The 1,072,514-nt window shown below is 44.4% G+C and overlaps 4 protein-coding genes, 2 long non-coding RNA genes and 2 pseudogenes across 11 annotated transcripts; 5 read left to right on the top strand and 3 right to left on the bottom strand.

Annotated features, from left to right (window-relative positions):
* Positions 1 to 54,233: 54,233 nt before the first annotated feature.
* On the top strand, positions 54,234 to 60,112 carry ZFP36L1 (ZFP36 ring finger protein like 1). The gene is made up of 2 exons (XM_047795438.1): positions 54,234 to 54,759; positions 57,256 to 60,112. The coding sequence occupies exons 1-2, from the start codon at positions 54,703 to 54,705 to the stop codon at positions 58,213 to 58,215; spliced, it is 1,017 nt and encodes a 338-aa protein (XP_047651394.1). The 5' UTR covers positions 54,234 to 54,702; the 3' UTR covers positions 58,216 to 60,112.
* A 65,247-nt stretch (positions 60,113 to 125,359) lies between these two features.
* Positions 125,360 to 125,471, top strand: LOC125137031 (uncharacterized; annotated as a pseudogene).
* A 65,425-nt stretch (positions 125,472 to 190,896) lies between these two features.
* LOC125136895 (uncharacterized) lies at positions 190,897 to 195,398 on the top strand. The gene is made up of 2 exons (XR_007137241.1): positions 190,897 to 191,120; positions 194,775 to 195,398. It is a non-coding gene; the product is annotated as an uncharacterized LOC125136895 (long non-coding RNA).
* Positions 193,914 to 954,824, bottom strand: RAD51B (RAD51 paralog B). 5 transcript variants are annotated; one of them, XM_047797790.1, is made up of 12 exons: positions 954,749 to 954,824; positions 950,244 to 950,329; positions 948,505 to 948,618; positions 944,211 to 944,327; positions 924,466 to 924,602; positions 912,770 to 912,889; positions 911,110 to 911,293; positions 534,708 to 534,804; positions 423,687 to 423,790; positions 382,508 to 382,586; positions 195,915 to 196,021; positions 193,914 to 195,326 (listed from the first exon to the last, which is right to left on the bottom strand). In XM_047797790.1, exons 2-12 carry the CDS (start codon positions 950,325 to 950,327, stop codon positions 194,250 to 194,252), a joined length of 2,220 nt encoding a protein of 739 aa, XP_047653746.1. In that variant the 5' UTR covers positions 950,328 to 950,329; positions 954,749 to 954,824; the 3' UTR covers positions 193,914 to 194,249. The 5 variants fall into 5 exon arrangements, with proteins under 5 accessions (XP_047653746.1, XP_047653747.1, XP_047653748.1 ...); XM_047797791.1 differs by having other exon boundaries at positions 950,244 to 950,355; positions 954,749 to 954,802; XM_047797792.1 differs by lacking the exon at positions 954,749 to 954,824 and adding an exon at positions 954,451 to 954,665.
* LOC125136896 (uncharacterized) lies at positions 240,471 to 255,389 on the top strand. Its single transcript, XR_007137242.1, has 3 exons — positions 240,471 to 241,011; positions 241,506 to 241,666; positions 255,047 to 255,389. It is a non-coding gene; the product is annotated as an uncharacterized LOC125136896 (long non-coding RNA).
* Positions 954,825 to 956,181: 1,357 nt separating the features above from the next.
* On the top strand, positions 956,182 to 1,028,607 carry ZFYVE26 (zinc finger FYVE-type containing 26). Of its 2 annotated transcripts, XM_047794969.1 has the most exons (42): positions 956,182 to 956,253; positions 956,712 to 956,988; positions 958,317 to 958,395; positions 963,463 to 963,552; positions 966,032 to 966,554; positions 967,203 to 967,333; positions 967,905 to 968,069; positions 968,218 to 968,306; positions 969,662 to 969,825; positions 971,994 to 972,197; positions 974,027 to 974,638; positions 975,349 to 975,435; positions 977,774 to 977,842; positions 978,971 to 979,122; positions 981,343 to 981,544; positions 983,463 to 983,726; positions 986,532 to 986,651; positions 986,747 to 986,911; positions 987,489 to 987,707; positions 988,864 to 988,966; positions 990,010 to 990,755; positions 992,658 to 992,854; positions 994,407 to 994,511; positions 997,135 to 997,257; positions 997,645 to 997,821; positions 999,594 to 999,840; positions 1,000,581 to 1,000,679; positions 1,001,727 to 1,001,890; positions 1,003,148 to 1,003,284; positions 1,005,674 to 1,005,705; positions 1,006,349 to 1,006,485; positions 1,009,098 to 1,009,318; positions 1,012,039 to 1,012,186; positions 1,012,444 to 1,012,653; positions 1,013,546 to 1,013,764; positions 1,018,845 to 1,019,042; positions 1,020,027 to 1,020,226; positions 1,021,252 to 1,021,393; positions 1,021,684 to 1,021,743; positions 1,023,274 to 1,023,456; positions 1,024,032 to 1,024,076; positions 1,027,129 to 1,028,607. In XM_047794969.1, the coding sequence occupies exons 2-42, from the start codon at positions 956,795 to 956,797 to the stop codon at positions 1,027,330 to 1,027,332; spliced, it is 7,626 nt and encodes a 2,541-aa protein (XP_047650925.1). In that variant the 5' UTR covers positions 956,182 to 956,253; positions 956,712 to 956,794; the 3' UTR covers positions 1,027,333 to 1,028,607. The 2 variants fall into 2 exon arrangements, with proteins under 2 accessions (XP_047650925.1, XP_047650926.1); XM_047794970.1 differs by lacking the exons at positions 956,182 to 956,253; positions 956,712 to 956,988; positions 958,317 to 958,395; ... (4 more) ...; positions 968,218 to 968,306; positions 969,662 to 969,825 and adding an exon at positions 969,847 to 970,164.
* Positions 1,028,608 to 1,041,326: 12,719 nt separating this feature from the next.
* On the bottom strand, positions 1,041,327 to 1,048,150 carry LOC125136746 (protein FAM136A-like; annotated as a pseudogene).
* A 5,062-nt stretch (positions 1,048,151 to 1,053,212) lies between these two features.
* Positions 1,053,213 to 1,065,199, bottom strand: RDH12 (retinol dehydrogenase 12). The gene is made up of 7 exons (XM_047795578.1): positions 1,064,946 to 1,065,199; positions 1,063,419 to 1,063,537; positions 1,062,248 to 1,062,403; positions 1,061,487 to 1,061,591; positions 1,060,191 to 1,060,400; positions 1,057,866 to 1,058,055; positions 1,053,213 to 1,053,786 (listed from the first exon to the last, which is right to left on the bottom strand). The coding sequence occupies exons 1-7, from the start codon at positions 1,065,011 to 1,065,013 to the stop codon at positions 1,053,684 to 1,053,686; spliced, it is 951 nt and encodes a 316-aa protein (XP_047651534.1). The 5' UTR covers positions 1,065,014 to 1,065,199; the 3' UTR covers positions 1,053,213 to 1,053,683.
* Between the last annotated feature and the right edge of the window lie 7,315 nt (positions 1,065,200 to 1,072,514).

Here is a 1,072,514-nt window from a genome sequence, read left to right as displayed (position 1 = left end):
TCTGTTTCCCACAGCATCAAACAGCTCTGTGGCACCTATACGACCCTGTTCCTTTTATTTTTGCCACAAGGGACACAGTAAGAGTCATCTCACCCCCTTGCTGTTCAAACTGTCCTGCAGACAGCAGCGGTCCAGTGTCACCTTGGAGCGTGTTGGAAATGCAGGTTCTCAGGCCCCAAGCCGGATCTATTGAATCAGAATCTGCATTTTCACAAGATCCCCAGGGGATCTGTGTGCGCTGCTCAAGCATCTCTTGTTTTTGCTCCTTATCTGTCTTTCATCCCTGTCTGACCCAAAGTACAGGCAATGAAGACTGTCAGTAACGATATCAGTAACAGTAATGGTGCTGTGGCTTTCTGAAATGGAATTTGGCAACACAAGTGAAAGGTCTGTGTTCCCATTATGCCTGGGTCTAGGAGTAAAACAGTTTGGTGTAGTGAATACCGGGAGCTGGGTCTGTGGAGTCTGACTGCCAGCATTCAAGTCCTTGACTGCTCTTTCCAAAGTGGGGAACCTGTGTGCTATAGTCCCTTCTCTATTAAGAGGGAAGATGAGTGCTGTTGGAAAGTGGATACTATAATACATAGAGCTCCTATAAATGTTGCTATAGTCAATCTTATTTTAAGTTACAAGGGGTTATGTTGAAGGATCTCTTTTTTTTTTTTTTGTCTTTTTGCCTTTTCTTGAGCCGCTCCCACAGCATATGGAGGTTCCCAGACTAGGGGTCTAATCGGAGCTGTAGCCACCGGCCTACACCAGAGCCACAGCAACGCGGAATCCGAGCCACGTCTGCAACCTACACCACAGCTCACGGCAACGCCGGATCCTCAGCGCCACAACGGGAACTCTTGAAGGATCTCTTAAAAAGAGAATCCTTTTACCTGACATGGCCTCTCATTTAAGAGGACTGAGACTGAATCAGAACTTACTGAACGGAGGCTCAAGATGACAGTCTTCAGTGTGAGGCCCTCGTGAATTAGTAATATGAGTTTCTGGAACACCTTTGGCCGTGGGGAAGAGGCACAGCTGCTCTGGAGGAAGGACGTGGGGAGAGATGTTGGCATTTGCTTTGGGAAACATTTCTATAGGTTTTTCCCAATGGCTGGAAGTTCATATCTGCTCAAGGCGGTCTGCTGGTGCCTTTAGATTTGAGAGAAGCCAATACATAAGGTACCTTATTTGAGCTATTTACATGCAAGCCTACCCAAGGGCGTAGAGCTATGGGAGTTGAGGAAAGGGAAATTGTTGCAGTGGGTGCTCGTGCTTTAAGAAGCCTCAATTTCCAGAGGGGTGATCAGTTTTTTAAAAGTGTTGTAAGAGTCATTTGAGGAGTTCCCGTCGTGGCGCAGTGGTTAACGAATCCGACTAGGAACCATGAGGTTGCGGGTTCGATCCCTGCCCTTGCTCAGTGGGTTAACGATCCAGCGTTGCCGTGAGCTGTGGTGTAGGTCGCAGACGCGGCTCAGATCCCGTGTTGCTGTGGCTCTGGTGTAGGCCAGTGGCTACAGCTCCGATTAGACCCCTAGCCTGGGAACCTCCATATGCCGCGGGAGCGGCCCAAGAAATGGCAAAAAGACAAAAAAAAAAAAAAAGAGTAATTTGAGTGACGTGTGTTTATAGAGTTATTCCACGGCCTTCAAGATTTGAGTTTCTCAGGGTTCAAGGATGCTTGTGTATGTGCAAATGACTATAATTAATTTTCAACCTGCTAAAGAGATAAAATCTTAAAAATGTACTTCTTAAGGTCATCATGACATCTTGTTTTATTGATAATACAACTTTTCTGTAAAAATTAAAACACTTTTGTCCTAATCATTCATACATTTAACAGCCTGAATCCACCCCCCAAAAAACCCATTTGCAGACTTCACTAAACTCCTTTTTTAAAATATTTGCAAGGTTTAATAATTTTTTCTAGGACATCAGACTCCCATCCTGGGCAAATTCAAATCCTCAGCAAGGTCTCACAAAGCGTTTGAAATAATATAAGCGTAATAAATCAGCTTCTCTGGAGCAGTTCAGAGCTGTTTCGTAACAATTCTCTTACACCTCTGAAATTAAAATCACCCATCTAATTTCAATTACATATTTCAGATGAAAACTCTGAAAAAGCTGATATACGCCAGGTTCTCTGATGTGTTTAAGTACCTTAAATTATCCACGGGTTGTCACGATGCAAATACACACCACCAGAGTATTGTCACTAAGTACTAAGAGTTTGATTTACCTCATTTGTTTACATTTCTGTATAGGTGATTTCAAGTCCCCTTACTACTCGTTGCTGGTTTTGGGGGGTCAAATTCTCAGAAGTGAATATATATATTTATGTTTATATCTCACTTGGAAATGCTAACCCAGAACAGAAGATGAGATGCTCACACTTACAGATGCCACTAAATGTGCAGGTGAGCTCACGCATCACCTCGAGTAGTCAGACAGCTATGTCACCCAGGTCTCTATGCCTATGCTTTTTGTTTGGCATTTGTTTTGCAACCTATTGCATCATTCACTCCCAGGGCATCTTTTAGATTTCACCTTTACCCAATTTTCATCATAACCTATTCCAGATTACTTTATTTATTTATTTATTTATTTATTTATTTATTTATTTATTTATTTTGTCTTTTTGCTATTTCTTGGGCCGCTCCCACGGCATATGGAAGTTCCCAGGCTAGGGGTCCAATCGGAGCTGTAGCCACCGGCCTACGCCAGAGCCACAGCAATGTGGGATCCGAGCCGCGTCTGCTACCTACACCACAGCTCACAGCAACGCCGGATCGTTAACCCACTGAGCAAGGGCAGGGACCGAACCCACAACCTCATGGTTCCTAGTCGGATTCGTTAACCACTGCACCATGACGGGAACTCCCCAGATTACTTTAAATGATTGAGTAGATCAGATTCTCTGTCCCGATCCAGGTGGCAGTTCATTGTGCCTGCATCAATGGGATGAATGTATTGCGTCTCTTTCCTGCGTGTGTGGACCATGCATTTCTTTTGTATCTTTATCCTCTTCTGCCCAGATGTTTATAGGGACTTTGACAGCCTTGTGAAGGCCGGGCTACGGAAATAGCTCCTCTCTTTGGCTTGTCAAGCCCTTAGCAAAGTCCTAACGACCATTGTAAGTACCAGGTCTGTCTCAGGAGCATGCTGTGTCCTCCGTCCCTGGGCCAGCTCGGAGCTGTCCCTTGGACATGGAATCGGTGCCCACAGCGTGCAGTCAGTAGGCTGAGTTACCAAGACAGAACAAATAAAACTTCCTTGGGTTGGAAGGAGAGACTGGAGGCTTTGTTACTTCTTCAACCTGTGCCAGGCCCTCTGGTGGTCCGTGTAGAGGGTGCCAAGGGTGGCCTGACTGGTGGGAGCCTCTTTGAGCTGTCCCACCTCAACGCAGCCTGAGACTAGGGACCGCCTTGTGTCATGGAGGGAAGAGATCCAACCTTTTTGAGATCCAGTGCCTTCCAAGGGAGACACGTGGGCTCAAGTGTGCCCTGCCACTTACCAGCTGGACAAATCACCTCCCCAAATGGGGTCAATAATGCTGCTTTCCTCCTGTCCCTGGCACATGGTAGGCATTTAATAAGTAGTAATATTAATAGTTTTTTTTTTAAAAAATTAGCTGTGCTTTGTTATGCTATTTTAAATATTCTTTAAAAGGCCTGACTCTAGGAAAATCCCATTAAGGAAATCCTCTTCCAAACTTTTTTTTTTTTTTTTGCTTTTTAGGGCCCTACCTGTGGCATATGGAAGTTCCCAGGCTAGGGGTCAAATCAGAGCTGCAGCTGCTGGCCTGCACCACAGCCCCAGCAATGCTAGATCCATGCTGCGTCTTCCACCTACACCTCAGCTCACGGCAACGCTGGATCTTTAACCCACTGAGCGAGGCCAGGGATGGAACCTGCATCCTCATGGATCCTAGTTGGGTTTGTAATCTGCCGAGCCACAACAGGAACTCCCCTTCTTCTCATCTTTGAGCTCTGCAATGGGCTGAATAACGGTGCTCACAAGATGTCCACGTCCTAAGATGTCCCCGGAATATGTAGTTATCTTACTTTACATGGCAAGTGTGACTCTGTAGACATAGCTGAGTGAAGGACCTCGATGCAGAGTTTATTCTGGAATATCTGGGTGGGCTCTTAGAAAGAAAAAGGCAAGAGTGTCAGAAAGGAACACGTGATGACAAAAGTGGAGGTTGAAGTGACCTGAGACCACAACCCAAGGAATGTGCTGTCCTCTAGAAGCTGGGACAGGCGAGGAAACGGGGTCTTCCTTAGCGCCTCCAGCAGGAAGGCAGCCTTCTTGACCCATTTTGGGTTTCTGACCTCCAAAACTGTAAGGTAATAAATTCATATTGTAAGCTGCTACATGGAATTTGTTAACGTAGCAATAGGAAACTAATACCTGCTGCATTGCCCAGGCCTCTGGGAAGCTTGGCTGCCTCCCTGATGTCAAGACTCTTATAAGCTTGGGGCTCTGGAGAAACCGTCCCAGCTTCAAAAGCCTGAGCTTGTAACGCTGGCACGTGGGAGGCTGCCACAGCTGCTGGACCAGAACCCAGAACCCTAAAAATATCAGGCCACAGAGGAGGGAGACAGAAGCTTCAAAGCTCTGAAACACCGAAAAGGGCCAGAATGACACAGTCCAGCCAGAGGTGGCCAGGCTGGCTAGCTCAACTGGTTACTGGCACTGGCTGAGGGGCTGAAGGCTGTGGGCTTAGTCCCCAATGGGGTAGATGACCTCACGTGGACAAGGTCTCCTCCAAGGTCACAGGGCCCCCTCCCCCCCAGACTAGGCCAAGCTTAGGGGGGCAGAAGAGATATAACTGCGCAGAGCACTAGCACCCAAAAGAGTGAAGAACCTCGTCTCCAAACAGCGCCCTGGAGGGTGCCACTGGACAGGTGTCCCTTTCACACCTGGCAAACCTGGACAGAGCTGGAAGCTTATGTCAAGACAGAGAGGGCTTGGAGTTTATAGGACACTCACATGGCTTGATAGGGTTCTTCAGCTAAACAACAGTTCTAGAAGTCACTTTGTGACCATTGTGAATTTGGAAGCCCCAAGAGTAGTGGGGAAGCCCCTGTCTGGGCAAGCACAGTGAAGCTGTGGGACCATTTGCTAGTGGTTGGACCACTTTGCCAGCTTAAAGCTGGAAAGGAGATAAGGCTTCAGGGTGTCTTCAGAACCCAGGAGCTAGGCGGCAGCCCAACTTCAGGTAGAGACCAGCCACGGGACCCAGAAGATGCTTGGGAAGACCAGGGCTGGCCATCTCGCATCTTGGCCCTTCCCTGTCTGGCAGTTTCATTCCACTCTCAGGCCCAGTTTTCTCTGGTTTTGACCCCCGGTGGTGGGAGAGGCCGACCCCACATGCCCCACAAGTGCTCTACACAAGTGGCTACTTGCAGTTCCACATTTGCAGGACCCACTTGGCCTGACCTGGTCTGGCACAGTGATGCTGATCTGTGGATGGGGCTGAGGCTGTCATTCAGGGGCTGGGTGGACCAGACAGCCCGAGAAGTGGCCTTCTAACGGCTCTCTCGGTCCCTCATCAATTGTCTTATCTCTGAGATGGGGATGCAACTTATGACCAATCTCACTTTAGAGCACAGGATGTCCTACCATTGCTGTTGGCCAGGTGGCAGTCATGACCTAGTGTCATTGCCTACCCTTTTGAAGTGGGAAAGTGAGTCCTGGTATTGCCTCAAAGTAACATTAACACCTTCTAGTAAGAGCAAGCACCACGATCAGAGCCTGCAGAATGGGTATACAGGAAGAAAATCCTGGAGGTCATAGTGGAGCCCTCTCTTATCAAATCTGCATTATTAGTCCATTGATTGAAATGGAGTGTGAAAAAAGTTCTCTTGGGAGTTCCCGTCGTGGCGCAGTGGAAACGGATCCGACTAGGAACCATGAGGTTATGGGTTCGATCCCAGGCCTCGCTCAGTGGGTTAAGGATCCTGCATTGCCATGAGTTGTGGTGTAGTTTGCAGACATAGCTCGGATCTGGCATTGCTGTGGCTGTGGCATAGGCCGGCAGCTGTAGCTCCGATTGGACCCCTGGCTTGGGAACCTCCATATGCCACGGGTGCGGCCCTAAAAGAGGAAAAAAAGAAAAAAGAAAAAAGTTCTCTTGTGGTGCCACAGGTTAAGGATTGGGTGTGGTCACTGCAGTGGCTGGGAGCTAGAGTTGCTGCTGTGGTGTGGGTTTGATCTCTGGCCTGAGAAGAATGATCTTCCACATGCAAAAAAAAAAAAAAAAATGGCTTAAAGACTCTGACAAGGAATTCAGAGTTGGACTCTGCTTGTGGGGAAATTTTAGCAAATTTCTTTTGCTCATACTTTCCTTACCTATGCACCAGAGTGACAAATGATAAACATGTGTAAAGTCTAAAAGAGCTTTCAATAAGTACATGGTAAGCTACATGAATAAGTACATTAAGTGCATAAGAAAAGTATCAATGATAAGAAAGTCTTGTGTTACAGTTTTGTTACAGTTTGTGTTACACTTGTTCTTTCTTGATGTTTTATAAAATAATGGGGCATCTTATAAATCCAATCGGATTTTAGATTCAGTGGAATGTGGCCCACGGAACATATTATCTATTAATGCTCTCAAACCTTCTAGCTTCTGTTTTTGATGAGTGAGCGAAAGAAAGATTCATCCTAAAACTATGTAACTGAGCAAGCTAAGAGATCCACAGGCAATGTAAAACAGCAATTCATATTGCAAATTACTTTAACACACGCTTTCTTTTTTAAAGCATTTTTGGTTTTTATTTTATTTTAATGAATGAATGAATGAATGATTTCCTTTTTACAGCCACACCTGTGGCATATGGAAGTTCCCAGGCTAGGGGTTGAATCGGAGCTGTCGCTGCCAGCCTATGCCACAGCCACAGCAATGCCAGATCCAAGCCACGTCTGTGATTTACACCGAAGCTCACAGCTACCCTGGATCCTTAACCCACTGAGGGAGGCCAGGGATTGAACCTCCATCTTCAGGGATACTATGTTGGGTTCCTAACCCGATGAGTCACAATGGGAACTCCTAACATATGCTTTCTAATCGTCCCTCTCTAGCACCTTCATTTCCAATTATGCTTTCTCTCTTAGCCATCTCCTTGAGTCCTACTTTTCCAACAGACGGTATAAGAGAGATTTTGCAAACTCTTAACACCCGGGGAAGCTGCCTTCTGCAAGTAATCTGTTTGAAAGATGGTTTGTAAACACTTCTAAAGGGATACAGGTGTCCTTGGGCATAGCTGGTTTCCATGAAGAGCAGGTGCTGCTTGACCAACCTTGTCTTCTTTGGGGGTCGGTACTGGGCTCTTGAAATTCAGACAAGCAGCATCTCCTCTGTTCCTGGTGGGGAAGGTAGAGAGTCTCACTGCAGGGCTGTTTGGCTGTGTAAACAAAAAGCAAGTGGGAGTTGGCTCAGTGGAAACGAATCTGACTAGCATCCAGGGGACACAAGTTCGATCCCTGGCCTCGCTCAGCGAATTAAGTATTCTGTGTTGCCATGAGCTGTGGTGTAGGTCACAGATGGGGCTTGTATCTGGCATTGATGTGGCATAGGCAGGTGGCTACAGCTTCAATTCAACCCCTAGCCTGAGAACCTCCATATGCTGTGGGCGTGGCCCTAAAAAAGAAAAAAAAAATCAAGCTCAAGGTGCCTTGGCTTATGAATCTGACAGCTTCATAAGGGAGGTTGTTGCAGGCTATAAGGACCCATTGTTTGGCCTGTTCTGTTCAAGTCCTCTGACTTGGACTCATCAAACCCCCAGGTGTTATGAAGCCTAGACAGTAAATGAGAGAATTAGGATCCCCTAAGATCTCAACAGGCTATGATGACAGAAGTAAGCTTGTAAGATTACATTGCATGGGAATGCACGTAAAACCTTGAAACTGAGTCCAAAACACACATATACAACTCAGCGGTGGGACGATGTGGGAGATACCCTGGAAATGAGACTGAGAAGATGCTCAATATGAGTGAATGGTGTGGTGAGGCAACTTCAAAGAGTTAGTTTGATCTTGGGCTGGACCAAAGAGCTTGGAAACTCAGAAGCTGCTGATGCTCCCATTATCTTCCAATTGCAGGAGAAGTGTGGAAAGCTGATTTTTAACAAGGTACAATGAGACCCAGCCCCAGGTCAGCTCAAGCCTGTGAGTGAGACAAACTGGATTCTTGTACCTCGTGATACGTTTCCCTTTCCTAACTCATGAGCTCACGTGGGTTTTGGACACTTGCAACCAGAAGTCCTAAGCAATACAAAAGCTTGTACACTTTCTATGGTGGTGGGAAGGAGGGGCAGACCCCAGCCCATGACCTTGAGAAAATCTGGGGTTGCGGATCATGTGGGACTTACTCTGAGGATCAGAATTAATGATGTCCCCTTGTCTTTCTAGAATTGTCTGGAACAATTGCAGGGGGACATCTCAGGTTCTATGCACTGCAAAATTCTTTTTGGTTCTAAATTTAGACCCCAGGGTGAAAGCAGCATTTAAAGAAAGGGAGGAGCCATTCCCACTATGAAGGCAGTGGGGGATGCAGAAGGCGGACAGATGGGTGGGATTTCCAAGGAAACTTAAAGGGCCTTGGTGGCCGGCTAAATATGGGATGAAGAAGGATGTTTGTAGGATATGAGTGTTGGAAAACTTTCCGTTTGACAGAGGAGGAGATGGAGGCGTGGGAGCATTGGTTGATTTGCTCCAGGTTGCAGGGGTGGTCAGGGCAGATCAAGAGGGAGAACCCTGGTCTCTAGACTCAGCCCAGTGCTCTGTCCAGAGCAGCCAAGCTTGGAGCCAGTGTGGGTGGGAGGAGAGAGGAGGGAAGGAGAAAGTCAGAGAAAAGGATATTTGGGTTTCATATACAATTCCAGCTGGAGATGATTAGATGTAATAACTCATGCGGGCACCCAACCCAGTGTCGTTGGTGGATGATGCTCAGTAACTATTAGGTTGTGTGTGTGGTTAGCGGATCTCTCTAGGGCAAGAGTCACAAAGTCCAACCCAAGCAGGTAAGGCCAGAAGGTGATTTACTGGCCTGCGTAACTGAAGCGTCCAGAGCAGATGCCCGAGGCAGGGGCTCACACCTTGCCAGCAGGACCTGGTTTCGCTGGACTGACTTCATTCTCGGACAGGCTCTCCTGTCCGAGCCAGCTGCCACTGAGTTCACAGCACACCACCCTCTAGAGGTTGCTTTGTGCTAACCCAAACTAAGACACAGACCATTCTTGGGGACATGCTTGCTTGGGAGGGTGACTTACCTGGGGGCCCCGATCTAGATCCTTGAGAGAGGAGCCCAGGGGACTCCAGAACTAGAACACTCAGATCCTCTGGCTGCAGAAACCTCAAGAAGGGACCACTTGGGGGCAAGGAGGGGGCTGCCTCCACATTTGCTCATGTGCAGCAGTGTCTGGCAGGGTTGGAAAATTCCTCTGTGCCTGGGGAAGGAGTGGGGAGTCCTGGTGGTCAGACATGTGGGCGCTCAGAAAACTGTCACTGGACTGCCCGTGTAGACCCCAAGTTTAGGGTGAAAACTTTATAATTCAAGGCAATGGAAAAACGAGGTCTTGGAGTTCCCGTCGTGGCGCAGTGGTTAACGAATCCGACTAGGAACCATGAGGTTGCGGGTTGCGTCCCTGCCCTTGCTCAGTGGGTTAACGATCCGGCGTTGCCGTGAGCTGTGGTGTAGGTTGCAGACGCGGCTCGGATCCCGCGTTGCTGTGGCTCTGGTGTAGGCCGGTGGCTACAGCTCCGATTTGACCCCTAGCCTGGGAACCTCCATATGCCGCGGGATCGGCCCAAGAAATAGCAACAACAACAACAAAAAGACAAAAGACAAAAAAAAAAAAAAAAAAAAAACGAGGTCTTTACATGAAACTTCTCTTTATAGGTTGTATTTTATTTATTTATTTGTCTTTTTTGCCTTTTCTTGGGCTGCTCCCACAGAACGCGGAGGGTCCCAGGCTGGGGTTCTAATCGGAGCTGTAGCCGCCGGCCTACGCCACAGCCACAGCAACGTGGAATCCGAGCAGCATCTGCGACCCACACCACAGCTCACAGCAATCCCGGATTCTTAACCCACTGAGCAAGGCCAGGGATCGAACCTGCAACCTCATGGTTCCTAGTCGGATTCGTTAACCACTGCGCCATGACAGGAACTCCTATAGGTTGTATTTTAGGACACATCTATTCACTCAAGGCTGCCTGGAGTAGAGTGGATGTAAATGAAATCTTAGGGCAAAGCAACTGACCCACTGTTCAGTCAGCCCCTGCTTTAAAAAAATTTTTTTTTAATTTTTAAATTTTTATTTTTTTGCTTTTTAGGCTGCACTCGCGGCACATAGAGGTTCTCAGGGGTGGAATCAGAGCTATAGCTGCCAGCCTATACCACAGCCAAAGCAACACAGGATCTGGGCTGGGTCTGCGACCTACATCACAACTCATGGCAAAACTGGATCCTTAACCCACTGAGCGAGGCCAGGAATCGAACCCACAACCTCATGGTTCCTAGTTGGATTCATTTGTGCTGCGCCATGACAGGAACTCGAGAAAGTGCTTTTTTAAAAACAACAACAACTATCTTTTGTGTTATTACTGAGGAATAGTTCATTTACAAGGTTGTGTTAATTTCAGGTGTGCAGCAAAGCGATTCAGATATATATACCTTCTGATATATATATGTATATATATATATTCTGATACATGTATATATCTGTAAAAACAAGATATTTTTAATATAGTTCCCTGTGCTATATAGAAGGTCCTTGCTGTTTATATATTTTTTATGTAGTAGTCTTTATCTGTTAATCCCAAATTCCAAATTTATCCCTCCCCGCCCCCCCTTCCCTTTGGTAACCATATATATTTTCTATGTCCGTGAGTCTCTTTCTCTTGTGTAATTAAGTTCATTTGTATCATTTTTTAAATTTTATTTTTAAAATTTATTTATTTATTTATTTTTTATTTTATTTTATTTTATTTTTTGTCTTTTTAGCTATTTCTTGGGCCGCTCCCACAGCATATGGAGGTTCCCAGGCTAGGGGTCGAATTGGAGCTGTAGCCACCGGCCTACACCAGAGCCACAGCAACGCAGGATCCGAACCGCGTCTGCAACCTACACCACAGCTCACGGCAACGCCGGATTGTTAACCCACTGAGCAAGGGCAGGGACGGAACCCTCAACCTCATGGTTCCTAGTTGGATTCGTTAACCACTGCGCCACGACGGGAACTTCTGTATCATTTTTTAAGATCACACATGTAAATATAGTATTTGTCTTTCTCTGTATGACTGACCTCATTTGGTATGATAATCTCTAGGTCCATCCCTGCTGCTGCAAAATTTTTAAAGCTGCGTTTTGAGAAAGATGTTCTTAAAATTAGCTAGGTGGTCGCTGCCCTCCAGTGGCCAGATGTGTCCTTACAGTGTTTCCCAGTTTGAGAGGCACAGGAAGTAAAACCAAAGCCTTCCGTCTCACTTCCTCCCCCCCTTTTTTTGCACTGCCCTCAACACGTCCCAGTTGGGCGATTCCCGGGATGGTGGGGCGCCGTGGTCTGTGCCACAGAGGGACAGCAGAAGCAACATTTAGCAGGAGAAAAGCAATGGCTGACACTTACTGACACTTTGTGCTGGCCCAAGACTTAAGTAATTTCCGTGCATTAAATCATCACACATACTATTTATTATTCCCCCTGTAAAAACCAGGAAACCAGGCATAAAAACCCTAAGTTAGTGGCCAAGCCGAGATTCGAACCCAGGTTTCTTGAATCCCCAGAAACAGTATTTCATTCACCTTAGCAGTGGTTCTTGAACTTTGCTAGGCCCAAGGATTGTTTGGGAAGTTTGTCGAAGATGCAGAGTCCAGGGTTCTATCCCTGGAGATTGTGATTGAGTGGGTCAAAGAGGAGAAAGAACAACTGGGAATCCATATCAGGAACATTCTAGATGGAATTCATTAAGCAGGGTCAGGGGCCACGCTTCAGGAAGCACTAGATTAAGATCTCATCATTAGCAGGAGGCAGAGTTTGGACAGAAGAAAGAACATTATAGTACTTGTGGATTCTGACTCAACTATGCCTACATGGCAAGTATTGTGTTAGTGCTCACGCACACAGTCTCATGTCCCCTCCTTGGGGACTCTACAAGGTCAAGGGCCCCAAGTTTTCGGATGAGGACGCCAGGGTGTGACCCTCCAAGAGAGATGTCCCTGCGGCATATGGAGTTTCCCAGGCTAAGGGTCGAATCAGAGCTGTAGCTGCTGGCCTACACCTATAGCAATGCCCCACTGGTGTGAGGCCAAGGGTCGAATTTGCTCGTGGATGAAACTGCTCAAAGATTGAACCTGCTCATGAATTCTCAGGGATGCTAGTCAGATTCGCTTCCGCGGCACCACGAAGGGAACTCCTCTCTCCTTTCGTTTAATTGGAGGCTCCTTTCATTGGCACCCTATTATGCTGGGTCACCCTGATGCTACCTCCATTCCAGAGGTATAAGGATTATTTTGAACTAAAGGCATTTGAGAAGAAGCAGGAAAGTTCATAAAATTTGTAAATTCACATATCATTCATAGAGTCCCCTCTCTATCAGGAAGCCCAGAAGTTCATCATTGGAGACAACCCTAGACCCCCACCAGCCCAGGATGGGACCAGAGGAATCTACACACAAGCCTTGCTTCAAACTAGCCCTTCGCTATCATTGGCTTCCCCATATATGTGCTTCCCCACAATTTTCCACTCTAGAAACTCAAAATCCTTTTCCTGCGTCTCATCACTACTTAAAACATGTATTGTTCTTTTGTTCAGATGCCCTAGAAGCCCAAGTTCTTTTTTTTTTTAATTTTTAAATTACAGTATAATTAATTTACAATGTTCTGCCAATCAAGCCCAAGTTCTAACAATCTTTTTGAGTTACTTAATTCTGAATGCTCCCCTGTGCAGAAGGCACATTAAGAAACTACCTTTTGTTTTTCCTCGTTAATCTTCCATTAGTCTAATTTTTTTTTTTTTGCTATTTCTTTGGGCTGCTCCCGCGGCATATGGAGATTCCCAGGCTAGGGGTCCAATCGGAGCTGTAGCCACCAGCCTACGCCAGAGCCACAGCAACGCGGGATCCGAGCCGCGTCTGCAACCTACACCACAGCTCACGGCAACGCCGGATCATCAACCCACTAAGCAAGGGCAGGGACCGAACCCTCAACCTCATGGTTCCTAGTCAGATTCGTTAACCACTGCTCCACCACGGGAACTCCCCATTAGTCTAATTTATAGGGTCCTAGCCAATGAACCTAAGATGGGTAGAGGAAGAAAAGATTTTTTTTCCCTTCCCTGCACCCCCATGGAAATCAAGCACCTTAACATTGTTGGCACCTTTGTGTCGTCTGGCAGGAGGCAGGGAGTAAGGGCAGGATCTCATTGTCGTTGCACCCCTTTGTGTGTCTGACACAGTGGGGCCAGACAGAAAAACCAGGGTTTGGAGCAGAGAAAGGTTGACTACAAGGGCCATATAAAGAGAATGGGCAGCTTATGCTCAAAAGACACAAGCTCCCTGAGAGTTTTCAGGGAAGAGATTCATTTATCTATCTATCTATCTATCTATCTATCTATCTATCTATCTATCTATCTATCTATCTATCTGTGTCTATGGCACTTAGAAGTGCCTGGCCAGGAATTGAACCCCTGCCACAGCTGTAACCAGAACCACAGCAGTGCCAGTGCCAGATCCTTAACCCGTTACTTGATGAGGCACAAGGTAACTCCTGGGAAGTTTTTATTTATTTTATTTTTATTTTTTATTTTCTTTTTTTGTCTTTTTGCCATTTCTTGGACCACTCTCACGGCACATGGAGGTTCCCAGGCTAGGGGTCCAATTGGAGCTGTAGCCGCCAGCCTATGCCAGAGCCACAGCAACGCGGGATCCAAGCCGCATCTGCCACCTACACCACAGCTCACAGCAATGCTGTATCCTTAACCCACTGAGCAAGGGCAGGGATCGAACCCGCAACCTCATGGTTCCTAGTCGGATTCGTTAACCACCGCGCCATGACAGGAACTCCTGGGAAGAGTTTTTAAAAGGAAACGTTTGGGGGGCTGCAGGTGTGTGTGCTTCTACTAATTGGTGGTGAGGTAACAGGGTGGGGCCCCAAGACTCTCAATCATCAATCTTTTGTTCCAGGCAGTCTGGGGTCTCTGCAAGGAGTTACTTACCATCCTCCTCCTGGGTGGGACCTTAGTTCCTGTGGAACAACTCAAAGATACAAGTCAGATTGCTAGCACCTCCCTCCAGGGGGAACTGGGACTCTGCTTAATCTCTGCAGTATTGTTTCTTGATTGTTTTTCCTTAGTTTCCCTTGCTTCCCTAATTAGTAACTAGTTGAATCTGTTCTTTAGAACTCAAGGAAGGCCTAGGAAACTTAAAGCCTTTCCTTTCTTTCTCTTTTCCTTCCTTCCTTCCTTTCTTTCTCCTTTTCTTTCTTTCTCTCTTTCTTTTTTTCTTCCTTCCTTTCGATTTCTATTTTTATTTTGGAGTTCTCATTGTGGCTCAGCAGAGACGAACCTGACTAGCATCCAGGAGGATGCTGGTTCAATCCACGGCTTTGCTCAGCAGGTTAAGGATCCGGGCTTGCTGTGAGCTGTGGTGTAGGTCACAGATTCAGCTGGGATCTGGTGTGGCTGTGGCTGTGGTGTAGGCTGGCACCTACAGCTCCGATTTGATCCCTAGCCTGGGAACCTCCATATGCTGCAGTTGTGGTCCTCAAAAGACAAAAATAAAAGATGTTTATTTTTTCTATTATAGTTGATTTACAATGTCCTGTCAATTTCTGCTGTACAGCAAAGTGACCCAGTCATCTATCTATCTATGTGCATTATTTTTCGGACTGTAAAGCCTTTTTTTTGCAAATGAGAAACTGGGGACACGGAAAGGCTTTTGTACCTGGGAGGGCCCTGCAGGATCCTGCTTGCTTTCAATCCTGGCTTTTCTTCGATACCCCTCACTTCTGAGGGGAACAGAGGTGACACAAGGAAGGGAATGAAGTTTGGGATAGAGAGATTAGTCTCAGCAGAGGACCTGGGGTTTGGGGGACTGGGTTTCTGTGTTGTCATACTAATGCCCCACCTGCTGAGAGCAGGCCTGAGTGAGGGTTGGGTGGACCCATGAAGCAGCTGCCCCAGGTGTCACCAGGGTGGCATCAATCCTGGGATCCGGAGCAGCTGGTCCCTGGGAAAGGCCCCGCGGGGGACATGAGGTGCTGTACCAGGCTGTTTGAGAACAAGGACCGGTCACTGCAGGGGCTGCTTTTCAGGGGAGCCCACCAGTACCTTCAAATCAGGGCCTGCCCTCTACAGGGAAGAGCCCCACAGGTAAGCTTGGGCTGCATGGGAGTGGCTGGAAAACACCAGGCAGGCTGGGAGGAGGGAAGCCAGCTTTTCACAGTTGGAGCTCTGCTGCTGCAAACTGAGGCCTGGGCCAGCCTAACAGCAGAGGAAGGGCCCCAGGGGAGGCAGGAAAGCTCCCGGGGGCCAGGGCCACAGGCCTGATGGTTTCCCAGGCTCAAGGCCTTGCGAGTCTTGGGGTCTCTACCCAGACCTTCAGTGATTCGGGCAGAGAATGGACCCTGTGAGTCCTCCAACCTGGCTTTGTGGGAAGAGCTGTGTGGGGAAGGGGTTGGCTCCTGGGCTGGGCCTGTGGGGCTGAGAGGGTGCTATGCTGCCCACCCTTCCTTTGCACCCGAGAGGCGGAGAGGTACAGGCCCTCCAGCCCGGGAGCCCTTGCGCCCCAGGGCCTGAGTGAGGCTCTGGGCTGGTTGCTCGCCCAGACCTAGTGGGTGATTTGTCTCTCCCATCAGTTCTGGCGTTGTCACTGCTGTGGCTCCGATTGCTGCTGTGACACTGGTTCTGTCCCTGGCTCGGGAACTTCCATATGCCAAGAGTGTGGCTGAAAAAAAAAAAAAATCTGTAATAAACGTATATTACTCTGAAAATAGGGAATACTCAGAACATTCCTCCCCACTACGCATGTATGTGTGCACGACTGCATGCTTAATCTGGGTCGGTCTGTCTTTTTTTTTCTTTTTTGTCTTTTTGCCATTTCTTGGGCCGCTCCCCACGGCAGATGGAGGTTCCCAGGCTAGGGGTCAAATCGGAGCTGTAGCCGCCACCCTACACCACAGCCACAGCAACATAGGATCCAAGCCTCCGTCTGTGACCTACACCACAGCTCAGGGCAACGCCGGATCCTTAACCCACTGAGCAAGGGCAGGGATCGAACCTGCAAACTCATGGTTCCTAGTCAGATTCATTAACCACTGAGCCACGACAGGAACTCTTGGGTCGGTCTGTCTTTATGTCTTTCTTTCTCTCTCTCTTTTGGCTGTACCCACGGGGTGTGGAAGTACCTGAGCCAGAGATCGAACCTATGCTGCACTTGCAGCCTGTGCCACAGCTTCTGCAACACCAGACCTGTAATTCACTGTGCCACAAGGGGACTTCCACTCTAGGTCTTATCACCATGGGGAAAAAAAAGTTTTCTTCAAATTTTATTTGTAAAGGGAGTTCCCATTGTGGCACAGCAGAAACAAATCCAATCAGGAACCATGAGGTTTGTAGGTTTGACCCCTGGCCTCTCTCAGTGGTTAAGGATCTGGTGCTGCCATGAAATGTGTTGTAGGTCACAGACATGGCTCGGATCTTTTGTGGCTGTGGCTGGCAGCTGTAGCTCCGATTGTACCCCTAGCCTGGGAACCTCCATATGCCACAGGTGCAGCCCTAAAAGCAAAAAAAAAAAAAAAAAAATCTATTTGTGAAAAAGTAAGTGCCCTGTGTATAAAACCCGTCTTTGGTGGGGAAAAAAATCACTCTTCTTTTTTTTTTTTTTTTTGGTCTTTTTAGGGCTGCACCCGAGGCATATGGAAGTTCCCAGGCTAGGGGTACAATCGGAGCTACAGCTGCCAGCCACAGCCACAGCCACAGCAACACCAGATCTGAGCCAAGTCTTCGAACTATACTGCAACTCATGGCAATGCTGGATCCTTAACCCATTGAACAAGGCCAGGGATTGAACCCGCATCCTCATGAATATTAGTTGGCTTCGTTTCCTCTGAGCTACAACAGGAACTCCCCTCTCTTTTTTCTTTAAGTTGCTCAAATATTGAAGTCATTTCTAATTTTTAAAAATTCTTGGGTCAGATGCTGCTGTGGAAACAACAGAAAGATGAATGCAGCTAACAAATAATTTATTGAAAGAGTCTGCATGCTTTAGTAAAAATACGTGTGTTATACAAAGTGTGCAGAATAAAAATTTCCCCTCCCCGAGGAAATGGCAACGGCTATTACGTTTCTTATATATTCTTCCAGGATTTTTCTAAGCATATTGTTGTGCAACCATCACCACTGTCCAGATACTTAGCATGGTCACACAACACGACAACCTGGGAGATGGTTCCATATTCGAGGTATCATCTCCCTCCTCCTTTTCAATGGCTCTGTAGTTTCCATTCCATGGTTGTGCCATCATTTATTATTTAACCAGTGCCCTCCTGGTGGTTCCCAGTGTTAAGGAGGCTGCGGAGGACGTCCCTGTGGATTCGTTCCTCTGCACTAGTGAATGTGGATATGTCTGCAGGGTTCATTGCCAGTAATGGGATTGCTGCACTGGTTGAGTATGTGCTTTTATAATTTGATAGACTGAAAATTATTTCTAATTTAGCTTCCCATCTTAATGTCTGAGAGAGCCCATTTGTTTAAAGATGGTTTAAGATACTCTAATAGTATAATAGCTGCCTAATCTGATTTGGTACAAGAAGGGACAGAGATCATTGTTAATTAGATGTCGCAGTATATTTGTATCTGTGTATAGAGAAATACATACTCTTTTCAGTGCCTAATATATGTAGTGTGTCTCGTACTTTAAAAACAAACCAACCAACCTGCTTTGAAGTTCCCATCGTGGCTCAGTGAAAACGAATCTGACTAGCATCCATGAGGACGTAGGTTCGATCCCTGGCCTTGCTCAGTGGGTTAAGGATCCGGCGTTGCTGTGAGCTGTGGTGTAGGTTGCAGAGCTGCTCAGATCTGGCTGGCATTGCTGTGGCTGTGGTGTAGGCTGGCAGCTACAGCTCTGATTAGACCCCTAGCCTGGGAACCGTCATATGTCGCGGGTGCGGCCCTGAAAAGACCAAAAGAAAAAAAAAATAACCCACCCCCTAAAAACTGCTTTATTGAGTTCTGATTGAGAAAAACTGTAGGTATTTAATGTATACATCTTGATACATTTGCGTCTGGTACTTAAGTCTCTCCATCCCTGGAAATCACACAATTAATACATGCGGGGGACGATAAATGTCGTGACGGAGCTTTTAACATCAGAATAATCGAAGCTGACGGGAAAGGGCTGACTGAGCCCGCCTGTGCACAGAGCCGCTGTGCGGGACCCTCTCCAGGAATCCTGCTTTGCGCCAACAGATGGCGCTGGTGCTCCCCAGTGGCCGCTCCCCTGAGAGCGGGACTTAATTTAGAAACCCGAAGATGCCCTGAAGGTGTAATTTTCAAACCTCCTACCTCGCCGCAAGGAAAACCTCGGAGGATTTTCTTCTGGGAAGAGCAATTAGCCTAACCTCTTAGGAGGAGAAATTGCATCGCTGAACTTGTCTGGGAAAGTAAAATCTACTCCCTAAGAGGTCTTGGAGGAGAGAAACCTTGTGGGAGGAGGAAGCGGGTGCTGGGAGGGCTGGGAACTGCCGGCCAAGCTGACCGCTCCGAGTGGGAAATGCCTCAGGACCCAGGCTGGACGGTGATGGAGACACTGAGTAGTGCAAGATTACTTGGGGTGGGGCAGCAGGCCGGGACCTGCCAGCCGAGCTCTGCTCAGACCTCAGGCTAGCCCTGGAGACCCCTCCCTCATCCACTCACTGTGAAAAAATGCCGCTGACACCGCTGTGATGAGCCGGGCCTGGACCCTGCTCTGACAGCGGCCGGTCCCTTGCGGTGCAGGGGGTAGTGTTTGGGGTGGGAGCAGAGCAGCCTTTGGTGGGGTCTCCTCCAGATGGGGGCTAGCTCCGCAGCCGGCTGGTTTAGACTCTGGACACCCTGGGATGGGAGGGAAGAATGGAAGGGTCTGGGAGCAGAGATGAGATGAGCCAGCGGGGATGGCCTGGGAGGCCCACTGGGTGGGGGTGGGGGGTAAGGAGGCGGCTACCAGGGGCCATTGGGGGAGAGCCAGGAATGGGGAGGGGCACCCTGGCCAGAGCCCTGTGGGAGGGAAGAGTGGGACATGATGGCTCCATTACAGATGAGGCTGGGGCTTGCTTGGGTTCTGTGTTGTGCCCTGCTTTGAACAAGAGGCCCTAGTTTGGCAAAGGCTCTGATAGAGGGCGAGGGACTGGGGGGGAGGGAGAGAGAGAATTATCCTGTCCTTACTCTCAAGGACAGTGTGCTCTTAGTAGAAAGAGAAAACAAACAATTGTGCGAGAGTGTGCACATGCAGATGCAACAGCTGTTACCATAAGGCTGCCAGTAATTGGAGCCAAAGGAAGCATCCAGATGGCCAAGACCATTTGATTTGGGGCAAATACAGAACCTCTCTCTGCCTCATTTTCCTCATCTGTAAAATGGGAACAATATTTTTTTCTTTTTTAAGGGCCGCACCCGAGGCATATGGAAGCTCCCAGGCTAGAGGTTGAATGGGAGCTGCAACTGCCCGCCTACACTGCAGCCACAGCAATGCCAGATCCACCAACACCCACTGAGCAGGGCCAGGGATTGAATCTGCCACCTCATGGATAGTAATTGAGCTCCCTACTGCTGAGCCGCAATGGGAACTCCTAAAATGGGAACAGTGTTAAAATCAACCTCACAGCGCTGTTAAAAGGGTTAAGCACAAAACAGTGCATGTGAAGCTTGTAGCACAGCCCCTAGCATCTAGAAAGTGTCCCTGGTGATTGCCGATGCTGTCCTTTTTTTGTCATCATTATTATTAGTTGTCATTTGCTGGAAGAGGAGGGCTGGGGAAAGGCAGGCTACGGATGGGTACTGAGAGGACCAGTCCTGGGGTGGGCAGGCAGCGTAGGCTGGAGGGGGAACCACGGGAGCAAAGGAAAAGAGGCGGGAAGTGCCAGATGACAAAAATAAAGCAATTTCGTGGGGTGTTTAATGTCCTTTGTGCAGGGCTTCTCAAGGGGGTGGAGCACCATTCCTGAGGGATTTGAGGCAAGAGTTTCATAGAACCATCGACGGGGCAATGAGGAACCAGCATGACTGGCTAGAAGATCCCGGGTTTCCTTATAAAGCCAGTGGGTCCTGCGTCGTAGGGCCAGTAAGTAGCTCCGGCTTGAGTTGGAGGATTGCCATTGGTGTGTGTTAAATTTTCTTGATGGTGAGGTGTTTCAGTAATTGTGGCTTGATTTAGATTACTCACATGGGCCAGGCCACTAGGATGGCCTCCATTGTGGGGGTCCCGATCTATGAATTAGCTTTGGGAGAAGGTAACATTCAGAATCCTTGCTCCTCAAAGCGTGGTCTGAGGACCAGCAGCAGCATCACCTGGAGCTTGTTAGAGATGCAGACGCTTGGGCCCCCACCGGGCCAGCTCACTCAGGATGAGCATCTTCTCAAGCCCTCCAGGTGATTGGTTTGGTTCACATGTTGGTGTTGGAGAAGCACAGCTTCAGCCTCAACTCAGGGGGGTAACGAGTTTGGTGGGGTGAATAGAAAGAAGGCTGGAGAGGAGTTCCCATCATGGGAACGAATCTGACGAAGTGCAATGGAAACAAATCCAACTGGGAACCATGAGGTTGCGGGTTTGATCCCTGGCCTCACTCAGTGGGTTAAGGATTCGGTGTTGCTGTGAGCTGTGGTATAGGTTGCAGACTCAGCTTGGACCCTGCGTGGCTGTGGCTGTGGTGTAGACCGGCAGCTGCACCTCCAGTTCAACCCCTAGCCTGGGAACCTCCATGTGCCGTAGGAGCAGCCCTAAAAAGCAAAAAGCAAAGAAAAAAAAAGGAAGGCTGGAGAGACAGGTGGGGACACCTTTCCCCTAAAGGCTTCCCCATGCAACTTGTTCACTAGGATCCAATAGTTGTTTATAGTTTTTTTTTTCCCTTGAGGCAAAACTTTAATACCATGAAATATTCATATTAACTGTCCCTTTGAGTTTTTGATATTTTGATGAAACTGGACCCCAATCAAGATATAAAACATTACCAGCAGCTAAAAAGTTCTCCCAGGCCTCTCCCCAGGTAATCGCTGCCCCTGCCCCTAGAGGCAACAGCCCTTCTGATTTTTTTCCCCCTCCATAGAGTCCTTTGCCAGTTTTAGAAGGCATGTGAATAGAATCATAAGCAGAAATTATCACCACCTTGTAAACCAACCAGACTTCCATAAAACTAAAAAAATTTTAGAACTAAAATCAGATAATAGATTGTCTTGTGTAATGATTTTTTTCACTCAGTATAATGATGTCAATAAACCCACATGTCGTGCATCTCAGTAATTTTCCCTGCTGCGTAGCATTCTGTGGTATGGGTCTGCCACGGTCTGTCTGTATACCCACTGGCCTGTTTCTGGTTTTTTTGGTGATTATGAATAAGGCTGCTAGGAAGAGTCCTGACAGGTCTTTTGCTGACTGTAAGTCTTCATTTCTCTTGGGTAAATACCCAAGAAGTAGACCTGCTAGGTCATGGAGGAGGTGTATATATGATTTTATAAGAAACCGCTAGACCTTTTTCCAGAATGGTTGTAGCATTTTATACATTTACCAGCTCGGTAAGAAGGTTCCCATTAACATTTTCATTAGCATTTGGTTTTGTCGGCCTTTTCCGTTTCCGCCTTTCTGGTGGGTGTATGAGGTGTTATTTCTGTACTTCCTAATGATGACTAATGATGATTAATAATGGTGATTATCTTCTTTTCTCGGCGGCTTGGCCATTCATAGCTCTTCTTTTGAGAAACGGTGTGTTCACATCTTCTGCCTCTTTTCCAATGTCTTTCTTTTTCTGACTGCGCCCCCAGTGTGTGGACGTGCCGGAGCCAGGGGTTGAACCGGAGCCACGGCAGTGATGACGCCGGATCTTTAACCACCAGGCCACCAGGGAACTCCTTAAATGCTCTTTTACTGAGTTATAGGAGTTCTTTCTATAGTCTGGATACTGGCTCCCTTGTCAGATATGTTATTTATTTATTTATTTATTTATTTATTTATTTATTAAATGATTATTTTTTCCATTCTAGCCACTTTACAGTATTCTGTCAATTTTCTATTGTACAGCAAGGTGACCCAGGCAGACATACATATATACATTCTTTTTTCTCACATCATCATGCTCCATCATAAGTGACTAGATACAGTTCCCAGGGAGATATGTGCTGCAAATACTTTCTGCGAGTGGATTTTTACAGGAAACCTCGGTATTGGGTTTGGGCCCGGGTGGGGTGTTTGTGGGTGCAGGGCTGGAAGTTATAGAACCGCTGACTTGGGGTTGCATGCTGTAGGGGGCCATAGCTCCCTCCCTCACAGGGCTGGTGCAAAGCACAAGTGAGATAACATGGGGGAAAGTCCTTTGTAAAATACAAGATGAGCAACGATTTAACATTGACCCTTTGACTGTGTGAGGAGAAAGGGCCTCTTCTCTGTCTTCTCCCCAATAGCGAGTCTCTCAGGAGCAGGAGACAGGAGAGGAAAAAACCACCCCTTGGCTGGAAACAGTTTCTCTTAAGATCTGAGTGATTACAGTCCCGAAAAACCAGTACAAGCTTGGCATCACACCCAGGCTCAAATCTGGGTTCTGCCAGTTACTGTTTGAATGCTTTTGTGCAAACCCTCATTTCATGAAAACTGGAAATAATAAATACCTATCTCCCCGGGATCACTGTGTCATTATTATTTTTATTATTTGCCAAAGATCATACTAAGAGAGCCGCACATGTTGTGCAATCCAATGACCTTTGATGTAAGTCGTATCACTTTTAATTTATTTTTTATTTTTTATTTTTATTTTTTGCTTTTTAGAGCCACACCCGCGGCAAATGGAGGTTCCCAGGCCAGGGGGTTGAATCAGAGCTGCAGCTGCCGGCCTACACCACAGCTCACAGCAATGCCAGATCTGAGCCGCATCTGCAACCTACACCACAGCTCACGACAACGTCGGATCCTTAACCCACTGAGTGAGGCCAGGGATCAAACCCGCAACCTCATGGTTCCTAGTTGGATTTGTTTCCACTGAGCCACGACAGGAACGGATCTTTTTAAAAATTAAAAAAATTAATTATTTAATTTGGGGGGAGGATTGTAGGTTGATTACAAGATGCCCCTGGAGCCTGTAGGAGGCTGTGTAGAGGTTGTGCCCCCAGGAGTCTTATCTGGGGAGCGTGGCTCTCTGCACCTGCACCACAGGAAGCCACCAGGGGGTGCTCGCCTCCTCTTCAGACCTGTGCTGAGGCGGGGCAGTTCTCTGCCTCCCACTTTAGCTCTGTTCCGGGTCCACACGGACCTCTGTGACAATTTCCAGGATGGAGAATAGTTTCCAGAAGGTCCCCGTTGGGAGACAGGAGGCTAATAAGCCTGAGCGACCCTGCACAGAAAGGCCAGGGAGGGCAATGCTGGTCCCTGTCCCCTTAAAGATTTCCTTGGGGGCTCACTCAGTGCTGTGTGCACAGGGGAGAGAGCCAAGCTGTCCAGCAGTTTTCTGTGTATCCCACCCCCACTGTCCACAGCCCGTTACCTCCCTGGGCCTCAAGTGTCACACCCCCTGCTCCTTGGGTAGGCTAACAATGCATGACCGTGCTTGACCAGGCCTGCCTCTGGGTCTGCCTGCTTCCTCTGTGCCCAGATTGAGCAGTATCTGCACTTCAGAGACACTTGGGCCCTGGCCTGCCAGTCCCCCTAGAGAGCTGGCTGAATGTGGGGGTGGGGTTTCCTGTGAGTGTCCTTTCTTTTTCTTTTATTTTTTTGTCTTTTTAGGGCCGCACCTGCGACATATGGAGGTTCCCAGGCTAGGAGTCCAATCGGAGCTGAAGCCACCAGCCCACACCACAGCCACAGCAATGCCAGATCTGAGCCGCATCTGTGATCTACACCACAGCTCATGGCAACACCGGATCCTTAACCCACTGAGCAAGGCCAGGGATCAAACCCGCAACCTCATGGTTCCTAGTCAGATTCATTTTCGCTGTGCCATGACAGGAACTTCTATTTTTCTAAACTTATTTAAGAAAATTATTATTATCATTTTGGCCACACCCAAGGCATGTGGAAGTTTCTGGGCCAGGGATGGAACCCAAGCCCTAGCAGCAACCCGAGCTGCTGCAGTGACAACACTGGATCCTTAACCCACTATGTCACAAGTGCGAGCCCACTGATTCACAGAATTGCCCTTGACTTGGTCCAGCTACTTTCCCTGGGGGCCTTAGGGAAGGTGGTGAGGGGTGGGCTCACAACCCCCTAACCCCCCCTCCCACTCTAACTACTAAGATACACAGCCCCCCACCCCATTAGAGCAACACCCTCATCCTCACCCCCTTTCTGCTGCATCCTCTCCACTCCTGGGTCCATCCCGCCTGCCACACCCCTCAGTCCAGAGCCCAAGTGGGCCTTACCCCAGAAGGAGGGGCTCTGGCCCTCCCTAGCCACGGCAGTGACCCCACGGTGAGTCGCTTCCACACTAGCTGCACCCACCCCCTTAGGCAAACAGGCCCAGGCCCTGACCCCAGGCCCGGCGGCCAGCGGGCAGGGCTGCTGTCCTTGCCAGACCCACCTGCCTGCACAAGGTGACAACGAAGTCCTCTCGGCCGCCACGCCCACCTCCACCTCAGGCAGAGCCAATGGGTCTCCCGTTTCTCTTTTCCTCCCAGCTGGGCTGGGCAGGTCGATATCTGGCCTGGGGTCCTCTTAGGCAATCGATGTGGTCATGGAATGTCCCTGTGCCTGGCAGGCTGGGGCCCCTTGTTCTGGAAACTGGCTGTCTCGGGAGCGCGATCGGAGAGGTATCCTTCAGGGTCGGCCAGCACGGGGATGGGCCACTTGGCTTCTCAGAAGCCACATTCCTTCCTGTCTTCCAGAGGCCATTCAACAGAGCAGCAGTTGCTTCTCCTGTCGGCCGAGCCCTTTAAACTGGCCTGCCATCTGGCTTGGCTGTTCTCCTGGCTCCCTCGTCCACTTGCTCAGCTGCTTGGTGGCCGTGGCAGTGGATGCACGTCTCCCCTCACTCATCCCCACCTCTGTCTACTTGTCCCCTCCCTGGTCCACTCAGTCCCCGAACAGCTCAGGTGCTCATCTTGGCGCTGGGCACAGCCAGCACGGAAGCCCTAAGTGGTCAAGGGCCAAGCCTTTGGGGTCAGAGGGACCGGCTGCGAATCCTGACTGCGCTATTACCTGGCCCTGTGACGCCAGGCACGTGTCTCAGATCGCTGAGCCTCAGTCTCCTCATCTGTAAAATGGGGACCCTGTGGACCCTCCTCCTCCCGGGGTGGGTGTAAAGATTGGCTTCAGGGTTATGTAAGGGGCTTTAACCAGAGCCCAGGGAATGGAGTTCCCTGGGCCTCTCTGTGGCCATGTCCTGGCTGTGGGGCTCCTCTTGTCCTGTCCCCCACAGCCTCCCCGTCTGCCTCAGGCTACACCTGGGACAGGCAGAGGCTCATCCCGGCTTCTTGGCCAGGCTGTGTTCCCCAGGCAGGTGTCCCCACACCCAGCCCTGAAACGGAGGCTGATAATCGCCACCTTCCCACGCACCCCTTCCTCAGCCTTCTGGCCTGCAGGGCACTCTGGGGTTGTCAGGTCAGCCAGGACACCTGCAACATCCATCTTGCTCCCTTCCCTTTTGCTGCCAAGTTCTCCATGACAGCTGTGGAGGGCAGAGCCTGGCCTAGAGCCTCTGACCCCTCCAGGGGTCATTTCCCCTCCCATCGGAGGCCCACCTGGCCAGGACCCATCCGTCCCCACCCCATTCCCTTCCTTCCACAGGCCCAGGGGGACTGTACCTTCTAGCTGCTCTGGGGGCTCCTTGGGGGCAGAAAGGCTGGCTGAGCTGGAAAGGTCAGCTAGGGTGGGGGCAGGGTGGGGCGGGGCGGGAGCGTGGTTGGGGTGAGGCTCTGGGTTGAGGGATCTCCCTTTCCCCCAGACAATCAGGTCAGGAGGCTGTGTGTCACGTGGGGGAGCGCGTGTGCCAGCCTTGTCTGGGAAGAAGTGTGTAGAACTGTGCGTGTGGACTTCAGAGGGGGTCAGACCAAAATGCAACGTCTCTATTCATCCTGGCACTTCGGGCGAGTCACTGGTAAAAATCTTCATTGTTTAAGAAATGCAGGAGTTCCTGCTGCGGGACAGTGGGTTAAGAACCTGACTGTAGCAGTACGGGAGGCTGCTGTGGCGTGGGTTCGATCCCCCACCTGGGAACTTCCATATGCTGCAGGTGTGGCCATGAAAAAAAAAAAAAGCACGTTATGGGCTGAGCATGTGCCTGGCACCTGGGAAATGCTCTGTCCCTGGGGATGTGGCTGTGGGCAGTGGTGGTGTACCAGCCTGGGGGCGTCCCCTGACCATTAAGCGCAGCCTGGCACCCCCAGGGCAGCCTCTAGGAGTGAGGCAATGGAGCCCTTTGGAGGCCTGGGCAGGGGTGGGGTGGGGTGGGGGTGGGGGTCCTTCCCTCCCCTCTGCCAAGTCCTCAGGGGACCAACTGGGGGCCATTTCCTTGCTGGGGAAATCCTTCTGCATCCTGGATGGGGATGCAGGTAGGGGTAGCGGCTAAGGAGCCCAAAAGCCACCAGGCCCATGTTTTCAGCCTGATTAACTGAGTGAAGCTGTCCTGCCAGGGTGGGGGGTGGGGTTATGGTCTAGAGATGGGCTTATGCTCCAGCTGCAGCTGCAGCTGTCCATGGGGGGCTGGGGCCCTGCTTGGGGCTCCTCACCCCCGGCCACGTGGCTAGTGTTGGTTAGTGTAGTCTGCCTGGTTTTAAGCTCCTAAGGAACAGGGCCTTTTTTTTGTGTGTGTGTTTTTTGCCTTTTCTAGGGCTACTCCTGTGGCATATGGAGGTTCCCAGGCTAGGTGTCTAATCGGAGCTGTAGCCACCGGCCTATGCCAGAGCCACAGCAATGTGGGATCCGAGCCATGTCTGCTACCTAAACCACAGCTCACGGCAACGCTGGATCGTTAACCCACTGAGCAAGGCCAGGGATCGAACCCGCAACCTCATGGTTCCTAGACGGATTTGTTAGCCACTGAGCCACGACGGGAACTCTAGAGACTTTTTTTTTTTTAGTCTTCATATCCTCATTGCCCGGTAGTGTGTCGGGCGCTGGCTGATTGCATCAGATGAATGAATGGACGCTAGGCAGGCACGTGGTCAAGACAGAGTATGTGGACAGTGAATACCGCATCCTGCCTGAGCATCAAGGAGCCCACGTGGGCGTCCCAGGTGGGCGTCCCAGTGTCCTGTGCACAGCCTGTGTCCCCCAGCTGCTCTGAGGTGGGAAGCTGGCAGGCCTGGCACTTGTGCAGCCTCCTTGCCCAAGGTCAGGGATTCCTGATGTCCAGTTCCATGGTCCCAGTACCCACCTTCTGTTGGGAGGTTGGTGCCCTCCTCAGAGAGGGAGCACCTTAAAGGCAGGGACCACATGGTACCCGGCACAGAATGGGTGCTTAACAAATGCTTGTGCATTGCTGTAGTCACTTGCTGGGCAGGCCCGGCAGCTCTGCCGAGGGCCACCAGTCTGCGGGGCGGGGGGAATTGACCCCCATCTAGCCAGGCTACCAGGCTGCCCCAAGGCAGAGGCACTTCCCAGCCTCGTGACTCAGCTGAGAGGGAGGGTTTGGGGCCCAGGAGTGCCCTGGCCTGGGGTTGGCCAGGACCAGGAATTCCGCTTGAGGAGGTGGCCTCTTCAGCCATGCCTGGAGCAGGGTGACTGGGAGGTCACCTCACCCACACCTGTGAACCTGGGCTGAGAAGAGGCCCGGCCACACCTAGGCTGAGGCCCTCTGGGGAGCGGGCCCTTTTCCACAGTGTGGACTCAGGTTCAGAGGCAATCCTGTTTTGCCACGGACCAGCTGTGCCCTTTGAGTGCTGCTTATTTGCTGAGTCTGTTTCTTGTCTGTAAAATGGAGCTGCTTACATACAATGGAACAGTATTCAGCCATACAAAGAACCCGAATGCTGATCTATGTGATAATGTAGGCGGAACCTTGAAAACAGGTCACGTGACAGAAGCCAGGCCCCCAAGGTCTGGATATATAAGGCATCCAGAGGGTTGGAAAGCAGGTTGGTAGTTTCGAGGGGCTGGGGGGGCGGGGGGGGGGGGGTGGGGAGATGGGAAACAACTGCTTGAGGGATAGGAGTTTCCTTTTGGGCCGGTGAAAATGCCTTGCAGCTACAGAGAGGTGGGGGTTACACATGGTGCGTGCGCTAAATGCCACTGAGTTGTTCACTTTAAAATGGTTCGTTTTCTGTTATGTGAATCTCACCTTGATAAAAATCGTAGGGTTGCTACGGACCTTGCCAGGAGGCTGGGAGGACTGAGAGATGTGGGGCGGATGTGAGGCCCGAGGGGCTGCCAGGAATTGAAGCTGCGTTACCCTGGTGGCCGTAACCCTTCTGCCATCCACTCTAGACGAAGGCTCCTGTGTGCAGGCCAAGGCAGAGACGAGGACAGGTGGCTTAGGTAGGCACTTCTTTTGGCCAGAGGTAGAGGGGGCTTCCGTGGCTGCTTCACCAGCTATGGGTCAAGGTTCCTGTGCTGCAGATCTAGGCTCCAGCCTCTGATTTCCTGAGTAGCTTTGGGCTGGCCTTTCAAGCCTGGTCTTTTTTTTTTTTTTCTTTTTTCTCTTTTTCGGCCACGGCCTATGGAAGTTCCGGGGCTGGGGACTGAATCCAAGCCGCAGCTGTGACCTATATCATAGCTGCGGCAATGTCATCCTCCATCCACTGCCCCAGGCTGGGGATCGAACTTTTGCTTCTGCAGTGAATTGAGCTGCTGCAGTCAGATCCTTAACCCATTGCACCACTGTGGGAACTCCGTCACCCTCTCCCCCCAATCCCCACCTGTTTCTTAATCTGCGCACACCTGCCTTGAAAAATGTATGTGACCATGGCATCTGACATCACCTGTCATCCCTGTACCTGGAGCTCTGTCTTCTTCACTGTGCCTGGCAGTGTATCAGGACTCTCTGGGTTCTTGTGTTTAGTGTCCTTTTCCACATAGAATGCAAGTCCCCAGGGGGTGGGGGCGGGGGGGGGGAGGGAGAGGTTAACACTTCATCTGTTTTGCTCATGCTTCCAGCACCCAGTGCCTGGCACAGAGTAGGCAGTAAATGTAGAAAGAACAAATGTCAGTAAATGTAGAAAGAACAAATGTCAGTAAATGTAGAAAGAACAAATGTCCGACTCTTCATTCTTTACATGAAGGGTACCAGGTCCTTCTGTACTGACGCTGCAGTCAGGGCATCAGTGTTCCCACTTCACAGATGGGGACACTGAGGCTCTGGGACACAGAATGACCCCCCTTGGAACTGGGATCTCCACCTGGCAGCCTGGCATCAGCATCTTCGCTCGGATCCGCCCTACCCTGAGAGGCTGCTCTGAGAGGCAGCCTGCGGCCTGGCACGTTCTGCCCCCTCAGCCACCCAGCTCCTCCTACTCCCAGGACCTGGAGCCCCACACCCACCACCCTGAAGCCTTTTTCTCAGGCTCACAACCACTCCAGCGCAGCTCCCTTTCCTGAGAACCTCTGTCATAAAGAAGGCGAGGCCCTGATCTGGCCTGTCTCTCCACCCCCGGGCCTTCCTCACCCAAGGGAACCTTGGTTATAAATACAGGGGTCACGCCTTGCATTCGTTTTAGGCACCTTTCATCTGGGGAGCTCCTGGCTTGGAGGAGGCTAATTAGCTGCTCTGGGAAGAGTGAGTAAGAGCTGATGTCCCAGCCCGGGCCCTGGCTAGCTAGACTGGGGCTGGCCCCCCCTGGAGAGAAGGGGGCGAGCCAGCCTCTCAGGCCCACCGCCCTCCCACCCCCATCTCTCTTGGCTGCAGGATCTCTCCACAAGGGTCCCTTCTGTCCTAATCATGAAGACCATCATTTTTTAAGTGCTTACTATGTGCCAAGGGCTTGCTAAGCCCCTTCTGTCTACTGAAGGTACCCATGTGTGCAAAGCACCGGGGGCCGGGGGTGGGGGGCGATGCTGAAATGGTCACAAGAGAGGCTCCCGTGATCAAACCTCACTCCTGGCCAGCAGTGGGCCAGCGCTTCGTGCATGACCTCATGTAATTCAGGAGAAGCCCTCAGCGCAGGGCCTGGCCTGGAATGAGCATTTGATAAGAGGCAGCTATGACTCTTAATCTTCACAACAACCTTATGAGGTGGGTACTGTGTTATCCTCCTTTCTCAGATGAGGAAGCTGAGCCTCAGAGAGGTTAAGCCACTTGTTGGAGATCACACAGTGAGTCAGGAGCAGAGTCAGTATTTGAACTGGATTAGTTAAACTCTAAAGCGACAACAGTTTTTGAGATGCTCTTCCCTCCCTACCCCAAACCTGGAGGCGATTATCCCCAAGGCCTTACTTTCCATGGTTGGGGGCCACTGAGCAGGAGACTTCTTTTTTTCCTTTCTTTCTTTCTCTTCCTTCCTTTCCTTTCCCTTCCTTCCTTCCTTCCTTCCTTCCTTCCTTCCTTCCTTCCTTCCTTCCTTCCTTCCTTCCTTCCTTCTTTCTTTCTTTCTTTCTTTCTTTCTTTCTTTCTTTCTTTCTTTCTTTCTTTCTTTCTTTCTTTCTTTCTTTCTTTCTTTCTTTCTTTCTTTTGTTTTCTTAGGGCCACACCTGTGGCATATGGAGGTTCCCAGGCTAGGAGTCGAATCGGAGCTACAGCTGCTGGCCTACACCACAGCTCACAGCAATGCCAGATCCTTAACCCATGGAGCGAGGCCAGGGATGGAACCTGCAACCTCATGGTTCCTAGTCAGATTCGTTTCCAATGCGCCGTGATGGGAACTCCAGGAGCCTTCTTTTCAACCATCCCTCCAGCAGTGAGCTGGTGGGCGAGGCTTGGACCCAAAATCTTGGGGATCATTTGACACAACTCATCCCCACCTCCATTTTTCAGATGAGAAAGCCAGCGAGTGAAGTGACTGTGCAAGGTGACAGGCCTAATGGGAAGATGCCTCCTCAACAATGCGTGAGGAATAGAGGTGGTAGGGTGGCCGGTGATCACCCCACCCCTGCCACCAAAATGGCATTGATACCAAGTCACAAGCATCCTCACAATAGATTTCCTGGCTTCCACGTGCCCCCTTCCATCTTGCTCCCTTCACCTGTCCCCTCCGCGAGTTGCCCAGGGGACATCTGGGTGGGATGTGGGTTCGTGCAGCTGGTGAGGAACTGAGCCTGGGGACAAGGATGGTGTTGTCCATCTACCTGCCTGGGGTGGGTGGGTGGGGAGTCCAGGGGCAGCCTCCCATGTCACCAAAGTGACTCCAGAGCAGGCACACCGTAGGTAGTTGCAAATGCTCACTGGAGAAATGGCTGCATCCTGGACTGGACGTAGGGAGGAGAGGAATCGTGTGATGCACAGGTGGGTACACGATACACCATGTCTTCTCCCCATAGCTCACCTGCATGCTTTGGGCAGGAGCCTGAGCAGATCTGGTTCAGGCCGCAACAATTTCATGAGCCAGGGGCACCTGGCTGAGGTTCTGGCAGGTGGGACACCATCCCTGGACACCGTGGAGAGTGGCTATGGGCTCAATATCCAGCTTCGCTACCCCTCTCCTCTGAACCTTGTCCCTTCTGGAGAGGCAGGTCTTTGGGTACCAGATGCTTAGAGCTGGGGACTGTGACCTGCCCCCCTCCAGCTCTGTCCTCCGGTCTCTGCATCCACACCCACCATCTATGCATCTCACCTGCTCTGCCTGCAGCTCCAGACCATCTCCCACCTCCCCAGGATCTCTGGCCTCTGCCTTCTGGCCTCAAGTTCATGGTTCCCTCACAGAGGGAACAACAGCCTCCCCATCCCAAATCTAAATTCGTTTTCCATGTGTATATGTTCTTTGAGTGCCTTATTCTTTTCCTTCACTAGAATTTCAGAACTTTTTCAAATGGAATCTTATATTTATTTATGATATATATTTATTTATCTTATATTTATTTATGATATATATTTATTCATTTTATATTTGTTTATCTATTTAAACAAATCTGTCTCTGTTTGAGGGGGACCGCATGAAGGTGGGAACTTTGTGGCGGTCATTTCTGGTCATCAGTGTCTAGCAGGGCATATTATATTTCCAAGGAGTAAATGACAGAATCCCCAGGACAGAATGAGCAACCGAGCCAGTGCTTCCATAACTTTAGTCTCAGGAGCAGCGGCAGCGGCAGGTCCTGGGAACCTGCTAGATAGACTTTGGGTGCAGACCCAGCAATCTGGGTTTGAACCAACTGGGCACTGGGAGTCAGGGACACACAAAAGTTTGAGAACCAATGCTGTCGGATCAGCGTTCACTGTGGCAAAGGGCCGCCTCTAGGAGACACGGAGGATGGGCAGGGCCACATCTTCAAATGCGGCAAGGGGCAGCCCTTCTCTAAGGAGGGGCGGGCCGACCCCCACCCCGCCCGCCATGCTGTTCGGCGGACTGGCCACTGGAGGGCAGTGCGACCACGTCCATCGCGCCCCTGCTCGGGCCGCAGGCTGGAGCGGCCCTCGGAGCAGCCGGGGAAGGCGGCTGCGGTGGCTTCAGCCAGGAGAGAAGACATCGAAAGGGATCGCGGCCCAGGCTGCGGCCTCAGCTCACCGGCCTCAGACGTTCTCAGAGGCCAAAGGGGCCCCGCCGGCGCGCACCTGCGGCCCGGGTATCGCCGAGGGGTATCGCCGGGTATCGCCAAGGCCCGGCCAGCCGCCTGCAAGGTTCGGAGTTTGGTTCGCTAGGAGCCCGGAGGCCCCGGAGGAGTGCCAGCCGCGCAGGGGAGGAGAGGCTGTCAGGCCGCAGAGGGCAGAGCGCCAGGAGGGCGGCGGGACCTTGACCGCCTCCCCAGAGGCAAAGGGCAGCCTCCCGCGTGACCCCCTCCGAAGTGCAAAACAAGTCGCCATCTTGGCGGCGCCTTAACCCCCTCGTGGCCGCGGGCCCCGCCGGGCTAGGGAGCAGGGTGGGGTTGGAAGCTGCGATGCCAAGGGGCTGGGGATGATTTCCAAGAACTTCAAGAAAACCCTGAAGCCTGGCACCTCCCCGGGAGCTTTTGTAAGGGAATTGGCTTTGTTCCAGTCCGCTCCTTTCTTCTTGCCTCATGGGCCAGGAGCAGAAAGCCAGGGGCAGCAGACGTAGCTGCTAGTGGTCATCAGGTGTTTGGGGCAAGCTGAGCGCCTGGACCCCAGACAAGCGTGTATCCAAGTGTCCTATGGTGTTGCTCACAGCATGCAGTGCAGCTTCTTCACAGGCTGCCAGTCTCCAAGCCGGGTCAAGGACAAGCAGGCTGGAGCAGAATCCAAGCAGCCACCCCTTTCAGGCCCTCTCCACGTGAGGACTTTGCCATTCGAGGAGCCAGAGGACTTGCTGGGCCCGCTGCTCCTGTGGTCTTATACCTGATCTGGTTCATACATTGATCTTGGCTCTCCGTGATTGGGTACTTCTCAGCTTCCAGAATATTCTTGCTTCTAAATATCAGCCCTTCAAGGCCCAGCTTAAATATCAGCTCCACCAGGAAGCCTTCCTCCATACTCCCCTCTTTGTTTTCAGCAGCGGCTGTCTTTTCCGTCCCTGCCCACCTGTAGTGCCAGTTGGCCTCTGCTGTGGAACTCTCCTCTTTTCTTCTCTGCACCCTCCCCCCACTGAATTGTGGGCACCTGGAGGGTGGGGACAGTGACGGTGGTCTTTGCATCCCCCACAGTGCCTTGCACAAGTGGGTCATTCCAGAAAGGGTGGTTGCAAGAGAATCATGAAATTATTGAATGGGTATTGGTGTTGTAAACAACTTCCCAAACATTTTGAACCTTGAGCAAAGAAACATGTAATGGTGTTTTCTTAAGCCCTGTCATGGAATCCTTTTGTGTGTTTAATTGCTTTGTTATTTTTAATGGAAACGTCTGGGTGCCATAGGAACAAAAAACATGGGTCCAAGCTCTACCAAGGGGACGAACCACAGGGCTCCACACTGTGTGGCCTTGGGGTCGGAGCCGGTGACATGGGATGGCAGGCAGCAGACCAGTCCCCAAGGAGCAACCAGCCAAGGAAGGCCTGTGCCTCTGGCTGGGTTTGAGGTCATGATTTCAGGCTGAGATCTCAGGATGAGGTAGAAAAGAAGGTGCCTGGAGAGTCTTGGAGAAGGCCAAAGCTCAAGGAAGACTCCTTTTTTTTTTTTTTCCTTTTAAAAGAAAAAGCCAGTGTGCCCCATGAAGGACTCCAGAAAACCCCTTTCATGCCTCACTCACAGATGATTTGCTGAAGGCTCATTAAGGGGAAAACAAAGAGGTGGTTTTGTTTATTTATTTAAGAGGAAAAATAAATGAGCTGTGACAAAACAATTTGAAATCAGGCCCCTCTGAGACCTGGGCTTTCACTTCCTTGATGGGAAGTAAAACAGAGAATCGAATCCCCCTCCAAATAAAAGTGAAGTTAATAATCAGACAGCTCGAGCCCAGGCCACATCCTGTGGCAGCTCCCTCCCTCCCTCGGCTCACTGTTTATAGCTGCAGAGCCGCCCTCGGGAGCCCAAAGTGGCTTAACTCTTTCCTTCCCATCCCTCTGCATCCCGGGGAAGCCCAGCGCTGCTCTGAGGCTGGCAGGCTCCTCACACCCTCTGGTGCAGGCCTGGCCTCTGCAAGCTGGCCTTCCCCAGGCCTGCCCAGGGGCTGGGGGCCGGGGCGGGGTAGGGTGGGGGTGCTGTCCCCATAGGGCAGCCAGCCTGCCTCTCAGCCTCTGGTTGAAGAGTTTTAACAAGCCCAGCTTAGATCTGAGTGGTGTCTTCTGCTTGTCCTGCACAAAACCCACAGTGGGCTCAGGAGAGCTGGACTGGGTACCTCCTTCCTGCTCCACCTCTCCAGGGAAACCCTAGTGAAACCCACTCCAGACACAGGGCCTCTGCTCCAGGCAGCCTCCATGGCCCGATGGGCTCTGTGAACTGCATTCTGATGGAAAGAAGCCCAGACCTTTGGGGCTTTGGGCCTGTGCTGTGAGCAGCGCTCTGCCTGGCTCTGAGCTGCGGTCTACGAACATTTGAACATTTGAAGGCCTTTTCTTTCAAATGCTTTCCCACACTGTAACTCACTGCTCTTGGAAGCAGTTGTTACCCTCATTTTACAGAACAGGAAACGGGGGCACAGAGGGTTAAGTACCTGCCCAGTGTCACAGAGCTGGTAAATAGCTGAGCTGGGGTTTGAACCCAAGCATTGTGGCTCCAAAGCCATGGCTCCTAGCCCAGCACTCAAGGTCTCCCCGCAGAGACTGCTTTCTCCCCTGGAGCTGGGGGTGGGGTGGGGCTTTCTGCAAGCTTGGAATAATCCCACACTTGCATTTCAAAGGTCCCCAAGCCTAAGGACTTTTGAGAACCTTAGAACTTTGTCTTGGGCTCCCCCCACCCCGCTTTCGGTTTCTTGCTTGGGATGAAGGCACAGAGAACATGCCCAGGGGTTCAGTGGGTGGTGGAATGAGCGGATGTGCAGCAGGTGAGGACGAGACAAACCTTTCATCTGCTTGGGAGGAGGTTCTAGAGCAAGAACCCAAAGGTAGACCTGGACTCCTCTCCAGTCCCTCCCAGCCCTGTAGCCTGTGGGTCCCTCACCTGAAGTCACACTGGCTTCCAGCTGAAGCTTGTCTTGCAGGAAGCCACTCACAGTTGCCTGTGGGCAAGTGGCAAAAACTTATGAGCTGGCTCAGTGGGCAGTCTGCCTCTCTGGGGTCTCTCCCTCTGCATGCCCTGGCTACTTCACTTTGTTTTTGGAAGCATATCTGTTGCCGAGTCCCCTTTGGTGGGTGCCTCTGACCCTGGAGGGTGTGTTGTGCTGCCCCCTGGTGTCTGGAGGCCATCATGCCTGCTCTACTGCTTAGTGCTCCAGAAGCTCCCTGTGCTCAGGGCCTGCTGGGCACCCTGAATGGCTTGCCCCCACCTTTGGGAGTGAACTAATCCATGGAAGGCCTGCTTTCTTAGGATGTAGGTTGCCATTCAGAGCCACGGCCCAGAGTGGCAGTGTGCTATTCTTCATTTTCGAATTCAGTCTTCAACTAGAGAGAAAGCTCTGGGGCTCTATCCCAAGTGGCCTGTTCTCAGTGCAAGGTGGCTCCTCTGGAGAGGGAGGCAGGCAGCAGGGGCTTCTCGGCATGATGCCTGTCCCAAAGAGGGCTCTGAGAATGTGTGCCTTGACTCTTATTTATGTAGATGTTTAAGCGAAGCATCTGCATTTCCAATGGAGCACCCAAGATGGGGTGGCTGCATTGTGGGCCTGAGAGGCTGGCTCAAGGGTGACATTTGCCAAACCCCCCTCATATCAGACTCAGCCTTTCTTTATCGGTGCTTACAAGGGCTGGGGTACTGTATGACCATCAAACTCATTTACCCCCCATTCTGGAAAATGGGGTATGTGTGCTTCTCCCCATTTTCCAGTTGAAGAAAGTGAGAATACTTGTCTACTCTGCTCTAATGGCTGTCTGCTAGAAAAGAAAGTTAATTGTGGTTTAAAATACATTGAAACCTATTTATTTATTTATTTTTTGTCTTTTTGCCCTTTCTAGGGCCACTTCCTGCAGCATATGCAGGTTCCCAGGCTAGGGGTCTAATTGGAGCTATAGCCGCCGGCCTACGCCAGAGCCATAGCAACTCGGGATCCAAGCCGCGTCTGCAACCTACACCACGCAGTTCATGGCAATGCCGGATCCTTAACCCACTGAGCAAGGCCAGGGATCGAACCCGCAACCTCATGGTTCCTAGTCGGATTTGTTAACCACTGTGCCACGACGGGAACTCCTGAAACCCATTTAAAAATAATTTTCACTGAGTTCAAAAGCAGTGCAAAATGGACAGCAATCCCTCTGATTGTTTTTTCTCAGCCTGGGAGGCCCTGAGGGGCAGACATCACTCTGGTCCCCACATGTATGAGGAGGAAGGAAGGTTGGAGGCACTTTCCTGACCCTGGGGCGCTGATCTTCCTGTCTGTCCTCCAGCCCTTCCCAGCTCCGGGGAGGCCTCCCCACCCTCATCACCTGTCCGAGTGCACATGTCCTTAGGAAGAAGATATCTTGCTGCAAGAACCACTAAGATGAGGCATTCCTGTCATGGCACAGTGGAAACGAATCCAACTAGGAACCGTGAGGTTGCAGGTTCAATCCCTGGCCTTGCTCAGTGGGTTAAGGACCCAGTGTTGCTGTGACCTGTGGTCTGGGTCGTAGATGCAGCTCGGATCCCGTGTTGATCCTGTGTTGCTGTGGCTCTGGCATAGGCTGTCAGCTGTAGCTTTGATTCGACCCCTAGCCTGGGAATCTCCATATGCTCCGGGTCCCAGGCGCAGCCCTAAAAAGCGAAAAAAAAAATGATGAGAATCCCCTAATTAACATTTTTTTCAGCTTTGATGAACTTAAAGCCTTTTATTATACAAAATTTCAAACATAGAGACAGTCAAAAGACAGTCTTTTCTATATATGTTTGAAATTTTGTATAATAAAATATATGTGGATTATATGTGCATATATTTTATTATATATAAAAATAATATTTGCGGAACCCCCACACACTTATCAACATCATCAACCCTGGCCAAGTCTGTCCATTTATACCACCATCTGCCTCCCCACCTCCCATATAATTTTGAAGGAGGTGTGATATACCAGGTCACATCATTTCATCTGTCAGTATTTCAGTAGGTATCTCTTTTAAAAAAAAAAAGGCATCATTAGACTTACCCACATTGTCCTTATTTCACCTAAAATTAATAATAACCTCCTAAATATTACCAAGATTCATTTGGTATTTACATTGCCAAAACATTTTTTGAACTCTTTGCCTTTCCCCTTAAGAAAAAATCAGCTCTCAAATACGAATTTCGTAGCACTTGGTCATATCCTTACAAAAGCTCCTGAAAGGACAGATTTCTCTGAATCTGGACAGGAACGCCTGGCTAGGACTTCTCGGAGGCCAATGGTCATTTCTTAAGCTTGCTCCCGCTCCAGCCCTCTGCCTGGCCAGGGCTGTGCACGCAGCGGGGTTTTGAGTAAGGATGACCCCGGGCTGGGGGTGGGGGAGTCGGGATGCAGCGCTGAGCTAATGCGGGAGGACTGGATTGCAGCCCCCTGTGTCCTCCCACCCACGCTCTGAGTGGCTGTCCTTGGCTTTCCATGCAGGGCTCCACCCGCCAGCTGCCTAGGCCTCCTAGGGGACCCTCTTCTCTCTCTCTCACTCGGGATACTTGACTATCTTCCAGTGACTCCGTGGAACCCCACTTTGTGGGGCCTCCAGCCATCCCGGTCTCGCCAATTTGCCGCTGAACACACAGCAACAGTTGACAGGGGTGGCTCGGGAAGGGAGCTGCTCACTCCTGCCAAGTGCTTTGTTTATCTGTTCTCACGGCAGCCCCAGGAGATGGGTATTGCTGTCACTGCCATTTCACAGCAGACAAGACCAGGGGTGGGCAGGTAAGAGCCTTGCTGGCCTAGGAGGTGGCGGTGCCAGGATTTGAACGCAGTTGCTCTGAAGAGCCGGTGCACTCCATTGTCACACATTGGTTCTCAATTGTGAAGACTTGCTTAGCAAACTGCTAGGCAACTTGCCTGGCACCAGGCACTTAGCCTTTTGAGGACAAATCTCGACACGTTGGGATCTGCAGTCACGACGCGCTTTTCCTCACAATGTTCTCATCTTCCAGAACAGATACAGCGCGTCTTATTATCACACACCCTTATTAGGAGATTAGCTCAGTTGAATGGAATACGTTTTAGGTCATTCAGCTTCTAATTTCCTGGTTTGTCCTTTTCATGGTTAAATAATAGTTTGAGTCATAGATTACATGGCTGTGTCAGGTTTGAAGGTTTAGGAGCGATGGGAAGAAACTGGGTCGAGCATCTAAGGCCACAACCTAGACATTATCCCTTCTGTATATTTTGTCATATCTCTGTTTTTGATAGAAGAAAAAGGTGACTTTAAGAACATACAGAATCAAGGTCAAGTACTTAAGAATGCTTGGAGGAGAAGGGCTGGTATGGGCACAGTTTGCATTGTTCCCATCAGAGTTCAGCCTGTGTGGCTTTCCCTTGGCTGAACTTTGAAGGAGCCGTTTTAGGTGGCCTGGTTAAGGTTGACCCCTGTCCGTGGAGAACCTGTCTCACCCACGTCAGTCAGCTTGGGCACTAAAGCTGGCTGCTAAACCAAACTCACCAACATTTTATTTCCTTTGCTTCTTGATTTTGCTTGCTTTGCTCCAGCCTTCTCCCAATTCCTGCTGCCCTAGAGAAGCGGAAGAATGGGCAGAGGTGGGTTTGATTCATTAAGGGAAATGGAAAAAAACCAAAGCAGACACAGAGGAGAGAGGTATTGGTGGACTCATAGAAGAAGAGAGGCAACAGAAGAGCTGCGTCGAGGCCAAGAAGCCAAAAGGAGAGGAACCAGCATCCTCTGTAAATGTTCATGGGGTTTATGGACACAAGGCTGTGAAGGTGAACTTCAGGAAACTGTTGCCCACCATGGCAATGGGAAAACTGTAGCTATCATTAGGTCCCCTTGGGAATGCCTGGAGATGAGTTTGAATCATCTGCATTGTTTCTGAAAGGTGCATTTTCTGGGACTCCTCCAGCGTTGCCTAGAGTTGGGTATGCCAATCTTCCACGAACCCCTGCTGTTCTAGGAGTGGTGTGTCTGTGGGTCTGGTTAGCCCAGGTCCACAGAGAAGTGCCTGGGATAAGCCCCTCCCTAGAACGTGCAAAGCTGATAACCAGCTCCATTGCATCTAACACGGCTCCTGCTCATAGTCTCCAGTGAGCCTTCCAGAGGCATCATGATGGAAGTCACCAGATTCTGCAATGAACTAGACTGGTTTTCGGCCTTGCGTCAGGAAGATCAGCACTCCTGCAGAAGATCAACGATGGGGGTGAGTTGAGAGTATTGCAGGAAAAGCAAGGGCAAGAAGGAAAGCTGGCTTTTCTAGGACTGTCCCTGCTCAGGGTTTGGAAGAGTCTGAAATCCATGAAAAGCAGTTAAGACTCAGAACATTCCTGAGTGTGGTTGGTTGAGGGTCAAAGCAGTTTTGTTTTGTTTTTTCTCTTTTGTCTTTTTAGGGCTGAACCTGTGGCATATGGAGGTTCCCAGGCTATGGGTCTACTTGGAGCTGTAGCCACCAACCTACGCCACAGCCACAGCAATGCCAGATCTGAGCTGTGTCTGTGACCTACACCATAGCTCACAGCAACACTGGATCCTTAACCCACTGAGCAAGGCCAGGGATTGAACCCGCAACCTCATAGTTCCTAGTCAGGTCCATTTCTGCTGTGCCATGACGGGAACGCCAAAGCAGTTGTTTTAAATTCACTGATGCTTCTTTTTCTCTCCTGGGTCTCTCTTTACTTATTTATTTATTTATTTTTTTCGGGTGTTGTTTGCTTTCACATTCTTCTCTCTTTTCAGAATATTCATATCTCAGAGTTCCCATCATGGCGCAGCGGAAAAGAATACAACTAGAAACCATGAGGTTGCAGGTTTGATCCCTGGCCTCACTCAGTGGGTTAAGGATCTGGTGTTGCCATGAACTGTGGTGTAGGTCGAAGAAGAGGCTCAGATCTGGTGTTGCTGTGGCTCTGGTGTAGGCCCGCAGCTGCAGCTTGGACTCCTAGCCTGGGAACCTCCATATGCTGTGTATGCGGCCCTAAGAAGGAAAAAAAAAAAGGATATTCCTATCTGCTCCCCTCTTCTTTTTCATTCTCAATTCCAACTTCCCACCCTATTCTGCCTTCTTAGCATAATTTTTCTTTTCTTTTGGCCTTCTTTGGTCTACATCTGGATTCCCGAATGGTTTATTTTGTGTTTCCTGAATTTCCCTCCTCTCTCACTTCTTATAGTTGTTTTTTTTTTTTTTTGGTTGTTGTTTTTCCTTTTCCTTCAGCTTCAGTACGTTCCCCTAAAGCTTTCCTTGGGCCACACAGGCTTTTATTCTTGTTCATCCATTTAAGCAATGCTGGCAAGAGGGAGGCCACAGCCGGCAGGCAGGGCCGTGGTGGCAGAAGAGGACTTGGGCATCTGAAGATTCTCTCCCAGCCCTGGTGTCATTGGAAGAGAAGCTTCCTTCTGGAGAGGGGGCTGGGACAGTGCTGCTCTCCCCCTGTGAGGGTTGATGTTGCCTGCCAGGCCTGGGCTGAAGGTTGGGGGCAGATGGTGTGTCCTCCACGGTGTGTGGGCCTGGGCCCCATCGCTCAGGGAGGCAATGGAATCAGTCCCGCTCAGGGGGACAGGTGGAGGAGTCATCAGGTTCCGCCCAGGAAGGCTGAGGCCCAGGGGAGATGCACTGGGGTGGGGGGCGGGTGGGGGGGGGGGAGGAGAATGTATCACTTGCAGAGCCCTGTGCCGAGAGCGGGGGCACAGGCAGTGTGGGGGCTGCCCCGGGGGACTCTGGGTATCCTTTGATCCTCGCTCTGGCTGAAGCCAGCCTGCACGTCTAGAGCTGCCTGCTGGGGAGACCGAGGCAGCTTCCCAGTGGAAGGTCCTTCCTTCCCAACACCCAAGCCCCTGCCAGTGGGCATTTTGAGGGCACAGGGAGAACGCCAGAAGAAGCTGTTCCTTGCGAGGTGTCCTAAAGGCTCTTGGCCACTGGGAGCAGCACAAACCCCCACCTGTGGGTGGCCCTGAGGGTCAGCTCTGCTACCAAGAGAAGCAGGTGGCACTTCTCGATGGGCGCGGTGGCAGAGAAATCCTAGAAGTTGCAGCCGCACCCCTCCTTGTCTGGAGTGCTGGGGGAGGGGGGAGGAGCCTCCTGGCCCTGCTCCCCAGCTGTCTTAGGCAAAGCAACGGGAGTCCATCTGGCTGTCCTCCCCGGCCCAGCCTGGCTTCCCACCCTGGGCCAGCGATGCCGTTGGGTGCTGGCTGAGTCCTTAGCAGGCCCGGCTGAGGGGTGCAGGTGTCAGGGATCTGCCCAGGCACACAGGCAGCCGAGCTGCATCCCGGGGTGGAGGGGCCCCTGAGCACCAGGTGGGTGTCCACTGGACTGAGCTGTCTCTTCCTAGGCCCTCTGGTGGCGGTGGCCATGTGCTTCTCTGGAAGTGCCATCAAGGGCCCCCTTGCCTTCTCCACACCGCGCTCCTCGCCAGGTGCTATTTGTTCCTCCTCCTCACGTTCATCAGTGCCCAATGTTCTCTGCCTTATTAGAAAAGACTGGCTTTTTGGGTTTTTCTTTTTTTTTTTTTTTTTTTTTTGCTTTTGGCTGTTCCTGCAGCACATGGGAGTTCCCCAGACCAGGGATTGAACCCAAGCCACATTAGTGACAACACCAAATCCTTAACTGCTAGGCCACCAGGGACTCCAGAAAAGACTGTTGATTATAACAAAGCAAAGGGAAATCTTTGCTTATTTTATATTTTGCCTTATGTTTTCTAAGCCTCCTGCCCTAGGGTCCAACTCTTGGGTCAACCCTTTTAAGACCCTAGAACCACAAGCCCCAGGAGTCCTTATGCCCTTACTCCTGGGCCTGTGGACTTGGTTTATGTCTGGTTCTAGGCAGAGCCTCCCTCCTTCCCTACATAGAGGGCCAACCTACACAAGAGGAATGATGAGGGGATGGAGGATGAAGTTTCTTCTGAGGTCTCCTTCCAACTCTGGAGGAGAGCTGGGGGCAAAGATCCGGCCTCTTTTTTTTTTTTTGCTTTTTTAGGGCCACACCTGCGGCATATGGAGATTCCCAGGCTAGGGGTCCAATCGGAGCTGCAGCTGCCAGCCTATACCAGAGCCACAGCCACGTCAGATCTGAGCCGCATCTTCAACCCACACATCAGCTCACAGCAATACCAGAGCTGTGATCCTTAACCCACTGATCGAGGCCATGGATCGAACCCGCAACTTCATGGTTCGTGGTCGGATTCGTTTCCGCTGTGCCACGACAGGAACACCAGACCCGGCCTCTCTGATGTAGGAATTGAGGTGGAGATCAGGATCCAGCAGCCTTTTGCCCTTCCCACCTGGGCCCCAAGCACACACGCCTTCAATCTGCGGTCTCAGTGCCGCCTCGTTCCTGCCACCTCCCTCTGCCTTCCCCCTTCCCACGCACCACGTTGTATAAATATTTACACCCCCGGGCTGGCAGGAATCTTTCTCCAGCTGCTTCCCTGGTCTCTGGGAGAGCTTGTTCTCTTACTGAACAGCTGCAGCAGATCTAGTTGCCTTTGGTCAGACAAGGGCAGGCCTGGTTTGGGGGCCCAAGGTCCCCTCGGGGGTGGAGGGTGCAGTTGGCGGGAGAAACTCAACTTTAAAGAAGCCACAGGCCTGTGGCAAAGATCCATACTCTCCTCTGCCCGCTGTCTACGTGGCAGCCCTCCAGGAGCTGTCTGATCCCTGCTCTGGCAGGGACGGGGGTCCTGCTTCTCAAAGGAATAGCTCCCCAGGGTGGGAACTGCCCTCTCCGAGCTGGGTTTTGCAAGAGAGGGCTGGAGGACAATTGCAAAGCAAGCTGGCGGGTGCTAGGACAAAACAGGAACTTAGTGTATTTGCAAGCACTTTACACTTTGCAAGCACGTGCTCTACCCTTGCTCCTCCCTGAAGCAGATCCCCTACTTTAGAGCTGGAGAATCTTCATGCTGGGCTCCTCCCCAGCTCCTGCCCCAGGCCACCCTCCCTCCCACGACTCTTCCTGGGGCCTGGGAGTGGAGAGGATAGATGCGTCTTCCCTTATTTCCTTGGTGACCCAGGAAGCAGGAGTTGGCCAAGGAATCAAACTGCCATTTGTTGGGTTCCCACGGGCCTGGTATTGTGTGAGGTACTTCCCCATATTCTCATGTAATTATTCAAGTCTTAAGCCCAGCAGATTTTTTAGCTTCCGTGTGTGTGTGTGTGTGTGTGTGTGTGTGTGTGTGTGTGTGTGTGTGTGTTTCCTCTTCTTCACTGCAGACAGCTGTCTTTTTCGGGTCTTTTTGGGTTTTGTGGAACCTTCGAGAGCCAGCCAGTGGACACTCATCTCAGTTCGTCTTCTGCCACCTCCTTTCCTGTGCCTTGTTTCTCCCATCGTCTGTGGGAGGTAATTAACCTGAGCTCCAGAGAGCATTCCAAGTGCAGCAAGGACAGGTTGTAAAAAGCAGCTGGGTGGTTTCATTTAACTCCTTTTTCTACGTATGGGTGTGTGTGTGTGACAGAAGAGATGGCTCAGCTATCAGATGTTAAGAAGTTGTGTTCGAAGCCCTGGAAGGCTGAGAAGGAAGACGGGGACAAAAAGGCCTGGATTTCATCAGGTAGTAGAGCCACTGGGGGTACGGGTGTAGGAATGGGTAGGGGGTTCCGATGGGAGCCCAGCCTCCTTCTACACTCATACTCGTGTCAGAAAGTAAATGAGTAGATCCAGTGTTTCTCTTGAGCTCAGACCCCTGCTGAGACGGGGCGGAATCCTGCTGTCCAAGATAAAAGGCCTGACTCAGCGCTTGGTACTCAGTAGGCTACTTGGTACTACCATCCTATGGTAGCAGGGGAGGTGGGGGCGGGTGGGGGGCGAGTACAGAGAGAAAGGGAGGTAGGAAACCACAGCTCAGATAGTCCTGCTGCCTGCCTACTTCCCCAACCGCCCCCCCCAAAGGTAAAACAAAACCCAAATAAAAGCCTGACCCAGCAGATATTAATACTCCAGAGCTAGGGCTGGTGTGCAAACAGCACCCCCCCCCCTTCTGTTTCTATAAGCGGCTGAAATAAATTTAGCGAAACAACCCCACCCGTCTGAGGGCCTGAGATTTCAGAGCAGTGGGACTCTTTACCCTGAAGCCCCTGTTTTTCCGAGTTAAGAGCTTTTTGTTTAAATTCCCTTGGGGAATGGAATGCTCTCCATTGAAAATAATTATTTTCCTGCAGTCATGTATTCCTCATAGATAAATGCTCTGACACAGTATGGCTTGCTAGAAAGCTGATCTACAGATGCTCCACAGCTTAAAATAGTCAACACTATGGGGCCACTGCCTAGTTGGATCCGTTGGGATATTTATTGTAACATTATTCCTCGCAATGTCTGTGCATGTTCAGCCAAGTCCCGCTGTTGTCTGAAACAGGACAGTGATTATGGCTGGCTAAGTTACCAAAATAGAGAGTTACTTATTGAAGGCCTACTGTGTGCCTGGCACTGTGCCAGGTACTGGCGGTAGAGTTGAGAGCAGAGAGAGCCTGCTCTCATGGAGCAAACATCCTGGTGGGAAGAGAGATGTCAAAAAGTAAAACAATCACAAAAAGTGGCAACTAATGTCATACTTCACAGTGAAAGACTGAATGCTTTCCCTTAAGATAGGGATCAGGGTGAGTGTGTCCCCCCTCATCACTGCATTTCAGTTGGCTCTTGGACAATACTGGTTTGAACTGGGCAGGTCCACTTATTTTTATTTTTTTCAGTAGTAAATACTACCTTACCATGTGATTCAAGGTCGGTTGAATCAATGCTGAACCATGGAAGTAAGAAACTGCTTATATTCCAGAGGGCCAACTATAAGTTCTATGTGGATTTCTGACTGTGAGGCAGGTGGGTGCTCCTAACCCCTGCCTTGTTCAAGGGCCAACTGGAGTTCGAAAAAGGAGGGATATATTAGGTATAAATCTAACTAAACGTATATAAGAACAGTGTGCTAAAAACTACAAAACACTGATTAAAGAAATCAAAGAAGACCTAAATAAATAGACATACCATGTTCATGGATTAGAAGACACAACATGGTAAAGATGTTACTTCGTCCTGAATTGATCTATGGACTTAAAGCAATTCCAACATAAATCCCAGTAGGATGTTTTTCTAAAGTTGAGACCTGCTGAATCTGAAATTTATGTGAAAAGGCAAAAGAATGAGAATAACTAAAACAATTTTGATAATTAAGAATAAAGTTGGAGGGGGAGTTCCTGTCGTGGTGCAGTGGTTAATGAATCTGACTAGGAACCATGAGGTTGCGGGTTCCGTCCCTGCCCTTGCTCAGTGGGTTAATGATCCGGCGTTGCCGTGAGCTGTGGTGTAGGTTGCAGACGCCGCTCGGATCCCGCATTGCTGTGGCTCTGGTGTAGGCCGGCGGCTACAGCTCCGATTCAACCCCTAGCCTGGGAACCTCCATATGCCGTGGGAGCAGCCCAAGAAATAGCAAAAAGATAAACAACAACAACAACAACAAAAGAATAAAGTTGGAGGAATTATATCACCTGATTTTAAGACTTAGTATAAAGTTACAATAATCAAAACAGTGTGGTATTGGTGAAGGAATGGATACACAAATCAGTGGAACAGAATAAAGAGACTCATACACATATGGCTGAATGAATTTTGGATAGGTACTAAAGCAATTCAATAGAAAAATGATACTCTTCAATAAATAGTGTTGGGAAAATTTTAATGACCTAAGGTTAGGCAAAGAGTCTTGAGATGTGTCACCAAAAGCATAAAAGATAAAACTGATAAGTTAGACTTCATCGAATTAAAGGCTTTTGCACTGTGAAAGATACTTTGTTCAGAGGATGAGATGATCAGGTACAAACTGGAGAAAATATTTGCAAATCACTTATTTGACAAAAGCTTTTATCCAGAATGTATAAAGAACCCTCAACACTCAACAATAAGAAAACAAACGACCCAATTAAAAAAATGGGCAAAAGACTTGAACAGACATTTCACCAAAGAGGACATACAGGTGGCAAATAAGCACACGGAAAGTTGGTCAATATCATTGCCTGTTAGAGAAATGCAAATTAAAACCACAAGATACCATTACGCACCTGTTAGAGTGAATAAAATAGAACATACTGACAAATTATAATTGCTGCTAAAGACTTAGAGCAACTAGAAACTCTCATATGTTGTGGTTGGAGATGCAAAATGGTATATCCACTCTCAAGGTTTGGGAGGTTTTTAAAAAATAAACTAACATACACTTACCATGTGACCCAGAAACCCCTCTCCTAAGTATTTCGACTAGAGAAATAAGAACTTAGGTTTACACAAAAATCTATACACAAGTGTTTACTGCAGCTCTATTCACAAGGGCCCCAAACTGAAAATAATCCAGTGACCTTAACCAGATGAATACACCAATGGTAGTGTATCCATACAGTGACATGCTGTTCTTCAGTTAGAAGGAATGAACTATGGATATATGCAATGGCAGGGATAAATCTCAAAGGCATGATGCTCTGTGAAGTCATATAGTCTGTATGATTCCAGTTATACCTTCCAGAAAAGACAAAAATTATAGTATAGAGAACAGATCTGTAGTTGCCAGAGTAAGGGATGGGGGAGGGTCTGACTAGAAAGGGAGAGCATGAGGGAGTTTTTTTGGGAGTTGATGGAACTGTTCTGTTTCCTGATTGAGGTGCTGGTTACATAAATCTATTCACATGTAAAAATTCATAGAACCATACCCTAAGTAAAGGTCAATTTTACCCTATGTTAAATAATAAAAAAACCCAAAAAACAAAAAAAGGTTACAGGAATGAACAAATACAACATAAAATAACTACTTTGAAGGAAATGAACATTCCATGAGGACAGGAGAGAGAGATCAGACACATTGCCTTGATGGGGGGAGGGGTTCCAAGAATGGTTGAGGAAGTGATGCTTGAGCTGGATTCTAAAGGATGGTTTAGAATTTGTTTGGACCAAAGGAAGGTCAATTCAGATAGAAGAAATAGCAGGGGTCAAGGCCCTGGGGCAAGAAGAAAGATGGTTCATTTCTTCTGAAACTGACTAGAGCAGAGGGTATGCCTTGGGTGGGTGGGAAAGGTGGGGTGGGGAGAGAGGGGATGGGGGATAAAAGTCAAGACTGGACCAGTAAGAGTCTGGTTAGGCTAGACTAAGGGTTTGGTCTTTTTGGGGGGAGGGGGCACACCCACTGTATATGGAGGTTCCCAGGCCAGGGATCAAATCTGAGCTGCAGCTGTGGCCTAGCTGCAGCAATGCCACTTCCTTGATCCACTGCACCCCAGTGGGAACTCCGGGTTCTGAAGTTCCCGTCGTGGCACAGTGGAATCGACTAGGAACCATGAGGTTGCAGGTTTGATCCCTGACCTTGCTCAGTGGGTTAAGGATCCGGTGTTGCTGTGAGCTGTGGTGTAGGCCAGCAGCTGTAGCTCTGACTGGATCCCTAGCCTGGGAACCTCCATATGCCATGCGTGCAAGTCTAAAAGGCAAAAAACAAAACAAAACAAAAAACCAAAAGCCAAACGGAAACAAAACAAAAGTGATGGTTTCTGAAAGTGAAGGGTTTTAGGCAATTGTAAACACAAGATCATATCTAGTATTTGAAAAAAAATTACTGGGGCTGCCATAAGGAGAGCGTTTGTGGGGCCACACAGGGATCTTGGAGTTGGAAAGAACCTCTAAAATAGGGTTTCTCAATCTTGGTACTATTGACATTTGGGGCCAGATAATTTTTTTGGTGTGGTGAGAGGGGGCACCGTGTCAGAGGTGGCCTGTGCATGGCAGGATGTCTAGCAGCATCCTCGCTCTCTACTGTCTAGATGCCAGCAGCACTGACCTTTTCCCTTCCCGTTGTGACAGCCAAACACGTCTCCAGACATTGCAGATGTTCGCTGGGGGTAAAATTCACCCCTGGTTGAGAACCACTGATCTAAACAACCAAATCCAGCGTTTTTGGTTTCATAATAGAGCCATCTAGGGAGCTTTGAAAAGAAAAATGCTGGGCCTCACCCGGGACCAACGGGACCAACGGGGAAGCAGACTCTTTGGAGGTGGGGTGGGGCCTGGCATCCAGCATCTGCATATTTTTAAAACCTCCCCAGGTGATTCTGCTCAGAGAAATGGGTGACCAGCTCAGTCTAACCCTCTCCATCTACCGCTCAGAACCCAGACTAGAGAATGACCCATCAAACCCGAGGCAGAGCAGCTCCAGAATCCGATTCCTAACTCTAGATCACGGCTCATTCCAGTGAACTGTGTTGTCTTGGAACAGCGGCACAGAACATGCCCTGGGCAAACTGTGGAAGCCCAGCCTCCCTGGGTTCCCAGCTCTGGCCTTCGGAACACTCCAGTGTTAAGGCTGCTATCGCCACTTCCTCCAAAGCCCAAGGCCTCCCTTGCTGCCACCTCTGGAACATCTGCCAGTTCCTTCTTCTACTCCTGTTGCTAGACTTCATGGTGACCAAAGTGTCCGAATGGGTTCAACAGCAAGGGTTCAGTGCAAACTGAAAAGACTTATTGAGCCCACCTATGCCGGACCCTGGTAAGAGAGAAGCCCCAACCCTTAGGAGTTTACAGTCCAGTGGGGAGTAAACAGACAATTTCTATAAAATGCTGGAGCCCCTGCAGGCTGCAAGGGCACTACTAGGAGAGAGGCATTTTGCCTGCTGGGGAGCTGCCTGAAGTCCCAGCCAAAGGAAGCCTCAGGGAGGGGTGTGCAGCCACCAGCAGCCACTGCTAGCTCTTTGGAGTGGCTGGAGGGCAAATGGCTGTCTGAGGTAAGCATTGTCTGGAGAAGGGCTTCACCTACCTGACCATCCCAGGGGCGAAGTGACCTGCTCGAGGTTGTGCAACCGGGGACCGGCTGGCAGAGTTGGGCTTCCCATCAACGTCTAGGTAGCTGAAAACGCCTGGGCTACGTTGTGTCTCTAGTGGGGGGCCCAGGCAAGGATGGGGGAGGTGTGGCTGTGGGCTAGCCTGGGAACTTAATGGAACAGCGGACCATTACTGTAGGGAAAGTGTGAAAACAACTGGCCTAAGAAGGTTTAGATGTCCCCCTGGCAGGCAATGAGACACCCCCCCCCCGCCCCCGCCCTGCTCCCAGGGCCATGCTAGCCCCGGAGTTGGATTCTCAGTCGTCCAAGCAGGAGGTGCTAGGCTCCCTGAACGGTACCCCTACTGGTTCCTGACACGGTGCCAAGCTGCATTTATAGCAGACCCTCCGCTGCGCCTCTTGAAACCTCTGCCTGGGTGAAAGGATACTGGCAGCTGAGTCATGCCCACTAAGCACTGTGAGGGGCTTGAGGACCTCCAGAGAAAATAGAGCTGGCTTTTACTTTTTTTTTTTTTGTCTTTTTGCCATTTCTTGGGCTGCTCCGACCTACGCCAGAGCCACAGCAACGCCAGATCCGAGCCACACCTGCAACCTACACCACGGCCTACACCAGAGCCTACGGCAACACCAGGTCCTCAACCCACTGAGCAAGGCCAGGGATCGAACCTGAAACCTCATGGTTCCTAGTCGGATTTGTTAACCACTGAGCCACTGACGGGAAATCCAAGTCTGGCTTTTACTTGGTATCAACAGGGCCCCAGTGATCAGGCTTTCAGAAATATTTGTGACAACAATCAGGTATTTTTCAGTCAGGCAGCAGGTTCCCAGCGCCTCATCCTGACTCACCTTGCTCTCCCCCCAGGCTCTGGGCCAGTGCCCTCTCCCTCTTTCCAGGCCTCAGGGCCTAACTTCTTCAGGGCTGGGGCTGAGGGTCAGAGAGTGATTCAGATCAAAGCTGTCTGTTGACCTCTATATTGAAGAATCCTTTTGCAAAATGAATACTCCCAGAATGTATTTTATACGATAATAACCAAACCCCACAAATGGTTTAGTTTACATGCAGTGGCTGGGCATATACAAGGGTTCCGCTAGGCATGAAACTTTACAGTATTATTTTCCCTATCTTAGAGGCTTTGGTCAGTGTCTTGAAAAGTTACACAGCTAGAAAATGGGAGAACCAAGATTTGGATTCCAGACGGTCCAGCTTCAAAATCCTGAACCACTGATTCTGGAACCTTAGTGTCTGAGTCATAGGCAGGAAATTTACTAATAATGCAGATTCCTGGCCCCACCCCAGAGCATCTGATTCACTGGGCCTGGATCCAAGCCCAGGAATCTGCATTCCATAAGCACTACAGGTGAATCTGAACCAGGTAACTCTCCAGTAACACTTGACCCTTCTCCCCCCTCTAATCCAGGAACCTTGCCGCTGTCCCAGGGTCTCAGACAGCAGACGGTGGGGGGAAAGGCGAGGCCCAACCCCATGAATTTGGGGGTTTTTTTGCAAATGACCTGAAGCCGGGGAGGAAGTGCAACATCCGTCGCAGAGCCCTGCTGCAGGGCCAGTAGGGGTCTCTGGAAGGGAGTGCCTTGGAGGGCGTGGGTGACAAGACCTGGCCATAAAGGGGGTCAGCGACCCGGCGCCCCACACGCTCACCTGCCGCGAGGTGCGCCCAGACTGGTCGATGAATATATCCGTCGCGCTTCTTTAATTCCGAGGACTTTCACTTTCCCTCTTTCACAAAACCTAACACCCTCAAGTCAAAAATACCTGGCCAGCCCCTCCTCGCCAGGGGACCGGCTCAGTGCGAACGGGGAAGGCCCGGAAGTCGGGCCTGGGACGGCAGACCTGCCGCAGCGCCTCCCGGTCGGAAGCGGCAGCGCAGGTGAAGGGGCGGCCTCTCCCCGCCCAGCGCGAGCCAGGAACCCGAGGGCTGAGCGCAGAGCGCAGGAGGCGGGGGAGGGCCGCGCACGCCTCCAGTCGGGCTTCCGGCCGGGGTCGCGGCTCACTGCGGCTCCCGCCTCCCCTCCCCCGGCACCTGCCGAGCACGTCGAGGCAGTGGCAGGCTGGCTCTCGCGCTCCTCCGCCGGGCAGGACACTGCCCCCTGGCCCGCCGCGGCGCGAATGCCGGGTCAGGGAAGGGTTAAGGAGGCCGGCTCCCTCACCCTTGGAAAGTCCCCGAAATGACGTTGCAACCCGACAATTAAAAAAAGAGTTTAATTATAGAGACAGGCTCTGGGAGCTGGAACAAACCCGGTCGGTCGGCGAGGCCGGTAAACAACTCCAGAGCGAGCGGGCCAGGCTGGACACCGCCCGCGGAGCCCGCGCCCTCGGGAGCGGGGGAGGGGAGCACCCTCCGGGAGTTGGAGAAGCGGAGGAAATTCGAGGAATCGGTGTTGTCTTTGGGGAAAAAACAAAACAAAACTTCTCAACCAGCACGGGGCGCCCACGCCGCTCGATGGTGCTTCTGGCTGGTCCCGCAGCTGCGGGGCGCGCGGGGAGCGGGGGGGTGGAGACGAGTCGCTGAAAGAGGGGGAGAACGGGTGCGGGTCTGGACGCGACCTGGGCCCCGCCCGCTCCCGGTCCCCTTCCCCCTCTCTTTCCACCCTGGCTTCTCCGCCCTTCCCCGCCCCCCAGCAGAGCTTCGGGAACACTCCAGACTTAAAGACCAACGGACTTTTTTTTTTTTTTTTGCTGGGGGAGTGGGGGAATCAAAAACCGAAATAGCTTCACATCAGGATGCAGACTAACATTGTGGTTTTAACGCGCACCCTATTCTGTCCTGAAATCTGGAACTCATTACCTCATCACTAAGAAACTGCACGAAACCGCTCCCCCCGCCCCAACTCCTCCGAGCCGGGAAGTGAGTGAGCAAACAGCCCTTTAAGAAAGAAACCTACATTTGAATGATTTAAATTAAGGTGGATGGAAGTTATTTCCCCTTCTGGCGCTTGCCAGATTTCAAGAAAAGCTGAAAAATGGGAGCAGCGGGAGGGAAGCAACAAGCGGCTGGACAGAAAAAGTTGGGGCAGCAGCCGGGTTAAAAATGGGGAGCCATCAGTTTAAGTCAGAGGGGACAAATAGAAGGGCGGACTGAGGATCACGTAGGTTTGTGGCTGCAGCAAAAGTTTTGTGTTTCGCAAAGATGAAAAACGACAGGTTTCTAAAACAGTTGTGATTTGGAAGGTTTCCGGGTTTGTTCAGAGGCTGACGAAGAAATAAGAAATGCAGTAAAAATGTGTGTGTGTGTGTGTGTGTGTGTGTGTTGGTGGTGGTGTGAGAGTGCGACTCAGGCGCTCTACTCCGCCCGCCCCGTCCTTTCCAAAGAAACGTGCTCATAATGGGGTGACCTAATTACATCGCAATGGAACCCGCTCTTAGCCACTCAGCGCACAGGGTTTCATAACAGACCCGGCCGCCTCGAGTGCTGGGAAGAAACGTGCGAGGGCCAAGGAGGCGTCCGGGCACGCGGGGAAATAGGAAAGAAACGCGGCCCCAAGATTTCCATCGCGGTCTTCTCTCCAGCAACCCGTGGGCAGTGGGGCACACGTTGACAACTTTTTATTTGGGTGGGTGAAGGGGCATCTGAACTTAACAGTAAATAAATATATACTTTCCAGTTTTCAAAAGCATAATAATCAATTGGGGCATTTCGGTTTCGAGGATCCCATATCCCCCCTCCTCCCATCCCGCCAAAACAGCTCACTGTGACAAGCCATATGTTCCGTTCCCCTGGGGGCGGGGGAGAAGCAACAATAAGTTAAAAGTGTCGCCTTCCTCCATCTCTTTACCTTTATTTTACCAAAGCAACTTTTTTTTCCCTTGTTCAGTGGTTTAGGTGTATGTGTGTGTGTGTGCGTGTGTGCGCGCGCGCATGTGTGTTGGTAGGGGTAGTTTCGGCGCGGCCCGTCGTTCAGAGTGCGCGGGGAAAGTTGTGCCTTGCTGGGTGGGTTTTTTTTTTTTTTTTTTCCCCTCCGAGGAGGAGAAGAGGCGCTCATGAGGATTCGGGTTTTCTTTACAAAAACGTTTAAAGATCGATGTGTGAAATAAATACACTCCCAAGCCTGTTAAAACAATCCGCCAGGGCCGTGGTCTTTTCGCTAACAACCCGCGCCCCCCCCTCCAGTCCACTCTCGGAGGGTGTCCGCTGCAAAGCGATCGCGGGTGTAGACGCGTGCGGCGGGCTAAATCGCTCTGTGCTCGTCCCCGCCAGGCCAGGGCCTCCTGGGGGGAAAAAAATCTCCTAAATCCTCCTCTCTCAACCCCCATCCCCGCCCCTGAAAAAAAAAACAACCCCTAAACTTGAACGCTTTGTGAGCTTCTTATTTTCAATCTCCTCTCCCCGTGGGGTTTGCGGAGGGGAGCCGAGTGCGAAAGAAAACTCGGGGAAAGAGTAAGTTATGCGGGTACTTGGAGAAGTTTCAAGGGAGATCTGCTCAAGATGGAAACCGCAGCCCGGGCGCTAAGGACGGGCTTCTGCTCCAGCTTGCAAAAAGAGAAAGTCGAGCCCGCCTTCCTGCCCGACAAAAAAACAACAACACAACAACAAGAACCCCGAAGAGGGTGGAATGAGTGATGTCACAGAGCCGCGCTCGCAGGCTGACAAAAGGGGGGGGCTCCCCTCCTCCCCCCGCGCCGCGCACCGCCCCAGAGAGGGGCGCCTGCAGCGAGGGGTAGCCAAGCGAGCGGAGTCGAAACTTTTCCTCTTTAAGAAAAAAAGTTGTGCGCAGCTCGCAGTGGGTTTTTTTTTTTTTTTTCTTTGCCTTCTTTCCTCGTCTCCCCTCCCCCTTCTTCCTTTTGAAAGTTTCTTTCTTTTTTTTTTTCCCCGAGTTTGACCGCATGGCTGATTCAACTTCAGTGTCAATCAACTTTTTTTCCTCCTCTTCCTCATTTAAATAAGTTTAAAGCTCCTCCCTCTTCTCCGGCCCACCAAATCTGAAACTTATATAAATTGGGCTTCGCGCGCCGCAGCCGGGGAGAGTCAGAAAGGCGAGGGGCGCCGGGAGCAGGCGTGTGGGACTCCAGACCGGAGAGCCTTCCCCGCACCGGGACCTTCACAACAAACCAGATCCTCGTCCCTGCCCCGTGCGAGCGCCCAGGATGACTACCACCCTTGTGTCTGCCACCATCTTCGACTTGAGCGAAGTTTTATGCAAGGTAAAGTGGGGCGGAGCGTTTACTTTTCTAAGGCTTTTTCTTTTTTCTCTGGTCTGCCAAAAGAACCCCCCAAAGTTTAGGTCTGGGAAGACTGGGAAAAAGCGAGGAGAGGCGAGGTAGTTGTTTTTTCCGCCCCATTTCGCCCCCCAGTTTGAAGGAATTTGGCGCTTTCCTTCCCATCCTTTGAGTTTCAGCAGCTCCTGGCGGGGATTACATGGGAATCTGGAGTCCAGAGTTTTGAGGGGCGAAGTTTACGTGGGGCTGCCCGGGGGACGCGGGGCATTGACCGGGGCAGGTTTTTTTTTTCTTTTTTTCGGTGATTCATTCGTCCATAACGTGCTGCTTTTGAGCCCGGTTTCGGTAGTGGGCTCGGTTTCCCTGTGAGCGCTCAGGGTGTCGCCGCTGCCGGGCGACACCGCTGCCGGGAGGGGGTTCGAGTCTCTCCAGCCACATTGCCGGACTGCGGCTCGGGAAGTGGGGGTCCGGTGGAGAGGTAAATCTCAGGACAGTGTTTTTCTGGGATGTGTCCCCTTCTGTTCTGGAGAGGCTGGGGATCTGCGAGAAAAAGGCCAAGAGTTGTGATTCAAAGGATGTTGCAAAACGAGTTTGCAGTGGGACTTCAGCTCGCCACAGTTCGGCCAGGCTTCCTCCTGTGATAGCCGATCTGCTGCAGACTTTGGGCGAACGTGGGACTCGCTTACCTTTTTTCCCAAGGGACCGCGACTCGTAGATGTAGAGGGGATTGGGCGGGGGGGTACCGACAACGAAACTCCGGTTTGAGTTCAAGGGTCTCGGCGAGGAAGGATATAATAGGGGCCTCCTTAAGCCGTGTAGCTTGCCAGCCGGTGTGGAAAAAGGCAAATTTTAAATCCCGAGTGTTCCAGGAGTGCGGCTTAAGTGTACACAACAAAAGCCCATGACTTAAAATTTTTTCGCCTCCTCCACAATTTGAAAGAGGGAAGCTGCTAGGCTACTTTTAATTGCTAAAGTGTTTTGCTTTCTTTTAAACACGTCGGGTCATGTTGCTCTCTTTTCCCAGCTTGCTTCTCCAGTCGGCGCAGCTGCCAGGGCCCCCGGGCTGCAGGGTTGGGGTGCAGGGACGCCCTGGAGCTGAAGAGCAACATCAAAAAAGTTTGAATTTCAGCTGCCTTCCCTCCCTGCGCTTTCCCAAACTTAAGTTGCCTTGGCGGCCGCGGCACTTCTCCCTTCTCTTCCCGGCTCTCCTGCTCTTTGATCTATTTCTTTCTCTCGCCCCCTCCCCCCCCCCACAGGACTTTTTAAATGAACCTCATTGTTGGGAACAGGCTCTCAACTTGGTTCCTGTAATCCGCTCCGTGGGGTGGTTGCTGTTACAGATTCCCGATCCCCCGCAGCTGATCCTAAGGGACCAACTTTAGAATTTGCACAATGACACCCACATGGACTGGGAGCCAACTCCCAAACCCCCTGCTAGCACCCTTTCCAAATCTTGGGAACAGTTTGGGCAGGTGAATAGGGTCCCATTGGAACAGAAACCTGCCTGTGGTGCCTTTGCGGGCCACCCCCCTCCCAATCCATTATTGACTGGGAGGCGGGTGGGGGGATTTGGGGCTTTCCTTTTCCTTCCCACCTGCAGCTTTGCGTTAAAGATTAAACGCTGGTGCTCTTATCCAAGCCTGCTCTTGCAGCCAGGAGACTAACTGCAAAGGCATCTTCCCAGTGGAGGGGGTGGGGTGAGCAGTGAATGGTGGGAGAGATTATTGTAGAACTCACCCCTTCTGGGAGCATGGGGCAATGAGTTTTATAATCGGGAATCACGTCCCTCTCCCTGCCCCCCCCCCCCCCCCCGTCAGGGGTTTCTCCTTCCGCCTCTCCCTCTCCCCCTCCCCTCAGCAAAGTAAAGCAAAGGCAGTCTGGAAACCTGTTGCCAAAGGAATGGAACACTTCTGAAGGAGGAAGTTGAGAGTCTTAGCCCAGGTCTTGGGGGAGGGGGGTTGGTTAGGAAGGGGGCGGTCACTTAAGCAGGGACTGATTAAAAGGAGACCTGGCTCATTGTGAGTCTCCAGAGGATGACCTGTTTTTTTTTGGGGGGGGGGGGCAATGAGAGCTTGTGAGCTGGGTGAGATAATTTTCAACTGAGCAATCTCCTTGGGATGGGAAGGAGTTGGATTTTATGGGTGAAAGTGGCAGTTGTGGGGACAGGATACAAGGGTGTAGTCCAAGGATCAGCATGGAGTAGGTGCATGTGTAAAACACTTTCTCACACAGGCCAGGATTTTTGTGGTTTTCTTGTGCGTGGGGCCAAAGTAAAGCCTCGTGGTGCCTGGTCAGTGGGAGAAAGGAAGAGGGGGCTTGCCAGCTCCGAGGTGGGCATGGTTCCTTTGAGATAGATGGAGCATTTCTGATTGGGGAGGGGGCTGCCCTTAGTAGGTATGCTTCTCGGGCCTGGTGGATGGTCTTTGTCACCCACTGTCTCTTCTAACCATCTCTCTTCTGTCTTCTCTCTCTTCCCTCCAGGGTAACAAGATGCTCAACTACAGTACTCCCAGTGCCGGGGGCTGCCTGCTGGACAGGAAGGCAGTGGGCACCCCTGCTGGTGGGGGCTTCCCCCGGAGGCACTCAGTCACCCTGCCCAGCTCCAAGTTCCACCAGAACCAGCTCCTCAGCAGCCTCAAGGGTGAGCCAGCTCCAGCTCTGAGCTCTCGGGACAGCCGCTTCCGAGACCGCTCATTCTCAGAAGGGGGCGAGCGGCTGCTGCCCACCCAGAAGCAGCCAGGGAGCGGCCAGGTCAACTCCAGCCGCTACAAGACCGAGCTGTGCCGCCCCTTCGAGGAGAACGGCGCCTGTAAGTACGGGGACAAGTGCCAGTTCGCGCACGGCATCCACGAGCTCCGAAGCCTGACCCGCCACCCCAAGTACAAGACGGAGCTGTGCCGCACCTTCCACACCATCGGCTTCTGCCCATATGGGCCCCGCTGCCACTTCATCCACAACGCCGAGGAGCGCCGCGCCCTGGCCGGGGCCCGGGACCTCTCTGCTGACCGTCCCCGCCTCCAGCATAGCTTTAGCTTTGCTGGGTTTCCCAGTGCCGCTGCCACCGCCGCTGCCACGGGGCTGCTGGACAGCCCCACATCCATCACCCCACCCCCCATCCTGAGCGCCGATGACCTCCTGGGCTCACCCACCCTGCCCGATGGCACCAATAACCCCTTTGCCTTCTCCAGCCAGGAGCTGGCGAGCCTCTTTGCCCCTAGCATGGGGCTGCCTGGGGGTGGCTCCCCAACCACCTTCCTCTTCCGGCCCATGTCTGAGTCCCCTCACATGTTTGACTCTCCCCCCAGCCCTCAGGATTCTCTCTCGGACCAGGAGGGCTACCTGAGCAGCTCCAGTAGCAGCCACAGTGGCTCAGACTCCCCCACTTTGGACAACTCAAGACGCCTGCCCATTTTCAGCAGACTTTCCATCTCAGATGACTAAATCAGGGTAGGGAGGGACCCCCGCCCCTGCCTACTCTACCCCCCACCCCCACCCCGCATCCACGTCCTCTCCCCTCACCTCCCTACCCATCCGATTCCTGACAAGCCCCTACATTAACAAGGTTAAGCTCAACCCCTTTCCCCCCAGAACCTAGAATGATGCCCCCTGCCTCTCCCTCCTTTAACTCCCCCGCCCCAACATAAGGACAAGTCAATTTGTCAGCTTCCTCTGGCTTGAAACGCCCTCCCCTCGATTTTATAGCCCACTTACCATGCATAACAGACAAGTCCCATATTTGTCAGTAGATGCCTTTTTTTTTTTTTCCTCCCCGGCTTAAGCCTTAAGTGCCAAATCACAAAAGAAAAAGCAGTAACAGTTTACAGAAGCAACTTAGTGCCTTGTAATCTAACTTTGTCACTGTGACTACATTACCTCTTCAGCGCCAGAGGGCACCCGTGAGCCTCCTGGAGCCTCTGCCCAGGGGGAGGGGGAGGTGGGGGAGGGGGGAGAAACCCAGACCCAGAACCAGCAGCTCCCTCCACTGGCAACAGGACGGCACCGGCACCTTCCCTGAGTTCCGTCTCCTACACCCTTGCTCCTCCCCTCTCCACAGTAACCCCCCCCATCCCCTTTGGGAGAGGTGTCGCCAGACTTGGGTTTTTGGGGAAACCTATCTTGACATTCAAAACCTTTTTCTTCCCGACCTGAACCTCTGTTGACTAATCTTGCCTGGGTTCGTGCAGGTCTGCAGGAAGGAAGACTGCAAAAGCGGACGAAGATTGTGACATAAGTGGGACTTTGTGATTTAATTTTTTTCTTTTCTTTTTTTTTCAAGTGGGGAGGAAGGGGAAGCTAGATGGACTATGAGAGACTTGATTTTGGTGCTAAAGTTCCCCAGTTCATATGTGACATCTGAAAAAAAAAAACAACAAAAAACGAGAGAAAAGCTTAAAAAAACATGTAAGGGGTGAGCAGTTAATGGTATTCATTCCACATACAATATCTGTGTAAAACGATTTCCCGTAGAAGTAGCTTTAATGGTTTTTGCTCTAGAATACCGTAGGTCTATCCTTAGAGCACTCACGCCATGCTTTTTTCCCTGGGTTTTAAACTTCATATAACTTTCAGAAATTGGAGAGCAAAAATTTTGCTTGTCACTGCACATCATTATAAAAAAGCTTATTTAACTTATCAAAACGTATTTATTGCCAAACTATGCTTTTTTTGTTAATTTTGTTCATATTTATCGGGATGACAAATCCATAGAATATATTCTTTTATGTTAAATTATGATCTTCATATTAATCTTAAAATTTTGTGACGTGTCTTTTTCCTTTTTTTCCACAGTTTTAATATATTATTCTTCAACGACATTTTTTGTAACTTTACACTTTTTTTTGGTTATTTTATTTTAAAAAAATGAAAAATTAATTTAAAAAAATGCAAAAAACTGTTGGATTATTTATTTTAGAAATTTCCCCCCTTTGTGTTGGACTGCAAATTGAGTTTCTTTCTCTTTTGGCCTTTCACAACTAGGACTGAGAATGTATGTAAAAGTTCTGTGACAGTACAGAAGGAAAACAACTTTATGTATAGCTTCTAAAAGGGAAAAAAAAAAAAAAAGAAACCCTTTGACTTCCACGTGCCCATCTCAAGACATTCCGATTACAGATTTGAGGTTCTGGATTCCAGGTTTTGGAGTTTTCCAATGTTAATGCAAACAGAACTGGCACACACACACATTAAGATGAATGTAATTATTATTCCTCTTGCTGGTCACTACCGTCGCTTTCTATTTCTCTTTCTTTGTGTGAATTTATTTAAAAGAAAAAAAACTTTTTGTAACGACTATTTGCAGTTTAAAAATCAATAAACCCTGTTTTTTTTCAAGAACCATGGCTGGTGAGGCTGGTTTTACTTAGCTTGCACTTTCCCTCTGCCTGCAGGTAGACGAGGCAGGTGCTGGGACAGGGACGGCCTTTTGTTGGTTTCTTCTCCGAAACCGGTGGCTGGTTCCTTTGGTTGAGGCTGGAACCTGCTGAGCTTAGAGGGAGTGGGGTGGAGATGTGTGGCAGAGCAGCCTGAATTTGTAGTATCTGCCCAATGGGTTGGTTGTTGACAAGGGGCCCCCCTCATCTACCTGTGCAGCCTTGAAGGTTCTTGGGGGGGGGTTGAGGGATGGGGGCTTCCACTCTTTGCCCAGCTTGTGGTCTTAATTCCTTGGGATGATGTTTGGGGTGTTGAAATGGTGACCAGGGGGTTGGAGCACGTGGCCAGTGGAACTGGATCTGAGTGTGTTCTTTTATTTGGGTGCTTCTGGGCTCGGTTTCCCCCGCAGGAAACTTGACTTGAAGTCCTAGCCTCTTAACACCTATCTTTATTTGGGTATGATGATGGAACCATTGCAGGCTCACAGAGGAGCTTCCAGGGTGGTGAGGGGCTCAGTCAAGGGCCCTGGGGCCAGGGATGTTTTCCCTTGGATCCCACATCTGCTTCTGTGTTTGGAGGGCTGTTAAAGGAAAGGGGTGTCAGGGTGGCCAGTAACAGGAGGTCCTCAGTTCCTGCCACCTTAGTCTTTGTTACATCCCTGGTGCCATGCAGGATAGGAGACTGTCTTGGGAAGGTGAGGTCCCCTTGGCTAGAGGAAGCCCGGCCAAGGCCAGATGATCACTTAGAGGAGATGTTTTCCCTGCCAGAGAGAGGTTGGATCCTCTGGAAACCCCTAGACTCTTGGGGTTCTTGGGATTTCCTTCTGGGGGCAGGATAGATACTGTCATCTGAGGGCTTGGGCGCCTTTGTTCCTTGCGCTCAGTAAGTTTTGAGGGGTAAGCTGAATTTCCACTTAAACTCCACCCAACTTCTCCCAAGGCAGGAAGGTCTGCAGACATCAGCTGGGCCAGGGTTGTCCTTGAAGCTGAGCAGACCTACCTTAGGCATCCTGTGGACTCTTCCTTCCCTGGCCAGCAGGTGCCCGCTAGCGGGCAGGCCATGGTGAAGTAGGGAAAGGATCTATGAGCTCTTTTGGGGCAGGGGCTGGTGGTGGAAGAAGGGGGATCTGGAGTGAACCTAGGCCTCCTGTCCCATAAAGAGGGTGTGTGTGTGTGGGTGTGTGTGTGTGTGTGGTGATGGTGGTGGTGGGAACAGGTTGTCTTCCTCTCTTGACTAAAAGCAAAAAGACAATATGACTGTGCACCTTGAACTTGTTTTCTGTAAACGGAGATGAGCATATGGCAGAAATTGAATTCTCCAGCCCATGGACACATTGGTTGGGTTCAGAGAAGGATGAGCATACCTCCGGGCCGGCCCAGACTTTCCTCCACTGGAGTCAGTCCCCTGAATGATAACAAAGCAGGCATGGATTCCTGGCGGCCCTGGAATGCTAAGGGCGAGGGGAGGCCTGCTTCAGCCTAGGGAAGCTTTCTGTCCCCAGGACCTGACTCTACCTCCCACTCAAGTGTCCATGGGATACTCATTCGGGCTGCGATTTGGGCCACCCAGGTGGTCATGCATGGTCACCACAAGAACCTGATTTTCTACCATGCAGATCTTCCAAGGTCCAAAGCTGTCTTGGGAAATGAAATAGCAGAATCCCTTCAGGCCATTCTTTTTCCAGGCTATTAGGAGATGCAGGGCCTCAGCAGCTGCCCTGGTCCTGGGTCCTAGACCGGCAGGGAGTCCTGGGAGGTGTGAGCCCAGAGCTGGCTGGGGACCTCCCTCTCTGAGCGCCTCTAGAGCCGAGGCTGATAGGAGCCATGCAGCGGGAGCTGGAAGTAAGGCCTCCACAGAGGGCAGTGGGGTGGGAAAGGCCAGACCTGCCTTTGTCAGCCACTTCCCAGGGCATGAGGCCTAATTCCCCACTTCCTGCCCTGGACCTGGGGGGCGTCTCCATTTTGGGGGCCTTTGCAAGGTCTGCCCTGGCTGGGCAGGGCTTCCATGGCTGTTGGCCCTGCAACTCATGGTCTGGCCTTTGGTTAAATTTCTTCCTTTGAAGCAGCTCAGGGGCATGAGCCCTTAGGACCATTGAGCAGTGGTTGACCTTTGTCGGCCTGGAAGCCTCAGTTTTAGGAGGAAGGCTGGGAGCCTGCTGTACCTTGGTGACACTCTGGTGAAAGAAGGACCTTTGGGAGAAGGTGGAGGTAGACCTGAGATGGCCTTGCAGCCAACTGGGTCAGGAAGCACTGGGTACGGGCCAGAGAGGATCATGGCAGGAGGAAGTTTCCATCGCACGGAGGTTGGAGGCCTTCGACTTGGGTTCAAATCCAGCTTGGCTTATGCCAGCTTGTGCCTTGGGCAAGTGACTCACCCTTGGATTTTCCATCTGTACCGTGAGGGGTAACTGAGGGTCAACTGAACCATAGCAATGAACCACGGCTCTTCCTATGTGCCAGGTAGTCTGAGAACTCTGTGTGTGTTAAGTCATTCAATGCTCCTAGTGACCCCTCAGAGGCAGGTCTGTACTACTGTCATTTCACAGATGGAGAAATTGGGGTGCCGAGATGCTTACGAATTCATCACACAGAAGTGTCAAGATTTGAACCCAGGCAGGCTAGCTCCGTGATTGCCTATCACTACCATGTCACAGGCTGGCACACTGAAGCATTTGGCAGAGTCCCTCGCACATAGTAACAGCAAATCGACCGGGGTTAGTTCCTATCTCCCTTGGCCTTTGTGGCGATTTTGCAGGGGGCCTGAGAGGTGGCCAGAAGGGTAAGATGACTCTGCACACACCCCCTCCACTGAGTGTCATGATCTCATGTCCCATGAGGCCCTGGATTGGTGTGTTTGGAGGACGGTGCCCAGAAGGAGGGTCAGGCCAACCCTTTGAACTTTCGCCTTCTCTGCCTGCCATGAGGTGGCTTCTGTTAATGATTGACAGAGCAAAGGGTGGCCCACGGCCGCCTCCAGGGTTGGCCCTGCGCCCTTCTTCCCCTGGGGGCTCCCTCCCCGCATGTAGCCAACCATTTAATCACATCTGGCTGGGCTGACAGGAAGGCTACCTGCGTTCAGTTCAGGCGGGTGGGACGGGGGAGACCAGCCAGGCTCCTCACCACCCTCTTGCTGCCTTGCAGCAGGCTGGCCTCTGGTTGGCCTCTGGTCCACTGGGCAGCGAGCACGGATTCAGAGAGTTGGGATGCAAGGTCAAAATCTTGGCTTTTCTTGAGGTCAGGTCAGCCCTGGGGACCCTGTGGTGACCCAGGTCTTGGTGGGTCACGCTTGGCTTACAGAGAAACCTTCTGGCCTGAGAGCCTACGAGGCTTTTCGCAGGCACCCCAAAGCATTATATCTGTGTAACCCTGTGGGAAACTGGCCTCTGAGGAGCCAGTGTAGGTGCTGCCCACGTGCCAGGCCAGGTTCCTTTCTCCTGTCCACGAGAGCCAGCGGCTGATCAGGGATGAGGGTGCTTCCACCACGTTCAGGCTGTTTGCAGTTGTTTCAACATGTTGGCAAAGCCTGGGTCTCAAGGTACAGGGCTGTGCATGACGACTGTACCTGTACTATCAGGTGGACGGTGAAAAATAAATATTGCCAATGGCCAAACCTGAGGCAATTTTCTCCAGGTAGCTGCCCCTGACTCCCAGTGGTACCTCAGGGTGAAGGAGCCCTGAGTTCTATTTCTGCCCACCCCAGCACCGCAGAGGGGAGGGAGGCTCTGTTGCCCAGGTAACGAGCTTGGTTTGGGAGTCAGGGACCTGATTCAAGTTCCTGCTCAGAGTCAGCCTCACTCTGAGACCCCAGGATAAAAACGTAGTAAACAGCTCATGGTTCCACATTTCCTCCTTTGCAAAATGGACCGCCACTGCTGGTGGCAATGATGAGGGGGATGAACACCTAGTTTAGTGGATAAACAGACTGTAGCATAGTCATACAATGGAATACTATACAGCCATATAAAATGATAAATGCTGTATACACACAACAACATGGGTGAATTGCAAAAACAGAAAATTGAGGAGCTCCCTTCATGGCTCAGCAGTTAACCAACCTGACTAGGATCCAAGAGGATGTGGGTTCGATCCCTCACCTAGCTCACTGGGTTAAGGATCTGGTGTTGCCAAGAGCTGTGGTGTAGGCAACAGATGCAGCTTGGATCCCTTGTTGCTGTGGCTGTGGTGTAGGCTGGCAGCTGCAGCTCTGATTGGACCCCTAGCCTGGGAACTTCCATATGCCATGGGTGTGGCCCTAAAAAAAAAAAAGAAAAAGAAAGGTGAGTGAAGCCTGCCACAAAAGAGCACATTTATATGAGTTTATGTGAAGTTCATAAGCAGTCAATAATCCTATCTCAAGAGAGACTTGATGAGAAGATATACACACATGTAAGTCCATGGGGCTGTAGGCTGAAGATTTAGGCACTTTACTGCAGGTAAGCTACAGCTCAAGAATAGAAACAGAGCTGTTGTGAAAGTTAAAAATATGCATATAGAGAAAAAGAAAAAAGAAATTCAGTACCTGGCCCATTATAGGCGCTTCATACATTGAGACTGGCTTCTGTAACACCAGCAACCCGATGGTGGTGCGCTTCCTGTTCCCTTTTCACAGAAGGAGGGAATGGGCCAGAGCAGGTGAGCAACTTGCCCACGTGAAGTGGGATTTGAATCCCAGCTGATCAGCCCTCAAGCCTCCACAGCTGCTGAAGACCCAGTGCTGTGGCGCACAGGTGTTTCTTCCTTAGAAAAGCGAGTTATATAGTCAAATTCAAGGGGTTCCTGTCATGGCGTAGCGGAAGTGAATCTGACTAGGAACCATGAGGTTGCAGGTTCAATCCCTGACCTTGCTCAGTGGGTTAAGGATCCGGCATTGCTGTGAACTATGGTGTAGGTCGCAGAAGCGGCTCAGATCCCATGTTGCTGTGGCTCTGGTGTAGACTGGCGGCAACAGCTCTGATTAGATTCCTAGCCTGGGAACTTCCATATGCCGTGGGTGGGCCCTAAAAAGACAAAAGACAAAAAAAACAAAACAAAAAAAAAACAACCAACCAAACACAAAAGCCCCCAAATTCAGGCAAGCTAGCTAATTAGTAAATGCGATCATCCTCATTACAAAAGCGGTTTTTGGAGTTCCCGTTGTGGCTCAGTGGGTTAAGAACCTGACTGGTGTCCATGAGGATGTGGGTTTGATCTCTGGCCTCTCTCAGTGGGTTAAGGATCCGGTGTTGCCACAAGTTGTGGTGTAGATCTCAGATGCGGCTCGGACCTGGTGTTGCTGTGGCGGTGGTGCAGGCTGGCAGCTGCAGCTCTGATTGGACCCCTAGCCTGGGAATCTCCATATGCCAGGGGTGTGGCCCGAAAAAGAAAAAGAAAAAAGAAAAAGGAAAAAAAAGCATTTTTTTCTTTGAAGATTCAAAATAAATCTTTGGTAGCTGGTTGTTGCCCCCCATGCTTTGGGTGAGGTTGAGGCAGGTCAGGCTGGGGTCTAGCTGGCCTCTGAGGGGCTGGAGAGAGGAGGGCTTGGCTGGGGGGGCCAGCCTGGAGGCCACTGTCCTGGGAGCTGCCCATGTGGCCTGCCCGTCCCAGCCCATCTCTCCTTAAGGCAGGTGGAGAGCCTTCCCAGGCTCTCAGGCTTGCACATGCATGGGAGCCTCAGGGGGCCGTTATGACACCACCTCTAGCCTCTGTTCTGCTCTACTCTTTGGGGAAGTGTTTCCAGCAGCAGGGCTCTGGGAAAATGTTCTCGAATCCTGACACGGGTAGATGCCCGCTTTGCCAGCAGATGTGGCCACCCCAAGGCTCAGTGGGCTGGTTCTTGTAGGGCTGGCCTGCAAGGGCAGGGTGTGACGCGGCAGCCTTGTGCTCCAGGAAGGGTCCGTGGCTTGGGGTCAGGCCACAGGGCCGAAGTGTTGGAGATGTTCATTTCTGTGTGCCAGCGAGTTCCCCCCGGCACCTCTCTTGCCTCATCCTCCTTCCAGCCCCTGTCAGGCAGGAGTCTGGATTTGTGACTCTGCTCAGTTGCTTACCAGCTGTGTGACCTTGGGTAAGTCACTTAACCTCTCTGAGACTCGTTGTCCTCTCCGAAGCATGCACAGGAAGCAAACTCACCTGGCCCTCTTCTAGGACTGTGGTGAGGATTGGATGACACAGAGGGGAAGGTGTCATGGGAGTGAAAAGATGCTGGACAAAGGGGGTCTTGAGAGCATGGGAACAATTTGTAGCCCTCGGGGTGATGGGAGCCCTTCTCCAGAGATGTTGGAGTGTCAGTTCCTGGGTGCGCTCTGCTGCCTTAGCCCACCTTCTGAATGTCCTGCCTCAGACTCGTGTCGTGTGTATGGTGTAGGTGATTCATCACATTTTACACAGTAAAAACACACAATTCAGCCTTTGTGGAGACGTAGCAAGCATGCCAGTCTCTGGGTCCAGCCCTCCACCACATGGCCTCATTTGATGGTACATATGAGTAAGACCTATCCCTAGACCCATTTTCCAGATGGGGAAAGTCAGGCTCAGGGAAAAGCCACCATTCCCAACCACATATTCGTACACGACCAAGCTGGGACCCTGGTCTCTGTAACCCTAAACATCCAAGCTCTCAGCCCCTACCCTTGGGAGGCAGGTGTCAGATGGCATTGGGGTCACTCATCACCCAGCTGGTCTGGATTCTGACATTCACTCTCCCCTGGGGACCCATGGTCATGGAGGAGCATTTGTCTCCTCCCATCCCATCCCTCCTTGGGGTGTTTTCATTCCATCTGGTCACCCTCCCTGCAGCCCAGGGGGTTGGGGTGGTGAGCAGAGAGGGTAGGCTCGTTTTCTGCCTCTCTTTCCAAGCGGGATCCTGAGGTATAGCAGGATGACGGCGATGGCTCTGGGCTCACATCCAGCGGATTGAAAACTGGGTCCTGGCCTTGGCTGCCCTGCTGCGTGCCTAGCGGTGGAAGGAATAATATTCTGCCACTCAGAGGGGTCTCGTCCTGCCTGAGGAGCGATGGACGGGCCCCAGGGGGAGCAGGAGCCTCCAAGCGGCCAAGGTGATTACTCTCTAATCAGCTGCCAGCCCTACTGTCTGCCTGACCCTGGGCCTTGGGGGTTTGGAAGGCACCAGCCAGTTGCCGGAGTTGGTGTTGCTCCTTTTGAGGCTTTCTTTTCTGAGATGCTGCCCATATTATCGAATTGCATTCCCCCTCTCTCTAAGGAAGTTGTTTATTCCTGCTAATGCAGGGGTCAGAGGGACAAACATGCGACATGCTCAGCGTTCCGCCAGCAGCTGGAGCCAGCAAGGGCAGAGGACGGAGGTCCTGCCGATCACTCTTTGGCCGCTCCAGTCCTCTCCATCCGCCTCAGGCTGGGGAAGGAGGGCAGGGCTCGGCGCATCCCTGACGAGCTCAAGAAGGCTGGTCTCCTCAGGCCTCTTTCTTCTCGTGTGACCGACCCATCATTGCTTGGCTTGTAAGCCCGCCCGGGGGCCTCGGGGGCAGCCAGGCAGTTGGTTTCGTCGGATTTTTGGACGCTTGGCTTTGGCGTTGTCCTTGACCTGCTCTTCTCTTCCCGCATCCGGCATCTTTGGATTTGGGATCGAGCCAGAGCTGGTCTTCCTGCGCAGCGGCAGACCCTGGAAAAGCAAAACATTCCTGGTCCCTGCCCTTTCTATGTGTAGTCAGACATTGGGAAGAGCTCTGGGCTGAGGGTCCAGAAGAGTTTCTCTCCTCCTCCTTTTCCTCTTCCTCCTTCTCCTCTCCTCCTCCTCCTCCTTCTCCTCCTTCTCCTCTTCTTTCTGCTTCCATGGCATGCAGAAACTCCAGGGCCAGAGATTGAACCCACACCACAGCAGTGACCCAAGCGGTTGCAGTTACAATGTCAATTCCTTAACCCTCTGATCCACTAAAGAACTCTAAGAATGTCTCTTCTTCTTTTTTTTTTCCTTTGTCTTTTTTCCTTTTTCTAGGGCCACACCCATGGCTTATGGAGGTTCCCAGGCTAGGGGTCTAATTGGAGCTGTAGCTGCCAAGCCTATGCCAGAGCCACAGCGATGTGGGATCCGAGCTGCGTCTACAACCTACACCACAGCTCATGGCAACGCCCGATCCTTAACCCACTGAGCAAGGCCAGGGATCGAACCTGCCACCTCATGGTTCTTAGTCAGATTTGTTAACCACTGAGGCACGACGGGAACTCCTAAGAGTGTCTCTTCTTGCACGCGCAGTAGAAATCACTGGAGGATTGAAAGTCTCTCCCAACGTGGAAATAAACCTGGGAGTTACACATTTGTGCCACGGCACCATCATGCCTAGCCTGGCTTGGGGGCTGGAGGGGACAAGTTCTGCCGGGGCCATAACTTGCTGGGTAGACCCGAGTGGTCACTTCACATCTCTGGGTTTCCATTTCCTTGTTTATGAAATAAGAGGTGTTTGGGCACAAGTTCTCAGTTCTATGAGTCCATGAATATCTTAGAAAGCAAAAGGCACAGAGCCAAATTTCCTTTGTTATTTCAAATGATGTGGCAACGGAGGCAGCAGTAAACCCCTAGTGGAGTTCTAGACAGAAGGGATTGGTGTGCCTTGTTGACAGTGCCAGTGACTCACGTGGACAGGTCCAGGACTCCAGAAGCTGGCCGTCTGGAGCTCCTTTGAAGTGGTGGTTTGAAACACGTTTATAAACTGGAGGTTGCCTGAGAACACGTAAGTCATCTCCTTGGTATGTTGTATTTTCCCAAACACGCCATTTTCAATGAAAACACTGAAACAACTGTCTTATTGGAGGATTGCGTTTGGCATTTGAACACGCTGTTGACATCTCTTAGCGGACATAGTCTCTGTGACACTCAAGAGAATGAGTTACTGAAATGTGAAGTCCCTGGGCGGTAGATTTCAGCCCAGTCCAGGAAAAGAACTTTTTATTAAGCTGAGCTGGTCTTCGGAGTTGGTGAACTTCCTGTTGTTCGTGATGTTCAAACAAAGGCCCAGAGCTTCAGCTGGCTCCTTGCCACCCCCCAGGGTCCCCCCACCCGCAGTTGGGAACACCTCAGAGAGATCCCTAGATGCAGAGTCCAAAGCAGCCCTCTCCCCCTCATTCTGTCATAACCATCCTGGTTGGGTATTTTATTTTATTTATTTTTTTATAATCCATGAGGATGCAGGTTTGATCCCTGGCACTGCATCTGTGACAAATGGAGGTTCCGAGGCTAGGGGTTGAATCTGAGCTACAGCTGCCAGCCTATGCCACAGCCGCAGCAACTTGCGATCCAAGCCGTGTCTTTGTCCTGCACCACAGCTCAGAGCAAAGCTGGATCCTTAACCCACTGAAGTGAGGTCAGGGATTGAACCCACACCTTCATGGATACGAGTTGGTTCGTTTCCCATAAGCCACAACAGGAACTCCCTGGTTGGGTATTTTAATACTTATCACTCTCCGTAGGTGGCATTTATTCTTTTATTCATTGGCCATCACCCTTAAACCTGGGAGGCAAATCTGGCAAAGCAGGCCCCTAGGCCCTTGTTCATGGTCCTATCTCCAGTGTTCCATCTCCTGGCATTTAGCAGTCACTCAACAAACACTGAATGGATGAAAGTTTGCTATTGCTTTAGGCTTTATCACTTCCGGTTCCATGAACCCATTGTCCTATGGGATTAGGCCCTTGGAGAGCCTGCCTGGCGAGGTTCGAAGGAGCCCTGGTGCTCTCGGTACATGAGAGCCAAGCAAGCACCGGGAATCAGATACATGGAGTCTCCCTTGCTGGCTGTGGGTCCCTTGGGTGAGTCACCCAAGCTTTCTGGGTCTCGGTTGCTTCATCTGCAGAAGCAGAGAGTTGGTTTCAGTTATTGTCAAGACTTTCCAGCTGGCCCACCTCATGATTCAAGCACTCTGTGTTTGCACTCACTCCTCTGTTCTCAGACGGTTTGTTCAGCTCTCTTTATGAGGGGTTCTAGGCCTATTAAAACAGAAAAGAATGAAGTAGGCTTGCGAAGAGGAGAGTAAGTACGGGCGCACATGGATTGTTTTCTTCCACCTAACAAATTACCAGGACTACAGGGCGACCCCAAGGCAACGGGCTATTTAATTAAATAAGTGCCAGGTTAAATACAGATAGTTCAAGCCGGGCACAAATTAACCATGGAGGATTCTTTTTCTGATATATTTAACCACCTAACAGTGCGCCCAGCCTCAACACACCTAATATTCTAATTTTAAAGATATTTTGTAAGTGGAGATGGTGCCTGCATTCTTTCTTCTTCCTGGCCTTTTTGGGAGAAAAGGCTAGCAGGCCTAGATGAGTCCATTTCACTGGTAAGAAAATTAAAAATAAGCTACTCTTGGGAGTTCCTGTCATGGCTCAGTGGTAACGAACCTGACTAGTATCCATAAGGATGCAGGTTCAATCCCTGGCATTGTTCAGTGGGTCAAGGATCTGGTGCTGCCGTGAGCTGTGGTATAGGTGGCAGATGCGGCTCAGAGTCCATGTTGCTGTGGCTGTGGTATAGGCCAGCAGCTATAGCTCCAGTTTGACCCCTGGCCTGGAACGTTCCATATACTGCAGGTGTGGCCCTAAAAAGACAAGACAAGACAAAACAAGTGACTCTTAGTGACAATGTTAAAACACCCTCTGCTGCAGGATTGTGCTTTATGGCTGGTCTTTGCTGACATGGACAGCACATAGCTGGTGATTTAATTTTTTTTTTTTTTAGATAAATTTAGGACTGGCCCCTATTCCAGTTGCCTGGAAAAGATTTCTTCTGTGTCCTGAAGTGTTACCCAAATGCCACCCACAGTAGCAACAAATTCAGGGTTACCTCTGTGCTGAAGCAGTCAGCTTGCAGCTAGGGATCGAATACTAATTTAGTCGTGCTACGTGGCTCGAAAAGACATAAAATGTGATCCTTATTCAAAATGTTTACATTTTAGTTGGGGAGACAAGACATAAACGAGTGAAACCATCAGTTAGCAAGACTGGGTTTTGTACTTTGATAGCGTCTTGTATGGATAGAAGAAAAGACAAGCTTGAGATAATTATGGGACAGAGGCTTGTGAAGCTCTGCCCATTGGCTGGTACATTTAGTGCCAGTGAATCAGAAAGGGGAGATTGGCGAGAGCCAGCCTCTTTCTGGACAAAGGCTTGCTTACCTCCCTCTACTAGCAGGGCTCTGGAGGTATGGCAGGGCTCCTGCTCCTGCTCTGAGCCACAAGTCTTAAGGAATTGAATGTGAATGGTGCCCACTGGGTCTATGTAGGGTGGCGGGCCTGTGTCATGAAGCTCAGACTGCAGAGACCTAGAGGTGAGCAAAGGATGGGGAGGCCTCAAGGTCACCGCCTATATATATATATATATATATATATATATATATATATATATATATATATTTTTTTTTTTTTTAGAGGTCATAGCTGTGGCATATGGAAGTTTCTGGGCCAGAGACTGGATATGAGTCACAGCTGTGCCGTGGCAATGCCAGATACTTTACCCCATTGCACTGGTCTGGGAAGTGAACCCACACCTGCTCAGGGACCTGAGAGACTGCAGTCAGATTCTTCTTCCTCTTTTTTTTTTTATTTTTGTCTTTTTAGGGCCGTGGTGGCATATGGAAGTTCCCAGGCTAGGGGTCAGATCAGAGCTGCAGTTGCTGGCCTATGTCACAGACACAGCGATGCCAGATCCAAGCTGCGTCTACGACTTACATCGCAGCTTGCCACACTGCTGGATCCTTTAATCCACTGAGCAAGGCCGGGGATTGAACTCGAATCCTCATGGATACTAGTCAGATTCTTAACCCACTGCACCACAGCGGGAACTCCACACCTATGGGTTTGAGTTAGCCCGTGGACCCATTAGATGTACTGTGCTCTACACAATCTTCCTTCCTTTCTTTCTTTCCTTCCTTCCTTCTTTCTTTCTTTCTCTTTCTTTCTTTTCTTTCTTTCTTTCTTTCTTTCTTTCTTTCTTTCTTTCTTTCTTTCTTCTCTCTCTCTTTCTTTCTCTCTCTCGCTCTCTCTCTCTTCCTTTCTCTCTGTCTCTCTCTGTCTCTCTCTCTCTCTCTTTCTTTCTTTCTTTTGTCTTTTTGCCATTTCTTGGGCCGCTCCCGTGGCATATGGAAGTTCCAGCTAGGGGTTGAATTGAGCTGTAGACTGTAGCCGTCGGCCTATGCCAGAGCCACAGCAACTCGGGATCCGAGCTGCGTCTGTAACCTACACCACAGCTCATGGCAATGCCGGATCCTTAACCCACTGAGCAAGGCCAGGGATCGAACCCGCAATCTCATGGTTCCTAATCGGATTCATTAACCACTGAGCCTGATGGGTACTCCTACATAATATTTCTAAATATTTGAGCCCACTTATACGATTTAGAGATTATTCTATCTATCTGAAACTGAATCACTATCTAGATAATCTATGAGTTGAATTTCTAATCAAGTACGATTCATATCTGCACCTCTTGAAACACTGGGATATCTGACTATCTAAGACTCCAATTCCCCTTTGAAGTCCACTATAGCATCAGTCATGTGGATCTAAGTAGAGTCAGTTTCTTTTTTTTTGGCCACACTTGCAGCAAGTGGAAGTGCTTAGGCCAGGGATCAAACCAGCGCCACAGCAGTGACCCAAGCCACTGTGGTGAAATGCTGGATCCTTAACCTGCCATGCCATAAGAGAGCTCCCATCAGTTTCTTTTAAGATGGGGCTTGTGCTCTCCAGCCTGCCCCAGTCCTCCCCACTCCCTATAAGTCCCTAGGACTGACTGAGCCTTCCCCTCCTGCTGATGATGGAGAAATATTTCTCTCTCTTTCTCTTTTTTAGTCATACTCGCTGCATGTGGAAGTTCCCAGGCCAGGGATCGAACCCACACTGCAGCTCTAACCAGAGCCACAGTAGTGACAATGCCAGGTCCTTAACCCACTGAGCCACAAGGGAACTCCTCTCTATGCTCATATTTCTATCAAGAATAAGAAAAATAAAAGCCCGAGAAGGCTGTATATATATATTTTTAAGCAATAAGAAAAAAGGCTATGCTTCATAGAAGTGAAGAACATGCAAACAAACAGCCGCTGGGTTGAGGGAAATTAGCCCATCCGACCTTTCTCATGCACATTCCTGCTGGGCCCTGTGTCAGTGGAGTTTGTGGGAAACATAGTACCTTGTTTAACGCAGAGGCACCACCTTAAGAAATTTAGCCCTAATAGCTAAGGTTTATTAAGGGTTTATACATGTGTCAACCTTGCCGACAACCCTGCAATATAGGTACTGCTATTTATCTCTACCTCACAGACTAGGAAACGGACCCAGAGAGGTTAACCTACATGTCCAAGGTCACACAGCTACTTGCAGGTGGAGACAGGATTTGAATACCAATCTGCCTTATCCCAGAACACATTCCCACTTCCTCTGTTCTGTGAGCTTCTAAGACAGATGCTCCTGGCTTGGGAGGATAGATATATGTTGTGTGCGTGTGTTTGTGCTGTTTCCTAGCACCCAGAGCAGTACTTGGCACCTAACAGGCACCTGGTAAATATCTTTGAATGAATGTTCTGGGCAGATGGCCCCTGAGCCCTGGGGGATGGGACTGTGTTTACAGAACTTGTTCCCCTGAATTCAGCATCCTGTTGGGGGCTCAGATCTGATTAGAGAGACAAGAAGGGACAGCCTGGTTTGCTCCATACCTTTTTGTTCCAAGTCTGGGTCTCCTCTAAGTCTTTCTTCCTCCATTACCTTCACCCTCCAGACCATGAGATGAGACAGTTGGCGGACTGGAGAGAGAAGGAAAAAAAAAAAAAAGCAACACCTGTTGCTAAAGTCAGATGGTGGAGGAAGTGGTCCTTCAAGCCATTGAAGCCTTGTGAGGGGCTGCCCGGGGGTATCTGTGCTCATGGACAGTGGGGTGGGGTAGTGGGCAGTGTCTATGCAGCTGGCTCCCTGGCCGGAGTGGAAGAAGCAGGGTAATGTGGAAGTCAGGGACTGGTGAGAGTAATGGTTCTGTGTGGAAGCCCCATCTTGGTACCCAGGAATCTAGTTGCTTAGAAGCAAACCCTGAGATAAGGCTTTGAAATATGTAGTTTATCTGAGCGGTGATCCCAGGAAGCACCAATAGGGAAGTGGGGGAAGTGAGTTAGAGAAGGCAAGGCAGCCCATAAAGGTTTGTTATCCAGTTGGTTATCCCAGGGTAGCAGGACCTTGATCTTCCTGGGACGATCTAGTGAAGGACACAGAGATAGCAAACCCAGGGGACAAGGCAGCTGGAGTGTTCACATACCCAGCTCTCATTGATGGGTTGACGGCTGCTTGGCACTCCTGCCTGCTGTGAGAGTGGGCAGATAGGCTCTGGTGGCCAGGGACAGCCCCCAGGCAGAGATACAGATGCTGGCAACTGGTTTTTGGGCAGATAGGCACTGAAATGGTAAGGGTGAGGGGATGTGGGTGGGGCACCAACTGCATCTGCAGACTCTCTTCTAGCCCTATAGGCTGAGCATCGTGTCTGGAGGCCAGGGTGCTTTGTAGAGGTACAAGCTGTCCAATCAATTATTTGTAAATAACAAGAACTCCAAAATTAGGGGTGCTTGAAAATAATGACGATTTCTTTTTCTCTTGTTATTTTCCTTCTACTTCTTTTACTTATTACTTCATTCCGGATTCCTTCCTTCTTACATTACTTCCTTCCTTCTTCTTTTCTTTTTTCTTTCTTTCTTTTTTTATGTTATTTTATTATTTCTTTATTTCTGTCTTTCTTTCTTTCTTTCCTTCTTTCCTTCTTTCTTCTTTCTTTCCTTCTTTCTTGCTTGCCACACCCTTTGCATATGGATGTTTTGGGGCCAGGGATCAAATCTGAGCAGCAACTGCGATCTACACCACAGCTGCAGCAATGTTGGATCCTTAACCAATGCGCTGGGCTGGGGATCGAACTGGCACCTCCACAGAGACAAACTGGATCATTAACCCACTGTGCCATAGAAGGAACTCCTCATTTAGCTTTCAAATTGGGTAGGGCTTAGCCAGGTAGTTCTGGTCTCAGCCAGGTTCACTCATGTATCTGTGGCCAGCTGGCAGGTGGGCTGAACGCTGGCTGGTCAAAGATGGCCTCGCTGAGACAGCTTGTCCATTCTGTGGGGTCTCTCATCCTCCAGCAGGCTAGCTGGGGCTTGTTCTCAGGGTGCGCAGTCGGTGGCAGAGCAAAGAGAAGAGAGCAGCGCAGTGCTGTGTTCTGGAGGCCTGGGCTTGGAACTGGCACAACACCACCCTCCACCAGTCTGTTGGCCAAACCAAGTCATCAGTCCTGCCCAGATTCAAGGGGTGGGGAAATAGAATCTACGTCTTGATGGGAGGGGCTGAAAGGTCACAAGCACAGGAAAAGGAACATTTGCAGACAATTTTACAAATAATCTACCACATGACCCATGCCTGGAGGCATCTTGTGTCCTGGTGGACAATCAAAACAAGTATGCACTCTGCCGTCTTAGACATAGTAGGAGTCAGAAATTGTCTGGGTCAAGTGTGGGAACATCTTTGTCCTATAATATTTCCTCCACTGATGCTTTCTCTTAAGCCTTGTCCTTTCCCGTGGTTATCTGTCAGAAAGTAATTATTTCTGAGGGACAGCACATTGTGTCTCTACTTAACCAAGGCAGTGATTCTGTGTAGGTAGCAAGAGTGGAAAAGAGCTGAGGGTTGGAGAAGAGATGCAGATACGGGTATTTAGTAGTGAGGAGGAGCGGGGGAGGGGAGGGAGGAGGGAGGAGAGGGGGCGAGGATGGAGGGGAGGGGGGGAGGGAGGGCGTGAGGGGGCGGAGGGAGGAGAGAGAGAGGATGAGGAGGAGGGAGGGAGGGAGGGAGGGAGTGGCAGGGAGGTTGAGGGAGGGAGGGGGGAGGGAATGGGGTGGGGAGGAGGAGGGAGGATGGAGGGGGAGGTAGAAAGGAGAGAGGGAGGAGGGAGGGAGGGATGAGGATGAGGCTTGGAAGTGGCAGGTAAGGACGGAGGGAGTAATGAAGAAGACGAGTAGAAGGAGGACATGTATTCTTTCTTTCTTTCTTTCTTCTTTCTTTCTTTCTTTCTTCTTCTTTATTCTTTCTTTTTTATTTCTTTCTTTCTTTCTTTCTTTATTCTTTCTTTCTTTCTTTCTTTCTTTCTTTCTTTCTTTCTTTCCTCTTTCGGCTGCCCCATGGCACATGGAATTCCCCGGGCCAGGGATCAGATGCCAGATGCAGTTATACCCAAGCTGCAGCTGTAGCAATGCCAGATCCTTAACCCACCGTGCCAGGGCTGGGGATCCAACCCGAATCCCACTCCCAAGATGATGCCATCCATCTCATTGCACCACGGCGGGAACTCCATGTCTTTTTGGCCAATGTCTGAACCTTTTGGCCATGTTTACAGAATGCCTCCCTCCCTAGTTCTGGGGGGGTGGCAGTACAGCCTGCCACTTTAGAAGGTGAAAGAACCATGCCTTCCCTTTCCCATCCTCCTTTTGTAGCCAGGGAGTGGGCACATGACCTGGGCTTTGCTGTTCGGACACAGCTGCCTTGGGATTCCGACTAGGAGCTGGTGATGTGAAGAAGCAGGATCAGGACACTCTCTCTGGACTGGGTCTGAATTTCCAGGGGGAAGTGCTGCCTGTGGTGCTAGAGGCTGAGTCCAGTGTCCTCTACTGGTGCCCAGCGCCCACGGCAACGGCATTTTCGCTAGACGAGTTCTGTGGCGTGTTTTGGGGGAATTGCTTCTGGCTGCAGAGTCCCAAATTTGGTTCTCTAGCTCTCTCAGAGATTGTGTGAAGTGCAGAATATCCTTTGAATGAATTTCTCTTGGTCTTGAATCAGCCAGACTTTATTTCTGTTGTTTGCAGCTCAGAACCCTAACTTGTAAGGTGGGGGTGGAAAGGGCAGCATATGGAAAGAGAGGAGAGGTTGACTCAAAGAAGAAATTAATTCTGCTTCATTCTTTTGCCTGATGCTAACTCCATTGGGAATTATAAAAAAAACTGGGTAACTTTTTGAAATCATGTGATAGTTTATTAGTTTTTTGGGTTTTGTTTTGTTTTGGAGAGGCGGGGGGTGGCAGGTGCAGAATGTGGTAACTTGATGCAGGATCTCAGTTCCCAGACCAGGGATTGGACTCCGGTCGTAGCAATGAAAGTGCTGAGTTCTAACAAGCAGACCACCAGGGAACTCCCAGTTTATTGGTTTTTTAAAAAGTAGAATTTCAGAAGATAAAGTGTTTGTCCCTTTAGGAAGCCAATTGGAGAACTGAAGGATAACTGAGAGAGTGGCTGATAAAGAGATGGGGGGATATTGGGTTCTTCACCCCTGTGGCAAGGGAGGAGTGGCCACAGGGGAGACATGAAGCAGAGTCGTGGATCCCAGAGGTGAAAGGACCAAGTACGAGATTCATTATTTTTCTCTGAAGAGCATCCAAGTTTGGTGGGGGATGGGTTGTAACAGCAAAGTTGAGTCAAGGACGCATAATTTGTATTTAGTGGTTTGCTTTTTTAAAACCCTGTACTCGCTTAGCTAATAAGCAAATCTCTTTGGAAGATATTTTTATAGAAAAACCATAGGTGAGTGGATCACTAGGATGATCTGCCATTAAAGAAAGTTTACATTTGAACTTAAGGAAATTTGGCAGCTACTTCAAATATAGGTGACGTCACCAAGAGGCATTAATTCACCTTCTTAGATGAGACACAGAAGAAATCCACTTCCCAAACGCTGGCCAAAGAGCTATGACATAGTGTACAGCATGGCCCTGCTCTTTGCCTCTGGTGCATTGGCAGTTCTTGTCAAGACACAAGTGGGAGAGCAGGTGCCCAGCTGTGGCGTGTTTCTTGGGCTGCCTGGGGTCACAACTCCACCTTTGGGTCACCCACCACCCCGCCACCCCACAGCTCGTGTTCAGATGCCTCCTGCCCGCTCCTGGTCTCATCTCTTTCACCATGTTTCTCTTCTTAAGGGACCTGTGCCGCCATGTAGAACCCTGCAGTGCTCTTACAGCACTGGGGGGCTCAGAAGAGAGCGAATCCAGGTGTATTGCCCAAGCTCTGCAGAGCCAGACGAAGCAGGGAGGAGAGAGACTCCAAGGCCATCTCACCTGCAAGGCTAGGACATCCTTCCAGATGCAGGAGCTACAGTTCTATGCGAAGAAAGCCTGAGAGGCTCTGGCCCCATCCTCCTTCCCTGGCCATGTGGTCTTTCTGAGAGGTGCGAACACCTTCCGTATTAAGCCATCGTCTGTAGTGCAAGTCATGGAAGCCCCTCCTTCCAACCTAGGAATCAGAAACAGTTTTGCAGTATCTCTGTGTGGGACCAGCCGGGTGTGCACTAAGGATGCAGAGCCCAAATATCCATGGGTCAGGACTGATCTGCATGAGTGGCCCTAACTGCTGTGCTCAACAAGCTACACGGACCTTCTTCTTGGCTTTTGATGACTGAGGAGCTTCAAATGGTCCATAATGGTCAATCTGAAAGGCTCATAGGGTATCTACCATATGCCCCAGGACAGGGTACCATGCTGTTTTTTTCCTCATAAGCAGTATACTGTTGGAGTTTCCTTCGTGGCGCAGTGGTTAACAAATCTGACCAGGAACCTTGAGGTTGTGGGTTCAGTCCCTGGACTTGCTCAGTGGGTTAAGGAGCTCATGGTATTGCTGTGAGCGGTGGTGTAGGTTGCAGACACAGCTCAGATCCCATGTTTCTGTGGCTCTGGTGCAGGCCGGCGGCTACAGCTCCGATTCTGCCCCTAGCCTGGGAACCTCCATGTGCTGCGGGAGTGGTCCTAGAAAAGGCAAAAAGACAAAAACAAACAAACAGTATACTGTTAGGTAAAGTTTCGCATCTTTTTGTCTCATCTACCCTGTTAGGTTTCACCCTCCTTGAAGCTCTCGAACCTCTTTGTGCAAGTGTTGACTTGGTGCCGGGAGGAGGGCTGGGACTAGGGTGAGGCTAGTGAAGCACTTAGCAAACAAAATTTAAGGCACGCCCCGCAGCCGACCCCACATGAGGGCAACCCCGAGGGAGAGCAACTGGTTGAATTTTGCATTGGAGGTTCTCATCAAAGGTGGAATTTTGCTTCACCCTGGACCTGCCCTGGCTAGATTTTTTTTTTTTTTTGGAGCTATTTTACTTTCTTCTTCTTCTTCTTTTATTTTATTTATTTATTTATTTTGGCTGTGCCCACGGCATGTGGAAGTTCCCAGGCCAGGGATTGGTCCCAAGCCACAGTGGAGTCAACACTGAGTCCTTAACTGCTAGGCCACCAGGGAACTCCCTGGCTAGGTTGTTTATATATGTTTTCTCATAATCTTCACAACAGCTTCCATTTATTTATTTGTTTATTTATCTTTTTAGTGCCACACTCACGGCCTATGGAAGTTCCCAGCCTAGGGGTCAAATTGGAGCTGCAGCTGCTGGCCTACACCACAGTTCACAGCAACGCTGGATCCTTGACCCACTGAGCGAGGCCAGAGATTGAACCTGTGTCCTCATGGACACGAGTTGGGTTCGTTACCGCTGAGCCATAATGGGAACTCCCAGCCTCATTTTAGAGATGAGGAAAATCTGAAGCACAGGGGGGGTCAAGAAACTTGCCCAGGGCCCCACAGCTGGCTCTGGCACATTGTTGGTTGACAGTGACCTTATCTCCTCTGGTTTCTTAACAGCCCCAAGAAGTAACTGGTCATTGTACAGCACTGGTTCACGAGAGCTGATTTTACAAGTCAGTTGTTAAACACAGCCATTACGAAATAGTAACTATACAAACTTGTAATTAATTTAATATGAAAAGTGACTATAACACATACCCTCGCCTCCTCCCTGCCCAATTCTGATTCTACAGGACTGGGAGGGACGCCTGGCTTGGTCACCAGGTGTGTGAATTTGCCGTGTGCTGGGAGCTGCGACCGGGTGCAGAGACCTGTGAAGAGTGGAGGGTCTGGAACCAGGCCCTCTCAACCCAAGTCCCAGCTTCACTCCCAGTTATTAGCTGTGTCCGTTTTCCATCTGTAGATTGGGAGCAGCTGCTGTGGGTGTCAGCTTTCTCACTGGCAAACGGGGAGCAATTGACAGAGGAGATCACGGACACTGATGGGAGTATCTCTTTATCTCTCACATGCTTTGGAACACATGGCGTTTGAATGTTTGCTAAATACTCGCTATGTGCCAAGCATTGTTCTAAGCCCCTTGCTTATATTTTCGCGTTAATGTTCCAGCAACCCGATGAGATAAGTATCATTCTCCCGTTTTCAGATGGGGAAATAACCTCAGTACAATTGAATACCTTTCCCAAGGTCACACAGCTGGTAGGTGACCGTGCCAGGCGGTCCCTTGGACCTAGGAGGTGCTCCATAACTATTCATTGATCTGAAGAGGCGGGAGGGCAGAATCCAGACCCTGCACCCAAACCCAACCAAGTTCCCTGTCCAAGGGTGAGGCAGAGGCAGCTGCTACTTTGGAGCAAAAATCGCTTCTCTGTAGGGCGGGAAGAGGCCGGCTTCTCCCCGTGCCAGCCGGAAGCCACCTCTTCCGGGCATTCTCCAGGGCGGATACATTGTAGGAAACAGCCATGAGGCCGGCAAGGAAGAAAAACACCCGCTTCCCATGCTCCCAGCATGGTGATGGAAAGCTCCAGGTTTGAACTCCCAGACCTTCCCTGAGTCCCAGGAGAAGCAGGCTTCCTACTGCGGTGATGCTGCCTCTGTATCCCGCAGGCCCAGAAGGGTTGGACAAGAGATACTGTTGCTTTGAGGCTGAGCTGGCAGTGAGCCTTTCAGAGAGAGCTGGGCTTTGGGTACCAGACAAGTCTGGGTTTGAATCTTGCCTCTGCCTCTCACGAGCTGGATGTCTTTGATTAAGTTCTCTGAGCCTCAGTTTCTTCATTTGTAAAATGGGAGAACACTCACCTTAAGGACTCCTAGGGAATTGTGGTTTGAAAATCAAAGAGAATGTGAATAAGGCATATGAGACAGAAATGGCAGAAGGAATGGGCTAAGCGTTCGGTGAATAAATGCCAGTAATGGTTGTGAGCCAGGCACTGGGCAGAGCAAGGAGGATTCCAGGAGGGATGGATAAGAGTCCTACTTCCAGGACTCTTTGCAGAAGTGGAAAAAGGAACCAAGAGAGAAGGTGCTGGAAGATGTGAGCTGTAGTAGCTTTGGGGGAAAGAGCAGCGAACATGGGACAGGTCTTACCCTTTCCTGCATAGGCACTTGCTGAACAAGCAATGGCTGAGTCCTGTTATGTGCCTGTGGGTCCTATGGGGGATGCGGCTCTGAATACAATCCAGAAACAACACATTCTTTCTCAGAAACAAGACGAATAGACATGAAAAGTTAAATGACAATACTGGTAAATGACAATGCAAAGGCTTAAAGACCAAGGTACAAGAAATCAGAGGGCAGGATGGCTTGTCTGCCTGAGAGGAGCGGGTCTCGGGTGAGGACCCCTTGTTCAGATTTGCAGGTGAGGGGCTTCCAGGAAGGCCTGAGTTCTTCTCCACCTCCACCAGGTGGAGGGTAGAGGAGGGGTCCAGCTGAGTTTGCCTTCTGCTGCCAAGAAGATGCTCCGTGCGCCCAGGCTGTTCTTCCCACATCCCTGGGCTGCGTCTCTGCCTCTGCTGCTTGGGCCCAGAGCCCAAGCACCACCGCTCCCATCTCTGTGGGACTCCCCAAGCCAAGCTGGGGTCCCTGACATGTCAGAGTGTCCTCATTCATGCCCTCTGGGCCTGCTGGGGACGGCAGGGGAGGGAGTGGAGGAGCTCAGGGGACAAAGCAGGCACTGAAATCCTTTGCAGGTGGGAGGTTTGGGCAGGAGTCTGTCCTTTGTCACAAGCCATTCCGTCCTCCGCCGCTGGCTCCTCTTCCAAGATCCAGGACTCCTCCTCGGTCGAGTCAGATGGGCCTCCCCTGGTGAGGAAGCACTTTCCGGGAGGAGTCTGCAGGTAGAGGGAGGCTGGCAGATCAGAAAATGAGTCCCCCCAACTCCCCAGCCCCAGCCCCAGGAGGCCCCAGCAGGAGGGGCCTTCTCGCTTTCTCAGAGATGTGGGGTGCCTTCCTGCCACCCCTCCCCCACTTCCCTTTGTGTGAAGTGAGTTTCCTCTACAGCACGCTGACTGCTGTGACAGTGCTGGTATTTGGGGACACAGCCTCTTGGCAGGTGTGCCCTAATGTTTTGCCAAGAGGCACCTTTTCTCTCTATCCAGTAATGATGAACCCAAAATAAGCAATAAAAAGGACAGCACAGCAATATCCCCTCAACGGTGTCCTATGTCCACCTGACATTAAAAAGGGAAGTGCTTTTACAATGAGAAGCTGTAGGGAGGGCAGATGAAATACCAAGTCCCCTCAGCAGTGTGGGGTGATGTGGCACCTGCTTAGCCCCCTTTCTCTGCACCTGTTATGTTCACACCTGTGTGTCCTGCAGCCTCATTTTGTGGCCCCACAGAGCCTGCCCTCATATGAGGATGTGTTTCCTCGTGTGCATTTTCTTTCTTTCTTTCTTTCTTTTTTTTTTTTGGCTTTTTAGGGCCGCACCTGTGGCATACAGAGGTTCCCAGGCTAGACGTCTCATTGGAGCTGTAGCTGCCGGCCTATGCCAGAGCCACAGCAATGCGGGATCCAAGTGGCATCTACGACCTATGCTACAGCTCACGGCAATGCCGGATCCTTAACCCACTGAGCGAGGCCATGGATCTAACCTGCAACCTCACCGTTCTTAGTTGGATTTGTTTCCACTGCGCCACAACGGGAACTCCATTGTGTGCATTTTCATGTTACAGATCATTTACTCTCGGAGAAGGTGATTCTTTTTGGAAGAACAGGCTGAGCCCCACTCTGCTCCTTCTGTTGGGGATGGGAAGGAGGGCAGTAGAGACTGATTACGAGTGTGAGCTCTGAAGTTGGGGAGCCTGAGCGTCAATACTAATTTTGCCCCCTTGCTCCTTGTACAGCCTTGGGGAAGGCACTTGACCTCTTTGAGCCTCAACAGCATCCTCTGTGCAATGTGAAAAATAACTGTGTGTCACCTCACTGAGAGGTTATGTGGGTTATGTGAGGTCATGCGTTAGAGCAGGGAACCTGGAGCAGGAATGTAGGAGCTTCTGGGCCACTTCTTGCTACGTGACTCTGGGAAAACCACTGAAATGAGGTTTGCTCATGTGAGGGTTACATGCCTGACACACCTTAAAGAATTGCCATGGGGGAGTTCCCTTCGTGGCTCAGTGGTTAATGAATCCGACTAGGAACCATGAGGTTGCGGGTTCAATCCCTGGCCTTGCTCAGTGGGTTAAGGATCCGGCGTTGCCGTGAGCTGTGGTGTAGGTTGCAGATGCGGCTTGGATCCCGCTGTTGCTGTGGCTCTGGCTGTAGGCCTGTGGCTACAGCTCCGATTCGACCCCTAGCCTGGGAACCTCCTTATGCTGCGGGAGCGGCCATAGAAATGGCAAAAATACAAAAAAAAAAAAAAAGAAATGCCACGCGTTGGTGGCAGGTTAATGGGATCTCAGTGCGATGAGGTACACTGGCTGATATGGTGGCGTGCAGGCCTGTTGTGGGGGATGGGGGAAAGATCCGGAACATGACATCCTTTCCCACATGAATCTTTTTGTGCTTCTCTTGGGAAGTTGGGCAGAGAGCAGGACCCCAGGCCAGGCAGGTGCTCCCTTCGTGGTCCAGCTCTTCCAGCAGCATCCTTTCTGCTCCTTTGCCTGCAGCATCGGAGCCATCAGTCTCTCTGGGTGGGTCCGTGCCCTCTGGCCACGACAGAGCTCTCATTCCACAGCTTCGTCAGTTTAGAAGCATGACCGCCCGGGGTCTGGGGCTGTGGGGCCACGTGCCCCCCATGACCTGGCTGTGCCTTCTCTCCTAACCGGGAGCATTTGGGACTCTGTCTCTAGGAGATCTCCAAACACCTCCCACCCGCTTGTTGGAATGGTGGGTAATTAAGTGTCTGTCATTCATGGAAACCAGATATCGGGTGACTGGTGAGAGCTGCTCGCTCGGTGCTTCTTCTCAGGGCCCATCGGGGCTGCTTTTCTCGGCTCTCAGCCACCTCCATGTCTTCTTGGTCACTAAGGTGAGCGCACCGAGGCTGGTGACCATCTCCTGGGGACAAGCGGAGACTCCGGCCGCAGCAGACAGCCATGGCTGGGAGAGACCCGAGGGAAAGCTGCCCGTCAGATCGCTGGCAGCAGGGAAACCTCCGGCCCTGGAGGGCTTTCATAAACTGGATCGAGTTTCATCTCTCTGGAACGTGTTAGGGTAGCAAGGCCTACCTCGGCCTCTCTGCTCAGATGGAGAGTTGTCCTCCAGGAAGGACTGGCCCCTGCTTCTGAGCTCCACTGAACTCCAGAAAACTCCATGACCTGCATGGCACATAGGGCGCCCCTCATGGCCCGACTGTCTGGAATGCATATCTGTCTCCAGGTATGTGTTTATTTCTTTAACTGCCTGGAAGGGAGCACCCCGTCCCACTGACATCCACACAGCATGGTCCCAGGACTGCGTACTCATGCTCATGAAGCAGCCACTGAGGGCTGTAGCACGTGGGTGGCTGCCTCAAAGTGGAGAGCAGAGCTGCAGAGGATAGGGTTCGGGACTGGGTGGCTTTAACGACTTCGATTGGGGTGCGGCCTAAGAAAGGCAGGCTCCACAGTGGGGGCCGGGCAAGGGGGGTCTGAGCTGGAAGAACCTGGGGAGGAAGGACTTGGGTGGAAGGAAGAGCACTGCGACAGGGAAGCCAAGTGACTTGGAGCTCTGTTGAGACCCATCCCTGGAGTCCTCCGCGTGGCCCGTCTCTCTGTGTCAGTGTGGGGTTCAGAGCAGGAAGGCCTCTGCTGACCTCCAGCAGGATAAGGGGGTGCAGGGGAAGCATGAATGAGACGTGGCTTCAGGAGAGATGGGGACGTGGGGAGGTGGAATCAAAAGAGGAGTCCATGGGGCTTCCTGCAAGCTGGGGACGTAGCCCGACTTTGGTTTCTTAAGGGGAAATGGAAGCCCGGGGTTGACAGAACCTGGGCTGGCCTCTGGGGCAAAAAAAAGTGAATCATCATCATAATAAAAATAAATTATTATTTAAAGAATAACAACCACAGGAGTTCCCATCATGGCTCAGGTTCGATCCCTGGCCTCACTCAGTGGGTTAAGGATCTGGCGTTGCCATGAGCTGTGGTGCAGGTTGCAGACGCGCCTCAGATCCTGCATTCGCTGTAGTGTAGGCCAGCAGCTGTAGCTCCGATTTACCCCCCAACCTAGGAACCTCCATGTGCCATGGGTGTGGCCCTAAAAAGACAAAGAGGCAAAAAACCAAAAACCAAAATCCAAAAGACCCCACCACAGCAATCCTTTACATTTGTGTGGTGTTTCATAATTTTCAAAGGGCATTCACATCTGTTAGCGCAGGAACTGGGAGAGGATTGAGGAATTCAGTTGCCTCTACTCCATGCACTCCCAGGAGGGCCTTAACCCTGGCCCTCCCATCCCTCTCCTCCCAGTTTCTGGCCCAGAGAACTTGGACCGGATGTGTTTCCGGGCACAGCTTTCATGCAGAGTGAGAGCGGGGGGATGTGGCTCTGGTAGGGCGCTCCTCCCAGCAGCCCCTCTTCCTCTCCCTTGATCTGCCATCCTCCAACCTGGCTTACCTGGGCCCCCCCCTCTTCTGTGTCTCCCAGAAGGGAGGAGATGGAGGCTAGGAGGGGTCCCGGAGCTCCTGGGAACTTGTCGACATCACAGTAACTCCAGTTTATTTCCTCACCTATCTTACCTACCAGGTCGGCCATGGATTTCTGGCTTCTTCTGCAAGTGACACTGTGGGTCCCTGAGCCACGTAAGGCAAAGGTCAATTCTGTTTCCCACACTGACTTAGGTCTCAGCCTCCTTCCAGCCAAATGGCACAGAAGGCAGCCCCAGACCTGGCCTGGATGAATGCTCCAATATTTCCCCATAAGCACGCCAGCAAGCAATCCTTTCCAACTCGAGGATTCTAGTTTCAGAAACTCCAGCCAACACCTCCAGGCTGCCCCAGACTGTCCAGGGAAGCAACAGAGTCAGAAGAAAGGGGTGCAGAAGCCCAGGAGACAAATGCTGTTGTCAAGGAAACTGGAGCACAAGGGGGAGGATGGCTTCTCGTGTAGCGATGGGACAGAGTGGGCCAGCGCAGGGCCAATGCGAAACACTCTGAACTTAGAGGGTAGGATGAGGAAAGGGCCCAGATGTGCAGACAATACACACATACATTTGAGGTCGATGTCTCTGGCTCTGAACTGAAAGAACTGACACATGAGGACATTGGATATATTTTATAACCAGTGGACGCTCCCAGCATCTGTCGCCTAGGATCTATAAGTGTGAATGGGATGGTTCTACCTATTGAAAAATGTGAGATTACAACATAGATCTACCAGACATTGTCCTTTAGGGGCCTCAGAAAGAACACATGGGGAGCTCTGAGTGTACCAATCAAGTTAATAAGAAGTCTTTATCGGGGGGGGGGGCTGTGTTTATAGAAGAGTGGTGCAGGGCTCATGCTGCTGGTGGAGAATTTAATGTCATCTACTGGAGTCAGTTGAGCATTTTCCCAATGAGAGTCAGTGGGGAACTAGAAAAAAACATACAGTCAGCTTTACTGGGACACATCTGGTGTACAGAGATGAAGTCAGGGTATGTGTGGTTATGCTGTGGTAACTACCACAAAATCTTGGTGGCTCACAACCATGAAGGTTATTTTTCATTTGTCCCACATGTCTGTTGTGTCTTGGCTCCAGGTCGATTTGGTGGTTTCCACTCCTGGGCTGACGGAGGGAAACTGGGACTCGATCTGGGACACTGATGGTTTCATAGCAGAGGGAAAAGAGACTGATGTGATGAATTACCACCTGATCCTTACAACTTGTGTCTGGGAGTTCCCATTGTGGCTCAATGGTAATGAGCCTGACTAATATCCATGAGGATGTGGGTTCAATCCCTCGCTCAGTGGGTTAAGGATCTGGTGTTGCTGTGAGCTGTGGTGTAGGCTGGCAGCTGCAGCTCCGATTTGCCCCCTAGCCTGAGAACTTCCATGTGCCTTGGGTGTGGCCTTAAAAAGACAAAACCAAACCAAACCAAACAACCCCTCCCAAACAATCAAAAACTTGTGTCTGAAAATGACACCTGTCCCTTCTCATGTTTCATTGGCCAAAGCAAGTCACATGGCCAAGACTAGTTTCCCCTAGGAGAGGGAAGTATAATTCTCCTCTACACTCTAATATATCTCTATGTATTAGAGAAGAATAGTAAAGGCTACCCCACAAAGACCCTTAGAGCCACATCTGCTTCAGGCTATGTTGGGGTCCAGCCTTACCACTTCTTGTGAGGTGTAGACACTTCAGAATCTTGTTGACAACTGTCTTGGGATGGACTTATAAACCAGTTACAGGAACATAAGCTCCACAAGAGATGAGTTTTTTTGTGTGGTGTGTGCTTTCTTTTTTTTTTTTTTGTCTTTTGTCTTTTTGTTGTTGTTGTTGCTATTTCTTGGGCCGCTCCCGTGGCATATGGAGGTTCCCAGGCTAGGGGTCCAATTGGAGCTGTAGCCACCGGCCTACGCCAGAGCCACAGCAATGCGGGATCCGAGCCGAATCTGCAACCTACACCACAGCTCACGGCAACGCCGGATCGTTAACCCACTGAGCAAGGGCAGGGACGGAACCCGCAACCTCATGGTTCCTAGTCGGATTCGTTAACCACTGCACCACGACGGGAACTCCGTGTGTGCTTTCTTAATGGCTAAGCCCATGGCACATGGAAGTTCTTGGGCCAGGGATTGAATGCGAGCTGGTTAAAGGATTTGACCTACACTGCAGCTGTGGCAATCCTGAATCCATTAACCCACTGTGTCAGGCCAGGGATTGAATCTGTGCCTCCGCAGTGACCTGAACCTCTGCAAGCTTCTTAACCCACTGTGTTGCAGTGAGAACTCCACAAGGGATGTCTTGGTCTAATTTGTTCACTGCTATATCCCAAGGACCAGGAACAGGCCCTTTAACGTACATTTGTTGCTGAATGAATTATAAATGGGTTTAAGGTGCAATTTGACCCCTCCTGCCTCAGCCAAGGAGTATCTGTATCCTACTTTCTGATATCCTGGGGTGTGGTGACAAATACACTCAGAGAACCTGTAGCTCTCTGATGGAACCAGAGGAGTTGGGACTTCACTTTCTGCCTTGGGATGTTATCTTCAGCCCCTGTTTTGGTTTCGCCTGGGAGTCAGCACGCATTTTCTGTAGAGGGCAGATAGTAAACATTTTAGGCTTTGCAGGCTGCATCATACGGTCTCTGTGCAACAATTCAAGTGTTGTGGTGCAAAAGTAGCCAGAGACAATATGTAAATGATCGGTGAGTGTGGCTATGTTCCAATAAAACTTTATTTGCAAAGACAAACTGCGGGCCAGAATGGGCTGGTGAGTTGTAGATGGATTACCCCTAGTCTAGCCACAGGGCTGGCTTCAGAAGCTCTTGCTTTTCCCGTTGCTTTCCCCAGGGTCCTTTTCAGGGACCATTTTAGGGACATACACTTATCATTCGTGCCACAATATTGTAGTTGTAAGACCTGGTGTCTGCTTCTGCTTTGATCTATTTTGCTCCAGGGCACGTCCATCCCCAAACATCCCTGGCCTGGCAGGGTTTGGGGGCTCACTGTGCTGTTGTCTCAGATACTCTACTCCATCCGCATCCCCATCTGTCTTGCTTTGGGGGAGGAATCCACACTCCCTGTTTGACTTCTCCACAGGGTCTCTGGACTATTGGGAAAGAGAAGGGCACACGGCTGGGGGAGGTGGGAGGGACTCGTCTCTCCTCTCACGGTTCAGTTGGTCTGAGAAGTATAGAAATCTCTTAGGGATGTGGCTTGGATATTTTCATTTCATGGAACTTGATGCCTCGAACTCAACTCAGATTTTTTTCGAGCTGGAATGCCTCTGGTATAATATGACCGTCTGGAGAGTATTAGCCGGCCACCCCCTCTTTCTGGGTCAGTACCAGACTTATGTAATTAGAAGTCCAAAGAGGAGACAGACAGACAGTCAGACTCACCCCAGCCAACAAGCTCCCCCCGCAGCCTTCTAGCTGGTCACCACAGAGGTTCAGAACACGAAGAGTCCTTGCACCCAATGAACTCTCGTCCATCTGGTTCCAACTGGCTATTTGAACCTCACGAGGACAGAAACCCAACCTTCTTGTCCTAGATGTCAAAGCCAAAGCTTAAGACCCCACAGACATACCATACCCTTCAGCTAACTTCCAGACAGCTGCCCACCACCCCTCCCCACCTCCTCCAACAAGATAAACACATCTGCGACCCCATCCTCTGGGAGTCGGGAGGGAAGGAAGGAAGGAGGGAGGAGGGAGCCTCCCCAGGGCAGACAATCAGAGACTTGGCCTTGACTTGGGTTGTTAAGATAGGACTGCTTGCCTTCTCCAGCTGGCGGGAGCAGTGACCCCAGGGAGCTCAAGCCACGGGGGAGGAGCTGGCCAGGGAGAAAAGATAAAGGCGAAAAGGGGAGGAGTCTGGCCAGCTCCCACCTCCTGGTTGCTGTTCCAGCCAAGTGGCTGAGCTGGAGAAAGAGAACTGATAACAGATAAGGGTGCTTGCTTTCCTGTGGCCTTGTTTACACAAGCTTGGGTTCTTGCGGCTGGTCCCTGGGGGTCAGGGCGGAGGAGCTATGTGGGCGGAGGGCAGTGGGTGGAGGGCAGTGCAGGGTTCCTGGACCACAGCTTGCTTTCAGCCGGCCAAGGCCTAGGTGGCTTATAGATCGGCCCTTACCTCCCACCCTCATCCCAGACTTCCTGCAAAGGGCTGGCTAGGCAAGGGCTTGAACTGAAAACAAGGCTTTCACCTTGGGGTAGGTCTTTGCACCCCAAAAGCAGTGAGTACGGCAACTCGGTCTCTCATCTGGTCTCCTGGGTCTCTGGAAAAGAGTTTCCAGCTACAATATAGCCTTATGCTAATTCAAGGCTTCACTGCCTTACTTTTTTTGTATAGCATTCTTCAGCCTCCCTGAAAGAAAGTGAATCTGAAATGTATTATATCTGAGGAACTAAAAAGTATGTAAGAGCAATTGCCCTGTGCCAGGTGCTGTGCTTGGGCATAGAGATAGACTAAGGAACAAAACAGACACAGTCCATGACCTTGTGGAGATCAAAAGCAATTAAGTGCCTTCTATGAATCATAGGCCAAGGCAGGATGTGCTATGGAAACATAAGGCAGGGAGCCCACCTTCCTGATGGTTGGGGAAGACTTTCTGAAGGATAGTCCAGATAATCGAGCGAGGTACAGAGGAAGAGCATCCCAGCGGAGAACATACTGCACATGAAAGCACCAAGGAAGTGAAAAAGAATGGAGTGCTTGGGAGAAAAAAAAAGTTGTGGTGTTTCATGAGATCCAGAGGGAGAAGGAAGCAATGGTGAGCCCTGGGGCTGCAGAAGCAGGCAGGGCCTGGATCATGGGGGGCAGGTCGAAATGAGAAGGGGGGCTTGGAGGGAGGGAGAAAATGGGAACGATGGTGGACTTCATTTACTCCCATTTTCTAATTTCAATCCCACACAGTGGCAGAAAGGGAGGTTGCCTGGAGTTGCCTGGAGAAATCCTACTCATCCTTCACACACAGGTGAAGGATGAGTAGGAGTTCTCCAGGCAACTGAGTTATTTGTGGCTACTCAAATAACTCAGAACTTTCTGCATTAATTATTATTTTCTTTTTAGGGCCGCACGGGCGGCATATGGAGGTTCCCAAGCTAGGGGTCTAATCAGAGTTGTAGCTGCCAGCTGTAGCAGTGCCAAATCCGAGCCGTGTCTGTGACCTATACCACGGCTCATGGGAACGCTGGATCCTTGACCCACTGAGCAAGGCCAGGGATCGAACCCTAAACCTCATGGTTCCAAGTCGGATTCGTTTCCACTGCACCACCATGAACTCCAGAGCTGCTTGTTAATAGGTGACTAGTTGTGGTTACAAAATCACTCTCTCTGGACATCAGCTATCACCAGCTGGATTAGGGGCCTCGCATCCATTTCGTCCGTATCTAAGCGCTCACACTAACAAACTGTGAACGTGGGGTCTTGAGAAGCCCCATTACTCCTCTGGGTAGTGGTTTCCTCACCTGTAAATGGATGAGACTTATTCTCCACCTATCCCCACCCCCCACCCCAAGTACCTTCATTTGACTTTCTGTGTGCAGGTTGGTGCGGCAAAAATTTCTTAAATTCCTGGACACCTGTTCGGCTCTGCTGTTACCGAACGGTGGTCCTGGACCTGTCACAAAGCCCTTCCTGGGTCACAGTTTCCATCACATGTGAAATGCTGCTGGTCACTCTCTGAGGTCCTTGCAGCTCTAATGTTTGCAGAAGCCATTCTGCCGGAGCAGGAAGGAAACTGAGGCCTAGGGGTTGGCCTGGGGGGGATCTGAACAGTCGGGACCCAGCAGATGAGCAGGGGACATAGACGCCAGTGGAGGGGCAGGAGTCAGGGACGAGGGCCTGGAAGGGCAGAGTTGGAAGCTGGGGGTGGCGAAGAGGGAATTAGAACATCTGGCTACCTTCTCAGACCTTGCCCATCCGACTGGGTCATCTCAAAAAAGATCCTAAGGCCCAGATTCCACCAGAGGAGACCCTCTGAGGACGCTGGCATCAGCCACGTGATCCCTGCTCAGTGGACCAGGCCTCCTTGCCTCGCAGGCTTGTCTGGATAGCTCTCTGCTGAGCAGATTGGTCTGAGGCAGGCCAGGAGAGACCCCCTCCTACACGCCCCCCACCTCACTGTGGAGGCCAGCACAGCCCGGCGAGCATGGGGTGCAAGCTGAGCTCCCTGGGCAAAGAGTATCTTTGCTCTCTGGTGTTCAGAGGTCAGCATGGAAGAGAGGCGGGGTCCAAAGGCAGTGGTGGATGTTCAGAGCGGCCCCTGCGTGTTATCTCCGGGCAGGGCAGTTAAGGGAGAGGGGGAGGCGGGCAGCCTGCAGATAATGGCCAAACTCTTCACTCCAGCTGTCTGGGCTCTTTCCCATCAGGGCCACTACCTTTCTTTAAATAAATGCTCTGGAGCCACCACTAGTCCAGCTGCCTCGAGAGACCTAGAAACCATCACTCTTTCTTGGTTCAGGGTGAGGAGTGGAGGGTCTGGTGGCCCTGGCCCCTTGGCCAATAAAGGGAACCTGAGTTTCTGTTCTTGCTACACACTCTGGCAAGTTTTGTGTCTTGGTGCCTCTACTTTTTTTTTTTTTTTTTGCTTTTTAGGGCCACACCTCCAGCATATGGAGGTTCCCAGGCTAGGGGTGGAATCAGAGCTACCCCTGTTGGTTTATGCCACAGTCATAGCAATGCGGGATCTGAGCCACGTCTGTGATCTATCCCAGAGCTCGAGGCAATGCTGGATCCCGATCCATTGAGTGAGGCCAGGGGTCGAACCCACAGCCTCATGGATACTAGTCAGATTCATTCTGCTGGGCCACGATGGGAACTCCTGCCTCTACCTTTTAAAGAAGGAGAAGGGTCCCTCCGACCACCCTTCTCCTCTTGCTCAGAAAGTTACCCTGAGGATACGTATTTATCATGGTGCTTTGGGTCCTTAGTTAGGCCCTGGGAAAATATGGAGGTTTGAGGTTCCAGAAGAGCCTGATGGCGTTATTACTGTCCGATCACCATGCTGATGCCAGGCAGGATGTGGTGAGCCCGGCCCAGATGGAGCAGGAAGCCAAGTGCACTCCTTTTGTTTCCCTTTTCTTAGTGAAACCTCAGAAACCTGTGGCTCTCAGCCTACACCCCTTTTCCAACAGCCAAGGTAGAGGTGAGGGCCTCTTGGTTTTGCTTCAGAGACCCTGAGTTTTCTTGGGAGATGACACACAGCTGTAACCAGCCCCACAGGCTACCACCAGCTGAAACATGTAACTATGGGGCCATCGGCCCTGGGCGGTCAACAGCCTCTGCGATGGGAGAAGGTGAGGTGGGGGACCTTGGGAGGGGTGCCTCCCATCAGCTGGAGACCAGTGTCGGAACCCTGGAATGGGAAGGCAGATCCCGGGTCTGCATGTCAGCCACGTGACCTTTGTCATGCACGAAGCTTTCTCAGCTTCAGTTTCCATACCTGTAAAACCAGCACCACCTTAACAATATGTGCCTTGTTGGGTTGTTGCAAGAACGAGACATGGTCTAGAATGTTAATAGTTCCAGGGGAACATGTGGCACATCAAAATGCCCCAAGCATGTTAACAGAAGGGAGAGGAGATAGAGGCTGAGGGTAAGATAAGCTGATAGCGTTTCCTAATCTTGGGTTGCCATGAACTGCAAACAGCTTGGGGTGCAAGTCCAGCGATGACATGGCTAAAGCCATCAGTCCAGGGCTGCCTGGCCCAGGCCACAGCATTCTTCAGATAAACGTACTCGGGATTCAGGTAACAGAGGTTGTGGGGGAGGAGGAGCTTCCCTGAGAGATCCGCCCTTCTTCCTCCAGAGCCTGCAAACAGTTCAGCCCTTGAAGGCCCAGAGCCCAAAGGTCTTTGGAAGCAGATATGGGGTGGGAGGGTAGCCGGTTCTGGGGTCAGAGCCCAAAGCGAGGCACAGAGACTTCGATTCTTCTGGAAGTTGCCTCTTACATCATCTGGAACCAATTTCTTGACCAATCATCTCCAGGCCCAGGGTGAGGCTGCAGACATGAGGTCTTGTGGCTTGCAAGTTGTGTGACCTTGAGAAAGTCATGTGACCTTTCAGAGCCCAGGTGGCTCCTCTGTGATGGGGAGCGGTTGGGAGGATGAGGTGACATGACCACCTGCGCTGGCTCCACCCGGTGAAGAGAAGGGGAGGTTTTGAGGAGCAGCCTACACTCCTTCAAAGGGAGAGGCTGCTCCTGATGTGGGGGTGGGGTGGGGGGACGATTCTAGGATCTTCTCCATCCCAAACATGGCCTTCGGGGAGCGTAGATGAAGGGGAGGTGAGGCCACCAGCTCAGTAGGCAAGGCTGAACAGGGAGGGAAGTTCTCCATTATATACTCCAGTAACTTTCTGTGCCACCTTAAAAAAAACTGGTGTGAGGAGTTCCCGTTGTGGCGCAGTGGTTAACGAATCCATGAGGTTGCAGGTTCGATCCCTGGCCTTGCTCAGTGGGTTAAGGATCTGGCATTGCCGTGAGCTGTGGTGTAGGTCGCAGACGCGGCTCGGATCCCGCATTGCTGTGGCTCTGGTATAGGCCAGCGGCTACAGCTCTGTTTGGACCCCTAGCCTGGGAACCTCCATATGCTGCGGGAAGTGGCCCTAGAAAAGACAAAAAGACCAAAAAAAGAAACTGGTGTGGAGCCTGAGTTCCTCTGTCAATCTGGCAAATCCTAGCCCCCCTTTGTAACAGAAGGAACCAACGAGAATTAATTAGTCAACGTGGCTGTCAAACGTGGTTGGTGTTATTATTAACTTAATGTGTTTGTTTAAAAGGGGAGGCAGGCGTGTGTGCTGCCAGCCAGGTCTGATGGGAAATCCTGTAGATTGTTTCCACATGGGAGTTTACAGCAACGTAATTAGTTGCAGCGCTGGAAAGCCTTGGAGGCAGGGATGAGGGGTTCTGATGATGGATTTTGCAGTCCTTCATATAAAATACAGCGGTGGTCCCTAAGGGGAGGTGTTATGGTCCTAGGGAGAGGGCACCCCAGGGGCTTAGGTGCCAGAGTCCGAAGTCTGCAGGCAGGGTGACCGAAGGGGTGGGGGTGTGGCAGTGGAAGACTGGCGATGAAAGACTAGCTTGCAGATGAACAACTTGATTTTTCTAAAATTCCTTTCCATAAGCTGGGATACCAGGGCTTCTTGGTTCTTTCTTCTAAGGCAGAAGAGTGACCAAAAACCTGGACTCTGGAGCCAGACTACTTGGATTTAAACAGTGGCTCCTCTACTTATTTGCTGTGTGACTCTGGGCAAGTTACTTAACCTCTCTGTGTCGGTGTTGCCTCATCTATTGAATGGGGGTGATGGTATTTTATAGGCTTCATTGTGGAGACTGAACAAGTTAGCATTTGTAAAACTTTTAGGTCAGTGCCTAGTACGTGGTTAATGCTGTATTAAGGCCAGTTAAAAAAAAAAAAACCAATGAGTTCTCATTGCCTGGATTCAGTGGCTGAGTGGGCTGCTTTGGAGTGTCCATATCTCTGTATCATTTCCTTTCCTGTGAGCCATCGCTTAGGCTAAACCCAGGATGCTGGCTGGGCATTGGACGTTCCATTTCATGACTCTCGCTGACCCTTTGGCAGCTTATAAGCCGCCCTGCCCTGAGCGCAGCATGGCTCTGGGAACCAATTTTCCTCATCGGGAGATGGGAATCCTGCTGGCTGCTGTGTTCTTTGTTCTTTGAAAGATGATTCCTCCTCCGCGGGGAGGGTGAACCCAGCCCCTACCTACAGCCACCCTCGCTGTGCATCTGCCTTCAAGTGTTGGGCATCACCTGGAGTTCAGGAGAGCTCTGTTCTTGTGGCACGAGGGACAGGGGTGCGTTGGGGTGCTGCTGTGTCCCCTTTGAGTTCCCCTTAGCATCTGGAATCCTTGGAGTGCCCGTGGTTATCTGCTGCCCTGGTTTTCCGTGGGGTTAGTTCAGAGTCTTTTATGTATCAATAAAGGACATTTTATTGACCGTCTGCTCATTCCTTGCCTACTTTATTGTGATCCAACTCAATATTTTCAGTCATAAAGATAGAACATGGTTGAAAAGAGAGCTGGAAAAGAAAAGTTGTCTAAGCCAGGAATACAGATAAGTAATTGGCACAGACTTCTCCCTGAAACCTGAGCTGACTACGTGCTTGCCTGTGTGCACAGGTGTTTTTTGTGTTATCAAGAGTGTTTAGAAAGTTTATATCTTTAAAATTAATATCATGGGTGTTCCCGTTGGGGCTCAGCATGTTAAGAACCCGAATAATATCCATGAGGATTTGGGTTCAATCCCCGGCCTCGCTCAGTGGGTTAAGGATCTGGCGTTGTCACCAGCTGTGGTGTAGATTGCAGACATGGCAGCTGTAGCTCCAATTCGACCCCTCCCTAGTCTGGAAACTTCCATATGTGCAGGTGTGGCCCTAAAAAAAATTGATGTCACTTCTGGGAAACCATCTTAAGGCAATACTAGAAAATTTGCAATGTGCTTTATGCACAAAGATGTTCTTTACAGAATTATTTATAAAAGGAACAATTGCAAAAAACTGAAACATGCAAGGGTAAGGTGGTAAAACTATGGTTACAACAAGTTCAGTGGTTTTCAAGTTTTGGTAACTTTCTGAGTTGCTTGAGAAGCTCATTAAGATGAGGATTCCCAGCCTCCACCCCTAGAGATTGATTTAATGGGTCTGGGATGAGATCCAGAAATCTGCATTTTTAACATACTTCGTGTAATTCTGAAGCAGATGTTCTGCCGTTCCCATTTGAGAAAACTAATCAACTTGATGGGCTATTCTGCAGTCATTTCAAATGATGTTTACCAAGAGATTATAATAACATGCAGGAATGCTTCCTACATAAAAAAGTGTGTAAAACTGTGTATATAACTCTGTATCCAGTTATGAAATACAATATCAGAGGAAGCAAAAATATACAAAAATGTAAACCAAGGCTCTCTCAGGTTGGTAGGTAGGGTTAGAGTGATTGTCTTCTTTTTTTCCTGCATTTTCTATATTTTCCAAAATTTCTAAAAGTGAGTTTCATTATAAAAAAGATCAACCTCTACTTTTATTTTTTAGGGCCGCACCCACGGTATACAGAAGTTCCTAAGCTAGGGGTCGAATTGGAGCCGTAGTTGCCAGTCTAGACCACAGCCAGAGCAATGCCAGATCTGAGCCGTGTCTGTGATCTACACCACAGCTCACGGGAACGGCGGATCCTTAACCCACTGAGCGAGGCCAGGGATCGAACCTGCATCCTCATGGATACTAGTTGGATTCATTTCCACTGTCCCACAACAGGAACTCCCCTCAACCCCGACTTTTCGAACAGCAGTTGTCTTCTTTGGAATAAGTTAAAGGGCTTCCTCTTTCTTAGGATTCACATGCTGAAGGCTTTCATTTTCTCTGTAAATGGCTGAGGACCCCGAAGCAAAGCAGGGCTGGTGTCTCCATCTTCAGAAGGGCCCAGATCCTCACCATCTGGCTTCATCTACTGACATTTGCTAAGCTAGAGTTAATCAAGTCATGTTCGTCCCCTCAGTCATTGTTGAGAGATTCCCCCTAAACAATTTGTCACCTGGGGTAGAAGAGCTGATTATTTTGTAGCACTGGACCATCTTCATGCAGATCTCTTGAGAATTTAATTTTTTTTTTTGTCTTTTTGCCTTTTCAAGGCCCGCTCCCGTGGCATATAGAGGTTCCCAGGCTAGGGGTCCAAATTGGAGCTGTAGCTGCTGGCCTACACTACAGCCACAGCAACGCGGGATCCAAGCTGCGTCTGCGACCTACACCACAGCTCACAGCAACGCTGGATCCTTAACCCACTGAGCAAGGCCAGGGATTGAACCCGCAACCTCATGGTTCCTAGTCGGATTCGTTAACAACTGAGCCACGACAGGAACTCCAATTTTTAATTTTTAATTGTATTTATTTATTCATTTTTGGCCTCATCTGGGGCATGCAGAAGTTCCCGGGCCAGGGCCAGACGTTTCCATGCCACAGCAGTGACAACACTGGATTCTTAACCTGCTGAGCCACCAGGGAACTCGCCTTGAGAATTTTTTAGATGATATTATGATTTATATAGGAGAGCGAGGTCCTCTCAAAAGTTAGAGAGAAGGAATACAAAATGGTTTTCTTTTCTTTTCTTTCTTTTTTTTTTTGGTCTCTTCTAGGGCCCCATGTGTGGCATATGGAGGTTCCCAGGCTAGGGGTCCAAACAGAGCTGTAGCCGCTGGCCTATACCAGAGCCACAGCAATGCGGGATCCGAGCCGTGTCTGTGACCTACTCCACAGCTCACGGCAATGCCAGATCCTTAACCCACCGAGCGAGGCCAGGGATCGAACCCGCAACCTCATGGTTCCTAGTCAGATTCGTTAACCACTGAGCCATTTAGGGAACTCCACAAAATGGTTTTCTGAGAGATGCATGTACTAGTTTGCTAGGGCTGCTGTAACAAAATACCCCAGACCGAATGGCTTAAACAACAGAAATGTATTGTCTTGGTTCTGAAGGCTGGAAGTCCGAGATCAAGGTGTCAGGTGTCGGCAGGGTTGGTTTCCTCTGAGGGCCCGGAGGGACGGCTCTGTGGGTGGCCACCTTCTCCCCCGTCTCCGCATCATCTTCCTTCTGTGTGTGTTTGTGTCCAAATTCCCTCTTCTGATGAGGACACCAGTCCTCCTGGATGAGGACCCACCCTAATGAGTTTTAGGTCAATTACCTCTTGAAAGATGCTATCTCCACTTTCAGTGACATTCTGAAGGACCGAGGGTCAAGATTTCAGCCTATGAATTCTGGAGGGACACAATTCAGCCCAAACCAATGCATCACCAAGCAACAGGGGGCAGAAGACAGAGCTGTGCAAAGACCCCTAGTTTCAAGAGCCAGAATGAGTCCCTGACATGTAAGATTTCACAGTCACCTTTGACTGTCAACTTCAAAATGAGAAGTCAGAGACAATGTGGGCAGTTTCCACTGAGCCCTGATCAGCCTACTCTGGTCCAGTGGTGCCTCCTGTCTGGTCCTGGTGGCAGGTATGTACCCTTCCTGGAAGGCAGCAGGGCAGCTTAACTTGCTTCTGACCAAATCCAAGTGTGACTCTCTGTCTTTCTAGTCACGTGAGTCATGTTTCCAGGGGCTGGTTCAGTAACCTCCCCAAGCCTCCCCTCTAGAAATGGAATAAAAATTCCCGCCCTGTCCCTCTGCCAGCCTGTCGGGAGATAAGGAAGGAAAGGCACCCTGTAAATTGCAAAGCTCTCTCTGTGTGCATCAAGGAGACAGGGCTGCAAGCATTTTCTCTCCCCTGGCGGGAGGTGAGGGTAAATCTCTCCCTTTGGATTTACTCACACTCAGAGGAGTCTGGAGCTTGGAACTGTGTTCATGGAGGTGAGGCAGACTTGACTCTGACCCCGGCAAGCGTTGTGGACAAGACACCATCATACGGTCCATCACCAAAGGCCTCTACATTCTTTTTTTTTTTGTCTTTTGTCTTTTGTCCTTTTTATTTAGGGCTGCACCCATGGCATATGAAGGTTCCCAGGCTAGGGGTCTAATCGGAGCTGTTGCTGCCAGCCTACACCACAGCCACAGCAATGCCAGATCCCAGCCGCACCTGCGACCTACACCACATCTCACAGCAGCACCAGATCCTTAACCAACTGAGTGAGGCCAGGGAGTGAACCTGCAACCTCATGGTTCCTAGTTGTATTGTTTCCTCTGTGCCACGATTGGAACTCCCTGTGCATTCTTAAGAAAACAATCTTAACATGAAAGTCATATATGCGCTTTATGTGAAAAAAATTTTACTATAGAAAAACAATTAAAGGAGTTCCTGTTGTGGCTTAGTGGAAACAAATCTGACTAGTATCTATGATGATGCGGGTTCGATCCCTGGCCTCGCTCAGTGGGTCAAGGATCAGGCATTGCCGTAAGCTGTGGTGTAGATCACACATGCAGCTTGGATCTGGCATTGCTGTGGCTGTGGCACAGGCCAGTGGCTACAGCTCTGATTGGACCCCTAGCCTGGGAACCTTCATATGTCGAGGGTGCCGCCCTAAAAAGATAAAAAAAAGAAAAGGAAAAATAATTAAAAAGTCCCACATTCTCTACCCCATCACCCAGAGCCCCTCCCCCAAGTGACATAACATCCTCCTGATGTTTCCTATGTTTATACAAATATATAGGTATATATTAAAAAAAAAGACGATTTGGTTCGTACTGTTTTAAAACTTATGTTGCTGATTTAATGAGCAATTGTGGGCTTCTTTCCAAGTCATAATCATGTCGATAGATCTTAATTTTTTTTTAAAAACTTCATGCATGGTATGCCATAGAACAGATATACTGTACATTATTTGTTCATTCGTGGACATTTAGGTTATTTCCAATTAAAAAAATGAGACAACTGTCTGCAATGACTATCTTGGCTCATGCATGTTGAGCACTTGTGTGAATGGATCTCTGTCGGATAAAATTCTAGACATGAAATAACTGAGTCAGAAAAGATATTTGCCCGTTTAATATTTTGATGGGTTTTGTAAATTGCGCTTCCCCTCCGGAAGTATCAATTTACACTCCCTCCACCAGTTTATGAGAATTGCTATTTCCCCATATCCTTGCCAACAATGGGTATTATGCCATTTTTGCCATGCATTCATTAGGATGTTGAGGGTGAATCTTATTTGAGGCTGTGTTCTTTCAGTGTCTTCCCAGAGATACTTAAAATGATGATCACAAGTCCTATTGGAGAGTTGCATCTGGGTTGACCACAGTTGTATCTGGAAAGACCACAAAAAATTAAGATTTCCCAAGGAATCCCCTGAGCACTGGGACTTATTCAACGGGGACCGAAATTTTCTACCCGAACACAGATCTTGCACCAACCTATGGAGAGGCTGCACATTTATCTTTTCTTTTCATGTGAGAGGGGAATAAAGAAGTGAAGACAAGTTTGAGCATCCAACCAAATCCACTGACCTTGAAACGGTTCTCTAGTTATGTCTATCTAGTTATCTCTCTATCTAGTTATCTCAAGGGCCTCATCAGTATTTCTGCTTCTCTAAATCGCGCTAATAAGGGGTGCCCCTATGAAACACTTAGATTTGATAACTCCTTAGCAGCGGGGAAGGCTTGGATACAGCTGCCCTTGCCTAAGCTCTTTCACTCCAGATCTTGGGAGGACTCAGCAGACACTGGCTGCTCTCCAACTCCATAGGTAGACCAATGTCCTCATTAGGGTACTAGCACGTCAGGGGTCCCAAAGCAATAAGTGAAAAAACGCAGCTTTCATAAAATCATCCAGAATGTTTTGTTTGGAAACACATCTAGAAAGAAGCATTTTTAACTTCAGCAGACATGCAAGTTTTGTGTTTTGGGAGTTTTTAGTGTCTTTATTTTGAACCACGTTGTAGGTGGTGCCATATGTTTAGGGCTTAGGACTTCTGCAGTGAAAAAAAATGAACAGGCTCCTCTGACCTCTCTCCCCACCCCAAGTCATGGCAGAATGATGAAGTGCGGGATTGTCTAGTCCTTCATGGAGGCCCTGCCTGCTGGGACTCTAGAGATGGGGCTTCATTTCAGTGATGTGTTCAGAATACCCACATCATGTGGTGGCGGTGGGAGTTTCATCAGAAAGCACGTGAAGTCATCCAACAGTGTTGGTCCCCAAGAAGTATTAAATTCCTTCCCTCCTTAGAAGCTTGTTCCATTTGAATCACTGAATTAACAGAGTAGGACTTTAAATATTCTGAAAAGTCCTTTATGGCTTTATACACAAGGTTCTAGAGGAACAAAAAGAGAGAGATATGAAACTGGAACTTTGCTATCTTCCCCTCAGGCTTTCACAGAGCTATGCCCAATGTAGGATCCTTACAAATAGTTTTTCATTGAGTTGAACTGAACTGAAATGAGTTATGCTTGTATTCACTCTACCCAAGGTCAAACACATGTAATTTGTGATGGGGCCAATGCTTTGCTCCTTCCTGGAGCTTTTTAATTTCTACCATTTTCATTACCTGTGGACAACTTCTATGCCATGTTGGAGACAGGGAAGCGAAAACGTGCATTTCCATCATGCGCTAAGCACAGCACCTCCTTTTACCTTCCCAACAGCACTAAGAGTATTATTATTTTATAACTGAAGACCCAGAATTTCAACTATTTCTTCCAAGGGTCACACAGGTGAGCTGGGGACAGAGCCAGGATTCATCCCACATCCACTTCGTCTCACTTGTTGCCTCCATGGCATCAGGCTGACCAGAGTAAGTCCATTTCAGAAATATCGGCTCGTTACGGAGTCTCAGTTCCAGGTATAAACCCAATCTTGAGCTCCCGCACTTTGTAGGTTAGCTTGGACTTTAGCCGCAGAACATCGGGCAGCTCAGATGCAACATCCACTGTTGCGGGATAAAGCTGTGTCACCCAGGGCACAGGAGCTGGGCGCACAGGGACAGAGGAGCCTCTTTGGGGGTGATGGTTATGCATGTTCACAACCTCCTCCACAGCCCAGGCTCTTCAGCGTGTCCTGATGAAGATTCTTCGGCAGCCCCTGTCTTAGGAGAGATCCACTCCCTTAATTAGGTCCCATGGCCATGGCAGCCACTTAGAGTCCATCTCTTCCTGTGCTTGATGGTTCATTCATTCATCTAGTGACTCTCCACTGAGGCACCCCTAGCCCCCATCACTCTGGGTGCTGGGGATAGAACAGTCACAAAGGGAGGCATTGCCCTTGCTCTCCAGGGTCAACCAGGTAGCAGGGAGATAGCTAAAGCCAACAGCCACAGAGGTAACGCATCCATCACAATTTTATAAGTGTGATAAGAAGAAGGTGCACAGAAATCTAGCAGTAACATTTACACTGAGACCTAAAGTGTGAGCTGAGGTTGGCCAGGTGAAGGGATGGGAGACCTGGAAGGAACTGTTTCTAGGAGGAGACAGTGGTAGGCTGATGGCCACTGCCCTGGGCAGCCTCCTGGGAATATTTCAATGGCAGGTCCCTGAGCAGCATCTCAGGATAATTTGATTTTTCCTTTGTATATTGTGATCTTAGCTAAGCCACTGAGAGCAGGAGGCAGCATTCTTCTCCGGACACTGCAAGGACAGAAGGGCATCTGGGGATATTCCGTCCCCAGGTGTCACCAGTCTTTGCTTAGGGTGCAGGCTGGAAGGAGAAGTGCTGATGGGGGGGAGGTGGGAGGTGGGGGATGGGGAGCAGCAGAGGATGTGTCCCTGCAGAGCTGTGAGCTGAGTGACTAGGAGAGGGTCAGCTGCATCAACTAAGGGGTGCTTTCTCAAAGGCTTGTGTGGCCCTTGCTTTTCATGGGCCCTGGGGAGCCCTGCCGTCATGTTATAGACCAGGGGACACACGGCATCCACTCATTGGACAAACAAGATGTCTGTGAAACCCACTTGCAGCCAGTTTACTTAAACTTATCTTAGAGTTTCTAAGGCATAAAATCGGCCAGTTGGTACCCTGGGGTGATTTACCCTTTTTCAAGGTTTGAACTTAAGAAAAACACGGCCCACAGCAGAACTTAAGACGTGTTCCACTCCAGCATTTCAAAGTGTACATTCTCAGACTGCCTGACATGGGGAGATGTTTGACAGATCAATACAAAACAAAAAGAGGGGAGGAACTAAATTTGGAGAGCTTTGAATGTAAAATCAGGGGATTCCCCATTAGAGAAAAATTCCTCCGGTTAAAAAAAAAAAAAAGAATTGGGTAAATGAGGCAGAAACACCAGGGGTATAAGACAGCCGGCATACCACAGGCCTGGCCACTTCATTAACCATTTTCTCATTAAAAAAAAAAAAAATCTTAAAAATAACATATAGGCATTTATGCCCCACCCTCCACCCAGGAGAATGTGTGTCAATTTCTCTTTTCCCCAATTTATTGCAGGGGAATAAATTGCCATGATTGGCAAGTGATTGTAAGTTGTCTTCCTACAAAGTAATAAAATGTAAATGTGGGTTTGGGATATGCTAATGTTTCGGGTTGGCTGAGCATGAATTCCCAGGCAGTTACGGGCCAGGGGCCTTCAAGGAAGCTGTGAGAACCGAGTAGGAGGTGGAGAGAAAGGACAAATGAAGTCCCCATTGTTCCACTTTGAGAAAACTGGGATTTAGGGAACTGTGTGATTTCCCTGAAAAGCTGGAGCCTCTGGGGGACGTCAGAAGGGGATCTATACATCAACCATCCAGGCAAGTGGGCTCCAAAAGGCCTGAAACCAGGGAGCAGCCCATCGGGAAACTCTTGTCAGGCTCAGGGTAGGAGAGGAGGAGGGGCGGTGGCAGGGGCTTGGTTTGCTGCCGATTAAGTCCCACGGAAGACATCCTGCAGAGAGGGGGCCAAGAGAGGGCGAAAGCGCCTTTAAAAAGCATGAAATAATGGCATTTGCAGCAACATGGGTGGACCTAGAAATCATCATGCTAAGTGAAGTCAGACAGTGAAAAACAACCATGATATGACATCACTTTTATGTGGAATCTGAAAAGGATACAAATGAACTTCTTTGCAGAACAGAAACACACTCACAGCCTTTAAAACACTTATGGTTATGAAAGGGGGCAGGCAGGGGGGAGGGAGGGGTGGACTTGGGGTCGGGGGTTGGCATGTGCCCACTGAGGAGTATGGAGGGGTTGGCCAACAGGGACCTGCTGTAGAGCACAGGGAGCTCTTCCCAGGGGTGATCACAGGGTGATCATCCCTGTGGGAAAAGAGTCTGAAACAGAATGGATGTGGGTACATGTAAAATGGAATCACTCTGTCGTACAGCAGGAATGATCACAAACTTGTAAACCAACTAAACTTCAGTAAGACTTAAAAAAAAAAAAAAAAGAGAGAGGGTGGAAGTGAAAGGCACGGTTCCCCGTGGAACATTAGGGGGCATGACCCAGGCGGTGGTTCCCCGGGGAAGATCGTGGGACAGGAACCTCCAGGACCCTGGGATGGGGACCCATCGTTGTCCCAGCGGAATGCTGGGAAGCCTTCCATGGGCTCATTTCCTTTCAAACCCATCTTCCAATTTATAATGGAAATAGCTGGTGAGAGAGAGAGTTCATGTACAGAAATGTGTTAAAAGCAAATTGACTTGGCAACAGAGGGAGTCCCCTGAAGCTCCAGGGTGGGCTTCACAAAAGAAAGTGACTTGGGTTTTGTATTTCTGGATGGAAAAATCCAACGTTTGCTACATTTGGAGGGTAGGCAGGGCTGGGCAAGGGACCCCAGGGCAGCTAGGGAGACACCGGGATGGAGGAATGGAGGGACAGCTAGGGGTATGTGGTCGGGGGAGGGGGTGGTTTCCTAGGGGACCAGACAGTAATGAAGACCAGTGGGGTGGGAGAGACATGGGGAATCCATGATTGGCAGGTGAGAGTTTAATAATGGCTGAGCGCTTCTGCAAGCTTCTGGGAAGGGGATGTGATTCCAAGTAGACTTAAGGAGGAGTTCCCGTCGTGGCTCAGCGGTGAACAAACCTGACTGGTTGGTATCCATGAGGATGCAGGTTTGATCCCTGGCCTCACTCAGTGGGTTAAGGATCCCGCGTTGCTGTGAGCTGTGGTGTAGGTCACAGATGCTGCTCGGATCTCGCATGGCTGTGGCTGTGGTGTAGGCTGGCGGCTACAGCTCCGATTGGCCCCCTAGCCTGGGAACCTCCATATGCCTCAGGTTCGGTCCTAAAAAAGAGAGAAAGACAAAACAAAACAAACCAAACACAAACACACAAAGAAAAAAACAAAGTAGACTTAAGGAAGGGAGAAATGCGGGAGTTGGGAAGGGGCTTCTCTCAGCCTGCAGGTGCATGAAGAGGTTTTTGAAACGTGGTGGGAGAGACAATTGCGAAACGGGAATGTGCTGAGAAAGAGTCATCAAACTGGTGGAGAACGGCAAAAGGGATAAGGAGGAGTTGAGAGGTGAGGGGAGAGGGAAAGGGAGACGTGGTGGTGGAAACGGGGAAGAAGCCTAAGCTCTGCCTGTGCCCCCATCTGCACTCTTTGTACCATTGCCTGTCCCTGAAGCCCTTCTATGTGCTGCCACGCTGAGACCTCCTCCTGCGTCCCCAGAACCTAGCACGGTGCCCACACATTGTTGACACTCACTAAGTATGTGTCCCATGAGTGACTGGATGAAGAAATAATAACAAAAATGTATTGAAGGCACTGTGGAAAATGACTTGGCAATTCCTCAAAACGTTAAACACAGAATTAACCATAAGACCCAGCAGTTCGACTTCCTGGTATTTGCATATCCAAAAGCATTGAAACAGGGTCTTGAACAAATATCTGTACGCCCGTGTTCATAGCAGCACTATTCACAATAGCCAAAAAGTGGAAGCCACCCAAGTGTCCATCATCAGCTGAATGGATAAACAAAATGTGGGGTAGACATACAATAGAATATTATTCATCCATAAATAGGAAGGAAATTCTGACACACGCTACAACGTGGAGCCTTGAAAACGTTATGCTCAGTGAAATAAACCAGACTCAAAAAGATAAATACTGTATGATTCCATTTATGTGAAACATCTAGAATAGTCAAAGTCATTGAGACAGAGTACATCAGAAATTACTGGGGGTGGTGGGGGTAGTGGTGGTGGAATGGGGAGTTATTGTTTAATAGATGGAGAGTTTCTGTTGGGCAAAATGTAAACTTCTGAAAAGAAACAGTGGTGTTGGTGGCTCACAGTGTGCATGTACTTAATGCCACTGAATTGTACACTTAAAATGTACAATTTTAAAATGGAGAAAATGGTGAATTGTTTGTTATGCATATTTTATCACAATACAAAAGAGACAAATTATAACTCTCAAACATGACCAACTCCACTCCCCACCCAATGTACGGGGCATGTTCAACCTACTCAAACTTTTCCTAACCCCTGTGCGCTTTAATTTACTTAATTCTCTGTTGAGACTACCATTTCTCCAGCAAACGACAGTCATCGTGCTAGGTGGGTGACTGCACCATTTTGCAGATATGAAATTGAGCCTTGGAGACAAAGAGAAATACAGGTGGCCATTGAGGGGCCTGAGTGGGTTGTGTTTTGAGTGAACAGAGAACACACGGTTTCCCGACGCCGTGTGCTCTCCTCTCGTGCCAAGCAAGGCAATGTTAGAAGGAGAATCCTAGAGTGGGCAGCAGGATTCATGCAGGAGGCATTTATTAAGCACCAACTGTCTACTCAACTCTTCTGCCCTCAAAGCGTTGATTTAGGTGCAGGGGATGACGCAGCAGATATGGATATAAGATGATCTCAGATTGCATAGCACCAACCCCCATGGGCAGTGGAATCCATCCAAAGGGGGTGAGTTGAGGTGGAGGTGAGACAGCAGGGGAGACTTCTGGAGCCAGGGCTTCCTAGGAAGCAGTCATGAAGCACATGCTATGTTCTAATTCTAGATGGCAGAAAAATTCAAATGTATACATCTGAATAATATGGATTCCAAATTACAGACTCTTGTCTGCAAGGCTGAAATCCAGATATCTCAACAATTAAAACCGTTGTTTTTTTTGGTGGTTGTTTATTTGTTGCTAAATCTTATCTGGCCACAAAACTTGACCTGAACTGGAGAGGCTCTTTGCTATCTTTACTTAAGCCCCTCTGAGTGAATATTGACATATTTGCTCTAGAATCACAAATGTGCCTGACTGTAGGGCACTGCCCTGGCACCCACCAAGGGCACTGTACTACCTCCTAAAATGAGAAAAATGACCTGCAATAAGTAAGGCAAAGAAAGACAAATACTATATGATTTTACTTATATATGGACTCTTAAAAAAAAAAGAAAGAAAAAACAGAAACTGATAGATACAGAGAACAGATGGGGTTTGCCAGAGGTTGGAGTGGGTGAAATGGGCGAAGGGTGACCCAAAAGGTACAAACTTCCAGTTACAGAGTAAATAAATCCTGGGGCTGTAATGTACAGCCTGGTGACTATAGTTAACTATACCGTATTGTGTATTTGAAAGTTGGTAAGAGAGTAGATCTTAAAGGCTGTCATCACAAGCAAAAAAAAATGTGTAACTATGTGAGACATGAATGTTAACTAAAACTCATTGTGGTGATCATTTCACAGTATATACATAAATCAACTCATTAAGTTGTACACCTAAAACTAGCACAATAGTATATGTCATTTATAGCTCAATAACAAAAAGAATTTATGATCTCTGGTGGCAAGTATTTTTCTTTTATTTAATGATTTTTAGTTTTTCCATTATACCTGGTTTACAGTGTTCTGTCAATTTTCTACTGTATAACAAGGTGACCCAGTCACACATACATGTATACATTCTTTTTTCTCGCGTTATCATGCTCCATCATAAGTGGCTAGATATAGTTTCCAGTGTCTGGTGGAAAGTATTTTGGATGAAGGATTTATAACCTGTATTGATTGCATGATAGACCATGGGAACTAGGCATTTTGCTGAGAGATTTCCCCCACATTACCTCATTTCATCCTCACAGCAATCCCATGAGTCAGATCCTGTAATTATGCCCATTTTGTAGATGAGGAAACTGAGCCCAGAGATGGTAAGCAGCTTACCCAAATGTCATAAACTTGTAGCAATGGGGCCTCTATGAAACTACATTCTTCCTGTTTGGACAGTAGCATCTAGGCAATGGCCTTGGTGGGAACAATTTTAGAATCAAGGTGAAAATGGAAGTCAAATGATGGAGGGGCTCAGGGGGAGGAGCTGGAGGTGAAAGGGGGCCCACAAACTAGGTTATCCATCTAGTTGACAAAGAGGGATGGGCAGGTGAGGGTCTGAAGTGACACCCATATTGGGTGGGCCCAAGTGGGTAGCCAGGGTTGGGGGCTGCCGAGGGGTTGGGGCACTCAGGCACAGGGCCCCAGGGAGCTGGGGTCCCTGGCCTTGACCTTAAACTTTTCATTTGCTCCCAGACATGAATGGCCGCCCTCAGGCCTGTAGTCATTCCCCTTTCTGTTGAAAGAGGAAGCAGCCCTAGAAGGTCCCTCTTACTCTCTATGGTGGGAAGAAGAGGAACCTGGCTCTGATTTGGACTTTTTGAAGAAATCTTGCTTTGATGTGGTCCAGTCCAACTTCTTCATTTGCTGGTCTGACAGGGACCACAGGGGCTGTGTCTCCTCAGGGACCGGCCAAGGGGACTCTTTCTGCCAGGGACCCCTGAGGGTGGAGTTTCCCAGCCCTGGGTCTGTGACTCCCTGGGATGTCTCCAGTTATCTCTACCTTCTCAACGCAACGTTTAAATACTGGTTCAAATATTGACACGAACTTTCTGCAAAAGTAGACCTATGAGAAAAAAAAAAGCCTATATACCAACCAATATTTTTTTGAAGAGGGGAGGGCAAAAGAGACTTACAATCCTTTTTAAAGATGCAGCATGGGGAGTTCCCATGGTTGCTCAGTGGGTTAAGAAACCTGACAAGAATGCAGGTTCGATCCTTGGCCTCTCTCAGTGGGTTAAGGATCTGGCATTGCCATGAGCTGCGGTGTAGGTCACAGATGCGGCTCAGATCCTGAGTTGCTGTGGCTGTGGTGTAGGATGGCAGCTGCAGCTCTGATTCAACCCCCTAACCTGGGGGTTTCCATATGCTGCAGATGTGCAGGTGTGGCCCTAAAAGAAGAAGAAGGAGAAGGAGAAGGAGAAGAAGAAGAGAAAGAAGAAAGATGCAGTGTGTGGGGGAAGGCCTAGATTCTAGTCTTGGTTCCATCAAGATTTCCTCATTGTACTTTAGCCACGTCTCTTAAAGTCCTAACAAAATACAGCTGATGATGGTCCTGCCAAAGTTGCTGGGAGGATTAAGAAAGGTGGGGTCCATGCTTTGTAAACTGTAAACACTACAAAACAGTAAGAGGATCAGTGCTGTCTGGTAATCACCTCTGAGCAGAAAATCCCGCCATTGTACCTGTACTGCTTCTGCTTTCCTGATGGAGGGGGGATCTGCTAGGCATGATTCAGGTTTACTCAATACTTATATTTCCCTTCTCTAGGGCTTGATTTCCATAGTAGTCAGGCTAAGCCAGGCCATGCTGCAGTGATAAATAAACCCCCAGTATCAGTAGCTTAACATGATCAAGCTTTATTTCTTGCTCTGACCAGGATGGATAGAACATCTGCCATCTTGTAGCCATGCTACTGAAGCATGTGGGCTGCGAGATAGTACTGGCAGGGAAGAGAGAGATGGAGAGGCATATCATGTCCTAATGGTTTGGATCTGGAATTCACAGGTCACTTATCGTCTCTTGGCCAGAATGAACCACGTGATCCCTACCTACCTTCAAGGAAGGCTGGGAAATGTGGGTGGAGCCATAGATAGTCCGTGAGTGCAGTGGACTCTGCTATTTCTTCATCCCTCTAACGGGAGGGTTGGATATCTCAGAGTAGAGCAGGCATCAGCCAACTCTGGGCTTCCAGGATTGTGTCAACCCAAGACCTAGATCTATGATAGGTGATATTGATCTGGGTTACTACACATAACTTACCACCTCCTTCTCCAAATAAATGTCACTTTCCTTGCTTTTTCCCAGGTCCATCTCAGAGCTCTTTTCCCTCTGCTGCTCCTTCATGAATCCAAAGTCCTAAACACTCCAGGCTATGATAACGGCATTCGAGTGCCCCTGCATCGGAGACAACATTTTGCTTTGTGAAAGAAAAGGGGTCTGCCTTGAAGCAGGACACTGATAAGAGCATGCTGGGGCCACATGGAACCACTGGACCCTGGGATCCCTTCCTGTTGCATCTCTAGAGAAATTAGGGATAATTCTAAAGACTTCCTCCTTGCTTTTTCCTAGTTCCCTCTTGGTCTGTGTACTTCCTACACCCTTTCCCAGTCTGGGAGACCCACACTGATCTCAGCCCAGATAGTTAAGGATGGTCTATGTGCATTTTTAAAAGGCATGGTGATCATTAGAAGTTGTCATGGGTTCACCAGGAACAAACCTTGATCTTCTTCCTTTTTTGATCCAATGCCTGAGTTGTCAGATCAGGAATATGCCACCAACATAGCAGTTTTAAATTTCTGCATGGACATTTGATAAATTCTCAAGCACCCTGGGGGACGATGGAAGGTGTTCAGCTATGCCTGTGTGATGGCATCACATCACATACTGCTGGCCTGACCCAGGCGCGCTCCGGTTGTAATAACTGAGTTATCCAGGTGAAGGGAGGCACTGGCTCTCCCAGGCAAGAGGAGACACCTGGGTGAGATGAGAGGCTCTTCAGAGCAATGGGAGGGTCTGTGGGTGGAGCCCAGAGGAAGGGGGGTGACTCAAGATGAGACTGGTCAGTGGGCAGAGTCGTGTCAGACTGGCTCTCAGGGGTCATGGCAGGAAGTTGCTAAAATGTACTTGGACCCAGGGCACAGTTAACCCCTCATCCTAAAGGATTCACCTGTTTAGCATCTTGGGATAAGCAATCCTCCTTGCAGATCCTAAAACTGAACAGAACTAGTGAAGCCAAGACAGCTTCTAGACATACAACCCAGGGACCCAAGGACAGAAATGGTTGGCTGTCTCGGGGAATTTATCCTGTTCCAGTTCAATCCACCTAGAGTGCATTGGTGTGAACCCCATGGAAAGACTGAGGGAGGGACTGCATTTCCTCCTGTCATCTTCCCTGGGTGAACAGTGAGCCTCAGTGCCCATGGATTATGTTGCTGGGGTCCCCACTGCACCTGGTTTATGAAGTTCCTGAAAAGACTGGGGTGGGAAGGGCCCCAGATGGGGGTGAATTCCTGAGGCTACTGTGTCTGAGCCTGGTGGGATATGGGCCCTGTGGACTTTTTCTTTTTTTTTTTTTTTTTTTTTTTGCTGTTTAGGGCTACACTCGAGGCATATGGAGGTTCCCAGGTTAGGGGTTGATTCAGAGCTGCAGCTGCCGGCCTATACCACAGCCACTGCAACGCCAGATCCGAGCTGCATCTGCAACCTATACCATAGCTCATAGCAACACTGGATCCTTAACCTACTGAGCAAGGCCAGGGATTGAACATGCGTCCTCATGGATGCTAGTCAGGTTCATTACCGCTGAGCCACAATAGGAACTCCTGGGGACTCTTCATGCAGGGTCTGGTCTGTCAGAAGGGCAAGAACTTTGAAAGCAGTGGCCTCCAGGAGGCTCAGTGCAGGGGCATCACAGGTGCCAGTGGAGCACAGCACAGGCCTGGCCCCTCTCACCCTCTCAGAGTTTATCAGGAGGCTGTGCTGTCACCAGACTCAATCCTCCTCCAGGCCTACATACCAGGGCTGCAGAAAAAAAAAAAAAAAAAGAGAGAGAGAGAAACTAGCCAGCTGAGCAGATGTGGCTGCGTGTAGAAAGAGAGGCCCTCTAAACTACCTCCTGTGGCACGTTGGTTTGTTTTTCCAGGGCCAGGAGATGAAGATGCTTTTGGAGACTCCAAGCAGGGTGCGGGAGGACCTTTTCTGTGCCCTGAAAGTCAGGAGGGAGAGGACCACACTGAGCCTGTCAGCTTGCCTGACGCCCTCCGTCACCTGTGGCTGCCTCAAAGCCAGTCTGTGCATGGGTGGCCCCCCCATGGGCTCTGTGGGGCAGGTGGAAGAGATTCAACTGGGGCCACTCTTGGAGCATTGGATTACGTCAGATCGTGACAGATAATAGCATTGCCTAAATTGAATCCTCACGATAATCACCCAAAAAAGTATTATTCCCATTTCGTAGATAAAAGAAACAGAGACTGTCTTTCTTTCTTTCTTTCTTTCTTTCTTTTTTTTTTTTTTCCTTTTTAGGGCCGCACCCGTAGCACCTGAAAGTTACCAGGCTCGGGATTGAATGGGAGCTGCAGCTGCCAGCCTACACCACAGCCACAGTGACATGGGATCTGAGCCACATCTATGTCTTACACCACAGCTCATGGCAACGTTGGATCCTTAACCCACTGAGTGAGGTCGGGGATCGAACCCATAACCTCATGGATACTGGTTGGGTTTGTTATTGCTGAGTCACAGTGGGAACTTTGAAATGGGGACTTCAAGAGTTTAGGCGGTTTACCCAAGTTTAGCCATACAACTTGTTGGGGGTAGAGCCAGGACACGAACCCACAACTTCTTGATCCCAAGTCAGTGCTCACCACCTCCATGCTGATTGCCTTCCAAAATGATATTTCAGGGGAGTCACAGGACAGCAGGTAGAGACCCTGTTGGGGGTGATCCTGACAGTTCAGGTCATAGCGTAACCTCGCTGGGGACGTGAGATGTGGGACGATGGCCGGCACAGGTGCCCACTTCCATCCCCTGCCCTGTCCAGGGGCACATGGACACCATTTGAAAAGCTCTCAGGCCTCACCCGACTGTGACGTGGCAGAGAGGCGCCTCCAAGTGCCCAGGACTGTACCCTCCTCCTGAGGCTTCCAGGCTGCTCAGGGCTGAGGCGGGTGGCAACTGAAGCTCTCAGTCCTGGGAGGTCTGTCCCCAGGGCCTGACAGAGCTGAGAAGGGCTGGGGCGGCTGAGGGAACATGGGGTGGTACAGGAGCCCTGGGGGTCAAATTTTGCTGCCTACAACCCCATGGTGAGGGGCAGCTGGAAGCGTGGATCCTGGCAGCATAGGGCTCCATCCTGGCTCTCCAAGGGCCAGGGGCTCTCTGGGAGTGAAGGAGCATCTCTTTCTCTGAAGTGCTGAGGCCTGATTGTGCTTTCTTCCGAAAGATGACTTTCTTCTCTGTCAAATGACTGTTGTGATTCCTCAGGGACCTTGTTGGGTATGGTGTCTGAGTAAGAAATCTCCCGGATTTTGTGTTGTGTTTTAGTGGGTTTAGGACTCGATGCTCTCTCTTTGGGGATGTGGGTTCGATTCCTGGCCTCACTCAGTGGGTTAAGGATGCGGCATTGCCACAAGGTTCAGGGGAGGTCACAGATGCGGCATAAGTGGCAGATGAGGCTCAGATCTGGTGTTGCAGTGGCTGTGAGCAGCTGCAGCTCCACTTAGACCCCCTGGCCTGGAAATTTCCATATGCCACAGGTGCAGCCATAAAAGAAAAAAAAAAAAAGAAAAGACATCTCCTAGGGTGGACAGAAGGGTTTAAGGGGATTTGAGGATAACTCTGGGTTTGGGTGAGAGTTTTAAGCGTGGAGTTGGATGGGAGAGAAACATGGAAACTTGCTGGGAAGACTTGTGTGTATTGTGGTCAGCAACACCTCCGGGTCCTCTCGCTCCCAATTCCCTGCGCAAAAAAAAAAAAAAAAAAAAAAAAAATTAGGAAACTCCCTGACAGCCAATGGGGTAAGGATTCTGGAATGCTTCTTTGGGTAAAAAATCTCAGGGCACAGTACTATATATATGTGTGTGATAGTATGCTACTTTTGTGCAGGAAAAAATGAATGGAAAAAGCAACTACATGTAATTATTTTCTTATAACTACATAAAGAAATTCTGGAAGGATGCGTAAGAAAATAAAGATGGCCGTATGGACATAAGAACTGGACAGACAGGAGGATGAGAGAGGGGTGAGATGTTATTTATCCCTTCCTATGTTTTTATTTCTGACCATGAATTGGTTTACTTTTCTCCCCAAAGGTCCTTTTTCATTTTTGACAACAACAACCCCCGCCCCTGACCCCGCTAGCTCTGAGGTCCTCTCTGGATCATTGCCTGTCCATCCTGCCCCTATTTTCTGCCTCATTTTTGCTAATGTTATCACCGCTTCCTTTGCCTGACTTTTATTTTTTTTTTCTTTCCCTCCTCAGTCCAATTCCAGGCCTCCTTGTTTAAAACAAGACAAAGCTTTCCAAACCTAAACTCTATGCTGCGGCATTTTCCTTGAGTGGACGTACTGAGCGATGGCGGCTGGTAGCCTTCATCTCACAGGGCTTCTTAGGCTCTGAACCCTGATGGTCCAACTCTCCTGGCGAACGAAGGTGGGGCCGTCCCTGGCCTTGGGAACCCACTCCGCCCTTCGATCACCTTCAACACATCCTTGAACATTCCGAGATGCTCCTGTGTGGGCCTCTCATTCTGTAGCCACAGTTGCAGAAATGCACCTCAACCACCATCCATCAAATCACCAGACGTCACCAGCTTTCCAGTTCCTGAGATACCTCTTGGTCCTTTTCTCACCAGGCTGGATGATTTTGATTCCTATAACGAATTCCACCACCCACCATCATTCCTTCTCTTCCTTCTTTCCTTCCTTCCTTCCTCCCTCTTTTCTTTTTTGGCCACCCCACGGCATATGGAGTTCCCGGACCAGGGAGCAGATCCGAGCTGCAGTCGTGACTGAAGCTACAGCTGTGGCAATGCCAGATCCTCAACCCACTATGCTGGGCTGGGGATCGAACCTGCATCTCAGCACCCCCAAGTCACCACCAATTCCCATGCCTTCTTTTGAAATCACTCCAAGCATCTTTCTTAATTTTTAGAGCCTCCGTTTTATAACAAGAGGCTAAGCCCTAAGTACAATGACAAGATTGCGACATGGTCTCTCTCTGCCTCTCTGCCTCTCTGCCTGGATCCCTGTTGAATGAGTGTTCAAATGCAAGAAAAATCTCTTACATGTCAAAGTCTTTTTTGCAGTTCACAGAGCACCACCGTCCCCTTTATCTCAGCCTCTCTGCCTGGATCCCTGTTGAACACATGTCAAATGTAAGAAAAACCTCTTACATGTCATTGCTTTTTTTTTTTTTTTTTGCAAATTCACTGAGCGCCACCATCCCCTTTATCTCACCCATCAGACCCTCTTAGTGTCTTACTATTTCCACTGATTCAGGTTAAGCTTGGCCCACTGGTCTTTATTTAGCTCATCTTTGTTATACCTGTGGGTAGATCTTATAAGCAGGCCTTGGCACTGGTTTACTTGTGGGTTTCCTTTTTAAAGGTCAGTGTGAAACAGGAAATGTGACTAAGAAAATCTTCCTCCATAAAGCTTCACTTCATTAACTGGAAAAAGGAGCCCATTGCCTCTCCCCCAGTACTTACTCATGACCCAAACAGACACATTTCAAAAGAACACATAGTTCCCCAAACACTGAAACGTGCACACTAAGGTTCATGTGTGGATTGAGTGGTGACAGGTCAGGCTTGCCTTGTCTGGTCCATCCTCCTGCCAACTCGGGCTGCCTGTCACCATTCCTCACAGAATCTGGGGATTCTATGAAGGGACCTGGGAGGTCAGGGAGACCTCGTGCCTGACCAAGGAGGGGGTGGAGTTTAGGAGCTGGAACAGTTGGCAATATTCGTGTGGATGAAGGGCGAGCTAGATGGAAATCTGGGAGTCTTGACTCTTAAGCCACATCTGCCCCCATTAAACCACACGCCTACCTCTTAAGCTTCTGGAGGGGCCCCTGCATCTTTCTTCTCTTAGCACATAAGCCCGGTGATGCTGCAGTGTGGATATGGGGTTGTGGGAGGGGACCCTGGGCAAACCCTCCAGGCTTCCACCCTTGGGGAGGCGGTAGTTGAGACACTTGGGATTGTTAGCTTTGCAACCTTGCTTTGGTTTCCTCAACTATAAAATAGAAAAATAATAGCTCTTACTGTAGAGGATGAGCATGTGAGATGAAGACAAATTAATGCACAGAAAACATTTAGAGCAGTCTTGATGTGTGATCACTCTGTTAAGTATTAGCTATTATTATTCCGATGGGTTGGTCAGCTTTCCTCCATTCTATTCAACTCGACAAGAATTTGGCACAAACCAAGGGTTTTGCTGGGGCTGTGAAAATGGCCACATTGAAGCTCCACCTTAACTCTGGCCAGTCTCCCAAAGGCCAGCAGTTTGTCTTAAGGAAAACTGGAAAAAAAAAAAAAAAAAAGAATATAGATGGTCCAATGCACAGTCGACGCTGGGCTGTGTGGCATGGGGCCCACCTCTGAGATGTCCTGGTTTAGGACTGCAAGCAGTGCTGAGCTCTCAGAGACCTTGGGCCCAGTGTCAGTTCTGACTTGGCATGTGATACTGGGCTGGGGAGCACAGCTTGAGGTGTAGGGGCTTGGGGCTCCATGTACTTGGACCAGACGCAGAGAGGGAATGTGGGATGACGTGAGGGGTGCCATGGTCAGGCTCAAGGGTGCTGAGTCCTGGCTTGACTCACCCTTCCATCTGCAATCTCAAGGCCTGTCTGCATGCTGGGAAATTCCTGGGGAGGGGAGGAGGTTACACTCTGACCCTAAAAGGCACGTAGATGCTTCTTCAGAGCCTCGAGTTGCCTCACTCTGCCCGACAGCTTCCTGAAAACTAAGAGGAAGGATGGACCTGTAGTAGTGTGGGACCCCGGGTCAGTAGGATTTACAGGGGGAACCAGAGATGTAGCTGAGTGTGTGAATGGTGAAAAGGGCTGAAATTTTACTAAAACATTTCCACTGCACACATCCATGCATTATGTACCAGTCTTAGTTCTTCCAACATGAACAGGAACCTTTGGCTCTGTCAGCCCACATTGTCCTCTTCCCCAACTGCCTACACACTAGGGGTTGGTGACCCTCTTCCAAGAAGCGAAGCAGGTGTGGCCAGGTACAGAGATGCTCTTTGCAGACCATCCATTGAATCCTGTCAATATTTAGGGCCTGACTTGTGTTCATTTGTGTCATTGTTATCTGCTGAGTGACAAGGGTGTTTTCTTTCTCGGTCATTCTTGATGGAGAGACCAATAATCTTCACTTACTCTAATGTACCTGGGTAGACATTGGCCACAACTGGTTGGCTTGCTTCAAGTGGAGGGGGTGGTGATTTCTTAGAAATTTGCTCTGGGGAGTTCCCATCGTGGCTCAGCAGTAATGAACTCGGCCAGCACCCATGAGGACTTGGGTTCGATCCCGGGCCTCGCTCAGTGGGTTAAAGGATCCTGCGTTGCTGTGGCTGTGGCGTAGGCTGGCAGCCATGGCTCTGATTCCACCCCTAGCCTGGGAACTTCCATATGCCACAGGTGTGGCCCTAAAAAGACAAAAAGAAAGAAAGAAAGAAAAAGAAAGAGAAAGAAAGAAAGAAAGAAAGAAAGAAAGAAAGAAAGAAAGAAAGAAAGAAAGAAAGAAAGAAAGAAAGAAAGAAATTTGCTCTAATGTCAAGTATTTTTCAATAAAACTGGAAAAAAATTAGAATGCATGTGGCACATAGCAGGCATTCAATAACTAGAAACGATTACTACCAAAAGAATTTTGCTGTTTTTAAATGGGATCAAACAATCCTTAAATCCTTTTACAGATCTCTACCTGGGATTCATTCAATCTTAAGCAAATCCCGGTGGGCCAAACTTTTCATTGGTTGCTAGCTCATTTGCCATGATATTGAATTACTGAATCAAAAAGGATTTTGGGGTAAACTTAAAAGCAGGACAGTGAGGTGTTTCCATTTATTAACCTAGTATTTAAAAGTCTTGCGTCTTGATTGCCCTATTTTTTACTTTGCCTGGGTTCCTTGGCTTTCTGTCCAGAATTTCTTATGCAGGTCTGGGAAGGAACAGAAGGGGGAGGCAAATGGGAGTCGGTTTGGGGGTTTGAAATGGGAAAGAGGAGACATTTCCAGTTGCCAGCATTCCTAGTTCCTGAATATCTTCTGGGCCCCCAAAAATGGCCCTTATCATCTTGAAGTGGTGCTTGTTTCCCCACTAGGCCCCTGGCGCACCCCCACTCCCAGCCTCCTGGGTTCAGGAGAGATGTGTGTGCAGGGGTGGGAGCCTCACCCCGCCTGTCTCTCTCAATTAATTCCCCAAAGGGAACAAAGCCTTATTTCTTTCCTCTCAGTTCCCAGGCATTGGCAGGGCAAAAACAATCCTTGGCAGCTCAGGGGTTAAAAACAAAACACAGCGAGGGGAGCAAACAAGCCAGGCAGCTGCATCGGCTCCTCAGAGCCCACTCCAAGCTCAACAGAGGCCCCAGCAACTCCTTGGAGACTTGAACCCTAGGCGATGGAATTTTCCCTTGCATGGAGGCTATTGTCCTCTGGAAAGGGCCTGGCCAGAGGAGGGCCTGAGGAGCACTGATCTCCCTGAGCCACAGCCTGGGGAGCTCCCCGGAGCCCAAGGGCTCCATGCCACCCGGCTAGGGGTGGGTGAAAAGGCAGTGGCGGTACAGCCCACCCTTTCCCGCTTTGGGAAAATGGAGGGTCTGGTGGGGGGAGCTTCCCAAGGCCTGGGCACCCGTTATTCCCCAACTCCTCAGCTCCAACCAGCCAGTCACTGGGATGGAATAAAAGGCTTGGTTCCCTTGGCAACCGCAGGGGCTCTGGTCTTTCACAGAGTACAAGATGGGCTTGGGGTGGGGGGTGGGGGGCAGTGAAGGGGAGGGGGATGGGCAGCCTGTTTACCCGTGCTGTTGGAGGGAGGCTTTTGTAGGGTCTGGCCTGGGAAATACAGGATTCCCTAAGGGTGGGGGATGTTCTTAACTGCTTCCCAGTTTTGAGCCACAGTTGGTGGTCCGTGGTGGGCATGGGACCGTGGAGGCCTCACGGGAACATCAGGGAAGGCTCAGGAGGGTTGGGCTGAGTCTCCCTTTATAGGTAGGGTGGCCCTGCCCTGCTTCATAACTGGAGACCCCTGAGAGTGTTGATAGATGCTCAAGCTCATAGAGAGCTATTTGTGAAGCAGAGATTAGAATGCCAGGCGTCTGTCTCCTGGGTCTGATCTCAATGGACAAGACAAAGCTATTTTTAATATCAAGCAAGAGAGTTGCTGAAATATGGACAAAGTGCAGAACCTGGGTTGATTTATCTCAAGCACTAGATGTTGTGGAAAGAGTTAAACAATCTACACACATACCAAACGGATGCGTTTAGCCTCAGTGAAAACAGGTGATAAGCGCCAAGAGACCTTGACCTAGGACTCTGGGATGAGAGGTCCCAGTGTGTTGTCTCTAGCACAGAGGTGCATGGGGATGTTGGTGTGACCCTCGAGGGTTTTAGGTCGTGAGGGCCCTGGCAACATGGCATCTACAGAAACACCTTTGATGATACTCTCAAAAGTGTGGCATCTGTCAAATGGAACAAGCAGGGTCAACAAAGCGCTATGGTGGCTGAAGAAGAGAGCTGAATATTAGAAAGCTGCCCACTGTTCAGGACGCGTGAAATGAATTTTGAAAAATGAAAAACAAAAACGGACCCCAAACCCCATCTGGCATCGTCAGGCAGTTCTTAGACACAATGAGAACTGGGTTCATGGCTGAAGTCTTGCTAGATTTTTCTGCTTTTGCCTGAGGGTCTGGTGGGGGGTGGGAAGGGGGTGGGACAAGGTCACGGTGTTTTCGGAGAGAGTGGCGAGGGCCATCCCTAGAGAGGTACTTCCTCAGACCCAACGGGGTCAGTTCCTTCAAAGCTCAGCTCCAGGGGGTGGGTCTCCTCTGAAAGACACAATCCGAGGAAACCTCGAGGCTGAGCCCTCAGATGAGGAAACACCTGGGGGGCGGGTCCTGGATCAGGAAATAATCCTGAGACATCACAGCAGCTGCTTTGCATGCAAGGACCAATGGCCAATCTTTAATAATCATCATCAAAATGACCATGATAATAATAATAATAATAAAAAGGTCAAGGAATCACTTATCACCCCATTCATTTAACTACGGACTGGGGACTGGCGAATGGGCATAGAACAAGCCCCGGCAATGCAGAATAACAGTCTATTTAGAAAACATACAGAGAATGGGAACCCAGAGGAGAAAATCTAACATGAGCTTACCCTTTGAGCACACTTGTGTATGTACAATTTCATTTTAGTTGTATGACAATTCAAGGAAGTCGGTGTGATTATTTTCCCCACTTGTAGATGAGGCCTGGGTAGGTAAACTAGCTAAAGAAAGATCTTATAGCTGAAGATGGAGAGAACGATTTTGTTTTTGTCTTTTTTTATTTTTTTATCTCCTGGTATTTTATTTTTATTTTTCATCTTGATTTTCTTTTATTACTTTAAGGTATGTTTAAATTTTCTTTATAATGAGCATTTTTAAAATTTTAAAAAATTTTAATATGATTTTTAAAGGTAACTTTCTATTTATGGTTATTATACAATATTAGCCATATTTCAATATGCAATATACTTTTGAGCTTATCTTACACGCAGTAGTTTGGTACTGCCCACCTCTCCACTGGTAACCACAAATTTGTTCTCTGAGAGTCTGCTTCTTTTTTGTTATATTCATTAGTTTGTTGTATTTTAAAAATTCTACATATAGGAGACGTCAGATAGTATTTGTCTTTCTCTGTCTGACTTATTTCATTTAGCATAATGCCCTCTAAGTCCATTGATTTTCTACAGATTGTTATTTTTTATGGCTGAGTAATATTCCATTATATATACACCACATATTCTTTATCCATTCGTCTGTTGATGGATACTTAGGTGCTTCCATATCTTGGCAATTGTAAATAATGCTGCTATGAACATTGGGGAGCATGTATCTTTTCGAATTACTGTTTTTTTTTTTTAAGTTAAACACCCAGGAGTGGAAATGATATGTCATATGGTAGGAGAACTGGGTTTTGAATTCTATTTGATGATCCTAGATCGATCGATTGATCTATCTATCTATCTATCTATCTATCTATCTATCTATCTATCTACCTACCTATCTAATGTATGTATTTTTTTCTGGCCATACCCATGGCATATGGAAGTTCTTGGGCCAGGGATCAAATCGGGTAGCTGCTGCTGCAAGATCGTATCCTTTAACCCACTGTGCTGGGCTGGGGATTGAACCTGTGTCCTGGTGCTGCAGAGATGCCACCGATCCTGTTGTGGCACAGTGGGAACTCCAGATCCTAGATCTATTTAACAGCCATTTTCAGATATGAAAGCTCAGTGGATTCTCAAAGCTATTTATTAAGGTAGGAGCCTATTCTCATTTACTGCCTCAGAAGCTGAAGATCATGTTTAAGAGACTACCCTGAGTGCAAGACTCATAGGTGATAAAGCTATGACTGCTCTGGGGCTTTTCCCACAATGGCACATAGCCTGGTCTCGTGGTCCTTTCTCACGCCTCTAAGAAGCTCTGAATGTGTGCCATTCACTCATTCATTTATTCCTTCAGTCTTTCAAGTAGTATTTGCCAACTATCTATCACGAACAAAGCATCAAGGGGAATAGAAAACAAATGAGATTTTTTAAAAGTCTCTGTGAGTATAAGGATTTGACGGCCTCAGTGTCCTATGTCTGCAGGCATGACTCTCAGTGCGGATTTTCCGAATTGGATGTGCCAACTGCTGCGTCTCATTCAACATGCTGGTACATTTACAACAAGAGAACTAAAACCTTAAGAAATGTGGAATCACAGATGCTCCCAGAGCACCTCACTCCTTAAAATGGACAGAGTAACTCAGTAGGTTTGGACTGGACTTACGGAGACCACTTAGTGGGGGTGGTGGTGGGGGGGAAGAGTCCGGCCAAAGCTCCTTTGGGGGGTCCATGTTTGCTCGGCCCCTCAGCGAAGCTGGCATTCCTATGTCCCCCTGTCCTTGTAGGCTCCATTGTGAGGGGCCTCTCCCAGGAACACACTTCCTCCCCGTATCTGATTTCATGGTCCAGCTACTTCCTGGACAGAACCAAACACTTATCAGATGCCTAAACTTACACTGGCCCAAGTCAGGGTGTACGCTGGCCGAAATTCCCTACTCACCCATCTGTGCAGGATTACTTATTAAAGATGACTTTTCCCACGGAACTACCGTGGGGGAAAAACTCACCCCCTAAGTGACACAGAAGCCACTATAATATGTGCAGGGAGGTCAGAAGCATTTAAAGACCAGTGGGGGGCATGGTCCTTATCCGTGACGGACATGTGGGGTCAGGCAGGTCCAAGAACAAAATGTCCATCCCTGTCCATATGGCCTGACATTCATTCATTCACATGGGTCAAGGTGCAGGTATTTATTAGAGTTCAGGGTGGAGGGACACTAAGGAGTTTTTTAAAGAAGGAAAACAGAGATGATCAAGGAATGCAGGCTTTTGACGGGAATGGCTTGATTCAAGTATGCATCCAACAAATACATATGCTGAGCGATTTCCCTGGGACCTGGGCTCTTGTTTCAATGGCCCCTGATGCTTAGTGCTTGGGCTCTTGTTTCAATGGCCCCTGATGCTTAGTACGTTTCTGTGGATCGAGGCTGGGAGCAGGCTGCACAGGCTCTGGGGTTTGGCCTCTGAGGTGGAAGAAGGACAGGGAGGACAGGGAACACAGGAGCTGCATCCATCCCCAGCCTCACGGCTCAGGTGTTGTTGTTCAAAGGCACCAGCGAACATTGAGAGGGAGACACAGTCACCCCCTGTGATAGGAAACATTCTGAATTTTATAGGCTCCATTAGGAAAGTTTTCACAGTCTCCATAGTAAACATCGAAGACTCCATTATTTAGAAATGAGACTCTCAGTGGGTTAAGGATCCAGTGTTGCCGTGAACTGTGGTGTAGGTCGCAGACGTGGCTCAGATCCTGAGTTGCTGTGGCTCTGGTGTAGGCTGGCGACTACAGCGCCGATTCAGCCCCTAGCCTGGGAAACTCCATATGCCGTGGGTGCAGCCCTAAAAAGACAAAAAGACCAAAAAAAAAAAAAAAAAAAGAAAGGAGACTCAAACCTTTTAAAAATCTTTACCATTTTGCTAGCACTGTATTTCATTTCATCACTCAGGCTCTGCCTTCTGTCCTTTTGCCTAGCTTCCCTTCTCCAAGTGGAATTGCTGGACTTAGCAAATGAAAATACAGGACCTTGAGTTAAATTTTAATTTCAGATAAAGGACAATTTTGCAGTGTAAGTATGTCCCAAAGGATGCAAGGGATACACTTTTGCTAAAAAATTATGTGTTGGTTACCTGAAATTGAAATTTAACTGGGTGCCCTTCATTTTGTCTGGCAACTCCAGCCCCTTTACACCCAAGCCTCTTTGAATTTATTTTGATTTTCTGTCAGTATCCAAGACCACTCAGGGCAGAGTTTCAAGGTTTATTATCTCCTGTGTGAAGCAGTGTCACGAATTGTTTTCACCTCTCCTCATGGCGTTCCCAGATATTTCAAAAAAATAATGTATTCCTGCTGATCTAATTTTCTCTTTAATGCCATAGGGCCCATGTTCACATTTGGCTTTTCCAATAGGAAAGTGCCAGGCACAGCGGACAATTTTTCCAGAGCTGATTTTTAGATCCCTTCCATCTTTCTTTCCTCAGGTCTTCTGTTAGAGACTTCTGAATGGATAACCTCCAATGGTACCACTAATCCAGATGGGAAGATCCAGCGGGTGTAAATATTGGCAGGAAAAAGATGACGTGAGGTTTTCTCAGTGCCCTTCCTGGCAATGCCCACATTAGTCAAAAAACAATGTCTGTTGAGCACATATAAGTTTGATAAAGACCATATGGTTGGAGTTCCCATTGTGGTGCAGCGGAAATGAATCTGAGGAGGAACCATGAGGTTGCAGGTTCGATCCCTGGCCTCGCTCAGTGGGTTAAGGATCTGGCGTTGCCATGAGCTGTGGTGTAGGCCACAGAGGTGGCTCAGATCCTGTGTTGCTGTGGCTGTGGCTGTGTCTGTGGTGCAGGCTGGCAGCTGTAGCTCCAATTCGACTCCTAGCCTGGGAACCTCCACATGCCCTGGGTGCAGCCCTAAAAAACAAAAACAAAAACAAAAAAACACCATACAGTCGAATAGGTCCATTTGATACAATCCTCGAAGTCTATATATTTTTCTCTTTTCTATATTTCTTTGGGGTGGGGCGTGTGTACGTGTGTGCGTGTGTGTGTGTGTGTGTGTGTGTGTGTGTGAGTGTTGGTCTGATAAATAAGCCAGCACAGCAGTTGAGGGGATGGGGGAGGGAAGGCAGGTAAGAAAGAGCATATTAGGGTTTCTAGGGCACTTCCATTGTAAGACGATAACAATGGAGACAGTGGCTGTGTTAGGAGGGTGGAATTATGATTTTTCTTCCTCTTTTCTGTTTTCTAAAACTTATATAATGTAGTTCTCTAATTTAAAAATAAAACCAAAAAAAGAGAGATTCGGTTTTCATTTCTTAAACATGCAAATCTTGCTATTAAAATGACTATGAACAGAAAATATGGCATCATAAAATGATCAGAACATGTAAATGCTTTATACACATCACAAGCTATTTTCTGAGTAACTGTTCTATGATCACATAGCTCCAAGGTAGTGTTTCTTGGACCAGAACCCACATTTGCCCAGCTTAAAACCCAGGCGGTTCCATTCTATCAAAGCAGAAATAGACTAGTTGCATCTTGTAGGAATGTATCCATTCAGAATCTTAGGGCAAGAATCACACAGATTTCTTTTCTTTTTTTTTTTGCCTTTTTCTAGGGCTGCTTCCCATGGCATATGGAGGTTCCCAGGCTAGGGGTCTAATCAGAGCTGTAGCCTCTGGCCTACACCACACCCATGCCAGATCCGAGGCACATCTGCGACCTGCACCACAGCTCAGAGCAATGCTGGATCCTTAACCCGCTGAGTGAGGCCAGGGATCGAACCCTCAAGGCACGGTTCCTAGTCAGATTTGTTAACCACTGTGCCACGATGGGAACTCCCACACAGATTTTGATATTTTGTTACTAAATTATTCCTCTACAACCTGAAATCTAGCATTGTTTCCCTACACAATTATGGATTTTCATAATATTGATTCTTTGCACAAAATTTCTAGAGCCTGTGAATGAATCAGCAGTGGAAAGTTGATCATAATAATGGTTACTACGGCTTCTCGACCTTTTGGCCAAGATCAAGAGTAGTATCTATTGTTATCAGTTTAATAATGGTTACTCTTTCCTGGCACTGGTATGAAATTTTTTTTTCTTTTGTCTTTTTTTTTTTTTTTTTTTTTTTTGTTGTTGTTGCTATTTCTTGGGCCGCTCCCGCGGCATATGGAGGTTCCCAGGCTAGGGGTTGAATCGGAGCTGTAGCCGCCGGCCTACGCCAGAGCCACAGCAATGCGGGATCCGAGCCGCGTCTGCGACCTACACCACAGCTCACGGCAACGCTGGATCGTTAACCCACTGAGCAAGGGCAAGGACCGAACCCGCAACCTCATGGTTCCTAGTCGGATTCGTTAACCACTGCGCCACGACGGGAACTCCTGGGATGAAATTTTGATTCATTTAGCAAACTCAATCCTTACCACCTAGGTTCTAGCCCCATTTTGTAGACGAGGAAAGAGAGTTTCAGAGATGTTAAGATTACACAGCTAGTAAATCTGCAGGGGGCAATTCAGAATTAAAGCCTCGTTAGGTGCCATGTGTTTCACTGTCTGCCAATCCTTTAAAAATTCAACAACGCCAATCAACTATAATAGAAAAATTAAAAAACACCCAACGACCCCTGTGAGGGTAGGACTTTCCTCCCATGATCCTTCTGGAAGCGGTGGATAAGCACTTCCCACTGCTCCTGAAACCAGGAAGAGATTACCAGAGAGAGAGAGAGCGAGCAAGAGAGAGCGAGAGAGCGAGAGAGCGAGAGAGCGAGAGAGCGAAGAGAGCGAGCGATAGAGAGAGAGAGAGAGAGAGAGAGAGAGAGAGAGGGAATGCTCAGACTGAATCACAGTCTACAGCACTGACTTAACCTTTTAGAGGCTACAGTGAATGGAGAGGCTGCTTTCTGAAGGAGATGCAAATTCCAAATTCTTCCTTCCTTCCTTCCTGCCTGCCTTCCTTTCCTTCCTTCCTTCCTTCCTTCCTTCCTTCCTTCCTTCCTTCCTTCCTTCCTTCCTTCCTTTCTTTCCTTCCTTCTTTCTTTCTTTCTTTTTTTTTTTAATTTTATTTTATGGCTGCACCCCCAGCATATGGAAGTTCCAGGGCAAGGGATTGAATCCAGGCTGCAGCTGCCATTGAATTCTTTAACCCACTGAGCTGGACCAGGGATTGAACTTGTGCCACCTCAGTGATCTGAGCCTGAGCTGCTGCCCTCGGATTCTGCACCCCAGCAGGAAGGCCTCCAGATCTTTCCTATGCGCCCCGTTAAACAGCCCCTTCCCTTAGCGAGTGTCTGTGAAGGTTGCAGAGGAAATCAGCTTCTTCCTTTCTTCCCAGGCCTCGGAGGATTCTTTTCCTTATTACCCAGAGCATCATGCATTCCTGAGACTGCCTCTCCCACAGACTTGTTTTGACAACCAGGAGGGAAGGTGGGAGGCCTGTAGAATGGGCTGGATGATAACCCAAGAGGACTTAGGAGAGCCCTTCCCTAAACAACGGTTGATTATTTCCAGCCCCCTCTCAGGCTGGGCTTCTCAGAGAGCAGCACTTATCAGAGGGAGACACTGGCTTTCCAGTTACCTTCGCCTTTGTCAGAGATGTGTTGGGAGGCTTCTGTCACCCTGATGGTGACCTGTTAACGTCCGTGCCTCTGGTCAAAGGTTTGTTTATGTATTTCATTAAATAGGTTGAGCGTTTATCAATCATTATTAGTATTTCATAACCATTCCTCTGGGTGTTGAAATTAGAATTCTTTTGCATCCTCGAATTTTGACATATGAGGGTTTTTAAAAAATAGGATACACTGGTTTCAAAATCATGCGACTGCCCCTTTTTTTGTGTTTGCGTGGGAATGTAAAAAGGAATTGGAGAGAGAGGGTTCTCGTAGGGCTTTTACTCACATTGTCTTCTTTCCAGAAAGCCCCATTTAGCATGATTTGACAATCAGTTTTTATCATGTTATAGATTTCTCTTCCGTTCTATCTTTGGGGCAAGCATTCCTTTCTATTTTATAGGCAAAGAAAGATTATTGCCTAAAACCTTAATGATTTTGCTTCCTCACCAGAATAGTACTTTTATCGTTATGTAGCAAGAATATCTACACAGATTTATTTGGCAAAGATTCTATTCAAAGGTCTGGGTACTGATTAACAATGCTTGGCTTAGGAACAATGGGCGTAACCTGGGCTTGATAAACCAAATAAGACCTTTGTCTTGTTTTGCCGGCTGCTCAAAATTGCCTCTACCATAAAATCATTCAGCCTCCAAGGAGAGGCCGAAATTCTTGTAAGGACCTGTTTTTTATTTCCTGGCCCTGATGGGTCATTAAATACAAGTAGGGGTGCTGATAAGAAAGGGCTTGAGGACGCGTGTGTGTGCCTGTGAGTGCGTGTGTGTCTGCACACGCTTGTACCCATGCTCACAAGGCTCCCCCCCACCCCCGGCATCCACTTTGTGGGGGACGAGGTAGGGAAGCAGCTAGTTTACCTGCACTTTAGGGGAAGCATGAACAGACTCTTTGCACCCAACTCTTGCTCAGAAGCATCCATGTCCTCTTCCTCTCTTGCACTGGTCTTGGCCATTTTGCCCAAGTGGGTCAAGCAAAGGAAAAGAAAGTTCCAGATCCAGCAGTCTCCTGAGAGAGCTATTCTGCAACCTCACAGGTGCCTGGAAAAGTTCAAGTGTGATTGGATTCGCTTGAAGCCACCCCTCTCCTGGGAAAACCACTTGGGCTTGTTCTAGACTGGGGTCAACCGTGTCACACTTATTTCCTAAAAATACCCCCACTTGCTAAAGACTTTTTAAAATTGACAAGCTATAATGTAATATCTTTGAAATGGTTTCTCTACAAACAGAAGGGTTAAAAAGATATTTCAGTAAAACACATCCATCCATGTGTCCTGCTGTGTAAATGGTAAAGCTATGAGGGGCAGAGTAAGGAAGTTTATTTTTATATTTTTTGCAATAATAGATGAGCGGCAACTATCTCTTGCTTCTCTAGCATCTCAATAAAAAAAGACACTAATTAAGGACAGCAGTGCAGTTTAAAAAATTATAAAACCCTAAGATTTTGAACAGGAAAATGACTATAAACTATGTGCAGAAAACCTATAAATGGTTTTAGTTTAAAATCCTCTGATTCCATTGTGTATACCTTCCGTTTCTCAGAAGCACTGCCCGTACCTTTGGGCAAATCCCTGAGAGTGGTTCCCTACCCCAACCTCAGACTCGGATCTGGTATTTTTTCTTTTCTTTTCTTTTTTTTGTCTTTTGTCTTTTTAAGGCCGCACTCAGCATATGGAGCTTCCCAGGCTGGAGGTCCAATCAGAGCTACAGCTGCTGGCTTATACCACAACCACAGCAATGCCAGATCCTTAACCCACTGAGTGAGGCCAGGGATCGAACCCGTATCCTCATGGATACTAGTAGGGTTCTTTAACCACTGAGCCACGACAGGAACTCCGGATCTGGTTTTCAAGACAAAGGAAAGAAGCATTAGGAAGACTCCACTCCAGTGAATTAAGACCTGTCCCTGGCTGTGTTTTATAAGGGATTACTTGGAGGAACTGGGAATGCTTAGCCTGGGAAAAAAACTCTCAAAAGGGATCAGGCTTATAGCCTTAAAATACCCACAGAGAAAAGGAAATAGATTTATTCAAACTCTGACTGAAGGGTGGAAGTTTCCCGAAGGAATGTTTTGGTTCGCTATAAGAACGACTGTCTAACAATCATCAAACAAAGCATGGAAAGCTTCCTCAGAGATACTGAAAAAGGGCCCAGTCTCAGAAGCGAGCAGGCAGAGGGCCGCAGGGATGTTGTAATGTGAATTCCAGAAGCAGGCGTGAGGTTCAACTGATGACCTCCAAGGTTCCCTCCAGCTCTGAGATTATATGATTCTATATCTGTAATTTTCCATTTCCCTATCAAGAAGAAATTTTCCACATTCAAAACTGTTTTGGTATTTGATAAGGATTGTGGGATGATTTCTGTTCTGTTTGGTCCAACGTGGGGCTTACTCCTTTGCCCCAGGCTTAACAAGGCATAAATACATCAATGCCATTTGTCAGGCAGAGAAGAAGGGTGTATGCTGCTGGATGGGAAGGTCCTGTTTCTACGGGACCTAGTGTGGAGGGGTTGAGAACTCCATGTCTTGCTTCACGTCTCTGTGAAGCTCTGAAATTCCTCCACCCAAAGGATCTGAGCATCCTAGCCCAGCCCTGGGTGGTGGATGCCGCAGAAGTGGTCTGAAGTCGGACGGCTCCTTTCACCAACTGCCTTGGCTGGTCTCTCGGCATCCTCCTTACCTGTCCCTCCCCAGAAACTCCATATCCTTCCCACAGAGCCTGGGGGCTGTGAAAACCCGAAGGAATCACCTGAACTTCTTACCCTACTTGAGGACAGAGTAAACTGTCTTTGAAACATAACAGACTCCCAGAATTCCCTTGTGGCGCAGTGAGTTAAGGATCCGAAGTTGTCTCTACAGAGGCTTGAGTCATTGCTGTGGCACAGGTTCGATCCCCGGCCCAGCATTTTCCACATGCCACAGGCATGGCCAAAAAACAAAAACAAAAACAAAAATACAACCCTTCAAAACCCAAACCACCACCAACAAAAAAACCCAAAACAAAACAAAAAAGAAAAATAATGGACTATTTTTCAAGTGCTCCTTCCCTTAAGCCATCATAATGAATTGAAAAGCCTCCTATTTTCTTTAAAAAAGCTACTAACCTAAACATCCATTAAATACTGGATTATAACTTCATCTGACTTTAACTTTTAGGTGGAAAGTTCTTTTGTTTAAACATAATTAAATCTTTGCCTTGAAGGTTGACTGGTTGATTTTTTTTCTTACTTTAGAAATATTCTTTCTCCCTCTCTCTTGGGCTAAGGGACTGTTGCAAGGAATGTCATAGGAGATAGATGTAAAATACTGATTACTCAAAAATGAATAAATTCCTACCGACTGATTCTACGTTAGGGCTCACTTTCATTAGTAGAGTGTAATTAAGGATCTGGGATATAAAGACCTCACCTTTGATGGGGGACCCAATTCCTTAGGTCTTCCAGCCATCATCAAGGAGAGGTATCAGATCCCTTCAGCTGAACTTCAGACAAGGAGTTCCCTGGTGGCTCAGTGGGTTAAGGTTCTGATGTGGTCACTGTTGTGGCTTTGTTTACTGCTGTGGTGTGGGTTTAATCTCTGGCCTGGTAACTTTTGCATGCTGTGGGAGTGACCAAAATTTTTTTCAGATTAAGGGCAATGGAGAAAGAGGCTCAAAGGAATTAATCACCATGGGAGTGCAAACTAAAAGCACCGTGAGATTCCATTTACGTGTCCATCGCGTAATGAAGAATGGCTAAAACTTAAACAGCCTGACATATTCAAGTGCTGGTGAGCATGGTGAGCAGCTTGGAACTCTCATGCACCACTGCTGGGAGTATAAATAGGTACAGCCACTTTGGAAAACTGTTTGACAAAATCCGCTAAAGCTAAAACTACGCCGTGATCCAGGAGTCCCACACCTAGGCTATACTTAAGAGAAATGAGGTCCAATGTCTTCCAAAAGGGATGTACAAGACTGTTTTTGCTGTTTTACTCATAATAATAACCCCCAACTGTAACCAACACAAATGTCCACTCATAGGAGAATGAATAGATTGCAGCATATTCACCCAATGGAACGCTACACAGAAATAAAAAAAAGAACAACAGCTGGAACAACTGGTACCACAACATTTTGTGAATGAAAGAAGCCAAACCCAAATGAGTATGTACTTCATGATTCCATTTATATAAGCTTCCAGAAAAGGAAAACGAATCTAAGAAGATGCAGAGCTGTGATAACTTGGGGATAGGGGGATATTGACCTGGAGGTGGGACAAGGAAAACACTCTTTATCTCAGTCTGGGTGGTGATTTCCTTAGAGTATGTGTTTGTAAAAACCCACCTAGCTCTCTCTCTCTCTTTTTGCTTTTTAGGGCCACACCTGCAACATATGGAAATTCCCAGGCTATTGGTTGAATCCGAGCTACAGCTGCAGGTAACGCTGGATCCCCAACCCCCTGAGCAAGGCCCGGGATGGAACCTGCATCCTCATGGATACTTGTTGGATTCGTTTCCCATGTGCCACAACAGGAACTCCCCATCTAGCTCTTAAGATCAGTGCCCCTCAAAACCACTTCATTCGGGAACATGATGGAGGATAATGTGAGAAGGAGAAGGTATACATATATGTGTGACTGAGTCACTTTGCTGTACAGTAGAAAGTTGCCAGAACACTGTAAACCAACTATAATGGAAAAAATACATTTAAAGTTAAAAAAAAAAAAAAGACAAAACCACTTCATTCACTGCCATGAGGAAGCCTAGAACAGAAAAGACAATGACAAGTTGGGGATGATGGGAAGGAATGGGAATCCTCAGGCATGGTTGCTGGGATCGCAAAGAGGCTTTTTAGAAAAACAGTTTGGCAGTTCCTCACCAAGTTAAACAGAGAGTCACCATATGGCCAGCGATTCTACTCCTAGGTATGTACCCGAGAGAATTGAAAACATATGTCTACACAAAAATCTGTACACGAATGTTCATAGCAACATTATTCATGATCTCCAAAAAGTGGTAACAACCGCTATGCTCATCAACTGATGAATGGATAAACAAAATCTGGTCTGTCTATATAAAGTGGATTATTCAACAATAAAAAGGAATAAAGGACTGATGCACGCTACAATGTACCTGCACCTGGAAAACATGCTAAGTGAAAGATGGTGGTTACAAAAGGCCACATCTTGAATGAGCCCATTTATCTGAGATGTCCAGAATAGTAGACAGGAAGTAGATTAATGGTTGCCAAAGGTTAGGGGGAGGAGACAATGGGAGTGACAACTGATGGATACAGTGTTTGGGGTAGAATGAAAATGCTCTTAAATAGTGGGGAGGGTTGCACAATTCTGTGGATACTGTAGAAACCACTGAATCACACACTTTATTTTTACTTTATTTAATTAATTTATACATCTTTTTGTCTTTTTAGGACCACACTGTGGCATATGGAGGTTCCCAGGCTGGGGGGGGGGAATTGGAGCTGTAGTTGCTGGCCTACACCACAGCCACAGCAATGCCAGATTCAGGCCTTGTCTGTGACCTACACCACAGCTCACGGCAATGTCAGATCCTTAACCCACTGAGTGAGGCCAGGGATCGAACCTGTATCCTCATGGTGAATCTCACACTTTAAAAGGGTAAATTTTACAGTATGTGAATTACATATCAATAAAGCTGTTATTAAAATAGATCAGTGCACTTTACTGTGTGTATTTATGACTGAAGAAAAAAAAAGGAAGAGAGAGAGAGAGGCGGAAGAGTCAAGTCGAATTCTTCAACTAAAACCAAGCCAAACAAAACAGGGAAGGAGTGTGGGTTAGAAAGAGAAAGAAGAGAATTGATTTGCTTGAACATCTCAAAGTGCCAAGGACTCCATGAACAGCATTTCATTTAATTCTCAAAGAATTCCTATTACATGTATATTTCCAAATTAAAAGTGAAGAATAATTTCTTCTGTAGTAAATTGCTAAGGTTTCCAAAGCCAGGACTTGGGGCTCAATGTTGTTCTTCCTCCATGTTCCTGCTCTGCCCTGGATGTCTTTCCACCAAGGGCTGGACTTGGCCTCAGAGTTGACTTTGTTCTGGAATCCTCCTTTGGCAGAAGTGGATCCTAAGACCCAGACATGTGATGTGACATATAGGACCCCAAGGCCAGCCTGTGGCAGAGCTAGGTTAAACTCTGATGCCCCAGCGTAGAATTCTTTTGTTAATAGCTGATAATATTAATAGCACCATACTGAGTGCCTTGTTACATAGATCGGTTTTGGTCCCGCCATCCCAGAGAGCAGTCTGGAAGGGCTTAGTGCCACAGGGGTGTGTCCACTGGGGCACAGAAACCCCTCCTGGGATTCTCATTAAGATCATCTTTATTATTATTATTATTATTTTTTTTGCTTTTCAGGGCTGTAGGTGCGACATATAGAATTTCATAGGCTACGGTCGAATCAGAGCTAAGCTGCCCGCCTACACCATAGCCACAACAATGCCAGATCAGAACCATGTCTGCAACCTACAGCACAGCTCACAGTCACACCTGCTCTTTAACCCACCCAGCAGGGTCAGGGAACAAACCTATGTTCTCATGGATACTAGCTGGGTTTGTTTCCTCTAAGCCACAACAGGAATTCCTTAAGAGTGAGTCTTGCACAGGTCATTAGAATAGTCACTTCAGCTTTGTCCGTGGCAGCCTAGCTGTCCCTCACCAAGGGAAGGGATAAGTTAGCTGCAGTGGGCACATACTATGAAATACAGCTCTTAGAAGTAGGGAAGTACACACACCTATTAAAATATGGCAGTTATCTTAGAACTGGGGGAAAAAAAATGCAGGTAGCCAAATGCTATTTAGAGCACGCCATTCGTAAATTAACAACACAGCTCCCCAGGAAATACTGTCGTATATTTTACAAGGACATATACATATCAAAAGCTGTCTAGAAACACACTAGTCTAGGGGCTGATGGGCTGGGAGGAATGCAGGGAGCATGGTGACACCATGAAGGAACTAGTGTGATTAACTCAATTCTTTACCTTTGAGGCCTGGAAAAAAATTAATAGTAATACAGAAATAGAAGCATCAGATATTTTACAGAGACAGAAATTTGTCACCTGCAAGTGTCTAAATCAGAGTGGACAAATGACGCCTTTGGAAGTAAGGAGACAGAATTCCAAAGGGGGGATGAACTCTAGCTGGTTCGTGTTCCTATGCAGATGCTGCTGGCCCTTCAAGTCCAGTTTACAGAGGGCTCTCGACTGCTTCCTGCTCTGTCCTTGACATTCATGACACAGTGCTTCCTTGAAGCATGCGACCATACTACCTTCCTCAGAAAGCCTGCTGGCCTGGAAATGGGTCCCAAGTGAGGAAAATAAAGTTACAGGATGGGATCATGATTTGGCCAAGGCAGGTGTCATGGGCTGAACTGTGTCCAAAATTTGTATGTTGAAGTTCTATGCCCTCAGTAGCTCAGAATGTGACTCTATTGGGAGATACGGCCTTTAAAGAAGGCATTTCATTAGAATGAGGCCATTAGGCTGGGCCCTAATCCAGGTGGCTTTAGGGAAAAAAGAAATTTGGACCTATAAAGAGAAACAGAGGGTAGGGGTGGGGGACAAGAACAGGGAAAAGCCAGGTGAGGACACAGCAAGAGGACAGCCACCCTTAAGCCAAGGAGAGAGGCCTCAGAAGAAACCTGCTGACGCCTTGATCTTGAACTTCCAGCTCCACAGGCCTGGGTAAGTGTGTTTAATTCTGTGGGATTTGGGGATTTTGCGATGGCAGCCCTGGCAAGTGAATGTAGTAGGAACTGGCAGAGCCGGGATGTAGCCTCACACATTAAAGCACCAGTCTTGGTCTTGGGTTCCCTGACTAGTGAAATTCTTCTTCCTTTTTCCTTTTACAGCTGCACCTGTTGCATATGGAAGTTTCCAGGCTAGGGTTGAATTGGAGCGACAGCTTCGGCCTACACCTCAGCTTACAGCATTGCTGGATCCTTAACCCACTGAGCAAGGCCAGTGGGATTGAACCTGAATCCTCGTGGATACGAGTTGGGTTCTTAACCTGCTGAGCCACACCGGGCACTCCTAGTGAAGTTATTCTGCAGGTCTTAGAGAGCAAAGCTCCTGTCAGATTTTCCACATCGAGACACTCCCACCTCTTCGTGGTTAGAAGACTTGACTCAGGCGGCTCTTTGGAAAGAGCAGAGATATTGGATGGGCTCGCCTAGTCCCATCACCTTGCCCTGGGCAGCAACTAGGGAAGCTTCGAGCAGTTGGCTGACTGACAGGGCACCTGGCAGTTATGGGGCCCCGGGTGAGGGGAGTCACCACACCTTGGGAGAGATACTCAGCTGGAAGCACCTTTCAGCTGCCAGGAGTCCCTTTACAAGATCTGGAGGCCTGAGTAAATAAGACGCGCTCCTCCACCTGGGCTTTTTAAAGACTGCACACTCAAACAAGCTCAGTGCAGGTGTTCAAAAACACAGGTTCCTTCTGATAGCAGACCAGAGATTATTGCTCCTCTATCAGGGGAGGAGTGACAGTCAACAAAGCTCAGGGACAGAGGGGCTGGGCCTAGGTCAGTCTCCAGGGCCAGGCAGCCATGCCAGTCCTGTGCCCCTCAATGTCCCAGCAGGGAGTGGTGCTCCAAGGCCTGGGCTTCTTGAAGTAATTCCTATCGCCTGTGCTCCTGCCTGTCAGTCTTCGCCCGTCTTTGGGGAACCAAGGATTTTCCTTGGTTACAAAGAAATACACTAGGTGTCTGCGTATTTGGAGGGAGACCCAGAATCAGGGGTTTGGTGTGTGTATGTGATTGGAGGGTGGGTGTGAAAAATGGGCAAAAAGGAAGGGAGAAGGGACAGTCCAAGCTCCGCTGGCTCCCCTGAAAGGTCTGAGATCCTCCAGAAACGTGAGTTCTTTCTCACCTGTGTTGGGCTACCTGAGAGGTGGCTTTGATAAGGCCTTCCCTCCTCTCAGAGCAACACCCTTTCCATGCTGTTATCCTGCTGGTCCAGGACAAACCAAGCCAAGTTCTATAGGACTGAGGGCTGTCCTGGCCTATCTGGGACACATGTACTTGTTTGCTTGCTCGGTTCAGACCCTTGTCCAAGAAGATGTCTCAGCCGATCTTGGTTCAAAGGGGTTGCCTTGGAGTTCCTGTCGTGGCGCAGTGGTTAACGAATCCGACTAGGAACCATGAGGTCGCGGGTTCGATCCCTGCCCTTGCTCAGCGGGTTAAGGATCCGGCATTGCCGTGAGCTGTGGTGTAGGTTGCAGACACGGCTCGGATCCCGCGTTGCTGTGGCTCTGGCGTAGGCTGGTGGCTACAGCTCTGATTCGACCCCTAGCCTGGGAACCTCCATATGCCGCGGGAGTGGCCCAAAGAAATAGCAAAAAAGACAAAAAAAAAAGGGGGGGGTTGCCTACTTCCCGTGCCCATTCAAAGTATTGTGGCTGGAATCCAGCCAATGGGAGCACTGATAGAGGGTGAGACCTTGCTGAACTACTTCCTGTTTGAGCCTCAGTTTGCCCAACCATAAAGTGGGAGAATAATTTTGATTCCGTTGGGCTGTGGAGAGGAACAAATGAAATAAAAACAGAAACTGCCCTTGGCACAGGATGGACATGAAGAAAATACTGGTTTCCTTCCTTTCACCCACATCTCATCTGTGCAGTTTGTGCCTTCCGTTCATTCATTTATTCAACAAATATTTGCTAAGGGCCAACTGAATGCTGGCGAATGGTGCCCTCTGCACTCAGGCAGCGTGGTGGCCCTGATGTCCCTACCTTTATGAAGTCTAGCCTGGTGGTAAAAAGCGAAGTGAAATCAGATGTTAGGGAAGTGTGGCGCCTTGTTTTCTCAGCCCTGCTTTTCGATGTCTCGTCACTCGGCTATGAGACTAGACATGAACTTGATGCTCAGGGGGAATTCTCCGAACCGACCTTGAGAACAAGACAGTGGTGATTCACACAGGTTAGTTTCTGGCCACAGCCAATGAAGGGCTGGAGGACAGTTCAGGGAACCAAGCAGCTGTCACAACAATCATTCTCTTCTGTTTACGTGGGACTCTTCTCCCCTTGAAAGCTAAGTGCTTTATGCACATTCTCACAGCTTCCTCAGCAGGCAAGGAGGAGGCAAAGATGATTAGAGATGAGGAAACAGGCACGGCCAAAAGATAACTGCCTTGCCTGAAGTCACAGGCAGCAGAAGCACCCGAGCCAGCATCGGGTTGCCCAACCTGGAGTCCCATTGGCTCAGACCCTGACCACCAGGGCAATGAGGTCAGGATGCTGTGTGTGACTGTGGGAAGCAGGGCCGGACAACTTGTTCTGACACTTCCCAGATACAGGCTCTAATTCTACCCTCTGTTATATGCAGGTGGCTCCGAGCATGCCATTAAGGAGGCGTCCAATGTTGGTCTCTTCCCTGGCCTCGGATACTGTCCTTAGGATATAAATGTGATGGGACCTTAGAAGCAGTCTGATCCAGGCCCCTCGTGTTTGTTACAAATGAGGCAACTGCAGCCCTGAAAGATGAAATGAGTCACCCAAGGTCACACAGAGAGTAAGTAGCTGAACTCACTCCCCCCACCTCTGCTAGCCCAGAGTTCTTTCTCCTCCCCTGGAATATTCCCAACAATGGCCTTGCTTTCTGGTCCCAACCCTTTCAGTCCTTCTCTGTAGCCTCCTGTGCCACCCCATGCTGGAGTTCCAGGGCGGTTCTCCCCTCTGCCTACCTCTTGAGATTTCCCCAGGAGCACTGTCTGCCCCCAGGGTTAGCTAGCATACGAGCCACAGGATGGGTGCCTGGAATTTGCGGTGAATCCTGGAGATTCAGGGACGGGAGCCACATGCTGCTCCCCTACTTACTCTTGTCTGCAACCTCAGCCTTCTGAATCACCTCTCTCGCTTGAGTGTTGAAAGCACTTAGCACATGTGGGAATATTTTCCGATGACAGTGACTTCTGCATCATAGATAACATCTGTGTTGGTGAACTCTTTTACCTCCCCAGCTAGCCTCTGTCTTCCACCAACCACACTGGCACACGACCTCGGAGGCCTCCACTCATCAATCAAGTGTGGGTGTCTCCGGCAAACCCCAGTCTAGAGCCTCTGTCCTCTGACTATCCTGCCTCCCATCAGGAGCTTCAGGGACCAGCTAAAGAGTCTCGCTTTGCTGCTCCCTCCGTGGTTCCCTGTGCGATTGTGGTAGATTGTGGGTAGATGGCCATGGGTGGGAACGATCAACTTTCGTTTTTCTTCTTTCTAGGGCCGCACCCGAGCATATGGAATTTTCCAGGCTAGAAGTCAAATCAGAGCTGCAGCTGCCAGCCTACGCCACAGCTACGGTTACATAGGATCCGAGTGGTGTCTGCAACTTATACTGCAGCTTGTGGCAACACCAAATTCTTAACCTACTGAGAGAGGTGAGGGATCGAATCTGCATCCTCATGGATACTAGTTGTGTTCGTAATCCACTGAGCTGCATTGGGAACTCCCGGGAACGACCTACTATTTTTTTTGTCTTTTCTAGGGCTGTACCCACAGCATATGGAGGTTCCCAGGCTAGGGGTCGAATCAGAGCTACAGTTGCCGGCCTACACCCCAGCCACAGCAACACCAGATCCGAGCTGCATCTGCGAACTACACCACAGCTCATGGCAACGCCGGATCCTTAACCCCCTGAACAAAGCCAAGGATCGAACCCGCAACCTCATGGTTCCTAGTCAGATTCGTTAACCACTGAGCCACGACGGGAACTCTGGAACAATCTACTTTTTATGATTATGCTTTGATGTCAACTTTGTGTTTTTCAACTTTTTCTCTTGGAGTCCTGGGAGCATCGAGTCTCAATTTCAGAGATACCCCCCCCCCCGCCCCCCGCCCCCTGCCCCTGGGCAATTGTATTGTGCTTCCTTGGTGCGATTGCATGGACCTCACTGTCATAGCTTCGGTTGGGGTGCTTCTGCTGGGACATTCTCCCCACTTCTGGAATGCCACCGGGAGACAGGAAAGATCCAGATGCAGTGTGGGCAAGATATTGCCAACCCTGCTGATGAAATGAGTCTCCCGTGGCCAGAGGTGACACTGTGTCATGACATAGCATTGATGGGAGGTCGCCCCAGGGAGACGAGGGAGAGCTGCCTGTGTTGTAGGAAGGTGCTGGTGTTGGGGGCTGGGCACTGGAGGGAGAAGGTGCTCAGCCCACCCTTCTTAGGTGTGAGAAATCTGCTTCGAGTGCTTGCTGAGACTTTGTGTCCTACCTGTCCTCTTGGGTTATCCAGCGCCTCTCTTCCTTGACTGATGCTGCAGGCACTTGACATTTATCTCACTCATCTGCACACTGAGGAGTCGGGAAGAGACAGGTATTATTAGTGCCGTTTTACAGATCGAGAAACTGGGCCACAGAGCAGGTGTGGCACACGGGTGGAGCTGAGGCTGAGAACACAGGGCTGACCCCGACTTGCAGGACATACTGTGCCCTGTACGGTTCACATTGTCCCCTAAACCCAAACAGCTAAGAGAACAAAAAGCTTTGGAAGGAAAATAGTGTGACCCTTTATCTGATGGCAAACTTAATATATAGACTGTAAAAAATTTCAGATGGTCACCAAACCTGGGATATAGGTTCCTTTGAAGGGGAGGGAGGAGGAAGGGCCAGGGGCATCAGGACCGCCTGGGGGCTTCTGCTGTAAGAGTGATGCTTTGTTGGGGGTGTTGGGGTGGGGATGGGGGTGGGGGTGGGGTGGGAGCCCGGGTTGGGTTGGTGAGTACAGGCAGGGTGTTCTATTTTTCTTCCTTTCCTTTCTGTAGATCAAATATTGCACACTAAATTGAAATCACTCGAACAATAAAAAAGCATAACATTATTGTTCAAAATGAAGACATTTCAACTATTATTTCCAAGACCTGGGGCATTAAGGATTGAAAGGATTGTTTAAGGAAACAAAGGGGGTGGGGTCTGGGAATAGTTTGGCAAAGAAACAATCATGGAATGTATTACTGCGAAGGCAACAATTAAATCAGGCATCCCACAGATACTTAATGAGGGCCTACTATGGGCCAAGTACTGGTCTAAGCCCTAAGAATTGTACCCTGGTGCCTTTTCTCATGGTGCTTTGATTCTAATGAGAAGCAAAAGTGAAAATAGGTCACTCGTCAGCCAATACGGTACAAATTGGGCTGAAAGCAAAGGAAGGGGTTTGGAGATAACATTGTGGGGAGAGCAGTCCTCTGGGGAGGTAAGGACCCCTCGAGGACTGATCTCTTGTTCCCAAAGTGCTCCTCTGCCATCTCCCACTGCGTGGATTTGGGGAGTAGCACAGCTCATTCAGGGGGAACGAGGAGAGGGTGGGGACCGAGCCAGAATGAGGAGCACCAGGGAGGCCTAAGAGCCTAAAACCGAACCAGTCTGGGCGCTGGTTCCACCCAGGGTGTGCCCAGGGCTTGTGTATTATACTCTAATGAAGGGTTGGGCCAATGGTGGTGTTTTTTTCTTTCTTTCTTTCTTTTTTTTTTTTTTTTAAGTAGGTGCTGTTTTGCATAGATAAATACTATGATTGTGATGTGGGAACCAAAAGACAGATCATTATGCAAAAAGCACTGGCAGAGGTGAGATTATGAAACCAGTTCTGCTTCAGGCCTGCTGCCTGAGCGTGGGAACCAGGAGGTGTCTGAATGTCTGGGCCTCAACCTGGGCCAACTGGACCGGGGCCGCCCTCTTTTGCTCATCTCTTGACAGCTGTCCTGGGACAGGAAGCCTCCTCTCTACTTTTTTACCTGAGAGGCAGAATTCCAGGAAGCAGAGTGCAGGTAGCTTCCTCGCTGAATGGATGGTCTGCAGTTGGTGGGACCAAGGCTCCGCCTTTAATGTGTCTCCAATGGATTGATTCCTGATTGATTCGTTTTTTTTTTTTGTTTTGTTTTTGTCTTTTTGCCTTTTCTAGGGCCGCTCCCACGGCATATGGAAGTTCCCAGGCTAGGGGTCCAATCCGAGCTGTAGCCACCGGCCTATACCAGAGCCACAGCAACATGGAATTCAAGCCGCATCTGCGACCTACTTCCACAGCTCATGGCAACCCCGGATCCTTAACCCACTGAGCAAGGCCAGGGACCGAACCCACAACCTCATGGTTCCTAGTCGGATTTGTTAACCACTGAGCCATGACAGGAACTCCCTGATTGATTCTTGATGGTTGTAAAATGAGATCAGGAGGTTTAGGTGTCCCCAGTGAGACCTATTGGGATCCCAGGCCTGCCTGAGAGGAGGCAGAGAATCCAGGAAGGAAGGATAGCCTTGGCTCTAAGTTTGCAATCTGTCTTTCTAGCTGGGGTGGCCAGATCTCAGAAGAAGAGATCAAGACCTGCAGAGAGATGCTGCTTGGTTGGCCAAGGAGGAAAACTCAAGCAGCCTGGAGAGAGATGGAGAAGACAGCTGGGGAAGAACCTGAGCTCCAGTTTCCAGGCAGAGGATGTTCCCATGATGCCTCACGAAAGGGAGCTCCGTAGCTGCTAGAGTGGTCAACCAGCTCACAAACGTCCTGCACACAGCCTCCTTTTGATGTACCCGCCTGCCTGCCTTTTGGCAGGTTCGGAGCCCCTTTGGAGGGTGAGCCCTGTTGACAGCTTCCAGAGGTCAGATCAAGGAGACAAATAAAGCCCAGGTCAGCACTGCCAGGATGGAGACACAGCTACCTGCATCCCAGGAATTGGCTGCAACAAAGGCCATAGTGAGAGTGCCCCCTACAGAGCACATCAGGGAGAAGCAGTCTGGGGGACAGGCAGCCTGAGGGGGGGTCTGTGAAACCAGGCAAAAGCCATCTCCTCATTTACTCAACCAACAGCTATTTATTGAACTCTTCCTAAGGTGTCAACAAGACAAAGATGCTGGGTCCTCATGGAGGGGAATTCAGAATAGCCACTTTATGTTAAAACATCTAGAGGGCAACCAGATTGTTCCTCCTGGTTTTTCCTGATTCCTGTGCACATTTTTAGGACATCCATTGTAAATAGGAAGTGATACTTGGCTAATGGTCTTCATTTCATCCAGACCTCCACTTCCACCTTCTACTGGTGGAGCAGTTGGGGACAGGACAGAGTGGGGATTGGGGAAGGTGGCTCCATGCTTCCCAAGGTCTTGGGACGCACTGGGACGCCTCCGGATGGTATGTTGATGCTTTGGATGATGTGGCAAAGAGTGTTAATGATGTAATTCAATGATGCCAGGCTGTTAATGAGCTAAGTGCTGTATCTTTATTATGCATCGAACATAGGGCTCATTAAGGACCCATAGTGTCAGGACTTCCCAATACATGATACACAAGGAGCATGGTTCTGTAAGAAGCTAAGAAGCCATACTTGTTCCCAGCTTCATCAATGACCTGACTTTAAGTTGATCTGTAACACTAACTGTGATCTTTATTCCCACGGGAGTGACTTTATGGAGGATTACAATATTCATGTTTCGTGGCATCCTAGAAATGGCCTTTGGACCTTACTTCTACTCTTGACCCACTGCAGGAAACGACTGTAGATTTCCCACCACGCCACTAAAAATATGGGTCCTGGAAATGAATTCTAAGGAAATTATTCAACAGAAACAAAAAACTGCATGTTTGAAGATGTTTGCTGCTGCTAAAAATTGGAAACAACTTAGCACAAAGGAGATAGAGAAGATTAGAGGACTGGTTGCATAAATGATAGCAAATATGCACATGGTACAAAACCATTAGAAAAGACAGTGATAATGTCTTTGAAGAATGATGGGCCATGTTTCTTACATGGTAGTAAATGGAAAAGATAGAATATAAGTTAATGCATTCTGGTAATCCATGAAGTGTGCATTCATATCAAAGGCTGTTTGCAAAAAAATAATTTGGGGCGTTCCTGTCGTGGCTCAGCAGGTTAGGAACCAACTAGTATCCATGAGGATGTGGGTTTGATCCCTGGCCTTGCTCTGTGGGTTAAGCATCTGGCAATGCCGTGAGCTGTGGTGTAGGCTGCAGAGGTGTGGTTTGGATCCCATGTTGCTGTGAATCAGAGCTGATTCAACCCCTGGCTTGGGGACTCCGTATGCCCTGAGGGCAGCTCTAAAAAGACAAAAAACAAAAAAACAAAAACAAAACATATATGTATATATATATGTATATGTATATATATATATATGGTTAGAAAGGTGGGATACAAGTGATTTTATTATTTACAAAGTTAGTGCTAATGTTAGATGTCATTTTAAAGCAAATTAAAAAAGAAAAAAAAATCCTACGTTAGAATAGCATAGTAACTCTTCATTATTAGCCATTTTTCTATCACCCCAAAACTGATTCTCAAAATGAGGTGTGGGGTCTAGTGGCATCCAAGTAACCTTGGAATCTATACTCAATGATAATTCCCAGGCCCAGCTCCACCTAGACTCAGAATCCCCTGGGCTGTACTCCAGCATCAGCAGTTCAGCCAAGCTGCAAAGTGGTGCTAATGTGCATTCATGTTTGAGAACCACGGTTCTAGAAGTTCTCAGAATCTAACTGTAAATGAATGAATGACAAGAGGGAGAAGCTGATTTTCGCTCATGAGAAGCAGACTGATTCTCTGAAAGCCAAGGTACTCAGGAATCAATTCACCAATTCTTTGAATTTACCAAGTTGGTCGACTTACCAAAATTGTTATAAACCATAATTTTCTGAAATATATTCAATGGCTATGTTCTCCACAAACACGTGATTGCATTCTGCTTGAACGTGATAGTAACTGTGCTTTAAGAATATATTCTAGGAGTTCTCGCCATGGTGCAGGGGGTTAAGAATCTGACTGCAGCGGCTTGAGTGGCTGCAGAGATGTGGGTTCGATCCCTAGCCTGGCAGAGTGGGTTAAAAGATCCGGGGTTGCCACAGCTGCGGCATAGGTTGCAGCAGTGACTTGGATCAATCCCTGGCCCGTGAGTGTGGCCATAAAATAATTTAAAAAAAGAATATATTCTCTTCAATTCAGTACACTCTTCACAAGATTTCTTGTATTATTCATTGCAAAAGTGAAATATTTTCATTAAATAGCATATTTAATAGAAACTCATAAGATGAACATATTTATAAGAACAGTAAGTCATTGTAGGTCTCTGAGCTTTGGACAAACTGAAAGTTTCTTAAATTGCTGTTAAGAAAAACATATTGAGACTATTCAAGTAGCTTTTGTGAAATTAGTGCATTTAGTGACTTGAAAGAGTTGTCACTCAACCAATTGATATTTGAGGACTTTTGTTGAATTGATTTAGAGTCCTGTCAAAGAGCCCAGGCTGCCCCAGCCATGCCGAGGTTCAGAGAGTCAAGGCTGTGTCACAGGCCATGGAAGGATCTGGATGTGGGAGGTGCCTCCCCTGAAGGTCTCCCTCTGTGTCCCAAGGATCCCAGGGCTAGCTCTTCCGATGTCCACATCTGGTGGCGTCTGAAGCCTGCCAGCCATTTCATCACAGCAGTCAGCTGCTCGTGTGGCTCTTTTAAAGAGCTGAGGATGTGAGGGCGACCTGGCTGCGACATCTGTCACCCCATGGATCGCCAGGGTTGATTGGGCTGATCTGGCTGGCTAGGCGGGTGTCCCCTTCCTCCCTCCCTGTTCCAGGCGCGTCCCTCCCGAAGCTGCGTGCTTGGTTGAAGAGAACAATCATCTCCGATAGAGGAGAACTGCTCTTCGGTCAAGGGTATACAAGTAGCTGCACTCCCCTGCTAGAACCTCCAAACAAGCTCTCAAAGATGTGAGACACATTCTTTGGGGGCTTCAAAAGGGAGAGCAATGGTTTGCAGTATAAGTGGAGAAGTGGGGGCAGACTGCAGTCTTAGGGGAAGGAAACCACTGTAATGCTTGCTCCCCCTCACCTAGGGTGGCGAGTCCCCAGTGGAAACCTCCTTTCTCCCTGGAGGGACCCCCTTGTGACCCCCAGAGCTCTGTTGCCTATCCTCACAGGACCACCACTGTGGGCTTCACCCTGATGGCTTAGCTAGTGACAGGAGAGTGTGCTGATGCCAATGGCCCTGTGCAGCCTCCGATAAACACTGCCAATGTCAGCTCGCGTTTATTGAGTGCCCGCCAATGAGAGTAGCATACTCGTCAATTTCCACGCACTACCTCGTTTAATTCTCCGTGCAGGTGTTCCTCTGATGGCTCAGTGGGTTATGAACCCGACTAGTATCCATGAGGATGTGGGTTCGTTCCCTGGCCTCGCTCAGTGGGTTAGGGATCCGGCATTGCTGTGACTGTGGCGTAGGCCAGCAGCCGCAGCTCCAGTTTGACCCCTGGCCTGGGAACTTCCATATGCTGCAGGTGAGGCCCTAAAAAGAGCAAAAACCAAAAAACCTCACGGCAACCCTCTAAGTCAAGCAATATTATTATCCTTGATTCACAGATGCTAAATCGTTGCTCAAGGCCCCGCAGCCACTACACAGTTGACCTGAGCTTTAAACCCAGGCAGGTTGGCTCCAGAGCCTCTGGCTCCTTCGGTTAGCAAGAGACACTCTGTTTTATTACGAAACCCATCTGCTGCCAGTACTGTTTTGAGGAGGAGGGTTCAGAAGGAAAATGAGGAAGTCGAGGCAGAGATATTCTCATAGGCGGCCTGCTTTGTGCTTGTTACAGATGTTCAGACTGGACCAAAGCTGTTTAAATGGACTCTGGGTCTTAGGGCCAACAGCAGATGAAAGCTGGCAATTAATTCTCTGCCGAATATAAAAGAAATCAATCAACAATACAGGTCCTGGAGAATACCTCTGAGTGTCAAAGCCCAAGGGAGGTGGAAAGCACCAGACAAGGGCTTGTGCTTTCTCTGTTGGGTGGCCAGAGAAAATACAGGATGCCCAGTTAAATTTGAATTTTAGATCAACAGCAATTAAGCTTTTAGTGCAAGTATGTTCCAATATTACATGGGATACACTTAGACTGAAATGTTTTGTTGTTGCTTGTTTAAAATTCAAATTTAGGAGTTTCCGTTGTGGCACTCGGAAACAAATCCGATCAGTATCCATGAGGATGCGGGTTCCATCGTTGGCCTCTCTCAGTGGGTTGGGGGTCTGGCGTTGCTGTGAGCTGTGGTGTAGGTCACATACACTGCTTGGATCCTGTGTTGCTGTGGCTGTGGTGTAGGCTGGCAACTGTAGCTCCAATTCAACCCCTAGCCTGGGAACCTCCATATGCCTTGGGTGTGGCCTGAAAAAAGCAAAAAAAAAAAAAAAAAAAAATCAAATTTAACTGGGAGTCCTATGTTTTTATTTGCTAAATCTGGCAAGCCAGCTTCTTGGGGGAGACAGTTCACAACCCAGGCAGTGTGTTAATGAGGACAGAGGGAGAAGTACAGAAAATGAGGCCTTTGGAGAAGGGAGAGTTTTGGATCTGAACCCAAGGAGGTAACTCGATCTCCTGGGCAGCAGACTCAGTGGAAGGGGACTGGTGATGGGAAGGCTTCCTGGCAGCGCTGGCTCCTAAGGAGAGGGGGGAAGGATCTGGAAGGGCGGGGAGGGAGGAAGGCACACATGGCAAAGGTGAGCGGTCGGTGAACTATGCAGGGGAGACTTCATGTTGGGAAGGACCAGAGGTGGAAGATCAGTCTGTGCAGGGTCTTGAGTATCTTGGGAGGGATTTTGGACCATGGGCTTTGGACAAGGATGGGTAACCAACTGAAGGAGTATTTCAGGAAGGTGAATCTGGTGGTGGCATCTAAGATTGGTGGGAATGGCCAGTGGGGTGGGGGAGCTACACAGGAAGTGGGGAGAGTTTGTGGGAAATGATGGGTGGCCAGAAGGACATTGCAAAGCAATGGCCTCATCTCTTAGGTAGGATATACAGTGTCCGTAAGAGGGTAGGGGGCCTATGGTGGCTGTCTCCCATGAAGTGGGGGATCTGGGCCTTGCCGGGGACAGGGGAGGAGAAGGCAGCCTTGGTGCAGAGCCTTGGAGGGAAGATTTTCAGGTTAGAGGCAGCGTCATCCATCTGTCACCGAAGAAGGATAGAGAAAGGCGGCCTGAGATCACATCTTGGTCTATTCCACCTGCTGTCTGCAACACACACAACACACACACACACACACACACACACACACACACACACACCCTTATTATGTGTTTATTAGGTTTGTATAGATTTCCATAGAAAGGCAACTCTTGTTTTAACCTCAAATAATTTTTATTAGGGATGCAGTTTCAGCTTTTGGAGTCTGTTGTTTTGCTTCCCTTGGAGCCAGCCTTCTAGAGCATCCATTCCACTGCCCAAAGTGCCACCGGATTGGTGTGTGACCCTCCTTCTCTGGGTCCAGCCACAGCTGGCACAACCCCTATTTCTTGGAAGAGGTTTTGAGGTTCCCTGAAGAAAAGTCCTTCAGCAGCACACGAGATCACCAGTCCCGAAAAGCCCGCCCAGCTGTTCTAGATTTTCCCAGAAAAGCTACCTGAGCAAGAAAGGAGAGGCCCAAACATGCTGGAAATGGAAATTGTTCCAGCCCTTTCCCGGGACTGGGTGGGATGGGACAGGCCCACGGGGCAGAGCAGGAGGGAGGAGGCTCCTCTGGCAGAGGCTGGGCCCTGGGGACCCTGGTCCTCTCTGATCCTCTCCCTGACCTGGGGCAATGGAAGCCTGGTCTTACAGCCTGGGTGACTTTCCAGAATGGCCCGGAGGAAAGGGGTGGTCCCCGTGGGCCAGTGCATAGTGAGGAGGGAAAACATGAACCACTGCATCCCTGATCACGGCAAGCGATGAGAACTCAGTGACAGCAAGATGTTTAGACCGTATCTCAAACCCTCCATGTCCTGTCTCCTGCCCCTGGGTCTTGGGTGAGGGGACTGCTACCTTATCTTCTTGCTGGGCAGGGCAAGGGGGGCCTATGTGTCTTCCCCAGGGAACTGACCAAGGCCAAGTTATTATTATTATTATTATTATTGGCTTTTTAGGGCCGCACCCGCGGCATATGGAGGTTCCCAGGCTGGGGGTCTCATGGGAGCTACAGCTGCCGGTCTATCTGCACCACAGCCACAGCAACGGCAGATCTGAGCCTCATCTGTGACCTACACCACAACTCATGGCAATGCCAGATCCTTAACCCACTGAGTGAGGCCAGGGATCAAACCTGCAACCTCATGGTTCCTAGTCTGATTTGTTTCTGCTGTGCCATGATGGGAAGTCCTTTTTTTTTTCTTTTTCTCCAAGGCCAAGTTATACTCAAGATTGGTTTCTTGCAGGAACAATGGCCGGTTTGCTGAGACCAGAATACCTTGATTTTGGCATCAAGGTGACGTGAACTTTGCTGGTGAGATGGGAGAGAGGGAAGCAGAGTCAAACTGCCCATTCTTTACATGGCCGCCAGCCAGTCTCGAACTCACCACACTCCCCACCCCATGACCTAAGGGCCGTGCTGCCCACCAGGGGTCCAATACCAGCCCCCCCAGAGCTGCAGCCTTTCCCTGTTTTTCAGGCAGCTCTGCCCTCTGCAAGGACTGGGCACCCTTCCCCTGAATGCCCTTCCTCCATCAGCCTCTCTGCCTGGCGAACCCCTCCTCAACTGACAAAACTGGCTCCAAAGTCACCTCCTCCGTGAAGCCGGCCAGTTTCCTCCTCCACACCTTCTTCGTAGGGCTCTCGTCGTTACCTTTGCTGGAATGTATAAAACCTGTTTCACTGGAAGCTTTGTGCCCCCAACCCGGTGTGAGGTTCCAAGAATGGCCAGCCTGGGTTGACTGAATGTTTGGGGTCTAGCCTGGCTGGACTTTTGGGGTCTCTGGGAGGCAGTGCCTAGCAGCTGGGGCTCTGAGCCCCCTTTCAGCCCTCTGTGGCCTTCTCAGGGGCCGGCTGCTGGCCAAGCAGAAAGTTCCCAGGTTAGTGCCCTTGCATACCACCTGTGGCCTTGCCTCAGCCTCATGCCTGCCATGCCTGGCTCATCTCTGAGCTCTGGCTTCCTCTTTTAGCCCCTAGACGCCTCCACTGACCACTCCCTGGCCAAGCGCTGGCCTTTCTTGCTGAGTCAGCTCATCAGCTAATTGCCACCAGCTGGACAAGGCTGCCTTCCCAAGATGCAGCGGGCTGCCTGCTCTTGGAGGCCAACTCTGGTAGCTCATTTGCTGGGGAGTTGGCGTTGCTTCTTCCAATGAATGTTGGGGGAGACATCCCAGCCAGGCCTGGGGTGGGGATGAGGTGTGGAGGCAGACCCAGGATCAGGTAGGGAGATGGGGTATGGACCTGTGGAGGACCAGGAGACCCCTTTCTATGGCTCATGGCCTTTTTCCAGAGCAGTGGTTCTCCCTGGAGGCAGGGAGGTGATCCCCAGCCCCAGGGGCATTTGGCAATGTCTGGAGATATTTTTGGTCGTCACGGCTGGCGAGGGCGGAGGGGATGCTACTGGCATTTTTGGGGCAGAAGTTGGAGATGCTGCTAAACATCTTACAATGCACAAGACAACCCCTAGAACCAAGGATTCTCCTAGCTGAAGTGTCAACAGTGCCAAAGTTGAGAAAGACGAGAGATGAGGCTAAGGCAGCTGGTGCGGGGAGCCTCACGTTTGAGAGGTGGCCTCCAGGGGCTTCCATGGGTCCAGTGATGACTGATTCTCAGGGCACCTCTGCAGCCTTCCCTGCTCTTTCGGGCCCTGGCATGGAGCCACGATTCTCTCTGCAGGACTGGTCCTGCTCCTTCCTGTCCACCCCATCCCTGCTGCCATATTTGGGGCTGAGGGGCAATTTCAACAGCCCATGGGTATGAGATGTTCAAGAAGCCTCTTCTCTTATTTCGCTCCATGTCAGCCCATAGTTTTAGAAGGGCAAGGAAGTGAGGGATTTCTTACCATTTTCAAAAAAAAACACGACACATAGAGGAATTTTTTAAAAATTTCTCTATAATAGGAGTTAACACCATCAATCAATTGCTTATTTTGTACTAGGAACTTTCACATACATGATATGGTATCATGATCACATGGACCTTGGCCACAGGTAATATAATTACTCCTTGAAAAAAAAAAACCCCAAACCCAGCTGAAGTCCAGACAGATTCCTTCATTCGCCCAAGTGAGAGACCTAGAAAGAGGTGGTGCTGAGACTGGGACCACATTTTTGCCTGCAAATCTGTAATTGGAGCACCATTGAAGATTTCGCCTGTAGGAACCTTGCAGGTGAAAAGGACCACGAGGGTTCTTGTGTCTGTCTGGCCCTGGTGGGGAAGCTGGGAGAGGAGCTGTGGACAGGTGACCACAGGAAAGGGCGCCACCAGGAAGAGGAGGTTACTAGAGGCCACGGCTGATTCTTGTGAGGGGATGACTCAGCCTGGGCCAGGGAGGGTCCTTTTTGTCCTCCCAGGCCCATATCTGCACCCCGGGGAAGCCCAGCCGTGCCATCTAACGCTGGGGTTGATTAAACTGCCCGAAAGGAGGGACCAGGCTGCCCTTTGCCACCCAGAGAGCAGCCATCCGGCCTCGTCTGTCCAGGCATCCAGGCGTCCATCTGTCTGTCTGGGGAGCTCTGGCTGGGCTGCTGGCTGCTGCAGGGGAGCTTGGAGGCTGCAGGAGGCCGGCAGTAAACAGGAAATGGTTAAGTAAGAGCAGGTGGAGCATGCCGGGTGCTGGAGCAGGGCAGGAAATAGCTGAGCGGCTGAATGGACTCAAAAGAATGCCCTGCCCTCCTCCCTGGGGCTCTGGCAAAAGCACTGTCCACCCACTCCTCCCTGGCGGTGCTGTGCGGCGCCCAGCCTGGAAGCAGCCTGACCCCAGGGCCCTTCTCAGCTCTGCAGGGGGTGGTGCTGGGGGGGTGAGGGGCCCCAGGAACCAGGAAGTCCAGCCAGGACCAACGAGGCAAGAAGGAGGGAGTTGCTCCCCTGCGGGTGGGAGGGTGGGGCTGCCCCTCAGGCCCAAGTTTAGTGGCCCAGGTGTGAGGGGCTGCGGGAGGTGGGCAGGTGCCCCAAGAACCAGCAGCATGTCTTCTTCTTCCAGGGCCCTTTGCACTGACTGCAACTCCCAGAATGTTCTGTCTCGGCCTGGGTGGAGCACACAGCCAGGTGTGCAGCCTGAGATCCGGAGAGGAAGGCTAGACACAATGGGGTTCCCTCCCTCCAGACCTCAAAGTTGCTCATTTTCAGATGGGTTTCTGTGCTCTGCCCTGGAATAAAGTGAGTGGTGCTCTCTCGGCCCCCTGGCTCCCCTTCAGAGTGATCTAACCTTGCAGGCAAACAGGACTCTGCTTCCCGGGATCCCCTTGCCAGTAAGCTTCTCCCCCACAACAGATGGTCTGGGTGCTCTGGCCTTGAAGCTGACTCATCGCTGTCCGAGGACCCCAGGGTATCCAGGTCTGAACTCCCACCCAGGCCTCATTGGGCAGGGATGCCCACAATGCTGGGCACCTAGTGGCACACAGGGATGCTGAGGCCGGGGTAGTCTGTCCCCAGTGCTGGCTTGTTGCCCAGCACATGGCTCCTGGGAGCATCAGAGCAGCAGCGGGAAGCTGATGGCTTTGATGCCTGCCTGAGGAGGGAGGGGGACCAGTGGGGAAGAAGCTGTGCTCTTGACAGCAGTGGACATCAAGGGTGTCGCAATCCCCAAAGAACGATAGCAACCCAACTTTATTGGTATCTGTCCCATTTGTTCATAGTAAGTATATACCTATATTTATTTATACACACTATTGACTTTAAAACCCTACAGCAACCCAAAGAAGAAGCACTTTGTTCCCATTTTACAGATGAGGAAACGGAGACACAGAGAAGTGAAGTAACTTGCCCTAGTAGTAAAGCAGCTGGAGGTTCGGGAACTCTGATTTCAAACCTGGGCAGATGGGTCCAGTCCCTACTCCAGCCACTGTGGTGAACTGCTTACGTGGGAACCTTTTGAGGAGGCCATCCTGGTTCCCCTGGAGTTTGCTAATGAGATCCCTATTCTTTAAGAGAAATTCCTTTTCTCTCAGGAGCCAGAATTTCTGATCACCCTTTCTTACTGGCTGAGGCTCCCAAGGCCTCTGACAAGAGGACCAGGGCAGAGGAGGAGAAAGTGGTGGAGAGCTGATCTCCTCTCCAGGCTGGGCTGTGAGCCTGGCATCTTCCCACTGCCACTGACATGGGGCCCCGAGGAAAGTGCCGTGGATTCTGTTCATTCAAGAACCAGGTGTTGGCACCAGCGCTGTGCCAGGGGCTGGGCTGGGCACCGGGAGGAGCCTGCTAAAGTAGATACGTTATGTGCCCCGGGGTGTTGGCGGCAGAGGCAGAGACAGTCACTGACACGTCTATAGATTGAATGTGGTGGACACTGAGCTAGAGGGAGGCTTGGGGGTGGGAGCATGGCAACGGTGAGTCGGGCCTTCAGCCAGTCCGGGGAGTCAGACACGGTGTCCTGAAGGGGAGCATGCCTTAGCGGAGCCTCAAAGGATGGTCCAGGTTTAACCAGGAGAAGAAAAAGGGGTGGGGTGGGGCCGAGGCGGGGCCGTGCAGGCAAAGGCTTGGAGGTCTGACGTTGCTGGGTAAAAGCAGAGAACATAAGTGCGTCAGCACTTCTACTGACTGTGTGATCCTGACCGGTGGGGATTGCATCACAGTGGCCCGCAAGGCCACATCAGGGCCTTGGAGCTTTGTCCGGTCTCTGCCTCCTGGCCTCAAAGACCACGGGAAGGAGGAGGGCCTTGTAGGAAAGCAGTGCAACTTAAGCAGACTCACACTCCCTGATTTTAAGAATCGTTATCAAGCTAGAGTAATCAAGACAGTAGAACTGATGAAAGGATGGTCATTGATAACAGTGGAATATAATGGAAAATGCAGAAATAGACCCACACACGCAGAGTTAGTTAATTTTTAACAAAGTACAAAGGGAATTCAATGGAGAAAGGAGAGTCTTAAAAAAAATGGTGCTGGAAAATTTGGACCTCCATATACCAAAAAAAAAAAAAAAAAACCCCAAAACCCCACCAAACTAAATGCAAACAAAAACCTTAGCCTATAACTCAAAATGAATCATAAACCTAAATGTGAAACATGAAAGTATAAAGACAGAAACGTGAGCAAAAGTATAAAAGAAAAAAAAAGTATCAATATAAAAAGAAGAAAACATGGGAAAAAAATCTTTGCGACTTGGGTTGGGCAATGATTTCTAAGATACGACACCAAAATCACAATCCATAAAAGGAAAAGTTGAACGTCTCGAAATTAAAAAGTTGTTTTTTTTTCAAATGACACTGTTAAGAAAATGAAAAGACAAGCCCTAGACTGGGAGAAAATGTTTGTAAAACCTCTAACTGACAGAGGACTTGTATCTAGACTTTATTAAAAAAAAAAAACAACTCTCGTGGTGTTCCCATTGTGGCACAGTGTAAATGAATCTGACTAGGTACCATGAGGTTGCAGGTTCGATCCCTGGCCTCGACCTGTGGGTTAGGGATCCCGCGTGGCCGTGAGCTGTGGTGTAGGTCGCAGACGTGGCTTGGATCCTGCATGGCTGTGGCCAACAGCTGTAATTCTGATTAGACTCCTAGCCTGGGAGCCTCCATATGCTGCGGGTGTGACCCTAAAAAGACAAAAGACAAAAAAAAAAGAAAGTAAACCTCTCGAAACTCAATAATAAGAAAACAACCCACTTTTTAAAAAGGGCAAATATTTGAACAGGCATTTCACCACAGAAGAAATATGGATGGCAAATGAACACATGAAAAGATGTTTAGAATCATTCATCACTCAATTAAAATCATAGAGAGAAACCACCACATACGTTTTAGAATGGCTAAAATTAAAAATAAAAACAAAAAACCTGATACTGCTAAGCACTGGGGAGGATGTGGAGCTACTGGAACACCTTCCTTGCTGGTGAGAAGGCAGAATGGTACAGGCACTTTGGAAAACGTTTGGCGGTTTAGAATAAAGCTAACCATTCACTTCTGACCCAGCAACCCCACACTTGGGCATTTACCAAGAGAAATGAAAACATGCAAAAACCTGGATGCCAATGTTTATAATAGCATTATTCATAATGGCTCAAAGCTGGGAACAACCCAAACATCCTTGGATTTGCTGAATGGCTAGGCAAACAGTTACGCACCATGTCGTGGATGCTTGCTATCCAGGGATGGAAACCAAGTATTGGTACCTGCAGTAACACAGACAAATCTCGTGTGACCTGGGCTCACTGAAAGAAGCCAGACCCTGGAGGGTACATATCATAGGATTCCACTGACACAGTATTTTGGAAGAGGCTAACAATAGGGATGAAAAAACTGAAGAGTGGTTTCAGGGGCTAGGGCTGGGGGCAGGGGGTGACTGCAAAGAACACTGGAGAATTTGGGGGGATGATGCCCCCATTCTGTACCTTAAATCTGGTGGTGGTTACATGACTGCATGCATTTGTCGAAACTCATAGAACTATATTTTTTAAATGGATGGATTTTACTGTATGTAAATGACATCATCATAGGCCTGATTTTAAAAAGACAGTGCAGCTAGGGTCTAGGACTGAGAGCTGGGGAGACCCCTTTTGGGCCTGGTTCCTAATTGCCTTTCTGCCTTCTCAGACCTCTTCCAGGGTCGCAGTGAGCTCAGACAGAAACCCTGCTCCCGGTGTTTCGAGGGCCAGAAAAGGAAAGATTAATAAGCCCCTCCTTGGATGTATGGAGCCTCTTCCTTTTATGAAACACAAGTACCCCTAGGAGGGTGAATAGGTTAGGTTGGGGGAGGTTAGAGCAGATGGAGGGAGATGAAAGGGATGGGAGAGGAGAGGTGTGGGGGTGAGGGTAGCCTTCAGGGTGATGGGTGGCATTGGGCTGTACCCATGCATGGTGGCCATGTTGGGGTTGGGGCATGAGAAGCTGCATGGAAGGCAGAGCCCCCACCTCCCTCCATCACTGCCTTTGGCTTTGTCTGCAAAGTCCTCCCTCCCCACCCCCACCCCTACCCCCACCCCCTGGGCTTCCTCCACCTACTCTTCCTCCACCTCCTAATTATCCAGTTCCAAGTACAAATTGTCCAGATAGGTTTGGGGGATTATTTCTTTACAGCAACTAAACACAAAAGGCTTCAGCATCTGTTCTCAGTATATTTCCACTCCCCTGGGTCCTTCGGGGTTCAGATCACTTTAGGCATTTCTGTCCCGTTGGAAGTTTCCTAGCCAGGGGAGGAGCAGAAGGCCCTGCAATAGGCATCAAGGCCCCAGATCAGTGAACTTGTGTTGCAAATTACGGGGTAGGAGGGTAGGTAGAGGCATCTCTTTATTTTCAATAGCTGATAGTCCTTTTTTTTTTTTCCTACAGCATTTTCTAAAAATGTGCTATTTATCTTCTCAACACGGGGCTTTTGCACATACAAAAACTTCTCTCTGAGGCGCCTCATCTTCTAAACTTTAATTTAACCACCATTTACTGTGTCTTATTGTGTGCCTGGTCCCGAGAATGCAAAAATAAATAGGACAGGGATTTTTGTTTTAGTTCATTTTTTTTGTTTTTTGTTTTTTTAGATTCCCAGGCTAGGGGTCCAATCGAGAGCTGCAGCTGCTGGCCTACGCCACAGCCATAGCAACGCCAGATCCCCACTGCATCTTCGACGTACACCAGAGCTCACAGCAACGCTGGATCCCCAACACGCTGAGCGGGGCCAGGGATCAAACCCTTGTCCTCATGGATACTAGTCCCGCCGAGCCACAGCGGGAAATCCAAGGCTCCTTGTGCGATGGCAGGACCATTAAGGAGAATTGATTATGAGTGCTGGGCATTTATGAACACAATGTCATTCAAAACTCAGCAGAACAACTATTCTGCAAGTTGTCATCATTGTTACTCCTATTTTGTAAGTGAGGAAACCGAGGCTTAGAGAAGTGAAGTAATTTGCTGAGCTGCTTGCCACGTGGCAGAGTTGGAACTTGAATCCAGGCTTCTGGGTCTCCACAGCCACGTGTACAGCATTATCCCACTACACTCAGAAAAGTCCCCATCTGCCCCATGTGAAGGAAAACCACTATCCAATTCCACCTCCAGCTTGGCAGGTCCTCAATTTGATCTGCCATAGAAGGAGTGAAAAACCAAGATAACATTGGTCCATCCCATAGGATGCAGGCTGCTGCCAGAGGTACCAGCCCGAGGGGGTGGGCAAAGGAGGGCTGGGCCAGGAGGCTGCACACACAGGCCAGCCAGCCCCCAACTTCCCTTCCCTCCAGGAGCCTTTCCATTCATTGCATCCACAGGAGACATTTTTTTAGGGTGTGACATATAGGACTGACTGCTTAGGAGGTGTCGAGAAGCCTCAGGAAGATGCTGCAAGGATGAGCCTCCTTGACGCACACTCCATTTTTTGGCTAGAGGGTGAGGCGTGTACTTGACGTGGAGCTCCCAGCAGGCCAGTAAGTCATGCTCAGGCTCTCAAAGTCCCGGTTGGGCTCTGCTGTCTAGTAAACCGAAGATGACCGCTCATGAATAATGCGGGTGTGATATTGTATAATGGGATGGTTGATGGGGTTGGGGGGTGACTCACTCCTGAAGGCCTCGAATCAGACTAATGTTATTTCCTTTGGCTTCTGCTGGACCTCACCCAGACTCCCCTAAACACCTGCCTCAGTCTGTGAATCAGGGATGTGGGTTCTGGTTGGCAGTGGAGAGCTGTTGGCAGTGGAGAGCTCTTACTGGAGTCAGACTTTGCCAAAGGGCCGATGGGTTAAGGCGGAAGGAGGAAGTCCGGTCCAGGGGACAGGGCGTAAATACAGAGCCCACAGAGAGAAGAGGGTACAGAGTCTTGATGGAAGCCAAGAAAGTTCAGAGGGAAAGAGAAAATACGATTCTCGAGCCAGGTGGGATTTTTCTTTGCTCTCCTCCTCTACTCCTCTTCTCCTGAGCTGGATGGAGGATCAGCGAACCTGGGAAGACCCTCGGGATAAAGCATCCTGAGGTTAAAACCTCAGGATAAAGGCAGGCTTTGCAAAGGCCAGGGCTTGCTGCCTGCAGGGCAGCTCCCTGAAAAATGACCCTGAGGGAGACCTGACCAAGGGCAGCCTTTATGGGGCTTCCTATGGCCCCAGAGTCTGCCGACCCCTCCAGAAGAGCAGGGCAGGGAGTCCGTCTTCCTGGGGAATCTTTCCTCCTTCCTTCCCTCCCTCCCTCACCCTCTCAGCGCATCCTGAGCTTTGCCCAGAGTGAGCAGATGCTCATCCAGGAGAAAAAGCCCAGAAAAGGGTATATGGAGGAAGATACTGGGGTGGGGGGGTGACCCTGGGGCAGTCACCAGGGGGTGGAGATGCCAGTGAAATCAAATGGGGAAACCAAGACTTAAGAGGGACGTTTGACAAACTGGGCAGGTCCAGGTGGGTGGTGCCAGGCCACACACACAGTCAGTGCTCATGTTCTGGTTTGGGATGATGGCTGGCTTTAAGCAAACCCCAAATACACAGCAGTTATTCAAATTATCTGGATTGTTATGAACACACTGTACAAAGACCGACCCCTCCTGAGACATCTAAGATTATACTTGAGGAGTTCCTGTTGTGGCTCAGCGGTAATGAACCCAACTAGTATCCATGAAGACAAGGGTTCAATCCCTGTCCCGCTCAGTGGGTTAAGGATCCAGTGTTGCTGTGGTTGCGGTGTAGGCTGGCAGCCGAAGTTCTGAGTGGATCCCTAGCCTGGGAACCTCCATATGCCACAGGTGCAGCCCTAAACACACACACACACACACACACACACACACACACACACACACAAGAAAGAAAAAAGAAAAATTATGCTTGAAGTGCACTGTTTTAACCCTTGAATGAAGTCTATTGTATGAAGTCTATTGTTTGCATGTGAAATGTGCAAACAGCAGGTGATTCAACCTCTGGGTCTTGAGGAACATCATAAAGATGGGGGCTCAGAGCCATGCCCCCATCTTTGTTCCCCATCTCCTGTGACTTTAGGATGACTTCTGGATGACTCAGGCTGCAAAGATGGGCTGCAGCAATGGGAGTCCTGCTGCGTGGGGTTGGCTCCCTCTGGGCTGGGTAGTTTAGCACCTTTGCAACAGGAAGCTAAAATGAGGACTGGGTGGGCTTCTCTGCTTTGTGGTCCCAGCCCCTGTATCACAAAATATAGCACTGGAAGGGTCTTAGAGACCCTATTCCAAGCCCCTCTCAGGAGTTCCTTCTATAAAGTGCCAAAGGCTGCTCTGTGGGGTCCCAGAACATGGGCAGTATTTTCATCCTCGCTGTCCCCTCATCCTTCCCGCGTTGTCCGCACACATTGCCAGGCCCAGTGTAGTCTGCTCCAAACTTTCCCTGTCCCTGTCACCTCTTTCCAGGGAGGGGGAAGTTTCCCCTTGCGTGCTCGCCTGCCGCTCCGCAGCTCAGGATGCAGCGATGAGTGCTTTCTGCAGCAAGGCCTCCAGGAGAAAAGCCAGTCTCTTTCCTACAGGCAGGGTCTGAGCCCGTGTAGCCTTACAAAGAAGTAAGCGGTGAGGGTTAACAGGGGCCAATGGGCTTGATAGAGGGTTCTTGCCTTCTTTAGTCACCTCTTTGGGTTTCATGTGCTCTGAAGCTCAGACACAACTTCCAGATCCCTTGGCATGGTGATCACAGCCTCACCCCCTGCCCTTCCAGGCTGGGCTCCCAACACCTCCCTCCCCCCCTCCCACCACCCCACATTCTTGGCCACGCTGATCTGCCTAACACACCAGCACCTAGGGTCGGCTGGGGTGCCTCCATGCCTTTGCACCTGCTGTTCCCCTCGGCCTGGAATATGCTTGTTTCTCTGATAAGCTCCCACTCATCTTTTAAACTCAAATCCGATCTCCCTCCCTGCCTCTGCCAGTCTTCCCTGGATCCCCACAGAGAGAGTTAGGTGATCTCAGCGCCAGATCTCAGTGGCCAGCCTCCTTCTGCAAGAGAGGGTTATTCTAATTGCACTGTAATTAATTGTTGGCCCTACTGTCTAATTCCCCTGCTCCAGGGTGACCCCGACAGGAGCTCCCACAGCATCTGGCATATAGCAGGCACTCCGTAAGGGCCAGCTGAGTGAATGAATGAATGAACAAATGAGAAAAAGAAACAGAGATGTGTCTATCCCTTAAGGGGAAACCTCCCTCGGGGAGCCTCATGCAGGTGTCCTTTCCAGAGGTCGCTTTTGGGTGCTGCTTTTCCTCCTCTTGTCCCCAGCGCTGAGTAAGGAGTTCCAAGATGCCGTGTCACCTGCCCAGCCTCGTCCAGGGATGTCCTCATTCCCGTTCGCCTATGCCTTTTCTGGCCCTTCCACTGTGGGACTTGCACATTTGGTGGAGACCTAAAGCCCGAGGAGGCCTGAGAGTCAGATCTGGGCTTAGATGAGAATGGAGAGAGTCCGCTGGGGACAGTGCGGCCGACAAGGAAGAAAGGTTCCAGGGCTTGGGGAAGATTCCTTTGGGGGACAGTTTCTTGTGATGAGGTTGGGTGGGAGGAGCTCTGCGGACAGTGGCAGGGCTGGGGGAGAGAGTGCAAGTGCGCGCAGGTGGACGTGGGAAGAAAGGGCTGGGCCAGGAAGTCCCACTGTTAGCGTAGGAGGGACTTGCGTGTGAGTGACCCAGAGGCCCGGCTGTATAGCAGCAGAATAGTAAGTGCCTGCAAAGCTTCTCAGTGGGAGTTGGAGAGAGGAAATGAATGAGGGACGCGCAGGGGCCAGGGCCACACTGGAGGAACAGAATCACTGGGGCGGTGGGTGAGCACGTGCCTCTTGGAATTGCTAACCCAGGCCCAGAGCTGTTCAGGACCCAGGTTAGGGTCCCCAGAAAAGGCCAAGGATGCAGGAAACAGACACTAAGACATGGCCAGGGCCAGGAATGGTTCTGTGCACCCCCCCTTTTACAGAGGCTTCAGAGGACAGGAGAGAGGTGGAGCCCAGGCTGGTTCCCTGCGCGATCAGGCCCCAAGCTGCTGACGGATGCCAGCAGCTTGTCTCCTCACCTGTCCCTGTCCTCAGCAGTTTATGTACTAATAGACCACAGCACCCCAGGAGGGAGGGAGTGGGGATCCATTTGTTTTTCCAGGGTTTGACCTCTGGGTAAAACTCTTCTCCCAAAATGTGCCGATTTAAGCGAAAGCGATAAATCAGCCCCTTTGAAATGCAGAAGCAGCTTGGGGAAGCCCGCTTTGATATGCAGCTTGGATACAGGGGCACTTAAAAACCTGGGTTAATTCTCCTGCTTTATTGGAGGCAGAGAAAGGGAAGAGGAGGAAACCCAGGGCCAGTCATTAAGTCTGGTCACTTGAAAAGCTTGAAGCCGGGCCGGGAGGCGCAAAAGGATCACGGAGGCACAGTGGCCCTGGGAAAAGCACCCTGGGCCCTGACAAACTCTAATCCCAGTTCCCACCCAGACAGATGAGACGCAGAGGGCGGTGGGGAGGAGGGGTGGGCAGGACCGGGAGAGGCTCCCTGAGGATGGGGAGGCGGTTGCTATGGAAACGGAGCTGGGGCTCAGGGGAAGGAGAAAGCCAAGGGCCAACTTGGCAATTTCCTGAAAGGAGCTGAGAATTCAAGTGAGAGTATGTCCCATTCACTAGGTAGCTCCTGCTTTCAGGGGCCAGGGGGCTGCCGCCCCTCCATGGGAGCCAGGGCAGCAGGGCTTTCCTGTCCACCGCCCCCCCTCGCCCCCGGGTCCTCATCTGGAGGCTTCATTGGAAACATCTGCTCTGGGAGGCACTCCTCTGCATGGGGCACGGGGCATAAATGAATAATGCCCTCGGGCATTGTTCAGGCTCTGGGCTTCCTTCATCCCATTCCCAGAAGGGGGACAAGGCTGAGTGTGGAGACACAAGAGGCCCCAAGGCCACTTGGTGCTGGTGAGGTGACCCGGCATTCTGGATTTCAGGGTGGTTCCCACTGAGAGCCCTCTGGTTCCAAGTCCAAGTCTCTTCAGGCAGAATACGTCCTCGCAGAGCCTGGGACAAGCCACCCCAGTAACTGAACTCTTAGCACTGGATTCCTTAAACCTTCTGAACGTGTTCTCTGCAGCTGATTGCCAGTTCTGTTTCCTCCAAGCAGCCTCATGGCTCGCTGGCAGGCTATGGGAAGGGATAAGCTGGTGACAGTTTCGTTGTGGCCTGTCCTGGGTTGGTTTTTTGGTTTTGTTCTTGAAGGGGAGGCAGGCGGGGGTGGAGGATGGGGAGCTGAGAAAGAAACTTGACCCTCTGGAGCTTGGTGCCCACAGGCTGGAGCAGAGCATGGCTCACAATCTCTGGCCACCCCTGACCCTGGCTGCCCTGCCCTTTCTCGGAGTGCTGAGCTCTGGGGAACACACTCACGGGCAGCTGGGCTGTCTTTTTGCTCTACACAGGTCCTGGCTCAGTGGGTCAGGTTCACAGGCACAGACCCTTGGCGTAAGCTTACCATCAGCTGGAGGGGCCTTTTCGGGGCCCCCGACACAGCCCTCCTCCCAGGAATCCAGACCCTGGTCTAGTTAGAGGGTTTTTACCTCCACTGGGGCCTCCTGCTCAGATAGCATCCCACCTTGGGCCGAGCAGGGACTCAGGGGTCTTCCTGGGCCACCCAAAGCCTTTTCCTGTGTCAGGACAATGGCCGATGATTGCACGGCTCAGTAGTTCCAGACCAGGAGTCAGCTAAACAAACCATAGAAATACCGCCCTTTAGGCTCTTCTAAGTCAGGGCAGGCTGAAAGCCCCCAGAAAGCAGAGGCAAGGCCGTGATTTTTTTTTCCCACCCCCACCCTCTGGGGGAAGTGAGAGAGGAGCAGCGGGACCCTCAACAGAACCTGCTTCCCCAGCTGCCTGCTCTGGTCCCTAACCTGTCCTTCGGGTGGCCAGAGGTTGGGAGGCTGCCCTGTGCCGGCTTTATCACACCTGTCTCATCTTCAGTGTCCAGATTCATTAAATTAAATGGGCAGCAGAGCCTAAGCAGCAGGAGCCAGATGACCCCAGCCCAGCTCTATGGCCGTCGGGAAGCCCAGGGCGGAGGCACCTTTTTGTTCCCCCTCCTCATCTCCCCAATTTCAGGGTGGGCAGGGCTCGGGAAAGGGGGTGGCAAGTCAGGCTCACAAAACGCCTGCTTGGAGGCAGAGCCGAGGGGATGAAGAAATGGGGGCAGGCCAGGCGGAGGCACGGTCCACCAAAGGCCCCAAGAAAGAGAAGGTGATGGGCAGAAAAGGAAGAGGTGTGTGGGTGCAGGGTCCAGAAAGAGGAGGGCAGCAGAGAAATGCAGACCGTGCCGACCCAGGCGTGTCAGTACCAATCCGGGGTGAAAGTGAGCGGAGGCCACACTGGTGTGGCTGGGAAAAGATCTGTGGTGGTGGTGGAGTGGGGAGCGTGTGTGTGTGTGTGTGTGTGTGTGCACATGCATGTGTCTTTGCAGAACAGGAATAGGAGCCTGTACACGCGCACACACACATATGCACACGCACACACACAGCTACAGGGTAGGCCTGTGCCAGAAACTGCTGCATTCCTCTTAACCCCAAAGCCAGCCCTCTTTCCAAAATGCTTTCTCATTATTTGCAGACACATTTTTCCCCATCGCGGTCCACTCTCATTTCTGTATGTCTCTATGCATGCTCCAGTTGAGACCCTTTCTTCCCTGCTCTGTAATGCAACTGTAAAAACACCTGCATTTTATTAATGCTGCCTGGGCTGGGGTGGGCTGGGCCCCTCGGCTCGACCCCCAGCAAGCCCCCTCCCACCACGCTCAGTGAAGCAAAGCATGCCGGTTAACCCTGTGTGGCTGGGTCTCTCTCCTGGAGCCGTGGGTACCCATGAGGGAGGCAGAAGTTCCAGAAGAGGCGGAGGTCCCCTGGGTCCCCGAGATGTATGGGCAGGCCTTCTGGGAACTCTCCTGACTCCCCACTTCCTCTGCCCTAGACCTCTGGCCTGTCCCTCTTGTCACTGCCCTTCCGTTTCTTCCTTCAGAGTCCGAGGACTCCTTTCTGACTTTGCAAAGTTCTAAGAGCGCTTCAGAAGGCTGGCCCTTTAAGCATCTATTCCACCCTTTAGGAGCCAGGAGGACTAAACCATTCCAGAAAAAGTGCTGCCTGCCTCTTTAAAATATTTTAAAGAAAGCAAGCAGACAGAATATAAAAACACCCCATAATCCTATCACCTCAGAGTCCCGCTAGTCTTTCTTTTAATGCCGTACGTACACATGGCTTAAAAAAAAGTATAAGAGGGTTGATCATGAAGCTTAAGTTTCTCTCCCCTTAAACCACAGTCGCTCCTCCCAAAGGTAATGCCTGCTAACAGTTTCTTGTATATCCCTTCAGGGGAAGAATTTGGATGTAAACTGACATCTTTTTTTAATTAAAAATAAGTCTGGAATTCTTGCCATGTCAGCACATGGAGACCCCCCCCCCTTTGTTCTTTTTCTATTTGCATATTAATTCATCATATAGCTGTGCCATGGTTTATTTAACCGGTGTCCCAGTGGTGGGCATGGCGGCTGCTTCCAGTTGATGATCTGACGAGCATTGCTGCGATCTTTGGACAAAGGCCTTGAGTGTACGGGTGCGAGTATATCCTCAGGGAAATTCTGACCAGTGCAGTGCAGGATCAAAGGACATGTTCATTTAACATTTTGTCTACTCTCTAAAAACCTTTTTTTTTAGTTTTTATTTTTATGGCCACACCTGTGGCATATGGACATTCCCAGGCCAGGGATGGCATCGTGCTGCAGCTCTGACCTACACCACGGCTGTGACGACACTGGATCCCTGCACTGGGCCAGGGATCTAATCCTTGCCTCTGCATTGACCTGAGCCACTGCATTCCGATTTGAACCCACTGTGTTGCAGCGGGAACTTCTTTGTGTAGTTTTTTTTTTTTTTTAAGGTTCTTTTTCTGCCCCTTTTCATTTTTTTTCTTTTTCTTTTTTTTTTTTTTTCGCATTTCTTGGGCCTCTCCTGCGGCATATGGAGGTTCCCAGGCTAGGGGTCTAATCGGAGCTGTAGCCACTGGCCTACGCCAGAGCCATAGCAACACGGGATCCGAGCCACTTGTGTAACCTACACCACAGCTCATGGTAACACCAGATCCTTAACCCACTGAGCAAGGCCAGGGATCGAACCTGAAAACTGATGGTTCCTAGTCGGATTCGTTAACCACTGCGCCACGACGGGAACTCCCCTTTTCATTTTCTTCTACCAGGCAAATACCTAGTCATCTGTCAGCATCCAGCTCCAATTTCACCTTCTCTGGGAAGCCTCCCCTGATTGAGCCAGGAACACACTGGCTCCTTCTTCCATGCTTCTTTAGCTCTCTTACCTAACCCGATTGTAACTCCATGTATATATATATATATTTTTTTTTTTAGGACTGCACCCGCAGCACATGGAGGTTCCCAGGCTAGGGGTCGAATCAGAGCTATAGCTGCTGGCCTACACCACAGTTACAGCAATGCCAGATCGAGCTGCATCTGCAACCTACACCACAGCTCATGGCAATGCCGGATCCTTAACCCACTGAGTGAGCCCAGGGATCAAGCCTGCATCCTCATGGATCCTAGTCAAATTTGTTTCCACCGAGCCATGATGGGAACTCCTGTAACTCCCGCCTCTCACCAGCAAGATGCACCAGCAATGCAGCTCAGATCCCATGTTGCTGTGGCTGTGGTGTAGGCTGGCAGCTGTAGCTCCAATTCGACTCCTAGCCTGGGAATTTCCATATGCCATGGGTGCGGCCCTAAAAAGACAAAAAAGACAAAAAAAAAAGGTTAAAATGGTAAAAGTATACTTTACCACCATAAAACCTTCCCCCTGCCGCCATATGAAAATATACCATCTCAAAGACTCAGAGTTCTTGGCCAGCTCTCTCCATGGGTGGATGTAACCATCCCCTTACCTCAAGGCAGCTGACCCATCCAAGATTGGAGTGTACTTATCCTATTTTCAGATATTTCCAGGGAAGGGAGCCCATTACAGTATTAGGCAATCTTTTCCAGTGTCTCAATACCCCAGACATTCTTGGTACCAGACCTCTCCCGCTGCACCTGAAGTTAATTTTTCCTTGGTCAGTAAGTGCTTTGTCAGGCACTGACTCTCACACACTCAAAAGGCCTTGTTACGTTATCCTCCGGCAACAGGGCTGAGAGCACCAAAGGAAGAGGCTGGTGAGTGGACTCTGAAGGGCCTTCTGAGACCGCCCCTCAGGCTCCCCTCTTCCCAGCAAGATGCACCAGCCATGCTGGGCTTGATTCCTAAGTGGAGCCTGGAGCACAAGACCCCCAACCCTGGCAGGTGAACGAGCGCCCCACCCCACTCCATCTCCCACTTCACATGGGATGCAGGTTTTGTGGTTTGGTTTGGTTTTTTGCACTTGGAGCTTTTCCCTGTCAGCTCTCCATCTGCATCCTCTGTTGAAGGCCTTTTGATGACAGGAGAGAATCCACCCCCCCCCCCCCCGCAACAGGGGCTGAGTCAGTGAGTCATTTCAGCAGCCCCCCTTACACTCTCCTTCCACCCGAGACCGCCTGGTTTCTCAACCAGCTGCTTGGAAGGGATACCTGGTGAACAGGTTCCCTGCTGCCTAGAAGATGCTGACTTGTCAGCTTAGAAACATCAAAGGGTTAATGAGAGAAGAACAGGCTGAGAAAGACCTCATCCCTCAGGTGCCTGTCAACCGCAGGCTTGCAGGGCCTGAAGTGCCGTCGGGGAGCTCGGAGGAAGTGCAGGCTTCTCTACTGTGAGGAACCTGACCCTGGCTCCCTTCCAGGGCATGGTGGGGGTGGGGTGGGGGTGACGCTACATGCTCAGTGACTCAGATGTCACTGTCACCACAAAGGGAAATCCACGTGGGGGTGGAACTCCTCCGGAGACGTCCTTCACCTGAGATGCTGGGGACAAGAACAGCACCCCTGGGTTCATGGGCCAGGTCTGTCAGCCCCGGAATATTAGTCAGCGGCCTGTGTGGACATTTCTCATTTTAACTCTCACAAAGAACCTGGCCTCGAGAAGGGGCTGAGCTCCGAGGAGAACTGCCCTCAGGTACTTCTTGCAGCTGAAGCTGAGATGAGGAAGGCGTTCCCGCAAGTCAGTCCAGCACCGGGGCTTTGATGTGAGTGAGAGCAACGTCGAGGCGGTTTGTGCGTCATTCAGTAGGCTTGGTCCTTTCCATTTCCCATTGAGCTGGACTGTCTAACGCAGGGGGTTCCACATGCCCTGGGAGAATTGTCATTATGAGCAGGTTGCTAAGAGACTGTCCTCCATCTAGAAGTATTTTGGAAATGCTAGTATTAGTATTTGGTGATTTTTGGTTTTTGTATTTTGTTTTTTTTTGGGGGGGGTTTCATTGCAATGTATTTCATTATTTTTTTTAATGATTTAAAAAATTTTTTCCCGTCATAGCTGGTTTACAGTGTTCTGTCAATTCTCCACCGTACAGCAAACTGACCCAGTCACACGTACATACATACATTCTTTTTTCTCACATTATCCTCCATCAGGCTCCATCACAAATGACTAGATATAGTTCCCAGTGCTATACAGCAGGATCTCACTGTGTATCCATTCCAAAGGCAATAGTTTGGATCTATGAACCCCAGATTCCCAGTCCATCCCACTCCCTCTCTCTCCCGCTTAGCAACCACAAGTCTGTTCTCCAAGTCCATGAGTTTCTTTTCTGTGGAAAGATTCCTTTGTGCCATATATTGGATTCCAGATATAAGTGATATCATATGGTGCTTGTCTTTCTCTTTCTGACTTACTTCACTTAGTATGAGAGTCTCTAGTTCCATCCAGGTTGCTGCAAATGGCATTATTTTGTTCTTCTTTATGGCCGAATAGTATTCCATTGTGTATATATACCACATCTTCTTAACCCATTCATCTGTCGATGGACATTTAGGTTGTTTCCATGTCTTGGCTTTTGTGAATAGTGCTGCAATAAACATACATGGTTGCATGTGTCTTTTTCAAGGAAAGCTTTGTCTGGATATATGCCCAGGAGTGGGATTGCTGAGTCATATGGTAGTTCTATATTTAGTTTTCTGAGGTACCTCCATACTGTTTTCCATAGTGGTTGTACCAATTTACATTCCTTCCAACAGTGAAAGAGGGTTCCCTTTTCTCCACACCCTCCCCAGCATTTGTTATTTGTGGACTTATTAATGATGGCCATTCTAACTGGTGCGAGGTGGTACTGTTTTTTGTTGTTTTTTTTTTCTTCAAAAAATTGAAATGCATAAGGATCTGGCATTGCTATGAGCTGTGGTGTAGGCTGCAGAGGCGGCTCGGATCTGGAGTGGCTGTGGCGTAGGCCTCAGTTGGAGCTCCAATTTGACCTCTAACCTGGGAACTTTCATATGCTGCAGGTAAGGCCCCCAAACATAAAAATAAAATAGTTAAAGGCAAAAAAATGTGCAATACATTTCTTTTTTGTTGTTATATTTGTTCCTATCCCATCCCTTAACCCCTAGACTCAGCCACCGAAGGTAGTGGTTTCAGGAAACGCAAGAGATACTGTGTTGCAGCAGGGGCGGGAAAGGGTGCCCAGATTTCACATGAGGAGAGGGGACAGATCTGTGTTCTCCATCACTGAATTCCCAGTACCCTGCCCGTTGCAGCATGTAGAGGCTCAGACTAAGAGTCGGTCATAGAGAGTTCATTTGCGTTGCCCGAAATCCCACAGTAAATCAGCAGCAAAGCTGGGAGGAGACGCTGCTCTTTCACCTCACAGCCAGGTCTTTGCAGGAAGTCGCTGCATCCTTTGGATGGCTTTAGGTGTCAATTAGCTGTCCCCGGGGAAGCAGGAGGCCAGAGCTGGGACATGAAGCTCAGGACTGGCTTCGAGATTGTGCCTTGGACAGGATGGGCAGGGCTCAAAGGCCTGGAAGAGCTGGGAAGGCCTTGCTTTGGGTAAAATTGGGCCTCCCTGCAGCAAGTGGCATGGGGATGGACTTGGCCGTGAAGTTGGAGTTCCCCTGACCCCAAAGTCAAGCAGCCAGATTAGGACTCAGGCAGCTACAGAAGCTCCCAGAAAGGGTCTTCTCCCAGCCTGGCCCTGTGGTGCTGAGGCTGGCTTCTCTGAAGACAGGCTCCAGACAGCCCAGAGCAAAAGCAGTGCCTCTGCCCATTCCTCCCTTTTGGCCTCTATTCTCTTTCTTAAGGAGAAGACTTCCTGTTCTTTTTTTTTTTTTTTTATCACCTGGGTTCAGACAACCCCTTTCCCCGTGGACAGTTCTGACTAGATCAGAATGTGAGCAGGTGGAAAGCTGTGACTTTCCAAGAGTCTCTCTGTTTGGACTGACTGCTCTGCGCATCCTGATCCTGAGAGCCAAGGGAATGAGGGTGCGGCAGAGAGGCAGCCACTGCACCAGGCTTTAGAACAGCTTTGTTGGCTGTGCCTCAGTTTCTCCACCAGGAGCCTGGCATGGAGGGGTTTTGCAAAGCCAATTCGGGGAAATTCCTGAGACTGGCGGCAGCTCTGGTCCTTTCCAGATCCTCTTCTTCAGACTTCCCCAGAGTCAGATGTCCAGCCACACAAATTCTTCTTGTCCATTCTGTGGCCCAAACAGCCCAGGGCACGTTGGAGGCTGGAGACAATGGTGGTTTCGCTGAGGCCATCAGAAAAAGCGTGCTTGGCCACAGGCTGGGCCCATGCGATGCTCATGAAACTGGAGGGGGCTGTCCAGCTTCCCTGTGGGACAGAGCTCGCTCACTGGGTCCAGCAAAGGCCTCGTTCAATCGGCCTGTCTTCTTTCCTCTCTGCTGGGGGCTGTCCTTCTCCTTCTTTCTCCGACAGCCCTCTTCTTTCTAAGCTCTCAGCACCATGGAACTGCACGGCCTCTGAGACCTGGAGCATCTCACAGAGCCAGCTTTTTTCCAGCCAGCTCCATCGCTGTGAAGAGTCTGAGGGCTTTTTCTTTTAAAGATAAGTTGGGGAAAGGGTTAGAAGTGCTGAGAAGTCACGTCTGTTTCTTCTTTCTTTTCCTTTCCCCCTCTGGGGCTGAGAGACCAGATTTTTTTCCTTTTTACAGTACATTTTGGCAGGCCCCATTTTTTTTCTGACAGAAAAAAAAATAACAGGCATATTTTGGGCGATTACTCAACTGGGGTCCTTTGTGACAGGATATGCAGCTGCGTGACTAATGGAGCTGGCTTTCTCCTGGCTTCCTTCCCCTTTCAGAGCTCTTGTTTACTGCCCTATACAAAAAAAAAAAAAAGCCATAAGTTACAGATTTTTATAAAAAAAAAAAATGCCTCGTGAGATACTCAAAGGCAATAAATCCTCTGGATATTCCATTTCCAGGGCTGCAAACTCCCCGCCCTCTCCCACTTTTTCTTTTCAAATGTTCAAGCTCTTGACTCACAACATGTGAATCTTCTCCCACCCCCACAGGCCCGCTTTCTTGTGAACATATGTCCAGCAGATCATCTATGTGAGTGTGTCTGAGTGTGTGTGTGTGTGTGTGTGAGAGAGAGAGAGAGAGAGAGAGAGAGAGAGAGAGAGAGAGTGGGGGGGGTGGGGGAGGGGTGCACGATGAAAACCATATTTTTGCTGCTTAACTCAGCAATTGCTAAAGGAAGGAATAATGACTTCCAGGGGCCTCGGGACATTTTTTTTTTTCTTCTTTTCCAAGGCTTTTGTGTTTCCATAATCTATGACAATTTTGTGGTGTAAGCAAAAGTTATTAGGAAACATGGAACTAACTACACGGGGTAGGGTATGTTCTTTGCAGGGATGGATGGTCTCTTTACAGAGGAAATCCAAATTTGGCTGGCTTTGGAATTCAGAATTCTTGGGCTTCCCATAGAACTTTTGGGAGAAACTCTCTAGCTTGCAGTGTTTGACCACTGGAACTGGCCTTCGGTTTTTCTAGAGATCAATCAGTTTGTTATTTGAGGAGGTGTCTGGCCTAGGGATGGGAAAAGCTGACTGACTCGTTAGGATTGATGGAGACAGGTGGGTGCAGATGAGATGCAAAGTTGGTGGCCGAGCGATGGGTGGAGTCTTGTGTGACCTGGAGGAAGTCACTTAAAATATGCAAGTCTCAGTGGCTCCTACGTTAAAATTAGGATAGGGAGTTTCCGTCATGGCCAGCAGAAACGAATCTGACTAGTAGCCATGAGGATGCAGGTTCGATCCCTGGCCTCGCTCAGTGGGTTAAGGATCTGGCGTTGCCGTGAGCTGTGGTGTAGGTCGCAGACAAAACTCAGATCCCATGTGGCTGTGGCTGTGGTGTAGGTTGGCAGCTGCAACTCCCATTCGATCCCTAGCCTGGGAATTTCCATATGCTGAGGGTGTGGCCCTAAAAAGCCAAAGAAAAAAACCAACAAAAAAAAATCAGGGTAGAGTTTCTTCTCCTCCAGGTTGCTGGCAAGGGAAGGGAGGTAGTAGAAGTTCAAGGCACGGGGGAAACTGGACAGAAGGATGCAGGGCTCAGTCCTAATGCTTCTTCCTCAGGGGCCAGCTCAAGCTCTCAACAGAGGTGAGAGCCTTGTTCCCTGAGAACTCTGGTGCCATGTGATGAAGGGGAGAGCGGTTCTTGACACAGTGGCCCAGGACAGAGTATTTCAGGGCTGTGTTCCAGGATGGTGCCGTCTTCAGGTTGGCCCACTCCTTAGCTATCTTCCACGCGGGGCTCAGAAGCAGAACTGATCACGTTCCTTTTCTACTTAAGACATGAGCTCATCAAACCTAATCAGCAGGCACCACTCACCCCATCTTGCCCGCTTTGTCTTCTGTACCTGACTCATCCTTTGCCTGGACTCTGCCCATGAAGAGTGAACCCGGACACGGGTCCCTGTAGCCCCTGGCACAGCCTTTTCCCTGGATGTTGTTTGGAGGCTTGTCTCTTCCTTTATCTTCTCTGTTCTTCCTGTTCCTCGCTGTTAGACCTTGCTCATTTGTCATCTCTTAGAAGTTTTCATCTAAAACTTAGCCCCTCCGAGACTCCTCACTGATTAAGAACCCCTCAAATGGATACTCCAGTCCTCCAGTAAGCCCTAGCAACTTATCTCTTTCACCCCCCTCCTTGCCCCCCAAGCTCAAGTCTCATGTCCTTGGCTCAGGCAGCTGACCTGATTTCACCAGAGAGTAAACTGAGGCACCAGCCAGGGAACTCGCTGGCCAGAGATTTCATAGCAAGTCCTTGACACAGACAAGAATAGAAACCCCACATCCTGATTCCACTTTGCCTGGAGTTTAAGGAGGCACCATAACTCGGAGGTCCCAGAATAGCTTCTCCCAGGCTGACCAGCTGTGAAGTGATGTGTTGCAAGGGTTATTTTTTGCCTTGGCTTAACTCTTAAAAAAACACCCCAGACTCCTAACATCGGCCTAAGAAAATCCATTTCTCACAATGTCATCCGCTCGCCAAGTTTAAACCTAGTATATTACATCATGAAGGCCTTTGGGCCTCATTCTCAGCTTACAGCGATGCTCAGGTATCTGAATTAAGTTCAGAAATCACAGTTTATTGAAGGAAACAGATCATTAAGTCACTCGGCTGGACTGAAGCCGTCGACATTGCTTATTTGGAGAAGCTGAGCATTGACGAATAGTCTCTTGATTCCTGTGGACCTGGGCTAGCTGGAGCCGTTTAACAGAGGGTGTGGCCATCAGACGGCGTGAGGCCCGTAGGTGCTAATTAGGACGAGGAAATGGACAGTGGTGTGCTAGAGCTGGCTTACCTTGGCTGATGGTACTTTTTTTTTTTTTTTGGTCTTTTTTGCGTCTTTTCTAGGGCCGCTCCTGTGGCATATGGAGGTTCCCAGGTGAGAGGTCCAATCGGAGCTATAGCCGCCGGCCTACACCAGAGCCACAGCAACTCGAAATCTGAGCCGCGTCTGTGACCTACACCACAGCTCATGGCAACACCGGATCCTTAACCCACTAAGCAAGGCCAGGGATCGAACCCGCAACCTCATGGTTCCTAGTTGGATTCGTTAACCACTGCACCATGACGGGAACTCCTGATGGTACATTTTTAGGAATTTCGCAAGCTGCTTGTTCAACACAGCCATTATGGCAAATTGAATTATTTGAACTCTGAATGAAATGATATTAAAAGCACAGGTAATCAATACTAAAAACAGATCCTATCCTAATGATCATATCCTTTACTACTCTTTCTATTATCTGTGCTTTTGAGTTATTTGCTATGACATCAATACGGTGGGAGTACTACACAGTGGCTGTGTTTCTGTGCTTCTCTCCCCAGCTTCACATTCAGCAGCATCACATTAGGTAGCTGGGAATCAGCCATGGTGAGATGACTTGCCCCACGGAAACTGGCACGCTCTACAAATTGGGCCTTGATTTATGGCTTTGGTGATTGTCTAGACATAAGAAAGTGATAGAAAAATGCTAATAAGGCAGATGAAACCTGAACGTGTTCCGTATCTGTAGCAATGACATTGTGAATGACACAGCAAATCGAGGTCCTATTCCTCCAGCATTCCAAAACGATTATCTAATTCAGCAAAGAGGTCACTTCTGACATTGACAAATGAGCGAAGTTCTGAAATCCATCTTTGTTGGTTTTTACTCTTGACTTCTTATTGTAAATGCAATTAGCAACAACCACCATTCATGTCCGTTCTACCTGGGGGAAGGCGATTGTTAAACACTGACCATCCCACTACTAGACAGGGGTGTGTATGGATCGCGGCTTTGGGGTCCCAGAAGCGAGATCCTTGTAGAAAACTCACAACTCAGCAGTGAGGGGCATGTCTGGGGGACAGGGTGGAAGCGGTGATGTTAACTGCTAGGAAGAGGAAAATATAGATGAGGTGGTTTAGAGCCAGCAGCGGAGACCAGCCAGTCAGAACAGGCATGTAGGAAATAAACTAGAGAGGCTCAGTGGAAATTGTGCCTCTGCACCTCCCCAAGGTTAGGGAGTAGAAAAGCCATAATCACTTCTAAATTCAAGGTGAGGGTTCAGACCATATTATTCACAGTGCCTTCAAGTTCAAAAGGCCTTTCTTCTGCATGAGCTCATGTGACCGCTGGCACGGAACAGTGAAGTAGATTGGTAAGTTAGCTACCAGCATCAGACCCATTTGACAGATGGGAAACTGAGGCCGTGGGTGGTAAAGTTGTTGGCCTAGGGTTCCTCTTTCTACATAAATGGCTAAGCTGGTGCTTGATGGAGAAAGAAATAGCACAGACTTTGGGGTCGAATGGACATACCTGGGTTAAAAACCCAACCATGTCATTTATGGAACTTCAGTAAAGTCAGGTTACCTTTCTCAGTCTTGTTTTTTGCTTTTACCTTACAAAATGAGGATGTTCACAAGTCTGCAGCAGGGGTTTGTTTAAAAGAGATAATAGGAAGTGAAAGACCCCAAACTTTGGAGACGGCTTCTTCTCCCTCACCCCATGATATTTACAATGATTTACATGTGATTCCGAAATGCAGTATAGGACTTTTTTGGGCTACACTCATGACACACAGAAGTTCCCAAGCCAGGGATCAACCCCATGCCATAGCAATGACCTGAGCCACAGCACTGACAATGCCAGGTCCTTAACCAGGTGATGCACCAGGGAACCCTGGCATTGGACTCTTGGCTAACACAATTACTTCTCTAGTTATATTTATTTATTTATTTACATTTTTCTTAGATTTAGGTAAAAGTGGTCTGCATGGCTTTAGGCCAAACCAATTTTAGGAGCTGGGGCTGGGTCAGGCAGGAGAGGGCCAGAAGAGAGCTAGCCTAGGATTCTGATGTCATAAAAGACTGCTTCACTCACTGGTTATGGGAGAGAATCCATACCTGCTACCATGATCAGCAAGGCTGGTCTGTGTGATAGGAGCTGGCCCTCCACGCGGTCCGTGCCTTTCTAGACCTCAGCCACCATGTCACCACTGGCAGAAATGAGGAGGCCCTGCCTCTTATCCCTCTGTCCCCTACAGCACCCACCCCATAGGAAGCAGACATCTCAGGCCATTCCTCACCTCCCTAAGTGGGGAGGCGGCCCCCGTACCCACCAGGACTCTGGCTCCTCCTTTCCAGATTTCTTTCTTTTTGTTTTTTTCTTTGCCTTTTTTTTTTTTTGGTCTTTTTAGGGCTGCACTGGTGGCATATGGAGGTTCCCAGGCTAGGGGTCTAATTGGAGCTACAGCTGCCGGCCTACACCACAGCTCATAGCAACACCGGATCCCCAACCTACTGAGCGAGGCCAGGGATCGAACCTGCATCCTCGTGGATGCTAGTCAGGTTCGTTAACCACTGAGCCACAATGGGAACTCCCAGATTTCTTTCTTCTTGGCACTTCCCACTCTAGGCCCCTGTGCTATGCTGTCATTTACAAGACGGTAAGCTCCACCAGAGCAGGAGCTTATTGCTAATTTCACTTGGGACCTAGAACAGTGCCAGGGAACGCAGAAGCCTCTCAGTAATTAGTTCCTCAAAGAAAAGAGTTAAATCATCTTGATCATCACCCTACTCCTCAGATTTTATTTCAAAGAACAATCCATGCTTTGATCAAGGTCACTGGGCTCAGATTCAGCTCAGGCCTCACAGGTATAAACCATGGTGGGTAGGCTGCTGTCAAAGGTGGGAGGCAGAGCTCCATGGAAACGGGTGATCCTAAGAATGGTCCCCTGACTGGCTCAATGGGACTCAATGGAGGGATGGATCCCCGTGGTTAAGAACACGGCGGTTCAAGTCCAGCCCCTGCCACTTACTGGCTACATAACCTTGGGTAAGTCATTGTCTCTGAGTCTCATTTATTTGTAAAATGGATAAAATATACATATAGGCTGTGGCAAGATTTAATGACATAAAGTACAGTAAGTGCTTAGCATAGAGCCTGGCCTGGGGAAAGGGAGCCAGAACTGAGCATGTCATGGAGGTGACATAGCAGGGAAGAAGAGGATTCTGGCACGGTGGGAGAGCACGGGGGGAAGCTGAGAAAAACCAACCATGCCAAGGACTTTGGCTTCTGAAGACATATATGACACCTGACCAGCCTGGTGTGGGGCCATGCGAAGGGGTTTGGGAGCAATGACACTGACCTGGCTGAGGCTTTGGGGCTGTCACCATTGTAGCCGTGGCTGGCCCCAGAGGCTGTTGGAATGACTTCAGTAACACAGCTTCTTTTCTTGGGCAAACTAACCACAAATGCACCTCAACACATAGGAAAGTGTGGAAGCGGCGGGATACCAAGGCTGAAGCCACGCTCAAGAGAAGAACACAGTGATCCAGGGAGATGCCTGGAGCTGAGGACAACAGGGTTTAAAATAGTAGAGAGGGTGTCCCGTGGTAGCGCTGGCAGGTTAGGGATCTGGTGTTGCCTCTGCAGCACTGCGCGGATTTCAATCCCGGGCCCCAGAACTTCTTTCTGCATGCCATGGGCGGGGCCAAAAATAAATAAATAAATAAATAAATAAATAAATAAATAAATAAACCAATGCCAACCAAAAAATCGAGCTGTTAGGGAGGACAACAGGGGGGAGCAATAGGGCAGAGGGAGAGGCAGCCTTATTTTTGTCATTATGGGAAGTGGGTCCTTAGGGGGCTTTGAAGGCAGGGGGTGTGGAAGGCAAGGGGCATGGTGAAGGGACAGGAGATAAGACCTTGAGGCTGGATGTGGGAAAGGGTCAAGTCCATTGTGAAGAGGACTGGACAGCGGAAGCAGGGCAGCAGAGGGTGCCCAATCCAGGGTCCAGGCAGGCCTGACGCATCTGTCACTGGGCGAATAGTCTTTCCCTAAATCGGCTCCCAGCACCAGACTGATTTAGGACAAAAGGTCCCTGTTCTGCTTTAAATGCTGTGAGTGTTCAGGAAGATGCGTCATACGTGAGAAGATACGTATGAAGACGGTATGCTACAGGGGCCAGGCCAATCCATTTGAGGTTCCCAAAATGTCATTTTCTAGCTTTGACCTGGAGTCTCAGTTTCCTCATCTGTGACACTGGGAGGGGCATGCCTGGCCTCCCCACCAGGTCATTTCCAAGACTGAATGAGATAAAGCAGGAAAGGGTGAGGTCAGTTTCACAGCCTGTCTGTTCTGAACCCCTGGGGCCATAGCAAGCTCACTGGGCTGGTGTGGCCCTGCTGGAAGAGCCAGGCTCCCCTGCTGGATTCTGACCTCCTGCTGGCCACCTGCAAGTGGAGACACAGTCCCTGGATGCTGGATGGAGCTATTAGTCAGCCAACCAGTGCAGCTCAGGCATGATGGACAGGAGAGGATGCCGCAAAGTATTCTGGGCTCTTTGCTCAAAAGCCACTGGCATGAGACAAGGGGCGCCTTCCCTTGCCGCATCCTCCAGCAGGGGGCTGGCCATGTGCTCCACGCCCCAGAAATGACAGTGCTGGTGTGGACGAGTACACCACCCTGGACACTGGCTCTGCCCCTGATAGTGTGGGTCACAGATGCACACTCCATCGTTCTGCAGCTGCCTCTATAGCTGTGCACCACACAGCCCTAAGCCCCCCAGGTCTGTTTCCAGAGCAGCCAAGAGGGAGCCACAGACACCCTTATCCCCCCTTCTTCCTGGGAGAGCTTCCAAAAGCTGTTATGGATAGCTTTAGCTTCTCTGAGACCTTTTGGGGACAGCCTGCCTTTCAAACTACATGCAGCCATGTCCCTTGTTCTAGCTCAGGGACCTTGGTGTCTCTGATTGTCCCCTACTGTGAGGGTCTAGAGCCAGCCTGCCAGGATGGGGTGCTTCCTTTCACTTACTAGCTTGTGACCCTGGGCAAGTCACTTGAACCTGTCTGCGCCTATGATTTTTATCTCTAAAGGAGGACTCACTGTCACACTTCTCTCCCCAGAGGTGATCACATAGATAGATGAGCTTATACACTTGACTTAAGTATTATTGTATGAGTTGGTAGAAACGTATGCGTTCAGGAGTTCCCTTCGTGGCTCAGGGGTTAACAAACCGGACTAACAACCATGAGGACCAGGGTTCGATCCCTGGCCTTGAGTCAGTGGGTTAAGGATCCAGCGTTAACATGAGCTGCGGTGTAGGTCGAAGATGCAGTTTGGATCTCGCATTGCTGTGGCTCGGGTGTAGGCCGGCAGCTGTAGTTCTGATTTGATCCCTAGCCTGGGTTGACCCATATGCCACGGGTGCAACCCTGAAAAGACAAAAAAAAAAAAAAAAGAAATGCGTGAGTTCAAAATGCATATGAAAGCGCTTCAGTCAGTGCCACATAATGACACAAGGTATAAGTGATGAATACAATAATCAGTACTATTATCCATGGTCTGCTCCAGTTATTATTCTAGTCCAGTTTCCCTGACTTTCTCACCATAGCTTCACAGCCTGGTTCTATCTGCCCTAGGTCCGCTACTACCACGAACACTCTAAGACTCAGGGAAGCAGGGGTGGAAGAGAAGTTGCATAAAGCAGGCTGGGATGGAGGATTGAGAAGGGGATGAAGCTGGGCGCAGAGAAGGGTTGGGGGTGGGGAGAAGACAAAGGACACAGGTGCAGGATGGAGTAACAAGGCCTGGACTAGCCTTTCAGAGCATCTGTGGAACTGGTCCCATATCAGAGTTCCCCTAGCACCTGCCTTAATCTGACTTTTAGGTTACATGGGTACCACAATGGAATGAATTAAACTCTCCAGATATTGTGTTCATTGAGAGGGAAGCCTTGTCTTCACCTTCCTTGTGTATGGTAAGAGGCCAATAAATGGCCCTTGAGTTGAACTGGCAATTCCTAAGTTAGTGTATTTACCACATACCTCTTTTCTTGACTTAGAGTGGAAGGTTGAGAATAACCATGGCCTCTCGTTCCCAAAGGCCAGGCCCTTTGCTTAGTGGTTCTGCTGCCAGGCTGGGCCCATGAGGGAATCTGGAATCCCCAAGACACCCGAGTGAGCTGTGAGACCAGGAGTGCTATTTCATGCCGATGCACCAAGGCCTCACCACTTTCTGCTGTCGCTTCTACCCCATCCCATGGCACTGTGCGGGGTCTGTGCCAGGTGACCCAAGAGACTTGCAACCTCCTCAAACAATATCTCAGAAAAGCAAGGCCCAACCACGTGTGTTTAGGTCCCTCCCCAACTCTCTCTAGATGTTGAAAACACCCCAGTCCTCAAGATATGGTCTCAAGGAAGGGGGACCAGACAGGCCTGGCTTGTCTCATGGCTGCCCCTCTCCCTCTCTCCCCTCCGCTTCGCCTCCTGACCAGGAAGAGCTTGCTGCTGTCCCCTCCCACTGTGGGAACTTTTCTTCTGCACTGTAGCTTATAGTAAGTCCCACAATCAGACTTCCTGGCTCTGCTTTTATGTGGAAAAGGAGGACTTTAAAATTTAAGATTCCTTGAGAGTCAGCGTGGACCCTTGGAGGCCAGGCAGTGGCCCATTGTCACAGACGGTGTCCCCTCCACAAGAAGCCATAGCACGAGCTGACTCACAAGGAAAGGAAAATGCAATGGTTTAAAATATTCATTGGCATTGCCCCAGCATGCTTATGAAAAACAACACATATCATGATGCTACTTCTGTATGACTTGACATATCATTTCATACTTAAGAATGTATATTTAAAATAAATGGGAAGTGGAGTTCCCACTGTGGCACAGTGGGTTAAGGATCTGACTACCACAGCTCAGGTTGCAGCTGAGGTACAGGTTGGATCCACAGCCAGGCACAGTGGGTTAAGGATGTGGTGTTGCTGCAGCTGTGGCATAGGTCGCAACTGCAGCTTGGATTCAACCCCTGGCCCAGGAACTTCCATGTGCCACGAGTGTGGCAAAACAGACAAACAAACAAATAAATAAAAAATGGAAAGGGCACATAGCAGACAAAAGTGGTCTTTCCTGAATGAGAGTAATAGACGTAATTTTCACCTCTTTCTTTTGGCTCAAGCCTACTTCTGATTTTGTGCAATTAATTTATGTTACCCTAGAATAAAAATAAAAAGACAAAATTGAGGATTTTTTAACATTGTAAGTGAAATTGTACATAAATATATAAGAATATATATGAAAAAATATTTTATATGTAAAAATTCTCTATCCCTCTTCATTTATATAATGATATAGCATAATTTAATATATACTATATACAATATAATATATACTATGCCTTAGTATATAGATGAGTATTCATAAAAAAATATTGAAAGGCTATATAGTAAAATACTCTCAATAGTTTTCCAGTTGTGTTTTTTCCTGCATTTTCCAAGTTTTTTGTATTGGACATTTATTATTTCTGCAGTTAGGAGGGGAAAAAACTGTGTATGTGTGTTTCACTTTGGTGACAACAAAAATTTTCAAGTTATTTTCAGATCATCTTTTTTTTTTTTTTTGTCTTTTGAGGCCCTCACCCGCAGCATATGGAGGTTCCCAGGCTAGGGGTCGAATCGGAGCTGTTGCTGCCAGCCTATGCCAGAGCCACAGCAACGCCAGATCCGAGACGCGTCTGTGAACCACACCACAGCTCACGCAACACCAGATCCTTAACCTACTGAGCAAGTCCAGGGATTGAACCTGCAACCTCATGGTTCCTAGTCGGATTTGTTTCTGCTGCACCCACCACAGGAACCCCCAGATCATCATTTTTGTTTGTTTCCCTGGCATGGTGTATTTGCTTTTCTTTTTCTCCCACCCCTGCAAAAAATACATTTGGTTGTTTCTTTGTGTGGTTTTTGTTTACTTATGTTGGGAATTGTACTTATTTTCATTTAAAAGGGAAGAAAGCAGAACTTATAGGATTAGCTCTCCATCATCACCACCAGTAAATCCATTTTTACCCTTTCACTAACCTAAATTTAGAGGACATATATCAAAACTAGCTTTTTTTCTTCCAGTCTTATTGAGATATAATTGACATTATAGCACTATATAGTTCAAGGCATAGAACACGATTTGACTTACACTCTGAAACTATTACAGCAATCACACCACACGTTTAATGAACATCCATCATCTCCTATATATACAAAAAAAAAAAGAGAGAGAGAGAGAAACAGGAAAAGATTTTTTTCTTATGATGAGAACCCGTAGAATTTTTTTTTTTTTGTATTTTTGCCATTTCTTGGGCCGCTCCCACGGCATATGAAGGTTCCCAGGCTAGGGGTCAAATTGGAGGTATAGCCGCCAGCCTACACCAGAGCCACAGCAACACGGGATCCAAGCCGCGTCTGCGACGTACACCACAGCACACGGCAACACGGGATCCTTAACCCACTGAGCAAGGGCAGGGATCAAACCTGCAACCTCATGGTTCCTAGTCAGATTGGTTAACTACGGAGCCATGACGGGAACTCCGAGAACTCGTAGAATTTATTCTCTTAACAACTTTCATATATAAGATACAGTGGTGTTATCTATTTATCATGTTGCATGTTTCTGCTTTTCTTGACCTGACCAAGGTACAAACTGTTGGATCGCTTCCATAGGTCAGGCTTAGACCCTGAGGTCCCCGTAGGATTGGCTGACTCGGGGTGGCCAGATCCGGCTGGTCTATCGTCCCGGTCAGCATGGGGGTGAACATCCCGTTGTTGACAGACAACAGAAAACCACACAGTAGAGAAGGTTCTGGACTTAATTTCCAGGCGTGTGGAGCTCTGTTTTGTAGGCGCTGTCTGTCTGGGGGTGGGGGTGGGGGTGGGGGGGCAGGTATGGAAGATGAGTCCGAGTGGAGAGCACGGTGAACACACACTCAGAAGGGAGACTGCGAGGCTGCATCCTGCCTGTCCAGGCCCCCGAGGAGATGAGTGTGATGATCTCATGGTTTTTTTCCATCCCCTGTGATCTGTGGGACTTCCCTGATGCTTGTGTAGCTGTTTGTAATTTGTTCTTTGGCTAGGACTTTCTAGATTGCTCTGAGGGAAAACACTGATTTCTCCATTTGTATTCTGGGCCATATAAATAGTAGTTTTAGGCTCCCACCCCGTGTTTATGGATTTTCCTCAGGAAATTTTATCCAATATAAAAATGGGCTTGGGCGAGAGAAGATTCTTAAGGGCACTAGACTCTGCAGATCCTCTAGGCTCAGGTGGGTCTGTCTGCAAACAAGGACCTATACTGTTCCTACTCCCAGCCCTGCGGTCCTTGGAGTTGTCTGGGGGTGCAGATGGGCCTTCCGCTCTGCCTAGAATTTTGAAATTCTTTGTTGGAAGTTTTGGTGTAATGGCAAATGTCATCGTGAGACCTCAGAATGCTTTCCACGCATCACCAGTCACCCTTCCACAGAGCAGTTTTTAAATTCTTCCCTAGCACTAGTAAGAATTGAGAAACAATGGAGGTTTCATACTCTTGTTTAAATTGCATGGAAAGTTCCAGGGCCTACAGGAGGGAAGGATGGGGAGGAGAATAAAAACAGACCATCAGGGTCTCAGGATGTCCAGCTTAAAATATGAGCCTCTGGGACTCACTGCTTCAAACATGTCACCGAGTCTGTAAATACTGTTCTCATCACCTGGAGCCGTGATGCTCACATTGTTTAGCTCTGTCCTTGCATTGTGTCTCTTTTGGTTGCAGAGCAGTTCACCAAACCACCCCTTTCCACAGGCCTCTGTGGGACTTGAGGACTATCTGAGATCAGCCAAGAAAGGAAAACCCATGACACCCCTGTCCCTAAGCAGGGCCACCTGGGTCCACACTCACAGTTTCCCAGAACATTCTATCCTTCTTCTAGGTTATGCATCTTTCTGATGCCTTAAATTCCTTTTTGGATAACCAATCAAATCCATGAGTGTTGTCTAAGCTGTCACAATGTTCAGAGCACTGGGGAGGCGTCCTTAGGACAAGAATTCTGGAAGAAGATTTGGGCCACCCAGGCCCAGAGATAAAGGCCAATACAGCTGAACATATGGGATGGTCATCAGACAAGATCGGGTGCCTTCAGGCTGGCGTGGCCATGGGTGTGGTTGTCATCAACAAAGGAGTAACCTGTAGAGTGGACACACAGGGCCATGAGTGCAGAAGGAGAAGGCTGTGGGCTCCAGGCTTCCTAGAGCTTTGGCCAAAGGTGGGGGTTTAGGGGAGGGCAGGGTTGGAGTTGGGCCTTAGAAGATGGGCAAAATCTAGGTAGATGCTGGGAACAAGGGAATGGAGGAGCAAGGACAGAAAGCAGGAACGAGCAGGATGTAGGGTGGGTTTGCAGGTCTGGGCAAGGTGGGCACAGGAGGGAAGGGATGCAGGGGAGACCAGGGAAGGGGCGGGATGAGGTTATGTAGATCAAGAAGGGCTTTAAAAACTTCTTTTTCACTGTAAGTTCTGGTGTACTGATTTCCAGATAAAGACAGGTTGTCAGCAATGAATGGCTTGTCCCCAAATCTGACATGGACCCTGGACTTCATGCTGGCCCCCTAGGAATCCCCTGAGCACTGGCCAACTGAGGACAAGTGGTTTGCCTGCTTATCAAAGGTGCTTCACGGGCAGTCCAGGTTGGCTTTTCTTTGGCACGGAGTTTCATTTCGCCAACAGAGCAGGATGGGAAGAGACTGGATCAAGGGTTTGGGCTGTGTCTCCATGGGCTACCATCTTGGGAGGGCCAGTGGCAGACGCCAGGACCTGGCTGGCATCAGGGTACAATCTGGTAGCCACAGACGAGACTCTCATCCTTGGAGGGTCTCTGAGCCTACAGACAGATGCTTGGCTTGGCCTCGCTTGCCTTGGCTGGGAGAGTTTCCGGCAGGGATGAGCAGGAGATGGATGGCTGGTTGAGAGCAGACAGCGAGAGGGGGAAAGGGGGCCTTTGAGGCTGAAATGAGATATTTGTGAGCCCCTATCTATAAAGGTGGAAGAGCTGGCCTTGGACAATGTTGCTGGCCACCTTGCCTGAAGGACTCCAGGGGAAGAGGGGGGTGGAAGGCGACTTCCAGCACTGCCCCCCTCGGGAAACGGAAGATGAAAAGGAGCGGGTGAGGAGGGCCCGGTGGCCCCTGTAAAGAGACAGAGGATGTGAGGGGTCAGGATGTGGGGGGAGCACAGACATGGAAAATGCCCGAGACCTGCCATCAGAGTTCCCATCCCCGGGAACCCCCAGTCCTCAGCCATCCCCAGCCATGATGTCCCCTCGATGTCTGTGCGCCTGGCCTACTGCCGTCTACATGGGTCGTGAGACCAAAGAGCGAAAGAAAGGGGAGAAGGGCTTTCCAACAGAAAGGCCCCACCAACAAAGCCTTGCTGCCAGCAGAGGTCCAGCAGGGGATGGTGGTAGGAGAACACTTGCCGCTCCTCCCTGCCTCGTAACCATGACTTTCTTACTCAAAGATGGTCCATCTGTCCAGCCATTTCGCCAAACCCTGGAGCCCCATGCTGATGTCCTTTGGAAGAGCGCCAGCTCCTGGGGCGCCCTCTGCAGCAGCAGGCTCCACCGAAGGCTCCGGCCCCGAACTTCCCATTGTGGGCAAGGATTGGCCTGGCTCGTGGTAGTGAAAATAACACACAGGCTGTTTAGGAGCAAGAGCTGTCCATACACGCATCGGGCTGGTTCGCTCTGCAGCGTGTCTAATCTTCTCTGGCTGCCTTTCTGGGCCCTTGGCTCCCGATCTATTTTGGTCTCTTTCTTCTTTGACTCATTCTGGGACTTCTGTGCCATAAACGCCAGCTCCCTTCTGTGCTTGGTCCCACCAGCAGGCAGACAATTCAGAATTAGCTGCGGTCATGGTTGTCCAAAGTGACAGGCAGGGAAACTGAGGCACAGCAGGCTACAGGGCCTTGTCCCACCTCCCACAGCGACCCAGCGACACAGCTGCCAGCAAGGCCCAGGGTTCTGGCTGGGATTTTAACACCGGAATTTGTGGGGAAGGCTGGGACCATGTGAACGGTGGGCCACTCTTGGCCACAAATCCCAGGGCTATGCGGCAAATGGGATTGCTATGGGTGTGTGTGTGTGCGCGCGCGCTACAGGCTTGATGATGGCATTAACATCCTCTCTGTGCCTGGAATTTGACAAGCCCGAGTAGAGAAGGACCAGAAAGCCCAAAATCATGAGAGTGAGAGAACAAAGAGCCTTCCCAAAGCCGTGGTTCAAGCTGTGGGCAAAATATCTTCCTGTTTCTCATGCAAAGCCCTGTCGCCAGGCCCAAAGGGCTGGCTGGGCTGGTTTGGCCAGTTCAAGGCCAGAGCTGAACTCCTGACTCCAATCTCTCCTGCCCCCTAGGCCTCTCTGGGTGCAGGGCCTACGTGCTCTGGAGAGGGAAGCCGTGGAGTGGAGGAGGAGAGGAGCCTCGGTAGGGTTTCAGACACTTTCTAGATGCCTCGGGGGACCTACATATTTCCTATGTAAAGTTCAGTCTGTTTGCAATTAGGCCTCTCTTCTTGGCTTATTTCCGGAGAGATTAAAAATAGCGAAATCAGCTTAATCTGGGACTCTGAGATCAACAAGGCCACTGTTTCCAACAGTATGAAAATACCAAGCTGTCCCACCCACGTTCATGGGTCACACGGTGTGGCAGGCCCGGTAGGCTTTAAGTAATGAAGGAACTTGGAATTGCAGAAATCCTCAATAGATAAGGCTTTGTTTTGGGATGCCCGCAAGGAGATCTTCAACTAAAATGGAAGGGGCCACTCTGTTTAGGGCCTGAAGTCCTCTCTTTCTTTCCTTATACCTGAGCTCTAAGCTGTGAGCTCTAAGCCCACTGTGGTTCAATTACTTTACCCACCTGAGACCTTCCTTAGGGATGTGGGCACAGAGTGGATCCTGGGCAACTGTAGACACAAGGCTGTAGCTCCTGACAGGGCACTGCCAGCCCAAAAGATGCCCCAGGTTGTTGTATCAGAGGTTGGGAGAGATGTCACTGATCACTGCAGGCCTGGGAGGAACAGCACCCATCTGTGAGATGGCTCACTGAGGAAGGCCATGATCAGAGGAACACTGTTTTTTAATGCTCTGCATTAGTCAGCATGGGGAAGGCTGTGCTGCAGTAACAAATACACCCCCACATCTCACTTGTTGCACCACCTGAAACTTGTAACACATCAAGATTGCTGTAGTCAGGGAAAGACAGGAGGGTTGCTGAGATGCTTGCAATGGCCAGCCCTATAAGTAGCTGATATTACTTGTGTTTGTGTCTCTTTGGCCAAAATCCAGTTACATGGCTTCGCCCTAATTGCCAGGGAGCCTGAGCAGTGTAGGATTTGGGGCGAGCAGGCATCATCAGAGATTTTGACTGGGTAGCATCAGCTTTAGCACCAAAGCCTAAAGAATATCCTCAGAAAAACCTTCCATGAGGCTGTAGGCAGAGCAGTAGTGTGGACCAACAGGGTCTGCTGATTGCCTGCCACCATTCCCTCCTGACATAGAAGCCTGTAGGAATGTGGCTGCTTCAAGGAAACATCCTGGAGCATAACCCTGGGCTGGATGCCAAGATGGAATCTATAGCAGGTAACTGGAGAGAATAAAAATAAGCACCTGGGTTATTACTGTAAGTAGATGCATCCCAGACCTTCAGAAGGTAGGGTGACACCCTTCAGTTGACAGCACAGGGACTGGTAGTAACTTGTGTTTATGGGGACCACAGGTCAGTTTCCCTAGGAGACTTAGGCCAGGTGAAATGTTTTCTGCCCATGTCTGCTCCACAGGAGGCTCTCCTACAGGCAGGACTCAAGGGGTAAATTCCTTCTCCTGCTGGAGGTGCCTCACCCCACCAGCCCAAGGTTAAGTTGCCTTCAACTAGGACACAGTGGCTACATCTTTGGCCACTGGGGGCCCTTGGGGCAGGGCTCAAGTGCTTTTCTGGGATGGTCGTTAGGAGGGGAATTCTCAAACAGTGAAAAGTAAACCAAGGGAAATTTAATAAATAAGAGCTAATTTGCGCAGTTTAATAGCAACAGAAGTAGGTAAAGCATTCAGTCTAGACTGAATTGAGTGGTCATTATGGAATTTCCTCTAAGCTGGGAACTACAGTTTTGACCAAAAGATGTTAGTTGTAGTATCCTCCTTGGTATTGGCTTAGTAATGCAGAGTTGAACCCTCATTAACATGTGGATGAGCCAGTGGGAATATTGGCTCCAACTGTGTATGATGGTTAATTTTACGTGCCAACTCGGCTAGGCTACGGTGCCTGGTTTTCTGGTCCAGATGTCTCTGTTAAGGTATTTTAAAGATAATCTGACATTTACAATCAGTTGATTTTAAGTAAAGCAGATGGCCCTCCATAATGTGGGTGGACCTCATCCAATCAGTTGAAGACTTTAAGAGCAAAGCCTGAGGTTTCCTGAAGAAGGAATTCTGCCTCCAAGTTGCAACATAGAAGTTCTGCCTGAGTGTCCAAACTTAGGACTACAGCATCAACTCTTACCTGAATCCAGGTTGCTTGCTGCCCTAGCAGAATTCAGAGGTGCCAGCCTCATTAAGAAAAACCTCTTTCTCTTAACCTCTCTCTTGTCATGTCTATGTCTATGTCTATGTCTATGTTTATATCTATCTATTTATATCTATGCCTCTTACGGTTCTGTTTTTCCAAAGAAGACTGACTACTACAACTAGGGAGGGGGCAGATTAAATTAGAAGTCATTTCATGATTAATAGACATTTTTATTAATTCAAAGGGAAAAGGAGTAAATTATAGGGAAACAAATTATGATGGTTCAAATGGGGGGATCATGTAAGTAGTGGTATTTACTATTGGATTAAATACACACGATGGGGTGTAACAAAGACTAAACTCAATAGAAACAGTCTGGTGTTTAATAATTTCAGTTCTAAAGAGGGGGTGTTTGCTGGGGGAACTTCCTGTCTGGGGCTCTTCCTCTTCCTGTCTAGGTGCATACTGGTATGCTCTCCTCACATGAAAGTGTGTGATAAGCCTCTGTCTGTGCACCTGAGCAGGCCTAGTGCTGGCCCTACCTACTTTCTCTTGGTTCCATTTAAAGGATATATGTACTTTTTTTTTAACTCAATGAATTTTATTACATTTATAGTTGTACAACAATCATCACAACCCAATTTTATAGCATTCCCATCCCCCACTCCCAGCCCATCCCCCCACCCCCCAACCTGTCTCCTTTGGAAACCATATGTTTTTCAAAGTCTATAAGTCAGTATCTGTTCTGAAAAGAAGTTCATTGTGTCCTTTCTTTAGATTCCACATGTAAGTGATAGCATATGATGTTGGTATCTCACGTCTGACTGACTTCGCTAAGCATGGTAATTTCAAGTTCCACCCATGTTGCTGCAAATGCCGTTATTTCCTTCCTTTCAATGGCTGAGTAATATTCCATTGTGTATATGTACATCTTCTTTATCCACTCCTCTGTCAGTGGACATTTAGATTGTTTCCATGTCTTGGCTATAGTATATAGTGCTGCAATGAACATTGGGGTGCATTTATCTTTTCGAGTCATGGTTTTCTTTGGATAGATGCCCAGGAGTGGATTGCTGGATCAAATGGTAATTCTATTTTCAGTTTTCTGAGGAATCTCCATACAGTCTTCCACAGTGGTTGTACCAATTTACATTCCCACCAACAGTGTAATGGGGTTCCCTTTTCTCCACACCCTCTCCAGCCTTTATTGTTTGTAGACTTTTTGATGATGGCCATCTGGCTGGTGTAAGGTGGTGGTATATCATAGTGGTTTTGGTTTGCATTTCTCTAATCATGAGTGATGTTGAACATCTTTTCATGTTTTTTTTGCCCATCTATATGTCTTTTTTGGAGGATTGTCTGTTTAGATCATCTGCCCATTTTTTTGATGGGATTGTTCATTTTTTTGGTATTGAGCTGCAGAAGGTGATTATAAATTTTGGAGATTGATCCCTTGTCAGTTACTTCATTTGCAAATATTTTCTCCCATTCTGTTAAGGGTTTATTTTGATGTGCAAAAACTTTTAAGTTTAATTAAGTCCCATTTGTTTATTTTTGTTTTTATTGTCATTACTCTAGGAGGTGGATCTGAGAAGATATTGCTGTGGTTTATGCCAGAGAGTGTTCGGCCTGTGTTTTCCTCTAGGAGTTTTCTAGTATCCTGTCTTATATTTAGGTCTTTAATCCATTTTGAGTTTAATTTTGCGAATGGTGTTAGGAAGTGTTCTAGTTTCATTCTTTTACATGTAGCTCTCCAGTTTTCCCAGTACCACTTATTGAAGCAGCTGTCTTTTATCCATTATATATTCTTGCCTCCTTCGTCATAGATTAGTTGACTGTAGGTGTGTGGGTCATATATGTACTTTTAAACATCTTTCAACTTGGCCCAGGGACAGAAACTCTGTCTCAAACAGATTTTAGATTTTCCTTTTAGCAAAAGGGAAATGCAGTGGTCCTTGTAATTAAAGATACAGAATTTGGGCTAGCATCAGACATATCAGATTCAGGGCTAAAATAATATGCTGTCAAGACTAGATTACTTTCTATCTCTCAGCTCTGCTCTTGGTTTTTACATGGCAGAAAAATAAGAGCAGTTCTAGGCCTTATATCTCTCAGATTTGAGGCTCAAGGGAAATGAGTGAGTCTCTTTCCCGAAAATACTGGGGAAAAACCTCAAGGTGTCTTATTGAATCTGATTGGTCAGATGTCAGTTCCTAAACCAATCACTGTGCCCAGGAGAACGGACTGCACTGATTGGCTCAGGCCTGGATCATGTGCTTTATCTTGAGATGCCCTAGAATCTCATGGACCAAGAGCAGAGGGCAGTATGGGATTCCCCAAGAAGAAAATGGGGCATGGGTACCAGAAGAGTAGATGAATGCTGAATAGTTAAAATGACTAATGAGGAAGCTTAAACATCCATAACCTATTTATTTATGGAAAAGCACCTCTGGGGGGGGGGGTGAGGCCAACATGAAGTTGATTTACCCTTTTTCTTTTTTTTCTTTTCCCACTGTACAGCAAGGGGGTCAGGTTATCCTTACATGTATACATTACAATTACATTTTTCCCCCAGCCTTGATTTACCCTTTTTCTGATTTCTCCAGGATCTCTTTCCATCAGTGCCTGGTGCAATTGCTGCTGCCAGGGTGATGCAAGTTTTATTAGTAAAGTGTTCTTCCCTTAAGTCCCTTTCCCAACACCCAGCTCTATTTCCAGAACCTGATTATAGACATAGCTGGGGAGGAGGGGGGGGATATATTTTTGACAAAGCGATGTTTCCATTTCACACATATGACTAATAAGGAACTCGTCCAGGAATAGTTCTTTATACAGTTTTGAAAACCTTGGCCTAGACCATAAATCACTGAATGGAGCTCTATCCACATCCTTTAACTTAAAACTCAGTTTCCATCTGCCCAGTATCCTGCCTGAGGAGTGGGGAAACAGAAGAGCCGACCTCAAGTCTTCAATGGTGTCATCCCACTGGGGTGGCCCCCAGGCCTGTGGGGAGGTCACCTTCCCATGGCATTGCTCTTAGCAGCACTCTGGAGGGTCAGGAAAGCTCGGTCCCTCACTCCCTTCCCCTTGCTGCTTTGCCAATCCAAGCCTTAAAAGTCATGGAAACATCTCTGGTTTTCTAACTCTAGGGATTCCAGCAACAGAGGTCAGAGGGTGGAAGGTCACATGGGAGTATGTGGAAGGGCAGATGTCTCGGGGCAGGAAGATGTTTGCCCTTGATGCATCCGTGTTGAGTAGTGGGAGGAAGGGGCTGAAAGGACAGAGGAGCATGGCAGACCTTGGGGCTCTCAGGAGAGAGAGACCAGGAGGGAGGAGCCCTGGCAGGGAAAAGAAGTGTGTCCAGGTTGAGAATCCATGACATTTTGTCATGCGTTTCCATTCAGATAGATATCCAGACCTGCCAAGCTTCTAGCACAGGAGCTGGAAGCTAACATGGCGGGAGACGATCCATAGGATGAACCGACACATTGACGGTTCCATAGCAGTGGCTCAGTAGTAAAGGCTGGGGTTGGAACAGCAGATAAGCAGACCAACCCAATGTGATCAAATGCAAGCAAGACAGAGCAGGTGGGAAGATTCCTTGGCAGCAAATAGATATCCCGGGGCAATGAAGGGAGGAATTGTTCTTTCTTATCCAACGGGTAGAGCTGTATTCCTCCACCTTGGCAGAATGTCCAACTTTCACAAGGCCCAGATCTTTGGGGAAACTTGTTTCGTCCTAAGCCAGCTAAAAATAGTTGGGTGAAATGTGACTGACCAGGGAACCTTTGACCTCTTTTGGGTTTAGCTTTTGGACAGAGTTAAGAGACTCTCCTCTAAGTCTTATTTTGGTAAGAACATCATTTGGAGGAGGATGGGGTGGGGGGAAGCTCTGCAGGGGCAGGTGAAAGGGCACCATGTTTCTGTAGCCTAAACATGTAGGAATCGTGCTTTGTGGTTGTGGACTTTAATATCATGCCAAAAAGGGCTAGGAAAGGGGTTCAGATAGAATGTAAAAAACAGCTTCTTAGAATATCCTTAACTAAAATTTTTCTTGAAAATAAGTAATAGAATTGACAGCTTCTCCAGCTACAAAAATAACAACGACCATAACACTTACGTTTTCTTTCTCCTGTAGTGTGTGGGCAGATTACCTGAGGTCCAAATACCTCGGTCGCTGTAACTAGTAAAACCTTGCAGCATATTGCTAGCTGATCCTCGTGCCAAAGCAACACCCTCAGTGGATGGATTTTCCTTTTAATCATAATCTGGGACAACTCTCAATAATAAGTGATGCATTATAATTTGATGCAAAAGTCCATGTTTTATAAATATGATCTCACCAACGTCCTTGCGATAAGGTTGGGAGGAGGGATTACTGCTCCCATTTTCCAGAAGACAAAGCAGAAGCTAATGAAGTTAAATAGCCACAGAAGTCAAAAATGCTGGAAGTTGAAGTCAACCCCAGTCAGTTAGACTACAAATTCGGTGCCCTTAACCACCATGCTGCTCTCACCAACACCCACACCTCCCCCCACAGACCTGAGCATGGTTTTCCTAAGGCAACATGATTCAGAACCTGAATGCATCCATCACCATCCTGGCAGGAGAGAGACGGCAAATTCCAAAGGGGTAAGCCAGGAGAGTGTAGAAATGGGAGGACTTAGAGATTATGAGGAGGGTTAAAGTAAACTAGCGAGGCTTGGTGAAGTCCTCCAGGCCTAGCAGGAGTGAAAGCTGGAGTGGACAGAGGGAGAAAGGCATGAGAGAAAGTGCCTTAGGAGAGAACCACTCAACAGGAGCGATGGCCTCGGGTAGAGGACATTAGAAAGACACAGGGCTGGTAGAGAGAAACCAGGGGAATACAGACCCCACCCTTGCTCCACCCTCCTCTCTCTTGGTGCCTCCGATTGGCTGAACCCAACTGAAGCCAGAAGGCAAGGGTGCCCAGTGAAGTCATCCTCAAAGTCAGCCTCCTGGGGGGAGAAGGACAGAAAGAAGTTCTGGAGGAGTAAATAGACGTGCCCAGCACAATGCGTTAACCAGTCTGGCTGTCTGAGTGCAGCTTCTGCTCTGGAGTTCAGGGATCATCTCTTCTTCTACAGGTAAAGGGATGTCTTCTAAAGACTTAGGAAAGAAAATGCTGGCCATCCCGACTCAGCATGGAGTCCCCAAGAAAAAGATGGTCTATCAGTTGCCCTTTTGGGTGGGTGTGCATGGGATTCTGAAGTTGGGAGCTCATGGCGTTGAGCAGAGCGGGCTCCTTGTGGCACTCTTGAGGACAACGAGGGCTGGAAGACAGTGTAAATGGAGCAGCTGGGGATGTCCTGGGTGACTGATCCTAAAACATTGACCAATAAATGAATGTCACCCTGAACAGATGGTCCCATCAGTGTCCCAGAGCTGTCCTAGATTCCTAGCATTTCAACAGTTCCACCAGAAGAAGGTCAGACTTACTCCAGGCCAGGAGTGCCTTATACCTTGGATGACAGAATTGCAATCTTCCCAAATCCCAACAGTTTGGTTGAATCCTGGCTGAATGTAACCTGATGCCATATAATAGAGTTAAAAGTCCATCCAGAACCTTGGGGCCAAAACATTGGAATTATACACATCTCGGATGGGGGGATGTGAAAGACTTGGGGGTTTGTGTTGATGATAAACTTGACATGAGTCAACCTGCATGATTACCAAGAAAACTGATATGATTTCATGTGACATTAACTGAAGAAAGGTGTTGAGGACAGGGAGGTCGTTCTGCTAGACTCTTTCCTGGTCCGTCCCATCTGGAAGGCCACAGTGGGTGTCACTTTTAAAGGAGAAGCATAAAGAAATTTGGGCTACATTCGGCAAGAGGCATGCGGATGGGGGAGGGTGCTCGAAACCCCATCGCATGGGGAATGTGTGAAAGAAAAGGCGAGGCAAATAAAAGCGAGGGTGAAACCAGAGGGAGGCCTTTGAGGTGACTTGTCCGTGTTGTGCAGAAAGAAAACCCCATGCTCAGGGGGTGAAGCATAAAGAGAGGCAGATCGGGGTTCAGCCTGCTGGCGGTCAGAGCGGGGCATGAGGTCGTGAGTCTCTCTTCCCCGAGGTGTCCCAGTCAGGGGCTGGTGCAGAGGCCACTGAGGCGCCACGTGAAAGGGAGGCCCGTATTGTTTCCAAGGATCTCTGCTGAATCTGAATACCTAGCCTCATGAGTAATGTTTGTGCACCGTACTTCCTCCCCACTGACCATCCATCAGCTGTGGTCACAGACCAGGGAACACACCCAGGAACTATTTGAGAACTTTGGGGAATGCAGCTTTCCCTGGGGGAGTGCAAAGAGCCTGGGCTTTGGGCTCAGGCAGACCTGGACTTAAGTCTCCTCTGGGTCACGTCCGGCTGGGAGACCTCAGGACATTCCCTCAGGTCTTGGGTGTGGAACCCTTGTAGGTGAGCAGGGAACAGACGCTGGTCCCATCCCTGGGGAGCCCCCTCCCTGTGTCTGTCTCCTGCCCTGCAGCGTGTTGTGAGGAATACAGAGACTAAGATGGGTGGAGCCTGGGGTCAACCCAACGTTGGTTCCCTTTTCCTTCTCTCGAAGGGAGCTCAAAGCTGTGGACATTGGCGGGAAACCATGGGCGCCCAGAGACCTTGTAGGCCCTTATGGGAGTGTCCCCCTCTTTCCCTAAGGTTGCAGAGAGCCAGGCCTGCCTATCACCCCTTCCTAAATGACCTGCACTGAGCTCATTCCCTCCCTGCACCCTCCACAGTCACCAACTGTTCTTTGAAGGCCCAATGCACTATTTGCTGCTAAGGGAGGGGGGTGGGATGGGGGGGTGGGGAGTCTGGTGGTAGTAGTAGGGCTGCCACTTTTTCTTCATAGGCAGGTCCTCTCCCCACCCCCATTTCTGTGACCCTGAGTCCTCATTCTGCAGAATTCTCAATGTCCTGGGTGGGGTGAAAAGCCTTCTAGTTTCAGAATTCACCATTTGCCTGAATAAGTAGGTGTTCCATCCACGTGTCAAAGTGCAGCTCAGAGCAGACACTGTCTCCTCTGGGAAGCATGCCTGGTTTCTTCCCATCCCCTGAACATTCTGCACCACACAAGCCAGCACTGCCAAGGGTTGGTCTAATTTCCTGCGTCCCTGTGTTTCCCCAAGCCCAGTGTAAACCCTCGAGGGCTGGGACCAGGTCTTCTGATGTTCCGAATTCATCACAATGTTTAGCTCCACTCCAGAGAGACAGTGGTCACCCAGTAAAAGCTTGCTGCTTGACTCTTTTGCAAACCTTCCTCTCACGCATCACTTTAAGTTGAGAGCAAGAGGAGTAAACAGCCAGTGAGCATTCATTCATCCATCCATTCAATCACCATTTTGCAAATAACTTAAACGCATGATTCACAAACTAAAACTGTCCACGAGTTGAAATGACATAAACAAGAGATGTATTAATAATCAAACATTACATGTTGACTTTATATTAGGCTGCAAAATCCAATTTTTATTTCTGAAACTTAAGAAATATTTTTTTTCCTGCAACGTTAGAAGTGGAAGAATTCTCTGCAACTTATACCAAAATATGGTCATTTATCTGGTCTAATCCAAGGTGTAACTCTCTGCTCAATAATGTTCTTCTAGGAGTTCTTGTTGTGGCCCAGTGGGTTAAGAATCCAACTAGTATCCACAAGAACACAGGTTCGATCCCTGGCCTCGCTCAGTGGGTTAAGGATTCGGTGTTGCCTTGAGCTGTGGGATAGGTCACAGATGCAGCTCAGAAACTTCACTGCTGTGTCTGTGGTGTAGACTGGCAGCTGTAGCTCCGATTCAGCCCCTAGCCTGGAAACCTCCATGTGCCGAGGGTGCGACCATTAAAAAGCCAATAAATAAATAAATAGTGTTCTTCTCAATGTCTCAAATGTAATTAAAAAAGTGAAATGCTTTATTTAAAACAACAACAAATTGCCCACAGGCATGCCTCATGGCAGTGGGTGGTGGTTTATTTTTGTTGTTATTTTGATTAAACTACTACAATTTTTTAAAAAAACGCCAGAGATTTTACTTTGAATTTTACTTTGAATTATCTTAAATATTCAGCGGACCCCAAGCTGTGGCTGCCATGCTTTAGACAGGCCTTCTCCAGGTCCTGGCAGCCCATCTAACATCCCTCCGTTGGGTCCCTGCGAGCCCCGGTGCAGCATTTGAGTTTAGTTTAAGAGCTGCTGACATCAGTAGGAATCCTACGGCAGTTTGACTTTAGAGACATCGGATTATTTCTCCGCTTGGTGGAACCAAATAATCCCCATCAGGGTGGCGCCGCCCATTGTCGGTCTCTCGCCGACTGCATTGCTGGTGGCGGGCTGAGCGCCTCTGCCCCAGGACCTCGCCGAGCTCACAAGCAGCACGAGGTGGGCAGGTGTGCACCCTGGGGGCCCCAGCTCCAGGTTGAGCCCAGAGGGCCCCAGCAGCTGCTCTGCATGTGTCAGGTCCCAGGCGGGGGGTCGGGGAGGCTGTATGGGGAGACCACCCACTCAAAGGCCACTTGTCTAGAACCTCCTTGCAAAGACACCCCAGGACGTGACCCTCCGCTTGGCCCGGTGCAGTGACCTCAGGTTGCCCATGCTCTGAGGGCCGTAGGGGACCCCGCCGAAGGCCCGCTTCCTGCCCTCCACAGGCCCAGATTTCAAAGCTGTCGGTCCCCGCTTCCTTCTTTCTCCTCTCCCCACCCGCCTCCGCCCTCCTCTCCTCCCCAACATTCTTTGCTTCTTGTTTATATTGCAGAAAACATCTGCGAGAGTAAATGACGGAGATGAAAGATCTTGGCAAAGGGCTATTTTTCTTTGCTTGGCTTAAAGGGGGCCAGATGAAGCCTTCAGCCTCACCCTTGTCCGCCCCAGCCTGACTCCCTCCCCCACCTCCCAGGGAGGAGAGAAATGGGATCTGAATGAAGACAGACCAGAAGGTGGCCCAGCCGGCCCCAAGTCCCCAGGCAGGGGAGGTTGTTTTTCCAGTGGAACAGGCTGGCCTGGAGGAAAAGGCCGTGGAAAGAAGACCAGCAAGCTTGGGCTTCTGCAGCTGCTGCCGCCCGCCGTGTTTTTCGTGCCGTCTCTCTGCTCTCTCTGCCCTCACACGCTCCGGGCAGCACGACCTCGTCCGCAGCAGACTGTTCTGGGCTCTGGAGCTCATCACGGAGGAGACACTACCCCGCCCCTCGCTTCCCTCCTTCAGGCTCCTCTCTCCTGAGGGCTGGGGACCGTTTCTCAGGGAGTCCCAGCCGAGGAGCTGTGTGGTTTTGGATAAGTTAGGAACTTCTCCAATCCTCAGTTTCGCTGTCTGTGAAATGGGGATAATGATACCTACTTCACACAGGATGAGATGAAACAACAAAGCACGCTCCACACGAAACGTGGCCCTTCATGCCTACTTAGTAAAGGGTGATGATGGTGGGGGCATTGGGGATGCGGATGGCCCAATGGGCTGTGGGGTGGGAGGGAGGGAGAAAGCTGATGGCGAGTCTCTAGGTGACTCTGGGCACCTCCATCTTCTCCTCTGTAGATGAAGTTGCATGCCCCCCACCCCCTTGCGGAGGGATCAGGATGGCACCGCAGGGCTGAGCAGAGACCCGAGATGCACCTGAGATGAGGGGGTGATGGGGAAACCAAGCTTCACCCTTCTACAGGCTCACCAGCTGAATCCAGGGGCGTTTGTTCATGGAGGATCAAGCTGGCGGGCACAGAGCAGAAGGCCCAGGCTGGCGACCTGGCCTGAGGCTCCCAGACTTGCCCTGTCAAACCTTTCACGTCCCGGGGAGGGGTGATCTTTCTGTGTGCCCAGGCCTCTTTGTGAAGTACAGACCGAGGAAGGAGAAGGCTGGGCTGTCTCTTCCTCTGAAACCTGGATGCCCAAAGTCGCCCGACTCACCTCTGCTGGGGGAGGTGCCGGGGATGTGGCCCGGTCAAGGTAGCCACCAGCTCCTCTCTGCTCCTGTGAGCTGGACCCCTGGGCTGGGTGCCAGGTTCCACGGAAGCCTGTGAAATGGGGATAATGATACCTACTTCACACAGGATGAGATGAAACAACAAAGCACGCTCCACATGAAACCTGGTCCCCACCAGGCTCGCTCAGTATCCTTATCCCACCGTATGTTTAATAATGGGAAGACAGAATCTGAGGGTTTTCACGCAACATGCCTCAGCCACACAGCCGTGAGATACGGTCAGGATGGATCTGACCTCTGTGGATCTGGTCTCTGTGACTTCAGAGCCTCGGTGCTCCCTCTCCACTAGACCAGCACGGACGAATAGGATGTCCCTAGCCACTGGGGCCAGCCATGGGTGACTCAATTAATTCAATTAAACAAAAAGCTCAGCCCCTCCATCACACTAACTATATGCAACAGCTCGCGGCTGTCATGCAGACAGGGTACCCATGGAAACTTCCATCTTCACAGAAGGTTCTGTTCGGCAGTGCTGTGATGAGGCTGTACTGACTCTCTTTTTCTGCCATGCCATTTAAACCATTTGATACAAACTCTGCTATTCTCCAAACCCCCATGCCCTAGACCGTCCCTGCCCACCTCGTCTGTCCGGGAGGGGAGGATGGAAATCCTTCACTGGCTCTGGGAAGGTATTCCTGCCCTGCAGAGCAGAGGGACCCGGGAGAGTGGGGAGTGGTGGTGGTGGTGGTGGAGGGGGTATCAGGCACTCAGCCCCATCCTCTGGCCATTCTGCACCTTCCTTGCTGCATCTGTGCCAAATCACGGCCGGTGCTGATCCCTTTAGGGTTGCGAGGGTCATGGGGCCCAACTCCCTCACCCACCGAGGCAGGCCCGGAGGTCACCCTTTCCATCACTCAGCCCTCTGAATAGGCCCTGTGAGTGAGCTTTGTGCAGGAGCGCCAGGGAAAAAAGGGGCTCTGTTTGGGAGCCCCGCGCAGAGGCCAGCCCTGTGCAGCACTGCCCAGAGGAGTCTGGCCAGGGAGGGGGAGGGGCGGTGTGACCCAGCAGCACACATCAGCCTCCCTGTTCTCACCCCGGCTCGCCTGTGATGGACCGTCATCCTCAGGCAGCCTATCGGGAAAGGGGAGACGAGGAGTATCAGCATTAGACAAAGCTGTCTACTTTGCCAACAGGCTGTGTGTGCAGTCTTGGGGAGCCTCGCCGCCGCCTCGTAGGGAGGCAGGTAGGAGTCCCTACAGTCCTCTCCTTTGTGCCCTGAGATGACTGATGGGCACGGAGGAACTGACCTGGGGTCACTCAACTAGATGGTGGCAGAGGAGGAGGCTGCCTGAAGCCGGGTGAACAGGTCATCTGGTCTCTCGGAGGGACTGAGGGTCTCAGATCTGGACTCACCCTGCCTTGACTCACTCATCTGCCCCTTGACTCCGTGCTGTATGCACAGACTTACTCTTTTGGGTTCTCTGCTACCGGGGCTCCCAGAAGGCAGGGACCTTGTTCTGTTCCCTGCTAGGAGCCAGGGCCTGGGCCATGCCCGGCACTAAGAAGGCCCCGAGCAAACATTAGACAGACGGTCAGTGGCCGGGGTTGAATGTGGCCCAGTGCAGGGATGGCACTGTCACCTGGATCCTGTCTGCTGTGAGGCAGTTACCTGTCTGGGAGAAAAACAGTTGATGCCAGAGCTGAGAAAAGACCACCGCTATTCAGCATCTCAGCTATTCCCTCCTTAACTAGGCACCAGGATGGAGAGAAGATGCTGCTCATTGGTACAACCAGCCCTGCTGGCACACTTGATGCCCGCCCAGGTCCCCAGATCTGAGAACCAGCCTCCGGCTCCTCTCCTGCCTCTTGGCCTTGGCTGGTGGGAGCCAGAGGCTCGGTCCTGGGGCTGACTTCCGGTGTGGGCTAGAGCCGCGCGGTCTCCCTGCAGGCCAGGGCTGGGCGGAGACTGTGTAACTGGAGCAGGAGCCGCGTGTCAGAGGGGCTGGGGCTGCACAAGAAGTCCTCAGCCAGGATGAAATAAATCTGCCCATCTCCCCCCACTCGCCTGCCCTCTCCCCCGACCTGCACAGGTTTGCAATTCATCCGCCGTCCTCAGATGCTGTTCCTGCTATCAGATGATGAAAACGGAGCTGCGTCTTGAAGAAAGAAAGAAGGAGCTCCCCTCCCCCTTTCTGAGTCCATTCGAGCCCCCCCTTCCCCCTCACCATGTGCTCCTGAAACCTGGGGCTATTCCAAGTCCTAAGTGAGCTGGAAAGTATATCCCTGAGCAGCTGCAAACCTGCTCAGGCTGCAGTGGCCCGGGGTGAATCAGAAACCAAGAGACAGGCAGGCTAACAATGCAGCTCCTTGTTTGTGTGTTGAGGGATCACCATCAATGCTGGGGTTCCCGGCACAGTGAGCACACACACTCACACACATACACTCATGTGCACACACACTCACTCACACACACTTACACTCTAACATGCACACACTCAGCACCCACATGCACATACACTCATATGCACACACACTCGCACACACTCGTGCAAACACTCATACTCATATGCTCTCACACACACACACTCACATTCATATGCACACACATACCCACATACTCACACCCATCACTTGCCTCCTGGTACCATCTACCCACCTTGCCCAGCAGAGTGGACACTGGGGAGAGGTGTTCCATAGCGGGCCTGAGCCCATCCCGAGCAGCCAGCTGGGCTAGCCTCGCTCTAAGTTGCTTCTATCCCAGCCGTCTGCTTTTTCCTTACCTCTGACTGAGAAGGCAGGGAGGGGAGCCACAGGGGAGGGTTTGCACAAAGCCACACAGTGGGATTGTCTCAGCTTCCAGCTGAGATGGGGGACCATGAAGAATGGCGGGATGCACAGCCAAAGGGGCTTCTTGGAGCCCAAGAAGGTTTGGGGAAGCTTGTTTAAAGGAACCAGACACCCTGAAGAAAAGAATTTGCAGGCAAGTCTCAAAGCAGGCCGGTCACGGAGTTGGCAGCCGCTCAAGGCCGCGGTGGAGTCAGGGGCCTTTCCATCAGGCCTGATTACAACCACTCACGAGCCTGGCCAACTGCAGGCATTAAGTGCCAAGTACCTCCAGGGGTCCAAACCACCCACAGAAACTGCCCTTTTTACACCACATCCTGGTGGGGTGGGGCTGGGGGGGGGCGTCGTCCTTCCATCACAAATGGACAGACTGAGGCTCAGAGCCACCTGACTGCCAGGCGCTGCTGGGGACAAAACTAGAAGCTCAGTTCCTTAACCCAGTTCCTAAAAGTTGGGTTCTTTCCACCAGATGCCTCCCATGAGCCTGGTCTAAAGGCAGGCGAGGAAGGAGGATTAATGTAAACACTCCCCGATGTAAATGTATTTCCAAGGGCTCATCTTCCCCTGCCGGGCAGGCGCGGTGCAAACTCCAGAGTGTCTCCAGGATAGAAAACGGCCTTAATGGACGCAGATGGATCTCATCTACTCTGAAGCATGGGAGTCACATCCAACCCTAATCTCTCTCTTTGTCCCCCGTTCACTGTGTCTGAGTCCTGCGTGTTGTCCCAGAAACGTCTCCCAAACCCTGCCTCTTCCTTCCCTTCCCAAGCACTGCTGCCTCAATGCAAGCTCATATCATCTCTTCCTGAACCATTACCAAACTTCTCCCCCTCACCATCCCACCGTGCCAAAAAAGCATCTGTTCATGATGCTGCCCAGCTTAAATATCTCCTTGTTTTCCCTTATCCCCAGGATCAGTGCAAGACTCTTAGCCACACAAGGCTCTTTCTAAGCTGCAGCCAGCCCCAATTCATCTCCCGTGCCTACTCAGACACCTGCCATGGCCAGGTACCTCCCAACTGTTCTCTGATGCCCCTGTGCCTTTGCATATGCCATGCCCTCTGTCTAGGCTGTGCTTCCCCTAACACTGTCTCTACCCAGAAAACTTGTATCCATCCTTTAGAACTCAGCTCAGATGCTCTCTAACTCCATGCACAGTCCCGTATTCATGCCTCTGTTGTAAGACTTCTTTGAACTGTAACCATCAATTATATATTTGTCTATCCTCCAGGGACAATTGCCTCCAGGGGACACTTAGCAATGTCTGGAGATATGGTTGACCGTCACAACTTTGGGGAGGTAAGCTACTGGCATCCACTGGGTAGAGGCCAGCGATGCTGCTAAATACCCTACAAGGCAGTGGACAGCCCCACAACAAAGGGTCAACCAGCCCCAAATGTTGATGGTATGGAGGTTGAGATGCTCTGTACCAGGACGTGTGTCTCTCGAGGTGAATTCTTTTTTTTTTTGGGGGGGGGTCTTTTATCTTTTTAAGGCCCACACCCGCAGCATAAGGAGGTTCCCAGGCTAGGGGTCTAATTGGAGCTATAGCTGCTGGTCTACACCACGGCCACAGCAACACATCTGTGACCTACACCACAGCTCAAGGCAACGCCAGATCCTTAACCCACTGAGCAAGGCCTGGGATCAAACCCACATCCCCATGGGTACCAGTCAGGTTCATTAACCACTGAGCCACGATAAGAACTCCCTCTTGAGGTGAATTCTTATTTGTATCTTTTTATCTGCACTGCTTGGCCTCAAGAAGTGTCTGATAACTATTTTTTGAAACAAATAAATGAACAGACTAATACTTTTATATACTCTCCATCTGTAGCACGTGGGTCACTTTGAGACTGACAATTAGATTTTAAGAAAGTTGACTAGGGATTTCCTGTTGTGGCTCAGCAGGTTAAGAATCTGACCAGTATCCATGAGGAGGCGGGTTCGATCCCTGACTTCACAGTGGGTTAAGAATCCCACATAGCTGTTGCTGTGGTGTAGGCTGGCAGCTGCAGCTCCTATTCAACCCCAAGCCTGAGAACTTCCATATGCTGCAGGTGCGGCCCTCAAAAGAAAAAAAAAGAAAAAAAAAGAGAGAGAAAGAAAGAAAGGAAAGAAAAAAGTTGACTAATAGTGAGTAAGGTTATTGAAAAGGATGAAATAAAATATGTACTTGAATCAAAATTTGTTTCACTGCAGGAAAGGACCGATATTATGCCATTGGAGTGGATGTCAGGTTGGGCATGAACACACATCTCCACAGTAGCACCTCTTTTTTGGTTAGACAGAGGCGTGGGATGGAGCAGTATCGAGTGAATTCCTGAAATACACGCAAACAGCAGGAGTCAACCCTTATTAGGGCAGAGGACTCAAGGCCCAGCTTCACGGCCTACCCGGCTATGGCCTACTTGGAGATGGTACAGACAGAACCTGTGCAAATGATTAAAGCTCTAGATGCCTAGGCCTGATGAAGAAAGGCAAAGGAATGGACATTGTTTAACCTCAAGCAAATGATGGCTGAAGCAAGTCCTAATGGCTATGTTTCAGTACCACGGGTGATTTCTAAATGGAGGAAGTGACCAGCCACTCTTTGGCACCCAGGACCCAAGAAAATGAAGCCCATGGGGGTGGAGGGAAGGATGGGGGTTCAGTGGCTCCCAGGATCGAGCAAGTAAATGAAGGGATGACAAGAACTCAATAGGAGCTCATTGCTGAGGGGCCTAGAGGTCTCTGTTTCTTCCCTCTTCCTTTGGTTCTATTCCTGCTCCCCTGCTGGCCCTGTCGGAGAGCTAGGGACAGGGCAGTCCAAGGTTCAGGCCTTGCTTCTAGAACTTTCCTTTGAACTGGAAAAGCAGGAAAGACAAGAGGAGCCTGGGAGGCAGAGGGCAGGAGTATCGGGGAGGAAAAAAAGGCGAGAAAGAAGGAGAAAGGAAAGCAAGAGCGAGGCGGCCTCTGGAGAGACATCAGGAAAATGTCAAGGTCTCAGCATCTGGAAAGCAGACCAGGGGCTATATTTAGACTGCCATGACTTGCAATAATTTGTGCGAGGGGGGAAAAAGGAAAATGCGAAGTTGGCGGGGAGGGAATGAGTTATAAGCAAAGAGGGGCTTGATGGGGAGAGCAGTGCCCAAAGCCTCAGTGCGTGGCCCTTAGGAAAGGGCATCTCAACAGTGTGGATCGTCCTGTGTGAGCCATGGTGTTTACAGAGCCGAATCCAGCTCATGCCCTTGTCCCCTGTTGGGTCCTGTGCTCCCCACTGATAACACGGGTGCATTCCCGGATGTGCCAGGGGACCCTAGGCCATGGCACCGAGATGTGTCAATGATGAGGCAGGGCGTTTTCTGGAGAGTGAGGGCCAACGCAGGGGCTCTGCATGGGGGCTCAGAGCTACATGAGCAGCCCTCTGTAAATCCTAGGAATTTGTATATATTGCTGAGGCCTTTCTCCAGCTGGATTATAAATAGAGGATTAGTTCAAAGGCAGGCAGCCTTTTAAAGAGATGGTGCCAAACGGAGCCTGCAAACCAAATACAGTAAAACCTCCTTAAGCCCCTGCTGCTTTATCCAAAATAGCATATACGTCAAAGTAACATCATTTCCCTGGGTGATGAGGTGCCCTACAGTCCTTTAGGAAAAAGTCTAGAGGGTTCAAATGGAACTATAGTAAAACCTCAGTTATCCAGAAAGCACGGTATCATTCTGGATAGTGGAGATTTCCAGCAGGCTAAAGGTTTGCCGTTTGCGACATCACTTTTTTTTTTTTTTGGTCTTTTTAGGGTCACACCTGTGGTATAGGGAAGTTCCCAGGTTAGGGGTCGAATTAGAGCTGCAGCTGCCAGCTATGGCCACAGCCACAGCAACTCGGGATCTGGGCCACATCTGCATCACAGCTCACAGCAATGCCGGATCCTTTAACCCACTGAGTGAGGCCAGGGATCGAACCCGCATCCTCATGAATCCTAGTTGGATTCTTAACCCGCTGAGCCACAATGGGAGCTCCCAGCAACATCACATTTAAAATGCAATAATTTTTGATGGCAATCTTTCTAGAAAAGAGTCGCATACTTTCCAGGGTTTAAGATAGAAGATACTGATTTTAATTGAACATTGTGGTTCTGTTTAGAGTAATTTTTATAAACTTTAGGCCCTGTGCTGCTTTTCCAGTAGGTCCCAAACCTTTGCGATATGTGTGGCCATATCACGGTGCTTTTGGGAGAGATTCCTGGGTTTTCTTTTTATCAGGGAGCGTATCACTTTACCTGTAGTGACCTCATGGCCTAACTTCTTTTAGCCTGTTCTGGGTTAAGAAACCAGACATGCAAACTTGTTAAAATTCTGTGTAAACAAAAAGTAAATAGAATAGGAGTGAGGAATTCAGCCTTTTCTATTCCTACGGGATTCAGTCTTTCTGAGAGGGTAAGAGTTCATCTAGTCCTCTGGGGACAGTTGCTTTGAATTATATGCTGCTTTAAATAAACCAATATGCGCCTATGCAGATAATTCTGGCCACTTAGATGTCACTTGGCTCATCTCCAGATTCTGGTCTGATTTTAGACAGTGAGGTGTCTGGGTACTTGTGTTTTGGGTAGATGAAGCCTTACTCTCCTTTGAACTCTATGTTCTCAAGGCTTGCATTTGAGGTTGGGTTTTTTGCCTGCATCTACATGAGGCTGGTAGTGTGATTAAAGCCAGCACAGAAGAAAAGGCCATGAACCCACTTGTTCATGAATGTCTTATTTTCTATATGCTGGAAGAGGATGGGGGTTTCTGGGCAGGATGCTGAGCAGAAGAGCCACATGTAACAGAGAATGGGAGGATAGTGACTCGAGGAATTGAGTTGGGTGTTGGTTCTGGGTAGAAACTGGATATTCAGAATAGATGCAAACAGGCCAAGCCAACCAGGGCAGTCCTTAAAGTCCTTGGATGGTTTCTGGTATCTTCTGGTGACCGCTTAATCTGAAGATACCGGAAAGTCTTCAAATAGCTAATCTCCCATCAGCCAAGCTCGATAGTGAAATTAGGCTCCACCAGGGGTAGTGACTTTCTATTCTGCCAGGCCAACAGGCCAAAGGAGACTCTCAGAGGCCCTGTGGGTCAGGCTACCACCTCCAGGGAGCACCTTGAGGCAGGAGGAGTCCCAGATAATTTCAAAGAGTGTCCTGAGTGGTGCGATTACATCTTTCTTCCGTAGAAGAGCTCAGGGTCAGACTTATTTTATTTTCATTTCAGTGTCAGATTAAAAGACAGTTGGTGGGAGTTCCCGCTGTGGCTCAGGGAGTTATGACCCAAACTAGGATCCATGAGGATGAAGGTTCAATCTCTAGCCTTGCTCCATGGGTTAAGGATCTGGTGTAGTCATGAGCTATGGTACAGGTCTCAGACGTGGCTTGGATCCCACTTTGCTGCGTCTGTGATGTAGGCTGGCAACTGCAGCTCTGATTTGATCCCAAAGCTGGGAACTTCCATATACTATAGGTGTAGCCCTAAAAAGCGGGGAAAAAAAAAAGGCCATTGGTCCCTTTGCTGAAGAGCTGAAGATGCTTCTCACAGCCAGTTTGCCCACATGCCTGTCTGAGGAAATCTGCCCTAAACAGCCATGTTCTACACACATGACTCATCTCCCCTCCTCACATGATTGGAACAGGGTTGGGGGCCCACTTATGGGGGACCCACCAATGATGACCAACGACTGGGGTGGCCTGGCTCAAAAAGATGAGCTGGGATAAATAAATCCTTTCAGGGGCATCTAAACTGGGAAGAGGAAAAATTGGGCCAATGGACAATGGTCACGGTGTTGAAAGTGTAGCTATGGAGTGGGGGCCAAGCTGTCTGGCTGGAAGCTGACCTTCCTGCCGTGAAGTGGAAAGTGGGAGAAAGAAGTGGAGAGCAGAGGTCTGGGGAACATGCAGAACATGAAGTTGCTAAGAGAGCATTGGCCGAGCTCCCCACAGCCTTCTGTCCCCGGGAGTCCTGGTTACACTTGTGTTTCTGGCTGTGGATTTCTGGGATCTAGTTAGAATAGGTCTCTTCTTTGCACCCAAAAGTACTTCATCTGAGACTGCCACAATCTCTTTCAAACATCTGCTCAAATGCCAGGAGCTTGAGGCTCGATCCATCTTAAATGCCCTTCTCTAACCTGAGGAATTCCATGTCTGTGAGTTTTCCTCAGAGGACCATTTTCCAAGGCTTTAATCCTTATGTTGTTTTTCTCTGATCCCTTCTAAAGATTTCCAAATTCTTCAGGTCCCATTGCTTTGACTGGTGCCAGGGTTGCCCCTGGGGATGGCCAGGACTGGCCTGAGTGCACCCTGTGCTCCTGGTCATCCACCTAGGACTGACTCTGCTTGATTTCCTAACGTCAGAGCTGCCTGGCTGAGTGATGTGCAGATCTGATTACCCACCATCCCCAAGCTGCCAGCAACATCACTGTCCCAAAATGTCAGTGTGAGAAGCGGCTTGGCAGCTCTCTAGCCTAACCCTGCCATGTTAGTAATGAGGAAACTGAGTCCCAAAGAGGCTGCGTAACTTGCATAAGGTCAGGCAGAATTGCATAACTTGCTTTTCTCTGTGTGTGTGAGTGTGTGTGTGCCTTTGCCAAAAGTGAGTTTAATCCCACCAGTTTAAAAAATTCTTCTCGCTCAAGCTCCAGAGGGCATTATTTGTTATCCTTGGTGACAGATAGAAATGAGGGTGCAGAATTTTCACAGGACTCTGTGAGTGCCCACGGTAGAAGGAACCCCCAAATATCCCACTAATACTCTTCTTTTATAGGACTGGTCTCCGAAATAGGGTACGTGCAAGCTGATTTTTTGGAGTAAGGGGAAGAGACCAGAATGTTTATTTTTGAAAATTTTAATTTATTGTGTTTTACAATGTATATTGTATATATACTATGCAATGTACAGTGCAAAACACCACAAATATATGCCTTTACATATATGTGTGTGTGTGTATATATTTGTATATATTTGGGGGGTCCCCAATATTTTTTATTAATAGGCATGTGCAATCAAGACTTTAACACATAGTTCAAGTTCAGAGTTGCTGTTCGCAAAGTACCATATGATATAATGTGGTGGGGATCATATGCATTCACCTTAGTTCTGCCTTATGTAATTCTAAAGGCTAACAAACGGTACTTGCACTTCAAATGGAAAACTATAAAAATAAAAATGGCACAAGAAACTTAATCAGTTCTACAAAGTACATTAAATAAAATTAATCAATCATTCTTGCTTTTTCTTTTTTTAAAAAAATCTCTTAGTGTGAACATGCTTCTTTTTTCAAATTTTTTTTTTCCTCTTAGTGCCACACCTGTGGCACATGGATGTTCCCAGGCTAGAGGTCGAATCAGAGCTGCAGCTGTCGGCCTACGCCACAGCCACAGAAACCTGGGACCTGAGCTGCATCTGCAAACTACGCCAAAGCTTGTGGCAACGCAGCATCAAATCCACATCCTCACGGATACTAGTCAGGTTCTTAACCTGCTGAGCCTCAGCAGGAACTCTGCAAATGCTTCTTATCTTAAATCAAAAGCCAAAGCTATTCTTTTTTTATTATTATGTATTCAGAGCCTTGTTTTTTCAATTTAATTTAATTTTTATTTTACATTAGTGTATATTTGATTTGTGTTACTTTCAGGTGTACAGCAAAGTGATTCAGTTATACATATATCCCAAGGCTATTATTCTTAATGGCAAAACATTAGCGGTAGTCTCATTTAAAGTGGAAATAAAATAAGGATGTCAGCTATTACTCTTACTATATAGGTTTAATACATCACAATCATTTTGAAGTTTTTTCCAATGCAATAAGACATGATAACAGCAATAAGAGGTAAAAGTCTTGGAAAGGAGATGAAGAAAATTAAGATTCAGTAAAACTAAGGAATGTAAAACACATAAATAAAAACCAACAAGTGAAGCAAATTATGTCAATTTCCTCCAGTGATTTGAGAATAAGTTAAAGTTCCTTTGTCTTTAGAATTTTAATGCTGGAAGAAATCTTTTTTTTTTTTTTTTTGCCATTTCTTGGGCCGCTTCCAAGGCATGTGGAGGTTCCCAGGCTAGGGGTGGAGTCGGAGCTATAGACACCGGCCTACGCCAGAGCCACAGCAATGTGGGATCCGAGCCGCGTCTGTGACCTACACCACAGCTCACGGCAACACCGGATCGTTAACCCACTGAGCAAGGGCAGGGATCAAACCCGCAACCTCATGGTTCCTAGTCAGATTCGTTAACCACTGTGCCATGACAGGAACTCCCTGGAAGAAATCTTAAGTATGTCCCTGACCTGCAGAAGGTGCTCAGCAAATATTTGACTACATGAATGATTAAATGACATGAGGTCCCCCCTTTTTTTTTTAAAGTGGGTCTTTCTTTAAGTATAAGACTAAGAGGTACCACAAATCATTGAGAAGGGGAGAATTTTATTCAGCAAATAAAGCTGAAACAAATTAGAGATTTGAGAGAAAAATTAAGTTAGAAACCCACTGCATATAATTTCCAAATAAACTCCAAATGGTTTAAAGAGTTAAATGTAAAAAACCAAAAACAAACAACCTCCCCCCAACACACACACACACACACACACACACAGACACACACACAGACACACACACACAGTAAAAAGAAGCCATAGAGATTTCTAGAAAAAAATGCGAGTGAATAGATATATCTAATCTCTAGTTGAGAAGGGACTCGAGACTCAAAGCAGGTGGAAGGATCTTGAGAAGGCTAGAGATTTGACTACATGAAATGTTTAAATGCCTTTACTTTAAAAATTATAGAAGCTGAATTAAAAGGCTAACAACAAGCTGGGAGAAATATTTGCAGCAAAATGTGAGAGACACAGTTGTTATCCTTTAAGAGTTCATGCAGTTTGACAAGAAAAACAAAAAGATAAATGAGCAAAGGCAGGAACACATAGTTTATATAAAAGGAAGTGCAAAAGGCCAGCCTTGGAAAGGAAGGGCCCCCTTCATTGATAATCAAAGCTTTGTGAATGATCATTTTCTTCCTATCAAAGAAGCAGAGTTTTGCTTACTTTTAAATGAAGCGACTCAAAGCTGCCAGTTTTGCGAGGAAACAGGCATTTTCATTTACTGTTGGGGGAGAGAAAACTGGCACCATTTTACTGCACAGATCTTTGGCCATATAAAACCGGAATCTTGAAAATGTTCATCAATTTTGATCCATTAATTCCGTTCCTGTGAATTCTACCTATGATATGGTTGCTATAGTTAGCAAATAAAATATAGAATACCCAGTTAAATGTGAATTTCAGGTATATAGGAAATACTTTTTAAGAATAAGTTTGTCCCTGGCAATATTTTGGGCACTTGATACAAAGAAATTATTCATCATTTATCTGAAATTTGAATTTAAATGGGAATCCTGTATTTTATTTGTCAATCCTTGTTTATGGAAATAACCCAAAATGCTGCAAAGATCTATGCAAAAGTGGTTGTTACAATTTTATTTACAATAGCAAAGATATTGAAAGAAAAAGAATCCTAAATTTCCAACACAGGAGAATGGGAAAGGAGTCTGTGTCTGAAGTTTTCAGTGACAATACTGGCAATAGAAGGTAAACTGAAAAAACAAGCAGGTGCTTCACACCCCCTAGGATAGCTACTATCAAAAAACAAAACGAGGAGTTCCCACTGTGGTGCAGTGGGTTAAGGATTTGGTGTTGCTGCAGCTGTAGCGTACTTTGCACCTATGGCTCGGATTCTATCCCTGATCCAGGAACTTCCCCATGCCATGGGTACAGCCAACAAACAAATGAAACAAAATAAAACAAAATAGAAAATAATCAGTGACAGGGAGGATGTGTAGAAGAAAGGGGACCCCCTGTACACGGTTGGTAGGAATGTGAAACAGTATAGCTTAATGTGGAAACCAGTAGGACAGTGCCTCAAAAAACTAAAAATAGACCTGACATATGATCCAGTAATTCCACCCTGGGTACACTCCCCAAAGGATTGAAAGCAGGGTCCTGAAGAGATTATTTATACGCTTGTGTTTGTAGCAGCATAAGTCATGATACCTAAAACGTGGAAGTCATTTGTCCATTGAGGATGAATGGGTAAGGAAAATGTGGTACATACCTGCCATGGAATATTATTCAACCTTAAAGAGGAGAGAAATTCTGATACCTGCTACCACCTGAATGCAACTTGAGGACATTCTCAGTGAAATAAGTCAGCCACGAAAAGACAACTAAGCTGTGATATTCCTCATATAAGGCACAGAGAGCAGTCAAAAGCACAGAGACAGAAAGTATCACGGTGGTGGCCAGGGGCTGGAGGGAGGGGAGGATGGGGAGTTACTGTTTAATGGGTACAGAGTTTCAGTTTTGCAAGATGGAGAGTTCAGGAGATGGATGGTAGTGACGATTGCACAAGAGTGAGAAGGTACTTAAGACCCCTGAACTGTCCACTTAAACTTGGTTTCGGTGGTATGTTTTCTGTGTATTTTACCCCAATAAAAAAACTGAAAACGAGTGAGGTCAAGGCTAGGCTATCAAGTACATAAAGCAATAAGCACAGGAGAGTAACACCAAATGCCAACAGGCCCCCCCCGCCGCCCCCCCGAGCACTGATGTTATTTTTCTTCTCTCCCCTGTATAGTTTTGTTTTTTTCTCAAGTCCCAGCATGAGCACCGAAAACCTGGGGTGGGGGCGGGGAGGGTTATGGCTAATTCAGAAAATAAAATAAAACCAAAACAGACCAGGGTATGGTCCCAAAGCGCACCACTGACATTTGAAGACCTATCTGGGGGGTCGGAACAAATGACATGAGATGGGAAAGGAATGGAGAGGTGACGCCTCTTCTAACATATCCTTGCTCTTGAGGCGGAGCTTCATGAAATAGGATGCCCCTGAGGGTGGTTTATGGGCTTCAAAAAGCGGCAGCAGAAACCAGACCTTGTTTCCACACAGGGCCCCAGGAAGACATCCTGGCCTCACAGGGAAGAATTCCAGGGGCCCCTAGGGGCAGAGAAGAGGCAGAAAGAGGTAGTTGCCGTAGCTGGGTGACCAGGAACAGACCCCCCCACGGCAAAGTTCCTAGGGTGTAGCCTGGCACCCGAAGGGGGCAGACCAGACCCCTTGGCCCTGCAGAACCCTCCTCTGTTCCCGAAACCTTTGGGGCAAACTTCTTGTCTGAGCATTCAGTAGGTGCTCATTGCATGCACTTGGAAGAACACATAAATGTTTGTTGCATGAATTAGGATGCCAGTGATGCCCAGGGCACGGTCACCTCCCCCGGACCAACAGGCTGGGCCTCTGCATTTGGAAAGACCTCCGCCTCCACATTTACCATGCTGCGTTTTAAGGATCTGCTTCTGTGGCCATCAGCCCTACCAGAGTATAAGCCTCTTGAGGACAGGAATTTTGTTTGGGTCCTTTGAATACCCAATACCTAATAAGGTTGCCGGGCTCCTAGTACATGCGCAATAAGTGTTGGCTGCACAGATTACCCCAAACTGGCACTGAGCAAAGTGCCTTACACAGCAGGTGATATCTAAGACGAGAGGCTCAAAAAGTAGAAAGTAGGTGAGGAATGAGACTCCAAGTGGTTAAGGTGTTTGCTCAAGTGCAGGTAGCTAAGCCTGGATGAAAACCCAGATCCTGACTCCAAAGCCCTTTTTCTGCTGTGGCTCCACAGTAAGTCACAGTAAGTCTTTGAGTGAAGTGAATGTCCTACCAGGGGTCACGGGCACCTCGTTCAGGGAAGTGCTTAGGGAAAGTCCTCGGCTGCTTCTCGGAGCCTTGAGACCTGGCTCACCCCACCCTTCCCCCAGGCCTTGCAGGAGTACCCTCCTCGGGCTCTTCCTCAGGGCTAAGCCTCCGCAGTAATGACCAATTTGCTCTCTTGTCCCTCCCAAAGTCTCCCTTTGCTGTCCTCCTGTGGCTTCTCCTCCTTCTAACTCCTAAATGTGGACACTCCTTCCGATGAGTCCCATTCTCTGTCCTTGTGACCAAGATGACTTCCAGATTGTCATGTCCTTTGAGATGCAAGGCCAGTGGGGGACGACCCATGGGGCCCCCTGCATGTGGCAGGGGCTGTGTGACCGAAGTCTGGCCAGCGGAATGCTTGGTTCATATCAAAAAGACCTTTGAATCCCTCATGTCCTCCCATGCCAGGTGGATGCTGATGGCAGGGTGATCCCCCAGCGCCACATGCTGAACAGGACAGAGTCTCCTTCAGCCAGGATGCCTGAATCACATAGGAGCAGAGCCCCATCGCTCGGCCCTGTGCCTTCTATGGTGCATCTGAGGTTTGGGAGTCTTGCAGCAGCCGGCATGTCTGCACGAACTCAAAGCCCTCACTGACCTGCGTATCCCCGGGCTCTCCCCACCCCGGAGGCTCCCTGCTCTGCTCCACCTCTCCACGTCATTGCCAAAGCCACCTTCCTTCAGTCTATCTGGGTCCTGTCACCGCCCTCCCCGCAAGCCCTCCACGGCTTCCCCTTTATCTAGAGACACAAGAACAAGCCTCTGGGGGAGTTTCCATTGTGGCTCGGCATGTTAAGAACCTGACTAGTATCCATGAGGGTGCAGGTTTGATCTCTGGCCTCGCTCAGTGAGTTAAGGATCTGGCATGGCCGTGAGCTGTGGTGTGGGTCACAGAGGAGGCTCGGATCCCGCATAGCTGTGGCTGTGGCTGTGGCCAGCGGCTGCAGCTTTGATTCGACCACCTAGCCTGGGAACTTTCATATGCCATGGGTGTGGCTCTAAAAAGAAAAAAAAAAAAATTAGAAAATACAAATTAAAAAAAAGGCCAAGTCTCTGGGAGAGGCATGGAGTCCCTCCCTGCCACTACCCGCCACCCCTCTTCTGGCACTCTGCTCAAATCCAAATGCTCAGAGCTGCCCAAATGTATCCTGTGTCCTCTCTCCATCTTTGTCAAAATCTTCCCACCTAAAATCCCTTCTTCTCCAGGATGGGCTTCTCGGTTCTCCCTGTTCTCCCACGTGGAAGGCTCCCTCCTGGATGCTCGCAGCGCTCTCGAGAGGGGCCCATCGTCCCTGCCGTACACTGCCACGCTGTGTGACTGCCTCCCTCCCTCCCCTGGACCGTCGGGTTCCTGAGCGTCAGCCTGGGTCTCCACATCCCCACCAGGCAAGGCAGGGCCCAGGTGCAAGAGGGGTGCCTGCTCCCCTCCCCGCTCCCCCCAACACCCCTCCATCCTTCCCGCTGGAGGGTGAGGCCGGGGACTGCAGCATGTACACAACCAGCTCATCTGTCTTCCTCCTCCCAGCACACTCAGAGGATGAGCTTCCTGACCTTTTGCATCTGTGGATGCCTCTCTCTCTCTCCGCCCCCCGCCTTTTCTTTTTCTTTTTAAACACAGGGCCCTGGAGCCTGCTCAGAGGCCTGGCCTCGCTGGGGAGAGGTTGGCCGCTCAGTTATATTTAGGCTAGCAGAGACATCAATCTAAGGCTCTTTAAAAATAAAGTCCTGTTTCAGCTGGATCCCCAAGCACGTCCCCACCCACTCCTAACAAGCTCATTTGCCTCCTCTGGGTCCCCAGTCTCAATTACAGCCCCTTCACGTGGCCCACACATGTGTGAACGTGTGTTAGGATGTCAGTGAACAGTTGCCCTTCCCAGCCCCGTTCAAAGGAGGATTTCTCTCCTCTTCCAGGCCTTCCTTCACTGGGACTTTTCTCTGCTTTCTGTCCTGGGGACCTTGCAACCTTCTTTCTTTCTTTTTTTTTTTTTTACCTTTTCTAGGGCCACTTCTGCGGCATATGGAGGTTCCCAGGCTAGGGGTCTAATCGGAGCTGTAGCTGCCGGCCTACACCAGAGCCACAGCAATGCGGGACCAGAGCCACAGCAACGCGGGACCCGAGCCGCATCTGTGACCTACACCACAGCTCATGGCAATGCCGGATCCTTAACTCACTGAGCAAGGCCAGGGATTGAACCCGCAACCTTGTGGTTCCTAGTCCGATTTGTTAACCACTGAGCCACAACGGGAACTCCCCTTGCAATCTTATTTTAAAAAAAAAATTTTTTTTAAATCGAAGTATAGTTGATTTACAATGTTGTGTCAATTTCTGCTGTACAGCAAAGTGACCTAGTCATACATATATACATATATATGTATATATACATTCTTTTTCTCATATTATCTTCCATCATGTTCTATCACAAGAAAATGGATCTCGTTCCCTATGCTATACAGTAGGACCTCGTTGCTTATCCATTCTAGAAGCAAACTTCATTCGTGGAGAAGATACTGCCTCCTTCAGAGTTTCTGTTGTTCTCCTTCCCCACAGGGCTGCCTTCACCCGAATGGAAAAAAACAAACAGAAGACAAAGACCAAAGACTGAAGCAGAAAGCAGGGCTTGCTGTTGGGTGAGAATGTATGATGGGGGCCTTTGAGTGCAGGGCCCTTGCGGGCAGTCCAGCGGGTCTTAGTGTGTGTGCACACGTGTGCACGTGCATCTGCGTCCGTGGACAGAGGCAGCACACCGCGGGTGTGTGGCACGCAGCCCCCCGGGAACACTGGGGCCGACCCTTCCTAGTCCTTTGACTTGGCTACCACAGCCCTGGTTCTTTTCCATCCGCACTGATGAAACACTTCTTTATGTCTTATTCACATCCTGTCTTGACTACCACAATTGTCTCCTTGCCGGGCCCACATGTCTCTCATCACCAATGGGATCCAAATGTTGCTGACAAAATAATCTCCCTGCCTTTGTGCTGCAATCACATTCCTCCACTTTCTCAAATTCTTCTCCGTCTCCCATCACCAGGGGAATCACACACAAAGACCACCAGCCCTCTCTGCGTCTTCGCACCCCTTCCCACCCCCAGCCCACCCCGCTCTGCCTTTCCAAAGAGCTTGCTCTCCTCCTCTTGCTATGCCTGAGACCACAGCTCCTTGGGGCCCGCTCAGTATGCCTGGCCCGACCTCCCAGCACCGTTTGTTCAGTTGGCAAATGTTGAGGAAGCGTGACAGGCACCCTTCTAGGCACTGGCGGGCAGTAAGGAGCCAGACTGAGGACGGACGGTCAACAATGAGCAGTGTAATAGCAGGTCAAGAATTTTAAGGACTAAGAAGAAAAAGGAAGCAGAGAGAGGGGTCACGGGGGCTAGAGAGCAACCCTTACACAGGGTTTCCAGGAACCCAGGAGGCCTGGGACCTGCTCCTTGCTTTTGTTCCACGTGAGGCTCCCAGCTGGCACTTTAACAGCCTCCTGCTTTTTTGCCAGAGGCCTCGCCTCCCATCTTTCTCTTTGTTCGTATCAAGTTTATCTTAATCTCCCCCCCCCCTTTTTTTTTTTTTTGCTGTTTAGGGCTGAACCTGCGGCATATGGAGGTTCCCAGGCTAGGGGTCAAATCAGAGCTATAGCCTCCGGCCTATGCCACAGCCACAGCAATGCAGGATGCTAGCTGCATCTTTGACCTACACCACAGCTCACGGCAATATGGGAATCTTAACCCACAGAGCGAGGCCAGGGATTGAACCCACATCCTCATGGATGCTAGTCGGATTCCCCTCCGCTGCGCCACAATGGGAATGCCCATGTTTATCTTAATCTTAAGAGCAAGGGAGGTCCTGGGTATAACTCAGCCGCTGCTCATCAGAGACTCGCCACAAGCAGGAGCAGAAGGAACCAGGCACACACATGCTCATGTGAGCAATCACTAAACACAGCCCCCTCCAGAGCACGGGGGCCATTTCAATATGGTGTCTGAACGACTAGCAGCAGCTCTGCCCAAGTGTCCTATCAGTGTCCTAACTCTGTCTCCTTCTTCCTGGAATCAGGGAGCATCTGTTGGTTGGAGGGGGGGGACCCCAATCTGGCTCTGTCTACTCCAGCCAGGCCTCTCCGTCTTCTGACCAAGGACAGCAGAGGGCAAGACATGGGGGGCTTGAGGCCAATCAGCACCATCTTCCCTTCGAAACAGCCCAAAGGAAAAGTACCCAGTGAGAGAGGTTCCAGTGAACCCGTTTATTGGCAGATGGAATGACTGCTATTAAACTAGCAGCAAGAAAAATGGCTCCCGCTTAAAAAAAGTTGTGTGCATGTGTGTGTGTTCCTCCCTGGTAGGGAAAAGGTTTGCGGGGCAGGGCAGTGTGTGTGTGTGTGTGTGTGTGTGTGTGTGTGTGTGTGTGTGTGTAGGAAGATGGGATCTGGGTCTTGGTTTCATCTGGGAACAAACTTGTGGATTGCCTGTTGACTTGCAGAGCCTCTTGATGGCAGCCAGCTCAAAGGTGACGGCCGTGCTGCCCATAACAGCCTGGCCCCGGCCCAGCTTTCTTAGTGCAGCCGTCTGTGAAGATGCTCCCTCTTCCACCCATAGCTTCTAGCCATGGGGCTGCAGAACACTTGGAATGTGGCTAGTCTAAATCGACATAACACCGTGACGGGATAACACACACCAGAATCTGAAGACTCAGTACAAAAAAGCAAATGTGAGGGAGTTCCCGTAGGGACTCAGTGGTTAACAAACCCAACTAGGAACCACGAGGTTGCGGGTTTCATCCCTGGCCTCGCTCAGCAGGTTAAGGATCCAGGATTGCCGTGAGCTGTGGTGTAGGTTGCAGATGCGGTTCGGATCCCACATTGCTGTGGCTGTGGCACAGGCCAGCAGCTGTAGCTCTGATTGGACCCCTAGCCTGGGAACCTCCAGATGCTGCGGGTGTGGCCCTAAAAAGACAAAATATGAAAAAAAAAAAAGAATGTGAAATATCTCACAGATCATTTTTATATTAATTACATGTCGAAGTGCTATTTGGGGGTTCAATAGAATGTATTATCGTATTAATTAAAATACTTATCCATGAAATATAGCCTTAAAATTAATTTTACCTGTTCATTTTTACCTTTTTAATGTGGCTGCCAGAAAATACAAAATTGCATATCGGCTGGCATTTGTGGTTTGCATTGTGTTTCTATTGAAAAGCCCCGATCTGATATCAGATGTCTGATTTTGAAAGCATCATTTAAGGTACTGACACCTTGTCCCATGGAAATGGAAATTCTACGCGAACTCCGCTATCTCAAGCAGGTAAAGGTGGAGCTGCCCAGGTGGAAGAGGGGGAGAGGAGGCTGGGGGCGCCCCGAGGGTGACTGGCAGGCAGGGGAGCCAGATCCATGATCCAAGGCTGGTCTGGCTCTTCTATTATTGGCCGGATCGCCCATTCAGTTGAAATTGTGGGGGAAATACCCGGAGGAGGCCCCCATTCAATCATCCTAAGTGGAATCTGATCTTTATCTTGGGATAAACATTCCAAATGGAAGGTGAGTGCTGGGAGATAAGGACGATAAGGAAACCATATGGCCCTGTCAGGAGGCTCCCAGGGCCTTACTCTGGAAAGGAGTAATGAATCCAAAGGGCCATCAGATCCGTTCTGTTTCGAGGAAGCAGAAGCCCCAGAGCCCCCAATAGGGATGGGAACTCACTGACCCCAGGCAGGGGGGACTGGCACTCAGAACCTCTCTAGCTTTCTCTGGGGAGCCCCCACCCAACTCTTGTCCCCCTTCCTTCACACCAAGGCCCTTCAGGCTGCTGTAAATGGAGCCCCAATCTCTAATCTGAATTTAGCAGCTCCCGAACTTGGAGGTCAGGATCCGGATCCCCACCCACCTCTTGATTTGGCAAAATTTCCAGAAACTCCACCTCTGTGCATCCCATCTCCCCCCCAGCCCCCACCTTGGGAAGAGGGGCTTTCCTGGCAGGGATGGAGGTTTTGCGGGGGCTCCTGGAACACAGGGCCACGTGGCAGGGCTGAGAACAGTCAATGGTGGGGGAGGGCAGGTAATATGAGCGCCAGAGAAAGGGATCCGGGGCTGAGGGGAGGGGGAGAGGGAGGTGACGGGCTTTTGAGCACGTTCTCTCCTCCCCTAAGTCACAAGGCACCTCATCCTTCATTCCTGGGGCTCTGCAGGTCTCGCACAGCTGCTCTCTAACCCCCAACCGGAGACAGTCAGAGGCATTTGGTTTAGGTACAAAAGCGGGTGCTTGAAGCAGAGAGGGTGGCTTCACAGTGGTGGTGTGACAGCAGTCACAGATAAGCATAAGAATAACACGACGAATAACCAGATTTACAGAGGGTTCATTTTGTGCTGGTGCCTTCCTTGATGGTCTGTTAAAGCCACAAGAGCTCTCTGTGAGCGAGGTGGCATTTTACCTAGGAGGAAACTGAGGCTCAGAGAGGCTAAGTCACTTGTCCAAGATTGCACAGCCAGGAAGAGCTAGAGCTGGGGGGTCATTCCCAAGAGGCTGAATCTTGAAGTCCAAGTTCTTGATAGAGACAGGACCCAGCACAGGATGGCTCCTGTCAGACTGCCACGGCCAGTGACAAGCAATTAGAAGAGACTTTCCTGTCCACACAGTGGATCATCCAGGGTAAGACGGGCAGTTGCGCCTGGCTGCCAACCAAGTGGTCCTGTGCTGTGGTCTCACATCTTGCTCGGGGGGACAGCCCGAGCCCACTGTTGTCCAAAGAGTGCTGGCTGAGAAGATGCCACCCCCTCCGCCCCCACCCCCAGCAGGGGGGCATCTTAGGGAGAGGTGGGAACAACTGTAGCGGTGGCGGGGATGGGGGGGGGGGAGGCCCACAGAGTTCTGGCCACAGGCTTCCATGCCTCAGGCTGGCCCTGGCGGATGGCCTCCGTTTGGGGCTTTTCTGTGCTCTGAGCACATCTCAACATTTGGAGAAAAACAAGAAAGCGAACAATAGAGGCTTGTGGGCTGGAGGACAGGGCCGACCTCCCCCTGGGACCCAACACTGTTCATAAACTGCCCCAGCTGCGCTCTCACGGGCTGGGATGTCACTGGAGCCTGGCTGAATCACAGCCTTGTCCTTAATGGGGGCCTGCGACTGGCTCCTTTTATACAGCACTGGCAGGGGGGCAGGGGGGGGATGCAAATGCTGGTGGGGGGAGCCAGGCACTCAGGGGGAGGCACGCTTTCTTGCCTGAATTTGGGAAATCACACAGAAAAAGATGCATCTGAGCCTTGGTATTGAAGCTCTGCCAAGTCGTCCTCCACTGACATGTCCTGATCAGAGCCGTTTGCCCCACACGAAAAGAATCCGCTTTCTATCAAGTGGACTCTGGGCTCTGCCCCAGAGGCTTGCGCTCCAAAGGACCAGAAGAGTAAGTGGGACTGACTGACCCCGCAGAGAGCAGCTCAGCCAGCCCGCCCTGGGTACCATGCTGGGGGTGGGGTGGGGGGGCCAGGGGTGGGCTTCTCTGAGCTGCCCCCCTCAGGCTTTTCAGACAGCTGCTTCCCATCGTCACAGCTGAGGGCAGCAGGGCAGGGTGTGTTAGGCCAAGAAAGAGTCAGAGGGTAGAAGGGGACAAAGCGGCGCTCAGACCCACTTTGCCTTCATGGCCGATCCAGTGACGCCAACAGGGGCCCCATCAGCGACATTCCCTGCTGGGGTGCTCCCGGATCTACCCCCCGGACCCCCAGACCACGGTGAGGGGCTGACGCGGAGCTTCCCCGCCTGGATGGCATCCCTGGAAAAGGCTGGAGTGTTTCTGAAGCGGCTGTTCAGACATCACATCACAGTCCCAGACGGCCGAGAGGCTCTTGCACTCACTTGGCCGCCCTCCCTGGGAAATGCTTTGGATCAGACAGCATTTCTGGGTTGTTTTGGCCTGAGGAAAGTGGTAAGAAGTCGGCAAGACTCCTATGGTTGGAGAAAAGTCAGCGAATTGACTTGAGAAAAGCCTTCGTAAAGAACCATCCCGCGGTGTGAAGGGCAGCATCAGAGGGCTGAGACGGAACACACCAGTGTGGGCGAGGAGCCCCCCCCCCCCCCCCCACCAGGAGAGGAACTTGGGGCAAAGAGAGAGGAATTTAGAGACAACTGGTTTGGCTTCCGAAGGAGAGTTTGGTGCGTGCGTGTGCGCATGCGTGCGTGTCTAAGGCGCTCCAAACAGCTGGGCTGGGTCACTCTGGCGAAGCGCCCTCTGCAGTCTGGTGCCAAAGAGGTCTTCCCGAGGGTCTCCTGTCCTTCTGTCCCTCTGTCCCTTAGCAGGCTCTTGGCATGGATGCTGAGGCTGTGAGGGTTCTCTTGCCCTCAGAGCTCTCCCAGGCCAGCCAGGGATGGTGACACGGGGTGGAAAGGGTAAGGACAGAGGGAGGGCAGAGGGGCCGCCATGGGAGGGCAGAGACAGCAGAAGCCTGAGCCGAGTCTTCAAGGAAGAGCCAGGAGTCAGCCAGGCAGCCCAAGAGGAAGGACAGCTAATCCGGGCTGAGGGCACGGGCTGTGCACCGGCTAGGAGGGGAAGCATGCCCCCGCCCTAACCCCGGGACAGCTGGGACAATGACGGTGAGAGCAGAGGAAGAGGCCAGCCCTGCATTCTTTGCTTTTGACTCTCAGGGTTTTCTGACAGCCGGGCACATGCAGGCTGTGCAAACCTTCTGGCTCGAGGGCCTCTGTTGAGTTCCATCCCTTCTGGCACATCACTTCAAGGCCTTCCTTGCCCATGGCCTTGGTGCCAGGGTGACCCCCACGGTGACCGTGTCCGTAGGCCATCCTCTCCTTTCGTACCTAAGGCTTTCCTGAAAATCCACTGGTCTGACACGTGAGTAGCAAGCAGCTGACTTGCACGTTTTAAGGGAAGGTTCTGTTCCCAGGAAGCTAAACAATATTATCACTGTTATTTGCTGCAGTTTCCAGTCTCACGGCATCTCCTTCACCTTAGCCCCCCAAATCTGTTATTAAATCAGCGAAGCTTTAGAACTGAAGAAATATGGTAAATCCCTAATCACACACACCCCCCCCCCCTTTAGATAGAATCTCTGACTGGGTATGTCCAGAATTTCATCTAAACTCTCTAGTTTTATTCTTTTCCTTCACGACTGAACCCACAGTTGACTGGCTTACATCCAGTGAGCATCTGATTGAGGCTAAATATCCCCCATGTTCTGCATGCCTAATGATTTCCATCTTTGTCTCAATTATTTTAGGTTTATGAGACCTGCCCTTCTTATCACTAGCATCAGCACTTCATTTTTCCATTTTCCACTCATTCTTTTAAAATAATAAGGTCAAAATGCAATAAAATATTCAAATACTTGCATAAACACTGCTGAATGGTCAAAAGGTGATGCTGTTGAAATTGAACTGTTGGCTGCCCGGCTGCGTTTCCATGTGATGGCTTGAAATGCTAGTTTGTCCACCAACCTGGGAGGGCCTGGAAGCAGAGGTTGGCTCAAGGGGGGTGGGGGTGGTATAGGTCAGTACAGAATGCAGAAAAAAGAAGGCTGTGCCAAAGTCAAAGTTACAAGCTGAGGGTCCTCTAGAATGATCCCGCCCTCTGAAACTCAGTGGGCTATAAATCCGACCACGTCCTGCCCAAACAGGCAGACACTACCACAGTGAGGTTGGTGATGGCTTTTCTCCAAGCGGTTTGTATGGCATCAAAGACAGGCGCCAGTAAACCTTCTGACATCTCTGAGTCTGGGGAGGGGTTTGTAGGGACCTCCGTCCTATTCTGCCGCTGGAGAGATTCTGTACACTCATCATAGGGAGGAGTCAAGTTCTAGGTAACAATTTTCTATACAGCCTGTGGCAGGCTTTTTTTTTTTTTTCTTTTTTTCTCTTTTCAGGACCATATCTGCAGCATATGGAAGTTCCCAGGCTAGGGGTTGTAACTGGAGCTGCAGCTGCCGACCTATGCCACAGCCACAGCCATGCCGGATCGGAGCCGCATCTGTGACCTATGCTGCAACTTGTGACAACGCTGGATCCTTAACCCATGAGTGAGGCCAGGGATTGAACCTGCATCCTCGTGGATACTAGTCGGGTTCTTAACCCACTGAGTCACAACAGGAACTCCAAGCTCGAGGCAGGCTGATTTGCTCACAGGGGCCGCTGGGGTCTGCTATCACCTCCTGAGATAGGGGGCTTACCGGCCAACAGAGTGCTGAAAGGACACTTAGTGTTGCTTGAAGAAATCCCTCGGGAGCTTGAAGAGTGCCTGGAAACAGGCACCCAGGATGTCTCGGCCACTTAGCAACCCTGGCAGCAGAGCCTGACTGACGTCTCTAGGCTTGTAGCTAGTGCGGTCCTTGCAAACTCAGCAGTTCTAGGGGAGCTACTGAGAAGCAACTCCGAGTCTCTCCTCAAAGCTGCCTGAATACCAAAGACTCTGTCCTCCAAGCTTCTTAACTCTGGAGTCAGAATACTTGAAAAGGATTTTGTAAGGAAGCAGAAGATGAAACCCTGGTCTTTTTTAGTCCATGACTAACTAGCATCTGAGAGGGGAACAAGTCGGAGACTTGGCCCCCAGGGCTGCCTCTGCCTGGTCTCTCGGAGCAGCTCCGGACAAGTTCCCTCATTTGCAAAGATGGTTGGTCTGTCTGCGCTCTCAGCTCTGACAGAGTACTGGGGAAATGAGACAACATGCGGAATGTGGACATGATAGAGCATGACTTACAAAAAGATACCTCAGGAAATAGGACCTATCCTCGGAAGGACTCTGAGGCGACAGGAGTCCCACCCTGAGATTTACAACAAACCACGAGGGAGGATTTAGGGCTGCCAGACAGGCCCAGAAGAGCCACAACAACACAACAAAGCCCTCTGCTTCGGAATCAAATCTTCCCAAGCCAGTACCTCCTCCTTCACCTGCCCGGGGGGTGGGGGCTCTGGTCACAGGCTGGGATAGGAAAACCTCCTTTCCATTAAACTTAAGAGCGAGCACAGAATTGCTAAGGCCCACATTTTGTGCTTTGCTTTAAATTTCCAAGACCCGGGACAGAGTTTTTTCCCTGCAAATAGAGAGGGGTGGGGTTTGGGATTGTCTTTTAGAAAACCTCCCAGAGTGCAAGAATGCCTCCTTCTCTGCAGGTAAACAAACACCTGAGCTGGATGCTGGGAAGGAAAATTACCTGGTAGTCTTCAGGGACTGCCAGCTAGACAAGGGAGGGGTGGAGGTGGGGCAAGGACTGCTCTCCATAGAGCTGAAAGCCTACTTTTGTTCCAACCCCATCCCAACCATCAGTACCTACCCTTGGGAGGGAGGGGCCACACCGCGAGGCTATTCCTAAAACGGAGCAGGGCACCTCGAGAGCCTGCAAGCTGTGGGTGCAGAAAGCCTAGTGTGATGCCTTTTTCTGCAGCGCCTTATGGGCCCTGACCTTGGAGGAAGAAAAGATTCTGCCCCCCTTCCCCTTGTTCGGGTTGGTTTGCGCTGGAATGCCACGCTTTTCAAAGTGTCTGAGTGATCGGCACTTTCTAAATATGTACAGCGATGCAGTGATAAGAAACCCAGCGTCTGGCCTCGCGGGTTCGCGGCCCCCTGGCAGCCCCGGGGCTCGGGCTGGGCCGTTCTCCCCCGCGCCCCGCCCCAGCTGTGCTTGGCTGAAACCTCAGTACCTCCTCCCGAGCCTGCTTTGGAAACGATTCTGCTCATTCCCAGGGTCCCCAGGTTCCAATCTTTAAGTCTGGAACTGGGGGGGGGGGCGGAGAGACGATGAGATGAAACCCCTCGCCCCCCGCTTTCTCTGCACCCACCCCCACGACTCAGCCCGGGTGACCCAAATGGCTAAGTCAACTTGGAGAAATCGGAGCATCCCCAACGGAGCGGCCGCCCCAGCCCCCTTCGCCCCTTGCTCGGCCCCACAATGCGCCCTTGTGCCGCGCCTGCAGCCAGGCCGGGGGATTTGGCGCAGGGATGGGGGGAATAGCCGTCAGATATTTAAAACAGAGCCGAGGGAACAAAGCAGCTCTTTGTGCACCAGGCAGCCAGGAGCCGGGAGCCGCGGGCGGGCGTGCGGAGCGCTGCTTGGGCGCATGCGCACCGCGGCTCGGCCGCGCTCCGGTTACTGAGAGTTTTCCACCCCGGGTCCGAGGGGCCTTGGTTAACCCCTTCCGGGGCCGCTCCCCGGAGCAGGCGAAGAGAGAAACTGGCTTTCATCTGCTGGCTGTTACATGTTTAATTGAAAAAAAGAAATAGTCATTTTCCATGTTTCCATAGGAAGCATACATAGATCATTAAAATAAAGTGACATACCAGTTGGGAACCCAGATTTTAAATGACCGGAATTTAATGAGACACTTGGGCCATGTAAAAGTTGAGGCATTTGGAATAGACGCTTTCTTCGGGCCCTGGCAAAACCTTTTAAAAAGACTGGTTTCTTCTGTCTTGTATATGCTGGGTGACTGGCTGTTTCGTTTTCCTGTTTACTGTCACTTGGGATCTGAAAGATATGTTGGTTATTGTCAAGGCCCTGGCTTTTGTTTGGGTTGTGGGCTGGACGATGTTTATTTATTTTTTTAAAAATAACTAAATAGAAGTGGAGTGTGCATGGTACAAAGATAAGATTGGGTCACGAACCAGAGAATACAACTCATCCAATCTATGCACTAGAGTTTCTGAGAGAGAGAGAGAGATAGCAGTTGTTAAACATTCTGCTGTGTGAGGAGAGGGTATTGAAGAGCTCTCTCAAGTAGGAGAGAGTAGGAGGGACTTGGTGGGGGATGGGATGAGCAAAGGGCCCCATCCTGCCTTTTTTTTTTTTTTTTTTTGCTTTTTGCTTTTTAGGGCCACGCTTGTAGCCTATAGAGGTTCCCAGGCTAGGGGTCTAATTGGAGTTACAGCTGCCGGCCTGACACAGTTACAGCAACATCAGATCCGAGCCACATCTGAGACCTACACTACAGCTCACAGCAACACCAGATCCTTAACCCACGGAGCGAGGCCAGAAATCGAACCACAACCTCATGGTTCCTAGGTGGATTCGTTTCTGCTATGCCACAATGGGGAACTCCCCATCCTGCTTTATACTGCATTAAGTCATCTACCCCCCATCCCACCCCCCGACTCCCCACCCCAGTGTAATTGGAGGAGTGGCAAGCAGAGGCTATGGAAAGCTAACTGCAAACTGAGTTACTATGCTCAAATTATCCGGATGGATGGGAAGGGCAGTCTCAAACCAGCCTTCCAAACAAGTGAGGTTAGATGGACAGCCCCCATCAAAGCAAATCAGGGAGAATGGAAGAAAATCAGTGGATGTCTCATAACTTGCACGCTAGGACTCTGTGCATTAGCCCACTCTGCTCTGCCTGTGGACACACATCTGATGAATTTTTGGTTCTTTACCTTTTGTAGCTCAGTTGCCAGGTGGTCTCAAGAAAGCAAAGAGATTTCTATGTGAGGTCATCTTGGCAATAAGCTCCCTCCCTTGACTTCCGGGTTTCCAGGGCAACGATTGCTGGGATGTCACTGGCACCAGATTCTGTCCCTTAAAGGTCATGCTGCAGCAAGGGCAGATAAACAATTTTGCAGCAACAGTCACCAGTCACGTAGCAAACTCATTCTCAGATGAAGGCTGGTGAGTTAGGATGATGGATGTAAGTGGTTTTTTCCCACCCTCTTCCACATTCTGCCCCTAGGACATAGTCTAAGAATATGCCTTGGGATGTGTGGTAAGAGAACCGTGTGGTGAGGAACTTGGAGAAGTAACTTCTTCTAGACACAGAGAAAACATCTCTTTCCTCTCGATTTCCTTAGCCCATAGCTCATTTCCTCTCCCTCTCTCAGCTCAATAAAGGAAGTTTATTCCTTATATAAAGGACGTTGTGGTAGACAGTTTCCAAAACGACAGCCTTCAATCATTCCCTCCTGGTGTTCGTGTGATGCTTCTTGCCTCTTCAGTCTGGGCTGGTCACAGAGATTTGCTTGACCCATAGAATATGGTGGGAGTGCCGTTCTGGAACTTTTAAGGCTTGGTTATGAGAAGCCTTGTGTTACCTGTCTGTGTCTTATAGAACCTTTACTGCTGGAACACTTGCTCTAGAAACCAGCCACCATCCTGTAAGAAGTCCAGGCCACACTGAAAGGCTAGAAATCCGTGCTCTTGTCAAGAACCCTGGGTGCGCTCATCACCAAAATTCACATCCCTGCCGGCCTTGTGAATGAGCGACGGCCACTTGGCTGTTCCGCTCAGTAGAGCCTTCTGATGACTCTCACGGCAAGAGATCCTGCGTGAGAACCAGCCGGCGGAGCCCATTCAGCAGAGGTGTAAGAGACAGTAAGAAGTTGTTTTAAGCCGAGGAGTTTGAGGATAGTCTGTTATGTAGCAATAGGTAATTGAATGGGAATGACGTGCTGAATGGGGCGGGGGAACGGAGAGAGGGGAGGACCTCATGATAGCTCAGTCCTTGAATTCTTAGTCTTTTCTGTCTCTCTGTGCACCCCCAACGCCACCCCTCCTTTCTGAGCTGTGCTTGACACACGGCAGGCAAATCTTGTATTTAATTGTTCCATGCTCATTTGTCTCCTCGGTGCCATGGTGACCGTCCCGAGGGTAGAGTCTTATTTGATTCCTACCATCCCTAGTGCGGGGATTTATCAAGCTGTTCTAGAGGATAAACTTGGAGGATAACAGCTGGAACAGGATCGCAAGGTGCTTATGTAGCTTAGCTGCTGATTTTTGCAGTTTGGTAGCTGATGTCTTATACCACAGCTGCCTGGATCTACAGGGAGCCAGCCACACCGTGGGAGTGTCTGAACTCTACCAATCCTGTGATCATTCAAGGGGAGGAGATCGAGGTCAAGGGTGCAGTTAAAAATCTCCTGTTTAAGTTTGTCCCTCTGGAGGCTTTGGAGCCAGGGAGAGGACACACGTGATAATTCTGGAAATCAAAGGGAGGTTGCAGCTCTGTGGGTGGGAGAAAACCCCTCAACGGTTTGAATCCCCAGGACACATTCATGGAGCTGCCCACCTGTCAGTGTAGGATGCAGAGCAGCTTGGGTAGAAGCTGGTGCCTGCTCAGGGGTCCTGCTGAGCCCAGTGCATGCTCAGAGCTTGGGAGAGAGGGGGGAGAAAGGCAGGGCAAGGGCAACTAGGAGAAGTCTCTTTATCCCTTCAGTAAACATTCTCCTATGAGCCCAGCCCAGCTCCAGGCCCTTGGGATGCTACAGGGAGTAAGGCAAGGTCCCTGTCCCCAGGTCAAACCCCTTCTGGGAGAAGTGTCTCTCAGATATGCTTGTCACCCGCATGGGAAGAACTTGGCTGTTAGAGTCATGGGGCCTGTGGTCTTCCCTCCTTGTTATATCTAAACCTTCCAACTTCATTAAAGACCTGGAAATCCCAGTGCTTCAAGGTGGGGGTGGGCATGGGCGCTAAAGCCACACAATCAAGGTTCGAGTCTCCACTTCACCACGTAGTGGCTGTGTGATCTTGGGCAAATTGCTTAACCTCTCTGAAATTCTAGTTCCTCATCTGTAAGACTTGTAATGATGCTTCATCTCAGGGTTGTCTGGGGATTCCATGCAATCCTGCCGGCAAAGTAAGCACTCTGCTGCATGTCCAGCACCTATAGGTGCTCAGGAATTGTTGGCCCTATCATCTGCTCTTCCCACAAAGCATGGGCAGGCTCTGGGTGTGCTGTTATTGGCAAGGTCCTAACTGAGGTAGTGGGAAAAACAAAAGGGGTCATGGGGTTAGAGGAGGGCATCTCATCTGGGAATGAAGTTGCCCAGGGTCCCGGCTGCCTCTGTGGTCGGCTTCCTGTGAGGATAATGTAGGATCCATATGATGCTGGCCCGACTTTCCCGGCTAACATGCTCACATGCATCCCACCACCAAGGACGGCCCCTGCATACTGTGAGCTTCTTGAGGAGCCTAGGCCTCTCTTTCTGAAACCTGGGGAAGGGCTTGTCCCCCCAAATCCCCCAGGAATCATTCATAGGCAATTCCTGGCCAAGGAGCCATAGAGGACTTGGGCTGTGAGGGCAGGGAACTGAGGGTAGTTAAGGGGTCCCCAGAGCCTCAGGAAGCATTTTAATTCCATCGCTTGACCCCACTTCAAGCTCCGGCCTATAGACACATCCGACACACAAAGAGAGCTGTGATTTGCAGACTCTGCTCCTTCCTCATTTTTCCCCTCAGCTTCCTCAGCCCATAGCTTGTTTCTGGACCTTCAGGAAGCCTGGGCAGATGGGCAGACAGCAAAGGCAATCATGCTGGGAAGGTAATTCTGAGGGGGGGCAGCTGCCCCTGCCCCGAGGTATTGTTACCTTGGCCAAACATCCCTGCTGTGTAAAGCAGCCAGCGAGGGGGACCGGTACCCTTTCTTCAGCAACCACAAGCATTTGTTCCCTTCCCAAGTGGTACACCATGTGATGCTACCTTTCAGATGACACTGTCAGCGAATCATTCTCAGTCTGGAGTGTGTTCTCTGGTGAGAAGCCCAACCCTCCGTGGGGAGGGTCCTTTTCCTGAGAAAGTGCCCACTTCACTTCACTTTCCCTGACCCACAGGCTCAAGGTAAATGGAGCTAGAGCCCAGTGTCTGGGAAAAATTCCAAAACCCTGGTGTTTCCAACATAGAGGGGTTATACTTAACTGTAAATCTTTACTTTCCTTAAAGTAGTTTAACAGAAAGAAGGCATTTGATCCTCCTTTAGTACATCTCGATAGTTCGTTTTCACTGTCATCTGAACTCAGGACACAGAGAAATAAAACATAGAGCCTTACTGGACCTACTGGTTTAGCCATCATATTCCATTACCTTCTAAGAAGTCTGCCCTATTAGCATATCCGATCACTTGGGGAACACCTGGTTAGACTATTTAGGTGATGGCAAGGGAAGGATTGGCTTCTTTCCTTCCCCAGATGTAATTCTTTGCGCTCTCCACCCAGGGTCACTGCTCGCCCGCATGGTCCCTATGTGCAGATCAGAAAAAGCCACCCCTTCCTCTGAGTGGAGGTAGCCATGCCAAGGGGCACAGCTTGGCAAGCAGAGGGCTGGATTTCAGCCACCTCCCCACCCCCCAGCTCTTGTGCAGTGAACAGCCTGTACATCTGTGCATGGTGGTCCTGCCTCCGCTAGCTCCAGTTTCTTTCCTTGGAGAAGTGTTTGCAGGAGAGGGAAGGGGGAGAGCACGCTGGTCGCTGTACATTTGAGACAGGTTCCTGGAGGCCTAAGAGCAATACCTTAATGTAGGCTGTTCTGAGGACTGAGAGAGTTTCAGGGCCTTTCACAGGAGGCCCCACTTTTCCTGGGACCAAGGACGGACCCAGTCTTTGAAGTTAAGAGAGAACTGGGGGATGGTGCAGCTGGCCAGTTGGCTCCTAATCCTTCTGGGAAACCTGACAGCAGCCAGCCTTGAATTTGCTCATTTGGATGCTTTACGGGAATTTCCAAGAATGCTTTACCATCTTGGGAGAAAGAGAGGGTAGGCCGGCGGAGCTGGTCTCCCCTCGCCTCCCCTTGAGTTTTGCTCTGTGGTTAGGACATCTGGGCACAGGGAGTTTTAACCCATCTCTGCTTTCAGATCTAAATCCAATCACCTGTCAAGGGGCTGGCCTCCCCTGCTTTGATGATGAGTTCTCCATGGTGTGATCTGCGTGGGAGGGGTGAGTCCGGAAGACTTCCTGTGCAATCTCAGGGATATCATCTTCCCCAGCTGTGACCGAGCACACTCACCTCTAAAACGGGATGGACAGCACACAGCACGCCCATAACGTGGGTAGACCTCACGAGGACTCAGGACTTCAAGTTCACTTCTATTATTCTGTAAATGGATATATCAAGAGACCTGGCACCAAATCCTGCAAGGAACCAAGGGCTCTTGGGCCACATGGAGATGTTTGATCATTTCCTCGTCCATTCATTCAACAAACATTTACTGATTATCGACCACGTGCCAGCTCCGTGCTAGGGTCAGGATAAAGAAGCAAATGGGAAAAACACCCTCCTGCCTTCTGTTTAAATGCCATTTCCTCAAGAAGTGCTTTCCTAACCATCCCTTATGTATACTCCTTTTGGGTAAACAGCATTGTACTTTGGTTACTTGATCCACTTCTGTTTTCCCCATGTGACAGCTTCAGGAGGGGAGGGATCATTTCTACATTCATCGAATGCATCTGTACCAACCCTGGCTAAACATGGCCCCAGGTAATATGTGTTGACTGAATTCATCTGTTCCCCACGGAGTGGACTGGAAGTCAGGATGGCTTCCTTTCCTGTCATCCTCCTGAGTTTAGGAAATCTAGCTTCTGTGGGTGTGAATCCCAAGCAGGGATTGCTCTGCTCCCGAGCCAGTTGGGATCAGATGACGGCTAAGATGCCTCCAGCCCAAAGCCAGCAATTCTAGGACAGACTGTGGCTCTGGATGCCTGAATAGTAGTGGGGTAATTGGAGTATGGCATGCAGGCCAGGTAAGAAGTATGTTCAGTGTCCAGGCTCTGGTCCCGACCCCTCTTTAGGAGAGAAATAAAGCAATGGACTGAGAGTTCAGCTCAGAAGAGGAGCCCTCATTGGCCTGATGCTGACCATTGGCTATTCCAAGCTCAGTGACCCCTCCAGAGGCAGGAGGAGACAGGGTTGGGGGGGCAGTGCTGTGGCTATTGGTCTACCTCCTGCAGAGCTCTGAGTCTGGTTATACTCATTGACACTGTGCACAGAACCCAGGTCACCACCAGAATGAGATGATGATGATGATGATGATTTGGCTGCACCCTCGGCATGTGGAAGTTCCCAGGTCAGAGATCGAACCCACACCACAGCAATGGCCTGAGCCACAGCAGTGACAATGCCGGGTCCTTTGTTCATTTAACCCGCGAGGGAGCTCCAGCACCATTTTATTCCTGCCAGGCCACTGAATCCTGGCTCTGTTGTTCTGTTATCAATAGCAACAGGAGGAAAGGCGGTTTTCTCTTTGTTGGGAGCTAATTTTTTTCTCCTGTAGATTAGATGGGCAATAACAAGCCCAGTACCCCCACGCAGAGGCTGGATGCCCACAGGGCCCCATGGAATCCTTAAAATCCTGATCCTGGTGGCTAGTGAGAAGGTCAGCTTCAGTCTGTCCCAGGAAAACCAGGGGTGGCTGGGGGTGGGGGAAGGGGACCTGTGAACAGGAGGTATCAGCTCTTTAGGATGGGGCTCAGTAGCCCCTCTTTAGTTGTAATGGCTATAGAGTATCCATGGGGCTGCCTTGGGTAGGGCTAAGGCACAGAGAGTAGAGAGAAAAAAAAAAGAGAAGGAAAAAGAGAGAAAACAGAAAAGGAACTTGAGAGTAGAAGAGAAGGGTGAGGAAGGAAAGAGAAGAGGAGAAAGGTGATATGGAAAAGGACAGTGACACCGACAGCAGCCTTGGGTACCACTTGGGGTGTGAAGCCAAAGTGGGATGGCCCCGTAGGCCTAGAGGGAAAAAGTTGGGCTTCTCTCTGGCAAGGAGCTTCCCTTCCCATTGGGAAGGAGCTGCCTTGGATGGATGGATGCATGGGTGGGTGCATGGATGGATGAATAGCACAAAGACCAGTGGGACAGGATTTGCCAGGAACTGAGTGAGTGACAAGGGGAAGAAACAGAGTCAGAAGTGAGAGAATCCAGTGGGTGAAGCTACTTTCTGCAGGGACTGTCAGATACAGTGTTGGGGTCAAGGGGTGGTTTGAGGGAGGCTTCTCCTCTCCCTCCAGTCTCTGTCCTAAACAAACTGCAATCTAAGTGAAAAATAGTGTTTACTCTACAAACAGCCTGAAGAAAAATCCCCTAGATAGTGTTATCCAGATTCCAAGTCTAGGTCCTCCTTTATGGAAATTCCAGAGCTACCACTGTTCATCTGCAGGTCATGGTGTTGACTTTTGCCAAATCCCTTCCCAGACCAAGTTAAGTGAGGCTGTAGACAGACAGGTGAAGGCCTGAAACCTGATTAGAGGTGGGCGGGGAAAATAAGCTCCAGATTAGCTAGAGAATAGGAAGAGTTAAAGAGCCTTAAGCCGTTCAGTCACTCCTACTTGGGGATTGGGAGTATTAATTACTCGAATAGAAAATTGTTGAGTGGATTGTCTCTTCTCTCCCTTCAGTAAAAAATGTTAAGTCTAGGCTTATTCCTAGGGAAGAGCCAGTGGGCAGAGTTCATCAGGATCGGGGTCAAGGGTTAGGGGTCAAAGGGTCACACCCTCCAAGCTTAGAACCAATAGTGTGCAGCTGGTACAGGGGTGAGTGAGGTTTCTTTCATGGAAGGTCCTTATCAGAAACCAGAGCTGCACAGAGGGAGCTATGAATCAGGTTACAACAGCTAGGTGGTGGGGGTGGGTCAGAAGGGACATCAAGCAGAAGCTATATGGAAGGGGCGCCCGGCTACATCAGGGCCCTACAGACTCATTCGGGAATCCCAGGGCTCCTGGGTCGCTCCAGTCCAACAACCTGCCTGGGTGCATTCTCAGGTAAATCTGAGTTGCCTTTAATGTCTGCACATAACAGGAAAACACTGGCCTTTTCTTTAAAAAAAGATGCTGTGTCATGTTCAAGGATATGTAAGAGTCAGGATGAGAAGGTCTCATTTCCAAAGAAGTACAAACCTTGCCTGAAATCTTGCAAGAAGCCTTAGAGAGAAGAGAGGGAGAGGGATTGGCCCAGAGGCTGTGGCATTGAGTCCCCACATGGGCAGGGAAAAAGTGCATTATATTCAGGGCAAGGGTCAAGTGCAACCCTAGGAAAAGTGTCAGCCCTGGAGAGTGAATAGCCTTGTCATGTTAGACACCTCGAAGGGGCCTTAAGTGTTCCTTTGATCAAGGGGAAGGCACAAATGTGCACTGTGCAGAAATAACCTCCCCAGGAAGGCAAGTGGGTTTAGTGGGTTTTCACAGAAGGGCGGAAGTCCACTTCATCGGCCCTCTTCCAGGTCAGGGAGCTGGGATGCCTGCCTGAGAGGTCATGTGCTCATTTTTAGGGTCTTCCCTGGGGCTGAAGATCTTTCAGGATAGACTGCCACCAACTCTGCCTCCTCTTGTTCGTGGATTCCTTCCACCATATCTTCAGCATCCATTTCTCAATCTGCTTCAGCCTAGGGGGAGACGGCAGTGCCCTGCTCTGTCCACTTGGGTTTGTTGACCTCTATTGCCTTATGGACTATTTCTACATAATACTATCCTTTTAAAACTCTTGACTTTTGCCTCATTATTACTTAAAATCCTGAATTTTTAACATTTTTTCTTTATTCATGCTACTCATCTGTCTTTCTAATTAAAAACTAAAAATAAGTCTTTTCTAGGAAGTCTGTGTCAGGAGGGAAAAGAAGCTCCTGTTTGTTGAGCCTTACTGGTCTGGGCTAAAAGCTGAGTAGCTTGTATGAAGTTGACCTTGACTATGATCCTCAGTGGATGGTCATCTCCATATAAGTGGACTTTATCTGGCTTGCTGTCTTATCCCACACCAGGTTGTATTTGTTGCTAAGATCTGGAGGGAGGCACTTGAATGACCCTCCGAAGCAGGGCAGCTAAGCCAGGAATTACAGTGGGGGAGCAGGGTAGAAAAAAATGTAAAGGAGAGGGAGGAGGCACTATTTGCTCCAGGGCTGTGGTACAGCCTCCTGAATTAGGACAAATTAAGGATGAATGGAGTCATTAAAGTGATCTGCCTGAGGTCATGCAATGAATGGACAGCAGATCATTCACATTTAGGGGCATCGTCAAAAAATCGGTAGTATCAGTCTGGGTGCTGGTAGAGAAAAGACAGAGAAAATAATGAAGGGAATATTTAGCAAAGTATGGACGGGGTTTGGGAAACTAACAAAGGATGATGCCATTCTTTAGGCTTAATAACATTGAGGAGGCATTATCATGCCTAAGTCTGAAGGGTCAAGAAGAAGGAATATTTACTAGAAACTGGAGAGAGTACCTATAAGGAGATGGCTGCCTGATATGACCTGTGACCTTTGGTGAAGAGACAAAACTCATCCAGGGTGATTTGGCAGGGAAAGAACTAGGGGACTAAACAATCCTCCTGCCTTCCAACTTCCTGCGGTTACCTCCCTTTGCCTGAGCATGACAGAGACTAGAGGTCAAAGGAGCCCATCCATGCTGTATGGACAGGTCAATCCTCTGAGGTGTAGGGTAGGGTGGAGGGTGGAGCTGGAGAAACACATGGAAGTTGTTTGGCCATCTGAGAAAACAGGTATGATTTGTTTTTAGACCTTTACATCCTTTTCTTCCTTTTTTATTGTCACATCTGTTCCTACATAGCTTTCAGAGGCTAGCGTTTTCCTGTTGTCTTCCTATACCCTGGGACCCCCCGGCCAAGTCATCAGTGTCTAGTTTGAGGGTCTGCTATCTCTCACTAATATTTCTTTATCAAAATCAGTTCTTACAACTTCTGCTCCTGGGCAATGATGGAGGAACAAGATCAGATATACTCTCTTACCGTTAACAACTAGAACACTAGACAAAATAAATGTACAGATGACTTCAGATACCTAGCAATAGGCAGTACAGGACTGTGATCCCTGAGATAAAGGGAACAAATGAGGTGAGCCCTATGATTGGAGACACATTTCTGGATTATGCAGTAGGGGAAGGAGTCCCAGGCAGAGTATGGTGGTTTTACTGGGTTGAAAGGCAGAAAAGGAAGATCAGGGAGACTTTGGATGGAGGTTATGTGGTAGAATTCTAGAAAAAGAGGACTATGTAGAAACAACTCCAGAAATTTGCATAAGGGTCCTCCTGAGGATTTGCTTAATATTATGGTGTACACACAGAATGAAGCTCCATATCGTTGGGAAAAGAATGACCAGGAACTATAAGCTGAATAATTCAGAGTTCACATGGAACAGAGAAGTGCTCAAATATCATTCAGCTTGATCACCCAGGGCATTTAGCACAGTCCCCATAAAAGCCATGCCCAACCAGTAGGACTAAACTATGTATCTTTAGAGAAAAGGAAGTTTTAGACTCTAACAAGGCTTAAAACAATCTCCTAAGAATCTCGTCCATAAGTAACCTAACTGCCTGCCAAGTAAAACTCTAACACTGTTTTCTAAAGGAAGATAACAAAACATAGACAATCTACAATGTTGGTTAAAATATCCAACATCCAATTAAGAAAATCACTAGACTCACCAGGTAGTGGGGAAAATGTGACCCATAACCAAGAGAAAAATCAGACAATAGAAACAGACTTGAAGATGACAGAGTTGATAGAATAAGCAGACAGGCACATTAAAACAGTTATTATAAATATGCAAAATGTGCTCAAGATTCTGAAGAAAAACATGATTAAGAGGAGGAAAGAAGGGAAGATGTATAAATATATATATATATGAACCAAATGGAACTTCCAGCAGTGAAAATATATGACAACTCAAATTAAAAGTCAGTGGACAAAATTTAAAGGAAACTGGCCACTATGGAGGAAAACTAAGTGAAATTGAAAACACAGCAATAGATACTATCCAAAATGAAGCCCAGAGAAGAAAAAGATGACAAATAGAAATAAAGAGAAAAAACTGAAGAAAATCTTAGTAACCTGTGGGCAATATCAAGTGGGCTAGAAGGAGAAAAGGGAAAGTACAAAATTTTGATGAAATGATGGCCAAAACACTTCCAAATTTAGTAAAAACTATAAATTCCATAAATCCAAGAATCACTGCAAAGCCAAGAAGGATGTAAGAAAGGCATACCAAGGTATAGTGTCAAATTGCTAAAAATTGGCAATAAAGAGAAAATCTTAAAAGTAGCCTGGGATAAAGATCTGTTTTATAGAGAACAAATACAAGCAATGCTGCAGATGGTATCTTTAAAGTGTTGAAAGAAAAAAAATTAACCTAGAATCTGTATCCAGTGATAATAACCTTTAATAATGGAGGCAAAATGAAGACTTTTTTTTTTTTTTGGCGACACCTGCAGCATGTGGAAGTTCTTGGCACAAGGAATGGAACATGTGCCACAGCAGCAACCCCAGCCGCAGCAGTGACAACACCAAATCCTTAATCTACTGAGCCACCAGGGAGCTCCAAAATAAGGACTTTTTGAGACAAATAAAATCTTAGAGAATTCATTACCAGCAGATCTGCATCACAAGAAATGTTAAAATATGTTCTTCAGGCAGAAGGAAAATATTTGGATCTATACAAAAGAATGAAGAATGCTCGAAATGGTAAACATGGATAAATTTAAATACAAAAGACTTTTCATTTAAAAATCCCTTTAAAATATTAAATAAGAAATAACAAAGTACTGTGGAGTTTGTAACATATGTAGAAGTAAAATGTATAAAATAATAGCATAAAGGGCATAAAAGTATAGCTAATGAGCTAGTATTAGAGATAAAAATTAAATCATAAAAGAGCTGTCAATCCAAAAGAAAGCAAGGGAAAATGAAAAAGAGACCAAAGAACAGATGGGACAAATAGAAAGCAAATAGTAAGATGACATTCCTAAAGCAAACATGTTGTAAATACATCATATGTATTTGGAACTAAATGCAAATATGCCAAATATCCCAATTAAAAGTCAGAGATCATCAAACTGGGTAACAGAAGCATGTTAAATGAAAGCCATTTGAAATGTAAAAATATAGTTTCGGAGTTCCCATTGTGGCTCAATGGTAACAAACCCCACTAGTATCCATGAGGATGTGGATTCAACCCCTAGCCTGGGAATTTCATGTCACACCTGTGGCCCTAAAATGCAACCCCCCCAAAAAACAGAAAAACAAAACCCCAACAACCCCTCCAAAATAGTTTCAAGGAAGAAAAAAATGAAGAAAAGATATACCATGCAAAACTTAGCACTTCTATTATAAGAAAGCTGGATAAATTAATAACAAAAAACACTTGAAGACAAGGAATATTACCTCTTTATCAAAAGACAATTTCAGTACGATAAAAATAAAAGTGTTTTTAAGAAGAAGGAACAGTCCTAAATGTGTACACACCGACTGATAGAGCTTCACTAACACATAAAACAAAAACTGACCAAATTCAAGGAGGAAATAGACAAATCCACAATTAGAGTTTGATATTTCATTTCTCTCTGGTATAGGTATAAAAAATAGAAGACCTTGGAGTTCCTGTCGTGGCGCAGTGGTTAGCAAATCCAACTAGGAACCATGAGGTTGCAGGTTCGATCCCTGGCCTTGCTCAGTGGATTAAGGATCCGGTGCTGCCGTGAGCTGTGGTGTAGGTTGCAGACAAGGCTCGGATCCCGAGTTGCTGTGGCTCTGGCGTAGGCTGCCGGCTACAGCTCCGATTAGACCCCTAGCTTGGGAACCTCCACATGCCACGGGAGCGGCCCCAGAAAAGGCAAAAAGACAAAAAAAAAAAAAAAAAAGAAGAAGACCTGAACACTGCTATCAACCAACGTGACCTAACTGAACACTCAACTCAACAAAAGCAGAATACATATTTTACATTCCCATGGGCCATGCGGCAAGACAGGCTACAAGTGGGGTCATAAAAAAAAAGACTAAACACATTTTTAAAGTTTGATATCTCATCACAAAATAATTAAATTAGAAACATAGAACAGAAAGATGTTTGGAAAATATTCAAATATTTGGAACCAAAGCATTATGTTTTAAATAACTCTTGGGTCAAAGAAGGTGATGCAAACATAATTGAAGATTGGCTTTTATTGAATGAAAAGGCAGGCATGATGTATCAAAGTTTATGTAATGCAACTAAAGCAGAGTTTCAGTGGAATTTTTAAAAATCTTATTAGAAACATATTTCTTGAGGTATAATTCACATATTAGAAAATTTTTCTCTAAGTGTGCAATTCCATGATTGTGAGTAAATGTACATAATCATGCAGTCGTCACCACACTCTGGATTCTCTTCTTACAGTCTCTCAAAAACTACTGTTCTATTGCAACTTCAATAAGTTACAACTGTCAATTTTTTTCCTTACCTATGCAACCAACTTAACATTTAAAACATTGAGATCTGGAGTTTCCATTTAAAACATTAAGATCGGGCTCAGCAGGTTAAGAGTCTGTGAAGATCCTTGGACTTGCTCAGTGGGTTAAGGATCTGGCATTGCCGCAAGTTATGGTGTAGGTCACAGTTGCCACTTGGATCTGGCATTGCTATGGCACAGGCCAGCAGCTACAGCTCTGAGTTAACCCCTAGCCCAGGAACTTCCATATGCCGTGGGTGTGGCCCTAAAGATTGAAAAAACAAAGCAAAACAAATATTGAGCTCTAATTTAGGTAACAAAATACTCACCATTTTAAGTGTCTAATTCAGTGTGTTTTTTCCCCTATACTTTACTATATTCACTATGTTGTATCACCACCATCTAATTCCAGGACATTCCCATCACCCCAAAAAGAAGCCCCATCCATACCCATGAGCAGTCAATCCCCAAATTCTCTTCCTTCTTCCCCCTGGAAATCATTCATCTGCATTTTGTTTCTTTGGATGTGCCTATTCTGGACATTTCTTATAAATGACATCTTACGTTTTTATGTGTTCTTTTGTGTCTGGCTTCTTTCACTTAAAATTCAGCTGAAATTTTAGAGTTTTATATTCTTATATTAGAAAAGAAGAAAGACCTGTTTTTGATGTGCTTACCAAGACAATTCAATAGGGTTAGAATAGTCTTTTCAACAAATGGTACTGAGGAAAATGGATATCCATATGTAAAAGAATAGAAATTGGACCCATACCTCATACTATATACAAAATTAACTCAAAATGGATCAAAGAACTAAATGTAGGAGCTTAAAATACAAAACTCTTAGAAAAATATTGGTGTAAATCTCTGTGGCCCTGGGTTAGGCCGTGGTTTCTTAGCTATGACACCAAAAACACAAGCAACAAAAGAAAAAATAAATTGGGACTTCATCGAAATTAAAAACATTTATGCATCAAAGGACACAATCAAGTGAAAAGACAACTCATGGAATGGGAAAAATATTTACAAAGTACCTATATGACACAATGAAATAATAGAAAGACAAATATCCCAGTTTTAAAAGTAGCCAAAGGATTCGAATAGCCATTTCTCCAAAGAAGATATACAAATGGCCAATAAGTACATGAAAAGATACACAACATTTTTAGGAAAACACAAATCAAAATCACGAGATACCATTTCACACCTATTAATAAGGCTATAATTAAAAAGATAGACAGTTATACAATTACACACCTCCTAATATGCTATAATTAAAAGGACAGACAATAGCAAGCATTGTAAGAATGTGAAGAGATTGGAACCCTCATATATTACTGGTGAGAATTTAAAATGGTACAGATACTTTGGAAAACAATTTGACAGCTTCTCTAAAATTTAAGCGTAGAGTTACCATACGACCCAACAGTTTTACTCCTAAACACCTACCCAAGAGAATTGAAACTACATCTCTACACACACTCATACATGAATGTTCATAGCAGCTTTATTCATATTAGACAAAAAGTAAAAAAAACTCAAACATGTGCCAGCTGAAGAATGGATAAGCAAAATCTGGTATGTCCATACAATGGAGCACTATTTAGCCATAAAAAATTGAAATTCTCACGCACATTACAACTTGGATAAACCTTGAAAACATTATGCTAGGTGAAAGAAAGCAGACATTGGGTCACATATTGTATAATTCTATTTACACAGAATGTTCAAAATAGGCAAATCCATAGATATAGACAGCAGTTTAGTGGTTCCCTGGGATGAGAGGAGGGAGGAGTGGGGAGAGACTGCTAATGGATATGAAATTTCTTTCTAGGGTGATGAAAATATTCTGAATTAAATAGTAGTACTATAAGCTTGTGAATATACTAAAGACTACTGAATCATACACTTTAAAATGGTAGACTCTATGGGACGTGGATTAAAAAAAAATAAGGATCTGATAGAGATGTGTCAGTATTGATACTGATAAAGGCTTTACATGGCATTCTTTTCATGAATATCTGATTTAACTTAGCCTTTCCCCTCAAAGGCTACAGAATGTATTTTCTCAAAAAGTCTAATTCCTGGGACTTTTATTTTCAGCTAATGTTGCTGATGGGCTGAATCCAAAGCCAGAAGAATCCTGTAACAGAAGTGCAGATGAACTTGTCTTTTTGTGAGTTCTTTAAAACCTGTTGCTAACTTGCTGCCACAGCCAGGTTTGATTGAAAGGATAAAAGATGGGGAGGAGGCACTTCACGTTTTTTTTTTTTTTTTTTTTAGGGCCACACCTGCAGCATATGGAAGTTCCCAGGCTAGGGGTTGGAGCTATAGCCACTGGCCTACACCACAGCTCACGGCAATGCCAGTTCCTTATCCCACTGAGCGAGGCCAGGGATTGAACTCACGTCCTCAGGGATACGAGTCGAGTTTATTACCACTGAGCCACAGTGGGAACTCCCACTTTCCTGATTTTGAAAGCATTTTCATATTTACCAATCTTTTGATCTTGGGCATTTAAATTTATATTAGGCATTATGGCTGGCCACACAGCATCAGGCCTTGAACTCTAGCCCCAATTTCTTTCCCTCCAAAAATCTAGTCTTTCTTAGGACAGCCAAAATTCATTTTTGAGCTAGTCCCAGAGAAAAGCCTCCCATCTAGCCCTCCAAGGATATTATGCAGACTCTTGGGCATTTAAACAACCGCTTCCATTGAGAATCTCCTATTGGTCTGCATTATGCAGAATGACTTCCAAACTAGTCATGAGGAAGCCCAGAGGTTAAATGCATTGGTCCAGTATGCTCTATTCCTTGACCGTGATGTTTGTGCATTCATTTTCACTCCCGTAGGGCCATAGCCCCCACAACATGTGTACACGTACACACACACACACACACACACACACACCCCTCTTTAGGGCCGAGGAGTGGAGTCATGTGGTTGCCTTCTCTCAGCAGTGCTGTGACCAGAGTGGAGTCCCCACTTACATTTCTTTTGTTTTTATTTTATTGTGGTTAACAAAAAGATATAACATAAAATGTTATATGGTGCCACAGCAGTGACCTAAGCTGCAGCAGTGACGATGCTGGATCCTTAACCCACTGAGCCACCAGGGAACTCCTGTTTTAACCAGTTTTTTTTTTTTTATCTTTTTGTCTTTTCTAGGGCCGCTCCAACAGCATATGGAGGTTCCCAGTCTAGGGGTCCAATCGGAGCTGTAGCCGCCAGCTTATGCCACAGCCACAGCAATGCGGGATCTGAGCCGAGTCTGCGACCTACACCACAGCTCACAGCAACGCCAGATCCTTAACCCACTGAGCAAGGGCAGGGATCGAACCTGCAACCTCATGGTTCCTAGTTGGATTCGTTAACCACTGCGCCACGACGGGAACTCCTTAACCAGTTTTAAGGAAACAATTCTGTGACATTAAGTACATTCACACAGTTCACTATCCACCTCCAGAGCTTTTCATCTTCCCAAACTAAAACTCCGTAACCATTAAACACGAACTTCCCATTCCTCCCTGACCAGCCGCTGGTAACCACCATTCTTTCTGTCTCTATGAATTTGACTCTTCTAGGTTCCTCATATAAGTAGACTCATACACTCTCTGTCCTTTTACAACCCATATTTCTTTTTAAATTGAAGTATAGCCAATTTACAATGTTGTATTAATTTCTACTGTACAGCATAGTCAGTTACATGTATATATACACACAGTCTTTTCATATTCTCCATTATAATTGATCACCGGGTATTGAATATAGTTCCCTGTGCTATACAGCAGGACCTTGTTGTTTATTCATCCTATATATACTAGTTTGCATCTATTAATCCCAAATTCCCCCTCCAGCCCTCCTCCGTGGCAACCACCAGTCTGTTCCTTGTGTCTGTGAGTCTGTTTCTGTTTCGTAGATGGCCAACTTATATTCTTTGATAGCGAAGTGTCAGAGCTGATTCCAGAGCTGGCCCATCAGACTGGGGGTTTGATGGAGTGACCAGCCCAGGAAAAATGATCGGAGAGAATAAAGTACAAAAAGAACCCCAGTCAGAATCAGGACGGCTCTCTCACCGCCACAACAGCTGGAAATTCTTTGTGCTTGTCTGTAAGTCACTGTTACAAACAGGAGGCTTTTCAAACCCAACCCCAAACACAGGAATTCTCCCCTCGTCCGTCTGTCTCCTGGGCCCCATCGAGACAGCTGGACTTCCCACGCAAGTGAAAACATCCAACTGTGAGTGTCCTTTCCTGGGTCAGCCTGCTCTTCCTTACCTTGAAGGAGAACATAAATCCCTTCAGAGAAATGGCTATTTTTCTCTTTCAAGTTATGTGGAATACTGTGTGTAGGTCTTTCAATTTGTCCTTTGCTGGAATGAGCAGGAATGGATGCAATCTCTGCCCTGGCAGGTGGGCATGACATTGTATTTACTCAGCCAGGTCTTTGAAATGCACTGCAAAGATAGGAGCCTCATGCAGGATCGTCCCACTGGCTTTTGTGAAGATGAGTGAACCAATGCCTTATTATTGAAACAGAGAAGCTTTCAGTGGATTTGAAGTAAAGCCACAGACAGGCTGGAAGCAAGGAGACCCCAGAATGAAGCTAAATCTCGCAGGTACTGTGACGCCAGATCCGGTGGTAGAGGGCTGAATGCGTTCTGGGTGGGGGTGCCCAGTCACAAAGCTCACAAAACTTCCCTTTGCCAAGTGAAGAAGCTTAGTGTATTCCAAATCCCCTGGTGAGAACTGCTGTGTGACTACCCATTGTGGGCAGTCACACAGATAGGTGCTATCCTACCTGACCTTTATAAAACATACTCATTTGTGTATTATTATTATTATTATTATTATTTGTCTTTTTAGGGCTGCACCCACAGTATATGGAGATTCCCAGGCTAGGGGTCCAATCGGAGCTGCAGCCACCGACCTACGCCAGAGGCACAGCAACGCGGGATCCGAGCAGTGTCTGCAACCTACATCACAGCTCATGGCAACGCCGGATCGTCAATCCCCTGAGCAAGGCCAGGGATCGAACCCACATCCTCATGGATACTAGTCAGGTTTGTTACTGCTGAGCCATGACAGGAACTCCTTATTTGTTTATTTTTAGATGGTGCCTTTCCTCCTAGAAGCCATGCCCCTTACTACGCTTCAGAAGCCCTCCTGCAGTAAAGACAGTGGTGGGGGGGGGGGGCGGAGCAGCGCTTCTCACGTTTGCAGAGGACTCAGCCTGGGGCAAGGAGATGTATCGAGAGCATCAAAGATTGCAGGGTAAGAGGAAGGTTTAGAGAAGAGGAAAGAGGCAGTTTTCACTGGAGACATTGTGAGACGATGACGTCCTTTACTGAAAGAGATGAGAAAGCAATTTCCCCAGAGGTTCGGGAAAGAGGATTATACTCGCTGTTAGACATTCAGTGTAGACCTGGGGGTGTTGGAAAAAAATCAGCTGGGTGACCCCTGGCTGCTCCTTGGCTCCTTGTCTGAGGTCTCTCTGTTCTGCTTCTGGTCCGCCCAGTTTATAGGAGGAAGAGAAGAGCTGAGCACAGCGGGCACCTCTGTAGAGGGCCTGTGTCATCAGAGACTGGGCAAGGGAACCTGGGATTCCTCATTTCCCAACTCCTGCTCCAGGAACCAGGCGACTAAGGCCGGGATGTGGTTCTGCCGCCAACTAGCATCTAAGACCTGGGCCCCCCTCTGGCCATAATTTTATCCTCTGTGCAATGAGGGACTAGGGCCTGGTTCAAATGCAACAAAGTCTTATTAAGTATGTGTGGGCTGCAAAGTTGAATAAGAACTGTTCTTTGGCCTGCAGGACTGCACAACCAGGGAGGTGAGACACACACTTGCATTTGGATGCAGCTGTACTAGGAAACAAACACGTCTGTAAGGGAGAAGGGGGAGGGAAAGAGACGGAGCATCCCTCTGGAGTCTTACCGGCTTCTTGGAGGAGGTGAGCTGTGATGGAGGCCATGAGTAGGGCTGGAGAAGGTGCCAACAGGTGGATGTGGGAGCAAAGAAGATGAGGTGTCTCTGGCAGATAAACAAGGGAGCAGAAAGAAGGGCCCGCACATGGGGTGACAAGTAGTGGCTCTGATCAGAGCGCAGGTGCACTGTCACACAGTAGGTCCTCAGTCACTAGCTGCTAAGTGATGATGGTGGCAGTGAGCCTGGGGCTGGAAGGGCAGGCAGGGCCTCTCCCTGGCTCGGGAGTGATAAGCAACGTGGAGTCCGTATGGGTTTCTGAAAGGGACAGGAGCCACTGTGGTTGGCTCTGTGTTCGAGGGCAGGTGGACCATGAGAGGGGAGCCCAAAGGTCCAGGGGAGGCTTGATAATGGCTTGAATTTAGATAGCCACTCTGAGGTGGGGAGGGATATAAAAAAAGAGTACACAAGAAGACTCTGCAGACGTCAGGAGGCTGATGGGAAGTGCAAGGAGAGGGAGAAGGTGATAAGGATGTTTGTGAGGGGCTTGAGCCTGGGCAATGGGGAGGGTGGAAATTCATAAACAGAAACAGGCAATCGCAGGAAGAGAGATGGTTTAGAGAGGAGATGATCAGTTTAGTTTTGTGAGAAAGACTTTGAGATCCCTACAGGCAGTCTATGTACAGGTGGCCAACAGGTGTTCCCATCACGGCTCAGTGGTTAACGAACCCAACTAGTACCCATGAGGACGCGGGTTCGATCCCTGGCCTTGCTCAGTGGGTTAAGGATCTGGCGTCACCATGAGCTGTGGTGTGGGTTGCAGATGCAGCTCGGATTCCACGTTGCTGTGGCTGTAGTGTAGCCCAACAGCTCCAGCTCCAATTCGACTCCTAGCCTGGGAACCTCCATATACTGTGGGTGCAGCCCTAAAAAGACAAAAGACAAAAAAAAAAAAAAAAGACGGCCAACCGGCAGGTGGAAATGTGAACATTTTCGGTAGCTAGAGATTTGGGGCTCATGGAAGTAATGGTTGACGATGTGGGTGTGGGTGAGACAGACGGGGGAGGGGCTGGGAAGAGAGGCCACAGGCAGAGGAGCAGGTAAATAGCACCTGGATGGAGTGGAAGTAACCTGGAGCCTGAGAAATAAATCCCGGTGTGTGTGGTGGTGGGGGCGGGGGAGAGGCCACGCAAGGAGGCGGCCACGGGGTGGCTCCTGGGCCACTGCTGTGAGGAAAGCCTGTGAAACGGCCCCAGAGCAGCAGCCAGGTGCCAAGGCCTGAGGAGAGGAAGTAGAAGCAGAAGGTATGAAGAACCCTTTAGGGAAGTTTGTAATAAAGGAAATGAGAGCAGAAAGATGGCGAACAGAGAGGCAGCAGGGCCCAGGGGAGTCGTGTTGGGGTGAGGAAGATGGAGCCTGCGTGTCACATGCAAATATGCATTCGGATCACAGGGAATCCTCTTAATGGGAAGATTCCGACCCAGGAATGAGGATGGGGGGCCATGGGGCCACCTTGGACCAGGGAAGTGAGTTAGTTTTGCCCAGGACTGGGGGATGCCAGCTGCCGTCAGACTGAGAGGAGCGGGGGCAGAAGGTGCTGTGAGATGAGTGAGTCCCAGGGGAAGGGTCTGGACCCTCTCTGTCAGGGGGGTGGTGAGAGAGTTGCAGACAGAAGGTGAAGTGGGGCCTGAGGGTGTGGGATCTGAGGAGAGTGTCAGCCTTGGGGATAGCGGCCTGGCTGACCTGCTGGCCTGAGAGCAGAGCGGGACCCAGGCAAGCTGTGTAGCCAGGATGGGGCTGTGTCCCCGCGAAGGGCCTGGAAGCTGCAGAGTGAATGAGCCCATGGGGCCTCTCAGGGTGCATCTGGGAGGGGGGAGGGGCTGAGGGGCCTCAGGGTGCTGACAAAAGCTTGGTCGGAAGGCAAGCTCCCAAAGGGACACCAGGCGGGGTGTGGGTAGGGCGTGGGCGATGGGGGGAAGCTGTGGTCCCAAAGCCATCAGCTGATGGGGTTTCAGAGGTGGGATGTTGGGGGTCCAAGGAGGGCAGGCAGGTAGGTGGCCGAGGTGGAGCGGAGTGGAGGTGGAGACAGGAGGAGGGACCACGGCAGAGAGGAGGAGGAGGTGAAGTGATGACTGATGAAGAAGAGCCAGGGCCCAGAGTTCCCACTGTGGCTCAATGGGTTAAGAGCCCGACTAGTATCCATGAGGATGTGGGTTCAATCCCCGCCCTTGCTCCGTGGGTTGAGGATCTGGCATTGCTGTGTAGGTCTCAGAGGCAGTTCTGTTCTGGCGTGGCCGTGGCTGTGGCGTAGGTTGGCAGCTATAGCTCTGATTTGACCCTTGGCCTTGGAACTTCCACACACCTTGGGTTCGGACTTGAAAGAAAAACAAGAGCCAGGGCCCGAGAGCACTGGATGGGGTGACGCGCAGGGCCTGGCCTGTGAACCTGCTGGGGAAAGTCCTTCTACTCCTTCGCAATAGCACCTGTTTAGAGAGCAGCATGGCTCCTGCCCTGTTTGCCTTCTTTCAACCCCCAGAGCGAGGTCTTGGGCTGGAATGCTGAGGCCTGAGTTTCATACATTTGGCCTGTGATATGAAGGGGAATGTGGGATTGGGAACTCCTTTAGTGGCTGACCCCCTGGCCTGCAACCCGCTCAGGGGCTCTCCGCGGTCACCCAGCCGCCTGCAGCTGCTCTCCGGAGCCAGGGGAGGCTAAGACCCCATTGGGAGGACAAGTGCATTGGCAATGAAGTTCCAGCAGGTGCTGCTTTTCCAGCCTCTGGGATCTGCTCCTCCATCCCCCCAAATCATGAGGCTGGTTATGAAGCTGGTGAGTGTCTCTTGCAAACCCCCTGAACCAGGGAACTCTGTTCGGACAGGCTGTTGGCACTTCCTGCCTTGGGAGGGCCAGCCAGCCGCTCAGCTGGCCGCCTGGCTCTCGCAGGTTGTTCAGCTCAGTTTGATTCTCTTTCTCTCCCTGGTGAGCTTCAGCCTGTGGCTGTTTGCAGGTCATCAGCAGTTTAGGGAAACGCTGGTGTTCGAGGAGGAAAGAGGAGGGAAGGGAGCTCTCAGACGCGGTGCTGGTGCCTGGCCGGGCCCTGGGCCCTCCTGATCGGCCTCCCCGCACCCACGTGGTCTCCCCAGGCAGGTGCCCACGGCCAACCTCGGACCCGCAGCCCTTGTCTGACAGCCTGGTCCTTTCTGGGCCCTTGGGACCTTTGAGTTCATACCCTTCTGCCAGAAACTGGCCATGGGCTCCTTCTCTCCAAATCAGAGCCAGGCTTTCTTGATTCCCTCAGCTAAGGCTTGGGATTTCTTTGCCTTTCAGCCCAGCTCTTCCTCCTATGGAAGTCTTTGCAGGAAGCGGGCAGGAGGTCAGGTGCTGGTCTTCCTTTGGCCCAGCCCTCCCTGGGTGACCTATGGCCAATCCTGTGTTGCCAGCCTTGCTCTCCAGCACCATGAGGGGCGGCCTGTGGCTCTTCCCGGGGTGTCGTTCCCCTGTGCCCATCAGTCTGTTGTCCATGTGTCCCTTGTCCCTTCCCCCCCGGCCCCTGATTGTAGGTCCATGGGAGGGCAGGAGAGCTCGAAAAAATGTGTGCAGAGACCCTGAGCAGAAGATAACTGGAATTTGCAATAAATCCAGGAGCCAAGTTGTAACTTGACTTAAAAACAAACAGAAGGGCCAGAACTGCACTTAAGCTCAGCAGAAGCTCCTCTCTCAGTATAAACAGAAAAAGGCGGACGGACGTGGGCTGAGGAGCCCCGGTCAGGCCTGGGACGGCCGAGGGAGGGGTCTGGAGCCGCCTCCCGCCCACTTCCTCTGGAAGGGATGGGTGGTGGGGGAAGGTCTCTGAGGCCTCGTTAAAGCAGAGGGAAGATGCTGGCACTGCTCTTGTTTGCCACTCATTTTTCCATGACTTGCCCTTTTGAAAAGACACGCTCAGGATTGGGCAGGAAGGCTGTTTAGGGGAAATGACTTCTTGGCCTGTCCCTGGGGCTGGGACTGGGCAGATAGAAGCTTGGATCAGTGGAGGGCAGAGTGAAGTGTGGGTGTGAGCTTCCAGGCCTCAGCCTGCCCTGGGCCCCGGATACTGGGGAGTTAGCCTGGACCTCTCAGCTGGCTTAAGGGGGCAGGCTGTGCCACACTGGTCTTCCCTCAGACAGTGACCTGCTCAGCCTGATCCTGGAGGGGTCTCTCTTGCAGGAATCTCCACGCCTCGCCCAGAAGTGTTAGGCAGTAATTACCACAATCACAACGCCTGGCTTTCCCATATAATTTTAAAGCACTTCCAACACACACCCTCTCATCGGAGGCTGAACAGACAGCATCCACATTTGATGGGCAGGAAAACTGACACAGAGAACCAAAGGGATTTATCCAAGGTCGCAGAGAAAGTCGGCAGTTGACCTGCTGTGGAAAAGTGGGTCCTGCAGTGTAGTTCCCACTCGGTGAATAATGAGCTCTGATGTTCCCGTTGTGGCTCAGTGGGTTATGATCCCGACTAGTATCCACGAGGATGTGGGTTCGATCCCTGGCCTCTTTCAGTAGGTTAAGGATCTGGTGTTGCCGTGAGCTGTGCTGTAGGTCGCAGACACAGATCGGATCCCATGTGGCTGTGGCTGTAGCATAGGCTGGGAGCTACAGCTCCAATTCGACCCCTAGCCTGGGAACCTCCATCTGCTGCACCTGAGGCCCTAAAAACCAACCAACCAACCAACCAAACAAAATAACTGTGTGGTCTTGGGTGACTGATTGAATCTCTCTGTGTGCCGGCTGTCCTTTATAAGATGTAATTCCTGCTAAAGATTAAACAGATTGGCTGCTGTCCCCAGTCACTCTGTAACTGGGCTTTTCTATGTTGGGAAACTCAGGAGAAACCAATAACGTGTCAAAGAGTATTCACATGGCAAATCTTTCTGGAGCCTCATTTTCACATTTGGATGTTTCTGGAGGGAAAAACAAAACAATTGACAAAAAAAATTGTAAAACGAGATGGTTGGACTATAGAAGAGGATGCAAAATTCAAACTCTTAAACAGGAAACCTGTAGGCCATTTGGTCCCTCTTGTCTGTTTTGGGTCCCCCCCACCCCCAAATATGTACATATTTGCACTCTCCTGCTGCCTGGCAACGGGGTGGGAGAGTCTTCTAATGGGTGTTCAGGGCCCGCCAGGCAGTGAGCTGGAGAAACCCAGGTTGCTGTTGAGTGTGGGGAGGCGCTGCCATCCCTTCCCTCAGGAGAGAGCGCTTCTCCTTCCAGGCTTCACATTAGAATCGCCTGATGAGCCTTTGAAAAGTACCCACGCTGGGTCCCACCCTGACCAAGGGAGCCAGAATCCCGGGCATGTGGTTAGAGCTCTGTGAGTCTGAAGAGCTTCTGGGTGATTCTAACTTGCAGCGCGGGCTGGGCCCACTGCCTTATAGATCAGACTTGGGCATTCAGGGAGATCTGTGTCCCAAAGAGCGGAAACAGTGACAGACAGGCCTCCCTCTCCCCTCTCCCTCCCAACTGCTGCTTAGACTAGTGGGCAGAAGAGAGCATATTCCAGAAGCCCATACCACCAACGAAGGGCAAGGGCAGTGAGGTTGGAGGGAGAGGTGGAGAGCAAGACAGAACTTTGCAGAGGGACCGGGAAGGCTGTTCTGGTCTAGGACGTGTCCCCCTAAAATTCACGTCCTTCCTGGAATCTCAGGACGTGACCTTATTTGGAAATAGGGTCATTGCAGGTGTCATTCGTTAAGATGAGGTCACACTGAGTAGGGTGAGCCCTTCACACAACATGATGGCCACTCTTAGAAGAGGATCAAGACACACAGGGAAGACGCCATGCGAAGAGGGAGGCAGAGACAGGGGGATGACGTAGCCATAGACCAAGGAAGGCCAAAGGCGGTGGGCAACAGCCAGAAGCGGGCAGAGAGGCCTGAGACTGATTGTCCCTCGGAGCTTCCAGAAGGAACCGGCCTTGCTGGCACCTTGATATCAGACTTCTGGCCTCCAGAACTATAGGAGAATACAGTTCTGCTGTTTTAATCCCAGCTCTACCAAGTTGGTGACAGCGTTACAGCAGTGCTGGAAACACACTCAGAGGCGGTTGGTACCAAACCCCTGCTATAGATGTTGCCCTGATACACTGGTGACAGGGATGGTGGCCCCTGCCCCAGCCACACAGCAGCCCTTGGGGGAGCTGCAGGGTGTGGCCGGCTCTGTGCCAAGGATTGTGTGAAGCGGGAAGGAGCTGCAGAGCAGTGGGCTCATTCTGCTGAAAGGCTGAGGGGACAGAGGAAGACGTGCCCTGTCAAAGTGTCACTCTGTGAAGGTAAGAGAAGAACAAAGGAGTCAGTCCATTCACTCCCTCCCTCACTCCCTCACTACCATGGATGGAGCCCTACTGGGTGCCAGGCTCTGGGAACACAGAGCCCAGAGCCAGCCCTGCCCTACCCTCAGGGGAACTTGAACCAGAGGGTCCATAGGCACTAAGATTTCTTCCAGCTCTGACATTTGGTGACAAAAAGGGAGCAAAGAAGGCAGCCTGTCTGGGTGCCATCATGCCGGCCCTGGGGCCTTGGGGGGCCACTGTTGTCTCTCTGCATGGATAGGGCTGAGAAAGGGCTACAGCAGATGCATTCCTGTGAGGACGTGGGACTGGACCCCTGCCCTCCTCTGTAGGCTTTCCTGCAGGGCTGGAGGGGTCCAGGACAAATGCTGGCCCTGCCTGGCTGCTGCCACTGATGGTGGGAGGCTGTAGGCCGTGAGACTGGCCTCAGCGGCCGCCACTCATTGGACAAGCCCAAAAAATCTTGAGAATATTTTCAGTCCATTTGCACTTATCAAATATCACACTGGAAACCCCGGCAATTTGCGCAGGATCCTGTCCAGAACAATAGGGATTTCACACACTTGGCCTAGTGCGGGGAGCCGGGGGAGCAGTTTCTTGGAATAGCAGCCTCGGAGCAGGCCTGGCCTCCCTGTTCTGGGTCAGCCACCTTCAAACGCTGCCCAGCCATTCCCCGCACACCTGGCTCCCACGTCCAAGGCCACTCTCAAACTCTCCAGCCACAAGGTGTCTGTGTTTCTCCAGCTCTCTCCTCTCCCCTTCGCATTTGGGGGAGTCCCTTGCCAGGATTCTGGCAGACAAAGAACTACAAAGTTCAGAGCCTGGGGCTGTGTTTTTTTTTTTTTTTTTTTTTTTGAAGCTCCAGTTCATTTGGGCTAGAGGCAAATGCTTCCCTCCCGAGACCCCAGCAGGCGGGGTCTGAAGCAAAGTTCAAGGAACAGTCGCTTACCCTACGACTTGGTGGTGTTCCTTTGGCACCACGGGGCCTGATGACACATTGACAGGCCATGGGGCCGGCCTGGAGGAGAGGCCAGAGGCAAGACATGGGTCCCCAGTTCCCTGTGCCATCCTGACACCTGTTTAACAACAGCCACAATCATTTACTTTCTGAGGCTTTTTTTTTTTTTTTCTTTTGCCTTTTCTAGGGCCGCTCCCACAGCCTATGGAGGTTCCCAGGCTAGGGGTCCAGTCGGAGCTGTAGCCACTGGCCTACACCACAGCCACAGCAACTCGGGATCCGAGCCGCATCTGCAACCCACACCACAGCTCACGGCAACGCTGGATCCTTAACCCACTGAGCAAGACCAGGGATCGAACCCGCAACTTCATGGTTCCTGGTCGGATTCGTTAACACTGCGCCACGACGGGAACTCCTCCAAAGGCTTTTATTAAAATTTCCATGTTACTTGACACTTGAACATAATTAAAACAGAGCAACCGTCTGTAGTTCACTTTATCTTTTATGACCTCACGGGTTTTCACAAAGACATCCCAGAACGCCTTCTTTTCAAAGGCTAAGAGGTAGGCTGGTGGCCCCCAGAAGCACGGAGAGCTGGAACCTGATCTCCTCATCCTCATAAATACAAAGATGAAAGAGAAAGAAGATACTGCTTTTTATGTTTATATGGTTGCATGTGGTCACAGAGGACACATTGTGAGACACGGAAAAGGATAAAAATCAAATAGAAGCCACCCACAACCCCACCCCAAGAGCGGTCAATGTTCTGGGGTATGTACACCCTTCCTGAGTGTGAACATATCTCTTAATGTCTGTAACCCGAAAAAAAAAATATGACTGGCAGGACAATTCATAATTTCATCAATGACGGAAGTTTGATATACGATCAGTGAGAAGGAATCACATTAATTAATCCATCCACAAGTGGGCAGGAGACTCAGGTGGGTTTGGGAATAGACTAGCCAGACGCCAAGGTGGGAAAGAAAGACCTGTGGGGACAGTTCGGGGACATACACATCACACCTGCCTTGAGTCTGGAGATTCCACCAGCCAGGAACAGGTTTTGCAAGGACCACAAGTAAGTTGGGACAAGAAGAGCCTGCACTGAGTGGTAGCGATGGAGACGGTGATCCATCTGGGCCCACAGGAAGGTGACCAGAGAGGGCAATCAGGGCGGGAATTGGTTTGGGGACAATGATGATTTCAGTTTAGACTTGTTGGGGTTGGAAATAGCACAGAATAAGATTTTCAAGGGCGAGGAAAGGGTAATGACGAGTATCCTGCTCCAGAAAGGACAAGGAAAAGAAAGAATGAGCTAAAACCCTTGGGCTTGACCACTGGGTGATCCCGGTAACCTCAGTGGAGGGGACAGGGGTGGTGTGGGGGGAGGAGGCAATGGGTAAACAGGGTGGGTGGGTACCAGCCATGGGACCTACTATGACATATGGAAGTGAAAAACACCAGGGTAATAACATGAGTGGACAGCAGAGTTGAGTGATGGGAGCCTGGTGCATATCTGAATAAAGAATGAAACTCAATCATCAAGATATTCAGCTCTGATCCCATTAAGCACTTCCTCTGAGAGCTGGCAAACTGATATCCTTTAATCATGCCTTATATTTATAAAGGCCTTTTTCCAAAGAACTCCGAGTGCTCAATAAACATTAATTAATTCACTCTCTCAGCCTCCTTTAGGGAAAACTTGGTGGCTGTTATCATCATTATGTTTATTGGCACCAGCACTATGGCCAAGATGAGAATCATGCTGCCAGCCAAGGTCACAAAGCTAGTGCGTTTGGGGGTGTGGCATCTGGCTCCGCCCCTTCCGCTGCTAGACCATGCCTCATCACCCACATCTTGTCAGGCCCCCTACATGGCTGGTGGAATTTGGCTATGAGACCAATGTCAGGGTCCAATGCTTCAGGGGGTGACTCCAGGGTGATCTTGGAGGGGTCCTAGGGCCAGCCTGGTGGGGGGCTCAGGAAGGAATCTTTTTTTTTTTCTCAGTCCTGAACCACAGAGGCACCTAAACAGCTTCTCTGCTGAGTCCTTAAAGGTCACAAGCAAATGCTGGGTCTAAGCAACAGCAAAATGGCCAAGCTCAAGAAAGCATGCAGTTGTTCCCCTTGTGTTTTGTGGGTTCCCTCACACAAGAAATTCTCGTGTGCCCTCAAGTAGGGAAATGTCCCCCCTTCTTATGCTTTCAGCTATACAAGATTCAATTTTGCTCAGAAGCAAAATTTTCTTTTTTTTTTGTCTTTTTAGGACCACACCCGCAGCACATGGAAGTTCCCAGGCCAGGGGTCCAATCGGAGCTGTAGCCTCAGCCACAGCCACAGCCGCAGCCACAGCAACACAAGATCTGAGCCACATCTGTGACCTACACCACAGCTCCTGGCAATGCCAGATCCTTGACCCACTGAGCAAGACTAGGGATCAAACTCACATTCTCATGGATACCAGTTGGGTTCCTAACCCGCTGAGAGAACTCCTAAAATTTTTTTTATTAGCGTATGGTTGATTTGCAATATTGTGCCAATTTCTGCTGTACAGCAAAGTGACCCAGTCACACATATATATACATTCCCTTTTCTTATATTATCTTCCATCATGGTCTGTCCCAAGAGACTGGATGTAGTTCCCTGTGCTAGACAATAGGAACTCATTGCTTATCCATTCTAAGTGTAATAGTTAAACTATTTTCTAAATGCAAGGAAGAATCAAGGACAGCCCTCTGAGAGGGTGATTTGGTCACTTCTGGTGGTGAGCTTGGGCTTTATCAGGTCAAGAAAGAAAGGGAATCCCAAAGCTCCCAATGATAGAGGGGGTCTGCCAAGCCCCCCAGCTGTGGCCCCAGAGTGCAGATGCAGGGACCACCACCATAAAATCACGCTGTATTTCTGGGGTTGGGCCTGCCCACACCTGCTGCACCCTGGGAGCTGGCGCTACCCAGGCTCTTAGCTAATGAAGACTGGCTCTTGTGGGATCAGCTAAGCGGTTCACATTCCCAGTCTGGTGTTTATGCCACTTGGGTGGACCTGGGAAATGCAAGGGGCCACTGGCATGTTGGCCCAAAGCCAAGGTTTAATTAAGCCCTAAATCTTCAGTGATTGTACCAGGGGCCCAATCCCCGAGAGGCCAGCCAAAGGGAGAAGCTACCCAAAGAACACTGGATCGGCTTCTTTTGAGTCTTCCCGCCAACGCATTGTTTGTGGAGGCCTTGCTTGTTAGTGGGAATAATCCCCTCAAAGTCTCAGAGCCGAGTACAGAAAACTGGAGGTGCAGCCCTGCACAGGATCGGCTTAACCATGGCGCCTACCGTAGCCCATAGGTGGTTTCTACAGCCGTCCGCTGCCACGGAACATGGGTATTCATGAGGAAAGAGAGGATAGATGAGCCCAATGACACGTTCCTGTTGAGGTTTCTGTTGAAGCATCCTTGGTGTTTGTTCAGAAATGACCCAAACCCTGTCTTGTTCGGGAAATGGAATGATGAGGGTTGACGACGTGAATTGGGAGACTCAGAAGGCCTGGGGCAGAGGCCTGGGACCCAGAGCCAAGGCTTCGTCTCTGGGGAACCCTCAGATGCCTGGGAAGGAAGAGGGGGAAGTGAAGAGCTTCTGAACGGAGGAAGGACCTGGGACTCACAGAGAATTTCTGTCTTCCTTTTCTTTGCTCATCCTCTCTCATAGCCATGGAGAGAGAGCCCAGCTGTTTACAAAAAGGGTGAAGTGGACCAGCCACAGAATGGGCAGCTATGGCGCAGCCTCACCCTACGATTGGGTGGCCAAGGGTGAGAATAACGCTTCCTCGGAGCTGATTAGTCAAAGTCACGCGTGCAGGCTGAACATGATTGGGGTTGATTGGACAGACAGTTGTGGGGAAAGAACTGTCAGGTCTTAGTCTTTCTCGGACTTTCGAGTGACGTGTGAGTCCTCAGGTCTTGGAGTCAGATGGCCTGAGTTTGCCCAGGAAGCTGGCAGATGCCCCTTGGCAGTCTGGTCCCACTCCATTTGGGAGCCTACAAGTGTCATGGTTCCTCTAGCCGTGCTGGGGCCTGTGGGCTTCCCAAAGGGGTTAGGACCGGGTTTCTACCCCATGGCATCTCCTTCCTGCTGCAGCTGGGGAGCCATGCTCCTGGGTGTTTATGGAATGCGTTATGGTAGGTAAGGTTAGAACGCCTGGCACTCAGTAAGTTCTATGTATTGGTCCCATCATCGTTCTCAGGCTGGAGCTTTGGTTGCATGTGGAGACCTGCCCACACTGCCCCCACTCCAGGCAGCCTCCCCCCCCCGGTGATCAGAGAGTGTGGGAATAGGGCACTGGCCTGCGTCCGGGGGTCAGCACTTCAGTGGGTCAGAACACAGCGCCAAAGGGAGTGGCCGCCTCAGATAGGCCGCTGCAGATGAAAGACACCGTGTTTGCCTTTCCGAAGTGCTGCTGTGTCCTGAAGGCCCACAGCTTCCCCTGCCCTGCTGCGTTTTTTTTTTTTTTTTTTCTCTTCCCAGTTCCTCTCAGTGATATCTTAAGAGGCAAACTTCCAGCACTAACAGGAGGTCTTTTGTTCTCCTTTTCTCTAAGTGGACTTTAACCCAGTTACGACAGATGAGTCACTGTAAAAACAAACAAATAATAATACTCCATTTTCTTAAAGGCTCTTCCATGCCTGCTGATAGAAAAGGGGGAACCTGACACTGCACTGGGCCTGTGGGGCTTCCCACCCACCCTGACCTTCTGAGGCACAGTCCAGGAGAACCTTCCAGAATGCTCTGGAGCCCAGCACAGTAGAACTCTTCAGTGGGGCTCTGGCTTGTTTAGAATTTCATCTGATCTGGGGTGGTCCAGGGGCTCTGAGGAATTCTGGTCTCAGCACCATCCTGGTTGGGATTTACACACCTGGGTCTGCCACAAACTAAATTCTGGACCTGCCTCCCGTCACACTTTAATTTCTTTCTACGTGAAACAGGGGTATTAGACGCCCAGTGATTTTTACCAGGAAGGACTTTGCAACAGCATATCTTCTGCTCTATTGAAAGACTGAAGGGCATGCTTAGCACACAAGGGCAGTCTGCATCCATTCAATAAAATTCACCAGGCACTCAGGTAGGCACCGGGGTTGCAGGGATGGTGCCCTCAGGGAGACAGATGCATAAATAAATGAACGCCGTGACTACGGATACAGGGAAGATGGCACATGTTCCAGGGGGGAGTGGTAAGAAAGGAGATGACTGTTCAATCTGGGAATGCTGGGAAAATCTTCTTAGAAGAGATAGCATCTGAACTGAGTCTTGAGCAGCGAGTACAAGTTTACCCCTGGTGCTCGGGGGAGAAGAGGGCAGATGTGGCAGGCAGAGGGAGTAAGCGACATGACCCAAGGACTGAGACCCATGGCCAGTTTGGCCCCAACCTTGTGTAAGCCCCTTCTAATCTTTGTCCAGGCCTTTTTGCCTACCTAGGTAGAGCTGGACCCTCATTGCCCTGAGAAGGAGCCATTCTGGGTTGAAGATGCTGCTGGCTTCAGGACTCTGGTCTGAGATGTCTTCCGGCTGCATCAAACACAAAGACTTGCTTTGGGCCACCAGCCTCCTGGGCTCATTGCCGAAGAGCAGCCACCGCTCCCCATGGGTGGAGGTATATGTGTTCTCCGGAAGGCTGTCACCCAGTGTCACAGTCACTGACTGTGTCCTAACTCCCTAGAGCTCAGATGCATAGTGAAACCCATGCATGTCTGTAATGAAAACATCAGTTCAACTGCCTGATAAAATTCCTGTTCATTGTCAACCCCAGCTTACAAGTCTCCTTTACTGCGAAGAGCCCCAGAAGCCGTGGGTAGAGTGAGCCGCCCTGGTCTTTGTGCTCTGGGGCTCGTCCTTCTCACTTTGCTTCAGGCTCTAACTATAATTACTGTAATGTCTCAGTTTCCCTGAATGCTCTCCTCCCAGACTGTGAGATCTTGGAGGGAATGGTAGGTAATGCATACTCTCTGGTTCCTGTACATCCAAGGTGTTCAAGAGAGGCTCATTGAGCAGACACGTGAATGAATGAATGAGGTTTGAGTCAGTCTGTTTTATAAGGTCTGTCAAATCTATCAACCGAAAGCTTCACCTACATGAGCTTTGATAATAAGACAGTAGGGCCTCAGGGTTTCCTAGTGATGGCACCATTTTTGTGCACAAGTGGATTTCTGTTCCCTGAATCTCCTTGCACTTGAGATCTTAGATTTCAAAGCAGATGGAGCCCTCCGTGTCACTCTAGGGCAAAGGGGACCCTCGTCTGTTTTTTCAAGCTGACCTCCCTGCTTTAGCAAATCCTAAACAGGACTGTCAGGACTGTCTGTTTAATCCTTTAGGTTTGTGCCCCCCAACGACAGAAATACTTTGTATTTCTGTGTCAACCATCTGAAAAGTGAACAGCTCCCCATTTTGCAATCCTGCAAGGATAGGTAGGGTGCACATCTTTCCTTCGGGGTCCATCTAGGTCTAGCTCCATATATATGTATGCATGTATAATATTTATATTTCTATATATCTTGCGAGGTCTTATTAAGGGCTAGGGTTGTAGAAGCCTTATTCTACAGGGAAGGAGCTCCTGGCTGGCCCTTCCTCCCCCCACCCCTTTTTTTTCTTTTTTGTTTTTAGGGCTGCACTGGAAGCATTTGGAAGTTCCCAGGTGAGGGGTTGACTTGGAGCTGCAGCCTCTGGCCTACGCCACAGCCACAGCAAGGCCAGATCTGAGCCGCATCTGTGACCTCCACCACACTCATGGCAACGCCAGATCCTTAACCCACTGAGCGAGGCCAGGGATGGACGCTACATCCTCAGGGTTACTAGTCAGGTTTGGTTCTGCTGAGCCACAACGGGAACTCCATCCTTCTGTACTCTCTCTTCGGAAATCTTCAGACGTCCCCAGGCAGTCAAAGAGTGGGATGACATGAAATTATTTCAGTGGCCGGGCTGCGTGGGTATGGACCCAGCCCGGCCCAACTTTCAGCTCATTTCTCTGCTTTAGGAGAACTCAGGCTCCCACATTAGACCTCATCTCTTGGGGCTGGATTATAGCTTTCCAAAAATGAATAAAAAATTCCAGGGACAGGCTTGGTCTCAATGACAGTAGCTGGTGAACTACTTCTGAGAAAATGGAAATCTTGGTCTCCTGATGTGTGCAATGACAGGCACGAGAGGAATTTTCCAATACAATAGGGGGATGACTTTTCCGAGCACAGGCTGACTGAGAAAAGCCACCATCTGACTCTGCCCCAGTGGGGGGAACGTGGCACCCCCCCACCTTGGGGTGGCGGGAATAGTGGCCAGGGAGCTCAGCAGTGCTCCCCATACTGTAACATCCACCACCAACAGATGGTGACTTCAGGACAGCGGCAGCACTTGCAGTGCTGGCTCCTATGGTGAGGAGGAGAGGATCTAGAACATGCTGCTGAGGATGGAGGTGGTGTGGGAGCAGCTAAAAGCGAGATGGATTCTGTAAAATCTGTGACATAAATGATGTGCCCTTAGTCCCGTCTCTGTTTGGCAGCCGACTTTCCCGTGGCCCCACTGTTCCCTTCTGTGAACTCATTTCTTACTCCCTCTGTCCCCCTCCTCTACACGGGACACTAGGAACTAGACACCCCAACTGGACTGTCCTAGTCCCTTAGTCCCTTGATTTTGTTCTCTCCAATTCCCTTCATCATCCACCTGTGAGGGAAGAAGAGCCGTGACTCTCCCAGAACCTCCCCATCTCACCGCAGCAGAAGGTTCTCAAAACTCCAAGGGACGGGATGCTGTAAACAGGCCCAGGAGAAGGGAGGCATCCCCCTCGTGTTTGAAAACCCACGGAGCAGCTGTCAAGATTTATAATTGTCCTCTGTGAGCCCCTATACACATATGAAAGTCCCTTGGAGAGGTTCATTCCTGATTAGGGGAAAAAAAAATGATTTGGGTACAATTCATTCTCAGTGGAATGGAAATCTTCGCAAGCTGTTACTATCAGGGACGAATTCACTTTGGTGCTGTTGTTTAGGACACCAGCTGCTCTGGGCTTCTGGCTCCATCGGTGTCTGTTGTGGGGAGGGCGGAGGAATGAGAATCTCTGAAATAAGATGGAGAAGAGATGTGGGAAGAGAAACAGGAAACACATCTGTTGATCCCTCAGCTAATCATTTTTAAACTATCATCTTTTCCTGATTTTGGAATAATATATATGTTCATGGGAGAAAGTTTGAAAAACAGAGACAAATCCAAGAAAGAAAATAAAAGTCAAGCCAAATCTTACTACCCAGAGACGGCACTGTTGACGTTTTTATACACATTCTTCCAGTTAAAAAAGTGCACACAATACTTTTTCCTTGCAAAACTGCTATATTCTAAGCATATGGCCTTGTAATCTACTTTTCCCTTTAATAATATGTTGTGAACATTTTCCCGCGAGATTAAGCCTTTTCTCTAGCCCATAATTCTAATGACTGCCTAGTCTTCCATCATACATTTGTTCATTCAACTAACATCCTATGGGTGAATATTTAGGTTGTGCCTATTTTTTCGGCTATTGTAGATAATTTGTACATGCTGGGGAGACCCATGCAGACTGTTTCATTGTCCTGGTCATAAGTCACTTTGTCCATCCTCAGAAGCCATCGGTCATTTGTGGGCCAGAGAAATTCCATCACAGTTGACTTCCCAACCCTTGCTCAGAACCCAAGGAGGAATAATCCTCTCCAGCTTGAGCCAGCCCTGAAAGAAACACTCAGCAATGTAAAAAGATAGCTATACTCTGCTTCTTTCTTCATGGAGGCATTCTTTCAGACCAAATAGCATCCCTTAACTGGTTCTCTTTTGACCTGGTCATCTTTTCAACAGGAGAGGTGAGATTATTGTAATAGCTGTGGAAGCGTGTAATTAGCAAGGGTAAATCTGCAGAGGGAACTGGAAGCATGCATTCTGGACTGACTCATCCATCATTTTGGATCCTCTTCCATGTTCTAGCATTTTCCTTGTTGCCGTTCTGCTTCATTAGAGTAGATGATCTTGAAGGGGGAATAGTGCAAAGGCCCAGGGTTCCCAACATGCCAAGAAGTTTGCCCTATGCTTGGCCTGGTCAGAGGAGAGCACTGAGCAAACTCCCAGCTGAGAATCTGGGGCAAAATCTAGGTCATGTGTTCCCAGTTCAGCTCAACGTCAAGAAACTCAAGCTGCCGCATGGGGGTGGGGGGTGTGCCTTAGACACCTCCAGTTTCATATCCCTGGCACCTTAGCCCAGAAGAAGCCAGAGGGGAAATGTGCCCTGAGGGGGAGGGGCAGGGGCTGCAGGCCGGGAACGTTGGGTCCGGGTGGGGCAGATGAGCAGTCACCGGCCACACCATCGCCCCCTTTTCATCCCCGAGGCCCCACGCACGTGTCCAGAAGCCTTTGGGTGATAAGACTGTGAAGGAAGAACTTCTCATTTCGAGGCAAAGTCTGAGACCCTCTTGCCATCTCCTGAAGCCCCGAGTCTTCTGGAAGAGGCCTCTAGAGGAAGACCTCATGGAGAGAGAATGAGTTCAAGGGGACTGTCATGGGAACGCACATGGTGGGTGAGATGTGCAAAGAAATTAAAAATAGGTGGGAAAGAATACTGATGCATGCGCACACTCACTCACTCACAGTTGAATGGGGTTTCTGGGAGAGGAAATTGCAGTCTCTAATGCATATGAAAAGTCCTGGAGCGGGAGCACTAAAGACAGTGGGGGTGGGGAGCTGGGTGAATCACAAGATTCCCCTTAGGCAAACATGCTGTCCCACCTCCAAAAGGCTGTCCTTCCTCCTCAGCTGCTCTGCTCTGTCACCAGACACCCCTGCCCAGGCTGACAGTTCCACGTCCACACACAAAGCACACCAGTGAGCCTTTCCTTTCCCAAGCTGTGGAAGGGTCTTCTGGGGGTTGGAAAGGATTCTTTCTGGGCCGTCCAGCCCAGGCTGATGAGCTCAGCTGTCTCCTCTTCTAGGAAAGCAGGCAGGGCTTCTAGGAAAGATTTGCTGCAACAGAACATGGCTACCTTCCACCAGCACCCCAGTTAGCCCCGTCTTTCTTCCAAGCCAGAGACTGAGGTTGGAGAAGTTTAGAGAAAGGATGCTGGGTATAGACCAATAGTCCTGTCCTGGGGGACTGAGAAGCTGTGCAAAGGCAGAAGGAGCCTCTCTGCATGCCCACAATTGCACAACAGTGGTGCCACTCTAAATGCCAGCCCAGAGAAGTGCCCCACGTCCAACCAGCCCAGATGCCAGGCCTCTGGCGGTTAAGAATGAAGAAACCGGAGTTCCCGTCGTGGCTCAGTGGTTAACGAATCTGACTAGGAACCATGAGGTTGCGGGTTTGATCCCTGGCTTCGCTCAGTGGGTTAAGGATCTGGCGTTGCCATGAGCTGTGGTGTAGGTCACAGATGCAGCTCGGATCTCACATTGCTGTGGCTGTGGTGTAGGCTGGCAGCTACAGCTCCGATTCGACCCCTAGCCTGGGAACTTCCATATGCCCATGGGAGCAGCCATAGAAAAGACAAAAAGACCAAATAAATAAATAAAGAGGAAGAACCCAATGCCCTGTTGCCAACCTGTTATAGTAAAGTTGTGAATTCCTTCTCCGTCCCATCAGATTTCCCTTCCCTCTCTCCAAAGCCTACAAGGACTGGCCCTAACTGGTCCCTTCTACAGTTTTCTTCTCTCTACTGCTGGGATGATTTGGTCCCTGCCTGAAGCTTCTGCCTGCCTGAGCCTCAAGGAGCCAATGGGATCATGGGCTGATGGAGTTTGAGAGCCAACCACAGGCCAGGCCCTGTTCTAAAGGCATCTCATGTACTAACTCACTGAGTTCTCACAGCTCTATGACGTGGGCACTGTTAGTATTTCTATTTTCCAGGTGAGGATACTTAGGCCCAGGAAGGTTCATTAACTTGCCCAGGGTCACACAGCTGGCAGCTTGGCTCTGGAGTCCTGCTCTTAAGGCCACACCTCAGGCAGAATAAAGGGGCTCTGGTTCTATCTGACAGGCTGCTGGTCCATATCTGATGGTGGCCCCCAGCGTGACAACAGGATTCTGTCTTGTTCCTGTGTTTGGGTTCCTGCTTTGGAGATGTCCTGGTGTGCCCATCTCGTCTGTGATTCCTTAGAATGCCCTATTTTTACCATCCCCCTTTTCAAGTTCTGGAATCCCACCCAAGCCCATTATGTTGGTCATGGCCATGGACCTTGCTGATACCCAGAGGATAAGAGCGATGCCTTTTTTGACTCTGGGTCCCACACAGAGCCCCTAGTGCAATGCCTAACATACGAGAGGTCCTTGGTTTACATTTGCTGAAGGAAATCAAAGTCAAAATGCTCTGTGCCTCAGTTTCCTCATCTGTACAATGGACCAAAAGCAAATAGAGTTTCAGGGCAATGATTAAGTGAAAGCATATCAAGTACTTTGATCAGTATCTGGCAGGTGGCAAGTACCCTGTAAATGTGGGTAGTATTGTTATTCCTATAGACAGGCAGGTGAACATCCTGGTGGAGATTCTGGGCTCTGAGTCAGAAGCCGGGATTCTAATCCTGGCTCTGCATTCTCAAATGGCTGACTATTGGCCACTGGCCTAACTTTTCAATGCTTGTTTTTCCCTTAGAAAATTTACGTAATAATGCTTGTACATCACAGGTACCTCATGGAATGAAATGAGAGAAATAGATGCTAAGTGCCTGGCACAGAGAAAGAGTTCTCTGAATGAGAGCCAGAAATTTATTAGTATTGCCACTGTGGTTATTTGAAAACCAGGATGCATACGTTTAAAGCATTTGGGGGCCACTTAGTCCTCTTCGTGTGACAGTCTTCCCTTTGACAGTCAAGAAAGACCTGCTTGCCCCTCTCTCCCTTCCCTTGAAAACACACACACACACACACACACACACACACACACACACACACACACCCCAGAACCTCTCCCACACATCATTGCACCTCTGCCCTCACATTTATGGTGCAATTAAGGTCTCTGGGATTTTGCTGTTTCTCTAGCAGCCCATGAAAGCAGGGCCTCCTGAGGCAGGGAGGGGCTTTGGTTCCTGAAGTCCTGGAAACCATCCCTTTCCTTGCTCCTAGTATGGAGGGGACATGACCTCATGGCCATCTGGAAAGAAGGGCTTGGCCAGGTCCCTCAGGGAAGGGGACTCTCAAGGAACAGGCAGAGGGGCTTCCCTTTGACCATCTGGAAGTCACTTGTCACCTGTCTGTGCCCAGCTCCACACAGTTTGTTTCCCAGGCTCTGTTCTTCTAGTGGGATCCACTAGTGACAGGAGAAAAGGGAGGTGACAGGAGGACTGTGCGGGGGCATCTGCTGGTCAATCAGTTTCACATCCCCAGGGATGATGAGTCCAGGGGCCGTTCGGGATCCCTAAAGATCTGCCTGGGGAGAGGCAGAGCCAGAGCCTCACGTGGCAGCAGGAACCCAGCGGGCTCCTTGGCAGCGAGGGGAGAGATGCTGTGGCAGATCCTTGTTGTGGGAACCCCGGGGAGCAGCCGAGAGGAAACAGGCAACCCCAATTCCCCAACTCAATCCCCTCCTCCGCCCCGACCCTTCACATTCACACAAAAGGGCAAACGCCCAGGGAAGGAAGGAGAAAGGCAGACCGACCGGGCTGTGGATTTGATTTTAACCACCAGCAGGATCTCTGGTTATGCTATTACGATATCATTGTTTCTGGAGAAGTGTCCGTGGTGGAGGGGAATTCTGGATGGACGTAGGAATGGGAAAGTCACGGAGACAGCTCCCTTCCTCTTCTTTGTGGGCAAATGTGTAGCAAGTGAAGCAAACAGAAGAGACAGGCTTGAGAAGCACGTGGCAGCCGTCCAGCACCTCCGGCTCATTGGTGCCCAGCACAGGGGACCATCATCCTGCTTCTGGACTTCTCCCAGCATCCACTTCCCACAGGCCTGGCGTGTGTCACTTGCAATAGGATCCTGAGCTCCAATCCCACGGTGGCTGCCTTTTCCAGGCAGCCTCCCTTAATCGATCGTGGGAGGCTGTCACGCCTCAGCAAAACGATAGCAAGTAAGAACCAGGGGCTCGACTTGCTTCAATAAGAAGAAGAGCTTGCTTCAAAGGAAGGAGAGAAGAGAAGGCTGACGGGGGCGATATATGAGGTGACACTGCCCCTATGGTGAGAGGAGGGGACGGGGCTGCCTGGCCCTTCTCCGGTGGGATGGTCGCTGAGTGAGAACCTTGTGGGGCTGAGCTCCACCATCCCATCTCTGCGTTGACTGCGTTGGTGACTTCCCCTCCCCCTGGTCAGCATCTGCGGTGGCTCATGCTCTTAACATACCCTGAGACTGAGCGGGGGTCCCTAGACGCTCAGGTAGAAAGCCTGCAGGGATGTGATGGAATTAAGGTGACAGCCCTCCTCAGCCATGGGCCACCCAGCTGAGGCAGCTCGTGGTGTCAACCTTCAGCACTCCAGGCAGATCTGTCTATACCCGCAGTGGGAGCCCAGTGGAGGAATCCAGTTCCACTCCTCAGTCTTGGGAGACCACAAAGCTTTCTGAGCTCCAGGGGCCTTCAGCATGGATAGGTCTTCAGCCGAAGATATGACGTCTCCAGGCTGTCCTTGCTCTGGGAACCAGAGTCGGAGACATGTGACCACCCCCAGCCCTGCAGGGCAGACAAAGGATGTGAATGCCTCACTGCGGTGGCAAGCTGGGTGGAATTATAGGTGTTGATGCGAGGAGCAGCCAGACTGGTTTCAAGCTGTCACCTACTGTTGGAAAACTGGCTCCATTTTTTAACAGCTGTCACCTTGGCCCCACCTGAGCCTGGGCAGACCAGCTGGCTGGGCAGTTGGATGCGATGCATGGTAACTGTGGTCTCAGCCCTCCATCGTCCCTCGCCAGTGAAGCCTTCCCAGATCCGCGGGACACCAGGCTCTTCAGGTCTTGCTGGAGGGACGGGCAGAGGCTGAGGCCAGCGAGAGCTTTCAGCATCAGCATCTGGGAGGACCCACTGATCAGTGGCCCTGGGGTGACCCGTGTGTGGACAAGCAGGGGATGAATGCGAGGTGTGGGTGGAGGCAGGGAGGGAGGCTTTGAACTGGGGCTCCATCTGAAGCGAAAATAAATGTCAGTGCAACATGGACCAACACGCACCACGAACGCAGATCCTGTGCGTGTGTGCGTGTGTCACTTGAAGAGCTAGGGAACAAGGAAAAGAAGGGGGGAAAATAGTCCTCGCTCTCCCTGTAACCATTAGAAAGAAGATGAAGTCCAAATTGCGTTCAGGGCTGCTGGGACAGAGGAAGAGAAGCAAGAATGGAAAAAACAGGCCATAAAGATGCCAGGGCTGCTTAAGCAGAAACATCTGTTGAAGTCATAAGACTCGGGGGTCTGGTCAGGCTTCTAACAAACCCAGGAAGAGGAGAGTCTGTGCTGGATCAGGACGAGCCTCGTCCACCCGTGCAGGGCCTCTGGGACCAGCATACGTGCGGAGGAGACACCTTCTCCAGGGCTCAGCCCCGGCCTGGCTTCCAGCAGGAGAGGAAGCGAGAGGGAGAGGGAGGAAGCGCTGCCGTCCCTGGGTTGGGAGGGGCCTGCGGCGGTCATGGGGGCAGGGATGTGACAGCAGTTTTGAGCCTGTATTTATGTCAAGCTCTAAACTCCCTGGGGTCGCCTGGTAAGCCACATGTCTCAACTTCTGCAGCGAAACAAATCTGAAGGCGAGAGAGGGAAGGGTCAGCTGCCACCCCGCACAGCATCACGGAGGCTGAGTTTGCTGTCTGGCAACTGGAGGCCACACCCCTATTTGTTATCTTCTTCCGAGGCCAACCGTGCAAGGCCCACCTCTTCTGACAACCCTAAGCACGGGCCGCTCACATGCATGGAAAACCACACACATCTCTCTGTCCCAGGATCCTTCTCAGCATCCCCTCATTGAATCCCCCAGCCATCCCGTCATCCCCAAACGGGTAGAGACTTGCATGGCATCTTCAGGGAGTTTGTTGTCTTCCTATAATCATCCCAGGAGGAAACTGAGGCTTAGCCTGGTTACGTGACTTACCCGGGTCATCAGCCAGCACCTTCCAGGGAGCGCCCAGGCACTGTCCTTCTCTTTCCTCCCCGGAACTCACCCCAAAAGCAACTCCAGCCCAGCACTGTTGGGAACCAGCTCTGCAAAATGAGCCTGGCATTCATGGGGACCTCAGGGTCCCAGCAGGCCCCGTTATATTATCCCAGGAGAGCACAGAGGACTACGCTAGAGAACACACCAACACGGGACTCCAAGGAGTGGGTTAGTCCCCCCACCCCCGCCACCGGAGAATCCTATCATCTCACAAGGAAACACAGAGATGGCAAAAGAAATGAAATCCAGGAGTTCCCTTCGTGGCTCAGCTGTTGACACACCCGACTAGGATCCATGAGGATGTGGGTTCGATCCCTGGTCTTGCGTAGCGGGTTGAGGATCCAGCATTGCTGTGAGCTGTGGTGTAGGTGGCAGACACGGCTCAGATCTGGCGTTGCTGTGGCTGTGATGTAGGCCAGTGGCTGCAGCTCCAATTCAACCCCTAGCCTGGGTACCTCCATATGCCACGGGTGTGGGCCTAAAATAAAAAAAAGAAAAAACAAAAGAAAGAACATCCAGACTCTGCATACATCTTGGGAAACATGGCCATAGTGCTGTGTATGAGGCTCCATTAGCAAAGTCAGATGCTGCGTCTCCTCTTCCTAGAAGCCCCACCTCTCGGCCTGGCTCTGCCTGTCGGCTTTCATTCCGTCCTTCACCCCCAGCTACCGGCCTGATGGCAAGGGCGCTCACCAGCCCGGTTTCAATCATGGGGTAGGTAGCTGGGGATGAGAAGCCACTGCTGTTGGTTTCAGGATGCCTGGTCAGAGGTCCCTCCTACTGCACCCCCCCCCCGCCCCCCGCTTTCAGAAATGTAAAAGTGAAATAGAGGGCTGGCTGCAAGCCCACCTCCCGGGCTTGGGAAGCAAAGGGTATTAGTGTCCTCTGGACAAGCCACCCTGTGCTGCTGATATTTACTAAGGTTGGAGCCCACGGTGCCAGGCCCCGGGTCATGCCCACCCTTTATGGTACAGCGCCACCTCTACTTTCCAGTGAGGAGACTGGAGCTCAGAGAGGGGGCTTAACGTACTCAACGTCACCCAATTACAGAGCTGGGATTAGACGCCATAAGGTCGGAGGTGGAGGTACCTCTGTGTTCCCTCCTGGGCTCAGATGTGCTTCCAATCCCCTGGCCATCTTGCTAAAAGGTGTTCCCTGATTCAGCAGGGCCCTGAGACTCTGCCTCTGTAACCTGCTCCAGATGACGGCCGTGCCACAGGCTCCCGGACCCCACTCTGAGGATGGAGGTGTAATATCCCGCTGCCTTCCTTAACCTACATTTATTTGCGCCACGGGGGCTGTGGTGCCCCCGCCCCTTCGATACAACTTTGCCACCAGAATGGACTGAAACCGCGCCCCCCACCCCCTGCCCCCAACCCCCGTGCAGCTCGGTCAGCTCCGCCTGATTGCTGTTAATCATGTCTCTCCTCCTGGTTCCTTGCCTGGCTGTTGAAAAACCTATGTCCACTTTGGGTGAGAAAGGCTGCTGGCAGGGCCTCTTGAGGGAGGCACAGCGTGGATGGCGGCCGGAGACCCGCTGCTCCCTGGGGGCCGGGATAAGACTTTGATGCTATTCTGTATTTTGGGGGCGGGAGGGAGGGGGAGTCTATGTGATGAAATCTCCCCCACATTGGCCTCTCCCATGAGCCGACAGGAATTTCCTGCTCAGACCAGCAGAGGAACTCGGGGTTTGCTCCTCCAGGGCCCATCTCAGTGAGAAAAGGAACAAAAGCAAGCAGGCAAGAATAGTTTTTGTCTGAGCCCACAGGCCTTGCGGCTTCAGTTCTGTTCCATTTGTAGCCGGGGAAGGGGTGCTTCTCTGGCTTTTCACTTGCAGCCTCCAGGGCTGGCTCCGAGTACAGATCTTTCAGCAGGGCTGGGGTGACCTGCATTCCACAGAAAGGAGGGGCTGGGAGAGGCCGGGGCTCAGGTTTGCTCAGGAGCACAAAGACAGGCTCGAAAGACAACCCAGAAAACCCAGCCTCCGCAGTACCTCCCCTGACATGTCTCCCCCTTTTCACAGAGGTTACTGATAGCCTCCTATGCGTGGGTGCCATGCTGAGCCTGGCATGTGGCAGAGACCAGGGTTCCCTGGCTGCGGCCCCACGGAGCTCATGGGTAGATGGGGTTCCATAGAGCAATCGCAGAAAGGGGTCTGTGATGCTGGGGTTGGGCTCTGGGTGCGCGTTGCCTCTCTGGCCATGCCGCTCACGCAGCCTGGCTCTCTCCTCCCCAAGATGAATCCATCACCACTTGGATAGACCCACCCACTCTCACACTGCCATGCAAACGTGGGTCTCCCTTTCTCCCCCGGGCCAGCCTCCCCAACAGAACCCTTTTAGAACCCACTGGACACCTTGGTGCAAACCAGAGACACACACAGGCTCACAATCCTATGGGCATCTGGAACGTATTAGCACAGTGATTGGTGAGGTGGTTCCTTGGGAACTGTGCAAATGTTTGCCTTGATCAAGAATAAGTGTGCGCGCGCGCGTGTGTGTGTGTGTGTGTGTGTGTGTGTGTGTAGGGGAAAGGTCAGGTCAGATAGGGAGGAGACAAGAGTCAAAGCTGAGTGTGCAAAACAGGAGGAACTAGAACTGGGGTGTTGTTGGAGGCTGGTTACCCCAAACCACCCAGCCTCCAACAGTCCTGGGGTCAATCGCTGCCCTTGGAACTGGTCCATCATGGCTCCGTCTCTCCACACCCACCTGAGAGAGATGGGCTGTAGTCTCCCCCGTAATTACCTTCTCTTCCCCAGACAAGGAGGTCCAGGGCCGAGGGAAGGGGGTTTTGGAGGAAGGCTGACGGCAGCACGATCACTAATAAAGGAAAGGCACAAGGCACTGAGGATGCTTTGCAGGGAGTGCAGGGATCTGCAGCAGATGAGCCGTTGCCTTGGCGACACTAATGAAAAGCAGACCTCAGAGAGGTCCCAGAACCCCTGTGGGCTGAGTTATCTCCCCCTTCTGCTGCTCCCCTCGCCTCCCCACCACCAGCCTCAGATCAAACTCCTGGAATATTTATAAAATCTCTACCAGAAACAGAGAAAGTCAGCCACCCAGCCAGGCGTCTGCCCACGTCCTTCCGGAGCTGCTCGAGGGACACTCTTCAACGCCGTGGCTCATTATTCTCTTTTGCTTCCTTGCAGCGAGCAGGGCAACCAGAGCGGAAGGGAGAGAAGAGAAATGTTTGCTCTGCCCTATTCCGGCTGGTTTTGAACTAGGGAGTGGGCTTGGCATGTAGGAGTCTTATGTGGGGCCAGGTCACCCTGTCCCTAGCACTCCCTGCTCTTCTGCCCCCAGTCTGGGTTTTTTTCCCCTCGCTTCCACCCTCTGGTAAAGCGGGGGCCCCCTCCACTCGCTTGCTCCTTGGCTGCGTCCTCAGCACCTTTCCCGCTGTGGCCCACCAGCCTCCTGCCTTCTCATCAGCCCCTGGGAAAGTGGGAGGGGAGGCTTGCTGAGATGCTCTCTGGGCTTCCCAGATGAAAATGTAAGGGATTACAGGGATTGGCAGCAGGAGGAGCTGGCCCTTTGCCACGGTGGTGCTGGAATTGGGCTTATTCTTCTTGAATTAAAGGGGATCCAACAGGAAATCAGAGCTGGTCTGAGAAAATCTGGGTGACCTCTGGTAATTACTTTTTTTTTTTTTTTTTTGCTGAGTGGTTATTAAAACGGATAGCGAGGAACTTGAAAAACACAGGCTACACGGAGGCGGGTTGCAGTTCTGGGCTCTGTCCTGCCAGTAAACAGGAGGCACCATTTTGCCCAGTTGAGGCATATGTCACGTGACTGCCCTCATGCTAGAGCCCCTCCTGTGGGTGACACAAAATTCCATGCAGAGGGGCAGCAGGGGGTTGCGGGGAAGTCCTGGACTGGGTTAAGCGAGTGGCGTGTAATTTTAGTGTAATTTCAGCAGTTTCAGCCTGTGCAAGTCATGAAACCTTTCTTGGTTTCCTCATCTCCAACAAATGAGGGTCGGACGAGATGGTTCTTAAGATTTCTTCTAGTCCTGGGATTTGTCTGTAACAGTGGATGAATACAAATGCTCTATGGTATAAAGCACGGCAGGAATGTAAATCATGGGCCAAGGGTGGGGTCCAGGTGGTCAACAATACAGGTGATCAACCAGGAGAGGGATTAACAGAAGAACTGGGAGACTTTCATGGAGGTGAAATTTAAAGGATACCTTGGAGGATGAAAGGGGTTTGGACAGATACAAGGAGAAGGTCAAGCCAGGGCTAGATGAGCAGAGGTTGGGAGCACAGGAGGAGCCCGGGGGACGAAGGTGAACTGGCTGGACTCGAGGTTGAAATGTTGAGAAACACTAGAAGGGAAGGCTTGATGGAGAAGGCTGGTCCAGGCAGTGCGGGAGGATCGTGAGTACAGGAGAAAAGGAGGGAGAGTTTCTCTAAGCAGTATGTTAGCTCCTGCTTCTCTCATCAGTGAAACTGCTTTGAGTAACTCCCAGAAACACCCCAGCAGTGGGAGGTGAGAAGACGCCGGGGTCCATAATTGGAGGTCAGCACCCTTGGCCATTGGCTCATAAGGCTCCAAGGAGGCTTGGGGTTCTGGCAGAGCGGTCTGACTCTTCAGAGAGATGTCCCTTTGTCACCTTTCTGCCAAGGAGGCCAGCCAAGTGGCACAGACTGGTGGGGATTAGAGTCATGGAGTATGAGAGCAGGAATACAAGCTCCCCACTGTGTTGGGAGCGTGAGAAGGTGACACCTGAATGACCCCGAGGCATGAGGTGTCAAGCAGACACCAAGCCCGGGACAGGGAGGCGCCTGGGCATACTGAAGGCTCTTCTAGGAAACCTCTGGACTCCTCCAAGGTGCCTTCGCATTGGCTACCCTCAGGCCCAGTGGGCACTGACTTCAACCCAGGGACAAGAGGGCCCCTTCCTGAGGCCCATGAGTTAGGGATCTGCTTGGCTCTCCTCCAGTCACAGTCCAGCAGCCATGGGCCAGATGTCCACAAGTTAAAGGGACACATCCAGGGAGAGCCCACATGTGCCTGCTGTCAGACCTCACCCAAGGTACCTGGATCCTGGAGTTCCCCGCCCAATTTTCTGAGCTTGATCCCAAGGCCAGTGTAAGCCTCTCACGTAAGTCTATCCTGCCAACAGGGGCGGACTGTGCCATGGTGTGCATACCTGTGGGCCTCGGGTGACCAGGGTGGCTTTTGGGGATCTGGAGCTTGGATATGTGGGTTGAGTATCTACACACGTGCACTCAAGGCTCTTCCTAGCCAGGGTATGAAGCCAGCCCAGGGCTGCCTCTGCTTAAGCTACCACATTCCAGCGGGGAACTCTGAGGAAACCATGAATTCTAAATTCAAACTTGGCCTTCAGGATGCCATGAAGGTGCATTTATCAAGGTGAGGGGAGGGAACATATTATACTGAATAATGGGTTTGCTTGATGTGTAACTTCCAAGTATCTGGAATGTGGGAGCAGGCCTCCGTTGTACTCCTGCCTGGACTCCCAAATGTTAGGGGACCCATTTTATTTATTATTATTATTATTTTGTCTTTTTAGGGCTGCACTCATGGCATATGGAAGTTCCCAGGCTAGGGGTTGAATCGGAGCTGCAGCTGCCAGCTTATGCCACAGCCACAGTGATGTGGGATCCAAGGCATACTGCAACCTACACCACAGCTCACAGCAATGCCAGATCCCTAACCCACTGAGCAAGGTCAGCGATTGAACCTGCATCTTCATGGGTACTAGTCGGGTTGCTTACCACTGAGCCACAAAGGGAACTCCTTAACCCATTTTATAGCCTATCCTCCAAGTTACAAGACTATGAAAGGTCACCTAGTTTCAGATGAGCTCATCCCCTCCTGATAGGTCTACGGGTGCCCTAGGCAAACCCATGGACCCCAGGCTTTAGTGACTCATCCCCCTCCCTGTAGCTGACTCAGGAGGCAGAGGGACACAGAGTTCAGGCCTGCTGAGAGTGCCACACTCTCCCAGATGTGTCCCGTTTAGCAAGGGGTCCTGTATGGGCAGGCAGGGTCTACCTTGCAGGGAGGAAGAGTGAGCCCCTGGGTGATTTTGAGGGAATTGGAGGATCTCCTTGGCTTGCCAGAACACCTGCTCCCCCATATTCTCTGCCTCCACCAGTGAGGACCGATATTTCCTTATAGGCACCAAAACCTCTCCGTCCCTTCTGAGTCTCCTCCTCCATGTCTTTGCTCAGATTGTTATACTCTGACGACCCTTCCCTACCCCTTCCTAAAGACAGACTACTTGATAAAGAAGGGTCTGAGATCAAGGTCAAAACCATCCATCCCTTCTTGGAAAACCACACTGTCCCTGCAGTTACTATTAGAAAAGTAATGAAGCTCATGGAAAGGACTACATATGCTCCAGGAGGGTAAAACGTTGAAAGCAGAAGCTCCCTCCCCTTTCTGAGGCCCAGCTGCCCTTCTGCAGAGATGACCATGGAAACACAGTGTGTTGCAAAACCAGCCTGTGCAAATCCAAGGCTAGAGCCTCTTAGCATTCCCATCTGTTTCTGGAGATCAAGAGAGGAGAAGGAGAGTGAGACCTAGCAATGAACCCTGGGAAAGTGAGCCTGGTTAGAAGGGACCCAGGATGGCAAAGGACTGTGAGAAGGAAGCAGAGACGTCAACAGAGGAGAAGAAACGTGGCAGGGTGAGCATCACAGGTCCTATGAGAGGAGACAGTGGGAGGTGCGTGTCGAGGCTGGCAGAGGGCTCGAGAGGATGAGAACCAAGAACAGAATCAGTGAGGGCAATTGAGGGGGCCCTTCAAGAGGGGCAGGAGTGGAAAATAAACCCAAGACACAACAGGGCCTTCTCTGTGCTGGTCACTGTTCTTCGCGCCTCTCACATATGACCTCATTTCAACCCAACAAGATGAAAACAGACGGGCAGAGTGCTAAGTGTCCTAAGGTCGCCAGGTTTTAAGCCTGGGAGACCAACGTGGACTGAGCCCAACGCTCCAGTCAGACCACAGCAGGTCTGTGAGTCCAATGTGAGAAGGGGGGCAGGGGGCAGGGCCTCCACCATGTCCAGAACTGTCCAGAAGGCACCCATGTCCACCCTCTCCCGTAACACCGAGGGGGCTGGGGGAGGAGAGGGCATGAATCAAAAGGGGAAATGAGAGAGTCCCAGAGCCCAGGACCTGTTTTGTCCTGGGATAGTGGGAGCCAGCAGAGGCTTTGCGGGAGGGGATGGGGAGGGCAAGTGGCTGCTCTGCAAGAAATCAGTGTTTCCCCTTCAGGGGGTGGGGGGTGGCATCTTTCAGAAGCCCCCTTCAAAGCTCCACACTGGCCCTGCTGGGTCCTGTCCCTCTCTCCCACGTCCATTCCCTGTCACCCCCTCCTCCCAGGCCACCTCCTTTGCCTCTGCCTCCTCCTCCAGGGGAGATTGTCTTAATAAGCCCCTTCAGAGATCCCTGTGCCCTTGACTGTGGGGGCACAATGCCATGAATATTTTCTACCTTGCATTTTCTTATTTATTTATGTATTTACTTAAAGATTGGAGTAACAAAGATTTATAACAATATAAATTTTGTGTGTACGACATCCCTTGGAAGGGGTGCCTGTAGGGAACAGGCATTGGGGCTGGGAGTTGTGCCCCACACAGCAGGGCCCCTTCTATTCCAGGCTGATTTGGGCACTGCTGGCGTGTTTAGGAACCATGAGGGTAGGGTTGCCGGATAACATAGAGAAAGCCAAATGCAGCTGGGATTTCACAAAGTGAGGAATGATTTTTTTTAGAATAGGTATAGCCCAAATATTTTATGCACCATACCTTTATACTAAAAAAAAAAAAAAAAGTATAAAGGTATGGTCCAAGAATTTCACTGTTTATCTGAAATTCAAATTTAAGCGGGTGTTCTCTAGTTTCATTTGCAAATTCTGGCAGTGCAAACCCTCAGCCTGCCCCCAGGACCCGGTCAAAGAGAAGGCCAGTCCGGTGCCTTGCCTTTGATCTAGTGGACCTGCTTAAGTTCTCCTGCTCCCAGAATAAAATAAATCTCTGGGCTGCCTTGGTTCATTGTCTGAGAAGCTCAAGAGCCACGTTAAGAGGTCCATCCTCCGGCCCACACTGGCTGGGACACACATCTTGGTGGAGGGTAGCGGGAGTGAGGCAGAGGGGGAGCTTGGTAATTGGGGAACAGCAGGACAAAGGTCTTGAAACAGAAGACCAGGGGCTGCTTCCTCGAATAGGAGGCTCCAAAGTGACTTGCCTTCAGAGCCTTGAAGTTTTGAAGCAAATGAGGCCAGATATACAAAGGGAAATTGGCTAAGGTCTCGCTGGAGGGAAGCAAAGCCTGCAACCCAGATCACCGAATACCGCAATACTTCTCAAGAGCTAGGTCTTGAGCAGGATGACACACAAAGCTGTTCCTCCACTGCGCTCTCCTCCTTTCTCTCATCACCCTTGGACCTGCCATGGCTTGGATGGTACACGTGTTGGCTATGATGTCCAAATCCAGGCCACCTTACCCGCGCTCCCCTCGGGATTTTGGTCCTGTGACCTACTCCTTCCATCTTGACCTTGGAATTTCATTACCAAGGACGTTTCTCCACCCACTGATATATTCTTCAAGGAGAGTGGTAATTAAGACACTCAGAACCTGAGGCTCAGATGTGATGCCTTGTTTGTTTTTTTTTTGTTTGTTTGTTTTTAACTAATTATGTGGTAGGTCAAGTGTGAGGTGGGTTGGTCAATTCTAAAACCTCTCTGAAGGCTGCCATATCACACTCTCCATGGGGGGAACATTACTTTATTCATTTTTGCTTTCACTTCCATTAAAAAAAAGTTCTGACAGCTGCTGTGGCCGCATTCTGCTGCCTGACCACGTGCTGGTGACATGTACACATGCCACAGCAGGAAGGTCAGTGTCCTTTTGAGGAGTTTGTCTGAAGGAAATGACCCGCTAGGCCAGCTTGAAGTTCTACAAAGCAGAAAATATAGCTAACATACCCACAGCTTTGAAGCTATTCCTGAGGACATATCTGACTTCATTCATTCAATAAATACTTACAGAATGCCCACTACGTGGAAGGCATTATTCCCAGTGCTGGGAATACAGGTTTGGAGAACATAGACAAAGTTCCTCCCTTGTTTGTGTGTGTGTGCGTGTGCGTGTGCGTGTGTGTGTGTGTGTGTGTTAAGGGGGAGATGATTAATAAACACAGTACATCTAGTAACAATAATGCTATAGAGAAAAATAAAGCAGGGATGGGGGTAGAGAATGTTTTGGGGGTGATAAGGTTTTTCTTTTCTATAGGAAGGTGACAGGACACTTTTCAGATAAGGTGATATTCTGGAAATCTGAAGTGAGGAGCTCACCGGGAGGGCTTGGAGGATAAAGCATTCCAGGCAGAGGGGCTGGCGAGGACAAGGGGCCTGAGATGGGACCATGGCCATCTGTTGGAGGAACAGCACAGAGGCCAGTGTGCCTCGGTGAGAGGAGGTGGAGGAGGATAGGGCCCTATTAGGCAGGGCCTTGCAGGCCACGGTCATCACACTGGCCTTGACTCTGAGTGAGGCTGGAAGCCTCTGGAAAGCTTTGTGCAGAAGTACGACATGATCAGCTTGTGTTTAAAACAACCACTCTGGCTGAGTGATGAGAGGAGTTTGAAGGGAGGCATGGAAGGCCAGAAGCAGAGCCCAGCAGGAGGCTTTTGCAATAATCTAGGCAAGAGATGATGGTAACTTTGACCAGAAAAGCAGCAATAGAGGTGGTGAGAGACGGCTGGAAAATGGGTTTATTTATTTTATTTTCTTTTATTTTTATGTTTTGTCTTTTTGCCATTTCTAGGGCCACTCCTGTGGCATATGGAGGTTCCCAGGCTAGGGGTTCAATCAGAGCTGTAGCAGCCGGCCTACGCCAGAGCCAGAGCAACGCAGGATCCGAGCTGCGTCTGCGACCTGCACCACAGCCCACCGCAACGCCGGATCCTTAACCCACTGAGCGAGGCCAGGGATCGAACCCACAGCCTCATGGTTCCTAGTCAGATTCGTTAACCACTGAGCCACGACGGGAAACTCCCCTGGGTTTCATTTTGAAGGACCTGCTAACAGGATTTGCTGATGGCTTAGATGTGGGGTGTGAAATTCCCAGGGGAGGCAAGGATGACTCTCAAACATCTGGCCTGAAAAACTGGAAGGATGGAATTACCTTTTATAGAAATGAGGAGACTGAGGGAGGAACATGGTGTGTGGATGATGAGAATCAGGAGTTTGATTCCGGATATGCTCATATGAATGTGCCCAAGAGCTATATCCCAGTGGAGATGTCAAGGAGGCCATTAGCTACGCAATTCTGGAATCTAGGGGAGAGGTCCAGCCAGAGACTCAGTTGGGTGGCTGTGAGCAGATGGATGTCCTATAAAGCTCTGAGACAGCATGAGATCATGTAGGGAGAGAATGAAGACAGAGGAGAGGTCTGAGGGTGGAGCCCTGAGGTCCTTCTCTCCGACACTGAAAAGCCAGGCTCAGAAGTTCCTGCTGTGACACAACAGCATCAGCAGTGTCTTGGGAGCGCTGGGACGCAGGTTCGAGCCCTGGCCCGGCAGAAGTGGGTCAAGGAGCTGGCATTGCCACAGCTGTGGCTTAAGTCACAACAGTGGCTCAGATCGGATCCTTGGCCTGGGAACTCCGTATGCCGTGGGGTGGCCAAAAAAGAAAGAAAGAAAGAAAGAAAAAAGAAGTCAGTGGTGAGTCAGGTCACACAGAGCAGAGGCTGGTTCTTTTTGGGTACAGATTTTCTAACTGGAGGACAGGCTTGAGCGTGAGCCATGGCTCCTAATGCTTGTACTATTGGACCTGGAGGAGGTCTTTGGGGAGAGAGGAAGATCTTGGTGTCCCTCCAACTAAGGTTCCCCTCAGTGAAGCAGGTGATGAGACTTAAGGTGTATGTGGTGGGAGACCCCTCGAGGCGAGAAAGTCAGGCTATACACGAGGAGGTTGTCGGGTGCTGGTGTCAGGCTCTGAGGCCTTGTGAACCAAAGGGGCAGGCCAAGCGATCTCTAATGAAGTAGATCCCAAGAGGCTGGCTGTGCTTGGATGGGTGGGTTCTCTAGGGAAGGGTCTGGGCAGATGAGATGAGAGAAGGCAGAGAGGAGCCTTTCAACGCGGTGGCTCTGGGAGTGGGCTCTGCCGTCAGGTTGATCCACTACCCCCGCTTGGGCAAGTCACGGAGCCGTTTTATCACCAAGGAGCTGAGTGAACACTGTGCCTGTAGGGGACTGTCACTCCCTGGTAAGGGATAGGATTGTGATGGTTGTAGGGTACTCCGTCTATCTCCAGGACTATCCAGATAAAGATCGGAGGATAGACGTCAGGAAGAACCCGGACAACACACGGTCCCTCTGAGCCCTGAGTCCAGCCTCTAGAAATAGCTCTACTGGAGGTAAAACACGGAGGAGATTTACTTTCCCCAAGTGGAGAGCAGCTCCCTTCCAGGGAGAACCACACCCTGGGAGAACCTGAATCTTAGCAACGACACATCCTTGTCTCCAGGTGCGACAAGAAAGGGGAAGGCAAGGAGACGGTCCAAAGCACAGAGCCGGAAAGGCAGGCGGAGGGACTGTGCTGGTCCCTGTGTTAGGAAGAGGCTGATCTCAGTCGCCAGAGCCCAGGGAGATGCCACCCTGGGAAGGCTGGGAAGGAACCACCACAGGCTGAAGTGCTGGTGGGCAGAAGCTGCAGAGAGTGGGATCTGGGCTGAGGTGTGAGGAAGGCGTGAAGTGGAGAATGCAAGGTAGGAGCCCTGGCTAGTGGCTTGGGGTTTAGAACCTCCTAGGATTTGATTTTTCTCCTTTTGTTTTGTTTTGGTTTGGTTTGGTTTTTAGGGCTGCAACCCTGGCATATGGAGGTTCTCAGGCTAGGGGTCTAATCGGAGCTACAGCTGCCAGCCTACACCACAGCCATAGCCACACCAGACCTGAGCCGCATCTGCGACCTGCACCACAGCTCACGGCAATGCTGGATCCTTAACCCACTGAGAGAGGCCAGGGATCGAACCCACAACCTCATGGTTTCTAGTTGGATTCGTTTCCCCTTCACCATGATGGGAACACCATGATTTGTCATCCTTTTAAGTAAAGAGGAAAATCGCATGAATAGTAAGTTTACATTTCACTGTGGAAGCATCTAGACTAAAGGAGAAGGGATTCGAGGGAGTCCAGGCCTTCATTTTCAAAATGAGTAAAGTCACAGGCAAGGCTGTGATAAGGCCTGGGGACAAGGAGGGACCAGGGGCTTTGCTTGAGTGATCCTGCAGAGAGGAGGCCAGGTCCTTGGGTTCCCATGACCCCGGAACGTGAAATCCTTGCACTGCCCCCCTCTCTCCTGGCCCCATGGGGTCTCCTCTTGAGTTACAGTCATCATGGAAATCTGTTTGACTCTGGCTTTCAGGTTAAAGGTCAAGGCCTGAAAAGTCTTGGAAAAAAACTGGAAATTCTGCCTCCCGCTCTGTAACTCTCTGTCAGCTTTTAAGCCCCCTCTGTTTGCACACGTCTTAGAAAGGGCATGGCTGCCTCCTGGTCTAACACAGGCTCCGGCCTTCCAAGCTTGCTTTTCAGGGAACCTCAGCAAACCACAAACAGAGTGGCCCTGTTTATTCCTCCTTTATCCAGGCTTATTTCTAAATAAAAGAAAGTTAAACATTTTCTCTTGCTCTTGAAATAGATACACTCTGGGATCTGCTGTACCCAGGCAGTGCTGAGCTCAGAAAAGAGCATAGATTCTGAAGCAAGAGGCCGATTGTCCAGCTCAGGCCTGCCTCTGACCCCTTGTTGACCTTACACCGTGTCCCTGCCCCAAATCCAAGTCCGAACCAGATCTCGCCTCCGGCACAGCCAATCAAGCAAGAGAGGTTAGAGGAGTAATACTGATCTACTTGTTAAGAGGCAAGGATGTCTCTTACCCTAGAAGCTCTAAAGCGTCAAGGCAGGATGTTTCCCTGTGTCCATCAGGGCTGGTCATGCCCACTCCTTTGGTGTCTCTGTCCCTAAAGTAAGACTTACTCCTCATCACCAGGCATCATGGGAAGGATGCCAATGGACTTGCCTCAGAACAGGGCTTTTAAGCTTATGCATCCTCAACTTTCCTGCAAAGGTCTTGACATCTCATTTCCCAAAGCCTGAAGGTCCATGGAGGATGAACTTGGCTGCCTATGGAGCACAGAACCTGGGTGCTGGGGCAGCTGCTGGTTTCTACAAGCTCCTAGAATGAGCAGGGTGGAGGGCCCTGGCAGTGGCCAAGCCTTCCTCTTTGAGACAGTCCTGGCTCACCAAGGGTGTGTGGGGAAGCGAGGAGGTTGGTAATGGGGAAGGTGACAGAATCTGTGTTCTGGAATCTACCAGGCTGGGGGCTGGGCCTCAATGGTCAATTTCAGCTTACCAAACAAAGCCCCAGACCCAAAGAAGCCACCCCCTGAACTCATTTCACTCTGAATCACCTGAACCCCACATTTTGTAGCTTCTAACCTAGAGTCTGGTGACTTCCAGAGAGCCAGGAGGGGAGGTTTCTTGTATAAGTTTTGAAGTCAGATAGACTTGATTTGGATTCTGGCCCCACTATTTAGAAGCTACATGAACTTGGACAAGTCGTCTAACTCCTCAGATTCAAGTCCTTCATTTTATAACGGGATAAAAACCACATCCTTCTGCAGGGCTCTCCAGCCACAGGTCCACTTCTGTAACATGTTCCTATTTCCCTGGCCCATGCTTTGTTGACCAGGCTCTGTTGTCCTATGAGGGCCGGCCTGGTGCATGCAACGTGTAGGCCCCTGTGCCCTGGACCCACTTGGGCAGCCCTCTGAGGGCCGCCCCCACAGTCTGCTGAAGTGTGGGTGGGAGGACAGGAGCTGTCTTTGGGGAGAAATCAACAGTGCATTCTCAATTTTATTATTTTAAATAATGTTCAGTGGGTGGGACAGGCTTTGGAGGACTGAAAGCTGGACCCACGTGGCCAGTGGTGTTGCTCATGAAGATGTAGCTGCTTGTCATTCCTGGCTTGTTGGAGTCAGGGTGAGGGGAGCGGGGAGAGCTTTGGATTCCTTTCAATAGGTGAATGAGTACTCCCGCTCCCTAGAAACCCCTAGCAGTCAATGAGAATGGGAAATTCATCCTAGCCCTCAAATATGTGCTGCATGTTCCTGTTGGCCAGGCTTGGCGGTGGGAACTGAGCACCAGAATGAAGCTAAATCTTCACCTGTGGTCTGGATGGAAGTTTCTGAGAAGAGCGGGGACGTCATCTCGTGGACATGGATCACCCTGGATGTTGGGAATGGACAGTAAGCAGAGTAAAGTAGAAAGAGGGCAACTACAGCAGAGATCCTGGTGAGGGATGATGGGGTTCCATGGCCTGGGTCTGAATCCTGACTCAATCTCATGTGATCTTCATCACCTCAGGTAAACTGCTTAATCTCTCTGTGCTTCTGCCTCCTCACCTGTGAATGGACTAGTGTTCCAGGACCTCCAGGCAAGGAAACTGGGAGATAAGGAGCTGGGTCCTTGGTTGAGCATTAAAAGGGACTCTTTAAGAGGACACACCTGCTGGAGTTCCTGTCGTGGTGCAGTGGTTAACAAATCCGACTAGAAACCATGAGGTTGCGGGTTCGATCCCTGGCCTTGCTCAGTGGGTTATGTATCTGGCGTTGCCGTGAGCTGTGGTGTAGGTTGCAGACGCAGCTCGGATCCTGCGCTGCTGTGGCTCTGGCATAGGCCGATGGCTATGGCTCTGATTGGACCCCTAGCCTGGGAAACTCCACATGCCGTGGGAGCGGCCCTAGAAAAGCCAAAAAGCCAAAAAAAACCAACAACAACAACCAAAAAAACCCCAAAAAACAAAAAAACAAGAGGACACACCTGCTGCAAGGTCACCTCAAGAGTGAGGGACCAAGGCCCACATTTGATTTCAAGGGCGGACTTCTGAAAGAGCAAGCATCAGCTTCTGACAAGGTGGGAAACCGGGCAGTTGCTGACAGTGCAGCTTGTGAGCAGTGAAGTCCTGGAGGCAGCCGGGCAGGGCTCATGAGGCAGAACTGGGGCTGATGTGTGGGAGACAGACTGAAACCCACTGCCAGATTGAGAGGCTCCAGGGGGCCAGTAGACACTTAGCAAAACCCACTGGTGTATTTGGATTAGAGATAAAATCGTGAAAGGTTGACCAGACATTTTTGAATGGGTTACAAACATCTCTGTTTCTAAGCCACAGGACATGGGACAGAAACCAAGGACTTGAGGCCAAATTTTTGTATGGAACATGATCCAGTTATGCACCAGGTCTGAGGGGATGTGTAAGCTAACAAACTTCTGCAGAATGGTGTGTTTTGCGGGGGGGTTGTGCTTTATAGAGTTATTCTGATAGGCAAAGAGATGAATCGATGCTCGCTTCCTAAGTCTACCCCCAGCAGCCCCTTCTTCCCCTTAGAGATTGGTCACTCTTGCTTATTCTTTCTTTGAATAAATAGGATTATCTAGCTCTTGGGTGAGGGCAGGGGTGGGGAGGCGGGAGAGTCTCCAAAAACAGCCAACCAGCAACTAACCAACTGGACAACCAATAACTGACCAACGAACAAGCAGCCAACTAACCAATGGCAGAACAGAGGTCCCTCAAGTATGTCCATGTCCAAATTCTTGGAACCAATGAACATGCTACCTTCTGAGGCAAAGGGTGAATTAAGGTTACCAATTTAAAACAGGTATATTGTCCTGGATTCTCCAGGTGGGCACAATGTAGGGAGAGTTCTTAAAAATAGAAGTGGGAAGCAGAAGAGCAGTTTGACAAGATGTGAGAAGGACTCAACCTTCCATGGCTGGTTTGCAGATGGAGGAAGGGGCCACAGGCCAAGGAATGTGGGCAGCCGCTAGAAGCAGGAAAAGACTAGGCAATGGAGCCGGCCCTGGAGACTCCAGAGAGGAACACCGCCTGACCATAACATTAGCTTAACCCACGGAGACCCAGGTCAGACTTCTGAGTTCCAGCACTGTAGGGTAATGAATTTGTAATTGAAGCCCCTAGGTTTGTGGCAGTGTCTTACAGCAGCAATAGAAAAGAAAGAGACTAGCGATCTAAACTCTCTCTCTATTCTACATGGTCAAGCCCAAGGCTACAACATGTGTGGCCTTCAGCCTGCTGCTCTAGCCTCAGTTCATGAGGTCCCCTGTCCTGTGCCCCTCCCATCAGTCAGGGAATCTTGCCACCCTTACACCATCCCTGCCTCTCACCTCTGCCAATGTTCAAGGTTCCTTCTGGAAGGGCCATCATGACTTACATTTGCACAGAGCTTTCAGGCTTGCAAAAGCCCTTACACGACAGTTCCATAGGTGCCACAGTTAGCCTCTCACTAAGTACCAAGTCTCTTTGAGGGCAGGGTTCTGGACTTAAGTATTTGTCTTGGCACCCCTCATAGAAAGAAGCCTAGCTGTGGTCAAAGTGGGCATAGGGGTAAAAACAAGAGGGCCAGAAGGTCACCAGAGGTTGCCAAGGGCACCGGCCCCACCTCCTGGCTTAGGCACTGCCCCTAGACTCAGACACCCTGATGACAGGGCCATGCTTTTGCCCTTTTCAATAGAGTAGGGTGCTCAGTAAAGAGTTGTTAGGACTGTCTCTCCTGGTACCCTCCCTTGGGTTCTTTCAGTCCTACCGTGATCTCCCCAGATGCCTTCACTCCAAGGACCTCCAGCTGAAGACTCCTTTAGAGAGAGTTTTAATTCTGGACCTTCCCCTAGTGTTGGGCTCCCCCATAGGCCTTGCCCCAGGCTCTGCTCCAGGCAGGACAGCTCCCTGGCTACCCCTGTCCCCACAGGTGCAGGCAGGATGAGGCACTGTGCAGCAGAGGGACCCAGGTGCAGGAAGCCAGGGGCCACTGGGGCAGGTTCACGCTTCCCTCTCATGGGCATGACCTGTCCTGTTACTCTGGGTCACTTTCAGTAAACAGGGGAAAGAGAACAATGTCAGCCCCCAAATGAACCCATCAGGAAAGGAAGGTTATTGCCAAGTGTTCTCAGAAGGCACGGCCTACAAAGAAGGTAAAACCCTGTCTTTAACACCAGGCCCCAGTTCTGGCCCTTTTGTGAGCAGAGACCTGATGGCCCTTAAAGAGAACCACTTTTCTACTAGCTTCTCTTTGATTTTCCAGGATTACTTGGCCTGTTCCCTCAGCTCCTGGGTGAGAGGCTCCTGACCCAGCAGCCAGTGGGGGGCAGAGGCTGCCGGGATTCAAGCTGCTGGCAAACCCGGGACAGCAGCACGGGCTGCTGGCTGTGCTCTTTCAGCAGTGGCATTCCCATCTCCAAGGAGGCAGCCGCGTCAATCCAGGACTTCAGCATCTTGCCCTTTGGGTGGGCAGAGGTGTCCCATAGCAACTGGGGCTGTGATCTGCATAGGACAGCACATTGCATCTATTCAGGGCTCTCTTTCCCCTGCTTTCTTTGAAACAAGCTTGCCCTATATCCAAGTTCCCTGTGAGTCCCATACAATGAAAACAGCAGTTGACAGGTTCCCTGTAACTCGTGAAATCTGAGTGCATCCAAGGGGAGAAAGAGAACGCTCATTACTGAAACACAAAACGAGCCCCTTTCAAGGCACGGCGAGCTGGCCCTTCAGTTTGCTGCCGCTGACCCCGCTGCCCTTCTGAGCACAATAAGCAGAGGGAGGAGACGGAGAGAGAGAGGTCTTTACTCCTTAAGTTGCCAATTGATCACCCTCCGCACCCCTCTGGGGGCTTCTTCATCCAAACAATTCAGGTGACGGAGGTCAAGCCTCCAGCCATTCCTCCCGGGAGATCTTAGCTCTCCCTATAGGGACTTTCCCAGGTGAAACAAAGACAAGCTCTAGAAGCCTTAAACTCCTGCTGATGACACTCGGTGCAAACAGAGAGAAAGGGGAAATTAGCAGGGCCCAGAATCATCCAGCCAGACCCCAACAGCCTTCTCATACTCTGGGCCTGGGCCAGCCACTGTGGAAGCCCAGTCCTGTCCAGGCTCCAACATGGCGGCCAATGACTGACCGCCTAGCATGGGGTTGGGGCAAGGAAGCCATGCAAGGGGCAGAAACTGCCCTATGTTTGCCCATACCAGCTTTTAGCTGATTAACCAGACTTTTAATCTCCAAACCGCCTCCCCCCCAAAACCTCAGAAGTTGGGAAAGAAGAGGAAGAGGAGGCAGCGCAAGAAGAAAAGGAGGAAGAGAAAGTAGAAATTCATGAAGTAAGCCAAAATACAAGCTTCCCAAGAAAGCCTGTAGAGAAGTGCAGCCCATTCCAGAGGCTGTCCAGTGAGGGCTCTGGAGGAGCCAACTCCACAGCTTGGATGGTAAACCCCACGGTGCCCAGAGCAACCTGGGACAGTGTCAATGAAGAAAACACACTGGGGTTCTGGGGCTTAGCCCACCCGGCCCGCAGCTGGGCAGGAGAGGGCTAAGCAGGATAGGGCTCTATTCTTTCATCTCTGACTCCACAGGCAGGTAGGTACTGAAAGTGAGGACACAGGCTCATTGTGGCAATGATCTGGGGCAGGATTACCTGGGGAACACAGGCAATCATGTAACCACTGCACTTATCATCAGGAAATAACCTGTACCACTTGCGAGTCTCTAAATGTGCCATTTACTTTCATTTCCCATCTTCCTGCGGGAGTGCCCCCTCCCCCCGCCACCCATCTGACAGATTCCTGCTGATTCTTCAAGCTATATATGTAGTGCTATATTCTTTAGGTATGCTCATATCTTAGCACAGTTCACGTGGTATGACGGTACTGTGTTTACTTACTTTCTATCACAGGACTAAAATTCCCTTGAGTTTAGGATCACCCTCAACCAATCATTATTGCTTTTGGTACTGATGCTTAGCTACTTATTACCTGAAGAACTGAATGGAATCATGATGAGGATACTTGTTTCTTTTTCAGGTCCTAAAATTGGTTTTTATTCACTCCCCAAGGACTTGTGAACAGGGCTAGCACTACATAACTCGAGAGACCCCATTCACATGGAATATACTGTGAATGGGGCCCCCAGAGCTATGAAATATGGTGGCCCTGCTAATGGAACTCCTCCCACAGGCCACGTACAACAGGGGAATCCAGGTACGAGGAGCTTACATTCTAGTTACAGAGACAGAGCTAATCTGGAAGGATGCCATAAGGGCATGGTCAAGGGCGACCCAGCCTGGGGTGGCAGCAGGGGTCCTGGTGAAGGAGGATCTGCGGGGACCACCGCCATTGGGAAGGACTTTGGGGAGAAAGTAGACCTTATCTGCATTATCCATGATGACGAAAATAGGATTATGAAAGGAAGGTATGCAGAGCACAGAGAGGATTCTAAGGGCAGTAAAACAGTTTTGAATGATACTATTATATACATATTCACATATATAATATATATAATATATATATTATGTACATATTCATATACATTTTATATATATATATAAAATGGGGTATACATGTCATCATTATACATTTGTCAAAATCCATAAAATGCACACGACCAAGAGTGAACCCTAATGTAAACCATGGACTTTGGATAATTATGATGTGTCCATGTAGGTTCATCTATTACAACAAATGTATCTACTCTGGTGGGGGATGCTGATAATGGAGGAGATTGTGCATGTGTGGGAATAGGATAGAGGGTCCAAGATGTGGTTTTCTTTGTAAATTGCATCTTGGGAACCACCAGTCAGTCATTCAACAAATGGTTACAGACTCTGAGGACAAAGCAGCAAAGAAAACAGAAAAAAACTCCCTGTCCACCCTGAACTCCACTTCTCAAAAGGAGCTGTGTAAAATTAGCTTCTCATCAGCTGTCGAGAAGGGTGGGTCCTTGAACTGCGTAAGCTGGAGAAGCCAGGAGAGGAGGAAACAAAACCCGGGGAACTGTGAAGGTTTGGCGCCATGAAGAGGGAGCAAGCCTACCTTTCTCTAGAAAAGTAGTCCTTAAATGTTCCATCCCAGATACAGCGCCCTCAGCAAGAGTGACTTGTGGTCACAGTGGCACCAGGAAAGGACAGGAGAGGTGAAACCCCTGGAGGGAAGAGGTCCAGATACTCGACTAGTCCCCACCAGAGTAACAGGATGGAGTGAGACATGCAGGGGAGCCTCTGCTTCCTCTGAGCCTTCTCCAAAAACACCATCTTTACAGAAAGATAAAAAAAATAATATTGACATGAAGATGTTAAGCCCATCATGAAACTACATTAGGGGGCAAGCAAAAGTCACTCCGTCTAATATGTCATCAAAACATGAATGATCAGGAGTTCCTGTCATGGTGCAGTGGAAATGAATCCAATTAGGAACCATGAGGTTGAGGGTTTTATCCCTGGGTTCACTCAGTGGGTTAGGGACCTGGTGTTGCTGTGAGCTGTGGTGTAGTTTGCAGACAAGGCTCGGATCCTGCATGACTGTAGCTGTGGTGTAGGCCAGCAGCTGCAACTCCAATTAGACCCCTAGCCTGAGAACTTCCATATGCTGTGGGTGCAGCCCTAAAAAGCAAAAAAAAAAAAAAAAAAATGCTAATGATCAGGCATGGGAGGTGAGATAAGCAGGGGCGGAGGGGTGGAGGTGAGCCTCTTTTATGTGTCTGCTTTGCCCAAGATGGAGATATGGCTTTACTGCTCCCCAGCTCTAAGAATTCCTATAAAACTAGGTCAATGGATCAAAGGTACAGAGTGGTAGATTCCACCTCAATATAAGGAAAGACTTCTTGAGGATGAAGACTTTGAAACCATGGCTCAGATGTCTTTACAAAGTGGTGTGCACCCCATCCCGGAAGAATGCAAACTCCAGGATGGTCATCTTTTGGAAGAGGGATGCTGGACTCCATGGCCAATCGAAGCCCTTCCATGCTCCAAATCTCAGAGTGTGGTAAAGGAAGGCAGAGATCTGAAAGGGAGGAGGAGAAAATTGGCGGACCGGCCTCAATGAGAACCCAGAGAAAAACCTTTCAGCCACAATCACAGGAGCCCGAAGGCTGGTTCTTAAAACTGAATGTTGGCAGAATTCACTCCCCACCAGCTCTTTACCGCCAAAGGCGTAGTCACCATTCCTGCTGCTGAGAGGCATTTTAAAGATGCCCCAAATGGAGAGGTGAAAAAGCAAAAGGAGAGATTTGCCCAAGATTAGAACACTGTCAGGTTTGCTCTCCAGGGGCTGTGCAGAGACTCCAGACCAGAAAGGCCTGGCTCCAAAATATGACATTTAGAATGGATAAGCAAGGAGGTCCTACTGCATAGCACAGGGAACTAGCTCCAATCCCTTGTGATAGAACACGATGGAAGATAACATGAGAAAAAGAATATATATATATATATATATATATATATATATGTATAAACTGGGTCACTTTGCTGTACAGCAGAAATTGACACAACATTGTAAATCAAATATACTTTCATTTTAAAAACTTAAAAAAAAAAAAAAAAGACAGGACTGGTTCTGGCTAGAGTCAGTACAGTCAGATCCCAGCTGCCCCCCGGGCCCTCCTCAGCCTCCATGGATGATTGAGCAGACTGCTCCAAATTACCTTCTCCTAGAGGAAGCCTGGGCCTCATAGGAGGGCCTGAGATGGGCCCCTGATAAGGCAGCTTGTCCTGTCTGGCTCCCAGTCCACACCCATGCAGATGGGCCTGTGGTGGATGCCACCAAGTTCAAAGGCACTGTTCCCTTGGGCCACATCAAGGACAGGAATGAGAAAAGGGTAAGAGATGGAACTACCTTTGTGGTGTGTGTGTGTATGTGTGTGTGTGTGTGTGTGTGTGTAGGTATTTGCTGGATTTTTCCTGTCACCATTGTGTTTTCACGCACTGGATGTAGAATATCTGAAAACAATCCTCGGAAATAGAGTCTTTCACCTACGGCCAGAGGCTGGAGCCAGGCCCAGCGTGGGGAGAGGTTATGTTCCCCCAGTGGGAATCTGGTGACTCCCGTTAAGGAGGCTCACTAGTGGGCATGGCGGGGCTCTCGCAGCCTTCGCCCCCACAACTGGTGCTCTGAGATCCCCTCAACCAACGGGGCCACAGGTTTTTATGGGAAGTGCCTTCTGCCCACCAGCTCCTTCCATGGGAAAGCTTCACCTGGAGGCCAAACCTTATCCTCTGACCCTGTAATCTGCCTTCATCTCAAGGTCTTCAGCTCGAACCCAACCTGATAATCAAGGCTATCCCAGGTCAGAAGTCCAGCCCTCTTGTGGGCCTTTTTCTTTTTTTTTTTCTTTTTATTTATTTATTTATTTTTGTTTTCTTAGGGTTGCCAGGCTAGGGGTTGAATAGGAGTTGCAGCTGCCGGCCTGGACCACAGCCACAGCCATGCGGGATCCAAGCCAGGTCTGCGACCTACACCACAGCTCACAGCAACCCTGGATCCTTGACCCACTGAGCGAGGCCAGGGATCGAACCCACATCCTCATGGCTACCAGTCCGGCTCGCTACCGCTGAGCCACCATGGGAACTCCCCCTGGGCTCTTGAGAAGGTGCCTTGTGGTGGTGGCAAGATTTTGGGGGAGACAGTCAGATTTCCACCCATCCTGAGGGTGAGGCTGCTGGGTGCTGGTGGTGGGCAGCTGACAAGCTCTGAGGCCATAAGTAAGAGGTGAGGAGGTCCCCCCGCCTCAGGCCTGCAGTGGCCTCTTCTTTGGGAAAGGGGAGCACGTCATAGTCTTTCACAGAGGCCTGCCTGGCGCTGGGATGGATCGCCCAGCTCCAGGGACCTCCCGTTTACAGCAAGTGCCACAGCAATGCTAACGGGGGCCATCCAGGCCTCTGCGGTGTGACCTCTCCTGAAAGCCAGGCCAAGCCCTGGGCCAACACCCACAGGCTGAAAAGGGGACCAGGAACCCTGAGAAGGAAAAACAGCAGCAGCACAAAGATTTGCACCAGAGGGATGCTGATCATGGTGAGCCCGTCTGCAGACTTTCTCAGCCATTCTCTGTCAGCCCTGAGGTTTAAAAGATCCAGTACAGAAAAATCAGGCTCCAAATGTGCGGCCCAAACTGCCCCAAAGGTGCAGAACTCTTTTCTGCCCCAAACACCAGGCGGAACAAATGCTGTTAATAACCCCAGCCCTTCCCTGGTCCACTCGGGGGCTGCAGGGCTGGAGTCAGCTCCTTGGACGCAGCCAGCTGTTCCAAACATGTTTGGGAAAGTGATCTTTGGCACAGAATGAAAAGGGTGTGTGTGTGTGTGTGTGTGTTGCAGGTGGGGGGGACCCAAGAGTCCTCTATCAGGGCCAATATTATTTTTAATTGCTGAGAATCAGCCCGTGGTGGCTGTTCCTCAAGGCTGTGGAGCCCGGGCTTGCCAGGGAGAGGAAACCAACTTCAGAGGAGGTAAGAAAGCCGGTCCCAAGGACTCTTCATTAGCGACCTGTCGTTTCTTATGGAAAATCAGGTGACGCCTGGGAATTTATACAATCCTCTCCCCGGCACCTCTCCCCCTTTCATTCCCCTGGAAAAGGGGAGCAGTGAATTTGAGCAATCTGGGAATTTTGGTTTCTGCCCTGCCCCTGAAGCATGACCGATGGCCCATTTTTCAAGCCAAGTCTCACCCCTTGCAGGCAGCTGTCAGGAAACCACAGAAGGTGCTTGGAGGAGCACGAGAAATGGCTGGTTCTAATCTGGAGAAAAAAATGAATTAACAAGGCAGCTACTTATGGAAGAATGTTTTCTTTTCTTCAGCCTCAGCCTGCATATTTTCACAACATGTGTACTCTGTTACCTTGTCACTTCCCTGTTTTCTTTGGGTAAATAACTGGGCTCTGGTCTTAGGGGAAAAAGAGAAAAAAAAAAAAAAAAAAAAAGAAGCCAGCTCGCGCAGGATCTCTGGGAGAGCCCGCCTGGCTGCACTGGAGGGAAGAGTGCGCATGCTCCGGGGATCAAACAGGCCCGTTGTGGGTGGGGCTTCTCATTGAACTTTAGAGTCGCGTTGGGGGATCGGGGGAGGGAGGGGAGCCTGCGCCCTCAGCCGTGGGGCTGGTGGGCCCCACGGCTGGGGAAAATAAAGAACTTTTCTCCTTCGCCAAGTCAAATGGGAAGCCCTCTCTGAACTCAACAGAGTCAACCAAGCACAGTGTGGCTCTTCTCCCAGCCTCGCCTTCCCACCAGCCACAGAGCCACCAGGATGAGGGGGGTTGGTCCTGTTAGCAACCCTGCACCACCCAGATCCTTCCCGGGAGCACAGGAGGAGGGTCTTTCTCAGCAGTGACTCCCAGCCAGTGTCTGGATGTGGAGGCAATGGTCTCCATCTAGAAAATGCTCCAAGTGTTTTGAGTCTCGGTGGTGCCGCCATGTTGCTTCATCCTTTTTTGCTTTTCTGGCCCAGGAGATACTCACCTTGGGACATCTGTGCCTTGTACCAGATGAGTGCAAAACAGCATTGCTTTCCCCAGCAGGATACCTTTTAGATACAGGCTATTGATGAGGCTGTAGGGGATGGCTGGTTTGTGGTTACCTGGTTATCCTGACAAGTTAAGGTCTTTTATTTATAAAGCTATGGCATTCTCAGCGCTGATTATTAGGACAAAGAGCCAATACTAGCAATGCTCCCAAACCTGCACTACCCATGAAAGGCGTTTGTTTACCATGAGTCACAACACCCTGTGATGGCTTGACCCTATAGGGGGAAACTGAGTCAGAGCATCTTCAGAAGCTGAGACCAGCACAGCAGTTCCCCCAGCCAACGTCACAAAGGTGCAGGGGGATTAACTGGGTGCTGTCTGGTCCTCTGCGTTTGTGATGTTCCTTTCTCCATCTCATTGGGAGCCTTCGATTCCAACCTTAAATTCCCTATCTCACCTTGTAGATCACAGAGCCCTCGTCAGGGCAGAGGTTTGGAATTCAAAACCAGCGTTTTCGGTTGCAGAGTTCTGGTCCCCATCTGTTGAGCGCTTCCTTCAGTAACCCTGGGAAGGCTGTAAATGGCCTGTGCGCTGGGGTCACTTAGAGAGGAAGGCAGATGTCTTTGTAAGTGTTGCTTATTCCAAACTGGCCCTTGTAGGGTGTCAAGGGCTTTCAGAGGGAGGAAAAGGGAAAACCAGAGGCTTTCTGGGAACAAGGGGACAAAGATATTCAGAGACTATCCAAATCACTCATGTGGTCTGATTCTATGAAAAGCAGCTTCAGAGCTGCACGGCGAGGCAGGGGGCAGCTATGAGAACAAAGGTGGTAGCCCATGTTCATGGAACCTTCACTACTTCCAGGACTGCTCAGTACCTTGTGCATATAATCTCATTTAATCCTCTCAATAATCTTTGGAATTGGGTATTATTGCCCTCCTTTTCCAGAGGAGGAAACCCAGGTACAGAGAAAGCAGGTATGTAGCCTTCTCAAGTTTGCCCAGGGAGATTAGACAAGTGACAATGACCCAGGCAGGGTGAGACCAAAGCCAGTGCTTTTAAGTTCCATGCTGGGCTGCCTCTGAGGAGAAGCTGAGCTCCCCTCCTCAGGATATGGCATATAGGAGTGATGTCTGCCATCTAGCCTCACAGCCTGTCCCCCACACAGGAGAAGGTCCTTCTAGCACCTGCACTGGCAGCAGAAGGTCGCAAGGTCACTCTAATCACTGTCCCAGCAGTGTTTCTACATGGAGCCCTGCAGTGCTGATCCCTGTGCAGTCACATTTGGAACTACCCTTCCTCCACCCAGCTCCCTGGGCCCAAGCCCATGTCCACCTGGTTTATATTTGTGTCTCAGTCTGTACCCTCACACTCCTGGTCTTTACTTCCTCCTTGTTACTGCCCCATGTGGCCTGGGCAGTGCGTTGCAGAGTAGAAGCCCCAAGTAAGCCAGCCTGACCAAGGATTAAGCCACATTTCTCCAAGGGTGGCTGCTAGATGACCAGCACTGGAATACTCTAGGTTGCTTCAAGAATGCAGATTCCAAGGCTCTGCCAGAAATCTCAATAAGATTCCCAGCAATGGGGCTGGAAATCTCCTTTTTTTTTTTTTTTTTTTTTGGTCCTGCACCCGTAGCATGCAGAAGGAAGTTCCTAGGCCAGGGAATCTGCACCACAGCAGGGACCCAAGCCACTGCAATCACAATGCTGTATCCTCTACTGGCTGAATCACCAGGGAACTCTGAAATCTGCATTTTTAACAAGCTCACCAATGGATTCTAAGGCTCCCGAAGTTTGAGACCCACAGTTTAGGCTTTCTGTAAATTAGGATGTATTGATCATGAGCAGAACATGGCCATAGAGAGAGCAGGCAGGGTCAGGCTGGACTCTGCCTCGCGTCCATCAGAGGCTGCGGAGCCGGTGGGCCCTGTGCAAAGAGCTCCGAGTTCATCTGGGGGTTCTCAAGTGAGAGGGAGTGAGGAGCGGTGGAGGAAGGTGGAGGAGGCTGCACAATATCTCTGCCAGTGCATTTGCATGTCCCGGAGAGGCGAAAGCCTGGCCAAAACCGCCCGGCAAAAGTTCCAAGCAGAATGGCTCCAGAACCCCATTTTAAAAGGCATTCCTGAGGCCCTGGCCATTTCCTTTTGGATGATCCCAGAAAGCAGGATGGAAAGGAAATCAGGCCCCAGGGCTCTGAGAAGGGAAGTCAGGCAGCCTTGGAAGTGGCGAGAGCAGGGGGAGGCCCAGGTAGGCCACCTGGGGCAGAGGCTGCGCCCCTTCCAAGGTCACTTTCAAAGGCACCGGAGGGAGGCAGCCCCCAAGAAACCCCCGAGTCCCCAGCTCATTAATGAAAGATATCCTAGGCAGGCCACAGGGTCCAGAACGTGAGATTAAGCCTTTAGTTGGTCAGTTTGGAGTTTGAGAAAATGAAAAAAAAAAAATCCTTTATAAAACTGGAAAAGGAAGAGTTTTTCCTCAACTCACCAACAACTCCAAAACGACCGAACACAAAGTGCTTTAAACTTGGCATGTAGGAGGACCTCCGTGAAAATAATTTCTCAGCTCATTTGGAGGGAAAATGGTGCTATTTTGGGGACCACCTATAACAGCTGGGCATGCTCCGTGCAAGTCACTCAAGTGAAAATGTGACTGTTAGTCAGAAAAGTGGGACAAGGAGGAGCTAGAGAAGGGAGATGGCGTGAGTGTGGGGAAGCTCCGGTGCACAGAGGCCAGCTGCTTCTTCCAGAATTAGTTGTGCCCATCTCTGCATCTGGTTTTCTCAGAGGAGTAGGAGGGAATGCAATAGGGCCAGCAGGGTGGCTGCTCTGTGGCACTGGGGCCACCCCAATGGACAGCCAGCGCCTCTGTCCATTCCACATGCCCGAGTCCTTCGCAGAGTCCAGCCTGGACCAACACAGCCCTTTCCCACCATCTCTTTAGTGGGAAACCCACAGGAAACAGCTTAGCTTCAGTCTTCTTCTCCAGATCAAAAAAATGAGGGCATTGCTCAGAATGGTCTCTATGATTTGTATTTATATAGTGCCATAGATAAATAGTCATATATATTTACTTACATTGTGTCATAAAGCACATATACCTATCATTTGTATTTTTATAATGCCATACATACGTATGACACTATAGAATACAAATAGATAGTATTCATATAAATTACAAATACCTATTATAGGTATTTATATGTGTACGTATGTCAATATAGTATGCATATATATATGTGTAGATATATATATAAACACCATATATAAAGACAAATCACATATACAGATATGTATGTACACACACATACAGGGCCTGAGTTACCTAAGGCTTTCCAAAAAAAACCATGGGCAATAAACCTTTGATTCCTATTGTGGGTTCAATTGTGTCCCCCAAACGCTACAGTGCAGTCTTAACCTGTGACTATAAGCCTTCTTTGCAAATAGGGTCTTTGCCGATGTAACTATGACATGAGTTAGGATGAGGGTAGGGTGGACCCTTATTCCAACATGACTGGTGTCCTTATAAGAAGTGTAATGACATAGAGACTGACATACACAGGGAAGAGGCCATGTGGAGATGGAGGCAGAGTTTGGAGTGATGCATCTACAAGCCAAGGAACTATAAGGACGTTCAGCGACCACCTAAAGCTAGGAAAGCAAAGGAGTCTCCTCTCCTAGAGCCTTCAGTTACTCATGTAACTATGACATGAGTTAGGATGAGGGTAGGGTGGACCCTTATTCCAACATGACTGGTGTCCTTATAAGAAGTGTAATGACATAGAGACTGACATACACAGGGAAGAGGCCATGTGGAGATGGAGGCAGAGTTTGGAGTGATGCATCTACAAGCCAAGGAACTATAAGGACGTTCAGCGACCACCTAAAGCTAGGAAAGCAAAGGAGGCTCCTCTCCTAGAGCCTTCAGGCACCCTGGTCTCAGCTTCTAGCCTCCAGAACCATGAGAGAATCCATTTCCATCGTTTTAAGCCACCCAGTTAAGCACCAGTGTGTGGTACTTGCTGAGGGCAGCCCTGGGAAGCTAACAGGATGCCCACTGCAGAATGGAAGGGAAGGGAAGCAAAGCCTTTGTATTCAATAGATTTTGCATCTGCAGAGCCTGCAGTTCTCAGAACTCCATCCCTGGCACTCTCTCTCTCTCTCAGGGGAAGGGGTAGGATGGAGATATTTAACTGTTTCCAACCAAACCCAACATCTGACAGGTTATGAAGGCACTCACAGCCGGCCCCCACCCCCGTCCCCCCATCCCCACCCCCACACCCCTCCATGGTGTCGGCTGATGGCAAAGTGCACGTGGCCACCATCCTAAGCCCAAGCTTGGTCATCTGGAAACAGCGAAATGAGAGAGGACAACACTCCACAGCCTTTCTCTCCTTGCCCCACTCCCTCCCGGCACCAGGACAGCTTTTTTGAGAGCTTTGAGCTCTCAAGGGCTGGTGGAGATTTATGGTTAGTATGCCTCTAGATCAGAGCTCCTGCTGTTAGAGAGTGTTCTCTTTTCACTTTAATGATACACAGGAATTCTTCCCCCCCACCCCAAAACAGCCACACATCTTTTTAAAATTTGCACCTTTTTTTTTTTTTTTTTCAGAATGGTTTCCTATGGTGAAGGAGAGGCTAGGAAATGCCCAATAAATCATCTGTCTGTCCTCACTCAATTGAGAGGCAGGAAATGCTGAGAACAGTCCCCTTGCCTTTGCCACTTTGCCTATAATAAGAGCTATCAGGACCCTTTGCAGGGCATCCCCTCTGACAGGAGGAGTCATTCTTCAAGCCCACAGGACTTGTTTCTAGGGACCAGAACCAAAGGCAGCAGGCAAGTTTGGGAGGCTGACTGCCTCCGCTACCAGCCCCTTCTACCAGTAACCTGGCCCTGGGCTGGTCCTGGGAAGTCCATTCAATCAGCCGTGGTTTAAGGGGCTCCATGTACATGTCATGGTATTTGTCTGTGCAGGACCAAAGGACTTGTAATCCCTGGTCCTTGTTTACAGTCTAGATGGTGCAACAGCTAAGTCAAGATGCTGACCCCCCATACAAGGGGGTTTATGGGAAACATCCAAGGATGGGGGGGTGGGGAGGACTGAGGATGCTAGCAGGGGCCCCCAGCAAAGGCTTCTTGGAAGAGATGAAGAAGGCTCTGGGAGGAGGTGGGAAGACCAGGTAGGGTTTAGGAGCTTGGGTAGAGGCAGGGGTGCTGCTCTGAAGATGCTGGAGTACCTGAGAATGGCCTGGAAGGGGAGGCAGGAAGGCACGGGGGCTCCTCGGGAAGTGGTGAGGAAGGTGGGGTGTGTGAAGAGGTCAGGTGGGGACAGGAAACAAGCCGGAGGGTGAGCAGAGGGGGCTGGGGGCTTCTCAAGAGCCTGGCTGAGGATGGCAGGTGATGGGGGGGACAGGCTGAACTTGTGCCTGGAACCTACGTAAACCGGTGGCCTCTCCTTGTCCTTTTTTTTTTTTTTAAGGGCTGCTCCTGTGGCATATGGAGGTTCCCAGGCTAGGGGTCTAATCAGAGCTGTAGCCACCAGCCTACACCAAAGCCACAGCAACGCGGGATCCAAGCCGTGTCTGCGACCTACACCACAGCTCACAGCAACGCCAGATCCTTAACCCACTGAGCGAGGCCAGGGATTGAACCCACAACCTCATGGCTCCTAGTCGGATTCCTTAACCACTGAGCCATGATGGGAACTCCACATATGAACTATTTTAAGCTGAAGGAGTCTGAGAAGAGGGCAGAAGCAGGAAGGTGACTCGGATTGTCCTCCTGAAACATCTCCCTGGATACAGGCCATAAAACCCTCGAGTGGGGGGTGGCCTCCCTGTACCTGGAAGTTTGTCTTAGCTCTAAAGACAAAGGAGGCCAAGAAGAATTCTAACACACAGGCTGAGTCTCCCCTGTTTATGGCACTTCCCTCGTGTTCCCAAGGCTGGCAAAGCCCCACAACTGCCCTCTCTTCAGTCCCAGCATAAAAATATCAGACCTAACAGCTTCTTTGGGTCCTTCTTTCCTTACAAAGCCCCTCGTGTCCCATAAAACCGACATGAAACAGACTGTGCATACCTCTCTCCTGCTCATCTCTCTTTGGCAGTTTCATTTTCAGACCCAGCCAGGGACCCCCAAGAGGGTCCAGGGAAACTTCCTCCCTTGCATAGGTCAGTGAGCAGATGTCGCAGGGTTGCTCACACAGCTGTCTGCAAGGGCAGGCGGGAACGGCAGCAGGAGGAGGAGAGGGAGTCACATTCCTTCTGGGTCCCCCAAGCCTGTCTCCGGAGACCCTCACTGGTTTTGATAGGGATGGAATAGGCACAGGTAGTTGTAGGAGTCCTAGTAAGCGACCTTAGATAGATAGGGGACTTTGGGCCATCACAGCAAGTTAATTGTTGCTCAAGGAGTTCCTGTCATGGCTCAGAGGAAATGAATCTGACTAGCATCCATGAGGATGCAGATTTAATCCCAGGCCTTGGTCAGTGGGTTGAGGATCCAGTGTTGCCCTGAGCTGTGGTGTAGGTCGCAGACGCGGCTCAGATCTGGCATTGCTGTGGCTGTGGCGTGGGCCAGCGGCTACAGCTCCTAATTCGACCTCTAGCCTGGGAACTTTCATACGCTGCAGGTGCGGCCTTAAAAAGAAAGAGAGAGAAAAAAAAAAATTGCTCAAGAAAGCCATTGGAACAAGGCAGGGTTGCTTGACCAGTGGAGGCACGAGATTTGACTCAGGTCATTGGGTGGGGAATGGGATGGGGCCTGCATTGGGGTTCAGACCTAGAGCTGGAATTTAAGGACCACCCTTCTGCTGATTTGAATACTGGATACCTAGGAGGAGCTACTACTGGAAGAAAGAGGAAGAGGTGGTCTTTCTTTTCTGACCCCCACTCCCCTTGAATGATAAAAGCCCACCTGATCCTGGGGGCAGAGCCTTCTTGCCTGCCCACTTGCATCTCTCACAAGCATCCTGTCTTAATAAATCCATTTCTTACCTATCACTGTGTCTCACTGAATTCCTTCTGTGCGGAGGCATAAAGAACCTGAACCTCAGTGAGTCTAGACACCAGGTGAGTGATTCTAATTTAAAACTGTGGGTTCAAGTCCCTAACAGGGTTTAGACTGGGTTCGAGTCCCAGCATGTGGGTTTCAGTCCCAGTCTGGGTTCTGGCTAGATTCAGGCATTAGTGCTGCATGTTTCAGTTTAGGGTGTGACTTGCCCACTTCTCTTGAGGGCAGATATTCCCCTGCAATATCTGCTGCATGGACCGGACTGTCAAAGCTTAGTGTGTTACCTCTTCCAGAAATATTTTGATTTTAAAAGATGACAGTGTTGAACTGATAACATTTAACACAGGAGAGGGGAAGGAGTGAAAGGGACCCTAAACTAGTTTTTTTTTTTTTTTTTTTAATGGCTGCACCTGAGATGTATGCAAGTTCCCAGGCCAGGGATTGAATCCAAGCTGCAGCTTCGACCCACACTGCAGCTGCGGGAATGCTGGATTTTTTTAACCCCTGCACCAGGTGAGAATGGAACCTGTGCCTCTGCAGCTACCCAAGCCACTGCAGTTTGATTCTTAACCCACTGCACCACAGAGGGAACTCCAATGCACTAGTGCTCTTAAGAAGTCTTTATTTATTCTGGAGTTTCCATCATGGCTCAGTGGTTAACGAATCTGACGAGGAACCATGAGGTTGCGGATTCGATCCCTGGCCTCATTCTATGGGTTAAGGATCCGGCATTGCCATGAGCTGTTGTGTAGGTCGCAGACGCGGCTTGGATTCCACGTTGCTGTGGCTGTGGTCTAGGCCAGTGGCTACAGCTCTGATTAGACCCCTAGCGTGGGAACCTCCATATGCCACGGGAGCGGCCCTAGAAAAGGCAAAAAGACAAAAAAAAAAAAAAAGAAGTCTTTATTTATTCTAAAACCCCTCCAGCTATTCATTCAACGATTCCTTTTAGAACACCTACTCTATTCCAGGCATGTTCTAGGCTTGGGGAAACAGCAGGGAAAAAGCAAAACTCCTGCCCTCATCACACTTACGTTCTAGTAGAGAAAAAAATAAACACCAAGAGGGAGCGCATGTATAGAATAGGAGAAGGTGATCAATGCTATGGAGAAAAAGCAGGGGCAGAGACAGCAAGTGTCAGCCTTGGGGGCTGGCAGTGGGAAGGGCGAAACTTAAAATAAGGGAATCGGGAAAGGCACCACTGGAAAGGATATTTAAGCAAGAGTCGAAGAGGCCAGGGAAGGAGCCCTGGCAACACCTGGGGGAGAAGATTCCAGGAGCAGGAACTACCCACAGAGGGATTGGTCCGGGGACAGGAACGTGTGTGGTCTGTTCAAGGCACAGCAAGGAAACCCATCTGGTAGGTAGAACACTAAAGCCCACACTAAACAGGGAGAACACTGGCTTTCCTTGGGAGCTCACCTGGTGAATTCATTTTTATGAACAAGGTCAAGGTCACAGATGCGGGATACATTTGTTTCCCAACAAAAGTCATCTTGCAAGAGCAGACGAGATGGTCGCAGAGAAAAGATGATTTGTCACATCTCTGTCCTTCATGCTCATCGGCAGCCCAACTCTGCTGTCATTACCTGTCTACTGAGACAAATCGCACTTTCTGAGCCTCCGTTTTCTCTTCTGCAAAATGGGGCATTACGTTGACACACTTCACCCCCAAGAGCCTGGGGTAATATATTGTATAAAGCACTTTTTTGGTTTTGTTTTTTGCTTTTTAGGGTTTCACCTGCGGCATGTGGAGGTTCCCAGGCTAGGAGTCAAATCGGAGCTACGGCTGCTGGCCTACACCACAGCCACAGCAACGCCAGATCCAAGCTGCATCTGTGACCTACACCACAGCCCACAGAAATGCTGGATCCTTAACTCACTGATCGAGGCCGGGGATTGAACCTGGATCCTAGTCACAAGGGGAACTCCACATAAAGCACTTTGTAAACTGCGACGTGCTGTGGCAATTTGTTCACTGTTGCTATTACACATAAAGTACCTTGGGGTCTCTGTCCAGCTTGTGTTAGATCTGTAAAGCCCTGTTTATAGCCAAAGATAATTTCTTGGTTCTGTTTGCTAGGGTGCTTAGGTGTGAGAGGAAGCTGACTATTTGGGGTAGGAAAAGACTTCTGGCTGCTCTGTCAGGCCATTTCCCAAGCCCTAGGATCCCCAGCTCTCCCCCTGCCCCACCTTGGCCCCTGTGTCCCCGCCTCATTGGACAGAGTTGCCTGTCTGTGCCAGTGGCCTCAATTATTCAATCTCATGGTAACCTCAGCTGGGCCCTCAGTGCTGCCAAAGGGTCTTCATCCTTTGGTGAAACCCTTGTTTGCTTCCTGCAGCAAGAGCTCCAACCCCAAGTCCCCGACCCCATGGCCACTCCCATCGTTCCCGGCTGATGGCCTGGCTTTGGCCACAGTAAGAGATGCAAATTCAACAACGTGGGCTCTTCTCTGCCTGGACATTCCTTATCAGACCTCAGTCTCCCCCTTACCCTGTCCCAACTTTTCCAGATCCAGATCCCGAGCCAACCCCATCTCCTAGTGGAGGGGAATTATCTTCCTGGGTGGCCGCCCTATCACACTTTGCATAGACGCCATCAGAGCGACCCCAGAGGATTTGCGAATGAGGAAGTTCACTGCATAATAGCAAAAACTGGGAAGCAGCTCTATGGTCAACAAAAGGGGCTTCATTAACCTGATTGTAAGTACAGCCAGGAGAGGGCAAGAAAAACGATAAGCAGCAAGATCTCAGTTTCTCTAAGGGCCTAAATAAATAAATGAAATAGCAACAACAAACACAGATATATGCATGGGGGAATGAACAAAAGGCTGGAAGGAAATACACCAAAATGCAAACAGCGATTAGCTTCCGGTGCTGAGACGATGAGGGATTTTATTGACTCTTCGCACTTTACCATGTTCTGAAAATGTTTACAGTAAACATACAGTATTTTTATAATGGGGACACAAGGCAAAAATACCACCAACAGCATTTCTCCGGAGAAAAAGCTGCATGTGATTCAGCTCTTCTCGTTTCCCTTTAAATGCAGCCTTTCCTGCGTTGTGTCTGGTTGACAGCTGCACAGTAACTCTTATTACATGTAAGGACTAGAAGCAGAGAAAACCATAACCAATTAACATGACAGTGGGAACCGAGGCATGCGGAATGGAAATGCCTCAACGGGAACGTGTTATTACTAATTTTTTTCCCCCACGATGGGACAGGTGTTTGGGGGAATGTGCTAAATTTGCTCCAGATAATTTATTTTAAAAAATTCTTTGATTACTTCATTTTTCTGCCTCTGTTTTCATGGGAACTTTTAACATGTGGAACCGTTCAGTGACAGCCATTTCATTCGAAATCTGCTTAATCTATTTACCAGAAGTCCTACTATGTGCCAGGCATTCTCAATGTGGGATGGTGTGGCACCCTCACCAGGGAAGCATTTGGGGAAGTTTCTTTTCTTTTTTTTTTTTTTTAAATCATCAAAATGATTGAAGGAAGGGTGCTACTGATTTGATGGGTGAGGGCCAGGGTTGCTAAACCGTCTGTGATACGTGGGACAGTCGCATGCAAACAAGAATTTGGTTTCGCCAACACCCAAGGGGAGAAGATGGAATTCGGTTTCATCAGCACCCAAGGGGAGAATATGGAATGGGACAATTGATGTCCCTGGGAGGGACAGAGAGACAGGAGGGGACAGCTGCTTCTGGGCAGCAGTTCAGCAGCGCCACGCTGGGATTCAAGGTTACTGGATCTCGCAGGTTTTCCAGCAAAGCCAGAAATGTAGATGATGATGTAAACTTTCCTGATCTGTAAAAAACACTGCGTGGGCCAAACAAAACACAACTGTGGGCCAGATTTGACCCTCAGGTTGCCAATTTGCAACCCTGTCTTTGGGAAAGACACAGTCCCTGTCTTCAGGGGAGTATAATGGAGCCCTTATGAGTCCAAGTTCAAGTTCGAGAGTGGACAAACCCAGGTTCAGATTGCAGCTCTGACATTCACTGCCTCTGAGTTCAGGCAAATAAACATCCACTGAACCTCACGTTCCTACCCCATAAAAACGGAGCGAATGGGAACACTCTGCTATGAAGATGAATCTCTGCAGAAGGTCCCGACACCTTGCCCACGGGGGATGCTTCATACACTAGGGCAAGTATTATTATGAAAGACATTGCAGTCTAAAACAAGCACCTACTGTGTACAGCACGCTGTGCTAGGTGCTAGGAGCCCTGTGAAGAAGGATGCTTTCCTTTTTTTTTGGTTTTTAGGGTTGCACCCACAGCATATGGAGGTTCCCAGGCTAGGGGTCACATCAGCTGCCTGCCTACACCCCAGCCACAGCAACGCCAGATCCGAGCCACGTCTGCGACCTACACCATAGCTCATGGCAATGCTGGATCCTTAACCCACTGAGCGAGGCCAGGGATCAAACCTGTAACCTCATGGTTACTAGTCAGGTTTGTTTCTGCTGTGCTACAACGGGAACGCCCAAGGATGCTTTCTTGACTAGATCTCCGGACAGACAACTCTTGGGAGGTGATGGGGGCTGGTGCCAAGGCTGACCTCCTGGGGGATGATGGGAATTTTATAGAGGGAAAATCTCTATAAACTCCTATTTCACCTCCATGCTCTGCAGGCTCTCCTCCCCGCCCTCCACTAGCCCCGTGTTCTCTACCCACCAGGCCTCGCGGCTAGAAACGCCTTCTCCTTAACTTTGAAATTTTGGATGCAACTCTTTCTTTCCCTAATGTACTGTTATTTTCAAATCTCTCCAGAAAGCCTGTAGCCAGCCCCACTCGCCCCCACCTCTCTAGAACACAGATCACTGCTAGGGTTGATGGCTTGGGTGTAGCTTGGGCAAAGCTTCCAGAGTTTTGACCTATCAGGACTGGCTCATATGGAATCCCATGTTGCTTACAAAGGAAGAGAGTGCTTAGGAAATTCTGTGAAGCACTTTTTTTACAGGGGGAAATTGGTAATCCACTAAAAGAACAAACTATTTCCAAGCACTCCAACACCATTTATAGTCCAATGCTGTTTATACACGAGGCCCATCTACTTTTTATTTTTTTTAATAATGATTTTTATTTTTCCATTATAGCTCCAAGTACTTTCTAAAGCAGACCCGGCCCTGCCTCTCCTAAGGAAGATTTTGTTAGCTGTGATTCTGATTTATTCGACAGGATGGAAAGCAATGACTATTTGGCTGGAGATGTGTGACGCCTGAGGCTCCCTAGACCTTAACTTGAATTAGTCCAAACCAGTGGTTTCACTGAATGCCTCTTTAGCATGAAAGATTCTGTGAATAACCCCTTCACACCCCGGCCCGATAATGGCTGCACAACTCGTGGTGGGGATCATGCACCCTGACAATCTTTCAGGAAGGGACCCCATGCTCTGAAGTGAGGTAAATGCTGTTGTGTCTCTGTTTCTGTGAGGGGACCACTGACTGAAGTGGCCACCTTGGCCAAGCACAGCAATAGCCACTTGCATGACTTGTCTCACAGCAGGAGGTCCTGACCGGGAGCCTGGTGCTGCTCTGAAGACTAACTGGAGGGTTGGGGAGGGGCCCACAGGAGGGAGGAGACAGCCGCCTTCCCGGGATCCTTGGCGCTGGAATCCATCTTGGCTGAGAAGTGCGTGTGCTGCCAAGAAGGACCCTGAGCCAGACCCCGACCAAGTGGGGACTGAGCAAGACGATTGGCCAGAGACCACCCGGAAACCGACCCCATTCCCGTAAAACCTGAGACTGTGAGCCACCCGGCAGAGCAGGTCTCCTGGGTTCCCTCACCCTGCTGCTCCCCCCGCACCGGCACCAGCGCCCCTTCCCAATCAAGTCTCTTGCGTTGTGTCAGCACGGGTGTCTCCTTGGACATTTCATTTCGTGTGTTCACCAAGAGCCCATTCTCAGGCCCTGGAAAGGGTCCCCCTTCCTGCAACATTTCCAGGAGGCGGAGTAAGCATAGGTAAGCGTGTGGTGACCAGACACCACGCAAGCAGAAGGGAGCATCTGTCCCCAGGAAGGGAGCGGGGCCTCCTGACCAGGGCTGAGAGGGTCTCTCTGTGTTGCACCCTCAGAAGATGTCTGAGTCTTGTTAGTTCTTTCCCCGAAGCAGGATAGCCTATGGCCCCCTCCAGGGGAACCCCCACCCCCATTCTCTTCCCAGGTCCCACCTCATTCCTGAAACAGAGGTAGGCCAGCTTGCAGCGGTGGAGTTACTGGACAGCAGGCAGAGCTGACCAACAGTTTCCTGTCGCCAGAGATGACCAAATACCAGCTCAACACCCAGCAGCAGGGATTTTGGTAGGAAGGTGCTGTGGCTTCCTCCATAAGGAAGAAAGACCTATCAGACCCTTCTTTCCTTCTTCTAGGATCTTTTATAAAAATAGATGAAGCAGCAGATATGGGCTAACCATCCTGTTGTTACCGCCCGGTGATTTGGCACAGGTCACTTCTCCTCAGACGTAACGGGGAGTTAGACTCAAAGAAAGCTGGGTCGGTTTCTGGGCTGAATGTTCTATGACTTGTAGACAGTGGCTCAAAACTTGGGACCGTTCCAAGTCTGACTCAGAGCCTTGGAATTAGCATTGGTCCTTTGGAGGAGTGGGACAGACAGCTGGAAGAATATCTGGGAGCTTTTGAAGGACCTGATCTCAATCAGGTGCCTGAAGTGTCAGCCTCCTACTCACTCCCAGGGATTTGAATCCTCTGAAGGGACCGTTCAGGGGTCCTGTAATCAAATGCAAATTACGCCTTTAAGCACCAAAGGGGTGGGAGGAGGGATTAGCTGACAGCCCTGGGAGCGCTGCCTCAGGCCCTTGGGACTGACAGCCCCCCACCGGGGAAGGTCAGGAGGGAAAGAACAGAAAAGGGAGAGAGCTCACGAGGGGTCAGAGGCCTCCGGGGGCCCCCACTTCATCTCCAGTGTGCCCCTGAACACGGCCCTGGATGGGGGGCTAATCCCCAGGCTGCCTGCCCTCGGCATTGTCTTGGTGGGGTCAAGACCCCCACCCCATGCATCCCTGGCTACACTTTTGGCCCACGGTGCTCCGTGCTAGCCCGAAACTCTCCAGGCCAGGCTGAGACCTGGACCCATCCCCTCTGTTCTTCTCCTTCCTCCCCAGGCTCAGAGAAGTTGGGACAGAATGCAAGGAGCGGGCGGGGGTGGCTGATGGGGCCACAGCCCAGAGAAGGGCACGCAGAGGGTGGCAGGGGCAGCTGGGAACCAGCGCCAACAAAGTAAACCAAACTCTCTCCCCCGTGCCCTTCCCATTCTACCCCACAACGCTTTCCAATCAGGGAATCTAAAATTACCATATTTACAGCATCTGCAGCCACGCCGAGCACTAAACAAGATGAATAGCCGTGACGCACGAACTGAGTACAAGTATGCAGCTTGGCTGGGCTGGGCTGGGCTGGGCACCAGGGTGAGTGAGCCACAGGGGGAGCGTGGTGAGGTCCCAGGCAGGGTGATGGACGGGACTCACCAGGCACTAAAGGGAGGTGGGAGAGCGGTGAGGAAGTCCTGGCAATGTCCATCTTCTAGGAAAACAGAGGGATGGAGCAATTAGCAAAGGGAGAGGGAAGAGATAGAGATAGAGCGATATGGTTGGATGGATGGATGGATGGATGGATGGTTGAATGGATAGACTATGAGAATATGTGCTAACTTTAGAAGGCTCCCTTTCCTCCTACTGCCTCCCTACCTAAGAGGAAACTGTTGAGACCTCTAAGGCAGGATCCCTTCAAGTGTGTGTGTGTGTGTGTGTGTGCGCACGCGCGCACATGTGTTGCAAGGTCCTCCACCAGAATCTTGCTTTGGACTCTTAGGTCTGTGAGTCCTCTTCCCCCAAGCAGCCTCTTCCAGGAAAAGCTCTGGTCAACCACGAAAACTAAATGACTCCATTCATAAAAAGGGCCTGACCGTCTGGCAAAGGCAATGGCGCTCTGGGGGAGACCAAGAGGGGAATGATGGGCGTGTGCTCCGTGTGAGAGGTCCCAGCAGGCTCCCAGCCTAGCCTGCTCTTAATCTGGAGGAAAGATGTCCAGGTAAAGAGTGTACAGACTCATAACTTGCAGATGCTCGCTCAGAGACTTTCCAGACTGGGAGGGACCTCAATACACCAGAGAGAGGGGAAGAGGTGGGTACCAGGCACCGAGGGGAGCAGGGCCAGCCAGGAACCAGCTCCAACAGAGTGATCCACTCTCAGGCTTCGATCAGGGCTGCCTGTCTCATCCTGACCCGAGGCTCACAGAAACCTCCCTTGTGCTCTAGGACTCTGAGGGAGTGGGACCTCTGGACCCCTGTGCTCCTCCCTGGAGCCAGAGCATCTCCGCATCCATCTGCTTCGTGTCCTGGCCTTCTCTTCAAGTTTTCACTTCTTTTCCTTAACATTTTCAGGAACAAAGCTAGTGTGGCCGTCCCTGGCCTGTCCGAGCAGGCGGGAACTGGAAAGCGGGACACATAGCTGGAAGGCCGGCAGTGCGAGGGTCTGGAGAAATCAGGGGGGATGTGATGGGGTGGGGGTGGGGGATGCTGAGAGAAGGAGGCGACACAGACGGGAGGTCGAGGTTGAACACGTGAACCAGCTCCCAGAGGAAATCATCCCTAAGAAAACTGGAACCAGCTGCTCTCTGCAGTCACCTGCTAGATCCTGAAATGGACCCCAAAGTGGGGGCCTTGTGTCATCAGCCATCTAGGGCCCCTGAGCCGTTCTTGGTAGAGGTGAGGTGAGGCAGGATGTTGGAGTTGGAGCTGGCCCCCCAAAATGTTTCCAAGTTGAGGACGTCCACCATGCAGCCTAAATCTGGCCCTAGCCTCAGGGTCTGTCAGAATGAGGACATACTGATAGACTACACGCAGGTATTTCTGTTCTTCTCAGGGGCCCAGGATGGCTAAGAACCCCCCCTTCATCATTAACATGGTATGAAATGGGCAGAGTGAGTCCCCCAAGGTGGCGGCTCCTATTCCCTTTGCTTTGTCCTAGGTGGACCCATCTTCCTCCATTGTGGCCAGAAGTCCCTCCTCCCTCCTCCTTCTAGCCCTCAGACCTTGCCTTCTGTCTCCTCTTCTTTCCCACCTTCCCATTCAAGTATGTTTCCTCCAGGTTTGGGCTTCCGGTCCCCTCTTCAAACTCTGCTCTCTTTGTATGCCCTTCCTCTCGGCCAGCTTCCTTTACCACTGGAAACCTGCGACCTGAGCCCGAAGCCATCTCCCGAATTGCCCGCATATACTGCCAACTGTTTGCAGAACCTCTCTAGTTGGAGATGCTGAACATTCTACAGTTGTCTCAAATCACACATGTCCAAAACGGATCTCATTAGCCACGCTCTCCCGCTTCCCATGACAAGGGCCTCCTGGTGTCCCTCCCCCATCCTTTCCCCCTCCGTCAATGATCTCACAGGCCACTCAGACATCCCAGTGGAAACCTTAAAGTCACCTCTGACCCCTCCCTATCCCTTCCATCTGTGCCACCATTGCGCCAGCTCAGGCTCCTAGCCTCACTCTGCACCTTCAATCCCTCTCATGGGACCTTCCAGCCTTGGATCACCCTCCATGTTTCAAATGGGAGACGAGTGTCTACACCCAGACTCTTTGCCGAGGGCTCGCTTTGTGCCCGGAACTTGGCATACCACAGTAAACAGGGCCAGTAGGGTCCCTCTCTTCATGGAGCTCATATCCCAGCTGGGAAGCCAGATGGGAACAAAAGCACAAAACAGACCAGTGAATAAAATACGTCTTTGTTGTAAGAAGTACTCCAAGAGGAATGAAGCAGGGGCTGGGGTGGGAAATAAGGGGTGGCGTGGATATTTCTGCCACCCCCCCCACATGAAGACCTTCAAAGTCTCCTGAATACCTAGAGGACAAAGTGCAAACTCCTCAGCTTGGCAGGCAAGGCCCTTGCCAATCTGGTCCAATCTCTTCTCAGCTCCTCTTCCACCACCCCCTCCCTCCCGGCTCCCCTCCACCCTATGCTCTGCATCCTATTCATCTCTGAATCCCCAGCCCCTTGTTCCTGGCAAATAAAGGTCTGTGCAGTCAGTGTGTTCTCTTCACGCACTCATCCCTCTCCCCTTTCTCACGGCTGCCTTTGGTGAAGCATCTTTACCATGGCTCTGTCCCCTGAGTCTCTGTGGCTTCTCACCCTGTTTCTGCCCCAGGTACTTGTAATATTTGACTCTCTCTCTCTTGCTAAATTTCTAAGGCATGGAGGGCAAAGGCGGTCTTCCATTCGGAAAAAAAAAAAAAAAAAAAGCCTGGCACACAGTGGGTGCCTGAAACCTGCCAGTTGAATTGACTGCGAAGAGGATGAAGAAAAGGGAAGTGCTTGTTGTCCTTTGTAGACTGTTTCCTGCTAAAACAACTCTAGTGGCCAAAATATTTGGATGGAAAGAAGCAGTGTGAAGGCGTCCATTGCCAAATGGACAGCCAGAGGTACACACCTCCTCCTGCTCAAGGAACAGCTTCACAGAGCCTAATTTTGTCACTAGGTCTTTGAACAGATTTTTGCACAATCAAAGCAGAGAACAATGAAGCAGATATGTTCCCGGTGGAAACTGGTGCTCAAAGATTTGCCTGTATCCACAAGAACGGAAATGTCCCTGGCTTGTAAATTGGTTCTAGGGCTCAGCTCATCCCTTCACAGGGAAGAACCAACTCCTATCTTCTCTGTTATTCCTCCATCCCATTCTTGGAACACCATTTCCGTCCAAGCAACTAGAGTACTTGTTTGGAACTCCCAAGTAGTTATTCCCTATGACCAGAATAATCTAACACAGGGGTCTGTTGGTTTTTGGCAAATGTCTTCAAAGATCCTGGTTCTTTTGGTGGGGGCGGTAGGGGGGGAAGTGGAGGGAATGAAGCATAATAATTACAGTAAAAAAAATCTGATTAAAGGTAAGAATAAAAATAAGAGGTAGATTTTCTGAATTTATTTAGGCTCAGTGCCTGCTCTCAGAAAGGTCCTGGGCATGTGCCAATCTGCCCGGCTTTCTCAAATCACTGTTGATTCCTTTGAATTTCACACATGGTCACCTCATCCTCTTTTCTGTTTTCAGTCTCCCCAGAAAGCACCCCACCCCTGGCCTGAGCATTCCATGCGTCCTCCCTCCTTAGGGAGCATTGCAGCTTTTTTTCTTGACAGCTGTATTTTATTCACTCTGGTTCCATGTCGCCAACCCAGCTGTCCTCAGCCAAGCCTCCAAAGGAAATATGATCGACTTGCTGCGTCAGATCACTTGGAAATAGATACGACTGGCTTGGAGTCACTCCATGCGGGGCTGTAAAATTGTTCTCTCTCCTCCTAAGTGGGTTGGGTCAAACCCAAACTGAGGCAAGAGGTTTCCAAGGAACACAGAGCAAAAGACTGTAGTAAGTGGTGGTGATTCAGTCGGTGGCCCTCTCGCTTCTGAGTCAGTATGAACCTTCTCCTGGCAGCAAGTCTGCGGAGGTGGCCTTCAGAGTCAAACAAAACAGTGAGGTCTTCCACACTGGGGCTCATGAAACTTTCTACAAGAGGAGCGGGGAGGCAGGCTTGGTATGAAGCTCTTCATTCCAGCCAAGTTCTCGTCTATATTTTTGTGTTTCCAAGATAAATGAAGGTTAGTTAAATTGATTTTAAGATTTGTGTCTCTCATGCACAGCTGGCAGGGTGTCTAGATGTCCCTTGGGCCAATGCCACAAAACACCTTTGAAATTCTCACCTATCTTGTCCCAAGTCTCTTTGACATTTCAAATGGAGTTAGTCTCTTCTTTGAATTAATTGTGCACTGTGTCACTTTGTTCTAATTACCCGAGAGGCTGTCTGGTCTAATGAAAGAGCCTAGAATGGGAATCAGAAGACCAGGGTCGAAGTCCCAGCTAGATCACTCAGTAGTTAACTCCCTTAATATGCTCAATTGCCTCATCTACGAAATGGGAATTGTGATACATGCTTGAAAAACCATAAAGCGACATATCAATACAGGGAGATTTTGGCCTACATCCGGTCCAGTCTTCAAGAAAAGAAGAGGCTAAATAGAATGGGGCAGGATAAGGATTTTTAGGGGGAATATAGGCCCACAGTCCCTGAGCAGGCAACAGCATCCGTCTGGAACTCAAACCTAAAACCCCTGAAACATCAAAGAGAGTCTCCTTCTCTGTGCTCCACAAAGGAGGCCACAGCCTTGTGCTTTCTGCTCTTTTCTTTAAAGTGGGGAGGCCGGGGGGGGGGGGGGGGCGGGGGGAGGAGAGAAGGGGAATGAAAATAAAAACTAAACAAAAGTAACAACAATCACTTTTTATGGTCAAAGATGGAGCTAGGAAGAAAAACAAAAGCACACTCTGATTTTTTACAATTCTGCATCATCTGGCCCTACTCTACCAAATCCTTTTTTGTTTTGTTTTGTTTTTTTTTTTGGCTGCCTTGCGGCATGTGGAGTTCCTGGGCCAGAGATCAGATCCCACCCATCTACTGTTGCCACCTATGCCACAACTGAGACAACAATGGATCCTTTAACCGACCCTGCCAGACCAGGTATCGAATCTGCATCCTGCTGCAGAGATGCCGCTGATCCCGCTGCCACAGCAAGAACCCCTACAAAATCTTAAATCTCTTGCCTCATGTGGATTCTTCATTCCAACGTCTGTCTCCTTCTCTCAAACACACCATCTAACTCCACCCTTCGCTCTTGGTTAAAATTCTGTCTAACTTGGAATCCCAGCAACCCTCCATCAGCTTCATAAAGCTTCCTTCCCTGCTCCTAAACCACTCTCTGCTCCTTCCCCTGGTTAGGGGCTGTGTGTTTCTCTAAACATTTTGGGTCTTCCCTGCTGACTTTCTTGGGAGGATGGATAATGTATTTCCACCTAGAACCACGCTAAACCCAAGTTTGCAAATATTCACTGTTTGACCACATGGCTAATCGTACATGTCATTTAGAGAAAAGATGATCAAGCTGGAAAATAAATAACTTTCTTATTTCTATATGAAGAGCAAGATCTTGGGAGGGTGGCGGGTGAATTACATTGAACAAGAGGGAGATGGATTAATGACTCTCATAGCTCATGGGGTCAGAGCTTATCTCAATGGTCAAGGATTTCTGGCTGTTATAGTTCTGATGAGCCCTACCCTGGACTGTAAGGGACCCCCTGGGCCTCAAGCCTCAAAATAAGCACAGGGAACTCAGAATTCTTCCCCTGTGTTTGACCTCAGCAGATTGTTTAAATTCTCTAGATCATGTATTAAAAACAAACAAACAAAAAGGAACAAGATGGGATTCACTCATGACCTGGAAGCACTTGGAAGGGACTGAGAACAGACAGATCTGTCCAGTGGATTCTGTCTGTGTTGCTTCGGTACAGCTGCTGGGGTCAGATGCCAGCACAGGCATGCTCTTCTGGGAACACATCCTGCCAGGGGTACATGGCCTAAAGGAAGTACCGACATAGAAGACAAGCCTAACATCCTTTCTTAGTGCATCCATAAAACACAGCAAATGCAGGGGGCTTAGGTAACAGCAGCCCGGAAGATGTGGGGCCCTGCTGGAGGCCATAGTTAGCATCCTTTCAGCCAGATGAGGGGGAAAAAAACGTCCCTCCTTTCTCACCCCTTCCCCAAAATTAAAACAATGAAAATCAGTTCTCATTATCCCAATAATTAAGTCCCATTCAGCCAGCTGACAGCGGCCAAAGAATGATTTTTCTGTGCTGCGCTGTGTGGCTGCCCTCCATGGCCCCATTCATGGGCCACTGTGTGCATTTAATCACCCTTAGCGGGCTGAGCTAATGAAATGCTGGGGCCTTGCCCTGCCCTGACCCTGCTGCTATTTCTATCTGAGCTCAGCACGTCCTTTGCTTGACAGTTGCAACCGAACAAGCAGATTTTTCTCTCCCATCTATGGAGTGTAAAGAGCCTATTTTGGCAGCCTGTGGGGCTGGGACCCCGCTGGAAGCCCAGTGAATGCCCCTGGAGGTTAACTTGCAAAGCTGTTTCCAGACTGAGAGGCGGGGGTGGAGGTGGGAGTAGGGCTCTGGAGGGCTGAGCACTGAGGGCTGTGGCCCCGATGCACAGGGGAGAAAGGGCGGTGGGAGGCGGGGGTCTTCTGGGGCAGAAAGGGAAGATGAGGTTGGAAGAAGCAAGGGGCCAGGCAGCGGGGTGAGTGGATTTATCCTGAAGCAAATCTGAACAAAAGCTCTTTGTCAGTTATCAAAAATCTCCCTCCTTTACCGGGGTCAAAGTGAGAAAATCCATTCCCTTTCGTTTCTAGTCGCAGAGCCTGGCGACAGTGGGGGATCCCCGCCCAGAGATGGCTCTCTTGCAATTCCTAGCTGTTGTTTTAATGGTTCCCCAAGATTCAGAAGTTAGGGAACAGGATGCCAAAATGATAGGATCTATCCATGTTGAAACGAGGGGAATTACACTTAGCTAGTGAAAAAAGCAAAAACAAAACCCCAAATCAAAACAACAATTTTCTTTGAGGGACGTTGAAGAGAAGAGGCCCCAAATGTATAAAATGTATTAGCATGGAGGCTTTATAGAGAAAGGACATGTTTAATGAAGGGCCTGGATCAGGGATGACAATCTCAAATGTGCCCAGGGGTTAGACAGGTCACGAGAATGAGTGAAGGGGGACAGGTGGGAGCTGAGGCCCAGGAGAAAACACCTGCCCTGATCAGAGCAGGCAGTGGAGATGCAGCCTGGGCTACTTTCCCCCATGGTGGGTCCGAACGGCATGACTTTCTGGGTTCCCGTCATGGCTCAGTGGTTAACGAATCTGACTAGGAATCATGAGGTTGCGGGTTCGATTCCTAGCCTCGCTCAGTGGGTTGAGGATCTGGCACTGCCGTGAGCTATGGTATAGGTCGAAGACTCGGCAACTCAGCTCGGATCCCGCATTGCTGTGGCTCTGGCATAGGCTGGCAGCTACAGCTCTGATTGGACCCCTAGCCTGGGAACTTCCATATGCCACGGGTGCAGCCTAGAAAAGACAAAAAGAGAAAAAAGAAGAAAAACTAGAAATCTCTATTCTTATGTGAAATCTCTCAATTGTTAATGTTAGAAACTAATTCAAGATTTTTTTTTTTTTTAAAAGCATGCTAGCCAAACAAAATATTTGGGCACACTGTAAGCCTGCCCCTAGCACTTGCAGGGCCTGGGGCTAGAGTACAGATGGAGGCCTGCGGTATCACATGTCTAAATATTGAAAAGGTATAAATCAAACTCACTGCTAAACAAAATTCGTTCTGTCTGCCTACAATGAAAAAAACATGCCTTCCTAATTAGTTGGACGCCAGGTGTGAATGCAGAATTCGGGGACACTGTGGAGATCCATACAGAAATGGGACAGCGGCACCTGGCCCTTCTCTTCCTACCCCTGGCTCTTCCCTGCCTTGCCAGGGGCTTTGTACACCTGCATGGACATTTCTGCCCACACGTCCAAGCCCCTGCATCTCAAACGGTCACCCCTGGGCTGTCCCTCTGGCTTAGTGGTGCACACACCAAGGATGTAGTCTGCTCTTGGGGGGAAAGGTCCAAATGGGCTTGGAGATCCAGAGTGTGGTCTAGCAGGAGGAGCGTGGGCTTGGGGTGGTCACTTCTCTGTGGTCCACAGGGTTAGACAAGGGCCAGAGTGATGCCCTTTAAAGTGTGGGATCCAAGGAAAGGGCTCCCCTTACCAAGATCTAAATGCAGAACTGAGCAGTTCCCACTCGTGGCTCAGGGGTTATGAAACCAACTAGTATCCATGAGGATGCGAGTTCGATCCCTGGCCTCGCTCAGTGGGTTAAGGATCCGGCATTGCCGTGAGCTGTGGCGTAGGTCACAGACATGACTCAGATCCCACACTGCTGTGGCTGTGGCGTAGGCCAGCAGCTGGGAACCCTTAGCCTGGGAGCCTCCATATGCCGCAGGTATAGCCCTAAAAAGAAAAAAAAAAAAATTGCAGAATAGGCATCAGTTTGAGATCCCTGACTTAAATAACCAAATGCCGGCAGTGAAGATATCTTGATTCTTTGCCTGGTTTTATGACTAACTAGCTACGTGACTTTGGGTAGATCATTATCTTTTCATGAAAGTTTCTGCATGAATCAAATGGGGACAAAATACCTCCCTGAGCAACTCAGTTGAGGAATAAAACGAGACTGTGAATTGAAAATACCTAAAAAATAACAACTGAATGGAGAAATAAAAAAGGATGTTTAAGAAAATAATAACTGCCACAGACACACATTTCATCAAAGGGAAGAGATGCAGGAAGGTCTCACTCAAAATATGTCATTATGGAGTTTCTGTTGTGGCTCAGTGGGTTAAGGATCCAATGTTGTCTCTGAGAGGATGTGAGTTTGATCCCTGGCCTTGCTCAGTGGGTTAAGGATCTGGTGTTGCCGCAAGCTGTGGCACAGGTCATACATTCGGCTCAGATCCAGTGTTGCTGTGGCTGTGGTGTAGCCAGCAGCTGCAGTTCCAATTTGACCCCTAGCCAGGGAACTTCCATATGCTACAGGTGCAGCTGTAAAAAGAATAAATAAATAAACTAATTAATTAATTAAAAAACCTATTTTATCCTAAGACATGGGATAAATCAGTAAGAACTGAAATGACAGTATAGAGGGTCCTCCCTCTTTCCAACAGTTCCTCAGGATGGGTCTCTTATCACAGTGATCTTAAAGGCCATTGTAGAAATAAACCAAACCAAACCAAACCAAAATCACTGTGGATTTCAGTGATTCATGGCTCTTTCCCTAAAATAGAGCAGCCTCACCCCTTTTTTTTTTTGGCCTTTTTGCCTTTTCTAGGGCTACACCCATGGCGTATGGAGGTTCCCAGGCTAGGGGTCTAATTGGAGCTGTAGCCACTGGCCTACACCACAGCCACAGCAACTTGGGCTCCAAGCCGCGTCTGTGACCACAGCTCACGGCCACACCAGATCCTTAACCCACTGAGCAAGGCCAGGGATCGAACCCGCAACCCCATGGTTCCTAGTCGGATGCGTTAACCACTGAGCCATGACGGGAACTCCCAGAGCAGCCCCTTTTAATCAACATTAAAGCAGGCTCTCTTTTGAGGGATACATGTTCTGATACTAGTTATTCTAGAAACGCTGGACCTTGGTTGTTAATGAAAGAAAGCCAATGAGAAAGGGGCAAAGGGAAAAAAGACGCTTTAAAAGAGGAAGGACATAGTGAACATTTCCCTAAGATGACAAGTCAGGACTTTTAAAGACGTGAGGAAAAATAAACCACAGAGGGAGACAAAATTGTACAAACGGGACTTGGTATACTAGGACATACTGATGTGCTGGTAAATTTCAGAGTGACTTCCAAAAGTATTGTTTGATATTGATAATCATGTCAAAGCATACCTGGCCCAATACTAAAAGATATCTTTCTCTTTAGACCAAGCCACGACTGACTCTGAAAGCAGAGCCTGCGAGGAGATAAGGTTTTAGCTCTTCTGAAACATCCCTGGAGGCATTTGTTGCCTTGCGACGTCTAGGACCCATCTCCCCTGCCAACCACACCCTATGTTCCTTTAGGGGGATGATCTCTTCCCCACGGGATGGTCTGTGGATAGAGCTGGTTATCAGGGAGTGTGACCCAAGTTAGGGCCATCAGATGTCTCCTCAGGGGACTACGAGTTTTGAGCAGAGGGACCAAGAGAATGGAAACATGAGGGATGTCATCCCATCCCAATGGAACACCCTGACCAGACTTTTGTGACCTCTGCTGTGGTTCTCAAATTTCCTAGATTCTGGAGCTTGATTGCTTCTTGTCCATTTCTGACTGGTTTTCCAGTCTTCCCTTAAGCCCATGGGCCCCTTACACCCTTCTTTTCAACTCCCTTTGGCTTATGTTAGCCAGAGGTGTTTCTGTTGCTTACAACCAAAGAAGCTTCATGGACACAATGATACCAAAGCACCATGAGTCCTGACCTCCCGTCCAGTTTACCCAGTATTTATGGAGACCTTCCATATACCTTAACCTCAGAGAGTGTGTATCTCGCTAAAGGATATGATGCAGAGCCTTAGCACACAAACACCGGCACTAGCCCAGGTTTCTTCTGTCCCGTCACATGTAGTCGGTTTCTAAACTGCTGGAATGTTCGTTTCGTTTTTCATTTCATAATATGAGCAAGGCATAAAATGGCCAGCTGACTCTCAGCACTTCAAAGGGCACTCCCAGAATGAGTATGTAGCTGGAGTCAGTATGACAGTGAGTCAGCCTGGTGAGCCTGCTGTAAGATCAATGTGTCAATATCACATGCTTAGAAACTAGGTTCCAATGCGCCTGCCGGCCCTTGAATAAAGCGAGTGGAAAAGGCCCAGGGTTTGCCAGGTGGAACTAAAAATAACAAAGGAGGGAGATAAGCGGGGGAGGGTGGGGGTGTGTGTGTGAAGATATGGAGGAAGGAAATGAAAAGAACTAGGAACTGACAGCAAAAAGGGCTTGGGTCATCGTGAGAGGTGAATAAGACGATATGACATCAGGGGCAGCAAATCCCTAGACTAGCTTTTGAAATCGGTAGCAAGATTTATTGCTTAACGTTTAACCTCGTGGCTCTTACGTCACTTATCATCACCTGGGCTCTTATCTTGATAATGTTCTCTATGTCCACCAAGCACAGGTAGGTGGGGGTAGTTTAGAGGTTGACAGTACAGGGGCTCTAGGGCCAAACTACAGCTGGAGTGTGTTCTAACGTCTGCTTTGCCCCTTGCCAGCCCTATGTCCTTAGTGAGGCAAGTTGTTGAACACCTCTGTGCCCCAGTGTCCTGCTCTATTTAAGGGGGTGATATTAATAATACATATAAAGCACTTAGCACACCCTGGCACATTAGTGCTCCACAAATATTAGCTACCGTTATTCATTCCACAAATATGTATTGAGCGGCTATGATGTTCTGGTCCTTGGGATACATCAGTGGACAAAATAGATAATGATGCCTGCCCTCGTGAAGCTTACAGGCTAGTGTGGGTGGGAGCGAGGGCAGAGACAATCAAATAATGTTGGTGCTATTATTAATATCTGACCCAATGATTATCTGGCTCAATATCCACCTACCCCACCAAACTTTCTGGAACTCCTTTAAGTCCTTATTTCTGCTTTAAACATTCTGTTCATCTTGGTGCCTTTCACTGAAACCTATTTGGCCCTGAGGATGTGGTTTTTCCGATGGCACTCAAAAGTGGGTTAGGCTTTTTCTCTCACTGGCCACATATGCCAGAGCCTGAAGCTACAGAAGCTAGTTTCCTTGATTCACTGCCACCTCCGCTCCCTTTCTCCTCCTCATCCTGTAAAAGCCACAGTGAATCCTCAGACTATAGGACTCTTCTCCCATCCACAACCTCCCCATCCCTCCTTTAGTGAACTCTGGAGCTCCTAACTCTCCCTTTTCCCTTTCACTCCTGTATCTGTCATCGTTCTTCACGACTGCAATGATCTTGGTCTCTGAGTTCCTTGGCTTTCTCACTTTCAGTGATCTGTTCTTCACCTTCCTGAGCCACTTTAAAATGACCATTGCCTCGACCTTGTCATCACAACCTTTCAAGTCTAGATTTTATTTGTCATGAGATCCAACCACCAGTTTCTTCTTTCCAGTTAACTTTTTCTAGTATTTCTCCTCCATCAAATAAGATCACTTGCTCGTTTTTTTTTTTGGTTGTTGTTTTTGTTTTGTTTCACTCTGTTTTGTTCTATTTATCACCTTCTCTCATACCCTTGCTTTTCTCTTTACCCAACATCAATTTTATGGTCCATTATCATAAACTCTGCCCAACACAAGTCCTCTACTTGTTCTATTTATCACCTTCTCTCATACCCTTGCTTTTCTCTTTACCCAACATCAATTTTATGGTCCATTATCATAAACTCTGCCCAACACAAGTCCCAAACTTGTCTAGCACAACCACAGTGAATTAAACCCAACGACTGAAGAAAATAATACACTGGGCTGACTGATCGCATTTGAAATCTACAACTACTGCAGCTCTCAAATGAGTACTTTATATTGTCCAGAAATCCTACATTGTGTCCCTAGTAAGTTCATTCTCATTTTTCTGAGATCACTCTTCATATTTCTTCTCCCTCTCAAGCCACCAATGATCACCTTCTTTCAGCCGATGATCTCAACTCTTGTCTCACCGAGAAATAAAAATAGACAGAAACTCTTTCATCTCCCCCTAGTGACATTTGCAGAAGTACGGTGTAGTATGCTTCCCTCCCATTACAATGGAAGTGTCCTTTTTCCTATCAAAGTCCCCCTCCCCCACTTGTGTTTTGGAGCCCATCTTCTCTTGATGTCTCAAGGACTTGGTTTCCAAGGTCACCCACCTCTCTGATCTGCATCATCAGCTTCTTCCACACCACTGAGTCATCCTATTAGCATCAGCAACAAAGTGTCCAGGTATGTCTCATCTTTAAAAATCTTCCCTTCTGATACAGCCTTCTACTCTACCTATCATCCTATTCTCTCACTCCCTTCTAATTAGTTTTACCTTGTGTGTATGAAATGTTGTTGACTTTTCAGACTTTTATAAAAAATGCTTATTTTATTTATTTTAGCCAAGCCCGTGGCATGCAGAAGTTCCTGGCCAGGGATCAAACCTGTGTCACCCAAGCCACAGCAGTGACAATGTCAAGTCCTTAACCACTAGGCCACCAGGGAACTCCTAGTCTATTTTCAGAGATGTTTTGGGTTCACAGCAAAATTGATCAGAAGGTGCAGGGACATTCCCCTGCTTCCTACATATGCACAGCCTCCCACATCGTCAACCTCCCCCACCAGAGTAGCACTTTGGTTACAAGTGATGAACCCACACTGACACATTATCGCTCAAAGTCCACTGTCTGCAGTAGGGTTTGCTTTGGTGCTGTACAAATGCATAGTGGTTTGGGTTTAAACAAATGTATAATGACGTGTATCCATTATTATAGTATCATAAAGAATAGTTTCACTGCCCTAAAAATCCTCTGTGTTCTGCCTATTTATGCCTCTCTCCCACCTTGTCTCTGGCAGTTTCAGTGCTGACATTGTATTCAGCAAACTTGCTGAACTCTCTTATTATTCAAAATAATGTTCCTATACTATGGTTTTTCTGTGAAAATAATCTGACCCTCTTTAAAGGAAAGTTACTTTGTCTCTTTCTTTCCAATTGTAATATCTTTTCTCTTTCTTTTCTCTGAAATAGTTCACTGGTAGGACTTCCAGGATGACTTTGAATAATAGGGGTGATAGTGGGAATCAATTTTTTTCCCTGATTTTAATGAGAATACCATTGAGTGTGATGTTGTAGGGGTATTTGTTATACATTCTTTATCAAGTTAAGGAAGTCCCCTCCTATTCTTAGTTTTCTGAATGTTTATAACAAAAGAAATTTGGGGTTCTATCAAATGAGTTTCCTGCAACTGTAGAGGATCCTAAACCTTTTCTATTTTAATTTATTACACTGGTGTTTTATATTAGTAGCTTCTGATGTTGAGTCGCCCTTGCATTTTTAAGGTAAATTTCATCAGGAGATTTTAAACACACACACACACACACACACACACACACACACACACACACCCCACCACCACCACCACTATCATCTTTGGTTAATATCTTATTTAGGCATTTTTCATCTGTATTTATAACAGACTAGTCTATAATTGTCCAGTCTTAGATTTCAGGCCAAGTTTATACTAACCTCATAAACTGGGTTTATGCGCTTTTCCTATGCTCTAAGATAGTCTGTATAATATAGAAGTTAGCTGTTCCTTGATGGGTTAATACAACATTCCTGCAAAACCACCAAGGCCCAATGTCATCTGAGTGGAAAAGATTTTTTTTTTTCGTTGCTTTTTAGGGCCTTACCCGCTTCATGTGGAGGTTCCAAGGCTAGGGGGTGAATCAAAGCTATGGCTGCCAGCCTACACCACAGCCACAGTTAAGCAAGATTCAAGCTGCATCGGTGACCTACACCACAGCTCACAGTGATGCTGGATCCTTAACCCACTGAGTGAGGCCAGGGATCAAACCTGCATCTTCATGCATCCTAGTCAGGTTCATTACCGCTGAGCCACAAAGGGAACTCCCAAGTGGAAGATTTTGAATAGTGATTCAGTTCCTTTCTGGGTTACTGACTGATGCAAATTTTCCAATTAATTATCATCGATTTGGTTTTGAAAATTCATTTTTCTGGAAATGATTGATTTCATCCACTGGCATCAAGTTGTTTATAGAGTTGTTCATAAAGTTGCTCCTCCCACTTTATTATTTTTTTTTCATCCCAACTATATCTGTAGTTATGAGTCATGGTTATGAGTCTTCTTAATTCTTGATATTATTTATTTATTTTTCTTAGTTTTTGAGCAGTCTTATCAAGTTTCATCTGTTTTACTAGCAATTTCAAATAATAAACTCCTGAATTTTTTCATTCCATTTTTTGTTTATATCTTTCTTTTCCATTAATTTCTGAACTTTATTATTTTGTCCTCTGCCTTTTTTGGGCTTAATCTATTGTTTTCCTTACTTCTAGATTTAAACACTTAGCTCCCTCAGACTTACTCCATTTTTTGTTAATGAATTTTAATATTATAAATTTCTCATTTAAGTATCACTTTAGCTATGTCCTCAAGCCTTTATGTATAACTAAACTGTTTCTTTTCTAACATACAAATTACTTAGGAGATTGATTTCCAAACATATTTTTAACCATTTTAAATTAATTTTTCTTATTTAATTGTTACCTATTCTTAAAAATTTGTTGAGACCACTTTTGTGGCCTGTTATGTCCAATTTGTGTGAATGTTCAATATTTTCTTAAAAAAGAATATGCATTCTTTATTGTTGAATTTTGAGTAAAGAGTCAGTTCATGGTTATATCTTTTAAGTTCTTAATAAGTTTAAATCTCCTACAATGATTGTTATTCTCTCGGTTATTTTGTATATTTTGAGGTTATGTTTTTAGAGGCATACAGATTCATGATTGTTATGTCTTCTTCTTTTTTTCTTTTTTTGCTTTTTAGGGCTGCACCCACAGCACATGGAAGTTCCCAGTCTAGGGGTCAAATCAGAGCTGTAGCTGCTGGCCTACACCACAGCCACAGCAACACAGGATCTGGGCTGCATCTGTGACCTACACCACAGGTCACGGCAATGCCGTCATCCTTAACCCATTGATTGAGGCCAGGGATTGAACCTGCATCTTCAGGGATACAAGTAAGTTTCAAAAACCATGGGAATGCTCAATTAAGTCTTTTTTTTTTTTGGTCTTTTTGCCATTTCTTGGGCCGCTCCCACGGCATATGGAGGTTCCAAGGCTAGGGGTCCAATCAGAGCTGTAGCCGCCGGCCTACGCCAGAGCCACAGCAACACAGGATCTGAGCCGAGTCTGCGACCTACACCACAGCTCACGGCAACACTGGATCCTTAACCCACTGAGCAAGGCCAGGGATCGAACCCGCAACCTCATGGTTCCTAGTCGGATTCGTTAACCACTGAGCCACAACGGGAACTCCTCAATTAAGTCTTCTTGATGTGGAGTTCTTTTTGTCATTTTGAGTTTCTCTTTATCCCCTTACTATATATTGTCCTATATTCTATTTGTCTGGTATTGATACTCTGAAACCATCTTCCTTTTGGTTAGTATTTCCTGGTACCTAACTTGCTCTCTCTTTCCTTCTAAGTTTCTGCGTGGTTTAGCCTAGGAGTAACTTTTGAAAACAGCCTACAGCTGGATAAGTTAAAAGTTCTTACCTGATAATCTCTAATTTTTAGTAGGTATATTTAATCCACATACACTTATTGTGGTTACAATTACATTTGACTTATTTCTTCCATTTTATTTATTCTATTTATCTTCGTTCTTTGTTTTTCCTTTTTTTCCTCTTTCTTGCCTTGTCTTAAATTTATCAGGTATTCTGTATTCCATTTTCTCTCCCACTAAATACGTGACCTTGACTCAGAGACTTTCTCCTTAGTACTCTTCCTGCCTTCTTTCTGGTACTGACTGATCAAGATGTTTAGTAATACGAATTTTAACAGGCTGATCATAGGTTCTCACAACAGATCAGGTAAAATTTGATCACTTTTGTTTGTACTTTATGACTTATATCCAATTCTCAAAGTATTCTTGAGATAGTTAACAATAAAAGACACATATATAACAAGTGAGACAAAATAGAGAAAGAGAAATGTGAACCATAGAGGAGGAAGGGTAAATAATTATGCCAAAAACCTGAGCTAATGGTTACTGTAATTGAGCATTAAATTTGTTCAAGGCTTCTTGGCAGCGGAAGGCAAAAAAGAGGAAATGTGATGGGTGACATAATTCTCAGTGGCTCACATTTTTCTCTTAAATAGTCTAGCAAGGTTATGATGAGCTAAAAATGATTTGGGGGATAAGGGTCATTCAGGGTGCATGGTGCAAAAGAAGGAGTTCTCTTCACAGGGGTGGAGTCTATCTCTGTGGCTTTAGCAATAGGTAGAACAACTCTGGATTTGGATGGCTTAGTGCTGGTATGACTCAAGCCAGGAAGCTGGGATTGATGACTTTTTAAACAATAGTGTTTTGAAAACTTCAGATTAAAAAAAAAAAAAAAACATGTTTACTATCAAAATTTGGAAAATACAAGAGTGTAAAGAAGAAAACAGAAATATCTTTCTATAATCCCATTGCCTAGAAACAATCATCGTTAAAACTTCTAGGCCTTTTTCCTTGCGTACGTACCTGTATTAGCTGACTTATAGTTTTCTGTAATTAGATGACTATAAATTAGTTGGCCTTTGGTCCAAGTGACTGTTACATTTAATAATAAAAATGGCTACTGCTTGCCTATTGAATGTTCAATGTGTTCCAGACACTGTACTGGTATTTACAGTTCTAATGCCAACTGGTATGAGGCAGTTTTTCATGTTCGCAGAGGGATTATGTAACTTGTCTAAATCACACCCAGTGCTAGAAGGAGCAAGAACACACATTTGAGTGTGTCTAACTGTGCAGCATAATCTCTCCTACCAGGTGCTGCTTCTCTGAGATGCAGGCATCTCCCCGGTTCCTGGTGCCTGCCTGGGACCTGGTGCTTGCCTGGGACTCTGGCAGTGGGGGTGCTTGGGTCTGACATCAGCTCAGCTGGCTCCCTGGCCCCAAATGTCCAGCATGGGATGCAGGAGCTTGTTCTTTTCCACCCCTCTTTCTTCTTTCTCCCCTTCCTCTCCATGCTGGAGCTGAAGAAGTGAGCTGTTCTAGGTGCCCCGGTTAGCTCAGGCAGGTGTTCTACTGGATTTTGCATTGATAAAATATTGTCATGTGGGCTTCCCTTATGGGGATTAAGGTTAAGAGAAAGTCAAGCATCCTGATTCTATTGTCAGTCTCCATGATACCAAAGAGCTTGGAATATTTTCTGTTTGTCATGGGTATTACTGTGGCTTGTAACTGAAGCTTTGTGCAGATGTAACTTTCTTCTTTCTTGTGCCCCTGTATCTGCCCAGAAAATTCTATCTTAGGTGAGTCACAGACTGAAGCATCCAACAGCAGCCCTCGAGTAGCCACTAAGAACTGGCTCCTTCTGCACAGATCCAGGCCACATGGTCACCCGGACAGGATGGCTGCCACACCCAGAAGGGGCAGTTTATTGTGAGTGGCCTCTGGCAAACGTAAGCAGTGTCTTGGGCACCAGGGGCGACTTCTGGCTGAAGCCTGGCCCATCTTCTCTGTTGCCACTTTTGGGGACCAAGAGGCCTAAATGTCAGGGCTCCTGGCCGGCCACACAGCAAGCTGAGATCCTCTGGGTGAAGAGCTCTGAGCAGGATGGATCAGGCTGGGTTGCCAGTGGGTGTGAGTCAGCGACTGAGATGCCCTCTCTCCACTGTATTTGCATAACTCTAAGCCTCGTTTTTCCCAGCAATTGCTCATCTGACCCTGGCACACCAGAGCCCGCTTCCCGAAGGAGATGTTTATGGGGAAAAAAATTTTTTTTAAAGAGGATGTTACACACCTGAGCTTCCACACTCGGCAGTGGTAAATCATCTCAGTTGTTGGAAGTATAATACATGGCAAATCACAAAGAAGCTGGTATTCCCAATGTGCCGAATGACTTGCCCCTGAGGTTTGGGACCCATTTAATAACAATAACAACCTGAACACCAACAGCAATAATCACAACACATAACACTTAAATAGCACTGAACATGGGCCAGGCAGTAGTAACCTAAGCACTTTACCTATCTATGTTAACTCACATGTTTTCTCTGTTTTACAAATAAGCAATGAAGCACAATGAGTTTCAATAACTTGCCCAATGTCAGAGAGCTAGTAAGAGGCCAAGGCATAACCCCAGGAATCTCAGCTTCTTCTTCTTTTTTTTTTTTGTCTTTTTGTCTTTTTGTCTTTTTAGGGCTGCATCTGCGGCATATGGAGGTTCCCAGGCTAGGGGTCTAATCGGAGCTGTTGCTGCCGGTCTACACCACAGCTCACAGCCACACCAGATCCTTAACCCACTGAGCGAGGCCAGAGATGGAACTCGCAACCTCATGGTTCCTAGTTGGATTTGTTTCTGCTGCGCCATGATGGGAACTCAGAGGAATCTTAGCTTATTAACCCAGCTCACAAGTTTCCAGGAATCCTAGCTTCCTAACCCAGCTCACGAGTTTGATGTTGACGTTTGTGTGAGAGGAATTGTAAAAGATTGGAGAAAACCACAGATTTTGCAACATAGAGCTTCTCAAATCCGAGGATGGGAGTTCCCTTCATGGCTAGTGGTTAATGAACCCGACTAGCATCCGTGAGGACGCAGGTTCGATCCCTGGCCTCACTCAGTGGGTTAAGGATCTGACGTTGCTGCGAGCTGCAGTGTAGATCACAGATGTGGCTTGAATCCAGCGTTGCTGTGGCTCTGGTGTAGGCCAGCGGCTACAGCTCCGATTCGACCCCTAGCCTGGGAACCTCCATATGCTGTCGGTGTGGTCCTAAAAAGACAAAAAAAGCAAAAAAAAAAAAAAAATCCAAGAATGGCTCCGACTGTCCCCCTCACTTAGCATGTCAAGATTTTGTCATGTTAATTGCATATTCTAGACCTCAGAGAAGCTGTGGATGGCTGTTTGGAAAGAGAGGGGAAAAAAAATCCCCAGACCTTGTGCTGTCCAGAAGTGTTTGGCATTTGGGATGGGTGTGGAGAGCAACTCACTGTAGCACCATAGGGTGTATGGACCACATTGATGAGAGGCCTTTACCACACTGCTGAGCAGTAGAACATCCCTAGTCAAGAAGAGGCTCTGCCCAGGGGAAACTTTAATAGTTGGAGTGTGCACTTGTTGATGGTGCTTGACAGGGGTGGGGTGGGGGTGCTGTGAGGGTTTCCAGAAAGTCATCAGGAAAATGCTGAGGTGGCCATCATGGCTTTCCACCCCTGCTGTCTTTTGTGCTGTAGCTCTCTACCAAGCCCTGGATTAGTTTTTGATGGCTGCTGTAACCAATTTCTACACATGTAGAGGCTTCATGCAATACAAATTTATTATACTTTGGGAGATCAAAAGTCTGACATGGTTTCATTTGGCTAAAATCAGGGTGTTAGAAGGGCTGTATTCCTTTCTAGATGTTCTAGAGGAAAATTAATTTTCTTCCTTTTCCAGCTTCAAGAGGCTGCCTGCACTTCTTGGCTCATGGCCCTCTCCCACCTTCAAAGCCAGCAATGGCCCATCAAAGTCTTTCTCATATCACTCTGCCTTTGAATCTGACTCTCTTCTCTTTCACATTTTTTTTTGTCTTTTTTTTTTTGTTGTTATTGTTGTTGTTGCTATTTCTTGGGCCGCTCCCGCGGCATATGGAGGTTCCCAGGCTAGGGGTTGAATCGGAGCTGTAGCCACCGGCCTACACCAGAGCCACAGCAACGCGGGATCCGAGCCGCGTCTGCAACCTACACCACAGCTCAGAGCAACGACGGATTGTTAACCCACTGAGCAAGGGCAGGGACCGAACCCGCAACCTCATGGTTCCTAGTCGGATTCGTTAACCACTGCGCCACGACGGGAACTCCTCTTTCACATTTAGAATCCTGTGGTTACATTAGGCCCACCTGTATAATCCAGGATGCTGTTCCTATTTGAAAGTCAACTGATTAGCAACCTTAATTTCCTCTGCTTCTTTAATTCTCCTTTGCCATACAATATAACATAGTCACAGGCTCCAGAGATTGGGACATAGGCATCTTGGTGAGGCTATTATTCTGCCTACCAGAGTCCCCAAATGGAAAAGCTAAGAACCCCTATCATGGGCATTCACAGCCCACCTGAGAGCCTGCTAAGTAGCTGGCAGTCTCTGGTGCATGCTTGAGAAGAATCACTGGGGGCCTGCTTCAGAGAATAGGTTGGGAAATCCCTTAACTGGTGCTTAAAGGCTGTAGATGCACCCGTCTTCTTACAGAAACCCTAAAAACTAAAAGTCTAGAGCACTAGTGCTTCTGTGCCACATCAGAACTTAGAAAAAGAACCATCCCATGGGGTCAAATCAATGACACAGCTGGCCAGGAATCCTGAAAAGTGACCACAAGAGACAGTTTGGAGGAGAATTCATGAGCACTCTCCACAGCTAACTCAGCCCTAACATCTCCAAAGTGTATGCAGAACATTTCTTAATCATGTGTTTTGGATCTGTTAGGCACACTTTATTCAAAACTAGCTTGAGACTGCATGCATGTGTTGCCCACCTACCTGCAGGGTAGTGAGTGTAGTACTTGCAATGTGTTTCTTGTTTTTTTTTTTTTTTTTTTTTTTTGCCTTTCCCATGGCATGTGGAAGTTTCAGGCCAGGGATCGAACCTGAGCCATAGCAGTGATAATGTCAAGTCCTTAACCACTTAGGCCACCAGGGAACTCCTATATTTCTTGGTCTTGGTCTTGAAATAGCTCCTTCAGGAGTGTCCAGGAGTGACACCGCCAATCCCAATGCTTTATTGGGTTACTCACTCAGGGTTTACCCCAGCCATATACTTTTAGTCTGACCAGGCTGAAAAAGTTTATCTACTTATTTATTTTCTTTTTAGGGCTTTAGCGGCAGCATATGGAAGTTCCCAGACTAGGGGTTGAAATGGAGCTGCAGCAGCCCGCCTATTCAAAGACACTGCAACGTGGGATCCAAGCCACACATGCGACATACGCTACAGCTTGCAGCAACACTGGATCCTTAACCCACAGAGCGAGGCCAGGGATCAAATCCTCATCCTTATGGATACTAGTTGGGTTCTTAATCCACTGAGCCACAATGGGTACTCCTTGTCTTTTTTGGGGGGATTTTCAAATTTTAAGCATCTTATTATTGTTTCATTTTTCAGTGCTTCTAAGCCACTCTGGGATCATAGCAATAGCTTTCTCTGCTGGTCTATGAAGAGCTGTGTCATCTTGGGCAGGTTATTTGACTTCTCCTTGTCTCAATTTCCTCATCTGCATCCTGAGGATAATAACAGCCCCCACCTCACAGGGCTGGAGTCAGGGGTAAGTAAGTGACCATGCAAAGCCCTTAGAATAGTCATGGTACTTGGTACAGCTATGACACACCTTGGCTAATTATCAAAAGATCTAATAAGACATGAACCTTTTCTCTTAGAGTCATAGAACTGGCCATTTTGATATCTCCAGAATACTGATATTCGCCCATCTTGAGTGCAGCAGACATATTTCTAAGCAAAGTCCCTTTTTGTACTGTATCTACAATACTATTCCCATAAGGGCCATTTCTTATGGTCAAAGGAAGACATCAAGGCCCACTGTCAACTGGGTGAATGACAGGTAGATGGAGAGCTGAGGGCCTATGCCAAGGCCAAGAGAAAGCTCCTCTTCTCAGCTTGGGGTAGGGGCACGAACACAGCAGAGGACCTTGCTGGGAGCTCTCTGGTGCCCACGGTTTATCCTAATCCAAACTCAAAGAGGGAGCATCCTAGGACGGTGTCATGTTGCCCCAACAGTCTGCCCAATCCTACTATGGCAAAAGGCTGCCTGGACAATCTTCCTTGTAAAGAGATCTTGGCCAAGACAATTCACACCTCCATTCACCAGTTCCACTTCCATTTTTGCACTTTGTGGCACACTGTTGAAGATCACAGAATGGTTCTTGGGTTCTGTAAAGAAGCATGAGCCCTCGAGCTTCCGACCCCACCCCAGGGCCCCTGGCTGACCTCTGACCTCTGACCTCACACTTGGTAATCTGCTTTCTGCTCTTACAGTGGTAGTTACCCAGCTTGCCTCCAGATGGCCAGATTCCATCACCAAGCCTAGTGGAACTTCAGAGCTGGGAGAACTTTAACTCCAAACAGCACAGCGGCCACATAAATTCCTCAAATATGCACCCCCAAACAAAAGAGTCCCTGAGGATTCAGTTTATCTCACCAAGTTTGAGCTGAGGGAAAAACATTCTCATGGCACGTAAGGAAAGCTGTCAGAGAACTGTTTTGCTCCACATCAAATGCATTCCAGGCCTTATCTAATCAGGGAGTCTTCTTCACAGCTGATGCAGAGGCTGCTCCTGCAAATTGTTCCCGAGCCAAGGAGAAGGGCCTTGATTTTAAACCCCAAATAATGGTTCTTTTGGCACAGGCAGAGTTGGCTGGCAGCTGGAGGTTTGGAGTGACCCCTGACCCCTCTCCCACAGTTTCTCCTGAGTCCCGCTGCACAAGACTAAGCCATCGTCAAACCCCAGGCTCTAATTGGCTCTGGTTTTGTTTTGCTTTTCTCTTCTATCCAGAGCTTCAAAAGGCACTTCCATAATTGTCTGAGGCATAAAAAAGGCAGGTTTCAGCTTTCCTAACTGGAATTGGAGGTAATTACTGTCTTGCACACACGAGCCGGTACATGCTTCAAAATCAGATGGCCCTGGGTTGTTTCATAAAGTGTAGCTGGGCCTCTGAGCTAGGAGAGGGAGGATTGTGGAACCTTCCAAAGGCTTTGTTCCAGAGCGAGAAGAATTTGAACATCTCCGAAATGGTGAGGGGCATTTCTGTATTCTTTTGCAGTCACCATAAGCTCTATCCAAGAGGTCTGGCCTCTAAAGTTTGTGTCCTTGACCTCATTCTAGAAAATGCAGGAGCCCGTTTCTTGGTCCTCTCGCTGAAGAGACAGAAGCTGACACCCCACATAACTCCCATCTTATTTGTGATCAGCCTGTTATGGGCTTGGCCTGGGCCATCCTCCTGTGAAACCTCAAGCCAGGGCCAACCCAAGCCAGGCATAGTAAGAGCCACCTGGGAGAACTAGGCTGGGGTTCGTTTCTGTACTCTCAGGACAGCAAGCCCAAACAAAGAGTCTCAGGCTCACGTCCCAGCCACACCCCCCTGAATAAGACCCTGTTTCACCTCTCAGCCTACCAGCCGCACTAGCTGTGTGTCCACAGGCATCGGACTCACAGGGCCAGTCTTCCATGGCGTCACCTCTAGAACGAGAACTGTGATTGGCCCAGTCTCACAGGGTTGCTATGACATCTAAACGAGGTCAACATGTAAAGTGCCTGACGCAGTACCTCCATGTAGTCAGTGCTCAATTTGTGTCAGCTCCTCTTAGCTAACTGTACTTACCAGGGGCCTGGCCATGGTGCCAAAGGACCCACTCTGAAAATGGTGGAGGCTTTCAAGACTCTAGGGATTCAGAAATGGAAGAAGAAAACAGCAGCTGCATAAACAATGGAAGGAAGATGGAACGGGAGCCGAGGGACAGCCCCTCAACTCCACCCTTCAAAATGTCTTCCCTCTCTAAGGCGCCTAGGTCTCCTGAAATTCCACAGACTACAGATTTAGTTTTTGCCTTTTCTCAACAGTGTATCTCAGGGAGGACTAGCTGGTTAAACAGCATCCACACATCAGTGTGAACCGGTTAACTTTCTTCCTGACACTGACCCACTTAGCATCTCCGAGGGGCCAAGGAACCTGGGACCAGGGAAGAAAGACACAACAACAGAGTCATGAAACACTGTCTGGGACAAAGCCAGTTGTTTAAAGTCTGAGAGCACTCGTCTGATCCATTTGCAGGCCCACAGCCTCATGGGACAAGAAGCAGGTGGGAGTCACGTGTTCTCCGGGCGCTGAATTGCTTTTCTGGGGTTTTGCTCTTTGCATGTTATTGGCTCCAAAGTGCAACTGACCACCCTTTTCAAATGGCTTCCAGGACTCCTGCCTCCTCCTCTGCCTCGGAGAGCTCCATACTGGCAGCCCAGGGTGCAGGCCCCAGACCCTGCCTCTCCTCTTAAACACCATTCCTAAATGATTGCACTGGGACCTTCTAATGAGGACTCCAGGCTGCTTCCGTGCTGCTGACTCCCAAGCCAACTTCTCTCCTGATTTGGGAAAGAAGTTCAGTTGCCTACTTGACATCTCCTTTCAAGTGTCCCCACCTGAACTCTCAACAACCCTTTATCCTTACCCCATACCTCCAAAAATAACCAAAAAAAACCATCAATAAGATTTCCGTGTAAATGTTCTCTCTGTGGATGACCTTTACAACTGTTGACCTTTCTCTTTGTACCATGTACTTTTCTTTCATAGCCTTTAGGACAATATATAATCACATATTTATTTCTGTATTGTGTATACTACCTGTCTCCCAATAGACTTTACACCGACAAGGATGAGAGAAGGGGCCGTCTGCTTCCTGTTCTTCCCCCACACCCAGCCCAGTGCCTGACACACAGCAGGTCCTTACTAGATAGTTGCTGAATGAATGAATGATTTCAAAGTGGAGATGAGGCCTTGGGTCAGGAAGAGCATGTCTAGGTATAAGAAAGCCATGAAACCTGGCAAAAAATACTTGAGATTACATCTTGTTTTCCTAAAGTAGGCCATGTAGCCACTTCCTCCTCCCACATGATAAAGTTTCATGTTAAAAAAAAAACCCTGAACAGTTAGAGGAAATATGTAGGCCCTGATCATGAACTTGACAAATTGCTGCAAGTCTAAATGTCTCATATTGGGAGCGCTCAAATTATATTCATCCATATGGTCAACTCTCAGTTATCCATTCCAGTGGTTAATCTAATAGCCAATAATCTAATAGTTTCTAATTTAATAGCTTACAATCTTGAAAGTTTTACATGTGACTATGGATTATGTTTCCAAATTTGCATCAGGATATAAGGAGCTCTGATGGTTTAGGAATTCACGTTACTTTGAGCTTAGGTGTCCAGTGTCACTGTCCCTATTAAGTCACAATGGCCTATTAAGGACTCCTCTGGGCTCCAACCACATGCAGAAGAAATACTGCCCTGTGCTTGGGAGAAAAATGCATGGGTTTTTTTGGTCATCAGAACTGGAGTCCAAACTCCAGCTCTTCCATTAATCCAGCTCTGTTTTCATGTGACCTGGTCTTGTCTTTGCTTTCTCATCAATACCTACCTCCCAGGACTGTTAGAAAATGCAGTCAAGTTCTCAGGAAAAATTAATCTGAACGACTCCCTGCAGTTGATGCAAAACAAGTCAAAAGCAGAGTTGGGCCCTCTGTAATCTTTCTGTTTCATATCTGAGGAAAGAAAGATTTCTCTTCTTCTCTTTTTCATTCTGCTTTAAAGGCCCTTCTCTTCCAGGCCCAATAGGCTAAAGTAAACAAGGTCCTTGTTTTATAAATCATATCTGGTTGTGAAAGCTCCTGCTAATGCCTGTACAAATCTGAAAGATAAATGCTGTCCTGGGCAATCTAATATGGAAACTGATCGTGGGCCCTGCCTGGCTCCTAAGTCCCTATTGATGGTATGAATGGCGGTGGCTTTCTTCATGTTAATGCATGTGTCTGGGCTTTTGCTCACGTTGTCTGGAGTCGAAGTCTCAGGGTTAGAAAGTGGAGAACATCCTGAGAGCCAAGGAAGAACCAATCATGTTGTCAGTGGGTGGATGGGACCCCAGCATTCCCACCTCCTTTTCCTGTCATGAAGTTTATATCTCAAGGGAAAACAGCTGTCCATGCTCAGGCCAACTGGGATGGAGGCCAGCTGTTCCTTCCAGATGCCAAAAGCCAGATGTACGGCCCCTTCTTCTCTCCCACTCCCTAGGCCTCAAGTCTCAAACTTGAGCAAATTTATTTGTAACCTTGCTAAAAATGCATTTCTTCCCCCCATCCCAGAGACTCTGACTCAGTTAGTTCAGGCTGGCGTGGAAATCTGCATTTGAAATAACACCACCTTTACCACCCCCTCTTTTTTTTTTTTTTTTTTTCCCCTAGGAAGTTCAGATATAACTGGTCTGAAAATCATACTTGGAACAAGGGTATCTCCAGTGAAGACACTGGCATGCTGTTAAATGTTTAACAACTAGTTTTAGAGGGGAGAAAGCCTGGTTGGTAGCATGCTGATTTCTGTGATGTAAATAGCCCCATCATGGTCAGGTCAAGCTACCAACACGACATCTTGATCTTGAAGATGGGAAAAGGTGTGTTCAATCAGTCCTTACCACGGCACAGGAACTGGCTTAGCAGGCCACTGGATGGGAGCCTCTGGATTCCTCTGCATGGTGGGTCCTGGGCTCTGGCATAGAAAGGCCACTGTTCAGCCGGCAATGTCACATCCCTTAGTTGAGTTGTTTGTTTGTTTCCCCCTAAATCCTCAGTGCTTTGAATAGTCTGTTTCAGAGGCTGGTTTCCAGAGACCTCTAAGGGGTTCCAAAGCAGAAGAGAGGATAGGGCGAGAGCTCCAGGAAAGAAAATACTGTTCGTGTGAGACGTTGGCCTCTGCCACACTGTCAACCTTGTTCAACCCAGCTTTCAGCAGGGAGGTGGTTTGCAAACACCTGCCTCTGCCTCCGTTTGATAAGCTTTCTTGTCGACGTGCATGAACTCGATCCTGCTGACCTGCAGGATGATGAAAAGGCTGAGTGTTGGGGACCTGAGGGGATGAAAGGGGCTTGGAAGAGAACCATGGGGTGGACATATGACCCAGGGTCGCCAGCGGCTTCAGGCGTCCCCTTTGTCTCCAGGCTCCAGCCCCACGTTGGAAGGTTTTGGTGATTTCCTCCCACCCCCGACTAGGCCAACAGATGTGGTGAGGTCTCCAGTTCCCAGGGCTCTGCACACAACTGCTTGTTGTTTCTCGCCCATAGACTGGGGCCGTGATCACAGACGGAACCAAAGAGCCAATCACTCACCAAAGAACCAAGCCCAGTCAGGTGTCAGGTCAAACCCCTTCAGTACGTCGGCAGAAAAAAGCTAAACTGAAATAGGCTGAAAAATAACCCCGTCCCTCCTGTCTTGCTCAGAGTCCACTGCAGGAATGCTGAGGGACCTCAGGAGAGGCAAGGCTGCCGGCTCTCCCACAGGGATAAAATCCTTGTGGATGCTGTGACCATTGGGACAAATGCAGCCTGCTGAGTCTCTCATCCTGATGGCGGTACCACTGGTGTGGGTGAGACCCTACCCACTTCAAGCCTGGAGCTCGAAGGACCCCTCCGCTCTGAAAAGGATGCCTTCCGAGGTCCACTGAGCTTTCACTGCTCATTGGATGAAAAGGAGCGAAGAAAAGCAGTACAAAGGAAAAGGCACAAGGGTTAGCTTCCTCATTCCTCCTGAATTGTTCAACCCTAATTGTCCAAGTAATTTCTCAGAGCCTGGCTTCCTCCCACATTCACATTCCTTCACAAGTGGGGCAAAGAGAAGCATAAAAGACCCTAACCTCCCTTCTATAAAGAACTCATCCTATATCTGATCCATCCACGAGAATAAGCCAGTGTCTAATAAGCCACTGTTTCTAGCTTATGCAATAGCCGGCAGCCATGACAGTCTGACACAAAGACCTGGCACACGCATGTCTTAGGGTGAGTGTGTAGCACATTCACGCCAAATGCTAGAAGCGATGCAACAGCACCGATTTCCCTAAAGGAATGGGTATTTAAGTGAGGTTTATGGACCCCAAGACCCTGAGAAGATAGCTGCAAGGTCCAAACTACTTTCATAATAACTCCAAGATGTTATTTGCCTTCTTCACCATGTTGACATTTGGGCAAAATTGCTCGTGCCAGACACTATACTGCTGGTCATATTCTTCACTGCCATGAGGTCATGGGACCAAAAAACAAATGAACAAAAAACAACAACAAAAAAAGGCAATCAGTTAAGCCTGCCCAAGCTGAAAGAGTAAAAATTACGAATTTTATGAAATCTTGCCCAAAGTTCGACATCTTTTTACTAAATGTGTGTGGTGAATTGGAAAGTAAGCATAAAGAAAGCACTCTGGTGGATCCTGAAGTACAACAGTTGTTTGGAGAAAAAGCATTTGTGAGAGTGAGTTGCGAGCTGAACTAGCACTTTTATGAAACACCATGTTTACTCGAAAGGACAAAATCGCCACGGTTATGAGGACTTGGTTATTTGACAGCTGTTTTCCCCTAAATGAACCATTTGAATTTGTCACTTCGAGAAAGATAATTGACCGTGCTTGTTGCCAAAATAGAGGCTTTCAAGCAAAAATGAGAGTTTCTGAAAACTTGTATCTGCCACCTTTTCTGTACTTGGAGATGGTTTCTGATGAGATCAGTGGTGATATTAACAAATGTGAATTTTTAGTTTTCATCAGGAAAGAGATGAAATTCAGATCTGCATTAACTTAGTGAAGCAATATTTTCCAAATGACCGTGCAGAGTATTACAAAATCATGCACGGGCAAAAGAGCCATTCAAAGCGCAAGACAGACCAAACAGATTTTAATGTAACTGAGCACAAAGAGTTCATTGACATAGTTTCAGATTCCATACTGCAAGTAACCCTTAATAAACTGCCATTTGTCGGGCTCTGGTATAGTGTCAAAGAAGACTATCCACAATTATCTGAAAAGGCTATTAAAAATATTCCTCCCTTTTCCAGCTACATATCTATGCGAGGCTGGGTTTCCTTTATAAACTTCAACCCAAACAATATTATCACAGCTGATTGAACGCAGAAGCAGATATGAGAACCCAGCTGTTTTCTATTAAGTCAGACATTAAAGAGATTTGCAAAAATGTAAAACACTGTCATTCTTCTCATTAAGTTTTGTCCTATTTTATTGTGGGAAACAATTATTTTTACAGGAAGATTGTGTTATTTCAAATTTTTGAACAAATCTATCAACTTATCAGTTTTTATGAATTCATGTGAATTGATTCATATAAATATATGTTAAATGGATTAAGAAAGAAATATTAAATATTTTTCTGGGATTTTTTTTTTTTTTTTTGGCTGTGCCTACAACATGTGGAAGTTCCCAGGCGAGGGATTGAATAGCAGCAACCTGGGCCCTTGCAATGACAACGCCCGATCCTTAACCCACTGTGTCACAAGAGACCTCTCTTCTGTTTTAATTTTTGCTCTTGTAGATTATTTAAATATCTATTACCGCAGAGCAAAATATCCCAAAGCCTTGTGGGTTAAAGCAACAGCGATCCCTTGTCACCCCTCAGAGTTGCTGCGGATTTAGGAATCCAAGAGTGGCTTGGCTGGGCTTTTCTGGCTCAGGGTCTCTTGAGAGATTTGGGCCATAAGGCTTGACGAGGGCTGGAGGACCTGCTTTCAAGGTTGCTCACTCACAAACCTTGCGACTTGTGGCTGGCTCTTGAGAAGGGCCTTCGCTCCTCTTCACATAGTCTCGCCCAAGGTACTCAAAATATGGTGATTCGTTTCCTCCAGAGGAAACAATAGAAGAGACCAAGTAGAAACCCGTAGTCCCTTTCATGGCCCAGCCTCTGAAATCACACATCCTTACTTGTGCCATTTTCTGTTGGCACGTAGACCAGCCCTGATACAGGACACATGGGCATGCATGCTGGGAGATAAGGATCCACGGGGGCTATTCTGGAGGCTGGCTACCCCAGGATCTACCAACAGATACAACCACATAAACAAAGGCTTTGGGGTCTTCATCAGATTGAAAACCTCCTCCTCCTCCCCCGTGCTCCTCCTTCTCCTCTTTGCTGCTGCTTTTCCTCCTCCTCCCCCTCCCCTTCCTCCTCCTCCCCCTCTGCCTCTTCTTCCTCCTCCTCATCTTCTCCCTCCCTCCTCTCCCTCTTCTTCCTCCTCCTCCCCCTCCCCCTTCTCTTCCTCTTCCTCCTTTTTCTCCTCCTCCTCCTTCCTCTTCTCGTTGCTTTATAGTCATACCATCACTCAAGCAACTTCTTCCTCACCCTCCATGAGCTTAGGGGCAGTTCCTTCTAGCTCTGTTTCTTCTGCACTTGAACGTAGCAGGTGCCCCCTTATGAGTTTAACCCTACCTGCAGCCTTAGCCTGTTGGATGTTTTGCCTGGTGATGCTTGGGGCTCGCATCAGCTCTCGCCCTTCTCAGACCAGGCTCCCTGAATAGCACAGGTCTTCAAGAGGGGGTCACTGGCAGGCAAACTTGGGTCACTGATGGTAGAAGAAGAGCAGCTCCGAGCCAAGTGCCTGGAGGCACTGGAGAGAGCAGTGAATGAAACAGGCCAGGGTCCCTGCCCTTGAGGAGATTACAGTTCCAGAAGTGAGAAGTGATAAAAATAATAATCACAACCAATACACAATTTGGTACAGTCGGCCCTCGGCAGGAGTGCCACCTGCCGATATATGGATTTGGGGATCCACAGGGGCTCCTGGAAACAACTCCTGTGGGCACAGAGGGGCAACTGTGTCATGTTAGAAAGTGATGACGTAAGGGGGGAAAGGCAGAGTCAGGTCACAGGAAGTGGGAATGCAAGGGGGTACGAGGAGAGCTTGAGTTGAGCTAGGCGATCGGGAGGCGCCTTGGTGAGAAAGTGACATTTTAGGGAAGACTTGAAGAGGTGAGGGAACAGCTGCAGCAAAGGCTCCAATGCGGATGCGTATCTGGTGTTTTTGAAGAAAGCAAGGAGGCCAGTGTGGCTGGAGAGGAATAACCAAGGGGGAGAGGAGGGGGTGGGAAATTTGCCGCTAACAAGGGCCGGATCCTTCAGGGCCTGGAGGGCCACTGGAAGGACTTTGGCTTTTTACTCTAGATGAGATGGGAGTGATTTAGGGGGTTTGAACCAGAGCATGTTGAGAATATACTGTAGGGCAAGTAGAACCAGGGGGACCAGTTAGTGGGAAGTAGAATGAGGGAGACAGGAAGTTATCACTGTTGACCAGGGAAGAGATGGTGCTGCCTTGGACCAGGATGCTGGCAGAAGGGATGGTGAGAATTGGTTGAACTCCGGATAGGTTGTTTGTTTTGTCTTTTTAGGGCTGCACCTGCGGCATATGGAAGTTCCCAGGCTAGGGGTTGAATTGGAGCTACAGCTGCTGGCCACAGCCACAGCCATGGGGGATCCGAGCTGCATCTGTGACCTATACCACAGTTCATGCCAACCCCAGATCCTTAACCCACTGAGTGAGGCCAGGGATCAAACCCGCATCCTCCCGGATACTAGTTGGGTTCGTTTCCGCTGAGCCATGATGGGAACTCCTCCGGATAGGTTTTGAAAGTAGAGCCAGTAGGATTCCCCACCACCTTGGAAGCGGGGGCGGGGGGGGGGGGGGGTGATTGTGAGAGAAAGCCAAGGATCAAGTATGACTGTCTAGGTTTGGGGCCTAAACAGCCTGAGAGCCAGAGTTGCTATCACTTGAGAAGAGAAAGTTGCAGATGGAACAGCTTTCAGCAGGGAGATGAGAAAGTTTGGGCACCCAAAGTCCACACTATTCCCTGAGCTTTCTGTAACACCCCCAGCTGCATTTGTTCTCCCAAGCCCCCAGGAACAGAGCTTCAGACTGCCTGTCCCGGCCCTTCTCCTGCCGGCTCTACAGACAACAGCCAAGGAAATCACTCCCTGTGTGCAATTTTATTTAAAAGAGCAAGAGAAGGTTGGTCTTAAGCCTCTCACTCTTTTTTTTTTTCTTTCTTTGTCTTGCTTATCGGAAATGAAAGAAAACAGCCGGAGGGGAGATAGGATCTCAGGTCTAGAAATCCTAGCAGGTAATTTGGGAGTTGAAAACAACCCTCCCCTGAAATGCATTAGGCAGGTGAGGAGGATTCTGGCTTCAATTCTTAAACCGCACCTTATCCCGGGCTGGCAAATGACTTCCTTCCAGCCCCAGGCAAATCCACTTCCACCCACCAAATGCCTGCAGTTAATAAACATTCAACAACAACATAGCCCCACAGTAGCAAAAGGAAGACTGACTGGAGGCCGAGATTGCAGAAGGGCTGCTTGAGAGCCTCACCCTGAGGGCTGCGCCCAGAGAAGGAACATTCAGGCAAAGAAACAGGGGCCGGGGACCCCAAGGCCGGACGGTTTGGGAGGCATCAGGGGAATATGACTTGAGTCAAAATGACTGTGTTTCTTGAGGAGACTGGCTCATTTGTTGCATTAGAACTTCATATCATTGGAGTTCCTGTATTGGCTCAGTGGTTAACGAATCCTACGAGGAACCATGAGGTTGTGGGTTCGATCCCTGGCCTTGCTCAGTGGGTTAAGGATCCGGCGTTGCCATGAGCCGTGGTGTAGGTCACAGACGCGGCTTGGATCTGGCGTGGCTGTGGCAAAGGCCGGCAGCTACAGCTCCGATTAGACCCCGAGCCTGGGAACCTCATACGCCGCGAGTGCAGCCCTAGAAAAGATAAAAAGACCACAAAAAAAAAAAAAACCTTCATACCACGAACCCTGTTCAAACCCTCCACAATCGCTAAAAAAAAAACCTCCAGGATCCACTACTGAGCCGTAATCTAAGTCATGCCTCCCGCTAGGCCCGGCAGGACTGGCGATTCCAAACTCAGGTCTAGATGAAGTCAGCAGCAGTGTTTTTCTAGGTCCAGGGAGAGCTAGGAAAAGTAAGAACCATGTCGTGTTGTGTGAAGTTCACTCAGCATCACGTATCATGTCTCATTTTTTTATTACGATTTTTTATTTTTTTTCCATTATAGCCGTTCACAGTGTTCTATCAATTTTCTACTGTGCAGCATGGTGGCCCAGTCACACATGCATGTATACATTCTTTTTTCTCACATGACCATGTTGTACCATAAGTGACCAGTCCTTCTCATTTTAAAGATCAGAAAACTGAGCCTCAGAGAGGCTGGGGGGTCCCCCAGGTGGCCAGCAGCAGAGCCAAGCCAGAGATCCACACAATAAATCATGGTGACTGTTATGTGCTGGGCACCTACAATGAGACAGGCGAAGAACCCTGTGCTTCGTGCGTGTTAACACGTTCATTTCTCCCGGGTTACTTCCTTTTGAAAGCATTGAAACTATCCGGTAGAACTTCCTGCCATGATGAAAATGTCTACACAGTCACCAGCTCTGTGTGGCTATGGAGGGTTTGAGGTGTACTGAGTGGGACTGAGGAGCTGAATTATAACTTTTTTTTTTTGTCTTTTGTCTTTTTAGGGCCACTCCTGCGGCCTATGGAGGTTCCCAGGCTAGGGGTTAAATTGGAGCTGTAGCTGCCGGCCGACACCACAGCCACACCAGATCTGAACTGGAGTCTGTGACCTTCACCACAGCTCACAGCAACGCCGGATCCTTAACCACTGAGTGAGGCCAGGGTTCGAACCTGTGTCCTCATGGATACTTGTTGGGTTCGTTAACCCCTGAGCCACAAAGCGAGCTCCTGAATTGTAAATTTTATTTCATTTGAATTGATTTAAATTGCAATAGCCCCTTGTATTGGACAGTACAGTTCTAGATGTTTCAGTAGCATCTCCAAAAGCTTGTTACGGGGTGAGGCAAGGATTGAAACTCAGGGCTGGTCGAACCCAAAGTCCATGCCTTTTCCTTCTCCCCTCTGCTCCCCCGTGAAGTGGCCTGCATTTTGCAAAGTGAAAGGCCTGGGAATGAAACCGACCAGACGGTATACAGTCAGCCAAAAATAAAGCCAGATCCCCGAAAGGCCAGGTCTGTATTTGAGCCTGCTTCCTCTGAAGGCATCCAGAGGCCTCAACAGGCGGCCAGACTTCTCAGCTGGGGGCTTGACACCCTGAATCAGCAATTTCCCAGAGCCTACCCATGGTGATCTGGTTGATGGAGGACCCTCTGACTCACGGGTCCCAACCCCGCTATTTAAACAGCAGCATTTCCTTTCTTAGGGCTTAAGACTAATTGGTAGAGAGGTAGTGAGCTCCCAGGCCCCACCTTACCTTGTTGAAACATGCAACCCTCAAAGGTTTCCACGTGAGGCACCGCCCATAAGGTGCAGCTGCTGCCTGCCATGGGTCTGAGGGCAAACGTTTAACCCGAGCTGGGCTATCATCGCTCTGTCAGCCTCTCGACAGCCCTCCAGCCTGCATCTCTGCCCCACCCCTGCTCTGGTCCAAAGACATCCCTTGATGCTCAGAGCAAGAGCCCAAGTCTTCCCTCCCTGAGCTGGACCCTGCCTACCTCTGTGACCTTGTGTCCCCTTGTCCCCATTGCTCACTCTGCTGCAGTCCTGACTTCCCACTGTTCCCCAACACACTAGACTGGTCCCTGCCCCAGGCCTTGGCATTTATTGTTCCTTCTGCCTGGAACACTCTTTCCCAGGATTGAATGGCTTAGGCTGTTTTCATTCCACCCCTGCCCAAACGTCACCTCTTCAGAGAGGTCTTCCGGACTCCACTGGGTGTAAGAGAGGGTCCCCCTCACCCCAGTCTCTTTTTCCTGATTTACTATTTTCAAGGCTCTTAACACGAGTTGATATATGTATATATGTAAACATATATGTGTGTGTGTGTGTATATATATATATATTTTTTTTTTTTTGCTTATTATCTGTCACCCCCACTAAGATGTAAACAAAGCAAGGAGGGACACTGTGTTTTTCACTCTGTGTCTCCAGTGTCTGGAATGGAGCCTGGCTCATAGCTGCTCACTGAATATTTGTTGAATGAACCAATGAGTCCATGAAGGCAGCGTGCGTGACTGCTCGCAGCAGGTGCGAGGAGCTGAGGAGGGGTGGGTAGACTCAGGCCTGGCTCACGCTCCCCCGTTCAGTGTGTCCTCGATGTGGATGCTACGCCATGAGAAACAAGGAGATTTGTTACTTTCATTTTTTTTTGTCTTTTTGCCTTTTCTAGGGCCGCTCCCGTGGCATATAGAGGTTCCCAGGCTAGGGGTCTAATCGGAGCTGTAGCCGCCGGCCTACACCACAGCCACAGCAACGCCAGATCCAAGCTGAGTCTGCAAACTACACCACTGCTCATGGCAACACCGGATCCTTAACCCATTGAGCAAGGGCAGGGATCGAACCTGCAACCTCATGGTTCCTAGTCGGATTTGTTAACCACTGCACCACAACGGGAACTCCTTTATTTTGTTGTTGTTGTTGCTTTCATTTCTTTTGCCTCGGGAAAGGTAAAGATCCCAGTTAATCCAAAACTCTGGGCCAAGTTCTCTGATTTATGGTCGAGGAATTATTCACACAGAGGTAAACAAGGGCACAGGACTGACGAGTGCACTGTAGGAGGACGACGGCAAACAGACTGGGGGAACCCTACAACCAGGACTGCCCCAGTTGGCCTGGCTTCCCGACAGCACTGGCTCAAACTTGGACCCACAGAATCCCTGACCATGGTCATTCCCAGAATCCTTTGGGCCAGGACGCCCAGGTGCCTGCAAGGGGAGGCAGCCTGGCTAAGTCCCATCCCTATGGGACAGGGATAAAATCAGGCCCTTTGAAAGGCACACCCAACAGCAGGTGTTTCTCAAAGACGTGAGGCTCACAACGTTTTCCCAAAATCTGGATTTGGGGAGGCAATTTCCCTTCCCTTCTTTAATGTGCTCCACAGAAGTGTACCTCTTTTATTCCACTGCAAAAAATTCACAGGTACAAAATTAGGACCTAGAGGTGCCTGACGCACAGGAGGTGATCAATAAATATTGAATGAAGGAATGAAAATGTCAAGGCAAAGGGACCCTGTGGCCTGGTGAGGAGCTGCAGAGGTGAGCAAACTCTGAGAGTCAGAGACTGTGGGCTGGACCCCCTCCGCCGGCTCCAGGCCTCAGCTCCCTCATCTGTAAAACGAAGTCCTGGCCTGGCTGGACCCCAATGTCCCTCCCAGCTCAGAGGGACACCCCCCCCCCGACACCCTCTCATTCTCTGAACATGTCGTCATTGCTTTATTGTGGACTAGGTCTTACTTGTGACCTGCTGAGCATCAGGCCTGTTGCTCTGGAGACACCCCCCCCACCACCACCACCACCATCCCATTGTTTTTAAGCCCCAGAGATTATTTCATAGCAATTTCCCCAGAATATTTTTCAGGTCCTCCATGAAAGGAGGAAGGTTCGGGAAAGTAGCCATCATCAAAATAGGAAGTAAAGCCAGGCTGGGGTTCCATTTATCAAATAACGCAGGCTTAGCCCAAGTTCCTGTTGCTCCATATGGTGATTCTGGGAGCTTGACCAGGCTCTGAGGTTTTAAACTCAGAGTGCTAAGAAATCATCTCTGTGGCTTGTGGGATTTGGTACCTAGTACCCTCCTTTCCATGGTTCCGGGCTGTGGGTGCCAAGAGAAGGCCCCAGTGACTCTCCTGCCTCCTCTCTCAGCCTTGGGGCAGCCCATCCCGTGCCCGAGGCAACCTCCCTCCAGAGGTACCATCAGAACACCCAGCCTGGCCGGAATCGGCTCCCTGTCCACCGCAGCGCTTTATTTTAAGCTGCATGTGAATTTGCCCATTTCCTCCCACTCTTAGAAGTGTCCCAAAGCACCAGTCCTGAAGAATGCAGACTCCTTTGCTACCTTTGCAGCTCTGTTGACAGCCCTGATGCACCAGGAGGCAAAGGGACACTGGACTGAGACGCTGCGAGCAGGAGTCCAGCAGAAGGCATCTCTCTAGGTCCCAGGAAGGGGAGCCAGGGGCCTGGCACCCTGCCTCTTCTAGCCTCATGATCCCCTCACCCCCCACCCCCGCCTCCCCGGGCAACCCCACCTTCCGCCCAGAGGCAGAGCCAGTTCTTTCCCATGAGGGAGTCATAGCCTGTGTGTTACGCAACTTTTATAAAGGCAGGGGCTTTTCTTTTTCGTGTTCTTGGGTTCTCTAGGAAGAGAGAAACATTTTTACGATCCCAGTCACCCAACAACATAATGAAAATCACCATAACCATCAGCCTCATAAAAACCCATGACACAAGCCTCCACATTCTCAAACAAGACCCTGGGAATTCAAAGCTTTCTGAAACCCTAAGTGGCCAGAGCCTTGCTGAAGGCCTCAGGACGCTGGCTGATGGCTGATGAAAGGATTTTAACGCGCCACTGAAATTCTCTTTTCCAAAATCACCGCTTTGAAACCTGTTAATTACAGACACACACAACCAGCCCCGGGTCCCCCAACAGAACCCGGGGCTGCACCAGGGAGAGCCTGGCTCTAAGGCTGCCCGCTTCCAGGGCGCTACACATGCTTTGTGTTGGGTGAATTAGCTTCAGGAAGAGAATCCAAACTAATTAAAAGCACATGGCCACTCCGCTCACTCCCAGCCTCCTACCCCAGCTCCTTCCCCTGGAGACAGAGGCCAGTTCGGTCTAATTTGGTCCAGTGTTTTTGTTTCCTAAAATCTGTCTTGGGCTCTGGGCCATTAATAGGTTGCAGCTGATTTTAATCTACATGAATCAGAGACCTCGCTTCTCGGGTTTTAAGGAGATTACAAATTGTGTGTCCCACAAACGGGATGGAAGGGGAAGGCCCTGGGTGGGGAGGGGGAGGGGAACGGATCCTGGAAGCCACAAAAAGTCTGCTCTCCACGAGGCGGGGGGGGGGGGGGGAATGGGGGTGAAAGAGCCTGTCATCTCACAAAGCTGGGGGAGGGGGTGAAGGGGAGGTGAGGGCCTTGCCCCTGTGACCCCAGGGCAGGAGCACATAAGCTGGGCCTGTGGAAAGAGGCAAAATCAAGGATCTGAATGGACAGAGCGGTCTCGACTCATTTCCACCAATTGATTTCCCGAGTTTTTGCTGGGCACCTATCATGAGCTAAAGCAGGGGTCAACCTACCATGGCCCATGGGCCAAATCTGGTCCCCAGCCTGATGGTGCAAATAAAGTTTTATTGGAAGATGGCCATGCCCACTTGTGTATGTATGTATTTTCCTTTTGTTTTTATTTTTTGTTTTTTGTCTTTTTAGGGCTGCACCCATGGCACATGGAGGTTCCCAGGCTAGGGGTGGAATAGGAGCTACAGATGCCGGCCTACACCACAGCCATAGCACTGCAGGATCTGAGCCGCGTCTTTGAGCTATACCATGGCTCAAAGATCCTTAACCCACTGAGTGAGACCAAGGATTGAACTCGCAACCTCATGGTTCCTAGTTGGATTCGTTTTCACTGCACCATGATGGGAACTCCAGTGTATGTATTTTCTATGGTGGAAAATAAACCTGCTTTAGTGATCGTGGCCGAGATGCTATAGCCGGCAAAGCGCAAATATTTACTATGTGCCCCTCACAGTAAAAGTCTGCTGACCCCTCAGCTGGAGAACTACTGGGTCACCATTCCACTCACATGACAAGAGAGGAGAGACTTAGGATCCACTCAGTCCCCACATCACACCAAGCTCCGGGCCCCTTCTAAACACCACTCTTTTTTTTTTTTTTTTGGTCTTTTTAGGGCCACACCCACAGCATATGGAAGTTCTCAGGCTAGGGGTCAAATCAATCAGAGCTACAGTTGCCAGCCTATGCCACAGCCACAGCAACACTGGATCCAAGCCACATTTGCAACCTACACCACGGCTCACTGCAACCCTGGATCCTTAACCCACCAAGTGAAGCCAGGGATCGAACCTGCAACCTCATGAATGCTAATCAGGTTCTTAACCCACTGAGCCACAAGGGGAACTGCCGAACACCATTCTTTAGGGCAGTGTCTTTATGCTCATTTAACCAAAGGCAACAGAGAACAGTGCCAACAATCTTGCCACTCAGTTATGGGTTCAAAGTACTTGCCCTGACAGCCCTATATTCCCATTTCACAGATGACGAGCCCGAATCACTGAGACAAAGCGACTCACAGAAGGTCACAAGGGAAACTGGCGGCAGAGGCAGGGAGAGCCGGGCCTCTGAATCACAGAAAGAGCTTCCGTTCATCAGAGGATGCTCAGGAAGAAAGCTGGGGGCCTTTATCTAACACCACTCTCTTATAGGCATGGCACTGGCCATGGAAAAGACATGACAAAATCTTTTTCATATGTAGTTCTACAAATAATCCAGTGCTGGGCGTGGGGTAATTAATCTATCTCCATGTTTTAGGTAAAAAAAAAAAAAAAATGTAGCACTGGGTGTTATCGGATGAGGATGAGACTCAGCTAGGCCAGACTACACTTCCCTTGAAAAGTACCTTTATCCAAGACCCACTGGCTCGCGAGGGTACCCCCCCGCCCCAGACCCAAGGCACCCCTCAGGACACCAGGCAGCCCCCTTCTCCCGTGTGCTCTCTGACAGTCCCCCTGCTCTATGGATTTCCAGGCTATCAGGGAAAGACATGAGGAAGGGGAGGCCGATGACTTCAGCGGGGGCACAGTGATGGAGGGGTCCATGGGGGCATAGGGAGGACAGAGGAGAGGAACCCCACCCGTCCCCAGAGGCAAACCCCTTTGTAAGGAAACCTGAAGGAAGAGCCTCCGCCCATGCAAATGCCACCGATTAGAAGGGTGATCATTTCAGAAGCTGTTGGGGGCTAACCAATGGCTGGGACACTGTGGGCACAGGCAGGGAGAATGAGAATTCAGCATCCCCCCAGGGGCTTTTCTTGGCAGGGAAACGCATGATACCAAGAAAGCAGTTGCCTTGGAGCAGGAGGGGTGAGCGCAGGCCTCTTCCCGAAGGAACCTATGTCCTCCAGGGCTCCAGACGGAGACCCTTCTAACCAAGGAAGGACATCTCTTGGGCTGCAGTGGCCTGGGCCACTCTGGGAGGTGGTTCTGTTGGGGTTTGAACAGACTCACAGCTCAAGAGAGTGCCATACGAGCTCGCACAGAATGTTAACTCTATGTCCAGACCCCCTGTGCATAGAAGCTGAGAGTTCCTGTCAGGGGTGTTGGTTTGCATCTTACTGTCTCCATCTCCACTGCTGTCCCCAGGTCCCTGTTCCCTGGCAAGCATCTCCCCGAACTCTAGGCAGTGCCTCAAAGGAGTGCGGAATTCACTGAGGAGTCGTGGGTCCCAGTCTTACGAGTCCTGCTGTTGCCCACAGGTTTCCCAGTGATGAGAAATTGTGACTTGCCTGATGACAAAGGGACTCCAACGGAGCAGGGAGGAAGTGTAAACCGAACTCCTATCATCACAAACAACTGACCACTGCATTGGACCAGGGCAAACCCTGGGAAATGCCTCACCAGCATCTTTGAGTCCCACCATCACAGAGACTCTAGTGTCACAGTCTTAAGCGGGACTTGGACCTCAACCTGAAAGAGGACAAGGTATGGCTCCTCTGGCTTCTGCCTCCCAGAGAGCTTCCGAGCACCTTCCCTGACTGGTCTCTGTTTTCACTAGCACCAAGGGTTATGGGTTTTGCCCATACTTGCTTCCCTGATAGGGTTGGACTCTCTGCTCCATAGACCCAAGACCCAGGAGAGTTTTGGCTCCTGCTTCCCCGAGTCTGGACTAGAGGAAGAGCAGAGTCTCATGTCTCTCATATGGGTCCATCAGGAATGCTTGTAGGGGTTCCGGACACCTGCTGTAGCAACATCCAGAGTGACGTTGGCTCTGTCGGCTCTGGCTACAGCATCCCAGCCCTTGAATGGAATGGAACGCACCATGGGAATTAGCAGCCATTGAGCGTTTATTATGAGCTGGATGCCACAAAGGCGAACACACTGGCAAGACAGACTCTGAGAAGGTCCCATGCCAAGGAGCTTGTAGGGTGCCATTTCTCCCCACGTTGAGGTGTTCAGAAATGCCTGCCCATGGGCACACCACAGGGTGTTGGTCTGAACTCACCAACTTGGCAGTGGATGCCAGCCTGAGGACCCTGCGGGATCTGGGGGACCCCCCTGGCCCCGTGCAAAGACCAGAGTCCTTAAGTCAAGGGCTACCCTCTGGGCCACCAAACCAAGGTGAGTCAGAATAAAGCAGAGTGACAAGCCCATAAACACTTTCTGGGGCTGGGCTCCCAAACTAAAGCTCAAAGCGAAGCAAGCCAGACAAGCTTAAAAACACATAAACACACGAGCACGTCCAGCTGCTATTGGCTGAGCAGATTGGGTGTTAAAATGGCTTCAGAGCAGTGAAGGAGGACGGAATTTTAAGATTAGAGTTCATTCTCCTCTCCCTTTCAAGCACATAAGGGTGGGAAGCGTGGATTCAAATTGAAAATTGATTTCACTGGTCTTGGAAAAGGCACAGGGCAGCATCCCTCCCCCTCCCCCCTCCTCCATCCCCGCCTTCTTGAAACACATGGTCCCTCATCTCACCTCTGACACCTGGAGCTTTTGCTCTAAATCCCATTTTGTGTCCTGTGTAAACAAGGGCTAGTAACTAGTACAGGAAATGAGCTTCGCAAGCATTGAATGTGTACCAACCTGTGGTGTGGGGAGTTGCCAGATTTTTTTTCTAGCTGAGAATTTTCACAGACTCTCAAAACTTTCTCTCAGCTTCCCGTCGGCGCACTTGAATACATGCACACTCGCCATGCGTGTGCACCTGCCCCAGACACAAAATTTCCCCGTGGTTTCCCCCAACACGCCTGAACAGAGACATGCGCTCACACCCAGATACCCTCTCATTCTCAGAAGTTCCCCTCAGTTGCCCCTCATCTAACAATTTGAGCATCGAGGAGTGTGGGTGCTCCCTGACCCTCTGGCAGACACACACGAAGCTCTCTGCCAGCTCAGCATACCCCCGACACATAGGGACGCAGAGCCAAGTATGTGTATATGCCCATGTGTACACACACGCGTGCACATGTGCACATACACACAGAACCACATTCCAACTGGTTCAGTCATAGCCTTGACAGGCCTGGGTCTGTTTCTCATTTGCTTCTAATAGTATATTCATGTAACAGAGACGTTTGCCATTCGTGTTGCAGCGTTTATCCTGAGCCCGTGTCCTGGGAAGGTGATTTTTTTAAAAGTATGTATCATGGTAGACCAAAAAGCAGGCACAGAGGCGTGGATTCAGATCTTCTGCCTGAATTTCACATGTGAATGAGCAGTGTTCTGGATTGTTTGAGGGATTTCTTCCTTCACTGCTTCATCTGAAACCAGGCTGGGAGGATGGAAGCTCAGCCGATTTGGGTAGAAACTACAAGAGTTCCCGCTGTGGCACAGTGGGATTGGCAGCATCTCTGGAGTGCAGGGACACTGCTTCAATCCCTGCCGGGCACAATGCGTTACAGGATCCAGCGCTGCTGTAGCTGCGGTGTAGGTCGCAACAACAGCTCGGATCGGATCCTTAGCCTGGGAACTCCATATGCTGTGGGGGCAGCCAGAAAAGAAAAAAAGGGAAAAAAAGAAAATGGGTCCCCTATGAGCACCACTCCTCTGGGAATTCTACTGCCCAAGAGGAGCTGGATGGCAACACCCCCCCCTCGCCCCCAGCCCCGAGGGCAGGACACGTTGAAAATGCACACACAGGGGGACATGTCTTGACATTGACCACAGGACGCGCTAATGTGCAAGTTCATTTCCAAGAGCCCCATGGACGTTATGCATCTAAGAAGCTAACAAACCCAGGTGGCTGATGGTGTGGGTCTGGTCTGAAGGGATGCCTGCCGTTGTATCAGTCACACCCCACAGTTAATTCCTGGCTGGCACAGCCAGGGCTGTGACAGATTTCCCCCTGTGCTCCACTGAACGGTGGCAGAGGGATGGCCAGAAGTGCGTGTACTTTGTCCTCAGCCACTGCTTGTAAACTCTACCTGACGCTCCTCCCCAGCAGAGTCCTTTCTACAAATTAGATCTTACTGGAAAGCCCAGTGTGCAAAAGTGATCAAAGCAGAGCTGCTCTGGTTGTGAGAAAAGGGTGAAGCGTTAGTGGTATGTGTGGGGGTGGGGGGTGTCCCACCGGCTCTGGCTCCATCCTCATCCTCCCCCCAGTTACACTTCGGGGACTCTCTGAGGAGTTCCTCAGAGCCCAGTTTTGAAACCACTGTCACAACGCAGGCTCCTTTCTTGTAAGAGTTGTTGAACTTTAGTACCCCCAAGAAACACTCAATGACAAAGAGCTGCTGGAATGTGGACAACCCTTTCAAAGTAGCCTGGATTTGACACTCTATTGATGCCGGCTACAGCCCATATTTGATGGCGTGTACAGAGTTAGGAACCCCTTGCTGAAACTCCACGGCCCCTGCAGGCCTGCAGCTCACAAGCTGGGAACCACTGCACAGAAATCAGGAGAGGAGCAAGAAGTACAACTGGGGTCTCAGATGGAGTCAGACAATGAAAGGGCTCTGGGGTCTAGTGAAGGAATTTGAGCCTATGCTCTTTGGCAGTGGAGAGCCATTAAGAAGCCATGTGCAATGATTATTGATATTATACTATTAAAGCCAAGAAATGACATGATTGAACATGCACCTGCAAAAAAGGATGACTCTTTTGCAATTAAGTCTCCTTTCCCATCTCCAGGGGTCTGAGCCTCAACATTGCCTGTGGCCACCAGGCCTTCCTGGATGAGGGTCAGCCCAGACGGCGGTTTCCCGCCTTCATCATCAGAGGTGCTTACCATCTGGTGTGGCTCTACCTAAAGTGAGTGGCCCAGCTCAGGCGTCTGTGTCCTCATGACTGTGAGAGCCGCTAATGTACGTGAACGAACACAAGCCTAAATTAAAGAGCATGCCTACGGGCCAACAAAGGGGGATTTATTGTGTGCAGGCCAAACCCGGGCCTAAGTCTTCAGCTGTGCCTCCCTCATTCCTAGACCATCTGCCTTTTCCCGCTCCCCCCAACATCTCAGAGAAGGACCTGGTTTTAATTGCTGGGTCAGGAGACAAAGCTAGAGTAGCACTCTTCACAGGTTTGGGGGACGAGGATCTGCTCCCAGTTCAGCTCTGTGCTTTGTTTGCCTGGAGGAAAACTGCCAATGCTTTCTGTACCCAAATCTGTCTCTGCCTAAAACGAGGGGGACTGTTCACACGGCTGTGCCACCTTCAGAGAGGCTGGGGGATGAAGATGGAATGAGGGCCTCTGAAGGCTGTGTGCCTCCAGAAAGAAAGACAACACAGGGAGGTTTTATTATCTGCCTACTCTGCTTTGTATTTATTTTTATTTACTTTTTTTTTTTTTTTTTTTTTAACCACAGCTCACAGCAACACCAGATCCTTAACTCACTGACTGAGGCCAGGGATTGAACCCACCTCCTCATGGATACTAGTCGGGTTCATCACCACCAAGCTACACAGGGAACTCCTACCAACTCTGCTTTTATTGATCCAGTTCCCTCCTGTTCATCTTTTTGGGTGTCCACGTAAACTTTATTAGGTATTAATTTCCAAAAAGGCCTCTGTGCGCCTCAGAGCAAGAGCAGGATTTCATTTAGGGCCTCAGAGAATTTCCTTCCATAACCTGGACCCTTCAAGGAATCCTCTCGGTCAGGGTGAAAGAGGCCTGCATGTGTTTAGCTAGTCAGTTGAATCCAATTTAACAAATATTTGTGGAAAGTCAACAAATGCAGGCCTAGCCTTGAGAGGCGGGGCAGGACCAGAACCAGTCAGGAAGGTTATGAGCTTTGGAGCCAGGCCAACGGGGGCTGAGTGCTGGCTCTACCTTTCCAGGTGTGTCCTGGGAGAGCCTCAGCCACCTCTCGGAATCTGTGTTGCTACCTGTAAAATGGAGGTAATCCCATCCACCTCACCAGCAAAGCCATAACCATGTATAGATGTCCTCTGAGTAGTGGCGGACGGCTACTCACTCCCTGCTGCCTCCCCTCCTGAGGATGTGGCCTCTGGAGAAGGGGGCGGGGAGGAGATACTCCAATCCTCCATTCTGTCCCCTCCCTAGGCCCTCGGTCTAGTCCCTGTTCATCCCTTCTGGAAAGAACGCCAGCTGGTGACACCAGAGGTTCTGGAACTTTCTCACCACAGATTTCTCCCGCACTCCTGGGCAACCTTCCTCCTCCATACACGCCCTCCTTCCCCCAAATCCCCCCACCAGGCCTCCACGTGAGTACCCGCTTCTACCCTCCCTCCAAACTCATCCCCCAGAGGGAGAAGGAAGGAGCCTTCTCAATCTCTGGAAAAGGAAAACGCAGTGGAGGTGGCGTTGCTCTGTTGCACCCACTTCGGAAAAGACCGAACTGTGGGCTCCATGAAGTGCTGCTCCAGGCAGGAGGGAAGAGGCTCGGGGCCAGGCACGGTGGGCTGAAGCTGTTCCAGAGGGACCAAGGCAGGCAGGCCAGACACAGGTGCCCCCATCCCGGATCCAGCCTAGAAGAGGCCCCTAGAATGTTCCCTGGGAGCTACCGCCATCCAGCCAGAGAAGAAGCGCCTTAGAGGCGTCCACATTGGGCCCTGTCCCTCCCTGGATGAGGCTTCTTGCTGTTTCTCAGTTGCCAGGGAGGAGGTGGCTGCAAGGAAACCCTGGAATAGGCACTGCAGAGGCCAACACACTTTACTTTAAGCTTCGGATGCTCACAGGGACCAGGCTTCCCACAAAGCCCCATGTTCTGCTCAGCACTTTGAGCAGACGTGTTGGCCTGTTTGTTCTTTCAGAAGCCGGGAGTGACTTGTTTCTGAAAGGTAGGCACTCCTCAGGTGGGTGGTCTTTGCATTTTCTGCATGCTTTGAGTCCCTTCCTCTTCTTTTCAGGACCACTGAGGGGTTTCGCATTCCCCTCTCCCAGCAGTGCTGCTTGGGGGTTTGGCTGCACAGCGCATCTGCGCTGGGTTTTCCCACAGGCCCCTGCAGAGGCAGCCCCGTTGTCTGCAGAAAGCCCTGGGCGGGCCCGTCGGGGGAGCGGGGCTGCAGCTGTGGGCCCCCGCCCTTCTGCAGCAGGCTTTGATCAGGTTTTGTGGGGGCTGCGTGCAGCCTGACCTCCCATCTCCAGCGTCTCTCAGGTGGAAAGTTCTGTTCAGCCTGTCTGTGGCTTCAAAGGCTCTCCCTCCTTCGGGCTGGGACGAGACTGATAATGGTTCTCATTTTGTTGTCGTCTGATCTCCCAGCAGCCCCCGTCTCTCCATTGACAGGCTTCTGCTTGTTTGCCTGGGCTGCTGTGGCCGGGCTCAAACCACCTTTCTGGTTGAGGAAGCACATTGACATCCTCTTCCATGGAGGCGCCTTTGATGGCTCAGACATGGCCTCCAGCCCAGACAAAGGTGACCGGGCCACGACAGCTGGGCACCTGGCGAATCAGACTCTGGGCACTGGGCAGGGCAGGCGTCTGAGAGGCCAAGGACTCTCTGAGCCTATGCATCGGAGAGGAGGAACCCTCAGCGCCTCCCTGCCTGCCTCTGCGGTTGGAGCTGCAGGAAGGCCGTGCTTTCTGCTCCAGTTCCCGGCAGGAATCTGGCTGGGGGGCCTGAAGGCACACACCGCCCCATGAACCTGGGCAGAGCGTAGGAAAAAGGCCACGGACCTGAAGTTGAGCTGTTCACAGAGAACTTGAGCTATTCACTGTCTTGAGCCCTAGGCACCAAGCCAGCCAAAGTCGGGAAGTTCCTTTTGTGGCCTATTCTTTCCAAGTGTTGTGCCCTTACCGCCTCAGTTCTCAGCCTGGGGGGTAAACAACAGCTAAGGCAGCCACTCCAGAGTCCACTTCCGGCTCCCAGCCCACACTGCCTCCAACCTTGTGCTCCGGCCTGAGTGAAAGGACCAGGGCTGGCAACCACGACGGGTGTCAGCGTGTTTCAGATGGGGCCTTGCCTCACCAGAGGGCCATGCGCCTGGCCACGCGGTTGGGGTTAGGCTGCACATGGCCCTTTGGTTTCCTCATATTTAACATGAGGGTGGCCAAGGGCAACAGGAGCGGTCAGGAGAGCATCCTTCTTCCCCAGCCTGATAGCACAGGGCTCTTCCTTCCTTTTGATCGTACTCAAAACAACTCCTGCACTAGAACAATGAGCCCGGGAGGAGGCCAGAGGGAATTTATTATGCGGCTGTCCTGGGGCTCGGCCTTGCCTGCCTTTATCTCACACAGAGGTCTGCGTGGGAGGAAGTCTGGCAGGCCCCGGGGTCGTCTCTTCCCCAGCTCGCCCTCCAATACAGAGCACTGGAAGGATGAGGAAGCAGTGGCCACGTTAGCCAGGCCTGGCCTAAGCCACAGCCGGGGGAGGGGGGGCGGGGATCAGCCCAGATCTCCTAAAACTCTGATGGGGACTCTGTGAAAGGCAGGGGGACTCCCGGCATGGAGAGCCCGCCCGAGTCTAGCCAGCCTGCTTAGGACAGGCCTTTCTGGAGCCCTTCTCTTGGTCCGTTTCCTCTCTTCTTGGTCCTGGCTGCAGGGGGAGCTCTGTGGATGTGTCCTCTGTGTGTGGACTGTCCAGAATTCTCACTCGGCGAAGCCACTTGGTTAGGAGTTTTGCCTACCCCTCCAACTTGGGGAGAGAGGAGAAAGGCTTGGGGCTTTGGGGCCTTGGGGCAGAGATGGGTCTCAGTTGTGACTAGATTTCCCCAGAAGGTGGATGTTTTGCTGTCCCTCTGCTGTGAGCAGGGTCTAACCTGGTCCTCTCAGCAACTTTAATCTCAGTTAATCTGTCATCCAACTTTAGTGGCAGTGCTGCTAATATACAAAAATCCGCTTTTGCCATCCAGCCAGGCGCTGTGGGATGCTGTAGGACTCTGGGTCCACCATCTTTGTGAGGCTTGAACCTTCTGTAATTCTGTGGATCGAGTAAAGATAGACCTGGGCTCATTGGCTGAATGACCTTGAACAGGCTACAGGACCTCTCAGAACCTCAGTCTCTTCATCTGTGGAATGGGGATGTGAGTACTAACCTTGTAGGATTATTCTGAGGATCAAGGGAGATAATGTCCATAAACACATCTAGTATGTATTAAACCTTCTAGAAGAAGTGAAGTCATTACTATTCCCACCGTTTAAAACAGGGGGGAGGAGTTTCCGTCATGGCGCAGTGGTTAACAAATCCGACTAGGACCCAGGAGGTTGTGGGTTCTATCCCTGGTCTTGCTCAGTGGGTTAAGGATCCAACATTGCCGTGAGCTGTGGTGCAGGTCGCAGATGCAGCTCAGATCCTGTGTTGCTGTGGCTGTGGCTGTGGCGTAGGCCAGCATCTACAGCTCTGATAAGACCCCTAGCCTGAGAACCTTCATGTGCCGTGGGTGCAGCCCTAGAAAGGACAAAATAAAATAAAATAAAATAAAATAAAATAAAATAAAATAAAATAAAATAAAATAAAATAAAATAGGCGGGAGTGTCTGATCTGACCTCAGACTCTGAGTAGCCGCCTCGAGTGAGCCGTGAGCCCTGCTCTCAGCCACAAGGATCAAGCATGTGAGGGACACCTGAGGAAAGAGACCCACAGCGCAAAGTTAAGGAAGTTCACCTGGGACACCAGCAGCAGATCCAGGACTGAATTTGGTTTTCGAGACCACCAGATCCTCCCACCCTCCAGTCCCCCCACCTCTCTCTGTGCAACAAGTCTGTATCTGTCTCCCGGGCTTGCTGCAACAAATTATCATAAGCTGAGGGGCTTAAGCAACAGAAATTTATTTTTTTGGAAGCCAGAAGTCCAAAGTCAAGGTATCAGCAGGGCCATGCTTCCCCCAGAAGGCTCTAGGGAAGGATGTCTCTCTGCCTCTGCCAGCTTCTGGGGGCTCCAGATGTTCTTGGGCTTGTGGCAGCATCACTCCGGTCTCTGCCTCTGGGGCCACACGTCCTTCTCTTCTTGTATCTCTCCTCTGTGCGTTTCTTCTAAGGACACCTGTCCTTGGATTTAGAGCCCCTCTGGGGAATCCGAGATGAACTCATCTCAAGATCTGCAACTCAATTTCATGTGCAAAGACCCTTTTTACAAAGGAGGTCACACCCACAGATTCCAGGGATTAGGGCGTGCGTGTATCTTTTTTTCTGGGGAGTCGCCGCCGTTTAGCCCACCACACCCACCCACCCTGCAAAATGCTCTGTTGGTTTATGACTCAAAAGGTAAGACTTCTCGCCTGCGGCTGGGGAGGAGGATCCCTCCTCTCCAGGCTGACATTACTGGTGCTCCACTTGACCCCCCAAAGGGAGTGGGGTCTATTTTCAAAAGCTAATCTGGCTGTTCATTCTTTACTCACTAGCAGGGGGTGAGGACAAGTTCCTCCTGTCCTGTGAAAAGCTGAGACCCCCTTACATCCAGGGGCAGGGCTCAATGCAGAGCGGTGTCCTGGGGCCTCCTGCTCTTGGCGGGATACGTTAGGGTCTCCAGCCCATTGTGCCTCTGAGGCTCGTGAGCACGTGGGAAGACCTGCTTCCAAGTGGTGTGGGGCGTCTCCTTCCTGCCAAGCCCCACAGGAAGCCCTCACTCTCCGGGCGCTTGGCCCCTCGTCTTCCCTTTGTCATTCTCCCAAGGCTCCACACTCACAGACAACACCCGGGAGACCTTACTCCTCTCTTTCCTCAGAGGCCTCCTCGGGCCTCGATCCCCCACCCCACCTCCCCACTTCCTCTCCAGACCCTTGTTCGGCCCTAAAGGTCTGTGTCTGATAGAAAGGGCACTGTCTCGGGGGTTCCCCAGCCCTCTCGGGAAGGCCGTCCCCCCAGATGGCGGGGACTTCAGCTGCGAGACTGAGAGGGAAGGACAATTACCACACAAGAGTAATTTTTATTCTTCCAGTCCAATAATACTGCTATGAAGATGTAACACAAGCCTTGGTTCCTTCCAGGAGGGGTCAAGAGAGAAACCAGTTGTGTGTCCTTTCCCTGCAAAGAGTCTAACTGGGCAGGGCTCTCTTGATGGCCTTGCCTTTCCCCTCAACAGCTACTGTTAATAAATTTGCTCTTGCAGCTTTGTCTTTAAAGGTGTTCCTCTGTTTCTGGCTCATAGATGTTGATGAGCGTAGCGTTCAGTGTTCACAAAAGCAGGAGTTCGAAACACTGAGTCACAAGCCAACAGAGTCCTGCACGTTTACTGGAATCTGGCCAAGGGTGGAAAGGTCACTGTGACCCTACAGTCTTGAGAATAAAGTAGGAGTGAAGATAAACTAGAAAGAAGTGAAAAGAAGACACAGTAGACAATGAAATTCTTTTTTTTTTTTTTTTTTTTAATAGGGCCGAAGATGTGGCATATGGAGGTTCCCAGGCTAGGGGTGGAATCAGAGCTGCAGCTGCTGGCCTACACCACAGCTCACAGCAATGCCGGATCCTTAACCCACTGAGTGAGGCTAGGGATTGAACCCGCATCCTCATGGATCCTAGTTCAGTTCCTTACTGCTCAGCTGCGACGGGAATTCCTGATAATGAAATTCTTTGGTGCATTCCTTGCTTAGATGAGGAGAGAAGGGCAAGGTGACAGGTAAAGCCTGCTACTTTCTCAACCATCCTTCAGCTTGTCTGCAAGGGCTCCCCTTTCTCCCCTTGCCCTGTCCACAGGTGTGTGCAAAATTGTTTCTTTGCATAGAGGCTGTGAGTTCTGTCTACATGACACATGGCCCTTTAGAGCTAGAAGGGCTTTGTCTTCCTTTAGAATGTGATTCTGGGAAGGATAAATCGGACCTGTGCTGGTGGGAACGTAAAGTGGTTCAGCCACTGTGAGAAACGGTGTGGCAGTTCCACAGAAAGTTAAGCAAAGAAGTAGATAAAATCCAGAAATACCACTCCTAGGTATCTACACAAAGAACTGAAAACAAGTATTCAAGTAAATACATGGAGCTGTGATAACAAGCCCGACTAGTATCCATGAGGATGCATGTTGGATCTCTCACCTCGTTCAGTGGGTTAAGGAGCCAGCATTGCCATGAGCTGTGGTGTAGGTCGCAGATGCGGCTTAGATCCTGCATTGCTGTGGCTGCGGTGTAGGTCAGTAGCTATAGCTCTGATTCAACCCCTAGCCTGGGAGCCTCCATGTGCTGCAGGTGTGACCCTGAAAAGCAAAATGAAGGAATGAAAATGAATAAATAAGAAAACGAATGTACCCACAGATCCAAAGTGGCACTACCCACCATAGCCAAAAAGTGGAATGGAATATGACTTGGCCCTAAAATGGAATGAAGTACTGATACAAGCTACAATGTGGACGAACCTCAAAAAATGTGTTAGTGAAAGAAGCCAGACACCAAAGGTCACATGTAGTATGATTCCATGGATATGACATACCCAGAAGAGGTGTCTCCAGAGAGGTGGGACAGATCGGTAGTTTCTAGGAGCCGAGAGGAGGGGTGAGTGGGGAGCTGCCTAATGGGTCTGGGGTTTCCCCTTGGGGTGATGGAAATGTTTGAAACTAGACGGAGGTGGTGGTTGCACACAACATCTTAAGTGTACTGATTGCCACTTATTTGTACTTTCAAATGGTTATGGCATGTGAATTTCACCTTGATAACAATGAAAAATGTGGGAAACAAGAATACGAAAACCCTTACACTGACCTCTGTGTTCCCAGCACACAGCCCAGCCCCTGCTCGCATTCTCACTTGACATTTCCTTCCTGGGCAGACCTGGGTGCCTGTGCACAATGCCAGGGCACCCAGTCGGCTTATGGCACCGGTTACTGTCAGGCTTACTCTTGATCCCACTTCTGAGACACACCTCCTAAGATTCCATGACTAAAGCTGAATCTACACAGTAGCCACCAAACGTTTTGGCAGAGAACAATGGGTGTGGGTGAGAACACCTTAGCAGCCAGGCTGTTGTTTCCCAATATTTGGGTTTCGTGGCGGTGAAAGGGATTTTCTAAGCAAGATGAATGGGTCTGCACATTCCCCTGGTCTTTAAGAATTTTTACAGGCTCCAAGAAGAAAACACAGGTGGCAGGACACCTAGAGAACCACAGTTAAGGCCTGCATAAAGCTCATCCAGGCTCTCTTTGAAACTGTTGTTTGTTGAAGTTATGAAGTTAGAAAGTTCATGCCCCTTATTATATTTGCTCCACATTGGAAACCTACAAAGAGATCTTACACTTTTGTCCTTTCAGAACAGAGAAGGTTTGGGACTTAGAGGAAAAAGTGTCTATCAGGAGAACTGGGGGCCTGGGACTTCTCTGTGTTAACGGAGGCAGAAAGTTGTAAGCTTGATGCCTGAGCTGTCATTCATTCATGCCCTCACTTACGCACTCATCATGGGCTGCCCTGGGCCAGCAGCTAATGCACTAGGCCACTGGCTAGAGCAGCCAGAGGAGACCCTGTCCCTGGCCTTGATGCATTTGTAGCACAGTGAGAGAGTGGGCTGGGTCTATCAGGAATGTCATGGGTACACTACAAGCGCTCAGAGGCAGACAGCCAGGGGAGCACTGGGAGTCCCTGCCCAGGGTGATGGGAAAGCCCCCGCCCTCTGCTCCCTGCCAAGTTGGTGACATCTGAGATCCCAGAGTTAAAAGAAGATTGAAACAGGGGCTGAGCATTTCAGGCAGGTAGGCGCAGCATCCGCACGGATCCAAAGCCATGAGAACAGGTGGCTTGTCTGGAGGCCATGGCACTGGGAAGGCTGGGGAGGGCTGGGAGGGGGCTGTCCTGGCAAATCAGGGCCATGGCTGAGAGATGGGGAGGAGGATGGGTTCAGGACTGCACCGGTAATATTTCATCTCTTAGGCTGGATGTGGGTCAAGGTTGTTCTTTATGAATTTCTGTAGGTGCAAATTTTTCCTAATGACTTTTCAAGCCCCTGGACTGGTGCATCAGGGTGGCATCTCTGTTGGAAAGCTTGCCGAGCATGGCAGCTAAGGAGCTCTTGCAAGCACAAGAGCTGCCCTTTAATGTTCCAAAGCCTGCTGAGCTTCCCACTGTGTGGCATGTAAGTCGCGGTGTTTTTATTCCCTTTGCCAAGGTCTTCGTGGCAACGCTTGTACAGAAAAAGACGGACAGAGAGGTCTGACCCTCTTGGCCCCTGGGCAGATGGTTCCTGAACTGAATATTTCCCAACTTAGGGAGGCACAAGGAATGAGCCTTAAGCTTCACTTTGTGTCCTCAGGGATGGCTTCGATGCTGCTTGATGGCCTGTGCTCTGAGTCCTTTTTCAAGTGAATTTCCCTTCAGTTACACTGTTTGCTTTTCCTGCGGAGCATCCTGCCCCCCTCCAGCGAGGTCCCAAGGAGGAGACCCAGCCCCTGCCTTCCTGGTGTGCACAGCTTAGAACAAGAGCCCTCTGCCCATCGGACATCCTTACCATTTCCAGCTATTGAGTGTAATCAGGTGTGCCAGGATCTGATTTCAAAGCCCAGAGCAAAGGGAGTCAGAGGAATCCCCTCTCCCTACTGCTCTGGCGGGAGACAAAGGGGACTGAACAAACAGGATGTTCTGAGAGCTGCACAGACAGGCAGGCAGCAAGACGGGCGTGCGGGAGGCAGGGCTGGGAGAGATGGCCTGGGAGGTAGGGCGCTGGCATGGGTGGTAAGCCATGCCTAAGAGAAATAAGCAGCCAGACAAGAAGAGCAGACACCCTGATTCCTCTGACAGCCTCTCTGGAAGGTTCTAGATAGACAGTCACACTCTTCCAGGGTCCAAGGAGTTACAGACTCCCTGCCCTGCTACACGATCCTGACTCTGGCCTTTCACCTTGTAGAGAACGTTGATGTTTTTAAAGATTGCAGAGCCCGCGCCATGCCTTGCAGGGCAGGAGAGGAGTGGTCCTCAGGGAGTCAGGACTGATGTGGGGTGCAATTGGGGAAGCCCTACTGCTTGCAGCCCCGTGTTTGGGTCCTGGTGAATCTGTTGGTTTCTGTCCCTGTTTCCCTGTTTTGTCCCAGACTCTGATTGCTGGGCTTGGTTAATGACATTTCGTAAACTCTCTCGATCATTCACTTGAAAGAGTCCAAAGTCATTCCAGAGAAAACAATCCTACTTAGGAGCAGGTGGGCCCCGGGAAGATTTTAGTGCTTTCTCCTCTACTTCCTGTGGTCTCCATTTTTATATGGGAGAAATCAGATATGGAAATAAATGTCCATCAAGACCAAGGGTAGGAAACAACTTACACTGGGAGAGGAGGTGACCCCAGGGGTATGCTCTTGTCCCCTCATTGAGGGCAGAATTTAGCGGTATCTGCCTCCATCCCGGGGACCACCTTTCACAGATGTCATCACTGGTGGCGTCAACCAAGCGGGGCTTGGACTATTGCCTGCAGGTACTTCTGGTGCTTACAGTTCCTGGGGGATGTGCCTGGCGTTTTCTGGATAAGGCAGGCAGGACAAATGTCCTCCAGTGCACAGGACAGTCCCACGCAGCTGAAGGACCACTCCAGCCTTTTACTAACAGCTGGCATGCTGCATTTCAGCAATGGCTAAGACAGAAAAACCCAACAAAGAGTGGGTGCATGGAGAGAAAGCACAGTGAACATGATCGTTATAAAGGCTTTCTGTTTTTGTAAGGAGATGACATGATTGAAGCTTTTCCTTAGTGTGGCCAGAGTGGAAACTGAGTGGGGGGTCCTTGGGGGAATTCTAGCAATGTTAAATGAACTAATGAGGGCTGTGTCTCTGGAAGGGGGAGGAGGAAACCAGCAGACACCCTCCAGATTTTTCTTGAAGAGTGATTGGAAATCCATCCTTCTGCTCATGAGCAAATGACCCTCCAAAACATTTGAAATCTAGGGAGGTTTTGAGCACAAACTTGCACTGTCTCTCAGAACTTGATACATGCTTCAAGATGAACCAGTCCTAACACTGGGGCTACCAGGCCAGGGTCGGGGGGGGGGGCGGGAGGGATGGTGGGAAAGGTAAGCCCATTCATCAAAAAGGGGCAGGAGACTCCTCCAGGTAAGCTAATTGTACAAGGGGAGGATGCAGGCCCAGGTGGAAAAGAGAAAGCCAAGAAAAAAAGAAAAAATCACCCCTCTCCTCATTCCCCGGTGTGACCCAGAGACAGGATCTACTTAGAATTCTCTCTCGGGACCAGGGTGGCTGGAGTTTGTCTGTGTAGAACTGAGATCCTCATTCTCCCATGCACTAGTCATGTGACAGGAACCTGAGCCTGAACTTCGGTCCCTCATGTGTTAAGATGAGGCTAATAGTACCAGTCCCAGAGGGTGATTAGGGAAATCAGTGAGCACATATGGAGCATCTTCTACATGCCAGGCCTGGTATGAGGTACCAGAGAGACGAAGGGGAGAAGGCTGGCACTTTTGCAAGCCCATGTAACGTAGTGAGCTAGGTACATACAGTAGCTACTCAACGAATGTCCTTAAAATGTGTTTTCCCGTCTAAAATCCTCACAGTTATGCTGTATGGAACCCAGAAAGGATGGACAGATAAGGCTTGGTTGAGGGGCAAAGGTAAAGCTTAGCCGGCAAAGGTCTGATCCTAGGATCCCTGCTCCCCTGACCCCACCTCAACCCTTTATCATGGCTGCATTTGACACCTGCTTGTACAAACCACTGTGCCAAGGTTGGACCTGACATTACCCAGCATTTTATATCTTCAACACCGGCTTTATACAAGAGGAAAACATCAGCAGTTTTCAAACTTCCTCATCAGAGCAGGAGCCATCCTATGGAGAGTCCATGGTGATGGGTGGAGGAGATTTAGAGCTCATATTCCCTTCAACTGGAGCAGCCTTTCTTGGATCTGCTTTATATCCTGGACCTCTAAGAAAGATCCAGCCCATCTATGGAGGCTCCTCCATGTGCTCGACACCGCTCAAGGTGCTTAGGACACATCGGCGAGAAATCAAAGATGCCTGCCCTCCAGAGCTCATATTGCAGCAGGGAAGACCCACGAGGAAGGGTCAACGCAATGAGCTATTTATCACGTTGCTTGTGATGAGTGCTTTGGCAAAGTGAAAGTGGAGCGAGGTGGGGATAAGGAGAGTGGGCGGCATTTTAAACTGGGTAGGTCTCTCGGAGGAGGTGGCGTTCTAGCAAAAACTTAGCAGTGAGTCCGGCCAATGTCTGGGGATGGAGGTGTGGCTATCAGCTACAGGACTATCTGGGGGAAAATGTTCCAACAAAGAGTTCAGAGGTTCAAAGGCCTTGGGGGGAAGGGCGCCTGGCGATGGGAGGAAGAGCCTGGAGACAGGTGAGCAAGGGAAGAGTCACGAGATGGGACAGCAGGTCTGCTTTAAGGGGAGGGGTGGGACTTTGCTTTCAGTCTGAATGAAAAGGGAGTCACTTGAGGATTCTGAGCAGAGCAATAGCATGATTTGATTTGGCTTAAAACTGGAGAATGGGTCAAGGCAGTAACTCCAGTTCAGAGTGCAGTGAAGGTTAGAGAACCATCCGTCTGCCCACATAGTCACCCTCATGGGTCCCAAGATTGGATGGATTATTTCGATTCCCATTTTACACATTGGACTCAGGAAGTCACAGGGGTTCACTGAGGTCCCAGAGCTGGAAGGTGGCAGTCTGGAAATGAAAGTGCTATGGCCTCCCCTACATTGGTCTCAGTTGGTTGCTGGCAGCGGGAGCTGTCTGCTCCAGCGTCCACATGAATTTCTTGTGTCCTTGAGGAGTGTTTTGGTGCAGAGAAAAGACTATCTAAGACTATAATAGTTTCCTCTAATCTGCAGGGTATATGTTTTAAGACTCCCAGTGCTTGAACCACAGATAGTACCGAACCCAGTATACAGCATATTTTTTCTTTCCTTATTAAGTAAAAAAAAATTTCATCTTTTCACTTGAAGGAAGCACTTTAGGGCCTCTCTTTGGCATCTCCAAATTGCCAACATCACTACTCATGTGCTTTGGGGCCATTATTAAGTAAACGAAGGGTTACTCCAACACAAGCACTGTGATACAGTCAATCTGATAACCCAGAGGGTTACTAGGAGACTAATGGGCGGGTAGCATATGCAGCATGGGTACACGGGACAAAGGGATGATTCACGTCCAGGGCTGGCTGGAGCCGGACAGTGCATGATTTCATCATGCTACTCAGAACGGCATGCAACTTAAAACTTAGGAATTGTTTATTTCTGGAATTTTCCATTTAATATTTTCAGGCCACAGTTGACCGTGGGTAACCGAAACCAGGGAACATGAAACCACGGATAAGGGGGGATGGCTGTACTTTGCTTTTCAAAATTAGTATTTTACTTAAGTTACGCACTGAGGAACCCAGTTTTCCCTGAGGCTTTCAAGTTCACCTTACAAATCTTACTTGATTCTCACAATACATTGTCGATGCTCAGTAATGGTTTGGGGTGACATCTTCGTGTTTCAAAGATCCCCTTTCTTGCTTGATGCCTCAGCGATGTGCCCACATTCCACCTAGTACATCGCACCCTGTACATCAGGCAGTAAACACACCAGAAAGGAAGAAGCCCTGCTGGCAGCCTGGGGTTGAGGTAGGCCAGGTATGACTGATGATGAGAAGGGGGGGGGGTGGCTGGGGGTCAAGGCCCAGCAGGCGACTTTCTGCCCAGCTTCTGGGCAGGGGATCAGTGGCAGGAGGTTCGAGAGACACCTGAATGAAGGAAAAAGGGAAGTGCTTTCCCTTCCCCTGCTCCCTATCTCCCTCCTTACTCTGCAGAAATATTTGTGAGGCAAAGCAGCAGGCTGGTTTTGCTTTCTACCTTCTTGATTAACAGAGGCTGGAGGGGTAGCTTTGCAGCAAAGGGCCCTCCAAGCCTCTCAGGGCTTCTACCAACCACCTCCACTGTTTAACTGGTTCTTCTAACTCCTCCCCTCTCCCCCCTGCCTCTCAGGACTCCAGCCTTTCCTCCCCTTCCCTCCCCACATTTCTTTGGGCCCCTGGAGTTCTCAGCCCTCCCCCTCCCCACATTTCCCTCCAGACCCCAGGGCTCTTTGTGGCTGAATTCAAGGTTCTCTCAATACAATAAAGCTTTGATGATTTGCCTCCATTGAGGAGAATGTCAGCTTAAATTAATGACGGGTCTGAATAATAGAATTTTAAAGCAAAGTTTAGCTGCTTTCCCGTTGTAAGGCATCCTTTCCAGGGTAGAAGCCTTTGCATTTACACGCAGTAAGAGCCAACGTTGAGAAATGGAGCAATATGTCTTAGAGACCCTTTTAAAGGCTTCAGCAGAAAGAGCCCTTTATAATTGGCATATACTTTCTTTGACTTGGAGAGTTTCTGCTCCTCAAGCCTTTCATGTTTAGTGACCAACATTTCTTTTCATCGACGTGATTTTACTGGGCTTCTCACAGATCCACTACAGTTTAATTTCCTGAATTTTTTATGGCAGAGACATTTCCACACTGAATGTCTCTTAAGACAGTCTTCATTTTCAATTACGGGAGCCATACATGAAAACGGCTTCTCTGCCAAAAATAATAAAACTTTAAAAATAATAACAAGTGAAAACCTTATAAATAATAAAAGAATTTCTGTGTCTCAGCTTATAATGCCATTTTCATTAAGATGGTACTAATGAATCATCTATAACAAACTATCCTGCACAAAACCCCCTTCTTTGGGGTCCTATCCAAAGGGGAACCATCTATATCTGATTGAGCCTTGCTTTCTTGCAAAAATGGGGAGCCTCTAAGAGATTTAAAGCTCCCAGGTCTCCCATTCAGTACCATTGAGCCCAAGTCCCCCTCAAACCCCACCTCATTTCCATACTGCCTCTCTGCCACATTCCATTCCAACATCCCAGCCAAGAACACTCATGGAGGTGAATGTTAACAATCCAGATCTAGATAAAGGTACTGGGGTGTTCATACCATACTGTTTCCTCTACTTTTCTTTCTTTCTTTTTTTTCTTTTTTTTGTATTTTCTAGGGTCGCTCCTGCAGCATATAGAGGTTCCCAGACTAGGGGTCGAATGGGAACTGTAGCCTCCAGCCTACACCACAGCCACAGCAATGTGGGATCCGAGCCGCGTCTTTGACCAACACCACAGCTCACAGCAACACCAGATCCTTAACCCACTGAGCGAGGCCAGGGATCAAACCCGCAACCTCATGGTTCCTAGTCAGATTCACTAACCACTGAGCCATGACGGGAACTCCTCTACTTTTCTAAATGTTGAAAATTTTCATAAGAAGAGAAGAAAAACTCATCGAATTCTAAGAACGGCAATATGGCCAAGTGACAATTGGAAGAAAAAAGGACCAGGTCTGGTTACCATCTGGTTACCACTGTTCTCCTCCTAGAAATTCCCATGCCTTCCTTGGGCAAGGCTGAGCCTCATGTATAGGTTTAGTAGCAGAAGTAATGCATGGTGTCTTTCTTAGTAATGGGCGCACTTTGGTAATGCATATTCACACATACTCTTCTTTTCCTTGGGGGAATAGATAAGGCAAATATTGTCCCCATTTTACAGACGAGGAAACCAAGAGGTTTAGTGGTACTACCTAACAATACTGGCTCAGTTATTGCTTTCTTTTTTTTTGTCTTTTGTCTTTTGTCTTTTGTTGTTGTTGTTGTTGTTGTTGCTATTTCTTGGGCCGCTCCTGCGGCATATGGAGGTTCCCAGGCTAGGGGTCGAATCGGAGCTGTAGCTGCCAGCCTATGCCAGAGCCACAGCAACGCGGGATCCGAGCTGCGTCTGCAACCTACACCACAGCTCACGGCAACGCCGGATCGTCAACCCACTGAGCAAGGGCAGGGACCGAACCCGCCACCTCATGGTTCCTAGTCGGATTCGTTAACCACTGCGCCACGACGGGAACTCCAGTTATTGCTTTCTTAACATGCCGCAGGCATTCTTCTAGGCAGCTACATGTCTTCGCTCACTTCCTCCTATAATAACGCTGAGCTACATGCATAACTTGCCCAAGATTACAAAGCTAGTGAGTGGTAGGCTAGAATACGAACCCGGCAGTGTACTCCTAACCCTGAGTTCTTAAACACTTACCTCCTCATGTGATGACATTACAGCTGTCTTCTAGTATTCCAAGAGTGGAAAATTGGCAGCCTTCAGAGTTCATTCAGGCTGCAAATGTGTTTATTTGGCCTCCACAGTATTTTATAATTTTTGAATTAATTTCCATAATTTAAAGATTTATTTTAAGAAAAATTTCATCTGAACATCCGGATTTCTGGCTTCCTTTGAAAAATCAGACGTTCTGGCAATATTAGGCTGGCGGCCCACAAAGTAACAATGGTTTGGAGCTGGGTACATGCTGCCTCTTTAGACAGGGCTTACTCTTTCCAATTTGCCTCAGTCTTCACTGCTCCCTATTATTGCACATGGGCTCTTTTTGTAACTTTGTTACCTGTTTAACCTGAGCATTTGAGTTTGCAAGGCTGCCTACAAAAAACTACAACTCCAGAGAAATACAAGGTAAATTCTACCCTAGTGCTATTAACACACCACCTAAGTCATTTACTCATCCATCGGTCTATCCAACCATCTGTCCCTTTACGTATCTATCCATCCATCCATCTTTTTACTCTACCTCAGGTGCCCTTCCAAGCTTAGCCATTCTCAAACTGACTACACAGAGTCACACATCTCTTGACCAATATCTACTTTTCTCCTACTCAGGATTAGAAAGGCAGCATCAAAGGATGCAAGATGATCTGTTGAAGAAAACGGCATTCCGGCAGGTGTTATGGACTGAATTGTGCCCCCCATCCCCTACATTCATATATTGAAGCCCTAATGCCCACTATGACTGTATATGGAGATAGGTCCTTTAAAAGGACTTGATTAAGGTAAAATGAGGTCATAGAGGAGGACCCTAATCTCATAAGACTAGTATCTTTATAAGAAGAGACACTAGGAGTGCACACAAAGGAAAGGCTGTGCGAGGACACAGTGAGGTGTCCACCTGCAAACCAAGGAGAGAGGTCTCAGGGGAAACCAAAGCCGCTGGCACCTTGAACTTGGACTTCTAGCTTCCAGAACTGGGAGAAAGTAAATTTCTGTTGTTTAAGCTCTTGTATGGTATTCTGTTATGGGAGCCTTAGAAGACAAATAGAGCAGGGGATTTCCATGTGTCTCCTGCCCACATTTTCTACCTCCCCAGCCCCTGGCCTCTTTCCTCAGCACAGCCAATTGCCTAACACCTACGGGCATTTGGTGGTCAGCAGTCCCAGCAACGAAGGTCTATTATTCCTGCAGGGCAGCGGGCAGTGTGGTGAGGGGGTGGGGTGGAGAAAGAGCTAGGAAGCTGCTACTAGAGAATACTACTAGTGAGTATACTCAGGACATTATGCTAAACCTGAAATGGGGAGATGTTGTCTAAAGTTCACAGCATAAGGAGCCTTTAGAGCTGAGATGTGGGCATGAAAAGTATTAGCAAAACTCAAGGTGGCTTAAGGAACATTAAGAGTTACAGGTCCATCCTTCTAGTTGTGTGGGTTTAGCAAGCTGTTTTTGTCTGGGGAGCCTGAGTCTGGCTTTGAGCAATGGTCAGAATAATTACTGCAAAATTGGCTTTATCGTAAGCCTTCCTATGGGTTTCCTCCAGGTGTTCTAGTAAGAGAGGCTTATGTTATTAACACAAAGATAGGTGGTTGCTGATTAACCCCATAGGGGCCTAGAGAACTTGGGAGAGAGCCAAACTGGCTTCTGCTCCATCTTTGCATCAACTTTCAAGCTTTTAGAGTGGTAATGACTGTGGAAGGGGGAAGATGGTGTTGGAGAGAACAGTTGGACAAACCCCAGATGGGTTCTCAGATCCCAGGGGACAGCCAATGGCAATAGACTTCAACCCCAGAGTCTAAATGAAATGAGCAGAGATCTGGAAGTGATCCAGAGGAACTGGCTCTAGAATCCCACAACAGCAGGTTTAGAAAAACCATCAGAAACACCTTCTCTGCTGTCTTAGGTTCCTAGGGAAACTTTGCAATTTTAGTCAGTGTATAAAAGTGTCAGTCATAGGACAAAGTTTGACCGATGACTTAATCAACACTGACATACTCAAGGGCTCAGGAAAAAGCAGGAAACTACAGGGTTGTTTAGATTTCTCTTTAATTCATTTCTAGTCTCATGTCCACTGAGATGGATATGGAAAAACTGAAATTTGAATGCAGATGGGTTGGGGCTGGGCTTTTACCATCCGATGAGGTATCATAGGCAATGGTCTTTGATGAATAAAGGGCGAAGCTCAGCATGACAGTTTAATCCCCCCCCCCCCCAGTCCTCTGGTTGATGTGTGAATTGGGACAAAGCACAATATCTCTGACTCAGTTGAAATACGGCAAGGTGCTCCAAAAACATCATGAAAGTTTGTGAAAACTGCCAGTGAAGAGCTTTGTCCATCTTGGGAGGACACAGCTGGCAAAGACCTTATCTAAACAGAGTGCTTAGCTTGTGTTCTAAACCTTGGTTTGGAAGTACATTATTTGGCACTTATTACTCAAGGGTCTGGGACCAGGGCTGCCTGAGCGTGGGGCCGGGGAAAGGCAAGGGTCTGGAATAGGGACTGGGAATGCTCGCAGGGGCCAGAAGAAGGTCTTGGGGATTCATGGAGCTCAAGGACCTTCCCTCTCTGCTTGGTCAGAGTTCCTCAGTGGAAGTTTCTCTTGCTTCTGCTGATGTCTGATTTTGGGGAGAGGGAAATTGCTGCAAAGTTTGTGAGAAAGGAAAAATGTACTTGGTCCCAGTGGGAATGAGATTTTCTTTAGCTAAGAAAGGGTTTTATTTCCAATCCTCCTTCCATATCACCTAATCTTTCTTATATTCTCAGATACATGATAAGACCTCTTTCTTCCCACTCACTAGTCATATACCTCTGTGACTGGGTATTTTAACAGAGTGAGAAGTAAGATACTGGAGTTGGGGTTTGGGGGGATGAGCAATAATGAGGGTCCAGGCTGTGACAGGGGAGGTCAGATCTACAGCAAATGAGAAGGGGAGGAAGATGCAGGTGAGAGAATGAGCATCTGTGCAGCAATCCCATTAAGGGCCTAAAGAGTACCTAGAGCTTATCCTCCCTGTCTTCCCCTCCCACAGCCCCTCTGATGGAAGCTGCCTTGCCCATATCTGCTGCTGCTACTGAGGCAGCTATGCTTTTAGCCCCTCCTTCAGCCCACAAGGACTGGCTGGCTAGTGACCAATGATGTTAGCTGAGACAAAACAATAAGATGAGCCTACTCCAATCAGATTCTCTCTTAGAAACTTAAGGCAAAAAGCCAGTGGGCTCGAAGTTGAAAGGCTGAGGTGGGGAGAGAAGAGCTCTGAGAGACCAGGAGGAGCCGCATGCAAAGTGAAGTTTTGAGTAAGCAGAACCATAGGATGCAGGGCATGTCTGCTGGGAGAGAGAGTTGCCTTGGACAGACCTGCAGGGAAAAGCAGAGATGCTGGGATAATCAATCCCCAAGGTTGCCTCTGCTCCTCAAGGCTGTCCATTCCAGACCACCTGTATCCTTAACAACACTTGTCCCCCTTTACCTGAGGCAACTGAGATTCTTCTCAATGGAAAGAGCCCAACTATAATTAACAGTTTGCAGAAGTTCTGCATAGGAAAGTTGAAATTGAATTATAATCCAAAGACATTGGCTTTGGGGAGAATGAATAGGCTTGTTCCCTTAGCAAACATGACCTACCACCATTGCTCACTTAGAAGCATCTTGTGCTTGAGATTAGGTTTTAGGCAGGACAGAGTGTGAGCTAATTTCTCCCTTTGTTCTTATGATGTCAGGGTGGACCAAGACTATGTTTCGGTCCTGAAGAAAGGAGATGCTGGCATCTACAAAGGATTGGTCTGGTCTGAGAAAGGTAAGTCCTTTTTAGTTACTAAGAACTGGGCCTACAAATCCCTCTGAGGGAAGCTTTAAAACCATGACTTTTTACCTAGTTAGATGGAGCAGAGAGGTGTAGCAGCCATGTTGGTTCATCAGCGAGATCTCATGAATCATGTCTCATCTCGGATTTCAGGGCTCAGGAGGGCTACACTGGAAGGAAAACTGAGAGCAGCTCTTGTCAATGCAAGACCTCATTCATTATGTCCAGAGCCTCTTGGAAATGTCCCCCAGCAAGGCTGCCATCAGCACTTGACTGAAAACACATGGAAGTGGCCCACTCAGAGCAGGAATTCATTACTGGAAGAATAATAAGGGAAAGTTTTTTTTTTTTTTTTTCTTCTTTGTTGCTGGGAAAGCTGCTTTCTGGAAAAGTTGCATGGCTTAGAGGGAATTTGAATCATGTCTGGTAACAAGGGAGGAAATGGAGGCAGAAGGGCATATTTCCAGAAGCCCTTTCACACAAAGCATGGTGGGCCTGGGCAACTCAAAGTGAGTAGTTCTAACTTAGATGTATTATTGAAATCAGGCCATGGCTCCCTTTAGCTGATATCCTTTCTCAGAGTTATTAGTACCTGATAGCTTCATGGGAAAAGTACCCAGAGTTAACTGATTTCCCTGCCCACTCCTCTCTTCCAAAAAGGTCACCTGTGGACTAAAATGGACTGCAAAACTATTTGGTCTTCCACCCTCAACATGACTCCATAGGTCTTTGTTAGATGCCCAGTAATCCAAGGGAAAGTACCAAGTGTGGGTGTGAAAGGAGGAGGCACTTGCCAGGGCACTAGGTCTATGATATATGGCAGACACTCCAAGGGTTCACCAACATCCAGTTCTCCTTCCTTTCTGAATACAGGGGAGAGTTCCGACTACTCCATGGGGTTGGGAGCGGATGCATGACCGCTTGGCCATGAGAGAGGTGATGTGTGTTGTTTCTTGGAAGAAGCACTAAAATGCCATTACACAGCCCCCTTTTCTCTCCTCCCCTACAACAGCAAGTGTGGGAGTGCACATTGATACTGAAATGAAGTCTGAAACATCACACAGAGGACAGCCTCCCCGGAGGGTCTCTCACACACGCACAGACCTGGCTTTAAGCCACTGAGCTTTCAAGGACTTGTTTGTTTAAGCAGCAAAACCAAGTCTGTCCTGACTTAATGTCCACACTTTATTGGTCTTCTCTCCTCCCAGTTCTATTAGGACTTCTGGAGCACTCAGACTGCATCTGAACCCCACCTTCACTAAAATTCAGAGAAGGCAATGTGCTTTCTCTCACACTTAGTGTATTCGTCTAAGAAGCATCGGATGGATCGCTTCCTCCCATTTGAGCAAAAGAGGCTGCTGTTGAAATCTGCAGTGGAATAAAGGAAGTCCTTTACAGCCATAGGACAAAAGTGATGATGACAATATTAAAACCAAAGCTTGGGGGAAAAGGACATTCCCAAGTGGGTCTAAGATGATTTTTAGATCAAAATCTAATATTTTGCACTTCCACTTGCCTTCAATCACCTCTCCTCCATTACCTACTCCTCATTGCCCATCCCCAGAATTCTCACTTGGCGGTGGCCCTGGTTTTGCTGGATAAGCTTCTACAATCCCATCTCTGATTAGTAACTTGCTTATAACAACAACTAAAAGACAATGGGCGTGGAGCTGGGTACTTCTAGGTTAATTCAGAAGTGTTCACCTGTGGACTGATATGGAACACACACTTTTGAATCTTCACCATGACTGCAGCACATCAACAGATGCACTTAGGGAGACAAAAGTTGGACTTTGCCATGATATGTATACACATCCCAAGAAATCACTGCATAGCAGCATCCAAGTTCAATAAAAGTAATTAACAATTTAAGATGCCTCACTAGCATTCCATGGGTGGTACCAGTTTGGCAGATTTTCAATGCATGAATGCCACATGTGTCTGTCTTCTCTGCAAACATTCCCTGGGGCACTTTCCTGTGCAGGTATCTTCATTTTTAATAGCGGTGAAAAGAGAAGAAGGCGGTGATGGACCCTCTACAGCCACTTCTCCCACTGGAAGATCAAACCACCTGTATTACTCTGGTGACTCTTTTGTGTGGAAAATACTGAGTTCCTATGATGTATAGTATTGTGCTGAGTACTTTAGCGAGGATGATGAAGAGAGGCTGTAATCTATATGAGCAGAAATACTACAGGGGTGAGGGGGAGAGAGGAAGGAGCAAGACTGTCTGGGTTTAAGGTCACATTCCATCACTATCTAGCAAGAGACTGAACTTTTCTGGCCTCGTTCGTCATCTGTGAAAGAGGAAGTCCCGCTTGTGAGACTGAGAGGATGAGATGAGCCAAAGCACATACAGTGTGTGTGTGAGACACTGTGACACAGAGAATCGGCACAATGCTGAGGTCCCGTCCTGGCAGCCTGGTTTGTGGTGAAAGGCCTGGCGACCTTGGAGCAGGAGGGCATAGGGATTGAGGTGTCTGTCAATCACTAGCTGTAGCACACTGTCTTACAGTTCCTGGGGGTGGGGTGGGGGGTGGGTGGGGAAAGAGCCTCAAGACAGGAGCCATTTAATCTTTGACATTCGAGATCAGGATCTGTTTTCCTCATATGGTTCTCAGACACTCCTGAGTGCCCTGTTTTAATGTGTGAATTGCTTAGCATTTCTTTCTTGGTGGACAGCTAAAGTGGAGAGACTGAATTAGCAGTTACAGAGAACAAGATATCTGTCTCAACTTCCCAAATAGTCCCTGGCTATTGGAAATTAGCCAACTCATCTTCAAGAATTCATGGGAAATGTACATTTAATCAGCTGCAAAAATTCAGCTTGGTTTTCACAAATGTTCCATTGAAGACCACAAGCTCTCAAAAGGCACCTCAGTCAGAGGGAGACAAATGACCACAGTCTGGAAACTCTGTAGCCCCCACCTCTTTCAGGTCCATCAAAATCGTTCTCACCCTCCAATGCCCAGCTCTCCAGGAACACCTTCCCTGATTGACTCCAGCTGGATAAAATGTTCCCCCTTTGGTCCTTGTAGCCTGTGGCTTGGGTGGACATCTATATTTTATTCTGCTTTATGTTATAGTTAGGAGAACATAAGTCTTTTCCATTCCCTGTAATACACTGCCCATCACTTTTCTTTTTTTTCAGCTTTGCCTCGGCATTTGGTGTATGTTCAACAAATTCTGAGTTGTTATAGGACTTTGTCATTCTTCACTGCCTGATACCTACTTTGTGTACAGCGCTCTTTCGGGCACTGACAGGAAAATAAGCTAGGATAAGACAAGTCTAGCCTCCAAGGCATTTAAAAACTTCTGAAGGGGGTGCAGGTACAGAGTGATTTACAGAGGACATCTTGAAGGTCACCAACAATTTGGGTCAAAGAGGTCCCAATGCCCAAGGCTGGGAAGATTCCATGCCTGGCTTTGAAGGGGCAGATTCCCCAGGCCTTGCACTGAACCCAGCCTCGAAGCTTCAGCTGGAAACCTATGGCAGTAGGAGGGGTTCGCTGGGTGTTCTGCTGGAAACAGATGAAATTATCCCATGGGTCACCAATTGATTTATTTGCTAATTGACTGGCCCAGCCTCGGGCTTTAAATCCAAAGAAATCATTTCATCCTTTATTAAATACTGCATGAATCTCACTCTTTGTTCTGCAGGGCCCTACACAATATACCAGTGAAACTTGAATTTACACCACAATAGGTGTACCGCTAATGACCTTCCAAATGCCACTAATACCATACATGTTCCGCTTCTCAGTTGGATCCGAACCTGTCAGTGAATTCTGAGCCCGTCGACCTCCCTCTGACACGAGAGCAGACCCACGCCCATGCCCGCCCCCAGCGCCCCCATCTTTCCATGATTTCATTTCTGAATCAGTTATTCTTTGGAGACCCCAATTCCTTTACACCTACTCTTTTTATTTGGTGGACAATACTTTATTCGGAAAGGTTCCCTCCTGTAATTACAAATCCTGTTAGTCATCCTCCTCCTCTCCCCAGGGGGATTGTGGGCTTTAATTAATTAATGTGGTTAAACTGCTTTGAGGTGCCTAGTTGAAAGGTGCTATATAAGTGCAAATTATTATTATTATGGCTGTTGCCATCCCATGGAGGCAAAGCCTTCAGCCCCATGCATCTAGAGACCTGAACAAAGGCCTCTTCATCTTTACCTTCCCTGCTAGGCCTGAGACGGCGGACTCAATGGTAAGGGAGGGAGGGGCAAATCTGTAACCATCTCAACAGCAATCAACTAATTAATCCCCATTATGTTGGCTTCCGTTTCCTTCTTCCAAGCAGCTTGGTCCTGTTTCATTTCACAAATCACGCCTCCACCAGCTCTAGACAAAGGTCATAGGGTCCCTATGGCCTCTGTTGGTCTAAAGGGAAAGAAAGAGAGAGAATGAGAGAGAGAAGGGGAGAGAAAGAATGGTTGAAAAAATGTTGCTGTCATGACATGCACGAACTTCTCACGAGCAGTCTAAATAAAACTCCTGACAGCTGTTCTCTGACACACATACCTGTCTATTAGCCAGGGAGCCAATGGCCTCGCAAACCAGAGACACCCAGAAACCTAGCACAAGTGTGGCTAAGGCCCCACAGCCCTGGCTTGACTGCTGATGGCTAGAGACAAAAGGGGAGCCTTTCTGGGCTGGGTGGGAAGAGGTCATCCAAAGACTCGGGGGCCTCCCTTCAGCTTCCTCCACTACCCCCAGGTTTCCCCTGAGAAAGCCAGCTGCCATCTGCAGCCAGGAAGCCCTCACAAAGACTGGGGGCCATGATTTAGATGTTTTGTGCTACACCTAGCACACCCCAGCCGTTAACAAATGCCCTGGACTTCCACGGTGATGGTAGCCATTGAAAGCAGCCCGGTGGGGGAGACTTGGCCTCTCGAGGGGACGCTGCTGACCAAAACGCTCCTGACAAGGTTGTGCCTCAGACCCTTTGTTAGTGTGGACGTGGGTGAGCTTCAGGGGGTCATGTCTTCATCTGCCTCCATTTATCCTCCCTATTGAAGGGCTCCTTCAGGACATCGGTCAGTCTCTGTGGGAAGCGATTTGGAGAGCAACAAAAGAACTTGGGCCCTTTGGGGGGCCTTCAGAATTCAGTAAACATCTGGACACGGAAGGCCAGGTTCTCAAGCAATCTAGCTGGGGAGACGTCAAAAGAGAGAAAGAGCCGTGTGTGCAATGCAAGCTCTTAGTTCCGTGGCGACATGTGTTGTGGAAAGACACAGACGCCCCAGTAGGTGGAGAGGAGGCTTTTTCAAAAGCTCCCCTATTTGTCAGTTTTTGTGAGTGCAGTGTACTCTTTGTCAGGTCTCATGGCATGTGTGAGGAAACAGAAGTTTCACATGGCTGGGGAGCCTGTGATGGATGGCCTGATTCTATATGTACCATGAATGACCCAAGGTTGCATAAGCCTGTCCTGGGAATTGTTGTTAAGCATTTCTGCTATCCTTGAGGCTTGCAAAGTACTTTCCGGTCAAGGTGATTTGTTGGATTCTCATCATGAGCACATTTTAATTGACCAAAAAATGAAGTACTGAGGCTAAGTGATTGACATTTCATCACATGATAAGATTCAGGATCTGAACTCTTGACTCTCAGTGTTCCTTTCATTGTTGAATCAATCCATTTAGAACACATTAGTCAGCATGATTCAACATTAGTCACATGGCACTAATCAGCATTCCCCAGCGTGCCCAAATCTATTCTCAAACGGTAAAAGAAACTGGCCTCTGTCAAGAGACAATGGAATGTCCTTTTTGTCAGTATTCAGGAGCTGACATCCAGTTCAAGTCCCATGTACTCTCAGGGACCTTCCTTAGTCATCCAAGATGGATTGAGTCAATTTCCTCTATCCTTTCAAATCCCATTGTTTGAACCTTAATAATACGTGTGATAGTTTGCTTTTTTTTTAGCCGCACCCATGGTGAGCCAGGGATTGAACCTGTGCCATAGCAGTGTCTTGAGCCACAGCAGTGACAACACCAGATCCCTAACTCACTGAGCTACCAGTAAACTCTATGTGACAGTTCGCTTTTGGCTAAACTTATTTTGTTTTTGAGCTAACTAGATTCTGAGCTACTTAGAAAAAAAAGAATCATTTTTTTTCACCCTATATTCCCTGAGCACCACAGTTCATAAACAATAAATGTTCAAGAAATACCTGCTTAACAGAACTCACTAAAATGGAGCTTAAGTCTTATTCCAGAAAGAACTCCAAGTCCTTTTGGAAGAGGTTTTCAAAGAAAATCAACAACCTGAATTGATTGAACATCTTTTGGTATTATTATCTGGACATTTTCACAAATGCAAATTATTAACTCTGCAAAGACAACCAAATGGCTTCCTGGTTTTAAAAGAGGAGTGTGGATCTAGTCTAACAGTAGTCTAGGCCTTGGATTAAAAATTTTTCTCAATATAACCTTATTCTCATGGAAATTTATTCCTTTTTTTTTTTTTTTAAGTGGAGACAGGAAAAAATATTTTGGAAAAAAAAATGTGTTTGGCCTATGACTTTCGAAAAAAATTCACACCCTGCTTTGTGCTATAAGCACTAGTAGCACTTGTTCAAATATCTTTCTTACATAGTGCACAATAGTGAAACACATACTAAAGTTGCTGCTTGAGCGAGATTCCGTTTTGGGTGGGAGACCAAGATTTTTGGATACTGATCCTTGGTGGCCTTACTGACTGATACTCTGCTCTTCTGCTCTAGATTCTACTAAAGAAGGTCCTGATGGCATTTTAAACATACAATATTTATGTTGCATTTCAATATTATGCAACAAACTTAGTCCCTAAGGTCTGTACTATTGTACCCTGGAGCCTAATCTCTGTAACTAAGCTCCTCTGAAAGAGATGTGTCACTGAATATTCATCTCCCCTTCTTTTTCATGATCATACAACTCCCATAATGTAGCTGGGTACAGGGCCACCCAGATTAACAACTATATCTTCCAGTCTTTCTTTCCATATAGCTATAGATTGGCAGAAATAACGTGTGTAAGTCGATAATATCCTTAAAGGAAGGGGTGGCCCTTTCCTGCCACCAAATTGCTACCCTACACAACTCCTGCTACTTGGATGGAGGACAGGATACTGAACCATTTTGGACCATGGCAATAAAGGCAATGATGGAGCAGTGAGCTAAGAGCCGCAATCCCTGGACCAACATATGGGGCCAAGGCGCCACACCATCTCCGGACTGCATTCTTCCATGATGCTATGTGAGAAAGCTATCAACCTCTATCTTGTACACCACTGTTAATCTAGGTTGTGATTCCATCCAGCCAATCTTATAACCCAACCATACTTAAGAAGTTTCTTGAGGGATCATTATATCAATGTGATTGATCCATCTTAGCTTAGAATTTCAGGATTCAAAATTCAGGATGGACCTAGAGTCTCCCAACAGAGGCTTGTGAAGCCTGAAAGGTAAGTCGTCACGGACTGCCATGATGGAAGACGAGGGGGCTCAAACTCATTTCTGACTTTATAAAATCTTAGGAGCCCAGGCTGAGGGCTTGGAAAGGGCTACAAATACAATTTTGAAGCAGGGAACATCACTTCACCTTTCTGGAACTCAGCTCCCTTACCTGAAAATAAGGATGATGAATGGAACAAAAACATCCCTTTCCGGGAAGGGTATATAGTTAACTTTAGGAGGAGTAAAGTAATTTTTGTCAGTTAATCATGTAAGCATAGGCACAAAGCACATGCATTGTGCAGAAGATCCTCCTAGATGCTATGGGCAGCTTACATCCCAATGGCAGAGGCACAAAAGGGATCCATGATGAATACATAAGAAGATTGCCCATGGAAACATGACAATAAACTTATAATTATACACGGCTACACAGGAATTGGTCCACTACCTCTGGTAGAAGTGTAAATTGGCAAACCTCTTTGGAGAGCAATTTGGGAATACAGAGTAAAGAGAAACATGTGCATCCCCATTCTACTTTTTGATATAGACTGGAGAAACCCTCACACCTGCACACCGAGAAACGAGTGCAACCAGATTCACTGAGTTAACAAATAATCAAAATTTCCTCCAGTAAGGGAATGGGTGACATGTGGTATATTCATGCAATGGATACGGATGCCTCCGTTAAAATAAAAGAACATGATCTACGTGTATCGACACGGATATGCTGCAAAAACACGATGCGAAGGGGAAAAAGCCAGTTGCGGAATGATGTGAACAATAAGCCATTTATACACGTCCAGGATGCACTCCAAACAAATACGATGTTTGGGTTCACATATATGTGGGAAAGTTTTTCAGAATCGGGTAGGGATATGTATCAAACCCTAGGGGGCTTTTGGTGTTTGTGGAGGAGCATAGGGGTGAGAGGGGAGGGAGTAGGAGGAGGTGCGACGGAATTTTGAATTTTGGCAAGTTTTATTCCTGTAATTTAAAAAAAAAATCTGAAATTAGGAGTTTGGGATTAACATATACATACTGCTTGCTATATATGAAAGAGATAAATAGCAAGGACCTACTATATAGCACAGGGAACTATATTCAATATCTTGTGATTACCTATGGTGGAAAAGAACATGCAAAGTACATATATGCCAATATGAAAAGTATATATATTAATATGCAAAGAATATAAAAGTATATATATATATACACACACACATATATATACACCTTTTCTTTGGCCACACCAGCAGCATATGCAAATTCCTGAGCCACGGATCGAACCTTTAGCACAGACCTGAGCCACTGCAGGGATAATACCAGATCCTTAACCCATTGTACCACAAGAGAACTCTTATATATTATGTGTGTGTGTGTGTGTATATATATATATATATATATATATATGCCCTAAATAATTTTTCGGTATATGTGAAACTAACGCAACATTGTAAATCAATCATACTTCAATTTTAAAAATTTGAAACAAATATCAAGATGTTAACGTGTTAATTCTGTGTATTAGACTCAAGGATTTTGCTGTATTATTTTCTGTACTGTTCCGTAGTTAAAATATATTTCCCACACTGGAAACAAACTCTCTCTGAGGCTAACAGCGAGAGTCAGAGGAGTGACAAAGCAGAGGGCCCGTGTGGGCCGATGTCATGGAAGGAGGGACAGGCAAGCAAATGCTGAATGAGAAGAAGAGCCTCTGCAACTGGCAGTCCTGCCCCCTCTTCCTGGGGCAGTGCCTCACTGAGAAGCAGGCTGAAGCAGCACAGGACAGGGTGACAGGCCCCCTCTGCCCCCTCTCTGTGGCGTGTGGGAGTGAGTCCATTCTGCTGCACGGACTCCCAGGACTCTCTGCCCAGGCCCCACAAACCTGCCAGGCTGTGCCTGGTGCGTGGATGATACTGACCAAGCAGACGCCTCCATACCTGGGCGGAAACAGATGGAGAATCTGCTGGTCACTTTGAGTCCACCAGGCAGAAACAGGGGCTCCTGGTTCTAACTGAAATCAGATGAACTCAGATGGTGGTATTTGAGGGAAAAGAAGTTTTCAATGAATCACCAGCTGGCTCATGATGAAGAAAATGGGGTGGAAGAACCCAACCCAACTTTGTGACAACATGTTTCAAAAGCATGTGATCAAACAACCATTCTTGATTTTACAAGAAAGATAAGGTACATAGCTTTTTTAGCTCTTAAAAAAAAAAAATCACTGTTTCTTTGCTTTCTGGTTTCTTCTGAGTCCCTATAGTAGGTGGTTGGAAAAGAGAAAACTAGCTTTGTTTCCAGAATCTTCTCCAGACCTATCTCAGGGTGTCCTGGGGTTCCCAGCCCTATCCCCAAGTTTATTCTGCTCATAGAATGAATAAGCAATGAGATCCTGCCATATAGCACAGGGAACTATATCCAATCACTTGTGATAGAACATGATAGAAGACAATATGAGAAAAGGAATGTATATATATGTATGACCGGGTCACTTTGCTGTACAGATGAAATTGCCAGAACATTGTAAATCAACTATTCCTTCACTTAAACAATATTTTAAAACTCCTAAACTAGTAGAGAACAGCACCAGAATCCAGATTCAACCTGCCTTACCTGGTCCTGATTTAAAATATATATATAAAAGCAAACAATTCTGTCCTGTTGAGAAACTAGTCCATTGTCTTCTGCCACGGTGAAAACAACTTGGTTTTTGTTCTTGAAAGGCTTCCTAGATTCCTGAGGAAGAGTACAGGGCAAAGGAAGCGTGAACAAGGAGAAGCCCGCCAAGTCCACGTCTGCCTTTTCCCAGGCCAAAGCGTCCTAGAATACCTGCTTCTTTACCAAGTCCCCAGACCTTTACTGCCAGGAGCCCCATGAAAGCCAGGATGGCTCCGGGAAAGCCAGGCCCTGGGTTTTCCCTGGGCCGCCTGCAGCATCAGCAGTAGCCTGGCTGCTTTCAGGTACAGAATCTTTATCTTGGCCCTGACGCAGAGGCCCAGGGGCCCCAGCTGTGTTCTGGGTGGCACAACATGTGTGTGCTGGGGAAGCAAAGGATAGCACCAGAACAGATGTGGCTCAAGTTGGAGCTCACGATACCTGCTCCCTTTGCTTCCGAGGACCCAGTCCATGAAAGCCCGTTCCCAGAGCCAAGTCCTGCTTTCCCCCTCCACTAGGTCTCGCCACCACTTAGCCTCCCTCTGGGCTGGTCAAACCTCTAAGCTTTCCCACTCAGTCAGCACTGGGATTTCATGGTGAATTCTGAGAACAAAAGGAAAAATGGATGAATGGGAGCTTCTCCAACACCCCTCCACCTTCCCTACTTCGGTTGCACAAAATAGTTGACCTATCCCTCTGCTGGGACCTGGCCCCTCTGAGACCGAACCATCAGGAAGCTGGGGGCTGTGAGATCCTTCTCTGTTGGGACCCAAATATTTCCAGGGGCTGGGGCCCAAGTACTTCCAGAGGCTTGGGTTCAACCAGGAGAGGCCAGGATCTGGGACCAGTTGGAGACAGACAAAGAAGATGTAAACAGCCTTGTATCACCATGGTAACAGCCTGAGCCAGGCGGCCTCCTGAAGATGCTGGGAGAATGGGTTTCCTTTCTTTTTCTTTTTCTTCTCTTTCTCTCTCTCTCCCTCTTTTTTTTTTTTTTTTTTTGGCCAAAGGAGAATAGTTCCGCTTTCTATTTTACTACAACAATAGCACGGACTGGCTCCTTCAAGTGTTTCAAAAAGCAGCCTGAGAAATCTCTAACCAGGCCCCTCTGTCTCTCCAGCCTGCCGTTTTATTGTCCCTCCCATCCCAGCGAACAAAGGGGCAGGAAGGGTACGAGGCCCCCAGTTGCCGGCTGTTCTCAGCATCCTAATCCTTGAGCACTGGTGAGGGGAATGGCCTGTGGAGCCGGTAAATCGAAGTCTGGCCTCACCTTTTATTTGCTCCCTCTGCTTCTGCACTCAGGAGCTCTCGTCAGGTATTATAAAACCTCCTGGCTAGCGGGCCGGTAGGAATCCTGGGGCTTGCCAAGGGGATAAAAGGCACCTAGGGATCATTCCCACGTTCACGAACAGCCCTGCCCCTCCCCCCCAACCCCCCCCCCCCCAAACCCAGGGTAGCCTGTTTGGATTGCTCTTTCCTGCCACTCCAGGCAAAAGCTCCATTACAGGGACTGAATGTTGAGCCACGGTGCTGGGCTGGCAGTTTCCTGGGCAGTGGGTACCACAGGAGCTGCCCTCGCTCTCCCAGCTCTTCCCCTGCTCTGTCTCTGCATCCTTTAGACATGGATGCTGCCCCTCCTCTCACCCCCAGGCTGTAGGCACCCACCTCCACACCACCTGAGGACTACTGTGCCAGAGCAACCCCTCACACAAGAAGAGCTTCTGGGCCTTGCCTTCTGGTACCTTTCCAAGGTTATCACCCAGGGATCAAAAGTGTCTTTGCTTTCAACCTGGGGAATTGTGCAGGTGCGTTTTAGCGCAGTCATCTGGTGAGATGGGGGGAAAAATAAGCTTTTATGTTCCAGTTGGTGGAGATCTCGAGGGTACAACTCACTGAGCTGTAAGCGAAGGATAAGGACACATCTCCTAGGAGAATCAGGGAAAGCTGAAGTGGGAAGGCCTTTGGAGATCACCCAGGCCCAGGCCTACAACCCAAGGAAGAACAACATTTTGCACGGCTATCCTCTCACACGAACTCATAATGCACGCACACACACACAATCACACAAGAAATACTTCACGAAAACAGTGCAATGAAGCGGGCTATAATCTGTTATTTTCTGTTCTTCTGTATTTCTTTTTTCTCTTTTACTGCTGGTTGTGGTGAGTCCTCAATTTTATTTCATGACCCACAAATGGATTGCAAAACAGTTTGCAAAGCCCTGAGTCCAGGTCAGCATGGTCTTTTTCAAGCTGACAAAACTAGAGTGCCAGAGATTTTTCTCAAGAACACTCCAGAGCTGGAATGGCAATCCAAGGTGGTTTCTCTAATAAGGGAGGGTTACCCATTTTTCTGAGGATCAGAGCTCCTGTTTGTTTTCCCAAAGTTCTGGAAGCACATGGCTAGAGGGGAGGGGATGCCCAGAGGTTTGTATTATGTGGCATTCCAGATAGGGGACAGAAGGGTTCTCTTGCCTCCAGAAAACCTCAGAGAAGGTGTAGCTTTGAAAGCAAACAGGCAAGCCCTGAGGTCTCCCAGACATTTTATTTATTTTTTTGTCTTTTGTCTTTTGTCTGCACCTATGGCATATGGAGGTTCCCAGGCTAGGGGTCTAATCAGAGCTACAACTGCCGGCCTACGCCAGAGCCACAGCAACGCAGGAACCAAGCCGTGTCTGCGACCTATGCCACAGCTCATGGCAACACCGGATCCTTAATCCACTGAGCGAGCCTAGGGATCAAACCCGCAACCCCATGGTTCCTAGTTGGATTCGTTTCTACTGCGCCACGACAGGAACTCCTCCCAGACATTTTTTATTTACTGGTTGGGCTGCTTGCATCATCGGACACTTTCTTGAATGTTTCTCTTTCCTGAACACACAGCCCCAGGTCAGCCTCCTTTAGAAATCCACTTGCTCTGGTTTTCCAACTTTTTTTTTTCTTTTCTTTTCTTTTTAGGGCTGCACCTGTGGCATATGGAAGTTCCCAGGCTAGGGGTTGAATCACAGCTGTTGCCGCAGCCATGGCAACACCGGATCTAAGCCACATCTGCAGCCTACGCTGCAGCTTGTGGCAATGCCGGATCCTTAACTCCCTGAGCAAGGGCAGGGATCGAACCCGCATCCTCATGGATACTAGTCAGGTTCTTACCCTACGGAACCACAATGGGAGTTCCCCAACTATCTCTAACAGTCTTTCTTTGCAGTTTTTTAACCTCTACCAATCATTGTAGTTCCAGTTTCTTCTTTCCCTAAACAACTTCCTCCTTCCAGTCAAAATCATGATCTTAGCAACGAGAGTCTGAAATGCAACTCTGTGAATCTCGTCGCCACAAATATTATCCTAAAATGTATGCAAATAAGACCAGGCTCTCAAAGTGTTATTTTACCAGAATGCCCACTGATGGGGCTTCAGGCACCATATTAAGGCTCTCCATGCAAGCCATCTGGGCAGAACTGGCTCTTTTCCTCCTGAAATTATCTTGTAATCTTTCAGAGAATTTCTTGAAATCTTCATCTAAACTTGCTATTTATTAGACTTCTAATCTTTTAAGAAAGGCTCTAAAAATGAAAAGCCAAAGGGCACACTGTGCACTGGGTAAATACGAGGCCAGCTTTCTGATTGCTTATTACTTATACACCCTTAGAGAGTCTCTAACAAAGGGGCCTGCTGTTTGCTTTGCTTAATCTGGTCTTAAAATCTCTGCTTCTTTGTCAGAAAACAATATTTGCAATTGTAAAAAAAATATTTACCAAGGAACTTGGATAGCATAAGTCAAAGGCTAAGAGCCAAAGGTCAGTAGTTCTTACTCCCAAACTTCCCTGGGCCCGAGTCCCTGCTGTGGAGCTCAGCTACACCAAACAAGCCTGCTGCTTTCTGGGCCCATTAAGAAGTGGACATTTTAAAAGGACAGGAAAGGGGAGGCTGCAGCCCGCTCCTCAGTCAGAAGCATTGAACCACCCAGCCTGCCCCACAAAAGTCCTGCTAGGTCTTTGCGATGCAGTCTGTCTCTATGGGGTTCTCGCAAGGACTCGCCCTGTTTTACAAACTCGGGAAAATACTCAGCTTACAAAATCCTAAAGGGCAGATGGTCCTCCCCTGGGCAGCCATGATTTTGTGCTTCTCCTGCAGTTCGGGCCAGATGTGCGGCTATGCAGGAGGGTAGGGCCTCCTGCCTGACAGTGGGGACCCTCATTCATCTACAGAGCAGTGCTGGACATCTGACCCTGTAGGCTAAGCTCAAGGGGGGTTGCATTTACCCTCTCACGTTCATTGTTTTCTGCAGACCTGCCCTCGGATGCCTTTCCTAACCACCCAAGGATCCAACATCTGGGAATGATGACTCTCAATCCACTTTCTCCCATTTGCCGGATTAGTTCTAGGTTGTGGCCTTTGGGGTGGGGTGGGATGGGGGCTCTACCATGAGCCAGAACTTGGGCCCGTGTCACAAAGCACAGGCCTGTAAGGCCTGGGCCCCAGTGGGTATGTGAGCACAGCAGGAAGAAATGGAGGAAGCAGGAGGCCGAGGAAGTAGCGCTCACGGAGCCCCAGAGGCTGCCGGCCCCAGTGGTTCTTCAGCCCGCTAAGGAAGAGGGCTCTGCGGCAGTGCTGGGTCCTCCACACTGGGTCAGAGACTGACCGCCTGGTCCCTCACCCCATGGGATCTGCACAGAGGACAGGGAGGTGGCAGTTTCTAGACTGCCCGATTTGCCCTGGCTCTTCGGTTTTCTTACTCTGTTAGGAAATTCTGTCCCCCACCTCCACCTCTGTCCAATTCTTGCTACAAATGCCAATCTCTTTTATTTTAGGTGATATATCACTGGCCAACTCATCTTGGCCTTGGCTTCTGTCCTGAAGGAGCTTCTATCAGGAGCCCAGCAGTAATTATCACCCACAGTGGGCAGCACTAAGCATAATCAGCTCAAAGAAATGGCTTCATCCAAGGATCTTACCTTGAAGAACCAGGCCTTCCTTCTCGATGGTGTAGACGAATGTGGTGAAGGGTGCCAGAGGGGACTTGGCAACGAGAATCTGCACAGAAAGCATAGTTGCTCCGGATTAGTCCTGAGGAAATATCAGAGATGAGCCTCTGGGCACTCCTCTTCCCACTCCGAGGCAAAATGGTAACCTGTGACTATAAACTGTGAGGCTGATGTATTTTTAATTATTTTCGAATCAGATGAGTGTTATGCCGTCAATCAACTGATCACCTTGGGAAGCTGTACATTGATTCCAACTATTCTACCACTGAATGTCGCATTCTCGAGCCAGTTCGAGACATGGTTCCTTTTTACAGCTCATGCTCAAACAGCTACTTTTCTGCCCACAGACATATTTACCCTGCTTCTCTCATTTTATTCATACATTTAGGTATTTTATTAAAGAAATTTCAAATCTACCCTTAAAGGATAAAGATTTAATATCATTGCAAATGTTCAAAATAACTTGCTACACTGGGAACTATACCTAGTCACTTATAATGGAGCCTGATGGAGGATAATGTGAGAAAAAGAACGTATGTGTGACTGGGTCACTTTGCTGTACAGGAGAAAATTGACAAAACACTGTAAACCAGTACTAATGGAAAAAATGAAAATCGTTAAAACAAAACAAAACAAAACAAAACAACTTGCTAAAGGCAGGGCCATGGCAGGTCACTTTGTTGGTCCCAACTCTTCACCAAGTCGCTATTCAGACCCTTTGCCGCGTGACCACCTTCTCTCTTACTTGAAGTGTAGAGTACTTCCCATGGCCATGCGACTTGCTTTGAATAATAGGTTGTTCCAGTTCTTAGCCGAGGCCTCAAGGAGCCTCACATAACTCCCCTTGTTCCCTTATGCTTCTGCTATTGCCAAACAAAAATGTGTTCAAGCTAATCTGCCAGCTCAGAAGGAGATGGGAGAGGGGGAGAGAGGGACTGGGAGCCTGGGACTGGCACATACACACTATTGTATGTGGAATGGACGATCAACAGGGACCTGCTGTGTAGCACAGGGAAATCTACTCAATGTTCTGCGATAGCCTATATGGGAATGGATGGAGGTATAGGTATGGCTGAATCACTTTGCTGTACAGCAGCAATGAACACAACACTGTAAATCAACTATACTTCAATAGAACTAAATTTTAAAAAACTGTTAAAGTATAGCAATATCAATGGTACTGCAATAGAAAATATTTGCTGAAAAATAAGGGAATATTAAATTAAAAAAGGGGGGGGGTGAGAGAGAAGGAGGATGAAGGACACCTGACACAGAGAGCTGACCAGCCAGGCCCAGTCTAAGGAGCCGACCTCCAGGAGATCCATGTACTCATTAGTTAAATGCTTATAACTGTATGTATGCCTCTGAGATTTTGATGTGGTTGTCATGAAGCCTTGCTGCAGTGAGAAATGATGATATACCAGCTAACCTAGCATATCAGAGAAATTCTGAGCAATGGCATTCTCCCAAGAAGATACCTATTTTAAAGGGGACGGTCATTTGGTCATTAAAAAAATGACTGTCATTAACACCCATGATCACACTTCATAGGGTCCCACAGAACCTCTAAGGACTGGCAGAATTATTGTATTACAACATTTATTCTGGAGCTCCCATTATGGCTCAGCAGTAACGAACCTGACTAGTATCCATGAGGATGCGGGTTCCATCCTTGGCCCTGCTCAGTGGGTTAAGGATCCAGCATTGCCACGAGCTGCAGTGTAGGTTGCAGATGTGGCTCAGGTCTGGTGTGGCTGTGGCAGTGGCATTGGCCAGCAGCTGCAGCTCTGATTTGCCCCCTAGCCTGGGAACTTCCATATGCCACGGTGCAGTCCTAAAAAACACATACATAAAAATTCTCCTGAAGGAAGATGAATATCAGTTTCCTGTTTTACAAATTAACATCATCAAAAAACAGTAACAGTGTGCCACAGAGCCACTTTGGTAATCAGGGAGGCAGGGGAAAAGGAAGAAATAATTTCAAATAACCAAAAGGCTTACATGGACTATCTCCATCTATCTCAATTCAACAATCATTTACTAACTGTCAGCTCTGAGAAATGGTGGGATAAAATGGCGAAGAATCACAGGTTGCAGTGGTGGAGTTTGAATGTGGGTTCTTCCATGGATCAGCTGGGTGCCCATGGCAAGGCCTGCGATTTTCCCCTAGGAACCACCCTTCTTCATCCTTTTAGTTAACAGCTCCCCAGGTTTCAACATTTTTCTGCCTCTTTTGCAACTACGTGTGGCTATGTGGCTAAGCTTAGACTAATAGAGTGTGAGTACAAGCGACAAGTGAGAGCTTCTGGATTATAACGACATCATAGGCTCTTCCCTTTCCCTTTCCCTCTTCCCAAGGGCAGGAACCAGCTTCACCAACATCCTGGGGGGTGATGAAGCAACAATGGGGGAAGGAAGCTGGGTGGCCTCATAAATTATCAAAGCCTCCCACCTGGGGTCTCCTGTCCACCTCAGTACAGAGCCAGTTGTCTGAACCACCGTATTTCCGATGTCTTTGTTACTATGGTGTAGCCTGAATTCTAACCAATACTGTGGTTCTAGGTAGTCTCACCTTTTAGAGTCTCAGTTTCCTTACAGGTAAAATGGGGATAAAAACACCCACCTAAATGAGATAATTTTGAGGCTCGAATGAAGTTTACAAAATGTCTGTGTCAAACTAAGAACATTTCTAACCAACTCACCACGTACGTTTCCCAAGGACCATCCATCCTTTAACTTTCACCAAAACCCAGTACACTTTGCTTTTACCAGAAGGATTCAACTCAAGTTGAATCTCAGTTTTTACAACTGCTTTAAAGTTATCCATATATACTTGCTCATCACTCTCCGAATCAATAAATAGACGGTATAGGTGGGCATTTACACCTTCATGGCAAAAACATCTCACCCTGAAAATTAAGGTAGAACTTTTCCGACAGAGAGGGTTTAGGGATGGTTCAATGCGAGTGAATGGATGCCCCTTGGCAGGGAACTGGCATGGGGGAGGAGAAGACAGTGCTTCCCAAGCTTTAGTGTGGTGTGAATCATCTGCAGGTCCTGCTGACATGGAGATACTAACTCATGAGGTTCGGAGTGGGGCCTGAGGGTCTTCCTTTCTAGCAAGCTCCTAGGAAATGCTAATGCAGTGGTCCATAGACCACATTCTGAATAACCAGGTTCAGAAAATTAGCCTGACTGAAGATTCTGAGATGGAGAAGCAAGAGATGGGAGTCCTGGAGTCAGTTGGAAAGCTATTGTGATCATTCAGGGATGACAGGACAAGAGCCTAAACCAAAGGTGTGTCAAAAGAAATAGGAAAAAAAGAAATGGAGAAGAGAAATATACATGTTTTAGATCAAAGAACAATTGAAATAAACATACCCCCAAACTCAGATCTTTATTGCCTGCATGAAAAAATTAGACACGAAACCCAAAGGATATTAATAAATAGTGTTTGATAAAGTATCACCCTATATTTTTGAAATTTTATTTTATAGACTACAGAATCTGAGACTCAGATAAAAAGTGTAATGCAATAAATGACGTCTGGGCCTCAGCCTTTTAGCTCAGTGGTGCTACCTCCACCATCTGATGGCTTCCTCTTCCAGGGAGCACACGTCCACTCTGTGAACAAACCCAGAGCCCCAGCCACAAAGACCTCATGTGAAGGGACCTCCCACCTGGAAGAACCTCCCTTTCAGGGTATCATGGTGTTGGGACAGGGTATTGATTAATACCCTCTCCCTCCCAAGCAGTGTTTAAAATGGGTTATCAAAAGGATGACTATAGGAAGTTAGAAGGAGGAAGTGATCAGTTATGTCAGATGAATCCTACTTCCTTTTGGGAAGGAAAGAATTTCCAGGCTGATAGAAAGAACTTCCAGACTGATAGATCAGAGAAGTACTACCAGCATGTACTATTTAATTTTCAGCCAAAAAAAAAAAAAAAAAAGTAGCAAATTCTCAATAGCCTCCTGGATAAAGTGGAGACAATTTGGGCTAGATGCTAATATTATTAAGTGGATTTGAAAGTCACCAAAAGATCATTTGCAATCTGGTGAGGGGGTAACAACCTCTAGTAGAATGACCTGGATTCTACCCTTGGTCCTATCATATTCAACAGTGTCCCTGGGTAAGGACACTGATGTATTCAACCACATCTTTATAAAACTTTTGGGATCCAGTGGGGAATGGAATTGACAAAAACTGCTACCCTAATACAGTTTGTATCCTAAAGGAGGCAGAAAATAATAAACAAAATGAATAGGTAGTGAAATATATGGCATGTTAGATGATTATACATGCTATGGAGGAAAAAAAGCAGAGAGAATATAGGACATGTACTGGATCAAAAGAGGGGGTCAATTTAAAATAAAATAGGACCTCACTGAAAAGGTATAATTTGGATTTGTGGCTGATGTAACTAAACCCATTGATGGGATGCTGAATATAGTTACAGAAGACCAAAAATGTAGAGGAAGAGTTAATGTAGTAGATTAGACAATCATTATATGAAAATAAATTTCAGTTTGGTTAGAATGTTGGGACAAATCCTACAAGTCTTAGGACACAATTTTATTGAAATATATGTAAGGCCTTGTCCTTAAGAAAAGAGGACCGGAGTTCCCGTCGTGGCGCAGTGGTTAACGAATCCGACTAGGAACCATGAGGTTGCAGGTTCGGTCCCTGCCCTTGCTCAGTGGGTTAACGATCCGGCGTTGCCGTGAGCTGTGGTGTAGGTTGCAGATGCGGCTCGGATCCTGCGTTGCTGTGGCTACAGCTCCGATTCAACCCCTAGCCTGGGAACCTCCATATGCCGCGGGAGTGGCCCAAGAAATAGCAACAACAACAACAGACAAAAAGACAAAAAAAAAAGACAAAAAAAAAAAGAAAAGAGGACCAAGTATTGGTTACAGAATGGGGAAGATGAGGTTTAATATTCAGAAAATGAGTTAGGTATTAGTTCACCACAGATCAGTACCAGTTGGTGGTGAGATGTGGTTTGCAAAAAATCTAGTGTGATCTAAATATAGATCAATGGAGACATAGTATCTAAAACAAGGGAAGTATCTAGAACAAGGTCCTGCTCTTCTCATTCGGCAAACTATGCAGGGTGCAATGTTTTTCGATTGGAGCCCAAATTCCTACTGGGAAACAAACAAGAGAACAGTTGGAGGTTGCTTCCATGTTTGGCTACCCTAAATAAGCAACCTAAATGTCTACTGACAGAGGAATGGACAGAGAAGATGTGGTACATATATACAATGGAATATTAGTCAGTCGTTAAAAAAAGAATGAAATAACGCCATTTGGGGCAACATAGATGGACCTAGATGTTAGCATGGTAAGTGAAGTTAAGTCAGATAGAGAAAGACAAATATCATACGTTTTCACTTATAAGTGGTGGAATCTAATAAAAATGATACAAAAGAACTTATTTATAAAACAGAAACACACTCACATATTTCAAAGTCAAACTTTTGGTTACCATAAAGGAAACCATGGGAGGGAGAGATAAATTGGGAAGATGAGTATAACAAACACATACTACTGCATATAAATAGATAATTAACAAGGACCTACTGCATAGCACAGGAAGATCTACTCAATAGTCTGTCACAACCTATGTGGGGAAAAAAGAATAGATACATGTACATGCATAACCGAATTATTTTGCTGTACACCTGAAATAAATACAACATTGAAAGTCAACTCTCCTCCAATGAAATTTAAAAACAAAAAGAACAGCTGGAGGAGAACTGTAAAGATGGTTAGACATCCAAAGCAGCCCATGACCACAAACACCTCAATGCAAACATGATGGTAAGAAGCCTGGGGTAAAAATAAAGTATACCTACTATGTACCAGGTGTTGGGTCCCCAATTCCACTATCATGTGGAAGTAAGACCCATTGTTTGTGCTTTCCACCCATCCATGCATACGCTTCTTCAAACCACTAACAATTACTGGGCATGTTCCCTGGTGCTAGGCACTGTTCTAGGTGTAAAGCACATAGCAGGGGGCAAGACAGATGAGGGCCCTGCTCTTGTGGAGCTGACATTTTGGTGGCAGAAGACAGACAATACAGGGAAGCCTTTAGGATTTGGGGCATTTTTTTACTTTGACCTTCTACCATGAGCCCTTCATTCTTGGGCACTCACTCATTTGTTCAGTCCATCCATCAGTAAACATTTATTGAGTATCTAGTATGGAGCAGAAGGATTCAATGTACACTGTATGAATTTGCACTATTTATTTATTTATTTATTTATTTATTTATTTTACTTTTTTGGGGCCATACCTGCAGCACATGGAGGTTCCCAGGCTAGGGGTCCAATCAGAGTTACAGCTGCCAGCCCACGCCACAGCCACAGTAACGCAGGATCCGACCTGCATCTGCGACCTACACCACAGCTCATGGCAACTCCGCATGCTTAGCCCACTGAGTGAGGCCAGGGATCAAACCCGAATCCTCATAGATCCTAGTCGGGTTCATTAATCACTGAGCCATGAAGGGAACTCCCAAATTTGCAGTTTTTAGAAGACTACCATCTAGACTTGCAGATATAGGGAACAAACTAGCAGTTACCAGTCAGAGGAGAAATATAGGGGTGGGGGGAGTGGGAGGTGAAAACTATCAGGTGTAAGAGGCTCAAGGATGTATTGCACGGGGAATGAAGCCAATATTTTGTAATAACCATAAGTGGAAAGTATAAAATTGTAAAAATTGTATAAAAATAGAAAAAAAAAAAAACAAAACAGACATGCAATCACAGATAGATCATTAATTAAATTTCCACCATTAAGATGAAAGAAAAAAGACTGCCATCTGTTTCTACCCTAATTTATTTCCCAGATGTATGTTCTGAATTCTCGATGGGATTGCAGAGATCAAGGGCATTTTCTTTGGTTCATTACTGTTATATTCTAGACACCCCAGTCCAGGGCTTTGCAGGCATGGTCTTTTCCCACCCCCCACTTTTTCCCTCTGCTGTAGGTGGGAAGGTTTCTCCCAGTTTACAAGTGAAAACCCCGGAGGCCTAGGAACTCTAAATAAAACATGGGAGGAGAAGCTGTCTTTCGGAGCTCATGGGCCTCTCCTTACAGATCCTCCTTTTACTTCCTTCCTCTCAGGTACCTATTGTGCTCTGAGCAAATAAGGTGTCAGCTGATCCTCTTTAGCACTAAAGTGACAAGATTACCCTTTCTGGTGTTTGCATTGTACTTTTTTTTTTCTTTCTTTCTTTCTTTTTTTTGGTGTTTGCATTTTAATATGACTCTCGGAAGAGAGTAGCGGACCTAAAATGGCGGAAGGTCCTACGGATGGTGGTGGGTCGGGGGACCTTCCAGGGATCCCACACTAATGATGATGGTGGAAATAACAACCAATAGATGTTATTCCTCACAACGACCCTTTGAGGTGGGTAGCTCAGAAGTACAGAAGACAGGTCTCCAGCCCAAGCCAACCAGTTCCATCGTCTGTATTTTGGGGGCAACCAGCAAGATGGTAGCCCCCAAATTGTCATGTGAGGGTCACTCCACTTCCATGGGCTAGTATATTGAATGAGGCAGAAAATGTAACAGATTAGGGCATTTTTTTCTGCTGCATGGATGCTGCACAAGTCAAGACAAAGAAGAGAACTGGACAGGGCATCCATGTAATTTGATTCAGCAGTTTACAAGCTTGCCTACTGCCAATCTTCTTTCTGCCCTACTTTTCTTTTTTCTTTTTTGGTCTTTTTTTTTAGGGCTGCACCTGAGGCATATGGAGGTTCCCAGGCTAGGGGTTGAATTGAAGCTGGAGCTGCTGGCCTACACCACAGCCACAGCAATGCGGGATCTGAGCCGCATCTTCGACCTCCACCACAGCTCATGGCAATGCCGGACCCTTAACCCACTGAGCAAGACCAGGGATGAAACCTGTGTCCTCATGGATGCTGGTCAGATTCGTTTCCACTGAGCCATGATGGGAACTCCTGCCCTTCATTCTGAATGTCCAAATCCTACCTATTCTTTGAACCCCATAAAAATGCTACCTCTTCCAGAAAGCTCCTCCAGCCTGAGGTACTCTCCCTCTGAGTCATCACCCTCTATTTGTACCTCTCAAACAGTAGTTACTGTTTTCTTTACCAGTTTATGGTTCCCATTACCTGAATCTCCTGCCATGGATTTGAAGGCAGAGATCTTCACCATCATGGCTTCTTCTGCTAGTGTCCCTGCCCTCTGGTATGGGGCTGTATATATAACAGAAGCTCAGTGATGAAATAAAAAAAACGGGTGACCCTCAGAAGCTCTGACATATCCATTTCGAGGATTGATCTGGCACCCCATCCCCGAACTTGGGGGACTTAGAAGATACCATAGAAAAGAGCAGTCTACCCCATCAATCACTGCCAAGATTCTCTGCCTGGGCAGGACCAAAGTCAAGTCTTTGGTTTCAGCTTGCTATAGCATCACATGTTTTTCCTGGCCTGATCCCACTTCCAAGAGGCTCAGAAAGTGGAAAAGGAGCCGTAGAACAGAAAGTGCTGGGCATAGGAACGTCAGGCTGCCCTGAGGATGGTGATACCTTCTAGGGATAGTGCCTGTGTCTTTTTAAAGTATAGGTATGACCCTCCTCTGGAGCCACCCAGCCTAGCCCTCCTCCTCCGAAGGGGGTGTCGAGAGACCGGTGTGGAGAAGACAGCACAAAGATGTCAGGAACTTTGGGTAGGATGTCAGGAACTCCAGGCCATCCTGGAGGCTGTTTTTACAGAGTTCTGGTCCTGGCAGGGTAGATGAGTTCCTGCAAAAGAGCCCCAGCTTTAGGAAAAAGTGAGTTTTCCTTTTGTAGCCCAGGGAAGCAGACATGAACAGGCAGCCATGTGCTGAGAGTAAGCTGGTCCTGATTCCTCCCCTTTCTCTTCTCCAATTCCTGTGCCAGGCAGGCTTCCTTTAACAGTGCTAATGAATCCTTCCTCTCTTTTATATCCGTTCCCTTCCCACCCATTACCCCGATTCTCATATTGGTTGGGGGCAAAGGGCAGAGTAAAATGAGCTGGCCGCGGGAATGTGTTAGGCAGAGTTGCTTCCTGTAGGGGCAGGTGCTGGGCCTGGCTTTCTTTCTATTCCTTTCTTTCTGTCTATGAGATGCAGGACCTCCACCAAAACATGTCCAGCCAAGAAAACTGGAGTGAGAAGCAGTTGAGATCGCTCAGAAATAGGACTTTGCATGCATCCACGATTTTTGAGCTTGCTAACTTTTTAACCCTCTCTGAGTCTCCCCCCACGATCAGCAAGATTAAGTGGTATCTGATGGACTCGCCAGCGATGGCGCTGCTCAACACATCCATTACTTTCATCTGTATGCAAAGGTCCTGCTGAGAAGCAAGGAAGCAAGCCCACTGACTCTAAAATCAACAGGATTCAACAGGGACCCTATTATCTCATTTCAACTGGATGCCTGGGCTAATAAAACCCATTGCTAAACTAACCAAACCTTTCCTCTAGCTGTGCCAAATGTCTGCGACAGAAATCCTCCATGCCAGGGATTTTCCTCCTTGTCCAAGACTTAGAAAAAGGTTGTTTTCTCAGCTGCTTTGAAGCCCAGGAAGAGAGCCAGGGAGGCAAACAAGCCAGCCAGTCTTGCATCAGATAATTCAACAGGCTTTTGATAACCTCAAGTCTTCTGTCCTTTCCCCAGGTTGAGCTGAACTCTCCAAGCCAAGGGACAGAAGGGCCGGAAATGCTCCAGACAGGAAGATCTCTGTGGCTGGAAGGAGGCCACAGGATCAGGGGGGCCTGAAGTATACTCACTGATCCTCAAAGGAATTCCCTAGGCATTGTGTTAAGAGAGCTGGAGGGAAAGGTGGCAGAGGTCCAGGGCCCAGTCCATATCTGGACTGTATACTGATTAGAATCTGCTTCATCACTTGGAAAATCGCTCTCCATGGAACACTGAAGCCTCGTACCAACAGCTTTGCAAGATGATGAGGGGAGAGTAGAGAGGGATTTAATGGTGTCTGAACTGCCTTCTCAAAATAGGGGAGCGAGATCTGTAGAAGTAATAGAGTGCTGGAAAATGACAGGGTGGAAAAATGAACTGTGTTTGAGCAGGCATGAATGTATTAATTTATCTACATGTGGCCTATTTCACAACTTTTCCTACAGAAATGAAGGGCAGAAATCTGAAGTTGATCCGAATCCCTTATGAAATATAATTCTAAGCCCTGGGAAGAGCCTCCTAGAAAGTTTGGCCCTGAGGCGACAAGATCTTATTCCCCCCAAGAGTGTCATTACGCTCTTTTATAATATCTCTCTGGGTGAGGTGATCACTTAAAAACATTTAAATAATTTACTAGGTTCCCAAAGTTTATAAACTAAAAGAGCCTGTTCCTTAAATAAAACATTAATTTCTTCAGATCAATAGGCTATTGACTTAGTACATTATGGGATGGTAAGAGTTCTGGGTTAGCGTGGAGTTTTGAGTTTATTATTTTCCCCATCATTTTATTATGAAAAATTTCAAAACATGCAGCAAAATTAGAAGAATTTTATAGTGAATACCCATAAGCCTATCCTTTATCTATCCATCCATCAATCCATCTTATTATTTTGTTGTTTTGAATCAGAGTAAATTGCAAACATCACTGCACTTTCCTCTAAATACTTTCACATGCATGTAATTAACTATAAGCTTAATATTTGTTCACATATTTTAAAAACCATGTTAGGTTTTCTTTTTCCGTGAACTTTATATGTAATACAAAAGGGTTAGTGATTCTTCCAAAATTTTACTAAAATCAGAGAGAATTTAGTGACTACACACATATGGTAGTATGCAAATTTATACTGTCAGAGAATGTCTATCATTAAGTCTTTCTACATTAAATATCAGCTTTATTGAGGTAAATTTACATACAATAAAATTCTTTTTTTTTTTTTGGCTTTTTTAGGGCCACACTCACAGCATGTGGAAGTTCCCAAGCTAGGGGTCTAATTGGAGCTGTAGCCACTGGCTTACGCCACAGCCACAGCCACAGCCACAGCCACAGCAACTCAGGATCCAAGCTGCATCTGCAACCTACACCACAGCTCATGGCAACACTGGATCCTTAACCCATTGGGTGAAGCCAGGGATCGAACCCACATCCTCATGAATACTAGTCAGGTTCGTTAACCACTGAGCCATGACAGGAACTCCAAACTTCTTTTTTGATATAGGTGTTTAAGCTATAAAATTCCCTCCAAGCACTGCTTCTGCTGCATCTCATATGTTTTGGTATACTATATTTTTGTTTTTGTTTTCTCAAAGTATTTTTTTCCTTTTGGCCACACCCACAGCACACAGAAGTTCTGGAGCCATGGGTAGAACCCAAGCCACAACAGTGACAACACTGAATCCTCAGCTACAGGACCATCAGGGAACTCCTCAAAGTATTTTCTAATTTCTCTGGTTATTTATCCTTTCACTTGTTTCTTATTTAGGACTGAGTGTTTAATATGCACACATTTGAGAATTTCCCAAATTTCCTTCTATTATTATTAATTTTATTCCATTGTGATTGGTTTGCATGGTTTCATACTTTTAAATTATGGTCTATCTAGGAGAATGTTCCCTATATGCTTGAGAAGAATGTATATCTGCTACTGTTTGGTAGAGTGTTCTATAGATGCCTATCAGGTCTACTTGGTTTATAGTCTTATTTAGGTCTTCTGTTTCCTTGTTGATCATCTGGCAATTGTTCTATCCATTATTGAAAGTGGGTATTGACGTCTCTAACTACTGTTGTTGAATTGCCTCTTTCTCCTTCAGTTGTCAGTTTTTTGTTTCATATATTTTGGGGCTCAGTTGTTAGATGCATATACACTTAACACTGTTACGTCTTCCCAATGGACTCACGCTTGTATCATTATAAAATGTCCTATTTTATTTCCAATAATAATTTTTTTTTTGTCTTTTTGCCATTTCTTGGGCCACTCCCGCGGCATATGGAGGTTCCCGGGCTAGGGGTCGAATCGGAGCTGCAGCTGCCAGCCTACGCCAGAGCCACAGCAACACAGGATCCGAGCCGCGTCTGCGACCTACACTACAGCTCACGGCAACGCCGGAACCTTGACCCACTGAGCAAGGGCAGGGACCGAACCCACAACCTCATGGTACCTAGTCGGATTCGTTAACCACTGCGCCACGACGGGAACTCCCGGTCTTAAAGTTTATTTTGTCTGAGCCAGCCCTCTTTTTGGTTACTATTTGTAAAAGGGTTCCTGGACCCAGTTCCAATGTGTGTGTCCGTGGAGACATTCCCACACCAACAAGCAATTCGCAAATACCAGCAGAGGTCCAGGAATTCAACTCTGCTTCTGACATTATCTACCCAAAGAGAGAATCACATTCTACAGGTAAAGGGCTCAGTCCCACAGGACTGCCTACCACTTCGGATGCCAGCTGCAAGCTTAGGTTATACCTGTGCTTTTGACTGACTGGCTATAAATTAGAGGTTCCCAATATCCCCTCTTTGGGTTCAACTAATTTGCTAGAGTGGCTCACACGACTCAGGAGAACCCCTTTACTCACTAGACTACCAGTTTATTATAAAGAATGTTAAAGGATACAAATCAATGAGATGAAAGATACATAGGGTGAGGTCCCAAACAAAGGAGCTTCTGTCCTAGTGGAGCACAGGGCCCGGCATGATGGCATGTCCAACATGGAAGCTCTCTGAATCTCCCTTTTTTTGGGTTTTTAATAGAAGCTTCATTACATTGGCATAATTGATTAGCTCATTGTCCATTGCTGATTGATTCAACCTCTAGCCTCTCTGCCCTCCCCAGAAATCAGAGGGTGGGACTAAAAGTTCCAACCCTCTATTCATGGTTGGTTTCCCCAGCAACTAGTGCCCATCCTTAGATGATTTACAAATGCCAACTTCATTAAAATAAGCCCAGTTTTGGTGGAAAGGCCTTGTTATAAATAACAACACACCTATTTCACCTTCATGGCTCTTATATATTTTCAGAAACTAAGGACAGGAGACTAAATATTGTAACAAAAGATGCTCCTGTTGTTCTTATCATTCAGAAAATTCCAGAGAGCCTCCTGGCCTGCCGACTCTCACAAGCATCTTATTTTAATAAACCTATTTCTTGCCTAAAAAAAAAAAAAAAAAAAAAGGAAAAAAAAAGAAAATTCCAAAGGCTTTGGGACCTGTGATGCAGGAACTGTGGATGAAGACCAAGTATATATGAGAAATATATTTTGGTCATCTGAATATACATAATTTCTTACAAATCACGATAGCATAGCTTGCATGGTATATAATTTCCATTTTTTTCCTTTCAACCAATTTGTGTCTTTGACTCTAAAGTGTGTCTCTTGTAGATAACATATAGTTGGATCATGGATTTTTTTTTTTTTGTCTTTTGTCTTTTGTCTTTTGAGGGCTGCAGCCATGGCTTATGGAGGTTCCCAGGCTAGGGGTCTAATCAGAGCTGTTGCTGCTGGCCTATGCCAGAGCCACAGCAATGCCAGATCTGAGCTGTGTCTGCAACCTATACCACAGCTCATGGTAATGCCGGATCCTTAAACCACTGAGCGAGGCCAGGGATGGAACCCACCTCGTGGTTCCTAGTCGGATTTGTTTCTGCTGTGCCACGACGGGGAACTCTGGACAATGGATTTTGTTTGTTTGTTTGTTTTGATTCATTCTGCCAACCTCTGCCTTTCGATTAAAGTATTGAGTCCCTTTACTTTTAATGTGATTATTGATAAGCTAGGATATATGCCTGCCATTTGCTATATGTTTTTCTGTGTATCTAATGGTTTACATCCCTTTATTATTCTATTACTGACTTCTTTGTGTTAGATATTTTTCTAATTTACCATTTTCATTCTTTTTTTCCTTTTACTATCCATTTTTGAGTTATTTTCTTATAGGTTGCCTAGGGATTACAATGACCATTTTAACTTAAAACAATCTAGTTCAGATTGATACTACCCTAAATTGTGTATAAAAACTTTGCTCTATCAAATACCACAATTAAACCTTATTTTTAATTTTTTTTCAATCAAAAGTTAGTGTAAATAGTATTGATTTTAACTTTCAAGTAAGTACGAACAAGTATGTGGGGGTTGCACTGTCATCTGAATTTGGGTATTTCAACCTGGCTCAAACTAAAGCAACTAAGTATTGTTACAGGCAATTTCAAGGGACAAAAACCTATTCCCTTTCTCTACCATAAATCAGGAGTGTAAGAATGACCAGAAAAACAAGCTGCATAGCAACTCTGTCCAGATGCAAATACTAAGTTCTCTGGACATCCAGTGAGACAGGCCCGACGTAACAGACCCATGGGAAACAGAGCCGAACCGTCTTGTCCAGCTTCACAAGGAAATAACAGCCAAGGCGCCTCTGGCCTGCAAGGGTCATAGAAGGAAAGTTGTGGCTGTGATTATTATGGTGGAAAAGACGCCAGGAACTCAGAGGGTGTGTCTTGAATTCTGAAGCACACATCCTTGTTACATCATGCTTGGGCCACATGGGACTTTCTTTAGTCTCACAAGAATTGATTCGAGGAAGGCAGCATGTTTCTATGTAAAGAGTCTGAACCCTGGGCTTGACATCTCCAAAAACAGCTGGTCAAGTGGGACTGGTTTGTGTAATGCACCACAGCCCTGGCCCTGCTCTCCTGGGTGGAGAAATTATTACTAGTGGGAATCAACACCCTCTTTCTTCAGAGCATGGTCAAATTAATTCCCTCTGTGACCACAGCATTCTTACTATTTCCCTAAAGCCTTCCTCCAGGGGGTTGGGGGGGGGCGGGGGCGGGGGGTGGATGGCCAAGGACAAGAAGGAAACACGAGACAGGATTTCAGATGACCCTGAAGGGTGCACTTTTCCTATCCTTTTCTTTAGGGCTTCCATTCAGTCTAGTCTGAACTGGTCTTTGCAACAAGCTCCCTAAGATGGAAGGAAGCTCTACCTCATATAATAACTCTCTCTGGTGTGGTCAGGGCATAACCAGGACCTGTCAGTTTAGTCTTTTGTGTTTTTAATGTTCCTGCATCTAAATTCTTACACTTACACTAGATATCAATATAGAGGGTCTCATTTATTGTGTATTGTTGGAAAAATTAAGCATCTTTAACCCACAAAGAACAGGCTCATAGATGGAAACGATTCTGGAAATGGGGATTGCAGGAGAAGGACTTTAAAAAGAACTTGGGAAGAAGAGCTTGCTAGCAAACAGGCTGGATTTGGAAGGAGTCTAAAAACCATCCTATCTCTTAGCGAACTCGCTGTATTTCTATTTGGGGCCGACTTCAAACATCAGGATGTTTGGTGGACTTGGGTAATGATGGTGATAAGAGCTAACATTTATTAATTGCGTTCTTGCTCTGTGTCAGGCACTGTCCTCAGGCAGGTTATCCTCACATCAACCTTATGAGGTAAACCCCATTATTATCCCCACTGAACCAATGAAGAAACTGAGGTACAGGTCTTGCAAGCCTACTGATCAATAGAGGGGAATGACTGGCAGCCCAAACTATTTTGGGGGCGTTACGCCCCCAGCATGTGAAAGTCCCCAGGCCAGAGATTGAACTTCCGCCACAGCAGCGACCCAAGCCACTGTGGTTGCAACACTGGATCCTTAACCTACTGTACCACGGGAGAACTCCAGGCAGGTCCAACTTGTATTCATGGAATCCCAAGAACAAGTGAGCCCACCAGGCAAGCCCCGCTCAGGATCTGGTTTGAGGGATTGCCAAAAGTCCCCAATCAAAACCTTCCCGCTCTCCCTGACTTATTAGGGTCTGAAAGTCTCATTAGGATCATGTATTTGGACAACATCTAAGTCTTCTGGCGGTCTCCCTGACAACACATGCATGTACCATCAGGCAGAGAACCTTCTCCAGAATAAGCCCGTAGATAATCTTGCCTAACATACAGGACCCTGAAGCTGAGAATACCGATGAACACTGACAATCAACGGGGTTAAAAAAAAAAACCCTGTCCACTCTGGATGTTCCCTGGGCTGGGAAATCTGGACAGGGCTCTTTGTGGGGTCCAGCATGGCCTGGCCCTGAGCACCTCAAGGAAGGAGTTGGGGATGTTAGGTTTCTTTTCTTTTTTTTTTTTTTTTGTCCTCATGCTAAGGATCAGCTCTGCTCAGAATTTTTTGGTGCCTTTGAAAGTATCCATCATCCCGCAAAGACTTTTTATCCTTAATGTTGACTGGTTTGCACTACAGGACTATCTGCCAGGTCCGCCAAACCACCAGCTTTCTCTCTCTTTTCCCCTGCCCACATTAGGAGTATGGCTTTACGTTTCTCTGATTATATAAATAACACATGTGTACCATAAACAATTCAAGCAATACAGAGTTGTGAGGAATAAAGCAAAGCAGCCCCTCCCCAGTGATTCTGGGTGAGGGAACTTTTTATATCAGGGACTACAGAGCAGGGGTCGGGGGGCTGTCTGAGCTTCCTCCCTTCTCTCCCCTGGGGCCCCTTGGAGGTGGGAGAGGAGGCGAGTCCAGAAGGGCTGGTCTTAAAAAGTCCTAAACTCTTCCTGGTCCCATGCCTTTCCAATGTCAGCTTCAATCTGTCACGCCTCTGCTCCTGTTCCCCCACCAGGCAGAAAACTGCCTTCTGGAATAGCCCACGGCAACCTTAGCTTGGCCCAATTAGGAGGCACAACAATGTGAAAAGCCTCTCCTTTGTTCCCTCAGGGTACCCATCTTAAAGAACAACTCTCTTATTTTTCCCCCCTTCCTTCCCAAGGAGTTAATCATGTTTTAGAAGTAAATGAGAGCTCTGCCTCATTACGATGGGACAAAAGCTTTTATCGCAAAGACAAGAACCCACACATTGCAGTTTTCTTAGTGCTCAGACAGAGTTCTTCGAACAGCAACGAGGAAGAATGATTAGAGGTAACTACTTGAATGACACTGCGGAGTCCTGGACATACAGGCGGGCAGATCCATCCCTGGGGGAGCCAGCCAGGAATCCATAAAAACTGAGACACCAAAGAGGGAGAAAGGCAAGAAAAAAGAGAATGCTTGTGGTAAAATAAAATAAGAGCCAGGTTCAGCAACACAAGAGCAGAGAGACCTCAGTCCTCTCCCGAGTCGCTGCAAGTCTCAGGTTTGCACAAGTCACGGGGTGGTGGAATGTGATTTGGGGGACAGTTTGGGAGAGAAGCTTAAAGGAATCTTATTGTTCTGAGTTTGGATTTATCTGGTGACCCAGAGCAGTTTTCTGAGCCATCTTCCCCTTTTAAAATCAGGATCAAGAGAGAGAACCAGTTAAGTTGAACCCTAAAAAAAAAAAACAAACAAACCCAAACCCACTATATTTAAAGATCTCTTTCAGTCCAGATCTGTAGAAAAAAACTTGTATGAAGTATTTGCATAACGTTTACTATTCTTTTGGGGGTTTCTAGATAGAAAGGGTTTGACAAGTTTAATGATGAAGGAGAGCAGGGCTACAAATATCAATAGACTAAGTTAGCTACTTCTGAAGTGAAGCTATTGATTGCTGCTTCTCCAGCTTAGACCAAAGTCATTTGTTTTACTTAATTAAAAGCAAAAATTCTGATAATTTTTTGAGTTCCAAGAACATAACATTTCATTCAGTTTAATGTCATTATCCTCTGACTACATTCCTATCCATCCCTACCATGGAATACTATGCTACAATGAAAAAAGATTATTCACTATACTTACATAGAAAGATTATCCATGATGTACAGATGATTTAAAAAATAAGTTACAGAATACTATATATCATGAGCACACAGATATTTTAATATTTGCATAGAAAGGCTTAGAAGATTATTTATCTCTGGAAGATTTTCCTTCCTACTCTGTTTTATTCTATATTGCTGGTTTTTTTTCCCCCCAAAAGCGTGCATTAATTTTATGTTTTCTGTTTCAGAATAAATAAGAAAAAACATCCTCTTCCTCTTACAGGTAGGGAAAGTCAAGTTCAAGAGAGAGTGAGCATTCTGTCATATTCAACAGTCTAACCAGGATATGCAATTTGTTGTTGCCAGAAATTTCCTGTAGAGCAGATGGAGAGTCTAGCTGAATGCCACTGAAAGGAGGTCATGCCAGAATGAAAACACAGGACCTAAAAAGGACAGACACTTTGCAATTATATAAAACCATATTTAAAATAAATGTAAGCAATGGTTGCTTAGAACTGAATGACTTATTTAATATTGCAGTAATTCAACAAATATTTACTGAGTACCTCCTATGTCCTAGGTACTGAGCTAGACACTGGGGACAACAAAGATGAATATGATGAGGTCCCTGTCCACAGGAAGCTAAATGGCCAACTTTGAAGTAACCCAGAAGGCCTCAGGAATCCAGAAGATGACACATGGCAGAGAAACACTTGCTTCCCAGCTCCTTGCCTCAGGGTGAAGATCAGTCCAAGGCTTTCGTGGCTTAAATCCTTATACTTCTAGCTGTCCCAGATGAATCAGATCAATCTATAAAACAGGAGTCCTTGTACAGCATATGGATCCTATATCCATTGAAAGTGTGTTTTCTCTCTCTGTCAGACAAGCAAGACCGCTTGCCCATAAACCAAAAGTCCTCACCATTGAACTAGCACGTTTTTAATTTCTTGAAAACCATTCTTGGCTCTCTGGTATCTACTTTGCAAACTCTTTGGCAGGTCTGTCTCAACCTGAGCCAACTCACTGCCCCAGTCCCACCTCTTAATTCCCCTCCCCCCGCCCCCCAACTCCTGACTCCCAAACCTGACAGTGCTGATTAAAGATGTCAGGTTCTCCCTCCCCTCCATGAATTTCATTAGAGCCCCACTCCAAAGTCACCTCCTCTGTAAAGCTATCCTTCATCCCCTCCCTTTCCTCTACTTGAAGAGGCTTTGATTATAGAACAACTCCCAGGCTTTTACGCAGGCAATTCCAGTTGTTAAACTACAGAAATACTGCCATGCCATCTGGCAAATAGCTGCTCTTCCTAAGGCCCTAAGGGTTCCATTTTTTTCCCCCCAGCCCCAGGGCCCTCCTACAAGATCCAGTAACTAAGGAGTTACTGCCTGGCACAGTGGGGGGGGGGGTGCTCCAGAACCCTCTTCCCCCATGGTCTGGCATCCGTCCTGCCTGGGCCTTTCCTTTACAGGACCAGTGCTGAAGTGTTTTTACTATTCTCCTGCCCATCACACTACAGGAGGACCCATGGTTTCATCTTGCCAGCCCAACTAGGTTTTGAAAATTATGTTTTATTTGCCTTTGCTTTTTCCAAAACCTAGTCCAGTACACAGTAGATGTTCAGTAAATGCCAGCTTGCTAAATGACCACATTTCCAAAATTATTACTAATTTCATCTGAGTTACTTATTTGATGCCATTTTGAACTGGAAAGAATATTTTACAGCCCATCACTAATGATTAAGTGAGACTAAACCAGAAAAGGCTGTATTTTTGTCATGGAAGAAATGACATCAAGGACCTTCATAGAGCTTAATACGTGGCAAAAAAAAAAGCTGTGGCGAATGAAAACCCCTAAATGATTTTTTAATTGCTTTGAAGCTATTATTTTTAACTTTTTATCTGAACATTTTCAAAGAGCCTTAGAAACCAGAGAAGCTGTTGAATGTATCTTTCATGCTGTTTTCACTCTTCAGTAGTGGAGGTGAACACGGAAGAGGCCCACAGGGAACCAGGAAGAGAAAGAGCAAACATAAAAGGAGGAAGAGGAAACACACAGGAATGGAATCATCCAGGAACGAGGTGTGTGTGTGTGGGGGGGGGCCTGAATAATCAGAACTGGTCTCTACCTAGTGGGAGGATGTAGATACCAATTTAATAATAAAGGTTCTCATTATTAAAATGTTCTGGCTTCACATTGGTACATAACTAGGAGCATCTGATGCAGGTATTTTTTTAAATTATTTTTTCATTGAGGTATAGTTGGTTTACAACACTATATAAGTTTCAGGGGTATAACATAGTGATTCACACTTTTTAAAAGCTATACTCCATTTATAGTTATAAAATTTGCCTATATTCCTTGTGCTATACAAAATATCCTTGTAGTTTATTTATATTTATTTACATATTTTATAGTAACCTATACGGGAAAAGAATCTGAAAAAGAATGGATATATGTATATGTACAACTGATTTACTCTGCTGTACTCCTGATGCATGAATTACTCAGTCCTCTTTCTGTTGCAAGTCACAGAAACGCAGTTGAGACTAAACATTAAGGCAGTTTATTGGCTCACATAACTGGAATGTTCAGGGGTAACTGACCTCAGGCGCAGCTGGATCCAGAGTCTCATCATTTGATGACCTTGGAACTTCCCCTCTGCCCCCATGGAATCTCTTGGTTTTGTTTATCTCTGGGTTGACTTCACTGTCATTCTCAAGTGGGTCCCAGTGGACAGTGGCAAAGATGGCCAACCAAGAGCTCCCGGCTTACATTCTAACCTCTTTAGCAACTCTGTTCCAGCAGAGTCCTGGGTTGACTCTAAACCGGCTGCTTAAACCACTTCTACAGCAAGGGTATATGATCCCTCTGTTGGTCAGACCTCTATCCACTGGGTGAGACACAGGCTGAAAATTGAAGAGAAGTGTTCCGTTATAAGAAAAAATGGGCTCAGTCACTTTAGAGTTAGACCTGAGTTTGACTTCCTTTTCTACCACTTACTAGTTGTTTTGGCTTCAGAGAGGTTTTTAAACCTCTAAGCCTATTCCCCCCACTGTAAAATCAGGGTAATAATTATATCCACTTCATAGTGTTACTGTAAAAACTCACCTCACAGCATATTGTAAGGATAATGTTAGTATAGCTCTTATCATGCGCCTGTTACCAAAAAGGGCAGCTGTTAATGTCATCATCAGTATTCCTTGGGGCAGCTGTAGAGAGCCAAATGGTACCCCATGAAGGCCTCTTCCTACAGAAATGAATACGAAACAGGGTGCACAGCCATAACCTGGATGCAAAACACAGCCTACAGCCTCACTTTTCAGCCCCTCTGGAGTCCATTGGCTTGATCTTGGCAGTTGAACAGAATCCCCACTTCCAATTTCTTAAACTCTTCTCAGCCCAACACCACATGTGTTTGCCTTTGCTATACAAGTTCAGCAGAACGGATAATCCCACCCGTTCACCAAAGCAATCACTTTCTATATATCTGCTCAGGACTTTGGAAAAGCCCTACTTCTGGCTTTCTCAGTAGAAGAATGATATAACTTGAAAATGGCCAATGCCTACTTACAATTTCAAGGGAGTCAGCAATTAAGAATGCTAACTATACCATTCCCAATAATTTTATCTTCTCTGACTTAGTGATATAGACTGCAGAAGAACGGATTCAGGAAACTCAGTCTATTTTAAGATATATCTGCAGAGTTGTAACTTAACTTACTGAATAGTAATTAAGGACAGCAACAACTAGCAATGACTTAACCTCTTTGTGCCTTAGTTCCCTCATCTGTAAAATGGGGATAAGAGCACCTACCTTACAAAAATGTGATGCTTGAATGGATAATTACATGTACCATGGTAAATGGTTAAGCACTTGATAAATGTTAGCACGACTACATTGGAAACCAGTACATTGGAGGTCTTACTGGTCCTTTGATAAGTAATAGATCTTTTCATTTTGAGAGAAGGAAAATTTAAGAGAGCTGGCCAAGCATACAGGTTTAGAGCTGTATGAAGCTGGGAAGAGAATTCAGTGGCCTCTTCCCCTAACTTGTCCCTTTGTTGTAAGCCTTGTGGGACAGCTTTGAGCCTGAAAGCAGAGTGTGAATATGGGAAGACATCCTGAAGTTCTAGTTTGTTGTTGGCTTTGGGCTCCATAATGAAGGTCTCTGCCTACCTCTGAACCTCATAAACAGAGACTTGAGAGGAAAAATTTGCCAAAGTTCAACTGCATATCAAAGAAAGCCACAGAGCCAGAGCACTCCCTAAGGACCCACATAGCTGCTTTGTCTACTGCCAAGCCATGGCCCTAATGCATGGATACGCCTGTGAGCCAAGAGCCAAAGCCACAAAGTTCCACCAGTTCATTTAGCCTTGGCATTTCAACATACTGAGAGATCTGTGATTTGGGTTGCTGTCTCATTGTTAAGGGGTAAAAACAGAAACATCTTTGTCATCGGAAAACTGCTTTACTAAAATCACTACCACGACCCAGCCCCACCCCGAACCCTACCGTGAGAATAGCTCTACTGCCTTATGTGAGGAAATGGAGCAAATACCGGCTTTTCCCCACTTGTGAACCCTGATCTCTTTGCGGCCAGCCTTTCTCACGGACTGACTTGGATGGGTCAGTTTCTGCATCCCAAAGGTAGGTTCAGCCTTGCAGCTGATGCCACCAATGCTGAATGTGGTCTAATTCTATCTCAATCCCTGTCTCGCTATCTCAAAATGAAGTGTTCATGATGGCTTAATTTCTATTCCAATAGCCCTTCACATCTTCCTAACATCTTTCCCCCCTAAAATGTAAAAACAAAAGGATTCATGACTCCTTCCACCACTGGGCTTTGCTTGTTTCTTCAAATGGTGTCCCCAAATCCAGTGACTACAATTTTTCTCCCCGAGTGTCACGATGCCTTGAGTTCTAAAAACGTCCCTCCAATGGAAATCTACATAGAGGACTCACACGAGAGAATTCTGAAGTTACAAACAGTAGCTTGTCATCTTTGGGGAAGTTTAAGTCAACAAATACACGCTGGGCATTTGCTCTACACTGTACTGGGACTTTGAGGAGTCAGTCAGTCTTGCCTTAATGTGGCAGGGAAATGACACCTAAAACCTTGTGCAGTGGGAACCCAGAGCACCACGTTTTCATGGTGGTTGAGAAGACTATAATGAAATGGTATCATCCAGGCCATGCCATAAAGGTAAAGTAAGATTTCTTCCAGTGAAGGTCCTTCCAGGAAGGTAAATACTGCGTGAGCAAAGGAAGTAAAGGTAGAAAGTTCTAGGCACCACCACACACTGCAAAGTCTTACTGAAAGCATCTAAATTGTGAGTAAAGAAAACGTACCTAGCTCTAGTAATACTTTTCTGTGAATTTTGTTTGTTGGAATGCTCTAAATTCACCTCTCAGTAGAACAACTTTTTATTATTTGAAGCTTACAGCTGTTTTTTTTTTTTTTTTTTAATTATGTTTTCAGACAGGAAAATGCAATCCTTGAGAAGAACTGACTTATGCAAGGCTGGGCAAAGGTCAATGTCTTGAACTCTGCAAGTGGCCAGGCTGGAGGCAGACCTCAGAATTCCCATTTTCTGCATCACCATCAGCCCACCCCTCCATCTAATAAAACCAACCCCGTGCCTTGGTTTTGAACATTGAACATTTGAACGTTTGAGAATGAAAAGAAATGTAATGTGACAGGTCAAAATCTCAGATTCCCTTGGCTTTCTGATTACTTACAAATCCACATAAGGCTCACATATCAATCTCCCCTCATTTTGTCAGCATCTGAATTTGTCTGGTTGTCATGTGAGTGATGAAACTTTAAAAGCTATGTTGATGTGTGCAACATGTGGAAAACCACCCCTAGGTTCTCTGCCCTGGAAAGGCCAGAGGTATGTGCACACATTCTTATACAACCAAACAGACCTATCCGTCTACTGCGCACACACTCAACATCACTAGACACTCATTAAAAAAAAAAAAAAAACAAAACACAGCGTCCTGTGTGCTGACTTGATGGGAAGCCATGGGCTAAGTTCTCAGACACTGGCCAAGAAGAGATGGGATCCAACCCATCCCGAGACCACAGGAAAAATACTTTCGACCACAGAGTTGGCTGCAAAATCTTCTTTTTGTAGGAAACAAAATGTTTCCAGCCCTAGTTTTTTTTATTTTTTATTTTTTATTTTTTTTTTGTCCTTTCACTGTTATTGAGTAGGAAAGGCAAATGCTTAAGCAAGAGGCCAAGTAAACATCTAAGGAAACCAAAATCAGGCTCCTCTGCTGGGAGAGTAGAAGATGGGTGAATGAGCAGCACACTGGACAAGCCCCAGGACTTTGGAAGTCTGGGGGCACAGCAACACAGGCCATTATTTATGAGTTTATGACCCCAGTTTAATCCCACTCCACCATGGCTCCAGTCATCAGCTATGTAGACTCAGACAAGTTGCTACACGTTTCCAAGCTTTAGTTCCTTAAGTGTCAAGTGTCAATAATGACAGTACTACTCTCAGAGCTTACTGTAAAGAAGAGATGGAACATATGTAAAAGTTGCACAATGTCCAGCACATAGTAGGCACTCAAGAAACTGGTTTGTTAAGGTCAGTCCAGGAATTGATACAAGTCACTAGAGTACTTCCATCATGGATTGTTAGAACCCAAGGATTCCTTAGAGATTAATACTCCAGCCCCTGCATCCTATTAATAAGAAAATGGTCCTGATGTGACCAAATCACAAACCAAAGATGTGACCAAATCATCCAGCCAGGGGTAGCATTGGAGTTAAGACCCTGCAGAGTGGATGCCAAGGGTAAGGAGAGTTAAAGTAATCACAGAGGACACTATGTACTGTCACTTGGCGGTGGATCTTAGACTCTGGTGTACCGAAGAATCACCTGGGCAATGTATAAAAATAAAGATACCTAGGCCCGCCCCCAGTGCTGCTGGTTTAGTCTGGGAAGGCCCAAGAATCTGAATTTTTAACAAGCTCTGCAGGTTGATTCCGAGAGGCATTCTTCCGACCACTGCTTAAGAAATATTACAAGAGGGAGTCATCAGCCAAATCAATAACTGAGCCGTGTGCTAGGGTTGTATCTCATGGTTTAACCCCTATCATAGATAATCAAGAAGATTCCCATTGTACCAAATCATAAATTAGGTATAGCATGACACTGCTTCTTCCTCTGGATCAATTATTTTATAGAAGAGGAACCTGTGACTCAGAATCATTTGCCCAAGATCACATTCCTAATTAGAGACAAAGCTAGAACGTAATCCTAAAATATCATTATCTTTTTCCACAGTGGAGAATCTCTTCTCCAGGTAGCTAGAGGTAAAGACAGTGGGCTTATGTATGTGTGTTATATGCTAGATTCATGAATTAGTTTTAATCGCTGAGAGAATAAAAAATCTTCCCAGCTTTTTGATGTATTCTAATGGAAAAATTCTCCCATATTATTTCTGGGGCTATTATTCATCCCATCAGCTCCCTAGTAGGTTAATGGAAGAAACTTTATTGGAAGGAAGACGTGACAATACTATACAATGCTGGACATTTCAGAGACACTGGAAACTGCATTCACATTAGTGCACACCACCTGCTTCCTTTGCATTAAAATTCTGCTCTTCCAATATAAAACATATATCTGACCCCAAGGTCTATAAAGTTCTGTGCGTCATCAAATAACCACACAAGTAACCTAGTTAGTGGTTACTGTGTTAAAGAACCTTGGAGCTTCCTGGACATAGCCCAGACAGATCGACATGGAATTGGATTCAGAGTCAGTCTAAAGGATGGAGTTTCAGCTCTTCCCTGAAGTGATGGAGCACGTAAGAGCCTCTTAGCACTTTCTGGAGGTTCCCCCCCCACAGACTAGAAATGATTACTCTGCTTCTTGGACTAATATGGAAGGATATGAGAAGGCATACAGGTATAGCTCCCCAACTTCTACTTTTCTTTGATGGATGCTTTAGGCCAACAATAACCTTCATCCCCCAACAGACTCTCTTCCAAAATTTGCAATGAAATGTAGGCAATATAGCAGTGAAAATCAGGGCCTGTTTGAGGAAAATTAGTAATGTATCCTACATCCTATCCTCACAAGACTCTCAGGTGCCCCAATTCATTAAGTCGGTAAAAGTGGCCTTAGAAAAGATTTATTATGATTTAGATCAATCTTACAGCTATTAGTATTGGCCTTAGAAGGGGATTATAGATTTTCCTTACAGAGTCTGCGGTGGAATCTGAATTAGAGTCCAAATATAGAGCTAACCACTTCATCATACTGTCCTTCCTGGAGAGAATTCTGACCTTCGAGGCTGCTCCTCTGCTCTGGGACATCAGTGCCTTGAGAGAATGCCAACCCCTCTTCCATGATGTGAACCCATTAAAGGGAGGGAGCTTGCCATGCTTTCAACAACAGAGGGACAGGGTCTGGATGCATATATATAGACCCTGAAACGTTTCAACACACACCTCTTTTAGAGGAGATTCTGTTGGTTTCAAACCCCCAAGCCCCACAAGGCATTATTTTCAGCCATTAAAATGTTTCCTGAGCTTAGATACATCTGGAAAGTTTTGGAAAATCCCACAGGAAGGAGACTGGGCCAAGAGAGCTCCTTTTCTCATGCCATTCAGGAAGCACTGTACAAAACACTTGCCCTCCAAGACAGCCTGGTCCAGGAACCCAACTCTCAGGGCTGGGGAGTCATGGTAGACAGAAGAGCCGTTTGGGGAACAGAACCATGGAGACTATTTGGAATCTTATATTAACCACGTACCAACCGAAGAGCTTATGTAGACTGTGTTAGTCAGGGTCCATCAGGAAAACAGGACTCACCCCAGGTAGTTTAAGAGGGAAAATTGAATGTTGGGTGCTACTTACAGTGCGTTGGAAGAGCTGAAAGGAAAAATTGGGGATAGTGAAGAAACTTAGAGACTAGAGCAACAGTAAGGAGCCTCCAACATCCCTAGGGCTGGAGGAACGAAGGAAGAAGTACTGTTACTGTGCCTAGAGAATAGAGTTGCCCATCTCTAGCTCTTTGTGGAGCTGGGTGCACAAGGGATCATGGTGGAAGAACTGGTGTTATAGCCTGAGATACCACTGAAGGCAGAGAGAGGGAGGCAGAAATACATGGCTTCTCTCATACTTCTGCCCTTCGTCCTCCCTCCAAAGCCCCAAACTAAGCAGAAGCAATGGGAAGGGAGCCTGAGAAATGCAGATCACACAGTCAGTTTCCTGTGGTACCAAGAAGAGCAGGGGAAAGGCAGGGAGTGGAACAGAGAGCAAAGTAGACATTGAGTGGAATGACCCACTAAGGCATGGATTCCTGATTTCCAATTTGCAGATGGCGATCTTAAAAAAAACAAAAAACAAAAAGCAACTTTGAAGCCTAAATTGGTAGTTCTCCAAATCAGTTACCAATTCCAATTCCACACAGCTGGACTTGAAGTTTGCCAGAATTCACTGGGGAAGGAGATACAGCTATCCATAGGCTCTCTCCTCCCTGAGCTCAGGGACCTGACTGCAAATAGTTTCCCCTCATTTCCCACACATTCTGATGACCACTGTCTCTTTATAGATGCCAGGGTTCTAAAAGAGGGAAACAGCACTGAGGGTGAGGAAGAAGGGAATGATGGGCTGGAAGCCATAGTGGGGGATCAGCGGGGGAAGAGAACACTTTGGCTCCAGATTCTGCACAATTATAAGAAATCTCTTCTGATCTCCAAGCTAATTCCTGATGGGAGGCACGGAGGCCTGGGTTGGAAGAGTGGACCCAGCCACACATAAGCAAGTCATATGTCCTGAACAAGGCCAGCTCTTGTCTCCCGCGAGGCCTGCTGGTCCTTGTGGACTAGCCATTTAGTAATCCATGACCTACTCACTTACTTACATCAGAAACGACCCCTCCTTGGAACCTCCTTCCAGATCCAATCTCTGTGCTTAAATGCTGTTGATCTTGCCTCCTCACCATCTCTTCTCTCTTTCTGCTTCTCTCTCTCAATGGCCACTGTCTGAGGTCAGGCCCTCATTTCTTTGCATCTCATTTCAAATCCCTCCAAACCTGTATGGCCAACCCCTACCCAAAAGAGCCTTGTAAAATGCAAATCGGATGTCCCAGCCTTGCTGGCAGTCTCTCTCTCAGTGGGGCTTCTAGGAGCCTTCAAGTTCCAGTGTGATTTGTCCTACATTTTCTTGCTTTATCTTTATACCCCCCACCCCACTGCACAGACACCCACATACCCTCCCCAGCAGCACTAATGAAGGATCACTTGCAGTTCCCACCTCGAAGTCTTTGTTCACACAGCTTCCTCGGCCTCCTTCCCCATATACCTAGCAAGTCCTGATACGCCTTTCAAGTCTTATCTTAAACATTATACCCTCCTCCGAATCCTCTGCTGACCACACCTTCCCTGCTGGGAGTTCTGACCATCCGAACATTGATGCCCACGTCCTCTGTTACGGCCTCTCAATGTCGTCTTATACATAGTCACGTCTGTCACCCTCTACTTGGTGTTTTTTCTCTGCTGCATGATTCTTTCAGGCAGGAAATCAGATTTTATTTGACTTCATATTTCCAGCATTTGGCACACATTTCTATCCAGCAAAGATGTGAAGGCAGTAAAGGAGGAGAGAGGGAGCATCAAACACAAAGGAAATTTAATGGTCTCCTCTAGTTAAAAACAGAAGAGTTATACGAGGGCCCACGTCTATGGTTAGTGCACACAGGACGACTGTGATAATTACAGGCTCTGGCAGATTTATCACAAAAGATTTTAAGCTGTAATGTGTATTGTTTCCTAACCGAGGATAAATATTAGATTTTGGGGAGAGAAGAAGTGGTTTAATAGATGCTATGGCAGCTGCTCAGCCAACTTGTCTCAGTGGGTTTTCTTTGAAAATACTTGGCCTTTGGACCAACACCACAGGTAAGGAGACCCTCTATGTACAGAGACAAATGAAGCCTTTGGTAGGAGTGTCTGCTGTTTAATAGGTTACAAGGTGGCTGTTGAGAAGGACTAGCCTTTGCAAGGCAATGGGATCGAATGCTGACACGCTCTTAGCAGAGGCCATCACAGGGATCTCAGAGCGAGGTCTAAATGAGAAAAGGGGGAGAGGGTGTGTAAAAAGGTAAGGCTAGGAGTTCCCTGGTGGCCTAGACCTTAAGGATTTGGTGTTGTTACTGCTGTGGCTCAGGGCCCTGCTGTGGCACAGATTCAGCCTGGGAACTTCCACCATGCCATGGGTCTGGCCAATCAATCAATCAATCAATAGGTGGGGCTAGTTCCAGAATGGGGTCACAAGGAGAAAATGGAGATCAGTTACAAAGAGCTGCTTAACATGCCAATGCATGGCCAGTATAGGACCTTAGGACTGGAAAGAATCCTGTCTAAATAGCTACAAACAAGAGAGTGGTATAAGCATGGTTATTGAAGGGGTAGAGGCCACACTGGATCTCCTGAACTTGTGTTTTAAGGACGCACCTCTGGGATAAAACAGAACTGCCAAGAGTTTTCCCATTTCCCTAGACATTGAATGAACCTTCCTCGGGGTGCTGGCTCAATATTTTCAGAGAAGAATGGACAACTCTAGAAGGATTTAAAGGTTAACCATGGCACTGACTATTTGGTGGGGAGAGTGACCTTGCAAGGAAAGCGTAAAGAGGTAGCTATTGCTTATCTGTCATTGTGTACCATCCATGAGAGAAGGGATGTCTCTGCCCCTGTACTTCCTGGCCCTGCAGGTCCCCCCTGGAGTAGACCTTGAACAGGTGGGCACAGATCTGTCCCTACTGTGGGCAAGACTCCACAGAGACTGCTTTGACAATACATGGCAGAATGCTGAAGCCATACCAGAAGATGGAAAAGACACTGGCTGAAAGGCCAGAACGTGGAAGCTGAGAGAAGAAGGGTCAAGACGTCCGCTGACTGGGTGGTGAGATTCAGAGGACCAGGTCTCATGGCTCTTGTTCTTCCTCAGGTGTTCTGCTGGCACCCAGAGCCACATCACTATAGGAAGTAACTAATGATTACTTAACAGAGATGGACACAGCTCTTTCCCGGCAATGACTCATTCCACTCTTTGAAGACAGCATTCTACCTCCTACGACCATGGAAGGTTGAGTGGAGACATGTTCTGCAATTAATTCCAAGCAGTGTGCATGAATAATCTTATATTAACACGGGGCTCAGTAGAGGGTAACGGTTAAGAGCTCGGTGATGTAGGGGAAAGAGTGTGTATAGGAAGGGCCCCCTTAGAAGCCATGGGATTCAGAACAGTTTTGAGAAGTTCTATAAACCTCAGTATACTCATCTTTAAAGTGTACCCAGTAATACAGACCCCATAGGGTAGTCGTGAGGCTTGAACAAGAAAATGCCCACGAAGCCTTTAGCAGAGTAACTGGCACAAAAGAAACTCTCAATAAATGGCTAGGTGGATAAGGCAAAGCAATCAGAAAGCCAGGACGGGGGGTGGGGGGGGGGTGGGGAGGGGAGGGGAGCTTTCAATCCCTCCCAGACATACCAAATGCCTCAGGTCTAACTTTCAGAGGTTTATAATGATGGACCTCTTTCTGGAGGCTTGACCCTCCGAGGATCCTGTTACCTAGAGTCCTGGAGCATAATCCCCACTCAATCTCTCACTGCCAGTTCTGTGTGGAGGATTCAGAAAACAGGCAGTGGGTAGGGCCACTGTAGCTTGGCTCTGCAAAGGTGTTCCCAACATCGTGGTCCCTTTGGTAACAATAAAACAAAGGTCCAAGACTCAAGCACACATGTTCTTTGTCTTAGATGCCAGAACTCTCAAACTCTGCCAAGCCAAGAAGGGAAATTTTCAGAAAGAGACCCTCTGTGGAAAAATCTCTGCTTCAAGCATTTGAACTCTAAGGCAGTTGCCAGGAGCCACTGATGGATTTAAAAACCCGGGGAAGGTGACTGAAGGGGTGGGTGTGAAGAGAGGAGCAATGGGGAGAGAGGAAGGTTGAGGGAAGGAAGGAGAGAGTACGTCAACGCTATGGTAACGAAAATATCCAAATTATTTAGAACAGCAGAAGTCAGGAAAGCTCTGTGAATTATATTACAGCTGACAATCAATCATGCATTGGATAATGTTCAGAATATCATAAAATGTTATGGTAACATAATCAGACTTACAGTCATTCAAACCAAATGCTAGAGACACATTTGATTCATTTTCCCTCACGCCTCCATCATGTAAATCCTCTGTCTGCTTCCCATGGCCCTACACCTGATTTCATAAGCCATGAAGATGTTGGAAGGGCCTGAAGCTCCACCCCGTGCACTGTCCCAATGAGGCCGAAATGCAAACTGGCATTGTACGAGGTGGTGACCCTCACAGCCACAGCGGACCCCTGGGAGAGAAGCAGAGGCCATAGGCTCAGGCAGTGCACCCCCTCAGGCAGGCCTCCTCCCCCATCAACGGCAATCGGACAACAAATTCTCCAAAATTGGACCTGCCTGGGCCACATGTGTGAGAAGCTGTGCTTTTCAAATCGTATACACAGACAGGGCCGGGAGCATTCTGAATCCGTCACATGCGAGGAGTCACAAGCCAGATAATGGCAAGAGCAAGAGAGAAAAAGCAAGAAGCAGCTCATCTTTTCCTTCCTGATGTCCCTGAGTGGGAAGTGCTGTTCTAATATGTAACTCAGTAAGCCTTGGCGGTAAGCTAAATGACATTCTAGATCCAGTCCTCCGCAGGGAAAAAATCTGAGAGGAAGATAGTAAGAACAAAAGAATCACTGCTAAGTCAAGCCTTCACTTTCCAGCATCTCATTATATGCCTAAATTGAAAAAAAAAAAAAAAAGTTTACATCTCAAGGAAAATGGCATAGACGCCCCCCCCCCAAAAAAAAAAAACCAAAATAAAAACCAAAAATTGAGGCTCTGGAGTCACACATACTTGGTTTCCAATCTTGGTACCAGTACTGAATACATGTTATGTATCTTCCTAGCCCAGTTTCTCTCTTTGTAAAAAGGTAGATGCTAAAGGGTTCTTGGGGAGGTTGATGGAAAAGTGAAAGGATCAAATGTGATGCCTGCAGGTAGGTAGGTACTCAATAAAGTCTAACTTCCTTCCTTTCCTGGACATTAAAGAGGCGTTAAAGTAGTGCTGCCTGGAGCACTGGAACAGAGAAAGGATGCTCGTCACTACCAAGCAAGGGGACTCCCAAGATGGCAGAAAATGGGTCCCGTGTGGGCTACCTCCTGCCTCCCTTTCTCTCTCTGTTCCACTCAGACTTTTCAAACTAAAGATGCAAAGATTAAGAAATATGATAACCAAAAGACTCTCCCATACTGAGAAGACCAGACAAACAAAAGACCAGAGAACTCTAGTTTTCCCAAACCATCACACACCTTTAGCCCAGGAAGGTAGGTAACTGGAAGGTCAAGATTTAAGGGGGGGCCTCCACGAGCACAAATGACCATTTGCAGCAGAGGGGCAGAGACGTTAGCCCTGTTTGCAGGATGCCGTCTGTAAGTCATTCGACTGGGAAGTCCACGCTCACGGTGAGGTTCAACTTGGAAGAAGTCACTTATTCACATGTCTGGGCCCAGGAATTTAAAACGCTGACTTTCATCTGGTAATTCATTGCAATGTGGGGTGGGGATACCTTTTAAAAATATTTTTCTGCAGAGTTCTGTAGAACCTTTTTATGAACCACTGAGAGTCAGAGGGAATATAAAAATCACGTGGCCTGCAAACCTAGTAATTTGACTGAGTTGGGGACCTTTCTGCCGAGTTTTCCTACTAAAAGTTAGCACCGTAAGGTGAAAATGGCAACAGATTAGAAATTGACAGAATTTACTCTTAGTTCCGTTTCTACTGCGTCCTGGTTGTGTGACCCTAAATAAGTCACCCTAACTTGCTCACCCGCAACCAAGGGGCTAGAATAGAGGGTGGGTCTGAGAACCACCTTCTGGGTGGTCATGTGGGGAAGGTGGGGTTGGGAGTCTTCATTGTTAACAAATACCCGGAGTTCTTAAGTTCGTTGGAGATGAGCATCACTGGATCAGAGGATCCACAGGGGGCATTTCAGATGGGACACTGTTGTATTCTAAAGGCTTTGTCCTAGGGAAAGTGCTGGTTCCTTTGTAAACAGTCCCTAGTTTACGTAGATACTGAATCCTTCTCTGCTTTTCCTAACCAAAGATGTTGCCTCATTTTCTTCTCGCTCATAACTAAGCAACCAAGGCAAAACTACAACATCCTGTCCAAGCTTCATGTTCAAATGAGCCAAGTAAATGTCAGCATCCTTGACTCCCAGGTCAACGCCTTGACCTAGAGATCTTGTAGCTGTTTCCTACGCTGTTTCGCTGGCCTGACAATGAGGTCTTTGGTTTGGTTCCAAAGCCCTCCGTCTCTTCCACTTCCTGCAACAGCTGAGATTTCTCTAGAATTCTCTCATCCACGTCTTTGCCCTGGTTTACTTAGCAAGTTAGAGCTGGGGCGGGGGATATCACTGAAGAAGAGGATTTAGTACCAGACAGTGTGTAAAAGTAAAAACCAGTCAGAGTGGTAGGAGAATGATGGAGGTGGCAAGATACGGGTGAAATGACAGGTTCATCACAGGGGAAGTCACCTAAACACTTGGTGAGGGGACCACTCACCCAGCCCCTGATGGTCAGCCGCTATGCTCCTCAAAGAGAGAAATGAGGACATATACTAAATCTTCCAGAAAAACAAATGCATTCCATCCACAGCTTGGTACTCCATTCATGGAGGCCCCCCTATCTACTTTTTTTTGGTGTTAAATTACCTTTCTTTTTTGAAATGGTGGCGACACTCAATTTTGCAACTCTACTTGATTAAAAAAAATGTATTTAAAACCCTATGGTGGATCCTCACCCTTGTTTTGGTTTGATTTTTATTTGAACTTCTATTGACCTCATGTGGCTCAAAATCTCCTAGGAAAATGGGTTCTCTCTCTCAGCAGAGGCACATGGTTTATCGCAGACAAAGCATCTGAAAGGGAACACCCCCATCAGAAGCAGGGGAGCAGTGGTCCTGATGCATTTTTAACCGTCAGTTTCCCATGGAACTACTTTGAGTGCAAGTTGTCCCTACCTGAGCCCATTCAGAAGGAGTGATTTTGGGGGTATGTGGACTTTTTCAAAGGGAGTTTGATAGAGGTTTTTGGTAAATGGTGGAGAAGATACTGATATTCTTATTTCAAATGTGGAGCTAGAGAGAGGAAGTGTGCGCTTGGGTATGTGAGTTGTCCTTTCTCAGCCAGAGCCTGTCTTTCTGCTCCGTGAGTCCTAGCTCACCATGTTCCTTTGCTGTTCCAGTGTGCTTCCAGGTGGGATTTCCTCAGATTTTAATATATTTGCCTGGTGACATGAAAGAAGAATGCTTTTAAAAGTCCCCCTTCTGGGTTCCCCTTTTATACATTCTCCCAGTCTCTCAATACCTGTTAGAGCACTTGTGATGGAAGAGTGTGGGCAGTGGGTTAGATTTCACACTTGAGCGGCTCTGAAAAGGGAGGGAACATTTATACCCAAGGCAATGTACTTGGCTGGGATTCTCTGTTCCCTTTGCTATTTCTGCAGAGATTTCTGCTTAAAAAGAAATTTCTCCCACCCCTGTAACACAGCCAAACTTCTCCTCTGGCTGGATCAAGACACACACACACAGTGTCTTTGCCTAAGAAAAGCAGATGAGCTGGGGCAGAAGACAAGGGAACAAACACGCTGAACAACCTGGAGCCATTTCACCAAGGTAGAGGGTGCATAACACTGTGACTTAACTTCAGGTAAAACATCATCTCCAACGTCCTTCTTGGTTTGGATGAATACGGATATATGCCTGACATTCTTGCTCCAAATCTGCCCTTCAGTTTATCTGGCAGAAAACATTTATCATCGTTTCTTTGGTTACTCAGTCCTTCATGAAGCCTTTCCAGCCACAGAGAGGAGAACCTCAGACTTGTGGAAGAGAACAACCAAGATTTCCTATCTTTCCCCTCAACCCAAGTCCCCTTGTTGCCTGTGCCCTGAGAGCAGCTGGGGGACCCCTCACTCACTCTGCCTGGGTCTGCGTTTAGACCTCTGGCTTGCCGACACAAAGGAATTCCACGTAGGATTTCAAGGAAAGCCGGGCTCCCACTCTCCCACAGTTCCCAGCAGGTTGCTTCTGACAAAAGTTATTCCTATATGCAGTATTCTTTCAGTTTCTAAAGAAGTATCTGCTTGAGTTACAAGGTCTGATGCTGACCTTTTTCACTGACAATTACTAATACTTGAAAGGAATTTTTACACTGCAAAACTCAATTCCTATGGGGAAGAGTGATTCTAAATAAGCAATGTGTCCTTCTTCCTCTAGACCGGGTCCAAGAATGGATGCAAGGAGTTTGCTTTTTTTTTTTTCAGATCTGTCTCTCTTTGTTTTTAAAAAAAATTTATGGAAATACAGTTGATTTATAATGTTGTGTTAGTTTCAAGAGTAAAGTGATTTGGTATATATATATATATATTCTTTTTTTTTACACTCTCTTCCATTATAGGTTGTTACAAGATATTGAGTAGAATTCCCTGTGCTTTACAGCAGGCCGTTGCTGCTTATCTATTTTATATATAGGAGTATGTATGTGTTAATCCAATCTCCTAATGTATCCCCTTTTCAAGATACATGCACTGAAGATGTAAGTGCTGAGTATTTGCCTTTCCTCATAGGGTACACATATAAGATTCAGTCACAGCCTTCAAGGACACATGATTAGGGTCTCACAGATACAAGACTAGAAACATGTGCTAGGTTCAACTGCATGCAAAACAGAGGGAAGAGGGGCTGATTAGGGCTGCAGGTTTTGGAAGTCTAACAGTGATGGTGTTTGAGTCTTTTAAAATGCAGAATGGGAAGTTCCCATTGTGTCTCACTGGAAACAAGCCTGACTAGTATCTGTGAGGATGCGGGTTCAATCCCTGGGTTTTGCTCAGTGGGTTAAGGATCTGGCATTGCATTGAGCTGTGTTGTAGGTTGCAGACGTGGCTCGGATCCTGCGTTGCTGTGGCTCTGGCGTGGACCAGCAGCTGTAGCTCTGATTCAACCCCTAGCCAGGGAACTTCCATATGCCACAGTGAAGCCCTAAAAAGCAACAAATAAAATAAAAATAAAATACAAAATGGATACTGAGAAAAGAATTATATCACCAGAAAGGAAACACTAAATATTTCCAAGATGCAAAACAACCTGGGACTTTGAGAAAAGCCTAAGAATTCAAGTAAGAATCAAGAATTTGAGTAATAGCATTGGTCTTGTCAACAATTTACTGGGTACTTTAGGTTCTTCCCTCAAGTGTTCTGTAACTTCAGGGTGCCTTCTAAATAGAAGATGAAAATATTATTATAAAGTCTATTTTAAATAAACCTCCTATATGAAAAAGTCACCTCTTTCCAATTTGTTGAAATAAGAGAGCCATAATATTTATTTCATCAAGAAGGTGTGAAGCTTAGGTGGGATTAATTTACTTCATAACTCCTTCCAGGGCACTTAAAAATTTATATAATCCCATATGTGGTTTGTACGAACAGACTTCATGAGGATTTGATGAGAAAGCGTATGAATATTTCATCAAGTTTTTTCATCATTCTCTCAAGTATAACCACCCTCATTCTAACGTTTCCAGTCCCCCATTACAAGGCACCTGGTTACTGTGAGAGCTTCCCAAAGGAAGTCCTCAGCCGATCCATTCCATATGCTGCTGCCTCATTAATGGTCACAGAACCTTCCTTTGCTGTAATGACTGCTCCTTCCTCTATGCTTCCTGGATGCACTCTGCTGGTACAGCATGTATTCTTTATGTGCTTATCTATTTCCCTAAGTAAATTGTAAACAACTACAGGACACCAACTCATATTTTGAATCTCTAGCATCTTACACAGAGAAGAGGTGACTAAATAAAGGTTTGTCGAATGAATGTGTGTACAAGCCCACTGCTCTGGGTAGAAGGCAAACCCCAGCCATTGTCTTCTGAACATGTGACTTGCCCTCCTGCTTCTCTTATTTTGCCGTTTGCCCTCACCCCCTTATCTTCCTTCTCCTTTCTCACTCACCTAATTGGATCTATTTAAGGCAGAGGTTTTAGACTTGGCTGCCCAGTAGAATCATTGGAGGAGTGGGGAGGAACTTTAAAAAGAAAATGAACACTGATGCCTGGTCCTATTGCCAGCAATTTTGATTTACTTGGTTGGGGTGACTCCCTGGTATTGGTATTTTGTAAATGCCTCTGTGGTGAGTGTGAAGTGCAGCTGGGCTTGCTGATTTAAAGTGATCAAGATCACTAAGACATGGAATCTAATAAAAATGATACAATAGAACTTACAAAACAGAAACAGACTCGAAATCCAACTTATGTTTACCAAAGGAGAAATGTGGGGGGTAGGGAGGGATAAATTGGGGGGTGGGGTTGATATATACACACTACTATACATAAAATAGACAGGTAAAAAGGACCTACTGTATAGCACAGGGAAATTGACTCGATACTGTGTAATAACCCATACAGGAAAAGAATTTGCAAAGGAATGGATAGGTGTATATGTATAAGTCATTTACTTTGCTGTATGCTTGAAATTAACACAACTTTGTAAGTCAGCTATGTTCCAATAAAATTTAAAAACATAATAATAAAGTGATCAAGTCTCACCTTCTGAAAAGACAAATGTGACTCTGATGAGTTTACCTTCCTCTGGCTTCAAAGCAGTTATTGTTTTTGTTTTTGTTTTTTTTTTGTATTCCTTTTCTAATATTTCATTGTTAGTATATAGAAATGTGACTAATTTCTGAATATTAATCTTATATCCTGCTACTTTGCTTAATTTGTTGATCAGCTGGAGTAGTTTTTTTTGTTGTTTGTTTTTTGTTTTTTTCTATTTCTTTGGGCTGCTCCCGCGGCATATGGAGGTTCCCAGGCTAGGGGTCGAATCGGAGCTGTAGCCTCCGGCCTACGCCAGGGCCACAGCAACGCGGGATCCGAGCCGTGTCTGCAACCTACACCACAGCTCATGGCAACGCCGGATCCTTAACCCACTGAGCAAGGGCAGGGACCGAACCCGCAACCTCATGGTTCCTAGTTGGATTTGTTAACCACTGCACCATGACGGGAACTCCAAGCAAAGCAGTTATTGTCTTAACGACTTTATATATCACAAATCAAACTCATACCTGAATATGAGTCTGTTCTTTAACTTACACACTGCATTTTGGTTCACCTCCCATACAGACCAGAAGAACCATGAAGGCAGGGACTGTGTCTTCTTTACATCCCCAAACCACGCACAGAGTCGACCAAAACATATTTTTGATCATAAAAAGAAAAAAAATCTAAGAACAAAACAACAACACTTAGTAGAAGCCATTTTAATCCTCCTCTAAGGATATGTCTTTGGTAAGAATAAGAACGCTGCTAAAAGGGTGGGGCAGGATTGAAGCAGAGGAGGAAAAGAGTAAATAAAAGTCAAATGGAAAAAAGCTAAATTAGTCCAAAAGAAAATGTTCCCCAGCTTCTTAAGAGGGTTTTTACAAACACTGAAGCAGAATAAACAAGAGAATTAACTTGGCTTGTGCCCTGATAAGGAGATTTCTTTCTTGGTTATATAATTTTACAAAGTTTCCAGGGTGTAAAGAAAATAATCACCCAGGGAGGACTCCTCGCCTTGGACTATACAATTCAGCTCTCGGGTTAATCGGCTCGCAGATCTGCTTGGCTTGACCTGACCCTCTTCCAGTCCTGTGGTCTCAGACTAAGTCTCACATTCAAGAGGCTCTGTGCTCAATGTCACAGAAAGGGGATAAAACGTAATCCTTATTCCATAACCTTGATCCTTTGGTGCAGTGGCCTCTGCCTGCGCATTTGAAAAAAAAAAAAAAAAAAAAACCTGTTCCCCAAGTGGCTGGTGTTCCATGGGTCTGCCCACCTTAGGCTGATCCTCCTACTAAATTGTGTTCAAAGGAAAAATTGTTTGGTGCAATTACCTTAAAGGGTAGCTTTAAAGAATTGTTTTGTGTGCATATCCCAGAAAAGGTTTATCTTATGGCTTCTCTACTTGGTCATAAAGTAAGAGCACAGGAAAGGCTCAGTGACTCACCAGGCACATCCTCTAAGGGGAGATAAGGTCATCAGATAGAGACGTGTCTTCTATATCAAAGTTTATCCTAGTTATTTGGTCACAAGTTTAACAACTGGTCCCAAGAGGCACATGCATTTCTATACATTCACTAAAGTCCTTTTGCCTGGGTTGTCCATTTTAACATTGATCATATTTTAATTTCTAACTATTCTTTGAAAACATGATTCAAAGACATTTAACTCTGCTCTTGATTGATTAGTAATGATAGTAACAAGCTGTCCTCTGCAGATTAAGATAACACCGCTGACCCATCTAATAGGATGTGAGTTGATAGACTGTCACTGATCGATCCATTCTTCTCAGGACCAGTGGCCTGCATCTGACCTTATGAGTCAAGAACCCAGGGCCACCAAAATCCTCCAGTCACCAAAAGTACCCAAAATAATAGCACGTGTCCTACCAGCTACTTCCTGCTGACACTGATAAAATGGACATGGCCGGATAATTTATTAAAACAAAAGGAAAAGAAAAATGTGGCTCTAATGCCTTTATTTACTAAAAAATACTAACTAGAATTAGTAAAGCTCTGGGAACCTGGGCTTCATGGTACCATATCAGAAATGAATCATAAAATCAGTGAGCGTCATCTAACATCTAAAACAGAGAGAGGAGTTCCCGTCGTGGCGCAGTGGTTAACGAATCCGACTAGGAACCATGAGGTTGCGGGTTCGGTCCCTGCCCTTGCTCAGTGGGTTAAGGATCCGGTGTTGCCGTGAGCTGTGGTGTAGGTTGCAGACACGGCTCGGATCCCGTGTTGCTGTGGCTCTGGCGTAGGCCGGAGGCTACAGCTCCGATTCGACCCCTAGCCTGGGAACCTCCATATGCCGCGGGAGCGGCCCAAGAAATAGCAAAAAAAAAGACCATAAATAAATAAATAAATAAATAAAACAGAGAGAAACTACAAGTTTTCAAGGAGTGAGGTGAGGGATCCATGAAAATAAATGAACTCACAAGGAACTCTCTTTCCTCAAATCAGAGTTTAGGTAGTGGTGCTTGACAATCCTTAATGATATCCCTGTTCACCGCAAGCAGGGTTTATTTAACATGATTTATGACTTCAGGTACAAACCGGAGGTCATCAGGCTCAACAGGAACATTTTCGGACATGCTCCAGGGAAAGAGAAGTGATGGATTTAGAGCTCAGGATCCTTGAATCATCAGGGAAAAGGTATCACTGAAGTAATGAGCACGCCAGGGCCTGAAAACTCAAGAATGTTCCCCTAAATGAAAACAAGCAGCTCGATCTCAGAACATGGCTGACTCAATCATCAAGCTGGAATGTTATTTACACAGTCCCCAGCAAACTAAGAAGGCTCCTCCGGTCTGTAACCAAGGGCACTCTGAAAGTTACATCTGGAACAGGCAAAGGCTCATGTCTGTTTTTGATGATTCCTGATTGCTTGAAAAAGAGCCAGTTTACCTCATTCAGGTAAATTCCCCTCCCACCCCCTTCTCCAGGTGGAAGGACCACCAGTAGGATATTTCATGCCTCTTTCGTGAATAACTCAGATCTGTCATATATTTAGTAAGATGGGCGAATCTGCCTTCTGAAGTTTGCCCCATTTAACACATCAGAATAATCACCCTGTCTTCTTCCTCCTGCTTGCAGGAGAGGTCGTGATGGAACCTGGTCCACACAAGCAGGATAAAGCTGAAGCTGGACATCAGGAAAAATAAACTGGCTAATTAGGACACATTTTACCAAAGGGGTCAGCCTGTGGTGTCCTTTTCTTTGGATCGAGAGGGAAGATTAAGAAAGATGCAGAAAGAAACTTTTTTGGGTAGAAGAGGGAATTTCTCACTTGAGTCAAGGAGAGGAAGCGTCAACAGAGAGCTGTGAGAGAGTCATTATCCTGTTGGATAATCGCTGGCATCATTCAATGTTTTAATCTACTGGTTTATGAGTTAATGCAAAAGTCCCAGGATCTGGGTATTCACTTAGCAGGATTTCAAAACACACTGACCAAGAAAAAGCACCATTGTTATTTAATTTGTATACAAATTATCTAGTCCTCAACAAACACCAACCAAGAGCCATGACCATTCATTGAGACCCCCAGAGGTGTGGACCTTGGTCATTCACAAGTTGTTGGCAAGTATCAGGGGACAAGCTAACTCTAGGGGGTCTATTTTTATATTTTTTTCCCTGCATGTGACCTGTCTCCCCACTTTAACTGCTATTGAGTCAGGCAGGGAGGCTGGTTTCTTTTCCCACCCTCGGATTGTGCTGGCCCAGAACAGACAGGGTGGCCAGTGCTTTTAGAAGATGAACACAGACTGGTACATCTTGTTCTCTCACCTTGATGGAGAATATTGTCAAAGTACTCACCTGTCTTTTCTCTGAACCAAGGTACTGGAGAATCAGCCGGGTGTTCACACTGTGACTCCAGGTGTTTCCTAGTGCAGCTGTCATACAGCTGGATCCAGAAGTGCCTGAAACGAAACAGGGCAAACGAAATGTGATTATGGACACCCTTTCTTGTCACGCTGTTTCGCATAAAGAGAAGTCCAGTGGCCGCTCATTGCTCAGAGAGTACTTGGGGGTCCGGTTCATTACCACGAAAGTTGATGAAGTAGAGAAGAAGGAGACAGGTTAAGGGACATGAGACTAAAAAGAAAAACTCACATGAGTTGCCATTGGCCTCAGTGAAACTGACCACCCCTGGGGCTCAGAGATAACAAAAATTATGTATCAATAAGAGCTTCCATTCCAAGGCAGCTTGGAGCTATTGTTAATAATAAATTAAGCCACTCAACATTCATGGCAGAAAGGCATAACACTACTTACTACACCGAATAAGAGCCGGTTATGAAATAGTCTTAGTTTAATAGAGGAATAAGACTTTTCCAGCTTGATAAGAGCCTTATTTCAATATTCCTTATCAATATAGAAATGATGGCATATGTATATAAAATTCCTACATTTTTCCAGCTTCTGCACATACACACACCCAGAAGAGGAATCTGGAAGATCTCACCATTTCATATCTAATCTGTGCTAGACAGTCTTATCCAAAGAGAAACATTCTTTTACCTTCTAAGACTTTCCTATAAGCAGGAGGATCTGAAGTAAATTTTATCTGGGCTTCTAGTCTACACCATGTTGCACTTCAACTACTCTCTGACATCTCTGGAGCTTCACTGGTCCCTCCTGACGTCACCAGGAGGAACCCATTCCCACGCTCCTCCTCTTTTTCGTCGTTAGAGGAAGGCTCGCAAGTCCCACTACTTAGAAGCCATCCTCTACTACATATCTACACATCCTGAGGTCCCCTCCAAACTCTATGCCCACTCTGGCCCTGGCCATGGGAGGGGTCCTAGCCTTGCCCAAGGAGGCATAGTGGGACTTGTAGTTTGCCTTTTATCCTCAAGATACCATCTCTTTCCAAAGAGGAGACCAAGTGCCAAAAAGCTGAAGTCCACTGACTCAGCTAAAACAAAAGGAGGCCTTGAGTTTCTCATTTGTTGTCTGCTCACAGCGTCACTTGATTGTCACCTCTCTGTGTGGAATAGGAATTGGTCCTCCTTTCTGGACCAGCATCTTTCAGGGTGGTTTCTCAATTTTGCCTGACCCTAAGCTCCTGGGCTCAAATCTAGAGACAGATGAATGTGGTTCAGTGGTTCTAGGCTGGAGGTGATTAAAAAAAAATTTATTAATGTATAGTTAATTTATAATGATGTATTAATTTCTGCTATACACCAAAGTGATTCAAGTACATATATAAATATATCTGAATATATATATATATGAATATATACATATATACACACACACATACATGCACATACAGACATATACATTCTTTTTTCATACTATTTTCCAAAGGATATTGAATACAATTCCCTGTGCTATACAGTATGGCTTTGTTGTTTATCCATCCTATATATAATAGTTTGCATCTGCTAATCCCAAACTCCTAATCCTTCCCTCCCCTGCCCCCGCTTCCCCTTGGCAACCACAAGCCTATTCTCTATATCTGTGAGCCTGTTTCTGTATCATTGATATGTTCATTTGTGTTGTGTTTCAGATTCCACATGTAAGTGATATCCTATCAATATGTCTTTCTCTTTAATCTCTAGGTCCATCTATGTTGCTGCAAATGGCATTTCATTCTTTTTTATGGCTGAGTAATATTCCATTGCATACGTGTATACCACATCTTCCTTAACCATTCATCTGTCGATGGACATTTAGTTTGCTTCCATTCTTGGGAGTAGTGCTGCTGTGAACCTAAGGGTGCATGTGTCTTTACAGATTAGAGTTTTCTCCAGATATATGCCCAGGAGTGGGATTGCTGGATCATATGGCAACTCTATTATTGGTTTTTTGAGGAACCTCCATATTGTTTTCCATAGTGGCAGCACCAACTTACATTCCCACCGACAGTGTAGGAAGGCTCCCTTTCGAGGCTGGGGGGGATTTTGTGGGCAATGCCTAGGTGGGAGTATGACGGCATCTGGAGGGTAGAGGCCAGGGATGCTGCCCATCACCCCGAGAGGCACAGGCCATCCTCCACAACAAAGAAGTATCCAGCCCCAAACACAATGGTGCCCATGTTGAGAACCCACGGGTTAGGAAAAAACAACCATATGTTTCCTCTGGTTTGTGCAGGCACAGGAGTGAATTAGACGGACTCAACACCCGGGGCCTCAACAAGCCTGGGGATTTCAGAGTGAGGGAGAATTTAGCGTAGGAAAGAATAAAATTTAGGGTGACCATGCACACAATTTAGAACACACACAAATTAATTTGAGAACAAAAAATCTAGATTGTGCTGATCTGATCATACCGCTCCCCTCCTTAAAATCCTTCCATGGTCCTCCTGCCTGAGGATGAAACACTAACTTCTGAACTAGGTGTTCTGAGCACTTGGTTGTCTGCATCTGTGTCTCTCTCCGGCCCTAGTTCTCTAAGCTCTCTCAGTGGGTGGTCAGTAACCTCCCGTCTTCTCTGTCCCCATCCTCCTTGACCTCTTGCCAGTAGTTGATCCCCTTCTTCAGCATCCAATACAGCATCCTCTCTGTTTCTCCTTATACCAACCATGTTGATTCCTCCTTTTCCTTCTCTGCTTCTCTGCTCCCTCTCTCCTTCGTTCTGGGTGAGCCTCAGAGACCTGGCCATGACCCAATTTTTGACACCCACATACCTTCTGTGGCTAGGAAGGTAATGAATATTTATAAAGAGGCCAGGTGTCTGCATCTTAACATGTAGAAATTCTTCACTACCACCAAGAGCTGTCCTCTCTTCCATTCTCCCTGAAATACACAACCCTCTCAGCCTGTTTTTCATTTTCTGCTTTTTGACAGAGACACATTAACCAAGAGGTATTTTCTGCTGTAAGAAAATCAACATGGCAAGAAAACCAACATGGCAAGGACAATGGCCACCGATGTCCCTTTTGCTTGCGTTTTTACAAAACAGCTTTGTTGAGATAATTCACATGTTGTACAATCTACCTGTCTAAAGGTCATGGCTCAATGGTTTTTACTATATTCAGAATTGCTTAGCTATCGCCACAGTCAACTGTAGAAGTTTCATTGCCCCAAGAAGAAACCCCATACCCCTTAGCCATAAGCCTCCAGCCCCTCTGTCCTGCCTTTCAGCCCTAGGCAATCACTCATCCACTTTTTGTTTAATATGAAGTGTTAGCAGCTGATGGGGAGGAGTGGAGACTGCGGGGAGTGCGACAACTCATCCATGGTCTCCAGAGGACAGCCCCTGCCCAGCTCAGCTGCTGTCAGATGGCAAGAGGAGTTCATGGTTAGCCACATCCTTTTGATCTTTTAATTGTTAAGATCAATACTTTAAGTATAACCTTCTGATGGTAAAATGTTGGCTTATTTTTTAAAAAATTCTTTAAACACAAAATTTTTCAAACATACTGATGAGCCATGTATGACTCATTCTTGCCAAGCTTGGAATGTCCTCTCTATATGGCATGTCCTCCCCGTGACAAGGATGACACCCCCAGGTGGATGACTCCTGAGCCTTTTCTCAACCTCCCACTCACTGCCGCACCTGTCCCCCATTTTCAACTCCACGATCTGCCTGCCTGACGTAATGAGTTGGGGCACCGTAAATTCAGTATCTCTAAGTCTGGCTCTTACCTTACCTTATAAACTTGCTCCTCCTTCTTTGACCTTCTGGTTAACCTTGTGGGAAACCTCAGTTCCATTTAAACATTTCTCCTGCTGCTGTGCTTCTCAATCCCAATGACCTGCAAAGTCGGATGGATTTCACTATCTCACCTACATCCATTCTTCCTACCTCGGCCTGTATCAGACCCATAGGAGCTTTCTAACTGCTCTCCATGCTGCTGTCAGTTTCTCCCCATAAGAAAGCATCCTGGCATTCCTGTTGCAGTATCCATGAGGACGTGGGTTCAATCCCTGGCCTTGCTCAGTGGGTTAAAGATCCAGCATTGCCGTGAGCTGTGGTGTAGTTCACAGATGCGGCTCAGATCTGGTGTTGCTGTGGCTGTGGTGTAGGCCGGCAGCTGCAGCTCCAATTCAACCCCTAGCCTGGGAACCTCCATATGCTGTAGGCGTGGCCCTAAAAAAAAGCCAAAAAAAAAAAGAAAAGAAAACACCCTCTATTGCACTGCCAGATTGATCTCCCCCCACACATGTCTAAGTGTGCTACCCTGCCACTTATGATCAGTATGCTCGAACACTTTCAGTGGCTCCCAAGTGCCTGCTAAGAATTCTAAATTCCCAACACTGGCATTCAAAACTTTTACAGCCTCTGCCTAACCTGCCTCTCCACACGTCTTCCCTCATTCCACTTCATACACACTCAGCTCTAATTGAATCACTTCTTCCCCATGTCCCCTCCACACTGGAATGCCTACTGCCCGGAATATGTTAATTATCCCCAACTGTTAGCTCATTATTCTTTACTGTAATGTCTTATAGCAGCTGACAAGTCTTCAACACTGCTTCTTACAGGCCATTTCCCTGATCATCCCTGGACTAAAGCCTTCCTCCTCTAAACTCCCATAACCCTTCATTTCCTTTGTTCATGCTACTGCCGTTTCCCACCCCGTGGTATATTACTTGTGTGCTTTTCTTACACCCATAGTGTCTATTTTCAGAGGGCCAAAATCCATGTCTCATTTCTGCTGGTATGCCTCAACCACAAAATCTGAGACAGAGGATGCTTCATGAAGAGTGGTTAAATAGGAGTTCCTGTTGTGGTGCAGCAGAAACGAACCTAACTGGGAACCATCAGATTTCGGGTTCAATCCCTGGTCTTGCTCAGTGGGTTAAAGATCCGGCGTTGCTGTGAGCTGTGGTGTAAGTCACAGACGCGGCTTGGATCTGGAGTTGCTGTGGTTGTGGCGTAGGCCAGCAGCTGTAGCTCCGATTCCATCCCTAGCCTGGGAAGCTCTATAATGCCACAAGCGTAGCCCTTAAAAAAAAAAAAAAAAGGAAAAAAGACTGCTTATATAGTCAATAAGTTATGTTATTCCTACCAAACTTTTAACCATGTTATATATTCATTTTAGCAGCAGATTTACGTTCTTATTTCCCTCTTGCTTAAGCCCAAATTACTGTTTACATTTTTCAAGCAAATTCCAGGAGTTTGTTGCTTAGATGTTTGCTAAAGTGACAAGATGAAGTGAGTCTGAGCTTTCAAGTTTTCCGAGGAAGAGCTACATGTGAATAATTAGGAGTTGCTAATTAGCTAAGCATTCAAAAAATGTTGTGGTAATAAAATTGTCAGTCCTTCTCAGGTCTGGAAGATGTTTTCAGAGGTCAGAGCCATAATTGGCCAGTAGTGCCTATTTGAAGAACTCCATGTCCCTAAACCACTGAAAACAGTACAAAGAAAGTACCCATGTGCTTGGCAGCTCATCAGACAGGTAAGCTTGGGTCCTAACCAAGGACCATGAGCAAAAACAACCAGTGGAAATTTTTTTTTTCTTTTTTTTTTTTTCGTTTTAGGGCTGCACACACAACATATGGAAGTTCCCGAGCTACGGGTTGAATTGAAGCTGCAGCTGCCGGCCTACTCCACGGCCACAGCAACGAGGGATCTGAGCCGAGTCTGCAACCTATACCACCGCTCATGGCAATGCCAGATTCCCCATCCACTGAGCAAGGCCAGGGATCGAACTCATGGATACTGGCTGAATCTGTTTCCGCTGCACCACAACAGGAACTCTTCCAATGGTAATCTTAAGTGAGCAAACTTGAGGAGATCTATCTTCAGGAGTGCTTACAAACGCTACGCCACCCAAGAGCAATAACAACAGGGCCTTGAAACTTAATGACAAGGACAAACAAACAATATTTTTAAAGTACTATAAACTAGGCACTATGTGAGCCCTTTATAGAAGGAGGGCTCACACCTTGTTGGAGCTTCATATCTTAGCTTCATATCTTCAGATCTTAGGATCTTTTTTCACCCTCACAACCACCCTATAAGGTAGGTAATATCATTCTTGACAAACTAAGGCTATACGAGATTACATAATTCTTCCAAGGTCACGTGGTTGGTTAGTGATGGAGCCAGGGTTTGAAACTAGGCGGACCGAGTCTTCACCACTCCTCCAATTCGCCTTTTCCAGGCTCACTATTTCCAACTGTCTGCTCCTCTGCCAACCCAAGGGCCGGGGGAGGGCCTGAGGAGCCCAGAGGCCCATCTCTGGGAAGACTGTGATGGAAGTACCTTGTGAGCATCTTATCAACTCATCTGAACTCTGTGTCACTCAGGCGCCTCACTCGGCTTCCTTTGTTCTGATGTGCAGCGATAACCCAAGGCAAGGGGTTTCCAGAAAGACGAGGCATGCCCTGTCTTGGCACGTTATTTGACCTCGCTCAACTGGCCCCGCCACTGGATGCATGCAGGTCAGGTGGCCTGCAACTGACCCTCTCTGGGTGAAGGCTTAAAAATCTGGTCAGGATCGAAAAGTTATTTCACATAACAGGGCTCTGAAAGTGGAAAAATACCTGAGGAGTGGCTAGAGGTGGTGGGAAGGCTGGAGAAAGGTAGGTGGGAAAGGTGTCAGTTACTATAAATCTGTAACTTTATTTTTAACTAGAAAATTCAGGGGTTTCTAATGCCTTTTGACTTTCAAGCACCTATGTGAGGGCTGGCATAAATGCTCGTTAGTGCTGTTTATGGGAAATTTAAGGTAGAAGGAATCTGTTTACTGGCTTTTCAGAAAAGGTGATTTCCTGCCCAGTGACCTAATTGGTCAGGAAATAGATAAGTGACTCTTCGCTATGCTTATTTTAAGCAGACGTTATAAAAATTGGGGCATTCTCTCTCTCTCTCTCCTTTTTGGTGACTGTGATATTTAGATTTGCCAAGGCAGCATGACTTCATTGTACTGGAATCTGGCTGATTCCAATACAAAAAAAAAAAAAAATCAAATAAGTGAACTCGGTTTTGAAGATATTTTCATTATTGGGGATGCTTCCTTGTCAAAGGGTCGAGCTTGGAGAAGAGTTTGGGTAAGCGGCCGAGAGAAAAATCGAATTGATTTACATGGAAGTCAGGCCTCTCAGAAAAAAGACTGAGATCATTCATACTCTGTTCTCTCAGAGGCACTTTTAGGTAAGTCAAAGCATGTTCTCTTTCTGGGATTGCTTACCCATCTGTAAAATGTGACTAAGAATTCTTGCCTCCAGGGAACCAAAGGTTCTTGGTGACCCTTAGATGAAGATATTTGATATGTTTGAATGACAGGACAGAAGGAAAGACGATTAATCATCACCTTCTCCTTTTCTTCTTGTGATAATGAGGCAAGCTAGTTCATTCAGTAATGAAGAAGTTCAAGCAACAGGATTTAGATTCTGGAATATCTTTGAATCCAAGTCCCTCGTGCTTTGGAGTGGGAGTTGGTTCTGAAGACAAATTTCTTCCAAGGCCAGGGGCTCTCTGCTCCGTACACAGGGTGTGGCCCTTGTGCAATCAGACTGGAGGAGGAGAGTCAGGTTGCTATGCAGTCGTGGTACCAATCAGTGTCAGTATTCAGAAGGGGCCTGTTGGGGAGCTTTCAATTAGGAAGCTCCTCCTCTGAAAACACTTCAATTTATGACTCCTGGACTAGGCATTTCTGGGAGGTCAAACTGAATCTGCAGTACATAACATAAAAGTGAAGTAAAAAGGTCAACTTTAAGAGAATAGACTTTTCCATGATTTTTTTTTTTTTAAAGTATAAACGAAGCAGTGACTCCCAGAATAGGAAGAGACAGAAGTTCGTGGCCTAAGAGGGCTGGATATTCTGGACATTTGGTCCCTCCTGCTCTTTTGTGTATTTATTTTTTGTCTTTTTAGGGCCACACCCGTGGCATACGGAGGTTCCCAGGCTAGGGGTCGAATTGGAGCTGTAGCTGCCGGCCTACACCACAGCCACAGCAACTTGAGATCTGAGCCGTGGCTGCGACCTACACCACGGCTCATGGCAATGCTGGATCCTTAACCCACGGAGCGAGGCCAGGGATCGAAGCCCGAGTCCTCATGGATGCTAGCCGGGTTCCTTACCATGAAGCCACGATAGAAAGTCCTTTTTTTTTTTTTTTTTTTTCCTTCTTGCCCTTTTAGATGAAAGACAACTTATTGAAACTCGAGAGAAGAAATTTTAAAAAGGAAAAAGAAAAAGAATTAAAATACTGGCAAATGTTTTTGGTACCGAAATAAGTTTGGGGAAAGGGATGGTATGTTAGCATTGGATCTGACATTCTCTTTCTTATCTCTGGTCCTCACTTCCTGAAGCCTGTTCTATATAATGCATGATAGCATATGGTCGGCTGCTGGCTAGCAGACAGGACCCTGGAGTTCTGTTTCTGACTTCGCTGTGGGATTTTAATGAGACCAGGTGGGAGAAGAGGATGATGTAACAAAGAATGGCAGGGCAGGCCTTGGTAAGGACCCGTCACCTTGCTCCTCCGAGCCTCAGTTTCCTCATCCATGATAAGAAGGGGTTGTTCAAAGTGATCTCAGAGTTCCTGCCTATACTAAAAACTTTGCTTTTATGGTATTTTAATGCAAGAAATTAGTTCCTCATTCTGCCCCTCCCTTTTTCCAGAAGTGTGAGAATACTCCATGTGCTGTCTCTGAATATCTGTACCCTACCCAGCACCCATTTAAGCCTAAAGTGAGTGCAGATGTCTGGTCCTTTCCCCAAGAGCAGATTTCTCTCCAGACTCGGGATTTTCTTGGCCTCTCCTACCTACGAAAACCTTCTGATGGGTAAACATGTGTTGGCCAGGGGCCAAGCCCCAGCAAACACAACTTCATAACAACAAAGCTTAAAGATGGGAGTCTGAGTGAGAGGGTAGGGATTAGAAGGGGATTATCATTCATTAAATTCAGTTTCTCCTGTTTGAAACCAGGCCCATGGAAGTTGCTGAGCTTCGGCATATGTTGTTTTGTTGGGTCATTCATCCAAACTGAGGAAGTGACTGAGAATCTTTTTTAGCCCCAATAGGAAGATGAAGTGGGGAAATACTTAGATCTGCTTTTTCCCAAGTTTCCCAGAGTGGCCTAAGTTACTTCTGCTAGTGGGTCATCAGCTCTTTTTCTATTTGATGCAGAAAGCCAGAATTTCAGGGACCAACACTGAAGAGGGTGGAGGTGGGATTAAAGAGAGGAAGACTGCCTAGGACAGCGTATGTGTAGAACAAAGATTCAAGATGACCTACAAGCTCCGTGAGACCACAGGGAAAAGGTATCATGTATGAGACTCAGATGTATCATGTATATCAGTATATCATGTATAGGCTCAGATGCCTATCCTCCAGCAAAATCAACTTCCTTGGGTGCTTGTGGTTCATCAACTGAACCTGTGAACCAGCTGTATGTAGCATATACTCTACTTCCTCAGGTCTTTAAAATTGACAATGGTCTGTAGGTCAAGTTCCAACGGAAGTGATATTTCTGACCTAGCTCTATAAATAGAGCACTGGAAAAAAACCATCAGCTGCACATGGCCCAGGGACCACACGCTATCTATTAAGTAAGTAACCACAGTATCTGTGCGGCCATTTTAGCTGAGAAAAAAAAAATATCTTTTGTTATTTATAATCTTCTGAGCTTTGAGAGTCTCAAAATACTTTAAAGCTATTAGTCTTCTTTCAGATTTACAAATAAAGGATCTGAAGCGTGAAACCACACAATAACTGCCTCAACAGCATCTGTCCACGGAGGAAGGCATTCGGCCTGCGTGAAGAATAAGGCTGCTTCACTTTGGGAAAGCAGGAGATTTCATTCCCAGGGTCTCTTGGCTAGAGGTGAAAGATGGGAATGCAGTGCTGAGTCTTGCGTAACACTCCTAGGCTGGTCTGCGTTTCAGTAAAACTCATTGCTGAGGAAGGTAAGAAATGTGAAGAAGACAAGAAGAGGTGGGGTGATCAGAACCTCTGGAATGCAAGGGTGAGGGATGGCTTAATCCTCCAGGCAGAAGGTGGAAACAGAGTTAGTTAATCACTAGGATAAAGACTGGTATGCATCAGCAGAAGCCACTCAAGCAGCTCCCCTGGTTTTCCTGTGGGGAGAAAATACTTTATGTTTCCCATAGTCATAGGGTGGTCCTGTAAGTTATCACCCAACCAGGACACTTCTGAAAATGACATGGGGACATTTTAGCAAGTGTATTGGGATAACAGCGATACATGGGGACTGTGCTGGGCAAACCAAGATGGTAAGGTCCCCTGACAGAGACGGCGCATAGGACATTTTCCTGAACTGGAATGAAGATGCTGACTCTACGAAGAAAAACGGGTCCTTCTTAAACGCATGTATCAACCAGAATTCTCTAGGGGATACGGCATAGGATTTCTCCACCATGTTTACAGGGACGATCAAGGTTCTCAGACAGCGAGGAAAACATAGGTTTGAGAAGGACAGAATAAGGGTGTCTGAAGAGAAACAGCTTTTAGCGCTGCCCAGGATGCCATGCCCCTGGTCCTCTTCTCCAATAACACAGCTCTCCTCCTGCCACCTTCCATTTATGGCAAAGAAATCCTGAGCAAGGACCTAAGCTAGGTCTCCTGACCCTTTGAAAAGAATTCTTTAATTAAAAATAAATGCACTCACTGGAGAGAACACATACTATCCTTAAGGAAATGCTACCAAAACAAAGAAAACAAAACCCCAAACATTGAAGGGAAGCTGAGGCATTTTCTTGTAAATGTAGGCTTCATTCGACCGAAGCCAGGAAGATGCTTCTGTGAAACGGGTTTTCATCCACAACATGCATCCTACCAGCTCACCGTAAGTCAGTGAATTGCTCAAACTGTGGCCATCAGCTGTCTCAGTAGGAACGTTGCTTCTCTACTCTCTTTGTAGAATCTGAGGCAGCAAGAGGACCAGAGCTGGATTCTAGGAAGTCTTGAGTATTATATATGGTCATCATTGGATGTTTTGACCAGTTGATATTTTTTCAGGTGACGTTTTTGTCCTGGCTGAGGCAGAGGAATACAGCCACTTACTTTTAATTTCAGATAGTTTTATAGTCTTGGCTGCTAGAGAAAAAAAAAAAAATCCCCCTCAGATGTGTGCATTGCCTTTGGAGAAAGCTGGGAAGGGTTAAAGTGACATATCCTATCCACCCCCACCCCCCACCCCCGCCAACTGTTTGAAATTTCTTCTTGAAACTATTTATTTATTTAGTCTTTTGAGGGCCACACCTGCAGCATATGGAAGTTTCCATGCCAGGGGGAAAATCAGAGCTACAGCTGCCAGCCTTTGCCACAGCCACAGCCATGCCAGATCTGAGCCTGTCTCTGACCTACACCACATTGAGCAAGGCCAGGGATTGAACCTGCATCCTCATGGATACTGGTTGGGTTGGTTACTGCTGAGCCATGATGGGAACTCTGAAACTGTTTTTATTTTTATTTATTTATTTTGTTTGTTTCTAAAGTAGCATATCTTTTATCAGCCGCTCTTCTTGAGGAGATTTAAATTGTAGTGAAGTAATATTTGGTAGCTTTGCATATCCAAGGAATTAGTCTGGACAATGAGTAAGCCAGGTGACAGCCCGTTTACCTAAAGACCCAATGGACACAGTCATAGTCACAGGGTTTGCCTTTGGGAAATCAGCTTACAAGGCAAACCCAGGACCAGGAGACAGGGGCTCTTTCCAAGATCTTGGCTGATGTAGAACTGGGCCCAGGTAAGTCTGCATTGGCTTCAGGCCGACACTGGGTCCCTGGCTCTTTGCAAGTAGTCAGGACAGATGGGAAAAAGAAACACTGTTGTTTATCAGGAAGTATATTCTTGAAAAATATTTCTGTAAACACAAGAGGAGCTTTGGAGTTCCCATCGTGGCTCAGTGGTTAACGAATCCAACTAGGAACCATGAGGTTGCGGGTTTGATCCCTGGCCTTGCTCAGTGGGTTAAGGATCCGGCATTGCTGTGAGCTGTGGTGTAGGTCGCAGATGCGGCTCGAATCCTGTGTTGCTGTGGCTCTGGCATAGGCCGGTGGCTACAGCTCCGATTAGACCCCTAGCCTGGGAACCTCCATATGCTGTGGGAGCGGCCCAAGAAATGGCAAAAAGACAAAAAAACAAAACAAAAAAACAGACAAATAAACAAACAAAAAACAAACAAAAAACCACAAGAGGAGCTTACAGACTCGTTAACGCAGAAAGACATTTCAACTAAATACAGTGTTTAATCCTGAACTGGATCTTGGATCAGGAAAGAAAAAAATTGCCATAAAGGACATTATTAGGACACCTGGCCAAGTTTGAATATGGCTGGTATATTAGATAATGGTATTATATCAACCCTCATTTCCTGGGTGAGATCATTGTGTTGTGGTCACGTAAGAGAAGTTCTTGTTCTTAAGAGATAAATGCTGAAGTATTTGGGGGTAAAGGGTCATGATGTCTGCAACTTACTCTCAAATGGTTCAGCAAAGATAACAATAATAAATTAATATTATAAAAAACTGACAATAACATGAGAAAGATAAAACAAATGTGGCAAAATGTTAATGACCTGGGGGAAGGGTATGTAGGAGTTCATTGTACTTTCCCTGGACCTTTTCTGTACATTTGACCTCTTTTTCTAAACAAAACAAAACTTTGTGTGAAAATACATGTTGGCCTACCCTAAGAGACGCCTTAGGTCACTGATGTAAAATCAAGGCACAGGCCCGGATCCTGGAGAAATTATCAGCGCATTGTTTCACATATGTGTTCATGCATCGGAACCACCTAAACCAGAATCCTTGTTCCCCTATCAAACCTAAGGAATCAGAATCCCTGAGGGGTGACGTCCGGAAGTCTGCTTTTTCAAAATGCTCTCCCAGACGATCTGCATTTACATCAAAATCTGAAAAAAGATCCCTTATTAAGCTTTGATGTTTTGCTATAACTGTAGGCTTCTCAGACCCATGGACAGTCCAAGGAATGGATGCCCGTGGATGCATCTGCATTCGAAAATCTCAGCCTCGCATCTTGTGGTGCAGCTCTGCATCCTGGTAATCATGGGAGACACCATTTCGGTGGCTGCCCTTGGGCCTACTTCCCCAGGGGAACAGAGAAGAGATGCAAATGCTCTTTAGAAGGGCCTTAAGTCATCTGGTTGGAGTGGCTGTCCCAGGAGCCACTCAAAACCCAACGCAGAAAGCGGAGGAGGGGCAGCTGACAGCCTGTGGCACTTAAGAGGACAGGGCTGGTGATGGCGCCTAGGATGCCCCCTCCAGCAGAGACCCTTATCAAGGCCCTCGGTCGGGCTCCTTGACCAGCATTGCTGCTAGACACCAAACACAGTTCAGCTTTCTGAGTTGAAGCTTCCCTTTGTTTCTTCAGTGAGAACGGGAACAGAAAGTAAAGAGACTAAATTGGCACAGGAGATGGGAGCCTTGAGGTGCTCTGAAAACTCCAGACTACACAAGAACATCAGACGAATCCAAATTAAAGTGCATCAGTCAATACTGTTTCCCTCAAGCCCACAACAGGGGTATAATCATTATTCCCATTTCGCAGACAAAGAGGTGATTTGACTACAGAAGCCCACCTAGTCAGAGGCAGGGCTGGGGCCTGAGCCCAGGCATTTGGTGTCCTTCCTTCTGGCATCAGAGCGCACATCATGGTGAAGAATGCTTTTAATTATCACCTTTCCAAGAGTGTGAAGATTTATTGCTATGCTTTCCTCCGGCCCCATCTCAAGTACCCCTTTGGGAAGTAGCGTGATCATGATAGGAATCAGGATATTTTCTTGCGAGGGAGGGAATGGAATGCTGGCATCACAAATGTTTGTTGCCCTGAAGGCTCTGAGAAGGGGGGGGGGGGACCGGGTGTCGGGGAAGAAGTCGACAGTTGAATAGTTAGTGAGGCGGTCCCAGCATTCTCAGCACCCTGAGCTTTAGACCAGAACCTAAGGGTTCTTTGGCTTTATTTTCCCACACCAGTGAATTTGGTGTGGCTGCTGAGTTCCTTTAGTTCAGCCTGTTTTCTTTCTTTCTTTTTTTCATGGCCACATCCATGGCATATGGAAGTTCCTGGGCCAGGGACTGAATCCCAGCAGCAGCTGTGACCTGTGCCACAGCTGTGGCAACGTCAGATCCTTTAACCCACTGTGCTGAGCTGGGGTTCGAACCTGTGCCTCTGCAGCTACCCGAGCTGCCGCAGTTGTATTCTTAACCCACTGCACCACAGCGGGAGCTCCCCAGCCTGCATTTTCTTGATATCTGGAGTTGGGCTTCCTGAGTCAAGGCTAGGATAGAAGCGGCGGCGCTTCTCCCTCTGTGGGGTGTGCACACACTCACAGGCACACGCACGCACGCACACACAGGAGGCCTAGCCCCATGGCCAGCATGCCAACATAAGGCTCAAAATCAACTGGCACCAGAGAGGACGAGAACGGTCTATTAGCAACTGGGATTCACAGAGAACCCCAGATCACAAGGCTGTAAGGTCCGAATAATGTGCACATTGCCAGGGCATGGGGGCTCTTAGGCAACAGAGCTTTAACTTCCTCAAATATTCCTTCAAAACAGTGTCCTAGTCCCCATGGTACAGTCTAGTACTTTCAGGCAGTGGCCTCATGGCAGGAGAGGGAACTGACGGACAAATGTGCTGATGCTAACAGGGCTATTTTAATCGAGGGAACTGGTTTTGGCGGTGGCGAGCAGTCAGTCCACATCTTCAAAATACGAGCTTTTGAGCAAAGCAATTTCCTTCTCCCTTGAAGGCCCCTGTTTATCTATGAGACCGAACTACAGGTTTACTGAACGTGGCCAGGTTCGGCAAAGTGACCAAGACCTCCAACCTGGTGTAACTCGTCCCCATCTCAGACGTCAGCTGATATGAGACCTTACAGTAAAGAATCATGACGTAAGAGGCGGGGATAATTAGCATGTCCCAGGCAGGAGGCTCAATACCTTACACACATTGTCTCTAGGAGGGAGATGCCATGATCACACCAGTTTTCAAGGGACAGACGTCAAGCTACAGAGGAAGTACGTGATGGCCCAGGGTTACTCAGCAAGTGGCAGAGCAAGTCACTTCTTTCAGCCATTTAGCAAGTCTTCTGAGAATGACCATCCATGGCTATCCTGGGAAGGAAAATTCATAGGGCCTCCCTGACCCCATGCTCTAGACACTGCACTGATTTTCTTTTCTGCGTGAACCTGTAACCTTCAATTTCTTCTTCAGAGTCACCTGTGCCCGTCTAGAAAAGCCTATCTTAATAGTGTTCTCTCCCTGCTGTTGGGAAACTCTTAGTCGTGTGATCAGTTTCTAGAAATGGATACTAAAGAATAATAAACCTCCAGGGTCTGTAGCTTTGCAACTGAAAAATATGCAAAATAACCTGAGCGGCCAAGATCCTGATGGGCTTTCCTTCCGTGCCTGTGATCGCCCCATCTGGTCCAACTTCTCTGCCAGAAGTACCTGATTTTATATCATTTTTTAAAAAATATCTCAGGATGTGTCTCTATTTTAGGACCTGTCTAAGTGGAACTGCTTTGTTAATTGGCATTGCCATCCCAGTGATCACTGCATTAGTTCTTTTATCAATGTGAACGCTACGATGAAACATAAAGTAGCAGAAGGTAAATGGGATGGAGTCAGAACAGCCCCCTGGGCTGCTAGTTAGCCCATTTTCTCATTTACAAGAGAGCTGTGGACAGAGAAGCAAGATGCAAACCTCAGTTGGCATTGGCACATACCTACTCTGGTTTCAGGCGCTTTACGTCGTAACAATTTCTTAACCATCTCAACAGCTATATGACATAAGTTGGATACCATGATTGCCCGCCTTTGACCGATGATGAAACTTTGCCCACATTCAGAGCTCATAAGTGGTGTAGACAGAATTCAAACCCTGACAGTCTGGCCCGAACGCCTGCGTTCTTGCCTTCTCCCTGATCCCGACAGGCACTCACGGCTGGGAGTCCTTGTTCTCGTTGACTTCCCCTCTCGGCAGCTGAGTCTGACCCCAGCAGTGGATTCTTCTAACATCTGTAGCCAAGGATGGCCCATAAAGTTTTTATGTCATGCCACTGCCACAGACTCATTGTGTTTATGGAACAGAGTCATGGTATAAACAGAAGAGTCATGTATTGAGGGTTTTTTTTTTTGTTTTGTTTTGTTTTGTTTTTAAGTAAAAGGTTTTATCAACATCGTAAGACTTTATCATCATCGTTCTTAAGAAAAGTGACACACACACCTGAGGTCACACACTTAGTCACAGGTCAATACTAGAACAAACACCCCTTCGTGTACCCTCCTGGAAGCTCAGAACCTATGGCTTCACCTAGAGAACATCACAGCCTCCCTCCTGCTCAAGCATCTCTGTAACTGTACACAACCCTGTGCAGGACCATAGGGACCAGTGCACCCGCTTTGCAGCAGCTCCACCTCTCATTAAAATAGCACAACAGCAACCATAGAGCCATACAATGGCAACAAAATAATAATTTAAAAAAATGGTGGAAAGATCTCCAGGGTATAAAATTTTCCTTAAACTCATCATCAAGTTCCTTCTTGAAAGAGGCAAGTGCCTGCCAGCAGGAACCTAAAACTCATTATTATTCTGGATTTTCTTTCTGCATGACTGAGAAGTTTTTCTATCCTCCCGACTCCCATCCCTATCAAAAGACTCCCCCCTCCATCCAAGACAATCACAAAGTTTAAAAGTAGCTAACTCTCACTCCAGTAAAAAAAACAAAATTTTTTTTTTTAATAAAAACAAAAAACCCATAGCGGTTGCAGAACGGCTTTGCGTGGAAGAAGGGTGAGTTTTCTCTTCAGAGAGGCAAATTTCATAGGGTTGGGCAAAGAGAGAGCTGAGGGGGGGAAAGGGTGGGAACAGAGAAGAGGCGGAGGCGGGAGAGAGGAGGGGATAAAGGAGGAAGAATCGCTGGCTTTAAAAAGCAACATTGTCCAGAGAGGTGAAAGAGAACAGATGGCCGTGGAGAATGGAGCCCTCAAAGCCCCGCAGAAAGGGGGGATGCTGACAGATCTTGCTGTTTCCCATTGATGCCTGAATGTTCTAGTGTGGGGAGCCCAGGCCAGTGCAGGGGACAGACCTCTGTTCCCAGCGGCTCGCTGGGCCACTGGCGCTGAGACTCACTGAGAGAAAGAGCAGGCGGGGGGCAAGCGGGGGGCGGGGGACAGGGAGGGCAGGCAGCTGTGGCCGCAGAGGGGAGGCCAGTGGGGGCGTGTGGGTTTCCACAGCCTTCTCTTCTGGCCCAGCCGGAAAGGTCAGCCCAGCCCTGGTCTTTGCCCTGGCAGAGGTGAAGGAAAGGACAGAGGCGGGGGGCCAATGTCTCAGTGCACCCCCACCGCTACCACCAGAAGGCACTGGGGAGTGGGGGGGACATGCACATCTGGGGACCAAACAGCTACCTTGGGAGAGGGAAATGAGGAAAATATTGCAAATGCTTTTGGAGGATTGAAACATGCAAACTATAATAAACAAGAAATTGGGGTCTTTGAGAGAGGTCAGAGAATCCTGCCAAGCAAATCCCAGATTATTTCATGGAGTCTCAGGGCAGAGATGTGATTTGCTGAGGAAACACAACATGAGTTGGTGGCAGACTCAGGAAGGAGTCCAGAGGTCTGAGTCAGCTCCCAGAGAGGGGCCAAATCCAAGTGGGGCTTTGCTGGACACCACGGGATGACAGGACGGACAGAGGGGCCTCTGGCGCCTAGAGTGTGCTCACATGTATCCGTGTGTACACACGTGCATCTGTGTGTGTGTGTGTTTGTGTGTGTATGTGTGAGAGAGAGGGAGAGGCAGAGGCAGGCTGGGATGCTTTCGGGCCCATTGCTGAAGGTTACTGGAGGCTTACAAGTCATCATAGAGTGATGCTAGTCCAGGCACCACTGGTCCCCCTGGGAGGGGAAAGCCTGACAGTCAGCCCCTACAGACGGATGGACGGAGGCCTGGACAAGGGACTAAGAAGGAGAAGGGTTTGCGGAAGATGGGATGACAAAGAAGCCCATACACTTCCGGGGACAAAGCTGTATCCGCATAATTTCCTTAATATAACTTTGATCAGGAAAATCACTGTTCCAAATGACCTCCTGAACTCTCCCTACATCCTTGAGAGGAGGATGCTAAAATTCAGCCCTGCCCCTGCCCAATGAGGAGGGAGCCCCAATCTTCTTGGCTCACTGTACAGTTGGCCTACGGAGAGTTGCACAAGCTCCAAACATTCCTCTGGTTTGGATTTGCCTTGCTCTTCTTCCTTGGCCCAGAAAATGAGAGAGAACTGAACTCAGGACTGAGGGTCTGAAACAGCGAGGCACGAGTTTGCAGAAACTCTGCAGAATCATCATTTGGAAACATTCCCGCATCTCGGGCCCCCATAAACATCTCTCAGCTCACCCTCGGTGGGAGTAAAGACGTTACAAGGTGGCTCTAAATGTATTTAGGGACCTGGCACGTTCACCTTTACCTGGGCTAGGTCTCCGTCTTCCCAGGAAGGAGGCTTTCACTATGGCCGTCCAGTCCCACGCTGCGTACTGTGCCTACATCTGAGTGCCTGAGAAAATTCCCATGGGGCGATGTAGTAAAAAAAGATCAACCACATGAAGACCCTGCCTTTTGATTTCCTTGCTTCATCCAAATTGCTCCCCAGGCGCTTTTAGATTTCGAGGCTCCCCTAATCACCCTTCTAACCAGCAGCCCCGCCACGGCATAGAAATTAATTTGTATAGCTCCTAAGTGAAATTATCCCTGGGGAGAGAAGATGCCCAAGGCTTTAACAATTACAACAGAACACAGCCTCGGAGTGAGAAGAGGAGACAAGAACACGCTGACATCCCGATTGAAACTCCAGGCTGAATCCGACAGAGAAGAATGTAATTCCCTTTCCTGGTTGGAGGGGACACCAAAGAAACCGGAGAAGTGGAATACCTATTAGGTCCCCACTAATCCTCCTCCTAAATTCAAAGCAGGGTTCCTCCCTGGAATTCATTTCTGAGTATTCTTAGTCTCCACTATTGTTCAACAGCTCAGTTGATAAGTGCTTGCAGCGCATAAGGCTTTCTACTGAGCTCACCCCTCCTCGTTCCCAGCCGCTCAAAGCACTTTACAAATATCACCTCATTATTCGTTATAACACTCCAGCGAGCCTGATCGGTGGAAAGGTTCATTATCTTCTCCTTACCAATAGGGGAAAGAGACAAAGGAAGAAGTGACTCGTTTAAGCCAACAAAGCAGAGGCAGAACTGGAACTAAAACTCAGCCGTCCTCCTGACGTGCTGTGTGCACGTGAACTCCGCTCGCCTGCAAAGCGGTTCCGCTGACAGGGCAGGGTTTCCTAGCCACGGACGGTGTTGTAATCAGCAGGTCCACAGAACTGGGGCACTGGCTGGAGGGGAAGGGATGGCAGTTGAGATGGAGGAGCCCCATGTGAGGGGCCTTAAAGGGTTTGGACAAGTCACTTTGACTCCATAGAAGAAGGGTTTCCATTAGAGGATCTTAAGGGTCCCTTCCAGCTCTTAGACAATTAGTGAAGCCCGGAGTTCCTGTCGTGGCTCAGTGGTTAACGAATCTGACTAAGAACCATGAAGTTGCGGGTTCGATCCCTGGCATTCCTCGGTGGGTTAAGGATCTGGTGTTACCGTGAGCTGTGGTGTAGGTGGCAGACTCAGCTCGGATCCCGTGTTGCTGTGGCTCTGGCATAGGCTTGGCAGCTACACCTCCGATTAGACCCCTCGCCTGGGAACCTCCATATGCCGAGGCGCAGCCCTAGAAAAGGCATAAAGAAAAAAAAAAATTAGTGAAGCCCCAGCTTCAGAAGAGGGGTTCTATTTTTTTCACCAGCCCTTTGTGACAATCTGAGATTCATTTTGCTTGTAAGCCTGAGATGGCATCCCTATCTCTTTATAAGCATCTCCGTGTCATCCACAGTCCACCCCAAGGATAGTAGGGGACAAATCAGCTAGTAGGGGACAGGTAGTCCTGGGGCACCAAGGCCAGGGACTGAAGAGGTGAAGGGAGGCTGGGAACAGAAAGAAGACTGGAAGAGTCAGAAAAAGAATTGGCAAATAACATTTTGAGCTGTGCCTGGGCCCTACCCATGGACACTCCTTACATTCCAAGGAACCTATGACAGGTCCTTCAAAGTTTAAGTAGGCTCTGAAGAAACAGAGTTTGCTTTGGTTTTTCTAAATACAGGCTTCACATGTCAACCCTAAAATCCATGTGAGCAAGGCCCCAAGGTACCCTGGAGGGGTGGTTTTCCATTTAAACGGAATTTCATTTTAATTGAAATAACATTGATGTGCCTTCAAGTTAATTAAAACAGGATTTTACAGGTGGCTTCATAGTTTATAATTTGTGTTGCTTGAGCCAGATATGCCTAAGCCTTTAGAAAACCTGCAGCGTTTTATCTCTCTGATCTTTTACATTTTCTTTTCCTGAATGATGCTTTGATACTCATTGTTTGCCCCAAAGAGCGTTAGAGAGAGAGGACATTTAGTAGAATCAACACTTGTTTGCAGAAGCAGCCCCCACAACCAGAATAATGACCTTGGAAAGAGTCTTGGGTGATGGGCTGATTACAATGACTGGATATAAAGGACTGACTGTGTAGCCGCCAGAAAGAAACACATTTTTGTAATATCTCAGTTGTTTCTATTGGCCTGGCCTTCCTTGCATTCACCATGGGAACTGAATCAACAAGTTTGCTTGCTTTTATTTCAGTGATTACAATGCATTCTTTTTTTTTTTTTTTTCCTTCACATACAGGGAAAAAGGAGTAAAGAACAAATGAAAGTCAAATGCTTGATGATCCAAAAGAAATGGGTATAATTTTATTTATCTTCAGGTTCAGCTGTAAAAGCGACTAGTTGCAAACTTTATTCCCTCTGCTCTCTCTGAGGACCTCAGCCTGACCTTGTGGAACCTTCTTTCTGGGAAATTAAAGAATTTCCAGGATTAGCTCAAGTTCTGAGGCTGCCAACTGTGACAATCTACAAAACTCTCTTAGGTAATGATTCAGACCCCACTTCTGCTCCAGGCCAAGATGGTCCCTGATGAGTTGGAAATATTCTAATTTCCTGGACCTAGACCACAAGGCGAAGTGACCCTGGAAGAATTTCAGAAGGGCAAGTTCAACACGTCTGCATACTAAAGACTCAACAACTGATATACATGTAACAACAGAAATGTAATTGAACTTGAAAAGCAAGAATTAAGGGGTCATCAGAAACAAGTTTACAAAAGAATACCGGAAGGGAGGAAGGAAGGAGGAAAGAAGGCAGGCAGGGAGGGAGGAGGGGACCACAGGGAAGGGAAGGGGTGGGGAGGGAGGAGGAAGGGAAGGAGGAAGAGAGGGCGGAGAGAGAGAAAGAAAGCTTTATGAATGTAATAATAATTGGTCTCCACCACCTGATTCTGAAGGAAGTCATTTTCTGAACATCCCCTGATGTGAACTTTTGAATTCTCTAGCAGAAGGCCAAGTTTCCAATGCTGATCGGATAAAATGCCAAATATCTCTCATCATTATAATCCCAAGATGAGGAAAAAGAGGAAGAACGAATCAATATTCTCAGTTTATTGTCGAGGGGCCCAGAGAAGGGTCAGGCTTGAGAGCCCACCAAGGACTGCACTAGTTAAACTAGATGTCACCCTGATCCCTCCTCTGACACTCGTCTTGCCTTACATCTCCTAAACCATGCAGACAGCTGGGTAGGTAAGAGAACATCAAAGTAAGCTTCCAACTCAATTCTGCCACTACCTCATTCTGTGGCTTCCTTAGGCCTTGTTCCCCATTTGAAAAGTGAAGGCATAGGACTGGAGGGCCACTGCCATCCCTCCCATGGCCCAACACTACTGTATCTCTGCAGAGACTGGCATTTCCTGGCATTCCCCCCCCCCCCCCCACCAGCCACAGTACATTTTCTGTCTTTTAAGTTTTACCCAGTGTTGGTCCCTAGGAGTCCCTTGCGGTGTCTGAGGAGACCCAGGGCAGGAATTCAAGCTTTACTGGCCAACAGGAATGCCCACTTCTCCTCACTCCTGCAGAGGAAAGTTAAAGTCAGAATACAAGGGTTCTAGGTGACCTCGCTCAGGAAACCCACTGGCATGTGCCCTTAGATACAATCCAAAAGGGGTAAAAGATGAAGATCCATGTGGGGAGATTTACTGTGTAAGCCAAACCTACCACAGGGTAAGCTCTCAGTGGGAACATCTAGGAAATAAATGGGTAGCTTTTAAAATAAATGACTAGAACTTCAAGGCTCAGATGTTTTCCACTACCCAAGATTTGCAGTTTCGTGTATATGACCAGGCTCAGCAACTCTCTCCATGACAATGGGTTTCCACAATGTTAGTTGAGGAAATTTTTAAGAAGAGTCAGCAACTCCAAGGAACTTTTCATTCAAGGACACTCAAAATGTTATGTAACTATTATTGCTTATGATCCCGAACAGATGTGGCAAGAAGGTTCTTCGTTTGAGAAATAAGGAACATTTCATAGACATGTCTCAGGGAATAGAGAACATGAACAGAGCCTCCAATAAGCCACTCATAGAACCATCTGGGTTCCCAAAGGGGTACACGTTGTCAGAAGACCTGGGTTTAAAAGATTAGAGAGAAATGTGGAAGATTCATGGAGAAACAAGAGGCCCAACTCGGTCTTGAGTATCAGATTTCCCTGGTGACTCACTGGCCCATTTGCTTACAACGTTTTTGCAGAAATCTTCTGGAAGCCTGACCAGAATGGATCAAATCTAGATCTGTCAAAATGACTAACACAGATAATAATGTGTGCTCCTGATTTTTTAAAAAGTTTTAAGTTTCAACTTTATCTATCTATTTATTTATTTATGCTTTTTAAGGGCCATACTCACGGCATATGGAAGTTCCCAGGCCAGGGGTCAAATCGGAGCCACAGCTGCTGGCTTACATCACAGCCACAACAACACCAATCTGAGTCACGTTTGCAACCTACACCATAGCTCACTGCAACACCGGATCCTTAACCCACTGAGCGGGGGCCAGGGATCAAACCTGCATCCTCATGGATACTGGTTGGGTTGATTTCTGCTGAGACACAATGGGAACTCCTGAACTTTTTTATATTACCTTTCAGGTCAATTCAGAACGCAGCCTCCTCAAGATGGACCAACATTTAGAAGACTTTGGTAGATCTGATATATTAAACAAGAAAGCTGAATTCATATTGTGATGCAGCGGAAACGAATCCGACTAGGAACCATGAGGTTGTGGGTTCGATCCCTGGCCTCGCTCAGTGGGTTAAGGAATCCATCATTGCCGTGAGCTGTGGTGTAGGTTGGATCCTGCATTGCTGTGGCTCTGGCGTAGGCCAGCAGCTACAGCTCTGATTGGACCCCTAGTCTGGGAACCTCCATATGTCATAGGTGCAGCCCTGAAAAAACAAAAACAAAAACAAAAAACAAGAAAGCAAGTCACAAAGCAGTATGTACACTATGATCTAATTTTTGAAAAAAATTTACATAAGGATATGCTTAGAAAAGTAGACAGAATTATAAACACTGATATCTTACCTTACCTTACTGAAACGGCATTATAATTTTTATTTTCTTTTTGGCTATATATCCTATTGGCACATAGAGTAACCTGGATAAATTTTATAAATACAATGTTGAGCAAAAGAAAGTGTTACCAAAGAAAACCTACTATATGATTCTGTTTACATAAAGTTTAAATACAGGCAAAACTCACCTATGCTTGTAGAAATCCAGATGGTGGTGACTTTTGTGTGTGTGTGTTGGGGGGGGGATTAGGGGTAATGACAGACATGGGGAGCTTCTAAGGTATATTAACATCTTATTTCTTAATCTGTTCTGGTTACACATGTGTGTTTGCTGAAAAGGTTCATGGAGTTGTACACTTATGCTATATATCTCTGTGTTACCATTCACTTTTCAAGTTACTTAAATGTAAACCGCATCCAACGAGATCTGCATCCAGAGGGTTCCTCACACATAATGTCAGGAAGTCTAGAGAAATGACTGTTACTTTTGGGTGGGGTGAGATATTTCAACGGTGCCTTTGTGTGTACATTCATCCCAATTGGATGGTGCTGATCACAAGAAGGGGGCTACAGTATTTTCTTAGTTCCATCTCTGATAAAGGGGCTCTGGAACCAGGCTCCTGGAGTGCAGGAAGACAAACACAAGTTTACGTCATGGAAGGGTCTTGATCTGTGCCTATCAGTGTCCTTCACATCTTCCTTGACAACAGTGTATTGATGGAGATTCTAGAAGTCCAAGTTTTCATTTGACTCGGCCTCACTATAAGGCTTGATGAATCAGCCTGGACCAGATGCAGCCACACCGGGAGGTGCACTTCCCACACGGAGCTTGCATTCTTAAAAACAAGCGAAAGTGGCTAAATTTGTTAGAAGAGAGGCTCTGTGAAGGCTGGGACCTCATAACCCCAGAGCCTAATGCAAGTCCTGGCATAGAACACAGGCTCCATAAATATTTTTGACATGAGTGAAAGTATAAATCCACTTTCAGAAAGAAGAAACTGTTCTAGCTCGAGCAGAAGTTACTGTGAATGGTAAAGGGAAAGGGAAAAGATGGAGCAAGATGTTATATATTTAGTGACTTGTATCTCTGACTCAAGTAAACCAGGTCAGGGATGAGGGGATTTGTTTTGCTGTAGATTTTTGGTAAAACCACTAAGGAAAAAGCACCATCCAAGAACAATATAATCTAGCCCAGAAATGCCATTTAAAATTTTCTAATATCCACATGAAAAAAGGTGAAATAAATGTGAATGATAGATTTTGTTTAGTACAGTATATCCAAAACGTTACCATGTCGCCATGTAATCAATACGAAAATGAAGATATTTCACAGTAGTTTCCTTGATACTAAGTCTCTGGAAATCCAACATGTATTTTATATTTACAGTCCATTTCAAGTGCCTAAGAGTCACATGAATCTAGTGATTATTGAATATGCAGTGCAGGTCTAGGGAAATATCTATTTGTGAAGTTCTTTTATAAAAGATGAACAGGGTGTGTGTGTGTGTGTGTGTGTGTGTGTGAGAGAGAGAGAGAGAGAGAGAGAGAGAGAGAGAACCTGTCTTGATGGTATTTAGCATTCGTTTCCATCTATTCCTGAAATCAGCCATGTCCCAGTCTTTCGTTTCTATAGATATGCCAGCATCCCCATGATAATTTCAACTTTCTGCCTAAGCTCCTTCGAGTGTGGTTTCTGTCACACACAATGAGTCCTAACTGATAAATATAGAGAAAACACGCCCATGGGTTTGTCCTGCTTTAGAGGCACAATATCTGTCAAAGAGTTGACACTAAATCAGCCTTGATGAAGTCATAAATCAAGAAATACAGTTACAACCAAAAATTGGATTCTGAAAGTTTTTTTCCTGTTACGCACTGTAGGTTGCACAATCAATTTGTACACTGCTTTTGAAAACAAATGAACCCAAGTCTAGTTCTAGCTTGAAGGATTCCAGGTGCATTTGAACTGCACATTCTGAATCAAACAGGAGTTTAATAAGGTGCAGGCGCTACAAGTTACCTGGATGCTATCCATCTGAGACTGCTGCAATGCAAAAGAAATGAAAATAACAGCCTTTCTATCAGCCAGCATCCCTCCTGCTTCGTCTCAGGGTTTGTCCACCTGCCAACACACATTTATTTCTGTGTGTCTTCAGTTAAACATGGAACTGGAGTTTGAGGGGAACGGGTCAACAGTTTAACTTCCCCGAGGAAAAAGCACCTGCCATCACTGATTACCATCGCTTGAACTGCTTTGTGATTTAAAGGCCACAACTAAATTTGGTATTTCACTACTCTTTTCAATTCTGCTAGAGGCCCATACCTGAACAGGAGAGATGATGATATCACTGCACAGTTTCCTCTCAACTCCATGTTTCCCAAGTCACAAAGCAGCCTTTGGGCATCCGAAGTTGCATATGTGGCCTCTGTTCCTAGGACACCTTTGCAGGCAATTAGTGATACCTTTGCAGCAAAGTTAGAAAGGCAGGGCTGAATGAGAGGCAAACGCAATCCCCTTCCCACTGCTTGATAGGAAATCCTCCCGGGATGAGAAAAGAGAGAGAATTCCATAAAGAGGAGTTTGGGATTGGCTTTCAAAACCTCTAATAGGAGTTCCCAGTGTGGCTCAGTGAGTTACAAACCTGACTAGTATCCATGAGGATGCAGGTTCCATCCCTGGCCTCACTCAGTGGGTTAAGGGTCTGGCGTTGCCGAGAGCTGTGGTGTTGGTTCCAGTGCAGCTGGAATCTGGTGTTGCTGTGGCTGTGGCGTAGGCCAGCAGCTCCAGCTCTAATTCGACCCCTGGCCTGGGAATTTCCATATGCTGCAGGGAAAAGGAACAACAACAACATACCTTTAATACTAGAGGCACCTGCAATCCAGGGAGGCTGGAGGAGATAGTAAAGGGTCAAAGGGGTGCTAGGCAGCATCAGGGCAGATGGAAAGGACCAGAAGAGCAAGCTCTCTGTCATCCCCTGCCGTTCAAATTCCTGGATGAGCCCTGCTCGGACTGAATGGGGGAGGAAATCTGCCCAAGTAGCCGTAACTCCTGCCATCCAGAGAGGGGTGAGATATTTAACGCCAAGGAGAGGAATGGGCAATGGTATGTTATTGCTACATTTGTATGAGCCATTGGCTCGTAAATGCTTTATATCCTGCCTTGTTCGTTCATCATTCGAGTGGGGAACTTAACCCGGTTGTCTATGGAGCTGTTCCTGATTTGCCCTGGTAGAAAGGGTTAAGCAGGTCAAAGGATACTTAACCTCCAATATTTGAATCTTCTGCTTTTCATGAGTGGGCGAGACGCTGAGCAGATGGAGCCCTCAGCAGGAGAGCAGGGCCTGGTTTCTGCCAATCATTTCTATGTGGCTGTGTGTAAGTCCCTGCTTTTATCTCAAAGTTTTCATTTGCCAAAAAAAAAAAAAAAAAGAAAGAAAGAAAAAAGGAGGCAACGATAATGTCCAAAGTATTTTGCCCTAAATATTGATGAGAGCACATCTGAAGAACCTGCAAATTCTGGAAAGGGTGCTGAGGAAATGGAGCAGATGAAGTGATTAAGGGACCACGTTAAGTGACCACAGTAAGTGGCTCAAAGCAGAGACGCTAGAGCCAAGCTCTGGGTTTCAATTCTGGCTCTGCCACTTATTCGCTGTTTGCCTTTGGACAAACCACTTAACCTCTCAGTGTGTGCAAATTAGAGCTAGTAAGAGTTCCTACCTCTGAGTACCTACCACTGAGTTACCGCTCAGTGAGTTCATTTATGTTGAATGCCTAGAGCGGTGTCTGGCAATGTTAGTACACGTTTCTATTAACGAGCACAGCATACTTTCATTTTAGAGTTGGAAAAGAACTTCACAAAATAGCTAGTCCTTTTCAGCAAACACTCTTTTTTTTTTTTTTTTTTTGTCTTTTTGCTATTTCTTTGGGCCGCTCCTGCGGCATATGGAGGTTCCCAGGCTAGGGGTCGAATCGGAGCTGTAGTCACTGGCCTACGCCAGAGCCACAGCAACGCAGGATCCGAGCCGCATCTGCAACCTACACCACAGCTCACGGCAATGCCGGATCGTTAACCCACTGAGCAAGGGCAGGGACCGAACCCGCAACCTCATGGTTCCTAGTCGGATTCGTTAACCACTGCGCCACGACGGGAACTCCTCAGCAAACACTATTTTGCAGATGAGAAGACCAAGGGCCAGAGAGGTCAAAATAAGTGCATAGAAGTGACTTGCAGATCCCAACCAGCTTGTCCAAAGAGAAGGTCACATTCCTGAAAAACTCTTCTCAGAAAAGTGCCATGAGCGTCATCACTGGATGTTCCTAATGCAAGACTAGGACCAGACGTAAGACGTGTCCTCCTGGGTATTGTCTTGGGGGACCAATTAGGCTTACTCATTCTTAGCTGCCTGATGGGCTCTTGTGCTCATCAGTGTTTTCAGGAGGAGTGGAGGAGCACCTGGCTGATGGTACACACACACACACACACACACACACACGGTACCCTCAAACTCCCCAGGCGGTCAGTCTGAAATTGCCATTGCCTTGAGGGGGTGCTAGGAGGGAAGCGGCTGCTCGAGGATGAAAGGCCAAACTCTATCACACTGGCTCTAAGAGTTTTTGGAAGGATGAGCTGAGTCCAAAGCAGAGCTTCCATTGCTCTTGTGGGGACTGAGGGAAGGCTTCGCCTGGACGTGATGCTGCAGTGAAGGCTGCAGACCTGGGAAGCTGCCCATCACGGGAGGCAGCAGCCCAGCTGATGGGAGAGTCAGGCTGAGCAGTCCCACTGTTCCCCGGAGACCTGGATCCAGCGCACAGCCAGGGGACGTGAGCAGGAACACAATGTGGTGTCCGAGCTAATGACTTAGCAAAACAGAGACAGATGGCCATTGCAGTAACTTAACGCTCCCGTCTCTGTTTGCAACCAGCTCCCACTAGCTTCTCCCCTGTCCTCACACTACCTAATGACCCAGCCCTCTCTGTCCATCTTGGAAGATCATGGTCACAGACAAACCATCCTGCCTAAAAAAAAAAATAAATAAAAAAGCTGTGACATGCTTTCTAAATATAACCATAGCCCACAGGTGGGGTGCAGGGGAAGGGAGGAGGTCTCTAGAGAGACACTGACCTTTGGTTCCAGGAAAAAAGCGAAGTTAATTTGACTGAATTCTTGCGATTGTATACTCGACATATAATTCCTAACAACTGCATAAAAGGTACACAGCTGCAAGAATACTCATAGGGGTATAACTTACAACCTGCGGATGAACACATGAAAAGAGAACTTTTATTCTGACCCTCAAATAAGTTTCCTTTAAGTCAGAGCTATAGACTGTGAAACAGTTTCCTTCTTAAGCATTTATCACATGCGATAAATGAGGCTCGCGCATACAGAGAGCAGACTTTGCCACTGGGGGAGGCAAACAACTGCTTTACAGTTTATTTACTGCTCTTTTAAGTTTTTTCTTTTTTCCCTGCTTCTTTTTCAATGGTCATTGTTTCCAGGTGGCATTACTGTGCCAGCTGCTCAGAGACTCACCTGGCACAGAGGCCAGCCAGGACTGGGCCATATTGGAAAATCCTGTCTCATACTTTCAAAAGTTGGTTCATTTTTATAATAATCTCTTTAATAATCAAACTCCAGTAGGTAAACAACCGAAGACCCTTGGGAAGCAAAAGAAGTTTTAAAATAAATCCCTGACTGAAGCATTTTGGTAAATGTCCCCCCCACCCCCCAACCCAAAGTTTACCTATTTATCACCTTCAATAAGGTAATAAGAAACTTAAAAAAATTAAGCGAAACTTCACTGATGCAAATGGGTTTTGCTTTCACAAAGTGAAAAGCTGACTCATGAGAAGAAACTGAAGCGGTCACTGAATTATTCAATAGGCCTAAATAGGGATATTGAGAAAGATGCTTGAAGCAAAAAGTATACACCTCATCCCTGCTCATCTCCCAAACTTCCCCACCCAGCGGGGTCACTGCCCACTTACCTCTGTCTTCCTAGAATAGGGCCCCAGGACTCATACAGTCAAAGCGTCAGCTGGAAGGTCTGTGGCTTGCCAGCCAGCAGAGTCAACTTTAGACCCAAGGATGTCTGGGGAAATGTTTATATTCTACTCCTGACCATAGACCTGATCATGAGGGGCAGCAAAATATGCTGGTGGAGACCTTGAGCATTGGGTATGGAAAGTAACACTTGAGGGAACCGAATGCAACCTCTCTAGAAGTGGAACCTTCACTGTGGGACACACTTGCCAACCCCAAGGGCCAGCTGTTGTTCATGGGAAGTAACCAGACACAACCTCCCCGTAAAAAGAGGAGGGTATCCTGAAGAAGTGAAACTGGTGCGCTATCCTCATCTAGTTCAGTTGCATTTCCTGCGTTGTACACTATACGGTTTCACAGCTTCATCACTGCTGGCATTTGGGGCTGGACCGAGTCTTGGTTGTAGGGGGCTGTCTTATGCACTGTAGGATGTTTAGGGGTGGCCTACAGAAGCATCCCCCTCCAGCTTCATAGCCCCTGGAGTGGCAAGACCATTCCAGGTTGAGAACAAGCGGTACACCAGGATACACCACAGGGCTAAAAATTCTGAAAAAGCTTGAATGGGAAACATTGTAAACTTACGGCCGATGCTTTGAAAAGGTAACTAATTAGCTTGTTTAAAAAAAACCAGTTAAATAATTAGCTTGTATTTTTATCTTGCTTATTAATAAGACTCCAACTCAGAAGCATCCAAAGAGAATAAAATACAGGAGGAGAATCAGCAGCAAAGGACAAGAGGTACTGATGGCTCCAATGGGGAGAAATTCAAGAGCAAGTGAAGAATTAATTGATTTTTTTTTCAGTTGGTTTCTTATCTAGAAAGAAGGATTAGAGTAAAGGAATACAATGAATATAAAAAGGCCAGCTGGTATCAGAAAGCACAGCGGTCTGAGTCTAAAGACCAGCAGGGATGGGCCCAAAAGCCATGAGTCAGCGTGCTGGTGATTTAACAAGAGGTTCCCACCATCCCCCCAACTTGTCCCCAGGAGTCCTTTCAGGCTTTAACCAGGTCACCTTCATGTCCCAGGAAGCTATCCACATACCATCAGAAGAACATGTCTTTAAAGTGGTTTTTAGGAGTTCCCGTTGTGGCGCAGTGGTTAACGAATCTGACTAGGAACCCTGAGGTTGCAGGTTCGATCCCCGGCCTCGCCCAGTGGGTTAAGGATCTGGCGTTGCCATGAGCTGTGGTGTAGGTCACAGATGTGGCTTGGATCTGGCATTGCTGTGGCTCTGGTGTAGGCCAGCCGCTACAGCTCTGATTAGACCCCTAGCCTGGGAGCCTCCATATGCTGTGGATGTGGCCCTAGAAAAGACAAAAATAAAATAAAAAAATAAAGTGGTTTTTAGAATAATCAGGATGCCTTTCTACTGGTCCAATCAGTGAGATGGCTGGTCCAAGTTAAAGCCAAATAAGGAAATATAACCTTGAAATCTTAATTTCATTCATACTGGTGAGCAAATTAACTATTTTGAGTGACATTTAAAGAGTATTAAGGAGTTCCCCAGTGGCACAGTAGGTTAAGGATCCAGTACTGTCACTACAACAGCTCAGGTCACTACTGTGGTGTGGGTTAATCCCCAGGCCAGGAATATCCACGTGCCACAGGCACAGCCAAAAAAAAAATAATAATAAAATAAAGAACATAAAGTTTTTGTGGGACTGGACTTAGCAGCCTGCCTGCCTAAGTGTCATCTGCAATTGCTATTCTCTGAGTGACTGGATGAAGAAATGGTTTTAGAACAATTATAAGGAAACTCTACTCTATGGCATATAAATATTCACCATGATCAACTGAAGAAAATTAGCAAATAAAGTCAGTATTGCTTTAAGTGCAGCTCACGTTAGCAAAATTAAGCGACAAGGAAAAATACATTTCTCAGGGCTGACTCTCTGGTAAAAGGGACAGACTAGAATTCTGGTGGGCCAGATTCTAAACTAGCTAACTTGCTGTGTGATGCTAAAAGTCACTTACTATCAGAGGGACTTGGTTTCCTCCTCCAGAATAAGAAATCACTTCCAGCAGCTAAGTTTGGCAACTGATAGTGTGTAGAAGAGAATATATAGGGAAACTAGAAAAATCGAGGGATTTAAAATAAACATGAAACTGATTTCATGGCTTAGGTTCTGCTCTTTTAATGTAGAAGCCTATCAATAGATGCTGGCCAAAGTCCCTCTGTTGATTAGATCTAACTCAGAAGGACTGAAGTGCCTGCCTCATTTATTTTGTCAAGACTGGAGTCACTACTGTTTCAAAATGAAGGCGGCCCCACGTGGGTTTCTCCAAACACAGTCTTGATGGAGGGAGAATTAGCACACGGTTTTCCTCCTTCGATCCAAGTAGTCTAACCTAACATCAAGAACCCTGAGATTGCAACCAAAGATTTGGAATTACATTTTCACTGAAATGGCACTGGGGTGGTGGTGGCAGCCCAGCTTCTGAGGAGTTCTGGCAGAGACTTGGCTTGTCTGGGTTTCTTTTTCAACCGATGACTCTCGCCGGGTCTGTTAAAAGCCAGGGATCCCTACTCCAGCCCCCGCTCCATCCGTCTGTGGGGAATTATAATATGATTAAATCCTCTTAATTATGCACACACACTGACATCCTGAGGAAACCGATGAAAACTACCTGGCAGAAAGCATAGGTGTAGATTCACTCCAACCATCTGGGGCCTGCTGGGGCACTAACCACAATCCTTGGCTTTTTCTCCCCAAGTGAGACGTCATTCCAAGACCATGAGTGTGGTCAGCTAATCGTGTGTGTTTCCGTCTGGATGGCTGACTACGCTCCGCAATTGCACTTTGGTCCCCTCTCATCCTTCGCTTTCCCTGTGACCAATAACCCCTGTCAGGCAGGAATAATTGGGAGGGAAAGTAGCCTCCTCATTGGCCAACCAGAGCCAGACAATTCTACACAGTTCCCAGAAGCTCCTTAGAAACATTCTCGAGCGCGAGAACATCTCCAGAACGCTGGGGCAATGAGAAGGAGGCAATTTAGGAGCAGGACGGCAAAAGAAAAGCCTGGAATTTCAGGAAGTGGTTCCAGGAACAATGAGTATATAAAAATGAAGTGGAATCACTTTTTCCAGGCAATCCACTTTCAGAGACAATGCCATCATAGGACAATAACTAGCATTTACGAGTATGTGAGGACACACACTATGTTTATAGACACCGCAGCGGCCGCCAACAGTGGAAGGGGGCGAGTGGATCCTTTTGTGAGCAGCAGCCTCCGTCTTCAGCCTGCTAACTTCACCACGCCCGTGGGAGCCTCGCTTACCAGCCCCGGGAGAACCGCCTTGATTGAAACGTGATGTCCCTGGTCACTAATAGTTCTCTTGGGAAGTAAAGGGTAAGCAGCCAAACCACACCATGGAAGGAGCAGACAAAACATCTCTCCTCTTTCCATGCAGACGTATCCTGACCACAGACACTGTCTTCCCACCAACTTTTCTGCTCTCCACCCTCACCTTCTAAGTTGGGTACATGTATCTGCCTTTGCATGTACTCAACACACACACACACACACACACACACCCATACCCACAGCCTTTCTCTCCTCTCCCTGTGATGAGAGAGAGTATTCCAGTCAACTCCAGGGAAACAAAGGGACACCATGTCTCATATCCACTCTGCGCCTTAGAAACCAGTCGCAGGCAGGAAGGTAAATCAAGCCAGAAAGGGGGTTTCCTCCGCTGGCCGACCAGCGTGCCTGCCTCTCAGCAGTTCCCTCTTCTTTTCCCTTTCGAGTACTTGGCAGTCTGTGAGCAAATCCTATTGACTTTGAACTTGAAAAAATGTGGGCAAAAATTTGTACAGCCCAAATTATCTCCAGTGCATACATTTTGATCAGAAGGATGATTTTTTTTTTTAAAGATTTCTTCTATTCATGCATTATCCAATAAATATTTGTTGAGTAATTTCTGTGTACCAGGAACTAGGCGGTGAGACCAGCTAGGCTTTTAGTAAATAATGTCAGGTGACTTGTGTCAGGCTAAACAAGCCTGGGAATATTAGTCTATCCTCGAATGAGACGCTCCACTTAGGATTTCCTGGGGCAAATAGCAATGGAACAATATGGCTAATAACAGCTACCCCATGCAGAGCCGTTTATATTATTGGATGAAGAAGCATTTGGGGGAAGAACAAGGAAACCCAGTTGGAAGATATGAGGCACCCTCTCTGGGCCTGAGTGTCTTCATCTGTAAAATGTTCATTTACAAAACGAGATGGCACTGAGAATTCATAAAATAGTGTACATGAAAGAAGACACTTTGTTTTTTGTTTGTTTGTTTGTTTTTTTGTTTTTGTCTTTGCTAGGGCCACACCTACGGCATATGGAGTTTCCCAGGCTGGGGGTCCAATCAGAGCTGTAGCCACCGGCCACAGCCACAGCCACAGCCATGCAGGATCCGAGCCACGTCTGCGACCTACACCACAGCTCACAGCAATGCTGGATCCTTAACCACTGCACGAGGCCAGGGATCAAACCCGCAACTTCATGGTTCCTAGTCGGATTCGTTAACCACTGAGCCACGATGGGAACTCTGAGGTCACTTTGTATGCTGTGAAAGTGGAAGGCATATGACGCTCCTGCTGTGACTGCTCAGTCTTGAGGTTACGGATGAGAGTAGCTCATCATTTCAACCAACATAGGAGCCTTGATAAAGGAAGGTGATCTCAACCAGGTCCAGGACCTATAAATTCACTATGAGTCTTACAGGGAAAGACGAGTAGCTATTGGGAGAAACATGCACTTCGTGAATTAATAGCTAGTGACTGAAAACGGAATATTCCAGTTATGAAAACTGAAGAAACCCACATGCTAAAAGACTCAAACATATTGGGGTGGTCCTACACTAATTAGGTCGCATAGGATGAGGATAAGAAAGTGAAAGCTAATATTTTGTCCCACCTCTATATCCAGTTTATGGATATATGGAAGCAGTCCAGGGTTTCTCAACTGGAATGATCTATGGACTCCTTTTAAAGGGGAAAAATTATTTGAGACAACCAAAACACATTTTAAAACCTCTGGGAGACCTTTGAGTTTCAGAATCATCATCTTAAGAAACTTAAGATTCACTTTTCGAAAATGTCTTTTAATGGCAAAGCATTGTTTTTATAATAAAAAAAAAATTGAAAAGCCTATAGAATGTGCAGACCCCAAGTATCCACAGCCCCGAATTTGAGAAATATTGATTTTTGTCTCACGCCTTCTTTTTTACAAATGAAGGAACGCGGGCCTGTGAAGACACAGGGACTCCCCCAAGCCACACAGATGGCTATTAGCAAAAGCAAGCCAGCAGCTTAGGTCACCTGATTTCCAGAGCAGAGCTTTTGCCTTCTTTAGACAAGTCCTCCTCTGTTCACGCCAGAGCTCACTATCTGCTCCAGACAGATACTGGTATTGTGTTAGCCCAGGCACAGGGAAGCAGATGGAGGCGAGAAGGTTTGAAGGGGAGGTGACGTGGTGTGGGTGATGCGGAACATCCTTGCGGCTAGGGGAGCAATTTGTAAGAGAGATATTTCCAAGGAGAGAGTCTTTGGTGCACCATTGAAACACAGAGACTTTGGGTGGAAAACACTAACAGTTTTAATAGTGGTGGCATTTCTGCCTAACAAGTTGGGGCAGAAAAGTAGGAAGAATAGCGTCTCAAGCTCAAAACCGGAGAGGAACTACAGAAGGTATGAGGTTATAATTCAGGGTGGCCAATTTAATCAGCTCATATTCATTAAACACCCACATACACATGGCGCTTTACAGCAAACCCCTTTCCTCACTCTGAAGCATCCATGGGCCTGTTTTAAATGGGCCACCCTGTACACGTTGGGAATTGGGCCAAGGTGTTAAGGCAACTGCTTCCCTTCCTTAGAAAAATAGGGTAGATTTTTAGACAACCGCAAGTAAAGGTTAAGGCTTCTAGTTTTACATCCCATCTGAAAATGGGGAAAGACTTAGGGAATCTGTTTTCCAAGAATCTGTTTGCAAAACTCAATAATACATTCAACCTTTCCATTTAGACCAGTAACATCCTATACTCTCTGCATTCCCAGACGTTACCCTGCAATCTCCCTGGATGCATTCCTCCTCCTTATTGGAGTTGGACTCAAGTGCTTTATGAATATTCCACATAAGGACTGAAGCATTATGGCCCTTGAGTTATGTATAATTAGCCAGTCAATGAGTGGGGTCACTTCCGGCCTTTGCATAATAAACTCATTGTTACTGCAGAAAGCATGTTCTTACCTCTGCCTGTTTAAACTGCCAAGAATATTTTCAGCCTTATTGATTTATCAAGTAACTTTTGATGGCAATCTGATGAGAGGACTGACTGGGCCTCCCAGCCTTGACACTCCCCTGGAGCTGGGCCTAACAAGCTTCTGGAATCAGGGGGTCTTTGATACCAGAGAGCAACATGGCACAAGTCCTCCAACTTGGGTCCCCACCCAACTGTGCTGGCAGGTGCTGTGACTTTTCCAAGATATCTCTGACAGTTCCAAAGATTGCGACCCACTCAAGAGGGCATCAGGTCATCAGGAAAGACAAAAAACAAACAAACAAACAAACAAAAACTTCCCTGACATCAGACCATTCTCCATTAACGTTCTCATTCTTAAACATGAGAACCCAGGAAGCTCAGGACAAGACTCAAAGTATTTTAATTACAGCTTACAGTACAAAGCACACAGTAGGTAGGTGCTCAACTGACTGTGACTGGGTTGTTTTTTGTTTTTAATTTGGTTTTAACAGGCAGTTTAGGAAAGTGAGATGGGTTCAAGAGGTAATAGATACAAAGGGTGAGACAGGATAGCTTGTTTGCAGGGGCTTTGCATGTCTTCATAGATGTGACCAAGGAAAAACAGGTAGTTTTCAAAGCAGTTAGGTAGTTTTCAAAGCTATAAAGTATAAGGCTACTTTAATAACACACTCACTTTTTACAAAATCCTTAGGTGGTTTTTGCATTGCGTGGAATAAAATCACAGGTGGCTTATGTGGCATGTCCCCCTAGTTCAGGAATGAGTCTAGGGCCTTTGAATCCTGAGGAGTCTTCAGTTTAAGAGACAGAACCTTATCAGTATTCTGAAAGCCTCTTGTGTAACCCTCCCCAATAGCACCATCTTTTCTCCCATCCAGAGTTAACCTTTATTCTAAGTTTGGAGATTTTCATTCAAGCCATTGTCAACATTTCAAAAATCCTATCAACTTTACACAGGATACAATTACCCAATCCAAGGTAAGAGACAAATTCCTCCCCACCCCAGCTGGAATTAAACCAGCTCATTCATTCATTCATTCAACAAATGTTTCTCAAACGCCCCCAGTATGTCAAGTAGAGACTTAGGCACTGAAGAAACAGCTGTGGCCAAGACAGGAGTGATCCCTGTGTTCCTGGAGCCTGAAGCCTAGACAAGCAAATGGTTACACAAGTAGTTAGTTAGTTATAATTGTGAAAAGAGCCCTGTGGGTGAGGCCAAGGGCACTCTGTGAGGTGTAGCTGGAGGCCACAAACCAGGAGTGGTCACAGGGTCTGGGAAGGCGGCCCTAAGAAAGCACCACGGGAGGAAGAGCTGAGGCAGAAGATGCAGGCTGATGCCATGTGGTGTCAACAAAAACATGGAATCATTATCTCACCCTTATGATGTGTTTCCCAGACCCAAACCTTCAAAATGTAGGGTCTGCAGAGAGGAAAAGAATAAACAGTGAGGAGTTTGGGAACCACTGCTCCAGAATGACCCACGAGCCACAGAAGCTGGGATGGGGGAGAGAGAGTGTTGGGAAAATTCAGCTTTACCACCGCACACAAGAGGATTAAAGAAGATCCCTGCACCCTGGCTCCTGAAGTGCGGTTTCCGAGATCACGCAGCAGGCAGGTCTCAAGCCTCAATAGGGTAGTGCTGAGTTTCGGTGGTTGAAACCGTTCCATCTCCACTAACCTTTACAAACCATGACTGTGTCAGTTTTTCCAAGCAGGAGAAATGGATGGAAAGCCAGGCCACATCTTAACGGGGCCCTGGTGAGCTAATGGGTGTGATTATTTCATTGTCTCGGATTCACGCCAGCCCAGGCTCATCAGATACAGGCACAATCCAGGAGAAACATGACCTCACTTTCGACATGGGACTGCGCGCTCAGATGCCAGTAGGAATTTAGCGATCCCTCAGTGCAGGTAAAACTGAGCTCTTTACGGTTCCAGCTAATGAGAAGCATACCAAAGTTACCTAAAACAGTAAAGCTAATATTGACATTAACATACTAGATACTGTTAGGGTAGGGGAAGCCAGGAAAAACTTCTGAGACCATCTGTGCTAAGTGTGTCATGTCCATAAGAAGGTGTGTATTTAAGATACATTGCCGTCTCTTTAAATGATTATGTATCAGATTTATGGAAATCTATGACCCCACCAGGGCCAAAGGGGTCATTCAGTGGTTGGGGCTGTGAAGATGAGAATCTCAAGTCTTTTATTTGTGCCATAAATTGTCCACTGACTTGCCAGATTTTTGCCAGTGTGACTTCTGTGCCTCAGTTTTCCCAACAATAGAAAAGCAAATCCATCACTGAGCTTGCACAGCCAGGAGAAGAGCAAAGGTTGTGCAATCAGAAACATACTTGCATTCACTGACTCATTTTCAGAACCTTCTCATCATGTCATGTCAACATTCACTGGAAGACCCCAGAAAGCACAAGACAAAATTTGATGCATTCTAACTACAGCTTATAGCAGATTCAATCATTATTCATTTAATGAATTTTCTTGAGCATCTACTATGTGCCAGAGTCAGATCCTGTATTGGGCATTATGGATACAACAGGGACTAAAAACAGACTCGCTCCCTGCTCCAAAAGAGTTTAGCATTTGTTAACTCTGTTCCAGGATTGACTCTGAACTCCTTTGTGAGCTATGACACTGGGTAACTTAGTTAATTTTGTTACGTTTCAGCTCCTCATTTGTCAAATGAAGATAATATAACCTGTCTGGCATGTGAATGTGCCTAAAATTTCATCTGACACATATAAGGTATCCATTAAATGTTGGTTCTTTCCTTCCTTTCTCCAAATCACAAAGAAGACCCTAGTGTTTAAGAGAATTTCAATTAAAGATGTTTCATAAATGCAAATAGCAAAGCCATTATTACCACTGACCATATAATAAGTAATGTGGTATTGGGAAAGATTTCTGGCTTTGAAAATAGAGATAGCAGAGTTAAATTCTTGACTCTCCTACTTGTTGGATATGTGGTCCTAAACAGATTATTTAAGCCTCTCCGGGCCTCCATGTCTTTATCTGGAAAATGGCAATGATAGATTAGTTTTGAGGATTAAATAAGATGAAAAATGCAACATGCTTAAGTTAGTCAGCCATGGCAAATAACTGGATGATTAGCAAGTAATGAAGAAACACACACACACACACACACACACACACACACACACACACACACAGCCTGTCTCAAAGAAACTGGTTTGATTTAATTACTATAGTACTATTTGTATCACTTTATTTACTTCGTTTACTGGCAGAAAAACAAAAATACACAAAAAAGAACATATCATTAAGCATAAGACTATAGTCCATCACAGCCGGATTCCTGGGGAGAGGCAGTGAAAAGTGCCATAAAAAGGAAATATTGCCAACTGAACGTGGGAAGAAAGTTCAGTTTGGCTCTCATGTTGCCATTCTTTTCAGAAGCTCCAGAACTTCATCATCCACAAGCCCAGCTATTTTCTTTCTAGTTATCAGAACACCAAGCAAGGATCTTAGAATATAAGAATTCTAATTAACCCCAGCATATTGACAGCATTTGAGCAGAATTCAATAACCTACCAGGGAATATACCAGATATATACCATCTGGGAAGTTCTCTAGTCAATATTATTCTTCCCTGAGCATCCAGCTGTTGGGTCTGTAGTATGTGCAGATAGGAGTTAAGAACTCTTTCACAAATATGAAAGAGGCATAATGTGAATGTGGAGTGATGATTTACTTAGTTTATTTGCTAAGAGTCTCTAAGCAACCCAGTAAGGGACAGAATGAATTGGATCAGCCTTGCCCCTGGTGGAGCTGGGAAACATGCCCTTGAGCCCCACAACTTCAGCCAAATGGAGCAACTAGGAAGGAGGCAAAGGCTCTGATAGGCTCCTCCCTCCACACATTGTATTGGGGAGATATAATCAGAGGGAGGAGAATCCTCAGAGGTGGTTCGCTTGACCACCAACATTTTATCCCTTCTTAGTAAATCCCACTTTCCCTTGCTCACAGAGCTGGCAGCCACTTCGGGAGTTATAATCATTTTAAAAAAGTTTTATTGAAGTATAGTTGATTTACAATGTTGTAATAATTTCTGCCATATAACAAAGAGATTCAGTTATAATATACACATATCCATTCTTTTTCAGATTCTTTTCCCATATAGATTATTACAGAATATTGGGTAGAGTTCCATGTACTATACTGCAGGTCCCTATTGACCATCCATTCCATATATCACAGTGTTCATATGCTAATCCCAAACCTCCAGTCCATCCTCCCTACCCCACCTTTCCCCCTTGGTAACCATAAGTTTGTTTTAAGTCTGTGAGTCTGTTTCTGTTTTGTAAATAAGTTCATTTGTATGACATTTTTAGATTCCACATATAAGTGATATATTTGTCTTTCTCTGTCTGACATATTTCATTTAGGATGGTAATCTCTAGTTCCATCAATGTTGCCGCAAATTATTTCATTCTTTTTTATGGCTGAGTAATTGTCCATTGTATACATGTACCATATCTTCATCATCTTTTTCTGAGCTCTCTCTCTGTTGAATAAATTATCAAATCTAGACCTGATATCTATTTTCCCATGAAATCATTAAGGAATCAAAGGCATTGGTAGCAAAGTATAAAGATTATTTGACTACTTCATGTCTTCTCCAATCTCCAACATTTCTTTCCCCTTTCACAGTCTCTGGTGACCATCTCATATCTTTCTTCTCAGAGAAAAGTGAAGCCATAAGAAGAGAACCACCTAATCCTCTCCTCACCAAATCTACTGATGTGGCTGCATTTATACTCATGTAGTCATCCTTATTCTCTGCTCCAGTGGATAAGCAGTCCTGCTTCAACCTAAGGCCGGCCCATCTATACAGATCTGTATATCATCCCTTCATACCTTCGCCAGGTCTTTGCACTCACTAGCGGTGCTCTTTTTTTTTCTCTCCAGCATTATCATATTTTCCCTTTCTACTAATTATCTACATCAATACAAAAATATAAAATAAAAACACCCTTGACTTCGCCAGCTACCACTCCATTTCCTTGTTTCTATTCATAGCAAAACACCTTTAAAAAAGCTGTCTGTGTTGTTTTTACTTCCTTACCTGATTCCCTCTTTAATCCATTCTAGTCAGGCTTATGCCCCCAACATTCCACTGACGCCACTCTTACCAAGATTGTCATTGACTGCATCTAAATCCAAGGGTCAATTCTCAGTTGTTGTCTTACTTCAACTTTCAGCAGCACTAGGTCTAGCTCCTCCCATCTTGAAATACTCCCTTCACTTGGCTTCCAGAAAAATCATACACTCCTGGATTCTTCCTACCTTAACACCCCTTCCCTTCCAGTCTCCTTTATGGATTTCTCCTCTTCTCTACGTCCAAATGTTGCTGTACCTCTGAGATCAGCCCTTAGGCCTCTTCCCATCTCCAGTTCAGCCCATTCCCCTGAGCTCCAGTCTCACATATTCAGCTGCCTACTGGATACCTCCACTTGTATGTTTAACAGACTTTTCAAACTCAACTTTTCCAGGACGGAAACCCATACCCTGTTCCCCTCCACCCTAATCTGCTCTTTTCCTTAGCATTCTTAGATTTTTTGGGCCTAAAAAGCCTCACAGAACTCCACAGGAAAAAAAAAATAACAGCATTCTTCTACTTGAAAAAAACATCTCTGAGTTCCCTTCATGGCTCAGCAGTTAACAACCCCAACTAGTATCCATGAGGATGCGGGTTCAATCCTTGGCCTTGCTCAGTGGGTTAAGGATCTGGCATTGCTATGAGCTGTGGTGTAGGTCACAGATGTGGCTCAGATCTGGTGTGGCTGTGGTGTAGGACGGTAGCTACAGCTCTGATTCCACTCCTAGCCTGAGAACCTCCATATGCCGTGAGTGTGGCCTTAAAAGACAAAAAACAAACAAACAAACAAACAAAACAAACAAACAAAAAATAAATAAACACCTAACACTTTATTTCCAATCTATTTACAAGTCTTGTAAGCAGTTCCCTCAACTTTTATCTGGAATCTAACCATTTTTACCTCCACTACCCAGTCCAAGCTACAGTATTTCTCGCCTGGATTAGTATCAAGTTTCCTGACTGGTCTTCTAACTTCTACTCTGGCCCTCTTATAGTCTATATTCCATAGAGCAAGTCGAACAATCTTTCCAAAATGTAAGTCATGTCATGAGGTGGCCCTGGCTTAAAACTCTACATCATGTTTAGAATAAAATCCAGACTCCTTACCTTGCGTTACATACCCTAGCCCATGCTTACCCCTCTATCCAATTAACCAGCTTCATTAGGTTGTTGTGAATATAAAACCAGAAACCTACCCTAAGGAACTTTAAAATCATTAGGTGCCATAAGTAGACAATGTTGTTGATGCTAAGGTTATTACTGGATCCGTTGCCCTCTGGTAAAGAGTTTTAAATATGTCTTCTAAACATAAACTGTAAGTCCTGCCAATGGCTGTGTATTATTGCAAACAGATTGTGTAACAGGCAGATCCTTTCATTCTTGCTAATAGGTTCAGTCATTACCCTCCTGCTATATATTTAACTTTGTCTTTTTCCCTTTCTGGATGTGGGATGCCCCTTGCAGGAAACAGCAGCTGTGGTCACTAACCCTGGACATGGTCCAAGGCCATTTCCATATCCTGTGGGAGAACCATCCCCTCAAAGTTTGTTTTTGCAGCACAAAGTAGAAGAAAGATCATTTTTAAAAATATACGTTGTACCCAGCACTTTTTGTCCTAAGTGACTTCTGTGTGACCCAGAGGGATGACGAGGCTGCAGTCTCCAATTCTTCAATTTGTACTGAGCTAGTCACTATGATTATTCCATCCATTACTTAAATGCAATGGGCTCTAGCATGGATTCTAGCAGCCAGAAATAATGTATTATGACTTGGGAGGAAAATAAAGGATGTGGCACCCATTTAAAGAACAGGAGATGCTTAGGGAAGAGGAAAATCAATGACTGAGTTGCACCAAAATTCCAAGTAGCTAGCACTTTTTCCCTTGAGAAGGGTAGAACTTCAATTTCATATTTTCACCCAAGAAGGAAGAATGGTGTGACACAGATAGAACCTTAGGGGACAGAGCAATGCTTTGTGGATTACCAAAACTACTTCTTAAATGTTCTGCTTTTCTTAGGGAGGTTCTCTATAACTCAACTCGATGGACTCAATCTGTGCAAGAGCTGGTGTGCTGAAGTGCGACATGCCAAATCTGATACACCGCCAAGAAAATCCTCATGGTGGTTTCCTAAATGGGTTTCTAAATTTTACAAATAGCCAAACCCACTGGCACTGGGCTAAGTGACTTTTATTTTTAGATGAAAAGTCAACAAACACATGAACAATCTGGGAATTGAAGCAATGAGCCCAATGGGTGATATCAATATGGAACCATGTCTCTTCTCCCAAGAGGGTGAATCACCAGCCTCCTCAGGACAAGCCCGGGTGGGTATGGGGAGGAAAGCTGGGTACCGGCTCAGCTGTACAGCTGAGGGACTCAGGAGACCAGTGCTTTCTGTGGTTGCCATCTCACTGTGCATGGAGGGGAAACATACAATAACCCTAAAAATAGAAAACAATAAACAGATTCTAGCAGCTACCCTGAAAATGAATATCCCAACTTGATTTTGCAGCCACTCTTCAGACGTTTGTAATCTATTTCATCTAGCCTTTACAGACCTTCTCATTTAATTCTTAGACTGCAAGTCTTTCTTACAAATTTACTGTGATTTTTCATTTCTTTATGTAGAAGCAGTTTCCTACTTTGGGAAGGAGGTGTGATTTTCTTATGTTAGGACTTTAGAGGATTCATCACATTTACCATCTTAGGAGTAATGTAAAGATGCTAATGCAGCAGCCCTGATAACACATATGCGGCCCATATACCACTCCCCCGCTATAGAGCCTGGGAGAGCTGGTACTATGTAGTTATAACACAGCAGTCCAATTGGCCTTTGGATGATTGGTCCTTTGGAAATGAATGGCAGATGGAGCCTATTTGCCACCTTTGGCTAGAAAAACCCAGGTATTGTGGGGGGGGGGGGGGGGCGAAAAAGAAGACTCAAACAATTCTATAGGAAGAAAAACATGGTCTTTGACAAAACCAAAACAAATATGAGAGAATTCAAGTACTTTGCTTTTATTTCTGTGGATGGACCTAAGCCTAAAGATTTAGCTATGAAGGGCAGGAGATCGGATAATGAGGAGGACATGGGCTTTGCCATGTACCAGCTGTGGGATTCTAAGGAATTTATTTAACCGTTTTCTCATTTGTGACTATATAGATAAAACACTTATGTCATAGGTTTCTATTCAAATTATAGGAGAGAAATGAAAATAAATACTTGGGTCATGATTAAAGTTAGTTCCCTTTTCTGATTAGCGTTCTGGCATTCTAGTTCTTAGAAGTAACTCAACCCAGCTTTGGTAGTATTTCCTCAGTGGGCGGGGAGCGGGGTTACTTTTAAATTGGATTAGCAAAAAATAAATAGTAGTATTCTGCATATTCTTTTTGGCATCCAGACAGATCTATAGCTATAAAGATAATAATCAATTCTAGAATGTTCCCCCACGAGTTCTTCTGTTGTGAGTGTCAGAGGGCTCAGAATGTTCATACACTTAAAGAAATATTTCCAAAACAATATATTTTTCAAAAGTTTTTACTTTGTTTCCCCTTCATACCCAAGTTGTGGCCACAAAAGTTTGCCTCCATCACTAATAATTCAACTTCCTCAGCATCTAAAAGGACCCCTCTTGATGCTTCTCCAAGAAAAGAACGATGACCTTGGCTTCCATCGCTGCTCTGGGCCAGATCACTCACTAACGTGGCGTTTGTGCATAACCTTTTTCAGTGCTGAACCCTCTACCTAGAATACTCTTCTCCATTCTTCTGCCCCCTGGACTCACCTTTAGCCCTCTCTGGAACCCCCCATTCCTAAGAAGCAATGGCTCCCTTCTCACCTGTTCCCTCGATCTTTATGGACCTGTATTTCAAATATCTGTCCATGGATCTTGCTCTACTTCATGTTCTTCATATTCTGAAGTCTGGTACATAGTAGGCATGAAATAAATATTGAGTATGCATATTAACGAATAAATCAACACATTAATTTTTTCAACGTTTTCAGCTTCTCCAACAGCTTCCTTACGATTCACAAGCATATGGGTCTGTGGTTAAGTCTTGGAATTTTTTCACTGACTCAACTAAAAAAATAGGAAGATGGTGGAACTTTCCATTCTATGGATATATCTAATTTAGTCTAGATAATAAAATGCCAACCAAGGAAATGAAACTCAAGCAAATTTGAAATAATATACTTATCATCTCTTAGTTCCAATAAACATAGCCCTTGGACAGTTTTATTAAGTGGCTATTTTGTAGAGGCTTTCAGGTCACCTGCTGGTGAGACTGAACCATGCACAATTACAAGGATTCCACAGTAGTCCGCAGTACCTGCCCGCATTTTATAAGGGGCACTTCAAAATGCCCTGGAAAAAAAAAAAATCTGTTTTTATGTCCTAAAGCCCCTGAGAGTGAAACGTTACCGTTGGAAGCTGCCTGAAGCTCATTTATACACTCCAGTTATTAATCCCCTTCTTACATGTTTGATATAAGCCCTAGGGCACTTGCGAGGGTGATCCAATTACTCAATTCAGAGAATTGCCCTTTTCTTTCAACCAAGTTCAGAGCTCTGAAATTTTGTTCCACCAATGACTTTTTGTTTCAGTCAAACAAGGTCACAGAAGAGGCCAATATCTGCCAAGGCCAACAGGGGTTTCATTTACATGCCCACTAATGTGAGCAACATAAGAACCTCTTGAGAGCATTAAACCAGGGTGTGGGACAACAAGCCTGTTATTTATTTACCAGCTCCCAAAGCCGCCATGGCCAGTTTCTAGCTACTCAACATTTTGGACCCTAACCCTAACCATTTTGGACTTAAACTCATCTCCTGTGCATCTGGAAGACACAGTGCGATTTGACAGGAGGCAAAAAGCCTCTGGGGAGATGTTCGGAAGAACTGGAGGGAATGCTGCTTGAGTCCAGGCAGACCAGGGACAAGCTACACTTCCTTAGAGTCAAACATCTCAGAAGGTAGCTTGTCAAGGGGTGTTCTTTTGCCATTCATCATCTGCTATAGACCTTATGTTGGTGACTTATATTTATTTTTGCTGTTTCCTTAATAAGAATACTAAACATGAGTTGGTCTAGCTTTAGTTAAGACTGGAACACTTCCACTATGGCCAGAGAAAAGATGGTCTGGCCAATGTCCTCTTACTGTAAGAGAGAGACACTGGCTATCTTTTGGGAATTGACTGTGGTCTGTTTGTTATTTGAAGCTAATGAACAGTTGAGAATAAGAATTTAACAGATGGTCCAGAGAAATAAGACAATATGTCAATCCATTTATCAGAACTTCCAGGACTCCCACTTCAGAATTTCTGAACAATTAAAATGACACTGGGGTTGTTAAGAGTTAATCTTACAAGTGTTCATTATGCTCAAGGATAACTAGTTATCAAAAAAAAAAATGTTTCTTCAATTTACAAAAAAAGCGATACCAGTCTTTAAATTGTTCTGTGGTCGCAACAGAGCAATCAACAGGAACATCTGGAAAACTCTCCTTCCTGTCCGAGTATTTCACAAATGTATTAAAATTATCACTGGAAAAAAGTCAGGAAATGAAAAGGTAAGGGGAAAATATTATATTCTTCTAGTGGCCCAGTCATAAAGCCAACAGTTTTGGAGTCTGATATGTCAAAGAGGTGATAACATTTTGTAAACAGTTGGGAGTATGACTTATACAAAGTAAAGGAAGATAGTTTTAAAATATAATTTAGACAGCCAGACAGTTTCTGATAGTACATATGGCCTAGATGAGAGAGAAGGTCTTGATTGCCTTTTCTGTTTGTTTTCTCTTCTTTTCTTCTTTTCTTTTTTTTTTTTTTTTGAACAAGGAGAAAGAATTTGTAGACCACACTGATTAGTTAATGATCTGGAAACTAAAGGAGCTGGGTTTTCATCTTAAACTTTGAAATTAATTCATCGTGTGGTTTGGGGAAAGACTTGAATCTGCCTAGCCTCAATTTCTCCAGATGAAATATCTAGATTATATGATGCACCATAATTCACCAAATAAAAAGACTTTACAAATAATAATGCATGCACATGCAAGCTCGAAAGGTTAGCCACCCTCATAGGTCTTAAGACCGAAAGCAATGGGATACGATGGCTCCTTGCTTTCCAGCGGTGCTATCAGAGTGTGGATAGAAATAACCTCACATCGTTCCTCATTAAACAGCTCAAGCCGGCACAGAATCTGACTTCTCTTTTTTCCCTATTTCACATACAGGCCCTTTTCTTTCCACATACTCCCCGGAAGCAGTGCCATTAAAGCCGATGGTCAGAGGGGCCCTCAAAGTTCCCTTTTCTCCCAGCTCACGCTCACTCTGCTGTGAATTCCAGCCCTCCATCTCCAGGCCCAAGCACTTCCTGCAGGCCCAGGAGAGCCTGAGCCAAGTGCCAGAGTACCACAACTCTGAGGCACTCACCCCAGGGCAGCCTGGCCAGTCAAGGGCAGTGAGAATGCCAGCACAGAGCTATGGGCGTCTCTGCCCCAACACCTGCCACTTCCTGCCTAAAACTCTCCAAAGAACGCTGGGGTCTCAGGAGCATGAGTGGGAAAACTGGCAGAAGGGAAAACCCGATCCTAGGCTCAAAACAGCAATAAAAATAAAATTAAACACACACACACACACACACACACACGATTCTTCACGTCTTCGGTTGAAGTTGCCTGAGTACTTCACACTGGAACTATGGGCAAGAGGATTTTCTGAAAAAAGAAAAAAGAAAAAAAAAAAAAAGAAAACTGCACACACAACAGACCTTACTGCTCCCTTGAAGGGGCTTATTTAAGGCAAAACAAGGCCTCCCATCATTCCTGTGAGAGATCATTGTCCCCCTGGTTGCCACAGCGCCCTGTGAGGCTGTGGGAAACAAATGACCTCAGAGGCACTGCAGTGTGTGTCACTGCGAAAGAAAAGAAAAGCGAGGGGGGCTGGGGGCGGACGGGGGTGGGGGGATGCTGCTGCCCAGCGGAGCCCTCCAGGCCCGGCCGGCGTCCAATGACATGCCTCCAGGCCCAGCAGGGATGAGGCTCGCGGCCCCCGGAGTCTCCCGCTGGCCAGTAACGGGATTAGGCTCCTACTCCCCAGAAGCCAAGCGTCTTTCTGGACGTCCCGCGGCTCGCTCTGGTCAATCCGCCTTCTAATTGGCCCTCTTCACAAAGTGCCCGCCGACTGTTAGTGTCTCACTCTGTTTAATGGGTGTCTTGAGTCAAGAGAGGGCTCTTCTGGGGCCCGGGAGGGGAGTGGGAGGGGAGAAGCGGGCATTGGGTGAGGGGGTGGCTGGGAGCCGGGGGGAGGAGGGCGGGGGACAGGGACACAAGTGCAGCCCTGCGAGGAGAGAGGATGGCAGAGGACGAGAACGTGTTAGGAGGAGCCTGATGGCGACCTGAAGGCCAAGCACATGCCAAAGGGACAGTTACTCGGCCATACCCCGCGGGCATCTGAGAAAGAGCCCACTGCCTTGGGGCCCCCATTCAGAGCCTATGCAGGAAAAGGGAGGGCAGCCCGCGTCAGAAGCGGGTCTCCCTGGAGCACAGCACTCTCTCCGAGATGCTAACACATCATGGATTTTACCTTTTATTTGGGGGGCTCTGTGATTTCCATCTTGTACCTGGGCACATGGCCGCTCACCAGTGAAGGGCGGGCTCTGAGTCTTACTAAATTGGCGCCTCTCCTTTCAACACACACACGCACGCACGCACGCACGCACGCACGCATGCAGCCTGTTTCCGGCTCCTCCTGGAGTCCTGGTGGAGACTCTGTGATAGAGCATCTTTTTTAACACTGGGCAATGACACCAGCCCTGGCCCTCTGCCCTGGCCCACCGCTGGAACCACAGAGTGATGCTAAGGCCTAGGTGATGAGCCCAATGAGGCAGCCCCGCCGGAGCGGGCACAGGTGAGGGGAGCCAGCACACAGCAGCCAGGGAGCGTCCCAAGTCCCCACCTGCACCCTTACCACATTCTGACTCTAACACTGACAAAAATTCAGAAACCACAGATAAGCAGAAAGAATGACATATTATCAACACACCAAATGTATAGTGTATGGATGAAATTCCTTTAGTGCTTTCCTATGCAAATATGTAGCGTTGAGGTGTATGCCTTGGTTTTGACTGTTTATTCACCGAAGTTCATTCTGCTCTCTGCACAGGACCAAGTTTCCGAAAAAGAGCTGCAAAAATTGTCCTCATTCATGGCATTTGTTTTGGCCTCTAGAAACAGGGAGATGTGGTGTCTTGCAGTCTCAAGAGTTACAAGAGTGAATATGAAAAACAATTTTGTGCTAATAAAAAAAAAAATCTTTCTTCACAAAAATGGCCTCAACTCGGGTAATGCGCGGTTTTGTGCCAAGCTGGCAACTGGGAAACACTGGTTCGCAGAGGTCAGGTTTGGTGCACAAGGTTCTGCCCATTTTGAGTTGTTTACCAGGAACACGGACGACTCTGGGTTACCCGCCCTCCTCCTGGGACTGTGCACAAACACCAGAGGTACTGCCTCTTACTCACGGCCCTGAAAACACACAGTCGAGAAAGGAATGAGAAGGAATTAAACATATCACCTTTCTATGATGTTTCTTTTAGGCCTGGTGCTCACTTTTGGGCAGAGTAATGATGATTTGAAAGAGTATAGGCTCTAGAACCAGGACGTGAACCTGAGTGCCCCAATTTAATCTGTCATTGCCGTCTCCTTACCTGTAAAAAGAGCCAGCGATTGTACCTATGTCATCAGGTTGTGAGAGTTAAATGCATTCATATATGAAAAATCCTTTAAAAAGTGCTTGACACATAGTGATCAATAGTAGTGGCTGTAATAACTATCAGTATACATTAATGCATTGCCCTTATCTCACTCCCGTTTAGGAATTTTAGTACCCCACTCAAGGATCAATAAAAACAATGACAAGAGCTAATCTTTACATTTTCGGAGAACTCACTGTGTGCTAGGCACTAGTGGTATTATATGTATGTAATTTTTACAATGATTCCATGAGGGAAGTTTGTAGGTATCTTTTAAGGCTGCTGATAGAGGCACTGCATTAGTTTGAACCATACAATATGATTTTGATCTTCATTTAATTTAGCCTAATTTCCTTTAAGTGACAATCAAGACTTCAGGGGAATAAAGACAAGGTCAAGAAAAGACAAGGACCAGGACACAACCCCTTTGCTCCACCCTTACCCCCCAAAGCTAGACCATGAAGAGAGGGTATGATTCTTAGCGGGGAGAAAACCAGGAGACAAGACGATTTTAGGTGAAGCTAAAGGTCAAGGGAACCAAGTGTCAGGGACCAAGTGTAGAAGCTGTGGCTCTTGAAATTCCTGGAAAGATTTCCCTAGGCTTGGAAAACGATTTCTTGGGAGCCTGTGTTCACTCAAAAGATATTGGTTGAGCATCTAAGGAGAGGATCTGAAATAGGATGGAAATGAGTTAAGATCTGGATTCCAACTTGGGTTCAGCCATTTGTTAACTAGGTGACCCTGGCTGAGTTTCTTAATTTCTGAGCTTCAATGTCCTCATCTAGAAAACAAAGATGATCCTCCTGCATAGCACGGGAACTGTATCCAACCTCTTGTGATAGAACCTGATGGAAGATAATATGAGAAAAATAATGTCTATGTGTGTATAGATATATGTGTGTGTGTGTGTGTGTGTGTGAATGACTGGGTTACTTTGCTGTACAGCAGAAATTAACACAACATTGTAAATCAACTATACTTTAATAAAAAATTGTTTTGAAATGAAGATGATGCCACCTATGATGTAGGGTTAGTGGGAGGATCAGAGCCGAGGCACCTGCCCAAGAAAGAGCAGGTATTACTGGTACCACTACTGCTGCTAATCCGTCCATACTGCTGCCACTGCTTCCGCAGGCATTGCTCTAGACACCTAAGGCTGAGCCCTGCTTTCAAGGCTGTCCACTAATGGAAGGGAGGCTCAGCCTGGTAAGCCGAGGGTGGGGGGGGTCTTCCCCGGGGAAGGGTGGGGAGAAAGCATTCCAGGAGAGGGAGTGGCACCTGTAGAGGCAGAGAAGCCTACAGGGCAGCTCAGAGGGGAAGTGTGTTCTGGGGGGTGAAGGCCTGAAGGAGCAAAGAGAAGGCCGAGAAGAGGGGTTGGGCCACAGGATAACTAAGTGCTTTTTCTCTTCCGCCTTCACCTGGAGTTGGAAAACGAGCAAGCCTAGACACATTTGAGGAGCCTCTTTTAAATGCCAAAGAATTTTTCTTTTGAATTGAGGGTTTATTGTTGGGACACCCAGCAGCCTAGCCCGGGCTGACCAGGGCTCCCCTGTAAGCCTACGAACATGGAAGAAGGTCAAAAGCAAACAACCAAAGACTACCCAGGCCAAAGGCAAACCAGAGGATTTTTTTTTTCTTTCTTTCTCCTTCTAGACTCTGAAAGGACTGGCATCCAAGTCTCTACTTCAAACAAAAAGAACAGACAGTTCCAGCTTCTAACTACTGGCAGAGAACAACTACTCTTTTTAGAGAGAGAAAAAACACACCACCCACCACACACCACTTTCAGCAACATTCTTGCCAGTAGCATTCAAAATGATTTCTTTGAGTTGGCCAAGAGGAGCCCTCGAAAGGTGGAAAAAAAAAAAAAAACCCTGCAGATAGGCCTGGCTTCCTGCAGGCATTGCTGGGTCCTGCTTATGGGGCAGCGACTGGCCTGGCTGCCCAGTCCCCATGTGTCTTCGGGCAGCAGCTGTTTTTGTTTACCGCTCACCACCTTGAAGCAAGGCTAAGGTCGGTCATTCTCCTCCCTTGATGGCCATTCTCCTTTTTCCGCAACCACCCCCTCCCCCCGCCCTACCCTCTCTGTAAACAACAAAAACACTCTGCCTGCCCATGAGCGAAAGGAATCCAATCACCCAGAAAGGGAGACTTTATGAGCTTTCTGGGGGCTCAGGGCGGATGGAAGGGATTAGAGCGAGGTGTGCTTTATGTCTTTTGTAGCTCACTCTCCCGCTGCCCCCACAAAGTAGCCAGTTCCCTTTCTCTCGGACAGGTCTGCCTGATTCTCTTGGTGGGTTCTGTTTTCCTCTCCTCCCCCGCCCCCACGGTGTTTTCGTGAGCAGGAGGAAGGATGCAGTAAAACTTCAGATGCATCATAAACCTTGGCGCGGCCCATGGCATCAGCGAGCAGGTGGGGGTACGCTTGGCTGCGGGGTGGGGTGAATTTGGAGACGTTTCCAAGAATTCCATCATTACTCGCCTGATCCACTGCAGAGGGGCACAGCCCTGACCCAACTTCTCTAGGACTGGCGTCGCCAATTAGCACTGGTGAATTTCTTCTTTTGTTAAGGACACTTAAACTCCACTGTATAGTTAATCATAAAATAGAATACTCTTAAAATATCTTTCTAATGGTTTTAACAATTTTCTTTACTATAGGCTTTCATATCACGCAATCTAACTGAGGAATAATTTATAGCCCACATCCTGCATTCCATGGACCAACCAGACCATAACCGTCCAAGAGTTTCCAGACTGGACTAAACAAGCCAGTCACAATAGGAAAAATACAAACAGGCAATAAACACACAAAAGATGCTCAATCAAAGTAGAGCAAATATAATCAACAGCGAGATATCATTTTCACATGAGATTCACAAAGACTGAAAAACAAAACAAAACAAAAAACCTACAACCCCCCAGTGTAGGCATGCAAATTGATACCTTCCCCACAGGTAGCTTGGCAATTCATATAAAAACAGAAACGTGCACATAATCCATCCATATCACTTCAGGAATGCATCTTAAGGAGATAATTAGACAGGTTTGGTAATTGTATGGAAAAGGATGTTGATTACAGGCTTTTTTTTTCTTTTTTCTTTTTGCTGTGCCTACAGCATGCAGAAGTTCCCAAGCTAGGGATCAAATCTGTGCTGCAGCAGTGACCTGAGCCACGGCAGTGACAGTGCTGGATCCTTAACCCACTGAGCCACCAGGGAGCTCCACGATGCTTTTTTATGATAGAAAAAAAAAAAAAAAAACAGGAAAAACTTAAATTACCAACAATCAGAAAATGCATACACGGGTTATGGCACAGCTATTTTATGGAATATTGTACACATGTAGCCACTCTAACTAATTGTGTTGTTCTTTATTGAGAATGCTCAACTGACTTGGAGGATATTGGAGGTAAACTACCACACAATAAAATTTATATGCATGTTATCTTTATGCAATCCAAAGAGTTAATCCCGCCCCCCAAAAAAGTTGTGTGGCCAGAAATAGACAAAATAAGACATGGGAAGTAAAAACATATCTACACTTGTCTCAACAAAGCAGGGACCATTGGGCCACTGCCTGCACCCCTCCAATGACGAGCCCAAGTCCTCTGCATGGTACATCATGGTCCCTGCCACAATCAGAAAGCTCACTCCCTTTACTGGAATTTTTCCTAAATGGTGAAAGGTCTGAGATATGAACAATACTGGGATTACCTTCTCCATTGACAGAAAAGGAAACTGAGTCCCACTGAGACACAGCAGCTCACACCAAGGCATTCCAGACCTCAGAGCTCGATATGGGGCTCCAGATTCAAAATTAGTCCTGAACCCATCACTGAGTTTTCCTTTTCTTCCTCAAATCATAAGTGATTCCAGAGGCTAGCTGGCAAACCCGACTCATCTTCTCTACCAGGCAGCATAAAGTTTTTGGCTTCTGGGCCTCTGAGTGCCCAGAAGCAACAAATTTCATTTCTCTAGTTTAAAACATTATTGAAAGATGCAAAAGTTCTTATAATAGACACAACACCTATGGAGACCAAAACCAGTAGTGACCATGGCTCCTTTTTCCAACATTATTACTTTATAAGCAATCTCTTTGTTGAGAAAACGTTATCACTAGTCAACAATTCTAAATATTTTTGTTTGTTTGTTTCATGGAAATGGTGTTGAGAAAAGATCACACATTTGTTTGTTTGTTTAACACCATAGGTGGTTCTTATATTGAGTACACGTGATTTTTTTTTTTCTTTTTTAGGGCTGCATGTGGAAGTTCCCCAGCCAGGGGTCGATTCAGAGCTGCAGCTGCTGGCCTACACCACAGGCATGGCAACACGGGATCTGAGCGGTATCTTCGACCTACACTACAGCTCATGGCTATGCTAGATCCTTAACCCACTGAGCGAGGCCAGGGATTGAACCTCCGTCCTCATGGATACTAGTTGGTTTCTTAACCCACTGAGCTATAATGGGAACTCCAAGTACACATGGTTACTCCAGTTGGGGGGGCTTAAGCTGCCTAGAAACCTGGTAACAGAAACATAGCTCTATGGACACAGGAAAAGGCTTCCTGAAACCATTTCCCCAAAGTGACTTTTCAGAAAAATTTTAAAGGGAGATGTTGACAATTCTGTACTTCTCTCCCCTTTTGCTGCAACAACCAGATAACAGTGGTCCACTCAACACCCTACTCTCAACACCCCACTCTCTGTTCTGCTGTAACCTGGCCCCATGTCTGCCTCCAAATTATTATCCCCTCTGCTAACCGCCAGAGCTACTTGGAAGCTCAGCCCTGACCTTTGATCTTATCTTGTGCAAGTGCCAGTCAGAGTCTCCCATGAGCAGACTGGGTTGTAGAGGGAGGGAGAGAGGGAGGGAAGGGGGGGGCAGAAGAAAAGATAGACACATCCCTCAGCCCCATACCCCAGTTTCAGTACTTCACATGCGTCCCCCGCTTCACTCCCGCATCCCCTTCACCTACATACTGAGAGGCCCAGTCCACCTGCTGGGACAAAACACCACGAAAGCTATTCTGCTGGCTCACTAAAATGCAGATAAAGATGATTTCAATCCTTTGTGAATCCACCATCCCTGCCAAGACATCGCTATATCTTCTCTGGGGGTTGAACAGAGTGGCCATAATTTCTCTTCTCAATGTTTTTGAAGGGGAAGGAGGGGCTCCTGGCAATCATGCCAAGACACCAGGCGTAAACCAGGACTGAGCTCCGAAAGTGGGACCTGTGTCTAAGGAAAACCACGCAGAACAAGGAGAGGCCAGGGAAAAGGCCCAGAGGGGGTTGCTTTGTTCTTAACCTGCTTTCTGACATTGCTAGTCATAAAAACCCTCCGAAACTTCCAAAGAGCTAGAAGGATGTGGAAAAGTTTTACGACTACAGGCTAAACATGGGGAAAAACTCTGCCATGCCCCCCTTCCCCATTATATCCCTCTGTCTGGGTCCCCCCCCCCCACTCCCCACCAGAGTCCTACCTGCTTGTGGTTAAAATCAAGGGACACAGGTAAGCCAATCCTTGGGGTCCTCAGGGAAGATTAAAAGCAGGTGAATAGATTCAGGTGCAGACCTAGAAGAACCCCAGGGGGCTTGTGTTGTAGGTGTCCCAGAATCCCCTGGAGCTCCTTCTCTGAAGCCCCAAACCCCTCCAGATGACAACAAGGTGGGCAGTCCTGCCTCTCAGTGCGAGTGGGATGGGGGGAGAGTAGGGAAGAGTCCCTGGATGTGTGCCCAGGGCAGAAGTCAGGGAACCCTGTGCCGGAAACCCAAGGTCCCAGTGGACATACTGTCTCAGAAAAGACCCTACTCAACCAGAGTCATTGATGGCATCAGCCTAGGAAGCTAGGTCTTTCTCTGGGCAACAGTATTTGACAGTCCAAGCAAATACACCTTCTCTGTGAGCTCTTAGCACCCATCCACTCGTAAGCTGGAAGGGTTAGGAAAAGTGTCTCCTGGTGGGCAAGGGGGTGCCTGTCACTTCCTGGCTTCTTGTCAGCTCTCCCAATGTGTCCACATGAGAGCTAGCTGTGGGACCAGAAACTCACCTCGGCATCCTCACACGTGACAACCGGAGGTTATAAAACTACAGCCCCACACAGTTGTTTAGGCCCTTTTCTTCCTCTGTGCTCTCTCCTCTCCCATTCTCATTCATTAATTCATTCTGCCATTCATTCATTCAATTTCATTTATTTACCCACACTCATGGTTCATTACCACCTATAGGAAAATGACCCTCCAGTGTTTCTCTCCAGCCCAGACCTTTTCACTGAGGTTCAGACTCTTACAGTTTTCCCTGGGCTATCTTTGCAGTGTCTCACAGGCATTCAAACTCAACATCTCCAAGGCCAAGGTCATCATCAGCCCTGGAATTCTCTCCCTTCTCTTCATTGTGCCACCATTACCTCAGTGCAAACAACCAGCATCCCCCCACATCCTGCCCCGGAAAACTGCCATCTCCCTCTCAGCAGGACTCCCCGCCCCCTCTCTGCACCACTAATTCATTCTCAGGGTGATCTTGCCAAAAAGCACACCTCATCACCTCATCCCATTCGTAGCTTGGAACAAATCAATTGCTTCCCTTTGTTATATTTATTTATTTTTCCAGTCTTTGTCTTTTTAGGGCCACACCCGAAGTATGTGGAGGTTCCCAGGCTAGGGGTTGAATTGGAGCTGTAGCCGCCAGCCTACGCCACAGCCACAGTGACGCAGGATCCAAGCCAATTCTGTGACCTATACCACAGCTCGAGGCAACACCAGATCCTTAACCCACTGAGTGAGGCCAGGGATCGAACCCGCAGCCTCATGGATACTAGTCGGGTTCATTAATCACTGAGCCACGATGGGAACTCCTTCTATTTTTTTAGAACAAAGACAAAACCCCCACTCTGCTCTCTGACTCTCTGGTGGCCACAGCTAATGCCACATATATCGTCACTCTCACAGTCTCTTGCATGTGCTGAGTGCACTCCAACATCATGCAATGCCCTCTTCCAACCAATGGCTACTCTCCTTTCACGCAACAGGACAGCTCTTCCACAAAGCCCTGGAAAGTATGCTGAATTCTCCCGCAATGCTCTCTCTTAGCCAACGCATCCCTCTCCTTGGAGGTAAGGATCACAGCTATAATCTCATTTACTTTGGGCTTCCTTGATCCATGGCTGTCTCCTCCTCTAGACTGTAAGCTGTGTGGGGACAGGGGCCGTATCTGTTTGGTTTACCACAGGCTTTCATTAACTAATCATCAAAGAAAGGAAAGAGAGAAGGAAGGAAGCTCTGGGAGGGCTTACTCCTTGAACCCCTCCTCAACTTTTCTACTTCTGGAATTTTGTTCATGCCGTTCCTTTAGTCCAGCAGATTTTCCCTCCCACTGGTTAGAGCCTGATTTCTCACCCAAAGCCAATTTGAGCATTACTCTCTGGTGTCTCCCCTTTTTTCCCGGCCTTCTTTGAATCTGGTCCTGATCAGGGTGATTTCCAAACACAGTTACATTTTGAGAGGGTCCATGTCTTGCTTGTCTCTATACCCCTTCCCCACCCCATCCCCGGCCTCCGGGCTTAGGACAGTGCCTTCCACAACTTTGCTGAACTAAATTCAATGGAGACCCTGTTAATACAGTTGGAGTCATGAAGGAATGATTCCTCTTCTAGGATTCGGGGTCACCTATTGCCTGGTCACCCTGCTGCCCAGAGCCATCCTATTGACTTTATTGAGGCTGTACTGGCAGTTCTGCTAGGGTTTTTTTTTGTTTGGTTTTTTTTTTTTAAAGAAGTCAAACAGAGGCAATTCCTATCTTCTCATATCCCACTATCTAAAATGGAGAATGATAATCAGACAAACACTTGAATGTAAGCATTACAGTCAGTGTGTTCCACAGGCTTGATGAATGGAGGTGAGGGGGTGAAATCCCCAGGGCAACCATCACCTCCCCTTCACTAAATCAGGGAACCCGTCTATCTTCACTTAATTCTATTTACTTACGTGAGCCTAAAGAAAACTTGTTTTACTTTATCCATCTGTCTCATGGTTGCCACGATATAATTTTCAAATGAAATTTCTACATGCAGACCACACACGATATTTCAGGGGACCTAACACTGATTTATGCTAAGATTGGTTGGGGTGGGGGTAGATACTCTGAAGAAAGATGCTTAGCCAGCAGCTTTCTGACTGCCAGCCTTGTGTGCTTGGCTGTAGCAGCATACAGATGTAGTTTAGTGTCTCAATTATGTCTGGATTTGGCCCATTCGAGACTTATATCATCTATACTCTACCAAGTAGGCATGAAAGTCAACACCGTGATTCCTCAGACAACCATGGTGATAGAATATAAATTAAAAGGCCCTTGCTTGCTTAGCCTTCATCTGAAAACATCAGAATGCAATTTGTTGGACAGATTCTATAATCTGCAGATGAAGGCAGTTATAGGGCTCAAGTTTATCCAGCGTTAACAAGCCCTAATAGTCTAGTTCAGCTCAGACATAACAAACGGAAATGGCTTTAAATTATCCTTCCCTAGAGACATGATTTCATAAGAGAACAAACTCTATACGCGCACAGAGAGATTTCCAATGTAAACATGTGGTGGAAGCTAAAAGCTGCAGCCGGGTTTCAAGCCTGGATATGCCAATGGCAGGGTATTTGATTTCAAAGACACCGATTTCCTCCCAGTGCAATAGCATGCAGGCTTTTTTTTTTTTTGCTGACTACACTTTGAACTGCAGAATATACACAAGCTTGCATATATGTGTAATTTTATAGTTTTCGTTCTAGCTAGGATATTAATAGATTTTACTTAGCCTTTTCCATGCATAAGTATGACTGGGATACAGATGCTTAAGGGATAGAGTTCCTCATGGAAAACACAAGGCTCACTCATCACCTGAGCTATGGGAAACTCAGACTAGCCTTAGAGGCTTCGGGAAATGCAAAGTGAGCAACTTGGCTCTTGCATGTTCAAGTGGGACATCAACCCAGCTTCCTCTGAATATGAAAAAGTGAGGAAAGGAGAATTCCTGGCACTACACGGAGGACAGAACATCCTAGCTTGTTTCTTTGGGGTTAGTCAGGGCTAAAAAGCCTGGGACCAAAATTTTATAATGATAATCATCCAAATGTCCATTTGGCCTGTGGGCCAAATGTGATCTGCCTCCTGTTTTTGCATGGCTCATGAGCTAAGAATAATTTTTACATTTTTTTAAACTGTTGGCGGAAAGGACAAAGGAAAAACAGTATTTTGTAGCATGAAAATTATATGAAATTCAAATGTCTGTGTTTATAAATAAAGGTTTATTAGAACACAGGCATGCCCATCCGTTCATGGGCTATGAACTTGTCTATGGCTGTTTTCACACGACAATGGCAGCGTTGAGTAGCTGCACCAAAGACCATGTGATCTACCATGAAAAGCTTCAAATTTTTATCATCTGGCCCTTTACAGAAAAGGTTTGTGGATCCCAGACCTAAACTATGAAACAATGAAACAAAGGCAATATTAATCCTCAATTGCTTTTGCGGGGGGCTAGGGGGTGGTATCTGTTGTTTTTAAACAAACCCATGCATTATGCCGAGAAACTCACAAGTGAGCTAAATATTCTTTGTGTTTCTGTAAGAATCCACTTATCCAATGTTGAAAGTCTCTGTACACTTTTCTCCCAAGAAACCACAAATAATAAATCTTAACTTTTATTAAAAATTTCCTGAATTTGAAAATATCGTATGACTCTGGTCCAGCCTTCAACCTCTGATTTAGAACATGAACATACCTTGGACTCTTCACTTTTCAACCATTGTAAACTGTAAGAAAATAGTCTGTGCTTTGCAAAGTAGTTTATATTTTCATATAATTAAAAAATAAAAGTAGTCTCCATTTCCATCAGAACCTATCACAGAAGTTATATTCGTTTTAGGGACATTATTAATTTTGGACTGTAAACTCTTTGAGGAATGTTCTTTTTAACTAACTTTGGGCTGGGCCCTCCCACAGCACAAGCCATGCAATGGTCACTTAGTAAATCCTTGCTGACTTTACCAGCACCATTTGCTTTTCAACTTCTCTCTGGGCCTTTTGGTTTTCAGAGCCTGGATGGAATTTTGAACCAAATCATTTTTCTATCCTAATCCAGGGAGATGCATAGTTAAACTACTCCAGAAAGATGAGATTCTCTAAAGCCTTAAACCCTCTCTCAATTCACACAGATAGTCTCTGCTTGGATTTCTATGCAGTCTTTCCGTGTGTGTGGGTGTTTGTAAGATAAAGACCCAAAGTGGCCAACAGCCCTCTGAACCCTACAAGAAACAAAGGCTGCTAACATCAGTAGCTGAAATTACTGTAGGCAGAGCCTGCTGCCTTTCACAAGCCTGCTTCTTAAAAGCCAAATCTTTACAATACAGACCGCCTCCCCAACCACTTTGTGGGAGCAGCTAATTCTATATTCTCAAAGTTTCAGGAAGTAAAGAAATACTGCTAATAAAAATTCCTGAACTGCTCTTCTTTCATGCACATGAACATGCATTTAGTCAACAAACATTTACGGAATATTGCTAAAGTGTCATACAACAAAAGGGTCATGACTTGGACTTAGTCCCTAGGATCTTTCTTAGTCTACTGGAAGCAGACTGTTGCAGACAATTCATGAAAAAAAAAAAAATGTGTTAAGGAGTACAAGACATAGAAAAAGACACATGGAAGAGAGTGCTGGATTTTTCCTGAGGGTGAGTTGTCAAAAAGATTTCAGAGGGGAAGTGGCACTTGGGTTGAGGCTTGAAAGTTGAGCTGGTTTGGGGGCAGAGGGAGGCTGGAAGGGGTAAATTATAGGCAGAAGAGCAGCCAAAGCAACCCGCAAATGCGAAAGCCTAGTCCATGCGAGGTATTCTGAGTACTTCACAATGGCTCTAGTGTATGTGTTTTGGAAGAGGAGGGGTGATAGAGAAATGACGCCAGGAGAGAAACCATTCAGAGAGACATGGCTGGAGAACTCAGCAGCTGCCAGGGCCTTGAGGTCCCTGGATGGATGCTCTTGGGCTAAATCCTAGAGGCGGTAAAGAAATGCTGAGAAATTTCAAACACAGGAGTAAAACAATCACACTGCTGCATTAGAATGAACACTTTGGCCACAGTCTGGAAAAGGGGCTGAAGGACCATAGAGGGCAAAGGAGGATGGGTCCAGGAGAGCGAAAATCCAGGTGTAAACCTAGACACGGGATGTAGGGCTGGATATGAAAGGTAGCAAGGAGGAAATCTTGATGACAGAGTGGATGTTTGGGGAAGGGTGGCAGAGAGGAAAGGCAGTCTGAGTTATTCCCGGGTTTTGGTTTGGTAATGGTGTAGCTGGTAGAGCTTTTCACCATCAGGGGGAATAGAGGAGGAGGAACAGGATCTTTTTAAATCTAAGAACACCAGCAGCAAAAGGAATCAGTGACTTCCAGATTAAAATCTAGGTTAGGAAACCATGTCAAATGATGCTGGGCTTCAGGGTGTCTCAGAAAATTCTTGTGGCTTTTGAATGTCTTGGAGTAGCTTACCAGGTCAGAGATGAAGCCACCTTAAATTTGTTTTGGAAAAAGATGGGATACAAATAATTAATATATAAAATGCCAAGATAGTTGTGTTTTAAATCTATTCTCTAAAGACAAATGTAGGACCTTTCTAAATTCTTTTGTGAGACCTGAGGGGACCATTAAGTTATATACTCTTCCCACACCTGAATTCTGAACCCAGCAAAAGAAAGAGAAGCGGTGAAAGACATGGTTTGGGTGCCTAGCACCTGGGGCCTTCCCCCAAAACTGGATTAGGCGCTGGCTCCCATGCCTCTGTGGCTGGCAGAAGATCATACCTGAATGTGAGAAGTTCCTTCCTTACCTGAGGCTCACCCATCAGGTGAGCCATTCCACCTGATGGGTGGAATGATGAGGAAGAGGGGAGTGGCCAAAACTGGTTCAGGGAAAACCTTCCTTCACAAAGAATCGGAACTTCTCCCCAGCGCTCTAGTCTAGTAAACTTTATTATTATTATTCTTGTTTTCCTAATTTAAGCACTACATATGATAGAATCCGATTCCATTCCGTAAGCATCAAGTGGCTTCTGTTTCCCAGGCACTGAGCTGGGCACTGCAGATAAAGAGATCAAAGACAAAATTTTTGCTTCAAAAATTCACACCCTATTTCAGGAAGATAGATCTGTAGAAGGAAGATAACCAAGTGACAGAGCAGAGCGCTGAGACAAATATTTAGAAGGAAAGAGGAAGCAATAATTAGTTGTAACCTTGGGACACTGGAGAGAATACTAAAAAGCTTCTCAATTTTTTTTTTCTTTCACTACTTGTAATATTTTAAGCTGTCATGTATTTTTTCATTAGTGAAGGCTTTTTTTTTTTTTTTTTTTTTTGCCAAGGATATGAAAGTGCCTGGCATGCAATTGTGTAATGTATGGGTGTGCATCTGTTCTTTCTGCCTACTCAACACCCCTTCTCCCATTTCTGGTAACAGAAACCTTTCTTCCTTTAGAGAACTGCCCAGCCCAACTGCAGGGCTCTTGCTTTTCTGCCACAGGAGTAGGCAAGTGATCTAGTGGGCCAATTAGATTTTTTTTGGGGGGGGGGTACTGACATAAAAGCAGAATGAAAAATGACCTCATGCCTTTTGAGGTCCTAAGTGGTAAGTTCCAAGGGAGCCCCTTTATCATCATGTGGCAAAACCTGCTAAGCATAAACCTCCAGAAGAAAGGCAGAACAGAGAGATCGAAATATCAGTAGAAACAATAACATCATTAGATCCACCCCTTTAGATTTCCCAATTACGTTACCAATAGATTCCACTGGATCTGCTTTTTACAACCAAGAGCCCCAGATAACACAGTATTTATCATAAGCTTACAAATTACTCGGAAACACTCTTGCAGATTATTTTTATTGTAGCTTCGGCCAAAGACGTTAAAGCTGAGACTTCTGCAAAGCTTTACACAAAGACCCTAACTACTTTCATGCAGTGAGATATGTTCCAGGAATTGCCAGTTCGTCTAGAAATGACGCAAGTCATCTAATGATGAGGCTACTCTGTTAAGTAACAATTATCAACCATCACTTTCAGTTTTTATTTTTCCTATTATATCATACTTACAGCTCAACCTTCACTAATACAAGTTTCTATGATTTATTTGATCCACTGTGAATTTTTTTTCACATTACAATTTCCTGAAATACAGTCACCTTGGTTCTTGTTAGCCTTTAAAGAGACCAAATTCATTTTCAATTCTAATTCAGTCATTCATATTGTGCTCTATCTTAACATTCTATCTGCTGAGTTCATCTCAGTGATATCCACAAGATTAAGTGACAATGATATGTGGGAACTGTCACTCTGCACCTTCCCTGAAGGTGGAAATATTAGCAAAATTAGAATTTTTTCATTGCAGGAATGGCTGCCCCTCTGTTTACTCAGCAATAAAACAGAGCCGGTGAGCCCTCCTTCTTTATTCTTACTCTATAAAAATGAAGTGGGATGAGTAAGAGCAGGTGGAGATCCTAAACACCAAAGGTAGGAGTGTTATCCCCCACTTCCATTTATTTCCCCATCCAAATTCTGTTTTCTTAGACAGCCAGATATCATGGGCATCTCTGGCTATCCCATATAGATAAGATGGTAGTAAGATGATAAAAAGGGGAAAGAATGAAGGCTTATGTACTTTCCTTGGTAACTCACTCCAATGTTTCAACGCTACCTGGAAGCTTATTCTAATAAATATTTCTAAGTAAATACTATTGGTAAAACACTACCGAATACTATTCCTTTGCCAGGTACTATGTTCTATTCTTCCTAAAAGCATTTCCTCATTTTTTTTTTTGTTTTTTTTTAACTCTTATGTAGACAAAGAAAAAGCTGGAGTCTTTTCTGTAAAAGATTATTATAAGGTCATATCTCAGCATTGTCTATGATAAACTACCCCAATGCCTTGAAACATTCTTTATTTTGATGATTAAAATTATATATATTATACAAAATGACTATGCCATTCAATTGCTATCTTACTCTACTACTTTTCAACTATTACTACGTGGGAGAAGCGGATTTCCCAAGGGTCTAATTTTCTCAACATTTAAACTGATGCGTATTTATAAGAGGGAGAACCAGGAACAGAGGACATTATACTCTGTGTTTGCCTTAGTGGCATCTGCAATGTTAAATCACCCCGACCTGTGGAAGTCGCTGCATCTCAGCTTCCTTACATGTGAAAAGATTGACAATCAAGCTGAAATCAAAAATAAAGGTTATCTGCTACTGACCCTGGGGGAGGATGGAGAGTGAAAATAAGGCAAGTGCAGAGAAACACTTTGAGATATCTGAGCAGCCTTCAGTCTGAAGTCACACAGGGCTGGACCCTTGGCAGTCATGTTTGAACCATGTGATCGGACTGGCAAAGAGCAGACATCACCCGCGCTAAGCCGATCCGATCTTCTCCCAGGAATTTATATTGAGAGATGCCGGCCAGCCAGAACTGGTCAGCTGAACTGAGGACAGGTAAACTTAAGTACTGAGGAGGCTACCATGTGTGGACGTGGGCTTACTTTGCAGTGCAAGAGGCCAGCTGAGAAAGAGACAAAGGAGGAAGTATATCTAGAAAGAGAAGCAGAGGTCTGTGTCCACAAGTTTCAGAAGGGGGCTAGGCAAACAGGGAGGCACCTGGGGAGCAGGGACTTGCAGGCTGGCTCCTTGTCAGTGCTCTAGTTCCAGGCTCGGCTCTCTTTAGAAGCCCAGACAGATCTCATGCCCTTGGGCTCCGTAAGGTTCTCCTGCTTTCTTGTGGTGAATTCCTCTCTTTTTTGTTACGACAGTTTGGGTGGCTTTCAATTATTTTTAAACAAAGATTTCTAACCTTATTTGCCAATAAGGCCATGGTTCTCAATTCCGGTTGAGCATCGGAATGTCCTAAAGAGTTTTTGAAAACCCAAATACCCCTGCTCTGTTCCCAGCAGTTCTGGGATAGAACCCAGGCGGGCAAAATCTTTAAAAACTAAACCTGAGAACTACGGTTCATGGAGTGGCAACCAGTACGTAGCAGAAAGCTGGGCATCGAAAGAAAATGGACGTTCCAGATCAAGAGAACAATGGCAAAAAGGGAAGGAATAATAACCATAGGATGGAAGCATGGACACCACTTCTGCAAAGCTGCGTGCTGTAAGTGACTCATCGTGGCATGTGCTTCCACACTGAACAACCTGCGGTCAGCTTCAGCCCTCTCTCATGAAAGGGGTTCAGAGTATCTCGGGTAACTTCACATAACAAGAAACTATCCCCTGTAGCTTTAAATCTAAACCATTTTGGTATCTAGAAGCATTGAATCTTAAAAAACAACAACAACAAAAAAACGCATTATTTAGCTAGACAATTATAGGTTGTGATGGGCTAGGCAAGGCACAAATGAAAATAAGATGTGGGTGTGTGCAAAAGAGGCAATTAACTGGGAATTTGGTATCGAAATTCTCCCCTGCATAGGAAGAAATTGAGTCCAAAAGTTGATTGTGTGCATCTGACAGTAAGATTAACACCCAAATTGTGGAATAAATTAGTAAGTAAAACTACAAATGAAATCACTCTCATAACTTTGACAAAGGAATTGAGCTCAAGTTTAGAGAGTAGAAGGTCTTTTTTGAGATAGATGAGAAAGATTACCGTAAGATGTGTAAAACTTTTTTTCAACCACTATTAAATCTTTTATAATATTATACATACAAATACATCTTTTGGAGTTCCCATCGTGGCTCAATGGTTAACAAACCCGACTAATACCCATGAGGATGAGGGTTCAATCCCTAGCCTTGCTCAGTGGGTTAAGGATCTGGTGTTGCCATGAGCTGTGGTGTAGGTCTCAGACTCGGCTTGGATCCTGAGTTGCTGTGGCGTAGGCCGGGCCCCGAGCTGGGAACCTCCATATGCCAAGGGTGCGGCCCTAAAAAGACAAAGAAAATTTTTTTAAATTAAAAAATAACTGGGTCCCCATGCTGTGCAGTGGGGGGAAAAAGTGTGTTGGGGGAAATAACAATAAAAAATAATTTTAAAAAATGTATCTTTTAAGAAATACATCATTTGGTTAAGAGGCACTGGTAACAGGTATAGTTGGCTCTGCTGCAGACCCTGGGAATGAATTCTCCACCAGTGAATGGACTGATGTCTGAAAGCGCATCAGGATTAATATACAGCAACAGGAGTTTCAATAAACAGATGCAAAGAAAGAGAGTCTGATTTAGGACTTCGAAACTTCCTCTGTCTAACAGATACAGATTTGGCAGTGAGTAGAACTCTGTCGTCATCTCATGTTGACATTCAAGGCACTTCTGTCAAAATGACTGTAGGAATTTGGGAGGCATTTCCTTCTGGAAAAACCTCAAGAAGCTGCTGGTGACTGACTGGAGAGCACCATGACAACCTGGGTATGGGACATTAAGACCCCATAAGGAATGAGTCCCCTGCTATGGTCACTTCATTGTTCAGGGTCCCCTGCCTAGAGCCCCATGTGTACCAAAAGGGAAGAATAAGTGTTGAGTAAAATAGAAAATAGAATCACTACCATTCCTTTATGACATCATTCTGGACAAATAAATGATCTTACCTTTTTGAATTCTGCTTTCTTAACTACAAAACTGAGACTTCTCCAAGTCAAATACAAAGGAAGATCCTAATGACAGCTTTGAGAGATAGTTGTGTGGTTTAAGGGCAAAGATGGCAGAGTCCTAATTGAATATCCAGTTTCCTGAAGAGTTTGTTCTACAAATGATGTGATAATAACAGCTAACGTTTGTTGAACACACATATCAGACACCATTCTCACCTATTACATTATTAACTCTTTCAACCCTCCTTATAGCCCCTGAAATAGGTTCTTCTACTCTGCTCACATTTACAGTCCACAGAAAGGTTACATAATAGCCAAGGTGAAGTATCGAGAAGAGACAGAGCCAGGATATACTCAGGCACCTGTAACTTCTAATAATCCCCCTCACCTCTCTGCTTCACTGCTTATAGACTGTGCTGACCACCCAGAGTTTTGCCTTATTGCCTTCCAGTCTTTCCAAGCATTGCTGGCCTAATGGCCATTTCCGTAACACTAAACCAGCGGTGGGCACCTGCTTGTCCAGAAGGAAGGCTTTGTAGAAAGGATCTTCGTTACTTCCCATATTTCAAACTTTTGTTATTGGAACACCGGGAGTCACAGATTTGGGTCCCTACTCTATGTTTAATTAGCTGATGAATTTGAACAAGACTCTCAAGGCCTCAATTTCCTCATTGAAATAAAAGGATTTTATTAGATGATCCCAGAGGCTATTTTCCAGCTCTACAAAATGCTGTGAAAAAAAAAAAAAAAAGATTTAGTCCTCTTCTACAATCCCCCATGTATGCATGCTTTAGGCAGGTAAGTCAGTCGTGGTGAACGCTGTTGGTACTTAAAAGGAAAGCCAATGTGCTTCAGGACTGGAAAGATGCAAATCAGAAAATGACTGAAGGACTAAAATATCCTGACTGTACTAGTCAAACATATGGATGGATACCTTTTTTTTTTTTTTTTTTTAAAAAAAAAAAAGCTTTTTAGGGTTGCATCTGTGGTATATGGAAGTTCCCAGGCTGGGGTCAAATCAGAGCTACAGCTGCTGGCCTACATCACAGCCACAGCAACGTGGGATCCGAGCTGCCTCTGAGACCTACACCACAGCTCACAGCAACGCCAGATCCTTAACCCACTGAGCAAGGCCAGAGATCGAACCTGCATCCCCATGGACACTAGTCGGATTTGTTACCACTGAGCCACGACAGGAACTTCCTATTTTCTTTTTTTACCTTTGAAAAAATTTTAAATACATAAATTACAGAGAAAAATATAATAAATATTGTTTCTATATTTTCTTCAGTTTTGATCTTTGTGGTCTTGTGCATTAAAACATGTATCATGTTGGTAGTTCCTGCTGTGGCACATCGGGTTAAGGATCCGGCATCGTCGCAGCTGTGTTGTAGGATGCAGCTGCAGCTCAGATTGGATCTCTGGCCCAGAAATTTCCATATGCCATGGGTGCGGCTGATATATATATATGTTGAAGTATCATGATCACTTTTCCTTCTCCAGGTGACAACTATTATCAAGAAATTGGCATTCATCCTTCTAGTCTTTTAAAAAGAAATACAGCCTTTTTATACATAATCTTATCTGTGAAGCACAAACTATCTCTAAGACACAAATCTAGTATTGTAGTTATTGGGTTGCCAGTATGTGTGCCTTTTCTTATCTAACTAGATGCTGCTGCTATATTGTTCTTTGAAGAGATTGTACTAAGTTACTCTCCCACGGACAATGGGAGCTTTTGTTTCCTCACATGCTCACCAACAACTAGGATTTTTCAGTTTTATTTTTGGATTTTTATTTTGGTAGGGTTTTTGGTTTGTTTGCTCTTTGCCGAACTGATGGGTCTGGGTTTTTGTATTACTTTTTATTTCCTTAATGACTTGTAAAGTTAAATACTCAGGTTTCTTCCAAAAATTCCCAGTTTATTGCCCTTACCCATTTTTCTATTGGGTTATCATTTATTTATAGAATATGAATATGCCTAATTGCTTAAGGCTATCAGGTCATAGGTAATAGACTAGTTTGGGAGCCATCGGTTGGCCCTGATTGGTCAAAGGGCCACTCAATCCGAGGACAGGCTTCATAGCAGAGCCTGCAACCAACAGCAGAAAGAGTGAGGTCATTCTATTCAGGCACCAGCTAACCAGTTACTCAGCAGGGTGGATAGACTGTGGACAGGGCTCCTGGGTTCTTTTCCATCTGCCTGGCCCTTGGCTTGGTCACTCTGCTACTCTACACCTCTACCCCGAGTCAGCTGGAAGGAGAAATCTATACCAGCCTTTTCATTATCTCCCCCGGAACGAAGAAGAAAAAGCCTGGACCCTCTTGAGCGTTCTAAAGACAGGTTTCGCCTGCATAAGTTGATTTGAAAAATCTTTCTTCTCAGCTTACAAGGAAAAAGAAAAGAGCAGATGAAACTAAATTGAAATGGAATCTTTTTTTTTTTTTTTTAAAGGCATTGAGTTTTGTTTCTCTGCACCTTCTGAGAAACGGGAGGAACTATTTTTGTTTTCTTTGCTTCGGGGGTTTAACTAGAGACAGCCTAGTGTTAGAACTACAGCAGCTGTAAAATCTCCTCCTCCTGAGATGAGTGAATGCGTAGCATCAGCTCCCGCCCTGGAAGAACACAGATCTTTGGATATGCGGGCCACGAGGCTGCTCCGTGGCGCTGTCCCTCACGTCCCCAGTGGAAAGGGGCCATGCACCCAACAGAGGTTTAGAAAGAAAACAATGCTATGAAAGGGAGCTTAGTCTCTTTGGGTTGTTTGGAAAGAATGATCTCGTGTCAAGCCTCGACTGTTAAAAATGAATTGTATTGTGATTAATGACCTTTATTCGGTTAAAAAAAAATAAATGACCCAAGTGTGTTTATATATGCAGAGATGTATATTCTCCATGTGTGCGTGCCTCCTTTGTGTTTGTGTGTGTGTATACCCAGAGTGAAAGAGCCAGCTGTTTTAGCCATTCCTATTTGGGGGTGGGTGGCTGGGTAATACAGTAAGTTCTGTTGAAAGGGGATGATGGCAGAGAATCTGATACCCTGAATCTTTCAACAAGACAGAGGTCAGAGGGCAAGTGTGGAAATAAACTTAGAAACTAGCTTCTTGTTCCTAAATCAGGTGTCTTTTTTTTTTAAAAAAAAAGAAAATCAACATATAATGTGAACTCCTTTTGGAAGCTAGGTTTTGTTGCTGTTGATGATAGGAGGTGTTTGGCTTGATTGCTCCTCTGATTTTGTTTCTCAGTTGATTTTTTTTGCTGCACAGTCACTGGGGAAAGGAGGATGGTGGGGGTGCGTGTGAGGTCCCTTTCTACCAAAATTCACCGTCTTCGGCAAACTCTCCCCCCAGTCTTTTCAACAACAGGTTTGCAGACTTGCTCTTCTCCTCTCTTCCCAGTTATTCCCTATAACTTGAAAACTATAGATGTAGAAATTATCATTTGACTTTATTTAGAATAATTGACTGTGAAGTCAGTCAACCTCTCTTTTTGAAGAGATTCACTTAAAGATTGGAAAGCCTCCTAGATAAATGGCTTTTAAGCGACCACGTGGGCTCCATGAAGGGAAGATGAATGCCGGTGTGCCATATGCAGAGACTATAGCATTTAAGCAATGTGGCCAAGGAAACAGCAGAACCCAACAGTGGAGCCAATTAGCCAATTAGCCAATTATGTGGGTGCATGAAAAGTAGAGTCGGAGGAGCTTGAACTTGTACGAAGCATCCCAAATCGCCGCATAGTAGAACTTAACGTAATGGCCTAAATAGTATAGAAGAAAGTGGAACAACATATGCTCTTTACTTTTTTTAAAACCTTAACTTGTAAAGTAAGACTAGATGCATCAAAGCAGTAGTAATGCCAAAGCTATTGTTCTTTGGAATAGCTTTTCCATATATAAAACTAGAATTGTTTCCCTAAGTAAAATTCCTTTTCCTGCGCCTTGGTTTGAAGTCTCTGGATCTCAAGTTAGACTAGTAAAGTTACAGGAGGAAATAAGCCAGATACCTACCAGAGCCAACATTAAATGCTCCTGATTCAATATGGAACCCATATACCTAATTCTACCCCTCTTAAAATACTGGCACCAATGCTAAGCTATCCCATGACTCGTGTTATTTAAATAGTTAATTGCAGAAATGAATTATTTGCTTTCTAACGGCAAAAATGAAGGCGTAAAAAAAAATAGAAATTCTAGGTTGTATCATTATTTGACCACTAGAATTTTTTCCCCCCGATATGCTGCTTGTCCGTGCACAGAATTTGCTTCCTCACAGGCCAATTATGGGCATTAGAAGTAACTGTAGGGCAGAACTACACCTAAAGTAAACCAGCCAGTGTTTGTTCATGTTGCCTTTTAAGACATACACCAATGTGGTCTCACAACTCTTTTGATCAGCAAATTCTCAAGCTAGTAATCACAGAATCTTAGTGAAGAGGAATAGTAAAGTTCATTGAGTCCAACTTCTCACTTTTTTTCTGTACTTCTCACCCTAGTCCAGGAGTCCTAACTGCTTGAAAAGTCTTTCTTTCACACAAATGAAAAGTCTAAGGCAATTTTCTCTACATCTACTCGGTGGAGCAAGAAAACATCTACCATCTTTTTCTTTATAAGAACTCTTTCTAGGCTTAAATACCATTTATTTTCTCCTTTCAATCTTCTTTTCTTTAGGTTAAATAGTCCACTTTCATCGTTCTTCAGAGACCTGATTTTCCATGCTTTTAATCATTTCAATTGCTTTCCACATCCTCTCAGGATGCAGAAGTCCAAGCTGGGCACGGTAACTGAATGAGAGCTTTGCCACTAAGTGTCTCATTAATGCTGAATGTGGGGACTCAGTTTTTCATGCCACGCTCCTGTTAACGTAGCTCAGCATCATGTTAGATTTTAAAGTGTGCTTTAAAAATACATGTATGTGTGTGCAATTTTTTTTTTTTTTTTTTTTTAGGGCTGCACCCACTGCATATGGAGCTTCCCAGGCTAGGGGTCAAATCGGAGCTGTAGCCGATGGCCTACACCAGAGCCACAGCAACGCCAGATCTGAGCCGCATCTGCAACCTACACCACAGCTCACAGAAACACCGGATCCTTAACCCACTGAGTGAAGCCATGGATCGAACCTGTGTCCTCATGGATGCTAGTCAGATTTATTAACTGCTGAGCCATGACGGGAACTCCTATGTGTATAAAATTGATTCTTTACTTTGACCTCTTCAACTATAAAGTATTTTTCACATTAACTTGTTTAAAAGGGAAAAGTCCTCAAATCATTTAGAATGTATTTTTCCTAAAATAAACCCCAGCCCTCACAGGATTTTAACATATTTAATCACAGATGGCATACCTAGCGGGTAATAAACCTTATTACCAGTCCGTAGTCCCATCCTGAATTCCTGAATTTCATAAGTATATCATCATGTTCCCTGGAATCAAAGAGAAGGAACGATACTCTGTGTAGTTCTCTGGGACCTGCAGCTCAGGCTGACTGCAGTATCTTTTTAGTAGCTTGTGGCCTCCCTGGGGCTGGGGTCCCAGAAAATGCTGAATTCTCAGGTGTGCGGAAGTTTTATTCAGGAGTCCAGGTTATAAAGGCAAATTTGCATCATGGGAAAAAAAATAGGTAGGGCCTACAAATGGGTCACCTTACCAAAGGGCTTAAATGATGATAGGAAGCTTTTTCCATTTTTTCAGCTCTGCTTTCCAGTGTGCTGGCTTTCTTAGGCAGGCTCCCCTAAGTGGTGGCTATAGGCTTACATTCTACCACTTGAAGGATGCTTGCACACAGAGGGGGCTCCTCTTTTCTGGTAGCTCAAGCCGGACTCTTGCAGTGGATTCTCATGTCCTCAGCTTGGGTCACATGTCTGTTCCTAAACCAATCACCAAAACTCTGCTCAGTCTGATTCAAATTCAGAGCCAACCTCTCGAGGAGGAGGGTGGCATCAGTTTCGTGCAAACCACAGAGATGGAGAGTAGGATGGGGTAGTTCCCCAAAGGAAAACTGAGGTGCTCCTTCCAGGAGAAGGGAAGCTTGATGGAGGAGAACACAGCGCTCCTCCTTTCAGAGCCCTTTAGTGTCTCCTCGTGGCTTTCAGGGAGTTTGTAAATGGCATCATCTGGGACACCCAGTGTGGAATCGATGAAGGCTTGAAGGATGAGTCCACTGGCTAGCAGCCTGGCCCCTGCATGACCACTGGCCCATTACCAGCATAAGACCTCAAAACACACAAGGACAACAGTAGCACTGCTTAGCAATGCACAAGAGAAAATGCTTGCTGCGTCGGAATGGTTGGGGGTAGCGGTGAAGAGAAAGGGCTTGGGAAGATAGAGTCCCTTCTGTGTAATTTCAGGGAGGGCAACCCAAGAATTAGAGAAATAGCTCCCATGGATCTAAGACGTAGCATATACTTAAAGCCCATAATGAGAATTCCTTTAACATTTCTTTGATCCCCGGCTCAGTGAAGTCCGGATCAAAATTTTGCAGTGACTTTAGGCCAGCGTGGTGCAAGAGTCAGGGTGGCCTCAGAAACAAGGCTGGATAAAGGTGTATGAGGGATGTGAGATGGGGGGAAGAAACAGGGGCTCCATAGGGAAGTGAGTGCCTAGGGGACTCTTGGCAGAGGCAGGAGAGCTGTTGGAGCACACGACCTACCTTTTGAAACTGATGAAGGGATTTCTTGTTGAATGTCACAATAAAACCAATGCTTTTCAGTGACTAATCAGAAGATCCTATTCTAAAACTGTGCCGAAATGTGCCACGATTATATTTCCTATGGCACAGCAATTAACTTGTAAGTTCTAGTTTATTTGGCCTTTTATAGTCACAGATATTCCTTTGCAATCATGACTTGATATTTGTGACTATTTTATACTGTGTTTTACTAATACCTTCTCAAAGATTAATATCCACTCATAGTGGTTAGAACTTGAAATAATTGCAGTCTGTTTACCTTTGGTTCCTTGTTGAGTCTTAAGTTAATTATAAAAATATTTGGAAGTAATAAAAATAACCTCGTCGGGTAATACGGGCACTGGGATTAAAAGCAAAAACGAACCAGGAAATTTAGTTGGATTCCCAAAGGACTCCTTGGCTGAGAATGGTCTAGGAAGCACCATGCTAGATGTCTCCAAATGTAATATACTCTTGGCCTAAGTATAGAAGGAGAAAGTAGTAGAAAGAAAGGAAATGGAACAACTCTCTTTGTAAAAAGAAAAATCTCTGAAAAATAACATTTCATTTTATGCATGCTCTGGAGGAAAATAAGCTGATTTATATAAACTTTCCCTTTAAAAAAAAAAAAGCGAAACTAGTAAGACACTGAGAAAAATAACTGAGCTCATCAAATTGATAGTGTAATAACCATGGCAGAAGTATTTTATAACCTATTAAAAATTAGCTGGCCAAAACAGATAAAATTGAAATACACACCCCTTACCTCTAAAATCAAATATGAAAACCTTGGAGTTCCTGTCGTGGCTCAGTGGCTTACGAATCTGACTAGTGTCCATGAGGATGTGGGTTGGGTCCCTGGCCTCACTCGGTGGGTTAAGGATTCGGTGTTGCCATGAGCTGTGTGTGGTATATGTTGCAGATGCTGCTTGGATCCCACATTGCTGTGGCTGTGGTGTAGGCCGGCAGCTACAGCTCCCATTCTACCCCTAGCCTGGGAACTTCCATATGCCATGGCTATGGCCCTAAAAAGACAAAAAAAAAAAAACAAAAAACAAAAAACAAAAAAAGAAGAAGAAAGAAAACCTGTTTGCCAGGTATCCTCTTGAGGGTCCCTCCAGATTTACTCTCCATCCTTCCCCACCCTGCCCTCTGCTTCAGAACCTGACCTGTGTGGACCACATCAACAGGACTCTTTCCTGGATTTGACCACTGGGGCACACTGGCAGGAGACGGGAGAGGACAGAGTGGCCCTGGGCCGTAGGGTTGCCAGTACCTGCTGAAGGTCTCAGATCCTAGCCTTCTCTTTTTTTTCCAAAATCCAGCCCATTCCCTCACTTTCTCAGGTCTAGGGGTACTAATGGAGCCTCACTGTTATGAGCCCTGGCAGACCCACAAGCCCCTGTCCATGCCACTAAAAGTCCTTCTGTAATGATTCAAGTCTCCTGAATGATTCTAATTAAAGTCATCTCTTGATGGGATCTTGGCTGATACAAGATGCAATGTATTTGGTGGAAGAAAAAGTAACTCAGTCGTAGAAAAAGTTCTAATCGCAACCTGTGCCTCGTTTTATTTCTAGTCCCTAACATTTACTAGGATTTTTTATTAGCGCTTGAATGCAAGCCAAGCCTAGGCATAAGGAGGTTTATGACCAAAAAAGCCTTCAGCCCTCTACCCGGGATCTAACAGAGATACAGAGTGCTGGAACAAGGACTGCTCGCTTTCAGCACACTGACATACATGATGCTGCCGCCTCCTCCCACTGTCCTTGGAATCCTTACCTCATCCTCACAACCTGTTCCCATTTCTTCCCATTGGATAGTGGTGGGGCAAACAGCGCCTCTTGTACTAGTGTCCATGAGATTAGCACACAGTAAGTCGCCTTGGGGAGACAGATCTTACTTATTAATGAGTCATAACATAATTCAATGAGTGTTTAATACAAGATGGAAGGAAACTTCTAGAACCTCAAGTACCTCAACAGCAAGAACGCTGTCTCAGTCATGTGTCTGGTACCCAGCTCCTGACACTCAGTTGGGGCCCATTAAACACTCGAGATGACCCAGAGCAGTCAGTTCTAAGGGACAATAGGAAGGCAAAGGCTAGGGGAAGTCACACTTGTGTGTCCTGAGCGCACAGGGGCCCTGTGGTTGTTCTCACTGTTCGTAAAAGAACATCATCCATGTCCCCCACAGTGGGGGACCTCGTCAATGTCCTCCTTTGAGTCATGGACTCCCCCCTTGGAGAATCTGATGAAAGCAACATACCTGCTCTCACACCAACAGATAAATATAAGTCAAAGACCAAGGGTAGGAAAAAAAAATACTCTTAATCAAAATGGTCCATACAATCCTGAAGCAGACGTGTTCCCTATGGAGGAGAAAAAGGGCAGGGCACAAGGCACGAGGGATCTAAGCAGGTGCCTTCCAGGCCAGACTCCACATCTTTCTCCAGACCCCAGCTTGCGACCATGGATGCCTCTGGCGGTGGTGGTGACAGTGTTGTATTTAACTCAGTTAGCCTGACGGCACCCTCATCACGAAGGTACTGCTATTATCCTCATTTCAAAGTTGAGGAAGGTGAGATGCATGGAGGGTTGGCAGATTTCTCAGCCATAAAATTAGTTAGCGAGGGGCCAAGATTGGAACCCAGGCAGTTCCACTCAAATGCTGGTACTCAGTCAGTTGATCCCTGCTCCTACCTTGTCGCACTCATGGAACGTTATTAGCAACCCATTTGTTGAGCATCTCCTGGAGTGAGAGGCACCGTGCTAGCTGCTACAAGAGGGGCGGAGAGGCACAAAACACTGTCCTCCTTGGAGGCATAAACCCCAGGAAAGGGGATGGGCCTCATGTCTTGGTGACATGTACAACGACACATGGCACAGGTGAGGAAAACTGGGGTAGAGCGTGAAGGTCAGGGAAACAAAGCATTGAGCGGATGCGCCAAAGGCTGCCTGAGAGGTGAGGTCAACTTCCAGGGAAAAGGAAATCTGAGCAGGAATTCAGAGAGTCTGAAGAAAAACTGCAGGGAGAAATGAAAATGTGAAGCAACTGGTGAAAAAGACGGTCACACTTTGGAGGAGAGAGTAGGTTCAATGTTCATCTAGAACATGACGCTCAGAACTTTACATCTTAAATGTACTATCTGCCTGATACAGAAGGAAAACATCATCAAGAGATTTTTAAAAATCTCATTAGAAGATACCACTTGAAAGCAGGAAAGTTCGGGATGGATCACGTGCACACCGTGCCCAGGGGCAGCTTGGGAATGAGACCTGCACATCCAAAATGGACCAGTCCTGGAGTTCCCTGGTGGTTCAGTGGGTTAAGGATATGGCGTGGTCACCATTGTGACTCTGGCTACTGCTGTGACATGAGTTTGATGCCTGGCCTGGGAACTTCCGCATGCTTTGGGCATGCCCCCCACACACCCAAAAAAGGGACCAGTTCTGATTCGGCGTCTCGCAAAAAGGCCCCGTGCCAGGTGCCAGAAATAAACAGAACAGGATAGAGGACTTACCCTCCAGGGGGCATACGATTTGCTGGGAAAAACAAACTGCTTTGCAATAGCTGTAAGAACTTGGTGATACCCATGATATGATAACAGGGCCTGATAGATGAAGCCTGGAAGGTTCACAAGAGTCATCTCTGCCCAGACCTGCAGGTTGGGTTGGGAGAAGATGGTTTGTGCAGGTGACCTGCACAAGGTGGTCCATTCTAACCCTCTCTGAGTGGACTTTAGCACATAAAACAAGAGACTATGTGAGAACCATCCAAACAGCACTGTCAGTAAACTGTGTCAGACACTTATAAAATGAATGCCAATATGTGCCACTGTGGGTGTGGTTTGATTTGTGGTTCCGAAAGAGATGGGTGAACTCTTCCAGCCACTGCTAGCTGCCCTTCTCCGCTGTTTCCCCTGCCACCCCCAGCCGTCTCCATGGCTTCCCAAGACTCCCAACGCCATTCCCCAGCCAGCAGGGTCATTGACCTCATTCTACACATTTTCTTGGTGTCTGAGCATCGTGGTTGGAAGTGCAGCTTGAACTCTCAGAAGAATGTCTCCACTCCTGCCGCTCCTTGCTGGTGTCGAGCATCCGTGCCTCACTTCCCCTGATGGCTTCTCCAGCGTGTTCTTGTCTGTACTGTGCCTCCTCCCTGGCAGACCCCCCAGTTCTCCAAGGAACATCACCCTTAGCTGCCAAGACCTTGGACTCAATGCCCGGTGAGCTCACAAGCTGGGGCTCAGCCCAGTATCCAGCACATAATAAGAACTCAGTGAAGGTTTGCTGAAGGATGAAGACGCAAACGAAGTCACACGGGCACCTTCAGGCCCCTTAGGGAACCCCCGCCTTCGGCTGCACGGGCAGCAACGCGCAACTGCCATAGACGCAGCCCCTTGGCTCGTCCCGGTCTCACCCTGAACACTTCAGCCCTCCCGTCTGGCTCCCGCTCCCTCATCCCCTGGGCTCCCTGGGTGTTCCTGTCTTTGGGTCCGGAAGCCTATTTATCTTGTCCTTGAGTTCTCCTTGGAGAAGAACCCGCTTCTGGGCTGAAGCCTGCTGGGAAGCCCGCCCCCTGGAAACAATCAATGTTTTCCTCTCTGGAGTCTTGCTTCCCTTTTTGAAATCCTCAGAGGTGCCGTATCTACGAGTCCAGGTTATTAAAACCACACGTCTCCCAACATCAAACACAACCCATAAAGGGGAAAAAACATAGTACTGTTGAATTCTTTCACTTGTCTTTGCCGGTTGTGTCATGTGAGAGGTACCTGGCCACGTGGGTTTGGGTAAACATATTTATGAAAGTGTGGACATGCACACCATTGTGCTGGAGTGGCAAAATTTACTTTTAGAAAGCGATGTTTCTCATAGAATTTTATTTCTCCATCCACCAAAAAGCACACAGGATACAAGTAATAGCCTTCCACTGGTTTATTTTGTTAGAGACTGCCACTCAGAGATGGGCCAACTTCTCCATTTTGCTCCAACCTGTACACGTTTTAGCAGCAGTGCTCTGATTTTTTTTTTTTTTTTTCTGACTCTCTGTTTAGTCCTTTTCCCACTAGCCTGCAAAGTTGGAACATTTTCAGAAGCAGTCCACTGCATTGTAAGAAGTACATTGTAACTGTCCCTTTTTTAGGACTTTTTCCAAGGTGCTAATTAAAAGCATTCCTGGTAATTGTGCAAAGCCACTGCCCTTGGCTGTCTGTTGGCAGGCACCCCTCCACTGCACATTTGAATCCCAGCACGCTCCCCTCCACACCCCAACTTCACGGTGGCTTTGCCTGCTCTGGCCTGTGGTGGAGGCTCCCACCATCCTAACACAAAGCAGGGAGGCACTGGCTTTTCAAGAGAACACATTCCTGAGGCCTGGAGGCAAGATCTGACCAGGGGCCACTTAGTTCTAGGCCAGCCGTTTCCTAGTCCACAAACGCTCACATCAGCCAGCCAAAACACATCTCTAGAGTACCATTTACACACAAGGCATGAAGAACGGTACACAATCATCAGGACTGTGGCCCTCACCCCTCAAAAGCAGCTCCTGGTCTCGAGGCGAAGAGAGGCTTTGCACCTAAGTAGGTAGCCAATGATACGGGGCCATACGTGCTAAGGGCCGCCACGAGGTCAAGGCACCAAGGGCAGCAGATACGTGTGGAGGGGGTGGCAGGGAGGAAATCTGGTGGGAAGTTGGAATAGGAAGTAGTCAATCAGTCTGGCCAAAATACAGGTGAGAAGAGGGACACTACGACCAGGCTGTCAAAGTCCTTGAGTGAAGTTAGGGAGTGTGTTATGTTGCAGTCCTTGCCAACTGCCACTTGGCTTTTCTTTCTTTTTTTGGCCGTCCCTGCAGCATGTGGAATCTCCTGGGCCAGACATCGAAGCTTAGCCACAGCAGTGACAACACCGAATCCTTAACCGCTAGGCCACCAGGGAACTCCCTTGGATAGATGTTAGATCTCGAATGGGTCGTATGGAAGCTGAAGTTATTTAGGCAGGAATCAAAAAAGGATACGATTATTACTTTACTCCTGTTATATTTACTTATTTAATAAAGTGTTTACTACGTGCTCCGCCCTGTTCTAAGGGGTTTGTAAATAGTAATTCGCTGAAGCCTCTCAGCCATGCTGTGGAGTCAGAATAATTATTTTGTCCTTGTCACAGTTGGGGAAATAAAAATATCAAGTTGAGGAGGCTTGCTCAAGGTTGACACCTGTGTGCCTCTCCTGTCCCCAAAGAAGAGAAGATGATGGCCCAAATGCTTCCGTCTGCTGAGCCGCTCAAAGAGGCCAATGAAATACCCAGAGCAGAGACCCATCCATAATGTCTCTCCGGAGCTTCTTTTGAAATCTTCTAAGTCTGCCACTGACGTATTCCTCAAAGCCCCCCAGGCACCAGCACTCCACCACCCGAAAGGGAGGAAACGAAATGTCTGCAAGTTAATCAAGTGTAGAAAGTGGCTAAGTTTCACGTGAAGTAACTTAGAGGGGCTCCAAAAGAATGGAAGAATGTGAGGAGGGAGGAAAAAGGTAGAGGGGGCTGCCCTTCGTCTCCACGGAGAATAGAACGAGGTGATTTTTCTCAGATGTGGAGGGCTGAGGAAGAAGACTGTAACATGCTCCTCCCCTCTGTTGTTTTTCTTCCTTTCTTTTCTCGTTGGGGGTGGGTGGGTGGCATACAGAAGTTCCCGGGCCAGGGATCGAACCTGTACCACATCAGCAAGCAACCTGAGCTGCACCACATCAGCAAGCGACTCAAGCTGCTGCAGCAGATTCTTTTTTTTTTTTTTTTTGTCTTTCTGTCTTTTCTAGGGCCGTACCCACAGCATATGGAGGTTCCCAGGCTAGGGGTCCAATCGGAGCTGTAGCCACTGGCCTACACCAGAGCCACAGCCACGCAGGATCTGAGCTGTGTCTGTGACCTACACCACAGCTCATGGCAACGCCGGATCCTTAACCCACTGAGCAAGGCCAGGGATGGAACCCGCAACCTCCTGGTTCCTAGTCGGATTCATTAACCACTGAGCCACAACGGGAACTCTAGAGCCATGACAGAAACTCTTGCAGCAGATTCTTAACCAGCCGAACCACACAGGAACTCCTGAATGTCCCGCCCTTTTAGTTTTAAATTTCCTTTAGGAATTAGGTGGCCTGGGTTTTTAAAACGGAGAGGAGCGAGTGGTTACAGGAAAATAGAAACAAGGACCAGAAATGCAGCACAATGGGGAAAGGAGACAGAAGAAGGCAGTGCAGAGGAAAAGAAAGATGAGAGCCGGGTTGTGGGTCCGAGGAGAAAGGCTGGGACAGCTTTTCACCAGAAAGTCTGTGTGTGAGCACATGCCCCTGCGAAAGAAATTCTTCCAGACCCTGGAGTCCATAACCCACAGTTTGAGAAATGCCACTGGGGGGACCACACCCACTGAGATATTTCACACTTAACAACCCAGCCACAGCAGATAATGGAAACAGAATGGCCCGCTTCATGGATTTTCCCAGCTGGAACAAGTAAAGCTTTTTACTTGATGAGCTCAAAATGCTGACACATCATTTCATATACGGAGTGAACCAGGAGGAGCTCATGTTGGTTCAAAAAGAAAACGGTGTCCAGCGGTGCGTTCTCCCAAGAGGAGAGCTGGGAGCAGGGAGTGGGTGGGGGACGGAGGCCTCTGCCTTTGGCAGGAGAGTTGGCGACAGCCGCTCTGCAGAGTCTAGACAAGGGGCCATTTTGGAGCAATCCTGTGATTTCTCTGTAAGCTCATCCTGGAGCTGTTAGCTACTTACATCGAGTGCTTGGAGGTCTCTTCAGGCTCTTTAAAGATAGTCAAATGCTGACACATTTTAAAAGGTTGTGATAAAGTTCCTGGACTTTCTTCCCCCACAGATTTAATCATTCTCACGTCAAACAGGAAGCATCCAAAGCTAATATCTTCCCGTGCCCAAATTTCTGTGTCTATTCCACTGAGGCACCAAATACTCAGGCAAACATTGTTGAGGGCCAATCCCAGCTCATAAGGAACAAGGAGAGAAAGGGATGAAATTCCACACTCAAGTCAAACTGGGGGCGGAGGAGGGTAGACCAGAGATGGAAGGGTTCCATGTGTGGTAGCGCAGTGGTTAAGCAAAGGGGTTTTAGAGTCAAATTGACTTGGATGCTAATCCCAGCTCTGTCTTTCAAAGGCTCCAAGACCTGCATCAATTTACTTCATCTCTTTGGGCCTTTCTTCCCTCATTTGTAACATGAGGATAACAGTACCCATCTCATAGGGGTGTTAGGAGGCAATAGACAATCCTGCAGGTAAGATGTTGGGCATGTAGGTGAAGCAGTGGCACCGATTAGGCCCTCGGTAAATGATGGCTGGTGTTCTTCTCAGGCACCTGTCCAGTCTGACCGTGTGTCACTGGGCCTGATAGGAATTTTATAAAGGCAAAAATTCAAGAAGGCCCAGAGCTACCCTAAGGAGGTCCAGCACGTTGGATGTAAAAGGGAACTCCAGTTCTGACTCAATATCTGAATTAAAGCTGGAACAAGGAAGTCATCCAAGTGGCCTACGGAGTAGGACCCTGAGCTACAGTTGACCTAAGAGGGCTACAGTAGGACCCTGAGCTACAGTTGACCATGTCAGTAGACATGGATCCTCAGACCTACACAAAGGCGAAGAAATAAGGAAGGGCTCCCTTCACCTTTGTATGACTGACCTGATGCTACTTTCAGTTTTATCTCATATATTGTTCTGTTTGGGTTCCAAGCTGGTGTCTTTCAGTAATTGTGAAAGCTCCCTTGGGTGGCATTTTCATTATGGAGGTAACATAGGGTTGTTAGACCTAGCAAATAAAAATAGTGTAGAGGTAACAGCAGGGTGCCAGACCTAGCCCAGTTAAATTAAAATTTCTGATAAACAATGAATTTTTTGGATGTATGTCCCAGTGCCATATTTGGGATATGAAATGATTTGTTGCTTATCTCAAAAGTGAATTTAACTGGACATCTTGTAATTAATCTGGCAATCCTAACCAGTGGCCCCCACATTGTCCTTTCTAACCTGCAGACTGGCAAAGCAAAGTTACTTTCCGTCCATAATTAGTACTGCATTGGAAATACAAAAAAATTTAAAAATAAAAAATAAACAAAAAAACCCCACTCAAACCCCAAAACCTCACAGTTTTTAGGGCTCTTACCTCTCAGCAAATAGAGTAATAAATTTACAGATTATTTTTTAAAAAATATCATTTCCCCATTCAGGGATTTTTTTAAAAAGCATCTCAGTTTAAAGAAGAAGAAGAAAAAAAAAAAAACGATGAGAAGGGACTTTCCCTATGATGACATGTGACTAATTATTGGTCGACTGATGTTAAGATGAGATGCTTTTAAAAGTATTGACTTCTTGCTTTTTTAGCTTTTCTAATAAGGCCAATAGGGTAAGTTATGTCCTTCCAAAAATCTCTCTTCTTTATCCTTCATGAAAAAAAATACACATACAGAAACTGTATTTTCCCAAGTGAAGCAGCATGTTCTTTGGCAGGTTCAATGCCACAAAATACTATGAAATTAATCTTTAAGGCCTAAAGGGCACTGCCCAACAGTGCTGGCCATTGTCTCTAGCAACAGCTGCGGCCTGGTCATTCACATTGACCTCAGAGAGAGGTCGGCTATGTCGTGAACAAGGCCACACAGTAGGTGGACCGTCCATGCAAACAAACAAACACAAAACTCCCTCTTCCTTGGTTATATCAAAGCCAACTGCGTTCTTTCCTTCCTGACTAAAAGCCAAGAGTATTCCATACTTTGCAAAATAGCCCCCAAACAACCTCAAGTTCAAGGTCCTTAGCAACTTAAGTTTAGAGAGAAGTTTACCCTGTGGAGCCCTGGGCATGTTAAGCAAATGGTACCAATTCCTCTTCATTTATTTTCTTCTCAGACTTCCAATCTACTGCCTAAGCTTACCCAGGCACAGCGATTCCTCCTTCAAAGGTTAGGAACCAATGTTTCCAGATTTTTTTTTTTTTTTTTAATCTTCTCAAAAGTACTGTGTTAAACTTCTGGGCCAGGGTGCAACAGGCCTAGGTGAGACTAGACAAGAAGGTGGAGCTGGTTCCGGCTCACCAACGTGGCACCAAAAGGTACTGGTCCAAAACGTGCTTTTTAAACCCTGGGAACCACCAGTAAAAATCCACTGGTGCTTTGATGGTGGTCCAGTAAGTGGTGGCCAGGTGATGAATCCTGAAAGAAAAAACTGAAGAAGAAAATTTATCCTCATATCCCCTTGGCATAAAGCCTACGTAAGGGACAGAGTAAAATGACCTGCTGCTCCAAGAAGCCTTCCTCAATACAGTCAAGGGAAGGCAGAGCTTTCTGATCCACTTGATTTCACTGTTTCTGCATAGATAAATGGAAATGGTTTACCCTGTAGGACAGACAATCAATCCATCATGCTTCATTCACTGTTCTCGGAACATACCCCAAGCTCTCTTGGTCCTGAGTCTGTCTGTCTGTCTGTCTTTCTCTTTTTGCTTTTAGAGACTCATCCACAGCATATGGAAGTTCCCAGGCTAGGGGTTGAATCGGAGCTACAGCTGCTGACTTACACCACCGCCACAGCAACACGAGATCCAAGCCGCGTCTGTGTACTACACAGCTCATGGCAACACCGGATCCTTAACCCACTGATCAAGGCCAGGGATCAAACCTGCGTCCTCATGGATACTAGTGGAGTTTGCTACCACTGAGCCACAACAGGAATTCCCCCAAGCCTTTCTTTGCATCTTTCCTCTGGACTGCTTGCCGACTCTCATCATGCCTGCTGAAATCCCACCTATGGATTAAGATTCAGGTTTTGAGCTTTTGGAGCTTTGTGAAGTACCTCTGGGCTACGTCTTCTAGGAAGGCTTCCCTGAAGTGGTCTCTTGTTTGCCTCTAAATTCCTAGCATGTTCTGTTCTTTCCACTTACGTGGGGTCATTATCATTTGATTGGAAGTATTGATGGACTTGTTTCCCCCACTAGTTATCATGCCCCTTGAAGACAGGAACCAGATCTCACAGAGTTTTGTCCAAATGGAGCTGAGGGCAGGTACTCGATCTATGTCAGCAGGACTGATGTAACTATTAATTAATTGTGTCTTTGATGTCTCAGTAATCTCTTCTTAGGAAACCTTCGCTGATGACCTTTCTGATACTGCACAGCCCTTAACTCTACCACAGAAGTCATGACATCATATTGAAATGATCTATTTACATATACACCAGGCTCTTAAAGTAGGAACCTTCTTTCACTCATCTGTGTGACAGTAGTGCCTAACACAATACCTGAAGATGGGAGGGCAAGTTAATAAATACTTGATGAGACATTCCAAGGACCTATCCACATTCTCATCTTCAGCACCTTCCTTTGATACTTAAGCAACATGAATTGATGTTGACATGTGAGGTAGGTTCGGTAGCAAACAGTTGCTCACTTCTTTCAAGGAAGTCATACCACGTGATGAGCAAAAATATGGGAAGTCTTCCTAAATATAAATGCTAATCTCAAGGCTTCATGTATTTTGAGAAACGTGAGACCTTAGTTGTCTCAAGTGACTTCCTGGGTGGCCCTCTTCCTTAGCCCAAAATAGCCTCAGAATTTTACTTTTGCACTTTAGCATGACCTGCATTCCACTTATGATCGTTATTTGGTATTCTCAAAATAAGCCCAATGGAAGTTCTAAAACTGGATTGTGGCGACAATGGTATATAAAACTCCCTACATTTACTAAAACATCATTGAATTGGATACTTACACTGGGTGAATTTATGCATGTACATTATACTTCGATAAATCCGTAAAAAAAAAAAAAAAAAAAAAAAAAGAAATGAACTTAGGTTACTAACAGGGAAAACATCTTTTTTTTTTTCATTTTGACCTCCACAGTCTGCCATAGTCACAGATAGCGTGGCTGTTCCTTGTTAGCCAGGAGGTGCATCCGTGCTGGCAGGGGAGCTCAGGCAGGTCACCAAATATAAACAGCTCTGCAGAGGTCACCACAAAGGCGCTGTTGTTCTATCTCATTGCTGAGAAGGAAGGGAGAGTCACCATGGAATAGCTCCTCTCTCTTGCATTCCTAATGAGAAACACGTGCTAGAGGGCCCACCCACAGGTCAACTCAGCCAGAAAGGCCCCGTTTCTTCTGCCTGATGGTGCTGAAGAAAGACCTCTCCCTGGGCCTGCCATGGGAATGGTTTCAAATATTATCAAGGTATCTCCAAAGGCCACCATCAAAGCATCAGTGGATTTTCCCTCGTCTCACCCCATGATTTGAAAAATTCTTCCTTGACCAGCCTAGAATTAGTGCCAGGTTGGGAATCTGGAACCAGTTCCACTGACTGGTCCAGTTCCACCTGGCCACAAGCCTGTTGCACCCTGGCCCAGGCTATACACTGTTCAGACCCCCTCCTTGGGGAGGTGAAATGCAGGCCCTGACAAAACTGAAAAGATCTGGGCAGCACCTTGCCAACACTGGTCACAAAAATGTCTGCCTTCTCTCTTGTCATCTGTCTAAGTTGAATTTCACACTTTGGTTCTTTCCATTTTACCAATGGAGAATATACCACCAGTATCCAAACTGTCTCAATGAGACATGAAGAAAATGAATGAGAGATTACATAAACTCTATGGGTGAACGCCTAAAGAAAATGCCAGATTAGTCCAAGATGTTATTTATTATAAGGCCCTCCCCCAAGAGAAATGCTGCTGTTCCCTTTCAGAAAATGAACATTCACTTTTCGTCAAACTCTGAGATACAGTGACTTGTTTTAGTAGGATCAAAAAAAAAAAAAAAAAATTCCATGTTTACTCAGCACGAGTAAAGCTCAAGTTTTACGTGGGGTCTAAAGAGCTACCAATGCTGGCAGGCCTAATTGTGTAAACATGAAAATGGTCTTTTTTTCCCTTTCTTTCTTTTTTTAAAAAAACAAAACAAAACAAAAGGAGCCATACATGCAGAGACAGTTGTGCTGGGCCAACGTGGGGTCTCCTGCAAAGATCAGATCATCCAAGAGGCCCGCTTTGATCTGACCAAAGACCGGTATTTAATCTCCTATGTGGGAGAAACTATAGTTCTTAGATTAATTACCCAGCCACAGATCTGCTGCCAAGCTGCTCCAAGCCTCTCTTCCTAATGTGAAATAAAGCGGCATTTACTTCAAACCATGTGGTAGAGCCAGCCTGTGCCAGAGAATAGGCATTCCTTTTCCACTCATTTACAGAGACATAAAAGTTCAGGGCATCACTCATTCACGTGCATTTAGAGCGACGATCGGTCTCTATACCATTATTTCTTCTCAATTTGCTAGAGAGAGGACCAGGGGCTGACAGGAGTGATTCTTGGAAAGAAACCCTGAAAATGAGAGGGAGTTAAGTTTCCATGGGAAGAGTTATCTTCTTGGTTGAAATGTACCACCTGAAAAGAGACAAAGAGTGAAACTCTTGCAGGCGGAACCCCCACAGAGTGCCATTAGCTGGCGTCCTACAGAAAACCAGTTGGGTTCTGGCAACTGGATGACAGTGGCAGTAGGTGGGGAGAGGGAGTCATATTTAGAACCTATGGTTCCAGTGACATGGCTTCCATGCTCTGCAGGCAAGTGACCTCTATGGCCTGTCATGGGGACCAGAGGATCAAAACTTGGACTCGCTAGGCAATCCTGAATGAAGTTCTGACCCTTCCTGTAGGTCTATTGCCTCAACTAGGAAAACATAAATACACAGACCCACCCGCTTTGGTGCGAAATGAGGTTGCATCATCTTTTTGGCGCCATAATCAGGACGTGTCTTGTTAGTATTACACTACTGCTCTGTAGAACCAAGTGTGTGGAGGCTTCAGGCTTCCAATATATGAATGAACGCCAGTAACCAAATGATCCGCAGCCAAAGGTGAAATCAGATTCTCTGAAAAGAGGCGAGTATTTTAGGGGCTGCCTTTCAAGAAGCTGCAGCCACACCCAATGACCAGGGTCTAAACGGAAGTGACTCAACACTGTTGGGCTGCATTTCCTTGGCTGGGCAGTGCCTCATCAAGCATCTCCAAATGAGGCCTGCACAGGGTGAGGGATCTGAATGAGTGCACAGGGGTCAGAGGTCAGAGGGCTGGGGGGGCAGGGACAGAGAGCACACAATGGAGGAGGAGTAAACCAGGCAGTGGAACTGTCCTTTCATCAAATGCTGATTTTTCTCTGGGCAGAATGATTATGGGGATCTTGTTGTCAGCACTCTTAGCCTGATCTCTCCAGACACTTCTCTGAAGAGTGAAGGACCCTGACCAAACCCTCCCCAGATCAGCAGTTGGGGAGGTGGAAGGAGGAATTTTATTTCATTTTTTTTTGTCTTTTGTGTTTTTAGGGCTGTACACATGGCATATGGAAGTTCCCAGGTTAGCAGTTGAATTAGAGCTGTAGCTGCCAACCCATACCACAGCCACAGCAACGCTGAATCCTTAACCCAGTGAGCAAGGCCAGGGATCGAACCTGCATCCTGATGGTTGCTAGTCAGATTCGTTTCCACTGAGCCACGACAAGAATGCTCAGGAAGCAGGAATTTTAAAAGCTGGTAATGTACGTAGAATTCTTAGTAGGGAGCTAGATTTCACTCCACTGGCATGGAGCTCTCGCTAGACCCTAATCTCTGGCTGCCGGGCCTGGAGAGGCTACAGCCATTAGAGGCCACAGGGGGCTTCAGGCTCCTGGCTCCCTGATTTCAAAAGAGCCAAGGGAAAAAGGAGAAAACCAGTCACTAGGCATCCTGGTCAATGCCAGCTACTGTCACACCGTTCCGTACGCTTTCTATCCACGAAATCATTTCCCTCACTCCAGACCTATCCCCACCCCCCACCCCCCAATCTCACTGACTGTCACTCAACCTCCCATGGTTCTAGGGAAAGGGCAGGCCAAAAGCTAAGGATGCCTTTGTTTTCATCTCCGAGATAGGATGGCATGGGGTCCTGAGTGCCAAGGTACCAAGATAAGAGGGGTGCTCAAAATGCCCAGATGGCTGGAGAATGAAAACCCAGAGGACAAGAGCCAAGTTTGCACAGCAGACAAGGGCCGCTGTGGCCGGGGCTGGAAGTGGAGTCCTTGTCATCCACAGGCAGCAGCGGAACTAAAGGGAAGCCATCCCCCGACTCAGCTGTGGGAGTTGGGCAGCTTCCCAGCTGGAAGGGGCTCCCAAACACATCCCTGCGAGCTCCCAAGGAAAGACAGAGCTGCCTTAAAAACAACAAACAAAAAGGGCCGCTAATCAAGAGGAACTTTAGACTGAAGAACGAGATTCAGTCATCCTTCCAGAAAGACGCATGTCTGGGCCAGGGCCCAAGAGCATGACATTCAGCTGCTGTCCTCCTCTCTGGGGGCCCAAGTTCAGAGGCACTGAAAGGAGAAGAGATTCACAAAGGAGGCAGATGGAAAGCCCCCACATGCAGTGCAGTTTGCATACAGATATTAGACTTCACCAGGTAGAGGCAATCACAATTGTATTGGCTGCTTGGAACTGAAAGAGTGGTTTTGAATAAGAAATCAGCAACGACCGCAAAACTCAGATCGTTCCCTTTCCTCCAAACTTTGAACATTGTAGCCATTTGGGGGTTGATGCCCAGTGCTGGAAATCCTGGAACCACCCCAGTTTCTGACTCTTTGAGACACCCCCAGTAAGGGCTACTTCCGTGCTTGGTAAAACAAAGGTATGGCGCACAAATAGCCCAAAGGGCCACCCAAAGGGCCAAGCTTAAAACTTATAACCAGGTTATCTCATTAACAATGGCTGCTCTCTCCATTTCCTCCCTAATACTTTCAATTCTATTCACAGTGCTTTTAGCAATATTCACAGTGCTTTTAGCAATATTCTATCTTCCATGAATTCTTCGGATAGAAAGGCTAGGACATCACCAGGGGACTCCAACAAAACAAGACATTGGAAGAGTGAACCCAGAACAGTAAAAGCTTGACAACAATGCTGGCAAAATCCATAGACTGTAAGGAAATGCTAAGAAGACATTCTGGTTGAACTGCGCTTTGAAAACTATTTTTCTAGAGTTAGGCACCCCCCCCACCCCGGAAAGTTGGCTCAGGGAAAAGAGGGGTTTACCTGTGGCCCCAGCCCCCAGCCCCGAGGTTTCAGACTGAAGGGCCTGCATAATCTGTGGAGACTAATCCTTCCTTCCAAGCTTGCCTTGACAGCTGGAAGGGGCAGAGGGAGAGCAAGACAGTCTTGTCCCCCTGGACCTGCATCTGCAACATATTTTACACAGCAGGGAAGCAGAACGATGGATTAGTTCTATAGTCTGCTTTAAACTTGCAGGGATCCAAAGCAACCGAGAGGCTCCAGGGAATGGAATTTTGCTCCTCCCACTTATTGAGGTAGCATCAGGGCAGACCGAGTGAATCAATCTTCGTAATCAGAAACAGCTGCTCTGCTTATAACTCGCCCTTGGGTATAACGCCTTTCACCAGCACATTTTTTTTAAAAAACACTGCATTTCTCCTCCATGATACTGCTATTCCACATGACTGTGGGCCTTTGTGGATGAACAGCACTTACTTCCCCCCACCCACGGACAAAGTAATATTGATTTGATTTCTACAACCTTGAGTGGCAATAACAGAACTGAGTTTCGATGGGTTGATATGCCGGATGATAATATGTTTGGGGCCAATATCCAGTTACCATCTTTTTTTCATCCTGCCCTCTCTCCAGATCACATCACCGTCTATGTGGAAAGTCTTCTAAACAGCACTGGTGCTATTTTAGGCATGGCAGTAGAGGTGGGGCAGTGGTGGGGGTGGGGGGGTGGCATGGCGGGGGTGGGGGAATGATTTTGAGTTGGGATAGTGTAAGGACTGCAAGAGGAGCAGGATGCCCTTCGAGAACAGAATGCAAGCTCTTCATAAGAGCAAGAATTCAGGATGTCCTAGGTCACTGCTGGTGGCATTGTCATTTATCACAGAACACAGCGACCAGATTTCCTGGAAGTGAAAAAAAAAAAAAAAAAAGGGCTTTTTTCCTGAATTTTCTCTTGATGTAAACCATTATCTATTTGCAAGAGAAGAGAAAAAAAGGGGGGCATACACATATGTTAGAACCTCCAGTCTTTCCAATGGCCACTGTCTGCTTCCCAAATGCCCTGCTTATTAAGTCTCATTGTTTTATTTTCCAATTTCCCCTTCAGAAAAAGCTGCTTGTGGGAAGTGTGCTGAAAGTGATTTTGTTAGATTTCTCTCTCTCTCTCTCTTTTTTTTTTTTCTTTTTTACTGGATTACATATTGGGCTGCCACTGACAAAGCAGACATGACAGCAACACCCTGCATTTCTCCACTCACAGAAACTCACAGTCTTTCTGGAAAGACTAAGTCCCACCCATACAAAGATGAGGTGTGCAGGGGTGGAAAAGTGGGACATGAGGAAGGAAGAGGCCATGGGAGAAAGGTCACTCTTTGGACAGGTTCATCTCAACTCATGGTCTGACGAGAGATGAGGTCTCCTGGCTGCGAGGCCAACACGGCGGAAAACGTCTCCAAGGAGCGGCTGCGCCATGACGGCCGTGCCTGGGGAAAGTCTGTGAGGGAGGAAGGGAAATTACTTGAAATGGGGTTCAAGTGAGAAGAAGCCAGAGAAACGGCTGGAGCCTGGTTCAAATAAGCAAGGCTGCTCACCACTTTGCAGGGTTTATTTTGGTTTTAGACAAACGAGCTTTCCTCAGAGAGAAAGGTGATCTGCTTTTTCAGAAGACTGCCCCCTTCCCTCTCGCGCTCAGCCTGACTGGTCCCCCCTCAAGCACTGAGACCTACAGCAGGGTTGACAAGAGTGCAGCGTCCTCCCCCCAGTATTACGGGAATCGTATCGGTCCTGCTGTTTGGGGACTTTGTGGCTTCACAAAAAGCACAAGCAAAGAGGATGAAAATGGAGACCGTATCAATACCCATTGGACAAAAGGAAATCACGTTTGGGTGCCTGAGGGGGAAATAGCCACAAAGTTTTGATGTGATCCTTGCAAGCCCCGAGGGAACAGGGTATCTGCTCTTACGCCCACCCAATGGAAGGTGCCAGGGGAGGAAGAACTTAAGGCAGGAGAGGCGTGGGCAGCCTCATAAAGGCTTTACCTGGGAGCCAGCTATGAGGCAAGTGACTGATTCAAAATGAATTTATTTTTACGATCTTCAAATATAGAATGCAGGAATATAAATGAAAGAATGCCCATGCCTGACGATGGCTCCAAATTAATGTAACATACAGCAGAATCAAATAACACCTTAACGAAAATTCTTCATATTCATCAAATTATGTTTCCTCACAAGAGCCAGTCAAGTTAATGGACATACATCACTTGGTATGTTGAAAAATATTCCTTATGTGATACCACCACATTTAATTGAAATTCTATAAGCCTCACAGCTAGAATAACCATTTCCCACGATTATCCATTGCTTCTGGTTGGAGGAACTCATCCTGCTGGTATCCAAAACCAGCGGCCCGTGTCCGTTCCCTCATCACATCTCCGGCAAAGATCCTACCTCTACCATTAGTCAGAATGTTTTACAGCAAACGATGCTGCATTGCAAGATGCTCCTTTAGCAAGATTTAATACAAGTGATTGCCGTCTTCATTAATGTTGTTGTTGTTGTTAGGAAAATACTGTGGAATGTTCCGAGTGCAGATCGAGAACTCCATGCCCCAGCATGGAGTGGCCTGGAGCAGCAAATCTCCAGGCACCTTTATCCACCCTCTGATTTTCATCTTCCAACATAATAAAAGTGAAATCTAGCAAGAACTGTTTGGCTTTATGATCTGGGAAGATACACTGTTGCTTAATGTTACATTGCATTCATCTTTTGCCCTTTAGTGCTCTCTACTCCGTGATTCTCCTTTCTCCCTACTCAAAAATAGTTGTTCTTTACCCTTGAGCCTGCCGTTTTCTGTCCCAGAGCCCTGAGCGGTATGGCTGGGGAAGAGGGATGACCCCTCTGTGGTTCATTTCACTGCCAGGACCAGTGCCAGTGGCTTGGCTTCTACTTTAATAACGGGAACGTGGGCAGCAGAGACCACATCTGACGAGGCTGCTCAGCCTCAAGGTCTTCCCCATCAGGCAGATGCAACAGAGCTGCCTTTCGCAGTGGAGAACATGAGCTATCTTTTATGCCCTCTTCGTTAAAAAGGAGTCTTGCTGGAAGAAGAGCCTCCCAGTCCATCGGCAGGACAATTCACTAAATAACCTGTTCGTGTTTCTCAGAACTGAATTGCGGAACACCGCTCTTCAGTGGCACAGGGATATCATAAAACAGAGTGACGCTGCATCAAAGATATGTCCATGGGTCTAGCAGCAAAATAAGTCATGTCAGGAGAGAGCAGCAAGGATTTTTTTTTTTCTTCCTCTCAATATTGCCTATGAGCCTAGATCAATGGCATCTCTTCCAATAGAAAGTGCATTTGGTTTCAATTCACTTTCCAAACAGCAGAGACTAACCCTTAGCAAGCTGGAGAACATTAAGCTCCATTGTTCAGGCTGAGGACGACTTACTTGGGTTTACTTGGGTGGCAGGAAGCAGAATGGTCTTTTCGCTGGAGAAGAAAACGCCTGTGGGTAGCAAACCTCATTGCCAAACAGCCTTTCTTTCTTTATATTTTTTTCTTTCTGACAGCAAAGTAAAAGCAAAGAAGCATCTTGTATCACAGCACTGGAAGGGACCTCAAAAAATCATCGTCTCACTCAGCTACCCCTAGAAGATGTTTGTTTCTTAAATAATTATAGAAACTCCAAGGCATTGTGATTTAATAAGGTCTAAGGGCACTGCAAAGGATTTTATAAATGATTTTCGTTAAGCCCCTTGTGGAGCCTTTTATTATCTTAAATAATGAGAAAATGAATGAGATTCTTTCAAATTTGGCAGCTTTTAAGAATTTAGAGGTTGTTGAGTGGAAAAGGTAGGAACAGGATCCAAGTGGTGCTCTTCTGGCCAAAGAAAAATACCTGTGCCCCGGTTCATGTCTCAACCAACCAGAAACCCACGTTCCGTCACTGCAATTACTCAGAAACATGCTTCCAGTTGCATTTTTTTCTCTCTGACTGACAGAAAGGATGGCACATTGGATAGGTTAATACAAGGGAAGAATTCCGAAGCACAAAATATCCTAATGAAGGGTCCTCCAGGAAAAAGAAAACAAAAACCACCCAAAGGGCAAATTATGTAATTCTACCCTTGTATTATTTAGAAAAATGGCAATGGCGATGGGGCGGAGGCAGGGGGGGCGGCGCGGATACCATCCACGGTATGTTCCTCGAGCACCTCCAATCAAGGGCTCTAGCCATTTAAAAACATGTTTCCTGGCTTCAGACTGGCTATAAATAAATTTAATAAGCATGGAAAAAAAAAAATCCCTGCATCATTTACAGTTCTCTCGCAACTACTCCAGCTGACAAAAATCCAGTCCAGATGTTTGTTTTGCAAGAACAACAGCAAGAGGGTGAACTTCCATCTCGAGTATGAAAGTCCCAGAAGAGAAGAGGATGAGCTTGAAGAGAAAGGGACTGGCTGGGCTGGCGGGGAGGGTGTGGACAAACCTGGCTTGATACGAATTTCACAGACACGCGGTAATTAATTTATTTTGTGTGGAAGAAAGCCAGTTTATTAGCCTTTCCCCTGTCTCATCACCCGTTTCAAAGCCACAGGGGCTTGGCTGATGAAGCCTGAAATGGTTGTTTCATAACCTTTGCTTTTAAATTAAACAGATGACCTCAGATTTTGGAGCCGTTGTTGACTCAGGGGAAAGTATGCCATTAAAAGTGTGCCAGAAACAGATTTAATTGGTACAAGTCCCAAAAAGTGCTCGAAAGAGCACAGGCTTCCCGAATATAGGTTTCAGGGAAATTACTCAAAGGCCGCACAGCTTTGTCAGAATTTGAGCTGTGGAACAAGGCAGCTGAAAGACTCCGTATCAAAAGGGTAAATTCAATTCGGGAGATATTAATCTGATTACCTAAGCAAGGCCGTGAATCGGATATGCTCCATTGTCCGCTCTCGTTCAACCTGGACAGCTGGAGGAGCCAATGGCTTCCTTTCCCCGACATAGAATTAAGTTTTAAGAGATGATCGGGTTACAGAGACAACGTTTTAAGAAATATTTCATTCAGGAGTGGCATTTACAGTGCTCGTCTGTTGCAAGAGACATTGTTCACTTTACTTCCTTGAGCCACACTGGAGAGCGTGGGGATCAGGGCCTAGGGGCTTGGTGTTTGCGTTTCAGGCTACAATAAACGCCCTCCATGCACCTGCCTGGAGGAAAAACCAGTCCAGCCGCCTCCCAGGACAAAAGGGCCCTGTATTAAGTGCTGAAAACCCAGACGTGAACTGACCCTGGCAAATTCCAGCTAGGGGGAAAAAAAAAAAAGCAATATTTTCATCCAGTCCAAGAGAAGCTGTCATGGAGGTTTCTGGATTTCCTTTCTCATCCCCACTCAGCCTGAACAACAGACATCACCTCCTTTCTCATGAGTCTCCTCGCCTTTCTAGACTCCTTTCCTAATGGCGAAATGCTTTGCCTGGGGCACCATGACCTGTCCTCTAGTGAGCAACACGCACTTTCCTGCTTTTTGTCCACCAGGCCCTTCGTACTGAAATCTTATTCGGGTTATTACGGACATGTAAATACATCCTCCCAAAGAGACAGCATGACTGACAATGTGTTTTCCATGATGTCTTGAGTACACCCTTCCCACCAACTCCAAGTACACTTAATGGCAAGAATGTTTATCAGCAGGGAAAAAGATCAAGATTATAGTTCCTGGAATTCCCTGGTGGCTCAGTAGGTTGATAATCTGGTGGTGTTACTGCTGTGGCACAGGTTCAATTCCTGGACTAGGAACTTTGCATTCTACGGATGCATCCAGAAAGACAAAAAAAAAAAAAAGATTATAGTTCCACCAGGCCCATCGTGGTCCGTGATGCCAGTTGGTCACAGGCCATGGCGGGGCGGGTCATGCAAACCGACTGTAGATGACTTCCTCTGGTAGAGCTGTTCAGCTCGGGCTTGTTCCAGTTCGTGCCTGGAATCAATCATGCTAGTCTCTGCTGAGCTGTGTATTGTCATGAAGCAAAGTGATTTCTCACAAAATCTGAAACCCAACCGGATGAGGCATGGACAGCTTTGCCCAGGGTCACAGATAAATAAACTAAGAAGGGCAAGGTGGTTACCTCAGCCTGAGAGTGTACATTTGGTTACAAAACCAGAAAAGGATCCATGAATTATAATCTCTTACTTCTCTAAGCCAACCGTGAGTAGAGGGCAAGATTGATTAAGTCATGATTTTGGTATTATTTAAAACTACCTTAGGAGTTCCCATCATGGTTCAGTGGTTAATGAACCCTGCTAGTATCCATGAGGATGCGGGTTTGATCCCTGGCCTCACGCAGTGGGTTAAGGATCCGGTGTTGCTGTGAGCTGTGGTAAAGGTCGCAGACCTGGCTCGGATCCTGTGTTGCTGTGGCTGTGGCATAGGATGGCTCTGATTCAACCCCTCTCCTGGAAACCTCCATTTGCCACAGGTGCAGCCCTAAAAAGACAAAAAAAAAAAAAAAACAAAAACAAAAACAAAAACAAAAACAAAACAAAACAAAACAAAAAAAAACTGCCCTAGACAGTATAGCTTTGGCTGCAAATCATTTTTTAATCTATTTGGAGATCGAGAGCTAAACTTTAAAGGGTTAACAGCTCTCTCAAGGTTGTTTCAATGGTTCTCCAAACTCCAGCCCTGAGGGGCAGGAAAACCAGACGATCCTCAACAGTGGAAAGCCAGCTAACAGGACCACTCCAGCCGGATGTGCTGAATTGTGTCTGGAGAGAACTTAAGAACCAAGAGCAGTTTATCTGATTTTGTGCTCATGTGACAGCTGGCCCAGAGAAGCAGCCGCCCACCACAGGGGCTGAGCGGCACCCCCGGCTACCTTGACCCGGCTGGCAAGTTCTCAGGAAGTGGGCTGCTTTACAGCCTGCCACTTTGTCTGGGGGGCCAACGCAGAGATGGGGGTTGGCTGCTGGCTGGGATGTAGGGCCCTCCACACACCGTGATTCAGGGACTTCCTCCTCTTCAGGTCCTGATATCCCAAGAGGGTGGCCCAAGCCACTGTAAGATCAGGGTGACCTCTCCTTTCCTTGAGTCTCTGACATCAAAAGTCTCTCTCCCAGGTGATTCACTAGGTGCTGGTCTGTCATGTGACTGGAGCCCTTTCATGTGTGTGGACCTCATCTTCTGGCCTTTCCTAATTTCCTTATCTTTTCCTGTCCTGTTCACTCTAGTACCACACATACAGCCAGGGCCGATGTAAAGTTTAGCGGATTACAGGATATAGAACCCCGAGGCTCCAACCAGATACGGCTGACAAAAAATGAGAATTAGCCTGTATGTTCTAGAGGGCAGAGGGCAGGCCTGCTAGTGTCCTTTTACCCCTGAACACCCAGCAAGCATTTCATCTTATAGATGTTCCGCACTTGAACTTAATGCATGATTAAAAGACCGGACTAACGCTCAGGTTCTGGGTTCAGTCTCATTCTTCTTGGGATGGTAAAGAGCTCTGCTATGAAAACAAGGAAGGGAGAGATGTGAATTGTCTTCCTGACATCAGCAACAAGCACAGAGATGACTCATTAGGATATGGGAGGAAAAGAGTAGAACCTATTTCATTATTTAAAAAAAAAAATCTCAGAGTTCCCGTCATGGCGCAGCAGAAACAAATCTGACTAGGAACCATGAGGTTGTGGGTTCGATCCCTGGCTTTGCTCAGTGGGTTAAGGATCTGGTGTGGCTGTGAGTGGTGGTGTAGGTCACAGACACGGCTCGGATCCTGCATTGCTGTGGCTCTGGCCTAGGCCGGCAGCTACCACTCCGATTAGACCTCTACCCTGGGAACCTCCACATGCCGCAGGTGCAGCCCTAAAAAGACAAAAGACAAAATAATAATAATAATAATAAATAAATAAATAAATAAAAATTTAAAATCTCTATTTTTGGTATGTCATATAACTTAATAGTATAGGCGAACTATATTTTACAGGTAGGAATTTGCCATATTTGGGGGTAACATGATGAAAAATGATGGGCTATGGATTCAAAAAATATGAAGTTTGCTGCTCTAGATAACCAACATAACAAGAGTTACAAAGGGATGTGACAAAATGCCCAGGAGGGTTGGTCCAGCCTGGGGTTTGCTTTGTTCATCTTTAAAGGATGAACAGAGAAGCCCGTCTGAAGCTTTAAAGAGAAATTTTCAATTTGTCCTTTCAAGATGCAAATTTCACTGGCATTGTTTAATGTGACCCCTGTGTATATGAAACTGAGGCCCAGAGACGTTAAGAGACTTGCTCAAAATAACACAGAGGGCGTGTGGCATGGCTGGCCCTTGAACATACATCGCCGAATTCCAAATGCAGTGCTTTATCTGCTGTTAAAACACACTGCTTCTCTCATGTCTGTTTATAAGGAGATTTCAGGGGGTGTGCAAAGAAATGACCACAATTATCATATTGCAGCATGGAACCCTTCAACTCCGGCAATGAATCACAGAAATACGTAATTATAAGCTCTACTCGGTCATTGTATTATCTTGTAGAGCTGAGGGTAGGGTAGTGTCGAGAGCATGGACTCTGAGCCAGACTTTCTAAGTCTTAAGGCCAACTAATCACTAGTTGGGAGATCATTAGCAAGTTGCGTAAACGCTGTGTGCTTCAGTTTCTTTGTTTGTAAAATGCGGGTAAGAATTGAATCCACAAGGTTGCTGAGATGTTTCATGCTTAGGACAGTGCCTGACATGTAATAGGCACTCAGTATTATTAATGCAATCACTAGCAAAAGGAGCATAAAACACGTATTTATTTCCATATTGCCATTTAGTACTTAAATCATTTGCTACTGTCTCTCACCATCTGGCCAAGAAGTACAGACAGCCCTTTCCAACTAGAAGGTACCCTGACAAATAGAGGGCTTATGTGACGGTATCTAGAAGCTAATACACTGAAGATATCTGAAGATACCTCCCCCAGGTTGATGAGGTGGGAAATCCAACCAGACTGGGCCACCTAGCCTAACTTAAGAATGGATAAAGTTTATAGAGTTTCAGGAGTTCCCGACGTGGCTCAGTGGTTAGCACATCCGACTAGCATCCATGAGGACATGGGTTTGACCCCTGGCCTCACTCAGTGGGTTAAGGATCTGGCGTTGCTGTGGCTGTGGTGTAGGCTGGCGGCTACGGCTCCAATTGGACCCCTACCCTGGGAACCTCCATATACCACAGGTGCAGCCCTAAAAAGACAAAAAGACTGAAAAAGAAAAAAGGTTTATAGAGTTCCCGTGGCCTTAAGAAACTTGGGGCTATCTCCACCCAGAAGTGACTTCTCAAAGAGATCAAAATCCAAGTTTTCTAGTTTCATCCTCTTCCCCCCTAACCTGTAAAGTGAGCCACCAAATGACCCTGCCACTCCTGTTTCAATGGCTTCCCATGGCCCTCTGCAAAGCATTCAAACTGACCAGCATCATGGATAAGACCCTTCACGATCTGGCCCCTGCTCATTTCTGAAGACCAACCTCTTGCCACTCCCTTCCTTGCTGGCCATAATGGACCTCCCATGGTCCTTCGTGGCACTCTGCCTCTTGTCCATGACACGGGCTTTTCTCCTGGCCAGGAGCACCTTCCCTTCCTCTTCCTCCTCTTGGGGACCACGACTGATCCTTTAAGAGCCAGCTCAAGTGTCTCCTCACTGAAGAAACTTCCTAGAATGCTCTTGGCCCCAAACCAGGACTTCTATGTGCTTCCCCAGCAAAATCCTGAACGTAGAGCCATCACAGCACCTCTGTATACTCGTACATCATGATTCTCCAACCACCTGACTGTGGTCTTTCCAAAGAGCAGGGGCTTAGCTTCTGTCTCTGTTTCCCCAGCCATCTGTCTAGCACAGGACCCTAGGGTTTTAAAAAATACGCTTACTGTAAATCAGAATAAACTACTTCACTCACCACTTTTATGCGAATGTGGGAGATTTCTCTTTCCAAAGCAGAGCTGTTGGGCCCCTGTTCTTTCCTCTCTGACACTTTCCCTGTGCTGCCCATTGTTCCTCGTCGACACAGTACAGGCACATAGTTAAAGTTGACCTTGCTTGGAAGGAACTGTGGAGCATACACGATATACTGGGGAGAAAAATCGCAATGGCAATTTCATGCTTCTTTTAGGTGAGGACAGGTGTAAAGCTTTAACTAGTCCTTTGACTGTCTCTCAATCTCTCTCTCTTTTCTTTCTTTTTTTTTTTTGGCCTTGTTCACCTCATGCAGAGAGTCCCAGGTCAGGGGTCGAACCAGAGCCACCACAGTGACAACGCCAGATCCTTGACCTGCTGCATCACCAGGGAACTGCCTGGCTGTCCTTCTTGTAACTCATTAATTCACCAAATATTTAAGCATTAACTACTATTCTCTAGTCATCCATCCTCTGTAGCTGGAAGTAATACAGAGGCAAACTTAGAGTCTTAGCTGCTTTTGTGGGCCTATTAGATCAAAGCATGGTTGAGGAAAATCAACATCAGAACCTAAAAAGGCCTCGATGTCTTCTATTTAAACATAAGAGCCCCTCTCTAACACACATACACACACACACACTCTTAAAAACTCAGACCCTCTCTGAAGATAGGGAGTAATTTTGCTCCAGCACATCGTAAATTCTGGAAAGGATGTAATTGACAGAGAGTTCTCCACTGCATGCACTTTAGCTACCAGCTGCCATCTTGGCTTCTCTGCCTTATCTTATCTTAAGCCGGGGTAAGTGACAGCAGACCACAGGACACAGTCTGTGCTAGTGTGCCTGCCACATGTCCCTGAGGAGGAGGCGACTTATACACAGGTAAGCTTAGGCCTCATATCTCATCAGATAATAATTGTTTAGAGTAGGGAGGGAATTCTGAGTCAACGGAAGAGACCTCTCTCTCCTGTGAAGTGACACTCCAGGGCTGACTGTGGGCAGAGGAGAAAAACTATATCAAAGAGGAGCATGATGGCTGTCAGGAACTGGAAAGAAAATGCTTTCAAATGTTTAGAAATAAAAACAGGAGGCTTAAAGGCATGAACTAGTGATAGGTAAGTAATATCGAAAATTTGATCTAGAAGAGGATGATTCTGAGAATGGATGTGATTGAAGGGACTGACGGAGGTACAGAGACCTTTGTGTTTGATAAGCAAACTTATTTTAAAAAAAATCTGCTCAGCCACTTAGCTAGATTTTATGCTGGTGTACTCACTTCACTGAGTCGTAGAAGATTCCTTCTAAAGGAATCTTCCCTTCATACACCACCCCTTATATGGGGAACACGACCCCTTTCCATGGACACTATAAAAGGATACATGTATTGGTGATGTTCTTGACCAGTACATGTATCCTTTCATATGACTTTTTGGCTACAGCTGATTGGACCAAAAGATGAACCGGCTATGGAATTAGCAGGTGTGAAGAGGTAAATCGGGCCAATCAGCTCATAAGGTCAAGGGTCAGTGCCAAGGAAAGCTGAGGCAGCTATGAGAAAAATGAATAGCATGATCTAAGTTGCAATCTTTCCAATTTCCATGTAATCCGACTGTACTCTGCTTTCTGTTTGCACATGGCCATGAGAATGCCAACAGCATCCTTAAAGAACTTTGTGGATGAAAAAGTAAGATCTGGAGCCAGACTCTCTGGGTTGGAATCCTGGCTCTGCCAGTAACTGTGCTGCTTTCTGGGACTCGGTTCCTTCAGCTATAAAATGGGACACTGTTTACCATCTGCCTTAGAGGGTTGCTTTGAGAATTAAATACAATGGTGGATGTACAATGCCAGGCACACATAGTCCATAAATGTTAGCGACACTTAATCATAGGTCTGATTTTTCTAAAGCAAACTTGAATGGCTTTCTGTTTCTTGCTACCCAAAGAGCCCTGAAACAGTCTAGGAAATACTCCCTTCCACACCTGCAGGAAACACCACTGGGGACTCCATGGAGGCATGGGGCTACCATAAATCCTGATGGCACCCCTTCTACATGTCTCTCTCCTCTCTTCAAATATTTCTCCTTGAGCGCTCGGATGAAGACACACTCATCTTGGTATTCCCATGCCTACGGCAGATCAGAGCCTCAATGGTTCTCCAGGTGTGGTCTCTAGAACTAAAGTATCAGCAACTCCTGAGAATTTGTCAGAAACGCAAGCTCTCTGGCCTCCCCTGAGACTGCTTGAAACTCTGGGAGCAGGAGCCCAGCAATGTGTGCCTGAGTCACCACTCCAGGTGATTTTGATGCCGGCTAAAGTTTGAGAACCACTGGAATGAAGTGACTCTAGACCCCTGACTGAAGAACACCGCTACTCTATCTGGGAAAGCATCCATCCTGGGGCATGTGGCTTAGGAAGCGATGCACGTGGAACTCTACGGGAGGAAGAAGAAACATCCCAGCCTGTCAAATCAGCCTCGACCATCATGTTGATGAAGGAAATGATCCATTTCCAATGGCTCATCCTCACATTCTTCTCACAGAGGTTTCAGGAAAAGTCATAGCCTCTCTAACGTGGCATGCCCAATGTTCACGATCCACACTGCCTACTTCTCAAGTCTCCTCCCTGCACCCCCCCATATGCCCCCTGAACTCCCATCATAAGGAATGACTGGCAGCTCTTCAAAGGACCATGCTCTTGCCACCACATCTTTGATAATGATCTACCCTTTATTTCGAACATTCTTCCAGCTCTGTATCCTTAGCACCAAACACAGTAGTTCCTGGTGCATAATGGGTGTCCCATGTCCCTAAAAATTTGATGAATTGGTTGTCTCCTTACTGCCAATCCCCCATCCCTAAGCCGTCTTGGACATCTCAAACAGATAGTCTCTACAGTACATAACTATGATCATTTTATCACAGAACCTAAATTCAGCCTGGCATTCCAGGTCTGGCCCCAACTTACTTCTAAATGTATTGCACACAACCTCCTACATTTACCTTAAACCCCAGGCGAATGGGGCTCCTTTACCCCCTTCCCAACTTATCCTATGTTTCCCTCCCACACGGATCCCCTATTTACAGAGTACCCTCCAGGAACTAGGGGATCCGGGAGTGATCAAGACAAAGTCCCTGCCCTTGAGAAGATTATTTGAAAGCAAAGGAGGCAGACCATAAACCCATAAACCCATAAACTTATCATATAAGGTCAGGCAGTGATAAGGGCAATGAAGAAAAATAAAGCAGGCTTGGGGGATAGAAAAGGATGGGATAGGGGCAGTGGTTACATCTTAGATTGAGAGGTGAAGGAAGACCTCTCTGAGAAGATAAGTGAGACTGAAGGTGGGGAGGGAACAGGCCCAGGGAAGATCTGGACAAGCGCTCCAGGCAGTGGGAACAGCTAGGGCCAAAGACCAGAGACAGGAAGCCCAGAGTCTGGGGAACAAGGGAGTGGGCTGGTGGCTGGTACAGGTTTTGAGAGCGGGAGACTATTAGGAGATAAGGGCAGACAAGGCCCATTTTGAACTTAATGCCTTCAGGCCACAGCATTTGCTGATCTTTATTCTTCTTTGCCGATTGAAATCTTATCCATCCCTCAAGGCCCATCTCTTACTTCTTCCTCCCTGCACCCTTCGGATCCCCCTTTGCTCTAGGAGATGCTTACTCCCTACAAAATCCTAGAGACTTTGGTGGATATCATACTTGTCTAAAGCATTGCACACATTCCACCTAAACTGCTCTCCTTTACAGTGATCCTCACACTACACTGTAAACATCTTTTTTTTTTTTTTTTTTTAAACTTTTTAGGGCTGTCTCTTCAGCTTATGGAAGTTCCCAGGCTAGGGGTCAAATCAGAGCTGCAGCTGCCGGCCTACACCACAGCCACAGTAATGAAGGATCTGAGCCTCGTTTTTGACCTACACCACAGCTTATTATGGCAATACCAGATGCTTAACCCACTGAGCGACGCCAGGGATCAAAGCCACCTCCTCATGGATACTAGTTGGGTTCATAACCCGCTGAGCCACAACAGGAACTCTCCACACTGCAAACAACTTTTTTTTTTTTTTTGGTCTTTTTGCCTTTTCTAGGGCCGCTCCCACGGCATATGGAGGGTCCCAGGCTGGGATCCAATCAGAACTGTAGCTGCTGGCCTACACCAGAGCCACAGCAATGCCAGATCCGAGCCACATCTGCGACCTACACCACAGCTCACGGCAATGCCGGATCCTTAACCCATTGAGCAAGGCCAGGGATTGAACCTGCAACCTCATGTTTCCTAGTCGGATTCATTAACCACTGAGCCACGATGGGAACTCCTACACTGTAAACATCTTGACCCTATCTTACTCATTTCTGGATTTCCTATAACATGAGCTTAAGGCATATAGTAGGGGCCCCCCAACTCACGAGATCATCAGATTGAGAGGCACTTAAAGGTCTCCCCGTCTAGCCAAAAAGGTTTTTTTGGAGGGCCCACAGCTCTAAAACTATGCTAATATATGCAGGAATGCAGCTAATGTGCAAGAAAAGTCAGCCTGACTGAATGAAAGACAGGTTACCCCAACTAGTTATTTATCGTGTGGCCCATCAGAAAAATGAAGAGAAGCAAAGCCCTCAGAGAGAGCCAAACCTACGTCAGAGCTCAGCTGGACTGTCTTTGCGCCAGGCCACCCTGCTGGACCTTGTGACAATCCTTCCCAAATCCCAGTAAACATCACCAACGCATTCTGAAAGTTTTCCAGGCCATATAACAACCCAAACGAAGTTATCCCCTGGCACCACTCCTAGAAACCAGCCATTCTTTTCTTTTTTATGATTGCTGATCTACAGGCCTCTCATCTTTGGTACAGAATTCTGTTCAATGATGGGAAATAAGGATTTCTTCTTAGAGAATCCTTCCCCTTTCAAGTTCCTCGCCCTAGGGGGAATCCCACCCGCTCCTGGCATCCCATCCTCTGGGCTTTGGGCCCCATCATCGCTGTCATTGAAGCAACTGGCCCAACTGGCTTTGGTGTTCTCGTCCCTTCTGCCTTCACAGCACTGAGATGTGGACAGGAAGGTGTGTAGGTCTGGGCAACAAGCCAGTAAATTCGAAATAATGAAGAGGTCTGAGGGCGAGGGGAAAAAACTTTCAAAACATCCAGCCCAGCTCTTGTGGAACCACCTCAAAGACGGCTTCCCAAAGAAAACGTCCCGCTCTCATCGCATTTGATCTTAATGTGCCTCCTGCTTCAAATGCATCTCAGGCAAACTCCCACCAGGAAAACAGGGCTCCCCACCAAGGAGGACTTCCTGGAGGTTGGCTGTTGCTTTCTCCTTTTGATCCCTCAGCCCTGGTTCCATTGTCCCTGGCCTCCCAGTGGAAAATCCTGAGTTCCCTCCTCTGTGAGATCCAGCACTTTTCAGACGTTTGTAGGCTGCGTCCCCCTGCCCCCCAACTCTGGTTCCTCCCACCTCATGGATCACTCAGGCTTTTTTTTTGCTTTTTAGGGCCACTCCCACAGCATATGGAGGTTCCCAGGCTAGGAGTCTAATTGGAGCTAGAGCTGCCAGCCTATACCACAGCCACAGCAACGCCGGATCCTTAACCCATTGATCGAGGCCAGAGATCAAACCTGCAACCTCATGGTTCCTAGTCGGATTTGTTTCCACTGCGCCACAACGGGAACTCCCATTCAGGCTTTCTTTAGCTAAATATCACAAGGTCTGGGTGGTGTTTCAATCTTCTAATCTTTTTCCAGAGATCAGCCCTTTTATGGTGTCTGAACAGCTGCTGGAAGTGGCATATACTCAGCAAAAGTGCCATAGATTCTAGAAAACTAGGGAGAGTGGAGCACGGGAAGGCGTGTGTCTCCTTGTGAACAGACGCATGTGAACTCATGTGTGTTGATATATGTCTGTGGCTTTGGAATCAAAAACTGAAAGGTCACCAGGACATGAACACTTTTATTTAAGAAGCAGCAGCATGCAAATCTAGGATTGCACGGGAGAGGCCCTGACTTCCATTCCAGCGCCCTCCGCCTCTCCCTCACTCTGTGGCCCTTGGGCAGCTCCCTTCTCCCCTCCAGGCTTCACTTGCTTGAGGTGGGTTAAATGATTCATCACCTGAAGACATTCTTAAAATACCATGGAAATGCTGATGTTGACAATGTGGACCATTGTTGACATTAATCTTGTGGTCACATGGTGATACTTCACACTTTCAAAAAACTGACTATAACCAACCTGCACCGCGCCCGCCCGTGCGAGGTGGATTTTTAAAGCCGTTCTACCCAGCGCGCATCTGTACATGGCCCTACCCAAGCCAGTGAACATTTAGTTTGGGGTTGGGCTGTGGACGGCCTTGGAGCCAAAGTGTGGACAGAGTTCTGTTAACTTGACCAATCCGCCCCAAAGATTGTGGTTAATGGATTACAAATTTGGGTAATGCTGGACAATAAATTACAACTATAATAATAAAGCGGAAAGTACACACAACTTAAGCAGAAACACCAGTGTTTTTTTATCGGAAATGAAAAAAACCATTGATCATAGCAACTGTCTGAGATTAGCAGGGAGCCACATTTTCAAACATCCTGCACTAAATCCAGAGCAGATCCAGCTGGAAAGCAAGAGTGGAAATAAAACTTGAACATTCATACCAAGCTTTGAAGTCTGTCTCTTTCACAACCACGAGTCCCTGATTCGTCCCAACCATTCTGAGCTGGTTTTGCTTGTTGAATTTATTTGAGAAGAGACACAAGCCATGCACTTGCACATCATCTTTCAAACGGACTCCAGCTTTCTGCAGGGATGGTTTGCGGGAAATATGAATCTCAGGATGCTTTCTCTTGCACATGAAATCAGCCGTCAGTTCAACCAGCATAGAAAGACTTGCAGTCCTAAAACTAGAAACCCCTCTTCGCTCTAGTAAAAACTACTTTTTCCCTCTTGTTCTTTCCTTGACCCATCCAAGCACATTTAATTTTTAGTGTTTAAGGCTATTATCTCCCGAAACCTATTATTACTAGACAAAAGGATATTCATATGCCACCCGAGGCTCCTAAAGGGGATGGCGTCATCTCATTGAAGTTACTGCTGTCCCAGTAAATTGACAGAGGAAAGAAAACCAATTGTCTAGGATGAATGGAGCTTCGATCTTGCACGGGGCCCACTGGACTGCCATGTGTCAATCTCCCCTACTGACTGTGCCTGGGTGGAAAGGGGCTCAGCCAGTCCTCTGGGCAAATCCTAGGTGACTTCAGAATAGGCCATGGTGTCTTAGGCCAGCTGGACTGTTAGAGCCTTTTTCTACTGATCCCCAGGGGCAAAGGGTTGTTCTCTATGCCTGAGGTCCAAACATGCTTAGTATCTTCATGGCCACCAGGAAGAACGGTCAAGGGCATCTGAGACACATGTCCTTGGCCACAGAACCGTCATAATAACTTCGTGAGTAGCCAGTCACCAAACTCCATGATAACCTGTACACCTGAGTTTCCGCCAACAGCACAAATCACTGAGGAAGGGAGTTTCCGTCGTGGCGCAGCGGAAACGGCCAACCAGGAACCATGAGGTTGAGGGTTCGATCCCTGGCCTCGCTCAGTGGGTTAAGGATCCAGTGTTGCCATGAGCTGTGGTGTAGCTCACACACGGCACGGATCTGGCGTTGCTGCGGCTGTGGTGTACGCCGGCAGCTGTGGCTCCAATTAGACCCCTAGGCTGGGAACCTCCATATGCCGCAAAAAGGACAAAAAGACACACACACAAAAACAAAGAAACACATACAAAAAAATCAAATTGCTGAGGAAGAAAATACTTTGATTCACACTGATCAAGAACAATGTCGATCATAAAGTCAAAAATTCCAATTTCTGTCCTTGGGTTCACACTATAACTTTGGTCACTTTGCCCAAGTCTCCACCAGTCCATCCCCCACCTGAAGGAAACGTGTTGAAAGAGGCTGAAAATGGACGAGCATGCTGCAAGGACGACGGGTTATTTCAACTAAATAGGAAAAATTCAATTTGCCCCTTCTTCCATCTCAAGGCACAAAACTATGGGGCAGGAGCAATGCCAGGAGCATCCTGTGGGGTCCACGGCACCCTTCTTTGGTTGTCCCACCTGGACCCTAGCAGTGAACATGGGTCTTCATAACCCAAGCAACAACCCAGCCCCGAATTAAGTACGGAAAAAAAGATCCCCCCCCCAACACAAAAACAAAGGACTCTCAACTCTACAAACCCTGGGAGGGCAACAGCTGGTCAGCCGAGATTAAAGGAGCGTGAGAGAACACCTCTCCATCCCCGACTTCTCCTCCCCCGTAGAGGTCCCCGCAGCTGGCCAGGGCTCGCTTTTACAGCCCTGCACCGATGACCTTGTTCCAGCCAAGATAGGAGCTCCTTTGATCTCAGCAGGGGGAGGCCCTGGGCCCGCAGCTGGCAGATATTAATAGTACAGGATCCGCTGGTGTGGAAGAGATCTCTCAGTTGGGCCAGGCCACTTGTATTCCCTGCTCTGCGTCAGAGCAGACGGGACTTCATTTCCCCGAATCAGCCCCTGCTGGGTCCTTCTCCCGGGTCAACTCAGATCATTTTCTCGCTGGCTTCTCTCGGGCCGCTTGTTCTCACCCCAACTGTTTTCAAGGGAGCACTGTTTGAGCCCTGCCCCCTGCTCTGCAGCTGAAATCTATTACGGGACAGGGCGAACCTTGGGCTCACCCCCTCACAGTGTGCTTCTCACTCTCACCAGCTTGCACACACTTGTTCTTGGGTACACGTTTGTGTGAGAGAGAAGCAGAGAGATGGCTGCAACCTATGCCGTGGCCGCGGCCACACCGGATCCTTTAACCTACTGCACCTGGCTGAGGATGGAGCCCGAGCCTCCATAGTGACCTGAGATTTACAGGCAGGTTCTTAACCCACTGCGCCACAGTGGGAACTCCCTGATGATCTTCTCTATTAGGTTTAATCTAAGATGAAAAGATCACTCTTCCCACCCTGTAAATCAGAATTTGAAAACCCCATCAACCTTCAGACCCATATCACAACCTTACAACGTGAGAGCTAGAAAAGATTTCAGCCATGTTACATTCATCCAGTCTGTCATTTCACAGAAAAAAGCCGAGGCCTAAAGTCACCAAAAGGCCTGCCCACGATCACAGACCTAATATAGCACAACGGCAAAGTCAATACAACTTAAAAGATACTTTTAAAAGCCAAGAGAACAAATTATGCACATTAATCACAGTAACTCTAAGAACCACTGCAATATATCTGAATTAGGTATAAGTGTCCTAAGAAATGCGTGCATTTTCATTTGCTGGTAAGGAACTTCATCATAGACTTCAAGAAAAAAAAAAATTCCATAGCCTCTTTACCTGCTTAGCTATACAAGGAAAAGATCTGGAAAAGTCAATTATTTGCATTCTCCCTTGGATTTTATAATAAGGAAAAACTGTGTAAGAACAAGCTGGTAACTTTCCCTTGGCCATGAACACGACTTTATCATTTTCTTGAAGCGGTTACACTGGAGCCCCAGAGCAATTTCCTTTGTATCTTTGTTTTGCTCCTATTCTTTGTTTGAGATAAACCAGGAAGCCAGGACAAAGCAAAGTCCTCTTACTTGCTAGGTTTCAAATAAGGAAACGAGAAATTCTCTTCTGGTCTCCTCCTCAGAACTGAACACATGTATGTGCATGTGATAATTACAGTAATTTTTAATCACATTCAGAGGTGCTTTCAGTGATGCTCATGGCTAATGGTTCTTACACGGCATTTACTATGGTACCAGTTCAGCATTCATTCACTGCCTGCTTTGTCCCTAGACCTTTGCTGGTCACTCAGGTACAACACAGATGTCAAAAGAATACAAGACAAACTGTGTCCTTCAAAACAAAACAAAAACACTACCATTCTAGTGAGGAAGCCATGAAAATTTAGAATTTTTTACGGTCTTTCCTTTATATTGCTGATCAGGTAGGAGGGCCACAGAAGACGGAGGGAGAGGGAGATGCAGACTAGAACAGGCAAGAAGCTTTTGTGGAAGAGGAGGTCTTTTTTTTTTTTTTGTCTTTTTGTCTTTTTGCCTTTTCTGGGGCCACTCCCGTGGCATATGGAGGTTCCCAGGCTAGGGGTTGAACTGAAGCTATAGCTGCCTACGCCACAGCCACAGCAACTCGGGATCTGAGCCGTGTCTACGACCTACACCACAGCTCACGGCAACGCCGGATCCTTAACCCACTGAGCAAGGCCAGGGATCGAACCTGCAACCTCATGGTTCCTAGTTGGATTCGTTAACCACTGCACCATGATGGGAACTCCATGGAAGAGGAGGTCTTTAAATTAACCTTGAAGGAGCAGGAGGATTGGGGAAGGAAAGGAACGGTCCAAGTGAAAGGGGGAAAATGCTTTCTAGAAGGGTACTGTCTCTGCAGAGGGATGAGAGAGCAGGCAGAGTCGGCCCCTCGGGGTGGAGGAGCTTCATGGAGGGTGAGGAGGAAGGAGAGGACAGACTACCAACAGTTAAGAAGCATCCACTTAATCTAGGAAACCGATCCACTGAAAAGACAAGGAACAAAACCTGATTTTTAGCATTTGCTGATTTCCATGGTGTAAATTCTTCCACCCTGGTTGATTTCAAGCTCAAAACCCACATGCCTGAACATTTTAAAATCAGCTTCTTGATGTGGGCCCATCCTCAGGAAGTGGGCCAAACACAACTGCAAGATTCCTAGGTGAGGCAGGGAAAGGCAGCCGGAAATGGAGGAGTTTAATTTGGTGGCGGCGGGATGTAAACGGTGGAGGCTCGAGTTGGGAAGTCCGTTTTGGAATTGCTTCAAAGAGTGTAATTGTGAGTTTTTAATAGGTCAGCTGATCACCATACTCTTTACAAGAAAGAGGGGACAGATGTACGTGGCAAGAAGAACCAAGTAGACCTGATGACAAAAGGAGTGAATGGAGGGAGTGATGGCAGATGATTCAGCTTTTCGGCCCAGGCGACAATGGATGACGGCACATCACTGGGTGTGGAAATGGGATTCACAGAGCATTCCACACTTTTTATAACTAAGTAATTCATTTTCACTCTGAAAACCACCACTGAGAAGCAGGGTTGTGGTCCTTGCAGAGACCATAAACAGAAAACCATGTGGGTAGTTAGGACCCTCACTAGGCTTAGACATCCCGTCTGGTCCACCATGAACAGTGCTCAGAAAATGCCAAGGGGCCTGAAACAGCTCTGCTCATCCAGCCGGGCCCGTAGCATTCTGCCTTGAGAGAAATCAGACTGTAACTAGCAGAACTCAGAAATGCCAAATAAGAACTTTCAATAAAACTAGAAACCACACTGGCTCAGCAGTGTAATTCCCCTAGCTACGTAAATCAGAGCCAGCCTGACCTTTGCTAGCATGGGCGGGCGGAGAAAAGTTTGCAGGTTTACCAGTGTGGAGAGTTTGTCTTCGTCTTTCTGTAAAGCTGACTGGGAAAGCCACGTCTGCAGCACATGATACTGGCGTACACGTTCTGGCCAGTCCAAAAGTACCCAGCACCAACAAAAGGCCAAATTGCTAGGGGACCGCAGCTACAAGCAACAGCTGAGCCTCAGTCTCAAAAACAAAGTCATGGAGCAGTTCACCAGCCCTCAGACTGAGGACCCAAAACAACCTACAGAGGAGTGACAAGCCTTAGGCAGAGGTGATGGATGTCTATGAAGATGACTCACTCAGGTGAAACAAAAAGGAAGCTCACTTAGAGCAACAGAGCAAGAGACTCTCCAAATATCAGGGCTCAGAGGCCGGGGAAGGTGGCTGAGCCTCTATAGCCAGGCTCCAGCTGGATTCGCTGGCCAGGGCCTCTTAGCTGTGCGTCTCAGCTCTCAACAGGAGGCAGGGAGGCCGTGGCGGGGCTGTATGTCAGTGTCAAGTTTCAGCCCCTCTAGGACAGATCCCTTACCTTCAGACAGGGACAAATCATCAGCTGGAGACACCAGGTCTGCCTGAGAAGCTAGGGCTCCGCTCAGATGGGTTGTAATTTGATTCGTCAAGATAACCTGTGAACAGACAAGGAGAAGGTGGAGGGAAGGGGGAAGAGAGAAGAGCAAATTAATTATTAGCGCAATCAAAAGCCAGACTGTGGTTCAACGGAAGACGGATAAATGCACAGGTAGGAAAACCCTAGCTCTGACTTTCATCAATTTTATCTCTAGGGCACAATAGCTGGCAAAGCCTCTAGGTCATTCAGAAAACCAAGAAAACAGATGGATTTTTTGGGGAGAGGGGGTGGGCAGTGCTGGCAGCATGTGAAACTCTCCAGGCCAGGGATCAAACCCACACCACAGCAGTGACGACACCAGATTCTTAACTTGCTGCACCACCAGGGAACTCCCAGACTGACCTTTTTCAGAGCTTAAACCACAAATCAATTCCTTCTAAATGCTGAGTAAACTGGGACTGAGAGGTGTTGCCATATTAGCTGAATAGTTGAAGGCCAACCAGAGGATTAAGATGCCTGTGTATATATTTTATCATTTTTAAGATTATATCCACAACGTATGCTATTACTAGCCCTGAAGAAAAGCAATAATTTAACATCTGGGTACCTGGGGCTCCTTCCCTTGTCAACTCAAAAGTCAGAGTTTTATTTCCAAATGTGGGAAATAAGAAAAAAATTCATCCCTAAAAGAATAGCACTCTTCTTTCTAAAGAAGTTGAATTTTTAACAAAAGAATTCCCGTCTCACTATGTTTTTAAAACACAAGTGAACAGAATCCTACCTCTACAAAATAAAGTTCACAATATCTACAATTCCTAGAAAGGACTCTAAAATTACCTAATTCACCTGGTTTATTTCCACACGCTATTTTCACATGTGGTTCTGTCAAGAAACTATTTTTTCCTTAAGACCCCTCATTTATAAAACTGCCTCTGTTGTCTAGAAGCCTAAAGGAAGAATAAACCACAGACTCTCTCCTGGAAAACTGCAGCACGACTAGAAAACACCACAATCACTTCCCAAGGTTTGGATGTTCCCATTATGGCCATCTTGGTCCTCCGAGGAAACGTCATGTCTCAAAAACGAGGGATTTACACCAAGACGATGCATCTCGCCGGACCATCGTGGTCTGTCCCGAGGGTCAGCTATGGCTTTGTTTCCCCCCTGATTTGAGCAGAAACGAAATCGTCTCCATTCTTTATTGTCCAGCTTTTCAGCCACACCTCTGTTGCTGTCCCTTGAATGGAGCCATGGCACATTATAAATCCTCTATCAACGGCAGCTTAATTGAGGCTGAGAGGCGAGCGGCATGGCAAGGTCAGGTAAAGACACCAAGTTCTCTATTAGCAAAGACAGCCTCGTCAAGGTCTTTGTGTGTCAACTAGGCTTGGGTAGCGTCAACTAGGCTTCGGCTACTCGGCAGTGAGGACCAGCTATTGCATTTTCCACTGAGTATTTGCTAACCTTGTTCCTCATATTTTGTCTTGCTCATTGTCATCTGGACTGGAAAGAATCACACATGATATGCCTTCTATGAAAATGACTGGAAATGGCCAGATGACAGCCTGCTCTTTTAAGAAACAAATATTCATATTCAGGAGCATGAATAAGAAATTAGGTTCAGGAGTTCCCGTCGTGGCGCAGTGGTTAACGAATCCGACTAGGAACCATGGGGTTGCGGGTTCGGTCCCTGCCCTTGCTCAGTGGGTTAACGATCCGGTGTTGCCGTGAGCTGTGGTGTAGGTCGCAGACGCGGCTCGGATCCTGCGTTGCTGTGGCTCTGGCGTAGGCCGGTAGCTCCAGCTCCTATTCAACCCCTAGCCTGGGAAGCTCCATATGCCGCGGGAGCGGCCCAAGAAATAGCAACAACAATAACAACAACAAAAAAGACAGAAAGACCAAAAAAAAAAGAAAAAGAAAAAGAAATTAGGTTCATTTTTCTCTTTATTCTTTAGGGTACATGCTTTGGAGTTCAAGAAAACTGAGCTCAATTCTGACTCTGACCCTGGGAACCTTGGGAAGTTACTTAGCATCTCTGAATTTCATCTATTCATAGGTAAAGTAACACCCATCTGAGAGAAGTGTTATAAGAATTAAATGAGGAGTTTCTGCTGTGGCTCCAGAGGAGCACTTGTTGGAGGTGTCTTGGGAGCAGTGGCATGCAGGTTTGATCCCTGGCCCAGCATAGTGGGTTAAGGATCTGGTGTTGCTGCAGCTGGGGCTTTAGTCAAAGCTGTGGCTCAGATCTGATCCCTGGCCCAGAAATTCCATACGCTGCAGAGCAGCCAAAAAAGAAAAAAAAAGAATTGAATGAGATAATCAATGTAAGGTATTTAATACAGTGTCTGGCACATGGTAAATATCCACTAAGGGGAAGCCCTTGCTGTTGCTATTAGTTCCTTCAGAAAGATGTTACATAGGTTAATAAATGATTAATGAAGTATATGCCACAAGATTCAGACAACTGGATCTAATAATGAAGCATGAAATCACAATTTCCTACATCAGAATATACTTCGGTACCTAATCATTTCTACCAATCTTAGTCTTTCCTAAGCTTTATTTAATTGCAAAAAATTTGTGTAAAAATATCAGTAAGAAAAAGACAGTGATTACTTAAAGTGACGCCAATAAGAAACTGGCATTGTTTGGAGAACAATGTGATTTTTCTACCAATGAAGAAACTCGTGTGTCTATCTGTCATAGTATAAAAAATGTGAAGCTTCTGAGATATCTAGATATGTAAGCTCTGTTTTTTAGGGGAGGGTCTCTTCTAAAGGAAGCCTTGGTGAAAATGATTAGAACACCAAGTGATATGGTAACAGTAACCAGAAAAAAAAAACAAAGAAATAATTGAATATTGACCATGGAAAGCATGTCACCACATATACAGGGGAAAATAAAGAGTTGAAGGCTCTCTGTGTCTTCTTTAGAAACTTGCAAGTTAAAAGAGAAGACATTTAGGAGTTCCCGTCATGGCTCAGCGATAATGAACCTGACTAGTATCCACAAGGACTCGGGTTCAATTCCCAGCCTTGCTCAGTGGGTTAAGGGTCCAGTGTTGCTGTGAGCTGTGCATAGGTCGAAGACACAGCTCTGATCCTGTGTTGCTATGGCTGTGGCCGTGGTGGAGGCTAGCAGCTGCAGCTCCGATTTGACCCCTAGCCTGGGAACCCCATATGCTGCAGCTATGGCCCTAAAAAGCCAAATAAAAAAAATTAAAAAAAAAAAAAAGAGAGAGAGAGAGAGATTTACTAAGATATTCAGACCACTTTTCCTCAATCGTATTCTTATTTCACTGGTCCTATATTGGAAACGTGTGCTGAGATGATGATTTTATTGTGTATAACTAATAAAATGACACCCTGCTGAGCCTAAAACCACAGATGTGCGTCCAAAGATACTGGCTCCCGGTGCCACTTCCAATAGAAGAGCGGACAGAGAAGAAAACATTTTCCCTCCCCAATGGCAAAAGGACAAGCTCCTCCATGCTTTTGCTAATAACCCACTCCCTTTTCATTACAGGCCTGAAAACCAAATCCCTGAGGGGCTACAGAGCCCCCAAACTCAGGGGGTTGCTCTTACTGAATTGTTGTGATTTGCTAAATCTGTGATCAGCAAAATGGGAATGGGAACACTTCCAAATAGCATCAATTACAAATAATCACGACTTGGGCAGAAGCCTATAGATGTGTTGTCCTCTGAGGCCATCTGGAGATGCGAAAACTACACTCCTGAAATAACTTCTCAAATATGACTACAGATTATTAAACTCAGTCTTCACACTATCTGCTTTCCCCAAAATGAATTCTGACTGACACTTCAGAGGGGCTTTCCTGCTGTTCTGCTCCACTGGAAAGATGACGGCTTCTGACACTCGGTGCTAAATTTGGACAAGAGCGCTGTGCACAGTGATTAGGCTCAGGGCTGTGGAGTCACATTCCTGAGCTCAGATCCCGGGTTCTCCCGCTTACTGTGCGACGCTGGGCAAGATTCCCAACCTCTCTGGGTATAATCCTTACCTCAGAGGGTCTTGAGGAGTAAGCTGGATAATTCTCATAAAGTCCTGAGCATAGGGCCTGGCCAATGGTAAATGCACCAATGTTAGCTCCCATCCCAGTCTTCAGTGATCCTTTGCTGATTTATACCTTGTTTAGACAGAAAACCCAGGCCCTGATCCCCTTTTGTACACATATAGTACACGGCTGACAAAGAAGAAATATTTGCTGGTGATATATGCTCAAAGAGCAATAAAAATTTAATTGAAAGCACATATTGTTGCCATTTCTCTAAAAGCATGACTTAATTGAAATATACAATACCCACCTCCCATCTGCTACTGCCATCAATTTCAAATCCAAAGGCCCGAGTGAGACACTTGGACTAAGGAGAAGTTTTGTTTTTGCTCTCTTTTTTTTTGTCTTTTTTTTTTAGGGCCGCACCTGTGGCGTATGGAGGTTCCCAGGCTAGAGGTCGAATCGGAGCTGCAGCTGCCAGCCTACACCACAGCCACAGCAACACCAGATCCAAGCTGAGTCTGTGACCTACACCACAGCTCATGGCAATGCCGGATCCTTAACCCACTGAGGGAGGCCAGGGATCAAACCTGCGTCCTCATGGATGCTAGTCAGATTCATTTCCGCTAAGCCATGACGGGAACTCCTGCTTTTGTTTTTTGATGGTTGTGATTACATCTGAAGCAAGGAGGAAATGGAATCCAGCTTAAAGTTTACTCTTCAGGCAAGAGAACATACCATCTACCTACTGGGGGGAATAGGCAGCCCTCTATGTTGTAAGAAGTGACAATTAACTCCACTCAACACTCACTCCCAGGGCTTCTGGGCAATCCCACTTGGTTGGAGGATGCTTTCAGTATGTGAGAATAGGAAATGACTCCTTGTGTCAGGTCATATACACCTTGAGTCTCATTTTGAGTGCTCCCCCACACCCCCCCAAGGCAAAATGGGGGGAGGGGTTTTCTCCTTGCAGAGCCCAGGCTCCTGGGTTCCAAGTTCCCCTTGCATCATCCAACTTCTCTAAATGCATTCTACTTGGCCTTTCAGTGTACTGTCACACTGTCCTTCAATACCTTAGCTCAATTTAAGGCAACAGGGAAGCTCTCCAAAGAAGAAAACTTCAGAGTACCAATTCATAAATAACCTAATAGACCTCGCCTTCACAGAGAGCGGGACTTAACAAGCCAGACAGCAGTGGTGGAGAAACAGGAACCCGTTAAAGACCAGATGAACGAGGTAGGCAGATGAAGATCATCTCCATCAGAAGGCGGAAGGTCCCGGGGATGAAAACCCAGCCAACACACAAACAAAAATATAGGACTCCTTTCCATGGAGTATCCAAAAAAGGTAGCTTACAGAAGCTACAGATAAGAGGGCAGGAACAGAATGAGCCGGTCCGGAGAACCATCAGCGCCAGTGGTCAGGGGACTGGTAAGCTGGAATCCACTGACCAGTTGCGCCTGACTCTGCTAGCCTCTGTGTCCAGTGTGGACCCCCTGCTTTCAGCTGGTGCATCTTTCTTCAGCTATGTCAAGGCCAGACTAATCTAGCTATACCCACACCCCACTCATGCCTCCTGCTCCTGCCCCAGAATAAACCCTGCCTCTGTATGTGTCTAGTCTGATCTACCCTCCATTGACATATTAAAGAAGCATCTTCACTGGGACCTCCATGAGCAGCCCCCGACTACAGTGAGCACTGGAAAAGGGTGAACAGAGAGAAGTGGGACATGCCTGCAGAAATCGGAGTGGGGAACTCAAGGTACAGCCTTTAACAGAGACGCTCCTTTTATTTGACTCTTGGAAGGTGACAAAGAGGGAGTCTGTGATCAGCCAGGAATGGAGGACGTTGGAATGGGATATCTGCCCCTGTCTGGTCAACAGAAGGGAGATTCATGGTCAACAAAACAATAACGCAATATTTCTCAGTGAGAATCTTTGATGGATCTAGGAAAGTGGCACATGCCCTCATTCAGCTTTCTGTGGGGGCAGGTGAGAAGCAACTTTTCTAATTTCCACCTCCAAAGTGAGCCCGAGTCAGCTGTCTGAGATTAACACGTCAGCTAAGAAAAGGGGTGTGTAGGCCCCCTGCCCATTCTCCCTCCTAAAACAGCACTGGGCGGAGAAGAAGAGAGAGAGAGGGACCCTCAGTCCGGAACCCTAGGTAGGTCCAGGCCTTGATGCCCTGGTCTTCTTGATGCCTTCCATCTAATAAAAGTAACACACAACGAGATCTAATGCCTAGAAACACATGCAACGATTATGAAAATGCTACCCTGTGACAAGCCCAATCTTGGGACAAGAGTCCCTTCAGCCTCGGATGCTCAAAATTACCATGAACCAAGTAGCTTCCGCCTCTACCCAAGTGGCAAGCGTTTGAGGCAATCCTAGCCGAATTCTACCAGTTGTCTTGGTGGCTTTTCGGGGGCTTTAGATGCATGTGGCTTGTCATTTCCGAAACCCATCAGAGGCTTAACATTAACTAAGGCTCTTCATGGAACTCACATCTGGATGCAAAGGAGTCCGCTGGGCTAGAGTAATCATCAGGCCACCTCAGGTGTCTTGGGGACATTTCTATGCCCAGAAGGACACCCATTTCCTCCTCTGTCCCACTCCCTGCCAGGTATATCAGACACCTGCTCCAACCTAACACAGAGAATCAGAGAAGGTTCAAGATCACTATAACTGGGGCTGAAGGGCTGGGTGCAGTGCTTGTCTTGAGGCTCACAGCTCCCAGGTAACCAGGCAGCCCGCTGGGTAACCTGGCCAGCCAGAGAAAGGGCCCCACCTGAGGGACAGAGGTGACTTCATGGCTGACTCTGCTCCCAAATTGCCTGGCTGCTGCCAAATCCAGCACATTCACACTGACAGGGCTCTGCTTTGCACAGGTTCTGAAGGTATCGTTATAAATACTGTTTTTATATTAAAAATGGTCTGCTGAAGGTACACTTTTGCAAAATGTTACTTTTTGGTATCTAGAATGATCCTACTCGCCAGATACCACAAGGATGGAACCTTTCCTTCTGCACACAGGCCTTGAATAAGTCAGAAATTCTGAGTTTTAATCCTGGGTCTGTTAAGGGGTGTGGAATGACTTGCTTTATAAGGAGACAGAGGCCGGAATTTTCCTGTGAGAAATGGTTCAGGTTCACTGAGTCCTTTCATCACTGAGGCTTGAGAGAAAGGCCCTGGAGTGGTTTTCACCATCCTTTTCTCTTGCTTCCCAACCATGACGGTGTCTGCCCCAACCCATCTGCTGGGAGTGAGAGAGAAAGGGGGTGGGGTGGGGAGAGGAGAGCAGGGGAGGGCAAGAGGCAGAAGGAGAAGGCCAGGAAGGCTGAGAGGGGTGCTCTGGGTGCAGGGCCCCCCCAGAGCAGGTCTAGAAAGCCACACTCCCAGACCCACACCCCCAACCCCTTCCCTTCTTATCACCTCCAGCTTTGAAAGGAGAGAGCCGATACTTGAGGAAAGTCAGACCAAATATTTCGCAGTTTGAGCATCATAGATCTGGTTTTACTATTCACTGGCTTCGTTTTGCCAAGCTCTGGAAAATGATAAATCATTCCATTATGAACAACAACAACAACAAAAAAACCAAAAACGTGTTTTTCTTTAGCTTCAGCTCAGAGAATATCAACTGTCGGCTCTAGAATAAAGAACTGATAGGGTTTTAGCATTCCAGCCTGCTATTTCCAGCCTGAAGGTCTGCATGGCAACAGTTTTTCTGGGAAAATCTGAAAGGCTATGGGGGATTTTCCTTTCGAAATATTTGTGGTAAAAGGACCAAATTTCAATCTGGCTTCAAGAAAATACCATTGTGGGAGTCAGGCAGCCTGCCTTTTCTTTCCGGCTCTGCCGCTAACCTGCTGTGCAGTTTTGGGAAAAGCTCCTAACTCCTCTGTATCTAAAAGCGAGTCCATAAAAGACATGAAGCAAATGAGTGTCCTGTAACGGTAGAAGCCTGCGATGAAAAATGTTACTTATTTCAAACCGCATTAATATTCATGCTGTCCTGGAGTTCCCTTGTGCTCTAGCAGTTAAGGATATAGCATGGTCACTGCTGTGGCTCGGGTCACAGCTATGGCTCAGGTTTGATCCTTGGCCTGGGAACTTCCAGATGCCACCGGCATGCCCAGAATATACATTATATTATATATATATCTTAGTCCTATCCTTAAAATTCCACCGTTATCAGTGATTTTCATCATGTCCAACCTCAGGAAATCCATCCTACCTAGAATCAGTTGGCAGTGCCTGAGGAAGAGAGGAAGAGAAAAAAATAAAAAGAAGAAGAGAGACAACTTGAAATAATTCTGTGTTTATGGTGAGAACACTTTCAATCTTGATAAAAATCCACACCTCTAATCGTGGATCTGGAGGGAAAAAACATCTCTGTTGTAGATTTCACTGTGCAATTCACAAGCAAAGCTAGCAGGAGAGTCCTTCAAGAAGGTAGTGGCGCAGGACCAGGCAACATGGATGAAGGAGGAGAAGAGAATCTCCGTGGCTTTGGACAAATACACACTCAATGACAAAGGGATTAAAGATAATACTGCTTCCATCCCGTGGCCATTGCTTCGACAGACCACTGAGTTTAGGGAAAATGCCTTGAGGTCCAACGGAGTCTGCCATGTGGCCAAGAAAAACACACAAGCAAACAGTGCGGCAGCACAGGGTGGCTTTCTCCCTGGCCTACATCTCCCGCGTGCACATGTAAGAGGATGCAGTGGAAACGTGGGGCCGGCGGCTATCGTGCCCCAGACGTAGGCGTGAAGAGCTCTGGTTCCACCATCGGCTCGCTGTTCCACTGGCCCCAAGCAGGCTGAGGTTAACACGTGTTGATTCCGGATCTCGGATGGGGTGACAGTTGTAACAAGGCCACAAAGAGCAGGTTGGTGTGCTGTTTCCACCTTCAGCCCAACCTCGGCAGCATCCTGTCAGTGACGTGGGGCCCCACTGCAGGAAACAGCACGCACCATTGGTGAACTGTGACATGCACTCCTGGTGGCTGCAAATGGTGCAGATGCCAACTGCCTGCGATTCTGCAGTTAGCATGGGAGCAAAAAGGGCTTTGGTCAGCCTGGGCCTGGACGTAAACAAGGCCAGTTGTCAGATGACTCTGATGTTCAAGAATGTGGAAGAAACCTTCTTACCATCCTTCAGGGCACCATACATTTCCGGTAGCCAAGTGGCTCTTGCGAGGTTTGTTTGGTTTCTTTGCCCACACCCTGGCTGCCCACCTAGCCCCCACAGAAAGGCAGGGGAGGTGACTTTCCAACACCCCCCTGAGTTTCTGCTGACCTTTTTAGGTGTTTTTGTTACTTGAGGGTGCTTTCTATTCACGTGTACGCCTGGGCTCTGGGGATTCCCCTCCCTTTGATTTGCAAAGAGGATTAGAAAGACACAGCTTTGTGATCTGTCCATCGCAGTCGGCTGCTATTAATGATTTCCCCCTCCTTAGACTCATTTGAGACCCACAAAACACTTCTGTTGAGTCACTTGCTCCCCAGGGGTCTGAAAATAGGTTCCTGGGGGAGTCCAGCCTGATAAACACCGCACTGGCTACTCTCCAGTCCCCACCACATTTGGACTGGCTTGTAGGAGGGAGGAGCTGAAGCCCAGAGGGGCCTCTGAGAAACTCCTAGGAGGGTGAGCCAATGCCCGGCAGCCTCCTTGTTTCTCCGTTTCAACGAGGCAAATGGCAGCCTGACTGAGGGCTCTACAAACTCAGCCCCTGGATATCTGCACCCAACTCTATCGCCAGAGTGAATCTGTGGCCTAAGATGGGAGCAAAGGTCACTGGCTATCTGTTCCAAAGCAGGTCAAAAGGTCTCCCTAGGAACAAATTTCCGAGGCAGCAGCCTCATCAGATAGGCTCTTGAACAAAACTCTTTATTTGACGTCCTCAAGGAAGGGATATTGTGGAAGGTGTTATTTAAAAACAAAAGGTAGGGGGGAGGCTGGGTGCTGAAGCAATGCTGTCTGTGTCTATCCTTCAATAAAGGCAAACAGTAATCAACTGCAGTTAAACAGAGTCAACATAGGAGAGGCACAAGAAGAAAAGGACCAGGACAAATACATTAACGTGGCTCAATATTTACATGCTGAGTAGGAATGGGCTTCCTTCCATGGTGAGGCCCTTGGAGTAGAGCTCTTCCATCACGGCCACTAACAAGGCCACTCATTGGCAATCACATGCTTACAGGTCCATGAAGGGATATTCCAGCCAAGGGCAGGTTGCACTCAATGCCAGATGGCAATAGGCTTGCAGCCTCCAATACTCTGGGTGCTTGGGGACGGCCACCTGCAGCACTAAGGTGGAAATGTGAGCTTGTGTCCGGCCCCTGAGCTGCTAGAGGGGATGGCAAGGCACACGTGCCCTTAACTTGCCCAATTGCTTGGCCCAGAAGTGCTATCCCCAAATTTTTCCGTCCTCGTTTTTTGCTGTTCACCTTTCATCTTGTTCCCCTCTCAGCTGAGGTCACGAATGGGACCATGAGCACGCCATTTTCCACGAGTGTGAAACTCCCCGCTTTTCAGAGTTTGTTCACAGCATGGTCTCAGCTGGTCCTGACACCCTCACGAGGGATGCTGAAAAGTAATTGCACCAGAAGGGTGGGCTCTGGAGTCAGACGTTCTGAGTTTACATCTCAGCTCCACCACCTACGAGGTGCATGGTTTCAGGTAGGGCCCTTCATCTCTGTGCCTCGCTGTCTTCAACTGTGTCATTGGGATATAACAGTCATATTGATTGTGGGGATCATGGTTGGGCATATAAAGCACTTTAGACAGTGCCTAATACCTAGCAGGTGCCTAAAAATTAGCTTTTGATTCTATCCGCTTCCGTTTTCCCGGTGAAGAAATTGAGGCTTGTGACCTCCCTGTTCTGTCTCTCTTTCTCTTTCTTTCGAGGGCCACACCTGGGGCATATGGACGTTCTCAGGGTAGGGGTCGAATCGGAGCTCTAGCGCCGGCGGCCTACACCACAGGCACATCAATGGCAGATCTGAGCCACGTCTGCGATCTACACTGCAGCTCGTGGCAATAGCGGATTCTTAACCCACTGAGCAAGGCCAGGGATTGAACCTACATCCTCATGGATACTAGTCAGATTCTTAACCTGCTGAACCACAACGGGGACCCCTCTGTTCTGTCTCTTTATTTCTCCTGGTTCACTCACTCAGGCTGTCAGCCCCACCCCAAGCGCCCCAGTCTGAAATATCCTCCCTTCCTCTTCTTTAAGTTCCTGCCTTTCAGGGCCAGTTCAAATCCCACCTCTTCCATGAAATCTTCCCTAACTCTGTCAGCTACAACTGATCTCTCAGTACTTAATACTCATACGTTAGAATCAGTACCAAGTAATTCAGTATGAGAATTTTTCTCTGATTATGTCACATGTGTTACTCTAGCTCTACCTACAGTATAAATGTTATGAAATTTTATCTGTTTTTCTAAAGGAGGGAAAGGGGGGGGGGGACTAACACCTCTTGAGCACTGCCTATGGAGCAGCCCCTGAACCAAGCACTTTTTACATATCCTAGTTCAGTTCATCCGCACACCCCAGTGGGGGAAACATTACTATCTTCCTTTTGAAGAGGAGGAAACTGAGGTTCAGAGAAGCTGAGCAATTTTCTGAGACCAAAGAGCTAGCGTGTGGAAGAGCCGGAATCACACCAGGTCTGTCTGGCCTTCTAGCCTACACTGACTCTACCACATAAAAGGCATTCAGTGTGAAAACGCACTGCCTTGTGGCTCTTTGTTGATTAATTTCTTCAGAGCAAGGCATTTGCTGATATCAGACTGACCAAGTTCCATGCTGTTGAATGCAAAAATCACACGTAAAGGAAAACTGCACACAACGTTGAAGAATAAGACCAACTTTCGGTAGCAAGAAGAAACCAGCCGACTGTTAGACTGCTGTCTGCTAGAGCTGGAAACGTTGAGTCTTCAGGCCCGGAGGAACCATGCTCCAGCAGGTATGGTAAGAGACAGGACACAGGCTCCTGGAGTCTATTTCTGGCTTGGCCATTAGCCACTTTGCTAATATTTTCACTTCTGCTAAAATGAGATGACAAGAGTTTCCGAAGAAAGGCTGCCACATAAGAGCTGAATAAGAACAGACAGTTAAATGTGGCAGAGCCACAAACAACACAGAATCGGGAAAGGGGGGTGCGCCGCTGGGACAAATCCCATTTGGGCATTTGACTTTCCAGCTTCACTTCAACTCTTAGAGAGCGGCGCTGGGCACAGAGCAATCCTTACATCTAAAGGAGAATAGTATCTGCGGGTTTTTTTTTTTCTCCACTCTCTTCATTTGCTTTACTCTCTTCATTTTTTTAAAATTGAAGTATAATTGACTTACAGTGTTGTATTCGTTTCTGGTATATAGCAAAGTGATTCAGTTACACACACACACACACACACGCACATGCACTCACTCTTTTTCTGATTCTTTTCCATTATACTTTGTTTTTTAAATACCCTGCAAGGGCTGTCTTTCGTTTACTTAGGATCCGTGTGAATTATTTAAGAAGTTTATTATTTTCCTACTTGAAATGATGTTTGCATTTATTTTCAGACTGGTTACTCCATACAATGGTGGTGCTAAGTAAGAAATAATTAATTGATTCTTTTTTTTTTTTTTGGATGCACCCACAGCACATAGAAGTTCCCAGGTCAGGGGGTAGCACCTGTGCCACAGCAGTGACGACATCAGATCCTTAATCGCTAGAGCACCAGGGAACTCCAAATGATTCTTAATATGTTGGTAATTGCTTCATGAAGTATATTAGTGCCTCTGCTTCCTGGAGGCCCCAGTTTTATGGTGAAGACACAGCTGGGATGGGGGTAGTAGGGGCAGAGTTTTGTTCTGGGTCTTGGAAGTCACCCAACCCAGAGGCTAAGCCTGAAAGTGCTGGTGACCTCGGCAGGTTTGGGGCTATTCCCCAAATCCTCTAAAGTTCATCACGATCCCTTTGAAAAGAAGGGACACAGGACCCATGGCTGGTGGCTATCCATTTCCATGTATCTAAAGTCCCATGGAATTCAGAATCCTGGAGTTGGGGGTGAGTCTTGGAGAAGACTTCCTGCTCCCATCAAGGCCTGGAAAGGGATCGCTGCCAAGGACGGGTGCGCAGGAATGGGAGGACAAGCACGCTTTTTCCTGTCTGGTTATTTACAACACCGTGTTTTTTCTCCTGGATGCCTCCTGCCCTCCCCAGGACCACACTGAAATGACTAAATCTGCCTGTTGCTCGAGTGAATCCAGTCAAATAAATAAGTCAATCCTCTTTAAGTTTGTGGTCTCAACTCCTTGTTGGTTTATAGCAAAATTAAAGGGCACACAGAGTAGAACCATCAATCAGTAACCAGCAGAGGAATAAGCTCTTTGAGGAATGTACTGAGAAGCAGGAAAGAAGACAGGAGGAAAAAATGAAAAGAAACCTCATGAAATGGCCATTTGTTAGGAGAACAGAGGGGAAAAAAAAAAATCTGCATTTCACATGCAGCATCATTTAGGAAAAGCCTTATTAAAGGTTTCCTATCTCGCCAGGAGAGCAGGCACAGGAACGCAAACAAAAATCCCTCAAAATGATCTGCCATTTATTAGTGCTGGTTTCTTGTGGGTTTTGCTGTATTCCGCAGACACAGCCAGAGATCATGGGGCCAAGGGGCTGGAACAGTGACTCAGCAGGCTCAGGACCAGGGGAAAGGAGGTGAGATAGTACTACTGTTTATTATAAAACAAATAAATATAACTGGCTTCCTTAGTCCTTACCCCAACCTGGCCTTCCCCTAGCACCCTATTATTTAAAGTAAAAGCACCTAGTACCATGCCTTATTTGGGATCTCTAATAAATGCTATTTGATGAGGATTCAAACCTGAAGAGCAATACATAGTCTAGGGGATGAAAACTAACACTTACTGAGCACCCACTGGGTGCCAAACACTCAATGCCTTATTATATAACCTTCTTTAGTCTTCACTGAAATCCTGTAAGGTAGGTGACAGTTTTCTTCCCCTTTAAGGATAAATGTATTTAATAGCATGCCTAGCTTACAGGAAGAAGCCCTACCTAGGTGACTCCAAGTTCACTCTTTCAACCAGATACACCAGGTTCAGGCCTGGCACCAAGTCAACTACGGTGGCATTTTTAATCCTACGGGAAGAAAAGAAATTGGTCGCACTAGTAACTGGTAGCATAATGGTAACTTGCCAGTCCTACGTCTGCCTTGCACATTTTCTACTCCAGGTAAGTTCCTTCTCTAGACAATGAGGATCCTTGCCTATTTCACGGGAGAGGAAAGCGAGGTGCCAAGAGATGTAGGGAATGGCTTACAACAGTGACGAGAAGGGTCATTGGACCACGACATGGCTTTGACTCTCACCTGTGGCAAGACGGAGCTTTTGAAATAACTTGTTAATGGGGGAGAATTCTTTATAACCTCTCATCGGAACCTCCTCACCACCTCATGATAAAGTAGGGACGACATCTCTTTCCACATCAGAAAGGAAGAGTCAGTCGCCTAAAGTTTACAGCATATACACAGACCCCAACCCAGGTCTACTGACTCTAGATCCCATGCTCTTTTCACTTCTTGATCCTGATGGAGAGTGTACCTCCCACAGAGAGGCAGACTGACGGTAAAGAAATAACAGCCAGGAGAAAGCTGGGTCTGAAGGTCTTTCTGAAACAAGTACGAGCCACCTGTGAAGGTGCGATGCTCAATGGAATGGGACCTTCACTTCTTTGCTCTATAGAGATGACCATCAGTCATGTTAGAGCATCTACGCTCTCTCTGAGGGTAGTCCTCCGTTGCTAATGGGAGGCTCATTATGAGTGCTGGTTAGGGGTCATCAGAACGGTCCTGTTCATTCATTCAACCAAGGAATTCCCAAGAGAAAAGAGTGGAAGCCAGAATACAGGAAGCCATATCTAGGAGTGAGTACGTTCAGGGCAAGAGGTTAAAGAGTAAAGTATATAATGAGGGCTTCCCACATCCAACCCTCACCATCTCCTCTCTGTCCTAAGGAGCCTGTGAACTTTGTACCCTCGTCCTTCCCAGCACGGCTAGAGTGGACTCCTCTCAGGTCTCCTTTCCCTGGCCTGCACTAGCTTGAAGGGCTTTGAGAGGCCAAGACCCCATCGGTGTGCCATCTACCACTGCTCATAAATCTATACAGTCCTGGAGTTCCCGTCGTGGCTCAGTGGTTAACGAATCCGACTAGAAACCATGAAGTTGTGGGTTTGATCCCTGGCCTCGCTCAGTGGGTTAAGGATCCGGCATGGCCATGAGCTGTGGTGTAGGTTGCAGACATGGCTCGGATCCAGCATTGCTGTGGCTCTGGTGTAGGCTGGTGGCTGCAGCTCCGATTAGACCCCTAGCCTGGGAATCTCCGTGTGCTGCAGGAGCGGCCCTAGAAAAGGCAAAAAGACAAAAAGACAAAAAAAAAAACCAAAAAAACTATATAGCCCTTTCTCCCCTCTTTCTAAAGACCGAAATCTTAAATAAGTCTTAGGTGACTTTTGCTACAGATCTTCATGTTACCAGGTAGGGCCCTTAGTAGCATACCGATTACTCTAAAGCAGTGACTGGTGAAGGCGTAGAGGTGGGTCTTGAATCTCCGAGTTCGGGTTAATTCCTCTACACATTCTTTCCTCTTGCTTCTAAAATCGAAAATCTGGCTCTAGATCTGACAGACAGATTCCCCCTGTAGAGATCTGAGGCATAGCTGAAATGTAAGCTGACGAACTGGCAAATAAGATGACTCAAGTAATTTTTTAACTTATGATTTAAAATGTTAATAAAATAGTTATTAAATACTAACCATGATCAAAACAAACATAAGACTGATATCTTCCGGTTAAAAGGGAGCAGCCACATGAGTTTGTGAACAAACTATAATGAAAGGGAACAAACAGGAAAATCCTTCTCATAAGAAGGATGAAAAGAAAGAGTGACAGGAGTCGAGAAGGTGGGGAGAGACTTCTCACCGGGGGACGCAGGGAAAGTGCCATTTGATCCGGGCCTGGGATGAAGGGCACCATTTGGTCATTGAAAGGTATGCGAAAGGTCATGGCAAATGGCAGAAGAGGTCCCGATATTGAAAGAACTTGGGTCTGCAGAGTATTTCAGAGGAGGGCCTTAAACTCTGGCAATACTGGAAGTCACTCAAAAGGTAGCCGATCTGCATCTTTCTACAGTAACAGACTAGACATTTATATCAGGAATTCATTGGTCTTTTAAAAGGAGGTCTTTGGGAAAAAAACCAGGAAAAGGCCCCTGAGGAGTTCCCCTCGTGGCTCAGCAGTAATGAATCTGACTAGTATCTGTGAGGACCTGGGTTCGATCCCTGGCCTTGCTCAGTGGGTTAAGGATGCAGCATGGCCGTGAGCTGAGGTCGCAGACACGGCTGGGATCTGGCGTTGCTGTGGCTGTGGCGTAGACAGGCAGCTGTAGATCTGATTCAACCCCCAGCCTGGGAACTTCCACATGCCACAAGGGTGGCCCTAAAATGCAAAAAAAAAAAAAAAAAAAGAAAGAAAAAGGCCCTTGAGCCTGAGCTGAGAGACACTGGAGGAAACATCCCCTCTTCATGCTGCATCTCATGTCTGCATAACCCCACCTCTCAAGCAGAAGATGCAAGGTGTCTCCACAGTACCATCCTGCCACTGAAGTTGATTCCTACAGCACAGGTTTTTACAATAAAAAAGAATACAGTTTGTCAGTGGAAACAGTCAAGAGTGTGTGTGTGTGTGTGTGTGTTTCAAACTGTAGAGCTAAGTTTCAAACTGTTATTTAGAAGCTAAATTCTGCTAAAACACATCAAAGGGTATTTGGCCCCATTACAGAGAAAAGGAAAAGCCCTAATTCATACGCAACAGGGTTTAGGAAAAATCTTTATGAAAGACTTCTTAGCAAACTAGTGGAGTAAAAAGTAAAACCAAACAACAACCAAAAATTCCTCAAATGACGATGTGTCATCAAAGTCCATCCTGGTAGTTTCCCTCCAATTCCCTCACAGGCAGAAGAGACTCCACTAGATCTCAGAGTTTTCCTACCCTGGAGAAAGGAGGCATTATGAGCCAAAACAGAGTCCTCTGATTTGTTCCATTTCTTTAAAAAAAAAAAAAAAAAACTACTCTTTTCCTGCCAGTTACTTTTCAACATGACTGACAAAGTTTTCCACTTTTCTGTTTATGTTTTCTAAGCCAAGAGCAAAGCTCAACTAAGGTTCAAATAAAAATTAATCAATATAGCAGATAAGCATATTGCTTTCATGTAAATTTAGCCAGTTATTGGGTGGCACATAGGGGTCACAGAGAAGTCCCCCTGCCTTGGAAATAAGGAAAGTAAGATGACCCTCTGGGCTTAAGCTAGGTAATCAGCACTTATTGGCTCAAAGCACAATCACACAACGAAAGGACAGGCTCTGTGCCCTGTAAAATAATGGATTTGGGCAATAATCATCCATGAATGATTATTACGTGAACTATTAGGTCAAAAGCTGATAGGGAACTTGGCAGTGGAAAGATCAGGCTACCATCATCTGAATCCACGGATCAATTTAAGCACCACTAAAGGTGGTACGAGCAGACACTATCGCCTTATGACCTGATAAAATAGGAAGTATACAGCACCACTGATAGAGTATTTTTGTCCAAAAATATCTAAATCCTAATCTAAATAACCACTAATTTATGGGGTATGGAAGAACAAGTTAATACCATGAGGGAGCTGTCAGCCAATACTAGAAGGTGTGACATTCTACATCCAATTTCTCCAACGAAGCAATGTCACAAATGAAGTAGCGGGGGGCGGGGGGGGGGGGGGAGTGGCAGTGGTGGCTGTTGTAGATCAAAAGAAAGGGAATATAACAGCCAAAGACAATTTGTGGACCTTGTTTAGATCCTTATTCAAACCAACGGTAAAAGGACGTCTTTGAGACAATCAGGGAACTCTGAATAGAGGCTACGGTAATATCCTTTGGGATATTAATGAAATGTTCATTTTGCTACGTGTGGTGAAGGCATGGCACTTACTGTTTCAAGTACCCTTGTTGATTTAAAGAGGGATGTTGGGTGGGGAAATATTTTCCAGAGATAAAACTAAAATCACATAGGGAGTTCCCGTCATGGCTCAGGGGTTAACGAATCCGACTAGGAATCATGAGGTTGTGGGTTCGATCCCTGGCCTTGCTCAGCGGGTTAAGGATCCGGCGTTGCCGTGAGCTGTGGTGTAGGTCACAGACACAGCTCAGATCTTGCGTTGCTGTGGCTCTGGTGTAGACCAACAGCTACAGCTCCAGTTGGACCCCTAGCCTGGGAACCTCCATGTGCCACGGGAGCGGCCCCAGAAATGGTAAAAAGACAAAAAAACCCAAAAAAACAAAAAACCCTAAAATCACATACAAGGGAGGGAGAGAGGAAGGGAGGAAGGAAGAAGGAAACATAAACACGGTACATAATCTTCAGTAGCTCACCATGAACACTTACAATGGCACAATAATGTGAATGTTAAATATAGTTTTAACTAAATAGTCAGATGTCTCCATACTGGAAAGAAGGGAAGAGTGACTAAGTTGTCAGTGGTCATTTCCACAGACAGCATCTTCGATAAGAAAATCAAAAAGGTAGGTGGATGTATAAAGGGTACCGCTTTGCTATGCACTTAAAGCTAACACGACACTGTAAATTAACTAAACATCAATACATATATTTTTTAAAAAAGATACTCAAGAAAGACAAATGGTGGCAGTAGTGCTTCCAGACCCAACTAGGGTTTCCAAAGGCCCTGATGGGTGTGACTTATGTGAGCACTCAGGTCACCTGACAGGTAGATTTGGACTGCGGAGATGGACGCCGATACCATAAACATCTGAATCCTTTAACCCCTTTATGATCAATTCCATCCCTACAAAGTAACCTTCAGATAAGTGATTTCTCATTTAACTGGCCTTGAAGGGGAAACGTACTGGCTAAACAGATGTGCCTCTCCCATGCACAGACCAGCTTTCTTTCCTACTGCAAAATTAATAATTTGGCATTTTGCTTTGATAACCCAGTCCCCGTGAGCTCTGGAACCAAAAACAGGGCCAGGTCAACCCAAGTGTGATAAGCTCTGGGCCAAAACTTGGGCCCAGGCCAGGTCACCAGGTAAAACCCATCCTGCCAGACTGCCAGACTGCCAGACTGCTAGACTTTGGCTAGCAGCCTCCTCCTCAGGAGCTGCTCCAGCTTCATTATGAATTACCACATCATGTTACTTTTCATAACCACCCAGTTAACCCCTATCACTTCCCCGCATCGTCCTAAACAATGGAGAGGCCACTGTGTTGGACAACTTCCACGAAGACCCAGTGGACACCTGTGGCTCTTTCCAAGCAAAGATATTCTTCACTAGGTGCTTTCAGGACCCCACAGGACTCTATGGGCAGGAGCTGAAGTCCCAGAGCTTTTTAAATATAGGAAGTTATTCGTCAACTTAAAATAGCACAGTAGTAGAATATTTCAATTTTTTAATAAAGAAATATAATAATTACTGAGTACTTTTTTTTTTTTTTCTTTTTAGGGTTGCACCTGCAGCACATGGAAATTCCCAGGCTAGGGGCTGAAGTGGAGCTGCAGCTGCCGGCCTACACCACAGCCACAGCCATGTGGGATCCGAGCCGCGTCTGTGACCTACACCACAGCTCATGGGAATGCCAGATCCGTAACCCACTCAGTGGAGCCAGGGATCGAACCCACATCCTCGTGGATCCTAGTCAGGTTTGTTATCACGGAACCATAGCGGGAACTCCCACTGAGTAGTTTTAAAGGGTCCTTGCATGTAAGAGTTCATTCAATCCTCACAACACTCTGTGGGGTGAAAACATTCTATTTCTATTTCTGTGTGTGTAGTAATTCACAAAGGTGGAGAATAAGACACAGTGAGGCAGGATAATTTGGCCAGGATTGCACAGCAAGATGGAGCATGGATCCCACCCGGGCTGTACAGCTACAGGGTCTGGTTGAGGTGACGCGTCTTGCTGAGACTCACACTGCACACGAGGAGCAGGGCAGAGGCGTCTCTCATAGAAGCAAGCAGAAACCAAAGGAACCCTGGAGACCCCACAGTCTCCCAAAGCCACAGCTGCTGGAGCCAATTCCTTCAGCTTTGAGTGAGCTGACTCAGCACCCAAGTTCAAGTCCCCCAGTGACCAGCAGGTGCAGCAGAGTCCCTGTGGCTCTCAATCGAAAAGTTCAAAAACAGCTCCTGAAATCATAACAGAATTGAGTACAGGACCAAGAAAGGAGTATGGCAGATAAAGATGTTTGCTGTTCCATTTTCGAGTTGAAACAAGGACCTCACAAAGATAACAGGCATTTGCTTTACCTCCCCCTGGAGAAGGGGACTGTGAAGAAAATGGAGACTTGGGTTTGGGAGGGTTCCAAGGTCCTAACAAGAGTGTTCTTTTCTCAGACCTACCATTTACTCAGCAGGTACTCCGTGTGAGCAATGGGGCTTACTTGGCAAACGTTATTATCACCGTCCTCCAAACAGCTCGAGTTAATGGATCCCTTCCTATGAGCTTCACATGGCTCATCGCCTTAATCCTGACCACTACCCCATGAGGTAGGCCAGAGTGGGACATCCATGTGACAGGTAAAGAAAGCGAGCTGTGAGAGCTTATAAAAACTGACCAGGAACTGGGAGAGCCAGAACATGAAGGTAAAGCGCAAACCCTTGCCTCTTAACCATCCTGTTATGTTCCTTCTTTATCTCTTTTCATCTTTACAACACACCTCCAGGAGTTCCCATTATGGCTCGGTGGTAGCGAAACGGACTAGTATCCAAGAGGATGTGGGTTCGATCCCAGCCCTCCCTCAGTGGGTTAAGGATCTGGCATTGCCGTGAGCTGTAGCGTCGCTCGCAGATGCAGCTCAGATCCCGTGTTGCTGTGGCTATGGGGTAGGCAGGCGGCTGTAGCTCCAATTTGACCCCTAGCCTGGGAAACTCCATATGCCGCAGGTGCAGCCCTACAAAGAAAACAGCAACCACGACAACAAAGCACCTGCAACAAAAAACCTGCAAGCATCACCTCAACCAGACCCTGTAGCTATACAGAGCAGATGGGATCCATGCTCCGTCTTGCTGTGTGACCCTGGCCAAATTAACCAGCCTCATTGTGTCTTATTCTCCACCTTTGTGAAGAATACCAATGAGAAAACCAAGGCCCAGCGAGGTTAGATCCCTGTTTGAAGACTTGGAGCTGATAAGTGGCAAAGCTGGGGTTCAAATCCAGGATCATCTGACTCCAAGGTTTTCATCAGGGCACTATGTCATCTCTCCCTTCACGGGGCTGTCAGCTTATTCATTCAAGAAGTATGTATCAGGGGCTGAAGGACACACCAGGCACTGTTCTAGGCTCTTAGGATACGATGTGAATAAAACAGGTAAACATCCTTGCCCTTGAGGAGTCTATGTTCTGAGAGGCAGACAATGAACATGGCTAAGTGGTAAAGAATAGAGCAGGTCAAAAGGCGATCATTTCTCAGGGAAGCAAATGAGAGTAAATGGGATTTGGTCTAAGGTGTGTGGACGGGTTGTGATTTTAAACAGAGTGGGCATGAGAGGCTGCGTGGGACAGGAGAAATATGAATTTGAAGGCACCGAGGGCAGCAGGCATGTGGATACCAGCCAGTTCGCTTCCTCCTCGTCAGAACTCTTTGAAGAGAAATCCCCTAGCCCTTCAATATCTCATCTCATGTGGAAATACCGAGAAAGTCGAAAAGAGAAAAAACCTAGAGCCTTTGCTTGGCCCCTAACTTGCCAAAAAGACATACCGTAAGGTGACAAGAAAATATATACACAGCTCATCTACTGTTCCAGGTGGAAAGGTATGGTTGGGAGGCTGTGCGCAGGGAAAGGGGGGAGGGGGGCTAAATATTTTACCCAAAGAAAATTAGCTCTGTCTTCCCCGGGCAATCTGGCCGATGTCTCCGTCAAAGCTCTCAGTCTACAGATGTTAGCGTTATGCAACTATTCTCCATAAAACTGCTCTGCATAATAGCCAAAGACGAGGCAAACCCCTGGGATCTCTCCAAAAAAACCAAGAGGACCAGCTACATGACCCTCATCATGAGTACACAAGGCCTAAGCCATCCTGCCATAAGAGATTATTACTTGGCTAGGGTCTCTGGGGAGTTCAGCCTAGGTCTGTGGGAAGTTACAGAGATAATCTCTTCATCTGAATAAAAAAAGAGTGCCTCTATTAGGAAAACCCTACGAGGCCATCCTCCTATTCCAGAACTTCTAAATAAGAAAGAGCCAAAGCCAGGCACTAAATTTTGATACTTGGCCTCCTCTATGAGTGGCCCCTCGTCGAATCGTCTTCTCCTTCAGCTCCTAAGTGCTTTCCTTTGGCCGTATTTGAGGAGCCAGCAATACATATGCCATGTCACCGCCTGTACGGGGCAAGATCTCAGGGCATCTCTCGAAGCAGGGGCAACGAAGCAGCAGTTTGTTAATGGAAGTTATGACTGAAACGCTATTACCCGGCTTCATGCTAGTAGTCTTAGAGACGCTTTGAAATTTATTTCTAGTCTTGATTTCCCTGTTGATCAATGGAAAAAGAGAGTCGTTCTAGAACAGCTGTTCCAATTGGCAGCTCTGCACGACCAGAGGCCTCAGATCAAGTGAGCAGCTAAATCCAGGGCCCTGGTCCAAGGCCTGGGCTCCAGCATGAGATCACACTGCTTTTCACGAGGCAGGTGGTGCAAAAGAAACGAGAGAGAAACAGAGAGAGAGAGAGAGAGAAGGAAGAGCCGAGAGAGGTAGATAACTTCAGCTTCCATCCCTCACTGAGTCACATGTTAGATGTCTGCTGAGACCCACCAGGTGACAGGCATTGTTCCGAGAGCAAGAACAGAGAGCAGGACCAACACAGCCTCTGTCTGCCCTGTGGAGGGAGGGCACACGCTAGTCGGGGTCCAACAAGATACAAAGAGATGAGCCAAAAAATTTCAGATGTGACCAGAGACATGAGAAAAAAAAAAAATCCTGTGGGCGGGGGGGGCTACTGATGGGGTGTCCAGGAAAGCCTGTCTGAGAAAGGACACTGGGCCTGAGAGCTGAGTGACAACCCGAGCCTGGGGCAGAGTCCCAGGCAGAAAAGATGTGTGCTAAGGTTCTGAGGCAGAAACAAGCTTGGGATGCTCTGAGAAGCCAAGGAAGCCCCATGTGGCTGGAGGTTAGTGATGAGGAGAGGGCTCAGAGAGGTGGGCAAGGCCAACTGGGGCAGCATCTGGGGGGCTGGCACAGAGGCTCTGGGTGTGGCTTTATGAGTGGTGGGAGGTCCCTGGCAGGTTTAAAGCAGGAGAAGGACATGATCCGGTTTATGTTAGAAAGTGTGCTGATTCTGAAGAATTAAAATTCCGACATGAAATCCCCCTTGCGAAGGTACAGATTTGGTGTTCTGTGAAACACACCTAAAAGATTCACGAAGGTTCAGTCCCTCTTGTTTGAAAGAAAGGGAGGGAGGGAAGGAGGGAAAGAAGGAAGGAAGGAAAGTAGGTACAGAGGGAAGAAAAATATCCACCAAGGTGCCACTTCTTCAGACTGCTAGGAATTGACAGACGTTTAGGGACGGAAACACAAAGTCACGGCTCAGCAGGAGAAAGACCCATTAAGGGCCTAGACAGGAGCCTGTGGAGTGTCCTCAGAGCCCCATTTTCTTGAGACTTGGGGGAAGAAGGTGTTTGATCCCACTGCCCCAGCAGAATCTTAACAGTAGTGACAGGCCCGAAGCAGACTATTTCTAGCTGGAAGCACTTTCCAAGAATTCCAGCTCATCCAAGGCAGGATGTGGTCCCACTCCATGGGTCAACAAGCGCTTCTTACATCTCTACCAAATGCAGGGCAGGCACAGAAAATGATGAAAAAGCAAATACTGTATAAATTACAGATGTCGTGTGCCTTGGAGCATTTGAAAATCTCATAGGGAAGATAGGAGAGAAGAGGGAAAAATCCACAGAGCGCCCTTCACATATATGTAGATACCTAGAGGCAGGGCTCACACCCAGTCTTTGTATTCCTGGTTCACCACTGTCTCGGGTGAATGAGCTCACAAGGCCCAGGGTTCATAATTCGAAATCCAATGAGATGTGATCAGACGTTCTGGAGGAATCTGTAACTCCTCCGCCTAGTGCCCCCAAGAAGACAAAGGTCATCCATAAACAGCCACTTGGCTGAATGCACTTCAGCAAAATTCAATCTCTTCCAACCCACCATCAGTTTCGCTTCCCCATGGGGAAGCTACAAAATGTACATGGGAGGAAGTGAGAGTGACCAGCTGGTGATCATCTGTCTTTTTTGAAAAGGCACAATCTACACATGATCTATATGCATACCCAGAGGCAAACGGCAGCCTGCTGTGTGTGGTGGTGGGGTTGTGTACACACGCATACATATGCATTCTAACAGCTCAGCCAAGAAAAATAAGCAAGACCTAAATGTGTCTACAGAGTGTCTATGGTGATCTGGCCCAGAGAGGGAAGACAAAATTGGCCTGCTCTCTCTGGCCAGGAAGGAATGCAATTCTCTTCTTGCTGCCCAAGGAGAAATGCCTAGAACCCAATCAGAGGCTTTACTTTATATGTTAGTACTCTACTCTCCACTCAGTTTCCAATGGAAATGGCATTGAGGTCACTTGTTCAAAATGACAGTGTTTATAACAGTAGTTTGAGAGTCTACACTGAAGCCTCTGGCACCCGACTTGACATCTGAAAAGCTCAGTTTTATCCGTGTGAAATGGGAACTGTGAAACTCAATGCTTCATGGTCTGGGCAGTGGCAGTGTGTGCATGAAATAAACTGCTGAATTTGTGATGATTAAACATGGCAAAAACAGCAAAAATAGGAATTTTTTGTATTATATTCATACCCAACATGATACATATGGTTAATCTGAGGTTAACTCAGATATATCAGCTGAATAGATTCTAATCCTCTATTATCAACCACAGAAGCATGAGTCTGAATACTAGGCCCGTGAGCCGACTGTGTCAAAGGCATTTCCTCTACAACCATGGTGAGGACTCTCCTCTAGGTACAGGTACTCCAGGAGCTCTGGAGGGAAATTCCTCTCTAAAATGGCTCATATCTAGAAGTGTTATCTTGTTGATTAACATTAATATTTGCTACATAGTCCATCAAATCCTTAAACACTTAATTCTCATCTATTATTATTTCCTTAGATTTTTTTTTTTTTCTTTTTGCTCTTTAGGGCCACACCTGTGGTATACGGAAGTTCCCAGGCTAGGGGCTACAGCTGCCTGGCCTACACCACAGGCACAGCAATGCTTAACCTACTGAGCTGGGCCAGGAATCGAATCCGAGTCCTCATGGTTACTAGTCAGGTTCATTACTGCTGAGCCACGACGGGAACTCCTCTTTTTGGATTTTTATAGCAACCTTCTGAGATGTGGAGAAAAGCTGTTATTGTCCTTATTAATAAGACGAAACTGAGGCTCAGAGAAGTTACTGGAATTGCGCTTTTGAAAGGAGGTAGGATTCTCATCCTAAATTTTGACAATATTCAACTATCGTCATTTCTGCAAAATACCATCATTACTCAGCAGAATAGAAATTAAAATTAAACTTTAGCAAAACTAGAGTTTCAGAAAGCAAATCAGGGTTTACCTGAGGTCAGGGGAGGGGACTGACTGCAAGGGAACATGAGGGAACTTTTGGGGGTGATGGAAGTGTTGTTATCGGGTTTACATATTTGCCAAAACTCAAGCAAATTATATGCTTTAATGTATGTAAATTGAAATTTTAAAATGTGATGTTAATCTAATCCCCCAATTTTACTTTCCATAAACAAGGGAAATTATTGCCGTTCGTTAATCTCTTTCTACTGCTTTTGTCCAGAAAGAAGGCTGATTATCTCCTTGGAATGTTCTTGCAGTAAACATGTTCTGTCATCATTTCCTTGATGTTAGATGCAATGGCATTCTAGGTTTGCATAGGGGGATTTTTGTTCCTATGATACCATTTGTATTTGCCCTATGTAGTTGCCTACATTGAGGTATGTTTTTAATATTTGTGGTTGTCACAAGGTTTCTATGATTAGGGCTACTCTGGGGATCTGAATCAGCTGGATTGTTCACATTCAGAGCTCAAAACCAAAAGAGCAAACATTTCCAAAGACCAAAAAAAAAAAAAGCAATGTCTTTCCTGAGAGCACAATATACTTCCCCTTTCGGAGCTGCCTTTGACACAACTAAAGGGCACACAGATCCTCGGAGGCAGCCTACAGGGGCAGACTCACAAGTCTGCTTTTTGGGGTGCAGGCACTCAATGAGAACTCAAGGCTCTGGTCTCCTGCTTTGGAACAGATTTGGAACCCTGATTCTGTACTCCTAAAAGATGAGCCCTCTGTCTCTGCAGCTCTGCACAGTACACAGAACTACCTAAATAAATGGTTTGCTGATGGTTTGATGAAATAGAAACATTTACATATTTTCATAGCACTTTACAGAGTGCCTTCACATTTATTAGCGCACTTGAGGCAACAAACCTTGGGCAGTCAGGGCTGTGATTAACTCTATTTCATAGAGATATCAAAGTCACCAGGAATATATGCTGTTTGTCAAAAGGCACTCAGCTCTTAGGTGGTGGAGTTAGAATTTTGTTTTAGAGCCTGTCCTCTGCTCATTTACACCACAGGGCCTCTGATAACTTCACTCAGATCAAAAAGCCATGGGCTTCCAGAGAAGGAAGTCTCTAACACGTATTTCTGAGAGTGCAGACATTGATCACTTTGCTAGACAAGGATTTCCTCATTCCTCATGAGTTGGGGAAGAGATAAAGAATAAACAGGAGGGGATCATCTCTCCACCATCTACAAACCCTGTGCCTACACCTTATCCCATTTGGTGGCATGACATTTCATTTACTGCGCATTCCAACATCACTGTATTTATAATCCGTATTTTGCTGAGCAGTCACATTTATCCCTCAGAGCATTAGCCATCCACTCCCTCCTCTGTGAACACTTCCCTGATCTTCCAGAGCAAATCGTTTTCCTTCTCTGGGTTACTTGATTCATACCAATACAATAGCATTTACTGTCTTACACTGTGCAGTTAATTTTTTTTCATACCAGTCCATCCCCCTAGTCTGGGAACACCTTAAAAACAAGCACCATTGTCTCATTCACTCCTGTGCCACGGGCACAGCACCTGATACCTGGCAGATCCCAAGGAAATTATTGCTAAAAACTCACTATGGGACCTAACAAGTATGTATGATATTCTTAGCCATAAATGAATGATCAGTCTTAAGAGACCAAAGTTTACTAAGGTCAAATGACTGTCCCAAAGACACAGTAGCTCTGTCATTATAATCCTACCTCCAGCTCCAGTTTAAGAAGTCCATTTTAACCACTGATAAAAGTTATCGTAGGGCGTTCCTGTCGTGGCACTGCGCTAACGAACCTGACTAGTATCCACAAGGACACGGATTCAATCCCTGGTCTTGCTCAGTGGGTTAAGGATCCAGTGTTGCCACAAGCTGTGGTGTAAGTTGCAGACATGGCTCAGATCTCAAGTTGCTACAGCTGTGGTGTAGGCCGGCAGGTGTAGCTCCAATTCAACTCCTAACCTGGGAAACTTCCATATGCCATGGGTGCAGGCCTTAAAAAATAAAATAAAATAAAATAAAAATGGTAGCACTGGTGTCTAGTTCATAAGGGTCTGTTCACTCCAGGCATCAGGGTAAGAGGAAGCCCTATCAGTAGAGGGAACTGGATACAGGATAGGAAGCTGAGATCCAAAATGATCCAACTCATTCCAAGACGTCCGGTCGCTTGGCCAGTATTCCACACAATGCACTTGATCTAGATTAACCCATTTTTTCACACCAAACCCTGTGATAAGTATATGCTATTGGGACGGTACGATTCAGAGAGATAAAAGTCTTTAGACCCCATATTCCATGTTTTTCCCAGTATTCAGCCTCCAAGCACACAGTTTCAATTTGAGAAAAGTAATACCCAAGGCAGATGAGAAGTGGTAAAGGAAGTTAAAACACAAAACTAACCACTCTCTCTCACGTCCTGCCATCCACGTTCCTTGGATCCTCAAAGTTTCTGACATCTTAGTCAATACTCTGCCATCCCCCCAAACCAGATTCAACGAACCTCTTCTCTGCCTAAAATAATTCCTGGCCTTGGTCTCCTCCGAACCTTTTAACTGTCTTACTGCTCCATGAAAGTTCCAATAACCAACTTGTATCCACTTTCCGTTTCCTCTCTTTCCTAGTCTCTGAAAAGTTAAATACCCTATGAGATGCCTCCTGCACCTCGGGCGTTCTCCACAAATTGGTAAGGTCACTGGGAATTCCATAGTTTCAATTACGGCTCATCCAAAATCTCACCAACCGCTGGCCATTCAAAATATTACCACCTATGCAGAAACTTTCTCTTCTTTTCCACTCTGGTAAATTCACTCTCTAAACCTATATCCCCCTGATACATGTCAGAAGCCTGGTTCCTGCAGGTAAGTCATCCCCATCTTGGAACTCCTCAAGGACTAGGAATCTTTTGGGCATTGAGATTTCCCTTAGGGTGGCCCCCAGGGGGCGAGGCGTGTGGACAACTCTGACAGCCCTACCACTGATCACCAGGAGAAACACAGCCCCTCAGAATCGTCCTACTAATTTAGGTGCCGTCATCCTGGATCAACACAGTCCTCACCCCTACTCTAAGCCACCTGTCCTGGTCTCTAGAGCTCTATCCACTGTTTTCAGTGAACTGGGATGGAGTGGCAAGGAAGATCATGAATTAGAGCCATCTCAAAGGTTTGGTCAAGTGGGACAAAGCCCCCACCCCCCATGTATTGGGGGCCTTGGCTGTTCTCAGAAGAGAAGCATAAGTCAGGGAGAAGACTAGCACCCAAAAGGTGAAATTTACATATAAAAGAAACTTGCTGCTGACGTCTTTTAGCGCAGGGCTCTTTGGCACCCCTTTTACCTACCATACGTTGTTTACGATTTTTACTTTCTGGTTTCTGATGATCAAGGCTGCCATTAGTGCTCATTTGAACCAGATGTTTTCCACAAGAAAATGTCAGATGAGGGGGAAGGGCGAGACCCATTATGAGAGAACGTAGGCCTAACAACTTTCCTCCTCCAGGAGACTCTGCAGATTTGACTCAGGTTTCCGAATTGAAAGCCTGACATATATTCTTTTTTTGCTTACAGTAAAATATAGTTCTGTGTGTTCAAATAAGTCCTACTTGTGAGGGAGGAAAAAAAAAAAGCATTGTGAAATAAATTAATCTTTACTGTATATGTCACCGATATTGACTCAATAAATCTAAAATGTAAAGTTAGAATTTCATATTCATAATCAATATTATTATAGCATAAGATTGAAGTTCAAAAAATGTCTTTAATATACAACTACAGATGTGATAAATTCACTTGGGTAATAAAAAAATGTAAAAAAAAATTTTTTTTTAATGTATTTAAATTTTGGTTGAAAATACGCTGTTGGGAGTTCCCATCGTGGCTCAGAGGAAATGAATCTGCCTAGGAGCCATGAGGATGAAGGTTCGATCCCTGGTCCCACTCAGCGGGTTAAGGATCTGGTGTTGTGGTGAGCTATGGTGTAGGTCACAGATGCGGCTTGGATCCCATGTTGCTGTGGCTCTGGCGTAGGCCAGCAGCTACAGCTCTGATTTGACCCCTGGCCTGGGAACCTCCATATGCCATGGGTATGACCCTAAAAAGACAAAAAAAAAAAAAAAGAAGAAGAAAATACGTTGTTAACATCACTGGGACTGGAGGGTTCATTCCATTCCATCCCTTCTATGTGACTATTTGCTTCCTGGCCTTCTTTTTCTTCTTAGGTCTTCCCCGGCTTCTGTGAAACAAGAAATCCCACTTTTTGTTTTTTGCGTGTGAGGGGTTAGATTTGACTTTCTATCCCTTGCAAAAAAAAAAAAAAAAAAGTCTTGATTAAAATGTTGTATTACGCATTATAACTTTTTTGTGTTCAAAAGTTTGTTTTATAGGCAATCTGCGAAAAACTGTGGGAAAGTGCTGGCAGATACGCTGTTACTTTCAACTCTCACAACCATGGCTCAGAGACTTGCTCAAAAATGAATACATAACAAGGAGCTACTGTATAGCACAGGGAAATCTACTCAATATTCTGTAATAACCTACATGGGGAAAGAATCTGAAAAGGAACAGATGTATGTATAACTGATTCACTTTGCTATACACCTGAAACTAACAACATTGTAAGTCAACTATACTCCAGTAAGTTTTTCAAAAAAAAAAAAAAAAAAAAAAAGCTAAGAGTCTTGGAGAGGATTCCAACCTAGGCTGATAAGACTCAGAATTCCAGGGACCTCCTGAAGGAGGTGGGGGGGCTGGGTGCAGTTGTTGGTGAAGAGGCACTGGGAAAATCCCACAGTAGGGATCCATGAATATAAATTTCAACCACACTTGGTAAAAAGCTTAGGCTATTCACCTTTCTTGCTACCAGATCTGAAACTTTTGTGCATCTGAATAAACACACACTGCCCTGGGGTTTGGGGAGGGCTGGGAGGGGAATGAGGAGGGGTGTTCCAGGGCAGCTCGAGATAGGGGCTGCAAGGATCCCATGAGTTTGACCTTCACTCCCATTCCACCTCCCGGTATCTCAGGTTGCCGCCCCCACCCCACCTCCAGGTTAACAGTGCCCCAGCCACTGAACAATGCTCCTAAAACCTCGGACCCCACATCCCCCTGCTTCCCTGCGCCCCCGACGCCTCTTTCCTGAACTGCTTTTCTCCTCACTCTGTAACAGCACAAACACACAAGTGTACACACACTCACACACACACACACACACACAGCAATACTTACATGAAATGGCACACTGTAAGTGGGATCACAAGGTGAAAGGCTTCTAGGGAGAAGGGGTAACATTACCCAGCAGGGGGTTACTCGGCAAGGATGGTTTTGAGGCCTGTACTCACTAAAGGAGAAGTCTTGAACCCAACCAGTATCCATGAGCACACGGGTTCAATCCCTGGCCTCACTCAGTGGGTTAAGGATCCAGCATTGCCATGAGCTGTGGTGTAGGTCACAGAAGTGGTTGGGATCCTGCATCCCTGTGGCCGTGGCATAGGCTGGCAGCTATAGCTCTAACCCAACCCCAAGCCTGGGAACTTCCATACGCTGCAGGTGTGGCCCTAAAACCATGAATGAATGAATGAATACGTACATAGGTAAGAAAGTAAACAAGTAAATAAATAGTCTTATCAGCACCCCGCCCCCCTTTCTGTGCCTGACCTTGGAACCCCTGGCCTGACTCTCTTGCCTCAGGTTTGCATGCTTTGCTCTCTTTTCTGTCTTAGACCGCTCGGCCATCCTGACGCATATCTCTTTTCTGTCTGAATCGCCTACGTTCCTTTGGCCTCATCTCTTTTCTCATTTCTCTTTTCACATTTCTCTTTTCACAAAGCCCAATATCAGTCCTATACCTGTTATTGGTTTGGGGGGGTTGAGGGGTGAATCTGAGTCCCAGTTATGCCCAATCCTTGGCTTTGGGATAAGCAGGGATTTTTAAATATTTAATACCAAGGATCATATTTTACCCAGGGAGTGCCCCTCTATAGTTGCTGTGTAAGGCAAAATTTACATAATCAAAATTACCCTGGAAAATCCCTTAAACCTCCTAGCAAAAAATACATATATATGGTTTTGCAGTTACAATACTGCACAGTAATATGGGTATACAGTAATATGCATAGCATATAATGAAAATTACCAGTGCAAAATACAATTCTCCAGTATTTTCAATGATACACAAGAAAGAGAGCCCAAAGTTGAACGTGAATAAATTAACTGGGCCGCTGATGCTACCTCTCTCTTTCACACCGACTCCCACAGGCTTTTTGCACACTTCTAAATAGGCTTAGGGGCTCCATTTACATGAAAAGACAGACAGCTTCGGGAACCTTTGAGGCCTTAAGATACACAATCACCACAAAAGAAAAAGGGAGAGCATTCTTTCACACAGATCTCTTTTCCCGTTTTTTTGCCTTGTGGCAGGAACAAAAGATGTCTGAAAGAGAAAGCCAGTAAGAAACTGCAGGCAATAACTTCTACACCAGGCTGTGGGAGCTACCCAGTTGCAGAAGGCTTCCTGGGGCTGCAGCATCCAAGCACGCGCAGGCTTGAGGGATGACTTGGCCTAAGGTCTCTGAAGGACGAACAACCCTTAAGAGAGTATGGATGCTAAGAAGCCAGATAGAATGGATTGGAAAGGGCATTGAGGTTAAAGGTGAGACAAATGTTACCTGGGACGCTTAAGGATTAATGGGAGCAGAATAACTTTTGCAAAAGGGTTTATCGTTTTCAAATTGTAATCCGTTCTCCAAGCATATCTTTAAATATAGTGTCATGTCATCATGTACGTTCATGTTCTCGTACATGTGAGGAAATAAGCTTACCCCTTATCGTTACCCCCACTCCCCTCTCCTCCCCACTTCTTCCTCCTGCCCACATGGACAGACACACAGACAATGCCGCAGGCACTCAAGCTTGCTCCGACCCCACGGCCTCTGCACCAGTTATTTCCGTCCATCTAAAATATATCCTCGCTTCTCCCCATGACTGGATCCTTCTCATCATTTAGGCCTCCGCTTAAGCTGTCCCCTCAAAGAGGCCTTCTCCGACCATCCATCTTACATCGGCCAAACTCGCCACATACCCCCCACCATCTCCTTGTTATCACCTACCCTGATTTTATGTACCTGGTCACACTTATCACTATCTGAAAATAAATCATACATTTGTTATTTCGCTTATTGTCAGAATCCCTCCATTGGACTGTAAGCTCCTTGAAGACGGAAACGCTATGTTACTCACCACTCTCTCCTCAATGCCTAGAACATGCCTGGCTCAGTGTAGGCGTCCAAGAAATATCTGATGAGAGAAGAAATGATTCTCAGGCAAAACAGCCATAAAGCTATGGCCATATAGCCTTAGCCCTCCTGCCTGGACGCCAGTACTATGGCCAGGGCACAATACCTAATTGGTACCTGCTACCTTAAGCACCAGGAAGAGACCAAGAGGGAAAACAGAGCTTTCAGAGATCAACGTGCAAGCTTAAAGTTATATATAGACAGCCAAGAACTATAACAGACCTGATTGGCTTGAGGCTTCTCTCTATACCATCCTCCCTCTCTGCCCATTGAGAGAGGGAAGAGGTGCCAGAGATGCAGAGCCGTGATCTACCAGGAATATCAGATATTTCCCTCTCCAAGATCTCCAACAGAACCAAGTCCATATCCCATGAACTTAAACCCAGGCTCCTTCTACCTGGCCCAGCCAGACGCAGTAAGAACACAGGGTCCTAATTCATGGTTTTATGGGGGAAAGCAAGCATGGTTATGGCATAACCATTAGACTTGTGATGTTCTCCTCCTTGACCAAAGAATACACCCACTTCCCTGCACAGGATTTGTTAAAATTCAATTCACTGGAACTTTACTGAGCACACTGCAGACCCAACACCGCACCAAGGACACTGCTACAGAGGACACTAACATGAGAAAGAGTCAGTGGGCTCAGCACCCACAACTTTATGGTGGGAGATACAAGACAAACAAAAACGTAGGAGGAGGCTGACCAGAAGTTCAAGAGGAGGCCTGGAGGGCTTGCTTTAAGAATCACTTACTACTGTAACAGTCCACTCAGAAGATAATATGCAGAAGGCTGAGGGAACCAATCATAATAAATGCATGTGTCCCCTATAATCTGAGCTTTGAAAGACACCAAAGAGCTAACTAGAGAATCAAGGACATAATAGCACGACAGTAACAGATCACGATGAATGGGTGGATGGGGAACAAACAGATCTTCCCCCAGTATCTTCTCGCGTGTCATCCTGGTATCCTAGTTACATCTACAAGGGTAATTAATTTGTATCACCATGCAGGGGAGAATTTCAACTTTGTCCTTGTTTTTACACATGAAAAAGTTGACGCTCAGAGAGATGTGTTAAAAACACAAAGGGGACGCGTCAAGATTGGATCCTAAATCTTGAGACTCAGCAGCCAGCCCTCCCCACAACCAGTCCCTTGATCAAGCACTCACATAACCAATCTTTGTGAGACAGAAAACCACACATCAAAGGAGTTTTCCAAATCCAGTGTTTTTTGGTGAAAATGACATCAATTTTCCAATTTAAAACAAACAGAGGATGCAATTCAGGAAAGCTATAGATCGCAGAAGCAATTTCTTCTCCAGATGGCATAGAGATACGAATAGCGGTTTTGAGCAATGTCATTTATCTTTTGGAAATGTTTGATACAAATATCCACTAAAAATTAAAAAAAAAAAACCTGGAAATTAAAAAAAAGACTATAATAAATGTAATCACTGGCTGCTTACTAAGAGAATTTGCTTTATAAAATATGTTGCTAGCCTCTCAGAATAATCCTGAGTTAATATAAAAAATATACATTAATGGTGCTCTGTGCATGTACCCTTGACAGATCTGTGCCTATCCATGGTCTGCCATTCATCCTGCTTTGGAATGGTATGACACCATGGCCATTTATAACCACACTGTCAGATTACAGTGGGCATTGCCTACTTAACCTTGCCCAGTCTTCTTCAATCCCTAAAAAAGGGCAAATCCCTTTGTGTTAAATCACACGTGATGACCCCAGCAAGATGTCTTTTAAGCACTCTGCGCTCTGAGAGTTTCTGAATCATCCTTCCTTTCTTTACACTTTTTTCAGTTTTGTTTTTTGTTTTTTCAAAATAGCAAGAGAGCAGAAGGGCCTAATGGGATAAAGATTGAGTGGCGGCAACAAGCGTGCGGACGGGGCTTCACCTCCATAACTTCCTGACATCTTGAGGCTTCCTCGACATGTGATCTCCAACATTCAAAAATTCATTCACATGCATCTAAAAGCAATATTTTGATCTCCTTGAGAAAATCAAGAATTTTAGTGAGGCATTATAACCGTATAATTTCTAGGAGTGGTAGATGCGATAAAGAAGCAAAGGAAAAATTCCATACTTTGAAGAAATGACTTGTATTCACTGATGACAGCTCAAGAGGAGGTTCATTTAGCACTTTCTATCTCTCTGTTTTTGAAAAAGACTCTCATGCAATTCAATCCATTTCATTCGACAAATATTTATATTGTACCTTCTATGTGACAGGGCTCTGTTTTAGGGGCTGAGATTACTGCAATGGCCAAAACAAAGTCAATGCCTTCTGGAGCTTACACTATGGTAGGCTGTATTATGTTGGAGTGTAGGTTGGAGGAATGACAAGTAGGCAAGTGCAGCTGTGGTCAAGAGGGAAATCTGATCAGAATGATGGAAGACCATGTAAAAGGTTGGGGGGCATGGTGAGGATTTTGGATTATGTCCTGAGACAGATGAAAAGCCACAGCACAGTTCTGGGCAGTGGAGCGATAGGGCATGATTTATGTTGAGAAAGACCACCCTGGGTGCTGTATGGGGAATAAATATAAGAGGGTAGAAGTAGAAATGGGGAATTCAGGCTATTACAAGTTACTTAGATCACTAATGATGGTGACCTGAGTTGGTGTGCTATAGGTAAGAGTAAGACCGGTTCAGGGCTTATGTTGAAACCAGAGTTGACAAACTTGCTGATAGATTCAACACAAGAGTAAGGAAAATGCAACCCGGAATGACTCTGAGGTTCTTGGCCTGGGCAACTGGGTGAATCATGTGCCTTTAACTATGACCATAAAGACAGAAAAAAAGCAGCTTTGGAGAGAAATCAAGAACTCTGTTTTAGAAGTTCCCATTGTGGAGCAGCAGAAACGAAACTGACTGGTATCCATGAGGATGAGGGTTTGATCCCTGGCCTTGCTTAGTGGGTGGGGGATCCAGTGAGCTGAGGTGTAGGTCACAGATGTGGCTTGGATCCCACGTTGCTATGGCTATGGCATAGGCTGGCAGCTGTAGCTCTGGTCCCACCCCTAGCCCAGGAACTTCCATATGCTGTGGGTGTGGCCCTAAAAAGTGGGTGGGGGGGGGGGAAGAACTCTGTTTTAAATCTATTAAGTTTGAGATGCCTATTAGACATACAAGTGGCAATGTCAAGAGGCATCTGGGTATATGAAACTCGACCAAGGAATTCAGAGTTGGAATCATCATCAGTGTGTATATAGGTGATATTTAAAGCCATGGGACAGGGTACAAGCAAAGGCAGAAAAGTAAAGAAGTTGCTCACAGGTTGGAGGAATTAACATTGTTAAAATGTCTATACTACCATAGCGATCTATAGATTCAATGAAATTCCAATCAACACCTCAATGGCATTTTTCACAGAAATAGAACAAATCATCCTAAACATTGTATGGAACCATAAAAGACCTCAAATAGTCCAAGAAATCTTGAGAAAGAAGAACAAAGCTGGAGGCATCATGCTCCCTGATTTCATACTACATAACAAAGCTATAGTAATCAAAACAAACAGACACATAGATCAGTGGAACAGAATAGAGAGCCTGGAAATAAACCCATGCATATATGGTGAATTAATTTATGATAAAGGAGCCAAGAATACATAATAGAGTAAGGGCAGTCTCTTCAATGAACAGCGTTGGGAGGAACTGGACAAAAGAATGAAACCAGACCCTTTTATTATACCATATACAAAAAAATTAACTGAAAATAGATTAAAGACATGAATGTAAGACCTGAGACCATAAAACATACACAGTAAGCTCCCGGACATTAGTCTTGACAATGACTTTTTGAGTTTTATACCAAAAGCAAAGGCAACAAAAGAAAAAATAAACAAGTGAGACTACAGCAAACTAAAAAGCTTCTGTAGAGCAAAGGAAACTATTATCAAAATGAAAAGGCACCCTATTGAATGCAGTAAAATATTTGAAAATCACATATCTGATAAGGGGCTAATGTCTAAAATATATAAAGAAGTCATACAATGCACCAGCTAAAACAAACTGACAATCTTATTAAAAAATTAGCAGAGGATCTGACTAGACAGTTTTTCAAAGAAGACATACAGATGGGCAGCAGGTACACGAATAGATGCCCAACATCATTTATCATCAGGGAAATGAAAATCAAAGATACAATGAGATGTCACCCCACACCTGTTAGAAAGGTCATTATCAACAAGACAAGAGATAAGTGTTCGTGAGGATGTGGAGAAAAGGGAACACTTGTGCACTGTTAGTGGGAATATAAATTGGTGCAGCAACTATGGAAACAGTATGGAAGTTCTTCAAAAAATTAAAACAGAATTAGCATATGATCTAGTGATTCCATTTCTAGTTATTTATCTGAAGAAAATGAAACCACTAACTCAAAAAGATATATGCAGCCTCATGTTCACTGCAGCATTATTTATAAGAGCCAAGATATGGAAAGAGGTTAACCTAGATAGATGAATGAATAAAGAAAATGTGGTCATATAATATACATACAATGGAATATTATTCAGCTGTAAAAAATGAAACTGTCATTAGTATTAACCTGGGTGGACTTCAAGGGCATTATGCTAAGTGAAGTAAGTCAGACAGAGAAAGAGGAATGTTTTATGACCTCACATATGTGAAATCTAACACAATAACAATGAGACAAAAACAAAACAAAAAGAACCCCTTCCCCCAGCTCATCAGAGAACAGATTGGTGGTTGCCAGAGGCAGTGGTGATGACGGCGAAATAGGTGAGGGAATCAAAAGGTACAAATTTCCAGTTATAAAATAACTACTCTATGGAGAGGTAACGTACAGCATGGGGATTACAGTTAACAATACTTTATTATATATTTGAAAGTCATTAAAAGAGCAGATCTTAAAAGCTCTTTCACAAAAAAAAAAATTTGGAAACTATACTTGGTGACAAATGTTAACTAGACTTACTGTGGTGATTTCACTATGATATAAATATCAAATCATTATGTTATGTACCTGAAACTAATATAATGCCAAATGTCGATTATAGCTCAATTTTTTTAAAAGTTCTTATCACACACAAAATATTCTGTAATTATGTGTGGTTATGGATGTTAAATAAACTTATTGTGGTTATCATTCTGCAATGTACACATGTATCAAATCATTATGTAGTACACCTAAAACTAACACAATGTTGTATATCAGTGATATCTCAGGAGTTCCCAACGTGGCAGACCAGGAACCATGAGGTTGCGGGTTCGATCCTTGGCCTTGCTCAGAGGGTTGAGGATCCCGCGTTGCTGTGAGCTGTGGTGTAGGTCGAAGACGTGGCTCGGATCCCGCGTTGCTGTGGCTCTGTCGTAGGCCGGTGGCTACAGCTCCGACTGGACCCCTAGCCTGGGAACCTCCATATGCCACGGGAAGCGGCCCCAGAAATGGTAAAAAGACAAAAAAGACAAAAAAAAAACTCAATTTAAAGAAAGAAATTAGAAATATGCTCATGTTTTCAAATCAGCTGTATTGGACAAAGCACAGGTTTGATTTATTCAAGATGGAAAGGCTGTTGTAGATCATCTACACCAACTCCTTCATTTTTATAGATGTGGAAACTAAGGTCTAAAGTCATTACATATATACATGAGTTCTTTTCACTTGTCAGAAATATTCGTTTCTTTCTAAACTATTGATTTGGGGGAGATTACTTCAGTATATCATTAACACCAAGACCTGACTAGCTCTCCAAACTGATCAGAGCTGAAAAAAGGAGAAAGTGCTCAATACAATTAAAGCTTGGTTCAAAAATGCCATCTTATGGTATCCTGACACAAGAGAGTACTATGCAATTGAAAAAAAAAACAAACAAACAAAAAAAACAACCAACCTGTAAGGAGTTCCCGTCGTGGCGCAGTGGTTAACGAATCCGACTAGGAACCATGAGGTTGTGGGTTCGGTCCCTGCCCTTGCTCAGTGGGTTAAGGATCCGGCGTTGCCGTGAGCTGTGGTGTAGGTTGCAGACGCGGCTTGGATCCTGCGTTGCTGTGGCTCTGGCGTAGGCCAGTGGCTACAGCTCCAATTCGACCCCTAGCCTGGGAACCTCCATATGCCGCAGGAGCGGCCCAAAGAAATAGCAAAAAGACAAAAAAAAAAAAAAGAATGAGGAAAATCTCTATGGAATGATTTGGAATGATTTAAGAATATATTGGAGTTCCCACTCTGGTGCAATGAGAATTGGTGGCATCTTGGGAGTGCTGGGATGCAGCTTCGAGCCCCAGCCTGGCACAGTGGGTTAAGGATCTGGCATTGCTGCAGCTGCGGCTTAGGTGGCAACTACAGCTTGGATCTGATCCCTGGCCCGGGAACCCCATGTGCCATAGGGCAGCCAAAAAAAAGAGAATATATTATTAAGGAAAAGTACAGACAAATATCTATAGGATGCTATATTTTATGTAAGAAAGAAGAGAAAACAAGAAATATAAAAAGTATCTGTTCATAAAAAAATTTTAATTAAAAAAATTAAGTATCTGTTTAAATAAGAAATTCTATCTGCAAAAAGAAACAAAAGAGAAAAGAATTAAGGCTCAAGACCTGAGCTTGGAAGCGGAGGAAGAGCCAGCAAAGGAGACAGAGAAGAGCAGCAATGGAGGGAAAAAAGAAGAAAAGGAAGCAGCTTGTTGTTCCAGAAGCCAAGCCAAGTAAAGAAAATGAATCAAGGATGAACTGAGTCAAATGCTACTGAGAATACATGTAAGACAAAGACTAAGATTGGTCACTGGAATCAACAAAGCAAAGGTCGTTGGTAACCTTGGCAAGATTGGTTGCAGCGGGAGGGTGGGAACAAAAGCCTGATCAGAGTGGGTTGAGAAGAGAATAGATGAAGTCAAGACAGTGAGTGAGGATTTAAATATGTCCTTTGAGTTAGAGGAAACAAAGGGTAGCCAGAGGAGGAATGTGAAATCTGGGGTAGATTTTTAAGAGTTATTTTAACTTTAATGCTAACAGGAAGTGGAGAGAGAGAAATTAAGGAGGAAAGAAAGGTGTGGGGTGTTGAAGGAGGTGAGAGTAAGTGGGATCCAGTGCCCAAGCTGAGGGCTGGCCTTAGCTAAGATGAGGGAAGGGAGAGCAAGGGTGTAGCCAGAGTTGTTAGCGGGAAGGTGAGGAAAAGTCTCTTCGGACTGCTTCGATTTTCTCAATGAAATTAGAGAAAAGTTTATCAGTAGAGAGGAAGGATTAGAAGTTAGAAAAAGGAGAAGATATGAAATGGTTATGTCAGAGAAGGGATGTTAGAATTGCTGGGCAGGACTGAAGGCGTTCGAGTCAAGATGATGAATATCAATTTACATAGCACGTGATTTTCTTCAGCGAAAGCACGCAGTGGACAAAGAGGTTTAATTAGAATAGAGGTCTTCCAAAGAGATCTTCCTTAGGGCATATGCAAAGTCGTGATTACTGCCATGGACCATGACACAGTTGAGGATCTTCAGGAGCTCGAAGGGTTTTTGGAGTGGGGGTAACAGAATAAATTAGCTATAAATGTAGGCGGTGGTGGTCAGAGAAAAGGATACCTGAAGTCATGACTTTGGAAGTGCAGATGGTGTGATTGGTAACATCAGGTGGCAGGTAAGCCCATCACAATGTGTTGTTGAAGGAGGATGGAAGAAAAGATCCTTAGGGGGAGGAAGGTCACCCTGAAAAGCTAGAATGTTGGATGGATTATCTACACGTGTAATGAGGTCATCAGGAATGATGAGAAACATAATGTGGAGAGAAAGGCTGTCAGGAGCCTGGCAGAGACCAGGAAGTTGATCAACGACAACAGTTTTAGAAATGGACATTTCATAGGTCTGATTTCCTCTAGTTTAGGTTCTGTATTTTTTCTCATCTCTAATTAGGACCTAATTCTCGCTTCTGAGTGAACTCAGAATCTAAATATGGGTCCAGATATCAGTCATTACAAACAAATCCATAGTTACAGTAATCTGTTTCAGGTTCTTCTACTAGACCCATTGATCCTAGTCCACTACAAGGATGTCACCTTCTAAAGGAGATCACCTATCAACAGTCCCTCCTGCAGTGCTGATACAACGCCCCCCCCCCAACCCCATCTCCCTCACATTTTTTTGCTATAGACAAATGAAGTTTTCCGTAGATTTTTCTGCAAGTACAGCATCAAGTGCCATCCTTTCTCTCCTCCCCTCAACCATGTTGCTGCTTCTATGGCCTTCTATGTACAATTCTAGAGCCTCCACTGCCTAAGGTGGTCATTTTTGAGACCAGGTTTCCCTGTTCCCACTCAAAGTTGATTTCAGCAGAGTGAAGCAACTGAGTCAAGGACAGGAGGTGCAGGTTGCGGGGGCGGGGGGTGGTGGTGAGGAGGGTAGTGGAGAATTTGATAGTGGGTGGTGGGTCCAGAAGAAGCTTCTCAGAGCGTGGCTGAGACCCATGAGCCAAGGAGGCATCACGAGGTCCTGCTGCTGAAGACTACCTTCCAGTATCAGCCTTCACCAAGCTGCCATGGCTCCTGTTGTCAATTGTCCAGGCGCTTCTTCTTTCTTTGCAGAAATCTTTGCATTTGAGCTGACCGGAGTGGACCTTTATTCCTCACAACCACAAAAGTATAATTCAAACAGTACACTATGAGAAGGAGGAAAAATAATGTTCTCCCACAAACTGTCCCATGGGGATGGTCATGAACTGTCCTAAACAAAGAGTCAACCTGCGGAGCTTTGAGTGAGGATACGGTGGCGAAGGTGCCTTCATTGTTTGATATCTCACACACACACACACACACACACACACACAGGCTGAAGTCACATCCTTGAGATGATGTAGTTTTATAAAATAAGTTACATATTGAAGGTATCATAGAAATCATTATTAGTAATACAGACACATAAACTGATACACATATGCTGTTTGACTAGTCACTGACCCTGGAGTTTTTAATTTTTATGAAGACATAAAGTCCGTGGGGACTTCCCAGGGTCACAATAATTTTATTACTGAGGAAAGATAAGTTTCAGGGATAAGAAAAAAATCAAAGAATCAAAACCAACAACTGGTTTCAAATCTTACTACCCATGTCACCTCACACAATTCATGTTTCATAGTCTCAGTTACATATGTCACCATTAAAAGGTGAGGAGTAGTAACTTTCTCTCAGGACTTGATAGCTATTTAAGTGAAACGAACTATTCTAAACATTTAGGACCATGTCTGGTATATAGAAAGTGTTCCAAAATGATCAGTTTCCATCCTTTAGTTTTAATGTTCTTGCTTTCCTCAAAATTAATAAGTCTATCCATTAATCAAAAGCATTAACTATCCTTTCTTGGAAATTTTTTCATGGACATTATAAACCTCCGGATTCTAAGTAAGGATTCTTGCCACATATTAAGTGCTCAATGTATAAATCAGGAGATAATTTATTTTGTAACTTTTTGATTTTCTGCTTTTCTAGGTGATAAAGAAGACACGTTTGTATTTTTTGTGTGTGTGTGTGTCTTTTTGTTGTTGTTGTTGTTGTTGTTGTTGCTATTTCTTGAGCCGCTCCCGCGGCACATGGAGGCCCCCAGGCTAGGGGTCTAATCAGAGCTGTAGCCACCGGCCTAGGCCAGAGCCACAGCAAAGCGGGATCCGAGCCGCGTCTGCAACCTACACCACAGCTCACGGCAACGCCGGATCGTCAACCCACTGAACAAGGGCAGGGACCGAACCCGCAACCCCATGGTTCCTAGTCGGATTCGTTAACCACTGCGCCACGACGGGAACTCCTGTATTTTTAATATATGTACACCGAAAATAATGCATATATTCCTAAAGATGCAGATTAAATCTTTCTTGCTCACTATGTTAAACTATGTTTCATTTGGTCTGAATTCTTGATTACTGAATAATTCTTTGGAGAGATAATATATGTTCTGCTTTACTGTATATTTTTTTTACTTTTAAAAGAAGTTTTACTTTTTTCTTTTTATCTTTTTACCCCTATCACCCATTTCTCCCACAACCTGACCCTCACCTCTGGCAACCACCAATCTGTTCTCTATATCTATGAACTTGTTTTCCTGTTTGTTTTTTTATTTCCACATATAAGAGATCAACAGTATTCACAAAGGATTTCACTTAGCATAATGCCCTAGAGGTCCATCTATGTCACAAATGGCAAGGTCTCATTCTTTTTTGTGGCTGAATAATATTTCATTACATATAGTATATATATTCCACAATTTCTTTATCCATTCATCCATTGATAAACATTTAAGGGAGCTCCTGTAGTGGTGCAGCAGAAATGAATCCAACTAGTATCCATGAGGATGCAGGTTCAATCCCTGGCATTGCTCAGTGGGTTAAGGATCTGGTATTGCCAGTGAGCTGTGGTGTAGGTTGCAGACACGGCTTGGATCTGGCGTGGCTGTGGCTGTGGTATAGGTCAGCAGCTATAGCTCTGATTTGACCCCTAGTGTGGGAACTTCCATAAGCTGTGGGTGCAGCCCTAAAAAAAAAATAAATAAAATAAAATAAAAAAGATAAACATTTAGGTGGTTTTGTTTTCTTTGGATAAGTACTCAGAATTGGAATTGCTAGATCATATGCTAACTCTATTTTTAATCTTTTCAGGAACTTCCATACTGTTTTCCACAGTGACTACTCCAATTTACTCTTTTTTTTTTTTCCTTTTTTTCCTGGCACTACCTGCGGCAAGTGGAAGTTGCCAAGCCAGGGGTCAAATTGGAGCTGTAGCTGCAGCCTCCACCGGGGCAACACTGGATCCGAGCTGCATCTGTGATCTACACTGTAGCTTTCGGCAACGCCGGATCCTTAACCCACTGAGCGAGGGTAGGGATCAAACTTGCATCCTCACAGAGACAACACTGGGTCCTTAACCCACTGGGCCACAATGGGAACTCCCCAGTTTACTCTTTCAAAAAACAGTCTATGGTAGAAATAAAAGACAAAGAGTCCCCACTTTTACAAAGCTTATAACTGAGTTAGGATGTCAAAAATTTTCATAGAAAACAGCACTTAAAAATCTAATATAGTCTTATAATAAACTTCAGGGTTTTATAATATTGTTACAATGGAAATCTTCCAATTAAAAAAACTACCCATCCACTAACTTAACAAGTCAACTGTTTTCATTTATCCATGCTCCATCCTGATCCATATATACACATTTTTATAATTTGATATTCTGTTCTTACTGTTTACCATCATGGCAAAATCCTTACCAATGCAAAATATTTAAAATCATTTAACTTTAAATTGTTATCAATTAATAGAAGCATAGTATTAAAGGAACTAGTCACCACTGTTAGACATTGAGGGTGTTTTTCCCTTCATAAATAATGCTGCAATTAATCTGATTACTGCATTGATCATTTTCTAATTTTTTCCCATCTTAGATTTTATTACTTTTCTCTAGAACTTTTGCCCCCAGCAATCAAATGGTAAAGTAAGAGCTTTGTTCATAGAAATACTGATTACTTATGATCTTTTTAATATGCCTTAGATGAATAAACCCAAATTTTATATTGATAATTTTAGTATTTATCTGCCTCAATTCGATTGCTTCCTGTGCCCAAAGTCTAACTTTTTATATCAACTGTCAGACTGTTAAAGTTTCGCAGCAAGAGAGATGGGTGGTGAGAGATTAAGACAGCAGGATAGGCTTGTGAAGGAGGGAGGATCTGACCCAGGGCTTGGAGACATAGAAGGATTGTGAGCTGATCTCAGAGAAGAGGGACTCTACAGATAAAGAAAGCAGGGTGAGAAAAAATCCCAAACTGCTATGATGAAGCAGTGTAATTCACAGAGCTTCTTCCCCAAGAGCACCAGAGGTAATAAGGGTGAGTAAGAGAAGGGACACATGGAAGGATCTGAAAACCAGCCCTAAAAACTTCGACTCCCCAAATGGAAATGAATTCAGAGTCATAGTCATCGAATCAGATGAAACATTTAAATGGACTTTTCGATAAGACTTCTCTGGGGCTGATTTCAGATGCCCAAATCTGCCTGGCAGGATGAAGAGAAACTTCTTACTCTTTTCCAGAGAGAACACTTAGCAGACATCAGATGGTGAGGGGCAAGACAGAAATGGCCACCAACATTGGCTAGGAGAGGTAACAAAGATGCTATAACTTCAGTTACACAAGCTGTAACTCCAGTGACCTATTCTCAGAGTCAATGCCCAAAGAGAGTAAATCTGTATCCACTCGTCAAATTCAATGTGTCACCTGACCAAATCGAGTCAGAGGTAAGGTGTAGCACATATTTCTCTAGTTGACCACAGAATAATGTCCTGGATCCAGATGAATTCTCTTTGCACAGTATTTATTATTCTAATAAACCAAATGGAATGTTTAGAGATGACTGGAGCAATCTGATTGGCAAACTTACAGGGCATTCATTCTTCCAAGGTGACTGGTGCATGAAAAGTGAAACTATAGCACTCGTGTAAACAATCCATCTGCCTCATTTCCCTCCCCTAGGCACCTCTAATTTTCAGCTTATGTTAGCTGTAAGACGAGCTAATGTTTTTAGTGTAGAAAAATGGCATTATCCCAGACAGGACTTACTTTAAGGAAAAGAGGAAAAATGCTAAAGCCATACAGATGGTATCAGTAGGTACTGGTACCCATGACCAATGACTAAGATGAATCACTATTACATTTCAGCAGACAGGTGAGACCATGAATCTCAGAAACTAAACACTAACTTATTTCAGGCATCAAAAGTTCCACTTTAAACAAGAAAACTGTGTGATAACTTTTGCCCATAAATATGTATAGTCTTGAACCGATCCCAGAGAAATGACTGCAAATCAATAATACAGTCTGATTATCTCATTCTTTCAAAAAGGTCCCTCCCTGTGGGTACTTGGAAAATTAAGAGCAAATGATTATCTTATGAGGCAAACAATTTATAAAAAGGAGCCAGGTAAGTCAGACATGAAAACAGGACTCGGAATTATGGGGCCAGAACCAAGATGCACAGGCTCCTTCCTGGAGCCAGACCAACACACCAAATAGATGCCCTTCAAGGTGAATTCTTAATGATCTCCAGGTAGTTACCTTACACTTATCGTTGGCAAATCTTACTTCTTCTTGATGTTATTAATGCTTGCTTTCAACTCTTCCCCCCCATCTTTGAATTCATTCTTAGATCCAAAAGAGGAAACATTTTTTGACAATAGTTGAAACACAAAACTCTTTAAGATATTCATATTTTTAGAAAGGAGAGGAAAAGGAAAAAAAAAGGAGGAGGAGGAGCTAAATGAAGGACGAAGAAAAAGAAATAAAAATGAGAGAGAATGAGGAAGAAATGAGAGGTACTAGGTGAAAAGGGGAAGGAAGGAGAAGGGAGGATGTAGTTCTGTCTAGGAGGAGAAACAGAATATTCCAGACATGAAGGAATCAAGGCCACAGAGAAGTACATGCTGGACTATTTTTCCAGCTCCTCCCAAATCACGTCCTGGTTACTCAGTACCTAATGAGTATTCATAAAGCCCAATGCATTCACCTAACAAACTTCACAATGTTCAAGCCATGATCCCTTTGGTGGTTTGATGAAAGCTATGGAAGCCATCTCAGAAAAATGTTTCCAAGTACATAAAATAAAATACAAAGAGAAACTTCCTACTCTTTTCCAGAGAGAACACTTGGCAGACATCAGATGGTAAGGGGCATGACAGAAATGGCCACCAACACTGGCTAGGACAATCACAAAGGACACCGATTTTATGGAAATCCAGTTTTCAGACATAACTTTCGAATACGTGAAATATTAATAAATATGCCTCTTAATTGATTAAACAGCAAAATCTAGTGGTGGGCCTAATGTAATCACGATAATGTCAAAGTAGTGTAAGTATATAGAATATTTCAAGATATCTGGAACAATTGAAATAGTCAAGTATCAATAATTTAAAATCACAGGTACTGCTAATACAACTGTGGTGTGTTGTCTACCTTCGGAATGGAAGGAAATGTTAAACAATTTCATTACAAGGTTAGCAAAAATGGAGTGTAATATTGTTTCTTATCTGAGTTCATGGATATCCATTCAAGGAGGTGAGGGGTCCATTGACCCTAAGATAAGAATCTCTTTCATAAAGAGTCAAACAACTTGAAGAGTTAGCCTCTTTTCTTTCATGAAACTTTTAATCCAGCAGCCACCTAAGAATCCACAAAATTATGCAGACCAAAGTTGCTGAGGAAACCAACAACTCTGAAGAAATATAATTGAAGAAACAGCATGAAGTGGCACAAATTATACAGGCTTCTTGGAACAAGCCAAGTCCTTTCCAAATTCTTAAAGAAGTGCTAACATACTGGGGACATCAACTAATTGAAAAAATTAAATACGAGCCCCAGCTTATACCACACACACCACGGTTAGATCTGGACCCACCAGACTTCCATATAATTAAAACTATTCAAACGCTGGGAGAATACATGGGTGTTTTTCTTCTTTTTGGTGATTGTTGAGGTAAAGCAGGATTTTGCATAGTACTTGAGGCTAAAAAAATATACTCTCTGAAACATATGGTGATATAATGAAGTGGGAAGAGTGTGGGCTCCTGGGCCAGGCTGCCTGCGTTTATTTCACTTCTTTCTGTATAATCTTCTGTGCCTTAATTTCCTCAATAGGGAAACAGAGATAACATTACCTACCTCATTGGTTTGTTGTAAAGAGTAAATATATAAAAAGTGATAATATAAAACGGTTGACATGGTAGCTAAGTGCTAAAAAATGTGTCTATCATTATCCTAGCTTCTTTTAAGGTCCTTTTAAAAGTAAAAGAAATCACTAAAAAAATACCGACATATTTGATTACACAAAAATTTAAGACTTTTATTTATCAATGGCTCCACAAATACAATTAAAAGGTAAATGAAAAACTAAGGAAATAAGTAAAATGAATACGAAAGACAAAAGACGAATGGCCTTCCTACAAAGATTTCTTACAAATCAATATAAAAACACACATTAACATCCCCATAGAAAACCAACAAAAGACATAAACAGACAACTCATAGGAGACAAACTACAACACATAAAAATCTGTCCAAAAAGAAGGTTTAAATGATGAGAGAAAATACCTGAAGTAAACTATTAAGTAGAAAAAAAAAAGGACCAAACCTACATATAACAGCCTAACCATTTTATAAATACACAAATACACTGAAAAGAGTATGGAAGTGAATATACCAAGATGTTAAAGGTATTTCTCGATAGAAGATTACAAGAAAGTGATTTTTATTTTCTTTACATTTTTCTGGCCCTGACCACATTTACATGAAGAAACATTCCTTTCTAATAGAAAAAGAACGTAACACTGCAGCATTGCTTGAAAGAGTGAAACATTAGGAGGCATCTAAATGTGTATCAATAACAAGTGGGTGAAAAGCATACATAATACGTATGCATATATGCAAATAACTGCATAAGCAGCTGTTAAAAAAGAAATACTTTTTCTGCAATGTTTTTATATAAAAAAGAAACAAGTTGCAAAGCAGTTTAAGTATGGCGCCATTAAAAATGCTGTGTATATTTCTGCATTATTTCCCAAAAGGTGTGTGTGGGGAGGTATATGGCGGGGGTGGTAAAGGCGAAGGAGGAGACTAGATGAAGGCCTGAGGGAGGGTACTGAATTTCCAGAATCAAAAATAGGATCATATTTAAATGTAAATTCAAAAATACATATCCTGGTTAGATTCACATTATTTTACGTGGCTCCTATTTCTTCATCTTCCATTCACAGAATTTTTCAAGACTTACATTTGAGCTCCTTTAGTATTTCCCAGGAAAATTAGGACCTTCATCATGCTCTGAAGCTCAAAATTTCCACAGCTAAAATAGAATAAACAATTTTTTTTTTTTTAACGTTGTATGTTGCAGTTATCTAGTATAAGCTGTTTGGGCATAGGTATACTCAATTCCTTTGGGTCATAGGATTAAAAAAGGAATTTGAGCTCTTTCTCTTTTGTAGAATCTGTGAAAGACCTTTTAGAAATCAGTGACTCAAGAGTTCCCGTAGTGGCTCAGTGGTTAGTGAATCCAACAAGGAACCATGAGGTTGTGGGTTCGATCCCTGGCCTTGCTCAGTGAGTTAAGGATCCGGTGCGGTGCTACCGTGAGCTGTGGTGTAGGTCACAGATGCAGACAAAAAAAAAAAAAGAAAAAAAGAAAGAAAGAAATCAGTGACTCAAAAAGGAAGGCTATTGACTATGAAAGACACTCCCCCCCCCTTTTATTTTCTTTTTAGGGCTGCACCCATGGCATATGGAGGTTCCCAGGCTAGGGGTCTAATCAGACCTGTAGCCTCTGGCCTACACCACAGCCACAGCAATGCCAGATCCGAGCCACATCAGCGACCTATACCCCAACTCACAACAATGCCAGATCCTTAACCCACTGAGTGAGGCCAGGGATTGAACCCGCAGCCTCATGGTTTGTAGTCAGATTCGTTTCCACTGTGCCACCATGGGAACTTCAAAAGACACCCCTTTTAAATTCTCAATAAAAACCAGTGGAATGGATTAGCAATGAGATCCTGCTGTATAGCACTGGGAACTATAACTAGTCACTTATGATGGAGCACGATGGAGATAATGTAAGAAAAAGAATATTTGTGTGTGTGTGTAATATATATATTATATATATGTTATATATAATATATATATATGACTGGGTCACTTTGCTGTACAGTAGAAAATTGACAGAACACTGTAAACCAACTACAATGGAAAAAATAAAAGTCATAAAAAAACCAAAACAAAACAGTTCCTTCCTGCACCTCTCGGGTCAGGAAGCCGTCCACAACTGGCAGACAGGTCAATGTTTACGTGTATGACGGAGATAGCATAGCTGAATGAGAATTGCATTTGGTCACAATAGACACTGGCGTTTTTCCTACAGAAAACGGAGAACTTGTACGGAAATGTATTAGCATCTCATCGTAAACAACACTATTCTTTCTCGTCATCAAAAACGGTATTTCACACTTCTATAAGAGCTGAGCTGGGAAATTACAGAACCGATGTCTGAAAGAAATTCAGTAGAGCAATGAGCAAAGGTGTTGGGTCCAACAGACACGGAGACAACTTAGGTTATTAGCTTGTGTACCTGGAGGGACAGATATGATGCTTACAGGACACTTGAGAGACTAGAGCCCATCACAGGAAAGTCTCTTCTTAAAATGATGTTCCTTTACTTTGTTTTCCTAAAGAGTCAAGTCAAATGACAGCTCCTCCACATTCCTCCAAAAGCTGGAACGGGTTTTAAGCTATTTCGCAGCATTTAAAAGAGAAAAGGCTGGGGGTCCTCTCCCCTTCTGTAGCTACACTCCCCTCTGAAAAAAAACAACACGTGCTTGGCTCTTTCACCTTATGCTTTTAAGAAGGAATTTTAATGGGATGGAGCTCCTTGAGGTGCACAAACTTAGGAGGGAGGCACACAATAGGACCTCTCGAAGATTCTGAGCCCACTGGCCACTGCCGGGATGTTAGGTCCATAAACAAAATCTGTCTTTAAGAAAGAAAAAAAAAAAAAAAAGTCCTCTTTGAAAAGTGCAACCGAGAGAAGATGAATCACTTCTTTTTCTCAGGGTCTGTCCTACAAGAACCAAGGACTTGTCCATGACTCCGAACAGCAGGGCCATAACAACCGGTCAAAGACAAACGTGTTTTGTCCAGCGGTTCTCTTTCCTGTGGAAACATTTTCTTCCCCATTCATATAAGTTATAGGCTGCACTGAAGAGCTCCATAAACTGACACTCGAGAATATCAGTGGGCCTTTTTATGCTGAAAACCAAGGCACACTGACATCTTGGGCTTGTTTGTATCCATGAGAGTGGAGGTGCCGGAACATCTGGTCACCCTTTGCTAGAGCCCTGCCTCTGCCCTGGGGCTGAGTCCCCAGCTCACTTCTGCTATTCTGTCTGGCCAATATTCTCTCGCTTCCTGCGAATGTCCCCTACTCTTCAGCTCTACTCTCCTATTTTCTTACTGTTGGACCCCAGCCCTCAGGTCTCTGGTTTATGAGATGTCATTGAAATGTAAGCATGGGCCCTCGGTGAATGCTGGTCATGCTAAGGTTACGAGCAGCTGCGGGCAACACCCAAAGGGCCTGTTCCCAGGAACTGGGGAGAAAACTTGGCCTCTTTTGGGTAAGGTTTGTCTCCCTATGGAGGAAAAGTCATAAAACCCCGACTATTGTGTTCTTTCCTTTTGGAAATACAAGTCGAGAGACTTCTATAAATTTTTTTAAAAAATCTAATTAAAGGAATTGACTCAAGTTTTGGTTATTTCTTTTTTTAAAAAATGCTATAGCTACCTTGAGCATTATAATGAGAAAATTAAGCTTCTTGTCTCAGAAACAAACATGGAAACAAGGCATGACTCATTTTTACCATTGTTCTATTCCAGCAACTTAAAAGCACAGCCTGCTCAGTGAAGATCCACATAAACACGCACAGACACATTTGCTGTAGTCCTGAGAGCAGAAGATATCAATTAATTGGAGGGTGTGAAAATAAAGACAGGACAAATGGTGGCAGGGCACGGGGGAGAGGGGGTGGTGAGGAATGACAAAAACCACAAAACTATCATAAGTAAATAACTCAGAATGGATGCTCAATACACAAGTGGGAGCAAAACCGGTCTATCGTTCCGAGACAGCATCTAGGGTTCTTTTGAGCAACACATTTATTCACTAAAGCACCAAAGCAGCTATTAGAGGAAACAATAAAGAGGTCCCTTCCCCCTGGAAATTTGAGTCCTGCTTTGGAATTTTTATGACATTTCATGCTTAACAAACAAGAAGGTCTCCCAACCCTCTTGTAGCTTCAAAGCATCCCTAGGGTGGTGGCCTGTGATTGATATCGTCGGTCTGACTTACAGGTATTGTTGCAGGTATTCTCAAAAGGCACAGCGTTTATGCTCTATGAAAGAATGGCAGCTCTGGCAGGTGAAGAAATAAACAAAATTCTCATATCCCCAACCTGCTGGCTTACCCTGGTGACTGTGACTCACCTGGGTCACTTCAACAAGAGACCTTCAAGTCACCAGTGCCTGCTCTGAAAAATTAGGATATTGCAATCACCCCGAGCGGCCAGCTGAAAAAGCACCCTGAGATCCCAGTTGGAAAGTAGAGGAGGGTGTGGTGAAAGTACATGGGTTAACGACAGTCCAGTTGTTCTTTGTGTCATGCAACAAGTGGGCTCCTAAAAAGCCAAGGCGTACAATCTTTCTTGTTTCATTTTTGTAAAGGAGATCCTTTACAGTTCACATCAGGAGCTTGCTGTGTAATGAAATGCAACTGTAGCTCCAGTTGTAAAGAATGCTTTTATAATTAAAATGAAACCTGTCTGTTTGATCAGCTTTATCCATTCAGATTTGGGTTTTATGGGCATTCTTTAAGACAGAGTATATGTGCAGTAGCATCACCAGGCTTAGATATGCATTGCTATTCTTTCCTTTGTTAGCAAAAATCCAAAGAAATGTTGGGGATAGCCCCCAAGCTCATCTTCTTCACAGAGTGAAAGGACAAAACCGGGTTGCCGCAGCTTCCTTTAGCTTAGGGTGTCCCGCGGCATGTCGGGCGTCCAGCGTAACAGACACTTGGGGAGCGCTGAGACACTGGCAGACCCTGAGGGAAAAAACTGGAGGTAATGTCTGGGAGACCACGCAGCAGTATTTCTAAAACAGCTGAAGAGTTGAACCAGGATCTGGCTGCTCTTTAAAAGCAAAAACCCTTCTGTATACCTGAGTTAGTTAGGGTAGCATCTTCAAGCTGGCCCAGCTTGGCCACCGCTGCCCCTCTGCCATGGGAGCTGGCACTACTCAGCACAGGGCTCCAGTGCCTTTTCCCCAGACCCTCCGTCACCTGCTGGCACACGAGGGCAAGACTGTCCGCACCATTGGGTGCGTCCATCCAAATCTGCCATTTCAAAGCAGCTGCCTGTGGACCTTGTCTACATGGATGCAATGGGGCAGAAAAATGAAAACGCTGGGAGCTGGAAAAAAAGAGAAGGAAGCCTTAAAGACAGTATCTTGGAAGCATATGTTTTAGAATCACCGCAGCCAGCTCCCTGTCAAGAAAATATTGGCCAGGTTGGTTGGTCCAATCTCATGGAGCCACAGATGGTTTATGGCTCACTACTCAGGTCCCTGCTCTCAGAGCAGCAAGAACAAAGGCTGTGGTGCTTTGTGATGTAGTTATTCTGCCACCTAGTGTTACACATGAAAACATCCTTTAAAATAGATGCTGCCTGAAAAGAGCAAAAAGAGCATCCAGAAAGAACATCACTAAACTGCATGTTTTTCCTTTCGAAAAAAGAACATTCTTTGTTTATGTTGGAACCCTGGCGAAGGATCACCACCAATCACAATCATCCTTTTCTCATTGCAATGGACACCCAGAGGGGACCAGGCCTGCAGTTTATGATGTGAAGGAGAAATGAGTATAACCTCAAAAACCCATTTTAATGATTTTTAAAAGACCTAGTCCCTCCATGTAATGTAAATACCAGGAATAGACGATGACAAACCAGGAAGTGAAACCACCTGGAACTGAGCAGGGTAAGTAGAGCCCCTGCCGTCTCTGCCCTAGAGAAGAGAGGAGAGAGCAAAGAGAGAAAGCGGGGATTGTGCCATCAGGCGGTGTCACCTGGGTCACGCGTGCATCAGGAGGTACTGAGATGAGTGGTGCGCTTGGAGCAAAAGCCTGGGGTTGAGTCCCAGTTCAGCACCAGGCTGTGCTGGGTAAGTCACCCAGGATCACGGAGCTTTGGTTTTGTTTTCTGGCAGTCCTTATCCCTGTTCTTCCCACTTCTGCAAAACCGTGCTGAGGATCAGTTTGGTAACACATGTGAAGGCACTGTGTCAACTATTAAGCACCATGGAGACCGTGTCCCCACTCTGTTATCCCCTTCTTTGGTTTATGGCCTCACTTACGTGTATGCGGCCGTCCCTGCAAAGGGCTTGAGTGACTGACTTGCCCTACAGTGCTTGTCTTATTCTCAAATAAGTGCATTTATGGTTAAAAGGAGTATTAAATACGAAAATGTTCAAATATTTCATGCAAGGAAAATCTTCACACACACACACACCCCTGCCCCATGAGACTCATGAAGAATGAGCATTATGGTTGAAAATCAAGTTATTCCAAAGGTATCCCCTTAAAATTATGTTCCCTTGAGAATGATAAGGTTATCCTGATGAGCTGTTTCTCAACTAAAATTGATACATTCATCCAGGTTCTTAAAGTTAGAGAGAATCTGAACTGAACTTTCCTTCTTGTGGGCAGAGCTTTTGTTGTGCTAATAAACCAGGAAACTTCAGAGTTTTTCATTTCTGTTCCCGTCCTGACTAAACTGTGTAAACTTCAGGCAAATGGCTTAAGGTTCTCAATTTCAGTTTCCAAATGTGCAAAAACTAAACCGCTCCTTCCAGCTCCGTGATGAAAAGCTGATCTTCCACTTTTGAATGTAAAACTCCAAGAAAATTCAAAGCTCAGGGTAGACCAGCTACCATGGGATCTTCAGAAAAGTCCTCAAAGGCTTACGAGTTTTTCAGTCTCCAGATACAAAGGACAGCCTTGGGAGAGACGGCCGCTGTGGAATGGGTGTGTTTGCGCCTTCTATCGGGATCTCTTACAGCTGCTCAGAAAACCACTGCAGGCCAAAACAAACAGACTGCAAGAAAATGCTTACCCAGCCACCTACCTGGGCTTTCAAAGTTCCAAAGAAAGACTTTGCTTCCATTTAGCTCCGAAAACACCCTTTGCTCTTTTTAGTAATATTTTTAACAAGGCCAAGAAAAGAGTTCTATTTGTCCAGATTTCCTCTCTCCTCACCAAGGTCAACATTACCAGGGAGGACAGTGAAAACAGCCTGGAGTTTTCATGATGTGAACGTCAGACCGGAGTCACAGGGCAGAGGGCTCAGACGTGGTGGTGCGAGACCTGCCAATAAAGGTAGAACTCCCGCCTAGAAAAACTCAGCCATTGATTTTTCAAATATCACAACCACGCTGGGTTGCCAGGCTCTTCTTTCTCATACGGCAGCACCTCGTTTTAAATGTCCCAGATTCCCTCCTGCTTAGGTGGGTGCCTAGTGTTGTAAAAACGCTCAGCGTTGCTCGGTCTCCCCGGTGGCTATGTTTATATACACCCTGCGCACATTTGGGCCAGGAAGATTTAGTCCTCTCCCTTCCCCCACCGACTGGAACTTCTACCCCCTGTGTCAAAAGGATTTTTTCAGACCTTTCCAATAATCTGCTGGAGGCCATGGAGACAGATCGAATCAGGCTTCTCATCAATCTTTCTCTGCTGGCCAAACAAGAGCCAGCAGGCTAAACGGAAAGGGGCTGGATTCTTTTCGCTCCCTCAAGACACGCTTCTGTCCAGAGTGACGACCCACTGTGTGTTCCGGGGAGCTGAATGTTCTCCTGGGCAAAGTTCAGGGATTTCACATTTGCCCCCCCAAACCAAATACATGTGAAATGTTACGTCTGAATTCCACAGAGCCGTTGAAAAGGAGGGGCCTAGGCTGGCTCTTGTGGGCTTATCACAACCCCGAAGGCTTGGTGTAGCTCATTCACTTTGGCAGTTTTCCAGAGCAGCTGACAAACCGAAAATAAGCACACGGTTGTCCCCTCTCCTTAACACCCAGACACCCCCCCCTGCCCCCCCCCCCGACACACACACACACACACACACACACACACACACACACACACACACACTCCCTGACGAACCACCACTCCTCACGGACACAGACGCAGGCGAGTAGACCCATTCCTCCAAGTAGCATGTAGGTGAACATCGCTGCCTCACTGCACAGAGTTTCAGATGGATCTTGCACGTGACTGGTTTGAGATGTCCAAGCTAATGCATCATTGGTCCAAGTCAGACTGTGTGATGAAAGCCCTATTTCATAGGTGAGAGCAGGAATTCACCGTCTGGGGAATGAAGCTCAAGGTCAGAAATCTCCCTGGCGTGATGCCTGTGTCCACTTCCAGGCTCCCTCTGTGTCTCTGTCCTTTTTGCTAAGCAACAGGAAGAGATACGTGGGGGTGGCTTCTGCGGTACAACTGAGGCTCGTATTGGCAGCACAACCCCTCCGTGCTTGGCAGCGCTTGTCAGAGAGCTGATTTGGGAGAAGGACGTAAGAAGCGTCGCACACCAGGAAAACACACTAATGCTATAAAATCGGAACTGTGGGCTCCAAGGAGGAACCTAGGTCCCCCAGGGAAGGCCCTCTGCCATGTGTTATCATTCATACATCAGCTATCTGATCAGTCAGAGCTGGATGCCTGCAGGACATAGAACTTAGCGGCAGCTCCCATTCTCCCAATGGTTGAGGGGAGATCAGTCACCAGTTTGTAAAGCTTTTCAGTTATTACCACTTTCTTGGAAGCATTACATTTTTAGCCACCCCAGTTTGCTGGGACCCCCCCCCCCGCCCCCCAGCTGGGGCTCCTCTAGATCACAATACAAGTGGGATTAAGGCCCCTTCAACCAAGACAGGGCCTGACTGGCCGAGAGAGGAGGGAGAAGAAAGGGAGGACAGAGGTCGTGGTTCTGCCTAGGTGTTTTCACCTTTCATCAGTCGACACATCTCGGCTCTTTTGTATTAGGACAGCCTTTTACACCCCCTTTGAAGAGAACGATCATGAGCCTTTCATACCACTGTCACTCATGTACCCAAATGTTAGAAGATTATTTTCTTTATGAAGTATGCCGATTAATTGCCAAGGCAACACCTGTGCATCCCCCCCCCCCCCTTTTTTTTTTTTTTTTGCCATGGGAAGCATTCTAGGAAATCCATGTACAAGACTGCCTGGAGATCACCCACCCAGTGGCTTGGAATGCAGTGTGACCAAAGGCATTTCCAGAGAGCTCGCGGGACACAATGGCCATGCATGGGTGGATTTGCAGGATGGATTAGACAAACCAACCGCAACCTTTCCATCTTTTGTTTCGATCCCTTCCAGTAGATTGGCCTTGTTACCAATACTGATGCCAAGACTAGCAATTGCTCGCAACAAAGAATTGTTGTTAACCCCTACCCCCTGCTTCATTCACCCTAATTATTCTCCAACAATACAATGCCTTCAAAAAGCCTCCAACTGTCCAGCAGACACCATGGGCCAAGAGGAATCACTGCACACAAGCAGCCTATCGATAAAAGACAATACTGAAGCAGCTTCTGTCTGGGTATTTTGCCCCATCTTCTCTGAGACAATGGGAAAGAGCTCAGGGAATAAAAAGGAAGTTCTGCCCTGCAGATCTTTTGTTTGTTTGCCAGTGCTGTGTCTGTTCCAAGTTCTTGGGCGTAGCCTTTACCACTCCCAAATACAGGAAAAAGCCTCCATTTCCTAGGAAATGCGGTTTCTATATTTTTGATGAATTCTTACTGAAGCCAAATTAGGACTTCAATGAGGATTCTGGTTCAGATTTTTTTTTTTTTTTTCCCTTTCTGAGGCCAAATGCATCTCATGTACTGAGAGGCATGGGCCACTAGGCTAACTCACAATGATGTTTTAACAGCACAAATAGTTCTTCTCATAACATTTTAGATGGCAGAGCAGAGCCCACCAACATATCAGCATTTTGGAGTTTGTTTTTTTTTTTTGGTTTCGTTTTGTTTTTGTTTTTTAAACAGATAACATGGGCAGACAGGGTAACTGAATAGCAAAGTAACAGACTAGGAACAGGCCATCATGAAAGGAAACCTATTTAAGAAACTGAAATTGATATAAGAATCCTGGAGGTTTCCGAACAGGGAAAAAATTAAGTCAGCAGAAAATTAAATGAGAGGAAGCCTCTGTTGATTGCAGCTCAACATATAATTAGATTGGGATGCACCCATGGTGATGAAATGCCGGCAGAAATAAAAGGTCATTTGTTTCCAATAGCCGATGCTGTCAGTCCCATGTTTAAGGAGAACAGACCAACACAGTAAGCCAGAATCTCAAAGCTATCCCAGAATAAAGGGGATTCATTATCGTCTATTTGAGTCATCAAGTAGTGTGTGTCCATATGTAAATGGAACATGGGACCTGGAATGTGTTTAGTGTGTCAATTACTATACAGCAAACAAAGCGATAAAAACCAAGGCTCCAAAAACCGTGCTCACTTCAGAGCTATAAAGAAGTGAACAAAGGGAAACGAAATTCCCCAAAGAAGAAAATGACCAGATCAAAAAAAAAAAAAAAAAAAATCAGCAAGCTCTAGACTTCAGAAAAAGAGAAAGTAACACCGACTGTGACCATTTAATGGTGATGTTGCTCAATACTTCTCACAGGCTAGATGACCTAACCCAAAGATAAACCCTTAAAAGTATGAAATGTGACATGATCTGAGGAAGCTGCTCTTTGCCTAAAGGTTTGCATGACGTACAGAAATTTATCATCGGAAAAAATGTGAACAATGCTTTACAGAAAAAAGAAACTTCAGTTTACCAGAACTTGGAAAAGTTAAAAAATGTGATCACCTTGAAGATATGTCACTAACTAGAAAATGGGCGTGGTAATTCCAGGCAAGTTTTTGGTCCACTTCCAAAAATTATGATACTGTGTCAAAAGAAAGAAAGGGGGAGGGAGAGAGAGAAAGAAAGAAAAAAAGTCATTGAATATCATATGTGAACCAAAGCAATGAATGCTTTGAAAGCAAAAGTACTGATTTGCTTTAAAATTTCTGGTAAGGGGAGTTCCCGTCGTGGCTCAGGGGTTATCGAACCTGACTAGTATCCACGAGGATTGCAGGTTGGACCCCTGGCCTAGCTCAGTGCGTTAAGGATCCAGCATTGCTGTGAGCTGGGGTGTAGGTCCCAGATATGGCTTGGGCCCCATGTTGCTGTTGCTGTGGCTGTGGTGTAGGCTGGCAGCTATAACTCCGATTTGACCCCCAGCCTGGGAACCTCCACATGTCAAGGGTGCAGCTCTGGAAAGAAAAAAATATAAAATGTATGGTATAAACACTACTACAGATAAAGTAGATAACAAGGACCTACTGTATAGCACAGTGAAATCTACTTAATATTCTGTAATAACTTATATGTGAAAAAAGAATGGATATATGTATACATATAACTGATGCACTTTGCTGTACCCCTGAAGCTGATACTACACTGTAAGTCAACTATACTCCAATAAAATTTATAATAAAATAAAAGAGCTGGTATAAATTGCTCCAGCTTTTAGATATACATAAAAATTCTGAAGACCACATCTTAAATTAATAGTAATACATAAGGTACGCACTACAGTATTATCAGTAGTTGGAAGATATTAAAAGTCACCGTCCAAAGACCTCTTTAAGGAAGGACTCACTCTCTAGTCATGGGGAGTATGGTCAGCAAACAGCATCCAAAATCAGCTCCTTCAGGTTCAGCCTCAGCTTTAGAGGTCCTCCTGGCCTGAGGTCATGCCATTCTAAGAGCAGATCACATCCCTTAACTAAGAGACATAGTGGGGGAGGGAGGGAGTATAAAGGCCACAGCAAGGTCTAGAGTAAACCTGACTTTTAATTGTCATGCTAGTTTATTGTCAGTCTAGAGGGTTTTTTTGTTTGTTTGTTTGTTTGTTTGTCTTTTTGCAATTTCTAGGGCCACTCCCACAGTATATAGAGGTTCCCAGGCTAGGGGTCCAATGAGAGCTGTAGCCGCCGGCCTACACCACAGCCACAGCCATGTGGGATCTGAGCTACATCTGCGACCTACACCACAGCTCATGGCAACACCGGATCCTTAATCCACTGAGCGAGGACAGGGATAGAACCCGCAACCTCATGGTTCCTAGTCGGATTCGTTAACCACTGAGCCATAATGGGAACTCCAAGGATTTTTTTTTTTTATTCACTCTAAAACTTGCCATTGGGTTGGCTGAAGCTCTGTTGGATCTGTATCACAGATCAGTTCCTCCCTCTCCTCAATCCTGCCCCTTTCCCTTCCTTTAACAAGTGCTGATTCCCTACAACATCTTACACCCCCAAAGTCTATGGCAGTGTCTGCTTTTGCAGAACCCAACCCGAGACAGCTGCTCAAAAATTCATCCATTCATTCAACACACAACACATATTTACTAAGGACCTATTATGTGCAAGTCCTGTTCTAGATACCAGGGATTCGGAGGAAAGTAAATCTCTACTCTTGCTGGGCTTCAGTTCTTCAGTTCATATATACATGAACAAGTGAACATGTGATCAGTTCAGACAGTGATAAATATCCAGAAGAAAATAAAACAGGGTGATTGGGGAAAGAGTGCATGGAGGGGGTGGGAAAGAGGACTGCTACATGAGCTGGGGAGTTGAGGGGAGTCTCTCCAGAAGACTTTTTAGCCAAGACTTGAGCGATGAGACACACCAGTGAAGGTCAGGGTGAGAGCATTCTAGGCAGGTGTTTGGACTGCTGCAGGTGCAAGGCAGAAACAAGTCTAGCACGCTGAAGCGACAGCAGGAAGGCTGGCGCGGTAGAAGTTCAGTGTCATAAAGTCGGCGGAGAAGACGTGGACCAGTTCACAGTCTTCATCCCTGGACGCTTACTAACTCAAAAGATAGAACTCTGTCATATTTATCCAGTTAAGAGCACAGGTTTGGGGGCACACAACCTGGGTTCAAATCCTGGCTCTACTCATGACTAGCTGGGTGACCTTGAGCAAGTTACTAACCTCTCTGACCTACAGCTTACATGATAATGCACTGAAAATATCTTTCTCACTAAGGTTATCATGAGTATTAAGTGAGGTAATCTGAAAAGTGCTTATGTAGCACAGTGCCTAGCACCCAGGATGGGCTCCGTAAATTGCAGCTATTATTATTATTTTTTTTAACCCCAGCAATTAGCACAGTTTCTAACATTCACCAGATACTCAGAAAGTATATATTAATGAAGTAAGGCCAAACCCTGATTGCATATATCCTCTGCTTTCCTCTTCCTCTGAACAGCAGAGGAAACTATCAAATTTGAACTGATGGGACAAAATTGTGACAAAGGGAGCTTCACCAGTTCAACAAAGACTTATTAAGTCCTAACATAAGAAGCACTGGACTTCCTACCTCCATGGAGCTTACAACTGAGAAGGGGAAACAAAAATGCTAAGATCTTCATTCTCCAGGCCACACGTGACAAGTGCCATCCAAGCACAGACTATCCAGGGTTCAGAGTTTGGAGGCCACACCCCATCGCTCCCTAGTTAGGGTGGCTATGGAGGGTATCTTGAAGGGTGATGGGATTTTTGATGAGCAAAGATGAGAAAAGGAACTCATCCTAGGCAAACAGGATGGACTAAGCCAAGCGTAACATGAAGAAAGCAAATACCTCTTTAGGGAATGACGCCTAGTCCAGACTGGCTGGGGGATGGGGGTTTATGCTGGGGACTAATAAGAGATGGGTCTGGAAAAGGCAGTGTGGACTAGTCTGGAAGGTCCTCAGATGCCAAGGCACGGTGGGGGGAAGGGAAGCAGAGACGCTTCAGAGGCCAGGTATGGCCAGGCTGAGACAAAACTGATCGGCCGGCTGTGTACAGGGTAGAACCCAAGCAGGGGGAGCCTGGGACCAGGGAAGACACCACCAGGTCACTTAATCCTGATAATAAGCCAACGAGCGTTGTCAGAAAGGGAGATGGAGGCAGTGTGTGCCCAAGGTCGTGCAGCTCGGAAGTTTTGGGAGTGGGGTCCAAATTCAGTCAATCGGACTCCAGACTTCATGAGGACAGAGAACTGAGTAGGCGACTCATGCGATGGTCTTTTGAATGGCAGGGGGGAAAAAAAAACACTTGGGCTGGCCTGCCTGGGGTGGGGTAGGGGAAGTGCGGGCAGAATTATAAGCTTTTTAAAAATAAAATCTGAGAACAAAAAGAGTTTAAATTTAAGAGGAACTTATATTTATATGATTGAGCCAAAATGATGAAATGAAACAGTTTATTATGACATCATGACAGACAATTTAAAAAGAGCATAAACATGTTCTTCTCACAACAAAGGAAGAAAAGAGCTTTTTTTTTAAAAAAAAAAAAAAAAAAGAGAAAAAGGAGGCCGTTTAATGCTAAGTTCGATCCTGAATAGCAGCTTACACTGAAGAATGTGCAATTTGGGTTTGTTAATGTACCAGAGCCACATTTTAAAAGAAAAGATGGCATAGACTAGGTCCTGGTGGGTACCCGGAGTTAAAGCCATAATCACGTACAAAGAGCTACTGGCCAACACAACCAATGACAAACAGGCAAAGACAGCACACTCAGCAGAAATGCTTTTCTCAGCAGACGAGTCACAGATGAACTGGGCTTTACACTTTAGTTTCATGAGACAATATGTCCAAAGCGACCAGCACAGTGCCTGAGGCCAAGCAGATGCTAGTTCTTTTCCTTTTCCTGCTCAGCTTCCCATCCTAGCCGACAAAAAAGATAAAGGAACCTTTCTTCCTCTAACAGCTTAAGTTGGAGAAATATAAAATAGTTCTAGAAGTCTGCAGAAAGAAAAACATCGAGGCAAGTTTCTGTGGGTTTGAGTCGGGAATTCCGGCATCACCTACGAGGGAGCTGGGATGGGGATGGGAACAGAGCCTGTTTCCTTGAGAAGAAAACGAAGCAGGGATATGAACGAATGCCAGGCCCCGTGCAAACAAGAGGCCATTTGTACTCCGGACACTTTATCTTTACTCAACCAGTGACTCACCAGAAGGGACAAGTTTCCCTGCTTTAGTTAGAGAATAATCACCTTTTATCAACCATATTCCTTCCTAGCACTGGATGAGTAAAGCACTTCTAGGGGAAGATTAGGTAAGTGAAAAGCATTGACTGTACCTGTGCTGGAGGAAGAGGCCACTGGATATGCCCATGAGCCTTCAGTCACCAAAGAAAGACTTACGGTGCCTACCACCATCTTTTTTTCTCTCCGTTCTCCCTGACAGGACAGGCCCCAGAAGTTCCTGCTTATTGTCTGTCCTTCCCTAAAGAGCTTGTGTATGGAAGTGCAGAGGTGAGGCTCTTAAAGGCTTCCAGATCCTGAGGTGAAAGGTGCTGTTTTAAGTCATCCCACTCATTACAGACGGAATAGGCCTGTGCTGCGGCTCTCAAGATACACAGCGGGGTCTGTTCTGAGATGAAGGAAGCTAAAGATCCGAGGCCGTCTTTATTATTGCAGCTATAACACCCCGGGTAATAAGGGTGCCCCATAAACACCGCTGCTGCTGATAAAGAGGGGCTGGGGGCTCCTGGACAATTTCAGTGTCACCCTTGGTGACAAGATTTCTTGGCTCTACATGCCTATGCGGATGTGCTCATGGTCAGACTTGGGCCTTCTAGCTGGACCAGGTAAAGATTGAACCGTTGTGGACCAGAACAATGTGGCTAAAGGAGCCTTTTCACATCCAACCTAGGTTCTCTCACTTTGTTACTCAGATATCGCACTACATTTGGGTGGCCACATTTTCTTAAGTAAAAACCTCGTCAGTATGTTTAAGGCCAAAATGGGAGGGGGATCTTTGAAATGAGATTGTTGAAATATCTGACAGTTATATCAGATAACGCTGGGCAGAGAGGCCGCGTGAAGTTCTCGGGACTGGTGATGATACAAAGGGGGCTCCAGAGTCTTAGAATGGGGTCAGTACCACTGGGGTGGGCTGATGGGATGGGTGGGTGGAGGTGAAAAAGAGAGGGAGAAGGGAGAAGGCAGTGAACAAAAGAAGAGAGTGATGAGTTGAAGAAAGAAAACACACCAAAGCCAGGCACCAGAGTCGAGTCCTAGGACTTAGTGCAAAAAACAAAAACAAAACAAACAAACAAAAGGAGTGGGAGGAGGAAGGACCGTGGAGAAGTACAGCTTCTTGGGGAAAAGGGGAACCCGAATATGGAATAGGACCACTGCTTCTTCCCTTGGAAAGTCAGTGTCTTTGTCCCTTAGGGCTGCTCTAATGAAGTCCATCGACTGGGTGGCTTGTAACAGAAATGTATTTCTCAGAGTTCTGGAGGCTGGGAAGTCCAAGATCAGGTGCTAGTGTGGTCAGGGTCTGGTGAGGATCCTCTTCTCGTTGCATCCTCACCTGGTGGAAGGGGCAAGAGCTCTCTCTGGAGCCTCCTTGCCACGGGCACTAATCCCATCCATGCAAGCTCCACAGACCCTAATAATCCAGGGAAATGCTGCCATCTGTGATGTGGTCTGACTATGAGGATTGAGCCCCAGCTGAGACTTCCAGTGATGAGGAAGGGTTCGCATGATCTATCAGCAACGTTTCCTTGTAAAAATTAATAAATCCTATTTTGTAAAAAGATTTAAAAAAAAAAATCAAACCCACAATGAACTACCACCTCACAGCACCTGGGATGGCTATAAGATGGACAATAAAAAGTGCTGGTGAAGAGGTGGAGAAACTGAGGCCCTTAAACATGGATGGTAGAATGTAACATGGAAAACACTAGAAAACAATGTGGCAGTTCCTCAAAAAGTCAAAATATAGACTTCACCTAAGACCCAACATTGCTCCTCCTATGCAGATTCGCAAGAGAAATGAAAGCATATATGCCCTTGCAAAAACTTGTATACAAATGTTCATTAGCACCATCATTTATGACTGCTAAAAAGTAGAACCAACACAAAGCCACAGAGACAGACAGTAGATCAGTGATTGCCTGGGGCAGGGGAAGGAATAGGCAGTGACTGCCAATGGGTATTGAATTTCTTTGGGGAATGCAAAAGTTCTAAAATTTGATAGCGGCAATAGTTGCACCATCTTAAGACAAAAAAATACTTCATTATACAACTTTAAATGGGTGAATCTCATGGTGAGTGAATTATATCTCAACAAAAATGCTAAAAATGTTTTCGCAATATCATGCCAATTTGTAAGTTTTCTAAGTAATTTGCTGGTAGACGTCTACAAAGAAAAGCCTTCAGAGGCAGAGGCATGAAACACCTGAGTGAGGTGCTTCAAGTCTTAACAAATGAAGGGAGCAGCAGGGGAACCTTCGGAAATGGAAGAGGCACACCCAGTCTAATGCAAGCAGCAGCCATGCGTGTCCAATCAACCGTCAACCTGCAAGAAGGCAGCCCAATGTTGCCAGATGTTCTAATTTTCAAGAGAAGTCAGAAAGCTGGATTTTTTTTTCCTTTAATGATGCTATCTCTCCATTTGTTCATATTGACGCTGAATTCATATTTTCTCAATGACATTATTGGAAGCGTTAAGTAAAATATGTCTGCGGGCCGGCAGAGCCCATGAGTGCCTTCTCGTGACCTTCGATCGTCGTGTGCATCCTCCTTTGTTGTCTGCAAGCCTGACTGCATTTGAGGAGCTCAGAAGTCTTTATATATTAAGTAACCTCCACAACTTGGATCATTCAACCAGTTAACAAATATTTAGCACAGATCTCATGGGTGTGAGGTGCTGGAAGTTAGGGGCAGTGTGAAACAAGAGTATAAGTGCTGGCTGGTTTTATATATATATATATATATATATATATAATTATCATCACAAACAGGAAGTCTGGCATTTGCGAGGCAGTTGGCTTCAGGAGCCTGCATGAGCCAGTTATGCACATGGCACTAAAACCAGGCTCCTAAGTCCGGGTACACTGCTCTTATCTTGTGATACTTAAAACTGGCTCTGGACTACTTGAATTGGTTTATTTTTTTTCATTGCTTCAGTGAACAGCAGGAGGAAACAGGCGCTCGGTTTTTCAATGTGCTTATGAGCTTCAATTCAAGACGCAGTTCATTTTTCCAGAGTCAGAAGGGAATAGATACTTGAATCCAGGTGTTCTGTAGGCTGGAAGAGATTTAAATCCCCGAGTTGGCTCAAAAGCAGAAATGTTTTCCCCAATAATCTTCTTCTGAAGCAATATCCCAGGACAGGGAGTGTTGAGGCAGATGCACCTCTGCTCACATAATTGAAATAGCAGGTGAGTAAAAGGGGGAGGGGTCAGCTGATGTGATGAAGGGTCATACAGGTGTCCTTGAAAATGGGTGCAAACTGGAGAAGCAACATGTGTGCCTTCTCAGAGACTTAAGGGACAGATTGATACAATTAGCTCAGGGCTGCATACAAATGACACTCCTTTTGTGTAGATGTCTGCAAGTCTCTCTAGGGCCAGCAGTCATTTGGAATTCAGGTCAGCCAGGGAAAGCTGAGTGGGAACATGTGTTTCTGTGCCTCCAAGAACGACTCCCCAACTCCTTCCCAAAGAAGCACATGCAGATAATGGCCTAAAAGGGGTCAGTGTCCTGCTAGCGTTTGGCGGAGGCTTCCAACCTCATTTACAAAAAAAAAAAAAAAAAAGAAGTTAGTCACGTGTAGGAAAATAACAGAATCCAAAGTGTGTTCTGCCACAGAAACAACCAACATGGTTGCCAAACACCCAGGGAGAGATTCCTAAAAATCTACATAGCACGAACAGATTCCTGACCTACAATCTACACAGAATACACTCTCTACTGTCCTTGGCCCCCTTCCTCTTCAGCTTCATTTCTAATCATCTCCAAGCACTCACCTCTCACTGGCACCTTAATTTGAACTCAGCATGTCACAAAGGAACCTCGTCACTCCCCGAGGCTGGTCTTCCGCCTAATTTCTCATCGACAGCGTCATGCTTTTTCCGAGTCCCTAATCTGGGGCATCGTCTAAACACCCACATCTGTATCCAAGCAGTCACTGTCCGCCCATTTGACTTCCAAGGTGCCTCTCAAGTCTGTCCCTCACCTTTGCTCCTCCTACGCCCACTTTCCAGCTGGTCCCTTTTTGTGACCCTTTTCTCCCACCCCACACGACCCTCAGAATTCGCTTCCTGAAAACACAATCAAATGAGGTTACTCTTTCTTACAACCTCCAGACATGCTTACAGGGGAAGGCCTTAGTATGCTCCACAAGGTCCACCAGACTCTTAGCCCAACCTAACACACTTGGGCTCATCTTTTGCCACAGCTCCATTTTTAAAACGTCTTCTACCTGAGCATGCTGTTCCCTTTCCCACAAGCCATTCCCTCCACTGGTGATGCTCCTCCCAGTTCTGTCCATCTGAGGAAGTTCTACCCATTCTTGAAGTTTCCACTCCAGTGTTTCCTTTGCAGAAACATTTGCTGTCGCTCCCATGCTTTCCCAAGTATTTCGCTCATGCCAATCACAAAGCACGAACACAACGCTGAACTGCCGGTCAGAGGTGATGTCTTCTTCCCAAAGACAAGAACACTCAGGTCCTAGTGATTAGCAGTAAGTGTCCGTGAGCTGAATGACTAAACGCATCCCCAAAGCAAGAGAAGTGGACTTTCCAGGATAGCTAAGTGCGTCATGAATCTAAAACTAAACATTTCTTCTAAAATAAACTTCATGAGGAGGAATATCAGCCAGACAAAATAATGTCATCAATGTAAGTGGTCTTGGCTTAGACAACCAGAACTGACCTCTCAGTCCGGTGAATATGGTCTCTTAGGGCAACAACCAGTATGGTGCCTGACAAATAACGAGCCCTGTATGAGTGGGTGCCGTTGTCACCAGAGGGTTCTATTCTGACCTATAGTCCATCTAAATAAATAGAAAAATAAGCTGTCTACTAAGAGGCCTACAATACTTAACCTTACATTAAAAAAATCAAAATACCCACTCACAGCCCCATTTCCTAGCACAAGTGAACCCCCCCCCCCCCCCCCCCCCCGTTTCAAACACATGAATGAGCCGATGGCCTAGGGCCATAGCCTGCATGCTGGCATCTGAGGACAGATACTTAAATGCTCTTGGCAGTATCTTCTAGGTTTTCCTATAGGCCAACATTAGGCCAATTTATCTGACCTCTTTGATCTGCACGGCCCCTCCAGGACCTAGAGCTATTTTCTAGAGGCCTGAATGAGTCAGAAGAAGAACATGATTAATCAACTTGGAAAGATTTGAAAGCTGGAAGAGAGCCATTCTGTGAGTAAAACCTCGGAGCTGTGGGGCTGCAGCCGTTGGAAAGTTAGGGGATTTCCACGGTTGAAGCCATGTGGCCGCCTGGCTACGGTCCCCTGACCTTGCAATAAAGACAGAACAGACCTCGCCGGGTGATTTACCTCAGACAGGCTCCTATGGCTGCTGCCTTTGGCTGCTCGCTCTGACTTGACAAAACCAAAGTTATTTCCCCCTGAGCCTTAGGAACTGGCTCCGCAAATTCCCTCTGCTTTTTCTTCCCAATGGGTAGCATTCTCAGCCCCTTGGCTTCACTTTTATGTACAGAGAGGCTTATAATTAGAAGGGTATGTAAAGCATCTGGCCCAGGACTAGATAAACATTAGGTGGGTCTGCTCTTTTCAGGCCATATTGGCCTCCCGGCACGCAAGGTGGATGGGACCCTATTGCTCTTCTTTTTTTGACAGCTGTGAAGCCCGCAATACCACTTGAAATCAGTTTTCCTTAAGATGTGTATCACTTGCCACTGCTTCTCATTTGGGCGACTCACATTCTCCCAATCCTTTTATATGGGACTGGATTCCTGAAGTGACATTTTTTTAAAGATGCCACTCTAACAGTGTCGGGCTTTTATTTCCTTAAAGTCCTGCAGACACTGAGGCTGAGTAGGATAAATGCATGTTCCCTGTTTGTTGTTTAATGTGTAATGTTTTATTGAGGCGAGAAAAGCGTCTCGAATCTCTGATCTGTCTCCACTGGTATGTCTCTACTTCCATTCTCTTGCCCTTCCACGTTCGGTACGCCCTTCCCTCTTTCTTCTTTCTTTCAGTCAAACACAGCAATCGCTTGGAGTTTATTCCCATTTATTGCCATCTCTTTCCTGCTTCTGCTTTCTGTTCTATCACCGCACCCATAATAGGTTCTTTGTGTCTGCTGTAGAAAATGTGTCAGCAGGATCAGGATGTACTAATGCCTGACTGCTTGCTGGTCTCCTGTCCTGGTTTCTCTCTTTAATATCATCTGGTTTCCTTACATAACTTCTCAGGACCTTGTCCACTAACTTAAGAAAGAAATTTAAGCGAAGGTGTTTAATTCTCTTCCCTATCAGAAAAATGAAAACTCCAAGTGTCTGTCCATCCAGCAAACTAACTGCTTGAACGCGGTCATACATCTTAGCTATACATGCAGACATATACATGTAAACTTTCACTGACAAAAGAGTTCTCATCCCTTGAGTCATGGTTCACAGGGCATTTGTTGAGCAATGCTAGCTGCTGCTTTTCACCGTGCTGGCATGGAGAGAGAGCCCTGGGGATTTTGCCTTTTGGCCCACAGATCAGTAAACACATTAGGGATTAACCGTGAAGCGATAAGAAGCTTGGGAGTAGGGAACTAGAACACTGATTTAGAGGAGGCGAAAAGAAAGGAATTTCAGGAAAAGGAATAGAAGTTATGAAATGGAAAAGAATTTTTAAAAGAATGTGTGTGTGTGTGTGTGTGTAACTGAATAGCTCTGCTGTACAGCAGAAATGAACACGACACTGTAAATCAACTATACTTCATTAAAAAAAAAAAAAAAGCTATGAACTGAAAGACCAAATAGGGAAAAGAAAGGAGAGATGAAATAGAGTTAAGAGAAAAGAAGATTTAGAGAGAAAACACAAGACTAGAGGAAGGAAGGCAGAGTGGTTCAGGAAAGAAAGAAAGCAGGCATAGAGCCACGAGAGCAGAAAAAGGTGGCCCGCAGCTGGCCATCCACTTGAGAAAAAGCGCACGAAGGAGCATACTTAGGAATAAGTAAATACAGATGAGAAAACATTCCAAGTCAATGTGTCATCCGCATTTTAAAATCCCCTTTGTTATTATAATCTACTATCCACAATATGGCTTCTGGTTAGAAATCCCTCAGCCTATGGAAATAGAAATCTGTCTTGCTGATCCTTTTGAAGTGAGTTACTCCCATCAAAGCCCGCAAAGACTCAAATCCTGTGGATTGACACAACTCAAAAGTGAGACACTCACTTAACCGGGAGGTTCTTGTGACAGTTTACTTCTAATAACTGGCCTTAATTTTGGCCTTCCAGATGGGATGACGACAGTGATGATGGTGATTTTTATCACAAAGAATTTTTTAAAATTCACGTTGCTCCAGGCAACTACAATGACCAGTGATGCCCCTTGCTAATGACTGGTTTAAATTCTAAAAGTACGCTGGAGACAAAAGGACGTGAAAATTACAGCTGAGCACTCCTGAGCTGGGACAAGCATCTGCAGGGCACTTCCTAAGACGCAGAAACCCCTGCATGGCTGTTCATTTCTTGGGCTGTAAGCCTGAATCTTTTCCTCCCCTGTACAGATCTGTAGTGGACATCTGCTGCCTTTGAATCTCCCCTTCTTTTGGTAGAAATACCATGGTTTGGGAACTCTTGTGACCTTTGTTGTAGGCAGTGCTGGTGGGACTCTCATTCCAGGTGCAGGTGATTCCTGTAGGCAAGCACAGGCTTATAACCCAAGCCAGCCAATCAGATTCTCTCCTGGGACTCCGAATAATTAGCTGAACAATAAAGATGTAAAAAAATACCTGGAATGGATTCATCCCAGAAGTGGTACTGTGAGGTATCTATTCGTTCCTGTTTCCTGGATTCCTAGAGTTGTCCTGCTCTGAAAATATATTCACTCTACTTTTCCTTCAATTCTATGACCCATTCCATATCCCTTCAAACCTTGGGGTTTTTTGTTTTGTTTTTTTTTTTCCTTTAAGGTAGCGAGAGTTAGCTTCTATTAACATCAAAAACTCTCAACTAATACATCCCACATTATATTGAATCAAAAAGTCATCTGCATAAGACTGCCCTACAATTTGATGCTTTTTGTAGCCTCTCAACTGGCTACAGGCCTGCTCTCTGTGTCTACCCAGCTGGAAGAAGCGAACTTGTTCTGAAGAGCAGGGGCAGAATGCAGAGACTGGCTAGAAGTGAGTTGAGTTTCCTCAGCCTTGTCAAAAAGCTGAAATTTTAATAAGAGATGAAGCTATAGCCTGGCCCATGATGGCACCAGAAGCTGGTCACGAACAATCATTCTATCAAACGTTAAGCCATTAATTTAGAGATGAGGCAATCCAGAAAGCTGTGGGGGATACAAAGATACAGAGGTACAACACGGTTCTGATCCTGGCTCCCAGCTGAAGCCTTGTCTAACCAAAAAGGCCTAGCAAGCCCCACACTGGACCTGGGATACCTGCCCTGTTGGTTACCTTCCTGGAGACAGGGTGACTGACCAGCTGAAGAGGAAGCACTGTCCAGCATATGCCAAAGACCTTGTAAGAATGGAGCTGAGTCAAGGACTGGAGACTGGGGCCTAGTTACCCCCAACACCCTGAAGACTGCTTTTTTTTTTTTTTTTTGGTCTTTTTGCCATTTCTAGGGCCGTTCCCTCAGCATATGCAGACTCCCAGGCTAGGGGTCTAATTGGAGCTGTAGCTGTCAGCCACAGCCACAGCCATAGCCATGCAGGATCCGAGCCGCATCTGTAACCTACACCACAGCTCATGGCAACGCCAGATCCTTAACCCACTGAGCAAGGCCAGGGATCGAACCCACAACCTCATGGTTCCTAGTCGGATTCGTTAACCACTGAGCCATGACGGGAACTCCCCCTGAAGACTGCTCTGTTCTGAAACTGTAAACAGATGAACTCATATTTTATTGCAGCTGTCTACTCCCTGGGGTCATTCTTTCTCAGCCTGCAATACATAAGACCTTGAAAATGGCAATTCCTGCCACAGTGGAGATGAGTAAGCCAGAGGCATCTTACATAATGTCATACTCTTACCTACTGAGAATTGTCCAGAAGTCTCAAGCATTATTTCACCATCTTGGTCCTTATCACATACTATTCCAAAATGCAATGCATTCCTCATCTTATCTATAAAGGCCCCTCCAGGAAAGAATTTTATAAGAAACTCTAAATGCCAAGAATTCCATAGGTGGGCCAAGAATACAATTAGGCCAATAGTGACTAGGTTCTCTGGCTCCTGGCCATGAAAACATGTTAACTGGACCAGCATGACAGCTATAAGTTAATACAAAAGATTTCAATATATACAACTTAATGTAAGAGCAAATAATTACTTCTCAGATTTCTATAGGCATTTACTCACAAATGAACTTTCCAAAATATAAAGCTATGTCGCAGTCAACTCAGCTCATCAGCAAAATATGTTATTAGCTGTTATGTGAAGAGTACATTTGGGAGCTTAGGAATAAGATTTTTGAAACATCGTTTGTAAGAATTTCTGTAGTGTTTTTAGAGAACATTAGATTTTCTTTCCAAATCTGCTAGTTTCTGGGATTCCAGATGAGTTGCTAAAAAAAAAAAAAAAAAATTCATACCTTATTCCCACATTCACAGTCTACAGAAAGCTAAAAGCGGAGACTCAGAAAGGACCTTAGCAATCATTTAGATTAAATTCCATCATTTTGCAAAGGTCAAACTGGGTGTGTGGGCCAGTCAAGAAGTAGTTACTTGGAGTTCCCATTGTGGCTTGGTGGTAATGAACCCGACTAGTATCCATGAGCACGTGGGTTCAATCCTGGCCCCACTCTGTGGGTTAAGGATCCGGCATTGCCATGAGCCATGGTGTATGTCGCAGATATGGCTCGGATTCTGTGTTGCTGTGGCTATGGTGTAGGCCAGCAGCTGCAGCTCCCACTCAATCCCTAGCCTGGGAACTTGCATACGCCGCCACGGGTGTGGCCCTAAAAAGACAAAAAAAAAAAAAGTTACTTGACAGAAGTCACAAGTTACACAACTGGTCAGGAGCTGGGCTAAACCTAGAGCACAGATTATCTGACTCAAGTCCAGAGCTTGTTTTACTCTATCGAGCCCTTTAAGACAAAGCTACTACATTCTCATTCATTTATTCATCCCATTCAACACATGCTACACTAGGAGCTGTTATGTGTAGGCACAAAATGATAAATAGAATTAAGTTCTTTAAAAAAAAAAAAATCCAATCAAGTTGCTTTCTAAAAGTGCCTCTTAGTGTTTTAGTATATTTTCACACTGTGATAAAGGCAAGAGAATTGAGACAGAAGATGAAATAAGGTTGCACCATCCTGACGACAAGAAAGATTCAACATCGCTTAATCAGCATGCGAATTGTTTTGCCAGTAACAGGGAACATTTTCACTAAGCTAACAAGTAAGACCTAGGAACCATGTGACCTCTATTCCTGGCCCAGAGGTGAGACAGACTTACCTAGGATGGCAAGAAGGGAGCTGTGGTGAAACACATCAAACAAAAGGTTTGGGCTTTGGAGCTAAAGAGACATGGGTTTCAAAATTCCAGCTCTGCCATTTAATAATTTGTGACCTTTGATAAGTTACCCTCCCTGAGTCTCAATTTTTTCTTCTCTAAAATGTGCATATGGGGATAAAACCACTTACTAGTTACCATAAAAATTAGATATAATGTATGCAGATTATCATTTTGCTTAGTGCTGGCACAGAGTAGGCCCTTAATACACAATAATATCACTAATAATTAATCAGTAATGGCATAAAAATATGATCTGGAGAACAATTCTATAGGAATGAAACTAAACTTGTGAAGGGCCAGCAGATATATTTCCGAATCTTTATGTAGCATGCCCACCATAGCAAAAGAAAATTTTCTCCAATTAAACATTAGAGTAGGGGTTGAATTTGGGTTGGTTCGACTACAGAACCTGAATACATGACCACTCTGTACACTGTCTCCAAAACGCAATACACTCTATAGACTAACCCTCAGGAAGAAAAGCCCAGTTTCACTGAGAAGGCCTGGGAGGGGTTGGGTCTTCTCAGAACTAGGCTAAAGGGACCCTTGCTGAGGCCGTGAGTGTCGAGTTGCTGCCCTGCACATCAGAAGTGCTAAAACATACTGAGTGCTAACACGTATTGCCTTCTCGGTCACAATCACAGCTCACTTGCATTGTGTCACCTAATCTTGACAGCAACCCTCTAGGGTAAAGGTATCCGGATTACCCCCTTTCCCCAGAAGGCTTGAGGAACTTATCCAAGGTCACCAGTGGGCGAGGGGCAGAGTCAAGATTTAAACCCAGCGCATCTTCAGACTGAATGTTGGCTGCAGCCTTGGGGCCCAAAGGGGGAGAAGGAGATACACTCCCTGGGGTTCTAGAACCTGGTCCTGGCAGATGGGAAAGTTCCACCTTTGTCTCTGCCATGCTGAGGTCCATATCAGAGGGGCTAGGAGGAGAGAGAAAAAAAGGGGAAGGGGCTGTCTGAAAAAAAGCAGGGGAGACTTACTGCCTTCTCATTCAAAGCCAGAAGGCTTGGCAGCTGTGTATCTCCACCTCCTGATTCTCTGCCTCTGACTGATGGGGTACCAGGCAGCAGTATTGAAAGGTACCCACATGCCTGAAAAAGTCCCAGAGTCATCTGGAACACTTTTTCCTTGAATTATAAATCCTCGAAGACGCCATCAAAGTTCCATTCTCTATGACCAGCAGCCACCTAGTATACTACCTACCATGTCAATAGGGTACAGTAAGCATTTCTGGAAGGAAAAAGGGAAGCAAAGGTTAAGAAAAAACTAGAAAGGATTCTCAAACACTTTATCAGAGCATGGTTATCAGAGGCCCAGCTCAGTAAAAGAACGCTGGCCTGGGAGTCAGGAGATCTGGGCTCTACCCAGCTCTAAAACCAGACGTAAAAACAGATGAGTCACTCACTGACTCTCGGGGTCCTCAGTTGGCTCATCTATAAAATGGGTTGGACAAGATGATCTATGAAGGAGATAATATGTAAAGGTATTTTGCTCAAGAAGAGGCGTTTAACCTACTTTTGCTGATGTGATGCATTCCATCTTTTAAACCCCATCCTGTCATTTAACTGGGCTCCCTCTTTTTACATATGAAGAAGCTCAAGCATGGAGAACTTAAGGGGTAAGTACAAGATCACCCAATTAACTTCAGTACACCCAAAACAATAATCAAGTTCTATGCTTTCCTCTACTCACACTGAGTCCTGACTTGACAGGTATACTTGTTTCTCTCCTGCATCCATGAAGTTTTAGAAAAGAATGCCACAGGACTGATGGGATTTGAAAAAATCATCAAATCCACGCCCCTGTCTTTGAGCAAGACTCATCTTAAAACACCTAAAGAGAACAGGAGTTCCCTGGTGATGCAGCTGGTTAAGGATCTGGTGGTGCAGGTCACTGCTGTGGTGTGGGTTCAATCCCTGGTGCAGGAACTTCCACATGCTGTGGGCACAGCCAAAAAAAAACCCCAACCAACCAACCAACCAACCAAAAAAAAAAAAAAAACAACAACGATAACACCTAAATAGAATATATATATTTTTAATCCTCAGAGAAGGAAATTCTAGCATATTTCTCAGTAGCCTACTCCAGTTTTGCTTGTTAGGAGATACTTCCTTATGTCTATCCCAAATCCCTCATACTGCAGCTTAAGCCTCTTGTGTTAGCCTCAGGTGAGATGGAAAAACACAGGTCATTACGTTCTGCTAAGTGTGTTTATGTCTACAAAGATTGCTATTAAATTGCCCTTTATCCTCCTTTCTTTCCAAGCTGACTAATCCTCATTTCTTTAAATTCCCTCAAACTTCTTCTTTCCCAATCCTTTAATTACCTTTGTGGCTGAACTCTCAGCCACCTCTAGACTCAACCCCTCCCTATTAATTACCAATCACAGAACTGGGCACAATTTCCTACTATGGTTCTGAATGGTAACTAGCAAGCTGATTGTGTCATAGTTCCTCTAGGAAGGTCCCCTGAATTAGCATTCCAAGATCATGCAATGGTTTGTAAAACTACAGCACCCTAATTTAGGCTGAAGGTAGGTTATTTGCAGCTTCTTCAGAGCAGACTTGAACTGGCCATCTCCTAAATCTCAATGTATTTTGATCTACTCTCCTCCAAGCAATTAGGGAGAACTACCTTAAGGAGACTGCAGGTAAAACATAAGAAAGTAAATTAGCTGAATAGGAATCCTAAAATGTGTATCGCATCAACTGTAAGTAGATTTGGGTCATAGGTATCACCCATTTCTACTTTAGTATAGATAATTCAGTGGCATCTAAGAAGTAATGAGTTACCAAGGCACCGTCTACTTCTCATGTGCCATGGAGGCTCAAAAACAAACAGACTTTCAGAGTTCCCTGGTGGTAGAGTCGGTTAAGGATCTGGCATTGTCACTGCTGTGACACAAGTTCAATCCCTAGCCCAGGAACCTCTGCACACCATGAGTATGATCAAAAAAGAAAGCAACTTTTTCCTTTCTTTCTTTCTTCTTCTTCTTTTTTTTTGTCTTTTTGCCTTTTCTTGGGCCACTCCCGAGGCATATGGAAGTTCCCAGGCTAGGGGTCGAATTGGAGCTGTAGCTGCCCGCCTACGCCACAGCCATTGCAACGAGGGATCCGAGCCATGTCTGCAACCTATACCACAGCTCACGGCAATGCCAGATCCTTAACCCACTGAGCAAGGCCAGGGATCGAACCTGCAACCTCATGGTTCCTAGTCAGATTCGTTGACCACTGAGCCAAGATGGGAACTCCAAGCAACTTTTTTCTTTTGGGAGCACTCACAGTATATGAAGTTCCTGGGCCAGGATTGAGCCACAGCTTCAACCTAGGCCACAGCGCAGCAACACCAAATCCTTAATCCACTGCATTGGGCCAGGGATCAAATCCAAGCCTCTATAGGAACCTGAGGTGCTGCAGTCAGATCCTTAATGCCACAGCGGGGGAACTCCCCAAAGTAACTTTTAAGGATATATTTCGTTGTTTACAAAAAGAATCAAGGCCATGGTAGCATAAAATTAGCAATCTCCTGAGCCATATATTAACATCAACTTCGTGACTATTTATCAGACACCTACTAGGTACACACCAGGTACTTAGAGAATGGGACAGAATGTGAACAAAGCATAATATAAACCGGAACGTCTTCCAGAGGAGATGACATTTAAGTGGGACATTGGGGAATGAGAAGGATTTGGACTGACGCTTGAGCTGAAGGACCACATGCCAGGCAAAGGCAGGCAAAAGACCATCACTGATATTGCTAACGAGCCCCTGGCCAAGGAAGTCATCAGGAAAGAACCAGATTGGATTCTGGAGAGATGCTATTTCTCACAAGAATTTTTCCAACTAAAAGTTGGTCCTGAGGAGGCATCCAAGTACCGTTCACAGAGTCACGCCACCTCCGTGCCACCTCGGTGGGTTAGTCAACGAGTCATGAACACAACAGGCTCCGTGCGGTTGAAAAGGCCAGGCCGCCCAGGGAAACAGAGTCTTTTGCTTTTTTATGGCTGAAATCATTTCCCCCGCTACGGTTTCACAATTTTTCTTCATTCCACACTGGGATCATTTGGTCCCACTTGGCAAACATGGGACTTCTTTGTCTGTGCATGTGTGTTTCTCAGCGAGAAGAACAACCACCAAAAAAAATGTGGCTGAGGTTGATTTGTAATTTTTCACTGTGGCTTTGAATCATGGATGATATCAGCACGGCTACAGAAATTGGGTTTGTCAGTTAAGCCTCCCTCCCTGGCGGCTAAGCAACGGAGCATGAAACATAAACCATAAAGAAACAATGGCAGGGCCCGGGGGTTATTTATTGTTGTTCTCCAAAGACGTCTCTGTGACCGAATGGAAAATGGGCAACTGGGAATCCAAACTATATTCTCATGGAGGCCAAGATAATTTCTTGGGATAGGCTTTTCTTTTCTTTCTCTTTTTTTGAATTTTGCAAAGTTGTTAACAAAGGAGAAGGAAGATGGTTGAGAAAGGTCTGAGAATGGTTTGGCAGAATGGAGTGTGTGGCTTCACTAGCCAGGAGGGATTCTGAGTTGATCGGGGCAGAATTCTCAATCCATATCTCCTTTACAATGAAACATGCCTGGAGGCTTGAGCTGTATGAGAATCTCACTAATAAATCGGGGAACTTGGACATGTGTGGATACTGCATGTTTGTGCATGTAGGCAGACGCGTATTTGTGAGTGTGTGTCCTTCCGGAAAAAAAAAAAAAAAAAAAAACCTGAGAAGCTGTGGAAAACTGCCTATTCATTAGATATGCGTTAAAAACATGTATGTCCTGGATCAGACCTTGGACTAGGCAGGGCTCATAGCAATGAGAAAGGGACCCTGTCTTTGGAGGGGATCCTGAATGAATAGAAGAAAAAGGAAGGGAAACATATTCAATTGGAGGTGGGGGGTGGGGGTGAGGGTGGGGGGGGAGGAGTTTCTAAGCCCCCAAATTTTGACTTAGGCAATTACGTAGGCAATGATTTTCCACTAGCAAAAATCGGGAAAATGGGAGAGGTGGTCATTTTGGAAAGAAAGAGCAACAGTTCAGAACTGGGCATTCTGAGCTGCAGGTAGCTACACAATGTCCCGTAGGAAATTTCCAGCAAACACTTGGGACACGCGAGCCTGGAGCTTAGGAGGGACGTCTGCGCTAGCGGCAGAGATCTGAGACTGGTCGGGGTGTGGTGGCCTAAATGAGACATGGCCCAGGAAAAATGCACAGTAGAAGAGAACCAAGGATGGTATCTAGGATGTAGTGATAGACAGCAATTCAATAGACACCCCTTGGGGGGTCCCTGTGTAGCCATCTTATGAGGTACTTCCAGGCTTAGAAGTGAAGAAAATGGAAAAGATGTTGACTTTTACTGGTATTTGAGTAAGACAACTTTCTTTCTTCTTTCTTTCAGTTGTACATTCCCCCCCAAAACTTACGAAAGTGACATAGAAAATATTACTTTATACTTTCTATGCCTTCGTGGTATATTTTCCTAAGCTTGTGATTTTGTTCCGAAATGTAGAATGAACAGTTTTGTCAATTTCATCTCTGAGCAAGAATACTAAGCTCCTTGAAGTCAGAGGCCACGATAATCATGCATTTCTTTTTTAAACTCTCAAGCCTCTACAAGGGAGTAACACCTATCACTTCTTGAGCACATCCAGACATTATATATAAGGGCTTTACAGATGTTATTTCATTTAAACAACACAGCAATCACACAAGGTTGGTATTACTACTCCACTGCATAGATGTAACAGGTAGGATGCAACTGCTGTCGAACAGCATAGCCAAGAGCAAAGCCACATGTGTCTCAGGTTCGTCAATCTATGTTTTTGTTTTTTTGTGGGTTTTTTTTGGGGGGTCGGAGGTTGGCCATGCCAGCAGCATATAGAAGTTCCCAGGCCAGGGATCGAACCCAAACCACAGCATTGACCTGAGCCGCTACAGTGACAATGCTAGATCCTCAATTCACTGAGCCACCAAGGAACTCCATCTTTCAAAAGTCCTCATACTGTCTCTATATGTCTATTGCTCATGAAGAGGGAACAAGTGATCACCAACAGTGATGGGGAGGAAGGGGGTTTGTAATAACTGAGGATCTGCCATCAAACACCCTCATTCACCCTACATACTCCTAGGACCAGCAAGTTAGCATGCTTTGAGAAGTACTCCTCTCTAAGACTATTTAGTCAATGTCCACACTTCTGAGGAATGAAAACCTAATCAATGAAAAAGGGCTGTTGTAGCCATCACATAATGAATATGCCTATTTGACAAAAAAATGAAACAAATAATGTTTGATGCAGGTTTTGCAGGTTGGCGTCAGCTCTCTTCTTCAGTTTGTAAATAATACCACGTCAGGCCGTAAAATTAGGGATTCAAAGGAATCTTATAACATTGAAGAATAAAGAATTGAAAAGCTGAGTAAGATTCAAAAACTCGAATTTGACAGAGTATCCTGGGGGAGGAACAGAAGAGATTATTTGACATTATACAACTCCCTGAGTTTAAGGACCAAGTGAGAATAAAGAAAACACGGTATATCCATGCACTGGAATATTACTCAGCCAGAAAGAGAAAGAGGTCCTGATCATGCTACAGCATGGGTGAATCTTGAAAACATTATGCTAAAAGAAGGAAGTCAGACACAAAAGGCAACATATACTGTATGATTCCAGAGACACAGAAAGTAGGTTAGTGGTTGCCAGGAATGGGGGTGGGGGAATTGGGGTATGACTGCTAATGAGCATTGGACTTATTTTTTGGAGTGATGAAAATGTTCTTAAATTTAGTAGTTATGGGTGTTCAATCTGGTGAACATACAAAGAAGCCATTGAATTGTGTATTTTAAATGGTGAACTTTTGTTGTTGTTGTTGTCCTTTTGTCCTTTTTTTTTTTTTTTTTAGGGCCACACTGGCGGCACGTGGAGGTTCCCAGGCTAGGGGTCGAATCAGAGCTACAGCCGCCGGCCCACGCCAGAGTCACAGCAACTCGGGATCTGAGCTGCGTCTGCGACCTACACCACAGCTCATGACAACGCCGGATTCGTTAACCCATTGAGCGAGGTCAGGGATCGAATCCGCAACCTCACTGTTCCTTGTTGGATTCGTTAACCACTGCGCCACGACAGTAACTCCTAAATGGGGAACTTTATATGGTATGTGAATTGTAACTTAAAATTTTCAAGTTAAAAAATCAAGCAAACAATGAGACTCTTAAGAAGAAAGACTTAGGAATTACAAAGCAATGTTCTCTTTATGACAGAATTGGGCAGACCCTATGAACTACAGCATCAAGTTCTGGGAATCAGATGGTTTACAGGACAGCCACAAAGTTGATTAGACTTGGAAAATAAGATTTATATGGAATACTAAAACGATGGGAAAGATTGTATCTAAAAATCCCAAGTCTAAGAGGGTGATTTAATAAGTTTCTTCAAGTACATAAGGATTCTTAAGCAGAGATTAGTAACCAGCTGCTTTCTGTCTCCTCTGAAGACAGAGTAGAAAAAAAAGGGCTCAAAAGATAACATAACTCAGCCATAAAACAGAACGGGATAATGCCATTCCCAGCAACATGGATGCAACGAGAGAGTCTCACACTAAGCGAAGTCAGTCAGAAAGGGAAAGACAAATATCACATGATATCACTTATATGTGGAATCTAAAATATGGCACAATGGAGTTCCCGTCATGGCTCAGTGGTTAATGAATCCGACTAGGAACCATGAGGTTGCGGGTTCCATTCCTGGCCTTGCTCAGTGGGTTAAGGATCCGGCATTGCCATGAGCTGTGGAGTAAGTTGCAGACACGCCTCAGATCCCGCATTGCAGTGGCTGTGGTGTAGGCCGGTAGCTACAGCTCCGATTAGACCCCTAGCCTGGGAACCTCCATATGCCGCAGGAGCGGCCCTAGAAAAGGCAAAGAGACAAAAAAAAAAAGAAGAAAAGAAAAGAAAATATGGCACAATGAACCTATCTGCAAAATAGAAACAGACTCACAGACATAGAGAACAGGCTTGTGGTGCCGAGGGGGTGGGGCAGGGAATGGGAGGGACTGAGAGTTTAGAGTTAGTAGATGCAAACGACTACATTTAGAATGGATAAACAACCAGGTCTGCACTACGGCACAGGGAACTACACCCAATCTCCTGGGATAGACCATAATGGAAAAGAATATTAAAAAAGAATGTGTAGGTATGTGTATGACTGGGTCACTTTGCTGTAGAGCAGAAATTGGCCCAACATTGTAAAACAACTCGACTTTACTTTAAAAAAAAAAAAAAGAAAAGAAAGGAAAACATAAGGGACTCAGGACAGGCCCAAGAAAGAGTCCCCTTGGAGTAAGAGTTTAACAAAAGGCCAGGTTATGAAAAGAGGAGTGGGCTCTCCACAACCCCTGAAGATCTCTGAAATAAGGACCGAGGCTTTAGGACTCCGTGAATGTTCTCACAGCCACAGTGTGTGAATCGTGCTTCTTCGGAGGCACCCTTCTTTGGAGTGGGCCAAGCAGAGAGACATGGCACGGACCACGTGACGTCCAAGCGGGTTGACGTTAAGAGTTCTTTAGGATAATTCCCTAAATTTCCTATTGCTTTCCTTTATAAGTCATGCTTCTGGGAGAAGAAAAAAGAAAATCAAATGCTCCGACTCCAAAGAAACACCGAGGCGCTGCTACACAGGTCAGGTGTTCGTTCTGTCAACCACACTCCCGTGCTGGGAGTTTTAGCTCTTGAGAAGTTCCTTTCTCTTTATTAATCTTTCCAGAATTTTATAGTTTTTCCCTAATTCTGAAAGTATCTCTGCTGTCAGTCTTACATCCCCCTAACCAGACTGTAGGAATTCTCCCCTTGCCCTGTTGCTGGACTTGGTGCTTCACTGAACCCGCCTGTCCCCCCTCAACCCCGTTAACTACCCATGACAACCACACATTCTACCAGGTCTAGTAGTGCAGGTTGGAAGACGGATCTTCCGAGCTGTGCCTTGACAATATACATATACCCCGTCATTTCATACATCATGTTTTCATACTGAAAATGCCACAAACTCAAACTTTTGGATTATGTTGGCTTATGTAACTTGTCTTCTTTTTCAACCTAGAACTATGAAGTTTCTGATTTAATGAGGGCAACTTCTCACGGTTCTTTTTTTTTTTTTTTTTTAATTGAAGTATAGTTGATTGACAACGTTGTCTTGGTTTCTGCTATGCAGTAAAGTGATTCAGTTGTACATATATATCCATTCTTTTTTATATTTTTTTATTACGGTTTATCTTAGGATACTGAAGATATTTCTCTGTGCTATACAGTACGACCTCATCGTTTTTCTCTTCCACATGTAATAGATTGCATCTACTGACGCCAACCTTCCAGCCCATCCTTCCCCCGACTCCCCTTGGCAACCACAAGTCCGCTCTCTATGTCTTCCACAGTTCTTAACACCACGTTTTTTTTGTCTTGAAAGAAAGACTGATATACTGATGTCATAATTACACATTTGACATTTCTGTCTCTTGACTGAATAAAGTCAATTCATGCCACATCAATAGCACTCATGCCCAGGTAATGACAAAATTAAGTCATCACTTTACAAACTGGCATGCTTTCCAATAAGCACCTATCTCCCTAGTGTGCATCCTCAGAGTATCACAAATATTCCTGGCTGCCACATAAACCATTATGAAATGTACTGCCAACTACCAACATTACTTAACGAAAAGGAGACCTCTCACCTGACTGAAGCCAGAATCAAAGCTAGACCAGAAATGAATCGGGAAATGTTACAGTCTTTTCCCTAGCCCCTAGTACTAACTTGGAAGTGAGGGGTAGGGGCAGACCATCAAATACTCTTTACAAGTCAGAACAGAACAAGTCTTAAAATTGTTTTTGGCTCCACTGCCTCTGGGTCGGCTCCTGAGACAGAAGTCAAGCTGTGACTTACGGGGTCATATTAATTTTCCTTGTGCTGCTTAATTTTAGTGGCATAGTTTCCACATACTCTAATTTCTTGTTTTTAGTGTTGTATGACATGTCTTGTAAATAGTGTGAAGTTGGTTTAACTGTACAACATTAAAATTATATGCCCACTAGGTCTATAATCTAAAGACCTGCCACTTACAGATAAGGAGTAGTTTTGACCTCTGGGAGCTACCAAGAATTACGGAGAAATCCAACAAGGCCCTCTTGCTTTTTGAAACTCACCCTCAACAAGGAGACTTTGCTAATTTCTGCAAAGTTGCCCTTTCAAAATTAGGCAGACAAACACTCTACACTCCAGACCCTGAGTCTTCCATGACTTCCTCTGTTTTAGCAAAACATTCTTCTACCTAAGTGCCCAGCTCTCTCCACCATACTTTGTAGGTCCCGTGCTCCACAGAGACTATGAAAGTGGGGCTTATGTCAAATTTAATTTAGCCCAGAGCCAAAAAGTCTCACCAAGAATCAAATCTTATGAATACTGTGCAAGGGCAGGGATGGCTTATTTCCAATGTTCAGAACAGATCCCAGGAGAATTTCAGACAGTGTCCACCTGTTAACATGTCAGTCCTTGTGCTCCTCATGGGTGATGGCGCCAACTCGCAGTCAGTCTGAGGGAAGCTGAACCCACTTCCCCTATCCTGCATGACCTCCCATCCTAGAACACAGACTAAAATAGCAGTTATGTTCTTGATCAAGGAATCTTTTGCAGAAGGTCCTTCTCTGTCCAAGAGCTACCCTTTCCACATGAATCAACCACAGACTATATGTCTTTATACTGCGAAGGATTAAGTTCTCTGAAATCTCCATATTTCCAATCACATGAGATCCAAAGCTGGAACTTTGGAGGAAGAAGGAATGAAGAACGATCCGAAAGCAGCAATGAGGAAAAGGGTGACCCCCTACCCCACATCAAGGGCCCCTGGCAGGAGACTGTGGGAAATAACTGCCACCACCTAAGAGGGCAGCTAGCTTAGGTGAAAGACAACGTTCTGCGAGAGTGAGAAGGTCAAAGGAATGCTCCTAGAAGAGGCTGCAAATATAAGATATTTTGCCGTTGCCAGATTATAAATTCTAGGGACACAGGACTTGGTGGGGAGATGAAGTTGGGTTGCAAGAGAGAAATTAGAGTTTGGGAGGGAAAAGAGTTCCCCTTCAAGGTGGGCTTCTTGTGGTGACATCCAAACAGTGATCAAAGCACAGTGACATTAGAGCTGTGTTATGGGAAGTAGAGACTGGTGACCAGGCTGAGAGCGGGATCGGAGAGGGATAATTACCTTTGTTCGCCGTGACCCGCACGGATGGAGTGTCCAGGGAAGTGCGATCGTAGCCAAGTACATATACCCTTCTTGATCCCTGATGATGGAGGAGGTGATATGTAAATCCATATGACAGAAGAACATGCCGTACGCTTCACCTTTTCTTCTGTGTAATTGGAAATTTAATTTTATGGCAACAAATAGAAAGGTGAAGAAAGAGCTAGGATAATGGAAGTTAGATGGAATTCTTGAGGAAGACTTTGACAGCCTTATTTGGGAAACACTTTGAGGCTTAAGGATGGCTTTTGGGAAGTTCTTACCGGTATGTCTGATTTGATGCCCTCTTAAACTTTTCCAAGACACCACAGTGCAATTCACCTCGGGAAAGTTATAAAATCCCCTGGAGATTCAGTTCCCTTATCTGTCAAGTGGTTAGATGTGGGGGGTGGGGGAATCCTAATAATGCCTATCTCCCAGGGATGTCAAGAGGATTAACTGATATAAAAATGTAAAAAAAAAAAGTTGTAAATGATGCAAGCACAGCACCTACCACAGAGTACATTCCCAATAAACATTTAATTGCCCTTCTCATTTTTTTTAAATAACCAACCCACAAGTCAAATGTTATCTCCATTTTAAAATGCAGAAATAGGTTTTTAGTGAGATTCAGTAACTTCAAGTGCCTGCATTAGGAAGAGTCTGAGCTGGGATTTTTAACTCTCTTTAGACTGATGCTAAAGGTCAGCCTGGGCTCTTTCTGCCGAACCTCCTGTCTCTCCTCTTTGTTTTTCTACCACAGTTCATATCAGAACTTCTTTCCCCCCAGGTGGTCGAAAAACATACCACCTCTATAAATGACAAACCTGGTAAAACAGGTGTACCTGGCACAGGAGCACATGTAAGTCGTTATCAGACAGCGAACCACCTGCGTTAAATGCTGGTGATGAGAGTTCCCATCGTGGCTCAGTAGTTAACGAATCCGACAAGGAACCACAAGGTTGCGGGTTTGATCCCTGGCCTCACTCAATGGGTTAAGGATCCTGGCGTTGCCGTGAGCTGTGGTGTAGGTTGCAGACGCGTCTCGCATCCCACATTGCTGTGGCTCTGGCGTAGGCTGGCAGCAACAGCTCCGATTAGACCTCTAGCCTGGGAACCTCTGTGTGCCACGGGAGTGGCCTTAGAAAAGACAAAAAGACCAAAAAAAAAAAAAAAACAGGATGGTGATGGCGAAGAGTGACAGGCTGCAAAGAGAACACGAGGCACTTAAATCCCATAAGCACCTGAGAGTCTCTCTGGTGCTGAATGAGTTCCTCTAGGTTACAAGGGCAAAATGGGGCTCAGCTTTCATTTGTTTCCTCTTTACATACTGGAAAGAAACCGATGAAAAGGAAAACCAGTGAAGGGGCTGCGGTGTATACGTACCAGGAAAGGTGCGAAGCTGTCTAAAGACATAGGTTCCGACCCAGCTGAGACCACTGGGCAGCCAGATGGCCGTCAGCAGGTTCATCACCTCTCTGGTGATAATAATCTACTGATTAAGAGCCTGGATTGCAGAACCAAAAAGCTCTGGGTTTGATTCTGGTTCTTCGGCTTACGACTGTGTGACCTTGGGCACGTTACTCTCTGAGCCACAGCTTCCCCATCTCACAGGGAGATAATGATACCTCATTGACAGAACTATTATTATAGGAATTAAATGTACTACTGCAGCGAGTTAGCAGGGAGTTGGTTTTCAGAAAATATCTACTTGTGACCACTACCCATCTCCTGGTTTCACGTCTCTGTTTCTGAAACGGGGCAATAAGACCTGTCTTGTCTCCTCTGTTCTGCCTCCCAGACAGGATTATTTGGGATGATTCTCATGTTTGAAATAGCATTTGTAAAAGACCATGTAAGATATGGTGTCAATATGAGGATAACTCCAGAAAGAACTGAATGCACTATCTCTGACATTTCAGATGACAGGGATGACAGATCTTGAAATTTTTTGAAAATGATAACTAAATCCCAAAGGTCTGAAATATCTAGCTGAGAAAAACAAAATGTTCTTGGGGTTCTCAGAACTCCAAGGTCTTTTTTTCTGTAATATATTTGGAATCCCTAAGGGTTCATTTAATTCACAGTATAAATGCAAAACAACACCAACAAAGTTGAAATAAAGGGAAAAATGGTTTAGCAGATTGCCCACAAAACTGGGAAATTGTTACTACAGCACAAAGCAATAAAGAGGCTTACAAACTTAGTCCTGGGGGAAGGATACAAGTTATATTTGTTGCATGTGGATATCAGAGGCCAGAAACTGGCCTATTCTATTCTGTGAAGTGCCATATACATAAATTTCGAGACTGTCATTCCCTTTAACTCAAAACACTGATGAACAAACAGTTGGAGCCAAGCCACATCCAAAACATGACCGGCCATAACACTCAGAACATCCACCATCCTCGTTGCTCAAACTCAGAGCTTAAACCACTGATTGCCTATTTCAGAGTTGTTGTTGTTCAGTGTGCATCTTAACTGATCCCAGAGAGGCTTTCTTTGGCATGGGAGGGGGGCTTAGAAGTCATCTAGCCCCCCTCACCTCCTACTGCTGGCATAGTCTTCTTCACACGATTCTGCATAGAGGCTGGTCAAATTCAGGGTCAAGAGTGCTCTGCTCGCTTGGTTCCCCAGTAAATTAGAGTTGACCAGTCCTGGGGCTAACACAGTTCTCCTGCTCTAAGGCTTCCCGGAGAGGCCTCCTGCTAGAGTAACATTTTGGTCTTTTCTGCAGCCCCCTCCAAGGATTCCAAGAAGGGTTTGGGGCAGACATGAAATAGGCACCCATCGTCTGTCATTCAGAGTAAGGAAGACATTGTTCTTTGTTCTTTTTTTTTTTTTTGTCTTTTTGCCTTTTCTAAGGCCGCTTCCCACGGCACATGGAGGTTCCCAGGCTAGGGGTCTAATCGGAGCTGTAGCCACTGGTCTACGCCAGAGCCACAGCAACACGGGATCTGAGCCGTGTCTGCGACCTACACCACAGCTCACGGCAGCGCCGGATCTTCAACCCACTGAGCAAGGCCAGGGATTGAACCTGCAACCTCATGGTTCCTTGTAGGATTCGTTAACCACTGTGCCACGACGGGAACTCCTGACATTGTTCTTTTTTTAAAACAGTACATGACGGTATTGACTCTCATTGAGTTTTCTGCCAACAAACATCCCTAAAGCTTTTCCCTATTCCTTGCTATCAGACCAATCTCCCGCCTTCCCTTTAGGATTTATTGCATTATTTGGCTAACCTAAGTGTGGAACTTGACATTAATCTCTGTAAAATTCAGACTCACCGGCTCTCATAGCTTATTATGGTGGTTAAGAGCATGGGCTATGCCTCTTTGGCTGCAGGACTTAAGAAAGTAGTACCTCTGTGCTTCTTTATCTACCTATCAGATGGACTATTAATAGTATAGACCTCGGAGGGTCATTGTGAGGATTAAATGAGGGAATCCAATAACATATTTAGCATTCTGCGTGGCATATAGTAAGTGCTCAATAAATACCTGTTGTTGTTGTTCACAAACCCATTCTGTCAATCTACACAGCTTTTTTTTTTTTTTTTTTGTCTTTTTGGGATCGAACCCACAGCATATGGAGGTTCCCAGGCTAGGGGTCGAATCCGAGCTATAGCCACCGGCCTACACCACAGCCATAGCAACAGCAACAGCAACGCAGAATCCAAGCCACATCTGTGACCTACACCACAGTTCCCAGCAACACCGGGTCCTTAAGCCACTGAGTGAGCCCAGGGTTCGAACCCACAACCTCATGGTTCCTAGTCAGATTTGTTTCCACTGTGCCATGATGAGAACTCCCTACACAGCTCTTTTAAAATCCTGCCTCTGTTATTGGATGTATAGACATCTTCAACTTTGAGCCAACCACATGTTATGTAAGCACATCTTTAGTGCTTTCATCAAATTTTTAAGTGAGAAAATTGGACAGAACAGTACCAGCAAACAGATTCCTAAGGCCGACTGTGATGACCTCCTTCCAGATGGATGATCCATCATCAGCTCAAAACTACTTGGTTACATTTGTTCAACCAGCTATAAGTCTACTTAACTAGACAATAAGAACATAATAAAAATCTCTGCCAAACTCCTCCCAGAAATAAAAATCTATGCTGACATTTCCATAACCAATCAGATGAACTGTGAAAGAAGAAATTGGGATGATTTGCTTTAATGAGTTCATACTGCCTTTAATCATCACGAGGTGTCATTGGCCTTTATGGTGGTGATGAGAGCAGCTATCTGTAAGGCTCTGAGCTATGTATTCTATGTAGCTTATCTAATTTAATCCTCTAAACAACCCTTTGAGGTTGAGGTTATGATGAGTTCTCTCCCTTTTTTCAAAGAAAGAAACAGGCTTCGTTCATACATTTTATAAATGGCCCATCTGGCACTCAAACCCAAGTCAATCGGACTCTGGGGACCAAACTTCTTTGCAAATGCATATTATCTTCCTTTTGTCCTAAATGGCACCCTAAGATACTATGAACCATACAGGTCGGGTCCAGTTCCAGTCTTGTAGGCCCAGAAACTTGACACCGTCAGTATCTCAAGCGTTGTCTCGGCTTAAATCTCGTGTGTTGCCTCACCCAAGTTCATAATGAACTGGTGTGGCAAACCAGAATGCCAATTTACTGATTTACAATAGTGATGTATCTATCACACTCTAGATACTCATAACACTAGATGCTAGAGCATTTTTCCCTTCCAGAGAGCTCTGCCCACAGAGGCAAAGGGTAATCGTGAGGTGTCAGAAAGAGGAGTTTTCTGCAAGACTCGAATGTTGAACTGAATTTCCCACAGAGGAAGACTCTTGCCAGTGGAACTGAAACTTTGAAGGCTCCCATTCCTGTAGACAATTACAGGGCACAGGGCACAACCAGGGCTCGCTTTGGCTGCTTCTGATGTGGACTAGCTCCCTTTCTGACCCATTGGTGCTTTACTTACATTTATGCCAGTCTTGGGCCTAGAGACCCATCGCTCTCTTTAGGTGACTTTCCACAGCTCTGCTCCGATCTGATCCATTCTCTGATATATATTCTATTCTATTCTCTCTCTCTCTCTCTCTCTCTCTCTCTCTCTCTTTCTCTCTCTCTCTCTCTCTCTCTCTCTCTATATATATATATATATATATCAGAGGATGGATCAGATCGTAGCACGCATACTTCCCAAGTTCTTGATTAAGCCCGTATCTACTCTATGCTCTATAATATAATTAGCTCTGGCCTAAGGCCCTTGACTCACTTGAGACCGCTAGGCACTCTCCTACTATCTTATTTTCTTTTTGACCTCTTAAAGAAACATCTACCATATTTAGGTTGGGTAAAGTAGTACAGAGATAGGATTTGAGATGTTCTTTTTTCTCTCTTTTCCAAAGATTGGTTTCACTGGAGAAAGGGTATAGAAAAAAGGCAATATGATCAGAGAGAAGAGAAAGAAAAAGGATTATTAACTCATTCTTTGTATAGCCCTGGGTTATTTTGTTTTAAAACACATGCAGTACTTTCATGGTTAAAAACTCCAAAACAGTTTGAAAAATAAAAGTTACCTAGTCCAATAACATAAATCCTCTCCACAATATACCCTCACTGGTTGTCTAGCTTACTTTTAAATAACCCCAGTAATGGAAACTCACAGACTCTTGAGGCAACTTTGGACAGCTCTATGAGAACAATGTTTAGAGTTCCTGATGGCTCAGTGGTAATGAACCAAACTAGTATCCATGAGGATGCAGGGTTCAATTCCTGGCTCCACTCAGTGGGTTAAGGATCCAGTGTTGCCTTGAGCTAGCCACTAGGGATCTGTAGGTCGCAGACATGGCTCAGATCCCTAGCGGCTGTGGCTTTGCCATAGGCTGGCAGCTGCAGCTCCAATTCAACCCCTAGCCTGGGAACTTCCATATGCCACAGGTGTGGCCATTAAAAAAAGGCAACAACAACAACAACAACAACAAGTCTTCACATTATTAAGTCAAAATCAGTCTCTGCGTAGCTTCCCCTCATGACCTTAGTTCTATCTCTTGGGCCCCAAAAGACACCCCTCATCCTGCTTCCCCTTAGACACTAAGAGGCCTAACACCAGCTTAGACACTAGGCAAAGCATAACCCTACGTGCATGGCTTTTCTTCTGGGCTAAATATTTTCTAGGATTTATGAGAAGGATGCTGGAAGATGACAGAGAGACACATGCACTTTTTCAAGATGATGGTTCCTGAGATTGAGCCAGAACACCTTGGACCCTTAATAGTCTTGTCATAGAAGAGTTTACTGCCTTGTTTTAACACTCCCACTTAGAGAAGAAAGCAGGTAGCCAGGCACTCATACGGGCTCTAAACATGGAAAACGTCCTGCACACAGGCAGTCAGGCCCCTAGACTAAAAATGGAAGCAGCCCTATATGCAAACAAATCAGAGCTTGGCATTGGCTGAGGAGGGCAGGAGAAAGGGCCAGAGAGAATGTTCTGGGCTGGGCCACTTGTTGATGTTAGACATTCCTACCTAGGAAATGCACCGTGAGCAATGCTTTCATTCTGACCACAGTGCATTAGTCAGATACACAGGCTTCTCAGAGGCAAGATCGAGGAAGACGATGCAAATTTTCAAGTGTGGGAACATTACTGACACGGAACAAGTTTGAGAACTTGAAAGTGAAAGTCACTGGAAAGAGTTTGTTGGTAAAGAATAGAATATGAAAATGAAACAATATTTTAAATGGACCACACTTCCCATGGCCTTTCATTCCACTCTGTGACTCAAACTGGGAGTTTCTGGGCCATGCAGAATCCTGTCTGGTCAAGTGACCTGCCTACTCTTTTCTGACGGACCTTAGCATAAATATCTGGGGAATTACTCAGTCCACGTCATTGTGATAACGATCACAAGCACATCTGCTCGCTTCTGCAGAGCGCTGTGGAGGTTACAAAGCACTTGCCCGAATATTTTCTCATTTTGCCCTCACACAAACTCTGGGAGGTGGAGATTATTGTCTGTTGCAGGTAGGGAGCTGCTTCATGTTCAGGAGGGTTTTATCATTTGTTTGTCTTGTCTTGTTTTATTTTGTCTTGTTTTGTTTTCCATGACACTACAGCCGTCAGGACTGCTACCACAGTCCACCCAGTCTTTACCAACTGCAACCAAGACACACCTGAGCATCACCCCACCACCCTTAACTAGCCCAAGGCCTAGTCATCCGAGCGAGCAAGCCCAGGGCTTGGCGTCAACATACACTATGCTGAGTTATCATCCCTAATATCTTTAAAGCAAAACACCTCTGGACAAGACTGTGTTTGCGGCAGTGCTCACCCTCGGGCCCTGGTGTCCTTGATACGGCAACACAGATACTGGATCACTTTTTATCCGCTTCAGGAAGGACATATAAACCACTGTGGTTCCATTGTTACCTGGTCTCAACTTTTCCCCGCTATAGAACTAAAGATATTCCTAGAGTGTGTTTCACTCAGATGAATACAGCCTGATGAAATTTCACTGCCAAATAAGGAGAAAGATCATGTGCTACATTCCCTGGAGCTGTATTATAGCCTGGCAAGCAGCTTCCTGCAATACCCATTTTAAAAGATTAACAGGAGGAAGAAAACCAAGGTTACAATAAAAGAGTCATTACTAAAAGTTCTCAGGATAATTCCTTTCTTTGAAGCCTAAACACACAGCAAGCATCTTCTAACACGATGGTAGTAGTTACGGCAGGAGTATTCAAAGGGCAGGGGAGCCCTGAGGGTATTGAGTATTTTTCCATCATTTTCTCCACAGTAGATTTAAAGGAGACTCTCACATTTTTTCAGACCGAAATCGTCTCTCTCCTTGTCCTCACTTCAGTTCTTTCAAATGCTGAAGAGCAATGAAATGAAGGAGACAACAGAAAAACCTGTTTCGGTGCACTTGGAAAACCTTGCGTTTTTGAAGGGAATCTTCAGGGGAGGGACCACCTGCCCTGAGGGAGAACCAGTGAAGCTGTGAAAACACAAGACCCTGGAAACCAGAGACGCCACCCATCAGAGACCACTCAGAGATGGTCAGCAGCAGTTGCTGCACACTCGGCCACTCCCCTGAGCTCAGGAAGGACGACCAGCAGTTCTCCAGTGCCCCTGTGCACCTCACAGCACCTAGCATGGTGCCTGACTCACACAGTGTGCCGTAAATATTCGTTGACTAAAATCAGATAAAATGGAAGCAGGCTCCCATACGTTCCAAAGTATCAGACATGAGCATACTAGAGCAGACGTGTTTGCTCTTGGAAGAAAGGAGAAAGAAATACTATTTTGAATCTAATGCCTTTGAGTTTTACGATGGGAAGGGACAGAAAATCCTCCCAGTCCATCAGATTCTGCGCACTGGAGCCCCCATCATGAGAGAAGAAAGGGCTTCCATGGAGCACTACCACCTAGAGAACATTTTCAACCTCTCAACAAATCAGAACTTCACCTCAAGACAAGCCACTGATTCCATTCCACTCGGAAAAGATTTCATGTTCAGATGCTCACAGGGTTTGCTTTGTGAGTGCTGGCTACCAAACTGCTGCTGAGCCCTGGTACAGCTCTAAGAGAGAACAGCTTGTTACCACGCAGATTTCCCACACAACATCTTGAATATAATGTATAACCCCAGAGAGGTTTTGCTGTTGAATAGAGATGCTGTGATGTATGGTGCAGCTGCAGACCTGGGAGGAGGGTCCACTGGCCTGAGTTCAAGCTCTGCGATGTTCCAGCTGTGGGGCCACGGATACATTATTTCACCTCTCTGAGCCCTGGTGTTTTCATCTAGAAAGTGAGAGGCTGAAAACAGTTGACCTCAAAGATCCTTTCTGGCTTCTAGCACCTTTAACACTCCATGACTCTGTGAAGAAAAACAACTAAAATTAAACCCTTTATGGCTTACATGCCATGTAAGAAAACAGGTTGATGCATCAACAGGTCATGAAGACATGGATCCCATTAGCGAAAGCTCAGCCCTTTCTGTGGCTGAAAGGAATGAGGAGAATATTTTGGCTTTCAAAGTGGGCAAAGATTTGGTTTGGACTTCTCTCTAAAAAGACAGCATGTCTCAGCAGTCGAAATGGTGCCAGGAGCCGCAGGCTGGGTCACTGCCTTTAGTGAGGGAGGTCCAGCATGCAGAACACAAATTTCTTAATTATCATTACTATAACCTTTACTAAGCCTTGTTTTTCTTGGGGGCTCTCCTGGTCAGGTAATCTGAGTTAGAGCCAACCCAATTTATAAAATTTGAGACTTTTCCCACTGTAGGTAAGATTACATGCTATTTTAAGAAACCTCTTGGGGGATGAGGAAATATGCTGTTTTTTTTTTAAATATTATACTGTATATCGATTCCAAATGCTAACCGAGCTTTGAAAGAAAAACACCAGTTCCCTAAAAATAGTCTGTCTACAATGCCTCTTAGATTTGGTCACTTTATACGCAGAGCATACTTAGCATGTAGTTAGAAACAAAATAATATTTGGTGAACATATCTAACAGGTTAAGAAAAATTAAAGATAAATGTCCCCAAAACATTAATCAAATATGAATGCACATGAGCTACATGGCTACTTTAAGGTTGTACTCTCAAAAGAAATCTCAAATGAGCTCTAGTTTTTAAAATCTTTGGTAATCATATAACAAATCTAAAGGCTCAGTCTTCAATTTTCTCTGATCACTTCAAAGTATCTGACCACTGAAAACCTTTCCGGTCTTGATCAGCCTGACTCTACATCGCACTGGCTTCTCCTCCTCCTTTTTAACTTCATTCGCTGTGTTTCCTTCCCTGAGCAAGTCTTACTTGGCCTCTTCTCCTACTATAACTTCTTCATGCATCTCAAGATTGAGTGGCCATCCTCTGCTCCTTCTTTCATTATCTTTCTCTCACAGTCTCACCTATTTGGATTTGGCAAACTCTCCTTCTGCCTTACTCTGAATGGATGACACTCTAGTCTTAATCACTACACCTGGCCCTTTCGTGTGAGTTTCAATTTTCTGTCTCCCCCACTGCATGCTGGACTTCTTCACCATTTTGCCTCATCATTATTTCAAACAGGAAGCCATAGAAGACGGAATTGAGCAAAAATGAACCCTGTGGGACTGGACTAAAATTGAGAGTATCAGAATGAATTCATAATTTCCAAAATATATATATGTATTGTGTGTGTATGTGTGTGATTTCTCACCTCTGTCCACTAAAGGGCCAAGAAATAAAGAGACCCCAATAGCAATGAGCGTAACCTTTTTTCAGAATTTGCTCTCTACTGCCATTTCCACTAAAAAATAATGGAGGTTCTTGGAGAAATGGGTAATTTGAGCACTAAGAAAGGCTAGGTAGAAGATGAGCCTAAGATAACCTATTATGCAAAAAAAAAGTAAGGAATTTAATATTTAAAAAATGAAAAAAAAATGAGCAAGGGTGATGGGGGTATGACACAAGAGTGCATTGGTTAAATATGGGACAATGTGAGCACCACAGTAATTCAGTACAGCATTGACCACTGAAAAAAATAGGACTCTATAAACCCAAACTTGTAAGGGATGGGTGGAGGAAGGACTGGGTGGGTAAATAGTTGAGGAGAAGAGCTAGCTCTCTTGCTCACAGGAGAATGTCTAGTGATGACTGGAAATGTGGAGACAATGTTAGGAGCTGGAAAACTGATTATCCAACTATCTTATTAAGCTTGGATTATATCCAGGCTGTATCATCAACAGATGCTAAATCTAGGTAAACAGTGAGGAACAAGATATTTGCTTCCCACTGACGTCGGGCCTGCAAGGGAAAAAGCAGTACCTATATAGAGGAAAATTTCATAATACCTTGACCTGGTAATCAAAATTTACATCACCAGTGAGGGGCAGATGGATACCATGTGTCTCCAGATATGATAACCTGAGAACAGAACATCATCTGGCTGAGACAGCAGCACCCCAATCTGCTCATGAGGCAACATCAGACAAAATTTTTAGGGCGGGGAGTGGGGCAGTGGAGGGAGACAGAAAGACCGTATCAGACCATATTCTTCAAGGATGTCAGTCATAAAAGAAAAAGAATATATTCCAGTTCCGGATTAAAGGAAACTAAAGAGGAATGACCACTAATTGCAATACCACACTAGACTTGTTTTCCTGTGCTGGAGGGGAAAACAAGTGCTATAAAGGACACCCCTACATTACCGGGTTAATTGACAAAAACTGGACTGTGAATGATAGTGTAGATCAAAGCACCTAATCAAATTTACTCAAGTTGCTAACTCTCTACAATGGTTAAGTAATAGAGTATCCACTTTCTCTGAAATACACACTTAAGTATTTGAGGGTCAAGATTAATGTAATTTACCCTCAAATAAATCAGAAAAATGTTTTATATATACATATATATATGTACACAGACAATAAAAAGACAAATGGAATAAACTATAGAACAGATGTGGTAAAATACTAGAAATAGATTAATTTCGGTGAAGATATCTGCGTGTACTCTTTTTATCCTGCAACTTTTTGGCACTTCCCAATAAAAAGACCAAAACACCAAAAAACAACCAAACTACCCAACCAACCTGGATTGAAACCATTTACCCCTACTTCCAAGGTAGCAGTCTCGGTCTTCTAGTGACTTTGTTCCCCTAAGCAGTCCTGAAATACTGCATTTGCCTTCGAGACCCTTCTCTCCCCCACCTCTCAGACCCATTTCATCTTATACTGTCTATTCCCCCTTCATAATGTTTCACATCTATCTCTTCTTCCGAATTCCCACAGCTATAATCTTATTTCAAACCTTTATCATTTTACAGCAAAGTATTGCTATAATTCATAGATCCATCGCTCCAACCCTAGGTTCTCTCTACCCTGAAACATCTTACACTTTTGTACCATGTTTGTCTCCCAGTAATATTATTTTCATTCTGTCACTCGTCAATGCAGATTTTCACAATGGATTGATTCTACATTGCCTAATATAAAGAAGAAATCAATCAACAAATGAGTGCCCCACTTCTTAGCCTAACTTAAATGAAAATTTAATTGCATTTTGATGGTAGAAGAAAAGTAGAAAACATTTAAAGAGCCCAAAGAAGAAAGTCAAAATAGCTCACAGTCTCAGAACATACACATAACTACTGCTATCACTTTGTTGTGTATCCTCCTGACTTTTCCCCCACATAAGAAACATTTCACAAAATTGTGACAACTGAACATTCTATTTTAAACCTACTTTTTCCACTCCTCCCTATACCATGAGTATTTCCCCATTTGAATATCTTTATATAACATGATTTTTAATATCTATAGAGCATTCCATTCTATATGTATGATCTACCATATTTAATCAATTCTCTGGGGCTTTTTTCCCCAATTTTTCTTTTCTTTTTTTCTTTCTTTTTTTTTGGCCATGCCTGCAGTATATGGAAGTTCGGGGGCCAGAGATCTAGCCCGCACCACAGTAGCGACCTGGGCCAAATCCTTAACACTCTGTGCCACAAGAGTGCTCTGATTTTTCATTCTTATAAGTAGCACAAATAAAAATCTTTGTACAAACATATCTGTACTCATTTCTTAATGATTTCCTTAGGATGAATGGCTGTTTTTTTCTTTTTTAATACTTAAATTGAATCATACCTTCCACTGCTAAACGAATACAAACACACTATGAGCTTTTTCGCCCTTGAGCTTTTACTGCCTCTGTGACTCCTCTAGGCGGATCCATGTTAGAAGCAGGCAACATCGTAAATGTCCACTTATCAAAAGTCCTCAAAAAATGGTCTTGGAATGACAAACATCCTATTTACTCTTCCAGGCCTTGTTCACCTTTCCAGTCTTCCATGGTGCCTTCCATATAAATACTGCAGGCTGCAGTTATCTCTCCTTCCTGCTTCCCACTGACACGAAAAAGATGGGATGTGGAGTTCCTATGTGGCTCAGCAGGTTAAGGACCTGACGTCTCTGTAAGGATGCTGGTTTAATTCCTGGTCTCGCTCAGTGGGTTAAGGATCTGGCACTGCCATAAGCTAAAGCACAGGTTGCAGATGTGGCTCGGACCCCTTGTTGCTGTGGCTGTGACGTAGGCTGCAGCTACAGCTCCAATTTGACTCCTGGTCTGGGTAGTCCCAAATGCCCTGGGTGTGAGCATAAAAAGGGAAACAGAGAGAGATGGGATGTATTTTCTCTCAATGACGAGCAGATAACAAGTACCTGCATCTCCACTTGGCAGGTAGGAGAAACATGACATGAAAAGGTAATTTACTGTCAGTGGTCGGGTTCTAAGTCTCTGAGTCTGACTTTGTGCCCTAAGATGAGCCCTGAGAAGAGAGTTCTCTGGGAAAGTTTCTGTGATACTAAACCTGTGAGGCTCTAAACATCCAGATGAAAGCACGTGCTTACTGGGTTCGCTTAAAGTTAAAACCAAATGCCTTTTAAACTAATTATATGCATGAGTACTTCAGGTTAATGAATTCTCTTTCCAAAACTATCATTAAGATTTAAGAACTGTCCTTTTCATTGCTTTCGGGTAGATCTATTTCACTAGAACTGTGCTAACAGGTCTGAAAGAGGACTGCTTTAATAAATAGAGGCAAATGATTTATAAGATCAATACACTGTATATATTAAATGGGAACTTCTGAAGTATATGAACGTCCTTGAGAAAAGATTTTTCCCTTAAATGGGTCCAATATGAAATTTCCTAGTAGGATTGCATTTTAAAAACAGATTCACAAATAAGTAGAATCGCAGTAATATTTAAGCAAAGCAGTCCAGGACTACTATGGAGTAAAATCTTAATCCTACCATAGCTTCTGGAAATCTAGCTGCTGCCTTTATACTTTTATAGAGAAAAATCATTGTTTTTATTTTACCAAGTTCCTTCAAGTAAAATTTTAAACATAAATTAACTGAGTCATGGGCAAAGCCATCACCAGAGCTGCCTTGGGGCTGATAAAAAGATGGGCCTCTGAGGATTAAGTTAGGAAAAAACACTTGCAAAATTTTGTTCCTCAGCAATATTTGGTCAATTTCAGAATTTTCTGTAGGAGAGTTTTATGCACATTCTTTACAATTTTAAAACAAAATTTTAATGGGGAACACTTGAAATAAAAAACAATGACCCAGCATTGTCCACTGCCCTCTCCAAGATGGACAAGTTCCATCTTGTGCCAGGAAAGTTAGAAGGAAATAGTTAATATCACTGCACTAATCCCCAAATCAAAGCCTCCATTCCAAAAGCCTGTGTTCTCAGGCTCCCTCACGCTGGACACTGAGATTGGTTTCATGGACAAGGAAGGTGTCACAAAAGAAATGATTAAAAACAACTAGAAGACGATTACTCCTTTGTGACTCCTGCCTGAGAGCCTGAAATCTGAGCAGAATTCATCTCAGTTTTTCTAATGAATTCCTCTGCTGCTGTCATGCGGTTAATTCTCCGCATTTTCTACTACTCTGAAATTAAAAAAAGAAAAAAAAAAAAAAGAAGAAGAAGAAGAAGAAGTAAAAAGGAAAAGGAGCCAGCCAATATAAACATCAAAGTGTGCTCCCACTTCTGTGGCCTTCAGATATTTTCCAGAGCTGGATTGTGGGGACAAAAGGGATTGGGGTAGGTTGGGGGCGGGGGCAGGGTAAGAGGTTGCTTTCTGTTTCCTCTGGGAGACAGTGAACCAAATGCGCCCCACGGTGCTACAGAGCAAGTAGGTGACATGTCTCATAGCACTAGGCAGCCAAGGTTTTCTCAGCGAAGCTAGGAGATGTTCCCTCGGCTTCTGGCCAGACAGACCCCAGCTATTCCTGAATGGCGGTGTGTGGAGGATGAGAGCTGGGCCTCCCTAAAGAGAATCTAGTTGCAGACATCCTGCACTGGGGCCTCAGACCAAAACAATGAAGGGGGTGGGGGGAATGAGGGAGGCAAATGGAGAAACTTAAAACCAGCATAACTTTTCATTTCCTGAACCTAAAGCAAATAACTGTTTGTGGTATTCACTGGAGTTGGAGGGGGTTTTTGGGGTTTTTTTTTTTTTTTTCTTCTTTTGCCAAGCCTATAGACTCCACAAGCAACTGAAGAGAGTGTTGGTCTGAAGTTAATAAGATGAGACTGAATGGGAATAAATGTAAAAATCTATTACATGGATACAAGAAAGAAAACTATTACATGCCTAAGTTCAGGATGGGGGAGTAACCAGGCTGAATAGCGGTTCATGGGGAAAAGATCTAGGGGTCTGAGTTGACTGTGAACATTAAGTGAACCAATAGTGTGATCTGGCTGCTGAAAAACCCAATGCAATTTAAGGCCAGGTTAGCAGAAATAGAGTGTTCAGAGTAAGGAAAAAAAAAAGTTCCCCTGTGCTGCACTGGGCCAGACACAGCGGCAGTGCTGCTTCCATTCTAGACGCTGAGTTTTAAAGCATACCCAGAAAAACCTGGAACATGTCAAGGAGAGTGTCACAAAAGAGAAAGGGTATGGAAATCATGGCACACGAAGAATAACTGGAGAAACCAAAATTGTTTCAACTGGAGAAAAAGAACATCGTGGGCGGGTGAGCTATCTGCAAAGAGCTGGAGAGGTGCTCTTGAGAAGAGCAAGCAGACTTACCTCCATGACTCCAAAGGGCAGACAAAGGGGCAGAAAAATAACTCAACGTAAGAAAATATTTTCGAACAACTCGAATTGTTCCAAAATGAAATAGGCTGTTTTGTGTAACAGTGGCTTTGCCACCACTGAAAGGGTTCAAAGTCTAAAGAGCACCTGTCAGGGATGTTATAATTGAGGATGCCAGCGTTCAGTGGGAGACTGGGCTCAATGCCTTTGTTAGAGTCTTTCAGACTTAAAGATTCTGAGCCTGAGAACTACGTAATGAGACATAAATAACATTCAGAAGAAAAGGCACCTATCATTGGCTCAAATCCTTTTCTGTATCAGTGAGAAATTTATGCCCAGTCTTTCCACAACACGACTATAGTTTCTGGAGTTTGTATTCTGAGTAAATAAGGAACATCTTGCTCCAGTTAGACTTGAATTAAAGAAACCATTGTGTGTAGGAATTCTAGCATTCTAATCCTGTTTCTAATTTTTTTAAACTTACTTTGCCTTCTAGATAGCCTGTCTTCAGAAACACCACATGCTAAAAAAAGGCCAGATCCTTAGGAGCACGGTCCATGACTTGGCCACTTTGGCACCTCTAGGGCCAAGCACAGAGCTTGACAAAAAGGACGTGCTCAAAAACACTTGCTAACTGTGCTAGGTGCATAGAGCAATACAGAAAACAGGCCTGGTCCTAGCTGTCGTGGAATTTATAATCTAAGGGGAGCTATCAATATTAAACAGAAAGTCATACAAAGGAATGCACAATTAGAAAACTCTAACACATACAGTGAATAAAAAGCAAAGAGGAAGATAACGGGAAATCTAGTTTTCTTAAGGGAGTGATTTTTTTATTACTCATTTATTACATTTATAGTTGTACAATGATCATCACAACCAAATTTTATAGGATTTCCATCCCACAACCCCAGCGCATCCCCACACCCCCCAAACTGTCTCCTTTGGAAACCGTAAGTTTTTCAGAGTCTGAGAGTCAGTATCTGTTCTGCAAAGAAGTTCCGTCTGTCCTTTTTTCAGATTCCACATGTCAGTGATAGCATTTGATGTTGGTGTCTCGTTGTATGGCTGACTTCACTTAGCATGATAATTTCTAGGTCCATCCATGTTGCTAAAAATGCCAGTATTTCATTCCTTTTAATGGCTGAGTAATATTCCCTTGTGTGTATGTACCACATCTTCTTGATCTACTCCTCTGTCGATGGGTATTTAGGTTGTTTCCATGTCTTGGCTATTGCAAAGAGTGCTGCAATGAACATTGGAGTACATGTGTCTTTGCCAGTCATTGTATTCTCCGGATAGATGCCCAGGAGTGGGATTGCTGGATCAAATGGTAATACTATTTTTAGTTTTCTGAGGAATCTCCATACTGTTTTCCAAGTGGTTGCACCAATTTACATTCCCACCAACAGTGTAATAGGGTTCCTTTTTCTCTACACCCTCTCCGGCACTTATTGTTTGTAGACTTTTTGATGATGGCCATTCTGGCTGGTTTAGGGTGGCACCTCAGAGTGGTTTTGATTTGCATTTCTCTAATAATGAGTGACGCTGAACATCTTTTCATGTGTTTTTTGGCCATCCGCATGTCTTCTTCGGAGAATTGTCTGTTTAGAGCTTCTGCCCATTTTTTGATGGGATTGTTTGTTTTTTTGGTATCGAGTGGTAGGAGGTGTTTATAAATTTTGGAGATTAATCCCTTGTCAGTTGATTCATTTGCAAAGATTTTCTCCCATTCTCCCATTTGTTTTGTTTAGGGTTTCCTTTGTTGTGCAGAAAATTTTAAGTTTAATTAAGTCCCATTTGTTTGCTTTTACTGTCGTCACTCTAAGAGGTGGATCTGAGAAGATGCTGCTGTCGTTCAGAGAGTGTTTGGCTTATGTTTTCCAAAAGAATGAAATTAGAACACTCCCTAACACCGTACACAAAAATAAACTCAAAATGGGTTAAAGACCTAGAAATAGGACCAGATACTATAAAATTCTTAAGGGAGTGATTTTTACACAGACATTAGGGGAGTTGGCCAGGTAAAGACTAGGGGAAGGAACACTACTCCATGAAGAGGAAAGAATACATGGAAAGGTGCTGAGAGATGGGAAGAGGGGACAGAGATAGAGGATCCTGCAGGAAACCTCATAGACCACATTGTTATTTCCAGGTTTCATCCTAAGTGCAACAGGAAGCCAATGAAAGATTTTAAGCAGGGAAAATGGTATAAAACCATCACATTGGCTGCTGTGTTGAAAAGGATTAGAACAATGTATTTCAGGAGTTCCTGTTGTGGTGCAGGGGAAAGGAATCCGACCAGTATCCATGAGAATGCGGATTCGATCCCTGGCCTCACTGAGCGGGTTAAGGATCCAGTGTCGCCACATGTTGCGGTGCAGGTCACGGATGCGGCTCAGATTTGACCCTTAGCCTGGAAACTTCCATATGCCGCAGGTGGAAAGACAAAAAAAAACAGAGAGGGAAAAAAAGTGTATTTCAACCCTTTCATGAAATGAATTTCATTTTTCATGTCCAGCATGAAAAAAATACACAGAATTTTTTTAAAAAAAAATCAACCTGTGTCACATAGAGCATAGGTAGGTAGTATTTTATGACTCTTTTGCTTCAGAGTTACTTATAGAAACACAGTCCACACACACATGAGTACTGGGAGCATCATGAATGCATATTTTTGGTTGTGAGTCACGGACAAAAAAGTTTGAAATCCTCTAATGAGATGGAATTAAGAGCAAACACTGGGAGACCAGTGAGGAGGTGAGTGGAGTAGTCAAGAGGGTACGTATGTTGAGAAGTGAAGAGTCAACACATGTCCTGGAGACAGACGTCAAAAGAACAAAGGGATGGACCATTTTTATTTCAAGGGCAAATGAACAGTAGGTGTCAAGAATGACTCAAGATTCTAGTACCTACTAACTTGAAAAAAATGAACAACTGAGTGAGTCAACAAATAAGATGGCACAGTAAACCTAACTAAAATTTGGAGCTTTCTTCAAACTTAACTATAGAAAAGAAAAATCTATTCTAGCTACTCAAAACAGTAGACTCCCCTGCCCACCCTCATTCAGTCTCTTCGGTCTCCTCATGTCCTTTTTAGAGACAGGGTCCGTGTCTTCTTCAAATTCAGAATGTCTGGCAAGTAGTATATACTCAGAAATTATACATGCAATGAGGTAATGAATGGTGTCAAATAAAAATGAAAAAGTAGCCTCATGGGAAAATAAAATGTCCTGTGTTTCTTAAAGTCAAAGAAAAGCAAATCAACTTGGTAGAGATTTTTCTGCAAGTTGCCACATATTAATAGAAAGCCACATTTTTTAACACCCAGAGAGAAATCTTTCTCCTTATGTAATCATACTATACAAGCACTCTTAGTCCTTTTACTGCCGAGCACTCATCCATCTTCCAAAGTCCTCTTCTGCCACACTGTCATATCTCCTTCTCACTCTATTGACAGATGCGTAAGGGACTCCAAGTTGTAAATTCACAGCCTCAGCATTACTTGGAACATTCCCATATACTTTGTAGAGGGAAGGTATAATCATCAGTTTGAAAGAAAGTAAATGAATGAATCATGGAGAATATCCAAGAAAGCTAAAGAAACTAGCAGCAGAATCCACGGTAATGCATTCCTGGCCTTCTGGTTTGCAGTTGGCCATGTGGCACTTTGATGTCACCCTGCCTAACACCATACTTTGTGCATCTTGGTACGTATGAGCTGTCTATCAAATTTCCTCTCCCTCAGGGGCAGACATGGTGTCTACTATTTTACTACACTGTCCATGATGCTTAGCAGCCCTGAACAAGGTAGACACTTAATATTCCTTGACTAGACGACCAGTAAGATTGAAATAGAGACCTCCTGATTTAGAGGTGGTTACCCTAGACTCTGCTCCCTTCATCAAGCTCTGTTGGTCCTGCATGCAAGTTTTAGCTCCAGCCCTCCTCGTCTTCCACTACCAAAGCGCAACGGCCTCTTTCCAAAATGCAAAACATTTTCCATTGTAGGCTGCACTTGCAGCTGTGAGGGTGAAATGTCCCTTGAGTCAAGATTTTTATCTGTGCTGCAAAAGGGGAACGTGTAACTCCTAAGTTTCATTCTTTAAACAAATCCAGTAACCCTGTTCCTCGTCCCCAGACAGCCCTGTTCACTTGTTTGTTTGTTTTAATGCCCCCGTGCTGCTTCCCCAGAGTTCCTCTAATAATCTGTCCAGTGCCTGCGATCACATTAAGACAGACTTCTGTTGGGGTGATGACTGCAATCCCCATCATCGCTCACAGCTAACACGCCGTCCACACACAAAGAGCATGGAAACGGCAGATACGAGCAGGGAGGAAGCCCAGGGTTAAGAAGCTTGAAGGAGGCCTAAGCGAACATGTTCGGTCAGAAAAGCTCCTCTCCCAGCATTCTTGCCTCAACTTGACTTGGTCAAAACAGATTGGAAGCAGATACCACCTTTTGTTCTGGCCAACTACCCATCTTGATTTTTAGTGTATCTTCAAAACACATGCATCTGTTACGTCACACGTCTGTCACTGAAAACTTGAGGTATTCATTTTGAGAACTACACTATTTTAAAGCAAAATTTTGAAGGTGATCAAGTGTTTTTATTCTCCGTCTCTTCGCCCTTCCTCACAGCAGTTTTGAGAAATCGAACTATCATGGTTTCCATAGGCTGATGAGAGCACAAGAGATGCCCGCAACTTTGTGCCCAGCGAATCATTTGGATGTTGCTTGAAGCTATGGCCCTAGGCCTCGATAAGTGTGCCTCTCGTAGAGGAGGAAAATATGTATGAAAATCAATTAAAACACCAGGTAGAGTGAAATCAGAGCTTCAGGAATAGGTCAGATAAAGTGGCGCAATGAGCAGCATTTAAGTCCAAGTGGAAAGCAGAGGAAAGAATGTAATGATGGAAGGAGAATTTGAGCAATAAGAATTTAATGATGGAAAGAATACGATGGACATCGATCCATCCGTCCATAAAGAAGGATGTCAAGTATTGCAGAAGATAAGAGAAGAACAGCAGTCTTTAGCAACAGCATAGTCCAAGCCACACAAGAGTACAAAGTGTGTGCTGTACTCAGGGAACCACATGAAACCAACATGGCTGGAGCAGAGGGTTCACAGGGATAATCAACTGAGGAGTGAAAGCTCACAGAGTTCCCTGGTGGCTCAGCAGGTGAAGGATCTAGTGTTGTCACTGCTGTGCATGGGCTCAATCCCTGCCCTGGGAAATTCCACATGCTGTGGGCACAGCCACAACCCCACCCCCCAAAAAAGAGTGAATGAGAACATGAACAAAATCCATAAAACAGCTCTCAGGAAAAAATAAATGTGGTTTTAAAGTTTGGAAACATTTTGAGGGCCTTAGAGAAAAGCAGCTACCCCAGCTTTAGTATTACAAATCCAGTTGAGCAGGAAGCTGACAAATCCAGAATTCTGAAAACATAGCCATAACTATTGAAAAAGCCATTCACATTAAGGATCTATTCAAAAAACTCATTCATAAAATGATCCTATCCAAATTCCTGGATACAACTCACTCTTTTAACAAGGGTAATTCACAAGATGAATTCTCACAAAATAAGGTAGGATATAAAAGTTTAAAAGAGAGAGAGAGAGACTGACATTTAAGGTCTCATCCATTAGGCTGAGGGGCAATAAAAAGAGCTGCCTGGAGAGATAGGGTCCAACTGTTTACATTGACGTCAGCAGAAACACATGGTTAAAAACAGACAACCTACTCTAGAAAACTTACGGTTACCAAAGGGGACAGGTCGGGGGGTGGGGGTGGGGAGAGGGGTGAACTGGGGTTTGAGATGGAAATGTTCTAAAATTAGGTTGTGATGAAAATGGTTGTACAACTATACGTATAATAAAATTCATTTAAAAAAAAAACCCCAGACACCCTGAATTCTGGGTAGCAAAATCTGCTTTCCAAGAACGCAATATGTAACTTTTGGTGGCTGACACGTAGGAACTCATTACGTTTGGGACCAACTGAAAGGAATGGTCCAGAGAGCTCTGGTGTAGTGTTCTATTGGTCATTAGCTGAAATACGAAAGTTTATAATACGAACATTTAAGTTCAGAATAGCAAAGTCTGTTTTCAGAGAGGCCAATATACAATATTCAGTAACTTTTCCAAGTCAACACAAAGTCCTCTTCACAATGAAAAGGAAGGAGAATCCAAAAGGAAGACCTCATGAAAGGCTCCTTTCAAACAGTGGCCCTTGCTGTGTCCTCTTGATTAAGAGCTCATAAAAACAAGGACACAACAGCTGCAACTTATGATTAACCATGGTATAGTATTTCAAACAGTGAATAACATTATAGTTATTGCAACCAACAAAACTCCTTATATTGGTTCAACACATGACCTTGGTTTTGTCTGGCCTGTAAGTGACCTCAATTGAAGAGAGATGTCTGGGTTGAAATTTAACTCGGTGTCTGAAAAGCTATGTCACATGGCTGGAAAGTCAGCAGTGTTGCAATTTCAGGAACCCCTGCTCCTCTCAATGTGATTGGACGATGTAAAGGTGAATCTGAGAAAAGCCGTGAAAAATAAAGGTAATTGGTCAGTTAGGAGAGCCCTTGAATAATGTCCAAACATTTGCGAACCGTCTGAGTAAACCACTCAGGTTATTCTTAAACAACCAAGGTAGCTTTACTGCCTGCCATGGGCAAGCGCCCACTAGATTAACGTGGTAAACAATTCTTGAGTGATTAATGACAGAAACTCTTTCTCCACCCTTTACTGCGGGCAAAACCCTTAAGGAGAGCAGGAAAAGGCTTTGCCTCTTGATTTACAGGTTAAGACTAAGCAATCTGAGTTTTCTTTGAGGATGAGGATCTATGTCTACAAAAGACCAGAGCTCTTAAAAGAGAGACCATAGAAGACAAGGAACAAAGTGTCTTCCATTATCTCTTCCCCTAGAAAACATACTCTGAGAAGCTGCCAGTGTCCTCCCAGTCTTAGTCAACAGGTTCAGGACCTGATTCTAAGAATTATTTTCCCCCTGCCCATTATAGATGAAAACTAAAGGAGACTTCCTTTTCTCATTTCAAATGGTAGGTAATCATATCACTTGCTTCTTAGACAGTTTCTTATCATAAGCCCTCAAATTACCTTTTGTTAGGGTGTCCTATTAAGCAGCCTGATCACATGAAGGTTCCAAACTCTGCTACACACTCAAGGTTCCATAAAGCAGATCTACGGCCTCTATAAAACCATAATCAAAACACATAGGATGAATTTTTGTCTGTTTATCACTAGTTCACATCTTAACACAATTTAAGATGTAAGCAATCAGATTTCTGCTCCCAACTCTGCCAACAAACCACTCAATCCTCCTAAAAAATGAACAGTAACATTTATCTAACACAGATACATCCTTTTTGTATATTTAAAAAGGCCTGCAGTAACAGAGCATTAACGAAAAGTATTTGGGTAATTAATATTGAGAACTAAGGAGATACTTATTTCCCAGAAAAGAAGAGTTTGCTTGACTCTCCCATTTCATTATTACTAAGGAAATATATAATGCTAACCATACAAAGAACTTAAAATTCATCAGTCATCATTTAAATGAACTTAAAATTCATTAGTCATCTTTTAAATTTATGGGAAAAATTGCTGGCTTCTAGAAAGACTACGGATTACATTCTTGAACAGTACTGGGCACAGAATAGATCCTAAATGGACACTCCTTAAATTTAGCCAAGTAGCCATAGGGAGTAAAAAGTAATTTTTTAAGAATAAAGAGTTGAGATGAAATTTTAATCTGAGCTTGTCATCTTTGTGTTCCCAGGGTATACAGTACCTTGTATTTAAAAAAATCTAATTTTGGAAGTTCCCGCTGTGGCTCAGTGGTTAACGAATCCGACTAGGAACCATGAGGTTACGGGTTCGATCCCAGGTCTTGCTCAGTGGGTTAAGGATCCGGTGTTGCCGTGAGCTGTGGTGTAGGTTGCAGACACAGCTCGGATCCCGTGTTGTGGTGACTCTGGCATAGGCTGGCGGCTACATCTCCAATTCGACCCCTAGCCTGGGAACCTCTTGGGATGCAGGAGCAGCCCAAGAAATGGCAAAAAGGCAAAAATAAAATAAATAAAAAATCTAATGTTGTATCAACAATATATCAACATCAACAATAACTGATGATGTGAATGAATAAGCTGATTGGTTACTTAATTAATTAAGGGAAGAAGGGCAGTTGTATAATAAAATTAAGACAGGCTGAGAAAGGAGGAAATCACCTCAGCCAGTAAGGACAGTAGAAAAAAACGTGCCCATTTGGCGCTATTATTTACCTATTTCTACACCTACTTTTCAAAGAAGAGTTTATAATCTGAATCAATGCAAAGTATTATTTCAGCCTGGACTTTTCTAGCACAGAAAAAGTACCTGGGCCAGCTTCATTTTAAACAGGGAAGTATGTTTATTTCCTTAGAGAGCCTCATGTAAATTAAAGGACTAGATTTCAGGATCATTTTTCAAGGAAAACTACTAAATTTTTTTGTTAAATCAAATTACTCAGAGCAAGTTTTCTGATATTTAGTTTAAAAAAATACATAAATATCATCTCCTTTAATTTGTCAGCAACTCTCACCCAATATTCTGTAATAACCTATATGGGGAAAGAATCTGAAAAAGAAGAGGTATATGTATAACTGAATTACTTTGCTGTATACCTAAAAATAACACAACATTGTAAGTCAGCTATACTCCAGTAAAAATTCTGTGTGTGTGTGTGTGTGTGTGTGTGTGTGTGTGTGTGTCAAGAACTCTTAGTAGAAGTAATTTTGAAATTAAACATCATTCCATTTTTAAGCAATCTAAACCTAGATTTAGGAATTTAAAGGAAAGATTAGAGCTCTTTACTACAAGGCATAAATAATAAGGGAAAGGCAGTTTTATCCTAACCATATCTCTCTGCTAATACCTCAGGTCTTAAGATTTATAGTTTCTAGTAAAACTTTATCAAATGGGTAGATAAAAGGATGAAATTTGGTTTTGCTCACCGATCCATCATTGCCACTGAGGAAACCAATACTCTTTTAGGTTCTATCTTTAACTTTTGAAGTTAATGGCAAGGGAGTAAACAAATATACTTGGTTTCACAGTCTTACAAAAAAATACCATTTAATGTCCTCTTCCCATAAAGAAATCAACACGAGATGGACACGGGAAATTAGGGTTGTCAAACATTCACTCAAGCACTTTTTGAGTATCTTTGGAGATAAAGAATAAATAAAATATGGTCCCTAACAATAGGAGAATGGCTGGATCAGACGTATTTCTTGGTGGAAAACTCATTCTTTCTTTCTTGGGGCAGATCGACATCACTCCTAAATTCAGTTAGTTTTCACAAGCCCACTGCAGGAAAGAATGCCAGGATAGGGGGAAAAATTGCTTTTCTGAAGCCATTAATTCATGATTCAACTAGCAATATGACAATCACAAGTAACAGGTTGACCAATATGAATGGAGAGCCATGGCCAAACCTAAGTAGCTCTTGTTATAAAAAATGCTTTTTGTTTTTTTGGGTTTTTTTTTTGGGGGGGGGGGGGGGTTCTTTTTGGTATTCCCATCATGGCTCAGCAGGTTAAGAACCTGACTAGCATCCACCAGGATGTGGGTTCAATCCCTGGCCTCACTTAGTGAGTTAAGGATCTAGTGTTGCCACAAGCTGTGGCGTAGGTTGCAGATGCAGCTAGGATCTAGCATTGTCGTGGCCATGGCTGTGGCTTTGGCTGGTAGGTACAGCTTCAATTCAGCACCTGCCTGGGAACTTCCAAATGCCACAAGTGCGGCCCTAAAAAATGGGGGTAGGGGGAAGGTTTTTTAAAGAATCATCCCCAGCTCTCTTGTTTTTCACTTTGTAAGGTATTTACCATCCAAATCAGGGCCTTCCTTTCTCAAAGGAAACTGGTATCAAAAAATCTTCATATGAAAAATGTCAAAGATGTAATACGAGACAAAGTGTGCAAAACAGCATATAACATAGAAACACATTTTTGTCCAGAAAATACACAGTAAATACGTTCATATATTATGAATTGACAAAATGTGCTAAACGGTGTATAAACCTGTTAAGTCTAAGATAATGGGGGACTGTTTCTTTTTCTCCATAATATACTTCTCAAAGGTCAGAATTTTATGAGTATGTATTATTTTTACAAACAGAATCAATTGGATTTTTTTTTTTTTAAATCTTTCCATGGTGGCCTATAATCCCAAACGTTGTGGGAAGCCAGATAAGTGAACTAAAGCGCTTCCATGTGAGTCTCTGCCTAACAAGCAGGTCTGCTACATTTTTATATCATCAACATAATACATGAAAGGGAGGATTTTCAGATGAGCAGGCAGTCCTCCTCTATCTGCCTTTTATTCTCCCTCCTCCCCTCTTCTCAAGAATAGGGGGTAATTCCTTGCTAAGATCACCTTTTCCCTTTCAAGTTTAAAATGATGATTTTAATACTGATTAATTTAGCATCACTCTGCAGGCACAGCAGAGACTCCTGAGTTTGTGTCTTTCTGAGAAACAAATATTCATTTTGAGGCTGCAGAATTTCCTCTTCTTGGGGGAGAAATAAACCAAAATGGTGAATTTAAAAGATTCAAGATGTCTGCTTGAGTTCCACTTCCCCTGTATAGAAACTCTAAATTTTTAAGGCTAAGTCTAACCTGCTGGCAATAACCTGCCAGCAATACTGTGTTATATGGTTACTCTTCATTTTTCAGAGTGCCCTCTTATAAATTGTTTCATGTGATGCTCATAACTCTGCAAGGTAGCTGGAGCTTGAAATTATCTCCATCTTTTTTTGCTTAAGATTTTCACATTTGAAGAGATATTGAGCTTGGAAGGGACAGTAAATAGAAAAGGAATTCATTCCTAATGCATAAAATTTGGAGAAAAAAAAAACAGTGAAAAAACAAAACAGAATCAAACCAAACCAAAAATCATTCATAGTCTTACCACCAGACATAACATCTTTACTCCTTGGTTGTACAAGTTTCCAATACTTCTTCTCTGTATTCTATTAAGCCCATTTAAAAATGAGGAAATTTTCACATGGCTGATGAGAGCTAAAGCTAGGGCTGAAACCCACGAATACTTTCCTTCACACCAGAAAGCTCCTCCCTTCCTACGGACCTCTTTCAAAATGCCTACGCATTATAAAAAAGAAAGCTTCAGGAACACAGGTTCTAATATGTTCATCTTTTGTTTCCATGTACTAAGTAAACTTAACCAATAGCCTTTGGATATAAATACATCTAGTATAAAAACAATTGCTGAACTGAATGACCTCTAAAATTCTCTTTCACTCTAAAACAATTCTCATCTTCTCTGAATGAAAAAAAGGCCAGAGGGAAGGGTCAAGAAGCTGAATCAAAAGGATATCAGATGAAGGCAAGTTAACTAAGTCAAGATCTCTTAAATAAGGCATTATCTGAACTAGAATCAAAATAACACACTGATGTCATAAGCCGGAAGAAGGGTCAATCAAGGGAGGAAATACAGGTCCAGAAGGAGGAGGCTGAACCAACATATACATTTGTCAGAGATTTCTAGTTGATCACAAAGCCTGTTTCCTCTTCCCCCGGACACATAGCCATGTCATGTTTTCTAGTCTTTACCGCTCAGTATGGCCATGTAAATCCTTGCCAGTGGCGTATGGGTGGGAATGACCTGAGACACTTCCAGGCTTGGCCCCTAAAACCTCCCATTTGCAATTCTTCATGTTCTTCCTTCTTCTGGAATGACCTCGGAAGTCATTGATTGAAAATGGCTAAGCTACAAAGTGGAAGGAATTTCTGCTTGGAGAAGAGCTTCCCACCAATTAAGAATACTCACTTAAATTTGATGGGAACAAGAAATAAGAGTGTACTTATTAAGCCATGGAGATTTGGGGGCTTATGTATCACAACAACTGGTGTTAAAGGTGACAAATCAGCCAGGCCAGACCCTGACATACTCATGGACCAGCCTGTCTTCCTCAGTCTACAGCCATTAACTGCTAGAGTTAATAGACAAATTAACATGTGACAGACGAATGCCAACAGGGTGCTGAATTACTCTTTGTCAGTGAACTCTTACTCTGAGCTTCACACAGGTTAAGAATATCAAATGACAGCTGGAATTATACATGTAGTATAATTAAATCATGAAAAGACTCAACAAAATCCAAAATGTCCACTCAAGTTTGGAGAAAACTCTGACAGAATTTTATGGTGGGAACAACATGATGAAAACGAATCAGAGCATATAGATCTTCCAAATCAGATATGCAAGAGGAAGGGAGGAGGGATGTTTTGAATTACACTTGTGTCCCCCCAAAATTCGCATGCTGAAACCCTAATTCCCAAGGTGATGATGTTTGAAGATGGGGCCTTTGGGAGGTAATTAGGTGATGAGGGTGGTGTCCTCGTGATGGGATTAGTGTCCTTCTAAGAGGAGACACAGAGAGCTTTCTTCTCCTCCTGCTGGCCAAGTAAGGATAGAGCGAGAAGGTGGCTAGGATAGAGGGAAAGTAAAACGAACATTTATTGAAAGTCTACTATATCCTTGAAGTTTCACATATATATTCTGTGAATCCTCACAACAAATCTGTGTAGTAGTTATTATCTTGTCTTTACAAAAGAAGAAACTGAGGATCATAGCAGTTAAGTAATCAACCTAAGATTACACATCTAGGAAGTGGTGGGGCCAGCATTAAGCTTCAGCCTGTCTGACTGCAAAGCTCATACTTTCATTGTATCCTTGGTACTTTAACATTTGCACCAATCTCAAGGGATTTTCAAAAGTTTCCCTGACCCAAATACACTTCTTGTTTGGCCTCAAAGGTGAGCGTGCCATGTGTCACCAGGCTAGGTGCAGTTAGAGAGGCAATGCTCTTTAAATCTCTAAGAAACAAAGACACCAAGCCCTCAAAATTCTCCGTGGGAGGTGATCTCTTAGAACATGCTTGGGGGAGATACTTAGAACTCATCTGTGTAGACCTCATCTTAGAACTTCTTCTTTAAGCTTCGGCAGGTCAAGGGAAGATCAACATCCCTCTGGCTCAGTTGTACCACAGGAACACTCAAGTGCACCTGCACATCTTGGCACACGCACACACTTGTACACGCATACTTTAGCCACCTGCACTGCAAGTCACCTAACCTTCTGGCCAGCTCACCCATCACCAGAAACTGGCATGTACCAAGAGGGCATATGAAAAAGAATCCAAATTAAATGGGACGTATACATATTCCTTGTTCAAACAAACCCTGCTGCCCTCAAGTCTACAGATACCTTTGTGACAATATGTGAAAGCATTCCATTGGGAGACAAACTTAAAACCAACATGCTGATCCCAACAGGTAGGCAACAGACTGAAATGCTTACAGCAGTCAAAAATTGGAAGACATAAATCACAGGCTTACCAAGGACACTTCAGAGCTGTTAATTTCATTTTGGAAAAATCTCTCTTAAAGGAGAACACCTAAATGGAAGCCACAAGATGGGCCGAATAATGGCAGCCATTTGTAAGGGAGGCCAATATCCCAGGGGAGCACAGGGACCACACAGTGGACGCTCGGGCTTCTCAAGTCCCATTTCACTTCTTCTACTGCATCATCATCACAAAATACCTCAGACTGCCTAAGGGCTTAAAATTCTTAATCTGTAATGCACATGTAATATTCTTTAGGATGGTATTGGATCTCAATTAAAAAATATAATAAATGCACTGTTTAAAGCCAATTGTACTTATTAGCCATAAGACTGGAGAACAGGATGCCTGACTTTTGCTCAGAGTTTTTCCAGTGACTCACTGTGTAATTCTGAGGACACAGTCCTTTGATCTGTAGTTCCTTAGCCCATAACCAGAGAGTTTTAAAGTGTGGGCCCCCCCTGCCAATCCTTGTGGAGGCACCCTTTCCAGCTTCTTTTGCCCTCAGATGAAAGGACCTATAGACGTGGAAAATTGTTGTTTGGCGATTTCCTATATCCCTCTTTCTAGTATTTCAGCCGTTCTCCTTTTACATCTGAGGGGCACTGCAGAGAAATCACTGTTGTGCACAGTTGAAGCCACAGGCTTACAATTTCACTGTTCGAGGGGCAGGCTGAGAAGGAACAAGTCCAGCTTTAACACCACAAGTATCTCCAATTACCCAATGTGGGCAAAAAGAATACAAAAAACAAGGAGAGAGAGAAGGGCCCTTGAGACTCTCCAAAGCTTCCTTTTGGGGAGGACAGTTCTTTGAGGCTTCCAGAACAGAAAGCCCAGGCAGTCTGCACACCTGAAGCACACTGGTGCACCCTGGACTCAACACGAAACAAGCTGGATTTTTCCTTTTTTTTTTTTTTTTTGGCCACCCTGAGGCATATGGATTTTCCAGGCCAGGGATCAGATACAAGCCGCAGTTGCAACTTAAGCTGCAGCTACAGCAACACCGGATCCTTAACTCACTGTGCCGGGCCAGGGATTGAACCTGCATCCCAGTGTTCCCATTGCGCCACAGCAGGAGCTCCAGGCCAAATTTCACCTAGATGCTTCCCATAATCCATTCTTTAAAAAGGCTCACAGTAATTTACCAGCTTAGCAACACAGTGTGCTATTTCTGGAGCACTGAACCCCAGGACTGCCTTCTAGAGGCGCTGGGTAAATCCCACTGCTCATCTTTGTAAACACGCTTTCATCTTGATTGTCTTCAGCTCAAGAAGAGTTTCATTTTGTCTGCTGTGGCACAGGGTCAAGGCCAAAACTCACCCTCAAATCATTCTCATCCCTCTCTCAGAAGCCCTTCAAAGAGCAGCCAAATGTTGACATAACGAATGCGTGAGTTTCCCATTAGGCTGTGTGCTGACCTACATACAAAACACCCAGTGCCTCTACTGTCTGCCTCCCTCTCCTGCCGGGCCTCATAGAGGTGATGCTGGCTTGTCTTGCCACTTCACCATCTTAGTGCTCCCAGCCTACCTGGAGAGGAAGCCTCCCTGGAGCCAGCAGGCAAGATTCAACCTCGCCATGCCCGCCAGCATGGCTGCTCCTGCCCAGAAAAACCCTTTTGTCTTTCCCCATTTCCCTGTCTTTTTTTTTTTGTCTTTTTTTGCCTTTTCTAGGGCCGTACCCGCGGCATGTGGAGGTTCCCAGGCTAGGGGTCTAATCAGAACTGTAGCCGCCGGCCCAGGCCAGAGCCACAACAAGACCAGATCCTGCAACCTACACCACAGATCATGGCAACGCCGGGTCCCCAACCCACTAAGCAAGGCCAGGGGTCGAACCCGCAACCTTATGGTTCCTAGTCGGATTCGTTAACCACTGCGCCACGATGCGAACTCCCCCCGTCTCTTTTGTGTAGTGCTCTATCTGCTCCCTTGGGTGTCTCTACCCACTCCCATCTACCTAAAGAAGGAGAGTGCAGGGCCAGGGGTTCAAGAGTTCCACATTTTAGTTTTGCATCCTAGTTCTGCCATTGACCTGGATGACCCTGGAAAAGTTACTTCACCTCTCTTTACCTCCACGTCCTGATTTGTAAAATGAGGATACTGATGGTAGCTACCCTCATAGAGTTGTAAAGATCAAGTACAGGATCTCGGAAGAGTGCCTGCAATGTTGTAAAGCGTCATGATGGTCACGATGCTACTTCCATCACTAATGTCAAGTACTTTCTTTAGAAAGAGTATTCCTTACTACTCAGCCATAAAAAAGAATGACATAATGCTATTTGCAGCAACATGGATGGAGCTAGAGAATCTCATACTGAGTGAAATGAGCCAGAAAGACAAAGACAAATACCATATGATATCACTTATAACTGGAATCTAATATCCAGCACAAATGAACATCTCCTCAGAAAAGAAAATCAAGGACTTGGAGAAGAGATTTGTGGCTGCCTGATGGAAGGGGGAGGGAGTGGGAGGGGGAGGGAGTGGGAGGGATCAGGAGTTTGGGCTTATCAGACACAACTTAGAATAGATTTACAAGGAGATCCTGCTGAATAGCATTGAGAACTATGTCTAGATACTCATGTTGCAACAGAAGAAAGGGTGGGGAAAAAAAATGTAATTGTAATGTATACATGTAAGGATAACCTGACCCCCTTGCTGTACAGTGGGAAAAAAAAATAATAATAAATAATTAAAAAATAAATAAAAAAAAAAAAAGAAAGAGTATTCCTCCAACTGGTCCTCACAGGACAACCTCATTCTCCCAGTGGGCAGGATGAGATGCTACTCCCCGAGCACATCCACCGAGGCAAGTGGAGGCATCTGCAAGCATGCCGAGGATAAACAAGTTTGGGTGGAATAGGACGCAAGGCAACAATAAAGATGAATGAGGGGGAACTCTCCCAACACTCTGTACTCCCGCAAATTAAAGCCTCTAAAAAGGTAGGTAGGTGATGGTTCCGAATCTACCCAAAGCTGGGATGGTTTAAGGGGACAGGTGACAGAACCTTTTTCCTTGACCATGACAATGCCTATTTGAGGGAGGCAATGCTCTGCCTACACATGTTCTTTAGGACCTGGAAACGGCTGGTGCCAGAGGCCCGGCTCTAGTGACAGAATGCCAGGGAGGAATACACACACGCACATACACTTCCTACCATTGGTATAGGAACCAGCTTCCTCGAAGTAAGACCTGAACTGGCCGGAGTCCTAGTTTTTGTGGCTCCTTGTAAGCCATCTGTAGCTTCAGCATAATGTTGGCATAACCCTCCGATGGTGTGAAAGATGGGTTGTTTCCTGACCCAAGTCACAGATTGATACTCTTTTTTTAATTATTTTTTTATTTTAATGATTTTTTTCCCATGATAGCTGGTTTACAGTGTTCTGTCCAGTTTCTACTGTACAGATAAGTACTCTTAACGCATGAGCTCTTTGTCAGTATTACTCCCAATACACACAATAATAATGGAGTGTGACAATTTTCAAGTGGTACACCTCTCTAAATTATGTTCTTACTAGAGATGTCCTTTAAAAAAAAAAAATTTCATGTACCGTGGAGTAAATGGTATCCAGTTCTGTGTGTACCATGACATAGAAAGGTTGGGAAGCATTGCTCTACACAAACATCAGAAAGAAACCTACCATTCATTAAGCTCCAAATATTTATTGAAAACCTAATAGGTACAAATCATGTGATACTAGGCTTTTACTATTCTGTCCCTCAAATTCCTATATCTGTAGGTCAGAAATACATTTATCTCATTGGATTGACCTGAGGGTAATAATAGCTGTAAGTGCTTTGAACTTTTCAGGTAAAGGGAAAAAAAACGAATTTAAATATTTATTTTTAATTTGCTGAATTTGAAATACGTCTTACCCCAAACACAATCTTGCCAAGAAAGAAAAATGATAACAGAGCCTCATCATAAAAACAAAGCCTGTAATCCAAGGATTATAGATGAAGAATATCTATTACATTCCTAGCGGAGTATCTATTACATTCCTCGTGTAATAAGGAAATCACACACCAATAAATAGTGATCAACAGTAAAAGAAATGCTAACACATACTGGAAGCAGCTCCTTTACCTTCAAAGGAAAAACATTAGTGAAGGAAGAAGAGGTTTTAGTGTACTTTGCAGGAAGGTGGCAGTGACCTCACCTGCTTCTATGTCAAAATGCCAATACAGAAATGCACTCCCACAATACACCCATAACCAAACACTTGGCATTCTCTATGATTCAGACTAGAACGTTTTTATCTACACATCTCATTCAAAGTGTTTCCTATTTCAGCCTCTTCGACAAAACCAAATGCTTTGCTCGAGTTCTGATCTCAAAGAATCCTGTCTTAAGTCTTGCTAAAAAAAAAAAAGTGGGGCAAGATGATTGATTGATTGATTGATTGATTTTACAACCCAAACGTCAGTCACCAGCTCCACAAAACAAGGGCAATGAAATGGATGTGTTAGTGTAGGGAGAGTCTTCCTAGAGCTTCGCTGAGAACTCCCTTTTCTCTTGACCCTGCATTCTGCCAAGTTCCAACATGCTAGCTATGGGCCAGGACTGGGAAGCAGTCACAACCCGGCAGATGTAGCCTAAAAATTCCTTTGCTGACCTAACGGAATAAGAGAAAATCAAACCGCCTGACCTTCAAACTTTCAACTCAAAAGGATTTGCAAAGGAGTGTGATTAAATAAACTGTATGTAGCTTAATTATTTGGATGATCAAAGTCTTAAGCTAATCTCCAATGCAGGCTCAAGTGGCTATAGTCAAGTACTAACTGCATTTCTTCATTCATGAGACAGAGGGCAGAGGCGGGGGAGAACAGAGACAGAAAAGAGAAAGTATGTACTACACAATGCAAAATGAAAGTATTACTGGAGTTCCCGTCGTGGCTCAGTGGTTAACAAATCTGACTAGGAACCACAGGGTTGAGGGTTCGATCCCTGGCCTTGCTCAGTGGGTTAAGGATCCGACGTTGCCGTGAGCTGTGGTGTAGGTCACAGATGCCGCTCGGATACCGAGTTGCTGTGGCTCTGGCGTAGGCCGGCGGCTACAGCTCCAATTGGACCCCTAGCCTGGGAACCTCCATATGCTGTGGGAGTGGCCCTAGAAATGGCAAAAAGACACACACACACACAAAAAAAAGAAAGAATGTACTACACAACTAAACTAATAGTAAAGCATGGAAAATAAGAACAGTCTCCCCTAGAGCATCAGAAAGCATATTTCAATTAATTGGGTCACCAGGAAAGAATTGTATTTAGAGTTTTGATGAGTCCAAAGGTTAAAGACAAACAAACCAAAAAACTGCTAATACTAACTAATTCTAGGTTTCTGTTTTGCAAAGAGATAGGGGTTTCCGGTTTATACATGCTGTTATCAAAACAGCCTTGGGGCAAGGAGGGAGGGTGGGAAAGGAAGGAGAAGACCCTGATTATTGCGAAATGAAGAATGCAGCATGATCACCAGCTCAATGTTCAAAAAGGGCATCATGAAAGAAAGCAGTGCCAGGATGACCTGGTGTTCTACCTACTTGGATGAGTCGGCTCCTTTCAGACAATGCCAAGGTCATGTGCACTGAGCTGTTAAAGATACCTGAGTAGGAACATGTTCCCCAGCAAGGTAACTTTCTTTATGAGTCTACTCAGCACCTGGATATCTGGTCATCTCCACACTGACTCAACAAACAATAGACAGGACAAGGTGAAGGGTTAGGCAAAGGTCAGAAGGTGTGAACCTCTTGGCTGGAGAGTTAAATTCTTTTAACCCTTTGAAGGCTTTCTTAAAGCAATCTCATTCATATGTGTTGCCAGGAGTTTCAGCTGATTTTTTTTTTTAAGCTTATTTGCTTTTTATTTCCATTTCTTCCCTCTCTCTCCCTTTCTCCCTCCCTTCTGCTTCCCTCCTCCCCCTCCTCCTCTTTTCTTTCCTCTCTCTCTCTCTCCAATCAATTTAGAGCTGCTGCCACAATTAAAACAGTTTCATATATTTTCCCCTTATGAATGGACTTTAGCTCCATCCTAGCGAGAGAAAAGATTACCACTTGTGATTGATTGCATATTTTTAAGGAAAAGTCCATGGAGGAAACCTAGTTAAACTTGAAAAATGGATTCTGGTAGATGGGAATCCATAAAGCACATGGAATTAGATTACTGTGGAACTGGCCGGCAGCAAGGATCATTCTCAAAGACAAGATCGTGCTACAAAAATGAGATCATTCTACAAAAATGAGAACCCAGGTCCCTTTCTGTACACATACACATGTGAACAAACAAAGGTAGTAGCTGCTGCTGGGGTGAGTGTCTTTCTGGCACCCAGGAAAAGGTGGTCATTTTCAAAGTTTCCGGGAGAAACATCACTGAATATAACTGAGCACAGCATGACGTGCTGTTTGCCCTTGAAAGTAGACGTGGCAATGTACACTCAGCAGTATCCTAGAGTCTGGAAGAAAAACATTTTACAGAAACAAGTCTTAATCCTCAATATTATCTTTCTTGGCTCTTTCTGGTAGTTGTACCTTGGGAAAAAAGCTCCTTTGCTCAGCTTGTGACGGGCCTTAATTGTAGATGGCAAACTTGATGACAATATTATGGACAAAGTGATTTAGAACAGATCTCCAGTGAAAAACAGAACTCAAGTCTTGGCATAGTGCAGTTGATTAATATGCTCTGGGCCCATGAAATACATACGCTCGCTGCGAACTGAAACAATCCAGCAGCCTTCTCTGGTAGTTACCTGGGCGATAGTGTTCTGTTATCCTACCGTGTTTTAGCACTATTATAGCTTTTTCAAGGTTGGTGAGCATCTGACTCCCAGACTCTGGATATTCATGGTCCAGAGTTTACCATTTTGTATTTAAAATGCATGTGTTCAGAAGTTTTCAATGAAATATTAACACTGTAAATTCAGGCAGTGTTCATCCTCTCTGAAGACCAAAGGTCTTTACCGATGTTATTTTGTTTAGTTTTTAACGCTTATTCTACCCCCGAGCGACAGGCCCCACGATCCTCGCTATCCTCACGGACAAATCATCCAAGGATGGTTGAGTTGCCTGACGCAAAGTCAGCAGTGAAGCTGAGAAGTGAAATCTGAATTTCCTGATTCACTATTTCAGCCCTAGATTGTATTAGCATATTTTTAGACATAACAAAGGATTTGAAAGCCAGCTCTTTGAGAACAGCGTATTGATTTAAGAGTGCGAGTTTTAGAACTCAGACTTGTGTGCAAATTCCTGTTCCACTATTTACTGTTGTAGATCTTGGATAAGTGACTTAACCTCTCATGTCTCACTTTCTACCCTTCCTACAAAACCCCAGAAAAGTAGATGAGTAGGACTTGGTGTGTCTCCCAAGGTGCATATACCTAAGAGACAAAAATCTGCCTCTTCCTTATCTCCTAGAGTTAAGGACTGGATAGACTGGCAAGTTGGCACACACTCAGAACTCCACTAACAGAACATAGCACCCAAGTGGAGTCCCAGCTTAGGAGGAGGCACCAGCCGACGACCGCAGTAAGCAGGTTGTTATATCAGTGGCTGTGATGGAAGAGCAAAGGAAGGAAAATCAGGCAACAACTCAGTGATAGATACTGCACACTCTCTGTAACGATTCTAAAAAGTGAATGCACAGTCCAGAGATCATGAAGCCATTGTCTTTGAATCGTCCGACTTTCAGATGAGGAAGTGGAGGCGTGGAGAGGTTCATCCAGCAGAATTCATACAATAAGCAATAGTAGAGAGATGTGAACCCAGATGAGACTGATCCACATGTTTTCTACCAAGGCTATCAATTTACTAGAAGATGCTGATCCAAAGTGTAAATGTTAACTGAGAGCTTCTCTTAGCCACCTGGAATTTAAGCAGACACCATAAATTCCAGAACCTGAACTTGACTTGGGAACCACAGAAGCAGCCCGGTCCTACTAGGGAGGCACTGGCGCACTTAACACCATGCCCCAGCCCTGACTTAGAAAAGCAGCACGGGGTGAGTCAGTAATAGCTCATCCTATACAACCCCAAAGAGGTATTTCTTAGTTATCTTCCATGTAGAGACTATCTCCTGTCAGCTGTGTTTGTAAGGAACGATGAGCTCATCCCAAACACACACGGGCGGGCCATGGACAAGTGCATTTACCGAGTCTTTATCAGTGAGGCCTACAATGAGGAGAGTGGGAATAATCAGTCTGACACATTTAATACTTAAAATTACCCAGCATGACCACTGCAACTCAAATACTGTGCCTCTTTGGTATGCTTTATGTCTAATATAAATACAGCAACTACATTTAAGTTCAGCAAAAGCCTCTTGAACTCTCCCTCACCACCGACAGCAAGAGGATGAAAAAGGAGTTTGAGGTTGTGCGAGTCCATTGAGGAGGGGGAAAAAAAAAAAAAACCACGGGGAAGAAACAAATGAAATGCTAAAATGCGTATATTAGTATACACAAAGATCATGTATTTCAACCAAATCGATCTATTTATTTACTTCATTAGCTTAATCTTGTAGGAACACCCTGATCACTGGCATTTAAAGTATGGCTAGAGAAAGGGAGGGAACATTCTGTTCCTTTCTCATTGGCAAATATCATTAATATTTACACTCACTGAATATTAGTACTCGCAAGGAGCATTAAACTAAAAATTAAGATGTGGATTATCATACCACGGAGCTTACCATTAGCATTACATTTTCTTGTGTAACATAGGATTAATCAACATGAGGTTTAATTAACTCATTCTATTCATTGCAAGTTCAAATGGATGGGTCAGAATTAATTTGTAGGCCTCAGTGAGGAGGTGACCTTTAAGTAGAGACTTGAAGGGAGTGAGTTATGTGTATATCAGGGAGACGGACATCTCAGTAACGAACCTTGATTCAACCCAAAGCCCCTCATCCTGGCCCCACTGGATGGAGTCTCGCCACATGCTCTTGGCTTTACTCCAGCATTGTTCCGTATGTCCAGCATAATTTGTCTTCTGCTCATATGCTTTATTTTTAAATAACTTTCATGAAAGGCCTCAAAACACTAGATTTAAGTTGCTCTGATTTTAGCCTGGGGGGGTGGTCCCTGAGGTCCATCAAGATCATGTCCTTGTCTTAGTCACAATCATGCGTTTCTCTTTCTTGCTGCTGTTCTTTATTCCTCAACTCTCTTGGACTCTAAAATTTATCAGAAAGTAAATCACACCAGCACCTCCTCCAGAGTCTAAACGTGCAGAGCAGTAACTAGTATGTGTACATAACAAAATTGGGAAAGGTCATGGAATTAATGGGCAGCTGCTACTTACCTAGGTAGTCAGTGCTAAACTGGAAACATCATGATGAAATAATCTAAGACTTGGGTGAGTAAAGTGCCATGATTACACAGATGCCCTGCAGAGTAAGTTGAGGTTTCAGTGGCTAGAACTTTCCCCTTCATGGACCAAGATGTGGCCGCAGATGTCAATATAATGACCCACACAGGAGTATTCTGTATATTTTACCCATCATGAGACTTCACTCTTTCAATGCTATGCATTCTTCCTTGAGTAAATATTTATCTATGCAATCTAGTGGTTACAGCGCAAGGAAAGAAGCCAAGAAACATAGATATTACACCATATTCTGCCACTGCCCTTCAGTACACCAATGTGAAAGCTGTTTCTCCTAAATTCCCTCTCCTAAGGCACTTAGACAGTATATGCCCCTGGGCCAAGTTCAAGGGATCATCATACAAAGTTTCTCATAGTCTGTGTGATTCTCATCCCACCAAAGGTGCCTAAACCCTGGAATCTAAATCAATGAGTAATCATTCTGTTCTCGTGATCTCTCAGATTCTGTTCATATAAGGAAGCTCTGCAGCCCAAAGTTATCCCCCAGGCCTCGCTGCACCTACTGACTGCTGTCTTGGAGACTAAAGCCTTGGTTCTAAGGTCAGGTTTCTCCCACAGACAGTATGACCAAATAGCCATCAGCTCTCTGCAAAGAATGCAGGGAACAGAACTCTGTCTTTAAGTTTGACCTGAGCTTCTGTGGCACCGGATCAAACACAAAACTTCATTAACTACAAATGACTCAAGCCGGCCCTAGCTGGCTTTATAAATAACGAAGAAAAATGCGCCTCGATGAATTAGACACTGAGATAAGTACACACAAGCGTACACCCATTTGAATTCTGCCACTGGCTCATTGTGGAACCTTTGGCAAGTCAAATCTTCCCTGACTTCAACTTCCTCATCTGTAAACTTTTTTCTAAATGATATTTTACTCTAACTGGGTTTTCACAAGCAATAAACTTACAAATGCCTTTGAAATATGTAAACATCTAGAGCTATGCAATCAGTCACATCATCTTTGGAGTAAAACAAAGGCCCTACTCCTGCTCCAGATGGCCCTACCCTCAATAATAAGAAACCTTGGAGATTTGGCTCAGAAATGAGTCAACAGACTACAATACAGGAAGGGCAAGCTACTGGGGAGGGAGGCCAATGCAGGTTAATCATTCACAGGATTAAGTGTCTTATTTCTCTTTCATAACAGAGGCTTGACTAGCTGGAAACATACCCAGCCAAGCACAAAAAGCCATCAGTGGTTAAAAGAAAATAATTGAATGAGAAAGGAACCATGGTTCAGGTCACATCATTTTAATGCTCTAAAATTCTTCCTTTAAGGGTCTTTCTTCACCTGCAATTTGAGGTAGATCAGTTCAACCTGGATACACAGAGATTCAATTATCTTTCTTCCCTGTTCAAACTCTTATACATTGAATGGAGAGCTCCCACAAGTGTATGGATTCTAGCAGAAGTGCTTGGCAACAGTTCTCAAGCCAGTTCTCCGTTTCTTGCTATGTGACTTAGACAAGTTTCTCAATCTAGCTAAGCTTCTTATTCCCCCAAGTTGGAAAACAAAAATTATGAATTGGGCCCTGGCTAATGAAGGGACAAGCCCATTAGCACCTGGCTCTCCTTTCCTCATAATATGTGTGTACTTTGAATTGTGATCAGAGGTCAAGTCAGTAAGCACAGGGCAAATATACATGTAATAGGTTAAGAATGCAATGACAGAAAAACAGGATCCACATCCTCCTCTCAACAACTGACAAAGCATTTCCTTACTCCTAAATGAGAACTGGCCAGTTTAAGGGAGAAGAAAAGATACAAATTGCAATTGGAGACCAACGAGAATGTGATGGAAAGAAGGATATTAAAACTGACCAATCCGCATACAAAAGTGGGCTTATGATACCTTTAAGTGGGGTTATGATACCGATGCTACAGTTTCAAATGTTTTCATCAGCCTAACCTAAGAATATGAAATATGCTGAGGAAGATGAAAGGCAATCATTACCTAAAACTCCGCATTTAATTTTTTTCTTTAAAAAAGAACAAAATTGGAGTTCTCATCGTGGCACAGTGGTTAACCCGACTAAAAACCATGAGGTTGCAGGTTTGATCCCTGGCCTCGCTCAGTGGGTTAAGGATCTGGCGTTGCTGTGAGCTGTGGTGTAGGTCAAAGATTCGGCTGGGATCTGGCATCACTATGGCTGTGGTGTAGTCTGGCAGCTACAGCTCCGATTAGACCCCTAGCCTGGGAACCTCCGTATGCTGCGGGTGCAGCCCTAAAAAGCAAACAAAACAAAAACAATAACAAAAAAGAACACAATAAAACTTTCTGGGGCGGGGGGGAATTAATCCTTTTCTTCAGGAAAGATTTTATTCTACTCTAGAAGACTCAAATGTCTTATTTCCCTATCATACTGTCAGGATCAAATAAGGAAGAACCTCTTGAGGAAAAAGAGAGCCTAATATTTAAAGACATGAACGCAGTCAGGCTGAGGACAGGTCCACCTGCTCACACAGAAAAGCAAGAGACTTCTGCGGCTTGCCCAGGTATGGTGGAGGAGGAGCTCGCTGCATGTCGACTTAAACCTCTCCCTGGGCAGATGGGGCTTGTGCTTTTAATGACTCCTGATTGAACATTCACTTTGTTCCATCCAAAGGCTAACACGAGACACAAAGCTCTTACTTTGAGAAACCTTGGTCTAAAACTCAGTGAAGGCATGAGTCTCTATACATGTTGTTTCTTTTTCTTCAAACTTTTAGGCTCAGAAATGAGAGTAAAACGTTTTACAGTCTTTCCAAAACATAACATGCTATTTACAAATGTGAAAAACAGACGCAAGCCAAACGTACAACACCTAGAAGAACAGTTAAGGAAGTTATGTTACCATCATGAGAGAAATGACTATGAGGCCACTAGAAGTCTTTTTACCAAAAAAATTTTTTTTTTAATAGGATGAAAAACTGTTCATGATAAGTGAAAATTAATACATAAAACAATGTAAAATATGAGCTAAACTATGTAAAAATTTATATAAGATGAAGGAAATACAACAAAATATTATTAATAGTAGACATTTAAGGGTGGGGCTTTAGGTGATTAATTTTTTATAACAGCTTTAATGAGATATAATTGACATACCATACAATTCACCCATTGAAAAAAATTTCATTGGTTTTTAACATATTCACCAAGTTGGGCAATCATTACCGCAATCCATTTTAGGACATTTTTATCACTTCAAAAAGAAATCTTGTACCCTTTAGCTATTGCCCACAAGCCCACCCACTCCCATCCCTAATCTAATTTCTGCCTCTATAGATTTCTCTGTTCTGGACATTTCATCCAAATGGAATCATATAATGTGTGGTCTTTGGTGAATGGTTTCTTTCACTTAGCATAACATTTTCAAGGTTCATCCATGTTGTAACATGTATCAGTACTTCATTTCTTTTTATCATCAAATAACATTCCACTGTATGGACGTGATATGTTTTGTTTATTCATTTATCTATTGATGGATATTTAATGTATTTCCACTTTGGGGATATTACAAATAATGATGCTATAAACATCCGTGTAAAACTACGGAGCAGATGGGTGATTTTTAAAACATTTCTGTACACCCAAGTTTTATATGTACAAGGTACTTACCATTCTTTTATTATTTAAAAATTGTAATAAAAAAAAAAGATATCCTCTTGATTTCAGTTCTCCCGTGTGCCAGGACTTCCTCTGCCCAATCTCTCAGCTCGCCTCAACCCAAGCCAGACGTTTCATAGTTAATTAACTAAAATGCTTTTAATGAATGCTTGCTCAGAACTGGACATTGTACTAAGCAAATTAGAGGATATGAAAGAAGTAGGAAATGAGGTCTTTGCTTTCAAGAAAGGAATGCTGCTAAACTCGAGAGAGAATGCTTGGGAGGGAAAACCACGAACATGCACGTAGGAAATAGAGGAATATGGCATATTCAAGCAGGGTGGGTCCCATCCTACACATTCCATTGCTCAACATAAAACTAAAGCGTTCTCTTATCTACCTAGGTTCTAACCAAGAGGTCGCAACACTGAACTTTATCATCATTGCTCCTTCTGTGAGAAAGGCTCATTTTCCTACCGAAGAACGGAAGGCAGAGAGGTGGTTATAAGGTTCTTTCCGCCACAGCTAAGATCTCCCCAGAAGAGTATAATCTGCTGTTTTTTATGTGCATGCACACGTACATACAAATAAGATTTGTTTCTGTTTAGAAAAGGCTGTGTTGGCAGGGCAGTGTAAGCAAGTGCGGAAAGAGAATTGCCATAGGCAAACTTGGGAGTCCATCCGGGACCTCCAGCTCAAAATGTGCCCATCAGGTCAAAATGCGTCGGCCCTCATGCCAATGTGTATTACTAACCACCTTGCAGACTGCCTGGGCCACAAGAGAACATAAGCCATGAGGACTCAGCAATAGCCACAGAGAGAGTTGTTTGTGATACCATGTGTTAATCCCCACATTAAGGGAGGGGATTAACGTCTTAAAATGCAATGTTATTTTAACCATATTTAAAAGTTCTGAAAAATAATATAAAAAACACCCATGTACTCAACTTAAGATATAAAACACCGACGTAGGAGTTCCCTGGTGGCCTAGCAGTTAAGGAACTGGCATTGTCACTGCCGTGGCTTGGGTCACTGGTCTAGCTCAGCTTCCTGGCCTAGGAACTTCCACATGCTGTAGGAAGAGCCAAAAAACAAAACCAAAAAATCCACTGAGGTATATTTTAAGGCATAGATAAACAGAAAAATCCAATTATACAATTAGTGACCTACATTAGAATAAGAGGGTTATAACCATCAACAAGAGGTCTAAGAGCAAAACCCTTTGAGAACAGAAAACTGGAATCAGGCACTAAACAATAAAATGAAACCAGGCCACTTTAGGATAATATAACTTGTCCTAAATATGACTCTGGTCTGAGTACTCCCTTGCTCTCCTTCACTGCAGCCTCCCCTGAAACCATGCTTCTCCCAGGGTACCAGATGAATCATCTGCTAGAAGAATGAAGAAAACAGCCTCAGATGAAGAAGAACAGAGGCCAAAAATTCAGTGAGCATCCCACGCATGCTGGAATCTTCAGGGAACAGCAGCTATATAAACTTCTGTGAGAGTGATTAGGAAAACAACAACAGTGAGAATCCCTCGTGAAAGCTGAAATAGGAGCATGCCAGGAATGAAAGGCTTTGATGGAGGTATGCCCATGTCCTGGGACTGGAATAAAAGCAGGTTTGAAAGGGCAAGTCTGAAAAGTACTCGTTGAACATGACCTGCCTTGCTAAGCCTGGTTCTTGTCATGGCTATTATGCCCTCAATTTCATGAACGTCATGTTCACTTGGAAAGAAAAAAAACTTTGTTTTAGTAGTAATTGCACATCAATATGAGGGTCCTATTATTTCTATTAAGTTAATTAACCTATTTTTGAAAAGTATACAAAATAGGTCACTTAAGTGGGTGTGACCTTATCCAGTGAACTATGCTTTTAAACTGTCTCCAACTATTAAGATTTATAGTCGCCTTTATCAACATCTTAGTTGGAAAAGGCTGGGTGAGTGAAAGGCATGCAGCACCAGGCAAAAACAGCATTGGTCCCTATCAATCAGACTATTATAACTTAATGATATTGAGATGATATGAATAGATTTTCAAATTGAATGCTGTTTAATCTAAATTCCAGAGCACTTGTGTAATCATGCCATATTTTTAAGGCTCAGGCAAACAGATTGAAGGACAGAATCTGTAGCCAAGGTCTAAAAAAATATGTTCTTCTTAGATGACCACAGAAGAAAACCGCTTTACCATGGTATACATGTGGGGGCAAAAACTACTTCTAAATTTTCACCACCATCATCATCAAAAGCTTAAAAGGCCACTGCAGAACTGAGTACCATGCGAGGCAATACCCAAGAGTTTTGTCTCGCATTTTCATCATGATGAGATGGCAGAAAATCCTAAAAGTCCATTTCTATTAATATTACTTGCACAGTGATGATGTTCTTTTGAGCCTCTTCCCATCTGAGTGTCTCTGGTTCCACGATCATGTGGCCCATCGCAAGCAGTGACGTTTGCCCTGTAACTAATTACATCCACTGCCAAGATGATGAAAGACACTTCCGAGCTCTCACATTCTAACAAAATGGCTTCGTTGTTGGAGAGGTGCAGATCTCAAAATACAGCATCAAGTCTCCCAAGCCTGATAAACTTCTTGGGATCCGTGAGCTCCAACAATATCCATATGATATATGAAGTCTTCCCATGTTGAGACCTCAGTTGAAAAACAGTAAATTGCATCAAAGTCACAGAGCAGCAACCCAGTCTAACTCATTTTTAAGCCCCCATTAGTGATCTACCAGGCACTCAGAAACTGTCGTAATATATTAAAGAATGATATTGCAGAAGCTGGCTCTTTGACACCTCCAGAAGAAAGTCTAGGCTTCTTAGTCTTTGATGCTTCCATCTCTGTTCCTGTGTTTGTTTCTCCTCAGATAAGTATCTTCATGGATGCTTTACTCTAAGTGAAGTGAATTATTGGCTAATTCCCATTCACTCTATTTTTTCCGCCAAATTCATGTGCTGGTATCACTCCTTTTGCAGAAAGATTTCCTGATCTCCTTGTGTTCGAGTCCTACCCACACTTTATTAGTTCAACTGTGACACCCTCCACATACTTCAGAGGTTTAGTCCCCAGAGAAATGGATGTAAAAGGGGTTCTGGACTCAAAGGTAGAGGGTGGGGCTGGAGGAGGTAGTGGAATTGAACTGAAACGGAAGATTAAGTACGAGTCTGCATCCCCACCTCTAGGCTCTTTCCTTCCCTCAGCTCCCCAAACTCTGGCAACCAGCTGTTTAACCCTCAAAAAGAAAATTAGATAATTCCTCTCTAGAAAAAAGATGCGTTGTAGAGAAAAGACATACAGGTGCAGACATTTGGAGGTCCATTCACAAAACAGTGGGGTTCATGCCAAAACCTTCTAATGAAGACAACAATCAACAAAACCGCCCATATACATAGAGTACTGGGTGTGTGTGTGTGGTTGACACCTGTGCATGCTCACCTCTCTAAGATGAATGGACTGCCAAAGAACATCAGACTTTTGAAATTCAAGCCTCCAACATGAATGACAAAGAGCAAATCATAATCCCACCAGAGTTATCTGTGTCATAAAATAGCTTGTGTTTCCCAACAATTATATTAAAGATTTTTAACCTTAATATCCTCACTTTTGAGGATATTAAGGCTATGATTTTCAATATTCAGCATCTTGTACTTTGATAAGATCTGGATGATTATCTATATAATGATGATAGAAACTATGAATTTTTTATTAAAGTTAAAATGTAGTTTACCAAAGAAGCGGTGAATTAAGAGATATAAATTTGGTATGTTTCTGTTAAGTCAGTGTCCATCCGAGGCCCACTATCGCATCTAACCAAAGTCCCTGTGCTTGACCCAGTCTCTCCAAAATTATCTGCCATCTCCTCTCTCCATACTACCCACCTCTCCTTCCCAATATAGAAATCAAAACTCTTTATTTCCTCAGAATTCTGGTGAGCGGGCATGGAGAAAATGACTTGTTTGATTACTATATCCCAAGGTATTTAATGGTTAGTAGACTTGTGTCTCCTTCTAAGACAAGGGGCTAAGGAAAAGAAGACACTAGGGTCAGGGAACCTAGGCTCAGTCCTAGCTCCATTATGACAATGGACTGACCTTAGGCAGGTCAATGAATTGCTTTGAAATTATATTTCTTTACCTCTAAAATATATATGATTAAAAAAAAATCTACCTCATAAGGTTGTTTTCAAAACTAAATAAGACAATGCTTAATGTTGGCCTCTAACTATGTATAAAGTTCTAAAGAGGGCAGGGAGTATAGGTGGAATATCAGAATACTGACAAATGAGTCTTCATGGTGAAGTTTTAGACTGCCTATAAAATCCCTGGGTGGGTACAGGGGTCATAGGAGCATTACTTTGTTTGTTTTTTCTGCGCTTGCAGTATGTCGAACTTCTTGGGCCAGGGATTGAACCTGAGCCACAGCAGTGACAACAATGAATCCTTAACCTCTAGGCCACCAGGGAACTCTCAGGAACATTCTTGTTGACCCTTCAATCATACCGTAAAGACCAAGTCTACCTATCAAATCTTAATCTGGGCTGTTCCCATGCAACACTGAAAAGGGAGTGGAATTTGAGTAAAGATATATGGTCATAGGAATTTACTTCATCCATTCAATCATCCATCCATCCATCAATCAACCAGGTCCTACTTCTGTGCCAACCACTCAGCTGGACATAAAAATACAAAATTGGACAATATACATTCCCTCCTTTAATCAAATGGGAAGAAAAGGACATATACAAAATAAGTGCTAAGTTTTATAGGATCTATGTAAGAAGTATGCACAGGTATGACAAGGAAAGCAAAATTAATTGCATTTGAGCCACAAGAGACTTTGTGCTGGGAATGGGTTTAAAAAATCAATAGGGGGGAGTTCCTGTCGTGGCTCAGTGGTCAACGAATTCAACTAGGAACCATGAGGTTTCGGGTTTGATCCCTGGCCTTGCTCAGTGGGTTAAGGATCCGGCGTTGCCGTGAGCTGTGGTGTAGGTCGAAGACGTGGCTCGGAGCTGGCATTGCTGCGGCTGCGGCGTAGGCCAGTAGCTACAGCTCCAAATAGACCCCTGGCCTGGGAACCTCCAGGCCCTGAAAAGACAAAAAAGACCAAAACAAACAAACAAACAAAAAACAATAGGTATCTATCAGTCAAAGAAGTGGATGGAGAAAGTGTAGAATGTTTAGGAACCCACAAACTTTCCATGTAACTGAAGCATAGGTCAACAAGAGGATTCAAACCCCAAAACAAGATAAAGATCATTAAGACTTCTATAATCAATATAAGGAATATAAATCTTATCTTATAGAGACACAAGAAGCCATTACCAAGTTTTCTTTCTTTTAAGGGAGAAAATAATACTTTATGACTTGCATTTTGGGACAATTAATCTGGAAATGCTATGTGAGTAGACTGTAGTTGGGTAAGCCTGGTGTCAGGAATACAATTGCAGTCATCCAGCCATAGAAGAGGAAGAGTCTAATTAGGGTGGTAATGGGGGATGGAAAGAGAGGGCTAAAATATTAAGATGGTCCAATGCACAGACTTTGAAGAGAAGGGGTGAGAGTGTTCTAGCTTGAGAAATGAGTGATTTCATTCACAGAGAGAGGAAAATCACGAACAGTATTAAGTTGTGTACATGTTGAGCTAGAAATTATTAAAGGTCATCCAGGTAGAGAAGTTGTCTACTTACTTGGGTTTAGGGATCTAGAACTCAGGGAAAAGATCCAGAGTAAAAATACATTTGAGCATCATTAACAGATTGGGACTAATTGGGATTATGAATTCAGCAACACTTTTCTAACACTCTCTTGGCTACTGCTTTACTTAGCCTAAACTACCAGATAAATATTCTCAGATCATTTAACATCAAAAACACTTTTAAGATGCAACTTGATTTAGAGCGAAAAACGTATTATTTAATTGAAGAGTTGGTATAGTAACAAAATAACTCCTTCTAAATAGCACACCATGGATTTTACTATACTCCGAGTCTAATTAAAAGAGAAAAAGCACTAAGTATGGCAAATGACTGTTAAATGCAAGGCTAGAAAATATAGCACAAAAAAGTCTATTCCAAAGGCATACTCTTCTCAGTTATATAAATAATACTATTTTTCCTATCCATTGGTTATAGTACCTTTTATCCTTCAGACTATAATAACTTTACACTTTCTGTCAGTAAATGGACTGGGTTTTTGATCTTCTGGAATAGCTGGAGGAACTAAAACACAAAGTATATAAATATTCATTTTTCTGACTTACTTTCCTTAGTATGAGCATCTCTAGTTGCATCCATGTTGCTGCAAACGGCATCTTTTTAATCCAGTCATCTGTTGATGGCCATTTAGGTTGTTTCCATGTCTTGACTGCTATGAACAGTGCTAATATGAACAGAGGGGTATATCTCTTTGAATTAGAGTTTTGTCAGGATATATGCCCAGCAATGGGATTGCTGGATCATACGGTAATCCTATTTTCCGTTTTCTGAGGAACCTCCATACTGTTTTCCACAGTGGTTGTACCAATTTACATTCCCACCAACAGTTTGGGCGGGTTTCCTTTTCTGTCAGAAAGAGAAAGACAAATACAGTATGATATCACTTATATCTGGAATCTAAAATATGGCACAAATGAACCTATCTACAAAACAGACACGGACACACAGATAAAGAAAACAGACTTGTGGTTGCCAAGGCAGAGTGGGGAAGGGAGTGGGATGGACTAGGAGTTTGGGGGTTAACAGATGCAAACTATTATTAGTTAGCAAGGTCCTACTGTAGAGCACAGGGAACTGTATCCAATCTCCTGGGATAGACCATGATGGGAAAGAATATAAAAAGGAGTATATATGTGTATACATATATATAACTGGGCTGTATAGCAGAAACTGGCACAATGTTGTAAATCAATTCTACTTTAATAAAAAAATACATTTAAAAGAATAAAGAGTAGAAATAATGGGCCTGTGGTCTCCAAACAGGTCAATAAAGTGAAGCTGAAAATAGATTACAGCTATCCAAAATTCCTGGCTTCACTCTCTCCTCTGCTCTATCATCATCATCATCAATCACCTTTAGCATGTTACCACTGGCTACCTGGCACTGTGCCAGGCTACCCTTTTATAGAATAAGATAGTAACACAGAGGTTACTGGAGGAATGGGGATGGAGGTATCGGTAGAGAATTTTCTCTAAGGCCTTTCCACCTTTTTCTTTTATGTACCATGCTTACCAAATTATGCGGATTATTAAACAGGATACGAAATAAAAAAGAATTTTATAAAGTACTTGCAATCTCAAGTATAAAGGCAACGCAGGGAGTTCCCACTGTGGCACAGTGGGTTAAAAATCTGACCGCAGCGGCTCAGGTCACCGTGGAGTTGTGGGTTTGACCCCTGGCCTGGCACAGTGGGTTAAGGATCCATGTGCATCGCCACATCTGTGGCATAGGTGGCAACCGGGGCTTGGGTTCAATCCCTGGCCCAGAGAACTTCCATAGTTCATGGGTAAAACCTTAAAGAAAAAAAACCAATGCAAAAGATAATACATCCTGGCAAAAAAGAGTTGGTTTTGATCATTTCTAAAGAAAGTTTAATGAGGGAGGCAATATACAAAGAGCTGTCACGACACTTGGAGCCCTATGCCACCAGGTCACCAGTACAAATCCAGTCCAGGCCTAGTGTGACTGGAAGTTTCTTTGATATAACAGTGCTTTATTGGCTAGTGTGAAGTAACTGTTCTGTTTCATGCCAATTTTCACAAGACAAACATCGACATCACAAAATAAATAGCACTTCTGACCCTAACAGAACTCCATCCAAGAGGAAAAACTCTGGATGTATGAAGTCTAAATGTCTGCCTATCTACCCCCTCTCTCCACCATAAAATCTGACCTCCTTCCCACTGGTCTATCCAAATCAATAACCTCTTGATGGTCGTTATCTCTACCTGGCAAAGCGTGCGTGCCACTGTGCAGTCTTACTCTCTTTCTGAGATAAAAACCACAAAGGGTTCCGGGTTTACACACAACATTAACTGGTGCAAGTTTCCCAATGCGTTACTACTGGGACAAAAGAATAAATTTCATTTTAAAGTGATTTTCAAATCTTCCTACAGAAGCACATCTGAAAGCACTTAAGAAACACACTATATCCCTAGTGGTTGAAAGAAAGAAAGAATGAAGAAGAAAGAAAAAAAAAAAAACCCCTCTGCCTTACTCTATAAAGGTTATTGAAAATACCATGCAATTAATGCTATTTATGTGGTATTGAGCTAAACTCAAAAGGTAACACTTAACCACTCTCTGTTTACCAAGTTAATCCACCAGATTTGTTTACTTTGTCTGATTTACGAAGACAAATACGCTGAGTGTCTGAAATGTTTTATCTGGCCATGGGAAAGGAAAACTAAAGGAGTGTTGTGCTTTTATTAATAGATAAGTGCAAACAGGCCCTATCCTATCAAATGAACAGCTAGGACCTTTGGCCACTGTTTACTGAAAATAAAATTAGCCTTGGCTGGCAGGTACTTATCAGATCTGAGAATAATTAACTACCCACATCTGGTACATGTTACTGAAAATGCTAGTGGGAGCCATTAACTTTGGTACGGGTTATTTTTCCTGAACAGCTAACATCCCCCTAACATACCATCGGAATGCTCCCTTTCTTCCCAAGCACACTCATGGCAGCACCAAAAGCAGTTCCACAAGCGGTTTCCCCATGTGGACGCAACAGAAAAATAGTTCTGGAAAAGCAAAAGAAAGTACTGAGACCTGGCTGGTTCCCACCACTCTCCCGACAATGCTCTCCAGTGGGATCACCTGCTCCAGCAACACTGGAGCTTTGCAAGCAAACAAGGGTCACCTGAAGTTAATTAATAATAACATTTTGTACTTTAAATTTTGTTTTGTTTGTTTTTTCTCAAAGGAGTTCAAGGGACATCACCCACATAGAATCACCAACAGTTTTCACAGTTCAAAAGGAGAGCCTTGGAACTGGCGGCCCTCATTCCTAGTCGGTTGAAAAGGAAGTAGTCAAATTCAGGTACATTGTCCCGAGTTCGCTTCTTTTCTATCCCAACAGTATCTTTAGAGTCTTCAGGATTTTAGTAAAGGAAAGGAAATACTCTAAGGCAGATAAATAAGCAATGCAAAATAAATCATTTTATGTCACTGGGACTAGAGACAGGAAACTCCAGGGCTCTGCAATTAGCTTGCCGTGAAATTCTAAACAAGCCTTGTTCAGTCAAGTGGCCTCTCATCCCTCTGCTCCATAAAGCTGAGAATACCAACCTACATCACAAAGCTGTGGGGAGGAGTAAACTTCCAATAGCACCAGAAAAATGCATGTAAATAAATAAAGACATAAGAAATTCAAAATCTCGGAGTTCCCGTCACGGCTCAGTGGTTAATCCCAACTAGGATCCATGAGGATGTAGGTTCGATCCCTGGTCTCGCTCAGCGGGTTAAAGATCTGGCGTTGCCATGAACTATAGTGTAGGTTGCAGATGCGGATCGGATCCCGGATCCCGCGTTGCTATGTCTGTGGTGTAGGCCGGCAGCTACAGCTCCAATTTGACCCCTAGTCTGGGAACCTCCACATGCCGCAGGTGAGGCCCTAGAAAGACAAAAGACAAAAAAAAGAGAGAGAGAGAAATTCCAAATCTCCAAGAACATGTCTTCTCAAGGAAAAAAGAGGAGGACTATATTAAGAAAAAATAACACTTTACCCAGCACCAGTTATCATGGTATTTCCCCCAATTTTTTGGAGATATGTAATTATGGCCCCTCCTACTGTGCAAAGGAACTGGCATTCTAGAGACTAAGGCCTTGGGTGGTTTGAAGATCAGCATCTGCCTTATTCCCAAGGAAACTGCAAAGTGGATTTTATTAACACTGGATAGATGGCCTGCCTATACACACATGTCTTATATGCCAGGTAGGCAGACATCAGACACCATCGCAGGTGAGAACATGAACAAAGAAATGAGGAAGTCTAAGGATACGGAGCCAGTCAATAAGGCTTGGGAAACAGAAGGGGGGCGGGGGGAACGCGTGGTTGCCAGGGGTTGGGGTAGGTGGAGGATGTGAGATGTTGGTCAAAGGGTACCAACTTTCAGCTATAAGATGAATTAAGTTCTGGGAATCTAATGCACAAAATACCGACTATAGTTAATCATACTATACCGTATATTCAAAATCTGTGAGAGTAGATTTTAAGTCTTCTAACCTCACCAGCCCCCCCACTCCACACACACACGTTACTACGCGTAAGGTGACGGATGCCTTAATGAACTTAACGGCGGTAATCATTTCCCAGTGGATACATACAGCAAAGCATCATGCTGCAGGCTTTACATTCATACACTTTTGTCAATTACTCCTCAATAAAACTAGGAAAAATGCAATACTATTTATAATCACCCCCCGAAAAAAGAAATACTTAGGTGTAAATCAAACAAAACAGGTATAGTACTTTTATGATGAAAACGACCCAAAAGTGAGGAAAGAAATCAAATAGGATTAAATAGAGATATACAAAGTTTTAATAAAAGCCTTCAGTATTTGATTTCAAATATCCCTAGATTTGTATTTTAAGAAAATTTGATATGGCTTTGGAATTAAAAAATCAGGCCTGAGGAGTTAGCTCAAGCCTGTATAAAACAATTTCTTTGAAAAAAGGAATGTATGTGTTATTTCAGTTTACCTCTTACACAAGAGAATTTGATATTGTAATATTAGCTGCTATGAAAATAAAACCAAGTTTCCCTGAAATAAGAGGTGCTTAATTGTCCCTAGATGTTTGAGTTCTTTCAGTCTCGCTCTGGATTATTTTATCTTTCTTTCAAAATTCTTATTAAAGGTAATAGCCTGGAAATGGAATCTTATCAGAGAGCAGGGTTTCTTTTTAACCTTAACATCACTGGCATTTTAGGCTGGACAATACTTTGTTAGGAAGGGGCTGTCCTGTGCACTCTACGATATTGAGCAGCATCCTTGGCTCCAACCCAGTAGTACCCCTTCAACCTCCCCGCACAGTTCTGACAACCAAAAAATGTCTCTGGACATTGCCAAGTTTCCTCCAGAGGCAAAATCACCCCTGTTGAAAATGACTATTATAAAGGAACAGAAACCATCACAGCTTCATTTAGGAGGAGGAGTATAGTATTTCCAGGGATACAAGGTGTAAAGAAGAGGGTGGACTTTACTTTTATTATTATTTTTCCTTTCTATGGCTGGCCACACCTGCAGCATATGGAATTTCCTGGGCTAAGGGTCAAATTCAAGCTGCAGCTGCTGGCTTACACCACAGCCAGGGGTAACACCAGATCCGAGCCATATATGCAACCTAAGCTGCGGCTTGCAGCAATGCCGGATCCTTAACCCACTGATGGGGGACAGTGATCGAACCCACATCCTCCCAGACACTATGTCGGGTTCTTAACCCTTTAAGCCACAACAGGAACTCCCAGGGTGGACTTTAGAATTAGGCAGAGTGGAATCAAAACTAGGACTCTATCACTCATTAGCTGTGTAGCCTTGTGAAAATTAACTCAATTAAGCCTCAACTTCCTCAGTAATGAACTGGGAAAAACAATATCCTCGTAGACATTTGTCTTGGCTCTCTAGCATCCCTTTTGAGAGTAAGGGGTTAAGAAGTCTTCTCTACCTTTAGGGAAAACAGCTTTTCCACCCTCAGTCTATCCCCTGGCTCCAGGACTGAGCATGTAAACCCCATAAGCCAGTCAAATAACTGCATCTCCTGAGCCTTAATTAATCATTCGAGGATGGGCATGTGACCCATGCTGGGCAGATGCTACTCAATTCTTGCGCTTTTTGCTGGAGAAAAAGGAAAGATTCACACCCTTTCTCCTGAGGTTGCTAAGCTAATGGGACCATAAGCCTGGAGCTTCTATGTGGGAAAAGACAATCCAGTGGAAAACAGATTCAAGAGACGTAGAGAGACTGATGAAATGGTGTGTAATACTTGAAGACAGATATACCCTTTAGGTTTCTCAATTACCTTAGCTAATGAATTCCCTTTTATTGTAACTTAAGCCAGCGTTGAGTTCAGTTTTATCACTTGGAACCGAAAGAGTCCTAATCTGTAAGTTACCTAACTCAAAGACTGGTTGAAAAGACCAAGAAAATAATGAACACAATGAGCCTATAAAGAGCTTCCTTCCTCTCATCCTCAATTTATAGAAATCAAAACAAATACAATTATATAAGACCTCAAAACACAATACAGTCAAGGATCGGATCAGACAACAGAACCCATGACTTGGCTTTGAGCTCTTTTCAATAAACTGGTAGACATTCAAAAAGAGCTTAAATTCATAGAGCCAAAAATTACTATGCTTTCAGTCACCTACTATGTCAATGAATAGCACATGCAAATTCAGGTTCATTTTCTTTGTTGCCATCATTTTGAGATGGCCAACAGTAAGGATTTGCTTTGAGTATAAAGGTTCCATAGCTTATTATTACTATTATTTTTTAACTTCTAGAAGACTGAAAAGAGGATTAATTAGTAGATAAAATCAAAATACCAAGGCCGGGACTGGGATGAATTGAGTGAGGCACCGACCTCAGATGCAAAATTTAGAGGCTGCCGCAAACTCAGTAATCAAGGTAGAAGCAAGGTAAATAACATTTTAATGCACAATTTAAAAAATCAAAATCAATGCCAAAAATCCGTGATGAAGAAAATATCAGAATTTTAAATAAAGGCAGGGTCAATATCACTGATTTTTCCTCTTGCCTCAGGCTCCATAATGGCTCAACATAGCATTCCAAATCAGTAAAATTTCCAAGCTATAAAAAGCAGAGGCATATCTAGTATTCATAAACAACATCAAGAATCTAAATACACTTGAGAGGCAACCTAGTTAAAAACTCTGAATTGAAAGCTAAGAATTTCAAGTTCAAGTTCCAGCTCCAGCTCCGCCAGTACTAAGTTATGTAACCAAGCAAATTACTTGGCCATTCTAATCTTCAGTTTTTTTACACATAAACGGAAAGGGCTATACCAAGTGATTATCGACATCTTGCTCAACTCTAAAGTTCTATGATTACATTCTAAATTTTATTTCCTTTGATGTCTAAAAACAAATGAATACTGAATATGTTGCATTTTCAGTTCAGCATTTGTGTTACCTAGGAGTTTATGAATTGACAAGTGTTAGCCATGCAAGTCTACCAGTGAAAATAACACAGGTTGAAGGTGATTTTGATTTTTTTGTTTAATACAAGTGCTCTCACATGTTTCAAACGCCACTCGATTATACGACCCTACAATGGGGAGTCGGCAGCTTTCCACCGCGGGTATGGGGTAGCAAGCTTGATCTGTCTCTAAAAGCTGAAATAATTCACATGGCCACCCAATGACAAGTCTACTGAAGCATAAAGTAATTGGGTTAATAAGTGACTGCTTATAATTCCCAACAATTTCCAGAAATAAGAAAATGAAAATCTAACAACAACAACAAAGAGAAAGTGACAATTATCTGGAGCAGAAGTAAGGAAAAAAAAAAGGAATCTATTAATTCTTTAAAAATAGTATATTAAGTTAAAAGTGATAAAAGTAGCAAGTAGAAAGAAAGCATTGGAAATAGAATATAAATATCAAATAGGAAAAACTAAAATGTCTATGCTCTGGTCCATGCATGTAAATTTTTTCCCCAAATTTTGGCTGAACCCTAAGAAATAAACAATTCTCCTTGCCTAAGAGAGAAAAGACTCAATAGCTTTTAAAAAGAAGTTTGTAAGTAAAAACAGGAGCTATTCTTTAAAAAAAATTAATACTATTTTTAACTTTTTATCATGCAAAATTTCAAAGACACGGTATACAGAATAGCGTAATAATCCCCCACATAACCACTAACAGCTTCAATAATTATCCACTCATGGCCAATGTTATTGGCTATTCTAATTTCCCACAATTCTCATAAAGGTATACTCATTTTAAGCCCCCAAATAAACAAAACTTTTGGGGCTTTAGTTTCCTGGTTTGTAAAATGCAGGCAATTATACTTGCCTACAAATGAAGTTACGAAGAATAACCAAACTTTCTGAGCCTCTTCTAACACTTACTGTGGTGTCTGAATGTAAGAAATAACGAAGATAGATAGATAGATAGTCAGTCAGTCAGTCAGTTTGTGGCTCAGGGATAACAAACCCAACTAGTATCCATAAGAATGTGGGTTCAAGATTCCTGGCCCCGCTTACTGGGTTAAGGATCTGGGGTTGCCTGTGAGCTGTGGTGTAGGTTGTAGACGCGTCTCGGATCTACTGTTGCTGTGGCTGTGGTGGAGGCCAGCAGCTGCAGCTCTGATTCAACTCCTAGCCTGGGAACTTCCATATGCTGCAGGTGCAGCCCTGAAAAAAAGAGAAAGAGAGAGAAGAAGGAGAAGGAGGAGGAGGAGGAGGAGGAGGAGGAGGAGGAGGAGGGAGGAAGGAAGGAAGGGAGGGAGGAAGGGAGGAAGGAAAGAAGGAGGGAGGGAGGCAAGGAAGGAAGGAGAAAAGAGAGAGAGAGGGAGGGAGGGAAGAAGGGAGGGAAGTAACGAGATAGAAAAGGGAATCAACTTTTATTTAAATAAATCTTTCTTTTAAACAGCTCAAAGTGCTTTGGAGAATTTCTCTCTCAATCTCTCAGCACCTCTGTGTGGCAAATGAAAGTATTATTATTCACTTTGAGCAGATATAGAAAGTAAAGAAAAAAGGAAATGTTTCAAGCTGGATCAAATGAAGAATCAACAGTAGGGGAAAAATGAATCTAAATGCTCTGTCTCCTCATTACAATATGCCACCTCTATCATAACTACAACATATGTAGGTGAAAGTAACTGTTTTCTCTAAATGAAATGGACTGATACTCTATCAAGGGGTATGTAAATTTAAAAGAGCAGTGCAATAGGAAATGTAGGCATTTAAATACACTGAGTGCCTTGAAAGCTCACCTCGTAGATTCATGTGAGAACACAATCCTTGGTTGGCTCAGCCTATCTAAAGAGGAAGGAAGGAAATTAAATGCACCCATGATTCACTGGAATTGAACAATTACAGCTTGCCATTTCACAGGTCTGAAATCTAACACATTTACTTGGCAGATACAAATGTTACTTTGGTGTCACACTAGAGAAGTATATCATTTGGGCCCAGTCCATAGTGCCATAGGCATGGATGATGGAACTTCCAACTCAGTTACAGACTATTTTTATAGCACTGACCAAGTCATTATAACTTCATACATTTAAGACATTTTCCTTCCGATTCATACAATGGTTCCTGTTCATTGCGTTTGGTCAAGGCAGGTTGGGATGGGGTGCAGAGAAGGAAAAAAAAAAAAAGTCTGTGGGAAGGGAGGGAGTGATGAGAATAGTCTGCCATGAGCTAGGTGTTCTTCAAATGTGGCCTATGAGTCATCTCATGGAATATCCATCGGGGCAGAAGCTCCTCCTCTTTCCATGGTCTCAAGAAGAGCCAGCTGCGGCCTGAGCCATGTCTTTTACGACCATCATCGCAGAGATCACAATGATTTAAACATTCAAATGAGTGGTTTCAAAGGTTATATATGAAGGGGATTCTTCAATTATTTCTCTCCAACTTTAAAAATTACATTAGATGCCGTGACCTACCCACTGCCTGCCTCCTGAAGGCTTTTTGACAAGCCAAATATAAACCAACCAACCAACCAATAGTTTAAACCACATCTTTAACATAAAAGCTTTTTTTTTTTTTACTGCTGTTAATATTGTTTTTATTCATAATGTAAAGCTCATGTAGAAGGCTGCTTCTAAAATAAGGCGGAAAACAGAATGAAGATAATAGGAAAGCATAGTGAACTGGAACTATCACTAGGTTTCCATCTTACCCGCACTAACTAGTTCTGTGGGGCAAGGCTGATAAGATTGAGGATAGCAATTTCCGCATCTGTCAGATGAAATACATGCTCTAAGTGATTTCTAAGATTATTTTTCGTTCTAAAATGCTCAAGACTATCTTATCCCATACCTTTTATTTTATTACCTCTGTGTAGTGTTGCCATTTTTCATAATGCTACCCCTTTCCTATAACATGTTTCAAAATGTTTATCATCTCTCTATTGATCAGCTTACAGAAAACATTTAAATCTGAAGCAGAGAAAAAGAAGCACTCATATTAAATGAGCTCTTAGAGTTCCTGGATGGCCTAGTGGGTGAAGGAGCCAGGATCGTCACTGCTGTGGCTCAGGTCACTACTGTGGCGTGAGTTTGATCCCTGGCCCAGAACTTCTGCATGCTGTGGGTGTGGCCAAAAAAATTAAAAAATAAAAATAGGCAAGCTCTTAATTATGCTCTCTTATAGATACAGGTTAAAAAAGTAGTAATAAGCGAGTTTCCAGTGGCACAGCAGGTTAAGGACCTGGCATTGCCACAGCAATGGCACAGGTCGCAACTGCAGAGTGGATTCAATCCTGGCCCAGGAACTTCCACATGCCATGGGTGGAGCCAAAAAAATAATAATAATAATAATAAGCAGATTTTCTAGTTCTTCTCTAAATTCTGCCTAATTAGACTATTTTCTGAGATTCAGAAATGGCAGTTTATAAAAGAATATCATATAGATGATGTCTAGCCCAGCACCTAGTACATAACACATGCTAGACAAATATCTGTATACCTAATGCCTCCCCCTCTCTCCCCATCTTCCCCAAATCGCTACCTGTACTATCAAAATTAAGTCTTTTATAAACTGCAACATATGCTATGGAACCAGATTGAGGACTCAATCCTTTTTTTTCTTTTTAAGGCCACATCTACGGCATATGGAAGTTCCTGGGCTAGGGGTTGAATCAGAGCTGCAGCTACAGGCTTATACCACAGCCACAGCGATCTGAGCTACATCTGCAACCTATGCCCTCAGCTTGCAGCAAGACCAGATCTTTAACCCACTGAGCAAGGCCAGGGATTGAACTCACATCCTCACAGACGCTATGTTGGGTTCTTAGCCCACTGAGCCACGATGGGAACTCCAAGGATTCAATTCTGAATAAGAATTTACATCTTTCTATAAAAGAGTTCTCAATCTAACCAGAAACAAAATATGTAACAAAGTTTCTGTTTTCAAACTGTCACGAATCGCCTTGGGTACATTAATAAAAGGAAATTTGTAAATAAATGGAAATCATCACAATTTATTATAGGTTCAAACACATTTCATATTTTCCCAAACAGTTCATGAGAAAATGCCATTCAGTACGCAATGATTCTATTATAGGGAAATTAAATATGAATAAACATAGAATTTGTCATTTAAAAAGAAAAAAAAAAAAAAAACCTAAGCCTTCTGGGAATCTTATGTGTACAACTTGCCAAACTAAGACCCAAGTAGAGCAAGATACAGTTGTGAGTTTCATAAATGCCGAGAGAAATAGTTTTTCTAAAATGCTTTCTTGACTTAAAAGAGGAATCCACCTAAAAAGCTGATAGCTAGATAAAGGAGACACCAGTCCTCCCCAACAAGGAGGCATAAAAAACTAGCAATAACAATGTTATAGAAAAATATTCTGGAATTTCAGAACTTGAAATACAAAAGCCTTTCTCTGTGGAGATGAACTTCTTCCATTCTCCAAGGGCTCTGTCAGCCTCATCAACCTCAAACACTTGGCTCACACAAAAAAATGTGATGACGCAGGAAATTGTCTGGAAACAAACAAACAAACAAAAAAGGCATTCTCTCTTCTTGGAACCAGAGCTGCCCCAACAGAGCAGGCAAGCAGCCAGCATGTCAGGGCTTCATTTTAAAGTCTGTTTAATTGTTCCATTCCAATTCAGCAGCCCAAAGCCCCTCTTTTAAGAAGTACAAGATAGAAGAAAGAAAGAAAGAAAGAAAGAAAGAGAGAGAGAGAGAAAGAGAGAGAGAAAGAAAGAAAGAAAGACAGACAGAAAGACAGACAGAAAGACAGAAAGAAAGAAAAAGAAATCTTACAAGACATTTTCTAGCTCTTACTTCATTACTCGCTATTGAAGACACTCTAAGTGCTAATTAGCGACATAAACTGGGCAGATGAACTCCAAGTCTTTGTGTCTTACTAGTCTCAGAAAGGTCTCTCTGCTCTGACGGCCTAGTCAATCTGAAATCACACTTGTAAACTGCACCCTTGATTCACAATTGCATTCTAATTTCTGCTGTTTATTCATCAACTTTCCTACTTTTCAAACTATCTATAAAAGGAGAAAGCAGTTGCAGCAGCTACCTTATCACATTCTAGTTGGATTTTTGCAAACATTTATTTATTGACTTGGCTGACATTATAGGAAGGGCTGTAAGAACGGGAAGGAGATAACCTATATTTCTCTAGCATTTTGGTATTTTTTTCAGCTTCTTTTCTTGCCAAAAATCACTTGGCTTCTCAGTGAAGCACAAAGAAAGCAAACAAACAAAAACCTCACAGCTATTTAATGATATAAGAAATTAAAATAACACTGTACTATGATACCAACTCAATTCGCTTGGCATCAATTCCTTTCTTCATAATATGTTCTATGAAACTTACAGAAGTCTAGTGGCTTGCATATACCTTTTCCCCCAAAATCTCAATAATCTATGAATTGATGTGATAAAGGATTTGTACGAGGAATTTTTTTAATGTAAACATTTGTGATGGATGTGAGTAGAAGAATAGATAAGGATAATTCCAAGATTAATTCTCTTTTCAAATTCCCAATTTATGATGAAACATCATGGATATTGCAGTTAGTTAGAGACTATATTTCAGAGAGTAAGAGACTCTCCCTCTTACTATTGGTCATTTCTATAACCACTACTGAAAACTTAAGTTTTAGACTTCTGACCAAGATGGAGTAACAGGGATCAGACTGACCCTACCACCTAAAATAACCACCGCCCCCCAAAGAAAAATGTTTAAGACATTAAAGCAACTTTTTTCCCCCCATGGGACATTGGACATCAGGCAATGTCAGACAGTGATCCCTTAGAGATGGAAAAAACAAAGAGTGCTCTATGGCTGCCCCGGTTCACTGCCTTGAGATAATTTCTAGGCTCTGATGCAGGGGGAGGAAGCCCAGATGGAGTCCAGTAGACCTCTCAAGTTGAGGACATGGAGCTGAGGATCTGGGAAGAAAAGGCAGCTGGAGTTCACAAAAGAGATCTGTGGAGAGTTCCCCTCAAATATTCAACAGAATACTGATTAGTACATGCATGTGAGGAAACTTGAGGCTGGAGAAAGAAATATTTGATAGGAGTACAGAGAAGAGTGCCTGGGGCTCACACAGAGCCAGGAGTAATTTCTATCCTCATCAACCAGGCTGGAAACTTCATAAGTCAGGGAGCAGCGAGTATACAGAAGGATCTTGCCCTGATAGTGGTGGATAATCAGCTTTAACTGGTTCTGGTCCTACTGCAAACAAAACAAAAGCCTTTAAAGCAAGATTTAAAAAAAAAAAAAGAGAAAGAAAAAGAAAGAAACTTTCTAAATAATTCAACTGCATCCCAAAACAAAGCTTAATATTTATAGGAATACAAAAATGTGCAGCACCAAAGAAGGAAAAAACATAATGTCTGGCATCTAATCAAATATAACCAGATATGCAAAGAAACAGGAAAGTGAGATCTATAAAAAGGAGAAAAAAATCAGCCACTGAAATGGACCCGGAACTGACCTAGATACTAAAATGAGTAGACAAGGACATTAAAATAGTTTTTATAATTATACTCTATATGTTTGAAAACTTAAATAGAGATAACAAAAAGACCCCAAATCAAACTTTTAGAGATAAACACTACAATGTGCGTGATGACAAATACCCTGGATGGGACTAATGGTAGATTATACATTGGAGAACTTGAAGACACAATAACAGAAACTGATAAATACAGAAATGGATAATAACATTAGTGATGTTGAAGCCATAGCAATGGAAACTACCTAAAATGAAACACAAATAAGTCAACAAACAATGAGACACCAACATCAAATGCTATCATTTACATGTGGAATCTGAAAAAAGGACAAGATGAACTTCTTTGCAGAACAGATACTGACTCACAGACATCGAAAAACGTATGGTTTCCAAAGGAGACAGTTTGGGGGGTAGAGGGATGCGCTGGGGGTGTGGGATGGAAATCCTATAAAACTGGATTGTGATGATCATTGTACAACTACAAATGTAATAAATTCATTGAGTAATAAAAAATAAATAATAAATAAGTCAACAAAATGAAAAAAGTGAGCTATGGGACAACTTCACGTGACTCAATGTATAATAGGAGTGTCCAAGGAAGAGGAGGCAAAAAATGAAGAAAAAAAACTTGGAAAAGTAATGGTTAGGGTTTTCCCAAATTTGATGAAAACTCTAATTCCACATATCAAAGAGCTCAATAAATCCCAAGCATAAAAAAAATGAGAAAATTACATGAAGGTACATTATAATTAAGTCACTCAAAACCAATCAAAAGAGAAAAATTTTAAAGGAATAAGAGAAAAAAGATTATATACAGAGAAACAAAGATAAGTACAGTTTCTAGTTGGAAACAAGACAGTGAAAATATAGTGGCACAATTTTATAAAATGAAAAAGAAAATTGTCAATGGGAGAATTCTATTCCCAACAAACCTACCTTCCAAAAACAAAGGTAAAGGAGTTTCCGTCATGGCTCAGTGGTTAATGAATCTGACTAGGAACCATGAGGTTGCAGGTTCGATCCCTGGCCTTGCTCATTGGGTTAAGGATCTGGCGTGGCTATGAGCTGTGGTGTAGTTTGCAGACACAGCTCGGATCCCACATTGCTGTGGCTCTGGTGTAGGCCAGTGGCTATGGCTCCTATTCGATCCCTATCCTGGGACCTTCCATACGCCGCAGGAGCGGCCCTAGAAAAGGCAAAAAGAAAAAAAAAAAGGTAAAATAAAGAGCTCTTCAGACATACAAAACTTGAAAAATGTTCATCACCAGATGACCTACATTGCAAAAAATAATAAAGTAAGTCCTTCAGGCAGAAGGCAAATAACATCAGATGGAAATGTGGATCTATACAAAGGAATAAAGAACAATGGAAATGGTACTTACTGGGTAAATACATAAGATGTTTTATTATTTAAATATATTTTAAGGATAATTGGCTGCTTAAACAAAAGTTTGTGTGATTTATAACATATATAACATATAAGTAAAATGTATAACAACTACTATAAGGCTACTGTAACATTTTTATACCATATATGAATTGGCATAATATCAGTTCAAGGCAGACTATGATAAGTTAAAGATGTATTATAGAAATTCTAAAGCAACAACAAAAACAAAATAGTTATAGCTAGTAAGACAAAGGTTGTAAAATGGAATCATAAAAATACTTAATCCAAAGGAAGACAAGATACAAGGTTAATGTACAAAAGTCAACTTCTTCCTGGCATACCAGCAATGAACAATTGGAATTTGAAATTAGAAACACAATGCCATTTATACTGATATCAAATGGGGGGCGCACAATATTTAAGTATAAACTTAACAAAGTATATAAAAGATCTATATGAGGAAACTATAAAACTCTGAAGAAAGAAATAAAAAAACAATCTAAATAAATGGAGAGGTAGTCCGTGGTTGGGAAGACCCAATATTCTCAAAATGTTGATTCTTCTCAACTCGGTCTATAGATCCAATGCAATACCAATCACGAGCCCAATAAATTACTTTATGGAAATAGGTAAACTGATGCTACAGTTTCTATGAAAAGGCAAAAGACTCACTGTAACCTACACAATATTGAAGAAAAATAAAGGTGAAGGACTGAACTACCCAATTCGAGACTTAATGTAAAGCTTCAATAATCTACACAGCATGGTGTCAGTGAAAGAAGAGATAACTAGATCCTTGCAAAAGAGTAGAGAATTCACAAACAGACTCACATAAATATAGGTAATTGAATTTTTACAAAGGAGCAAAAGGCAATTCAATGTAGAAGGACTGTCTTTTCAACAAATGATACTGGGACAACTGGACATCCACATTAAAGAAAGAAAGAAATGAGACACACCTTACATGCCTCATTGAAATTAAAAATTTCTACTTAGCAAAAGACCCTGTTAATGAAAAGACAAGCCATAGACTGAGAGAAAATCTTTGAAAACACTTACCTGACAAAGAACTTGTATCCAAAATACACAAGAGACTTGAGGGACTCTAAAAACTCTTAATCTGATTTTAAAATGGGTAAAAGATCTGAATAGACATCTCACCAAATAAGACACACAGAAGACAAAAAGTATCTAAAAAGATGTTTAACCTTATATGTCAATTAGGGAATTGCAAACTAAAACAGTAAGGAGATACCACTATACATCTTTTAGAATGGCTAAAACTCAAAGCATCAACCTTGTCAAATGCTTGCAAGCACACGGAACAACAGGCACTCTATTTCACAGCTGGTGGAAATGCAAAAGGGGACAGCCATTTTGGAAGACAGTGTGTCAGTTTTTTACAAAGCTAAACATACACTATCCTATGATCGAGCCACTCTACTCCCAGGTATTTACGAGGAAAAAGGAAAACATAAAACTATTCAGTGATTTGTAGTCCAATGTTCCTAGTAGCTTCATTGGTAATGTTCATAAACTGGAAAGGCGGCAAAACATCCATCAATGCGTGACTGGCTAAGTAAATTCTGTTATACACATACAACAAAAATGAATGACGTGATGGTAGCATGCGACACCATGAGTGGATCTCAAAATAATTAAGCTGAGTGAAAAAGCTAGACCAAAATGAGATTACCCTGTATCCTTCTATTTACGTAAGACTCTAGGAAATGCAAACTAATCTACAGCGACAAAAACAGATCAGTGGTTTGCGTGAGGAGGGTAAGGTGGGGAAAGATGGAGAGATGGGTTACAACAGCCGCACAGAAACTTTTGGGGATAAGGGGTATGTTCATTATCTTGATTGTGGTGATGACTTCAGGAGTGGAGACATATTAAAACTTATCAAATTAAATATGTGCTGCTTATTGGATATCAATTGTGACAATAAAGCTGTTAAAAATTTTAAAGCGCCCACTTTTCATCTCATGTATGACTCTTTAGTCACAGTAATTCCTTCCTGTTGTGCAGTCTTTCTCCCTAATTGTCAGTTGTACAAAATACAAAAAAAACTACTTCTTCGCTCAAGAGTAAAGAAAAAACATTTAATGAAAACCTAATGTATGCAAGTCAGTAGACTGGGCCCATGAAGGGATGCAAGTGGACAATACAGGATAGATGTGAGACAACAGGGATAAGCAATACTGATGATGATGAAGTGTCCCTAACTTTGCTGGTGTGGAGAAACGCTCGGAGAATGATTAAACAGGAAGGCAAATTTTAGGTCATGCAGAGCTCTTGCCAGAAAGCTTTAAAAAAAATGATAAGGTTAATAGGCCAGAATTTTCAAGAATACAGAAGAAGTCAAACACCAGTTCTTAAAGGTAAATTCTTTTATAATCTCCTCACTTATTAAACTGTGGTAGATTCAATCTCAGGGAGAGGACATGATATGAGGGAAGAGCTAACTCTCAACAGTAGATCACAGGGCACATTTACTCATAGTAGAACTTCTGTAGGAAATGATGGAAACAATGCAGTCCCAGTACCATCTAATAGTTCTCCTGAGTTTACAGACTTCAGTTGATTGCTCTAAAATTTATCAACCTTGACGCTCTGCCCTTAAGGGCCAAGAATCTCTGGCTGTTATGCCTCAAGTGGAATAAGACTCCTGGGGAAATTCTTTTGCTACCGCAATTATTTCGGCATGGTTCTGAGCGGGGAGTCCCAGTGCTTGCCAACTTCCTCTGGTTTGATCCCATCTGGATGAACCCAAAATATAGCAAAGCAGCACCTTCTACTTCCTGGTCGTCTTCGATGGTCCAAGAGTCTCCCCAAATCATACCTACATTTATTTTTAAGAAACTGCTGTCCTAAGGCTTTGAATCTAATATACAACAGTAGGTAAGAACAGGCCCAAGGAATATCCATTCCATTCCCCACAACTGCTTCACTCTCTTCCACTTTCACCTTACTGAAAAAGCAATCAAGAAATGTGTTTACAGCTTCTTTGTATCTAACCACAGTTATGGACCAAATTATGTGAACTTGAAAGTGCCTTAGCAATGAAGAGTTCCATAAGGAGGAAAGCATATAGTGCCTCTTTCTAGTCGTACTTAACTTCTGTCTAAAATCTAAGCCAAAGCTCTTTCTCCCAAGCCTTCTCTTTATTAAAAAACAGCAAAATTCTTTCTGTCTAGTTTCTCAAGGTCTTTCCATCCACTTCAAGCTTTAAGTGCATTCCAGTCAGGCAACGACATCTATGCAAGCTGAGAGGCCCTCAACTGAAATTCCCCTGAATCACTCCTTCTGAAGCTTCCAAACTCTCCTTTGTTGCTTCTGGCCTTTGCTAATTCAGTCTTAGCTTTTGCTGCCTAACTCACTCCTCCTCCGCATGCTATTGGGTTCAACAGTGTAGTTCTGCTTCCTTTTAACAGGACGATCTCGGGCCCCTTTATGTTACACATAACTTCAACCTATCCTCCAAAGAAGTGCACGTAATTTCACATGGAAGCTGTTCAACACACAGTTCAATGAGTTTCAGAACACTACTAGATAGTCTCAAAACTATGAATTTAGCATTCTATATAGATTATAGTCTAGATTTATATCCTAGTGTTTGACTACATAAAAACCAGGGACCAGACCCAAGGACACTCCAGATGTCTTCCTAGGGTGAGGTCAACTTTCACAAAAATTTTTGGACAAGATACACTGCAGCTAAGTACAGATGAAAGCCATAAGGGAAAGGGAAATACATGAATCACTGTCATGGTATAAATAACTTTCAGGAATTCATTTCCAGACAACTCACTCCATTCATACTTTAATGCTAAATTTATGAGAGTACTATTGAATCAGAGAAGCTCACGATCGCCAATTATAAAATACCTATTATAAATTACTATTCAAATGTATGACATAACATTTCCCTATGATCAGCAGATTTTTACAAAACTAACAATCTGTTGAACACAATGTGTATACCAGGCACATTATACAGATTATATAATACAGTACTCGTAGTAACCTTAAAGTACTATTGTTATTATTCTCATATTACAGAGGAAGAAACAAGAGTCCCGAAAAGCTGTAGTTACTTGTGCGATTTACCCTGCCAGTAGGTGGCAGAACAAAATATTCAAACCCAAATCTGCCTGATTCTCAAACTGCCCGTTCCAGTAAGATGCACTCCCTGTCTGTTGAAGTAGTTATTCCTAGTCTAGTGCTTTGGAAAATTCCTGACACATGGCATCTGGAGTAGTATAGTGGAAAAACACCACGAACCTAATCTCTGGCAGGTACCTGACTTTGGCCTAAGCCTGTTCCTTTTGCAGGCTTTTTCTCACCTATAAAATGAAGTTTGGGTATTAACATCTAAGGGCCCTTCCAGCACCAATGCTTTATCAAACTGTGATTCTACAAATTACAGACAATGCAAAAAATGTGGACTGAGGGAGAGGATGAGTGACAGAAGAGTTAATTAGGCATTAGAAACAGTGTAGCCAACTAAGTCCAGGATGGAGAAAAATAGGCAGAAATGAAAAAAACCTATAGCTTTGTATTATTATAGTCCCAACATGAACAAAAGGACTTTATACAGTACATATAAAGTTAAACAGGATCCTATCATCAAAGAATTTTATCAAACAGACTTGCCTATTTGATTTTTTTTTTTCTTTCTTTCTTTCTAGGGCCACAGCTGCAGCATATGGAAGCTCCCAGGCTAGAGGTGGAATTGGAGCTTCAGCTGCAGGCCTATACCACAGCCACAGTAATGTGGAATCGGAGCCACGTCTGTGACCTACACCACAGCTCGCAGCCGCGCCACTCCTTAACCCACTGAGAGAGGCCAGAGATCGAACCTACATCCTCATGTATCCTAGCTGGGTTCGTTAACCGCTGAGCCATGAAGGGGACTCCTTGCCTATTTGATTTTAACATCAGTTAACATTTAAATTCTTTAAAATGAAGTACAAAATTCATAGACACAAGAATCTATCAGACAAACCCAAATGCAGACACGCTTTGAGTTTTGTTGTTTTCCACGAGGTCCTGAAAACTATGTGAGGTTCCTCTTACATAAACAGGAGTGTGGGCTGGTGCTGCCAGGTAGAGGGCAAGATAGTTGATGTAGATTCCAGAGGGAGTAGCAGAGAAGAACAACCCATTGTACCCAAAAAAGCTCCCCGCATCAACACAAGACAATGACTGTGTGGGAGTTTCGTTTTGTTTGGCTTTCAGTATTCAGACCAGCCAGGTCATCCTGGGCACAGAGGAATGATTTAAAACCTTCATAATAATATGGCTTCTCCTTACATTCCACCAACATTCTTCAGTCAGATGTCCTGATTCTTATTCCGTTTTCTAAAAGGCTAAGAACCAAGCATCGCTTTGCTCAGGTGCCATCACTAAGAGCCAATACGAGATGTAAGCAGACCAGCTCCATCCCAGGCCAGAGGTGAAAGGACACTAAAACTAGGTCTCCAGCAGCTAAGGCTAGACAGACAGAGAAGAGCCAAGTGCTCTCTGGGTCTTGGGAGACCGAATGGTTTGGGATATACTGTCAGAGATGAGAAGGGGTCAAATTTCTAGGCTTATAAGCTCTGGTGATCCATCTTAAGCTCTCCCAATAGATAAATACGTTTTTATGTGGAAAATTAAAAAGAAGAAGAAGATGAGCAGCCTGGCAAAAGAACCTAAGACAAACTAAATCTTCCACAGGATGTTTGCAGACAAAAAGGGTGAGGAATGTAGGGGGTGGGGAAACTCCCCAAAGAGCAACGGAAAGGGAAAAAATTAAAGCCATCACTTCTGACATTTGCCAAGGAGGGAGAATGCGAATACTGCTCAAACTGCCAATAAACCAGGTAAGAGTGACTGCTGGTTCTGACAGTCCACACACCCTAACAACGCTCCACTGCCAAGGCCACCACCCCTGGGCCTCCGCTGAAGACTGCAGCTGCTTTCCAAAGCCCCAGAAAGCAACAGGCAGAATATAGTGACAGCTGGAAGGAAGGGGATTAGGCGAGAGTTTGGCATAAATAGAAGTGTAGCCAAAATGTACAAATATGAAGGGAGACAGACAATTTTCCTGTGTGGTTTGTGTGTGTGGTATGGGGGTAGCTCAAAGTAAGAGCAAGCCAAAGTTCTGGCCTTGATTGCCTGGAGGCTTTGGCAGTCTCAGCCTTTCCCATGGCAGGCCGGCCAGGAAATGCAGCTTTCAGCTGTCTGCTTCAATGTTCTCCACACGGTGACCATTTTCACGTTAGGCCCCTGGCTCGTTTGCATTTTCTTCTTCTTTGGGAATAAGCACATACGGGTGGACAAAATCCATTTGGATTATTCAAGACTGTGGCATTTCTTCCCACACCTTATTTGTCAACTCTGGACTTCAAGAATATGAAATCCTGACAATACAAAACAAGCTATAGAATTAGGTGATCTGCAATGGCCCTTCAGACCACCTAGTCCAGCCTCATTTTACAGATGGGGGAACTAGGAGTAGCTAAGAGAATAAGGTGATCTGCTGAAATCACACCAGTATTTAAGGGAGTAGCAAAGTTGGGACTGTATTCAGCTCTCCGATTCCCATCCAGACAACGCCCTGTCCACAAAAATCGATGTTCCTTTAGAACTCCATCTCAGACAGAATGCTAATCTTCCCCCACCAATCCTTTTTAGGTGAGGACTTGATAAAACCTGTGATATGTTCTCTGTTTTCTGATTTGAAATTCACACATAAGTTTGGTAAGTAATTATCCAAAACATTAGAACTTAAGAAAAAGAAAGACACTTGGAAACATATATAACTAAGAGCACTTAGAGAAAAGACCCAACTTAAACCAAGTGGAATGCTTTTATTTCCTTTGTTTTAGGAGATGGACCCAAAAAAATAAACAAATGAGATCTAAGTAAACTTAAAAGCCTTTGCCCAGGTAAGGAAACCATTAACAAAACAAAAAGCCAATCTACTGAATGGGAGAAGATATTTGCAAATGACCAATAAGGAGTTAATATCCAACATATACAAACAGCCCGTACAACTCAACATCAAAATAACAAATAACCCACTTAAAAACTGGGCAGAATGCTGAACAGACATTTTCCCAGAGAGGAAATGCAGATGGCTAACAGGCACATGAAAAGATGCTCAACATCGCTAATCATCAGGGAGATGCAGATCAAAACCACAATGTGGTATCACCTCCCACTTGTCAGAAATGGCTATTGTCAAAAAGAACAAATGTTGGTGAGAATGTAGAGTAAAAGGGCAGTCTTGTACACTGTTGGTGAGAATGTAAATTAGTTTCGCCACTGTGGAAAACAATATAGAGGTTTCTCAAAAGACTAAACATAGATCTACCATATGATCCAGCATTCCACTCCTGGGTATATATCTGAAAATACATAAATAATTCAAAAAGACACATGCACCTCAAACAATGTTCATAGCAACATTATTTACAATCGCCGAGATACTGAATACTAGGTGTCCATCAACAGATGAATGGATAAAGAAGATGTGGTATATATGTATGACATGGAATACTACTCAGACATAAAAAAGAATGAAATTTTGCCAACTGCAGCAACAGGGATGGACTCAGAGGACATTAAGTGAAATAAGTCAGAGAAAGACAAATACTGTTACGATATCGCTTATATGTGGAATCTAAAAAAATATATCAAATGAGTAAATATACAAAAACAGCAGACTCACACATGTAGAGAACAAACTAGTGATTACAGTGGGGAGGAGGAAGGGGGAAGAGGCAATTTAGAAGTAGGGAAGTAAGAGGTACAAACTGCTAGGTATAAAATAAGCTACAAGGATATACTGTACAAGACAAGGAATATAGTAAATATTTTATAATTACTATAAACGAAGCATAACCTTTAAAAATTGTGAATCACTCTGTTGTACACCTGTAACTTACATAATGCTGTATATCAGCTATACTTCAATAAAACAAAAACAAACACCATGCATGTCACTAAAAACTAGCTTCATAAACTTTTGACTTTCACATATACATAATTGCCACTATTATTAAATTATGAGGAAAATGCTGCTACTTGAATTGAAGGCTAAGTTTATCCTGCCATGATGATTTACAAACCAGCAGGTTAATTTCAGTCCTTGGATACATCTTTTAATTAAGCAGTTTTTTTTTTTTAATTATTGAAGTACAGTTGATTTCTTAGTTTCAGGTATACAACATTGTGATTCAATATTTTTATAGATTGTAGTCCATATAAAAATATTGGATATCATCTCTGTGCTGAACATACATCCTTGGATCTTGTTTATTTTATACCTAGTAGTTTGTACTCTCAATTCCTTTCACTATCTTGCCCCTCTCCTCCAAAGCAGGTATTTTTAAACAACAGTACTCTAGCTAAAAGGAACAAATTTAAAACTCAGAGTACCTTCACTTGAGAGTAAATTAAAAAGCTATGAAAAGAATGCAATGTTATTTATTATGACAGAACCTAACCTGAATTACAAAAATTATGATTTGTCCCTCTTAGCCAATAGAAATAAGTTCTGATATTGAGAAAAATCACCTTCTCAAAAATAGGTAACCATCGTTTAAAGGCTTAAAAGATTTTGACTCTGAAAAGTTTGTGAGTGTGAAGCGCTAGGTGGAAATATGGCCCCCTGGGCATCTGCAGGGGACTGATTCCAGGACGCCCTGCACAGACATTGAAATCCTCGGATGCTCAAATCCCTTACATAAAATGGCCCGGTACAACTGGGCCTCCATATCCATGGGTTATCATACTAAGTGAAGTAAATCAGACAGAGAAAGACAAACATCATATGATATCACTTATACATGGTACCTGAAATAAACGTATTTGCAGAACAAAAACAGACTTGTGGGCTTTGAAAACAAACTTATGGTTACCCTAGGGGACAGGTGTAGGGGAGAAACGGATTGGGGTTTGGGATTGATATATGACACTGTGGTATATGGAAGAATTGGCCAGTGGGGACCTGCTGTATAGCACAGGGAACTCTACCCAATATTCTGTGCTAATCTATACAGAAAAAGAATCTGACAAAGAATGAATATGTGTGTGTGTGTATAACTGATTCACTTTGTTATACAGCAGAAATTATCACAACATTTAAATCAACTACAATTCAATAAAACTTTAAAAAAAGGGGGGGGGGGGAATCCTCAGATGTTCAAGTCCTTCACATAAAATGGCACAATACAATCAGGTTTCCGTATCCATGGGTTCCACACACACAGATATGCAGGGCCCACTGTATATCATTTTACACACAAGGTCCAAAACAAAGCAATTGATCTTCTTTTCTCAAGTTGTGGTTTCTCCCACAAAAAAAAAATTTTTTTTCAGTACCATGGGAATTATGTTATAATACGACCTTAAAAACAAAAGCAAAAAATATTGCACCTCCCTTTTCCACACTACTGCAAGGATGAAGCCAATTCTCAACAGAATGTTGACATTCAGGAAGCGTCACAAAGTAACTGTGAAGGGCCCCAGAGGCACTATCTGTAATCTTGTACGGAACACCACCACGGGTGTAACACTTGGGGATCCTTACAACTCCCCCATCAACATCCTTATTCAAGAAGATAGACCTCTTGTTGGACTCCAAAATTTCCTGGGTGAAAAAAAATCCACAGAGTATTTCACGCCCCTAAAGAGGAGTTAATTCTTGAAGGAAACAATATTGAATTTGCGTCAAGTTCAGCTGCTGTAACTTAGCAAATCACAATAGTTAAAAACAAGAATATCAGAAAAATTGGGAGATTGTGGTAAGGGCCTGCCCCAGAACAAAGCGAAGGCAGCGGGGCATGACCGGCACCTGCGTGCACATGCGTAACTCTGCCGCAGCAAGACGCAATCGGTACCCATGTGCCACTCTGTAACACAGACCATCCAACTGGAGTTTACAGACTGTATGTTACCTTATAAGGGGCACAAAGGGACCAAAATGTAAAAGGGAAAATAACGGAGGGTATATAAGACAGCACCCCGCTGTGTTCGGGGCTCAGCCTTTGGATATGAATCCGCTGAGCCAGTGCCGGCACGAATAAATGCTGCTTCCTGGCAAAAAGCCTCAGTGTCCCATCTCTCTGTACGAGAATCCTGCAACAGGATGACGTCTATGTCTTTTAAAAAGGAATAATTCAGCAGGCTGATGAATAAGATTTAAATGTTGTCCAGCTACAGAAACAAGACGGTGGATAATTTCTGAGCCCTACTGTGATACTTTAAAGATGAAAAAATGCCTTCTATTTGGGGGGTGGGGTGGGAGGTGGAGACCTCACTAACGAGGTAAATTAGCTAAGTTTTCCTTCCATCTGCACATTTTCACTTAATGGATATTCTAGTGCTTGCCCTTTACCAAGGGCAAGCACTATTGGATTCTGGGAACAAGGAAATTAAAGACAGTACTTCTGACTTAAAGGCACTCAGAGTTAACGGGGGGAAACCAAAATGTGAATGGAATGACCCAGAGTAGTAGTTCCAGTAATAAAGGGGATAGTTAGGGAGCACATGGGAGGGGTCCCGGGACAGCCTGGGAAGATCCAGGAAGGCAAACTGAAGAAGGTGACATCTGAGACAAGGAGAAACAAGAATTAGCCAAGTCCAAAAAAAAAAAAAAAAAAAAGTTAACAAGTCCTTCTTCTAGTATTCTTTGTGCTTTCCTCTAACATACTGCTCCATATGAAAATTTGATTTAATACATAAAACTTTGGAAAGAAAAAAATGACATCATTATGTCAAAATAAGATCACTTAACGAAGAGTCCTAGAACACATTAAATACCAAAAGACAGAGACTTAAAAAAAAAAAAAAAAAAAAACAAGCACACAACATTCTAAATCAACTACACTGCCATTAAACACCACCACCAAACACATGTTAATGTAACAAACATGAGAGAACATGGTAAGTTTTCAGAGCTATCACGGGAGTGTCATCCATGCACATTCGCACAGGGCCCTAACTGCACGCAAGGCGTTCTGCCGGTTGCCACAGTAGATGACAAATAAAGGCTGGTGTCTCTCACAGGGAATCTGTTACTCAATTTACCAGCGTGTGCCTCCAGGACAAAGGTCTAGAGCAGCAGTTCGCAAATCTTTTTGTCCTTGGACCGCTTTATACTTTTAGAAATGTCTAAGGACTCGTAGAGCTTTTATTTATGAGGAATGTGTGTACCATATCAGAAATTAAAACTGACAAATTCTTAAGTACCTGTTAATTCACTTAAAAGTAACGCTAATAAACCCTTAACCTCTCGGCATAATGTATTTTTATGAAAAATAGCTAGATTTTCTAAAATGAAAAAAGGATAGTGAGAACAAATGCATTGTTTTATACAATCTTGCTAGTCTGACTTAACAGAGTCCAAAATCCGATTCTTCACTGCAATATCACACTTGCCATGTCCTCTGGCAAACTCCACTGGACATTTGTGAGAAAATAAGAAGGAAAACAGCAAAGAAGGCCTGAATATTATGAGGAGCATAGTTCCACCTCACAGATTGCCTCAAAGGATCTCCAAGAACCCTCAGGAATCTCAGACCACATTTTAAGAACCACTGGTCTATAGCAATAAAAATGATATTCAAAACTGGGTAAATTAAACTTACAAAGTCAAGCTTACTCTACTTGAGGTTTTAAATCATGCAGGAACAGAGTTCCTTGTCTAGGCCTCTAATTCTAAGAGTGGACTTGTTTTCTTGAAACTGGGACAACCCAGGCTGCATGACTGGGTCCCCTCCCTTTGGCATTGTGAAAACTGCCTCCTCGGAGCGCTTGGGCTCTGTGGGTCTTGGCACAGTGATGAAGGTGACCAAAGGTCTGCTCTGCTTGGGACAGACCAGGTTTATTCCTATTGTCTCAGAGTAATTATTAGTAGAGCCTCTTCACTCTCTGAAGAATCCAGTTTGGACAATAAGCTATATGGTTACTTTGTCAATGTCCCACTGGGTGGACAGCTCTAAAGAAGCCATGCTAATGACTGGCCAATGCGGACCTGCCGTATAGCACAGAGGACTCTACCCAACATTCTGTGATAATCTATGTGGGAAAAGAATCTGAAAACGAATGGACGTTGTGTACAACTGGATCATTTTCTTGTACAGCAGAAATTATCACAACACTGTAAATCAAATATACTTCAATAAAACTTTTAAAAAAATGAAGAAAAAAAAGGAAAGAAGCCATTCTGGGTTTGGTTTACACAGTAATATTCTTCCAACCCCTTCTCCTAAAAGAAAGCTGGTCGTGGGAGAAAATTCCTCCTGATCTCTTGGTGTCCGTCTTCTTTTCCTTCCTTAAACTGCCGACAGCAACCATTCTTGGCAGCTCAGTATGACAGCACATGCTGCTTTGTTTTCTTCTGCACACCTCGTTCAGTGCCTGACCTACAGGATGTCCCTTTGCCCAACTGTTTCCAATGGGTTGGAATATAACCGATTGATCAAGGGCTACACATTAACTAGACCGGGTTAACTGCTAGGCTAATAAAACACGAGGCAAAACCCAGCACAGAGATTCACCTCATCACCAGCAATGGGGGCCACTCCGTTAAGACAAGAGACTTCTTTGAAGAAGTAGTCACTCTCCCAGGCCTAACCCTGTGAGCATGGCAGGGGGCATGCGGAGGACTGGAAAAGCAGTGCTATAAATTCTGAATAGTGAACCTTGAAACTGACGTGAATTTGGCTTTGGGTACCTGTGTGGCAGAGAAACCTCGGCAGTTGTCCAGTGCTTTTAGAGAGTAGGGTGAAATTATAAGAACATTTTTATGAGTTGTGGCTGGCAAACCCTAGCCTGTTAAAACTCTTTAAAAACCAGTGCCTTGGTGGAGGTAACATTTACTGTTTACTGTAGCTCTGGTTGTCAGGGGTTATTGCTAAGGTCCCAGTTTTCCATGACATCAGCCGCATTCCGAGGGAAGTGTGTGTCAGTGACTTTCAGTAATGACTCCCTTTTCCAAATGTTCAAAGCTTCTGCCAAGCTGCCCTACACCTGCACACCAGCTGAGTTAGAGGAAAAGGAAAAGCAAGATGGATTAAGTGGGATTTTTGTCTGGGTTCCTTAATGAGACGAAAGGCATTCTTCCCTCAGTGTTTGGTTTTGTGTCATAAATTGATGCCAATCCCTTTACGGAGTGACATGACTCATCCCTACCTTCTCATAAACCAGTCTGACTCTCCCTCAGGACTTCTCACTATCCTATTCTGGACTAGCCTTTCGAGAGCTTTCTTCTGCAAGAAAGCGTGAGGGCTTCATGAGATGATCAGCACGGCATGCCCGCTGCTCCGGGAGGGAATCCGAGGCAGGCATCTGCCGCTCCCCAAATTAGCAGGAAACAGGAGCAGGGAAGAGACGTTACCGGGGAGCCACTTTAGGGATCACCTGGCTTTCAGCATTTCAAACCAGATGTTGACTCTCAAGGCGGCAGCAGAGCTCATCCCAGAGTCTGTCTTCACCAGAACGAGAATCTGGGTAACCTGATCCAAAGGGTGCCTCCTGCCCACTCAAGGAGCATGGGACCGGTATTGCGGCCAATGCTAACTGTGTACTTTTTTGTCCCCCCAAGAGGCTCAAAGCATTTTTTTTTTTTTTGACATTAAATGCATCACTGCTCATGATAACCCTCCGAGAGGTGGCAAAATACTAGTTCAGGTGTGAGAAATTGGGGGACGGGGCTGAGGAGAACAAAGTCCTCCGCCAAGTCTAAGGCCGTAGGAGTGCTCCCAGAGCCAGGCCCACACCACTGCCCTTGTGGGACTTGGTCCCTTCCTTCCCAGGCTTGCTCCAGACTGCCTGGACTAGCCTGCTCTTTGTCCCAGTCAAAGGGGTCATGGGGAAAAAAAAAAAAATTGCGATTGAGGCAAAGCTTGATGCTCTCAAAAGAAAATAAGGACAATTTTATGTAAAGACACAGAGGACTGTCCTCCTAAGGGTTTTGATAAGAACAATTTATACATTCACTATCCGCTTCTAGGAATGACACAAGGTAGAATCTTGTCAATCTTTCTGTACCTCAGTTTCTTCACCTATAAAAGCTAATATATATACTATTTAAAAATACCAGGAGGAGTTCCCATTGTGGCTCAGCAGAAATGAACCCAACTAGTATCCATGAGGATGCAGGTTCCATCCCTGGCCTTGTTCAGTGGGTTAAGGATCTGGTGTTGCCATGACCTGCAATGTAGGTCACGGACACAGCTTGGATCTGGGTTAGGGTTAGGCCCCTAGCCTGGGAGCCTCCATATGCCCCACCTGCGACCCTAAAACAAAACAAAACAAAATACCAGGAGTTCTTCTGTGGCTCAGCGGGTTAAGGATCCAGCATTGTTACTGTGGTGATTCGATCCAAGCGTTTGATCCTTGGCCTGGGAACTTCTTTCATGCCACAGGTGTGGCCAAAAACAAAAACAAAACACAAAAAATACCAGAGACATTTAGAAAATTTAATAATTAATGTTTTAAACTGCAGAGAGATCTTTGAGGAAGGATCTCTCAAGTACTAAAAAGTACCCTCTCTTACAGTATATTCCACAGTTCTAGAGGAAATTCCCTTAATTACTGGTACATTTCTTTTCAGGAAGTAGGACTACATTCATATACTTTCAAGTGATTTTTAAAATAAAAACCTCTATAATTAAAAAATCATCATCATCTTCATATTTGCAGAAACAACAAGGATTTTTTTTTTTTTTAAGCTGTAGGAGTGGCCTCCTCCGAGGTTTAGGGCAGCCAGAGTTAACATACTAACAAAAACGACCACCTCATCAATTCTCTTAGACTTCATTAAAAAGTCTAATTTTTAATTTTAAAAACATGAAAAAATACTAAAGGAGTCATTCTCATTCAGCCAAAGATTGCCTCTGAAGATTGGAAAACACAAGTGTGGGAATTCCTGAACTAAACTATGAAGGTCTGTCCAGTGTAATCTCACATTAAGCCCTGAAGCCTGTTTCCTTGCATAATTTTTAAAGGGGGCATTTTACAATTATGGCTTGTTAGCAAGAGATTGAGCGATTACTAGTTAGAAAGCAAGTCTTTCAATAAACTTTCTGCTACACAGAATTAACAGTTCTCCCTGAGCCTAAAGTCCACCAATCATTTTCACAAATAAATCAATATATAAATTAGGAAGCTGGGATTCTGGCACAGGGTATATCTAAAATGCTTAAATTCTAAGAAAAGAGAACTTAAAAAAAAAGTTTCTTTTCTTCCTGAAGATAAAAGATTTAATCAATGACTAATCCCCTCAGTACAATTCTTTTGGTAATTGCCCTATTCTAAGCCACACTAATTTTGCTAGGAGCAGTTGCTGTTAAAGATGTTGTTTTATGATGTTAAGCTGCGCACAAAAGCAATGTAACAAAATGGCAAAATATGCTTCTGATTTCGTTATGTTACCAACCTCTACTTATCCAGAAATTCTAACTACCAAGTGTCTTTTATCTAAGGCAGACTGCCTCTTTCACCATGCTCCCTTTACCACATGAAGTAACAACGTCATTAAGAGTGGAAAACTGTGGGAATAAAAACCTGAGCCCTGGAAAAAAATACTAAATGGGAATCTGCCTCCAGCTCTGCAAACTTGTCCTGGCCTCTTGAGTTTGGAAGCTAGACTTTTGTGCCCTGAATATGGCTGGATGAGGAAAGCAGTCTCAAATCACAGCCTAAGGGCTAGGAACAGAACACACACTATACAGACCTCTAAAGAAGGTCCAGGGCTTGCACGACAGAGGATCCTTTCTCATTGGCCCTTGGTGATGTCATGCCCCTGTCTCCAGGGCCCAGGAAATGCACCATGACTAATGGAGGGCCTCAGTTGTGAATACACATTCCATCTCAGAAAGGCAAGGGGCTGGGTTTCAAGGCAACGAAGCTAGAGAATGCCACTCAGCAGTGCACAGAGAGCCCTCAGTTGTCCTGAAATAGACTGGACTGCTCTTGTTCACCGCCTCGGAAAACCCTGCGGCAACTGCCTATATCCCTAGGGCCTGTGCAGGATAGTAACCCTAACACTGGTTTGTTTTGTTTTCTAAGTTAGTCTCTTTAAGGAAAGAAAAATGGTCACTGCAAGAGGGCACACACATCTTTCCCGATCTCTATCAGCAAACGTTCTCTGTAAAGATAATTCACATGGCCATATGGTCTCTGTTGAAACCTTTATTTCTGCTCTTGCAGTGCAAAAAACAGCCATAGACCTAAATGAATAAGCGTGGCTGGATTCAAGTAACACGTGATTTACAAAAACTGGCAGCAGGCCGCTTTGGCCCCCTAGTCATAGTTTGCTGACCTCTGTGTTGAAGGGTGGACCACTCCTTCCTCTGCCATATACCTAGGCCAGAGTACCCTCAAATAAGGGTGCAGTTATAGGAGAGGATGTCGGGGAGCTTCCACAATATACTGTAATAGCTACCCTATCCAGGACCTAAAGATACGTTACAGAGAGGCAACCCAGCCCACGGTTTCTGAATGTAGGCACTGGAGTCAAATGACTAGGTTACAATTCCGATTTGGCCACCTCTGAATTTAAGGTCCTGAGCAAGGTACTTTATTCCTCTGCACCTTGGTTTCCTCCATCTGCAAAAGGAGGTTTCCAATCGTTCTTCCTCAATAGGGGTAACACGAAACTTCAATGAGATAATATAGGAATAAAGCTTAGCCTAGTTCCTACGATACCAGAGTCCCTGATAATTATCTGCCACTATTGCTAGTTTTTTTTTTTTTTAAGTGACCATAATTACTACCCTTGATTGCAGTAGGCCAAAGTGAAGAGGCAGATTACCACAAATGCCAGTACACTGTGAACCTCTTTACAATTCCATTAATATCTATTCATCATCATCGTCTTTAGAAGCTACATGGAATTTCACAGGGAATGCACCATAATTGAACCAAATTCTAATTGTTGGACATCTGCTTACTGTCTTTGCCATGATAAAGAGTATGATAAACATTCTTAAACAAGCACCTGGGAACCCTTGTTTGAATTCTGTTCCTTGGGGCAAAAAGGTTAGTGAATCTTAAGAACTTCAAATTATCCTGCAAATTGGTTCTCCAGAGAGGTTATCCCAGTTCCCATTTCCATCAGCCCTCTTTTGAAAGAGGCTATTTTTCCTAACATTCTTGATGATACTGTAACTACCTGGTTTCAACACTGGAGAAACTAAGAAGACCCAGAGAAGTTAAATGACTGGCTCAATTTTAATGAAAAATGCTTCATGTTTCCTTTGGCTCACAACTTTATAAAACATGTGCTAATTATTCAGATAGCAGCCAATCTTTCCAGAACTCATACAATTATTTTTATTAATACTGCCATTTTATGGTTGAAAAAGCTAGAGCCAGAAGTCCTCCAGAAAAGACAAAGGATACAGAAGACCATGACTAAACTAGAAATAAACTTTGTCCTATTATCAGGCCACGCCAGGCTCCCCATAATGTCCCAGGCCAAATTTATTTTTCAAACAGCAGATAAATAGACTGCCTTCTCAGGAACTAATTTATATTTTCTTTCTTTGGCAAATAGCTAATCCAGACACTTTTCTATCAGACTAAATAAGCCTATAAATCGCATGTCCTTTTCTCAGAGTAAAACCTTAAAACCTCTGAGCTTTTGATAAGAAAGTCACAGATGTAGGCATTTGTTAAGGCTTTATTCCATTCCCTCTACCTATTACCTTGCCTTAACACTTACCACAATTTGAAACATATCACCTATTTGTAACAACTCACTTCCATGAGGGCAGGAACTTGTTTCCAAGTCTTATTTACAATCTTTTCAGTACCTGGAGCATAAGAAGAAATTTATAAAGATTTATTGGGTGGAGGGATCTTCCCAGACACCATCTCTGTATTTCTCTGACTGTGCAACCTCCAAGGCAGGCAGGCTTTGGCAACATATATTACTAAGAGTTCTCATTCTCTATTTACAACAGTGCAAAAAGAACAACAAAAATAACCCAACTCCCTAATGGAGAAGAGCATTCTGTCTCTTACAGAGATCGTAGCCAAATATATCCCCATCCAACCTCTACTATTAGCCGCACCATGCGGCATGTTGGCATATCATGGTCTCTCACCTTCCCCCTTCACCTAGGAGATGTTGCCACTGTTAGCCCATGCAAGTGTGTACACTAGTTTAGTTTTATTTATTTGGTCTTTCTGTCTCCAAAAAAGAACCTCCCTGGTGGATCAGTAATGAGACTGAAGTTCTAAAAACAAACACGCCACCTGTTTACTGTTTTATTTAAAGAAGCAATCAACATGGCAGCTGACAACCGACATCCTGATCTAGCCCTGTGTGGTCCAATATGGTACCCACTAGCCACATATGGTTAAATTTAAATTAATTTCTACTTATTCATTTTTCAGCTGCCCCTGCAGCACTGCAAGTACCCGACCCAGGGGAAAAAAATCCATGCCAGAGTAGTGACCAGTGCCTCCGCAATGACAACACCGGATCCTTAACCCATTGCGCAACGAAAGAACTCATAAATTAATTTTTAAAATTCACTTCCTCAGTTGCAATAGCCATGTTATAAGTGCCCAATAACTGCCATGTGTGGTTAGTGGCTACTGTATTGGACAGCACAAATATAGAACATTTCCATCCCTGCAGAAAGTTCCATTGGACAGTGTGGAGTTAGTCAAACATGGTAATGCTATTTTCCTTGCCTGAAACCGATTTTAAAATGGGCATGTAACAGAATTCTGGCTAATAAAACATATAGAGAACTCTGTCAAGTGGCTTCTGGGGAAGGTTTCTTATTCCCAAAACACTTGCACAAGAGAGCGTCTCTCTGCTATCTGTGGCTAATGGTGGTTTAGAACGTGATGGAAATGCTGCAGCCATTCTGCGAACATGAGGGGAGACAGTCTTAAACCAAAGCCTGCCCAATAAAGATGGCAGAGTAGGAGTTCTTGTGGCACAGCGGAAATGAATCTGACTAGGAACCATGAGGTTTCGGGTTCGGTCCCAGGCCTTGGCCAGTGGGTTCAGGATCCAGCGTTGCTGTGAGTTGCGGTGTAGGTCACAGATGCCGCTCAGATCTGGCATTGCTGTGGCTCTGGCATAGGCCAATGGCTACAGCTCCGGTTAGACCCCTAGCATGGGAACCTCCATATGCCGCGGGTATGGCTCTAAAAGGACAAAAGACAAAAAAATAGATAAAAATAAAAAAATAATAAAGACGGCAGAGGAATGGAGGGAATATGAGTTCTTAAATCAATGAGCTGCAGAATTGTTAACCAACTCTGTGTCCTCATTATGTGAGATAAGATGATAAATTTCCTTTTATAAAATCATTTGAAGTTAGATAACTTATAGCCAAATGCAACCTAATAATAGAGTTTCATTTATATTTTTGTATTACTCTCTAATTAAAAGGTTCTAATCAGTCAGTATACTGCAAAAAATTTCCACAGACTCTCCACTTTGATGTAGGATCCAAAGTTGTTACACCAATGCTAAAGAATACCATCTCTCACAGATGCATCTTTGTTTCTTTCTCCCTCAGTTCTTAATTTCTATTTATCCTTTCACCTTTTTTATATGAGACATTTAAGTTTAAAATACAATATGAAAAAAATGTTTTTCACTTGCCCATAAAATTTCAATAGTGAAAACCTTTTTTTTGGCTTTTTCGGGCCACACCTGCAGCATATAGAAGTTCCCTGGCCAAGGGTGGAATCAGAGCTGCAGCTGCGGGCCTACACCACAGCCACAGCAACATGGAATCTGTGCCGAGTCTTCAGCCTATGCCGCAGCTCACGGCAATGCTGGATCCTTAACCCACTGAGCAAGGCCAGGGATAGAACCCACATCTTCTTGGATGCTAATCGGATTCACAAGAGGAACTCCAGTGGAAGCTTTATTTTCGATAAAAGCGATAAGAATTCAAATATAGGATTGGAAATTTCAGACCTCTCAAAATTGGAAGCATCCTCAAAGATCACCTGGTTCAGCCCTCATTTACAACTGAGGTCCATAGGAATAAAGTAAAACTGGTAGACAGAATAATGGTCTTCCAGAAACAGCCCTGCTCTAATCCCCAGAACCTGTGAATAAGTGACTTTCCCTGGCAAAAGGGATTGCATTTGTGTCTAAGGATTATGAGGTGGGAACAATATATTGGATCATCTGGGTTGGCCCATAGTAGTTACAAAGCACCTTACAGGAGGGAGGAAAGGGTAACAGAAAAAGATTTAACAACAGAACAAAAGATTGGCCATTTTGTGCCTCAGTTTCATCATCTATAAAAGGGGCCAATAATATTATTTACCCTATAGGTTTATGATGAGAATTTAAGAGCTAATTTAAAGAATAGTTGATATTTATAAAGAAAATAAAACATACGCAGTACAGGGTAATCTTATGTGTTTGTTACAATAAACTTTAAAAAATATGGCTGGTCTAGCCACAAGCTGTCATATATGAACATATAACAAAATATTAAAGCCTCTTGAATAACAAATAATTTAACTCCAAATTTAAAATGTTTTCTTAACTGTGATTTTTAACTAGCACATTTTAGGTCCTATTTTAGTATTTTTTCTATGTTGGGGCAAGTTACATTTAAGTTAGATTACAAACAGGTCAGCCGGTTTCCAGATAAGAAAAGGGCCCTACTTAATACCATAAAATCAACATGCAATCAGAGTTATTATAAATGATTTAAGATCAAGATTTTTTAAAACACAGCCTACACAAAAGATATTGGACTAACTGGTTTATTAAGATGGCTGGGCTTCATTTTCTAGAATGGGAGCCTTTGAGATCTCGTACTTAGAATCCTCAATCTCGGAGTTCCCATCGTGGCTCAGTGGTTAACGAATCCGACTAGGAACCACGAGGTTGCAGGTTCGATCCCTGGCCTTACTCAGTGGGTTAAGAATCTGGTGTTGCCATGAGCTGTGGTGTAGGTTGCAGACGTGACTCAGATCCCATGTTGCTGTGGCTCTGGTGTAGGCCGGGGGCTGCAGCTCCAATTCGACCCCTAGCCTGGGAATTTCCATATGCCGTGGGAGCAGCCCTAGAAAAGGCACAGAAAGACAAAAAAAAAAAAAAAAAATCCATTAAAAAAAAAAAAAAGAATCCTCAATCACTCTTAAGAACTTAAGGCTCTGCCAAAAATTTCCTCAATTGGCAAGAAAGTAACTAAATATGAGGATTATCCTCCTCATAACATATTTTCATGTGTATGCTTGTAAGTATTACTTGTCTGACTTGGTTTTCATTTTAATGGAATGCAGCCACTCCCAAAGCATTAAAACCATTCACTGAAAGTTGGACACAGTATCTTTTGGATGAGTGAGAAAGATTCCACAACAAGAAATGGGAAATAAGGATGCTTAATTGAATCGATGAAACACTGACAGGCACGTCAGTGAAACACTGACTGACACGTCTATAATGAAACATTGAATCGATGAAACACTGACTGACACGTCTATAACGACAAGAAATAGGAATAAAAATGTAAGCTTCATGAGGGCAGCACCTTTATCTATCCTGTTCCTCGTTACAACCCTGAACCACCGGTAGGTGTTGCAGTATTTTACAATGAACAAATGGACCATCCAAAGGAAAAGTCAAAGGCCAAATCTGCAAAAGCAAAGCAATACGGAATGTGGCTGCACTGCCTGGTGTGTCTGGGGTCACGTGGAGGGGAAAAGATTAGTAATGGGAGGTGTCTTTATTTGGAAAATCAGTGGTACAAATAGAATTACCTGTCCTCTTTCCAGTCTGTAATATCTTGCCGATATTAAAAATAAACTACCTTCTTAAAAGAACTGAATTTTCTTTTTCTTCATTAACTGAAATATCACTGAAAAGAAAAAATGAGTGTTGCGTAGAGTCAAACACATAGGCATCCCACTACATTTGAATACCGTATATAAATGATTTGGGTTTAAATTTAACTATGTCTCAGCTGCAAAAAGAGAATATGGAGCAGGCAATTTGGCAATGTAAAAATTTTTAGATCAATCACAAACATGCAAAGTCTATTCCTTTAATACTTAAAGTCATCTTCATCAAAATTTAAAACTTGTGCTCTACGAAAGGCCACAGTAGGAAAATGAAAAAACAATTTACAGCCTGGGAGAAAATCTGTAAACCAGAAATCCAATAAAGGACTTGTATCTTGACTATAGAGAGAATTCTCAAAATTCAACATGTAAAAAACAACTAACTCAATTTAAAAATGAGCAAAAATATGCACAGATATTCCAGCCAAGAAGACAAACAGAAAGCTAGTAAGCACGGGAAAAGATGTTCAATATCATTAGCCATTAGAGAAATATAAATTAAAACTATGATGAAATATCACTACCTACGTATCAAAGTGGAAAAAAAAATTTATGGGAGTTCCCTCGTGGATCAGTGGACTTGGTGTTTTCACCACTATGGCCTGGGTTCAATCCCTGGTCTGGGAACTGAGATCCCACATCAAGGCACTGCACACCATGGACCAAAAAATAAAAGAATTTTTTAAAACTGCGATAACACCAGATGCTGAAAAGGACACGATGAAACTAGATGACTGATACATTGCTGGTAGGAATGTAAAATGGAACGGCCACTCTGGAAATAATTTGACAGCATGTTTTAAAACTAAAAATGGACTGACCGTACAACCCAAATAAGTACTCTTAGTCATTTATCCTAGGGAAATGAAAACTTAATTTCTCATTTGGAAGCTTGTACATGAATTTTCATAACTTTATTCAGAAGAGCCCTAAAATGGAAACTATCCAAAGAGCCTTAAAAGGGTAACAGTGAAACACACTCTGTTACATCCATACCACGGAATAAGACTCAGCATAAAAAGGAATGAATTATATAGCTGCGCAACAATGTGGATGAGCCTTAAGGAAATCATGCTGAGTGCAAAAGTCCATTTCAAAAGGACACATACCACATGATTCCATTCATATAACACTTGTGAAATAAGATAATTATAGATGTGGAGGACAGATTAGTGGTTGCCAGAGGTGGGGACTGGGAGATGGTATGGGTACAGCTTACCGAGCTCCTTGTGGTCATGGTATAGTCAAGTATTTTGATGGTGGTTACACAAGGCTACCCATGGCATAATCACTGCAGAACTACACACACACACACACACCCGAGTGCAAATATAACCGGTGAAAACTAAGTTCTGTGGACTGCAACAAGTGAAGGTTCCTGGTTTTGATACTGAACTAGTCACACAAGATGTTAACATTGGGGGAGGCTGGACGAAAAGCCCACGAGACTTCCTGGAACATTTTTTTTGCACCTTCTTGTGGAGCTATAATTATTTCACAATTAGAAGTTTATAAAGATTATCTTAAGATAAATAATCCAGACTTAAGAGTGTTCTATAAAGTAGACAACCAACAAGGACCTACTATACAGCACAGGGACCTCAATACTCTGCAGTGACCCATAAGGGGAAAAAAATCTGAAAAGAGTAAATATATGTGTAGCTGAATCACTTTGCTGTGCACCTGAAACTAACACAACATTGTAAAGCAACTATACTCCAACAAAATTAATTAGAAACAAAAAATTTAAAGAGTCTTCTATCCCTTTGAAGATAACTTACATAATTTTAAGGGCCTAAAATACCATTTTTTCAAGTATACATGACTCTTCCACTGCATACTTGTTTTTAGATAATAAAATACTTTCTTCTCTTTTCAAACTAAAAAAAAAAAAAAAAAAAAAAAGGCCGGGTAAATATTCCCTGGCTTCCAACCAGAATAATGCTTGAGTTTAAATACACAGAGAAAGAAATTTTCTGATACAACCCAAAACTAACATGTGCCTGCCTTATTTAGAAAACAGCTGGAATCTTTGCATCGCCAAGTCCGAAAGAACTTGGGGGTCCTCCAGTTCAAATTTTCACCAACATAAGATTCCTTTCTATAGTATCTCTGATTCACACAATCAGTACATATACAGTGGCGGAACCACGGATGCTGATTGTTCTACCGCCTCACCACATTCCCTTGTGACAAAGCATCCCCTTTTCTTCTATGAGCTGCTTTTCTCAATGGTGGTTCTACCAAGAGCCAAATTTCTCCCATACCCTGATTCAGTCCAGAGAAGACAGCTGCCCGGCCATTCTGAGTATCCTGCCCTTTAGCCCTAGTTGATCTGCCCAGAGGTGGCCATCCAGCCCGAGCTGGACCGCTGCCTCTTCCCACGATTTGTCTCAAATGTGGCAGAGAAAAAGAGCTTCTTGGAGTGCTGTGAGATGTGAGATACTCAGGCACTCTTAGCAACCATCTTTCACACGATGTACATCAGAAAGCCTGCAGAGAAAGAAAATGAAGCCAGTGCTGAGAGAGCAGCTGAGATGGGAGAAACAGAAATAAGGCCAGCCTCATTTGAGTCCTTGGTTCTGGTTGTTTCTGAGACCCAGTGGGATGTCTGCCCTTCCCACAGTCTGGCTGGTCTAGCCTTCCCTTAATTACATGAGATATCCCCAGTATTTTTCTAATAAATTTCTCTTTTTACCAAGTCAAACTTCTGCCACAGGCAACCAAAAGAATCCTAATAAAAATGAGAGGTCCGTAACCTCACAATGTAGCCTGTTACCAGCTCTAATTGGTGGAATGTTCTTCCTCGAGCTGAAACACAGTAACACCCCCCACCTTGACATTCTAACCCTTGCCCTACATCTCTTTTCCAAATATTCAAAGATCATGATCACTGTTGTGGACATTTGTTATTTTTTTTCAACTGTACAGCATACATTTCCCTATTGATTCAATAACAGCACCCCCAGTTCTCTGTGGGAAATGACCTCTCTCCTGCTGAAGGTAGCCTGGCGGGGCTGGGAGTCAAGGTAACCTGTCTTACTTTAGCCAAGAGTGAGCACATGGCCCAAGCCGGACTCTCTAGTTTTGAATCTTGACCAAAATGCTGAAGGTTGCTGAAGGATGATCACTCTGGCAGGGAGGCCCTGTAGAACATGACCATTGGAGCGGTCCCGTCTTGGCTCAGTGGAAACGAATCTAATATCCATGAGGATGCAGGTTCGATCCCTGGCCTTGCTCAGTGGGTTAGGGATCTGGCATTACCATGAGCTGTGGTGTAGGTTGCAGACACAGCTCACATCCTGTGTTGCTGTGGCTGTGGTGGAGGCCAGTGGCTACAGCTCCAATTGGACCCTTAGCCTGGAAACCTCCATGTGCCTCAGGCGCGGCCCTAAAAATACAAAAAAAAAAAAAAAAAAAGAAAGAAAGAAAAAAAAAGAAAAAGGAATATGACCACTGGGTTTACTGAGATCTCTGCTATGGCCCTCATTTTCTCCAAGCCTGATTCTTCCACGTTCTCTTTGAAGACTTCTGGATACTCTTCCCATGAGGTATATTATTGCTTACAGTAATTAATTGAAGAAGCCTAACTTAAATATATCCCATAAGTGCCCCCCTTTAGACTAAGTAATCCCAGTGCGTTAAACCACACCACATGAGACATGACTTCCAGTCTCTAACCTGAATGATTCTCTCCTATGTGAACTCATTTATCAAAATATTTCCAAACAAACGAAAGGTTTGGACCAGAGCAGAGACAGGGCTAATATGTCCATGCTTGGTCTGGACATGTGCTTATGTAAATACAGCTCCAAAGTCCATCTCAAAAGCTTATGAGAATGAGGACAGATTCTGAGTTTATAGGTAACTAAAATTTTAGGTCTTTTTTGTATTAACTTCTATAAAATTAAGTATTTCCTGACCTAAATTATATAGCTGACTTTTTAGAATCTAAGGAACATTTCAGCTTGCTGGCATGCAGTTCCTTCCAGTTTAGTCTACAAAGCTTTCCTATCCCCAGTGTTCTGACATGGTTGTCACTGACTTTAGGAAAGAGCTCAAAGAGAGACAGTGCCAGAGTTCCCGTCGTGGCTCAGTGGTTAACGAATCCGACGAGGAACCATGAGGTTAGGAGTTCGATCCCTGGCCTTGCTCAGTGGGTTAAGGATCCGGCATTGCCATGAGCTGTGGTGTAGGTCGCAGATGCGGCTTGGATCCTGAGTTGCTGTGGCTCTGGCATAGGCCGGCGGCTACAGCTCCGATTAGACCCCTAGCCTGGGAAATCTCCATATGCCGCAGGAGTGGCCCAAGAAATGGCAAAAAGACAAAAAAAAAAAAAGAGAGAGAGAGAGACAGTGCCTTATTCCCTGGCAATGTGACACTATCCTGATCCAACAAAGGGATGGAATAAGAATAATCCTGATTACCTGGTCAATCTTTGCTAAAGGAATTTTAAAATTCTACATTTGGATTTTGAGTTGTATTAAAAAATCACCTAGGAGTTCCTGTTGTGGCTCAGCAGGTTATGAGCCCAACTAGTATCCATGAGGATGTGCGTTCAATCCCTGGCCTCGCTCAGTGGGTTAAGGATCCGGCATTGCCATGAGCTGTGGTGTAGGTCACAAACATGACTTGGATCCCAAGTTGCTGTGGCTGTGCTGTAGGCTGCAGTTCCAATTCAGCCCCTGGCCTGGGAACTTCCATATGCCACAGGTGCAGCCCACCCCCACCCCCCCAAAAAAGCCAAAAAACCTCACCTAACTAAATTTGTATGAAACGACCTCTGAGCCATTGAAATCCATTTTCCTAAGGGATGAAGAAACAAAATAAGGAAAATAGAAGTAAAACACACACATACACAATCACACATACACATAGATGAGGCATCAAAAACCAGTAGATCGCGGAGTTTCCTAGTGGCTCAGCAGGTTGAGGATCGGCATTGACATGCTGTGACTCAGATCACTGCTTGTGGTGCGAATTCAATCCCTGGCCCGAGAACTTCTTGGCAAATAAACAAACAAAAAACAGTCGATCTCAAAGATTTACTTAACTCCCAACTGTTCACAACTGCCACGCACTTCTCCTCCCTGATGTTTGCAGGAATTTCCAAGGGAAGGGAAGGGAAGCTGCCACGGGTTCACCTTTTATCATTTTATTTTCAGCATCTTACTTCACTTCAGAAACTTTATACTGCTTAGCAATCTCAAGGTTTTAGTAACAAGATCAATTCCCACACAAAGAGATGTTGTGGAGACCAGTTAAAGAAGAAGGCATGGACATTTTGGCTGACTGTCTGAGAACTTTTCCATTTTAATTTTAATCATGGCTTTAGTCTAGGATATGCAACATCATAAAAAGTTTGACGAACAAGCACGGTTGTAAAGCAAGAGAGGGATGACACCGAGAAAAGCAGGCTGGCTGCCCCGTCTGCTCTCCAACACTGGTTTCCATTTTGGTCAGTATATTTTCACCTGGGATCTGAAACTCAGCTCATCAGTCTCAAAACACAATCTATGAAACCCAGCAAGAATGAGACCTTATACTAAGAGGGGATTACACATTAAATAAGTTCACAGGAACTAACAGATATAATCAAGATACTATTTTATTAATCTCCTGAGAGGAATCGATCACTGACTGCACAGCGCAGGAACAGCTGAGTCAGCTGGCCTAGTGTACTTTCTCCCTTGAAGGCATCCTCCATGGACCTGAGAGTGACCACCAGGAGCTGAGAGGAGCCCCCAGCTCTGGCTAGAGTTGACAGCCAAAACAACAACAACAACAACAAAACCAACCAACCAAACAAATACAACAGGACTTCAGTCCCACAGCTTCAAGGGAATGATTTCTGTCAATAACAGGAATAAGCTTGGAAAAGGACCCTGAGCTCTAGATGAAGACGTTGTCGCCTAACACCTTAATTCTAGCCTGAATGTTCGAGAACTGAGCCATGTTTTCCCCTATTTCTCACCTATAGGACTATGAGCTGATAGATAGGTGTTGTTTTAAGCTGTTAAGTTGGTTACAGTTTAGCAGTTTGTTATATGAACACAGAAAACTAGTACATGTATAGACCAGTGATTCTCAAAAATGCATCAGCCAGCAACACTATCATCTAGGAACTTGCTAGAGATGCAACTTCTTGGGTCATAGGAATTTAGGGGGGAGGGCCCAGCTATCTGTATCTTAATAAGCCCTCCACTGAACTCTGACTGAAGTACATGATACTTAAAGTGCAGGTAAACTTTACCTTGTGATCGACTTTGTCTGTAGGCTTCAGTAGCTGGGCAACATATTTTCTCTTTGGGATATTACTACCTGCTGTTTAGTTTTGCAGGCATCTTTTTTTTGGGGGGGGGGGGGGTTGGCATCATACTCTTTAAGATTGCTGCAACCTACACCACAGCTCACGGCAACGCTAGATCCTTAACCCACAGAGTGAAGCAAAGGATCTAGTTGGGTTTGTTAGCCACTGAGCCAGGAAGGAACTCCTGAGAGTTTAAATTAAAATTATTCAATGCCACTTTAAGGGTAAGGGAATAACTTATTAAGTGTTGTGTATTTACTGTGTTATGTGGAATGACTGGCCAATGGGCACCCGCTGTATGGCACAGGAACCCTACCCAATATTCTGAGATAATCTATATGGGAAAAGAATCTGAAAAGGAATGGATGTGTAAATGTGTATGGTAGAATCACTTTGTTGTACAGAAGAAACTGTTACAACACATTGTAAATCAACTGTCCTTCAATAAAACTTAAAAAAAAAAAAGGAGTTGTGTTTTTAATACCCAGTTCATTTCATGTGAGAACAGAGACGCAGAACAGGATTTATAAGCCCTTTATTAATGAAACTTGCACTTCCATCAGATTCAATCTGAAAATTACAGAAAATTTGATTGCTGCAAAACTTTACTCTTGTGAGCTAATTTATCGCTTCTTACATTACCTTTTCTGAAAGTCTCTTTCTCCAGGTGAGAAGACAAAAACAGAGAAACGAACAGGATTAAGCATCTGAAGGAATGAAGCTTAGTTTTCTAAATGAAGAATCTGGGAACCACCTACCCCAGACCATGTTCTAACTTGTAAATGCCACCATCTTTGCAAGGTTCCAAGATTTTATTTTTCTTTTCTTTTTTTTTTTTTTTTTGGCCATACGCATGGCATGTGGAAGTTCCTGAGCCAGGGATCGAACCCATGCCATAGCAGTGACGATGCCAGGTCCTTAAGCCCTAGGCCACCAGGGAACTCCTCAACACTTATCTTAAAGGCCATTTGGTCCAGTGATTCTTCCAAAGCAGTCAAAAGAATTTTCACTTGAAAATTAAGATAAAGAATTTGTATAGATTTTTCTAATTGGGTCATATTCATTTTCACATTCAATTCAATATTTACTGATCCTCTATCATACTTTCCAGGCTCTATGCTAAGAACCTAGGGATGAGAGACATGGTCACTGCATGGAGGGACTGTACATTCCGGGAGATACAGACTAGTTAACAGGAAATTCTATCAATAAATATAATAAAAACTCAAAAATTCAAGTCTAAATCTGGTTGTAGATCAGATAAAAAGATAGGAATCAATTCTATTTAATCTTCTAAGAGATGACAGATTATCATCTCCGGGTTTTAAAGCAAGAACTAGGCGACATATCCTTCTTGTCATGGTGATAGGAACATAAAGCAGAATGCTTCTTAGGTACTTATGGTTCTCCAGGGATAGAAAGCACTGAAGCGTGTCAATGTATTATCATGTGCGATTGTTATCTATGGCTTATTATTATTACGCAGTACGGCTAACTTTGGAAAATGGGTCCTATCTTTCCCATGCATATAACTCAAGGCCACTGTTCACTGAATTAAGTCTAACACTCATTCAGGAGAAACTTAACGAGTACTCTCTGTGTGCCAATACCATGCATTCCGGCGGAACGCAGATGGGGCACAGTCGGGTTCCCACAGAGTATGCAATCTAATAGAAGAAAGAGCTCGACAAGCCAAGTCCCCGGAATAGCGTGGGAAGAGTGCTTTAAGAGCACACAGACCTAGCAGAGAGGAAGGAGTGAAGAGACCTTCTCAGAGGAAGAAATCAGGTGGGTTGGTGTGGGTGCTTGATCTATGGCTTCATTCCAGGGACGGGATGTAGCAGCTGAAGGAATACAAAGGAGAGTCAGACACAATCTCTCCCCTGATCTCAATGGTGGAGGGGGAGAGACACGAAAAAGTATCATTAGAGGCAGATTGAGATATGAGATAAGCACTGATTTTGGAAGCAGAAAGTGCTTTGCAAAAGCAGAGCAGACTTTGAAAAGACGACTTTCTTTTCACATGGGCAATGAAGAAGCCTGCATAAAAGAGATAGTATTTGTGGCGGTTCACAGGGTTATACTCCAGAAGGTTCTATTTATACGGGGAACATAAACGGCCACAGTTCTGAAGAGGTGCTTTTAGATTTTCCCTTACTTACTTTAAAGTCTTTATAGAGAAACTGCAATAAGCAAATATATTTTCCGCAGAAAGAATCCACCCAAACACCTTGACATTCTCCTTCCACGTATTTCACACATGGTATCTTTTAGGTCTGGGAAAGTAGACTAGGAAATGGTTCAAATACCCAAGGGCCTCAAAACATATACGTTGGAAAGCGTACCTAATTTCCAAAAAAAGGTCAAATGGCAGAAGAATCCATTGTGATTGGAAAACAAGCTGTTCACTCCTGGGTACGGAACAGATGCTGCAGTTTAAGCATGAAGGAAGTCAAGCGCTTCTCTGCCGTCAGGAGGATTCTTGCACAGCCTCTTCTCCCATCCAGCAGCAATCTCACACTGATCAGAAGTATCCCAGTGTAAAACCCATTTGGCGGGGTAGGGAGGTAGATTTAGTTTTATGCAGTTGTGCAAAGGAGTAGAACACTTCTGCCTGCTGCTTCTAGTCTTGGCTGACAGCGACTCGGGACTAGGAGACTTGAAAATAGAATAATCCATAAAGAAGGATAGTCATGTGGCATCTTGAAGATGAGATGTTTTTTGGCATACACAGGAACTAAATGACCCTACCAGAAAAATAATACGCACAACAACAGAACCAAGGTAGTGAAAGGGAACAGAAAATAAGGCCACAAGGCCATACAAATAAAGAGCTAAGTATGAATATTTAAAAACTGATCAAAAGAATGATGGGTTTTTTTTTTTGTTACTATGGGGAAACAGACAAACAAACAAAAAAAAAACCCAACATCATTAGCCCAAAGAAACTGGCTATAGATATAGGTAGATACAATTCAACCTCCATTTCATTACAGTTATTGCAGCCAAGTTATTTGTGTCAGATCTAGCACCAGAGAAGCCATGAGAAAACCAAGTTGAATTAGAGCACCCATCAACATAAAGACTGAGAGTCATTACCAAGATCAGGGATGGAGAGGTCTTGCTTTGACTTTACAGGTAGCATTTCAGTAACCCTGTTATAAACTCTGTTTTTATGTGATCCTGTGGGACTTTGGTGCCTTATTGTATTTTTACTTGATATACTTCTAAATAGCACCATGAGAATGGGCTTCAATGGAACTCCACTTCTCAGAACACAGCCCACCATCAAATTTCACGGCAGATTACACAATAGTTAAAATCAACTATCTGATCACCCCCAAAGGGATTTACTGAAGAAAAAAATACATCTCTTAAGTATCTACATGATTATAGCATCTCCAGAAATGAGGCACTTTGTCTTTCCCCACTCACATCCAGTCCTCTTGGCAACCAAATTGACCAAGTCAAATTACACGGATCATCCCTACAAACCAGGGCGTGTACACTTCAACCAAAGTGCTTTGCCACTGCTCACATGTAAGCTCAGCTTGTATTTATGAAGCCCCAGCTCAAAGAGCTATCAGACTAAATTCACATTATGAGCAGCACAGGGCACTGACAATTACACCGCCAGCTCCTTTTTTAAAAGACTCGTGTGCTTTTTTCCATTGCATATTTTCTTCCAGCTCTCATGGAAACGAGCACTGCCACAGCCCCTGGATGAGCCAGCAGAGCCCAGTCATCTGGCAACAATGACTGGTCTCCGGCATCTGAGAAGAACATCAACTAAAGAAAACGAGAGGATTAAAACAAAGACGGGAACACAAACAATTTGTTTCCTCACCCCCCCTTAAACTCTGTAGTTCCACTTGCCTGACTCTAATTTTGTTTTGAATGCTGTGTAAATGGGTGCTGGAGCCCTATCCAATTTTCAGACCACTTTGTCGTGTGCCTAGTATGGGACTCACTAATGTCACTGCTGGCATGAGGGCTCCCTAGAGCTTGTGACTCACTGACAGAATGTTTAACTTAAAGACGCATTCCTCCGCCAATATGACATGATGTGAGAAAACCTTAGCTTTTGTCTCCTAGTTTCTCATGAGAGCTTAAGAAAGTTATATAGTCTTCCAACTATATCTCATCACTAGGATGACAATAAGCAAACCTGTCTTTTTACTGACAACTTCTGAGGCCTATTCATTACTCAAAATGAACAAAAACGACTTGCAAATTCAGTGACATCCAGGAGTTAGTTCCCTGTTTTACCTTAGGAAAACCTCTTACATGGCCTCAGAGAACAGAGGTCATAATGAGATCGCCAAGTGAAAAACAGTACCATGTTATAAACCAAAGTCCTTCTTTGTCTAGCTATAAGCTTGAAATTATCCCAAGTCCCATGAATCTGACACCCGCTGAATAAGAAAGGTACCAACCTAATTGCTCCTTCATTGGGATTACAAAGGCTTGACGTCAAATTGGATGAAACTGCTTACTCAGCAGCACGAGGGCAGGAATGGAAAAATAGTGCTGCATCTGCACTGTGGGATACCACTCTGAGTTTACATTCCCTCCTTCCATGTAAGGGCTTATTTCAAAATGATGGCTCCAATCTTTATAGGTGCTGTCACATAATGTGCTACCGATACAAAAGTAAGTTTAAAAAAAAAAATGGGGAAAGAGTTCTACCCCCAAAACATCTATTTGCCAGGTGATTTAAATAGCACATCACAGGTCTCTGACCTATGGACCACTAATCACAGAGCCCAGGGAGCTAATGTATCAGGTTGGAATACTTAGCTCCTGCAGAAACACAGTCAAATCAGATCAGGGCCAACCAGGCTTTTATCCTTCTAAGAGAGACAAATGAAATTCCACGCAGTTTCCTGTGCATGTAGGTCTTTTCACTAACAGTTGGAATTGCAACCATGAATTATATATCTTCTCACTTTTAAAGAGACTAAGTTCATGACATTTACGTGGTTAATTGTATTTTTTGGAACAGGCAAACTCTGAACATGATACAAAATATAAAAGGATTTGCAGTGAAAAGAAAGTCTCTCTTCCCTACTTAGCAAGCACCAATTCCCCACCCCCAGAAACAATCTTATGAAATTACCCATGTGTGTGTAATTTATACAAATGGTAGCACATTAGACTTACTGTTTTCACTTTGCTTTCTTACTTAACAGTGTATCTCGGCCTTTGTTCCCTTACCACTACAGAACTTCCTCATTCTTTTAAAAAGTTGCATCGTATAGTCCACGGTATACCGTGATATATTCAATTAGTCCCCTACTGATGGACATTTGTTTCCAACCCCCTGATGTTACAAATGATGATGCAATAACTACGCTTAGTCATTTTGCACAAATGCTGTACAAATGTAGGAAAATTCCTAAGAGTAGAATTACTGAGTCAAAGGATACAAGCATTTAAGTTTTTTATAAATTGTCCTTTACAGAAGTTGTTTCAATTTATCATTTCACCAGAAGCATAAGACCAACTGCTTTCTCAAACCCTTGACTAATTCTGATCAAACTTCTTATCTTTGACAATCTGATACTGTTATTTCACTTAATCTTTATTATAAGTGAAGTTGGACATCTTTCCCCCCCCACTTTTTACAGCCGTACCTGTGGCATATGGAAGTTCCCAGGTTAGGGGTTGAATCGGAGCTGTAGTTGCAGGCCTGCACCACAGCCACAGCAACACCAGATTCAAGCTGCATCTGCAATCTATGGAACAGATTGCAGCAATGCCAGATCCTTAACCCACTGAGCGAGGCCAGGGATTCAACCCCATCCTCAACAACATGATGTCAGGTTCCTAAGCCACTGAGCCACAGTGGGAACTCCTGGACTTTTTTTTTTTTTTTAAGTTTGAAAGTCATTTGTGTTTACTTCTCTGTCTGTCCTTGTCCTTTATTTTTCCACCAGATTGTTCATTGTTTCCTTATCTGCAGATGCTCTTTCATCAGTAAAGAGTCTTGGTCTATAATATGTATATTTTCTCCAGATTTTCATTTGCTGTTTGACTTTGCACATGGTGGATTCTTTTTAATGCATAAATTTTGTTTTTAAGTATTTAAATATATCAATTCTTTCATGACTTCTGGGTTCTGTATTATACCTGGAAAAGATTTTTCTCATGTAGAGATATCTTCAATGGTTTCCAATGTTGTTTTTTTTTTAATATTTTTCTCATTTTATTTTTTACATTTAAACTGTGTTCCACCAGAGACTTATTTTGGGCTAAGACTGAAGGTAAAGATCCAATTTAATTTCTTTGTAGCAAGTTAGCATTCATCGAATGCTCAATCTTGTCCTTTATGATATCCAATGCCAACTTTATCATATGTGAAATTTCCACATATGTATATTTATCCCACAGTTATTTTTTGACTGTCTCAGCATTTTCCATGTATCTATATAAGTACCATAGTCTTTATAGTTCAATATTTTTATTAAAAAGATAAACTAGTCCACTTGATACTCTTTCTTGACATTTTTCATTATGTATTCTTATTTTTATAAGCTTTTTAGTTGAGTCACTTGGATTTTCCCGTTATACAGTCATACTAATCTGAAAGTATGGTTAGTATTCCTCCTTTCCATTTTTTTAAAACTTCTAATTGTTTTCCTTGTAAGATCACTTTGGCCAGTCTCTCTGTAACAATATTAAGTGATAGTGGGGATAGACGTATTCATTGTCTTAACTTTATGGAAATGTTTTTGATGTTTCCTTATTAAGCAAGATGTTAGCCTCTCAAATGAGATACATACATACATATATTTTTAAAGTATCACTATAAATTGGTACAACCACTATGGAAAACAGTATGAAGATACCTTAGAAAACTATACATAGACCAGCAATCCCACTCTTGGGCATCTATCTGGACAAAACGATACTTGAAAAAGACATATGCACCCACATGTTCACTGCAGCCCTATTCACAATAGCCAAGACATGGAAACAACCTAAATGTCCACTGACGGATGATTGGATTAAGAAGATGTGGTATAGATACACAGTGGAATACTACTCAGCCATAAAAAAGAACAAAATCATGCCATTTGCAGCAACATGGATGGAACTAGAGACTCTCATACTAAGTGAAGTAAGTCAGAAAGAGAAAAACAAATACCATATGATATCACTTACATCTGGAATCTAATATATGGCACAAATGAACCTTTCCACAGAAACAAAAATCATGGACATGGAGAATAGACTTGTGGTTGCTGAGAGGGAGGGAGCGGGATGGACTGGGAATTCAGGGTTAATCGATGCAAACTATTGCCTTTGCAAGGGATAAGCAATGAGATCCTGCTGTATAGCACTGGGAACCATGTCTAGTCGCTTATGATGGAGCATGATAATGTGAGAAAAAAGAATGTATACATGTATGTGTAACTGGGTCACCTTGCTGTGCAGTAGAAAATTGACAGAACACTGTAAACCAGCTATAATGGAAAAACTAAAAATCATTATGAAAGTAAAAAAAAAAAGTATCATTACATGAAAGACAACATAGTATAATAATTAAAAGCACAAAAGCTGAAACTAAATTCTTCTACATACAAACTATGTGGTCTGGAGTAAACAAGTTACTTAACTTCTTGGTGCCTTTGAAGATAATATTATTGCTTCATTGGAATTCTAGAAGAATTATATGTTAGAACTCATAAAGTGCTTAGGAAAGTGCCCAGAATGGAGTAAGCATTCACATTACAGATGCTCGTGAGGACTGCCAATCCAGGGATATTGCCAAACCAGAACTTCTTCATATCAAATTTTAACCTGCAAGTTTCCACACCATATAAATGGTTTACATTTTTATCCCTAAACCCACGTTAGCCAGGTTTGGGTTAGAAATTATCACAAGGGCAGAGACCTCCATTGCCCAGTGTCTAGAATGGTGCCTGGCACAGAAGAGGCACTCACACATTTGCTGAATGAAGAATGAACGCACAAATGGGGGTTCTCCCACCCCCTCCATGGCTCATTTTGTTTTTTCTTGATCCATCCAGAGCCACAGCTGAGAAGAGCAGGTCTCCTACTTCAGGGTGAGTTTTTTTTTTTCTGTGTAATATTGATGGTATCACCTTTAGGGGCCTGAGCTATAAAAACCACTTAGCCTCTTATCCTGCTTGAGCCTCAGCTTTGTCTTCTCTCTCCTCAACTCTGAGTGAGTCATGTGTCTATCAGAATCCAAGTTACGATTCACGAAGGCCTAGTAAGTTGCTCTCAGGAGAATCCGCACAAGTTTTTTTTCTTCTCAAAGACAATGTTTTTTCAGTTGTTTCTGGCCTACAGTTCCTTCTCTTCCTTTATCTCCAGGCTAGGCTTTAAGAAGATAGATTTTATATTTTAACCAGAATTTTTAGGTGTGAAGTATTCACCTTCTATGACATTGCCAGAAATAGAATAATCTATAACCATTTATTTAAAAGTGATATAAAAACTAATGTGGAAAAATGGGTTATAAGATAGTGTCTCTGGGTTCAGGACATCATCCCTTTACCTCGCAGAAGTTATAGATTTATTCTGTGTTCCAAATCAGAATACTTTTTATTATTACCTCATAGATGAATAACACTAGCTATAACCTCATGAGTACTATTATGCACCAGGCATTTTACATATGTTATCTCTAATCACTATACTAACTTCACACCACACTTTATTTGCCTTATTTTTATAGTAAAGAAACTAAAAGAGCATTTATGAAACTTTACCAGTAATTCACGGTAGTAAAAAGCTGTGTAGACATATATTATATCACTTGCCTACCCACACACTTCTAAGAAATGTTATTTCACTCAGTTGAGGCATAGTAGCTATGGTTTATATCACATGACTCTACCCCCATGTCCCAGGCAAGTGTATAAAAAGTACTAACTCGACTTAAGGACCCACAATCCATAGGTTGGTCAGTACCCTCTTAGCAAACTAAGAATGGGTTTGGCTCAATCAGATTCTCCTTCTTCTACATGAATTTGGCCAGTGGTAGGTGATTCCTAACACTTGAATATTCCCTTTGAAAGTAAGTGCTGGGAAAAAACAAAAAATCAAAAAGTTCTAAGTTGTCAGAGAATTGAGAACAAGTGACAGAGGGCTATGTTTTTCACCCATCTGGTCCATTTATCTTTGTAAATACAGTGTTACTTATTTAAATAAGAATTACAGCCTAGAAGTTCCCATCGCGGTGCAGCAGAAATGACTCTGACTAGGAACCATGAGGTTGCAGGTTCGATTTCCGGCCTTGCTCAGTGGGTTAAGGATCCGGCATTGCTGTGAGCTGTGGTGTGGGTGGCAGACACAGCTTGGATCTGGCATTGCTGCAGCTGTGGTGTAGACTGGCAGCTGTAGCTTTGATTAGACCCCTAGGCCTGGGAACTTTCATGGGCCAAGGTTGAGGCCCTAAAAAAAAAAAAAAATTACCACCTAATTAGAAGCATAGTAGGTAAGGAACTATACAATGACCTCCTTGTAAAATTATTCTACTTCTTTAATTATTTATTTATTTATTTTGCTTTTTAGGGTCCCACCTACAGCATGCGGAAGTTCCCAGGCTAGCAGTAGAATCAGTGCTGCCAGCCTACAACACAGCAACACAGGATCCAAGGCCACATCTGTGACCTACACCACTGCTCACAGCAATGCTGGATCCTTAACCCACTGAGGAAGGCCAGGGATCAAACCCGCATCTTCATGGATACTGGTCGGGTTCATTAACTCTGAGCCACAATGGGAACTCCTCTACTTTTTTTTTTTTGTCTTTTGTCTTTTTGAGGGCCACACTCGTGGCATTTGGAAGCTCCCAGGCTAGGGTCTAATTGGAGCTGTAGCCAAAGCAACACCAGATCTGAGCCCTGTCTGTGACCTACACCACAGCTCACAGCAATGCTGGATCCTTAACCCACTGAGCGAGGCCAGGGATCAACCCACAACCTCACGGTTCCTAGTCAGATTCGTTTCCTCTGCGTCACAATGCGAACTCCCCAAATCTCAAATATTTAGGAGACCAGAGGAAAACGAGGAAAAGAGCCACTACTTGTTTAAAATTTTCCTGCTTGGAATTGTTTAACTTTAAAGCATGAGGTGGTTATAGTCTGAACTAAAATGTCCAAGTATATCTTACTCTTCTTTTTCTTGCAGCCATCAGCACATGGTAGGGCACAATAAATCAAATAATGAAAAAACTGACAAGACAGTGACAGAGATAGAGATGTTTCTGGAATTACATTCAAAGTCTATAGCTCTTTCTTCTTTTCAGGGAGAGTACTTTCTTTTAAATGTTGTCATTGGGAACTGTCACCAATTACAAGAGACTATGGAGATATGGAAATGAAAGCAGTACAGGATCCTGGACAATATCCTGAAGCAGGAAAAGTGTATTAGTGAGTTAAACTGGAGAAATTTCAATAATGTCTGTAGATTAAGCAAATGTATTTTATCAATGGCAATTTCCTGATTTTGATAACTGCACTATACTGAAGTTAGACCTTAATATGAGGGGAAGCTGGGTGAAGGACAGTGGGAACTCTCTGTACTATTTTTGTAACTTGGTGAGTCCAAGATATTTCAAACTAAAAAGGTTTAAAAATGAATTAATGCCCTGGTTGATGGCAACTCTCTCTCTTTTTTTAAAGTATAGAATTGATTTTGAAAACAAGAAAGAAAAGAAAAATTAGTGCAGAACAAAGGCTGGTGAAAAGGTCAGTAATCTATCTGGGTAATAAATTTCTTTGTAGGGGAGGGGCTGATTAAAAAAACATGCTGTGACTTTAAGTAAACATGAGACTGTTTTCTTTTATAGTTCATAAATGGTTTCTAAAGGCAAGTCAAAAGGACGAGTTCTAAAAATATTTTTTGCAGTGACAGCATTGTTGAATTACTGTAAAGAGCGGCTGCACTAAAGAATAGCATCCATTGAAACAGTGCACCTTAAGGTACGTTTATTCTAAAAAGACACTCTTCAGTACCTTTGGTCACAACTCTGGGTGTTAAAGCAGTGTCCGTGTGCTTAGTAGGTGGAAGAAAAGTTAATTGAATGCAATAACTTGTCATGTCTCCTGCTTTCTAACGCAGGCGTCTAAGTGATTTTCTAATCTCTTCTGTTACGGAAGTTCTTGGTTTACTTTTTTGAGGTTATTAGAAAATGTCTTACTCTTTAGTAGAAATTTAGTAGAAATTGGCTATTCTTTGGGGAGGAGAAGGAAAGTGCAAAGAGAAACAGGGTGAGAGAGACAGTTGCATGCATGCAGTGTGTGGCCAGCAAGAGCAGCTCTCCTGGTCATCAGTGTTGATCCCTCTGTTGGTCTCACAGTGTATTACTCTATCTAGGTCCACACTGGGCATCCCCCGGACACATTCACCATCTGTTGACCATAACATATGCAACATTTTACAGAGAATTTATAACCAGGCACCTTATCCATGAATTAATAAGGTCAGATTTTCAGTCATTAAAATTTGTGCTGGAAGGCCTTTGAGCTATATAACCAAAAAATAGAATAAAATAATATATAAAATTATATAAAATATAAACCATTACCCCAAGAGGCACCACGCCCAATTCTGTAAAAAAACAGAAGCACTTTCTTTCTTTCTTTCCCTGATGGAATAACGTGATACAGGATATAGGCCCAACCTTTAGAATCAATGTCCTAATTTCTCTTCCTTTTTACCACTTAATTCGCCTATATTTTGCCCGTCTTGGTTATAAAACAGATGTAATAACATTGTTACCTTCCAGGGGACTTATGTAAATTAATGAATATGGCTGTAAAACATTTTGCAAACATGAAGTGTTACATAAATACTTTCTAATTCCTTGAATGTGCTCATTATATTGCCTGCTTTGAACCTTAATATTTGCTTATAACTCTACACTCCAGATTTCCCCAAGGAAGAAATTCCAACTTTACTTGCCTGTGGCTTTATAAACATCTCTTTTTATAAGCAAAGTCCAATTCAATAGGATGCAGAACCAAGAACAAACACAACTAACCAAAAACCAAGCAGTATTCACAGATGCTCTAAGCCTGTGAATATACAAAGTACACCTTGGTAACAGTTAAGCACATTCATTCAACATTTCCAGTTGGGGATTGTAAGAGCAATGTAATGATTTAGGGAGTTAGTAAAAATTAAAAGTTTACAATATAAACTCATGACTCTCAAATTCTCTGCTTCAACAAAGGACGATATTCTCTCACTATTCAAAGGGCAGAATCCTATGAAAGCGAAAAGAAAATTTTATATCTGAACAAGATTTGAATCTTTGAGCCTCTGTTGCTCTAGTTGTAAACATTTTCTCAATGAATCCCTTCAAATCACTGCTACACATGCTCTACTTAGCCAGTCTGAAACTATTGTTCACTTGAAAACATGGTATCATACTAAAAATTACTAAGATGATTAAATGAGATAGTACATGACATATTCTGCACAGTATCCATTTCAGAGTACTCAATAAATAGTACTGACAAAACCGATATGTAGTTATATTAATTATTCTGACAAATTATTGACGGACATGTATTGATGTCCAATAAATATGATTTTGTGGATAACAAGGGAAATACCAATACTCCTTATACATTAAATCCATGACAATGAAATGCAAGTTAATATTTAGTACATATTTTGATAAGAAACTCATCACCATGAGAGTAACAACATTAAGAAAACTCTGTGGCGTAACAATTTTAACATGTTGATATATTTTGAAATATGACACAAAAACCATCACATATAACTGTACAAATTTCATGACAAAAGGCTGTGCATATCCTTCAAAAGCTTTAATTGAAAGAGTGACTATCACACTAAGCTAGATGACAAGAAAAGTACTGTTATTCTACTCTATGACCCTAAAGATTCCACAGCTGAAGGATTATTATGTCCAGTCACCATGCAGTCTGTACAAATGCATCAGCATAAAACAAATGGTCCTCCAAAATTGTAACTTGGAATGATGTCTATTATATAACAGAGAAACAGTCCAACTCCACTGTAATAAATTCAGATATAAAACAAAAACTATGATTTGGCAAAAAGCATGTCATTCAATGAAGGGTTTGCCGTGACTGAGGGTTGAATGGCTTTTACTAACAGTGATCACAAACATTTAGGATAAAATAGAAAAAAAAAAATGCATGGGAGCTACAACTCCTAGGGCCTAAGTGAGTCCACAGTGAAGAAAAACTCTTATACATACTGAATGTGGGAAAACTCTCACCAAAAGATTGAGGCTTCTTTCACACCAGAAAATTCCTACTGGAGAGAAGCTATGTACTGAATGTTGGGAAATCTACAGAAAGAAGTCAGAGTGGATTTATCCAACAGAAGATTCATACTGCAGAGAAACCTCATGGAGGTAGTATCTGCAGGAAATCGTTTGCTGGGAAATCACATCTTCAGTTGCATCATCCAATTGATATAGGTGAAAAAACCTATATGTGAGCTGATTGTGGGAAGGCCTTCACTAACAGGGCAAAGGTCCAGAAACCTCAGGATGCTCACCCTTGAAGTAAAGCCTATCAATGCAGTGACTATGATAAGGGCTCTAACTAATTGTTCTAATGTGTTCTAGAGTGCATCAGAGAAGCCATACCCGGGGAAAAAACCATTTGTTTTTGAGAGTGATTAGGCCTGCTCAAGGCAATCAGATCTAATTCTAATTTAAAAAATCAAGGCTCCAGGCTGCAGAGAGCTTTATGAATAAGTTACATGTGAGAAAGCCTTTAAGAAAAGGTTGCTTATTCTGTTCAAGGGAGAACTCATTCCCAGGAGAACCTCTAACGATGCCTGGCTGAAGGAACCCTTCTTAATTGGCACCACAAATGGTATCACACCTTTCTGTTGACAGTTGAATGAATTAGGAATCTTCCTGTAGGATGTACTAAATGTGTATTTCTTTTAAGTATTACTGCAGTTATCAGCAAATTGTAGTTCTTCATCTATGCAGTACTTGTTCAAAGCTTTTTTCTTCTTAGTTTTCTTTGATTTGTATCATTCTGAATACCTTAGGGATACCTGTCACTTCACTTGCTATGTACTGCAACAGTTTTATTCCAGCTTTCATTACAGTATCATTTACAATAGGGACAATGTTGATTAATCTCAGTTACAAATAATGGTTTGCCTCCAAGAAAGCTAAAGGTAGCTAAGGCAAAGCTAGTGAGATTAATAAAATCAGTAAACCAACCATAGTATTTTAAACATAAATATGCTATTCTACCCAGTAGAATCTATAAAATATTTTCAGGCAAAACTTAGACATCGTGGGTCAAAATTTTACGGGAGTTTAGAGAATTTTAAGAGCGTCAACCTTAAAAGCATGTCTTTGTAACTCAGGGGAAATATTTCCTAATTACATAAGGTAAGAGGTCTTTATGTCGTGGGTTTATTAAATTTGTAAGGAAGAAAATGATGATGACATGCCCACTAAACACACATTATATTCTTAATACTCTTTTTTTTTTTTTTTTAAACTCAAGTCTCACTTCCTGAGTGTTAATTGCACTGGCTTTAAAAGCATCTGGCAGGGCTTGCCTTGGATGACTGATGGAGTCCATCTCCTGGAGCTGGGGGGCCTGGGGAACTGCCACCACTCTCCCCCCTGAATACAGCTCAGCAGAACCAGCTGGGACACAGCTGCATCCCAGCTGTCAGCCTTGATTTCCTATGGCTACACTAAAAACAATCACCCCAGCTCGATCACATGACAAATCAATCTAAACTGCTATGGGTAGGACTCACTAAACATTAGAAATTAAAATGTGCCAAGAATTCAGAAAGACTATTGGCATAAAGAATTATATTTGTGGCTGTGGCATCATGCATCCCATATGCACACCTCATCTGAGGGTTACGGAGACCAAAGGCTGATCATATTTCGCGGAGAGGCATAAATAGTATGTTGGCCAATTGAAGAAAGCAAGAAATCTATGGTTAAAAACTATATTGACATAAATGCCATTAACGGCAAGTAATTATCATATCAACACTCAGAAAAACGCTTTCCTCACAGCTCACCAGACCACATGCTCTCAAGAGCAGGGGACATAGTTCACCAGTTTTTCTGACATCAGTCCTAGCACATAGCAGGTGCTCAATAAATACTTTCTGAAGGAATGAGAAAGGAAACTGGGGCAGCATATATACGGTCAGTTATACAAACAGTTAAATCTCCCCTAAATAGGTAACAATTTATCCAGAGAATGGGACAATTCTCCGTGTGATCCAGAGAAAGCAAGGGGCAGAATATTCCTAGTTTCCACAGCCTATCCCTTCAAGCACTCACAGAATGAGTGCTCAAGAACATCCTGATCCAAAAGAAGAATATTTTTGGTATCTGGAGCTGAAGCAGGAGAAAAAGGAAGAAAGCATTCAGAGGAGTTAACAGAAGCAGTTTCAGAACTAAGAAGCAAGTGTTCTCACCAATAAAATCACTGGCGAGCTCGCAGCTTACTTTCAACAATGCCAAGTGCTTCGGGAAATGTCTTCAGACAGGTGGGGAACTTGCTGGTGCCTCTACACTGCTGCCTGCCTCACTTGCTTTGCAGAAGTTATCCTGCCTAGGAGTTGCCATGTGACCATCAGAGCCCATTTACTCATTCACATCGATTATATGTAAATTATAAGAGGTAAGTGGGGAAAATAATCAAGACGGACTTATTTTCCTAGCACTTTTCAGAGAAAACGTTGAGTCTCAAGTAGGGACCCCTGCCTGTCAGAGTGGCTGTCAAAAAGAACACACATAACAAATGTTGGTGAAGACAGGAGAAAAGGGAATCCTTGTCCACCACTGGTGGGAATGTAAACTGGTGCAGCCACTGTGGAAAAGAGTGTGGAAGTTTATCAAAAAACTAAAGATAGATGCACCCCAATGTTCATAGCAACATTATTTACAATTGCCAAGATATGGAAATACCTAAGTGTCCACTGACAAATAATTGGATTAGAAAGATGTGGAGCGTGTGTGCATGCACACACACACGCGCATACATACACACACAGTGCAATACGACTCAGCCATAAAAAGGAATGAAATTTTGCCATTTGCAACAACAAGGATGGACTTGGAGGGCCTTATGCTAAGTGAATTAACTCAGAGAAAGAAATACTGGATGACATCATTTCTACGTGGAATCCAAAAAATACAACAAACTAGTGAATATAACAAAAAGAAATAGACTCACAGATATAGAGAACAAATTAGTGATTACCAGTGGGGAGAGGGAAGGGGGAAAGGCAAGATGGGGTAGAGGAGTGAGAGGAACAAACTATTATGTATAAAATAAGGTACATAGGTATATTGTACAACACAGATACTATAGCCTATATTTTACAATAGATATAAATGGTGCATAACCTTTAAAAACTGTGAATCACCATACTGTATACCTGTAAAATAAAATATTGTATATCAACTATACTTCAATTAAATAAATAACGTGGTGAGTACTGAGATTTTGTTCTTATTTCCAAATGTGGCTTTATAAATGGCGAACTATGGGATCCCCAGCATGTTCTTGTGACTCAATCTGAAAACACGTCCATGTACTTAGCTGGAGAGACCAGATATGGGACCATTTGCTGGTCTTCTAGAGACCTGGGTTCAGCTTCTCCAGAAGGGGTAACAGGATCTACCCTGTGATAAGGTGGGTAAACACGGAAGGAGGGCTACAGACATATACAGCGTGAGTCAAGTGACTCCTTAGCCTCAGCCAAGGGAGAGGTTGTGGACCTGTATCCTGAATGATAGAAAATAAAGAAGGTGCTGAGGGGATAGCAAGCGGGATCTCAAAAGAAAGCAACTGAGATGAGACCTCAGTGAATCATGAAAGGCCATTGATAAATGGAGTTGAAAACATAAAAATTCCATCTTGGGAGAGGCTCTAGAAACCAAGGCCGTAAGAGTGCAACATTTAACTAGGATCCCTACCTTTGACTGCTAACTGAATGTCCTGTAGGAGCTTAATCTGTGGATAGATTATGCTTCAACAGTAAAACTCCACGGCCTTCTTAAAAATGCCTTTAAAGGCAGTTCCACGTGGAGGGCTCAGCAGAGATCCTACTATGAGCTACCATCTAGCTTCAGAGTCAGAAGACAGCAGAGTGAAGCTTTTCAGCAGTAACGGGGGTTTTAGGTAGGCAAAATAAAGGAACACACACCCAAACAAAGAGCAAGGGGGTCTTGGGGGGCAGGCAGGAGCATCACACAGGTAACCTAACTTGAATGCTTGGAAAGTACAAAGTAAAATCATGAATCAAAGGCCTATGAACATCACAGGTCTTATCACCACAGGTGACCATCTGCTCTGAGTATGGCATGGGAGGTAATGGCTCCTTTCTTGCCATTTCAGGAGACCCTGGCAGCCCCTCTGGCAGCCTGCCCAGGGTGGTCTTTCCCCTTTGGCATGTTGGCAGGAACAGAGAGGGACTGGGTAAAGGGAAGTGGTTTTGTGAGCAATGCTAGATTTGCAGTTTAAGCAAAACCAAAGTACTCAGAATGGCATTGTCGTGGCGTTGTACTGTATTTACTTCCCAGAAAAGAAAGAACTGCCACACATTTGATATGTGAAAAGAAGCCTTGAAAGCAGACACCTACTCACCAAGAGCAAATAATAATTTAAGATGAATGAACGGAAAAGACATGCAACAGCACGACCACATGAGAGCTTTTGTGTATGTAAATTTGCTTGCTTTTCAAACCACTGATATCCTGTTTCTGAAAACTTATTCCTAGCCCCTATTCTACTCTAATAGAACCCCATCAGTTTCTGACAGCTCCTTCTCTAACAGCTGTCTTTCATTTAATTTCATTTAGTGTGCAAACCGTTTCAAGTTGCATGCACAAGCATACTGTGAAGAATTCATTTTCTCTAGTTTCCTGGCGACGATAAAAGAATTTAATAATAAAAAAAGTTGAACTTTGGCCTGAAATGTTGCTGTCCTGCCGAAATGGTGAATTATACAAGTGGAAGTGATCCAAAGGTTATTTGGCCCACCCCCTACCATGCCAAAGAGCCTAAACAGATCCTTTCATGTAATTATCTTACTTGTCCTTTTCAAATCTTGTAGGAAGACTTCTACATTCTCACTAAATACATTTGGTCCAGACCTTGATAATTTGAAGAATGAACTTCCCTGGGGATAAGCGCACGTGGGGTGAGGGCGGGGGGTTGGGGGAGGATTTACAGCTCACGAACTGGAACAAGTCAGAATATAGAATTAAAAAAACAAGTATGATCCTAGAATGTATATACAGGAGAAGATCGGGAAAGACCTTTTGTAAAGGAAGCTCAGGTCTTGAAGGAAAGGGACACGATATGGCATAATAGTTTAAATCATGAGCTTTAGAGTTTAATAGCCAATGGATTCAAAACCAATGCTATTCTAAGCCAGTTCTCTTATCTTCAAAATGGGTGTTAACTATAACATTTATTGAGTTCTTGCTATATTTCAAACACTATTCTAAGTGCTTTACATTTGTTAGCTTACAGAGAAATGCTTATATTACAGAACTGTATAGATTAAATAAAACAATGTACCGAAAGTGCCTAGCAAAATTCGTGTGTTCAATAAATGGTAATAATTCTTACTTTTGCTCATGAAGACCTAAACCGAACATCAACAAGATGTTGGCATACCAAGTCCTAAAAAGAAATTAAAATAAGCAATGCCGCTTTGCTCCCTCCTCACTTTCCCTCCATCCAATGTAAGGAGGCAGCTGAGAAAAAGGAAATTCAGTTTTGTCCTTTAACCAAAGTGATAACGGTAAAAAGAGGGGATTATGGAGTAGTATGAACACCTTCCAATTTCTTTCAGTAGAGTTAAGAATCTCCTCATCCTCCACTTCCTTTCAGCCCCCCTCATGTTCACTGCACCATTCTCTGAGTTTCTAACCCACCAGGGTCCTGAACGCAACAGGGCGCCTCAAAAAACTTGCCTTCCTGTCCCCCGTGCACAGCTTTGCCCCCAACTTAAACGTCCACCTTTTGCAGAAAACAGACTAAACTTACTTTTCTAATTTCTTAGCAGCTCCTAAAGGTGAGAGTTCTCGGGAATGGCAGATGTCTAATTATGAACTTCAGCAGAACTTAGGCTTTGGAGGTGCCAATCTATTAATAATACTTAAGTGGTGGCATCTTTCCAGGTAGTAAAACCAGATTTCTACATTCAGCTCAAGCACGACTCAAAGGAGACATAACTTAAGGATGACTGTGAATCCATTTGTCCAAGAGATTTTTTTTCCCCTATGTGGAGGAGACATATTTAGTGTAAAGCAGAGAAGAATGACTTGCTTCAGAATGAGATTCAATATCTACCAGAAATGACAATAGGGAAAAATTAAGCAAGGAAACAAGAATTAACCTTGCTTAAGGAAATCAATTAAAAAAGTTAAAGTATGATTTCCCTGAATGTGAAAATCCATAAACTTTGGAAGGAGTTAGCTCTTTTAAGAGGTTTTTGAAATTGAGATTGCTAATTTCTTAGGATGCTTTTAGCTAGAGCATTCCATTTGGAAGAATAGGGTAGATGATATATCAAGATTCCATTTATCTCCAAGATGGTGTGATAAGTAAAATGTGTCCTAGTATGAAACTACATATATATTTATATTTATATAATATATATATTTTATATATATATATATATTTTTTTAAAGAAGTTCAGGAGAACAAATAGCCGTTATTTAAGTTAGCCACTCACGCCACCTTTAAAAGATGAATAATCTATTCTAGTTTAAGTACGATGGATCACTTATTAATCGGGATTCACAACTGCTGTGAAGAATAGAAAATAATTAAAAAATATATGCCAACCATCAGATGGTTGAAAGCAGCAACTACAAGATTACGCAGAGATTAAGAGAACTAAAGTTGGAAGTTGCTATCACTTGAACTAGGCACAAAGACTACAAGGCAAAGCAGGAAAGTCACCAGTGAGAAGGACCAAGGCAGGAGAGAGAGTTGATGATTAAAATTAACAATTCAAAAAAAAATAATAATAAAATAAAATAAATAAAAATAAAAAAAATAAATAAAATTAACAATTCAAATGCAGCTGGCAATGGAAGCAGCCTTCCAGAATTCTTTCTATGTATGCCAATGACTTGGTGGGAAGGCAATGACTACAAGGACACTCGGCAACCAATGTGACAAAAACAGAATCTATTTTAAAAGGGAAGACTCACAAGTTTTGATATTGATTTTTTAATCTGTTGGCCTTTCATGCATTGCTTTTGACATTGTTCATAAGACTTTTAGGACTGGAGATATTCCTAAATTATGTGGGGAAGATGCACATTTCATAAATGAAGAAATGAAATGAATAAAGTGGAATAAAAGAAAATATAAATCACTGAGTGGGGAGATGTCATGTTTCATTGGATTTCTGCTTTGACTAGATATAGATTTAATAAACTGTGCAGCTTAACATAAAAAAAAATAAAAAAATAAAAGTGAAGACTCAGAAATGAAATTGGTGATGCCAGTGCCCTGTGTTATCAAGGACTGCCGCCCACTCTTTCCCATCCGGCTTATATTACCATCGCCAGCAAGTATGCCCTGGCCAGACACCACATTCAGAACCCTGGCTCCTTGCTGTCTATACTTCAGGCCCCAAATAACTGGTTTCTTTATCCAGTCACCCTGCATAAGAGGAAATATTGTCTAGCAACTATAGCAGAGGATCCCCAGGCATATCCTGGGGAAATGCATTGGGCATTCATGGCAAAGAACTGTCCCCAGCAAAGATTTTGTCTTCTCTTTCTACCAAGCTCCTCATTTCTCTCAGAAAACTCTGCTTCCTATTATAGAACTCTCAGGGTAGGACACTCCCACTTCTCACCAGCACCATGCCAGAACATCCAAGAAATAAAACCTACTTCAATTCCATGTTTACAAAAGAAGGAGACATGTACGAATTCCTACCATCAACTGGGCTCACAGCCACATTATAAAAGTCATATTCCACCTGCCTGCATTTTATCAAACCATGAATCATTTCTACACTGACCCCGCAAGACTCTTGTGCTCTGGCCAGTGAGCATTTCAAGTGTGTGGCCACCAAATGCCATGAATAACACAGAATGCAGGAAAACCAGTTTCCAAATCAAATCCATACTCCTGAAAAATAAACACTTTTCCAAGTGATGTAATTACAATATGCCCCTCTTGGTTTGCAAATTAATACATTAAGGGTTTGTTTGTTTTTTAAAGAGATCAAGAAGGAAGTATAAGCAAAAATGATATCATATTGTACTGTATCAGTTTTTGCCTATATGCAATAAGACTAGCTGGTATAAAGCAAGGCAATAGACAGATAAAAATAAAGAAGATTAAAAGTCCTCATGGATAATAAAAGTCTAGATTACATTGTACTCCAACTGAAGTAACCCAAACACAAACAGATAACCCAAGTTGAATCCAAGCTCCCAAAACCAAAGTAATAAGGTTTTTTTTAAATACATATAACAGTTTTATTGAGAAATAACTCATATACCATAAAATTCACTGTTTTATAATTCATTGTTTTTCAGTGCACTAATGGAGTTGTGCCACCATCAACCATACTTAAGTCCAAAACTTTCCCATTACCTCCAAAAGCACTCAGTAGTAGCCACCCCCCATTTTTCCTTCTATCTAGACCCTAGCAACCACTCTTCTATTTCCTCAATTCTCAGTTCTAATCCATTCATCTATATTTCTATTTTATGCTTGCCCCACATTATCTGGATTATTGTAGTTTTGTAGGCAGTTCTGAAATTGGAAAGGAGAGTCCTCCAAATATGGATTTTGGGCCTTTTTTTTTTTTAAGATTATTTTGGCTATTCTGAGTCAAAATGATTTAGGATCAGCTGGTGTTTTAATAGGGATTGTATTGAATTTGTAGATCAATTTTGGGAATATTTCCATCTTAACAACATTGAGTCTTCCGTAAACATGAGATATCTTTTCATTGTTTAGGTTTATTTAACTTTGTTCAGCAATGCTTTGTACTTTTCAGTGTAAAAATCTTGCAATTTTGGGGGGGGGTAAATTTATTTCTAAATATTATATTCTTTTTGATGCTGAAGGTATTAGGTTTGAGTATCTCTTCTAGCATTCTACCAAGGTAAAAAAAGAATAATTCTATCCATAATCAAGAATGTTCAAACCAATGCTGGTTGTTTATAAACATTTTTAAGAGGGAAATAGTTCTGATTATCATGAGACAGTAGAATGGAACAGAATGCAGATTGGAATCAAACAGAGGTTCCAACTAAAACTTGGTCACTGACAGTTTACAGAATGCTGGAAAATTTGTTTTCCTTCTCTAGCCTTGGCTTTTTCATTTATAAAATTAAGACAATATTTACATTCTCTAATGTTATGTAGATTATTAATCGTATATGAAACATTAGCTTCTTAAGGGCTTCTTTGGTCTTATGCCCCCTGGATTAATGTCTGTGGCATAGAAAGTACTCAAATATTTGTTAAATGAATTAACACAATATTTAATGTAATATCTAGCAAAAATAAGGGCTAAATAAAGAACAGCAATAGTTATTAGCACCATCATTACCATGCTGGTGGTATCAACATTAACAAAAATAACTTAATGTGCCAATGAAGCAAAAAGTAAACCGGATCATAGTGGTACCAAATATGAATGAAGTGGGAATACAAATAAATTTAGTCAGAGGAAATAAAAATCTGACAAGAACAAAAGTAAGTTTTAACAACTCCAATGTGACAGTTCAGCTTTAAATTAACTTTTCCTTATATTCTGCACTCCACATCAGTAGGTTCTGTATCAGAAGTTCTGCACCCTTGGAAAGATGTTCAACATCACTCATTAATAGAGAAATGCAAATCAAAACCACTATGAGGTACCACCTTACACCAGCCAGAATGGCCATCATCAAAAAGTCTACAAATAAATGTTGGAGAGGGTGTGGGAAAAAAAGGGAACCTGATTACGCTGTTGTTGGGAATGTAAATTGGTGCAACCACTGTAGAAAACAGTATGGAGATTCCTCAGAAAACTGAAAATAGAATTACCATTTGATCCAGCAATCCCACTCCTGGGTATCGATCCAGAGAAAAGCATGACTAGAAAAGATACATGTACTCCAATGTGCGTTGCAGCACTACATACAATAGCCAAGACATGGAAACAACCAAAATGTCCATTGACAGAGGAGTGGATCAAGAAGGTGCGGTACATATACACAATGTAATATTACTCAGTCATTAAAAGGAAAGAAATAATGGCCTTTGTAGCAACATGGATGGACCTCAAAATTATCATGCTTAGGTGAAGTCAGTCAGACAGTGGGACACCAACATCAAATGCTATCACTTACATGTGGAATCTAAAAAAAGGACACAATGAACTTCTTTGCAGAATAGACACTGATTCAGACTTTGAAAGACTTATGGCTTCCAAATGAGACAGTCCGGGGGAGGGGGGTGAGGGGATGTGCTGGGGGTGTGATGATCACTGTACAACTATAAATGTAATAAAATTCACTGAGTAATTTTAAAAAATAAAAATGAAATTAAAAGAAAAAAAGAAGTTCTGCATCCTTGGAGTCAACCAATTGGGCATCAAAAACATTTGAAAAAAATTCAGAAAGTTCCAAAAAGAAAAACTTGAATTTGCCAAGCACTAGCAACTACTCATAGAGTTTTTACATTATATTTACAACTATATAATAACATTTATATCGTATTGGGTAGTATAAGAATTCTAGAGGTCATTTTAAGTATACAGGAGGATGTGCATAGGTTATATGCAAATACAATGCCATTTTATATAAGGGACTTGAGCATCTTCGGATTTTGGTATCCATGGGGGTCCTGGAACCAATCCCTCTCAGATACCAAGGGACCACAGTACTTGCTACTGCTGAATCTGAGTAACACCAGGAAATAGAGTTCCATGTAGGGGGAAATGTTCAAGGGTTGACAGGACAACTGAAAACAAAAATCTTACCATGTCTATATTATACCGATTATAATAATATAAATACATGAACAGTGCTAAGAAGGTACTACAATTTTTCAAAAAATAGAACGGAATGTTCCTTAGGTTCTCATTTTCTGTAAAGTTTATTTTTTCAAAAAGAGAAAAAAAAAAGTAGAAAAGATAAAAAGAAAAGGAATCCCACAAATATGCCAGCCTAGAAACATCTAGTTTCTGGGTTCTTATGGTTTCTCAAAATTTCATAGAAGCATCTGTAAAAATAGGGAAAAAAGACAAAAATCTATGCTCAAACCAAAATTCAAGTGCAGTGGCCATATGCAGTCTCTAAAACTGCCTTCTAATGTTTCAACAGACTTTTTCATTTCCTGTAGTTTTATCTTCTAAAAGGATTAAGAGTACACCACTGTTTTGCATTTAAGACATGTAATAAGACTGTGAGACACTCTAAACTTGGCCTTCATCATTACTAACTAATTGGTTTGAAAACCAATTTTTTCCACTGCTATTTCATTCCCATAGCTGCAAATCAAAGGAAGATGATTCCAGAAACTGTCACAGATAGGATAAAGATCTTCAGAGGACTAAATAGAAGCTACATAACCTGGTCATTAACATGGCCCAACTTTGCTTCTATGCTTTTAAAAGGCTGCCTGTTCCAGCAAACAAAAGTAGCTGCTCTTATTGATAGATAGGATTTAAAAGACCTTACTAAAGCAAATAAAAAATTACTTATAATTTCAAATAATACTTTAACATTAAGTAAAATATCTGGAGTCAAATTAAATTCTAGATACTGTTAGCCTATATGAATTAGGTATTGATTTAGAAGTCTTCTTTGTGTCCTTTTAAAAATAATAAAGCCAATTTAAAAAATTTAAACAACACAAGTACTTAATTTTAAAAAAAGCAAACAAAAGTATAAAAGGAATGTAAAATTCTTCCTTTCTTACCCGCAAACCGATAGCCCTGCTCCACAAAAGAAACCATTTTTAACTATTTCTTATTAACAACCTGAAATTTTTCATTCATTGGCCAGGTACAGCCAATCATGATACACAAAAGAAATTTCGAGTCTACTATTGACAAACATAAACCATTGTCTTTATTATAAATGTATGCACATATCTAAATTTTTTTATTATCAGTATATGACTAAAACACAGTAATTAGAGAGCTTGAAGCAACTTTGAAGAGCATTTACCAATCTCCTTGCTTTAGAGTTCAGGAAACAGAAACTCGAGTTAATTAGGTAACTTGTCCAAAGTTCATTTTAACCACCAGAGCCATTCCTAACTCTTAGCACTCAGGAGCTCTAATATTTGGTTCCTGGCATAATTTTCAAGTTATTACTATTTCCTGCTAGATTTTAAACATCTTTCTCAAATGGGGGTGGGGGGAGTTCTTAAAGTTTAAAGTGAAGAAGGCACAAATTTAAAAGCCTCTCTCTCCCACTGTTTCAACCTTTGACTCCATCAGGGGGATTTCATTTAGTTTCATCCAAAACAACAGTTCTGCCTCCTGGGCAGGCTCAACAGCCCTATTCACATCTGTAGTCTTAAGTAAACGAGTAAAACTAAAGTGTAAACCTTATGCATTGATCGAACTCCTGCACAAGCAGAGTAAAATGATGGACTTGATTTTCTCAGCTGAACCTCTAAGAATTCCGAAAGCTAACGAGCCCCTACCTGCCCCCCCCCAAGTAATAAAGAAATAACAGTATCTCATTAAGAAGCTCAAGAGGCAAAGTTCTTGGTTTCATCAGAAGTGAATGAAATCTATCATAGATTCCTTGTAATCCACTTACAAGAATCATGCGGGCCAATATTCACCCAATTGGTATGTGAGCAGAGACGCGATGTCAACAGTCTAGAGATAACCCCGCTCCAAGGCCACCCTGTTTATAGAAAGACTGCAGTGTTGAAAGGTACTTTACCGAATGACTGCTAGCAGAATATGCAATGGAGTGGGAGATTAGATAACTGAGTTTTAAGACATGGAACTCGATTTTGGTCACACCTTGTGACTCTAGACCTATCTTCTAAGTATAAGCACTCTTGAAAATTGCTTTGTTTCTCAGTTTACCTGCTTGCTTAAATTGGTCACAAGAGTATTCATAGGTTTGGGGAGGGAGGCGGGTTTCTGAGACTTTTGCAAACAAAGGCCTTGCTCAAAGAACAAAAAATACTCTGTGCTTTTTGAGTTCTTTTAATTAAAATGACAACAATGAAACAGAAGCATCTGTTTGCCTTCCCACGTATCTTTGATTTTTTATAGAAACCAGGATCTCCATTCTCTATTATCTCTTATATAATCTTTCTGCTGATTCTTTGTACCTTTGAAAATCAGAAATAGAAACTGCCCCTTAAGCCTGACCTGGCACTAAATATGTAAAACTTCTGTAGATTGTTAGCAATAAAAATGCCAAGTAAAAATCTCCCGGATATACTCTCTCACTCCGTGTATGTTGTTACCTTGAGTTTCTGGGATTTGTCTCCAGCATAAACAGTACTATTGTCACACTGAAGGAGGTTACCTCAGCCCTCCTGAAAATTGTCACTGGGTGAGTTCCATTCCCTTAAACAAAGACTTGAAGGGGAATGGGCCAGGCAAGCCACAACTAATACTGACAACTACTGACAGCTAATACTGACAAGCGCCAACTATGGCTTCTGATAGGGAACCAAATATATCAAACCTGAAACACTCCCTACATCTTTACAGGAGAAATCAATTACATTTTTCACCCACAAAGCACTTTTTCTTTTGAGGAATTATTTGATACTAATGCCTTTTTTTAAATTAATTTTTTAAAAATTTGTTTGCTCCCTGTCTGAAGTCCTCTGTCAATAATGTATTTTCTTCTCCTCTGTTAGAGTCAGGACAAGGACCCTGGCTTTTCAGCCTCTCCTCTAAGGAAATCTCAAAAAGCTCTCCCTCCTCAATTTACACTAAAATTTTAAATCAACTTTGCACACTGGGAAAAAGAGAATGAGAAAATACTGGAGGTTGTGGAGACAGACATAAAACATTGTAACAACAGTCACAGCAAGAAAAACTATGTTCAAAAGGAGTCATAGTTTAGAATCTCTGTTATGGGCACTTAATAATTAATACCTTTGATTTCGTTCTTCTTCATTTAACTTTGTGCTACTTCGTTTTATTTTTTTTAATTACCGTATACTCTCCAGAGCAGGAAGAAAAACATGACAAATGAAACGCATTTATTTCCAGGTTTGCTCTCCTAAAAGGGTTGATGGAAATAAGAGATTGAATAGAAGGGTTTGAATTCTGCAAGAATTCAAGTATTTCATTAATTATTCTTTCTAAATCAATAAACTGCTATAGTTCTCTTCACTGTATTGTAATGTTGAAACCTAAGCAGCTTAAAAGACCTATATGGACATGGGGGTGGCGGAGGGAAGAGTACTGGGGGTCAGGATCTGGGTAGAGTCCCTGTATAGCTACTCCCAAGCTGATGAGCCTTAAGCAAGACACTTGACTTCTCAGGGCTTCTGTTTCCTCTTTATAAAATGGCAGGGGTGGGCTGAATGATCTCTAAAGCTCTATAAGTCTACGAAAATAATTATTTTTAGCCAAATAAATATCTATACCCCCTTCGGGGTAGGTCAAACTCAAGCCAAAATTATTGATTAAAGATTTAAAAAAAAAAAAAAAAAAAGCACAATGAAAGAAAGAGGGACCAGGGTCCAAGCCCAGTAAATAGAGGAGCTGAGGAGCACCTGACCTCCAGGTAGTTTACTGATGTCAGAACAAGGGCCATCCTGAAAGCTCAAAAACTTATCCCCCAAAAAAATGACAGACTTTCCAAAGTACACCTCTGTGCAACAGGCCAGAGTTTTTCTACATTCCATAAGCTAACCAGCATTCAATAGGATTTAGAAAATACCTTTGAAAGCCTTTTTTTTTTTTTTTTAAATCAAGAAATTTGTATTTGATCCTCTTCCCTCTACAGCTGAGGTTGCTGGAAATACACTTCAATCTCCTCTCTTGCCTATCAAACTCACACATGTTTACAAGGGGCAGCTCTAATCCGAGCATGAACGAGGTCATAAGCCGAGAGTGTGATCAGGAAGAAAGTCGGTGAGAACTTCCCCGACTCTTTGAAATTTTAGCTCCTGTCCAGGCACTCCCTCTCACCCCATACTCTTCTCATAAAAGAGGGGTATTTATTTATCTTTGATTCTCCTCAAGGGTGCCTGGAGAAGCCTGTGCAGCGAGCTGCCACCTTCCAGATTTAATCGGTTTTCCTCAGTTGCTGGGCGGCTCTAAACGCAGAAACCAAAAACTCTTCCGCTCAATTGGGTGTTCTCAATACACGAGTTGGCATAGCCTCAGACAAATTTCATCTAAGCGGAACAATAACAATATTAAGTTCCCTCCTATCACAATGGCCCTAGTGTTATTTTGTTGGGGTTGTCACTCCACCTGTCAGCTGCCACCAGGGGACAACGAATTTGCAAATTTACACAGCTTTCTTAGGAATGTTCTTTCTTTTTTTTCCTCTTTGGATGCTAAGTTTTTGCAGCTTCTACTCTTCCAGGGCATGGGGGCTTATTTAAACAGAGATATTTTTACAACCTAACTGGAAGGGTGCCCTGCTTCCAAATGGGAAACTACCACAGAGCAGACGTAACTTAAGCAGTAAGCAGGTGACAGAGCAAGGAAGAGCATCCAAAATTGGGATTTCTTAGATATAGAGAACAAACTTGTGGTTATCAGTGGGAGAGGGAAGTGGGGAGGAGCAAGGCTGGGGTATGGGATTAAGAGACACAAACTACTACGTCTAAAATAAACGAGCAATAAGGATATATTATACAACACAGGAAAATATGGTCATTATTTTGTAATGACTCTAGATGGAATATAATCTATTAAAAATATTGAATCACTATGTTGTACACCCCAAGCTAACATAATGTCACATATCACCTATACTTCAATTTTTTTTTTTTTTGTGATTTCTTCTCTTAGGCAAAAGGGTCTAAAAACATTTTACCCAAGGTTATGGGCTAGGTTGGAGGCCTGGAAAAAGGAAACCGTGGTATCCATACAGTAAGGGAATTTTATGTACATCCACAATTCATATCAACTCAAAGACTTAAAAACCCAAGACATTCTCACACACCTCGGAGCGCCATGATTAAATATCGAAAGGTTGAGGATCTGTCCCCTCAATCAGTGTCCCACGGGGTTAGGAGCCCCTCATTAAAAATCTACAGGTTCTCCTCCCAGAAAAAAGAGTAGGAAGTAATAAGCAATTGGGGAAAACAAGGGACTTTCCCACAGTGGGATTTTTTTTCCATTTCAGAAAATCAAGCAATTAAAGATATGACATGTGATGTTGAAAAAGAATCGTGTGCACAGTTAAAGAATAAACAATGCTGACGCCTAACAGTGTTGTTTACTGCTGTACTCAGAGCCCCGAGAACAGGGCCTGGAACCTAACAGGTGCTCAGGAATGTTATTCCCTCCACCTGGAACCATCCCTCCCTCACACCACATGGCTCCTCTCTCTCCATTCTGGTCTTTGCTCAAAGATTTATTCTCTAGATATGCCTTGCTTGACTCTATGCTCGAGGATCTCTGTACCCCTTTTCATTTTCTTTATAATACTTAAGACTACCCAACACTATATATATATATATATCTATATAGATATATATATATATATCTGCTACCTTTACAACTGTCTGCGTTCAAACTGTTCCCTGCAATATCCCCCCAGCCTCTCACACGATATCTTTGACGTGTAGTAAGTACCACTTTTATCAATGGGAGTGTAGCATATTCGTCAAGAGTGATGGTGGGCTGAAAATAAGTCGAGAACACAGTTCTAGACCAAGATCTTTTTTGAATTAGTCGGTGTTTAGTGTTTGTTATAAATAGGAAGAACCCACACACCAAACGGTAAAGGCCAATAACTCATTCATCTAATTTCTAAGTAACCACCCACATATCACTTCTGCATGTCATCAAATTTAAGATGCAGCCAAAAGAACACTTATGATAAATGACTTAATTATAAACCTATACTTGCCAGGAAAAAAATTTTAATTTAACAAGCAACATAAAAAATAACCAGAGCCTGTTCTCAATAGTAACTACTCATTTTGTCTTATGACAGGTGTATACATGCACTTGAAAAGAAACATCTGCTTTCTTTTTTACAGATATCTTCACCTAAGGGGAAAAAAAAAGAAATTCCTGTTTCTCCCACACAAGCTTTAAAAGCAAAAAAAAAAAAAAAAAAGGACCATGGCCAGATGTAGTTAAGAGCATTTTTCTTCCTTACAGGCATCTTACTTATGAATCATAACACTTAAGATATTTTTCTTTTTCTTTTTCTTCAATTAACACTTTTTGGCTAGTCACCTATCTGATTTTCTGGTCACCTCTCCTAAATTACATTCACCCTATCCCCAAACCACACTTCTCAATCCAGAATATACTACTTCTATTGGTTTATGCAAAGCCCCTCTCTTGGTTTATTTTCATTTATTGTTTTTTTTTTTTTCCTTTTATCTCCAATCCCAATTCTCTCCAACTCTTACACTTAATTATCTGGTGCCTTTGGATATGGATTGTTTATTTGAAAAATATAAAATATTTCCCTGTGTATATATATGCTTAAAATTTTTCATAAGTGGTAATGTACTATGTATGCACAGTCTTCTTTTGTTTTTCACTGAATCCCCTTTTCAAACTGCATCCATGATGCAGTATGGCCCTTTAGTTTATACCAAACTGTTATATTCTAAAGTATGAATCTTCTATCTGAAACGATGCTGCTATATCCAAAAATGACCTCTAGATGAATTAAAGCTTAAAAGTAAATTTGGCTTGGGAGCTTTTATGTGGCTCAGCAGATTAAGGTTCTGGGATTTTCACTGCTGTGGCTCAAGTCACTGCTGTGGCACAGATTCAGTCCAAAGCCTGGGAAGCGCTTCATGCCTCGGGTGCGGCCAAAAAAAAGTAAATGAGATTAAAGATATGAAAGCAGCCTAAATGTCCACTGACAGATGAATGGATAGAGAAGATGTGGTATACGTGTGTGTATACGTGTGTATACAAATCTCAAGTACACACACACACACACACACACACACACACACACACACACTGGAATACTATTCAGCCATAAAAAAGAATGAAACAATGCCATTTGCAGCAAATGAATGGATCCAGAGATTATCATACTAAGTGAAGTAAGTCAGACAAAGGAAAATATCACATGATACCACTTACGTGTACAATCTAAAATAGAATGCAAATGATCTTATTTACAAAACAGAAATAGACATAGAAAACACTTATGGTTACCATAGGGGAAGGAGGAGGAGGGGTAGATTAAGAGTATGGGATTAGGAGATACACACTACTATATCTAAAATAAACAATAAGGTCCTACTATATTGCACAGCGAACTACATTCAGTATCTTGTCATGCACTATATTGTAAAAGAATATGAAAAAGAGCATTTATATAACTGAATCATTTTGCTATACACCAGAAACTAACACAACACTGTAAATCAATAGTTCAATTAAAAAAATAATAAATTAAATGTGGATAACAACAACAACAAAAAAATGTCAGAGAGTAACCCCGGATCCTAAAAGTATAAACTGTAAAGTTAAAATATATATAATTTTTCGGGGTGTTTGACAAACTCAAAATTAAGGTCTCCATCAACATGAAAGTTTAAAGCAAGCCATGATAGTAAAAAGCCAAATAAGTAGTATATAAAGAGATGCTCAGCTTTATTGGTAATCAGAGAAATGTAAATTAAAGTGAAACATCACTTTACACCCATCGGTTTGGAAAACCAAGAAAGTCTAAACACAGCAAATCCTGGCAAGGATGTGGGGAAGCAGGAGCATTCATCTTCTGTTGATGGGATGAAGACTGGTGTAGCCTTTCCAGGAAGCAATCTGCCAGTGCTTAGTGATGTTCAGAATGTATATTTTCTTTCTATTATAGTTGATAGTCTTTTGGGTTGAATCAGAGCTGCAGCCAGCCACAGCCACAGCCTCACAAGATCCAAGCAATGTCTGTGACCTACACAGCTCACGGCAACACTGGATCCTTCACCCACTAAGCAAGGCCAGGGATCAAACCTGCATCCTCACGGACACTAGTCAGGTTCATTACTGCTGAGCCAGGACGGGAACTCCATATAGTTGATACTCTAGATGACCCTGCAATCCTACTCCCGAGTACAGACCCTGGAGAGTCTGAAGATATTACTACACCGCATTCTGTGGTAGCAGGAAGAGACAATCCACTTCTTTTTTATGCAACATAAAATTGTGTAGACCCACACTGTGAAAACATTATCTCTTATCTCAGTAAATTTTTTAAACAATCATAAACTTTCTGTAAAAAATTAGAGCACGTCTACAAATCTCAAGTACAAAACAAAAATAGCATCTCACATTTACAAACGTATATTATTTTCCTATTGACTCAAAACAGATTTTTCTTAAATTACTGAATACTCTCTACAAAGGCCCTAAATATCTCATACAGTCTGAATGTTATTATTTAAATGTAATAATAGTGTACTTTGAGATTTACAGGATTTAGAACAATTTATTAGAACTGCAAATCTTATTCTGCTATTGCAGTTGATCTGAGATAACAAAGGATAAGAAAGTTGAGTTTTCCAAGGTTCTACTAGTCATTTGATAACAAGAAGTCCCTATTTCGACTTTCTGACACTGCCTTAAGTAATCAGTTTCCAAGAATTAGAGCATATAAATACTAGAAGCTGAACAAGGCACAATGCTCCAAGTTCTCCAAGCGCTTTAAAGGAAGGTCTGATGGACACTGTTCACGTTAGTGTTGCCTTTTTTCCCCAAAGTTCACACACACACACACGTAGCTCTGGAGTCAGGCAGAGTTCTCCAGATGCCTGGGTTTTAACTAAGGCAAGAATTGGGTCACTCTGGAAAAATCAGGAAAAACAACTTGAATTATAAATATATTACTCAGTTTTCTATAGCATCTTCAAGTTTTGACATATTTTCCCAAACTTGAGATATCAATCTGAAAGGATCATCACTTGGGGCATAAAAGCCCACAGATACCTGCTGCCCCCAGCTCTCACAAAGAACTACTATCCTGAGCTGTGCTTTAAATACAAAAGGAGGTCTCTGCCCAAAGCCTGCATTTTCACACACATTTACCTGACACACAGGCTACCACATGGGGGGAGGGGACATGTGCAAAATGCAAGACAGGCTCTTGGCAAGGATGGCAATTTGAGAAGCCCAGGCAGATTGCGATGCATGGCTTTGTTCCATCCAAAGGTCATTTGAAGCACTGTATTTTATTTTCATAGTAGGGTATTGAGTTCTGAGATCTCCGATACACCCCAGGGAACCAGCAAAAGCTAGTCTCAGCACTGTGCCAGCCCCCTGCCAGGTCACTAATGAAGGTGGGGGGCTTTGAGTGCACCCAAATAAAACACAGCAAAAGGCAGAAAAGGACTCCGAGCTGAGCCCCTTCCTTTTATTCCAGAGGAGCAAACTTTTCTGTACTGAGGGACTAATGAGTCATGAACAGGAGTGGGAACAAGTCGCACACTGTGTTACCGGGAGGGACACCACCGGTCGGCCTTTGTGTTCAGTGGCCGGTTCAGTTTTCAGAGCATTTCCCAGCAAGGACCAAAAGCAGCATGAACAAAGGAAACGGAGCAGTTAGACACTCGAACTGTCTCCTTCAATGCTCCAGAGAATTGGGTGCTTGGGGTGGGAGGAGGATATAGGTGAGGGGGCCGGGGAAGTCCAATAAAGATGGCTTTATCTGAAAAGTTCCTAAAGACTGTTTTTCTTTCCAGAGTTATTTTGAACTTTATCTTTTCTAAGGGACACGAACTGCCACCCCTCAGCCGACTTTTAAAGGGAGAAGAGAAATAAGGCCTAAGAAGGAATTTTATTTTTCCACCCTTGCCATTTAATTAGAAGGGCTTTACAGTGTTCAAGGTTTTAATTGCCTTCTCCCCCTCCCAGCCCCCTTCTTCAGCTACGCCCATAACGCCACGGAGCCAGAGCCAAACAGATAGCTGAAGCTTCTCTCAAGGAGGAACAAAAAAAAGCGCAACGACCTCAGACACCATTTCTCTCCCTGCCTTCCTCCTTCTCTCTCCTCCCTCCCTCCCTTCCTCCCACTCACCCTCTCCTCTCCTCTCTCCATCTCGCTTGCTCATGCCAACATCTCACAGCAGCTCTCCTGCACAGGAAGCTTTCCTGGCATGAATGATACACAGCAAAATCCTGAAACATGAAAAAGTTCCCAGTAATCTGAAGAAAAGGAAGGAAAAAAAAAAAAAAAAGACGGGGGTGAGGGTGTGGAAGGGAGTTACTAAACAGGAAAAGAGGGTGGAAGAGGCTAAATCTATTTTTAAAAAATAACTGCGATACAGGAATAGAAAGTAATAGGGATCCAAGAAAAATTTCATTTACTTCCATATTCTAGAATTTTACCCCTTTCTCTCTATTTACTATGATGACATGCAGGCCGATAAAAGATCTTTTCAGTGGGCCAGGCTGACTTCTCGAATCTTCTGTCCCTATCAAAACTTAGACCAAAGACATCACCATTAATCTCTCTCGATGCCATCTGCAGCAGCATGGATGAACCTAGAGATGACCAGGATGAGCGAAGTCAGAGAAAGACAAATATTATATATCACTTATATGCAGGATCTAAAAAAATGGTACAAAAGAACTTACTTATAGGAGTTCCCTCATGGCGCAGGGGAAATGAATCCAACTGGGAACCATGAGGTTGCGGGTTCGATCCCTGGCCTCGCCCAGTGGGTTAAGGATCCGGCATTGCTGTGGCTGTGGGGTAGGCCGGTGGCTACAGCTCCGATTCAATCCCTAGCCTGGGAACCTCCATGTGCTGCAGATACGGCCCTAAAAAGAAAAGAAAACAAGACAAAACAATAAAGAATTTATTTATAAAACAGAAACAAACTCATAGATTTCAAAACCCATCTTATGGTCACCACAGGGGAAACCATATGGTTGCCATAGGGGGAGGGAGAAATTGGGAGGGTGTGAATAACATATACTCTACTGCATAAAATAGATGATTAACGAGAACCTACTGTATAGCACAGGAAAATCTGCTCAATAGTTTGTAATAACCTATATGGGAAAAAATAATAGATATATTTATATGTATAACTGATTCACTTTGCTGTACATGTGAACCTAATACAGCATTGCAAGGGGAGTTCCTGTTGTGGCTCAGTGGTTAACGAATTCGACTAGGAACCATGAGGTGGCAAGTTCGATCCCTAGCCTTGCTCAGTGGGTTAAGGATCTGGCGTTGCCATGAGCTGTGGTGTAGGTCACAGACAGAGCTCAGATCCCACGTTGCTGTGGCTCTGGCATAGGTTGGTGGCTACAGCTCCAGATTGGACCGCTAGCCTGGGAACCTCCATATGCCATGTGAACGGCCCTAGAAAAGGCCAAAAAAAAAAAAAATTGCAAGTCAACTCAATTCCAATAAAATTAAAAAAAAAACCTTTTTTTTAAATTTCTTAGACCTATGGAAAAATAAGATTCTTGATTTTGACTTAGAATTCTAACAAATTCAGACTGTTCTCACTAAGGGTCCTATAATAGCATAAAAATTATTTTTAAATAAATAGAAATAATATCAACTATTTAATATCAACAATGTGCTGGTATATGTGCATGACCTCTAATTAATCACATGCAAGTTAAACATCACCAAGTATTATTATCATGAGGATGTTATAGAGTAAAAAGACTTGCTAAGGCCATATAAGCTTAGTCAATGATGGAGCTAGTATTTGAATCCACTTTTTTTTCTGGCTCCAAAGCCCACTCTCTATCAAACCATAGAAGAAAATGACCTATAATTAACTCTTCGACATTTGAACTCTATAGTTTTTTAAGCTTAATATTATAAGAACCCAGGGTTTGCTACAATCAACAATCCATCACATAGATTAGTAAAAATGAAGAATCATAATGCAAATGACATATTTGCTGGTTAAAGTAGACTGGCTATAGGTGATCTCTCCAGATTGTATTTCAACACCTGGTTGAGTCTTTAGAGAAGTTCAGAGCACGTGCTACTCTACTTATTTAGACTAGAATTGGACACCAAGCCCTAACCGAATCCACAGGTTCAGAGTCCAACTCTTAAAACATGCCTGCTACCCAGACATTAAATGAACCACTGGGGAATTTAGAAATGATATCGACTTTGCCAAGAGTCTCTTAATGCCTCTGCCATTCTGAACCTTCAGGAAGCCCCAGAAGCGTAATTCCCTGAGAAGACCCCTTAGACTGGAAGCTAATCCCAGCAGAAAGTGATCCTTCTCGATGACTAATAACATCGCTCCAGTTTGAGAGGTATCCCTGTGCTCTGAACCCATCCCATCTCAGGTTGCTCCCATCCTCATTTTCTCTTCTCCTGTGTCTATCTCTACATCTTCACTGTGTCATTCCTATCAGCATTTAAACATGTTCAAGCCCATATGTCCCCCGCTAGTCCATGATGCCCTGCATGTGCTATCACCAGCCAAAATACATCAAAGCATGACTTGCACATGCAGATTCCATCCGCTCACTCCCAACTACTCTTTAACCAAATTTACTAAACTCTTGCAACCACCAGCCTACCAAAAAGGTTCTCAAAAAGTCACCCATGCTTTTTAGTTGTGAAATCCAGTGATCTTACTTGACCATTTACCTGAATTCAAAACTCCCTTTTAGCTTCCTTCTTTCTCTTCCTTTGGCTTCCATAAACCATACATTCCTGACTTTTCCTCACATTTCTCCAATTCCTCCTCTTCAGTTCTGTCAGCAGACACACTTCCCAGAATGTTGCTTCTCCCCAAAAGCCCTCTCCTTGCACAATGTCATCTGCTTCCTCAATTTCAATGACACTAACTACACCCTGAAGAATACCAAATCTACACATCTAGCCTAAACTGGCCTCCATTCCTAGAAGTGTAAACACCATCTAAAAAATGGGGGATACCACAAAGAACAAAACAATTTTCAAATTCATTGTCTAGTTCATCCTCTTGGATGTCTCAGAAAGTCACCTTCAACTGAAAGTATAAAAGTTGTTGAAATCAATATCTACTCCCACTCTCCAAAAAAGTCCATTCTTCCTACTCTATTTCTCTTCTTAGTGAATACCAACACTCTTCACCCTTTTAATTAAACCAGAAACCTGCAATTATTTTTGATTCCTCCCTTTCTCCAATCAATCACTAAGTCATAGCATTTTTACCTCCTAAATATCTCTGTATAAAATCTCTTCTCATCAGCCCACTGCTACTACCCAAATCCAGGCAACCATCATTCTTGACACATATTACACCCAACAGCATCTTAACTGGTCTACCTACAGGCTTACCACACCCACCAATTCACTACAGAGAGTGACAAAAACCACACAGCAACACACATATCACCAACACTGAGAGTGGCATATAGCAGGTGCTCATATATTTTTTTGAGTGAATGAACTGATCAATTGACCAATCAAGCAATTCAGAACCCAAGGGCTAGCTTTAATGTTTCTTGAAAATCTCCCCAAAACTGAGTGAGTCTTAGGAAAAATATATTTTGCCCCCAAATATTTGCCTTTGCGTTACTTTACTGCCCCAGATCGCAAAGACTGGGGAAGTACCTCAGACTGCTAAAAACAGTGTGGGATCCACTTTTAAACCTGCTGTGTAGAATCAACATGTATGTCTACAGTAGTGGTTCTCAATCAGGGATGACTTTGTCCCCAGGGGGTTGGAGAGATTGCTACTGGCATCTAGTGGGCTGAAGCCAGAGATGCTGCTAAATCTTCTACAAAGTACAGAAGAGGCCCTCACAACAAGGAAATTATCCAGTTCAAAGTGTCAATAGTGTCCAGGTCTATAGTTACCAAAGCAAGACACTACCAGAGTAATGCTATTTCCAAATGTCACCAGACTAGGATGTCACAAGATAGTAAACTCATTTATTTCTCTGTAAAATAAGATATGACACATTCCACTTTCTAAAGGAAAAGTTAATGGATTTCTCCAAAAAAAAAAAAAAAAAAAAAGGAGAGGGAGTTCCCTTCGTAGCTCAGTGGTTAACAAACCTGACTAGAATCCGTGAGGATGCCGGTCCAATCCCTGGCCTCACTCAGTAGGTTAAGGATCCGGCATTGCTGTGAGCTGTGGTGTGGGTTGCAGACACGGCTCAGATCCCACGTTGCCATGGATGTGGCACAGGCCAGCGGCTGTAGCTCCGACTGGACCCCTATCTTGGGAACTTCCATATGCTGCAGGTGCAGCCCTATAAAGCAAAAGCAAAAAAAAAAAAAAAAAAAAAAGTAGAGCTAAAGTAATGGTTTAGCATTTCAGCTCTTAGAAAAAAATTTACAAAAAGTTCTAGTAAGATTTATTCAATAACAAAATATCCCAACATGCACATGCACACACACAATGTTTTATCATGGGGTTTGGGAGACAAAAAGAGTGTTTCTCCCTCTCATCCTCTCCTTACCTCCATGCTATTTAACCAATCATAACATAGTCGGGAGGTATGTTTTATTATCTATTGTACTTTTGATGTGCTTCCTACTCCTACAATAAAAATAAATAAGGGGAATTCTTTATATTTCTCTTAGAAAGCAAAGACAAAACCAAAAAACGTAAATAAAAATGCTTTACTTGTATGAAAAGAAACTATATTTTACCATAAGAAATAAATAATATTCTCAATTTGTATCTTGATCAAACAATCATCAAGTCAATGCCAATATGTAACAATTCTAAAAGCTTTATGTCTATTAACTATCTTTCCTAGATACCACATTTTTTTGTTTTGTTTTGTTTTGTTTGTACCTTGTGTGGTACAACTAGGCTAGTGATTCCCCAAACTGCCAACTGCCCCTTTCATCTGGGGATATTTAACATTTTTCTTCTTCTTTTTTTTTTTTTTTTGGTCTTTTTAGGGCCATACCCATGGCATATGGAGGCTCCCAGGCTAGGGGTCCAAGCAGAGCTGAAGCCACCAGCCTGCACCACAGCCACAGCAATGCAGGATCTGAGCCACATCTGCGACCTACACCCCAGCTCCTGGCAACGCCAGATCCTTAATCCACTGAGCCAGGTATCAAACCCGAGTCCTCATGGATACTAGTCTGGTTCATTAACCGCTGAGCCAAGATGGAAACTCCATAGATAGCACATTTTTAAGAAGTGTGCACAAAATCAGAGTAAGCTAAGAGACCAGCAACTATGATTTGGAGTAAAAAATTTAGGGGAAAAGTGGTTCAGCTAAATGTTAAAACCTCCACAGCTTGCTACGACAAAATTTATTTTTTGTGCTTTATATGATGCCGACAGGATTTAAAGTAACCCATCATAGGTCAACAAACCTGCTCAACAAGTGGCTGTCTGATTACTGTCTCTGATTGCTACCTTAAGAGTTTTGCTCATCAAATGTCCAGGCTGTGACTTTAACAGAACTATCTGATGTAGGCTGAAATAATGTACAGAGACCTCAAAATCAAACAGTAAAACTCCTCTAATTTTCTGTTTTCATCTCCCTCTAAGAGCTTAGATGGCTCCCATTTACTTTTCTTTTTTTCTTTTTCCCCTTTTACAGCTGCTTCTGTGGCATATGGAAATTCCTGGGCTAAGGGTTGAACTGGAGCTTTAGCTGCCGGCCTACACCACAGCCACAGCAGAGCAGGATCCGAGCCACATCTGTGACCTACTCCACAGCCTGTGGCAACACCAAATCCTTAACCCCCTGATTGAGGCTAGGGATTGAACCCACATCCTCATGGACACTATGTCAGGTTCTTAATCCTCTGAGCCACAACAGGAACTCCACATGGTCCCATTTTCTTACCCTACTTTATCAATGATAGAGTTTTCATTAATGCTACATGAGTCTTACCAAATAAGGACTGTTCACACTAACTGGAACATGGAATAGGGCATAGTAATCAAAATCAGACAACAGTAGTTGGAACTTTCTAGTTTGCAATAGGAGCTGTGACCAGCACTACTACAGAGTTGGGATTCCAAAAGTAGATTTTACCTTAGGTGAGTGCCCTGGGGAAAGAGACTACAACTACATAGACAGTTTAGCAGGGTGTACATTTACCTGGATGTCTCTATACAAGCGCCAGATATGTCAGAATAAATAGCTCTCAGTTTCTGGTACTAAGATCTAGACCATGACAATAGCAGGAAATGAATTCGAAAGTGAAAAATAAGCAGAAATCAGTATTAATCACTGTTAATGACAATAAAAGATTGGCAAGAACCTAAACGTCCATTAGTAGAGGCCTAGGTTAAAACAAACTATAATCCACCCATACAGTAGATACCATGAGACCACAAGAGCAAGAAAGCTTTCAAGGAGTTCCTATTGTGGCTCAGCGGAAATGAACCCAAATAGTGTCCATGAAGATGTGGGTTCGATCGCTGGCCTTGCTCAGTGGGTTAAGGATCCGGCACGGCCATGAGCTGTGGTGTAGGTCGCAGACGTGCCTCAGATCTGGTGTTGCTGTGGCTGTAGTGTAGGAACACTAAGTTGCCTGATGCCACAACACTACTGTTCCAATCTTTCCTTCTCACAGAAGAAACCCATTTGTTTTTCTTACCTGTCCTTTGGGAAACTTGCCAACTACTTAATAACCAACAGGTAATATACAAGTATCACTTTCATGCACACAGAATAATTTTAGCCAGGTGCAGAAGTGGGAGGAGAAAGGCAGAAAAGACATGGTTCTTGATTTCTAGGAGAGGGGTGTGTGTGTGTGTGTGTGTGCGTGTGCGTGTGTGTGCACAAGACAGAGAGAGAAATACACCTTAAATCTTCTCTAGAAACAAAAAGTGATGAATAAAATTCATTTTAAAAATAGATGGCATAGGGAGTTCCCGTCGTGGCTCAGTGGTTAACGAATCCGACTAGGAACCATGAGGTTGCGGGTTCAATCCCTGGCCTTGCTCAGTGGGTTAAGGATCCGGTGTTGCCATGAGCTGTGGTGTATGTTGCCAACATGGCTCGGATCCCGCGTTGATGTGGCTCTGGCGTAGGCTGGTGGCTGCAGCTGCGATTCGACTCCTAGCCTGGGAACCTCCATATGCCGCGGGAGCAGCCGAGAAACAGCAAGAAGACAAAAAAAAAAGATGGCATAAGAGTTCCCGTCGTGCCTCAGTGGTTAAAGAATCTGACTAGGAACCATGAGGTTGCAGGTTCGATCCCTGGCCTTGCTCAGTGGGTTAAGGATCTGGCGTTGCCATGAGCTGTGGTGTAGGTCGCAGACGTGGCTCTGATCCTGCATTGCTGTGGCTCTGACGCAGGCCAGTGGCTACAGCTCCGATTGGACCCTTAGCCTGGGAACCTCCATATGCCGTGGGAGCGGACCTAGAAAAGGCAAAAAGACAAAAAGAAAAAAAAGAAAAAAAAAAGCACAGATGTAGTCTATTGTTATGGATGATGATTTTTAAAAGTACACATTAAAAAAACTTTTGTCTTTCTGCCCCTTACATTTTTTAGGCACTTTAAATATTCGGATAATAGTGGGTGTAGCAGTGACAACATAAAAATCAAATAAAAGATTTAGATTTTATTGAGATAGGCAGGCCCATTCTACTCCTAAAATATTTACTTACACTGCTAGTAATACTCCAGGCTACAACTCATAATGAAGGCGAAAACACTACTATAGACCCTCTGCTTTCTTGAACATATCAGAGTTTAAGCAGAAGTCATTGCTATCAAGTAGTGTTTAAGATCTCTGTGGGACTGAGATTTTTTTAAACAGCCAGATATTATAAAAATCAATGGAACCATAAGTTTCTAAGCATATTTTGATTATAATTTAGGCAAATTTTCCAAGACCACAAGAAATCTAAAAAGTAGGGTCATAATTTACCTGCAAAAGCTTAAACGGAACATAGGCTCTGAAGTGCTCCTTTCCTGAAATCATACTGGCAGAGTGGAAAGTTAATGAGAACACTTGGAAACAACTTGTTAAAATGCACTCTAGAATCTAAAAAGTAGAATGATTATTTAAAAAAAAAAATAGTCTCTGAAAAATATCTGTGGTAAAGTTGGTTGTGTTCTAAGACCACACAGATTTCCAAAAGAAAAAGGCATATAGTATGTTAACTCCTTTGTACCATGAAAATTGGGATAGCCATTTAAAACAAATCCAGGATGTTAAATATCCACTAGTGAGGCCAGGGATCAAACCCGCATCCTCATGAATCCTAGTCAGGTTCGTTAACTGCTGAGCCACAAAGGGAATTCCAAATACAGGGTCTTGACTTAAAAAAAAAAAAAAAAAAATCAATGGTCTATTCAAGTGGAAACAAAAAAAATCTCTTACATCATAGCCAAGTCCATCTTTTAAGAAACATCCAAATGGAAAAAAATAAAAATCATTTAAAAAAGAAAAGAAAAAACATCCAATTCAGGTACCAGTAATCTTTATAAGGTTTTTTTTTTTAATGTGACATTCCACCTTGAAAACCTTCATCACCTTTCTTTAGGAAGAAAAGAAAAAAAAGCTAAGGCTTAGGATATAACATATACATCATATTCATCTTCTGTTTATAAGCTATTCCACTGGTACAAAGAATGAGAGCTGAATGTAAATCAGAAATGATATCCTTCAAACATTACAAACCTAAACATGGCTTAAACACAGAGGGAACAATATTCTTAGTCATTCAACTGAAATAAATACATACCTTTAACATAATGAACATCAAGATCAGAAATAATATGCATAATCCTTCATATAATGTCTGCACATCATGTGTATATTATGCTATATATGTGACATACTGAGGCAATGAGGTAGCTCACAGACACTTAAAACATCTGTAATCTTCCTCCTCATGCACATATAAGAATAAGCACACATTTTAATAAGACAATATTCCTAGCAATGTAACATATACAACTCATAGTTGTTTGATGTGCAGAGACTGGATGTTTTGTCTGTGCTTCTGGGTTTGAGTCTTTTAGGATTGGCCTACACAAATAGCGTGTGTGTGGATATCTAGAAAAAGCAAATGTTTTAATTTGCAACTTGAAACATTTCTGAGTGTATATGGAATCTTTCAACATAATCAGTAGGTTAATCCTCCCAAAGTGAAACCTAAGCAAGACGACCTATTAAATAATAAACAGTCTACTGGACAGAGTGTCTATAAATACTGAGGGCAGGGATCATGTCCTATAAATTTACATTCTGCCCATCACCTAGCATGGTATCTTGCATATAACATCTACAAAATAAAAACTTGTCCAAAAGAGTCTCAAACAGTCCAAATCCTAGCCCTGTTTCTACCACTGACATTTTGGGAAATGTAATAAATATCTTTTGGAGTGTCTTAACCCATGACTTACTCATCTTTCCTCTTAGAGCTACTGACCACTGCCTAGAGGACAAAGCCCAGGCCTATCACCCTTTTACCTTGTTTCTAGTCTGTGACCCTTACTCCTTGGCCATACCTGATCAGATCAAGAGCAGACTCATAACTTAAACCAAGGCAATCAGAGTGTCTCATTCAAGAATATAAAATCAGAGGCACATAAACTGGTATTTGGAAGCTAAACATGTCAATGGCAGAGTACAAAGGTTCAGCTGAATTTCTTAGAGCTGTCTTAGTTCTTTTTTTTCCTGAAGCCTAGCTGTTTCCTGAATTCTAAAAGGTCCCTTATATTCCTAAAGGCAATTTTCACTTTCATGTAATAAGTAATAGAAATGAACTAAAGTTTGTTTAAGCAAGAATCAGGGTAAGTCACTTCTCTTCACAACTGTTGCAACACATGAAAAATACTGGATGTATTCTTCAAGTAAGAAAGGTCCTTAGATGTTTTAGTTCAAACTTTCTCCCCCATCAGGAATTCTTCTGATAACCCCTAAGAAGTAACTCACACTAACTACTTTTGAACAGAAGTCAACTGTAATTATCAGGTTCCTTTTTATTTTTTTTATTTATTATTTTCTTTTTTTTTTTTTGCGCTTTTTTAGAGCCACACTCACAGCATATGGAAGTTCCCAGGCTAAGGGTCAGATCAGAGCTACAGCTGCCAGCCTACACCACAGCCACAGCAAGGGAGGATCTGAGTCTCGTCTGCAACCTACATCACAGTACAGGGCAAGGCCAGATCCTTAACTCACTGAGCAAGGCCCGGGATTGAACCCACATCCTCATGGACCCTAATGGAGTTCTTTAACCACTGAGCCATGAAGGGCACTCCCAGGTCCCTTTTTAGAAGGAGTTAAAAATCTGCATTCCTGTAACTTTGATCCACTGGTCCTAGTCTACCTTCTTTAGAAATTGAAGTAATTCTGTTCTCCATGTGCTAATTTTTTAGCTTTTTGAAGACAGATGCCCTATTACTCCCTTATGTTCACTCTCCTTCAGGTTAAACTTCTCTAGTCCATTCATTTTTTAAAAAAACTGAAGTGTAGCTGACATATAATATTATGTTCGTCATTCATTCTTACCAGCATTTGGTAAGACACTTGATAAAATACTTATCAAGATAAGGTAACTGATTTCTGCCTGTGGCTACTGAGATGTGACTACTAAGCAAACTCTCCCTTTAGCTCCCTCATCTGTGAAGAAAAGGCATGGAAAATGTGCCTCCATGCCCAGAGAGTATTTCTTGTATCATGTATGGAGAAGTAATATCCCAGGAGAGATAAGGAAATTGACACACAGAAACCTGATTTCAAACAACCAATATTGCCATCAATATTTCCTTCCATATCACCGAGTGCATCCAGAGGTAGCAAAATTGTCAAAACTACTCCTCCAGAACTCTGGAAATCAATTAAAAGGCTTGCAACCCTGAAGAATTACTGTATGACCCAGCTATTCCATACCTAGATATAAAACCAAGGGACCTGAAAACATGTCTATACAAAAATGTATACAAAGAGTCATGGCAGCATTATTCGTAACAGCCAAAAGGTGAAAACAACCCAAATGTCCATCAGCTGATAAATGGATAAATAAAATATGGTCTATCCATACAGGGATGAGATGAAAAGTAATAAAGCACTGATACACATGAGAACATGGATGACCATTATGCTAAATGAAAGTGACTGGTCACAAAAGATCATATGCTGTATGATTCCATTTATTTGAAATATACAGAATAAGCAAATGCATACAGACAGAAAATAAATTAGTGGCTACCAGGGTCTCGAAAATGTGAGAAATAGGTGGGGGGAGAGAGTGATTGCTAATGGGTACAGGGTTTCTTTTTCAGGTGACGAAAGATATTCTAAAATTAGATGTTGGCACAACTCTATAAAAATATGAGGAACGATGAAACTGTAAGTGCTAAGCGTTAATAAAAGTTTTTATTCAAAAAGGGGAATTTTGCTGATCTAAAAATTGCTACCATGTTTTCTCATCTTTCTTTCTTTGATCATGTCTTCCCTCTGCCTGGAATACATTCTCTTCATTGCTAACTCCTGAAATCAGACCCATTTTCTAAGAGAACAGCTAAATGCCCCCCTTTCCACAGAGCCTTTTCTGATCCTCCCGGAGTGATTTGTTTTTCCTTTTCCTTTGAACTTTGGGAATGCTTACCCCAACTTCTATCCCACCTTCAATATGTAAACTTTATCAGTTCTTTGCGAACCTCTCTTATCTTCCCTACCAGATCTTAAGATCCCGGAGGGTGGAGATCAGGGCTTCTCAGACGCTCCCTGAGTGCACAGTACTTTGGTCTGCACCTACAAGGCATTCTCACAATGCTAAATGAGTATGCCTGCCATGTGAGTAAACAAAATATATGAAATCACCTTTGTGCCACAGTCTAATGCTTTTTCTATTTTTTTGCTATCTTCTTTCTTTTAGGAACATGCAACACATTGCCTGAAGAATTAACCATTTGGAAATATTAATGTTATGCCTCACATCAGATGTGAACTCAAAATTCTCTATTATCAGTCTTGTCTTAAATGCTTTCCCCTTAATTAAACACCAAACCCTCCTACCCTGTTGGTGGGAATGTAGATTGGTGCTGCCACTATGCAGTCAAATGCTATACCACTGGGCTATACCCTGACTGGTGCAGCCACTATGGAAAACAGTATGGAGGTTCCTTAAAAAACTAAAAATATGATCCAAGAATCCCACTCCTGGGCATATATCCAGGAGACAAAACTCTAATTCAAAAAGATACATGCACCCCACTGTTGAGAGCAGCACTATTTACAATCGCCAAGACATGGAAACAACCCAACTGCCCTTCAATAGACAACTGGCTTAAGACGTGGAATGTGGAAAAAACAGAATATTGCTCAGCCATAAAAAACATTAAATATTGCCATTTACAGGACTTGAATGGATCTAGAAAATATTACACTTAATGAAGACAGATAAAGACAAATATTGTGTGCCATCAGTTACATATGGAATATAAAAAATACAAATGAATCTACATACAAAACTCATAGACACAGAAAACAAGAAATATACATATATATTTATCTGTGTATGTGTATATATATATGTGCATATATAACTGAATCACTTTGTTACACATCTGATCTTAACACAATATCAATTATACTTTCAAAAAAAAAATCTAGGATGGGATCGTTTTGGATTTAGAGTGGGCTCTACAGCCAGAGACCAGTGCCCTTATAAAAGAAAGGAGAGGGAAATCTGAAACATAGAAAGACAGGGAGAAGGCAGAGGTCAGCAAGATTGGAGCTATGAAGCTACAAGCCAAGGAATGCCAAGGACTGCCAGCTGTCACTAGAAGCTAGGAGCAAACCATGGAATTGAGTTTCTCTCAGAGCTTCCAGAAGGAAATCAAGCCTCCCAACACACTGATTTTGAAATTCTGGACTCTAGAACTGTGAGAAAATAAATTTCTGTTATTTTAAGCCAAAAAAAAAAAAATACACTATTATCTTTCTAGAAAAATAGAAAATCAGGAATGCTAACTTAAAAGCTTTGGGGAGTAAGGCAAAGCATAGAATTAAATACCTTTTCCTGGAATAATAAAAGCACACTAAATTATTAAAAAAAAAAAGAAAAAAGAAAATCAGGAAAAGTGAAAAGAATTTTTAAAATTACATCTATTATTATATCCAGAAAAAAGTCTAACATTTTTCTGTATTCCCTTCCATATTTCATGTCAGGCATTATCAACACAGTTTAAGATCTCAACTGTATGTACAATTTTGCAAAATGTCCCCTTAATTATGTGTCCTCATACCATTACAAATTCTTTGCAAATATGATATCCTTTCCTGTAACTGAATAATCATTCTCCCTAATTCTCGTAACATCATGTTGTTTTCAAATTTCACTATTTTAACTATGACAATGAATGCTTTTCTACATTTCTGATTATTCTTTTGGAATATACTGCAAATCAACAGATTGATTTCACCCGCTCAAAGGAAGGAATGTTATTTAGAAAATAACATACATTAGATTATTATAAAAATTGCACATGATCGCCAAAAAAATTTAATACAGAAAATGTAAAATAAAAATCACTCACAAGTCTTCTCTCTCAAATATTTGAAATACTGTGTGTGGTTTATTTTCCTCTCTTATTTAATAATCACTATAGCAGAAACATTTAAAAATATTAAAATTTTACAAACACTTTAATGACTTCATAATACTACATAACATTATATAAACACAAAATAAAATATTTAATCACTGAAATATTTGGATTGTTTTCTATTTTTAACTTTAAATAATAATGCAGTAAATATCTTTACATACAATCTTTTAATATGCATGTATAATTACTTCTTTAAGATAGACTGATAGACTTTCTGTTAATGGAATCCTGATGTCCACAAACTTCCTTTTTCTTTTCTTTTTTTTTTTTTAATTTCAAAAACTCCTCATATTATGACACCAAGTTATATTTCAGAAAAGTCGTACCTCTATCTCAATTAGATCTCTATGAGTGTGCCCATAACATACAACGTATTAGGCATTATCTTTAAACAAAAAAATAAATAAGTTTTAAGTATGCCTTCTAAATATAAGATTTTATTATTTTATATTAACAAACTATTAACACAAATCTATTAATCTTAGGTTTTAGGAAATTTTTCTCTATTGAGGTCCACATCAACACTCACTGATATTTTCTTCTAGCTTTTTTTTTTTTTAAGCTACATGTGTTACTTAGGAAATATTCAACGGAGATACAATACCTATCTCAAAAAAAAAAAAATGTGTGCAAAACTGACAAAATCAGGGCCAATTTTGTAACGAAGCTTGAAGGCATCTCACATGCTTCCGCTACAGCAATATCAGGCCCAAACAAAAGCAGTTGTGTCACCTTACTTGTTAATAACACTATAGACAAAGGGCAATTTCACTGAAGGAAAATGAAACTCTTGAAGAGAAAAAGAAAGGAGGAAAGAAAGAGGAGAAAAGGAAAGCTTCTGCAATGCTAAAGTTTTTGAGATAATTGAAATGACTTTCATTTTCCAATAAACTTGCAATGTAGACTTTCAATTTTATAAAATAGATATTGGAGGGAACTGCTTTAAGAGTTGTGAGGCCTCGAATTAAGGAATATAATATCCTGCTTGTTAAGAGGATATCATATCAGATAGTGGCATCTACTGGCAAATGATAATATTGTAATTTCTGATTCCAATAAACATTATAAATACCCAATGTAAGTATCCATGATATTTTCTTACATTTTTATAAAGATATAAGATAATTATCTTGTATTTTAAAACATACAATAAGATTTCTATATCTTGCATTATTTATTGATCTTGGGCTGCTATTATCACATGACTGCTCTACATATCACATAGGTAAGATTTTATGAGGTAGTGAAGCCATCTGGTCCTGGACTTTAGTTTGTTGGAAGGTTTTTTCGATTTTTTTTTTTTTTTTCCTGTCCTTTCTAGGGCTGCTTCTGTGGCATATGGAGGTTCCCAGGCTAGGGGTCGAATTGGAGCTGTAGACACTGGCCTATGCCAGAGCCACAGCAATGCCAGATCTGAACCACGTCTGCAAGCTACACCACAGCTCCCAGGCAACACCGGATCCTTAACCCACTGAGCAAGGCCAGGGATTGAACCCGAAACCTCCTGGTTCCTAGTCGGATTCATTAATCACTGAGCCACAATGGGAACTCCAGTTGGAAGGTTTTTTTGACTACAGATTCCATCTCCTTACTAATAACTGGTCTGTTCAGATTTTCTATTTCTACATGATTCATGGTAGGTTGTGTTGATAGGAATTTATTTCTTCTACGTTGTTCAATTTATTATTTTAACCTTTTTCTGAATCATTTTTAGAAGAGAACTTTGGAAAAACAAAATATATTTGTTACTTATATTTGGTATCATAAATTCTAAAAAAAAAAAAAAGAATTTTTCCCTTGAATGATAAACGATCTCTCTTAACTAATATTATTTGTTGGCACATCACCAAGTATATCAGAATTCTTGAATGTTCAGATCATATATAATTACATATGTGAATCGACATTCACTCATCCTCCAAGGGATTTTATGAAGGAGAGAAAACTTCCAAAATCATTTTACAAGACGAGCACTATCCTGCTATCAAAACCAGACAAAGACACTACAAGAAAGAAAACTGCAGGCCCATATCCCTAATGAACCACATGCAAAAATCTTCAACAAAGTATCAGCAAACTAATATCAACAATACATTAAAAGGATCACACACTATGATGAACTGGAATTCATTCCAGGGATGCAAGGATGGTTGGTCCAAATTCACAAATCAGTCAATGTGAGAGACCATATTAACAAAATAAAGGATAAAAAAAAAATCATAGGATCATCTCGATAGATGCAGAATAAGCTTTTCACAAAATTTAACATCGTTCATGACAAAAACTCTCCAGAAAATGGATAGAGGGGGAGGTACTTCAACATAATAAAGGCCATATAAGATAAGCCCACATCTAACATGATACTCAATGGTAAATAAAAGCTTTTCCTCTAAGATCAAGAACAAGACAAGGATGCCCATTCTTTTTTTTTTTTGTCTTTTTTTGCCTTTTCTTGAGCTGTTCCTGCGGCACATGGAGGTTCCCAGGCTAGGGGTCTAATTGGACCTGTAGCCGCCAGCCGATGCCAGAGCCACAGCAACGTGGGATCCAAGCCACGTCTGCGACCCACACCACAGCTCACAGCAATGCCAAATCCTTAACCCACTAAGCAAGGTCAGGGATCGAACCCGCAACCTCATGGTTCCTAGTCAGATTCGCTAACCACTGCGCCACGACGGGAACTCCAAGGATGCCCACTCTTGTTGCTTTTATTCAACATAGTCCTGGAAGTCCTAGTTAGAATAATTAGGCAAGACAAAGAAATTCAAATTGGAAAGGAAGAAATAAAACTGCCTCTATTTTCGGATGACATAATATTATAGACGATCCTAAAGACTACACCAAAACACTGTTAGAACTAGTCAACAAACAGTAAAGTTGCAGGATACAAAATCAATATACACAAGATGGAAAGGACATTAGTGATCATTTAGACCAATGCTTCATATTTATAGATGTAGAAACTAAGGCCCCCAATTATTACACATCTAGGTAAGTTCTTTTTGCCTATTAGGAATGTTAGGTTATTCCTAAACTGATGAGTGTGAGGAAATTATTACAACATACTACTACCATCATGACCTAACTAGCTCTCCAAGTTGATGATAACTTAAAAAGGAAAAAGGTCCCTCAAAACAATTAAACACTGATTCAAAAATGTCATCTTATAGTTTATTGACACAAGGGAGTACTATGCAATTGAAAAAAAGATGAAGAAAATCTCTATGAACTCATGTGGAACAACTTAAGGGAATATTATTACGAAAAAGTACAGAAGAGTATCTATGGTATGCTCCATTTTTGTGTAAGAAAGATGACAAAATAAGAACTACAGAAGCATCTGTTCAAATAATATGTACACATCTGCAAAAAGGAACACCCAGAAAATGAACAAAAAATGAGAGAGATTAAATGCTTACAGGTGGGTAGGTAGAAAAGATGGGGACACAGAAATGACATAGAAGGAATGGGAAGTGATGCTTCTCTGAATATACTTTTTTGTACAGATCTGAGTTTTGGAAATATACCGATGTTTTACACATGCGCGCGTGCACACACACACACACTATGAGGATGACAGAAGATTCAAAAATGAAATATAAACAGAACAAATGAAGCAAACATATTTCAAATGAATAACACAGCTACACTTGATGGAAGAATGGAAAGAAGGTGATGGAAAACTAATCCAAGTAACTTTCAAACCGATTATTTGCACCATAATAAATACAACCACAGTTATTAGGCTAAAAACAAAACACTCTAAATACTTCCAATTTTACTGACATATGTCAAAATAAAAAGTGAAAAAGTCCTATTCACTTTTGTAACCTTAAATGCCTAGAACCTGGCACAGAGCTGGTATCCAATTAACACTTGCTCAACAAATGAACCTCACTTAAGTTATAAAACTCTAAATTCCAATCAGAAAGAAGGAACAGAGATTGGAAGCTCATTAGGAATCAAATTCTACACTCTTCCTCCATGATTACAAATTTGTCAGACACACAGAAGAATGGACCACTGAGAGAGGGAACTATAGTTTCTGCTCTATAAAAAAACATTCTTCCTGCCTTTGATATGTTTAATATGTGAACACTCTATTACTCCCAGAACATACACATAAGCCCAACCTCAGAGTAAAGCAAAATCAACACTTAGCAACAGATTACAGTATTTATCAGATACAATGAACTCTTGGAGAAAACTAAGAATTTAAAACCATCTGAAGGAATCTAGGGACCCTAAAGAGTTATTCAAGATAGCAGATTCAGATACTTATAAAAAATTAGGAATAAAAGGTGCTTTAACAAGAATCCAAAAGGTTATTCTTCTTGATCAGAAAGGTCTGATTTTGGTATACAAGGACTACTGATGGTACAGCCTAGATTTAAACGAGCCTTATCGGAAGGGAAGAATCCCTTCTAAGACAACCATTCTATCTTCTCCTTCTCAGTCTCTATAATTAATTAACTCATGCATTCCATTATTTACCCAGGCAAAATTTTTTTTTTTTTTTGCCTTTTTGCGAGCCACTCCCGCAGCTTTTGGAGGTTCCCAGGCTAGAGGTTGAATCGGAGCTGTAGCCACCGGCCTACACCAGAGCCACAGCAACTCAGGATCCGAGCTGCATCTGTGACCTACACCACAGCTCACAGCAATGCCAGATACTTAACCCACTGAGCAAGGCCAGGGATCGAACCCACAACCTCATGGTTCCTAGTCGGACTCATTAACCACTGCACCACGACGGGAACTCCGACCCAGGCAATTTATATTGAGCACTTCCTCCATGCCAGGTCCTCTCCTAGCATTCTGGTGACCCAAAAACAAAAAAGTCAGAGATAGAGTACAAGAGATATCTCAAAAAGACAGGTTCTGCTCAATTCATACATTCGAATCATTCCAAAGAATAAAGCTGAGACAGGTGAACAAGTCATTCATGTCAAAGATTCGCCGAGGCATTCCTAGTATGTTGATCCATACTCCTAAGGTCCCAAAACACATTTGGAGAGTTCGTTCTTTCTATATATAACTCAACCTTTCAGAACTATTCGGGGGAAAGTAACCTTCCTTTCCATATCAAAATTACATTCTAAAGACCAAAAATAAAAGCAGAACTCCAATTTTCTAATTCTGAAAGCATTGTTTATTGGAAAACCAGTTAGTATTTAAATGACAGCACCCAAAGCTCAATTAAACAAGAAGTAAATAAAAATTCTTTACAACTGAATGAGCTGTAGCTCTACTCCCTTGGTCTATGGAAGAAGATCAAGCTTAGAGGCTAAATTATACACGGTTAACCTGTAAAAATAATGGGTCATATGACTCAGGAAAAAAAAAAAAGCAAAAGGCAGCCCAGTTTGGTGTTCTTATGACAGAGAGGCAGAAAAGTGAGACAGATAAATGCAAGTCAGCATGAAAGAGAAAGAGTAAAGAAATCTGGAAATGACTAGAGGTGATGAAACAGGAGTGAGGAGTAAAGACAGAAAAGACTGAGGGGGAGTGATTTTAATTAGTGGTAATGAGGCCAACTGCAAGGTTCTGTCCTCTCACTCGAAGGCAATTACTTCTCTTTCTCACTGGTCAAAAGAAATAAAATACTGAAATTCCATCTCAGGTACACAGAGCAGTGCTTGGTACACAGCATATGTCAGACACATGAAATGTTAATTATTACTATGATTGTTAATTAATAGCAGAAGCTGAAGAAATACACCTTGATGATATTACACAAGTTGGACCTAAGAAGAAAATTTAAGAGATTTCTAATATTGAAGTCCTCAGATGTCACAATGTGCTTATCGCTTATTTCCTCAAGATATTAACGTTCCAACTGCCACGGAGACTGAAGCAAAGTAAAACACAGAAAAAGCAGATCTTGGAGTTCCCTGGTGGTGCATCAGCTTAAGGATCCAGCATTGTCACTGCTGTGGCTCTGGTTACAGCTATGGCATAGATTTGATTCCTGGTCTGGGAAGCTCCATGTATTGCAGGTGAGGCAAAAAAAAATAAAAATAAAAATAAAGAAAGAGAAAAGAAAAAACAGATCTTTATGTAATGTTCAAAAAAGTTGAAGTCTGTAGTTTGACTGTAATTTGCCTACCAGTTTGTATACCATTTGCATCTCACAATGCCTTAAATCTCAACAAAGTTTTCTTAATATTGAAAGCTAAGGAGTTCATCCATTTATAGTTCTCCTAAAAAGAGTTATCAGAAAAGAAAAACATATGTGTCAGATATAAATGTCAAAGGTGAAAAAATGTTCAGTCTCTTTAGTAAACAAAGATTCCATTGGGAATTAGATTAGCAAAGTCTATTGCTAGTAGCACAATAATGGGCATCTTTGTGGCAAAGGACTTAGAAACATGAAAATTCATCTAGCAATTTTACTTCTAGGTTTTTATTTCACAGAAACAACCAGGATTGTGCACAAGACTTTATCCATAAGGATGCTCCCCAGAACATATTAACAATAGCAAAAAAAAACCCTCAAAATTAAGCAAGAGCCTAAATTTGAAATAGTTAGGAGTTCCCGTTGTAGTTCAGAGGTAACAATCTGACAAGGATCCATGAGAACACAGATTCTAGCCCTGACCTCACTCAGTGGGTTAAGGATTCAGCATTGCCATGAGCTTCGGTGTAGACTGCAGAGGCAACTCAGATCTGGCATTGCTGTGGCTGCGGCGTGGGCCAGCAGCTGCAGTCCGATTTAATCCCTAACCTGGGAACATCTATGTGCCACAAGTGTTGCCCTAAAAAGCAAAAAAAAAAAAAAAGTACTTTTGAAAAGATGTTCATGAAAAGCAGCACAGCACTTGTGTCAATGTATTAGAAATAGAAATGCCTAAAAAGAAAGTTACCAAAATGTTCATGGTAGATTTTTTATGGTGGTGAGATTTCAGGCTCTTTTTATGTACAGTTCAAAATTTTCTTGCATAAAAGTATGTTACAAATAGATGATTAACAAGAACTTACTGTATAGTACAGGAAAATCTACTTAATAGTTTGTAATAATAACCTATATGGGAAAAAAAGAATGGATATATTTATACATATGACTGATTCACTTTGCTGTACACCTGAAACTAATACATTGTAAATCACCTATATTCCAATAAAATTTTTAAAAATTTAAATAAAAAAACAATATGTAAGAAAAATAAGCTCATTTCACTAGAGACTAAAACATGATATACAGGAGAGTATGCTGTGTATTGATGAGGCTCTTAAAAGCAAAAAGAGAAATTTAATGGAAGGGAGAAGAGAATATAGTCCAATGATTTTAAACATCAAGGAGGTGTGATAGGAACAAAGCTGGAGAAAAAGAAAAAAAATAAGCTTTAAAAAAAAGAAGAAAAAAAAAGAATAAGCTGTTAAAGGGTAACTGCTTTACCATGATGATGAAGAAAAGCAAAGAGCATTCCTTCAATTTTTACTATGGTTTCATTGATGAAGAAGTTTATTATCTAGTTGGGGAAAAATAACTTCCACAACAACATGACTTCATCTATATGATACTACCTGTAGGGGCAGGATAGAGAAAAGAAACACTCTGGTAAACTGCAATAAGAAACATGGGAGTTCCCATTGTGGCACAGCAGAAACGACTCCAACTGGTATCCATAAGGATGCAGGTTCGAGCCCTGGCCTCGCTCAGTGGGTTGGGGATCCAGTGTGGTGTAGATCACAGATGTGGCTTGGATCCCACATATCTGTCTGCAGCAGTCTGCAGCTGTAGCTCCATTTCGACCCCTCGCCTGGGAACTTCCATATGCCGCAAGTGTAGGCCAAAAAACAAAAAAGTAAAAAATAATAAATAAACAAACACATACATACATACATAAAACACTTAACAGAAGAACTAGAACTTGAGGATGAGATTTGGATAAATTTTTTAAAAAGAAGGAAGGATTTTCTAGACCTGTGAAAAAATACAATGAAAGGGATGCAGGCTACACTGCAAAGGATGGTTCATGTGGGAATGAGAAATGAAAGTGCCCAGGAGGGTGGCCAGATTAGAGAGTCATAAAGGCCAAGCTGAGAATTGAGGCCTGATGCTCAAGGCGTTCTTGAGCAAAGGAATGACAGGAGAGAAGTGTTTTAGAAAAAGGAATCCGGAGGTGGTATGCAAGAGGGTGAGTAGTGAGGGAAGAAGCCAAAGGGCTGGGCAGGAGGCTGCTGGAGGAATGAAGGCCTAGATTACTCTCTTGACAACCATGACAGATACACAGGAGCAAACCCACAGATACTCCAAAGGACTGCTGGGAAACAAAGTCTTAATGGCAATTTAAGACTTAATAACATCTCCAAGTCTTAACAGCAATTCCAAGGAAACCTTGGGCTCTAGGAGCTACAATCACTTGGGCCAGCAAATCTGGAGTTTCCCGTAATCTAGGTGAAGGAAAGGGCAAGGAGTGACACAAGGAAAGATGGAGAGGCTGGCGTGTTGCGAGAGGATCAGGGGCACCTGATGGGACAAGTGTTCTGGAACAAGCATCAGTGCAGCTCTGTGCACTCTGACTGGTCCTGACACCTTAGAGGGAAGGGGAGCCTGGCCCACGATCTACGGAGCAGCTCTATCAGGTCAAAATGTCTAAGTTACTGTTTCCTTGATTCCATTCTAACATATAAGCTCCACGCAGGCTGACCTTACCTTTCTATTAAATGTATAAAAAATGTTTCCTATGTAGCTATCTCCACACTATAAAATTCAGTTACTCCCTTATTTACTTCACCCAGGCTTTAGCGGAGTGAACACCCAACAAATATGTCCATATCATTTTCAAAGCAGCCTTTCTTCTGATAAGACTTTTTCAGTTTAGAACTTAATCACAAACTAAAAACACGGCAGATAAGACATTTAAAAATGTAAAAAAAGTTTCATCCTTTAAAGAGGAACGCTCCCTTTTCCTTCCCTCCAAAAGAAACCTCAAAAAGACAGAGAAAAACAGAGAAAAAGAACATATATGAGAAATGACTAGCATTCTTTCCTCTTGTCTGCATTCTCTCCATACAGTGAAGCCCACTTAAAGAAGCAGACTCATTTACAGACTTTCCCTGAAACACAACCTCAAGGCATAATAAATCTATCCTTTTATATATATATATATATATATATATATATATATATATATATATATATATATAGTTGTTGTTTGTTTTGTTTTTTCAGGGCCACACCCGCAGCATATGGAAGTTCAGGCTAGGGGTCCAATCGGAACTACAGCTGCCAGTCTACGCCACAGCCACAGCAATGCAAGATCTGAGCGGTGTCTGTGAACTACACCACAGCTCATGGCAACACCAGGTCCTTAACCCGCTGGGCAAGGCGAGGGATTGAACCCTCATCCTCAGGGTTCCTAGTCAGATTCATTTCTGCTGCGCCACAACGGGATTACCTATCCTCATAATGTTGATGAAAGGACATACTATTTGTAAACTATTAACACAGTGCCTGGCCTGGGACACTGTAATTACTCAGAATGAGAACGACAAAAAAATATAGTGGTCAATAAAACCAATAGCAGGCTAAGATGGTGTTTATTCAACAGGGGCAAAGGATCTAAATGACATTTGCCACGGAAGATATTTGAATGGCCAACGGATACACGAAAAGATGCTCAATATCACTCATCATCAGGAAAATGCAAATTAAAACCACACCACAATGAGGGATCACCTCACACAAGACAAGAGGTAACGAGTGCTGAAGACAAGTAAACTTTACCACTGTTGGTGGGGATGTAAATGTAGCCACCAGGGAAAACAGCATAGAGGCTCCTGAAAAATTAAAATAGAGCTGCCAAGCAGTTTCCACTGTGGCTCAACAGTAACAAAACCACTTGTATCCATGAGGAGGATCCGACTAGTGTGATCCCTGGCCCCACTCAGTGGGCTAAGGATCTGACATTGCCATGAGCTGTGGTGTAAGTCCTAGATTTAGCTCAGATCCCGTGTTGTTGTGGTTGTGACATAGGCCGGTAGCTGCAGAAGTGATTCAAACCCTAGCCTGGGAACTTCCATATGCCACAAGTATAGCCATAAAAAGTTAAAAAAAAAAAAAAGGAGAGAGAGAGAGAGAGCTGCATGCTGCCATATGATTCAGAAATTATACTTCTAGGTGGAATGAAATCATTATCTCAAAGAGATAACTGTATCACCAAGTTCACTCAGCATTATTTATAATAGCCAAAATATGGAAATAACCTAAGCATTCATCAATGAATGAATGGATAAAGAAAATATGATTGATACACACACACACACACGTAGGAATAGTATTCAGCCATTTAAAAAAAAAAAAAAAAAAGGAAGTCCTACCATTTACAGCAACACGGAAATATGGATGGACCTTAAGGGCATTATACTAAGTGAACTGAGTCAGAAAAAGACAAATTCTGTAAGATATCATTCATATGTAGAATCTAAACAAACAAACAAAAAATATAGAAACAGAACCGACTAGTGGCTGCCAGGGCTGGGCAAATGGAAGGAGTGAATATGGTTAAAGGGTACCAGCTTCCAGTTTTAAGATGAATACGATCTGAGCATGTAATGTACAATCTGGTGAATATAGTTAACAATTATGTATTTTATATTTGAAAGTTCCTATGAGAATAGATCTTAAAAGTTCTCACTGCAAAACCAAACCAAAAAACCCACCTATCTGAAGTGATGAATGTATTAACTAACCTTATCATGGTAACATTTTTGCAATACATTTATGAAACCATTAAACTGTACACTTTAAACTTACACAACGTTATAGTAATTAAATTTCAATAAAGATAGAAAAAATAAATTACATTAAATAGGAGCTCCCACTGGGGCACAATGGGATCAGCAGCATCTTCGGAGCACTGAGACGTGGGTTCAATCCCTGGCCCAGCACGCTGGTTAGGGATCTGGCATTGCCCCAGCTGCAGCTTAGGTCATGTCTATGGCTCAAATCTGAACCCTGGCTTGGGAGACCCATGTGCCGCAAGGTGGCCAAAAATGAAAAAAAAAAAAAAAAAAAAAAACTGCATTAATAAAGTCAAGCAACCATGAAAAGAAGTTGAGTCTATCTCTGAGTGATTGTGCTCTTCTTTATTTTTCTCGTTCTTTTCAAATTTCTCACAACAGACACACATTTCCTTTATACTCTTAATGCGAAAAAAGCTAGTATTAACAGGAATTCTTCTGTGGAAGAAGAAATTTACTTCTCCTTCTCAGGCAAGTAGAGACTAATAGAATTTTGTCTTCTCCCTCCATTGAATGACTTGGCTCCCTTAACCACAAGACTGAACCTCTTCTCATAAATTTTATTTTCCTTCTACTCATTCCCACCACTTCTTTGCAAGTTGTCTACCTGCTATTCTGCTGCATTCTGATCTTAAAGAATAAAACTTTTATATGTACTATGTATAAAATTGATAAACAATAACCTATGGTACAGCACAAAAACTCTCCCAGATTTCAAGAAATACTACAAAGCCACAGTCATCAAAAAAGTGTGGTACTGGTATCAAAACAGACAGACAGACCAATGGAAAAGAATAGAGAACCCAGAAATAAACCCTGACACCTATGGTCAATTAATCTTTGACAAGGGAGGCAAGAACATAAAATGGGAAAAAGAAAGTCTATTCAGCAAGCATTGCTGGGAAACCTGGACAGCTGCATGCAAAGCAATGAAACTAGAACACACCCTCACACCATGCACAAAAATAAACTCCAAATGGCTGAAAGACAAATATACGACAGGACACCATCAAGCTCCTAGAAGAAAACATAGGCAAAACACTCTCTGACATCAACATCAGGAATATTTTCTCAGGTCAGTCTCCCAAAGCAATACAAATTAGAGCAAAAATAAACCCATGGGACCTCATCAAACTGAAAAGCTTTTGCACAGCAAAGGAAACCAAAAAGAAAACAAAAAGACAACTTTCAGAATGGGAAAAAATAGTTTCAAATGATGCAACTGACAAGGGCTTAATCTCTACAATATATAAACAACTTATACAACCCAACAGCAAAAAAGCCAATCAATCAATGGAAAAATGGGCAAAAGACCTGAATAGACATTTCTCCAAAGAAGATATACAGATGGCCAACAAACACATGAAAAAATGCTCAACATCGCTGGTTATAAGAGAAATGCAAATCAAAACTACCATGAGATATCACCTCACACCAGTCAGAATGGCCATCATTAATAAATCCACAAATAACAAGTGCTGGAGGGGGGTGGAGAAAAGGGAACCCTCCTACACTGTTGGTGGGAATGTAAACTGGAACAGCCACTATGGAGAACAGTTTGGACATACCTTAGAAATCTATACATAGAACTTCCATATGACCCCGCAACCCCACTCTTGGGCATCTATCCGGACAAAACTCTACTTAAAAGAGACACATGCACCCGCATGTTCATTGCAGCACTATTCACAATAGCCAGGACATGGAAACAACCCAAATGTCCATCGACAGAGGATTGGATTCGGAAGATGTGGTATATATACACAATGGAATATACTCAGCCATAAAAAAGAATGACATAATGCCATTTGCAGCAACATGGATGGAACTAGAGAATCTCATACTGAGTGAAATGAGCCAGAAAGACAAATACCATATATCACTTATAACTGGAATCTAATATCCAGCACAAATGAACATCTCCTCAGAAAAGAAAATCATGGACTTGGAGAAAAGACTTGTGGCAGCCTGATGGGAGGGGGAGGGGGAGGGAGTGGGAGGGATCGGGAGCTTGGGCTTATCAGACACAACTTAGAATAGATTTACAAGGAGATCCTGCTGAATAGCATTGAGAACTTTGTTTAGATACTCATGTTGCAACAGAAGAAAGGCTGGGGGAAAAAATGTAATTGTAATGTATACATGTAAGGATAACTTGATCCCCCTGCTGTACAATGGGAAAATAAAAAAATAAAAATAAAAAAATAAAATAAAAATAAAAAAATTAAAAAATAAAATAAAATAAACAACACAGTCCTAAAACAAAAAAATAAAAAAATAAAAAATATTTAAAAAAAGAAATATAGCCAATATCTTATAATTACCTATAATGGAAAAGAATCTGAAAAAGAATAGAATATATACATATAGATATCACTTTGCTGTATACATGACATTATAAATCAACTATACTTCAATTTAAAAAACCTAAACAAATTTATATGTATAAAAAATAAACAAAAATTGGCTCTAAAGAAGCTTACCTCTAAACAGAAATCTTATGTAGACATGCAATATTACAGTAAAAGCCTGCTATAGTGATTTGCATGATGTGAAATGGCCTCATAATATGGTGCAAACACAGAAAATGTTAGAAACTAAAAATCCATAGAATCCTATTACATTATATTCTATACATTATAAACACTCTACTAGGGAGATCCCATTGTGGCTCAGAGGGTTAAGAACCCAACTAGTATCCATGAGAATGTGGGTTCGATCCCTGGCCTCACTAATGGGTTAAGGATCTGGCATTACTGCAAGCTGTGGTCACAGAGGTGTCTTGGATCTGGTGTTGCTCCGGCTTTGGCATAGGCTAGCAGTTGTAGCTCTGATTCAACCTCTAGCCTGGGAACTTCCATATACAGCAGGTATGGCCCTTTAGAAAAAAAAAAAAACAGCAAAGAAAACACTACTAGAATGCAAGACCTTTTACTCAATGAGCTTAAACTGGACCACAGCATAATTCTGATTTGTAGAGAAATATCAATAACTAATCCCATTTTATACTAAAAACCACGAAGTCTGTAGATAACTTTAAAGGTTTTTTTTAGAAACAATATTCCAAAGGGTTGTAAGATGAAAAAGCTACTCCACAGAAACTTTTTTTCTACAATGAGATACAGTATCCTGCAATTTCCATAGGCGGAGGACAGGACTGCTGGTGGTGCTGCTGCTAAATCAAAGGAGAAAAAACTGAGAAGAATTGAGAAAATTAAAATATTTAAATTTTAAAAATTTAATAATTTTAGGAGTTGTCTCGTGGCTCAGTGGGTTAGTGATCTGGCATTGTCACCACAACAGCAAGGGTCGCTGCTGTGGCAAGGATTCAACCCCAGGCCCAGGAACTTCCGCAGGTGGTGGGAACAGACAGAAAAAAAAGAAGAAAAAAAAATCGAGTAATTTTAAACCCTTAACAAATCTATAAGCCTTTTCTTTTTAAGCAGTTAAATCATCATTCACAAGAGCTTCTGTATCTTGCTGTTATAGGCTGAATGTCTTCCTCCAAAATTCATTATGTTAAAGCCCTATCTTTCCCCCCTCCCCTCTCCTCAATCAGATGATATTTGGAGGTGAGGCATCTGGGAGGTAATTAGGTTTAGATTAAGTCAAGAAGGTGGGATCCTCATGATGGGATTCGTGCCCTTATGAGAAGAGGAACACAAGAGGTCTTGCCCTCTCTCCACACACAAGCACTGGGGAAAGGCCAGATGAATACAGAGCAAGAAGGCAGCTGTCTACAAGCCAGGAAAAGAGCCCTCACCAAGAAATGAATCTGCAGGTACCTAGATCTTGGACTTCCCAGCATCCAGAAATATAAGAAATAAATATCTGTTGTCTAAGCCACTCAGTCTATGGTATGTTATTACAGCTACCTGAGCTAAATGAGATACACTCTTTTCTCCTATCCCATATTACACCCGGGCTTGTTCTCCAGTCACTAACTAATACCTACTATAGAACAGGAGTCAATAGAGAGATCAAGCATTTTCACTTTGTTTCACATACCATGAGAATGCTTTGCTTCTTGATTTTAACTTCAAATGCAGATGTGCAGAACATTTCATGCTTCTCTCTAAAAAAAGCCCAACTTGTAAAACCTAAATTACTTCTTATGTGATCCTCACTGGTTTTTGTTTCCGACGGTTAATGGATTTTTGGCAGAAAAATTGTTCATGACTCCTGGATAACATATTAAGATACAGAATTAATTTATCTTCCCTCATATTCAAAATTAACAGAATTAGGGATTCCTGCTGTGGCAAAGTGGGTTAAAGATCTGACTGCCGTGGCTCAAGTCACTGAAGAGGCTCAGGTTTGAACCCAAGCCTGGCGCAGAGGATCAAAGGATCTGACCCTGCCACAGCTGCAGCTTGGATTCATCCCGGGCCCAGGAATTTCCAGATGCCACAGGTACAGCCATTAAAAACAATTAACAATTAAAATTAATAATTTTGTATTCAGCCTCTACTATGGGAAAGTCACATGAGATAAGAAGTTAAAAAGCAAGAGCTGTCCTTAAATTATTTACTTGTATTGTCTATTGCCCAAATGTAAGGTACACTCTCGCCAATGCATCAAATCCTTTCAATTTTCTAAAAAGCAATAGCATCAGATGGGTGGAGCCCGTCCTCTCCTCTCAACTTCACACTAATCCTGCCTGCTAGAACAGACTGCAGCTGGGCCAGAAGTAAAATGTCACAACGTTCCCACTGGTCATTAATGAGCACCACCCACTAATTAGATTATAACCAGTAAGAAAGGGAAGGAAGGAAGGAGGGAAAAGAAGGGTAGAGAAAGAGAAAAGGAGGAAAAAAAAAAAAAGGTTGTCATAAAGCCATCTGTTTTAAGGTCATCAAGACCAAAGTTTAAGAAGAAAAATGTGAATTTTTACTTGTACTGAAAGGAACACTTACAACCATATTTGGCCCAAATAAAAAACTTCAGACCTACATCAGTGTCCTAATAATCTCACCAGTTAAACCAGTGCCCGAATAAAATCAAGGATTCAAAACAGATCTTGCTTCTTTGGCATTTTAAGCCGTTTAAATAGAATGGGGGAAATCTACTCAATATTCTGTGATAGCCTATCTGGGGGAAAAGAACCAAAAAAAAAAGAATGGAAAAATGGATATATGTATATTATATACAACTGACTCACTTTGCTGTACACCAGAAATTAACACAGCATTATAAATCAACTATACTCTCATAAAACTTAAAAAAAAAAAAAACATATGGATTGAGGAAGAAGAAACCCATCAACACTATGGCTCAATGCTATGTCCACAGCCTCCCACAGCCCACCATCTGAAGTAAATGAGCCTATATCATTTTACCCTTTCCCAACCCCATTTTGCAGAATTCATAACTACAATTTCCCAACACTTCCTACAAGTTGGTTTCAAAATAATTTGCACATGAAGACATCCACATTAATTTGTTTAAAGTGCTTTTCTCCTTCTCCTGCTGGATGATTATTTGCATTGTTGTTTTCTCAAGGAGACAGTGAATAGTCACTCAGGCTGCTGGCACTGCTGTTCTGGGCCAATTACACAAGATAGGAAGCTGGCAATAGACGTAAGAAACTTGTTTTACCACCACGCTTTGCTGCAACTTGATGGGCCATAAGAAGTTCACTGCCATATTCAGCCATGTCCTTTCCTTATTCTTTACAAAAAGGTTTAAGACTTAGTCCTCATTTGTAAAGTCTCAGCATGCTTCCTCCTTTTACAAGATTTTCTACAAACTGTAATGGAAAAGCTACCTCAGGGCACTTTATATAACTTTAGTCCTCTCAGGGGTTTTGTCATTCCTGGTAATTTGGCTTTAGAACCCGAAAACCTTCCCTATGCTTAGTCTCCTTGGATTGTTTTTGTTTTAATTCCAGCTCTTTTCTCCAGAAGAGGGTTGCTCTCTCTACTTCCTTGTTGAAAACTTTTTTTTTTTTTTACATTAATTTTCAAAATGAGGGTGGGCCCAAGGTTGCTGATCAGCTCTGCAACTTTTCTAAAGATCTGCAGATCAAGCCAGGGAAGTAGAGTCTGGTTTGGTCTTGCGGAAAATGTGATAGACAAATTTGGAAACTACTGCTTAAAGTTCCAAATCTTACTGAAAACATTCAGGAGCTTGAAATCCCTTTCTATCCTCATCTAAGAAAAAGTTGGTATTAAAAAAACTGTAAAGTTGGTAATACTTCTCAGTCATCAAGTTATCTTTTCCAAAACAGCATTCTGATCAGTATAATGCAAATGAATCACCAATAAAGCAATTAAATTCCACCCAAGATATTCCTGTACTAAAATCCAAAGGAAAATGCCTGGCAAAACCCATCACAGGATCTGCCAAACCCCGAACATCTGAAAACAAATAATAACTCTAGGATGCTTTGCCAAGCCCCCAAAAAGCCAAGGGCCACCCTTCTTTGAGAATGTCTGCAAGTTTCTGAACATCTACTAAGGCTTCCTTTCTAAGCCCTCCATGGTCAAAGGTCAAGAACCACCAACCAGAGAATTAATAAAACTGAAGCTCTTAGGTAAATAAACTTCAAACTCCAAAGCTCTGTCAGATAGATTCACACACAGTTCATCTGCTGAGGGAGGATTTTTTTTTTTTTTCCCCCCATTCAAGGAGCATTTTAGCCTCAGGATTACCTTCATTCAGCAAGGATCACCTACATTCTAACTCTTGTGGTTATTAGAGCAAATCATGGGGTGTTGAGAACTTGGCTTCCTCCATCTTAATAAAACATTTCAAGTCTTAGAGGCAGTTAATCCCTGGAAGGCTTTGTGATCCCATCCCCTGACATGTTTGATAAATATGGAAATTGTCAAATGTTCTGACTTGTTAAAATTTTTTCAGCCCGCTTAACAGTGCTCTTTGGCCTTAACATGCACAAAGTGCTGAGCTGGCACGCCTGGGGGCCTCCCTCACCTTCTCTATTGTGCATACACTGACAACCGCCGAAGCATAAATAAGTCACACTTCACAAAGAAATGTTTACACTCTAAGAGGGACTCTCCTTTTCTCAAGGAAACACGAAAATGACAAAGAGGAGTGAAGAAGGGTGTGTACCCAAAAAATGTGGCAGAAAAGAGGGAAGGGGAAAAAAAAAAAAAAACAACTCAGGTCTAAAGGACTACAAAGCTGAAGACCATTAAAAAAATGTGGGTTGGGATAGGCGTGAGTCTGAAATTACCTTGGTAAGAAACAACTATTCCTCTTTGTTTCTCACTTTACAATACATAATGAATAACATAGTTTTCTTTCAAGCCCTCTTATAATTCAAATGAGTCAACTGCCTTTTAACACTATTCAAAGTTAAGAAATTAAATACTATTGTGACCTGTATCTGGCCACCAGTGAACAAGAAGGCAAGGTCTGAACTTATGACTAGGTCCAACTTCTACTCATCTCAAATAACGAGTCATCTTGGAGATTGAACAAACAACTACATAAATCCCAAGACAGAGGGCCTGTAACTTCACAAACTGGGTGCGGTGTCTAGAAACCCTGCAGACTCCTCCAGGCATAGGATTCACAAGGAAATTCTATGAAAAAACCTACAAAGACAATGAGCTGATGAAATGCTGATGACGCACAGGAATACTTCAAAATTTATAGCCAGTTATGCTTGTCAGTCCCAGCCATTCCTGATAGTCCCAGAACCAAACATCAAATTCCCAACACTTCGACCACTTCTACAACATTGTCGTAATAGGGTCTCTTGAGGCTGCCACTTGTTTTACACTCCCCATTGCTAGAGGAACAGCGCCGAGAGGGAGATGCATGGGAGAATGGAAGCAGAGGCCTTACCATGTGGAGGTAGGCACTTTTTTTTCTGTAGTGAAAAGAAAAGCAAGCAGTTAAAATAGCCAAGTTGCAGAGAGCAGGAGTCACAAGGAAAGATGCCAAAAGTCAGGATGGTATACATACTATTATAACCATCCAAGGATAACTGAAAATTAGTTGTGGCTGTGCAGACAGTTCTTAGGGCCTAGCACGTTTGGGACAGGCGGGAAAAGACCAACCAGGCCATTCCAAAGGGCAAGAATTTGATCTGTGGATGCTAGGAAAGGAAACCAGGAGAGAAAACAGTGAAAATGTCGGCCTCTCAAACTAGCCCCAAACCTCAATTCGGGGGGGGGGGGGGGTGGAGGGAAGCAAACAAAAGATGACTTTAGGAGAGAAAAATAACCAAAATGATGGAGAATTTCCTACCTTCCCATCAATACCAGGTTTCTCAAAAATAGTATCTCAGAACAGCAGGGCATGAAGAAATCGTACTGCAGAGAGAAAAGTAGACCAGCCAAGTCAATGACTGAGGCATGCATCTTCTCTGATGGAAGGCAGACCTCACTATAGCCTGGATCAAGGCTTCTCGAACCTTAATGTCCATGAGAATCACCTGGGACCCTTGTTAAAATTCAGATTCTGATTAGTTAGGTCTGGGGCCAGAGCTTCTGCAGTTTCAACAAGCTCTCAGGTGATGCTGATTCTGCTGGCTTACAATTCTTACTGTGAGTAAGCAGTCAGGGTTAGTGTGGATCTTGGTCAGGCACATTCTGGCTCAACTCATGACCCTGGACAAATGTGTTCACACTGCTAATTTCTCAGTTTTCTCACTTATTAAACAGAGAAAGCTATGTGCACCTAATAAGGGTGACACCAGGAATAAACAAAACTATTTGACCTAATGCCTAGTTATTACCATCATTAGCACAACATTTCCCAAAGTGTGGTAACATACCACTGGTGGTACAAGGACAAACTCCTAAAAACTACAATAGGCAATATTTTAATAGGCATTAGAAAAAAAAATATTACCTTAAATGCAAGATTTCATGGGTATTGTCACTTAGGACAGAGCTATGTTAAAAGGAAAAAGTCAATTTAAAAAATTACTAAGTCGGAGTTCCTCCCTAACTGCAGGTTAAGTAAGGATCTGGTGTCATCACTGCTGTGGCAAGGGTTTGAACTCTGGCTCGGAAACTTGTGCATGGTATAGGCCCCCCAAAAAAAATTACTAAGCAAATAAAGGTGTAAGAGGTATATGGATATGACAAAAAATGATGAGGGTGATACTCCACTGACTAAAGCTGCAACAACAAGTAAAATAAGGTTGGTAAGTTTCTTTTCTTTTTTTGTCTTTTTAGGGCCACACCCACGGCATATGGAGGTTCTCAGGCAAGGGGTCGAATCAGAGCTGTAGCTGCTGGCCACATCAGCCATGCCAGATCCCAGCCATGTCTTCAACCTACACCACAGCTTGCGGCAATGCTGGATCCTGAACCCAATGAACAAGGCCAGGGATCGAACTTGCGTCCTCATGGATACTAGTCAGATTCGTTTCCAGTGAGCACCGACAGGTACACCATGGTTACTAAGTTTCTGAAGGCAAAGACTTAATCAGATTATCCATCATCAGAAGCAAGTATGTCAAAGAGTTCTGAATGTATTTCAAAACCTTCTGGTCATTCAAGGCTTAGACACTAAATTTTAACCAAATAGGTTTTACCCACATTTACCTGTGTGTCTTGCATATACTATCATGGATCATCAGACTATCCATAAGGCTTAGGAAAACAAATTCTGTTGAATAAAGCCACTTTCCCCATTGATATGTAAATTACCAATCTAAACCACCTCCTACCAGTGGGCTAAATAATAGAATTACACCCCCCAAGGAAGGAAAGCTATGATTTCATAAATCCAGTATTATGATTTCTCATTTCCCACAAACATTTTGTAACACCATCCTAAGGTAATCTGTGGTCAAAGAGATGGATGTGGATGACTGAACAAATGCATTTGTCATACCTTTTAACAATAACCTTTACAGCAAAGAGAGGAAGCCTAAAGTCATATGAGTTGGAAAAGAGGCAGCATGTTTGGGAGTAGCATGGTTTTCAGAAGAGAGCTATAAAAGGCTTCCTGATGTATTTAGCATCTGATGTCTGGTATACTTGGAGCAATATATCATTCTTACAGTTCTGCTTGGTGGGTTGACAGTTTTGTTCAAGTTAATAACAAAGAGGAACGTGAACACAGACATATGTCAGAACTTCACTTATTCATTTATCCATGATGTGAACCACTTCTTTGATGAATCAGGTAATAGTTTCAAAACTGGAAAAACATTTCTTCAAGTTTTTTGTGCTTTCATAATAGAGTGGCTATAGACATGACACACTTTCAAGTTTAATCAAAATTATTAACATTTGCTCTATCACTTCAAGCCTAGACAACTAACAAAACAATAAATCAAGTCCTGGTTTGTTTTGTTTGCCAATTTGTATGGTGTTAATACTTCTTTTGTGGCTGATTTCAAGTTCCCAAAACAGGTCAGTGATCACAAAGGGGGAAGAGATGTCTGGTATTAGATACCATTCTATAGTATTTCCAATATAGCTTAAAATAGGCACAAATAACTTCAGAGTATTGATAAGAGTATAATGTAAAAATAATTACAAAGTGATGAGTTTTGAGTACTTTTTTTGTTCTTAATATAATGTGCTTTAATTATAAGTTTACATAGTTTTATTTTTCATGATAAGCAGCTCAGAAATTTTCCAAAAAGTTTTTTTTTTTCCTTTGTCTTTTTAGGGCCACACCCTGGGCACATGGAGGTTCCCATGAAAATAGGAGCTGTAGCCCCGGGCCTATGCCACAGCCACAGCCACGGTGGATCCAAGCCACGTCTGCAACCCACACCACAGCTAACAGTAATGCCAGATCCTTAACCCACTGAGCGAGGCCAGGGATCAAACTCGCAACCTCATGGTTCCTAGTCAGATTTGTTTCCACTGTGCCACGATGGACCTCCGTTTGAAAAGTTAGTTGTTGGTTCTCAGGAGCTGGAAGGGTCAGGCTCTAGCACATCATTGGCCTCAAACCACATCCCACACATTGTTGCTTCCACTACCACACTGACACATCACTTTTCAGTTTTCTACTGTAAAAATCTCTTGGAGAAAGATGATAAATTTTGTGTGTCAAAGAGACAAGAATAAGCAAACAAAAATAAAGAAAACTGCAATACCACAATATTATCTTTTATGTAGTCAAGTTTCTAGTTAACAATAGAAAACATATGAAACATTTATGCACCAAAGCCTTTAGGAAATCAACTAGTAAAAGCACCGTTGCATCTTGGGGGAAAGAACTGTAAGCAGAAGATATTTGGGTCAAAAAAGACATAAAACTAAGAATAATGAAATGTGCATCGATTTTCACACATAAAATTAGTCAGAAAGATTTGATTTCCTAAGGGAAGCAAAAATAAAAGAAAGAGCTGCTTATAAGTGAATCATAATGCTTCTTTCCATAGGAAAAAAAAAAAAAAGCCACAATATAAACGATTTAGATTCCATCCTAACATGCCAATAGCAACTTTTCAATTTGTAAAGATAAAAGGGAAAATTATAAAGAAATCTAAAGCTATTTCACCAATCCCCTTAGTCAATATAAACTCTTGAGAGAATGAGAGAACTGATTCCACAAAATGGTCATGTGTGATGTTAGCCAGTGCTTTTAAAGACTCAAAAATAGGTCTGCATTGCCTGTTAAACCTTTGAAAAACTACAAGCAGCTAAGTAGGTCTCAATCCCTCAGAAAAGTTCAATTAACCAGTATCACATTAAAAGGGTGAATTTTCACCTTAAAAGGGTGAAAATTTACTGCCTTCCCTTTCATGGAAAGTATGCTTGTGTAAGCGACTTTCCAAAACCGAGTAGAATATCTTACGGAATTGTTTATTTCAAAAGTAAGTTTTCAAAGCTGAGGGAAATGTACAGCACACATATTGTTTATCTCTACAAGATGGAGCATATGGAAAAATTTATAACTGTCAAGGGTTATTACACTGCAAAACAAACATGTGGACGTACACAATAGGGATAAATATGGTGAGACGCGCTCACAAATTGGAGATGCTGGAGGCACATGGGAAAGTTTACAAAAATTGCAATGTTTAAGCGATCAGGAGGACAGTGGTGCGAACCAGGCTTTACAAAAAGACTGTGTGCAATAGATTCCACTGTTCCTTCTGGATTATAACACAGGTTTAGGCATGCAGGTTAATTTGAGAAGCAGCCCTTAAAGGAAAGAAGAAAAACAACTCCTGTCTTGTGTCAAAAACCCCAAACAAGCATTATGGATACTAAAAAAGAAAAGGGCGGGGTGAGCAAAATAAGTAAAAACATAAATTTAATAACCATTGAGCAATAAACATGCAAATGAAAAGAGCTGAAATTATTTTAACAAAATATTATTACAAAGTATTCAATTTTAAAAACACTTTAGTGTATAGTAATATAAATCACTGAATTAGGGTAATTTAAAAATATAATCCATTTTTGCAGTGACTTTCAGATAAAAAGAAAAAAAAAAACGGTGGGAAAGGCACTAAATCTATATTTTAAAATGCAGAATTTTGCAGTTATCTCCCCAACCCCTCTCTTCCATTGTGGCCAAGTATTGGAATACACATTATTTCAAAAGTCTAGTTGTCACATGTAAAACTATCATTTAAACAAGAATAATAATATCCCTAAAATTTCTCAATATCAGCAGTGCCCTGAAGAAAAATTCTTTCTAAGTTGAGTATAAAGACAGAAAAGTAATTCCAGGGAAATAAAAGCACTCTCTGTTCAAAGCTCACATGAATTAAAGGCAGAGGCTGAAATAAGGCTTGGATGTCCTTTCTATTTTCTCTTCAGCCCTCTAGTCATTACTTTAACAGGCGAAGAATAACCAAACAGCAAAACTCTTTGACGGAAGCGCATACTTTCCGCACACTCTAAGTGTCAAAGGCCTGTTTAGAGAAAGGCCAAACAACCTTAGATGCAAGGGCCAGAATTAGGAGATGTTTCTAAGGAGACTCTTTCTGCCTCTATCACAGCCTCATTTGGTAACCTTAGTAAAGAGATTTATCTGTTCCTCACTTGACTTTCAAAATAAAGATGGAGCTACCTAAACTGTCCTTAGCTCCCCAGAATACTGTGAGACGATAATAAATAAGGACCATGAAAGCTTTGATCTCTTCGGGACAAAAAATGAATTCTGACATAGGCAGAAAGGTTTTTGAGGTGCCTGAGAGACCTGTGCAAAATCAAAAGGAACAGATCGACCATTGACCACTAGAAAATGCCTGTTAACCCTTCTTATTTAGTTTCCAGATAAAAATGGTCTTTGAAACTAAGCCCATAAACTGCCATCTAGATCACATCCAATTTCCACCTCTATTACATCCACTTACGCCATTGCTACAAATTCTAACATCTGAACAGATAAGAGGCAGCTAGAGTTACTAAACTTATGATTGGAAAAGCAGAGGAAAAATCATGAGAATGCTTGATTTCTAGGCCTGGCTCCCAGTGACAGCAGAAAAAAATGAAGAATTAGAAAGTTAGTGGAAAATTCAAAAAAAAAAAAAAAAAAAGGACCTTGGGCCTCTTTCTAGTCCCATCTGCCCCTCTCGTGAGAAGTCATCAATACGGCGGCCAAGATTTCTTGGTAGGAAAATGACTTTGTAAGATGAAATAACTACACTTAATTGAACCTTATTTTCTGGATTAAAAAAATTAAATTATTAAGGTATTGGGGCGCAATGCTTTCAGCTGAATCCTCTCTGAAGTCTCTCCTGTCTCTAATGCAAATAATTTCTATTTTTAACCACTGGGCATACAGCGGTGGTAACAAGTTACTTCTTTCCTTTGGAAGTTTGATTCACAATAGCTACACATTTCAAATGCCATATACTTACAAATATGCTGTATGACAAGAGATGAACATTTGGAGATTTATAATTTTGAGATGAAATCATAGAGTAAAAAGGGAGAAAATAACAGAGGACGTAAATAATCTTACTAAAATTCTATGTCACGACATTATCTGTATTTGTTCCACTGAACACAATTTGAAATCTACCATATAACCTCTTTAATCATTATAATCTTCTAGGAAAGAGAGGTAGATCCCTTTTAAAGACAAATACCATATGATATCACTTATATCTGGAATCTAATATGTGGCACAAAGGAAACTTTCCACAGAAAAGAAAATCATGGACTCGGAGAATAGACTTGTGGTTGCCAAGAGGGAGTGGGGGGAGTCGGGGGGATGGGGAGCTTGGGGTTAATAGATGCAGACTATTGCCTTTGTAATGGATTAGCAATGAGATCCTGCTGTGTAGCACTGGGAACTATGTCCAGTCACTTAAGATGGAGCATGATAATGTGAGAATATAGAATGTGTACATGTATGTGTAACTGGGTTACCATGCTGTACAGTAGGGAAAAAAAAATGGTATTGGGGAAATAACAATTTGAAAATAAATATATTATTTAAACTCAAAAAAAAGGAAAAAAAAAACACCTCCTTTTAGCATTAACTAATTCTGATATTTTCCTTGTATTCCAAGGATACCTGATTGAGGTGTTAGGTTTTGTTATAAATCTTAGTCTGTGTCATTAACAAATTGGTACCATGATCAGTAACAATAGGGCAATAATAGCGACACACTGTGCCTACCTTTTATGCTCTGAAAGTGAATCAGATCATAAGATGTCCTATTTTTTCTCACTTTCAGTTTCAAACTCATTTAACCTCTCTGAGTATCAGAAAATGGTTTGGGAGTTCCCGTCATGGTGCAGTGGAAACGAATCTGACTAGGAACCATGCAGTTGCGGGTTCCATCCCTGGCCTTGCTCAGTGGGTTAAGGATCCAGCATTGCTGTGAGCTATGGTGTAGGTCGCAGACGAGGCTCAGATCCCGTGTTCCTGTGGCTCTGGTGTAGGCCAGTGGCTACAGCTCAGATTGGACCCCTAGCCTGGGAACCTCCATATGCCACGGGTACGGCCCTAAAAAAGCACAAAAGACAAAAAAAAAAAAAGAAAGAAAGAAAGAAAGAAAGAGAAGAAAATGCAGTTTGCTTAACACTAAACAACAAGGAACTCACTGAACAGGGATTTGAACCCAAGGGTATCTTTCTTCAAATGTCTGTGTACTTCCCAATGTGCCCCGGGGCCTCCTACCAGGGGACAGTATGTTCTGTCCTACCAGAGGAAGGCTTGGCCCTCTCAGCATCCAGGTCATCAGTGGCAGCTCCTGCTGCCCCAATCTTTCCCATCACAGTCAAGCAGAAGGAAATGGTGAGAGGGGAAAACTCCTCTGACTGCTTTTCCCTCTCCAACTCTGGACATATTTTTCCCGTAGAGTTAACTTTTAAATGGCAGCTAGAATCCTACCTTCCTGAGTGTTGGAGGAATAATAAGGTGGGCTTTCCTTGCATATTAGTTCACGACAAGAGGATATTAATGTTATATTTTCTTATTTTCATATCCTACTTGAGAATGCAACTCAGAATGTATTAATTTGTGAAAAACCAATTCTTAACTTCTTTTTTAATACACATATTTATCTGGCAAGTAATATATTTACTTATTTCTGGCCACATCTGTGGCATGTGGAAGTTCCCCGGCCAGGGATCGAACCCAAGCCATAGCTATGACACCAAGCCACGAGGGAATTCCAGTTCTTCACTTCTTAAAGACCAGAATTAATTTTCTTTGAATCAATTGATGTTTTCAAATAATTATCTAAGCACGTACATAAAACAAAATAGCATTTTTGAACTCTTTAAAACTGACATCCTGCCAACCTTCCTAAAAGGCAAACACCTTATTTTTTTAAGATAAGAAAAAAAAAAAAAAAGCTCGAAAAATAAGAGACAAAATAATGAAATCCATGAAGATAAACTCTTGGCAATCTAACTAATATAAAAGACAAGAACCAGATAAAGTATCAGAGTCCAAAAGAACCAGAGATCATATTGCCACCAGGAAGCAGACCTATCCCCAACACAGATTTAAAATACAATTAAGGAGTTCCCGTCATGGCTCTGTGGTTAACAAATCCAACTAGGAACCATGAGGTTGCAAGTTCCATCCCTGGCCTTGCTCAGTGGGTTAAGGATCCGGTGTTGTGGTGAGCTGTGGTGTAGGTCGCAGACTCGCTCAAATCCCGTGTTACTGTTGCTGTGGCATAGGCCAGCGGCAACAGCTCCAATTAGACCCCTAGCCTGGGAACCTCCATATGCCATGGGAGTGCCCCTAGAAAAGGCAAAAAGACAAATATATATATATATACTTAACGTCAGAGGCCCAAAGTTAATTCCTTTCATCATATCCTCTTGCTTCTGTTTGAAATCCAAGGCACATGGGGGAAATTTGCCTAATTTGCAACACCAGGAATCGCAAAGTCTTCAGAGGAGCCCTCCAGGCTCCCTAATATAGACAATTACCAGAGCAGAATTTAAAAAAAAAAAAAAAAAAAAACACCAGTTTACTTTTTGTCCCCAAAGGACTTTTTTTGCAACTGACTAGCCTAACCTTTCCCTAAGGGATTTTAAAATAACAGATTTACCTTTTTTTGCTAAAAGCGGTATATAAGTCTGCCTGAAACTGTGCACAAGGGACATCCATTCAATTAACTCTTGATAATTCTGTTATCAAATAGGATTATATAAATAAGCTATCTTCCTAACACTCAACAACCTTTGAAGAAGGTAAATAATCCTTACTGACCTAAAAACAAAAGTCTAATCTGTGCTGGGTCAGAAAAGAATTCTGACAAATTTTATCTTCCAGTGGTATGAAAGACTCAGTCATTACAAGATGGGTAAAACTTTACTACTCTGTAAAGTTTTTCTAACTACATTTTTGATCCATGATGCACTAAAAAAAAAGGAACAAAAGCTCCCTCAAGCTTATCAAGCAGCAAGCAGTCAAATGGTTTTTGGTGGTCATATTAGAAGGCAAGGAAAACTAATGTATAGTGATCCATTGGTACCTCAGATTTTAAAAAGACAAAAGCTCTTCCTTAAGGATGACAAAAACATAATCAGTATCAACTATGTTCGATAATGAAGCTTTCATAAATAACTGTAAACGGAATTCCCGTCATGGCAGAGCGGAAACAAATCTGACTAGGAACCATGAGGTTGCGTGTTCAATCCCTAGCCTCAATCGGTGGGTTAAGGATCCAGCACTGCTGTGAGATCTGGTGTAGGTTGCAGACGCAGCTAAGATCTGACCTTGCGGTGGCTCTGGTGTAGGCCGGCAGCTACAGCTCTGACTGGACTCCTAGCCTGGGAACCTCCATATACCGCAGATGTGGCCCTAAAAAAAAGACAAAAGACAAAAAAATAAAAAAATAACCGTAAAGAAGATGCATCTTAGCCAGCAGGTTCTCTTCACCCAGATCTTTCCAGAGCATCTATTCTTCCCTGTCAGGGATGACTTGGCCCCATCGGCTACTTAGGCTCAAGGTTGATGGGGAAGGAGAGGATCATCAACCCACCAACAGGGTCCCGCTTTGCTGTCTCCGTGTGTGCAACAGCCGGTGAGGGGCTGTGAAGGGTCAAAAAGATCTTAAGCCACAGCCCTCTGCCCTCCTAATGCTTTCTATTTAGCTTGTTGGAGAACAAGACAGTTCAGTGGGCTTCACTATATTTTTGAATGAACCATTAGAAGACTACATGATTTAGACTCAACTTCTAGTTGAAAAACTTTGCAAAATTGTCCATGAAAATGTCATCCAAATATAGCTGGGAGACTGAATGAAAATTGGCAGCCGTGCTGATGTTAAGTGGCTTTTTACACTCACAAGCATCCAAATGGAGGGGAAAAAAATTCCTGTTTGTAGTACCGAATTAAAAACAAACATTAAAAGATTTTAAAATGAGGAAATGTGTGAAGATAGAAAAATAAGAGCATGTGTTGAAAAGGAGTCTTATTAGTTTCCACATCTACTTATGTTTAAAGATACAGTCAAAGCAAAATACAGGAATACCATATGCAGCTCTAAACGCTACCAAATGTTGTGACATAGGGTGGTTTTCTCCTCGCTACATTAATTACTTAACAACAACTTTTAACAAAATTTTGCTGAGTGTCTACCATCGGCCAGGCACTCTATTAGGGACACAGTGATGAAAAGGACATGGCTCCTGCCTTGAGGGATCTTGAGAGGAGAAAGGAGCTATCGTGTAACAAACACCACGACCAAAGGATAATTACGGAACAGACCACAGGGACACCACGCCTGCAGGAAGGCCCATTAGAGGAAGTAAAATTTAGGTTGAGAACAGAAGGCTAAGCAAGAAAGAGGTATGATGAAAGAGGCCATGGAACAGTATGTGAAACTGCTCAGAGACAAGAAAGAGATGAAGCAAATGAAAATAAATTAAATTCAACAGGGCTAGGGCATGGACGAGGGGAACCACGGTACAAATTAAGCCAAAGAGATAAGTAGGACTTGATCCAGAAGGGTTCTGCTCTAAGGTCAGTAAGAAGTCACTGGCATGTCTAGAAAGGGGAATACAATTCTCAGCTTTGCATTTTTAGAAGATCACTCAATCTACAGTGTGGAATACAGAATAGCATGGTACCAGCAAGCATCATCACAATCTTGTGAGAGTCTATAGCTCTTTGGACTGGAGTGGTGGCATCTAAGGAAAAAGAGATGTGGGAAAATTGAGGAAATTTTATTTTTTGTTTATTTATTTATTTTTTACTTTTTAGGGCTGCACCCATGGCCTATGGAGGTTCCCAGGCTAGGGGTCCAATCGGAGCCACCGCCACCGGCCTACACCACAACCGCAGCAACACAGAATCCAAGCCGAATCTGCAACCTACACCACAGCTCACGGCAACGCCGGATCCTTAACCCACTGAGTGAGGCCACGGATCAAACCCACTGGCCTCATGGATGCTAGTCTGGTTCATTCACTGCTGAGCCACGACGGGAACTCTGAAATGTTTAGAATTCCACTTCGTGGCGGAAGGAAGAAGAAGGGGACAAAGCTACCTCTCAGGTCTTTGACTTGAACCACTGCAAGCTGAAGTCACTGTAGGCAGAACAGGCTTGGAGAGGCTAAGCAATAATAATGAGATTAGGATTAGGATTGGGAATAAAATCTGAAACATTTTGGAAGCCAGGGTGAAGTGGGTTCAAAACGAGTAGTAGGTAAAAACTGGGGAAGAGCTGTGATGAGGAAGAGAAAAAGAGAGAACTAAGTATATCGTTTAAATACAATATTATTTATTTATTTATTTATTTATTTATTTTTGCTTTTTAGGGCCGCACTCTTGGCATATGGAGGTTTCCAGCCTAGGGGTCTAATTGGAGTTACAGCTGCCAGCCTACACCACAGCCACAGCAACATCAGACCCGAGCCTCATCTGCGACCTACACCACAGCTCACGGCAACGCTGGATACTTAACCCACTGAGCGAGGCCAGGGATCAAACCTGCAACCTCATGGTTCCTAGTTCAGATTTGTTTCCGCAGCACCATGACGGGAACTCCAACCACAATAATTTTTTAAAGTGAGCTTAATAAATTTAGGAGCCAGAAGAAAGGAAGTTCGTTATAATACAAAGACCTTTCTTTTGAACATTTCCTTTGTACCAACCATAAAGCTTAGCACTTTAAAGATATTCTCTCTATTAATCTTCACAACAACCCTATGGAATAGGTGTTACTATCTCCAACAAGCACACGAGGAAACTGAGGTGGAGAGGTATTATAGAATTTGCCCCAAATTGCACAGCAACAGATCTCAAATTTGAATCCAAGTATGTCTGATTACAAAGTCCATGCTCATCATCACCACACTACACACAGGATCTAGGAGAGAGAGGGGATTAGAGAAAAATCAAGACCCTCCTATAGTGGAAAAACATGGACCCCAGTCTTTAGGAAACGAGGGGATTTTTTTTTTTCTTTCCTCATAACAGAAGAGACAGAGGAAAAACAAACCATGTGAAAACCATGTGTTTATACTTTTTTTTTTTTCTTTTGGCCTCCCTATGGCACATGGAATTCCCAGGCCGGAGATCATATCCGCATTGTAGCTGCAACCTAAGCTACCACTGTAGCAATGCCTGATCCCCAACGCACTGTGCCAGGCTGAGGATCGAACCTCTGCCCTAAGTGCTCCCGAAACACGCCAATCCCATTGCACCGCCATGGGAACTCTCAAAAGTTTATACCTTTGGTGGCAGACGAGGAAGGGGTTTTCTGTCTGAAGGACTCTACTTTTCCTTTTGACTTGGAAGTAGTCATTTGCCGAGTATTATGGCAGAATTAATGCATTAAGATGTCTGAGTAAAGAATAAGTAAAATTGTCATTCATTCACTGAACAAACTGGCGTGGGTGCCCACTGTGTACTGGGTACTCTTCTAGGCACTAGAGTCACAGTAGTAAAAAAAAGAAAGGTAAGGAAAGGTGCCTGTTCATGTGACCCTTACGTTTATGTAGAGGAACACAGACAATAAGCCATCAAACAATATCACACGGTGATACGTTCATGGAGGAAGCTAAGGAGGGAAATGGGCCTGAGAGAGTTTGAGAACTGCTCTGATGAGGTAGGTACTCAGGGAGACAGAGCTGAGACTGGCAGGAGATGCCCAGGTGAAGCATACTGTCATGGAGCATGGAGAGAGTTATTTAGGGAAGGAAACAAGATGGCTGGGTGATGCTGAGAGGACAGATGAGGTGAGGGCCATGTATTTATGGAGACATTAATCGGCCTCACTCTATATTTTTCTCCCAGTGAACTCAGCAGCTCAGGAGCCATTGCCGGAAAAGCTTGGAGTCACCCACAGTTGGGAATTTACCAAGCAGACATGACTGATAGCAGGGCACGGGAGTTCAGTAAGCTGACAAGAGATAAATTAAGAGTTACGGTCCATGGAATCTAAAGTGAAGAGAAAGGAGAGTGAAGAACATGCTCCATTTAATTGCAAGTCCCCGTAAGGCTGAAGATTTGGTGTATAAGCTGGAAATGAAAGTATGGCCAGAGTGGAAAACATCTGAATTTCAGAAGAGGGAAAGAAAAGGGTATCAAATATGTGGTTTAAAAAAAAGATGAAGAAGAGTAACCTGGTGGCCTAGTAGGTTAAGGATCCAGCACTGTCACTGCTGTAGTGTGGGTTCAATTCCTGGCCGGGGCATTTCCACATGCTGTGGACCTGGCCAAAAAGAGAGAGAGGGAGAGAAGGGTATTGGAAGAAGAATAATGGGAAAAACTAAGGCACAAATACAGGAAGATGGAGAGTAAAGTTGAGGGGCTGGGGAACAATAATAGCACAGAAGAGAAATAATAGTTGATTTAGCTGAGGAGCGAAAGCATCCTCAAAGAAGCAGAGTATTTTACTCAGGTGAAGAAACAGTGGTCTAAAAGGGTAGGGGGAGCTTAGGAAGACAATGCCCTGTGACCAAAGTGTGGGAAAATGATGAGCTTCCTCTCAGAGGAGCTGTAGAAAAAAAGAGCATCTCAGGGGAGAGCCAAACTTTAAATCAGAAGGAATCTTCCTGAGAGTGGTTTACCATGAAATTTCAGACATGCCTGCCATCATTGGCATCTGATCCTTGTGTGAAGGCACCAATTCTCAGGGTGTGATATTCTCCATCTATGCTTCTCTTCTGCCCTGATTCCTTTAATGAGACATTAACGTAGTAGGGCAGAAATCCAAGAAAACCACTAGTCTGGAATAAATATCCTTTTAGACAAATAAAAAAAAAAATTTTTTTTTTTTTAACTTGGAAAAAGAAAGCAAAGCTGCCATGTTGACATCAGAACAGTGAAGCAGTTTATTTAGAGAGTCATTTGAACAAGGCAGACACAGTTTAAGGACCCAGGGGGGTTTTCAGTTTCCACCATCTGGTTATTTCCCCAAGTCCTCTGCCATGCATCACAAAGCTCTCTGTGAATCCACTTAAAAAGGAAAAAGGGCTAACACTCCTTTTTATTTGCTTTAACACTGCCCTCAATAAAAGGTGATACATCCAAAGGATAAAATAAATATTCAGCCACAAAAATCACGGTGCAAAAATATATTTATTTGTGTGGAAAGGTGTTCTCTTTTCATTGTTGAATATAAAAAAGTAGGTTATAAAATAAGATATTGAGTATGATCTCATTTTTTGCAAACAATAAATGTTTTTATTGCAGTAAAATATGCATAACATAAAACTTACCATTTTAACTATTTTCAAGCGAACATTAGTGACATTAAATACATCCACACTGTTGTGCAACCATCATTACCATCCATCTCTGAAACTTTTTCATCTTCCCAAACTTAAATTCTGTACCCATTACGTGAAAACAATAAATTTCACTTGCAAACACAGAAAAAGTCTGAAAAGAAATACACCAAAAATGTTTATGGTGGATAGTGCAATTATAGGTGGTTTTCTTTTCTATATTTCAGTCCTCAATATTTTCTGATTTTTTTTTCTTCAAGGAGCTACATCTTTAGTGTACTTTAGAAAGAAATCTTAATGATTTTTAAAAAGAAATATTTCAAACATTAAAAAAGAAAAATAGGATTAGAGGCCATGCTCATGACCTTCCTTAGATCTGACTAGTAACTAAAGTATATTCCATGAATGATCTCAAGCAATTCAAATTTTCTATATTTTTTAGAAATACACATTTTTATAATTTAGAAATACATGTTTTTGAAAAAGCCAACTCATTATCAATTGCCTAAGAAATATTATAATACTCGAAAATTAAAAGGATTACTGCAGCATAAAAAGCTAATCTTCCCCTACTGCCTATTATCCCCTTATTCCTAGAAACAAGAACCCCAGTTCTTAGCTGGGTACATTGATGCCCAACTGAAAGGCAGTATTTCCTGGTGGCTGCTCCTGGAGTTATGGCCATGTGACTAAAGTTTAGCCAAAGAGGAAGTGCCATGTGCAACTTCCCAGAAGTACCTCTGAAGGGAAGGAGCACACTTCTTTTCTTGTCTTCTTCTCATTCAAAGGCCAAAGCCCTAGTCTAGCTTGGACCATGAGGAGACATGCTAGGTAGGAGGGAGCAATAAAACAGACGTCTTTTTTTGTTACATGCAGTCAGCCCAGTTGTAACTGATACAATTACCTTTTCCTTCCAACATGTCTTATATTCAGCCCTATACCTTTGTCATTAAAAAGAATACCAATACATCCACTCAATACTGTGTAATAACCTATATGGAAAAGTTATACATATGCATATATATGCTGACTTACTTCTGAAACTAACATGACTTTCAAGTCAAATATATTCCAATGAAATTTATTAAAAAAAGAATACCAATAGAAACTGATAAATAATAAAGATGACTGAATACCAAGATGACTAATTCTCAGTTTTCTTCCCACTTGAGCTCTCTAGAGAGTCTGCCAGTGTCAACCCTGCCAACTTTCTGAAACTTTTTTTCTCTACTGCATATTTTGTAGAATTTGTTCCCATCTTTTTTCCCCCGACTCCTTTTTGGTTTCCTTGCAAGGCTCCTCTACAATCTGGCTGCCAACTGCTCAAAACTGTTTTGACTATGTGTAAAATTTTGTTTGTGTTTAATGGCTGTTTCAGTAATCCAAATTTCCCTGAAGAAGTCTGCTGGGGACTGAACTGTGTCAATCCAAACTGTGTACGTGGAAGCCCTAATCCCCCACGTGATGGTGTTTGGAGATGGGGCCTTTAAGAGGCATTTGCGTTAGATGAGGTCATGAAGGTGTGGTCCTCATGATGGAATGAGTGCCCATATAAGAGACACCAAAGACCCTGCTTCTGCTCCACTGCGCCTCCCCCAGCCCCCTCTCTTGCTTTCTCCTCCCAGCCCTTACCATATAAGGCCATATGCAAACCAGGAAAAGGAACTAAATTGGCCAGCACCTTGATCCTTGACCTTTAAGCCTCCAGAACTGTGAGAGAATAAATCTCTGATCTTTAAGCACCCAGTCTCTGGTGTTTTGTTATATACAGCAGCCCAAGCAGACTAATATACCGCCATTCACTAATTATTACTGAACACCTAATAACTAATCCTTTATTGAATACCTACTACATGCCAGGAACTTTCCATATTTTACCTCTTATCCTCTCAGGAACCCCACAAGCTAGAGATTACTATATTCACTTCAGAGATAAGAGGCTCAGGCCCCCCAAATAATTACTCAAGTTCCCATAGGTGGTAAGTGAAAAGTCAGATTTTCTTATTCCAAAGTTCACTACCTATCAGACAACATGGCCCACCGGTCTCCGCATCAAGGAGTTTATGGTATTTTAGAAAGATAATCCAGACAAATAAAAAGCTGAATAATTCAAAAGGTTAATAATAGCACATGACAAAAACACAGAAATACGAAGAACTAGGAGTTTCTAGGAGGGAGAGATCACTGAATTCAAGAGATCATGAAATGCTTCAATTTCTCCCCCATAAAAATATAGAGAATTAAACCAAATCCTTGTTGAAACACATCCAAATCAAGTAAATAAAGTGGTCTCTACATTAAAACCTTGGAACAAAGGTAAAACCTTAAGAGAACTTGCCTTGACGTTTAAATTAGTACTTTAAAAAGTCACCAAAAAAGCATTCTCTTTCTACAAGGTATGTCACAGATGATTTATTTCATCACACCTTAATCTTTAGGGGGAAAAAATTACACAGAAGCTTAGCTTTTCTAAATTGTCTACTGGAGTTAACCAGTTATTGACTAAAAAGGGACAGGAAAATAGTTAAAACTATTTTCTCAAAGTGTGAAATTAGATTATCTGTTTATATAGAAAAATAATTTGAAAAAGTCTGAGAAATTCTTTCACAAAAGAAGAGCTATACAAGGTCAAATAAATTTTTAACAATGCATAGTTTACACAGGAATGTGGGCCACACAGGACTCAACATCATTTTGGAGCAATATATCTTCAATTCTCCTAAAGTCATAGCTATTTAATTATTAAGCAGCTTTGTAAATAAGTAATTCTAAAGTTAAAATTTTTAATGTAAGACACTTGTACAAAAATCCAAAATCTTCCATGGAAATCTATGATAGTCGGTACATAAAATCTAGGGGGAGAAACAAATCCAGTCTTGATCTATAAAAACTAAATTCAATTTGTTCTCTTTGTTGTTAGACAAAAATATTTAATTTCTAAAAAAGAAATCTATCTTGATAATGACTTTTAATTCAACAAGAAATTAGAGGTATTATTTAGAATTTGGTTTCGTGACAAAAATGATATTATGTTTTCATTATAAATACAAAATATGCTCTTGCTGTACATCTGTAAAATGAAGGATAAAGAAAAGAACCCAGCCATGTCTTCATCACTAACATTTCCTTCTAATTAGCATACCTTTATATTTTAAAAAATACTGGATCATTCTATATAAATTAGATATTCAGCATTCTTTCTTTTCTTTTTCACTTAAACATGTTGCATTTTCCCATGCTGTTATAAAGCCTTCAAAGAAATTGCTTTTAATTCCAGAAAACATTCCAATAAATTTACTTAGCCACAATTCACTTTAAACCATTAGGTTGCTTTTTGTTATGCTAATAATGTCAAGAGAACCTCTTTGTGCTTTTTCTGATTCACAGATAATTTCCTTAGCATAAATTCTAGCAGTGAAATTACTAGCCAAAGTTTTATAATCCGTAAATAGCAGGACCTGCTTAAAGAGACAAGGTAGACTCATCTTGTAAAAGTTCACAAGTGCTTACTGTTAAATGTTCAGCAATTTCTAAACCAGTTGTTAAATACAGATACCATTAAAAATTAAATTTTATAAATGCAGAATTAAATAAAGTTTAAGTAAAACAAATACTCAAAATTCATCATTTACTACTATCTTTGCTCAAAGTTACTTATATCTACATGGTAGGGATCCTACTATATAATGGTATTCCACTGTACATCTCTTCCCATCAACATTCAGTGATGTCCTACTGTAGCATGAATTTGGCCATAGTGGGAGTATTCATACCATGGAAACTGGAAAATGGTACAAATGGGGCTTTTTACCCTCTTAGAGAATCCAGAGAATTAGCCTGATTATTCAGATGGTGAGCTGTACGTGTATCTTATTTCACCCTCAAACTGTGTATTTTTCTACTTATCTACACTTTTAAAAAGCCCTCAGAAAGATGGAAGCAGAGGCTAACATCTAAGCTTTTTAATCAGTTTTGCTACTTGAGCCACTGGTGTTTATACATATTTTTGAAGAGTACTATGTTGAGTGACTGTCAGTGACACAGAAATGTGGACATCTTCAAGTAAAGAAGATATGAACAAATAATGATCTAACATGATAAATGATAAATACCATAAGTTAAAATGATACAGGGATGCAAAGAAAGGAGAGATTATGTCCTGAAGAATTTTAAAAGGTCCACAAAAGAGAACATTTTCAAATGAATAAATAGTATCCTAGAAAAGTGAAATGAGAAGTTGTCTTCCAGCTCAGCAGGTTAAGATCCGGCACTGTTAGTGCAGCAGTTTGATCTGATCCCTGGCTAAGGAACTACCACATGCTGTGGGTGAGGCCGAAGGGGGGGGGGGGGGGGAAAGAAAAGTGAAATGATTAGGGGTACCACAAACTCCACCCACTTCCTTTTCATAGGACTTTCATTTTTATTTATTTATTTGTTTATTTGTTTATTTGCAGCACACGGAAGTTCCCAAGGTAGGGGATCGAATCCGAGCCACAGTGCCAGCCTATGCCACAGCCACAGTAACACCAGATGGGAGCTGCATCTGCAATCTACACCGCAGCTTGGGCAATGAGGGATCCTTAACCCACTAAGTGATGCCAGGGATCTGAACCCACACCCTCATGGACACTATGTTGGGTTCTTAACCCACAGAGCCACAAGGGGAACTCCTCATAGGACTTTTATAATATATCACTCCCCTCATCCTATGTTATTGTTGACTTAAAAAACATACACAACCTAAAAGTTGAGAGTTAAGTTTTATTTGGGGCAAAATGAGGACTATAGCCCAGGAGGCAGCCTTTCAGATAGCTCTGAAATCCTGCTGCAATGAGGTAAGTGGGAATGTCAGTATATATGTGATTTTGGTGAAGGGTGAGGTACAAGCACATATTTTACAGAAGGTTACTGCCAATCACAAGGAGTAAATGTCACCATGAAGGATTTTAGTGCTTTTCTAGATATGAGGAGCTGCAAGAATTGGGCTCATAAAATCTTCTCCTGAAAAGTATTTCACTATCTGAAGCCCTGTTCTGCCAGTTTTACCAGAGCACAGAGAGCCTCCCTCCTGATCTCTACCCTGAACTCCTTTCCCGCGGTGTTGAGGGTCAGCAGCTGCAGTGGCTTATGAGTCAATCCATGTAGAGGCAGATGGCAAGTGCAATCCCCAGTTCACAGTAAAATGACTATTAAATAGCTCTGCCCAACCATACTACTCATACCTTCAGGGCAGAGCTTTATCTGTCTTTGAATCCCCATCATAGTAGATATTCAATAAATGTTTCTTTTTAATGATTTTATTTTTTTCCATTATAGCCCATTTACAGTGTTCTGTCAATTTTCTACTGCACAGCAAAGTGACCCAGTCACACATATACATATACATTCTTTTTCTCACTTTATCCTCCATCAGGCTCCATCATAAGTGACCAGATATAGTTCTCAGTGCTATACATCAGGATCTCATTGCTTACCCATTCCAAAGGCAATAGTGTGCATCTGTTAACCCCAGATTCCCCTTGGCAACCACAAGTCTGTTCTCCAAGTCCATGACTTTCTGTGGAAAGGTTTATTTGTGCCATATATTAGATTCCAGATATAAGTGATATCACATGGTATTTGCCTTTCTCTTTCTGATGTATTTCACTTACTATGAGAGTCTCTAGTTCCATCCATGTTGCTGCAAATGGCATTATTTTGTTCTTTTTTATGGCTAAGTAGTGTTCCATTGTGTATCTATACCACATCTTCTTAATCCATTCATCTGTTGATGGACATTTAGATTGTTTCCATGTCTTGGCTATTGTGAATAGTGCTGCAATGAACATACATGGTTGCATGTGTCTTTTTCAAGGAAAGTTTTGTCTGGATATATGCCCAAGAGTGGGATTGCTGAGTCATGTGGTAGTTCTATATTTAGTTTTCTGAGGTACCTCCATACTGTTTTCCATAGTGGTTGCACCACAATAAATGTTTCTTTAATGAGTAAGTGAGTGAAAGAATGGACTAATGAACAAGAGCTGACACTTATATGCTTACAATGTGCTATGCCCTAACCTAAACACTTCACCCATATTAAATCACTTAGTTTTAATTTTCGTAACAACACTATGAGGTAGGTGCTGGTTTCACTGATGAGAGAACTCAGCCATTACATCCAAGAATGAAACTGAGTCACAAAGTGATTAGGTAACTAGAACAAGATCACACTGATGGCAGGAGAGCTGGAATATAAACCCAGTCAGTCTAACCCTAGGGGCCCCTGTTCTTTGCCACTACACCATACCACCTCTCAAATAAATGAGTGAGCTGCAGAACAGTTCCTTTGTACACTTGTTCTAATACTATTTTTAAGTATAATAAATAAATAAAATAAATAAAAGCATGCTTCTATATTATATACTCCAATCAATATCATCAGTTCATTCACCTTTAGAGTAGTACTGGTCTCTCTCCTAGATCAATATATTTAAAAAGTAAAACAAGTGAATTTTAGATTTGGCAACTTTGATATGCCAATTTTTACATGAACTCCTAATCAAATATCTGTTTTAAAAGAAGACCCCCAATTTTCCCATGAGAAAGTTATTTAAATATTCCTCCCAAAAAGTTAAACACTTTATTTTAGATAATCTAGCAAGGCTACCCTTACCTTCTCTGAATACTTTATATTTGTTATATATTTATATGTACAGAAACTAGGAGTGAAAGTCACTTTGGCCCACTCTTAAAACAGCACTACTGAATTCTGAGGGACAAGACAGATTGAAAAGCTGTAAACAAATTGGTCAGAGACTGCTAAATTTCCAAGGCAAAAATCAACAGATGTTTACAAAAACAAACAAACCCATAAAACCAAAAAAAATATTCATACTGTCAGTGAGAAAAGAAAGAAAGAAGGAAAAGAAAAGAGGGAGAGGGAATCTTTGTCCCTAATAAAATATCTTCATAACAATGGAGACTGAAAGATCACTAACCTTACCAACAGGGGTTATGAGTTCAATAGCAATGAATACAATAACAATCAGGTAAGATTATCGCACCTAGACCAAGATATAGTATTTATTTTCATAAAAGGACACAGAATCCATTTAATAATCAAGTTTGGTAAATCAGTCCAAGATTGAAGTCAAACATTATTATTCATACTTAATGATTCATTTGAAAACTATTTCATGAAGAAATTTCAACTTGCATTTAACAAAGACCAGTTCTAAAACTATGTAAGGAGGGGAGTTCCCGTTGTGGCTCAGGGGAAGCAAATCTGACTAGCATCCATGAGGACGCAGGTTTGATCCCTCGCTCAGTGGGTTAAGGATCCAGTGTTGCCGGGAACTGTGGTTTAGGTCGAAAAGGCAGCTGTGGCTGCAGTGTAGGCCAGTAGCTACAGCTCCGATTCAACCCCTAGCCTGGGAACTGTGGGTGCATCCCTAAAAAGATAACAAAATAAAATAAAATAAATAAGATAAAAAAAAATGTAAGGATGGAATCTGAGAGGCTTGACCATTGCACTCATTTAAGAAATTACTCATTAGAAACTATGCCTCTCTTAAACCCATTCCTATATAAGAAAAAGAAGTATGCTTTTGGAATATTTTTATTTTTATTTATTTATTTTGGGCTTTTTAGGGCCACACCCGCAGCATATGGAGGTTCCCAGGCAAGGAGTCAAATCTGAGCTACAGCTGCCAGCCTACACCACAGCCACAGCAACAAAGCAGGAAACAAATGATGTTCTGTGATTTCCCAGGCTATGTCATAGAAAGGATACAGTTATTGCCTGGCTCTCTCTTTTCAGAATGCATGTTCTGGGGAACCGAGATAGCCCACTTAAGGAAGCCCAAACTAGTCCATCTGGAGAGATCACAAGGAGGGACCCATATGGAGAGGAACGGGGGTCTTCTTCGCCAACAGTCAGCAACAACTACCAGAATGAACGAGGCTTCAGATGACTCCAGTTCCCAACCTTTGACTGTTCAGCTTCAGATACTGTGGAACAGAGAAGGACGCCATCCTTGCTGTGCCCTGTTCAAACTCCTGACCCACAAAAATCTGTGAGTATAAAAACCCATTGTTTCATACCACTAAACTTTGAAGTAATTTGTTACACAGCCATTAGGAACAGCTACACAAGTTTTGCATTCCAACTAAAATCAAAAAGACTTTAAAGTGGAGTTCCCTGCGTGGCTCAGTTGATTCAGATGGTACTTTTTGGATCTTCATAATGGATCATCATCACGACTAGGATCCAAGAGGGTGCAGGTTTGATCCCTCGCTCAGTCGGTTAAGCATCTGGCGTTGCTGTGAGCTGTGGTATAGGTCACAGACATGGCTCTGATCCCACATTGCTGCACCTGTGGAGTAGGCCGACAGCTACAGCTCGGATTCAACCCCTAGCCTGGGAACTTCCATATGGCGTGGGTGTGGCCCTTAAAAAAAAGAAGATTTTAAAGTGGCTTACAAAATTAAATATCAAGCAAACAGGCCCCAGATAAAACACAACAGAGATTCATAAAATAAAACGTAGAAACAACTGGCAGGCATTCAACACATTATTATTATTATTACTATTATTTTTTATTTATTTATTTTTTTTGTCTGCCCTTTTAGGGCTGCACCCATGGCACATGGAGGTTCCCAGGCTAGGGGTGCAATTGGAGCTGTAGCCACTAGCCTATGCCAGGGCCACAGCAACGCAGCATCCGAGCCACGTCTGCGACCTACACCACAGCTCACAGCAACTCTGGATCCTTAACCCACTCAATGAGGCCAGGGATCAAACCTTCATCTTCACAGATGCCAGTCAGGTTCGTTAACTGCTGAATCACGACGGGAACTCCCAACACATTATTATAATAATAGCAATAGCTAACAGTTATCTAGTTATCTTCCTTGTGCAAGGCACTGCAAAGAGCCATGATTCAATGCTCCTAACAGCCCTATATGTATACTGGTATTACCTCTATTTACATATCATGTGCAAGTCAGAAATAAACTACCCTAAAACTAAAACTATGAAAAACATATTTTCCAGGAGTTCTCATTGTGGCTCAACAGTAATGAACCTGACTAGCATCCATGAGGATATGGGTTTGATCCTGGCCTTGCTCAGTGGGTTAAGGATCCAATGTTGCTGTGGCTGTGGTGTAGACTGGAAGCTGCAGCTCTAATTCTACCCCTAGCTTGGGAACTTCCATATGCTACAGGTGTGGCCCGAAAACAAACAAACCAACCAACCATATTTTCCATATTTTCATCTTGCTTTGTTGATTCAGATGGTACTTTTTGGATCTTCATAATGGATCATCATCACGACTATTGTTAATCTATAAAAGCAGGAGTTGGCGAACTGTTTCTCAAAGGGCCAGATAATAAACATTTTAGTCTTTGAAGACTATAGATAGCTTTTGTTGTGTATTCTTCTTTGGTTGTTCGTTACAGCCCTTTAAAAATGTAAAACCATTCTAGCTTGTGCTCCAACAAACACATTCTGTGGGGTAGCCCCTGGGCCATAGTTTGCCTGACAGACCGCCAGTGGGAAATGCTGAACACTACAAGTTTAAATTAATAAACTCATTTTTCTTGTAATACTTATAATGGCATCTACAGTTATACTAAATTAGGAAAACATCATTTCTGGCTCTAGCCCATTATTATTCACTAAAACCACAAGCTTCCCTGGCCTGGTGGTAAGTGAAAATGTAGACCCAAACATCCGTAATTTCCATTATAATAAATGTCTACTCCTAATTGACATTCACCTACGCTGAAGAGGCCTGGAAAAATGTCTGAAAGAAACGATCTCTCTAGGGCCCAACTGCATTTCCAGGCCTCTCCATAGATAGCTCTATGTTTATTTATGGAGATTCACAGCAGCCCAGTGTGACTGATAAAACACCGACCACTCCTAACCTCTAGTGTCAATCCTTTGCAAGAAAATGTTTATTATTCTTGGCAGAAAATGATGGAAACTGGTGAGAAATAGCCAGACTACCTTCATATGTAAGTGACCTGGAATTTTTAGGGAACAGTTCCCCCTAGTAAATTTGTCTACACAGAGCTTAATCAACCAAATTTACAGCTGTTAACAGGTTGTGTCTCTGTATTCCCGAACATATAAATAAACGTCTTAATCAGAACAAAAACAGGTTCAGAGTCTAGTTGTTTAAACTGGAATTGGTACAGCCAAGACATAACTGTAGTTAAAGTAACTGTCAAGTAGAATCATAATCTTAGTAGAAAAGTTGTTTTCCAGGTTCCTCAAAGCTACAAAGATGCTGCTCGACAAACACTTCTGTGATCATCTAAAACCAAAGGTGTGTGTTCTCATCCAAAATAAGATGCCCAATCTAATGCCAAATCAAACACACTAGTTTTCAAGTTGAGGTACCAAATTAGGGAGAAGCTAATTACTTAAATTCAAATTGGAAAGGGAAAAAAATTTTAAGAGCCTGTAAATCAGAAGGCCCTTAGAAACTGGAATGAGTACTGGAGTAAGGAAATGAAATCATATGTATAAAAATTTTTATTCATTTTGCTTAGGAATGCAAAAGTAAATAAAGTTTAAGTAAATAAAAAGTAGTAAGTATAGGTTCACAGAGCTCTATTTACAGACTAATAATAAATATTAGTTGAACACTAGTAGCTGAGGTATTGGCCATTTCATGGTAGTAGAAACAAGTTGCCTTGCTGAATTAATTAGTTAAAATAGTCATCAAGAAAAATGACAAATCAAGTCACCAAAAAGGTACAACTAGCCAATTTTCATCCTCCATTCTTGAAAAGTCCTGGAAAATTAGAAGTATTATTTTAAGGCATCTGATATTTTTACTATTGTGTATAACACTCTACATTCCTTTCATCCAGAAGATCATATAAAAGAGAAAGAAATACGAACATCTTTAAGTAGAAACAAAATAGAGCAGCTAAAGATACAGAAAAATCTATCACACATAAAATAGCACTTTTGAGCCTATATTACTATACAATTGACAAACGCTATTTATTATAAGTTGAGCTTGGACAATGCCATGCCATACCCTGTTCGAAGCTTAAATTTTATGGTAGACACTCAAATGCTATATCTGCTGAATTCTACTTTTCTTCAAATCATTCCAATATGATTCAAGCTAGGAGTTTACAGTAGAAGCCGATTAGAAGAAATAGCTTAGGTGTATATATATATATTTTTTCAAAGTTCTGGGAAAGAACCCAATAACACTTAAAATAATGACATTTAAGCACAAGTATCTATTTATAAGAATTCTTCTGCCAGAGGAAATATTTTTAATACTGACAAAATAGAGCCCATTACTCTAAAATCTTATAATTTGTTAGAAAAACAGGGAGAAATTCAGTCTAAATAAATAAATAAATGATACAGGATCCCAAATGACTCAGCTTCTCCAGTGAAGTTATATATCTAATGACCCAAGGTTTCAGTGAACTTCTGTAGCATCTGTGGACTAATCAAATGGTCAAGCAGTTGATTATATAATTGATTTTGTTTTCGAGTCATTTCTTATGTTGCTTTATGTCTTTAAAATCTTTTGAGTCTCAAAGCCATCTAAACACATCAATAAGCAATTCTTAAGAACTTAACTCACTTCTTTTAAAACTTTCCTTAGTGCTGTAGAAAGGTATGTTCTAATTATATATGAAAAGATTTGAATAGCAAGTTAAGGATTTGCACTTAATTCAGAGATTATGGAAAGCCACCGAAAAACAGTGAAATTGTAACAGTAATATTCGAAGAGGGGTAATCTAGATGTTTTGTGCAGGTTAGATTAGAAGATCGAAGGACTGGAAGAAAAACAAAACAAAATAAACTATTGAAATGTCCACAAAATAGGTGGCTGGTGCTTGAACTAGACTGGTGGGAAGGAAAGTAGAAGTGGGGCTTAGAAACAGATAAAGAGATTTAGGGAGTCTGACAAATGTCATGAACTGGTAATTTATCAAGTCTGTGAATAAGATAGAAAGCATGGTCAAGGAATAATTCGTTTCAGTTCAGCAAACACTTATGGAGACACTATTTTGTGTAAGGCACACAAAAATTATGAAAATGAAGTTTGATCATTGAATATATAATACAGGTGTAAACAACATATCACAGTCCAGAGGAGGACAAAACAATCCTGAATAGAACAGGGAAGGCCAATGTTTTAAGCCTAAGTGATGGTTAGAGTAAGGATGCTTATGCCAAATAATGTGTATTTTCGTCTTCAAAATTCATCTTAATTCACTTCCCTTAGATCTTTTTTCCTCAAAGTCCAAGCAGAGGTCATCTTTCACCTGTAAGACTTCTTTAGACTCCCAGCGTCAAACGTGCTCTCTCACCCAGCTGCTCCTCAGTAGAGCAAATCAAGTTAATACCAAGTTTCAGCAGACGGCTTTCATCATGCTACTCTCTTAATACTCTGAAGGAGAGGACTTGGATGACTTGCAATGATTCTGAGGATCAACCTGTTGGTCCCCAAACAGGAACTTCATTAAGGCCTCTTATCCTGACTTTCATTTGAGCCCTTCTCATCTTGGTCATAAGAGTTTTCCATTTCTTTTTATCCAGGTTAAAGAGTATCCCTATTATAAAGGTGGTTTGAGGAGCATGTGACTTATGAGTCAAAATGAGACTGCATCTGGCTCTAACACTCCTGGTTATATGATATTGGACAAAGGCTTCTTCACTCTTATTTCTGTATCTGAAGAAATAGAGCCAACCTCCTGGGGATGCTTTGAGAATTTATATAAAGTTATTATAAAGTGAGAAGAACCAAGATGTAAATTTCTGTAAATATAAAGATGATTATAGATCCATATTAAGTAAAGTCAATTCTTTACCTGATGAGTAATCAGTCTAAATGGTTCAGAGCCTAGATTAGGGATTGGCTATTCCAAGATTCTGATTCCATTTGCTTTGTTGTGCCAGGTTAATGGGTGGGGTAGAGAGGCACGTTAAGTAATTTTTAATCTGTAACGATGGAGAGATATTCCAAGACTTCTGAAGCTTTTGGCTTTGTATATCTATCCAAGCCAAATAAATTGAATTTTAAATAAATTGAAATTAAATTTTTCATCTATAGAGAAAAATAAAAACCTAACTGACCGTTTTTTTACTTGATTAGATTAGAATGTTCAATAACTGTACTCCACTCTGTTTTTAAAAACACTTGCAGTTTGGAAATTCTAGGCTCTTTTTTATTCACTATTGTCTCCTATGTAAATGTACTGCTAGGGTCCTCTATTTAGTCATGTGGTAACTGTCTATAACAATGCTGTGTCACAGGACTCTCTGCAATGCATATGTTGTATATTTGTGCTATCCAGTATGGTAGCCACTGGCCCCCTGTGGCTACTGAGCACCTGTAATGCAGCCAGTGGTCTGACGCACTAATTTTTTACTTTAATCTTGATTAGTTTATATTTAAATGGCCCCAGAGGCATCCTCTGGCTACCATTTTGGACAGCTCAGGTCTCCAGCGTGTGAGCCAGAGACATACTAAGACTTATAAAATCTCCTGACAAGATTCACAGCCACAGTGTCCACACCATCCCAATTATAAACATTCTGCTGATGCTCCTCAGAATACAGAGCTAGTTCTCCCAAGTGCATACCCATGGTTTCTATCATTGCTCCTAGTGTTCTCTCTGCTTTGAAGGCCTTTCCCTACTGCATGCCAAGCAAATTCCCATTTATCTTTCAAAGCCAGTTCAAGTGTTATCTTTCCCATGTGCCTCCTTTAATTTCTTTGAGAGCGACATAGAAGAGTGAAAAGAGCTTTAGTTGAGAAATAAGGCACATTTAAGATGGAATCACAGAACTGGCCCTTACTAGCCAGAACTTACACCTTGAACAAATCTTGAGCCTCAATTTTCTCATCTATAAAATGGTAAAAAATAATAATAAATAAATAAGTAAAAACTAATTTTGCAAATTTGTTGTAAGAATTAGAAGTTCTGACCAACATTATATTATGGCTAACATTTATTAAGTGTCTACTTGTATGTCATTATGAAAGCACAACACATGAGCTTTTTTCATTTCATTTTCATAACAACCCTAAAAGATAAGGAATATTCAATTACTTATCATCCATATATTCAACAGTTTTATTCCTTTATTCATTCAACAAACATTTGAAAGCTTAATGTGCCCAGTGAGAAATTAAGGGAAAAGGAGTGAACATAAAAACTTCTAGCACTCAGAGATCTCATATTCTAGTAGAAAATATAGACAAATAAGCAAGAAAATAGGCAGATAAATAATATCAATAGTGTTAAATGTTATGGAGAAAGGTAAAGCAAAATAAATAGAGAATAATGGAGGATGCTATTTTATAAAAGATGTTGTCTAGCAAGACCTCTCCACCAAGATGACACTTAAGCAAAGAACTAAATAAACCATAAAGATGAGCTATGTGCAAATACACAGCAAAAATGTGCCAGGAAAAGAAACAGCAACTTACTGAGAGCTATTATATAGTAGATCCTATTAGATGTTAGAAATGCCTAAGTGAACCAAAGTGACTGTCCTCCAGGATTTTACATTATTGTAAATAAATGAACAAAACCATACTTAGAATGAAAAGTTAAATGAAAAAAAGGGGAAAATATAAGGAAACAGAGGGATGAAGAAAATACTGTTATTTCTACTTTAGAAATGAGGATACTGAAAGGTTAAATGACAAGCTGGTAAGGTAAAAAGCAGATACTGAAACTCATAAAGTAGCTCATTCTTTTAATTATTATACCATTCTTTCCTCCCTATACTATAAAGCCTCCACTGGGAAACACAGAATGCAAAGATCACAGTCCATTCTCTGTTATGCCCCTAATATCAGGACAACGATACAGAGGAGTTGAGAAATAAGGTGAATTAATTCAGATTTCCACTCTAGATAGAATATGAAAACTCCATTATAATTAAAGAGACCATGATCCTAAAACCAGGGAGATAGCTCTCCTTAATTTAGAGAGATCCCATTAACAAATTCACAATAAAGAAAATATAACTTTTAAAGGTAAATGTGATAGGTTTTGGAAGGGGAATAGAGTGAGAGAGAACTACTCACATGGGCCTAGTGCTTATTATCACAACACAGAACTACATGTATGGGCCTGGCGAAGGGTGGGATGGGAGACTGAATTAAATGGGGAGGAATCACAAAGTTATCATCACACAGATGACAACACAACGGGTGACAAGTTAGCAATACACATCAGGGTTACTGACAATACTTGCCCAAGTATTTTCTTCAAGGTAAACCCTGAAGATTTAGAATACTTCGTTTCAAAACTGCTTCCTATCACTTAGCAAAGTAGATCATAGCTGTCAACACTTCAACTCATAAACCAAAGGAAGAAAATCCCAGGCCTTATTGAAAAAGTTCTCACCATGCCATAAAAATCTGTTTAATCTGAATAAAAATATCTTACCGTAATTATTATACTTTCTTCCTAATTAAAAAGCAATATATATTTATGCTTAAAAATCTGGAAAATTCAGAACTAAATAAAGGAGAAAATATCACCCAAAGGTAACTGATATCAATGAGATGCGGTACTGATTTCCAACATAAAGGGGCGTTTATTTTTCTATATGTATATATATGTACATGTTTAATGGTTGTAGTGGGGGTGATTATTGTTTTCTGGAACATCATACTTTTTGCGTAGCTTTGCATATTGCTATTTTTCACTTAACATTACATGAAAAGCAGTTTGTCCACATTTTAAACTATTAATTTTAATAACAGTAAAATATTCTACTGTAAGAAATTAACCATCTTTCTACTATTGATTCCAAATTTATGCCATTAAACATGATGCTGGGATGAACATCATTGTACTTAATCTATATTAAAAATAGTGATTGTTTTCTTTGGATAAATTCCAAGCAGTAAAGCTACTAGTTTAAATTATGAGGATACAGTATATCAAATTTTGTAAGTGTTGTCAAATGTCTTCCACAAAGAAATGCCAAATTACATTTCCACTAGTGAGTTATCTGAGTTTCCATTTCATATTTGCCCGCAAAAGGTATCATATTTTTTGAAGATATTCAAAGCAAAAATAACATGTCACTATTCGAATCTGCATTTATTTCATCAATGAAGCTAAATATTTTCTATTAGCCAGTTGTATTTCTTCTTTGAATTCATTTAAAAAATATATTATTTGACCATTTTCTATTGGGGTTAGCCTTTTTCTCTCACTGATTTTAAACTTCACTTTAAAGAAAGAGATATTTGCCCTTTATCAACTTACATGCTACAAACAGTTCTACCTCTTTGTTGTTGGCCTACAAGTTTTTCTAATGTAGGGACGTTTAAATTTTTTACGTAGTCATATTTATCAGCACCTTGTTATGAATTTGCTCCTTTAATTTATGCTGGAAAAGTCCTTAAAACCCTTTTTTTTTTTTTTTTGGGTCTTTTTAGGGTCGCTAAAAAGACGCAAAACCCATGGATAGGAAGGGCTGGCTGCATTACACTTCCTTGGTTAATTTATTCCAAAGCATTTTACTCTTTTTCTTTCTACTATAAATGAAATTATTTTCTTGTTTCATTTTCACATTTTATTGCTAATATATAGAAACACAACTGATTTGGGCATTGATCTTGTATCATACAACTTTGGATAACTCATTCATTAGCTCTAATAGGTTTATTTTTCCCTTGGCAGAAATCTTTAGGGGAGTTTATATGCATCACATCATGTTATCTGCAAGTAGAGACAGTGGTTCTTCCTTTCCAATATGGTTGATTTTTCTTTTTTCTTGCCTAATTGTCCTGGCTAGATCTTCCAGCACAATGTTTAACAGAAGTGGCAAAAGACATTATTGAAAGAATTTAAAGACTTAAAAAAAAAAAAAAAAGGAAAGATGTTCATGGATTTAAACACTTAATATTGGTTTTCTGTTTTTGTTTTTGGTTTTTTTTTTTTTTTGTCTTTTCACCTTTTCTAGGGCCACTTCCACGGCATATGGAGGTTCCCAGGCTAGGGGTCTAATCCAAGCTGTAGCCGCCGGCCTACGCCAGACCCACAGCAGTGCAGGATCCAAGCCGTGTCTGCGACCTATACCACAGCTCATGGCAACGCCGGATCCTTAACCCGCTGAGCAAGGCCAGGAATTGAACCCGCAACCTCATGGTTCCTAGTCGGATTCGTTAACCACTGCGCCACGACAGGAACTCCCAAAACACTTAATATTGTTAAGATACCAATACTCCCCAAATTGATCTAGTATTCATACAATCCTTATCAGAATTCTAGTTGCTTTTTTAACAGAAATGAACGAACTAATCCTAAAAATCATACAAAAATGCAGAAGACCCAGAATAATCTTGAACAAGAACAAAGGCAGAGGACTTACTTCCTGATTTCAAAACTTACAATAATCAAGAGAGTGTGATGCTGATATAAGGACAAGTATATAGATCAGAGGAATAGATTTAAAGAGTCCAGAAATTACCCTTTAGATCTATGATCAACAGATTTTCAACAAGAATGCCAAGACCATACAATGAGGGAAAAACAATCTTTTCAATGAATAGTCCTGAGATTGTATAGTCACATGCAAAAGAATGAAGATGGACCCTTACCTGACACCATATATGAAAATTATCAAAAAGTGGATCAAAGACCTAAATGTAAAAGACACATCTATACACACAGTGTAAATCCTTGGGATTTGGCAACAGATTCTTAGACGATACCAAAAACAAAAATTACAAAAGAAAAAATAGACAAGTTAGAAATTATTAAGATACTTAAAATTTTGCTTTAAAGGACACTATGGGAGAAAATAATTGGAAGTCATATACCTGGTAGAAGCCTTTTATCTACAAAATATATCTTAAAACTCAACAATTAAGAGACAAATTACCCAATTTAAAAAATGGGCAAAAAATCTGAATAGACCTTTCTCCAAAGATATACAAATAGCAAGTAAGCAATGAAAAGATGTTTGATATCATTAATCATTAGGAAAATGCAAATAAAAACCATGATATGTCACTTCACACTCACTAGAAGAGCAGCTACACTTTTTTAAGAAAGAAAAGTAACAAGTGTTGGCAAAGATGTGGAGAAATTGGAACACACATTCCTGGTGGGAATGTTAAATAGTACAGCTGATAATTTGATAGTTCCTCAAACAGTTACACATAGAGCTACTAAATAACCCAGAAATTCCACACCCAGGTAGATTCAAGAGAATTGAAAGCCTATGTCCACAAAAAAACCTGAACACAAATATTCATAGGGGTGTTATTCATAGAGGCCAATAAGTAAAAATAAACCAAATGTCCATCAATTAAAATATGGTATACTCATACAATGGAATATTATTTGGCCATAAAAGGAAGGATGTACTAATACATGCTACAATATGAATGAACACTGAAATATTATACTAAGTAAAAGAGGTTAGACAAAAAGACCACATTTTACATGATTCCACTTAAACGAAATATCTAGAGTAGGCAAATATAGAGATACAAAGTAGAGTAGCGGTTGCCAAGGATTGGGGGAAGGCAAGAGACTGTTAATGGGTATAGGGTTTCTTTTGGGGATGATAAAAATGTCCTGGAATTAGACAGTGGTGATGGTTGCACAACTCTGACTATATTAAAAAAAACCACTGAATTAAACCCTTTAAAATGGTGAATTGCACTGTACTTTATTATGTCTCAGTTGTTAAAAAATATTAAAAATTTTAAAAAGATATTAAAATTAAAAACAGAACAATAAACATAAAAGTTAATACTGTAACAGCCGCAAAGTTTATGAGAATAGAAATTCCACTTTATGAATTTATCATCATTGCAGCTGTGCTTATTACAGCAAAAGTCTGAAAATAATTCTGATGCCCATCAACAGGAGACTAGGTAAAAAAATTACTGCATAATATTATTAAATATTATGGCGCTATTTTTAAACAAATTATTGGAGTATAGTTAACTCACAAATGTGTGTTAATATGAAGCTTTTTTTTTTTAATTAGGAGCTGTATATATATTGAAAAGCAAGGGTTTCGAAGAAATATCATTAAGTGAAGAAAACAAGTACATAAACATACTATCAGTTATGTTAAAAATATACACACGGAGTTCCCTGGTGGCTCAGCAGGTTAAGGATCCGGCATTGTCACTGCTATGGCTCTGGTTACTGCTGTGGCACAGGTTCAGTCCCTGGCCCAGAAATTTCAGCATGCCATGAGTGCAGGCAGGAAAAAAATATACACACATATTCACATATGCTTGTATAGGTATTATTTACAGAGATAATGACTAATAATTTTCTAGATTAATTGAAACAAATTTATATCAGTAGACTTAAAACCAAATAAATCAACTTGCCAGAAAAGTTATTTTTTAATTTATTTTTTTCTTCTTTTTTGGGCTGCACCTATAGCATACGTAAGTTCCCAGGCTAAGAGTCCAATTGGAACTGCAGCTGCTGGCCTAAGCCACAGCCACAGCCATAGCAACACCAGATCTGAACTGTGTCTGCAACTTACACCACAGCTCATGGCAACACCAGATCCTTAAACTACTGGGTGAGGCCAGGGATTGAGCCCACATCCTCATGGATACTAGTTGGGTTCATTACCACGAGCCACAACAGGAACTCCATAGAAAAATATTAAGACAATCTTAAAAGGATAGAAAACTTGAATAACTATGAAAAATTTAAAAACTACCCATAAGAGAAGCTATTTGCAGTACAGAAATCCAACAAAGGATTGATATCTATGATATGTACGGTATGTCCACAAATCAATAAAAAAGGCAGAAAATCCAAATGGACAAAAACTTTAATCGGTACTTCACCAAAGAGACTATACAAACGGCCAATAAGCATATGAAGAAGGTGCTTCATGTATTTAATCATCAAGAAAAGGAAAACTAATAAAATACGATGATACTCAATATACCCACTAGAATGGCTAAAATAAAATAATTAAGTATCAAGCCCCAGTGAGAATGGGAAATAATCAAAATTGAAACACTGCTGGTAACAAAGTAAGTTAGTTCAACAACTTAACTATTGCACACCGCCACTAAGGCTGTTGAACAAACGCAAACCCTACGATCTAATAATTCAACTTCTCAGTTAAAAAGAATATGTAAATATATATACCAAGAGTCATATATAAGAACGACCCTAAAACCCCTATTCATATTAGGCAATCGGAAAATACTCAAAAATCCATCAGTAGTAAAATGGATAAATAAATGTGGTGTATTCTATTGAGTGAATAATCACACAATAGTATACTACACAGAAAATAAAATGAATTAACTGCAATTATACAGAACATGATAATTCTCACAAACACACTGTCAAGCAAAAGAAGTCATATACAAAAGAAGCCATCCCGCATGATTTCATTGACATACAGTTCAAAACCAGACAAACAAAAAAATCCTAATCTATGGTTTAGAAACTGGGGTAGTGGTTACCCCTGCAGAAAAGCCGTGGCTGAAAGGGAACACAATGAGAACTTCTGGGGTGGTGGTAAATTTTTAGTTTCTTAAATCTGGATTCTGGTTACATGCATTTGTTCAGTTTGTGAAAATTCATTGAGCTATACATTAATGATGTGTACTTTTCTATATGCATGTTATATTCTAAATTAAAAAAAAAAATTTAAAACAAAAAAATCTCCCACCTAAAAAGTCCACCAGATACAGAGGGTGTAAAATAATATGTTTTACCAAAAAAAAATTAAAGATAGTAAAAATAAGAAATAAATCCTATGCTATATAATTTTTTTACAAATAATAGCAAATGAGGAAAAGCTACCAGTACTAGAAAGAGCAATCCCAGATGATTTCTTAGCAAAATATTAACAAAAGAAATCTAGCAATATGTTATTTTTATATAACCAAGTAGAGGTTGTCTAGGAATATAAGAATAGTTGAACATTAGAAAATCCATTAACATATTTTATATTAACAGGATAAAAAAGAAAATCCATTTGATTTATCTCAGTAGACACAGAAAAAAACATTTGTAAAATTCTATTCTGATTCACTACTTTAAAAATGTCCACCAATTCAGTAACAAAAAGAAACTTTCCAACATGAAAAGTGATACATTAGAAGGAGGCTCTTAAAAGCTGGAACAAAACAAGGCCCCATTATCACCATTTCCATTCAAGAATGACGTATGAGATTTGAGAAGGAATTGCCATTGCATAGGTGATGATTCTCTCCCTGGAAAATCTAAGAAAATCTAGAAACCATTATAATAGCAAGTAAAGTAAGTTTGCTGGACTCAAGGTCTATATAAAAGTCATTTTTCTGCGGCAACAACCAATCTAATTATGTATAACTCCCATTTTTAAAAAAACTGTAGGAGTTCCCTTCGAGGCTCAGCAGTTAATTAACCCCAACTAGGATCCGTGAGGATGAGGGTTCAATCCCTGGCTTCACTCAGTGAGTTAAGGATCCGGCGTTGCCTTGAGCTGTGGTGTAGGTTGCAGATGTGGCTCAGATCCAGCATTGTTGTGGCCATGGTATAGGCTGGCAGCTGTAGCTCCTATTGGACCCCTAGCCTGGAAACTTCCATATGCCACAGATGCAGCCCTAGGGGAAAAAAAAACTATAAAATCCTTTATTAGAATAAATCTAAGAAAAGAAGTATAAGCTCTTTGGGGATAAAACTATAATACTATTGAAGAAGGCCCAAATAGAGAAAAAAATCATTTTCATGAGTTAGAAAACTCACTATTATAAATATGTAAATTCTCTTCATTTAAGTTACAAACTCACTGTGATCCTAGCACAAACACAAGAGGATATTTTGTGAAAACACCACAGGGAAGGATAGAGATAGACTTCCAAATGACTGGTAGCAGAGACAGAGAAAAAGAATTTTTAAAAAATGAAAATAAGATTTTACACTGTAGGAGTTCCCGTGGTGACTCAGCAGAAACGAATCCAACTAGGAACCATGAGGGTGCAAGTTAGATCCCTGGCCTTGCTCAGTGGGTTAAGGATCCGGCGTTGCCGTGAGCTGTGGTGTAGGTTGCAGACGAGGCTTGGATCCCCTGTTGCTGTGGCCCTGGCGTAGGCTGCTGGCTACAGCTCCAATTAGACCCCTAGCCTGGGAACCTCCATATGCTGCGGTGTGGCCCTAAAAATACAAAAAGACAAAAAAACAAACAAACAAACAAACAAGATTTTACACTGTAAATCAGCTATAATGGAAATAAAAAGCTAATAGAAAAAAAAGACTTCAAGGGTGATATTTGATTTTGGTTTTTCCTATTTCTGATCTTATCATTTCAGGGATAACAGCTCTTCTCCGTGAGCCTTATTTTTTCTACAACATTCCAGAGCTTCAAAACCCAAACCAAACAATATTAAAATAAATACCTAAAGGTCAAATGAAAGTTACCAACAGCAGAAATGAAGCAAATTCAATCTAGGAAGCCATCTGATTCTTAAAAGATTGTATAAAAATAGTAATTTAAAACAAACAAACAAAAGCCTCATCAGGACAAATCTTAAGCTCAGTGAAATAAAGTTTAAAATTCTCTTTAAACTTAAGTTTATGTTTATAATTCCCCACCAACAGAAATGTAGAAAGAATATTATTTATACAGTTTATTAAGCCCTTTAGTATTTGTACAAAAGGCAAACACAGAAAGATATACCAGAGTCTAAGAAAGATCTTTTAGTACTTTCATATTACCAATCATTTAGAAAAACCTAGAGAATCAATTTTTGCAGAATAAGAAAGGGGGGGAAAATGGAAATAACCCAAGGAAACAGACAATGGAAAAGAAAACAATTTAGCAAACTTGGAAACTTGGGGACACGGCTGGAGTTTAATATTAATGAAATGATCAGCTTAGAATATCAACTTAAAGTAGTTTTGAAGAGTGGTTAGGAAAATATCAGCCCACAGGAATTTTCCAGAGGCCTTCCCAAATTTATTAGTCATGGCAGTAAATAGGAATGGTCTAAGGAAGTATACTTTTACTATGGGTTAGATTTTCTGTTTGTTCTTTTTTCTTCAGTTTTACTTTCCTACTACTAAGATTTTTTTTTTTTTTTCCTTTTTAAGATCCAAACCTCTTTTATTAAGGCTCTGGACTACACTAACTTTCATAAGGATATTTGCAAGCTTCCTCACCTATACACCTTTGAGCCCTTGCTCATTTAGTTCCATAAAAGTAAGAATGTCCTTGGAACACATCTAACATTTACCAGAGTCCTATTTGACCTTCAAGGCACAATTGCAATGTCATTTCCTCCCTCAAGAATTCTACAGTAGTAAATTCTGTTCCTGCATCCCAAGTTTATGCTAAGGAGAAAGAAACTACCACTTAATGAGCTTCTACTACAGGCCAAGTGCTCTATAAAAGAATTTCATTTTAATCCTCCCAACAGTCCTACAAAGTACTATCTTCTCCATTCTGCAAAACAGGAAACTAAGGCTATTAGAGGTTACATAGCACAATAATAAGTCATGGAGTTGAGATTTAAATAAAGCCTAACTGAAAGCCCATGGTCTTTATATAATTTATATAATTTCATGCTGCTTCTATTATAGCCTTTACCACAGACTGACTTATGCTGAGTTGTTTATATGTCATTCCACTCTCAAAGGTTATGAGATCTTTGAAAGATCCCTATTTAATAGGTTTGAATACTCCTATTCTGGCACAGTGTCTATTGTAGTACATAGAGCACTCCAGTACTGCTAGAAATACTATGAAGAAATTAAAACAATGTTCATTTTCCTCATATAATTAGCTTTCGTATGATCTCATGACCATAAAAAATATGTCCCTGGCTTTCAGCCATAGCAGTAACTGGGACCAGAGCTGTCCTGCTAGTATAAGTAATGAGAAACCTGGATAAGAAATACAAAAGAATTATTGTTACACCTTGGACAAAAGTCAGTATCACACTGCAATCCCTAAGCAAAGGGAAATGAACATGGTAAGTCCCCAAATTACCTTGAATGTCTGTTTGGAAGAATTTTCTGGAATGCAACATAAGGAGTGGTAACCCAAAGAGAATAGATATCTTGCTAAAGTTGGAGCAAAGAGAGTTCATAACTTAAAGAGGAGGAAAGGGATGGAATCTGCAGGACAGAGTACTCAAGAAGAGGCAACAATGCAGAAAAGAGCTCAAGAAATCTGTACAGGGATCTTCTTGAGAATATGGGTGAAAACAAAGCTGTGCATGCAGAGAGTAATGCCATAAAGCAAAGCAAAGTTCAGTGAGTGGAGATCTGAATAATAACCAGAATTCATACAAGGCTGTGAAATATTTTGACCAGCTAAAGCAGAGACCTCAGAGTTCCTGCTGTGGCACAACAGGATCAGTGCAGAGCTGGGACACAGGTTCGATCCCTGGCTTAGCTCTGTTCCTTGGCTCAGGAAATCCATATGCCATGGGGTGGCCAAAAAAAGAAAAAAAAAGGAAAAATAGAGACCTCAACAAACATGTAGAGCATTGCATAGAGACTCCAGAAGGGCCACACTGAGCAGCTTTAGAGTTATAGTTCTTAAAAGTTAGAATGCATCAGAAAAACTAGGAGGGCTTGTTAAAACACAGAGTGCTAAGAATACCCTCAGTTTCTGATTTATTGATTTTGGAGCAAAGCTCTAGACTTTATATGTCTAACAAGTTCCTACATGATAATGACACTGTTGTTTCAGGTACCACATTTTGAGAATCAGTGCCCTAGAAGAAGGACCAATCTAGACACACTAACTCAGTTCAAAAGAATTGATTCACATCACTGGCTAAGCTTTAAGTGCTGGACTCTACCCTGCTCACTGGCTGCATTTGGAGTGCTCTTAAATTCCAGGAGCACCAGCTACCTGCAGATTCAAGAAATGCTTTGAAGAAGCTAATGTCATTAGCTCTGGTGGCTGTTCTGAGGCAGGCCTTTGGGGAACAAGGATACATCTAACCCAAGCCTTCCCACCACATAAGTGCTTTCCAGTCTTAGAGGCTGGGGATGAATGTCTACTACTATGTTGAATAAGAATGATGACAGCAGAAATCCTTGCCTTGTTTCTGATCACAAGAGGAAAGCATTTAGGTGGTACAGAGAATGGGATTAAGATGGCAGAATAGAAGGACTGGAGCTCAACTTCTCTCCTAAAAACAACAAAATTCACAACTAAAGACTGAGTACTCTTCACCCAAATGGTCCAGAAACCTTAAAAAAGATATCCCACTCCAGAAGAAAAAGAGGAGGACACATCAAGAGGTAGGAGGGGCTATTCTGTGATATAAACAACCCCATACCTCCCAGGTAGGAAGCCCCACAGACTGGAAACTAACTGGTTCACAGAAACTCACCTACAGGAGTGAGAGTTCTGAGCCCCACATCAAACCCTCACGTGTGGGGATCTGGCACGGGGAGAAGGGCCCAAAGCATCTGGCATTGAAGGCCAATGGGGCTTGTACACAGGAGCTCCATGGGACTGGGGGACATGGAGACCCCATTCTTAAAAAGCGCACACAGATGTTCACGTGCACTGGGTCCCAGGGCAAAGCAAAGTCTCCATGGGAATCTGGGTCAAACCTGACCACAGTTCTTGGAGGACATCCTGGAAAAACAGGGGTGAATGTGGCTTGTTGTGAGGGAAGGACACTGAAAGCAAAGCTCTTGGGAATATCCAGCAGCAGTGCCTTTCTCTGGAGGTGGCCATTTTGGGAAAATCTGGTCCCACCTGTCAGTCAGCTGCTGAGAAGCCCCAGGGCAAACAACAACCCAGATGGGATCACAGCCCCACCCCTCAGTAAACAGGCTGCCTAAAGACCCCTCAGGCACACAGCTGCCTCTAATCCCATCCAGAGACTAAGCCCCACCCACCAGAGGGATTAGAATCGGCTCCATCTACCAGGGGGCAGGCATCAGCCCCTCCCATCAGGAAGCCTACATCAAGCCCCCACAATGACTTCAGCCAAAGAGGGGCAGACATCAGAAGTAAGAGAGGCTACAACTCTATTATCTCTAAGAAGGTCACCACACCAAAAACCTATAAAAGTGAAAAGACAGAGAACTAAAACTCAGATGAGAGAGAAAGGAAAAACCCCAGAAAAACAGCTAAGCCATGAGGAGATTCTCAGCCTTCAGGAAAAAGACTTTAGACTGTTGATGCCGAAGATGATGCAAGACATTGGAAATAAACTGGAGGCAAAGATGGATAACCTACAGGAAACACTGACCAAAGAGATACAAGATATAAAACTTAAACAAGAAGAGATGCAAAATACAATAATTGAAATAAAAAACTCACTAGAAGCAGCCAACAGCAGAATACAGGAGGCAGAGGAACGAATAAGCAAGGTAGAGGACAGATTAGTGGAAATTACGGATGCAGAACAGAAAAGAGAAAAAAGATTGAAGATAAATGAAGAGAATTTCAGAGAACTCTGGGACAACATTAAACGCACCAACATCCGTATTATAGGGGTGCCAGAAGGAGAAGAGAGAGAGAAGGAGACAGAAAAAAATATTCCAAGAGATAATTGCCGAAAACTTCCCTAACATGAGGAAGGAATCACTCAAATCCAGGATGCACAACGAGTACCATATAAAATAAACCCAAGGAGGAACACCCTGAGACACATATTAATCAAACTGACCAAAATTAAAGACAAAGAGAAAATCTTGAAAGCAGCTAGGGAGGAGTTCCCGTCATGGCTCAGTGGTTAATGAATCCAACTAGGAACCATGAAGTTGCAGGTTCGATCCCAGGCCTGGCTCAGTGGGTTAAGGATACAGCATTGCCATGAGCTGTGGTGTAGGTCACCAGAGGCGGCTCGGATCCCATGTTGCTGTGGCTCTGCTGTACGCCAGTGGCTACAGCTTCAATTAGACCCCTAGCTTGGGAACCTCCATATGCTGCAGGAGCAGCCCAAGAAAATGGCAAAAAAAGACAAAAGAAAAAAAGAAAGCAGCTAGGGAAAAGAAACAAGTAACAAACAAGGGAACCCCAATAAGGTTATTGGCAGATTTTTCAACAGAAACTCTGCAGGCCAGAAGGGAGTGGCATGATATACTTAATGCAATGAAAGGAAAAAACCTCCAACCAAGATTACTCTACCCAGCAAGGCTCTCATTCAGATTTGAAGGAGAAAACAAAACCTTCACAGATAAGCAAAAGCTGAGAGAATTCAGCAACACTAAACCAGCCTTACAACAAATACTAAAGGAACTTCTCTAGGCAGAAAAGAACAAGAGAAGAAGGAAAGAAAAAAGAGCAACAAAAACAAATCCAAAGCAATTAATAAAATGGCAATGAGAATAATTTCCTTAAATGTTAAAGGACTAAACGCCCCAACCAAAAGACATATACTTGCTGAATGGATACAAAAACAAGACCCATATATATGCTGTCTTCAAGAGACCCACTTCACTTCTAGGGACACACACAAATTGAAAGTGAGAGGATGGAAGAAAATATTTCATGCAAACGGGGATCAAAAGAAAGCTGGAGTAGCAATACTCATATCAGACAAAATAGACTTTAAAATGAAGAATATTTTCAGGGACAAAGAAGGACATTACATAATGATCAAAAGATCAATCCAAGAAGATGATATAACAATTTTAAATAGCTACGCACCCAACACAGGTTCACCACCATATACAAGGCAACTGCTAAAAACCTTAAAAGGAGAAATCGACAATAACACAATAATAGTGGGGGAATTCAACACCCCACTTACAGCAACAGACAGATCAACCAGACAGAAAATCAATAAGGAAACACTGGTCCTGAATGATGCATTAAACCAGATGGACTTAATAGATATTTATAGGACATTTCATCCAAAAACAACAGAATACACATTCTTCTCAAGTGCACATGGAACGTTCTCTCAGATTGATCATATCCTGGGCTACAAATCCAACCTCAGTAGCTTTAAGAAAATTGAAATCATATCAAGCATCTTTTCCAACCACAATGCTATATGACTGGAAATCAACAACATGAAAAAAGCTGCAAAAAACACAAACATGTGGAGACTAAACAACATGCTAATAAACAACCAATGGATCACTGAAGAAATCAAAGAGGAAATTAAAAAATACATGGCAGCAAATGACAATGAAGATAAAACACTCCAAAACCTATGGGATGCAGCAAAAGCTGTTCTAAGAGGAAAGTTTATAGCAATACGAGCCCACCTCAGGAAACTAGAAAAAGCCCAAATAAACAAGCTAACTTTACATCTAAAGCAGCTTGAGAGAGAAAAACAGACAAGACCTAAACTTAGTAGAAGAAAAGAAATCATAAAGATCAGAGCAGAAATCAATGAAATAGAAGCAAAGACAACCACAGAAAAGATCAATGAAATGAAAAGCTGGTTCTTTGAAAAGATCAACAAAATTGATAAACCCCTAGCCAGACTTATCAAGCAAAAAAGAGAGAGGATGCAAATCAATAAAATTAGAATGAAAAAGGAGAAGTAACACGGACATCACAGAAATACAAAGGATCATAAGAGACTACAATATGCAACTATATGCCAATAAAATGGAAAACCTAGAAGAAATGGACAAATTCTTAGAAAAGTACAATCTTCCAAGACTAAACCAAGATGAAATAGAAAAGATGAATGGACCCATCACAAGAACTGAAATTGAAACTGTGATTAAAAAACTTCCAACAAACAAAAGTCCAGGACCAGATGGCTTCATAGGCGAATTCTATCAAACATTTAGAGAAGAGCTAACACCTATCCTTATGAAACTATTCCAAAAAATTGCAGAGGGAGGGATTCTCCCAAACTCATTCTATGAGGCCACCATCACCCTGGTACCAAAACCAGACAAAGACTCCACAAAAAAAGAAAACTACAGGCCAATTTCACTGATGAAGATAAATGCAAAAATCCTCAACAAAATACTAGCAAACTGCATCCAACAATACATTAAAAGGATTGTACATCATGATCAAGGGGGATTTATCCCAGGGATGCAAGGGTTCTTCAATATCCGCAAATCCAACAGTGTGATACACCACATTAAGAAACTGAAGAATAAAAACCATATGATCCTCTCAATAGATGTGGAAAAAGCCTTTGACAAAATCCAACACTCATTTCTGATAAAAACCCTTCAGAAAGTGGGCATAATGGGAACCTACCTCAACATGATAAAGGCCATATATGACAAACCCACAGCGAACATCATTCTCAATGGTGAAAAGCTGAAAGAATTCCCACCGAGATCAGGAACAAGACAAGGATGTCTGCTCTCACCACTACTCTTCAACATAGTTCTGGAAGTCCTAGCCACAGCAATCAGAGAGGTAAAAGACATAAAAAGAATCCAAATTGGAAAGGAAGAAGTAAAACTATCTCTATTTGCAGATGACATGATACTATACCTAGAGAATCCTAAAGACTCTACCAGAAAACTGTTAGAGCTCATCCACAAATTTGGCAAAGTCACAGGATACAAAATCAATACAAAGAAATTGACAGCATTTCTATACACTAGCAATGAAAGAGCAGAAAAGGAAATTAGGGAAGCAATCCCGTTTACCATCACATCCAAAAGAATAAAATACCTAGGAGTAAACCTACCTAAAGAAACAAAAGACCTGTACTCTGAAAATTACAAGCCACTGATGAAAGAAATCAAAGATGACACAAATAGATGGAAAGATATACCATGCTCTTGGATTGGAAGAGTTGATATTATCAAAATGACTATACTACCTAAGGCAATCTACAGATTCAATGCAATCCCTATCAAATTACCAAGGACATTTTTCATAGAACTCGAACTAAATATTTTAAAGTTTGTTTGGAAGTACAAAAGACCCAGAATAGCCAAAGACATCCTGAAAAAGAAAAATGGAGTTGGAGGCATCAGGCTCCTGTTCTTCAGACTATACTACAAAGCAACAATCATCAAAACCATATGGTACTGGCACAAAGACACAAATATAGATCAGTGGAACAGGACAGAAAGCCCAGAATTAAACCCATGCACCTACAACCAACTAATCTACGACAAGGAGGCAATAATATACAATGGAGAAAGGACAGCTTGTTCAATAAGTGGTGCTGGGAAAACTGGACAGCCACATGGAAAAGAATGAAATTAGAATACTCCCTAACACCATACACAAAAATAAACTCAAAATGGATTAAAAACCTAGATATAAGACCAGACACTATCAAACTCCTAGAGGAAAACATAGGCCAAACACTCTCTGACATAAACCACAGCAACATCTTCTCAGATCCACCTATCAGAGTATTGACAACAAAAACAAAAATAAACACATGGGACCTACTCAAACTTCAAAGTTTCTGCACAGCAAAGGAAACCCTAAACAACACGAAAAGACAACCCACAGAATGGGAGAAAATCTTTGCAAGTGAATCCACTGTCAAGGGATTAATCTCCAAAATTTATAAACAACTTCTGAAGCTCCATACCAAAAAAACAAACAACCCCATCAGAAAATGGGCAGAAGATCTAAACAGACAGATCTCCAAAGAAGACATACAGATGGCCGAGAAACACATGAAAAGATGTTCAACATCACTCATTATTAGAGAGATGCAAATCAAAACCACTCTGAAGTACCACCTTACACCAGCCAGAATGGCCATCATCCAAAGGTCTACAAACAGTAAGTGCTGGAGAGGGTGTAGAGAAAAAGGAACACTAGCACACTGTTGGTGGGATTGTAAATGGGTGCAACCACTGTGGAAAGCAGTATGGAGATTCCTCAGAAAACTGAACATAGAACTACCATTTGACCCAGCAATCCCACTCCTGGGCATCTACCCAGAGAAAACCATGACTCGCAAAGACACATGTACTCCAATGTTCATTGCAGCACTATTTGCAATAGCCAAAACATGGAAACAACCTAAATGTCCATCAACAGAGGAGTGGATCCAAAGGATGTGGCACATATACACAATGGAATATTACCCATTAAAAAGAACGAAATACCGGCATTTTTTGCAACATGGATGGACCTAGAAACTATCATGCTAAGTGAAGTCAGCCATACAATGAGACACCAACATCAAATGATATCACTGACATGTGGAATCTGAAAAAAGGACAGACTGAACTTCTTTGTAGAACAGACGCTGACTCACAGACATTGAAAAACTTATGGTCTCCAGAGGAGACAGTTTGGGGGGTGGGGGGATGTGCTTGGGCTGTGGGATGGAAATCCTGTGAAATCAGATTGTTATGATCATTATACAACTACTCAAATGATAAATTCATTTGAGTAATATAAAAATGCTTAATTAATAAAAAATAAAAAAAATAAAAATTAAACTATAAAAAAAGAATTGATTCACAATTAACTCAAACAATTTGGGGGTTTTTTGGTGTTTTTTTTTTCTTTTTTTGCTATTTCTTTGGGCCGCTCCCAAGGCATATGGAGGTTCCCGGGCTAGGGGTTGAATCAGAGCTGTAGCCATTGGCCTACTCCAGAGCCACAGCAACGCGGGATCCGAGCCGCGTCTGCAACCTACACCACAGGTCACGGCAACACCGGATCGTTAACCCACTGAGCAAGGGCAGGGACCGAACCCGCAACCTAATGGTTCCTAGTCGGATTCGTTAACCACTGCGCCACGACGGGAACTCCCTCAAACAATTTGTTAAACACACCCTTGAGAGAGAGACAATAACATTCTTAGTTTAACAACATAACATTCACAATATCCAGCATCCAACAAAAAATTCTCTGGTATGCAAGGAAGCAAGAAAATGAGACTCTTAAACAAAAGAAGAATTAGTAAATAAAACAGCTTTGTAAATGCCAAAGATACAGAAATAGCAGAAAAAGACTCTAAAAGAACTAAATTTTATTGATTTCATGGACATCAAAAGAAACATAAAAATAAGGAAAGAAATGAAAGATATACAGACAAATAAAAGCAAAAAACAAACAAAAAAAGAGCTCCTAGAAATGAAAAACACTTCATTTTTTCACTGAAGTGAAAAACTCAGTGGATAAAATTAGCCACAGATGAGACAAAAGAAAACATCAATGACCTTGAAGCACAACAACAGAAATTACCCAACCTGAGGCACAGAGAGAAGAAAGATAAAATTAACAAAGGCTCACTATCTGTGAAACAATATCAACTGGTTTAACATATATGTTATCTAGAGTACCCATGGACGGAGTTAGGGATCAGAACAGTACTTGAAAAACTGTTAAAAAAAAAAAAGAGAGTTCCCATCTTGGCGCAATGGAAATGAATCCAACTAGGAACCATGAGGTTGCAGGTTCGATCCCTGGCCTCACTCAGTGGGTTAAGGATCTGGCATTGCCCTGAGCTGTGCTGTAGTCACAGACTCGCTCAGATCTGGTGTGGCTATGATGTATGCCAGGGCTACAACTCCAAATGGCCCCCTAGCCTGGGAACCTCCATATGCTGTGGGTGCAGTTGAAAGAAGAAAAGGAAGGAAGGAAGGAAGGAAGGAAGGAAGGAAGGAAGGGAGGAAGGAAGGAAGGAAGGAAGGAAGGAAGGGAAAAACTGAGTCTCAAAAAGTTACCATAACTGATGGGAAGGAAAAAAAAAAGATGACAGCAGCTCAACAAATGATGAGAAAGATAAAGAAAACTACGCAAAGGCACATCCTTACCAAAATGCGAAAAGAAAAAAAATTTAAGCAGTAGGAAAAAAAATTATAGAACAAAGGTGAGAATTCCACTGAATTCTCATTGGAAACAATGCAAGCCAAACTATGATGACAACTTGAAGGAAAAGGAAAATATAAACACAAAATATTGTCGATATAGAATTCTATATTAAGTAAAAATATCCTTTAAAAATAAAGGTTAAAAAAAAGATTTTTTTTCCAAAAGAATAAAGGCTGAAAGAATTTATTGTAAGCACATCTGTGGTATAAGAAATGTTAAAGAACATTCTTCAGAATGAAGTTAAATGATGCCAGATGAAAACCTGCATCTACAAAAGGGAACAAAAAAATACCAGAATTGATAAATACCTGGCATTTATCGTTAATACTTAGTTTTAATACTTAATATTTAGTAATAAATATTAAATAATTATACATTTTATTACATTAAATATTATTTTAAAATTTAATTTAAATATTACTACTTAATGTTAAAGTAAATACAAAAGACTTTTTTCCTCATTTAATTCCTTCAGAGACTGTTTAAAGCAAAAAAGTTTACCTTTAACAAGCATTTGCTTGGTACCACTATGTATCACACCCTATGCTAGAGTCTGGGGATACAGAAATACAGTAGAAATAATATTTAGGAGTTCCCGTCATGGTTCAGCGGAAACATTTTTAATACAGGACAGCGGCAGCAAGAAAAATTTGTGAGGAAAAGATCCTGAGTTCCGTTTTGCACATGTGGAGTAAATGACTTAGTTATATCCTAAAGTGAGTTTATCTTACAGTCCAAATTCTGAAGGTCAAAGCCAGAAACTGGCTGGAGACTGGTCTGTTGTGGTAGAGGCCATTTTTTTTTTTATCGTGTTTATTTTTTCATTTCTTTTCAACCTTTTTTTTTTAATGCAAAAGGAAAGCTTTTATTTAGCTAATCTTTTGAAATATTTTATAAAGTTTTTTAAATTGTGGTAAAGTACTTATTTCAAAAAATTTACCATCTTAACTATTTATAAGTATATAGTTCAGCAGTGTTAGGTATATTCATATTATTGTGCAAACAATCCCTAGAACTTTCTCATCTTGCAAAACTGAAACTCTGTACCCATTAAACAACCTCCTCACCCTTGGCAACTACCGTTCTTCTTCTTCTTCTTCTTTTTTTTTTTGCCTTTTTTTAGGGCCGCACTTGAGGCACATGGAGGTTCCCAGGCTAGGGGTCAAATCAGAGCTACATCTGATGGCCTATGCCACAGCCACAGAATGCCAGATCCTTAACCCACTGAGCGATGCCAGGGATCAAACCTGCGTCCTCATGGATACTAGCTGGGATCATTAACCACTGAGCCACAACAGGAACTCCCCATCCTACTTTCTGTCTCTGTGAGTTTTAGTTTGACTGCTCCAGATACCTCAAATAAATGCAGTCATATACTATTTGTCTTGACTAATGGATTGTTACACTCAGAATAAATGTCCTCAAGTTTCTCCCATATTTTAACATGTGTCAGAATGTCCTTCCTTTTTGATCTTTCTTTTTTTTTTTTTTTTTTTTTTTTGTGGCTATGCTCGTGGCATGTGAAAGTTACTGGGCTAGGGATAAAACCCACACCATAGCAGCAACCCAAGCCGCAGCAATGCTGGATCCTTAACCCACAGAGCCACATAGGAACTCCTCCTTTTTGAAGGCTGAATGATGTTTCATTGTATACGGACACCACATTTTGTTTACCCATTCATCTGTTTTTACACATTTGGATGATTCCATCTTTTGGCTACTGTAAAGAATGCTGCCATGAATGTAAGTGCATAAATACCTTTTCCATTTCTCTGCAAACCTGAGGTGATTATGGGAAGTGTTAGAGAAGACCCGAAGTTGGGGATGGGAAGACTAATTGGTGGGAGCTAATGTTTCACCAAAGAATCCCGGAGAACTTCAGAGAAAGACACCATGGCAGCAGCAAGTCTTAGACATGTATAGATGACTTGAAGATCAACCAATGGGGACCCCTCTCTGCTTTCAACACTTCTTGGCTATAGTCACACAGAGGAGGACCTGCTTCTTATTTTATATTTCTAATTGTAAAACTAGATACTACCAATCTTCCCTCCCTGGGTGTGATAATGATTTATAAGCTAATATTAATAGGTGTACTTTTAAGATGATATATAGAGAGTAATCATCTTATATTAACTATAAAACTTGGCAGCGTAACCAGGGAATAAGTAACAACTATTAATTTATCCTGCAGGCAATGCCTTTGTTGGTTTAATATTTCAAAAGCTTTCTTTTTTCAAGATCATTCTTGTCTACCTAGTAATAATGCATATTATTAGCCAAAAACATTTTGCCAAGAGAGCAAGAAATGCTTTTTTCTTCAAAAAATAGTATTTAGTATGCTTTTAAACCTCATACAGTATTTACAGAGAAACATGGACATTAACAATCCAAAGAAGAAAACAGACAAAATGCTAACACGAAATGAAGAGAAACTCTGAAAAACCCAGTTCCAACTGAGAATTCAGTTTCAAAGAAATGTTAATACTGAAGAGTAGACAAAGTTGTGATTTTTACATACAATCTAGAGTTAAACTCAGGATTTTCCAGAGTTTCTCTTATACTTTTCTTTGTAGTTTATATCATCAAAAAAATAAAAAAATAAAGAATGATATTTATTACATAAAATAAAAGTACTTCTCAGCAACTTATAAGGGACAGAACCTATTAACAAGCTCATTTTTGATGAGAGAAATTATGATATATATTGACTTTCTATCACCTGCCAAAGTGCTTAGCACTTATCAGGTAGCCAAAAAATATTTATAAATGACTGAATGAGTAAAAGAACGAATGAGTGCACAACCAATGAACTGGGATAATCTGGTGTGTCTGTGTGTGTTCATTTCATACTACTCTCCTCTAATAGCTGCCATGTGATCATCTCGGTCTTGGAGCTAATAAAAATGTATCATATATATAAATAAAGTTTCCTGGAAACAACATTATTTTTCCCTTCTAACCTCTATGTTAAGCTCTTTTCATTTCAGAAAGATATTTTAGGAGTGAGTAGAAGAATAAAGCTCCTTGTAAAAGCAACAAGCATGTTTTGGTAATAATGTATACAGATGATTACAGCCTCTCAGCTTACGGTCAAAGATATGATCTGCTTCTTAGCCAAGTGACAGGAAGTAATACCGGTTGTAAACAAATAGCGAACAGACCACCACCAAAAAAAAAAAAAAAAAAGTCAGGCTGCATCTCAGAAATAAATTAGTTTTATTTGCTATTGGATAAATAAATTTCTTTTGTTACCACAGGCTCAGAAAATAATTTTACGGTACTCTGGAAAATTCACTACTTAATTCCCAATGCAACCCATTCCATTATTTTGGACAGAAATACTCTTCTTTGTATGAAGCCAAAATCTATCTCCATATAACATATAACCAATGGTGATTATTTTATGTCATGGAGCCTCAAAGTCTCATTCTAACCTGTCTTCTATAGAATTGCCCATCAAAGATTAGAAGATTCTATTATGACCCCCCTAGGGGCTAATATCCCTTCTTTTTTTTAGCTTACTTAAATAAAAAAAAAAAAAATCCCCTTATCATTTTAGCCATTTTCTCCTGGGAGTGCTTGAATCCTATCACCGTTTTTTTGTTTGTTTGTTTCTTTGGCCACGCCTGAGACCTATGGACAGTCCTGGGTTAGGGATCAAACCCACACTACAGCAGCCACCTGAGCCACTGCAGTGACAATGCCAATTCTTAACCTGCTGTGCCACAAGGAAACTCCAATCTTGTCACTCTAAAAGGGTTATAATCTTTAAAAAAACAATAATCTGATAAAAGTAGAATAAAGCAAAACTACCACCAACACTATTTGAGACATTCTAGTAATGTAGTCTAAGATAATACTTTGAGTTTTCAGTTAAGGGTATTAAGTCTTTGTTTTCCACCCCTACATCTAAGCCATTCTCCCCCATTCTGCAATACATGGTGTTACATAACATTACAAATTTGTTCTCAAGTAAATTTTATTTTCTTGGTCAAGCCCACCATCCCCTTATGTTTAGAACTTTTGGACTCCTGTCTCAATCACCTAGTAATTTTAGCCAGTCTCCTCTAGTTGCGTATTACCTACAAATGTGATCAGTGTGCCAGCTATATTTTCTTGTAACTCTGTTTACATATTATATAACATGAAGCCAAAAACAGATTCCTATAGTATCCCAAAGTCTTCCTTTCAGGTTAACACTCTTTCGGATAATTGTTCAACCAGTTAGATAGCAACATAACTGTATTATCATACCATATTACTCCTGCCTCACTTGCCTACAATGATGCCATGATGGACCATGCCAAAAGCTACATAAAATCAGCCATTTGTATTGTGCGAATAACCTGCTCAAAGAGAATGAAATTAGGTTAATCTACCATAACACTTTTTTGTAAACTCAAGTTGGCTCCTTAGAGATCAACATTTTTCTTTCCGAGTGCTGATCTACTAAATCATCTAACCTGGAACCACACTGAGGATTCATGTCAGATTCACTAGCTGTAGGGAATAAGAAAGACAGAGAACCCGCAGCTGCTATTGCCTTAGGATCAGTGAGCTGTCCTTTCTCTTCCCCCACCCCCATCCTTCTGCCTGAAGCTCCATCTCAATGGATCCTAACCAAGCTGCACACAGTCACAGAGGGTAAAAAGATATCAACAACAGGTTTTCCAGATTTAAGTACCCATCTAGCTCCAGTTCCCAACTGCCTTTTCCATGTTCTTTTTATCAATAAAGAGGAGCAATTGTTATCTACTGTTTTGACTTATCTGTACTACTTTTCTTCTCCATTAGTATATGGTACAGAGTTAACTGTCTAAAAATGGTTTATATTAAGACTTCACCTGTCTACCCTCTCTAAAAAGAAACAAATGCTAAAATTTTAACACAGCAATAGTCTGTGAGCAAAGACGAGAGTAGTATGAGATGCAGCTGAACAACTATACCTTTCTGGTTTTGCTTTTCACTATCACCTACTTACTACAAATTATATGTATTTATAGGCTCTAGCTTTAAAAGAAAATCCCTAAGTACTTACAGATAAAAGATATCGTAATTCTTAAGTTAAAAAAAAAAAATCAAATCAAAGTACCAATGGCTAATTCTTAGGCAGCAAAGACTCATACCCAATTGCTAGGTGTGACAGATCAGAATTTAAAATCCTACAAAGATACACTAGCATCTGTTAGGAAGCTTCACAACTTTAAGGATTAATTCAGTCTTTTAAATCTTTCATGTTCATGGAAAATGTTTCCGAGATTGCAATTCACTTAAATATTTATTGAGTTTCTATTACAGCTCCAGGACTTTGCATGTTTCTAACTATAGTTAGGAAAAAGTTTCTTAAAATAGAAGACATCTTCTAAGCAAGAATCGGTCATTTAACATAGATAAGCAAATTTCAGGAAAAACACATAGAATATTATGTTCCCTAATAAAAATCACCCAAATAGCCACTGGACTTGAAGGATTTGGTTAGTCTATTCATTTTTGCGGTGTTTTTTGTTTGTTTGTTTGTTTGTTTTGGCTTGATTGTCCCATTAGGAATGTTGGCAAAATTGATTAAATGGTGTTAAGAATCAAATCACTTTAACTGGTTACCTTTCCAAAAGAATCATTTTGTTATTTCCTCTAGAGAATTAGAATCCAGTTCAAACTCTTGAGGACATTTCATAGGCAGGGTACACAACTGCCTAAACTGTCAAAAATCCAGGGCTCGGCATGTAAATGCAAGCAAGCAAATCAGGCAATTTCAAAGAAAGCCCTCATAGCCTCAAGGCTAAGGTGATGGCATAACACAGGAAATTCCAAATGAAAGTTCTCTGACAATTGTGGCCTTACACTGGGGCTGCCCACCAATCCACTGCCCCGCCCCTGCAAAAATGAAAAAGCCATTGTGGGTTTGCTTTTTTTTTTTAAAAGTATCTCATTTCCATATCAAAATGCAAAAATCAAAAACCATTAACTTCTGCAATATTTTACAAACATCTTTCATTTAGAAAATGTGTCATAAATTTCCACTTTATTCTGTGTTACAGCTATCATGGACATCATAAAATAGTAGAATTACAGAATTTCAGAGTCGACACCTGGACTATCACCCAGCCTAAGGCTTTCATTTTTCAAGGGTCCAGAGAACTCAAGTGATTTGCCTAAAGTCAACCAGCCAGTTACTGGATAGATCAGGAATTAATAACCACACATAAGTTACTTCTATAAAAAAGACATTGAGTCTAACGGAGCACACAGATAATCCTTATGGTACAGGAAAGATACCTTGCCTGGCGGCCAAATATTTTACTTTTTAAGTGTCTGCTAATTCAGAAACCTAATAGTTTGCACTTAAACAAAACTAAAACATCTCAGCAAACCCGTAACTACCGAAAAAAACGCGTGCTGAAGTTATGTTATAGTACAAACTACATTTTACAAACCACATTATAATAGTCTAAGTGTACAGTAATCAAATATCATCACATATAATTAAAGATAAACTCATCATGTCAAAACAGAAGATCAAAGCATTTTAAATCTTCCAGGGCCCATCATTTTCAATGGCCTGTTCCTTGATCAGGCCTTTAATTCATACAATTCAGTGAGTAACAGTGCCTCTTCCTGCTGCAGCAGAAATAAGCCTCAAAAAACTCTATTTTTAAAAAAATTGACAAACATATGGAATATTCCCAAGACATGGCTATGAAAAGATTAGTGCACCACCAGTTTTCTATTAAACCTGATCCAGGAAAAAACAGATAAAATGTTTTTCATTCTCTAAATCAGATTCTGATCTAAGCATACATTTTTCAGTTACAGGAAGAGTTTTTGGCTTCACACTGTGGCAAGAAAGTAGAACATCTGAATTACCTGGTATTTCCTGTTTGTCAGTTGTTGTTGGGCTTTGTTTGTTTGCTTTGTATTGTTGTGGTTTTAATGCCTTCCAAGGCAATGAAACACTACCTACCACCTGAGTAATTCAATAAGAAAAAACCAAGGAGAGTATCACTTGGCATTATACGAAAAACTCCCACTTCAGTCATTTCACTCCTCTAAACTTTGGCTGAACCACGCTGACTGTTATTTTGCGAGGAAGTGATTGCCAAGTTATCCACAGGCACATACACACAGACAAACCACAATATGGAGAATGTCAGACGTTACTCCTAAGAATATCTTCACTAAAGTATGTGCTGAGTAATGAGGAGTTATTCGGTAAGTTCAGATAAATGTAGAGTTAGAATAGGCCTTCAGAGATAAATAATCAACTGAGATAATAATTGCCCCAGACAAATAGTTATGGAAGTCAATACTAAGAAAACCAGTGTATTAAACACCATTCATCAGTACAAGAGAAAACCATGCATGTTCTAAGACTTCCTGAAAGCCTATTGATTTAAAAATCCTAAATAATCCTAAATAATAAATTTAACCTTACTATGGACCTTTACAAATAATGGATGGGTCTTTAGGAAATCAGAGCCTCTAAAAGACTACAATGCATATTTTCAGATGCTGATTTTAAAATGTAAAACTTTTAACTTGTGCTTGCCCTGAAAACTTTGGATGAGTCACTTTCTTATAACTTTGCGTACTTGATAATGAAAGGATAATTAAGGATAATAAAACACCTTCTCTTGACAACCTTAGATATTTCCAATTTTGAGAAATATATTTTTTATGTCTAAGATCTTTCATCCTAATTTCACAGCTCACTGAAATACCAGATCAGATGCAAATGCTATTTTGGAACTCTGTTTATGAAAAAGAGGTCAAACATTATTGCAACGGGTTTCCTCAGAGGAATGGTGAAAAGAAATATATCAATTATTACAGGATTCGCAGTGTTCTGAGGATGCCCCATATTGTATTACATTTGGCAATAGCTAATTTCCCTCAAGACTCAATAAAGTAAAACATAATGCCTCTATTGTTCAACGGCATTTGTTGACATCCTTAATTACTGGGACTTAATTAATCTGATATATCCTTCTCTGCATGTTTTGAAGCACCCTGTGAACCTACAGAATATGAAAGAACTTTCGATTGTGAATATGTTTAACATTTATTATAGGCAAAGTATTACATATGCTTGAAAGTGTGAAGAACAAATATGAACAGGATGAATCACCACTGTCTCCAAGGAACGTACAATCTGGTTTGGAAAAGAGACTCACACATGAGCACACAGCACGTGTACACACAGAATTAAACTACCAAAAAAGAAAAAACAAGGTAGAGTAGAAAAAATTATACAAGCCCAAATGAGACATTCTGCAAAATTGAGGACCAATACTCTTCAAAAATGTCAGTGACATAAAATACAAAGAACAGCTAAAAGACTATTCCAGCAAAGAAAACTGGAGAGATATGACAAAAATAGTTCCTGTGCTCCAATCCTAAAATTGGGGAAGAAACAGTACGACCTTTTTATTGTCATGCTGGGACAATATACAGAATTTGAACACGGACCATATACTAGATAACAATCCAGTATAAATTTGACAATATTCTGTAGTTATGTAAAAGAGTATCCGTTCTTAATTGACACACGCTAAAATATTTAGGGTAAATGGTAACAACCTCTTCAATTTACTAGCAAATGAACAAAATGACAATGATATGTATGTATATACATCTTCAAGAGAGAAAGAGGGTATTCGCTGGTGGTGTAGGAGGTTAAGGATTTCGTATCTGTGGTTTGGGTCACTGCCATGTTGAGGGTTTGATCCCTGGCCCGGGAACTTCCACATGCCATGGGTGTGGCCCAAAAAAAAAGAGAGAGAGAAAGAGGAAATGTGACACAATGTTAACAGTGGACAAAACTATGTGAATGGCATATGGGAGTTCATTATACCATACTCGTACCTTTTCTTTATGCTTGAAATTTTTTCAAAATGAAATTTTTAACCCAATGAACATTTAAGCTAAAAGAGACCTTAGAAATTATCTAACCCAATCCTAGACCTAATTTTACAAGAAACAGGCCTGACAACTTGAGCTATATGATCACCAGCATAGATAAGTGGTCCCCTAACTCTCCAGTGTGTGCTCCATCAGGAAAACATTTGGAGCATGCACCCTCTCGTATATATATATATATATTTTGAATTATTTGATGTCTTCTTTCTGGATACTAATTTATCATGTACATTATAAAACATATACAAACAAAAAAAAATAAAAATTAACCAAGATGAGATTTAAAAATATTTGTAAAGTTCTAATATTTTCTTCCTATACCATGGTCCATCCTGGGCAGCCTCTCCCCCTGCCCCTACCTTGGTGATGGATGGCACAGACGACTCTAGGCACAAAAGAGGCATATCTAACATGTATGAATAGAATGTCAGGACAGGTTTAACTTATGTGTCATTTAAAGCACTGTAGGGCTTAGAGGGGTTAAAAAAGAGAGAAAAGAGAAAAGCAAAGGGTCCAGCTGAACAAACACAGAGAAAACACAAAGTAGAAAAATCATAGAAACATTGGCAATTCATATAGAGGCACAGTGACACAAGGGATAAAAGTTTGATGATGGATTGTTTAAAGATCTTGAATATAAAATCAAGGAGGAACAAAAACTAGATAATGAGAAAATTGTGTTTAAAGTAAGGTGGCTTAAAACCAACAACGTTTATAATAATTATTACCTGGCAATGTTTTGCAGGATTAATTCAGGAAGATACACAAGGCATTCCTAAACTACTTATCAGGACTTAGCTATAACTTCTAAGAACCAGCTAAAGTTATTTTCAATCTGTCAAGGTGATTTTTCCATCAAGATATGCCTAACAATTTTCTGCACAGGCACTTATTTTGCCGTTGTTATTTCAATGTTATTTCATCCAGTAACAGTATGCCAGCTAGTCACACTCTTTCCTCCAAAATATTAAAAAAATCAGATAATTGATATGATATGCTTATTACTATAAATGAGAACTTAAAAAAAAACAAAAAAAACACCCTAAGGACTAATAACTCTGCAGGCTCTTCTTAGACAAATCATTGCAGGACTTTAAAATCAAGTTTAAGTATCTCTTAAACATCATTACATACAGGAAGTAAAAATCATGCATCTCTATAGTGTCTGCACCTTGGTAATATGGTGATAGTTTGCAGTGAGCAAACACTAACAAATTTATATATATATTGTGCATTTTTTATTTTATTTTATTTTATTTTTTGTCTTTTTGCTATTTCTTTGGGCCGCTCCTGCGGCATATGGAGGTTCCCAGGCTAGGGGTCCAATCGGAGCTGTAGCCACCGGCCTACGCCAGAACCACAGCAACGTGGGATCCGAGCCACGTCTGCAACCTACACCACAGCTCACGGCAACGCAGGATCCTTAACCCACTGAGCAAGGGCAGGGACCAAACCCGCAACCTCATGGTTCCTAGTCGGATTCGTTAACCACTGCGCCACGACGGGAACTCCTATATATTATGCATTGTTACAAGTTAGTGCTGAGCTGTCAGAAGTGGTGTCATTAAACCTCAGTGGTGTCAGAAACTCATTACTTTCTTTTACTCAGACTGATGGTGACATAAGTTGGCTTACATAGAATTCCTTTATTTTTTAAATAAAGAGACCAATGAGACCTGATCTCACTTTCATAATGGAAAAATTAAGCCCAATATATGAACTAAAAAGAGAATCTTAACACTCTGCTTGATTTAGACTTACTCTAATCACTGTATTTCTTGGTTTTCATTCCTCATTTGTGATAAAATGCAGTAATTTCCATCCCCCAAATTATTTTGTAAATTAGTTTAACCATATATCATCCAATAGCTCTACATGGTTTTTCTGGATCCACTCCCTATCTTAGTAATAAGTTGGTTTAAGAGAACACACTAGGAAGAAGCAGCAAAATACAAGGTTTTATCAAGAAAGTGAAAAAAGAAAAATATTGATAGTTAGACAAAGATTGAAGTGGTCCATCAGAATTAAAAAATAAATTTGCTATTCCTTTTTTTTCATTGTTACCATTGTAACTGTATAGATCCTCTATGCAGAATGAAAGATGAGTGCTGGATGCCCAGTGTATAAAAATTTCCTTTATAAAATGGTCTTCTTTGACGACATTCTAGCAACTCTCTAAGACTAAAGATGGCAGGAGACATAAGGGTCTCTTCAATAATGTGTATGTTGTTATATTTATGTTTATAAATGTATATGATATTTATATATTATTTGTAACATGCTGATGTAAATATACATTAAGTGATGTTGCTTTTGCTGCTAAATTATACCTTTACCACCTCTTCACAATATTTTTCTTTTCTTAAATTGAGGTATAGTTTTACTGACCTATAAAATAGCTGCACATATTTAAAGAGCACAATTTGATAAGCTCTGAATCATGGATACACACTGCGAAACCACTACTGCAATTAAGTTAGTGAAATTCTAAAAACCAAGCAATAAATCTTTAAAGACAAAGGACAGACTTAGTAGGATTGATTTTATAGTCTCCAGAACATATTAAGCATTGTGCGGGTACCATCACTCAGCTCTTCCACTTGATAATTTATGCAATTTAAACAAATAGCCACAATTTTTAACTGAAAACCTATAGTAACAGAATGTCTATTTTATATCCATTATTTGCTCAGAAGTGTATTAGAATCCAGTCAAAAGAAGTAGAAGACAGCATTTCTTTTTCTTTTTTCTTTTTTTTTTTTTTCAGTTGTGCCCACAGCATGCAGAAATTCCCAGGGCAGGGATCCAACTCAAGCCACAGCAGTGACAATGCTGAATCCTCAACTGCTAGGCTATCAGGAAACTCCAAAAAAATAGTATTTCTATCACACTGATATCCACGTGAAAAGGAACAACAGGAATTCCCGTCGTGGCTCAGTGGTTAACGAATCCGATTAGGAACCATGAGGTTGCGGGTTCGATCCCTGGCCTTGCTCAGTGGGTTAAGGATCTGGCGTTGCCGTGAGCTGTGGTGTAGGTCACAGACGTGGCTCCAATCCCACATTGCCATGGCTGTGGTGTAGGCCGGTGGCTACAGCTCCGATTAGACCCCCTAGCCTTGGAACCTCCATATGCCAAGGGAGCAGCCCTTAGAAAAGGCAAAAAGACAAAAAAAAAAAAAAAGAAGAAAAAGAAAAGGAACAACAATTAAAATTTAAAAAAAACTTCAATAAATCAATTACATATAATAGAGTAGGAGCCTGGATGAAAAGTACTGTGGAAAGCAGGGCCAGATGGGATTGTTAGGAAGACTCCATAAAGGAAATTTTAAGTCTGGTTTTGAGAGAAATTGGTGAGATTTCTTAATAGTGCTGAGATTAATATAAATGAGATCCATTGATAGGAAAGGACATAAAGTTATTTAACAAAGTTTGTTGTACAAAACCAGATAGGACAGGTTAAAAGGGAGAATGACCAGTGTTAGGGAGCTCAGTAAGAAGACTATTACTATAATCCAGGCATGTGGTATTTAGGACCCAGACCAGAGAAGTGGCTATTGAAATAAATGCCTTGAGATAGACAAAGAATCTGGAAGTTGAAATGTCCATATCCGGAGTACCCGTCGTGGCGCAGTGGTTAACGAATCCGACCAGGAACCATGAGGTTGCAGGTTCGATCCCTGGCCTTGCTCAGTGGGTTAAGGATCCGGCGTTGCCATGAGCTGTGGTGTAGGTCGCAGACGTGGCTTGGATCCCACCTTGCTGTGGCTCTGGCGTAGGCTGGCGGCTACAGCTCCGACTGGACCCCTAGCCTGGGAACCTCCATATGCCATGGGAAGCAGCCCTAGAAAAGGCAAAAAGACAAAAAAAAGAAAAAAAGAAAAATCCATATCTGTTAGAAATCAGAATCTGATACAGTATTCTAACTGTATTGGAATATCTCAGAACCATATACAAGTCACAACTGCGTTTTTAACAATTTACTTTTGTGGAACAAAAACAGCTCTTCAAGCAAAAAAACATCTTGAAGGGTAGTGGGGCCTCAGGGCTGCGAAGTTGTTTACAGTGAACTCTGAGGGGCTGCCACATCTACATCTGCCCACATTGCAGCTTCATGTTTATAAAACAGCAAGTCAGTAAAATACTTTGTTTCTTCATTTCTCCTTCAGCAAAATGAGGAGACCAGCTCTTAGCATATGGAAGCGTTTTCATATTGCAAGTTCCGGGGCAAGGGGGGTGGTGGATAATTTGCAAATGTCATCAAATGAAATGTGTACTTTCAAACGAGGCTGATTAGACAAGGTTTCATGTGGCAGAAGTTGTAGTCAATACGGCGTCCCCTCTTAGCAAGAAGGGAATGTTCACATTTGTAGAAAGTGCAGCAGAGCAACAAAGGAAGAGAGAAACAAAGCAAAAGCCCTGAGACTGATTGAAGGACGTCATCGGCGATGTTCAAAACAGCACTTTTATTTGAGTGTTGAGAACCGAAATTCAAACAAATGTGTGTAATTTTTATTTTAAACTCCTTTTAGAAAGATGGAAAGCGGTGACAACAGGAACAAGGCAGAGTAGGGCAGCAGCTGGAGAGGGCAGCAAGTCCTTTGAGGACTCTACACTCATATTTGTCTCTTCCTAACACTTTTCCTATGTGTCTCTGCCCCTTGCTCACTCACTCTCCTCCTATTTCTTCATCTTTTACCTTTAAGTGTAACTGGAGGTTGTGCACTAGGTAGGAAGGAGGATAGGATAAGAAAAGAAGAAAACTACAAGATGTACTACTCAGGGCTAGTATCACTGGATGAGCATGTATGAGGAGGCCCTGAGAGCACTTCGAAACTAGAGGAAGGAATGCAGAGGCAGCATATATGAATTAACAGTGATTTGGGCAGTAACCAGGTAAATTCACAACTGATATTCCTTATCTGCTCCAGGACATACATACGAAAATCACTAGCTATAAGGGTAAGAGGCAAGAATCAAGGGCTTTAACCTTTTCACCTTCCTTAATTTCTCTAATTCAAATATTCCAGTGCTAAAGACCGGAATCTTGGCTCAAAACACCTACATGAACAAATAACAAGAGAAAAAAAGGTTTTGTATAAACACCAGTAATTTAGCCACAGAGAAACCCAAACTGCAAATAATAACCTAAATCACAGGCTTGATATTATAAATACTCCAAAAATACTCCTAAAAAGAAATCTGAGATGGCTGTAATGAAAATTTTAATGTTCCTCTTATGTTCTAACCAGGACCAAATACCCTACCTACGGCTTTGTGGGGAAGCAGTGAAGAGGAACAGAAAGGTAGAAAAAGAGGGAGATCAAAAAATAAGAACATACAAGAAAATATTGTTAGAAATTGAAACTGCATAACTCAGACTGGGACTTAAATCTACTTTTTTAAAAATTAAAATCACCTACTCGGTCTCAGGCCTTACTAAAGTTCAGGTTCTGGAGTTCCCGTCATGGCTCAGTGGAAATGAATCTGAGTAGCATCCATGAGGACACAGGTTCAATCCCTGGCCTTGCCCAGTGGGATAAGGATCCAGCAATGCTGTGAGCTGTGGTGTAGGTTGCAGATGCGGCTCGGATCCAGCATTGTTGTGGCCTGGTGTAGGCTGGCAGCTACAGCTCTGATTCGACCTCTAGCCTGAGATCCCCCATATGCCACGGGTGCAGCGCTGAAAAGACAAAAAAAAAGAAAAAGAAAAAAAAACAAAGTTCAGGTTCTTTGTGTATCAGTACAAAAGGATTTCAGCAAGAGGCAAGTAATAGGTAAGAAGTAGATTTACTGAGAGAGATACACAGAATGTGTGCCCCCTCAGAAGCCAAGAGGTCACAAAATATGGGGTGGTGATTCCTTATGGACTGGGTAATTTCGTAGGCAAATGAGTGGGAATGAGTGAGAAGATGATTCCAACTATTTCGGGGAAGGGGCGGGGATTTCCAGGATTTATGGTTGGCCTCAGCACTGTCCTGGCCCCCTGGGCCTGTCGTTTAGCTAATGTATTACAATGAGTGTATAATGAGGTTGGAGGTCCACAGGAAGTTGACTTTCCCACCATCTTGGACCTAGTTGGTTCCAACCAGTTTTTCTTGTGTTCCCAAGAGAGTTTTTTTTTTTTTTTTTTAGGTTGTGCCCTATCCCCCTCCCTCCTATTTCAAAACTAAACCTAAAGCTACCAAAAGACCTAGAGCTTTGTTTCCCACTGACTCTCAGGCCTCATTTCCAGAGCAGATGCAAAATAGCTGGTAATATCAAGTATTATGGAACCCAATTAGCCCCAACAATATTTTCAGCCATATGTGTTCTTCTATTTTGATTAATATTATTATCTAACTTTAACTCTTCTAGGTGAATGAGAAGATGCTAACACAAAATTTCTATGATTACTATTTCTTTGTGAATCAAATCCATGAAACTTTTTAAGAAAAGATAAAAGTAAATTCCTTGTTCTACTTATCTATGCCAAAGGACTTGGTCAGGGCCACAGCTGAGGCAGGCTAGGGATCAAAGACCTTGAACTGCCTGCTACTTAATTAATACCTGTTCTGCTCTAGGCAACTGTGAAAGTTTTGCTTTGATAGTTCAAGGCTAAAAGCCAATTTTGATTGTTGGCTAGAGGGAGCATTTTTTAAATTGATCACTTCATAGAGCAATATGTCTTCAGGTAAATGATGAAATAGTTCCAAACTGTCCTGAAACCCCAGCTCATCCTCATTTATGGCTCTGGGAGTTAAAATTCATCCAGCAGCATTGCAAAGAGGGTTTTTTACAGGTGAGTCAAGTTTTCTAATTCTCAATCAACCAATATGTACTTATAGACTCAGTATACTAGAGCTCAAAAAGGAAAAGAATTTTGCTCTCAGATAATTGGAATTCTAGTTGGGAAGGGAAATTAACTCAAACCAACTTAAGATTAAAAAAAAATACACTGTTTGGAAGGTTAAAAACTAGAGTGGACCAGATAAGTTCAAAGTGACTTCATGGAAAAGGTGAAAGGAACACAATTAGATTTGAAAGAGGGAATCAATAAGATTTGGGAGAAAATCTGTAACAAAGGCGAGAAAAAAAATAAAATTGAACATAGTATTATGGATGGGATTGGGGGTTGATATAAGGTATTAATAAAGAGTTTAACAAAAGCAGGTGTTTGTTAAGAAACATGGTTGAATAAATAAGATGAGGCCAGTATATGGAATGCTTTGAATGCCAAGAAGATAAATAACAAACTTAAAGTTAGTCCAATGAGAATCACAGCTGGTTAATGATCAGAGAAGCAGCAGCATGAATTTCTTTAGAAAGAACGCTTTAACAGCAGCATGTGGATAAAGACTGGAAGCCAACGAAGAAGTAGGTAGTCCTTTAGGTGTGAAGCGATGAGATACTAGAATAATCGCATTCATTTATGAAGCATTCAACAGTATTTGTTGAATGTCTGAATATTTATCATGTACATGTGAATAAAACAGATATATATGGTATTACGAGCTCACAGAAACAGTAAGATAATGAATGTTCATTGCTTTAAGCCACCAAATTTTAGGGTAACTTGTTTTAGCAATAGATAACTAATCTAGACTGAAACCAACAAAAGGGACATCAAATAAGGTTAGAAAAGCAGGAGAGATTTAAAACAAATAACAAAAAACTGCCATTGAAAACCAAGGGGTGGGAGGCTTTCAAGTCATAGATAGGTAGATAGAATCAGAAGTAAAAGAATATAGGATGAGGAATTTTAAAACGTTATTTAGGAGTTCCCGTCATGGCGCAGTGGTTAACGAATCCGACTAGGAACCATGAGGTTGCGGGTTCAGTCCCTGGCCTTGCTCAGTGGGTTAAGGATCCGGCGTTGCCATGAGCTGTGGTGTAGGTTGCAGACATGGTTCGGATCCAGCGTTGCTGTGGCTCTGGCCTAGGCTGGTGGCTACAGCTCCGATTCAACCCCTAACCTGGGAACCTCCATATGCCGCGGGAGCGGCCCAAGAAATAGCAAAAAAAAAAAAAAAAAAAAAAAAAAAAAAAAAAAAAAAAAAAAAAAAACAAAAACAAAAAAAACATTATTTAACTTGTTATAGTTCACAGCTAATTAAAATGAGCTGATGTACAAGAAAATCCTTAGACTAAAAAGTGATCAAATTGCTACTTTCTTCCTTAAGAATGATAGGGAAATAGTGCAGGCAGCTGATAGACACGACAAACCTAATTTTATTCCTAAATCAACAGGTCAACTAGTAACTGACTAAATGGCTCGTGAAAGGTATGTCTCACATATAGTAGTATTGTTTTAAAAACGCCTACATTTTAATCTGACATAACTAACTTTAGTCCTATACTTTCCACTAGCAAAAGAAGAAGCTTTGAATTTATTCAAGCCTCTATCACATTACCTACAACTTGATGCTATAAATTACTATTTACATGTTTCCCATCCCCTCTACATGTAAGTTCCTTCCCTGCAAGGACTTGTAGCTTACTGATCTTTGAAGTCTCAGTACCTAGAATAATATCTGATCTATAGTAGATGTACAGTTCCTAATTAAAAACTACTGAATGTAGTAGAAAGATAATGTCTTTACCAAAGACATACCAAACATATTCGCATATCATAACATTTTAAGGAATTAAGATTTTTCATTTATTTCTTCTCTGTTGGGCAGTATCTCTTTACTATAATTCCCTACCTAGCACTGTCTCCCACCTCAAAAAACTAGTCTTTCTATGATGCATGTTCTCTTGGGCACCTATATATGCTGCAGATTTCACCTCTAATATTAAAAAGGCATTTAAGGAGTTCCCGTCATAGTGCAGTGGTTAACGAATCCGACTGGGAACCATGAGGTTGCGGGTTCGGTCCCTGACCTTGCTCAGTGGGTTAATGATCCGGCATTGCCGTGAGCTGTGCTGTAGGTCACAGACGTGGCTCGGATCCCTCGTTGCTGTGGCTCTGGTGTAGGCTGGCAGCTACAGCTCGGATTAGACCCCTAGCCTGGGAAACTCCATATGCCGCAGGAGCGGCCCAAGAAATGGCAAAAAGACAAAAAAAAAAAAGGCATTTAAGTGTCCTCTTACTACCCAAGTTAGTAATACTCAATGACGTAAATGGAATATTTTACTCAGAAGATGAATCCCCAGAAAATAAGTGATTATTCAAGACAGAAAGATGAGTGAAGGACAAGTTAGTATCACTTGTTAGACACTATTCATATAAGTGGTTCCTGTGACTTTTTGCATCAGTCCCTTTGGCTTCAATTTCTATAAAATCTGAAGAATTTACAAATTCATCATTTCTGTAAATTTAACTGCATTTTAGACTCAATCCTAACTGAAACCTCTATCTCAATTATACTGAACAATCCTAAATCCATATTCTTTCTTGTCTTTCTTTACAGATCATTCCAAATGTTGGTTTATAATGTCAAAATATTTATTTAGGTATATCAAAATCTAAAATTCCATATGCCCTTGCCTTCAAATTGATAACTGCCTGAATGAAGTAATTAAGAGGATATTTTTAGGGGAAGCTTAAGTAGAAGCATAAGAAATAAGAAAATGAGGTGAAGTTATCTTAAAAATCAATATTTAAAATAAACATTAGATGCTTATTTTTAAGTCAATTCAAAGAACAAACCAACTAAACTTTCAATTTTTAAAATGGCCCTGATAACACAAAATTAATCTATAACTTTGGCCCTTAAAATAAAAATAGGCTACTACCAATCTTAAGCAGTTATAATCAGGACAAATTCTTTCATTGAAAATGTTTGTGGGCAATCATACAGAACAGCTGCCACCCAGGATGACTAAAATAACACAAATTAGATGTAATTGAGTTAAAGGACCACACCAGGTTTGTAATTCAATTTGTCCTATGTGGTTTGGGTTTGGGTTTTTTTTCCCCCTTAGCAAACCACAGTTTGAAAACTTCATCAAATAGGAAGTACAAAGGGATAGAACTATATAATGCAAATACTTAGCATGAACAATTTACATAGAATCAGTTTAGACAAAGTTTTTTAAAAAGTCTGAATGCAACAGACACTAACTTTGGCCTTCTTTGAGGGTCCTATTCACTAAAACTTCTTACTGTTAATTTCTAAATCTACTATAATTTATCCTAGCTGTAAGGTGACTTACGTTTTGATCTAGTTTCCTAATTTTGCACACTATTTACCTAGAAGTACAAAGTAGATCTGAGGTTAGATTTAAGGTCACTTAGAGAGTTCAGTCCAAAATCCTTAAGGTCATTAATGAGAGTGAAAGGTAGAGGCAGAATTTTTACCACAGTGGACCTTTCAGCAGCGTATGATATGGCTGATTATACACTGCTGATAGATGTGGCTAATTATATTGTCATCACTATGTTGATAATTTTGATTTCTATGGGTATAGCCAGCATAGACCTGTCCTTAGAAGAATGTTTGATAAAATGTCTTAAAACTAACCAATCCCAAACCCTTGTTTGGGATCTACTCTTCAAGGCAATTTGATCAATGAGAGATTTTTAAGGAAAAGAATTAGGCTTAAATATCTTGTGTTGCCTCTCCTCATGCCGTTTGCATTAAAAGTCATGGATCTGAAGCAAAATTTGAGGTGAAGAATTTTCCAAAAGAACAGTTGCACAATCAGCTCTCAATTCATTCGATGACAGTAGTTCCACTTAAAACCAAAGGATCTGATGTAATTAACGGGCTTCATTTCAAAAAATCCTGTTTAACAAGATTTCTCTGATAATTAGAGTTTAAGCAGAACACAAAAGAAGTGTGTATCAATTTGATAACTTATCAGAAAACACACATGTCTTTTTTTAAGATTGATTACCTATGAAGTATTTGGACTCTTGTGTGTATTAAAAAGCCATTTTGCCCTGAGAGGAGAACACATGAAAACTTTTACTGAGACAAACCCTTGTCTCTACAGCTTTTTACTCTGGCAGATACAGACAAGAAAGGCACCTGGCCTAATCATTCTTCCTTGCATAACACTCCAGAACACACCACAAACCTAACCCCTCTAAAGCTTAGGTTCTTCCCAGCTATGCTAAGAATAAAACCACACCCAAGAAGCTTACGCTTCTTAGGTAGTTCAGACAGTAAAGTTATCAATCATATCAAACAAAGAGGGAAAATGATTTTTAATCACATTTTATTTTTAACAATATTGGTATCAAGAATACAAACTTTTCCTAAATTAAGAGTTAGCTATTCAGTCTTCTGCCTGCTACCTGACACCACCTGAGGTATACTGTAAATCTTGAAAGACAGGGCAAAGAAGTACTACTGGCTAATTATAGGGTCTCATGTAAACCAGATGCTGCATATAAAATGGTTAAGAATATCACCAGCTAGAACATGATAAAGCACTCAAACAATCTCAGGAGCCTAATCTTTACTATTATGCCCCCCCCCCAAAGGATATGGTTCCATTCTTAAACACAGAAGAATGGGCTAATGTGACAATGCTATCTTCTATCTTAAATTCACTCACAGTGAAAGTCATTTCTACAACCTTAAAAGGTCTGCCTCCACTGAATTAAATAAATCTCAAATTATATAGCTACTATCATTTTATAGATGGAAAATGTTAAGATTATATTTTAGGGGGTGGGAGAGGGATAAATTAGGAGCTTGGGATTAGCAGATAGAAACTATTATATATAAAAGAGAGAAACAACAGGGTCCTCCTGTATAACACAGGGAACTATATTCAATATCCTGTAATAAACCATAATGGAAAAGAATATGAAAAAGAATATATATATATATATATATATATATATATGTTCTTTATATATGTGTGTGTGTTCAGAATATATATATATATATATGTTCAGATATATATATCTGAATCATTTTACACTGGAAACTAACACTATAAATCAAATACAATAAAAATTAAAAATTTTAAAAATTAGAATTTTTTTAAAAGATTATATTGTAGGTAGAGAATAAATATCCAATTCTTTCCATCAAAGCAGGAAGACCACATGGTCGTAAAACATATAACACACAACTGTCACACAGATCAAAAAATGTCCAAGGGATAGTCTAGAATACATCAAGAACCATGTATCCTTTAAAACTTACCTCAAATCCTATCTATAACAGTTCGTTCTCCTCTCTCCATTTTTTAAGTTTTCTATAATGTTATTAGACTGCCTTTATTTTCACAGCAATTTATCTTTAAGTGCAAAACTGCAATTCAGTTTAAGTTTGCAGGTGGAAAAATAACAGAAATGCAAAGAATGTCAATGGTATCCTAAACGCCCTTCCCAGTTATTTGACTGATTTGAATTCTAAAGTTCAAGAGGAATCAAAAAAAGTAAACTTTTGGAGTTCCCATTCCAGAGAAGTGGAAACAAATCCGACTGGGAACCATGAGGTTGCAGGTTCGATCCCTGGCCTCACTTAGTGGGTTGCCATGAGCTGTGGTGTAGGCCACAGATGCAGCTCAGATCCCCAGTTGCTGTGGCTATGGCTGTGGTGTAGGCCGGCAGCTATAGCTCCGATTAGATCCCCTAGCCTGGGAACCTCCATATGCACTAAAAAGCAAAAAAAAAAAAAGTTTACTTTTTTTTAACCTGCAAATCCATATTCCAAGACCAACTATTAAATCTACAAACAGAAAGAAAACATGTTCTACTGGCATTAGTATAGCAAACTTAAATTTGGAAGTAACCAGACATCAGCCATCTTTTTTAGATTCATATGAAACTGCTAAATAAAGAAACAGACCCTTCCTTACATTATCAGTTCAAAATGTCTTGCCTCAGCCGAGATGGGCCTGAAGCATTCCAGAGTAGTTTACCTACTGAGTTATAAACACGACCATTCCATTTCAGCATAGGTTACACGTGGAACAAGTTTCATATGTGTTTATAAATACTTTGATTGTGAAATATATACTTTAAAAATTGTAATCTTAATTTCTCACATCACAACGGAATAGTCTCCAGATGCAGAAAATACACAGCAAACACTGCTGGCCTCCATGCAATCAAGCGTCAGTTTTGTTCACCAGTTGGACATTAAACTTTGAAAGAATTCTCACACCCCCGGGGGTGACATTAATTTGGAAAGAAGTACAATAAGAAAAGAATGCATTTCTTTAAAACTCTTTGCTCAAAGAAGTATCTCCTTTTGTCCGCAATTGTTTTTTCTTTAAAGAGAAAGTTTACTAGCGTTCTGTTTCAACCAAAAGAAAAAAACGAGTATTTTTCAAGGACGTTTAGAGTCTCTCACAGGTTTTTACAACAAAAAAACAACCAATCACAAGAAGATGAAAAATGGAATTCAGAAAGAGAACCTGACACAATAACTCCACCAAAAAGTGGCAGATTTTCTCCAAGTGAAATGGCAAATTTTACATATGACTTTCTACTCCAAGCTTATCTAAATGACAGGACTCATGAAGAATATTTCAACAAATATAAAAAGACAAATATACCCCCCCAAAAAAAACCACCTTAAAGGTGGGTCACTAACTTTTGTAAAAGTCATCAAATGACTCAGAACATGAAATTTGGAAAGAACTGTATACATCAAGATCAGCTCCCACAATGTTACAAACCTTAACTTTTTTTTTTTTTGGTCTTTTGTCTTTTTTGTTGTTGTTGTTGTTGTTGCTATTTCTTGGGCCGCACCCTCGGCATATGGAGGTTCCCAGGCTAGGGGTCGAATCGGAGCTGTAGCCACCGGCCTACGCCAGAGCCACAGCAACGCGGGATCCGAGCCTCGTCTGCAACCTACACCACAGCTCACGGCAACGCCGGATCGTTAACCCACAGAGCAAGGGCAGGGACCGAACCCGCAACCTCATGGTTCCTAGTCAGATTCGTTAACCACTGCGCCACGATAGGAACTCCGTCAAACCTTAACTTTGATAGTAGTTTTCAGCATTGCTCTATCGAACGCAGAAAACTTTTCATTGGCCTAAGAAAAATGATAAAAACTTTAGGTGACCTATTCTGGGTCCTTCCCTCACTTTCAAGAACTTTCTTAAATTATGCAATAACCACCCTAGCACTATTAATTTACACAGAATCTTTACCGAGGAACACAAAATAACTGGCAGTGGTTATCTTTATTATTTCACAAAACATTCCTGGGCAAATTAAGAGTCAGAAATAATCTACTACATGTTACACATGGGAAATTTTAAAAGCAAGGAGTGACCTGCAATTACCCAGTGAGGCAGTGATGGGCTGAAACGGATTCCCCCATTCCTGACTCCTAACCTTTTGCTCCTGGTATTTGGTGGTACCTCTAAATCTTTAAACACTCAAAAGTATTACAAGTGCAAACATCTCACAAATACTTTCTCAGAAGCAATCTCCCATTCACTTTCACTTGACTAAGTTCTACATTTCTTAGCTTTATATAGGGAAAAAGAAAAAAGAAAAAAATTAGATACTAATAGTCCAATCTAGTTAAGTCTACAGCTTGGAGGTAATAATAATACTTGACAGTTATTAAGTCCTTTAAGTAGTTTACTTTGAACATTAAATGATCATTCTTCAAAGGTGCTTCATTAGCACCGTAGGCAGCATGTCAGTCTCATAAATATGCTTCAAGGAATAGTGACAAGTAGCACAAGTTTCATCTATCTCAATATTATTAAATTACTTTTAGCCACAGTTAGCTACAACCTAAAGAAAATTTAATTTTATCAGAATATACTCCCTGAAATAAAACTATCTCTAACTTAAAAGAATTCTAGAGCTCTAAAAGGCCTCAAAGATCATCAAACTCTTTCAATGTACAGATTTCAAATTCGCCTCTTGACTTAATTTGGGAATTTAAATTAAGTGCTAAACAGAAGCAATTGTGGAGGGAGGACTTAAGCATATGGAAAAGGAAAAAACAGATGTACACATACCATAAAGAGCCCTGGTTACATTTAATTTCCAGCAAGCCAATAGCTGGGGGCGTGGGGGAGGGGAGAGGGTGTTAATGTCAGTGATATTCTTTGAACTGGGTCCAACAGAGTTTCTAAGACAGCCTAATTTTTAAGGAAAACATTCCTTCCCCCAGCCAGCAATTGCAAACGTCTTCCTTTGTTTAACTGGCATCAGAATCTATACGTGCTTGCTATAATTTTTTTTCTTTTACCTTCTAATTGACCATATGAGATTACCAACAGAAAAGGAAAATTCTAACTAGCCCTAAAGATGATACTATGTGGTAGAAGCTGAAAAAATGTAGTAAATCATCTCTATATGCTAAAATGAAAAGACCTCCAAGATAAGTGGAGAATCTAGAAAGCAAGTTTGCCCAATGAGAGGCAATACATATGATATTTTTTGGGGGGAAAGCGCACGCACACACAGCACTATACGTCTTTCACAAGCCTACTTATCTACCCATATGTCTATCTCTAAGGCAATGCACAAAAAAAGCTCTGCTGTGAAGAATAGATACCAAACTGAAAACAGTCAACAATTTCTGGGGTTGGAGGGGAGGCAACTGGGATTGGGGATGACGGCAGTCAAGAAAGAGTATTCTGTGTGTATGCGGCAAGGAACAGTATGATCAAAAGTACAAGGAGATGGCAAGCCAGGAAACTAATGAGGAAGCTGGTGGGACAAGTGTAAATGTCTCTGTGTATTTGGAAATGGGGGTGAGAGGATGTGGCAAAAAATGAGGTGAGAATAAGTAGACTGGGGGCAGATTACGAAACACTTTTGCGACAAGCTAAGAAGTTTTTAGGCTTTATCCCTTAAATGTAATGGGAGCCCATCAAAAGTTTTCAAGCCAGAGAATGATGTGATTAGTTCTGTCTTTAAAGAAAGAGATTTGACAGCAGTATGGAGGATGGACCGGAAAATAGCCTGAAAGTAGATAAGCAGCTCTCCTAAGAATTGAAATGAAAGATGAAAAGGGCCTAAACAGGGCAATGAGAATGGAGAAAAGGAAACAAACATATTCAAAAGCAATTTTGGAGATAGGAGAGACAGGACTTGTTGACAGATTGGTTGGGGAACCTAAAAGAACATAAGGACTCAAGATGGATGTGAGGTTTCTGGCTGAGCGGATGGGGAGCCATTAAAGAAGACAGAGAATACTGGAAGGGAGGAGGTGTTTAGAGAGGGTGGAAAAATGAGATTGGGATTTGTTCAATTACATGCTGGCCTATCAACTAACTCTTAGTATGCTGCAAAAGGATAAGGATCTTGTTTGCTAATTGTCTCCACTGCACCTAGTGCAATGCCATGTGCATTTAATTCCAGTTTGTGAGGATGGGGCTAATGCTAAGCTCTCCCAGGATAATTGAGACTTGACAATATTTAAGATATCTCTTCAAAGGGCCTGTGTGGAAAGGAAATATGAGACAAGGTGGTTTGTTTTACTTTCCTGTCAAATTTCTGCTTTAGTGGCTTCCAAAATAAATTTCCAATAATAATAGGGCTTTTAACAAGAGGGTCTATTATGAAGAGCAGCCTGCGGCGACCCGAATACCTCTCAGGACTTCACATTCTACACATTCCAGTAATCAAGTCACATCACCTTTAATTCTCTTTCTTGTTCAGGAACCTGTACTACCACTTAAGATTCTAAAACCTGCCACACCCAACAGTCAAACATAATCAGAGCCATTTAAACAATTTGGGAAAAAAAAAAACAAAAACACGTTGTTTTATTTGGAAAACCTGAAGGGGGGAGATACTAAAAAAAAAAAAAAAACCACCATTTGTTCTGGTTAATATTGTGCAATGTTTTCTGGGGTTTGTGAAATCATAACTAAATAAATCAACTCCGGCAACACAAAGAAACAATATTCCCTTCCTCCTTGGACGCCTGAAGGAAAAAACGGCATCTTCTCCACAATGTGCACACACTCTGGAGCTGTTTTGTTTTTAATCCTTTGCCAAGTCAAGTTTTAGTTTTATTTTAATCTCACTAACCACAGTAAATTCCAAATCCTTGACAAGTAAATGCTTTCTTCCTCACCAAAATCCCACTCACTTTCCTTTCTAACTCCTGGAACGCAAGAGTTCAATAAAAGCCTGCACCGCTGATCTTTTTTCATGAGGAAGAAAACAAAAACACTATAAATTAAGTGTATTTCCTGACATTTACAAGATAGTCTACATGTGAAGTAAGTTAAGATAAAATTGCATCTTTCCTGCCCATCATTTAAAAATATATATTCACATGTGCTATAAGAGGAAAGATTAGCATAGGAAGTCAGAAGATCTGGGTTCAGGTCGCATTCATTTCAGTGGGCTGTGTAATGTTACTTAAGCAACTTAAATTTGGTTTCCTTAGATCTAAAAGTTAGGGAAATAGATGAGATGGTTTTTTAGAGGCCCTTCCCTTTCACTTTAAATTTCTTAAGATCATGGCTATTACTTGACTTTTCTTTTTTGAACACATGGAGAGCAGTCAGTCACTCAAAAAAAAAAAAAATTCTTAAGGAAAAAAAACTAATTTTTCTGGTAAAATGAAATAAACCTTAGATATTACCTAATCTGTACAGCTTTGAAACTGTATTCCAAGAGTTATAAATTGTTTTATTTATTGGAAAGGTTCTACAGTTTAAAGAGAAAGATGGGAAACACTAATCTAATCCAACTCAGTAATTAGAAGATGAAGAAACTGAGATCAGGATTGGAAGGAGAAATATGTCACAGCCATAAAATACTGGGAGCTGTTAAACATCACAGCAAGAGGAAAATGGTCATGATAAATTTTAAAAGAAATGAGGATTTTAAACCGTGTATTTGAAAAACTGTATAGGTGTAAATCCATTTTTCAGGGTAGTAAGTTCATTGCATCATTTGCACTAAAACAGTCTAACAATATTCAAATAATACAAAATATGTAACAAAAAAAGTCACAAATGATCCAAAATCTCACCATTGAGAAATATTCAGTATTAACATTCAGTGACTGTCACTTCAGACAACTACTCATAATACGGATGGATAAATGAACAAAATAAATGTATTATTTCTGGGATAGGAGTGTATTCACTTTAAAAATAAAAATATATCAATTTTCATTTTATTTGAAAATAACAGAAGCTGAAATGAAACAAGAAATTTTAAACCTTAAATAACTGTTTCTTCACTCAGAAAGAATAACTGTAAAAAACCTAAGTTTAACAAAAATGATAAAATCATAGAGGAGATTAATATTACTTTAAAACTATTTTAAATTTTAGACTACACTGAATTGTTGCTATGAAAGATAAGGTGATTAAAAATTTCCATTTCCCTTCCACCTACCTCCCAATTTTATTTCACCATGATGTATAATGTTCACACTGTACTGTTACCATAGTTTCTATAGTTTCTAAATCTTATTTATACATAAATGTATTTATATTCAAAACCATTTTTTATTTTGATTCATCTCTTCATTGGCTAAATTTTAACAAGTAGGTTTTTCCAGGAAGATCTCAGAGATGCTGTAATCTCTGGGTTCTCTCACATTTGAAGATTATAATATGCCTAGTGCCTTTATTCCTCAACAGCTTGCCTAGACAGAGTGTTCTTAGTCATACTTTCTTGCATCTGAACTTTTCTGACACTGTTTCTCTAGTATTGCACTTTGCTGTGGAGAAGTCTGAAACCAGTCTAGTTTTCTCCCTTGCAGATGACTTTTGCTTTTTGAATGAATGACTGAAGTTTTTCTTCAGAAACAGCCAGGATATGAGTTGATACTGATTCTTCTTCACCAATTTCAGTATTCAATGTGTCTTTTTATCTGCAAGTTTTTTCATTTTAGAGAAGTTTTGCTATATCAATTCTCTAAATACTTTTTTAGTTCCATTTCTTGGGTCCCTCTTCCTCACAGATACCAGGAATCTTTCTTTGTGTCATATCTTTCATTGTTCACCACACTGATTTAATCAGTTACCCGTTTTTTACTGTGATTATTCCAAACTTTTGCTCCAAGCCATTAAAATTTCAGCCATCTGTATTTTACTTCTTACTGGTTCTACATCACTTATTAGTATTTTACTGGTGTTCTAGTTCTTAATTTATTTCCATAGTCCTAGAGTCACATTTTTCATCAATGTGAGCACATTTTAAAGTTTATTTTTTACTTGTACCTGAATACTGTGTTTGGTTCTATGTATGTTTGCATACATATGTATTATGAAAAAACCCAAAAGGCCAAAATTTTTATAGCTTTCTGTTGTAGTCAGTGACTTTTTTTCCATTTTGCCCATCTAAATACCCTAAAATTCTTCACAATGAATAGATCTATTACTTGTACACTGATGTTGATAGACACATACACATACATAGTTTATATAGCTATAACTTAGCTATAAGTTTTAAGGGAACTGGAGTATACAGCTAAGGACTAAGCATCTCTATGTCAATGATTTAAAATGTATAACTTTCCCAGAATAATGTTCTTCCTCAAGCTGTGACTAGAGGTAGTCTTTGAAACTGTGTCTGCATTCTGATCACCAGCACAAGATCTGTGTCTCAGACAGAGATACACAGACCATGTGAGTAAAAACTTCTCCTCCTTTTTTCTTGACTGGTCTTGTCTATTTCAGAGGTTAAGCAAGTACAGACCTCAGATAATTTCTCCGTTAAAGCTATATCTAGAGAAGAAATTCCTTTCAGAGTCTGGCACATTGTTGATTAATATGCCCAGGTTCTGTCTAGTGTTCCTTAAAAAATATTTCTCTTAAATTTATTTCCTCTTAGATACACTGTGGGTATATTAATATACCTATACTCTCTCTGATGATTTCAAGTTCCTAAAATCTTGGGACAGGGCCCGGGAACAAAAGCCTAACTAAAAGCTCTTCTGAAATGCTGAGCTGAAGAAAACAAGAATCTTCACTGATGATTAAGAAAACAAATATCACCTATAGAAACTAATCATAAAAGATTTGAATTTTTTTAGGAAGAGATGAAGTGATGTTGTGGAAATGAAATGGAGTCAAATCATTCCTGAATTGGAGTCTCAGGTCCTACCAAGCTATGTGACTTTGAATAAGCCATTTAACTTCTCTGAACTTGATTCATCTGCTCAATAGATGAATAGTGTATCTATATACTTTGTACAGAATATTTATTTTCTATTTCTATATTTTAGAATATTAATAAAGTTATTTCACAAAGAAAGTCTTATTCTTGGTAGGAACAGGCAAGTTATCATTGATAAAGGAAAGTTTTAGTTGTCAAAAAAATGTATATATGTATATACTACAAAGAATATCTAGCATGATAAAATTTTTGACTGTTTTCAAATGAATCATTAATAACCTAATAATACTTACAGATACAATAAACATATTTATTCCTGGGATATCTTTACTTTTCAATGCTAACATAAACTTTCAAAAAGAAGTATTGAGCAAAGGAACCCAGGAGAATCAAACAGAAACATTCTGAAAATCTAAAAATCATCATCTAAATTTCAGGATAAAATAAATAAATAAATAAATTTCAGGATAACATTGAATCCTCTAATAAGACTTGTTATTTTATACATATAAATCTCAATAGATTATAGAATAAAACATAAAAATGAAAATCTAGAAGTCAAATAATACAAGAACTGTCACTTATAATAGATCAACACAAAAATGTTGTGTGAAAAATTGGCTATAATAAAATATGTTGCAAGTAACCCCTAAAAGTTCCTTGAAATATAATAAAAATTCACCATAAACCAAAAGAAAAGGTGGAAAAGGCAAGGGGAGAAAGAACGGTTTCCAAGGAAACATATAAAAGCTATCTTAAGACTCTAGGAATTAGAAACAAAACTAAGCTCCATATCAACTAAACTTGATGGCTGTGTTCACATAATGCCATTGGCAGCCCAATTTTACAATTTAGTGATGCAAATTAACAAAAAGATGTACAATCTGAGGGAAGGTACACTAGTAAAATTTGTTTTTGTTAAAACAAGAGTTGGAGGATCTTCAAAAAGTGCCGAGACCTTATTCATTTGGCTCCAGCCTCATTTCAGCAAACTTACATTCAATCCTCCCTCTAACACTATTCCAGAAGCCTGTCTCAAGTAGAACTGAAAAGAAAATAAAGAGGAAATTTTTTTCATTGTAGCGTTTATCTGAATTTTCTGTTTACTATATTCAGTCTTGATTTCATACCAAGTTTATTTGACAAGTACTTGGTGGTAAAACTAGACACCAAATTTCTCCTTCATGAAAACCAACATGGGTGGCTTCTTTTTACAAGAGGGTACCTCTTTGTGGTGGCATAAGACCTCATATAGCTGTGTGAGACATTCTGCTGCCCGGCCTGACTAGGCATTCAGCAGTTAATCCTACTTCTATGTTCTACTGGATCAACTGTTATCGGAAGTTTTTACCAATCTGAAGACAGGAAAGAGAAGAAACACATAGAGAAAATCATCATCATCAAATAAAAATAAAGCTTCATGTACAGAACTCTATGCTAAGCATTATGCAAAATAAAGACATGATCCCTGCCTTCCAGAAGCCTCCATGCTAAAACAGATGATGTCGACACAGACATAAACAGACTTTCGTAATGCAGAACAGAGACATGACGGCTGCCAGTAGGGCATAAATCAACAACTGCTAAATATTTACAAAATGTGAGAGATTTATTATGTGCAATGTATTTTGTATAATACATAGAATGATCTCTGGAATTGGTGAGGGTTGAGTAAAGACACAATTCTTTTGTGTCCTGATTCTACTCCATCTCTGACTCCCTGTGTAACTTTAGGTCTTGATCTTACAGTGACTGTTTGTTGCCTTACAAAAAACATAAGATGATAGCATTTAAATTTCTTCCAGGTTGCATACACTGTAAGTGCATAGACTCATCAAAATACAGTATGGAAAATTCTATCATGGTTTCTAATGAAGTGACTCAGGATAGAAATTCAATTTTTAGATACCTTATCAAAAATATTCTCACATAAATACATTCCATGATACCATGTTAACCACTTGGGGACATGAACTTTTGAAATGGTTGATCGCAACTTTTTAAAAGAGACAGGGAATCCAAGTTAGATAAAGGGTACTGTCATTCCCCATCACGTATGACCGATCCTATTTCTCCGAAACTTGCTCTGGCCATTTTCAGCGCTTTGGTCCTTCTTTTCTCCAATTTCCTTTCACCTTTTCTTGTCTTCCCCTAACTGTAGGATCTACATATATAAGATAGATGTAAGAAGCTCCCCAAACAGTGGGAGGGACCTGGGACCTTTTTCTCTTTTCAGAAAAGGAAGAAGCCTGTTTTTAAAATAGTTTAAATACACCATAAAAAGAAAGACTCTCGGAGTTCCCACCATGGCTCACTGGTAATGAACCTCACTAGTATCCATGAGGATGTGGTTTTGATCCCAGGCCTCACGCAGGGGGTTAAGGATCTGGCATCACCATGAGCCGTGGTAAAGGTCGCAGACACAGCTGTGGCGTAGGCCAACAGCTACAGCTCTGATTCAACCCCTAGCCTGGGAACTTTCATATACCGCAGGTGTGGTCCTAAAAGTGAAAAAAACAAAAAACAAAAACTGAATGAAGAGACCTTTGAGACTTAGAGATCATGTGGTCCCCAGGGACATCTTTCAACCCCTCTAATGTGACTTTTTTTTACGTCCAGGCATTTCACACTGCGCTTTCATTCACCCGCTCCACCTTAACCAAGCTGACATCTACTGACCTTTCCCTAGAGGTAAACCTTGGGTTTCGCTTCGGTACTTTTTCTTATACATATTCAGAGCCTCTTAGATTTCTTCTCCCAGAGTAGCACTTAGCGCATCCTATTTTATCCACCTGTTAATTTATCTCTGTCCTTCATAAAATTGAAGAGTTCACTGAGGCAGGAACTTTTCTTTATCACCTAGCTCTAGCACAATACCTGGTATATGGTAGGCATTTCATGAAAATTTGCTGCAGAGATGAACAACTAAGCCTGACCCAAACAATTCAAATATATTCTATACCTCTAGAGCAGCACCGCTCAACAGAGCTTTCTGCAGCAGTGGACATGTTCACTACCTGTGCTGTTCAGTACAAGAGCCACTGGACATATGCGGATACTAACAGTTGAAATATAACTAGTGTGACTGCATTTTTTATTTTATTTAATTTTCGTTCATTTCCATAGCCACACGTGGCTAGTGGTTAATATAATGGACAGTGTAACTCTAGAATCACAATGGGAATGTAAAATACTACGCACGATTTGGTTTGCCTGCACTGTTTAATATTTTGAACACTGAAGCATAGTTTGGGAGCTCCCACTGTGGCACAAGTGTATTGGCGATATCTCTGGAGCCCTGGGACACAGGTTTGATCCCTGACCTGGGAACTCCATATGCTCTGGAGTGGCCAAAAAAGAAAAGGGGGAAAAAAAGAATAAAGATTTGGGGGGAAGCATAGTTTACTCAAATAATTAAAATTTCCAAGGTGAAATTTCTCTTAAGAGAGTATGCATGTTTGAGGGCAGGAATTATATCTTGTTCATCATCTCATATACAGTAGGTGTTTAAAAACAGTGTTCATTTGAAATGAGTGGATATACCAACTGCTAAAACTTAAAGACTTTTATTTTCTTTCCAATTTAAGAGCAGCCTGGGAGTTCCCATCATGGCGCAGCAGAAACAAGACCAACTAGGAACTATGAGGATGTGGCTCTGATCCCTGGCCTCGGTCAGTGGGTTAAGGATCCGGCATTGTCGTGAGCTGTGGTGTGGGCCACAGACATGGCTCAGATCCCACATTGCTGTGGCTGTGGTGTAGGCTGGCAGCTGTAGCTCTGATTCCACCTCTAGCCTGGGAACCTCTATATGCCGTGAGTGTGGCCCTAAAAAGATAAAAGAAAGGACACACAAAAAAAAAGAGCAGCAGTATATAATTTTAAAAAACAGACAACTGCCGATAAAGTAAAATAAGACAAAGAAAGATGTTATGTTACCTGGACTGAGTGTTCTCCACAAGCAGCTACCTCAACTTCCCTTTCAGAAAAGGAACAAAGAAAAGAAGCTTCCTTAATATGTTCCGTATCTCCACCTCTGTTCCATCTTTGCTCATGCTACTTCTTTTGCCAAAAGCCTCCTACCTCCATCCTTCATTTGTCCAAATTCTATCTGTATTACACTGTCTAGTTCATGTGCCCCTCCTTCATGAAGCATTCACCTTGAAAAAAAGGATGGGATCTGTTTTATCTAGAGTCCTCGCAGAAGGTTCAGCTGTGCTGTGTTCCACAGATACTGCTCAAGTTCATTAAACACAATGAATGTTGGCCACATAGAATTTAATGTCTCACTTTTCCCAACTACCAGCGATACCCATGTGTAATATTTCACTTTTTCATCACAAATTCTGAAAATTAAAAGTCTTCTTGGATTGAGTCAAACATCTTTTACACATTAGGCTATTTCTTGATTTGGTATATTTCCAAACCTAGAGAAATATCTTTCACATGAAACAAAAGAAATCAGAAGCAAGGGGACTCAGACGCTGTGTCATGCAAAACCATGCCACTGAGTGACAGGAAAGACATGCTTGGTGAAATCCCAAGCTACATTCCTAGAACAAGTCCCTGAAGAAATTCTGTTTTCTCATAACACTTGAAAGAACCACCAAGTCCTAAGTGTATACTGCCTTTTTGTGATCCACCCATAAGCAGTAGCAATATGATCATCGTCTATATATTTCTAGATCTGAAATATGGTGCATTGGGGCAAGTTAGCTGACAATAAAATTCACATTTCTGAATACAGACTTCCATGGAATTTTCTTCTGTCCTTTAAAGCAAAAAACAAAAGCAACAAACAAAAACCACATAAATCTTCCTAGAGAAAGGTAAGAAATAAGATTATCTATCCTCCATTGTGTCCTCACTACCACTCAATAACTTAACTATTTCTCACTGCGATTACCCCACATCTTTTCTCCTCTCTCCTTTCTCCTTCTTCTTAGCAAGTGGCCTCACCTTCTTTAATGAGATGTCTGAGGTCACATGTTATATCTTCCCTCCGCATCTGTCCTCTCTAGCAGGGAGCTCCCCCACCTCCATCCACCTTTTGTCCTTTCTCCTTTGGTTTCCAAATATTCCCTCCCAGTGCCAATACTCCAACCCACACTCTTGATCTCCTTCTTTCCAAACTCCTCCAAGATCCGTGAGTCAGTAATGAACACTCTACTCCCAGGACCTTCGCTCTCTCCTTCTCCAAAGGCTCCCTGACCTCTGCCTACAAATATGTTTGTTCAGCTTCCCATTTTGAAAAAGACAAGGAAAAAAAAAAAAAAGAAAAAAGCCTTCCTTTCATCCTAGTGCTCCTATCTCTCACCTCCTATTCACCTCCTGAAAGAGTAGTTTACAATAGTTAAGTTCAATCTTTTTTTTTTTTTGGCCACACCCACAGCATACAGAAGTTCTTTATAACGTACTTCTTTAACTTCCTGGGTTCTTCCACCCATATCAATATACTAAAACTATCTTCTAAAAGGCCATCTGTGACCTCAAAACCACTAAGCCTAGTGGTCTTGTCTTAATCCCCATCTACTTCCTCCTCTGTGGAGCATATGATACCACGGACCAAACTCTCACTAAAATTCTTTTGCCTCTTGGTATCCAAGTCATACATAGGTGGATTGAGAGAACAAACATGATGGCCAGCCTCTCCCTCACTCATAACATACAGGAAAAGAAGCAAGAGACTCACAGAGTCTGTCCCAAGTGAGAAATTAAGCGCACAGAATCTCACCTAGCAACTGAGCTCAGGAAGGTACATAATCTTGGAACTGAGAATGTAAGCCTCTAATTCCTTGTACCCTCTGTTGATAATCAGTCATAACAGCTCCTGTGATGTTTAAATAAAAAGAAAAATGGAATCAGGTTGAGGAGAGGGCTACTGTAATCAATTTCCCAGAAATTCGGGGAGTTCTTCATTGGTACAAAGGCCTGTGTCTTGGGGGGAGTCCAGCAGGGACCTCGGAGACAGTAGAAACTGCAGTGATTGAAGTAAAACAGGGTCACACAGCACAAGAGGGATCTTTTAATCACATAGTGGCCTGATTTCCTCCTCCCCTCTTGGACCGCTCTTGATAACTTTTCTTCTATTCAGACCCTCAAAGGTTAAGTATTTCTTAAGGTTTCATCTTCAACCCCCTGTTTCTTTCTCTTCCTCACTATTCTTATGTGCTCCTACTCATTCATTTCAAGGATTTAATATCTTTTTTCTTCCCTCAACTACTATCTTAACAAATCTTAATTCCCCAAGCCAGCTCCTCTGCCTAATATTCCAATAATGGCAATACTGCTGCCCTAGTTGCAAATCTTCCTTTTAATCCTTTCTTTTCCTTTACTTCCCCCACACAATCATGGCTCAGTCCTGCTGATTCTACCTACCAAATGTTTCTCCTTTCTTATCTTTTTCCACCGCCACACCTTATGTCATTATTTTTTGCCTGGGCCTCTGCAATTGCCCTGTAATTTCAATTCTTGGGACTCGTTTCTCCCTACTCCATTGTATCCTTCCTGTTAACTACCCTAAAGCACAGCTATTAGCTCCTATCCTGCTGCTGTTAAAAAGTTTTCATGGACTCCCCACTGCCTGACATCTCAACCTTATATAAACTTAATGAGGTGAAGTAAAGATGTCTTCGGATGGGATGTCACAAAACTCTTCAGTTCACTTTTAAAACCTCGCAGGCCCTGGCTCCAAGCTCTACTTCCTGTTTTATCTCCCGCCACGTTCTTCTAGAAAATCTGTACTTCACCCTCCCTCAGCTACTCCCCGTTCCTAAATTATGTCTCACATCTTCACGTCTGCTCCATCTTTGCTCACGCCTCTTTCTTTGCCAAAAGCCTAACTCTTACCCCAATCCCATCTTAAACTGTCGAAATTCTACACATTGAACATCCAGTTCACACGCCCTCCTTCGCGAAGCGTTCGTCTTGACAGAAGGATGACATCTGTCTTGTCCACAGAGTCCTTTCAGATGGTTCACTCTGCTATGTACTATAGATGCCTGTGCATTTATGCTCTCTCCTTTTCTAGACAATAAGTTATTTTTTTCTTTTTTGGCCTTTTAGGGCTGCACCCGGCATATGGAGGTTCCCAGGCTAGGGGTCTAATCGAAGCTACAGCTGCCAGCCCATGCCACAGCCATGGCAATGCCAGATCTGAGCTGCATCTGCCACCTACACCACAGCTCATGGTAACACCGGATCCTTAGCCCACTGAGCGAGGCCGGCTGGGGATTGAACCCACAACCTCATGGTTCCTAGTCAGATTCATTTCCGCTGCACCACGACGGGAACTCCTAGACAGTACGTTCTTAATCATCTCATTCCTTCTGAAATGCTTAGCACAGTATCCTATAGTAGATGGGTCTAGAATGTGGGTTGAACTAATGAAGTCTCACAAAACAGCTGATGTAATTACAGACATTCGGTTTAAGATGCCAAAGAACATCTGATTCAGAAATAGTTCTGTGTGGAAAAAAAAATTTTTTTTTGCTTTTAGACTCCTCAGAGAACTCTGAAGTTGCACTCTGCCAAAAATCTCATTTCATGCAGTGTTCCTGGCAATATTAAATGCCTCAACATCTTTAACTGTTTCTAGTGCTTAAAAAGCTTCTTTTCTTGTTCCACCTCCTTATCTATTTCACCAGTTTTTCAGAAGACATCTTTACTTCACCTCATTAAGTTTATATAAGGTTGGGATGTCACTTTTTCTCTTTCCTTGAAGGCAGCAGCTATATCATTTGTCCTTCCTCAAAAAAATGTTTTTGGACAGGGCCAAACTTCAAGATGTCATTAGGAACAAGTTTAGACCACATCAAACTGCAATGATACATTACCATTTTTCATAAGTGCTCTGGCTCTGTTCATGTACAGTCAGAATGTCAGACAAAGTTTAATACTACTTCTTTCCATATATCTCATCATTCATTAATATTAGAGAAACCATTCATTCTTCCATGCACAGATTTTACATGCTTAAAATCTCAATCTAGTAGCTACTTTGTTTGACAATAATACTTAAAATTGATACTTTCAAAAATTTGGATAACTTTAACTTCCAGTTATAATTTTCTCTATAAATGAAGCCATGGAGAATTCTCTACCTTTCGTTTGCGCAATATTTGGTTACCTGTCAAGAGGACTGATGAGCCTTTCGAGATAATACTGCTGTTACTGTATCAACAACATTTAAAATAATCACAAAAATTAAAGTATTTCTGGAATTAAAACACTGGAAAGAGTGACTAATACTTTATTCATTCTGGTCTTCATTTATCCCAATGAAGAACTTTTTTTTAATACTTGTATATTACTTTCACCAGTCTAATAGCATTTAGAAATATTTATTGCTTTTACCAATATTTGTAAATTATATGGGGTTATTTGCTCAAAAGAACATGAGGTACAGAATTGTTTCCATATGCTATAAAATGGTTCCACCATTTTTTTTTTCTTTTTAGGTCAACACCTGTGGCACCTGGAAGTTCCCAGGCGAAGGGTCAAATAGGAGCTGCAGCTGAGGCCTATGTCACAGCCACAACAACACCGGAACTGAGCAGCATCTGCAACCTACATGGCAGCTTATGGCAATGCCAGATCATTAACCCACTGAGAGAGGCAAGGAATTGAATCTGCAGCTGCATGGACTCTATGTTGGGTTCCTAACCCATTGAGCCACAAAGGGAACTCTGTTTCATCATTTTAAGAAGACAAGAGAAAATGTGGTTTATTTTGCAAATAAACTCTAAGCTGTGGAAGGCGCCCTTATACGAATGAGCTACCTCCAAGGTTAACTATAAATAACTTTGCAGCCACAAGAGATCACCTCACAAAATAACACGGTGACATAAAGTCAATTATGATTTAAGGAAGTTAAAAGAAAAACATGTTACTATGGCTAAAATATAATTTAATATTCTAAATTCAGATAAACTTGAACTCTCACCCACTGATAGAGGCCCACTTTTGAGACTCTTATGACCAAGAGGAAACAGGTTCCAGCATTCCGCTTTCAAAACTTTTGACCACTCTTAACTTCTCTCTTTATAAACCTTTTAAAATAAAAGGACAATGAGCTTTATGGGGAAAAAGTAGATTCTACATTAAAGGCTAAAGATAGTTAATAAATAGTTTTCTTGATTTCTATTCATCTAAAAATGTTCATAAAAATTTCACCTACCAAGAGCATACTACTATAGAAGAAAGAAAAAGACCAAAAGCCCTCTGACAACAAGCTGACAGTGTTAATACAAACCTCACCCAATTCCAGATCAAATGAGTAACAGTATATTTCAAAGGACATCAAACCACAGGCTACCAACTACATGTATTTTAAGCAAATTTGCTACCAAAACAAAAATATTATAACAATGAATGTTGAATTATCTCCAGACCCCAATTCCTATTATAAGAGATAGGTACTATTTCTACTCTGTCCCAGAAGACACCCAGAGTTCACTATTTGTAGGAAATAAGGAGACAACATTTCTATGACCAAAGAAGTAAAATGTCCCCAACCCAAACTCAATCTTGCATGATTCCAGAACCAATCAAGCCTCATGACAGTCTATTTTTCAAAAGAGCCATATTTACAATGTTCTTAAAAACTGCAACAAATTACTCTGGGTCTACATAAAGCTGGGCTCTAGTGTGCATTAGGAATACTAACTTATATATCCAATTTAATCTAAATACATCTCCAAAAGGCGGAGCATTTCCTTAACAGATAGAACTATTTACCTAATTTTTTTTTTTTTTTGGTCTTTTTGCCTTTTCTAGGGCCGTTCCCTTGGCATATGGAGGTTCCCAGGCTAGGGATCTAATCAGAGCTGTAGCCACCAGTGTACACCACAGCCACAGCAACGACGGATCCAAGCCACGTCTGCGACCTACACCACAGCTCACAGCAACGCCAGATCCTTAACCCACTGAGCGAGGCCAGGGATCGAACCCACAACCTCATGGTTCCTAGTCAGATTCGTTAACCACTGAGCCACGACAGGAACTCCTATTTACCTAATTTTGTCACCATAGCCATACTTATTTACAATCAGTATTTTTTTGTTATTTTTTTAATTAAATTTTATTGGAGTATAGTTGATTTACAATATTGTGCTAGTTTCAAGTGTACGTCAACGTCAATCAGTTACATAGATATATCCATTCCTTTTCGGGCTCTTTTCTCATATAGGTCACTATAGAGTATTCAGTAGATTTCCCTGTGCTACATGGTAGGTCCTTGTTACTCATCTGTTCCATATATAGTAGCGTGTACATGTCAATTCCAACCTTCCATTTTATCCTTCCCCTGCCGTGTTTTCCCTTTAGTAAAACCATAAGTTTGGTTTCAAAATCTTTGAGTCTGATTCTGGTTTGTTAACAAGTTCCCCTGTATCATTCTTTATCAGATTCTACTTGTTAGTGATATCATATAATGTTTGTCTTTTCTGTCTGACTTATTTCATTCACTTAGTATGATAATCTCTAGGTCCATCCATATTGCTGCAAATGGCACTGTTTCATTCTTTTATATGGCTGAGTAATATTCCATTGTGTACATGTACCAAATTTTCTTCATCCATTCCTCTGTTGGACATTAAGGCTGCTTTCAAGTCTTGGCTAATATAAATAGTGCTACAATGAGGAGTTCCCATCGTGGCTCAGTGGGAATGAACCCAACTAGTGTCCATGAGGACACACATTCAATCCCTGGCCTCACTCAGGGGGTTAAGGATCCAGCATTGCCATGAGCTGTGGCATAGGTCGCAGACGCGGCTCAGATCTCGTGTTGCTATGGCTGTGGTATAGGCTGGCAGCTACAGCTCTAATTTGACCTCTAGCCTGGGAACTTCCATATGCCATAGGTGTGGCCCTAAAAAGACAAAAAAAAAAAAAAACAGTGCTGCAATCAACATTGGAGTGCATGTATCTGTTCAAAGTATGGTTTTCTCTGGATAGATGCCCAGGAGTGGGATTGCTGGAGCATATGGTAGTTTTATATCTAGTTTTTAAAGAAATCTCCATACTGTTTTTCACAGTGGCTGCTGCAATGTACATTCCCATCATCGGTGTTGGAGGGTTCCCTTTTCTCCACATCTTCTCCAGCATTTATTGTGTGTAGATTTTTGATGATGGCCATTCTGACTGGTGGAGTTTTAATTTGTATTTCTCTAATAATAGTGATATTGAGCATCTTTTCATGTGCTTTTTGGTCATCTGTCTGATATGACTAGAATTCATGTCTGAAAAACATATTTCCTGTATTGTAAATATCGTTGGGCTATGTAGAGTTCTCTAAAATAGAGGTAAAAAGTGCTTCTTAAATATCTAATTGAAAACATCATTTTTCAGTCAGTAGATTTTTTCCATCATTATACATAAAGCAGTACACAAGGTAACAAGTGTTAAATATCAGTGATTACATGATTCGTACACAAATGAAGATAAAGTTTTTTATTTTTTAAGACCAGTATTTGCCTTTCTACAAAAGTCTAAAGCCTGAATTTCTTCAGCTGATTGTCTCATTTTCCAAGTAATCTGCTTCCAAAAAACATCCTCGTTCCAAAAAAGATCTGTATTTTATTTTTTTTATTTACTTATTTATTTTTTGTCTTTTTGTCTTTTTCCAGGGCCGCATGGAGGTTCCCAGGCTAGGGGTCCAATCGGAGCTGTAGCCACCAGCCTACACCAGAGCCACAGCAACACAGGATCCAAGCCATGTCTGCAACCTATACCACAGCTCATGGCAACGTCGGATCCTCAACCCACTGAGCAAGGCCAGGGATCAAACAGGCAACCCCATGGTTCCTAGTCGGATTCGTCAACCACTGAGCCAGGATGGGAACTCCAAAAAGATCTACATTTTAATCAATACTTATAAAAGTCATATTACTGATGTGACCCTTTTGTAAGGAATTATGAATATGGAAACAGCAAATATTTTTGGAAACTAAAGGGAAAACAAAGAAGAAAACACAGATGAAGACAAATAATTAATGAAACACCAGCCTTGGCCAAACAATAAAATGAGAGCAAAGGATACAAGCAAATAAAACACAGTCCCTGCCCTTATGAAGCTTATGGTCAATTTAACTACATTTTGTCTCACACTGAAAAAGTTATCTATATTGCAATCAAACCACAGGTGAAACATAAACTTGCCTTATAGGGAACTCTCTCAACCCCTGGAATCTGTTTTCCTAAACAAGAGGCTAATTAACTTTACCTTCCCATTTTTTCATGTCTTTGGGTGCTTTTATTCTGTATATTCAGTCATGAGAACTTATAATATGTATGTTACTATTGCTATTAATGTTCATGATGATGTCAGAGACAGCAATAGCTAACTTATTAAGCATTTATTAATCCCAGATACAACACTAAACTATATTTATTACTTTGTCTAATCCTCACCATACCCTATTTGATAGGTACTATTATTATGTATGACAGTGCTAGAATTAAAAGATTACTGATCAAAATAAAGAACTTAAAATATATCAAATTAAGAAATCTAATTTTACTTCTTAATTCATCTATCTAGAACCACAGATAACAGCTTAATGAGAAATACATAACTATAAGTTTAAGTTATAACTACCTGCTCTTCAGTGAAGCATAATCAAAGGTTAGGACAAGGAGACAACAGGGAAATATACACATCTCCTATCCCCTTAAACCTGTGTCCAAAAAAACAAAAAAAAATCAGTTTGTATTATTAAATAACTTATGCCAGAGACTTTTATCTGATCTAAAGGAATCTCTTTAACCTGTGATAAAATTTCAGTTTCAGGAATTAATTTCTTCAGTTATTTATTCTACTAAGAAGGTCTAACAACTTTCTCCCCTTTCCTACTCCCTTTCTATTTCATGTTCTAAAAAAAAACAACAACAACCATTCATTTAACTAAAAGATTATATTGGAAAGAAGTATTTTCAAATTCTCCAAAATGTATCCCTCAATTAAAATCAGGATATCTTACTAAGAGTTGAAGAGTTCTTAAAACTCCACTGTTAAACACATACTTTCACATCTCAAATGCACTCAGAATCTCAAAACTGAAATCCCTAAAAGGAACAAAAGAGCCCCTCCTTCTCCAAATGCTTTTTGGGAAGATACCTCTCCTTTCATGACCCCGAACTGGAGTAAATCCAGCAGACTCTTTTGGGTTAAGTCCTAATTACAAAAATCCTTAACTTTTTAAGTTGTAGAACTCTTTAAGTATCTTGTGAAGACTATGGAGTTTCTTCCCAGAGTAATGTTTCTAAGTACATACACATAAAATTTTATATAATTTCAGGAGTTCTAAAGATTTACTGAAGCCCAGTTATACACGTTAATTTAAAACTCCTGGTCGAGGAGTTCCCGTCATGGCTCAGCAGTTAGCGAACCTGACTAGTATCCATGAGGATGTGGGTTCAATCCCTGGCCTCACTCAATGGGTTAAGGATACCGAGTTGCCGTGAGCTGTGGTGTGGATCACAGATGAGGCTTGGATCCTACATTGCTGTGGCTCTGGCATAGGCTGGTAGCTACAGCTCCAATTCTACCCCTAGCCTGGGAACCTCGATATGCCATGGGTAAGGCCCCAAAAAGACAAAAACAAACAAACAAAAAAACTCTTGGTCAACGTTCCCTCAGCAAATACACACCTTTAGGTGCTTGGGATCATATGTGAAAATAATAGAGCGAAGCCTTTTGAAAAAAACTACTTCAAAGAAAAATATTAAATGTCGTCAGATGAAAGGGGCACTTGGCAATTTCAGGGATCACTAGCCTAGTTGTACCACACAAGGTCTCACCAAATGTCACAAGTGAAACCATCTAGAAGTTACCATGGCCTTACTGTACACAAATTACATTAGTCTCTCAGACTCCCACTGACACTTTCTTGCTATAGATATTTTAATTCTATTCAACCAATGGAAAAATCTGACATTCTAATACACTCATATTTTCCTTACACTTCCTGATTCTTATCTGGAAGACAGTTCAGCTTATGTTGTTTTTTATTGTTGACTTTATGCCTTAACTGTCAAGAGGTGGAGAGAGAAGGGAGATCTTGCTCTTCCCTTGGCTAGAATGAGATACCTAAATAAATATTTTAATGTGGCAATATATTCGAGCTAGCCAGCATTCTTTCTCTTTGGCAAAAGGACTCTCTGATCCAACAATCACAATGACTTTGAAATAAACCTTTGCATCTCCATGAGCGTTCCCAATTTTGTGGATTTCAAAGAGATGCTACCAAATACTAGCAATCTGTAAGGTCCCTAAGGGCAGGGCCCTGAGCCGCTCAGGTCACTATGCCCAGTGCTTAGCATACCTGACACAGTACTTGCTCAAACAAGACCACTGCAGTGCACTGATGAAACTCTTAAAGCAGCTACTAGTTCAACCATTAAGTACGTGAGCTTAGCAAGTTACTAAACATCTCTGAGACAGTTTATTTATCTAAAAAAAAGAGAATAACAATCCTCACAGCGTTACTGCTAAGGTTAAATAAGATCAAGTACTTAAAGCACAGTATAGTAGTAACAAAAGTACTGTAAGTATCCTTTAAGGAAGACCTACATTTTGAAGTCTAGTTGAATAAATACAGTTGAATTTTTAAATAGGACTGCATTATAGATGGATGTGATTCAAATTAATTCTATGAGCACATTTTCATAAAATAATGATAAAAAGCCCCAAAAAATAAATAAATAAATAAATAAATAGTAAATATAGAGACAAAGAGGGGGGGAAATCACATAAATAAGACACTGTTTTAAAAGAAAACAACTTCTCTATATATTTGTAGCTTAAAACACAACTAACATTTTCCAAGTGACAAACCCAGCACAAACAAAACAACTGGGAGATTTATTTTTGCTAAAATTATTATCCATCTTTGTCCAAAAAAAATCCTTACTTTTTAGAGGCACGTAGTCTAAGTTGAAATTGTCCTGGTGGGGAAAAATTTTTTAAAGCCCATTAAAATGTGCTTTAGTTTTCTTTTTCCTTCTGGTGTCAGTTTTTTTTAAAAACTGAGCCTAAAGCGCCATCTACTGTGTCTGTTAGGCTCACATCACTTTTGTTTATTTTATCAGAGTGCAGCAGAAAGGCAAAATGTAGTAAATTTAGAATGTTACTTTAAAATCCTATTCCAAAGAAATTTAAGAGAATTAAAGAGGATATGCTTTTTTCCCATTATATATTTGTATACAATATGTTTAGACATAAATACCTACCTACACACACATACACATTCTCGTATCTGATCATTTTTCCTGCTTTTCACCTTCTTCTTAAATAGGCCTGAACTCAGAAGAATATCACGGCAGGGACCAAAATGCTTACTTTTATATATTAGTGGGACAAGTAATAACAGTGGCAAAGTTTGACTGAGGGATGCTGTGTGCCAAATAGTGTTTTAAGTGCTTTTCACTAAATATCTCATATAATCTTCACAACAATCCTTTGAAACATCTGTCATTAGTATTATCTCCATTTTATTTTTTATTTTTATTTTTATTATTTTTAATTTTTTTGTCTTTTCTAGGGCTGCATCTACAGCATATGGAGGTTCCCAGGCTAGGGGTTGAATCGGAGCTATAGCCTCGCCTTCGTCCAAGCTGCGTCTGCGACCTACACCACAGCCCACAGTAACGCCGTATCCTTAACCCACTGAGTGAGGCCAGGGTTCAAACCCGCAACCTCATGGTTCCTAGTTGGATGCATTAACCACTGAACCACAACAAGAACCCCTATCTCCATTTTATAGTTAAGGAAATTGAGGCACAGAGGAATTATTAAAACTTTGCCCATGGAGTTCCCGTTGTGGTTCAGCGAGTTACGAACCCGAATAGTAACCATGAGGATGTGGGTTCGATCCCTGGCCTCACTCAGTGGGTTGAGGATCTGGCCTTGCCATGAGCTGTGGTGTAGGTCACAGACACAGCTCGGACCCTGCGTTGCTATGACTTGGCAGCAGCAGCTCCGATTCTACCCCTACCCTGGGAACTTCCATATACAGCGGGTGCAGCCCTAAAAAGCAAAAACAAACAAAAAAACCTTTGCCCAAAGTAACACAGATGGTAAGTAACCAAACTATGATTTGAATCCAGAATCTATCTCTGGATTTTGGGTCCAGAATCTATCTCTTAACCATGATACCAAGCTTTCTGTTGCTACCAGTGGGTTCAAATAATGATTAATTCAACTTTTGTCATCAGAACTTCATAGGAGAAACTCTACATTATGCTTTATTTCCATACATTATAACATCATTCTATCTTTAGGCTTTTTTTAAAAAATACACCTAATTTTTAGGAGATGTGATTTTTATCCAAAGAACTCATTAAAATACCTGGGCCGTAATCCAGAGATTCTGATTCAACATGTTTGAGCTGAAATTTGAAAGCTTTGTCAAATTTGACATAACCAGTCTTGGGCCCAGAATTTAGAACCATGGAGCTTTAAGATGTATTTTATCCATCTGCTCTTAGATTATGTTCTCCTGACATTTCCTTTATTTTAAGAGTTTAGGAGTTCCTGCTGTGGCGCAGCAGAAACTAATCTGACTAGTATCCATAAGGATGGGGGTTCAATCCCTGTCAGTGGGTCAGGGATCCAGAGTTGCCGGGAGCTGTGCTGTAGGTTTCAGATGCGGCTTGGATCTGGTGTTGCTGTGGCTGTGGTGTAGGCCAGCCGCTGCAGCTGATTCAACACCTAGCCTAGGAATTTCCATATGCTGTGGGTGTGGCCCTAAAAAGCCAAAACAACAACAACAACAACAACAAAGATTTTAAACACAGAAAACTATGAAGGCAAAACCCTGTCATAAATTTAAATAAGTGGGGGGGGAGCAGATTTTATGTTTTACTGACTTTCAAGATAGGGAAGCAGAGGATTGATAAATGGAAATTCTTAATTTTGCTTTACTAATCTTAGAAGAGTAAGGAAGAAATGAAGTAAGCCTCCCTAGCTGCTTTCTGTACACAAAACTCTTCTCTGACCTTCCAGATAACTTATCCTCTGTTCCAATGGGTTTAAAAGTTGCTCCAGGGATTCTCATCAAGGGGAAAAGCGAAGACAAAAATTCAGCTCCATTCCCATCACTTAATCAAAATGCAGTTTCCATAGGTAAAGTTTGAAAACCACTGACTTACTCCACTAATATTGGTGCAACTGACTGCTGTTTGTTTCACATAGATATACCACCATGCCAGAAAAAAAAAAGAAAAAAATTCTCGAGGTAAGGGGCTGTGACCCTTTGTTCCTCTGAAGTAAACAAATGAACGGATAGATAGACAGATGGCTGGAGGAATGGATATAGATGGCCAGTCCATAGCTCCTGTGACAGTGAATATCTTATTTATTAACCCGCAGGGTCTTTTTCATTATACAGATGGAAGTTTTAGTGAGACAATATCAATGCATTAAATGAATCTCCAGTTAACTATAAAACCTTCTGATCCCTCCCTAAGAGTACACTTGGGGGCCATAGAACAATTTTAAAAAGAGAAGGTCACTTATAAACATGGTGTGTCTAAAATGTCATGAAACAGGTGCTTTAACAAGCCTCTATAACTTCCATACCTAAATGAGTGACATTTGTGAAATAAATCAAGAATTTATTATGAAGTCAATCCTGCCATTTGCAACAACATGGATGAACCTGGAGGACATGATGATAAGCGAGATAAGCCAGACAGAGAAAGACAAATATTGTATGAGCTCACTCATATGTGGAATCTAAAAAACTCACAGAAGTAGCGAGTAGAATGGTGGTTAACCATGACTGAGGTAAGGAAAATGGGGGGATGCTCATCAAAAGCTAAGAAAGTAAATCTTTTTTTTTTTTTTTTCTTTTGTCTTTTTGCCATTTCTTGGGCCACTCCCGTGGCATATGGAGGTTTCCAGGCTAGGGGTCGAATCGGAGCTGTAGCCACCAGCCTACACCAAAGCCACAGCAACGTGGGATCCGAGCCGCGTCTGCAACCTACACCACAGCTCACAGCAACACCGGATCGTTAACCCACTGAGCAAGGCCAGGGATCGAACCCGCAACCTCATCGTTCCTAGTCGGATTCGTTAACCACTGCGCCACGGCGGGAACTCCAGAAAGTAAATCTTAAGTAAGTTCAACACACACAGAAATATAGTAACTATCCGAGATGATGAGTATGTTAATTGACTTGATTGTGGTAATCATTTCTCAGTGTATACATACATCAACTCATCACACTGTCCACCTTAAACATATGCAATTTTGTCAATTATACCTCAATAAAGCCGAGGGGAAAAAAACAAGCAGATCACCTAAAGATGGGGGAGAAAACTTATTCTGGCCACTATTACACAAATATTATTGCAATTGCTTTTGTGGGGGGGGCGGATTTTTATGGCTGCACCTGTGGCACATGGAAGTTCCCAGGCTAGGTGGGGGTTGAATTGAAGCTGTAGCTGCTGGCCTACACCACAGCCACAGCAACACCAAATGCTAGCTGAGACTGTGACCTACACCGCACCTCTTGGCAATGCCAGATCTTTAACCTCTGAGCAAGGCCAGGGATTGAACCCGCATCCTCATGGATACTAGTCGGGTTTGTTACCATTGTGGTTTACAATGGAAACTCCCTATTTTTGCATTTTCTCATTGATAATTTTCCCCAGAAAATTTTGAAGCAACAAAAGAAAATTAGTTTCGCCTCTTTAACTTATATTTAAAATTTATCGAGTTTGATCATTCATCTTACTCCCATACTTTGTTCTAAGTGACCAGTGGCTACACAAAAAAATCTAAAATAACCTAAAAAATAAAGACATGCCACCCTAGAAAACAGTCGGAAGGAAGTACTAGGAGCTATCCCCGCCCCCCCAAAAAAGTGCATAAAATGACTATATAATCTTCCATGACCATTTGAGGGAAACAGCATTTATTTGGCTATACCACTGCTGGCATTAGCAAAGAAACTTTGACATCATTATCTCTAGATCACTACACTTGGAAATTACTACTATCCCCACAGTAGTTTTCCTCTTCTATATATCAAAATGTTCTTTGTCCTAAATCTTCCTTTCACAAGAAGAATCAAAGCCAAGTCCTTTATAGGGGATGCCACAGTCTTCCTCTTGGAAGACCTGGCAGTCTTTGTAACTTCAATGTACTGGTGTTATTCCTGCTACTTCACATAAACCTTCACTTCAAGTTTGGTGTGTCTGCTACCACATTGCCCAATTCTTCCACTCTTCCAAATACTATGAAGAAGCTTCCCAGAAATCCCTGTTTGGATCAGCAAAAACAATTTGGTGTCATCAGCAGATTTCACCATTTCCGTTTGGAGTCATTAAAACATTAAACAAGCATGATCTTGGTATCAATCCTTGGAGTCCTACTATTAACCTCTCTCCAGCTTGAAGCCAAGCCATTCTCTGCTATGTTGTGATTCCCATCAGAGAATCGAGATGTGTTTATTTGCTAAAAGTTTAAACTTTGATGGATATTTTTTAACTGAAAGTTGCAAAATGCGTTACGAAAGTAAAGGGGAAAAGTTCCCAAAGGAAAGGCCAAAGAAACCAGCAAAGAGAAACAGCTTCTACTTGAGCAGTCTTATCCAAGCACTCAAACCACTTCATATTCAACTGATTCTAAAACCTCAACTGAATTTCGACTTTTGCCCTCCAACTATTTACTTCTTTTATAATCATAGGAGAAGCCTTATTAAGCACATTTGAAAATTCTCTATCAGTTATAACTAGCAGGTCTAACTACTTTATTAGCTCTTTCCCCTTTTTATTACAATTGAAGGGGAAAAAGCAAACAGTCCTTACTCGGAAAGTGAAAAAGCAAACAGCTTCCTCCTCAATTGGGTCTGTGCTCTAAGAGAAATCATTCTTTCTTTTATTCAAGTGCAAATCTGTTTGAAGCTTTCATTCTGCTTTCCCAGCCTTCTCTCTGCAGCTGCATAAAAGATGAGACATGGGAATGAAAGAAAACTAGGTTGGAGCCAAAAAGCAATACTGTCCATATGCAAACTCACTCATTGAGCAGCAAGGCTTCTGTACATCCCATCTCACTTTTTCCGTTCCAGCAGAATCCTAGCCAAAAGGAGGTACTGTACTATACCTGTCCAATCCTATTTGAAACAACATCTCAAAGGTAATCAGGGGATAGACAGGGTTACTAGACGCCCCCCCTTCCTCAGTCCTGATACAGCCCCTGAAGTGTTCTTAGGATCAACCTTTAGCTCTAAACTGAATGGATTGGGGCAGGATCAAGGGAATGAAGGGAAAGACTTTCACAGGTCATCATCATCTTATCATCTTAAGATGCTTATGGTGCAAGAGAGTGGCAGAGGCACAGCACAGTAAGCAGAATTTACTTCACCTATCTTAGCTCGTGCAAAATCAAGGCCAAAATCTCCTCCTCCCCCCAAAAAGCTAAATCTGCTATACACTTTAAGAAAGTCTGGCAGCCCCTTAGCCTCCTTGCAAGGGTGTCAGGTAACCTTAATCCCAGCAATCTACTCAGGCCAGCAGTAAAGCACACAACTGAAAAAGTTCACATCAAAATCAAACTCTGCTGGGATCAGAAGGGTATTCTCATGGTTTTTCACTCAGATGTCATTATAACTCCACGTTATTTTTAATACTGTTCTTTGGATTTTGCCCCACACAGAATTCCCAAGTCACAAGAGGATCATGAACAATGTCCAGATGTATAAAATGCAAAAGTACTTCCCTCCTACTTGTGGATTCCAAGATAAACACCATAAGAAGCACGTGTGACTAAACTCAGAGCCCATTCCAAATTAAATACTGCATCATGTGCACAGTGTAGGGCTTAAAAAACAAAACTGCATAAATATTCTACACGGTTCAGAAGCCAGACTTGGGCAAGCACATGACCACATTGCAAAAAGGAAACATGAATTGGGGAGTAGGGGTAAAGGGTGAGAAAAGTCTCCGTCACAGCCTTTCCCAGAAAATCGGTGCTATTTTCAGTTAACACTTGTATAATATGGGACATAGATGAAAGAAGAAAGAATATTTTTCTTTGTTTCTTTTTTCCTACTGATGGCTTTCAATTCTAAAACCACCCAGCAAATAGGAAAACCCTTCCAGTATTTCAAAATCCCTAGCACAAACATCCCATGCACAAACATCATTAAATACACACACACACACACACACACACACACACACGCACAAGTAATGAATACTTAAATGTCTGGCTGGCCAGTGCAGACAGAATCCTTTTGACCTATAAACTGGGTTCTAGACAGAGTACGTGGAACCTTGGGGAACACAGAAACAGGGCATTCAGGTCGTGTGAAAAGATTTCTCCATTATTTTTATTATATTTCAAAAAATTAAAGTAAATAAAATTTTAAAAATTGATGGATGAATAGATACTAAACAGACAGAGAAATAATTTGGCTGAGTGTCAGTTTTTCTCCCACAATTTATCCTAAGTATATGCTTCTAATAAATTAAGACTGGGAAATGTTTACTAAAATATCTTGATTTTTTTAACTATGTAACATTTAATAGATACAAATGAATATGCATACTATGTAGGTTATGAAGCATAATGCTAAAACTTATACCTATGAACCCATCACTCAATTTATAAATTAGAATATTCCCAAACCCAATGAAGTAACACACGGGCCCCTCCTGAATCCCATCTCTCTGCCTCCTTCCCAATGATCATCAATGTTCTAAACTGTGCATCTATTTTATTCTTGTCTGTCATACAAATAGTTTTTATCACGGGTGATGGAGTATTCAAATATATTTTCTAATCCCCCTTTGTGTATACTTAGACATTGGGAAGAAAAAAAAAATAGTAAAGTCCTTACCTCAATGTATTTTTTAAAAAATTATCTATCTGTATGCCTATCTTTCCCCAAATGTAAGTACCTCAAAATCAGAATTACACCTCTAACTTCCCAGTACCTAGCAAAGTGATAGGCACAGAATAAGTGCTAAAAAATTATTTTTCAACAAATCTTTCAAATTGAAGCCCAAATGCCCTAAATGTTTCGCAGTCAAAGCTGGCCAACAATAAATAAATTGTTCCTTTAATCATCACCTATCCTATCCCTAGGAACCCAGGACCAAGTTTATCCTTTAGGCAATGAATCAAAATAACAGTCACTACATCACCTCATCACACACTAGATAAAATCTAAGGTGGTACTGAAATTGTCAAATGAGACTATTTCCTCTAGAGTACAGAGTGCTGACTCCTTAGTCTGGGAGAGCACATCATCACAATGAAAGATTAATAGTATTTGAGCTACACTTAACCAGAGATGCCAACAAGACATGGAGGCATCAACTGTTTTCTACTTAAAGGCAGCGTCATCTACAAAACAAATCATACACAAATTGACGGAGAAGCCCCTGCTATTTGACAGCAAAGAGTTTCACCACCACCTTAAATATTATGTACTAAACACAAGTAGCTTGGGGGCTATGTTCTGTTTTTTTAGGGCTATACCTGCGGCATATGGAGGATTCCAGACTGGGGGTCAAATTGGAGCTGTAGCCACCGGCCTATGCCACAGCCACAGCAACACCAGATCCAAGCTGTGTCTGCGACCTACACCATAGTTCATGGCAGTGCCGGATCCCTAACCCACTGAGCTAGGCCAGGGATCAAACCTGCATCTTCAGTGATACAAATCAGATACGTTTTTGCTGAGGCACAACGGGAACTCTGGGGGGCTGTGTTCTTAAGGACAAGCCGACACCTTCAATGATGTCACCATTATTCAATATGCTTGATTACAAATCTGTCTCTCAGCTTGGAAGAATAAAAGTGACAGTTAATGCCATTTTGGATTCAAAATTACATTGTGCAACCTCCCCCAAAAGTTAGAAAACTTTCTGACTCATCTTCATTCTGAACAAAGCACAAGATTAAGATTAAGAAGATCCAAAATATCTTTCTGGGTGTGGAGAGGAGTCAAGAGAGAATGTGCCAGAAGAACTTAGGCCAGTCTTTAAGATAAAGGATCTTTCTAAAGAGGTAACAGTACTGTTATTCAAAAAAATTTAACAGGTACACTTTAGGAAGCAAAGTTTGGGAAAATGTTTATGGAAATAAGTGTTATCTATAGTCTAGAATTTCAAACACTCAACACAAAAAAGAAAAGAAAAAAACCCCACTCCTCTGTACCTATCATTTGCCACATGTGATCATTTCTAAATTTATCTCAGTCAACTTTAAAAATAGCTTCATCATTCCCAGTGCACTTTGCTAGCAAGCTGAAGGTGTGGTAAAGGGACCAAGGATGTTCTCAAATGGCCCACGGGGAAACACTGGCAGCTATCATAACCATCTCAGTCCACTCCATGTTCACAGGAGCAGTCCACCTGCCCAATTACTAGTAGAGAAACATGATGGAGACACTCCATTTCCTCCATATACCTACCCTCTATCGTCTAAAGAGAAGTTCTATAGCCAAAGAGCAACCCTCCCTCTACCTAAAGTCAAAGAAAGACAACAGCTTGTAGCACAATGACGTTGATCAATTGTGAGGACATTTCTCTGATAAGGATTTGACTAAAGTAGAACTACTGTCATCCCTGGTGGAACCAGTGGGCCCTTTATTGTTTTTTGTTTTGTTTCAGGCTATAGCTCTAATTTTTTATGGTTCACATTGCCTGAACCATAAAAGAGGGAAACAACTATTCCTGTTTGTTTGTAGAAACTTTATTTGCCTCAATGATTAGAAGACTTTGGTAAATGCATATGTACATGTGAAAAGAATATGCATTGAATACAGTGTTATATGTACATATATACACACATACATATGTATTTGTATATATACACATACATACATATATATATAATGACATACAATCATTAGGTCAAATTGGTTGGTCATTTAGTTCAAATCTTCTTTTTGTGTGTTTTTTAAAAATTTTTTTATTAAGTTGAGGAAATAACTATTCTTTTCATAACTATCCCAACCCCCAGCATTTCTCTACCAGTTTGTAACCAGGATAACATAAAGACAGTAGGAAGAGGACATTATGTTTCTTGTTCTTTTGGGAGGTTTAAAGTCTTGGGCTAGTAGGTGTTCTGTGAGAATCGTTCTACATGAAGATGGGTTTGTGTGTGTGTGTGTGTGTGTGTGTGTGTGTGTGAGAAGGTGAGTGCCACATCTAACTCCTCTGCTATTTTAATCCCACCTGAAGACATTATGTTTCGCTCTTAGTAGTTTAGCTCTTTTGGGGCTTCCTACAATTGCATTCCATATTGAGTTAGGGAACAGCCTTGAGGATCAATAAAAGACAATTGTCAACAGCCTGTTCATCCCCTTTATGGCAACCTACCTGATACAACAAGCACACACACTGCAATAAATCTAAACCATCTTATTTTATCATCTTGTAAATACTGCATTTGTACGTACATAAATATATGTAGCCTCAAAGAAGCAAGAAAGTGAAGAGACATAATGGGAGAAAATATTTGAAAATCAAGTTTATAATAAGGGATTTATATCAAGACTACATAATGAGATTTTGTGACTCAATAATAAAAAGACGTAATCAAATTTAAAACATGCAAAGGGTTTCAATAGACCTTTCCCCAAGGAAGACATATATTTCTGGTTAATGAGCACATGACAAGATTCTCAGCATCTTTAGCCATTAAGGAAATGCAGATCAAAACTGCAATGAGACAGCACTTCACACTCACTACTAGGATGGCTATAATTAAAAATTTTTTAAAAAGACAAGGGTTGACAAGGACATGAAAAAATTGGAACCTTCATTTGCTGCTGATGAGATTGCAAAATGGTGCAGCCACTTTGAAAAATAGTTTTGGCGGCTACTCAAAATATTAAGCACAGAGTTGCCATAAGACCCAATAATTTTACTCCTAGATATGTAACCAAGAGAAAGGAAAACACATGTGCACACAAGAACTTGTACACAAATGCTCATATGTGCATTATTCCTAATATCCAAAAAGGGGAAACAAACCAAATGTCCATCGATTGATGAATGAATAAACAAAATGAGGTCCATCCAAACATTGGCATATTATTTGGCAATGAAAAGGAATGAAGTACTGATAAAATGCAACAACAACATGGATAAAATTTGAAAATATTATGATAAGCGAAAGAAGCCAGTCACAAAAAATTATATATGACTCCATTTTTATGAAATTTCCAGCACAGGCAAACCCATAGAGACAGAAACCAGTACTAAATTGCCATGCGTTGGGGGAGGTAGAAATGGAGAGTGACTGTTACTAGGTATGGGGTTTCTTTAAGGGGTGATGAAAATGTTTTGGAATTAGATAATGGTGACAGCTGCACAAATCTGTGAATATGCTAAAGAAAAAAAAAAAAGAAGCCCACTGAATTATCTACTTGAAAGGGGTGAATTGTATGGTATGCTAATTACACTCAATAAAGCTGTCTCAAAAAACATTTCTGTTATTTGAAGGCTTTTCATAATGTGTTCTTTATAAAATAGCAAGTATTTTGAGGACTGTAATGATACATCTATTTGGTGATATGTATTCTTGAATATAAAAGCTCTGGCACTCAATAAATAAATGTTGATCTATTGACACTAATTTCTGCATAGTAGAACTCACCCACAGTGAAATCCATCTCCCTTTCACTTCTCTACTCAATCTCGACTCAATTCCACTGCACATCTTTGTAAGAGTCCTCAGCCAGCCCTAGATGCTGAAGTAGTTAATAACAGGTGCCATCAGTCCCTGTTACTTTAGAAGTGAAAAATTAGAAAACTACAGCTGGGCTATTATCCAAGGTGAAACAACAGAATACAGCAGTAAAAATTAAGAGTTGTATTTACAGAATTTCCATACAAATCTATCTCTATCTTATGACTGGAGTATTTTCTGGTTATCTTTGAAAGTGTGTTATATCTTTTTTTTTTTTGGCCGTGCCTGAAGCATATGAAGTTCCCAGACCAGGGATCAAACCTGCACCAAAGCAGTGACCCGAGCCACAGCAGTGACAATGCCAGATCCAGATCAGCTAGGCCACCAGAGACCTCCGAAAGTGTACAATATCTTATACTTCAAGGTATTTGTCTATACACTCTCTTGTGAAAAGCATTAAAGGAAGGTCTTTCTGGTATATCCAAAAGTTAACTCAGGCATTCCCATCATGGCTCTGCGGAAACAAATCTGACTAGCATCCATGAGGACACAGGTTCAATCCCGGGCCTCACTCAGTGGGTTAAGGATCCGGCATTGCCGTGAGTTGTGGTGTAGGTTGCAGATGTGGCTTGGATCCTGCATTGCTGTGGCGTAGGCTAGCAGCTGTAGCTCCAATTCAACCCCTAGCCTGGGAATCTCCATATGCCGCCAGTATGGCCCTTAAAAAAAAAAAAAAAAGACAAAAATTAACTCAGAAAGGATTCCTACAGGAACACATCCTATACCAAAATATGCTACAAGATTTATTCATCTTTCAACCAGAACTTTTTGAGCACTCACACCTGCCAAACACTAGGATTACATAAATGAATTGTACTGGACACAGAACCTACCATAAGAGAATTCACTGTTATGGTGAGACAGAAAACCCTGTAAAAAGGCAGTGGCAGCAGTGTGCTATAGTTGATGAGGGAGTATGGTACTGTCAAGAGAGTGTTCAAAGGCAGAAAGAAGCCTGAATCCGACAAAGAGCCAAGAAGGCTATAGATGCTAATCAAGGGATGGCTTGCTGAGGTCCCTACCTGAACCTATCATTCATTCAACACAATTAGACCTCCCCCAACACACACACACACACACACACACACACACACACACACACACGCACCTGTTCATCAGAGCCAAATCATGAACCATATGCTCTGGATTCCTGAATAGCTCTCGAGGAGTTAATTTTCAAACATGTTAATGAGAATACCTTTTTTGAAATTCCAGAAAAGGTTTTCTCTGCTAGGGGAATGAAAGGGAGGCTATGAAACAAACAGAATTAAAATTTAAAAGTATTCTGTTTCCTATTATTTGACATATTCTACAAAGAGAGGGTCACGATAAGTTCAGATATTTTAAGCTCCCTTTACTGATCAACTCTCAGAGGGTAGGGTGGACACCTTGTTCACTATGGTTTCCTCAGCTGACTCTCATTAAATATACAGCAAATAGGCGAATAACCAAGGAAATAAATCTGCCACAAATGGCACAGGAGCCATTCTCCCAAGGTAATTACTGAAGCTATTTGACAACCTCCTTCACCACACAGCTGGTTACTTTCCCCTTTTCTCTCTTGTCTCCAACTTCTCTTTTTATCATCATCCTTCCTTTCTTCCTTTGTCTCTTATTTTAAGCCTATGTCTTAGGACTGACACCAGCTCTTCTCACCAGCCATTGCTTTCTCAGATTGATCCTAGCGTAGCAAGAGAGCCCTGACATTTTCTAACTGTAAAGCACCACCTAGTGGTCTAAGCTCCCTTTCCCCAGAAGGCACTGCATAATAAAACTGGCAAACCTGAACGTCAATGAATTCCAATTCTTCTGTTGCACCAGATTGGTCTTCTGGCTGCACCAGATACAATGAACCCCATGTCTTTGTATCTAGAATCAAGTCGCCAGATATTACTGATGTTGATACTATACAAAAATTCATAGACATACATTTACTTTGCTTCTTACTCTAAATCAGACAAATTGCTACTTCAATTCTGGTAGAATGAGCAAAGATATAATTCCTTCGAGATCTTTCATTTAAATTACACTTGAAACACTATAAAACCAAATCTGATTATATCTCCCTAAACTTACCTGATCATAATCTAACACAATGGCCTTTGTCCTACTGTCCCTAAATCAGATGCAAGGGCCCACAGCTGAGAGGAGGCAGTAAATGCCCAAATCAGGGGAAGCACTGAAAATCATGCCAGCCATATCCCAAGGTTTGCTAAGAAGTAACAAAACTGGCTGGCACATTCAACCAATCCTACCAAAGAGAACAAAGGCAAGGCAAGAGAGAGCATGGAAGGCCGGCCTCATGGCGGGGTGGCTCGTCAACTGGTTATGCCGTTTGGGAGGTGAAGATGTCTACAAACAGATACTGGTAGTTTGATTCCAAGTGGGCTGCTTGCTGAGCAGCAGAATCTATAAGCACCTGAACATAAACAGCGATGTAGCAAACTGCCTGGAGATTCTGGAAAGAAGAGGACTAGTCCAGGCCCAAAGCCCAAACCCACCAAAAGAACCGAAGAGTATACAGCTTGTCTGGTAAGAAAAGGACTGAGGCCCTTGAGAGGGGGGAGGGGGAGCACAAAAGAGAGCCTCATCAGTTCCAATGCCCCCAAGTGCAGAAGCATGAAGTCAAAGAAGGACGGGGAGGGGGGATGCCCAAGAGTACAACCACCCTGTGAAGAACAGACCACTAACAGGGAACAGTGGGGAAGCCATGCTCACCCTTCTCTGTGGGGGTCCTTGCTGACAGCCAGGATCTGGATGAAGTTGGACGCTACCTTAAATAAACAATCATCTGTACTAAGATCACTGGTGGAGACCACCAGTATCTGGCAGAACAAGAAGATTTAGAACACTGCTGTCCACTAACCACTCTGAAAACCTCTAATTCCCCCATGCACATATTCTGCTGTCAACAAAGACAGTGTGGGTCCTGAACACACAATGTCTCTGAGTTAAACCACAAGGAGCCTGAGTCACGGGTCTAGCCTGCACCAGGAAGATACACTTCCCATACTTTATGCTGCCTATCCTGTTTTAATAACAACAAAATATACATGTATAAACACACATACTCCTATACACACACACAGAGATACACACACACACACACACAGGAAAGTTGTGGTATGTGCTCTTGCTTGAAGTCTCACGCAGACTAGGAAATTTGAGGAAATAATGCTTGCTTATATCCTGATAAATTGGACTTGCTTAACAAACTGATGACAGTATGAACTACCAGGGCATTTGTTAAAAACACTGATTCCCAACCCTCTTCTGAGGATTCGATTTTCCATGTCTGGGATGAACTTGAGGAATTTGCTTGTGTTTGTTTTGTTTAACTTTCTACATGATTCTCATGATCACATGCGAAAAACACTGCCCTAGAAGGAGCTGAGAAAGTTTCTTGAGTGTGCCACACCTGCTCTCCGAGATGGCTCTCACGTGTTCCCCGAGCCCTTCCTCTTACTCTCTGCCACAAACAGAAATGTTTGCCATTTAGAAACAGTACTATATCTTCCACGTCTGTCTTCTTAATCCATGTTTTTCTTAGGATGACCGCTCTTTATTCATTTGGTAAATATCATTTATAGTGCTTAAGTCAAATTTCTTTCATTGGGACTAATAATTATTAGAGGGCAGGAAGAATGTCCTAACTTGTCTTGCATTCCCAAGACCCAGCACAGAGCCTGACATGGGGCAGGTACCCTATGAATGTCTGTCCAGTGGATTAACTAATATTCCCATATATTATAGGATGACCATATATTATAGGAACTTAACTACCATACAATCTTGCACAATATTGAAACTTTAAAGTGATAATCTTCCTTTTTATTGTCTTTTTCTCCCCTTGCAGTTTTTCTTTATGTACTCGCACCACTTATCTGTACATATAACTGACCAAGAAAGTAGATGAAACATGAATACCATCCCATATCTATATGAGAAATACTTATGTGACACTAAACACCTACATTTTATTTCAGCCGAAGTGTATCCCCCGCCCCCCGCCCCAGGCAAGATGCTAAGTTTAGACCAAACAAGCTTATAGTTAGTTAGGCAGCATTCTTTGAACAATAAAAGTTGAATTTGCTTTTAATCAATCTCCAACTACAAAATAACTTTATAGTGAAGAATTCCACACATACAAAAAATTCATTATTATATTGGAACAATATTACCTTATTGGCTTAAGTCAATGAAATATAAGTCATCTTGGGATGATAAAATACATTATTATATAGAAAATTCAGATGCTTCCTATACCTAAATTTAACAACTGAAAGTTTTTTCCCTTGCACTATTCCACAGTCATTTTAAAAACAAGACACTCTTATAAACATACAGTGTCATATATACAAAAAAAGATATATGCTTAAGAATATATATACAGATACTTTAAATTCTTTCAACTAACAATAAACAATGGTTTCCCCCTGCCCATGCCCTTATAAAGAAAAAAGAAAAAAGTCTTTTTTTCTGGAGTGTGGTAGGAACTTTTTTTTTTGGCTCACCCGACAGTTAGCCTCAAGCTGCTCGTCTGACAATTCAATCATGGATGCTGAAGGAATTAAATATTAGATTTCTAAACCTCCATTCCAATGATGGGTGGTCCAGGAGCAGCGTACTAAGCTTTCCAAACCTTCCAGAATACTGTAATTACCCATTTACTTGTGTATATGCCATACTACAGTGTAAGCTCCTTTAATTTAACAGTTGATTCCCTAACTCTCTGGAAGAGCTATGAAACTCTTTCAGCATGGTCAGACACACCATGTACCAGTTCAATCATCATCTTAGAGACATCTGCCCTAGATCTTAAATTCTCCTGCCCCAATCTGCACTGGTCATCTCTAGACCTGCTACTCAGCTGTCATCCTGGGCTTTCTTTCGTCATCACTCCAGGAATTTCCTGTCTCTCTCTAGTGTTAAATTCTGTTTTCGTGGATTTCATGTCTTCTTTATTTTTTCATGACCCTTTCATGTCTCAGACCTCTCTTTTTGATCCTTCAATAGCTTCCTGAAGAAGGATATATAGGAGATAAATTTTTTCAGACCTTGCATGTTAGAAAACATTTTTATTTCATCTTCATAACTGACTGGCTGTTTGGCTAGACCCAGAAATCTATGTTTATGACCATTTGCCCTCAGAACTTTACAGACATTGCTCCAATGCCTACTTGCTTCTTGGGTTACTTTTGAAAAATCTGACATTCTGCTAATTTCTGTTTTTCTTTGTGACATTTTTTCTCTTTGGGACTCTAATATGTCCTGGTAATATGGCTTTTCCCCCTCATTCATAGTGCTGAGCACTTTCCATTTAGAAACCCTTGTCTTGGAGTTCCCGTCGTGGCGCAGTGGTTAACAAATCTAACTAGGAACCATGAGGTTGGGGGTTCAATCCCTGGCCTTGCTCAGTGGGTTAAGGATCCGGCATTGCCATGAGCTGTGGTGTGGGTCGCAGACATGGCTAGCATCCTGAGTTGCTGTGGCTCTGGCGTAGGCCAGCGGCTACAGCTCTGATTGGACCCCTGGCCTGGGAACCTCCATATGCTGAGGGAAGCAGCCCTAGAAAAGGCGAAAAGACAAAAAAAAAAAAAGAAAGAAAGAAAGAAAAAAGAAACCCTTGTCTTTCGGTTCTGGAAATTTTGCTTGTATTGTTTCCACTGATAATTTCTTCCCTTCATTTTTTTCAGTCTATCTTTCTGAAAGTCCCAAAAGAGTTAGATCTCCTAGATGGATTCTCTATGATTTTTAATATTTCTCTAATATTTTTCTTATACTTCTAACAAAAGAAAAAATTAAATCCTTTTGTATAAATTCTGAGGGAAAGTATTTATGCAGATGGATAAGGCTGTAGAAGTGATGGCACTTAACACAATAAAAGCCAGTAGATTAAACAAGACTGGAAATTTCTTGAAGCCCTTCACCTACCCAAATGGGAACCAGGTTGCCAGAGAAATATCTAAGGAAGAATCTCTGACCCCCTGCTAAGATATGTACTGCTTCCTCCCACTTTTACTTTGCAAGGCATGCCTTTGAGGAACATGCTATATGACTTTATCCAGGATTTGCCAATCTGCCTTCCAAAGATTTACCTTAAACACATGCTATTTGTGTTTTTAACTGGACTATTGAAAAGTTTTTGGCTGCTACTTCTACTATTCCTATTCAAACATCTAACTTGCAATACTCTCCTTAAATAAGAGCTAGGAGGGGGAAAAAAAGCCTTAGGCTCCAAAAGGAAATACTACTTTTTTGTACTGGCAGGCTTAGAAAGTAAGGATAAAGACTTATACGCGTTATAACTTTAGACAATACGAACAAAGAGAATCAATACTGTGATAACAAGCATGTAATTTGAGAAATATTCTGTGTTACGTAAGAATGACACATTCACCCCCTAAAGTCAAGAGGAAAGCTGGGATGAGGGCTTTTATGCATCTTTGGCAGTAGGTCCAGGGGGCAGGACTATGGCTGTAGGAAAACAGAAACTTTATGCTTATTTTCACGTTCACTACTTACCTGATGTGTCATTTCCCTTCAGCACAGACGATAGAAGTCAATAAAGTAAGAGGAATCTGTTCTGGAAAAAACAGTAAGCTACTGCCAAAGTAGAGGAGAAAGCAAAGAATAAGGAGTCTATTCCCAAAGAATTCATTCAAGTACTTTCCTTTCACCAAAGTACCACAATTTTCTCATTTACTGTTAAAATCGAGTCCATCCAATAAATCTTACTCAGATAATGTAGCAAACAGCTGCTGTTTTTGCCTGACTGGCATCTAATCCCTCCTCCTTCTGGTAAATATACCCCATTTCTTTTGTAAAACGATGCCTCCAGCTCCTCAGACCATGTGTTTTGGGAGGAGGTTACATCCCCAACAGTAGGGGGGTGGCGTTTGCCATTTGGGTCCAACAGGAGCAACAACTCCTCCCCCCTGCTACAGTAGCCCTAGGATGGAGCTAATCTGGTGAGAGGAACTCCAAGGACTTGTACAGGAGCTACAAAGAAGAGACAATAAAGGTCTAGCTGACTTAACCAAAGGAGGCCCTAAGAGTGAGGGTAACACTGAAGAAAGTAGAACAGAAAAATCAAGAAGAAGAAGACTGAATCCTAATGGAACCATCTGAGCTCTCTGGATTAGGCCTCACTTGGAGGAGTTCCCTGGTGGCACAGCAGGTTAAGGACCTGGCATAGTCACTGCTGTGGCTCAGGTTGTTGCTGTGGCACAGGTTTGGCCCCAGAACTTCCGCATGCCATGGTGCAGCAAAATAATATAAATACAGAAAACAATAGCTTTCATACACAAGCATATTAAACAGCTAAAGGATATGGTGTAAGAAAAAATTCTACTTAATATAGCAACAAAAATAAGATAAAACACTTAGGGATAAATCAACAAGAAATGTGCAAAACTTACATGAGGGAAACTTTAAGACATTTGAAAGATATAAAAATAGAATTGAACAAATGAAAAGATATCCTCTGGCCTTTAAACATAAGATGTTCATCTTCATTCCTAACAAGAAAAAGGCACTGAGATACCATTTCTTAGCTATTGGATAGGAAAAATTAACAAGTATAAACTACTATGTTGCCATTCTTATATACACTGCTGGTGGAAGTGCAAATTATTCTATTGGTACAACTCTTATGGAAAATTTGACAATTACTAAACAAAACTACATGAGTTTACATTTTGACCAAGTATTGTGACATTATATACTTCCAACAATAGTAATATCCACATGCACAAAGCCGTTCACTATAGCATTGTTTATAATTGCCAAATACTAGAAAATAACCCAAGTGTCTATATATGGAAGAATGGTTGAATAAACTAATAAATTATAGCATATCCACACAATAGACTTTATGTAGCTACAAAAAAAAAAAGAAAGTGCTATCTGTGAATATAGAGTTATCTGCAGGTTATATATAATACTAAGCAAAATACAAAAGAATTATATATATTGTATGAATCCATTTACATAAAACATAGGCAAATTCATAGAAAGAGATAACAAATTAGTAGTTGCCAGGGGCTGGAGAGAGGAAGGAGTGCAAAATGACTACTAATGGGTATGGTGTTTCTCTTTAAGGGAATGAAAATGTTCTGGACTCAGACAGTGGTGATGCTTGCAAAGGGGTAAATATTATCATAAGTGAAGTACATGTCAACTTAAAAATCTCAAGAGTATCTATAGTATGTTGCCTTATTATTAGAAACAAGAGCAATAACTTCTGTGCTTTTATACTTTTATATGCTTTTATACAAAAGAACACAGGAAGGATAAACGAGAACCTTACAGATTGTTTATCTACTAGAGGTAGGTAGACCAGGATGGAGTGATGATCAGGTGGAAATGGGATAGAAGAAACAGAGGTGGGGGGATGACTTTTCTTTGAATACACCTTTTTGTATACTTCTAACTCTTAGAACTATGTTAAAGATAAATGCAGAAATAAAATCAGCTAGGGTGAGGGGAAAACCCTAAAATGGTATACTAACAGAACTACTTTGCAAATATGTAACACAATCCCATTGGGGTGGGGACAGGGTAGACGAATAAAGAATGAACCTCCACATGCCATGGGTGCAGCCCTAAAAAGATCAAAAAAAAAGGAATGAATGAGGATTCATCAAAAGGACATAGAAACCAGCGATGTGGGGCTCCCACGTGGCCAAATCTGGGATAATTTCAGAATCAGAATAAACTGGAGTAATGATTTAAAGACCACCGATTTTTTTAAAAAAATCCATGAGTTCACACTTATAAAAATAAATAAATAGAGAAATAAATGGGAAAAAGGGAACCTCTTCCTTACAGTAGAAAGCCCATGAGTAAATGTGGATAAAATGATAGTATTATAAAATTAGCTTTGACAACCATCTTAGTAACAACTGATACAAGCAAGAAGCATCAGCGGATGCTGAAACAGTGAAAGTTCGAGGGGTAACAGAATATTTACCATCTCAAAATATCTCATAAGATATTTTAATTCTAAAGGGAAAGATAGTAGATTTACATTAGAAAACCTGGCAGATACTTCCTAAATAAAGTTAACACCAATAATAATGGGACAAATCAATACCATGCACCTTCTGTTATGATATCTTCAGAAGAATACACATCACTTCCGTGGTATTCTTGTCAAAAAGAGTGTACCTTACATCTAATCAGGTGAAAACTCAAACTGAAGGACATTCTACTATTTGGATGCATATTTAGTAACGAGACATGAATGTTAGGTAAAGGGACAACATGAACATTTAGGTAGAAGAACAAAACACTTATAATAGTCATACTTAATCTTTCACTCAAAACTCATCTACTGATGATCATTCTGGGGATCGCAAAATGATACTCTTCTATCATTTTTTTCCATATTTATTAGCTGGAATTCTTCTGTAAAGGGTTATCTGATTTCCCTGAAGTACAGTTAATAGAGAAGATAGGATAAATGCTGACTTATTTCCTTTGAATTGCCAGTTTTCAGACTAAGGAATTTGTGCCCTAGTTTCTTTAGTGGTTCCCAATGAGATGTTAGGTATTTCTCTTTTTCTCACTATGATATGTACTATTTTTATGTATTAAATGTGTTTCAATCAATTGTGCAGGGTTTTTGGGTTGGGATTTTTTTTTTGGGGGGGGGGGGACTCAAATTTCCTCATCTTTGACCAATAGCAGCCACTCATGCTCACACATTTTAAGTTCAGTTTTAGACACAAAGAATTTGAAGAGCCTAAGAGATATCCAAGAAGACAAGCCGACTTGGCAGTTGGAATGGTTCTGAAACAGGGGACAAAAAAACCCGAAAAACAAAACAAAACTACAGAAGTATAAGCTTACTCCTAAGTCATCCTAACCACTTTACGAGATACCTGAGAGGATTTTTTAGTACAAAGTAGAATTTTTTAGGTTAATATATTCACTGAACATTTGCTTCATCTCTCTGGGGCTTTTTCCTTTTCTTCTGTTTACAATATGATGATGAGAATGCCCCAGTCTATTAGACGGGGTTCCTACTCTCAATGACCTTAGTAGGAGAGACACTATAACATGCCAGGTGACAAATAGAGGTCAGGACACACATTTCACAGAACAAAAATAGTGTTACAGAAATAGAAATAAGGGATTATATCCAGCTCAAGTAATCTTAAAAGAATTATTTGACTCAGAACCAAAAGTTGATTTTGATAAATAACAGGAAGGAACGTATGCCAGGAAACTGGAGGAAAGGCGTGGGTGGGTGGTGGAAAGAGCTAGTGCAGGGCGGGGCATAGTAGGAGTGCTGAAGAGGAAGAAAGATGTAAGATGATTTGGTGTCAACGTGAAGAGAACAGATTATTTTTTTAATTTTTTGTCTTTTTAAGGCTGCACCCACAGCATATGGAGGGTCCCAGGTCAGAGGCTGAATTGGAGCTACACCTGCCAGCCTATGCCAGAGCCACAGCAACGCCAGATCCGAGCCACATCTACAACTTACACCACAGCTCACAGCAACACCGGATCCTTAACCCACTGAGCGAGGCCAGGGATCTAACCTGCGTCCTCATGAATGCCAGTCAGATTTATTTCTGCTGAGCCAGGTCGGGAACTCCCAAGAGAGCAGACTGCTTATAAGAATAGCACTATCTACAAAACCTTTCTACAGGTGGACATGTTCTCTATATGTGCTGTTCAACACAGTAGCCACTAGTCAGTCACATGCTGCCACTGAGACTAAGGAACTGAATTTTTAGGTTAAGTTTATTTAATTTAAAACAAATAGCCACCTATGGCTACCATATTAGATAATACACTATTAGACACGTATTTTTTTCTGTTGAATAAATAAATGAATGCATGCATGCATGACTGCATGCTCAATGAATGTTCCAAAAGAAATAATATCTTAGGAAAATGTGGGCCACACTGTTGGAAAAGTATGTTAGGGCTACATTATAAATGGCTTTTAATGCAAATTTAGAGTCTGAACTGTATTTGATGGTTTAGTTTCAAAACCACTGACATTTTCTTAATAAGAGAAGCATAATAATTGCTTTAGGATAAGTAATCTCACAATGGTAAGCAGCATATACTGACAGGACAGGAAGAAAAGTGGGTAGCCTAGGTTAGAGATTTTGGTTCAAGACCCTGCATTATTTTTCTAGGTTAGAATAACAAAGTATCACAAATGAAATGGCTTAACACAACAGAAACATATTCTCTCACAATTCTAGAGGCTAGAAGTCTGAAATCAAGGTTATCAATCAGCAGTGCTACACTCCCTGTGAAGGTTCTAAGGAAGAATCCTTCCTGGCTTCTTTCTGGCTTTGGCGGCTCCTGGCAATGTTAAGTGGACCTGGGCTTTTAGGTGAATCACTCCACCTCTGTCTTCACATGGCCTTCTTCCCTATGCATCTCCTCTATGTCTCTATATTCAAATTTCCTTCTTCCTTCTCCTATAAAAGCACCAGTAACTGAATTTAGGGCTTACCCAAATCCACTATGACCTCATTTTAACTTGAACACATCCGCCAAGATCCTGTCTCCAAATAAAGAGCCAGGGATTATGACTTGAACATATTTTGGGGTGAACACTCATTCCACTACAGACTCTTTTACACCCTTAAAAATTAATGAGGTTCCCAAAGAGCTTTTTAACATGTTGATATTCACCATACTAGAAATTAAAACTAAGTGCTTGAGTATTTATCTACTCATTTAAGATAATAATAATAATAAACTAATTGCATTTTACACAGTTTTTATGAACAATAACTGTATTTTCCCCAAAAAAAATTTGCGAATAGAGTGGCACAGTTTTACATGTCTGTAAATCACAATTAAAGGTGGAGCTACATTCTCACATTTGCTTCTGGAATCTGTTAAAATGTATGGTTTTGGTTGAAGTATCTGAAGATAATCTGGCCTCCCACAAGATATATAGTTGGAAAAAGGAGAAATGTTTCAATAGCTTTTTCAGATATCTAGAGATATTCTTGCTTGATAGTATACCAAAACTCAACAAGTGGTCATTTTTTAAAGGCAAATCAAAACCACAAGAAGGTATCGTCTCACATATGTCGGAATGGCTATCACCAAAAAGAACACAACACCTACGGTCAACTAATCTGTGACAAAGGAGGCAAGAATATACAATAGAGAAAAGACAGTCCCTTCAATAAGTGGTGCTAGGAAAACTGGACAGCTACATGTAAAAGAATGAAATCAGAACACTCCCTAGCACCATACGCAAAAATAAACTCAAAATGGATGAAAGACTTAAATATAAGCCTGGATACTAGAAAACTCTTAGAGGAAAACATGGGCCAAACACTCTCTGACAAAAACCACAGCAATATCATCCAAGATCCCCCTCCTAGAGTAATGACCATAAAAACAAAAATAAATGGGACCTAATCAAACTTAAAAGTTTTTGCACAGCAAAAGAAACCATAAACAAAATGAAAAGACAACCCACAGAATGGGAGAAAATATTTGCAAATGAAGTGACTGACAAGGGATTAATCTCCAAAAGATATAAACACCTCAAGGTCTGCAGCTTAATACCAAAAAAAAAAAAAAAACCATCCAAAAATGGGCAGAAGATCTAAACAGACAATTCTCCAAAGAAGACATACAGATGGCCAGAAGACAAAAGAAAAGATGTGCAACATCACTAATTATTAGAAAAACGCAAGACAAAACTACTATGAGGTACCACCTTACACCAGCCAGAATGGCCATCATCAAAAAGTCTACAAACAATAAATGCTGGAGAGGGTGTGGAGAAAAGGGAACACTCTTACACTGTTGGTGGGACTGTAAATTGGTGCAACCACTTGGAAAACAGTATGGAGATTACTCAGAAAACTAAAAATAGAATTACCATTCAATCCAGCAATCCCACTCCTGGGCATCTCTCCAGAGAAAACCATGACTCAAAAAGACACATGCACCCCAATGTTCATTGCAGCACCATATACAATATACAATAGCCAAGACATGGAATCAACCTAAATGTCCATCAACAGAGGAGTGGGTAAAGAACATGTGGTACATATACACAATGGAATATTACTCAGCCATAAAAAGAAATGAATGGCCTTTGTAGCAACATGGATGGACCTAGAAATTATCATGCTAAGTGAAGTTAGACAGTGAGACACAAACATCATATGCTATCACTTATAAGTGAAATCTTTAAAAAGGACATTTTGATTAATTACAGAAATGATCATTTAATTTGTGAGTCAAATTATCCAATTTATCCTACGACAGGCTCATCAAGGCCTCTAGAGAAATTGACCAAGAAGAAGTATCATTTTAGCATCTGTTTTTCTTTTTTTGGAATGCTGCATCTAATTCTGCACAAATAGTGGAAGAAAAAAGTTCTCAAATAAAATTTCTGGATTGCTAGAGGATTTCATTTACTCATGCTATCTCTAACCCTCACATACACAGATAATTTACAATTTACAGCAGAGGAACAAAATTATTTTCTCTACTGATGTAACTGAAACACACATCTGGTCTAAAAGGTAGCCATTTGCGGCCATCATTAATAAATCCACAAATAACAAGTGCTGGAGGGGCTGTGGAGAAAAAGGAACCCTCCTGCACTGTTGGTGGGAATGTAAACTGGTACAGCCACTATGGAGAACAGTTTGGACATACCTTAGAAATCTATACATAGACCTTCCATATGACCCCGCAATCCCACTCTTGGGCATCTATCCGGACAAAACTCTACTTAAAAGAGACACATGCACCCGCATGTTCATTGCAGCACTATTCACAATAGCCAGGACATGGAAACAACCCAAAGGTCCATCGACAGATGATTGGATTCGGAAGATGTGGTATATATACACAATGGAATACTACTCAGCCATAAAAAAGAATGACATCATGCCATTTGCAGCAACATGGATGGAACTAGAGAATCTCATACTGAGTGAAATGAGCCAGAAAGACAAAGACAAATACCATATGATATCACTTATAACTGGAATCTAATATCCAGCACAAATGAACATCTCCTCAGAAAAGAAAATCATGGACTTGGAGAAGAGACTTGCGGCTGCCTGATGGGAGGGGGAGGGAGTGGGAGGGATTGGGAGCTTGGGCTTATCAGACACAACTTAGAATAGATTTACAAGGAGATCCTGCTGAATAGCATTGAGAACTTTGTCTAGATACTCATGTTGCAACAGAAGAAAGGGTGGGGGAAAAAATGTAATTGTAACGTATACATGTAAGGATAACCTGACCCCCTTGCTGTACAGTGGGAAAATAAAAAATATATATATTAAAAAAAAAAAGGTAGCCATTTGCAAGAGTCACTCCCCAGAGGTTAATGGGTTAATGGTTCTGGAAGAGAAGTACTGTTCAAAACTCTAACTAGTTGAAATAGGAACACAGCTGAGGAGAGAATGGGAAGGGGTGATCCTAAGGGAGGTAAAATGCAACTCTCAAAGGTGGCTTGCAGCCAGCACAGCTAAGCTCACATCTCCTAACTTGCCAAAAATAACATTGGGGTCTTTTTGACCACAGTAGTAAAGACTACAATTTTACGTTTCATCTAAAAATAGCTATTAAAAAAACAACCAAAAAATCCCCCATGCAAAAGTCAAAGTGTGATGAGAAATTTTAAAGTCTGTATCACGATCCAATCAATGCTACTTCTATTATAATCAGACATGGTGCCTCCCCCTACCACTATATACTTGCAGGAGATTGTAACTCCTTAGAGAAAAAACTCTGGAAGGTCATAGCAGGATGCTTCCATTTGTAAGCAAATAAAAACTCAACTAAAAGTTGATTAAAATAACACTTCTCCAGCTTTTGTGTGCATGGAATAGGAGCACCTATTAAACTGGACATTCTGATTCAGAAGGACTAGGGTAGGGCCTGAAATTCTTCATTTCCAACAAGTTCACAGTTGATGCTGATGTTGCCAGTCCACGGACCACAATCTCAATACGAGGGATGTAAGCCATAAAGAACGACTTAGGTAAAAATATCTGAAAACCCAGAGACAAGACTGTTCAATAATGTCATCAAGAACTCATAGCTTTTTCTATCTTTCTGCGATCCCATTCAAAATGTCAACTTCATTCTAAGGCTGGCTCCACTTTCTTGGGTACAATATGGTTGATAACAGCAACCAGGGTCACTGGCTTCCTTGGTTGTGTCCCACAGAAGACATAGAATGGCTTCCCATGGACCGCTAATAAGAGGAAGGAAGAACCGCCCCAAAGCTTAAAGAAGCTTTCCTTGCACCCTATTTGCTAGCATTAAGTCATGTGCTCATTCCTGAACCATCCAGCAGCAAAGGACACTGAATAACCCTTGGACCAACCAGGCCCACCCGTAAACTGGGGGTGGAATCAGTTTTCCTGATGCTTATTGGTTACACAGAAGTAGAAGAATCCTGAAAAAAAAAAAAAATCATGGGTCCATCAGGAAGAAAGAGGAACAAATGCTTAGTAGACTGTAAATAACATCCAATATAAATAAATATTTTCCTCCTTCATCCCATTAATGCTATCACTTGGTTCTGAATCCACTGCATCAACTTTTCTGGCTCTTAGAGATCTCATATTGGGAAATCTTTAAAATATAGTTTACTGCATTTTGTAAAATGGCTTGTTAAAAAAGCTCCTTTATCTATTAGTTTTATATTAGAATATAAGAGTAAAAACAATGTCAAAATACTTATCAGCCTAAAATGACAAAGTTTATTATTTCGGAAAACAGAGAAATATAACAGAAGAATCATAATGGCAACAGGATATATAGTAGCCTAGCAGTAAAGTAGGAAATACATTCATAGTGTGGGATATATAAATGAACAAGTGAATGAATAAAGAAATGTGGGTTTTGATCATGAATCTATTAATCTTCCCATGGAAGCAAGAATTCCTCCTAGGGTGAATTATATGGTATATAATTATACCTCAATAAATCTGTTTAATAAAAAAAACAACACTTCGTCTAATAATACGGAGCCACAACTTAAATGCACAAAAAAAAGATTCAACTACATATGTCACAAATACTAAACATCTACTATTTAATTTAAATGAAAATCAGGGTGACAAAAACTGTGACAGAGGTCCCTAAAAACAATACCAAATGTGGGCTGTGTGATCTGATCTGTACTTCACAGAACTTCTAGACTCAGGAACTAACATTCTCTGCAAGAAACACTCTTTGCTAGTAAAACAGAAAGCAAACACTGGGCTCAAAGCTGGCACCACAGTAGCTCCTAAGAAACACTTGACAAACATCTCAGTCATAATATAGGGGTTAGTTTTTCGATTTTTTGTTTTGTTTTGGTTTTGCTTTTAAGGGTTGCACCCACAGCACATGGAAGTTCCCAGGCTAGGGGTCAAAATGAGACAGTTTTTTAAACTATTAATACTAAAGGAATGTGATCATTTTACAGGTTGGGCTCACTGTTTTATAAAGGATTCTTCTTTTTTTTTTTTCTTTTTTTTTCTTTTTGTCTTTTTAGGGCCACACCAGTTGAACTGGAGCTACAGCTGCCAGCCTACCACAGCTCACAGCAACACGGGAACCTTAACCCACTGATAAAGGCCAGGGATTGAATCTGCATCCTCATGGATACCAGTCGGGTTCGTTTCCGCTGAGCCACAATGGGAACTCTTATTTTATAAAGGATTCTATCTTATATTTGGCACTAATATAAGGGAAGAACCATTATTTCAAAACCAGACCTACATTGTATAATGTAAATTATTACCCAGGGCTTTCCTCAGATGTGGGTCAATGTTATTCACCTTGAACTCTGATTGGTACCTAATTCAAGTCTCTGCATAAATAGGGCACGACACAAATCTAGTGAAATATAAAAACTTTAAGGGTATCATTATTCACAATAGCCAACATAGCATATAGAAACAACCTAAGTGTCAACTGATGAATGAATATTATTCAGTCATAAGAAAGAGCGAAATTCTGCCATATGTGATGACATGGAGGAAGACATTATGCTAAGTGAAATAAGGCAGACACAAAATGACTACTGTATGATCTCATTTATATGTAGAATCTAAAAAAGAAAAAAAAAAGGTTGAACTTTGAGAAACAGAGAAAATGGTAGTTAGCAGAGTAGGGAAATGAGCAAATGTTGGTCAAATAGTACAAGCCTTTGGTTATAAGTTCCAGGCATCTAACCACCTACAAGAGGAAAAAGAAATGTCTCTCTCTGACCTCCAAGGACCTCCTTAATCTAGTTATTACTTCCCCTTTAACCTAATTTTCCACCCTCAGTAAAAACTCCTGTTCCAAATAAGCTGATTAATTTAACAGAAGTAAAACAAAGTTACGCTTTTTCTGCTTTTATGTATTTACTCCTTCTATACGTAATACTTGAATTGCTTCCCTAATCCTAACTGTTCAAATCTTACCTACCTAGCCCAAGTTCCATCTCTCCCTTTAGCTCAGCCCTAACAAGCCCTCCAGGGGATTTCTATGCACACTCAATATCGACAACCATAAGATTTGGGGATTATGACTGGCTATTAAAAAAATTTTTTTAGGAGTTCCCATCGGGGCGCAGAGGAAACGAATCTGACTAGAAACCATGAAGCTGTGGGTTCAATCCCTGGCCTTGCTCAGTGGGTTAAGGATCCAGCGGTGCCGTGAGCTGTGGCATAGGCCAGCAGCTACAGCTCCAATGGGACCCCTAGCCTGGGAACCTCCATATGCTGCAGGTGAGGCCCTTAAGAAGACAAAAAACAAAAAATGAAAAAAAAATGTTTTTTAAAAGGCCAAAGGACTTCCTGCTGTGGCACAATGAAATCGGCAGTGCCTCTGGAGCATGGGCATGCAGATTTGATCCCCAGCTCGGCCCCATGGGTTAGGGATCCAGTGCTTCCACAGTTTTATCATAGGTCACAACTGTGGCTTGGATCTGACCCCTGGCCTGGGAACTCCATATGCTGCAGGGCGGCCAAAACAGGCAGGAAAAAAAAAAAAAAAAAAAAACGGAAAATCACTCTACAGTGCTTTAAGTAAATAGGTATTTATTTGCCTCATATAAGACAAAGTCTGAAAGTAGACAGTCCAGGACTGACATCCAATGACGTCAGCATCCTTAGTATATTGATTTATCACATCGTGAGCACAGAATGGCTGCTGCTCCTTCAAGGCAGGAAAAGCAGATAAGCAACAAAGGACCATGCCAGAAATATCATTTCCCTTTTCTCTGGAAAGTCAAAGCTTTCTTAGAAGCTTTCCTTCCCTTCTAACAAGACTTAGCTTAAATGTTGTGGCAAAAAGCATTTTCTAAAGATTGCCACACCAACACATTTATCCCAGCCCACAAGTTCTTTTCACAATGTGACAGACAGATACTTTTCCAAGTGAGAGGTCATATCTTCTCCCTTTGAATCTGGGAGGGGGACTTGTGATAGTTTTGACCAACAGAGCACAGCAGAAGTGATGCTATGTGACTTTAAAAGTGTCATAAAAAGAATACAGCTTCTATCTGGGGCTCTCTCTTGGGAAGTTCTTAGAACCCAGAAACCATGATGAGACCTCATGAGAATGTTCCAGCTGTGCCCCTAACAGGTATAAGGATTAACTGACAAGCAGCACAAAGAAGCCTTTTCATAAAATTCCAGCCCTCAGCCTTTGAGTCTTCTAGCTGAGGCCTCAGACATAATGGAGCAGAAACAACTGGTCCCCACTGGCTTTATCTGAATTCCTGACCCATAGGAGAAATCAGGAATATGTGCTGTTTTAAGTCACTACATTTTGGAGTTATTTATTAAGCATAATTGAGAACTAAAACAGATATGATGGGCCAAACTGGGTCACGTGGCCACCTCAAGCTGCAAAGAACCTGGGAAATCAGGAAACAGAAGTGCCATGAACTTAGCTAAGGTCGACACACTGCCACCAAAACACCGAAACAGAATAGAGTTCTATTAGCAGTGGGAAGACAGAAATGAGTACCAAGTAGAAAATGGATGGTACCTGCCAGGACCACTTGCTTAATACTCACTATCTACTACCTTATTTCATGGTGATCTTTTCTTATCTTTTTTTTTTTTTTTGGTCTTTTTGCCTTTTCTTGAGCTGCCCCCGTGGCTTATGGAGGTTCCCAGGCTAGGGGTCTAATCAGAGCTATAGCCACCGGCCTACTCCACAGCCACAGCAACGCCAGATTTGAGCCATGACTGTGACCTACACCACTTCTCACAGCAATGCCGGATCCTTAACCCCCTGAGCAAGGCCAGGGATCGAACCTGCAACCTCATGGTTCCTAGTCAGATTTGTTAACCACTGCACCACGACAGGAACGCCCATGGTGATCTTCTCTTAAATATGTTTTATAGCCACTAGTAGAATATAAAAATCTTGAACCAAAGACTATTTCATTACAAAATGCTTTAAATAGTGATTACCTTAGAAATCATTATGTGTTTAACTTCTGAAGGCAAATATTTAGGTTATACTTTAGAAAGAAATTCTAGGTCCTAGAAACTGAGATTCTGAAACAAATGCATAGGAAAAGTTGTTTTTTTTTTTCCTGAAGTTTTTTTCTCAGAATAATTTCTCTGGGAAAATGCTGGTGCAACTAAACAATGGAATAAGCTTTGATGACGCCCTGCAGTATACAAATATCAACTAACCACAGAGTTAGAATGAGTCATCACAATGGTATCTGGAAATCCTGTTAAAGCTGACCAATAAAGGCACTATTCCAGTCCTTTATAGTGATAAATTTTGATGTATGCTTATTAGCAATTATAGGTTACTTTGTAAACATAAAGTGCTAAATATATTTATTTTTAAATAACCACACTGATTTTTCAATAATCGATAAACTTACTCTCAGTGGAATAAGAATCTTACCGTAGTTCCCAGAAATGACATTAGCCCCCAAGCACTCCAACCACTCGTGATTTTTACTGAGTCACTTTCTCTATTTCTTTAAATAATGAGAATAGTAATGTAGAAATCAGATGTTATTGCAATTTAATTTAAAATAAATCTTAACACTAGTCAGAAAACATTCCAAAATTTTTACTTTAACTAACCAGAAGTATACTATCTGAATTTAGAAGATCCTGATTCATCATTATAACTTCAGTTGGTTATAAAAATATGAATACTCACATGGTACTTCAGAATTTACAAAGTCCTTTCATAGACAGATAGATATATCTTCCTATAAAATTATTATACATCAAAGTGCTTTGTTAACTGCAAAACCCTATAAAAGTTAGGCATTTAGCAGTACGTATTTAGTTTCTTTGTTTTTTGTTTTTGCTTTTTAGGGCCACTCTTATGGCATATGGCTACTCCACGCTCAGGGTCGAATCAGAGCTAAAGCTGCCAGCCTATGCCACAGCCACAGCAATGCCAGATCCAAGCCACGTCTGCGACCTACACTGAAGTTTACAGCAACACCAGATCCTTAACCCACTGCACAAGACCAGGGATCAAACCCACAGCCTCATGGATACTAGTTGGATTCATTACTGCTGAGCCACGATGGGAACTCCACTAGTTGGGTTCTTAACCCACTGAGCCACAACAGGAACTTCTGTATTTAGTACCACTTATCTACTAGGTATATTAAGTATTAGTAATAATATAACTATTACTAGTAATAATAATATTAAAGCTTATGAGGTAGGAACTTTTATCCTCTTTCTACAGATAAGGATACTGAAGCTCAGGAAGGAAAGCTGGTCCATAATTACAGTTAGTTGAAATACACTTGTTACTTAAACTCACATACCTTCTGACTTGAAATTCTGCAGTATTTCCCACTGCATCACGTTGTTTGTATAAAATGTTTACCATTCAAAGCATGATTCTCAAAGATGAAAGATAAAAGTGAAAAGAGAGGTCTACTGTTGTTTCTACTGTCTACTGTCTACTGTCGTTTCTTTTTTTTTTTTTTTTGTCTTTTTGCTATTTCTCGGGCCGCTCCTGCGGCATATGGAGGTTCCCAGGCTAGGGGTCGAATTAGAGTTGTAGCCGCTGGCCTACGCCAGGGCCACAGCAACGCGGGATCCGAGCCCTGTCTGCAACCTACACCACAGCTCACAGCAATGCCAGATCCTTAACCCATTGAGCAAGGCCAGGGATTGAACCTGCAACCTCATAGTTCCTAGTTGGATTCGCTAACCACTGAGCCACGACGGGAAGTCCAGAACTGTCATTTCTAAGGCTCTGGAGCAGGCCAATCCCACATTACTGAACTATTCAGTAAACAAAGCTGAAGATCACAAAGAAAAACAAAGCAGAGACTAATTACAATATAGTCTAAGAAATGAAACCAATTTCAGTAACTTTAAGCTAGAAGCATTAAAAAAAAAAAAAAAAACTTTTCACACAACATTTTCCATATTCCTTTAAAACACTGCACTTTGCACAGGTTGGATCCCTGGCCCAGCGCAGGAGGTTAAAGAATCCAGATTGCTGCAGCCGCAGTGTAGGTCACAGCTTGTGGCTCAGATTTAGTCCCTGACCCAGGAACTTCCATATGCCATGGGTGCGGCCATAAAAATAAATAAACTAAATTAAATAATGTACTTTGGTCATCATAACCACAAGAATCGCTTTATTCCAGTTCAAGTCAAAACCGTCCCTTCCTCAGATAGATACACTAAAGATTCTTTGAGTCATGATGCTTTCAAAAACTACCTAAAGTTCTAAGTTCCTGGGAACTTTTAATTAAGTTCATGAACAGCCAGTTTTACTGGACACATCTGGCAACACCATGAAACTGAAAGGTCTCCTGTCCCATCACAACATGTATTCAGTCCTCATTAAACCCCAAGGGAAATTATTCCTAACACTAGTACTTTGGTCCTTTTCTTAGGATCATCTAGAGTACATCTAGAAAAAGACAAAAAAAAAGAAAAAAAGAAACTTTCAAGTCTTTCAAGCTGATTTAAATAAATTCGAACAATTTAAATAGTTACTTACTTTTGCCAGTAAGCCAATTAACACAAACTCTGAGATACTAAATACGGTCCTTGATCTGATTTTATTTATTTATTTATTTTGTCTTTTTGTCTTTTTAGAGCCACACCTGCAGCATATGGAGGTTCCCAGGCTAGGGGTCTAATCAGAGCTATAGCCGCCAGCCTGCCCCATAGCCACTGCAAAGCCAGATCTAAGCCCCGTCTGCACCTACACCACAGCTCACAGTAACACCAAATCCTTAACCCACTGAGCGAGGCCAGGGGTCGAACCCACAACCTCATGGTTCTTAGTCGGATTTGTTTCTGCTGTGCCACAACAGGAACTCCAAGGTCCTTAACTTTAAAAAGGATTTCAAAACCCAAACAAGGAGTCCCTGTTGTGGCTCAGCAGTAATGAACCTGACTAGTATCCATGAGGATGTGGTTTTGATCCCTGACCTCAATCAGGGAGTTAAGTATCCAGAGTATCTAGGGTTGTGATGAGCTGTGGTGTAGGTTACAGGCCCAGCTCAGATCTGGTGTTGCTGTGGTGGTTGTGTAGGCCAGAGCTGCAGCTCCAATTTGACCCCTAGCCTGGGAACTTCCATATGCCGTGGGTGCAGCCCTAAAAAGCAAAAAAAACCCAAAAAACTCCAAATATTTAGGATCAAATTTAATTTTAAAGGAAGCATAAGTTTTTCAAACCCTTAATGGTAAGAGCAAGAGCCCTTGCTCTCTTTCTACCCACACACATCTTTCTCTCCTATAACAATCAAAACAGTCTTAGGATTAAAGAGCTATCATTTGATCTAATGTTTTACTTTTAATAAGACATTTCCTGGCAGAGACTGAATCAACATTAAGAGAATCAAAACAAATAGGAAAATGTAAAAGTGAAATTTTTCAATATCAAGGATAAACCAAAGGCAAAAATTAGGGAAGAAAAAACTGTTCAAATTAGAAATACCTAACTTTTAATATCCTCTATCTTAAGTTATTTTAGTTATACTCCAAGACAGACAAAACCTCTAAATTACAGCTCTTATGTGTTTACATAGACTCTTAAATGTTTGGAAAATTTTCTTAAACCTTATAAACTTAATTAAATGCCTACTTTAATTCTTATACTCAATAAAGGAAAAGATTCTAACTGGAGTAAAGTTGTTTTGTGATTTAAAGCTAAAACTTTGCCTAGGAATTCAAATTCTATTAAAATAAACTATCAAATAAATAAAGTTGCTGACTTAATAAGCTGTTGAAAAAAACTAGAACTTCCAAAAAGAAGTCAAGATTTAGGATGTCACTAAGAATTAAGCTAAAAAAAAAATTAAAATTTTTTAAAATATAAAGCTTTTAAAAGGGTAAAATTAAAACACTAACAACATATAAACATGTACGCACTTAGAAGATAAGTCTATTAACTCAATGAACACATTCAAGAAAGACAAAGGAGACAACAATATGAACCAAAGAATAATTTTTGTATTTAGAAAACACAAGACAATATCCTTTGACCAACCTTTCATAACACTAGGATTATATTTCGAATTGTTCATTTGAATTTAATTGGATATGGAACTGTTAGTAGATTCCATTAAACTTAAGATCCAGTTTCTCTACAATGTTTTCTTTTGATTATGTTACAAATCATAAAATAGAATATCATCTAATACTGTTACACTTCTAAACAAGGCATTATAGTAATAGTATATAGAGAATACTAATGTTAAATTCCCACTTTGATAATCACAGCTCTTTCTATAATTTTTTTCCCTTTTTTTTGGCTACAATGGCAGCATACAGAAGTTCCCCGGGGCCAGGAATCAAATCTTAGTGGCAGCTTGGGCAATGTCAGATGTTCTAAAATTAGGTTGTGATGATGGTTGTACAACTACAAATATAATAAAATTCATTGAAAAAAAGAAGTATAGAAAAATAAATATGCATTTCATAAATTATATGACCTGAAAAAGTGATACAATCATCCTATAAATATATATCAAACACCTACTCAATGTAGGACACTATTTAATATGGATACTCTTCTATGTAGGCAGCTATAGAGGATACTTAAAAGATGGCTGTTTTCAGGGAGCTTCCTAATATCAGGAGTTCGGACATGGACATACAAAAATTTAAATAATACTGCAAAGCAATAAAAGATTAAAGTTCCAATTAAGAAGGTAAGACCATGCATACTACAAAAGAAGACAGAACTGATGAGGCTAAAACCTGTGTGTAGAATCAAGTGGCACCTCAAAATCAAGTCGTGCAAAAATCTCAAGGAAAGAAGTTCCCCAGCACTACACAGTGGATCAAGGATCTGGCATTGCTGCAGCTGCAGCTTAGATCACAACCGTGGCCCAGATCTGACCCCTGGCCCGGGAACTCCATATGCTGCAGGACAGCCAAAAAAAAAAGAAGAAGAAAAAAATAAAGAAAAAATCTCAAGGAAAGAGAGAAAATTTGAAAGCCCAGACATGAAAGAAGAGTAAAGTTTAGAAAGAGGGAGATGAAAGAGAAGGACGTCCACAGCTAGAATAAATATAGGATGATGGGGATAGACCAGCAGCCTGCTCTGAAGAGAAAAGAAAAGGCAGGAGTAGGTTGGAACAATACGGAAGTGAACATTGAATATCACAAGGAACTTAGACTGAATCATTCGATGAATACTAGTTGGAGCAACTATTCTGTGCCCCGCACCGTCTTAGATGCAAAGGATGTGAGTGTGAACAAAAGAGAAAGTTATCTGCCCTCGAAATGATGATAGTCTAACAGATATATTCCATAAAAAATACGATGCCAAGCAATGCTTCTAAGCAGAGGATGTGATCAGAAATATACTTTGGGAAAATTATGTAGCAATAGTAGGTACCTAGACAGGAAAAAGATAAGCAAATCAATTAAGACATCGTAACAATAATCCATGAGAGAAGTAGCATGTGATAGTATTCAGCTATGCAAATACTTCCTAAGCAGTCTTAGATAAAATACCTCATTTCTATGCATCCTAGTTCTTATTTAAGAATTGAAGATTGCCTCTCAGCCACAACCTTAAGATCTTCATTTGGAAAATTCTACAAACACATCAAGGCACTATGTAATATATGTAAAGTAACACTAAAAACTAAGAACCACACCTTGCTTTCATTTCTTTTTCTTAGCAACACAACTTTGGAATTAGGCTTATATTCTATCAGTTCAACCATTAACTGTCTCCACAAGAACACTCTCTTTCTGAATAAGATTGGACAATAAGGCTCAAGGTTAGATATGACAGAAATTAGTGAGAGCCTATGAAAATGTATACTATTGCCCTTTATTTCTCTCTATGCAATCTGCAGTGCTAAGGAAAGGACAGAGAAGGGGGTACCAAGGTGCTTACATATTTGTTAGATAAAGAAAAAGAACAGTAGCCAAGGTATATATTTCATTCTCCATTATACAACAGGAAGCTATTTGTCTCCTACAATTAACTTATTTATAGAAGCCTTAAGGGAAAAGACTATGTTTTATTCACCATTATGGTCTCATAGTGCCTAGCACAGAGTTCTGTACACAACTGCTGAGAGTGGAATTAAGAAGTGTGTCTGAGATCCAAAGAGTGAGTGAGTGAACCAGGCATAGGAGGGTCCCGCAATAGCAGCATCCATCAACAACACTGCTAGAAAGGAATACAGTTATAAGACATGATTTTTCCTTTTGAAGAGCTTGTACCTTCTGAAAAAAAAACATTAGGGAGAGAGATAAAATATACCAAGTATCTGAAATTGGGTAACTACTAAAATCAATAATTAATGGCTACCTCTTATTGAATGTGCCAAACATTGTACAAAGAACATTACAGACATTACCTCATTTAATCCTCATACCCCCATGAGTCAGATATTATTATCCCCATTTTTCAAATGAGACACTAAGAGTAGGAACTAGGATAAATAACTTACTCAATGTGATAAAATTAGCAAATAGGGAAGCTATGATTCAAACCAACACCTAACTCTAAAGCCAGTACTCTTAACTACCCAGAACCTGGCTAGACAGCATTGAAGATGATGGGAATTAATCAGGTACTAAATATATATTGAAAATGGAGGAGTTCCCATCGTGGCTCAGTGGTTAGCAAATCCGACTAGGAACCAAGAGGTTGTGGGGTTCCATCCCTGGCCTCCCTCGGTGGGTTAAGGATCTGGTGTTGCCGTGAGCTGTGGTGTAGGTCACAGACGTGGCTCAGATCCCGCATTGCTGTGTCTCTGACGTAGGCTGGTGGCTACAGCTCCAATTAGGCTCCTAGCTTGGGAACCTCCATATGCCTCAGGTAAAGCCCTAAAAAAAAGACAAAAAAAAAAACAAGAAAGAAAATGGAGCCACATGGATTTTCTGAAAGATGAAAAGCAGCGTATAAACTGAAGAGGTATTAGGTAATATCCACAGGACCAAATGACTAAATGGATAAGATGCAGTGCATCAAAAGTAAGTCCTCTTCCAGCCCCTACTTTCCTTCTCCAGATGCAACCAATGGAATCTCTTCATGGCCTTTCAGAGCCAATTTAGGCATATAAAAGCACCCCATTCCACTCTCCTTTTTTTTTAAGCTTTTTATTTTGAAATAATTTTAGATTCACCAAACAGTTGCAAAAAGTATAGAGTTTCTATATGCTCGTCACCCAGCTTCTCCTAATATTAACATTTTATATAACCATAGTACAATGATCAAAATCAATAAATTAAGGTTGATGAAATATTAATAAATGAATTTTAGCAGTTTTGAGCAATTAAAAATAAACTGCCAAATATTCTTGCACATATCTACTGATGCCCCTGTGCATCAGGAGTCCCTAAGACTACTTTATGTGTCAGTGATTCACTAAAAGGACTGAGGACTCGGAAGAGCTGTCACACTCACAGTTAATGTTTACTGCAGCAAAAAGATACAGACTGAAATAAGTAAAGAGAAAAGGAGCATGGGCAAAATCCAAGAGAAACCAGGTACAACCTTCCAGGCGTCATCTCACAATAGAGTTGCATAGACATGTTATTCTCCCAGCAATCAGGTACCTCGTTAGCACAGTTGGTAGTGCATCAAGTGTCATAATTCTCCCAGCAATCATGTGTGACAACATATGTGAGGTAATGTCAACCAGGAGAGCTTACCCAAGCTCTGGCATCCACAGTTTTTATTGGGGGTGGGCCACAGACCATGCAGGATTTTCACGCAGGAAATTTACCATTAAACTGAGAAAAAAACATTTTTATGCTTTTGTCAAATAATAATAAAAAGTTTAACCTTGTAATATCTGTCTCACTCAAAGTAAATATGGCAAGAATAAGAAATTTTGCTGAAAATCACTTGTTAAATCTAGTAGTTTGTTTGTTTTTTTTTAGGTAGAATCTTTGGGATTTTTCTACCATATTGTCTATGAATAAGGACAGTCTTATTTCTTCTTTTTTAATCTGAATGTACTTAAATTCTTTTTCTTGCCATATCACACTGGCTAGGATCTTCAGTCCATTGTTGATTGGAAATGGCAATAATGGGCCATGTTTGCCTTATACTTTATCTTAGGAAGAAAGAATTTAACATTTCACCATCAAGTATGATGTTAGCAGAGTCCCCGTTGTGGCTTAGTGGTAATGAACCCAACTAGTATCCACAAGGATGAAGGTTCAATCGCTGGTCTCACTCAGTGGGTTAAGGATCCAGCACTGCCATGAGCTGTGGTGCAGACGTGGCTTGGATCCCGTGTTGGTGTTGCTAAGACTGTGGCATAGGTCAGCAGCTATAGCTCCTATTTGAGCCCTAGCCTGGGAACTTCCATATGCCATAGGTGCAGCCCTAAAAAGACAAAAAAAAAATGATGTTAGCTGTAGGTTTTTAGTAGATGTCCTTTTTCAGGTTGACAAAGTTCCATTCTACTACTGCTTTGCTCAGAGTTTTCATTATAAACAACTGATGAATTCTGTTCATTGCTTTTTCCTTCCTGCAGCTACTGAGATAATCTTTTTTTAATGTCTTGATGTGGTAAATATTATATTTTAATGTTGCATTCAAAATCAACCTAGCATTCCTGAAATAAGCTCTACTTGAAGATGATGTATTACCATTTTTATTTATTGCTGAATTTAATTTGCTAATATTTTGTTAAGGATTTGTATATTTATGATCTTGAGGATCATTGGTCTGTAGTTTTCTTGTAAATTTTCTGGAAGATTTGTAGGGTTGATATTATTTTTCCCTTAAATGTTTGGTAGATTTTACCAGTAAAGCCTTTGGGTTTAGAATTTTCTTTGTGAGATTTTTAACTACAAATTCAATTTCTTTAACAAACATAGGACTATCCAGGTTATCTATGTCTTCTTCAGTAAGTTTTGGTAGTTGGTGTATTTCAAAGACTTTATCCATTTCATCTAAGTTATCACACTTACTGAAATAAAGTTGTTCATAACATTCCTTTATTCATTTAATATTTGTAGGACCCATAGTGATATCCTCTCTCTCATTCTTCTTGATATCGCTAATTTGCTTTTCTCTCTTTTTTTCTCCTGGTCAGTCTGAGGAGAGTTTTATCAATTTTATTAATCTTTTCAAAGAAACCACTTTTTATTTCATTGATTCTTTCTCCATTGTTTTCTATTTTTAATTTCACTGATTTATACTTTTATCTTTCTTATTTCCTTCCTTCTGCTTATTTGGGTTTAACTTGTTCTTTTTCTATTTTTTATAAGCTTAGATCACTGATGTGAAAACTTTCTTCTTTTCTATTATAAGAATCTAATTAAACAAATTTCCCTGTAAGCACTGAATTAGCAGCAATCCACAAATTTTGATGATGTATTTTCATTTTTATTTACTTTGTAATGTTTTCTAAGTTCTCTTGTGATTTAATCTTTAAATCATGATTTATTTAGAAGTGCTTCTGTTTAATTTCCAAATATCTGTGGATTTTCCAGACATGTTTCTGTTACTGATTTCTAGTTCAGTTCTGCTGTCATCAGGAAACATGTTTTTTACCATTTCAATCATTTAAATAGGTTGAGATTTATTTTATGGCCCCAAATATGGTCTATCTTGGTGACTATCTCATGTGTACCTAAAAGGAATATATATTCTATAGGCATTTGAGTGGAATATTTTATAAATATCAGTTAGATCAAGTTGATTGATTGTTATTCAAGTCTTCTGACTTTCTATTAATTCTATCAATTCCTGAGAAAAGAAGTTGAAATCTCCATGCATGCAAGCACGCTTATATACAGTCTCTTCCATATCTACAGGTTCTGTGTCTACAGATTCAACCAACCATGGATCAAAAATTCTCAGTTGGTTGAATACCAGGATACAAAAACCCACAGGCAAAGAGGACCACCACTTTTTATAAGATACTTGAACATCGGCAGATTTTGCTATCTAAGGGCTTCCTAAAGCAAACCCTTGCAAATAGTGAGGAACAGTTATATATACCATACACAAACATATATATGTGTATATGACAACCAAAATTAAATGCAAATTACATTTTAAGCTTTTTTTCCCACATTTTAAAAGCATTTAAAATTCACTGTAGAGATGGCCAAAAAGCACATGAAAAAATGCTCAACATCACTGATTATTAGAGAAATGCAAATCAAAACTACCATGAGGTACCACCTCACACCAATCAGAATGGCCATCATTAATAAATCCACAAATAACAAATGCTGGAGAGGGTGTGGAGAAAAGGGAACCCTCTTTCACTGTTGGTGAGAATGTAAATTGGTACAACCACTGTGGAAAACAGTATGGAGATACCTCAGAAAATTATACATAGAACTACCATATGACCCAGAAATCCCACTCTTGGACATATATCCAGACAAAACTTTCCTTGAAAAAGACATATGCACCCACATGTTCACTGCAGCACCATTCACAATAGCCAAGACATGGAAACAACCTAAATGTCCATTGACAGATGACTGGGTTAAGAAGATGTGTTATATACACACAATGGAGTACTATTCAGACATGAAAAAGAACAAAATAATGTCATTTGCAGCAACATGGATGGAACTAGAGACTCTCATACTATGTGAAGTAAGTCAGAAAGAGAAAGACAAATACCATATAATATCACTTATATCTGGAATCTAATATAGACACAAATGAACCTTTCCACAGAAAAGAAAAGCATGGACATGGAGAACAGATTTGTGGTTGCTAAGGGGGGGAGGGGAAAGGAGTGGGATGGATTGGGAATTTGGGGTTAATAAATGCAAACTATTGCCTTTGGAATGGATAAGTAATGAGATCCTGCTGTGTAGCACTGGGAACTAGGTCTAGTCACTTATGATGGAGCATGATGAAGTGAGAAAAAAGAACATATACATGTATGTGTAACTGGGTCACCTTGCTGTACAGTAGAAAATTGACAGAACACTGTAAACCAGCTATAACGGAAAAAATAAAAATCATTATAAATGAAAAAAAAAAGTTCACTGTAGAGAAATGTTTAAATTCAATGAAGTACTCAACCTACCACCCAGGTTGGTTTTACTCTTTACTCTTATTTGAATGAAAAAATATCTAGAGCATATCAAAATACCAGGTGTCCGGGCCTTATCTACCATCTCAGATCCACAGCCAAAGAACAGGCTAGAATGCCTGACTTTCTGCCCAGTCTTTGAAGGCCATCATTCACTTTTCATAGTTTTACTAAACTGAGATAAATCTCTTCTAATTCCTGGCTCTCTGATAGTATGTACATCTCTAAAGACTTTTCCAAGTTTAAGAATCTTAGGAATTTTTCTTCTTCCTATAAGACGCCAGTGTAAACTGAGTACAGTTCCATTTGATAAGATTCTGCTGTCTAAGGTTATATTTTATTACTATTAGAAATAGTAAATAATATTAAAGAGAGGGTCAAAATAGAGTTAAAAGCAAATGAAATTTAAGTTCACTATAAATACCTGTATGATTAATTCAAGTCCAAGAAGAAAAGCAGTATCTAAATTCATACATTCAAAAATATTTACTGCGTGCCTACTGCATGTTAGGCACTATTCCTGTACTGAGAATAAAGCCATGAACAAAGCGGACAGAATTCCTGTAACCATACTCTGGGGTGGTGGAAACACACAAACAATACATATAAATATGTAATGCTAGAAAGAGAAAACTATGGTGGAGGATAAAGCATAATAAATAAAAGAGATGAAGAGGCAGGGAGTATGGTTAATACTTATATGGTCAGGGAAGTTCTCACTAACAAGATGACAGGAAAGAATAAATCATATGAAAATAGAGGAAGAATATTCCAGGCTGAGATAGCAAACACTTCTGGGTAGGAAGGTTTGTCGATATGTTTGAGTAAGGACAAGGAGACATCAGGTTTGCTAACTTGAAACGTATAATGAACCAGAAAGCAACAGACTTTTTAAGACATTTAGTTCCATATGAAGCCATCTATTCAACGTATAGGAAAAAAGCTTAAAAGTTTAAATGAGGTAATTAGGCTAGGAAAATTCTGACATTTCCTAGAAAAGGTATTTTTCAAAAGCCTTCTAAAATCAATACTGACTTGTCAGAAAAACCAATACCATACTGTGTTACATAAGTATATATTATATTCTGCATTTACCTCTAAACAGAAAAACAAAGACAGAAGGATATGGGGATACTAAATACCTATTCTTTCAGAAGGCTCACTTAAAAACCAAGAAAACAGAACCCCTTTCTCACTAAAGAAAATAATCACCTCAGAAAAAAATGGAAACACAAATTAATTTTCATATTTTACACAAGATTAAGTCAGGCAGCAGTATGAATTAATAAAATACATATATGTTTCCACTCAACAAAGTAATTCTATAAAGTATTTTTAAATTCTCTTATTCATCTTGACCGGGGAAAATATGGATTTTAATGTGTCCTTTTAAGCAATGCTAATTAAATTTAAAAGATAAGCATCACCCCGGATAAAACTTTATAGCACTTGACTTCACTGGGAATTACACTATATAATCCAAAATACAAATTAAAAAGCCATTAAAATATGGAGAACTTTTTGAATACCACATTTCCTCCCTCACTTCTTGCTTTAGTTTATGAATCTTAAAGGCTATGTGGTAGTGTCCACTAACGGTACGTATTTTTTACGTTACAAAGACTCAAGATTTTAATTTTCCAAACAAATATAAAAATTATAAAATCATCACTAAATTTTATCTCAGTTTAAGGAATTTTCCTGTCTTCTGTTGAGATGATGCATGACTAAAATTGAGAAGTCTGACAATACTAAATGCTGGCAAGGCTTTAGAACAAGTTGCACTCTCCCACACACTTAATACTCATGGATGTCTTGTAGCTTACCCACCACAAACCCTTGCAATACACCTCCACTTCAGATTTGCTGATCATAATTCCCACTACCGAAAGTCATGCCAACAGTAGTTTTTCAAGACTTCCTTACTTACAATTTCATTACTATCATTCCAAACACACCCTCAGCGTCGACCTCTGGCTTTTGAAGCAAATCAGATCTTACAGTGTACAAAACAGCAGTGAACACAGTACCAATACCTAAACATCAAATACTTATAAAGCTGTCATTTAAAAAAAAAAAACAATATAGAAATAGACACAGGCAATTTCATGGAATTTTACTACTTATTACTTATCTCAAGGTGACATGAGTAATATAAAAACATGCACAAAGAGTAAGCAATGAGAGAGAAGAGAAGGAGTGACTAAAGGAACTTTTGAAAACACCATTTAAATCTGCTCTAGGCTCAAACTGTAAAAAGGATAAAATAACCTCAACAAAAGAATAAATTTTAGAAGATGGTGGTTTGCACTATAGCAATTAGCCTGCGCTGCCTTTAAAAAGTCACCTATTTCACATTTCCTTCTAATTATATTACTTGATATTGAAAGTCAATGAACTTAACATAAAAGGAGAAAAAAGAAAGTACAAGGGAAAAAGAGAAAAAGAAAAACTTACTGGGATTGAAAATTCCTCAGCCAAATACTTCAAAGAGGCAGCTTCTCTTGCTAAGAACTTGTTCCTTTCTCTCATGTTGCCCTGAAGTTGTGTATCAAACTCCTTTCTTACCACAGAAGCAACAGAGTCAATAATCACAAGCTTAACTCCTTTTGAAATAATTTCTTCTTCCAAGGATTCAATCCTATAAAAGGAGAATTTATCGAATAGTACGTAAATTTAAATGTAATTTAATTTTTTAAAGTATAATTTTAAAAAAAGAGCATTGTAAAGGTTACCCAACTTAAACACAAGTTGTTCTTCCTTAAATTATGGTGATGGCTGCAAATATTCAATAAACATAACTTATTTTCAGCTCTTCTATACATACTGCACTTTTGGAGATAAAAATGTTTTAATGTAGTTTCATTGCTTGGTTTTCCTATGATACTGCTAAAGCTCCAGTTTTAGAACAAAATTACTTGTGGTAGCTAGTCTCCAAAACTGTCCCCGTGTACTCCCATCTCTTGGTATTCACAGCCTTGTGGAGTCCCCTCCCACATTGTAGCAGGACAAAATGAAGGTACATCATTTCTGAGAGTAGGTTATAAAAGACTACAGCTTCCATCTCGGGCTCTTTCTCAGAGAATCTACTCTGGGGTAGGCAAGATACCACTGTGGCCAAAAATGTCGCCTGCCACATCAATAAACAAAGGATGTTGAGACCATGAAGACAGCAGCTGCTGCAGCCACCTCCCGACTGTGCATCCTGAGCAAATTTTCAGGATGGAGAAAAACAGCACACTGGCCCTAGAGAGTTAAAGTGTTTATCAAAGGAATGATTTCAGTAAGCCCAGACTCTTGCATCTTTCCATACACAGAAAATCGCTAAATTCCTTAACTCAAGATGTCTGATTTTTCTCTAATTAACAGTAATCTTTTGATGTTCTGACTACCTGGTTTTTGCTGCAGAAACTCCTACATATCCTGGCTTCTCCCTTACCTCCTCAGAGCAGTTCCTCAGAGCTATCTCAGAGGCTGTTTCCTGGGCTTAAGTTCTCAGTATGTTCGCTGAATAAAATATAATTCTCGACTTTCACATTGTGCATTTTTTTTCAGTCAACAACCTGTTCTAAACAGCCCGATGGAGAAGCCCACATGGTGAGAAATAAGAGGCCTCTGGCTAGCATCCAGGAAAAAACAGAGGTCTTCCAGCAACTACAGGAATTATCCAGGAATTCTCCAAGAGTCTCCAGCCTTAAGTGACCCTTGAGATGACTGTGCCCTGGCCAATAGCTTGAATTCAAGCTCTTGAGCAACTCTGAGCCAGAAATACCCAGCTAAGCCATTCTCAGATGCCTAACCCTCAAAAACTACGTGAGATAATAGATGTTTACTGTTTTAAGCTGCTAAACTTTAGGGTACTTTGCTAATGAAACAACAAGTAATTAACATACCACTTAATAAGTTAAATCTAAAATATTTCATTCATTTAAATTTTTTTCATTTTTAAAGAAATACTTCAACCAATAGGTTGTAGTAAATAAAGAAGAACACTGAAATAATTATTTCTCATAATCCTAATACGTAGGAACTTTTTTTCACTCAGAAGCAGAAAACGTGAAAAACAAAAAATAAATCTTCAAAGTATTACTAAATACCAAAATCTAAAATGATGTACCTTTGTAGAACTTCATCACAGCTGAGTTCCCTATAAAGATGAACTTTACTGACTGTCAAAAGTAATTTTTCTTCAGTGCTAAAATATCTGGGAAAACGAGACTCTGCCATCTCAACCAGTCTGTAGAGGAAAAAATAGCACAAACAAAAATAGGCAATATTTTTCTGCCATTTGCAGCAACATGGATGGGCTCAGAGGGCATTATGCTATATAAAATCAATCAGACAAAGACAATACTGTATGATATTTATATGTGGAACCTAATACAACAAACTAGTGAATATAACAAAAAAGCAGAGTCAGAAATATAGAGAAAAAACTAGTAGACTGGGGGTGGGGGGGGCAACATACAGGTCAGGGAGTGGGAGCTATTGAACTGTTGGAGGCTGCAAGACAGGCTCAAGGATGTATTGTACAACACATGGAATACAGCAAATATTTTGTAATAACTATAAATGGAACGTAATCTTTAAAAAGTGTATTTTAACAATTTAAATAAATAAGAAGTCAAGGGGAGGGAGTGGGAGGGATAGGGAGCTTGGGCTTATCAGACACAACTTAGAATAGATTTACAAGGAGATCCTGCTGAATAGCATTGAGAACTTTGTCTAGATACTCATGTTGCAACAGAAGAAAGGCTGGGGGAAAAATGTAATTGTAATGTATACATGTAAGGATAACCTGACCCCCTTGCTGTACAGTGGGAAAATAAAAAAAAAAATTAAAAAAAAGAAGTCAAGAGAGTTCCTGTTGTGGCTCAGCAGGTTACAAACCCGACTAGTATCCATGAGCATGCGGGTTCAATCCCTGACCTTGCTCACTGGGTTAAGGATCCAGAGTAGCCGTGAGCTGTGGTGTAGGTCACAGACACAGCTTGGATCCCACACTGGGATGGCTATGGTGTAGGCTGGCAGCTGCAGCGCCATTCAACCCCCTAGCCTGGGAACTTCCATATGCCACATATGTGGCCCTAAAAAGAGAAAAAAAAAAAGGTCAATAATTAAGGCCATACTGCTGAACCTCTAATGAATTTTACCGAGGAAACGCATAAGCCATAAGTAACATGAGAAAAAAAAAACCTTATCAGTAGAGCAGGTATAAGCAAAATGGCTTCACATACAATTTTCAAATGTAAGCCCTCCTTTAAAAAGAGATTACCAGTCAGAGCATGAGCCCAGCAAGGGCTTTAAGAGCAAGGGCTTTATTGAGCAAGCAATGTCTCTGAGGCTGAATGACAATTTGACTAGCACCTATATGTTTAGTAAATAAGAAAAATGCTTTCACTGTCACAAATGAAATATATGTGAACAAATATAGAATATTATCATTCTAATAATCAGATATCTGTAAATCTTCATGTTTCAGACCAGAAAAACAGGACTTCTCAATTAAAACTTAATACATACAAAACAAATGCTATCAAATAGTTCCCTGGTAAACAGGAAATTGTCCTCTAAGCAATGGATACTGTCTAATATTCTGTTAGTATGCAAAAATTATTTTCTAAACACTGCATTCTGACCTCAAAGTTAGATCTAATGCATGGAGTAGGCTGAACATTAGAGAGTGATAAGTTGAAACAGACATCACTATCGTCATTAATAATGCAAGACATGGAGTGGTAGTAGAAATTACAAATATTTTTAGTTTAAAAATGTAAACCTTTTTCTTTTCTATAACCCATGGCATGTGGAAGTTCCCAGCCCAGGCATCAAACCCATGCCAGAGCAGCGGCCCAAGCCATAGCAGTGACAATGCTGGATCCCTAACCTGCTAAGCCACCAGAGAACTCCTAAAAATGTAAATCTGTGAGTGTAACTATCTCCTATTTAAAATGACACTTAATCACCCAAGGGTAACCAGGAGGAAGGACTATAATACTAAAAACATCCTATATTTTATGTTCCATTTAATGACACAAAAGAATAAAAGAATAGATTTTCATTTCTTTTTTCTTTTTTTGCTATTTTAGGGCCGCACCTAGGGCATATGGAGGTTCCCAGACTAGGGATCAAATCGGAGCTACAGCTGCTGGCCACAGCCACAGCCACAGCGATGCCGGATCCCAACCACATCTGCGACCTACAGCACAGCTCGTGGCAACACTGGATCCTTAACCCACTGATCAAGGTCAGGGATCAAACCCGCATCTTCATGGATCCTAGTCGGGTTCGTTAACCACTGAGCCACATTGGGAACTCCTAGGTTTTCATTTCTATATAGTCAATGAGTTCCAAGAAGAGGCTGAGAATATTAAAGACATAAGTACCTTACATATGCTAACATCAGAAATGAAAGAGAAAAATCTAAAATAGGAAAAGAAAAAAATAAAACTAGTTAATAACATTCCTTAAAAAGTATTTTGAACAATCTGGAGTTCCCATTGTGGCGCAGCAGAAACAAATCTGACTAGGAACCATGAGGTTGCAGGTTCAATCCCTGACCTCACTCAGTGGGTTATGGATCCGGCGTTGCCGTGAGCTGTGGCGTAGGTCACAGACACTGCTCAGATCCCGAGTTGCTATGTCTGTAGTGTAGGCTGGCAGCTGCAGCTCCTATTCGACCCCCTAGACTAGGAACTTCCATATGCCACAGGAGTGGCCCTAAAAAAAAAAAGCAAGAAAAAGAAAGAAAGAAAAAGCATCATTAGCTTGAACAGGAAGAGGAAAAAATTGCTTTAGGAGTAAGGAACAGCACTAAAAGCTGTGTGAGGAGTGACAACAAAATGGATCAAATGTCCACTTAGAAGTACTTGAGAGGGAGGCACAGGGACTGGGAAAAAAAGAGGAAATGAGGTAAGTGATGAAAGCTGGAAGAAATGAGATGACATTGACAACAGCAGAACAGGCAAATTTTGAGAGTTTTGGGGAAATATGTAAATTTCCTCATTAGGACAACTATTCGCTGAGTTTAGTGCGAGTCAAAGAAGTCAGCTAAAAAGCTCTGACACTTGAAACCTACAGATGTTTAATAGGATCAGTACGGAAACATCTGCCAGAAAACACAGAAGATACCCAGTTGGTTCAGGAAGCAGACTGAGTGTACCTAACTCACTGGCAGCAACATCAGCACAGCTGACAGACAATAATAATTTTCTGCCTCTAACACCAGGCTGGATTTCAACTGAGGCTTGAGTGGTGAAAGGCTCTGGAACTTATTACCGCTCTCACATTCCATTACGGCCCCTCCGAAGGAAGGTGGTCAATGTGTGGACATGAACTAACCTTATTCGTGGTTATCTGCTAAATACTTGTATCAAGTGGTTATTTACATACCAAATATGCTGTCATTTTCTATAAGTTTCTCCAAATGATTTTTATTTTAGGAAAAGTATCTGAAAATATATAAATCAGAAACCCAATGCAAGTGTAGTATTCTATATGCCTCCATTAATCTTAGCAATTTCTTATGCCAATCTCATCATAAAGACCATTTTTGTTTACAGCAAGCAAAAGATCCTATCTTTTGCTCCCACACATTAATTACATAAAATTTGAAAGCAATGCCATCTAGTGGACATAGTTTTCATAAAAACTATTCCTTTAAAAAAGATACATTTAAGATGCATTCGAGTCAAACTATTACATTTGGAGTGAATAGGCAATGAGATCCTGCTGTATAGCACAGGGAATTATATCTAGTCACTTGTCATTACCATTGTGGATCAGTGGTTAACGAATCTGACTAGGAACCGTGAGGTTGCGGGTTCGATCCCTGGCCTTGCTCAGTGGGTTACCGATCCGGCGTTGCCGTGAGCTGTGGTGTAGGTTGCAGACGTGGCTCAGATCCCATGTTGCTGTGGCTCTGGTGTAGGCTGGTGGCTACAGCTCCGGTTTGACCCCTAGCCTGGGAACCTCCATATGCCGCAGAAGTGCCCCAAGAAATGGCAAAAAGACAAAATAAATAAATAAATAAATAAATAAATATCTAGTCACTTGAGATGGAACATGATGGAGGATAATGTGAGAAAAAGAATATACATATATATATTACATATGTATATAAAGAATAAACATATATAGTACATATATATTATACATATATATAATATATATACATATATACTATATGTGATGGAACATGATGGAGGATAATGTGAGAAAAAGAATATACATATATATTATATTTATATAAAGAATAAACATATATATTATACATATATATATATACACATATGAATGACTAGGTCACTTTGCTGTGCAGAATTGACAGAACATTGTAAATCAACTATAATAGAAAAAATAAAAAACTTTAAAAAAAAAGATTCATTCATTCAACAAATATTTGAGGATCTACTATGTGCCAGGCACCATTCTAGATGTTAAGGATATGGCAGTGAGCAACAACAAAACAAAACATCCTTCCTTCATGAAACTTACACTCTACTGAGGAAGACAAACAAATAAACATATATCATATGTCAGATAACAAGTGCTTTAAAGAAAAGTGAATCAGGATAAATAAGGAACAGATTTTGACAGACTGAAATAATTGCTATTTTATGGAGGGTGATCTAAAAAAGCCTCTCTTTATTAGGTGATATTTGAGCAAAGGTTTAAGGGAGATAAGAAAATGAACCATGAGGCTATCTAGTGAAATAGCACACAGGAAGAAAGAATTATAGCAAGTGCGAAAGTCCAGATGTAGGAAGACGCCTGGTGTGTTGCAAGAATAACAAGTGGCTGGAACACAGGAACCAAGAGGCAGAATGAAAAGAAGTAAGGTCAGAGAGCTAGCCAGGGGCCAAGACCACGTAAGATCTTTAGGTCTGAGTGTTTTGTTTTGTTTTTTTTTAAGTGGAAAATCTGACTGTGAACCATGAGGTTTCAGGTTCGATCCCTGGCCTCGCTCAGTGGGTAAGGATCCAGCGTTACCATGAACTGTGGTGTAGGTCACAGATGCGGCTCAGATCTGGCGTGGCTGTGGCTGTGGCTGTGGCTATGGCATAGGACAGCAACTGCACCTCCTATTAGACCCCTAGCCTGGGAACTACCATATGCCACAAGTACAGCCCTAAAAAGCAAAAAAAAAAAAAAAAAAAAAATTTGATTTAGTAAAATGGTAAATCTATGATCAGGGCTGGTGTGATCAAACTTTTTTTGGAAAAATTTAGGTGAAATATAGCATCATAAATGTGCCGAAACGTACGTTTATGGTTTTTTGTTTTGTTTTGTTTTTGTCTTTTTTTTTTTTTTTTTTTTGGCATTTCTTGGGCACCTCCCGCAGCATATGGAGGTTCCCAGGCTAGGGGTCTAATCGGAGCTGTAGCCACCAGCCTACGCCAGAGCCACAGCAACGCAGGATCCAAGCCACGTCTGAAACCTACATCACAGCTCACAGCAACGCCGGATCCTTAACCCACTGAGCAAGGCCAGGGATCGAACCTGCAACCTCATGGTTCCTAGTAGGATTTGTTAACCACTGAGCCACAACGGGAACTCCCGTTTATGGTTTATCAAAACTTCTTATACACATGTAATACTTTCCTGTTCATTAATTCAATATGTACTTGCTCAACACTGGGGTACTACCACACATAATAACATGAATCTATTAGTTCCTCACAGATTCCAGAATATTTCAAAGTTTTGCTTTAGTAATTATAAGTACTTATGACTAATTTTCATTATCTATCATAGAAACTCTTCAGAATATCCCTCACCACTAACTCACCTAGATTCAAAAATGATAGGGCAGCCGGGACTGGGAGGAAAATCTACTCAGACTCATAAAACCATCTCAAAAAATGATAAAAGGGAACTTCAAAAAATGATAAAAGGGAATTTATCTCCTCTATTGTTTGCCCCCTGGGTCAATGATCCTGGATTTGTACCAACTAGCAAATAGGTAAATGGTCCTAAGACCACACAAGGTATTCTCTCCAGAATCAGCCACAGTCACGGTGGCCATAGCACTGCATGCCTCTCTCCTGACACACTGGTTCAGAAAGAGGAAGACTAGGTAGTTTGGTATAATTAAAGGGTACCAGCTGTAGAGTATTTGGCACCCTCAGATGTGACATGAATACGAAGTACCAAACTTCTTTCAGATCTAAGCTTGGCCATTGCTTCCACATGGTACCAACACAACATACACCTCTCCTTTGTATACTTAGTTATAATAATTATAATTCTACATTTTGTGATTATTTGATTAATGTCTTCCTTCCCTGTTGGACTGTATCTTTCTTCCTAGTTTTAAAAGCTCTTCCGATTTCATGACAACACAAGAATGTCCATTTCTTTTTTTTTTTTTTTTTTTTGTCTTTTGTCTTTTTAGGGCCGCACCCAAGGCATATGGAGGTTCCCAGGCTAAGGGTCCAATTGGAGCTGCAGCTACTGGCCTACACCACAGCCACAGCAACATGGGATCCAAGCCTCGCCAGCAAACTACACCACAGCTCACGGCACCTTAAACAGCTCCTTAACCCACTGAGTGAGGCCGGGAATCAAACCTGTGTCCTCATGGATACTAGTCAGATTCATTTCCACTGAGCCACGACGGGAACTTCCTGCTTTCTCTCTTTTCTAAGTCCAGAAACTATCCTCGTCATAGCAGACACTGATAATTACCTATGGATATCCATTCCCACTTCTTCCTTGCTACGGGAACCCCAATTTCACTCAGGCAGTAATGTTAACCAGCCCCATCATGCTTGTTACAACAGTCTTTTCCCCTTACTTTTCCATCCTCCCTTGCATGTAGGGGTGACCAAGTGAGAAATTTGCATAATGATTCCAGAGCATGAAAAGAAAACTGGCAGAGAGGAGGAAGTGGGTATTCTGAAAAAAGTAGATTTTCCTGGTAAAAGACATAATGGGCTCTTTCTCTTCACACTGACTTTAGCACAGAATGGATATAATGCCTAAAATGTATGAGCCCTAGGACTCTGTCATCACTGAGAAGCAGAACCAGTGTCAACAGCCACCTACTCAGGTCTTCTTGTCATGGGGAAAAAACTAACCTCTTGTTACTTAAGCCACTGTTTTTTAAGTATTCAGTTGCTTGCAAGAGAAAGTTTTCCTACATGATTGACCAAACTTCCCCAAAAACTCCAAACAGGGATCAAGCAGTTTTGCAGTAGTGCAAATGAAATATGATCAGGCAGTACAGAGCCAGCTCCATTCTCTGACCTGCCATGGCAAACTCCAGAAGGCAGTACAAAAACACCCAAGTCTGGCATCTGTACAAAAGGGCACAGGTACTTTTGTTACCACCTGACCCTAGCACCAGATGACCACCCTTTTCAAGTCTTGGGAAGAACAGACTAGAAAAGTAAAAACAATATAAATTTCAACTCATCTTCAAAGGGCTTTCATAATAGTTCCTCATAAATTATGCAACATAATTCCAACAAAAGGGATTAAAATTTTGCCACTCTACTTTCCATCCTGCCTCTGATGTAAATACTAAGTAATATGCACACAGGCAGGAAAAGAGATGAAGGAAAATAATAAATACAGAGAATGCAAAAAGCAGACAATTAGACTAAATGCAAAGACAAAGAAAAACGAGGAAAAATCTCCACAAATTAATTTGGAAAATGTAAACCAGTCCCCACCTCCTGGGTTTTACCTAATTCACTGATAGGGTTTTTAACCTACTCTGAACTATAATACTGCTAACAATGAAAAAATGCAACAGTTTAAGAAGAACATCCTAAACTCAGTTTTGTAAGTGGTGCAAAAAAAGCAAGAATCCAATTACAGTGAATTGAATGGCTGTTATCAGAATAAACTTAATCCTTCAATTCTTTAAGCAAATTCCCTAGGACTTTGTAAGAGCTATTTACCCATTAGCTATTTATTTCCTAATTGGCTATTTAATACTTTCCTGTCTTATCAATTGAAAGATAGTCATGGGCATTTTAAAGAGAACCTTTCACTTGGACAGCCTGAGTGAACCAATATCTTTACCAGCTTTAGCATCAAATATACTTGTGTTCAAATTTCCAGTGTCTGTATCAGCTTTAGTATCAAATACATTTTAGTATTCTGATTTCCAGTGGTCTCACATGCTTATGCTGCTTTTTTTTTCATTTTTTAAAAATTTATTTTATTTTTTGTATGTGTGTGTCTTTTCTAGGTTTGCATCCGTGGCATATGGAGATTCCCAGGCTAGGGGTTGAATTGGAGCTACAGCTGCTAGCCTACACCACAGCCACAGCAACGCCAGATCCAAGCCTCCTCTGCAACCTACACCATAGTTCACAGCAATGCTGGATCCTTAACCCACTGAGCGAGGCCAGGGATCGAACCCACAACCTCTTGGTTCCTAGTCGGATTCGTTAACCACTGAGCCACGACAGGAACTCCTCCCCCCCCTTTTTTTAACTATTTAAGATCCAGATAAGTTCAACACATTACAATTGATCAATATGTCTTTTACCTCCTGCTTTACTGAGATATAATTGACCTATAACATTGTGTAAGTTTAAGTGTAAGGTGTACAATGTGATGACAGCAATATACCTTTTAAGTCTCTTTTAATCCAAAGGTTTCTCCTCTAACTCATTTTTTTTTTCTTATCCTGCAAATTATTTGTTGTTTGGTGTGTTGTCTCTCGCAGTTTGGATTTTCTGATTGCATCCCTCTGGTGTAATTCCACGTGTTCCTCTCTTCTCTGTATATGTTGTAAACTGGTCATTGGATCTGAAGGCTTGACTACTTTCAGGTTTGATTATTCTTCCATCAGGAAGTGCCACAGTGACTGGTTGCCTTTTCATGATGCTAGCAGCCTTTTCTGTTCATGAACTCTTTTTATTCATAACACTTCTGAGGCCAAATGGGTGGGTTTTCTATACTAAGCAATTATTTGATTCCCTGTGGACACCAACTGGGTGTCCCATAAGTCAATTCAATCCTGACACTACTAGGAGTTAAGTCAGACCCCACAGGTTAAAGGCTCAGACCCACAAGACTGCCCCACTTCAGACGTTCATCCTGAGTTCCAAGCCTCTGGTACTTGAGACCAATCAACTACAAATGAGGAGCAGCACCTTCACAGCACCTCTGTGTGTTCACCAACCCAGAAGCTCTCCAAGCTCTATTGGTTAGAGGTTTCTGTGGCAACTCCATTCCAGGAGCATGACTGATTAAATGGAATGGCTGGTTGAGCCATTTCTAGTCCTTCTTCCCTCTTCAGAGGTTGGGGAGGTAGAGCTGAAAGTTCAAACCTATAATGACATGACTGGTTCCTCTGGCAACCAGCTCCCATTAGCTGCACTCTAGGGACCCACCGAGAGCCATCTCATTAGCATAAACTCAGCTATGGTTGAAAGGGGTTAATTACAAAAAAAATGATGCTCCTCTAAGCGCTGTCACTCAGGAAATTCCAGAGGATTGTTCTGGAATTTCTTTTGCCAGGAACCAGGATGATGACACAATATATCTTTCTTTTTATATCACAATATTCCATGCCCAGATCCATTAGATTATTGGCATTTATAATTTGGTGATATTCTATCATTCCTTCTTCATTTATTATGGAATACTTCTATAAAAAGACATTTATTACTCAGTAATCCAGTTCATATAAAAAAAAGGGAGATTAAAAAAAGGAAATCAAGCATTTAACTCATTTTCAAAACAGTAGGTTGCTTCTCTGGAATTTTCCAATGGTCATCAATTTGTTGCTTTTCATTTCTTAAATATCATAGACTTGTGTATTTTAATCCATGTCTATTACATTATTATCATATTGGTTCTCAATTTGTTTCATCTTTGGCCAGTGGGAGCTCTTCAGGTTGACTCCTGAGTCCTTCTGACACTCCTTTAAAGTAGGCTTTGATAGCTTTCTTGCTATCTGATAAGGTGTTGCAGACTCAACTTAAAACTTTCTAATACTCTGTTTATCTTTGGAGTGAATAAATCTTTCACCTTTGACTTAAAAAAAAAAAAAAAAAAAACACAGAAAACAAAAAAAAACTTCTTGCTCCTGCTCCATAGCCAGAATCAGCCACTCCCCCAGGAGTGATCCTTTTATGGGAAATGGTATCTGGATTTCATGATCTGAGAGCAATACCTGACAATTCCTTCTTTTATCATACATTTTCTGAGCAGTTGGTATGTGTCTGTTTCTGGATTTGGCTTTGAAGATACAAAGATGTAACACAAACTCAAAGAGCTAACATACTAGTGGCATACACTTAGAAAGAACAGATAATCAAGAGATGTAGAACAGGGACTTTCCGTCATGGCGCAGGAGAAACAAATCCAACTAGGAACCATGAGGTTGCGGGTTCGACCCCTGGCCTCACTCAGTGGGTTAAGGATCCAGCACTGCCATGAGCTGTGGTGTAGGTTGCAGAGAAGGCTTGGATCTGGCATTGCTGTGGCTGTGGTATAGGCCAGCAGCTGTAGCTCCAATGAGACCCCTCGCCTGGGAACCTCCATATGCCACGGGTGCGGCCCTAAAAAGACAAAAAAAGAAAAACCCAAAAACAGAAAGATGTAGAACAAAGCAAATAAGCTCTAGGCAAAATAATCCATTTGGAATTCATCTGGTCAGGTGATATACTTTGATCTTTGTAGTTGAGAAATGAGCAAGATTCACTGTGACATAATTAGAGGAAGACCCAAAAGATTATGCCTATACTGTAACTTGGCTAAGAAAACAGAACTGAAACTGTCTCCAGATGTAAAAAGCACTCCTGTTTATGAATGTCAATCAGAGCAGGGGAAGACAGGGCCAGACTTATCTTCAGGTGTAGAGAATTACACAAATAACCAAGTGCCTTTCTCACAGAACCGTAACAGGCCTTGCCAGAGTAAGGAGGTCTTTCTAAGCAGGTATATACTTATTATCAGTGTGTCCCTTGCTTTTAAACCACACTATTTCAAAAATTAAAATATTTTTCAATCAAAAAATGTTTTCAGGAGTTCCTGTTGTGGCTCAGTGGGTTACAAACCCAACTAGTATCCATAAGGACGTGGGTTCAATCCCTGGCCTTGCTCAGTGGGTTAAAGGATTTAGTGTTGCCGTGAGCTGTGGTATAGGTCACAGACATGGCTCAGATCCCACGTTCCTGTGGCTGTGGTGCCGGCCGGCAGCTGCAGCTCCAATTCAACCCCTAGCCTGGGAACTTCCATGTGTTGTGAATGTGGCACTAAAAAGGTGAAAAAAAAAAAGTTTTGAAAATTACAATTTTTCCACTCACTAATACTTTACTACCAACTAGAAATTATTTACAAAGCAGCTTATCTTTTGTATTTCTTATTAATTTTCTCTCTTCTCCATTTTCTACTTACATTCCTTCCTCTATTTCTTAAACTTGTTTCTTTCTTTCTGCAAAACACATCTTATCCAGAAACCCCACTTAAATCAGTAAGAAAAGACAAAAAGAAACTGCTTCCTGTGTCAATTTTAAAAGGAAAACTCCAAAAGAAAGAAAAAAAAAGGGGAGTGGGGAGTTCTTGATGTGGTACAATGGGTTAAGAACCTGGCATTGCCACAACGGTGGCATAGGTCATAGCTCTGGCTGGGATTCAGTCCCTGGCCTGGGAACTTACATATGCTATGGGGACAGCCAAAAAAGAAAAAAATAAATAAATGATAAAAGGAAAATTTATTTAAAATAATATCTAACATTCCATATTCTCAAAAATAAAAAGTAAATGTTAACTTGTCTATATATGTTATATGCTATATATGTTACAAAAATAAGCATTATAATGGACAAAAATAAAATCTCCTACCTTTCAGCACTAAATGCTGACTCTGTGTCAATGTATACAACAGCTCCTTCTAATCCTCCCATGTCAATAGGTAATGTAGCCAAAATACTCATCATTATACAAAACTGAGTTTTCCCACAACCTGGTGGACCTGTAATCTAAAAAAAAAAGAAAAAAGAAAAAATGTTATTTGTATAAACATTACAATCTAGTCAAAGCAAAATCCTTTTAAGAATTACCATGTTGGGAGCTCCTATTGTGGCTCAGCAGGTTACGAAACTGACTAGTATCCACGAGGAAGTGGGTTCAATCCCTGGCCTTGCTCAGTGGGTTAAAGATCTGGCGTTGCCATGAGCTGCAGTGTAGGTGGCAGACTCAGCTCAGATTTGGTGTTCCTGTGGCTGTGGCGTAGAAGAGCAGCTAAAGCTCTGATTCAGCCCCTAGCCTGGGAACTTCCATATGCCCCAAGTGCAGCCCTAAAAAAACAAAAAACAAAACAAAAAAAGGAAAAAGAAAAGAACTGCCACATACAAAGCCCAATTAACCTGGGTCCCCAGAGAGAACATTCTAATACACCCTTTGTATATAATAAATTACTTCTCCCTTATTCATCAGGATTGGTACTGGTTATGCATCATCCTTGGGATATGAAAAAACAGTCACCCAAATCAGCCTCTCTGTTCTGTACTTCAGATAAAAAACTTTGGTTGAGAAGGGCTGGAGGATTCATTTATACATTTACACCTTGAGGCCTATACCTTTTCCTCATTAAGATATTTATAGAAAGATCTTGAAAATATTTAAGAGCTTTAATAATGGGTTTAGCATTTGTTATAAATTGGTCTTTCAAAACAATTCTGTACTAGCCCTGTTAAAAGGTACTTTGATCTTTACTCTTAAGAGTAAAGCATTTGGGAGTAACAGATATTGATGTATACAATTTCAAAATTTCAAATTTGGTTCAGCCAAAAAAAAAAAAAACCACAATGACAGTGTGGGGAGGTGGATGTGTGTGTATAGAAGAGAGATAAAAATGAGACAAAATTCAATAACTGCTAATCTAGGTGATTCATACTTTGAGGCATATATTTTAAATTTTTAGTTGGTGGAAAGCTATTTTGAGACTATAAAATTTGAAAACAAGAGGGTATAGATATCACAGACATATTTGAGTCTGACAAGAAGTAGTTAAAAAATTAATTTAAAATATTAAAAATATCCCCTTTAACATGGTATTTGTCATCCTGGCTGTGGCATCCAAATTTTAAGAATCAAAACACTACCCCTTTGGTGAGAATAGCCTTAATGAAAAATTTTCCAAAATAGGAAGAAGGGAAAAGAATTAGAAAAGGAGGTGAGAAGAAAATCTCAGAAATGAACAAAAATCCAAGCTAAGACTGAGGCATACTATAAATCTGAAAAAACTCTCAGATACAATAAGAAGTGGGAAGAAACAAGAAAGGATGACCCATGCATCCAAGCCAGTTAGGCCTGTGGTTCTCATTAGAATATTGAGCATTAGAATTGCCGGGTAAGCTTGTTAACCAGCATTTCTGGTTAACAGTAGGTCTGGGATAGGGCCTGAAAATTTACATTTCTAGTAAGTGGACACCGATGGCTGCTCTACATTTGAGAACCACTATTTTAGAATTTAGACTAAAGGTAAACTTCATTTATCAAAGCTTAACATTAAAAAAACAAAGGCTCACAAGTTAGAAACCATGTGCTGATTTACAATCTATAAAATAATGATTTAGACTTCTAGGATAAATAATTTCTGCTAGCAATACAGTTTGCCAGACCATGAGTGATCAGTGAAAACTCCTCGGACAAACAAGCAAAATATTAGTATGATCCTCCAATATATGCATATGTATTATAAATATACAATTTTAGTAGTATGTTCTATCCAGTATAAAACAAACATAAAATAGGGATTTAAAAAAGAATAAAAGATTATAAGAATTTTAAAAGTTTCATATCTTATATATTAATTGCATAGATCTTTTCACTCTCATAAAAACTTAGTAACAGCTTTAGTGGAGCAAAGATAATAATGAAAATAAATAAAACTATGTACATTGTTATTTACATAGTGACTTAAATCACTTATAATTCAGTAACTGAAATGTCAGGTCCTAAGTTCTGCTTATTTCAGTACTTAACTGTAATGGCTGTGTAGTTCAGAAAGGGATAATTATAAAAATGCAAAGATTGAAATTAAAGAAATACATCATTTGTTGTACTGACTAAATCACTTTTTGCAATACCTTCTTCAATCATCAGAAGTTGTTTTTTTTTTTTTAACTTTGGCTAATAAATTTCCATCTTCCTTCATGTCAATTAACTGTTCTTGCAATTAATGAAAATATACTGTGTTTTAACATTTTTAACAATTGGTTTCAAAATCAAATGAAACTATTTGGAAGATTTTTCAACAGTGTAGAAAATACTGTTAAACTTCAAAATACAGATAGTAAATTCTTCCTAAGATACACACATCTTTGCCAACAATCATTACATGATAAAAGAAACATTTCCAAGCAGTGATTTGAAAAACACTCTGTATTTTGATCTCTGACTTTTAAAAAGCAACTACCTTCTCACTCATTGTAAAAACATCACCTTTACTTTGAAAGGATGGAGTAAGAGTGTCCCATTGGTTGGTTGATTGTGTGATTTTCCAATGTACTAGGGAGAATCATTACACAGTCACTTATCATACAAAAAGGGTCAGCAAATTTGACATATTGTTTTCATTTAAAAAATGTTTTAGAGTTCCCATTGTGGCTCAGCAGTTAACAAATCTGACTAGCACCCACGAGGACACAAGTTTGATCCCTGGCTTCACTCAGTGGGTTAAGGATCCAGTGTTGCCGTGAGCTGTGGTGTAGGTCGCAGACGTGGCTCAGATCCTGCATTACTGTGGCTGTGGTGTAGGCTGGCAGCTACAGCTCCGATTGGACCCCTGGCCTGGGAACCTCCATATGCAGCAGGTGCGGCCCTAAAAAGCAAAAATAAAGAAAGAAATAAAAATTTAAAAATTTTTAAAGTTTCACTCATCTTTAAACTCAACAGTCTTTTACAATCTTTGCTGTGAGATGATTAGTCATGGAAAGATGACTTTCACATCACTCCTCATCTCATTACAAAGCACTATAAAGAGTCCATACTTTGCCAATCAGGTTTTTATAAAAAATTAACAACACTGTTACATCCTGAAGCACTCTTCACACATCTGACATCAACCTTCGTGTTGCTATAGACTGCCTTAGGGATGATGCAACAGAAAAATTCAAATGCAGAGAACATCCATGAACCCACCACCTAGACTCTGAAACTGCCATTTTATTATTACTACATGATAGTACAGTATACTCCACTGTACTGTCCATCAATCTGTCCCTCTCTCTATTCATCAATCCACCTTAGATGTTTTTAAACACAGTTCAAAGTCAGTCAAAGACATCAATGTACTTTATCCTAACAGTTCATGTAAATATCATTAACCTGAGTTTAGTGTGGATGACTTTTTTTCTTTTAAGGTAAACTTTACACACAATGCAATGCACAAATCTTGAGTGTACCATTTAATGAGTTCCAGATGTATATACATATGCAACCTAAACAGCTATCAAGTCAGAACATTACCATTACTGCCAGGAAATTCCCTCATAAACATTGTTTTATATTCAAGAAGTCTTTTGTTTTTAAGACTATATCTTCATTGATACATCTTTACTTTTGTGGCCCCAAAATAATTTAGTTCATGTATTTAATTCTTAAAGCAGAATCTAGCTAATATGATCATTTGGGCCATGCTAGAAAATTCTGTACTTTAATTTTACAACATCCTTCCGCAATGAATAACTTATTTTAACTCTTGATGTTTCTAATTATCTGCAATGAGTTCTACCTGGAAGTATTTATTCACAAAATAATCCATTAAGTTGTTGCCGTGTTTCCTATGTCTTATTTCATCTATTTCACCGTAACAGGAAGAGCAGGGTGTCCCTAATGATTTTTCCCCCCTTTGGCTTCATCCACAGTATGAGGAAGTTCCTAGGCCAGGGATCCAACCCAAGCCACAGCAGTGACCCAAGCCACAGTACTGACAACATTGGATCTTTAACCCACTGAGCCACAAGGGAACTCTTGTTCCAAAAGTTATTAACAATGTATTACATTTGGTCTTTTGCTATTAAGACAGCCTGAAAGAGGTTTTTAAATACTTATCATTAATTTTAGTGAAATTTTTCTAGAAGTTCCCGTCATAGCTCAGTGGAAATAAATCTGACTAGCATCTGTGAGGATGCAGGTTCGATCCCTGGCCTCGCTCAGTGGGGTAAGGATCCAGCGTTGCCGTGAGCTGTGGTGTATATTGCAGAGGTGGCTCGGATCTCGCATTGCTGTGGCTGTGGTGTAGGCTGGCAGCTACAGTTCTGATACAACCCCTAGCCTGGGAACTTCCACGTGCTATAGTGCAGCCTGAAAAGACAAAAAAAAAAAAAATTCTACATATTGAATATGAATCACATGACTTTAAATGTCATTGAAAAACTTAGGGAAGTGTGTCTTTCTGTGATGTGTGTTTCTTAACTCTGACACCTTTCTATTATCATCAGCCAGTATTTCAAGGGACAAAAAAAAACAAGGAAGTTCCATTATTTACAATAATGGATATAATTTCATATGTCAAAATGTCTTCTTTATAATTTCAATTTGGGGGATGTCTTCACAGATGAGATTAGAATTGTCAGTGATTTTTACTTCGTTAATCATGGCTGAATCATCAGCTCTGACTTTCACATGCATGTAGTTCACTTCTGCTCACACTATTCGTATTGCCTTCAATACACACTTCCTTTGCAGGAATTTTTATGCCATTTGTCTGTTTTGTGAGATCTGATTTATTTAAACCCAAAATCCATCTGGCTAGGTACATGTAGAACTATAAATCATTCCAATATGTTGAAAATAAAGGCACAAGCAAGGTGCCTCGGTCAACCTTCTGGAATCTTTCCTTTAGGACTATACCTGATACATGACAGTCTAACATATACACCAAGTGAGGATGTCAGTGTCAACTCCTATATTAAACATCCATTAAGTTTATTTCATGTTTTAGATTGAAATACCAATAAAAGTTCTAATATTTTCTCCCTACAACCTAATGGACCATTTCACTCTTTGGAGACTGACAGTTTTGAAAAGCTCAAAAACTTTTCATGGACCTTTTATCATTATCAAAGACAACATGGATCAAATTAATCACAAGGTATCAGAGCAAAGGAAACTTCCATCAATAAAAGTTGAAAGTGGATTTTGGGGAGTTCCCATTGTGGCGCAGCAGTAACAAACCCAACAAGTAGCCATGAGGATGTGGGGTTGATCCCTGGCCTCGCTCAGTGGGTTAAGGATCCGGTGTTGCCGTGAGCTGTGGTGTAGCTCACAGACACGGCTCAGGTTTGGTGTTGCTGTGGCTGTGGTATCGGCCAGCAGCTGTAGCTCCAATTTGACCCCTAGCCTGGGAACTTCCATATACTGTGAATGTGGCCCTAAAAAGACAAAGAAGGAAGGAACAGAGGGAGGGAAGGAGAGAGAAAGGGAGGGAGGGAGGAAGGAAGGAAAGAAAGGGGATCCTGAAAATGAGAAATGCTGACTGTTCAGAGTGCTAATGGAGGAACAAAGGACTGCCTTTCTATACATACTATCTACATGCCAAGTTTTAGATATGTTCTAAGATCAGATTTAATAAGCTTAAACCCATGAAATAAATGCTTTGTGATTTTTTTAGTGGAAAGGTGAAACAAGCCTTCGATTTAAAACAAAATTATTATTTAAAATTTTATAAGATGTTATATATGAAAATATTCAGTAAAGTATCAAACACCATGAAAACGTAAGGTTTTATCTTATTATTCCATCTTCAAAAAAAAAATCTGAGATTAAAAAGTGCAACTGGGGAGTGTCTGCAGTGGCTCAGCGGGTCCGTTGTCTCCGTGAGGATGCAATTAAATCTCTGGCCTCACTCAGCGGGTTAAGGATCCAGTGTTGTCGCAAGCGGGGGTGGGTGTAGGTTGCAGATGCAGCTTGGATCTGGTGTTGTCATGGCTGTGGTATAGGCCTGCAGCTCTGAGTCGATGCCTAGCCGAGAACTTCCACATGCCATAGGCATGGCTATAAAAATAATAAAAATAAAAACTTTTTAAAGTGCAACTGATATTTTACCTGCTTCATTATTTTTATGTGCTGATCAGTACAGCCGCGAGAAAAGTAGAATATCATGTGAATAACACAAGATTTCTGGGTTCACGTGGTTTTTGTATGCTTCCTTTCCTTTACATTAGAATTTGGATATTAACATTCTTTTAAAGCTATAATTTCTAATTCTTTAGCAATTTCAGATCCTTTCAATATATTTTCCCTCTCTTTCTAGCCTCAAAAAAAAATGCTATATGCAATTTTTATGGGCTGGCTGGGATTATATTTCATTATTTTTTCAGGTTTACTTAGTGGGTTAAAACATTTCAACATTAATAATTTTTAGCTTCAGATAGTTTAGCTTTGAATTCTAGCAGCCAAACCACAAAATTTCAAATTGTGTTCAGTTCCCAGGTTCAGCTCCAATGGTGGTTAGAAAGAGAAAACATGCCAAACCAGAACAGTCTAAGTGATTTGCTTCTTGGAAACTCAGAGTGAATACACCATTTACACACGGAAGACACTAGTAAAATACAATTAGCTTCATATAGTCAGAGCCTGAGTTCCAACAATCCTGCCTGAGAAAAAGAAAGAAAACAACCAATAGTGAAGATCACTAGAATACAAGAAAGCAAATATTAACAACTGGTTTCAAGAAGAAAGAGAATCATTACCAAGAAAAGAGTCTAATTGTACTAAAGTAAAAGTGAAGCCTAGTCATAAAGAGATTAAGTGGTAGAGATCAATGTGACACTGGACCTAAAATCTTACAAAATCTTGCAAAGTAACTCTTCTCTACATTCAAAATGGGGGCAAGAGGATGGGACATGACGCCAGGCTAATACTTTGCAGAGAAAATTTAAGGACTGCCTGGTTCAGATCTGAGAAAAGAGCATGTGGAAACTTCTTATCTTTTTAACAACCCCTTTCCCCTAGCATCTACGATTAGGTCTTCAGACCTACAGAATTATTTTTAAAAATAACTCTCTGAATCCTAAAACAAACAAATAAACAGAAAGCCAACAATCTCAGAAGGGCCAGGGAGCCCTTTGCCTTGTGAAAGAAACCCTGATCTTAAATTATTTTATAGAAAACTGCGTGGAAGACTTTACACCTTGGATTCTCTCCACCACTTCTTACTCCATACTGGCCACTGCTGTTTTTGAAGTAAATGGGAAGGGGAGGAAAAAAATAAGGGAGGGGAACAGAGCAGTAAAAAGCAAGAAGACATGGAAGTGACAAGCACGCAAGCTTCACAGTAAAAAAAAATAAAAAATTAAAATGCCAAGGGATATAACCATTTATTTAATAATCATACAACCATATAAAAGACTCCATAAAACATTTATGGAGAAAGATGCTCATTTCTAAATCAGGAAGAGAATGAAGAATTAGGGAAACAGTGATCCAATCAACCACATATGCTAAACTTCTGTATTTGGACAGAGGCCTGGTTATCTTACCTTTCAAAACACTGGGCAGGATAAACGAATCACATCAGCAGATTATGTTCAAGGAACAAGCAATCAGAAATCTCTCCCTAGTTTTCCTGCTGTGCATTTGCTACACACGCAACAGACCAGAACCCAGAACCTGACCACAGCTTAAAGGAGATGAGACCCACCTTGGCAGACCTACAGACCCATGAGCAAGAAAAATTGTTTGCTGCTATTATAAGCAGAGTAAACAGTCAAAATTGACTGATAGAGCATTTACATCTTATACTTCGCTGTTCATGCACTTCTATACAAGCCAAGGCCCTTACGGACATTTCAGTTTACAAGCCCTGACGTATTGGCTCCGGTGAACTCTAGACCACAGCCCACACTGCGAATGAGAAAAAAAAACTGAAATATTTAATTGTTCTGAGGAAAAATCAGGAAGCCAAAATAGGACGCTGGCATCCTGCCTCTATCTTTTGGGGATGGTAGGGTAGTCACTTCCAAAACAAAACCACCCCACTTAAGGAGGACACCTGGTCTCCTTAAATCATGAACAAAGCATAGAAATGACTTAGGAAGCAGAAGCAATGTAGACAAGGGCTATATTTTTTCTGATTATTGAGAGCAAGGATCTGGGTAGAAGCATTACTCTTGACCGCTGTAAAGTTTTGGCAGTGCTTCACAGGTTTACCCCCCCAGAGGTACTCTCCAAGCAAGATCTGCAGGTGCGACATCTCCTGTTCTTGACAAGGGTTTGGACCAGTGTTCTAGTCTTGCAATCTCTGGATTACAATATGATAATACCTTTTTTAATAATCTCTTCAAAACAACCTTAACTTTACCTAATCACATCAGTCTCTTTACCATACATTCTCAACATAATGACCCTGACAGCAAAATCTGGTTTTTATTGGGGAGGAGGGGTTGTATTTTTTCCATATAAAGCATAGATCTACATATGACACAGAAACAGATACACAGAATTGCTATGGTATTAAAATCTCATGGTAAGGGGCACAGGGGTTTATTAGGGGAAAAAAAGTCTAAAAAACTCTAGAGGGGTCAACAATGTAAAAAGGATTGAGAAACACTGATCTGATCTATATACTACCTCATATGAGAAGGCAACAATTACATGATCTGATCGCCACGTAACATAAACATTCCAAGCTGAAATTTCAAACCTATCTTTATTATCAATATTCAGTTATAACAGATGTAAAATTATCTGCTTACATGTTCCATAAGTAAGGAGTCTGATGTTCTCTGGGAAAGACACAAAGCCCTATCGCTCACTCCCATTAGTGACTGAGCAGCTGGTTTCTCTTTGATTTCTCCTCTGCTGCTTCTGCCTTTGGCATGAGTAGCACTTCTCTAATTCCACTTTTAATCTTGGTGCTATTACTGAACATACCCAGATTCAGTGCAGTTCACATAAATCAAAATTGATGATAAATAAAATAGGGTGTTTTGAAGTCAGAATCAGGAAAGAGCAGCTGTAAAAGTGACAGCAGAATGTTTCCAGACTTACTCTTACTCCCTCCAATCCTCTCCAGGCCTAGTCCAAGTTTATTCAGTTAGAGGCCTTACCTCTTACCTCCACCAGATCTATTTGATACCCAGGACTCTAGGTCTGAACTTCTCACCAGAAATAAAGATCGTACAAAGCAATTAGTTAGACATCCCCACTGATATCTAATCTATGTAAGTTCTCTATTGCTATTGTAACAAATGACCACAAACCTAGCAGCCTTAAAATAACACCCCTTTATTAGCTCACAGTTCTATAGGTCACCCTGAGCAGCTCTTTCAGCTCCAGTCAAATTTTCAGATGATGGCAGCCTCAGCCAATATCTTGATTATAAACTCATGAAAGACAGGAACTAAAAATAGCCAGCTGGAGTTCCCGCCGTGGCGCAGTGGTTAACGAATCCGACTAGGAACCATGAGGTTGCGGGTTCGGTCCCTGTCCTTGCTCAGTGGGTTAACGATCCGGCGTTGCCGTGAGCTGTGGTGTAGGTTGCAGACGCGGCTTGGATCCCGAGTTGCTGTGGCTCTGGCGTAGGCCGGCGGCTACAGCTCCGATTAGACCCCTAGCCTGGGAATCTCCATACGCCGCGGGAGCGGCCCAAGAAATAGCAACGACAACAACAATAACAACAACAAAAAGACAAAAAAAAAAAAAGCCAGCTAAGCTGCTCCTGACTCACAGAAACCATATGAGATAATAAACATTTATTGATGTTTTTAGCCACTAAATTTTGGAATGATTTGTTCAACAGCGATATACAACCAAAAGTATATACATAGGTAGATAGAGATATATAGAATCAGACTTTAAAACTCTGTACACAACTTTAAACTGTGTGAGAAAAAACTCCTAAAAAAATCCCTGATGTTTATTAACAAAATATCAAATATGTGGAAAAATCATATTCTTTAAGTGTACTACTTCGATAATTTGAAAAAACAAATGGCACATAAATGAAAAGAATTACTGTACCCTGGAAGAGCAGTAACATTAAAAGCTCCTAAAATTTGGACTAGTCCAAGACCAAAGGGGAGAATGTAAGAGAGGCAGCAAGAATCAAAACATTACAGAAGTGTTAAATGAAAACAAATTCATTCACTCGAAAAATATTTGCTATGTACCTTCTACATGTGCTAATACTGTGGATATAATAAGAAGAAAAAGACAACCCTGCCCACTTGGAATTTATTCTCCAATGAGGAAGACATACATAAACACACAAACAGTAAAACTGTAACAGTGACAAGTGCTGCACAGAAGAACCATCACAGTATAAGGTTCAGTTTTCGGGAAATACACAACAATTCTAAATGTGTTGATTTAAACATAATAAAATAGGCTCAAAACATACAAAATAATAGAACCACAAGTAAATTTGTTAACAGTGTGATGAATTATTTTAATAACCCTCTCTGAATTAGTATCAACTCTGGCTGAGGGGGAAAAAATGAGCAAAGAGAAAGATTTGAACAACTCAAATAACAAGCTTACTTAGTGGCCAGGAGGTAGAACATTCAATCATCAGAAAATAATCATTCTTGGAGTCCCCATTGTGCCTCAGCAGGTTAAAAACCTGACTAGTATCCATGAAGTTTGATCGCAGGCCTTGTTCAGTGGGTTAAAGGATCCAGTATTGCCATGAGCTGTAGTGTACGTCACAGATGCAGCTCAGATCCCAAGTTGCTGTGGCTGTGGTGTAACCCAGCAGCTGCAGCTCCGATTCGACCCATAGCCTAGAAACTTCTATATGCCACAGGTGTGACCCTAAAAAGAAAAAAAAAAAAATGAAAAGAAAAGAATCATTCTTTTCCAGCACACATAGGACACTTAAAAAAAATTGATCACATATTAAACCTTAAAACAAGTCTCAACAACAACAACAACAAAAGACAAAAAAAAAAAAAGTCTCAGAAAATTTCAGAGAATCAAGATCACACAAAATCCTCTGACCAAACGCAATTAGGTTAACAATCTACTTAAAATATAAAAGGTAAATTTTTAATTAGATAACTTAGATATTCAAAAATTCAAAAAAAGCCATGAATTAAAGAAATAATCGCAGTGGAAATTTTAAATACTATTAAAACTAAATAAGAATTAAAACACTTCATCTCAGAAAAGGATGCAGCAAGAAAAATTCATAACCTTACAAGCGCAGATAAAAAGAAGAAAAAGTGAAAATTAATGAATTAAATGTGTAATTTAAGAAACAGGGGAGTTCCCTGGTGGCTCAGCAGGGTAGGGATCTAGCATTGTTACTGCCATGGTGCAGGTTTGATCCCCGGCCTGGGAACTTCTGCATGCCCTGGATGAGGCCAAAAACAAAACAAAACAAACAGCAACAACAAAAGAAGTTGGAGGTGGGAAAGAATCCCAGGAAAAAAATGCATCAGATAGAAGGAGATAAGAAGAAAACAAATCAATGAAGTAGAAGACAAAGAAAAGAAAACCAACAAAGAACCAAAACAAAATGCATAATTCTTTTAAAAAGACTATATTCAAACCTTGGACAAGCTCTTTTTAAAAGGAAGGGAAAGAAAAGATCAAGTAAGTAATATTAGGAATAAAAAGGGGGTAGGAGTTCCCATCGTGGTGCAGCAGAAATGAATCCGACCCCTGGCCTCTCTCAGTGGGTTAAGGATTCAGCATCGCCATGAGCTGTGGTGTAGGTTGCAGACGTGGCTCAGATCTGGCATTGCTGTGGCTGTGGTGTAGGCCGGCAACTGCAGCATCGATAAGACCCCTAGCCTGGAAACATCCATATGCTGTGGGTACAGGCCTAAAAAAAAAGAAAAGAAAAAAAGAAAGAAAGATGGGGGTAGAACCACATATAAAACCAAATTTAGAGTCAAGGAGAATATAGTGAAAAACTTTATGACAATAAATTTTAAAACAAAGAAAATGGTCAAATCCCTAAAATTTTCATCCACCAAAACTACTTAGGAAGAAGTAAAAAAGCTGAATAGGAGTTCCCGTCGTGGCGCAGTGGCTAACGAATCCGACTAGGAACCATGAGGTTGTGGGTTCGGTCCCTGCCCTTGCTCAGTGGGGTAACGATCCGGCGTTGCTGTGAGCTGTGGTGTAGGTTGCAGACGCGGCTCGGATCCCGCGTTGCTGTGGCTCTGGCGTAGGCTGGTGGCTACAGCTCCGATTCAACCCCTAGCCTGGGAACCTCCATATGCCGTGGGAGCGGCCCAAGAAATAGCAACAACAACAACAACAAAAAAAAGCTGAATAATCCTTTAATAATTAAAGGAACTTATTTCATTGTTTTAACTTTCCCACAAATAAAATACCAAGATCAGACAATTTTTCAAGCAAGTTCTACCAACTTTTCGGGAAACAATTCTCATCTTATATAAACTATTACAGGATATAGAAAAAAAGAGATATTCCACAATTCCTTCTACAATTTAACTCAAAATAAATCACAGAAAAACTAACTCAAAATAGAGCACAGACAAAACGTTAAAACCTAAAACTATAAAACTCTAGAAGAAAATATAGCAAAAATTTCTGTGTCTTTGGCTGGACAAAAAAATTTATAGAGATGACACCAAAGTACAATCTATAAAAGAAAAAAACTGATAAATCAGACTACAAAATTTAGAACTTCACAAGCTACCAATAAGAAAATGAAGAGACTGTATATTAAAAATGCCTTTAAGGAGAAATAACAATGAGAATTTGACAGCTTTTTATGCAAATACACTTAAAGATGGTGTTAACCCATTAAAATTATGAATAATTATTTTTCTTAGGCATTTTTGTGAACATCTTTATTTCAATAAATTCAATTGTGCACTGAAAAACAAAAGAAAGAAAATGAAGAGAGAAAACAGATTGGAAGAAAATAACTGCAAATTATATATATGATAAAGGACTTGTATCAAGAAAACATAAATAAAAATATAAAGAAAATACAGCTCAGTAACAAGAAAACAATCAATTAAAAATAGGCAGAAGTCCCCAATGTGGCACAATGAGATTGGTGGCGTCTCTGCAGCACCAAAACGCAGGTTCCAACCCTCAGTCTGGCACAGTGGGTTAAGGATCAGGTGTTGCCACACCTGTGGTGTAGGTCTCAACTGCAGCTCAGATCTGATCCCTGATCTGGGAACTCCATATGCCACAGGGCAGCCAAAAGAAGGAAAAAAAAAAAAAAAAAAGCAGGCAAAAGGTTTGAACAGACATTTCATTTTAAAAAACAGATAAATGGTTAACAAGTACATGAATAGGTGTTCACTATCATTAGTCACTAGGAAATGCAAATTAAAACCACAATGAATACCACTACACACCCACTAGAATAAGGTCAAAAAAAAAAAATACTAATGTTGGTAAGGACGTAAGTAGAGAAACAAACCATCTCGCATTGCTGATGAGAATGTAAAATGGCATAACCACATTGGAAAGCAGTCCTGCAGTTTTTTCAAAAACTGAACACACACCTAGAATATGATCCAGCCATTCCATTCTTAAGAATCTACCAAAGTTTTTTCCTGATGGACAAAAACTATAAACAATCCAAGTGCCCATCAACTGATGGTTGGATAAACAAAATGTGCTACAGCCATACCAGGGAATACTATTAACCCTACTGAACAGTTAGAAGGAGCAAACTGTGGACACTGTGGCGTTCCCACTGCGGGGCAAGGGATCAGTCCCCGGCCAGGCTTGGTGGGTCAGTGTTGCCGCAGCTGTTACATAGGTCGCAGCTCCAGCTCAGATTCAATCCCTGGCCTGGGAACTCCATATACCATGGGGCAGCCAAAAAAGAAAAAGGGAACAAACTGCTAATCCATGTCACAACATGAATGAACCTCAAAAACATCACTCTATGTGAAAGAAACTAAACACAAAAGTCTACATAATACATGGTTCCATTTCCATGAGATGTTTACAAAAGGCAATTTTATAGACTAAAAGTATATCAGGGGATGCCTAGGACTCAGGATGGGAGCGGGGATTAACTATAAATGGGCATGAGGGAATGTTTTAGGATGACAGAAATGTTCTAAAACTGGATTGCGGTGATGACTCACTATAAATTCACTAACATAACTGATTTACACAGTGACAAGGATTAAATTTTACAGTATTTAAATTGAACCTTAATGCGATTTATGAAAAGCTATTCAAGCTCATTACTAATCCAAAAAATGAAAGCTATGATCACAAAGACGGGCAGAAATGAAGAAGTCTGATAATACCAAGGCAGTATTGGCAAGAAGATAGGGAGCAAGAGGTATTCGTGCACATCCCTCGAGGGAATGTAAACAGGCACAGCCACTCTGGAAAACGATTTGTCCTGATTCTGACAAGTTACATACACGTATGCTCTATAACCAGCAAGTCACTCCAAGGCAGATACCCTAGACAGAGGCCACATGGTAAATGTTTTAGGCTTTGCAGACCAAGAGGTCTCCATCACAACTAACTCAGCTCCACCTTGCATGTCAGAAACAGCCACAGACAAGATGTAAACAAATAAATACAGATGTACTACAATAAAATTTTATTTACACAGGCAGGTAGCCAGATTTGACAATTGGACAGTAGTTTACCAATCCCTGCCCCAAAGAAATATCTATGCATGTGATCCAGGAGACATGTACAACAGTTTTCATGGCACTTAATTATATTCACAGCAAACTGAAAACAACTCAAATGTTCACACCCAGAAGGGATGAATAAATTTGGTGGCCAAATTTTCAAAAGGGAGTATGGCACAGCACTGAAAGTGAATTATACTCTTGCTATCTGCAACACGGATAAATCTTAGAAAGTAATATTAAGTGAAAAAAGTAGTTCATAGAAAAGATATATGATTTAACCACTGCTATATGATTTAATAGAGCACAAAAATAAACAAAACTAAATAAAATGCTACATTTCTATATATATGGATGATAAAGGAGGACTATAGACCTAAGTAACTACTGGAGAAAAAAACGTATAGAATCTGACACTAATATAATATTGTAAGTCAACTATAGTTCAACTTTTTTTTTAAGTATTGGAATGGGAGAAATTCAAGACGGAGGTTACCTTCTGAGAGAAGGCCAAGGACAGGGTCATGGTGATTTTGGTATTGTTGGTTTCGGTGATTTTGGTATTGTTCTGTTCCTTATACTAGATTACAGGCCCTTAAGTGTTCATATCTTACATATGCAAGATGTGTTTAATCTAGTATACATAAAATATATACTAAATTTGTGTTTGTCTTTTAAATAAAGGTAAACAGAAATAGTCCCAGTCCTCAGCTGAAAAACCCTAAAAAGACAGAAGCAGCTACGTGTAGCTGAAACAGAAAAGAGAGAGCTTGTCACTCATAAGCAGTCAGGGTATTTATATTCCCTATCAGCCAAGTAGACACAACAAAACATCTAATGGTTTTTAACTACCTCTTGGATTCAGAAAGAATCAATAAAAGCTATGTGAAAAATACTTAAAACTATTCTACAACTCAAAAAATGAAAAGTAGTTGTTGGTTAATCTTCCTAAAGTTCAATTTTTTTGCTATTTAAATGTCATAAACCACTTAAAAAAAATCTATTTGAGCAAAGGTCCAGCTAGATTGCAAAAAGATTATGTAAAATAGGATTCCAGCACCATCTGGTGGCAGTGCACTGTAATAGGAGAGTCTAATTTTTTTTAAGATTAATTCACTCACTCATTCATTCATTCATTCATTCACCTACTACCCAAGATGCAACTACTAGGCATTGCCCATACACATTTTTGAGGGTTTTTTTTTTTTTGTCTTTTTGCCATTTCTTGGGCCACTCCCAGGCTAGGGGTCGAATCAGAGCTGTAGGCACCAGCTTACACCAGAGCCACAACAACGCGGGATCTGAGCTGTGTCTGCAACCTACACCACAGCTCACAGCAACGCCGGATCCTTAATCCACTGAAAAAGGCCAGGGATTGAACCTGCAACCTCATGGTTCCTAGTCAGATTCATTAACCACTGAGCCACTACAGGAACTCCCCCATACACATTTTTAAATCTTTCTAAGATAGGAAATAAAGTATGATGTAGTACCCAAAACAGGTTCCCTATCTTCAAGGAAAAATATCTACAGTTTTATTCATGCCTATTAGAATGTAAGCATCTACTCTTGTTTAAAGTATTTATGCCCCTAGAAGAGGTAAAATTGTCACTATATGAGCATGACATGATACCATATATAGAAAATACTATACAGCCTAAAGTATAAATGCTAAAGACTCCACACAAAAACCACTCAATCTGATAAACAATTCAGCAAAGTATCAGAATACAAGATTAATATTCAGAACTAGGTTGCATTTTTTTAACACCAACAATGAAATATCAGAAAAGGAATGTAAATATATATATATATATATATATATATATATATATATATATATAATCACACAGACAAAAATAAAATACCTAGGAACAAACCTGACCAAGGAAGTGAAAGACTTATATGCTGAGAAAAAAATATATATATTAAAAAAAGAAAATTAAAAAAGATTCAAAGAGATGGAAAGATTTCCAGTGCTCTTGTATTGGTAGAATTAATATTGTTAAAATGGCCATACTACCTAAAGCAATCTACAGATTTAATGAGATCCCTATCAAATCGATAATGACATTTTTCACAGAACTAGAATCAATAATCCAAAAATATATATGGAATCATAAAAGACCAAGAACCGACAACACAATCCTGAGGAAAAAACTCTCCCAGACTTCAGACAATACCACAATGCTACGGTAATCAAAAGAGTGTGGTTATTGGTACACAAACCAGACATACAGATCAATGCAACAGAATGGAGACACCAGAAATAAACCCACTCATCTATGGTCAATTGCTCTTTGACAAAGGAGGCAAGAATGCAAAATTTGGAAAGAGTCTCTTCAGCAAGTAGTGCTGGGAAAGTTGGACAGCTGCATTAAATCAATGAAATTAGAACACACCCTCACACCTAGCACCAAAGTAAACTCAAAATGGCTTAGAGACTTAGAAGACATGACACCATAAAACTCTGAGAAAGGGAGTTCCCATTGTGGCTCAGCAGAAATGAACCCAACTAGTATCCATGAGGATGCAGGTTCGATCTCTGGTGTCACTCAGTAGGTCAAGGATCTGGCATTGCCATGTGCTATGGCGTAGGTCCCAAATGCGGCTCTGATCCCACGTTGCTGTCGCTGTGGCATAGGCCCGCAGCTGTAGCTCTGATTCAACCCATAGCCTGGGAGCTTCCATATGCCATACCTGTGGCTCTAAAAAGCAATAACTAAACACATAAATATAAAAAACTCCTAGAAGAGAACATAGGCAAAACATTCTCTGACATAAGCTGCACAAATGTTTTCTTAGGTTAGTCTCCCAAGGCAATAGCAATAAAAACAAAAATAAACAAATGGGATCTAATCAAATTTATAAGCTTTTACACAGCAAAGGAAATCATTAAGAAAAGAAAGAAAGAAAAGACAACCTTTGGAATGGGAGAAAATAGTAGCAAATGATGCAACATGCAAGGGCTTAATTTCCAAAATGTACAAACAACTTATACAACTCAACAACAAAAAAACAAACAACTCAATTGAAAAATGAGTAGAAGATGTAAATAGACATTTCTCCCAAGAAGACAAAGGATAGTAGGCACATGAAAAGATGTGCAACATCACTAATTATTAGAGAAATGAAATCAAAACTACAATGAGGTACCGCCTCACACCAGTCAGAATGACCATCATTAGTAAATCTACAAGTAACAAATGCTGGAGAGGGTTTGGAGAAAAGGGAACCCACCTACACTATTGGTGGGAATGTAAATTGGCACAACCACTATGGAAAAGAGTATGGAGGTTCCTCGGAAAACTAAATATAGAACTACCATATGATCCAGCAATCCCATCCTTGGACATATACCTGGACGAAACTACAATTCAAAAAGATACATGCAGGAAGTTCCTGTGTGGCTCAGCAGGTTACGGATCCAGCATTGCCCCAGCTGTGGCACAGGGTGTAAGTGCACACAGGTTAAATCTCTGGCCCAGGAACTTCCACATGCCACAACTATGGCCAAAAACAAAAACAGATAAATCACCACTATGTTCACAGCAGCACTATTCACAGTAGCCAAGACATGGAAACAACCTAAATGTCCATCAACAGACAAATGGATTAAGAAGAGGTGTACATATATACAGTGGAATACTACTTAGCCATAAAAAAGAATGAAATAATGCCATACGCAGCAATATGGATACAACTAGAGATTATCATACTGTATGAAGTAGTCAGAAAGAGATAGATAAATACCATATGATCTCACTTATATGTGGAATCTAAACACAGCACAAATGAACCTACCTACAAAATAGAAACAAACTCACAGACATAGAGAACAGACCTGTGGTTGCCAAGGGTGAGTGGGGGAGGGAGGGATGGATGGGGAGTTTGGGGTTAATAGATTCAAACTATTACATTTATAATGGATAAGCAACAGGTCCTACTGTATAACACAGGAAACTCTATCCAAACTCCTGGGATAGACCATGACGGAAAATAATTTTAAAAGGATGTTAAAAAAAAAAAATTATCTATCACCCTAGAAATCTCAGGCAAGTCCCTTAGGAGTTACCTGGTAAACACAATCTATGGAGTCACCACATCAGGACCAGTAAGCACACCAGAGCAGTTTTCAAGGAAGAGAACTGTTGTGGATTTAAAATATCCTCAAATTTTTGACATTTCTTCTTTCAAAAGGTAGAGTCTAATTTCCTTTTCCTTGAACGTGAGCTGGACTTAACAACCCGTTTCTAATGAAAAGAAAGTGGCAGAAGTAATGGTGTGTAACTTCCAACGCTAAATCATCAACATCAAACATCAACGCTAGATCATCTTGCCTTCTTTTGGAACACTCACCCTGGGGACCAGACGGCGTGTCATGAGGAGACTTAAGCAGCCTGTGGAGAGAGGCTGCTGGGGAGGGATCACAACCTCCTGCAAACCAGCAGTGCCAACCTGCCCGCTCACATCCCTCCCCAAAACGGCCCAGCTGAGCCACCTCTAAAGAAACAGAAATCAGTGTTTTTTGTTGTTTAGGCCACTTAGTTTGAGGGTAATTTGTTATGCAACAATATATAACCAATGCTAACAACCTATTACTTCCTAGAACCAAATTTTATCTAGAACAAGATGTCAAAAATCACTCACTTCCGTTTAATATTATACTTTGCCCACGAATTTTATGTTAATAAAATTTCAAATTTTCTTTCCTAATACACTAAGTAGTGATCCTCTTCTAATTTCCCCAAATTGTTTCATATCAGTTCATAATATTCATCGGTTTCTAATGTGAAGAAAGAGCAACCTAAGCGAACTTCAGTCAGTCAGCCAGGATTTGGGGGACCATCTTTCCTTTGAAGTACTGTTCTAGTACTCCCCTAGGGACTGAGTGGAGAACCATGGCCTTGAGGTATTTCTCATTTAGTTTAAATTAATAATCATGAAGTAATTTATGTTTTTTGATTAATTCTTTTTCCCTGGCTCCGAAGATTACAGGCCAATGGAAGAAGGTTTGGAAAGTTTCTCCTTTACCTCAGTGAGGGATCCACAAGCTACACCACCATGCAGGGCTTCATCCAAAGCAGAGAGAGTCGTAGATAAAAAAGCTGGTGAGGGCACAGCCGACCTCTGTGTCTTTATCTCATAAGCCTGAACAAGAAAAAGATTAAGTTCTTTTCAACCTCCATATTTATGCAAAAACATAAACCAACTCCATACTAAACTTTACCAACGGAAACCCCGATCTACCTTTTTCTCTCTATTATTTATTTGTTCAATGACTATTTATTCTGTGCTAGATTTAGGGGATATGGTATAAAAGACAGAGCCTCTGGCCTCATAGCACTTATACCCAACTAGGGACTATGAAATGGGGACTAGAAACTGGGCAATTATATTATAATTCACTAAGAGAGACTGTGATACGATAAGTGGAGTCATGGAAACATTGTAGCTGATCTGTATTTTGTGATCCAGGAAGGCTTCGTGGAAGATCTGGATGTCTGAGCTAAAACCTGAAATGGCTGTTAAACGGGCAAAGGAAATGTTGCATGTTCCTGCCAAAGAGACAAGAAAGAGAAGCGAAAGGAGATGAAATGGAAACTAACAAAAACTACAGAAAGCAGACAGAGTTCATTTAGCATGGCTAAAAGATGGAGCATGGTCGTGGTGTGGCAAGTGATGAGGCAGGAGAAATAAGCAGGGACCAAATCAGGAAGAGCTTTGCTGAAGTATGGAGTCCAGGCTGAGAGCAACGAAGGGTGATGGGGTGGCAGGATCAAGTTAGCGTTTCAAACCAGTTGGGTTGTGAAGAACAGCCTGAAGGTAGGTAGGGCAGACTAAGAAACGGCCCCCAAAAGATAGCCACGTTAAATCCTCAGAACCTGTGAATGTGACCTTATTTGGAAAAAGGGTCTTTGCACATATGGTCAACATGACTACATACCTACTAGCAATGTGTAAGAACACGTGCCTCTCTGCAATCTCTAACCTTAAAAATTACTACTATTTTATTAACCTACCCAAATAAACTGAGGTCAAGTCACAGGATTGCAATCATGTATTCACTCGTTCATTCCACAAATATTAATTAATTCCTAGAGCTTTTCATATATTATGATAAGCTCTAGGAATACAGCTTATCATATATCATATACTATACATACATATGATAGACACTTATATACATGATACATATATATGTAATATAAGCTCATATGATAAGCTCTATCACATATATCATGATACACATATATCATGTATATATACATATATATGATAGAGCTTATCATACATCATATGTCTATACATATATATGATAGATACTTTTCGTATATCATATACTATGATAAGCTCTAGGAATAGAGTGGTAAACCAAACAGACATAGTTTCTACCCAAAGTTTACAATTTCATAAGTCTAAGGCTCTTCTGCCTCTATAAGGATGTAGGAAGACCAGCATACTAATACTTAGGAGTCATAAATTTGCCCACTCTTGCCTAATCTCATCTATTGAATTCTTAGATCAGTTAAACCATGGATTATAACTAGAAAAGCTTGAGTAAAAAGCATGTGATTTGCATCTAATTTAGAAATACCTAAATAGTGCTTACAATCTATCAGACAACATAGGTGGGCAAAGGAACACTTTACAGACACATAAAGGTGGCCCCGTCTGTTAAGAACACAGTACTTCCTTTGACTCTATAAGTGTACTTACTAGACTAATAGATTTGGTAAAATTTTAAAAAAACACAAAAATAATAAAACGAACAGAACAAGATTTCGAAAATGACAGTGTGTACATAAGATAAAGAGGAATAAAGTGATATGCCTCTCCACCAGCTTCTCTTCTACTTTGGTGGCTGCTTCTCAGACTCATCATCGTCTAATCTGATTTTTAAATGTTGGCAGGACTCAGGACTTGATCTTGGGCACACTCTCCATCTTACTGTGTATACTTCCTAGGCAATCTCTCATCCATTTTTCATGGCTTTGACTATGATGTTGACACTGATGACTCCCCAATGTACCCTTGTAGTACAGACCTCCCCTTCAACTCTAGGTTCACATATTTAACTGCCTACTTCACATCTCCACTCAAAGGTTGACAGTCACCCAAATTCGACAGGTACTAAACTGAATCCATGATCTGCCCAACTCAGATCTGATACTCTTCCAGTATTCCTTATCTCAGGAAATGGTACCACCCAGTCTCTCAAAGCAAAATCAGTGAAGCATCTCGGATACTTTCCTGTACCTCACCACGACTCACAGTCAAAAAAGCCACCAAATCCTACTCATTCCACCTCCTAAGCATCTCTCATAATAATTGAAACTACGCTATCAGCATCAATATCACACTAACAGTCCATGTCACAATCACCTTCTGTCTGGAATACAGAGATATCTAACTAGTCTTCACAAAGATTTCCTTGCTCCTTCTCAATCACTTGTGTATGTTCAAAGACTGAGGGTTTTTTATCAATGTTTATTAAAAGTATAGTTGATTTACGATATGCCAATTTCTGATGTACCACAAAGTGACTCTGTCATACGTACATACACATTCTTTTTTTTATTATTTTCCATCATGGTCTACCCCAGGAGATTGGATAGAGGTCCCTGGGCTATACAATAGGACCTTGTTGTTTATCCATTCTAAATGTAACAGTTTGCATCTACTAACCCCAGACTCCCAGTCTGTCCTCCTCCTTGGCAACCACAGGTCTGTTCTCTATGTCTGCGAGTTTGTTTCTGTTCTGCAGATAGGTTCATTTGTGCCTTTTATTTTTTTATTTTATTTATTTATTTATTTATTTATTTTGGCCTTTTAGGGCCCCACCTGTGGCATATGGAGGTTCCCAGGCTAGGGGTCTAATCGGAGCTGTTGCCACCAGCCTATGCCATAGCCACAGCCACACCAGATCTGAGCCTCATCTGTGACCTACACCACAGCTCATGGCAATGCCGGATCCTTACCCACTGAGCAAGGCCACGGATCAAACCCACAACCTCATGGTTCCTAGTTGGATCCATTTCTGCTGTGCCACAATGGGAACTCCATGCATACTATTTTAACCCTCTATCTTCTCCCATAAAACAAAGTGAGCTGTTCAAAGTTACAAGATGAACAACAAAGCTAAGACTACTACCAACTTTTTTTGTTTTTGTTTTTGTTTTTTTTTGCCTTTTTCTAGGGCCGCTCCCATGGCATATGGAGGTTCCCAGGCTAGGGGTCCATTTGGAGCTGTAGCCACTGGCCTACGCCAGAGCCACAGCAACGCGGGATCCAAGCCGAGTCTGCAACCTACACCACAGCTCACGGCAACGCTGGATCATTAACCCACTGAGCAAGGGCAGGGACCGAACCTGCAACCTCATGGTTCCTAGTTGGATTCGTTAACCACTGTGCCACAACGGGAACTCCAGAGACTGCTACCAACTTCTAACTGCAATTCTAATTCTCCTTCTGACTATTCTGTCATTAAGGTATTTTTCTCAGATCACAAGTTAAATCTGAACAACAACAACAAAATACTCAATCTGTACACTGCTTTCAAAATTTTAAATGACACTAATATTCTTTCCTTCCTCTTCACAGAATTGGACCCTACTTTATTGCTCAGTGGTTACCAAATTTCAATGTAAGACAGTAAGGTAACTTATAACCCACATAATAAATACATTTGCAAAGCGCTGAACAGACTTTTAAGCAACTCTTATTCTGCAAGAAAAAGATATTTTCTACCATACACTCTACATTTTCTACCAAAACCTACATTTTGAAAAATGTAAAGTCATGAAACAGAAAGTATGAACTAATAACACAACTTGATGAGGGCTTATTACGAAAGACTTTAACACTTCTCAAGAGTGAGGATAAGTTTTCAAGTATTACTCATTGAATCAATAAGCGAGCATAAGTCCACTATGTGTACATTATGATGCAGAATAAGGGACGACAGTAAAAGTTAGTATTACAGAGACAGGGCCACTCTAAAATTAAGCGTATATTATATTTTAATCATGAGATCCACAAATGCTACCCAAACAAACAAGAGAAAGATGACCTTTTTGAAATATCACTACCAACCACAGAGAAAAAAATTCCTGCTGCCCCCTTCATTCCCATAATTAGAAACTGTCTCCCATAAGCTTATAAACCACATAAGTTGCTTACATATATTCTCATTAGAGGACCAATTCATGGTGCAAGAATCGGTATTTAGAAGTGCTCATCTCTATTTTTGCTGTTGCGTCCAAAGATTTTAAATGAGACAAAGAATCATTTCAAAATAAAAATCATAATTTAAAAATATATATACCGTTTGCATCGGTGGGGCACAAGCTCTGCTGACCAAACACAAAAGGTCATGGACACCTTGATAACTAAGGCCAGTCATCTTCATAAGCTCCAGTGGGGAAAGACACAGAAAGTCCTAAAAAAACACAAAGAGAATATTTTAAACATATATGGGCAACAAAGATACTGGAATTAAATGGGAACTATTCATGTGTACATTAAAACATAATTTATTGCAGATCAAAGATGTATATATTTCTTACAGTATTTTCCCCCTAAAATGCCTTAACTAAGATTAACTAAGACATCATGACATGATTTTATCTTCTAATTATCCAACTTAGTTAGCATATACCAGAGGACACACCAAGTAACAATAGGTAGCAGCAGAATCCAACCCAGGTGTCTACTGCCACTGTCCTTGTGCCTAAAGGAGTTTGGGCACAAACAGATGCCCAGAACATGTCAGGTTGAAATGAATTTCTTCCTAAGCTATGAGATCATTCAGAGGAGGTATTTAATAATTGAGAGAGAATAAAACTGACTATGGAATTTAATGTTAAATTTCATACTTTTTTTTTTTTGTCTTTTTGCCATTTCTTGGGCCACTCCCATGGCATATGGAGGTTCCCAGGCTAGAGGTCAAATCAGAGCTGTAGCTGCCGGCCTACGACAGAGCCACAGCAACATGGGATCCGAGCTGCGTCTGCGACCTACACCACAGCTCACAGCAATGCCAGATCGTTAACCCACTGAGCAAGGGCAGGGACCAAACCTGTAACCTCATGGTTCCTAGTTGGATTCATTAACCACTGCGCCATGATGGGAACTCCAAATTTCATACTTTTTTTTGGTTGTACCTGTGGCATGCAGACATTCACAGGCCAAAGACTGAACCCAAGCCACAGCACTGACAACACCGAATCCTTAACCACTAGGCCACAAGGGAATTTCCAAATTTCATACTTTTGAGAGTGTTTCAAAGTATGAACGTGAGGATTTTTAAATGTATACCAGAGGAGGCAAAGATACCATTAACAAGCAAAGCAATTTTTTAAAAACTGCAGCATGCTCTGAAAGTCTCTCTTATTTAAGGATTAAACCCTAACGTAAAACCTTAGATCTGGAGTTCTCTGATGGCTCAGTGGGTTAAGGATCCAGAATTGTCACTGCTGTGGTTTGGGTCAGATCCCTGGCCCAGAAACTTCCACGTGCCACAGGTGCAGCCAAAAAAATAAATAAATGAACATCAAATCTTATTTAACCTCCTAAGAGGATGTGCTTCATTCTTATCCTTAAAAATGCAAAATCTGCTCTATATATTTAGCTCACTCCATCAATAGAAAAATAATCCCATTAATTTTTCTTGCTTTCAAGAAAAATTACTCATTTTGAGTACCCTCTCCTCATTTGAGTCCTGTTTCTATGTAACAACAAAATTTCTTTTAAGAGGATAAAACTTTTCTAGAATCCCAAATAAATGGCAGAGGTGTACTTCACCTTCTGCCTTGAGCATTCCCTCTACCCACTCCCATCCCAAATGCAAAAATCCTGAATTTGGATAAATGAAATCAAATTTGGAAATTTGGAAACCTAAGAGGTTTGTTATTTAAAATTAGCAAGCACCAACATTTATCTTTTTTTTTTTTTTTTACATCCCTAAAGTTTCATATTTCAGGTGGTAATTAAGAGTTGTTTGGGTCCAGTTAAGATTAATTTGTATTTAAAGTTTCTCAATGAGAAAAATTAAATAAATTTTACCTGACACGTAATGATGTGATGTCTGTTCAGACGGTCACACAGCTCTTGTGATAAACCCACTCGTCTTAGTTTCTTGCTACCCATGCCTTAAGATGCAACAAGAAAAAAAAACCTTGAAAAAAACATGGCAAAACAGCATAAGCAATGGTAGATGGGCTATCCAAAACACTCTACAAAATAAAAATTCTACAAGCCTTTCCATATACAAAATGAAATGCACAGTATTTAAAATTCTACTGATAAAATAAAGGAAGGCTATAGAATCTTTCTAAATATTTTGAATAGTGGAGACAGCTATTTGTCAAACATGCACACACAGAAATAAGACAATATAAGAAAGTGCATTTGGGGAGCTCCCTGGTACTTTCACCAGTGCAGCCCAGGTTCAATCCCTGATCTGGGAACTGAGATCCCCCATCAAGCAGCTACACACTGTGCCCCACCCCCCCAAAAAAAGAAAAGAATATGCATTTCCAGGGAACTATAATCATATCCTGTAACAAACCTAAAGGAAAAGAATATGAAAAAGAATACACGTGTGTATAACTGAATCATTTTGCTGTACAGCAGAAACTAACACATTGTAAACGAAATATATTTCAATAACATAAATTTGAAAAATTAAAAAAGAATGTGTAGGAGTTCCCCCGTGGCACAGCAGGTTAAGAACCCAGCATTGTCACTGCTGTAGCTCAGACTGCAGCCATGGCCATGGGTTTGATTCCTGGCCTAGAACTTTGAGAGTGTTTCAAAGTATGAACGTGAGGATTTTTAAATGTATACCAGAGGAGGCAAAGATACCATTAACAAGCAAAGCAATTTTTTAAAAACTGCAGCATGCTCTGAAAGTCTCTCTTATTTAAGGATTAAACATGCCTTAGGCACGGCCAAAGAAATTTTTTGTCTTTTTAGGGCCACACCTTTGGCATATGGAGGTTCCCAGGCTAGAGGCTGAATCAGGAGCTGTAGCCACCAGACAGAGCCACAGCCACAGCAATGCCAGATCTGAGTTGCCTCTGCGATCTACACCCCAGCTCACGGCAACACCGGATCATTTAACCCACTGAGTGAGGTCAGACGTGCATGCTCATGGATGCTAGTCAGGTTCATTTCCACTGAACCACAACGAGAACTCCAATTTTTCTTTTTTTAAATGTGCATTTCACACATTTCACAATTCTTTAAAACTTATTATTACATGAATAACACCACTTCACATGTGTATGGCATCTTTAAGATTTCTCAGGCATTTATAAAGTTTATTTGGATGTGTAATTAACCTTCAAGACATATATACAAACAGCACTCCCAGAAAGTCTTTACTTTTGTTGCACTATAACAATAATAAAGTTATTGACCACCTATTATATACCAGGAACTATTCCAAAGCGTTACATAAATTATCACATTTAAGCCTCTTAACAGCCCTGTAAGGAAGGCTGATCCCATTTTTACCCATGAGAAAACTAAAGCCTAGAAAGGTTAGCTATTCCATCGTTACCAGAAAAAATAAATGGTAGATCCAGAATTTTAACCCAAGAAGTCTGACTCTGAGGTCCATCCTCTTACTATTACACTCTGCTTCAAGTCGATAATCATAATTAATCTTTTTCCAATGAGTCGGAACAAACCTCTGAATCAAATGAGATTTTATTACTTCAGGTGTTATTTACAAACTGAAATTGTTTTTTGTTTTTTTCTTTTTTGGCTGCCCCGCAGCATATGGAGTTCCCCAGCCAGGGATCAGATCTGAGCTGTAGCTGTGACCTAAGCTGCAGCTGTGACCTAAGCTGCAGCTGTTTCAATGCCGGTTCCTTAACCAATTGTGCTGCGCCAGGGATCGAACCTACGTCCCAATGCTCCCAAAACACCACCAATACCCCTGCGCCACAGAAGGAGCTCCTGAAATTATTTTTTATTCTACTAGCTGCTCACATTCCCACATGCAATTAAATTTCACTCCTGTCCTTGGGCCCCAGGCCTAAATGAGGCACCTGAAATAGTTGCCTTCAGAGGGCACAGTCTTTAGGGCATCAGCCTATTGTGGCCTCTTTTGCCTGGCAAAGCAATAGAGCAATTTTTCTCTCCAGGGCGGGGGGGGGAAGCTGCCTTCAGAGAGTTAGAATAGAATCACTGTGATTCCCTTAATAATGAGTACAAAGGACAAGCTGTGGGGCTCACTCAGATGGCAAAATATCCTCCAGATAGATTAGAAACAGGAACTCTTCATTGTTCCAGGGGATAAAACAATTACCAAAAAAAAGAATAACGTTTTGGAACAAAAAGTATATACTGAGACAGACTGTAGATATTTGTCTATTTTCAATACAAGGCCCAAATTTCTACTTAACATCTGTATCCTTGATCAAATTAACACTGTCTTCCTCCTTCCCTCGTCCTTTCTCTCACACACATACACACAAAAACAAAATACACCCCTCTCCTTTTTCTCCAAGGGGATTTGTCAGTAGTGGTTTCTGTTTCCCAAACAGAAAGTATACCAAGTGACTTGCGCTATATCATTGCCCAGTGCTTTCACAGATCAGGGACCTTTGGGCAATGATGTCACCTAAACTGATAAATTCAATCAAAAAGGAGAACTGTAAACCTCAAACTACCTCGATTTTCACAATGACTAACTCTGCTATCTCTGCCTTCTTAGGCCCACTCCCATCACTTGCCTGAACTATTGCAAACTGCTTCTGGTCCCCTCTGTCCTGCAACCTGCCTCCCCCCCCCCAAAAAAGATCCATTCAAGTAAGTGTTCCTTGCACAGATGCTTCTTCAGTGCACACTCTGGGAGCTCCCGTCGTGGCTCATCAGAAATCAATGTGACTAGTATCCATGAGGATGCGGGTTCAATCCCTGGCCTCCCTCAGTGGGTTAAGGATCTGGCGTTGCCTTGAGCTGTGGTGTAGGTTGCAAACACGGCTCAGATCTAGCATTGCTGTGACTGTGGTGTAGGCCAACAGCTATAGCTCTGATGCAGCCCCTAGCCTGAGAACCTGCATATGCTGTGGGTGTGGCCCTGAAAAGCAAAATAAATAAATAAATAAATACACACTGCTGAGCTCTGAGGCACAAGAATCATTTAAGCGTTTTTCCTCCTCTTTGGGAACTCGCAGTAAACGATGAAAGAGAAGTATACACAAATAATCACAGTCATTCAGTAAGTATTGTCACTGGAATTTAAATGTGCTTTGGAACCAGAGAGGAAGAAGTAGTTCCTTCTTCCTCTGACCTAAAAGTCACAATCCTGTCAGAGGTAGCCTGCTAGAAATTTGTTCCAATCCTGTTACTCTCATCCTTTAAAACTGCCCATGGTTCCCTGAGACCACAAGATAAATTCCACACTTCTTAATGATGGCCTAAAGAGTCTTCATAAACTGGTCCCTCACTTCCCTCTCATTCCTATTTCAGAGTGCAAGGGCCAGACCCTGGCCTTTCTTGCAAAGTCACTTGCTTCCCAACATCTTAGTTTCCTCATCTGAAAAACAAGCACAATTCAAATATCTGCTCCACAGGAATGCAATGAAGGTTAAAGGATGTGGATGGAGCATGGCATGTGGAGACCAAGGCTGAGTCATTATCAATTCCTTAAGCAAAACAGCAATTGCTGCCTCACCGGACCTGCCTTCCAGCCATAACATTGGTAGGTTACACAAGCACCATTCTGCCTTCCTGACTTTCTTCCACAAAGACTTGCCACAACTTAGTCTCTTCCCCTCCAATGTTCTCATTCTACTGTGTGCACATTTGTCCAATAATCTTATTAACGTATTGTCATGGCTTGCATGCTTATTTCTTCAACCAGAAACTGAATTCCTGCTCTGCTTGTGCGTGCACGCGCATGTAAATGAGGGGGTGAAGGAAGACATTCAATCCTGGAAACTGAATCCTCTCATTTAAAAAAAAACCCACACGTTAGACGGTCAATGGAGACTGCGAATTAACAATGATATATTTCTTGAGCCCTTATTAGGCGCCATTGTAAACCCAGTTTACAGATTAAGAATAATGAGGCACTTGATTGAATCACTTGAGCAAATTCTAACAACTAGCACACGGTGGAGTCCGCGCATTCGAAACCAGGAATCTGACTGCAGATCCCATGCTATTAAATACCTCTTCTTCAACGTCACCTGAAGATAGGCAGAACACTAAACGTCCTTTAATGACGAGCTCCCCTACCTAGACCTCAAACTACCTGCAATTGCGAAGATGGATGGACATCAAGAAGCGAAATCATCATCCCAGAATCCCCTAAAAGAGCTGCTCCCAACAAGTTGCAGCTTCCCAGCATCGCTCACAAAAGAAGGCCGGACGCCTTCACATGCGCGGCGGGTCTCAAGTTAAGATCCCTAAGGACCCAAGGGGGCGTGCCCTGTAGCCAAGAGTGACTCTCTGCTCCCCTAATAGGAACACCAGGGGTACAGAAAGCGAGCAGAAAATAATGACCGCACCCCACTTCCCCGAACCGCCCGCCACATGAAACTTTCCAGTACCGGGTCTGCAGCATCCAACTTTCAAAGTTTCCCCTACCCCTCACACAGTTCCCGGTGGAAAGTGACGCGAAGCAACAACCGAAATGCTGGTTGGGCCATCCGCCTGCCAAGCATCCAATCAAAGGTAGGCACAGACCCAGGTCGACTCCGCTGCTTGCTGGGAATTGTAGTTCTATAAAATAAATCTACGAATACCAATTTCCCAATACAGTGGTTATCAAAATCCGGTGGAGAGAGAATTCCCTTGTGATGCAGAGGGATTAAGGATCCAGCATTGTCACTGCAGCGGCTCTAGTGGTTACTGTGGCGAGGATTCCATCCCTGGCCCCGGAACGTCCACCGTTGGGGGGGGCGTGGGGGGGGTGCGCGGAATCCAGTAGAGGGAACATCAGATCAGTAAGAAGAGTATGAAGAGTGGAATTTTTCTTTTATTTCTTTTGTCACTACATATAAAATTTGCATAATGGATCAAAAAGACGTTATTTTTCTGGGCGTAGATGAGAATCCTCCAATCATAGAAGAGATTTTGCAAAAGAGCCTTTGATTTGTTTCGGTTTACTTTTCCACCACTCTTTGGTGGTGAAATAATTTGGAAAATGCTGAATGAAAATGCTCAAACCAAAAGCACGTAATGGGGAAATGTAAGAGTCTATAGTTGAAGAAAAACGTGAAGGAAACCAAATCAAAGGTTCAATGTAAAAGCAACTGTAATTAGGAAATCGTTACTTTTTAAGAGTCAGTTTCAGATTATTGTATTTGAGAGAGGCTTTTGCTCACTCTTTGCTCTCATCTCCTTTGTGCATACCTCTATCTTATAATTTAGCCCACTGCATCCTAATTATTGACTTGCACCCCTCACTAAACTTGTGAGCGTCTTGAGGACAGGGACCGCATCTTATTCAGCTTCTAAAGTAGGGCCAGGCACACATATCAATTAACAGTTGTCGGGTAAATGAGCAAATGAATGAAGTTAGGCAGAAGAAAATGGGAATTCAAAACGTAGGGTTCTGGGATTATAAGAGGGCCCAAGTGTTTGTTGCAGTAATGGAGAAGGACTGGTTTCCCTGCTCTGAGTATCCCCAGGGCGTGGCAAAGCACTATCACAGGTTGGCGCTCAGTAAACGCTGAGTTCAAACTAGGAAGAAAAGAGAAGGGAAAAAAAAAATCAAGGCATACAGCTATTCCTAACACTTGCTCCACCGAATGCAGAATGGAACCTGTCAAGCGGAATAGCTGTCAAAACTGTGAGGGATGGTCCTGAGCCAGGTGATAACCTCTTTCCTAGCTACCTAGCTTTCTCTAGTCGCTAGAGGTGGTGTCACGAGACCAAAACAAATATGGCGCTTTATTTGCATCTTTTCCCTCCATTGACCAATACGAGTAGGCAGTAGGCGTTGTCCTCGTCATTCCCGCCCCTCCCTTAACCTCCCGAACTGGATTTGTCACCTGACTCGGCTCAAACATGGCTGCGCTGGAAACTCTACTGCTTTGGGCGCTGGGAGCAGGTGAGTGTAAAGCGCCCCAGAGAAGGCGGGGCCCTCTCCACGACCCCTAGAGAGAGCGTCCCTGCGCCCCAATCCCTTCCGCCCTCCAGTTCTGACACGTTCCTTTCCTGATTTTCAGTCCTCTGCCTTAAAAGAGGGCTCAAACTAGGAAGCTTCCTGCCGAATTTCTCATCCTTAAAGAGAAGATCACCTGGGGATTTGGAGCCGGATTGGGCATAAAGTTTTGGAGGAAAGACGGAAATCGAGTTTGGGGTCTGCGCCGCGGGCTAATGTGACGATTAATGTGAATTCAATATTGGATGCGCGTAGAGAGATGAGATCCACCCCTAGGGAAAAGGTGGAACTTTTCAAAAGGAGATAGTAATATGTCAAATCGTATTTACAAAGATAATTAGAAACGTAGGCCCCGCCTTTCTCAGTGCCGCTGGTAGTCACTCGTTCCTGTCTATTGTTTCTAGGCGGTATCCCACGAATGAGAAAATTGACGATGTGTTTTGCATAATTCATCTCTTTCTGTCTCCCTGCACTCTGTGCTGGGAAAATGCATCATCCATTTGGAAAAGAGGAAACTGCTTCTCAGAAGCAGCTTTTTGGATTTTTTTGTGAGTGTCTTCGGAGAGGAGAATGGGAGCTGGCACAGGCGTGTGTACCTCAGCTGCACGAGGCACAAGGGGATATCCCAAAGAAGGTGGAAGATATACTTCGGGCGCTGGTCATATGTCCAAATCAGCTGAGGTAAGGGACCTTTCTTCCTGCCAGTCACAGGGTAGGAGACACAAGCTTCAGTATTTGAGCTCTGGCCACTGTTGCTCACTCTCCTACTACCCTTTGAAGAATTAACAGAGGGGGCGTGTATTTCACATGTTCTGAAGTTTTACCTCTATAATGCATGTGTATTTATTATTTGATCAGTTGGACTTTGAATTATCACCTGAAACTGCATTTAAACCAGGCCAGCAAACTGTGCCTGAAACCACCATTTCTTGTTTATTATCATCAAAGAAGAGGGCACAGCTGCGTTAAAAAGCATTTTCTTTGCCTCCAAAAGAGCAAACCCTGCTCCCTTCTTGCTTGTGAAATTGGAGATATTGTTGTAGCTTTAACAAATCCCTGAAAGTGAATTCACTGAAAACTTTTTATTAGAAATAGTTATAGGGAGTTCCTGTTGTGGCTCAACAGGTTACGAACCTGATTGGTATCCACGAGGGTTCAGGTTCGATCCCTGGCCTCGCTCAGTGGGTTAGGGATCCAGCGGTGCCGTGAGCTGTAAGTGGTGTAAGCTGACAGCTGCAGCTTGGATTTGACCCCTAGCCTGAGAACTTGCATATGCCGTGGGTGCCGCCCTAAAAAGCAAAAAAGCAAAAAGGAAAAAAATAGTAAAGACTAGCAGGAGTTCCCTGTCGGCCCAACAGGTTAAGGATTTGGCATTGTCACTGAAGCAGCTCAGGTCACTGCTGTGGCACAGGTTCAGTCCCTGGCCCAGGAATTTTGTATGCTGTGGGTGTGCCAAGTAAATAAAAATAGTGAAGACTAAGAGTTACCCTTGTGGTTCAGCGGTTTAAGAACCTAACATAGTGTCCATGAGGATATGGGCTTGATCTCTGGCCTTGCTCAGTGCCTCAAAGATCTGATGTTGCCACAAGCCGTTGTGTAGGTGGCAGATGCAACTGGGATCCATTGCTGCTGTGGCTGTGGCAAAGCTATGGCTACAGCTCTGATTCAACCCCTAGCCCAGCAACTTCCATATTTTGGATGTGTGGTCATAAATAGAAAAAACAAATTAGTAAAGACTAAATAAGAACGTGGAAGTAGAATTGAGACCTTTTTTATCCTTTTTTTTTTTTTTAAATGAAAGCTGCTAGCTCTGTTCTGGTTCTAGAAGAGAGCCAGCGGGTTTTATTTTATTGAACTGTCATATACATTCAAAACTTTCTCATGAGGGCAGTATCTTGCCAGCAGGTTTAAAACAGATTGAGGAATGAAATCTAAATCTTGGCTCACAGAAGAGAAAAGGTCAGTAGAAATTCTTTGTTTAAAAATTGTTTTCTTTTTATACTTTTCAGATGTGGACAGGACATCAACCCTCAAAGATTAGCCTGGATCTGGCTTCTTGTACTGGAAAAATGGTTGGCCCTGGAGAAGGTAAGTAGATTTATATTTCAGATTTTCTCCTAAGGCCAAGACTGAAAAAAACTCCTTGGAAGGAGTTATGAAATTTCCCTTCTGTCTGTTACTTCCTTTATTTTGAGGTTTGTCGTATACCTCTCTCAGTATCAACAGGGAGAATGGCTTAAATTTTTATTGTTGCTCCTTATCTAAATTCATTTATTAAGTCACTAACCTACATTGGTATGTGCTACCATTTGAGGTTATACCATTGTGTTAAATACCACGGTGAGACTTGTGCCTGAAAAGACCTTGGCAGAACTCAGTGAAAGTGACAAGATCATGAATAAAGTCTAATGCTCGTAATATTCAAGTAATGGAGAATGGGCTGAGCTGAAACTTGGTCGTTCATCCAAAAATCTTATTTTAACTAGTCCAGGGCAGTAAAATATTAGAAGATTTTAAAATTTCAATAATTTAACAACTCATGTGAATTGAACTAAAAGTTACCAAATTTGAAAAAAAGTGAGCAAATTAATTGCGAAAGAAAACTTAAGAAAGGGCTTTCCTTCCCCCCCCTTTTTTTTTGAGGAAAATTGCCATTCAGAGCCCTTGTAAAAGTATGTTAATTATCAGAAATTGATAACCATTAAAAAAACTTCTCTGAGGTAATTTTGTATTCAACCTGAGACCGTAAGATTTTTTTTTTTTGTCTTTTTTGTTGTTGCTATTTCTTGGGCCGCTCCCGCGGCATATGGAGGTTCCCAGGCTAGGGGTCAAATCAGAGCTGTAGCCACCGGCCTATGCCAGAGCCACAGCAACGCGGGATCCGAGCCGCGTCTGCAACCTACACCACAGCTCACGGCAACGCCGGATCGTTAACCCACTGAGCAAGGGCAGGGACCGAACCCGCAACCTCATGGTTCCTAGTCGGATTCGTTAACCACTGCGCCACGATGGGAACTCCCCCGAGACCGTAAGATTTAAGTGAGGAACCTCTGACTCAGAAGAGAAATGACTGATCCACAGTCACACCAGAAAGTTAGTTGGCAGAACTGGAGCTAGAAGTACCGTGTTCTGCCTTAGAGTCCTCAGTTCTTCACTTTTTCTACCTCAACATTATTTTTGGCCTATAGAGACTTAAAAGTAAGAACCGTAAGTTCTCTTTTTATGTAAATGTCTGTAATTTAGCCTAATTTTCTTCTTCACTTCTCTCAGTCATCAGAATGAATTTAATCTTTAGTTCTGCTTTTGCCAGATGCTTACCCTTCTTCAGGTAGCTGTCGCAAAGTAACGAGTTAACTCATCTAAATGCGTCTCTTATCCAGGCTTTTGGTGATGGTCTAATAAAGAGAAATGACAAAGAGTTCAGCAGGAGAGGGAAGAGAGAGAAGCAAAATTGAAAAAGAATCAACCCCTGACAGCAGACATTGACAGAACGTTGTAAATCAACTAAACTAAACTTTAATTTTTTTTAAAAGAGAGAAAAATAATCAACCCCAGGGTAATTAAGAATTGCCAAAAGTTTCAGATCTAAAAAGAGAAATTTTCAGCTAAAATATCCAATAATATCTTTCAAGAGAAAAGAAAAAAAAGTCTTACTGTTACTGACTAAGGATCTTTTCAATACAGACATGGAATTTGTCAAACCCTCTGCTGAACTTTCACCGAAGCAGAGGGTATTTGCTTACTTTATGGCTGATTGGTGCTTGTTACATTTCTAGACAGTTACTCAACCGGATCAGGAGGTGGATTTCACTTCACTGGCTCCTTTTCACAGGCTGAGAGTTGTTTTTCCCAGTATTGAAGATCATTTGTTCCTTAAAGTTCCCATGCCTCAGTTATTTCAACAGTTGGGAGAATGTTTTGAACTTTATACAAGGACTTCAGAGAATTTTGAAATTTTTTGCAAGGACCAAGACTTCAGGTGCATTCTTGCAGTAGTTCTGTGAAGCCAGTCCTTATCCTGGAGTGGCCTTCATCTTCTGGGGACTTGCTGGCTGCTCCTTCTCCAGTCCCCCACCTGCTGCCAAAGGCTCCATCTTAATTATTCGTGGAAACAGTGATTCGGTTTTCCCTTTCTTTCATCCATTTTTGCCTTCTGCCTTTTTGACTTGTAGTGATTTATCTCTACAGATGTAAACAAAGATTTAGCTGTGGAGATATTCACTGCCATGCTGCTTCTAATAGAGGAAAAGTGGAAACAACTCCCATGTCCATAATATAGGACAGATGAATTTTTTTTTTTTTGTCTTTTTGCCTTTTCTAGGGCCTCTCCCACAGCATATGGAGGTTCCCAGGCTAGGGGTCTCATCAGAGCTGTAGCCGCTGGCCTACACCAGAGCCAAAGCAACGCGGGATCTGAGCCACATCTGCGACTTACACAGCAATGCTGGATCCTTACTGAGCAAGGTCAGGGATCGAACCCCCAACCTCATGGTTCCTAGTCAGATTCGTTAACCACTGAGCCATGACAGAACTCCTGATGAATCTTTTTGTGAAATACCATGCCACTGTTAAAGTTATGTGGCATATGAAATTTCACTGATGTGGAAGGATATTTACGTTCTACTATGTAGAAAAAAATTGTTTAGAAAACAGTATGTTTGGTACACATGCATAGATGTGCAGAAAATGGTCTAGGTACCCTTAGAACATGGTAGTAATAATTCTCCTTCACTGGAAAGATTTTGGTTGGGGAGGGGGTATGTTTGCATTTACATGTTTGTCTGCTCTGATTTTTCTACACTGAACATGCCTTGCTTTTAGAGTAACAAGATCTGTGCTTAGAAACATTGAGCAAGTTCTTTCCCATTTTAGGAATGTTAGTTGTTTAGGACCTTGCATATGCATAAAGTAATTTCACCACTAAAAGAGATATAGGCTTGGTGTTCCCTCATGGCTGTGGCTCAGAAGGTTAAGGATCTGGCATTGTCACACTGTGGCTCTGGTTACAGCTGTGGTGTGGGTTTAATCCCTGGCCTGGGAACTTCAGTATGCCATGGGCATGGCCAAAAAAAAAAAAAAGAGAGAGAGATGCAGACTAGTCACTCTTTAGGATTTTAATGAAAGTCCTAAAATCTTAACCAGTTCTTTTAGGAAGAGCCTGCTCTCTGGCCTTATCTATTCCTTCCTCTTAGTCCACAGTAGAAGCATTAACTTTCAGCTTGCCAAAGTGAGTTTCCTCCACCACAAGCATTCAGATGGCATAGGTACATTAGGGAAGGCGTGGTAAGAAGGATTTTGGACCAAGAACGTACTAGATCATGTTAGTAACTGATGTGATGATTAAATAAGTGTGATCTTATGTTCTAAACTTCACTTACATATACACAATCCCGCAGGTGCTTCTTGCCCTGACTTAGGAGACTTTTCAATAAAACCCATTTTCTGGAAGCTTTTAACAACTGCATGATTTATAGGTGTCTCAGATTTAAAGCAGTATTAGTCAGGATTAGTCCCAGATGTTCATCTTACTTGTATCTGGAGAAAGGGGATTATTATTTTAATTTTAAGGGCCAGATAAAGGGAAGTTATTGCGAAACAGCTGCAGAACGAATCTTCCTTTACGCATTAGTCATCTCTGATGGCATGTCTCATTTCCATCATGTTTTCCTTTTCATGCTTGAAATGATTGGAAAAATACATTCTTTACCAAAGGAAAAGGTATTATTTTATTATTTATTTTTAATTTTTAATTTATTTTATTTTTATATTTATTATTTTATTTTTATATATATTTTTTTTTACTTATTTATATTTGGCTGTGGCATGCGGTGGCTTGATGTGGGATCTCTCGATGTGGGCTACAAAGGTGAAAGCACTGAATCCTAACTACTATTCCAACAGGGAACTCCCTAAAGATTATTTTTAAAAACATCCTGATGCCATAACTTGGTTTGATTTATCGATTAAATGAGATTTAAAAAAACACATGAAGGAGTTCCCTGGTGGCTCCTTGGGCTAGGACCCAGCATTGCCACTGTTGTGACTCGGGTCACTGCTGTGGCATGGATTAGATCCCTGGCCTGGAAACTTCTGCATACTGTGGATGTGGCCAAAAAAAAGCAAAATGAAAACACAAGAAAATATGGCACATAGTACCTGGCACATAATAAGTGTTTCATAAACATCATGACTCTTCCCTTTTACTTTATTTTCAACTGACAGTGAATACCAAAAACAGTGGGGTTGGGCCAGAAAAGGATCATGTGAGACATTCCATCCCGGCTTTTCCATAACTGGGTGTTTTAGACATTGCAAGGGAGATTTTTTTGAAAAGGACATCAAGTTAGAGGGAAAAAACCACCTGAAATGAGCAAGATTTGGAGTTTGAGACCAACCAGTATGGGATTTAAGTGTTAGTATTTAAAAGGGGTATGTGGAGTTCCCATCGTGGCGCAGTGGTTAACGAATCCGACTAGGAACCATGAGGTTGCGGGTTCGATCCCTGCCCTTGCTCAGTGGGTTAAGGATCCGGCGTTGCCGTGAGCTGTGGTGTAGGTTGCAGACGCGGCTCGGATCCCGCGTTGCTGTGGCTCTGGCATAGGACGGTGGCTACAGCTCTGATTTGACCCCTAGCCTGGGAACCTCCATATGCCGCGAGAGCGGCCCAAGAAATAGCAAAAAGACAAAAAAAATAAATTTAAAAAATAAATAAATAAATAAAAGGGGTATGTGTTCATTTAGCTGTTTTTGTTTATAAAGAAAAGTGTCTGGGAGTTCCTGCTGTGGCACAGTGGGTTAATGATCTGGCTTGTCTCTGTAGTGTTGCTGGTTCGATCCCCGGCCCAGTGCCATGGGTTAAGGATTGGGCGTTGCTGCAGCTGTGGCTTGGATTCGATCCCTGGCCCAAGAACTTCCATATGCCATGGGTGCAGCTGAAAAAGGAAAAAGGAAGGAAGGAAGGAAGGGAGGGAGGGAGGGAGGGAGGGAAGGAAGGAAGGAAGGAGAAAAGTATCTGAAAACATACCACAGGATGTAATGGTCAAAAGAACTTTATCTTAGAGAAAAGAACAGAAATAAGATGAAATAGAAGTATTGACTTATAATTGTTAGCCAAAGCATACGCCTAATCTCTGTTCTTCCTTATGATTCTTCTAGAAGTCACTCCCAACTGTTTTCCGGAGGAAGCTTGAGTTTCTTTTATTGTCAGAGGACCTCCCAGGTGGTATCCCAGAGGACATCCTCAAGGTGAGAGAGGGCCCCGGATCTGTGTGTCCAGGGTTACAGCCACTCAACAAGCTCCGCTTTCATGGATCCAGCAGAGACAGGTCCCCAAGATGTTGGCTATACTCTGTTCTCAGACTAGGAAGAGACCCCTTGAGGGGAATTTAGAGTCAGGGAAAACATACCTGATTGTAGAATTCCTAGTACTAATTATAGCTCAGGATTAAACTTTTTTTTTTTTTTTCATTTCATGTAAAAGGAATACATAAGTGGGATTTAAAGTAGGTGTTTGAATTTTCCACCAGTATGTGGTAGGGAGTATAAAGGGAAAAAAAAAAAACCTGATATGAATTTGTCAAATACCGTTTCTGTATCAGGTCCATTTAATATGTTATAATTAATCCTCACAACCACCTTCTGGGAACAGATTCAAAATCTTAACTATATCTATACTTTAGCACCTGAGCCTCAATACTTTTTTTTTTTTGTCTTTTGTCTTTTTTGTTGTTGTTGTTGTTGCTATTTCTTGGGCCGCTCCCGTGGCATATGGAGATTCCCAGGCTAGGGGTCGAATAGGAGCTATAGCCACCGGCCTACACCAGAGCCACAGCAACTCGGGATCCGAGCCGCGTCTGCAACCTACACCACAGCTCACGGCAACGCCGGATCGTTAACCCACTGAGCAAGGGCAGGGACCGAACCCACAACCTCATGGTTCCTAGTCGGATTCGTTAACCACTGCGCCACAACGGGAACTCCTTTTTTTTTTTTTTTTTGTCTCTTTGTCTTTTTGCCTTTTCTAGGGCTGCTCCCGCAGCATATGGAGGTTCCCAGGCTAGGGGTCCAATCGGAGCTGTAGCTGCCGGCCAGAGCCACAGCAACGCAGGATCTGAGCCACATTTGCAGCCTACACCACAGCTCACGACAATGCCGGATCCTTAACCCACTAAGCATGGCTGGGGATCGAACACACAACCTCATGGTTCTTAGTCAGATTCATTAACCGCTGAGCCTCGACGGGAACTCCTGAGCCTCAGTACTTATTTTCTCCATGAACTGACCACCAGCAAATTGAAGACATATTTACAGTAGGATTTAAGGTAGGGAATTTCACTTGTATTAGGTTAAGGGCTCATGGTCCTGTAACCATCTCGGAGGGAGTTAATGAAGAAGTGTCTCAGAGCCCCAAACATGGCAATGGTGCTAAAATGTTGAAAATAACCTACCAGACAAATTATAGGCAACAGAGGTCTTGTGTTTAAGAACTTATAGTCTAGTTGGAAAAGAAGGAGATACCTACATGACACAATCATGTACTAAACCATATAGTGCTGATTTTAAGAACATTGAAAACCAATAAAGAGGGAAAGTTGTGTGGGTTGGAGATACTGGGGAAGGGTTTATGGAAGGATAAAGAATTGACTGTACCTGAGGCAGAGAGGGATCAATTAGGAGTATGTATTGATTTATACAACCCAGCATATGTAAAATAAATAACCAACAAGGACCCACTATATAGCACAGGAAACTATACTCAATATTTTATAATAAGCTATAAGGGAAAAGAAGATGAAAAAAATAGATACATATGTATGTATAACTGAATCACTTTGTACACCTGAAACTAACACAGCATTGTAACTGAACTATGTATTTTAATCAAACAAAATAAAAAGAATGAGCTCTACCTGAAAACATGGTCAGAGTTTGGATCAAGGGGTAAAAACTGGAATATAATGTTTTTTAAAAAGTTCAATGTAGGAGTTCCTGTTGTGGCTCAGTGGTAATGAACCTGACTAGTATGCATGAGGATGTAGGTTCAGTCCTTGGCCTTGCTCAGTGTTGCCCTAAGCTTTGGTGTAAATCACAGACCCGACTTAGATCATCTTGAACCTGGCTAGTGTCCATGAGACTGCAGGTTCGATCCCTGGCACAGTGGGTTAAGGATATGGCCTTGCCATGAGCTGTGGTGTAAGGTGCATTGCTGTGGCTGTGGTGTAGGCCGGCAGCTGCAGCTCCAATTCGACTCCTAGCCCCTGGGAACTTCCATATGCCGCAGGTGCGGCCCTCCAAAGACAAAAAAACAAATTGAAGGTAAATGCTTTGAGATGAGTGTAGTGTCTTATTACCCATTTATTACCTGGTCTGTGAGTTTGCAGTCCCTGATTTGGATTGACAGTTCACATTTTAGAGGCAATGGGGCTGGGGCTTAAGGACGGAAGCCTTGGGCAAATCTGTCTTTGCCTCAACCTCCTAATTTGAGGATATCCTCAAAATGATGATAATAGTAGTGTCCTCTTCCTAAAGCTGTTGTCAGGATTAATGTGATTATTTTTTCCGTGGAAAGGACCTGACACATAGTAACCACCGCAGTGTTCGCTGCCACCACTGCTATGTGTACACACACACATAGATGTAAGAAAGAGAGGGACGTCTCAAAGCATGTAAGTGATAACATTCTGGTCCTTCTCACCACCCATCCCTCTCTTTGTCCTCTGTTTAGGACCTGTATGCAGTCTTAGCCCAAGACACATTCGACCCTGTGCTTGACGGAAATCAGAGGCAGGAGAGCTGGCCACCTTGGCTCAGCTCAGAAGCTGTCTCTGTGCTCTGGGATCTCCTGAGGCAGGCCCCCCAGCCCGCACAGGCCCTGCTGGAGCTCCTGCTTGGGGAGGATGACGGCACAGGCCTCCGTGGCTGGCCTCTGCAAAAGGCGCTGGTGGACCTCATTCGAAAGGCACTGCGAGCTCTGCGGGGCCCTGATGCTGGGCCCACGGGGGTAGAGGATGCCATCTATGGAGCCCTGCGGACTCTGCGATGCCCTGCAGAGCCGCTGGGGGTTGAGCTGCGCCTCCTGTGTGAGGAGCTGCTGGAGGCTTGTGGGGCAGAAGGCAGCCCCCTGCGGGAGGAGCGGCTGCTCAGCTGCCTGCTGCACAAGGCCGGGCGGGGTCTGGCCTCCCTCTACGGTCACACCTACGCTGAGAAGGCCACAGAAAAGCCACCGCAGGCCACCCCCTCGGGAAAAGGTGTGTTCCCTGCCTTGCCTCTCCTTGTGTGTTGGTGATTGCACCCTGCCCGGCCCCTCTGACTTCCTAGAGCCTCCTGCCTTCCGTGTTGCTCAGGAAGTCTAATGGGAGAAGCTAGGCAAAATGAGCAAAATGTCCTTTTGCAAAAGCACGGATTTCTTAGTCTAAGATGGAGTGATGGAAAAAGAGAGGAAGTAATAGTGGGAGTTCCCGTTGTGGCTCAGTGGGTTATGAACCCGACTAGTGTCCTTGAGAATGCAGGTTCAGTCCCTGGCCTTGCTCAGTGGTTTAGGGATCTGGCGTTGCCATGAGCTGTGGTGTAAGTTGCAGATGTGGCTCAGATCCCAAGTTGCTGTGGTTGTGTTGTTGGCCAGCAGCTGTGGCTCCAATTTGACCCCTAGCCCCTGGGAACGTTTGTATACCACAGGTGTGGCCCTAAAAAGCAAAAAAAAAGAACAAGGGAGGGAGAGTAATACAGGGAAGAACTTTTTAGAGAGAAGTAAAGAAGCTCTAAGATAGAAGTGTCAAAATCCTGGTTAACTTCTCAAAAGCACGAACTCTCACATCACCTGGTTTTCCAGATGGGCTCAAGCTTAGGGAAAAAAAGAGTTGCAGTTCCCCAGTTACCCTCTCCACTTTGATTTTCAGTCTCACCGGATCATTTAGATCCTGAGCGGGCAATGCTAGCACTGTTCTCCCATCCTGACCCAGCCCAGGCCTGGAAATTGGCCTATTTCTATTGCCTGAGCAATAGCAAGCACTTCCTCGAGCAGATCCTGGTAAGTCAAACTCAATGATTCTCCATCACACAAGCACCCTGGGGTTCCCTCCAAGCTTCTCCCTGCCTCATTTCTCTCCCACTCATTTATGCAACACAAAGCGGTTCAATTAGTAGGGAACCATTTGTTTTCTGTCCATCCCACAGTTCCAGAAGGCTCCGAGAACCAGTACCATTCAGACTTAGAACTGCTGGTGTTTTATATCAGTCCCTTGGCAGGCTCTGAAACGTTGGATCGATGTAAGCTTTCTTGGGTGTCAGGAAGAAAAGACAGTGGCAGAATTATGTTACCTAGCTGACAAGGAAACCCAGTTACTCTTAACCATCGCCGTCTAGTTTAATTCAACAGCTCTTTTTAACCTCATTCTGTGTGCTGGGCACTAGGATATGGGGTTACAACAGAAGTCAGTCCCTGCCTTCAAGGAGCTTATAGTCTAGGATTTTCGAGAACATTTTTTTACTCAACTGGCCGCTCTGTCATGATGGAAACCTTCCTTCTGCACTGAAAAGCTTCTTATCCTGATGAGCAGCAAGTCCCCAGCCCTGCCTCCAGCACCTCCTCTGGCTTACAGGTGACAGCCCTCACACTGTTGAAGGAGGAAGACTTCCCGAGTCTTGGCTGCCTGCTCGATAGGGAATTCAGGCCTCTCAGTCGACTGCTCGTGCTCCTGGGCTGGACGCACTGCCAGAGCCTCGCATCCGCCAAGAAGCTGCTCCAGACACTGCACAGGACCCAGGTAAGTCTCACTCTGCAGCCCAAGCTGCTCTGGAAGTGAGTGCAGTGGGGCTTTGGGCTGAGGCAGAAGGCAGGGTTTTGAAATTGCTCAGGGTCTCTGACCCTAGGTGCCTGAATGAGCATCTCTCTCTTGTCCCGTATCGACACAGGACCAAGGCTGTGATAAGCTCCTCAGGGATGCCTGTGATGGGCTGTGGGCTCACCTGGAGGTCCTGGAGTGGTGTGTACAGCAGAGCAGGTACGGCCCTGTGCAGCCAGGCCCCATCCCACCAGTGGGCACACCTGACCCCGTGCTGTCCAGTGTGGTCATCTCAAGACATCTTCCCCGTAAGGTTTTGCCTTGGCAGTGTTAACCAGCAACTAATAATTGTTCCAACTATTAAACCAGGAAAGAAACCTAAGTAATGGTTATTTTTACCATGGCCATAAGATCATAACTAGAGGAGTTCCCGTCGTGGCACAGTGGTTAACGAATCCGACCAGGAACCATGAGGTTGCCAGTTCGTTCCCTGGCCTTGCTCAGTGGGTTAAGGATCTGGCGTTGACTTGAGCTGTGGTGTAGGTCGCAGATGCAGCTCGGATCCTGTGTTGCTGTGCCTCTGGCGAAGGCCGGAGGCTACAGCTCTGATGAGACCCCTAGACTGGGAATCTCCACATGCTGCAGGAGCAGCCCTAGAAAAGGCAAAAAGACAAAAAAAAAAAAAGATCATAACTAGAGAATAATTTAAGGAATGACAGTGATAAACAGAACAAGAACTCAGGGTTGCTGAGCATTTCCTCTACACCAGGCATTGCTCTCAGCTCTTTACATGATGATTTCACGCAAGCATGACAGTCATCCTATGAGGGAGAGACCAGTATTGTCCTCGTTTTAAAGCTGGGGAAACTGAAGCCCAAAGGTGTTCAGTAACCTGCCCAGAGTCACACAGCGAGTGAGTATGGTCCACAGTCCTAGCCACGTGTTATCCCAGATCAGCTTGTTCAAACAAGTGCCTTTTGAAACGTGTGCAAGGCCCTGTGTCTCCCCGGTAACTTAGCCCTGGGTCTTCCCTTGACCTAGATTCCTTTTTTTTTTGGTCTTCATCCACCTTACCACTTCCTGAAATTGAGGGGGGAGAGGGAGAATTGGCGAGGGGCCCTGAATCAAAGGAAAGCCAGAGACGCTCGTGTCAGCTCTCAGCTGGGAACAGTGCAGAAATGTGGGCCCTTTCTAAACCCTACTGAGCACAAAGACCCTGTCCCAGTCCTTTCTAGACAAGTAAAGCCGACTCGATGGAGGGTCTTCTCTGAGGGCAAATAAATGCTATCCTCTGCCATAGTCCAACTAAAATTAAGGGTTTGGGGAAGTGAAACCTGTGGTTTTAAAGGCCAGAGAGAAAGATGAAGGGGGAGTAAAGAGAGTTCCCTGGTAGCCCAGCAGTTACAGATTCCGTGTTGTCACTGCCCTGACTTTAGTTCGATCCCTGGCCCAGGAACTTCTGCATGCCACAGGCACAGCCAAAAAAAAAGAAAAAAGAGGGAATGGAGACGGGTCTTTCTCAATGCACTTGTATAACCTGCCTCCCCTTCCATCCTCCCAACTTTCCCTTTCAGCAACCCCATACCAAAGAGAGATCTCTTGTGTCATTTACATGGTGGAGACAGCCACTCAGTGCTCTACTCTCTCCATCACCTGACGCACCTGCCAGCCCTCAGGGAGGAAGATGTTCTCCAGCTCCTACAGAAGGTGCCAGCCAAGGACCCCCAGCAAGAACACGGTAAGCTGCCAATGGAGTGAGTACCCTGGGCAAGATTCCCTTTTAGGACAATCTTGCATGTTTCTTTCAGCACAAGATTTCTCTCGATGTGATTGCTGGCATCTATCAAGATGAGTGGTCCAGCAGGTACCCTCGGAGTTAGTGCTCTTTGCCCCAAACAGAGTATGGGATAGAGGGATATCCTCTCCTTTCTCAGTGAGGCACAGGGACTCCTATGAACCTTTGTCCTTATGCAACCAGCCCCGGGCTGCTGGCTTATTCTGATTCCACTAAAACAGGATTAGGAACTGCTTCCTGAATTCACAGCGTTGTCGTTGGCAGTATTGATGCAAATGCCAGGTAAGTCTCTCCATGCATCACCAGTTTTCTCATGGCACATTTTGTGCCCTCATTCCCTTCCATATCTTCTAACTCTATTGAGCAGATAAAGAATCTTTATTTTAGGAAATTCTTTTTAGAGTTTTTCTTTTAGAAGACTTGCCTGCAACAGTAGCAAAGCCTTGTTTTAACCTTAGATCTTTGCTTAAAATTCAAGTCCCCATTAACAAACGCTTTCTTTTTGCTCTCAAATATCACATAGTATAGTCATAACCTGCCGCATCTTTGGGAGAAACAGACTTTCTCATATGTTAGTAGGTATTTCTCAGCCTAGATGTTGCTTTGATTTAATTTTTAAAAGGACCTACCACTAAATGTAAAACTAGTATTGGTACACTGTATTTTTTTTTCTGGAAAGGTAGGCAACTTATTCAGCAGATATTCTAAAAAACCTGGAACCCTCTGTTTTCTACATACAAGTTCTAAAGACTTCAGAAGAAGTATTTGAAATCTACCCCTGGTGACCTATCAGAAGACACTTAGAACTTGGAAAAGAAGAGTAATAATAGCACTGGGACTAGGGGTGTGGCAAGAGAGGCATTTGGGGCAACTCCCTCTCTCGTGCTTGTAAGTCCTGGCCCTAGGCAATAAAGCCTCTAGAGGTCAAGGCCATAGAACTGTATTGACTTTGTTCTGCTTATTACCCTGCCCTTGGCAAGGCCAAGCTTCTTGAAAGTAATTGCTAGGAAGCCTGTGCATAAAGGGGCTTGTTGCAACATTATGGTAGCAAAGCATCCCTAAAATGATGGTACACTTAACTTAAACACATATACATGTATACAAAACTATTAAAGGGGTTAAACCAGAATGTAGCAGTGGTTGTGTTCAGCTGGTGGGATTATGGGTGATATTTTTTCTTCTTTTTGCTGTATTACCTTTAATGTTTTTTCTTTGAACAGGTTGTACTTTTGCTACAGAAAAAATTAGGGCTAGATTAAGGTGCTTGGAGAGTTCCTATGGTGGCTCAGTGGGTTAAGGACCCAATGTAGTCTCCATGAGAATGTGGGTTTGATCCCTCGCCTCGCTCAGTGAGTTGAGGATCTGTCGTTGCCACAGGCTACACTGTAGATCACAGATGTGGCTTGGATCTGGCGTTGAAGTGCCTATGATGTAGCCACCAGCCGCAGCTCCGATTAGACCCCTAGGCCAGGAACGTCCATGTGCCACAGGTGTGGCTGTAAAAAGGAGGAAAAAAAAAAAAAAAGATACTTAGGGCTTCCATAAAGATTATAGTTCCCTCCCTTCCTCCTGAAGCTCCAAAAAAATATTTTAATGACATATTTTAAATTACTAAAGAAGTATAAGGAATTTCAACAGGGTTTGTTTTTTTTCCCATGGTGTCTGTTTCAGTGCTTTCCTAACAATACCAAGTATTTTAACTATTGTGTTACCTTTGCTCTCTTGTTTCTCAATCTAAACACATTTTAATCCTACCTCTTGAATAATGTGGCATTCTAAAGGTGGATTAATCATTTAAGTTTTATTTTTTTTTTAAAGGAAAAACAGTATTTTAAGAAGTGTAAGGGAAAGACTTGTTAAACAGCCTTGAAGCCTTGTCTGAACGGATGTGTAGAAGGGAGGTTGGTGGGGAAAAGGAGACAGAGGGACTGCAAGTTGTTGAGCTGGAAAAAAAGGCCTAGAAGGGATGCAGATCAAACTGCCAGGAAGGAGAGAGGGTGAGAACACCCAGGGGACCAGCAGAGTGGCGTCTCTTTGCTTCAGCCGTAAACTTGCAGCCCTGGCTGAAAGAAGCAGGTCTAAAGTTCTGCCTGGTTCTCTCTACAATTCAGATTCCGCTGAAGCCCCGGTGCCCGCGCACCTGAGCGGGTGTCAGAACCTGACACTCTACCAGAGCTTCTGTGCCATGAAGTATGCCATCTATGCCCTCTGTGTGAACCAGCACCAGCACATGCAGTGCCAGGAATGCAAAGACAGGCCCTCTGAGGACCTGGCCTCGGCGGCGGAGCCAGTGAGCGATTCTCTCTCCTCCCCAGGTACCGAACCAGCCCCCCTCCCCTTCCCCAGCCAGAGCTAGGGACAGTGTGTGCCTGGAGCTTCTTTGTGTAGGATCCCTCTTCTACCAGGCTTGGGGAGGTGGCCTTGATTTTATTATGCCCAAGAATAATTTCATCCTTTTATCAACTTCGTGAATCAGATGGACGTGGAGAAAGCAAGTGATTTGCATAAGTCCTAACAGTTTGATCACCTATACAGTGTTTTCCAAATGCTTTATTTTATTTTTTAAATTTTTTTATTTTTTTGTCTTTTTGCCTTTTCTAGGGCCGCTCCTGCAGCATATGGAGTTTCCCAGGCTAGGGGTCTAATCAGGGCTGTAGCCACAGGCCTACACCAGAGCCACAGCAACATGGGATCCGAGCCACGTCTGCAACCTACACCACAGCTCACAGCCACGCCAGATCCTTAACCCACGGAGCAAGGGCAGGGATCGAACCCGCAACCTCATGGTTCCTAGTCGGATTCGTTAACCCCTGCACCACGATGGGAACTCCCCCAAATGCTTTTTTTTAAAAAAAAAAACTCCAATCCATAGTAAAGAGCATTTTATATCACTCTAGTCTACACTGGGTATGTAATTTCTGCTTGTATGTGTGCATATGTGTGTATAAGTGATGTGTAGACTGAAATGAGTTTTGTACTTCCAGAGCGCACTCCTAATTGTTTTTCTTTTTTATTTCATTTTTTTTCAAGTACTGTCATTTAAGTCAGCGTCATGGGTCACAGCCTAAAGTAGAAAGAATCTCCTGTCCTATTCTCTCATTTTTCTTGCCCTCTGTGACCAGAGAGCAGTCAGTTATCTCTCCCATGCAGCTTTGGAATAGACCTTGTGCTCTAAGCGTGGTCGTTTTTAACCAGTGAGTATTTCTTAAGAGATCTAGGTAGCAGTGAGTGAAAACAGAAATTAAAGAGTAAAGAGTCTTGAAGTTCCCGTTGTGGCTCAGCAGTAACAAACTCAACTAGTATCTTGGAGGACTCCAGTTCAATCCCTGGCCTTGCTCCATGGGCTAATGATCCAGTGTTGGCTGTGAGCTGTGGTGTAGGTTGAAGATGCAGCTTGGATCCTGTGTGGCTGTGGCTGTGGCGTAGGCCAGCAGCTGCTGCAGCTCGGGTTTGACCTCTAGCCTTGGAACTTCCATACACCTTGAGTATGGCCCTAAAAAGCAAAAAAAAAAAAAAAAAGAGAGAGAGAGAGAGAGAGAGAGAGTAAGAAGTCTCCAGACTGCCTTCATTCTAGGAACTGAAATATGGAGTGCTCCTCAAATATGAGGAATGATGTAATATTAAAAAAAAAAAAAAAAAAGTACAGAAACACAGGAGTTTCTGTTGTGGCTCAGCAGGTGAAAAACCCAACATAGTGTTTGTGAGGATGTGGGTTTGATCCCTGGCCTCACTCAGTGGGTTAAGGATCTGGCATTGCCACACACGGCTGCATAGGTCACAGGTGCGGCTGGATCCAGGGTCGCTGTGGCTGTGGGGTAGGCCAGCAGCTGCAGCTCTGATTCAACCCCTAGTCCAGAACTTCTGTTTTCTGCAGGTGTGACCCAAAAAAAAAAGGCAGAAACAAAATAATGTGTTCAGTGAGCTGTACTTTTAATTAGGGAAACAAGAACTTTCTGCAAATCGTGAAAAGACATGTCTCAATAGCCCCTCGTTCATCTGGCTGTAACTATGGTTCCCTGAGTCACTACAAGGAAATGAGTTAACGTTGGGAGACCGAGTTTAGCAAGTATCGTTTCTGATATTTGCATTTTCTCTCTCCTCCTCTTTCTCTGCCCTCTTCTCTTAACACATGCTGCTTCTTCAGGTGCTTCAGGTCTCTTCTCAACATACCTGGCCAGGTGTCAACAGTATCTGTGCAGTATTCCTGACTCTCTGTGCCTGGAACTTCTAGAAAACATCTTCTCATTGCTCCTCATCACCTCTGCTGATCTTCACCCAGAGCCCCACCTGCCCGAGGACTATGCTGAGGAGGATGACGTTGAGGGGAAGGGCCCGTTGGGTTTGAGGTCCCCATCAGAGAGCCCTCAGCACGGAGCGCAGCCTGAGAGGAAGTCAGAGCAGGGTTCCCTGGGGACCCCCAGGAGCCTGACCTACACAATTCCAAGCTGTCTGCAGGCAGAGCCAGAAGACACTTCCCCGGGGCCTCACGGACAGAGCTTTTTGGACCTAAAGCACTTTACTAGTGGCATCAGTGGGTTCCTGGCTGATGAATTGGCGATAGGGGCCTTCCTCAGGCTGCTGCAGGAGCAGCTAGATGTGCTGAGCAGCCGAAGCGCTCCTGAGAAGCCAAAGCTGCTCGAAGGCCAGAGCAGCTCTGGCAGCAGAGATGGACTGCAGAGCCGCCTGCACCAGTTCTCCAAGGTTCTCTCTGAGGCCCAGTGGAGGTTCAAGGTGGTGACCAGCAACCAGGGCTCAGGTATATGGAGATAAGAGAAAGGGAGGAGGGAGTCACGTGCACACGGGGCTTATCACCATAGCAACCTGTCAGCACTCTGGGTACTGCTCCATGTCTCACAGTCCCGTCTAGCTCTTTCCCTACCTGTTACCCCAGGAGCCGGGTCGAACCCAGATTGATCACTCTCAGAAGCGGGGGAGGGGCAGCATAGGGGTGGGGGGAGTAGGAGGTACAAACTATTAGGTATAAAGTAAGCTTCCAGGGGAGTTCCTGTTGTGGCTCAGTGGGTTACAATCCCAACTAGGATCCATGAGGGTGTGGGTTCAGTTCCTGCCCTTGCTCAGTGGGTTAACAATCTGGCATTGCTCCCAGCTGTGGTGTAGGTGGCAGATGAGGCTTGGATCCCGCATTGCTGTGGCTGTGGTGTAGGCCAGCACCTGCAGCTCCAATTTGACCTCTAGCCCGGGAACTTCCATATGCCACAGGTGCAGCCCTAAAAAGCAAAAAAATTAAAATTAAAAAATTTAAATAAGCCACCAGGATATAGTGTCCAACACAGGGAATATAGCCAATATTTTATAATAACTATAAATGGAGCATAACCTTTAAAAATTGTGAATCACTCTATTGTATACCTGGAACTTATATAATATTCTACAGCATCTATCCTTCAATTAAAACATTTTTTTTTGATCATTCTCCCACATGACCCATTGGCTTTGCCATTTCAGAGGAGCAACCTTCGCGAAGATGCCGGCCCATTGCCACACGGCACCCCAGTCTCCGCCGGGGTCGTCGGACTAGAAGGAGCCGGGCAGGTAATCTGAGGAGCTCTCCCCAGAAGTAGGCAGGTGGTGTATTGCCGCTTGTCTAATATTCTTTAAGATAAACCAATTCTGGGAGTTCCCACTGTGACACAGTGGGTTAAGAATCCAACCGCAGCAGCTCAGGTCACTGTAGAGGTACGGGTTTGATCGCAACATGGCCCAGTGGGTTAAAGGATCCAGTTTAGTTCCTGGCCCTGGAACATCCATGTGCTATAGGTGTGACCATAAAAAAAAAAAAAAGAAAAGGGTAAAACAATTCTTAAGATACCTTAAAGATAAAGGTAAGCTCTTAAAGATAAAATATCTTAAAGCAATTCTTTAAGATAAAGTACACAGGTGATCTAAGATTATCCTAGTCCCGTCCCCCTCAAGGTACCCCTTGCTAATAGTTTCTTTCCAGAAATTTTCTGTCCAACCCAAGCATATATGTCATTTTAGATATATGGATGTCTCATACTATATATATTGAGAACTGCAACTTTCTTTTTCCATTTATATCCTCTTATATATATTAATGTATCATAGTAAATACTGAGAACTGATTCCTCACTTAGTATTTAAAGGCTGCTTAGTATTGCATTGGCATTATACCCTTTTATGGGCATTTAAATTGTTTCCAGTTTTTTGCTATTATAAGCAGTGCTATAGTAAACAACCCTATACATATATCTGTGCCTACTCGTGTCAGTATACCTCAGAATGAGTCCCTAGCAGTAAAATCGAAAGTCAGAGTATATATGGATATAAAATGTATTTGCCCCCCCCAAAAAGTGGACCAGTTGACATTTCTCCCACTTGTAGATGAGTGCCTGTTTGCATATTCATTCATCAGAAATGAGTAGTATCAGATTTTTTAATTTTTGCCAAAATGATTAACATGGTAATAAAATAAATGCTATTTTTAGTTTGAGGTTGGATGTCTTTTCGTATAGTTATTGGCCATTTTTATTTTTCAGCCTAAGGTTCATATTTTCTATTGGATTTGTCTTGTTGAATTGTAAGAAGCTCTTTATACCTTAGGAAGATTATTCTGTCATTATGTGCTACAAGTTTTGCTCCATTTTGTCTTTAGACTTTGATTATGAGTTTTTCTAAAGGAGTTTAACACATGAGCATAATACAGAAGCACTAAATTTTTATGAGACTACCACACTAAGGAGGCAGGTTAGAAGTACTAAATTTTTAGATAATCAAATTTCCATTATGTTTTGGGCTAGCTTTTAAGTAATTATGACAGAATTTATAAAGAGTTTTCTGTGTGCTAAAAAAAAAAAACTAGGTATCTTACGGAGGTGAATAAGGCATTAACCAGGACTTTGCCTTCAAAGAATTTATAATTTCCTTGCATAGACATTATACATGAAAAACTTAAACAGCGCAGAGACACTGCCTGAAAACAGAAGAAATCTCAGCATAGCCTCCAAAGGCAGAGAAACAGATTTTATTAAAGTGTTGACTCTTAAACCAAGCTCAGGAGAATGAGAAGTTTTAGCTAAGTGGCAGCGAGAAAAGTGAGCATACTGGCTGGGGTGGAGGAACTGTGAGAGAAACCTGAACAACTTAAAGGCTGAGCCCCTTCAGTTGCTCAGTTCATTGGTTTGAGTCAAAAGGCATAATTTGCGTGCACTTGACCCATCCAGCCCAGGGTGCACAATCCATCCTCTTTCCTACAACTCTCTGTTCCTTCCCCAACTGTGAGCCAAGGAGGCTCTGTTGCATGTACTGATACTGCCCCCAAATCACACATCCATCACATGAAGGAATAGTGAACCTCCCTTCACAAGCCCTAGCACTTCAGGAAGGCAAGTGTTGGGAGGAAGCAGCTTTTTCTCCAGGGCTCTGAGTGTTGTGGTCTTTGGCAAGCCTGGCCTTATCCTTTTGTTCCTACTTTTCTATATATGAGGACAACTTTTTCTATGTCAGAAAATTTGATTTTCTGCACCTTGTTCCTTCCTGGCCATGATATTTGTGCTTTTTTTTTTTTTTTTTTTACTCAGAATATTGACAGAGTTAGTGAGCAGATGCAGGAGGGTGGGGGATGGCATGTTGCTGACCCCTAGAAGTAACTTGAAAGCTTCTGGGGCTCTAAGTCCCAGCGATTGGAAACCATTGTGTATGCTGCTACTCAAAAAGCACTGGTGCCATATTAAGCCCACCCTTTATCTTTGACCTGTAGGAACTTGTGTTTTACTGTAGGAGGAGCAGTTGGCATTGCAGCTACCCATTATTCTCTCACTCTATCCCAATCTTGGCTTTCATGCCAGCTTTCACCTTTTTATACTATAAGGCACTGATGGTTGATTTTCTCTCTTCTTCCTAATACCTCTAGATGGCCGGGACAGAGGTTCCAACCCATCCTTGGAAAGTACAAGTAGTGAGCTGAGCACAAGTACTTCAGGTATGGGGGTCCCAACCAGTGCAACCTCAAGCAGCTTTGCCCTCATGTGGGTTACCGTGCACCATGGTGTAAAAACGTGGACTGAGCTGTTCATGCTTGTGTTCAAGAAGGTTGGTTCTGCAGATAGCCAGACAGATTGCACTGGGGAAAGGGGAAGGGGCTATTTCATTGTCAGCAGAATTACCTGTCAATAGAGAGAAACGGAAGTGAACACCCAAGGAAGGTAGTTGGGTGATACAGCATATTAATATGTGGTGGACATGAACCTATTAAAAGGAAAGACTTAGTGGTTGTCAAGAGGGAGGGAGAGGGTGTAGGAGGGCCTGGGAGTTTGGGGTTAGTAGATGCAAACTATTGCATGTGGAATTGATAAGCAATGAGATCCTGCTGTATGGCACAGGGAACTACATCTAGTCACTTATGATGGAACATGATGGAGGATAATGTGAGAAAAAGAATGTATATAAATGTAGGAGTTCCCATGTGGTTAGCAGACCTGACTAGTATCCACGAGGACGTGGGTTCGATCCCTGGCCTTGCTCAGTGGGTTAAGGATCTGGCATTGCCATGAGCTGTGGTATAGGTCGCAGACTCAGCTCAGATCCCGCATTGCTATAGCTGTGCTGTAGGCTGACAGCTACAGCTCCAATTCGACCCATAGCCTGGAAAGCTCCATATGCCACCAGTGTACCCCCTGCAAAAAAAATGTATAACTGGGTCACATTGCTGTACGGCAGACATTGACAGAATATTGTAAATCAACTATAATAAAAAATTTTAAAATAACAGATATACAGTACCATATGTAAAATAAAGAATAAGGGTTTACTGTATAACACAGGGAACTTTATTCAGTATCTTATAATAACCAAGAATGGAAAAGAATCAAAATTTATATATATACATCCACGTCACTTTGTTGTGCACCTGAAACAATATTGTAAATCAATTATACTTCCATTAAAAAGAGAAAAGGAAAACATAACATAGATATGCCCTTCTTTTGAGGAAAAGTCAAGATCCATTTACAGATCTTTTTAGAGAAGGGCTTTAAGAAGATATGAGTTTGGCAGGAGGTGACGGAATAGTTTTTCCTCAATTCCTCTCCCTTCCTTGGTGCCCTAACAGAGGGAAGTCTGAGCACTGTGTCTGGGAGGAATGAGCTGGATGGCCGGTTGCAGCCCCAACCTCAGAGTTCATTCATCCCCATGATGTTCTCCCCACCTGAGTCCCTGCTGGCGTCCTGCATCCTCCGGGGGAACTTTGCAGAAGCCCATCAGGTGAGGGGGGTCCTTGTGCAGCAGGTGTTGGGAGCCTAGGCTGTGCCTTGTCGTAGTAAAGAACAGTTAGGCAGCCTGGGACCCGCTGGGCCTCAGGTAAAGCCCGATGCATGTGCAGTCAGAGCCACTAGGGGGCAATTTGAGGGGCCACATCCCATAGGAAAAGCAGTGGGGAGTTTTCCATGGGTTGAGCCCATCTTGAACATTGCAGGAGGAGCTGTTGAATCATTTGCTTGTTTTCGTGACATAAACAGTGTTTTAAAAAGATAAAATATTCAGCCACAGTCAAATGCTGAAATGTTTTTGTTTCCTTTTTGTTTGTTTGTTTCTTTTGAATCCTTCTCTGAACACATATGGGGTTTTATAGAGTTAGAACTCACTATGCAGACAATTTTTAATGATAAATAGAATGCCAGTTCAATAGACAGGCAGTATAGGGGGCCAGCCAGCTAGAATATTCATGTTGAACAGGGAGAAGTGCAGGTTGTAGAAATTAGAACGACTATTACTCCTTCTAAGCTTTGAAAATTGGAGGTAAATGTAATACCTCTTGGAATATGAAAAGGACCATGTGAGTAATACAGGAATCCTCCACTATTGCTTAAATTTAATAGCATAAAAGCCTATTCTAATTTTTATAACTCTCTTAGTACCTTTATGACTCTTATGCTGGTCCCTGAACACATAGTTCAGAATTTTTCTTCTACGTGAGTTTACTTGTTGAGGAATAAATCATGGAGACATCTAGGTGATGGGATTATTTTTGCCTAACTTCCTCTGATCATTTTAGATGCTGTACGTTAATGATAATTCTGTCCCTCTGGGGAAGCTAGGACCCTCACCAGCCTTTCTTACACCCAAACCAAGAGGAAGTCAGTTGTGAGCCCCCTAAATGTCCTCACTTGCTCTTCTTTTCCTGGGGCTTTGAGCTTTTTTTTTTTTTTCTTTAAATAAATATTTTATTCTTTTTAACCCAGTTATAGAACAGCTGTGCATATTATAAGAAAATACTGAAAAATATTAAGTGGAAAAAAATAATAACCAGAAAATAAAATTACTATTAACCCTATTGTCCAGAACAACCAGTACTAATGATGAAAGTATATTTTTTTGCCAGTGTTTTTCCAAGATCTATGTGACTTTGTACAGGAACAAGATTTTTTTTTTTTTTTAAGGGGCATATAGAATTTCCCAGGTTAGGAGTCAAAATCAGAGCTGCAGCTGCTGGCTTACGGAGCCTTATCCCACTGAGTGGGGCCAGGGATCAAACCTGCGTCCTGATGGATACTAGTCGGGTTCATTACGACGAAGGCACAATGGGAACTCCCAACATTTAGAGTACTTTCAATTCTATAATAGTTGTAATAACTAGTGCCAAGACTATCACCTTTAGGCATTAAGATTTTTGAATTATTTCCCTAAGAAAGTTTCTCATAAAAATTACTGAGTCAGGAGTTCCCTCGTGGAGCAGTAGGTTAAGAATCCAGCATTGTCACTGCAGCAGCCTGGGTTGCTACTGTGGCATGGGTTTGATCCCTGGCCCGAAAATTTCCACATGCTAAGGGAGTGGCAAAAAAGAAAAAAAGGGAAAAAAAAAAAAACAATTACTGAATCAGTGGAGTTCCCTCATGGGTCAGTGGGTTAAGGACCTGGCATTTTCACTGCTGTGGCTCTGGTTACAGCTGTGGCACAGATTCAGTCCCAAGCCCCAGAACTTCCACATGTTGCAGGCAGGGCCCAAAGAAAAAAAAAATTACCGAGTCAAAGGATATAAAGATTTTTAAAACTCTCTAGTTTGCCAAATTGCTTTCAATGAAGGCTGTGACTGTTTATTCTACCCCCCCCCCCAGGGTTTATTTTTACACTTTGCCATTGTGATAGATGCAAAGTGGCATAAATATTAAATTTCCTGGGTTACTGGGAAGGGAAAACATTTTTCATCTATGTGTTAGATACATTTTGCCTTTGCAAGCATCCACATCTTTTGCCTATTTTCTGCTGGGACTTTCAGTGGCTTTCTCGGGACTTTTGCATGTTATTTCTACATTTGGTCTGCTCTTTGACCATCCAGGGCTCTTCCCACCCTACACATCAGGTGTCTCAGGGCGGTGGTCTAACAGTTGGCGAGATTTTAGGTCTCCGGACACGCCCCAACTCAGCGACCACCCCACCCCACCCCACCCCATCCCCGAATCGCGGACTCCCTCCTCTCCTGTGTAGGTGGTGTTCACGTTCAACCTGAAGTCGTCACCCAGCTCAGGGGAGCTGATGTTCATGGAGCGCTACCAAGAGGTGATCCAGGAGCTGGCCCGCGTGGAGCACAAGATCGAAAACCAGAACTCAGACGGGGCTGGTGGCACCATCCGACGAACAGGCAGTGGCCGCTCGACGTTGCAGGCCATCGGCAGCGCTGCAGCCGCAGGTCCGGCTTCCCTGTTGCCGCTGAGGGTGGTGAGGTAGCTGTGGGAGGGGGCTGTCGGGGAAAGAACCGGCCCAATCCGAGGCTCAGAATTAAGGCGAACAGAAACCCAGCGCAGGACCCTGCCTTGAAGAAGGACAGTCCTGACACCTTCAGAGTCGTTTCCTAGCTGTGCCCACTACGCCCGTCCCGTGTGACTTAAGTCAAAGAGTGTGAATGCAGTTTCCACTGTGTGTTGTGATGCCCATTATCTTGTGCTTTGTGAGAAGAGGAGGGTATTTTCTTTGCATGTAATTATTCAGGGATAACAGATATTATTTTATTTGTCAAGAAAGTGAAGGAGTTGTGTCTAACACCTATGGCCTGGAGGTCACAAGTCTTAATTCCCATCACCTTTGGCTGCACTGCATCCAAAGAGCTCATCCTGGGGAGTTCCCGTCGTGGCACAGTGGTTTACGAATCCAACTAGGAACCATGAGGTTGCAGGTTCGATCCCTGGCCTTGTTCAGTGGGTTAAGGATCCGGCGTGGTCGTGAGCTGTGGTGTAGGTTGCAGACACGGCTCGGATCCCGAGTTGCTGTGGCTCTGGTGTAGGCTGGTGGCTATAGCTCCTATTCGACCCCTAGCCTGGGAACCTCCATATGCCGCAGGAGCAGCCCAAGAAATGGCAAAAAGACACACACACACACACACAAAAAAAAACACAGAGCTCATCCTTTCATTATTTCTTTTTCCTTTTTCTTTTTTTTTCTTTTTGATGGCTGTACCTGCTGCATATAGAAGTTCCCAGGCTAGGGGTCAAATCAGAGCTGTAGCTGAGGCCTGTGCCACAGCCATGGTAACACCAGATCCTTAACCCACTGAGCAAGGCTAGAGATTGAACCTTCATCCTCGTAGAGACCATTTTGGGCCCTTAACCTGTTGAGCCACAATGGGAACTCCTTTTTTTTTTTTTTTTCTCTCTCTCTCTCGTTATTTCTTGAAAGTAGAATCTTATCCCACATTTTTATATCTCTTGCTGGTCTAGGCTCTGCACATCAAGTTACTATCATACATTGCCCCTCTGTCTGCTCCAAAGAAAAATCCAGAGATTTTCTGTATCAATTCAAAAGAATATATATGCGTGTCCTTTTTTGTTCATTTGTTTTGTTTTGTTTTTGCTTTTTTTAGGGCCGTACCTGCAGCATATGGAAGTTCCCAGGCTAGGGATTGAATCAGAGCTGCAGCTGCCAGCCTACACCACAACCACAGCAATGCCAGATCCAAGCCACATCTGCAACCTACATCACAGGTCCCGCAATGCTGGATCCTTAACCCCCTGGTCAAGGCCAGAGATCAAACCTGCATCTTCATGGATAACTAGTCGGGTTCGTAACCCGCTGAGCCACAACGGGAACTCTTACAACAGTAGTGTTTTCTGCCTTGCATTTTTAGCAGTATGTTTCGGAGATCTTTTCTAATGAGCACACATAGATCCGCCTCATTCTTTCTCAGCCTACTTCTGGATCCCATTAGAAGAAGCCCCCAGTCCCCAGTGTCTCTTGGTCTTCCTTTTCCATACCATTGTTTTGATGGCATGAGAGTGGGCTGTAATGATGGGATGCATAGACAATATCCTGTGGTGAAGGACCTCAACTTTTTTTTTTAATGGCCTCCCCATGGCATATAGAGTTCCCAAGCCAGGGATCAGATCTGAGCCTCAGTTTTGACTCATACTGTAGCTGCAGCAATGACAGATTCTTTAACTCCCTGTGCTGGGCCAGGGATCCAGCCTGCATCCTTTTGCTGCAGAGGTGCTGCTGATTCCTTGCACCACATTGGGAACTCTTCAGACATTTTCTAAATAACTGCTTTTCGAAATAAAAGTGGTAGAGAGACTCCTTTTAATCTCTTGCATTTTGCTCCACTGCTGGGTGTCCAGGGATGGTATTTTACTCCATCTCTGATGTGACCGACAAGCTGCTCAGCACCTCTGGAGACCCCATCCCCACGCTCCAGGAGGACTTTTGGATAAGCAGCAGCCCAGTAGAGTCCACCGCTCCCCTGAGAGAAGTTCTGGAAGACCTCAGTCCCCCCGCTATGGCTGCGTTTGACCTGGCTTGCTCTCAGTGCCAGCTCTGGAAAACAGGCAAGCAGCTCTTGGAAACCGCTGAACGGCGTCTAAACAGCAGCCTTGAGAGTCGGGGTGAGTGTGTGCTCCTTTCACTTTATCCCTCAGTTCTCAAATGAGAAGAGGGGGGTTCCAAGGTGCTTGCTGACTGTGCAAGAAGAAAGCAGGGATTGGGGAAGGAGGGACCGAGAAAGGATTATTAGTTAATTTCCTCATGTCTAACCTGGTGACTTAAATATAGTCTATTGAGAGTCTCACCTTTTTTTTTTTTTAAATGACCACACCCAAGGTATATGGCCATTCCCGGGCCATGGATTAAATCCGAGCCGCAGCTGTGACTTAAACGATGTAGCTTCGGCAGTCCCAGATCCTTTAACCCACTGCGCCAGGCTGGGGATCAAGCCTGCACCTCTGCAGCCACCTGAGCTACTGCATTCAGGTTCTTAACCCACTGCACCCCAGTGGGAACTCCAAGAATCTCACTTTCTTAATAAATATAGCAATCAGCAGTCATTTGGGAAAATTCTTATCTGGTTTATAAATAAATTCAGGGAAGAAATATACATTCAAAAATGGTATAAATGGGAGTTCCCATCATGGCACAGTGGTTAACGAATCCGACTAGGAACCATGAGGGTGCGGGTTCCATCCCTGGCCTTGCTCAGTGGATTAAGGATCCGGCGTTGCCGTGATCTGTGGTGTAGGTTGCAGACGCAGCTCAGATCCCGTGTTGCTGTGGCTCTGGCGTAGGCTGGTGGCTACAGCTCTGATTAGACCCCTAGCCTGGGAACCTCCATATGCCACAGGAGTGGCCCAAGAAATGGCAAAAAGACCAAAAAAAAAAAAGTAGTATAAATGGAACGTGTGCCCTTAAACTGCATGCCCTGTCCAGAGTGAATCCCACTTAACCTAAAACCTGAGTCTTAGAGTTCCCTGGTGGCACAACAGGTTAAGGACCTGGTGTTGTCACTGCTGCGGTTCTGGTTACTGCTGTTGTTGCATGTTTGAGCCCTGGCCCAGGAACTTCCACCTACCATGGGGCTCAGCCAAAAAACAAAAATAGCAAAAACCTGAGTCCCAGTTTTGTACACGAGGTGTAAGGGAACATTTAGTGGATCACGGTTGGAGGGAGGATTGTCCCTTGAGGTTAATGCTGTCCCAGGAGATATATAGGGAATTCTTGGAAACGTGAAGGTAAAGGAATATGAAGAAAGAATGAAGCACATCTCCGGTCCCCACCTTCCTTGATGCACACACCAAATGCTGGAAGGACTGACCAGGGAGGGAGAAAGAAACGCGTTCTCTCTGAGGGAAATGGAGGGAAGATGGTGAGTGGTGTGATTCGCTGGATCCACCCACACAGTCATCCTCTCGGCTACAGTTTCTTTCAGCAAAAGGACACTAAGCAAAACTAGCAAAGGGGAAAAAGGCTCATCGGGTTCAGTCTGATGGAAACCAGGCACAGGCTTCCAAGAGTCCTCTCCCACTGGAGTCACACAGGACATGCTTCACTCCTCCAGCAATGAGTTGTGTCAACAAACAAGTGTGAATTGTTGTCTTCCGGAAGCTCACCAGCGACCCAGCGCCCAAGGATATTGGGGGCTGGTAACAAAGGCACCCTCTGCCCAGCATGTACCAAAATGCCAAACCTTCAGAAGGAGGGCAGGTGTTCAGTATAAACCACTCGGTACAAACAGCTTGGGCACAATGAATGGCTCCTTTTCTATCAGTGTAGGAAACCATTTACCAGTCGAGTTCACAGGCACCAACCAGGGCCCAACCTTGCAGGTAGGCCTGTCTAAGGATAGCAGCCTCGGGCCTTCTGTGTTAACTCGTCAGCACACCCTTCCAAATCACTTCTGAGCTGTTAACTAAAGTCCTTTAATGGTCACATAGTCCTAAGAAGATGTGCTGTGACCTATACACTGCTGTTTCATGAATTTCCCTCCCCCTCATCTAGTACTTATGTTCTAAAATGAATGGAGATATCAGTCAAGCTGTTAAGAATATTCAAGCTGATTGGTTTCATGCCAATCAGTTAGGAATTAATTTAGTACCTACTGTATTTCCAGATTATCCCAAGTACATGGGAGCACAGGAAAGGTATAAGGAATAAACCCTGTCCGTAAAGTTCTTTATAGTTTAGTCAGGGCGTCCAGATACCACTTAAAATTAAGAAGGAGTTCCTTGGTGGCCTAACAGTTAAGGATCTGGTGTAGTCACTGCGGTGGCCTAGGTTCAGTCCCTGGCCCAGGAACTTCCATATGCGGAGAGTGCAGCTAAAAAAAAGTAGGAGTTCCTGTTGTGGCTCAGCTGAACCAAACCAGGCTAGTATCCATGAGGATGTGGGTTCGATCCCTGGTCTCGCTCAGTGGGTTAAGTATCCAGCATTGCGGCAAGCTGTGGTGTAGGTCGCAGACATGGCTCATATCCCACGTTGCTGTGGCTGTGGTGTAGGCTGGCAGTTGTAGCTCCGACTGGACCCCTAGCCTGGGAACTTCCATATGCTGTGTGTGTGGCCCTAAAAAGATTTTTAAAAACAATTAGAGAAGATAAATGGGATCCCAGCTCAAGTTCGGGGCTGAGGGACGTACCAAAGCAAATCCACAAGAAGCGCCTGACTGCTTAGGACAGCAGTGCCCTGGGAATGCCAAGCTTCTGGGTCTGCGGCTCTGGGCAGCTGAGGCATCTTGCCAGAGGCAGCCCTGGAGCTTCAGGCATGGAATAAGGCAGGTATGCTGGTTGTCACCCCCAATGGCACAGCATCCATGTCCTCCTTAATATTGGAGGAGATAAAGCTCTACAGGTAAACACAGGACCGAGGGTCAGTCTCTACAAGAACCTTATTTTTGTCTGCATTCCCTCTTGTTTCATTCCCAGGTCGCCGGCTAGACCACGTATGCCTCAATGCTGATGGCATTCGAGGTTTCCCAAGTGTCCTTCAGCAGATCAGTAAGATTCTCAATTACCCACTTACGGCAGCCGGACACATCAAATCCGGTGAGTTGCTTTACTACCTTGTTTTTAATCTCCCGGACTCGGAACATTAGGTCAGCATCAGACCTCACTGCTTCTTTCTCGTTGGCTCTCTGTAGAGAGTGTAGAAGAGAAAGGAAGCGGTCCCCCACGGTGCAGCATTGCTGAGTGGCTTCAGATGTGCTGGCCCTGCCTCACGGAGGACTGTGTTGCCAGCCACACCACCCTCTCCCAGCAGCTGGAGCAGATCCTTCAGGCGCTGAGAGAAGCACTCGAGCTGCCAGGTACAGGCCCGACTCTGCGTGCTGGGGGCTGGGGGGCAGGGGAGCGGATGTAGATGAGGCCAAAGGGGGGAGAGGAAACAGCAGAATGGGAAGAAACCCTTTGGCGCAGAGGCTTAGGACTCCAGCAGTGGGCCCTCCCAGCCCTCTGGTTAGCCAGGGCCTGTCGCCTAATTCCACCTGTTTGCCCACCTCCTCGGTAAAGGGATGCTTGGCTCTCTGTTAGGTGGCACAGTTTTCTCTTCCTAACAAGAGGCATACCCAGAAGTTACTCTGTAAACATCCATTTCCCCTCAAAATTGCCGTGCGCTTCATAAAGCCCTTCCACCCCAGAGACACCGGGTGGAAACAGAACTCTCCACCCTGACTCCCCCAGACTCAAAGCTCTTCCTGGCTGAGAACCCCTTGTACAGGCAGCCAGCTTAGGACTTTGGAGCTGCCTTAGGAGTGTAGCTGCCCAGGCTATTGGACGCCCCAGGCGGTGTGCAGAGGCCCAGTTCACGCCTCGTGTTGGAAATGGACCCACAGCTGGATGCAGACTACAGCCGACATCCCTTCTCCTTTCCTAACTCCTCCCCAGAGCCCAGGAGTACTCCCCTCTCCTCCCTGGTGGAGCAGGTGGCCCAGAAGGCTCTGGAGGCAGAGGCCCACCCTGTGTACACCCAGACTCAGCTCCTCCAGAAGAACCTGGGCAAACAGATGCCAGCAGACGGCAGGCAGACCGACTACATGGGCACCTTCTTCAGGTACTGCAGCACCCTGGCCGCTGTTCTCCTTCGGAGCTTGAGCTCTGAGCCCGGTAAGTAGCAAGGAAGAGGAACTAGAGTCAGGACTGGCCCGCAGGTGTTTAGGGCAAGGAAGAGAAAGGTGCTTAGTTAGGAGGTTCTGGGCGCAGGAGTTCCCGTTGTGGCTCAGCAGGTTAAGAACCCGACACTGTCTCTGAGGATGCAGGTTCAATCCTGGTCTCACACAGTGGATTAAGAATCCAGCGTTTCCATAAGCTGTGGTGTCATAGGTCACAAATGCGGCTCAGATCCGATGTGGCTGTGGCTGTGGCGTAGGACAGCAGCTGCAGCTCCGATTTGACCCCCTAGCCCAGGAACTTCCATATGCTGTAGATGTGGCCATTTAAAAAAATAATAATTAAAAAAAAGAGATTTGGGGTACAGCAGTAGCCAAGGACACTAGATTTATAAGGTCCTCTCTTTGTACCTCTATTTTCTTCATCTTTGTCTCCCCAGTGCCTCATGCCGTAGTACCACTCATGAGAGTACTTGATAACGTTTCGATGGCATTAGTGACTCAATTCCTCTCTCAGACCTTCGACCCATTGTGGATATGAGGAATTCACTCTCTGACATAAGTGGCAGATTCTGACAGGGGTCCACAGAACTGAGAATTGCCTCACTTCAGTCAGGTTAAAGGGAGCAGGAAGAGCTGTGGGTGGCTAGACCTGCTCCCTGGAATTTGTCTGTGGTTGGAAGTCTTTAGAGCACTGGGAAGGTGGAGATAAACCTGTGGTCAGCATTGGAGTTCCTGTCATGGCTCAGTGGTTAACGAATCCAACTAGGAACCATGAGGTTTCGAGTTCGATCCCTGGCCTCACTCAGTGGATTAAGGATCCGGCATTGCCATGAGCTGTGGTGTAGGTCACAGATGCAGCTCGGATTCCGTGTTGCTGTGGCCCTGGTGTAGGCCGGCAGCTGTAGCTCCGATTGGACCCCTAGCCTGGGAACTCCCATGTGCTGCGGGAGTACCCCTAGGAAAGGCAGAACAAAAAACAAAAAACCTGTGGTCAGTATCATGTCAAGAATACCCTTTACCTAGCAGATATCAACAGAAAGGCTTTCCATGTAGTTTTGACACTGTACTTTTTAAGAATTGATTCTGAAAAACAGGACTCTGAATGTTGCAGTTGGTGGTACAGACAGAGCTCACTTTCTTTACTTTTGCAGATCACGTGGAGGTCAAGATAGGAAACCCCTTTGTTCTCCTGCAACAGAGCTCTTCCCAACTGGTGTCACACCTCCTGCTTGAGCGACAAGTTCCCCCCAACAGGTAGGAGCCACCCGTGGGCCTTCCTAAATGTCACATCAAGGAAACCAAGCGCTCAGTGCGTCTGTGCGTGGGTGCTGTACAGAGAGCGGAGGTTTCTGCCAGACTTTTCCCTTAATTTACATTTACTTTTATCCAGGCTACATTAAAATTCTCTGTGCCTTGTTGCTTTCTCTCTCTCCACCGCTAACGTTTATGTATGAAAGTATGAAATTTTGAGGTGACGCTTCACTTATAAGTAGGCACAAATCTGAAAATTCAATAACACATTGAATAACACATTGGCTAGTCTGTAGATTTCCAGCAGGATATAAATTGGTACAGCCCCTGTGAGAGGGCACTTTGTCCATATCCCCTAGGGTGACATTCTGTATTTTTGGCCTAGCAGTCCACATTAGGTAATTCTGTCCCGCAGCTTTATTATACATATAAAAAATGCTGTATGTACCAAGTCATTTTATTACAGCTTTAGATGTAATAGCCCTTGTCCACTAATAGGAGACTAGTCACATTCTGGTTCATGCACAGAATAGGATGCCATGTAGCTATAAAAAAGAATGAGGGATATGGACAGATCTCCAAGTTATATTATTAAGTAAAAAAAGCAAGAGGCAGGAGTTCCCGTCGTGGCACAGCAGAAACGAATCCAACTAGGAACCATGAGGTTGCGGGTTCGATCCCTGGCCTTGCTCAGTGGGTTAAGGATCCAGTGTTTCCATGAGCTGTGGTGTAGGTCGCACATGTAGCTTGGATCCAGCATGGCTGTGGCTGTGGCGTAGGCCAGCAGCTACAGCTCCGATTCAGCCCCTTGCCTGGAAACCTCCATATGACGTGGGTGCGGCCCTAAAGAGACAAAAAAAAGAAAAAGCAAGAGGCAGAGCAGTGACATTCATTGGCTGCCTTATGAGTTAAAAAGAGAAGGGGATGGGGGAACAATTAAAGAGTCTATGTTTACATTTGCTTATGTCAACATAAAGAAATTCTGTCATTGGGGGACAGTGCCCAGACACTCAAGCCTTGCATGCCCTCTGCCTCTCTCCCTCCAGGCTGGCAGCCCTTCTGGCCCGAGAGGGTCTCAGCCTGAGTGTGCCACAGGTCATTGTCCACTGCTGCTGCGAGCCCCTCGCCCTTTGCCCTTCCTGGCAGAGCCAGCAGACGTCATCCCTCCTGACCCGCCTGGGCACCCTGGTTCAGCTGCACGCCTCCCACTGCCTGGAGGACCTCCCGCCTTCCACGCTGAGCTCCCCGAGGCCCACCGAGAATCCCACAGTGGAGAGAAAGCCCCGCTCGTCCCCAAAGGATTCATCACCCCATGCCCTCACCTCCTCTGCCTTGGCCTTCCTTAAGTCCCGCTCGAAGCTGCTGGCTCTGGTGGCCTGTCTGGGGGCCTCCCGGGGGTCAAAGGTCACCAAGCCCAGCTTGTCATGGAAGGAGCTTCGTGGCCGCAGGGAGGTGCCTCTGACTGCAGAGCAGGTAGCCCGGGAGTGTGAGCGCCTCCTGGAACAGTTCCCCATGCTCAAGGCCGCCCTCCTGGCTGCCTGGGAGCCACTCCGAGGGTCCTCTGAGCAGGGGCAGAGCCTGACAGCAAGTCTCTGCGGCCAGGCCAATCTCTCTGCCGTCCTCCTGGGCCTGCATTCTCCCGTCGCCCTGGACGTGCTCACCGAGGCCTTTGAGGAAGCCCTGGTGGCCAGAGATTGGCGCCGGGCCCTTCAGCTCACTGAAGAGTACGGGCGAGAGGCGGATGACCTGAGCAGCATATGGGATGCGGTCCTGAGCTGCGCCGTGGCATGTGGTGAGCAAAAAGCTGTATCTCCTCCTGCACCAGTGGCCCTAATACTGAGCATTCACTGAGTGGATCATCACATCTGATCCTCACAGTAACTCCAGAGAAAGGCCCCCCGCCAGAATCTCATGATACTGAGAGGAGAGCGAGGCTCAGAGGGTAGGAATCTGCCCAGGATAGTCAGTGGTGGAGCAGAGCTTAGAACCCAAGTCCATCTGACTTTATTTCGGACAGGCACTCATAACCAGTATTCTCAACCCTGCATATCAGAATCATTGGAAAATTCCATACCCTTCAAGTATCTGAGCCCCATTTCCAGGAGCCTAATATGGGCTTCACGCAAGTGTTCCCTTTAAAATAGGGGGCAGGAAAGTTTTTCTGTAAAGGGCTTTGTAGACCATAGAGGCCTGGTTGCAACTACTTGAGAGGCTCCGACGTTATAACGTGAAAGCAGCCATAGATGATACATAAATGAGTGAGCACAGCTGTCTGCTAATAAAACTTTATTTAGGAGTTCCCACGGTGGCACAACAGCATCAACATCGTCTTGGGAGCACCGGGCTGCAGGTCGGATCCCTGTCCCGGCTCCGCACGGTAGGTTAAGCATCCCACATTGCCGCAGCTGCAGCTTGCGTCTCGATTGTGGCTTGGATCTGATCCCTGGTCCAGGAATTCCATGTGCCACTGGGCGGCCAAAAAAAAAAAAAACTTTATTTTTTTTTACCTTTTTTTTGTCTTTTTGCCTTTTCTAGGGCCGCTCTCACGGCTAGGGGTCGAATCAGAGCTGTACCCTATGCCAGAGCCACAGCCACAGCAACTCAGGATCCAAGCCACATCTGCAACCTATACCACAGCTCACGGCAACGCCGGATCCTTAACCCACTGAGCGAGGCAAGGGATCGAACCTGCAACCTCATGGTTCCTAGTCGGATTCATTAGCCACTGCACCACGACAGGAACTCCCAAGAACTTTATTTATAAAAACAGATTCTGGGCCTGTTTGACCGTTCCAACTTTAAAATCTCCTCTGAGTTGAGAGCAATGATAAGTATTCCTCCACTAGGGGGAGAAAGAGTTGAGCAGCCTGTGGGGAATGGCTTCTGGGCAGGGGCCTGACTGCCCTGTGGGAAGATCTCTCCTTGAGAAGGTGGAGAAAAAAAAATCCACTGACTGGCTGTGCAATCTTAATGGCTTGGAGTCTGCTTTTCAGCTCTGTGAAGTGGGTGTGAGAGAGCGCTGTTAAGTAATAACAGATGGTGGTGAGGGAGGGAAACTAGTTTACCTGAAATAAATAAATAACGTGCAAGTCCTTATATATGGCACAGAGTGGAAACTGCAGGGAAAACTCAAAGTTCTGCTGACAAGTTGAGTTTGAAATGGTGCCATGTATGCATAGAGAACCTTACCTGTTCTTTTGTCTTTTCTCCCTTCATTCTTTCCGTCACCCTTTCTTCCTTCTCTCTCGCTCTTTAGAAAGCCCCTTGAAGAGTTTCTGTCGTGGCTCAGTGGTTAGCGAATCTGACCAGGAACCATGAGGTTGTAGGTTCCATCCATGGCCTCGCTCAGTGGGTTAAGGATCCGGCATTGCCACGAGCTGTGGTATAGGTTGCAGATGTGGCTCGATCCCACATTGCCTTGGCTGTGGTGTAGGCCAGTGGCTACAGCTCTGATTGGACCCTTAGCCTGGGAACCTCCATGTGCCTTGGGTGCCGCCCTAGAAAAGACAAAAAAAAAATAAGAAAGAAAAGAAAGCCCCGTGACTGTGATTATGTTTACTTAAAGAGAAACATAGGGCAATAGCATTTCTCCTTGTCGTAGATGTTTTCCAAGTGTAAAAACTAATTCAGGTCAGATGGACTCTTGGGCTCTCGTGCCAGGCTTGCTGCCTCTGATCATCTTTTGGTCTTGTAGACAAAAAAGGTTGGCAGTACCTGTTTGCTGTGAAGGATGCATCTCTGAGAAGTCGGCTAACACTGCAGTTTGTGGACCGGTGGCCCCTGGAGTCGTGCCTGGAGATCCTGGCTTACTGCATCTCAGACCCCGCTGTGCAAGATGGGCTAGAACGTGAGCTGCAGAGAAAGCTAGTGGAGCTGCGGGTCTACCAGAAGGTAGGGACTCTGGCATCAAACTTTTTCAGTATTATTGTACCCATTATGGTACTTCTTGCCATATTTAGGACTTTTTTAGGATTATTCTATTTGTTAGGGTGACCTGTGATCAGTGAACTTGGATGTTGCTGTTGCAAAAGGATTACAGTGACTCTTACAGTGCAGGCTCAGATGATGGTTACCATTGTTTAGCAATAAAGCGTTTAATTAAGCCATGTACATGTTTTTAGACAATGTTATTGCACAATTAATAGACTACACTATAGTGTAAATGTAACTCTATATGCACCGGGAAACCAAAAATCCAAGTGACTTTGTTATGATATTTACTGTTTTGTGATAGTCTGGAAGCGAACCCACAGTATCTTTGAGGTATTCTTGTATATTTTAGCTTCGTGTATGTTATATCTTTTGTTGTTGTTCAGGAGTTTTTATAGAGTTTAATTTCTAGTATATCTTCTTTAAAGATTGTTTTAATTATTTTTTTACTTTAGGGCTGCACATCCTGCATATGGAGGTTCCCAGGCTAGAGGTTAAATCTGAGCTGCAGCTGCCAGCCTACACACAGTCACAGCCGCATCAGATCCAAGCCAAATCTGTGACCTGTGCCGCAGCTTGTGGGAACGCCAGATCCTTAGCATACTGAGTGAGGCCAGGGATCCAACCCATCTCCTCGTGGAGACTAGTCTGGTTCTTAAGACTAAGCCACAACAGAGCTCCAAAAGATTGTTTTAAATTTCAGCTAAATTTCAAGACCTTTTTGAAAGGATGCATGAAAGTGACAGTTTCAAACGTGAAAGATCTCTTGTGGGATATGTTATATTCAAGATCAAGAGGCTCAGGGAGACAGATTTAAGGGGTACAGCTACATGACAAGTACAAATATATGCTCACTTCTCTGTGTGTACCTGGTGCTTGGAAGCAAACAGTCTAGAGCCCAACCAGGGAAAGTCAAAGTGGCAGCTGAAGATCTTTCCACTCTTGCTCAGCCATTGCCATGCAGAGCTAAAGTGGTGCAGGAAAGATAATCCCGCAGGGCATTCAGGCCAGAAGCGTAACCTGGGTAGAGTTTTGAGGTGGCGGAGCAGGGGGCAAGTGACCTCAGAAGTCACAACAAGCTGCAAAGCACAGCAGCCTCTGAAAGGTGTCCTCTAAGTGAAAGGTCCCCAGCCTGGCCTCCCCCCCCAACCTCTCCACCCCCAGCCTGGCTTCCTCCCACCCTCCCCACCCCCAGCCTGGCTGCCTGAAAGGTGTCCTCTAAGTGAAAGGTCCCCAGCCTGGCCTCCCCCCCCACCCTCCCCACCCCCAGCCTGGCTTCCCCCCACCCTCCCCACCCCCAGCCTGGCTGCCTGATTCCACTTCCCAGATAGGTTCACTCACCTCTCCAAAAGTCTTTGACCTGTTTGCTCCAACTCCTCCTCCTTCCTGGTAAGTTCTGACAGCCTGACTTTGGGACAGAGACCTGGGGTAGCCCATCCCTGGCTACTCGAGGACTTATTCCTGGAGGGAGACGCTGCAGCATGGTGTGACAGCTTTTCTTGTTTTTCCTTAGATTCTAGGTTTGCAGGCTCCCCCCGTGTGGTGTGACTGGCAGACCCTGAGGAACTGTTGTGTTGAGGACCCATCGACTGTCATGAACATGATTCTGGAAGCAAAGGTACCATCTTCCTGGGTCATATCCCCCTTCCTCCTCTTCTCAGAGTTGCAGCTCCTTAGCTGGTTATGTAGACTCTTTCCTTGTATCAGTATTCACATTTTTTTCATAACTACCTATGTTCTCTTTGCTTTTGTGTACTTGTGAAACTTAGCAATGTACAGAGAAGTATAGAGAAGAATACAGTGGATGCTTTTAGATTTTTCATACATGAGATTTCCTATACTGTTTGCACTGGGTACAGATGGTTTACCTGGCAGTGGAATTGCTGTATCATGAGGCATCAGCGTCCTCCCCTTTACAAAGATGTAAAGATGTCACCACGTTGCTCTTCAGACCCAATGGCCTGGTTTTTCTCCCACTCATAGTTCCCATTGCGTCATCTTCTTACCAACTTTGGCATCTTTTCACTTTTTGCCAATAAGGTAGTATCTCACTGTTGTTTTCTAATTTACATTACCGTGATTACCAGTGATCTTGGCTATCTTTTCCTGTGTTTACCAGACAAGTGAGTGCTTAGTAGAATTTAATTTACCCTTTAAGGAGCTGGTATACTGTAGTTCAAAATGTAGGTGTATTTATTCACATGCTTATTCATCCAAAAAACCTGTTTTAACTGTCTGTGTGCGATGGTGGTGCAGCAAAGATAATTAAGCTTAGTCCTTGTCCTTGTGCTAAGGGGATGACACCCTCAGGAAGGGGGGCAATGTGAGACACACCCCTAGGTGACTGCAGTATATCAAGTGACAGAAGTAAGACGAGCCTGTGGTGGGACTACACACAGGGCACCTAATGTAGCCTAAGAAACAAGGAAGCATCCTGAAGGTGGCCCCAGGCAGGGCTGTGGGGAGGGCATCCCAGATGCCACCGTAATAGAATATTTGGACAAAGCTGTGGGAATTTCACTCTCAAACTTTAATCCAGAGTTCACAGATTGGGGTTGGGGGAGTAACAAGGGGTGATATCGATGGAATCCAGCCCCAACATGTTTGGCCTAGGAAGTATTGGGCTGCAGAATTTTTAGCTTTTCATACACATTTCATTGCCAATGTTGTAAAATAGGGATGTTTTGTTTTGTTTTGTTTTGTTTTGCCTTTTCTAGGGCCGCTCCCATGGCATTTGGAGGTTCCCAGGCTAAGGGTCCAATCGGAGCTGTAGCCACCAGCCTACACCAGAGCCACAGCAACGCCAGGTCTGAGCCACGTCCACGACCCATACCACGGCTCACAGCAACAACAGATCCTTAACCTACTGAGCGAGGCCAGGATCGAACCCACAACTTCATGGTTCCTAGTCAGATTCGTTAACCACTGCGCCACAATGGGAACTCTGGGAAATTTTTTAATTAAAAAATTTTTTTTTGAATTTTTAAAATCCTATATTGGAGTGTGGTTGATTTACCATGTTGTATTAGTTTCAGGTGTACAGCAAAGTGAATCAGACATACACATACATATCTGCACACACATATATTTCCATTCTTTTTCAGATTCTTTTCCCATTTAGGTTATTACAGAATATTGAGTAGGTTATCTGGTAGGTTCTTGTTAGTTACCTATTTTTTATGTAAAAATGTGTAAATGTTAATCCCAAACGCCTAATCTATCCCTCCTGCCCATGTTTCCCTTTTGGTAACCATAAATTTGATTTTGAGATCTGTGTGTCTGTTGCTGTTTTGTAAATAAGGTCGTTTGTATCATTTTTTATTACACTCCACATATAAATGACATATGATATTTGTCTTTCTCTGACTTAGTATGATAATCTCTGGGTCCATCATGTTACTGCAAATGACATTACTTTGTTCTTTTTTATGGCTGAGTAATATTCCATTATATATATATATATATATATATATATATATATATATATATACCACATCTTCTTTATCCATTCCTCTGTTGGTGGACATTTTGAAACTTATAAATTTTAATTTTTTGGAATTTTTTGGAGTTCCCATCATGGCTTAGTGGTTAACGAATCTGACTAGGAACCATGAGGTTGTGGGTTCGATCCCTGGCCTTGCTCAGTGGGTTAGGGATCTGGCGTTGCCCTGAGTTGTGGTGTAGGTTGCAGACGCACCTCGGATCCCATGTTGCTGTGGCTCTGGTGTAGGCTAGCAGCTACAGCTCTGATTCGACCCCTAGCCTAGGAACCTCCATATGCCACGGGAGCAGCCCCAGAAAAGGCAAAAAGACAAAAAAAAAATCAGAATTTTTTAAAGTCTGGCCCCACTGGGCATGCACATTCATATGGCAACAATCAGAGCTGAGCAGGTACTGTCTCCTTTGGACAATTTTCCATGTCTTGCCCACTTCCATAGTATATTCCCAGGGCTAATACCAAGTGTCGGTAGCTGTATGTGAGCTGTTTCCTTTTCATAGTAGAGCTAAGGGGAAAAGGACATCATTAACAGTCAGCCTACTCAGAGCATTTTAGTGAGTAACCTTGCCACTCTATTCCTTTGAGTTTATGATCCGACTTTAATCCCTCAGCAAAGTTCCCATGGGCATTTACCAAACTTCCCTGGGGCTTTAGCAGACTGCTGAGAAAAATCAGGCAAGAGCTGGATACGTGACAAGGCCAGTCATTTAAAGAGATTAAAGGCATATGTGTTTCCTTCCAGGAGTATGAGCTGTGTGAGGAGTGGGGCCGCCTCTACCCCATTCCAAGAGAACATTTGATCAACCTACATCAAAAGCATCTTCTTCACCTTTTAGAAAGAGGAGATCTTGAAAAGGCACTGCAAGTAAGCCTCCAACTCTTCCCCGTTTTCCTTAGGAGAGATATGAGAAGGGTAGCAAATCGGTTGGCTCTGTCCCTGCTGGATCCCATGCAAAGGATTCGGTCTCAGATCTGCCCACTGTGCCCTTCAGGCTCTGGTTATAGTCATCCTGCCTATAGGTGCCTATCTCTGCATGAGCTGCCACATGGGCATCTGGGTCCAAGATTCTGCTGAACTCTGGTCCTTTCAAAGCCATGGTGCTATGGGGGTGGTAAAAAATGACATGCAGAGAAGGGGTTAATCCAAAATGAATAAACCTAAAGATTCTGTTCTCAGAAAAAAACAAAAAGGATTGCACTAAGGGTTCTTCTACAAGCCTCACCTTTCTTCTCTACCCTCCCCCTGCAACAGCTCCTGCGAAGAATTCCTGACCCCACCATGTGCCTTGAGGTCGCAGAGCAGTCCCTTGACCAGCACCCGAGCTTGGCTACTTCTCACTTCTTGGCCAACTACCTCACCACCCACTTCTATGGAGAACTGACTGCTGACCGACACCGTGAGATCCAGGCACTGTACATGGGATCCAAGGTCAGGAGGAGAAGAGGGTGCTGGTGGGGTACCGCTGGTCCAGCTCCCACTTCTGAACTTGCCCTTTCAGTGGCTCTTTTTTCAGGCACCTGCCATCGTAGACCTGTGCTGTATAAAATCTTGAACCTAGCTGCCCACCATGTCTCTCAGGGCTTATTGCTCTCTTACTGCTCTGCCTCCAAAGTGCATTTTACCTGGTCTTCTTAAGTTCTTTTTATGCTTTCCCTGGCTTCTGCTATATTCATCTTTCTCAATTTCTGACCATGTATTAGAATCACCTGGACTTTCTAAAAATACCCGTAGTTGACCTCTACCCTAGATTAATTAAAACTAAGTGTCTTGGGTCAGAGCCTGCCTATCTTCTGAAAGGATTCTGGTGTGAAGGTTTAAACTACTGCTTTAAATCCTTAATGCTAGTCTGTGCCAAGGGAGAGGGGTTAATTGTCTAAGTAATGAGCTACTTTTGATGTATAACCTTGGAGACACTAATAGAAGAAAGCATAAGCTAGAAAAAGTAATCCAGTGAAGGAGAGTTTGAGAGAGAAGGCCCTCTGACTCTCCTCTGATGTTTCTGATTGGCAGTCATCTCTACAGCCCCCGGAGAATAGAACTCGCCCCATGAGTAGAACAAGCACTGGGAACACCAGCAATATGACCACTGACCCACTTGCTAAGGGTTTAACTGCATAAAATGATCCTGGAGTTCCCTCTGTGTCACAGTGGGTTGAGAATGACTGCAGCACCTCAGGTTCAATCCCCAGCCCAGCACAGTGGGTTAAAGGATCCAGTGTTGCCACAGCTGTGGCTTAGGTCACAGCTGCAGCTCAGGTTCAGTCCCTGGTCCAGGAACTTCCATGTGCCTCAGATGTGGCCATTTAAAAAAAAAAAAAAATCCTAAAAAAGATGCATTTTTTTTATTTTTTGGAGGCGGTGTACCTAAATGAAACCTTTGAAAATTGGCAATGAGCAGAACCAGTGAACCTTTTTTATAGCTTAGTGATAACAACTTCTAGAAGGAGTTGAGAGTCCTCATTTACCTATAGGACAATGGAGGTGCCGATTTTAATCCACCTTACATTTTGCATGTTCTAATAAAGCCTCAAATGGATAGAATGTGGGTTTAACAATCAGAGGTCAATTATAATCTGGTTGGTCCAGGCCAAGGGATCAGGAAACCACTACCTGTGGGGCAAATCGAGTCCTCTCCCTGCTTTTATAAATCAAATTTTATTGGAACACAGGCATGTACGTTCATTTACAAGTTGCCACAGAGACCTTAGGGGGAGTTCCCATTGTGGTTTAGAGGGTTGAGAACCCAACTAGTATCCACGAGGATGCAAGTTCAATCCCTGGCCTCACTCAGTGGGTTAAGGATCTGGCATTGCCATGAGCTGTGGTATAGGTTGCAGGTGTGGCTTGGGTCCTGCATTCCTGTGGCTGTGGTGTAAGCCAGCAGCTACAGCTCTGATTTGACCCTTAGCCTGGGAACTTCCCTATGTCACAGATGGGGCCGTAAAAAGGAAAAAAAACAAAGACCTTATGGCCTTTAAAGCTGAAAATATTTACTACACGAAAACAGAAAAGGTTTGCTGGCCCCTGGTCTTGATTGTCACCTGGAGGATTTAGATAGGAGTCTAGCCTTGCTTCCCAGTTTCAGTAGCTGACCAAGTGCCATTGGGTCCCGGATGCTCTTTCCTTTCCCAATAAGAATCTTGGCTTTCTTTTGAAAATTGTGTAGTTTTCTTCACTCCGTGGCTCTACCCAACACACAGGTCCTGCTGACCCTGCCTGAGCAGCACCGGGCCAGCTATTCCCACTTGTCATCTAATCCCCTGCTCATGCTGGAACAGCTGCTCATGAACATGAAGGTGGACTGGGCCACTGTAGCTGTGCAGACCCTGCACCAGCTGCTGGCTGGCCAGGAGATCGGCTTCACCATGGACGAGGTGGACGCTCTGCTTTCCAGATATGCGGGGAAAGCCCTGGACTTGCCGTACTCTCTGAGGGAGAAACGATCAGGTAACTGCCAGCATCCTTGATGGGGGTTCTGCACAGAGAAATACCATGCTACGTCCTTAGTTTTAATTTCTCCTCTGTTGAGATGAGATCAGTCTTTTTTTTTTTTCCTGGCTGCACTCATACTATGCAAAATTCCCAGGTCTGGGATGGAACCTGGACCACAGCAGTGATCATGCTGGGTCCTTAAGCCATTGAGCCACCAGGGAACTCCAGAGGTAGCTCTTTTATATAGGAGAGATCTTGGTTTTGGAGGAAGTGGCAGGCTAACCAGAATCAAAGGGTGGTAGATAACCAAGTGCATAATAATGTAAAGGTTCAGGAAACAGAACATGCTGGGGGGGGTGGGGGGGGTGGTCTCTGTCTAACCTTGGTGCGGTGGGCTCTGAAGTGCCATCATTTCATATTGAGGGCTATTCCCATGGTCACTAGTAGTAGGTAAGCTGACTCAGCCTCTTCTAGAATGAAGAAAATGAAATAACTGTGGGCTGATGTTCCCCACCAGTTTTTTTTTTCTTCCCCTACCCTCCAAGACCATCATTTAAATGTCTGATAGTTTGGTTTTTTTTGAGACGTTTAAAAAGCATACTTGCTTTATCTCAGAAGTACCTCTAGCATTCTTTGCATACCTGGTAGAATCTTAGGATGACAGCACAACCCACAGCTTTGAACTCAGCACCTAACACGGCAAGTAAGAGGCTTATGGCAGAACAAAAGTTTGTCACCATGTTCCCTCTCTACAGATTCAATGATTCACCTCCAGGAAAGTGTCAGTCAGGCTTCAGACCTCAAGACCTTGTCTAGGTCACCCTCAGCTGAGTTCTCTTCTGCTGCCTCTCCTGGTAAGAACAAGTTCTGAGAGATACCCATTTTTTAGCTCAGTCTTGCCTCATTCTTTCTGATTTTCTGATTCTTCTGTCTCTTGTTTTGTTTTGTTTTGTTTTTTCTTTGGCCACACCTGTCACATGCAGAAGTTCCTGGGCCGGGGATCAAACCCGTGCCACAGCAGTAACCAGAGCCACAGCAGTAAAAACCCTGGATCATTAATCCATTGAGCCACCAGGGAACTCCTTTTTAGCTTGTTATCGAAAACTTACAGTACACAAAAGTAGAGAAAATAGTGTAATGAGGTCTCCTATACCTGTTACCCAGCCGCAGTTTTTACCGTCTCAGTGTGACCATTCTTGTTGCATCTGTACCCCTGACCTTTTCCTGGAGTATTTTGAAACCAATCCTAGATATTATACCACTTTTTTATAAATAAAATAGTCTATATCTCTAAAAGATAAGAACATTTATAAAACAAAACCATATGTCATTCTCATTCCGACAACAAAATTAATGGTTCCTTTTATTATCAACTGTCTAGTCAGCTATCTCATAAGGATTTTTTTAGAACTGGTCTTTTCTAGAATCAAGATCAAGGTCCACTCAGGACATTGGGTTAAAATATCTCTTAAGTCTCTTTTAAAAAATCAATAGTTTCCCTACTTTCTTTTTGCCCCCTTCTTCTTTTTTATTTTAGAGAGAACTGGGTCATTTGACCTGTAGACCTTCCCACATGCCAGATTTTTGCCGATTGCTATCCTCTGGCCATCTGGGTCTCAGACCCTTTATTTCCAGTACACTGGTAGAATGATCTAGAAGCTTGATCTGATTCAGGCCTAACATTTTTTGGAAAGTATATTTGATAGGTGGTCGTGGACCTTCCATCAGGAGGCAGGGTGTCCAGTTGCCTCTCTTGCCATCAGCCATTGATGATCATTAACTGGAGCTGTGATTTCAGTAGGGGGTTGTCAAGTGATGTAATTTTAATTCTCACGTTCCTTCCTCATTTATTAGCTGGACTATGATCACCTTTCTCTCTGACTTCTGGCTCTGACTCCCAGGTGTCCCTATTGTACGTTCCCCAAGTCCAAGGGAGAGGAGCTTGCCACAGAGTCAGCTGCCGCTGGAGTTTGTGCCCCCAGCAACACCCCCTGCCAGGCACCAGTGGGTACCAGATGAGACTGAGAGCCTCTGCATGGTTTGTTGCAGGGAGCGCTTCACCATGGTAAGCAGCATCCGTATCCACTTTACCTGCAGGCGAAATGAAAGGAAAACTCTAGTTCACCTCAGTTTAGAGTCACCTCCGGTTCCCGGGCAGATATGGGTATGTTCCAAAGAACTACCAGATCTAAGGCCCTGGGGTTATCTTTGACCTGTCGAGATGGTATTTTCTGGATTCAGACAGATGGTAGACACCCTCAGGTAGCCTTAAATTCTACTGTCTCCACCATTCCCGTAAAATAAATGAAAAGAGGCTGAGTGGTATTGCAGGAGGAGTCACCAAACATCAGGAGATCTTGTTTCCAGCTCCTGCGTCTTTCACAGTAAGACAGGTGACCTGGTGGGAGTTTCCACTGCGGCACAGCGGGTTGAGGATCTGACGTTGTCTCTAAGATGGTTCAGGTTTGATCCCCAGCCTGGCACAGTGGGTTCAGGATCCAGCATTCCCACAACCGAGATGTAGGTCCCTGGCCCAGGAACTTCCATATGCTGCAGATGCCGCAAAAAAAAAAAAAAAAAAAAAAAAGAAAGAAAGACAGACAGACAGACAGGTGACCTAGTAATGGGTTTATGTACTGGAGCCAAAGGACCTCAGTTCTCCTCCTAGCTCTGCCTCTTACTCACAATGTCATTCTTTGCTTTTTCAGTCTCAGATTCTCACTTGTAAACTAGGGATGATCTATTATTTGACTCATGGAGCTATAAGGAGTAACTACAGTAACAAATGTTACCACACTTAACATAGTACCTAACTGGCATAATAGCTTAGCACTGATGAAAACGATGATGTAATTTCTCTGGGTCTGTTTCTGCCTCATCTATAAAGGAGATGTAATGCCACTCTCAAACCCTTATGATGAAATAAGGCAGTATTTGTAAGAGCATCTTGAAAAGGACATCTTTTCATCATCATCACTACCATGTAGAAATGTGATCTGCCCTGGCTGAGAAAGTCACTTTTTCCCCATGGCTCTTTGCCGTGTCCCCCAACTTCGCCCACAGAGGCAGGTGGGACTTGTCAGGAGCTATTGAAGAACTGTCCATGGCATGGGCATCTTTGCCCATCAGCTGAGAGAGGTCCTTAAATATCAGCTTCTTGGAGGCAGGAACTGGTCTGCTCTTTCTCAGCGGAGGCCCAGGCACCTGATAGAAGTCACAGGTGGCTAATTCCAAGGATAAGTGGGTTGACAGGTGCTCGCAGTTCCTGCAATCTCACCTTCTCGTCCTTCCTCTTCCTTCTCTTCCCTGTGACACTGCTCAGTTTAACAGGCGTCATCACTGCCGCCGCTGTGGCCGGCTAGTGTGCAGTTCCTGCTCCACTAAGAAAATGGTGGTGGAAGGCTGCAGAGAGAACCCCACGCGCGTGTGTGACCAGTGCTACAGTTACTTCAATAAAGAGTGAGTGTCCTGCAGCCGGTGTTTGCCAGCCCAGTATTGTTCAGTTTTTTCCACCACTTCTAGCGGCAAAGGAGAGTGAAACGAAGACCCTCAGAGCATCTGGGGATATGAGCCAAAGCCACTATCCAAAAGCAAACTTACTTTGGGAGTTCCCATCATGGCTCAGCAATTGACGAATCTGACTAGGAACCATGAGGTTGCTCAGTGGGTTAAGGATCTGGCGTTGCCGTGAGCTGTGGTATAGGTTGCAGACTCGACTCAGATCCCGCGTTGCTGTGGCTGTGGTGTAGGCCGGCGGCTACAGCTCCGATTGGACCCCTAGCCTGGGAACTTCCATATCCCGCGGGAGCGGCCCTAGAAAAGGCAAAAAGATTAAAAAAAAAAGGCAAACTTACTTCAACTTTACTAACAGACTTGAATAGATTTTACATTCTGTTCAATGGTGCAATAGCATTTTTATGTTTGGTGTTTTTTTTCAGTCTCAACACTAAGTACAATTTTTTTTTTTTTACTCAATGAATTTTATTACATTTATAGTTGTACAACAGTCATCACAACCCAATTTTATAGCATGTCTGTCCCAAACCCCCAACACATTCCTCCCACCCCTCAACCTGTCTCCTTTGGAAACCATAAGTCTTTCAAAGTCTGTGAGTCAGTATCTGTTCTGCAAAGTTCATTGTGTCCTTTTTTTAGATTCCACATGTCAGTGAGAGCGTTTGATGTTGGTGTCTCACTGTCTGACTAACTTCACTTAGCATGATAATTTCTAGATCCACCCATGTTGCCGCAAATGCCATTATTTCTTTCCTTTTAATAGCTGAGTGACATTCCATCGTGTATATGTACTATATCTTTATCCGCTCCTCTGTCGATGAGCATTTAGGTTGTTTCCATGTCTTGGCTATTGCAAAGAGTGCTGCAATGCACATTGGAGTACATGTGTCTTTTCGAGTCATGGTTTTCTCTGGATAGATGCCCAGGAGTGGGATTGCTGGATCAAACTGTGTTTGTTTTAATGGAGCTTTTTTTTTTTTTTTGCCTTTTTGTCTTTTTGCCATTTTCTTGGGCTGTTCTCGTGGCATATGGAGGTTCCCAGGCTAGGGGTCCAATTGGAGCTATAGCTGCTGGTCTACACCAGAGCCACAACAACACAAGATTCCGAGCTGCATCTGCAACCTACACCATAGCTAATGGAGCATTTTTAATCATTATTTACCATGAAGATTATTGACCTCATGGGTAGGAAGCCGTGCTGTGCTTATACTGTTAATTTCCCTGACCCTGGCATACCACTGCCTCCTTCTGGGTCGGCGGTGAGGAATGGGGAGATCACCTATTTACACACTGCCGAGATCTGAAATGAGCACTTAGTATCAGTGGAAATTCTTTCATTTTGCAATCACTCAGCAATAAGCACTTTGCCCTCAAGGAGTCCCCATTTTAGCGGGGAGACAGCCAGCATGCAGATCTCAGAGCCCTTGGAAAGTACAGTGGTAGAGACATACACAGCTTAGCCCAGTGGTCAGGAAGGTGGCACTGGATCTGAGCCTTAGAGGATGAGAAGTGAGTAGGAAAAGAAGGCACAACAGAGTATGCCTAGAAGTGGGAGTGACAACTGCAGAGGGAGGGACAAGGAGGAAACGTGGGTACTTTGAGGAGGTGTCAGTAGGTGGGTGACGGGGTAGGGTTCTGGATGCAGAGGCTGGCAGCTGAGCCAGGAGGACCTAGAGAATGGCACAAAGGCTCTGAGTTTGCTCTTTGGCAGCACGGGCTGGGGTTGACCAGAAGGTTCCCTGTGCAGGTACTAGACTTGGGCTCTGGTTTGTGACGACAGGGTTCAGTGGTTGGTGGCACCAGCTTAAACTTGATCAGAGCCAGTGGCAGTGTGGGGAGGTCTTATGGGTTGAACACGAGTCATGGGTGGCAGGAGATAGGCTCAAGAGGCAGCCAGGCCATAAGGAGCTTTGTCTGCTCATCTGCAAATGTGGATATTTTCACCCTGAGGAGCTACCAAGGAATTTTAAGCAGCAGCATAACATGACCAGATGTGCATTTTGGAAAGCTTACTGGAGCTACAAAGTAGAGACTAGGCTGGGATAATCAAGGAGACCAACTGGGACACTACTGCAAAGGCTCCAGCATTAAATAACGGGGGCCCTGAGGCAGGGATGAAGAGCAAGACGGGGACCTTTAAAGAGATATTTAGGAGATGGAAGGGACAAGAAATGGTAAGTGATTGACTGTGACAAGTGAAGGAGAGAAAAGATTTTTGGGCGGTTCCCTGATAATCCCATTCAGGTAACACAGTAAACAGCAGGGCTGTCTACCAAGCTCACACAAAGAGGAGGGGGATTGAGGCCGTTCCTTTTTCTTTCTCTGTTTGCAGTGCACCAGCGGAAAATCCAGGAGAGCCAGAAGGTAAGGCTGAATCACAGTCCCTGTGACTTTTGGTTTCTATGCTCACATTGACTCTCCCTTCAGCGTATCAGCTGCAGCCGACATCCTTTACGGTAGCTCAGTGTAACATGTTAGCCAAGGAAAAGTCTTGGCTCTTCTCCCGGGCTGTTTCCCTTAAAGTTGCCATCATATTAACCTATCATAATGGCCCATTAGCTTCCAGCATTAAGAAGGTCCAACAACCCAAGAACTTGGTCCTTAACTTTTAGTCGCTTATTTCTTTTTTTGTCCCTACTTTCTTACCACCACGCTGCCTCCCAGTGCTCCCTCTTTGTCCTCATTCATCAGCATCCATAGTTTGGGTAGGTTAGTTTTTAGAGTAGCCAATGGCCCAGCCCTCCATTTGGGAAGCATGTAACTTTTAGGGTTTCTCATGCGAAGCCACAGGGTTGTGTGACAGATGGTCTAACACCCATTCCAGGTCTGGGCCTGGGGAAGAGAGTCTGAGGTGCCTAATGTGTCTCCTAAAGGCAGTAAAAGGGAACACGAGGAGAGAAAGGGCCCTGAGATAGCAGGCGGAGATCTGGCTGCCCCTCATGCCGCCCCCAGGCTGGGCCGGGCTGCCAGCCAGTGACCGACGCATGACTGGTATCTGTCTTCTCAGCCCCAGACAGCTCCAAGAGCGAAAGCCCTCCCTACTCAGCTGTGGTGAGAGTCCCCAAAGCAGCCGAGGTGGAATGGATTTTGGATCTGAACGAGGAGGAAAATGAGCTGGTGCGGAGCGAATTTTACTATGAGCAGGTAACAGCAGTAACATTTGATGGCCATTCGAGTTTCTTTACCATGTGTGGTAGTGTGGCAGGAAAGGTAGAGTTGGCTGAACTCAGCCTGGCTTCATTTGCTTACAGTGTAATAACAGGGGAGCTGAGACAAGTAAACCAGTTACAGCAGAAAGTGTGAGGAACAGCTTAAGAGATGTGCAAGAGGAAATCAGAAAAGGCTTCATGGAAGAGGTGGCATTTCAGATGAGCCTTGGAAGTGCGGTAGGAGTTTGACAAGCAGAAGGTTGGATGTTGTGAGGGCAGTGGAGATTAGGGGGAGGACACAGTGCAAAACTACAACATCCAGGAGGAGTTCCCCTTATGATGCAGTGAAAATGAATCTGACTAGTAACCATGAGGTGGCAGGTTTGATCCCTGGCCTTGCTCGGTGGGTTAAGGATCTGGTGTAGGTCGCAGGCGTGGCTTGAATCCTGCATTGCTGTGCCTGTGGTGTAGGCTGGCAGCTGTAGCTCCGATTCATCCTCTAGCCTGAGAACCTCCATATGCCATGGGTGTGGCCTTAAAAAGCTAAAAAAAAAAAAAAAAATTAAAACATCCAAGCAAAGTCACAGTATCAAAAATGATTGGGGGAGTTCCTGTTGTGGCTCAGTGGAAACGAATCTGACTAGTGTCCACGCTCCATCCCTGGCCTCCCTCAGTGGGTTAAGGATCTGGTGTTGCCATAAGCTATTGCATAGGTCCTGGACGCAGATTGGATCTGGCATAGCTGTGACTATGGCGTAGGCCAGAGGCTACAGCTCCAATTCTACCCCTAGCCTGGAACCTCCACATGCCTCAGATATGGCCCTAAAAAGAGAAAAAAAGGACACAGAAAGACAAATCCAGAGTTCCCATTGTGCAGTGGAAACAAATCCAACTAGTAACCATGAGGTTGTGTGTTCGATCCCTGGCCTTGCTCAGTGGATTAAGGATCCGGCATTGCCGTGAGCTGTGGTGTAGGTCACAGATGCAGCTTGGATACTGCATTGCTGTGGCTGTGGCATAGGCCGGCAGCTCTAGCTCTGATTCGACCCATAGCCTGGGAACCTCCATATGCCTCTTGTGCTGTCCTACAAAGTGAAAAAAAAAAAAAAGAAAGGGAGTTCCCGTCGTGGCGCAGTGGTTAACGAATCCGACTAGGAACCATGAGGTTGCGGGTTCGGTCCCTGCCCTTGCTCAGTGGGTTAAGGATCCGGCGTTGCCGTGAGCTGTGGTGTAGGTTGCAGACGCGGCTCGGATCCCGCGTTGCTGTGGCTCTGGCGTAGGCCAGTGGCTACAGCTCCAATTCAACCCCTAGCCTGGGAACCTCCATATGCCGCGGGAGCGGCCCAAGAAATAGCAACAACAACAACAACAACAACAACAACAAAAAAAGACAAATCCCATATGATATCACTTATATGTGGAATCTAAAACATGACACAAATGAACCTATCTACAAAACAGAAACAGACTCATAAACCTAGAGAACAGACTTGTGGTTGCCAAGGTGGAGGGGCGGGGGAGAGAGGGGAGTGGACTAGGAGTTTAGGGTTAGTCGATGCAATCTGTTACATTTAGAGTGGATAAGCAATGAGGTCCCATTGTGAAGCACAGATAGCTATATCCAGTCTCTTGGGATGGACAATGATGGGAGATAATATAAGAAAAGGAATGTGGGAGTTCTTTCTTATGGTGGTTCAGTGGTAAGAATCTGACTTGTGTCCATGAGGATGCAGGTTCGATCTCTGGCTTTGCTCAGTGGGTTAAGGATCCAGCATTGCTGTGAGCTGTGGTGTAGCTTGCAGATGTGGCTGGGATCCCAAGTTGCTGTAGCTGTGGCATAGCCCGGCAGCTGTAGCTCCTATTCGACCCCTAGCCTGGGAACTTCCATATCCCAGGTGTAGCCGGAAAAGAAAGGAAGGAAGGAAGGAAGAAAGGGAATGTGTGTGTGTGTGTGTTTATGACTGGGTCACTTTGCTGTATAGCAGAAATTGGCACAACATTGTAAATCAACTATATCTTTTTAAATGATTGGGGAACTAGAAGTGGATTAATTTGGAGGCAACCTAGGATGTTATTAGAGAGGCGTTAAATGTGGGGTTGAAATGGGCTATCTATGTGTAGGGCCTTGAACTCTGCAGTCAGTCAGTCCCTGGTAGACATCAGGGATGATGGAAGCTTTCCAAATGTGCTTTTGGAATATTAATGTAGCAGCACTCTGTCCAGTGGCTTGAAGCAGAGGCTTCTCCACGTAGCCAGACAAGCAAGGTGACTGTCTTCCAAGCCAGCCTTAAGGAGCACCCGTGTTAGTGGGAGAAGAGACTAGAAAAAGGAGGGCACCTGCTGAGGTAGGTAAGAACATAGACACAGCTGCCTTCTTCCCAGTGAGGTGACAAAATAGCAGCCAGAGCTCTGGCAGGGCTGCTTAGGATGTCTGAAATGTATTTAGTTCCACTTCTGCTTTTCTGCGGACTTGTTGGCTCCTTCCTCCAGGGTCCTTCAAGCTTTACGAAATGGGAAGAATAATTCCTGCCATCTCGCTGCGTTTGAAGTCCCTGCACTGGGTCCCTGAACTCACGCTGTGTGTCTCTCCTCCTCCACCCCTGCCAGGCCCCCAGCTCTTCCTTGTGCATAGCCATCCTCAGTCTGCACCAGGACAGCATCGCCTGTGGCCACCAGCTGATCGAGCACTGCTGCAAGCTGTCCCAGGGCCTCAGCAACCCAGAAGTGGATGCGGGGCTGCTCACAGACATCATGAAGCAGCTGCTCTTCAGCGCCAAGATGATGTTTGTCAAGGCTGGCCGGAGCCAGGACCTGGCCCTTTGCGACAGGTGAGCGGAGCTGAATCGCCTTTCTTTGACAGGGTGGTCGTGTCTCTCCAGCGCCTTTTTCTGACCCTACTGTGCGTTTTCACCTCCCTCTCGTCCTCTGACAAGATACCCTGAACTGTTTTGTGTCTCTGCTTAATGTTGATGAAATGCTGTTGCCACATCACAAGAGTTGTCTGTCACCCTGCCTGGACAGCCTGTGTCCTTCTCTTTCCCTGAGTAGATCCTCCAGGCAGGTTCTCTAGTGGATCCACCAGTCAGAAAGAAGGACTTTGGTTCATTTGTAATTAAAATCAATTTAGGGGAGTACCATTAGTCTGTGACATTTTCTGGGTCTTAACCTGTGCGCCGCTCCTGTTGTGACTCAGCGGTAATGAATCTGACTAGTATCCATGAGGAAATGGGTTCGATCCCTGGCCTCGCTCAGTAGGTTGGGGATCCAGTGTTGCCGGGAGCTGTGGTATAGGTCGCAGATGTGGCTCGGATCCCGTGTCGCTGTGGCTGTGGTGTAGGCCGGCAGTAGAGCTCCAATTCAACCCCTAGCCTGGGAACGTCCATATGCTGCGGGTACAGCCCTAAGAAGAAAAAAGAAAAGAAGAGAAAATATGTCCTCCCCAGTGTCCAGTGCTTACTAGCCTTGACCAAAACTCTACCCTGGTCTTGACCAAATTCAGACCGTGGCCTCAGGGAGTTCTAGGTAACAGATCTATAAAGCACACTAGGGACCGGTCTCTCCCTGTATCTCAGGGAGGAATCTGAGTCATAAAGTAGACGTGTCTATGGAAAAGGGAGGATGAGGCCCTAGGCCCCTGCACAACCTGTTCTGCCTCCATTCATTAACCTGACAATGCAAACTCCCAATTCCCAGCTCATCCACCCAGATGTGACTCATGTGGTGTGTTTCCAGCTCTCAGTCCTCGCCAGACTGGGGAGCAGAGAGCATACTTTCCCTTGACGTGTCAGGGCTTCAGGCACTTGCTCAGAGTACTTGCCTGCAAACTCACCAGAAAGCAGACTCAGTGATTCTCAGCTTCACACTTCTGATTCTATAATCACAGACAAGCCTGTTAACTGGGCCTCAGGTTTCTCCTCTTGAAAACAGAGATGATAATAATACTTATTTCGTAGGGCTGTCATGAGGATAAAATGAGAGTATACACATAAAGGATTAAGAACTGAGCCTGCGTACTCCAAAAATGTTAGTTTTATCACTCTCATTCTCAAATACCGGAAGGTTGAGAAAGCAGATCCGGGTGGGACAGGAAGTGGAAGGAAATATAAAGGAGTTAATTTCACTCTTTTGTACCAAGAGGCAAAAGATTCTACATCTTTTGTTTTTGTTTTTGTTTTTTTAGGGCCGCACCTGCAGCATATGGAGTTTTCCAGGCTAGGGGTCAAATTGGAGCTGTAGCCGCTGGCCTGCACCACAGCCACAGTAACATCAGATCCAAGCCACGTCTTCGACCTATACCACAGCTTACGGCAACGCTAGATCCTTAACCCACTGAGCGAGGCCAGGGATCGAACCCGCAAGCTCATGGTTCCTAGTCGGATTCGTTAACCCCTGTGCCATGACGGGAACTCCCTGGGGTGCACATTTGATCCCCAGCCCAGCACAGTGGGTTCAGGATCCAGCATTGCCGCAGCTGCGGTGTAAGTCGTACCTACCACTTGGATCTGATCCCTCTCCCGGCGCTCCATATGCCGCGGGTTGGCCAAAAAAAGAAAAAAAAATAAATAAAAACAAAACTCACACCACCTTTTACACACGTACAGTACATGGTGATACCAAATTGGCTTTTACACACTGTGCTCTCCCTGCCCCACCGAGAACCACTAATGTACTGAAGTTACTTGCAGGGAGATTAGTGGATACGTCAAGGGAAATTATGCTCTCTGCTCCCCAGTCTGGAGAGGACTGAGAGCTGGGAACACACCACATGAGTCACATCTGGGTGGATGAGCTGGGAATTGGGAGGGTCCACAGGGGGTTTTGCTAGAATTATGACACAAGATTCAAGAACCTTGAGCATAGGCCTGTCGCAGGCAGCAATAAGCAGAATGATCCAGCTTTCTGGGCTCTGTTGTTAGGTTTTTGCAATCACCAGGTGTCAGGAGTAAGATCACAGGCAGCCGTCCTAGTAACAAGAGTCCATCCATAACCCAGGGAGAGGATGTCAAGTCCAGGACACTGGAATCTACCAGCACCTCCAGGGAATGGTAATGATGTGGCCTCTGTATGGACCAGGAATGCAGGACCCTGGTACAGTCTGTATACGCTCTCCCAAGCAAGGGTTCAAAAGAACCAAAAAGCAAAAGGTCGCTGGTGAGCGCCCAACATTCATTCAGTGTGAAGGCCTTGCCTCAAATAAAAGACCTGAGTGTCCCAGAGTGTCCCTGCTCCGTGTATTGACATCTGACATTTGATGAGTGCCTGCAGAGCTCCAGACACCATCCTAGGCCCTCGTTTTATCTGTAAAACTCCCTGTCATTATGTCCATTTTAAAGATGAGAAAACTGAGGCAGAGGAAGGTTAACTAACTTGCCCGAGGTCACAGAGCTGCTAAGTGATGGAGTTGAGACTCAGAGAGTCTGACTCCAGAGCCTTTTCGCCCATGTACCTCGCAGTCCTCATACTCACCTTTCACCCTGGAAATGCAATAGCAGCACCTGTTCTGATAAGACCCCATGTAACCGCATCGCTGTCCTTTTCCTCCCTGCAGCTACATCAGCAAGGTAGACGTGCTGAATATTTTAGTTGCTGCCGCCTATCGCCACGTGCCATCTCTGGATCAGATCTTGCAACCGTCTGCAGTAACCAGGCTAAGGAACCAGCTCTTGGAAGCAGAGTACTACCAACTGGGCGTTGAGGTGAGGCTCAGACCAGGCTGACATCTACCCTGCTGCAACGAGTTACCTTTGCCTAACCTTGCGGATGGGAACTGCCACCTCCTCAGTTGTCCTTGGCCACGGGGAGCATCTAGGGTGACCAGTTTGCCTGTGTGGGAGGAATGGCAGGTGCAGGGGTCGGGGAGGGAGATGATTGGCAACAAGGGAATAGGCTAGGTCTTTGGAAGGCTCAGGCCTGGCTGTAGGTACCCCTCCTAAGAGAGCAGCTTTCCCTCCAGGTCTCCACAAAGACTGGCCTTGATACCACTGGGGCGTGGCACGCGTGGGGCATGGCCTGCCTCAAAGCTGGAAACCTCACCGCTGCACGGGAGAAGTTCAGTCGCTGTCTGAAGCCCCCTTTCGACCTCAATCAGCTGAGTCATGGCTCCAGACTGGTACAGGATGTGGTTGAGTATCTGGAGTCCACGGCGAGGCCACTCCTGTCCGTGGTAAGAGCACGTGAGCAGAGCATCAGCTCAGAGTGGGAGGCCCGGGAGCAGTAAAGGCCTGGGGAAGGGATCAGCCTCCATCCAGCTGACAGCAGCAGCCCTGGCTCAGAGCTGTCAGGTTTGGATTTTGTTCTTCCCATTGTATATGGTCAGATAAGTAATATAGAGTCAATTTTCTTTTTTGAAAAAAGAAAATATAGGGAGTTCCCTGGTGGCAGAGCAGGTTAAGGATATGGTATTGTCACTGCTGTGGCTCAGGTTGCTGCTGCAGTGTGGGTTCAATCCCTGGTCTGGGAACTTCCACATGCCATGGCTGTGGCCAAAAAAAAAAAAAAAAAAAGAAAGGACACTACAGAAAACTGCTTTTAAAACAATGAAAATCACTTATAATCCTATACCCAGACTTTGGCAGTATTTAGATTTTGGTAAGTATTTTGTTATGTTTTTGAATTAAATTGTGTTATATAGTTGATAATATCTATAATGTTACATCCTGCCTGTTTCCTACCCATAAAACTGCAGAGTGGGAGTTCCCCTTGTGGCTCAGCAGAAACGAGCCCTGCTAGGATCCATGAGGATGTGGATTCGATCCCTGGCCTCACTCTGTGGGTTAAGGATCTGACATTGCCATGAGCTGTGGTGTAGGCCACCGACGAAGCTTTGATCCGTTGTTACTGTGGCTGTGGCATAGGCTGGCAGCCGCAGCTCCAATTAGACCCCTAGTGTGGGAACTTCCTTATGCCAAAGGCACAGCCCTAAAAGGACACACATGCAAAAAAAAAAAAAACTACAGAGTGGGGTTTTTTCTACCTTGTTAAGCCATCTTTGAAAGCAATATTCTCAGAGGCTGGGCGTTCCCTGAGTGGCCTCGTACCCTCTCCTCTCTTGGCAGCAAGATGACGATTACCTGGCCACCTTGAAAGAGCTGGAAGCTACACTTCGGACCCAGAGCCTCTCTCTGGAGGTGATTCCTGAAGGGAAGATCATGAACAACACCTACTACCAAGAATGCCTCTTCTACCTGCATAACTACAGCACCAACCTGGCCATCATCAGCTTCTACGTGCGGCACAGCTGCCTGCGGGAAGCCCTGCTGCACCTCCTCCACAAGGTGGGACATGCAGACGTGGCACTGCTGGCTTGACCCACCGGGCTTTCAGGGCTTTAACCCCCTCCTTATACTTAACCCAGGGTTGAGCTATGAGAGCACCTCTGGCACAGTCAGGTCCCAGTGGAAGATTCTGTCTAACCACATCACAGTTGGATGAATATGCGTTAAGTCTTCACCTGAATCTCAGATTGCCCTTCTTCTCTTTTTTAATTTTTTTATTATAGTTGATTTACAGTGTTCTGTCAAATTCTTCTATATAGCAAAGTGACCCAGGCATACATCTATACAAAAAGCACTCTTTTTCTCACATTATTTTCTGTGATGCCCTATCATAAGTGATTGGATCCAGTGCCCTGTGCTACACAGCAGGACCTCATTGCTTATCCATTCTAAATGTAATAGTTTGCGTCTATGAATTGCAAACTCCCCGTCCATGCCATTCCCTCATCTTCCCCCTTGGCAACCACAAGTCTGAGCTTCATGTCAGTGAGTCTGTTTCTGTTCTGTAGATAGGTTCATCTGTGCCATAGTTTAAATTCCACGTATAAGTGATATCATATGGTACTTGTCTTTCTCTTTCTGACTTACTTCACTTAGTATGAGACTCTCTCGTTCCATCCATGTTGCTGCAAGTGGCATTATTTTGTTCTTTTTTATGGCTGAGTAGTATTCCAAGATTACCCTTCTGATTGTCCGTGACAGATGTCATCCCTTCTCCCCAAATGTATAGCAGAACCACATGACAGCTCAGAGCATGGTCTCTGGAATAAGATGCTTGGCATGTGACTGTGGACAAATTGCTTAACCTCTCTGTTTCCACACACCTCCCACCTGCCCTGGGATTGTGTCCTGCTACTGACCCAGCTGCTCATCCACTCAGAGTTGTTACCACAAAGGCCAGGAAGCACCCAAGGCTCAGATCCTTTATTTGGGCCTCAAGAGTCTCATGGGAGGAGAGTGTGCTCTCCCTTCCTCCCCACCTCACATCCTCTGCCCTCCTCTCACAGGAGGCCAAGGCACCCCTGAAGTGCAGTATTTCTTTGGAGCTATGGTTAAGCCAAGTCAGGACCCTTTGGCCTTCCCTTTTTTATCAGAATATCCCATGAAAATTTTCTGAGGAATTGACCGATTCGTACAAAATTTCATATAAAATTAAAGGAATTCGACTTACACTTTAGTTTCAGTCTGCTGCCCTCATCCAAAATGGCAGCCAGTGAAAGCTTACAGATGGTAAACTTCTCAGCATTTCTCCAGGTGAGTCAACAGTACACAGAGTATGATAACCGTACCTGCTACAGGACAGTGAAAGGGCAATATTTTCATACTGCCATAGCTACTGTGTCTTAACTATTAATCGGCTCCCAAGACCATCGTAAAAGTTATATTATTTGGTGTTTAATTCCTAACCTTTTTCCTTTTCCTCGGTTTCCAAATGAGCTGTGAGGTGAAACTGCTTTACCCCACCCAGTTCTGTTTCTTCTAACTGATGACCAGTCCAGAGCGTTAAGCTGCTTACTTACTTATTTCGGTATAAGCTGATGACAGCACTGCCCCCGCTTTACCTTAGTCAGAGCTAGGAGAGAAGTCTTCTTTTTATCTCTTGTAATCACAGCTACCCTTGAACTGAAATATCTTACCTTCTCAAGCAGGTGGGGAACAACAGGGAAAAAAGCAAAACAAAAAACATTGTGCAAACTGACTAAATGCCAGAACATGGAAGACGTGGTGTTTCTAACCCTATTCTTTGCTTTTTTACCACTTACCACCACACTATCCCAGAGTGGGCTTTTCAAAACATAATACATATTATTTATGTTATTCCTAATTCATGTTATTCCTCTCTCTCTAAAAGGTGGGTCCTTCATGGCCGCAAGATGAAGTCCAGATTCCTTATGAATACAGAACCCAGCAGGACCAGCTCCCCATATTTCTCCAGTTTACTCTCACTGCGAATCCTATCTGTGCTTTATAGTCCAGACCTGCCAGATTACTTAAATTTTCCTGCCTGTACCTTGCACTTTCTTATGTCCATGAGTCTGCACTGCTGATCCCCCTGCCTAGAAGGCCAGACACCTCCTTGTTTTCTTGAAACACTCCTGTTTATTCTTCCAGACCCTCTCTGCTGAGCCTTCACCTCTTCCTATAACCACCACTGTACCTAGAATATAGCTCTGTTATTGCATAAGAATTGCAACTATTCATTTATAGTTGTGTTTTCCCACCTGGACCAAGGAGGCCCATATTTACCTTATCTGGTGTCTTAGGCCCTAGTGCTGGTTATGAATGAGTGAGTGGATAGATGAATGGATGAAACAGAAGCTCTTAAGGGGTCGCTCTCCTGAGGAATTCCAGCTTTCCAATGTAGCTGATCCCCCTGTTTCTTAAAATGTGTCTTACAACTTTTGGGTTAGGTTTAAGTTTTTAGGAAAAGCCAAAATTGGGAAAGGGGCCCTCGCTCACCCCAGATGTTCTCCAAACCCAGGTCCCCTCCACTTTTAGACGGCTTGTGCCCAGTGCAAGGCCGGCGTGGCTATCCCACCCTGAGTTTATAACCATCCTTTACTCCCCGTTTCTTACTCCTAATCTAAAGTCTAAAGGGCCAAATGATTTTCTTTCTATGACGATGGAATGGGGGTTTATGACTCAGGGTCTCTGATGAACTTCAGAAGTGAGAGTATGAGTACATGTGTGTACTTTCCTGAGGCGTTGGTCCATGATGTTTCTCATGTATTCATTCATCCAAGAAATAGTTATCAAATAGCTAAGGACTATCCTGGGCACTAAAGTGACAACAGTGGGGGGAAAAAATCAGGCAAAAATAGCTGCTCTTACAAAACTTACATTGTAATAGGGAGAGAGACAATAACAAAACAAATAAAATATGCAGTGTAGGTGGTGAGTAAAAAGAAAAAGTGGAAGAGAGGGAAAGGGCAAATTGTGCAATTTTAAACAGGATGCCCAGGACGACATCTAAGGAAAGGCCTAGGAGGGGAATGAACCATATGGATTGTGGGGGATGTGGTGCAGGCTGAGAGCAAGGGCAAAGGCCAGGGTGGCTTGAGCAGAGTGAGCTGAGGAAAGGGTGGTGACAGGTAAAGTCAGAAAGCTAACAGGGACCAGATCATATAGGGCCTTATAGACATTATGAGGACTTGGGCTTTGTGCTGAGTGAGACGGAAAACCACTGGAAGAGTTGGGGCAGAGTAGTCACATGATCTCTTTTAATGGAATCACTCAGGTTGATTGGTTCACATGAGATTTAAAAAAAAAAGAGGCAGGAGTGAAAGATGGTGGACCGGAGAGGAGACCCTCGCAGTCTTCCAGGCAAGTGGTTATGATGACTTGGGCTAGGGTAGTGCATAGAAGGGGTGAGAAGTGGCCAGCTACATTCAGATACTCTGTATTTTGAGATGGAGACAATAGAATTTGCTAATGACTTTTTTTTTTTGGCCACCACTGCAGCATGTCAAGTTCCCAGACCAGGGATCCTGCACCATAGCAGTAATGATGCCAGATCCTTAACCTCTAGGCCACCGGGGAGCTCCCACTAATGATCCTTAACTGCTAGGCCATCAGGGACTCCCCGCTAATGTTGGGGTGTGAGTGAAAGATGGCTACGGTTTTGGGCCTGAACAAGTAGAAGAACAAAATTGCCATCTGAGAAAGGGAAGATTGCCATAAAGCAGATAAACAAGAAACAATCAAGAGTGCTGGAGTTCCGGTTGTGGCTCAGTGGGTTAAGAACCCGACTAGTATCCATGAGATGAGGGTTCGATCCCTGGCCCCACTCAGTGGGTTAAAGGATCCAGCATTGCTGTGCACTGTGGCGTAGGCCCCTAGCCTGGAAACTTCCATATGCCACTAAAAAGCAAAAAAAAAAAAAAAAAAAAACTAAAAGGAAAAAATCAAGAGTGCACTTTTAGATGTAATGTGTCCTAGATACCCAAGAGGACTTTTTGTGTCTACCATTGGATATAAGTTAAATATACCATTCTGGAGTTCAGAAGGAATGAACAGGCTGGAAATAGAAAATAATTATAGATGTAGTTAGCAAATAGATTTAAAGGCATGAGACTTACGAAATCAAAAGAGTAAAGAAAAGCAAACAGGTTCCTCAGCCCTGAGGAGCTAGGGAGGAATCAGAAAATAAGACTGAGCAGGAATAGCCAGAGAAATAGGAAGAAAACCTGGTGGGCGTGGTGTCCTGGGAGCCAAATAAAGAAAAATGTTTGGAGTTTCCGTCGTGGCTCAGCGGAAATGAATCTGACTAGAATCCGTGAGGACGAAGGTTCGATCCCTGGCCTCACTCAGTGGGTTAAGGATCCGGCATTGCCATGAGCTGTGGTGTAGGTCACAGACTCGGCTTGGATCTGGCATTGCTGTGGCTGTGGTGTAGGCCAGCAGCTATAGCTCTGATTCGACCCCTAGCCTAGGGACCTCCATATGCCTTCGGTGCAGCCCTAAAAAGAAAAAGAAAAAAGAAAAGAAAAGAAAAATCTTCAAGGAAGAAGCCATCAGCTGTATGAAAAGCTGTTGATAGAGCAAGTGGAAAACAAGGATGAGGCATTTTAGAGTTAGCAACATAGAGATCATTGGTGATCTCTATGGCAGTTTTAATGGAGTCATAGATACGAAAGCTAGATGAGAGTGGGTTCAGGAGACAATCACCAAAGATAAACTAGAGACAGGGAGTGTAGATAACTCCATCAGCTTTTCTGTACAGGGAAGGAGAGAAGAGGAGTCGTCACTGAGGTAAGATTCTCAAAGGGAGCTCCCTGTGACACGAAAGGTTAAGAAGCACTGCTGCAGGAGGATCCTGAAGGAGTATGAGCGGAAGGGAGCTCAGGATGGGTCCCCGACAGTGCCAGGACCAGGCTCCAGACTTCCGACCCTTTGGAGTTTCCATGGTGGCTCAGTGGGTTAAGGATCCAATGTTGCTGCAAGCTGCAGCGCAGGTTCAGATGCAGCTCTGATTTGACTCCTGGCCTGGGGACTTCCATGTGCCACAGGTACGGCTATTAAAAAAAGAAGAAGAAGAAAAGGGCTTTCAACTCCGCCTTTTTGCCTTGCCCTCCTCCAGGAGAGTCCCCCAGAAGTCTTCATAGAAGGCATTTTCCAGCCAAGCTATAAAAGTGGGAAGCTACACGTGTTAGAAAACTTGCTGGAATCCATCGATCCAACCTTAGAAAGCTGGGGGAAGTACTTGATTGCGGCCTGCCAGCATTTACAGAAGAAGAACTACTACCACGTTCTGTATGAGCTGCAGCAGTTTATGAAGGTAAGAGCAGCCCCATCCTGCCCTCTGCCTCTGTCACTGTTGCCCTGCCACACAAGGAGACTGCGCAAGATGACGGAACGAGATGGTCGTTTGGTCCCCAGCCTTGCTCCTTGACTAAGGCTTCGGCAAATGCATGTTGCTCTCTAGCATTGTTTTTTTTTTTTTGCTTTTTGCCTTTTCTAGGGCTGCTCCCTCGGCATATGGAGGTTCCCAGGCTAGGAGTCTAATCAGAGCAGTAGCCACCGGCCTACACCAGGGCCACAGCAACTCGGGATCCGAGCCGAGTCTGCGACCTACACCACAGCTCACAGCAATGCCCGATCCTTAACCCACTGAGCAAGGCCAGGGATCGAACCCACAACCTCATGGTTCCTAGTCGGATTCGTTAACACCTGCGCCACGATGGGAACTCCGCTGTCTAGCATTCTTAAATAATATCAGGATTTCCATCCTCATCCTGAAGGGGTAGACTTCACTCTTGTCAGCAGTGGCAGTCTTCAGAACTCAAGGAATGTACAGGTGAAAAAGAGGGACATGGAGGTTTCCAGATCTACATGCAGCATGAATGCAGATTTCATACGGAACGACGGGGGAGTGAGGGTGTGTAGAGAAGAGCCCTGAAGGGAGAGGGGTCCGTGTCGCTCCCCATCTGTCTGAGGGCAGCCAACACTCAGTCACAGAGAAGGTGAATTATTCAGTGCCAGAGTAAGAGGGAAGGCAAGCTGGATGGAGAACCAGAAGTCTCCTGCTTAAAGATCTCCTCTGGGGTGGACTAGTGTCCTTCCTTCCCAAGAGCCCAGCCAGTCAGTTCTCTTTTGGATCTCCTGGGCCTCGGTGTGAAGGATATGAACGAGCAGGACAGCTGGTGATGGGAAGGGGTGCTGGCAACCAGGCTTCATGGGTGGGAATCCGATCAGAATTCTCCTCACACCCCTTCCACATCCCTGATTTCTTTTGACCTGAACATTCACTTTCCTCTTCCAGGACCAAGTCCGAGCCGCCATGACCTGTATCCGGTTCTTCACCCACAAAGCGAAGACATACACAGAGCTGGGAGAGAAGCTCTCGTGGCTGCTCAAGGCCAAGGACCACCTGAAGATCTACCTCCAAGAAACCTCCCGCCGCACGGGAAGGAAGAAAACCACCTTCTTCCGAAAGAAGATGACCGCAGCTGATGTGTCAAAGTAGCTCGGGGTTTAGGGAACAGGGCGGGGCAGAAAGGCTGAGACCAAGGGTCTGTCAGTGATGAAACTGCCCTTAACCATCTCTGGGCCCTCAGGAAAAACACACACACACACACACACACACACACACACACACGCACATGGAACAGAAATCATTATGGGGAGTTCTCTTGGCGGCTCAGCAATTAATGAACCCCACTATGGAGTTCCCGTCGTGGCGCAGGGGTTAACAAATCTGACTAGGAACCATGAGGTTGCAGGTTCAATCCCTGCCCTTGCTCATTGGGTTAAGGATCCGGCACTGCCGTGAGCTGTGGTGTAGGTCACAGACGCGGCTCGGAATCCGCATTGCTGTGGCTGTGGTGTAGGCCTGTGGCTACAGCTCTGATTAGACCCCTAGCCTGGGAACTTATATATGCCACTAAAAAGAAAGGAGTCATTCCTGGATGACTGTCTGATACAAGCCAGTCTTGAAAGCCTCCAGAGGAGCTTGTAAGAGGAGAGCGGGGCCTGGCATCATGAGACTAAACCCCAAACCCTTACAAGAGGCAGAAGAGGTCCTGCATGGTCCGGGCCCTGCCCGTGTCTCCATGTCACCTCATGCTGCTTCCTTGTGGCGCGTAAGGCACCCCAAGTCCTTCCCTCCTGTCAGCCTTCATGCCTGCCGAGCCCTCAGTGCGGACACATCTGAAGGAGATGCTCTCCCACTACCATTTATCTCTTCGTAGTCCCAAGCGCTAGCTCCTGTGTGTGTGTTCGTTATTCCCCTCTCTGACCTCTGAACTCTGGAGGGCAGGGTTCATGTCCCCCTCGACCGCCCTCTCCTGTGTTAGCAGCACGCTGTGCTCTGAAAATGCCTCCTGCCCATTTTTGTCTTGTCACAATTGCTCAGAGGGCACCTTGGCTCCCATCTGGCCCACCACATCCTTTCCTTCACCTTCTGCAGTGCCATCCTATTGTGACTCCTCCATCCCCCTGGCCCCAGTCACCCCTGAGGCTGGACCGTGTGTCTCCTGTCGCCACAGGCACATGAACACACTTCAGCTGCAGATGGAAGTGACCAGGTTCTTACATCGCTGTGAAAGTGCTGGGACCTCTCAGATCACCTCCTTGCCTCTGCCAACCCTGTTTGGAAACAACCACATGAAAATGGATGTTGCCTGCAAGGTAGGCCTGATGTCACAGGACTCCCCCCCATCCCCCGTAGGCTGATCTCTTCCAGAACCTGTATCATAGTTGCAGTCACCTAGTTCTTCCTCCAGTATGTGTGATGGCTGCTGAACGTGAGCCACAGCGATGGAGTCTATTTGGTTTACTCTTGTCTCTCCCATGCCCACATTCCATAGGGTTTCCACAAATATTAGTTGAAGAAATGAGTAAATGGGAGCCTCATTCTTGTTGGAGGGGCTGCTGCAGTAAGCCTGGCTCCTCACAGCGTGTGTCCCTCCCCTTTCCAGGTCATGCTAGGAGGGAAAAACGTAGAAGATGGTTTTGGAATTGCATTCCGCGTCCTGCAGGTATGACTCAGATTACTCTGGATTATACCAGGGGTGATGGGCACATGACTGCGGTTCTGTGAGGGATTATTCTTCAGAAAGTGTTTATCGCGAGGAAAGCAGATTTACGCATGCATCCAGAATGCAGGCAACAAGGTGGCTATTACAGAACTGGGTCAAATTCGAGGTCATGGGCCACTTTGCCGAAAGCCATGCAGCCAATGACAAATTCATCAAAAGCTATCAAAGAAATACCGTAAAGCCGGTCTAGAGCAGCTCCGCGCAGCTGTGCTCCTGGCGGGGAAGCGTGACTCGGGGTGGGGTCCCGTTCAGCAGAAGTGGCCACTGGCAGCCAGGGCTGCCCCTCTGTCCTCCATCCCCCCGTGACCCAGACTCAAGGAGGACATCTTCTGTCCCTCGTGATGAGAGGACACAGGTACAGCTATGGCCCTGGAGCAGAGCACTGAAACCACGAGAAGCAGAGTCTCTCCAAATCACCCCCCACCACGCAGTGACATTCGGGCACTGTGAGGCCCGTCATAGGCAGGGTCTTAACACATTGTGCTGCTCCAGCATCTGAGGCTTAATGAACGAGTCAACCCGACAGATTTCTTTCTTCCCACCTGTTTTCTGTGTTGGATAAAGCTCTCCTTTGCTGGGCAGACAGAGCAATAGCTCTTCCCAGACCCCAAGGCAACAGATTGTTTATCCCATAGTTTCTAGCCAATCAGTCTTTTGTTGACGTGAAGAGCCCCCAGGGCATCTCTTAACAGAGCACCAAAGGTCCCAGGCGGCCGGTATCAATCCCCAACATCCTTTTTCCAAGAGAAAGGTGACTCATTACGGAATGAACTGGACTTGGGATTTTTTTTTTTTTTTTTTTTTAGGCTGCACCAGCATATGGAGGTTCTCAGGCTAGGGATCAGATCGGAGCTGTAGCTGCTGACCTACACCACAGCTACAGCAACACGAGATCCGAGCCACGTCTACAACATACACCGCAGCTCGTGGCAATGCCAGATCCTTGACCCATTGAGTGGCCAGGGATCAGACCCCCATCTTCATGGATGCTGGTTGGGTTCTTAACCCACTGAGCCACAATAAGAACTCTTAAACTTGGGAATTTGATTCGAATATTTTCAGAAAGTGACATGGCAGTGAGTGAGATGTAGCAGTTTAAGTACCAAAATTATGATTTTTTTATGGTTGCTTCCTAAATGTCTGCCACACTCCAAAAGAGGAACATTTTGCTTATTTTTCATGTACATATGTTTTCTGTTGGCACTGCAGTCAACATGGTTTTTCTAGGAGTTCCCTAGTGGCATGGTGGTTGGGGGATCCGGCATTGTCACTGCTGTGGTGGACAGGTTTGATCCCTGGCCTGGGAACTTCCAAATGCCATGGGTTCAGCCAAAAAGGAAAAACCAAAGAAAAAAAAAAAAAATACAGCCTACCTACCCCAAGCCCAGTAGGAGCTCCGTGAATGTTTCCTTCCTTCCCTCTGTTGAGGTCCCTGCCTCCCTATGCCCGTCACCCCATGTTCTGTTCTAGGACTTCCAGCTGGATGCTGCCACGACCTACTGCAGAGCAGCCCGGCAGCTGGTGGAGAGAGAGAAGTATGGTGAGATCCGCCAGCTGCTCAAATGCGTCAGCGAATCGGGCATGGCGGCCAAAAGCGACGGGGACACCATCCTGCTCAACTGCTTGGAAGCCTTCAAGCGAATCCCACCGCAGGTGCGCTCGCTCCCGGACCTCTTGGCTCCTCCGTCTCTTTTAGGGTCTTCACGTCCCCCTCTCTATTTCCTCTTCCCCACGATGTACCTGGAGCTCTACAAGGTCCCTTTGTCCCTCTGATGCCTCTGTAATAATGGCCTCCCTCTCATCAACCCTTCCCTGGCCTGAAAATTCCTGGTGAGAACCTCCGTATCTGGAAGCTGTCCCGCAGCACCCCATTGTCTCATGTTATTGGCCCCCAGAAGCATCTGCAGACTGACAGAGTTGAGTTTCTTCCTGTGACTGTAGATCATGTGCGTGCAGGTGGCCTTAGATGCATGTCACCTGCACATCTGTCCCCTGATGGCTTCTTTGTGGGATGAACACAGCTACATCCATGCCTGTTTGCTGTTTCTTTTCAGGTTCCCATGCTTAGTGCTATCATTAGATTTCCTCTGTGGCTCTTATGGGAGAAGTTGGGTTTTTAAAGAAGGGTCGGCCAGGCCTCCCCACCCAGGGTCAGGATGGCTGGGCTGAGACTGGCTGGGCCCTGGCTCCCACTCTTCTCACGACCACTGTGTCTGTGTTCTGCACAGGAGCTGGAGGGCCTGATCCAGGCGATACATAATGATGACAACAAGGTAAGCAGAACTGCCTCCTTGCTGGGTGGTGCTCAGGATCAGTGCTTTGCACTTGCCTTTTCATCTTCATTCCTCGCTCCCCACAACAGTGCCTTGCAAAGGGCACCTCATCCTCTTTGTTATCCAGAGGTGGAGCTGGGACCCGGAGGGAAGGAGCAGGTGGTAGACACGAGAACACTGACCACACAAGCCTGTGCCTTCCCATTTCTTGATCCCCAAGACACATGTGTCCCAGGCTGCCCTAGAATCTGCATTTGCTGTGGCAGATTTGTCTCAGAGCCCTAGGAAATCCTCACTTCCATCTTCAGGTTGACTCACTGAATGAGGTTCTTGGAGTGAGCCAGCATCTCTGTCCTGGAGGAACAGGGGTACCTTCTGCAGTAAAGGGAAAAAAAAAAAAAAAAAAAAACAACTCTTTACGCAGCAGTGTCCACTGGTGCCTCAGTCTCCAGAACAGGCCTTTCCCTTGATGCCTGCAAGCTCTCCCTGTTGAGTAGGTAATCAGTGAACCTTTAGGAGGAGTGCCAGCTGGAATAAAAGTATGCCTAGCTGCTCCTATGCGTGGCTCACCACAGGCCAGAACCACCTGCCATCTGGAGAAAGGTCCATGGGCCAAGAGAGGCCTGAGAAGAACAAGCCAGACCGCCCTGGCTGCTAGCCGTGGACTGATCTGGCCGCTGAGTCCCTTGAGAAGATTATCGTTAGGCAGGCAGCTTCCCATGCAGCCACATTGCCGCTCCCCGTGGCGGTATCCCTAATCCCAGGACTGGATCTGCAGACGTTTTTTCCACTGGAGAGTTTAGGGAGAACATGCTCTTAACATTTCTTCATTGAATTCTGCAACATCCTGGTGAGATCCCGCAGAAGGGATGGAATTCTGGCATCCTCACATGTGGAAAATTACGCTTCTGGAATCAGAATGAAAACCCAGCAGCCAGGCCAGACACCCAGGCTCCCTGATTCTCAGACTATGGTTCTTTTTCCAAGCCTGTGGTAGGCTTCCAACTCAGTAGGCAGAGGCTTTGCCCCTGGAAAGATGGGCGCTAAAACCTAGATTGTTGTTAATACTTTTTCAAGTTTTTCCTCTCAGCAGCTTTTCTGACACACCTAAGTGATCTCAGGCCACAAGATCTTGCCCCCCAAAAACAGCTTCATTCAGTTTGTAGTCCAGACTTTCTTAAAAAATACTCACCTCCTCCTCTAGGTGGGAGTTTTGCCTGCCTACTTGTGATGTTCTGTTTAATGTGTGCTGGTGGCAAGTCGAGCTGAAGGCCTGGGTGAGAGCAAATATTTTGGGCAACAGAACACCACCTTGATCCCTTCAGTGAGCTCAGAATGTGGAGTTCCCACTGTGGCACAGTGGGTTAATGATCAGGCTTGTCTCTGTGGCAGAGCCAGTTCGATCCCAAGCCCAGTGCAGTAACTTAAGGATCCGGCGTTGCTGCAGCTGTGGCGTATGTGGCGTAGGTTGCAGCTTTGGCTTAGATTCAGTCCCTGGCCTGGGAGTTTCCATATACCACAAGTGTGGTCATTAAAAAAAGAAAGAAAGAAAAAGCATGCCAGGCATTTCACTGTAGGAGATTATCTGTAATTGAGCTTGGGAAAGGAAGACTTTAGTGACAAGGCAAAAAGGATGAAGCATTGATACATGAAGAGAGGAGTCCCCTCCATCCACCAGGAGGACTGTCATGGCAGAAAGACAGCTAGTGGGAGCTCAGCGGCAGCTCGCCGGGGCCTTGCTGTTCACTGGCAGGTGGCCTGTAACACTGACAGCAGGGAGGTACTGGTGAGGTGGGGGCCAGGGAAGGAAGGGGCTCTTGTCTCCACCAAGCTGGGCGTTTGTCTAGAATGCAGGAAACTGAGCTGCCTCTGATCCAAACAACAAGTCAAGTCATCCTGGGCTTAGGCCTTCATGAGACCTTTTCTAATTGTGAGGATGTGTTGTCTTCCCCACATTTCTTATTAAAAGAGTTTTCATCCAGCAGGTTGAAAACAAAAATAGAGAAGGGGGCTCTGTGTGCCCATTCATTCATTCATTCAATTCATTCATTCATTCATTCATTGCTTTCATGCATATTCAACGAACACCTCCACGCTAGCCCCTGCGCTAGGCACCAGGGTTACAAGGGGGAGAGAGGGCAGACCTGCTTCCTGCCTTTCTGGTCAAGGAGGCAGCCATCAATCAAGTAATCACCCAAATAACTGTAAAACCAGTTTGTGGGCAGTGAAGCCAGGAGGAAACTGGAGAGCCCAGGAGAGTGAGGAGGAAGGCTTTGGAGTGACAGAGGCCAGACTCTGCCTACCTGTCTGCCTTCTTTTCGAAACCCTTAGCTTATGGGTAATAACTTTTTACACTAAAATAATACAGTATAGTAACTTCGTGTCCAGAATATTTAAGGAGTGGCTGTGGGAGTTCCTGTCATGGCACAGTGGTTAACGAATCCGACTAGGAGCCATGAGGTTGTGGGTTCGATCTTCGCCCACTGGGTTAATGATCCGGAGTTGCTGTGAGCTGTGGTGTGGGTCGCAGATGAGGTTCAGATCCTGCATTGCTCTGATGTAGGCGGGTGACTACAGCTCCAATTAGGCCCCTAGCCTGGGAACCTCCACATGTCATGGGAGCGGCTCAAGAAAAGACAAAAAGACAAAAAAAAAAAAAGAGTGGCTGTGGAGTTCCCACTGTGGCACAGTGGTTAACGAATCCGACTAGGAACCATGAGGTGGCAGGTTCGGTCCCCGGCCTTGCCCACTGGGTTGAGGATCTGGCGTTGCCGTGAGCTGTGGTGTAGGTCGCAGATGTGGCTCAGATCCCGCAATGCTGTGGCTCTGGCGTAGACTGGCAGCTATAGCTCTGATTCAACCCCTAGCCTGGGAGCCTCCATATGCCACAGGAGCGGCCTTAGAAAAGACCAAAAAAATTAAAAAAAAAAAAAAAAAAGAGTGGCTGTAATGCAGTAAGGCAGGAAGCACCACCTCGTCTGCCTGAGCTCTGTGCCCATGGGTGACTTGTCAGTGACAGTTTCCTTTCCACCGTCTTACCCCCAACTGCCAGGTTCAGGCGTACCTGACGTGTTGCAAACTGCGTTCTGCCTACTTGATTGCTGTGAAGCAGGAGCACTCTCGGGCCGCAGTCCTCGTCCAGCAGGTGCAGCAGGCCGCCAAGAGCAGCGGGGATGCCGTAGTGCAAGACATCTGCTCCCAGTGGCTTCTGACGAGCCACAGCCGGGGTGCCCACAGCTCAGGCTCCAGGAAGTGACCCTGGGCCTCTGGGCCTGAGGACTGTGGGTCGGGAGTGATGGACCTGATCCCAGGTCTTTCCTCCTGGGGGACGGGACTTCCCTGGCTTTAACCCAAGTCAGAAAGAGCTGGATTGGACCCAACTTGCCGCCTTGGGCAAGGACAGGACCTTTCACGCAAGTGCCATGTTTCTGTAAGATTGTGGAATCTGTGTGTGTGTCTGGAGACGGCCAGTCCTTTCTACCTCAGAGTGAGTGCGTGTGTGTGCATGGTCCTGTGCACACGTGTTTACACCCAAGCATTTCCGAACAAATGAAATTCTCCCCCACTGGAAAGAGGCACTTTACTTTAGACTTCTGCCCACCTGAAAACCTTTCCTGCGTTTTTGGTTCTTAACCCGGGTTCATCCTATTTGTACACAGCCCCCTCTGTGCGAAGACGTCCCAGGAGCCCCGCCTGACGGGAAGGGATTTACAGAGGATCATTGAGCACCATCTGAAAGGTGGCCTCTTTTTCCTTCTTTCCCTTCCCAGAATTCAGAGATGGCTTTGGGGCCATCTGAGGAATAAAGCCGTTCTGCGTTTCTCTCCTCTCACAAGCACAAGAGTCACCGTGAGTCTTTGGAAGGTAGCGTGATCCGAAGGGCCCTCGGATGCTGGCATCTGAAGGCCAGGGCCACCCGATCACGTGGTTGTGTCTGGAGCGCCCCACACACATGGGCAGGAAGGGCAGCTACGCATTTATCCGCAGGGAGAGAAAGGTGACAGGATTGCAGGAGGGCTGTTTGCAAGCACAGTTCTGGCTTTTGTGAATATTCGTGCCGCAGAGTGAGAGAACGCAGCTTCCTCTTGGAGAGTCTGGGGAGAGAAACTAGCCAAGATCTGGGACTGAATGGCTAGATGTTGCCTATTTGAGTTACAGTCCTAATCGTGCCCCTTACGTTGGTTAGGAAGTCATTCGCTCTTCCCTCCTGCTTCTCTTCAGGACGGCAGGATGGATACGCAGAGACCCAGTGTCACTGAGAAAGCAGTGCACTTCTTTGTCTTAACAAGGTGTGTCAAGAGTTCTCTTTGAACTTGGGCGCAGAGACAAGAGTTCAACAAGGAGATAATGAAATAGGTCACATCTGGCTGGTGGGAAACTAGGTGAAGTGCTCCTTTATTTGATATGCACTGGCCTGGCTTCCCACCCGAGATGCGACAACGTTTTAGAAAAGGTCTGCTGGGAGTTCCCATTGTGGTTCAGCGGTAAAAAACCCAACTAATATCCATGAGGATGTGGGTTCGATCCCTGGCCTTGCTCAGTGGGTTAAGGATCCGGCGTTCCCATGAGCTGTAGTATAGGTTGAAGATACTGCTCGAATCCCACATTACTGTGGCTGTGGTGTAGGCTGGCAGCTGTAGCTCCTATTAGACCCCTAGCCTGAAACCCTCCATATGCCGCACCACGCCGCCCCCGCCACCCCCGCAAAAAAAAAAAAGGAAGGAAAGAAAGAAAAGACAAGGCCTGCTGTATTTCATGACTTGGTTTTGCAAGTAAGGGGTGTGAGGAAAACTCCGCAGCTGTGAGCCTCCCACCAGCCAGAGCTCAGCCTGTTGATCTCACTTTTCCTCTTGAGAGAAAGGAGCTAGAAACCCAAGTCAGTATCTCTGGTGCTTAGAAACCCTGTGGATTTCCCTCCGAACCACGTTTTTTAATTAATAAAATAGACAACTATATGACCATCTGTCAGATTCAAAGTTTTGGACCTGTTAAGGAGAGAGACTACAAAGAAAATTCTAGACCCTTTTATGGGAAAGTTTGACAAGTGGCTTTTCCCTCCTTGAGTCATAGGATGCATCCGTCTCCCAGGAAATATTCCCTGGCACCTGCTTGCCCTTCTGAGTCTGCCCTTTTTGCACTGAACATAAGCACTTTATACGAATGGGTTGCAAAGTGCACAGCCCTTAATTTGGGATGTTAAGATCAGATTTTCCTGACTTTTTCCTCAAACTGACAACCATAGACTGACATAAGGTGAGGCTTCAGGGCTTTGAACATCAGGCTGTGGTCTCCAGCAAAAAACAAAAAGAAACCAAACTAATGTACATGATGAAGGGTTGAATGTTTTCCTGCAAGCAAGCCACAATAAAGTGTTCTACAAGTTCTTGGCTTCATGGCTTCTTTGTGCTATCTCGAATTTATCTTTCTCTTCCTTTATGCCTTGTGGTCTGTGTGGAGAGAAAAAGTGGTGGGGGAAAAGCAGGTGGCCTTCAACTCTCGAACTTCTCCAAATGATTCCCATTATAATTTATGACTCTTCCTAAGTTAGGATTTATCTCAAGTCTCCTATGTTTTAAAAAACATTAGTGGGAGTTCCCGCCATGGCTCATCAATAATGAACCGACTAGTATCCATGAGAATGTGGGTTCGATCCCGGGCCTTGTTCACTGGGTTAAAGATCCGGCGTTCCTATCAGCTGTGGTGTAGGTCGCAGACCGGCTCGGGTCCCATGTTGCCGTGGATGTTGCCCTAAAAAGACAAAAAGAAAAAGTTGTGTTAGTTTCAGGTGTGCAGCAAAGTAAATCAGGTTTACATGTACATATGTCCATTCTTTTTCAGATGCTTTTCCCGTATAGGTCATTCCACAGTATTGGGTAGATTATCCTATGCTGTACAGTAGGTCCTTGTTCTATGTATCTTTTTAATATCAGCCAAATTGTGACTCTTTGAAACTAGGTGTAAGGCTTTTAGGGAAAGTAGAATTCAAATTTGGCTTCGGTCGTATTCTCGCCACCCTCTTACAGCACGTGTTTGTGGTATGATAACTTGAGCCGTGGACAGTAGCATTGCTGCCGTTATCTTTCCCCAGAAACACGGTCTCATTTGGTTTCTCATTTGGAAAAAAAAAAAAAAATAGACAAAACTTCAAAAACAAACACAACAAACAAAAAGTAATGATGCAAATAGACCTGAAAACCACCTGTTTGGAATCTGGCACAAAGATGTGTCACAACAAAGAAAACAAACACCCAATCTAAATCTAGGCTAGAGGGCATTGACCGTGTTTGGAAACCTGAGACGCTCCAAATTTACCCGTTACCTTCAGAGTTTCAGCAAAGTAGATTCGATGGTATCAGACGCTTCATACTCAATCAGCTAAATATCAGTTGTCACCATGACCCTGAGGAAAATGGTCTGTTGTAGGTCCTCCTCCCCGCTTCCACAGTAATAATGTTCACTAACCATCCTTGAAACCTCCAACTCTTCTGCAACAAATTTATTCAACATCTGGTTACCAAATGCCTTCTTGGGTGGTGTGCTTTCTGCTCCCTGTTTTTTCAGGCTATTATTTCTGCTAGGAACCCTTCTTTCACCACCTCCATCACCCCCAAGCTCCAGTCTATTCTTATCAAAACCCTTTCCTCAAGCCCATTTCAAGTTTTTTCCACAAATTATTTGCTAGTCTGGGTTTACTTCCTCTTCATCACACCAAAGGGCTAGAATTCTTAAAGGTCTATTTTTTTTTTGTCTTTTGTCTTTTTTTAGGGCTGCAACCGAGGCATATGGAGGTTCCCAGGCTAGGGGTCTAATCAGAGCTGTAGCCGCCGGCCTACACCACAGCTGCAGCAACGCCGGATCCTACACCACAGGTCACAGCAACACCAGACCCTTAACCCACTGAGTGAGGCCAGGGATCGAACCCACAACCTCATGGTTCCTAGTCAGATTCGTTTCCACTGCGCCACGACGGGAACTCCTTCAAGGTCTTATCCAGATTCTCTGACGTACAATCCCATAGCTTCAGCAGTCACCTTGATTGGCTGTGTTCTAAACCAAATTTGTCCTTTAACTTTTTTCCACATCAGATCCACCTTTTGATTACTTTCTGGAACTCACCCAGATGGCTGGCCTGCCCCTGAAAATATTAGCATCTCCTAAATAGAACACATCTTATTCCACCCTCACACCTAATCTTCCTCCTTCAGTGAATATTAGTATCTATCAATGAATGCTATTATTACTCTTGTGCTTGCTGCCTGGGTTAGAAGCCTCAGGTTCTTTGTATTGACTTCCTTTTTAAAATTTTTTTATTATAGTTGATTTACAATGTTCTGTCAATTTCTGTTGTACAGCAAAGTGACCCAGTCATAGATCTATATACACTCTTCTCACACTGTCTTCTATCATGTTCTATCAGAAGTGATTGAATATAGCTCCCTGTGCTATACAGCAGGGCCTCATTGCTTATCATTCTAAATGTAATAGTTTTATTTGTTTATTTATTTACTTATTTTTCTTTTTAGGGTCACACCTGCAACATACGGAAGTTCCCAGGCTAGGGGTCGAATCAGAGCTATAGCTGCCAGCCTACACCACAGCCACTGCAACACAGGGTCCGAGCGCCGTCTGTGACCTACACCACAGCTCACAGGATCGCTGGATCCTTACCCCACTGAGCTAGGCCAGGGATCAAACCCATGTCCTCATGGACCCTCGTCGGGTTCATTACTGCTGAGCCATGGCAGGAGCTCCTTTTTTTTTTTTAATATAGTTGATTTACAATGTTTGTATTGACTTTCTTGTCTCTCTTCATTCAACATTCAAGTTCCTACCTTGCCTCAAGCATATATCCAGTTGAAAGCCAAGACCTATCATCCTGTCTCCCAGTTGAAGAACCCACTCCTTCCACTTCACCATCTTACTTCCGGTCTTTGTCATTTCCTCCCCTGACTGTTACAGAAGGCTCTCCACCTCAAACACCTATCCAAAAGTTGCACCTCCTACCAACTCCATATTAACAAATAATACTTCTAGAAGAATACATGATGTCTCTGTAATCCTCCAGTATGGGAAGTCTTTCTAAACAGATACAAGTCACAGAATCCTTGAAATGTTTAATTGTTGTTATTGTGGTTAAAATGTACATAACCAAAAAATTGACCATTTTAATCTTTTTTTTTTTTTTTTTTTTTTTTTTTTTGCTGTACCCGTGGCAGTGGCATTAGGAAGGTCCCGGGCCAGGAATCAAACTTGCAGCACAGCAGTGACCTGAGCCACAGCCATGACAATGCCAGATCCTTAACCTGCAGAACCAATCAGGGAACTCCCATTTTAACCATTTTTAAGTGTACGGTTCAGTAGCATTCATATTCAATAGCACCATCACTATTCAACTCCAACCTTTTATCTTCCCAAACTGAACCCAGTGCCCATTAAGCACTAAGTCTCTATCCCTCCCTCCCCCAACACCTCCAGTCCCTGGTTACCACCATTCTACCTTCTGCCTCAAATGAAGTTGACTTTTGTTTGTCATATATGTTGCAAACTTATGTTTTTCAAGGTTTTTGGTCCTATTCTTTTTGTTACAGTGTATTTTTAAAACTTATAAGCAATAAATTTGACTACATAAAAATTATCTTTTCATGATGGTAAGCGAAATAAGCTAGTGCTATCTGTACTTCAGGGCCTGTTTTAAATGACACTTCTACTGAAAACATTTTTTGTTCTCTGCCCCTCCCCTGTGGATGTGGGATCTCACTCCATTAACCCTTCTGTGTCTCTCAAAGCTCCACTACTCTGCCTTCCTGACATTTTTTTTCTTGTCATTATGTTACCCCATAGACCGTCTCTTGCTCACCTGTGAGTTCACCTACAAATTATTTGTGTATTATTTACCAGTAAATAAAGATTTTTGAATTAAATTGTATAGAAAGCATGCCCTGAACCAGAAATAATTTAGAAAGGGAAACAGTTTAAAGTTATCCGTTTAAGAGTCTTCTTCCAAACTGTAAGTTGATCGAATGACTTAACTACCTCCCCAGGACTGCCCCTGGCACCTGATGGGCTCTCAATAAACCATAGCGGAATTTTTTCAGTGGATTGAACCCATGGGAATAGTTTATTTAAGGAACTCCCTAATATAGAAGTCATTTCCTTAGGAAAAAAATTCTTTGCTTATAGAGAAAATGGGTAAGATTAAGCATGTTTAAAGAAAAGCTGAAAAGATACTTTTCATCTGTGTTGGTATTTTAAGAATCTGTGAGCTAAGGAAAAAATCTGATATAGTAGTTATTTTAGTTTAGTGGAAGTAGGAACTCAATGCATGGAAATGTGCTCCTACTAACTTTAAAAAAATAAATAAATTTTATTGAAGTATAGTTGACCCAGCAAAGTAAATCAGCTATATACACAACATATGACTGTTCCTTCTCAGATTCTTTTCCCATATAGGGAAAAGATCACCATGTGTTATACAGTAAGTCCTTGTTACTTAACTGTTTTATATATATAGTAGTATGAAAACGTCAGTCCCAACTCCCTAATTTATCCCTCCCACCCTACATTTCTCCTTCAGTAAGCATGAATTTGGTTTTGAAATCTTTGAGTCTGTTTCTATTTTGTATGTTCTCTTGTATCATTTTTTTGGTTAGATTCCATATATTAGTGGTCTGCTATGATACTTGTCTTTTTCTCTTTGATAATTTCTAGGTTTATCCATGTTGCTGCAAATGGCATTATTTCATTCTTTTCATGGCTGAGTAATATTCCATGGTATATGTGTACATCTTCTTTATCTAATCCTCTGTTGATGGACATTTAGATTGCTTCCATGTCTCAGCTTTGTAAATAGAGCTGCAGTGAACACTGGGGGCATTTATCTTTTTGAATTATGATTTTCTATAGATAGATGCCCAGGAGTGGAATTGTTGGATCATATGGTATTTCTGTATTAAGTTTTTTAAGGAACCTCCATACTGTTCTCCCTAGTGGCTGTACCAGCTTACAGTCCCACCAGGAGGGTTCCCTTTTCTCCAAGATTTATGACTTGCAGATTTTTTTGATGATGGCCATTCTGAGTGGTGTGAGGTGATACTTCTTGGAAGTTTTGATTTGCATTTCTCTAATAATTAGCAATGTTGAGCAGCTTTTCATGGTTTTTTTTTTTTTTTTCTTTTTTGGCCATCTGTATGTCTTTGGAGAAATGTCTACTTAGATCTTCTGCCCATTTTTTGATTGGGTTGTTTTGTTTTGTTTTTGATATTGGGCTGCATGAGATGTTGGTATATTGTGGAGATTAATCCCTTGTCAGTCACTTCATTTGCAAATACTTTCTCCCATTCTATGTTGTCTTTTTGTTTTGTTTGTTTATTTTATTTTGTCTTTTTTAGGGCTGCACCCATGGCATATGGTGGTTTCCAGACTAGGGGTTGAATTGGAGCCTCAGTTGCTGGCCTATGCCACAGCCACAGCAACATGGGATCTGAGCCGCATCTGTCACCTACCTCACAGCTTGTGGCAACACCAGATGCTTAACCCATTTAGCAAGGCTGGGGATCAAACCTTCGTCCTCATAGATGCTAGTCAGATTTGTTTCCACTGAACCCCGACCAGGAACTCCTGTTTTGCTTATGGTTACTTTTGCTGTCCAAAAGCTTTTAAGTTTGATTAGGTCCCATTTGTTTATTTTTATTTTCATTACTCTAGGAGGTAGATCAAGACAGATATGCTGTAATTTATGTCAAAGAGTGTTCTGCCTGTGTTTTCCTCTAAGAGTTTTAGAGGACCTGGTATTATGTTTATGGCTTTAATCTCTTTTGAGTTTATTTTTGTGCCTGGTGTTAGAGAGTTTTCAAATTTCATTCTTTTACACGTAATTGCCCAGTTTTCCCAGCACCATGCATTGAAGAGACTGTCTTTTCTCCAATGACTATTCTTCCTTCCTCTGTCATTGGTTAATTGATCATAGGTGTGAAGGTTTATTTCTGGGCTTTCTATGCTGTCCCACTATTGTTATATATGTTGTTTAATATATTCTATATTTCTGTTTTTGTGCCAGTACTATACTGTTTTGAAGACCATAGCTTTGTAGTATAGTCTGAAGCCTGGGAGCCTGATTCCGCCAGCTCCATTTTCCTTTCTCAGGAACAATTTGGCTATTTGGGACTTTTTGTGTTTCCATACAAATTAAAAAAAAAATGTTCTGTTCTAGTTCTGTGAAAAATATCATGGGTAGTTTGATAGGGATTGTGCTGAATCTATACATTGCCTTAGGTAGTATAGTCATTTTGACAATGTTGATTCTTCCCATACAAGAGCATTGGTGTAGCTTTCTATCTGTGTCATCTTCAGTTTGCTTCATCAATATCTTACAGTTTTCAGAGTACAGGTCTTTTGCCTCTTTAGGTAGGCTTATTCCTAGGTATTTTATTCTCTTTGATGTGATAGTAAATGGGATTGTTTCCTTAATTTCTCTTTCCGATCTTTCATTGCTGGTATATTGGAATGCAAGAGATTTCTGTGTATTAATTTTGTATCCTGCAGCTTTACCAACTTCATTGATGAGCTCTAGTAGTTTTCTGGTAGCGTCTTTAGGATTTTCTATGTATAGTATCATGTCATCTGCAAATAATGACTGTTTTACTTCTTCTTTTCCAATCTGGATTCCTTTTATTTCTTTTTCTTCTCTGATTGCTGTTTCTAGGACTTCCAAAACTATTTTGAATAAAATTGATGAGAGTGGATATCCTTGTCTGTTTCCAGATCGTAGCAGGAAAGCTTTTAGCTTTTTAGCATAAAGAATGATGTTTATGGGAGTTCCCGTTGTGGCTGAGCAGAAACAAATCTGACTAGTATCCATGGCAGTTTCGATCCCTGGCCTCACTCAGTGGGTTAAGGATTCGCCATTGCCATGAGCTGTGGTGTAGGTCACAGATGTGACTCAGATCCAGTGTTGCTGTGGCTGTGGTGTAGGCCAGCAGATACAGCTCCAATCATACCCCTAGCCTGGGAACCTCCATATTCCATGGGTAAAGCCCTAAAAAGACCAAAAAAAAAAAAAAAGGAATGATGTTTATGTATATGGCATGGGTTTGTCATCTACAGCCTTTATTATGTTGAGGTAAATTCCCTCTATGCCTACTTTCTGAAGAGATTTTATCAAAAATGGGTGTTAAATTTTGTCAGAATCTTCTCTGCATCTATTGAGATGATCATATGGTTTTTATTTTTCAGTTTGTTATTGTGGTATATCACACTGATTGATTTGCTGATATTGAAGAATCCTTGCATCCCTGGGATATATCCCACTTGATCATGGTGCATAATCATTTTACTGTATTGTTGGATTCAGTTTGCTAATATTTTGTTGGGGATTTTTTTTTTTTTGTCTTTTTTGCCTTTTCTAGGGCCACTCCCATGGCATATGGAGGTTCCCAGGCTAGGGGTCGAATCGGAGCTGTAGCCACCAGCCTACGCCAGAGCCACAGTAACATGGAATTTGAGCCACGTCTGCAACCTACATCACAGCTCACCGCAACACCAGATCCTTAACCCACTGAGCAAGGCTAGGAATCGAACCCACAACCTCATGGTTCCTAGTCGGATTCGTTAACCACTGAGCCACCACAAGAACTCCAACTGGGGACTTTTTCATCTATGTTCATCAGTGATTTGGTCTGTAATTTTCTATTTTGTGGTATCCTTGTCTGGTTTTGTATCAGTGTGGTGATGGCCTCATAGAATGTTTGGAAGTGTTCCTTCCTCTGCAATTTCTGCAAAAGTTTTGGAAGGATAGGTGTTAACTCTTCTCTAAATGTTTGTTAGAATTTGGATGTGACGCTGTCTGGTCCTGGACTTTTTTGTTTGTTGGAATTTTTTTCAATCAGTTTCAATATCAGTACTTGTGTTGGTTTATTCATATTTTCTATTAGATTTCACCTTTCTAAGAATTTGTCCATTTCTTCTAGGTTGTCCATTTTATTGGCATATAGTTGCTTGTAGTAGTCTGTTATGATCTTTTGTACTTCTGATCTGTCAGTTGTAATTTTTCTCCTTTTTTATTTCTAATTTTATTGACTTGAGCCTTCTCCCTTTTTTTCTGTGTGAGTCTGGCTAAAGGTTTATCAGTTTTGTTAATCTTTTCAAAGAACCAGACTTCTTTGTTTTATTGATCTTTTCTATTGTTTCTTTTTTTTTTTTTTTTGGCTTTTCTAGGGCCGCTCCCGCAGCATATGGAGGCTCCCAGGCTAGGGGTCTAATTGGAGCTGCAGCCACCAGTCTACACCAGAGCCACAGCAACTCGAGATCGGAGCCATGTCTGCGACCTACACTACAGCTCATGGCAATGCAGATCCTTAACCCACTGACCAAGGGCAGGGATCGAACCCGCAACCTCATGTTTCCTAGTCAGATTTGTTAACCACTGAGCCACAGCAGGAACTCCCCTCTATTGTTTCTTTGTCTCATTTATTTCTGCTCTGATCTTTATGATTTCTTTCCTTTGGCAGCACCCACAGCATGTGGGAGTTCCAGGGCCAGAACCCAAGCTGTTGCAGGGACAATGCTGTGTAGTTATGCTATAGGCAACAGGGGAAGTCCAAGTAAATTGTTGAACTATCCTTAAGTCACCTGCATCAGAGTGCACCTATAAAATACTGTGGTTTTTTTTTAGAGCTAGAAGTGACCATAGAATACATTGAATACATCCCCTATTTTATTTTTTGTTCATTTATCTATTCAACAAATATTGATTAGATTATATTTTCAGCTGTGTGCTAGAGTTATGTATAAAGATGATCAAAATATACAAAGTGATGGGATTTTTTTTGGCCATGTCCATGGCATGCAGAAGTTTCAGGGCCCAGGGATAGAACCCGTGCCACAGCAGTAACCAGAGCCTCAGCAGCGACAACACTGGATCCTTAACCCACTGAGCCACCAGGGAACTCCCCAAAATATACAAAGTTGATGTGCTGCTGGTGTTTAGAGTCATAGCAAATGACCAGTCATTTGCTATCATCTTATATGTTAAATATTATGAGAAGAGGTCTAGGGGGTAAATGAGAGCTTGTGTGAGGAGCCCTGAATGGAGACTTGAGGGAGGTCACTGAAGGCTGCCCAGCAGATGTGATGTCCAGGATACAAGTAGCTGGAGAGAGAAGAGGTTCCTGGCAGAATGAACAACTTGTCTGAAGGTCCAGATAGCAGAGCACCTACCTGAGAGAAACCAAAGAAGCCACATCAGGCTGGAGCCCAGTGAGAGTGCCATGCCAGGTTATGTGGGGTCTTGTAAGCTTGTTAAAGAGTTTGGAGTTTAACCCACAAGATAGTAGGAAGACACCAGAGTGCTGTAAGCAAGAGAGTGACACGATGCGACTTCAATTTTAAGGTCACTTTGGCTGCAGAATGGAGCACAGGTTAGTCGGGGGAAAAGTAGAAGCAGAGACATTAGCAAGTTTTGGGCAGTAGTGGAGGCTTCCTGTGGCCCTGAGAATAATGTCCATATTCTTACCAGGGCTCCCAGGCCCCCTCCTTATTGATCCCTACCTAGCTCTCATTTCTCACTTGCTGTCCCCAGCCCCTCATCTCAGTTTTTCAGATGTGGCATGTTCTTTGCCCCCTCCAAGCCTGCTGCCTGGACTTTTTCCTTCTCTTCACCTAGTGGCTTATCATCAGGTCTTGCTTCAGCACATGCCACTTGGTTCAGGACATCTTCTCTGATCTCTTCCTCCAACCCCAGACGAGGCAGAAATAAGATCTCACATCCTGTCTCCCATGCTGGCAACAATTCTGAAACATAGGGTTTTGGGGTTTGGTTTTTTTTTTTAATAAATAAATAAATGAGCTAATGGTGGCACGAACGAGAATATCTACAATTTTGGAGGGGGAAGGAAAAATTAAACCTTCTTTACTTTTAAAACCAAACCACTAAGAAAATACATCACAGTCATGAAACAGCAAACAGACAGGCAAATTATCAAAAACAATAAGGTCCTTATCAAAACAATAAGGTGCCAGAGCTGGGGCAAGAACAATGCATGTCGCAAAGGCCCAGGCAACAGTGGTACCTGGTAAGGGGGGAGCTGTCCCCCTGCTGCTCTAAAGGAGTCACAGCTCGCCCCTGAGTTGCTTGCTTTTTATCCCTTGACCTTTGTGTTCCCAAGAGATGGTGTCAATAGAGCTCTTTTATTTCAGGGGGCCAAGGAAACAGTCCCAGGGTTAGGCTTTGATTCTATTCTGTTTTATGAAAACTCAGATTTTTCTAATTCTAGTATTTCATAACTCTCTTTTTTTTTTTGGCTTTTTGGCTTTTTGGCTTTTCTAGGGCTGCTCCTGTGGCATATGGAGGTTCCCAGGCTAGGGGTCGAATCGGAGCTGTAGCCACTGGTCTACACCACAGCCACAGCAACATGGGATCCAAGCCGCAATAACTCCCTTAATTAAGCAGCCAACAGTTGCTCTTTCACTCTTCATTCCAGGATGCTAGCACATAGCACAATCAAGATCACCTTTCAGTCTAAAATATGGCACAAATTATCTATCTACAAAACAGAAAAGATCATGGACATGCAGGACAGATGCGTCTTTGCTGCGGGGCGGCGGTGGGGGAGAGAGAGTGGAATGGACTGGGAGTCTGGGGTTAGTAGAAGCAAACTCTTGCATTTGGAGTGGACAGGCAATGAGATCCTGCTGTATAGCACAGGGAACTATATATCTAATCACTTGGATGGAACATGATGGAGGATAATGTGAGAAAAAGAATGTGTAAATATATATGTGTGTGACTGGGTCACTTTGCTGTACAGCAGAAATTGATCATAATTTAAAATTTTCTTTAAAAAAGATCACCTTTCTCTGGAGTTCCCGTCGTGGCTCAGTGGTTAACGAATCTGACTAGGAACGATGAGGTTGCGAGTTCGATCCCTGGCCTTGCTCAGTGAGTAAGGGATCTGGCATTGCCGTGAGCTGTGGTGTAGGTCACAGACGCAGCTCGGATCCCACGCTGCTGTGGCTCTGGTGTAGGCCGGTGGCTACAGCTCCAATTCAACCTCTAGCCTGGGAACCTCCATATGCCACAGGAGTGGCCCAAGAAATGGCAAAAAGACCAAAAAAAAAAAAAATCACCTTTCTCTTCAAGGATGAGTGTCCCTGCAAGCCTGTCCTGTCACTCAGGGACAGACAGCCTCAGGGTCCCTCATGCCAGGGAGAAGGAGGATTTGCTTCCCGTACCAGTGTGACATCACCTCTCACATTTTTGCAGGGTCTCCAGGCGGAAAGATGTAATGTATAAGAATTTATAAAAGGGGCATCCACATCCTGATGGCCAGAAATGAATATCCCCAAGGACCCTTTCGAAATTCTCACCCAAACTACCGCTACCAACTCTGCATCCTAAACTAACTCCGTGCCCTTGTGTATAAAACAAAACCCAGCCAAACAAAACCCCAGAAGCCCCCTTTCCCCTTCTAAAGTAGTAACCTCATGGATTTTGTTTTATTACAGTTTGTGAAAAATGGTGTGGTGTGTGGTGATCCTTCTGGTAAACAGAAGGTTGGTAACAAACAGAAACACCTCTCCTCACACTCCAGCAGATCACAGGCAGGTTAGAGGGACCTGGCAGCCCTGGTGGGGGATGGGGGGACCCTGTACTAAGAGAATCTGGTACCTCAGAGGGCTCTGATTTGGCACAAGGAGGTTCCCTTTTGGCAGGATGAGCACTTGCCACACGAAATGTGGGCTCTCATATACTCTCTCGTGCTCTCTCTGACCCAAATTTTAGCACCAATTTTTTTTTCCTGTTTCACTTTCTAGAATTGAAACACCAAGGAACTAGTGTTCAGAGGCAAGTGACATGGGTGACATAGGCCTTAAACTTGCTGCCATCCTTAATTTCTTCATTCAGAAACTTTGCTTAAGAGACCCAAATCCAGAAGTTCCCATTGTGGCTCAATGGGTTAAGAACCTGACTAGTATCCATAAGGATGTGGGATTGATCCCTGGCCTCGCTCAATGGATTAAGGACCTGGAATTGCCACAAGCTGCAGCGTAAGTTGCAGATGCAGCTCAGATCTGACTTTGCTGTGGCTGTGGTGTAAGCTGACAGCTGTAGCTTCGACTTGACTCTAGCCTGCCAACTTCCACATGCCGCAGGTGTGGCTGTAAAAAGAAAAAAAGAAAAGAGAGAGAACCCAATCCTCATTCCTCTTTTAAAATAGTCTCCTGCCCTCAGCCCCAGTGGCCAACAGCAGACTTCTATATCCCCATGGAGGAGAGAGACTTCATTTTCTGGGTCACGGTTGGGATGGGTCACCCACACACTTGGTCACACAAGCTCCAGCTGCCACTTCACCTGAAGCTCTTTACTCCCCGCATCTGTTGAATCTTTGGCTTTCTCATTTCAATGCAGAGCACACAGGGCCAGGTGGGCCTGGAACTTTGCTAACTCACTGGTCACCAAGGCCTGGGCTTGAGCCAGAGGTGCGTGGCAGCACTCCGTGAGTTGGTGGGCTTGCTGCATGGATGCCTGGCTGTTCTCTCAATAGCTAGTACTGCACCGGAACATGAGGCCCTGCAACTTCCAGAAGTTCTCTCTCGGCAGACTCTTCATCATGGAGTCCACTGCCTCCTGCCCCCGGAGCTGCTGCTGCTCCCTGCTGAGCACTGGCCCCAGGATATCTACAATTGAAGGGGCAGGCAGGGGAAGAAGAACCTGGAAAGAGGTCCCAGAGGAGGAGGAGAACCAGAAGAAGGCAGGTCACAGAAGCCAAGGGAGTGTGGACCTCAAGCCTCCATCCGGCTTTTTTTACTCTTGAAAACCACCCCCAAGGAGCCAGAGAGAGCAACAAACAGAAACTCTATCTCTGATGAAAATAGGAGACAATTGTTAAGAGAAATTCACCACATGGGGATTAAACACTGGGTGAAGCGACACCTCTTCTGCGGTGGAAGGTGGAAAGGAAGAGGATATGAGTGGGAAACAGGTAAGTTTGCTGGTTTGGTAGCAGAAGTTGAGGGAGTTCATGGCCAATGGCTTCCACGTTCTCCGTGAAGTCAGAGGAGAATCACCTGTCAACAGTTCAAGGGAACTGCTGGGCCGAGTAGCTTGAGCGTACCTCTCCATGCTGTAACCCAAGAGGTGGTTTTACTGTGAAGCTTCCTTGGACCCATGTGAGTAAGAGAGTTGCTGGGAGTTGTATTCTAGGTCAGGAAGGGGAAGCCAGGTTGCTTTCAGATAAGATCAGGCACGTTTGTGGTGATATGGCCATAGACTAGGTTGCTTTCAGAAGGCATTTTTATGCAAACATCGCTGGCAACTTGCGTAAAAAGATCTCAGAAGGCCTTAAATTCTTGTGGCTCTAATTATTCATGGGTTTGGGGGGGAGTAATTCTCATTCTAAATCAACATCCACTATTGTACCTAATTTACTATTTATAATTTCATATCCTTGTCTTAAAGATGATCCCACAAATTCTATCAGCTTCTCTGGATCTGTCCTTGGCTGTGGGAGAGCAGGTCATCAGGCGGCCCACCTGACATTGATGATAAGTAGCTGATAGTGGCTCCAGACCGCCACGCTGAGTGATTTTTTTACAGCAGCCCACTTGGTGTATAGAGCTCAGGGAGGTGGATTCTTCCACCCTTGGGCTTTGCTAGATGAGGTGATAAATAGGACAGGGAATTGGCAAGGGAGAAAGCCAGAGGAGTAGAAGGTTGTGGTTGGAGTGGGATTTTGGAAGTTAAGATACTTAAGGAGCAGCAAGTTCATGTGATGACTAAGTACCCGGATGTGGTCCTTGGCGGGGAATGGGAGAGGAAGGGGGTGAAGGGAAGGGTCGGTGCTGAGGAGGGCAGGGAACCGAGTCTGAGTGGACACACGGCGCACTCAAAGACCAGTGCTTTGGGCAACCTGTCTACACCCCCCCTCATCACACTACCCACTGGGTCTTCCCACGGTACCACTTTGTTATCTGAGTTGAGCTATTTGCAGTCTAATCACACTCTCACATATTTTATGATACAAAAATCGGTTGTATTCAGGTAACGCTGTATCTTTCTTTCATGCCAGGTTGACATTAAACCTCTCTGGTGAACATGGACCCTTGCACATAAAAGGGCTTCTTTTCTGGGAATTTTCAGGACTTTATGAACAGTAATGCCCTTGCGCCCAAACAAGAAGGGCTCCTTCCCTCAGCCATGCACCGTTTTTTGTTTGTTTGTTTGTTTTTCAGCTGTGCCTATAGCATGCAGAATTTCCCAGGTCAGGGATTGAACCCATGCCGCAGTCGTGACAATACCAGATCCTTAACTACTAGGCCACAAGGGAACTCTAGTCGTGTACTTTTTAAAACCATATATTTCACAAAAATGCACGAGAAAATAGTAAATAGGATTTCCAGTTGTAGCACAGCGGAAACGAATCTGACTAGTAACCATGAGGTTGTGGGTTTAATCCCTGGCCTTGCTCAGTGGGTTAAGGATCCGGCGTTGCCGTGAGCTGTGGTGTAGGTCACAGACACATCTCAGATCCTGTGTGGCTATGGCTGTGGTGTAGGTCAGCAGCTGTAGCTCAGATTCAACCCCTAGCCTGGGGATCTCCATATGCCACGGGTGCAGCCCTAAAAAGAAAAGAGAGAGAGAGGGAGGAAGGAAGGAAGGAAGGAAGGAAGGAAGGAAGGAAGGAAGGAAGGAAGGAAGAAAAGTAAATATATTTAAGAATATGTGAAATATATTTAAGAACAGCTCTATTACTTAGTCCCTGGCACTCAGTTCTGACATAATACAACATGGTACCCTAGACTTCAGCTCCCTTAACTAACACTGTTTAAGCCCCAGGGAGGAGTTCCCGTTGTGGCGCAGTGGTTAACGAATCCAACTAGGAACCATGAGGTTTCAGGTTCAATCCGTGGCCTTGCTCACTAGGTTAAGGATCCAGCGTTGCCGTGAGCTGTGGTGTAGGTTGCAGATGCGGCTCGGATCCCGTGTTGCTGTGGCTGTGGTGTAGACCGGTGGCTACAGCTCTGATTAGACCCCTAGCCTGGGAACTCCATATGCCGTGGGAGCAGCCCTAGAAAAAGTAGAAAGATGAAAAAAAAAAAAAAAAAAGAGCCCCAGGGAAACACATCTTGACTCTGCATCCAAATGCTTTGAAAATGTGCACTTAGAGCTACTGCTTATTAGTGCAGGGAGACTTTAAAGAGAAGAAGCAACTGAGGAAGAAAAAAGACTAATTAAATTCTTAGCATGAGTGTAAGGGATACTTTCATTAAAATGGGTATGATTTTCAGTAGGGCTAAGTATCTATTTTCATGTCTCTTTTTCCCAATATGTGTGTTTGCAGCATGTGTACAATGGAAGCTAAATAATAATCAACTTACATTATTCTTTTTTTTTTTTTTGTCTTTTTAGGGCTGCACCCATGGCATATGGAGGTTCCCAGGCTAGGGGTTGAATTGGAGCTGTAGCTACCAGCCTAGACCACAGCCACAGCAACACCAGATCCAAGCGGTGTCTGCAACCTACACCACAGCTCATCATGGCAATGCCGGATCCATAACCCACCGAGCAAAGCCAGGGACCGAGCCCATGTCCTCATGGATACTAGTCAGATTGTTTCCACTGAGCCATGACAGGAACTTCTACATTACTTTTACATTGATAGACATTAGACATTTAGGTATAGCTGAAACATACTTAAAGCAGGATATCTGTTGTTAACACTGGACACTAAACATTAAAATCGTGAATAGTTTTATTTTTATAAATATTCATAGAATTAATTATGTTTTCAAGAACTAGAAAATTTTGCTTTATTTAAATAATTTGAATTTAAAATGTTGATATTCACAGCAATAATATATTTTGCCTTTTAATTTTCATAGAAAATTTAAATAATTTAGAAGAAAAATAGCCTGACATATGAAAATGATTTTTTAATTCTCTCATTTAAATTTTTATGAAAATACGTTTAATTTGCATATACTTTGAATACAAGTGTTTTGTGGGGTTTTTTTAACCTTGCGTTAAATAGCTACTGCCATTAGAACATGAAATGTTGGACGATTATAACAAGATAGTTCATGATTTCATTGAAATGAAAGCCCCATGGAGCAGAGCCACCCTCCCACTCTCATGCCTGCTCTGGACCATGACATGAGCAAGGAATACACTTTTTTTGCATTAAGGTACTAAAATTTAGCACCGTTTGTTACAGCAGTTAATCTATTTCTCCTATCAGAACAAGTTGTACTCATGTTCTATGATCTTATCAGTTGATTGTTTTGGCTAAGAGATATCATATATCCATATGTAGAAAAAATAGATGGTATATTTATAGGTAGATAGATACATAGATAGATAGATCAATCAAAATTTGGATGAATACTTGTGGAGTTCCCGTTGAGGCTCAGTGGTTAACGAATCCGACTAGGAACCATGGGGTCGAGGGTTTGATCTCTGGCCTCACTCAGTGGGTTGGGGATCTGGTGTTGCTGTGAGCTGTGGTGTAGGTCACAGACGTGGCTCAGATACCACGTTGCTATTGTTCTGGTGTAGACTGGTGGCTACAGCTCTCATTAGACCCCTAGCCTGGGAACCTCCATATGCTGCTGGTTTGGCCCTAGAAAAGACAAAAAGCCAAAAAAAAAATTGGATGAATACTTGTGAAAGCATATCAGAACTATTCTGACTCTGTACTAGGATGTTAGATCACTTATCCCCGTGGATACTGAAATTAATGAAAGAGGACAGATCTTTGGGGTGGAGAAAATTGTAATGAAACAAGTGTCAAAACGTCGCTTTACAGCTAAAGAAATTGAAGGTGATGAAAGTAGGTCAGGAAGACATCTGACTTACATCAGCAGCAATGGTGGAAAAAAGTAGTTAAAATGATAAGACTATCAGCAATTATATCTGGCTCCATGTAGCACTATTGTGTCAGGACATAGATTTCAACAGTAAGGACAATTCCTTTTGTCAGGTAACAAGAAATCTCCAGGAAGAGCAGCTGCAGTCTTGGCTAGTTCAGTGACTCATTACTTTATCATCTGTGAGCCAGGTTCGTTTTATCTTTGCCTCCACCATCTTCAGCATGCAAGCTTGGTCCAGCTCAGCTCCACTCAGGGCTCAAGATATTTGTGGTAGGGAGTTCCCATTATGGTGCAGCAGAAATAAATCTGACTAGTATCCATGAGGATGCAGGTTCAATCCCTGGCCTTGCTCACCGGGTTAAAAGGTCTGGTGTTGCCGTGAGCTGTGATGTAGGTCACAGATGCAGCTTGCATCCCGTGTTGCTGTGGCTGTGATATAGGCCTGCAGCTGTAGCTCCAATTGGCCCCCTAGCCTGGGAACCTCCATATGCCACAGGTGGGGCCCTAAGAAGAAAAAAAAAAAAAAAAGAGAGAGATATTTGTGGTAGATTCAGCTGTCACATTCATCCCTGGCAATGTCCAACAGTTCCATTTGGCCCTTTGCCGTGCTTCCATCACTCCCCCATAGGTATTGATCCCAGGAATACTTCCATCTTGTAACTAAAAGAGCCAACACACAAGGTAGATTGTCCAGGGCTTAGAGGCGTGGGGACGCACAGTACAGAATTGAGTTGGACAAGGACCACGTGGCAGCCTAGGTAACCTGTGGCAACTAGTCATCACTTAGCCTTTAGTTTCCTAGACCATTTTTAAGACTAAGAAATTGAAGCCAGTCTCAGTAGAGCCAACGGGAAAGATGTTTCTCATTTGGACGAGGCTAGCTAAGGGCCTCAGAGCACGACTGAAACCAAGGAGAGTGAAAGTAATGACCTGGGGCAGCTAGAGAGGCACCTAGGAGCAGAGAAATAGGAGGTGACTGTCCTTCCTGGGCCCTTTGCATCCACGACTTTATCTCCAGTATATGGAGGATACTTCCAGGCAGGAAGCCGCATCCACGGCCCAAGTCAACTGGCATTTCGGAAAGTGGCCGCTGTGGTCCATCTGATGAGCAGAGATGGGAAGGTGGAATGTGACTCAGACACCGGATTCCCAGCATCAGTTGTGCTGAGCCAAGGCCTTTCCCTTGGGTGGTGGTTAACTTGGGGCAGGTCCCTTCTGGAAACATGATAAGAAGCCAAGGCTGGTACTTGTTCCTTGCCTGGGCTGAACAGACGAGATGACATTTTTGGTGCTGGGCAGGGAGCTATGCAGAGGCAAGAGAAGCCTGAGCACCAGATGATTCCAAAAGGGCAGTTAGTGCTGAGGGAGGCTTCTCATGGGAGCTCCTGAAGGCCATGAGCAGTGATGGAGTCTGGAATCTGAACAAGGCAATGACTGTTGCTGAATATTCTGAATATACCAACAACACGTGAAATCAATTACTCACACCTCCCTTTTTGTTTTTGCATTCTTCTCTGTTCTCCTCTAGTTGGCATCGCTACTGTTCGGTATCAATGCATCCAACAATTTGGAGAGGAAACTTCCTATTTGGAATACGTTTCCTGGCCAAATAATATTTCACAGACTTCTGTCAATGAGAAGCAGTGTGGCCTTGGGGTCAAGAGTTATCACCCCAGGATGTACCACTTGGAGCTGGCCAAGCTGTGCCACTCGCTGGGGATGGCAGAAAGGGTGAGTGCCTCAAGTAGAGCCATTCTTCAGGAAATAAGGGCATCTACGTGATGGAAGTTATGATTAAGGAAGTAGAATTGGGGCCATTTCTGTGTTTTCCAGAAACCAGGGTTCAGTGATACAATTCAAGGAATAACCTCTCCCCCAACCCCACCTCCTTAAACTCAAGTGAGAGGATTTTTCCATCAAACGCCATGACCTTAAGGTCAGCCATCATCGCACAAAATTCCTAAGGCCATTAGGCTGGGGGAGCAAGGTCCTTCCCTCCTGGATGCCAGAGTCCCACTCAAATTGCTTTTGTCTGCCTCCCCACATCTCCTGGGCTCCTAGTATTTACAGACCCTGGGGATTCTACCTTCGAGCTTCTTTTTGGCTCTGAGTCCCAGGTCCTGCCCCTTTGCTATTCCCCAGCCCCTGTACTCCAGATTGGGGCCATCAGCCCTCTGCCCCCAGCAGCTGGCCCCGAGCTCTCTGAGCATCTTAGCGTACAAAGAGCTTTTTCAAATTTCAGATCTCAGATAGTTGACACCAGAATCAGATGACCTTCATTAAGGCATTCATACTAACAAGTCTAGCAAACATGAAAAATGTATAAAATATATAATAACCAAAGGACTCCAAACATACACACTCTAAGGATTCCATATATGTTTCTTGTTTTAAAAATTGCAGTATAGTTGATTTACAATGTTGTGTTAGTTTCAGGTATACAGCAAAGTAATTCGGTGAGATATATATGTATCACTGAATATATATATATATATTCTTTTTACACACATATAGTCTTTTTCAGATTCTTTTCCCTTATAGGTTATTACGGGGTATTGAATGTACTTTCCTGTGCTATACAGTGGGTTCTTGCTGGTTATCTATTTTATACATCGTAGTGTGTAAGGGATTCCATATATTTTAAAGAACAGTCCTTTGACTATGTTAGCATTCTGTTCTCTGAAAAAGACATTTTATAGAGAGAAGATTCCAATTTGATAAAAATGACTGTATTTTTTGTAAGTTTATTTGTTGAACTCTAGCTGATTTACAGTACTGTCTTGGGTTCGGGTATACGGCTTCAGATTCTTTTCATTATAGGTTATTACAATGTATTGAATATAGTTCCATGTACTATCCAGTAAATCCTTGTTATTTATCTATTTTGTATACGGTGGCATATATCTATTAATCCCATACTCCTAATTTATCCCCTGCCCTGCCCTCTCCCCTGTGGCAACTATAGATATGTCAAAAATGACTACATATGAATGCATGGAAGTGGAGGACCCCAGCCTTGTGAGCAGGTTTACAGGAGTTCCTGTTGTGGCTCAGCAGAAATGAGTTCGGGACTAGTATCCATGAGGATGCTGGTTCGATCCCTGGCCTTACTCAGTGGATCAGGGATCCGGCATTGCTGTGAGCTGTGGTGCAAGTGGCAGACTTTGTTTGGATTCTGTGTGGCTGTGGCTGTGGCTGTGGCTGTGGCTGGCCGCTGTAGCTCCGATTCAACCCCTAGCCTGGAATTTCCATATGCTGCAGGTGTGCCTCAAAAAGAAAAAAAGAAAAAAGAAAAAAAAACCCTCTGCCACCAAGACCAGTGTTGCCTAGATGTAGAGGCTGGAGCCAACTTCTTGGAGCCCATGAAAGGCTGTGTTTCATGGTCCCTCCTCTGACATACATAAAGGTCTCACCCCAAGCGCATGCCTCTTGCCTCAATGTTTACACAGCACAGAGGTGTGGATCCTCAGCCTCCCACAGAGAGCAGCTCTGCCCGCTCAGTTTCCACGTTCCACGCGCCTGGGTTTTGGTTTATGCATCTTCCTCCAGCCCAGAGACCCCAGTGCCCTATGTATTCTTTACCAGCCCTGTCTTCCACTCTTCCACACTTGCATGCCCTTCTCCTGGGTTTGTTTGTTTGTTTGTTTGTTTCCCTCTCTCTCTCTCCTTTTCCCCTTCCTTCTTCACCAGGCTTTTTCCACTGGACCCAGCAGCCAACAAAGCACAGAGTCTAGGTCCCAGGAAGGAACACAGTTGCTTTCCCAGCATCCTCCCTGCCCTTTTGCCCATTTGCATTCCTGGATTTTTCCTTGGACTTTCTTGCTTCCTTCACGTGTTAAGAGTACAAGTTCTGGGGCATTCCTGTTGTGGCGCAGCAGAAACGAATCCGACTAGTAGCCATGAGGTTCCATCCCTGGCCTCGTTCAGTGGGTCAGGGATCTGGCGTTGCTGTGAGCTGTGGTGTAGGTCACAGATGAGGCTCAGATCCTGCGTTGCTGTGGCTGTGGTGTAGACTGGCAGCTATAGCTCCGATTGGATCCCTAGCCTGGGAACTTCCATGGGCCGCAGGTGTGGCCCTAAAAAGAAAAAAAAAAAAAAAAAGAGTACAAGTTCTGGAGTCAGACAAACTGGGTCCACTCTACTGCCCATCAGCTGCGTGGACTTTAACACACTATTTCACGTCCCTGTGCCTCATTAGTAAAATGAGGAGATAACAATAGCACCTGCCCCAGAGGTGAGGAGAGCTAATCCTGATTAACATAAGGGCTTTTCACTACTATTCTTCCTCACAGGGTCAGGTGGGAGGGACCCCAGCTCCAGGGTACCTAGTGATTAGCTTAAGCCAATTAATATAGCTCATCCTTAGCCATAGTGACTGATTCAGGAGGAAGCCCAGTATTCATTCAGGCCAGTGAGGCACAAGGAGATTTGCAGGGGCTTCTGGAAAGAAAAGCTTCCTCTTTTTTCAGAAGGACCATTTCTCCTCCCCTGATTTGAACAAACCAACAGTAAAACAACATCTGTGAGGCAGCCAGGGAAACCTGAACTCCAAGTATTAGACGATATCCAGGAATGATTAATGTTAGGGGTGATAACAGTACTGCAGTTTTGTAAAACTCAAAGGTTATTTAGATACACATATTACAGTTTTTATGGGTGAATGTGTGGCGTCTGGAAGGTGCTTTAATATAGCCTACCTGACCCATGTCATGGGGGAAACAAGTGAAACAAGAATGACAAAATGTTAGCAGCATTGAAGCTGGATGACAGGAAAGTCCATGGGGATTCATGATCCTATTTGCTTTACTTTCATCTATTTGAAAATTTCCATTGTAAAAAGGTTTTTAAGTCTACTTGCTATAGAAGTCAAGGGCATTTTTCTCATCATGTGCCTGTGGATGCTTTTGAGTCAATTGGCTAAAAAATTCGGCATGTCTCTTTGCCTCTTCTTCTTCTTCTTTTTTTTTTTTGTCTTTTTGCCCTTTCTTGGGCCGCTCCCATGGCATATGGAGGTTCCTAGAGGGGTTCTTTTTTTTTTTTTTTTGTCTTTTTGCCTTTTTCTAGGGCCGCTCCCACGGCATATGGAGGTTCCCAGGCTAGGGGTCTAATCGGAGCTGTAGTCACCAGCCTACTCCACAGCCACAGCAACACAGGATCCGAGCTTCATCTGCAACCTACACCACAGCTCACGGCAATGCCGGATCCTTAACCTAGTGAGAAAGGCCAGGGATCGAACCCGCAGCCTTATAGTTCCTCATCGGATCCGTTAACCACTGCGCCACGAAGGGAACTCCTGCCTCTTCTTGAGGATCTTCTTGACCTTCAGCACTGAGGGCAAGAACAGGTCACCCAGGGCCACAGCAGAGGAGGGAGGCCAAAAGACAGAAGAGCTATGATTTTCTGTGGAACATTTATCAGAGCATGGCTTTTCTGCATCTGTGTATCAAATTAAATTAGTCCTCTACTCCTTCTGGCCTTAATCTATAGTGAAGCTCAGCATTTGTATAATTTAAATCACTCCTATCACTTCTTTGATCATAAAATAGGAGCTGGAAGAAACTTGAGGAACTACTCCCACTGAACCATCTTATTGTGCACCAGATATTCTAAGAAGGTGATAGGCAGGTGGGCAGGGTAAAATACTAGTCACTCTACTTGGTTTCATTTCTCTCTTGCTCCCATGAGAGACTAAAGAAGGAAACAAGATGCATGCCCCGCCTTTATTTTCTCTAAAAACTGGGGTAAAGGGGACTCTTTTTCTTTTCTTTTTTTTTTTTTTTGTCTTTTCTAGGGCCGCTCCTGCGGCATATGGAGGTTCCCAGGCTAGGGGTCGAATCAGAGCTGTACCCACCGGCCTACGCCACAGCCACAGCAACGCGGGATACGAGCTTCATCGGCAACCCACACCGCAGCTCACGGCAATGCCAGATCCTTAACCCACTGAGCAAGGCCAGGGATCGAACCCGCAACCTCATGGTTCCTAGTCGGATTCGTTAACCACTGTGCCACAATGGGAACTCCAAGGGGACTCTTTAGAAAAAGAAATCATCTATGTGATTGAAAACGGGAAAGTTCAAGCTTATATGGTGTTCTATGTCAATTATATCTCAGTAAAGCTGGGAAAAGAAATGTTTGCAATTTTCAGAAAGGAATTGGCAAAAGAAAATGGGAAGATCCAGCTTCAACAATGGCTCCGGGCTGCTCAGAGGAAGGAAGCAAAGCTGGCCAAGGTTGAGCCAAGATGTTCCCAAGTTAGTTGGGAACTGAAATTTGTCACTTGCCATCAGCCTCTACATGGATCAAATCATGAGCCACGGCACCTGCCAACCCACAGCAGCCCTTGAGCAGAGCTCAGGGTGGAGACTGGGAGTGAGACACTCTGTGCTCTGGGGAAACTGGAAGGACAGGTCTTCAGATAGATATTTTTACAAGATTTTAAGCCCAATTCTGACATCTCCTGATATCTGGAAAAACACTAAACTGCTTCAAGGTGCTGTCTATCCTCGTGATTAGTAGTAACTTTCATGAGACCAGCAGCAAACTTTCTAAAATGTGTGCATGGCTGCAGGCACCTCCCCCTCCCCCTTTACCACTTACATCTTGGTATTTCCCCTTTCTTCTTTGAGGTGGTATTTCAGAGCTGCCTGAAATATTGCCTCCTGGGCTGTAGGTAAGTAGGCAAAACAAAAGATATCCTCTGTGAATGCAGTCACTCCCAAGGAGGAGCCAGTGAACCTTAGGGAACTCAGGAAAGAAACAAAGAATACTGGCCCAGGGCTGCAGTGTACATCAAAGGAGTGATTCCAGGAAGCCCAGCCTTTTTTTTTTTTTTTTTTCTTTTTAGGGCGGAACCAGGCTAGGGGTTGAATCAGAGCTGCACCTGCCCGCCTACACCACAGCCGTTGCCAGGCGGGATCCAAGCTGCATCTGTGACCTACACCACAGCTCACGGCAATGCCAGATCCTTAACCCACTGAGCAGGGCCAGGGATCGAACCCACATCCTCATGGATCCTAGTTGCGTTCCTTAACTGCTGAGCCATGAAGGGAACTCCCAGAAGCCCAGACTTTTACATCTTCCCAGAGAAACTGGTTTTGTATAAATCTTATGTAAATGTTTATCTATAAATCTTCTGTTTCTACTATCTTCCCTTTGTTGCAAAAACTCACATATCCTAGCTTCCCCCCTCACCCCAGAGTGGTTTCTCAGGGCTACCTGAGATGCTGTCTCCTGGGCTTATGTCCTAATTTTGCCCCCCATAAAACTTAACTCTCAGGTTGTGCATTTTTTAAGTCCACATAGTCCAGACTGCAGACTGATATTTCAAAGAGGAAAGAGATGGGTCAGGTGTTTGAGTCTATGTCCCTGAAAATATGTAACATTGACACCTCCCGAGGGTGCTGGCTGGGGTTTCTGGTATTGGTGAGGAAATTGACTCAATTTCCCAGGTTCCTCTGCCATCCCTGTGCCCAGCCTGGCATCTGCCCAGTCCTCCTGCCCCGAGAAGGTGGCCGACTCTGCAAGTGTTCAAGGAAGATGCTCTCCAGGTATGAACCTCTTATGCCGAGAATCAGCCTGGTGAGAGGGTTAGGTGTGGGGAGGTTTTCCAAGGATCAGGAGAATCGAAGCAGGGCAGTGTTCGCGACAGCAGCCAGCCAGGTCAGTCCTTCAGGGTGGGCCATCTCCCCGGTCTGCGTTATGGCCTGGACCAGGCCTGATACAGCCGCGCCTCTTCCAGCAGCTCTACTCCCACTGGATTCCCAGGAGCTCGCAGCTGACGTTCCACAAGCGCTCGGCCGTTTTGTTATTCCGGGCCCTTGGCGACACCCAGGCCCTCTTGCAGTCACTGGAGGGCAGAGAAAGAGGGTGAATGTTCAGGAGTGAAAATGGACAGGCTGAAAACGTTTACAGCCTCTGCCTCAGCATGTATTTCTAAATGTATAAATAAATTGGATGAAAAGAAACTAACTGTATTGCAATGCAGTTTTAAAATGGTTTAAAAACAAATGTGGGGGGGGGGGAGTTCCCGTCATGGTGCAGCAGAAGTGAATCCGACTAGGAACCATGACATTGCGGGTTCGATCCCTGGCCTTGCTCAGTGGGTTAAGGATCCGGCGTTGCCATGAGCTCTGGATCTGGTGTGGCTGTGGCTGTGGCTGTGACTGGCAGCTGTAGCTCCAATTCAGCCCCTAGCCTGGGAACATCTATATGCTGTGAGCGTGACCCTAAAAAGCAAAAAAAAAAAAAAAAAAAAGTGTGTGGTATAGTAATGTGTTACCAATGTATTATGTGACAAGAGCTGGCTCTAGGTCTAATCACCATCAGTAGAGCTGCAGCTGCCAGCCTACACCACAGCCATGGCAACACAGGATCTGAGCCGCATCTATGACCTACACCACAGCTCACAGCAATACCAGATCCTTAACCCACTGAACAAGCCCAGGAATCAAATCCACATCCTCATGGATACTGGTCAGGCTCATAACCCACTGAGCCACAAGGGGAACTCCTTACATCCTATTTCCATTAGTGCCACCCTGGAGTCTGGGCATTTAACATTACTGCCTTAAACATGCAATAAAATATTATAAAGTCACTAAATAAAACTATTTTCAAATAATATTTAATTAATGGGAAAATGTTAGTGATGTGAGAAAAGTTCCCAAGCGAAAGTGACCTTCTGAGGTACCTGCTACAACTGCAATGTGAGATGAAATTATTTATAGTTTTATTGGGGACAAAGTCACAGTATCACTGCTGCTCCTGTGGTTTATTGCCTACATTCATAATCAAAGGAAATGCCAAATTTCAGATGGAGGTTAGTGGAGTTAAAGATTAAATTATCTTTCCAAGTTTACAGACCCCTTGAATTCTATCCACAGACTCATTTGTGCTCTGTGAACCCCTCAGTACCCCTGTTTTGTTTTGGGGGGACCAGATGGGGGGGCTGGGGCAGAGCACACTGCTCATGATGTTTTTCTTTAAGCAGAAGTTTTTTCTGGAGTTCCTGTTGTGGCCCAGCGGAAAAGAATCCAACTAGTATCCATGAGAATGCTCGTTCAATCCCTAGCCTCGCTCAGTGGGTTAAGGATCTGGCCGTTTCTGTGAGCTGTGGTGTAGGTCATAGATGCGGCTCCTATCCTCCTAGACTGCTATTTAATTGCTTCCTTACACTCTTTTCTCCTTTGTGTATATATAAAGCATTTCTCTCTCTTTCTTTTATACAAAATTGGCATCATACTATACCTAATTTGGGTAGGATATCTTGTTAAAGATGTACATTTTGGGGAGTTCCCGCCATGGCTCAGTGGTTAACAAATCCAACTAGGAACCATGGGGTTGCGGGTTCGATCCCTGGCCTTTCTCAGTGGGTTAAGGATCCAGCGTTGCCATGAGCTGTGGTGTAGGTAACAGACGCAGCTTGGATCCGAGTTGCTGTGGCTCCCGCGTAGGTCGGCAGCTGTAGCTCCAATTGGACCCCTAGCCTGGGAACCTCCATATGCCATGGGAGTAGCCTTAGAAAAGGCAAAAAGACCAAAAAAAAAAAAAAGAAAAAAGATGTACATTTTAATTATACAAGTAATAAATTAATACATGATCTTTAAAATTTGGTTTTCTTTTTGACCACGCATGCAGCATATGGAACTTCCTAGGCCAGGGATCAAACACACACCACAACAGTGACAATGCTAAATCCCCAACCCACTCTGCCACAAGGGAACTCCTAAAATTTATTTTTAAATAATAAATACCTAGAGTAAAAAGGTTAAAATCCTTCTTCACAACCCCCGACTCTTCCTCAAACTCCCTGGAAGTAACTACTACTGATGTTTTGTTGTGTATCCTTTCAGCCTGTTTTCTGTGCATTTACAGTGAATAATTATATAGTTCTATATTTTAGTTTTTTCTCATATCACTAACATTAATTAACTATCATTTGAAAATACTTTTATTTAGTGACTGTATAATATTTTATCCCATGTTTAAGGCAGTAATGTTAAACACCCAGACTCCAGGATAGCACTGTCTAACGGAAATATGATATGAGGAGTTTCTGTTGTGGCTCAGTGGATTATGAACCTGACTAGTATCCCTGAGGACGTGGGTTTGATCTGGCCTCACTCAGTGGGTTAAGGATCCAGTGTTGCCGTGAGCTGTGGTGTAGGTCACAGATGCAGCTAGAATCCAACACTGCTGTGTCTGTAGCATAGATTGGCAGCTGCAGCTCTGATTTGACCCCCAACCCAGGAACTTGCCTATGCTGCAGTGCAGCCCTAAAAAGCAAAAGAAAGAAAAGAAAAAAAGAAAAGAAAAGAAATATAATGGGAACCACAAATGAGAGCCACGTATGTAATTTTAAATTTCCTAGTAAAAATTTTTAAGTATTTTTTACAAGTAAAAAGAAATGGGCGAAATTAATCTTAGTAGCATATTTTCTTTAAATCAATACAGCCAAATCATTTCAGCATGTACTCAATATGAAATTATGAATGAGATAGTTTGCATTTCTTTTTTCATACTATGTCTTTACAATCTGGTGTACATGGCACATTTATAGCTTGTCTCAGTTGGGACTCGCCCTATCACAAGTGCTTAGTAACCACGTATGGCTTGTGGTCACTATACCGAACAGCACAGCTCTAGGGCCAGACTGCCTGGGTTTAAATCCCAAGTCTACCACTTACAAATTATATGACCTGGAGCAAGTTAATTATTCCCTGCCTCACTTTCTTCATCTGTAAAGTGAAGATAGTAATATGATATACCTTTCAGAGGTGTGGGGATTACATGAATTAATACATGTCAGACACATAGAAGTGTGCCAAACCCTTTGTAAGAACTCAAGCAACTTTGGCTATGATCATTTATCCACTCTTCTATTGTTGGACACTGAGGTTATTGCCAATGCTTCAGTTCACAAGTGATGTGCCAATGAACCACCTTGAACCCAGTGAGACAGAAGAGCAGACTGGGCTGGATTGAGTCATGGAATGGGAGGGAGATTTAATCCCAGACTTTTCTTTATTCCCAAACTCTGACTACCCGTCGAGTTTGTGATAAATCTCAACACCAAAATGTCTATATTTTATATTCCAACAGATACTTGGCAGCACTAGGAAATAGAGTTCACATTGGGGAGACATGACTTTTCCCTGGAGCTTTGTGCTATGTGTTATTAAAGAATTCATGAAGGGGGAGTTCCCGTCGTGGCTCGGTGGTAACAAACCCAACTAGTGTCCATGAGGCCTCGGGCTCAATATCTGGCCTCGCTCGGTAGGTTAAGGATCCAGTGTTGCTGTGGTGTAGGTCACCGACACAGCTGTTGCAGTGGTGTAAGCCGGCAGCTGTAGCTCCAATTCGACACCTAGCCTGGGACCTTCCATATGTTGTGGCCCTAAAAAGACCAAAAAAAAAAAGAAGAAGAAGAAGAATTTATAAAGGAATTCAGCCAAAAACTTCCTAGGAAGGGAAATATGCTCCAGAGGCCTGCTCGTGTTCTTTCCATGGTCCAACCTACAGGGATAGTCTTTTTTAACAGCTCTCAGAAAGCTACAAAACTTACCTGGAAAATGTGGCACACAGGTTTCCAACAGAGCCAAAAAACAAATTCTTGGTTGGCCTACACCACAGCCACAGCAACGCAGGATCCGAACCGTGTCTGCAAACTACATCACAGCTCACGGCAACGCTGGATCCTTAACCCACTGAACAAGGCCAGGGATCGAACCGGCAACCTTATGGTTCCTAGTTGGATTCCTTTCCAATGCGCCACAACGGGAACTCCTTGCCACCTTTCAAATGTAAGTTTCTTTAGAAAAGTAACAGCTTTTGGTTTACCGGCCCAACCTGAACCTGGATTCCACGGTCATGCAGAAACTCGGTCACTGGTGGGGGGCGGGATGCCAAGCCCGGGAGCCTCCGCACCTGAAGTACTTGCCGCTCAGGGGCTCCAGGCCCTCGGCCAGGGCGCAGTGCAGGCTGGTCTGGGCCCCCTCCCGCGCTGTTTTGAGGAAGGGGGAGAAGAGCCGCCAGAGCAGGCACAGCAGGAAGGAATGCCGGACCAGCTCAGACCGGACGATGCCTGGGTGCACTGCGTACGTGGTGACCCCCGTGCCTAGGACAGAGAGGGCACAGTTAGACCAGAGACACATTCCCAGCCCAGGGAGACAGCTCATCTCCTGCAGCAAAACGCACAGGTGAGAAGAAAGGAGGGACTCAGGAAACAGAGTCCCAGTATTCAGAAGGTACCTCTGCTAGCCAGGTAGAATCTCACTAGGAATTCATTGATCTCTTCCAGAAAGATCTATATAGCCTTCCCGCTTTATGTGCTCCTAAAGGAATGCTTGGTTGAAGGTCCTTCTGTTTCAGTGTCATTTCAATCTTTGGCTTAAGTGGTATCTTTGGAATTTCTATTGGAGGGGCTTAAGGGTAGCACTCTGGTTGGAATGGAGGAGGCCAGGACCTTGGTGTGAACTGAATTTGCTGGACAAGCACGGTTTAGGAGGTGTAGCTTGAGGGGGTGTTGATGGAAAGGATGAGGGTTTGCATGCCCCCAAGACACCCCTGCTGCCTCCACAATTTTTCGTACTTATTATGTTCAAGGGCTGTGCTACCTGTTTTTCGTGTTATCTCATTTGACTCTCAAAGAGGTTCATGAGGTAGATAATATGAAGGAGCCCATTTACAGCTGAGGAAACTGAGTTCTCATCACAAACAGGTTAGGTAAATTGCCCAAGGTCCCACCTAGGAGGTTGCAGGGCCAAGATCTGAACCCGATGTAGAATAAAGAGCATGGACTTCCATAGACTGGATTTGAATCCTGGCTTAGCTAGGAATTAATATATCTTGCTTGGGCGAGTTTCTTCATATATCTGTGCCTATCTGTTCCCTCGAAGGGAGGGGAAAAATAATAGCACCTACCTCATAGGAATATTGTGTTAAATGAGTTAAGACATGACTAGTACACGGCACACACAGTCTCAATCATTACTGTCATTATTAGTGTTTATTTTAATAATTACCCTATTCTTCTGCTGTCTGCATTCTGATAGTAAATCCCGCTTTCCCCATTTTCTCTGGCTCATTGATGTAGCAACTGGTCCTCCAGATTCACAGATGTCAAAGCCAGCAGCTCAACAGAAACACCAGGGAGCACAGAATCATAGGATTAAGAGTGGCCTGACCTCCTTTCACAGCAGAGGGGATGAAATTAAGGGAAATTTTGTTTTTTGTTTTTTTGTTTTTTTCCTTCTGTGTCACACTCCAAGCATGTAGAAGTTCCCAGGCTAGGGGCTGAATTGGAGTTACAGCTGCTGGCCTACACCAGAGCCATAGCAACACAGGATCCAAGCCGCGTCTACAACCCACACCACAGCTCGAGGCAATGCTGGATTCTTTAACCCACTGAGTGGGACCAGGGATTGAACACACAACCTCATGGATACTAGTCAGGTTCATTTCTGCTGAGCCAAAACAGAAACTCTGGGGTCAAAGTAGGTTAAAGGGACATGTTCAAACACACACTTGTCTAGTAGCTGGTCAAGCAAGAACTCAGACCCAGGGGTCTGAAATCCAGCCCCAGCTTCCCGACTCCAGGCAGTGGGCAGCAGCTCTGTAGCTCAACTCCCCCAAGTAAACCTCAACAAATGGCGCAGAGAAGGAAGCACCCTGTTTTAAAGCGGGGACCCCACATTCTAGTCCTCCCTTCTTCACTTGCCATTTAATCATGGACTGGCCACTTGTTTGGACCCATAAAATAGTAAAAACAGGAATTCCCACTGTGGGGCAGTGGAATCAGTGGTGTCTCTGGAGTTCGGGGATGCAGGTTCAATCCCCAGCCTGGCACAGCGGGTTAAGGATCTGGCATTGCTGCAGCTGTGGCATAGGTCACAACTGCAGCTTAGATTGGATCCCTGGCCCAGGAATTTCATATGCCACCGAGTGGCCAAAAAAAAAAAAAAAGTAACACCTTTCTGCCTGTTGCAAAAAGTTGTGAAAAGATCAGATAATAGATATAATGTGTGACAAAACGTATAAAGTTTATAAGTTCCTGACCCCTGTTCAATTTTAAGCTTCCCAAGGGCAAGGACTGTTTGCATATGGTTCATAACCTCATTCTCCTTAGTGCCCAGAGCCACCCATGAAATGTGCATGTCTGACCTCCTGACTTCAGGAGTTTCTGTGAACCCCTAATCTGGAGTGAAGACCCTGCTTTTGCTGTCTTAGCCCTGGCCCTTTCTCCAGACTCACCTTGGAGCCTCTTGGCCAGTTCCCGAGTAAAGAGCACGTTGGCCAGCTTGCTGTGGCAATAAGCAAAACCCCGGTTGTAGTGCTTCTCACCCTGGAGGTCGTGGAAGCGAATCTTGCCAGCATGGTGGATCACGGATGACAGGTTCACCACCCGTGCGGGAGCAGACGCCTTCAGCTGCTCCAAGAGCAAGTGCGTGAGAAGGAAGTGGCCTGTGAGGAGAGCCAGCAAGGGAGATTGAAGAGTGGAATGGCAGCCTGGGCTCAGGGTGTGGGAACGAATGATAGGACTGCAGCATTAGCTCACTATCTTCTGGGTGTGAACATTGGATGCCTTGAGTAACTTAATGCTAATGGTCAGTCAGTCTGAGTTAGTGGGCTCTGCAAAGCAAGGGGCAGAGCTAGATTCTAGGTAAGGCAATAGAGAGCTAATCTATACTTATTTGTGCCTCTGTCTTTGCCCCAGTCAGGAGTAACTGCTGGCTTTTGACACTTTCCTCTGGCCATGATCACACAACTGTGGGCATGTACAGAAAGAAGGATGGAATAGTCAGGGAAAATAACATTTTCCTAGGAGCTGAGAACATGTTCTATGGTCTCCTCACTAGAGCCATCACCTTGAACTCTGACCCCTGGCCTCTCTCATACCTCAAGTCCTCAAGGTCTGCCTCCTCCAAAGAGCAACCCTTGGCCCTCAATAATAGATATGACCCCCGCCGGCCAATCACAGACTTCTGTACCCCCTACCTCTGGCCCTGCTTGGCAAGCCTTGCACTCCCAAGGTCCCATTCCAGAATGACATTCTTATTCTCTCAAGTTTAGACATTTCCTAATGGTATGAGAGGAAGGAGCTCTTTTTTTTTTTTTTTTTTTTTTTGCCATTGCTTGGGCCACTCCCGTGGCATATGGAGGTTCCCAGGATAGGGGTCTAATCGGAGCTATAGCCACGGGCCTACGCCACAGCCACAGCAACGCCAGATCTGAGCCATGTTTGCGACCTACACCACAGCTCACGGCAACGCCGGATCCTTAACCCACTGAGCAAGGCCAGGGACCAAACCCGCAACCTCATGGTTCCGAGTCGGATTTGTTAACCACTGCGCCATGATGGGAACTCCAGAGCTCACTTTTTTTTTGTACTGGTTAGGAGAGGGATAATGAAGGAAAAACTAGTATCTCCAGTTTTTTGGAATCTTGATCTCTGTGAAGACCAGTGGAGATTCTCAGCGCTGGTATAGGGTCATCTCCCTACAGAGAACATGGCATATGCTTTGCTTTTCAGTCACTCAAGATATTTACCCAGGTGGTTGACTCCCAGGTGGGTCTCAAAGCCATCCACTGTCTTGGAATATGGACACATCATCACTCCAGCATTGTTGATCAGAATATGGAGCTGCTTTTCCTCTAAAGGACACAAACAAGGAGACCACATGGTTAGCAAGAATCCAGTAGCTGCCTGTCCCAGTCCTGAGAGTTTGTTCCCTGCCTCTGGACCTGTCTCAGGGATATCAGTAACCACTGCCATTGGGCTTCAAATTTCAGTTGCTGATATCTTCCTGGACACCATTCATTCATTAGTTGGGCATGCAGTACTGTCTCTGACACAGGCTGGGCATTGGGCATGCAGTGGTCAAACAAGATAGACATGCACCCTGTCCCTCATAGATTTCATAGTCCTTGGTAGAAGCTAGTTATTTTCCAAGATCCGGAAGAACTCTGGCAGCAGCATAACCTCCTCTAGTACCTGTGGCCACAGAAAGTTGGTTCTCAGGATGAAAGGGGAATGGGCATCAGGGCCACACCTTGATGCCAAGGTGCGAGCCCAGACAGGGAGCTGACACCTCCAACATTCCCATTGCTGAGGCAAAAGGATAATAAGGATCCTGCCCAGCCTGTTCACCCGCCACCCCGTGCCAGTTCCTTGCCCTGCTGGTTCATGTGGTGGAACCCGTCTGGTGGGATCCATGATGGTTCTGATCTAAAGATCAGAGATGATCCAGGGTGGGGCAACTATTCCCACACCCGGCATCCTGCTTTCCTAGCTACCCACCGGGCCTCACCTGTCAGAAAGCCCTCAGCAAAGGCTCGGATGGATTTGGTATCAGAGAGGTCCAGTTTCCGCACCAGCACCTGGGAGTTCTTTGTATCAGCTCGGATTTCACTGGCAGCAGACTCCCCCTTCAGTACGTCTCGGCAGGCAATGTATACTCGGGCTCCTGGGGCCAAGACAAACAGAGGGCAATGTGTTCAGACCCTGGGCTGAAGAAGTGTCTAGTAAGTGAGCTTGGGGCTGGTGGACGGAGCATTCCCCCCACCCCCCCAAAGCAGAGGGTAGCTGTATTGCCACTTCAGGATTCTTCTTGCTCTCCAGGCTGTGAATCCTGGTTCTGGCACCCTGATTTTTTTTTTTTTTTGGTCTTTTTTGGGACCAGCACCCATGGCATATGGAAGTTCCCAGGCTAGAGTTCAAATTGGAGCTACGGGAGTTCCCGTCGTGGCGCAGTGGTTAATGAATCCGACTAGGAACCATGAGGTTGCGGGTTCAGTCCCTGCCCTTGCTCAGTGGGTTAACGATCTGGCGTTGCCGTGAGCTGGGGTGTAGGTTGCAGACGCGGCTCGGATCCCGCGTTGCTGTGGCTCTGGCATAGGCCAGTGGCTACAGCTCCAATTCAACCCCTAGCCTGGGAACCTCCATATGCCTCGGGAGCGGCCCAAGAAATAGCAACAACAACAACAACAAAAAGACAACAAAAAAAAGACAAACAAAAAAAAAATTGGAGCTACGGCTTCTGGCCTACACCCCAGCCAGAGCAACATGGGATCGGAGCCACGTCTGCCACCTACACCCCAGCTCACGGCAACCCCAGATCCTTAACTCACTGAACGAGATCAGGGATCGAACCCACGTTCTCATGAATACTAGTCGGGTATGACAGGAACTTTCTACACCCAATTGTTAATGCGGCTTAGGATCTCCTTTTAGAATAACTAACCTGAGAAACATTATACACAGACATCATTGTTGTCTGTGCTTCATAAAATAGGGAAGGAGCAGGAGGGAAGGAAGGTTTGTTTAAGGCCACAGAGTAAGGGTGTCACAGCTGGACTTGAATCCCAGGTTCCTTGAGTTCCTGGTCAGAGCCTCCAAGCCCAGGAGGAAAGACAAGGGAATTGGGCAAAGCTCCTAGCGAAAAAGGAGCTGCCCTGTGCACACGCAAGGGAAGGACTTGCCTCTGCGAGCGAGCTCTCTGGCTGTTTCCTTGCCAATGCCCGTGTTGGCACCCGTGATCACCACCACCTTCCCGGGAAGCTGCATGTTTGTCCTACAAACCCCACCAGCAAAGAACTTCCTATAGGTAAAGGAAACAAAACTTTTATGCACCATCCTTGCCAAGCCCAGACTGAGATACTTAAAATCCACCCAGTCTCAAAGAGGGATTTCTTGCCGTTGCCGTCAGGAGACCTAAAGAAGCTAATCTTCAGGGGACAACGACTTCCCAGTGAGCAAGGCAGGTTGGGAGGTCATGTGCCCAGAAGCTGCACAAGATCATTTGGGTAAAGAGAATAAGTGCTCTTGAGCCACGACTAAAGCACATGTTCCCTGTTAGATAGTAAAGCTGTCTCACTCTTCCTTGCAGAGGTTTCTGGAGGTCAGCTTCCTTCTCTGACCTGCACTAAAAATATGAGGCGGGGGTGGCCGTATGTGGAATCAATGGTCCTGAGCCCTAGGTCTTTAATAAGCATCAACAGTGGGTAAACTATGTACAGTGCCTCCAAGGGTCCCATATACAAATAAGGCTCTTGAGCTGCCTCTCTGGTTTCAGAGAAGCCAGAATAGTCTGCCATCCTCTAGAGATTTCATTTCAGCCATCAGCACACAGAGGGAAAATCTCCCTTGTCAGACCTCTGTGCAGAGAGCATCCTTTTACATAGAGTTGACTTGACAAGTTCCCAAAAATAGGACAGGAGCAGGCAGAACTAACATTTTCTGAGCATCATCTGGCTTCCAAGCACTAGGCTGGGCACTTTCCACAGGGAATTTATTTTAATTCATTCTCAACTACTCTGTTATTATCCACATCATACAGTGGAGAAAGCCAAGGCACTTGCTCATGGTGGCAAAACTGGAATTCCAACCTAGGCTTCTATGCCTGGATCTAGAGCAATATCCTGTCCTTGTTATGTCCACTTGACCTTCTGCATCATCAGCAATTGAAAAACTCTCTACTCAGAGCAGACATTTCTTTGACGTCTCCAGAAATCTCAGAGCAAAAGAGCAATCCCAAAATGTTCCTTGACGGTAGCCTGAAAGGGAAGAGAGTGTGTCTCCTTCCCCAGAAGCCTGGTACTTAACAATGCACCCCTTGGCAGTGACCACCCACGGTGACACAGCAGGGCCACCTTGACCAGGGAGTCAATGAGGGAGCTCTTCAGAGGAACCCAAGGGAATAGAATGAAAGTGCAAGAATTCCCACCTAAGTTGCCTATGAAGCCACTTAATAGAGTCCATTCAGCCTTCCAGTAGCACCAGGATTCAAACCAGCGCCCCCTCTCCCAGCCCCAGGTGCTTCCTTCTCAAGTTCCACCACAGCATTCATACCTCCTTCCCTCCTGCTGCTTCTGCCCTGACTTTCTCTCCCTTGGCCTCCATCCCCTTCTCTTCTTTCAGCAGCTAAGAACGTCATCTACCTACAGGCTCTGTGGCTCCCAGTTCAGGAGTTTATAAACTATTGAATGCGTTACTGAATTAAGACAAACCTGATGGATGGAGCTGTCACATACAGGAAAAAAAGGAAGGAGGTGAGCAGTCCCAAGACAGCCAGCATCGTTTCAACTGCTTTACTTGCTGCCGCCTCTGCAAAAGGAACTTCGACTCCACTCTGGCTCAGGCTCGGGCTCCTCCTGGTCTGGCTCCAACTCTTGGCTGCTTCTCTCTGCTTCCCTCTCCTCTGCCTCCTCTCGATCCTGGGTGCTCAGCAACAGCCTGGCTCTCAGCGTAGCCCAGAATCCTATTTAAATCTGAGAGCTGTCAGAGCACAGCCTGCTGGGAGATGTAGTCCTGGGGGAGGAGGACGGAGAGAAGAGCAGAACCTCACCCTCACTGGAAGACAGAAGGAGGGGAGATGGAGAACTGTCCCCTAACTCCTCAATTATTGCTCTTGTCTAGGGAATATCTGCTCTCAAACACCCCACCTTCGCTCCTGCAAAACAGAATATCTAACTTTAGCAACAGACCCCATAATACTTGAAATACAAGTGTGATGAAAATAGAAAGACAAGGAAGAAACCCCCAGAAGAATGGTCAAAGAATTCAGGAGAGTGGTTTTCCTGGTGGGGAAGGGGTAGAGCCTGGGCTGGAGGATGTTGGTATCTTCCAGAGCATCTTCCAGGGGGCTGATAGTGTTCTTTCTTTGAGGTGGGTGCTATTACAGAGGTGAACTCCCTTTGGGAAAATTCACTGTCATGCACTTGATTTGTGCACTTGACTGTGTCTTATGTTCTGTTTCAATGATGTTAACCAATACACATACATGCCCAAGACAAGGAATAATGTTTCAGTGCATGGGTTCTAGAATGGGCTTCCTGGTTCAAATCTGATTTATTTATCAGATCTGTGGCCCTGAACAAGTTACTAAATCTCTCTGTGAACTCAGTTTCCTCACTTGCACAATGGGCATAATAAAAACATACACCTACCTTTTTAAGTGATAAATATGTAGAAGATTTAAGACAGAAACTAGCACATTGTAGTCACGGTATAAGAGTTGGCTGTGTGGGAGTTCCCATTGTGGCTCAGCAGTAATGCACCTGACTCATACCCATGAAGATGCGGGTTTGATCCCTGGCCTCGCTAGTGGGTTAAGTATCCAGTGTTGCCATGAGCTGTGATGTTGCTCAACAGATGTGGCTCAGATCCTGCATTGCTATGGCTGTGGCGTAGCCTTACAGCTGCAGCTCCAGTTCGACCCCTAGCCTGGGTATTTCCATATGCTGTACCTGTGGCCCTAAAATGAGAAAATAATGATAATAATAATGAGTAAGCTCTGGGGTTCCCTGGTGGCTCAGCTGATAAAAGGGTCCAGATTGTCACTGCTGTGGCTGGGGTTGCTGCTGTGGCATGGATTCTATTCCTGGCCCAGGATCTTCACATACCACGACCAAAAAAATTTTTTTTTAATTTAAAAATAAAAGAATTGGCTATTGCTATACAGCAGAAATTAACACAGCATTGGAGTTCCTGTTGTGGCTCAGCAAGTTAAGAACCCAGCTAAAGTCCATAAGGATGCAGGTTCGATCCGCGACCTTGCTCAGTGGGTTAAAGGACCTGGCATTGCCACGAGCTTTGATGAAGGTCACAGATGTGGCTTGGGTCTGATGTTGCTGTGGCTGCGGTACAGGCTAGCAGCCTCAGCTCTGATTGGACCTCTAGCCCAGGAACTTCCACATGCCCCAGGTGAAGCCATAAAAAGAAAAAAAAATACAAACCTTTAAAAAAAGTAACACAGCCTTGTAAATCAACTATATGTCCATAAAAATTTTTTAAAGTAGAAAAAGAGTTGGCTCTAACGATTAGCTGTATTGATTCCTGTTTCTCTTGTTCTCCCACTGGCTTTGCTCAAAGGTTTGGTGTAGAAAAGGGAGAGGTGGAGTTCCCGTCGTGGCTCAGCGGTTAACAAATCCGACTAGGAACCATGAGGTTGCGGGTTCAATCCCTGGCCTCACTCAATGGGTTAAGGATCCATCCGGTGTTGCCATGAGCTATGGTGTAGGTTGCAGAAGCGGCTCGCATCCTGCGTTGCTGTTGCTGTGGTGTAGGCCGGTGGCTACAGCTCCCATTCGATCCCTAGCCTGGGAACCTCCATATGCCGTGGGAGCAGCCCTAGAAAAGGCAAAAAAAAAAAAGAAGAAGAAGAAAAGAAAAAGAAAAAGAATAGGGAGAGGTAATGAATGGGGGTGATACTTCAGCTGAATGCTATTAAAGATGAGGGGAAACACAAGAAACAGACCCAGCAGAAACTCCCTGAGCCCTCTGGAGGTGTGTGACGGGGTGGTAGGAGGATATGTGGGGTTCACAGCCTTTGCTCACTCGAACATTCCTCTCCTGGATAGGACCCCAAGAGTCATGCCCCAGATCTGCCCCTTCCTTCGAAGTTAGAGGAGGCTCCCAGAAGACACACCTGAAGAAAGAAGACTCCTGTGGCAGGCAGGTACTCCCTCCCTCATTCATTTATTCATCCTTCCCTTTAACACACACTGAGCACTTCTTGGTGCTATTCCTGCCCCTTGTGAATCCCAAGAACCCAAAGAACAGAACAAGGGGTTGTCAGATAATTCCCAGAGGGAATCCCTCTTTTTTTAACTCAATTAATTTTATTACATTTATAGTTATACAAGGATCATCACAACCCAAATTTATAGCATTTCCATCCCAAACCCCCAGCCTATCCCCCCGACCCCGCCTATCCCCCCCACCCCCCAATCATTCTCCTTTGGAAACCATAAGTTTTTCAAAGCCTGTGAGTCAGTATCTGTTCTGCAAAGAAGTTCATTGTGTCCTTTTTTAAGAGTCCACATATAATTGATAGTATATGACGTTGGTGTCTCACTGTCTGACTAATTTCACTTGGTATGATAATTTCTAGGTCCAACTATGTTGCTGCAAATGCCATTATTTCATTCCTTTTTATGGCTAAGTAATATTCCATTGTGTATATGTACCACATCTTTAGTCACTCCTCCATCAATGGACATTTAGTTGCTTCCATGTCTTGGCTATTGCATATAGTGCCGCAATGAACATCAGAGTACATGTTTCTTTTTTTTTCTTTCTTGTCTTTTTACCTTTTCTAGGGCCGCTCCCATGGCATATGGAGGTTCCCAGGCTAGGGGTCTAATTGGAGCTGTAGCCACCAGCCTACACCAGAACCACAGCAACACGGGATCCAAGCCACCTCTGCAACCTACTCCACAGCTCACAGCAACGCCAGATCCTTAACCCACTGAGCAAGGCCAGGGATTTAACCTGCAACCTCATGGTTCCTAGTCAGATTCGTTAACCACTGCACCATGACGGGAACTCCACATGTTTATTTTTGAGTCATGGTTTTCTCTGGATAGATGCCCAAGAGTGGGATTGCTGGATCAAATGGTAATTCCATTTTTAGATTTTTGAGAAATCTCCATACTGTTTTCCATGGTGATTGCACCAACTTACATTCCCACCAACAGTGTAAGAGGGTTCCCTTTTCTCCACACCCTCTCCAGCATTTATTGTTTGTAGACTTTTTGATGACGGCCATTCTGGCTGGTGTAAGGCAGTACCTCATAGTAGTTTTGATTTGCCTTTCTATAATAATTAGTGATGTTGCATGTCTTTTCATGTGTTCTCTGGCCATCTGTATGTCTTTTTGGAGAATTGTCTGCTTAGATCATCCGCACATTTTTTGATGGGTTCTTTTGGGGTTTTTTGGCATTGAGCTGCAGGAGGTGTTTATAAATTTTGGAGATTAATCCCTTGTCAGTCACTTCATTTGCAAATTTTTTTCTCCCATTCTATGGGTGTCTTTTAATTTTGTTTAGGGTTTCCTTTGCTGTGCAGAAACTTTTAAGTTTAATTAGGTCTCATTTGTTTATTTTTGTTTTTATTGTCATTACTCTAGGAGGTGGATCTGAGAAGATATTGCTGTGGTTTATGCCAGAGAGTATTTAGTCTACGTTTTCCTCTAAGAGTTTTATAGTATCTGGTCTTATATTTAGGTCTTTAATCCATGTCTAGTTTATTTTTGTGCATGGTGTTAGGAAGTGTTCTAATTTCATTCTTTTAACTTTAGCTGTCCAGTTGTCCCAGCACCACTTATTGAAGGGACTGTCTTTTCTCCATTGTATAGTCTTGCCTCCTTTGCCATAAATTAGTTAATTGTAGGTGCATGGGTTTAATTCTGGGCTTTCTATCCTGTTCCACTGATCTATATTTCTGTTTCTATGCCAGTACATATGGTTTTGATGACTGTAGCTTTGTAGTATAGTCTAAAGTCAGGGAGCCTGATTCTACTAGCTCCATTTTCCTTTTTCAAAACAGCTCCAGCTACTCTGGGTCTTTTGTGCCTCCAAAACAAACTTTTAAATGTTTTGTTCTAGTACTGTGAAAATGTCCTTGGTAATTTGATAGAGATTGTATTGAATGTGTAGATTGCCTTGGGTATTATAGTCATTTTGACAATATTCACTCGTCCAATCCAAGAGCATGGTGTGTCTTTCAATCTGTTTGTGTATCTTTGATTTCTTTCATCAGCATCTTAGAGTTTTCAGAGTACAGGTCTTTTGTCTCTTAGGTAGGTTTGTTCCTAGGTATTATATCCTTTTTGAAGCAATTGTAATGGGATTGTTTCCCTAATTTCTCTTTCTGATCTTTCATTGTTAGCATATAGAAATGCAATTGGTTTCTGTGTATTAATTTTGTATCCTGCAACTTCACCAAATTCATTGATGAGCTCTTAGAGTTTTCTGATAGCATCTTTAGGATTCTCTAGGTATAGTATCATGTCATCTACAAATGCTGATAGTTTTACTTCTTCCTTTCCAATTTGGATCCCTTTTACTTCTTTTTCTCCTCTGATTGCCATGGCCAGGACTCCCAAAGTTATGTTAAATAGTAGTGGCAAGAGTGAACATCCTTGTCTTGTTCCTGATCTTAGTTGGAATTCTTTCAGCTTTTCACCATTAAGAATTATGTTAGCTGTGGGTTTGTCATATATGGCCTTTATTATGCTGAGGTAGGTTCCCTCTATGCACACTCTTTGGAGGGTTTTATTGTCAGAAATCATTGTTGGATTTTGTCAAAATTTTCTTCTGCATCTATTGAGAGGATCATATGGTTTTTATTCTTCAGTTTGTTAATGTGGTGTATCACACTGATTTGCAGATATTGAAATATCCTTGCATCCCTGGGATAAATACCACTTGATTATGGTGTAAAATCCTTTTAATGTATTGTTCGATTTGGTTTGCTAGTATTTTGTTGAGGATTTTTGCATCTATCTTCATCAGTGATATTGGCCTATAATTTTCTTTTTTTGTGATATCTTTGTCTGGTTTTGGTATCAGGGTGATTGTGGCCTCATAGAATGGGTTTGGGAGTGTTCCTTCCTCTGCAATTTTTTGGAATAGTTTCATAAGGATAAGTGTTAGTTCTTCTCTAAATGTTTGCTAGAATTCGCCTGTGAAGCCATCTGGTCCTGGACTTTTGTTTGTTGGAAGTTTTTCAATCACAGTTTCAATTTCAGTACTTGAGATTTGTCCATTCGTCTTTTCTATTTCATCTTGGTTTAGTCTAGGAAGATTGTACTTTTCTAAGAATTTTCCATTTCTTCTAGGTTATCCATTTTATTGGCATATAGTTGCTTTTGTAGTTTCTTATGATCTTTTGTATTTCTGTGATGTCTGTTGTAACTTCTTTTTCATTTCTAATTTTATTGATTTGAGTCCTCTTTTTTCTTGATGAGTCTGGATAAGGGCTTATCAATTTTGTTGTTCCTTTCAAAGAACCACGTTTTCATTTCATTGATCTTTTCTATGGTTTTCTTTGTTTCTATTGGATTGATTTCTGCTCTGATCTTTATGATTTCTTTCCTTCTGCTAATTTTAGGTCTTGTCTGTTCTTCTTGCTCTAGTTGTTTTAGGTGTAAAGTTCGGTTGTTTATTTGAGCTTTTTCTTGTTTCCTGAGTTAGGCTTGTATTGCTATAAACTTCCCTCTTAGAACTGCTTTTCCTGCATTCCACAGGTTTTGGATTGTTGTGCCTTTGTTGTCATTTGCTTCTAAGTATTAATTTCCTCTTTGATTTCTTCAGTGATCCATTGGTTTTTTAAGTAATATGTTGTTTAGTCTCCATGTGTCTGTGGTTTTTTTGCATTTTTTTTCTTGTTGATTTCCAATTGTATAGCATTATGGTTGGAAAAGATGCTTAATATGATTTCAATCTTCTTAAATTTACCAAGGCTTGATTTGTGGCTCAGAATATGATCAATCCTAGAGAATGTTCTGTGTGCACTTGAGAAGAAAGTGCATTCTGCTGCTTTTGGATGGAATGTTTTATAAATATCTTTTAAACCCACCTGGTCTAATATGTCATTTAAGGCCTGTGTTTCCTTGTTAATTTTTTTTTCTGGATAATCTGTCCATTGCTGTCCATATCAGGGATGTTAAAGTCCCCTGCTATTATTGTGTTATTGTCAATTTCTCCTTTTAAGGCTATTAGCAGTTGCCTTATATATTGAGGTGATCCTATGTTAGGTGCCTATATATTTACTTTTTTTTTTTTTTTTTTAGGGCTGTACCCACAGCATACGGAGGGTCCCAGGCTAGGGGTTGAATCAGAGCTGCAGCTGCCAGCCTATACCACAGCCACAGCAACACGAGATCCAAGCCATGTCTGTGACCTACACCACAGCTCATGGCAATGCCAGATCCTCAACCCACTGAGCAAGGCCAGGGATTGAACCTGCATCCTCATGGATGCTAGTCAGAATCATTAACCACTAAGCCATGATGGGAACTCCTATGTTTACAATTGTCATAACTTTTTCTTGGATTGATCCTGTGATCGTTATGTAATGTCCTTCTTTGTCTCTTATGATATTCTTTATTTTAAGGTCTGTTTTGTCTGATATGAGTATTGCTACTCCAGCTTTCTTTTGATTCCCATTTTCATGGGATATTTTCTTCTGCTCTCTCACTTTCAATTTATATGTGTCCCTAGAAATGAAGTGGATGTCTTGAACACAACATATATATGGGTCTTGTTTTTGTACCCAATCAGTCAGTGTACATCTTTTGGTTGGGGTGTTTAGTCCATTTACATTTAAGCTAATTATTGATATGTATGTTCTTATTGCCATTTTATTAACTCTTTTGGATTTATTTATGTTTTTCTTTTTTCATCCCTTCTTCTCTTGTTCTCTTCTCTTGTGGTTTGATGACTATCTTTAGAGTTGTATTTGGATTGCTTTTTCTTATTTGTGTGTATATCTATTGTAGGTTTTGGTTTGCACTTACCCTGAGGTTTTGATATAGGAGGCTATATATATATATATACAAGATTGTTTTAAGTTGTTGGTCTCTTAATTGCAAGTGCATCTCCAGTGTCCTGTATTTGTACCCTCCTCTTCTCACAGTTTCTGATTTTGGTAGTAGCATATTTGTGATTTCCTACCTTTAATATATGTATGCCTTTATTGGTGAGCCTTGTCATTTGTGGTATATTTACTTCCAGTTGTGGCCTTTTCTTTTCCATCTAGAGAAGTACCTTTAGTATTTGTTTTAAAGCTGG

The sequence above is a fragment of the Phacochoerus africanus genome, chromosome 9, assembly GCF_016906955.1.
Source record: "Phacochoerus africanus isolate WHEZ1 chromosome 9, ROS_Pafr_v1, whole genome shotgun sequence".
NCBI lineage: Eukaryota > Metazoa > Chordata > Mammalia > Artiodactyla > Suidae > Phacochoerus > Phacochoerus africanus.
The sequence above is the reverse complement of the archived record's forward strand: the minus strand, read 5'-3'. Positions and strand labels throughout refer to the sequence as shown.

Excerpts from the sequence above, each read along its gene's own strand:
- ZFP36L1 (XM_047795438.1), top strand. The coding sequence starts at position 54,703 with ATGACTACCACCCTTGTGTCTGCCACCATCTTCGACTTGAGCGAAGTT. Across the intron at positions 54,760-57,255 it reads TGAGCGAAGTTTTATGCAAG|GGTAACAAGATGCTCAACTA; the intron begins GTAAAGTGGGGC and ends TCTTCCCTCCAG.
- RAD51B (XM_047797790.1), bottom strand. The coding sequence starts at position 950,327 with ATGGGTAGCAAGAAACTAAGACGAGTGGGTTTATCACAAGAGCTGTGT. Across the intron at positions 924,603-944,210 it reads CTTGTGGATCCCTCACTGAG|ATTACAGGTCCACCAGGTTG; the intron begins GTAAAGGAGAAA and ends TTTTTTTTTTAG. Across the intron at positions 195,327-195,914 it reads CGGCACCTCCCCCAGCAGAG|ACAGCGAAACTGAGGATTGG; the intron begins GTGAGTCGGGCG and ends CCCATTTCACAG.
- ZFYVE26 (XM_047794969.1), top strand. The coding sequence starts at position 956,795 with ATGCATCATCCATTTGGAAAAGAGGAAACTGCTTCTCAGAAGCAGCTT. Across the intron at positions 997,258-997,644 it reads ATCTTGAAAAGGCACTGCAA|CTCCTGCGAAGAATTCCTGA; the intron begins GTAAGCCTCCAA and ends CCCCTGCAACAG. Across the intron at positions 1,021,744-1,023,273 it reads TTGCATTCCGCGTCCTGCAG|GACTTCCAGCTGGATGCTGC; the intron begins GTATGACTCAGA and ends GTTCTGTTCTAG.
- RDH12 (XM_047795578.1), bottom strand. The coding sequence starts at position 1,065,013 with ATGCTGGCTGTCTTGGGACTGCTCACCTCCTTCCTTTTTTTCCTGTAT. Across the intron at positions 1,060,401-1,061,486 it reads CCTGGGAGTCAACCACCTGG|GCCACTTCCTTCTCACGCAC; the intron begins GTAAATATCTTG and ends CTCTCCTCACAG. Across the intron at positions 1,053,787-1,057,865 it reads CTGAGCGGCAAGTACTTCAG|TGACTGCAAGAGGGCCTGGG; the intron begins GTGCGGAGGCTC and ends TCTGCCCTCCAG.